This window comes from Halictus rubicundus, chromosome 2, assembly GCF_050948215.1.
Source record: "Halictus rubicundus isolate RS-2024b chromosome 2, iyHalRubi1_principal, whole genome shotgun sequence".
NCBI lineage: Eukaryota > Metazoa > Arthropoda > Insecta > Hymenoptera > Halictidae > Halictus > Halictus rubicundus.
This window is the reverse complement of record NC_135150.1, coordinates 5,045,943-5,870,495: the sequence shown is the minus strand read 5'-3', so window position 1 is coordinate 5,870,495 and position 824,553 is coordinate 5,045,943. Positions and strand designations below refer to the sequence as shown.

At 37.2% G+C, this 824,553-nt stretch overlaps 11 protein-coding genes, 2 long non-coding RNA genes and 1 other non-coding gene across 24 annotated transcripts in view; 6 read left to right on the top strand and 8 right to left on the bottom strand.

The window, feature by feature from the left end:
- Nucleotides 1–1,243: 1,243 nt before the first annotated feature.
- LOC143363778 (uncharacterized) lies at nucleotides 1,244–307,864 on the bottom strand. Of its 6 annotated transcripts, XM_076804339.1 has the most exons (23): nucleotides 305,912–306,052; nucleotides 305,033–305,159; nucleotides 304,719–304,848; nucleotides 304,471–304,635; nucleotides 303,939–304,140; nucleotides 303,737–303,861; nucleotides 154,380–154,463; nucleotides 154,113–154,307; nucleotides 118,455–118,736; nucleotides 106,756–107,078; nucleotides 103,328–103,880; nucleotides 100,494–100,909; nucleotides 97,837–97,966; nucleotides 94,788–95,252; nucleotides 92,567–92,737; nucleotides 90,442–90,579; nucleotides 82,435–82,540; nucleotides 56,408–56,589; nucleotides 39,408–39,571; nucleotides 34,959–35,160; nucleotides 16,185–16,564; nucleotides 10,203–11,268; nucleotides 1,244–10,142 (listed from the first exon to the last, which is right to left on the bottom strand). In XM_076804339.1, the coding sequence occupies exons 1-22, from the start codon at nucleotides 305,916–305,918 to the stop codon at nucleotides 10,977–10,979; spliced, it is 4,839 nt and encodes a 1,612-aa protein (XP_076660454.1). In that variant the 5' UTR covers nucleotides 305,919–306,052; the 3' UTR covers nucleotides 1,244–10,142; nucleotides 10,203–10,976. The 6 variants fall into 6 exon arrangements, with proteins under 6 accessions (XP_076660454.1, XP_076660441.1, XP_076660448.1 ...); XM_076804326.1 differs by lacking the exon at nucleotides 305,912–306,052 and adding an exon at nucleotides 306,720–307,864 and having other exon boundaries at nucleotides 154,113–154,463; XM_076804333.1 differs by lacking the exon at nucleotides 305,912–306,052 and adding an exon at nucleotides 306,058–306,158 and having other exon boundaries at nucleotides 154,113–154,463.
- LOC143364179 (uncharacterized) lies at nucleotides 90,586–92,400 on the top strand. The gene is made up of 2 exons (XR_013084015.1): nucleotides 90,586–91,965; nucleotides 92,118–92,400. It is a non-coding gene; the product is annotated as an uncharacterized LOC143364179 (long non-coding RNA).
- On the top strand, nucleotides 155,408–155,776 carry LOC143364174 (uncharacterized). The gene is made up of 2 exons (XR_013084011.1): nucleotides 155,408–155,567; nucleotides 155,620–155,776. It is a non-coding gene; the product is annotated as an uncharacterized LOC143364174 (long non-coding RNA).
- Nucleotides 302,254–371,343, top strand: LOC143364128 (uncharacterized). 2 transcript variants are annotated; one of them, XR_013084000.1, is made up of 2 exons: nucleotides 302,254–303,248; nucleotides 303,730–303,860. XR_013084000.1 is itself a non-coding variant. In XM_076804629.1 (2 exons), the coding sequence occupies exons 1-2, from the start codon at nucleotides 302,980–302,982 to the stop codon at nucleotides 371,071–371,073; spliced, it is 354 nt and encodes a 117-aa protein (XP_076660744.1). In that variant the 5' UTR covers nucleotides 302,254–302,979; the 3' UTR covers nucleotides 371,074–371,343. The 2 variants fall into 2 exon arrangements, 1 of the variants encoding a protein (XP_076660744.1); XM_076804629.1 differs by lacking the exon at nucleotides 303,730–303,860 and adding an exon at nucleotides 370,989–371,343.
- Nucleotides 308,013–311,311, bottom strand: LOC143363989 (tubulin alpha-1 chain). Its single transcript, XM_076804521.1, has 3 exons — nucleotides 311,152–311,311; nucleotides 309,505–309,727; nucleotides 308,013–309,198 (listed from the first exon to the last, which is right to left on the bottom strand). The coding sequence occupies exons 1-3, from the start codon at nucleotides 311,152–311,154 to the stop codon at nucleotides 308,072–308,074; spliced, it is 1,353 nt and encodes a 450-aa protein (XP_076660636.1). The 5' UTR covers nucleotides 311,155–311,311; the 3' UTR covers nucleotides 308,013–308,071.
- Tok (tolloid-like protein 1 tolkin) lies at nucleotides 318,441–494,112 on the bottom strand. Of its 2 annotated transcripts, none has more exons than XM_076804352.1 (15): nucleotides 493,202–494,112; nucleotides 382,642–382,794; nucleotides 382,300–382,504; nucleotides 380,129–380,389; nucleotides 342,276–342,668; nucleotides 340,473–340,651; nucleotides 334,810–335,040; nucleotides 333,284–333,508; nucleotides 331,364–331,831; nucleotides 330,543–330,665; nucleotides 330,145–330,463; nucleotides 329,307–329,598; nucleotides 328,223–328,436; nucleotides 326,327–326,577; nucleotides 318,441–323,495 (listed from the first exon to the last, which is right to left on the bottom strand). In XM_076804352.1, the coding sequence occupies exons 1-15, from the start codon at nucleotides 493,392–493,394 to the stop codon at nucleotides 323,325–323,327; spliced, it is 3,678 nt and encodes a 1,225-aa protein (XP_076660467.1). In that variant the 5' UTR covers nucleotides 493,395–494,112; the 3' UTR covers nucleotides 318,441–323,324. The 2 variants fall into 2 exon arrangements, with proteins under 2 accessions (XP_076660467.1, XP_076660471.1); XM_076804356.1 differs by lacking the exon at nucleotides 493,202–494,112 and adding an exon at nucleotides 486,096–486,493.
- A 20,117-nt stretch (nucleotides 494,113–514,229) lies between these two features.
- Nucleotides 514,230–516,897, top strand: LOC143363591 (methionine aminopeptidase 1). Its single transcript, XM_076804157.1, has 6 exons — nucleotides 514,230–514,442; nucleotides 514,805–514,856; nucleotides 515,244–515,476; nucleotides 515,604–515,826; nucleotides 515,901–516,176; nucleotides 516,248–516,897. The coding sequence occupies exons 1-6, from the start codon at nucleotides 514,332–514,334 to the stop codon at nucleotides 516,478–516,480; spliced, it is 1,128 nt and encodes a 375-aa protein (XP_076660272.1). The 5' UTR covers nucleotides 514,230–514,331; the 3' UTR covers nucleotides 516,481–516,897.
- LOC143363584 (uncharacterized) lies at nucleotides 516,610–523,656 on the bottom strand. The gene is made up of 5 exons (XM_076804151.1): nucleotides 523,456–523,656; nucleotides 520,330–520,544; nucleotides 519,915–520,258; nucleotides 518,694–519,179; nucleotides 516,610–518,214 (listed from the first exon to the last, which is right to left on the bottom strand). Exons 1-5 carry the CDS (start codon nucleotides 523,459–523,461, stop codon nucleotides 517,274–517,276), a joined length of 1,992 nt encoding a protein of 663 aa, XP_076660266.1. The 5' UTR covers nucleotides 523,462–523,656; the 3' UTR covers nucleotides 516,610–517,273.
- A 2,968-nt stretch (nucleotides 523,657–526,624) lies between these two features.
- On the bottom strand, nucleotides 526,625–544,500 carry LOC143361948 (uncharacterized). The gene is made up of 10 exons (XM_076801689.1): nucleotides 544,429–544,500; nucleotides 543,870–543,885; nucleotides 543,611–543,666; nucleotides 543,495–543,554; nucleotides 542,713–543,437; nucleotides 541,570–541,579; nucleotides 541,166–541,430; nucleotides 539,398–539,499; nucleotides 535,269–536,090; nucleotides 526,625–526,694 (listed from the first exon to the last, which is right to left on the bottom strand). Exons 1-9 carry the CDS (start codon nucleotides 544,498–544,500, stop codon nucleotides 535,288–535,290), a joined length of 2,109 nt encoding a protein of 702 aa, XP_076657804.1. The 3' UTR covers nucleotides 526,625–526,694; nucleotides 535,269–535,287.
- On the top strand, nucleotides 531,475–531,599 carry LOC143352188 (U5 spliceosomal RNA). Its single transcript, XR_013081877.1, has one exon. It is a non-coding gene; the product is annotated as a U5 spliceosomal RNA (small nuclear RNA).
- Nucleotides 544,501–552,830: 8,330 nt separating the features above from the next.
- On the bottom strand, nucleotides 552,831–558,719 carry Spz (Spaetzle domain-containing protein). Of its 3 annotated transcripts, none has more exons than XM_076802627.1 (7): nucleotides 558,619–558,719; nucleotides 557,632–557,811; nucleotides 556,352–556,433; nucleotides 556,101–556,210; nucleotides 554,165–554,224; nucleotides 553,275–553,378; nucleotides 552,831–553,125 (listed from the first exon to the last, which is right to left on the bottom strand). In XM_076802627.1, exons 2-7 carry the CDS (start codon nucleotides 557,659–557,661, stop codon nucleotides 552,933–552,935), a joined length of 579 nt encoding a protein of 192 aa, XP_076658742.1. In that variant the 5' UTR covers nucleotides 557,662–557,811; nucleotides 558,619–558,719; the 3' UTR covers nucleotides 552,831–552,932. The 3 variants fall into 3 exon arrangements, with proteins under 3 accessions (XP_076658742.1, XP_076658752.1, XP_076658759.1); XM_076802637.1 differs by having other exon boundaries at nucleotides 557,632–557,671; nucleotides 558,619–558,703; XM_076802644.1 differs by lacking the exons at nucleotides 557,632–557,811; nucleotides 558,619–558,719 and adding an exon at nucleotides 556,857–556,924.
- A 47,528-nt stretch (nucleotides 558,720–606,247) lies between these two features.
- LOC143363973 (uncharacterized) overlaps nucleotides 606,248–824,553 on the bottom strand; it is a 764,268-nt gene continuing 545,962 nt past the window's right edge. The window contains exons 1-8 of one of the 2 annotated variants that reach the window (XM_076804506.1): nucleotides 699,804–701,060; nucleotides 686,486–687,075; nucleotides 647,242–647,464; nucleotides 643,845–643,984; nucleotides 640,451–640,603; nucleotides 615,471–615,651; nucleotides 614,081–614,220; nucleotides 606,248–612,445 (exon numbers count right to left, since the gene is read on the bottom strand). In XM_076804506.1, coding sequence (XP_076660621.1) covers nucleotides 612,177–612,445; nucleotides 614,081–614,220; nucleotides 615,471–615,651; nucleotides 640,451–640,603; nucleotides 643,845–643,984; nucleotides 647,242–647,464; nucleotides 686,486–686,837 — 1,458 coding nt within the window. In that variant the 5' untranslated portion in view covers nucleotides 686,838–687,075; nucleotides 699,804–701,060 and the 3' untranslated portion in view covers nucleotides 606,248–612,176. Of the gene's footprint in view, nucleotides 612,446–614,080; nucleotides 614,221–615,470; nucleotides 615,652–640,450; nucleotides 640,604–643,844; nucleotides 643,985–647,241; nucleotides 647,465–686,485; nucleotides 687,076–699,803; nucleotides 701,061–824,553 lie in introns of those variants that run through there. The other variant, XM_076804507.1, reaches the window with a different exon arrangement.
- LOC143362438 (uncharacterized) lies at nucleotides 694,814–695,524 on the top strand. The gene has a single exon (XM_076802612.1). The coding sequence runs from the start codon at nucleotides 695,111–695,113 to the stop codon at nucleotides 695,309–695,311; it is 201 nt and encodes a 66-aa protein (XP_076658727.1). The 5' UTR covers nucleotides 694,814–695,110; the 3' UTR covers nucleotides 695,312–695,524.
- Nucleotides 757,170–763,319, bottom strand: LOC143361943 (uncharacterized). The gene is made up of 6 exons (XM_076801675.1): nucleotides 762,106–763,319; nucleotides 760,102–761,818; nucleotides 759,614–759,718; nucleotides 759,465–759,522; nucleotides 758,689–758,805; nucleotides 757,170–757,473 (listed from the first exon to the last, which is right to left on the bottom strand). The coding sequence occupies exons 1-6, from the start codon at nucleotides 763,069–763,071 to the stop codon at nucleotides 757,170–757,172; spliced, it is 3,267 nt and encodes a 1,088-aa protein (XP_076657790.1). The 5' UTR covers nucleotides 763,072–763,319.

Below are 824,553 nucleotides of genomic sequence, written 5' to 3'. Positions count from 1 at the left end.
AAAGAATACGCTACGAGTAATAAAGTATTGGAATTACGATTAGTGTTACGGGAATTCAGAAAACAGCAAATGTACTAAAACAAGTACGAAAACAAATTTTCGACATGCAATATAATGCTAAATTCAATAGAAACAAACATGGATTTTACTTATTCTTTGTGCATTCTAATTCATTTCATCTTTTTCTACAAAGATGAAGTTTTGAATAATCAAAAGTGGTTGTTGCAACTCAGAAAAAATTTTTAAATCAAAACTATTTGTATGTATGTATATGTATATTATGGTAACTAATGAGGAATGGGGTGCTTTCTCTACTTTGCCAATCTGTAGTATTTAGTTTTACTTCCGACAAACTAAAATGTATTATTGTCAATAATCTTGATTCGTTATTTTTTATGTACGTGTCTTGCGTCGCATTTACCTTCTGGTCATCATCAGCGATAGGTTATGTTTCCTCCTATGGTGGTTATATGTGTTTCATGGTAAAATTTAATTTCCTTCAGGGATTTAAGTATAGCTTTCGTGTGATACGACGTTAACCCCTTACCCTACCATACCGTGTCACACTCGCGATGATGATTCTGAGCAGAGTTTAACACGTTCGCGGACGTGAATACTATAGCATTCATTTTCATAGTGATGCAAAATGACATGAATGGTATAGCATTCAAATTTTAAAGCCAATTTTTATTCATTTAATTTTATACAACCTTAAGTTTTTGTAATTAATATACATTTCAAAGTAATGACCAACTGTCATTACTAATGACAGTTAACTTATTATTATTGTTTATGTCTAATCAGATTTCGGATAGTACAACTAGTTTCAAGAAAAATTGCCTGTCTATTTTTGCAGCTCACTGAAATTTTTACTTTCCGTGAACGTGTTAATAAATATGTGTGTTATTAATTTTTTTTAAACCGTAATTCTATTTTGGTTTTGATAATGTTCAGCTATTGGAGAACATATTGACATACAATAGATATAAATTTTCTCCTTGTTTAGGAAATTACGAACTATAAAAAAAGTTCGAATCACTGAAACTGTTAAATAAATCGTAGTGCAAAGGGTTAAGGCTGTGGATGGTTTTATCTTGTATTATCTTAATTGACAAATGTGTAAAATGAAATTGTCTCCTAATCTTAAACAATTAAATTCACAAATAAAATCGCTTTCGTTATTACATAGGAGTACGGAGAAGCCAGGGTAACGGAGGTACTATGTAAATGAAAGTAGACAGAATGTTGTCCAAAACTGTAATTTATTTCTCGATAGTGCCAAAATACACTAGAATGTTTCGTAATCGTAAAAAATATTATCAGTACTGTTCAAATATAAGTATGTAGTACAATTGCGATGACACATGAACGATGATGATTGAATGACATGAAATTTCACACGAATAGAGTGCTCATCCGGAAATGAAGCACACAGTGAATGGCAGAATCGAACAAGTCTGAGCAAGTCAAATAAACGATAAGTTACATTAAAAAGAAAAACAGAACAGAACCGTAAGGAAACGCCATCGCTTAAAATCAAATTTTACAAGCTATTGACAATTAACACGTCCGATCAAATCATATTCTAAAAAAATTCACTAGTTCATTCTCCTTCAGAAACTGGAAAAATAAACAATTATTTTCTTTTAAATAAAATCGACTTCATACGATCCGCGTTTCCATACAGTAGAGTCATCCCTTCGGCGCTGTAATGGTGTTTACGCACTATAACTGGCGAGCCAATCTCGACAGCTAAATCTACGGATGGATCGACAAAGTCATACTGAACAAAAATAAAACTCGGAAGAACAAAAGATCAGGTCAAAATAACCAAAAAATCGTGCGCATAAGTTTGTGCCCGACATTACGGCGCCCAAGTGTAGAAAATAAGAAATAAAACGTACAAGTATTCTGAAAATCTTATTCATACAACCAAAGGATCACACCTCTATGAACCAAAAGATCGCGCGAGAACAACAATCGCGCAGTCCGTGAACTGAATACAACGTAAGAATACTCGATTTTCGACCGCAAACAAAAAGTCCGTATACTGACTTGTAATACTATTAAAGTAGAAACGGTTCATAAAGGGTTAATTTCGTTTGTATTTCTTTTTAAGTAGACGCAGTACAAACAGGCATCATACTCCCGACAGTATACACTCGAAAAGTTTGTCGCAAAAAGGTCCGCAGTTTCACGTCATCGACTCGTAAAATCGTGGAAAAATCGGTTTCGCAAATATGCACAGATATAATCCGCATCGATACTTCGAAGCATGATCGTAGCCGTACACTTTCCAATACAGTGAATTCTCGATATATGTCAACAACACGGGTCTTGCCAGCGTCGTGTATCGTCCAGGAGGCTACCCGAGCCGTGTTATGTTTACACTCCTCGGCGTCCGAGGCCAGTAGTGGGGATAATTCCGCGACGTTTATCATCCAGGCCTTGGCGACATGTATAGAGAAATCACTGTACCTTCTTTTGATTTCCATCAGACCCGATAGAAACTGCGGACTTCTGTAAAAATATCGATTAAATTGTATTTTCCATTTTTTTGTTTTTTAGATTTTTCCCCGGATATACAAAGCAACGCGCAATCGTGCGTTCCTTTGAATCAATTATCTTCGTTAAAAGTAAGAAAACCGCATGCAACGTATATCTAAGTAGCTGCTAAACAGCAACGCAAACTGGATACGTTTCGCGACAAATCAAGCTTGTACAAGCATGAAATGATCATCAACGATTACAGACGTGAATGCAATGATAATGTAACGTGTGAAACGGAGATGTCAGAAGAAAGAAAAACATAAGAAGAAGAAAGATCCGAGGAATCGTCCTCGAGTACTGTATACGTATAAGTAATATTTTGATTTTTCAGGTACTTTATACACATTATCATAGGTAAATAAGGCAGGTGAGGCAGGCCTCGTGTATTCGTCGTGTCCAAGTGTTTCATTCGATTCGTAGGACCGATTCGCCGACTCCGCGGGATCGGCGATCGATGCGAAACGTAAATTCAATGAACAAGGACTTGGATGTCGCAGAATGTGCCGTACAGCGTTCAAATATCGTAAATCGTTATCTCGATTTCGATATTTTTGATGTAACGCACCGTTCGACAGATCCCACAAGGTCCATGATAACGCTGTAGCATTTAACTGACGAAAATGGAGCAGTTTTTGTCGTATAATGCTCGCGATCATTATCTTCTTTTACCCAACACTTGTCGCATTTGTGCAAGATTAGGATAATTCGAAAATATTAAATTTTTTGCGAGTTAGCTTGTTCCGAAAGATGATGCCACGCGACAGCAATAGAAGACTTCGAATGAAAATTAATCATCACAAAAATATAATTTTCGGGGATGTCACCCTACGACAAAAACCATTTGCGAATCTCCTCTTCAACGCGACTCTGTGTTCAGAAAGTCGTTGTTCCACAGGTCTCAATGAAGTCCATTTTGATGCCTCGGAACGAGCTTAAGAAAAAAGAACATTATGCAGGGAATACAATCGGTTCTCAAGTTTCACACTCTGCCGGATGCGTGTGTGTTCCGGAGTGTGTACGCGTGATACATCGACCCTGTTTGTTATTGCGACCAAGGACACATAAGTACAGTGCGAAGGTTGATCGCCCAACGTTTTGTATCTCGTTCGCGCGCGCGCGGACTGCCGAGTACATTCTTCGAATCGCCGAGATCATCAGCGAAATATACTCGTCCGCCGCAATTCCCCGTTTCCTCGTTTATCATTCTCCTTTCCCTTCGTATCGACATCGTTTATTGTAATGTTATGGATATCTTTCTCCGCTTTCTCGGATCAAGTCGATCTGCTTGATCCCTTTGCCGGCTTGTATCCAAGCTGTTGGTGATCTTTCGCCATGCTTCGTTGTCTGAACACGATGCAACTGTGGCGTCGCCATCTTCGAACGCGCGAACTTTCCTCAGAAATATGGAACATAAGTCTGAGGAAATCGTCGCGTCGTGAAACATCAGGAACCGGTGGTCTACCGTTTTATGCCATCGGCCCTGCGAAATCTGCTAAAGCATCCCCGATAGAGGCTATCACGCTAAACGCAACAACATACTCGTCAAACGTGTAAACCGCTTACACAGTAAGCATCGTGCAAAATTCTAAACCCTCTAACTCTGATGTTCCGCTAACACCTAATACGAAACCTCCGTTCTTTCTGCTCCTTAGAACTCTCTATCGTACGATCTAGCTTAACAGAAAAGTTCGCGAATTTCCGCTGAACAGGATCGCATATAGGCACAAACATAATCAGCCTGTGCCTTAAACTTTATACCCCCCTCCTTACCTATTTACTTTATTTTCGTATTCGTATATTTATTTGTTTTTTTCTTTTCTTTTTTCTATGGTGTAAAGACGATTAATATTAATATTCTTATATTATTATCTATACAATATTCAGGGAAAATCGACTTTCACTTTGTCCTTCCTCATACTCCGCTTCTCAGACTTACGCAATTCAAGAAAACAAACTTTGTTTAAGTTTCATATTTTATTCTATTACAGTGCCCATTGAACATGCATATACGAAAATATTTCTATACATTACTTTAGCACGTACAGCAATATTTGAATGGGCGAAAAATTTTTTTAAATTTGCAATTTATTGCTAGTTATAAAAGTCATATTTACAACATATTTTTTGAAATCCTTTCGTCTTTCTTTAAATATAAAAAAAAATATATAGATTATTGGGGTTCTTTCTTGATTGTTTCTTGGAGCTGCAAAGTCGACAAACGACGCAGTGGATTATCCCTCAATCGCCTTGTTCAGCCAAAACTCGCGAACTATGCTCAGTTTATTAATGGATACAAAATATTTGCAAATACCCACATTTTAAGGACGTGAAAAATGTAAAAAATTTTTTAGTTGCTGCGACCAAGTTATAAAGATGTCTTAATTTTGAGCAGCACGGTTAATCTAGACCCGACTATAGCGTTCCTGTTGTGTTATTCAATAAGCAATGCTCACAATTTTCTACAAATGATAAGTATTCATTTTATTTGAAAATTAGTTTTCTTTCTTTGTTGCGCCGCTTATTGGAAAACGCAAACCTCTCTTGCCTTTCACGTCGAAGCACGAAACAATTGTGTAAATTCTACAATTACAATTGAATGGATACACACTTCTTAGAATCTAGGTTCCCGCTCTTCATTTCACAAAATATCTCACAAAATAGACTTCTCTGATTTCCTTTTTCTCCTCTACGAAAATCATTTTCTTTGTCATCTAGAAAATATACTACTCGACCTGATCGTGCGATCGGCTCATTATTTACACTAGCTACAGTTTATTTCACGTTTCCCTAGGAGCCTTTATGAAAGCTATGTATATGTTGAAATAATTTGAAATTGATTTGCTTTCGTTAAATCTTTTACTGCAAAAAAAGTCGATAGCTATCAATCACACACTTTTATCGTTGTTCGTTGAAAAAGATATGGTAGAAACCTTTCTGTTATTTCTAAACACCAGATATCAAAGATAGTGAAATATAATATTTGTTATCGAAAAATAAGACTCCCTAAAGTACAAATACAAAAAGTAAAATTCTAAATTTTTTCGCGTGTTTCTTTTACCACGTTTCACTGCCGAACTTCGCGAGAAAAAAAGATACACTTACAAAAACCGATCGAGTCGAGAGCTCTTGAAATATGTTTAATTTAATACGTGCACAACCTTTCTAATCGAAGATTCATTTTCTTCGAGAGTTCGAACACTGGTAACAATGTTGAACATTTAGCAAGCATTATTGATAATTATATGAAAACTTTCAATACACTTTACACAAGTACTATGTTACAACAAAACCGGAAGGGACTGCTGGTATTTGAAATGTTTTGATCGATATAAGAAAGTTCTAACATAAAAAGGACATCAAACATAATTTAATATTATGTTTCTCTACAAAATAAACGCAACGGATCATCTTTACTTGTAAAATTACAGTAAACCCAAGTTCACAATGAAACTTCATTTTAAATAAGCTTGTATTTTAAATTAAGATATTTATATCTTTGAAATCATATAGTATTTATTTATACTCAACAATTAAACAGAAATCATTTTACTGTTCATAGGTTGTGAAATTTTTCTTTGTTGTCCAAGAACCAGGATAATATTGATAGTTACCTTCAGGTAGTTATCTTTCACGCTCTTTAAATTAAAATCAGTTAATCAATTATTTAAAAAAATAATCTCAACCTTTTACGGAGTACACGATACGAAACGAGTTCAAACTTTTCAAATACCTGCAGCTCCCTAACCAAACATAATCAACCAAGTATGATGTGATTTATTCACACTCTGGCGCTGTACCATTTCACTTTGTAAAAGACATTCCTAAGAGACAAGCACTTCTCACACGCTAATTAGAGACTTTGAAAATCTGTAGAAAATTGGTGTTTCTTCAGTACTTCCCGTAAGGACGTGCGATCGAATTCTCGAACTCTCACAGTTCATTTGCTCGAGTGGCAAGCACAGAGAATATTCGCGGCACGCGTCGTTCTAGAAGCGTCTTCGATTTATCATTTAGCTTGGAACGTTCCTTGGAAATCACTCGGAAATCTTTCGTTCCGAGGGTCACTGCTTGCAATATACAATTTTTACACGTTTCACCTTTCACTGGGTAGGACAGACGGATCCCTATCTACTCGTTAATTTTCAGCAGTGGATCCTGCTCGCATGATCTCTTCGAGGGATCATGCGTGTATCGTTCGATACACTTTTATTGAACTGTCAACTGTTTTAGACGTGGTTAGTAAACGTGACGGATGAACTGGGTTCATGGTCACCGTTAAGATCGCCTACCATGAAGAATAAATATTATGCAACACCGGCGCGTCGCTTCACGCGGATGTATTAGTGTACAATGTGTGGATGAAACTGTGACATTCGCGAGGAACTTGAAAGAGTTGCTTGAAAAAGCTGCATAAAATCGTAGCTGATCGGAACGGGAACGTTCGTGGATCGCTTGGGTTCAACCCCTGCGGATTATTTAGAACACTATTCCACGGGCATTTCAATCGGACCATCGAGGACTGTATAGTACCTTCGACCTACATATTACTCTCGTTAAAATGCTAGAAACTTGTTTTTCCAAGCGAACCATGATTCCTTCGGTCTTTTCCTCGGTCGAAATCGAAACGGAGGGACCCGACAAGGAACCAAGGATCTGCACGAACATCTTATCCAATTCTGTACGAAGTGACTCCGACAAGAAATCAATCATTTTCGAGTACTGTAACTCGTTCCTCATCGAAGCTAGTCTAACCGATGATCCACTGTGCTCCGGTAGCGTTCTGCGCGCTACCCAACTCTCGCAGACTGCAATCGTCTCGAAGAAACAAAAAATAAAAAAAAAAAATAAAATCACGAAAAACAAGAAAACGATGGTATTACTGTTATTTAACATCGCGTGGTTATGGTTCTCGAAGCGGGGGAGTGTTCACGACACGTGGGGTGCGCTCGAGCATTTTCTGCGCGTTCCTCGCACGTGGCAGACTCTGAACATCTCATCCGGTTCGTTTCTCTTCCGCCGAGAGAATGTCTGAAAGTCACCTCTCGCTTGACGTTAAATTGCAAAACAATAATACATACATGTATACATATATAAGTTTCAACATGTATATCCGTACGGTCCTAGGAAAAAAAGAGACGAATGAACGGCGCTCAATTCCGATCTCGAGATTCGACGACTGGACAACATTATTCTAAACAATCGTAATCAAAGTACTCTTTCGAGTTATCTCAGTCTTTTCTCGCTCTCCTTGTAGGATACTAATTCATTGTCTGACTCGATGGCGTATAAATACTGTTCCCTTTACTTTTCAAATTATTATTAATTTTCGTTACCATTATTGTTCAAGAACACTTAGCAATGCTTAGGTCCACTTACATCCTTTGCCATCAATTTTTTTAATACTTTCTTCAGTCGTGGTGATTTTATTAGGTCTAAGCTTTCAAAATAAACAATAGGAGAGAATAATCTTCTTGTTATTAGTTATCTGAAATTATCTGAACCATCAGCACAATTGAAAGTATTGATTGCATCACAGGGATATTAAGGGACTAAATTCTCATGATTCGTTTGGACACATCCAGATCTGGTGATGTTTTAAGACAGCATGATTATGAAGTCAATCAAGCATAAACATAATCTGGGACACATCAAACGCAATTCATCACATTCAATCACTTTATTTATCTAATAACTGTGTCGAGCTATCAGTCCAGGTTTAAACAAGCTAATCGAATTATTAAACGGTGCAAACTACTGATAAATAAACTGACAAAATAAAAATTTTCTGCATCAAATACAACGTACTGGACTGACATAAAAATTTGACAATATACTGATACTCTTAAATCCCTTTTATCTTTCCATTGTCTCGTGTTTGACCTACTTATTTTTACCATAAATGCATAAAATCCGCCGTATACTGACAAATATCGCTATTTCGAAGTACAATACCCTGTTATGTGTTCAATGAGTATTAAAAAGCTAAGTGATGTTAAAAAATAAGATAATAAAAGAGACATAAAAAATAGAGCCAGAAGAGCAAATTGAAGAACGCATTATAATAATAATTTGACAGCTTTGAATAAAGACAAAAGTGAATTGAATCTAACAGCAAAATAGTTGCAAATATAATGATTTCTATGATTAAAGTTTAGCGGACCAGTTGACGAATCTCGAAATAACAGACTCGAGTTCCTCTCACTCGGTTTCTCTTTCTCCTAGGCCCCCACGTATATCCTATATATATATATATAAATAAATATTTATACTATATAACAAAAACCGCCCACTGCATCAGCATCGAAACCTCATTATTCGTTATAAATATGCCGCAGTGAGCTTCGTTGCGAATTCGCTGAAGAAGATAAAGTTTTCTCTTTATAAATACTTCGTCAACCTTATCTTTCGAAATTCTCGCCTCGCGCGAAACGAGCTCGCAAGTTATCCTGGGAGGTTTCGATATTATTCTTCGCTCGAAGATCGAATTATCTTTTTCCAACGGCTCGTCCTCGTTCACTAGATAAGGGTATAGTTGTTCTTCTCCGAACACACGCGAACTATACTTACCATTGTCGCTTCGACGATTCCATTACTCGTCGATGTAATCTCGTAAAAACGTATTTAAAAAAAGCGTTCTCTGTGAAAATCTCTTTTCTTTTTGACGTAATGCTCGTTGATCGTGACTCTGTCTCTGTCACTCGCCTCAGTCACTCGTTTTCATTTCTCTTTTTTTTTTCTTTCTGGTTTTTTGCTTTTCAATCTCCGAAAACCAAAAATCCGCTGTCTCGAGCGAACGCACAATTCTCCGATAGAACGCAAATTCGTTCAGTGAATATTGAATCCAAAAACGAAAAATGGGAGCTAGTCTCAAAAGGTTTAGGTACTTTGCCTTCTCGTCGCATTTTTTCTTTTTTTTTTTTGAGCTTGTGTAATTGACAAACAATATACCTTCGAAAATTGTATTGGCAGTGCGCTGGTGAGAGTATGGGAATGCGACGAGATCGAGATCGGTTGAGCCAACAATGCTCCGAACTATGACATTACTATTTGTGTTGTATTTTTGATAGTGTGTGCAAAATCTATGTAAAGGACTCTACGAAATCGAAAACATTTTTGTGCTTTAAGTGTGGTGAAAAATTGTAAAAAGTTTCGATACACGAAATCCTTCGTGGTTTCAAAATTGTGATCATTCTCAAATTTTATTCAGCTAACACTTTACGGACCACTTAAGACTTATAGTGATACGAACAAACATGTATACGCATCTTCTTTATTTTCAGAGATAGTAGAAGATTCTATTGCCATATTTCCATCGACAATTATAATTCAGATAAAAATTATAGACTGTTCAAGATTTTTAAACGATTATCTCCACCGTGTCGCGTACCGTGCTATTTAATCTTTATTAACTATGTAGAACAAATCGGCCACACCAATTTACAAAACTTGTGATTGAAATAAAACATTTTCTGGACGGTTTACGTCATACTTTATGTATTAGACTGGTGTAAACGTTGCAGTCTTGCATGAGCATAGTTTCACAGAAATTCAATTCTACGAAAAATCTTTTTTTAATACCTCCACATTGTCTACTTTTACTTCTACTTTTAATACCTCCACATTGTCTTTTTTTATCATTTTTAGAAAATTACTATTAGTTATTTATCAGTCTCTGAAAATGCATGAGGCTTTCTTTGTATGTTTTAGACACTTGATAGACGGAAGTACTGTGCTAATTAAGTAGTGCAAGCAATCTTGAAGAGTCAAACCTTTCCATCTAAACGATATCGTCACCGTATTTAAAAATCAATTCAAAGTCAAAAAGTAGCAACCAACGAAATAAATAATTCTTGTCGTTACAATCAAGCATAGAAAATAGTAGACTGCAGGTTCTCATGCGTTTACAGTATACATAAATTTAAACAAAAAAATAATATTTCCTTCTTCATTACTACTGATCTGCAACCCCCAAAAAACTGAATAAACACGCATAAACTAAAGAAATGCTAGTGGTCCATAACTTGTTAACTCAAACGAAAAAGCAGCAATGCGAGGAATCAGTAATATCCTCGAACGAAACCGCAGAAAGAAATCTCGAAATTCACGCTACTCTATGAACTGACGGAAATCCGACAACTACGAGCATGTTGGCAGTGTTTAAGGCGAACTTCTAGGAAGAGAGAAGAGGATCGTGCGCTTTCGTGCCTAAGAAGCGACAGATATCGTGCACCTAACTCGGCGCAGTTGATCGTACATCCACGAATACGATCGAGGGAACCGGATATTTATCTCCCGGTCCGAAACCCTTCCGGTGACTGAGGAACAATCGATCGGTTCGTCTGAACAGGGCTTTTCTTCACTCGAGTTCTTCGGGCGAGCGTGATGCCCGCCAAGGTGTTTACCCAATTGTGCAGAGTGCATCGGTTTCACACTGGCGGCGGGCCCCTAACGTAACGGAGCTGAGGCGTCAGGGACATGTTCAGCGTGTTCGTAGCCTCGCAGCAACGAGGTTCGAGGAGGCACGCGGCGCAGAACAAGGCGACCAAGGCCAACTGGAAGGGCAACGCTGCCCTCAGGATGCGCCAAACCCAACTCTGCGACAGCCCTGGCTCGCTGTCAGGGTCACCAGCATCGGTCGCCCCGCTTTTCGCCGTGATCTTCATGATTCGATCCGAACCCTCCTTCAGTATCTCAGTGAAACTGGCCTTCTTGCGCTTGCTGTACAGACAGAAGAACGAGTTCGTGCTTATTAGTTGTAGTTAGTGTGTTAACTCTCGTACAGTTCGCCTTATAATAGTGGCTAATCAAACTACGTTTACAATAAAAGGTTTCCCGGGTCATTACAATTTTAGTTCCGGAGCGATACACAGTAGAACAACGCGTTTACAGTGATTTCTCTATATGTCGTCAAGGCCTCGATGATAAACGTCGCGGAATTATCCCCACTACCGCGGGGTATACCCCATGAGGGGCAACGAAGCTCGAGTGGCCGCGGACGCCGAGGAGTGTAAACATAACACGGCTCGGGGTATGTCTTCTGGACGATATACGACGCTGGCAAGACCTGTGTTGTTGACATATATCGAAAATTCACTGTACATCGTTACAAGTTATTACTAGACTGCGGATTCTCATGCAATTATAATGAAAATGGTTGAAAGAATTTACACCGTATCGATATAAGATCGATACAGTATCAAAGTGATTAAAGAAAGAAACATATTTTTATTTGGCTTCTGTTTTATACGATCATTGCAGGAAAATTTTTATTTTTCATATAGAGCCGCAATGTTCATGTTATTACGCAACTTCGTGTCCTGTGAGAAACACTTTCCGCCAAAAGCAGAATTCTTTCGCGAAATGACGATGTGAATTGACCGCCAAGACCGTGCGATTTGACGCCGTTGGGTCGGGTGTGTGTGTGTGTGTGTGTGTGTGTGTGTGTGTGTGTGTGTGTGTCTACGTTAAAGGTCAACTGTACACTAAAAATCCAACCAACCAATTGTAAGAAATTTATTTTTCACGTCACGTAGCAAACTGATTGTTGTAACTTCTCACAAAAATTCGAGTCGTTGTTCAAGAATGTGGAAAATGTAATCCAAGATAGTGTACAGTTAAATACAATTTTACTCTAACGTTAATATATTCAAATCACTGGAAGATTATGATAATATTGAACGACAGTATAGAGAAAATTAATAGTTCATAAAAATTATTTTGAAAGAAATAAATACAAAATGCGTTATTTTATGCAGTAATATATTTTGTTCTCATGAAAGAAAAGATTCTATTAAAGTATATATAAACCAGAAATACTGATTACAAGATATGTGGATGATTACAATGGTTTCGTTCGCTCGAGATATTAAATTAATACTAGAATAGAGTAACGAGAAACTTCTGGTTTCTCGAAAACACGAAGTTGTCTCAGTAATCAAGCAAATTAATTTACAACTCCCCGAGGATGAAAAGCAGATGGGAAATAAGTAAAAGGCAAGTTTCACAGAAAATCCAAATGGTCTGAGAACTTCTAATGGTTGATGATCTCACAAAATAAATCTTCTTCGTTTAATACAAGATCCAAAAGAAATCGCTTCATATTTATAAATTGAGGTATTTTTTGATATTTTTTTTTATAATGACATTTTAATTAATCTTGGTGAGAATTTTGAAACCTTCATTACATAAATCCATTCTGCTTTAAGTGCGTTAAATCTCAAATTTTCAAAGAATAATACAAATATCGAAATTTCCATTTTACGTAGAAATTTAAGTGAAGCTGTGCAAGGGGGAGCGGAAAAGAAGGGAAATACACGACAAAATCGATGCAAAAAAGGGGGTGACGAGTTTTTACAACTTCTTTTATGATGCAATATTGCGAGCATTCCATGCCCGCGAAAACTAAACCTATTACCGTCGCCACCGAGCAGTGATTAAATGCGACTATAAAAAACATCCTTCAAACAAAGTTAAATAAGGTGGCCCGGCGATAATGGGAATTCGGAGTAATTGCGATTGAAACAGCAGGTCACGAAACGAAGCTGTTCGGAAGGAGGAAAATAAAATTGGGAACACAGCTTTTAAGACCTCGTTTCTGTTTCTAATCTCAATTTTCCGGACTTGTAAATACACGTCGATGCTACGCGCATTGCTCGTAACTTTTCTTAAGTATCGATAATGAAACTTCTATCGTCATTATGAAAATTAGTTTTTCAAATGAGAATAAATCTTTATTTGGCAAGAGTTTGGAAATCTTAAAGACCTCTGCATTAGAACTAAATGTTTAAAAATATAAAAACATAATAATTTTATTGTATTTAACAAAATTACTCAAATATATTTTTATCTGCGAATTAGACTTTAATTTTTACGTATCCAAACGAAATAGTGGAATTAATAAAATCAATAAAATTAATGAAACCAAAAACTACATTCAAATTATGTTGTTTTACATTGAGGTTATTTTTCAGTGATTATACTTGGGTTAGAAGAGTAATAACATAATATAAAATACTGCCAAGTTATTATTGAAATTAAAAATTATTCAGGAAGGAGTACACGAGTAAATAGCAATGAGTAACATGATGCTGTTTCAATTATCAACAAAAACTGATTTTTTAATCCTGACCATACAGTTATTTTCAAAATGAGAAACATAAGTAATAACAGAAAAAAACATATTGGTGCAGTTTTTATATTTTAAAAAATTCAGTGACAGAAATTCTGATTACATTTTTAGTTAAGTATATATCCTTTCCAATAATTCTATTGTTTTGTCATTTTCCTTTTGTTAAAAATATAATTTTCTCTTCTTCAATTCAGATACATCGAAATTTTTGAGAAACTGTCAAAACAACAAGAGGAAAAGAAAATAATTATCGAGTCACAGATGACAATATTCTATACCTATTACAATACATCCTGTATCTTTGAAGTAGCTTTTCGCAAGGCAGTCTCGTCACCGTCATGCAGCGTTCATTCACAGCTACCTTCTTATATTCAAATGAGTGAACGCGTTATGGGAGTAGAACTATGAACGAACGAGCTCTTGTCCCCACGTCTAAATAGACGCCTTCATTCTTTGCTTCTCATTTCGACGTTATGCAAATGGAATGCGAGCCGAGGAGACCGTTCTTTATTCCCTCTAACGTCGTGGCATCTTCAGACGCCTGAATAAATTAAAAACTACGTTTCAGTGCGTTTACCTCAGAAATTACTCTAGGATTCGTTAACAATGCCAACAGATACTAGTCTCTATTGGTTTTAAGGAAGAAAACTGTAACAAATAGACGTTCTAATAAACTGTTGTAAAACTGTAATAAACTCTAAGTAAATAGATATCGACAATAGAAACAATGGAAAAAACACATTCATATGAGTCATATGATGGTACTTGTACCGACACGGAAAAGGTAAAAATAGCAATTTCTAATCTTTTTAACTGTGTGCCCCCACTTTGAAAAATCTGAAAAAATTATATATTAATAACCATAACGAGATGCTAAAACTGTAAAAATATAAACTTAGTATCTCATAACTTCTACAAGAAATCGGCATTACGAAAATTATTTTACTTTTTTAAAATTCGGTTTCGAAGCTAAAAATTCTGAAAAAATTCATAAATGTGTACTCTAATAGCTAAAATTTGCCTGATGTTTTCAGAATTTTCAATTGAAGAATATAAGTATGTATTTGTATTTGTATAAGTATGTATTTTTTTGGATAAGCTATCGAACGGCCTATTACAAATTCAATTTGGTTTGGGGACACCTTTGACCTCCTTATTCGGCTACACCCTTTGGAAAACGTGTTTCTTTTTCAAATATACTGCAATATTCAGAAATGTCTACCTTCCAACTTTCATTTTTTCCTTAATAAATACAATCTTTATCTCATTTCTACAAGTACAGTGTTCTTCATATTCCTCTCTAATATACTGTTTCAAATCGTGGTGTAAGAATGGCAAATGTTAAGTGGTGTTAACACTAAACCTACCACGGTAAAAATGACCGGTTTTATATTTTACAATGATTGAAACCACAAAAATTTATTTATGGAAAATAGTGGAATAAATTTCCTTGTCCAAGCATTTATTATATTGAAAATTACGGACAATCTCAATAAATTTAGGGTTGCCATTTTTATAAGGCAACATTTACTAGATACTGTTAAGGCTTGGTAGGTTTAGTGTTAATAGTGTAAAAGTATCAAATGAATAGTACGTATTGTTTTATAAGGCATAACAATTCATCACAGATTGCATTATAATACTATATACAGGGTCTTTATTTTATGTAAATACAGCGAAATGTCTTTTAAGGGAATAATGCTACAAAAGAAATGTTTCAACAAAAGTTGCTTGGCCTGGAGGGAGGCGTTATGCGGTACACTAATATTTTTTTTTTACTTGTTATAGCGAAGAAGATCTCAAAATCAATTTAATTTTTTCAGATAGAAAGCCACTCTTTTGTCTACATAATAGTGCGTTTTTAGACGAATTCAACGAGGTAGTAACGACGTCATTTTCTGTCACGGAATTCTAATTTCAACAGACATGCAGCTTAAGTGTTCATTCACTGAGAAGATCACCCTATTAATCACGCTGTATATGTGCAAAATTTCACCAATTTTCATACTGCATAAAATTCTATAAAAATAGGGAGAATATGTGTGTATAAAAATTGAGCAGTTAATGCAAAAAAGGTGCAAGTCACGCTAAACTTATATTACAATTATTTTATTTAATAACGATTAAATCCTTGAGATGTGGTGTTACACCAAACACGTAAATATTGACTTAAAGCACTTTTGCAATCACCCGTCACGGATGACAATGGATTATCACTAGACTGCGAAACTTTATGCAAGATATAATTTGTATGCATCAATTGCAAGCTACAGGAGCTGAATAAAAATTTATTTTTCTCATTAATAATTTTAATACGTTGAAAATAGTGAATCGACGTTCCCGAATTCTTTCACTATTCTAAATTGCACCTTATTGAAACTTGCATTTTTGTTATAAATGCATGAAGTCTACTTTTGAAATATGCCCCGGAATCAGTACGAGGCACAGACGTCGTCTGTTGTAGCATGTGTAAAGAGGCGGACAATAGAGGAAAGAAGATACTCACTCAGCGAAATTATGAATCTGACTGGCCGCCCTTTTCGAGGCTCGCGCTTCAACGCTCGCCGCGGTGCGTACGATCAATTCGCGACACTGCTTCCGAAGATCTCGAAGCTCCGTTTCGGCGTCTTCGACTCTTTTCCAGAGATCGGTGAGCACCTCGCTACCCGGGGCCAATTGGCTCTCCAGGCTACGGGTCAGCCGACGAAGAGCTGCCAGCCGTCGCTCCCGTTCACTCAACTCTTGCTCGCTTCCGCTGTCGGAGATCCCGCTGTCCGAGAGCGAGCCACCTTCCTGCGTTAGACTGGTCGGCGACGCGTCGCCGAATTTCGACACCGTCCCACTACTCACCTCCTCGGTGGTCGTGTCTTTCAGCACTGTCTCGTTCTGCAACAAGAACATCAACGCTTTGATCAACTCGACCGTTCGCATCACCAGTCTCTGTTGTCTGTTTTCGATTCTTCCGAAAGCACAGCGCGATGAAAGCACATCGGTTGCAAAAGGCACTACCCCCTGACGAAAGTGGTCTAAGTCAACATTTCGAAAAATTTGATTTCTCACTTATTTTGTATTAATTCCATTGATTTGATTGTATTGCGGAAGAATTTTTTAAAAATGTTTATAAATTGTGCTGTAATTAAATTTTGTTAGTTGAAATAATTATTGTCTGATTTTTGGTGTCGCTTGCTGGGAAGTACGTGATTATTTTTCTATTATGTCAGCGGTTTGAGTAAGTAAATTTTGTGTAATAATTCATATAATAATGATATATGCCTAATGAATTTTATTAGATTAATAACAACTAGAAAATGGAAACAATAAGTCCATTAACATTATCAGAAGGATTCATACATAGTATTCTAGTATAAAGACAATTTTTATTTTGCATAAAGATCCGCAGTTTAATTATAAATTATAAGATAATGTTGATAGAACCGGTGTCTCATTATTAAATTAGCTTTATCGGTCGCTGTAGAACGCTGTATCAATAAAACGCACTTTGTATTTCCGCGGAGTACAGTATTTTCGCAATTCAATTACCAAAATGGTCGTATTTCCGTTCATGTTTAATCGCGGCTGCCTTTAAGATTTCACGGTGATCGATTACTGAGAAAATCCCGAAAGGGTGTACTTAAGCCGTGCCGCTGATTAGATCGCGGGATGCTGATAGGTATAAATACAGCCCGAGAGAATACGATATCGAATATTGCGTAATCCAGTGTTGCTCATAGCCGGCGGGCAACAGGAAGGCATATAAGACGATTATACGGAAGAAAGGGGGCGACGAAGAGGGCGAGTGAAAGAAAAGAAGCAGACAGTATACAGGGGCGAACGCGTGACATGAATCAAAGCATTTCTTTAATATATTTATGAATTTCTTGAAAGTAATCTTTATATTATTAGGCCCACCGATTGGGGAACATACCAAATCATATTAAAATTACAAAACATACACCGCTTGATCCATATTCGCTCATTTTGTATACACTTCAACCATCTTTGACACGTTGATTGCCAAATCATAATCTCTAGAAAATCTAACAGAATCAACATGATAACATAGTCGTTGTTCCTTTAACCCTTCTGCAGTCTTCAATACAAATAAAGAATTAAATTTCTCCAATGTATTGCAGTAAAAATTAATTCCTGAACCTGATGAAAAAATAGTGTCACCCATATGTGATAGACGTGGCAGTCAACATGTTAAAAGAAAGACGCAGTAGGAAATGAGTTTAGTTTGAATTATGCTATTAGTTTGTAATGAATAATAGCAGTACATCATATGTCGGATGCAGCTGTAAGAATGATTAGAGAAAAAGTGCAAAATGTTACTTTAACATGTTGAGGTGTTAAATAAAACTCGCACAAAAACAAAGCAACTTGTTTAATAATAGAAGAACAGGAAAGGGAATACTCATTACAGCAATTACTTTTGTAATCTCCTTACGTCCCGTAAATCCTAAGCAAGTTAAGTTTACTTAATAAATTGTGATAAAAATTGATCCAAGTTTGATAAAAAATCACCCACGTATGAATGACGTGACAGTCGAGGTGTTGGTACAATGAATAATATATAATACATGTTTGAAAAGAAATGGGTAGAACGAATTTTAATTGAACTCTGTTTTGAGCAAGAACGATTAAATAGAAATATTTCTAATATTGATGATCGTTATTGATGATCAATACGATCCAATGACAAACAAAAATATGTATCACCCTCTTTGCCATATTTTTCGTATTTCTAACGTTTGATTTATCTATATTTTTGAAGGATTTGGCCTTGACATAATAATATTGGGGTTCAAATATATTTTTCGCTTTTTTAGGGAGGGGGGCGAGAAACGATAAATCTTTTGAAGGATACAAGTCACAATTCTTCCCTCTCCAACGCGCTTTGATTTTAGGATTCAAGTGATGACGAATGGCCGTGTATGCGAGGGAAAAACAATCTGTATATGTATTTTGTTTTAGTAATTCTTGTTTCACAGCATTTTTTACAATTATTAAGATTTTAGTATATCTATTAAGTAAGTTATTTCCACATAGTACAATACATACATATTACATATTATTATCGTGCTTTGTAGATAAAAAGACACAGATTCATCTTAATATTATTATTTTAATCTTGTTCCATTTACCACAGTTCTTCATTTTCAAAGAAGAAATTTACAAATTTAATTGTTTATCTTTCCACCACATTGGTGTCAATTTGGCAACAAAGGACAAATTAATTTAGGAAACTGAAGGTAAGTTTTAGGAATTTTTTGAAGTAAAAGTATCGAATATTATAATTTCAAACTTCGCACACTTATTAACCAACAATCGAAGAATGTACTCGAATTTTTTAAAGGTATAATAAAAATTTGTATCACAGTTGTAGCAGAACTACTAATAGCGTTTGAAAACGTTTATTGCAGGCGAAGATGATTCTAACTGCTGCAGTCATCTGACAAAAGCAAAATTCGACATGCAAATAGGACATGTATTAGATATCGAGTTCCAAATTACTTGGTCAATTGATTATTAAGATATTACGATCACCAAATCGGAGAAGGGTGGCTTGAGAAAAATGCATTTAAAACTTCAGATACTGTTTAAAATGCAGTTCCAAAATTACTTAATTACTTGTTATTTAAAAACATCAGAATTTACAATCTATCAAATAGAAACCATTTAAGCCTTTGACTTCCAAAAGTGTATAGTATATGCGCGGCTATAGATTTTAATTATCACACTAAATTAAGGGCCCGGTCTTCGTAGGTTCGCGATAAGGTAGAGTAACCACAAAAAGAAAAAAATAGGCGAAAAATGGTTTTACGTGCCTCAACTTTTCGTCCTTATATGAGAATATTTTTCGCTGGGAAAGGGCTCGTTCAAAAGAGGAAGGTTCAATCTGGCGCGTGCTGGTCATGAGCTGACGAAATTAAGCAGATGTTTTTTAATATAAGTGTTAGAAGTAGGTCAAAAATTGATGATGTGCATGCCTCGGAATCTAAGCATTTTTATGCCATTCGATGAGTTTTCTGGGTGAAATCCAGAAAATATCTCCAGCTACAAATTGAGCTATATTTTGTCTTGATTCTTTGCGAAATAAAGCCAAAAACTTTAAGCAAGTCGGATCAAGACCAAGACTGATCTTAAGTATGTGTCTGAAGGCTGTGAATGGAAATTATACAGCAGTTACCGACCTGCTGACACTGAAAAAGTCACGTGACTATCCCGGGTCCTTAACACTTTTATAAAACTGGAACAAGCAACAATAATTTAATTGCGAATTATTTTAACTAGCCACAATGATTACCACATGATTATTGCGTAGCAAAACACTTACGATTTTAGGCTAGAGAGCGCCGCAGTCAAAAGGTAAAACAAATGTTATTCCGAAACAATTCGAATACTGTTGAACATTGTTCGGAACAGATCCGAAACAATGCTCGATTCACCACGACCAATAGCAGCGTCACGTAACCGTTTCGGGTTTGATATGAACTTGTTTCCGGAATGGAAAAGGAAAAAAGAGACGCAAAGGGACAAAAAAAAATATATATATATATAGAAGCACAAACGCGTGCGCGCGCGATGGAAAAGAGGACAGGAGGCCGCGACACGAAACGCTGATATCAGACAGCAGTGGTAATAGTAAAAAAGTGGTGCTGGGAGGATCTGGGAGAAGAGAACGAAGCAACGAGACCGAGAAGCTTAGGGCAGAGGGCTGAGGCTGGAAACGGGGGTTGAGAAGGCGAGCCGAAAAGAGGGATGAGAAGAAAGAGAGGGTTGGTTTAGGCTAGGCTGTTGCAGCGCCGGAGACGGAGAAGAAGGAGAACCTCCGGTAATGAAAAGCGCGATCCGCATACCAAGTAGCAACCTTCAACCTAACCTATATATAAGTCGGTACACTCTTGTATAACGGATAGTAGGTACGAAGTGAGTCGAGTCAGAATCCACATTGCCCGGAGGACCAATCACGTAGAAGAAAACTGCGAGAATTCCTTATTTTCGGTCCGCGCGTCCTGTAACACGCACACCGCGCTGCTATGAACCATAGGCGATCTTGCGCGATTCAGGGAACATTGATTTCAATTAAATATTATACTGGCGCATATGAAATTAACGTTTCATGGGGAGTCTCACTGAAAATGTCTTTCGCTGCCGACTCAATTGGGTTAGAATAATTTTTTCTGTCTAATAGAAATTAATATTCCTAGATGTAACAAATTTTTAATATTATGTGATTCGTTCCAGGTTCATTTTTATCGCAATGTTATAACCTTCACTTGCATAAGTTGACGGTTTCAACAATCAATTTTTAAATGAAAGACCAGCTAAACTGAATTCTTTTAATTTTTGCAATCATTCATCACATGGTTAAAAAATGGATATATAATAGATTATCTAAATAAATTGACATCTCCAGCATCCTCGTAATTGAGTAATCAAAAGATTATGTAGTGGGTATAGAAATCAATTCGTCCCGGGCTTATAATTAGAACGGTCTAATTCGATCGTGACGTATAATTAGGACTTGGCGACACGGAATGAAACTAATGTGATAGCCTAAAGGGCAAGCAGATACAAAAGTGTATGGTGAAACTGTTGCTGGTGTGGTAACTGAGCACCCCCGTGGCGAAGGTCCAAAAAGGGATTGATGTTTAGGTGAATCTAAATCATAAGCGGAGTAATAATACTCATAAGTAGACTGCGGATGTTTATGCAGTTTTTCACTTTTTGTGGACAAATTTTAAGACAGCAAAATCCAATAAAATATTATTTTCACTGACAATAGCCACTATAAATACAAAAGTAAATAAAGGACGTAGTACATTCTGTCCTATTTTATATTTAAGTATTTATTGAAAATTTTCATAAGTCATAAATGCATAAGGATTCGCAGTCTACCCATAAGTAACTTTTATATGTCAGGGGTCAATTTTAATTTGTAAGATATCGATATGAGAGTGTAAATAGAATGAAGCTTGATATTAAAAAAATTTGAGAACGCGTGTGAACAATTTTTTGATGTTATGTTAACAAATTATACAGTTTCTGAGTAAAGCCAGTCTCCTGCTCTAATAACAATATATTCGTAAGTCATCTTGTAAAAGACTAAAATGCATTTCCTCTATATGAACTCGAAAACCGTATTAATAATATTATTGTCATAAAGGTCAAGCATTCCACTCAAGTAACAAAGTAGCTTGTCTATGCCCATCGACTTAAATTAACAATAACTTTTCGATTATTCGAGTTCCAAGAGTACGTTTATAAGATTGCTTGGAACCCTGTTCTATTAAAATTCATTTTATTTATAATAATTCAACTATCAAAGACCCTGCGCCCCTTTGAAACGTAGCTCAAAGTAGTCATAAGGGTAGTTCCTAGCGAAGAAATAATACGAAAATCATATCCTACAGATCAGGAAACTCCTAATACTGTTTCTACCGATTGTACTTGTTTGAACCGATGATATTCACATCTTTGAACAAATTCATGAGTATGCAACATCCATCTCAATCCACTCTCACCGTGCTATCCGCAATTTAAAAAAAAAACCAGCCAAGAATCGCCCCGAGACACTCTTCCCATTCTACCGGTCACAAAACAACTAGTCGCTTAAATCTTTAATCAACCCCTAGCCATTGTTCGCATTGTTCCGAGCAGTGTGTAACGCGATCGGTAGGAACTTCGGTAGGATCGTACATTAAATTCCGTCCGGAGGTGGCGGTTGATCGTGGCCGCGAGAAATCCATAAATTTTGATGGGCGTTAAATAAAATATTAGCGGGTCACGTAAGGGGGCGCAGCGAGGCGAAGAGAGAGAGAGAGAGGGCTAGGTGCGAGTTTTAGGATCACACACGAGTCACCATCCGGGAGCCGATGTGTGCTGCTGGCTGGCAACCGCCTCCCCAGGGAGCTCGGATCGTTAATCGCCCGAACGATTCCCTTTCACCTCACGTACGGGAATGGGCCGTGGAATCAGCGTAAAAATACAAATTTAATATCAGCCGTGGATCGGTCCGCTGACCGGTCCTGGTCGTAGCGAGATACACCGTTGTCGACGAGCCGAGCCCTCTACGTGGGCTAGAAGCTAAGAGACAACCGGTTGATTAGCACTTCCGGTAGACCCAGCGTAAAAACCTCGATGCGGAATGTTTGCCCGACCGTTGTTCCGAGGCGTTCGTTCTTCGTCCGAGCAGTTGCCGATTTGCCGGCTATTTGTGCACCTTCGCTGATCGACGTGCGCAGAATTTTTCGGGAAACACGCGGAGACCAACTCCTAGCGCAAATTCAAGCATATCGGATAGATGTGAAAAAACACGTCGAGAATGTGGAGCACGATTTTTTCGCGGTTTTCTGGGTGGATTGAATTCGAATTTCCCAGGCTTATGCTGGTAAACTCCAGTGGAAGTGGCTGATAGAAGTCAGATATTTTCGTATTCACCCCTATTAACACTAAGTTTGCATGACCTGTCAAAACGACGGGTTCTAATATTTTTCATTCAGGATTATTGAGATTGTAAATATTCGACAAATTTATTTCTTTTTCTTTTTTATTATTGGAAAAGAGGCCGAAAATTTGGCTGGGTACTTACATTCTAGTTATTTTTATAAAGTCACGTAAAATCGGTCACTTCTCCGTAAACCTAGTGTTAAAAAACATGAGGGAAAATTTGATTCTACATTTTTGTAATGTTTTTATGAGTGCAATCAGCTTCACGTTTATTATATAATAGTATTGTTTAATAGTTTTCTTCTAATTTGGATTTCATGTGTTATGGACTTCTACGTCATTAGCAACATGTTTGGTTCAGAGTTTCAATGAATTTCACAACTGGGAGTAGAAGTAGCCAGTAGAGGTCAGACACTTTTGTCTTCCTTTGGTAGCATGTAGGAACGAAAAAATTGATTCTATATTTCTGTAATGTTTCTATAAGTGCAATCAGATTCATTTTTATTGTATTACGAATTTTATTTTTTTTTTTTTTTGTTTCTAACTCATTAACGACATATTTAGTTCGGGGCTTTATATAGTTCCTGTATCTTGATGAAGAAATATTTTATTTTGCATAAAGATCCCCGGTCTAGTTCGAAAAGTGTAATAAATATCAGTATGAATCTTAGCTTCATTAAAAATTAAAACAACAGAGCTTTTACATCAAAATGATACATAAACAGTTTGTACAATTTTATTATCACGTTAAAAAATGATACCACCCTTCTTCAAGAGTCACTTTTCTTATAATTTTATTCGAGATTGTAAACATTGATGTTCCCATTGTTGTTAATCGAAATACAAATTCATATTATTAGTGTAACTTCATGCTGTAGTTTACTAATATGATAACCTTGTTGTTTGTCCTTCAAGCTGTTCGTGAACTTGTATTTCCGACTGACAATATGTTCGCATTGGGAAACGTGGAAACACATAACCATAAAAAGGGAACTTTTAAGAGTACGGTCGTACCCACATTTATGCCAGGAATGGTGCCATCACAAGTCTTACAAGAAATTATTACATAAATATTTTCCGAACTACATTGAATTTAAGTAAACTTTAATGATATTTGGGTTTCAGGAAATCAACATTTGAAGATATATTTAAATTTTTATTTGAGATGTCTCCATTGAAGCAGGTAAAGTATGCATATAAACTGATGATGTTAAACTAATTTTTATAACAAACAAATGAGCTATGTATTTAAATCGGGGTTAGTATTTTTCGCAAAAATAAGCAAATTTAGGAAAAAATTCATTTTTAAGTCAACGTAATGTAAGGAATGAAAGCAACTAAAATATGTTGAGCTCGTCTTCTGAAATCTTTTTATATGACTACATTTCTATATGGAAAACACGAAAATTTAAAAAAAAAATCATTGTCCTAGACCCTCTAGTTCCCGAGACATTTGCAACAATGGGGCTTTAACCACCAACTTTGAGAACTATTTTCATACCCTAGATATGGATCATTGCAGATAAAAAAAAAACGTATCAAATATTTTTCCACAAACTATATCCTGTTAAATTTCGTATATATGTGTGTAAGATGGAACATGAGCAGGTGAAGAAACCTTGTCACCTTAATTTCCAAACACTTTGAAAGACCTACTTCTCTTGCGACTGTATGGATACTGCCAATAATTGTTCCACAAAAAAAAAAACAAACGCAACCAGAAAATTAACAGTACCGGCACAACTATTACCGTTCCGTATCTCGAGCCACCCTCGTTTTATCGGTCCAATCGGAATTCCTGCTTCTATTATCTGAGCCGCTCAGTGCACACATCGATTAACTCCACTTTTTGAAAAATCTTAAATTTAAGTGTCAAAGCACTTGGTATAGGCATAACTTTTTATATTTATAATAACTTTCCTCAATAATAAAGATTAGCACCATTAAACGGCAAAATTTTTTTGGCCATTGAATAATAAGTAATTTATTTCAGAAGCCATTTTGATTAACTCCATAGTCTAATGTAAATCGTTTCAGTAACGCTGTACCTGTTCCGGCCGTGCATCAACATGTAAAAAGAAAGCGCCATTTCATCTAATCCAAATGACCCACCAAGATTTTTTGTCAACAAAACCTTTAGAACAATCAATCATTAACAGAAAAGTAACCGTCACAGGGCTTCCAGTAAATTGGCTTAAAATACGCTGGATAAAGTTAGAAAGATCCAAACCCCATCTTATACAATTCAAATGTGACTATAATGAAGATACAGAATTTAAAGCCATTAATATAAGAAAATCTGTAGTAGGTAGACCGCAAAGTTTGAAAAATATAGATCAGCCTTTATTATATCCTAAAGGTAGAACTGTGACAAGGGAAAAATGGAGAGACATGATGGACCTGCTAAAATTCATTCCTCCTGTTAAACATGATTACTATAAAAACTTGACAACAAATCGAAATGACGAATCCTCACATACAGCTGATGAAGAAGACATTATTTATAATATTACTGAATTATCCCAAAGAATAATGCTGCTAAACTAAAGCTGCTATGAATTAATCACAAAAAATATATTATAACAGAACTGTCAACATTCATTTTTATGGAAAAGCTGTAATAAAAATATATAATAACTAACTTTTTCTGTGATAAAAAACTTAAAAATTTAAAGACTGAATTTAACTTTATTACTTTTTTCAGTTGCCAAATCGATTAACTCCACCAGTCACATAAAAACTGTAACATTACTGACGATTATTTTTTGGCTATTCTTTCTTATTAATTTTATATACCGTTAGATGAAAGCTATATCTGTATTTATGCATTCTACATTATACAGGGTGGCCCACATAACTCTGAACAGCTAAATATCTCGAAAACTATGCCATCGATTTTAAAGTTCTTAGTCTTACATTGCATGGAACTGAAGGGCCTTTCTGACTACATAAACGTGAAGTGGCCTCCCTTCCCCTTTAACGGGGGAGGGGAGGTACCTTTGTAATTTTAAATGGAACCCCCTATAAAATGTTACATATTTAGATTCTACCGGAAGAAACAAGTCAATTTTGTCTGAAACATTTTTTTGTCAGATACTTCCATGATGAGATATAACAGTTTGAAGTTTCGAGTTGTAGGTACTTGAAGCGCTCGGAAATAGCGTTATGGAATTATACGCGCTTGAGTCCTTTGCTTATTCGTGAAGAAATAAAATGTACTTTAAATTAAATGTTCAAAATGTCCACCACGGGCATGTAAACATTTATTTACTCGAAACATCAAAGTTGTTCTAACATTTTTTAACATTTCGGGAGTCACTGAAGCGCAAGCGTCACGTATTCTTTGTTTCATATCCTCTTTTGTCGTCGGTGGTTCAAACATAACTTTGTCCTTTACATATCCCCATAAGAAAAAATCTAATGGTGTTACATCGGGGGATCGAGGAGGCCATTGACGAGGTCCCCCACGACCTATCCATTTGTTCCCAAATTTTTCGTTCAAAAATTGCCTGGTGATGATTGCAAAATGTGGAGGAGTGCCGTCTTGTTGGAACCAAATTTCTCTTCTAACGTGCAGTGGCACATCTTCCAAAAGCGCAGACAAATGATTTTTTAAGAAATCACAATAACTTGCAGATGTTACAGTTTCTTGAAAAAAATAAGGTCCAATCACAAAATCTCCTATTAGGCCACACCAAACATTTAAAGACCATCGATGTTGAAAGGGAACACATCGCATCCAATTTGGGTTTTCCACGGCCCAATAATGCAGATTATGTCTATTTACATGCCCTGAATTCATAAAAGTGGCCTCATCGGAAAAAAGTATTTTGCACAAAAAGTCATTTTCCACAACACCCTGCAGCCACTCACAAAATCGTACGCGGTGATCGTAATCTGCTATCGAAAGCTCTTGTGATAAAACCATGTGATATGGATGATACTTTTGCCGTTTCAAAATTCGTTGAATTGATGAACGACTAATATGTGATGTTTGTGCAAGTGTACGTTGACTAATATGAGGATTTAATGTAATTGCAGCAAGAATACTGGCACTATTATTTTCATTAGTGACAGCTTTAGGTTTATTGCGAGTTTTTTTACACAATTCACCGTGCTCGCGAAGCCGCTTTTCTAAATTATGAAATGTTGCATGACATTTTTTGATCCCATAACGTTCAAAAAACATCACTGCTGCACGCCGATCATTTTTTTGGCATTCACCTAACGTTAATAACATATTCACTTCTGTGTCAAAAGCAGCCATAATCACAATGTTACTGCTTGAATAACAGCTCTAAACTGAAAACGTTTTCATAGATAAGTGAGTCAAACTCAAGAATTGTAAATATTGTTGTTTGTGTTTCTTCATGAATAAGCAAAGGACTCAAGCGCGTATAATTCCATAACGCTATTTCCGAGCGCTTCAAGTACCTACAACTCGAAACTTCAAACTGTTATATCTCATCATGGAAGTATCTGACAAAAAAATGTTTCAGACAAAATTGACGTGTTTTTTCCGGTAGAATCTAAATATGTAATATTTTATAGGGGGTTCCATTTAAAATTACAAAGGTACCTCCCCTCCCCCGTTAAAGGGGAAGGGAGGCCACTTCACGTTTATGTAGTCAGAAAGGCCCTTCAGTTCCATGCAATTTAAGACTAAGAACTTTAAAATCGATGGCACAGTTTTCGAGATATTGAGCTGTTCAGAGTTATGTGGGCCACCCTGTATATTTGAATTTATATTATAACAGGAATTTTAAAAAACAATATACATTACTTCATCGCATTTCTCAACTTTTTGTTTTATGGAGTTAATCGATGTGTGCACTGAACGGCTCATCTGTTCCTCGCGACCAGTGCCTCTAGAGAAGGGAAGAGTGATTTGAAGGCTATGCATAGGGAGAGAACGAGTGCGAGAGAGAGAGAGAGAGAGAGAGAGAGAGAGAGAGAACTAAGGACAGAAAAGAAAAGCCGTAATGTCGAACACTTTGTTGAAGCGCTTTAGAGCCGGAGCGTTTTCTTCGTTCGCTGCCGGTTAAAGGGTCGTATCGGAAAGAGGAGAGAAAGAAAGATGTAATGTCGAGTGCACGAAATTATCCCCCCGAGTGTTGTAGATCGGCGAAACCGAGAGACGCCGCGGATTGTTCCGTGTCTTGACGGGACTTTGAATACGTTAAAACGGAGTCGCGGAGCGAGGAACGGCTCGAAGAGGCTAGGGTTGCTCCCGGCAGCTTACCTTTTCTTAGGGTAAAAATATCGTGTCGCGAGCCATACATCTTCCCGACAGGCGAAATAAGCGCGAGGAACAATTGGAACTTCCGACGACGACTGTTTGTTCCAGCCGGTTTTTCTCTCGTTCCTGTCGCTGCTGAGTTAGTGCCGAGACTTTGCTAATTCACTCATTTTGCCGATGCTGCCTAACGCCTGGATCATCGCGTCAACCAGCATATCAGTAACACGACTGTTTCCTGAGAGATAGCCAAGGTTTCTCATATTATAAAGAAAATATAATTTATTTTAATCATTACTATAATAGACATTATGTTTAACAGTATAGCCATTCCTTTTCATACTATACCTGTTATGTAAACATTTTCATGGAAATTGTTCGGAGTGGCTAGAATGCAAACGGGGTACAGTTTTATTCCGATATATGATGATTGTTCGGGACCGGCTTTCATCGTATTTCGAATGAGGGTACCTATGCAGCTTGACTTTGTTTTCGAGTGGGCCGAGAGAGAACATGGAGTATGAGCGAGAGGCGAGAGGTTCTCGGCCGGCCATTAAATTGTCGGCAGGGATATCTTTTGTTGGAAAAAGATAGAATACTACGTACCGTCGGGCGAACAACTTCAAAAGAGGTCGAGGGGATAGCGATTTTCTTATTGCGAAATAGACGTCGTCGTCTTATATCGAAATAAAACTGTATCGTAGACCTTCTCGCTCATTGAGAAATACGTGTTGTTTGAATTTGCCAACAACTCCCTTGAACACGATATTGCAGTTCCTCAACATTGTTTACTGATATGTTGTAAACTTTACCATAAGAGTTACTGAAAGACATAGACGGCTGAAATTCGGAAACACGGTCACATCGGGTATATGTTTATAGAAACTTTTTTTATCGTACTGAATCCATCCCTGAAGCTATGCCCATATATTTTGAAACATCCTGTATATATACGCTTTTCGTAGCGAATCGGTTAATGAAATGGGATATATAACGAACGATGTACAAAAAGCGGAACTGCTGTAAACTCTTCAATTCAGATGTTTATCAAGGATTTTAAATCGGGAAAAAAGAAACGTGGAAAGAAAGGGCGCCTGCGGAGCAGTTATTCTAATCGCGTAGCAGAAAAAATGAGCAACGTTGACGTGGAAATATCGTATGGTTGGGCGGTCCACGTTTTCCCCGGCAAAGGAGTGCTGGGCCAGACCAATCGGAAGTCCTGATAACAAACCTGCCACCTGCTTCACCTCGAGCTACTTCTCTCCTTAAGTCCATAAAGCGGAGAACCGGCGCAAGCCGGTCTTGCCAAGAGATTTACTTTATATGCAAATGAAAGACGGATATGTTGGGAATAGGGGGAGGATGCGATGGCGTTTAACCGAAACACGATATCGACAAGTGTCATCTGTCAAACGTACCCTCTAATCTGACCCCCGTCTTACCCTCTTCGCTGGGTCCTTCCGGGAAACTCAGCCAATGGCGTCATTACTTCTACGACTTCATAAATACTGCCTCTATAATCGATGAAGATACTCGTCAAGTTATTTCCCAAAAGTTTGGGATCGCTTTATGTTCATTGTTCGTGACGTATGAAAGGAAATCATTACATACCGAATTACCTGATACATTACTTTTTATTTTAAGCGCTTGAACTTGTGAAATTTATAACACTTTGATGGTAGATCAAGAATTTAATATTGTCAATTTTTCTATGGATTTAGAAATATTTCAAAAATTTAAGCGAATTTTAATTTGGCTATTTGAACGAATGATACTCTTTTATTGTTTATAAAGGTGGTACAACCGAAAAAGGGGTGATCCTGCATAAAAAAATAAGTCGAAAATGTAGACAAAATTTGTTCATGTCAGGGTTTCTTTTCGAGAAAATCGATTTTCATAATTCGGTGAACATGCGCGCTGTTGAGTGGGAATCGTTTGAAGCGTCTGTTCATCACCTATCAATTCTACTTCTCACAAGTGCTAAGCATGCGACTTGACGGATTTTCAACGTCGACTTTCTCGAAAACAAAGCCTCATATGAGAATATTTTATTCTACATTTCCGACTTACTTTATTATGTAGAATCCCCCCCCCCCCCCCCCCGTTGTATCACCAATTATTCATTACCCAGTATGTCTTGAGCGGTTTTATGGATTATCAGGGATTTAGTTTGGAATTACTTTATCATTACTTTATACATTATATAATTGAAGTACAAATGTATCCCTCCAATTTCGTAGGTAAAAATAATTTTCTATGCTCTGCTTACAACAGGAAAAAAAAAATAAAAAGATGAAAGAAAGCAGGGCTCCGAAGAAGTTTCTTGCCGCGTGGCAGAAGTCGAACCAATAAACATGATTCGCCTTATAATCTCGCCTTCCTCAGAACAGCCATATCCCTAGAGCCCTTCCACTCACCCAATCTAAGCGGGGAAATGGTTTTATGCACACAAGCGATACCCACGGGAACCGTTATCCCATCCAAGGACGTTGAATAATTACTAGCAGCTATCTAACCGATTGAAAATCAAGGATGCCGTGGGAATATCGGTTAAACGATTTACCGTGAATTTCGGCGTTTCTGAATCGGAAATCGCAGATGATTAAACGCGAATTATTAGTAGTTCAAGCATGGTTGCCAACAGGTGCGTTCACAACTCATCAAATTTGACTGTATCAAGATAGATGCCTACAAAAATATAAAATGAAAAGCAGAAAATGTCTCCGTTTGATTAACCCTTATATTAACCCTCTGCATTTGGTTGTCCCCTCTAAGGGGACATTATGAGTGTAGAATTGATGGCTCCGAGTGCAAAGGGTTAATATATGGCTACTACCCGGGTACCTACTTTCTATTTGTCCACAAAATTTGTTGCCCATGCCCCTGTTGATAAATATCGTAGAAATTTCTAGGTATTGACATAAGAGTTCAACTTTATGAGAGAACAAACAATGGTAAAATCGATGAGTACATTTCTTAACAATCGTTTCCAAAAACACTCTGTTTAGGTATAATTTTTAACCTTGAAAACAGAGGAGTAAACAATTTGTTTCATCTTACGTTTGAAATGGATATAGACATTATTAAAAGTATAATATATTTTTAACTTTCCTTCAGTTATAATTGAATTAAACTTTAAATATTTTTCAACAAAAAGTTGTGAATTATACGTATTTCAAAAACAGTAAACATGATATCTTATGGATTAAATCGTAGTTAATATCAATTCTTTTCTTTTAAGTGTAATTACTAGACTCCGGAACTCTATGCAAAATAAAAAGTTTGTACATCAATTACAAGACACAGGAGCTCAATATAAATTTATATTTTTTACTAATAATTTTAATGTAATGTTGTGAAAATAATTAATACTCTTAAAATCTTCTAATCTTTGCACATAAATGCATAAAATCCGGAGTCTAACAACTACAATACCCAATATAGCTTCTGAGATTTATATTTCAAGGGATATTTTTATTGATAAATATCTGTAGATCTAAACAAAAGTGTAATATAAAACAGAAATTAAAAGACAATATTTTTCATTCGCATATTTCGAAATTTGGGAATCACTTTTACTACGCTACACGTAAAATAACTGGCCAAAACGAACTGTCAACAATGTCAGCATTGAATTTCCGATAAAAATGATCGCGAAGTAATTCTGTTCTCGTTCCCATCATTAACCTTCCGATGCCCTTGCCCTGCCGACAAAACATTCTCACCAATCGGAGAGAAAAACGCAGGAAGGTAGTTTCATTGGCATATCTAACATCCAAATGGTTTTGATGCGTGAAGAAGGTCCGAAGCAATCTCATTCGTGGCTCGACACACAGGAGAGGGAAGGCGAAGAGAGCGAGAAAGCCGTGGACGCAGTAATAGGTATCGTAGCAGCGAAATAAAGGAGAAAAAGCATGATCAAAGTATGAAAGGGACGGAAAGGACCGAGTGTGCTGCTGAGAATAGGCATTATCTGAGCGGAGACGTGGAGCACGATGCAAAACGCTTCGCCGGCGCGTCATTTAGTGGCCCTTACCGCTGCATTCCTCGAATGTACAATAATATAATGACTAAACTACAAATTTTATACACTTACGACAAAAATGAGTAGATCAAACTCAAAACCGTGAAAATATTCTAACAATTTAAAAATATTGTTGTATTATTCCTGACTTATTCAAATGATTAAGAAAAGTAATAAATGTACATGTAGCTCTTGTGTATTGTAATGAAAGTAGACAATTTGTGTCTTGCGTAAAAATCCGCGCTCTAATAATGGCATATGCTATAGTTCATTATATTACAAAAATAATTAACAATTAAAGTTCAGATAATCAGTTCTTGTCATAACTATATTATTATATATATTCTGTATTAAATGTTCAAAATTTGCGATATGAGATATGAAATATAAATTTTAAATGTTCAATTCACATATATTTTTATATGAAATAGTTCTTACCAATTTTGGTATTTATGCCAAGTTATTATTAATTTTTACTGTTTGTAAATATGAATTGTACTCTGTATATACTGTATATTAAGAATATATGTATAGTAGGTGATATATGACAGAATAATAAGTTCGAGTATGAAAAGTGTAATAAAATAAACAGTCAACGTGCATTTCCCGCCATAGAAGCCCCAGATGTTCATGAAATAAAACCGTTACGACATATTTCTACTGCCTTAGCGAAATCACTTTCGACGTCTTTCATGGCAGCACTGAAAAATTTTATCGTTCAACCATTTTCCGGGAAAACTGACTCGTTTCAGCGATGCTTACAACACATCACTTAATGAATCGAATGGTATACTAAAATCGGCCGAACGACTTGACGCGTTTGCGAAATTTCCACTTATAATTTTATTGATTCTGTCTCGTGTTTCACAGACTGATTCTATCAAACATTTAAAAATTTTATTTTTAACAAAGATAATAAACTTATATGTCGGTATTTCTATCAGACCATAGCATTTTTGTTCAAATTGTTATAAGTTTTCATACGTGTAAAATTTTAAGAAACATTTCCAGCAAAAGTTATTGAGTTTAGTACGATTTATGGGGAGGCATAATAATTCCCCAACAACTTATTAAAAAAATAAAGTTGAATTTTAAGTCTTTTCTATTGTATTATGTCCCATATAAATAAAAATATTTTAATGTTGTCAAAAACTTTTAATATTGCCATTACTAGACTGTCGATTTTATGCATTTATGACAAAAATAAGTAGCTAAAATTTAAAGCAGAAAATTAAAAGAATTCAAGAATATTGATTTATTATTTTTATCCTGTAGAAGTTATTAAAGAAAGAATGTTAATTTTATTTGGTTTCTGTTTGTTACAATTAATCTAGACAATTTTTATTTTGTACAAACATCCGTAGTGTAGGCATTACATTACATTTAACTTTACGTTCGACGATGTACACGATATAAGTGACTTTTCAGTCCTGAAGTTTTCACATATATCGAGATAGTACTATACTCTTATCGAATATTTTAATGCTCGCTTACACTTACTTTGCTCGAACGGATACTTTTTAGCAGAAGCATTAGGTTGTTACTTATGTTGTTACATTACTTACTTATGTTACTTATGTTACTTATGTTGCATTAGGTTGTTATTTACCGTTTCTAAATAAACTTATAAATCAAATATTCTGTGAATGAATTCAAGTTTTTTATTGTATTACGATGGAAATTCAATTTTTTGGTCGTTCACGTTCTTCATTTATAAGATCGTCATACTCTATTTTGTAGTCTTCATTACTATCGACGAATAGTGCGTCGATTAATCGATACATTTTAACCAAACCTAACATATGTTATTTTTCCACTCGTATAAAAAAAATACTCGACAATCTCATTGATTGGCATTGGAATAAACTTTATTTAAAAGTGAAATTGGATATCTAAATAGAAATTGAAGATAATACCTTAAGACCAGCTTTGTACCTTAAACTCAGGTTAAACTTCCACTCAGGGGACCAAAAATTTTCAATTTTTCTGGATACAATATTGTACATTTCGACGAAAAAATAATAGAACTTTAAATTCTAGTGCACGGAATCGAAGTTTCAGTACGCAGAGTTCACTGATTCAAAAGTTATGCGTGCTAAAATTTTCCATCCTACCCCCCCCCCCCCCCCGCACGAATCTAACCTCGACCAACCTTTTCGCGACTCCGCTCAATGGACGATGTCGAAGTACATACTAATATGGTGGTACCCTTATCTGTCAAACGTGCTTGAAATCGAACAACTTTACTCGCGTATAACTTTTAAACGAGTGAACTCTGCACACTCAAATTTAAATTCCGCGCATTAGAACTTAGAATTCTATCATTTTCTGGTAAAATTGTATAATATTACATTCAGAAAAGTTAAAAAGTTTTGGTCCCCCGAGTGGAAGTTCAGCCTAAAATGATAAATAATAAATTCGTAGATTGTAATAGTATTTCTTGATCAAAACGCTGCATAACATTCGCACTCTAAAATCGTACATTTCATGTGCAATAACCTGACAGTAGAAAAAGAATATAAAAAATATATAAATAGAAAGTGTAAAATATAAAAAAAACATCTTACCTGACAGTTGATGTCCTGTTTCTCGGACAGTAGCCTGGCGACGTGACGAACCGACGAAGCTACCTCGGATGTGGCTCCAGCCTGGAGGGCAACATTCAAAACTGCAAGGGTATCCTTATCCCTTCGTAACGCGCCCTGTAGTTCTGCCAAACGAATACTAAACTGCTGGACGGCTTGTAGAGCACATAATTGTTGATTGCCCCTGCAAAGATACACAAACCGCGGTTTAAGTTAATGAACATACTAATACGTTTAATGAGCAAACCATGCAAATAGTTAAAAATTTCCCCTCAACCCGTTGGCTGTCGCGTCATTCGTGTGTTGTCACTTACGCAAATTTAAAATTTAATTTTTATGCATATACAATGTTAAGCGTATCTACGTAATTTGACCAAAGTCTGAAAAATGCAATGCAGTTGAAAGGGTGATTACAATCGTCAATCTTAACCTCTCTGTTTTTCTTTCATTAACTAAATTACTTTGATTTCGTGCGATTTTTAGAATTTCTGAGAGACTATCGACATTGGTGGATTTATGATATCCGTAAATTTGTGAAATACAAAAAGCGGTTCATATTAATACAAACGAATAATATTTCTATGGAGAGAATGTTTTAGGAGGCGAAATCAAAGGAATAAGTAATAATGAATAATAATTAATTGCATATGTTTCATCGAAATAAGTCTTTTTGAAGTATTAAAAATTTGTAAAGTTAAACATTTCAATCGTGACGTACAAGTAAATAAATAAGTAAAGAAGAAGTGCTGAAAATAATTGAAATATTTGTTTTTTAATAAAATTGTTCTACATTGCATTTACCATTTCATTGGTCGTTAGCAATCACTCAATGGCATATAAGAATTTGAAGATTATAAAATCAATTTAGAGATTAAGAATTGGAAATCAAATTGAATTATTTGTTGAACTTCATGTACAATAATGAATCGATTTTATATTTGGTGGAGTATCCTATTCTTAATAAAGATGCAATGAATATCGATGATGATAATCGGATATAACGTTAAATTCGAGATTGCATATTTTTCAGCGATGTGAACCTTTATCAAATAGATTCAAGGCACTCGATAAACATTAGTTCTTCCCCATTCTCGGAGTCGGTGACGAAATTGAATGGAAAAATCGCGACGCGGGTCAACATAATAAAAAGCGGAACGAAGGCAAAGCCTCTCGGCAAACAGGGAGACGTCGAATTATTAGTGTGTCTGCCCAATGGCATTATCGACAAATAGAAACACTTTAGCCATGGAACAATCCCAGCATCCCCACGTGTATGCAATTTGTCATAAAATGATTCTGCAATCTTTTCAAGTGATCGAAGATACGTAAAGAAAACAAAATTTTAATGGATAGCATTTCCATAGTGAAAAACATACGAATAAATTCTTGGTTTTTAATTGCTTTATTGAGAATTATTTTGTATTATTTTAAGAAACTTACTCTATCAATCAACATTTTCGTTGTATAAAGAAGGATAACAAATAAGTGTGTCTTCTATTATTTAGTAACGTTTGTCATAAAGGAACTAAATTACAATAATTATCGTAAATTATGAATACTAGAATTTTGAATTTTTTAATTGCGGTAAAAGTTAATGAAAGCGAAAAAATGAGTAGGATAAGAACCAAGTATGATTATAAAAACTGTAAAATTGAACTCTGCAACTATTTTGTGCTTCAAAATTTCTCATACAATATACAATTAACTACTATAGTGATATACTTCTAAAATAAATTTTTCTCTTACTTCGATGAAATGAGTTTGATTAGGTATTAGAAGTCACTAAATTACCATTTTTGATAGAATGAGAATGACAAATTTTTATCGTGTCAAATGAAAATTTACTTTCAAATGACTTTTATCTTATAATAATGGTAAAACGCATCTGACCAAGTTACCCATAAGAATCGCGTATCCATATCAAAGACTGGGAATTTCGGGGGAGCTTTGGACAAGCAGGATCTTTGTAAAACCCCAGTGGGTCAGTGGTAAATCCCTTTGCATGGGTTAGATCCCTATCAGAGAGGGGAATCAAATACGCCTACGGCAATTAAAATCTGTCTGTCGGCTACATGGTTTTTGTTTCCAAATGTCTGTCAATTTCAAAGCTCGCCACATTCGATAAAACAATAATTATTGACTTGAAAATCAAACTAAAACTAATGGCGAATAACGTCTATAGTATATAATTAAGAATCTACATACACGTACCAAATTTCAAACAATTTGAATAAAAATGATCAAAAATTCTCACGCGATAACTCTTGATACATTAACAAATTAATGTTGTAATAAAATTGTCATTATGAATGTTGAAAATTGAATTATTTAATTTTTTGTATTGTTTCTGGTACACTCAAAATGGTTCTCAAAATCTAACTAATTTTTATTAATAAAGGAATTAATATCCACAAAGTGTTTCTGTTCGACTGATTGTCTTTAGTGTCAAAGATCACTACTATCCAAAAAGGTATCAATCGCACTACGAAGAAGCCAATCAGTGTAGGCACCATTTTCTCATATCGATTTATTCGAACCATAGCGGTTTACTTTCATTTTTGTTGTACTTAAAATTTGTATATTATCTGTCAATAGATATATTCTTCCAAATTCTTTATATGCACTGTTATCTTTTACAAATAAATTTTACGAGATTTAATTATCTCAGATTGCATCTCATGAACTTATGATTGATTTTTGAGCCCTTAATATAGTGCAGTTATTATATCTCTCGCAATATTAGCAATTTTAAAAGAAGTAAATAGAAATATACTATTACATTATGGGTACCTATAAACAATGTCGTCTTTACAAATTGATTAAACATTGCCATCTTATTCCTGGACTACATACCAACCAAATTTATTAACATGCGTGAGTGTGCTTATCGTGAAATTAATCCGTAATTAATTAATCTAGAATAAATATGAAGTAAAATAAATATTAAATTATACAAATATCAAGAAACGGCATTTCTCATGGATACTTCTATTGCTATACAAATGTGTCGCTCTGTTATATTGGTTGATTCAAATGATTTTTCAAAACGATTTTTATAAAGAGCTTGCCTCTCACATTCGCTTGAGAATGATACAATGAAGGTATACCGAATAGAAACAATACTGGTAATGTAGCCTACTAGAAAATCGTTTAGATGGACGTTTCCTTTCCACAGACATTTCAGAAATAGCCAAGATTAAACGCACGATCCCGGCTAAAACTAGTAATCCCGTGACACGGGTCGAAATCCCGAAGGTCCGAGCCCTCGGTGCCAGTACCGACGGTGTCCACGGGTTTCCCGGTGTTTGCTCTGGAGGCTTCATTGCCTCTCATAATATTTGCCGAACGTCGCACGCGGGCCAGAGAACGGTCAGTCAATGATCCTAAACCACCTATTCCACGCGGCTCGAAACTCGATAAACATACCCCTGCGATGAACAGAAACTGAACGCGGAAGACGTTCAAGAATCCAGATTATTATTAACCCCCGAATCATCAATTTTATTGTCAACCCACTACAATATATTAGATCTACCAAGCAGCTTCTGTGTATTTTTTAAATTCATTAGAACTCTCTTCAGGTTGGTTTCTTGTCTCAGCCAATCTTATTGATTTATTTTACTTCTATTGTTTTTCCTTCACACCACGCTGTCATATTGTAAAACTACTATTTTGCCACTGATAATACACTAGGGTAAGGAACCCAATTACTGTGGGGGTACTGTACCTATACTAATTATACTTATTATTAAGCATAATGAGTATGAAAAAAGAAAGATTAAATTTTTTTATTAAAATCAGTTAATATTTATGTTATATAGCTCTTTCTTAGTATTTATTATGCTCTAAAAATAAGTATAATTAATATAGCCACAGTAATTGGTACACCCACAGTAATTGGGTTCCTTACCCTAGCACGTTGAGTGTGGTTTCCGGTGACCGACGCTATTGATTTGCACCAAAACGATTATTATAAAGTTCGTTGCACATTCGTATCAATCTTTTAGATCTGAAATGAACAAAATTATAGTGTAAGGTGCAAACTACATTGTGAAGCAACTAAATAGCCGTTTAATGCCAAAATGGTGCAGATTGGTACAGTTAATCAAACAATTACAAGATGTTGGATACCATAATTGTAACCGTTCGATATTTGTATCACGTTTATAGGAGGATGCTGTATCAAAATCACAACAATCTCCTATAGTTTGGAAACTGATATTTCAAACCAAAAATAAAATAAGAATTTTATTGAAATTGAAGTAGAAAGCTACGAAGAAGGTAACGATGGATTCTAAACAACAAAGAAAATAATCTTCAATCCATTAAGATCAACGAAGCAGGAGAAAACATTTTATTTGGATTCCAAATCTTGCAATTGATGGAGACAATTTCTTGCATAAAAATCAGCGGTTCACTAATGATACTTACTTTTGGAAAGTCTCGTCCCAGGTACGATACAAATCCGCCACGCCATCCTTCAGGGTGGTGAAGGTCAACGACGCCAAGTTATCGTGATCGGTGATCAGTCTGTGCGTCGAGACGTTCAGCGCCAGCATCGCAGTCTTGCGATCCCTCAACGAAGCCAGTTCGGCCTAGAACATTAAATATACATTTTTAGTGGTTGCCTTCTTCGGCTAACTCAAACGGATTGCCCCGTTCTTGCGGCGGAGGGTGCGGGTGATGTATAAACTGGTCGCAGCAGTAGACCAAAGGAAGTGAACTGTGTGTGTCTTGCAACGGGAACCGAGATATTTATCTTTCGTCCAAATGATCCCGTAATGTAGTCAATAGACTACGGATATCCCCTGCATTTACAACGCAAACCCTGCCGATTACAATAATTATTGCAGTGCACGATATACAGAGGATCCAAAAATTATTTGAATATTAAACTTCTGATTCTTAAAAAATTTTCGATATTCAACCTGTAATAACCCCCCCCCCCCCCCCCCAATCATAAAACAATAAAGACGGTCTCATTTTAAAGCTTGGAGCCTCTGCTTTCGCACCTTTCAGTTAATATTTTAAATAGAAAAACGGGAAACACGTTTTGACTCGAAAATTATAGAAATCCAAAATTCTGTAAAAACGTTTAAAAAAATGTTCCGTGGCTGAATCTACCGCAGATTAGAAGATTGAGGCTTCCTCTTTACGACGCCTTCTTAGACTTCGATATACGATTTCTTTTTTGGTCGTTTTATGAAACAGAAACGAAGAGTACATTATTATATTACATTAAAGTTGAAGGTGCAACTTTCATTAAATATTCGATAAAACGGCGAAAAATAATAGTAGAGCGATTTTTAAGATGTCCTTAGAAAGGAGAAGCTTCAATCTTCAAGTTTACGGTAGATTCAACTAAGAAACAAATTTTCTAACGTTTTTGCAGATCTTCGAATCTGTATCAGTTTCTCATCTGCTATAACACACAAAAATATGTAAGCAGAAAATGAACGATGCATTACGAAAGATCAAGCTTTAAAATGTGTCTAAATTTATTGCTGTACTCCTGTTTTGACACATAGGTCTACAAACCGCATTTTTTAAATTTTCAATATAGACCCACATAAAAAAGTTGTGAAATACAACTTTTAGTATTTTCCCTGTAATTTTTAATAAATCTCTTTTCATCTTATGTAGTAACTCAATTGTGCTAACTTCTCAAAAACATCCACGTCATTCGGTCCAATATTTAACAAGTTATTGCCTTTTTCAGAGTGCCCGAATATTAATCAAAGTCACTATACATCCCAGAAGGATTAACAAAGTATTCGAACACATATTAATAATTTTGTAAGCACTGTTTTAATTAAATGTAATATTTCTTATCGCAAGCATTCTCTTTAGATAAATAAACAATAAATAAAGATGGTTCTCATTTGCTCTTTAACTCCTTGCCATGCAGAAAAACACTGTTAAATATTAGGGGTACCCATAAGTAATCAATTATTTGCAAAGAATTTGTTTTGCCAGTAGTTCTGTACCGATCGTTGAAGAGGAAACACGTATTCTTTTACAGTTATCGGTAAAGCAGCCTGTGTTCAAAATATTCTAAAAAGTATAATTTTTTTTACAACCCTATAATAAAATGGCGGCGTCCGTACCTTCCGAGGATCATATTCGTCATTACACACTTTTTCATTTTCATGCGGGATTTAATGCAACGGTAACAACAAAGAAAATTTGCAATGTTTATGGAGATGTATTGAAGGTCAACAAGTGTCAACGTTGGTTCAGGAGATTTGCTGCTGGCGATTATGATCTCTCTGACAGGCCTCGAAGTGGACGACCAGTTGAATTTGATAACGACAACCTAAAATCTCTAGTGGAAACTGATCCAAAATTAAGTATACAAGAATTATCGAAAAGCCTTGGGTCCACATGGTCAACTATACAAAGGCACCTACACGAAATGGGAAAGGCATATAGGCAAGGAATATGGGCACCGCATCAATTATCTCAGACCAACAAGAATATTCGTCGATCAATTTGCACTTCATTGCTATCCTGATTTCGTAGAGATTCATTTCTTAGCAGAATCGTTACCGGAGATGAAAAATGGATTCTTTATGATAACATACAGCGTTCCAAGCAATGGCTTTCTGCAAATCAAACCGCAATATCAACCCCTAAACCTAGCTTATCACTTAGAAAGGTGTTACTGTGCATTTGGTGGGACTGTCGTTGCATAATTCACTTTGAGTTGTTGAAACCTGGAGGAACAGTTACTGCTGAGTTGTATTGTCAGCAATTACAACGGCTGTATTCAGAACTATTGAAAAATAGGGCATCTTTAGTCCACAGAAAAGGTGTAATACTGCAAATTGACAATGCCCGGCCCCCTACAGCGAAACTCACTCAGGAAAAAAAATCAAAGAATTGTAATGGGAAGTTTTACCGCACCCCCCGTACTCACCGGATATTGCTCCCTCCGACTATCATCTTTTCAGATCTCTGGAGCATTATTTAAGAAATAAAACATTCACTTCTGTAGAAGATGTAAGGAGGCACCTTGAGTCATACTTTGCTTCACGAACCCTGGATTTCTATAAGAGGGGGCTTGAAAATTTGCAGGAAAGATGGCAAATTGTCCTTGACAATGATGGAGATTATATAATAAATTAAGAAATAAAAACTTGAATTTACTACAACGTTTGTTTTAGATTTCAAAATAATTGATTACTTATGGGTCCCTCTAATATAAATGTTATTCCTATCTTTTAAATCGAAATAAAATGTTTTGGTCATAATTCAGCGTTCCCTTAATTTCGTGGAATAGCGTAGCATAATTGATCATCTCCTACTACGAAGAAGCATTGAACTCTCTGGATGTCCGAAACACGGAGCGTCCAGGTCCGCGTGTGAGCCAGCAGGAGGACGTCGAGCAGAGGAAGCCAGACGGGTCGGCATTCGTCATCGGTACAGATATAAACGTGCGTTTATCAGGAAAAGCATAACTGAACTATAAGGGTTGTAAGAGCGCAAGGTAGACGATGGAGTAACCACGTCACGTTGTCACGTCCCCGTCGTCCTACTACAGGAGGCGACCGACGAGGGCCGCATAAATAAACCCGGGTTTACGACGGCGACGCAAGGCGTAAGAGAACGAAAACGAGAACCCCCGTTGGTTCTTCCTCTTTCTTCCACCATCGCCACCACCTCCATCCCCGCACCCAACCCCTTTCCCGCCGAGCTTGGCTCCTTACCCCTCCGCGAGTCATTTCTCGTCCGCTCATCGCGTGACGAGAACGAGAGCTCGAGAAAGCTCGTAAAAGTTCGTCCTTGCGGTCATCGCACGCGTCTACCGGCGACCGTCTATAGTCTATCTCTTCTCTTACCTCTACCAAGCCGAGTCCTCTCCGCCTTTCTCGAAGTAATTCCTCCCGGCGAAACGAAATTTACTACGGAATTTACTACTGTTTTCCGCTTGCATTTATATTGTACACCGATCTCTCCGACCCGAGCCACCCGATCGACGACGCTCGCGTTCCACGCGGACGACGGCGTCTTCTAATCACACGGATGAATTGAATGCTACCAGCTCACCGGTTGCAGACGGTTTGAAAACGCTTGAACCGGTTCGAACGACTCCCGAGGGCCTTCTTTTATACGACCCGTGGTAAAAATTGTTTTTTCAGGTATTTTCTTTGGGTTAAATTGCGCCGAGAATCTTAACACTTAACGATTATTCCATAATTTTTTAAGATCTACAGGGTATACCACCTAATTCTGCCCCCCTAATTTGTTATTTATACAGATACAAAAAAATGTTCGAAGAGAAAGTTATCGTATTTGGAGGCGGATGTAAGCCTGTGTGGGTAAAGGTCATATGTCCCGAGATCTTACGAACAGTATTTTTTTTTAAATGGAATGACCTACATTTTATATCGTGAATCGTTAAAATATCGAATTCTGCATACAATTGTGTTGACCATCATATGCCCTTAGATTAGTCTAATAGTTAACCCTAAACTCTAATAGTTTACCCTAAACTTTGCGAAAGCACACTGGATATAGAGATTTTAGCTGGATTGTAACTTACTATCGTTAAAAAGAACTCCGTTTTAGGATGAATTTGATGTGAAAGTCATTAAAAACGTATCAATAATGGCATGTCGATCATTAATAGTTAAATGTTCTTAAAAAATGCACGAATCTTTTTCGAATTTTACATAGATCCCTTTCATTAGCAGCTTATAAGCGATCAATATAGAGATTTATTTGGGCAATACATTATTCGACAGAATATCCAATGCGCAAAACTGATTCTTCGACTTTTTCTACTCTTCTAATGTTCTCCTGCTTGTGAGGTTCTAACCCCTTATTGTAATTCATTGCTATTATAAGCATACTTATATTATCCATTTTCTTACAGTCGACACACGAAATGCTATGGAGTTTGTTTTTTTTTACAATACATAAACGAAATAAAGTTCCTACATTCTGAACGTGTAATAATAAAGTAGAATTGTACAAAAATTGTACATATTCTTGACGTAATCGTAGTCGCGACCAATTTTACGGGTATAGTCTAACTAGGTCTGACTATGCGAATCTTATACTACTTATACGCAACGGCTGGTAAGAGTTCGAAGAGTAGATATTAGGGTATTCAAGTTAGACATTAGGGTAGTGTGATACGGGGGAACTACTGTACTTGTATTAGATTGTTCCAGCACTTTATGCGAATTTATAAAACACAATATTATTATAAAACATAAAATAATTTATTTGAAATTTTCAAACTACTACCGCACGTTTGATAACATTTACACTTATCCACGTGGTACTTTTCATTCGTGTTCACGTAGAGAAGATTATTATTGTCCTATCAAAAAATGTAACCGTAATTATTTAAACGCTACATTCATATTGAGTTGCGTTAAATTCGTAATAATACGTAAACAATATTTAATTCGTAAAGAAAGTGATTAGATATTCTAATATTAACTGATTAACTTATCTGTCTATTTATTCTAATATTATATTGCAGTATTTCTGTTTATAGCGGATATTTTACGAACATATTTGAACCGAATGTCCCAAATATCAAATTAAAAGAACACAATATACATAGAAAAAACGCTATAAGATGAAAATTCTTGTGCTAAAACTAAAGCATTAGCTTCCCTAAAGGATGTCGGACATTATCATCCAATTTAGAACCACCACATTGAACCATCATCGTTGCAAATAACGGTGGTTACTAATAACCTGAGAAGTGAAGCATGTGACTTAAACAATTCAATAAAACAAAAAGTTGCTTTGATTTGGTATGACTTTTATGGACACGATTAAACTATGAAAGGACAAAAGTAAATAGCACTTTCCTGCGTCAGTCCCACGGACCCAACTCATGCATTGGGAGAGGGGTAAAGACACATGCGCACAAAGTGGTAAGATCGACCCACTGAAATAGCCCTCAAACACGACCGCCCATCGTGGCGTGATCCGCACGAGGTACTCGCGAGCCTTCAGGCGGACCCAATCGATATTCTTTGCGAACGTCAATAATTTATGCAAATCCGAGCACGAGTAAACGACGGATACAGGCGTGATTCCGGGCACGGTATCAAAGAGGTCAGACGCGTGAAAAGCGGTGGCGGTATACTGGCGCGGTTGATGTGTGCGCACAAAGAGAGATAGAGAGAGATAGAGAGAGAGAGAGAGAGAGAGAGAGAGAGAGAGAGAGAGAGAGAAGGGAGAGAAAAAGAGTTGCGGAGAGTGAGGAGGAGAGAACGGGGGTGGAAACAGAGGAGAAAGAACGACGCGGGTTTGCGCCACTGTCCGACAGCGGTCGCAACGAAAAGTGGTTGGCATTGATATTCCAGGCACATTGCGAAGCCAGAAGCAGCCGTTCCGTGCCCGTTCCCCTCTTCCGTAACCACCCACATCGCCTCCTTCCCTTTGGGACCCCAACCCGGGTTGTGGAGCAACCCTATCTCTCTCCTACCCCCGCCGAATCCGGGCTTTCCCTCCCCTTCTGCTGCCCCTCGGCCCAGCTCCCGCAGACACGCACATTCCGATCTAATTCAATTTCCAATCAACAGCCAATCAATTGATTCGAATTCGGTATACAGAGCGGTCGGCCGGCGTTCGGTCGCTGCATGCCTATGAGCGGAGATGGGGACCGACGAGCGGCTTTTTATTGAAATATGTCTAAAACATCAACTGCTGGTGTTCGATGTTTGTACAATGTGGCACACCCAACCAACATCAATTATTTCCGTTGTTAATGGACCGATTAATTTTCTTTAGTCAGATTATGCGATTTCGAAGCGCCCTCGAAGGTGATCACCAGACCAGATCTTTATGAAAAAGAAAAAGTTTGCGCACCAATCGCAGGGGCTACATATAAATTTATACTTTTCAATAGTAATCCTAATATTTCACCACATGTCAGACCAACATCGACGTATTTTCTTCTACCAAAAGAACACAAAACGAAAAAAGGGGAGTATTGATGCTGCGCTGTTGTCGTTAAGTGGTCGCACTTTTATTAAAATACATGAAAATAATGTAAATACGTTCCCCAAACTATATGGTTATAATCTCGATTTTCGTAATTAAAATCACATTTAGCATCAGCAACAAGGATTACAAGCTTCCGCACTATATTGGACAATAGTAATCATTAGGTTACGGATTTTAAGCATTCATGGCAAAAATGAGTAGGTGCAATTTAAAGCAGTGAAAAGATTAGAAGACTTTAAGAGTGTTAATTATTTTCACTGCATTAAAATTATTAGTAAAAAATATAAATTTATATTTAGTTCCTGTGTGTTTAAATTGATGCACAAACTTTTGAATTTGCTTGACGATCCGGAGTTTAGTAGTGATAAATTCGCGCGAGAGACTTTTACCGTGGTGCCAGGATTTTTTGTTATCTTTATAGTAATATTGGAAGTATTCGTTCCCATTTCTTTGTCCTTGTAAAAGTAGCGTCCGCAAAATTTGAAAAATCTTTGACTTTCATTTAGCTGAAAAAATTTAACAGACGTTTTCAAAGGTTTGTGTTAAACTGGCCGAAGCCATCTCATCCAAGATTCTACACGCTCGATAAACGACTAAAAATAAAGCAGGAGTCGTCTCCGCTGAAAGAAAGTCCGAGTGACGTGGATTTCCAGTGACGAGTGAACTCGTCCCCCGGGTTCATCGATCAGTCGCGCATCCTCCGAATTCGCGTCGGGCGAGCCTTAAGCATACCGATACATTTCTTCCGAAGGAAGTATACAAATTACATTCTGCCCATCCCGAGGTCCATGAAAGCACCGACAACAGCAGCGCGGACGCTTTGGTCGGCGTACCTTGTCTACGTCGCGGGAGAAGAGAGGCGAATTAGCTTTTTGCGTGCAGTGATTCTGAGGTACGGAGAGCAACCGCGGGCCCCGCTAGTATTTTAATTGCTCGGCCGTATCGCGAGTGCAGGCTTTTTAAAGGCCGCCGGGCGGGGCAAGAAAAACAGCGTAATGCCCGAACGATCGCACCGAATAAAGGCACGCGGCCACTCGAAATAGCTTGTTGTACGTATCGACCGACCGACCGACCGGCTAACGAGCTTCCGAGTCGAAAGCCTTTCGCGATTAACCGCCACGCGGCCTCCTCGCGTACTGGCGTACGTCGTCGAATCTGTATACCCCGGCTCCCTCGTTTACGATCTTAAGCTGCCTGCAAGTTCGTTACTCGCGGACGCGCGCGGAATTCGAATGCCCGGGGACTCGATAATCGCGTCGCGGTGCCGCCGATAACCGGGCTCCTTACCGATGGGGTGGAGCTTTTACCGATACTTTTCATAGTCGAACGATTCCTCCTCCCTCCCATCCCTTCTGCCTTCCCAGTTTCTTTCGTTTCGAGGATCTCGCAGATCAAAATTCTGCGAAAATTCTGCGACGGCTGCGAATAGTTCCCAGTATAGGAAGTGCTCGCTTAACTCTTTGGGGCTAGGTGGGTTAAAAACTATCCCACCTTTTGCTTAGCTTTTTATGCATGGTGGGATATATTTTAACCCACCTCGAAAGGTTGAAGTTACTCGTGGTCATACAGTTTAATATTTTATTGAAAGTTTTTCATTCAGTTGGCAATGCTATGCACCAATGGCGAATGCGTAAATAAGTGAAAAAAAAAATATATGCAAATCGAAACGCGTCAGTAAGTTGTGTGTGCTGCTGTGATTGACGCATTGTGTGACGCAGTGGATTCGAAAAATTTTGTGCAACTAAGGTTTTTATTTTCGTTAAAAGCGTGTGCCACAAAGAGTTAAATTTACAATGCTTGGAATCCGGAAGTGAAATTCTTCCATTACATTGACTCGAGGACAGCACGACAAACTAACTATAAGAAAATACCTCGAGTCGAAAGGTCAACAATTGTTTTTTATCGTATCGTATTTTACTCGTCACACGGGTAAAAAGTGCGAAAGAAACCATGGGTCAAAACCCAACCGTTCTTTTCAGAAATTATGATAAAGTTTTTTCATTCTCAAACTGATTTCATTTCCATTGTATTTTCGATGTATTTCACCTGCAAAGAAATAATTTCCAATGGTTTCATCAATAGCAAGCTATACGTATAAACCTCGATCTGACAGAGAATGAAAATATTGTTGCGAGTGTCGATATGTTACGATATCGATACGACGCGCCAAGTGGTCTTCGTTGCAGCGTCGTCTTAGTAACGACGAAGACGCAAAGTTGAGTACTCCTCCTCTGCTTCATAAAGGTTTATCGTTATTTTATACGCTTTATTTATTGAAGACGCCCCGAACTCAATTAGTTTGATAATGAAAGAACCTTAATTTCTTTTTTTTTTAGAACCATAATTTCTTAAGAGAACAATTCAATTTTGACCGATGGTTCCCTTTACACTTTTTATCCTCGCGCAGAATTTTTTTATCCTTTTGACCTTAAGATTCAAGGTCAACGTTCTTACATCAATTTCCACGAAACCGAGGGCGCAGAATCTCGCTATGTTAGTCGCAACATATAATTTCTATGCACCCTGTACAATTTTGATTCTTACGATAATTACTAGTGAAATTACTGTTATTCCAGCCAATATATTACTGTAGTTTTGATAGAGTTTGTTTTAAGTATTGTATAACGTGAAAATATTTTATCTTGTCAATGTCCCAATTTCTGATCATCTGAAAGTTCTGTTATCGCGGAAACAGATTTTTATTATTTATTTATGCAATATTGGAAAGGATTATTGGCATTTTCTAAAATACTTACTTAATATCCTCGAAAAAAGGGATATTTATACAACGTTTAGAACGGGTTACCGTCACCTCACCGACAATTATTTCATCGACAATCGTTTCACCGACACGATTTCATCGACACCTAACTTCGCCGACAATATTAACTCACCGACATTTTCAGATCATCGTCAGTTATTTCCCCGACAGTTATTTCACCAATAGTCATTTCATCCACTGATGGTTTGTATGTAAACATTGTCGGCAAAACTCGGTATCAAGGAAACCATTTGTCGGGAAAATGACTGTCGGTGATATGAAAATGTCGGTGAGTTAATATTGCCGGCGAAGCTAGGTGTCGATGAAGTCATATCGGTGAAACGATTGTCAATGAAATAACTGTCGGTGAGGTGATGGTAACTCATTTAGAACAACGCTCTAAATCAACGGATCGTCCTAGTCTTGTCTCCACTAAAAGAACAATCTTTCAAAATTCCTTTGATGAGAGATTGCACGCAACGTATGCACGACATCTAGAAACTTTGGATTAGAACTTTGAACTACACAGATCAAACTAGAACTTTGAACGAGACACTTCAGACAACCAGGACTTCGACCAGTTTAAATTAGTTCAGAACATACAAGCTCGAACTTTGAACAGTTTACGTTACGTTAGAAGTTTGCACTAGTCAGTACCGAACAGAACTTGGACTTTATACAGGGTGTCCCACGCGACGGAGACAAGCTATATCATTAAAATGCTTGGAGATAGAACACGATGTCATAGGGCCAAGTTAAACGGTATAAAATGGAGTATGTCCTTATATTGGATTTATGCATTTTTATGCACCAGTGCAGTTAAAATATGCAACTGCACATATTTTTTATATCGTAACCCATACTTTTAAATGCACTGGTCGATGCATTTTTTCTTCCCTGCAAAGAAGTGCAGTGTTTACTCTACATATGTCCCAAATGCCTAACCGATAAAAGTCCCGGAACTATTCCCACTGCCGCGGGGAATACCCCGAGAGGGGCAATGAACCGAGGCGTCTAGAGCTACGCTGTCCTTCTCTACGTTCGGTGTGGATCAAAGAATAGTATTTCCTGGCCGATATATGTCTCTGAATAGACCCGTGTTTTGGACAATTATCGAGTAAACACTGTAATAAGGGACTTGTGCCTTAAAACTACTGGTTTAGAAGTTGTAGGCTTAAACCGTATCCCGAATCGCACTCCGCACGCATCAGGTAAGAAACCTAATTCGTTAGATGTTCCATCAAGAGCAAAACCGTCGGATAAACCAGAACGTTCTCGGGCGAGTTTAGCAAACGGTTCGAACGGTCGGGTATCTCTTAAATTTTCGGGCCGACGAGAATATTTCAAGTGGAACAGAATCGATTCCGGGTAGTCGGATAATCCGGGATCGCGAGTGAAAAAGTTCCTCGTGTCGTACATTTTAACCAGAAAACGAGCAGTCGCCGGTTCAGACGTGCCGATCTGGCGCGGTGTGGCGCGGCGCGTCGACCGGGTCCGCGAATCGATTACCGGTCGACGACGACGAGCGTTTGGGATGCACGACGGACGACGAAAAGCGCGACGGAATGAGTGAGTGCAGCGTGGCGCGCGAATCCGAATGGAATGTCCCGCGTGTATTATGCATTCGTAAACAGGCTTCAATCGTGCCCAGTACAGACTATTGGCGGCAGCGGCGCATGTTGCGACTCGACGAGCTCCAACAGCGACCCGACGCTGATTACGTTATTGCGTAATTCCAGACGACCACGCGTCGGTGCCTTGCGTTTTGATATTCCGCTCATTAGCGATCGTTCGCACTTAACGTTGCGTGATTCGCCTGTGGACAAGCGTGCATCGGCCCGACCCGTGAGAAAACTGCCTCGTCTAGCTCTATGAGCTCTTGTCCGTACACTTTTCATGCAGACGGTCGAAAGACATCATGGTACCATTGGTGACAATGTGCGCAGTGTCGGACTACAGAGATCCTATAACGATTCGGGGAATTGATCGAACACTTTATTGCGCTTACCATTTAATTTCAACGTGTATGATCACTGGATATTTATGCAGAATGAAAATTGTCTGCATAAATGGCACAACATAGGAGCCAAATAGAAATGTCCGTCTTTCTTTCGTGACTTTAATCAGCTGAAACAAGTTCATTGATATTTTTAAATTCTTTCAATCGTGTCATCGATGTGATGGTACAGGCCGGAAGAAGGTGAATCTACAAAAAAAAAAAAAATATGTCGAGAGTTTTGTCGTTTGAGGTTTTGTTTTTGACTTATTTTTTGACTTATTTGACTTATTTCTTCATGTAGATTCGCCTTCTTGCGGCTTGTGCCGTCAGATCGATAACACCCTGTATATGTGATGTCGAATTTAAACTATTAGATCTAATTATTAATATCTTCTCCGAAGTTATTTTCTACGTATTGTTCTATGTTTGTCTTGTTTTCTTATTAAACTTCCCAACAGTAACGACAGACTTGAATTAGTTTCATTAAAATCAACAATCTCTTTCCTTAAACAATCTTACAGACTTCAAAACGAGTTTAATCTGTATAGTATCATGCCGCAGTTCATCATTTATTACGAGCCTCAAATAATTTCTTACTCTAACCAAAACCTAATTCTGTATAGAGAATTCTCAACGATCATATTTCCATCTAACTTAAAAATAAAAAAACCAGTACTGATATTCAATTACCCGCATGAACTTTTTAATCCAACGAAACGCCTGCAATCCTCCGAAAAAATGCTTTAAATCCTGTGGATCTGATGCTCGATTCGTAAAACATATACGCAACAACCTGTCCGCGATTCAGCGATAGAAACCTAATCCCTGGCACGCTCTCTCCACCCTTTTGTATAAAGCTTACCGCACTGAAACGTCAACCCTTGTTTTCTGAACCTTCTACCTTTTTGTACTCCTTTAAACTTCCAATTGTATGCTCGGACTAATATTACATATGTTCGCAATAGTCATTTTCGGAAGTTACTTATTGCTATAGTTGACGAAAAGTATTTAATAACAAACACTTGTAGTACTAACAAAAATGATTCATAGATTTTCACAAATTTTCATGAGCTAATTTATAAAATCTATATCCATCAGAAATCAATTTTTTTATTACTATGTATTTTTGTTGTTATTGTTGTGCGTGCTCAGTCCTGACCTAGGCAAATTATTATACAAATCTGTAAAGATTTAACCTAACACTAAAGCTAGGCAATTGTTCTATTATCAAAACCATTCGTGTTTCATTGACTAGTACGGATAATCGAGGTTCTACTGAATCATGAATTAAATAAATAAATGTGATCCAAATTCTGCCGTGTTTGTTCAGTCAGAAAACTGCAACAAATTTGTAAGAGATCAAGAAATAGTATCTGTACATGATACAAATGACATACCCAAAATTTTCATCGGTACACCGAGACATTACTGTAGTTTGATCGACACAAAAATTTTAATACCGCTCACAGATTTCTAAGCGACTCGTCCATTGAATCACTCGAAGCCGAGAAACAGTACATTTTCAGTGACAACGCAAAGCTATCAGCCACCGAAACAGATCAAGCAAACCCTGCGGAGACGAGTGCATCCGAAAGTGAATTCTGTCACGTGTACAGAGCGGCGCGGGAACACTTCCTACGGAACAATTGCCGAGGAGGACCAGTTTGCAGGCGGCACGCGAAAACATGTAAAACAAAAAGGAGGCCCGGGTTCGCTGTGGCGTGGTATGGCGTGGCATGGCGTGGCGTGGCGTGGGGTGGCGTGGCGTAGCGCGGCGCTGTGGATCGGGATGGGTTTCGGTGGCTAGACGGACTCGCGCGCCGAGCCGCGCCTCCTGCATAATGCAGCACAGCGACGAGTTCACCCAGCAAATGTTGGACGCTAATACATCTTGATGATAGATAGGGAGCATGTGTTTGGTCTTCGCAATGAGGCCGGGAGGGATGCCGCTGGTACATGGCGGGGAGGAAGGGCACAGGCATAGACACAGCAAGGAAAAAGAGTAATGGAGAACGAAAAGGAAAAGGAGAGAGACGGATAGAGTGAAAAAGAGAAGAAGGAACAGAGTGAAAAAGAAGAAAGCTCGGCGAGGGGTGCAAGGGAGAAAGTTGTTAGGGGTAGAAGACTCTAAGGAAGAGCTGGATAGACAGAGCCAGGGAAAAGAGTGATACAGAACGAAAGGAAGAGAGAAAGGTAGGGAAAAATGGAACGGAGCGGAAGAGAACAGAGGTTGACGCCGGATGCGAGTGAGAAAGTTGCTAGGGGCGGAAGAGTCTACAGGAGAGCAACATAGATACAGCAAGGGAAAAGAGCGATAGTGGGAGGCAGGGAGGAAAAGAAGGCACGGATCAAAAGAGTCGGTGGGAGTTGAGAGTCTAAAGGAGAGCAAGAGAACGAAAGGCAGAGAGAAAGAGAGGAAAAGATGGTACAGAGCGGAAGAAAAAGAAGCTCGTCTGAGGTACGAGTGGGGTTCGATGGGGGTCGATGAGACTAAAGAAGAGTAAGATAACGAAAGATAGGGAGAGAAAGGAAGGAAAGAAGGCGCAGAGCGGAAGAGAAAAAAGCTAGCCGGGAGTGCGAGCGGTTGAGTGGGGGTGGACGAGTCTAAACGCGAAAATGAGATGGAGAGTCTCCGCGGGAGAGGAGAATCGGAGAAAATGAGTGAACGGGGAAGAGGCAACTAGGAACCGTGGGCGTGCGAGGGAAATGGAGAAAGGAAGAGGGAGAAACAGGAAGGAGGAGGAGACGAGGGTGTTCCAGAGGCTTCCAGAGAGGGGACGAGAGGGTTGGCAGGGGATGCCTCCGAGGGGGTGGAACTCTGAGGGTTGGCTAGGTTCGCCGGCGTTCCACTAGCAAGTTGTGATGCGGAGCACGTCGCCGTCAGACGAGCGTACGTGCGACACGACTACGCTTTTACGCCACTCTCTGCCTCTATCCTTGCCTCCTGACTGCTCGCCCTCCATCCCCTCACCCTTTATACTTCTCCCTTTCGTCCACCTTCCGCGAACACCTCCACCTTCCTCCACGGTTTCGTCTTTGCCTGCGCCACCACCACCACCCCACCCCTTTTCTTACTTCTATTTCGCCTACTTTCATCCCGGTCCAATCCTCGATCTTCCGACCGTGCCGCGCGACTTCGTAACTTTTACGCTGGACCTCTCTTTCATTGGGCACGGAAGGTTTGGTTGGAACGATGGGTGTTTGTTCTGGCTCGGCGAATGACTCGAGATTTGAATTTGAACGGGCGGCGATAGGATTCCACTACAGAAAAAAGCAATATGATTCGAATTCGTTGACAATGTAGTTCATTGCATAAAATTTTAGTGATGCAAAATAGACATAAATAAACATAGTATGGTAGATAGATACAGTTTGTAAATCTTAGAATATGTTGAAATAAATGTTACAAAAATGTAGTCGGTTGCGTGATATCTTGATTACTGATATGAAATAATTAACATATTAAATGTTGCATCGGTCACATATAGGTGACTCCGCTCTTCGACCAGCTCTACAAATTCACTTTTATTGTAGTATATGCGAATACTATGGAGCTAAGTTTCATGAATTAAATTACTTTAAAATTTTTGAAATTAATATTCGGCACTTAACGTCACTCATCAATCTTAACGTCACTCATCGGCAGTCATAAATTAATGAATTTTATACCACATCTTATAAACATTGGAAGTTGGGACCAGTACAAGACTTCTTACACAACGATCAATTTTGTAACTTACATAAATGTATGGGAAAAAATTTACTGTAATGACGACAGAAAATAAGTGTATCCTGTGACATTAAAGTATTAATATATTTTTCAGTGTGTTTAGTATTAGGTTTGTGCAAAAAAGTTTTATAGAAAATATAGTCAAATAAAATGTTAATTTATATTGGACAATATAATACCGATTCAGCAAGACTTTACTGCAAGCATTTATTATTTGTACTGCGATTTATAATACCATCAGAATGCATCTGTTTCATACCTTTATTAATGTAACGGTATATAGTAAATACCGAACTTATGACAGAAACTTTTGCAATTCATTTTAGTGTTATATCCTGTTCTTTGTGATACTGAAAAAGGTTACATTAACGCAATCTATACTCGACAAGATTACATAGAATGTTCTTTACCATCTCTCAGTATACCATTACCTCATAAGGAATACGACCGACAAGAATTCGATTACCGACTTTAGAATGATACATTACCGACTGCCACTACCTTCATCTTGAACACAAACTGAACATTCAAACGAATTCATCGGACGCTAATAAAATTATCCCTGATACGTCTGCCAGAATTTCAAATGTATACATCGATCAAATATTAATTTAGTATGTACACGGCCTAGTTACAGAAATCCTATCCCAACTTCTAGTGATTTTCATAGGGGCTTAACTGCGAACGGTAAAGCAGGTTGTCTACAGATTATATACCGACAGCAAGTCACTATGGCGTATCCTCTTATTAACCCTTTGCGGTCGAGTGTCGGCAAATAACCACCCAAGCCTTTTTACCGTTGCGGACGCGTGTCGGCATATAGCCGCCCAATTTAATAATAAATATTGAAACTTACGAGTCACATATAAACATAACCAAATTTGTTTCCAATTTGTTTTTTTCTAATTTTGTTGGATTTTGTCAAATAGTGTCGTCGTATTTAAATAAAGCTTTAGTTTTTATAACGCAAACATTCAACGTGTATATTTCCTTTACTGCGCGCACCAAATACCTCTCGTCCACAGCGATACTCGCTCGTCAAACGTTAATTTGAGTTATTCAAACTATTAACTACATCCCCTTCGGTTTGTCATTTTATATTATTTCTTTCTAATTTCCTAAATTAGATTAAATGTATCATTATGATATAAATGAGAATACATATCAAACTGCAGAGAGTAAAATCATTTACAGTTTACAATGATCTCTAAAATTCGTTGCTTACTGTTTATTAATTTAAAATGGAACACTGCATGGTTTCTGCTCAAATGGTGAATATAAATTCTTCGTAAACACCTGGTGATTTCGTGGAATTGATTGTCTTTTTCCAATTGACTAAACTGAATCTTTAATTTTTTATTACTAGAATGCAGATATTTGTGCACAATAAAAGTTGTTTACTAGATATAGGAGCTACATAGATATTCGTTTCTTTTCTGGATAATTTCGACAAGTTGAAAATAATACAACAGTATTTTTAAATTCTTTGAATGCTTTTACTATTTTGCATTTGGTGTATTCATTTTTGTTGTAAATGTATAAAATCCGTAGTCTACTTATTGCTAAAAAATTCTACAAACTATTTCGTGTTTGGTATCTGTCTTGTTACTAAAATTTCACAATTTCGAAAGTCTCGAAAGTTGTATGGACGTTGCTTTTTATAGGTCAACATTTCTCATTGTAAACTGAGTCAGTATAACATCTTCGCAGAAACTGTGAAGGATTTTCTGCAAGCGTGCAATTGTACACATTTGTTTTTACGAAAGCTCAGAATATTAACTGTTTTCACGTATGATGCGTATATTTATTTTTCAATTGTCAATCGTTATTCAAAAAATTATTTCAAATAATTATCCGTCGACATAAGCTCACAAGAAAAATTAGTCACTGATCAAGAACTAGTTCCTTAATGGTATCGATTTGCAAGTTCCCTATATGCAGCCATAGAAATATGATATCCTTACCGTAATTCGGTTAATCTGCTCATCCACTACGTGGGGCTGCTCCAAAACGATATCATATGAGAAGAGTCTGTCATGGGCCGCTTTGAATTCCGCACGTAGAGCTGTTAATTCGTGATGAAGTGTACGGGCCATTTGCGCTTCCTCGACTTTAGTCGTTAGCGTTTCCCATTTCTCCAATGTGGCTGAAACACGCAAAGATTTTCCATTAAGCACAGAATGAAGGTTACTGTATCTGACATCAATCATTATTATTTCGCTAGTAAATTGCAAATAAATGACAGTATATGGTAATTTATTTGTCTCATAAATAAAATACTAAATAAATATATAAACGGACACAATGCCAACAAAATCAGGATTTTGTTAGAATTCCAATTTATACCATAACATCGAATATAAAAAACATTTTTTTAAACATTATGATTGGAACTATTTTTAAAAAATTACAGCAGTTATTGTATTATTAGTTTATTTTTAGGCATTGATGGAGAAGGGAGCGTCTTCCGCAATTACGTGTGGCTGTTTTCATTCAGCTGCACATCCTGGTTATTACACTGTTATTTACGTCATTTCTGATGTCAGGGTTCCAGGCGATTCGTACGACTATCATTATGTCAACGAGAATATGTGGTCAGACATTTAAGGTCAAGCAGCTTATGTCTGTATGCAAGTGTGCACTTGGAATGGCTTCAACGACCTGTTTCTTCTTTCATACTTTCCTTCGGTAGGTACTTTCTTCTTTGAAACTATGTTGCTCATAAAAAAAAACGCGAACGCGTGGCATTACATGGCAACTTTAAAAACTATCTCTCTGTTTTATTAAAAACTCAAATAACAATTCCACTGAACTACTTTATCGGCAAATTATGTACTCTTAAAGTAGGCTTTTCTGATATCCAATTTTAAATATCCAAATTACCAAAATGAAATTCACTAGTTCACAAATATTCAAACATTAATTAGCTGAAAAAAATTAATTTGCTAAAAATTCAATATTTGATATTAAAATTTTAATGATCTGATTGGAAGATACAAATCCAAATATTTAAATTGGAACATTCAAATTCGTAATTCAAGAACAGTTTTCACTGTATTATAGAAATCCAAATTAATTAAGCGTGAATGAAGTAGCCAGATAATAAATACGTAAATCCCAACAAAATGTGGGGAACTGCGTCAGGAATTTGATAAATGTTTCCTCCAGCAAGACTATTTGAAATGATCACACGACCGGATACAAAAATGTCCCGGCATTTTATGTTTCCCTCGGCACATTAGTTATTGCAATTTTTACACTCTTTACGACATCCGGAATGTTTTAGTATCGAATACCGGCGTTCCAAGCAATTTTGGATCGAATGATCGCTAACTGCGATAATCTCAGTGCTGATGTATTTTCTTCTATTTTACAATAGTTTCGTATTAAAGTGTTCCATAAATAAATTAAAGATTTAGATTTCTAAATAAATAAAGAAAAAGTGACCATAATCCGATTATTTGGGAAAATATTGTTACAGGGAAACGTTGCAAACCACAATACAAATACCACAATACGAATACAAACCACAAAAATTTATTTACGGAAATATTGAAAATTCTCCTGATATAATTTACGAACGCGTAACATCTATTTCCTACATTTTAAAACACATAAAAACATCATATTTTTATAGAATGTAGAACGTTATTGAAGTCTATGAAAATAATCTTATAACATTACGTTGGTCGATTTTACAAATTAGATCCATCGAAACTCCGTTGGTCCATTTTAGCCTTCCTTTCTCTTTTTAAAATTATATTGTCCTTGGCAACAATTGTTCGATCAAACAACTCGAGTGTATATCATTGTAATTATTTATATCTACCAATAATTTTTACATAATGGTAAACAAATTATTATTTGGTAAAAAGAGAAAAGAATTGATCGTTTCATTAATACTTTCCTTAAATATCATTAACTCTTATACCGTAGTATGTGCCCAATATGAATATAATGCTATTTTTCGTATTTAATATACGCTCAAATATTGTTTACTTTCGATATAAGACGATGGCCCGGGGCGGCTTTCGACGTATTGCGGATGAAGCGAGAGTTTATGAGTCTCATAAAGTTGTCCGGCAGACCATGGTCGACCGTGCAGCGACATCTTTCGTTGAAAAAAGATGGAATATGACATACCCTCTCGTTCTGGCACTAAGCGGTGTCGAGCGGCCAATTTCAAAAGAAGAAGAGGGGATATAAATTTTCTTATTTCGAACTAAACATCGTCGTCTTATATCGCAATAAAACTGTAACTCGTTCAACGATCATATTCGCAATTACATATGATCGAATATAGTAACAGTAGTATAATATATTGTGGTGTGAGTATCGCTTCATTTTTTATGAAAAACGATAACTGTATTAGAAAGTAGCTTCCCAACACGAACAGGAAATTCGAAGCCAAAATAATATAAATTGCATATCATTCCAGGATGTCGTTAATAAACGACGCGATATTAAAACCCCCTACGAAAAACTAAAAATGATGAGCCTTGTTAGATAGTCTGCCATTAGAGCTCTACAACCAGTTTCACGAAGTTTCGAAACGATTTAGTGTTAACGCACTCGTCGTTTACTTCGATTAAAATCCAACTTCCCTCCCATTAAACGCGTATGCGTGAGATTGGCCAGAAGGTTTTCGTGCGAGGGAGATACAAGTTATTTGGTGAAAGCAGTTCGCATTCTCCTTTCTGCACTGCGTGTACATCGGTGACTGTGACCGAAGCATCCGAGTAATTACAGTCCCGTAAATAGAAACAAGAATCGAAGGAAAGTGAATAGACCACGGCGAAAGGAGTATTCGATTTAAGATCACGATCGATTAAGAGCTCTCACGATCCAATTAGCGATGACAGATCATGCAATAATTGCCGCAATGAAAGCGAGGCAATGAAAACAAACTTTTTCACGAATTACACCAGCTAGTAAGTAATGCGAAGCAATCTGTTCGATTGTATGAAGCGAGAATAACATATTGTTTTTTATAATTAAACTGGGGATTTTATGTATTTATGATAAATGTGACTCATTCAATATCAAAGTGTATCAACATTTAAAGAACTTAAGAATATTGTCATACGTATTCAGTTCATCGAAATTATTAAAAGAGGAAATACGTTTTTATTTAACTTCTGTTTCTTATAATTAGCAGATTTTATACACAATCAAAATTTTCTGCATTATTATTCTCATGTAATTTTTTTTTCTTTAATAATTTTAATTCATTGAAAATTTTATATCGTTATTCTTCTATTGTTGAAATATTTCTCCCGTTTTAAATTTTGCCAACCTATTTTTGTTATAAATATATGATGATTCATTATCTTATCTTGATTATTGTTAAATAATTTTTTTTTCATTAATTCCCAAACCTAGTCTTAAATGACAAAAATCTGTAGGAGATGCGAAGTTGTCCATACGGTATTCGAGAACGTATTGAATTTTTTCTTTTACAGTGACCGTTTGTACGAGAAACCACCGTTAAATAGTGGAATAAGTTGGATTCCTTTGTTTCTCCTTAATGGTGGTACACGTCCCCTTTTTGCGCTCGCACGGAATCCAAGATTTCACTTGATAACTGCACGCCGGCGTGTGCCGCTTTTTATTAACTGCCCGTGACAAAGTGAAAGTCGGTTTTTCCGGGGAAACTTTGAAAAAGTCGACGCGCAGTTTCTTTCATAGAACAACGACTTGTTTTCACGCTTCTATATTACGCTGCATGAAGGATACATTTTACTGTCACACCAACATCCGCGAAACTTTTATAAAATCCGATGCGTTTTTCTTTTTTAATGAAATCGTAGAAAAGTTATTAGACTGTAAATGATTCACACATGCGCAGACAAATTTATACGCACTGTAGAGAAAGAGAAACTCGTTTGCAGTCTTACTTCTATCAGATTCTGCAAAACGTAGAAACGCGACTAAGTTTTTGTAACATTCGTGTTCATCTTCAATTAAGGGCGTAAAGACAAACATTCACATTTAATCGTACATTTTGTTATAAAAATACATAAGTTAAAGAAATTACTGTTCATATAAAGTTGCGTTATAGATACGTTGTTTTTGACAGAATGGTAATTTCAAACCAATTTAATTTGTAAATTTATAATATAACAATGATGTGAACAATGTACACAGTTGTAAATATTGATCTATTGAGTTTAGACGATCATGAAAGCTGAAAGTGCGTTTTGCGATCTACCATAATTGTATATAATTTGCAATCTATTATAATTGCATATAATTTGCAATCTATTATAATTATATACAATTTACTATTTATTGTAATTGTATCTTCTTGAACTTTATATATCCTAAATAAATTAGATTATTGGAGTAGATCTCATCACAAAGATGAATCTCCACCTATAAACTATAAAACTGTGACATGTACACATATGTTCTAAAATGATATATTGTCATGATAGTGATTTTCGTCAACGATAAATCTAGATTGTAGAACACGAAAGACCTTCGAGTTATTCTCGTTACGATGGTCATCAATATTAACGAATGAATTAAACATTAGACATAAACTAGCCTTTGGAACTTTACCGACAGACGCATTACTCTTCGGCGATACATGGCATTGTTACATGCATTGTTTGAATAAATCACGTGCCCGGTGTTTCATTCAAACAATTTTAGAAACTCTATTCGAGCTTTTTATTTGTGAATAAAATATGTTTTCTAGTCTATTCTTAAATCCTTGTACTACGATTTTATTTACAGAAAATTGATATTTTGATATTTTCTTTAAAAATATATTGATGAATATAAATTAATAGCATTACATGTTCCGTCGATATCGTTTGAAATCTTTATTATAATTTGATTGTTTGTGAAGAGAAATATCTCCCATTTAAAAGATGAATAACTTTTTCTTAAATGTATATTTTTAAAGTTTTGTTTCAGAGTTTTAATATCTTTTCTTTGGATATTTCTAACGGAATAATTTACAATAGAACAACAAGTAACAAAATTATTAAAACATAAAAAAGTTATTCATCTTTTAAATGGGAAAGTGACTGATGGGCCACCCCTTGCATGTATCCATATAGTTTATAAAAAAGTGGTATGCTAATTTATGCTTTTTTGAAGCCACTGTAATATTTTACAGCTGAAGAATGATTAAAATTACGGTACGTGATTATTGAAAATCGTAAAAAATTCTGATGAATTATCACTTAAATTATTACTCTGCCGATGAAATTAATTCTTTGAAATTCGGCTAAAAAATTGAAAGCGAGTTTCTCGATGAAAAAGCGGCAGGAAGGAATCATGGAGTCTGGTGATGAATTATAATGACAACGTAATTATTGTAATTATTAAACCTTGCATAAAAGGACAGGAACACGTTTGTCACGCGCAGGAAAAAGAAGAGCACGAAGACAGAGTGGAAAAATGACAGCAACGGAAAAGCAATGAATTTCACACTGACCTACAGGATATGATGGAGAATGCGAGGAATAATTGCGACCACCGTGGCAAGATGTATCGTCGTATTACATGTAATATACATACGTGCCACGTTATCACGCTCGACTGACTACGCTCAGTAGAGCAGAAATTGGTAGTCAGGCACACCAGCTCTTCCTGCAGCAAACTTTTTATTTTCAACGTGGAACGCAAGCAAACCTACATCAAGATGCAGCCAATAAACCGGAATCTATATTGATCGAAAAATAAACTGAACATTTTTCTAATAGTTTCCGCAATTTTATCACGTTCACGTGTCGGAATGTAATTAAACGAACGATTACCATCATTGATCACTTAACTCCTGAATCAGGTTAGTTTGAACTAAAAATTTAAGTTAGACCATTGTACGCATTTTGTTGGCACCTAGGGTAAGGGACCTAATTGCTGTGAGGGTACCAATTACTGTGCCTATATTAGTTATACTTATTTCTAAAGCATAATGAATATTTTTAAAAAACTTGGTTCAAAGCAATAATAAATAGATAAATAAGAGATATATAACATATATATTAACTGATTTTGATAAAAATTAGTTACTCTACTGTATTTGATCATAAAATGTACATATTTAAGAGAGAAAATTGGTTTTAAGAATTCGTTGAGTTCACGTGTATTAGTATGTACAGCAAGTAGAACAGGCAGGTTATGATCGGACGTATGATTTACATTCAATGTTCCCGAAGACAGCCATTTTATGTGAGAGACTCCAATACAATTTCAAGTGGATGTACTACTATTAGTGGACTACTATTGTCAATATGATATTCTTATTATTTATTTAAATTATTCAAAATAATCTGAAAGAGTGGACTGCGGATTTTTGTGGTAATTTCATTTTCAAGAACAGTTTCATCAAAACTAGAATGTGACAATTTTTATTTTACCAATGAAAAACTCCTTATGGCAAAAATAAATTCCATATTACTAGTATTTATTAATCAATGTTCTCAAATGGGAACAGAAATTTTATCATTTTTTACACCCTTCTATTCTTTATTGCTGTTTGCAATTTTCGCACCCGATAGTTTTAACACTGAATTGTACACAAAAAATGTGTTAACATTTCACCAATAACAATGTTTTTAAATATTGTTTAGTTCGCCGATACTATGAGGTATTGCTTTATTGTTAGGAGTCAATGCTTTTGGTTTTATCAACAGATTAAAGGTTACATTTTTTGTTATATTAAACAACGAAAACTGATTAATACGGTATAAAAGTAAGTTTATGAAACCAATTATTCAACCATTATTTTCGTTATTTGTTTAGCCATTTATAACCATTATTGCAGTGAATGGGAACGGGTTAATGTTCCCAGATGAAAACATTTCAAAAAAACAATAATATGTTTGACTGTCCGGAAATATACTTTATGAAATCGTTAAGAACTGTATTGGATCCGTATTCAGTACGAAAAAGATTAATAGAAGTGTAGCATTGCACTTATCAATTATCAATTAACCAAAAATTAATCTGCATCAATGTGTTAGTAATAGTTGTGTATAACAGTTTTAAGTAATAATAGTTTTTCTGACATTTAAGGGGGCCGGCTGGGTTTGAAATCCATATACGTATGCATGGGTCAAAACCTTTTCAAACTATCGCTTCAATATTGCAATGAGCAGTTTAGAAGTGGTCAATTGTGTTTCCTAAAAGTCCAATTTATGTCTGTATAGAGCCCAAATTGCGAATTTCTACCTCATCGTGGAGTAATTTGTAATATTCGGCAGAAAATTCGAATTCTGAAGCAAGTATGACGTCACAAGATGGCTGCCGCTGAGAGATTCTCTTAATTTCGCGAGATTTAGTGTTCGTATCGAAAAATGGGCTCTATACAGACATAGCAAAGACGTACAAACACGGTGGTATGCATTTTTAATTGATTACTTACTTATTTAAGACGTAAAATGTCTAGAAAAAAAGGCATAGCGTAATATAGCGTGACATTCAAGGCCAAATGCCTGCCGGCCCCCTTAAGGAGTAAATCTTTTTGTATTTACAGAAGCTTTACGAAAAAATTTGCTTCCCAAATTTTTTCAGAGAAAAGATTGATAGTTCACGTGACAGATAAACAAGCATGTTCATGTACTGAACGCATAGCCAGCAGAAGTTTCCCATGCGAATGCAAAAGGATAGCGGTTTACTGTGGCGTGATTATGGACTTGTGTGACGTTTTCTTCGAAGTGGTCACGATATTTTTATTTCGTCAGTTTCAGCTCTTCCGCTGATGAAGTTTCTTAAATAGAAAATGTCGGTTTCTCCAGAACGTAATTTCCGCACTGACCACAACACTTTTACATTAAACGGTTCTTACATTTAAAAATCTTTCTTCTATTCTCCCAAATTAATTAGATAGCACTACAGTAAAACGAAATTATTATAAAGTTTATTCCAATTATTTTAATCCGATTTATTTGTGGTAAATAGTTGAATTTACTTTACATAATTTATTGTATCACAGAATTGTACAGGGTGTAAAAAAATGTTTGGTCCTGGTTGCCATAGACATATTCTAAATCTTCGTATCGATGAAGGTCTGTAAAAAACAAAAGGTGCCGCAAAATGGTCCTTGACCTTGCATTTCAAGATCAAATTTTTTTTTTATTGATAAAATTGATATTGTAATGTTTACCATTAATTTTACATGCAAGAAAACTGGTATTCTCCATTACTATTAATTATAATTACTACCAATTACTATAATAATAGTAATAAAGATACGTATTTGTAACAAACATTGAAAGAAATAGTCAATGAACATTTTAAATCTGAAGATATAAATGAATATCGTCGTTACTTGTAGAACTTAAAAAACTGGCAAAAGAACATTTACAATATGATCTGTGATTATAAATTCCCAATGGGTTTTCTAATAAAAAATGTTAAACAAATAGCTGAACACTCTTGGAATTTCTTATGTTTACTAGAACGTTGAAAAATTGGTAATCATGGAAAACAATTCAGGAGGAAAATACAGAAAATTGTGTTACTGTAATATGTAAATGTCAGTGGAATCATTTTCATAAATTCTATTAAACGATGAAAAGCTATCCGTTGCAACAAATTCCTGAGGATCGGACGCTCACACCGGTTTTACAATAGCTCGCGCCACGTTACTAGGTGCCTATTAACAGAAACGGTAATTTAATTTATTATCATCTTCTCATCGAGCAAATCACGATCGTCCACGCCAATATATTATTACTACTTTCTCCGAGTACCTACGTCTAACATTTATCACGTTGGAAAATAAGTATGAACGAACAAGTTATCGTGAGTTCGTGCTGCGAATACATACGCGGTCTTAATGATTAATTAACGAGCACCGTAAAAAGATTTCGAAAATCATGTACACCACAACTTATGCGTGGTGTCTTATATCGCGTTACGCGATAACACTTCCGATACGTTCAATTTAATAATTAGTTTTACGGGTATTTATGGGTTTTTAATTCTATTAATTTTAGCTGATATTGAAACAATATATTTTTTATATAAAATAAAATGTGCAACAGGATTGTACACAAACATTTTCTACAAAATTTTAATCAGTATAATGTACGTACAATTTTCTTTAAATTTAAGGGAAAAAAAATTTAATTTTTTTAGGAACTGTTATAGTGAATTAAGAGTAAGAAGATGCGGAATGAAATACTATTAATGTTCCATTACGGTTTCAAACACTAATATTCTGCAAATCTATGAAGATCCACCATTTAAAAATATTTCCCTATTAAAAAGTAATATTACAAAATAGAAGTTCTCTATTTAATATTACAATGGTAAAATCGGCAAAGTAAATCGTCAATTACTATTTAAAATTAATTTAAAAAGCACATTCTCTATACTTTTTCTACAATCAATACATGAAAAATTAAACATTGCAAACTATGCCCAGTAAAATAAGCGAAGTAAATAAAAATATTTATAATATTTATACATGTACCCTACATGTAGATATTTTTAAATATGTACATTCAAAAATATAAATGCTTACATTTCTTTTGATGTAAATACATATAATTTTAAGTTTGTTGGTAGTTGAAATATGGCTAATATTAAATTTGAAACAAATACTTTGAAAAAGTTGTGGAATTAATAATTAATTTCTATTTATTAGAATTAATAAATACGGATATAATATTTTCAAATTATAACTATTTTTCGGTACCAAAATGTTAAGTGAGAAAAAAATTCCTGCTCCGAAAAGCATCTGGTCGCCGAAGCATTAATTTTCGTTTACGCGCGACGTAATACAATAAGGAAAAGAATTTACATAACCGTTAATTGGATAAGAGTTCGCCAAGCGCGTTCATCGTTTTCGCGGTGATGCGATTGTCTGTCCAGTTTGATCCGTTTCAAAGTTAATAATTGCAATTAAGCGGGCAAGTTTTACGGGACCGTCCGTTAATTCCCACACACACAGAAGTGTTATGAAAGCGACGTCGAAGCAGGTCAACACGTTAACGCGAGAATGAATGCAAGCTCGTTAATCAACTGCGTTCTAAAGTTTCTATCGTACGGATCGCGGATCGCGGAAGAACGGTCACGAGGCTGGACAATCTTTCTTCCGAGATTTCTATTATACAACTGACTGCTAACTGACTCCTAACGGGAGTGAAGATCATTGACAGATCGTTCGGCAGATAATTTTATCCAGAGTTGGGCAAAATATTTATCTAAATAAAAATTTCGAATAACGAATAAAGATAAAGTATCTTTTATTCGAATCGTTATTTAAATAATTTTTTATCTAACTCAGGTTTATCTAACCCAACTCTGGTTTTATCTCGAACTTTTTCATGCGACGGAAATTCATCTTGCCAGAAGGTGAAAGCGTTCATTGTGTTTTGCATTCTCTCATTTTTCACATGTAACTTTAAGCATATATGTTCAATAACAAGTAGTGTTCAATCAATATTATCTGTCCCGCTGTACGAAGGAAAATTTTCCAAAATGTAATGGGTGTACAAACTAATTTGTAGCCCTCGCAAACAGTTAATAGTAATTTTATTATAAATTTAAATCTTTTATCTGAATTGAAGAGAGTCAGTAGATATTTATAACATGGGGTAAATACACAGAAAGTGATGGAGATTATTTTCGATAGTAGACTGCATTTTGATCGTTTGAAAGAGGTTATGAATTTTTTGTACACCTAATACAATCTGTAAATAAATCAAATTATTCACGTTTTTCTATGTCGTTCTACGAACGAAACGATAAAATATAAAAGATAAGACAGGGAAATAAATGTCGTTGTACTCTACAATTCTGTATTGTGTTATTAGAATTATTTTCACTTTGATTCAGTGTTATCAAAAAAATGAAAACTCATCTCATTCTACATTTTTAATAATATCACAAACATTTTGTGCATCACTCTGTCACAAAATGGAAGAAAGATGGAAAAATATCTATTGAGTCATTTCTATTAGTGCAACTTTCAAATAACCTTAAGACCCGTCGGATCAAGACCAAGACGAATCTTAAGTCTGAAGGCTGTGAATGGAAATTATTAATTACAAAGTCACGTGACTATCCCGGGCCCTTAAATTACAAAAGTATGTCTATTACTACTTGGATCATGTAGGTCATTTTTTATATGTACTGGATTTTGTTATTACACAATTTTAATTTAACACTATTTAGGAAAAAATCCAATTCCTTTTTTAATGTATATTGATGTAACACACGTCGAATAGCATCTCTTTAAAAATTGTTGGTTGAATTCTTAATTGCCATTAAATTTGTAACGTAATTGAACAACAAATTTTCTCCATAATTATGACACAAAAACTATCTTTTAATATATAAGAATCATACGAAGAAAAAACTTCTGTTTTTCACATTATTATCGCACATTAATCCATTTGCATGGCATTTAGTAAAAATGTATGCAATGTATTACTAAATTTATGGTACTCTTATATATCACTACAATGAAATAACAATATATAAAGTTATTAACATTCTAAGTATAATATTCTACTGTTCAAGGTGTATGAGGTTAGATAAAACAGTTATGTCACTTTTCGTATCATATTCTTGAATATTAATATGTATTCAGGTATTCACAAATCGTTTATTCATACGAAAAGTGACATAAATCAAAAAGAAAAAAAAAGAAATTTTACAGTAGAGCCATTTGAAAATTACCTAAAATTGCCAATTTTTTTTGTCATGTATGTACATTAGTTATAAAGTACATCACAATTTATATATTTACTATTATAACTTTTTTTATAAATATATTTTGAGTTGTGTCGCTTTTCTTTAGAGTGAACGATATTATGTATTATCACTACCTCTGCGTAAATGTTATTTTGCTTCAATTGTTTAATTGCTTTCACTGTTCGTAGATGGAGTAACTACAAATCCGCACTTGCGTTACTATTAATATAGTTTGGCACGCCGATGACTTTGAACTGGGAGGTCACTCGACCCACTTTACTTTTCATTACGTTTTTAGTCATTGATGTCTCTCACTGCTTTTATGCGTCGATCAGAAGTAGCAGAAGCAAGAAAATCCTAATTTTGGCTTCTTTCTCGTAGTCACTAAACGCACCTCAAGTATTCTGAACGAAGGAGTTCGTGCCCTCTGTAGTCTGAAAAAATGTGCTACTCATTTGGAACGAGTAAAACCTGATTTATCGAGTATACAATTAGCTAGTAAAAAGTGATAATAATTCTAATTTTTTCCACTCTCCTTGAAAAACTTGACCTTTCGGTTTACGACTCATTCCATGGCCAAGCTCGCAAGAACTGCACTGTCGTTAATAATTACATCGTAAGAAAAAAACATATTAATCGTAGATAAATATTTACCGGAAGAATCCAATTACTCGTAATATATAAATAATACTTTTGCCGAAAGAATAATGTCAAATTTTTCAAACAACATGAACAACATACTAAATTCAGAGAACGATGACAATGTTACAAACCTTACCGAATTAAATAACCTGTATGTTTATATTTATTGTTTTATATTTATTTAGACGTATATCTATATTTATTTTGAGCATCCATATTTATTAAATAGAATTTATAATTAAAGGGTTGACTTGTTTTGAAGATTTAAGTGATTCGTTGAGTGTACAAATTCGACATTAATTTCTGACAGCGATAATATCAAAGTGAGACAAGCTATAAAATTAAACTTAGATTCTGGCACCGTGCACAGCGACGTAATAAGCGGAAAATAATACATACGATGTCTTGAGAAATAAACAAATAAATTCCAAACAACGTATAGAATAAAAAGCAATTTATTGCGAATGCTATTTTATACTGTTTAAGACACCTGAATGACAATTTTTTACATATATACGTGCATGTAAAACAATGATGTTACTATGTATAAAATGTAGTAGACAAAATTTAACAGAACATAGAGACTTTCAGAGTATTAATATATTATTTTCACTACATTAAAATTGTTAGTGAAAAATAGAAATTTATATTCAGCTCCTGCGTCTTGCAATTGACTCACAAACTTTTTATTTCGCATAAGGATCCGGCGTCTAGTTGCCAGAATTCTACTGCAATTTCAACTATACACTCTCTTACACGGTAGATGACCGATAAGATAAACTCTTTAACTTCTTTTTTCTGCTTATACGTGAAGAAATCAGCGAGCCATTGTAGGTCATCGAAGACGAAGTTCATTGTGTTTACAGTAAATTCAAATTTACAAAATAAAACAAAATAAGGAACACAACAGAGACCAATTTCTACTTGTATTATATTTTCTTTACTCTATTTATCTCTCAGAAGGAAAATGAATTTCTCTTCGGAAGAGAAATTGTTTCTACGAAAGGAGTAAATCTGCATGAACGTCAGCTAATAATAATTAATCGACAGCGGATTATTGCGCTTCCGATTAATGTATGTATGCAAAACTCAATGAAAGTTTTCGCAAAGATTTATGAAGGCGTAGTTTTCTTCCAGACCTCTTAACTGGTAAAAATTAATTACCCTTCCAAAATAGAAGAAAACTGAAATTTGCATTTTTAATAGTTTTTTTTAATTTTATTACTTAATGTTAAATGGAAGTACACGAAATTAGTAAAATAATGACTTGCACCCAATTTAATGAATTGTTTGTAATTAAAAATTACCATTTTTATTATTATTTTTAGAATAATTATTTTATATTTTTTATTATTATTATTATTATTGTTGTATTATATTATTTTTTAATTTTTTTATATTTACTATTTATTATTATTATTATTTTATGTGATCTTTAGCCTACCACTTAATTTCAATTAAGAATTGTCACTGTTTCAGTTATGTCAGTTGCGTAACAACAGTGACCATTAAATTATACACCGACAAAAAACAATAAAATATCGTATAGCCTGCCTCGCCGTGCAGCATACCTTTGGGTAGCGTGGCCCAAACTTAGCAGTTAAAATAACCAGGGGTGCAATACAATTACTAGTACAACGTCATAAAAACCGTAATTTGTGCCACCTTCGGAAATGCGTCTGCCGAAAAAACGGTTGGGCATTTTATGACGTTGCAATAAACTTCGGAACATTCAAAATTGTCATTGCCGTAACCGTCGACTACCTGCGCTGACGAACCGGGGAATTCCCAGCGTTAGTCCACCCCCACAAGGAGCGTCTTCCAAAAACGGATATTCCACCAATCAGACTTCGAGAAAGCAACCCCCCGCAAACGCTCGGTTCGTATGCAGACTAGAGAAGACAGACTCTCGAAAACCGGCAAAGCGATAACATCTCTCTTCTAACGCGCCGTCCGAAATATTGTACACTACTTCTCACTCGCCATCTTCGGTATAAGTTCTGTTAGTGTCCCTCATATTCGTTACAAAAATACAGTTGTTTTAGTCAACCAAATCCACAGTTATCGTCACTATCCACCCCTTCAACTATTCATTCGCCGTTAATTCTGCGTGTGAAGTGAGCATCCACCGAAAGGTCTGCTTTCAACCAATTCTCTAACTTGCTCACGCGTCAACATATTCCTTCTTACAATCGAACAGTCTTATTTAACAATTTTTATGTTTATTTACCTACACATGCACAGGGTGGGGCAATAGCTTTGTCCACTTTGAATGTTTCCGTTACTTGTAATAATATGAAAAATTGCATGTTCTAGAGGGGGAGATATTGTGATGTAGACACTTTTTATGTCCATGATGGCGTTTCGGAGATTCCAAGGTCACCTGTTTTCTCTAAATGGAAAGATCTACCCTTTGTATCATGAATCAACACTATTTTGTACCATTTTTTCATATTATTACAAGTAACGGGAATGGTCAGTGTGGGCAAAGTTATTGCCCCATTCTGATAAAAATTTTAGCACTAATAAAAATGCGACTCTTTTAATATTCAATTATCAATAATAATAACAATAATAAATTCTTTCCTTTTATTTACAAACGTGCTTACACGAATGCTGATGTTTTGATCATTATTAAATCATCAATTTTATTGGAAATATCGTTTTTACGAAGTTTACGAATTATTATTATTATTATTATTATTATTATTATTATTATTATTATTATTATTATTATTATTACAACAAAAATACAATGGAAATTTAGTAACATTTTAAATACATTCTATTGTGCAAGGGACGTTGGGTCAGATAAAACACTTATATAACTTTACCTTTTATTTTCTCAAACATTGGTATGTGTTCAGGTTCACGTAAGTACATTTTTAATGCCTCGCATATGACTACCTCGCGTTTGGCAGTGGCTGTACCACTGTCAAAAGACCGCTTGTATATTTTACAGTTATTGAAACCATAAAAACGCAGATACAGAAAATCACGGCATAAATTTCCTTCTTCAAGCGTCTATTATAATAAAAATCACGGACGATCCAAATAAATTCTGTGCTGTCACTTTTATAAGGCAATGTACGCCCGTAGCTTTTATTGATTTAATGTTATCGGGAAAAATAAATTACCGTTTCTTCAAACTGGCCAAAAATGTATAAAGTGCATAAAATAACAGAAACAGTCGTTTTGCATGCAGAGTGTAAGCCGATATCCGGATTTAGTACAGCGGCGTGCTCGATTCCGTCGGCAGTGAACACAGAAGCTGATCGATAAATGTTATTCAAAGCGCTCGCATCATGCAATTTTCATTTTACGTCGTTTTAGTTCGTTGTACGTGTACAGGCGCGTGCACTCCGGCCTCTCCGGCCAGCTTTTACTCGGTCAAGTATCCTGTTGATGTTGGACAATAAAAGTAGGAATAATTTTCAATGGACCGAGATACAGTAGCTGGATTCGGAGCGATCTATTATCAGCGAAAGATACATGGATTTGACAGGTAACGGGACGCTGCTCGAGAAGAATACCGGGCTATCTTCCGGGATGATGTCAGACAGTGAACGATCATCGCCCGCTATGAAGAAACCTGAAGCAACACGCTGTGCGAGCAAGCGAGAAGCTTCTTTTTGAATAGACTACACGAGGCAGGAATTTAAATTTTACAGTAATTTTTCAAATGTAGAAACACTGCGTTAATTATCATTTTAATTGTAATTTTTAAATCATAAAAATTACGAGGTTTAAATAATATTTTTAAATAGACGGCACGAGACTGGAATCTAAACTTTACAGTGATTTGTCAAAAATAGAAATACTACATTATTTATCATGTAAACTGTAATTTTAAACTTTTTAAGAATAATAAGGTTTCAATATTCTTCCTGAATAGACTACGGGAGGCAGGATTCTAAACTTTACAGTAACTTGTTAGAAATAGAAATATTATTTATCATTTAAATTGTAATTTTAAAATTCTAAGAACTATGAGGTCTTCTTTAAATATTTATGAGGAATGTATGAAATCATTTACGGACTTCGAGAATCTTAAATTGAAATAGAGGTGAAGTTAGGGAACGATTACAATGAGGGTCACATATAATTATCCTTTCAGAAAAAGAAACATCGTTAAAATGCTGTTTCATTTACAAATGATCATCTGTATTCAAATATATGGAGTTTCTCAAGCATACACGGTTTCATTAAATCAAAGAATAGTTCAACTACTTTCTCATTAGCATATGCTTTCTAAATATTGTAGAAGAGAAGTTTATTAAGTATGAACCGAGCAACGTATATTGGCATTGTCGAAATATTTATTATTTAATTTTTTAGGTAATTTACAATTCCAAACAAAACGTGTGGGAATGGTCCTCTGATCAGAATAACTTTATGAGGATTACAATAAAATCACTTACTAAAAATAATTCAAATAATTTTCTTACTAGAATAAAAATCTAAAACTTATTTTAGTAATTCTTTTGTAATAGAATAAAATTCTAAAAATTATTTAAATAATTCTCTTATTAAAATGAAATTGTAAACATTATTCGAGTAATTCTTTTGCTAGAATAAAACTCCGTTCATTCCTGTGATCGGACAAGTTAAGGTTTTATTGGAACGATTGCTTGAATGCACGTTTTTTCAGATAACGATTGACCCCTGGTCAACAAGTGAAACAAGGATTTACGGGTGGAGGGTTCAACACATACGGAAACGTACGTACAGGCGTCATCCGGCAGATCCTCCCCGATAATCTCCTGGTACGCGCAACAGGTATCCGGTGGATCTTTGCTGCGCTCCGGTTTTGAGATCATCGCGATCTACAATCAGCTCGCTCCTCGCGAGTCGATTAACTGTTCTCTAATTTCCGGCGTTAATCTGCCCCGTTGTTTTTCCACTTATTATGTCAACCAATTAAACCGTTTCGAGTTGCCCGATCGAGATCCGAACGTGTATTCCAAAGTCCCCAACACCAATTACGAACGAGCCACTAAAAGGTTGTAATTAAAAATCACATGAAATTGTTCCACTGAAAGTATTCCCAAAAAGCAGCTTTCTAAAATCTCCGAGTCGTTTTTGGTAGAATTTTACTAGAATTGTGTCTATATTAGTGATCGGAGTAAGCGAACATTTGATTTCGTTCACGATTCTTTAAACACTCAAGAATCTAATTACTATACTTTAGATTTTAATATATTTAACACACTTCACTACCCGGAAACCTATTAGGATAAGGGACCCGATTACTGTGGGGGTGCCAATTACTGTGCCCATATCAATTATACTTATTTTTAAAGCATAGTGAATATTAAAATAGAAATATTACAATTTTTTCTCGAAAGTCAGTTAATATATATGTTATATATCCCTTTTTTCATATTCATTATGCTTTAAAAATAAGTACAATTATTGTAGACACAGTTGCTTGTGTAGACACGTGTTGCTTTATAAAAATAACGAGATAAATTTATTTAAATTTCACGCAATTTTTACTCATTATTACGTGCTTCGATAAAAAAATTAATTGAATAATTTCCCATTAAAATTATAATTTGAATGGTTTGAGAATAAAATATATGAAACCGATCATTTGACCGGCGCTGTGGTAGGTTTAGTATTAAATATGGAGCAGCCAATAATATGCGAAAGAAATTTCCTTAAAATTTTTGTGAAACTGTTGTCTGTTTAGTATCGGTTAATTCGTAGCAGACGCGATCTGTCACGGAACACCGCCTACGAGATATTTCGTAAAGGCAGGCTTGTCCTTCACACGAATAAATTTCTTCCCAATGGATGTAAATAGTGTGTAGTAGGTGTTTGGAATACAATTAACACGTTCATTGTCCGAGCAACTGAGCTTGAACTAGCATAAGAACAATGACTTTCTGGAGAGCACCAGGGAACAATCTTTTCGCCGTGAACGTACTTATTCGCACAGTTCTCACACATTATTGTCAGAAACTGTGACTAAATTGTCAATAGCTGAAGGTGTTGCAAATCAAATGGCATGATAATGTCGGAAATTATTCTACACACAAAAACAAGTTAGAAAGATGGATACAATTTTTTTCATTTGAGACCAGGATTGCAAAAGAATCGAATTTTAAAATACAACGAGCATGTATGTTATAGTATCTACAAAAATACGTATTTTCAAACATAATTTCTTCGAACGTGATACTTCAAACGGAGATACTGTGTTCTCTGTTTCGACTCGTTTTTACTTTCAGAATCTACAAACAAATCGAATCCATTAACTACACCAATATTCAAAAAGTATTCGGACACTTATATATTTGAGATTATTTTCCAAACATTATGATCTCATCGAACAAGACAAGTGAGATTCGTTAGTGTTGAATTTCTACAGCGAATATGAAGTGCACACGGAAGCGATGTCACTGAATCCAGTTCCAGACGACTTATCTTCCGCTAGTTCTTTCGTCATTAGCAATATATATTTCACACGTGCATTTGTGATCAGGTTAGACATTTACATATACCTATATAAACGACAAAAACATTGTTACATCATTTGGTGGTAAGAGTTTGACACATTACGCTCAATTAATTTATTTCGAATAATATAAACTATTAATCAAATTTGATCAAACGACGATCAAAAATTATTGAAGTTAATAAAAATTTTATCGAAAAATGATTGAATTATTTAAATTTCAAGACGTTCGAGTACTTATGGACGACAACGCGATTAACAAACTGCAGCTCTTTCTTATGCATTTATGTGCATAATTTGATTGAAGCGTGCATGTTTTCATGCATTAACACTAAACCTACCCAGCAGTACAAGTATTTGGTAAACGTCACCTTGTAAAAATGGCAACACTAAATTTATTGTGAATGTCCGTAATTTACAATATAAGCAGATACTTGGACAAAATAAGTATTCCATTAATTTCCATAAATGAATCTTTACAATTTCAATAATTGCAAAATATAAAACCGGTCATTTGACCGTGGTGGGTTTAGTGTTAATAGCACATGAATTCTGATTATTGAAAGAAATTTTTCCATTAGTCTTATCCTTATAAAAAGATATGTGAAAGTAAAAATTTGCATGAAGATCTATATAGTCTAATGATTATGTATTCAATTGATAAAATGACATTTCGTATGCACCAATCTAAACGCCTCGTTTCCAAAAATCAATTGCACACTCCGATCACCTTGACAGTGGGTTTCAAGTTCAGGGCATATTCTAGTGTAACAGGTCCCAAAAATCGATTTCTTTAAATTGTTCCGTATTAAACGAAACTTGGCGGTAATACAAAATACGGAGAATTGTAACAAATCCACTAAGTCGTGCTACATGGAAACCGGGTTATAAGCATAGTGTGTTACAAGAGGACTGCCGAAATTATTGCACTGTACTATATCGAAACCGTGTTTTCAGAGTATCGTGTTACGAGAGGGTTGAGTGTAGCAAGAAAAGAAATGACAAATGAGCTGAGAAAATGGGCGACCAAGGTGAGCAACTTTGACTGATTTTTTACAGAAATATTGCCTAAAAACACACTTGTCGCGCTAGAATTCTCTATTGAAAAGGGACGGGAGGAACCAAGAGGAAGAATCGATCACAACCACTTGGCAACGCACGGACCGACTGTTTCGAAACGTCAAAGAGCGCGTGGCTGCGAGAGCCGAGCGAAAACTGAACCATCGACGTTCCCCGTGAAAGGTAAACGAGCTACTGAGCACACACGCGGCGATCGTCTCCGGCTCCGGTCTCGGACGATCCGACAGTCTCGTCGACGGGGACGAGAACGGCCGAGCACCGGTTCGTGCGGCTCCGTCGGCTGTTGCTTCTTATAAGGTGAGACTCGACGATGTACCCGATGCACCGGTGCCGAGCCGCGTCCACCCACGTGCAAGCACCCACACGCGGCCCGAGCAACAGATAGCCGATCGCGTTCGACGCATCCAACGAATCGAAAACGCTATATGCTCATCCTACAAACTCGATCCACGGCCCGATTATCTGTCGGTTCTACCTAGACGATCGAACTACTGGGTCGTAACACGAAATCGTTCGGATGTCTTCAATGTCTTCTTTTCAGTCGTTAACCCTACGGTGGTCTTCGCAACTTCTGCCGTTTCGTTTCAGCTAGTCGCGCGTTTAGTCGACCATTTTCGAACAGCGTCATCAACTGTGTTTAGATAATAAATAAGTTAACACGTTTACACTCGTGTATGTGGGTACTTCTATTAACGTGTTAAACAATCTGTACGATTACTGCAGTATGAAAAGTATTCTCGGAATCGTCAACACCGATTAAAATTGACACTGGGTTGAACGGAGCATTAAACTATTTTACATTACTTTATCAAAATAACAAGAATGTGTCTATACAAATTTTTTGCCTTCTTTTAAATAATGTATACCCAGAGAATTAAATTTATTCAACACTTCATGGACGCATCTTCGCAATCTAAACAATCGTAAATTAAAAATATTAGAACCCGCCATTTCGTTTCGAGTTCGACGTAAGACCAGATGATGAAACGAAATGCGATGTCGAGTCAGTCTCGAGGACACGTCGAACTTACCAAGCAGTAAAAGTTACTGATACTGGTGTTGCCTTATAAAAATTATAACGTTGAATCTGTTTAGGTTCCTCATGATTCGATTGTAATGGTTGCTTGAATAAGGACATTTATTCTGTCGTTTTCTGTGAATGCATTCTTACAATTTGTGAAATAAGAAACCATCATTCATTTCATTTCATTTCATCAGATCATTCGATCACGGTAAATTTAGTATTAAAATTCTATAACAAAAGAAAAGACAAGAATAAATCCTGACGAAGTTTGTTTACTGAATACCTTGAAATAAAAATTGATTTTCAAGTTTGATAAACACTTGGGACATATGTAAGTGATGGGCACACACATACGACTGACATGGCAGTAGAAGTGTTAATTTCACACGACCATTACAGATATTTAAATGGAAATATTATCCAGCTCTTTTGCAGTTTTAGACCGTCATCATAATAATTAACAAAATACTGCCGGGTATTGTAATTCCTCGTTAAATTCTTACGGACTTGGATTATAAAATAAAAGAAGAAACTGCAGCAAAGAAAATGCAGCAAAGGCGACAAAGGATGTCATCTTCTTGTGTCGGAAATTTCTCCCTAACGTTAGTTATTCATTAGTTATTCATGTCGCTCCGTTTAATTATCATTTGTTTAAGTCACTACATCATTTACCACATTCAGGTCGTTTTTGATGCAGGTCGAATTTGTTACACTTGGGAAAATTACATGTTCAAAGAATTCATATATAACTCTTAAACCAATTCTAACCTTTGAAAAACTTCTATTATAACTAGACTGCGGAATTCATGCGTTTATGACAAAAATGAATAGACGAAATATAAAAATAGAAGCCAATCAAAACATCCAAAGATCTTGTCATGTTACTTTTGATTTTTCAAGATGACAATAAGAGGAAATCCCTTAACTTCGGTTTCTTACAATTATCTTGGACAATTTTTATATTGCATAAAGATCCGCAGACTGATTATAACACATCTGAAAATAGATTGAACCATTCGTAACGCTTTACAGGTATATTTTAAGACAGAAGTGTGAAGAATCTAAAAAGTCATATACGCGTCATTTGGTGTTAATGTGTTAACAGACACACATTTTAAACCAGTTGATGACGTCCGAACGTGTCCCTAAAGCAGGGATGGGCATTTTTGTGTCAATTGAGACAATACCGTCCCCACCATAGCGGCAACTGTCCCCTTCCAGTAAGCACCGTTACCATGGAGAAAGGACGCGCTTCGCCTGTCGCGTATTGCTACGACGATACATACGGAGGGCCAACGAAGACGCGAGTCACCAACGAACGCGAAGAAGGTGCGCGCTACACGAAAGAGAGGTTGATGGGGGAAGTAGGCGTTTGAGGGGCCTCTACCGTGCCCATCGTTGCTCTAACACATTTATTATTTCATACGTAACATGCTTTTATCGCAATTGTATACACACGATGGACCAGGAAGTTAGCAAAAATTCTTTGCAACTTCGCCTCAAAATCTAAAAGAATTTATTTCTACACCTAATATCTCTAAAAGTATACTATATTACCCATGTATGTACTTCATTCTGCCAACGCTAAAGAAAGGACTGGTTGATACTAATGACGAATTACTTCCAGACTGTCCTTAAATCCTGTGATTTTTAATAGCAGCTAACATAAAAAGCAATTGGAAGTAACACCTCTTGAAATCCGTATCGATGCGAACGAATTTATTACACAACGTGATAGTTTCCAACAGATTTTCGTTTTATTGCAGCGTGCACTACTATCATGATTCTCACGTTATAGTCCTTTCTTCTTGAACCCACAGACTGCCAAGTTTTTTCGAAAATGTTCACGTACATCTAGAAGGAAACTATATCTATTCGCAATTATGTGTTTAAAAGACTATAAATTAACATCTAAGATGTGAAGTAATTCAACCTTTATTTTAAAATATTTTTGGTCACCATATTTACTAATATGTTTCAGATTAGATTTCTGAACAGAAGATCACGCAGATATTAGTAAGATGAGAGTGGTGGATAAATATCTGCGAGTGATTTCTGGAATCATATAAAAGAGTTGAATAATAAGAAAAGCTGCATTAAAAATATTTTTCCTTCAAGTATTAAACCAATTCACTTTGACATCGTGAGAAATAATGACACCGGTCGAATTAATTTGATTCAAAAGTGCCATTCATAATGTTTTACATTATACAAACAGATAGATTAATTTGACCCGAATACCAAGACATCAGAAGATTATGATATTAAAGCATAATAATAAAATGTTGAATTATCACTGGCGGCAGTAGGATATCAAACTGCTATCACAAATTCTTTTGAAGATAAAAATTGCCAACTAATCCTTCAATTAATAATGTTTCCTAGAACAATGCTTCTGTTCATGCCTTTGAAATGGTGTCCTATAAATATAAATAGTTTGTATACATATACACAATGATACAATATTCATACTTCCTCGATATATAAATTATATCAATGGTGCACTAGGGTTGCAAAGGTGAGGGACATCAAAACAAAAGAAGTGATATTAAAAATGTGTGAGAACTAAATGTATATTGGTATATTGATCCGTTTAATAAAGCTGCATCATTTATTATTCGTATTGTTTATTCGTTTATTTATTACTTATGCTTATTTGCTGTAATTACGTATCTTGATATGTCGCGTTTATTGTTTTATTTCTTATTTGCGTGTTTATTTAGCATTATTATATTTCTTATTGTATTATGATTATTCTTTTATTCATTGTCGGTATGTTTATCAGCTATTATGTACAACATTATTATAACGCTCTAGACTGAAATAATGTTCAGCCTATGCGATCTCGATCCATTTCATACGGATTGCAATTAGGTATATAAAAAATTCAGCGTTTAGGATAACATTATTTAGCGTGCTTATGTGTCGCTTAACGTCTACTTGCTATAGTAATCGGGGAAATAAATTCGGTGTGCATAGCTAACAACTTTGAAAAATTATCATGCTGCATACAGACAATCGTTGCAAAGAAGCCGTTAAAGTTGATGTGAAATATAAGTAATAGCATTCGAGCGTTCTGCGTTGACTATAATAAAACAATTGATATAACTATTGAAATCAAACTGAACGAGATCGATTGAATTTTATTATAACCATTCACAAATTATAAGAATAACTGTTACATATGTAAAATATTGATGAAAGAAAATAGTAGATTTATTATGCAACTCTTCCTTAATTTAATGGAATCTTTAATAACAGAATCAAGTAATAACGAATGTTTAACAAAATAACTGTCAAAATTATAAATGAAGGCGCTAAAATGCTACGAGGATCGATAAAGTAATAATAACATGGAAACTAAATAACACTTTCTATAGGTAAAAAAAAAGAGAGAAACAAGAGAATAATTAGTATGAAGCCACAACAAAGCAGTATTTATTATATAATAATTACAATGAACGTATACAAATATCAATTAAAAATGAAAATACTCTAAAGGTACGTTACAGTCGTAACAGTATCGTTGCAACAAAGCAAAAATAACAAGGGTATTAATTAAAATATAAACGTCCATATAAATTCTATATAAACGTCTGGCGATAAAAAAAAGAGATTTAATATTAATGTAATATAAATCTTAGTATACAAAGAATAATACATACATTTTCACTTCACTCGCGCGAATTTTCTGAGTTCTTGCATTTTCTCCGAAGAAAATCATAAATCTGCTTAACACTGTTCAAACCTTTATAGCTTATAACTTTAAATCACTTCGGAATCAATTTGACACTTTACATAATGTCAAATTGCACAAATCAACCGTTCAACATTTTGTCAAGGACATAAAGTTCCAGTCAAGTGAACATTTATATGCAAAAAAATTCATTACACAGCATGCAGATGATCAATTCACGATTCGAGCAAATTTAAACATGCACTTGCGTGTATATTTATTATGCGCAAGCTACAACCATATATTAAGGACTCAAACTCCTCGGGGTCCGGAACGTGTGTGCATTCCAATTCGACAATCTCAGTGCACAACCGTTGCGCTTATAAAAATGTAAATATTAAATAGATAACTGTTGATCGTTAAAAACTTTACATCAAAAAATTGAAAAAAAAAATATTAATTATATCTTTCTAAACAAATACAAGTAGACATATTAAAAGTGATATGCTAATACACAACGTATCAGTCTTTAAAGTGTAACAGAGATATATGTACAATTTCATTATTGTTGATTTTGAAGGTCTACGTACTAAGTGAACAATTCTTTAATTACCATGCCTAAACATATCAGGGAACGTATGTTGTTTGAAATTAATCAACCTGTTAACCGGGTAATTACAAAAAATAGGAGAATACAAAAGAATACAAAATATAGGAGCAGTTGTAACCATTTACCAAATTTTTCGATCATTGTACATATACTTAAGTACAATAATTTCTAAATGATTTTCAACCAGTAATAAATATTTATTGCCACGGATTTACGAAAATCGATAGATCTAAAATTACAGATATTTAAGAACTAATTGTAATTTATGTAATACAATTAATATTATTTTATAATTATTACATGATAGAAATGAGCATAGCATATAGTTACAATTAGTAGGAAATGTAAAAGTGAATCGAAGAATGTCAGTAGAACTGACGAGAATATTCGTCAACCCGGTTAACAAGTTAACATGCAAACAACAAAGCCTTTGTAAAGTCTGTTTAATGTACAATATACTCTCCAATTTGGAAGACGCCATTTTCCGTAGAATTGAATGTCAAGAATTGATGAGATGGATTTTGGTCAAAGTGAAATAAAGCGCGTATTAGTGGAGAATGTTCAGAATCCGTTCACTCTGTTTCGAGATACAGTAACTTTATTTAATCTATTAAAGAATGTCAGATGAACGTTAGATTCAATGATATCATATTTTTCGCTCCGATCTTTCCTTTCATAGGAGTGCTCGAAGACGGGAGTCGAAGAGTTTGGTTTTCGAAAGTTAAGAAAGAAGCAGGAAAACGAGTCCGCTGAGTGCAGTGACCAAAACAGCAGTCATGTACGACAGCGATATAGATAGTGATCGACGGTCATTTTGATTCTTGTACTTACCACGAATTTGTTTCCCGTATTTTTCGCTTCGGAATGAATTGCACACAGACTCCATTAGCGCGTGAAGACACCTCAGATTTTCTCTGCACGCGTACTCAACTTCCGTCTAAAACACAATGGGATAAGTCAGTTTCGCCACCTACCAAACCACTGCCATTTCAAAAATTATTATACGGATATTTACATTGGATGGATCGAAAAGTTTTCGCCCATTTTTAACCCTTCTAGTACTGAACAACTATATATCGTTCTTAGATGCACTCGTGAAAAGTGGTTCTAACCCAGACCTAATCCTAACCCAAACCCGGTTAACCAAGGAAGGTTAGTGTAGCCCATACTAACCACGAGGGAACGGTTCTTAAGTTCTAGAAAGAGCTGGTTAACCCGCTTGGAACATTACGAGTTCTCCACGAATGGAAAGGTTTTCTCACCACCTCGCTTCGCCATTCTTCAATGATCTTTTCGTTTCTCCCGCGCTCCGAACAGAGTGAAGATATTGTGCGGGTTTTTTCGCGCATGCGCACAGTGCGGACAAGTCGGCACATCTCACTACATTTTTATTTGACGATGCACGAAAATTTCCTTTGGCAGAATTGCATATTAGCAGGAAATTCATATTATTATTCATTTAAAAATCATTCAACAATTTTTTTTATGCATAAAAATAATTTTTTTTTCAACTTATTAATTTTATTGTTAAATTTAATTTTTTGTGACTAATTACCATTACATATGCATTAGTAACCAAATTTAGAATTTTTTTGTTAAAAAATTTGGCCATGGGGGCACTCTCTAAAGTGCCAAAAATCGAAAAATATTATATTAATTGTAAATGAGTGTGCAATAATAATTCTGTGTAATGAAAAGTGCTTACCAAGGAATATGCATTCTTTATACATTTAATAAAGTAGATTTATTTTTTGTACAAATTTTCAACGGTGGTTTTATTTGTTAATTGCATATAAAACTTCAAATAAACATAAAACAAAATCGGCAAAATATATCCTGAGATTCATACATATTCGGATACATTACTTATTATAGTTTAAGAATTTCATAGTTTTATCTGCGACTTTTTGCGACTCTCAATTTTATAAACTTTTTAAAAAGTGTCCATACCTTTCCTTTAGGATCTATCGTGGAAAATTTGTTATTTTCTTTTTAAATGTATGTTATATTGTTAAATTTCATTTTCTGTGAATAATTAACAATAAGTATACATTTGTAAACAAATTTGGTTGTAAAAAATTTTGCCATTTGTTCGCTACAGTTACAGTGGGGAATTTACTGGGAAAGTTCAATATTCGTGTATATCACGATATGAAATACATTTCTTTTGCAAAACATGCGTATTAGGATGGAAATTGTTAATAATAATCATGTAATAATCATTTTTATGCATAATACAATTTTGCAATAATTATATATCTATCATTTTTATGTATTTTTAATTTGTTTTTAATATATGTTTTATAACTATTGAAAAAGTAATAAGAATGTAAGGATAGATCGAGATGTGCAAGATCACGAGAGTCAATGATTTTGGGTCGCAATCAAAGTACTGAGAATGACTCGAATAGCGAATAGCGTTTTGTTAAGTTTATTCATTTTATTCACTAGTATTATAATTTGTTTGTTTATTATTGTTAATTTTACATATGGTTCATTTATTATTAATTTTGTTCCAAACTTGTTAGTTTTTAAAAATAAATGTTTTTTTCTGAAAATTGTTTTTTGTTAAAATTATTAACTATATTGGTAAATATAATTGTCTGTAAAAAAATTTCCTCTATATATACATTAATAACCAAACTACGAGAAGTGCCGAAAACAGGCCTTTTGTCTGCACTGTGATGTGTGTCAAATCCAGTAACGTATTTATATTGTGGCAAAAGGCAAAAGTACTATTATCGGCGGGAAAGTGCCTGAAAAGTCCAAGACGAGACGACAAGACAAGCATGCTACAAAATTTTCGTACGTTACTATTATTTGATTGACATACACGTCTTATTAGTGTTCCTTCTCGAGAATTTCTAGAGAAATTTAAATCTAGGAAAATTCTTATGAGTCTCATTTATTTTATAACATATTTTCGGAAATGAATTTTCAGTTGAAGGAACAGGATTATGTAAGGCGGGTGCCTTAGAATAAATGCTCAAAATCAGGCGTACGTGACTGAGTCGTTTATTTACAAATAGATTGATGTCGCGAGAGCGTCCGAGGTGGTTCAACTAAACTCACGATTCACTTGACTCGCGATTGAACTTGGGCTGCGGTTTTTACAGCGACCGGACTGCGACCCGACTCTAAGTGACTCGGCGGAGAATCGGCTGTGACTTCTTCGTGACTCTCTCCTCGTCGGTAATCTCTGCCTTATATTCTCGAAAATGCTTGTCGGCTGATTGGTGGAAGTCCTTGCGAGGAACTTCCACCAATCCGTGCATTTTGCATAACACGCCCACGTTCCACGCCTCTCGTGCGTGAGAAGGGTGAGCGTGTCGTGCTGTTAAAAATCTAATTTTGGTGATGCAGCGGGGTGTCTTCCGGGCCCCGTGCTAAGTGCGGTACGTGACTGCTGGCTTACGTCAACGGGCCCAGCTTTCCCGGGTGATAGAAACCAGGCACGCGTCGCTGGGACACTCTAGGCTGGAGACCCTTAGACTACCCAAAATTTATGGCGTCCACTTGCGCTATTGAGTTCGTCGCTAGGAACTACAAGGACACATCTGTCCGCTAAGTGGCCAAAAACGTTAAAGACGTTTTCTCACAAATAGCGTCTTATGCTGTGCAAACCATAAATCTTTCTTGGTGCTGGAAGATTTCTCTTCCGGCGCCCCGCTAGCCGCTACACAGTTAACTCAAATTGCATATTACTAATCAATCGCGTACGTATAAGCACATCTACAGGCAGCATATCAATGCCTACGTATGCACGTTTGCAATATGAAAATTTATAATAATTGTTGCGAATGCATGTCGATGTGAGGTAATGCACACTCAAAAGGACACCCAATCTTCAGCAACTTTTGGATTTTCTGTATACGATAAAGCCAACATCCACACAAAATGAAAGAAATTTTTCTACGGCTACAGATTTTGTTACAAAAAAAAAAGAAGTAGATTGTTTGATTCTACATTAGGCGCATTATGCTTCTTAAGAAGTCATTTCATAACAAAAGCGTAATGTTTCACTTTATACAAGTTTGGTTTTAAATAAATAAATTTATCGGTTATATTTAGCGTCTATTTTTTCCTTGTTTTTAAAGTTATGTACATATTGAACAGGAATAAACACTGAGTTAAAGGTTTTTGCACTTTCGATAAATATTATTAACGATATTCCAAATATTATAAGTTTCCCAATATTTTTTTATTTTCTTAAAAATTCTCGAGAATTTTCGAGAAATATAGTCTTATTTCTCATTTCTCGAGAAATGGAAAATGTTGAGAAATCAAGAATACTACGTGTCATATATTCATTTTTCAAAATCAAATCATAAGAAATTTTGCGAAATAATGCAAGGTGACCGAGTTACCTCTTTTTAGACAAACTTACATCACTGACGCCAAAATCGTCGCGCATGCGCGAAAAAACCCGCAGAATACCTCCACTTTGGCTTCGAGACATGGCTGTTCGCCATCATGAGTACTCGGGTTATGCTTGTGCTAACCCGGTTGCATGGGTTAACCAACGATACTAAGAACCGAACCCGGTACGGATTAGGATTGAATCCTTGGTTTTATCATTATTGGACTATGTAATAATAATAGAATGCTCTAATAATATTAGAATCTTATTATAATATACTATTATGCAGGGTGATCGGTAACTGGTCGGTACAACCGACAAGGGGACGGTTCTAGATAACAAAATAAGTTGAAAATGTAGAATAAAATTTGTTTATGTCAGGCTTTGTTTTCAAGAAAATCGGTTTTGAAAACACGTGAAAATCGGGCGGTTAGAATTTATAACACGAACCGCCCAGCCAGCCAAACTTGCTTCAAGCAAATCTTGATAAATGTTTGTAATCGTACATTGCGAACAAAACTCGGTCATTTTGGTGTCAAAAGCATGCTTGAAGCAGAATTTGGTCTCTATTTGCAAACAATTTGATAACTCATGATATATCACTTCACACCAAAATTTGTCGACAAATTCCGCGCCTGATGCAGAAATAGATGGCTCGGTATTTGAGTGCAACGTTTGCATGCAAAATTGCATGCCAAATGCAGAGCAAATCGAGATCAAACCTTGGCCTCCTTATACAGGGCAGGTCGGTGGTGCTAAGACTAAATATCGGGCAAAATCACAGGAAATCTTTCTGTAGTAGGGAAATCGGAATTCAAAATTAAATAATTTTGTGTTGTATTTATTTTTTAAGGTTGTTATATTTACAGATCTTAAACTTATGATTTTTTGCCTCCTACAGCAAGATTTCCTCCAACCTTTTTCGATATTTACTCTTAGTGCGACCGACCTGCCCTCTATAAGAAGGCCACGGGTTGGTCGCAATTTGCTTTCCATTTGGTATGGAATTCCGCCTGCAAACTTTGCACTTAAATGCAAAAATGTAGACAAATTTTGGTGGCAAATTCAAAGCAAATGAAGCAAATGAATTATTTACTGGGTGGTAGGTCATGAACAGACGTTTCAGACGAGTCCTATTTAATAGCACACGCGTTTCGCCGAATGTTCAAACTCGATTTTCTCAAAAATAAAGCCACGTACCCACTCAAGCCCACCCCTTTTTCGGATGTACCACCGTTTACCCTGTATATTATTATTAGATTGTAGATGTTATGCATTTCTAACAGACATGAGCAGATCAAATGCAAAACAGCAAAAATATTTACAGGATTTAAAAATACTGTGCTATTACTTTCAACTCATTAAAATTATAAAAAGAAATAAATGTCTATGTAGCTCGTGTATATTACAGTTATTGTTGAAAATTTGTATTTTGCATAAAAATTCGTCGTAATTTTAGTATCATAAATTTAGTTTAGCTGAAGTTTGATATTGCAGTCAACGCTAAGAGGGTTAAACCTGTTTGAAGAACGGTTTAGTTTATTGAGGCTACAACTTATTAAATTTTTTATCGAACAACTTTCTGTCATCTTCAATTCTACTCATTCGACTTGAGCAACTTATTTAGAAATACACAAGTATTACTGACATTTTTTCAAAACAATATTGTTTTCTGAATATTCTAGACGAAAAAGATGCTTTTCTTCTTAGCTTATGAAAAAACTTATCATATATGTTCGTCGTTTATATGTATATCCAGATACGCTAGATTTACTTGAAATCAGTAAATCTGTTATGTAAATAGAAAAAACTCGAACTGAAAAAGTGGTGATATAAACAGTTATTTCAATTTTTCAAATGAAAGATCAAGTAAAAAGGAGGCCCTTTAAACATTAAAGTTACCTGCTGTTCTCTATACATTTACTATAAAATTTCCATTTAAAAAAATCCATGTTATAATGGAGATTGAACAAAACGTCTCGATATAATTAATAAATTTACAATTGTCAATGTACATAATATATGATAAAATATACAGTAGAAGATAATGAATTTAAACAATTTGTAATAAAGTACCTAGCGTGTAACTGATTAGATGTATTTTCTCAAATCTTTCAATTTAATATTTTGAGAACGAAAGAACCACGTAATATAGTACCTTTTTTGCTAAATATAAATCGAATAAAAAAAGAACTTTATATGATATACTAAGATATGAAGTTCAACAAGAAATACATAAAAATATTTAATGTACTACATTTTAGGTTGAAAATATACTTTGTATAAGTTGCATTAGCCACATTAGTTATCAATGGCAATTCAAACATATCCTATTAAAATCTACATTTCTTTCGTATTTAGTGTTCCGATTTTTATTACCAGTCAAACATTAACGAATTAAATTTAACATTCTTTTTAATATTCTTCATACTTATTTAAGTTTCATTTCTTATTTAAACATTACCTAAAAGATCATATACAGCTAGGCAAGTAAACAAGAAACAAGCAAAATATATATTAATGTAAATTATTCATTAAATATTTCCCCTTACAATTTTGTGTAAAAAAAACCATTGCACGATCTATGCGGAAATGGCACCTGAAACTTGATTCTATAATTTAATTTAAATTTTCTAGAGTTGCACTTAGTGTAATAATTTAATATTATCTACAGAACATTTTTGTTACCTGAAATAATATATTTATATTTTATATTTTATTCGTAAAAAGTTTATAATTTGAAGACTAAAAGTTGCTTCTTTTAATTCAAATGGTAGCCAGTTTTCGAAAAATTAGGTTTAAAGTCGGTTACCACAAGTATTAGCTTTATTCGTCTAGTACGTAATAATATTTTATCTTTATATATTCAGATAAAGGTTGTTGGAAATATTTCTGATACTAAATGATTGAAAATGACTCATTTTCAATAATCACACAGAAATCACTACATCTCCATTATTGATTGAAATATTTCAATGAAACCTTAAAAAATAATTGTTGGAATTACATATTTTCGAATATCTAATAACTGGAATACGGATTTTTGTGCACCATAAAAATCGTCTGCATTTATTGCAAGATACAAAAACTACCTACATAAACATTTAGTTCTTTTCCTAATCATTTTAATGAGCCGAAAATAATTTAACAATATTTATCAATTCGAAAATACTATAACAATATTTAATGAAAGTCAGAAAATAATATAACAATATTTATAAATTCGAAATAAATTTGAAATAATGTACTTTTATATGTAATAAAATTCTGAAACATCGTCTTATTTTTACCGTTCCTAGAAATGTGTAACCTCTTATATCAAATTATACTATGCAAATGTTTTAAATACCATAACCATATGTCCATCACCCGCAAGCATGCAAAAGCTGAATTTTTTAAGTGAACCTACCTCGGCGAAAGCAACACGTAAATACCTATGTACCAAGCTAGAGACGTCTAGACACCAACTGGTGTGTTTATCTCTGTGATTTGGAGACAGTGCCGCGTCGGCACGCGTTGCGAAAACATAATAAGAACAGAAGCAGTGGTAAACATGCAAGCAAAGGTTGTTACACACAGACCGTCCGAAGCGTGCTTGTACCGTGAAATGTAAATACTTAACGATGGATGGCGTAGTTATAATTCGCACCGGATAGTGATCGTTACAGTCTCATCAATGCGATACGTATATTCTTTCCTATGTTGTAATATTAATAACTACAATCTTCATCAATGGACTTACGGTTTCGAATATATGCAGGTAAGTAGCCGCAAACGGTAAAATAATATTCATTAATTTATAATGCTTTTCATCCATAAACGAATGACAAAAAATCCTGTAATAAGAGTGTACACGGGTATTGAAATTTTTAAATAGTACTAGAGTAAACGGTCGTTCAATATCAGCACTTTTATTTATGTTGTACACCATCGTTCCGGTCAGTCCGAGAAAATATCTTTAAAAATTCATACATCAATCTTATCTACACTGTACACAAACACGAGCAGTTTCGTAAAATCAGCACGCTATATACGCAATTTACTTACAGAAAATGGTTTCTCAAGTCTAACAACCGTCGTCGTTTCAAAGTAAAAAAAAATAAAAACTGGAGAAGCATGGTAGCAGTTAAGGAGGAAGAGGAGGACTAGATTATTACAATGCACAACACCCACGGCCATTCGAAGCTATATGAACGCGTTTCAGCATCAAGAAGGCTTACTCAAAATACTGATTTCATAGTTAACGATAAAAGCGAGAGAAGCAGTCAAAGCCAGCTAAACAGACCTCGGAAGCTGCGTACGATTGGCGATTCTCGGCTAAAAAACAGGTGCTTCGCGATATCGCGCAAACGTACGTAGATTCTGCGAAAGAGACGGCTTAAAGTCTGTCGAATTGTTTTCAACACGCCACCAAGTAGGCTAGACACCTTCTGTATCGCAAAATACGGAAGCGGAAACGTCGCTGGGAATATACGTACGCAATCCTCGGGCATTGTTCCGCTGTTCGATCTTATATACAGGTTTTCGGCGAGCGCTAATTGGGACTGTGATTTTTCCACCACGTTCCGGACGTCCTCCACGTCGCTCTCGCTCTCCTCTGAGCTATCAATGGTTTCCTGTAACATACCCAATACGTATCTTTTAATAGTTTATTCTATTTTAGATTGTTTTTGACGTGGCACAGTGCTGAATGTATCGGACAGTGATGCATTAAATCGGAAGTCATGCATTAAAGACCTTCAAAAATGAAATGGAAACCTAGACTCTCCTAATTGTTATTCTTTAAACTGTTTTGTTGTACTGTGTGTATAGTGTAAGATCCTTTTCTCCAATCATGAAAACAAGTGGATAAAATATAGACATTTACATATAACTGCTACTGTTCATTTTGTTGAACTTATTTGTAGACTTAGGAAATGTGACTCGTAACATTTCCATAAATGTGTAAAGTACTATCTGAAATAGTCTTTGGTCATCATTGAATTATTTTTAAGTGTATCAAATGTTTAATGTAGACATTTTATTCGGTTTTCCACAACCTTTTTGTTAGAGCAAAAATTTAAATGTTTAAGTTGTTCATAAACTAAGGCTTTAAAGGAATCGCTAAATGCAGTGAAATTCTCGGTTGTAGGGTTCAACTAATGGAAAAATATTGGATTCAAGCAGAGAATCTAATGATGTTTCCGTGGACTCGTGCCCAGTTTCAGTGGCGTTCAGAACGTATTTGAACATGAACGAGCTATTTAAAAATCGGTTATCATTTTTATCTACCATGTATTAAAGTCAAGATAAGAAATTGATCTTCTGTAAACGAAGTGGCTCCATAGTTACACGATACGTCCGTAAATCATCATTACTTTGAAAATTATTTATACTGGGCCTTACAATACAAAATTCACTGCTGTGTTAGTGTTCAGAGAAATATAAATAGTTTTCTATCTTAAATACTGTCAAAGCTTACCGATGCTGTTAGAAATGACTCTTAAAAAGGAAATGTTAGTTGAATCCTGCGTCTCGGTTGGAAATGGATTATGAAAAAGTATTTTAGATTGTTTCCAAATATATTTAGAAAGGAAAATAACAAACAACATAATATTGTTGAATTCGCAGCGACGTGTGATTTATGTGCATCGTCAAATCATGCCATACGTATTCGACTACAAAGGATCATCTACAGTGACGGCAATGCCCGTAATTACATCGTTTACCCTCGTTAAGAGATGATCAACGTAGAGACGCATTCGCCTCACAGAAGTCTTCATAAGAGACGGAGAAATTCAACTAGCAAATACATCCCATCAAAGAAGTTGTCTGTCTAAATTACTGCTGTTATCGTTTTATTTAAAAGGTTAATGTATCATTCAATTCATATTTGCACCAAGATTCGAATAAAACTAAGAGAAGACCAATAAACTAATCACATTACTTGTATGAAACTGTTAATGAAAATATAGTTTAAAAAGGTCATGCAACAAAGTAATAACACGGTATCAGGTTACAAGGTAACAATATTGTTACAATATTTATTATCAATATTGAACCGTTCTCTTGTTAACACATTTGAATCAAAGCTTTATTTGCTGCAGAGGAATTACATTCTGTCCGCAGCAATGTACGAACAACATCTTAATAAACATTTTTATTTTTATATAAGTGGAACACTATAACACAAAAAATCACTACAACTAAGTTGATACGTGTACGACTTCGATATGCATTAGAGATACAATTATGCTCCTCAACATAAAAGGAACTGAACACAACTCTGGTCTAGTGGAAGGCATAATTATTAACACAATAGTATCGAATACCGTTACAACACTACTTCTACTCAGGTGTGACAACAATACCGATGTCGAACAAAGATACAATGAAATTTATTGTGCAACACGATGTATGATTAGTAGTATGGACGAAATAAAGATATACCGTGTGCTAATATGTATCTATCTGTATTATTTACAAAATAAGCGAAAAATTATGCGTGAATGTACCTATAAAATGTATTTTCTACGAAATAGGAGAGGAGTGTGATCGTGTGCAGAAGTATCACAGAAAGAACACGGACACTTGATCGAAAAAGAAGAAGAGAATGGAACGTACATTGTGTATACGACTTCTAGGCAGTGGAGAACTAGTGGGAACTGCGCTCATACTGGAAGCACAATCAGACTGACTATCGAGGAAGTTTCGGTAATCGTCTCCAAAGTCCAACAATCTTCGAGCAGTTTCTACATCTGGCGCTTCGCTGTATGGCTCGCTCATATACTTCTCCTAGCAAAAACAGATCAACAAATAATATTAGCAAATTATTCATAACCATAACAATTCAACAAAGTACTTAATCAACCGTAAAAGATAGCAATTTTAGCAATTCAGCAACGTACTATCCTAATATAATTAACACTAGACTGCAGATATTTATTAAATTAAATTAAATTAAATTGCTGATTAAATTAAATTGCTTTCTTCTAGCAATGCACTAGTTACAATCTAATATAGTTAACACTACACAGTTTTGTCGCAAATGCATAAAATCTGCAGTCTGGTCAACATTATAACTATCGGTCAAAACAACTGGTTTCTGATTTTTTCTTGTATCAGTTATTAGAAATTATAAAAATGCCTTCATGTGAAATTTGTTAAGTGTAATAAAAGTAGTACGAAATCTGAATCAATCTTGTTATTATTATTATGAAGCACTACAATATCAGTCGCGTTTAGAACTTGGTAGTTGTTCTAGCATTAATAGTGTTTCTTTGTTATATTTAATCTTTTAGAGTATAATATTATAGCAAGCAATTACATACAAATTTTGAATATATTTAGTTTTTACGCTGTTTAAATAATACAAAAATTTACACAAATAAGCATCGTGAATGCCAGTTGGATGAAACTTTGTAAGCTTATAGAACAGCAAATAATAATAGACATATATTTATTTTGTCAACTCAAGTTTCAGGGATGAAACCATCCTCTAGTGTTCCTATAGTACTATAATTACAATAGTATTGAATATTTTACATTTATTTTGATTATATAAATTATTTTAAATTAGATATAAATTTGAGATTTGTGTGATTTTTTTAACTTTAAAATAATGAAGGGGATGAAGAAATAAAGGTTCTCAATTCTCTAAACTCTAAACTTATTTTTAATAGCATATCAAAAATATCAATATTTTGAACAATTCCTCCTACATTTATTGATAAGAAATATTAACAAATAATGAGAAATTGTGCTAAATTTATCGATCCATAAATATAAGAAATTTAATTTTGTAGATTTATCTATCGCATTTTAGATGATCGTATATTTGTATTACATTACACAACACATATTTAGACTTCCATGGTATATTTTTCAAAGGAAGACACTTGAAATACGTCTGTAGTCATAAAAACTGCCGACTCCATGGTTACTACTTCAAACTTGTTAGATAGGAATTAAGTTGACAGTTATTACTGTGAATGCATTTCAGGTGTCTTCTTTCGCAAAACAAACCATAATTGTATATGCTCTTTTTCTGTGCTGATAATATGAATCTATAATTTAAAAAACGATCATGTTGTCCAGACTAGTTCATGGAATAGTTCATAGACTGAGACAAGACATCTTCAATCTTAAGGGGGCCGGCATGGTTTGAAATCCATATACGTATGCAAGGGTCAGAACCTTTTCAAACTACCGCTTCAATATTGCAATGAGCAGTTTAGAAGTGGTCAATTGTGTTTCCTAAAAGTCCAATCTACGTCTGTATAGAGCCCAAATTGCGAATTTCTACCTCATCGTGGAGTAATTTGTAATATTCGGCAGAAAATTCGAATTCTGAAGCAAGTATGACGTCACAAGATGGCTGCCGCTGAGAGATTCTCTTAATTTCGAGAGATTTAGTGTTCGTATCGAAAAAAAGGCTCTATACAGATGTAGAAAAGACATGTACAAACACGGTGGTATGCATTTTTAATTGATTACTTACTTATTTAAGACGTAAAATGTCTAGAAAAAAAGGCACAGCGTAACAGTCAAGGCCAAATCAAAACAGCCGGCCCCCTTAAAAATTGATATTCTTTTTGAAGCTTGGCTTTCCAAATAAAGTAACTCATTTTGATACAACAAGACATCTATTGAAAAATTAAATCCCAGACAAAAATGAAAGGTTGTTGCGCTGTGCTGTCTCTTTTTTAACGACGTTCAGTACCAAGCAGCCTGTACGAGTACTCGATGGATCAGCCATTACAGATGAGAAAACTTTCTCATAAGCCGACGTGTTCGGAAGAGTTTCCTCGCATAGGACGCGAGAGAGACAGTACAGAATCTTTACCTGATAATTATCCCAAGCTTGCTCGGAGAACGAGTTGTTCCCTAGACTGTTCATCTCGACGTCGCTGTCGACGTTCAGTTGATGATTAGGCAGCCCCTTGTTGCTGAGAACGGTGTCGAGCAGGTTATCGTCGTACGGGAAGCAGCCGCGCGTGCAATTACGTTGCTCCTCGCCCTCGGTTTCGGACGTGGAAGCCACCGAAGTACAGCAGGGTAACCTGAACGGCGGTGTGGGGTCACTGACTATCATCCTCTCGGCAGAGAGTTGCTGGTGGGCGGTACATCCCGAAAACGATCCAGACTTTACCAGCATCGTCAAACGGCCGTGGCAATCTCTCGAAATCGTACGTATCGAACGACTTCCACTCATCTTCCGGGCCGAGCGTTGCTGGTTCGACGAGCTACCGTCGCTTCCGGCGGAATTGTTCACGTTCACGCCCTCTGAACTCGACTCGCTCTTGCGACCCTGCGTTCGCAGAAAATACACAACCGTAAATCACCTGATTCAGCGGCAACCAAACACTTCTACGACCGCTTTCTACAGTTTTCGATTAGGGTAAAGTTTTAAATTTCTAAATTCTTTCTATATTATTTCTAAAGCATAATGAATATTAAAGAAAAGATATTACATTTTTCTCATTAAAATCAGTTAATATATGTATATGTTGTTATATATAACTTTCTTAATATTCATTATGCTGTAAAAATAAGTACAATTAATATGGGCACAGTAATTGGTACCCCCACGCAGATAAAATGCCCGATTTGAAACAGTAACGTTAAACAAACGCAACTTTTATTTAAATAAAGCTCGTTGATAAAAGTAAGCAGCATTGTCTAATTTTGTCATAATAATAATTTGTCGTAATAATAGTAATGTTGAAATTGACTAGATTGTAGCGTAAGGCGGGAACTTCATTATCAAGTAACTAGCAATTGTTACTTAATAACGCTAATCGTTTCTATGAATGAAATAGGTGAAAATTGTGTGAAATGCATAAAATTCGCGTGGTAGTCAACTTGTTTAATAAACTGACATTGCGGCGTCACATATGTGTGGCAGTAGTTGCGAACGTGCTTAAAAAGCTGAATGAAACTTCTATATCTTGATAAAAAATAACAAAATTAGCGAACAACTATTTCCTATATTTTTGTTGGAGATACAATATATAACGTAAACGTCAACCTCAATGTATAACGTGGTCTATCACTTTCTGTAGTTTTATATCAGGAAAGCATGGGAGAAGCGTCACGTCTACTGACACGTATGATAGAGTAACGTTGTAAACATAGAGTAGTGACTGGACTCAGCGAAAGATGAGTTGTAATGCCAGTACGAAAGTGACATTTCGACTAATATTTAATACTGCGTAAATCAAACTTTTCTTCAGTTTTCTCCACTTTTCAACTAGGTCTGAACATTTTCCGAACTTTAATAACGTGTGTTATACTTAACAACTTACCGGTCGAAAATTTATTAAAAAGCTTTGTAACGACTATGATACACCCAAAACGACTTCAGCACATTCCGTTTCAATAACAAAAGAAAATTCCGAACCGTTAATTCCGTTCCGTTTCTATCTCAAAAGAATATTATATTATATTTGACTGATGAACTTCCTGCTGATCAATTTAAATTATTATTGTACAATTGAAACTAAAGAAAAATAGCTATAAATTTAGGATTCTTTTAGGAGACTATAAAGCAACCAGTACATAAAGTGTTGCCAGTATAAGTGTTCACTTCATTCTTACAGTTCATATGTTAATAAATAAAAATTATTACACGGCCTGAAAGTATTTGTGCACCGAAAACAACACACACGGTTCGTTCTAAAATGTAAAAGTATATAACTAAATACGTAACTTTAGATTTGATCTTGGGCAATTTTCTATTTATTAGATAACATGACATAACATAGCATAAATTCACAAAGACCTTTTTGCCCGTAAGGAATCCGAAAGAAAAGTACAGAAAAAGCATTAGTAGGGATGCTCCGCGACGGAAATCCGATCCAGCTCATATGGCATTCAATCAATACAGCCTTTTTAAAGAACAGATTTAAAGAACATCAGAGCCTAACTGTTCCAATGCGATGAGTTCGAAAAGTAATTATGATGGGGTGGATAGCTATTACGACTATTGGCGTAGCTCGGATTTCTTCTATCGAAACACCGACCGTAGAACGTCACGCTATCCTACCGAAAGCAGATACGTCTGAGAACGCGCTTGATCGACTATTTTTCTTGCAATGTCTAGAGAACAGCGGTTCTTAACCTTTTCAGTGATCGACACACCCCCTTGAATCTAAAAATAAGTTCTCGCACTCCTCTGAAAAATATGTTTCTATTTATTTATTTTTAAAAAATTACATCTAGTGCAAGATAACTTATTTATTGAAAAATAAATTTTCCATCGAAAATTTAGAAACTTCTTTCGCACCCCCAGGTTAAGAACCATCGGTCTAGAAGGTAGAATATAAGATTCAGATATAAAATTCACTATAATTGAAATAGACCCGAACCCTATCTAACATGAACAACTCTGCTTACATTTTAGCCCTCGAATATGCGTCGCCATTCAAACAATTTTACAAATTCGTTGTATCCTATTCTTAGAGTGACCCCGATTAGGGTAGACGATTTTTCGAAATTCATTTATTTCTTATTCGACATTCCGAAGATTTATTTTCAGGAGTATTGCCAATTTTCAAATATTCGTAATATTTAATAAAAATTGTTTGAATTAATAGCAAAACAACAGGATGCTACATTTACTTCTCTTTGCGTCATTTTACTGAGCTGGAAGTAAATACAAGCAAGATTTTCAGATTTTCCTTAAATGTTTTCACAGTTTTGTATGTCATCAAGTTATTTGTATCATAAATGCATAAATCCGCAGTAAAGATAATAAATAAAATATACTACTTGTATAAGCAGGTCAGATATTTTAGTTTTACACTAAAATGGTAAACGTTAAATATGCTTTAACCTAATTCGCTGTTCCATTGGACTGCGAGAAAAGGTTAAACGCGAGAAGACGTTCTTACCAGAGTCTTCTTGCGCAGCCTGCTCTTCTTCCGACGCAACGAGCTGTTTCGAACCACACGGCCGTCATGGCAAATGATCGATTCCTCCAGCAGTGTGGATGTTGAGTTATTGAATGATTTGCGTGATCCCCTATAATCAGAAATACAAGAACGAAAGGGTCAAGAGAAGGCTAAAGCTAGTGTTTCAGAGAAAGCAGGGATTTGCGGTAATACGGTTTCGATCGCGTGCATCAATAAAATCAAACAGGTAGATTTGAGGTAGATTCAATATAAGGATATCGATGGTTGTCACAGAGTTTTACTAAGACGGAAATTGTGGCTTTCTTTCTTCTGCGAATCAAATGAAAACTATAAAGCATACAATTATAGCTGAATAAATTAATCGATATGCTCAATTTTTAATTTCACAAACTCCATTCTACGTGCAGCATTTTATAAACGTATAAATATAAATTATCTAATCATTCACACCGATCGTAAAATTGAATCGATATATTTTTGATTGTAGGTGTAACTTTAAATACTAGTTTATTCAACAAATAATAATTGTATATTAATTAGTTGCTTCGTGTAGACATACAGAATGCGCCATGCTGCTAATGATAGTTATAACAAAATTAATTTATTTTCTTGCTTTTTGAAAGAATGAAGGCATGTATAGTTCAAATTATGCCTTAAAAATCTTGTTAAAATTAGTATAATATAAATACTATATTAATAAATATTATAGCTAGTATTAATATGCAATACGTAGTATAATAGGGTCAAATACCGCTTAAGTCTGCCGAGTGGCAAGTGGAGCACACGTCGAAACCTACTAAGAAACGTGTCGTCTTCCGAGACACCAGACATTTATCATCATTTTGAAACATGAATCGTCTTAATCTGTTTAATAGTTCTAGAGTAACGCGCTTCTCTTCTGTCTATTCTCTCTTATCGTCGTGTATTAAAGCAAGGATTTAATTGGCTAGAAGGCCAACGGATACAATGGAACATTTAGTGTAATATTTTTAACGCTCCCGTCTATAACTGCTCATTTAAGTAACGAAATGAAACATCATCTCTAGTAATATTACAGTTTTCAAGAAAGAAAGTCGCCGTAAGTCATCTCGTTTGAGCTTAAGGTTGTTTTTCTATATCGATAATCATGTTCTATCTGTTCAGATACGAATTTATTATTCGCACTAGTTGTGAACTTTTCTGATGGATCAAATAGTTTCAAAATCAGACAGCTCAAACTCTGAATTGTACCAAAGATTTTTTTGTGTTATTTAAACATTGCTTTGAATTTCTTGAACATTATTTTAATCATCATCGAAGGATTACTTTTGACTTATCAACTTAAAATATTTGATTAGATTCAAGAACGATATTCCACAACTTCAGGCTAAATCGTGCTGCTAAGAATACTTTATAAAATTCGGTTTTATTTACCCACCTCTTGTAGCACATGTTTCTAAAGTAGCCTATGCATTTTTATACAGAATAAAAATTGTTTGCAACAATTGAAAATGACTGGAGCTAAATAGAACAGTATTGTTAAATTTTTTTAATATCTTTACTGTTTCGTCTTTGATCAACTCATTTTTGTTATAAATGCATAACATCTAAAGTCTAATCTGGAATAATTGAAATGCGATGGACAGCTAATTACTGATCACTAGTCTACAGACAGCTTTCTAAAGACGAAAGCGATTTGATAAGTAAGATCCTACAAAAAAGTACTTTACATCGATAAGCTAAAAATAACTGGTTGATAATTCGTCATTAAAATAATATTCCAACAATCAGAAATATTTAGCAGAGATCGAAGTTAGCATTGATCTATCTTCAAACTATTTTAAACTATCTAAGTAGTTCAAGCCAGAGTTTTTCTTTCTATTTAAGCTAATTTGAATTTTACTTAATTAGTTCATCGAGAACTCGTTAAAATCTTGGGCAGAGTGAGAAGGAAAAAAGAAAATTATCCAAAATAATCGCTTGACTAAAAATCTGAATGAATACAATCTCGGCATTTTTATAAACCACTGTAAACTAATCGCTTTCAATGTTCCGCAGATATAGAGTTAATAATTCAGACATTTTTAGTACAATTCAAACCAACTATTTCAAATTTCCTTGACAGTCCCCAAGTATAGAAAACCTATTACAGTATTATCTCCGTAACTGTCGCAAAGATCTCTACTGTAACTGTGAAATTTTTATTCCTACCAATGTGGGGGACCCCTCTTGGGACCAGTCGGGTTGGGTATCGGCGGGACTCACGCTAACGCAAGCGAAGCAAAAGATTGCAATTTCTATAATTGTTGATTTTTTTTTTATGAAACTTTTACCATCGTATGACGGTATTATATTAGCACGGTATATTTACGATCATAATTACTTGTGTAATAGGCGATTAAAGTTTCAGACGTGAAAAAGGACGGCGAACGGAAAAGAAAGAGAAGCAGAGAGTCGAAACGTCGACACCCAGCGAAGACTCCTCTTTTTCAATCGCTATCCTTCTCTGCGTTCGGCAGGCTACAAATAATGCAGCACCTCTGCCAGAACTGTCGCTCGACCGACCCAACGATACGACAGTTACGGAAAGACTACTGTAGCACTAATTGTAAGTCTGCAGAAGAAGGGTTGAAGGAAATACAATTTAATGTACTCACGTGGCATCTAGGGACACGGATTTGGTCGGCGGTGTGGTGATCAGCTGGTGCAGCGCCGTTTCAGAAATGGAGAACTGCGAGATGGACTCGTTGGTTTGATTCAAACTGGAGGTGTTGCCGATTTGAGAGATGCAGGAGACGCTCCACGGCCTGGGGCCGTTCGCCTTTTGTTTGGACCGCATCACCACCTTCGGCGTGCTGGTGGTGTCCAGCATCGGATGCGACTCGTTCACCGGCGTCTTATCCGGGTCGTCGAAGATCTCTTGCGACACCGACTGCGACGTGTAACCGAGTGCACGCTCGAAACGCCGATAAGTAGCCACGCTACTCTGCAGATCCTCCGACGAGACCGACTGCCTCTCTCCGTCGGACTCTTCTGTCGTGTACTCGCCGCTGGCATCGCAGCTATCCAACGGCTGTAATTCACGCTGATTACAATTGTTGCGAAACCTTATAATTCCCCCTAGCCCTCGTTACAAATGGCGCGCGCGTGATCGTGCGCCGACGACTCGGAACTTAAACGTTCCGCATTATGCCATTACCGCGTCCCGGTCTTGACTTTTGCAACGCTGGTAGCTGCTCGGTTTATTGCATTTTCTATCTTCGATTTTATCGAACACATTCGTCACGCGTGCCTTCGCGTTTCTTAGGATACGGTTTATTATATTGGAGTTGCGATCGAAGTTACGAGAGCGTCGATCAGAATGGCGACGAAAGCTTGCGGAAAAGTTTCTTTCTTTAATGCGTTTATAGTGTGACACTACTTCAGTCGTTTAGCCTATTTAGACTTAAAATTAATTCGCGATTAAATTAATTCGAAATTAAATTTGATATGTCTCTTGTATTGTTGCGTTGAAATCAATGTAGACGTACGAGAAATATCAATTTTCCTTTTTTACTAGGAAACTGTTAAAGACGAAAAAGTTCTAGTGATTATGGCTGTGAAGAAGATAATAAGGGGTTAAGGATGCTCGAAAATCATCAGAAAAATACGAAACGCTCGTTTCTTTTTAATAAACTGCTATGTGGTACGGTAGGTCTAGATGGGTAAGGTTTCACAAAGATGAGTGATTCTAATGGAATTATTATTATCTTCAATTTCATGAACACTCTCATAAAACAATAGTAAGTATCCCGACGTTTCGCTCTCATCGTCGCTTTGCTTCTTTATCACAGCCCCAACATAAATGTACCCTTGAATTTCATAAAACGAGAATTGGTCGCGTGACCAAATAGAAATGATTAACATCTCACTAAATTGGGACAATTTATTAATCGTCGAACAGCCGAACGAAAGAGCTATGCAAAAGACTGTTAACGCAGGATTATAATCAACGGGCTTTGACCTATATAAGAGTTGTTAATGTATCAAATAACCAAGAAAGTTCGCACAGTTTCTCGATTTTGTAATTATTAAAATGTATACTTTCACACATTAACTAACTCTTATACGTTCTTCAGAATAACAATTCACGCTGTGTTTTCTAGATATTATAAAAAATTTGATTTCTTTCTGTTTTTGTAAACCGGTGTGCTGATCAAACAGAACAGAATTTGTTGATTTAATGTGTAAAGTAAAACCAGGTCAATTATTTATCCTAGAAACTAAACTGATTATCAACGGTGACAAATGTTATGGCTTCCATCATTGCGTGAGGCACGAAAATCATAGTATATCTTACCATGTTATTAGGCCGACGTTAGTAGAAGTTCTCACGTCTCCTAGTAGTAAGATAACTCGCTCGTTTTCACACTGCACGCGATGAATGAAAGCGAAACATGCATGTTACCCAAACGAAACACATCACTTCTGTTTCTAAGTGAATTAACATCTCACTTATATCTTTACTGTTATAGATTTCTCGTTGATTTTTTTTTCTTTTTTTTTTGCTACATTAGTGAATGATCAGTGAAACATTTTATAGCTATTATTTTTTTAGCAATTTGTATTTGGTAAGGGATTATTTTTAAAATTGTTGTTTTCGAAAGCTGCTGGATTTTTATATGATAGAGAATTCATGGTTTGAAATTGAAAACATTTTACAAGCTAGTACCGTATGTATATAATGCTCAAAATATATTTTCAATGTCGATTTCAATTGGTTCCATTTTATTTATACTGAGGTACCAAAAAAAAAAAAAAAAATACTTGGAATTTCAAGAAATTAATAGATATATTATTCAAAAGTGCTGAATTATCTAAAAGTAGTGAAATTAATGGAACAACAGGCTAAACAAGACATTTCTCTTTGTCACATAATATAATTTCTTGCGGCATAGCACCATTTCTTCTATCATTTAATTTCTATTGTCAAGAAATTTAAATCTATTGCATATGTTTCAGTTTCGTCTTTTGTCCAAGCTGTAATATTGACTTATTAAGTTTGAAAAAGAATAACCCGACCAAGGTCGTAAATTTCGTACAGTTTCGATTAACTCACCGGTACGCGAAATAAATATTTGTCTACACCGCATCAGAATAAATCATGCCAACATATCTCAGACTTATCAAACTGTCGGATGGACGACTCGCTGCAACATACGCCTTCAACAACGTCTACGAGATAATCTACCACATTATTTATTCCTAACAGTAAAATAGCGATGCCGAATGACGTTGCTCGCAGCTGAACACGTATATTACACGTTATCCTCGGAAGATTTCAGTCGAAACAAAAAGCGTTTATTATGTTGGAAAGGATGAGTTGCCGGAACCAAGGATGGTCGGATGACCTTTTTCGATCCATCGGAAGATTGGAATATACCAAAGTTGAATCACCCATTTTCGGTTCCACCTAGCCCCGGAGCACAATAGCCAAGTAATTATGACCTACCTGCAAAGTGGACAATCGTCCTTCGTGGCCGCGTACAGAGTTTAGCTTGAGCCACTCCTTGATCCGTGCGTACTTCGCGCGATGATTGTTCGTTATACCCTTGTCGTCGAGAATGAGCGGGGGGAACGTCTTGGTAACGCCGGCCCGTCTCTCATCCCCGACCAATTTCTCGACCTCCTTAATGAGCCTCTGGATCCGCGTCTTGTCGTTTCGCGTCTCGTCGTCGCTGTCCTTCTCGCGCTGGGACGACGCATCGGTTTCGTTTGAAGTCTCGTCGACGCACTCCATCGCGACCTCTTTGACGGGCTTCACGGTCGTTTTCGCGGTTTCTTCGCAGTGTTCCGTGTTCTTCGGTGTCTCGCCGAAGTCCAGACGGACTAACACGTTCGTTTCACGGTGCTCCGAGACGTTGCCCGCGGTCGCCAGCGTCGTGTACGTCCACTCCTCCTCGGACGAGTCCTCCGCGACGATCGCCGGCTCCTCGTTCTGCTCCGAGTCGGTGTCCAAGTGACGGAAGTAGAAGGTCGCGCAGTTCTTCGACTTCCTGTCGGTTCTGATAAAAGATTACGGGTCAGCGATGTGCTCCAGATTCGAGCGCAGCTAAACGCGACTTCAGCGTTCTATATGAATGGGCGTCCAATAGAGGTATGTGAGAACCCGAACGTCGGAATGGGTCGGGTTCTCGAAAATTTCGGAATTTTCAAAAATGTCGGGATTTCCAAATTTATTCGGATTCCCGAAAACGTGATAATTTTACAGGATAAATGTGCTCAGGAATCTCGGATATCCTGAAGAATTCCGAAATTCTTGGGAATCCGTCTCGAGCCCGAATATAATTCTCGACCCGCCCCGACCCGACATTTTCGGGTACTCACAGACCTCTAGTGTCTAGTACAAAGGTGTACGTTACATTCCACGAATCAATCAGCGAGAATGAGATAACAGTCTTGTTAACGGAATATTATTCTTTTCCAATTGTTTTCAATTAACCGAGAAAGCTAGTGCAGAAAATAAAAAAGAAGAAAAAAAGAATTTTAGAAAATTTTATTTTATCTCGAGCTTAAGGTGCTTTACAATAAAAATGAAAACTTAAGATAAAGATTCACAGTGTGGAGATAATATAATATATTATATAAGTGTACCAAATGAATTTACAGTCAACATATAGAAAGAATCGGTAGAAACGGTGTAACCAAGATGTAAGCTATGAATTTAATAAATTATAGAATTAATGAAAAGATTAGTCGATTGAAGACGAATCAACTTTCTTTTTGATTAACCGAAAGATAGTATATATTAAAAATGAACATTTTAAAAATCTAATGCACGATTTGACGAGTTTGAGAAAGTTTTAAGTACGACTCTGTTGATTTTGTCTCTCTTAAATTTGATCCAACCAGTTTCGAATTTCTCCTTCGAAATAAAAACATTATTTGGTAATTCAGATAAGCGATCAATTACAGTGCTCGCGTTTACAGAGAAGATTTGACAAAAGATAAGAGAGGTTAGTCATTTATAATTTTCTCTTCATTTCTCTCGAACTAAATGGGTTAACTTTAACCAATCTTGAAGTCACTGCTGACCGCTTTAGGATGTTGAGACCGGAATATCATATCAGATCAGAAGACTTATCTAGGCAGGTACATGTTCCGAGAGTACCAGCAAACGAGGGAGAAGCAACTAGTCTGAGTAGGTTATGAAAACATGTTTGAATATCGAGATTTCTTGAAGGATCTTGACATCAGATGTTCCATAAATCCAGTTTTAGGAACTGAAGTGGACAGCGACGGACATCAATGTGGGCAGAAAGCTGGACGCTCATGTGGCCAGTGGCATGCTTTAAATTGAATCATTTAATTCAAGAGAAATGATTGAACAATTCCAAAGAAACCGTCTCGGCTTTTACTTTATGCAAATGTACTTCAAGATTCGTCCCGGTATTGTTTATTCCCAGTTTGTAGTGTTGTGAAATATAACTAAAATGCTTTTAAACAGTATCGCTGTACTTTCATCGTTACGAAAGAACGATTAATTCCTTATTGCTACTTCGATCATTAATTAAAACGTTTCGTATCTCATGGACCATCTATAAATCCAGAAATATTTTCTGTTAAGTTAGTAACAATTTTTACTCTGAACACAATACATTCTAATATGTAACGATTTCAATAAAATTCTAATTTCTAAATTTTCACTTTGAAATTGTTTACTAGTAACATCGATGTTTTTATTTGCGAATCATTGAATTTGTGTCTACTGCGAATCTTTGTTACAGCGTTTTAAACTTAATTCCCATTTTACTTGACTAGCTATAATTTGAATAAATCATCTGCTTGGAACAATTAATAAATAAATAAACACCAAAGTCAGGGAGAACATAATTTTATAATATATGAAAAATTAGTTCACTTTGCTATTTTTAAGTGTTTTCTTTCTAAAAATTAGGGATTGCGTTAATTACCAAGTATAAATCTTTGTTGTTTCTTCTTAACGTTTAGATGTATCAATTGATTTTATTCATTATCTGTATCTATTTAACTTGAAAAGTAATGAAAGTGTTTCGTCAAAATTTGGCCGGGCTTGTGAAGTGTTCTGCTGTAGGAAAAGTTTGGAAAACGTTGCTTTATGGTTTTATTGTACGGCCAACTGCGACGGTGGAAAGAAAGTGACACGAAAAAGCCCGGGCACAGAAAGTGTTACAATAAAAGTATAAACGAGGCACAGCTCGTAAATGTAGTGTAAGTCTCGAGAAAGCACAAATGCAACCGAATAATTGAAAGAAACTGTACCGCACGAAATTATTTGAAAGGGGCCGTGTCAAAAATGCATTTTCGTTCCAACACAGAAAGAGAGCTAATTGCTATGCATCGCGTATCTGCTAAAAAAATAATCGACGTCGCGAAAAAGTATCTTTTCAAATTTGCTACATTGTGCCGCTGTGTGTTATTTGGATCGATATTTGTAAAAGGGAAAACACTGGAATGTTATAATAGCATACCATTTTACATGCCCGAAATTACAAACTGATCGCCCAGCATATATAACATCCCGCGAAGTATCGTCATTTCAAAAATACAAATATCGACACGTTCAGACTTTTAAAAACGCCGGGATTATTTCAGGCAAACAACAAAGATAAACGATTCAGAGAAATTGTTTAAACGATTCGATTCACCTTCGAAAACAAGAAGTCCATGAAGCATAGTTTTTTCAAAAATATTACCTGTATGCAAGAAGGTGCACAAAACGAGACTGCACAATTCGTTCGAATAAAAGATATATACAATTCGTTCAAATAAAAGATACACAATGTATGATACATCTATCTACGTTAGAGGGAAAAACGAAACTGGCCAGAAATGATTTTCTCTAATACGTCAACACGATACGGGTTCTCTTGAGATAAGGATTTTGATAAGGTGGCTTACGTGTTGAAAGGGGCGACCTCCTCAGTCTTTCTACGACGTTTCACTGGTTCGTTGCTGGCAAGACAGCCGTTCGATTGTTCCACGGTTCTGGGATTGCCGTCGATTTGATCGCAACTGTTTTCGATTGCCGTCGAATCTGTCAGTGGTACGGTATCGGGTGTTGGTGGCATGTCGTCCTCTTCGTCCTCGCTGACCGCGTCTTCCTCTATATCACCTTCTTCCCCCTGATCGCCCAAAGTGGATGCGATTCGTTCAACAGGTCCTCGATAGATCTCCGCGTCGTCGGACCTCGCGTCTAGCGCACACAGCTGGCATAATTCATCCTGGAACCGCAAAACACCGTAAAGATAACATCTTCCCTTTTGCCGTCGCCTATATCGAACGGCAAAAATCCCGTATCCAACGTCTTCGCGAGAAAGATCGAAGTTGAAACGTCCACCGCGGCACACTGTATCGGAATTGTTAATTCAAAACGATTTACCGGCAGGTGAAAGATCGACTGGTGTATCGAATAGTATTTTTAGCGGATCGTATCAGATCCACCCGATATCGAGGCAAAACATCGTCGTGCACGTCTACACATCTCTCAATCGCGACTGCCTGACGCGGCCGACCGACCGATCATCGCGATAATTTTCCACGATAAGAAGTTGATTATCGGTCGATCCGCTAACTGGAACGCTAACGCAAAACACTGGATTGATTCTATTGAAAATGTGGATGATCAAAATGTTCCTGTCTGGCAAACATGCTCAACCTTGATCAAAAAATCCCATTAACTACGTCGATACGATTTTTCCTCCCTTTCTTGCGCGCCGCGAAACCCCTGCTTTACCGGCTTTCACAACAGCGTCTATAGCAAGCCCGACGTCGTTAATAATTTTCTCTAAGAAATCGAAACTCTGCGTTCATTTTAAGCGTACGTTTACTATGAAGGTTAAATATTCATGGCTGCAGAATGATATTTTAGTTTGGTTCGGAAAAATGTTTTACGCTTATACAAATCTATTCGAAGCTTCATATTTTTAATCTTGTTATTGTTAATCGATTACTTGACTCTTTTAACGTTTGTGAGACAGTAAGTGGAAAAAATCTCAATAATTTGCATCGCTTCATAGTATATTTGTATTGCATTAATAATCTTTATATTCATATTCATACTGAGAATAATATGAAATCATAATTAGTAGACTGCAGATCTTTATGCAAAATCAAAATTTTCTTCATCGATTGCAAGACTCTGGAAACCATATAGAAGATTCTTTCCGTCTTGAATGATCTTAATAAATTGGAAGTACAGTGAATTCTCGATATATGTCAACAACACGGGTTTTGCCAGCGTCGTGTATCGTCCAGGAGACATACCCGTGCCGTGTTATGTTTACACTCCTCGTGATCAAAGGCCCCTGGAGCTTCTCGGCCCCTCACGAGGTATACCCCGTGATAGTGGGGATAAATCCGCGACGTTTATCATCCAGGCCTTGGCGATATATATAGAGACATTGCCATACCATATTATGGCTTACAATTCTTTCTTCGCAAAAGTATTTTATTCAAAAATGGCCTCAAAAATGGATTCAAGCTTTAAACTGAGACTAGTTTTATCGTCGTACCATTTTTCCTTTTTTTTTTAACGAAATGATCACAGTTTAAATATAAACAATTTTCGCGAAGTCAAATTTAGTGTGTAAATACTTTTTGGATCCGCTGTACATATTTCATGAAATAAAACGGTTCGATAGTGTGTCGAGGTAATGGATGAAAATAATGAAACGTAATAACTCTCCGTCTCGCAAGGCGTGTAGTAACTGGTTTTCCGCGGGTCGGAAATAAAAATGTTCGAAAAAGATAACGCTTCTTGCCGGCGCGCGTTAATATATGTACGTACATACACGGGTTGATGCAACGCAGGCACGTTCCTTAACATCACGTACGTGCAATTACGCGTCAATTTCAATTTTTATTTTATTTCGACCGGTGAATACTTCAGAAGGTAAAAGGCCCCACGCGCGCGCGCGCGTATACTTTCTCCAGGCTCGAGTTCTCATTCCGCTTGAGCAGAGCAATCCGCGCATCGGCGAGAAAGATTTTTCGAGCTTCTGCGATAAAAAAAGAAAAGAAAGAAAGAACACAAAAAGGAACGAGGGAGTACCGTTTCTTCGTGCCATTCGCGTCGCTGCTCTCGACGCTCGTGGCACGATAACGACTGAAACGACGTCCAATCGATTTTCTTCGCACAAAGGTGAAATTTCATGGCGGGAGAAGGGCCTGCAATGTTTGATACAATGACTTCGATTTACACACAACATTATTATCGTCAACTTGATAATAATTTGATCATCGTATCTTCGTATTTTACCACTTTCTTACCCCCCGGGTCTTCTTTTTTTTTTCTTGCTTCGACCGTGGAATTTCGTAGCTCGCTAACCGGTGAAACTAAAATGTGATATCTGTATACTATGTCATCTTGCAATAACTTTCCATTTTCTTATTTACGCAATTACAGTTTGTGCCCTACATAGCAGGTTTACCTATGTAGGCCGAAAGAGATAAGAGCGCAAAAAAATTATCACATAATTCGTTATAGCTTCATATAGTAAATAATATTCGTAATATCAAGAGTAAATAATAATAAATAATATCAATAAATTTTCAGTTTCAACCTCTTAACTGGGGATTGCGAGTTAATTCGTCATTCATGTTTGCTACCATCATTGTCTTCTCGATACAATAAATAATTTCACTTTATTGTGTGATAATGTCCGTATTAGTATAAACTATATCGTGTTTATATCGATTGTGGCAGAATTTGTATGCCAATTTTGTTTGTCTTATGTTGCATCTCCCTGAACATTGGTTCATGATTGAAAAGTCCTTTTGTTAAAAGATTAATGTTTTATGTGAGAAGTGTTTGTATTACTTTACTGTTTGAATAAACATGCATTGTACAGAAAAATTGGATTTTTGAACGCAAACTAACTCTCCCTAAACTGGCTTTGAACCATCTGAAATCTTGATCATTCCTGAAGATGAATGTAGACATGTTGTGCTTCGTGATTTTGAGGATAATCAATAACTTATGAATTACAAGAGTTTCATCATCGAAACAACCACCATTATTACTGATTTTACGTTAAATTTGTTGTAACTTACATATACTGTCACGATAAAAACTCTGCAGTTTTTAAGTAATGAATTCGTTTAGGCATTTTTAGACGTCATCGACTGATTCAGAATGTCAAGTGATATTGTAACATTGTGAACAAATGTTAGTCAAATGAAGCTGGGTCAGCCGAATAACATGAGGAATCTTAGGGCCCAAGGAGAAAATGACATTTTTTATTGTTTTCGCTACTTGTGGACAAATGTTGTCATAAAGCGAAGACAGTTGACGATTGCCTCGTCCTATAAATGGTATTGTTGCTTGTACTATTTCATTGTTCAAATTAGCTAATTATTACTGATGACGAGACATTGGGGATTTTATGCATTTATGGAAAAAATAAATCGCTATATTTTAAAAATAAATGTACTACATATACTATAATATACTATACTATACATACTATAAATATACCATAATATACTATACTAAATATACTACAATATACTATACTATACATACTATAAATATACCATAATATACTATACTAAATATACTACAATATACTATACTATATATACTATAAATATATTGTACAATATTGATAATAAATATATTAAAATACTAAAATTATTGAGAAAAAAATTCCTTACTAGCTCCCGTTGCTTGCATTTAAACAAATTTTAGTTTGCATAATTAAGTTTACTGATTACGATCTACAATTTCTCTTTTAATATAAAACAGGGACTTGTGAATTGTTATGGTGATTCTTCAAAGCTGCACAAGTGTGGAAAAATATTTCCAGATCAATAGATAGCTAATTAGCTACATGAAATTAATCAGGATAAATTTACCACCTAATAGCTCGTAAGGAATATTAAAAATGAAAATTATTTAGTACCGTCTATATTTTCAAGATAGGTATTAAACGAATCTTTAGATCCATAAAAGTGTTATTCCTAAAAAAGATGTTGGGAATAAACGATTATATAAGCCATTAAATTGCTCAGTCTCGAGATTTAGTCTTCCTAGAGTTAACGTGTCATAAATAATTAATGAAACCTACACCGAGCTCGCGTGCAGTGCACCAGAACTTTTTTCCGCTTTAATTACATCTACTAAGTCGTTCGTAATTGAAGAAGCCGATGGGGGAATTGAATTTTGAAATAGTACAGAATTACCGAAATTGAAAGAGAAAAATAATTTCGGCAATGTGTCTTACTTGAAAATCACTATACCTGTAGCGCGGTGAGTAAAGCTGACTCAAATATCGAACCAGTAGGTAATTATTAAAAGAGGACTAATTAAAATACAGTAAACTAAGTCTGATTAAAATGCAGATTACATCCGATTGCTAAAAATTCTGGAAACACGTTCGTTTACAATGCACACACATCATCATCACTCTGGATACCTAAGCAGAGAAGTACATAAATCTCGACTCTAATACGTGGGCATTTACATACATCACTATTAAATGTTGTTGCTGCCAAGGGTAATTGAAACGTGGATTTCCAGAAACGACGAATTAAACTGGCATGCCCCGTATATCAACTTCATCGAATAACAAAGAGACGGAACGAAAGGAACGCCGTTCAAGTTCCAGTCGACGCGCTGTAATAATATTGTCATTGCTCGGAAACGATAGATCATTTCGCGCAGGTAACACGTGTGACGAATAACGCTATAAAATCCGCGATAATCGTACTACACGACCTACCAGGTAGAAGTCAACGGTCGCCACGTTGGTATAATGAACACGTGAATTATAACAAGCGGACGAAATTTTTAAAAAACTGTCGTAATGGATCGTTATTTTCTTGCAAGATAGTGACTTCAAATATGCATCGGAGACCGCACTAAATCATTTTTCTCTGTCAAAAAGTAAGTAGAGATTCCGCGAAATAAGAAAACACAATTGATCTTTTGTACAACACTGCGATAAAAACACCAAAGGAAGTTTAATTCACAGAAATATTTTGGACACTAAATACAAAGACATGGGGTAAGGGATCCAATTACTGTGCCTATATTAATTATACTTATTTGTAGAGCCAAATGAATATTATAAAAGAGATATATAACATATAAATTAACTGACTTTTGTGAAAAAAATGTAAATCTTTCTTTCAATATTCACTATGCTTTAAAAATAAGTATAATTAATATAGGCACAGTAATTGGCACTCCCATAGTAACTGGGACCCTTACCCTATATTATGTTTACGACGTTTCTTGTATTAATTATAGTTTCCAAATAGATAAAACCAAAAAGGAATCGTCTGAAAATTTAACACAAAATAAAAATTGTCGGAGTCAATTGCAAGGAATAGAGATTGAGTAAAAACGAGTTATAATCATTTCAATGAGCCGAAAATACTGCAATAATCTTCCTAAGTTAATATAATCATAAGTTTCACTTATTCATTCTTTCCATGAAAGAATGCATTTCTTAGCATAAAAGAATGTATTTCAACCGAGTATTCCAAAGTTGACAATGAAAGTCAACAAAGAACTGGATTGCAATGAACGGTAGAGAACGTACGAAGAGTGCACAGAGATCTGAAGACTACCATGACAAGATAACTAGGAAAAGCTACACATTAACGCGGTATATAGAAATACGAGTCTTCAATTTGCAAAAGACTATGTATCGAATGAAAGTGAGTGGTGATATACTGTTATTTTCGCGGATGAAAGTAATTTTAGCATTTATGACGGTGAAGGAAGGGTGAGAGAGTGTGGCAGAAAAGAAAGGAAAAACCTAATTCCAAACATTTGAAACGGATCGGTGATGGCGCGGGGATTGTATCTACATTTGGTATTGGATCAACGGAATTAGAAACGAAAATAAAAACTCAAACACTTTATAAGATAATTTCATGGAAAAACGAGGAATATGTCAGATCGTTTAATTCATATTTATTAATGTGATGCACATTTGTTAAACTGTGTGTAATTCATTGATATGCGTTGCGTACCGATAATATCAAAATGTTGTAGACAGCGTACTTTTATGAAAAATAAATATTGTGTTAATTGCAAGATGCAGTTGTTACATAGACGTTCATTTCTTTTCTGAATAGTTTTACTGAATTGAAAAATAATACAATATTTCTAAATTCTTTGAATTTTTCTAGTTTTAGTTATAATATTGCAATTATAACACATATTTCGTGCATTTGTAGAGTGTGCAAATTGTGCTGGATATAGGAGCAAAATGAATGTTATAATGATGAACTTTTAATGAAATCTTTAGTTGAACTTTAATTATTTCAAATATACATAAGAAAGATTGATTATTTATTGCTAAATACATGTATAGTCAAACTTATTACCTCCAATCGTAAACTTTCTTTAAAAGCAGACAGTGATTAATTTCACTTTACTAATTAAAATAATTTTTACTAAATTACTGATAAAGTAATGATTACTAAATAAAACATTCTATTTCTCATCAAAGATTAATTGCAAAGGGTTAAATAAAGACCTTTCGAAACTATATTCTCCGAATCCTTTCATATTCACCGAATTTAACACTAGAACTACCGAGCAATAAATGCGATTGACGTATATTACTTTGTAACAGTGACAAGCCTGTGCCTCTTCAGACTTCATACAACTTTTCAGAACAGGTTCATTAAAAAATTTCTGATGAAAACATTTTGACAATTTCAGTAATTGTAAAAGAAAAAATTAGGAACCTGTCATTTTGACTGGTCCGGTAGTTCTAGTGTTAACCAAGCTGCGACAATGGTTGAGTTCGATCTTTTCGGACATAGTGTGTGCATTATCCTAAGGGCCACTAACATGAGCAAGAAAGCTGAAGTTTCCTCTCAAGTCGGTGAAACGAACCGAAACACCGGTTCTACGAAAGTGTACAATATATTTGAGGCACACAGGCCTGGACGTTCACTTGTGTTCCTGGAAAGAAACAATGGCCACTAATAAGGATCAAGCCCCGTTCCCATATCCAGGAATTCGTTCGCGAGCCCGAATTCGCACACGGTTAGGCGATTTTGCGGATGATCTACATCCTGAGGGATGACTTTTGGATCCTGAACGACGCCGCGAAGGATAAAAACGAATGCAATGTTGACTTCGACAAAAATGAACGAAAGCTTGAAAGCTCGAAAGCTCTTGCTTTGTATACTCTATACATTGTACAAACTCTCGTATGCACCTTGTATACTTTGTATACTATCGAAATCATGCTCGAACAGATGTCCCCCACCTTGAATATGGTAAGGACATATGGACAACTATTTACAGAGTTTATGCAGGGTGTCCTAAACATGTCGTACTTCCTTAGGCATTAACGAAAAACACGGACCAATAAGAATGCGAATACCACGGCTCCAGCTGGGCGTGGCGTTGGCATTGGCTGAGCACGGAATCCGTCCGCTGTAACAACTGGTTCTGATTGGTTCGTGTTGTTCGATAATACATGTTTAACAAAGCCGCCGGGTACCATTTTTTCAAAGCAAAAAGTTACTTCAAATGACTTTGGGAATCACCCCTTTTAAGAAACTACAACATGTTTTTGGGACACCCTGTATAATTGCAGTGAAGTCTTTGTATTCATAATTATTTTTTCTTTGTCAATATCTTTCAACGAATAATTCGTTTAAGAATGTGTATCACAGATATTGGATATTTATGAAATACACTCATAATAACAAAAATCATAATAATAATAATCATGCCTCATAATAATACACAACATAAATGCGATGATTTTCGTTAAGAAGTGGTACATTCTGGGTCAAGCTCGTTAATGTATGTCTCAATAATAAAATAATTGATCGACAAGAAAAAAAACAATCACGCACAGACTGAAGTGCTTAACGGGAGCTCTCTAAAATTTAATGAATTATTGTTTTGAATTGTCCGTATATCCCTTTCTAAATAGAACTGCTGGATTATTTGTTTTCCTTTTCTTCTTTCGTTAATAAATTAGTTTATTTTGTCATTTATAGTGGAGAGCAAATCATTTTGCAGGATATCTAATATTTCACTTACACTTTTATGTATCATTCCACGATAATAAGAACGCTAATTATACGTTCGCGAGGCAACTACAGTTACTTTAATTCAGTCAGACCTGGAGAGGAATAGTCATTTGGACGAACACTGAAATAGAAGTTTCGTTTATTACTGTCGAAATAATTAGCTGGAAATACATCGGGGTATCACGAAACAGAATTACATTTCTGACCTTTCAATTCCAATTCAATTAAAACTTATTGCATATTCTGAATATTACTTTTTATCTTATATCATTTCACAAATAACACCGTTTGTCGTTTATAATTATTTTTCCTTTTTTTTTTGTAAAATGCACTTGTTTCGCTAGTTTAACTCGCGACGACAGAAAGAATTACATTAATCGTGGGATGCGTTGACAGCGAAACCCATTTTTCAGCTATGAAACAGAAAGTGCACAGGGAGAAAGTGAAGTTACGAAGAATTTAACGCGAGTACGACTTTCCTACAACCTAAATATTAAAATCAAGCGTGAAAAGGATAAAAACAGGAATAACGTTAAACAAATTGGAGAGACGCACTCATTAAATTGAATTAACCTATCAGTTTTCTAGTTTTCGGTTTACGCTGCAAAAAACCGAATCGTAAAATCGGCGTAAAATCCGATTCGAATGCGATCGATAATACTTTAAATGCCCTACGAGAGAAAGAAAAGTTTAGAACGCTCTGAAAGAATCGTGTTTCACTGTGTCGAAAACTAGCATCGTCTCGATTAAGACGAAAAAAAGGCACCGATCAAAAGTAACGGACCAGCAGTAATGCGATCAAGTATTCCGAATTTTGATCGATCGATCGATCGCCTACACGTGGACGCAACGCGTGCACCAAGTATGCGGCGACACTTCCTGCGAGCTCAAAACGAAACAATGGTGGACAGCCAATAAGGATCAACTTCCACTGCCAGTTGTCCATCTTTGTGATCAAGTGACCGTATGCTCTTCTCAACTTAACGGTAATTACACGTTTTCTCGATTCGTTAATATCATTAGCTTTCGAATAGTTCGAAGAATCCTCTGTGGATTATTTAACACTAACAGTATCACGGTCAAATGAAGAAATAGAATAAATTCCAGTATCGGAGAATGTATCATAATTACACTGCGGATTTTATGCATTTATTACAAGTAAAAACATCAGAAGAATTTCAAACTATTATTATTGTCAAGTTTTTCAATATTGAAGAAAGGAAATCAATTCTATGTTGATCCAATCCGTTATAATAAAAACCACAAAATCATAATAAAAACCACATAAAATCTAAACAGACTCAATTTTCTCACTTTTACAAAGTAACGCATAGGGTAACGAACCCAATTACTGTGCCTATATTAATTACCGTATTTTTAAAGCATAATGAATATTAAGAAAGAGATATTGAATTTTTTTCATTAAAACATAGACTATATATTATATATTTCTTTCTTAATATTTATTAAGCTTTAAAAATAAGTATAATTAATATAGGCACAGTGATTGGTACCCCCACAGTAATTGGGTCCCTTACCCTAGTCACGTTTAATGTTCAGAGGGTTTAATGTTAAACTTTCCAGTTGACAACACTTTCAAATAGATTTTAAATTAACTGCAGATTTCATGCAGCGATAGTATTCACGATTGTATATATTTTGGTGTAGAAATAATATTTAGCAACCTTTATTACGATTTTTATATTATTTCGTACTAGATAGAGCACTTAATAGATAAAACTAACTTTCATTCGGTTCCTATAAATTAAGTAGCAAGAATTAATGTGTGCATAAATATACGCCGATCTAATCATGATAAGCAGTTTTCGAAAATGTGTTTGTATGTGTGATATATCGTGAAGAAACATTTGTAAATATTTGTAACAACAGTGATTTTATTTGAACACGAAAAAACCATTTTATCTAACTTTAAAACCTGAAACGAATAATAATTGATACTTTTGATAGGACACATGTCGTTTTCAAAAACTTGTTTCGCACAATATTGAACATTTATAACAGGTTTCAAAATTTTTGAAGAAAATGTTTAAGAATGATTATTACAACTATTACAAATTCGTACATATAAATTTTACAAACAACACTTTACTTCTGTCCTTCCTGAAATACTTTTTCCAAAACTACAAAGCTATTTTCCCTAACTTGGCTGTACATCTGACGGAATTTCAGCTAATTTAAAAAATTACAAATTTTCTGAATGAATCCGAGTATATATTATTCGAGTTAGACAATTCAATTTGTAAATAATATAAAAAATCACTTATGACATCTTCTCGACTGCCAAAAAATGTATTATTACGTTAACTTTGTAGAAACAGAGATTTTTTAAATATTAGAGATAATTAGAGATTTTATTTGTTTAAAAGGTTCATCGAAAATCTATACATTTGCACTGAACATCGCAAATATTTCAATAGAGAAACTTAGCACAGTCCTAATCAAATTTCACACACAGTTATCTTAATTAACAGGTTTTTCACATTTTCAAGAACGCACTCTCAACAATCCAGATATTTAAAGAAAAAATTCACTGTACTTCGCGCTGCGCGGAAGTCAACATTAACAATGCCACGGCCTTTCCTTAAAAATGTTTAACAGTTAAGATATAATTAAACATCAGCATCTTCAAATTTGTAGAACCCATCAGATTTTCCACGCGCATATTATAAATATTTCCCTTTATTCCGAATGTCACTTTCAAATTGTATTCCCGTGGTTCATTGTTTACACGACCGATGACATTCGCAGTTAGAAGCAGAGCGTTAATCGAAAAATATATTCAGGGCGATGGTCGTGAACTCGTCCGGTCGTCTAAACTACGCCTGTCCACAAAAAGTAATAAACACCTATCTCACGAATCCTCCAATATTCTAACATCACAAAGGAAACCAGAAAATCACGAACCAACTATTAACACATTGTTGACGGGAGATCGGCGTCTTCCATTTGAGTCATTTAATGCAACGATAGTGGTGGTAAGACAATATTTATGTTTGGTTTAACAGCACAGTAAGGGTTTAAAAATAGAATAATTGCAATATAATTTTTGCGTGGCTTGCACAAGATAGACGTAACATCCTTCGATATTATTGTGTTTTACAGAATTTTCACGTAATTCCTCGTTATTCTACGATTAACTATTTTCACTAGCACCATTTTTACGGCTCATTTGCCGAACCATTTCTCTTCCAAACCAGAAAAATATGCTTCATATGACACAGTGTGTGTACCGTCAACAACGTGTTAATAAATCTGCACCAGAATTCAAACAAACATATTCGATCGGGCGGCGGATGCATGGCCAAACGACCGGATGCACGAACCCAAACATCCAGAAATTCCAACGGAACAGCATAAATCCTAAAGGTTGTTCCGATCAGTGATCACTGTGGCCGTTGCGGATAAGCACAAGTACACCATTGTTCGATGAGAAGAGTGTTTTGGAACCGTTGCGATGCCGGGTTTCGCGTCACAACACTCGACGAATTCGCGATGATCGTGTACCGGGAGAGCAGACAAAGAAAAATGATTTCTGTCACCTTTCTGCAATTATATATACGCACCTCGAAGTAAGATCCTTCGCCGACGGATCGATTCTCGGAAGACGCGTCGGTGTCGGATAGATCCGCTCTGGCTGCGGCTGAATCGTCCGAGTGCTTCGACGATCTCGTGGATCTCGTGGATCTCGTGGCTCTGTGGCGTTTCGAGCGTTCGGAGCGCGTCGAGCGGGCCGACTGACCCGGGGATTCCCTTCCAGAACCCCGCGAGTGTCTGCGGCTGAGTCGAGGCTGCTTCGTGACTGGCTCCTCGTCGCTGTCGCTACTGCACCGGTAAGGCACTACGTTCTGAAACACACCAAATCGCCGAATCACTTTATCTGATAATCCTTTCCACGCCAGTCGGTCAGCGGCGTGCCACCGTCGACGTCAAATAGGTAAATCGGGTTCGCCACGCCACGGCACGGCACCGCCATGCTATGCCATGCCATGCCATGCCATGTGGCGATCATGGTTCGCTGATCTAGCTACAGCGAAGAGCGAAATTGAATCAATCAAACCAGCGAAACTTTAAAAAAATGCAGCCTATGCATTTATGCATCTATGCCTATGTATTTATTAAGACAGAGTCCCATTGTACATTTATTGTAGCTTAATAACAGTAACGTTAAACAACCTGAACTATTTTCTAACTAAACTTATAAATGACAGATTTCTCGATTGCAATACGGTAGAAATTGAATTTTTTGGCCATTCGCCTGCCTCACTTACAAAACTGTTGTCTTCATTTCGTAGATTTTTTTTTTACTACCAACAAATGGTACACGCTTTATAACATTTGCATTTTCTAATTGGACATTTCATCAAGGACAATCATTGGGTCATTGCAACATTCAATCGAGGCAACATTGGGTCAGGAATAAAATACTGTAACGGGTAAATATGAAATGTGATGGAATTAAAATTATTAATCGTTTCTTAAGCTCAAACGAATGTAAAATCGTGTGCGCCTGAAATTTTTTGAGAACCCGTGTTTATGAACACATAAATAATGAGATTCTGGAAAAATGATTTCATTGGTTCAATTTTGCTCCTCACTATATCTTGCCCCCAGCTCTCGGAATAACGAACTCTTTCGCGGAATGAGCCGGGTGTGAGCACCGCTTTTTGTACTCTTCGTTAAGTGATTAACATTTCCGCACTCGAGTCTTTTGTAGGGTCTTTGGGAATGGTTTCCTGTACAGTATGTCTTACGAATCTCTTCCGAATGTCTTCGCTCTTTCAAACGATACGTGGAAATGTGTTGAACAAGGGCTGTAGGCAGCAAGTGGATTTTATGCTCTTAAGACAGTAAGATGGTAGGTGAAATTTAAAACAAAAAAAGTTTGAAATAATTGAATGGAAACGTCGAATAAGAGTCTACGTTGCACGTATTGTACACGTAACACGTAAACACATATTCGAGGTTTCTATTCAATTACAAAATGTCGTTACATTATTTTCAATTTATTAGAATTATTAAAGAAGAATTTTTATTTTCCATAGTAATCCGCAGTCTATTACAAAACTGAGTGACTGAAGTATTTATTAAAGAATTTAAAAGTATTATCATATTATTTCCAATCCATTCAAATCATTTACTACAAAATTATGTTTTTGTTTAACTCCTGCTTGTTTAAATTGACGCAGAAACATTTTATGGAGGTCTCGCAGTCTCTAGTTGGAGAGCCAGTTATAGGATATGGGTCCATTTTGACCCAGACTTACAAACATTCCAACTACGTTTGTTTTAGGTCCGATAAGGAGATTAATGTTCATTTCAAAGAAATAAGTCCTAAATTTGTTGTAAACACATTAACGCGTTAGGATTTCAACGGATTTAGCTATGGCTGCCTTGAAGACCAACAACGGAAACTGGATAGTTGTACTAAAAATTTCCGACCAATGGAACGAGTCCACTAGCTACCGAGAATGAATTAATCGAATATACGCCGCAACCAATATAATATGAGTACAGTAATCTTATAAGATTTCGTCAGTTTCATAAAGATTTAAATAAAGTTACCAAGGCATGCCGTTTAAAATGATAACACCATCAAGTTAAAATGTCGGAAAAAAGCTATTACCTTTTATTTTACCTATCCATGTACGAAACTTTACGGTAATAATAAATTGTCGTTTATAACTTCTATGAGCTGCCGTATGTTCAATTAGGTATATTCTAGGTATAATCTTAGGTTTACATAAGAACTTTATTCTTTTATTATTAATTTAATTAATTTATTTTTATTATTTATTAAGTTCGAACTTTATTTTTTATTATATCTATAGTTATCAAACATTGATCATGATAGCATACTGTAGGATATACCGAGAAAGAAAATATTCATAACATTGCACACCTAAAGGAAAATTCTTCAAGTGCTTGAAAAACTAAAAAATGATAGTACATTAAAATCCTTTCTGTTGTCTTTAATTCGTCGAGCACAGTTATGTATGCAGCAACAAGGAGGGCATTTACAACAGTACTTGTGAAGTAATAAACTATACACAATGAAAGTAATGAACTTCGAATTCGATTTTCTCGAAAATGAGGCCATCTTTTTTCTTTAGTTTTTTACGTAGAATTAACTCCGGGAGGTTGTACAATGATTTTTCACCCACCCTGGGTGAATCAGAACGTAAGTCATCTAATAATATTACTACTGTGTTTGTATTTTATTGCAGCAGGTGTGACAGTTACTGCTCCCTACGATTAAATTAATAATATCGATTCTTAATAGTTCATATATTTCTCTCAATCTTTATCGAAATCGAGACGACTATATCGCATCACGGTCCTCAACTTTTGTCCGTACCAGACAACTCGCATTCTAGTTTTAAATTTAGAATGAAACTATGCGTAACACACGTTACAATTTATCGAAATTCGACACGAGGCTGGCCGAGAGATTTTTGCCCGCAGAAACGAAAACAGAACGTAAATTGTCAGAGGCTGCTGGAAACGCGTGTCTTGAAAAGAAGGAGGAAGCAGCGATTTCGCGCGATATCGTAGAAAGAAAGGACGGAAGGTGCCGGGGCTGGACCGGTGCCAAAGTAAAATTAGTTGAATCAAGAATAAGAATGGAGGCGGCTAAAAATCTTGATGTACGTATTTGCTTGACTAATTTTCCTGCGGCCGGTCTGTAACTACGTAGTCCTAGCTCACGAAACAACGGTCAGGCACCGAAGGTATTGCTGTCATTAAAGTGAATTTATTGTTCGACCTGCTTTAATTCCCACTTCTCGGAATAGCAAATGGATTTACCTTTCGGGCTGTTTCTATTTGAATAGCAAAACTCGAATTGAAGACAATGCTATTTTCCTGCCGTGAGAAAATCGTAAAATACACCGTCTGAACAAACAGCGTTACGTTGAAAGAAACGTTATATATCTAATTAGTGCATACTTGTTTCCGTGCATAAGTACATACATAATTGTCTGCATCAATTTTAAAGAGCAGATAGAAATTTCGTTTGTTTTTTAGTAATGTTAATAAGGTGGAAAGCATACATCGGTATTCTTAAATACTTTTTAATCTTCTCACTGTTTTACATTTCAGCTATTCATTTTTGTGATGAATGCATAACACCCGCAGTTTAATAATTGCATATTTATGTTTCCAATATGCAGGAAAACTAATACAAGAAACATCTAACTCTGGCAGATGTTTATAAAACGGTTAATAAAAATTCTCTGATTTTTATATAGTTATAGGTCCATATTAAATATTGACGACAGATATTATACATGTACGTATAGGTCCTACAGTCTGAAGTTTTGTTATTGTTAAAAAATGTTAGATAAACTTGATTATGATAAACTTTGTCTTTTCTATTCTTGTTTCGATTTTGTACTCTACTTTTCCGTTTTCTATTCGAAGTTGTTAGTTAAATTAATAATTTTTCGACACATATAGACTAATACTTTTTCACAGAGAATAAAAAGCTGCATTGTATTTCCCGCTACGTATAATAATAATGGCTAGACTGCGGACGTTTATGAAAAATAAAAATGGTCTGCATTAAATACAAAACACAGGAGCTAGATAGACATTTATTTCTTTTCTTAATAATGTTAGTGGGTTGAAATCAATGCGACAGTACTTTTAAATTCTTTAAATGTTTTTGATTCGATCTAGCCATTTTTGTCATAAATGCATAAAATCCGCTGTCTAATCTGGTGCCCCCTACCTTGCATACAAAGTATAGTTCTTGGAATCATATCAGTTTGTGCACATATACATATATCATCACATACTTCCCCATGGGATAAAGTTCATTATATTCATCATATTTCTTCAAGTGTAATTCAACATTATACACGTCATTGTTTATGACATGTCCGTGCTATACTAGGTTGTACCGTTAGTTCGGTACTCGATCACGTTTGTCCGTTAAAGTCTCCACTCGTTCCAAGAAATCTGCATGTTCATTGAAAATTGCATTTCACATGTGTTGTGTTAACGATCTCGAAGCGCGGTAAATGCCCGAAGGATTATTCTCAGTCTGGTTATATCAATCTTTTGTGTGTCGGTAATTAAATCGGAAGTAAAAGCGGGCATCGCGGAAAAGCAGGTCGAGTCAATTTCCGCGGGAGAGCTGGAGGATTGAAGACAATCGCAAGTGCATGGGACCCGGGGTTTAATTGAAGCCTGGATGATCAAACCCACGTTTAAATCGGCGATAAATGTCCCGAGACTTGCACAGATAAGATACTGCCCGGAGCTACGCCATTGGACCCGGTGTGCTCGGCGTGGGCAAACGACACACAACGTGACCAACGAAAGATGCTCGATGGACAACACTGATATACATACATAGTAGTATAGTATAGCAGAGGAGTATATGTATACGCGCGAGTATATCGGGCGACGAATAAATGTAAGATTAATGGCCGATTTCACCGTGGCTCGACTAAATTTAGAAACGGCGATTTATAGGATTAACTCTACACTTTGAATAGAGAAATTACTGCCGCATCAATGGGACCCCCTCTCGTACGTTAATTAGACACAGCGCACTTTTCCGATGGATTTCATTTCTATGCCCACGAGGCGTTCATAGGATCCGGCAGATTGAAATCTATTTGATATTCGCGTTATGATACCCGGTGATTAAAGGGTTCGATGAATAGAGACTGTGTTAATAATTGCAAATCTTTATGATAAATTTAAATTTTCTACTTTCATTGCCCACGAACTGTAGGAAAATTTATTTCCTTTCTTGGTAGATTCTATAAGTCAAAATTACATGACAGTATATTTTCATTTTATTTCCACATTTCTATTACGTACACTGTTAAATGAACGAAAAATAAATGCCAATCCATAAAAATGACTATACTTTCATATAAAATCTGATATCTTACTGGACGTCATTCAAACGAGAATAAACATTTTTGCGGAAGTTGCAGCATAAAATTTTATATTTATGTTATAACAAATACTAAATAAAACTATTCGTAGATACAATTGTGCTAATATTTACCACATAAACATTACGTTATGATTATTCAACATCCCCCCCCCCATTACCTTCTAGAAATTCATTCTTTATGTCTCAAGAGTTAGCCATTTTTCTGGAACAAAATATACTCGCAAGTCCAATCGCAAAAACATATTTCTAGTCGATTTAAAATGACTTTAAATGATCGCTCGAGTGGTCTAAACTCAACATGATTTTTACAGCTTAAGTTTGTTTAACACGGCTTTCCTCTTTCTGTTTCAACGCAAGATGTAAATCTGCTTAGAAACGCAGAATACAATAAGAGCCTTGCATCATACAAGCTTCGACCAACCACCAGTTGATCTTCTTAGAGGGTTAATTTAATTGCTAGTAAAAACCAGGTGAAAGCAGTAACTGTGAAGCAGACAGATAGCAATCGCCAAGTTTACTCAAATCAGTTTAAACCAACCGGTATTATTTAACAACAACGGTAATCTGTATTTAATTCCTTAATTTGTTCCAGGGGTGGTATGCTATGTACATTCAACTATGTTTCCCTTACTAAAGCTGCTTATATAAGATGCATAATAAATGCACCACGGTATTAACATGTATTATATGTATGTGTAACATTGATAAATTTTTATTCTTAGAAAAGTGAATTTTCTAAAATTTAACAAGGACGTGAAACATTCTTGTTCGCTTTAGACTGAAATTATACTTAGAAAAAATTCAGTAGAATTTTTTATAATCTGTATGTAAATAAGAGTTTCCCTTAGCATAAACTTTGCTTAGAGATATTAGTCGCCGATGGCTTGGAGTTAACGTTTAGAGAAGTAAACTAATCTGAAACTTTCTATTTAATTCCTTGTATATTTATCGCGATCTATAACAAAATGAAAAATGTGCAATACCGCTTAATTGCAAACAGGCGTCGAGATCCTTTCAGAAATTCTGCTTTCGACAATTTCTCCGGTTCGCACGAGAGAGAAACATCGAATTAACCCTGCCCATTGTACCCCTCGCGATCATTACTTTAGGTCATCTTGCGGAAAAGTCAATCACCGAGGAGGAAATGTACTCACTAGAAGTAAATGTTAGAACAGGATTGTCTTGTCCCCGATTCCACAAATTGAGCAATAACCTTAAAGCGAAATGCTTAATGTCGGACGAAAGTGCGAATACGCGTGAAGCTCGCCGCCGCGGATCTTGACATTTGCGAGGAACAAAACAGAACGACGCCGTCAACGTAACACTGACAGTTTACAGTTAGAACAGAATTAATACGCGATGACAATTAGCTGGAAAGTTTCCGAAGCGTGTGAACGTGACTTTGTAGGCTCGGATAGAAAACCCAATGAGAACGTATAGTGGATCCATAAAGTATTTGCACACACTAAATTTTCGATTTGGGAAGAAAATTATCTACAATTGCCGTAATTTTGCAGAAAAAGACAATATGGTACAGAAATGACTTTGGACTCATTTTAAAGCTTAAAACTTCTTTCGACAAACATAGATCATTTTCTTCCACGAGAGTCTCGCATAATGTAGCGGGTGGAAAACTGAAGACGTACGTTTCCTTTTTAAAAAATGCTATGGACAAAAAGTCTGTAAAAACATTGGAAAATTTTTTTCGTGGCTGAATCTCACCACTTGAAAATGGTTGAACGACATTTTTCGAAGCGAAAAGTGCTTCGAAAAATCGTACATGAAGTTTCTTTTACGTTGTTGCAAAGGGGTGAAAACAATAGAAAAAAAACAATGATGGTTTGTAAAAGTAGAAGTATAGTGCTATAAAATGAGTCCAAATTTATTTCTGTACTATTCTTTTGAACGAAATTATCGCAGTTTAAATATCGACGATGTTTCAAAAATTCGAAATTTAGTGTTCAAATACGTTTCAGATCCACTGCACACGGTAATCATGGTAATTGGATCTGTTTTGCAAGCTGAATTTTATAGGTTTGTAATTGTCTTAACTGAATAAAAATTTATCGAAGTTGGCAACCATGTTCGTTCCTGATGAAGGGATAAAATTTCTATTTAATTCGTAGCTATGCGAGTTACTCTCGCATTGAACAAAGAAACAGAGTAGCAAGAGAATACGAAATGACAAGTTAACGACTTCATAAATTTTACGTAGGAATTTGGTCATAATAAAAATTAGAAATGTTATTTTTGTTTTTATCCGTATGTTCCCTATTAATATGTACCAGCATTAATAAAATAGATAAAATTATTTCAGTTGCAAAAAAATCACTTTCCAATCATTTATCACCCGCAAAATAATATTTCCACTAATTATATAAGCAGCTATAACGTGATATTCTTGACAAGGAAATAAGGAGATAAATATATCGATAAATAACATATAAATTGCATCTGCGGATACCTATTTCAGCTGTTACTATTTAAATTAATTTCTCAATTTGGAGCCGTATTTTCATAAACCTAACTGTACAGACATTTCATGCACAATTCTCGTTCAGCTTGAACGAACTATCAACAGGGTGAGAGATACACAATCGATAAGGTTAAAAAGAAATTAATAATATTAATAGACCTGTGAAATCCTTATACTAGACCTAACTAGTAATTAAAATTATAGTACTACACTTTTCCCATAGTACTCTGAAGCAGCGTCGTTCATGACTCACGAGCCTGTGAACCGGATGATTGTTCAGTTATTAACATCCACATGAGAACAATTAACGCGTTCACCACCGACATCACGTATTCGTAACAATTTCGATGTCTCGTGCTTTGTGCTAAGAAAAACTACGACCGCATGAAGTTCAATTCTTAAAAATATTTCGTAGAATGAATATGTTACAGTTAACAACAAAGGTACCAAATAAGCATGCTAACGTGACAAATTATTGGGTTGTCTCATAAGTTCGTGACGACTTTTCCGACAAACAAGAGAACCGGAAACAATTGAAGAATGTATTGTGTCTTCCCGTCAGTAACGCGAATTTTGTTTCATATTTATGAAAGATAATATACCGAGAAATAAGCAGAGTTATCTTTTCTGTACAAAAATTCTACGAGTTGTAGAAAATGAAGAAAAATATACATCGACTATTATAAATGAATATATATATATCGATTATTCTCCTAATAAAATACGGGAAAAGTCGCATTGTTTACTAGATGACCCGGTAGATGCCCGAACACAAAAGACAAGTTAACTCGTCGATCTCAGTCAGCAGTTCGAAAAACGGATCGAGTTCACGAGCTCGATAACGAATCTCGTAGCATAGATCACACAAAATGGAACGAGACGACGACATCGGAAATTTATCAGAGAGGAAAACCGGGCGTAGGAAGTCGAGAGCCAGCTCTGTTTGGAGCCGATTCGATCGCAATATACTTATGCAATGGTCGCCGAGCGTGCCGCTCGAGTTTCTCGGAATCATTTCCAGGCCGATGGTCCGCTACGCCCGTAAATAAAGTTCAGCCGGATCAACGGGGTAGAACGGCCGATTCGAAGGTGTTGTACCGAAGGAAAAGTAAATTACTCACTCGCATGTTTCGGCTCGATCAAGGCAATTACACACGGACAACCAGCAAAACGAAGTGGAGAGCCGATTTATCGATGGCGGTGTCGCGGCACACTAAGACACTTTGGACACTTGGTAAACTTGGTATACTTGGGACACCTCGCGAGTTGAAATGACTGCTACGAATCGCGCTGTCACCGGAACTGAGGTTGAACGAGGAATCGACTGACCAGCTAACCTGCCCGATTCTAGCTACCTGAACCTTCTCGAAGTCAAATCACCTGACTACGAGTCGATTGGACAAAGGACCTGATCCCTTCCAACGACGCTGACCTAGGGGTAACAAAGGAAAAACGGGGAACCGCGTGGGGGTTAACTTTAAAGGGCTTTTGGGTAGGGGGTGACTTTCCAAGCCCATTGGTTCGGAGATGTTAGAAATTAAGCCTCCCTGGGCAGCCTGGGTCGCTTATGTTCGAAACGGAAGTCCACCCCTGAATTTTTTACCAATATTTATTTTTTTCCTATTAATGCTTTACACATTTGACGATCGAACGATTGTACAATCAGTCCCCTAATTGATGGCACACACTTTCAATCAGAGTAACTATTTTATAAATGGATCCAAACAACTTCAGTTTTTCTGCCGAGTTAGATAGATCAGTTTAGTAGATAATATATAATGAAAATTTCGGAAAAATTGCGTTTAGTCTGAATTACGAAAAAAAAAAAAAAATAGTAAAAGTTGGTTTTTATAACTTTTTCGTTTAGGCTTGCAACGAAAATTTAAAAAATACATTTTCTAAATTCATATGAGTTATAAACATGCAGAAAATTTTATCGAAGTGAATTCTTATCTAAGAAGTGTATGAGGGTTAATGATCTGAGACTGTTCTTTGAAGTTCCTGTCTGCAGATAAATATGTAATACTATATATTGTAATAAACGATATTGGTCTATTATTTTCAATATGTTGAAAATACTTCAAGAAGGAACATATTGTGATTTAGCTCCTGCTCGAAAATTTTTTGAAATAACGGATTAGTATTAACACTTAACACGAATAATTTTTGGATCAGTGAATTCCTCGCCTTAAAACTTCGATTTTTGACATTTTCTCGTTAAGATGTACACGATTATATATTAAAAAATAAAAAATTTCTGGGTTGCCAAGCTGAAGTTTAACCCAAATGTAAGCTTAAAAATCCTCTCTTGCACAATAATCTCAAATGAAATTATTAAATTGCGTTATTGAGGGTGAGTTGTTGGTTTATACTTAAAGTTTCTGTTTCTGTTGAGGAGGATCATTAAAAAATTCTCAGCCATGGACTACAGACATCCAAAAATTATGGAATAATCGCCGGTAGATAATGTGTTAAGCAAGGTTTCCCTTGTGGATCCTTTATAGGTTCCGTAGTTTTCGAGACTATCGGGTGTAACGGAGGATGCTGATCAGGTTGCTTTTGCTCGGGATACGCCAGTTTTTCTGTTATTAGGATCGCCCCGCCGATGGAGGACGAACATGGATAATAATAGAGACTTGTGTTGGATGATTCCAGTAATTGGGTCGGGTTATGGAACCATCTCAAACATAAGTGAAGGAAAAGAAGAGCTAAACGATAACGTCCTATGGTTTGATTAAGCCAGATTTTTTGTAAATCGTAAAAGCTTGTGATAGCGAAACGATTAAACGGGGCGTTCAATTTGTCGAGTTCTCTAACTTTTGTAAATCTATAAAATCCACAGTAGGGGGAACCGGGTGTTAAAGACCAATGGTACTCTATTCGAGATGTGCCGATGTTTTGCTCGTATTAATCTGCATCATTACATATGGCGAATGTTGAAGCTCGTTTTTTCATATAACTCCGTAATAGAGCATTTTATAAGTAATGATTATAACCAGGGACCAAAAATAGCAGTTATTCTAAAATTTTCTACGATAAAAATCATTAATAAAAAGTCGATTATTATTGAAACTTAAGATAATCTACATAAAATATAAGGAAAAAAATTCGAAGAACAAAATGATTAAAAAATATCGATTTTTGTACTTTTTGGTTATAAATAACAGTTATTAGTGTTCAAAAAATTGGATCCTCCTCGATAACTGTTCTCGATGAAGAAAAACTGTTTCGATTGCTCGAAGCAGTTATCGATTAGAGAAGTTCCTTTCGATCGCTCATCGCTCTACTCGTTTTCGGATGGAGCAAGCCTGTAAAATTCATTGAGAAGGTTTCGTACAACAAGAGAACTAACAGGCCACGAGAACAACACAAAATCTGAAAAAGAAGTTTTTCAAAATTTTTTCAACTGGGAAAATCAGAAATATAAACTCCCGTATTTATCAAAACTAGCGTGCATCATTCACGCTGTGCCCGAAACTCAGGTAAGCGTTGAACGAACCTTTTCTGCTCTAAAATTAACGTTTGGTGTAATTTGCCAGGAGAAAATTTGGAAAAACTCATGTTTGTCATATTAAATTTTGATTGTAGCAATTAATTTTATGAATAAGAAATTTATTAAATAATTAATAACTATTACAATTTTTCTTCATCAATAACTGTTATGAGCGATCGAAATGAACTTCTCTCATTGATAACAGTTATAAGCGATCGAAATCAATTTCTCTCATAGATAACTGTTATAAGTGATTGGAATGAATTTCTCTCAACGATAACATTTACCAACAAGAGAAAAAATTTTACTTACAATATAATCCTTATTTGTAACCAATATGATTTTAGTCGATACAATACTTGTTATTCCATGACTTTATTTTATTTTTGGTTAGAACAGTTATGGTCCCTGATTATAACACATTTATTTCTTGCTTCTCGAACTGAAAAACTCATGTGCAGTCGCCCACTTGACAGTTCATATGTATGTTTAAATGGACATTTATCGAGCTCTTTCATAGGTCTCATTTCAAGCATGTAATATAGAACATTTTTTGAAAAAATATTTTCATAGCACAAGTTCCAATGAAAACAGATGAAGAAAAGTTCTTGAAAGTAAAAGTTTTAGTTTGAACATAACCAATAACATATCAGAGTAAGCATTTTTCGTTCATGAATATTAGCAATGTTCTCAATTACTATTCCACGAGCACTAAACACTATATTCCCGATTTTCGAAAAATTGTCGATATTTAAACTACGATAATTTTGTGAAAACAAGTAGTACAACCACAAGCTTGGACTGATTTTAAAGGTTGAAGCCTATACTTTTGTAAAGAATAGTTTATTTTCCTCTAAGATATTTTTATATGATGTAGCAGATGGGAAACCGAAATATTTTTCCTCAAACGTCTCCAAAAACTTTCAAGAATTTTTCTCGTAAATGAAACTGCCATTTTGAAGATTGACCCCTCCACTTGTGCTCCGTAACTCTAGTATTAATAAAGTTTTAAAATAACTTTTGTCTATAACACATTTACTATACAGATTTTAATATGCCTTACCCATGAAAATACATTTTTAATAAAAATTCCGTAGATACAGGTATTTTCTTAAACGAGACATACAAGTTGCCTTTACATTCCATTTCTATTCCGAACAAGTTCATTTTTTACTTCAAGCAGTTTCTGCGATAATCTCATTATTTATAAGAAGACCGGAATTTATTGGGAGAAATACCAACATAAACTTGGATTTCTCGAATCAGTGCATTGGAGAGTTAATGATTATAGCTGCAGTAGAATTATATTTAGACTTCGGATTTTCATGAAAGTTAACGAACACAAAGCTAAAATAGAATCGTACCTCTTGCAGTAAAAGTTTCACTGTTTTTCAAGGAATGTGGAGAATAATGAAATTTTGTTCGTCTGTGAATATTTTCATAGCTCTTGCATTAAAAGTGTTCAGCGTTTTAAATATATTATAACGAACAATGAAATTGTATTAAAGTTATACCTAAAGTTAGATCTAATCATGATTAATTAAGAGTTCTCAACAACTGTCCATCACGTCGAAGTCTCTGTTGCTCAATGCAGCATAATTTTTTTACCATGATGACAGAATATGAATAGTACGGACATGAGGCCGAGTTGGAATCGAGAAACGCCACACGTTCGATGGCACTCGAGGCAAAAACTATATGTACCAAGAGTTCATCGCGGGACTCGCCTTGCGCGTCTCTCATAAAAATCTCGCTGGCCTCGTGGAACGCGTCACTTGCTTGAACAAACATCCTCCGGATGGCCGTCGCGGTTCGACCGTGAACTACACCTTGTTCCCGGGTGTATTTAGAACCTCCATTCGCCTTTCCGTGTCGGGAATTTCCTCGAGAAAGGGACGTGTGTGACTATCGGTGTCAAAAGATCAGCGAGAAGAAATAAACGACGGACTCGCTCGACCGCTTGCGGAAATACCAGCGCCAACAGAAAACGAATTTTTCGTCGACAAACGTTTCTATTCGATCGAATTTCGAGCGTAGGGTAATTGTCACAGTAGTCAACTATTTAAGGGGGCCGGCATTTGGTCTTGACTGTCACGCTATGTTACGCTGTGCCTTTTTTTCTAGACATTTCACGTCTTAAATAAGTAAGTAATCAATTAAAAATGCATACCACCGTGTTTGCACATGTCTTTGCTATGTCTGTCCAGAGCCTTTTTTTCGATACGAACACTAAATCTCTCGAAATTAAGAGAATCTCTCTGCAATATACGTATATGAACTTGCAAGGGTCAAAATCGTGACAAATTGACGCGTCGATATTGCAATGAGCAGTTTAGAAGTGGTCACTTGTGTTTCCTAAAAGTCCAATCTACGTCTGTCCAGAGCCCAAATTGCGCATTTCTACCTCATCGTGGAGTAATTTGTAATATTCGGCAGAAAACTCGCTTTCTGAAGCAAGTATGACGTCACAAGATGGCTGCCGCAGAGAGATTCTCTTAATTTTGAGAGATTTAGTGTTCGTATCGAAAAAGAGGCTCTGGACAGACGTAGCAAAGACATGTACAAACACGGTGGTATGCATTTTTAATTGATTACTTACTTGTTTAAGACGTAAAATGTCTAGAAAAAAGGCACAGCGTAACAGTCAAGGCGAAATGCCTGCCGGCCCCCTTAAGGCGCTTTTCCAAAGGGTTGGAACGAAAGTTCATAGCGTTTTTAAATTAAAATTCAAAGTTAAAATTAAGATTGAGTTAAAGCGATATTAAAAAGAGATATTAAATTTCTTTCATTAAAATCAGTTAATATGTCATATATATATTTTTTTTAATCCATTAAAAATAAGTATAATTAAATATAGGCACAGTAATTGGCACCCCCACAATAAATGAGTCCCTTACCCTATTTATTCATAGATTATTCAATAACATATTTTCCATTATTACTGTTTACTATTTTTCAGGTAACTTAATGGCCAGTAGTCAGTCATCGTAAGCGTTGTTATGATTAACATACTATTTTCTAGAGTTTTCATTTGGGTATATAAAGCTGTACATTGAAATCGAGGAATAGGCTGACCATTATGCTCATTTAAATCTATAGGAGTCAGTTAATAGGTATTTCTGATTTTTAAGCGATTTATTTTCAGGAAGGTTTACTGCTAGGTAGGGCTGACATAAGGCATATTTACCCTAGGTACAGTGGGGATTTTTATAGAACTTTTCAAAGAAAAAACCGAAGCTCAATGATGAATTAGTCCTAAAACAACGACAATATGTATACGGATAAGATTTTCTCGGAAAACTAAAAGAACTTTCAGAACTATTTCAAAGATTATAAATCGCCTGTTTTTAATGAAGTCGATTGTCAAGATAAGGGTTGTACTGAAGGGTTTACCGCGTGGATTAGCGGTACGGGTGCTAGATAGGACAGGTCCGGAAATTCGTAGGTATAAAGACCTTTTCACCTGTTCACTTTGTGCGCTAGCGTGGGGGCTTTTCCAGCAACAGTCAGAAACTTCCACCCCTAATCGGCTTTAGTGCCTACGTTAACCCATTTAGACCTGCTGTATCATAAACGGTACAGGTCATCAAAAAGAATGTACGGTCTTTCATATTATCAATTTACCTTGCCGTCAAGTAGAAGGTATAAACTAGACTATAAAAATAATTCATGGAATTTGTGTTTGTTGTATTTTTCTGTTGATTGAACAAATGTTTTTAACTAATATTTATAACGAAAATCCGATAAAATTCTGACGGAATTAGTTTCAGGTCTAAATGGGTTAAAGAGGAAGCAAACGGTAACTCTCGATAGAACATCTTAGTTTGCATTAAACAATGTTTCAACACCTATTTTATTTCTCAGTTTCACAATCAAGAATATGTATGTATGTACGTATAGAAATTGAGATTGTCAATTGAAATAATTTGTTTGTGGGAATATATGAGAAATAATTATTTGGTTTTTACGTTAAATATTTGCTTTTATCTGCTAAATATTGACTCAAAATATTTCTTGTTGACAAATAAATTGTTCAAATATCAGATTTATTTGAATGGTTTAATTAATTGCAAGAAGAAAGTATTGTATATTAATTTATTTGAATTTGAAAAAAAATATTTCTGTTTTTTCTAAATTATTTTTTAAATTGTCATTTCCTGTCTTGTCTTGAATAAAATGCGTCGAAGCTGAATACAGGCTTTCGTAAAAATCAAGTAAATGAAGCAGAAAAATAAAAATCAAATGGGAATTTATTTCTCTGTTTAGTGGTTCGATTGAGTTGTAAGAAATGTGTCGGTACTCTTAAATTCTTGTAATATTTTGATTATTTAAAATTACAGTCGCTCATTTTTATAATAAGCGCATAAAATCCGCAGTCTAGTAATCAGTCTTGAAAATCAAGATTTCCAATATTTCTAAATTGGCTGCTCCTTCGACAGCTTAGACAGCACTATACTGTAATATCCGAGTTCAGAACACGACCTTCGATCGAACTGAACGTGTGCAACGAATGGAAAAAATTAGTCTTGTAAGAAGTGGGCAGGTTTTGCCTACGCAGTTTTATGATAAAGCGCGCCGAGAAAATTAAGAGAGGCCATTAGGCACTTTGGGGACGAAGAGATCCAAGCACTACTCCTTTTTACAACCAGAAATACTATCTAGTTTAAAGCCTAACCTCACCCAAACCTACCGTTACTATGCACAAACGGGATATAGGTATATAAAATCCTTACTACACTTATTTAATTACCCACTCCTCGTACCACGTTTTCCGTAATTCTTGGAAACATAAGAATTTCTACTTTCAGAGGACAAGTAGGCAAAAAGCAATTCGCCTACGACGAGATATGTTTCGAAAGGTACGCATTTATAGTCCACAGATTATCCTCTTGTCCGTCAACCGAAAGAAAATGAAAATGGTTGAAAGAAAGCGGGTTCATTATGTTCCCAGTATAGCAATTTCTAGTTAGCCATTGATCGGTCAACAATGAAAGCCGACCTTGTTTCGTTACAATGGGCTACCTGCCACAAACCACCACGGACCTTTCAACCTTCTAGGAACGGATGGCTCATCTTAGAACCGTGTCCCTAACAACAACCGTCCCATTATCATTGTGAAACCGGGTGGTTCGTTGGACAATGATTTTCCAAAGCACTTGTTTTGTTACTTGAAAGGTACAAGGTCATCGCGAATGAAAATTGGTTCAAAGTTGTATAAACTCCTTCACTCGATGACAAATATGTTTATGTCAACTGTACTCTGGTTGACTAAAATCATATTGGTTACAAATAAGGATTATAAGTAACAGAAAATTTTTTCTCTTGTTGGTAAATGTTATCAGTGAGAGAAATTTATTTCGATCGCTAATAACAGTTATCGAAAGGAGAAATTTATTTCGATCGCTCATAACGGCTATCAATGAGATAAATTGATTTCGATCGCTTATAACAGTTATCAATGAGAGAAGTTTATTTCGATTGTAATAGTTATTATTAAATAGTACAACTTTCAAATGGTAGAGAATCAATCATTTAATAAATTTTTTATTCATAAAATTAATTGCTACAATCAAAATTTAATGTGACAAACATGAGTTTTTCCAAACTTTCTCCTGACAAATTACACCGCAAATCACCAAACGTTAATTTTAGAGCAGAAAAGGTTCGTTCAACGCTAACTTGAGTTGCGGGCACAGCGCGAATTATGTATGCACGTTAGTTTTGATGAATACGGGAGTCTATATTTCTGATTTTCCCAGTTTAAAAAATTTTGAAAAACTTTTTCTTTCAGATTTTGTGTTGTTCTTATGGTCTATTGATTCGTCTTGTTGTGCGAAACCTTCTCAATGAATTTTACTGGCTTGCTCCATCCGAAAAAGAGTAGACAGCTCAGTAATTAAATAAGCAACTGAAATTAATTTTCTCATCAATAATTATTATGAACAAATGCCAAGAAATTTGATCAACGATAATTGTTATGAGCGATCGAAATAAATTTCTCTCATTGATAACTGTTATGAGCGATCGAAAGGAACTTCTCTAATCGATAACTGCTTGGAGCAATCGAAACAGTTTTTCTTCATCGATAACAGTTATCGAGGAGGATCCAATTTTTTGGACACTAATAACTGTTATTTGTAGCCAAAAAGTACGAAAATCGATATTTTTTAATCATTTTGTCCTTCGAATTTTAGAATAACCGTTATTTTTGGTCCCTAATCTATAGAGATTGTAATGTATCACATTATATTTTGCGTGTTTCAAATTTAGTAATTTAATTAAATTGTAGATAATGTATCGATATTCTTAAATTCTTCCAATCGTTTAAAATTACAACCGATCATAAAGAAGTCATAAATAAGGATAGTCTACAGTGCTGCTAAACGTGCATTACTGCATCACCTGCATTAAAGATTATTTATAGACAATATCTCAGTAACTACAGTGTTTACTCTATATATGTCCCAAATACCTAGCCGATAAAAGCCCCAGAACTATCCTTACTGCCGCGGGGTATACCCCATGAGGAGCCATTATCCGAAGCCTCTATGGCTTTTCTATGGCTCTCTGGTCCTTTTCTACATAACTACGTAACTACATAACTTCTAATCAACGAATAGTATTTTCTGGCCGATATATTATGTTCCTGGCTAGACCCGTGTTTTGGACATATATCGAGTAAACACTGTATTAGTTTCGTATCCTATATACCCTTATAGTTTTTTATTCAAGATTCTCTCGTCGACCATAAGATTAAAATTTACCCTTTACTAAGTGAAGTAATTTAAGTGACACACTCCACTGAATCACCCTGTATACAGAGAAGGAACATACATAGATACATAAAACGCGAGTCGAAGATTCAGTCTTTTCAACACTTCCGTCTAGCGAAACTTTCTATAAGGAGGAAATTGCGTTGGTATCGTTGCAAATGTTCCAATATGTAAATATAATTGTTGTAGATTACGGTGCGGACGTGGCAAGCCAGAATCCGTGGTAGATATCGTTAGACTTGCAAATAAGTAACCGCGGGAGAGTTTAAGCGCTGCAATTTAATATCTCCGTGTTTCCCTGGAAAGAGAGGTTAAGTATGTAGACGTGTACGAATAGATGCGTGTCATTATACAACCCTACACCTGGAGTTTTCACTTCGGTACAGGCAAAAACGAACCGGACCGCCGGAAAAATTTCGGAATTCCAATGAAACCGTTGTACGTACGTAGGTATACGTACTGCATTTTATTGTGCTCGAACTGTAATTCGTTTTCAGTCGGCTGTTGCTTTGAAACGTGCATTATACCCGTTGACCGCTCGTTACAAATGCATATCCGTTAAATAACCCATGCTTAACAACGCACTTTCAATAAACAGATTACCTCGACCTTTTGATGTTTTTAAGATTTTTTTTTTGTGAATCAGCAATGCGAGGCATTTTCGCCAAGCTATTTTTAAATAGCTCGTTTTTCCAAGATACTCTTCATTACACGTATTGAGAATTTTAACGAAGTATTCGGTCTGTGAAATTGCGATTTCCTTGAACGTTTTATGTATTTAAAACATTTATTCAAATTCTTTTTTTTTCGAAGTGTTTCTACTTCTTCATTCATGAAGAAAATAATCTAGTAACAAGATTCCATATTCGCAGCATGAATAATGTACAGGGGATTTCAAAATTATATGTCGTGGCGTGGGATCTGTTAAAAAATGGACCACGAAATTGACCTTGACCTTTGTTTCAAGGTCAAACATTTTTTAATTGCATCTTATAGTACTCACCGCGAAGAACGATAGTTTCAAAGGAACTATAAGTCCGAAGTCAATCTTTGTCTCAAAAAACAACTTTAATGCTTCATGAACTATTTCATACCATATGTCTCTATGTGTCCCAAAATGGTGATGATATTACATGAGAAAATAAGTCGAAAATATACAATAAATATTTTTCATTTGATACGTCGTTTTCGATACAAGTTCGCGTGCCTAGCGATTCTTAAGAATTAGTAGTTCATGAATAAACGCGTCCAGACTCTCACGTAGACTCACCCTCTCCACGTTTATACCATCTTGGGACACCCTGTAGACATATGAAATAATATAGTTTACGAAACTATAAAGTCAGTTGACTTGACACCAACGGTTCCTTCGAGACTTTTGTTCATCGCGATGAGTACTGTGCGATGCAATAAAAACAACTTTACCCATTAGATTCAAGGTTAAGGTGAATTTTGCGGTCCCTTTTTTTAAGAGATCTGCACCGATTCACAGGTGCAGAATCAAGCTGTAGTGGTCACGACATATAAATTTGAAACACTCTGTACATGAAGACACAACTTAAAATAATATGACAATTGTCATGAAATCTGATAAATGTATGAGATATGGAATTGCAATTTCCATTTAATATTCTTGATATGAGAATGAAAATATTACAGTTTCAGTTCACATTTTTCAAACTAGATCACAGAGGCATCCGCGCAAATATTCGGAGAAGAAAAATATTAGAAACTTGCATTTTACTGTGAAGTATATTGCCGTATCATCGTTAATGCATCGCAAGAGGTTATTAAGTCACTAGACTGGCAGAATAAATTGTTTTATCCTGTCTCTCATAAAGTAGTCCATTAAAAAAGATGTTGCGCGTACAGACATTCGCAGTTCATTAGCAACCTTGCTACCTTTTTATTTATGCTCTAGATAGAAACGAAATTGTTAGCGATTTTCTCTTATCAAAATGTATAAAGCGTATACGAGAGCTATCAAGTTTTCTTAAAAAATTTTTTTTTCGAGAAAGCACGACACAAATTCTTTGGACTCCTTCTCTTAGCATTCTGGTACACCTGACTTATTGTGCTGATTACAAATGTCGTATTTTTACCTGAATCATGGTTGATTCTCCTTTCATGTATTAACTTACCAATTACGATTGGTTGTCAATAATTTCAGTTTGCTCTTTTCCATTTAATCTCATTTACATTGTATGCTGGACGTAACCGTTTAAATACAATTGGCGAACCAGTGAAATCGTTTTATGATACAACGGATTTGTGTAGTGGTTCTTTCTTAGTGTTTAAGCACTCGATTTACTAATACAATTTTGTATAATAGACTTATGTCATTATTTTGTTCGTATACAAAGACAATATGTAAGTTAAAGGAGTCTTCAGCCTTCAGCAAATAAATAAAATTGGATTAAAATTCCTCAAAAATTCTTAAACAATTAACCAGTAGACTGCAGCTCTTTGGGCAAAATAAAACTTTTCTGCATCCTTTTTAATTCCCTTAATGTTTATACTGTCTTAGATTTGATCTGCTAATTTTTCTTATAATTGAGCATTTTCCAAAAATCTAATTCCACGGACTGCAAAGATGTTGTAGGTCAATTCTTAAAAATTATGAAGAAATAATTTCTCTCCATTCGGCGTACCTCTCCTACTGTCGTCGCAGTCGCAAAGATATGGACAACATTATGTCTCGATGACACGCTAACGCTCATGACCCGCACTCGTAAAGTTCGCGAAATCATAAATCGTCGGTGCATAATTAACGATGGAAAAATTGGATAATCTACGTCGTAAATCGACAAGAAATTAAGGAACTGCATCGGAACAGTTTTCGAAAGATTGCACGCGAAATCCGTTTATATACTAAGGAGGTTATGGTAAGAAACGTTCGAGCAGGATCGAACAATTTGTGGTGGATTGAAGGGGGCGTTCTGGTATTTCATTTTCAAAAAATCGACTTTTCTTGCATTTTCTTTGAGTATAAGTTTTGTAAAGCATATGCGCAAAAGAATTCCTTCGATATTCGTAAAATGAACGTAGTTATACAGGGTGTCCCAAAAATGTTGTATTTCCTTGGAAGGAGTGATTTCTGACGCGATTTCAAGTAACTTTATCCGTTGCGAAAATGTTATCCGCGGCTTTATAAAGGAGTTATTTCCAAAAAACACAGACCTATCAGACAGCGGATAGAGCAGGCTGATTCTAACAAAGGAGAGCCCACGACCTTCGGGTCACCGATTCTGTTGAAACTTTGCACATTTATAGATCTTGTTCTCCTGTTCACGAATATATGTATACCACTATAGGGGGCAGATACTTAATAGTTTTCGAGATATTGACGATTAAAGTTTCATTATTTCCTATGTAATGCAGTATTTTTTCTATACTATAAGAGTCGGTGTGGCGCGACCACAGCGTGCAAAGTTTTCAGCCGGGCGACCAGGGTTCAAATTCTGCCTACTAACGCATTTTTTTTTTTTTATTTTATTATGTTTCATCATTGCAAAGGAAAAAGGATCATTGCTTCAAACGATCTCAAGAATTATCCCTTTCATGGAAGTACAATATTTTTGGAACACCCTGTAGGCGTTTACTTAAAGCTTGAAATTTTGAGAGAATCATCAGCAAATACCCTATCATCGTACGAACCAAAATTTGTAAAATCAGTCAATTTCTATTTTCTTTTTATCGTGCTGCAGGCCGAAAAATCTTTGAAAAATCAGTAATTTGAGTTCAAAATGCCGCCATTTTGCACACAATCAAGATTTTTAATTTCTTTTGGCCCGGATCATAGCTACATTCATACTAATTAATAAACAACTTAATTTTTAGTTTCCAATCAGTAGAAAGACCGGAATTATACCAACCCATGTTTTATGAAATGTAATCCATAAAAGAATATTGTATAACTCGTGTAATCTTGAATATTTTTGCCCCCAAAAAATCGCACATGATCTTGAAATGCCAATAAACTTGTGTGCAAAATCCTAATGTAAAGAGTTCAATAGAGTCCCTGAAAAAATTCCTAAAAATTGGTGAAAAAAAAACGATCTCGAAAAAGAGCTCCATAAACAAATTACAAACGCGTTTGCACGGTGAGTAAACGAATGGCTGGCGAGGTAAATTTACGGTGAATGAATCCGGCGAGATGGAACCCATTGAGAAATCAACGACAGCTGAAAATGATTGCCGCGGATCGATATCGCTGGGAATATCGTAGAACTGGTCTTGCGCGACACGTATTCGGGCCGCGCAAAGCAAATATCGAAAAGGAAACCGAGTCCCGTGTTACGGGACATGGTCTGTTTCGTATAAACACCACCGGGGGGCCGGACTTTCACGAAACAAAGTTACACTTTCGCGGATTATTAATGCCGAGGATCAAGGGAAAGAGAGGAAAAGGAACCGCAGCAGCGGCTCGGAAATTAGCAGCCCCATGCGCGCGCAAACGCTGGAGTTGATCATCCTTTCTCTATCGTTTTAATAGTACGCACGTCCGCGACCTGTTCGCGCGAGAATTATCATCCAGAGAAAATTAATGATTTACGAGCGTGCCTCACGCTCGAAAACACGGTGAAAATGTTTTCCACAGCATGTCGCTTGCACACTTTCGATTATCGTTGATTTTTAACCTGACGGGATGTTAAAGAAGATCCAAGCATTTTCATTAATTTTTTATTATCGCGACATGCTAATACGTGAAATAGTAACTGAATAGAAAATGATTATAATTGATGAAAGAAAAGTAAATAATATGAAAAGTACTGTAAAATCGTGAGAGTTTTTTGTTAACTGGGGCAACACTTCGTGTTTACAGTGGCTTAAAAAGGCAGGGATTAAAATAAAGTTTTTGTTTGAAGTGGTATTCCTTGTGTACCCCTTGGACGGCGGAACACTTATGTAACTGTACAATTGTTAATGCTTCAGACCAATTTATGGATTTATTTGACAATTTTTTAAATATTTTTTTTAAGCTACTTCTTGTAGATCCATTTATCTCTCTCTCTCTCTCTCTCTCTCTCTCTCTCCCTCTGGTGGTTCTAATGTAACAGTTATTCACTTTACTTAATCGCTAGAAAGTGAATAAGTGTATGACGATTTTTACATCATGAGACAACATAGTATGTGACCCTTAGTAACTGTTTTAAAATGAATTCTCATACAACAGTTATTTTAGAATTTATATAATAAAAGTTGTAGGGAAATAAGTTATTTTATAATCCATGTACTAAAAGTTTTATGGAAACAAGTTATTTTGAAACCTATGTAACAGAAGTTCCAAGGAGAAAAGTTATTTTAGTACGTTTATTAAAAAAGGCTGCTTAAGAGAAACACAACGGTCAATGATTTAATGTTGTCGTAATGCTGTTAATTGAAGAATATTACCTAATTGTAACAATGATTTACAACTTTGATAATATTGTTGGACAAAATATTTTCCCTGTTGCAATGAAATTTTTGTCTTCATATTTTATGTGTAAGCGTAAACTAAAACTTTTACTTGCAATAACATTTCAATATCTATTCTCGTTGGATCTTATATTACAAAATTGTTTTTTAAAAAAATTGTTTGATCTATGTTTTTTATGGAATCTATTAAGAAGTTTCATAATTCTTTCAATTTCTGAAAAAAAGTTATATTCCACATTTATTTTATCGATTAATTTAATGGTACAATCAAATACACAAAATAGTAAATTGTTAAAAAGCAATTGTTAGTTTACTGACATAATTCTGACCATATATAACAAATCTTTTTCGTTACACGATTGTAAGTAAAGAACGAAATGTTATACACTATATCCAATATAGTACGTTTCTCATGAGAAAAGAATTCGCGGACATTGTCATTTGCAATGTTATTACTACTATTTATAGCAATTTGCTTTGCGGATGTACAATAGCAATAAGTAAGAACATCGATCTCTTCAAAGTATGATGATTACTTATCGAATACATTTCTTGAGACTAATATCCTTCGTCATATCTTTCTCAATTTATTATCTGCCTTTTACCCTTAAAAGTATCCTAGCATCTTCGTTAGACAGTTGTTTAAGGTTCGTTAAAATACGAATTGGTCGTTACTAATGAGTAGACTGCGGATTTTATGCATTTATTGTAAAAATGGGTCGGTGTAATTTAAAACAGCAGAAAAATCGAAATAATTGAAGAACAACGACATTTTTAACGTATTAAAATTATTAAAGAATAAATCGAATGTGTATCTGGCTCCCATCACTTGCAATTGATGTAGAAAATTTTTATTTTGCATAAAGATCCGCAGTGTAATGCGCCCAGGTACATGGCAGATTTTTCCCAATTTTGGGTATTTTGAAATGATCTAAAACAGTACCTAAGTATAAGGTAAGGAACTCAATTACTGTGGGGTGCCAATTACTGTACCTACATTAATTATACTTATTTTTAAAGCATAATGAATACTAAAAAAAGTGATATATAAAAAATAAAACCTCTTTTTTAATGTTCATTATGCTTTAAAAATAAGTATAATTAATATAGGCACAGAAATTGGGTTCCTTACCCTAATAGTTTTTGGGGCTTTGCGGTGAAAATTTGCCCTAAGTCCCTACTATTCAATTATCTATATAGTTAAGAATTCTCAACCCAACAATATTGGGTCAATTTTATAATCTTGATAATGGATATTCTCATTGAACTTTTTACCTTAGCCATTGCATAAATAAACACAGGTATAAATATGATTATGCCCGCGGTTAATTAACAACATGTATGCGTGAAAATTACGAGTGACCGGTCAACAATGCATTAATACATTCTCCAGCCGTACCTTTCTGCGTGACCTTCCATTAGCACCACGTAAACTATGAATGATCAGTACTATGATATAAGGTGAGACTCGAGAAATTACGAATACCTAAAACAATAAAATGGACAATTGGTAACAATTTCTTTATTGCTTACGTTCGAAATCAAGTTTATCTGTTTCGTACTACTGTAAAGAATATTGCTACTATACTACTGTAACAGAAAATTAGGTGGGAAGCATTGAATAAGAAGCACGTTGACTCTAAAATAATTTTGGGTCTGTACTTTTTTTAATTTAATTTTTAAAAAAATTACTTTGAGTCGAAAAAAATTTGCAACTGTTTTTACCTTGAACAGTGTGTGTATCTATGGAATTGTGTTCCTGCATTTGCAATCTTACATTAGTCGCGACATGAGCTGTCAGATGCCGGCAGGAACAATTGTTTACCTTCGTCTTGTTAGATAATATTTGCATGACATAATATTTGCGTTCGTGTTTCCCCCACTCTTCTCTGTACATACAGTGCACATTATCTTGAAGTCATTCAATTTTCACAGTACATGTACGATAATACTCTTCATCATTAGGGTATGTATGTATATCTATTCAAATATACAGTTTGCAAGAAGATTTCTGCTTACTAAAACATAATTATGTTGAATTTCGTTTTTCTTAACAACAACCAAAAATTGCATAACATTGTATTAACCTTCTACATATAAGAAAAATAATATTTATTGAGTACGGTAAAGTTAAGTGAACAATCTTTGAAATTAGTGAAGACACTATGCAATACGACAGTTATTTAATACTTTTAGTTTAATTTTTAGTAGCATTTTTAATGTAACAATTTCTTTGTTGTTTATATTTAAGGGGGCCGGCAGGCATTTGGCCTTGACTGTCATGCTATGTTACGCTGTGCCTTTTTTCTAGACATTTTACGTCTTAAATAAGTAAGTAATCGATTAAAAATGCATACCACCGTGTTTGTATATGTCTTTGCTACGTCTGTACAGAGCCTTTTTTTCGATACGAACACTAAATCTCTCGAAATAAAGAGAATTGACGGGAGACGCTGAAGACCAGTGTCGCCAGATCAAGACTTGTTCTCCCCACTCTAATTTCTCGTTCAACCACGCTATTCCCCACGCTTCCGCCGCGGCCCGGTCACGTGACGCGGTCCGCCTCTGTCGTGCATACTCCGGTCTTGGAAGAGAAAGCCTAACTTTTTCCCCTCAATTCGTGCTCCCTCCCCTCATCTGGCGACGCAGCTGAAAACAGGGGAAAAACAGTGTGCAGCCCATGGGCCACCAGTTGCCCGGCTCTGCCCTAGGTGCTTATGATTTTCATCCATTTCCCCTATAGTATTACAGAATTGAAAGTATTGACCATAAAATTACTAGAAGACGTTTCTTAATATTAAAGAGTTTTACTAAACATCAAAAAATGTCACGTCTTTAGTCTAAACTATTTTTAACCTGTATGCTATCTTGATTGTGAATTTACCACATTTTTTCGTTATTTACAGTGAAAATTGTGATAGATGCGATTTTAAAATCTGTAAACGACGAAGTCTCGTCTCTTATTTTCAAAAAGTAACGAAAAGTTTACCATTTCTTTTTCCATTGCGCTGTTTTTTAATTACCGTACCAACTTGACACCAAAAAACAAATTGGAATAGGAAAATGAGAGGCGGATGAGGGTTAACAGATTATTTATTATAGTTCAAGTCTTCGGAATGAATGTTGAAGAATATTTTCAATTTGGTGAAGATATTTCTCGAAAAGTCACAGGAAATTTATGGTTACGCGCACAGGTAAGCCGCTTAGGGTCGAGGCTCGGTTCATGTAGGATTAATTCGATTCGCAGCAGAATGAAGAGCCTACAATGGAAGCAACTTAGGAACCAGTCGAGCATCTACACGCTTGAATCTTCTAAATGAGAGCCAAGAAGGGTAACTAATCTTCGGTCGTTGAGAATTTTTCCGACTGCTTTCCGCGGGGATAACTCAAACTCAAAGGCCTAACACGGTGCGCACTCTCGATTACGTCCGTGCGTGGTCACATATCGCCGCAGCATCTCGTTTTCTGCAGTGAAACTCCCACTAAATATTCCACTTTCATGTATCCCGTAAGCTACACGAGCCCGTTGAGTGTCGTACAAAATGAGGTAATTTTCTTCGCGAACAACGACCGCGTGGTAACAGTAAAAGAAAACCGCGTTCAGCTAATCGTAACACACATACAGATCGGCCGATTATGAGCCAATTAACAGATCAACCGATCGCTTCATTAGATCTCGAGCAGCCGCCATCAACGTATTTGAAGCGTAATCACCTGTCGATTAAATCCGAACCAATTAGTCGGACTGCTGATTCTATTAAAGGTATGCTCCGATAAAACGTATAACAGTGAATTCTCGATATAAGCCCCTACAAACCCGACGTTTAAAGGTCCCTGAAATACCCACACCACCACGGGGTATACCCCGTTAGGTGTCGCCTAATAAGACGACTACTAATACAATACCCAAATTTCTTTCTCTTTCATTATCTTTTTATGGGACTTCCACCAACATATTCGTGGCATTTTTCTAATGAAAATGATACGAAATATGATACAATTTCGATGATATTTACTTGTGTAATGAACGATAAAAATGACTTCCTATAACATTTATATTAGCGGAAAGTTAATGTAAAAATTGATATCATTTTAATCGGAAAATCCAACAAATATATTGGTGAAAGTCTCGTAAAAAAATATTTCATAATAAAAGAGTTTAAGTTTTTATTTAAAGGCCTGAGTAAATAACTCTTTCGAAGGTAATTTGAAGGTCAACAGATTATACATGGTTGAATTTGTCTTTGCATTAGCTATAGTGTTACGCTAATCAAAATACGACGTTCTATTAAAAAAAAAAAAATAACGACGATGATCTTGAAATATCAGAAAGTATTCACCCATTTGTTAAACTCGAATCTTCGATGAATATTGAAAATATCTAAATAAAATCACATCAATCATTGCAAACCAATACTGGAAGGAGTTGAAAATACAAAAATTAAAATATATTTTCATTAGAACTAGGATTTCTAACCACTTTCTAACATCTAGAAATTCCCAAAAGGAATGCTTAAACCCGAAAAATAAAATACAGGTTTTAAATGTAGTCTAAGTTATGAAATAACAAAAAGTCCTATTTCTGTTAGACATGGGGATATTAAAATTTTTCAAGTAATAGTAAAGGTCATAATTGTAGGTTGCTGATTTTATTCCTTTATCAAGTTTACGATTGCTAAGAGTTTCCTGAAGCATCATGTTTGAACCGAAGAAAACTTTGAACAGGTTCTGTCACATTAGTTTACGATTGCTAAGGCCTGCAGTTTTAGCGACTAGGCCGATTGCTCCACTAATTGTAGTGTCGTAAAATTATATTGAAGCAAATATAGCCAGGTGTTGGTATCCCGGTGAGACTGGGACTCACTCCAGGCGGAACAAAACGGTAAGAAAAAAACCCGAGATCAAGTTTTTGGTCTCGTTTGCAAAGCGAAAACTCGAATCTTTAACTCTAATCTATACTAATTTCATTCACGAAAAAAATGGTTGAGCTCTGAACAGTCGTTGGAGTTCGTAAAATTTAATAAAACAAAAAGACTTGCTTTTACCTTCCCAAAGACGGGAGGACGTACTCGTCATTTGAAAAGATCTTCTGCTTTTGCCAGCAGAATTATAATTTACAAGCAGAGTTTATAGCCTCAGTCTTTATAGTCTGCGCTACTTTTCCCGAAAAGTCCGTCGGCGTCGTCGCGCGTCAACTTACTACCGAATCACATGTCAGCTACGCCACTCAGAACGAGATACGAGGCGAAAGCTTCTCGCTGCCTGGCCATTTCCGGGCAAAGAAAGTTCCTGGCCCCTTTTCGAAAGTTTTATGGTCTGTGGTGCATACAGGGTGTGTCGAAAATTACACCGCAACGAGGAACATTAAAGGTTTCAATACGGAAGTACTAGTTTAGTAGTACAGTCATTCCTGACGCTGGTTATCGTGCCAGATTCAGTTTTTATTTCTTCACCACCGCGGATTGTTTCTCTATTTGGATTGTTTTTATAGATGTGGAATAACGAAGTTACCTAACCGTTGCTACAAGCGTAGGAAATCGAGTGAAAATTATTTTGGTTAAGCATACAACAAACATAAAAGTTGAAGTACACCCTGGAGGGTGGTCTTTATAAAAGTGTAGAAGATCATACGTAGTGTAGAAGTCGATTTAGATGGAACTTATGTGAGATATAGTTCTTCGGAATATATTTGACGTGTTTTTTCTTATCGGCAACCATCCACTTTGAAGGGGTGAAAACAGCTCTCAAAGTTGGGGGTCGAAATTTTTTGAGATATCTCGGAAACCAGAAGTCGAAAAAATTGTGTGTTTTGATTAGGAAATTCAGTCGCCTAAAAAAATTCCGAAAATTATTTGTTTAAACAATATATTAAAAATTTGACTTTTCTTTCAGTTTCTCTTATTCGTTGTTAGTTCATTTTAATGTAAACTCGGGTGTGTGATCTTTGATCGAAAATAGGGGATACGTGTTTTAGGATTTTTTCTTTCTACCATTTAACCATAATTATGTATAATGAAAGATAATCTTGCACCAGGCGTGCGGAGGAAGGAATTCTGACTTGTTTTGTATAAGTATAAGCATTTAGTATAAACGTGTATAGTATTTTGAACAATACCACTGAGTTATATGTCGTTTATTGTTTTATTAGTAGTTAAAGAAGGTGGCGCAAGTAGCAGCGCTAATCACCGCGGCGCAGCGGTGTAAGGGCACCGACTGTTATAGCGAATTTCAGCGATCATTGGGCCTTTGGTCAAAATAAATCTGGAACCTTTTTAAACTGTGGATCCGTAAGATAATTGAAACTGGAGTTTTCCTCGTTGTATATGGTAGCTCTGGAAGAGCTGATTTTATTTTGGGTTCTTCTTGTTCCAAATCTTTTTCGTTTTCGGGAACATTAAGAGAAGTCGGTCCGTCCGTTAGATCGCCGATTATTAGCAATCAGGTCTATATTATTGTGTATCAGTTCAATTTCCTTTCCATTCGTGGGTGTTTCCTTGTTATTGTTGCTGTGACTATATGTTTCCATCAAAACGTTTATAACATTCATCGGATTGACCTTCATATTTGTAAAAACGAATCTAAAACTAAACAATTATAAAAAGTGAAAATAATATGATTATCGTATGTTCACCTTGATTATCGTCAGAAATTATTGATGCGGCACTGTCTTACGAAAGCAGTAGCCTTAAGGTCTTAATATGCACGGTGCTTTGATAAAGAAGTTCCACACAACTCAAACCGTAACGCAGAAGGCCTAATAGTACACGAAGCAAAGCTATATTTATACATTCTTTAAATTACTTTACATTTCCCCCTCTTTCACCCTAATACACAATAGAAATTTTTGAAAATACTCGTTTCTGCTTCAAATGCTGTAAATGATCGAGATAAAACTGTAGTGTCTGGCATTTGCCACCAGCTCTTTTCAGAGCTACCATATACAACAAGGAAAGCTGCAGTGTCCATTATCGTAAGGATCCATAGTTTAAGGCTCCAGGTTTATTTTGACCGAAGGCCCAACGACCGCTGAAATTCGCAGGCGAATTGGATATAATAGTCGGTGCCCTTACACCGCAGCGTCGCGCCGAGGTGATTAGCTACTAATAAAACAATAAACGACATATAACCAACCCAGTGGTATTGTTCAAAATACTATACACATTTATACTAAGTGCTTATACTTCTACAAAATAAACCAGAATTCCATCCTCTGCACGCCAGGTGCAAGACTACCTTTCATTATGCATAATTATTGTTCAATGGCAAAAAGAAAAATCCCAAGACACGTATCTCCTATTTTCGATCAAGAATCACACACCCGAGTTTACATTAAAATGAACTAACAATGAATAAGAGAAACGGAAAAAAGTCAAATTTTTAATATATTGTTTAAACAAAAAACTTTTGTCAAATTTTTTTGCGCGACTATATTTTCCATTATAAAACACACACTTTAAATAAAAATTTGATTTTTTCGATCTCTGGTTTCCGAGATATCTCAAAAATGTGGTTTTGACCCCCAACTTTGAGGGCTGTTTTCTCCCCTTCAAAGAGGATGGTTGCCGATAAGAAAAAACACGTGTCAAATATTTTTCGAAGAACTATATCTCACATAAGTTTCATCAAAATCGGCTTGTATCGACTGAATATGTTCCCTTGTTAGCTACAGAGGTACATTCAAAAGAGAAACAATCTGATAACGTTAAGGATTGAAAAGCAAGTGCGTAAAAGAAAAATGGAAATGTATAAAGCAAAAAACAATAAAAAATGTATACAAACCACTCCCGAAACGAATGCTGGAGTTGGTACAAAACGAAGGTGGCACTACACATTATTAACCCTTTGCACTCGAAGCCATTTTAACTCCAAAACGAAACATTTTTTCCGACCTAGACTATTTCCCTTCTATATATATTTTTTTTTTCATGCTATACATACGAAAATGGTACAATTTACTCGTACAGTACTGAAATGTTTAGTAATTTATTAAGTACAAACAAATTTAATAATGTAAAAAATATTTTGAATAATGATACAGAAATTTTTAGTGGCGCCTTACAGTCGCCATTCGAGTGCTAAGGGTTAATATAAGGCATAAGGTTTTGATTCATTCCAAAAAAATCAGACATGTCTTATTTTTACTTATTATAGAAGTTCTTTGAACGGCAGCTTTAAGGAAAGAACTGCATATAAAGTGTTGGGATATGTGAACGGTAACATTAGAAATGAAGGAGGAGAAAAATTCAATTCTGATTATGCTCGTTATACCTAGTCAGCTTGGCGTCGCGGCTCGGCGCGAGGTGAAACCGCGCGTGTAGAGCTTTGCGAGGAGCGGCGGCGCGGCGGCGCGGCCGATTATTACTCACGTTAATCGAAGTTTATTGCGCGGGATCGTTTTACCGCGCAAACACGGTCAGCCGATATGAATGGCCGTGTGTGGCTGGAAGCGTTCGTGCCGGACCGGCCCGCTGGAAACCCTAGGTGAAAAAAGCCCCCGCGAGGCAAGCGGACACCGACATCGTGTGCATACACAGCCGAACCCCGTTGCCGGATGCGATTCTTCGTCCCAATAATTAACGATTTCCCTCGCTAAGCTGACACTTTTTCTTGCATAATAAATCCAATACATCTCGCCGGACAACACACTGCTCGCTCGACGGAGACGCTAAAAAACCGGGGACAACGTTCTCGTGCCTACACGATACGGTCTTGTCGATATCGGATGCTGGCTGGTTCCGATACAGTTCGTGCGATCGTTTCCGTGCGCCGGATAGAAATCTCGGAACGTTTCGATTTACGCTCGCACCGGATAAATCGCCGACGTTTCTTATAAACCACCGTAGCGTTTTGACCTCCCGGATTTTCACCGGCAACACGTGGCATCGCGGAACGTCGAATCAGTCATTATTAGACTTCGCCCTTATTGGAAAATTAACCCTTGGAGCATCGAACAAAAACATATTGGCTACGCTCGCGAAAAGTGTCGAGAACAATGTGTCGTCGCTCAGCATTTCTACAAAAGTTTTCTGATTCTTGTTTCTAATCTTACCCGCATCAATTATGCTGGGTATTTTTCGTTTAGGTGCTTTCTAAGGGTGTGCGGCACCCTAATTATATTATTACAGTACCGCACTTGGTCTACTCATTGTTATAAATCCATAAAATCCGCAATCTATTGATACGGGTACGATTGCATTTCATCATGCTATTTAATATTTTCTATTCTTAACCAGTTCGCGACCACGGACGCGGACAAATTTCGTTTATAGGTTGGTCGCGAGATAACTCGTCTGTGGTACAGCGTAAGCGACATTGCGTCGCGAGATAACTCGTCTGTGGCACAGCGCAAGCGACATTGCGTCGCGAGATAACTCGTCTGTGGTTATCGTACGCACGGTATTTCGTCGCGAGATAACTCGCCCGTGGTCGCGAAGTAGTTAGGTGGGGGGGGGGGACCTTGTATAAAATGAAATTTTTTAGCACTTTATCTTTTTTTTTTTGTTTAAATCGATAGGAAATTTCTTCAGGAATCCGATAAAAAAAGTTAGAAAGTGATCAGAGATGTTCTTGTACGTTATTTTCAAAATAAAGTGAACGGTTGTATTGGGCGGAGCGGCTCACGTAGTCGGGCTCTTATAGGAAAGGCTCGTGCTTTTCGAAAAGAAGAAAACACGGCTGAAGTACGACTTTTTGAGGAAGAGGAAGATCTGCTCTATGGCCCTGAAATCGCAGATTAGCAAAAAACCGCGGTAAGTTAAAATGAATTAAGATTTCTTCACGATATACGAACTCGTAATGTGTTTTTCACGTTTCTCGATACGCAAAATTTCGCACGCCGTGCAACGCAGGTCAAAAAGTAATTACTCGATCTTCATGAAACTTGGTATATATATTCTATAAATAATGGACCACAACGTGACGAGCTCCGGCATTTAAATTTTTTATTTAAAACATTGCTATTAACATAAAATCGTAACAGAAAATCCGTTTTCTTTAACTTCGCTATCTTTGTAATTTTGTAAATTTTAATAAACCAACCATGTTATTCCATATTGATTTTTTGTTTGAGATCGTTTTTGTGCACTGTACGCTGTACGGCGTATTCCCAGGATGCCATTTTCAAACCGCCATTGCGTCATTGATATTAACGATCAAAATTTATAAAAAATATTTTTGTTTACATTATAACGTTAATAAATGATTCCTCAAATTTTAAATCAATCTACGGATTACATTTAATAAAAAATGCTTGAAAAACAGGCCATTTACACAATGTTCCCCCTTAAGGTATGACAAATTGATTGTTGATCGTGTTAAAAGAAGAATATAATCTTACTACCCGTAGCTTTAACGCGTTCATGATAATATTTGTATATTATTATAATAAAGTAATGTTTATACTGCCACGCGTTGCGTATCAGGAAGCTGAACAAACGCACAAACAAGCGCATTCCAGCTAGAAATGTTCTCACCGGTCTCACTTTTCAACATTTATACCCCTCTTTCACTTCTACTGATACTTTCCTCGGAATACCCGATCATAGTGATAGAGGCGTTGCTGTTCAATCAATTTCCGCATGTAGGTCAATAAAGTTCTGATTGCTTCGAAATTATAGAATGCACCGAGGCTGGGATACGCGAGATCGTTGCATATCGAAGCCGAATGCATGTCACGGCGTAAGCCGACGAAAGCCCGGTGTGTACGCGTTTCCCGGTATCTAATCGGTGAAACCCGCTATCGATGATCACCGACGTCTGTCATATGAATGCGTTACGATAAAGAAACGCCTATGCACGATGAGAACCGGCACGCAGCTAGCTCGCGGCGTCATCCGAATGCCGATCGTGACCAACCGGAGTATGCGACGACGAAGGTAGATATCTACTCGCGGACGAAAATAAAACACCGGCGAGGCGCGTGCTGCACCGTTAAATTAATAAATTTTTATAGGCAACACTCGACGAAGCGAGCTGACTTTCACGCGAACGCGGACGCGCTAGGGCGAACGGGCATCAAAAGAGACGCGCCACGATCTCTCCGCGTTAATGGCCTAACGGAAAGTATCGAATCTCGGGAAATGACCGTTTGCAGAGCATTACTTACCCTTCGGGAACGAGAATATCTGCTCTCTTGAATTTGCAAAATTTGTTACATACCTACACTTAAAGGGTATAACCGGATAAGATGGTTGAAAGTACCCTTGGACCAAATGGAGAAGCTAATGGACCGTTCGATAGGGCACCAAGAAAAACCATGTTGTTTTTAACCCTATATTTCGACCGGGAGGATAGTTATAGGGTAAAATTGAAAAGATTAGATCTATTTTCCCTATTCAGTCATATGTGAAAATTCTGAAAAAAAATCTAACAGACGTCGAACACCCACATACGTATACTGTGATTAATTCAGATTTTTAGGTAGGGCATTCTGGTTGTAAAAAATCGAAAACCTCAAAAAAGATCGGAAAAATGCAAATTTCGCATTGAAGTTTAAGGGCGACGTCATTTATATTTTTACAGTATCAGCGTATAGGTATAAGTATTGTTCCTGAATTTTCCCAGACTTTACGGTGAAGTTTCGGCCAAGTTTGTTTACGTTTACATTCGATATTTATACGAATATTGATACGATATTTATATCAGTTTGATTTCATTAATGAAGCTGAGAATCTCCCATTACGTAAGCGTTCACAGTGAATTTACATTTTTCATCCTTTTTTACGTGTATGACCTCAAATGACCTTGAATGACTATATCGTTGAAATTGTCTCGAGAAGGGCTGCAATCGTAGGAGTACAAGAATTCGTGGTTCCATTAGTAGAAAAACTAAGTTGACCTTCAAATCTCCTAAGCACCTCCACCTGAAGAAAAGTTACGTACATCACGTAATGGGCCTTTCGAGACCAAACGACTTTTGTCTGAAACCTTTCTTCTTATCTCAAAAAAACGCAGAAGTTATTCAGGCTGCTTGTCTTAGGCGATTCGTGCTGTATAAGTGACGAATAAAATGTAACCGCTTGTTTCTTATTTTCGTATAGGACACAAGCTTTTGCAAACATCTAATTCCAATATATGTGTTTCGCAATCGAAAGGTTAATCAACCATAGAGAAAATGGAAATCACAAAGTTGTAATCATTTGGACTTACCTTGTTGCTGATTCGTGATACAAGTGTTTCGATGTGACATTGCCATTCCAAGGCACGTAGAAACAGCAGATGCCAACGACGTTCCAGAGATCTTACGATTCGCAAAGCCTGCGGCGGTTCCCACTGCTCTCGTTCGTTCTCTCGTTCCTGTTGTTTCTCTAGTTCTTGTTGTTTCTCTAGTTCTTGTTGTTTCTCTAGTTCGTGTTGTTTCTCTAGTTCTTGTTGTTTCTCTAGTTCTTTTTGTTTCTCTAGTTCTTGTTGTTTTTCCAATTGTTGTGTGTACACTTTGTCGCCCAGCTTGACCACCGAACTGACAATTCGACCGTGCGCCTCTATGTCCTGTTGGAGTACCTGTAATCATTCAAAATACATTTCGTTATTACCGGTTCTTCTGAATAGTAGGCAAAGTGAGATGTAGGCAGTGATTTCTCTATATATGTCGTCAAGGCCTGGATGATAAACATCGCGGAATTATCCCCACTACCGCGGCAAGACCTGTGTTGTTGACATATATCGAGACTTCAACGTACTGGTTAACACGTTAACAAGCACGTCGATCACGTATGAGTGACACTAATCTTCTACTAGGTTTAGAAATTCATTTTTATTGTGATATATTTGAATACATAGAATTTTATTAGGACTTGTAGAGCACGGAAGAGTTAGCCTAACACAATCCTCTGCGTTTTTTAACTTTCTAGTTTCGGGTTTATCAAATTATATTATTCTAATTTTATGCAAATTTATGGAATTGATATTCGGCACGTGGTAACACTGTTTATGAATGATTAACACAAAGAATAAGTGTAAATAACTGGAATAAGTAGTACTGATAATATATTTGGGAAATATAAGTATGTGTCAGTACTTCTTGGTATACAAAAAATAAAACAAGGTATGTAAAGAATTATACGATTAATTATAAAATGGTTGACGAAAAACTACCGAGTAGTACAATATTTTATAGATTTAATGCAAAGAAATGAAGTATGGGAAAGTAAATCTGAAAAACTGAGTTATGAGCATAAATTTAAATCACAAAGGTAACTTCAATGAAATCTACAGTTTCTTAAGGAAATCAGGAAGAGTATTGACACATGAGAAATTTTCTGATAATTTCCCACTATGTTAGTAAGCAACTAAATAGTAGAAAATAAAAGTAAGTAGAATTATATGTGCTGAAAGCTGGAGTAATTAATAATAATGGCATGATCTTTTAAATTTCGACAGCATTATTTAATACCACAGAATGTAAGAATAATGTAATGTATACAATTACTGATAACACTGTCCAACAAAATAAACCTTTTTTCGTGTTTTGCAGTACCTGTTGGGTGACTCTTATAGACTTTGTCATTCCAAAACCAAATCCGAAAGCAGAATTGCTCTATCACGCAACGTTTTCGAAAAATATTGGTTTTTGTAAAAATGCATGATTTTGATAAAAAATAACGTGTTACGCAAAAACTAAACATGCGAGAAAGTTCAGGTTTGAGCCCAAAGATAGAGGGGACTCTTCTCTACATATCCATATAGCCAATTATATTTTTATGTAGTTCCTAATAGTTGTAAATGGTTGTTAAAGTTTGAAAAAGAGCCGACGCGGGTACTTTATACGCTCTATTTTTGTATTTATGTGAAAAATCCTTTATCTAGGAGGAATTTACTATACAGGAATGCATTCTACAGACATTTCTGGTAAAGAAACCATTCACGAAAAGTATTTGGTTCGGTTAGTATATGAGCAGGTTCAGAAAATATTGCAGCCTTTTCTCGACTCGCCAGGGTCGTGAACTTTTCCGAATGTTTAGTTTTTGTGTAACACGTCATTTTTTATCAAAATCATGCATTTTTACAAAAACCAATATTTTTCGAAAACGTTGCGTGATAGAGCAATTCTGCTTTCCGATTTGGTTTTAGAATGACAAAGTCAGGTAATGCAAAATAGGTATTGCAAAATAAATTTGGTGTTGGATAGTGTAATTAGTAAACGTTATAAAGTATCACAAGTACAGTTAAAGACATCAAAATTTTCTTTATCCTCCATTGTCAAGAATTACGAAAACTCAATTAAGCGTTTAAATGTAGCACGACGCTATTAAGTGTTTTCCATTTACGTGATTCACAAACAATAGAAATTCAGTTACCCAATAATACTAAATTTAGCACGAATAGAGCTATTTGCACCAGTTACGAAAGACTTCATTTACAATTTACATTATAATGATTCGTTATTCTGTTCACCCGCCGAAAGTCAGCGCCTAATAAATAACGAAGCATTACTATTTGGTTATTGTTACCTAAATAATGAACGATTCGACAAAGTCCCGACACAATACTGTGCTATTAAAAGATCGAGGTCATTCAACATTCAGTCGTATTCACAATGAGCTGTTCTCAAAAAGAAAAAAAAAACAAACATTGAACAAGAACGTCCATCATCTGTCTGACATAATCATCAATCAAGAATCCTGTTTCAAAATTGCTTTTATGGAAAGTGGACCGTGAAAAATTGAGCGAGATATGCGAGCAAAAAATGCTAATTAAGTCCAAAATTGCAAGTCGAAAGTTAAAATAAGTGGAATACATATGTGACAATATTAATAATCTCATTAATAGATTGTAATTATTATATATTTAAAATATCGAAAGGTTATCGTGATTCTTATTTTATATCCTTTTCCATGTAATTATATATAGAAAAAATAATATTCGTTAAATTATTTCATTATTATTATTATTACATTATTATTATTATTGTTATTATTATTATTTCATTGAATCACTGATAAATTGTATATTTTGTGTTTTGTTTTACTAACTGTTTTAAGATACAATGATCGTACTGTAATAAAAAACCTGCTCTTAATAATGAAGATGAATAAATAAATAATTAATTAATAATGAAGATAGCTGGGCGTTTTTTATTCGTACTGTGGCAATTAAAGATAAGTGCACTGTAAATGATAATCATTTTATTATATCCACTATAAGTGACGGATAATCATGGAAGATATAAGGTGAAATTATGACAATGAACATAAACACTTTATGAAGATAAATTGTTAGCAATGAATATGTATGTCGTGTCGGTGAAAGAAATTCAAGAGAGACTGAAAGAAACAGTTATCTTTTGCGTTTATTTTTTTTTTTGGTTCGTGTGGAATTTTTATGGAAATGAATTAGCTTAAAAAAATGTGTTCTGGGAACAAGCATTTTACAATTGTATAACAAAAGTGCCGTGAAAACAAATTATTTTAGACTGTTTATTAAAACATAGTTTCGCGAAAGAAGAAACAGACAGACACTTCGAACTGTGAATTACTTACACAAATACAATATTACGAAATTTACTCAAAATGTTTCAGTGCTTGTGACAATGATTGAAAACTTGTTTAATATCGAGTTCCTGTTATAAGAAAATTTATTCCGTTGATAGGAAAATATTCAATAACGTTTCTGCATCTGCATCAATCGGAACTCATAACGTGAAAACTTTCTTTGTGAAAGGTCCGCTGTCGATATTTTAAATAGGAGCTATTAAAAAGTTCCATAACTCTTCCGATCCTTTGGAATTCGAAAGGACCAATGCATCCAAGTTGAAGGGTAGATGACGTTAAATATCGCATCTGTATTCTATTATCAATTGGAAATCGCGGAGGATGAAAAATTGAGCGGAGGGTTATTAAGCGCGCAGCCATTCGAAAGTAGCCGGAAGCTTAAACGAAGCTCGATTTATGGACTTTAAATTACGTTTTGACTGAGTACCGTTATCGGAGATGATCGCCGAAAGTCTTTTTTCACGTTGGCCAGCGGATGATTAAGTTATGCCTTTGGAGGTAGGCGGCGCGGCGCGAGGATGTACGATTAAAGGGTACATTAAACTTCGCGGCCGTAGAAACGGCGCTCAAGAAATTAATGATTCCCCGGAATTTCGATAAAAAAAACAACAATGAACAACTCCCGTAATACCTCGGCTAACTTTTACTGTAAATCGTACAGAGCAAGACTTGGAGTCATCCTAGTAAACGCCGCATGCTAAAGGATATTGTGCCGAGGTCGATACACAGTGGATACAAAAATTATTTCACAACTAAATCATCGATATTTAAACTGGGAAATTTAAATGAAATTTCGTAAGAAAAAAATAGCACAACAATGAACGCGGTCTCATTCTAAAGCTTGAAGCTTCTACTTTCACATCCCTGAATTCATTTTTTTAAAGATGTTTTCATTTGATATAGCGGATGGAAAACTGAATACATGTTTTGCCTCGAAAATTATACAAATGCAAAGGTCTGTAAAAACGTCAACAAATTTTTTCGAACATTTAGCGTTCAAATATTTTTTGGATCCACTGTAACGGTCCTAACTGGGGCGCAAAGTTAGTTTACATGTCAGTTCGGGAATACTATTTCGTCGGTTGTTTTTCGCCGTGTGCCATTTCAAGAGGAAATTCATTTATCTAGAATGACGGAACAAGTTGTTAGTTGTAATACGCGTGCATGCCCGTTATGGCATCTTTACGTCTATTACAGTGACTTCACAGAACACGATTATAGAATGTCGAACAAGTGATTGGACATTGTCGAGATACCAACTGCAATTTTTGACGTATGTGCACTCAAAGTTGGGGTCGTGACATGGTGGGTTATGTGCTACATACGTGGCCCAGAAATCAGTATTGTTGAATTAGTGTACAGAATAGAGCAGCTTTGTGCTCATCGAATGATTTCATTTAATAACATGAAAGAATGCTCTACACAAAATATGCATGGAACTGGATGTAATGTAATTGTAAATTTCTTTATGTAAACGGAGAGACAGAGAAAATTTCAAAGTCATCTCCATTGTGTAAGAGAAATATCTTCTCATCAGTACATCGACTTCATGCATTTATGACGTATGCAAAATAGAGTATAAAGGAGCGTCTATACTAATCACAATTAAAAGTCTGTTTTATTTTGAAAAATCTTCTAGCCGATGAAAGAAACTTTTAACACAATACATGAAAAGATTTGCAACCATTAACTATTAATTATTGCCAAATGTAGTGGTAAAATTGGTAAAAATTTGGCAAAATAGTGGTAGTTGGCACAAAGTTTTTGTATTTTTCTGTTTAGTCTATTGGCGGTATTATTTACAAGAGTGTTTTGCAATAGTATAAACAACACTTATATTAGTTTCGATTTAATGAAATACAATTTACCTGTAAACATTATTCTCTCCTTATAGTAAAGGAAATGATTAGAAATAAAAATGAGGTGTAACATATAATATTAATATTTAATATTTCTAGTCGTAATTATATTCTGCTGTATCTACACTAACAACGTATAATCGTAAGATATCATACCAACCTAATGGATATTAAATCTTATGCTAACCCTAATGTATAGCTTTATAACTCCCAATGGAGAGCTTCACTTAAGCTTTCAAATAACAAAAAACTATATAGAATGTGGATAAAGTTATTGCGCCACCCGGTATATCGAACTTGCAATTTTCTGCACATCGAATACAATGTCAACCGTAACCGAATCCTGTGCTTAAGATCGACTTATTAGCATGAATCATTTATATCATGTTAATACGATCTGAGATCAGAGAAAGACAATATTTGCACTAACAGAATGATAGAGCGTTCTACGGAGAGGGTTCTGAACCTTCGGAGAGAGCTACTCGGAGTTTGCACGCATATGCAGACCACTTCAGACGCACTCAATGCCATGGAAGCCACCTCAGACTCAAATGGTACTCTAGGAACCTCTTCGTATCTCATATGACACAAGCCACATAAGGCCTGAATCATACATGCGGACTAAAACTGGCTCATATGACACGTTGAAGAGCGCTTTACATTTGTACAACTCAATAAGACAACTTCAAGCTCATACGACACGGTAGAAGCTATAGTAACTCGTACAATGGATGGATAAGCGAAAAGCAATACTCTAGAAATCATCGTAGACTCGTATGTTACAGATTACGGGTTTTATGTAAAATAAAATTATTATTTATGTAACGACGACATTTTTTAGGAATATTTCTAAATAATAAAGAAAAATGTGAAGCGCATAAGATTTACTAATTTTTTATGTATAAAAAAATATTTAATAACAATTTTTTTTATCTTACATAAATTATTTTTATAGTGTTCATTGGAGCACTACCAAAAAATACCTAATGCATTTTTGCGACAGTGGTCCAGTGAACGAAAACTTTGTTTATTTAACATAAAAAATTATTATTACATATTTTTTTATATGTATGAATGTCACATTTTTTTTTTATTATCTGATATGTATCTCTTAAAAATTTCACCTGAAACATCAAATAATCGTGACTTCAGCGCGATTCATTCTTGGAAATTCCGAAAGTTGATATTTAAACTTAAATTGCGGCGAAAGCATCTCGAAGTATCTCATGACATTTTGCACATAGCTAGATCAATATTATAACTTGCCAAAACGATTAATTCCAGATCGAAGCTATTCAAAGGATTTTTTGTATTCCTACATAAATAAAAAATGAGCGTAACGCAAAGGGGTTTCAGGTTAGTCCATATTATTTAATGTTAAACAACTTTTTTTGGAAAATTTTTTTGCCAGTTAATAGTTGAAACCATTTGCAATAACCCATATGATTTGTAGACCCCTAAGTATTCAATTATAGACGGAGTAATTACATAACTATCGCACTGGAAAACGGATGAATTCCCAGGAGCGAAGAAATGGTTATTTACCATGCGTATATCTCCGTAAAAAAAATTTTTCCAAAAATCTGATTTTGGCACATCATGCACGCACTATTAGGCTATACAAAAATCATTTTTTTTTATAAAAATCGAAAATTTATAAAATGGATTTTTTGCCGCCTAGACACCACTGTGCGGCGCGGCGCGCTTGGCCGCGGGTGGCACAAAAGCTACTATAGTGCTACGTAGCTACGTTCAAACTGATGCTTTCCACGGAAGCCGCTATAGTCGCGTACCGTTCAAACAGATGCTTTCCACGGAAATCACTATAGTGACGTACAGTACACAAGAGGTTAAGGAGTTACTAACGAAAGACGCGATCCAATCAGAGCAAGGCTACAGCGGACAGATTGCGGCTCGGCCAATGCCAACGCCATGCTCACCGAGCTCCTGTCGCCGAACCGGAATCTGTCTGCTGTAGCCGTGTTTTTCGTTAGTAACTCCTGAACAAAGCCGCGGAGAACATTTTCGTACAGGAAAAAGTTTCCTCAAATGACCTTAGGCAATCATGCCTTTTAAGGAAAAAATACAACATTTTTGGGACGCTCTGTATTGAACACGACGCCGTGATAATACTACAAACGTTTACACTAAATGTTTATACTTCTACAAAACTACAAGACAACAAGCAAAAAAGTCCCAAAACACGTATCCCCTATTTCGGATAAAACATCACATACCCGAGTTTACGTCAAAATTAATTAACAATGAATAAGAGAAGCTGAAAAAAATAGAATGTTTAAAATATTGTTTAAACAAATGATTTTCGGAATTTTCTTAGACTATTGAATTTCCCGTTCAAAACACACAATTTTTTCGACTTCTGGTTTCCGAGATATCTCAAAAAATGTGCTTTTGACTCTCAACTTTGAGGGCTGTTTTCACCCCTTCAATATATATAGACTCACAGACGATTGGCGTTCATAAAAAAACGTACGAAATATCTTTTAAAGATGTCTCACGTAAGTTTCATCCAAATCGGCTTGTGTAAGTTGAATATGTTTCTTTGTCAGAACATTTTCATTTTACATAAAGTCTGCAGATGTCTTTCTAATAGTATTTTTATGTCTGTAAACGCCTGGATGGTTTTGTATAAATGAAAAATTGTCTGCACTATGTCGTACGAGTTTGACATAGTATCTATCTTGCCGTACGATGAGATATGTATCACGAAATTCTCCCCAGAATTCCCAGGCTAGGTACATTTAATTGCGTTTCGTGAGTTTATGCTAATCTCCGTGGAATTGCAAAAATTTGTGATGATCCTATCGCACAACACGAATCGAACATGGATTCTGCCGTAATCAATGTGTCTGACGATGTTCCTGTCGTTTTGTACAAGCTCAAAGCGATCACCGTCATACCGCGCGTGCTTATGGTGATCCCTATCGCATGCTGTTACTCTATTATGGTTTCTATCGTGTCGGCTGAATCTGAGGTAGTCCCGATCACATTATACACAACTCAAACAATCCCATAGTGCTTTACGAGTAGTACACGCGATGCATTGTACCCGCTTAGTATATAGACCGTGTAATCAAGTGTCATGTTTTGAATCATGTGCGATACGTGATCGGAGTACCTGCCATAGCATGACATCAGACGCAACAACGCTCCGAATATCAATATAATACACCAAGAGTCTAATCAGCGGGATCGTTTATTGTCAGTGCGGTGTTCTAAGCTTTTCGGTTCAAAAAATGTGACGTCCTCGATGTCGAATCGAGCTTTTTGAGATAGTCAGTAAGATAAACGTCCCAGTGGCTGACTATGTCCCGGTATCCGTGCAGTAATACAAATTCCATTTATTTTTTACTTTACTTGCTAACATAATTAAAAATAAAAATTAGTAGCATAAAGTAGAAACGCTCATTAATATAAATTAAAATAATCATTATATAAAATTAAAAGTTATTATTTTGAAACATGTGTCATACTTATAGCAAATCTTGAAGTATTCCTTGAGCTTTTACTAAGAAATCTCGCTAATTTATTAAGGGAATATTTCACTACATCTGATATTTTATGTTACGAGAATGAATTAATGAAATAAATATACTTTAGTATGTAACCTAAATATTCGAACGTGCAAGAAAATTAATTTTTTTCTATGAAATTATAAGATTTACGTATTGGGACAACAGTTTCCTCAGTGCACCAGTAGGGGACCGTTTTGTTGCACCAGTAATTGACCGATAGTAGCACGTGAGTTTTCATGTGAAAATATTGAGGATTTAACTGTGTTATATAGTAAATTATAATAAATAGTGTTTATTTGTGACATCTGTGTATTCTTGACGTAAGTATATGTGCAGTATTTTGTACATAACCTCAATATTTTAGATTCATATAAAATTAAACTTTATCTTCTTTCTTCTATAAATTAAGCATGGCAGAAACGAAAACACATAAATATACACAAGATCAATTAAAACAAACTTTTGAAGCTGTATCGGAAGAGGTAACAGTGACAGCGATTGACAGCAAATTATATTGAGAATGATTATCCTTTTCCCCACTCCTTTTTAATTTAAATGACGAATTAAAAATCCCTCCCTTCCTTTTCCTTTTTGATTCATTAGCCCGTAACTCTGCCTTCACACAGATTAAGATTTGTTTCCCTACTTTTCATCCCCTTCGACGACGCTATTCCCCCACGCTTCCGCCACGGGCCGGTCACATGACGCGTTTCGTCTCTGTCGTGTATGTACTACAAGGTCACGTGACTAATTCGGTACTAGCAAAGAGAGGATAACTTTTTCCCCTTAATTCTAGTTAATTCCCCTGATGTGGCGAGTCTGCTCTCACATATGCCCGCTACAAGGCTTGCAGAACAGCACTGGTATAAACGATCAGACTTAGTAATAATCATTACTAATTACAAGATAATGAAGTTTGCACCTTACATTATAATTAATGTTTATTTTAGAGAGAATAACTTAATATTGTCACTAATTTTATTACAATCGTTTTTAAGAGGGCCGCGCAGTGGTGCCAAATGGCCAAAAAGCGGCAAAAAATCTGTAAAAGCGAAACTATCCGACGAATTTGTTTGAAAATTTGTGGAGAGATTGCCACAGGTACAACGCTTATTTGGCAAACAAATTTTTGTAAAAAGTTGTTAACATTAAGTAATATGGGCTAATCGAAAATCTCTGTTTTCTGCTCATTTTTTATTTATGGAAGCATACAACAAATCCTTTAATAGATTTTGGTCTGGAACTAATCGTTTTGGCAAGATGTAATATTGATCTCACTTTCTGCAAAAAATCATGAGACCCTTCGAGACCCTTTCGCCACAATTTAAGTTTAAATATCAACTTTCAGAATTTCCAAGAGGGAATCGTGCGGAAGTTACGATTATTTGATGTTCCAGGACAAATTGTTTAGGAATATTTCTAAATAGTAAAGAAAAATGTCAAGTGCATATGATTTATTCATTTTTTATGTATAAAAAAATATTTAATAACAATTTTTTTTATCTTACATGAATTAGTTTTATAGCGTTCAATGGAGCACTACCAAAAAATACCTGTTGCATTTTTGCGACAGTGGTCCAGTGAACGAAAACTTTGTTTATTTAACATAAAAAATTGTTATTAAATATTTTTTTATATGTACGAATGTCGCATTTTTTTATTATCTGATATGTATGCCTTAAAAATTTCACCTGAAACATCAAATAATCGTGACTTCCGCGCGATTCATTCTTGGAAATTCCGAAAGTTGATATTTAAACTTAAATTGCGGCGAAAGCATCTCGAAGTATCTCATGACATTTTGCACAAAGCTAGATCAATATTATAACTTGCCAAAACGATTAGTTCCAGATCGAAGTTATTCAAAGAATTTTTTGTATTCCTCCATAAATAAAAAATGAGCGTAACGCAAAGGGGTTTCAGGTTAGTCCATATTACTTAATGTTAAACAACTTTTTTTGGAAAATTTTTTTGCCAGTTAATAGTTGAAACCATTTGCAATAACCCATATGATTTGTAGACCTCTAAGTATTCAATTATAGACGGAGTAATTACATAACTATCGCACTGAAAACTGATGAATTCCCAGGAGCGAGGAAATGGTTATTTACCATGCGTATATGTCCGTAAAAAAATTTTTTTTCAAAAGTCTGACTTTGGCACATCATGCACGCACTATTGGGCTATTCAAAAATAATTTTTTTTTTTATAAAAATCGAAAATTTATAAAATGGATTTTTTGCCGCCTTGTCGCCTTGATGACTCTGTGTAACCACGCAAACATAGAACTGCCTGTCACAAGGCGTCTGAAACTGCGCCTCGCGGTTCCGACATTTTTCACTACTAGCGCCACTGTCACTGTCAGGCAGTATGCTGCCGAATATTACAAATTACTCCACGATAACGTACAAATAGGCATTTTGGAGACCGTATAGTCCTAGATTGGACTTTTAGGAAACCAAATTGACCACATCTGAATTGCTCATTACGATATTGAAGCGTCAGTTTGAGTCCCCTTGAACTCTTGCAAGTTTTGTATACGTATATGGGTTATTCTATGGGTATGTGGTTACACAGAGTCATCAAGGCGGCCTTCTTAAGTAAACCAATAGCACTGACCAGCGATTCAAATTTAGCAGAAGGAAATCATTGATTTTCTTAGTACATTAATATAGCACCAGTGACTATCTTTACGTAAACTGCGAGATTGTGGACAACACATATCCGTGACAGTGGTAGCGAATGCGTTGAACGGACCCAAAGTAATATTATCGCGCGACAAACCTTTTCTGTCACAACGATGCACCACAAATGGAATACTTCTCGACACACTGCAAAAACAGACTATCACCAATTGCTCTGAACGATCTGCGCCGGATTTTTTTTCCACAATGAACTTATTCGGTCGCAATAGGCACGACTACTCTTTCCCCTTGTTAATTCCTCATTCCCATTAGGGAAACAATGATTACTTCTATTCTTAGACCGAACGGCAAGCGTGGCCGAACTGCCCAACCGTTCAAGCATGATTTATTATCAAAAACACATGAGCGCGCCGCGGCGGAGTTGTTTCCCAGATAAATGAGCGGTTCCCGGAGAGCATTTCTTTGCGAGTTGCACACAATCTCGCCGGCCGTATCGATCCGGGCCGTAGGTGTTACGGGCCGCGATATTAATGGCACCAAAGCCGTGAAGCCCAATACGAAACGACCATGCTTTTACTCATTTTTCACCGGCGAGTGCACGCCGACCGCCGCGCGCTTCCTCCTTTCGATGAACAGACCAGGTGAAATTCATCAATTGCTCGCGCTCGAGCGCGGGTAATGAGCGGTAAACAAAAAAAGCGCGTCTATCTCGAAAGGAACACGGATAGGCGACGCAGGAGAGCTCGCGGGAACAACGCGGTTCTCCGCGGTGGTTTCTTGTAACGGCAGGAGGAACACACACATACACACACACACCCACCGGTAGACATGATTCCTGGTAAGAAGGAAGTATAAAGCAGGATTATGATTTTCCTGCCTAGAGCGGGATTGAAGCGCGCGATAAGAACCGGCAGACAACGCGCCACGCCGCGCGGTCTTTCTTTTTGCTCCCACTCTGCTTTCATTCTCCCGTGCATAATCATCGTTTGCACATAATCAGCCGTCGGTTTTGCTTAAATTAACGACGCGTACTTCGCGCACAGCCTCGGTGCCGTTACGTCGTGGCACTTTTCTGGGGAAACCGATCCTGCAGCAGTTTCACGGATAAGTACAGGGTGTCTAGAATGTGTTGGTCGTGCGTGCCATCGGCGCTAATTGGACCTTTACAACCCTTCGTTTTAGAATGTTGTTTCGAACAAGGAATGTTAACGTTACAATTTTCTTGGAAATTAATGCGTTGTACTTGGCAAGAGTGTGGAAAGGTCTAAAGCTACAACTGAAAACCGGTATGATTTTCATATCGGTATTGCACTAAGGCTGTACCTAGTGTTCCTGATTTCTCAACATTTTTCATTTCTCGAGAACTGAGAAATAAGACTATATTTCTCGATCATTCTCCAGAATTTTCAAGAATTTTTCATAAAATAAAAAAATATTGGGAAACTTTTACCAAACTTTTATAAAGTGAAACATTACGCTTTTGTTTTGAAATGACTTCATAAGAAGCATAATGCGTCTAATGTAGAATCAGACAATCTACTTCTTTTTTTTTTTTGTAACAAAATCTGTAGCCGTAGAAAGACTTCTTTCACTTTGTTTGGATGTTGGCTTTATCGTATACAGAACATCCAAAAGTTGCTGAAGATTGGGTGTCCTTTTTAATGTGGACTCAAAATTTTGGAGTTCCTTTGTTAGCCGCTAAACTCTTGACACTAAATTCTTGAAGGCTATCTGCAATTTCTAATTCTAACTGTTTTTCCAGTGATAGTTCCTCATTCTGGGAATCTGAAAGTTTTTCACTATTTTCATAAGAATCATTGTTATATTTTCCAAAAAGTCTGCTTAGAATTTGTTTTGCCATTTTATACATATCTGAATTGGATGTTAAATTAAAAAATGTATCTTCTGAATCTTTTTGCAGAGATTCTGGATTATGCAGATATTCTATAAGGGACACAACAATCTTAATAACAACAAGAAACTCATTACTCGATTCAGTATTCAGTTTTTCTAAAGTTTTAAATAAGAATTTAAGAGAATTTAAGAATTTATATGTTATAAAATAAATGAGATTCATAAGATTTTTCCTAAATTTAAATTTCTTGAGAAATACTGGAATTTTTCTCGAGAAATGAGAAATAATCGATTATAAAATTTCTCGAGAGATCCTCGAGAAAGAATTCTCGAGAAGGAACACTAGCTGTACCCAAAATTGATGTAATACCGAAGTCGTTACAGCGCAGTAAGCAATCTGCTCTTGATTTGCTATGAATTTGCCACCACAACTTGTCTACAAATTCCAACCCATCTGTTTCCGCATTTAGGCTCGGTATTTGAGTGAACAGTTTGCAGGGCAAGTCGTAAAGAGGGCAGGTCGGTCGCAATAAGAGCGGACCTAACCTTACTTTAAGAGTAAATATCAGACAAAATTGTTATGATCGTTATTTTAAGATTTCTAAATATTCAAATTACTGAAAATACATGAAACTTACCATTGTATAATTTAGAAAGTTAAATAAAATTCCGTTTTCCCTCCTACAGCAAGGTTTACTCCGATTTTGCCCGATATTTACTCTTAGAGTCAGATTAGGTCCGCTCTTAGTGCAACCGACCTGCCCTCTTTGCGAGGGCAAAGTTTGGCCTCGATTTGGCATGGAATTCCGCCTGTAAACTTTGCACTCGAATACCGAGCCATCTGTTTTAGGCTCGGAATTTGTAGATACATTTTGGTCAGCAAATTTATAGCAAATACGGACCAAATTCTGCTCCAAGCATGGTCTTGGCACCAAACTGAACGCCTTTCGCTCGCAAAGCACGATTACAAAAATTCATCAAAATTTACTCGAAACAGATTTGGCTGACTGGAAATACCGAAATCGTTACGATACCAGTATTTGTTCGGTTTTCCTTTTACCTCCAAAGCGTAGCGAAGCTGCGGCTACAAGAAAGAATACAATGTTTCGTTTATCGATGTCTAGCGACCGCGGTCGCGGAGGCACCGATTGGTCTTGACATTCCAACATTCTATGTATACAATGTGTCAACTATTGTAAATTGTAATATCGTATTCTTTTCCACTTACAAACATAGTGTATACTGTTGGGGTCAAAATTAAGTGGGAACCCTTTACAAGCCAATAACTTTTCCAAAATTAGATCAATCGACTTGAGATTTTTGAGATATTAGAAAGATGTTTACTAATAACTAACATCTATTGAAATATCGACAGACTTAAAAAGGCCAAGTAATTGCAGTAGTATCTTTCATTCACGACATACACCTTACAAATCATGTTGAAAAGATAAACACTACGTTGTAAAGAATTAAATAAACAAGTCGTTAATAAACTGAGATTTTGATACAGCTCACAGAAAGGAAACAACTGCTTGTCACATCTATGTTTTTCAAAATGATTCTTTAAAATTGACTTGAAATTGTATGAATTCCTTCAGTTCATATATCGTTACAAACCTCTACTAAAATTCATTGAATTTTTGTAAATCTTAGAATATTAAAAATATATGGAAAAGTTCCTGTGAAACAACGATTTTCATAAGTAATAGCATACAAGCATGTCTATGTGGTTTTAGAAATTTTTATTTTTTTCTTCTATAAGAAAATAACGAATGTTACTGATATACAGAGTGTCCCAAAAATGTTGTACTTCCTTGAGGGGGATAATTCCTGACATCAATTGAAGTAACTTTTTCCTTTGCGAAAATGTTCTCCGCGGCTTTATTAAGGAGTTATTAATGAAAAACACGGACCAATCAGAGCGGGGCTATAGCAGAGGGGTCCCGGCTCGGCGACAGCTCCCGCTGAGCGTAGCGTTGGCATTGGCTGAGTCAGAATCCGCCTGCTGTATCCCCGCTCTGATTGGTCTGTGTTTTTCGCTAATAACTCCTTAACAGAGCCGCGGAGAACATTTTCGCAAAGGAAAAAGTTACTTCAAATTGCATGAGGAATCACCCCTTCCAAGGAAATACAACATTTTTGGGACCCCCTGCATGTACCTATAAATGTATCTTGACATTTTGTCTGCAAAAAGTGTTGTAATAATTTTGTAAAAAAAAAAATCTTCTGAAATACATAACAACACACTGCTCGGATTAGAATAACGCTTTAAGTTTTGTAGATCTTTCAAGGTTCTCAACTGCCTTTTTCAAGTAACTGCCTTATCTAGAATGTTAACGCTAGGCTTGCGGAGCACAAAAGTAACTATTTTATATTACTTGATAAAAATAACAAGAATGTATTTATCCAAATTTTCAACCGTTTTTATTAGAATATATACCGAAAGAAATAAATTTGTTTAATCATTTTTCGTAGATGCAATTTTACAATATTCATAAATTGAATATATTAGAACCCGTGGTTTTGACATGCCATGTAAACCTAGTGTTAAAGAACCATGGGAGAACTACTGATAGATGAGCTACACGGGCAAGGCAATCGGTAGTTTTCATTTGCTAATGCTAACACGTGTTGCTGTCTCTTGACTTCGTAACCCAGTCTCTCCGACATCCGTACCCCTACGTTGTCCTAACTATCTAGGTCACTGACGATAGTGTTCCTTGCTGATGGGGCTCCTTTGTCGACAGGTCTCTTATGGCATTTCAACACTGTAAATCTAATAGAAAGTCCTGTCGTAACTGATAACTAGACTACGGGATCTGATGCAAAATAAATGTTGTTTGCATCAACTTCAGGATACAGGAACTGCATAGACATTTATTTTCCTTTTTGATAATGCGAACCAGTTAAAAATAATAGAATAATATTTCTTAATTCTTTAAATATTTTCACCCAATATTCTGAAGATATTCTCTAGAATGTGATTCCTTGGGCATATAAGTTTTTATTAATTAATTAATTAATAAGCATACAATACCTATATAATTATAAATTATGATAACCATCTGGAAACAACTTCAGTTTTTCTGCCAAGCTAGATGGAGTAGTTTACTAGACGATTGTATAATTAAAATTTTGGAAAAATTGTGTTAGTCTGAATTACAAAAAAAAAAAAAATAAAGAAAATTCTAGAAGTTTCTTTTTATAACTTTTTCATTGTTACGAAAACTTAGAAAAATTTGTTGTATAGATTCATTGAAGTTATGTACATGCTGAAATCGTCATCGAAATTGGTCAATTGGTTTACGAGTTATAAACGATTGAAAATGGTGAAAATCTCGGGGAATATTGTAATTTTCGCCATTTTTAATCGTTTATAATTCATAAACCATTTACTCAGTTTGAATGAAATGTTCAACATGCGCATAATTTATATCAATCTACGAATGACATTTCTTAAATTTTCGTTACAAGCACAAATAAAAAAGTTGTAAGAAGCAACTTTCTCAATTCTTTTTCTTCTTCAGCCTAAACGTACTTTCTCCAAAACTTTAATTACAGATCGTCTGGTAAACGACTCCATCCAGCTTGGCAGAAAGACTGAGGAAGTTCGGACACTTATAAAATAGTAATTCTGATTTGAACTGTGTGCCATCGAATATGAGACCGACCGTAACACGATTGTCTATCGGCCTGAAGCGTTGCAGGCAATCACCCCTATCACGGATGACCATTACCTTCTCGACACCCTGTACTCGTGAGAGAGCCGGCGCTCGTGGCGATCGAGCCGATCGATTAGAAATTCATTCCGAACGACAGGCGTAGCTCGGAAAAGCTTGTAATTTCGATCGATCGATGGGTTCCGATAATAAGAAACAACCGCGAAATCCACGACACGCTCGCAATCAGCCGGTCCCGGCACCACCGGTCCGATGATTTACAAGCCGCGTTTTCCCTTTTCCGTCGGCGCAGATTAAGATCGTTATCCCCCGAGATTTCTTCGGCTGGAAATAAATCACGGTTCAGGGCATCGCGGAACACTGAATGCGGACACCCGTGTGTAAGCCCCGGTGCAAAGGTTAAGCACACGCGTACAAAAGAAACGTTAAAAGCCTTTATTGCTTCCGCGAAGGAAGTCAAGCATTTCGACGCAGCCGTGCTCATTACGCCGCGACGTGGGCTCTCCGCTCGAATATCATACCAGCGCAACGCCAACCTAGCGATGGGGGTTCGTTCTTTTTCGAAACGCGAGGAGCCCGGTGCTAAGTTTTTTACTCTTAGGCTTTTACAGGATTTCAGGGAACATTCCGCGGAGAGGATGACGAGATGCGAATCAGACAAGAATGCCGAGAGCCGACGCTATCGTTCGCGAGTTAACCCTCGGATGCTAACAAGCGGATTTTATGCATTTACGACAAAAATGAATAGGCGCCATTTAAAACAGTGAAAACATTAGAAGAATTTGAAGATACCGTTATATTACTTTCAACCCATTGAAAGAAAAGAATTAAGGAAGAAAATAAATTTCTATTTCACTCCAGTTTGTTGCAATTTAAGGTAGGAAAATTTTATTTTCCATAAAGATCCGCTGTCTAGTTCGCTGTTCACTTCTCCACTCATATGAAAAGCATACACGGCGTATTGGTTGTGATTGAAATAATATTTAAAAGTAAAATTAGATGTTCAACTAAAAATTGACGATAGGACCTTCAAAACCAACTTTGTATCTTAAAATGGTTTATTATAAACCTGCAAGTTATGATAGTATTTCTTGATTAAAACGCTTCATAAGATTTTTATTCTAAAATTGGATTTTACATGCAGCAACCAAATGCAAAATGAAAATTTTCTAAATCAATTGGAAGAAACAGAAGCTACACAAAAATGTAGTTTTCTTTTAATAAACTTAACAGAATGAAAATATTTTAACGGGTGGTCCGCATTTATTCGATCATTTTCGAACAGCATCATAGTTTAACGGTATTTAAATAATTTCAACAAATACACGTTCACATTCATATATGTATTTCTGTTAATGTTTTAAAAACTGCATTACTATTGTTGTATGAAAAATATTCAAGGAGTCAGCAACACTAATTAAACATAAGCAGAAACTGTATGTCAGATTTGACTCGACACAAGACCGCAAAGTTAGGTGCTTTCGCATTTCATCCATTCATTTTTGTCACAAATGCATAAAATCCCCAGTTTAATAATGCATAAAACTGAACACGCCTTTAACATTTTTGTGTTAAGTTGTTTCGATTTTGCGTCGCTTGTATGTGCAGCACTCAAACTCTTAAATAAACTGACACATTCGTATATTGCAATAAAAATCAATCGAGAATACAGTAAAGTCTTGATTTAATTGTAAGTCCAATCCTCGGGACCGTGTTGGGATATAGATTATGTAGAGCTACTATTTTCTTGTGATCGCGTCGACCGCGCGAAACGTAAAAAAGAACAACGTGTGTAAACACGGACCGCGCGGCCGAAGGCGCACTAGGTACCGTCAATTAAACCACTGAATACAGTTCAAATTATATCGTGTTTAGTGTAATTTTAATAAAAAAATGCCACGAACAAGTTGGTGAAACTCCCATAAAAAAATAATGGAAAATAAAGAAGTTTTGTGATTAGATCAGTAGTGGTTCACACCGATATGCCCGACCCGATATCGGACTACGCGCATGTTTTACACGGCTCGGTGACCGAGGCAGCTCGAGCTTATTGGCCCTTCGCGGAGTATGCCCCTTTCAGTGGAGGGGATAGACGAACTGACTAAGATCGTGTAGCTCCGTTCAGCTTACTTAGATCAAGACTTTACTGTATAAGAAACAAAAGACGAGTGTCTTTGACTACCCAGCAATCTAATGACAATAAAACGCAACAATCCAAAATGTCATCACAAACTTCAAAGCAGTATTACATTAATAAAAACCGACTTCAAAGGAGTAGCCATAAAAATTGCTATGTCGAAGACAATACGCTGAACTTGATGAATCACCCAGTATATTCGCGAGCAGATCTTCGGCCGGCGAAGCCGAGTAGCTGAAATCTGCGAGGAACAAAAGGTGTTGTGCGTTGCCTCCGTAGCTCGCATTAGCCCACTTTCTCCGATAGATTGCGTACGATTACATGCGATTGTTCTACATATCTGTTAGCACCGAGCAATTGCTACCCGCGATCTGCACCGCATTACTTTCGACCAGCCGCCACGTTTCCTCGGGACACTTTGCTCGTTTTTTCTGTCCACCGCGGAAAGACGTTACCCGCGCGTCAGAACAATGGCTCCGGTTCGCTAAAAAGGGATCCCGGCTTTATCTGATACCGAAGATCAACATCCAGATAGGCGTAATTGGTGTTCCATGGTCAGCCGACCCAACGAAGATCCCGAGAGCCCGATACAATCTGAAGTCGGTACGTGAAGTCAACGCGAAGTATCCACAAGCGAACGTATGATATTCGGAGAGAAGCGGAAAAGAAGATTATTTTTAATTCCACTTGATTCCGGGTGATTTCGAGGCTCGGAAGCCTCGTCCATTTTGATTCGTCATCGGCGATAAAGGTACCAGTAATTCGACTTCGTATCAGTGGTTGACCAGTTTTGTGGAAAACGTGAGAAAATAAGGTTTTTAGAAGTAATAAACTTTTGAAATAGGCACGGTAGATAAATGAAGTTTCTCATATTAATGAGCCTACCACAGCAAGCAAAACTCGAAACATTTACTCGGTTCCTGAATTAAATAAAAAATGTTTATTTTGCACAAATACCAGCAGTCTACTCACTATCTTCGTATGTATACCAGAATTGGATTTTGTGGAATGCATTTGATAGTTCAATTAATGAGCTGTGTAACAAAATATATAGTAAGAGTTTTATTTTCCTGCGAATGTGATAAATAAATAACACCATAATAAAAATAGAATAATGAAATAATATGTTCCGTCGCAAGGAACAATTCAAGTGGTGCTTGCCTTCGGACAATTGTTTATGATACGCTCGTAACTAAGTGATCACCTTCAACGATTAGGCACGGCGCAACGGTGACGACCATCCAGGCTCGCATCACAGCCTGCCTTTCGTTTGTGGTCACTTCCTATGGTTGCGGGACGTCATAAAATAAGTCCTACGAAGGACCACCCAAAACAAAAGGGCACTGTTCAAAAGTGTCAAGGGTCAGCCTTGTTGAGAGACCGGCATCAGCTTACGCTCTCCAGGGCAAGGCCCATTCAGCTCACCTAAACAGGGTGACAATCAGTCAATGATGCACGGATTGGGTAACGCAACATTCAGCAGAACCAATCAGTGCACTTCCTCTTCCATGAGGACTGCCCTCTCAATACATAGAGGAGTCTCACGAGACGGAAGAACTAAAAATTAAACGCTGTCACTAGTTTGATTCAGACATGAAACATTCAGTTCCAAGTCTTTTTCGAACATTCAATTCCAAATCTTCAAACGTGAAACATTCAGTTTTGCGAAGACGGGGTTCCGTCGACGGGCTATGCGAGCCTGGCGAGCGATCAGCTTTTGTCCGAAACGATTCTCGTGATGACGATCAGCTTTTGTCCGAAACGATTCTCGTGAGGACGAGCGGTTTTTGTAAAAAACGATGCTCGTGAGAACCGTTCGATCTGAGCTCTCTTCTGTTCGTGATCGCGTTGCGATAACCTCGTGCGTCGCGCGTGCATCCAAGATTCGATATAGTTCAACAAGTTTCGACGTGAAACATTCAGTTTGAAACGTGAAACATTCAGTTTCAATGTGAAACTTGCAGTTTCAAATCTATTCAAAAAGATGGATCTCCAATAACCAAGATCCGACGCGGAACGCTCTCGCGATCGAAACCAACGACCAAGCACGAGACGAACCGACGCGTCTAAGGCAGGGCCTGCTAGATCAGCCTTACCGACGAGTCCTCTAGCAGGTCTGGGACGAAACGCGCTTCCAATAAAATTACTCGATCAAATATTGAAACGGCTGTCCAAAATTAATTTGGCGGACAGTATTCCTCGGCGGTATCGGGAGTGACGCGTCCGCGTTTCATTTCCAAAATCCGCAAGCGAACATAATATAATGAATAATATAACCAAATAATGAAAATAGAATAATACGGAATAGAATGATAGAATAATGAAAAATCTATTGGTTTCCAAATTCAGTAAGTTGATTTATACAAATCTGTACGTGCATGATTAACAAAATAATAATCGAAGATACATGTACATTGGACACACAAATTTTGCTGTTTCGCAAAGATTAGAATTGCAGCTTACACGTGTATGATTGTACCAAGGAATGCAAATAATCCTGTCTATATATAATTCTCATTTATACTCACGATAAGTGACCGTTGATGACAATATTCGATAAAGCGTTATCAATGTTACGATCGACAATCGTACGTGCCATGTATAACGATTCCTTAAAAGAGTCACCTTCATGACTGAGGACAATTGAATGACCTGGTAATGAATTTTTATGCAAAATAAAAAATGTTTGCATTGTTTGCAGGACGCAGGAACCAGATAGAAATCTCTTTCTTCTTTTATTATTAAGCCGAAGCTAAATACACTGATGTTCTTGAATTTTTTTCATACGTCCTCATTGCTTTAAATTGTTCACGGCGGAGTATCTAGGCATGGGCTTTACGGGCTGCAGCCCAGGGCACCGTTCAGTCAAAGGCCCCCCTTCACGATCAAAAACATAAAAATAATTTAAATTAAAAACTTCAGAAAAAATAAATGATACAAAAATTTTTGGTGCTTGAGTTCATTTAGGTTACTTTGGGTAAGCCCCCAAACAGTGTTAGTCCAAAGTCCCAAAATTAACGGCTCGCCCCGCTAATTGGGCGTGCCCATCTTTGTCATAAATGCATAAAGCAAGGAAACTACGAGGCACACAGAGCAACAGCATACTTGACGCGTACTTAAATAAATAGTTACTCAGAGATGTTTCCGTTCGCCAACTACTATTGTAGGAATTCACATCCGCGTTTCTCTGTAAACTGTGCAGTCTTTGTTTCACGTATTTTCGAATTCCTTCCCTAATTCTAGTTCTGCGAGTGAAGAAGAGTGTCTCAGAGGGTACCTACAAGTTAGAGATCCGGAATAGTTAAATTTTAAGTATATAGAAAATTCTTTTTAAGGTTATCTTAACATATATAAAATTATACATACATATTTTTAAAAATGTTTCTTTGCATTAATTTGCGCTAACGATCTTAAGTATCCCGTAAAAGAAACGAAACCATAGGAAGGGATATATTTACAAGCATAAATCTCTTCCAAACTTTGGCTACAACTTTAATGAAACAAATAATGGCTCCTAATTTAGGACCGTTCTAAAATGGGTTATGTTTATTACATGCAGATTTCATTGGGTATCCGAACGATTAAGAATATGTTCTGACGCTTCAGTCCGTTCTTGGTAACACAAGAATTGAATCCAATCTATCATTACCTGCTCAGAGAGCAAATTACACATGTAGACTGTACATGCAATTTCTCTTGCAGCAACATCCGGTAGAGTTTTGAATAGATTTTAAGGTTTGAGTCATTTTCTATATTGTTTAAGACTCAGTAGACTGGGGATGTTTATATAAAGTAACAACAATCAGTTACACAAAAGATACAAGTAATTTTATCTTGTAATAATGTTAATCTGTTCAAAATAGTGTAACTACAGTGAATTCTCATTACGAATCAGTTTATATATTATTTATTAAATGCACAGGCACACTGGAAACCTAAGAGTCATATTCGTCTACAAGTCATAAAAGCCTATGACTACTAAGCGATAGTGACAAGAAGACTGTAGAAATGTCTTTTTGTAGAAATGTGTAGAAATTACTGTTGAAATGTCTGAACACCTTCACCGGGGTGGTGTGGGTAGTTCCACTGACTCCAATTTGTATGTTTGGTACTGACTCGTAATGAGAATTCACTGTACAGCTTTTAATTCTTCTGATGTTTTCACTCTTTTGCACTTCACCTAGAGTAAGAGATCCAATATTTTTTAAGGGATTATTAATTTTTCCTCGCTCTTCTTACAAACAAGATCATGCTGTTATATTTCGCTTTTTCTCCGAATGGATCTCAAATAGTATGTTGCGATTCGAATATCAGTTCTTATATTCTATAACTGGGCAATAAATATGATCGATTCTGAATGAGTTAGGTCTTAAATGAATTAATCGCAGAAGCATTTAGTCTACAAGCAGTTGGACAAAGATTCTTTCACTACTTTCAAAGCGGAAACTACTTCACAAAGAGCACATTATGTGCCAGTTGTTTACACTTGGCGAATATTTGCTGCATTCCTGTTCAGTTAATTTCTCTGTTCGTAAGATTTGCATGCAACAAATACGTTTCCCGAGGAAATTTATTTCTATGTTGACAACTATAAAAATGTTATTTGCGAGAAAACTGTAAAACGAACAAATGCCATACACTACCTTAAAGAACTAGTGCACGGTAATATTTAATAAGGATGCCGATATTTGTGAAACTTATTGTTAAATGATCGATACGAATACAATAAGAATACATTAAATTTATTGCGTTAACTTGTAATAATTCGATATATTCTTATTCATATAAATAAATGGTATTTAATTACTAGACTTAGAATTTTATGCGTTTATGAGAAAAATTATAAGGTGAAATATAAAATAGTACAAACGTCAGAAAAAATACCATAGGCATATTATTATTAAGTACTTAAAGTTTTTACGAGTAGAAATACATTTTTATTGAATTGTATTCCATTTTTTCCCGCAATTGATGAAGAAAATGCTTATTTTGCATGAAGAGCGGCACCCTATTAAATACCTATTTAAATGTTTAATAGTTTCGAATAAAATCTTTCGCGGGTACCAGAATTTCTAAGCAAGATTGTTATACTTCCCTCTGAGATAAAAATTAATTAAAATCTCTAGACGGTTCGCTCTATTCCGTTCTTTACGAGGAAGTTCGCCGCTGCCAGCACACCTTTTACAAACGTTGTATCGTTTCACCCTTCTGCGATTTCAAAGCGCAATAAAATCGTATGATTATTGCGTCGAAACTGCGGTGGCTGAATGGCCGAGCTCAAACAGAGCAAACGTTATCCGTGCATTGCGCGAAATCAATGTTCCACAACCAAGGAATCTGGTCCGTACCGGCGCGGCGAGTTATGCAAAGTGCGATCGAACTCGCTAAAGACACCGGGAAATCTGTTGGGCTCTGCACAGATCGCTTCTCCTTCACATACTTAAAATTTCATTAAGACCCGCCCGATATCTTAATGGAAATCTGCCGTAGAACCACGAGGGAAAAGTATCCGAGCGGCTGCTTCCTGGCGAGCTACTTTAAAATACCGAAAACGGCGCGGAGCATAAAATTTCCAGGAAATTGGCTTGTTAATCGGCAGTGAAAATCGAAAATTGCGAGAAATAGACGGGCACGGTCCATGATTGGCGTAACGCGGCATTTTCCGTCGAGCAAATTATCGGAACACGCATCGAAAAAATTATATGTTCCTTTTCTTTTTCAATGTTTTTTTTATCTGCGAACGACGACGCTTCGATCGCTCCATCTCTCGTTACACTGCTTTTATAGTAGAAAGTTCCAACATGTACCGATACATCATAGAACAATGCTGTGCGCTGTTCCTGACATCGAGTAGTCGAGAACGTTTATTTCCTGCCGCGGTATCGCAATTATTCGATTTTACGGATCTTCTTTTTTCCCCGCTACCCCCTCCTGCCCCTGCGAAATCTCGCATAAACTTTATCAGATTCCAGCGCAAATCAGAAGTACAAGCGGCACTTGACCCAATAATCTTAACTACATTGTGAGGTTTACGAGGTTGACCGCGAAAATATTTTCCATCGGGTTAACGTCTTCCTTTCACATATATCTCGCATTATCTCGCTCTCCTCGGGATCGTATCTTCGCGGGCTGAAACTTTCTTGGGCTTTGTCCGTGAAAGTCGAAAGAATTATACGTACGCACGGTCCGAATAAGATATTGTACATAGAGAAAATTTCCGAGTTTCGAATACTGTTGTCGGAGAATTGCGCCGCGTATTCAATAGAGTCTCTTTGGGTTATCAATCATCCGCGCAGGGGCAAATGATTTCTATTTTAACGCGTCGGACGTCAGGTTAGATTAATATCAGACAATCGTAGTAGGTATGTACATCGGATTCGCTTCGAAAATAAAACGTATAAAATAAAACTCGTATATTCTCCAAACAAATTTGCATTTGTTTCATATGAAAAATAGATTTAGTTCTATTTACTTCTATACAGGTTGTCCCATTTCGATCAATAAATGCGAGTGCCTCGAGAACTATTCGTTATTGGAAAAAATGGGTCGTACGAAGCTTTTTCTGTTTCGAGGAGGACGTAATCCAGTGCCGGTGTTTCGTTTGTAAGTGTACGCATGAAGAACACGTGAAGGTCATATTTACTTCTTCAAATGGAATCATATAATTTTTTATGCACTACCCGATATATCTCGGTATTCTAAATAAAAATGTATGAACCTATTTATCTCGAAAAACTATTACACTTTGGGAGATATTTTAATTTTAATATTGCAAGTCCCTATTATTAGTACGTACACTTTTTTATGGGGTTATGTAAAGGAAAAGGTTTTACACAAATGCAAAAGAGTAAAGAAGTCTTACTATTATTATTATCATTATTATTGTTATTATTATTATTATTATTATTATTATTATTATTATCTTTATGACTTGGTTTAAAATGCCCGTACCTTGTACACATTTATCTTATCTCGCACATTCTTTTCATTCTCTCTCTCTCTCTCTCTCTCTCTCTCTCTCTCTCTCTCTCTCTCTCTCTCTCGTTAAACCCTGCATTAAAAGAAAAAAATTATGTTTTTAAATTCAAAATCCAAGTTGTACTACATTAAAGAAGTGTTACTAATTAAAGCTGAGTGAATAAGACAGTTTGTAAAGAGAAATATAAATGTAATAGTCTGTTGTATTCAGCAATAAAAGTTTAACGAGATCGTAAGGCTTTATCCTGTTTTTATCAATCGATCTTTGAAAATGTGAATTTGCATACCATTCGCAATCTATGAGCTGCGAATTTATAAAGATCGGCAGTCTATTACGAACTCATTAAGGATTATACACTTACGGTTCGTCGATCAAACATACACAGTTATCGTTTGGATGAAGCTTACATTTCGACGTACTCGATAGTTCGATGCATGACAGAAGAATGCATGTTTTGCCACGTTCAAACTTTGCAGTTGGAAAGTGTTCAGCCATACTATGAACGCACGATTGTTTCCCCAATCGATTATAAATCGCCGCTGCAAAATATCCTTGACATATTAATTGATGCGCGATTGCGAACTCATGTTGCGCAAAATTTGTTTCCTATGGTTGCCAACGCTCTCCCATCCCCTGGTTCTCAGTACAGAACTACATTTCTTTATGAATTCCGCGAAAATGATTACCCTAGCCGCGGCACCGTAGGCGATTTTGCGCGTACAGTCGCTCGCAAAACTGTTGCAAAGCTTGCGTTGCAAATATTGAACGTACGGAAGGTTTTTCAGAAACTGAACTGCTTAACCTCAGTCCGCTGCTCAACAATTTGCTATAATGAAATGAACTCACGAATATTTTTAATTTAAAATTGAACACTGACCGTACCGAGTACAAAATGTCACTGGTGTACGTTGTTTTATAAAAATTGGACGACTGAATTTACTTAGATTCCGCGCAATTTTTACAACAATATATGCCTCAATGGAAACATTTATTTAGTAATTTCTAATAGAAGCATCTTTGTAATTAAACAGATGACATTACCACAAGCAGCGGTAGGAGAATTATTTATTAGTATTTTGTGTTTATTATTATACGCAATAAAATTCTGGATTTCGGAACAGTGATTTCACTTTTATTACAATAGTTTAAGAAAATAAATTTGCAGGAAAACTTGAGTCGCAAACGAGTGGATTTGGTTTGCGAAAATGTAAATATGATCTCTAAAGAATGAATTTGAAGTGCAAAACCTACAGTGCATACAAAAAGTATTTCTAAAAATATTGTCGATATTTAAATTGTGACAATTTTGTAAAAACAAACAGTAGCATACGCCAAGACTCATTTCAAAGCTTGGAAGCTTCTGCTTTGTCGAAGCAGTTGCGCGCACTGTAGACCAAGAAACAGCATAACTATTTCCCGGGAGTAACACGATCGAGCAGTGGCAAAAGCGAACAATCCGAGGCGGCACAGTAATAATTCCCCTGCAATAAGGTTTGTGCCCCGGCACGTGTAAAGCGTCCAGCGAAAATCCTGTCTCCAGTGTCCGGTAGCATTCAAGTAGGCCAGGATCACTATAAAATTTCAATCGTACTATCGGTCATATCGTGATCGTTCCCGTCGAGTAAAAGTGATTGATACACCTGGCCGATGACGAACGGGGTTCAGGGGCTCGTTTAATTTACATGACATTTCACGGGGCTCGACTTATGATACGTGACAGTGGATCGAGTGTCGCGTTATGCAAAACACGCTATTTAACGTCGTCTGGTATCTGGGAGAAACCCGAGAGACCGTTTCTCTGATTACTACTCACATACCCGTTCCACCTGGAACATTAACAAATCCGTTAAAAGTGTAACACACAGGCACCTACAATATCCAATAAGTGTGTCGAAGTGTTGTCCGAAAGAGATGCAGACTGAAACCCTTGAATCGAATAACGCATTAACCTCTCGAAGGTTGGAATAAATTTACGCGTGATTCATTCCGTATGCATTAAGTGGTTGAGTAACAAGTTCGTTCACATTGCGCGTACTTTGCTGCACACTTTTGCCAGATGATTATCGTCCGCCGCTAATGAATTGTTTATGAGACGTGATGTAAGAAATACAGTCGCACAAATTTCCCTTTCGAGTGGTTTGCTCTTGTTTTTCGTTGACCCTCAAATTACTAGTTTATTTCAGTCTTTAATCATTTAACACGTTGAAAATCAAAGCAATTTATTGACTAAAGCAAAAACTGAGAAATGGTATTGTTTTAAACTCAAAATAAATTAAATTATTAATATTTATGAGAATAAATAAATTGGTACAGTCAATCTCGCAATGCAAAAATTAATTTTCGATTCTGGACTAATAAATCTGCTTCCCAAATTTCTTGCAAATACATCATTATTGTTTTCTTGTTTAGTACGCTTAACCAGAACAACAATAATTTTGTCCAATGTTCCGCGGGATACAACAGACTTGAGAGGTACAATAGAATAGGGTCGAATAATGAAATTGCAAAATAGGAATGCATAAAATAGAATAGAATTGAATAGAAATTGACTGTATTGAATAGAATCGAGTACAATTGATTAGAATTGGATACAAATGAATAGAAATGGAGACAACTGAATAAAATTGCATAAACGGGAAAAATGTAGTTGTCGATACATAAGCTATCGGTCACAGTTCCTTCGACATGGGGAGTTCGAATCATTTGGATGGCTTCGGCCATGGTTTTTTTAAAAATTGTGTATAAATAATATGTAATACCGAATATGTTGGGTTTGTACTATAATTTTTTGAAATTGTGTCGTGCACAATAATAATATTAGACAAAGTTTCGTTAATTGTTCTTCTGATATATAACTGATTTACGCCTAACATATAATATTAGATACACTATATCAGAGTTATCCATAAATAAAGATAGTTGTACTATAAACTATCAGACTTATTCATAAATAAAGATAGTTATACTATATTAACTATCTTAAAGCTGTTTATAATATGTAAAATAGGAGCGATGAATAAAATCGACCATTAAATATAGTTTTTCCCTATTACCAATTTATATTTATGGTTGACCGCTTTCATGGCATATAGTGTTTCTAAATAATTCAATCAATATAATACCGGACCTAATATATATGTATATCGATATAATCGTAAAGTATCGATATAATCGTAAAGTATTCGTAAAATCCTAGTGGCAACTGTTCGGCACCGCAGAAACCGAGTCAATATCTCAGCTTTAACTGTAAAATTAATCCCATAACCCCAAGAAAATATACAATCTCGATTGCACCAGGCCACTTTCTAACAGTTGAAAACATTTTACGTTGCAATAGAGTATTATTTACGACTGGAAACTCTATTGGATGGCGCAATCATGGCGAATAATGTTGCGTTTACGATCTCGAGCCCATAGAGCTACACACAACGAAATTTCTATACGCACGATAAACCGTGGAAATCGATTACGCAATTCACAAAAGAAGCATGGAATCGTAAAGAGTACGTTTACGTGATCCACTGTCGAGCATGAGAAGCCTTTTGCTATGCGAAATCGTAAATTTGTTCGTGTGCCTCTCACGAACACCGGGCTCATTTTCAATCGAATCATCTTGAAGCACTGAGACCGGAGACTGACTCATTACGGAGCGTTCTTATACGGATAAATTAATATTGGGCGACTAAGATTCGAAAGCATAAGATTCAAGTGGCGTTAAATAAAATAAAATAAAACATTTCTATTAGGCGTACAAATTACTTATTGAGAAACAATTAGAATACATTCTACTTAATAAAATAATTTTCTGAGCACAGTGATGATATAATATATATATATATATATATATATATATATATATATATATATATATCATTTATCGATTTTATATATACAGGGTGAGTCACCAAACGTTAGCACCTCAAATATCTTTGTTGTTTCTAAAGATACGTAAAATATGGTAAGGACACAGTTGAATGGTACAATGGGGCTGACACGATGCAAAAAGAAATTTTGTTTTTGTGTCATTCTTTTTGAGATATCAAGGTCACCTTGACTTTTTTAAATGGAACCACCCTTTTTTAAACACCTACAATGATAGAACCTTTCATTAGGAATTCAGTGACTACAATTAGTCCAAGGTCATTCAAGGTCAAGGACAGAAAAAACGTATAAAAGTAAAATATGGAAGCAGAATACGTTTATCACGGTTGAGACTTGTAGGAAATAGTAAACATACTATGGTCGTAGTTAAAGTAAACATACTAAGGTCCTTCAATGTTATTCAGCATTCTTACTTACTATCAGTATGTTTCCAAACGCGATTCCGCTATGTTATATTCGATGACTGAAAAGTGTGATATGATCACGATTTACTGTGAATGTAGAAAAAATGCAGTGCAGGCCCGACTACTTTATGAAGAAAGGTACCCCGAGCGAAACACTCCTTCTAGACATACTTTCACTAATACGTACAGGTTGTTTCGAAGTACTGGAAGTGTACATGCAAGACAGTACAAACGGAAGAATCCCACGACTAATGAAGACAATGAAATTAATATTTTAGCAGCTATAGCTGTCAATCCTCACGTGAGCACGAGAAAAATTGCCCGGGAATCAGGCATAAGTCAAAGTAGCGTAATACGAATTCTGGCCCGACATAAATTTCATCCGTTCCACATATCGCTCCATCAAGAATTGCACGGGAATGATTTTCAAAATAGAATTAACTTTTGTCAATGGGGATTGCTTCAAAATCATTCATTTTTTTCTAATGTCTTGTTTACGGACGAAGCAACATTTACTAATCATGGCTCAATTAATCTACGGAACGCCCATTATTGGTCTGTGGATAATCCGCACTGGCTGCGAGAAATTGATCATCAAAGACAATGGAGCGTAAACGTGTGGTGTGGTATTTTGAACGACAAAGTAATTGGACCATATTTCGTTAACGAAATGATGACGGGACAGAAATACGCTCAATTTTTGCAAGAAGATCTGCCAATTTTGTTAGAAGATGTCCCTTTACAAAATCGCTACGATATGTGGTACCAACATGACGGTTGTCCTGCTCATTATGCACGAGTAGCAAGAGAAACGTTGGATTCTCGATATCCAAACAGATGGATTCGACGAGGCGGAACAGTTTCATGGCCAGCACGTTCGCCTGATTTAAATCCACTGGATTTCTTTTTATGGTGTCTGCTAAAAGAGACCGTGTACACGGATGCTCCAACAACAGTTGAAGATATGCGTCAGCGTATCATCACAGCATGTACGAATATCACGTCGGATACACTTATCAGAGTTCAACATTCCTTCAGAGCTCGTTTACAACAATGTATCGACGCAGACGGCCATCATTTCGAACATTTATAAAATACAGGTATTCTGCTTCCATATTTTAGTTTTATACGTTTTTTCTGTCCTTGACCTTGAATGACCTTGTACTAATTATAGTCACTGAATTCCTAATGAAACGGACTATCATTGTAGGTGTTTAAAAAAGGGTGGTTCCATTTAAAAAAGTCAAGGTGACCTTGATATCTCCAAAAAAATGATATAAAAACAAAATTTTTTTTGCATCGTGTCAGCCCCATTGTACCATTCAACTTTGTCCTTACCATATTTTACGTATCTTTAGAAACAACAAAGATATTTGAGGTGCTAACGTTTGGTGACTCACCCTGTATATTCAGGTACACGAGAAAAAAGTTTCAGTCATTTTGAACAAACTAAAAATTTTGACTTTTGGCGCGCTAAACTGGCCTAATACCCCACTGTGCGTCGCGAGCTCGGTTCAAATTCGCCCGGTGCGGGCGACCGTTGGCGGGCGCGCTCGCTTGTTTGGGGACCGTGGCGGTCCTTTCGGTCGCGCGGTCGATGCTCTCGTTTTGTTGTCGGGCTCGGCCGACGGTCGAGCCCGAACACAAGCGTTGCCAATCACAACACTAATCTGTGAATGTGTTCATTAATTTTCAACCCTTCCATTATTGGAGCAATCGACTATATTTTCCGAAACGTGAATGAAACTGTAATACGCGAAAAGAATGGCAGCTATCTATTACAACGAAACGCGTCACAGCACAACTTGTAAAATTAACGCGTGACCAAAAGCATGCATTGTCAACGACCACTGCGATAAGATGTCGACTAACATTCTGCAACGATTTCTGTCACACTGTTTACAATTTTGTTCGTGACATAAAAGTATTCTAATTATAATTTTCATGGGTTACTTTACATTGGGTTTAATGATATTGATGTATACATATATCTAAAAGAAAATTCCATTTTTCCAGATTGGGTTACGACATAAAAATATTCTAATTATATTATTGTAGGTTACCTTATGTTGGATCTAAGTATACTGAGATATTCATAAATCTAAGAGAAAAGTGTGATAACTTTTCCGCATTTCCGATTATGAGTTATGTCCATGTCTCTGGGATTTTTCATCGGGACAACCGATAAAACGATATCGTCCTAGCTGATACGTAATCAGAAAGTTCCACGGCCGGGTGCTTGCGAGCACGAAAGAAAAATCGACGATTGACAAGTGGGATACACGGTGATAAAACGGCGCGCGGCAAAATGGGTCAGGCAAAACTAAAAGTTGCCGGCAGGCTCTTCGGATCTCGGCGATGAATAAGACCATCCGCGAGAAAGTTATCGGTCCGGGGGGAGGAACGATGGTAAAAAGATTAAGATTTGAAAAATTATCAGAGATCCTAAGCGTCATTGGAAAGTCGGGGAACATGCCTTTAGTTCTATTGATACGGAGATACAATGTTTCGCTGTTAAGTGGGACGCATGGGTGCTGCAAACCGGAGCCACGAATTATCAGAAACTCAGTCGCTGCTATTAATCCTCTTAATTTAATCTTTCATTATTTAGTATAATTCTTAGCAACACTGTTTTATGGCAGAGATGATTAGAGTTTGTCTAGTACGTGCAAGCGAAACGAAAAATGTCAGGTTGTCGCGAAAGTTTTTTTCACAATGTACCCGTTTAATAATTTTAGACAACACAAGCATATGCAAATAATACAATCATCTGTTTATTAATGTTTCATTGTTTCTAAAACTTTCTCTTACTTGACAACGCCTTTTGCTTTCTTTAAAAACTACTCTCAATGCAGTGTATGCATTAATTAAACGCGCAACGTAGAAGGTGAAGCAATTCTGGAAGGTCCTGCAGCGTTGTGATGGTAACAAATTATTAAATATGTTATAATTAGTGAGTAGATCAATAAATATTATCTTCAGCCTATTAAAATATTAGAATATTGCTCCTGTCCCTAGCCATTGGATTTATTTTGCATACAAATCCGTAGTATAGTTATAATACGAAACAAGCGTGATGAGTACCATTGACCTCCTTTGTACTTCAAATAACCTCAGGAATCACCCCTTTCAAGGGAGTACAACATTTATGGGACACCCTGTATAGTTCACATTTGATATTTAATTTTAAGGAAATCAAAAGTTAATAATCATTAATACTCGTATATTCTATATTCGTTCTTATTCTGCAATGCTCCTTGCAATTCTTAGTACAACTACAAGTTTGCAATATGTTATTGTCAATGCTGCTAACTAATACATACTTTATATAATTTTAATTTGTTCTCATTATTTTGACTATTGATCAAACACATATGATAACATTTGTCTTACAATTAGGTTCAAATCGTACAACGAATAAAATAATTCATGTTGAAAACCTTCATTTATCTGTAATCCTCTATGAATCGCCGTTTGTTGAACTCTTCCTACTGAAAAATCTCGTTAGAAACCTCCACAACTCGAAGATTTGAGCTGTATCCTTGGAATTGGAATTGCCGAGGCTCGGCGGTAATGGTCGCGGGACTAAAAAGCGCGGCTATTATTATTATTTAATAGCACAACACACATCGAGCATCATCTTTTAATAACGTAATGCTCGAATAGAACGAAGAACAACGGGGGGGAAAAAAGAGAAGTGTTCTTGTGCAACAACGTATTATAAAGCAATTTCGCTTGATTGCGAAGTTTAATCTGATCGAGGAGGAATGGACGCGTGGCGTGGAGGCCAATAATTTCATTCATATCGGGGACTACCGTTCACGAAGTGTACTCGTCCCCGTGTGTATCACGTGCGCGGAGAGCACGTTTTGTTTTCGCTGAAAATATGTACACGGAATCCGCGAGCCCAGCAGCAGCGGCAGCAACAGCAGCATGAAAGTCAATAACTGTCGAGCGATACCTGTAGCCCGGCTACCGGAGCAGCGATCCGCCAGCGGTTTCAGCGTAACCGTAATCTCGGAGTGGATTCAACCGTGAATTATGTACTACTTTACTTCGGCTAGGCCTAGGATAAGAACGCCACTGTCCTCGGCTCGGGCACATGCTCGCGACACCACGCTTCTATCGCGCCAACTTTCTCATAGATGATCGGTGGACTGTGTGCTCTTTCCCGAGTTCAGGCGCATCCTATTCGCTAGATTGTTTCTTTTTTTTTTTTTTTTTTTTTTTCGTTTTCGCTTTAGGTCGCGACCTAATACCAGAAACCAACCGGAGAACGAGACCTCACCCGCGTGGGTGCACTGTCGGTCGAAGTCTGCAACGCCCTGTTGCGTTTACAGCATTTCCCTTTCGAAAATGCACGTGGGGAAAGAATGATTTCGTAATTGAGCTATTCTTTTTTTACAATTTTATGCTCGATCGTTGGCTATTTTTATGACCTCCCCTTGATTTTGAGCGCGTTCGCTTCCTCTTCTTGAATTGCTTCGTTATGAAGCCGTTCATGAAACGTTCAAACTTTTACGCGCAACGAAACAATATATCCGAAATGGCTCGTTCGATAGCTTACCCAGAAAGAACCCTTCCTATCAAGTTTCAACCGCGTACCTCATCTGTAAGGATAGTTACGGGGAGCAAAGGAAAACCCAATTTTTCCCCCATTTTTCCCATTTAATCGCATCCAAAAATTCCAACAAAAAAAATCTGACACATTTAGCATATCGAACCACATATTCGAGAATTTTTTCCAATCTTTTTGTAGAAAAATCTCTGGTTGTTAAAAATGAAAAAATACAGATTTCTTATTAAAGCGTAAGAGGCTCATTGAAAATTTAATACGGTTCACCAGCAGAGAAACGCTGGTCTTCATACTGCTCATTATAAGTTATATTTGAAAGTTAAGAATAAATATTCATGTTACAGTCGAGATAAGTATCTATTTATTGAGACTAATTTTGTGACATTTTCTTTCTATTGGACCATACTTGGGACTGCACTTGTTCTAAATCTCAGTTATTGAAAATTAACGAATATTGTAAGGTTTTCTTGACTGCGAGGTCGAAATTGAATAAATATATAAGAACGCCACTATTACACACATGTAATATGTATTTTATTGGCCCTTTCTTTTAAAAAGGATACACAAAATGAATCACAGACTAATGGCGATGAAATATTAATGAAAACATAAGTTGATTTAACTCCACGAATGCGAATGATTAAGAATTAGACAGCGGATTTTATGCATTTACGACAAAACTGAGTGACTTAAAACAGTAAAAACATTAGAAGAATTTAAAAACACTGTTATATTGTTTTCAATCTATTAAACAGATTAAGAAAGAAAATACTTATTAAAACTATTTCACTCCAGTTTGTTGCAATTCCGAGAGAAAATTTGTATTTTGCATAAAGATCCGGTATTAATTAATTATTAACAATTTGCCTTATGATTTGTTGCACAGCTACCATAATTAGAACTATTTAATTGTCAATCATGTTCTATATGAAAATGGAATTTATATTTATTGTGGACCTATATTTAGTCTAAGGGCTGACAATAACGAAATGCGATTGCATGATGAATATTTATTAGATTGTGTTCGAAATCTTCGCCACAAGCTTGACTCGAAAAACTTCAAGGCAAGAAGTTATTAAAATTTGTCAGTATGAACTATTATATTGCAGTAGTTTACAATACATGATACATAGATTCAATTGTACCTAATCTAAATTTAAATTGGGAATTGTTAGTGCTGTTTATAAATTTACCATCCCGAAAATGATAAACCGTCCTCTTTTCATCTGATTAACCAGTGAAATGTACCCGGAAGAGGGGGCGGGGCTTGCTTTCACCATTGCAGTAATTTTCACCCACAAAGAGAAGATAACATTCGCAAATTATCAAAGAGCTGGAAAACGATCGAAGAAAACAATGGCCAATACATCGATTACGGTGCATATGTACACATTTACATGTGTAACGATCTGATATTTTTGTAATGCACCCTCGAGATCACGATCTCTACCATAAGTGCATAAAATTTGCAGCCCTGTAATGACCAATTGGTCCGTAGGAAGGCGCACGGAATTGCCACTCGGCAACAAAGAGTCGAAAGACGTTAATCTTGGACGGTGCATTCGCAACTCAGGTTTTCGCCTGTGTGGGCGAGGAACACATCCACGCACAAGCCACGCTATAATCGTGACCCGAGCGATTTGAATGGGGAGCCGAGGCCGATTACCTTGGAAGCGTGTTTCAACATGTTATCAAGAAACTCGGCCCGTTCCTTAAAACCTGGCCGACGCGTTATGTTCGCATTCGGCCACCGCATAAATGTAGGATAAAATTAGGAGGACGAATAATTGGCATCGCCAGGAAAAATTTATTTCAGCAGGTCCCATTAACGTTACAATATTAGACATCATACATCTATCTAGGGTGACCTGACCAATGAGTTCACGTAAACTGCATGTATGTTTAAATTAGTAAAGTTTTCGTTCGATATAAGACGATGGCTCGGAACGGTTTTCTATTGCAGATGAGGATACCTATTCGGCTCGACATTGTTCTTGAGTGAGCTTTGAATGGACACCTCACAGAACATCTTATGGTGGTTACAAATCTTCTCTAAGTAGACATCCATCCGTCTGATTAAGCTGAATTTTAAACGGTAGTAAATGACCTTGAATTACCTTGGAAGTCGAAAGTGTTCTAGGTCAGTGAATTCGTCTCGGGATTGGCTACACGCTTACCTAAATAAAAACGTACAATTCCGTATAAAACAGAGGTTACCTTGAAATCTCGGAAGCACGCCCCACCCAGAAAAGATTTGTAACAACCACAAGATGTCTCCCCCGGAAAATAGTAAATTCTATTGGAAATATTTTTTACAACGAGCTACGGTTTGGGATATAATTCCGTGCGAAACTTCAAATCGGACACCCTGTATAACATCTCAGAGACATAAGCACATCGTGCAAAATACAAGGTCACACGCGGAGTCTAGTGAAGACGAAACTGCAGATCTTGATGGAAAATAAAATCAAAATTATCTGGTATATAAATTATAAGAGACAAGAGCCAAACAGAAATGTCGTTTCTTAATAATTTTATTATACAACAGTAAACTAAAAATGAATGAATAAAACTAGTCTTGTCTAATGTATACACGTTATATATTAAATTATATGTTTACAACTCCGGGGATTAGATATAGGATCCTAAGGTGGTCAAAATGTAGCCATACGTCCTGGAAGGGTTAAATTTTATCTATTCAATTTTGTGATGATTACATAAAAATCCGCAGTCTAACGACTACCCTTGCGATTTTATTCTCAGAACGAATTAACCGTGTTATTCAAGAATCGCCCGAATTTCTCTGAGGAATAAACTTCGCCCCCGATTCGCGTCACCCACTCTCGTTGCGTGAAATGCGTTCGCGATACGATTCCAATGTGGGCGCCAGAACCGCTACTTTACCGATTTGCTCGCGGACCGATTATCATCATCATCAACCCGTGCGTCTCCTCGTGCGCCTCGCATATACGCCAGTCATACGTTCGCCAATTGAACCCCCTTAATCGCCGGTTACGCGTTACGAGAACATGTCGCGAAAATTTAAATTAACGATCCAAGAATAGGTTGAACGACCTGACATGACGCGCGCGTGCTACGATTCTTGTCGTTTATATCCAAACGACGACGTGCAGTGGATCCAAAAAGGGTTTGAACAATAAATTTCCGATTCTCGAGAAATTATCGATATTTGAACTATGATAACATCGTTAAAAAACGTAGTGTAACAGAGAATTTCGATTCATTTTAAAGCTCGAAATCTCTACTTTCGCAGACCGTTATTTAACCTTAATAAATCGGCAAGAAAAAAACGTAGATCAATTTTTAAGAATTCGTCGTGAACGGGAAGCTTCGATCTTTAAGTCTACAGTGGTTTCTGTCACGAGAAAAATGTTTCAACGTTTTTGCAGACGTTACAATTCGTGACATTTTGGACCGAAAAGAATCTTCAATTTCGCAGTCGCTGTAACATGCGAGATTATCTTAGATAAAAATGAATGATGGATAGCAAATAGAGGCTTTGAGCTTGAAAATAATTCCAGGTATATTGTTGTATTATTTTTTCTTTTTGGGCATGGGAAATTTAGTGTTCGAATACTTTTCAGATTCGCTGTGGTCCGGACGGCAGAATTAATTTGCGAATCACTCGATCGGAGAGGAAGAACTTGCCGCGGGAATTTCAGGCGTGCAGTCGCAGGAAACTGGAAATCCTTATTCATGATGTAATACTGTGCGATATGATCGCAAGACTTTCTCTTCCTTTTTATCGACGAATGTTAGCGTCGACACCAGTCATACACCGAGGTCACGCAGGGTCTTCGACATGATGATTGCTTCCCAAAAGGGCATTGCTACCTGCGATGGCTATTCGATACTCTCCCGTAACAGTTTCCAGACGCTTCAATCACATCCGAGTTTCGAATAATTTCGATAACGGAAAGAAAAGATTCATGGGAATCTTGGAAATTTTAACTTTTATTTGGGAAATTTAATAGCGTTAATAAACGTTGGAATTTTAAACTAAAGGTCGTGAAAGTTTTTATAGTTCTAAAAGCCTTGAAAATGCTGACGTTAAATGTGCATACAGGTGGTGATGTTAACGATGATTCATACACACTATATTGTATTTCTAATACATTCCTACTTCTTCCAATGTTTAACCGATTCAAAACGGTTAGGTTCGTTGCGAATATTCTGTATTACCATTTAAAATTCTAAAGACTTTTTAATTCAGGATACCTAAACTTCCGTGAAACTGATCATCCGAATACTGGAATTCTGTATGTAGTACTACATTATCCGCCAAATGTTTTGCGTTTCTACTAGTTTCAAAAAGCACTACTTTTTGGTTTAAAACAAAAATCGCAAATTATCATTATTACGGTCCTAAACAGAACATTTTCCTCGATTAAGGAATATAGGATACTTTTTCGAAAGAAGTAGCCTTTCTATAATAAGTTAGCATTTATGTGCGTTCGTCGGATATTTTCAAAGTGAAACGCGAATGGCGAAGTAAATATTATTGAACGATAGTGTATCCATTGTATCGTCCCATATGTAATGCGAAGGTGAAATAAAAAAACATAATCCTAACCACTAGTATTTCATATATTTTCCCCAACTTTCTGTAATCACTAAAACGATATATGAAAGAAAGTTTGTGATTTATCTGTCTGCACATAGCCTACCAAAAACATGAAAGGAAATTCGCACTATGTACTTATAGGGCGGTCTAATATTATTGGAAAAATTTCTCCGAAAATAATTATAGCAAGACCAGTACTTCAAAAAAGGACCAAAAGACAAAAAGAGCCAACCATAATAGCTTGGATTCTCGGAACTGCGTTGGGTGTACGAACGCAGTGGTAAGTTCACAGACACTCCTAATGAAGCTACCTTGTGCTAATATTAAAGAAGCGCTTCCTGCGTTCGGATACAGTTCTCCGTTAAAAGTCTGTTCGATGTAATTAAACTATTTTCTCGTTTTCTCGCGGATATCCCGGAATTTCTGCTGCGCCGCGATTAGATAACACTGAAATTAATCGGCGATTGCCTCGAGCCAGCATGCCTCATTTCGCATCGATGCTTGATGTTTCGTAACGCGCAAATTACGGGAAATTGTGCGAGTTGAGTGCAAATTGTGCAAAATCGTAGAAATGACGGAATGTTCGTCATCGCTGGTTGTACTTAATAGATTGTAAGTAATTAATTCTGACAATAATAAGCCCCGTGACATTTTTAAACTATATATTGTTATACTTATTTCTAGGATTCTTGAAATGGCCACTGTAATTTTTATCAGAATTTGTGAATCAATGATACAAATATTTTATTCAAAGTTGAAAAAGGAGCGTTGTAAATGTATTATTCAATATTATGACATTTCGTAAGATTTCTTAAGATGACGGTATAAGATTATTTGCAACAAAGAAGACAATCTCATTTTACGATATTCGATAATAATGGGGGAATACAATTAACATGAATTAGTTCTTAATAATGCACAATATATTCAAACAATTACTGACATTTTTATGAATATGTGTTGTTAAATTTTTCGAATTTTGTCTTGCCTTCTAGACTGTTATAGTTCCTAAGTTCACATAAGTCAAACTCTAATATGAATTACGCAATTTCATCGGCAATATTAAAATGATTACAGTAAGACTTCTCAATGTGAAACGAACGATGAACACTATGATAATTTTGTAAATAAATATGCCAACTATTCCTGTACATTACCCAGTAATTCTGAGGTGCAAGAACTTTTATTTTCCCGACAGTGCATGCAACGTACAATTTTCACTTGCATACAAGTCACAAAAGAATCGGGAGTGCATAGGCAATGCGATAAGAGCAGCATAACACCGGAAATGGACAATTTATAGAGACGAACATACACAGGGGTCTATAATCTGAGTAGCACTTTGTCTTTCGTCCCAATGGCATCGACATTCAATAATAATAGTTTTTCCCTGGGGGCAACGACCCACATTGCACTATGCTGCAATATACATTTTATTGATTTATCGATTCAGCGAGGGTGCGAGGGTGAAACGGAAAAGGCTTACTGGCGCTTATGAAAAAGACGATTCGTCGGAAGATCAATAAATTTAATAACGTCCTGGAACAAGATTTTCCCTACAATAGGCATGTACATATACAGTGGATCCAAAAAGTACTTGAATACTAAATTTTCGATTTTAGAGATACAGTGTTTTCTCGATGTGTGACTTAAGACCCATCGGATCAAGACCAAGACGGATCTTAAGTCTATAATTAAACTTGTCACATTTTTTGTTCTGTATTATCGATATTATGAATTCTGACGCCAGAAACGTGTTTCAAGTTTTTGGCTTTATTTCGCAGAGAATCAAGACAAAATATAGCTCAATTTGTAGCTGGAGATATTTTCTAGTGCGCGCTGCTCTCGATTTCATCCAGAAAACTCATCCAATGGATGTAATTTTCGGTTAATAAGCAGTTTAAACAACTGTCTTCGTTCTGCATCATATTCTGGACATTGCCAGATAATACAATTAAGGTCTTGAATTTATGCTCCGTATTCACGGGAACCATCCGAAATGAAGTGTACTCTCGCCAGGGAAACATTTAAATTATAGTGGTTCGAACGGCTTCTATTGACGAATTAAATGAAATCTTTGGGTAAATTGAAACCCGAAAAAACCAAGGTATTCTTGAAATATTGTCTGTACTCAACTTGTGGTAATTCCGTAAAAAAAAAGAATAGTATTATACGGTAACCAAAAATGTTGTTCTCGTGAATAATGATTATTGTTAACCAAAATAAAATTACGATCATCGATAATGGTTACTAGTAACCAAAATAAAATTCCCGTCATCGACAATGGTTACTGGTAACCGAAATCGTAATCAGAATCTCAAAAATTAATATTTTTTAACCATTGTATGTTTTGAAAATTTTGAAGAGATTCCTTGACATCTGGCATTCATTTAAATACATATTAATTTTCACTCGATGGCTTTTTTCAAAAGCATTTAAAAAATAATTGTCATTTTAGACCTTCGCTTTCCGGATTCAAGATGGTACAGAAATGTTAAAGAACAGAAGGCAACTGTTTCCCTCGTGCCCTAATAAATTTAAATCCCACTTTACAACCACCGAAAGCAATCTTTCACTTAGTCATCGATACCGATTCGAAGAAGAAACGGAGGAGTTCGTTAAACGCAAACCGAACGTCGAACTAATTTCTACTCGGATCCGCTTTCCATTTCCGCGAACGGCGGCTCGGCCGCGAAAAGCGTCGGTAAACGGAAGAGCGCCACGCTCCGCGGCAATTCCATCAAAATAGGTCGTAACGATTTTGATTAAGTTTCACCCATTTGTGCAATTGCAGTATCCGGCCGGCGGACCGTGACTACGATTTATCCGAGAACTCGTTCGCTTTCTAAGTTTATCGATAGGACCCGTTTTACGAGGGGGCCGAGTGGCTCGTCGATCCCGTCGAGGAAATCGTGACCAGCAACGGATATCTCGCGCAGATCCGCGGAAAATTGAGATGGATCTGAAACGGTGGACTGATAATCGTAGGCGTGGCTCTCTCTCTCTCTCTCTCTCTCTCTCTCTCTCTCTCTCTCTCTCTCGTACAGCCATTCAAATCCAACGGAACGCTCGATCGTTGAAATTGTTTCGGCGAATGGCATGAACGTCCGCGCGGGTTCGGCCGATTTACTTCGTTCTTACCTGTCTCCCGAATCCGATCATCCATCATTCGATTTTTAGCTCTTACGGAATCACTTACAAACTACACTTGATTGATATCGCGACGATATCAACTTGGACAAATCGACAATTTTGATTTATTTGAAAGGATTAAAGTTACTGCAATTGATACAAGAACAATTGGGGTTGCTGCGGCCCCACTTAAATCTATGCTAATATTTAATGTGTAACTATTAATGATATAACTATTTGTGGATTTAGATGAAATTTTACTGTCGCACTACGCAATACTTTCAAAATATGAAAAAAGATATTGTTACAGAAAAATGATTCCTTGAGTATCACGCTATATACAATTTATAATATTATTTTTTAATAATATTTACATTCCAATTTTAATGTCTTATAAGTTTTTTAAAGTTGACAACCGAACTAGTTTGTGCTGACCTGTTGAGAGGTATTGACGTGTAGTTAGGGTTAGGGTTAGGGTTACAAATAATATAATTTCTTACAGACTTATTCACTAACGACACGTCAATACCTCTCAACAGATCAGCACAGACTAGTTCATCAAACGTACAACAAAATGGCCGCTACCACTAATAAAGAAACTAATAAGACATTAAAAGTATTGGTGTGTTCACATTAATTCGCACACTACTGTACCATGCAATATGATATGGATATAAAGACGTCCAACGTTAGTAAAGTTATCCTCGTAAGTGCAACCAGTCCAAAGCGAAAATTAGGAAAACATACATAATTAACACAATGCTCGAAGATGATTGAACACTTCCTCGAATCGGTGATTCCTATTCCGCACTTTATGAAGAAACTTAGACAGCGATCATTACCGGCGTGTTTCCCTTGATCATTAACAGACCTATTTCCTGCGTTCGTATAGTCGGCTTTCACGATCGAATAAACTTTTTGCCAGGATATAGTATACTAAATATCTATTCTATCTTCTCGGCACCTCGCGCAGCTCTCGCCTTCGCCTTACGTGCTGCGGGACCATTGATCACAATGCTCGTAAAGTCTCTTCTATTTCATGTCGCCTCGGCCTTATAGAGTTCTCCATAATGGATGACGGTGGACAAGTACGCTTTGTCAGGGACCTTGTATCTTCCTGTGATCATTAGTCCAAGTGAAATACTATTGCACACTGGTTTTACAAGGCGTTTTGCATGACCGTTTCTTTATCGCACCTAGCTCTTCGTCCGGACGAAAGTGAGTGGAGGTGAGAATAAAGTGGCGCATTCAAATTGGGTGGAGACAAATCACGGTGGCACCAGTTTCTTCGAACAGATCAGATCGCGTTTCTGTAAATCGCGCGCTCGCGATTGCGGCTAGAGCTCCAAGATAAACTACTAGGCGTTTCACTAGGCGTGCTGGAAATTATTCGAAGATTTCCCATATTTATTACACCGTAAAAAAAATCTTGTCGATCATTCCACACAGTATTTAGCAAGCACAGTCAATCAAAAAAGACTACGTCCTACCTTCAAAACAGAAAAACATATTTAACACTAGATTTGCGGAACCCGTCAAAATTATGGATTCTAAATTCTTTGAATAATTTTAATAAGTCAAAAATAGTACAGTCACATTCTTAAATCCTTCCAATGTCTTCATAGTTTTGTCATCGATTCATTTTTATAGCAAATGCATAAAATCCGCTATATCAAACATAGTCGATCTTCGGGCAGTAATAAGCGATTAAAGAATCGCTATAAACGTGCAGCAGCTTCAATTCAATAATAAAAATATAATCGCAGAAAATCATTAATACACCTACTATAAATTTCTCGATCGTAGACCTATCTTTTGCTGGCGAATGAATTCGATGTAATTACAAACTGTTTCGAGCAACGCTTCCCCTCGCGAACCGTACTACTTCATCGCGATTTCTACGATCCACAGTAATTAAATTTACCACGCAAGATAACCACACTCGATGAAACGGACCACGACCGATCGATACCGCGGATCTGCGAGGCAAATACCCGGACTCGCAGTTTTTCGTCACGGTGTAATTCGGTCTTCTTTTCGTTTTCCTCGGCGCGGCGGTGCGGCGCACAGTGGTGCCAAGGCGGCAAAAAATCCATTTTATAAATTTTCGATTTTTATAAAAAGAAAAATTTATTTTTGTATAGCCTAATAGTGCGTGCATGATGTGCCAAAGTCAGATTTAAAAAAAAAATTTTTTTACGGAGATATACGCATGGTAAATAACCATTTCTTCGCTCCTGGGAATTCATCAGTTTTCAGTGCGATAGTTATGTAATTACTCCGCCTATAATTGAATACATAGGGGTCTACAAATCGTATGGGTTATTGCAAATAGCTTCAACTATTAACTGGCAAAAAAATTTTCCAAAAAAAGTTGTTTAACATTAAGTAATATGGACTACCCTGAAGCCCCTTTGCGTTACGCTCATTTTTTATTTATGGAGGAATACAAAAAATCCTTCGAAAAGCTTTGATCTGTAACTAATCGTTTTGGCAAGTTATAATATTGATCTAGCTTTGTGCATAATTTCATGAGATACTTCGAGATGCTTTCGCCGCAATTTAAGTTTAAATATCAACTTTCGGAATTTTCAAGAATGAATCGCGCGGATGTCACAATTATTTGATGTTTCAGGTGAAATGTTTTAGGGATATATCATTTATGATGAAGGTAAAAGTGAAATAGTTAGAGAGAATTAATTGTTTAAATAAAAAAAGTTTTTAAATAATTTCTTTATGTGGACTAACCTGAAGCCTCTTTGCGTTACGCTCATTTTTTATTTATGGAGGAATACAAAAAATCCTTTGAAAAGCTTCGATCTGGAACTAATCGTTTTGGCAAGTTATAATATTGATCTAGCTTTGTGCAAAAATATCAACTTTCGGAATTTCCAAGAATGAATCGCGCTGAAGTCACGATTATTTGATGTTTCAGGTGAAATTTTTAAGGCATACATATCAGATAATAAAAAAATGTGACATTCGTACATATAAAAAAATATTTAATAACAATTTTTTATGTTAAATAAACAAAGTTTTCGTTCACTGGACGAAAAAATGCAACCACTCGCAAAAATGCAACAGGTATTTTTTGGTAGTGCTCCAATGAACGCCGTAAAAATAATTTATGTAAGATAAAAAAAATTGTTGTTAAATATTTTTTCGTAGATAAAAAATTAATAAATCATATGCACTTCACATTTTTCTTTATTATTTAGAAATATTTCTAAAAAATTTCACCTGGAACATCAAATAATCGTAACTTCCGCACGATTCACTCTTGGAAATTCTGAAAGTTGATATTTAAACTCAAATTGCGGCGAAAGGGTCTCATGATTTTTTGCACAAGGTTAGATCAATATTACACCTTGCCAAAACGATTAGTTCCAGACCAAAATCTATTAAAGTATTTGCTGTATGCTTCCATAAATAAAAAATGGGCAGAAAACAGAGATTTTCGATTAGCCCATATTACTTAATGTTAACAACTTTTTACAAAAATTTTTTTTTGCCAAACAAGCATTGTACAGGTGGCAATCTCTCCACAAATTGTCAAACAAATTCGTTGGATAGTTTCGTTTTTACAGATTTTTTTGCCGCTTTTTGGCCATTTGGCATCACTGTGCGGCGGCGGCGGCGGCTGGAGGAAAATTTAACGACGGTGGAACGATCTTTCAGGAACCTAATAGATCAGCCGTTGACCGTATTCGTCGAGGCTGCAGCGGCAGCGGCGCATAAATCTACGTAGACCGATCATAAACCGTCAAGAAGTAGCCGGGACCGTTTACTGTAAAATATAGTAGGAAGGCCGAGAAGCTGCGCCTCTTTATCTCACCGCGGGGTCGAATCATAGTAAATTCTACCTCGGGAAACGATATCCGAGCGTCGGCATCGAGTACAATGTGCAGCGCGATTTATGGATTGCGATTAATGCTGAGTTAATTTCACGAGAATGACCTGCAATCCTAGTGTACTGTACCCTCCGAGAATATTTCATCGATGAACTGCGGTTCCGTGGATTTGCGGTGCAACTTATATTGCGCCGTACTTATGCACGTTAAAAAATGTAAAGTGCGCTAACGAATGCGTCGTTTGTAACTATTTGAGTGACTTGACGTAACGTTTGGAGGATAAAATCGTTTTAGATGACAGTTTCTAGAATAAGTTGTCGACACTATCATCCATATACAGTGGCTCACGAAAGTATTCGAACGCTTACGTTTGCAAATTTTAATGAATAAAATAAGATGTACTAAACTAATCTGTATAGAACAATTTGGTATCTATAGTAAGGGGGAAGTCTTAAGATTATGTCAGTAAAATTTGAAAAGGATTCAACAACGTAGACAGAAGTTATGATACATTTATTAGAAACGCGCATAATAAGTGACTCACAAAAGTATTCGAACGCTACATATATTATTACATTATTTAATGTTAATATTTTGTTGGACCACCTTTAGCAGTATATAACGATGTGTCTCAGTCGACGTTCCATACTATAAACCAATGATTTTGTAAAAGGACACTCAATGGAATTCCATACTTCTATGATTTTTTGTTTCAATACCTCCTTTGAAGTTATTTGATATTTATTTAATCTTTTCCCGATTTCAGCTCATAAATTTTCAATTGGATTTATGTCTGGACTTTGCGGTGAAGTAGTTAATATATGTGGTGTGTTATGATCCATTCTTTCACAATTCCTGCAGTATGCTTGGGATTGTTATCTTGTTGAAAGTCTTCCAAAAATCCTAATTTACAGACACTTTCTTTAAGGTTGTTCCTTAAAATATTTAATTACTTATATTTATCGAGTATTCCATCAATGAATACCAAATTTCCGGTGCCACTTGCTGCCATGCACCCCCACACCATAACCGATCCACCTCCGTGTTTCACTGTTTGGTGTAAATTTTTAATTTCCAATTCCACATTTGGTTTTCTCCAAACATAATTTTGACCATCTGAGGCAAAGATGTTAAATTTAGACTCATCCGAAAAGATGACTTTATCCCAGAAAAAATTATCTTTATTGAGATAAGCTTTTGCAAAAGCCAGTCTTTTTTCGATTTACCGCATTAATATATGGCTTCTTTCCTGGTACACTGCCATGGAAATCATTATTTCGTAAAATTCGTCGACATAAGTCGGTATGAACTTCTTTATGAAACATATTAGCTACCATATTTGTGAGTTTAGGAGCGGATATAGTAGGATCTTTTTTTATTTCGCGAATGATAACTTCCTGTTCTCTTTCAGTTAATTTCTTTCGTCGACCTGATCGAGCGTTGTTCGCAATTGTTCCTTCATTTTTTGATTTTTTAATAATATAATGTATTCCAGACTTACTTCTGTTTACAATTTCTGCAATCTCGTTACATGATTTTCCATCCTTATGCAATCGAAGTATCATTTCTCTTTCACACTTTTGTGTTTCTGACTTTTTAGTCTTCATTTTAACTACTACTGTGCACAGTTGTACGTTGCTGTTACGGAAACGATGCCTTAACATCAACTGAACGTACCAATGTTTTCATTTAGTAGTAATGTGTACATTCCATTCTAAGAAAGATGAAAACATATCAACAGCGTTACAGCGTTCGAATACTTATGTGAGTCACTTATTACGCGTGTTTCTAATAAATATATCATAACTTCTGCCTACGCTGTTGAATCCTTTTCAAATTTTACTGACATAATCTTGAGATTTCCCACTTACTACAGACACCAAATTTTTCTATACAGATTAGTTTAGTACATCTTATTTTGTTCATTAAAATTTGTAAACGTAAGCGTTCGAATACTTTCGTGAGCCACTGTATATCGGAAGATTTTAGAACATTTAGGTGAATAGAATATTGATGCTATTGTAAATTTATTTACAATATGTCTTTGACCGTCTCTACGGATTTCAGACTTTAGGCACTTGAATTTAGGTCTAGGTTTTGTATTTAAATAGTTTGCTCCGTAATTTTTAGTATGTTGTTTACTAATTTATTTTGTTATCAAGCATAATTAAACCCCATAACATGCGAATGCAATGAAATTTTAGGTGACCAAAGATACTATTTATTTTTTAATAATATACATGTTAGTAATATTACTCAATATTCTCAATATGTACAATGACATAGGTTAAATCACAAATAATTATATAAAATAATTGCGTTGTATTAATTGCGAGACACAGGAGATGCACAGAGATTCATTTCTATTGTTAATAATTTTATAAAGTTGGAAACAGTAGAGCAGTATTTTGAAATTCTTCCTTTTATCATAAATGCATAAAAGCTACAGTCTACTGATGAGATACACTGTGATCAAAAGATAGAACAAAGCGGAATCCAAAGTCATCTAAAATTGGACATTTTTTTTTACATTTTGTTTTTAGTTGTAATGCTACAACTAAAACTGACAATAATGCTGTTGCCAGTTGTGCAACAGAAAGGGTAAAGTGGAGTCGGGCGCACACAGAAATATTTCTTGAAAGCTACCTTGTTAATGGTTGTTGAAAAATTGCTTGTTCGCGGTAGTTCGTGAAATCATGTCGAGTGTGATCGTTTCGCGAAGGAGTGTCGTTTACCCGGACGAATTTTCCCCGTGAACGCGTTCAGTCGAATTTAATATTTCCTGGAGATCATATCGGACAATACTTGAACCGTTCCACTTTCGATAACATCGGAAACACAATACGTTCTAATTCCTGGCCACGAGGCTCGTTTATGGGCTGTAAAACTGGCCACGTTCTTCTAGGAGAGCACTATTAACGGCATAGTTTTTGCGCCCCCAGCCGGACAAAGTCACGAAACTCCCGTAGCGGTTTTGTTCCGTATTAGGAGGCGTTCTCGATGTCCTTTGTGACCGCGACTCTCGGCATCTAGCCCGAACTAGCCCGAACTAGCCCGAAACACGGTACGACGAGTAACTCACCTTCCTTGCGGTGTTACTAAAAAATAGAGCACGATCACACGGCCCATTTCGCAATGTAAAATAGCTCGCAAAATGAACCCTTTTCGAGATCATTTCATGGGGAAATATAGCACATTAATATACGTTGAATATTGTTCAGTACCTATCCATTTCGAAAAGAAGAAGACCAGGAATCAAAATAAACAGTAATCTTGCCTTTCTTAAATGATTCTGTTCAGACTTATACGCTTTATTTAACACGAAACTTACCAAGGTCAAATGGCCGATTCAACAATTAATGTAATTATAAAAATTACGAATTTTCATATTCAAGGACACAGACTTTTTAAATTTAACACTACTAACTTTTGCAAATTTAGAATAGTGCAGTTAGTTAATCTTTGATGAAGTGTGTTAAATTATTTTGAAATTAGTTTGTTTAATATTCTACAAATTCTGTAAATATCTAGTGTCATTTTGAATTTTCTATTTTTTGGTGATCTTATTTAACGCAAACTTTTAAATTCCGAGGAATCCGTACATTTAATTCTATGTAATTATAAATATACTCTCTATATCTCTCTATACTCTCAAAGAGAGTAAACATTTATTAGAAGTTTTTATGCCAAAGATTGTAAGCTATAAAATCGCTAGCCAATGAGATAGCACTATACGAACAATTGTGCAGCATTGCTAATGACCTTTGATGTCGAAGCAACGTTAAAGGGGAAACTTCGTGTAAAATTAAATTTTTGAGAATTTTTTTTTGTCTTAATCGATAGGAAATTTCACCAGGAATACAATAAAAAAGTTAGAAAGTGATCAGAGATGTGCTTGTACATTATTTTCAAAATAAAGTGAACGGTTGTATTGAGCTGCTCGGCTCACGTAGTCGGGCTCTTGTCGCAAAGGCTCATGTTTCTCAAAAAGAAGAAAAAACGACTGAAGTACAACTTTTTTGTGGAAGTGGAAGATCTGTTCTATGGTCCTGGAGTCGCAGATTAGCAAAGAACCGCGGTAAGTTAAAATGAATTAAGATTTTTTCACGATTTTTCCATTACTAAAACTTTAAACGCATTTTTCTAGAAACGCAAAATTTCGCAAGCCGTGCAAACGTAACTCAAGAACTGATTACTCGATCATTATGAGACTTGGTATATATATTCTATAAATAATTGGCCACAACATAACGAGTTCCGATTTTTTATTTAAAACATTGTTATTAACAATTTTTCATAACAGAAAATCCATTTTCTTCAATACTTCGTCATTTTTTCACTTTTGCAAATTTTAATAAAAGAAGAATGTCATGTTGTGCGTTTTCGCATAAACTAACGATTCCATTTTGATTTTTTTACGGCGCATTTGCAGGACGCCATTTTCAAGCCGCCATTGCACCATTGATATTAACATTTAAAATTTATAAAAAAATGTTTGTTGACATTATGAGATTAATAAATGATACCTCAAATTTTGAATCAATCTACGCATTCAATTTTTAAAAGAAAATTCTTGAAAAACAGGCCATTTACACAAGGTTCCCTCCTTAAAACCTAAATAAAAAAAAGGTGCTATCGTGTATATCTTTAGGATTTGATAGACTAATTGTATGAAATAAATAACAAATGAGCAAAAACATAAATCACACCAATAAATCTTAATTCAGCACCCACTGAACGGTGAAAATCGCAAGCCAGAATTCCAAACGTAATAGACTACGTGTTCAATATAAGTCGCAGAGATTCCTGATGCAATGAATCAACGGGTTACACGGGACAATAATTTTCGTTGACAACACCTGTGCATTCCTTCCTGTGCAAAATGCCGCAAAGAGCAAACCGATGTGATCGGAATCCATTAAAGGGGCGATAAAAGGTGTGTTGGAAAAGAATTCCGGCAGCGTTTTCACCACGGTCCCGTCCAACACGCGGCGTGTAAACGAATGGGAAATCGTTATCGGCAGTTACATCGCGTGAATTCAACTGCAATTAACATTATATAATCTCTCCCCCCCCCCCCCAGGTGTATACGAATCGCGGGAGGTTAAGAGCCAGGACTAGTAGGCAATAATTTAACGAAATGATTGTGCGTCCACGTGTGTACCGTGGAGGCGAGCAATAATGATTGACCTAAGTACATCGTAAAGCAATGTGGATACCTGACAGGATGTGCCGGCTACGAAAAGTATTTACATACGCTCGCTCTAACGAGATATTCGTCTCGGAGATGCTGGCAGCGAAAACGGGTAGACGAACCGTGAAGCAACAAATTGGAAAATCAATGCAAAACTAATTTTTCGCAATAACGTCGAACGATACACCGGTTTTTTTGTCGATAAATAAAGCGCGAAAGTACAGTGAGCTTTCAACCGTGTCTTCTGGAAATGTGTTCCCCAAGTATTTTTTTGAAAATTCGAAACAATGACGAATGGAATACGAGTGCGTTTAATTTCTTTCTATTGTATCGCAGCTTAAAGTGAAACTTGAAATTCTGTTTTATTTTTTCCCAAAAAGATGCCGTTCTTGCGCGTAACAAGCGTTATTAAAATATTTGCAAATATGAAAACTGTACGTATCAAAACGTTACTTACCGGCGACTATTAAATACATTTTTGGTTTATGATAGAGGCGTACAGTATGGAAGGAAAAGTAAAAAAGCAAAGTAGATATACACAACACACTCACACACACACAGACAGAGGAAATAGAAAGAAAAATACCAACTAATATCAAGTAGGCAATTGGTGAAAGTAAACCGGAAATAAAAGCAAAAAAGAAGCTGCGGGAAATGAAGAGGATGATTTAATGGGAAGAGGAATAATCTTTTACCCTGTCATATTTGAACCGCGTACAGTTATATTATGCTATTTGTACGTTTTATTCGAGGGATGCGGAACACATACCCCGCGAGCACGCAAACAAACCTGTCGTTTTCCGAGTGGCGTGTAATTAAGCAATAAATAGCAATAAAACGAATACTCCTATGTTGCGTCGATCATTATTCATGAGCATGCATTGAACTCGTACCGGCGCGGCAAGTGTGCGCGGCGCGACCACCGCTCATAAACACGCGAATGATGCCGTCGCATGACTCATTGACTCGTTTGCCGGTCGGTCCCTGTCATTGACAGGGGAAACCCGCGGCAGCGAACGGAGACTGAAAGTCCTAAAATCACTTTCCATCACCGGGTTCGATTCGGACCGATTTAAACGACGCAGCGCGGCGGATAAGCATCGCACCGCAAACGAGATTTCTCGAGGATTAACCGTAGATAATAAACGAGTACCGGATAACCGAGTTCAAATCGTTAATCATCGATCTCCTCCGGCGTATCTTCGATCGTTGCCGGACAGGCCACGATCTCCGCGCATCCGATGCGCATTTCAATGATACTGCGCTCGCGTGGGCAGGCTAATTTCATATTGTTTCCGCTAACGTTGCTAAATAGCACCTATATCAATCGCGGCACATGCTTTTTGCATCGTGACCGTATCCGTTGCGAGATTTACCTCGAAAGGAGAGGGGATTTTTATATTGCAACGCTGGACAATTTCTGTACGGAGAATGTTGCAACGTGCACCAACTAGTAACCTGGCTTCTAATTTAAATAACAATCGTGTATGCCAGGTTTATAACAATTCAGAATTGCTAGCCATGTACATAATAATTTCCAATCGAAAATTCGAATATTTAAATCCTCCTATCCACAGGATGAAAAATGTACCCAAAATAAACCTAAGGAAGATCTTAAAAATGAAAATTTGTATAATCTTTTCATCGATAACTTCAATATTTGTTTACTTAATTCATTTGTAATATATTAATCTTTAAATTCGCATAATACTACATAATCTAATATAAAACAATTTATTTCTATAAATTCTAAATTTAATTTATTTTATATTATATTATATTATATTGTATATAAAATAATATTATATTATATTAATAATAATAACATTATATTAACATTGTACAATAAACTAATAATGTAATGAATACACTAATATACAAACTAGTAATAACACGATAAACCAATAACAAATTAATATTAGCAAATACCGTGGACATCGTAACACGTCCAACGAAAATAGAGAAGCAAAGCAAAGGCACGAAATATGAGAACAATGGAAAATAATTAATGACTATAGAAATAGAATGCTTACAGCTGATTAACTAAAGAAAAAAAGCAAAAGAATGTAGTAATGGAATTTGAGATGCCTATAAGGCAATACGTAATTATGTATCCGTTTCCACGGTAGGCCTGATGAAAACAAATCTTTTAAAAGTAGACGAAACGGTTGATGCTCACGTTACAAGGATTAATCTGATGTGAGTTGCTATTCGATTTACGACAGATAAAGTGCGATAATGACCAATGATCAGTAGTTAATTATTTCTAAAACTTTTAAGAGGGGCATACAATTTTACGAGTTGGAGAATACTTTCCGATAGTCTTGTTGTTTATTTTATAATCTTTACGTACATGGATGATATAAAGTAATCCTACGTTGGCGTAGTGATATTAAATGGAAACGTGAAAATGATGGGAGTTAATTATTGGAAAAAATATTGGTTGAGCTTTCCGTATTTGATAGAAAATTGAAAAGTCTGCGATGCACGCATTGTACCGTGGTTTTAGTATGATGGACAAACTATAATGCGAAATAAAATTTTATTGTACGTAGTAAATATTTATGTACTCTATAAGTACGTACAATATACATACTCTGAAGATACATATATACGAGAGTTTTGTTGCATTATTATGAATGGAAAAAGATAGATCGAAAACTGAATTATTTCATAAAATTGTGTAGCCCAATTGTCAAAAATACGTTGTTTGAATAGTTGTTGAAAACGCAATATATGACAATACAGATGCATCTCCAAATGGTGTCGATTAGAAAAAGACTAAAAAGAAAGTTACAATAAAAAAAAATTGCTTCATACCTGTACGTTTTAAAGTAACTTACAAGTTTACAAAAATGACAAAAAAATATTAATTTTCAGATAAGTGAACATATTTTATCTCAAGAAAATCGAATGAATTTTGAGCACGTCCTTATTTGAAATTATCACGCATATCGTAATACAACCGAAGAACGTATAACTCTTTTGTGAAAATGAATATTCTTCTGTATTTCGTAAGAAGATACATTGCGTTTGATGGAATGTTATAATAATGAAGGCTGTTGCTGCAACAAATGCTGGGAGCGAAAGTGTTAATTATTAGACTGCAGACAAAAGTGCATTCGTGACGAAAATCAGTAGGCGAAACACAAAACAGTGAAAACATCGGAAGAATTAACGAATAATCCTATTTCGTTTTGATCTAATTAAAAGTTTTAGGAGAAGAAATATATTTTTATCCCATCTCAGTTTCGTGTAATAGGATAAGAGACTAAATTACTGTGGGGGTACCAATTATTGTGCCTATGTTAATTACACGTATGTTTAATGCATAATGAATATTAAAAACAGAGTTATATATATTATATTATATTATATTATATTATATTATATTATATTATATTATATTATATTATATTATATTATATTATATTATATTATATTATATTATATTATATTATATTATATTATATTATATTATATTATATTATATTATATTATATTATATTATATTATATTATATTATATTATATTATATTATATTATATTATATTATATTATATTATATTATATTATATTATATTATATTATATTATATTATATTATATTATATTATATTATATTATATTATATTATATTATATTATATTATATTATATTATATTATATTATATTATATTATATTATATTATATTATATTATATTATATTATATTATATTATATTATATTATATTATATTATATTATATTATATTATATTATATTATATTATATTATATTATATTATATTATATTATATTATATTATATTATATTATATTATATTATATTATATTATATTACATTAATATAAAACTGATTTTAATGAAAAAAATGTAGTATTTCGCTTGTAAAATTCATTATGCTTTAAAAATAAGTATAATTGGTAACTCCACAGTAACTGGGTCCCTTACGCTATAATTTTGATTTTTGGTAAAAATCCGCCATCTATTAACTATACAACCTTATGTTTGCATTATCGTCGTATGAACATTCATTTTCTAGATGAATTACTTGTTCAGTGACTTCTTTGTTCCCTTTTCTTTTTCTCGTGCGATGAGGTATTGTTCCCGCCGACGAGACACACAGTATTTAGTCAACCATAAAGAGGATGGGAATTCTTGACTTCTGAGAAGCCATAATTACGTGACGTACTAAAGACGTGCTAATGTGTCCCCTAAGGTTTCGCGAAGAACGTTCCTGGCATCTCGACTCTGGATGCATAGTTCACACCCATTGAGCATAAAATGATTTCTTCACGAGTGCTCGTAATCCGTGAAAGGAATTTCGAGCACGTGAATTCGCACGCTCGTAACGGTGGCATAAAAAGCTGCGCTTAGGGCCTTCTTCGATTGCACATTACCTTTCAGAAGAAAAAAAAATTCCAACGTAAAACGACACCGATTGGTCAAACATGTGGAGGATATAAGTTACACATAATTCTAATGGAAATATCAGAGAACCAACAGCGCAATCTTTTAAGTTGAGGAGCTAGAATATACAGATTGTTTTTGATATTTAATCTCTAATATTTAAAAGTTTCATTAATCCAAGAAATTTCTGTTAAAATAATGGTTAATCTAACCTTGGAACCTACTAGCCTCGTTTACCCTTTTACCCGATTATGTACTCGAAATGAATAGATGACATGTTTTTGTCTAATGACAAGTGTACTCGTCATGTAGGAAAAAAATTTGCATTTCCTATTAAATAAAATTTAAGATAGTGTAGCACGAAAAAAATTACAAAAATAGTGCTAGCTTAAAAATGATTGAGCATACTAGTGCACGTTCTTAAAAAGAAGCAAAACAGTTAACAGGTTAACAAAGAAAATATACTCCTAGAAGGTTTTATAAAAAAATTTATTCATGGCAAAAATAAAGCAACTTTCATTCGATTCTCAAAGGTCTGTTTAATGACGGATATCAAAACTTTAATTTCCTCTGATTTAATGACTATAATATATGGGTTAATGCCGAGTAGTATAGATCATTTCAGCAAAATGCTTCTTCACAAATCTGGGTCATTTTCACTTAAAACGTGTGGAAGATTGGCAATCGTTATAATAGAGATTTGTTGAACTACACTCCACAAAAAAACTAACAGATGATCTCTACGAACCCGAGAAATTGGGTCAATTTCAAATGATCATAACTCCGGCAAAAATTGTTGTATCGATATTGTTAAAAAAGATTTTAAAACTTGAAGTCTCTACTTTCCGATGCTTTTTCAAATTTTTTAGCTACGATGCTTTTTAATACAGTTATAGCGTTATAAAGAAGACTTTAAAAGTTGCAAGAAATTTTATTCAACTTCCAGACATCACATGGGGTGAGATAAATTTTTTTGATAAATCGCGTTAATATTATTTGAAAGCGCCTGCTTTCCTGTGCAAAATAGCTGGGTGTCGAATATTGCGCGATTTTTTTTTTATTCGAGTTATGCAACATTGAAGCAAATATGGTTTTTTAAACTTTAACTGGCTCTAGACAGCGAAAAAATCGTAGAATCTTGTACAAAAAATGCAATAGAAAGAGAAATTAACATTTCTTTCTCTTGAAGGCACTTCTTTTGTTTTTTTTTTTCAATTTAATTAACATTTCGATACACCAGGTCCTTTTGAAAATATGCTTAAAATATGCATAATATCCATTTTTCATTCAACTCGCTATACCTCGACGAGAAATGATCGCAACACCATAATCTTAAGGCCAGCTTGATGCTGAGATTCTGCCGATTCGATTGAGCACCTGATGAACCCGCTGCGAAAATTTACACCTATGGAAATTGTGTTTAAAGTTACCGATTCGCATAAAATGAGGCTAATACCGCTAGTTCGTCACGTTGACGTTCGGCTCAAGAGTGCTCTCTTATTCGCATCCTCACCTGCCGACGCAGGTGACGAAAACATCCTAGGACGAACCGAGGTACCCCGACATTACCTTATGTACGTTTACGGGGCAAGCCCATACGCAGCTAACTGAGGTTTCAACTTCTGATATCGGTAGATGCGATTTCTTCAGTAACTTTAAACACAATTTCCATAGGTGAACAATTTTGCAGCGGGTTCATCGGGTAGTCAATCGAATCTGCAGAATCTCATCTTCAAACTGACCTTAACATTATGGTGTTGCGATCATTTCTCGCCGAGATATAGTGAGTTGAATGAAAAATGGAAATTATGCAAATTTTAAGCATATTTTCAGAAAGACCTGCTATATCGAAATGTTAATTAAATTGGAAAAACAAAAGAAGTGTTTCAATGTTGCATAATGTGATGTATGGAATTTGAACAAAATTTCTTCTAACTTTCAAAGTCTTATGTATAACGCTATGACTGCGTTAAAAAGCATCCTAGCTGAACAATTTGAAAAATCATCTGGAAGTAGAGACTTCAAGCTTTCAAATCTTTTTTACCGATATCGATGCAACAATTTTTGCCGGAGTTATGATCAGTTGAAATTAACCCAATTTCTCGGGTCGTAGAGGTGATCCTTTAATTTTTTTGTGGAGTGCATTAATTTGCGAATTTTGGGTCGTGTATCTCTACCTGTTACTTTAAAAAATCGTACGACTCGTTTGTTTTCTAGAAATCTGACGACGTCATTCGAGCGTAACCGTAACGAAAAAAGTTGGATAGCGTGTATCCAGAGGTTTCTGGAATAAATGGCTGAAGCAAGCGAAAGTTCCATCCGTCAACGAATAAAATGAAATTCTGCCTGAGTGAGTCCTCCTCTGAGACGCTTAAATGCGCATTATGGAATGATGAAGTAATCGTGGAAGCCCTAAAGCCATAGGGGCTTGTCGTCGCGAGCCTGCTGGAAGGTTTAACATCAAGCGCCTCTTTCGATGGCTTCCGTTCACTTCAAAAGGATGAACTATGTGACACTGAACGGCTCTTTTTACGAACTTATAACAGTGAACTCCGACGGGCACTTTCAGCCCGTGGGAATCGGGAGGACGTGTAACCGTGGGCATCCTGGATTGCATGTACTTTATCCCTGCGTCGAATTAAAATCCCGCTGCAACAAGACAAGACATCCCCGACATCCGGCAAAAACTGGTAGAGCCATCCGCGAGCAGAAACGTAATATCGAATCGACGTTTCCTCTGCGCTGCGCCGCTCGAAATGGCGCGGCATCACGCTGATACCGCTCCACTTGTCGCGCAAGTTGATATGGTGAAACCCTTTGTTCCTCCCGGTGGATTTTCCGACGATCCTCTCGCGTTCGTGCACGAGATAGCTTGCAAATAAATTATTATCCGCGCCATTCTTTGGAGACAAGATGTCTCGCGACTCGTTTACTCGACAGCGAGGTACAGTGACGAGCAAAATTGTACCGATCGAACCAAAATATCGTTATCCGGGAATTTATTAAGGGCGACGTCTCGTGTAGCAACAGTGGAAATAAGTGATTTTTAAGATATTTTTGGAATTATTATTGGATATATGGAACTAGGCCTTTTCGGTGATGTAAAAGGATAGTCCTAAAGTACCTCGTTAAATATACTCCAAAAGCGGAAGCAAAGTCAGCCTCAATGGCAGCAAAAACATTAAAACAAGATTTTGATGCAAGATGGGCAGTAGGGAGAGGTCTCCGTGACATGAACTTTACAACTACGGAAGAGAAGAAATCTCGACTATCGAAAATATCAAAACGCTTGAGCATTTGGAAATAAATAAAGAATTGAATTATTAAAAATCAAAGAAAGTTTATGTGGTCAGACAAATAAAAAATTAATAGATTTGGACGAAATTAATGTTAGACAATCTCTTTTTTACTCCATATCCTACATTTGTCGGACTTCGCGTACAGCATAATTCGATTTTTAATGATATTGACTGCTTTGGAACACGTGCCAAACTGTATTCGACAACTGTGCGCGTAATCGTTAAGTATAACACAGAAAATATTAAACACATAAAATCCCGCGATAAAAAGTAAAATAGTACGTTCGCAAAATTGCTCTATCATTTACAGGAAAATCTCAGGACGAATAATTGCGAAAATTGCCAATAAAGACCAATGATGCGTGAAGCGGTTTTCGCTTAGATTATAGATATTATTGTACAGGGTGTCCGCCTATGTGAGTCAATCTGAGGCAAAACCCAAAAGTGACATGAACTATGCTATAACGATTTGATTTTCAGTATCAACGATTAAAAAGCTGATATTGATCTACCAATATCGATGCGAGTGAGCCTGGTAAAAAAAGTGCAGATGTGACGTACCGTGCAAAAGACAGAGAGCTGGATCACGCATTGGTCGACTTACCTGTAACAAAATAAAAATGTGTTAGTTACAATTAATAACATTGTAAAGACGGGTGTTCAATATTTCTTTGGACAATATATTATAATTAGATTGCTAGTTTTATGCACTTTTTTATATAAATGGCTCGATGAATTTTCACATAATTGAAAGATTAAAATAGTTTAAGAGTATCGATATATAATTTACGTTATAAGAATTATTAAAGAGAAGAACAAATTCTTACATGATTCCTATGCCTTACAATTTTTATTTAGTCTCAAGATCCGCAGTCCAATTATAATAAAAATGGCTAAAAGTCTGAATAAATACATTCGTCATATTTTTATAAAGTAATGTAAAATAGTCACTTTTAATGTTCCTTAGATCTAGTATTAACCTATTTAGCCTCGGAACTAATTCAGTCAGAATTTTATGGAATGTTCATGACTGGGTTCCACTTTTTATTTTGTAATAGATGCTTTTATGGGACATGATTCAATAAATTTCTTTAGTCGAGCACGCATTGTAATAAATATTGCACGAAATCTAAATAAATACAGTTTTGTCAATTTCGTAGGGTAAACAATTGTCATTTTTAATGCTTGGGAGGTCCAGTGTTAAGAACGTTTGAAATTTTTTTTATTTAAGCTTACCCAGACCTTTAAGTGAGGTTTATACAGCTGAACGTAGTTTAGATTATGTTACAAAATACGGCTTAAGTGACATTGGTATTTAACATATTTCGTTTGAAAATCATAAGAAAAATACAAGAACGAAAAGAAGTCAATTCCTGTAAGAGTTGCTGGGAACCACCCGTCCCACATGCAAATGACATAGTAGGTTCATGCATATTCACAAGTTAAAATAGTACGTCAATGAATTTTTATTCAATGAACTGCATATACAGGGTGATCCACGCAATTGTTTTAAGTCATAACTCCGTTTACTCGTTTGCTTACTCGTACAAATCGGTTTCTGTTATGATAACAATGTCGAAAGGGCGTTTACGTTTACAACATAGTCATGAAGTGTTTGAGCATCTTCTTCAATAAAGACATTTTTTGAAAATATCTCGAGATCTAATAATTTTTTTGCCATGGTACCCTAATCATTTTTTACGTAGAATGAACGGAAGAATCGACCTGTGCAAAAAAAATATGCATTTCTATTTAAAGAAATGATGCAATTGTTAATTGCACATGCACTGCTGCATCTAAAAAAAATTTAAAGGCCTACAGATGTAGTGCTCTTCGAACCATTTATCTTTCTCCTTTATCATTTTTTCGTAAATGCAATAATAACGGAGTTATGACTTAAAACAATTGCGTGGATCACCCTGTATATTAGGGTAAGAACATATTAACATGAAAAGAAAGTAGTTACATTAAAATCGTTTTACATTGGATCATAGAATAATCCCTTAAACGCCCCTTGTTTTAAAGTGACGTTTTAGAGACGCCATGGTTTTCGGACAACAAACGTGATTGTTCTTAAATTTCCATCGCAACAAAAGATTTGTAATAGCAGCTCAACCATTTTACATTGATTTTGAGGCAATATAGATTATTTTTGAAACTTAAATTATTATGAAATCGTTCGTTTTAACCTGACATCTTGAAATGGAGTTGTGAGGGGTTAAAATATTTGAGGCTCGTAGTTGAACATTACGTATCTGACATGGACAATTTCCTTGTTGCGCAAACGAAAATGCTTATATAAAATATTGGAAAATAATGTGTCCATAATCTCGTACAAAAAGATTGCACGCGCGAAATTTCGTTAGCCAGGGAAACCGTGTCTTTGCGTCACAGACGCGGCACGGCGCGGCGGCGAATAAAGAAACCGTTCGCAAAATGTTACAGGTTCTCCAGAATTCTATCAGCCTCGCGAATTACCTAGCAGAACCGCGCGGTTTATGCTGCGCGAAGTTTCGCCGCTAGACCTTGCACTCCGTGGTATGTATTCGTAATATACCGAAATGAAAAAAAAAGGACGGCGTCGACCGACAAAAATTTTCTATTCCCTTTCACTTGCGCCGCGGCCGCAACGGAATGACGCAACGGCCACAATGTATCGACGGTTTCCATTATGTATCCTCGCGATCATACATCGCATAATGCGCGTTTCTGGAAAGCCTGTGGCCTTCCACGGGCCCCATGACCGCACGTTCCGTAAATATTCCGCGGATTCCAACTGATCACGATACGCGCGAACACAATTTTCCGAGGCTTCGCCCTTCACGCTGCGCTGTCCCGTGCCGGGAATCGAGTATAATTTCCTTTCATGCGATTGCGTCTATTCTCCTCCGGGGGTTCGCCAACGACGCACACTGGTAATTCAAAAACGTTTATGTCATGGATTAGGTTAAAACTAGGTCTTTTCGTAAGCCAATACTTGACCGAGGTGGATTAAAAGGGACGCAAACTTATGTCTCATCTTAGATGTTAAACAAATAACCAAATTCAAGTCTCCTGAAGAAAATATAATCAGTTTAAAAATCGAAAATATAATTCTGTTTCGAAGCGAACATTTTCTTGTCCAATTATGAATGGATTTTTATATCAACATTTTTCCATTGCAATGTTTAAGGGCGACACTACTGTCGAGATGAATTCAAAATTTAGCTGCAGCAACATATGGCTGTAACCGTGAGACAATTTTTTGTTTTAGGAAGTAATTTCTTCGCTTAAGTATCTCCAGAATTTTTTAAAATCAATTTTCGTTGAAGTTTAGCGAGTGAAGAGAGTATGCTGCAATGAATAATAATTTAATAACAATTTCGATGCTAACTTTTGTTCAAATTACATTTTGCTTTTTGTAATTTTAAATCTGTATTCATTTAAAATTCGTTTAGGCGTATCAAAATCACATTCGAAATCAATTAGCGAAGTTTCAATTTCTTAGGTTGAAACATCCCCTACGGGGGTATTTTTATAGGGACTGTTTCTCGTTATAGCAAAGGAGTAATACAAGAATTATTTTCTACAACTCGAAATACCCCTAAAACTGTTTGCAATTAATAATGTATAAATAACAGAGACATGAATTTTGTCCAGTCATTTATAATTCTGGCTCACCCCTTAAAAACTGATTTTATATTTTCAGTGCAAAAAGCGAATTTATTGCGGTATCATTACGGTGCGCGGAGTATCGCTGATTCTATATGATCGTCTCCTATTCCGTATCGAGCGTAAAACTATTATTTAAAATACAAAGAGATCGCAAAATCAAAGAAACTTGCTCAAGATTCCGGTGCGGAATGGGGCAGGGCTCAGTGTTCATATTAAGTCGTAAACTACGTGTGTGCGTTTTTGTGGTACAGTTTTTATTACGAGAAGAATATACAAGACGTTCCTCAGTCCCGTCGTTTTCTAGTATCCGACGACTACTCCTGGATGCATTTCCCAGAGTCATAAACGCAAGGACGTGGTTCACAACCTAACAATTTCCGATAGGAAAAACTATGGTGAGTAACGCACACTGAATACTTCGCGATAGTCGGACTCCTGTAATCACGGATTATAAAATGTAAATGCTACGGAAAATGTTTCATAACTCAAAGACAGCTGCGCGTAAATAATCTCAAGCAGAAAAATGTATAGGAGTCATACGTGTTACCAACTTTATTTGAGTTCAAAGTTTTACAATGTTACACCAGGAAAACTGTAATGAGTACAGTGAATTCGTGATATATGTCAGCAACACGGGTCTTGATGTCGTTTATTCTCCAGGGATTCTTTGATCCACGCCGTAGAAAACGATAGCGATGCCGCAGAGGAGTGTAAACATACATAATACCAAAATAACAAAACTTCTTTATGTTTCATTATTTTTTTATGGGACTTTCACCAACATACGTGGCATTTTTTAAATAAAAGTGATACCAAATATGATATAATTCCGATGACATTTATACGTGTAATGAACGATGAAAGTTTCGGTCGCAAAGGACAGCGTATGGAAAAGAAAGAGACACGGAGAGTCGAAGCGTTCTGGAAAGATAAAAGATTGGCGTGAGCTCAGGCCTTTAAATCAAAACAAACTTTTTTACTACGAATTACTTTTTTTTACATTAATTATTTCTGATTAAAATGATACCAAACACGATACAATTCGGATCATATTTATACTAATTTTCCATTAATATAGTTGTAATGAGAAATAACTTTCATCGTTCATCACACACGTAAATAGCATTTTAATCAGAAAAATTCCACAAATATATTGATGAAAGTCCCGTAAAAAAATAATGAAAAATAAATTAGTTTTGTTATTGGATTAGTATGTAGTGGTCTCCTAGTCTCACACCGATATACCCGACCCATATTATGTTACACTCCTCGGCGACCGAAGTCTCTCGAACTTCATAGCCCCTCACGGGGTATACCCGGCGAAAGTGGGAATAATTCCGCGACATTTATCATCCAGGCCTCGGCGACATATATCGCGAATTCTCTGTAACGTGTACTGAATACATTACAACAGTCCGACTTTCGTAACCACAGATTGTAAAATGCAAATGATGCAGAAAATGTTTTATAAGTGGTGGTACAGTGCAAATCATTGCAAATAAGAAAAATATATAAAAGTCATGTTGCAAATTTTAATTTTCACAAACTGTTCTGGCCTGAGCTAATAAAACTCGTTGTCAACTGTATTTGTAATAGAAAACACAATATGCGTATGTGTGAAACGATTGCCAAGCGTGAAACAGTAAATCAAGTATGATTTATAACTGCACGTTCCATCGCGGAAGAGAGTAGCATTGCACACATAAATGCACGTAAGTGGCCTGAAATTATTGACCGGCCGCGCGTCCTCGTATTATTAGAAACTACAGCAAATGATACACTTCATCGATTCCATCGGATCCTCGGTTTCTATCGCACTTCGTGCAGTAAATCATTAGTTTCGCATTGGACTTTATCTAATCCATATACTACTAAGGTTATGAAATGTTCAAAAAATGGTGTTCGGTACAGCCATCGGGCACAAATAGCTGCGAATTAAATTCTATGCATTTCCTTCATTCCTTCAATTATTTCAACCATACTGTTGAAGTATACAGTTTTCAAACTACACCTATCCCCCGATTTACAGATAGGTTCCTCAGAGAACCATGTAAATCGAAAACAAACTAAAGTGTGCATAATTCAGTCATTAACTTCAACGTAAAATAAAAATATGCGACATATATATCCAGAAAAACATAAAAATAAAAGTCCATTCATAAAATGACAAATACAGAAAGATATGTAACTAATTTTAACAAGGAATACAGGGTATCCCAAAAATGTTGTATTTCCTTGAAAAGTGTGATTCCTAAGGACATTTTAAATAACTTTTTCCTTTACGAAAATCTCCGCGGCTTCGTTAAGGAATTATTATCTAAAAACACGGACCAATCAAAGCGCGGCAACAGATACCCCTGAGTATGACGTTGGCATTGGCCTAGCCGGAATGCGTCTGCCGTAGTCGCGCTCTGATTGGTCCGCGTCTATTCGTTAATACTCCTCAATGAAGCCGCGAAGATTTTCGTACAGGAAAAAGTTATTTCAAATGACCTTAAGAATCACCCTTTTCAAGAAAATACAACATTTATGGGACACCCTGCGTAAGGTCCTTAAAAAATTTAACCAAAAATTGAATTACTGTCATGACTTTCACAGACTAATTAATCTTTTCTTACTGATTGATATGATGGAATTAAAAAATGACTGTAAAAATATGTATGCAATCAAAACGTTTACTTAAACCATTTTTTTTTTAATCCGTTATTTTAAAAACCGTGCAAATAAAGTACCGTGTAAATCGGGGTATAGGTGTTATTATAAGTGTACAGCCTCGAATTTTCTAATACCGGTAACTTCGGGGGACAAGTACACAGCTCAGACTGAAAAGGAGAAGTTTAATCGCATCCGCTCCCCTACTGCCGGGGAAACTACCACGAGAATTTACCCCGTTAATGTGCAGCGTATTACGGAGAAAATACGAGAGTTCATTTTTGAATGTACAACAATTCCCGATAACTTCATGAAAGTTTCTGCGTCTAACGTGTTTTAATCGTGCTCGAGTGTGTGGTACCGCGTTAATCTAATTTTGATCGTTTGCCCGTAACTACCGGGCTGGATTCCGATGTACATTAATCTTTGACCTCTAATATTCATACTTTCTTCGAAGCATTCGAGCCAACTAACTCATATATACATATATAAATATATTACATTACGGATAACGTATATCAGTACATTAACAATACATTGACGTGTACATTAGTACATCAACAATACATTACACATTTCCACATATCCTTCAATAAAATGTGAATGAAATGACATTATAGAATTACATGTGTACAATTAATTCAATGTAACATGCGAATCACGTTATAAATGGATAGTGGAAAAGTAAATTTTGTTAAGAAATTAACTTTTGTAAAAAGCATCCTGGAATGATCTACCATTAGGATGTAGCAAAGTTGCAATTTAGTTTACTCACTTCTACGTGCTTGAGATTCTCTAGAACTGCATTGTAACAGTACATATCTAGTACAAATATTTGTGTATCTGCATCGTTATCTTCTATTATTCAAGGACGTTTACAAGTTTTTCCTTTTTCAAATATTTGTATTTTACTAGTCTTGCAAACCTGCATTATTAGCATGAATTTTAGCTTTTATTTTAAAATACATCTACAATTTTAACACATTATGCTACTTTATACAGCTTCATACTTTTGATATTCAAAGTTCGAAACTTAGACAATGCAAAACGTGTAAAATTATTTCTGACAATATGTGACATTTGTTATTTTGGCTTTTTACTAGACATTCATTTCTTTTTTAAATAAATTTTTGTTTATTTTATGGTTTTATGTCGCATCAACTGCTAGATTATCAGCGACATCATAATGTAAGCAAGGATAGGTTACGTTATTTGATTTATCAACTTGGTTTACTCAATACATTCAAGTAGGTCTTTATTTAGTGAGCTGCAAATCGTGCAACAGCATTTTTTATTACTTCAAATGTTCTTTTCGTTTTGCATTTAATCAGTTAATTATTATCGTTACGTTCCGAACAAAATTTAAATTTTTCTTTTCTTTTCCGTCAGCCGAAAACCGAGTTGCTGCTGCTACAGCATTCCAGTTTTGGCTTCGCAAGAATTGTTAATGCAGCGCACTTCTTTCTTAGAATCGTCACCGTGGTAGTTCATACACAGTTAATCGAAACGATAAGTATATCAGTTCGGAGAATTTGCAGCGTGCAAAATCTGCGTGCCGAATTCTTCGTTTGAGAAGCTGGACACATTGGCATTACAATATTATTGTTCCGACTCGTCAAAAATGATAAACAACCTGAGCCCATCGTGTTTATAAGAGCGAGTCAAGTTGCTTCCGAAGAACCAGCTCATTGCTTCAAAAATATTAGAATCCCTAATTCTGTCGGGTCCCGTGCATCTAGTGTCAAGTGTCTGAACACTTGCAGCCAGCAGCGTGCCTGGAGGATGTAAAAAGCAAACTGCCGGATTGAATGTCTCAATCGATACTGAAAACCCACATTCCACGGTACAGGCTGCAACAAAGAGGCGCGTCAGTCGAACAGGGATTAAGGAATATCTTATCAGAGAGGATCTAGCGCAAGAATCTAGTGCAGCATCGAGCGTGCGATCCGGCGCGAAAGGCGTAGCTCTTGCTTTCTGTACACGATCCTAATAACCGTTGATTACCTCGGGAGAAGAGTAATATTCACGAGGGATTGGGAATGAAACCGCGTTTAATGCGTAGATTAACGGTACCTGGGAACGTGGAGGCAGGTGTTTCAGAAAGTTCCCCGGCGCCGAACGGAAAAAGGGAAGTTCGACGCCCACTGTAATCAGATACCATTAGGCAGGTCCGTTCTACTCGCTCACTTTCTGCTCGTTCGTTGCGTTTCTTATTTACTGTTTCCCTCCTGGTTGAACCGGACAAAAAGAGTAGCATTCAATAGAGAAACAAAAAAAAAAGAAAGAAAACACCAATAAAGAGAAAGAAAGAAAGAAAGAAAGAGGGAGAGAGAAAAAAGTGTACGAAGAGAAAACGAAAGACAGTCGTCGGGAGATCGGGACCAGGGAAAGCCGGTTTTCAAAGGATAAGATGGAAAAAGCGATTTTCAACGTTCCGTGACAAGTCGACCGGCAGAAAATGGTTCGCGTGCCAGCAGCCCAGACACTCGTTCTTTTCGGCGCGTCTATCCGTTTAATGGGACTCGAATTAATTGGATTATTAGTCGGTGTCATGAGAGCTGCTCCGCTAATTGATCGATCATTGCATCGACGGGAGTTCGACGAGGTCTGATGAGCAAGTAGAGGAATGGGGTAATTTTGCCGGGACTCATCTGACCGCTGTTCCGCGCCGCGTCGCGCCGGTGTTCTCGGGAGCATGATCGTCCCGCTCGAATGACCGAGCGTGTGATGTCATTGCGAGAGACACACATTTCTAATTCGAGAAACCTGCGGGCCGGTGACGGGCCTCGCCACCGTCCACATTCGTTCCGGCACGCGTAACTGAATTTATCATTTTGTTCCTGAAAGCAGATGCGTGTGTCCACGGCCAACCGTGTCCGACGGCCAAAAAATGAAATAGCTCCGTAGGTACCGCGCGAGCTTCCTTTTCTGCTTCTTGTTTCTGTTACCTTCTCAGGGTACGGTGGAAGTTCATTCGGTCCTGACTTCATCATTTTCATTCGTAAATCATTTCTAAGCACTATTGTTCTCCACCATTTAGATTGTGCGGGATGACAGGTGGAACCGCAAAGTTTTATTCAACGTGGAACACAGTTTAACCAGTTAGCTGTTTTTTAAGAGTATACTCGTCACGAAGAAATGGTAATATCTTGCGTTATGACGAGTATATTCGTTATGCATAAAAAGTAGTTACAGCTTGCTATTTAAATTGCAATTTTAGTGAAAACTAAAATACATTCGTAAACTTCGAATATTTCGAGATATTGTTTCGAATATTGCAAGATGTTCGAAATATTTGGAGGCCAAGACGAAATAAAAGGAACAAATAAAAATATATAAATAATTATTATGAAAAAACTGTATATAGTAACGGGAAACATTTTCCAGATTATGTACCAAGCATATCTTAAAAAAGTAATCCTACACACAGATGTTTATATTTTTATAAAAATAATATTCAGAAAGAATCAAAATATTGGTGTTCGACGTGCCGTTATGTATTGTACCTTGCTTTAGATACTCAATACCATTTCGCAACAGCAGATTAACTAAGTAATTGATTTTTCATGTTTCTTTTCGTTCATGTGCAAACTATATATGTCAAGTTCAGTAAATAAATAAATGTTAGTAATAAAATTAAAAAATAAAAGTCATTGCATTACAAATTAATTTCCTATTGTAACAGCCACACATACTCTGTGTTTGACGAGTATACTCGTCATCGTTTAATTGTTGCGACGCAATTTAGGTACACATTTTGCAAAGAGGTCGCAACAGCTAACTGGTTAACAGCGAATCAGATAAATAGATTAAGACAGATATTCCTTTAGTAATGTGTGCATCATGTTGTTTAAAAAAAAGTTAAATTTTTTTCTTGCACGAAAATCGTCGGTCTTGCACGAAAATAAAGTTCCGGTCTGCACCTGCCAGTGCATCAGTGTCTAACTAAATAGCTAGAAATCGAATTTCGCGTAACCGGAAGTCATAGAGGTTCATACGGCTGCTCAGCCGTAGTCAATGCACTCGAGCACGCAGGAAGAAGAAACTGTTTGCGAGATGAATGCCGCATTGTGAAATTTGTTTTATAGAAAGTTCAGTTCTTGTTTGCACTATTTTGCAAACGGGGTAATTAATGCCCGGGGGAGGGGGGACTCCGGAAGCACTTTCAACGAACGCCGGCCAAAAAATTGGTGGAAAAGCAATAACTGGAAAAAGCAAATTGCGCCGGCTCGGGCTGCGGGGAAAATAGGCCGAACTGTAGCAGCAACACGGCAAAATGCAGGAAGCTTTATCATCTAACTAACATAAGCGGCACGGTGTCCTGGGGCTATATCCCGAACCCGACAGTTCAATCGATTACACCGATGATACGTACCAATCATGAATACATATTGAGTCAATGCAAATACTGTAATCGAATCGCGTGATTCTGGGCCACGGAGGATATTAATGAAACCGGTTAATAGAATCGGCAAATAAACAGTCGGATAATAGAGTTCTGTTTGCCGGAAGTAAAAATATAGCACAGATGGTTCTATTTTCAGATCCCAGTAATAACAGACCCCAACCTGTGAAGATTTCTCGAAGATTAGATCGATCGGTCTATGCTTGCATCAATATTATACCGATGTTACATTTTATCAATTTATGTGTCTGTCTTTTATCGCGCCCGATGATACCGTTATCAGTATACACACGAGAATCAATTACGGGTTTCCTCTCTTGCCTCGCATTCCTTCTTTTCAAAGACACCCCATAAATTTTCGGAGAGTTTTACACAAAAATGAAACCCATTTTGTGATGGATAAAATCCTCAGTTTTGCACGACCTCGTAATTTATAATGGGCATTTTGTATATTATTTTATAATTAATTTTGATAAGTACCGTTCACCACAGATCTTCATTAGTGCTTGCGTTACGCTGCGTTGCGTTCAGTTCGAAAATCATAATGCGCGGGAAAAACTTGTTACCGCCCTCCATTTCAAACCACAAAAACAATGACGGTCGAACACTATCACTTTCACCAAAGCGTATTCTCTGAAATTAACTTTAAACGCACGTACTTACAAATGTATCTTACGGAAGTTCTCTAAGCACAGCAATTACATGATAATTTAGTTTTACTACGTGATATATATCCGCACAAAGTAATATTTCAGTCGAAAAACTCGATATCATAAAACACTGTAGGCTTTTGTAATTTAATTAGTTTTTAATACCTTTGTAGAGATCACACGATCAATTTTCTACATTGTTAGAGGTTTTTCATAGGAAAAATACGTTTTATTTAACGGCGGCTATTGAATGTACTCTATAAGGATCGATACTGTAGTCGACTGTATGTACAGTCCTCGATAAACGTATTAGGGATCACCGTGTGTTATTGCTCACTTCCTATCATCAGATCACATTTCTAGCAACGATAATCGATACTTCTCCAGGTGAATTGTAACCGTTTAAAGCGTGTAGGAAGAAGTGCGAGATCATGTAACAGTGGAGAGTAATTACCGCTGCATCAAACGACTTGAAAGAGGCGGGCACTAAATCGTTTTTGATAAGTGGATTGGACATTTTTATACGAACACGTATCGTCATAAACTTATTCGCACAAAATTGCCCATCAAATTCGCGCAGAATCAGAATAAATTGTTTCGTAATATAAGAGTGGAAAAATCGGGATTTCTTATAGCAATTATTTTTCTAACTCTCCTGCACAACGGAAACTCTAACAAACTTTGACCTACTTCGTATATTGTAATAAAAATTGATTTTCAAGTTTGGTGGAAAAATTGTGTCTTCCATGTATGACTAACGTGGCAGTCGAAATGTTAATATAAAACAATTTTGTACTACTACTGTAAATTAAAAAAGACGTTCGGTCTGTGTGGGGCCGAACAATGAGTATTAGTAACAGCAATTGTAGCTCTTTAGGAGAGACTAAAATCATTTGCAAAGGCACGAAAACTGCATACAACCAAACATTCACAAGAAACACCTCGTTTTCCATGATCGTCGCAAAAAGGGTTTTAACAAAAGCATTGCGTAAGGTGAAAGAGCTGGGCAACAGCTACAATCCGTTCGAATCACTTTCAATTCCTCGAATTCTAAATACTGAAACGCAACGGGCGGTGCACAAATTCGTAGTGCGGTAAAGTCCCGAAAACATAGAATAGATTAGAAGGTTCCATTTATTTCCGTAAACTAACGCGATATCGAGTAAAAAGGATTGATTTAAAATGTTGAAACGACTACTTTAATTAAAAATTGTGTATCAGTCAATTAGGAGGAATTTTAGTTTTTGAATTCTGAGGAATAACTGTAAGATTAACTATAAGGAATTTTATTTTGGCATTAAACCAAAAAATACACCATTGTGTAGAAGTGGTGACTATTTTTATTTTAAAAAGTGAGACTTTGTAATATTAATTATAAAGGCCGCGAGTTAGTTGATACAACGAATACAGTAGCACTCAGTAATCTATTTGCATTAAATCTTGGAAATACCATCGGTGAAACTACCCAAACCGTTTGTGCTTCATACGGCCAAGAAACTGCGACTGATAACTTATTCGCCAGACGTAGCTCCATTTAATTACCATTTGTTTAGGTCGCTACAACATCATTTAACAACAACTAGTTACAGGTCAGCTGCTGACGTCTGAAAATGTCTCAATTTAGTAGTTCGCCACCGAACAAATGATTTAATCTGCACTCATCTGTATATTAATTTGATGGTTTCGCGTCAATATTCTTATTGTTTTCTTATTTCGCGAATACGAAATGTAGTAAACAATTTTACGTTTTGATGCCGCGTTATTAATTCGGAATACTGAAGACGAATAATGGTTGTTGTGTGTCTACTTCAATGTGAATTACAACGGAAAGAGGAGAGCAGTGTGGATGCAGTGTACCATATGTGAAATGTGGGTGCACTATAAATGCGTTCGTTACGACTCTGGGAGTTACACCTGCGACTACCATAAATAAATTTTAACGCTTAGTACATGCAAGGTAATTATTTTGTGCTCTTTGTACCTGATTAGTAGACAGCGGATTTCAGGTATTTACGACAAAAATTGATGTGTGAAATATTGTATGAAATTGAAAAGACATGTCTTCGATTTTTCAAGGTCGTTAAAAGGGAAAATATAATTTTTATTAAACTTCGGTCTCGTACAAAATCCGCAGTCTACTGATTATTTATGTGAGTAATAATGTTACTTTCTGTCCTCCTGATTAAGCGAAATTCGATCTTTTTGCCGCATCCTATAGTTTTGTTTTAATAATCTTTTTTGTAATTTCCGGTAGGTTTTCGAGATTAGGTCTCATGGCGGCGTGGTCGACGTCCGCGAACGACGAAGAGCACAACGTTGCGGCGCGGCGCGGCGCGGCGGCTGTTTCAGAAACGGGAGCAAAAAGCCGTGCAGATGCGCGGATGATCAAGGTTTCCCGCCATTTTAACCAACATGTGAGACCGAGCCGTTCCGCCATACGGAAGAACGGGCAAGCTGTGTGAGAGATACACGCGTGGCCGGCCACCAGACGTTCAACCCACCAGCCGCAGAGGAGTATATTTTTGGAATCGCACGGCTGCTCGTCACTCCACGGAACTCCATCCCTCTCCGACGTCAGAATTATTGACCCCTTTACTTCGTAACAAAATGATCTCCCACTACGAAACGCCCGCTACAGTCGTTTGCCTTTCGAATCGGTCTTCACGTTTTCTTTTTGTCCCATTATACTCTCTTGCTCGTATTCCGCAACGGCGGAACCCGTCGAACGAAAAACCGAATTCTAGGCTCGAACGACGACCGCGGCTCGTTCTTCTCGAAATGATGGATTACGATTTAAACGGCCGCTTTTTCGATTCGTTCTTTCATCGGCAGCCAATGAACTGGTGAGAACCCAGATTCGTTGAAAATCACTGCGAATATTTATCCAGATTCTCAGTTCCGCCGATTACTTCATAAATCCAGAATAAAAGGAGAGATCACTTTCCCAGCTAAAAAGTTCTTTCAACTACAATAGAAACGTTAATTTTTGTTAATATCGAAATATTCTTGCGTTTTGCGAATTTCTGTATGGCGTGAATTTGAAGCGATTATTAATCCTTTGCACTGTAACATCGAATCAGGCTCGTAATGAAGATTTCGTACGTGATCCACTAAATATGTATGTTATTAGATTTCTTCAACATGAAATCGAATTCTATTTTGTTGTCGTTTGTACAGCCGTTTCAGAACACATAGACTTAACCACTATAACCGTAAACTAAAACGTAGACAAGGGGTTAATGGACTGCGGATTTCATGCATTCATAACAAATTGGATGAGTGGATAACGAAACTTTTAAGACAATGGAAGAATTTAAGAATATTTTTACCTTATCCCCGACTAATTAAAATTATTGAGAAAACAGATGCATTTTTTACAATGCATCTTTTTCTGCAACTTCTATTTCCTACAATCGAATCAGAAAATTTTTATTTTCCATAAAAATTCACCACCTAGTTATGAAATTTCATTAATAGGGGCAGATTGCAAATGTCTATGCAAATGTAGAGTTTGTAAGAGTTGTTTACAGAAAGTGAAGCCAAATAAAAACTAGAAGTAATCTGGAAAGATAAGGAGCATATTTGCGACCACATTCCTACTAATGATTCCAGCAATGCGTACTTCCGGTCGCATAATTGAAAAGTACAAATCACCATTTAAGATTAAAGTATTTTAATATGTAGTTTACACGCTGCTGGTTGATAGTTATATTATTCAACAAGACGTTTAATAAATATTGAATTTAAGATTATATTTTTTAATTAAAGACCACACATATACTAATAAGTTTAAAACGAGAAATAAGTATTTTCGAGGACATTAATATCGTAGAAAAGTATTAGTAAAAATAAAAGTTAATTTCGAAGCAGAAGTTTTTGAGTAAAAAAATACGGCCTCTATTCTTTTAACTTCAAAATTTAGTATCCGCCACAAATACAGACTTAACATAATTTTTTTACTGTTATTTCATGATAAAAATTCAGTTTACACGAATGATCAGACAAAATGAACACTAACCGTACTACGACCGATTTCACATTTTTTATTTTATAATTACTGTTTATACTATTATTTATTTCATCAATTTCGTCATTCGTCATAAATAAAAGTCTTGTAATTTTTATAAAACAACGTATATCAGTTACATTTTAAGCTAAATACGGCCAGTGTTAAGAAAACTGAAACGACAGAAATATTAATAATTAAAGCATCGACTGCCGCGGTGGTCACCATTGAATATTAATTTATCTAAAAATGATTGTCATAAAATTCGTGGCACTGAATATCAATTTGTCCTGAAATTAACTAAATTATAGTGTAAGATGCAAACTCTATCAATTAATTTTGATAATAATTGTTAATAACTTTAATCGTTTACACGAGCGAAATAGGCAAGGTTTGTGTAAAACACACAAAATTTACGTGGCAGTCAACGTGTTAATAATTCTATTAAATTAATTGTATAATTTAGCAAGTAGTACTGATTATAAAATAATCATACTTAACAAAAACAGTCATACTTCACAATAACACAGTTTTATGCTTGGTGAAGGGGTCGTTTACCTTTGCAGTTTGCTAAAGCTAAACAAGTCTCTGGAACCTCTCTAATTTTAGTCGTCCAGCCGATAGCGTGTTAATTTTAAAGGGTGGTTGAACACTATTAGAAAACAATGGTATTCGAGGCTGAACGTTGTTATTTTACCTTCAATTTTCGAAATATGACGAATAGAGTGCGCATATCTTCATTCAAAATAAAAAATGTTCGGGTACATTAATGATAAGTATACGGCGGATCTTTGTGCAAAATACCAATTTTCTACCTGAATAGCAATAAACTAGAGTGAAGCAGAAATTTATTTTCTTTCTTAATATATTTGATCGGTCGAAAAGAATAAATTTTTAAATTCTGCTAATGTTTTTACTGCTTTAAAACACACTTACCGATATTTTCATAAATGCATACAAAACCGGAGACAAACAAAACTTTATTTTCTCTGTTAGTAGTTTAAACAAGTTGAAAATAACATGTCATATGAAAGTAATATGAAAAATAAATTTTTTTAATCCTTCTGCTGTCTGATATTTTAGCCGCTCATGTTTGATGTAAGCGCACAAAATTCGCAGTTTCGTCGGTGACCCCTTCCACTGCGATTCATTTTATAATTGCAGCGATTCGAATTTTTTGGTCATTTATAGTTTCTTAGGACGAGAAGAAAGTTTATATTTACCATGTGCCTGTGTAGCCTCCAATGGTCATAATAACATTAAAATAGAATTTTGTTTCGATTTGAAGGAGATTAATAACGTTTCGAAGGCTTTGTTCGAAATGTTTATCGCGAGCCTGACTCGATGTTATAGTGCAAGGGGTTAAAGTCGTGATGGAGCGTACCGAGTGTTATAACGTATCCGTCCATTCAGAATCGTGTGTGTACGCGTGTGTTTTGGCCGGCGAACCGTAGCAGTCGGCAAAACCTGGCGGGGAAAGAAAAGAAATATTGTCAAGGGAGAGGCTGACATCCATTCGAAAATAGCAGGTGTCGTTAATTCTGGATCGCCGCGCAATATTCGGAGCAGCGAACTGTTAAGTCACGTAACTTAATATGAGTTCGTGGCCGAGGTATCCGCACACACCGGATTCCCGAGTTGGCTCCACTTTTTGGCACCTGCCGATGACAGCAGTTTGATCCGCCAAAACCGGTACGTTATGACCGCACCATACAATTTTCGGGGAAAAACCGAGGTGTTTGATGTTGTTCGTGCCGACTAATATAACACCTTGCAAGCTGGCCGTTTTCGCGTAGCACAATTGTTTGTAGCTTCCAGCGACAACTCATGCTACAATTGAAACGGTTATAACGGCTCGTGTGTCATACGCAACCATTAAATTGTTGGTGTTGAATAATTAAATAAAAACATATCATTTCTGAACAGTATCTTTTACCATGTCTACGAATTGTTAATAGTAAAGTAAACCCCTAAAATGTTATAAAATGTTATATAATCACACCGAATGTTTAATGTACGTAAAATAACTTTTTTTTAACTATGTAATATGTTATCCTGCTTTAGTGCACAGTAAGAGAATAATAAATAGATTGCAGATCTTATGCATTTATGACATAAATGGATGGATATAACCTGAAACAATAGAAAGTTCACGAGATTTTATTGTTATCAACAAATTGTTTACGACTTAATTAACCTATTAGGTTCCGCTATCCTGCAATTAATGCAAACAATTTTTATTTTGCGCGATGATCTGCAGTCTAGTAATAACTAGATTGCGGATGTTTATGCAATTTACAATTTTGGTAGGCGAATTTTAAGAAAGTGGAATCAAATAAAATCTGATTTTCAGTGGTAGTAGTCTTTACAGGTCTGAAATAAATAAAAATCGCATTAAATTCTGTCAAATTTTATGCTATAGCATTTTTTGCAAATTTTCAGAAGTCATAAATGCATAAAGATCTACGGTCTAGTAGTAACATAAAATATTAAGTTTCTCATGCTTTCTATGACAAGGGAATTTGATATATTAGTTTCATAAAATTTTTCTGAGAAATACTGAATTGTGAGGCATGTTGTTCAACAGTTCATTCGTTTTCTACCTTGAACGAAATATCATTTTTTCCATTTAGTACGTTTGACGCAAAATATTTCGTGTGAAAAATCAATATTTGTGTGATGTAGAGGTTGGCAAGCATCTGAAAGTATCAACTGTGCAATTGCACTGCTTATCAGGTTCTTATCAGTCACTATATCTAGTAATTTGTTCGTGTGTTTTTAAGAAAAATGCACGAGACGTTGCATTCGGAATTGAAAGAAATTTCGATCGGCAGCAACGTACAAGATTTTGGTTTTAATATTGGTAAGATCAAAGAGATAGAACGCCGTTTAACGACCATGATTTAATCGTTCAGGTGTCGACTATTATTTGCAGACAGTCATCAATCATTAATTTTTCTGTACAAGTCTTGGTTTCGCAATTAACATGTTCGACGCAACGTGGTATGCTCACGATACTCGCCGAAAGGTTAGAGCTTTTCTGCGGGTCAATGACCGACTGAAATGACGAACAAAAAAGCTTAACGATACGACACTACGTCGTGCAAGTGTACACTTTCTGTTGCAGTTAAAAACTTCTTGGGCTATACGAATTTAGAAAAATGAATTTTTGTAGATTAATTTATACAAATTGAATTCGTTAGAAATTTATTAAAGGCTTGGTCGCCTTCAAACTAATTTAATAATATATTTGTTTTTATTTCAATCCATTGTAAGTGCTTAAAGATAATTATAAATGCTTAAAATAACCTTGTACTTATTAACGCTTGCATAGTTACTGGCTCAGAGACTTGCACAAACTTTAGAATCTGTGAGTTATGATATTACTTCAATGACGAAAATATACACATAGTTATAAAAGGAAATAATAAAATAGCGCCAAGTTTAAATAAAGTATTTTATATTTAAAAATTGTATACCGTTAATTGTATAAAAATAATTATAAAACCGTATTACAAGGAAACGTTATTTGTCTTATAATGTTTGATAGTTACAGTAGGTTTCAAAGCGGAACAGTGAAAAATTTCATTCTTATTAAAGAAGACGAGATAATATCTAAAAATCATAACTAACACATTTCCAAGACTAAAGGAACTAATCGGTAAATTCATTATTAAAATATATTAACCGTAAAAATTGTTTATAATCCAAACTAGGAAAACAAACTAGGACGACACAGAATTTCTATTGGTGAATTATTAAATTCGTACACGTATTCTCAAAGATACAATTTCTCAATTTCTCAAAGAGAGCTAATAACGAACGATTTGATTAGCTCGATGCTTTTAACGTTAGCAAACAAGTTTTCTTGATTCTGCATATCAACTGACAAACTAAAGAGCTTCGAAAAACCAGTATTCCGAACAGAAGCGACCAGCAATAGGATAAGTTCGTTTATTTAATCCGCTAAATGCGGCTTGTTCTGCTGCTGATAAGAAAAGAAGACAAACCAGAATAGTGGATGGACGCGTGCGCGCAGAATACGCGCGTGTAAATAATCGGGTGGGGGGGGGGGGGGGGAATCCAGTCGGCGATAGGAAAGAGAACGGTGCAAGGCAAAAGAGGAAATTGCTAGCGCGATAACAGGGACATTCTTCCGTAATTCTAAACGCGACCGGCTTAATTACGTGGCTCGACGGGTACGTCATGTGACGCTTGCCATTATCGTCTGCCCGCCGGTGCCGATCCCATAAAAATTCGCTAAGATCTACTTTCTCTTTATATGGACAATTCCACTGTGAACTCGCTCGACCTCAAACGACCGACTTCAACGACCGCGAATGTCGTTCGACCGACCGGAGTCCACGTGGTTGCACAAGGTGTCAGCCGGACCAGCGTGCCACTCACGATCAACGTGCATCTGTCCCTTGATCATGCCATTCCTGCAGCTTTACGCGAAGATCGAACAAGTTCTGCAGCTTTTTGATAGGTTGTGTTTAAGGGGTTAGGCCACCCTGAATGAAGACAAATTTTCTCATTTAATACTGCACAAGTATCAAAAAAGTGTCAATTTTTCTTTTTACATAATCCACGGAACTAGGATAAGTGACCCAATTACTGTGGAAGTATCAATCACGGTGCCTATAATAATTATACTTACTTTTAAAACATAATGAATATTTAAAAAGAGATATTAAATTTGTTTCATTAAAATTAGCTAATATGTATATATTATATACATATATGAATATTCATTATGCTTTAAAAATAAAAACATTTCTAGAATTAACTTTTTATTCGAAAGTGTACAATTTCCACAAAAGTCAACATTTATTATAAATCCTACGTACCTCCCTAGTAAATGTTATATAGATACTGAAAATATTTGGTTTTTTTTGTGTAGCTCAAACCGTGGATCTGTTTATAACATAGACCGTAGAATTTTTTGGAAAAGTTCTTAGGATAAGTTCCGATGGAAACTGATAAAGAAACATTTTGGTAAATAAATGTTTTAGTTTGAATAGAACTTATATAAAATTTGAGAATATAAATCTTTCCATTACAGGGGCAGTAACAAATACTGAAAGACATTCAATGGATAATACCATAACAATATGAAATAATTATTAAAATTAAATTGACATTCTGAATATGTAGTCTATTTATATAGAAAATTTATGGTTTAAACCTGGCTAATCTTTCTGTAATGGAATCTTTTTTAGTTAATATTTAAAAATAACTTATTTTCATGGTACTTTTATTACACAGATTCTAAAATATTTGCTCCATAAGAACACTTTTTGAAGAAGTTCCTGAAAGTTCACTTTTCCTGTTCTTATTGCTATGCTCCATTCCTTAAGTTTTCTAATAAGTTTTTGTTTATTACATCAGTTTTATTTCGTGTCTGTTTCATATAAGCATTTTGCAACAGTGATTGTAACTATGAATCATACACAATTCACGGAACAGTGAACACGTCAACCTGCATTAGTCTTTTGTTTCAATTTTACATATATTTTCCCTCATACACAGTGAAAATTGCTATAAAGGGACAGTTTAGTTTGAAAGTGATAGGACTTCATTTATTTAAAAAACCTGAGAAAACGAAAAATTAAAATATACTTTGATATGAACTTTTAGTTTCTTTATAAAAATTATAATTTCAGTCTTAGAATTTGTTTGTTTGAACGAATTTTATTACTAAATTGAATTGTGTAATGACTTCTTCTGGAAGTGGTGTAAGTCTGTATTAGTGAATAGTTAACAACTTTCTATAAAAAAAAGTCTATGTTTGTTATATGTTCACATTTATAATGGAGGTTGAAGAATTAAATCACATTTCATGTTTATTATTATAATATTGTATGAAATCTTCTCTACTGTAGAGAAATAACGGTTTTTTAAAAAGAGTTACAATGAATAATTTCCTCTTTTGTGACAGCACAATATTATTCCACTAGCTTCAAAATGACTTCTGTGTTAATTGCACACGTCTTACTTCTTTATAATTTAAAATCAACATGACCCGTGTAAGCGTCTGGGTTTCTTATTAGTTTGTGTGCGTGGTAATGATAGATTTTAAATAATGAATAATAGACGAAAAGAGCTGTCTGTCTACTGTTCGTTAACCTGTTAAACAGGTATGTATAACGAAAAAACCGAACGTTTTTTTTTGTACAACTTTGCAGTTTCACTGCATATACGTGGTCCCGTACTGAAATTTGCATTATAAAGTCATTTAGATCATATTATAGTGCGCTGCTAGAGGCTGTAATTCGGTTGATTACAACTTTAATCGAGTTTTTCTCAAAACACTATTTGCATAATAAACTTAATATTGTTATTAGCTTTTTTAAATTGGAGTTCAATAATGTATTCCTTTTATCGAACACTAGGGAATACAGATTTTAAATAACATCTAGCGTTCTATTAAGAAAAGAGTGTACTGATGCATTCGATAATTTTGTAATTAAATATCATGGGAGGTATAACAATTTTTAAACAAAATTAAGCCAGTGTAATTACTTTTCTCCATTTCTCGTAAATTCTTTACGAATTTACATTCATATAACATTTCTGTTTTTCTACAAAACAATGAGCACCTATATTTTAATGTTTTTATTATCTTGTAACTGTACATAGTACTGAATTGTACGTTTCTAATAACTATATATATTAAAAACTAGAATAAACTGTAGTACCAATAAGTATGCAACAATATATAAATAAAAGGATAAACTGATACTGATACTTTTACATAACATATACTGTCGTATGTATAAACAAAAAATGTATTTACAAATACATCATTTTTTAAGAAATTAGTAATACTAATGGACCTGATAAGAAAAAGTACATGTTTTATGGTATCGGATAGAAAAATTCACAGAAAAGAATAAATTATTTTTCTAATCTCGTTTCTGCTTTGTCGTTTCCAAACAGGTAAATTTGCATAAACGTTCGCTATGATTAAACGGATTTATAATATGCATTCTCACGAAACACAACACGTGGTTCTTACACAACCGATGTGTGTACCACTCATAACCATACTACAGAGCAGTATTTATCATTCTTGCTGCAGTTAGCACCTTGAAATAACTGTCACGTTCGAGTGTATTTGTTCTCAAATCTGCGTCCACATTCGATCAGAATATTAAATGGTGCTTTCATACATTACTGTGCACTGTTGTATTATCGAAGATTGTACGACATCCTTGATTATAATTCTTTACAATTACAACCACCTACGTATATTGTAATAGAAATGTTAATACATAATTTACAATTAGCCTGCAGTTTTTATGCATTTATGACAAAGACGAACAGATCACACGCAAAACGATAAAAGCATTTAAAGTATTTGTTGTATTATTTTTAATTCGCTAAAATTATTCCGGGAATATGTGTGTACATCACAGCTGTGTATAGCAATTAATGGAGATAATTTTTATTATTTTTAATTCTTACTGTTATACCCGCGGTCTATTTATAAGCAATGTTAAGAAACAGTATAATTATAAACATGATGAATTATACTTCACGTGTGAAGATTAAATCGTTTTCACACGTGTAAAATACAAACAATGCTTTGCGTCATAGCTATACTAATACGTCATAGCTATACCAGAAATCTATGCATTACTTTCAACAGTGTCAGTTTACAGTATGAGTGCAGGGTACCAACGATCAAAGTTCCAGCAAAAGAATTTATATGTTTGAATCCAGATCCACTATCAAAATTCACGACTATTAATTTTACGTAAACCTACACCATGCATATCATGTTCATAAAAAAAGTATTGTATGTCACCTATATCACATTCAAAAACAAAATTTTATCATGTATATCATGTTCATAAACAAAATCTTGTATATTTAAACCACTTAGATTACGTTTCTTTTATCTTTTACAAAGGTGAGTCAGCGGAAAATTGTCAAATAATTAGCGGTAGACAGTGATTTTTGTAATTTTTTAACAGAATGAGAAAGAAAAATTGAATCTTCGTGCTCTACTCAGATAAATTTGACTCAGCAGCGAAAATGTTTATACAGACTGTTTATAAATATTGTGGTACCGTTGTAATTTTCGTAGATCAACAAATTATCTACCAGCGATTATTCTATAATTTTTGAAAATCTATGGCTAAGGTATTTTTAATAGACAGCAGCAGCAGAAACTTCAATCATCAACTAACAACTCAGTAACGTAATCTAATAATGTCGTTTTGGATTATTGTGTAAAAGAAGATTTTTAAGCTTCCTTTTGGTACAGCATAATTATTGAAAAGCCTATCGATAGGCTTGACTCCAATGTGACGAATGAAATATGTATGTATACAAAAATTCCCTGAACAGTCGACAAGAGTTGAGCACAGGTAGCGAACGTATACCCAGTAACAATGGCATTGAACTGAATTCTTACATTCGATTACGTTCCCGGCACTCGCATTTGCTACAAATACAGGGGGGGGGGCGCAGTCGGGTGATAACTCTCGATCATTTACAGACTCGAAACAGCAACGAACGATAACGACAGATCCAAAAAGGACAGCGAGTGGGAATAGGAAACCCGTGGCTCGGTGTTAATATTCTACGGTTTCAAACGACAACCCGTAAAACGTAAAACGTTTCATCTACACCGGTTCTCTCGAAGGTATAGATCGATCACGACAGACGAGCTCCCGCTGTCTGGCTGCATAATCGCGGATTACCGAGTCCGTTTCGAGCCGACCACAAAGAGACGATCGACGGCGCGGACTATAAAGCCCGAAGGAAATTGCTGGTTGCCATTATACTCGCTCCTAGAAATCGATACATCCGAGATGTAACGAGCAATAGGGGAAGCATATCCGCGACGACGATCTCGCGGAACGCATCTTCTGGCATCGCACCGTGTCGCGTCGCATCGGCTAACATCCTAAGCGGGGAACAGGATCCGCGTTTTGCGTCTCGGGTCCGCGAAACGGTTCCGGCTATCAAGAATTCCGGGAAAACGCGTTAACCGGCGCGGAACGCTCTGAGCCCGATAACTCAGGGAACGGAAATGGTTCGTTTCCACGGTGGTGGAGCCAGGAAACGGAGGGGCCGAAGGTATCGTTCGACGGTGTTCTACCTGCGAGGGGCAGCGGCCCACCGTAGCCGGCCGGCATATCGAGTTGACTTTTATTTTCGTGACCAGACAACGTAGAGTCTCGATCCGTTCTAGGCACGCGGCTCGTCGCGTACCCAGCATGTCCCGAATCTTCCGATCGAGTCCGCGTGCTTTCTTTGTACGCAAATATAACAATGGAACGGTATACCGGGGAGAGAACGAGAAAAGAGTAGTCACGTGAACGAAACGGCAACGCTGTCCCGAGGACACTATATCTGATCCTGTTGAAACGGTGCTCTGGTAGAGGTGGAAGGGGCGAAAAAGGTACGTTACCAAAATGTATATCCACTCCAAGAGATCGGTTGACGGTCCAGGTGGGAGCACGTGGTAATTAATCACGAGAACGGGTCGGACTGGTTGTTCGGCCAACGACGACGACTACAGTGTGGAGAATCTGCCGGTCCCGGGGCGTCTAACCCGCGTACGAACAGGAAGAATCAACAGGATCAATCAAACCACCAACCGGCATCGTGAGCCGCACCACGACCGTACACCACCGCAGAACTTCGAAGAACTCCTTCCACGCCGGCACATATCTATACGCGGCGTGTTGCTCGGCTTTTACTCGCGTGTCGCGCCGGTTAGGCCGAGAACCAGCAGCAGTCGCCTCTTCTCCTCGCTGGCACGCTCGACGAAGAAGCACGCCGATGCATCGGACAATACACGACGGAGGGACTCGACGATCTACGGGTTCGATGTTGGGAGGGGGAGGGGTTCTCGCGGCAGGGAAACCGCGTCGTCGAATGGACGAAGAGAGTCAGGCAGGAAAGAAAGAAAGAAAGAAAGGAAGAAACTAGAGATAGCCGGAGAAGGCGGATAGGACTCAGGTAGTAGGCAGACGACGGTGGTGTGTTGCATAGACGAGAGGAGAACAGATCCAAGAGAAGGGGAACTCGACGCGAGAGTGAGAGAGAGAGAGAGAGAGAGAGAGAGAGAGAGAGAGAGAGAGAGAGAGAGGAAGATAGAGGGGGAGCGCAGAAAGAAACGATTGGGGCACAGTTGAACCGGAGAGGATGATGGCACGAGCGTGCCACAAGGGGAGAAAAGATCGAGAAGAAATGTTCTCCGGCCGGCTGACCCACAGCTCCGAACTGGTGTGGGATATCAAGGATGAGCTCTCGGGTTTTTGGGACGTGCTGCCATAGGCGAAGAAGAAGAAGAAGAAGAAAAAGCGGAGGAGGTGGCCCCTCGTTGTTCGATAGCACGGCCAGAGGAGTAGATCCAAGGCCGGCGCGATGAAGAAAGCACCGAAAGAGAGGAGGACGGGAGATTACTTGGAACAAGGTGCGCGCCACTGCGTCCGTCCACCGACGGCGACCGTGGAACGGCGAACTCTGTCGGTTCGTGCAGCCGGCAGCCAGCTGGTACGCTCCAACACGCTACGAAGCCTGTCGTTCGCGGCCGAACGGCCGCCTTCGGCAAAGATCGGCTTCAAACAAAACTACAAACTTTGTTCGCTGCCCCCTTGCCCGACCGTCCCCTCGCCATGGTTCTGTCCAGCGCCTCCTGTTGCTCTGCCTCGCTCTGCCTCGCTTTGCCTCGCTCTGCCTCCTACATACATCGCCGAGCAGAGAGCCACGAGAGTCCGAAGAAGAACGCGATCCGCGCTTTTGCCTTTCATCCTCCTCTTCCTGCTGGCTCCTTCTTCCTGTCCTCGCAGGATCAGCAGGACGCTTCTCGATTTTCTTGCCGGTGTGCAGAGTTTTCTGTTGCCTCTTTCTTGCCAGCGTTGTTTGCACCCTGAATTGTCCTTTCACGCGTCACGCTCGCTGACCGCCGATTTATTCGATACTCGACGATCGAACGACTATCCGAGAACCGTGTTCAACACGTTTATGGTTGTGAGGAACGGTGGAAAAGTTTTCTAACCGTCGAACGTTTTCAACGATCGAAACGGAACATACAGCGAGGAACAAAGTTGAACCAAAATCGTTAGGGTAAATGTGCCTTATTTCGGCCCCCACGTGGTAGTCAGCCTTTTTAAAAATAAATTGCTTAACCCTCATACTGTCTTCATTTGAAACAACGTTGATGATAGTCATGGTCGCTTTTCACCACTTGGATCGAATAAAAAGAGGACAAGTTCAGAACGCAAAAAAATGTAATTCTACTTTATTATGTATTGTACAGTCTTTGCATCAAATCAACTGCGGACACAACATTCGTAATTCTCGATGTCGCGTAGCGTATTATTCCCTATTCTAGAGAGTTTTTTCTTGTGAGTTGCAAACGCTTGTGACTTTCATATTTTTATGCAATGATACAATAAGCTAAAGCGAGTGTGTAAGATGGCGCAATAATTCATAAATTGTTACAATATTTTAGTTTTTTTTTCCTATAGTGCAATCAGAGAATGATAATTTCTATTTTATTTAATGCCGATATTTATTTCTGACCACGAAGACCTTCAACGTAACAATTTTTATTTAGTAAAACGTTACGTGTTTTAGGAAACCTTTTTTGTCATTACTCCAAAATCGAAAATAAGCACGTGTCCTATAATTTGAAGTAAAATGCCTAACAAAAACCAATTTTCTTTGAGAAACGTCTCATTGTAATGCTTTGAAGTGTTCCGCCTAGTATTTTATACAAAACTAGTGTAAAAAGCAGTTCTGGAATTTGATGATCAGTAAATGTATAAAACACACGGCTTCGCATATTGTTAGTAGCAAAAGTTTTCTCTAACCCTTCGGGGACGACTATGGATTGTTAGTTTACTCCTGTACAATAGACGAAAAGCGAACAATAATACATGAAAACACATCGCATCTAATTATCTGACCTTCTGTAATTAATAGACTAGGGATCTTGATGCATTTATGGCTTCTGAAATTGAAAAAAAAATGCTAGAATATAACTTTCGACAGAATTTAGTACAATTTTGATATATTTCAGATCTACAAAGGCTACTACTACTGAAAATAATACTGTATTTGGTTTCTCTTTGTTAAAATTCGTCTAAAAAAATTGCAAATTGCATAAACTTCCATAATCTAATAATCAATTTTGAAATATTCACTATAGTCATTACGGCGAACTGGTGTCGGGTCCGAAGGGGTAAATTTACTTATTCAAAGGGGTAGCAAAAGTTATTAGATCGAACATTGAATATATCTTTTTGTTAACATTTTAGTGCAAAATCGAGTCAGAAGTAAAATACAGTAACGATGGATTACATGGATTATATATGGATTACATGTAATGGAATTAAAATGTTAATCGTTTTTTAACCAGAAAAATCTTCTTCAGTCTTCTTCAGTCTTAAATCGTTTCTTCAGTTTTAATAAATGCTATCTTAATAAATACATAAATAATGATTTTCTGGAAGAAGGTTTTCGTTGATTCTTTTTTCTGTTCCTTACTGTCTATCTAACAATAAGTACAAGTGGCCAAATATAGCAAGCACTGTCTACGGATATCTATGAACAGTGTACAGAGTGTAGAAAGAAATTCTTTTCACTCGACTTCAAACAATCAATATATAGTAACTCACGTGATTATTTGAACACCCTCTTAACGTATGATTTTTTTGCGACTACAATGATTTGTACAAAATTGCATTTTGAATACAACTTTTCACTTACCCTATGTCTATATTTACTTCATTGCTCGAATATCGATAACAAAAGAAAAGAATTTAATTTCGATTTAAAAGAAAAGAATAACAGACGCGCTCAGCATATTTTGTTTGGAATCTTCGTCACAAGTGTGACTCGATATGGTATGGCAAGTTTATGCAATATTGTAGGTGATGTTATGCATTATTGTGATGTTTGTTCCAAGTTTAAAAAGGTTATCCTGTTTTAAAGGATGCGTGGACAATTAGGTGAGTGGCTGTATGCTATTTAAATGGAAATATACTTTCGCTGTTACAGTTTTGCAGCGTCATCATTAACAAAACATTACCTAATAATGAAATTCGAAAAAATACATTATTTTTGCGAATTATTAATTTTTTACGATTTATTAATTATTAACTAATTATGAACGGTTTCCAAAAATGAGACTCGCTGACAAACTCGTCAGAAAAATAAGCAATCGATAATGTTAATGATACCGAAACTAATTTGGATGAATGAGTTATACAATTTTTCGACTAGAAAAGACTAAAATTTAAGATTGAATAAAATTATAGATTTCCTTATTAAATCATTCAGTGACAAGATAATGTTGACTTATCCCTTTAGTTGCCAAACTATTAATTTGATCATATTTCTCACCATTAGAATCATAAATTAATAGTAAAACGGGGAAGGTATCACGTGAAAGGACTTCAACTTACTATACCACCAAGTTCTGTTTTCAATTTGTTGTATTGGGGTTATGGGAGACCGAGATTTGGGGGTTTGGATAAGATTATGTATATGAAGGGGAATTTTCAGAACCAAGGGTTCGGACTCCCCACGTGCATGAGTTTTGTTCTCGATCTGTTGTATTAGAGTTTCTAAAGGCTGAGATTCAGAGAGAGGATAAAGTTGAATGTCCGGGGATGTCGAAATAATAAGATCATTTCTCTTTGTATATTTTTTGTAATGCACGAACGATCCTCCTCTTTCCTTGTTCGTTTTGATCAGGTATGCAATAAAGCCTTAATTGTTGACTGCGAATGTTTATGCAAATCCTAATTTTTATTAATAATTTTCTAAAAAAAGTCATGTCTTTTATTCAAAGATTTTAACCAGCGGCTTATACCATAAGATGTAGATAAATTTAAACTTACTATGATATGCCTATGCTAATAATAATGTACTTATAACTAAACTTTGGGTTTTATATGCAATTAGGGTAAAAACGAGTTGGTGCAATTTGAAACGTTAGAAAGATTAAAAGAATTTAATAATTATCAAAGAAAAAAACTTCACATGGCTATTGTTTCTTGCAATTGATACTAACAATTTTCATAAATAAACAATTTTGCGAAAATGTGTACGAGCACCTGCTATCTGACATACAGTTACATTCTCTGGTGAAGGCAGAGTACCTTTAGTTTCAATAATAATTATCTTTGAAAAACGCCCATTACCAAGATGAAAACGTAACGGAAATCCCGTTCAGCAGTAAAACACGTGGGTGGTTCTGTTACGGTGTAGGGTTATAAATATAGGAACTGGTGCTGTCAGGAATTTAGTATTCATTGGTAAGATTTTCAATAACGAGAAAACTTTAAAACTTTAAACTTTAGAACAAGTTAGTTACATTTTTACACTTACAACGGACATAATCCAAGTATAATATTTTAATGAAATTTATACAGGATATAGTCTGTTCAAAAATATTTCACAGATATTTCTTTATCTGTAATGATCCATATCGATTGTGTAAAAATAGCTCTCAAAGTTGCTGGTGAAAACCCTATTTTTGCAACTATCTCGAAAGCTAGAGGGTCTAGGACAATGATTTGAAGAAATGTAATCGCATAAAAAGATTTCAGAAAAAACTGTTTCTTTAAACAATATTTAAAAATTTCATATCTTCTTTGCAATATTTCTTATTATCCATATTTATGCAACTATGTATTGGAATATGGATATATAATAAAACTACACTCTATTATAAAATATGAAATGAATTTATATTTGAATAGCTTCTCTAAAAGCACGTTGTGAGACACGTCTTTACACTTTGAAACAAACGTTACGAATGAAACACAAGAGATCGAAACAGAGGAGCAACAGTTCAATACGAACAACTGAGGATCGAGGGACCCATGCCTGGGACAACATACAATGTATATTAACTATAGATACAATGTATGCATATACAGGTCAAGAGTCGATTCAATCGATCATACCTTCTAAAGAAATAATAGATTAATTTTGTTCTACATTTATGAAATAAATTCCAACACTTTATGTAGGTAATCTATAGAGTAAAATAAGGGATACGTGTTTTTGAAATTTTTGTTGTCATTTAACAATAATTATGAAATATATAATATTTTTCGATTACAGAGGTGAAGATCTTGTTTCATAAATGATAACATAAACTTTTACAATATTTGGAACTAGAATATTCTGCTAAATGTCGTTAGTTATAGACTAACTTAGAATACAGGATAATCTAATTAGAATACAGGATAAGGGACTAAATTACTGTGGGGATACCAATTACTATGCCTATATTAATTATTCGTATTTTTAAAGCGTAATGAATATTAAAAAAGAGATATGAACATTTTTTTCGTTAAAATCAATTAATATAGCTGTCATATATCTCTTTTTTTAAATATTTATTATGCTTTAAAAATAAGTATAATTAATATAGGCACAGTAATTGATACCCCCACAGTAATTGGGTCTCTTACCCTAGTGTTTTATGGTAAAAATTGATTGAATTGATTTTGATCGATTGATTACGAATGCATCGAAACAACTAACGTTACTATAATTTCTTTCAGTATCCCCCGCACTATCTGCAGTGTATGGCAAACTTTAGTCGACCGTAAACAAAGATATTCAAGTCAGGACTTGTTAGCCGCCGGACGTTTAGCCTCACTCTACCCTAGTATCACTTCGAGAAAAATTCCTGGAAATTGTGCAGTGTTCACGTGAGAACGTTGCTCCTTAAAAGCAAGAGATGACTAACAGTTTCAGATAGTAGTGAGCAGCCCCTGAGAAACTTATTCGATAAGGCGCTAAATGTGTTCGGAACGCCTGCGAAGTGTTACGTAAGTTTTCTTAGAAGCTTCGTCGAGTCGCACGAAAGCGTAGGTCGAGAAGAGAAACGTGTGATGGAGAAGTTTTTGATAAACCGATAAGAGACGGTTTGTATACGGAAGAAGGGGCGATAATGGGGTAAACGCGCGATCGTTAAGGAAATTGCGACCTGTCGTGGAATAGAACGGCTGTTGCTAAAGCCTGATTATACTGCAACTGATGGAGAGGTTGCAAAAGAAGCTGCGATCTCGAAAAAAAGCGCATCTAGTACAGCCTACGGTTCCTTCCTTTCTTATCGTTTAATGGTCTGATATCGATGGCGTTATATCACTGCCTTTGGTGTAAGACGATACGTGTTTCTATAAGTAATTGCACCTAAAGTAGCCACGTCAACGACTAACATGTCTACAATGTTGAACCGACTGTTGAAACCATAGGTGTTTCTAGTAGCTGTTTTGCCCTGCGCAGTAAATATTTTTGTAATGACGATCGTTGCGGATATTATATAGAATTTATTGGCTGCAAGGCAAGTTTAAACAAACAAAAAAGTGTTGTGCAATAATTCTCACGACGCTTTCGATATTAACGTTCAACGTACTATAGAATGTTTAGAATTAAGTTTTTGTTTTGGTTTCTGTTGAAATTAATGAACTTCGGAATTACTCGAATAATCTACTTTTAAGATTCCATAAAATTTCGAGAATAAACTTCTTTCTTCTTTAATTGTATTTAACATACTAAATACAATATAGGTAAAATAATATTTCATAGAAAATTGGAAGCTTTTGAATAAAATTTGCGAATTGTAAACGATTGTAAATGGTAATTTGTATATGATTGATAAGAAGCTCGAATATTGGAAAGTTAGATGTACAATTATATTTTGTAAATTTGTTTGGAAATGTTGATAACCGGACAAAAATTCCACCCATAGGTGATAACACTAGATAAAAGTGCTTACGTATACGCAGGTATTTATTACAGCTTTCTACAACGCAGAAACTATATTAGTACGTTTTTGTATCAACACAAAATTTGAGATTACATGGTTTGCCATAAAACAAGCCAACAACTTGGAAATTATCAGAACGTGTATAACTAGAATCTGAAGGAATGTCAAATACCTTTGAAAGTGTACATAAGATTGTAAATGTAATAATATAAATGTATCTTGAAAAAATGGTAACCTAGAAGAAAAATACTTCTATTATGATATATATATAAACACACACACATATATACGGGCCATAAAAAACAATGCAATAAAAACCATAGTGAACGCCAACACGGAATTAGTGTTCTTTTCCACTAAATACATTATTGAGCTAATAAGATTCTATCTTCATTAAAATCTTCATAAATTAGTTCACGAAAATGTAAATTCGCAGAAACATCCGCAATTTCAAGATTCTTAAGAAAGGTACTTCCTCATCTTGATGAATATTAAAATTCTACATTTAGTACTGCACGTTTGTTACTGATGAACCAGGTTCCCGAGCAATCATTTTAATCTGAAAACAATGCTAGACAGTGATTATTTCTTCCGCAAAAGGCCGACATTGTTGTAGCTTAATTACCATCAATCACCTCGGTACTGTAATGTCCCTGAATAGTAGAGTTACTTTAGGTTATTTTTAAGTACGATTATTTAGTAAACGCTCTAAACTCATATCTTACAGTTCCCTGTAATGAATAGAGCTCATACACATAGATAAAAAAAATACTAGTGTTGAAAAAATATTTTAATTCTGCTTTTGAATTATAGCCGTTTTAATTATAAATTATTTTTAAAAAAATGCATGATTAAGGTAAATTTACTACTGCTTTACCACAGTGTTTACTGCACACATCTTTTGAATGAAAGTAACAGACTTTAGAAGTAAAAATAAAGATGTAGAAACATTAGACAACTGCTTCAATCTTTGTTTAAAATCATTTTAGAGACAGCGGATTTTATGCATATATGATAAAAATGAGTAGGTGTAATTTAAAACAGTAAAAACATTAGAAGAATTTGAAAATACTCTTATATTATTTTCAACCTAATAAACATATTAAGAAAGACAATAAATTTCTATTTCACTCCAGTTTATTGCAATTCGGGTAGAAAACTTTTTATTTTCCATAAAGATCCGCTGTCTAGAAATAAGATAATTTAGAAATAAAGTTGTTTTTCCCTATTCGCACGACAGGTTCATTACTATTGCAATCCAGGTGCGACCGTACCAATACGCTTGGAACAGATTTGTCGGATCGGCTGATTTCACAATGGGGCATTAATCACAAGGCAATAATCTATTTGTCAGATGATGTAAACACACCAGAAGACACCTCTGCACCCCGCCAAAAGGGAAACGCGTCGGACGGGGGCACGACAAAATCGCAAGAGGCCGAATGACAAATTGAATACGCGGTCGTCCCCATTGAATGGAAGCTGCGACTTCTGACATTTCATTTGTTAACAATGAGGAAGCTTCTGATTTCACGTAATTGCAACTTACGCGTTCGCTTGTTTCGTCCGCTTCCTCCGTTCGAAACTTGTCTCAGGTCGACAAAAAGATTCGGTTTCGTCGAAGTTTCTCCGCGCGACAAGGGTCAGTGATTCTACTTGCATCCGGATTAGGTTACTGCCGTGCGAGATATTTAAACAATATTCTTATTAGGTCGTTGCACATGAAATGTCCGATTCGTAAAAGCAACTTGAAGCAAACATAATTTTCTCTAAATCAAATTTACTGATTGCAAAGATTGAATTTTTTTTGGTCGTTTATCTTCCTTATTTATTAAATTGTCATCTATGTATTTGAGCTTTCTCTATCATTGATTAACAGCACGTTCATTTAGTACCACATTTGGAATGTGAGCAACGAATGGCAACGCCGACATTAAAATTAACTTAAATAATGTAGACGACGATGCTTATAGAATAAAAGAGTTATAGTGACTTGCAACGCTATTTATCATTTCATAAAATTGTTTCTCAGACGAAGTCGTTTGCTCGCGTAAGATGAAATATTATTTCTGTGCAATATCGTAGTGACCAAGAGCTAGTCGCGACGAGGAGAGTCGTGGCGGATGCAACCATCACAGTGAATCTTACTAATTAAGGAAGTAGACACGCTATGATGAATGTAGCACGTCGCGTCGATAAAAGGATAGCGGTGCGTTAATACTGCGCCTAATTGCTCAAGAAGGCCCATTGTTACGTATTAGTTGTATTCCTGCAAATTAAGTACACCAAAAAATGCGTACGAATCTCAGGCGATTTTAAATACTGTAATCTAATTATTGGTGTAAAAGACACGTCAGCTCTAACGAATCTCTTTACGAAAACACAATTTTTATAATTGAATTTTGTTATTAATAATACAAGTTATCTTAACATCGGGGCAATATGTGAAAAGCAGACAATACGGCATGATCAAATATTGTCTAATAAATAATAAATAAATAACAATGGGAAGAGAGATCAAATGCATCGATTCTCAAGATCATCATTTTGCGCATTTGGATTAGCAGTGTGTCATTAGGTAAGTAAATCACCGAAGTGTTCGATCAGTTCCTCAAATTAAAATATTTTCCATCACAGTTGACCTTGAATGATCTCGAATGACCTAGGGTCGCAGGTCACTGCGCGCGACTAATACAATTCGATAATATACAGAAAAGTATGTCATTCTAATTTAAAAAACGGAATTGACCTTCATATGTCAATATGCACAATCCGTGTATTTATATATCCTCTTTTATAATTATATATTTTTAAGACGAAATTAGACTGGTGAAAAATAAGTAATCACCAGACTGTGGATTTTTAGCATTTATGACAAAAATGAGTAGGTGAAATTTCAAACATTGAAGAAGTTAAAAGATTTTAAGAATGCTGATACATTATCTCTAATCGATTAAAACTACTAGTAAAGAAGAAACAGATATTTTTATTGGCTCCTGTTTCTTGCAATCGTTGCAAAAACTTTTCATTTTGCATACAGATTTGCAAGCTAGTAATTACTCACGCTTCTAATTGGATACAGTTCATGTACTCGAATCAAAATACATTTAGAAAACATTAATTTCAATTTAACAATGTGTAGTATTTATTACGTCATAAAGATCTCAAAATGTTTTTCATATATTGCAATTATCAGAGGCAGGAAGCTTACTGCGTTCATTTCTTCGCCACCGAAACAATAGTCCTTCGGGACAATTCGAGATTTGACTTTCTGTTTCGTGCAACAGTAACATATACAAATGCCGTTTATGATTTAAACCGCCCACGGATACATTAAATTCTAAAACGAAATTGTTTGCTGCGAGGGAAAGTTCTGTTCCAAGAAATTCTAAGCTTTTCCTAGACGGTAGTGCTTCTCTTCGAGCAAACTTGTTTCGTGCGAAAGTTCGACACAATACAATCGACTGTCGCAAGTCAGAAATAAAATCCCGTAATACAGCCAGACGCAATATTGATGTAAGTGACTGCTGTAAAAGTAGTCGCAGAAGAACGAACGTGGGAAGCGGTACCCGGAAATGATTAAGGAACAATAATGTGACGCAGCAAATGTGACGAAACGAGCTGCTGCTACGGTAATAAAATGTGTACGGTAGACAAATTATATACAAGAAAAAAATTTGTGAAATATTTCACTATGCTACTGTAAAACTTAAGTTAAATCCTATGTATAAGAAAATCCATGTAAATTTTGTTATATTTTTCAGTGTGCTAAATTTTAAGCATTTCAAAAGTGATTGTTGACTAATAAATTATGATTCGACTGCGAACTTTTGGGCAAAATATAAATTCGCATTTTTACAAGAAACAGGAACCGCTTAGGATTTTTTCCTTTCTTTCTTCAATAAGTCCAGTAGGTCGAAAGTAATATATCGACACATAAAAAATCATTATGGATTTATACAAAATATTATACTTACAGTTGACAATGATTTCTCACTACTTTTTTTATTCTAGTTTAAGCGACAACCATACGCGTACATGCTAAGAATCTTTTGGTTTGAATGTTTTCGTTCAATTGCGACAGTCATTGTATCAACCAAGAAAGATAACAGCTGTTATTTCGAATTAAATATACATTTTTACTTTGAAAACATACTACACATTTATGAAATACACGCGGATGGATGTGGTTGTGTGCGGTGTGAGTAAGAACATAGGCGAGACACAGTTTGAGGAAGAATTGAGTGGCTATTATTATGCGAAAAAAGTTAATAAATGTAGGGGTAACAGAGAAAGAGATAAAGGAAAAATATTGTGAAATTCGAATAGGTAAGAAAAAAACGTGAAGAGAGTTTAGCGAATTTTCGAGATTAGGAAATAATCGTTGGAGGCGTAAAGAAGATTAGGAGAGTAGGAAATGGATAAGATAATAAAAAAGGGGCAACGGAAGTAGGTAAGATAGAAACACAAGGTGTACAAATAGAAAGGACAGTGGAAATTGAACAACTGAAAGATAAGACAGATAAAAACAGAAATACATATAAAATACATCGAGCTCAGAATTAATATCTCTACTATCTTTTCTGTAATCAAATTCCTGAAAATCGCCTGTTATGTCGTCACACCAAAGAATTAAAAAAAATCATTTTACCCTAGAATTTTTTAAACATATAGAACTACCGATCAATTAGCGTATCCAACAAGTATTTTAACTTTCCGATTCTCGAGAAATCATCAATGTTTGAACTATGATAATTTCGCTAAAAAAAAATACTACAATAATAAATGTGGACTCCTTTCAAATCTCTACATATCTTATTATAAGTATCCTACTAGGATACTCTCGTTGTATGTTTGTAAACTTTTCCTTCGGTATTGTGCCAAAGTGTATAGTATACTTTATTTAGGATAACGTCTATTATATTATACCGCGCAATTTTTGTTAAATTTGTATATGTTTCAGTTTAGGATTTAGTCAATTGTATTCTGTTGGAACATTACATGTGCGTGAAACAAAAGCATCAAATAAAACATGAATAATAGTTTCCTGTACTAATCACAGGGAACAGGAGTTGGAAATAAATTTCTTTCGTCCCTTGATAATTTTAGTAAATCGTAAGGACTATTATGCTGTTTTTTAATGTCCCTTTTGATGTCACTGTTTTTTATTTTACTTAGTCATTTTTGTCGTAAACTCATAAAATCCGCACTCTAATAATAATAATAATAATAATAATAATAATAATAATAATAATAATAATAATAATCTAAAGCTGTATTCTCTTAAGAGGTTTCATATTGAGCTTAATAAATAAGAAAATTCCTCGTTCGAAGTGACTCGCTCGATTCCAGATCCACAGACCGATTCTCGGATGCATCATCCGAACCCGTTCCGATTTTTCCTTCCCGGTAACGGTCGGGTAGTAGCTACTATTTCCATCCGCGCAAAGGAAGCAAAAAACCGTGGCCGAAGATCAACAATCTCACGGGCGGCCTCGCCGATAAACAAACTCTCCCCGGGGGCGTAGAACAATGCGCAATCTGCGCTCCATCGGCGCATCCGTCGGAGAAACTTCCAAGAGCAGTGCGCGGTGCGCTGCGCTTGGTTCGCTCGCGAGTTAACTAGAGGACCGACCGCTCAGAACGAAATCAATTTCAATCAATCTAACGAGCCATGTGTAAAATTGCGAGCGGCGATCCTGCGGGACCAGACTCCGCTCGGCTCCGCGCGTTCTGACATGCTGCAGCTAGGAGCAAAACGGCGGACGATATGAAAACAGGTTGTGCATTGAATACGCGGCGCTGCGCCTTGTTCTACACCGCCTAGCAAGATCCCGCGTCTTGTCGTTAACCTGCCTGCGGTAATAAATCAACTCGCAATAGGAAGCCGGAGACGTTCAACAGTTAAATAGTTACGTGTTAACATAATCGTACATTCGAGAGCATTATAAAAGGGGAGTGACGAGCGCGGCCGGGCCGGGCCGGGCCGGGTCGGGCCGAGCGGAGCAAGGCTTGCTTCCACGGAGAACGCGAATGATCGAATGCAAAAGATTCACTTTCATTGGATTAAAATTTCAGTTGACTATGGTGTCATATTATGTGTGCGAGCGAGGTTGGCGAACCTTAAACAAACATTGCTAAAAACGTATTCAACCCTCGGATGACGGGGGATGAATCTATCGTGACCCAGAGTTATAAGTAGACTGCGGATCTTCATGCAAAATAAAGATGTTCTGCGTCTGTTGTAAGAAATAGGAGTCACTTATAAATTCTATTTTTCTTTCTTTAATGATCTCAGTAGGTCGAAAGTAATCTTGATGCTCTAGCAATTCCTTTAATCTTACTATTGTTTCAAATTGCAGCTACTCATTTTTGTTCTCAAATGTATTGTATAAAATCCGGAGTCTGGTTATAAGGTTTCCATTTAAATTCTAATCTTTTAGTAGCAAGTTTAAACTATTATCTACAGAATGAGTAGAATAAGAGGATTAATAAGTAAATATTCCACATTTTGAAAGAAAAATACGCGTGTTCTACACCGCCTACATCGTTAGGCGGTAAGCCTAACGCTTTATCGTCAAAACATTTGTTTTCAATTTTCTTGCAGTTTTACGTGTGTAGAATCTTGTATTGAAGCGATTTTTGAAAATTGTGAACCTTCCTATGATTTGAAACGCTTTTACGGTCCGGGTGTAATAAAGAAAATACTGGTAAGTAAAAACTTCTGTTGAGTTTTTCTAGAAATGATATTTTTTCACCTGGCTTAAATGTTTCTTGAGCTATAAATGACTGAAGTTGATTTTTCAATTTTTTCGAATCAAACTGCTGCTATTTCTACAAATGAATGAATTTATTTAAAACTACATTTTAGGTAATACATTTTAATTTGAGAATAAATAAAGTGTTTCATTTCAGACATTTCAATTTTTGTCAGCAATGGCGGCCATCCATCGACGTACCAATAAAAAGTCCTTTCACAAATAGTGATTAACTCCGCCATTTTTTAACATTTTGTTTTGAGAAAAATAGTAAATAAAGTTCAGAGTTGTGGTAATATCACTGTAGAAACCGGAATTTTTCCATTTATTAATTATCCTTCAAAAAAATTGGTTAGACCAAGAGGTCTACCTCTTTAACTTGCCTGCGGTAATAAATTAACCCGCAATAGGAAGCCGTACACGTTCAACAGTTAAATAGTCACGTGCTAACATAATCATACATTCGAGAGCACAATAAAAGAGGAGTAACGAGCGTGGACAGGACGGGTCGGGTCGAGTTCGGGCCGGGCCGAGCAAGCTTCCACAGAGCACGCAAGCAAACGGAGCCGACACGGCAGAATGCGCAATTAATTATCGAAGTCTGGTCAAATTACGTCTCGACTTAGATTTCGAGATAAACGAGCGGAGGGGTAGTAACTCGCTGTCGATGATAATTTCGTTCCTTTTGGAGAGGTTGGAAGGCCGAAGACTGGACTGGTAATGCGAGCTGATCGTCCCGTGCTTAAAGACCTCTTACCGGAGATGTCATTAAGATTGTCGGAAAGTCCTTTGGCTTCTCTATCCGCGATTCAATGGCGAGAAACGGAGAAACGAAAATGACTTCATTAGTTTTTGTCACAAAAATCTATTTTTCACAAAATCCTGAGGTCGTAGACAAATTTTGAGACCAGATTTGAAATCAGCGTGAAAAAATCGATGGGAAATGATGTATAGCATGTTAGAAAAAATTTTTTCCCGGGCGTGGTATTGAAAAAACTAACATTTTCTTGAATTTGTGCGCGTTTAACGAATTTTCTCAAAGTTAAAAAACGTTCGGACCACAATCTCTCTATTTTTCCCATATTCTACAAAGTTGCAGCTTTCATTTAAAAAAAATTTCATCGCTCTACCTCATTCCTATCGAAAGTTCCTTGATTTTGAATCCGATTTCGTCCAAATTGCCCACTGTGCGCCGCCGACGACGGAGAGTTTAGGAGGAAGTCGTTGATCAACCCTTGTGTCAATAACCGGATATCCACTTTCACCTTGCGTATAAAAGTTCCTTTTATATTGCTAGTAAATATGTAGGAGGCATTTTTAGACCGGGACAACGATAATTGAGCTGTTCGCAGGTCAAAAACGATTAATCATATTTAGAGCTTTTTCAACTTTTTACCTGTGTATTTGTCGAAAATAAATTTTCTTAACAATCAGTAGATTGCGGATTTTATAAAAACTTGGAAGACAGAATTTAAAGATATTGTTATATTATTTTTGACTGTCAGTTTCTTACAACTGACTTGAACAATTTGCATTTTCCATATAAATTCGCAGTCGAATAATCAGGTTTAAAAAACTTACAGTTGAAACAATTTCAGAAACGTGAGGAATGTACAAGACTTAATTCTGATTAACTAACTTTACAATATTTAATCATAAAAGTAAATATAAATCTATAGCGATCAGCGACACCTTTTTCTTCTAACAAATGCTTAGCCAACTAGACAGTAATTGCACAATAAGAATGGACTACAGATAACCCACTCTCAACTTATGTTTATAAACAATTCGGCTCTGCAAAGTGCAAAACCATTTGACACCCTTTCAGATAATGTATTAATCTCAATTTACTAAAAGCACTGATAAATGAAAGAAAATATCCTACGATTTCAAATACCTCAAACATTAATTTTCCGAATGATCGATAATGAACTAATTGCGATCACACGATGACTATTAACAACCGTGTAATCGCTGTAAACCAACAATCTTAGTCACCCATTAAAATGTTAATCGCAGTTGCTGGTTATTGACGATCGCAGTAATTAATTTGTCATTAAATGAACAATTACGTGTAAAGGTAATTATTAATCGTTGATTAGATTAAATTCAGCCGAACTGCGAAACGAACGGAACAGGTTGGTCGTGTGGTGCTGTTAGCAAGCCAATCATCAGGAAGTAAAAACCGATCTGAAACCCGTTTGCGTAATACTAGTGCGCCCGAATCGAAAAATGGATCTGTACCTGTTATCTTCGGTCGCCAAGGGGACACATGGGAGAGTTATACCGATAACGCGACCGTGTCTACCGCCTGGTACCCTTTTACGGCGTTCAATACCACAATATATAACGGGTCAATGACAACTTGTCAGGCCGCTTATCAAGCTGCATCACGATAATATGCGATACCTGGTACGATCTTGATCGTTCAACCTATACCTGCGGGACTGATAAAGGTCAATGCGTTTTCGGTGTTCTCCGGGTCGGTGTCTTGGGTCAGACTTCGTTTGTCTGCTACTTTCTTTGAAATGAAATATTAACCGGGTCTACGAGATTTATCGTTCCCAATTGTTTGTTTTACTTGTTGGTTTTTAAATGATTCTTTTCACTCGGTCATTTTCACCGCTCCGTCTTGTTTCATTTAATTCCTCGTTTCGATAAATTTTTCCTTCGCGACAAGCCGTGCTAAAAATTATACTGCAATTTTAAGGGGGGGACTTTGTGTAAAATGAAAGTTTTCAGCATTGTTTTTTTTTTAATCAATAGGAAATTTCCTTAGGAATACGATAAAAACAAGTTCTTGTACGTTATTTTCAAAATAAAGTGAACGGTTGTATTGGGTGGAGCGGCTCACGTAGTCGGGCTCTTGCCGGAAAGGCTCGTGTTTCTCAAAAAGAATAAAAAACGGCTGAAGTAGAACTTTTTGAGGAAGAGAAAGATCTGCTCTATGGCCCTGAAATCGCAGATTAGGAAAAACCGCAAATTAATTAATTAAAATGAATTAAGATTTTCTCACGATATACAAACACGTAATGCGTTTTTCACGTTACTCAAATTTTAAACGCGTTTTTCTCGAAACGCACAATTTCGCATGCCGTGCAACGTAGCTCAAAAATTGATTACTCAACTTTATGAAACTTAGTATATACAGGATGTTTACGCTATTACTAGCCAGCGTGTTTCTTGTAAATAGTAAATATTAGAAAAAAATGAAAGAGGAAGAAGTAGTACTGTTTTTTATACGCAACACAATGGAGTATGTAATCTTTTTGTGTTTATACTATTTTGTTAGATATGAAGGTGACCTTCAATTTTTTAAATGGAATGCTGTATATTTTTTTATATCACATGAAAGCATGTATCTAGACGAATTAATCCGTATACTACACAGCGACCTTCAAGGTCATGCAAGGTCAGAAATGGAAGAAACGTTTTGAATATTTCATACCAATGGGTTTACAAGTATTCCTTACTCATATGAATCAGATGATGTTGTCATTCACATTCTGAGTGTTTACTTCTAGTTTCTACTATGACGAGACAGTTTCAGTATTACTTCCGAAACCGATTAGTAATATCGCATGGTAATGTATCGTTATTCGGTGGACGAGAAGGCGGATACGGTACGCATTTATTACCAGTGCAATGGAAATGAAAGACGAAGTAAATTAAAATACCTAGAAGAACATCCAGACAGAGTGCAACCAAATGAAAATCAGTTTGTGTTGTGTGGCAAGCGTTTGAAGGAAACAGGGTCTTTCCAAAATCAGTGTCATAATCGGAAATGTCTTCTTTCTGAAACTAAAAAGTTAGAAGTCCTCTTACGTTTTGAAGAAAATCCGACAACTTCGGTACGAAAAGTACCGAACACATTGGTATGAAATATTCACAATGTTTCTTCCATTTCTGACCTTACATGACCTTGAAGGTCACTGTGCAGTATACGGATGAATTCGTCTAGACAAACGCTTTCATGTGATATAAAAAGATATACAGCATTCCATTTAAAAAATTGAAGGTCACTTTCATATCCAACAAAATAGGATAAACACAAAAATATTACACATGCCATTGTGTTGCGTATAAAAAACAGTACTACTTTTTCCTCTTTCATTCTTTTCTAATATTTACTTTGTACAAGAAAAATGCTGGCTAGTAATAGCGTGAACACCCTGTATATTCTATAAATAATTGGCCACAACATGAGGAGCTCCGATTCTTTAATGTTTTATTTAAAACATTGTGACATTTTCCTTTGCAAAAATGTATAGGGTGATAGGTATCTGGGGTGGTACAATCGAAAAGGAGGTGATTCTATATTAAACAATTCGACGAAAATGTAGAATTCTTTTTGTACAAGGCTTCGTTTTCGAGAAAATCGCTTTCTGAAAATTCGTCGAGTTCGCATTCGCCAAAATTTCAATCTCGATTTTTTCGACACAAAGCCTCGGGTGAAAACTTTTATTTTACATTTTCAACTTATTTTTTTATGTAAAAGCATCCCCTTTCGGTTTGCACCAACAGTTACCAATTTCCCTGTATATTGCTTTATAGTAACAATGAGATTGAATACATTCAAATTTCCTATGATTTTTATTGTAATACGTGCTCGAATAAAGAAGTTTATCAAGAAATTTCTCATCAAAGCATTTTTATAAAATTGGCAATTGTGAAAGACAAAATCAGAAACAACTCATTGTGACTCATCCGAGAGTTAACTTAATTTATTTACGAGGAAGACCCTTTAATATATACGCACTATGTTAACATGTATTTACAATACAAAATAAATAATAAAATACGGTAAGATAATACGTGTAATATTTAAAAATAAAAACAAAGAAGAGAGCACTGATGGCGTTATATGAAATATGAATTATATTAATTAGAATTAACTATAAATGACTGTGCAAATACCAATAAAGTATTACAGTGTAAATATAAAGATAAAGTATTATGACAAATTTATTATTATTATAAAATGATTCGATTTAGGTAGTTATATTTACGTTGATGTAACGTTGCGTTTACTACATTTACAGTTGCATTATATTTGCATAATGTCCAGTAAAGTCAAGTGAAAACATTTTTTATTTTTAATGCAATACCTACAATGACGAACTTGTAAGATAATCAATCGACAGATTGATAAGTTTGTGTACAAAGAGTAATCAGTTATAGTTCACCGCTCTGCAAGGGTCACTAACCCGAAGCGAGACAGTGCGCAATGATAATCAATGTTCGCAATATTTTTTTATAGTGATCTTCAGTACAAAATATTATAATAATAGGAACGTTTTTGTCGCACTCATTAAATCAACGAACGAACATAAAATTTACAGCAAAGGAAAAGAAAATTGAACACATAATAAATAATATACAGTTATAAACATACGAATAAATTCAAATGAAATAAACGATGCATTACAAATGGTTTAAATGGTATTAAAAATGGTTTTCTATGGTCTTTCCCTATTCTTCAAACAATTTTCAATGTACATGTTTTACGTTTCGAATTCAGAAGTGCATTTAATACTATTCTCAACTAGAAAATGAAAATGAATATTTTCGAGTTTGCTACGTGTCCTTCATAATTATGAAACTGCGAATTGTATTTAATTTGCGAAGTTTTAAAATACAAAAAATAAGGAACCGTTTAGATAAAGAAATAAATTCTCCCTTCATTCTAATTGTTGCAAAATTATTTATACGAATAAAAATCTGTGCTGAGACGAAGGAAACAATTGTGATTAATAATTAATATTGAATGTAGCTTTTAATTGAAAACCTCAAATATTTTCGGAAGTTGGAATTCATAAAGAATTGGAGGAAACAGTGATGAATACATTGACGATTAAAAGTAAATGTGAGTTATCGTTTTACATTGAAGTTTAGAATTAAAAAATGACTTGGTATTTGTACTACTTAAAATTTTTGATATTTCATGTTATCGTTTATAATAAACAAACTAGAAAAACATTAGGAATGCTCAAACGTAAGTAAAAATAATAAAAAGTAGTTCCTAATTCGACATGAAACCTTCCAATTGTGTTTTAACAAATACATAATAAAATAGGGTCAGTAAGGTGTGCTCCTTTCATTGATGAAAAATAGCAAAAAACATGGCTAGAAACCGTTACCATTTTTTTGTAGAAAATCCAATTTCAAGTATGCTAAATAAAACCGTTCGTCGGCATTTTATCAGACGTAAAAAACGTTCTAATTAAGCAGGACAGTTGTAATTATAGATATGTGCGAAGCAGAGTATATCCGCTCTTCAACGCATTCAGAAATAATTGCAAACATTATACTAAAACATATTACTGTAATACTAGCCTTTTATCCCGTTTATTCGATTATGCTGTCTGCAGCTGCTTAATATGCATACATTAATAAAAAAAGTCAGCATTGTTTAAGGATCATTCCGTAGTATAGATTAATTAAAATTCTAGAATAGATTAATTAAAATTCGGTCGGGTTTATAAAAATTTAATTTCATTAAAAAAAAACACTGCACTTTCTTACAAACTCTTAATTACTAGCCAGATAGATATATTTAGGCTAATGATTATAACAAAACGGATTAAAACATAATCAAATACAGGGAGGACGATACTTTTTTCTTAAATTTTGAAAATTTTTAGTAATATTAACGTATGATTGTTACATGAATTTAATCGTGTTAAGTGGTAGATACTTCGATGAATTTTTTATAATTGAATAGGGCTTTAACCGAGAAAGTTAGTCACAAAAATTGTTTTCACAACGCGTGCGCTTAAATTGCTAGACAACACGAGCACGTACGAAACAGCACGATCGTGTATTAATATTTTATTATTTCGTAAGCTTTCACTTCTACAACCACATCATTTGTTTGCTTAACAAAACCATGCGTGACATTAAAATTTTACCAAAAATCACTGTGGTCACGAACAGGGTTAGGCGAGGCCACAAGTGGTTCAAATTTCAAGGGATCACGTGCTCGATATGTCTGAAAACGAACGATAAGCGTGGCCAAGCCCACGAGAGTGAACACCCAGTAGACTTTAATCTGCTGAAACGTAGACGGCTCATCACTATGAGCCCACTGGCCGTTTCTATAAAATAGGTGGAATTAATTAAACAAATTTTTCCTCATTTCTCTCGTTCCTTTTCTTTTGCTACCTTCCCAGCCAATCTATTTCGTCCTCCTTTCCACTCACCTCTTCTATGCTAATCAGTTTAAAAAGGAGGTACATATTGTTATAAGTACAATGTTAATTCCATTTGTTATCAAACTACAAATAATTAACGTACACACGAATTTTGTCCGTCTTTTTTGATTCCGAGCAACTGTCCGGCGCAGAAATCCGCGAGGCGAAAAGCTCACTCACAATAATCTTTGTCCTTTCGTTCTCTTCCTGCGCCAACTGCAAAATACCTTTCTCTTCCGTGTCCGGGTTTTGTAAAAATCTCGTTACAGAGCCAAGTGTCACGGGGTGCTCAGTTGTTTTGCCTGATAAAACTGCCCGGACAATTTTCCTAATTTTATCAAAGCGATGCCGACGCCGGGCTAGAGACACGACATAAGAAAAAAGAGAAGGACTTCCGGTGCCAGTTATCCAACACTTTCCCGTCGAAAACTTTCATGCGTAGTCGCCTAGCCGGTTAACATTTAGCAAGAGAACACCGACACACCAACGGGGAAATAACAAAACGCGGAAGAGACATTATATGTAACTCATTCGACGGTGTGTTTCGTGGAACCGACCGCCGAAGGGACAACATTAGCCGTTCCCAACGAACGAAACGATCGGAAACCGATCTCTATGGTAAATCAGGATGATTGATCGAACGTGGACCGAACTTCCATGTAAACGGCGCATAATGATGTCTATCTTGGAAACCAATGTATCCTTGCCAGCCAGTCACTTTCACGTGAGCCACGGATGCGACCCAGCCGAAACCTCCTGGATCCTAGTTAGTATAGCATTGCGCACTTGAATAGAAGGCTACGGTGGCTACACACTGCGGCTAAAAGATACCACACATTCAGATTGACGTGATTTTAATTCACTTCCACGTCCCAATTGAAATCTGTTTCCGTTAGACATGCGAAATTTCCGATTTCACACTGAAAGTGTTATGAAACGTCTTAATTAAAAAATACTGGTATAATCTACAGGTTCATTATACAAGCTATTCGCGACCATTTGTACCAGCGTTTTTTTCATAAAAGGTAAACATTAGAAAAAAACCGAAGAGGAGATAGTTGTAGAATATTTGACTAGCAATATGATAGCGTACTTTTTGTATTTTTAATTCTTTTCTAGAAACAAAGGTGACCTTCATTTGTTTAAATGGAATGCTACATCTCGTGTTTAATGCGACTTCCGCTGACTGTGTGAATATTTATGTTTTGAAAAGACAAGCTTATTCATTCAGTACCAGTACAGTTGTGCGAAACAGCCAGCCAAACCATACGTTATCATTATGTATCGTTATTCTACGCAGGAAAAAGTGAATATGTTAAATATTTTTTTCGAGTATAATAAAAATAAGAGACAAAGTAAACTAGTGTACAAAGAAAGATATCCACAGGGAGTACAACTTAGTGAAATTCAGTTTCTCCATCTTAATAAACGTTTCAATGAAACAGGATTTGTAGTAGAGTCGAAACATCAGAGGATCCGTCGAATCACTCTTTCAGAAAACAAACAATTAGAAATACTTCTTCATTTTCAAGAATATCTATCTTCGATAAGTAAAGTGGCCAGACTATGTGATATTTCAATTGCATCAACACATGGTAAAGTTCTACAAATGTACGATTACAAACCTTTCAAATAGCAAAGTACAAAGTCTCCAGCAATCTGATTATTATCCACGACGTACTGAATTTTGTAATTGGTTCCTAACAAATAACATGAACGATTCCAATTTGTATAGAAAAATATTATAGACAGATGAATCCAGTTTTGATAATAACATCATGTGTAACCGACATAATGCACACTTTTGGACGACCGAGAATCCGAAATTGAAAAAACAGACAAATTTTCAAGTATAGTTCAGAACAAATGCTTGGTGTAGAATTATTGATAACATTTTACTAGGTCCATATTTTTACACTGGAATTCTACATGAAAATAAGTATTTTTTTTTTTTAATTAAGCTATAAAACCCCACATGGGATTATTAGCAGCATGCACATGGCTGTGCATGCTAACATTACATTACATAGGTGGCTTAAAAACTAGGATTGAGACAATATAATGAGCATTTTCGAATACAATATTAACACTAAAGATATAAACAGTGAGATTTAAGAAATGAATGTATGAAAAATAGAGGACAAAGAAAGGGTCCGCACAAAAAGGAGTCTATTGTATAGGGTGGAAAGAACCCCTTGTTGCAAAGTTTGCAAATCAAAGCGTCTCTACCATTGTCAAAGATCGGACATTGCCAAAGCACATGATTAGGATCCTGTACCAGACAACCACATGGACAACCTGTGTCAGCAGCAAGTCTAATCTTAAAAAGGGAAGCCCTTAGTTGATAGTGTCCAGATCGAAGTCTATTAACCCAGCAAATGAATTCTCTAGGAAGCCTGAGGTGAGCAAACCAAGGTTTAGGCCCAGAATGATAAAATGATCTGAAAAATTTTGTGCCCTTGAACCCTGCTTCAGCGAAAATATAATTTTTGATTAGGTCCCTAGCTTGCTTCCTAAAGCTGTGGGAAAAATCAGAGTAGGGAACCAGGATATTAGAAGTAATAGCCAACAAAGATGCTTCTTTAGCTAGTACGTCAACCTTCTCATTATGTGTGATTCCAAAATGCGAAGCGATTAAAAAAAGAAGCAGTTTCTTGGATTCTGTGAAGTAGGAGTTTATCAAATTATGGATGTCAAGTAGAAAAGGATTGGATTTGGTATTGCCCGAGTAGGTACTTAGTGCTATGAAAGCACTCAGACAGTCAGAGTAGATGTACACGTGTTGATGGGAACAGTTAGAAGCAAGCTCAATAGCGGTTTTGATTGCAATACATTCAGCAGAGAAGATAGTCATATTTTTGTGCAGACTTAGTAAGCGAGATTCATTTAGTTCAGGTGAAAAACATGCCGCACCAACAACTCCCAAGTCTTCATTTTTGCTTCCATTAGTAAAGATGGAAATAGAATTGAGAGGTCTATTGACAAGGTGGTCCAGAAAGATGTAGTTTGGATCTGCTGCTTTCTTCAGAAGGGGTCCAAGCTCAGTATTTATCTCAATCGCTAGATCGAGGAAAGTGTAATTACAGATGTAAGGAGCAAAATTATTTTCGGTTCTGAGCCAGACTCTGTTGTTGAAGTAACTCCTCAACTTGTCCCGGAAGTAGGGATCGAGTTTTGTTTACTAAATTGACCCATCCGGAGGATTCTATGAGTCTTTGTATTAAGTTGTAAAGAAGTGTACCTTTATTCGAGAGGTTTTTTATGAGGAGGTTATTACATAGGAAAATGGATCTGTGTCGAAGTAGACACAGCTTGGACTCCCCCAACAACACATTAGTCGGTGTGCTACTTCTGTAACCCATGGCAACACGAAGAGCTGCAAATTGAATTCTCTCTAATCTCAACCTAAGATTCTCATTTTTAGGAAAATAAATATAGGAACTATAATCAATGATCGAACGAATAAGGCTTTTATATAGTGTAAGGAGTGTAGATGGATCTGCTCCCCACCTTATGCCACATATATATTTTAAAATGTTAAGTCTATTAAAACATTTGCTACGTATATATTCAATGTGATTGGTGAATTTAAGTTGATAATCAAAGAGAATGCCCAAAAAACGAACCTGAGCACTAGACTTAATTCTATAATTATCAATTTTGATGGAACAAACGCCTGGATAGATTCCCCTTTTGTTAAAGTGAATTAAGACAGTCTTTTCAGGAGACAGTGAAAGTCCCAAGAGAGAAAGATTTCCATTAATGACAGAGACTGCATTTTCTAGGGCTTTTTTCCCAATATTCGGAATAGAGACTTGACAGAATATCGCGATATCGTCCGCAAATTGGGAAATTTGGATGCAACTGTTTAGACCATTATCTATATTCCTGACATAAATATCGTAGAGAAAGGGGCTAAGTACTCCACCTTGGGGCAAACCCATAAATACCTTTCTCGTTGCTGTATTTGTTGAGTTGACAATAAATGTAACATTACGTTCATATGTCAAAAATCCTACAAGATCAATAATATTATTGGAACAGCCCATATCATGCAGCTTTCGAAGGAGAATATCACTATTAACATTGTCAAAAGCTCCCTTGACATCAAGGAAGCATGACAGGACATCTTTATTCATACTAAAGGCCTCCTCGATGTGACGTTCTTAACTTGCGGAACATTTTCTGTGTTCATGATTTCTGTGGGAGATTCCTGTACACAGGAATATATCTCTCGACAATTAGAATTTCGGAAAACAAACTCGCGATTCCAACCGTAACGAGCAACGGTATAAGGAAGCACAACACTCACTGTATCCAATGGCAGATTATAACACGCGTACCTCGTGGATCAAAACAGACGTCTTGACTCTTCGAACGTCAACACGCGACTGGGAAAATAAGTATTTAAAATTTCTGAATTGTGAATTTGAAAATTACTGGTAATCACTGCCATTGTTTCTTGTACGAGACATGTACTTCCAACAAGACGGGGCTCTTCCTCATAATTGTAGATCGGTAAATAATTTTTTACATAATATGTTTAACGATAAATGGATCGGAACATACGGACCGATAAAATGGCCAGCAAGATCCCCCGATTTGTCACCACTAGATTTTTTTTGTGGGGACATATTAAAGATATTGTTTACACCACCGAGAAATTCGGTCAACTTGCAAACTAAGATAAAAGAAGCCTGTGCATCCATATCTAGTGCAACATTGGCAGAAACTACCAGGAATGTAGTCAGCAGAACTCAAAAATGCATTTTTGCTAATGGAAGTCACATTGAACACGAGATGTAGTTTTATCACTACAACATACTAGTAAATACAGTTTTACGAAATGTGAGAACTATTTCTTTTATTTCTGCCCTTGTATGACCCTGAAGACCATAGTATACCACATGGTTGAACCCGTCTCAATGTCCGTTTTGATTTAACGTAAACAAATATGTAGCATTCCATTTAAAAAAATGAAGGTCACCTTTGTTTCTAGAAAAATATTAAAAATACAAAAAATTGTGACACGCTATCATAATGCTAGTAAAATATACTATAACTATCTCCTCTTCGGTTTTTTTCTAATGTTTACCTTTTACGAAAAAAACGCTGGTACAAATTATCGCGAACACCCTGTATATCATTTGAAGGTACGAAGCTTATCTGTTAAGGTTGTATCCTTAATTTTTATTTAGATATTTAATTTGAGTCCTACATAAAGTTTATTTCAATATCAAGCAATGCGATTGTTGCATCTTCTTTTTATGGACAAAAAACGTACTAACGACAGCTTCGTGTGGTGCATTGTTTGTCGATGGCAGAGAAAACTCAAAAATGAAGACGACAATCTTGTAAATGAAGAACGTGAACAGAAAATTATATTTTTACCGTAGTACAATTGAGAAGCTTGTCATTTTACTTGTTTAACTTTTCAAAAGTTATTCTATTGTAATGAGCGTCCCTTAGCACTCAAATGGCCACTCTGAGGCGCCGCCACTAAGAATTGCTATACCATTATTAAAAATATTGTTTGTATTATTAAATTTATTCGTATAGTACGAAAATATTCTAGATCGTAAGAAATGTTTGGTTTTTGAGTTAAAATAGCTCCGAAAAAAGTTAATACCGACCCTTGAATGAGGGAAGGGGCATGAATTAAATGGTGCGTCTAACAATAAATGAGGTGTAAATTTGTTGCTTTAATGTTGAATATATGGGCTATTCTTGTGGCAAGTTTTCAGTAACTTTTTGACACACCTGGTATACGTATCTCGTAGGTAGAAGCGCGGGTGGCGCGGTAACCTCGAGCGTCCTTTCGGCGATGCTTTATTTTGTTTTGGCCCAGGCCGACTGGCGAAGCGATAGCCACTTCGCCTGGTTCTCGAATGAACCAAGAGAATATTAGGTTACCGCAAAAGTCCTGTTTCCGACGTTAAATATGAGACAGGACTCGAATTTTTAACAGGATTACACGTTTCAAATAAACAATTCTACGCAAAGAATCACTGTTGCAGTCAAGCAAGCTGCGCAAATATGCAGATTCTACAGGTTCTCGCGTATGATGTGAATGTAATTTTCGGAATTTAACATTGTGACTCAAAATAAGAAGAAAGTTTATGATCATATCCGCTTCGAATCGTAAATATAATATGTATCATACAATTATAAAATATATATGAATTATAATATTGTAAAAGTATAAGATGTATATGTATTATAAAATTGCGAGTATATTTAAAGAAAATTTTATATCTACAAGCTTTTAGTAGCGAAAAACTGCTGATCATCAGCATCATTCTTCTTAATAATAATTATTTACTGGTTTCATATTTCTGTATTCAATGCTTTTCTCCATTTTTCATGCTATGATATGAAACGGAGCACTTTTATATATAATTTAGTAGACAATAATTTTTTGGTTTACAACACTAATAGATAATTATTAGAAAACGGATCTTATGCTTTCACGACAGAAATAAGCAGGTCAAATTTGAAACAGTAGAAAGGTTAAAAGAATGTGAGGGTATGGATATATAATTTTCAACACATTAACATTATCAATGAAAGAAATTTCTATTTAGTTCCTGTATTTTACAAGTGATGCACACAATTTTTATTTTGCACGAATACCCGAAGTTTAGTGATTATACGGATAATAATTTTATTTCTTTTTATTTTTCAGAACAACATTCGCACTGTTCAGAAAACAAAAGTATATAAACGACGTTATTGAAAGGACTATTCATGCTCAAGAGTCTCCTGTAACAATGCTTTCGAATCTATTGACTTTGACTTTGATAAATATTTCTCTCTGAAGATTATTTCAACAGGAAAAATAAAAAATTACGAAGTTACTGGTAGAACGTGCAATAAATCAAATTAAATGTTCCATTCGAATAGAACAAATGGTCTAAGACTGTTTAGGAAGTAACTCAGGATGAATATCGTTAAATTCCACGCTTTCATTCCCGCCAACGTTTCCTATTCAGACATCAATTTGCAATTCATAACGCAGCGATTCTTCCTTCTGAAAGGGGAACTAATTAACCATCGGCTGATTATTCATTACCATATACCATCAATCTATTTCTAATACGCGATTAAATGTAACTTCATCTGTTCAATTGCATACGCGACCTCTTAAACGATGTTTAAACTGCTCTGATTAGAAGAACTTGCAAATTTATTTCACGTGTAACTGCGTATCTCTTTGATAATAAACAAAGTCGTTTAACGATTGACAGAAGTAAGAACTTACTAAAGATGTAATGTAGCAAAAAAGCTGCAAAAATAAACGAGATTGAGTACCTCGAATACATTGAAAATTAAGAAACGTGCATCGAGGATATTGAATATGACATAGGGTAAGGGACCCAATTACTGTGCGGGTACCGATTACTGTGCCTAAATTCATTATACTTATTTTTAAAGCATGATGAGTATTTAAAAAGAGACATTACATTTTTTCCATTAAAATCAGTTAATATACAGGGTGTCCAAAAAATGTTGTACTCCCTTGAAAGAGGTGATTCCTGAGGTCATTTGCAGTAACTTTTTCCTTTGCGAAAATATTCTCTGCGGCTTTGTTGAAGAGTTATTAACGAAGAACACGTACCAATCAGAGTGCGGCTACAGTGCTGCCGTGCCGGAGTCGGTCTGCTTTCGCCACGCCCTGATTGGTCCGTGTTGTTCGCTAATAACCTCTTAACGAAGCCGCGAAGAATATTTTCGCAAACGAAAAAGTTACTTCAAATGAACTAAAGGATCATCCCTCTCAAGGAAGTAAAACATTTTTAGGACACCTTGTATATGTAACATATCTCTTTTTTAATATTCATTATGCATTACAAATAAGTGTAATTAATATAGGCACATGAATTGGGTTCCTTACCCTAGCAGTATCAAAGTTTCCCAGTGCACAATAAAGAAAATGTATAAAACAAATAGTCTATTGTTTAAGGGAAAACAAAAATTAGAATAATTATTTCTTTCTGTATTGTTTATACGATAAGTTTCGCCCTTTCTCTTTGTAATGGAATACGCTATACTTTTTAGATGAATTCAAAAAACATTACAAATATAAATAAACATTACATGTAGTAAATAGATTGACAAAGATTAGTAGTTAAGATTGACAAAGATTAGTAGTTAAGATTAGAGGTTTTAGAAATGTTTCGAATGAACGAAACCGCTTCTTACAAGATTTATTATGTCCGCGTCGGAACCAGAAATATCAAACAATTTGCGAGGAGATAAAAATACCACTTTCTAACAGACTTTTCAACAGTTTCTTGTAGGAATGGAACAGCGACGCCGAACCACCGTAGGCGATAGAATAAAACATAACGCTGACGCGGACACGTCACTGCAACCGCGCACGGGGCATTGAGAAGCGCGAAAGATTCAAATTACAACCCGTGCCCTCGGACAAATGTGAAATGTTGCCGAGATGTTACAACAGTAGGTCGTAGAGAGTTACGTCGTGGCAGAAAGAATAGGTGCTTCCCGAAAGAAAAAAAAAAAACAAAAACGAAATGCAAGGCGCGGAGAAGAGAGAAACGCTTTCTACTCGATATTGTGCTTTCCGCGAGTCAATCCGCTTCGAATTTATCGTCGCTCGAACAAGACAATCGCTGTCATGCGCATCGTGCTTGTTCAAATTTATCATTTTATTCAAGACCATACAGGGTAAGAGAGAGAGAGAGAGAGAGAGAGAGAGAGAGAGAGAGAGAGAGAGAGAGAGAGAGTGCGAGAGAGATGAAATAACGATCGTCAATTTTCAAACATTTCAAATGCATAAGGAGTACATAGTCGCCTAAACGCCAGGTGGTACTTAACGCTGGACACTTATGTTTTATTGAATAATTGAACCACAACGAAAAGGTATAACCAGTGAAGAGTATGTAGAAAAATGAATAGGATAAAAAAATCCGACGAAAATAACGAGTCTCACAAAATAAAGAAAATAATAAAACTAAAAACCTAAAAATCGTGACCTTCACTTTTTTCTTTGCAATTGCGATCAATAGCAAGTTAAAAAAAAATTATTTACACATTAGCTAGTAAACTAATACTTCTAATACCTCAAAAAAGATTCAAGCCTTTTTGTACATATTTAAGTAAGTTATTCGTTTTTAGAGGGTGTACGAATACTTTTTACACTTACTGTATATAAAAGATCTATAAGATCTTAACTTCACCTTGACAACCCAGAAATTTTTAACTTTTTCGTATATAATCCTGTACATCTTGACGAGAAAATGTCGAAAATCAAAGTTTGAAGGCGAGGAACTCACTGGTTCAAAAGTTATGCGTGAATAAAATTAAGCGAACACGCTTTGTTCTAGCACAAGCTGTCACCGAACAGTAATTAAAATATAGAGAATCAACACGGGACCTCGAAGAGAAGGTATAGTTCAGATTAGTTGTGATTAAGTCGTTGGGGAGGGGGGGGGGTGAGATCACGCTTGCAAATGTACGTTATCGACATCAGCGCGTGCTTGCAGTGTCGCCAAATCACTTGTTCTTCCACTCTAATTTCCCTTTCTACCATGCTATTCCCGACGGTTCCGCCGCGTCCCGGTCACGTGACGCGTTCCGTCTCTGTCGTGGATACTCCGGTAGTGGCAGAGAGAGGGTAACTTTTCCCCTCAATTCTCACTGCGTGCGTATGCTGCCATCTAGCGGTTCCGCTCATCAAACGACAATGCCGAGCACACAACACCAACATGGCGACGCCTCTACCTGCCAAAAACGCTTAGCACCTTAACTTTCCGTTGAGGTGACGCGTCGAGTCGGTCGACTCGGAGACGTGACTTCTGTTTAGACACAAACTTGCAGTTACTTGTAGCATGAACGGAAAGTTCATAGATACAAGTACCACGCTTAACGTGTTAAAATCGCTCAACTTTAAACATGCGTAACGTCTGAACCATTGAATTCCTCGTCTTAAAACTTCGATTTTTGGAATTTTCTCGTCAAGATGTATAGGATTATATAGTAAAAAGTGAAAAATTTCTGTATTGCCAAGGTGAAGTTGAACCGGCTTGTATAATTTTATACAATAGTTTAAGAAAGCTTTCTGCGCCCGGTGATTGGAGAACTTCCCCTATTTATTTTCAACGTTTGATTGGTCCGAGATAAAACTTCGTATAAAACTTATCTAAAACTTATCTTAACTTATCTCTAAACTTACTTAGGTTATTAACGAGTCAGTCTCTCAGTCGCAGACTTTTTACATAATTCTCAAAACGGGCTATTGTCTGTCGCGTGAGAATGCGCCGTGATCGCCGTCTCGATTCTCAGTTGCCGCTAATTAATCAACGACAGAACGTTAATTGCACGGTTGAAATGAACTTCGCGTTAAAGGAAACACGCCGCGTTCATTGTTTCCACGGTGGTTTAGCACCGTGACCAAGTTCGGCGGTATGATTTTGAAAAACTCGCGTTTATCGGAATGTTCTCGTATGCTCAAGCTCACCTTTCACTGTACCCATTCTATAAATTATATTCGGCTCGTGCATATCACGCTACTGATCTCTCGCGTGTTTAACCCTTTCTTGTCGTATGTAGAGGTAGACACGACATTGAATTTTATTCTTATTACAACCCATTTTACAGGCTTACATTATATTTATTTATAATGTCACAATCATGTCGTATATAATCGTGACTTACATTGTACGTAGTCGTGACATACGATGTATTTTACAGACTTATGTTATATTTATTTATAAGTCTCTAAAGTAGCTTACAATCGGAATAGAATTGTGCGTGTACAATCTTAGAATCTCTCATAATGTTATGAATACTTTAGTCAAGATTTGTCAAGATTGAATAAAACGAATGGAATGAAGAGTAATTTTTATATAATTTTTAATAACCAAATTTTTAGTAAACATTCTCAGAAGGATTTGCATTTTATTTGAAGTATGTCAGATACCAGTTGATAAAAAATAATGCAGCAATAAGTAGCGCGTTACAGGAATTTGGTTTATTAAAGATCCTCAACGTTTCTCGCAAACGACTTAGCATGTTTATTATCACAGTTAAGGTTCGTTACTTTTATGCATACAAATTTACGAGAAAAACTTTGACTGTAACAGAAGCAGTCATTTCTTTTGTCCCTCCTAAAACATTTTAACGAACGGTGGTCTAAAACAACTTGTTTGCATAGAACTTTTGCTAAACAGATTATAAAATGTCTGTTCCATGAAAGTACATTTTCTAAAAATTTTTAAGAGGTAATTTTTCCTCTCGTAAAAATTCCATGGGTCTATTTTCTTATATTTTCCAAAATTTAGAATTTGTTTTCAGATCGGAAGATTACACTGTACAACACCAAATTTGATCTGCAATAATTGTTGGGTGATTCTTATAGACTTTGTCATTGTAAAACCAAATCCGAAAGCAAAATTGGTTTATCACGCAACGTTTTTGAAAAACATTGGTTTTTGTAAAAATGTATGATTTTGATAAAAAATTACGTGTTACGTGAAAACTAGAAAAGGAACTCTTCTCTACATATCCATACAGTCAACTATATTTTTATATACATACTTCCTAACAGTTGCAAATGCTTGTTATAGTTTAAAAAAAAAATTTTTTATCTACCAGAAATTTACTATACAGTAATGAATTCTACAGACATTTCTGGTAAAGAAACCATTCACGAAAAGTATTTGGTTCGGTTAGTATATGAGCAGGTTAAGAAAATATCCATTGACAGCTTGTGTGTGACGCGTTCACGCCACCATTGCAGCCTTTTCTCGACTCGCCAGAGCCGTAGCTATGCGTAGTCGACGTTGGTTCCACTCAAATATGTCTTTGCTTAGTATGTATAAATTAAATAAATTTTTTTGCCTGTTTGGATGCCAATCGTTACACAAAACTATAAAAATACGAGATATATTCACGTTTCATGGTGAAAATGCCTAATAAAGAAAACTAAATGCAAAAACTTACCTATTTCTGGTGTAAACAAATTTAAAAATGTTTCCGCCTTACTTGACGCTTATACATGGTATCCCGATTTTCACTAATAAGTGAGCAACAGTAATCTGCAAGCATCGCACATAAGTCTTTTCCTTGGTAACGTTTTTCTATTGTTGAAATATCTTGATGAAAGATTAATACAGGAATTATATTCCTGTGTCTTGATTTTAAAACAGTTTCGTCACAAATATAACAAAAAGGATTCGGCTGATTTTATACAATTCCGCGACATTTTATCGATTTAATATTGAGCAATCTATGCCTTAATTACGTTCTTAAGTCAATAAAAATAGTCCCATTTACATCGTGTTTGGACTTATTTTAATCGGAAGAATCTCGAATGTCCATTGGTACTACAATTATAAAGATAAGACAACAATTACTGAAAATAAAATTTTCCAGTCGCCGTAATGCAGTCTATCTTTACATTGTAAGTATTTTGTAGTCTGTAGCCAGTAGTCTGTAAGAAAATTTCTTATATCAGAGCTCAGTTTCGGATTGAAGGGCAATGTATTTCTTAAGAACGTATCATATTTTTGACCAGTAAAAGTGTCGTCAATGAAATAAGGCCCAACTATTTGTTCCACACCACACATTAACGGACCAGCGTCTTTGACGATCAATTTCTCGTAGCCAGTGAGGATTTTGCACTGACCAATAATGCGCGGTATGTAAATTACCACGCCCAGTGTTGGTAAAAGTAGTCTCATCGGTAAATAGTATTAAAAAGAAAAAAGTGGATTGATTTGTAGCTGCTCTTGAGCCCATCCACAAAATCTAACACGATTTACATAATCCATGTCATGTATCGAAATCAAGCATAACAAAATTGGACTTTCCATTTAGAAAACAAAGGTGACCTCTATATCTTCTCTACGCCTCCACTTGCAAGAATATTCAATCAGCAATACGATATTATGTAGTTTAAAAGACATATGTGCGATGCTTGCAGATTACTGTTGAATGCCTATTAGTGAAAACCATAGGATACCATGTATGAGCGTCAAACAAGACTAAAAAATTTTTTAATTTGTTTACATCAGAAATCGGTAAGTTTTCGTATTAAATTTTCTTTAATAAGCATTTCCACAATGAAATGCGAACATATTTCGTATTTTTATAATTTTGTGTAATGATTGGCACCCAAAAAGACAAATAAAAAGTATCCAAGACAATTTGAGTGGTACCAACGTCGACTAAGCGCACAGTGGTCCGGATCGCAGAATTTAGGGACATTCGACCAAAAAGTCGACTTTTCAAAATTGAAAACTAATCAAATTGTATTGCTTTGTAAATGTCTACAGATCTCGAAAATGAAGAAATTTATGAAATTGAATGCATATTTTAGTTACTATGATCATTTAAAGTTGAACGTTTTGAAAGTAGCATATTTCACCAGGAAAAATTGCTTAAGTTCCTTGCGATGTCCTCATCATCTCGTCCCATATTTTCTCTTAATTTTTGTGCATGATATAGAGCATCCCTTTCCAATAAGAAACCATATATTTTTTTAGTAATAATTAATAATAATATATGTAAAAAATAATGCTGAATAATACATGACAGATTAAAAAAATTTTATATATTTGTCAAAGGATATCTTTTTTATCCCAAAATATCCCAGGCTCTAACAAATAGGAATATGTTCGGTATAACTTTCTTTAAATAACCGTACAAGAATCATTTCCTACTTCATCTTTGCAAGTTATAGTTGTTTAAAGCTGACAATGTTGCGACGACCATACGGTCGCCGCGCGTTTGTCGTTGTGAGGCACGAGGCAACCCGAGAACTCTTAGCACTGTGAACATCCGAAATGCTTATATTTATATTATGCCTTTTTCCAATGCCTAACTGCATCAGTCAGCGCAGAACGATACGAGAGAACATAGTGAAACATTCGAAGCATTTTCTTGAAAACTGTATGTTGTTATCTAGTTTTCTTCGTTGTACTTTGTTCATAGTTTACGTTTTTATTTGTATAGTTTATGTGTGTTTAGTTATAGTATATTTGTTAGTGTATTGTAGTGTGTTTGTTAGTGTATTTGTTGTTGTGAACAAATATACCGAACTTACCGAACAAATCAAGACTTGTTCTACATTTTAAGGAACTTGCAATATATATTTGTGACGTTAGATACCTTACTTAATAACTTGTATACCTGTACATTTGATCAAAAATTCTAATAACATAACATTACATTATATACAAAAAACTATAAGATTTGAATTTCGAATTATTATACAACGGTTTTAATAAGGAAAGCAACTGATTCAACAACTACATAAAAATTTATAAAAATAATTAATTAACAAATTAAACAAAAAATATATTCTAACATGTATTATTAGAAAGAGAGTTTATAATAGAGTTTATAATATTTTTTAGTTCAAACCCCATTTCAATATCTCAAACGGTTCAAAAGTTACTCACAAATGTCCCTAAATTCTTCGATCCGGATCACTGTGAGTAGTGTTCCTTCTCGAGAAATTTTATAATAGATTATTTCTCATTTCTCGAGAAATTTAAATCTAGGAAAATTCTTATGAATCTCATTTATTTTATAACATATAAATTCTTAAATTCTCTTAAATTCTTATTTAAAACTTTAGAAACACTGAATACTGAATTGAGTAATGAGTTTCTTGTTGTTATTACAGAAGAAATATCTAAAAGAAGAGACAAGATTGTTGTATCCCTTATAAAATATCTGCATAATCCAGAATCTCTGCAAAAAGATTCAGAAGGTACATTTTTTTATTTAACATCCAAGGCAGATATGTATAAAATGGCAAAAAAAATTCTAAGCAGACTTTTTGGAAAATATAACAATGATTCTTATGAAAATAGTGAAAAACTTTCAGATTCTCTTTCGAGCAATTCTGTTTCGGATTTGGTTTTAGAATGACAAAGTTTATAAGAATCACTCAACAGTTATTGCCAATCACGAAAAAAGTTTCATTTTGTAAGACTGTGTAATTATTTATTTCGATGTCTGCATTTCGGTGATACGAATAAACTATAGCTTCTACGCATTTCTAACAAAAGTAAGATATCAGAAAAGTTCAAGAATATTGCATCGATTTCAGCTAATAAAAATGATTGAACGAGGACCTACATATTTATCTATATTTTTCATAAATGTCTTGGAAAAGGTTCTATTCTGCATAAACATCCGCAGTCTACATATCAGTGAGCATACGACGAATAACTCTAACAGTTTATACCTGTTTATTAGAAATGTATTGTACAATATTATCCGGAAACATCTATGTAAATATCCCATTATACATATGAAATGATCATCGGCGAACACGAATGAGGTTCTTTGGAGCCAGCAAGCGAACGAAAGGTCTGGATCGGTCTGCATTATAATAACGTAACTCTAACAGGAAACCAGCAGTGTCTCTCGAACAGCAGCCGGTACACTGTTCGCAGCACAGTTTATTATAGCCTCAAATTGTTTCAATTGGTCTTACATGCGGGACTGACTCTTCAACAAATTCCTCTCCGCAACCATTGTTCCCCTCATGAGTCACACTTATCTTTTAACTGCCTCCGTCGAGAAGTACCTGACTTAAACTTTCACTCGGCCGTAAGACAACGGGGCGATATCTTTTCATAACGTTGATAAACACACGTCCGTGGCTCTGCATATACGTGCGCCTCGGTATATCAGGGGATCTCTTTGTCGGTGAGATCGTATATTGTTTAGATCGGGATCGGATTCACGCGCGGTACGGAAACAGCCGATCGTTGGGAACAGGGATCCATCGAGTCATGCGAGAGAAACGCGTTCTCTCACGCAAACGAACGCCCCCTTTCGTACGGAACAACCGATTTCCTAGCGGGCCACGGTTAGATCGATCCGCAGCTCGTCATGGAATGATAGGTGAAAAACTGATCGGGCCTAGAGACTCATTTCACGTGTGTCGAAACTTTGTCAGGCTCGATTGAGCAACGGACACGGAGGTTGAAGTCCTAGATGCAGAAGTGTCAATAATTATTATAAAGCTTGTCGGGAGACTGTCGATCTTTCTGCTAAATAAATTGCCCACATCGGTTGCTACTGGGAGAAAGTAGTTGCTAGCATTGGAAATATTTTTTCAACAAAACACAATTCAACGTCTTCCGAAAATAAACGTGTCTATCTGAAAACTATCCGAAACACACAATATAACGGTGATATACCAGGCGAACAAAGTTATTGGAACCCCTCGTACAGCGGACAGAGATAAACGCGCAGATCTCGAACGAGCGAGCTGGATCGTCGCCGCGCCGATCGTCCCGAATCGATGTAAGTACAGGGAAGCAGCACGACAAAATCGTTACATTCACGTTGCTAATCAAGCAGGTCACGGGGCGAGGAGCACCGTTTACTATCTCGGCGAGGCAGTGAATGACAATGTAGATCGTGGAAAGTCACGAGTCACGACTCCAACTTTCCCCCTGTATTCGTGGTGTCCCGCTACCAAAGCGAAATGCATTTTGAATTCAGCATTTCATTGTTAGACAAGTCCGAGTGAAAGCGTGACGAAACTGGTATCTAATGAAGTATAATGCTCGCCGATGACCACATTTCTCTCTCTCTCTCTCTCTCTCTCTCTCTCTCTCTCTCTCTCTCTCTCTCTCTCTCTCTCTCTCTCTCTCTCTCGTCTTCTGTTCTGTACATAGAACGTATAGATACATTGTATCGATGCAAACTGCGCCCACGTGGCGGCGCAACGGGACGTGTTTAACCGGGCCTAACTGGCAAAAGGGGTTGTTTCCTAAATTATATGCAGCGCGCCGCTTGTTTGGTCATCGCCATAAACGGCAGCTGATGAGCAAGCCGTTGCGCACGGTCGGCAGGTTCGTGTTTACGTAAAAGCTACGATCGACTCGCTTGTTAACACGTTTCCACTGGGAGACAGGATGCAGTGACTCAGAAATTTGCTCGGGTAAGGCGGTAATAATTGTTCTCTGCAGAATAAATATAATGACTTTGTGCGACGACGCTGGCGGTACGTGAGCTTTCGTGCGACGACTGTTCGTCAACGCGTGTCGAGCAATATTGCTGGACTTTTCGTTAAGAGTACTTGACGTTTCGATTAACACTAAGTGTATGAAGCACTAAAAGAACTAAGAGCACTAAGAGAACGTACATATCTCTCAAAATTGTTAGAATTTCAATAATCGTAAATTAATAATATGTTCCTCGAGCCACACTATTCTTTCATGCGTAAAATGGCTTTGTTCGCAAGCAGTAATTTTCCAATTCTTGTGTTTGTAGTTTACTAGATTCTTGGCATCTATGCATTCGAGTTTAACTTTGCATAACTCGATATTCAAAAATAGTTTTTATTGTATAATAAAAATTGGTTAAAAATTACCCTTGGACGGCGAACCTTTTCGACAACTATAAAATCGAGGATACTTAGGATCATTCTCAGATTTGTTCATCAATTTGTTTGAACATGTTTCTGAAGATGTTCCTTGTAGGTCTTTCGGAAATTGGATAATCAAATGACGATTTTCATGGTCTCTACTGTCGAAGGGAGCATTGACGCAAATGTGGATATACACTGAATTAAATTTTCTTTTGTTTTCTACAAAATTAATCAGGTCAAAGAAATTCTGACCGTTGCAACTGGTTAGTCAAAAATCGAACAGCAGGAGGGTTAGACAAAACAGAAATTAAGAATTTGTAAGAAACACTTCCTTATCTGAAGGCCTATTACATTATTGTGTTACGATAATATCTGATAAAATTCGAATAAATTTGATTAATGTCACGAACGTCACGACTCAGTCGTTTGGATAGCAACTCGTATCGGTTTTCTCTCACTTGCGCTCAACCACATCGGAGCGTATTGAAAACGAAAAGGTCGATTGGGCTTGTAACTTTTTCCCGTTGCAACACAATGGATTATCGCGGCGAACAATGCGCGCCGCACGCGACCATTCATTCTGCAATGGACGAGGACAGAAACATCGAAGGAGTAGCTCGACTACCGTTATTATCGGTGCACGACGATTATTTTAATGCGATATATTATACAACAGGTCCGCGATTCCCACTAAGTTTACGTGTCTGTAGGCGATCACTAGCGATACCGTGACGAAGCCAATTAAACTCTGACCTACCGTCTCGATCTTCCGGACGTGAATGACAATGCTCCCGTAAAAATGAGTAAGCGACACTTCCCTGAACCGATTTATCGTTCCCACTATTCCTAAGTGGGACAAAAATGCATTCACGCTACGGTATGCGTAGTATTTAAATGATTCTCAGCCGTTCCAGCCATATGTGGCCAGGCGACAAGTACCAGCACCATACAATAGCTAAAACAATGCCTGTTGTCGGTGACATGGAAGTCCTCGAGTCACGTTTGCTTGTCGAGACATCGATTGTCTTTGATACAATTATTACACACGTCTCTCTACTCGCAACTTCCTTTGCTGCTATCATTTCGCCGAAATTACTACAAAACAACTAAATAAGAACTTGCAGTTCTCGAAGACAGAATATAACACATAAATAAATTCAGGAATTTCATTTAGGAATGAGAATTGAAATATCTATTTTATTTTCATTGGTGCTATATTTTGTTGCGTTCAGTGAGTATTCCTCTAACAAAATTTCATAATTTCTCAACTACAACTTTTAACATTGTCAAATGACCGATTCTACATATTTTATATTACTATTATTGCAATTATAAAGATTGTTCCAAATTCATTGAATAATAAAAACTTATGACAACAATTATCTGGCGCACTTTAATAAATTAACTTATTGTGTGATACACAGCAAGTAAAACAGTAAAAAGATTAAAAGAATTTAACACACAAGCTTTTTAATGACTGATCTATGTGTCAAAAAAGCTGAATGATTCTTTTTTATATAATAGTTTCATAAGAAGTTCTTATATTATACATACTGATTTCAAAAATTCGTTGTACATTTTTTATTTGAGAAAGACTATTAGAAAACTGTTAACTATTATTTTCGAAATATTAAGATTCTTAAAGAGAGAAATAAATTATTATTTCGTTCTAATACTATGCAATTGATGCAGAAAATTGTTATTTTGCACAAGGATGAGCACTCTAATTACAATTGTTTTATTGGCATGGATTCGATATGAATCTTCGTTTTTCTTATAAAAATATGGCCAAAAGGAAGCGGCGGAACTTTCCAATAAATCCAACAGACCCTGTTTCTCAGCTTTCAAGTGCAGAATACGCCTGCTAATTCCATGACACTAATTTAGAAGCGTTCTATGTACCACGGTTGGCCCCGGAGACCCGTGTTACACCGAACACTTACGACCTGCTTCGGTCTGTCAGTACACAGGCCTCGTCTAATTTACAACTTTACTGTTTCGCCATTGATGTACCGACCGACTGTCTGGGTTAGTTAAATCTCGGTAGCAGTGGCAGTTTGGCTGGGAACCGTGTTTACGGAACCAGGCATAGTTCATCAAACATCACCGTTCCACGGATCGGTTTGCTCATTTCGCTTTCAATTTCACCCTCGTTACGCACCGATGCGAGAAAGTTCTAGCGAAGATCCCCGCGTGACGAGTGTTTGCTGTGCGGGGTCATCGATTTTTTGACACGCTGATACATACGTCGACGCCGATCGCGGAATTGAATTTACGAGCCACTAACAAGGTGGAACTCCAGGTGTGGCCATCTACAATTTCAATGACGCTCCATGGGATCGGTGATTTATGTCTATAATAAACGTGACCATAACTGTAACCTTGGACCACGGGTCAACTTAGAAGATAGGTATCCTCCCGTAATTCCTAATTACATCAAACGTTACAACGCACATTAGTCTATTTCCTCAATACAGGTGGAATTAATTCGAAAATTTTCGGTTCACGAAATAACTTCGAATTGATGTCCTTGACACCCTTATACGTTCCTGATAAGGGATCGGAAGGTTTCGAGTTTCGTTTGATTTGTAAACATTTGAAATTTTCAAGTGTTTCTCGTCTAGCAAGAATACGCATCAGCCTGTGCCGATTTTGTCTCAAGTTCAGATACCAGATTTGTTACTTAGCGAGTTCTAATAGGTACAGGTACTTATCTGTTATTTTTTAAAAATTCGGAATTTCCAATTTCATATTTGATATTTACACTGTTAGGTAAGGATAGTAGATCCTATTTCTTATGTAGGCTCATGATAAAAATGTTATAACTTTTTTGGTATGAGTAGGAATATTACAATTTTTACAGTACCCTATTCGGTAAACATTATAATTATGATTAAGTGAAAATTTATCTGCTGCGGCTTGAAGCTGTAAACGTAGGACAATTTTTTGTTTCAGAAAATCATTTGGTAATAAGTTGAAGGTACGTATTTCAAGACTTTCAATTCTCAATTATTTATTCATACTAAGTTATTATTTAATAATATTTATAACAATTAATGTATAAGTTGTTCAAATTTATATTCTTAAGTTATTATTAGCAATAATAGTAAACAGTAGTAACCATAAATAAGGACATTACTCAAAACGATTTTGGTTTAAGAAACATTCGAAATTGCAATCTTTATAATTAATTCCACATACAATCCTAAAACTGGATTACCTTCCGCAATTTTTCGTAAACAACTCATTCCTGAAGCAGTTTAATGGTGAAAATGAGAATTGTACAGGGCGTAAAAAAATTATATGTCGCGACTATTATAGCATGACTCTACGCCCTCGATTTGGTGAAAATTGATGTAAGAAAATTAATTTCAAGGTCGAATGGTCAACATTTCGTGTTGACGAGTATTCTACTCATCACAAGGATAAAAAGTATGAAAGAAACCGTGGGTCAAAACTGAACCGTTCTCTTAAAAAATTATGATAAAGTTTTTTCATTATTAAACTTATTTTATTTATGTTATACTTTCGATACATTTCACGCGCAATGAAATAATTTCCAAAGGGTTCATCAATAGCACCGCTGTACATATGAACTCCATCTGACGGAAAAATGAAAATATAATATAAATAAAATCATTTTTTAAGGGAACGATTGAGTTTTGACCGATGCTGCCTTTTGCACTTTTCATGCTTGACCTTTTGACCTCGAAATGCAAGGTCAAAGGTAATTTTGCGGCACCTTTCTTACGTCAATTCGATTTCTACCAAGCCGAGAGTGTGGAATCTCACTATAATAGCCGCGACATATGATTTCTATACACTCTGCACAATCAATTCAAACACATACTGTATGCGAAATAAAAATTATCTATATCTTTTAATTTCTAAACTATTTGTTTTACTATCTTAAATTTCACCCTCTCAGTTTTATCATGCATGTACGAAATCAGCAGTCTAGTGATAACACTAATTTTTTATTCATTTACCTCGAATCAGTGCTACCGACAAACTTGTAATTATTGGTAGAATATTAGATTATCTTGACGAAAAAAAATAGCTTCGATTATGCAAGCACAGATTTTTGCAATGCTCGTGGCCCAATGTTTCAATTAGAATGCAATTGTTAACAACTTGAACCCGGGAAAACTGTTGAAAGTGTACGTTGTTTTCTCAAGCTTTTCAATTGCATCGTCACAATTATTCGTGACTCTGTACCTATTGAGTAAATTATAAGTTTATAAACAGCAAAAGAAATGTTCAGCACTTGTATTTATTTTCTGTATTTCATTTGACGCTTCTTTATGTTCCCGTGAAAATATCGCAAAACCGGATTATTGCTGTATTACATAATTGAATGTAATGGGACTACATAATTTATCTTTGAGGCAATCATCGAGGTCTCAGTTACGATGTAATGTGTTCAATGTTACGGGTACAAAAAAATGCCGTTATCTCGAAGGAAATGACTTGCTGCTACTTTTGCAACCGAAAGAGGAGCGACGACCTCTCGAACTGAACTGTTGCCGGAGAACTGTTTCTGTCTGCGGATTATTGACACCTTTGCGATAACGAGTTTGTGTCCGGGAATGTAGAATCTTCGGGAAAGTTGATGGAAATAACAGTAATTATAGATATTCAAATATTACCGTACAATACAGTCAAAATCCAGTATAACTAATCGGAAAGATGTGTGACTACTATCCTCATTTAGTTTAATTCAATTTAACCTTTTTTAACGAGATGTCTAGAACTGTCTAGGATAAAGCTAGTAATGAGAAATAAAAATGATGTAAGTTTGAATAACGTTTGAAAATATGTAATTTATTCATGATAATTATAAAATATGTATAAAAAAGAAAAGGATAAATAAAAATTGGTTTCTGTTAATCTCGATAAATAGATTTTGAGAACTTTAATAGGACATCAGATAATTATTAATAATAAACTGAAAAATACTGTACATAATTCCGGGAATAAAAAAAAATAATTATCTAGGCAAGAATGTCAAAGCGAAATAGAGGTGCGCGAATAATTAGTATTATTATATTTGTGAACAGTGGCAGTGGTTTTTCAAAGAATTGTCCAACGCACTAACTAATTCTCATTAATTTTTAAATCTGTCTAATTTGAATTTCCGATTGCCTAACTTTTAGACCCATATCACTAATTCACGATTTAAGTATAGACAGCTAAATCTTCATCTAATCTGTAACACACAATATGTGTTTAGTATATATGTACACCATTTCGAAATAACAAATCAATATTAGACTTGTTCCCACGTCGAGAAAAGATTGATACCATTTGTTAATGTACCGGTAAAAGTGTGTGTTCAGGAAACGTGATATACCGTCGAAGTTAAATAAATTTATGTCGAACACCGTTCTTTGTTCCTTCAGCCTTGTTGTTTGTGTTTGTGTCACGGACGTGAACGTTAAAGGGTTAATAAAACTTCAGAACGTGGAAAAAGTCAAACGACCGTTCGAAAAAAAGCGCAACACATACTAATGAATTTCTATTAAAGCCCGTAGAGGCCGTTCAATTCTCTCATCCGATACACGATCGTAAACTAATTCCCGATGAACGGTACCGCGTATTTCGCAAGACAGAGAGATTAATGACACTCCTGGGAAACGTAATCGGCGTTCAACACTTTATTTTTCGCGTAGATTTACAGCGCTCCACGAAATTCCCGACAAAAAGTGTTAATCTGCTTTGGAAAGCGGTTAGATCGGATCGCGCGGCTCTTTTTAGGCTCGATTATGGGGCGCAAGAAATATACTGATCTAACGTTAATCACTGCCGAGAATTTCACCGGAGATAAAATGTGGCAGAACGGCTAGATTTGCATAATAATGTGTACGAGAACGGTGGTTGTCAATTACGTCACGCGATGCAGCCAGTCTATTAATTATATTGAGTCGAACGGCCCACGGTGAAATTGCGCGCCACGAAAATGGTTCGCGATCCAACGACAATCGGTTTGCGAACTGTACAGGATCATTCAGCTCTGTGTGCTACCTGAATTATATATTTTAATAATTTGGTATATGAGAAAGTGGTTGAAACGTTGTATGGTTTCAAGTATAATATAACATGTACTGATTAGGTTTTTCTATTTTGTCTTCTTATATTATAAGGGTCAACTCGAATGTTCTAGTTGTGACGGGTAAATTTGAATTTTGTAGTCGAAGGGAGAATTGAACCCCAAATAAAAAAAAAACTATAAGGATATATGGTGTGAAAAATTAATAGTTACTGATGAGATGTTATTTATAAACGATCTTTAATACAAGTAGTGCTCAAAATGTATTAGATTGCAATTAACACATTTGCGTAAGCGATCCATAAGTGCAAGTGGTACTTATACAGGCTCAAGAAAGTATTTGAATGCCCTTTAAAACAGAATAACTTTTTTAAAATTGGATCAGACTACCTGACTTTTTTTTAGCAATTGGAAGAATTGGTTTACCGAATGACGTGCAAAAAAGATTTTGAAAAAATTGCAATTGGTAAGAATTACATGAGAAAATATTTTAATTTTATTTGAGCCTGTAATTAAAATTTAAAAAAAGCGATTTGTAGATCTATGTTAGTTATACACATGCTGAAAATTTCATCGAAATCGATTAATATACACACGAGCTACAAATAGTTAAAAGTGGTGAAAATCGTAGTTTTTCACGGATTCTAACATGTTTCGATGCGTGCCGTTATTATCTGCGTCAACCGATTTCGATGAAATTTTCAGTATGTGTATAACTAACATAGATCTACAAAACGCATATTTTAAATTTTCATTACAGGCTCAAATAAAAAAGTTTTGGAAAGTGCCTTTATTATTTGCTCTTATAAATCCGTGCAAATTGCAATGTTTTCAAAATCTTTTTTTGCACGCCAAGCGGTAAACCAATTCTTCCAATTGCTCAAAAACAGTCAGGTCATTTGGTCCAATTTAAAAAAAGTAATACTGTTTTAAAGGGCATTCGAATACTTTCGTGAGCCTGTGTATATCTTGATAAAAAAGCGGAACAGAAGAAAAATAATAATTACATTGTCTGCTGCTCTCGAAACCATGCAACTTTCTGACAGAGACTAAGCTGTCTAGCTGAATCACCCTGTATTTGTGTATAAATTAAATCAGGAGACCGGCATTCCGCGTACGATCAGAGAAATCGCGTTAAACGGGAAAAATTCTTGTCTGTGGCCCGCAACGTGGAAAATCTATCGGGATAAACATAAGCAGGCGGCTTATCTGCCACTGAGAAACAGTAGCAAAATAAGAGCGAAAGAAAAACTACGGTAGCATGACGTGTCATAATTTATATTACTCTATCTACCACGCGGCGCGATTAAATAACTCCTGCGATAATAATCATGTAATCATTAAAATTTCATCGGTGAATTAAATAAAATAAATGCGCCATAAATCTTTATGGTAATAATCTCATTGATGAAAGTATTTTCTACTTTTTCTTTGTTCATTCATTTAATGTTACTTAGAGTCTGTTACGAAAGTCTACCTTCTAAACTTTACATATTAAAGAATATAAGAATTTTACGTGTACTAAGGGTACCCATTAATACATTAATTACGCTTAAACAAATGGTAAAGAGTACTATAATTTTCTGTACTATATTTACTGTTTTCAATTGAAGTGTATTTATATTTACTTACAAGCTAAGCCAAAAACATTGTCATTCTTTCGGAATGTGTCCAATTTTTAACTCATAAATAAGTTAATGCCAATAAAATGTCCGAAATCTTTGTCTCGTTGTTCCAAACATTCAAGCTTGTAAGAATTTTATAATACATATTGAAACCGGAATTTTGTAAAAAAAATAAATACTTTGTTATAATCAATTCATCAAAATAAAATAGTAATCAGTCATCCTAACTGCACATACAATCATTAACTCTACAACAGAAAAGAATAGACAGAAAAGCAGTAAAACAAAATTGATAATAAAATGTTGTTTCGCTGTAAACTTTTGGAAATGATTGTGAAAAATTTCAAAGAAATTTTAATCGAATACTCTAGAAAGTTAAAAGTGAATCAAACTTAATGTCACATGTCATAAACTTAGACGTTAAGAAATTCGATCTGTGAAGCTATAAAGTATCTCTGATTTCCATAATACCTACATATGTATACGTAATAGGAAGCATAAAGTAGAAATGCTTATAATCGACTAAAATGAAATCGGTTCATAGGTAGACAGAGATTTATTGAAGCTGTAAAATTAAAAATGAGCGCAATTCATACAGAAAGGAAATGTTGCATGGAATGCAAAACATTTCCCAGCCTACACACCCTGGTTTTCATTCCATATACACTTTCCATTTCACATCAAATAACTCACTTCATACTCAAATGTATACTTAAACACCTACTTCAGAATTTTCTTTTTCTCTCCATCTTATATACATATAATTATTTATAGTTTTCCCCTGAGATTCATTCTCGTCTGTCCATTTCGACACAAACATTTACCTAATGTTTCACTGTCTCCACTTCTTCTTTACTGTTACGTATGGAGACGTTTCTCCACGTTCATTCGATTAGAAGTTCTAATCTCTTTTCTGAGAACGAAAAGCGTCCCAACAGGCCCCTTGTTTGTAGAAGGGATGATTGTGCTCCGGTTGGACGCAACTGGCACGAAGCATGATTCAGTAACAGCACCGTATGATTTCTTGTTATGGAAATCTTGAAAACATTACCTTCTGGAATGTTTTGTCAAGATAGTCTCTGATAGGATAACCCTCCTAGTCTCTCCTGGCTAACCCTTCGTTTTACCCTTTAAACAAAGATCCAGCTGCAAACCTTAAACTCACTCGAAACGATAAATACGAGTATGCGACCGTAGAATAAAACAGACACATTTCCCTCTCATTTTTAGGGTATATAAACCCATTCATTTTCATCCTCTTCGGTTCAGTTGAGAAGCGGTTCAGTCGAGATTCAGACGCGGTCCAGTACTCGTGCAGTTACGTCGCGTCAATTCTAGTGAGATCGGGTTAAAGTCCCTTTCGAATCAAACGTAACCTTATAGAATCCGTTAGTTCGTGTATATTCTATTTGGTAACAATTTCTCCAATTGTACACTTATTACATTCACTCGCGACACAATCAACTACACATGTAATTATCTTAATTCAGAATATATTTGTCTTGTTTGTTAACTCGCGTAATCTACAACCTTTAATTATTGCCTGATATCCTAATCTAATAATTGAACGTTCCCACATGATACAATCTTACCGCTCGGATTGTGTCAACTAAATTATATATAAGTTACGAGGCTTACTAATCTTAGATTCAATTCAACAAAGATTTCTCCAACCTAGTGGCTCCCCGGTTTCGCATTGGGTGCGTCCACGAAAACTATACCATCCTAGCGGATCCCTGATTTCGTATTGGGTCTTCCGTATCCTAGCAGCTCCCTGGTTCCGCATCGGGTGCGTCTGCGTTTGACTCCAACCGCCCAGAGGTTCCCTGATTTCGCATCAGGTGCGTCCTCGACGTCAACTATCCTAGCGGCTCCCCGATTTCGCATTGGGTGCGTCCGCGTACCTAACTAACAAATTGAAACCATATTCCTGGGGTAACAACCCCTCGCCGGCTTCTCGCGTTGCTCGCAGCCCTGGCTCGTAACATTACATACACCACTTTCATTTTATCATTGCTTTAAACCACTTGGTTTAAAGCAATAATAAATAAATGAATAAGGAATAAATATTTCTGAAGATATTTATTTTATAATGAAAGTGTTTAGAACCATACAATCACGTAGGTGTTCATCGAAATGATGCAATTGCTTATTCATTAGAAAAATTACAACAATCACTATAAAAATTCAGTTTACATGGGTGATCAGATAAAATTAATACAAGGGAAACGACAAGAATGGATCAATAGGAAAAATGTAGATGTCGATTAAATAGAAAAAAAGTTAAAAATCAGAAACTTTGCGTACCGTGCAAGTAGGTTAATAAAGAAAATATTGGATCGACTATACGTTTCGCTATTTAGTAACGAAAACTCGCTTTAAACTTGAAACATAGCTGAACCGAGAAAGCGGACATATTATTGTGAAACTGCATTATATCGCATTCTCACATAGTCGGTAAAAGAGTCGTTCAGCTTGAACGCTACTATCGAATGAAGAAACACTATATCACAAATGATCTCGCCAGTGTAAAGTTAACCAAGCCGCCGATTACCCAAGATTGAAAATAAATCGAACGGTGAACAAATTGCAGAAAATTCATAATCTTCACGAGGAAGCTTTACCCGATCAAATCGAGCTCTCAGTATTTGGAGTAACATGACAACAGACCAGTTTCATTGATGATGAAGAATTACCCTGACACAGCACTTTCAACCTCATACCCAACAAGATACAAGTAGGTGTAAGAAAATATGAATGAATGTGTATCGCAGTGTACACAACAGCCTATATCCAATCACATTGGAGAGTCTCTTCTGTATATGTTTTTAATCATTTCTCTTCGGACCTTGATTATCCTCTGTGCTTCGATTTACTCGGCAATTTGTTCTCTGATTAACCTGGCAGATCAAGATTCTGCTGTGAGTTTACTCTTTCAAGGATACTTGTACATTATGTACTTTCAATTATTACTCGATATTAGTGCTCAATGATTACTAGGCTGCGGATTTTATGCATTTATGCCAAAAGTGAGTAGGTCAGATTTAATATAGTAAAAAGTTAAAAAAAAAACTTGAGTATATAAATATATTATCTTTGGCCTATTAAAATTATTACACCAAAAAATACATTTCTATTTTGCTGCTATTTCTCCTTTATTTTAATTCTTATTCATTTAAATTCTATAAAATAGAAAATTCCAAGGAAAGTTGATACGCCTTTGAGCAATTCTTGTTTTGATTCTCCTCCTTGAATGAATCTACTTTCTTTGTAACATAGGATTTTCAAAAAATATATTGCAATATTTCATCGTGTTTTGACTTTTGTATAACTCCAAACTAGTTTCCTACAAAAAAAAATTAAAAATATCCAAGTGAAAATAGCTGAAAGTAATTAGTGCATATTTAAAATAACCATGCACCAGAGAAAAAATATCGATTTACGTCACACAATGACATTATATAAAAATAATTCTACGGAGATAAGTGAAGCACACATAAATATTAAAAAACTAATTGGAAGTTAATAGTTACAATGTTTTGTCAATATTTCATATAAGACTTTTTTTATTAAATTTTTTAAAAAGTTAATGGTATCTCCGATATTACGCCATACGCTGTGAATTCGAACAATGTGCATAAAAATAATTAAACTTTCTCTTCACGAACTACAAGATAATTAGACAATGGTAGAGAACGTGCTAAGAAGACATGGTCATTATACCTTCGGATGATATAACGTGAAATCAAATTAATTCGGAATTTAAAATTTCATACAGGCAACGTTTCAAATGCTTTCAAAAATTAACATGAATATTTATATATGCTTCTTCCCGTGCAGAATTGAAACAATTCAATAATGTATGCTAATTACTGGTTGATACGCGTGTACCCTGTCATTAGAGCCTTGACCAAACAATAGATTTTTATACCGCGTCTCGGTTGGTTTGGTATGCTGAGTATTGAAAACATTTTACTGCAATTCCCTGGTAATTAACTAGAAACGAAAATGAACTCTGTTTATTCTTTAAAAATTAGTTCTTGAAGAGCGAATGGAATTTTTTCTTTCCGAAATGTAAATGCAAGAATACTAATTTCTGTAATTAAAAAATATTACTGTTTAGGTAGTTGACAAGCTTGTACTTTTTAGCAAATGATTTACCAACATATAAAATCAAACGAGATTATTAATAAATAAGATTTAAACTTCATCATAGCATAAGCCTAAACCTCTACAGCAGTTGTGGGCACGGTAGGGGCCCCTGAGTTGCCTGATTCCCCCATCAATGTCTCTTTCGTGCAACGCTACGTTTCTTCCCTCGTACGTCCCTCCGTAGCCGACCATGTGCGCGGCTTATGCTGTCTATCCACATCCACGAAGCATCGTGTCATAATACGCGTTCGAGCAAGCTTCGCAGAGAGGACGCGTATTATGACAGGACGCTTCGTGGATGTGGACGGGTCGGCTTTGGCGGGATATACAAGGGGAGAGACGAAGGCACGAGGCACCACTGCGCAGCGAAGGTGCGCGCTGCACAAAAGAGACGTTGGCGGGGGAAACTTGCGCATCACTGCTCTACAGGATGATTAAAAAATGTTGTACTTCCTTAAAAGGGGAGGTTCTTGGGGTCATTTGAAGTAACTTGTTCCTTTGCGAAAATGTTCTCCGCGGCTTTGTTAAGAAGTTATTAACGAAAAACGCGGACCAATCAGAGCGCAGCTATAGCAGGCTTACTGCGACTTGGCGACAGGTCGCGCTAAGCGTGGCGTTGGCATCAGCCACGCCGGAATGGTCCACGTTTTTCGTTAATAGCTCCTAAATAAAGCCTCGGTGAATATTTTCACAAAGGAAAAAGTCATTTCAAACGACTCCAAGAACCTCCCCTTTTAAGGAAGTACAATATTTTTGGGACACCCTGTATAACTCAACTCACTGTAATACAATGCAAAAGACTTTGAAATTACTTTTGTCCGCTGCACGTGTCGAGCAAAATAGGTTATTAACGCGTTTTATGAACACATTTGTAAAACCATCTAAAAGTTCTTAACCGTTTGCGGACGAGAGGCGACAGTCGGTGTATATGTTGGATTTCGTTATCTCCAACCGATAGGTTCGCACTATTGGTTCTTGGAAAGGTTCCTTAGCTGTTGGTGGTCTTTTATACGATGCGTGAAATGACACATCATAACAGAGACAAGATAATGAAAGATTCTTCTCAGAGTGTAGCTCTGACAATGGTTCCGACATCAGTTGAGACTTGGCGAGCGTGGCAAAAGCATGAGAAGAATTTGTTTAACGTGATTTTGTGTGAACGACCTCCAACCCTGACGAAGTTCGTCTAAACGGAAAACTTCATGTAATTCTTACTAGAACAAAGCAGGATTGCAAAGTTTGTTCTACCCGAAACAAACCAGGTGAAAGACATGAGACGACATATTATTCTGATACATGTCTAGATAAGCCAAGAATGCATCTTGGTCAATGCTTTATAAAGTATCACACAAAGCGAAACTACAGACCATAATTTTTGTAAAGATACAATTTTAAAGATGTAAATATAGATAAACAATCGAAATATAACGTTTTTATAAGATCGTCCTACTACCTCACCCGGCCGACAAAGTCGTCGTTCGCAAAGGGTTAATACTCATATACAGAAATACCAATGTTAAACTTCGTCTCGTCCGTCACAGTGTAGCTATCATTGTCGTATCAGTTCTCGCAAAAAGCGGAGGACATTGAGCGGTACCAGTGGGGTGGCATAGAAGATCGCGTTTGATACGCGTCGATATTACGCCTTACGGCATCGCGGCACGCATTACTCCGATTTCTGCGTGGAACGGGAGATGATCGGCGCTGCGGAGCAACGGTAGTTGCTAGATCTGGAGCAAGTCGCGTCTAATTGTTTACCGAGAACCGGTGAAGTGTCCGCAGGGTGAAGCATCACCGGCGTGTACCGCTACCTTGAAACCAGAATTGTTACGTGGCTCCCAGCTACTGGGTCACTATCACCGAAACGTGCTCGTTCGCCGAGACACTCGGCCCGCGTTATTCAACACGCGGGCGCGTTACGCACGTACGCGTTTAATTAACCCTTTCGCGGTACAATTTATCCTTCCTGCTCCGCGTGCCGGCTAATCTACATCGACTTTCAAAGTCCCGCCGTTGAATGTTACCTCTTATCTCGATTGCTCCAGATGTTTTAAGGCCGCGCGAAGAAAAGTCATTGTGAATTCTCTTTATTCGGTCTATAGTGACAGAGCGAACGCTTCTTGAACCCTTACAGTTCGGGTAATTGCCACGGTCGTGTTTCGTGAATTAAATTAGATGTCCAATTAAGACGAGATTCTTGTGTAGCAGGCTTGCATGAAAGCAAGTGATTCTTATGGATTTCTTTCGAGGAAATTGTCGACTATAGAAGACACATCTTTAAGCAACAAGGAGAAATTCTTTCATATATGGTGCTTGTTTATGCCAACTGTTATCTGGTCGCTTCATAGTCATATGAATCCAAAAAACAAATAATTTTCTCAAAATTAGATGATTTCTTCTTGAATTACATCAGCTCTGAAAAAACATGAAAAACTTTTTCTATCAGAAAAATTGAGTTTTTATTGTTAAAACAATGTTATACAATTAATATTATTGGTACAGTCTGTACACTAATTCACAACAAACCGAAATTTTTCGATTAGTTCTCTGTCATGCTAATTTAGAAAACGTGGTTTCAGGAAAAACGGATTTTTAAGTTTGGACGAAGTTTAAAGATCTTTACAGTGAACGGTTTGAATGTTCAAACCTTGAATCCTATGATATAAAATCCAGAAGATTGAAACAGGAGTTTGGAAATCAATTGATGACTGCAATTGATGAAATTGTAAATTGAAACATAGAGGTACACCAGAATAGACACGAATGTTGCAATTTATCTGTTTCTTCGCTGAAACTTTCGTATCAATTTCAGGGTACAGGAAATAGAAATAACTCCAGAACAAGTATCGCGATTATATATCGTGGAATGGGTATCACGTGGAAACTCAATCCCATGGATTGCGTCGCGACACCAGCGAAGCATCAACGCTACCTCACATTCTACTTCGCATAACGAAATAAATAATCCTATCGACTTGCAACGTGTCAATAACTTGCTACCTCTCGGCTGATTTTTTCTCATAAGCGCTCCTCCATCCGTACCGCGAAGAAAAATAATACTTAATCGGATCAATTACGATTTTGTATATCGCGTACAAAAATTCAAACGAATTTTGTGCATGTCGTTATTTAGACCAGCGTTTTTCTAACAAACAATAAGTATTACAAAAAAACAAAATCGAAGAGGAAGAACTTACAGTACACATTTTTGACTAGCAGCGCGATAACCTATTCCAATTTTTTTATATTTACATTATTTTTCTAGAAACGAAGGTGACCTTCAGTTTTTTAAATGGAATGCTATATGTTTTTTTAATGTCATAAAAGTGTGGGCCAAAACAAATTCACTCATGACTTCCAAAGTCATACAAGGTACGAAAGAAGAGAATTCGATGACGAGTTTAATATTCTGGGTCAAAATAGACCCAGGCTCCGCTGTTGGAGGGTTAGCCGTTTAACCAATTTATTATAACTTTCGTCTTTCGATATGGAGTGACATCAGTCATGAATGCTTACTGCTTCATTAAAGTGAAGACGAATTACATGATTTATTGCCATTTTAATAATCAATAAAAACTCCTTAAGAAACAGTGATTCTTACATTGACAATATGCGCATATGAAGCGCGAAAAATTTTTGAAAATAAAATCAAAATAAAACTTAATGAGCTTGATGACTAGTAATTTAGTGAATCACTTAAATGATAAGATAAAATTTATTAACTCTTAATTTCATTAGTCTACAAAAAAGCGGAATTGCATTAATATTTATACCGAATAATAGTGTGAATTCCACCATTATTATTATTATTATTATATGTTCGCAGTTATCCACTATGCACGCCACTGAACATTCTCCGCATAAAATTTACCATGAATAAGAATGTTTGGAACATCGTTACAAAGCCAAATTAATTTCACTTCTTTACTGATTGGCATCGAAAACGTTGCGTTTCCATTTCTTAACAAATTCAGACTGCACTGAACCGATGAAAAATTATTATACCTTTTTAATCATTTCAAGATCAACAGACAGAACGAAAACGTCAAAATGTCTGGAACAGGCTCCTTCCGTAAACATTGTTATCGATTGTTATTCTTATTCGCAACTATTAAGCGGTATCCTGGATTTTATTTTCAAAAAGTCGAATTTTGTGCATTTTCTGTAAGTATAAGTGTTACAGAATATGTGTGCAAAGTCTAAATGCAGAAAGTTCAATAGTTCTTAAAAAAAAATTCTCAAAAATTGGTGAAAAAAGGGACTCGAAAGTCAAAATAACCTAGCCTTAACTCTAGGTTTACGGAACCGGTCCGAAAGACGGGTTCTAATATTTTTAATTTATGTTTATTGAAATTCTAAAGGTACATCCATGAGGAATAATTAACAAAATTTCTTTGGGTACATATTATTTCAAAAGATGGCTAAAAATTTGGATACACGCATTATTGTTATTTTTATAAAATAATGTAAGTGTAAGTGTAATAATGTAATAATGTAATGATGATACCAACGAAGTGAACACCGCGGCAAAATCAAACCAATGTAATCATATGCGACTGTATATGTGTACAGTGAAGCGGTGAGCAAGGTGGCGTATAATAGCAGTGCACATAAAAACAAAAATGTTTGTTTCTGATAGCGGAGACAATCGCGGTCCGGAGGCATTTGGCTGCCGGACGCTAATCGTATCATTGCAACTTCCAATTCTAAAATCCGATCGAATTTTACGATTAACATTCTAGAATACTGTCTAGATACTGTTACTTTCTTCTTTATTTTCATTAATAAGATGGACTGACCACTTCCTAATTCTGCCTCTTACACAATTTTTTAGTCAATAAATAATATTTAGTAAAAATATTGTCGGTCAACATGAGCTTTCGAAGTCTTCGTGACGACATTTCGATATACAGGGTGTCCCGTAACTGGTGGTACAACCGAGCAGGGGATGATTCTACATGAAAAATTGAGTCGAAAATATAGAATAAAAGTTTTTGATACAAGGCTTTGTTTTCGAGAAAAATGAGTTTGAAAATTTGTCTAGTGCGCATGCAGTCGGCTTGCTTGCGGCTCAACGGATTCCACTGCCTCACGTCTGGATATCTCGGAAATTGCCTTCGTACTTCTAGATATGTTCACAATCATTGTCAGTATAATGATATCACTTCTATCGCTCCTATTCTTTTCCCATCCTTATGAAATTACGCCTCCAGTTCTCATAATACTGTCGAAATGGCAACTTATAGCAATCGAGAGTATACCGATATGATTATTGCGTTGGGTGCGTGTAATGGTAGTGCTTTAGCAGCGGCTGTGATAGCGTTTGAACACTTAAAGCAACATAATAATTGTACATTACAAGAGGTTTGAAGGAATTTAATACGAAGAGCACAATTATGTCTACAACAACGTGGACAGCGCTTCCAGCAATTTATGAATTAAACGAGTTCCTCAAAGGTAATTCTAACATTATAACCTCGACCTTCGATTTATTCGATGTATACAAACCTCGAAAACCTTTGCGAAAAAGGTTGAGGTAACTCAGAATAAAGTCCGTTGAGCCGCAAGTAAGCCGAGTGCACGCGCACTAGACAAATTTTCGAACTCATTTTTCTCGAAAACAAAGCCTTGTATAAAAAAATTTTATTCTATATTTTCGACTCAGTTTTTCATGTAGAATCACCCCCTGCTCGGTTGTACCACCAGTTACGGGACATCCTGTATACTAAAAAAAAGTAGCTTGTTTGTTCCTCGTTGCTGTCCGTTTCACTATAAACACGCACCGCATCGCTTTGCTCACTATAACCTCATACTTAAATAGTAACTTTTAACGTTTCGTAAACCTAGTGTTAATGTTTGCGTTCGTGCGAACGATGGGGATCATTCGACGACCCCGCGCGAAATGAAATTTCACGCGAGAGTGATCTTTTAACCTTTCCATGCGTGGCGTAAATTATAGTTTCCAGTCAGCCGAAGAACCAATATTACATTATTATTTACACTCGCCGTTGAAAGGTTTATGCAACGCTCAACAGGGATTCCTGCTTTATTGAGCCGCCGGTTCGTTTGCATTCGAGCAATGTGAAAGTGTCGTTATTACCGATTGGTATCGGCGCATCGTAAATCCTTCCTTGCCAAGATATTTGTTTTTGAAAAATCATTCGAAACAAACACATTCATCAAGCTTATTCACTAGCGAGAGTATAAATTAAGCGTTTGAAGATTATTTCGTTATTTACTAGTTTCGTGATTTATACTCGACCATTCTATCCCTGAAATCTTGAAGTTGTTTAGATACAGTACACCTTTACTTTTAATTGCTTCTAGTAACCCGTTCAATTACATAGCGTAGTTCATGTACATATGAATACTATGCAACAATAAAGTGATAAATAATTTTTGTGGCCAGTTCAAACTGGTGTTCCATAATTTTATGATTTTTAATTGAATTTTTAATTATGTGCATTGTTTCTCCGAATATAGAAGTGTTCAATACTACATAACATACCTACAAAAAACCTATTTTTTATTTTATTAACTACGATGAATTTTATAAAAAATCTGAAAAATGAAGACGAATGCTTTCGACCACACCTCACTACTGAACTTATATACAACTAGAAATTCTAAAACTTCTATGATAGATTTGCAATTTTTTAAGCATGTTTGCCTAATCTGAAAAATTTGAAAAAAAAACACGCGTTAATAACCCCAATAAGACGCAACTACTATAATAATATAAACGTGGTCATCTGATCAATCAGCAATTTTTAAATTTTAGAATTGTTTTAAAATCAGTTTTGCAATAAAAAATTCCGAAAAAATTCACAGTCGTGTGTGCCATCGGATAGAACGTTCACGAATTTCATCGTAATTTTTTGTTAAGCAGAACAGAAGAAATAAACCGTAATTCTAAATTAGAGGGCTATTTTCTTTGGGGGCTCTATCGAATGGTAAAAACATCGGTTTAGTTCAGCGGTACATTTGTTATACCTTTTGATTTTTACGAAGGAGGAGCTCTATGTATGTTTCTGATAAGAAATGTAAATTTACTCGATATTTGTACTACCACGAGCAAATATTTGAAATTAAAACGAGCCGATCCATTCGTGGTTATCGATTGATCAGCAACGTCAACCACGTATCAACTTTCAATCAAATTTTCAATACACACGACCATCAAAGAGTTAACTATAGACATATGTCCCACCGAGGTGGCTCGTCTTCGGAAGAAGAGGGGTCAGTTGCCAGGTATTTTCATTGAGCAACACAAGTATCGCCATCAATCTTCATTAGCGCGTTGAAATTCTATAGACCGAACAACAGTAATACAACTGACAGAACGTGGAACGATACAAGACGTGAAGTAAATTACGCGTACACATGCGTCGATCATTATTATACTCCTTTCGTTATTTTCTTTTTGGATCCGCCGATACCAGGGTTCTGCTCGCGCGGTCTGAACTCGCGACTTTCGTTTTGTTCTACGCTAAATCGTAGAACTGCGTACACGGGAAATTAATCATTTCTAGCTCGAAGTTTTAATATCAGAGTACTCTGGAATTTAATCATAGACGGAATGGTAGATAGATGAATCGACAGCTAGTAACGATTGGCTCCGATTCGCAAACAGTGATAAGAGATTAAACAATCCGTGCTCGTTCGCTGGGCAACACCTTGGCAACGAATTCTTTGGATTCTTTTGATCTTTTCTCACGACTGCATATACCATCACCATAATACTAATCAACGTTGTGGTCTATAATTCGTTGTGCTGTGAATTCTATTCGACTTTAACTTATGAAGTTACAGGTTCCTTATCGTGTAACTGAACGAACGTGTCCCTTTTGTTAATCCGTAATGTCTCGTGTCAAAGATTATAACTTGCTTGATACATTAATATCAACTGTGGAGTATGATAGCTATTAAAAAAATACGGTTACAAGTGTTGAAGTTAATATTGTAAGCACATTATGCCAATTAAATAAACTAATAGCGATAAATCTTAAGAATGACCTCATGTTGAATTTAAAATCATTGTAGATTCACTTGGAATAAATTAAGATAACCGATCTTTGTGGAATTAGCCTTCGACAGACTACTACCTCTTTTAATAATTACATTTAATTATATCCAGCATCAAAGTACATGATTACCTATAAATAAAGATTATGTACATCTTTTAATATTTGCATAATTATAATTAGTTTGCAAAAATATACTGATGAGAGTAGTATTACTACTTCACTACTTTAACATTAGGTTTACGGAGCACTAAAAATGACTATTTTACATTTCCTTATAAAAATAACACGAATATATCTATCAAAATCTGTAGTCATTTTTTAAATAATATATACGTAGAGAAATCAATTTATAATTAGCTGATTTCTTTCTTTATTTCAGCTTTTTAATATTCATTGAATTGGCAAATTGTACTCTGCATCGCGAGTTTTTACTGAGAAAAAACGAAACAACTTTGATTACTATTGCGATTACTGATGAGGTACAGTGAGTCACAGTAATATTCGGACACTTTTAAAGGGACGATAACTTTCACAATATTGGACCATACAACTTGGATTTTTCGAGAAGTTTAAAGAATTCTTTTACTACACGACGTGAAAAAAATGTTGAAAAAATTGCAATTGGTTGGAATTACACAGAAAATACAAAAAGATCAACCTTGCAATGACCTACAAAAATGAAAATTGCAATTGTTCACGATTTTCGGCCTATAACTATAATAAATATAAGGATTCTTACATCTATCAATGCCTGTCGTTTGTTCCCGCATCAATCGATATTGATGGAATTCTCAGAATATGTATAATTGACACGGATCTACAAAATGTATTTCTTAAATTTTCAATATAGGCCCACATAAAATAGTTGTAAACAACAATTTTTAGTATCTTCTCTATAATTCTGACTAATTGCAATTCTTTCAAAATATTTTTCGCCCCATGTAGTAAAATTGTTCCCAAAACTTCTAAACAAAAAAATCCGAGTCGTTTGGTCCAATGTTTAACAAGTTATCGTACTTTTAAAAGTGTCCGGACGTTACTGTGATTCGCTGATGTTGATGAGGAACTACAAAATTAAACTATTATCTATATCTTTTAGATATCTTTTTATCTAATATATCTATATATAAAATCTTTTTATCTAAAAAGTTAATTGGATTTCTGGATCGAGTTCTTTTACAGCTGTCACTGTAACACTATGAGAAAAACATTGCATAACGCAGTCAGGGGGCGTTTCAACCTTCACTATTTTTTACGGTCCGTGAGCCGAGATCAATTTATAGAATACACGCTGTTTGAAACGCGAATGTAGAGAAGTTTCAGAGTTCCCAGCAGATTCCGTGGAATTTGCTGAAGACAAACATGCGAGCCACATGGTCTTGTTGGAGAGCAACGAACTAGACATAAACAAATTTATCCTCGCCAGCTTAGAGAGCTAAAATTAAATTATTCGGCCAATACTTCCGGCCCATTATTATCGGTCGCGGAGTTAACTTCAAAATGTCTTCAAAAATTCTGGAAAAAGATATATTTACTTTGTGAAACGAAATATGCTTAAAAATAATCCTTAAGGACCTTCATATTAACAAGTTTGTGTACTTCTGAACGTCTTTATGTACTTCTTAATGCATATTCATAATAATGTAATTATAAAATAGAGTAAATGAACAATATTCCAAATTGAATTTTTAGTTTCATAAAAAAAAATAAGTACATTTCATTTGGGACCAAAACTATTGATAATTATGATCAATAAAGCAGAAATACGAATCGGTCTTATAAATGCTGAAATCACATGCAATGCAGTCCACTTAATTACGTATTATCTAACAGAACATAGTGCATAATTAACGGATCACTTTCTGTATAATCAGACACTGTTCCTGTAGCTCCTACAATGTGTTATAACGTGATTGTGACATCTCGTTTAGACCACTACATATCTAAATGTTTACAAATATAATTCTGTTCCTAGAAAATATATTACACTTGAACTTATTCATAAATTATATTATTATAATAAAAAAAAATATACTCAATAACGTATAAATAACAATAAAATCAAAGATTACAGAATTCTGTACACAAATGAGTAGAAAACATGGAATATAATATCTTTAAAATAATTTTGTTTTAAAAAATTAGGAGCAGATGCAAATAAAACTAAACTTTCGAATCTTAATATATGTACATACTGCATGTTCAGATAATTTACAGAACGATAATTCCGTCATATATAAGTTATTATTCATATACCTTTTGTCTAAACATTAATAGATACACATACCGAAATCTATTAAAAATAAGATTCACAACTCTTGCTATCTTTAATTAGTTTTAACAAAAGTTTCATATCACCACATTTTCACATTCTTAATTTATTTAATAATGTAAACACTGATTTTACTGTAATGCAGTTTATACTTAACATTTGGAATACCTAATTTCATTATATCAAATGAATTATAATAATAAATATTCCGTTCAGAGTATTAAAAAAATCAATCATAGGAAACTTTCTTATCTGGCGAACTGTTTTCACTCATACTAATAATATTCATAATTTTACTAACATTTTGTTTATCTAGAACAGTGGTTTCCAAACTTTATGTTATTACGCCCCCCTTTAATAAAATCCTTATGAAAATACGCCCCCCTTTCAAATTTAATGTTATGTTATGAAAGTTTATCTATAAGTATAAATTTGTTTACTTATACAGGGTGAGTCACCAAACGTTAGCACCTCAAATATCTTTGTTGTTTCTAAAGATACGTAAAATATGGTAAGGACAAAGTTGAATGGTACAATGGGGCTGACACGATGCAAAAAAAATTTTGTTTTTATGTCCTTTTTTTGGAGATATCAAGGTCACCTTGACTTTTTTAAATGGAACCACCCTTTTTTAAACACCTACAATGATAGTCCCTTTCATTAGGAATTCAGTGACTATAATTAGTCCAAGGTCATTCAAGGTCAAGGACAGAAAAAACGTATAAAACTAAAATATGGAAGCAGAACACCTGTATTTTATAAATGTTCGAAATGATGGCCGTCTGCGTCGATACATTGTTGTAAGCGAGCTCTGAAGGAAAGTTGAACTCTGATAAGTGTATCCGACGTGATATTCGTACATGCTGTGATGATACGCTGACGCATATCTTCAACTGTTGTTGGAGCATCCGTGTACACGGTCTCTTTTAGCAGACCCCATAAAAAGAAATCTAGTGGATTTAAATCAGGCGAACGTGCTGGCCATGGAACTGTTCCGCCTCGTCCAATCCATCGGTTTGGATATCGAGAATCCAACGTTTCTCTTGCTACTCGTGCATAATAAGCAGGACAACCGTCATGCTGGTACCACATATCGTAGCGATTTTGTAAACGGACATCTTCTAACAAAATTGGCAGATCTTCTTGCAAAAATTGAGCGTATTTCTGTCCCTTCATCATTCCGTTAACGAAATATGGTCCAATTACTTTGTCGTTCAAAATACCACACCACACGTTTACGCTCCATTGTCTCTCATGATCAATTTCTCGCAGCCGGTGCGGATTATCCACAGACCAATAATGGGCGTTCCGTAGATTAATTGAGCCATGATTAGTAAATGTTGCTTCGTCCGTAAACAAGACATTAGAAAAAAATGAATGCTTTTGAAGCAATCCCCATTGACAAAAGTTAATTCTATTTTGAAAATCATTCCCGTGCAATTCTTGATGGAGCGATATGTGGAACGGATGAAATTTATGTCGGGCCAGAATTCGTATTACGCTACTTTGACTTATGCCTGCTTCCCGGGCAATTTTTCTCGTACTCACGTGAGGATTGACAGCTATAGCTGCTAAAATATTAATTTCATTGTCTTCATTAGTCGTGGGATTCTTCCGTTTGTACTGTCTTGCATGTACACTTCCAGTACTTCGAAACAACCTGTACGTATTAGTGAAAGTATGTCTAGAAGGAGTGTTTCGCTGGGGGTACCTTTCTTCATAAAGTAGTCGGGCCTGCACTGCATTTTTTCTACATTCACAGTAAATCGTGATCATATCACACTTTTCAGTCATCGAATATAACATAGCGGAATCGCGTTTGGAAACATACTGATAGTAAATAAGAATGCTGAATAACATTGAAGGACCTTAGTATGTTTACCTTAACTACGACCATAGTATGTTTACTATTTCCTACGAGTCTCAACCGTGATAAACGTATTCTGCTTCCATATTTTAGTTTTATACGTTTTTTCTGTCCTCGACCTTGAATGACTTTGGACTAATTATAGTCACTGAATTCCTAATGAAAGGGACTATCATTGTAGGTGTTTAAAAAAGGGTGGTTCCATTTAAAAAAGTCAAGGTGACCTTGATATCTCCAAAAAAAGGCATAAAAACAAAATTTTTTTTGCATCGTGTCAGCCCCATTGTACCATTCAACTTTGTCCTTACCATATTTTACGTATCTTTAGAAACAACAAAGATATTTGAGGTGCTAACGTTTGGTGACTCACCCTGTATATGTTATGTTATGAAAATTACATTTCAGTTCAAATTTTTGCGCTTATTCTTGATCTAGTCCGCGCCCCCAGTTTGGAAATCGCTGATCTAGAGTAAATTTTACAAATTCGTTACTTTTATGCACAGAACATAGTACAGTGAATTCCCGATATAAGTCCCTACAAGCTTCGCGTTTAAAGGTCCCTGGAAATATCCACACCACTGCGGGGTATACACCGTGAGGGGCCAAGAAGCTTGAGAGCCGCCGCCGCCGGGAAGTGTAACATAACACGGTCGGGTATATCGATGTGAAACCAGAATACCGCTACTAACCCAATAAGAAAACATCTTTATTTTTCATTATTTTTTTATGGGACTTCCGCCAACATATTCGTGGCATTTTTCTAATAAAAATTATACCAAACTTGATATAATTCCGATGATATTTACTTGTGTAATGAACGAATAAAGTTTCGGACGCAAAGAAGAACAGCGTATGGAAAAGGAAGAGACACAGAGAGTCGAAGCGTTCGGGAAAAATGGAAGACTGGTGTGAACTCAAGTCTTTAACCCTTAAGTGCATAGGTAAACTAAATATTAGGAACATGAATGCATACATGGGGTCCATTGAGGACCCCACTTACCTAATTCCTTGCTAACTTTGATTACAGCGACAATTTATTTCTGTAAACTTTCTGTAAAACTGTAAAATTTCTGTAAACTAAAAATGGCGCGGCTAAAAATGTTAACACAAAATCCAACACTGGGGTCCTTTGCGGACCCCACTCATGCATTTAAGGGTTAATCAAAACGTAAACTTTTATTATTAATTATCTTTTTACGAGACTTTCACCAATATATTTGTAGAATTTTTCTAGTTAAAATGATACCAAATACGATATCATTCGGATCATATTTACACTCACTTTCCGTTAATATAATTGTAATGGAAAGTAACTTTCATCGATCATTACACACGTAAATATCATCGGAATTATATCAAATTTGGTTTCATCTTAATCAGAAAAATGCCACGAATATGTTGGTGAAGGTCTAAAAAAATAAAAAATAAAGAAGTTTTGTAATTGGATTAGTAGTGGTCTCCTGGTCTCACACCGATATACACTTCTCGGCGGCGACGACTCTCGAGCTTCGCTGTTCGTTTTTACGTGCAACATTGTATCAGAGAAAGACATTTTCTCAGCCTTTCTGACCCTATCTGTCTACTTGTCCCGGATTTTGGACATATAGACGAGAGGGTCGTTTACATTTCCAGCGTGCACTGTATATTTCAATTGCAACGTTCGTCGAAAACCACAGAATTCGTCTAAATGTCTCTCGCCAGAACCGTGTAAGGGACTTATATCGGGAATTCCTTGTATCTTCAACTTCCGATACATATAAAAATTTCCATGGTTGTGAAGTTATCCTTGATTAAATACTTTTTGCCATATGTGCTTTTATTATTTAATTACTTCATCAAAGGAATCGTTTATATTACGTTTATTATTTTGATAAATGAAATATAAGAATTTATCATTGAATTATAAATTTACAATATTTTATACAATATAACAAATTGCATCAACATTTCCATTCCGAAAAGCATGTTCAACATACAAAAAAAAAAATAATACGAATATTCTTAAAATATAACTACATTACAGTGTATAATACCATAGTTCTGCATATGATTGTCTGGCACATATCATGTTTTGTGTCGAGATTGCAATTAAGGGGGGAGAGAACGAGAGAAAGAAGGAGACAGAGAACTCTACAGAAAAATACGGAACCAACACGAACGAGTCGAGATCTCGACGCCCACCCAGTCACACAACAGGGAGTAGAAAGACAATCGAGCTGAAACTGAATGTACAGTGCTTCGGTTCGCCTCAACGAAAGTATAAAATAATTCTGCAGTCTTTGGTCGGCAACGAAATTGCAACATCGCGAATAAGAAATCGCTGCAAAAATCAAAGGTATCGAATTTATTATCTAAAAGTTAAGCCAGCTTGAATCACTTGTATAGATCTATCCTAGTTATACATTTCAAGCACGATAAACGTAATTATTTACTATTACTATCGTCCATCCTGTACATTTGCGTGAGTGTCAGCTGTCGACCGTTTCCGTTAACAATAAAGACGTGTATCCGGTTTTGTAAATGGAATACACGCACACGCGCGCGCGCACACACACACATCGATTTGTTGTGTTAATGACTCGTCCCATGAATATATGCATCTCATTATTTACACTTCATTGCTTAATGTACCTAGAACACTTATTTTGACAGTGGCAAGTATTTTTATTTCATTTCAGTTTCATCAAAAACTTCACAATATTATTCTCGTAATATAAATATGAGAGTATCTCAATTTTAAAATATTATAATGAGTCGAACATATTTCTCGATTTCAATATACAAATCTTTGATTTTTATAAAAATATTTCTTATAGGACTCACCATGTGCTCCACTGCTTTTTCCTCCAGTTCCCCTAAAGACCAATCTATGTGAAAACTCAAAGGTTGTAGACGAGATTCCATCTCACGAAGCCATTTTCTCAAACACTTTACTTCATGCTCAAAATCTATAATACATTGTTAAGAACAGTGAGCAATACTCTATTCAAAATTTCAATATCTCGTCATGAACTTATGAACTTACCTGCCGATATATCCTGTTGATTAGATATTGGCCGTTCAACAGGTGCCATAATTTGTTCTACTAATTCCCATTTTGCATTCAAATGGTCAACACGCCACGCTACTTCATCTTTTAAAGCAGGGGCACGTGACACTAATTTTCCAGCTTGGTCATTGAATAACTTTCTTCTGTAAGCCCTGCGTCGCAGCTCCTCCATGTGAGCCTGAGGTATACATTTTATTACTATTATGTCACTACTAGTCCATTAGTTGTCATTGATGCAATCAATTTTTATTATTATAACTAGACTGTGGATTTTTATGCATTCATAACATCCCCTGCAGAAGTATACTACAAATATTTATGTTAACAAAGATTAAGTTAATTTCTACTGTAGTTTTATCATAAAGAACTTTTTATTTAACGAAATAATTACTTCCTTATTTTAGTATTTATAAAATTATCAATCACAGCACAGTGACTACTGAGTAGTCACTCAGTGATTATCACTCCACAGTTTAATTATACCTTAATATAACTGAGTAATACATACCGCACGCAGACTTTTATCTAACAAATTTTCTTCCTTTGAATAAACCAATTCTTGAAGAACTGTTAACCATGAGTATAGTTCTGAGAATTGACTGCTAACTTCTTTTAAATTCCATGATTGTGCTGATACATCGGACTCGTCCCATGTTAATTCACCATTCGCTTCCTATCATTATTATTAAGAACAAATCCATAGCATTTACACGAGGCGAAATTGCATTGCATATGTATAAAACATGATGCACTTACCTTACAACTATCTATTAAATGGGTATCCATAATATAGTCATAATTAGATCGTATCGCTGCCCAGAAATCATCTTTGCAGTCTTCACGATTCGTCCACAAACGCTGATTTGGAAACTGCTTAGGATCTTTTCTATAAAATGAATAAATAATTGTATTGTAGTTTCTTCGATACACAAATTAGTCTACTCACGAATAATAATATAATATAATTACTGACAGCATAACACATAGTTTTAACAAATTCTTAGAATATATTTACTAGAACAATAAAGGCAGAACTACATGTATAACATAGCGTAAGATATAGAACAAACCGTTTCTTTGTAAGGCTGTTATATGGTCTTTCTATCGCTACCCCCCCTAGGCCATGCTTTTCTAAGCTTTGGCCGAGTGGCTGAAGCGAAGACAACGAGAAACTCATCTTCATGGCTTTGCAGTGGTCTGGAAAAAACAAAATATCTACTTAGAACATCAGTATTATGTAAAATGAAAGACAAGACATTGATAAGTTATTTAAGCAAAAGTGAAGAGTAGAGTATGTAACAGATATAAATTACACATTGTTGTTACATTGTCCATTTAAAGCAGTGGTTTCCAAACTTTATGTTATTAGAACCCCTAACCTTTTACGTTACAAAAGTTTATTTATAAGTATACATTTTTTTATTTATATATGTTATGTTATGAAAATTATATTTTAGTTAAAACTTTTAAGCCTCCTTTTGAACTAGTCCTCGCCTCATAGTTTGGAAATCGCTGGTATAAAGATATGAAAAGCAAATTGATGCCAAATTAATGAAATAATAGTGATCTATTGTTGTCAACAATATATACATATAAAGATACACATTATCTATAACAATATCTTTATTAGAAATGCAAAAGAATATTGAAGTGTGTACATATTTTAATTAATTATAGTAACCGATAAATAGTTACATGTTTAATTGATAAATATTTAAGTATACTTTGTACCACCATTGCAATATGATGAAATATTTACTAAATGTACCACACACTGTATTTTTACATATATAGGTTTTTGCTTCCATTAAAAAACAAAGGTATTTGAGTTCAGCGCTATTTGAATTGATAAGTAGACAACAAAAGAGATAAGAGTATAACCTGAAGATTAATGTGCAGAAAGTATGCCTTGTGATCTTATCAAAAGTATTTTGCTGTAATTCACCTACCAAGCATAATGAACTGTATCCCAGCTAGGGGTCAATATTAAACAAACTGATTATATTGTATATCACGCCATTCTTGAATTCCTAATTTTAAAAAAATACTTCTTTCTAATGCATTACACGCAACACGGCGTAAAATTTCTTCGTACTGTATTATATCCTCAAATACATTGATGAATCACACGTGTAGATGCAACATTTGGGCGTGTGTTGTGTACACACCGTGTACACATGGATTTTGTCCAGGTAAAGTGGCATAGCGAATGTTTTTATCAAAAGTACAAGAGACCTCGTACAACTCCGGCTTAAGCAGGAAGATAAGGCACATAAGAAATTACGTATAATTGACTCGAAAACATTCATGACTCCCACCGGAGAATACTCACTCTCATTCTTATCGTAAGTAGTCATGAAATAAAGGTAACGTTCTTTGAAATGGTCTCACTATAAATGCATTATTCAGCGCACGAGAAAAAAAACGTGATTGAGGAAACCGGAGAACGTTGCAACGAGAACTCAAGTTGGAGTTGGAGGGGCTGCACTCCACTGCATACATCCAAGGCAGTAGCTTCTTGCCTTGCGAGTAAGTATGCAAACAATATATCGATACGCCAGAGACATCGATACACCTGTCTCGAGCCACTTGTCCGAATCCGCTTCAAACATATTTCATTCGATCTTGATTACGCATCGACACCTCAGTCTCGATGCATCGATTGAATATTGTATCGATATCCGTGCAATACTTTTTACATTCTTTCCCGGAGCGAAACGTTACTGAAAAACTTTAAGTAATACTGCGTTCACTCACTCATATTACTCGCCGTGGTCCTGAACACATGGTCGGTCCGTTTGGACGCACTATTTAATGACGTGTCGGTAACATTTGCACAATTTTTAAAATAACGAGTCCGCCAATTTTTTTTTGTTAACAAAATGCCACCTTACACAGAGCACTGTGCACACCGACATGCACCGACGTGCACTGCCGTGACGCGCATGCGTGCTCTGGGCAAATGTAAGGAGCCTATGGGCTCATGGCGGATTCTCAGTAAGATATCTATTCTTGTTATTGGAGTAAAGTAGAACCAACTGACGTGCAATAAACTGAGATAGAACAGAATTAGAAGGGATATTCTTACATTTGCAATAAGAGAACGTGAATGGCCGCGACAAATTATTAGACGAAGTATTCCGGGTCGCGTGCTTGTCATATGCACGTAAGTTGGTTTTTCAAATGTATTCCAATCGAGACTGTTGAACCGTTCGAGATGACACGTTTAAACTATTTAGACAGAGGATCGGTATTGCAAAATAAAAATTAAAACCGCGATCACTAATAGCAGTCATTTGATGACAATAAAAAGTCCATGAAACTACGAATAAAAACTGTGAGATAAGAATAGCGAATACATTACGACCTTTTATGAATTTTTAAATGCCTAAAAATAAAAGATTTATCAAATTTGGATATTTCACATTTTTATGTAAAATAAAAATTGTTTACATTAAATGCAAGACACAGGAACTATACATAGAAATTTATTTCTTTTTTCAATAATTTTGATGAGTTAGAAGTAATCCGCCAGTGAGATTTGTAGATTTTATAAATATTTTTACAATTTTGTATTCAATCTGGCCATTTTTGTCAACTGTTTGAAATGAATGATATATCAGATTATTTGTTGCGGATTGGTAACATAAAAAATCATAAATTTCCGGTTCTTAAGTTACCAGATAGCTTTGTTTTCTAATACTCAATAGTCGTATAATAGTTTTATGTTACGGTATTACTGTAGATAATTACCCGATAAAAATTGATAACAAAACATTTTTATTTATTTTATACAATTCCGTTTCATTTCGCGAAGCAATAAAACAATTGATTACTTTCAGTTTTTTAAATATTCTAATTCTAAGTTAACGTAACAAATTACGTGATAATTAAATTAAACACTTCTCTATTATCCGAAAATACAACTTAAATGGTTTTAAATGTACAACATATAACTGCAAATAATCTATGAATTGCTTCATCAATCACGAAATGAATCAAATGATTTAGGAAACATAGAGGACAGGTGACATACACGAGACAATAGCGTTTGCAAATTCGCTCATTTATTTCATATTGTTTCTCATTGAAAAATCATGAGGATTTGTTTAGTATTCTTCAGCTCCTTCTCCCTCACCTTCAGCAGAATCCATGCCAACTTCCTCATAATCCTTCTCCAAGGCAGCGAGATCTTCACGTGCCTCGGAGAACTCACCCTCTTCCATACCCTCACCAACGTACCAATGTACGAATGCTCTCTTTGCGTACATCAGATCGAACTTATGATCAAGTCGAGCCCAAGCCTCTGCAATAGCAGTAGTATTCGACAACATGCAAACAGCTCGTTGTACTTTAGCAAGGTCGCCACCCGGTACAACAGTAGGTGGTTGATAGTTAATGCCAACTTTGAAACCGGTCGGACACCAATCGACGAATTGAATGGTGCGTTTTGTCTTGATGGTTGCGATAGCAGCATTAACATCCTTTGGTACAACATCTCCTCTGTACAGCATACAACAGGCCATATACTTTCCGTGACGGGGATCACATTTGACCATCTGATTGGCTGGTTCGAAGCAAGCATTCGTGATTTCCGCAACAGAGAGCTGTTCATGGTAAGCCTTTTCCGCGGAAATGACTGGGGCATAGGTTACCAGAGGGAAGTGGATTCTTGGGTAAGGTACTAAGTTAGTTTGGAATTCCGTCAAGTCAACGTTAAGGGCACCGTCGAAACGGAGAGAGGCAGTGATCGAAGAAACGATTTGACCAATCAGTCGGTTCAGATTTGTGTACGTTGGTCTCTCGATATCCAAATTACGACGACAAATGTCATATATAGCCTCATTGTCGACCATAAATGCACAATCGGAATGTTCTAGAGTGGTATGGGTAGTCAGAATAGAGTTGTAAGGTTCAACCACAGCAGTGGAAACTTGTGGTGCAGGATAAATTGCAAACTCCAACTTCGACTTCTTTCCATAATCCACAGACAGGCGTTCCATCAACAATGACGTAAAGCCAGAGCCAGTGCCACCTCCAAACGAGTGGAAAATAAGGAAACCTTGGAGTCCAGTACATTGATCAGCGAGTTTACGAATACGGTCCAAGACGAGATCAACGATTTCCTTCCCAATTGTATAATGGCCACGAGCATAATTGTTTGCAGCATCCTCTTTGCCTGTGATTAATTGTTCTGGATGGAAGAGCTGACGATATGTGCCTGTGCGAACTTCGTCTGGAAAAAGAATAATTATGTAACAAAATACTTCCTATTACAGAACAAGTTATTACAATGAGTTATTAGATCAGAAAGTTAACATGTCAAACACTGCGCTACACAATGGGGCATTTTCCTAAAAAAAGCAAGCCAAAACTATTCTATCATTAAAGCCACGGACCAGTCATAGACTTTAAGTTCATGTCAAACTGCTGCGTTAACTTTCGTTTATGCACGTTGTTCGCCCTGGCGCAAATGGAAAGTCCAGCAAAATAGGCTTGGTGTTTAACGTGTTAACAATTAAACTTTAATGCAGTTACATACCGACTACTGTAGGCTCTAAGTCAATGAAAACAGCTCTGGGAACATGTTTTCCGGCACCAGTTTCACTGAAGAAAGTATTGAAACTGTCGTCACCTCCTCCAATAGTTTTATCAGATGGCATTTGACCATCAGGCTGAATGCCATGCTCCAGACAATACAACTCCCAACAGGCATTACCAATTTGGACTCCAGCCTGGCCAACGTGGATTGAGATACATTCACGCTAAAAAAGAGAATTACATGTAAATTTTTATGCATACTACTATTAATAAAACATCCGGCTGTATTCCCAAGAACCGGACACATCCGATTTGGCTGAAATTTTGCAAATAGCTACATTTTACATAAAAGCAATGTTTGCAAGGATTTTCGGCGACTCGAAATGTAAAGCTCAAAATTTTGAAATCAGCCTTTGTTTAGATAAAAACGATATTTGCGAGAAGAATTTTTGGTGCCTTGAAAATTAAGGTAGAAAATTTTGCGGAAAATAATTTACCATTTATCACTCTCTGCATTAGCGATAGAACCCTGCCCGTTAAATAAATTCGCGGTGATACATACCGTAATCAGTGAAACAAATGACTATCATACGAGATAATAAACGAATCTATATAACTCGATGTTTTCATGTTTCGCCCATAAAACACGTGCCCCACCAAATATTATAAAGCTAGGAATTAAGTTTATTAACTAAGCACTTAAAAGCTTTTTTCATTCTTTTGCAATGGAAGACTACGCTTAAAACATTTGTCGTATAATTTAGATGTCTCCCAATGTTAATTATTTAACCAAAATACATATAGGTCGCACAAGAATTAAAATGAACAACATAAATTTGTTTTCCCCGGCGAAAAAATTGCGTAATCGTGAAGCGACGATTGATTGGTCTAGGTTAGGTCTATTATAAAGGCCTAGGTTATTGGAGTTGGATCCCCTTTTGTCAACAATTAAATAATATTGTTAGTATTGTTATTGTATATATATACTGATATTAAATAAAGAAAAAATAGTAGTGTTCCAATCTTATTTTACTCTTTGTCGGTAACGTTGGAAATGACAAAACAGTAAACATTTTCTACCAAATTTTAGCTAAATCAAGCGTGACCGGTTTTTGAAAGTTTTGCCAAACAGACCTACAAAGAATTTGATTATTTGAAATTACTCTAATGTTGTGCAATAGTTTTAATGAATTACAAATGCTAAATATTTCTTACATATTAACCAAAAAGTATTTTAATCATCACGTGTAATGCCTACTTTTCGTTGAATATTTAATTTCTGTTGAATTAAAACTGTGATATTTCCTAGAAATGTCTACTAGAAAACGTCAGCTTCTTTAAAATATCGATCGCGTCAGCAAAACGACGCACACTTCCCCCTCTCTTTACCAACGCGAAACAAAATCTGACATTTTTCACAACCGCGCGAAACTGTCATTTTTCTATGATAAATTCATACTCCGAGTAAAACGAAAAGAAGTCAATATTAAAGCAAATGCTTCTGAATTTATACGAAGAATATTGATATTCGAAAGGGCGGAGCCGGCCGGTTCAAGCGTTTCAATGTAACAGCGTACTTCGATTAACACGTCATACTTGTAGATGCGTTATTTCTCAGACGTGAAACTACCAGATAGTATTCTCTTACCATTTTGAAGTCTGAAGAAGTGTTTTACGTCCTCGTATAAATTGGGTAGCCGATAGTTAGAGCAAGTAATGCCGCTTCTGTTATCAACCACACACAATACACGGTCGAAGACCAAACGATTAATGCGCGAGGAACGCCAGCGACGGGATCTTATACACCCGACTATCGACTCTTTCTGCGCACGATCATTGGCCGCCAGTGACCTCACCCTTGCCTCTGATTGGACGACAGTCGACCGCAACACGCCAGAATGCCTTCACGCATGTTTCCTACTCGCACAATATAGTACCTCGCGACTGTCATGCGACATTTATTTTATTGATTTTACAAATTTCAACGAGGAAATTAGTGTAGAATAGCCTGTTCGTTGACTCGGCAACGATTAATTTACAGCCAAGCCCTCAGTCAAGTAAGCATTATGCTAGCTATAGTAAATTGTTCATAACATCAATTAAAACAAAATACAACGAAATTGAAATAAACGGACATGTCCAGCAATTTCGTTGTTCTTAATAGATATCTTTGAAATTATATTCAACAATTTGCAGTTACCACTAAAATTATTGTCGGAAGAATGCTATATTCTCAGTTTGATATAGTAAAATACAAGTACATAGTATACACACGAAACGTATCCTTCCTACATTAACATATTACGCGAGCACGACCTCTTTAACAAATTATGACCGTTATTAATTAGATGGATCTTTGAACTACGTTACGCATTTCGTAATAGACAAACCGCTAATTTCCACATTCATTTAAAGATATAATTTACTGCGAATTCTTAACGGATAATTGTGTTTTAATTTTGAGAGAACTCAGGTTATTGAATAATATGTGTTAGTTTTGATTCAATATAATTCATCAAATAAAGGTCTTATGGTATTAACTGAAAACGGAGGTTGATTACATTTTTTAAACATGCAAATTGACTTTCTTGTTCCAGTGCATCTTGTAGTGACTGTTGCCGGAGTTTCATGGTGTGTGAGAACAAAGATGTTCGGAACTCTTGAGAGAGTCTCGTGATTGCATAAAATAAACCTTACTTGATTCTTTTTTTAATGATATGGGTCTCTTAAATTGTTATTTAGTTTCTAAAAAATACACATATCAGAATAGTTATAATCCAAATAGCACAAAGACAACTTATCTTGTACGTCCGATGCATGTACGTCCGTGACGGACGTTTTGTACGTTCTGGAAACGTCTCGATAACATCCATATGTCCCCTTATATGTCTTCGTTACATTCTGCAAATGTCGTAAGAAGGTCCCATTTACAAAGTGAGATGTCCTAAAGATGTCCTGTATGGACATTTTCAGAACGTACTCTGAACGTATACAGAATGTTTACAGAACGTTCAAAAATCTAACCTCTTCGAAGGCGTATACAAAACGTTTTCCGAATGTTCAAAATTGCTGAGATTATAATAGATAAGATACATACTATAATACAATTAACTAATACACTATTATGCAATATTATACATATAATATATATATACATAGAGGGTGCATATATATATGTATAGGGTGCGGCGCAAATTAGTCCCCACGATTTTTCAGCCCCTTCGGGTGGTCGGACAGAAAAGTGTTTCGTACCAAAGTTATTCAGTATTTAACCGACAACAAACTGCAATTTTTTAAATTAAAAAAATCGATTTTCAACAAAAAAATCAAGGTCACTGTAATATCTTTTAATGGAACTGGGTATTTTTAATTTCATAATATTGTAGGCGACGTCGCGGCGAATTCAACGACCTGCTATACGATGACTTTCAGATGACCTTCAAAGAAAATATCGCCATGAATCAATTGCCAGAATATTTGAATTATTTCGACGGTACGTAATAGCAACGCTTTTACTTATTAAACATTGCTTCAGAACTTAACTCACAAAAAACCAAATTTACTATTAGCGTACCGGTTCATTGTTATAAAGTATCTCACAATTTCATGTAATGAACTAACAGATCTTGCGACACAAACGTTGAGGAAATGATCATTCACAATGTTTGTCACGTATATATATACGCGCGCGCGCGCGCGCGTGTGTGTGCGCGAGCATATGTGTGTGCGCGTGGGGTTGAGATACGTTACAGTGTAACTCTGAGTTTAACTAATAATAAAAGTTCAATATGAAATAAAATATTCTTTCCGAAACGATCATACATTGTTGTAGCCGGACTTTTGAGAAACACGTTCTAGAACATTCGTAAGACATAAGAAATAGACGTTCCTAGAATGTACGAACGTCCTAGGGATGTCCGAAATGAACGTAGCACATTCGGACATAATCTGGACATGAAACAGGATGGACGTACAGTCCTATGGATGTACAGTGACATCTGAGTATTGTCGAAAGTATATTTCTAGTATATTTTACTTGTCTTCGATGATGTATATTATGTAATTACACTAGAATTTTGATAATTTGACTTGCTTGAAACTTCGGCTGTGTCAGATTATCAAACAGCGGGTTATTGAACTGTATATCGTAATGGGGTAATAGCGAGGAAAATAATTTAAAAACTATTTCGGCCAGTAGAATGATATAATTCTTTATTCAGAATAATGTATTGCACTTAAACTTGTGTGTGTGTGTGTGTGTCTCCCGTTTCCGTGCATCGTTATCACTTACCAATTGACAATGGAATTAATTATACATTTCGTATTCCGCATTTTAAAGTAATGTTCGTAGTCGTACATATCATTTATATGATACGGTAAACTTAACTACGTGTTTATAAAAAGAATATTTTTAGTACAGGAACAGAGAAATTATAATTTTGTGAATTAAATCGGATAGTAACCGGAATATTGGTTAAACAGTATTCAAATATGAATATATTATTAACGAAAAATTATTTATTTTGTTTCGTATTTATTCCTTTGTCCCAATAATTTTTTTGAGAGAACGATTTTAGATTCTGTATCGTATTCTGCATTTTCTACTCTTTAAGGATCTGATTACTTTCATAGTAACCCGAAATGCTTATTATGAAAATATATTTTACTATATATAATATATATTTTATTTTCAGATTTCTTTGATAAATAGATTTATAGTATTAATTAGGTATATTTATTTAGATGTCATTGTTCGGATAATTGTATCTTTCGTTAAACAAAGTTTATCCACGTTTAGATACTAATTATTAAATGATCGACATTTTACTGTACACTCACGCATGACAGGACAATGTACCGTCACATTTATTCTTGGTTGCAAAACTACTGCAATTTCTTATGGACGTTGAACTTGTCCATCAGCTAAGAATAGTATCTGCAATAATTGCTTTTTTTTATTTTATACTAAAGTGAATTATTAAAATTAAGATTGCAGATATTGAAGTACGGTTGAACTTTTTTTATACATTCAAATACTGAACACATTACTTACCAGTGATTATTTCACAATATTTAAAAAATCTTTGATTCACAGCTAAGAATTTCACAATGAATTTTTTAATAATACTAGCAATTGCAATAGTGAAATAATTAATCGCGGTATGTAATATAATCTAGTAATTTTGTAAAGTGTTAATATTAAATCGCAAATTAATCTCTACATCCTCGCTATATTTTTTGTTATACAAAATAATGTATGAAACATTTTTTCGCCAAACATGCAAACTAAAACTGTTTCCCACGTGCATGCAATATTGCAAATACATTCCATTGATCCAGCATAATTTGATAGTCCAGTATTGCCGAAGTCCGGAACACATTGGATTGTTACAATGCTTATTGAAGCATTTTTTCCGCGAGAATAAGAACCCAGGAAGGATGAGAGTTGTCGATGAGAGAGCGCATGTACCAGTTGGCCGTTCACTTTTTCTAAAATTGGTCACAGACGGTCGGATTTCCGGTAAGGAAAGCGGTAGATCTCGAAGATCGTCTCTTCGGAAGTCGTGCAGTTCTGGACACAACGGTACTGTAGCTCGAAATAACTCAACTATGCCGCAATCTGCGCGCAAATTAATTGTACTTGACTCTTGACAAGGAGAACATGGTTGTATTTTGAATGCATTACAGATTTTTCTACATCTATATCAAATGTTACCGATTAAAGTCCAGTAACAAAAGTTTTAGTAAATGTGGATTAATAAATTTGATAAAATATAATTTAATATGATTACAAATTTAATATAGACTTACCATTCAGATATACTTGATAAAGTAGTATGCGAATATCTAATTGGTTTTTTTTTTCAATCAGCTTTTTACAATGTGAATTTACATAAGTAACCGCAACATGACCACAAACGTATTATTGTTAAATGAAGTACTAATATGTATACTAGTTCTGACTAGATTTGTAGCAAGTATATTATTTATTACCTTTATCATTAAAGGTAATAAACCTAAACCTTTACCTTTATTATTTTTTGCTTCTATTTCCTATTTTGAACCAGATTATGATTAAGTATTCAAAGCAGCGACTAAAAGTAACGAATATCTCAAAAGTGTTTGTGAAAGAAAGAAGTTTGTTTATTATTTGAATTAATTATATTAATTTCCAAATGTAAAGGAAATGTTTGAAAAAATCACACAAGAGTTATGGTCGTGGTTTAAAACACTTTTTCAAATCATTTTTGCACAGTTTATTAATTTATTATACTAATTTGTCGGTTCAATATGGATAATGTTCTTCTACAATGCTATTGATAAAAAAGAATTCTAAATCTTCCAACAAATAAACGATAAGCATTTGATAATGAATAATCAGTTTTAATAAAGAAGAATCGGTGTTATTTGGTGATAAGGTGTTACTTATCTCCAAAAATAAAAATTATTTTATGCCATATACTCCATTTAAAACGTTATCTGTACAAATTACTTGTATAGTGAAGAGCACATTTTATTATCAATGATACCGTCATAAATGCAAAATACTCTTTAGCATACACGGATAAAATAAAATCTCAGATAAAATTGGTTAAGATCTCAGATTCCAAATAGTTTTAAACCCTTTGCATTATAATATCGTGTCAGACTCGTGACGAAGATTTCGAGCAGGAATCACTAAATATGTATGTTATTAATTTCCTTTAAATAAAATTAAAATTCTATTTTGTTGTTGTCAGTATATGTATACTTATTAAAGATATAATATTAAGATATTCTTCTTCATCTTCTAGAAAATTATGAACGACAATAAAGTTCTAATCAACGTAATCATAAAGTAAATCATAGTGCAAGGTGTTAACCCTTTGCACTCAAAGCTATTTTAACTCCAAAACGAAAAATTTCTTCCGATCTAGAATTTTTTCCTTCTATATATATTTTTTCATCTTATACATACAAAAATGGTGCAATTTTCTTCTACAATACTGAAGTGTTTAGTGATTTATTAAATACAAACAAATTTAATAATGTAACAGATATTTTGAATAATGATATAGCAACTTTTAATTAAGGCTTTTAGCGCCTTACAATCGCCATTCGAGTGCTAAGGATTAATTGTAGTATATTTTGAAATTATTTAAAAATATTTACATTCTGTTAAGGAGTTTACATGATGCAAAAAATTATGCGATTTTGAGGGAATTGTTTGGAAGAATTCTAATGGACACATAAAGTTCAAACTTCGTGATTGTATTTATCAATCTTGAACGAACATACAGACATTCTGTTTATGTATAAATAATTACAGTGAAGTTATAGTGATTCTAGTAGGACACCTTAAAAAATTGTCCTTGGATAAAAAAGCAGTACTTGCAGATCCGTAAAGTAAAGTAGCTAGTCAAAGGGATTTTGCCATCAAATCTCGAGTAAATAAAAAATTGCGACAAATTGAACAAATGGCCGCGGCTAAAAAGGAAAGTATCTTTCTTTTGAAACATCGTGTCTTGGTTTTTGTTGCAATAAAACAAAATTATGCAATATGGATTTAGTTCAAGTTTAGATGATAAGGAGACATCTGATGGTAACTGTCAAGCTTGAGATCAATCGGGCGAATAGTTTATTATGCCCGCCAATTGGTAAAGTGTTGTAGAAAAATACATGTTCGTGTAATGTGTTAGAATATATGATAGGAATATCATTTTAGGAACGGTATTATTGCCGATCGTTGTCATGAGATTGAAAATGAGACTGATAGAAAATGTTCTTCAGACGTTCAGAAAATTCTCGATGCAGTTGATCGCGTCTAATAATCCCAATCTACAGACATATCGGTTTCAAGTACGATCATGAAAGTTGATCACAGATATTAACATAATATCGCTACAACTGTAACTGGTGATGTAACAGATCTACCACGCACTTTATTGTCCTTGCATTTGTAGCGATCCCGTTGACCGAATATAGAAGCGTCAATGTTGAGTAGCTCTGAAAGAGTGGAGTTTCAATGTTCCGCAACAATCTTGATATTGCACTGTTGCATATTAAGTAAATACTTGTGAGATAGAATAAAATAATCTGTGATAATAAGGGATATTAGTAAATAAACATTTCTTAACAATTGTCTTTGACGATGCCGATCAAGTATGTATCGTGTGGTAGTTAATGGTTGCCGAATTTCTTTAGGCTCTTCCCATTTTTTATTATAACAATAGTACATCACCTACCTGGTCAAAGTTGATTAGCTTTTAAATAATATTTATTTCAATGTCAATCAATATGATTATCGTGTGTTTCTTCCTTTCGAGTGGAAAAATAAACATATTGACAATAAAATCGTTGACAATAGAAAAAACTTGAAAATGGAGATAAAAATCTTGCAAATGAAGAAAATGTGGACGACCAAAAAATTAAATTTCTGTCGCAACACTATCATCGGTGCTTACCTTAATCAATAAGTTTGACATAGAACAAATTTTGTATGTTCAACGTTATTGTTAAAAATCGTACACTTGACATGCAGCAACCTAATACTTGCATTTTCGAGTTGGTAAATCGTACTCAAAAATTTTCTTTGGACCCTGGGGCATCTACTTCCTCGGCTCTAAATCATAAACAAAAAATACCAAATATATTGTTAAGCTGCTTGAAATTTCCAAGGAAATGAACCTACTAAACTTGCGCATAAATTGTTTATTTCTTCTGATACTTTAAAGGTAGACATCATTTTTGTCTCTGTTTTTTTACAATTCTGCATTTCTTAAAAATTAGTAAATTGGACAAACTCAAGATATTGTAGATTTACTGTCTTGGAAAATTATGCTCTTTAATTTAGAAAAACATTCTTCCAAATTGAGTAATTAGTTTTTGAGATATTAAAAGTTACTAATATTAGTTTTTCACACCTAAAAGCCTATAACTCTGGTGATTCTTAAAATTTCGAAATTTCCTGTTAACTACATGTTCTTCAAGTATCGAGGAAGTTAAAAATGTAAATAAAAAATGCGGTTTTCGAAGGAACCTCCCCTTAAAATAAAGGAAAGTTTGTGGATGCAGGAATCGCGTGCAATGGAAGTACATATATGTATAGCTGTTCACATAGCAATATGTAGAGTGCCTATAACGTGTATTTCTGAGAACAAATAAATCACATATAATTTACAAAAAGGAACTTGACGCGGCGCCTAATATTGTTCTTATCATCCGTTAATAGATAAGATATTATACGTGTGTTTGTTAGGCGTATGAACTCTTCTTTTAATTTAAAGGACCAACACTATATGCGTGTATTTAAGACACGTACATGCATACTTGCGAACAAAAATCGAAAACACAGTGTTTACACTCGTGTTCGGATATCAACATGTCCTTTTGATTAATATAGGCCGTATTCGTCTTGCAGCACGATGCACGCGACGCAACGCGAAACAAAAAACGCGGGATAGACCATTTTGGCGAACAACTTTTTGCGTGGCGTTATTAAAAATGTTCACAAGGCAGTGCATCATGTAGAAAGAATATGAAAAGAAATCTAGACATTTTTAAACCAGGTATTCGTTCGAATAATCTTCTTTCCACTGATAGTGTTTTTGGTGTTTCTTACATGATATGGTGTTTGCACGCAAACGCGCGATTCTCAAATACGATATACAAAGAATAACACTTCTTTTTCTTTTCTTGTTCAAAACACGGGTCTCTTGGCGAATTCGGAATGATACATTTGGAATCATTCATTGGAACTAGAAATTTTGAATCGACTAAAATTCGATTTCGTTTCCGTAAATCGGTTCTCGCCGAATGCAACCTTACTTTATAAATATATTTCTTTAGTGTTTAGTTGCGAGTTGTTAAAAAACGTCCAACGCATAAATCATATTTCCAGTAAATGGACAAGTTTACCTGAAATTACTGTGACCATTAGTTTACTTCGGCTGTCTTTATGTATTTTCGAGTATAATAATGCCGATGTTTTCTTCGTTAATCGTTAACAATTAAACTTATCACTATTATCTGTTTATTTTCCTGACTGTATACTATTGTTCTTGTTTCAGGCAGTCTCCCAAATTAATCGATCCACACGAATATGGTTAAAATTTATCATTGTTATCGATATTACAAGTACTAGTAAGTTCTTCTTGCGTTGTATTCATACTTCTATGTCTAAATTTCTTATTTTATCTTTTTATAATACTCTCTTAATTCATTTAACGCATATTATACACAATTATTATACAATAAAAGCGTGATATGTTAAAGGAATATTTCGAACAAATTTTCAAAGTCGAGGAGTACATTATTCAATGAACACAATCAGAACATAATGATATAAGTGAAGAGTTAAGAGATTACACGGAAAACAGGAATTAAGAAAACTATAAACACCGAACAAAAGATCGCATTTTGTTAAAACTAATTACACTCGTGCAGAACGATGATAGTTCCATTCCAGATTGTATTCGATCCGTAACGTAGTTAATATGTCGTTCTCTTAATTCAATTAACTGATAAGTACACGTTCTCTAAAAATTACACTCAACGTTTCTGACAGTTTTCTTCCCCGTCAAATTGAATCGCGGATTTCTCGTTATTCTGTCACTGATATCACTAACGATTCGTGTCGATTGAGTAAAGTGGAACACTTTATGCATCGTTACTGCCAGTGATGAGCAGCGTCGAATGCTTTTGTAATCGAAATACGTGTAAAATATTATATTCTGTCGACTATATAAATCTGGTAACAAATACCTTGGTATTTTGGCATTTAATCATTTTATGGAATGTGAAATATTACTTCCTTTTTAGCACGATGTGTCATGCCTGCATAGCCGCATCGAGTGCAGTTCGTTGTGCAGTTAAAGATAAAACATATCAAGTATCGAGCTTTGAATTTCGAGCGAAATATTGCTGCAAGTGCAAGTACATATTCGGTATTCGGTATTCGATGAGCTCTTAACCCCTTGGCTACTGTGGGTGCCTATAGGCGCTTAGAAATTTTGCGTTTGTGACACTGAGAGCGCCTATAGGCGCTCGACGCAGTTTGGCTTTATTATTTACATTAATATTAAATTCGTAATATTTATACTAATTCGGTTCAAAGAAATAAATAATATTGTTTTAATATAGTGAAATTCAGTTTTTTGATTATTGAAATATGTTTTCACAAAAATGCATCCCTACCAAAAGGTTTGCCGTTCTCGGCGCACATCGTAACTCAATTCCTGCCGTATGGTACGGCCGGTGCGTATCAAAGTCTGCCGTAGTCAAAGGGTTAATTACAAATTACAGGAGAATTTCACGTTCTATGATACGATTAAATACAAATTGCCATGGTATTCGTCAACTGATTTATGCGTTTGATAGAAGCATTTTGTAATGATGTAACGGTCGAATACAATATCTGAATCCAGTTCGCATTCGAAAAAAGAATCGATTACAAGTTGATAATGCGTTAAGTTGTTTGGAAAGTTCTGCGGATGTTTTGTTAAAAAAATGTGTGCACGATGCCCAATTGTTTTAATAATTTACAAATGGTAACTTCGCCTGTCTCTAACTGTTTTCCAAGCTTGTTTGTTGTTCCTCTTCAAGAGAAGTCAATTCGTCAATTCGTCTATTTTCAAATCTGAGAGTCTTCCACCGCGTTTCTTATCAGATAAGTCAAAAACCTCCTTTTGTAAACCATTTAGACCAATGTTCACATGTATCTGTTGATATAGTATTGTCATCATAAGCTTCTTCAATCAATTGCCGCGGTTTTCATAGAATTGAAGGCCACAAAAATGCAATGCCGAATATGTCCCTTTTCAGGTAGCTCTTTGAATCACAGTTATAAAACCATTCTCACTGGAATCTGAGGAATACACAGTGCTTATTTATTCCAGAATACCAAATTTGTAAAAAAACATATAGCATACATGTGCACATGTATACGCATACATGCAACATAGGGCAGAGCTTTCTATGAGCAGTCCGCAGAATTTTCTGAACGACCTAATGTTTCTGATTCGAATATTTTGTTTGTAATGCTTTTTGCCCATCACTGGTCACGCGGTCACTGTACAGCGTTTCATCGGGAAACACGGATGGCAAAGTACAGAGCCAAGAACGGTCGGAAAACACTCGAATAGCGAAATATTTGATCGGTCGTTGATTCTATGACTACATATAAAACGGCACGACGTCTACATCTAAATTTTTATCTATGTACAATAAACGGTCGCCGGGAACCTCGACATAGCGCGAGCACGCGGAACAGTTCGATCGAGGCTCGACTTAAAATTTCTATCGCCGATTGTAGGATCGATCAGCGCTATTACTAAATTTATATCTAGATTACCCAAATATTTGCACAAGTCGTTATTTGGAACGTTCCCGCCGAACGTGTCCGAGCGAAGGCCGTTTTGCGGGGAACGCTGATCATTCGGCAATCGGAACACCTTCGTCTTGCTTTATTGTTTTACCGTTACAGTTTAGAACCATTTATCAGCGTACGTTCAAGGTGAGACTCTTGAATGGCGAAGCACTTTCGTCAAAAAAGAAAGGAAGAGGGTGGGACTCGAGAGCGGTCGGGAAGAAATTGATCTGTGATGATCTTCGTCGAATTATTTGGTACGTTTTCAGGGCAGTGATTGCGAGAACAACGTCGAAGTAATTCAACTGTCCTTTCGTATCGACTTCGCGTGCCTTCTCGTTGGCACCGGTTGCTTATTGAAATCCCATAACGATGGACGTAGGCTATCACCATGGCAATGATATCCTTTTCTTTTCTTTTCTTTTCTGTTCTTTTTTTTTTGTTCTCCTGAACAGAACGTGCTGTTTTATTGGGGTTGAACTTAGAGGGAGTTCACAGCGCAACGCGAATCTACCTAAACATATAAATGGCACGATTGGCCCGTCGATAGGCCGAATTTCGAACTCGTGCATACACTCCCGCTCATAAGTCTTAGGACACGTCTGGTTTTTAGTAAAACTCTGGCTTTTTGTATAGATTATGAACCTTTAACAGTGTTAACTACACGATATAAATATCCTCATATGTTCAGTAATGATTACAACTTCAATGTAATAATTCATTAAAAATTATGAAATAGCTAGCCCAATCACCAGATTTGAATCCCATAGAAAAATTATGGGATGAACTGGACAGACAGGTACGGAACTTTTGCCCTACTTCGACAACACATTTATGGAATATTTTGGAACGAGAATGGAACAATATAACAACGGAAAGTATGAAAAAGTTGATCACGCGAATGCCAAGAACAGTGGAAACTGCAATAAAGAAACGTGGCGGATTCTTCGATGAAAAGAAAATATAAAGATTTTTGATATATGAGTGCAGCATCCTTTCCTTGACATCTGACCTTTTAAATAAGGAAACATTTGTTCGCAACCTTCAACGATTATTTCATTGTTACAGAGTTGAATACAAGTATTATCACTGTCTTAAGACTTATGAGCGGAAGTGTATGTATACTAATCCAGAACGGAAAGACGTTACCGCCTCGGCGATGGAATAAATTATCCTTGTGAAACTTGATTTGTCCACGATGCTTCTCCGGGTGAACATGGATCGATGTTAGGCGTGCATGATCATATTCGGTCGGGTTGCGGGAATTCGCTTTGCATGGACGTTCTCCGGGAAGAGTAAGCTTGACGGCCTCGACGATCGAGCAAGATTTGCGTCTGAGCTACGACGAAATCTTCGTCGAATGCTGGACGCTTGCTTCAGGAACGACTTTATTCGTTCTCGCTTTGATCGTTGCTTTGTAAGACTGAACCGATGTACCATCTGTAACTTAATCGATTGGCGAGGCCGGCCACGGATCAGAGGTTCTCCTCGTCGGTGTCCTCGTTGTCCGAACCTCCGTAGTTCTCGCCGCTGACTTGCCAATCGACCGCGACGAAAACTGCCACGAATCCTTTATTCGATATCGTGTCGTCCGTTCGGAACCTTACCAACAGTGCCTCGTTCATCGAAGTGAAGTCCGTAGTGTTCTGGAACGTGATTATAGTCGTAAGAATGTACAGCAATTAAGTGTTATTGTTGGAGAGCAGAAACGAAATCACTTGGAAAGAATGCGGGGACGGTTCACAATGTGCAAAAATGCCCAAAAGCTGGTCATAGGACAATTTTTCGAAGTAACAAATATTGTTCAATTGAGTTGTGATGTCATCAAGTAATAGTTCTAACTGTAAGGAACAATAAATTATATCTTTTAAAATTATATTTTTAGTTCTGTTTTCCTTCATTCAAATAAACTGTAATGCATATTTCTTCATATTGTGTTAAATCTGTACGCTTTGGGGTATAATTTTGTTATTGAAAATTGTTCCTTGATGCCTAAATAATGCAATTTTAATGTTAACCCTTTGTACTACTATGTCGAAGCCGAGGCGACATTTAACAGGTGTTTACAGAATTTCAGAGTGCAAAGGGTTAAAATTACATTCGTGACCATGGATGAGCATGTATATGGTTTAAAATGTACGGTTTCATAAAGAAAAATCATTTTATCTGACTTTCAAAAAGAGACACAACAACACATGCTCGTTTTGCATGGGAAGTATTTGTGAATATGTCTGAAACAATATCCAGAAGAAAATCTTGCGCATGTTTGCGTCAAAAAAAGAAATTAATGTTTTAGTTTTAAATGCAAGACCGCAAGTACCAGTACGATTGTGTGCTTGCGGTCGAATCTAACTAATGAGTATATTGTACAAACAATACTACTCCTGGCGACAAATCGGTATCGATATATAAATATTTTTAAATTGAGAATTCTATGTTGCTATCGAAAAGGCATCCTCAACCTAATAAAGAAGGAAACTTATGCAATTTTGATATTTATTTTTAATGTTTTTAATAAAACAACTATATTATTCAATGCATCCTATATGGAGATGTTTACAGTCGCTTATAACGAGTTTCTAATGAATCTTTGTCATTGAACGTTGAGTCGTTCGAAACGCTTCAAGTGTATCAAGTATAAATCATTCGAAAAATATTGTATCGATATCGATACGGCAAAATTATTCGTTAATTTATATCCTTGGTTCTACATGCCACTATCAGTACACAAGATTTTGATGCATAGACCATCACTAGTTAAACACTACATTTTACCGATTGGTGCCTATTCAGAAGAAGTTCTGGACACTTCAAACAAATTATTTAAAAAACATAGTGCAGAATATGTTCGAAAGAAGTTACGAATTAAAACAAATGAGGACATATTTCACAGGATGATGGTACATTCGGATCCATATAGATATTTCATTGAGTGATATTCGCCATAAAATCTCTCAGAAAAAAATACTATCTGAAGTTTTACAACTACTAAGGGATGCATCAGTAGAAAATCAATGTATTGATTCTGATTCTCAGGATGAAACATACTAGAAATAAACAGATTTAAAAAAGTATTTATCATTTTGTTGATTTGTTTTGTACACTTTACGATTATAAGAATATAAACTTTTTCTTATGTATGAGCATTTGTTTGAAACATTGATGTTTCGATTTGATGTTCAAACAAATGTTCATAGATAGAAAAACGTTTATATTCTTACGTAAATATATAAAATAACGTTTTTAATAAAAATTTAATTTTTTATTCACGAACGGATCAGCGACCTCAGTACATGGTATTTTTAGAAAGGTTTTTAATGTTCTAGTGTTTTTAATGCTTGGTTAGCTCTTGGGCATTATTGCACACTGTGAGGTACGCTCCGAGTCACGTGTTTTCAGCTCCAGCGAAATATTGGCTCGATTATCCGAACTGATACTATCTAAATTCTACATAATTCGAATGGACACAGTTTAATCTAAAGTACAATTCTGTAAAGATTTAATCTAGCGTTGTAGGTAGGCAACCGTTCTATTATCCGAACACTCCACTCCACCGATTAGGTGGTTCCACTGTATCGTGAATTAAGCAAGTAAATTCAATCCAAATTCGTGTCGTGCTTAGGATCAATTCGATCAGAAAAGTGTCGCGAATATACTGGTAAAAATCTCATAAAAGATCGTCAGAAACAACAAATTGTTTTCATTAATTTCCCAGTTAGCCAAATGCTGTTTCGAGCAAATTTTGCGTAATGTTTGTATTACACTTTGCGAGCAAAAGGCTTGTCCATTTGGCACTAAACCCTGATTGCAGCAGAATTTGGTGTCTATATTGTATGAATTTGGCTTCCGCCAAATGCGGAAACAGATGGTTCGGAATTTGAGTGCAAAGTTTGCAGGAAAAATTCCATATCAAATTGGGGCCAAACCTTGACTTCGTAATAGAGGGCAGGTCGGTCGCACTAAGACTGGACCTAACATTGCTCTAAATAAGGGTTAATACATATCGGGCAAAATCGAAGTAAATCTTGTTGTGGGAGGGAAAATGAAATTTTATTTAAACTTCTAAATTACATAATTTGAAGTATCATGTATTTTCAATAATTTAATTCCATTTTCCCTCCTATAGAAAGGTTGACTCCGATTTTTCCCGATATTTGCTGTTACAGCAAGGTTAGGTCTGTTCTTAGTGCGACCGAACTGCCCTCTATAACGAAGCCAAGGTTCGGCCTCAATTTGGCAAGGAACTTTCGCTGCAAACTTTGCGCTCAAGTACCGAGCATAATGCGGTAACAGATGGATAGAAATTTGTAGACAAATTTTGATGCCAAATTCATAGCAAATTGTTTACTGGGTTAGTATTGTCTTACGGATTAACGACGATGGTATTATATCCATCACGCGTTCACTTTTAGTGAATATTACTCGAAATGTGTAGATCAGAAAGAATAACTATATTTAATAATATAAGTACACTTACACTATTACCACAGTATCGTCCATACATGGGGCCGGAAGTGTCCAGTCCCGAATAAACTTCTACGAAATCGTAGTTGCATTCGGTCTCATATTCGAGATGGAACTTGAGGAAAGTCAAATGCACGTTTTTCCCGGGCGGTGCCTCTATCGCCCAATCGCAATCCGTTCTGTGGTCGTAATTATGATAGCTATACTTCGCATGCGAGTACAAATACTTGACTTCATCCGTTGCGACCAGGTGACCACCGCAGGCTGTGTGACACAATTACGTTAGTGAAATGGATGTCTGCTTCGCAGATTATTCGATCTCGCGACTTTCCAAGTGACTAACGACTGTAAATGAGAGTCCACGGAACAGAGCTCGGCTTACTCGACAGATTTACGTGCGATTTCGATGGTTGAACGCGATTTTATAAGAAAGCGAGGCACGAAAAGGTTCGTGCCTTCAGTGCGAGATTGAAAGCGAATTGCATATTGTATAATTTGTGACACAATGGTCACTTAATCACGAGCTACTTCTAAAATCAAGTTGGAATATGTACATTAATTACAGTGGTACTTTGGTAATTTCGTAGGCAAATAGTGATCTTAAGAACAACTATCTTATTATAAAATTTGGAGATTTTATTTTATGTAAAATATAGGGCTCTATTACGTTGATCCAGAAAATATTTTGCATTTCACATTAGCCATGGATACACTCCGAATTTTATGCATTTATGAGAAAAATGGATTAGCGAAATGTAGAAACGTTATGCTCTACACTAAAGTCTACACGAAAAAATGTTTTGAAAAACGATGTAATGAAGTAGAGACAAAATTCCTTTAGATACTAATGAACTAATTTGTGTTGTTCTGTTAGATATAATTATCTGATGGCATAGAATTGTTTTTACATCTATCATACTTTTTCTTTAGAGCTGAAAAATGAATAATTTTTTACTTCTACATTGAAGGGATGTTTCCCTTTATTTAACGTAAGTAATGTAAGGAATTCGAGCGACCGCGGCCCATGCGGACCGCAACCATAGGCCGGCCAAGGGCGCAGTATGTGATTACGGTGCGGACGTGACTTCAGGCTATTTTTGAGATTTAGCGGAACTTTATGTTTTATGATGATTTATTAGAGACTTCATATTTTATCTGAAGGTCTCAATAGCCGTTGACGTACCGTAAGACATCTACGGACCAAATGCGTACCGTTAAGGGCCCTAGGTAGGCGACGAGGATTCGGGGCGAGGGTACTCTAATAAACTGGTCAGTTTCCCTCACCCTGTCGCCTCCTGGAGGGCGTACATTAGTATTAAGACACCCGTGATTGGTTTTCGGAATGTAACCGCCTACATTGCAAAAACCCTTAAAAGTGTAGAGCGGAGAAGGAATTAAGGTTGTCGTAGCGCGCACGAGGGTAACCTCTAGTCCCTGTCTTCTTTCTGTGTGAAATAAACGTATTTATGAAATCGTATTCCAACATCTTCGTCATCCTTACAGTAAATAATGATAAATATCTTTTGACACCTCAAATGCAGTTTTCAAAAGTGTGCTCACTACACTGCGAATTGTTATGCAAAATAAAAATTGTCTGAATTAATTTAAAAATACAGGAGCTATATATACATTTATTTCTTTTCTCAATCATTTTAACAAGTAGGGAATAATAGAACGGTATCTTGAAATCCTTTAAATGTTTTGCATTTGATTGCTTCACTTTTATCATAAATGCATAAAATAAATACATAAAAATGTTCAATGACGATCGCAATTATTCAGTCGATTGTAACTTTGTCGGAAATGGTTCTCAAATATTTACACTAATATTTTCTGGTACACCATAATAGTTATATTGATTTGATAGGCGTTAAAAATGTATAGAAGCTTTTTAATTCCTGTTCCTTACCAGTGCTATGAGTTGCGAGGAAACCTTTCCTCTGGACGGAAACATCGCTCTTGAAAACCATATACATTTGATTTCCCGTAGCTAAAATTGGATGAGGTTCCTTTGTACCGCAGAATTTCCCGAGAATATGACTCTCCGGAGAATCTCCGTCGTAAATGGCGATATGATCGTAAGCACATTCTTGATGGGATTCCATCTCGAAAACTTTGAAGATCTGAACATTGAATTTAGTTATGATTATTTACTATATTCGTCATCAAAGTGAATGTATTATAAATTATGCTCTCTGAACTGAATTGTAAATGACTTTAGACTCTGACTTTTTTCCTTAACCGTTTGAGTCCCAGGGGTCATTGAAAAAACATGGTCGAAAAACACCGAAAAGCGCGATAACGCTTGTCTTTATCGATTGCGAAGAGGCCTAAGCGGCGCGATAACAATGAAATACAAAATATATAATTGTATTATTTACATTTGAAAAAGCAGCTACGTGATGCAAGTGCGTCAGTAAAGTTGAGCGCGCTACTTCGACAGTCAGTGCACTGCACTGTCAGCGTTCCATTGTCCATAGCGTTCAAAATGTACTGGGACTTTTCGACACAAAATCTCAGCAGCGGAATCGCGCTGCTTGGGACTCAAACGGTTAAGTTAGTCTTCGAAAAGAGTCGAAACAGAATTAAAATACTGTCAGTCAATAATTAAAAAAAAAAAGAAAAAGAAAAGAAAAAAAATTCAATATTTTGTTATCTTGTAAACGATGGGGTACTTTGTAATTATATTATAAGTATAATAGTATTGTACTGTTATCTGTAGCTGTAATTACTGTAATTACGCGGATTTTTATGTCAAATACAAACTTTCTGCATTAATTGCAAGAAGTAGAAATTAAATAGGAAATTCTTTAATTTTTTAATAGATTAAAAATAATGATATTCTTAAAGTATTTTATCTTCCTACTATTTTGCATATCACCTACTTAATCTGGTCAAAAATGCATAAAATCCTCGGTCTAGTAATCACTTTTGACATTAAATATAATGATTAAATAAAGATAAATGCATAAGGTATTGTTAAAAGTACTAACTAATTTAATACGATGACCAGGTTTGGTCAGAAAATGCCAAACGCACTCCTTCAGGCCTGGATAATGATCCGGATAATTGGGCGATGTAATAGTGCCCATCGGTGCAACAATTTCGTATTTACAACCACCCTCCTTGCAGTCGTGCCCATTTTCATGAAGCGTGAAGCCGTTGTGACACGAACATTGATAAGAGCCTATTGTGTTTCTGCATTCGTGTTGACAGCCACCGTTGTTGTTTGCACACTCGTCCATGTCCGTAAAGAAAACAGCTGCAAACCCTGTTTTCTGAATACTGTGACAAACAAACCGACACACAGTGTTTTAGTGGCAACAACGCAAAAGCGTATAAAAAGTTACAAATTCCAGGAAAAATATCAGTTGAGTATCATTTACTCAAATTAATTGTGTATCCAACTATATTACGATTTTGACTGCTATATGATCATTAAAATGATTAAAAAATAACTACAAAGTTTCTATGTTATTGTTTTTCATTAATCTTTATGTATTATGACAATTCTTCTAGTATTTTGTAAAAGGATTGTATACTGTAGTACTTAAAAAATGTTTTATGAATTTCATTATTAGACTGCGGATCTTTATGCAAAATAAAAATTGTTTGCATCAATTGCATGAAATAGTTGCCAAATAGAAATTTCTTTCTTGCATTAATGTTTTTAACAAGCTGAAACTAATGAAATTATATTCTTGAATTCTTTTAATATGTCTACCGCTTAAAATTTCACGTACTTATTATTGTCATAAATGCATGATATCCGCAGTCTATTCTCGCGGGTAGTTCCGTTACGCATTTTCAAATAAAGGAAAGAACCAATACCTGTTATCAGACGTAAAAGCTACTCTCATAAAGTTTCCTTCGGATATAATTAATGGCGGCGGTCTCGAACCGCAGAAAACCCCGTGTTTCCTCAAGATATCGTCGCCGAGCTTGCTACTGACTTCGACAGCGTCGTATTCGCAATCTTGCTGTCGAGCTTTGTTACCTTCCAGGTCAAAGTGCGTGAAGTTCAACGTGATACGATATTGGGGCGGGGCTATGATTTCCCAAACGCAAACCTTGTTTCCGGGATAGGTCACCGGAAATGAAGGACTCGTGATGGTTCCGTTGCTGTCTTCGAACACTCCGCCACAAGCATCTGACAGTAATATATTCACTTCAATTAATCGGATTACACGAAAATACAAGAGAAATGTTGTGTTCTTGGAAAAACTTACCTTCGCAATGTTTCCCGTCGGAATGTAATTCATAACCTAGTTTACAAGAGCACTCGAATCCACCCAAAGTATTAATACAATCGTGCTCGCAACCATGCTCGATTAGGACACACTCGTCAAATTCTGTAATATTTCGAAAATGCAGTAATAAATATTTCAATTTTTTAGCACTTGCATGAATGTGATCTTATTAACAATAAGTGCACGTTTTTATGAAACTTGAAAAAACGAAGTTGAAAAATTACAGTAACGTCTCGATATAATATTAATCTAATGATAAAACTTTTTCATTTTTAAAGTGATTTTTATGAACCTTTTACCAACGTATTCGTGATTCTTTTTTGATTATATTTACTTGCTTAATTGACGATATAGTAGAACCTCGATTATCCGAACTAATAGGAGGAACTTTGTAGAGTGGATCGTACAATGCATCGTGTTGTATGTGGATCGCTTTAGATTGAACCGTTTACATGTGAATCGCGGAGAATTCAGACATGGTTGGTTCGGACTATCGAGGCTCTACTATCTCGTGAATTAAACAAGTAGATATAATCCAAATTGTGTCCTGTTTCGGCTCATTTTAACAAGAAAAATATCACAAATACGCCGGTAAAAGTCTCCTACAGAAATAATTAAAAAGAAAAAAAGATTTGTCACTGATTTGTCCCCCCGATATAATCCCGTGTCATGTTATACTTCTTGGCGATTGAGCTTTTCGGCTCCCCTGTATCGTGCGCATCTCTTTCACGTGTATAGAGACATTACTGTAGCAGGAGTTTAATCGTATTAGAGTTATCGTAGGCGCAACAAAACCGCACCTTTCATGAACGTCGCTGAAAATCCAGCCTTCTGCACGGATACGTCGCTAACGAACTTCACCAATAGTTTGTTCCCGGAGGATTTAATGTCTGGCGGTATTTTGTAGCCGCAATAAACCCCGATCAATGGGGAGTCGGGGTTATGACCGTCGCGGACCTCGACGTAGTCGTACACACAATTGTCGTGGTTCTCGATCTCGAAGGATTGAAACTTTAGAGCCACTTGGAAGTTCTCCGGCACAGACAACTTCCAGATGCACTCCTTGCTCGATTGGTACTCCTCCGGGTAATTTGGTGACTCTAAATGACCGGTGCCGTCGAGCTCTACCTCGCCGCCGCAAACGGCCTCGTAGCTCGCCGTGAAACCACGATGCCCGCTTTGACGACTGGACGTCACGTACGTTACAAGCATTCTACTTCCAGTGGAGACGATGGGTTCGTGGATCTTGCCGCTTCCACAGAATCGACCTGCGTCATCATCGAAGCCAATGTTATTCAATGCAGAACTTACCGAGTTCACTCGCGTAAGAAAGTTTCTACAACAATTTGGCTTCAACGGAATGCCAAATTTTTTAGATGAGCGAGGGGATGCAGGGTGGCTACCAGGTGGTATACGAAGCATCCGATTTTCATACTAGCACAACCGAACCTAATAACTTGGTAATATTACTTCTAGTCGATTAAATCGAAAAACATTTCATTATTACATTTCATATTTCTATAAACGAAAATTATTCTTAATAATCAAAAGACATGTAGACGTTGCCTCATGTTTTTTGAACAAATATTTATCCTGGCCAATATATTTACTATCGATGGTTACAATAATGGTAAAAATAATATTGAAGTAAATGACCGATTACTGAAAATATTGGAGGCGCACATTCTTTATTAAAAATCGAAGAAACAAAATCATTCTTGTGGAGATAAAAGTTCGAAATACTTTAATCGTTCGCGGACTACACATTGATTAATTATAGATAAAAATTTAATTCAGTCAATTAACGATTAAGCTTTTTATTTTTTGCGCCACAAAGTGATCGAATATAAACAAAAACAGGAAGTAATCTGTAATTTCTCCAAACAACGAAGGATTTATCGAATGTAATGCTAATTATTTCATACCTTTTTTGGAAATGATAATTGTTTTATAGAAATGTCTACATTTCATATTGTAAAGAATAATATTACCATTCGGTGTGTTTTATTTGCGTTTTTTTTTTTTGTAGAGTATCTACCTTGAAAATATATAAATTTCCATAAGAGCAATTCATTGTTTGTAAAACTTTTTATTCATAAAGCACTTTATGTTATGAATCAAGCTCTGAGCAAAGCGTGTAGAGGTTCTTTGAAATTTGATTTGTTTGCATTTAAAACATTATTAGATCTTCTCAGACTGTAATAAATCTAAAAAAAAACACTTGATTTATACACATTACTAGATCTACCGTAGTGATTCTAAAAATATATTTATATGTAGCATATGTTTATGTCCTTTAAACAGTAATATTTAAAACAGAAATGACAGTAAAATATGCAAACGAATGGAATAATTCAGGACTAAAAGACTTAACGCTTTCTGAAATCCCGCTATTAATATTCACGAAAAAGGCAACGCGCACGACAACTTAACGAAGAAATAAGGAGATTACTGTTAGAAATCGCTGTTGATCTTTCTACATATGAATACATATATCAAACAGACAATATTTATTCATTAACTACCAATGTGCATGATAGTAAATACGTTTCCTACATTGGGTTGCCTATAGAATTTCTGAAAAAAGGTCGCCGGTTATTTCCTCACCGAGAACGACTGCAATATTCGCGATGCAGCCACCGTGATATAACGAGACTCGGGGATGAATGTAAATTTTGTCCTATGTTTATGGCACCGTTATCACGCGTTATTCAGCTTACCTAGAACGTTGCTCTTGTACCAATATCCATCCCTAATCTCCAGATAGTCGCTGCGACAAAAATTGCTCTTAAATATGTCCAACGACGTGATATTCAATACGATGCGTTCACCGTGGGTCGCCGTGATTCGCCATTCGCATCGTTCACCCTCAATCGCCGGTGAACTGTTCGGATGTGTTGGGGACCCGAAGGAACCACTGTTTTCTTGAAACGTTCTACCGCATTCTAGAGATCAAAATGTGAATTCATCAAACTGACTATAACATGAAAATTTAGTGATTTTGGGCATCGATTTTCTTTTACATATTCGGTGTATAAATTAATTCTCTCCAATTAACTTCACACGATTTATTCGAATAAAAATATTCGCTTACTGTTTCATGATTATTGACGTATCGCCGTAACAATAAGTGAAACACTAATATTAAAGTCTTCGACATAATCTTGTGAACAGAATGCGGATTATTATGCAAAATGAACATTTTCTGTATCTGACGCAAGAAATTTATTTGGGCAGCTTAATTAGTCTTATCTGGGTAAGATGAGAAATTAGAGATAGAGGACAATTAACTGTGAAGATTTTTATCCGACGTAGAGCTTGTTTTAGAAACTACGATACAGTTTACATGTAATGAATTATAGAATTTTTGTAATTACAATTTTAATATGTTTGTACACAGCACTAACCACGATTTTGTAATTGTTTCATTGATTAGGATATTTTTACAATTTTGTCTTTTTCCTGGAAGTTATCAATCCTGAAGGAAATGTCTCTACCTTTACATCACTAGTACTGCAATGAAAACAGCAATGTGATTATAAGGAAGGATTTTCAGAGAGTCGGATCAATTTTAAATTATACTAAACTTCTTTCGCGTGCATTGCATGAAGAATATTCTAGTTGATTAATTTTTGTATGTTTTTCAACTGTGCTTTCAAAAACGTCATAATAATATGAAATAATATCAATGAAATGGTGATACGCTTATACATTATAAAAGAATTTGCCGGTCTTTCCTATCTGCAAATTAAAAAACGGATTTGTGAAGAGGAAAAATCGTGGAATACGGATATATTTGTTCAAATTTTTTCACATTTAAACTGGAGGTCAAAGCAAAACGAAAATATTTTTAATATTTTCGCATTAAAAATTACATTTTCCTGTTATAAAATGATAAATTATGTAAACAGAACAGATTTTTTGCGATGATGATCAAAGAAAGGAAAATGTTTCTATCTTTATTTATAATCGTGATATAAATTGTTTTGTGTAGGTAGTTTTTGTAAGAATTGGCCAAAATGAGAAACTTTGATGGTCTATATTTTATATACAATTTCGAAAATAACGAAATGATGGTTCATATTTCAATTTCAGCAAAATCTGAGGGTGCAAAACTAGTATGCATTCGTGCACCATAGTGCAAAAAAGTGACCCCCTTCACATCGAATGACCCCTAAGAATCTGGCGTCGTTCTTGAAGGGTCAAAAATGTTGAGCAAAGAAACATAATTATGATGTGCACTTACTGTGGCATTTGTAGAGAAGATTGGTTTGAGCGATGTCTCCTTCGCTGAGCCGAAGTCTCTGTCCAATCTCAGGACGTTTCTTCCCGTCCCTTTCCATCGGAAGAATTGTGTCCAAATACGTGCCTCTCGAAAACGTATTCTTCGCATAGTGCATGATCGAGTCGTAATCATACGGTAAACCAAGTGAATTCACTTCCTCTTCCGTGAGTTTATTGAAATTGTACTCCTGACCTATGGCGAAAATGATTCACTTAATTCCTACTTATTATAATTACAGTGGATGCAAAAAGGATTAGAACATTAAATTTCCCATTCTCGAGAAATTGTCAATATTTGAACTATGATACTTTCGTTAAGAAAGATAGTTCAATAATAAATTTAAACTCATTTTAAATCTTGAATCCTCTAATTTCACTATCTTTTTTAACAAAGTTATCACAGTTTGAGTCTCAAGAATTCTTCGAGGATGGGAAATTTAATATTCAAATACTTTTTGGATCCACTGTATTATTACAGGTTTTACTAAACTGTAAGGAGTATAAGAAAGTATATTTAGGATACCGTAGATTAACCGAAACAAAGACGTACGTATTAAATGTAATGAAAAATATTTAAAACTTTTATCAACAACGATTATTTAAATTTTATTGCGGAAAGGGTAGTAACGTCATGTTATCATTTTTCCTACACTTTGTATGATTTGCTAACTTTTTACTGTGCTATTTTAATACAGTAATTACACTTTGTTAATACTACCAAAGTTACATGGTACAGTTTCTTTAACTTCTTTGGAATATTTTACTTCACTCTTTCATAACACCTATTTAACTAATAACTAACAACTAACAATTTATTTTATTGTCACTAAATTTTTACAGAATTTTAGAAAAGTCCCATTATAATACTTCGCAGTCAATTTTTGTTCCCGACCACTCTCTAACATTTTAAGTGTTTTATTTAAAATATATTTCCACAGACAGTTCATTGATTCGTAGTCATTTTAACTAATATATGTATACTGGCTATCTAATTAAACAAAATTAATATTGTGATACATAATCGATATTTAAACTGGCAATTTAAAAATATTGACTCAACATAGCAATTCCTCTCAATAAAATTGACACTCAACATATTAGTGCACAGGATTAAGTCTGGGTTAGCTGTTTTAGCTCCTTGGCTGCACTGACACTAAAGAACATTGTTAATTTAACACTGTACAGTGTTTGACTTGAAGCATAAGAAACTTTAAAAACAAATTAAAAAATTCAAAATGTGCTTGAAAGAAGAGGACTTTGATAGTGATACAAAACGCATCCATAGTATAGGTTTGTTTTAAAAATGAAATTGTGTTTAGAGCATAAGTCGTGAGAAATGTGCGAGAACCTGAAAATTTTGGGTCGGGACGGGTCGAGATTTTTATTCCGCATCGGGACGGGTTCTCGAAAATTTTGGGATTTTCGAATACATCAGGTTTTCGAATATATACTCGACAGTTTTCGGAATTGATATCGGAAATTCCGATATATTAGAGAATCTCGAAATTTTCGAGAACCCGTCCCGATCCTGAATACATTTCTCAATCCGATCCGACTCGACATTTTCGGGTTCTCGTACACCTCTGGCCATAAAGCATAGTCGAGGCTTACGCACCAACTAGAGGTGTGCGAGAACCCGAAATAGTCGGGTCGGGTCTTGACGAGAATTTTTTCGGGATCGAGCGGGTCCCGAATGTGTTCCGGGTCTCGAAAATATCAAGATTCCCGAAAATTTCGGGACCCGAAATAGTTTCGGGTTCTCGCACACCTCTAGCACCAACCCCACGTAAAATGATTTCGTGTTCTGGAACAATGTGCGACGTTAGACCCAAGTGGATTTCGATTATCTGAGCCAAACTGGCCGTGTCAACCGACCGTTTGACGTTAAAACATAGAGATCTCGGTCAACTCAGGTTCCGGCTCCTGGCTGAGCGCGGCGTTGTCGAGAGCAAAGAAACAAAAGCGATCGATTCCGTCGAGTGTCCAACTTCTAACGGCAAAGCGTTTGACAGTGTCGATCGTTTCCGTTGCACAACGGTAACATACGTCAGAGGAACGTAGCTCTCGATTGTTGCAGCACCGACGACTGTTCTTCGGGGCTGTGCAGCCCCGGCGCGCGAGTGTTACTCGAACGTTGGCGGCAGATCGCTGTGTGCAGTGTGCCGTTCAATGTTCAATCGCTATCGGATTATTGAAATGGCCGGAACGGCGGCCTTAAACGGAACCGCGACAGCCGCACATGCAATTTTGCGGGTTTGTGACGTTCCGTCATAGGGGGGTCTCGCTCGGCTCAAGGCATAATTTCAGGGGGGGCAAACAGATGGCGTTGGATCGGGCCGGGCTCGCTAATTAAACAGCTCGTTACCGTTCCCCGTTATTAGTATCCATTAATCGAACCGTGATCACGGTATCCAGAAACACTGGCATCCAGCGTATAAATATTAGAACAGCGGCCCCGGTTAGTTGTCATCGCTAATGATGGGTGAGATTTGTGCGATACCTTCGGCAAATTAGTCCATTAATCTAAAACGGAAACCTAGCCGGCGTGAAAGCAAACGTACAAACGGCTCCGGTTAGAAACCTGCGTTTAGGAACCTCCTCACGTTCAACAAATATCGATAGTACTTAACGTTGTCGAAGAGCACGGCTGACTTATTGGCTATGAGTGTCCGGTCCACTGAAACGATCCTGTATGCACACCAACAGATGCATCATGCACGTATAGACACGCTACCGTCCGTACCTATTTGGACATCCTTCGCATAAAATATGAAATACATGCGTGTTCCGGTCAAATAATCGTGTCTGTATAGCATAGCTGCGTGCTGACATATACAGATTACACAGGATCTGGACGAATAGCATGTTCGGTGGGTGTTCAAATTATTAGGGCATTTGAAATAAATTTATGTTTCCATACTAAATCATTGAATTTGTAAGTCTGTAAATTCTTTATATTTTTTTCATGCATCTTGCCACGAAGTCAAACCACGGTATAGCAATCCTTCGATAAATATACATCGTACCAATGATATAAAAAATCTCTTTATCATTTCAAAAAGAGTCGAGACGTCTGTGGACGTCGTATGGTAGTATACATACATCAATACTGCAGTTTTTGCATGAAATTTATAGACTATAGATCGACTAGAAAGAGTGTCTATACAAAATATTGTTATTAGCGACATCAGACTTTTTAATAATATAATCGATTTCAAATTCACTATACTTTACTGCTGCTTATGCAGCAGGTAAGTATCAAATTTCAAAAGCATAGAATCTTAGAGAGAAATATTCAAAGTCATTTGGTTACCATAGCAGAATACCATTAATTGATATAGCGTAAGAGTCGCGCTAACAGCAAGATTGGAAGTCGGTAAAGCACATTTGTTTGAGTCTTAAGACTCGATAACAACGATTTAAGGCTCTAGTAGGATCCACTGCCTTGGAAAGTTTTGCGGGTTCCAAATGTTCATGAAACTCTGGAGATCCCAGATGTTTCGAAACTCGTGAGAATCCTGATTCTCGAAAGTTGTAAGATTATCAAAGGGGTCTTATAAATAGAGATTATCAAAGGGGCGTCGAGGATTTACAGATTTTCACTGATCTTGGGAGTTCAAGATATTGAGATTTTTGGATTTAGTCTGTGGAATCATATAGAGTGAATTCTCGATATAAGAATGCTGAATAACAATAACATTGAAAGACCTTAGTATGTTTACTTTAACTACGATCATAGTATGTTTACTATTTACTACAAGTCTCAACTGTGATAAACGTATTCTGCTTTCATATTCTAAATCTTATAGGTTTTCTCTGTCTGTGACCTTGAATGATCTTGGAATAATTATTGTGACTGAATTCCTAATGAAAGGGACTATCATTGTAGGTGTTTAAAAAAGGGTGGTTCCATTTAAAAAAGTCAAGGTGACCTTGATATCTCTAAAATAATGACATAAAAACAAAATTTTTGTATGGCATCGTGTCAGTCCCATTGTACCATTCAACTTTGTCCTTACCATATTTTACGTATCTTTAAAAACAATAAAGATATTTGAGGTGCAAACTTTACACTCCTCGGCGTGCGAGGCCTCTCGAGTTTCGCGGCCCCTCAAGGGGTATACCCTGCGGTAGTGGGGATAATTTCGCGACGTTTATCATCTAGGCCATGGCGGGCGACATATATAGAGAAATCACTGTATATCGAATCGGGACTCCGTATCGAGTCTCCTAAATTCCAGACGATCGGAATCCAGTTTCTTCGGTCTAGAATGCTCTGTATCGAGTCTGCTGAGTTTAAAATATTCTATGTATATCGATTACGTTAAGTCAAGGAATGTACAGTCATGTGTTTGTACTGGATCTTTCAACTGCAGAATGTATGTATACAATCCTTCGAGTGCAGAGTTGTTCGCAATATGCGTCTTATATCTTGACTTGTTCTCATTGTGTGGCACTACGGCATATATTATGTTTTTTATTGTATCCAAAAAAGTCATAAGAATATATACTGCGGGTTTTTATACACCGTAAAAACTTTCTGTGTATGTTGCAAAAAATAGACAACCTACAAATCCGCAATGTATGCAGTCATGAGTTTTACAATTTCCTGTTTCATAATTGTTTGTAAAGACAAATAGTAAAACCATAAGCCTGTACTCACTTTAAAGCTTAAAGCTTCTAGTTTCGCAAAGCATTGCTCATTTTCCTCTAGGATATTTTTACTAAAAACTTTCTTTCGTGTCTACAAATTTTCAGAAATGTTTTTCGTAATTGAAACCACCATAGATTTAATTTAAGCTTCCCGTTAAAAATTGTTGTACCATTTTTTTTTGCCATTTCAGGGAACAAAAATGGGGAAAATATTCAGTGTAAAGCCCACATGGTGCAAGTTATATTACTAAAGAGTTGGTGCACCTCACATTCCAATCTCGATTAAATGACTAAAAAAAAATCGTACATCGAGTTTTAAGTCATCGTTGTAAAGAGGAAGCTTCAATCTTTGAATATATGGTGGTTTCAATGACGAAAAATTTTTGTCAATGTTTTTAGACATTTGAATGTATAGCTTTTTTGAGAAGAAACGCGTCTTCAATTTCTCGTGCGTTACATCATGAAAAAAAGAATCATAGAATAAAATGAAGGATGGATTATAAAACTAAAGGCTTCTAGCTTTAAAATGAGTCGAAATTTTTTTTTATGAAATTATCACAGTTTAAATATAGGGAATTTCTCGAGAATCGGGTATTTAGTGCTCAAATACTCTTGGAACCACCGTACATGTAATTTTGTGTAAATACAGTTTTCTGTTATACATATAAAAATGTATGATTCAGTGCAGTCTGCTATCGTATAATACAAAATTTAATTGGCATATAAAGAATTGGAAAATATTTTATTGTTGAAACTAGATAAATAGGAACTTGCAATCGTACGTGTTTGAGAAACGGCGTTCGATAATTATATCAACTATAATAAAACAATTTAAAGACATAAGAGTAGGGTACGAAGTTTAGTGCACGAAATATTGTTTTGCCTAACGTGTACGAATAAACTGTTCGTTTATCCCTTTCCCCTGGGTTTTGTTCTACAAGTTGCAAAAGAGTGATCGAGATTTTCACTCACCGGACATGATGTTGTCACGAATAATCTGCACATGACGGTCTCGATCGGGTCTAGTATGTTCGTGCCAAAAGCCAACGACGTGTCCCAATTCGTGGACAACTATTCCGAACTTATCGCAATTTTTTCCGATACTTATAGCTTGCGGCCCATTTCCTCTTTTCCCGACGAACGAGCAGCACCTGTAACATGTGCATATCGAACCAAATCAGCCCAGCTGGCAAAGCATCATACATAAACATTACTTAATGTGTCATGTGTTTACTAGAACAAATATGTCAGTACGATACTCCGATTGAGCTATCGCGATTATCCTCGTAAAATAATCATTCTAAATCATTCTTATCGTCATCATCTACATACAATATTTTATACATTTCAATATAATAACTAACAAAATTTGATTTTATACAGGGTGTCCCAAAAATGTTGTACTTCCTTGAAAGGAATGATTCCTGAGGTCATTTGAAGTAACTTTTTTCTTTGCGGGAACAAGTCCCGCTGAGCGTGGCGTTGCTATTGGCCGAGCCGCAATCGGTCCGCTATTGTCACACTCTGATTGGTCTGTGTTTTTCGTGAATAACTCCTTAACAAAGCCACGAAGAACATTTCCGCGAAGTAGAAAGTTACTTCAAATCACCTCAAGAATCACCCCTTCCAAGAAAGTACATTTTTGGGACACGCTGTATGTTCTGGTAGGTTCCATATTGCGTGCGCGCATGCTTTCTCAAGAAAAGAATTTTGCTAAGAAACAATTAATGTAACTACTTTTCATACAAAAGTAATGGATACTTTTCAACGTTCCTCCAATGAAACATTTGATTATTTAATTCACGATTCAAAAACTTTTGCACACCAAGAAAACTAAAACCATTTCTTTTCCAATAACCGATGCTCGGTTGATGCTCAAATGTTGGCGTGATTATTTATTGCTTTTAAGAGACTAATAGAATATACACCATTATCGCAATTACGCTCTGCTTTGTATTACCCGCATTTACCCAAACAGCATAACGCAAATATGTAGAACTACGGAGTACTAAAGGTGATTATTTTATATTACTGTATAAATATAACAAGACTGTTTATTAAACTCTCCACTATTTTGATCAAAGTATATATTACAAAAAATAAACTTATTAAATAATTCTCCATAAATGCACTTGGACATCCCGAATAATCCTAAATGAAAAACTTGGAAAATTGTCATTTCTACGAGTCTCGTAGTTTTTGTGTTAACCCTTGCACTCCGAATTTTTGTTCAATTTTATTCTCAGCAATTTCTTCCTAATTTTATTCAAAATGTACTTCAAAAGACATTTCCTTGATTGGTACTAATTTAAAATAATTTTTTTAACCAATTGCATTGAAAACACCTAAATACATCTGTATTGCTTAAAAATGTCGAGCCACACTCAACACGAGAGTGCAACGAGTTAACACATTCATTACCTGACAGGTCATATGTGGGCGTCAGAAGACCTAGACGAATAAACGAAGTGATCGTTGCGATAAATCGTAATTGTACAGTTTCAGTGTTATCAACCAAATTGAATTGATTTTACGAGCTTTTTTTTAAGATAGTAGTGCGCCAGTAAACGCGTTAATGAAAGAAAAATCGCGAAAGCGTCAAAAGTTCCACGGTTTTCGCGGCGGAGTTGCGCGACACCGGCAAACAAGGGATTTTCGTTCAATTGATAGATCATCTCCAGCGAGTGCCAGTTCCCATTTAGTTTCTATCTTCCATGTACGTTTGCTCCCCTCGCATCCGGGGCCAAATTTACAGCCACGCGTTGGCAAACTCACCCGCACGGCCTCTCCGTGAACAGTATATAATTAGGATGCTCCGCGGGGACCCTCTCGACGAATTTCACGCAAGTGAAATTCTCCCAGTGCCTCATGGCTTGTTTGAACAGTGCTTTATGCGCCCCGGAAAAATTGCCATCGATCTCGTACGGTATCACGCCATGGTCCCATACACGCTCCTTCCGGGCTGTAGCGGCTCTTCTTGTCCTGCTCGAGAAACCGTGTCTCATAGTGCCCCGCTTGTTCGCCAGATACTTCGCCTTGTGTTCCACCTCGTAGAACTCGATTGATCGGAGCCGTCGGTCGTGCAACGACACCACCTCGTCGGAGTTGTCGCCGAAGTCGGGCCTGACCTCTGGAAGCTTGCGGCGACGGTGCCTCCTTCTCGAGGATCTGCGAACAAACAAACAATCCGTGTTAGACCGTTCAACACATCGCAATCTCCCTTTTATTAGGTATCGGGTTGCCCGTAAAATTCGTGCCGATTTTCGGTAGGCGACATTAGAACCTGTCTCGTGTACAGATCTTGAAAGGTGACATTTCATCCATCTTTCGCGAAAGGATTGATTCGGATATATATTGATTTCTCTTATTTTTGTATCCTCTTAAATATGGAAGAAAACGAACTGCATTATAGGCGCTTGATGCTTTCTTTACCGGAAAGGCAAAAATGCTTCGGAAGCAACAAACAAGAAATATTTGAATTATGGGGTGTCCACACTATTACTAGCCAGCGTTTTTCTTGCAAATAATAAATACTAGAAAAAAATGAAAAAGGAAAAAGTCATACTGCGCCTTGCAAGCAACGTAATGGCGTATGAAATTTTGTTGTGTCTGCATTATTTTTTCACAAATGAAGGTGACCATTAATTTTTTAATTGGAGTACTATATATTTTTTACATATTCAAAATGTTTCTTTCAGTTCTGACCTTGCATGACCTTGAAGGTGTGTTGTATACGAATGAATTTGTCATGACACACGTTTTCATATGATATAAAAAATATTGTATAGTGTCCCGTTTAAAAAGGTGAAGGTCATCTTCATTACTAATAAAATAGTGCAAACACAAAAACGTTACATACGCCATTACGTTACTTGCAAATGACAGTATTAATTTTTTCTCTTTCATATTTTCCTAATATATTCTCGCCACATTGTGAAACACTTTACACCACAGATATTAACTGTATAAAACGTTTCAGCGTTCCAATCTGCGGCAGCAGAACAAAAGGTCACGGGGACCACTAGTGAAAAGATTTTACAATTAAATTAAACCTCGACCGCCGGACAAGCGTCTACGTTCGTCCCCGTTGTATCGTAATTTCATAATCGAGTTACGGTCCGTTCCTCTAATATTCTCATCGAAACATCGTTACAAGCAAGTATGAAAAAAAGTTCCAAGTTATTTTTCTCCCAACCCCTTCCGGTTTCTCTTTTACGATCTGTAACGTTATTTACGCGACGCGAAACGGGTTGAGCTGTTCTTCTTTCGGCCCCGCTCCTCTCTCCTCTCCCCCTTCCTTTTGTTTATCGCACGGTGGAAAAAGAAGAGAAAGCGGGTCCCGTTTGAAAAAGAAAATCCTCCCCCGGAAAATGTACTCGCCAACGGCATCGAAACGTTCAACACGAGCTCGTTAAAAGACTGGAAAGACTTGTAAAACCGGAAAATTTACGAGGGTGAAGGTAACCATCAAATGTTTAATGTTGTCCGGAATATACTGTCCGGAATATACTGTCCGGACCTCGTTAAGAGAAAACAGTATTCCCTCTTATTCATATGCTATTAGTGTTATATTGAATATTACTATCGAAGTTCCTGGTTCGCCAGTACTACTCCCTTGCCCATTATTGTCGTGTAAATAGCAATTTGAACGGTACGTCCCGCTGGTATCGGATCGTAAAATGATCAGACGTTCCAACGGATAATCAACATTGGTCATTGTTGTTGACTAAGTAAATAGCGGGCAGATAACCATCGGTACAGTTGACCGAAGCAGTCGCCAAATTCCGAACTCGAATTCCGACGAAATAGTTTATCGCGAACACGAGAATCGATGTGAAGACCCCTGCGCGCACCGTTTCCCGTGAAAGTATCCTCCATGCTAAAGGCGAATATTCACTTCGGATGTGCATCCCGGATGATTCATTCTCAATGCAAGGTGTAAAGATTCTTTTTACTCGCGTTTCATCCAAAATAATCGTCCAAAGTAATTGATCAACGGAGTAGGATCAGTTTCTATTAGATTGTTGCATATGAAATGTTCGATTTTTAACAGTAATCTTAAGCAAATATAACATAAACATTATTAACCGTCTGCACTCAATGCTATTTGAACTCCAAAACGAAACATTTTTTCCGACCTAGAATATTTCCCTTCTACATATTTTTGTCATGTTATATATACGGAAGTGGCGCAATTTACTCGTACAATACTGAAGTGTTTAGTCATTTTTTACATACAAACAAATTTAATAATCTAAAAAATATGTTGAATAATGATACAGAAAATTTTAGTGGCGCCTTACAGTCGCCATTCGAGTGCTAGGGGTTTATTAGAACGTACACATTATCATCACCATATTCCGTCAACAAATGATGCTATCGTTAATACATCACTTTCTTATTTATTTAGAGAGAATACACGACAATCACATTGATTTACATTGAAATAAATAAATATTCCAATGATTGTTATTCGACGTTACAGTAATAACTAACTGAAAAAAATTCAATTTTTAATTCGAAAGTGTGTGATTTGTTGGTTAATTTGATTGCCAGACAATCGATATGTTTGTTAATAATATGACAGTCGCCATCATATAATTGGAAAATGCGGGAAAAGGGGATATTTTAAAAAGCTTTGTTGTTGAGAACATGTGTTTGAAAAATGCATAGAGAACGTGTGGTGTAGAATATCACTTGCCGCAGGTGTCTGCTTATGACACACCGATTCTACTTATAAATATGGATGAGCAAACACTGTCTCCTAGCTTTCGTCGATTTGATTAATCAACTGATTTATTTTTCTACCATGTGTTAAAAGTTGGCAATGTTATATGGACAGAATTCTTCGAAATATTTACATTTATTTTACTAAGAATACCACTAGAATAGTGTATATAGTAGAAAATAATTTTTATACTCGATGCACATTCTATGATATACGTATGCTGTTTCCATTTCAAATTTCACTATATACTTACAGTATATTTTACTGGCAACACCATAGCCTGTGCCAATTTTTTATATTTACATTATCTTCGAGAAACCAAGGTGACCATCAGTTCTTTTAAAATCGAATGCTATATGTTTTTTAATGTCAGAAATAATACAAGGTCAGAAATAAGAGAAACATTATATTTACTAGTACATTGCGACTACAAAGTGTAAACAAACTAAAACGTGTTATCTAACAGTAATATATCCATTAAATACGTTACTGAATGTGGTGACCAACCAATAACAAGTAAATTAAAGGCTAGAATACTTCAATCTTACACGTTTATTTGTAGTTTTCAATAAAATTTTACTCGAGACAGATTTGCTTGATTAAAATTTCGTAGTGTCTATGTTATTCGTTTTTCGAGGTCCTATAAAACGCATATGCGTGTACCGTTAGTATCGAAGGAGTTTAAAAGCACCGGTCCGAAGCATCAGAAACATTTGTTCGAAGCGGATCAATGAAGTCTGCCGATTTCATGGAGTGGTGGGATACTTTCATAACTAACAGTGGCCATCGAGACCAAGTAAATGCAGAATGCACGATCGTTTAACCGGAAATAAATGCACCAGAGGGATCGTCCGAACGAGCCGGTCTCGAAAACAGCTGTTCCCGATGTAAAAATGCACACGATACACGGCACTAAAGCGAGGTGTTGCTCGTGGGTTGAATGCAAGGCAGTTCCATGTTTTTATTACGATATCGGACGGCATCACTATTCGGCCGAAACTGAACCCGTACGCACGGTCTCTCCTTCTCTTTTTCTGCTGTTTTCCTATTCTTGATAGAGGAGGGGGGGGGGGGAGAGGAGAGTCATAGATAACGGTCAATCGTCAGGTGTCAAGCGTCAAGTTTGATGAAACGATGAATATTCATGGGAATGCATAATACCTTCGTCCCGGGAAAGTTCAAAGCTTTTTCGGTGACACAGTTCCTTCGAACAACGCCAAGAAGAAAATAACAAAAGTTCAGCAAAAGGTTTAATACCCGAGCCATAAACACGAACGTCATTGCAAGAAAAAGGAAGCTTTCTTCTGCCCAAGCTCGCCGCTGTTGACATAAATTATCTCCTACAATTTATGGAAGTTCCAACTTTTTTCGAAGTACAAAGATAGAAGGTTGTTCGAAAAACTTTTGCGAAAAACTCTGGGATTGGTCAAGCTTAGGATCTCGCGCTTACATTTTTAAGCTTCCTTACAGTTCTAATCACAAATATAATATTGATTATTGTATCACACATTTGAATCTATGATGTTTCAGAATTTTTTCCTGCGAATTCAGTTTTCAAAAGTTGCTCGAATCGATACAATTGCTCAATCCTAGTGAAAGTTATAAAAGTTGCGAAAGTGTTGGCTATCATTTTTGCCGTTTATTGACTAACTATACTGTTGCGATTATTAGCTAATCTACTGTAGGCTTTTCTGTGATACTGAAGAATTTTCAGAAACTAACAAACAACTAGAAAATCTTATATTTTTTAATTCTTGTGCAGTCAGAATTTTGGAAAAACATGTGGGATCTTCAGTGATCTCCGAAGGAGTAGTATTCTACAAGTCAGCAATTATCCTGAAGCCTTTGAAAGCCCAGAATGACTCATCAGTGGTACGACTTTAACACCATATGATTTTAGGTTTCAGGAGCCTAGACATCTGTCCTATCGGATTTCACGACCCAAAGAATCCTTCGTATCGAATTCCATGATCCCCGGAGTTGACAGTAATGTGGCCTACATTCCAAGGGATCTATTTGTACTATTGGGTCACACGATCCTAGAGTTATCGTAAAATACTACACGGATAATTTTCGGATCGAAGGAAAGTAAGGTGAGAAGTATTACCAGGTGTCGGTGGTACAGAGGAGAGATGCTAACTGTTTGGCGGTCGGCAGCGACGAGTAACAGCGACTTCAGGAAAGTCGGTAAAACCTAGCATTTTAGCATCGAATAGTATCACATTATTTGTCCCAGAATCGTTATTATCGGAAGACCATTTTTTCCCGTGTTCTCGCCAACAGATGCTGGCGAGGTTCGGATCGATTATTCGAATCAAGCGAAGGTTTCAGTCATTAATGCCACGGTTTCGAGAGAAACATTTTATAGATTTTAATCGAGTAAACGTGTCATACAGTGTAATGCATTTTTTATCTAAGCTATTTTATAATATGCTGGCATAGTTTTCGTGGTAGACTCAGTACATAAAGATAAAAAGAACAATTTTCATAAATGTGTGTACTGTGACTCGCGTAATTGTTCAAACAACCCTTAAATCAGAATAACTTTTTTAAAAGTGGGCCAACCAATTTTAAAATTTTCATTTCAGGCTCGGAGAGGAAAGTTGTAAAAATTTTCTTCGCGATTCTGATCAAATACAATTCTTTACAAGTTTCATTCTACGCCACCTATTAAACTAATCCTAAAAAAAAAATCTGAAATCGTTTGGCCCACTTTTAAGAAAGTTGTTCTGCTTTAGAAGGGTTTTTGAACAATTACGGGAGCCACTGTATGTCAGATATGTCCTTATTTCCAAATTGCATCAGTTTTGTGGGTGATTAGGTGCAAGGACACAAGCTGAGATGGGAGTCAGTGTTTATTTCTCTGTAGAATATTATTTTAAAAATTAGGAAGTTTTAAAAGTGTAAAGAACTTCATTCATTGAAATTCTTTACATATAAAATATTAAAGCATTGAATTTTATGTTCACAGAGGTTGTTTATAAAAGGATCTTCATGCAAAATGAAAAGTTTGTGCATCAATTGCAAAATACACGAGCTAAATATAAATTTACATTTTCAGACCGCCCACTATACGTATAGGAAACAGTTGTTCGAAATGTCTGGTTGCATAACATATTTAAAGGGAGCAGCATGTCAAAAGTGCCCTCAAACCAAATTGAATTCGCAATAGGTCATTCGATAACTTATCCAAAGCAAATACTTTGTGCCAATTTTCCACCCTAATGTCGACATGGGAGGAGGGGGGTAGTAATGACATGAGGGTAGTATTATTCTCTTGAATTGAAAATTCTGAAAAAATCAGGCATATTTTACCTATTAGAATGCGCATCTATGCTATTAGAATTTTTAGCTTCGAAACCGAATTTTAAAAAATAAAAAAAATTTGAAATGCTGATTTCTTGTAGAAGTTATGAGATACCACGTTTATATTTTTACAGTTTTAGCATCTTGTTATGATTGTTAACATATATTTTTTCAGATTTTTCAAAGTGGTGGCACATAAGTAGTTAAAAAATCAAAAATCGCTATTTTTTTCATAATTATTATACATATTTGCTGTATTAGTCTTCGTCGCTATCATCATTGATTACAGAGTGTATTTCTTCAGTAGAAAAAACTTTAGAGAGAATTTCTGCCGGCCTTACAATTTGTGATAGATATCGAGCAAAAAATTATATGTTAACAACCATAACGAGATGATAAAACGGTAAAAATATAAACATAGTATCTCATAACTTCTACAAGAAATCGGCATATTAAATTTTTTTTATTTCTTAAAATTCGGTTTCAAAGCTAAAAATTCTAATAGCATAGATGTGTATTCTAATGTCTAAAATGTGCCTGAATTTTTCAGAATTTTCAATTCAAGAGGATAAGAGAAATCACGGAAAAACCTGATTTTCTTTGTGACCCCATGTCGACAAAAGGGTTGAAAAATGGCACAAAGGTCTATTGCAAATTCAATTTGCTTTAGGGGCACTTTTGACCTGCATATCCGGTTACACCCTTTCATCGAAATCGGAGAAAAGCACCGCTTTGTAAATAATTACCAAAATTTGAATGTAGTGAAAATAATATATTAATACTCTAGTCTTTTAATTTTTCCGTTGCTTTAAATAGCACCTACTCATTTTCCTGTGTCTATTCATAAATAAACGAAACTTCTATTACTATTAGTTAGTCTGGGTATTACAACAATTCTGATTAGGCAGGAACACGAATACTAATGGTCAGAATCTCAAGTAAAGTAACAAGAAACAAAAGATAACTAACCTTCTTCAGGAAACAAAAAGTCTTGAAAGACAGGCGGTGCTGAATGCATTTACCGTAGCCATTTGTACTGTGAATCTACAGAAGGACGGATTAAGTATGTAGAGTGTCAAGGTTGAGGTCACGTGCATAAGGCATATACGATAACGAGAACGGTCTTCGTCTGAATGCTTATGCATATGAAACGTGTAGCCTTGCACTTCATCCTTTCTCACATATCATCATTATCATCCCATCTTGACTTATTTATCGAAATTTTTTGTTGAAATTAGGCAACTCATTTTAATAAAAACCAATCATTTCTCTGTCTCTTTCATTTTCTTTTTTCCAATCGCCACCAATTTTCATAGGAATCAGTCGCAACGAGCGTGCTCGACTCGAATGTAAGTCTTTAAACTCTGAACGGTCTTATCGTAGACTTGAATCGCTTAATAATCAACAAACAGTACTGAACTACTCCGAAACTATTACAAAATAGCGCTTACATAATAGTCAGCATAGTCGCGTATAAGATATCAAGCGTTGCTCCCAAACAGTTCTAGATTAAGGGACCCAATTACTGTGGGGATTCCAATTACTCTGCCTATATTACTTATACTTATTTTTAAACCATAATGAATATTAAAAAAGAGATATTAAATTTTTTTCATTAAAATCAGTTAATATAATACGTTATATATCTCTTTTTTAATATTCGTTATGCTTTAAAAATAAGTATAATTAATATAGGCACAGTAATTGGCACCATCACAGTAAGTGGGTTCCTTACCCTAGTTTATTCGGAGGATTATTGGAAGAAGGTCATATCTACAATACATTTAAGTGAACTTTCTTATCAAAACCTGTCTTGTTCATTATTTCCTAATTAAATATAAGTGCTTAGTAGTTATTAAAGATAGCTACGTATTTTTGGTCCAGTGCAATATATTTTCCATTAAGTTCATTAACTTCTGCTTCTGTTTACCTTAACAAAGAAAAGGTTTCCATACAAATATAAAAACTGATCGGATGATTGGTTCACAGTTAATATGTACAAACAGATAGTCAAATAACCACTAATTATAACCCCTAATTATTTGATGTGTTAATATCGTACAGTGGCTAATCGGATACTCTCTACGATAAAATAATTTTTTAGAATTGCTTTTTACAATCGAATTCAATTCAATTAAAAAAAAAATAGATTCTAGAATTAAATTTTTTTGCAAGTTGGCGACAGGTCGCGCTAAGCGTGGCGTTGGCATTGGCCGAACCGGAAGCCGTCCGCTGTAGCCGCGCTCTGATTGGTCCGTGTTTTTCGTTAATAACTGCTTAACAAAGGCGCAGAGAACATGTTCGCAAAGGAGAAAGTTATTTCACATCACGGGAATTGTTCGTTTCAAGGAAGTACAACATTTTTGGGACACCCTGTATACAAGGTGTTCACACTAACACTAGCCAGCATTTTTCTTGTAAATAGGAAACATTAGAAAAAATAAAAGAGGAAAAAGTTATACTATTTTTTGCAAGCAAATAGTAGTATCTGTAATTTTTTACCTGCATTATTTTTTTTATAAATGTAGGTGACCTTCAACTTTTTTAAATGGACTGCTATGTATTGTTTTATTTCATATGAAAGCGTGTGCCAAAACGAATTCTTCCGTATACTACATAATAACCTTCAAGGTCACACAAGATCAGAAATGGAAGAAATACTTTGAATAACTTGTGCCAATGTGTTTCCCAATGTATTTATGTGTTTACAAAAATTCTTTATTAACGGGACTACAGTAAATGTTCAATATGATTTCCTTGTGCATGTATGCACATTTCAACTCTCCTAATTATATTTTTGGTAGCTTCTGGCAGAAGCCTTCTGCTAGTGTTGCCCGAGATATTAGTACGCATGCTTACGTTATTTTGCTTTTGAAGTTATTCACATTTCTAGGTGGTGTATCGTAAACGATATCTTTAAGAAATATTACGTACAAAATATTAAAAATGTTTCTTCCATTTGTGCCATGTATGACCTTGAGGATCATTGTGTCGTATACGAATAAATTCGTTTTGACATATGCTTTCATATGTATATCCATAAAAAAATTTTGTTTTCATATTCATAAAAAAATAATGCAGATAAAGAATGTTAGATCCCATTAAATTGGTTGCAAAAAACAATATATCTTTTTCTAAGGTTGTTTTCTAAGGTTTTTTTGTAAGGTTGACTATTTGCAAGAAAAACGCTGACTAGTGTTAGCGTGAACACCCTGTATATATTGAATCTAAATAGTCTTACATCTTTCATTGTCCCTGCCATTCATTTCTACATTAACCGATTTTAATAAAATTTTCAGAATATACATAATTATTATATATAGGTCCAGATAAAGAACCTGTAAAAAGTGTTATCGTTTGAAGAGTTTGGTGCAAAAACCAGTCAAATTATAGTGAAATTCTACTTGCTGAAGTGTTAGATGCACATTTTTATATATTTCTGATTATTTAATGCAAGAATAACACAATTTTCAAAATCTATACTTACCCGGCTGTTGCATCAAGTATTTTCTTCACAGTTCCGACAAATGGGAATTTTTAAATATTGTCCTTCATACATCATTTAGTAAATTAATCCTTCGAACTGCATAAAAAGCTCAAGTTGTTTCTTCCAATTTAAAAAAATTGATTCTATTGCGGAGAGTGTCCGAATATCAATTCTGATCACTTTACATCCGTCACTTGTTTTTCTAATCACGCTCACGTACACAAGAACAGTTTACTCGCGAAATGTGCTTCCGGTAGAGTCATTATTTATCTGCGCTCATAGTAGTTGCCTTAACACTCAAAATGACAGGTTCTAACATTTTTAATTTACGATTATTGAGATTGTAAAGATGCATCCGCGAAGAATTATTCAACAAATGTATTTCTTTGGGTATGGTATTATTAAAAACTAAAATAAAAATTTGATAAATTCCTTCTATTCTTATAAAGTACTGTAAAATAGTCACCTTTAGACTAAAGGTTGAGTGTTCCGTAAACCAAGTGTTAACCCTTAGCACTCGAATGGCGACTGTAAGGCGCCACTAAAAATTCCTGTATCATTATTCAAAATATTTTTTACATTATTAAATTTGTTTGTATTTAATAAATTACTAAACTTTTCAGTACTGTAGGAGTAAGTTGCATCATTTTCGTATGTATAGCAAGAAAAAATATATGTAGAAAGGAAATATTCTAGGTCGGAAGAAATATTTCGTTTTAGAGTTAAAATGGCTTCGACTGCAAAGGGTTAAAACTGACACTTCGCGAGCCCGTTCGAAAATCAAGTTTCACAAGGGTGTTCATGGCGTTAACACTTTCCGAGCGACTCTTTCAGTCGGAGCGTAATCGGTAATTCAATCTCGCGCTAGCGTCGAATAAGAAAACAGTAAACCCGAAAGGAACATTCACGCTGGTTGTGTATCTTGCGGGCCGACGACAGTGTGAAGCCAATCTTATCACCTATCCGACGCATAGAGTAAACTGCTCCTTGGCTCACCGTACGCGTCATCTCCTCCTGACGCATGGAACAATTACTAAGATGCCCTTTGGATTTCAAGACTCATCATCGAAGATAACGTACCCTTTCGGACCCCCGAAACTGTATATAAAGCCCACGCCAGCTCAATAAACCAGTCCAGTTGTGAATACCTTACGCCATGCACTGTTATTCTACCCTGCCGACTCCGTATCTCGTACTACGGTTCAGAATACGTTATTTCCAAAGTATTAATACGCGAAATCGCGAAGTAATCATTGTCTATCAACAGAAAGCAAGGATCGGACCACAGGTAAAACAACCTCTTATTTATAAAAAATGTCTGCCCCATCAATCGTCGACATAGTAACTCGACTAGACGCCATATGCAACCTCTTGTCAAGACGAGATGAACGAATTGGGCAAATTACCGACGCCATTAAAGTTATTAATGAAGATCAACAAGCGCAGAACAAAGAACTAAAAAAGCTAGGACGTCTGCTTAACATACCAACCGTCACCGAAACAGACAATGACGACCACCTTACTGACGACGGAATACCGTCAGCAAGACAACCATCAGTAAGCAACAGAAGGCCAACAAACGAGAAAGCACAAACAACCGCTAACAGCATAAAAGCTTCCGAAATCATCCGGGTCGTGGAAACACTACACGGTAAGGATGACATCGGAGCTGAGGAATGTATTAAAACTTGTAAGTTCGCTAAAACTCGCTGCAATGAGCCAGAGCTTTTGTTACGCATGATACTTACCGAAAAGATCACCGATAATGCGAAAGGAAGCATCAGATTCTGTCGAATCAATACGTTCGAGGACCTATTCGACGCTCTACGTATGTATTCGATCAAACTGCAACGTGAGATCGGCCAGATAGTTATACCAATGAGACCTAAGACCATAGCCGAAGCACAACCAGAAGCCACTAACACGGAATTCTGGCTCACAAGGGAACTCACAAGCCTGCAGGTATATTTTAACCGAAGGCCCAACGACTGCAGAAATTCACAGGCGAATTGGCTATAAAAGTCGGTACCCTTACTCTGCCGCGTAATTAGCACCGCGTCATGCTGCTACCTGCGCCACCTTCTTTAGCTACTAATAAAACAATAAACGACACATAACCCAGTGGTATTATTTAAAATACTATACACGTTTATACTAAATGCTTATATTTCGATGAAACAAGCCAGAATTCCTTCCTACGCACGCCAGGTGCAAGACTATTTTTTATTATGCATAATTATTGTTAAATGGCAAAAAAAAAAGAAAATCCTGAAACATGTATCCCCTATTTTGGATCAAAAATCACACACCCAAGTTTACATTAAAATGAACTAACAATAAATAAAAGAAACTGTAAAAAAATCAAATTTTTAATATATTGTTTAAACAAAAAACTTTTGTTAAAATTTTCTTGCGCGACTACATTTCCCATTGAAAAACACACAATTTAAAAAAAATTCAAATTTTTTCGACCTCTGGTGTCCGAGATATCTCAAAAAATATGGTTTCCACCCCCCCCAACTTTGAGGGCTGTTTTCACCCCTTCAAAGTGGATGTCTGCCGATAAAAAAAACACGTGTCAAATATTTTTCAAAGAACTATAAGCTCCCATAAGTTTCATCAAAATCGGATTTTCGCATCTGAATATGTTCCCTTGTCAGGGAGTCACGACCAAATACCTCACCAAGATCTAATGTCCCGCCTCGATCCGCTATGATGCCCCGACCAATACAACGTGACAACGACAGAGCACACATCACGTGCGAACACTGTGGAAAAATGGGACACGGCAAAAGTGACTGCTACCTGCGCAAAATCAAGAAATTTTCGGTTGGGTCAGAACGGCAAAATCCCACCACGAATCCATCATCGGGAAACTGTCACATCCGAATTAACTACAGCCCAGGAGAACTACAATCCTTATACTGCGAACTCGGAGGAATGGCAAGGAGAGGACAACTACTATTGGACACCGGAGCAGGAGCCAACCTCATCAAACGAAGATTTGTGAAAAACATCATTCCACCTGACAAACCGCGACAGATAAGACTAGGCAACGACAGACATGAAATCACTGACATGACTAAACTAACAGCTCTCGGACGAACGCACGAATTTCTGATAATACACGACAGTTTTCTTCTAATTGAAGACGGCATCCTCGAGCCACCCTACCTACAGAAATATCGATACGCTATACATAACGATCATGTACAACTCGATAATCAAACCTATTCATTACAGAATACACTGCCAGAAGTCGAACTACAATCAAACAAGGTCACCACGCAAATTTGTAAGATCAACAACGAAGTTACTCGGGTTTGTTTCATGAAAACTGCTCCTCATGATCATACACCGGACAAAAACACTACAAATACAACCCTTAGATAATACGCAAATAGTTGTAGAGAAAATAGGTAGTAGTTTTATTTATCATAACGAAATAAAAATGACTATAATATTTGATATAAACGAAATAGATTCAGGAATAGCTAAGATAGTACGCCTATACAAACCAACACTTACACATTGCACAAAAAAGGGACTGTACACTATTCGGGTTCGATATTATAACGGCCAAACTAACCAAACTCAACGCGGCACAACAGAAAATGAACACACTTTTACATAAACGCGGACAACGAGGACTTCTAAACATTATAGGCTCAGTATCTAAATCTCTATTTGGAACTTTAGACGAAAATGATCTAACCTTAATCAACGAAAGCATTGACAGATTATTTTTCCGACAAAATGAAGTCACCCACATCGTTCAAAACCAGACCGTCTTACTTAAAACGCTAATCGGCAGCAACAACTTCGAACAACTTTCACGAACCCTCAATAAAACCTCGATAGAATTGACCAATAGCCATAACGACCAACTACTGGAACGAAACATAGTTATATTAGAAGCAATGATCTCTGACCTAACGACTCGAATCAACGACTTCTACCTCACCCTTATACTTGGAAAACAGGGAATAATAGACACTACACTCATTAACATAAACGATTTTATACACGCATACGACAACGTCACACACAGAAACTTTATAATACACCACATAGAAGCGAAACCAGAAAATTTCCAAACATTAATCGATATCAGCATACTCAGAACCCAAACACCGAATGGGAAAATAATTTACCAGATCTCTGTGTCATTATTGGAAGAACAAGAGTGGGAAATCATCCGCTACTATGCTATACCACATAAGATCAATAATGTATTTTTTTCACCCATCTTGGACCACGACACCATTCTGCAACAACACCACTCAAAGGTGATCATAGACAGACAGTATTTAAACGAAAAATGTAGAACTAGCTCCATAGGGCTCATTTGCGAGAGAACACAACTCACGCGAAACGACTACACCACCGGATCTCAAACGGCAAAAAAGATTATACCTCCTGCGGAACAGCAATATTTAAAATTGACGACATTTCTTTTATTCCTATGAACTCGCCGAACAAATACATAGCTATACCGAAAGACACGGTTATCATACAGACCTTTTGTGATAGTAATGACAGAATATAAATAAGTAAGCCTGTTATAATCTTTAGTTCAACGGAATGCATGCTAACTTACAATAACAATGTAATGAAATTTGGAGGAAAAGTTTTTGAAACTGACACAACCACCACCAATTATACGCTAGCCATTAACTTCACTAACGAAGACATTAATCTACTTTCCGACTTTATTCCAAACGCTCCAAAGGTTGCTCCAAATTTCAACAACTTCAGAGATTCTTTAGACTCTATGTATCTTAAATTAGACGGTCTAAAGAATCGACATAGGTTGTTAGCTAATACCGAAATAGTATACAATGTATTCAAAATTGCTGGATGGGTGGCCCTGGGGGCTGTAAGTTTATACACTCTAAACAAAATAGGACTATTTCGACTCATAGCCAAACTTTTGCCTAAAAATATCAGTTTTAAAATATGTTGTAATGAAATTCGAATGGACAATGTTAATACCCAAAGGAACCAACCATCAGCCCCACAAAACATCTATAACTCGGCCCATGAATGCATACCACTCGCCACCTGCACAACCATAGAAGGAGATGAAGGCCACTTCCCTACACCAGTGAGGAAAGTGATTAGATTTGGAGACCAAACCCAATTTAAGAAGGGGGGTGTGAAGCCAATCTTATCACCTATCCGACGCATAGAGTAAACTGCTCCTTGGCTCACCGTACGCGTCATCTCCTCCTGACGCATAGAACAATTACTAAGATGCCCTTTGGATTTCAAGACTCATCATCGAAGATAACGTGCCCTTTCGGACCCCCAAAACTGTATATAAAGCCCACGCCAGCTCAATAAACCAATCCAGTTGTGAATACCTTACGCCATGCGCTGTTATTCTACCCTGCCGACTCCGTATCTCGTACTACGGTTCAGACAGGGCCCGCTCTAGGGGGGGGGGGGGCAACCCGGGCATTTGCCCGGGGCGTCAAAATTTAGGGGCGCCATTTTGGCTTTGGCTGTAAGTGTGAGAAAAATAATGATGTTTCAGACTACCCTTGCCAGACAATTTTGCTGTTCCGCGATACATATTCATACTTGTACGCGAAGCAAACTCGCAAAAAGGCGAAAACGCTGGACCAGGCTCGAAGACGGAGGAGCATGGGAAGTTTAAGGTGTTATTCCCCTTTTTCATTTTTTAAATCGAATTAGTAAAACGAACGTAGTTATGGGCGTTTGAAGAATGCAACCCGCGGTACAAGATATTAACCTCCGGACTCCTACGAGTTCTAGGCCTATGTCGAAGTCATTTCTGACCCACACCGATATTTCTCCACATTTTTCTTTCGATATAAGGCGATGTCTCAGGACCGGCTTTCGTCGTATTTCGGACGAAGAAGAAGAAGAGCGGATAACGATTTTCTTCTAACGAAATAAAAAGCGTCATCTTATATCGGAATAAAATTGTACATATTGACGGTTGCTCGAGCTCATCCCCACCGCGACGGGTCACGAATGACTTTAAGGGGGGAACCTTGTGTAAATGGCCAGTCTTTCAAGAATTTATTTTAAAAAATATAATGCGAAGATTGATTTAAACTTTGAGATATCATTTATTAACGTTATAATGTAAACAAAAATATTTTTTATAAACTTTAATCGTTAATATCAATGGTGCAATCGCGGCTTGAAAATGGCATCCTGCAAATACGCCGTGCAGCGTACAGTGTACAAACATGATCTCAAACAAAAAAATAAAAATGAAATCGTTAGTTTATGCAAATACGCACAACACGACATTCTTCATTAATTAAAATTTGCAAAATTGCAAAAATGCCGAAGTTTTGGGAAAAAACGGATTTTCTGTTAATAACAATGTCTTAAATAAAAAACTAAAAAATGGGAGCTCGTCATGTCGTGGCCAATTATTTGTAGAATATATATACCAAGTTTCATAAAGATCGAGTTTTTGAGTTTTTGAGCTACGTTGCACAGCGTGCGAAATTTAGCGTTTCGAGAAAAATGCGTTTAAAGTTTGAGTAACGTGAAAAATACGTTACGTGTTTGTATATCGTGAAAAAATCTTAATTCATTTTAACTTATCGCGGTTTTTTGATAATCTGCGATTTCAAGGCCATAGAACAGATCTTCCTCCTCCTCAAAAGTTGTACTTCAGCCGTTTTTTTCTTCTTTTCGAGAAGTACGGGCCTTTCCGACAAGAGCCCAACTACGTGAGCCGTTCCGCCCAATACAACCGTTCACTTTATTTTGAAAATAACGTACAAGAACATCTCTCATCACTTTCTAACTTTTTTTATCGTATCCGTGAGGAAATTTCCTATCGATTTAAACATAAAAAAAAACTGCTCAAAAATTTCATTTTACACAAGGTTTCCCCCTTAAACAGTTTTTCTCAATACAATATTTTATGAATTGGCCTACATGATTTCTCAAAACTGTGTTAATCGATCTCTTTTAAATTTTACGTACATATAAAATAGGCGTACCTTATCGCCCGTACCAAAATAATGTCAATATATACAATAGTCTTTTTATTGGCTCGAAACATTAAAAATTTTTCTTATAAAAATAGTTTTTTGCTACGCATAGCATTTCGTCAGGACACGTTATTACTGTTTCATTGTGGTGCTGGATATAGCCGCACTCATGTTGATTATAATTATAAAACACCGCCCACCCATTTTCCTCATAAATGCGTAAAATCCGTAGTCTAGTTAGAAGAATGGCCGGCCGACCGAGAGTTAAAGTAACTTTTCCGAACGGTAACCCCACGCACTGATTGACAAAACAATAAACCCGAAACTACAAACAAAGCGTCGCACAGTGTGAATATACTTTCAAATAAACAAAAACTAACTGTGCTAATGTAATCTAAAATAACCATGTATTAAAACCCTTGAATATTAAAACTTAAAATTCTTTTGTTGTATATTTACAGAGCGTGTAAACTTCACCTAAAAGACGAACACCTAACCTATAAATGAATGGGCACCTTTCCATACGCGCTAGAAATATGTTAAAATGTACTAAGGAGTGTTTAAGTTTCCTATATATGATGGATATAACATCTCAAAACAGACATCTCAAAGAGACAAAGTCTAAGGGTCTGTTTGGTCCTGATGATTCAAGGGTTTTGGCTGACGTGTCTATGGCATGATTATCATGATGCGTTGGTGTTTAACTAGAGCCTAGGGTTATCGGGTATACAACAATATTCTATTTACATTTATTTATAAGTTATTAGTTTTAGTTGTTAGTTTATAAGTTATTTGTTTTTAGCAACCGAACGTTTCTATTTAAGACATTGATTTTGATCTCTGTTATTTCTTTTGTTTTATTCATATTTTCATGTTATTATATTTTTATTAAAATAATAAACAATAATATGAAGTAGAGTTGTTATTTATAAATTGAAACCTTATACTAAACCAAAGAATAATTTTTCCCGTTAGAATATGTCTGAATCTCCAAAAAGTAACATTTACCATCATTTTTCCAAAATTACATTCTTTTTGTCCATACTTAAAAATGACGTCTTCTTTGACAATATCTGCTACTTGTTACATCATTTTGTGTTACATAGATCCAGAACTTTGTTGTATTTTATATTTAATTATAAATCACTTAAAATATATTGTTTAATTAACAAAAACCAAATAAATGTTGTAAAAAGTTAATAATTATTCATATTTTATACACCTGTAAACATATTAATCGATAAATATAGAAAAATAGGCGATTTAGAATTTTGTACGTCCATACGAGTCGTCGTTGAAACAAAACGGAATCGTATATTTGCGAACGACACCTACAACAACCCAACAGAGAGGGAGAGCGAGAGAGAGAGAGAGAGAGAGAGAGAGAGAGAGAGAGAGAGAGAGAGAGAGAGTAGAATAAATGGCAATTCTCCAGGTCGTTTTCCTCTCACTTCGCCGGGAGTTTTCTAACCGCGAATAGGCGTATATTCATTTCATAAGGAGAGCGGGCAAGGGGGTCAATCGTAAAGCGTAAGCTGACCCGGTGGCGGTCTAGCATCGGGTGCGATCGTAAACCCGGGAAACCACAGGGGAACGGTAGCCGCGTCGTCAAAGAAAGACTTTCCTGCTCTCTCCCTCTTTATCGCCGTGTCTCCGGAGTTTTTCTCCGTCATCCATGAATTTCTGCGATTTGCACGGTTTGGCGCTAGCCCCCCCCCCTCTCTCTCTCTCTCCCTCCCCCCTCTCTCTCCTTGGTTGACTGTGCGCCAGAGCAGCGCACCCTTAATGCAGCTACCGCTCGCGAGGCCCCGTTAATTAATTGTAATGCCGGCACCGATTCAGAAATGCGTAGAGCTTGACTGCTTGCCTGGTCGAGAGTCGCCGCTGGAAGGGTGGTTCACCCCTTCGAGGGGGTGGTGCGGGAATAGAGAATCCGAGGAGAATTATGCCCCCGCGGTAATTAGTACTAATAAACGAGGGGCAGAACCGGCACACGCGTGAGCTCGTTCCGCGGCTTACTCCGATATGTTTACGCGTGGGAGCTGGAAAAGGGGCGAGGCAGAGAAGGGGGCGAGGGCGAAAGTATTTTTCAAAGTGTCACTCCCCTCGCCGCGCACCCCACATTTTTCCCAAGCCCCCGTTCCAACGGCTCGTTTCTTGCCGCGGACTCGGTGTCACTTGTTCAGTCGGATTTAAACGCGGAGACACAATAATAAATCGTGCCTCCGGTTTTTAAGGGCTCCAGCTTTTTCTCGATATCACTGTTTGTTCCTCTCGACGCGCCGTTAAGGGGATCTTCGGATCCAGAGCGTCGTTTTGTAGGCGTTGTTTCGACATTTTTGCACACAGATCAGACGACTGTTCTGTATTGAAGGTTTGCATGTATACAGTGCCTGTGGATATTTATAAACTCAAGCACATTTTCTGTATTATTATTATTCTCCCAACACTTTCAAGAAACCACTGATCACGTCTGACTGTGTTTGTGATAGTGATGAGGTGGTACGAACCGAGTATTTTATGTGTTTATAACAAAAATTGTTACGTACAATTCAAAGCAGTGAACACGTTTAAACAATTTAAGAACATCAACGTGTTAGTTCCAGTTTAATAAAATAATGAAAAGAAGAAAGAAATTATGCAAACAGTATTTTATTTTGCATAAAGATCCGCAGTCTGGTGAATCAGTGTAGTTACCTGTTGGTACTTCCTACTATTAGGACTACTGTTAGAAGAGAACTAGATTAAAAAATATGTTCAACATAAATGATACGCAAGAATTTAAATAGATGCAGCTATGGTTGCCACAAAATCATGAAAAGCGTTCACCTTGCGAGAGTTAAAGCGTGTTCCGCTGTGGAAAATGACATACGCCACAGATAACTACGAACTTCAGAGTTTAGAATCACGATGTGCACTGATGCGCTGAAATGTAGACATGATTATCAAGTCAACATACTTAAGCAAGCACAATTAACTTATAGGTATGAACTACGAGTTTCAGAAATGTACTTCTGCCAATATTCGGTTTAGATTAAAGTAAAAATACGTCACGCTATGTATAATAATTTTATCACAAATCGACAAATGATTCTAAAGTTTTGGTTAAGGGTGAGAGTGCTTAAACTCTGCGATGACGTGATAATAGAACATAGTCAAGATCAACGATGTGTTCCGTATGCTTCGACAAATTTCTCCGTTTAAGTTTTGCTATTGTTTCTCGGAGTACGATTGTTACTCTCGAAGATAGCATTTCACCTAGCTCGGAACTGCATTTGTCTTGGGTTTAGGGTTAATTGTTACGACAGCAGGAAGGATCTAGAGACTTCAGCGATGCGTCTAGCTTAAGACCACGTTTAACAATAAGTGCTGCAAGTAACAAAATACGGTCCATTGTTTCGACTGTGGCGGTCTTGTAGGGTACCACCACGAAATGCAGTCCGAGATATAAAATGTAACGATAATCGAGCAATTCCCTCTAATCTCGGATCCCATTAAATCCCCATGTCGAAACTTTCAACCCTTTGCCGGTTCAGAGGTTTAACCAGGCCCGGTTGGCAGTGGAGTCATTGCTGGCTGATACTTTTATCGTAAAAACGGAACTAGCAGTAAAAGAAACTAATGCTACGTCTATTAAGAACTTTATCGTCCACCATTCTTCCTCGTATGTTAACGGAGGTTCGCTGTAACATTTTAACGTATTAAAAATCTATATATTCAGAAGTTTCAAATATTTTTTACCAAATTTAAGAACACCGAAAACATTCTGAATACTTGAACAGATGTAGACACATAAGTAGACTGCAGATCTTACGTATAATTATATAAAATTAACGAAGATATGAAATTAATTAATCAGAAGAAAATGGGTTCAAAAATAAACAAAAGAAAATTTAGACACGAGCATATATAAATGGGTCAATACTTTTTGTTTTGTTAATATCCTCAAAGGTATCAAAACTATTGCGATTTGTTTCCCACATTTTCTACTTTCTAATAATGAACTATTATTTCGTAAAAATTACCCAATTTTGCAATGGCAATAAGAGAAAAACGAGTGTTCTTCAGCATGCTATTCCAAAAACTAAAAATTCAAACTTATTTTTACGAGACCAATTTATCTCGCCTGGGATTGTAATATATTAAACTACAGAACAGCTGCAGGTATAATTTATCGAATGTTTGTATTAATATAAATTACAAATCTGTCGAGGATGATATGTATAAAGGAGATTAAGAATATTACATGAAAAATGTTTACGAACACCGTTCGTTTTGTAAAGTGCCGTTCGTCCCGAATAATTTATATTATTGAATTAATTAAATGACGTTTCAGCTGCGGAATGTTTGAGCGGAATGATTATTGCCCGTCGATATATCAGACACATGTTCGACGGAAGGGACTGCGATGCATAGATTTCGGGGTAACGCTGCGTTTTCATTGATGACAAATGCTGCGCGCTCGCGAGACCCTTTTATTTGGTCGCGTATACGTGCAAACGTGAATTTTGTCACGAAGCATGACCATGATCGAAATGAATTTTATATTCCCCACCTGCATGAATGTGCAATGACGCGGTGCGTGTTTTTTAATGAATTTACGAACCGACCATATTCCAGTTATTCAACGTGACGATGAATGTTTATCCTGTTCCTTTGGTGTCGTCGTGAAATTGTTTTCTTTTTTCAGTCGCATATTTACACGTTAGAAGTACGTGTCACCAGAGTCGTATAATTTATTTGTGAACGTCATCGACACACACCGTGCACCTAAGGTATTAGAAATTTTAATTGCGAGTACAACACGATTGTGAATCCGTTTGACATTTAGTAAATGTATTTAATAATTTACATCACGTGTACATGTTTCAGTGAGTACTGTCAATAATCCTTTTCCAGACTATACAAAGATGCAACTGCTTTCAATACAGCGAAATTTCAAAAACAAAGTGTTTTTTATTTGCTTTTTATTTGTTTGTCTGTAGAAATTGTTGGAAAGTGTGAAAATAACAAATCATAATATGATATACTACAATATAAGTTTAGACAGATGAGCTTCGTTTAGGGTCGTAGCGTTAAAAGAATAAGAAAAATTGTTCCCCTATTTTCCAATAGAATAGTATCCGAACAGTATCTCCTCAAATATTAAATTCATCGAACGAGGATTTATTGGCATTTGAGTAACAAAACAACTAATACGAACGACAGGATAATTCTAGGGGTCAAACAAGAATGTGTTCCGCTTTAAAATTCATAGAGCGTCGTTCGAATGCGGTCGCGGGCAAATTTGAAGCACGTAAATCCCATTAGATGCGATCTTAAATTCATGGTGGAGACCACGTGACCCGACGGCATGGTTGCGCCCTTTTCAAAATGTCATCCTTTTCTCTTCCGCGCGCGCGCGCGGCATTCACAGAACCATTCGGTTCCATTGGGGACCGCACACCATCAGTCGACTCGACGTGGATTTCAATCAAACGATCGCGAGACGCATAGATCATTCTATTAGCTTTGACGTGCGCTAGTTACCACCCCTTCGTATGTCGATCCATCTCGCAGCCGGTCCGCACCCTCCTATAACCGGCAAGCAATAAACCACAATATAATATATCAGTGTCCTCACCAAATCGAAATAATCCTTCGAATCCGTGGAAATTCAACGATTCACGATTTTTCATCAATCACCGGTAATAAAAGGATCCCCCGAGCGAGACCTTTTTATTGTGTTACGAATATTTCAATTCCCGCGTTAACCCTTCCGGCCATAACCGAGTACCCATTTGGGGCTTTGAGCTAGAAATTTTTTATGATCCTGATAAAATATCTTTGAACCCGTTCAGATCCTCGTTGTTTAACTTATTTTTCCCATTGGGTCGTCTATCGATTATATGAAAATATGTACAGTCGAGGATAAAATTAAGTGGACACCCTTTAAAAACTAATACATTTTTTTTTAATTGGACCAAACGACTTAAGTTTTTTCATTTGAGACGTTAGTTTTCTAGATAACCTGCGTTAAAAATTTGGTTGCAATTGCTATTCCTGGGAGTTGCGAAGAAAAAACTGGAGGTCACGATTTTTAACTGTTTCCCTTGTGCTTGTAACGAAAAGTTAAAATATGCATTTCGCAAATCTAAGTGAGTTATATGCGTGTACGAAGTTTCATCGAAATTGGTTGACTCACGAAAAAGCTGTGGACATTGAAACATGTAAAAATCTTTGAATTTTAGGCTTACGATTGATCTGAATCTTAGTTATTCACAATTTTGGCCATTTTTAATCATTTACGGCTCGTAGCAATCTTAATTGATTTTGATGAAACATTATGCATATACAGGGTGAGTCACCTAACGTTTGCCCCTCGAATATCTTTGTTGTTTTCAAAGGTCTCGTCATGGTATGTGATCTCGAATGACCTTGAGTAGTCAGTGAATTCCTAATGGAAGAGACTATCATCGTCGGTGTTCAAAAAGGGGTGATTCCGTTTAAAAAACTGAAGGTAACCTTCATCTACCCTTCATGACCTTCATGACCTTCAAAATACCATAAAAACAAATATTTTCGTTAATAATTAATAATTAATGAATTCAACTTTGTCCTTAATTTTCATTCACCCTGTATATAATTTACTTACAATACAAAAAGCATATTTTAAATTTTTATTGTAGGTGCAGGTAAAAAAGTTGAAAATTGTGACCTTCAGTTACTTTTTTTTTACATATTACCTAGTAAACTGATCCTTCTAGCATCTCAAAAAAGTACGTCGTTCGGACAAATTTTAGTAAAGTTATTAGTTTTTAATGGGGTGTCCACTTGAATTTGTCTCCGACTGTATATATGGTGGATTTAGTAATTGGGCTGGATTATAACTTTGTTTCTGCTGCGGATGGAAGTGTGTGGATTGTAGCAGAACATACATAGAGAAATAACTCGTTGATGTTCTTAGAAAAAGTTCGGTTTAGGAATATTTGACTGGCCTTTGTATCTCGTTTCTTTATAAAACCGGTCATGTAAAATTAAGTGAAATTTTTTGGTTATGAGGAGGGGGGGGGGGTTCATCTGTCGCCAACCTCGATGGAACTTTTCGGTTATAGGAAAACAAATCGTGGATGCACCGCAGCAGGCGTCAGTGCCTCGGCGGTGAAACGTAATCCGCTGCAATCGGACCTCTCTCGTTGTAATCATTTTGGAATTAATTAGTTATCCGCTCGTGCGCCACCGGTCCCAGTTAATTAAGCAATTAATTAAGAGCAGCTTCAAACTTTTGTAAACCGATAAAATCGTTTGGATCTCGATGTAACGAGTAACGCGCAAAAACTGGAGGCGCATGCGTATTGTTTGTTTGTTCTCCGGGAAGCGTATGTAACCGTTTCAATCGCAGTTATTATACGGAAACGATGGCAATTATTTCGACATGTTTACATTTTTCTTCGTGTTGCTGGAAATAAACATGTCCTGTAAAGTTTAATTTATTAAATTATTATTTAAATTAATTGGTATGTTTCACGAGAGGTATTTCGTTTTATACAGGGTGAGTCACCAAACGTTAGCACCTCAAATATCTTTGTTGTTTCTAAAGATACGTAAAATATGATAAGGACAAAGTTGAATGGTACAATGGGGTGACACGATGCAAAAAAAAATTTTGTTTTTATGTCATTTTTTTGGAGATATCAAGATCACCTTGACTTTTTTAAATGGAACCACCCTTTTTTAAACACCTACAATGATAGTCCCTTTCATTAGGAATTCAGTGACTATAATTAGTACAAGGTCATTCAAGGTCAAGGACAGAAAAAGCGTATAAAACTAAAATATGGAAGCAGAATACCTGTATTTTATAAATGTTCGAAATGATGGCCGTCTGCGTCGATACATTGTTGTAAACGAGCTCTGAAGGAATGTTGAACTCTGATAAGTGTATCCGACGTGATATTCGTACATGCTGTGATGATACGCTGACGCATATCTTCAACTGTTGTTGGAGCATCCGTGTACAAGGTCTCTTTTAGCAGACACCATAAAAAGAAATCCAGTGGATTTAAATCAGGCGAACGTGCTGGCCATGAAACTGTTCCGCCTCGTCCAACCCATCGGTTTGGATATCGAGAATCCAACGTTTCGCTTGCTACTCGTGCATCATGAGCAGGACAACCGTCATGTTGGTACCACATATCGTAGCGATTTTGTAAAGGGACATCTTCTAACAAAATTGGCAGATCTTCTTGCAAAAATTGAGCGTATTTCTGTCCCGTCATCATTCCGTTAACGAAATATGGTCCAATTACTTTGTCGTTCAAAATACCACACCACACGTTTACGCTCCATTGTCTTTGATGATCAATTTCTCGCAGCCAGTGCGGATTATCCACAGACCAATAATGGGCGTTCCGTAGATTAATTGAGCCATGATTAGTAAATGTTGCTTCGTCCGTAAACAAGACATATTAGACATATTTTGAAAATCATTCCCGTGCAATTCTTGATGGAGCGATATGTGGAACGGATGAAATTTATGTCGGGCCAGAATTCTTATTACGCTACTTTGACTTATACCTGCTTCCCGGGCAATTTTTCTCGTACTCACGTGAGGATTGACAGCTATAGCTGCTAAAATATTAATTTCATTGTCTTCATTAGTCGTGGGATTCTTCCGTTTGTACTGTCTTGCATGTACACTTCCAGTGCTTCGAAACAACCTGTACGTATTAGTGAAAGTATGTCTAGAAGGAGTGTTTCGCTCGGGGTACCTTTCTTCATAAAGTAGTCGGGCCTGCACTGCATTTTTTCTACATTCACAGTAAATCGTGATCATATCACACTTTTCAGTCATCGAATATAACATAGCGGAATCGCGTTTGGAAACATACTGATAGTAAGTAAGAATGCTGAATAACATTGAAGGACCTTAGTATGTTTACTTTAACTACGACCATAGTATGTTTACTATTTCCTACAAGTCTCAACCGTGATAAACGTATTCTGCTTCCATATTTTAGTTTTATACGTTTTTTCTGTCCTTGACCTTGAATGACCTTGTACTAATTATAGTCACTGAATTCCTAATGAAAGGGACTATCATTGTAGGTGTTTAAAAAAGGGTGGTTCCATTTAAAAAAGTCAAGGTGATCTTGATATCTCCAAAAAAATGACATAAAAACAAAATTTTTTTTTGCATCGTGTCAGCCCCATTGTACCATTCAACTTTGTCCTTACCATATTTTACGTATCTTTAGAAACAACAAAGATATTTGAGGTGCTAACGTTTGGTGACTCACCCTGTATACGGCTTAATATATCTATTACAATATCTCATTCCGAGGGTAGCCGTCATTCTAAATTTTTTTCTATTTGTTAATTGTTTTAATCCCCTAATTTTGCCGTCGAAATTAAATTCTTGCTTTTAATAGTTTCCCAGATAGTTGTAGAAGTGCCAATTTTCGTAGAGTACTTTCATCCTCTGAGGGCTCGTACGCATACGTATTTTGGCACCAAAAGGTGATCAATATTTGTGAGTGATTGGAGGGCAAACTATTAAGCTAATTGATATAATACTTTTTATATTCCGAACGATACGTTTTTACAGTATTGTAGAAAAGATGTCTGTGACCGTTGCGAAATTCAGCTTGTATGCCTTATTAGAGAATACATTTTATAATCTTCTTAAATAATTTCAGTTGATGAGAGAATCTCTTTGTAAGAATTACGCCAATGGTAAAACTTTAACGAAACAAATACCGTATTATCGCAAGTGCAAAGAAATACGCGGAAAGAATAATTCTTTCCAAGCAGAGAAAAATATAATTGAAAATACATATTTAACAAAAATGTCGCACTCAACACTTGCTCCGACAACAGACTTCATACTTATAATACTTTATGAAACGCAACGTATCCTTCTATAAAATATCCATATAATTACATGCAATGTTAATTTTAGTAAGAGAGAGCTTAAGGAGGGAACCCTTGTGTAAACTTAAATTTTTTAGCATTTTTTTTGTTTTGTTTAAATCGATAGGAAATTTCCTCAGGAATACGATAAAAAAAGTTAAAAAGTGATCAGAGATGTTCTTGGACGTTATTTTCAAAATAAAGTGAACGGTTGGGTTGGGTGAAGCGGCTCACGTAATCGGGCTTTTGTCGGACAGGCTTCGTGCTTCTCGAAAAGAAGAAAAAACGGATGAACTGAAGAAGAAGATCTGTTCTATGGCCCTAAAATCGCAGATTCGCAAAAAACCGCGGTAAGTTGAAATGAATTAAGATTTTTTTTCATGATATACATACACGTAACGTGTTTTTTACATTACTCAAACTTTAAACGCATTTTTCTCGGAACGCTAAATTTCGCACGCCGTGCAACGTAGCTCAAACACTGATTACTCGACCTTTATGAAACTTGGTATATATATTCTATAAATAATTGGCCACAATTATTACTGGTTACTGACCACATTCATCACATTCACCGAAAAAATATTCTTTTTACGAAATGATCACAGTTTAACACTTTAATCGCCAAACTAGAAAGCCCCAAATATCATAAAATCAAAGTAAGTTATTTAATGAAATAAAAATTGAAAAAAATTAAATGTATGATACCGAGTAGTCCTCCAACTTTCTTGCATATTACAGATCCTAATCAAGTTTGGTACAATGAATATATCAACGTAAAAATTCATTTTAAAACCTGCACAGATAATTCCGTCACCCACATATGAGTGACGTGGCATTCAACGTGTTAAACATCGAAAGTATTTCGAGGACTCAAAAATGTAGTATTGAAATACTGTTTGGACCCACCGTATGTCTCAAGCACCAGATATCTTTCATCGTTAGCATATTAAACGTGAAGCTGTCCGTAGTTAATAGAGCTTTCCGCGGCACCCGCGCGTGAGGTTCGTTTTAATCGAGGTTCATTGAATCAGGCCTTAAATTCCTCTCCTTTCACACGTCCATTCACGTCCTTTCAGTTGTCCAGGTGACAGACAACGGCCGCGATAACCCGGCGTCCCTGATAGCTCACGAGCAAAAGAGTGGGGCGCGGAAAAGACAGGGAGGGTAGGGGACGCAAGAACGAAAGTCACGGAGGACAGTGGAAAATGATGAGTTACGGGAACCGATCTACCGATCGAACCACGTACTCGCTGAATACGAAATTTTCACCGCTCGATCTCGATAAATCACTGATCCTTCTTACCCCTTTCTCGTTCCATACAACCTTTTCTTGCTTTTTATCATGGGATTTCCCTCTCCTCCCCCTGTCCACTTTGGCTGCTCACCTTTTTGCCTGTTCATTTCCAAGAAAGTTGAAACGAAGAAGGGAAAAAACAGAGAATGTCTGCGGGGACGGGGGGATCGATAGGACGAAGTTACCCCGTGGCACGATCGCTTTCACGGATCCTCCAATGAAAAACATTTAAGCCCCGATTAGATGAGACCTTTTACTACCCTTCAGTTTTTCTAACCCCCACCCCCTACCCGCACCTGTCTTGCCGGAATTAATGTGACTCGGCCGACAAATCCGTCCGTTGCCGACTTTTACAAGCTGCGAGATTTTCGACCGACTGGGAAAAATGTGAACTGTGAGAGCTTGTTATTGCTAAGTAATTAATGTATTCGTCTTCTTCTTGCCCTGACCACGCCGGGTCACCTGCGTTTAACAATTTCGCAGTTATTTGCTCGAGATTATGGCAATGTAGTCGAAGTCCGCCCCGAGGCAAAAATAAGTTACACCAATCCATATCCCCCTTGCCAAAAGGTATTCGAATTTTGGCCACCCTGTACATAAGGTAGTGATTCCAAAAAATAAAATGTACAACGTTGGAGAAGCATTCGCTATATGCTTCGCGTTTGCGGCAGAATTGTATGCATATGAAAAAGGGCAGATCACATTCAACAGATAAACGCATAAAAAGCACATAGAACGCATAAAATAAATTACGAAGTATAGGAGTAGTACTGTTGTTGCTTTTTCTTTTTAGGGAGATCTGGCTCGAGGCGAGACAGGAGCAGAAATTCCTTCAGATTCAAGGTTTAACCACGTCAAAGGCATCGGGACTGGCTTGATTCTCTTTAGAATCCTCCAGAGTTTCATCGGAGAATCACAGTACGATCGTGTTGCACGGTGTCGGATATACGACAGCAACGAGCGCTTTCGTAAGCCTTCTACCACCTAACAGGGACAACCTACAGAAGTACCGAAGTATTGCAGAAAATAAAGAAAGAAGAAAATATACATTTTATACATTCTGCGTGTTGCATGTTATCTTTATAATAAACACATTAAATCTTAAATTTGTATAACATATAAAAAATGTTAGAGAAAGAAAATGTATAAGTCGATTTTGATTAGATCAAATTATAAAATGATAATAAACAAAACTAGCATTTATTTTATGGAAATATGATATATTATAAAGTACCTTATAAATATATTAAAAATATATAGAAACATGTCTTTTATTAAATAGCAGCTAATTTAATCAAATTAATAATTATTTAATAATTAAATAGCTAATTAAAGGATGTCTGTATGTTAAAAAATGTAACCGTACCTAATTTTTTAATTGTATGCATTAAGAACTTAATATTTTACTTATAGGTGGGTATTTAATAGTTTCCGCTCATTTCGTTTTAGATCCCATTTAGTATAATATACTTAGTTACATATTAAAAATCTTGATAAATAGGATACCTTGATAAATAAGATTCTACGTGGGGTATACAGAGTGTACATATACGAAATGCATTACATCTCTGCTGATTCTCAAACAAACTGCTTGCAAAAAATTTCCAGAATAAATGGTAACTCAATTTTTGTGTTGGTACAGAATGTAAAACATTTGAAAAAAGGAATCAATTTTAGGAGTCCTTCGCTGAACATTTACATTATAACACAATCGATTAATTAGTCGGCTTTGGCATTCATTCGTCATACAATAGCCCTTTTATTTACTTTCTATTTTCTTCCTATTTTTTTTTCTGATATTCTAACGTAAATGTACTAAATTGAAATGATCTACTAAATTTTCCTTTCTAACGGTGCATCAGAAAGTGATCATAAAAACGATTTGCTGGGTATGTAATTTTGGAAGTACGCAGTATTTTTTCTCGATAAATTGTTGTACAACAACGTATTTGTAGAAAATATTATGCGACAGCAAGCAACGAGTCTCAACAGTTTAGTGTTAAAAAAAAGCTACGATAATTGTCCAATTTTATACAAGAAAATATATTTAAATAAACCGAATCAAATGTTTTATTACAATAATCGTAATAATTATAACAACAAATTTGGTAAGTCATAATCTACACTTCACAATGTATAATGATTTAATCATTTTATGCACTTGATTTATCATAACTTACTAGTACGTAAATAAATATAAAAAAAATGTACTTAATTCGGAACTCGTCTAATTTTGTGAAATAAATAAATGGACATCCATAAGATGTACAAAATCCTCGATTTGTGTTACAAATGCAAAGGCCGGAATTAATATATGTGGACACTATTTACGATGGAATAACTTTCTCAAAATTAACCAACGATTTAATATTTTTTAGAGAGTTGAAGGGATAAGATCAAATAAATTCACCGAACGCATGTTTTAGATTTCCAATTTACGCCCAGATCAAAATGTTGCAAAAAGCAACTATCACTATTTTCTCCACGATTCCAACAAATGGCAATTCTTTAAAGACATCTTAAACGCATCATGTACTAAATTAATCCTTCTAACTCCTTAAAAGAACTCGAGCATTTTAGTCTCATTTTAAGACAGTTATATAGCAAGGGGTGTCCAAATATTAATTTCAGCCACTGTTATTAAATTGGAACCAAAAATAACAGTTATTTTAAAATTTTCTACGATAAAAATCATTCATAAAAAGTTGATTATTATTGAAATTTAAGATAATCTACACAAAATATAAAGAAAAAAATTCGAAGAACAAAATGATTAAAAAATATCGAGTTTTACACTTTTTGGTTACAAATAACAGTTATTAGTGTCCAAAAAATTGGATCCTTCTCGATCATTGTTAACGACGAAGAAAAACCATTTCTATTGCTCAAAGCATTTATCGATGAGAGAAGTTCATTTCGATGGCCCATAACAGTTATCAATGAGAGAAATTTATCTCGATCGCTCAAAACAATGATCGATAATCGAATTTCCTGTCACTTGTTCATGATAATTATTGATGAGAAAATTCATTTCAATTGCTTATTTAATTATTGAGTTGTCCACTCTTTTTCGGATGGAGCAAGCCTGTGAAATTCATTGAGAAGTTTCGTACAACAAAACGAATCAACAGACCCTAAGAACGACACGAAATCTGAAAAAAATTTTTCAAAATTTTTTCAACTGAGAAAATCAGAAATATAGACTCCCGTATTTATCAAAACTAGCGTGCATAATTCACGCTGTGCCCGCAACTCAGGTTAGCATTGAACGAACCTTTCCTGCTCTAAAATTAACATTAGATGATTTGCGGTGTAATTTGTCAGCAAAAAATTTGGAAAAACTCACGTTTTTCATATTGAATTTTGATTGTAGCAATTAATTTTATGAATAAAAAATGTAAAGTTGTACTATTTAATAATAACTACTACAAATGTCTTTCATCAATAACTGTTATGAGCGATCGAAATAATTTTATCTCATCGATAACTCTTATAAGTGATCGAAATTAATTTCTCTCAAGGATAATATTTACCAACAAGAGAAAACATTTTCAGTTACTTATAACCCTTAATTGGCAACCAATACGATTTTAGTCGATGAAATACTTGTTATTCCATGACTTTTTTTCTTTTTGGTTATAACAGTTATGGTCCCTGTTAATAAAATTTGATTACGTGGTCTCAGTGGATCTTTTTTGTTACTCGTCTCAAATACGTACACAATTCCATCATACATCATTCCTTATTTCAAAATGTTCATTGTGTCCGGTTCAGTAACACGTTAGTATAAAAAAGTAGTTTTGTCGAAGTACCGATCAAAACTGGATTTTCTCGAACACAGTTTTCCGATACGCTCTTCTTTTCGAGCTTCATCTCATCTACCCCCCCCCCCCCCAATGTCTCCAGCAGAGACGCACATAATCTACACACAAACACACTCACGACCCGGTCAGAGACACGATGGCCGATTTTGACAGGTTATTGGCAGTTCAAGGGCTGAAAATGCCCGGCCGGCAGTATCGGTCCCCATTTTCCAGCTTTACGATGACGACCATTGTTATTGGCATAGTAGCACCACCAACGGAAAATTGTTGGCGATCGGTTGGATGATGAGAGTTAAAAAGAAAAAGATGAGTATGGCTCTCGGTAAACATAGTATATACACTTAATCACTCATTTTAAAGCTAGAACCCTCTAATTTCATAATCCGTCGTTCATTTTGTTCTAAGATTTTCTTCACGATGTAGCGACCGAGAAATCGGAAACCGATTTGTTACGAAAAATACCTGCAAATTCAAACGGCTTGAAAAACTTCCAAACATTTTTTTGCGACTAAAACCACCATAGATTTAAAGATTGAAGCTACCTTTACTCTACAACGACACCTGAAAAATTGACGTTTGATTTTTTTTTCGTCGTTTCAATAAGAGCTAAGGTTATAGTAGCGTAAGTTACACCATGAGGGCTTTACACGACATAAATTAATTTTTTAGGAGTCTTTGTAAAGGGGAGGTTTCGATCTTCGAATCAACGGTAGTGTCATTTATGAGAAAAATTTTTGGACGAAAATGGGTTTTGAGGAGAAATAGGACTTCGGTTTCCCTGCTGCTATATCATGTAAAAATATCTTAGAGGAAAATGAACACGGCTTTGCAAGGGTAGAGCTTTAAAATGAATCCAGACTATTTGTTTTTATGAAGTGAGCACCATTTAAATATTGACAATTGTTTAAGAACCGGAAATGTAGTGTTTAAATTGTAGAGACTGGTTCAACGACACGCGGTAGGAAAATCGCTTTGGATGATACACGGTGTTTATTATTCCAGTAGTGATACAGAGTTTGACAGGATTGGTCCTGAACGGCAGCGACTAACCAACTAAACTTCGGTAGACTTTTTGGCGCTATTTATAATAGTCTAACCGCGCAGGGGAAGGTACCAGGTATGTCCATACCGAGGTCACGCCGGTGTCTCGGGAAAAACCCTGGTACTCTTCGGTATACAAAAGGGAGCGGTGTGGCGGCAGCCGGGCCGCTACATCACCCCCCTACCAGTAATTTCGTATATATTACGAAAATTACGCCAGTAGAAAAAGAAGAAATTATGTGCTAATCCTATTTGTACAAGGGCTCTTATGTCCTATTTATGGCTAATGTGAAATCTATATCCTAAGTCCTACGTGTGGTATGTGCGTTGCATTAAGAAAAACCCGCTTGATAACGATCAGGGAATCTTACGTGTCTGCCGGAACGTGTTGTATAACGCTCGTATGTTTCCGAGTGTGTTGGGGGTACAATTGGTTCGGTGTTTATGGGTAGTGCTATGTTGGGGGTATGCCCTGTCGCGGTGTCTGATGCTGTGGAATTGAATGGAATTATAGTTTGGTTATTTGGGGTAGGAATGTCTTCGGAAGTGATGTAAGCCGGCTTAAGTCTATTAATTGATACGGTTACGTGTTTGCCTTTGATGTCTATTTTGTATGTGTTGTTACCGCGCTGGATGACTCTGTACGGACCGTCATACGGATTCTGCAGGATTCCCTTAATCGCATCGTGTCTTAAAAATACATACTCGCTATTAGCTAGGTCCTTAAAAATAAATATGGGCTGCACATTGTGGTGCGTACCTCCGGTGTGCGTACCTCCGGTTGGGCTTAAATTATGCAAATGATTTCGCAAACTTCTTGTGAATGCCTCGGGATTTGGAGAAATATGTGTTGGACGGAGGAATTCACCGGGCAGTCTCAATGATTCTCCGTAAACTAGATCGGCCGAAGTGGCTTTAAGGTCTTCCTTCCACCCTGCGCGTAAGCCCAGTAGTATGGTCGGGAGAACCTCGGTCCAACACGCATTTTCGTAGCAGCGTATGGCTGCCTTAAGTTGGCGGTGGAACCGTTCCACCATGCCGTTGGCCGCCGGGTGGTAGGCGGTAGTACGCAGGTGAGTCGTACCTGTCAGGGTACATAGTTCCTTGAAAAGATACGACTCAAATTGCCTTCCCTGGTCCGTCGTGAGCCGCAGCGGTACCCCAAAACGGCATATCCAACCCTCGTAAAACGTTCGAGCGACTGTGGTAGCTTCCTGGTTCCTTAGAGGGAACGCTTCTGGCCATCGTGTGAAGCGGTCAACGCACGTAAGGCGGTATCTGTATCCTTCGGAGACGGGGAGAACTACAATGTCTATATGGACGTGCTCAAATCTTGTCGAGGGTGCCGGGAAAGAACCGAAAGGTGCCGAAACGTATCTCGTGGTTTTTGCGCGCTGACACGGCAAACAATTACGTGTCCACTCTCTACAATCTGATTTGATGGACGGCCAGACGTAACGTTGCATAACGAGTTTGACTGTCGCATTGGTGCCGGGGTGGGCTAAATTGTGCAATGAGTTGAAAGCGGTTCGTCTAAAAGCAGTCGGAAGGAAGGGACGCGCTGATTCTGTGGATAGGTCGCAGTATATTGTCTTTGTCGTACCGGGGATTTGAATCTTTTTTAACTTTAAACTGGCGTTGTTTTGTAAGTGAATTTGGAGTTCTGTATCAGCTGCCTGAGATGCCGCTAGCTTATCGAAGTTAATGATTCCGTCTATTGTTTCAATTCTGGATAACGCGTCTGCCACCACGTTGTTATTTCCGGAGATGTGACGGATACTGGTAGAGAATTGGCTTATAAAATCTAATTGTCCAGTTTGTCTTGGCGTATGTTTGTCGGGTGAGCTGCGGAAAGCGAAAATAAGTGGCTTATGGTCTGTTAGAATGGTAAATTCTCTGCCTTCGAGCATATATCTAAAATGTCTAATGGCTTCGTAAATAGCTAGTAATTCTCTGTCGAAGGCTGAATATTTTTGTTGACTCGGCGCTAATTTCTTTGAGAAAAAGGCTAACGGCTCCCAGGTATCTCCATGACGTTGGTGCAAGGCTGCCCCTATCATAAAGTCGGAGGCGTCCGAAATGAGCGACAAAGGGGAATTTGCCTGCGGATGGGCTAGTAGGGTGGCTTGGGTCAAACTTTCTTTGCAACGACGAAAGGCGGCGCGGGTTTCCTCCGTCCAGGTAACGGGTTTATTGCCTTTAACGTTTCCCTTTAATAACTCGTTTACGGGTGCCTGAGTCTCAGCTGCTTTGGGTATAAAACGTCTGTAAAAGTTTATCATACCCAAAAAACGGCGTAACTGTTTAACCGTCTCCGGCATGGGGAAATTGGCGATGGCTTCTACTTTTGTGTGCGAAGGGCGTGACCCGGCCTCGGATATTACAAAGCCTAGGAATTTGACTTCTTTCTGGCCGAAACTGCATTTGGATGGGTTTATTACTACGCCGTATTGCTTAAAACGTTCGAAAATTGTTTCCAGGTGTTTGGTATGTTCGACTTCGGAGGTCGACGCTACAAGAATGTCGTCGATGTATGCGAAGCAAAAATCTAATCCCCGGAGGACTTCGTCAATAAACCGTTGGAAGGTCTGCGCGGCGTTTCGAAGACCGAAAGACATTAAGGGGAATTCGAAAAGGCCGAAAGGTGTTGTTAATGCCGTTTTTGGGATGTCTTCTGCGGCTACCGGTATTTGGTGGTATGCGCGAACAAGATCGTTCGTGCTGAATATGGTTTTACCTTCTAACGATTGCGCAAAATCTTCGATATGCCGGATTGGATATCGGTCCGGTATTGTGCGTGCGTTGAGGGCCCGGTAGTCGCCGCATGGCCTCCAGTCGTTGCTGTCTTTTTTTTTGGTACCATATCCAGGGGAGACGACCAAGGGCTCTGAGAAGGGCGCGTTATTCCAAGGCGCATCATGGTCCCGAACTCCTTCTTTGCGATCTGGTGTCGATCCCGAGCGAGGCGTCGCGGCTTGCTGGCGACGGGTGGTCCGGGTGTCGTCTTGATGTAGTGGAGGGTGCTATGGCGTATTTCCATAGGGGTTCCTCCAGGTTTGGCGATTTCCGGGAACCGTCGAAGTAGGCGGTGATATTGGGAATCCCCCTGGATGATTTTAATGGAGGAAGTGTTTCCCAGCACTGTTGTCCCTCGGATGGTCAGTGTCGTTGTCTGGTCGATTAATTTCTGATTGCGCACGTCGACTAGCAGGCCGTAATGAGCTAAGAAGTCCGCGCCTATGATGGCCCTGGAGACATCTGCTATGACGAATCTCCATGTAAAATTTCGACGAAGGCCCAAATTTAGGATCAGGTTCGTCGTTCCATATGTCGCGATCGGGGTGCCGTTAGCCGCGGAAAGTTCGTACTCCGCTTTCGGGTATGGGCCACGCATGGACCTTCGGGGGAAACGCAGAGGTCGGCGCCAGTGTCGACCAGAAATTGCGTTCCCGTCGTTCGATCGAGAACGAAAAGACGGCGGAACGTCGGGTTGGAGTCGCTAGCCGTCATTAACGACTGCCCCGCGAGTTTCCCTGAAATGTGCAGGGTGCGGTGCAGCGGTACGCGTTGGCTCCATGCTTATCGTGGTACCAACACATTCCGTTTGGTGCATGCAGCCTCGCTGGTGAGCGTCTCTGTGATGTGTTCCTCGGGTGTCGTCGATCGTCGTATCTGTCGTAGCGCCTGTTGTCTCTACGAGAGTAGCGTATCTCTGCGATCTGCTCCTTTATTTCCGCGTTTTGTTCCTGCAGTGAGATTAGGAGCTTCATCATCTGCTCTGTTACGCCATCGGTCGGCGGGGCTGGCGGAACTGCTGGTCGTGTGCACACCGTTTCGGCGATGGCTGGTCGGTTGAGTGCGGTATCCATAATAGCGTCCGCTAATTCAGCAACTTGGCTTATTCCGGCATCCTTCTAGGTCGCCAGGATGGCTTGCACATTCGCGGGTAAACGTCTGAGCCACAAAGTTCTCAGGAACGGTTCGGTACTGCAGCTACCCGCCAGGGTTTGGAGGTGACGCAAAAATTGTGACGGCTTGCGGTCGCCGATCTCTTTCGATTTCAATAGTCTGCGCACTTTTTGTTCTTGTGACGCGCTCACTCGCTTTATTAACTCCCTTTTCAATGCTTCGTATAGACGGGTTTCCGGAGGATTTACTAAAACGTCGCGCACTTCCGTAGCAAAACGCGTTCCTAATGACCCGGTAAGGAGACTCGCCTTAGCGCCGTCTGATGTGATGTTGGCTGCTTTGAAGGTTTGCTCTAGTATGCAAAACCAGAGTTCTGGATCGTCTGGGGTGAAATCCGGGATGCGGAAACTACATCGTTCACTTGCCGTGTTTGCCGGAGCGATGGTGAGGCTCATTTTTATTGTTCTTTTTGGAATCTAAACGTGTAAAGGAAAATCCGCACTTTCACGATCACTTTTCGATTCAGTTATCTTCTAGATCACGTCGGGGTCACCACTGTAGAGACTGGTTCAACGACACGCGGTAGGAAAATCGCTTTGGATGATACACGGTGTTTATTATTCCAGTAGTGATACAGAGTTTGACAGGATTGGTCCTGAACGGCAGCGAGTAACCAACTAAACTTCGGTAGACTTTTTGGCGCTATTTATAATAGTCTAACCGCGCAGGGGAAGGTACCAGGTATGTCCATACCGAGGTCACGCCGGTGTCTCGGGAAAAACCCTGGTACTCTTCGGTATACAAAAGGGAGCGGTGTGGCGGCAGCCGGGCCGCTACAAAATACTTTTCGGATCCACTGAATGTAAGCCTTTAAATATTCACGAATAAGGGTCGAGTTATATACTCATCAGTGAGTCTGTTTATACACGTCAGTGTAGTTGCTGAATCAATGTAGTAGTAGTAGTGGTCTAGATACAAAAATAGGGTAACCAAACTCTGTCAGGGCAGTGTCGCCAGATGAGGGGAGGGAGCACAAATTGAGGGGAAAAAGTTACCCTTTACTGTTACCAAGAACAAGTCTTGATCTGGCGACTCTGTGTCAGGGCCCTTGACACCGATGATTACAACTCGACCCTAAGATATATGTATATTCAAATACCTTCTCCGATGATGACGCCGATGACGCCGCTTCGATGTGTTTTGCGTGCTGGTTTCTATCCCGATGGCGAACACTTCCTCGATGTTCTCCATCTGGTTGGTACTTTCGGTGGTGCTAGGGGAAATGTTAGATTCGAGGGACGATTTCGGAAAGGTGTTCATCGGCTTTGTGGCGTTTACATTCGGTATCGCGAGTGGGGCATGGTATCCCTGCTTCCGAGCGGAGTGCCTCTTTTTCGTCGATGGGGTCGACGACTCCAACCTAAAGGATCAAGCAAAGTGCGAAGTGTGAATAAATATACGAAATTGTCGCTAGCATAAAACTTATCAGTAAAATGTCGGTTTCCTATTTTCGTTCCATTTCTAATTGGATGAAACGCTGCTGTCGTTCGACAGAATGGATCACGCTGACGTAACGAGTCATATCTTTCTTTTGATTATTATATGATGTTTGCTCATGTACAGATGCGTGCCCATGATGATACAATATATTTTTCGCAAGTGCAAAGACGCATATGCATTTTCCAGTTGTAACATTTCTTTTAAACGGTTACCCTCCTTCTCACTGCTATAGGTGAAATCCTCTCGTTATGTAAAAGAGCATGAAGGTATTATGGTCGAAAAATGATTAGTATCACAGACATTTTAACTTTAATGCGACTTTAAAGATAACTTAACCTTGAATTACACTATTGATGCAATCTATTTTACGAATAAATTTAATAGCTCAATATTAATCATCCTCGTCGTCAATATCGATTTTTCAATTTATTAGAATTAATCTATAAAATTTAGAAATATTTACAATTTGCCCTTAATTAAACAACTATCCTGAATAATTCAAAAAGTTTTCCACGACTATTTTTATTGTTTCGTATTCTCTCTAGTGGTTTGAAAGATATTATATCTTTAATTTAATTTTCATATGATAATCTGAATAAAATTAAAGTTAAATTATTTTTTAAAGTAATCACTTTTCCTTCAAAATGTTCTAATAGGGTTTTACATAAAATAACGAGAAGATTCAATCTATCGTAAAAAGAAGGTGGATTTCCAGAAAACAGAATAGTGCATCTGCAAAATGAACATGTATGTTTGCATTTACGAAAAAAAAGAAGATATGACCTGTTACAGTTACAGTTAAATGAATCGCTCAGTATATGCAATTAAATGGGAAAAAATTAAATTACATTTAACTGAGAATCTTCTATTAAATTTTAAAAATATGCACTTAAAAAAAAATATTACGAACGACCGTTTTGAAAGATAATTTCATTTTACTTAAACTGAGATGAAATATAATAAACAAAATGCAATGCAGTTTAAACTATCGTTCGTTATTAATTTATGCTGTGCGTGGAAATACGAAAGTCACCTTAATTGCTTCAATTAGTGTTTCATATGTATCGCTTGGACGAGCTGTTTTTAACAGAAATTTATTGTTAAATAAACACTCGTGTAAATATACACGTGCCGATATTACAATAGCTTTGATAAATCAATGTCGTAGCCACAATTAAACTGACTCGTAATTTCATGTGTGGTACAACTTCAGATAAGTTTCTTTAAACACGATATAATGAATTACATATGTACAGTGTACTTTCCAGAACAAACACTCTCGAGTGTTTACTCTAGATATCGCACAGTTGTTAATCTGCTTAGCGGAAAAATAAATTTCTAAAGTTACCAACATTCAATATCGAGAATAATTGAAACTCTAAGAGAACATAAAAATATCCTCTAAAAATAGGTCAAAAAAGTATGATAATCAGATTGCGGATTTTTATGCAAAATTAAAATTATCTATATTAAATGATAGATACAGGAGCTACGTAGACATTTATTTCTTTTCTTAACAATTTAAAGTTGAAAGCAATACAGCAGGTACTTTTAAATTTTTCAAATGTTTTTCCTACCTTGCGTCTGATGTAGTCATAAAAATTTCAACACGAAGAGTTGTTGTTTCATTTAATAAGAATTATGATCATTCATTGGATAGGTCACTCTAGTTCAAATATTTATTATTTCTCGAGAATCGGAAATTTAGTGTTCGAAAACTTTTTGGATTCACTGTACACCTGTTCAAGGGGGGACATCTCTATCTCTCGGATCGACTCGTGAACGTGCGCGTAATTTCTGCGTATAAAAGTTTCGAGAGTTTTGCACTACCTGAATTCAACACCCTCATCTCTGATTCCCGGGCTGGCGTCGTCGTTCCTCGCGTTAAAACTGAAACCACCCGCGACCTCGCCGTCCATGCTGTATTGATTCCGGTCCACCATAATTGGTTCGGATTTTTCTTGAGAAACAGCGATCTCCTCGTTCTCCTGATGCGTCTCGTTAGCGTCGTGCTCATTTTTAAACTGAAGGATCTCTGAAAGCACACCTGCGGCTGACACAAATCTCGAAAACCTAACTCCCACTCGAGGAACGTGCGTTCCTGTACAGTACGGCGTGGGAAAACTTTCGTTTCTCTTCTCCTTTTCTCTGTTCCTCTCTTTTTCTGTTTACCTGTGAGACCCTCTTCCTCGACCTGGAGACCCTCTTTTAGGACTTCCTCCCGATACTTCTCCAGCTCCTCCAGATAACTCTTGTTCAGCTTCTGCTGCCGCCACTCCGTCTCGTATTGAATGTTCGGCAGTGCGATGTCGCCCAAGAAACCACCTGGAATCAAACGATACCGGCATTCGATTATTATCTTGGAAATATACGTATATACCGAATTCTGTTATTCTTTTTATTTATTAACCTCCTGATACCCCTACGCGGAATTATTCAGCTTTACACGAGTTTGATTTCATTTAATTTAATTTAGACGTAACGATAATTCGTTATCAAATGCAGCAATAAGAGAATCTAAGGCTAATGTAGCAAGTGAAATTTTCAAGTTTTGATGTATGTTACACAAACCGATTCTTTTTTTGAAAGGGGTGATTCCTGAAGTCATTTGAAATAACTTTTTCCTTTGCAAATATCTTTTCCGTGGCTTTGTCCATCGATGTATATACGCGTTAGAAGAAAAATTTCATAGTTCTTATTTGTTGTATATGTATACATGTGTGTGTTTGAAAGTGTGTTTAGGTTTACAGTAAATTTACAAAAGTAATGCTTATGTTTACTGTGACACAAGTTTCTAGATTCCGTAAATTACAATGTTTTAGAAAAGAAAAAATATACACGCATGCTACAATGTACATGCTATAATTAGTGATATTTTTTTCAAATGTGTAAGAATGTGCGGATCGTCTAGACGCGTGTGTGTGTGTTGGGTAAGTGAAATAAACGAATGCGAGATGAATGAATACGTCAAGAATGAAGGCTCCTATCGATAATGTACAGATAGTCGTCGTTGGAGACATATTGTAATTTGTTCAATCTTATTAAATTGTTTATGTTGATATAATTGTTACACTTACAAATGATAAGGTACTTTATACAATACATTTTTATCACATGACATAGAATACGCAAGCACGTAAAATTGATAATTATTTTAACTTAATTCTTAAATATTGCTCGTTTTTATAAATGCAACATTGACGTCTACGAAACCTTCAATTTTATATTATGAATTTCTTGTTGCGTTATTCATTTTAATAATTCTATTGAATACAAATTCCTTATATTAATTTCTGGCGCGTGTTAATTCTTGCTCAATACATTTTCTCCTACAAACTTGTTAATTAACACACTTATCAAAACTAGCTAATTTGTTCCTGCTATATATCGAGCCCATTTACTTTTTGTTTATTATTATTTATTAGTTTTTTTTTTAATGTACAGGTTTCGCAAATTTGATTCTGCATATATTAATCGTAATATAACCAAACAGTCAGTAATTCACTTCAAAACAATAAATCTTTGCATTTGGGATTTTGTTTTAGAGTATAGTAACTTTGAAAATCCATCGAAAACGCTTGCATTAATTGTAAATGCCAGTTTTAACCTAACAGATGGCTGTCTAGACATTTTTTTAAAACGACTTAATTTCTTTCATTTCAACCATCTCTTCTGTTACATCGGTTTATTGAACGATGAGACAATTCAACGAAAAATTTCACAATTTTTTTTAATATCACTTATGGTACAAGCAAAATGCAATACTGACTGATACAAAATAAAATAAATCAGCAAACTTTAGTAACCAATTAATTTTAGTAATTTTAGTAAGTAATAGATTTGAATATTTTCTCCTCGCAGTTATAGTGAACAGTAGGTGTGTTGTGGCGAAATCGTATGCAGGAAAACCATGCGGCATTCAACGTGTTAAAAATCCTAAGCTGCTTATAATCAAGAAACCACTCCACTGAAAATATAGGTTCATACATACTTACATATATGTATTCGTTAATGATCAAGGTTGCTGCGATTTCAACCGCCAAAAGAAAATATAGTCAACGTTTCCAACAATTCTTAAATTAATGAAATGAATCTCGGAAAGGAAGTTTTTTATTTTCGTCTACGAAAAAGCATTTTAATTAAATACAAAACAAATGAGAATGACGTACTACAAAACTGATAGTAAGTGGGAATGATAAGAAGGATGTTTACAAATACTAGACACGTGCGGATGTAATCGACGTATGTATGTAGGCATGCATATAAATCTTTTGGGCAAACATTTATAATTACTATACGTCGGACCGATTTGCTTTTATCCCAAGAACAAAGCCTCATATACAAAACTTTTTTCTGCGATTTTGACTTATTTTTTTTCGTAAAGAATTACTTGTCGTTTATTTGAATCGTAATTGCTGAGATGCTTTGCGTCTAAATTTTCGTATCAGAGTTACACAAAGGACAAAATTATAAAATACTATGAAAATTAGCAGAATAAGGATGTCACATTGTATTTATATTAAATAGCATTGTTAAACAGAGTTATTTATTTGCAACACGTTTTCATCAATCAATCTATTAATATTACAAATTTTCAATTTAAACAAATTATAGATTAATATGTACATAATATACAATATATATTTTTGTATATTTATATTTATTGTATTGTACATTTTGTCATTTTATAATAGATTATTAATATATATATATTTTTTATTATAAAATGACAGAATTTTGTTTTTACAAAGAATAGTGGCTTCTAATCAAACAATATAATTATAGAGAAGTATTAAAAATTTAATTGAATATGCTACTAGTGGATACATCTATAGAGAAGTGTTAAAACTTTAATTCAATATTCTAGTAGTTGATAGATCAGGTTTTTATATAAAAGAAAGTTTACTCCTGTAAACATTTTTAATAAATATGTTTAATTATATTCTATGGGGCATTATTAAATTTCAGAGATGATGCTCTATAATTTGGTCCAAATGAATTTTTGTCGAAATTGAAAATTTGTAGTAGGTATTATACGTTTAATTTATGAAAATGATGGTTATAATTAAATAGCTGTGTTTCACATACAATGCTGTTTAATATAACCGCAATATTAAGGCTATATCTTGATAATTTTTAGATTGTCATATAATTTTGTTCACTAGCACACGTTTTATTTTTATTTTTAACCAAATTCCTCTTTTCCTTCTTTACTTATGCGTCCATTTTCCTTGTAATTTATTTATCTTTCTATATTCTCAAATGAATGTCGTACTATAAATATGTGAATTTGCACAGCATTTGTAACCTATCTAACCTATCGCCGGATAACCCTACGTTCACCCTGACTCAGATCGTTTGTCTCACGATATACCGCCCTATCCCTAAGGTTAGTCAACATCTCCGCTTGAGTCATGATCCTTTCCTCGGTTAGCCTAACATTTTGAAATCAATTTGACACTTTGCTGTCGCCGAGCATTTTCATCGGTAAACTTGCAGTGAGATTAGAAGTCTATAAATCTTGAAATTACAAACAATTCATTGATTATTTATATTGAGTGGGCAAGGTATACTATATTGCATATTACCAGACTATAATTAAATGACTCGTGTCATCCCTATTGAATAATTAACAATCGTCGCAACCCTTTGAGGACGAATGTCGTCATATTGACAACATCAATCCATGTATTGAACTGTTAAAGCTGCAAGCAAATAATAACAATAGAGAAAGCAATTTAAAATATAGATCTGCATTATATAATAACATTTCATTGGATAAACACACGACTGGTATTGTGTTAAGGAAAATTGCAATGTCGACATTTTATTTATCGAAAATCGCGTAAAAGTGAATAAAACGTGTAAAAAAAATGTGTATAGAAGGTAACATGTAAAAACAGTTTCTCAGACAGAACTAAAGACTGATATTGGATTTAGCTTCCTCAAGAAAGTAACACTACTTTCAATTTTGTAATAAATCCTCGTCCGCGAAAGATTGAAATGACCCATCGAAATGACGGGTTCAAATATTTTTCATTTACAATTATTAAGATTGTAAAGATACATTCATGAGGAATTATTAAATTTATTTCTTTGGCTATAGCCAAACGGAAAATTTTATATAAAAAAAATTTCTAAAAATTTGTGTACGCATATTCTTATTATTTTTATAAAGCAATGCAAAGTAGTGACTTTTAGTGCTCCGTAAACCTAGTGTTAATAATATTTACCTGCTCTATGCAAGAACTTAAACGCTTGCAGGAAATGCAAGAAAGTTTCTAAGGCAAAGCGTTGACCGTCAACGTTGGCCGTCGGCATTGCCTCTAAATAATAACATTAGCACAGAAGAAGACGAAGAAGCGGTCCACATCGAGGAATTAGCTCTTCCTTTGATAAAAAAGCAACTTGTTCATGTCGATGTTTATCGAATGTATACGGCTTCTTAAATATCTATGACATTCGAAAACGGTGAAATTAACGAGATTTATTAAAATTTGTGATTAGAACAAGTATTTAAAAATCAACACTTTATGAATCCTATTTTTCACTGAAAAAATTACCTCATTTATTGTTGATATCCTGGAGAACCTATTTAATATTATGTGTCCATTTTTATTTCAAATGAGTAGTATTTGTCTATATTGAGAGTATATATTGTGTACTAAGATTTAATATTTATAATTTATTGAAATAACAATGTAAACTAAAGAGAATCTTCAAAGTTTTCTAGCATTGGTAAAGGATATCTTTTGAGTTCCATATGGTTCCGCATTGTATAAAAGTGCATTATTTCCAACACATTTTTCTCTATGAAATCATGCAAGATTCACATCCCATTCGGTTCCGGTACAAAAGTTATTATTGTTTAAAAAGCCTCTGTGACCGGAACCGCGCGGAGCGTAATAGGTTCTTAAGGTTGTCATATGATTTTTTTTTAGATAAAACGGCCAAATAATCGCAATTTAAGGTAAAAAAGCACATTATCTCCAGAATTGAAGATTATTTTGTTATTTCAAAACCTGGTAACAGCTAAGGTGAAAACCTGGAAGTTGAGTGTAAAAACATTTTCCATGAATATCTTGGAAACTACTACAGATAGGAAAATGGTGTACATGGCAAAATTGTGTGTCTTTTTATAAGAAATATACCGGTAAAGACAGATTTCAAATATCACTATTTGTTTCAATAATATACTAAATATCATTCATTATTTACATGTTATCGCAATTTTTCGGGCATATCCGGTGCTCTGAGAAGAAAATGTTTCGAACAAAAATTAATCAGTAATTACTTTCCTATAAAGTTCAACATAAAAAAATTAAAAAAAATTTTTTTTAAATAAAAAATGAATGATATCTTGATTTTTTAATTGTCATTATATATTTTTTACTTAATAATGTTACAGCTGACGTCAAGACGAAAATGCTATCATCTTTCTGAACAGCAAATTCCTCGATCTGGACCACTGTGCGACGCACAGTGGTGCCAAGGCGGCAAAAACTACATTTTATAAATTTTCGATTTTTATAAAAAAAAAATTATTTTTGTATAGCCTAATAGTGCGTGCATGATGTGCCAAAGTCCGATTTTTGAAAAAGAATTTTTTTACGCAGATATACGCATGGTAAATAACCATTTCCTCGCTCCTGGGAATTCGTCAGTTTTCAGTGCGATAGTTATGTAATTACTCCGCCTATAATTGAATACTTAGGGGTCTACAAATAAAAAAAAATTGTTTAACATTAAGTAATAGGGAAACCCTGAAGCCCCTTTGCGTTACGCTCATTTTTTATTTATGGAGGAATACAAAAAATCCTTTGAATAGCTTCGATCTGGAACTAATCGTTTTGGCAAGTTATGATATTGGTCTAGCTTTGTGTATAATTTCATGAGATACTTCGAGATGCTTTCGCCGCAATTTAAGTTTAAATATCAACTTCCGGAATTTTCAAGTATGAATCTCACGGAACTCACGATTATTTGATATTTCAGGTGAAATTTTTAAGGGATACATATCAGATAATAAAAAAAATGTGACATTCATACATATAAAAAATATTTAATAACAATTTTTCATGTTAAATAAACAAAGTTTTCGTTCACTGGACCACTGTCGCAAAAATGCAACAGGTATTTTTTGGTAGTGCTCCAATGAACGCTATAAAATTAATTTATGTAAGATAAAAAAAATTGTTATTAAATATTTTTTTATACATAAAAAATTAATAAATCATATGCACTTCACATTTTTCTTTATTATTTAGAAATATTCCTAAAAAATTTCACCTGGAACATCAAATAATCGTAACTTCCGCACGATTCACTCTTGGAAAATCTAAAAGTTGATATTTAAACTTAAATTGTGGCGGAAGGGTCTCGAAGGGTCTCATGTTTTTTTGCACAAAGTTAGATCAATATTACACCTTGCCAAAACGATTAGTTCCAGACCAAAATCCATTAAAGGATTTGTTGTATGCTTCGATAAATAAAAAATGGGCAGAAAACAGAGATTTTCGAATAGCCCATATTATTTAATGTTAACAACCTGTGGCAATCTCTCCACAAATTTTCAAACAAATTCGTTGGCTAGTTTCGTTTTTACAGATTTTTTGCCGCTTTTTGGCCATTTGGCACCACTGTGCGACGCGGCGACGTAAATTGACCTGCAATACTGCAAAATGAAAATCGTATTGACTCTGGCGGATACACGCGTTTCAGTTTCAGGAATGCGTTGAACGCAACGGAACCATTATACACATAAATGCTGACGAGTGTCACGTGTCCTCGCCGACGAATCTCCCGCGGTCACTGATGAAGACTGAGCGTCAACCAGTCGACGGACACGTGACCCCCGAATTCCCATTCGCCGGCTCGCGTGAATTCGGACTTTCGTCGAGCGTGTCTCTCGTCCGGTTGTCTTCTAATTGATACACCGATCAACCGAGTAAGCGCGTTTCCGAGACCATCGGCTGGCCGGTGCAACGTATCACGGGCCGTCGCGTCGCCTATCGGCGGCCATAAATCACGGATCGCGTTATCGCCGGAAAAGAGAGGTTTGTTCGACTGCAGTTATTGTGGCCGATGTAAACAGCTCCGTTGTTATCGTCCGTCGGAGTCGAGGCAAGACGTGACGAGAAAGGCGAGAGAAGAACACGAAGACCGTTGAATCATGGAAAAGAAAAGTTTAAAGAAAGAGAGAGAGAGAAAGAAAGAGAGAGAGAGAGAGAGAGAGAGAGAGAGAGAGAGAGAGAGAGAAATAGACAGAGAAGAAAAGAGGCGAAGAGAGGGGCGGGGAGGGTTGGAGGGTAAGAGAGTGACAGGACTTTCTCAAAAGTGATAATCGGATTAAGGGCACGAGCAACGGCAAGCTGCCTCTTTGACCCGTTTTTCCGGGCGCGTAAGAGAAAAGATCTCGTTACACGGAACAAAGATCGGACCTAGTTAGAGGAGAACCACGGAGAAGAAGCAAGAGCGAGGAGAAAAACCGATTATCAAATTCTGTGTCGACCACCCGTTCGATTTCTTAGTAGTAGGGTTAGGTGCTCGGCCACCGACAGGGAGATAATTAGCTCGTCGAAAGAGGCGGCGAGCATTCGTCGATGTTTCTCTTTCGTTTGCGCGTTGATTCATTTGAATTGAACGGATCCGTTTCGAGGAAGACAATATCCCCCATTTTCGTACGATAACTTCGCTTTCCGCGCGAACACGGCAAGCAAACACGTCGAAACACTCTCGATTTCGTAGGCAATGTAATCTTCTCCAGTTTTCGTAATTACCCGTTTTTTCCTTTGTTGACTGGAATACAAATTTTCACCAGTATTCGGTGACACTGGTCTGTCGTATGAAATTATGTGTTTCGGAGATTGGTTTTATTTTGTTATTTTGGGAAGAGTCGTTTGGAATTGTCTTTTATAGTGATTGCGGTAAATAAACATATTACGTTGATATTTTCACCAACAGTTTATTTCAGTTGATTTTACGCATTTGTGACAAAAATAGGTGCAATTTAAAGAAGCAGACATATTCAACAAATTGAAGAATATCAATGTGTTGGTTTTGGCTTATTAAAATGGTCTAAAGAAGAATAAACTTCCTATTTGACTCTTATCTGTTTATTAATGTATATTTTGAAAATATCTTTAATAGTAGCATTCTAATAAGTGCAATGCATTTTCCTGCAAAAAATAAAAAAAAATGGCGTCACATAAAATCAAATTATTGTTTTGTTTTTGTTTACAAGGTATCAGTGAATAAACATTAGCAAAACATGATATTATGAATGTATGTAAATACTAAACAATTATCATAATTGCGCAAACAATTCTAAAATATAAAAATAACGAATATCATTCTTATAAATAACTACGTATAAATATTTATCTTATAATTATAGTATAATGCCTTAACATGTGAAAATTTAGAAATGGTGAAATGAATTTTGTGAATTTGAAGATTCTCTGTACACGGAATTGATTATTATTGATATAATTAGAGTACTAATATCTGTTTATAACTCTCAAAGGAATAGTATATTGATTCATTCAATAAAACGATGTATTATGTTAAAAATAACGTCGATATTCATACTTGTCACAGGATCGGTTGCACCGAGTTTCGCACGTTCAACCATGCCATAAATTGATCAAATTCTTCGAGTGCTAATAACTACATATTGCGCTCTACATGCGGCATTAACTATTTCACGTCAGCAAAGTGAAACGGTTGTAAACTGACTAAAACGTTTTGTCATAAAATATAGTTTCGTGCAGGCCCTGTAACTCAGACTGCTCGGTGCACACGGTTACACTACTCGGCATATTGTTTTTGTTCGCTCCTACGGCCTTTGACTCTAATTTCAGACCGTTTTGCTTTGTGCCGCTGACGAAATCCTTATCGGTGTTCGTTTATCAATGTTTTCATAATGGAGGATCATTGTAAAAGTTCAAAGTCATTTGACGTAGTTGCACATTACGCGTATATATTTCTAATCTTTTTTCCTTCGATGCAGTTTCAATTCCTCGTGCAGACTTTAAGAGAATATCACTAACTAAATGTATTGGAGCAAACTTTTAATCTCGAACATCACCCATATTGTTAAAAATATTATCATTCACGTAAAGCTGTCTAATTAATTTTTAGATTGAAAACTCTGCTAAATAAGGGGAAGTTTACTTATGATTTAATCCACCATTAAAGATACAACAGATTTCGAAAATAATATTCTCTGATGAAAATAGCATTTGAAATAAAAAATAAAAATATTTTTAGGGATTAAGGGTTAATTTAATAAATTATTTATTTTTGTGTTTTCGGAAATACTATATACAGGGTGAGTCACCAAACGTTAGCACCTCAAATATCTTTGTTGTTTCCGAAGATACGTAAAATATGGTAAGGACAAAGTTGAATGGTACAATGGGGCTGACACGATGCAAAAAAAAATTTTGTTTTTATGTCATTTTTTTGGAGATATCAAGGTCACCTTGACTTTTTTAAATGGAACCACCCTTTTTTAAACACCTACAATGATAGTACCTTTCATTAGGAATTCAGTGACTACAATTAGTCCAAGGCCATTCAAGGTCAAGCACAGAAAGAACGTATAAAACTAAAATATGGAAGCAGAATACGTTTATCACGGTTGAGACTTGTAGGAAATAGTAAACATACTATGGTCGTAGTTAAAGTAAACATACTAAGGTCCTTCAATGTTATTCAGCATTCTTATTTACTATCAGTATGTTTCCAAACGCGATTCCGCTATGTTATATTCGATGACTGAAAAGTGTGATATGATCACGATTTACTGTGAATGTAGAAAAAATGCAGTGCAGGCCCGACTACTTTATGAAGAATGGTACCCCGAGCGAAACACTCCTTCTAGACATACTTTCACTAATACGTACAGGTTGTTTCGAAGTACTGGAAGTGTACATGCAAGACAGTACAAACGGAAGAATCCCACGACTAATGAAGACAATGAAATTAATATTTTAGCAGCTATAGCTGTCAATCCTCACGTGAGCACGAGAAAAATTGCCCGGGAATCAGGCATAAGTCAAAGTAGCGTAATACGAATTCTGGCCCGACATAAATTTCATCCGTTCCACATATCGCTCCATCAAGAATTGCACGGGAATGATTTTCAAAATATGTCTAATATGTCTTGTTTACGGACGAAGCAACATTTACTAATCATGGCTCAATTAATCTAAGGAACGCCTGTAGCGGCTAGCGGGGCGCCGGAAGAGAAATCTTCAGCGCACCAGCACCAAGAAAGATTTATGGTTTGCACAGCATAAGACGCTATTTGTGAGAAAACGTCTTTAACGTTTTTGGCCACTTAGCGGACAGATGTGTCCTTGTAGTTCCTAGCGACGAACTCAATAGCGCAAGTGGACGCCATAAATTTTGGGTAGTCTAAGGGTCTCCAGCCTAGAGTGTCCCAGCGACGCGTGCCTGGTTTCTATCACCCGGGAAAGCTGGGCCCGTTGACGTAAGCCAGCAGTCACGTACCGCACTTAGCACGGGGCCCGGAAGACACCCCGCTGCATCACCAAAATTAGATTTTTAACAGAACGACACGCTCACCCTTCTCACGCACGAGAGGCGTGGAACGTGGGCGTGTTATGCAAAATGCACGGATTGGTGGAAGTTCCCCGCAAGGACTTCCACCAATCAGCCGACAAGCATTTTTGATGATATAAGGCAGAGACTACCGACGCGAAAGGAAGTCACGAAGTCGAGACTCAGCCGCGTATCCGCCGAGTGACTTAGAGTCTAGTCCGGTCGTTGCTAAGTTGCAATACAGTTCAACCGCGAGTCTAAGCGAATCGCCGGTTTTAGTTGAACCACCCCGGACGCTCTCGCGACATCACTCTTTATTGTAAATAAACGACTCAGTCACGTACACCTGATTTGAACACTTGTTCTAAGGCACCCGCCTTATATAACCCTGTTCCTTCACGCCCATTATTGGTCTATGGATAATCCGCACTGGCTGCGAGAAATTGATCATCAAAGACAATGGAGCGTAAACGTGTGGTGTGGTATTTTGAACGACAAAGTAATTGGACCATATTTCGTTAACGAAATGATGACGGGACAGAAATACGCTCACTTTTTGCAAGAAGATCTGCCAATTTTGTTAGAAGATGTCCCTTTACAAAATCGCTACGATATGTGGTACCAACATGACGGTTGTCCTGCTCATTATGAACGAGTAGCAAGAGAAACGTTGGATTCTCGATATCCAAACAGATGGATTCGACGAGGCGGAACAGTTTCATGGCCAGCACGCTCGCCTGATTTAAATCCACTGGATTTCTTTTGATGGTGTTTGCTAAAAGAGACCGTGTACACGGATGCTCCAACAACAGTTGAAGATATGCGTCAGCGTATCATCACAGCATGTACGAATATCACGTCGGATACACTTATCAGAGTTCAACATTCCTTCAGAGCTCGTTTACAACAATGTATCGACGCAGACGGCCATCATTTCGAACATTTATAAAATACAGGTATTCTGCTTCCATATTTTAGTTTTATACGTTTTTTCTGTCCTTGACCTTGAATGACCTTGTACTAATTATAGTCACTGAATTCCTAATGAAAGGGACTATCATTGTAGGTGTTTAAAAAAGGGTGGTTCCATTTAAAAAAGTCAAGGTGATCTTGATATCTCCAAAAAAATGACATAAAAACAAAATTTTTTTTTTTTGCATCGTGTCAGCCCCATTGTACCATTCAACTTTGTCCTTACCATATTTTACGTATCTTTAGAAACAACAAAGATATTTGAGGTGCTAACGTTTGGTGACTCACCCTGTATATACATATATATTTTTTTTAATTGCGTATTTTTTGGCACGAACTTCAGATAGTTATTTGAAATAAATATTTCCTTTATTCTTTGTTGAAAGATGTTCACGGCATCTGTAGACGTATACAGTGAGACGCGTGTGCAATTATACTGTTTGCTGCGATCGAGTATGTGAGGCATGTGCGCGCTGAAGTTGATCTGCAATGTTAAGAACGATTACGTTTAGTTTTTCATTTTTACAAAGTTTATTTAATTTCAATTTATATTGTATTATTATTAATAAACCACGTTTTTCATTTGTGTAATAAAATGTTGTGTGCATTAATTTCTGTTTAAACATCGCAAAGCGTGTTTATGAGCGTGAAATATAATTGGATGTTGAAATAATAATTTGCAATAAATATTATCTTGAATAATTATTTTTATTGCTCAAGAAACGTTATTTTAATTAATAATTTTAATTTGTGAGTAACAAATAACTATTTATGAAGATTCTTGTGTGTAAAACTGAGAAATGAAACTAATCTTGAAATACTATATTATTTAAATAAAAGTGTTTCTACTACTAATTTTAATACTTTTTATTTTAAACATACCCAGTCCTGATTACATTACTAATATTATTATTACCTTCATTTGACGTCGTGTCAATCAATTAAAAAAGTACTATTTTAAACATTCATTTACATATAAAATATTCGAACCACCCTTCATTTCGATATTCAACAAAATCCGCTTATATATGATCATTAATAATTAAAAATGCGTAGGTAGTACTAATAATGCAAATGCAAAAGTCGAAAAATCTTTGAAAATTAGTAGTTGCTTTTTGCAGTACATTCTCATGCATTCATTCTCGTTCGTTTATGTATCATTAAACATTTCTGTGAAAAGAGATATCATTAAATTTCTGACATAACATAACTGATTAAATCTTCACAAAAGCTTTGCAAACAGGCAAAACATGTGCACAAATGTTCCCCATTAGAGCAACTCGTCCTATAAGTCTCCTATTATCAAGAATGTTTCCTCGATTGGTGCTTATTATTGTGGAAACACTGTTTCAGAAAATCGGGGACGCATTCAAAAGAAATTTTGACTTCGCTAACTGCGTAATGAAAACTCATATCATTCGCCGGTGTATTAAGGCTCGTACAGACCTGAACATTTCGACGAACATTGCGCCAAACGGCGCGCCGAACAGCGAACGAAACGCAAAATCGACATTCATTTCGGCGATCCGAACGGCGCGATTTTGCGAGGACCCGTTTGCGTTCGTGCGCGTGCTTGATCCATCGCTTGTCGGTTTTTCGACATACATCAAAAGCCTCGTACAAACCTGCACATTTCGACGAACATTGCGCCGAACAGCGACCGAAACGCAAAATCGCGCCGTTCGGATCGCCGAAATGAATGTCGATTTTGCGTTTCGTTCGCTGTTCGGCACAATGTTCGTCGAAATGTTCAGGTCTGTACGAGCCTTTAGACTGTAACGCTTTTATTATTGGAGCTTCGATAGGCAGCCCTGTTCTTCGAGGAAGCAGCCAAAGTAGTTTAACTGCTTGGAAATGTCGTCGCTGAGACTTCAACACCGTTCGCGAGTTGTTCCGCGGAATCACTTGCATATTTAGAAATTTGGGGGGTGGAGTTCTTCGCGAATTCCTTTGCCTTGGCGTCGAACGCCTCCGGGTATTAACGGAGCTTTGCGTCGCGAGTGTTCAATGACACTCGACGGCGATTCGTGTCAACGACGCCGTTGTAACTCTGTATTAAGTGCCTTCGTTCCCATTCACAAATTCGGTGAGCTAGGGTAACGATCGCGCCCGGCAACTTTTATAACAGGGACTTTGCTATACAAATACTCTGTATAGGGGAGATTTCGGCAAAATACGCTGCTGGTCGGACAAAACGAAGTGTTCAGTACTGCGAGTTTAGTAGATATTGTTATTTGACTGATGTGACGGGCGGCGCAAATGTTTTCTCTCGCACAGCGAAATTTACAGGGTGTTCCAAAAATGTTGTACTTAGTTAAAAATAATTTATTTGAAGTAACTTTTTCGTTTGTGTAAATGTTCTCCGCGGCTTTATTACGGAGTTATTAACGTAAAACACGGACCAATCAGAGCGCGGCTATAGCAGGGGGATCCCGTCTCGGCGACAGCTCCCGCTGAGCATAGCGTTGGCATTGGCTCAGTCAGAATTCGCTAATAACTCCTTAACAAAGCCGCAGAGGACATTTTCACAACGAAAAAAGTTACTTCAAATGAATTATTTTTATATCAACCCTTCCATGGAAATACAATATTTTCGGGACACCCTGTATTTTTAAACAACTAACAGATCAACTACTCTCGTAGCGTGAAGTAATTGTTCATCAAAATTTTAAAACCAATCTTCTGTAAAGACCACAGACTAATCATCGATATACAGTGGATCTAAAAAGTATTTGAACACTAAATGTCAATAAATGTATAACTAAATGAACAACTAAAGTAAGTATAACTAACAATATACCTAGACTTGGGACTATATCCTCATTTCATTCAAATTTTTCAATACATCCTAGCTATAAAAGCACCGTATTTGTTTAAAACAATTGCAAAATAAAGGGTGAGAAGAAATATTTTTTCAAACTGAAATAATGTTTATTAGATACTCTTATTTTTTTTTACTATAAATACCTAAAATATCATTTTCATCGGTCCGTTAGTTCAGCCCCCCTAATTTAATGAAAAAACATTGACACTTTACTTTACAGGTCTGTGCAGTCAACAATTTTCAAGAAAATCCTTGAAGACCAGTTCATGTATCATTAAAGATTATAGCATACTCGAATTTCAACAAAATCCGACACACTATTTTGAAAAGTGTCTGATTTCAAAAGATGTTTATTTTGCAGTATTATAATATTGTTTATAATGAAAGCACACGCAGTACATGATTAGGTACTTTATGATTAGGTAATTTAACGTATTTTTTAAATAATACTTTTCAAATCAAATAGCGTCTTAATGTTACTTTACTATTTGGACATAGAAATGCAACTTTCGTGAGCTTTTATGTTTCGACATTCGTAGATAATGTTCGTTAATAAATACGGTGGTGTCAGAGTTGGGCAAAAATTTATCTTAAAATTTCGAGTACAAATAAATGAAATCTATCTTTTATTCGAACTCGTTTCTCTCGGATACATATTCACCACAGTTTATCCGTCGGATACTTTTCACGATTTTCATTTGTCGTCCGTGGGTCATCCGAATCGCGAAGTAACGGCTATGCGTATTCGACGCCTCTAGCGGCGAGAATTTATTTGAGAAAATTTATTCGAAGATACAGCTGATGAGTTGCAAAGTATCTTTGACTTTTATTCGAGAGTTTGTGGCAGCGCCCCCATGTATTCGACGGTGAATTTCGGCAGATACTCGCAACTCAGAATGTATCTTTGATTTTCGACGTATGATTTTCTGCGTGGCCTTGAGATTTATTCGAATACTCGATGTAGAGAAGATGATTTATTTGATTTTTTATTCGTGACGAGTATTTGGCAGAGATGAAAATCAGATGTATCTTTTATTCGAAATTGTATTCGAAGCTCGGATAGCCGACTTTTTTATCCGACGTTGCCAAGCCATAATACGTAAATACGTACCACGGTACAGTGACTACCATTAATAATCGAACACTTTTTATCGTTTAAACTTTAAACGCTTGTTTACATAAATAAATTTTTATAATTTAAACAATTGTTTAAACAAATAAATTTTTATTATAAAAACAAATGTTTACACCAGTACATTTTTATTACTTAAACGCTTGTTTACACAAATAAATGTTTATTATTTAAACAATTATTTAAACAAATAAATTTTTATTATTGAAACAAATGTTTACACCAGTACATTTTTACTAGTTAAACGCTAGTTTACACAAATAAATTTGTATTATTTAAACAAATGTTTACACCAGTACGTTTTTATTACTTAAACGATTTTTTACACAAATAAATTTGTATTATTTAAACAATTGTTTAAACAAATAAATATTTATTATTGAAACAAATTTTTACACCAATTCATTTGTATTATTGAATCAAATGTTTAAACCAGTACATTTTTATTACTTAAAGGATTGTTTAAACAAACACATTTTTATTACTTAAAGGATTGTTTAAACAAACACATTTTTATTACTTAAACAATTTACGTCACGTTTTGCAGTGAGTAAAAGTCTTTATAATAAAAGGAAATTTCATTGGGTTTCACCATTGGTACTCTGCTGGATGTGAAGTTATTAAGACAATTTTATAAAGAATTCTTTAGATTATGTATTATGTACAGATACACGTACATAGGTATTGCATGTAATGAATGCATTTTTCTGTCTACAGTTCTGAATTGCCGACTCTGTAGAACATGCTCTGGTACGGCAGCGGACTCTATCGAAATGGAACGGTCAGCTAGTGAAATAAAATTCGTTGATGAACTTAAAAGGAAACGTTTTAATACTGGCACCGTCTAACTTATTGGATTTGTGGCGTGTTTAGACTTGTCTTCATCAGCAAACTATTTGCAATCGATTAATAATGTTCCCATGGCAGAATTATGAATTGTAACAAACATTTTATTGTTATTAATAAGTGATGGTGAAACGCTTACATTGTTGTCTCCAGGCGGCACATGACGCGACGCTCCATATGGCCGTGATTCAGTATCAGAGGCAACATTGTAACCAGTAGCGTATTGGCGTTTACCAACTAAATCTAATATTATTTCTTCTTAACGTTATCATAATGATATCATTACCTACCGATTGAAAATGTTTTCCTGAACAAAATGAGCCCAAACACGGTACAAATCGGATAATAATATCATCGGGTTGTGCTGACTTTTTCTTGCGCCTTCGGCCACGCGGCCGTGTTTGCATGCTGTCCTTTTCTACCTACGTTCGCCGCAGTCGAAGCGGCTACAAATATAAGCATATATATGTGCAATCGCAGCCGACGATATACATATGTATTTGTGTGCAACGACAGACGTCGATCCCTGCCGAATGATTCCGAGAGTAGAAGAACGAAACATGTGTTACTTTCTTTTTGGCCGAAGGTGTGCGTTGTTTTCAACAAATGCAATCTTTTCATAAAAGGGAACTTTTTAAAAATTTGCAAAAAATGAGGATATAGCCACAAGGGTCCTCTTTACAGACCTGTTTTTTAAAAAGATCAACATTTTGAAATTAACGAAATTCAAATTATCTGAAGCGAATGCTGCATCGCGATACACAGCCTTGGACGGCCGGACACTGTGCTGGGTCGAGGAATTTCGTGACATTTTACAATAAATGTTGAACCGTAAGAGATATCAGGATAAAATTTGCATTAAAATTCATTAAAAAATTATGCCTACCCATTGATAATTGTCGTCATAAATATATATTTTCAGTAATAATTTTTTAATTCATTGTTTCAATTTTATTGCCTTAAAATAATATTGCAAATGGTTAACTTGTTATTTATTTAGTACTGTTCCAGATAATTTAAATCATCGATGTCTTTGATTCTAAATTTCTGCATTTTTTACAGAGTCGGTAATTCAGAACCGTAGGCAGAAAAATGCATTCATTACATGCAATACCTATGTACGTGTATCTATTATCTATACATAATGTAAAGAGTTCTTTGTAAAATTGTCTTAATAACTTAATATCCAGCAGAGTACCGATGGTGAAATTCAATGACATTTCGTTTTATTATAAAGACTTTTACTCATTGCAAAAGGTGACGTAAATTGTTTAAGTAATAAAAATTTGTTTGTTTAAACAATCGGTTAAGTAATAAAAATGTACTGGTTTAAATATTTGATTCAATAATACAAATGTACTGGTGTAAACATTTGTTTCAATAATAAAAATTTATTTGTTTAAACAATTGTTTAAATAATAAAAATTTATTTGTGTAAACAAGCGTTTAAGTAATAAAGATGTACTGGTGTAAACATTTGTTTCTATAATAAAAATGTATTTGTTTAAACGATTGTTTAAATAATACAAATTTATTTATGTAAACAAGCGTTTAAAGTTTAAACGATAAAAAGTGTTCGATTATTAATGGTAGTCACTGTACCGTGGTACGTATTTACGTATTATGGCTTGGCAACGTCGGATAAAAAAGTCGGCTATCCGAGCTTCGAATACAATTTCGAATAAAAGATACATCTGATTTTCATCTCTGCCAAATACTCGTCACGAATAAATCCTCAAATAAATCGTCTGGCCAAATCGAGCTTCGAATAACGAATAAAAGTTACGGATAAATTTCGCCGCGACATCTGCGTTCGAATACATTCTGAAATTTATTTTTATTCGTCGCCTAAAATCGTTCGGATACTCGGCGACGCCGAGTATCTACAAATAAATCCGTCGAATATGGTGGCGTTGTATCCGACTATCCGAATAAATTCCGAAGATAGCCAGAAAATCATCCGATAGGCAAGTCGAATACAAATCTCGAAACCAGACGCTCGACGAATAAAGATACAGATAACTTCTCGCGATTCATCCAACTTCAAATAAAAACAAAAGAACAGAGTATTTGTATCCGAAAGCCATTCAAATAATTTTTTCATCGGATACTGCCCAACTCTGTTATAAGCCTTTGCACTCGAAACCATTTTAACTCTAAAACGAAACATTTCTTCCGACCTAGAATATTTCCCTTCTATTTTTTCATGCTATACATACGAAAATGGTGTAATTTACTCGTAGAGTACTGAAATGTTTAGTAATTTATTAAATACAAACAAATTTAATAATGTAAAAAATATTTTGAATAATGATACAGCAATTTTTAGTGGCGCCTTACAATCGCCATTCGAGTGCTAAGGGATAAAGCTCGCTCGAATTACAGTAATGTCCTCGATATATGTGAAACCTTTGAGACCGAAATGTCACTTGTTTTTTGCATAGTGCTCGATCACTTATCGTAGCAAAGGATAGCGAGTAAATAAAATAAAACTTTCTTCCTTCTAATGATTTTATTACGAAACTTTGACTAACATGTTTCTGACACTATCCTCATTTCAAATGACATAATTTGAATCACATTTCATTGTTTAATTCACAAGAATGGTAGAACCTGGATTACCCGTACTACATAATTAATGGAACATGTGCATTCACGATGTAATAGTTTCAGAATAAGAACCTCGTACTAGTTATCTGGTTACAGTGTTCGATTAGGTCTTTACTAATTTGTACGATAAATGGTGTTGTATATTGATCGCTTTAGATTGAACTGTTTATATGTGAAAAACGTATTCGGATAATGGAAAGAATTCAGACATTATCGGTTCGGATAATCGAGGTTTTACTGAATCGTTAATTGAACAAGCAAGTATGTTCCGAATTATGTCATCTTTGAACTCATTTTAATCAAAATGTCAGAAATATATTGATAAAAGTTTCACGAAGTATCCCATAATCGAAGAATTACTGTAGCTGTTAATTCAGTAGTGAACGCGTAAGGAGCACAGTATTATTTGTGGTGATTCAAGTTTTCCACAATGTTAGGATTTCTTTGAATTTTACAAACGATTACAACATTCAGTTCGTTTAAAATGAGAAAGAGCAACGGCGTATTTTTAGGGGGGAGGGGGCGGGGCTATAGGGGCTGTAGCCCAGGGCAGTATATTTTCGGAAAAATACCAAAGGCACAAATCGCAACAATAGAAATAAATAAATATGAATGTTAACCAATTAAAAAATAAAAATAACATGTTTCAATAACGTTGTATGAAATTACAAGAAATCATTTAAAGCCTGCGGGAAGGGAAGCAGAATACAAGTGCCTAACTCCCCCATATCTGAAAAATAGGTTGAATAAAATTAGGATAGTACCAGTGATTTTGCGCTTTGTGCTATTCATAAAATTATGGGGAGAAAGCGTAAAAGGAGAGCTGAGGTGTAGAGATAGCCCGTAGATGGCAAAAGTATAAATCCGCCACTGAGAAAGAGGATAAGACATAAAGAGAGGTATCACTTCAAAAAATAACGAAATGGAAAACATTAAAAGTTTTAGGAGGAAATTAAGCTGTTGTTGTTTGTTTTAGTGAAAAGAGAACTTTCGTTTACAAAGAACGCCTGTATTCTACGATAGAGGTTAGATTTATGTCGATATTAGATTTATTCGATTTTGTCAATCGATTATGTCGATCTATAATTTTTCTTATTTACTGTGAACAAAGTTAGAAAATGCTTTTAAAGTCTTAGCGATTAAAAGATTAAATAAGTTATAATAAATAAAAACAAAATTGATTAACTTATCTCTACTCAGCTATTTCTGCCCTGTATAGTAGCTCATCAATATCAACGAGTCTGTCATCGATGGTGTCCACATTTTGTTTTTCGTGCAAACGATCCTCATGCGTGCTCTGTTGTATGTACTCAGCGCTCGGTGCAGCATATTCAATTATCGTCAATTGTTTGGTACTATTGATAGAGTGCCTCAACAATATTGACACCTAATACCTCCAAGATATTTAAAACTTCTATATAACCGTCCCTGAATAATATAGCGGTTAATATTAGCACCAATTATACCGATTGTATTGCCTCCAAAATATTTGTCTCAAATTATTGGAACGAAAATCTTGCACGTACTCCCTTCACTAAATATGACCGCCCTAACAAAATATATTACAAGAGTGAGGACCCTTAAATACTCAAATCATAGTGATACACAATCGTGTACCAACCATTTGGGCGATCTCACGCTTCACGCTACTTCTCAGAAACTATATCATTATCAATTTCTCTATTTTCTTTGTGAAGTATGAAGAGAACAGTTTTGGTACATGTATTCATACAATTTTCGATCTTATATTGTACCTCCTTATATTAGCAATAAAATACCTAAATACTTTAGTATGATTCTTTTAACAAGTTTTTGTGTTCTCGAAAAAATGCGATAAAACCGCCTGCGAATGTCCATTGTTTGGTACATTTATTTTTTGGTCAATTTATTGTAGTTTCAAGATAAAAACTGTTTCAATGAATCTTAATATTAAAGTTTTAAAAGTACTTACACATTTGGTTGCTAACATAATGGCTAAGGAATATCTATAGTTTGATGCTCTGATTATTAGGCAACTTTTGGAAATTTTTCATACGAAATGTACTGAGTACTGTAACTCCTAATTTGACACACTTATTAACCGTTTGACTGCTACGCGGCGCAAAAGCGCTGCGTTCATTTGTCTCGAAAACCGCGACGCAGCGCTTTTGCGCTGCGAGTTTCAGTGTGTCTTTGTTGCTCCGTGAGAGTGAACGTAGTCTGATATTGATTGACATTTGTCTAAATGAGAGTGTTTTATTTGACAACATCAAGTCAAAATATGTCCCGCAGTTTTCGTGCGTTCTTGCAAGAATTGCTTAGCAGTCAAACGGTTAATTAATATTCGAAGAATCTACTAAAATCTTTTTAAACAATAATAATAATGTTTTGATTAATGTCTTGATCTAAGCTGAACGGAGCTACACGATCTTAGTCAGTTCGCCTATTCCCTCCACTGTGGGGCATATCCCACGAGCGGCCAAGAAGCTCAAGCTGCCTCGGTCGCCGAGCAGTGTAAAGTGTAAACACGCCGCGTAATCCGATACCGGGTCGGGTATATCGGTGTGAACCACTACCAATCCTATTACAAAATTTCTTTATTTTTCATTATTTTTTTACGGGACTTTCACCAACTTATACACGATATAATTTGAACTGTATTTAGTGGTTTAATTGACGGTGTTACACGCGTTGTACTTTTCTATGTTTGGCCCGGTCGACGAGGTCACAAGAAAATAGTAGCCCTACACGATCTATGTCTTAGCACGGATCCGAGGATTGGGCTTATATCAAGACTGTAGTAGTAAAAGTGAAGTATGACTAAATGCTTTATGTTTTTATATAGCACATAAATTAGGGTGGATGAAAGATATTGCGAATCAAGAAAATGGCATCGTCTCGTAAGAAAGTTTTCATTTTTTAATAAAATGTTGGTTGCCTGTCTTGCAATACTCGGCTTGTGTAATTGATTTAACTATAGTTCGTATTATAACAAGACATGTATTGAATAAATCTGTCAAGTTTTGAATTATTTGGCTGATTGGCTTTCGAGATATTAAAAGTGTCCCAGGTCGGAAAAAATTTTAAGAAAACCGCTTTTAGAACATCCTGTTTCGACTTTCATCGTAATTACGATGAATCGACTACAGAAAGGTTTCGTAATATGATGAGGACAATTCATCACTATCCCTCTCTATAGAATGGCACCGTGTGGTATCTTGATGCCACGGTCAGCCTTCATCACGAATTCACTTGTACTTGTACTTGTACTTGTACTTCCAACGTTACCAAAGTTTCGAATTCAACTGTAAGTAAATAAGCTTTCACAGAAATTTTGGAAATGTATTTTTAAAATATTAAATCATGGAAAAATGTAGAACAGAATAAAAAACAACTTCTCAAAATCGCTTAATCGACAAAGTAGGGTGATCCTTTACACTTGGGTGATTACTGTCATGTATTGCAGGCCCGGGAAACTTCTTCCCCGCTGTCGCTTCACGACTCCCACTAACATTGTACCGGTTCCCCACTATCAACTATTTCATATAGCCCTTACCGTGCCACAGTGGGACGGATGGCCATTCTCGGTGGAAAAAAATCCTACACATTAGATGCGGCTAGTGATGTCAACGTATGTGGTGTCGTTGTAAAGAGGAGATCTCAATCTTTAAGTTTATGGTAATTTTAATCGTAAAAAAAAAATTTTTGAAAAAATTTTTGAAAAAATTTATGAATTATATGTAATTTTTTATAGATAAAGTATCATCAGTTTGGCACTCGATTTTTAATATAAAGGAAATTTTAAGAAAATTGAACTTGGTGGAAAAAAAATCATAGATCACGCTTCTTGAAACAGATTCAAATTTTGTGTTAGGCTAAGAAATTAGATTTAACATATATATAGCCTTTAAAAATAGTATTTATGTAAAAAATATGATATAAATTACATAAAAAAATATAACAATAAAATATAAATATAACAATATAAATACATAAAAAATATAACTATAGTATATAACTTTGGTAATATCACTGTCGCTGTAAACTAAGAATACTATTACTATTACTACTATTATAATACTTCGGTATTAGACGGAAGTTTCGGTCATAGTCAGATCTAGTACACCTTTTGGTAATAAATTTCTGTCTTTGTGTGGTGTCACTCTGTGTTCATTTATGAGTGGATCAGAAGTAATTAATAGCATTGCCATTAAATCGTAATTTGTATTTATACGGGAATTCTTCCTTGTGTAGCCAATCCTAAACCTTCTTATATCTTTGTTGCGAGCTTCTTGAGCCTCTTCAGACATCATACCAATGGGCAATAGGCATGACTTATATATTTCTAAACTATGAAATAATAATTTATGGACTGTGACGGGCATATAATACCAAGGATATAATCTTAAATATAAATCTTTTGTGTCACGAACAAATTTCTCGAAATTTACTAAATTAATATTGTAACCTGAAGAAAGAGCAGATAATATGTAAAAGAATCGTTCAAGGAGTTCCACATTAATGCCAGTTATTTCCGAAGTTTTTTTATAATGTTTGAAAAAACGTCTAGCGCTGTTACCATCATTTGTTGAGCCACTTCCTCCTGCTTTCGGCCTATCAACCAGCAATCCCATTTCCTCTTTAAATTTCTGTTTTTCTTTTTAACATGTCTTCTTTTTCGACCTTCGTTCGTACCGACCATTTTTCAATATTTAGTCTGTAACTAATACGGAGAAAGCATTCAAATGTCCGTATCCATGCATGCAAGGTTGATAGACCGAACTTATAATTATCTAAAATAATAGTATTTAAGTCTGGTTCTATGTTCATAGTTTTGGGAGTGGCTCCACAAATGTAGCATTTTTGGCTACAACTTGTTTCAGTCAATGCATTGCATACTTTCCCATCTATCATCGTCATAATCATTTTGTGGTTTACAAAGATTCTTCTTCCGTGTATTTCCGTCACAGTTTGCTGCAATGTATTTATTTCAGTTTGAATTTTACTTGTTTCATGGACTATCAGGTCTACGCTTTCTTTGGCAAACATAAATTTACTTGGTCTACATAAACGTGTAGAAGATGGTCTCGGATTCGACCATAAAATTTTATTTTCATCGTCGACTAAATGTATTTTTAAAGGCACGAAAAAAAAGGCGAATAAATATTCGTCATCGTCATTTGAATTTAGAAATTTTTGCTTATATCTACTATGACCAGAACTTCCGTCACAACCCCACTTACTAATTAGCGTAAATTGTTCTCCTACTAAACTATCTAAACTATTTTGTTGTAAATTAACAAGACGGCGACATGTAATATCCATCAGGCTTTGTAAATTTACAGAAGCACTAGTTTCAGTAATTATTATATTTTCTAAAGATGGAAAACAATTTAATTTTGATCTGCGTACGCTTAAGTATGACGGATAAATATTATGGCCTAAATCTAACGCTTTCTTTCGAGATAATTGATATGTATATTTCGTCAATCTACAATCTATAAAATAAGCTAGGGCTTCATCGCTAGTAAAAGGTCGCGGTCGCTTTTCAGAAACACTTAGCCTATGTTTCTTAATTTGCTTTGCCACTTGAGGAGGTTCCAAAGAGACATACTTAATTACATCAGCTGCATCATGTTTCCCAGTTTTCCTCAATCCTACCTCTGCTGCAAGTGTAAGTTCGCCACAACTTCTCTCGTTTATTAAGTTACTTATTTTATACTTTTTGGCTTTCATGCTACAGTCTTCAAATTTTTTTGTTGGTCTGCCTCTTGTGCCAGACGTGCTTGGTTCATTTTTATAACAATTAAATTCTAATTTCAAGTCAGTTTGTAACCAGCTGACATATTTATTCACAAAGATATTCTTCTTTCTGTAGCAAGTTTCCCATTTGTCCTTAAACTCACGCAATAATCTTTTCAATTTAAATTTCATTGAGCTTTCAGAACTTTGTGTGACATCTTTGATATCAAATTTATTTATAATATAATTGTATATTGAATTTATATTTTTGAAATGTCTATCCGATATCCATAATTCAAAAATTTCTAGTTTCGATACTGAAACAGTTGAATCTAAAAAATAAAATACAAACAGTGTGTAGAAGATGTCAGCAGCTAATTTCTGTGGGAATTTGTTTTAAACAGTCTAAAGTAACTTCTATGCAAATTTTATGGCAAGATCTTTTAGCATTTTTCAGTTATTCAATTTTCAAGTGGGTTACATGGCATACAAAAATGGTACTTGTAAAACCAACAAAATCTTTACGAAAAACATTATATAAATAACTTATATATGATCAAATAGGTACTTACGGGTAGTAACATTCTCCATGGCACTTAGAAAAAATTTATAATGGAAAATTACTGCTTAAAGGTAAGTTTTCAAAGCAAGGTGAAGAAAACAATTTCGATCGCTGCAGTCTAACAAAGTGATACTTTCAGTTTCACGTCTCTGAAGGCACTAAATGAATTTCTTCTGTGGCTCTTAGAAGAAATAAACATTTCTGAGTTATCTCTGCGTGTGTTTATATGACGTTTTCCCGGCCAGCATGCCCATTCAGTCAACTACTGCAGCGCACCGTATGCACCGTACGCACGCGGCGCGCACGGTGATACAGAAATTTAAAAAATTGTAGCAGGCGGATCCGCAACATTCCGCAAGGTTTTTTTGTCAGAATCTCTTTAGTATAGTTTGAACTTCAAAACAAAAAAAGTTTCAACCCCGCTCTCCCCCGCTCATACTAGTTCTGCTCTGTTAAAGTCAACTAAATTACGTAGAAAACTGGTACTTAAACAATGTCTAAAAATTATTGTAAAGGACTTTACTAACAAACTTTGTGAACATTAATGTAAACATTTATTTATATTAATATAGAAAATCGTGTATAGAAGCTTAAAGAATCTTATTTATTGCTTTGATACAAGTTTCTTTGTAACGCATATAAACGTACGATTTCGCCGTATTACGGTTCGGAGTTTTCACGTATTGATTTCTATGCTTATATCACTGTTAAATCAATTATTATGTGTATAATTAGGGTCAGTGAACATTCCCAAAGAAGTATATATGAATGTTATATCTATTTTCTGACATGATTTTTTTCCACCTAAAACGACCATTCGTCCCACAGTGGCGTGCTTTGCCTCGGGTCCACGCGTGACTGCGAATGTATGCATGGGTATCTACACTGCGCAGGAGTTTGTGGGGGGGGGGGGGGGCAGAAGTAGGGAGAGGAGCCGTCTGTGGATCGCGAGCCGCAAGTTGCCCGGGTCTGATGTATTGTATTGTATCACCTTTTTTGAGTGCGGGGTGATCTGTATCGAGTCTGTTGAACAAGTAATGGCCGATAGCGATTGTATGGCGTGCACGGAGCTTTGCCAGATTTACTAGGTGTCCCAAAAATGTCGGTAAATCTTGAATAGGTTGCTTCCTGAGGTCATTTGAAGCAACTTTATCCTTAGCAAAAATTGTCGCCTCGGCTTCGCTAAGGAGTTATTAACGAGAAACACGGACCAATCAGAGTGCGCTTACAGCGGACGAATTCCGATCCAGCCAATGCGAACGCCACGCTTAACGGGACCTGTCGCCGAGCAGGAATCGTTTTTCGTTAATAACTCCTCAACAAAGCCGAGGCGTAAGTTTTCGGAAAGGAAAAAGTTACTTCTGTAGCGGCTAGCTGGGCGCCGGAAGAGAAATCTTCAGCGCACCAGCACCAAGAAAGATTTATGGTTTGCACAGCATAAGACGCTATTTGTGAGAAAACGTCTTTAACGTTTTTGGCCACTTAGCGGACAGATGTGTCCTTGTAAATCCTAGCGACGAACTCAATAGCGCAAGTGGACGCCATCAATTTTGGGTAGTCGAAGGGTCTCCAGCCTAGAGTGTCCCAGCGACGCGTGCCTGGTTTCTATCACCCGGGAAAGCTGGGCCCGTTGACGTAAGCCAGCAGTCACGTACCGCACTTAGCACTGGGCCCGGAAGACATCCCGCTGCATCACCAAAATTAGTTTTTAACAAAACGATACGCTCACCCTTCTCACGCACGAGGGGCGTGGAACGTGGGCGTGTTATGCAAAATGCACGGATTGGTGGAAGTTCCTCGAAAGGACTTCCACCAATCAGTCGACAAGCATTTTCGAGATATAAGGCAGAGACTACCGACGCGGATCGAGTCAACGCAGTCTAGTCACAGCCGAAGCTCCGCCGAGTTATAGCTACAGTTATACTCTATCGCTTACGAATAAAAGTTCAGTGGCGCCGAGTTCTAGTCCAATCGTAGATTTGCGGTCGCGCTATCGATCTACCCCGGACACGATCGCGACATCACTTTTATGAATAAACGACTCGGTCACAAAAACCTGATTTGAACATTATTTGAAGGCACCCGCCTCCGATAACCCAGTTCCTTCAGTTTGAATCAGCTTTGTTGAGTTTGAGTGGTTGCTGTTATGCCTGTATCGAGTCTGCAATAGTTCTATTAAGTTTCGTATCATCTACATTGGATCATTAAATAGTTTTTATTAGATCTGCTAAGTTTTAACGGTCTACATCGACTCTGTAGATTATAGAATAAATTGCTACAAGTTTTAACAATGTGGGTGTTACGTCACTCTGTTACAAGTTTTAATAATGTTGGTGTTACGTTACTCTGCTACCATTTATTTCGAATAATAGCAGTCTGCTGAGGTTCGATCAAATAGTTTGCTATTGTGGCCGTTACAAATAATGCACTCATACCATGCAAAAGTTAACAACGCGGTTCATTGACTTAAAGGCTGCGTAGTATGACTTTGATATGTGTTACGTTTTGTTATTAATACATTTATTAATCTATATATGGAAAATTGAGATAATTGAGTTCTTTTTATACTTAGTTGTAAGAAAATACTAGTTCATATAAATATATTTACAAGATTATATTTATTAACAGATAGCGTACAGATAAACTCAAGTACAAAAGAAGAAAAAATAAAATTAAACTGTTGTGGTTCCAATAACTTCGTATGAGAAAATTTGGCTTAAACTAATTGGTTTCCGAGTCGTTTATATATTTATTCTCCTAGCCACTTTGATGAGTACCCATGGACCTTAATGTTGCATTCAATGTGTTACGCATTGAATAAATAACCCGTGGCGACTAGAGAATTAACATTTACATAATTTAGTATCGTTTGTTTAAAAATCCCACGGTTTAAACAGCAACATGATTAAAATTTCACACAGTTCATCTAATTCCTTTGAGGTATTATATGAATGTATATTCCCTTTTGATTTCATAGATCCACTAGTTCACACGCGTTACAATAAGTTCTAAATTTTACATTATTTACTACTAAATACTTGTTTTTTTCTAAATAATTTTATAGAGTCGAAAACAATAGAACAATATTTTTAAATTCTTTAAATGTTTCTACTGTTTCACACTTGAACTACTCATTGTTGTCGGAAGTGCATCAAATCCGCAGTCTATCTATTGAAATATTAAGTAGTTAAGTTTTATAATAAGTATTTATATATATTGTCTGTGTACTCTTAATATCTCTTAGTATTTTGGTCTATGTTAACAGTATAATTCGTTTAGGTGTATCGAAATGTTCGCAAGCTGCAACTCTTTTACCGACGCTGAATGTTTCCTGTAATTAATATAGTAATCGAGGATCCAAGTGGATCTGCACTACATCTAACGTTGGCGGGTATCCCATTAACAGGGCCGAATAATTTGTCGATGTGCAAAATCACCGAACATGATTCTGCCCAGTGACCCATCCCAATGCCGATATCTCACTGTTCTATTAACGAGGTCACAATCGTTGAATTCGCGGCGATGAATTCGCGGAGGGCCATAAATACCAACCACAGTATTTCAGCAACTATTTGTACCTTTTGAGCACGAACTTCGATTTATTCGATTTAATTAATTCGTCGTTGTTCATGAAACCCATTCGTATATGGATTACATTTAAATCTCACCCTGAACCTGTTAATCATGCGAAGACGCACGCTGAAACTATTTCATTCTATCAGATAGCAAAACAATATAGTTCATTTATTATCACTGAATTTATTTATATCATTTATTTTTAGACTGCGGATATTTATACGAAATAAAAATTGCGTATTTCAACTGTAACAAACAAGCTTTCATTAAATTGAAATTCATCCTATCCTTTTATTAATGGTTTTAATATATCGGAAAAATTTCAAGTAAGTTCCTCCTTTGCGAAAATGTTCTCCGCGGCTTTGTTAAGGAGTTATTAACGAAAATCACCGACCAATCAGAGTGCGCTTACAACGGATGAATTCCGTCCAGCCAATGCCAACGCCACGCTCAATGGGATCTGTCGGCGAGTCGGAATTCGTCCGCTGTAGCCGTGTTCTGATTGGTCCGTGTTTTTTGTTAATAAGAATTCCTTAACAAAGCCGCGGACAGAGTTGTGCAGAATTACAATTGAATTACACCAGGAATTATAATTACAAAGTAATTGACTTACATTGTAGTTCAATCATATTGTAATTTATAATTCGGATCTTCATTCAATTAAATTACAATGTAATTCGTAATTGCAATGGAGTACAATTACAAAATACTTTGTAATTAAATTACATTAATTACGAATTACGATGTAATTAAATTAAAATAAAAAATTAAAGAATAATAAAGTAATAGGTAATAACAGGTTGAAAAATCCATGTGAAGGTTTCAAACAGAAGGAATTTATTATTTATAAATTTATAATATCTGAACAGAAATAACTTCCGCGTTACAAATTTTTTAAATTTCAAACATAAATATAAAAAGCACAAAAAGGAAACATGTCTCTACTTTACCTAGGTTACGATATACCGGGTGGTTCACGAGAAACAGGCCACCTAAATAGCTCCTTTAGGCTTAGAAATAAAAGAAAATGTTAGAGAGAAAAGTTGTGCTGTTAAAGGAGGCAAATATAATGATATAAAAAAATATTCCAATAGCAGCCGTTTTCAAGGTTTTTTTGAAGGTCATCGATGGTTTTTAAATAGCACCATATATTTTTATCTTCACAGTGTTGTAGCTGATGTCAAGACGAGTTCAATGATGTAGTACACTATGACCTTTAACTGACCTTGAACTATAAAATTTATGATAAAGCAATGATAACTTCAAAATGTGCAATAATTTTATTTGAATTAAATTAAATGTTCGAAATTATGACCTTGAGCAGTAACACAAGCATCTAAACTTTTTACAAGGCAATTAATTGTATTTTCAATTGTTTCTGTTGGAATTGATTTACAAGATCTAATTATTCTTTTTTGCATGTTCTCTGGTGTAGTCGGTTGATCAATATACACATCGTTTCTGAGTGTTTCCCACAAAAAAAATCAAGAGGAGTTAGATCGGGTGAACGAGCTGGCCATGTTATGTGTCCATTACGTCCTACCTAGCGATTATTGTTCAGAAATTCTCTTACGGTACGTGAAGAATTAGCGGGACAGCCATCGTGTTGGTGTCACATTACCCCACTTTCTAAAGGCATGTCTTCTAAAAATATGGGCAATGTTTCTTCCAAAAACGTAAAATATCTTGTTGTGTTTAATGTGTCGGGAATAAAAAAGGAATCAATTAATTTATTCTTCAAAATTCCGCACCAAACGTTGATAGTCAAGGGTCGTTCTTTATCTGCTTGTCGTAACCATTGTGGATTCACATTACTCCAGTAATGCATATTTCTTAAATTAACTTGACCATGATTTGTGAAGGAAGCCTCGCCAATAAATAATATGTTAATAAACAATCGGCTATCGTCATTTCTAATTTGCCACAAACCCCACTCACAAAAATTTACGCGATTTTCAAAAATTTAATTCAAATAAAATTATTGCACATTTTGAAGTTATCATTGATTTATCATAAATTTTATAGTTCAAGGTCAGTTAAAGGTCATAGTGTACTACATCATTGAACTCGTCTTAACATCAGCTATAAAATGTGAAGTTAAAAATATATGGTAGTATTTAAAAATCATCAATGACCCTGAAAAGACCTTGAAAACGACTACAATCGGAACAGTTTTTTATATCACCATATTTGCCCCCTTTAACAGTACAACTTTTCTCTTTAACGTTTTCTTCTATCTCTAAGCCTAACGGAGCTATTTAGGTGGCTTGTTTCTCGTGAACCACCCGGTATATTACAGGAAAAAATAACGACAATCATCTAATGAGACTCATTAAATGAACATTAATGCTACATGTAAGTAAAATGAATACATTATCTAATAACAAAAAACTGAAAAAAGGAACGTTTTCAGCTTACCACTAACCAATAACACTGTCCAACACCAAAAAAATTTTGCAATACCTGTTGGGTGATTCTTATACACTTTGTCATCCTAAAACCGAATCTGAAAGTAGAATTGCTCCATCACGCAACGTTTTCGAAAAATTTTGGTTTTTGTAAAAATGCCCGATTTTGATACGAAACGACGTGTTACGCAAAAACTAAATACGCGAGAAAGTTCAAATTTGAGTCAAGAGATAGAGGGGACTCTCCTCTACATATTCATATAGTCAATTATATTTTTATGTACTTCCTAATAGTTGTAAATGGTTGTTAAAGTTTGAAAATGTGCCGACGCGGGTACTTTGTACGCTCTATTTTTGTATTTATATGAAAAATCCTTTATCTAGCAGGAATTTACTATACAGGAATGCATTCTACAGACATTTCTGGTAAAGAAACCATTCACGAAAAGTATTTGGTTCCCTTAATGTACGAGAAGGATCAGAAAATGTTAATTGACAGCGTGTGCGCGACGCGTTCGCGCCAGACGGCCATTGCAGCCTTTTCGCGACTCGCCAGGGCCGTCGCTATGCGTAGTCGACGTTGGTACCACTCAACTATGTCTTTGCTTACTATGCTTAATTAAATACATTTTTTTTGTCTTTTTGGGTGCCAATCATTACAAAAGATTATAAAAATACGAGTTATATTCACATTTCATTGTGGAAATGCTTAATAAAGAAAATTGAATACAAAAACTTACCTATTTCTGATGTAAACAAATTAAAAATGTTTCCGCCTTGCTTGACGTTTGTTCCTGGTATCCCGATTTTCAATAAGTGTCCAGCAGTAATCAGCAAGCATCCGCACATAAGTCTTTTCCTTTGTAACGTTTTTCCATTGTTGAAATATCTTGATGATAGATTAATGCTGGAATTGCATTCCTTGTTTTGATTTTAAAATAATTTCGTCATGAATATAACAAAAACAGTCCGGCTGATTTATACACTTCCGCGAGATTTTATCGATTTAATATAGAGCGATCTATGTCTTAATTATGTACTTCGATCAATAGAATCGATAAAAATAGTCCCATTTACATAGTGTTTGGACTTATTTTAATCGGAAGAATCTTGAATGTCCATTGGTATTACAATTATAAAGATAAGACAACAATTACTGAAAATAAAATTTTCCAGTCACCGCATTGCTGCGGTCAATTTTCTTTATTAAGCATTTCCACAATGAAGTGTGAATATAACTCGTATTTTTATAATCTTTTGTAATGATTGGCACCCAAAAAGACAAAAAAAAATGTATTTAATTAAGCATAGTAAGCAAAGACATACTTGAGTGGTACCAACGTCGACTACGCATAGCGACGGCCCTGGCGAGTCGCGAAAAGGCTGCAATGGCCGTCTGGTGCGAACGCGTCGCGCACACGCTGTCAATTAACATTTTCTGATCCTTCTCGTACATTAAGGGAACCAAATACTTTTCGTGAATGGTTTCTTTACCAGAAATGTCTGTAGAATGCATTCCTGTATAGTAAATTCCTGCTAGATAAAGGATTTTTCACATAAATACAAAAATAGAGCGTACAAAGTACCCGCGTCGGCACATTTTCAAACTTTAACAACCATTTACAACTATTAGGAAGTACATAAAAACATAATTGACTATATGAATATGTAGAGGAGAGTCCCCTCTATCTCTTGACTCAAATTTGAACTTTCTCGCGTGTTTAGTTTTTGCGTGACACGTCGTTTCGTATCAAAATCGGGCATTTTTACAAAAACCAAAATTTTTCGAAAACGTTGCGTGATGGAGCAATTCTACTTTCAGATTCGGTTTTAGGATGACAAAGTGTATAAGAATCACCCAACAGGTATTGCAAAACTCGAAAAAAGTTTAATTTTGTTGGACAGTGTAATAGGTTCACTTTGACGTATTACGAACAAGAACGAGGAAATTCTTCAAAGTTCTGGGCTATACATAATTTGGAGAGCTGTATTTCAATTATATTGTATTTCAATTACACATCTGATTAAAATAATTAGTAATTGAATTAATTGAAAGGTTTGAATTATGTAATTCGGTTACAACGTAGTTGAATTACTACATAATTGAAATACAATGTAATTCAATTGTGCAATTGAATTAGTAGAACTCTGGCTGTATTTCAATTATATTGTATTTCAATTACACATCTGATTAAAATAATTAGTAATTGAATTAATTGAAAGGTTTGAATTATGTAATTCGGTTACAACGTAGTTGAATTACTACATAATTGAAATACAATGTAATTCAATTGTGCAATTGAATTACAACGTAACTGAATTAGCGCAACTCTGGCAGCGGAGAACATTCTCGCAAAGTAAAAAGTGGCTTCGAGTGATCTCAGGAACCACCCCTATTCAAACATTTTTGGGACACTCTTTATGCACTTGTATTCATACATTTTTTTAATGTTTCCACTAATTCAGATTTGATGTATACATTTTTACCATAACTGCATACAATCTGCATTTTAGTAACGAATATAAGATCGTTATGCAGTATTTTCGGATACAGACGGTATCATATTTTTGAGCAGTAAAAGTGCCGTCAATGAAATAAGGCCTAATTATTTGTTGGCCTATGATTCCACACCACACATTAATGGACCAGCGTCTTTGATGATCAATTTCTCGTAGCCAGTGAGGATTTTGTATTGACCAATAATGCGTGTTTTGTAAATTAACACGCCCAGTGCTGGTAAAAGTAGCCTCATCGGTAAATAGTATTAAAGAGAAAAAAGTGGATTGATTTGTAGCTGCTCTTAAGCCCATCCACAATATCTAACACGATTTACGTAATCCATGTCATGTAATTTTTGGTGAAGGCTAATGTGGTACAGATGATATTTGTGACGAGTGAGAATTCGTGATGCACTACTTTTACTGACTTCAGATTTACGCTGAATCTGACGTACACTGATATGAGGATTATGATGTACCATTGCAACAACATTAATTTCATTATCTTGATCACTGCATACAGGCTTTTCACGATTCATCTTACGAACAGCGAGACTTCCAGTTACTTTTAATTTTTTACACAATCTTTGAAAAATCTTGTGTGAAGGGCATATGCGGTTTGGATATCTTTCACCGTACAAATTTCGAGCCACAATTGCGTTTCTTCTCTTACTTTCTCCATAAATTAGAAACATCTCTAATTGTTCTTCGAATGAAAATTTCATATTGACTATCTTATGTTCACTAACTAAGAAACTGACTGTCACTGAGAGACGTCGAAAGCCTACCAATGTTTACATATGACGTAGCGAGCATATCCTTGAATACGTTTCATAATGAAAGTAATAGAATGAAAACAGTCAAATATCTCAGCAACGGTAAGTTTTAGGACAAATAGACTTTAGTACTTTTATACTCAGAATACGCCAATCTATCGAAATCGAGCTTAAAAATTGGACATTCCATTTAAAAAAACAAAGGTGACCTCTAGGTGATCTTCTCTACGCCTCCACTTGCAAGAATATCATTTATACCATATTATGTAGTTTCTTAAACCCTACAACAACTGTAAGTAACATCTTCTCGTATTGTTTGAAATAACCAAGATATTCAAGCGGACAGAGCTCGTGGGACACACCTATCGAGTAAAGACTCTGTAGTAAGAATAAATTAATGTTTCTACTCCCTTTATTCCTCGTATTTTCTCTTAGAATTAGTTATGTCCTTTTTATAGGTTATATTTTATAGTTCATGTCCTTTTTATATTATTTTAATTGTCATTTGAAATATGCATTTTATTATGATTTATAATATTAATGTATTTAGCTATTTTCAACATAATCAATAAAAAAAATTATTTAAAATTAATATCAATCAAGGAACTCTCTTTTGAAGTATATTTTAGCATTAATCTACCACGGTCAAATGACCGGTTTTCTATTTCAGAATTATTGAAATTATAGAAACGCTTTTGTAGGAAATTACTGAATTGATTTAATTATTTAAGCACGTATTATGAAAACCGTATATGGTTTAAGTAAATTCAATCTTCTCACTTGTACAACGTGTTTCGGTTTTATATGTTTTGGGCTTGGTAGGTTTAGCGTAACTTTAAATGATAGGGAGTTGTTGTGGTAAAACTGAAAAAAAATTTGGACTGCAAAGGGTTAAACTTTTCTCTCTGTGTTATTTGCAATTCGATAGAATTGCATGTAGAACCTCACTCGTTCGAAATATATTTGCTATCCCCGAAAGAATTGCTCAAGTATAATCCAATTATACCACGTTCGTGTCATCTGTAATCCGTTTTGAGTTGGTTAACTCGTTTTGTATACTGCTTAGATACCGTCTGTTAGTGGTTACTAGGGTTACACTAAGCTTCCATTGGTCACTGGGGTTTTGACTAGGATTACGATACGGTCAGAGCTAGATTTTATCGCAGCGCAAACTATTACAGTGGATGTACATTGCTTGTATCACTGTACATACGTGCTATCGTATCTAACCACTGTTACAGAAAGGTAATTAAATCTGGTGTCTCTTCCCGTGTCCTGAATTTTATATTTCTGGTAATAAAACTGCGCTTACTATATCTTTTAGAAGAACATTTCCATTGAAAATATTTATAATAGTGCTACACACTTCGTACCATGTTGCAACGATTGCGAAACGAATGTTTTCCGCATCATTTTTACTCACAAGAGAGTCAACTTATTAAAAAATAATCATGTAAGTATTTTCACAGATTTCGTTTTGATCTGGGATTAAATCAATTGAATGTTTGTGAACGTGAATCATATACAATTCAACTCGTGTGACTAGACGGCGGATTTTTCTGCAAATTCAAAATTCTGTTCGTTATTTTTAAGGAACAAAATTTAAATAAAAATGTACTTCCTCTCTTAATAATTTTAGTAACGATAAGCCGAACAGTGCTTTTAAATTCTTCTAACGTTTTCATAGTTTTGTATTTCATCTAGGTATTAATTGTTCGCATAAATAATGTATAAAATTCACAGTCACCAATCACAATACCCGTGTACTCTAGTTCCTACTTTGTTGTATGTTCTTGTTGACAAATAGCAAAATTGTTATAGATTTCTCCTCTCTCAGATAGTTATAAATTAATTTACATTTGAGGTACGAAAATATATGTTGAATCTATGAAATTTATGATGTTAAAATCTAACGTATACAAAGTAGGGGCCGCTCAAACGCTTGCTGCTCCCACCAAGCTCTCTTTCATGCAACGCGCGCATCTTCGTCGCCGCTATGATGGGGACGGGTCTTGTCTCAATTGAAACAAAAATGCCCATCCCTGGTCAACAATGTTATCGAACGTTGCAGACAATTTTGCGTATTGACGTAACAGTTGATTTAAATTTATTACCATTATATAAAAATATAAAATCGATGTGACATCAAATTTATATTCGAGGTAGTTGATAACTAGATTGCGGATCTTTATGTAAAATAAAAATTGTCTAAATCAGTTGTATGAAACAGGACTTAAACGAAAGTGTACATATTTCCTCATTTAATCATTTTAACACGTACAAAATAGTATGACAAATAATATGACAATTTTCTTGAATTCTTGTAATGTTTTCATAGCAAGCCTATTTATAGCATACATCGTAGATTTTCAAGCAAGAATTTTAAAAATAACATTTATAACACCCTATTTTTTATTGTTACTTCAGAGCGTTACATGTGTTGTTTTTGTGACTGTCATGCACGTTATCGATTAGAAATATATATTCACTCGTAGAAAGAAGGGAACGAAAAACAACCCAATTTTTTATTGTATAATTGTTGTCTTATCTTAAGCTATGTGTACCAGCTTGACTTTGTATATGGAATACACGCATTCATTTGCATCTATTTAAACGCGAAAAGCCGAGCACATTGGTTAGTACATAGGCAATAAAATATTCTGGGCAGCATCTGAATTGCTATACAGACGATAATTATTGGTTTGTGACGTCGTTGCTTCTGGCGATTTTGTATTACATCATGTCATGCAGAACTACGGCTGATCAAATATGCACTTGTCTCTGGAGCGCACTGCAGATTGAATACGTTGCATCCTGAATATGGGGTCAACTTAGCAAAAGTAAGTAATGGATGTATTTGGACAGTAGAAAATTGGAAGGACCGCCACGCTTATAAAAATTATACAGGAAGACAGTTTCCCTTATTAATTCGGATAATGGTACGCTCATTCTTTCACGTCATAATTGTTCTATATTACAAAAAATAATATAACAAAAATAGCAAAGATGAGATATAATATAAATGTAATGATTTTTATTTATTTATGGGTATTGTACCTTTTCTGTTCCTAATTGCTAATTTCATATACACTCACATTTCATTTTCCATAGATTGTCGTTTGATTTATCTTGGTTCAAATGATATATTTTTATAAATCTATATTTAAATCTATACTAATTAATTTTATACTATTATTCTATTATACGGAATTTCTATATACATAATTCTGTATAAATTTGTATATAAATTCTATTCTATATTATTATATTATCATTTTATATTAATATGTATTATAATTTTGAAAATGTTCTCTGTCAAGAAAAAATCCCAAGAATTTGCTTTCAGCTTTTAATAATATTACTACAGATTTATAACGTGTGCATTAAAATGATTAAAATCTAATTAAGAAGAGTATACGTTTTATACATTTGTATTCTTGAATTAATGAGGTATTAATTTCCACACGAGAGACAACTGCTTTCAATACCTTATGAATGAAAAAGTTCCTTTAAATGAATGGAACTCATATGAGGATTTCATTTAAACTTTTGATATGACTGATCACTAATTGAAAAAAACTGAAAAGCTAATTTGAACAAATTTATTATTTGTACCAAGTCTCCACAACTGAAAAATCTTGTTATATGTTTTACAAAGCTTTCAAAAAATTTTAAAATAATTAAATAAAACCTAAAAGAATAAAACTGAAAATTTATTATTATAACCAACGAGCAAATATATGACAAACAAATTTAAAAGTTACATAACTTTGCAAATATCATATTTTATTTGCCGAGTTGAATTGAATCTAGTGGTTTGCTTTTTTATACATTATTTATGATGCGCAGTATTGCGTGCTGCGTTTATCATTTTCAGATGAAAAATAAAAACGTTGCGGACCCATGTGAGATAAACAAATGTTTACAAAAATTTTATGATACATCCGTATGTCGTAAAATGTGACAACAATTAAATTTCATTGGCACAGGAAATGCCAGTTCGTAGATGTATGTCCTTTCGGTGCTTGTTACAGAGCTTTCCGAAAGTTCTTTTTTTTTTGTTCTGCGATAAAACAATTTTTTTCTGCCGTGTTGACCGAACGTTGGCTTACGTTCAATTGCACGGGTGTACATGATTTTGTATTGACCTAGATATTACGTAGGATCAATGTATTTACTGAGCTGTATGAAACTTATGTTATGCAACATACAACGTGCCAACTAGGGTCGTTTATAAAATTCCGTACTACTTTTTTTCCATTCTTGGGAAAATTTCCATATCGGCCCATATAAAACGTATTATTTACGTTTCACTTTTATATTTTGCAGGAGATACCGAAGCGTGCAATTTAATTTAGCTTTGGCTTAGGTTTTATACGCGCGAAGGTCAGGTTTAATATCTTTTTAGCTGAGCTTCGTCTCTCCTACAATTATTCGTATTGTTGTGCGAACCATATTTCTCTGGACCCGATACGTTATACGGCCGTTATTAAATTCAATTTAATTAAAGTTTATCTTCGAAGTAGGCCAATGTTTTCCTCTTAAGATACAGGATATTAAAGATACAGTATGAAACTTCAGGGGCTCGTGGTTCTGAGGAGACAGATGAAAACTGCTTGACGAGTTAAGCCGTTCATAGGCCGAAACGATTAACCACTTTTCGAGCTTCTGTACATTTCACTGCTAAATCATTTTATTAATGCTTAATCTTCCTCATTAGAAATAAATTTTCTTAATAATTTCGCTTAACATCGCTGAATGACAATTTAAAGAACTTTTAAAAACTTATGTGTAGGCACTGTGTCGACAATTTTCTCTACTTTTTATTTTGTGGAATTAATATATTTGGCAAATACTTGGTACAATTAATATTTTCTAACGAAGTAGTTCTAAATAAATCCTAATTCCTAATAAAAATATACCTACACTAGTAAAATATTAAATAACAGCAAATTATTGGTGCTAATGTTGTATCAATACATTGCTAATTATTAACAACATATTTGTATTTTCCATCAAAGCGATTGCTTTTAGAACCTGCTCTATTGTTAATTAGACTAGCTTTTTTGTCTAATTCCAAAGTTTGGAAGCAGTTTACATTTTTTAGTTAACCAAGTGATCATTGATATATTAATACAAAATATCCATACCGAAAGTTTATTGCATATTTTCGAAATCTTAGCAAATAAAACTGTTTTCCTGACCCTAGATTTTATAAATTCTTTGTTTTATTTAATGCTACGTATGTGTGCGTTCTGCTCTTTTCCCTTAGTTTAGGTAAACATCAATTTTCTGTGGGATCATGCTGTTTTACAAAATTAATAAATACAGCGACAAAAAATGAGGTGTTATCGTTTATCGCCAGAATTTAGTAATAATATTTTCATTATTTGTTACGTTTAAGTTGATTCTCTTATGAGTAATGTATATATGTATAGACTTTTCATTACAAAAAATCTGTAACTACGGTAATTGTTCCAGTAGTCAGCCATTTAAGGTCAATAATCGGTCATCTTAAGCCTTGTTATTATGAGTATATTGTTTTGTAAATTTTCTATGTGAAGACATGAAGCTATATATAGGAAGTGAGGAATAGGTTAATCATTATGCTCAATAAAAACAATAGTTGTTTTTACTATTTTCTCTGCAATTCCGACGAACTGAAATTTTTTCAAAATTTCTTTTTCACGTCATGTAGTAAATTAATTGTTCTAACTTCTCAAACAATCCAGGTCGTCAAATGCAATATGAAAAAACTTATCGTCTTTTGAAGAATGTCCGAACATTATTGCGTGTGACCGTATGTAACCCCTTAGCACAGAAGAACTGTTTAACGCCTGTTTATGCTAATCACTCGGACAAATGACGTCTGCAATAAAGCGAACAAAATAGCTAGGGAACAATAAGATCCCGATAAATTTTGTAGAACTTCACAATCTGCGAGGTCGAATGAGCACGCGGTTCTGCATTCAGACGTCCGATTCGGTTAATTAATTAGGCGTGCACACGCACGGGAGGGATGCCCTCCGGTCGAACGGTCCCGAAATCGGTAGATTTACAGCGATACACTCGTAAATACGTCCTCCTGCCAACGAGTATTAGGAACGAGTATTACTCAACGGACCGTGCACGCATTTCCTTCCCCGCGCGCGGTGTCTGCGATTCATTAATTTATGGTGTTTCACGATCATTTGGTAAATCTGCAAGCCCCGCATCCATTTCTCGTTCCGTGTACTCCGCGGACGCCATCCGGGCGCCACCGATATTTTAATTATCCCGTCGGCGAACAGTAACGTCGTATCGCAATTATGTTTGTCCCCCCGGCTCTCCGATAACGTGGAAACGAAAACAAAACAGCACAGATGACAAGATTGCTGTAAACTTTTTATCTCTCTCGCGGTAACATTTAATATGTAAATGAAATTTCTTCCCAGTCTTCTCCCGGCAAGTTTGTATTAAATTCCGCGGGCCGGACTTCTCGATGTTTATCTTGTCGCTCTCATCGTCAGAATTTCTTCCGATTTCGCTTTCACAACTTCTCTGATGGAATTCGCAACGATTTTATATTCCGTCTGATTCAGTTCCCGATTGTTTTCGCAAATGTCGTAGACTAGTCAATGTTTCCGTCGTAAAAGGTACAAGTATACAGGGTGTCCCAAAAACGTTGAATTTTCTTGAAAGGGTTGATTATCGAGGTGATTCGAAGTAACGTTTTCCTTTGCGAAAATGTTCTCCATGTCTTTGTTGTAGAGTTATTAACGAAAAACACGGACCAATCAAAGCGCGACTACAACAGACAGATTCTGGCTCGGCGACAGGTATCGCTAAGCGTTGGCATTGGCCGAGCTGGAATCTGCTGGAAGTTCGCTGTTGCCGCGTACTGATTGGTCGGTGTTTCTCGTTAATAACTCATTAACGAAGCCGTGGAGAACATTTTCGCAAAGGGAAAAGTTACTTCAAATTATCTCAGGAATCACCCCTTTCAAGGAAATATAACATTTTTCGGAAAACCTGTATACAGTGGATCCAAATAATAGTATTCGAACACTAGATTTCCGATCTCCGAGACATTGTCAATATTTGAACTAGGATAATTTCCATCATTCATTTTTTTTCTAGGATATTCGCGCGTGAATATAGTAGGTGAAAAACTGAGGACACGTTTTTGCGCGAAAAACCTACAAATGATGAAATGAATGCCACTGAATATCAATTTATTAATACAATAACTGCATGAAACTAACTTATAGTATGAGGCGAGAACTTCATTATCAAGTAACTAACAATTGTTATGAAATAGGTGAAACTAGTGTATAACGCATTAAGTTTGCGTAGTAGTTAACTTGTTAATATTAACGAAAGATTTGTAATAATAGACAACAGCATGTATACTATCATCTCAGGAACATATTTGTTTTAAATTTATACGAAGATTCATTGTTAAGCCTATACAAATAATAAATTAAACAATGGATGGTATTTTTGATCACATCCAATTTTATTTCATTAATTTCTTAAAGAATTAATACTGTAGATGCTGAATGAAATCAGTTACGTTTAATATTTGTTTCGACTAGTGAACTTATAGAGATATTGTAAAAAAGTAACAAGTTTTGCAAAAGAATATTGAAGACGACCAATTAGCTCGAGTATTTGGATAAACATCTTTCAATGGATATATTAGTATATGCATAATAAATACGGTAAATGTAGTAGCTTCATTCTTGCGTGATTATCTTTTAAATATGATCGAGTTTGTATGACTATCGTGAAGCTTAACAATTTTTGTCTCGTTAACACAGTATTCCAGAAAACTGAAAGAATGATTTCCATAATACCGAATATTTCGACGGACTAAATACGAAACATGTATTTCATAATAAAAACTCTGTATACCTAATATCATTATGATTATATAAAACGTGCTTTTTGCTATTATCTGAACATTTATTCAGTTAGACTAAAAATTTTCTTTTGAGTATAAGGATTGTATTATAATACAATAACAAATATTATAAATAAATACTCTGAAAAATTACGATATGTTATCGAATATAATGACCAATACCAAACTTAGTACAGTGACATTTATGTGATTATTAAATTTACTATTTTTTTGTCTTCTTGTCTTTTGTGGTCTTTTCTGTAGTATTCAAAAAGCTGTACTTTCAATTATTAATATGAAGGTCGAATTATTCGTTAATTTTCCAAATAATTTAATATTCAACTCATTTTTCAAAATTATTTACTACGATTCTGGCTATAAATACAGTACAGTTTCAATGTAGTGGATAATGCTAAATTCCTTTTTATAAGTACAATGCTCAATAGATAAGTTAAATAGACATACATAGTTGTAAATATCTCGAAATAGTTCAACCGTCAATCCACAGTGAACGCGAATGGATGGCAGTCGGAAGACATGAATTTCATTTTTTTGTCAATTTGTTCGTGCGCAACGTTAAAAAGCGTTCTATTCTGGAGCCCAAATATTAAATTCAGTTATTCGGCGCGTCACGCACAGAACCGATATACAGAAACTCTATGAATTTTGTCATGGAGCAGGCGTGTACGATGGCAGTCATTTACAAACCGCATAATGCCAAACCCCTGTTCGCTTCGAATCGGTGATTTCGTGCCATTCAGACCGTAGACTCACCGGAATATTCGACGCCTGGCTAAAATCGCATCGATTCCGAGACCTCGCTTTAATGAACTGAAACGATTAACTCCACTTACCGCGGGCAATTCTCAGTCAACACGATCGTAATTCTCTCCCCTCTACTAATACCCATTAGCATTTAGAAAAACGTGTCTGTCCGACTATCGATTGGACGATATAACATCGAATAAGCTGGATTCAATGACAATTACCGACGCGCCTCCTATTTTATTTTACTTTTACCTTTAACTTTTAACTCCCCGTTCATTCTAGTGCTATTTACGCTTTGCACTTTTCTCTTTTTGGACACTCCGATTGTCGTGCCTACCATTATTGTAATTATACTGCGGATCTTTCTGCAAAATAAAAATTCTCTGCAACAATTACGGAGAATAACCCGTAAAAATTAATTTCTTCTCTTAATTACTTCAATAGGTTGTAAATAATGTGCCAGCAATATTAAATTCATCTGGTGTTTCTTCTATCTTGTGTTTGCCATAAATGCATAAAATCCACAGTCTAATAATAATATAATATTATTTTGTGTATACAAAAGTTTTAGTCTTTTTCAATCGTTCGGGCATAATGTCTTGCAATTGGTTAGAAACTTCCGCCTTTTTGTGCAACTGTTTGTTTACCATTGTTTAAATTTTCCGACTTATCTACCTATATTTTTATTCATTATCACTATTATAATATATTTTATATATTATATGATGTTATTATATAAAAATGGAAATATTATATGAATACTATAATACCTTTGTCGTGTATTATGTAATATTTTGTTGGATATTATAAATAATATCAGTAAGATTCCATGGTTTTAACATCTAGATTCGCTCACATCACTATAGTTACATTCTTTATTATCGTAGTAGATTGCAGTCAGATTTAATTGAAATTATTGATTCGAAGTAAATGTTCAATACGGATGATTCGTTTGGATGACTTCAACTATCGAGCCGTTCAGCAAGAACATCAAATTGTTCCGAACGTTTTATCCGCTCGTGTTTCGTGCAATCGAGGTAAGGAATTTCGACGATGATAATTTCGGTACAGGTCTGTGCGCAGAGAAAATGAAAACAACGCAATAAATACTGTTACGAGTGAAATTTGCGAAACTTCTTAAGCAGTTTGTCTGTTCTTAGTTTTTCCGTTACCTCGGAATCAGCTTGTATTCTAAGAAAGTTTCTCTTCTCTCAAGGGGGAAACTCTTAATTCACTTTTTCTTCTTCGTTTCCGTGTAAAGTGTGAATACAGTCGAACACGAGGTCAGCAATTCGGTGTCGCTAACTTGTTCGCTAATGGCACTTAAGCACTATACCTGTATCAGGTCAATAGTTTTTCAAATCCTCTTCAGCTCGTCTCCCACAAATTAACTGACACCTTCCGGAGAACTTTCCAGCGAATCAACCATCGGAGCGCGCTCTTCTCACTTTATTTAACAAAAGCCGTCTAGCACCCGATACTCGACACAGAAAGATTTAAGTCCACAATTAGTGCGGAAATTCTATCACAACTTTCTGAAAATTAATTTGTTAGTCCGTGAGAGATATAGAGGGTGAGCCACTTAATTCTATCACCTAAATTTAATCGTAAATTACTTGTTTCATTAGAAAACAAAAACACCTTCATATTTCGATGAAAAAAGCGAATTGTTAAAAAATTAACAATCACATTATATGCCCCGCTCAATATCAAGCAACTTTCGTATGAGACAGTTTTTTACACAACAAGTAGTTTATGAGGTCACCCCATATAAAAAATATTCACACTATGCTTTAACGGAACAGAGCTCTTATAATAATTTCATAGATTACTTGAAAGAGGAGAACTATTCAGTAATATAGAAATCGATCAATGAATAACAAAATATAATAAGGTTGAAAAAATAATATAATAACCTAATATAATTAGGTTGAATTAGACTGAACTAATAACTGAATGAATTAGACTGAAACTGTAACATTGTGTTATTATTTTTGTTGATGGTTTCAGTGAATGAAAAATAAAATGAAACTGGGTCTGATTTGAATGTGTAGGTATATTTATACGCTTTAAGTGCATCCCGGTATTATACTTTCGAACATGACTTGATAATATGGAGCTATGTCTGGCCACTATATTCCACTTCTACTACAAATTCATGACCACTACGACTGCATAATCGATTAGTTTCTATCAAGCCATTTCAAACAATTGTTAGTATATCATAATCCGTGTTTGCAAACATCACTGTAAATAATTAAATAGGTAAATATTATTCATGTATAAGATGAATTTTCAAATTTAAAAGTACCAAAAATGACAACTTGAATAATAGAATGTGTTACTACTCATTTTAATATTGCTGTTGCAAACAAAACATGTCCCTCTCGGTTGCATTACAACTTAATAGATGGTTATACGTAACGTTAGTGATAAAATTTAATAACATTATAAAGATATTTATAAAATCTAACGATTATTTGAAAATGTAATTTTGTTAGTATTAGAAATATTATCCTTTATCACAAGCTTTGTTAACGTTGATTAAAAAATTGACAAGTTTTATACAACACAATGCAGCAAAAATAAGTATTATATACATTGTTTTTTAGAATACCTTCCAAAATATACGTCGATCATTAAAATGAAAATATAGGAATGGAAGGAAAATTAATTATCTTCGAATATACCTAATATTTTATAGTGAAAGAATTCATTGTCATAGATTGTTTATTAAATAAATTTAAATAAAAACCATGTAGCCAATCAGTTGTTGTTAGTGTTGTTGTTATTAATGTGGTTATATTTCTCATTTAATTTAATTTAATTCTAGAAATTGAAAAGCTTTCTTTCAATTAACATTTGTAGAAACAACCTTGTTTAAAGCTCAATAAGCAGTGCTTCATAATATATTAACACAAAAAAGTTCTTTTAATAATATAGACTGTGTAGTTAATCACATTGGCCTCTGAAATAAATTACTTAGGATAAGGCACCCAATTACTGTGGGGGTACTGTGTCTATATTAACTATACTTATTTTTAAAGCATAATCAATATTAAAAAAAGAGAGACGGATTCTAATGAAACAATTTAATATCTCTTTTTTAATATCCATTGTGCTTTAAAAATAAGTATAACTTATGTAGACACAGTAATTGGGTCCTTGTTTTGTATGCTTGTGTGCTTGTTTTGCTTTCATGAAAAGTTTCGTCACTTAATGGTGTTAAACGAGGTTATTAAAGCTCTTTTCGAATATAATAACTTAAGCACCAATCATTTGTATTCCCATCAAAATTTGAAACAAATACAAAAGCTGTAGTTAATCACTTTGGCCTGTGAATGGTTGAAGTTCAATGGTTGATCTTTGTGTAACACGTTGCGCACTGCATGAAGTTTAGTCATAAGCTAACTGCGAGTTATGCGAGAGTTTCGTATGCTTGTTAATATTCACTGACATAAGACAGCACCATTAAGATTGTGTTTCCCTAATGGAGAGGAGGAGATGATAAGAACGATACGAGTATTTTATGACAAAAAATGGTACACGATAGCGCACAGCAACGAGCTATTATCCATTATAAAAATATCCTTTTACATAGTATTACACGTATACATACAAGGTTCGAAAACAGAAAACCATGGAACGGGCTGTTCCTATCCGAAGCAAAAGCCGGCCCCCGCCACCAGTTATTCTTTTCAAAGTTCTTATCACGGGCAATTGCAATTCGCTTGACGATACCGAAAGATTATCGTCAGTTCCCATTTTCTCGATGAAAGTTCCCAAGACGGCTAGATTGTGTCCGTTATCTGGCAAAAGATTCTCGTCCTATCATTAACTTCCTATTTCTTTCGCGAGAAAAGTGCAAGTTCTTTTATTCCGACTTTATCGAAATCTTAATGATAATAAGTTTTATATAGTCAAGTCAAATAGAAACTGTAATTGTAGTACTACTTGGGAAACGAGAAAATGCATACAATCAAAACAGTTCGGAGACTTCAGAGCCAATTGTTCATAAAAATACTACAGAGCGGAGAGGATCGTCAAAGATTTTAATAAAAATCATTTTTCTCATACGTTCTCACCGACTCCTTAGATACACTGGATCCAAAAAGTATTTAAATACTTTTCTCATTCTCAGAAATTGTCGATATTTGATCTCTGATAATTTCGTTAATTCAGAAAAATATTTTTTTATATATATAATTTTTTTATAATTTTTTGACGATTCAGAGTGTCCTCAGTGTCACCTGCTATATCATGCCAAATATCCTGGATGAAATGAATCTGGTTTTGCGAAAGTAGAAATAATCGCTAAAGCTGAACTCCTATTTTAGAGTTGAAGTGTCAATGTACAAAATTGCGTCACGATATCAACATTTTGCGCCACGGTAGAAATCCTGTGTGTCAAGTTTATCGGCTCGCCGAGAGCATAATCTTCCCGCTGTTTTCATTATGGTTCTCCTCACTTAGTGGTTGGTGTGTTCCACGCTGAAAACGTAATCCCTCCCAATTACATTGTGATTAACGCTGAAACGTATAAGGAGGTTAAATAACATTGAAACTGCCGATCGGTGCAACCACAGGATCGTGGCTAACAGCCAAACGGAAGGTCGGAAGTGGTCCAATCTCCGAATCGATTTCAGAAGCCTCCTTTCTTCCATTTCCAGGACATTTGCAAGAGCATCGACATTATGAGAAAGAGAGGGACAGACGGAACACTTTGCAGAGCCGGAGCAGACAAGAGCTACTTCCGGTTAGCTGGGTAGAACGTCCGGGCTTTCCTATTCAAAAGCTTTCGGATAGTCCATCGAGCAATCGCATCTTCGGTTCAATCTCCGATCAATTTTTGTCCCACAGAGATCTGCTTTACTAATCCGTAGTCCCCCCCCCCCCTCCTTTTCATTTCGAACTTCTGTTTTGATCGTAGGGGAAGTACTTCAAGTACAAAATATTGCAAAACATATGAAACTATAGATATTTTTTTTATCATTTCTTTGCATTAAGGGGGTGTTCTGATCTAAGGCCTTGAAAACAGCGATTTTTCTTTTCCTGCATTTGTTCAAAGCACATGCCTTTGAAAATGTGTTTGCAAAAAGGTTTGCTTAAATTCGTAAGAATAACGAAGTCATAGATGTTTGAAGAACGCAGCTGTCGCTGTATACACGTAGTTGATAGTCAAAACATTTATCGAAAACCTTATTTTCTGGCATGGCTGACAGGATATCTCGAGATTTAGATGCGCGATTAACTTCAAATTTTGAGAGAATCTTCAGAAAGCTTGCCGCTATCGCATCAACCAAAAACTGCAACAAATGTTGACATTTTTTTTTACGATCTAGAAAATTAAAATTTGAAATTCAAAATCCCACCATTTTGTTAAACAATAAGCTATTTTTTTTTTATTTCAGGCCATAACTGCATTCATAGTGATTAAAATGCTACTTCATTTTTTGTTTCGGACCAATAGAACGGCAGCAATCGTGTCAGCCAATAAGGCACTTCATAATTCTTACAGTTTCAAATATTTTCACTTCAAAAAATTAAATTGTACGATATATTGTTACGTATGGAGACGTTTCTCCACGTTCATTTCGATTAGAAGTTCTAATCTCTTTTCTGAGAACGAAAAGCGTCCCAACAGGCCCCTTGTTTAATGATTGTACTTCGGCTGGACGCAGCTGGCACGAAGCATGATTTAGTAACAGCACCGTACGATTTCTTAATATGGAAATCTTCAAAACATCCCCTTCTGGAATGTTTTGTCAAGATTTTGTCTAACCCTTCGTTTTACCCCTTTAAACAGAAGATCCAGCTGCAAACCTTAAACTCACTCGAAACGACAAATACGAGTATGCGACCGTAGAATAAAACAGACACATTTCCCTCTCATTTTTTAGGGTATATAAACCCATTCATTTTCATCCTCTTCGGTTCAGTTGAGAAGCGGTTCAGTCGAGATTCAGACGCGGTTCAGTACTCGTGCAGTCACGTCGCGTCAATTCTAGTGAGATCGGGTTAAAGTCCCTTTCGAACCAAACGTAACCTTATAGAATCCGTTAGTTCGTGTATATTCTATTTGGCTTTCAACAATCGCTCTCCGACCTCGCATTGCCAGTGCGTCAACACCGTGCATCATAGGTAACAATTTCTCCAATTGTACACTTATTACATTCACTCGCGACACAAACCACTACATTTGTAATTATTTCAATTCAGAATATATTTGTCTTGTTTGTTAACTCGCGTAATCTACAACTCTTAATTATTGCCTAATATCCTAATCTAATAATTGAACGTTCCCACACGATACAGGATTGTATCAATTAAGATATATATAAGTTACGAGGCTTACTAATCTTAAATTCAAATCAACAAAGATTTCAATATTAACTAATAATAGAAACCATATTCAAGGAGTAATAACCCCCTCGCCGGCCTCTCGCGTTGCTCGTAGCCCTGGCTCGTAACAATATATACATAGGAATAGACTACAATTATTGACAAATTATTGACTGTATGAACAAAAAATGTATCGAACAAAAGTTGTATGGTATGAAAGAGGACGGTTAGTGGACGCAGTATACTATTTTTTATCGAGACACGAAACTCAGCACCAGTTTTTAAAATTAGATTCACAATAGCATTTCTGAATTCCGACAGAGACGCTGCATAAAAAGGTATTGTCAACAGAAAGTATTATACAGGGTGTCCCAAAAATGTACTTCCTTGAAAAGGGGTAATTAACTGAGGTCATTTGAAGTAACTTTTTCCTTTGCGAAAATGTTCTCCGCGGCTTTGTTAAGGAGTTATTAATGAAAAACACGGACCAATCAAAGCGTGGCTACAGCGGACGAACTCCGGTTCGGCCAATGCCAATGTCACGCTCAACGGGACCTGTCGTCGAACCGGAAGTCGTCCGTTGTAGCCGCGCTTTGATTGGTTCGTGTTTTTCATTAATAACTCGAAAACAAAAGCCATGGAGAACATTTACGCAAAGGAAAAAGTTATTTCAAACGACCCCAGGAATCTCTTTCGAAGAAGAAATAGACAAGATGATGCTCAAGTAATAAATGCTTGAAAATAATTAAGTTGCAATATTTACTCCATTGAACAATTATCGAGGCAGGGTATAAATGTTTTATGCGATTCGATAATATTAACTATTATTTGGAGTTTTATGGACATGTACACTGTGAACTAAAGCTTGCTGTTTTGCAAAAAATATTTATTTATGAAACAGAAACTGAAAATTCAAGATTTATTATTACGACTAATCTTTGAAGTTTCTGCACATTAAGGGTCATAACAAAGTTTAATTCGCGAAATGTACAGAAATTCATTTTTAAATCCGGATTGCAATTTTGCAGTGTTACACGCAATACGTCCTTCGACCCACTACGTAATTTGGATCTTTTTCAATATTGATAGGAAACTGTCTAGCTGTCAAACGTAAAGGATTAGATAATTTCCGGTATCGTATTTCTCTCGTTCGTACTCTGTCATTCGCACTCGATGAGGCAAAGAGCACAGACGGACGAAATAGCATACCGTTTCAGGATAGTCAAAAATAGTTTGAAATCCTATTTGAAACGATCCTTTAATAACTGACGAATGTTATTCTTTTCTCGAACTATTTTAGTTACTACTAAAAGTATAATTACTAGAAATCTGAGCTAATTTCTAAATGAATAATTTAATTATTTAAAAATCTTTTTCAAATTAAGCGTTTTCTAGTTTTCCTCCTTAGCATTACCTAGTATTTTAATTCTATAAGTGATTTTGTTTTGTTATAATTACTTCAATTGGTCTGGTAAGGTTTGATAAGGAAATATTTCTTAACATTTGAATATCAATGATGCAAGTGTACAAAAGTCAATAACCAAAAATTTGAAAGACAATAAAATACAATTTCTTTTTTTGGTATTAATCCCTTGTATACAATTAACTCTTTAAATAGAGGAATTCTGGCATATATAATTTTCTATTTAATTTTAGCTTAAACAACCGTGTTTCTTACGAAATTAATAACTTCAAAATATTACACAATATTTATCTGAAGTACAAAATTTTAATTTTGTTCTTTTTTTAAGTTGGTACCAATTCGTGTGTATCTTGTTATATCATATACAGGGTGAGTCACCTAACGTTTGCACCTCAAATATCTTTGTTGTTTCTAAAGATACGTAAAATATGGTAAGGACAAAGTTGAATGATACAATGGGGCTGACACGATGCCATAAAAAAATTTTGTTTTTATGTCATTTTTTTGGAGATATCAAGATCACCTTGACTTTTTTAAATGGAACCACCCTATTTTAAACACCTACAATGATAGTCCCTTTCATTGGGAATTCAGTGACTATGTTATTCCAAGGTCATACAAGGTCAAGGACAGAAAAAACGTATAAAACTAAAATATGGAAGCAGAATACCTGTATTTTATAAATGTTCGAAATGATGGCCGTCTACGTTGATACATTGATGTAAACGAGCTCTGAAGGAATGTTGAACTCAGGAATCTTCAACTGTTGTTGGAGGATCCATGTACACGGTCTCTTTTACCAGACCCCATAAAAAGAAATCCAGTGGATTTAAATCAGGCGAACGTGTTGGCCATGAAACAGTTCCGCCTCGTCCAATCCATTGGTTTGGAAATCGAGAATCCAACGTTTCTTTTGCTACTCGTGCATAATGAGCAGGACAACCGTCATGTTGGTACCACATATCATAGCGATTTTGTAAAGGGACATCTTCTAACAAAATTGACAGATCTTCTTGCAAAAATTGAGCGTATTTCTGTCCCGTCATCATTCCGTTAACGAAATATGGTCCAATTACTTTGTCGTTCAAAATACCACACCACACGTTTACGCTCCATTGTCTTTCATGATCAATTGATCGCGTTTTGCGTTTGAGAAATTTCTCCCAGCCAGTGCGGATTATCCACAGACCAATAATGGGCGTTCCGTAGATTAATTGAGCCATGATTAGTGAATGTTGCTTCGTCCGTAAACAAGACATTAGAAAAAATGAATGATTTTGAAGCAGTCCCCATTGACAAAAGTTAATTCTATTTTGAAAATCATTCCCGAGAAATTTTTGATGGAGCGATATGTGGAGCGGATGAAAATGTCGGGCCAGAATTCGTTAATACGAAGTAGCGTTGCGGTAGTAGCGTAATCGCTACTTTGAGTTATGCCTGCTTCCCGGGAAATTTTTCTCGTACTCACGTGAGGATTGACAGCTATAGCTGCTAAAATATTAATTTCATTGTCTTCATTAGTCGTGGGATTCTTCCGTTTGTGCTGTCTTGCATGTACACTTTCAGTACTTCGAAACAACCTGTACGTATTAATGAAAGTCTGTCTAGGAGTGTTTCGCTCGGGGTACCTTTCTTCATAAAGTAATCGGGCCTGCACTGCATTTTGTCTACATTCACAGTAAATCGTGATCATATCACACTTTTCAGTCATTGAATAAGACGGAATCGCATTTGGAAACATGCTGATAGTAAATAAGAATGCTGAATAACAATTACATTGAAAGACCTTAGTATGTTTACTTTAACTACGATCATAGTATGTTTACTATTTACTACAAGTCTCAACTGTGATAAACGTATTCTGCTTTCATATTCTAAATCTGATACGTTTTCTCTGTCTGTGACCTTGAATGATCTTAGAATAATTATTGTCACTGAATTCCTAATGAAGGGGACTATCATTGTAGGTGTTTAAAAAAGAGTGGTTCCATTTAAAAAAGTAAAGGTGACCTTGATATCTCTAAAAAAATGACCTAAAATCAAAATTTTTTGATGGCGTCGTGTCAGCCCCGTTGTACCATTCGACGTTGTCCTTACCATATTTTACGTATCTTTAGAAACAACAAAGATATTTGAGGTGCAAACGTTAGGTGACTCACCCTGTATATGTTATATAACATTCATGGTTTGAATGGAAGAATGTTTCGTATAAATGTGAAATTAAATCACTGTATTTTAGAGTTAACAATCCTTTTTAAACATCCTGCATGTTTTACAAATCTCATTCATAATCCTATGGTTAAACTATAGGTTTTTTAATATCTCATCAAACTGATCCAAGATTAAACAGATTTGCCCCTGGTCTTTTATTATAGGTTAAACGATTTATTTTGAATTACCTGTTCGAAGGTCATTCAAATGATCCATTCATTATAAAACAATTTTCTTAGGTTAAAAATTCAAATTTTACCCACAAGACGGATTTATGTATCCTATTCAAGATCATGAAACTTCCATGGATTCCGAGCCACGCAAGAATCATCAATAATGAACCAGCTGACAAACCCACTAAAGCTGCCACTACACTAATCTCAGCCGAAGCAAACTTTGCGAGAAGCTTTTGATAGACTTATGGTAATCTTAAGAGACTAAAAAAGTTACCAAAAATTTTTCAATCAATGAAGGAAATCTTTTCCTTTTTCTGTGATTTACATAACAATCTATGAACATAGAAATTTGCATAATGATCCTCAGCCGTTTTAGTGAATATTGTTTATGTTAATATTAATCATTATAACGAAAGAACTCAAGCATTCAGCGTATTGACATATTTTTCACTTATAGCTGCAATAGTCGTTGCATTAAAGGAAGAGAATCTTACCAAAAGCAGTCGAAAAGGGCGATGGAGTTCATTCAATTTGGGCTAACCGTCAGAAGAGTTCCTTCTATACAACCACTTAATGGATTACAACAAAAATTTGTTGAATTAGAACGACAAAATACACTTTCAATAATGTATTAAGTAAAATGAAATCAGTTATCATGAAAAAGATGATAGGATAACATTAATATCACTAAACCATATTGGCAATTTTCTTACGATATGAAATAAGGTACAGACATTTCTCGATATATGTCCCTAATATCTAGCCAATAAAAGTCCCAGAACTATCCCTACTGTCGCGGGGTATACCCCGTGAGAGGCCATGAAGCTTGAGGAGTGTAACATAATACGGGTCTATCGGTGTTACACAAGGAGACGACTACTAAGTCAATAACAAAACTTCTTTATTTTTCATTATTTTTACGAAACTTTCACCAACATATTTGTGGCATTTTTCTCAGCAACCAAGGCCACTCGAACTTCGCTGTCTTTTTCTATGTTCGGCAGTGTATCAAAGAATAGTATCTTCTTGTCGATATATGTCCCTAAGTATATCCGTGTTGTGGACACATGTCGAGAAAACACTGTATCAATAAACTGTACCCTAAAGAAATTAATAATATTTTTCCGTAAAATAAATATGATTTGTATACAATATATTTTTGATATGATAATTTAAAATGAGCATTCCATTCTCTTACCAATTATTCTCTTATTCTCTTATCAATTTTTCGTCTTCCATTACACTTTGTTTAATATTCACTTTTCAATAGTGTGACCGCCGGACGAGGATTGTAACGAGTTTTTTGAAAATTCGTTGTCAACGAATCAAGCAAGTGGCTCGTACGAGCCTCGTCTTTATGGTTTCGAAGTTAATTTATTCAAATGATGGTGCCGTCGAGCGAAGCGCATTCTCTCATTCGGCTTTGAATGTTACACACCCTCTCCGACAAAAACCATAAAACGCTATATAAAACCATACACATTTGTGATATGAAAAATAATTTGTCCCTCCCGTACAAACTATATTATTGTTTACTTCATGAGAAGTATATGTCAGTAAACTATAATATACAGCTATAAAAATTGTAACAATAAAATAAATAAAAATGGAAACACCTATTTTTATACGCGATAAAAATATACGACATGTAATTCTTTTTTGTAAAAATTAAATACGAGTGTTTTATTTTTATTGTTCATTGACGGCATGTGCAGTTACGTTTAATTTTTGTGACCTTTTAACTATCTTTTCAATAGCTCTGTGCTGTTTTTAAAATTGTTTTCTGTTTTAAGCACTTCCACTTTACCTCGAGGTACATTCTTAATTCTTCGACATTATAACATCTTCCCTCTAGAGTATACGTCTTGAGCCAGCTTCGCTCACTAATTCTTTACAATATTTAAGTCCACGGACCTTACGGGCCATGTTGAAACATCTATTTTTCAGTTTCGAAATGAACTTTACTATCTTTGCTTTTCATGCTAAAGCTGTGTTTCCTTGTTGGAAAATAAACTTTGATTTAAGTGGACTAGGACGTAAGAGATCCAATTACTGTGGGGGTATCAATTACTCTGCCTATATTAATTATACTTATTTTTAAAGCATAATCAATATTAAAGGAACAGAGATATAACATATATATTAACTGATTTTAATGAAAAAATTTAATATCTCTTTTTTAATATTCATTATGCTTTAAAAATAAGCATAATTAATATATGTACAGAAATTGGGTCCCTCACCCTATATATACACATAGTTTAGCAGTTGCTTGTTAAAGACGTCTATGTCTATTCTACTATTCATTCTTGTATAAAGAAACTTTATGATTGTTTTATACGGTACCGTATTGCTGTTTACGTCACAATACATCCGCTTTCCATTTGTGTATGCGAACCGTGATTTCTTCTTTCATTGAACCATGAAAGTAATAATTTAAATCGTTGCACTCATCCAAATTAAAATGTTCCTCTTCAGAAAAAAATAACTCTTTTCCATTTTTTAATCGCGCCTGTTTGTGACGGCTGGTTATTGGTGGTTTTTAAAAACAATTTGCGGTTTTTTAAAATGGTTTGATCTCTTTATTATTCATTGAACCGTACTGATATTTGTTTTTATGCCGACTTTTACTGCTATCTGCCGTACTAACAGTGGAGAATTGAATGAGTGGATCTTTGCGCAAAATAAAAATTTTCCAGCTGAATTGCAACAAATCGGAGTGAAATAGAACTTTATTTTCTTTCTTAATACGTTTAATAGGTTGAAAAGAATATGACAGTATTTTTAAATTCTTGTAATGTTTTTTCTGTTTGAAATTACAACCACTCATTTTTGTCATAAATGCATAAAATCCGCTGTCCAATTATGACAGCTCCTCTCTCTTTCACGCGAAATTGGTGTCTTTTTTCCTCGAAATAAAACTTATTGATTAAAATAAGCATCGTTGTGATCGTCATATTCTGTCAAAAAGTCGAGAGTTTTTCCGATCATACTACCGTAAAAATTGAATTTTCACATTCCTCATTCATCAGTAGACTTTACGCAAAAATTCTAAATTTCATGGCTCATTTTATAAAAAGCAAGATGAGGAACAAGATCAATTTATCATCTCAAAAATTCCTTATGGTGAGCATAGAGTATAGATGTCATTAATGTTTGTTAGTATGTATGCTTTCTGGTATTTTAAGAATGTGCACAGTGCACATACCATAAATGCATAAAGATCCGCAGTCTATTTATTAGATTGCCGTCTGTATTTTAGAGCTTTTCCTTTCATTAACTAATAGTGCTATCGTTTATAATCACATTGTTACTGAACAATAATGTTGTCGTCGATATGTTCATTTTCATTAAAGGTACATAGAAGCTGAGAATAGGACTTGAAAGCTCAGAATAGTACCTTCAAGTGATGTATGTATAATAAATCTGTAGATTATAAAAATATTTCTTGATTAGAACACATCATAAAATTTGCACTCTGAAATCGGTCGTTTAATATGCAACGACCTAATATGTCGAGAGGTTAATGAATAACTGATTATCACGATAAAACACTACCGATACGTGGTTCGACGGTTCCGTTCGGCCCGTCGCGCGTCGTCGATAGTACAAACGGCCCTTGATTCGTTTCTGTGTACAAATGAAACTCTGGTATTGCCGAAACGACGTTGTGGACCACCGCGCGACGATCGCAGCGTTCGTGCTCTGACCGCGAAACGGACTTATTTTCACTCTCGGGCTGGGAAAAACTCGTCGCCTCGTCGTCGTTGTCGAGGTAAAAAGTTTCACTTTTTAGCTTGGCGTATAGTCGGCCGGTGTCCTACGATCGCCCGCGGGCAGCCGCGTGTGATACAGATATAGAAGCCCGGTGTGCGTGTGTCGTATTGATTCGAATGGAGAAGCCTCTCGCATCGCAGCGAACCTCTATCGCGTCGGATTAAACACTTGCGTACGCTACTGACGTCAACTTTCTGTCCCTTTTTTCCTCTGTCCAGCTCGCTTTCCTGCCGAGAGCCAATCCACCGCCGAACTTGTCGATACGTTCGAGTGGGTCTCGGTTCTCTAACCTCTACCCCACGGTTTTTCGTGTCTTATTCGCCCCTCCTCCTTCTCCTCCTCCTCCTCCTCCTCCTCCTCCCTCTTTCCCCATGCGGCGCAGCGTGTTTCTCTTTTTTATTCATTCGGGGAGCGGAAGTCTCGGAAGCCGACCACTCGACGCTCGACGTCAGTTTCCGTATTCAGACGGAAAAACTGCCGCGGAAACTGCAAAAATACCCACCCGCGCGCGACTTCCGTTGAAACGCGGCAGCGAGCCTTTGCGCTCGCCGCCATCTGTGCTCCCTTTTAGCGGCTGCGTATAGTTTCAAAAGTTTCATATATGTATATAGTTAAGTTAGTTTTAAGTTTCATGTAGGATTCGGATAGGTGGCAGGGTCCATTTCCGACTGTTAACTAATACCAAAAAGTTAACAAGAATAAATTATAAACGCCACGGGGGACAATGAGATAGGACATCCTATCGATTTGCTAATTTTTATTTAGTAGATAGCGTAAATGAAATTTCTTGTATTAGGCGATTGCGTATGAAATGTCCGATTTTAGAATGCAAACGTTTTAAAGCGTTTCGAATTAAGAAACACTATTACAGTGTACGGGTTCGCTATATTCGCATTTTGAGCTCTTTAAGGTCTTACCTCCAATTTGTATTCAAACATTCAATTTTACTTTTAATTGGATCGTATGAATATTTTTACTTTACCTTACTTTTTATACTTGCCGCAAAAAGAGCATTTGGATCGAGGAGTGATTAATTTGTTTCTGTTTGGATATTATTTAATTTCTGCATAATTCGTTAATTTTATACTTATCAAATGAAACTGATCAGAAATGAAATTATGTTGTGTTGAGCAATTTCTTTATTTTTTCTCTGAATTTTCAAGTGCCCATACTCCCATATGCGGTAGTATATGCAGACGTATACGTTCCACTTGTTTTCGAGATCAATAAGGCACTGCGAAAGCCATTAAAAGTAACAAAATCGTCGAAATCTTTTTTATATTTTCGATTTCTAATGCCGGAGGTCTGTTAACAATGTCAATCAGAGGATGCGTAACAATTCCCTTCGGAACTAGATTCTATCTTGTCCACAGGTTGAAAAACGACCGTGCAAAGAGTGTTTCGTGGAGCAGAGTTTTCGTAATGGATTTTTCTCGGGGCGATCGAGGAGGAAGGACGACCGAGGCCAGCGACAAATGGTTTCTACGATTGCTTCGGCTCGAGTCGGGGGAGAGAGGGGAGGGAAAAAAATATTCCCGTGTCAAAGATCATCAGACGTTCCTTTTTACTCCAGTCTTCCTTATTCGCGACTCGACTCTCATCCCAGGTGAGAAGTCGACCTAATCCCGGTGGATAAGTTTTCATCACGTCCGGCTAGCTTCTGCGTGGCAGCACGCTTCCTGACTTTGATTCTGTTGAATGCCCGTCTTCCACGTCCGCCTGAAATGACCATCGGACCCTCCGTTTTCCACTCTAACGACGGAAAATAGAATTGAAAAAGTGTGACGGTGAATAGCTGTTCGCGAGACGCGGCACACTTTATGTTTCCAATTTTTCGAATGCCAATCACCGCTACACGACCGAAGCTACATATATTTCCCATTCCGAAATAGTTCAGGATTTGTGACTTCCAATACGCGATCGATTCTGTGCGACCGGTACAACTGCCAATATGGTTTTCAGCGATTTACAATTTTTTTTTTAACATTGTGTATGAAGGTTGCGTTAACGTTAGGGTCAGTAGCGACTATATTGGTTTGCATGATACGAATTAGTTATAATTAGATTACAGATTTGATGCATTTGTGACAAAATTGAGTAGAGGGAATTTGAAGTAATAAACAGATTAAAAGAATTTATGATTTTTTTTTAGTTTATGGTTAAGTGAACTATCGAGGCCGATGCGGCCCCACTCAAATTTATTCTAATAATTATTTAATGTGTAACGATATAACTATTTGTGGATTTAGATGAAATATTACTATTTCACTACGTTTCTATTTACTATTTCGAGAGAGATGAATATTATAAATATAATATTAAATATAATTGGATTGAATCATTATATATTTTAAAGTATATTTGGAATGTCCGTTTAAGGGTTGATTAAAGAGTATTAAAGCAGGAAGGAACTTTCTATCTCTCAAGACTCATTAATGTTAGTGAAAAAGAAGCAACTTTCTACTTAACCATCTCTTGTAATCGATGTGGAAAATTGTTACTTTGCATAGAAATCCACAATCTAGTAATGTATTATTTGCAACTTTTAAGTGTTATTTCGTGTTACTTCCATAATTAGTAGCAGAATTCTACTCATTCATATTTGCGTCATAAAAAGTATCGTTTAATTCTAGAAAGGTTAAGATAGCATTTACTTGAGCCCTCTAATCGTGAAATACGTATTACAAATGTCTTATATTGTTTACATAGAATATTTTTAAAAAAAGCTATTTATTGCCCTTATGGTCTCAAGATTGATAGCAAGCAATTGCTTAACCGTAATAAAGATCGTATCTTTTCTCGATAGCCACTCCAACTGAATTTAATTTTGTAAAAGTTTTACCAATATTTTTCGCTTGTATTCATTTGTCAAATTTTCATATCACTGTTACATAATTCAATATACTGTATTCATCTTTTCCCAATTTACTTAAAATTAAAATTCTCCACAGTATTTGGAGATATTACCAGATTTAAGACAACGTTTTTAGAATAACTAAAAGCTTTACAAGCGCATATTCGTTAACAATATACTGTGCTTTATTACATATATTCAAAATATAATTATCTCAAAGTTATTTTATATCTGTAATGTACATTATATTTTTATATCTGTATTTTATATTATATTCACCCTTATCATAATACATTATTTTCATTATTATCGACTTTGTGTACGATTTCCGTATTACTGCAATTATTACGTATAATTGTTTCATTAACTGCAACAAAACAATAATAATCCATTGACTGTAATTTAACGAATTTGTCATTTACTTTTAAGAAAATGAAAATTACTGTTATAATAAGTTGTACGGTGGTTCTTTATATAAGTTATTATTTTTATAGACAAATTTAAAGAAACTACAATTATATAAAATATCGTATTCCTCGTGAGTTATAAAGTCTAAAATGAAATGATTAAAGCTACATAAACGTATATTATAAAATCATAAAAATCACTCAAATCAGAATTTTAAGAGTGAAAATTGAAAAAATTAGATAGGATTGGTGTGACTTTTATCAATTATATAATAGGCAATCATCATTTTTCAAAATGCCATATTTTATGCTACTTCTGCATCCTTTGCATATTACATTAATATTCGTTTCAGTAAATAAAATTTTAAGAAACTAATTTTTTACTTTTTTACCAGAACATGAAAAAATTTATTGTCATTGGGACGAAGAGAAAATGCAAAAGACAGCTGAAGCTGATTATAATGAAACGTAAAGTTCTAATTAACAATTGCTGCATAAGATTTCACATATGTAAGTCTACATTTAAAAGGCACTTCCAAGTTATTGTTAAAACACTTTATCGAACAATTTGTTTTATTTCTAGCGTTTTATTATGCACAAACCAAATTTTATTGTTTCGGGAATAGGGGCGAGCCTCGAGACAAAACAGTATGATTTATGATACCGGCTTCCAAAATCACATTTGCCGGACACATGAACAATAAGTCATTGTAATTATTTTCATGAAATATTAGAACAACGTGTCACCCTGTCGTTTGAATGTATATTCATTTTTAAAAAAGCATACCACATTTTCCCGGTAACCGAAAATTATTTATATTTTCTTTTTCACTAAATTATTATGACTAGACTGTGGATTTTATGTACTTATGACAAAAATTAGCATGGAACGTAGTGAGTATGCTTATATCTACGTAGCTTCTATACCTTACATTCAATGCGGACAATGTTTATTTCGCATGAAAATCGGCGAAAAGCTAAGCACATTTACAAAGTAATTGTGGTATTTGCTATTAGGAAAAATTCCCTAAAATAAAAATAAAATAAAATTCCTTAAATTTGTCTATTATATGAATGATGCGAAGTGATATTAGCAACTTTACGTTAATAACATTGTTCGTCTCGCCGAGCAAATGAAAGAATCTGTCGCGCGGGTACAACGTGATCGGGCTGTTCAAAATTCAGTGTCGACCTATTAAAAATAAAACTCGTTAACACATCCAATATTTGCGTTCTCGCGGAAACTTTGAGCGCGACCCAGGGTACAATTAAAAGTTGATTGAATCACGGGCACGTGGAGCGAACCCTAAAGCGACGACGCGTCGTCGGTCGGCGGAAGAAACTGAGCCACGGATGCATTATTCAACGTCAGGCTCATATTCCGTGAGACACGAAAACAGATTCACACGGAGATGGCGGAATTCCAGGCTCCCTTACCGCGAAAACTTCTTCGACAGTTTGCAAACGTTGCCGCGAATAAATAGGGAGACGTCGGAGCCACCATTTCCTCGCGAACCGAGCCAAAGGAAATCCATACGAGTTGTCACGCTGGTGTCAGAGGTTGAAAGGCTATCTCTCGCCACGTTGATCAGAGAATGGAGGAAAAGTCGCTCGGTGAACATTCCGACTGTCGATGCCTACGATCGACGCTGATTGATCTGCAATCCCTCGTTTGATTGATCCGATACAGCGCCGAGTTCGCTCCAACTTGTACAGATCAGCCAACCGATTAACGATTTCCTGTTCTAATTGAGACTGAATCCTACCATACATTTGCGGTCTTCGATTCTTGGAATGTATTTTAAATACTGACTGTTCCATTGGTCGTATACTCCTCTTTCAGTACAATGTTCATTTCCATTGTTACAATAAACTTGTTCTTGACGTTTAGTGATTCGATGCATTGTCAGGTTGTTGCATACAAAATATCTGATTTTTAACGGTACCGTTAAACACACTATGCCCCCAACAACATATTTCAAGGTCATTGAAATCGGTGGGAAATCCCTTACTGTATATAATTATTTTTCAAAATAAAACTTATTCATCAAAATAAGCACCATTGTAATATTATATCCATACGCTCTTTGTTAACTTTGAAACATTTTGTCAAAAATTACGAATAATATTATAAATTGAATAGATTGCACTATGAAAGTGATATAGAATAGTATATCAAAATGTTTGTAATGCTACACGTAAATATGTAGAACAAAACAGAAAATTTTTATTGATGTTTTTAAAATTAACCCTTGCAAGTCAGATGCTTTTGACGATTGCTTTTGCATTCCATGTTCAAATTGTTATTCATCAATTCTTTTACATATTCCTGAAACTACTCATTTAAAACCAACGTTGTTTCCCAAATTGGACTTCATACAAATATCCAATAATTTAAATTAGCTATTATAAAATTAAAATTTTGATGAAACGTTGAAAGAAAAATTTTATGCTACAAGAAGAAACGAAAGTTCTATATAAACTTTGTCATTGTAAATTTAGTTCTTGAGTTAGAGCCTCAATAAACATTCAGAAAAAGAATTCCAATATACAAACATAATTTTATGTTTCAGGCATTGCATTTATCCATAAGTATAAATATTCTTCTATTCACCTTTTCTCGTGTTGTCTTATTGTTAATATTAAAATCCAAAAATATAATTAAAAAATATTATTTAATAGGTTACCACAATTTTTTTATACGGGACAATCCTCTTTTTAAATACCCACGATGATAATCCCTTTCATTAAGAGTTCAGTGACTATGATTACTCAAGGTCTTTCAAGGTCACAGACAGGGGAAACGTATAAGATTTAAAATATGAGAGCAGAACACCTGTATTTCATAAATGTTCGAAATGATGGCCTTTTACATCGATACTGTTTTATAAACGGGCTCTGAAGGAATGTTGAACTCTGAAAAGTACATTCTAGGTGATATTCGTACATGCTGTGACGATACGCTGACGTATATCTTCAATTGTTGTTGGAACACTCATTTGTACGCTTTTAGCGAAAATAATCTTTTTAAATTTTCTACGTTTCCTCTGTCTATGACCTTGAATGACCTTGAGTAATGATAGTCACTGAATTCCTGATGAAAGGGACTATCATCGTAGATTTTTTTAAAAAGGGGTGGTCCCATTTAAAGAAAGTGAAGGTGAGATTTCTAAGAAAAAAAAAATGAAAATAAATATTATATTTCTATGTCATCATGTGAGCCTTACTGAACCATTCGCCTTGTCCTTAAGACATTTGACGTATCTTTAGAAACAACAAAGATATTTGAGGAGCAAACGTTAGGTGACTCACCCTGTATAAGCATACTTATAATTACTAGATACATAGAAGTATCATTTTGCTATACATACATTATATAAATTGGCAACAGAACTTTATGTGACCCATCAGGTGCACGAAATTATTATACTTTGGTTTTGGGAAAGTTCGACCAGAAATATAGTGGTAAATGCGTACCTAAGAACAATTGAATCGAACTCAGACCTTTCATATAATATGTACGCGGGCCGAAGTTGCGGCTACCGTTATTTTTCACGAAAGAAAACGAGTGTTCCCCATATTGTAGTTTAGGTAATAGCATAGTATAGTGGCCCATCAATCTTCCGAGAAATTTATTACCAGAATTTTTCGCCGTATTGGATACAAAGAATATAGCGAGGGTTCCCAGTGATCATCGTTTTAACAATCCGACTAGCACAACATACCGCTGACACGACGAGAAAGAAATTATTCAGAAATTCCGTTTCACTATTCATCTTTGGCTAACATTGTGCCGCGCATATTGCTTTGGACGATGCACAGTGGGAAACTGAAAGCTGTCTTTGCGACAAAAGATACTAACAGATTCCACAAAGCTTCAGTTTAATTGAAAATCAAAATTCAGAATACAATAATGAAGAACAACGTAAATAATGCATTTTCCGAATAAATGAATTCGGTTCAGTTTTATTATCAATACTTTTACTGTCATGCCAGTCATATACACAGATGCACACAATTTTTTTGTTAAACTTGAAAATCAATTTTTGTTACAATATATTTTAAGCAAATTAAACTGCGTTAGAAGTTACGAGGTGTATGCAGGGGACAGAAGGAACTGCTACAATAAATCTTTCCTTTCCTAATAAAATTCTCGAACTTACTTAACAACTATTTTACTTTTATTATATATTTTGTTATACGTTTCTAAGGGTAAAAATTCATTCATTTTCGGCTTTTAGATATTGTAAAATGTTTGAATTTTTCTATTTGTAATCTAAACTGTATTTCTTTAAATGTGACATTATAAACGAAATGAGTGACAGATTATCCTGAAATGTTTTGTCCGTCTATGCCAGGCGAATGTAGCAGTGCTAATAACGTAAAAATATTTATCAAAATTCATTTTGTAGTAACTAATTTAAGGTAATATGGTGTATCAAATTTCTCTGTCCTATTACTGTAAGAACTTTAGACTGGAAAAGATGGTAATTTTTAATACGTTTCGTTGTGCGAGTAATCTTTTATTCCGTCTATTATTCTTTTTATAACGTATGTGTGACTGCAGATGTTCTTAAGTAACATCAACTTAGAATTATATTTCAAAAATACATTATATCTTATACATAATGGCAAAAGTAGAGACAGTATTCTAGATGAAATTGATCACGAACAACTGAATTTCTAATTAGTTTAATTTTAATAAATTTGATCCATCCAGAAATAATGTTACGACCACATTTTCTGGCTTCCTCAAATCCTTAGAAAGGAGATTAACTATTGGATTGGAACTAATGTTCGCAGCGTCTGTAAATTCAAATTCAAAGATAAAATAAAGTTATTAATCATAGATTTATTCGATAACATATTTTCCATTCTGTTCTACTACTTTTTTCGGTTGAACAAACCGATAAATAAATATCTTAATATTATCTTCGAATTTTAATTAAAAAACGTTACGAACTTTCGTTCCAACCCAATATTATTTAACCCTTTGCACTCGAGTGGTGACTCTGAAGCACCACTAGAAATCGTTGTGGCATTATTTCAAATAAATTACAAAAAATATTACAAAATATTTTTTACATTACAAAATTTCAATTCAATAGATTACTAAACATTTAAATATTATACGTAGAAATCAGATCAGTTTCGTATGAATAAAATGAAAATATTCTAAGACGGAAGAAAAATTTAGTTTTAGATTGAAACTAGCGCCGAGTGCAAAGGGTTAATCAATTACAATTATTTGTTGATTTGAAAATGAATTTTGCCCATTGTAATTGCGGCATTCGAACGGGTTATAAGGGGTTATGAAGACTACCAGACTACTAGAAAATTTCCGGTAAGTTAGAGTGTTAAAAGGAGGCAATGAAGACAACATGAAGGTTCGCGATTGGAGGACAAAAAGCCCCGTATGTGTCCAGCGAGATCACTATTCCGATGTTTCGCGACGCACGGTTCTAACTTTGGCGTCACGCCGGTGTAAACTCGGATTTCCCGCGCGTTATGTAGCGCTAACAAGCAACCGTGTCGTTTGTTCAAATTCCAAGGGCGGAAGCGGGCCGCCGGAACAGCGAAATAATTTTCGGGTAGGTTGTCCGGCGCGAATCGCGTTACCCAAGAATATCCGGGCGCAGTTCCTTGTAACTGTGTGCGACCGGTACCCCCTGTGCTCGCATCGCTTTGTTCGCTGGAAAAGAGCAAAGGAACGAGGGTCGCGTAGTAGACGAGAGTCAACCTCGTTCCATTTAGTCTCGTCCTCGGCCCGTTTCCTTTTGCGTACGGTTTTGTTCTCCCCCGACTTTTCTATCGCTACGCTCCCCTCCCCTTCTCCCATTCTGTCTCGTTTTCTCTCTGTTATCCGCGGCCCGTTTCCGGCTTGAACCCCTGCGCGCGCTATGCTCTATGTGGGTCAGAGACACCACCGCTTTCTCTCTTTCTCTCTCTCTCTCTCTCTCTCTCTCTCTCTCTCTCTCTTTATGAGCGCTTTCCCGGTGCTATCCTCAATCGTATACCGAACAGGTTCAAATTTGACTTGGAATTCTTGTGGAATACCCCACTCTGTGAGATGCATGCGCCGCGCCGGGCAGAGAATGGCTGATGCGATGTCGGTTGCAATTGGTTCAATCCTATTTGCTTTAACGCATCAGAACCCTTTTCGTCTCGATCCGTTCACTTTTAAACGTTTATTTACTTTCTTTTCTTTGTCTTTAAAATCAAGAGGACTATATTTGCTATAGAACGTGAACTTTTAATCCTGGCGATTACTCACGTAACCCTTCTGCATCGTTAACATTAAGGTGTTTCATATGAAATGTCCGACTTTGAACAGTAATGTTAAACGAATGCAACTTTTATATCGTAATAGATTTATTAATAAATGTAAGCACCATTATAATCAACGTATTCTGTCAATGAATTTCAAGTTTATTGATTGTGTTACGGTAGAAATTCAATTTTGTTGTCATTTACGCTGTTCATTTCCAGGATCTCCATTTTAAAATCTTTTTTACCATCAACGATCGTTGATTAATTCTAGTATTATGGCTATAGTTTTACATTATCAGAGAAAGTTTCTGAATCTTAGTGGCAATTAACGTAATAAAATTCATCCTTGTAACTTGCAGTTTATCTGAATGGCAAATGTACTCTCTTTCACTACGATACTAGCATTTCCAAAAAAATTTTCATGATATTTGAGTCCATTCTGACCCTTCTAAACAATGTCGAACCATTTTCCTGAGCACAAACGACGGAAGTTAATTGTTTAGGTTAGTTACTGCACTGTAACAGCAGGACCCAAAGAAAATGAATCAATTTGTTCAGCCCGATGTCATTGTATAAAAGTAATTCCACCTAGAGGAGAAGCATATGAATAATAAAAGAGAATGTAAGCGAATCTTTACACGATGGTAATGTGAAATTGAGTTAATTTAGTATATTTATCCTAAGCAGACTGCAGACTTTCTGCATTTATGCAAATGCATGGCTTAAATATAAATCTGGAAAAGGTATTAGATGAATTTAAGATCACTGTCATATTATTTTCGACTTATTCAAGTTATTCAACGACGTGTACATTGTACGTGTTTATTTAATGTTTCCTTATAAGTTTCATATAATATCTCTAGATGACGCGAAGAGTCACTTTAAATATTTACTCTTTATTACGAAAAATTGAAACTATTTTACGTCGGCTGGTACATATGCTCGTACACGTGCACTCTGTGAAATTAGAAATTCGAGCAAACATCTTCTTACATCTCATCACAGTTGAACTCGAGTCAGGGGAAAAAAGAATTTCGGTGTATCAACTTATGCCAGTTTCCCTTAAAATTGAATATTGTTTTGTTCAGTCTTCTCCGATTAATTAATTATTATTTTCTTGTAAAAAAAGAAGATGATTTCGATTTTCTGGACTTTTTATACTTGTAATAAGATACCTAGTTAATTTCGATTAAGAACATTTTCTTAACAGTTTGCATGATATGGATAGTTTAGGGTGTTAGAAAATATAAGGTCATAGCATTAAGACAACAAATCTCGATCATCTTATTGTTAGACATAAAGAAATATTTCGCTTAAGAAAGTAGAAAGTTGTCTTCTGTGATACTTTACGAGCAACAATTAAATTTAAAAGAGCTACTGTAGTATAACTACAGAATATGACACTGTAGATCTAATATTTTATGAACTTTGTATTGTAATATTAAGTTTTCAAATTTTACGCCTGAATTAAGATTTTTCCGAAGATGTGACCTTTAACATTTCAATTCACAGTCCCAGATATATTTCTCCAGGAAGACTGAAAGAAAAATGTGCACATTTGCAATGAAAAATACAGTTCCATGGAAGCTTAATTAAATAATTATATGTTAATCATAAGCTATTAGGACACGGAGGAGACACTTTCATGTTGAGACAGGCTTTCCTAATTTCATACTGGGGCGAGAAAATGGAAGCTACACTTTTCCAAGAGGTTAATGAAGTGAAAGTGAATTACATTTTCTTTGATCCCTTTTAAAAGCATGTGTTGCCACGGGGGTAACTTTTTTCAGTGAAATTGTCTAGGCCTTTACACATATTGAGGACTATTAGATACTTTAGGATCAGTATTCTTGTCAGGATGTGTCATATTTACACTGAAATTGTAAATAAATAATGTATATATTATTACAGCATATGTTTATGTCTATTAAATGAAGCCAATAAACAAGAGTACTTTACCTTATTGGTTCATTTGTAAATTTTTCTTATATTATTGGCATTAGACTATAGGTTAGTTTCTGTATTTTTAATCCTCTTTCATCGTCTGCATCATTTATGTTTTATTATCTTCGTAAGATACAAACATACAAATACGTGTAATCTACTAATTACTTTCATTACTTTACATAGTAATTTCTTTGGCCTGTATAATAATAGTAACAAACAATTTATTGTTACTGCGGTGCTCTTAGAAGGACGATTATACAATCTTTTTATTTTGCGATTTTTAATTTCTGTTATTGTTCCAACATGCGTCGCTTTGAAAGTTGACATAATAGAAAACGACAGAACTTTTCCGTACACCAAATACATAAAACATGTTGGTGCGATTTTATCATTAATTGAATAGTGTTCCTTGCAAGTGCAAGAGATTAAATCGCAGTATGACCAAGTGGTCTGTGTTACAATGGAATGACGAAGTCTCCAAAGTAAAAAGTTCAGTGCGCCATTCCAGCGGGGCAATAAAAAGTTCGCGTCAAATAGCCTCGTTCGTTCTCCTATGCGAGAATGGAAAGCTCCGCCGTCCAAGCTCGATGGTTGGGTTACATTCGATAACATCGAATTTTCTGAAGCCTCCCGACGAGAACCTACTTAAAAGGAGCTTACGTGGAAAGAGTGTTCCGTGTCGGCCGGAGAGGCTTTCCTTCCGTCGCGCGCGCGGGACGTTTTTGCTGGCCGCGATTTAAAAAGTAGCAATATACACCCGGTCACGTATCCCAGGAGGCGTGGGCAAAAGTCAACGACTCGGAAAAATGAGGATAAAAGCGTTATCACGCGACCGGAAAAGGACCGAACGATCGCGGAACGCTGTTAAGTAGAATGGAATAATTAAAGCGGTATTCGCAGCCCGATTATTTCACCGGCGTGGCGGCTGCGAGAACGCCAGCGTAAAAACGACCAAGAAACAAACGGGTGCATGGGGGGAGAAACGCTGCTGGAAAGTGAAGGGGAGAAGAGAAAGAAAGAGAAATGACTGGACAACTGCCAAGTGCAGTAAGGAAAATGCCATCCGCAGAGATCGCCGATGAGGGTCGGACCTACCCTTAATTTCTGTTTACTTCGTAGTACCCTACATAGCAAGAAGGGAGGGAGACACGATTCAACGACTCGTCATTCTGGGTTACCAGATTCCCATCTGAATCCTGTTTGGATTACGATGCAGACAATCAAATCACAATCTTGCTTGAACGCATTACAGGACAAACGCGTCCTTTAACAATTGAGCCGTTTCTTTTTTTTTAAGTGGGGGCACCATTTTTTAAATAAAAGCAGATAACGATAGTTTTGCGTTGATCCAAACGCAAACCCTTAAATATCTCAATGTATAAATAAATGGACTTATACCGCTTTCAAAAGCAACGGCTCAATTTGTTCTGTAACACAAATTAATCCATAGCTCTTTCTGTGCACCAACACCAACATTTTCTGTGCACCTACTCCATCTTATAGAAAACTGATGAACCCAACAACTAATTTGTATTTGAAACAACGTTACAGTTGTTTAATTGTAAGGGCTATAGATTGATCTGTGCACCTAATAATCAATATTATTTATTTATTTCTACGTGTATTCTTATTATAATTTTGTTAGTTGCATATACGTTATAAATGTTTGCAATCATTTCCAGACCAGGTTATAAATTATAAGTTATAAATGATGGAATTCTAACTAAAAATTCCGTGACATTGTCTTGTGTTTCGAAGATTTCAAAAATGTGTTGTAGAAATTATTATCTCTTACATTAAACTCAACACACATATTTTTGAGTGCCCAGACCTGGACACATGGCGATGATGAAACAATTTGCATATCGAATTGTGTACACATTTTCAAGTAGAAAACGTTAGTAATTGATTCCTTAAAAATTGGTCGACAATTTTTAGTTCCAACGAAATTATCCGCAGATGCATCAATGAAGCCTTCACATTTTATGCTTCACACTTCGCCTGCCACATTACTCGCTTTGAACTTGCTTCCATTAAATGGAGTGAAATGAATCTAATTTGGATACTTATCTCACTCGTTCTAAAACATTTTTGAAGAATCATTGATTGATTTTGTAGCAGTTTCATAAATGTTGCTTCGAGCCTCGTAATAAAAGCCTGAGAAGGAAAGATTAACAACAAATTTTTTAAACAATTCTTTGAACAATTTATCGAAATTTTATTATTACAAAAAAGAACTACACGTTCGCAATCATTTCTAAAACAAAACTTAAAGCTTTTGTGCTTGTAGAAAATCTCACAATTGTACATTTTTCTGTATTGATTTCTACAATTTTTATGATTTGAAATTAAGAATATCTTATGAGTATAATATAATATAGGTAAAAGATAATATATTGAATCAAGAAATAATTGGTATAATAAATTACGAATTTCTTATTAGGCTTGTAAAAAATGTTCATTGACCGATAATTACACATTTCGTGATTCCTCCAAGTCCTCTAATGAGTAATGAATTATTCACTGATGAATTATTATTCATTAAACAGTTTCAGGAATCGAACACAATCTGCATGCATCCCCCCCCCCCTCCCTAGAGAAGGACCATCGTCAAAGTTCATTACTTCTCTAGCCAGTTAATTATGTTCTTAACAACCTCAAGAATACTGACTTTAGCCTATCCTGTAGCCGCAGTCCTCGACATGCTGTTGCTATTGTTAACACTAGCTCGTAAGTGTATCTCGCTATAACAAGACGGCTGAAGGGTTAAGAAATAAAGAAGATGCGAGAAGAGAAAGAGAAAAAAATGGTAACAAGTGGTAAGTGGTAGAACGAGGCGAAACTAGGAAAAATCAGGACGGCTTTCGGAAATTTGTGTAGGTATAACAACTGTTCGAATTTCAAGTGCCGGTAAAATAATTGGACCTGCCAAAATGGAGTGGAAACATGGCAGTATTAATGTTCCTCGCTATAATTATAAATAATTTCAGATTACTATACAATAACGGAAAGAATCATAATAGAATCAGCGTATAACCCAGTGTGAAGTTTCTGTGTTCGAATGCAACAAATTAACCTCTTAACTTAAAAGCCCGAGAATACTCGGGCAAAATAATTGTTAAGTTAAGAGGTTAAAATTAGATTGGACAAGCCTTCGATTGACAGAAATAGTTCAAATGCATGCAAGCTCATAATCAATGAGCCCCTGTACAACTATCCTAACATTAACACTTATTCGGTATAGAGACTATCAAACATATAGAGAATATCAAATTAATTCTGTGCTTGTCGTTAGTTAAACTGATAACGCATACATTTTACTTGAAGAATTTATAGCTTTTCAGTAACAATAACTTTTTTAACATTCCACAAGAGGATTACATTTAATATAGTAACTTTGAAGACTATTGTTGAAATAAGTGCTAGTGAAGCATTTTGCTAGTCTAGAATTTTCTTTACTTAAAGTAGCTTCGATAAAAACATAAATTCGTGTAAACTTTTGTAATACGCTGACAAAGGGACTAAGAAACTGGAAACATAAATTCAGGACCAAAAGAGTCGTCAAAGAAAATATGAAGTTCGTTGTACTAAAGGAAACGAAAACATTCTGAGCTTTTAAAGTCTTGTCGTGCACTGAATTAAATCTTGATAACAGCACGGTGTACTAAAGCGAGTCAACTATTTCCGCAATAGGTCGTGTTCGTCGTTTGCGAAACGCTTTGCATTCCACTGAGGAACACATCATACCGTCATAACTCTTGAACAGTTGCATTCTCTATTTCACAGCAGACCAAATATGTGCAAGACTGCTTTTTCATACGTTCCATTTAACATTTTAATTTATTGGAAACAGTCATATGATATTTTATACACCTTCAAAAAAAGAAAACAAAGGAAAGTTGTTTTCCACCATTTTTCATGTACGAATGAAAAACCTCGTTACAAAAGTTACAGTAAAACCATGAAATCATTGCAAATTAGGAAGGCGGGTTATTTGAAAATGTTAAAAAGGATTGAAATCCCTGCCAATTTTTATTTGAATAGGAAAAGGGAAAGAACTATTTTAAAATGGACGATTAAAACTAATTTTACATGAATATGATTTGATTATAGCGCTATTATCCGCAACATACAACACCAATTTTCTATTTTAAAAAAATGTATTGAATCATCGACGAAGACTGAAAACGCCATACATGATTCCACTGCACACCCATCCACCTATAATTATTACAGATAACTATTCCTAATAATACTTCATGTATATATTTTCTGCCACAAAAATAATCAATCCCTTATTCCATGTAAAAAAATGTTAAGTAGATAAGTAATACAGCCGGTAGATGACTAAAGGCCGAAAGTACTCAAAAAATATTTTTCCGGAAAATTATTAAAAAATAGTTTTAACATAGTTAAAACATGTTTTTACAACAGCGTAACAACAATAATACGGTTAGAAATCGAAAAAACATCTGATTAAAGAAAAAAAAATTGGACCGGGCGGGATTCGAACCTGGTCCAAAAAGTCTTCAGCGGTTCCGCAGTCTGAGACCATAGCTACTGCACCAACCGGCGCCGTTGAAAATACTTTCGAAATATTGGGATATATCCTGCATAGTATAATTGTCGTTTTTGTATTACGCAATTTTTAAAGTCTGGACGATGTTTCTCTGAACTTAGGGATGTTTAATATTACATAATATATTTTTACGATAATTACAACTTAGTTTTTGATGGAAAAAACGCCAAAAAAAGTGGTTTTTATTTTTTCCTACTATGACGCACCAATCGCAGGAATTTGAAAAAAATTGGGCATAATACTTAGGACAATATCTCATTGCTAAATTAATTCTGTTCTAGTGTCTCTTCGATTTCCATATGAAATCTGCATTTAAAAAATTTTTTTCGTGTTTTTCGATTTTTACAGCCAGAGTTTGCAACGGAAAAATCTGAAAACGATTCAGAGTATGCGGTTTGGTGTCAGAAATGTGTCAGATTTTTTTCAGAATTTTAAATTGTCATTAAATGGGGAAAATGGGCCAAAAACTGGATTTTCGTTTTTCCTCTATAACTACCCTTACAGATGACCTATAGGGCTAAAACTTGGTTGAAAGGTATCTTTTTTGGTAGGCTATCGAATGGCGCAAATTGGAATAAAATCCCTTCCAGGGCAGATTTGACCCCCAAAACCGGCTATAGCCTTTTTGCGATGACATTCCCTATCCAAAAGCTCAAAATCCAAAAAAATGTTATTGTTCTACATAATCTTGTTTGCAAGATATCTAAACAAATGTTTTAAATGTTTTAAATGTAATGTTTTTACCTGAATTTTAAACGCTGCTGTCATCCCTTCAATATGGACAGTAGTGAATCAAAAAAATGTGTTGAATATTTTTTGAAAAACTATTTCCCATATAAGTTTCATAAAAATCGATCCATCATCCCTCAGAATACATGAATTAAAATAAGTAATAAAATAATGCACGTATGACTAAATACGGGTAAAGGATTACACGTGCAATAATAAACGTGAAATAGTACACGTGTACCTGTGTATTTAAATACACGTGACATAGAGATCTCTATTACACACGAATATAGTACTTTCTTTATATTTATGTACCATTGTCATTTAAATAGCAATAAACTTAACGTTTGTCATACAAATAGTTAATAGAGTATTTTTAAATCGAAAAGTGAACTTTTCTAAAAATGTAATTCCTTCGATTATCAGGAGACGCTAATGTAAACAATGCTTTAAAAACGCAAGGAATGTTTTTCATCTGTGAAACTTTTCACTAGACTGCGGATCTCTATGCATTATGAAAATAAAAAAAAATTAAAATTTGCTTATGAAAATTTTCAAAAAATGCTATAATATAAAATTCGATAGAATTTAGTACGATTTTTTTTTTCTTAAAATTTGTCCACAAAAATTGGAAATTGCATAAACATTCGCAGTCTACATTTCTTTTTCGTATACCTACAATTTTGTTTCAGAATAAATTCTCTCTATTCGGAACCGGCGAAAGGAAAAAAACGAAGAATCTCTTCGTTTCTGGAGATCGCGAAGTCGGAAGAAAAATATTCAGGAACTAGACGACAGCGTTAATCGAATTACTTGATTACACTCCCGCGGGCGCGGCTTCGTTTATGCCAATTAGCGCGCTCGTTAGCGGTAAACGCCACATCGTGTCACGAGAGAATCGTCCTCGTTGTTATTTCTCTCTATATCTCGTTAACCCGTTTCGTCGGTGTCGCACGCCAGAAACGTTTAATCTACCTTTTTCGATCGATCCACTCATTCGAAACACTCGTTTCACACAGTTAATTAAGGTACATATCGGATGTCAACAGGAGAAAAGAGCGGAAGATGATATGATACTTTTCGGTTTTCCGGAACGTACAGTAGATCCGAGTACAGGCTCTACTCTATAAATGTCCCAAATATCTAGCCTATAACTGTCCTAGAACTATCCCCGCTACCGCGGGATATACCTCGTGAGGGATCCCAAAGCTCAAGAGGCCTCAGTCACCGAGGAGTTTAAACATAATACGGGTCGGGTAAAGTGGTGTGAGATCATAAGACCACTACTAATTCAATTAAAAAACTTCTTTATTTTTCAGTATTTTTTTATAGAATTTTCATCAACATATTCGTGGCATTTTTCTGATGAATATGATATCAAATATGATTTACTTCCGATGATATTTATTTGTGTAATGAACGATGACAGTTATTTTCCATTACAATGATATTAACGGAAAATTAGTGTAAATATGATTCGAATGATATCGTGTTTTTTATCATTTTAATTAGAAAAATGCCACAAATATATTGGTGAAAGTCTCATAAAAAAATAATTAATAATAAACAAGTTTTGTTATGGGATTAGAAATGGTCTCACGCGGACATACCCGATCCTTATTATACCCGGCCCTTTTCTACGTTCGACAGTGGATCAAAGAATAGTATCTTCTAGCCGATAATTGTCCCTGGCCAGACCCGTGTTATTGACAATTATCGAGTAGACACTGTATTTGAACACTCCAATTCTCGGAAAATTGCCTATATTTACACTGTGATAATTTCGTAAGAAATGATCGTTCGGCAATGAATTTGAACTCATTTTAAAGCTGGAAGTCTCTAGTTTCGTAACCCGTCGTTACACAGAAGACGCGTATTTTCTCGAAAATGCTATACATTCAAACGTCTGTGAAAACTGCAAAATTTTGTTCATGACTGAAACCGAGTTAGATTCAGAGATTGATGCTTCCCCTTCACAACAATACCTTAAAAATTGATGTACAATTTTTTGTAGTCGTTTTTTTTTAGTCGATGATTAAGAGGTGAGTCGCCAACGTTACGACCGAACTTGTTCCTCGTTTTCGTGACATAAAACAGTGAAAAAATCGTAAATCAATTTTTAAGGTGTCGTTGCAAAGAGGAGGCTTCAATATTCTACGGCAGTTTCATTTACGAGAAAAATTTTTGTAAGTTTTCGGAGACGTTTGAATTTTCAGCATTTTCTTTTTTTTCAAGAAAATTGGGTCTTCAGTTTCCCACCTGCTACATCATGTAAAAGTATCTTGTTAGGGGAAAATGTACACTACTTGGCGAAAGTGGAGGCTTCAAGCTTTAAAATAAATCCAGGCTTCTGGAACGCTGGAAAGGCTTTTATGAAATTAACATAATTTAAATATCGGCAATTTTTTGAGAATCGGAAATTGAGTGTTTTATTTTCCCGGATTTTCACTTTCCATTCCGACTGTTCGTAATTGCGGTTGTTTATTCGTCAATTGTTACAATTAACTGCGGATCTTTATGCAAAATAAAAATTGTTCATTATAAGAAATGGAAGTAAAATACAACTTTACATTGCCTCCTTCAATAGTTTTAGTAATTCGAAAATAATGTAACAGTATTGCAACAGTTTTGTATTTGGTCTACTCATTTTTATCGTAAACGCATAAAATCTGCAGTCCTGTGATAACGTTATCGAGAACTGTTCATTAGTATATTTAATGTTTCATATTTTCATAATAAAAAAAAAGATAATACAAACCTGACAAAATTTTAATCACAGATCTTTAAGGAATTCAGGGTTTCTACTCGCGATGCGTTTTTTCACGCTTTCTAACATTGTTACCGTAGCCGTATAAATAATTATGATGGAGGCCATAATAAGGAAATTGCTACTGTTCATGCCTCTTGCACGTTTTCTCGTTTCTGCGTGTAGCAAAGAAAATCGAATCTTCCATTGTCAGTACCAAGAAACTGTTACGAATGCTTGAGTATCCTCTCCGATTCAATGTCACTTATTGTCAGATTGGAATAACGTCTCTTACACGTGACAACCACTTCGGACCAAAAGTGAATTGCACGTCTCCACTCGTGGTCTGACAATTGTATGTCGATAAGGATTTTTCCTATTTCTTATAGCGTGTGTGTTGTCATTAAAATTTAAATTACTTCACTTGTAACTAGATCATCTTCGAAAAGTATCGTAATGCTCTCGTATTCGTCGATTAATTTTCAACCTGAGTGGTTAAACTGAAGCATTTAAAGTAAGTTGATAATTACAGCAACAGGAAGTCACAACATTTCATTTGAAAATCACTGGAAATGATTGAACGACATATATGTACGAATTAAGAAAGTATTACTGTTACTTACAACACGGAGAAGATAATAAATAATATTGCATATGTTTGAATACTTTGCAACATTGTTTCAAATACTTCAATTTAACGAAAATATTTTATATAGTAAGTCTTGCAAATACATAAAACATAAAATAAAAATGTCTCCGTGAGCAACTGTGTGTACATTAATCCTTGTATATTCAAGTGACTTAGTATTTTGTAAAAATTTTCTTCTATTCTGAATAGAATTAATACATACTTAAAATTGAATATGATTTACAAATAGTACTTGTACATAATTATATTTGTGCATGAACATTTAACATACTAGTGTATCCAAAAACATTGATAATATTAAAAAATGATAATTAACAAATTTGAAATGTCAGAGTTGCAATGTTTCTTATAAATATAAATATAAAGATTATAAATTGAAAGCTGTTATCTTTTGATAATGTTTTTCGTATGTTTCTCACCAAGTGTACCTTGAGTTAAATCGGTTTGATAGTTTAAAAAAATATGTATTATAAAATGACTATAGTTTCGAAGTTTTTTGGAATGTGGATTAATTATATTGTAATCTCTTTGACACTTACAATGGTGCTCGCCCAGTAGAAACTTTTTCTATTTAATTAATGGTCGGAATCTATCTCTGCCGATGCTTAGGGTGATGCTTATCTTACTAAATAGGCTTTCTAGATTTTTATACGCACTCGATGTTCCTCACTCTCTCTGTGCAAAACCATTCAGAGCCGAACGAGTACGAGAAAGAAAACAGTCGCTGGTACCTTACTCTAACTCCATAGGTAATGAATACAACTTGCAATAAGTAAAAATTTCAGTAAAAATACATCTTCGCGTCGCAACTGTTAATGCCACCTTCTGTTTCTAAGCGAATATTTTCTTGTCAATTAAGAATGGATTTTTATAATACAGACATTTATTCGTTGCTAATAAAAAATCTTTTATATTTTTTTCTTCTACCAAAATCCTAATTCACTATTACACTGTCACATAAAATGATATTTGATATTCTTTACATGAACTGGGATAGGAATATTGTCACTTCTTTGGTATGCTTTGGTATATTAAAATTTCTCCATTATTATGTTTAGGAAACGCTACTGTTGCGATCAATTAAAAAATTTAGCTACAACAGCTTGCAGCTCCAACCGTGTAAGAATTTTTTGTTTTAGGAAATAGTTTCGTAATAAGTAGAAGACAGTTGTTCAACGAGTTGGGAGAAGAAGTTGTGATGCAACTAATAATAATTTAATAACAATTTCAACACTAACTTTCCTTCAAATTACGTTATCTTGTAATTTTGTGTCTTTGTTCATTTCAAATTCGTTTAGGCGTGTCAAACTCATAATCAGTAAACATCCCAATATCGTGAACCCCAATATTCAATGCTCCTTTTCTCAGGAACTATCAGCGACATCTTCAAAAAAAAAAAAAATTATTCTTTTGAGTCCTCTATTTCTCTGCATACTTTAACAAGGAGTTGTTTTCAAACACTTCTGCAATTATATTTTCGAGAAATTTTCAGAGTTTGAAGTAATAACGAAATTATTTTTGAAGCAAGCAATATTTCGAAAAAATCTGTGTTAAGTATGAGAAAATATGGAATGAGAAAAGAGAGAAATTTTTGAAGATAGCCCTAATTCAAAGTTTCGGAAAGAAAATGTAAGTTCTGCAAATGTTTGTTTCAGTGTATAAATAAAGATGAATCCTCACGTATCACTTGTTCCCACCGCTGTAACAAGAGAAACCCCCCTTGGCAATGTATAATCAACAGAAAACTGAATTTTGCCCGGCTTTTTGGGATTATGGCCCACTGTGCGACGTGGCACTCGAAGTGTCGAAAGATTGAGAACTGTCAGTAATATACATGTCGAGCGACCACATCGTTGACGCGTGCGAACAGCAATCTAGCGTTTCTCGGAGAAGGAAGTGAAAATATTTGCCGCAGCGAGAATCGCTGACGGACATTGTACTATACGGGGGAGCTACAACGAACTCCGAAGTAACAATGCTGTGCATCGTGGCTAGGTAGTAATCGTATCGTGACCGGTGTAAATCGAGACAAACGGCGCCGGCGTGCGCGTTCCCGAGACCGGTCGGTCACTCTTCTTTCGCGGAACGAAAGGTGTTTCTCACGTGACACGTGGAATTCCCTCTGTTACCTGGATAGCACGCGAATCTGCTGCCGGAGCTAAAGCTGTTCCCGACACGTAACCGCGTGATTGCGCGCGGACGTATCGGAATACTATGCAACACATAACTACTACGTGGTGTGATATTACATCTGCATTACATCGACGTGCACCATTCAGAGCTGCAGCTGGTCACCGCGCCGGGGATTAAGGTCGCTCACAAACATGCACACCGGCGAGAAACAACGTATCGTCAATTTTCTGTGGACAGGTATTTTTGAAACTTGGGGTTACTGGCCGAGCAGAATATTAGGGGAAAGTGCTAACTCGTTTAAATCGTGTCCTGTGAATTAATTCGTTACTATTTACTACTGATAAACATAGTATTATTCTTTTATTTTTATAATACGAGCATTTTTGTTATAGCAAAGTGTTGTTTCGAGCACTCTAAATTAAATTAGAAATATCAAATAAGACTGACAGTAACTGATTAATAGTGACATTTATCAGTGATATAAGAGGCAATATCATTTTCAACTTGTAAATTCCATGCATAACATACTCGTTTCAATGTTGGCAGAGTACACATTATGGTTTCGGTTGCCGAAATCATACTTCCTGAACCTTTTCAAAATGTGGGATCGATTGGGAAGTAATTCTACGTGCTAAAGTGAGTCGAAAAGAAACAATGAAATTTTTTCATTTCACCTTTACTTTTCGAGTAAATCGAGTTTAAAAATTCAGCGACTACGCGTGCTATTAAATGGAAATCGGCTGGCGCGTCTGATCATGACTTACCGATTCTACTTCTTGCATAAAGCACGCGAACCCGACGGATCTTTAAACTCGTTTTTCTCAAAAAGGAGACGTCAAAAAAAATGTTTATTCTTCCTTTTCGACTCACATTTGCGTGTAGAATTACTTCTCGATCGGTTGTTCAAGGTATGCAGGACACCCTGTATAAATAATGTCTTCGCAAACGGTAAATTGTATTATGTTAGAATATATTGGAAAAAATTTCATCTTATCATTTGACTTATAAACTTTTTTTTAAAAGCATACTGAATTTCTCGAATAAGCTAAACAATTTTTAAAGGTAGGTACGATGTTGGTAACTTTCCCGTGTACGTTTTTCATTGTGCAGACGCATATTACACTTTTCATTGGTAATAATATCACATTTCTTAATGTCCAATTCAATTTTCATTAAAACCAAACATAAAAGAAAAATTAAATAGCTTTGTTTAAGAAGTTTGAGTAATTTTAGTTGTTTCAGGCTAAGTATCTTTATAAAATAATTGTAATGTTTATTAGATAATTTTTCATCGCACCCGACGTTTTTATTGTCAGCTGTTCATCTTCTGTTTTTTTTTTAATTATTGTAATTAGACTGTGGATGCTATGCATTCATGACAAAAATGAGTAGGTAGAATATAAAGAAATAAATATCTCCTGTATCTCGAAATTAGTCATTCTCATAAAAATCCGCTATCTAATTATGACTTCAGAAACGATATTTCCCTTTTGTGCATCTTGTAGAACACTTCCAATTCGATATTTCAATATTCTTGCCTAAAGATAAAAGTTTCAAATTTCTTAATAATTCTGTAGCCGCGTATAGATGAAAAAAATGACGTCTGCGATTTCTCTCAGGATGTAAGAAACGAACTTGCATGATTCTGAATCAGAGATTCGTGAATCTCAGATTTAAGTGAAACTAACGCGACCAACGGAGGTAACAACTGGTACTTTCATCGATACTTATATGCTTGGTAACTCCTACAAAATTCTTTTCACTTACACACAATAATTAATTTCTCTCGAATTTATTACTCATTTCATTTTTCAATACTCGTGCAAAATGAACCGCGACACACGATTAAGAGAACAATAGGTCGGTTAAACACACATTTTCAAATGGTTCGTTCATTCATTCAGAGGTTTTCAGATTAATGCGAAGTCAGGTTGGAGCAATTACAAAATGGCCGAGGTATAATTAAAATGAAGTTGGAACTCGAATATCTTCGTTTTGGCTGCGATTCGACTGGAATTTATGCTGGAAAAACTTGGTGCCACGATTTCGCTCTTACGAGGGCCGTGGCAGTGGTACGAACAGGAATTGGATCGTCGACGCGTTTAATAAATAAAAAAGTAGAAACTTCGCGACCGCAGTTATCAGTGACTGTTTACGAGCTTTTGCGAACGTCCACCGTCAAACTACGAACCAAGTGCATAAGTACGAAAGAACAAGCATTATCTTGGGCTTCTATGGTATTCGTATTGATATTACAGCGCTATCGTCGGAAACTTTGGAACATTTCTCGCGAGAATGACAGGCATCGTTTCTCCCTCCCACGCTCGTTCCGCGTGTTATTTCGACGAGATCGTAATGCGTATCGGAATGCACCTTCATTTATTCCATGGTCGTCATTCTTTCCATTGTAGAAGCAAAATTATTCCAACTATTCATCGGGGAACGAAATTTTCGTTGTAAATGAAATTATGTAAATAATTAGAATATCGCATCTGACTTTCTGAATCGCAAATGCCAAGGTCGTTACAGTATTCCTAACATTAAATATTTAAACAAAATTTGGAAATAATGATAAATTAACCGTAAAAGTAAAGAAATAATCCAATTTTACAATTGAAGAATTAATTAAACCTTTCCCTGAAAGATACAAGTATTTTTTCCATTGTGACACACATCGAAGAGATACAATTATTATTTATCTAAATAAAATAATTTTTTCTTTTACTTTTAATCTTTTTTTTTTTGTTTCTATTAAATTGATAAATTAATTACAGATTAAATTGAAGTCCTATGCAGAGTGTCTCTGTATACGAAAGATGAACTTTGGAAAATAGACGGTGCTTTTCAGTAGACGATATTTGCCCTTACATGGAAGAACTATTGCACATTTACATACGTTTGCAAAATCTGTACGACTAACCATAAAATTTTACTGTATTTTATCTTTTTTATTATTGGAAGAGCTACGTTTCTAAAAGAATATCCTATATTTGTGAATAAAATAAAAGATATTGGAGTGAGCTCCATATCCAAATATTCATGGGAGGTTATGCGTAGGTGCCCAAATTTCGTGCCCTTATCAATCTTTGTTGTGTTAGATCCTATGAACGATAATTAGCATTTATAACAGAAACGTCACTAATGAGCTGCCACCAAGAACAAATGAATTCATCGTTGCTAGTTTGCTACAGTCTTCCGTGACGCATTGTGTTTCTGAATTTATAGTGCACTATAATATTTCTATTCAAACATTTAAAGACGTATTTCAACATCATCCGGGGTAAGTAATTTACAAGGTTTGTTTGTTGATGTTCAGTATACTGTTTCTATCCATATATTTCCAGGTGACATCCTCATTATATAACTTATCAATTAGAGGAGAAAATTAAATTTAAAAAATGGCTTTATGTTCGATTTTATTCTCCTACATGGTTCCCAATTTTTCTAATTTATTTCAGCAGATGATTTTCAAACGAGACAGGTGGGCTAGAAGCTGTGTACATCTATATTGCAAATAAAGAAATTTTTATATCATTTTTAAACCTACTTATTTTCAACCTACTATGCCTATTAATAAGGAAAATAAATTTCTATTTTACTTCAGTTTGTTGCAATTGAGGCAATCAATCTTTATTTCTCATACAGATCCGCAACCTAGCAATTACAAATCTTTGCTACCAGGTTTTCAACATAATTATATCTATTTTTTCCGATAAAAGAAAACTGGTTTAGTTTTGGATACCGGTGTTAAAAAAAGGTTTCGAAATAATGCTGAAATTTCACCGTACGAAGAAGTCGAAGCATTAAAGCAAAATGTTAACGAAAAAAAAAAATCATGTGGACAATAAGGGATGAATACGTTCGAGAGTGAAGTTTAACGGCCGACGAGCGCTGTTATTGAACCTAACCGGAGGGAGCAGTATGAGCTTCCAATACGGTCAATCCCGTTCCGAGTTCGCAGATTGTAGTGAACCGTGTTAAAAATGCATTTCGTTCGCTTGATTCGAAAATATTTATCGTGAGAAGGGGCCGAGCGCATGATATATTTCGGTGTGAATCGGCAAAAATTGCAAAAATATTCGAGGGGGATTGGAGCGACGTTTACCTAAGGGCTGGGTTAGCGGTTAACTAGCACGGCGCGCGTGAACGAAAAACGTCATTTATTCCTACGTGTTATTTTTTTCGTCGCCCGTGCCGCCGTTCGCGAATTATGCGACTAGCCAGTCAATCCACGGGAAAACGATACAACGGATGCGTAAGAACGAAACGAACTATAGAGTAAACAGACGTTAGGGGGCGACGGGGGTGCGGGGCTTGGAAAAACCTGACCGCATGTTTCGCAGAGATAAAAGTTTAACGAAAAACAAAGTGAGCCGGTTGAATGGGACAGGAGGAGGGACGAACAAAAGTACGTCCATCCGTTTAGGGGTGGTACGGAAGCGGAACATCCAAGCGGCCGTAGGAAATATAGTGAATGCTAAAATGCATTAAAATTCATCGCGTAATGACCAACGTAAACGGCTTGACTTTACGCTGAGAAACCACTCCTCCGGGAAAAGAATTCTATACTGCCGGATAAATGTGCCATTCGCAAAAAATCAAAGTGAAACTCCGCGCTTATCAAGCACTGGAGACATTCGCAAGAGAGCTTATATCGCGGGACATTTCATTGAATTAATAATAACACCGGAAGACTTCCTTCGTTATGGAATCGAGTTTCAAACGAGCTACCGGTAACCACCTGAATCGAGGTTTTTGAACGATGCATAAATTATTTAGTAAAAATGAATTTCTTTTTGGTATTTTTTCTGACAATTGTATACCTCATCAAAAAAGTTCTATTAATTAGTAGAAAGCAGCATATTATTCGTGATACCTTTACCTATTTTGAAAAGTTTGCATGAGAGTGGTTCAGACCATTTTTTATTCGAAAAATCATTAACCTCTCTTTTGATTCCTTTGATGGAATCCTTGATAAAAGATAAGACGTTGATAAACCGGTCACGTGACTTAATTAAAACTTTGCAGGGATCTTCAGTACTTGTAAATTTCAATATTTGTAAAACTCGAAATTTGGGAGTTAGAAAATAGACTTTTTGCAAAAATAGAAATGTTCTGTGTTAAATCCGCTCATTTATAATTAATTAATTATAATTAATTAACTAATTTTATATCCGCTTTGGAGAAAAGTTCCACTTCGGACACTTTAGTTAAACCGCTACAACTTCGGAAAGAATCATTAGACATGAATTTTTAAATTCATAAAAAAAAATCCATGAATTCATGAATTCATGAATTTTTAAAAAATTTTCCAGAGATCCGCTTACAATTCACAAAGTTTTAATTTGGATTGTTCATTTTGTAAGAAAAATCTCAAATATTGCATCACTTTGCGACAATATAAAAACTCTTCAATCAATTAAAAAATAAGAAATAAATCTGTATTTTTTAAATCAGGATTGTTCTCATGAAAGGATTATTTGAATACGTGTGAGCACGCATATAGAACAATTAATTTAAAAAATGATCACAGATAGTTGTCAATATTAATTATTAGTTCATTAATTACTAAATGTATTGAGTTGGTGAAAAAGTAATTTCAGCTTTGGCGCTAAATTACTTTAATTCTTCATTAATTATTTTGATTATTATTTTGGTGAGATTAGAACACCAACCAATTATAAAATAAGAAATGTATAATTTATGAAAATAATTAGACAAATCCTTGTAATTCCGTACTATGATCACAATATTTAAAAAAAAACGGAATTCATAAATGTAAATTCATCGTTGGTCTTTGATGGGTTTTAATTATGATGAAATGGGAGAAATTTGATAAAAACTCTTTTGAAAATAAAACGAACGAATTTCCCCCAGTTGATGAGCTGAAGAGTTCTGAGCGTACATCTATTAATCATAATGCGAGGAGAATAGTTCAGTATCCTCGAGCAGTATTAAATTTTCACGTACGGTTGCCCGGCAATAAATCGTATTGTCCGATAAATGAAATTGATGAATGCGGAGAAAGAAATACGATTCGGATGCCGCTAAAACTTCGAGCAGAAGTAATTTATTCTATCGATATCTCAAAACTCGCTTCGTCCGAATTCCAAGAAAACCTTAACCCAAGCAAAGAAAAGAAGAAAATATAGATAGAAATAGAAAAAATTATGTATACGCTACCAAGTCTAGCATAACACGATTATATCGCTCTAACATTGCAAACAAGTAGCAGTAGTAGTAGTAGTAGTAGTAGTTTATGCATTTATTTAAATTAACAATATTGATGTATTTCAATATTCAAATTAATGAAGTTATTCAAGAAAGAAAGTATCTAACTTTTATGTTTTATAACTGATGCACACAATGCTTGTTTCGCATAAAAATTCCCAGTCTAGTCATAAAATAATAAATTCGTGCAACTAACACAGTCACAAAATAAAGTATTAAAGTATTAATTCTAATTAGTAGAACATAAATAAAATAAAGCCTCTAATCAATTTCTTAAATAAATCATTAATCAATACAAATATACAGAAAAAATAATTACGACAAACTTCGCCACTACAAGACCAAAAAAGGTCTGTGACAGATAAACTGGTGTCTCGCACTAAAACGATTCTGCGACCGTTTCATTGGTTAACAGGCAGATCGTGTCTTGCATCCTCTCACTCGGTCATTACTCTTCCCCTCTATCATAGTTAACAAAACTGAACCATTAGGTTGCTGTCGGCTAGCCTTATGATATAGTGGGGATAGAGATGTGATTATAAGGAGATCAATAAAGCATGATTATCGGGAGGGCATAATACCCTTATATCGATTCACTGTTCCACAATATTGTTCAGCTGTTTCATCTTATTCTCCCATGTCTACAATCAAGTTTACTCATTAATACACTAATCTGTATAAATACAACCAACATAAGGAAAATCATTTTTACATTTGTAAAGTTATGGTAAAATATACAATGAGAAAGAATTTTTATCAATATTTTTTGGGGAATTTTTGTCTTTATCTGTATTTTTCTTCTTCTCACGACTATATTGAAAGATATTCAACTTCATCGTTTATATACAAAACATGTTTGTATACAATGTATTGAATACATATGTATGTATATATAGTTTCCACTATTCGACCGAACGAATCTTAATCATAAAAATTTAGTCCGAAGCTAACTATGTACAGCAAGCATGTCCAACTCAGTGTCGCCAGATAAGGGGAGGGATCACGAATCGAGGGGAAAATGTTACCTTCTCTTTACCAGTACCGAAATATGCATGACACAGAAACGCGTCACGTGATCGGGCCGCGGCGGAAGCGTGGGGAATAGCGCGGTAGAAGGGGAAGTTAGAGTGGGGACATAAGTCTTGATCTGGCGACACTGGTCTAACTTCTTCTTCTTTGCGAGTCACATACGGTCCCCACCATCAATCTGTCCCTTTCCCCACTACTTAAGGCACGACCCTAGGCTCCTTCTTATGTTATCATATACGATAGTTGTATGTTACTTATGTTATAATATACCATCCGCATCTGGCGATACAATCGTGTCAAATAGTAGGGGGACATCACTTCCCACCTTAGCGGAATAAAGAAGTGAGACAACGGGCAAATATGGCCCACGGGCTGCGAGTTGGACAGGCCTGGTGTACAGTGTCGCAATGGCAACGAAACGAAAACGTGTCGTTCATATAATAGGAATCCACCTGACTCCCAGCACTATAATTTTTCGTTCATTTCATAAGAGTTCACCTTTGTATAAGAGGATTTTGCTCAGCTAGAGTACAGTTGAAAATTTAATTCATATAAATGGAGTTCCACTGTACAAATTGTAAACTCTCCTAATTTTTATTTTATTAAATGAAATTTAATATCATTAAGGGGCGACTGAGAAACTGAGAAACGAACAATTTTGTCACTCTATTAGTTCGGATATGAGAGGCTCAATGTTTTTTTTCTCCTATTCTCAATGTCTACCAGTGTCTCCCACTATTCGATTGATACCCTGGTGAAAGAAATAGCGTGCGGTCCGCGGGCCACCGCACAGTGGTTCAGAATCGTAAAATAGATGGACAAAATTCACACCTCTTTCAACTATGCAGTATTTCTTAGAAAGAAGGCAGTTTTGGGGGTTTTCAATTCGTAGAATCAGAATTTGACATTATTTTTTTGCTAATATAACTACCCTTATGGGGCATGTTTTATTCGGTAAAGTCGAAAACTCTCTAATTGATTTAAAACATAATTTTAGACAAATAATCTTATATAAACATACCCACGAAACTGTATAATTAAAGAATTATTGTTAATGAAATCAATGAAAGTTTATATTTCAGCATTCTAGGTGAAAGTAAGTATAAAGAATGGAGATCTAAAAATTCATCACATCAAATTTTGTTTAAATATATGTTTTTTTACACATTTATATAGTTTATTAACAATTATTTAATTATTGAATGAAACAGCTTCTGATTATGGGCTTTATAATATGTAAAAATGCATGTTTTTAAAAAATGTCTCACGATTACAGACATAGCTAAATTTTAGTTTAATTCTAACAATAGTGTTTATAGAAATCGATATTGAAAGAAATTTGATGCACCTATTTGTACTAAAAAAGTTACAGCATTTTTAACATAACCTTCATTGAAGAGATACCTAATATTTTTACGTGAAACTATAGTAGCAAATTACTACTTTAGCAAGAGTTAAAAATTCTTAAAAATTAACAAAAAAGCAAATAAATACCAGTATTAGAAGAATTCATTATTCATTTGAAATAAATCTTGCGTAGAAAAAATACATCATGTTTTCAATCGTCGCGTAAATACCGATTGATTACTTTTTCGAGAGAGCTAATTCAATTGGTCTAAACTATTACATGATCGATGACCGCCACCTTTTGAATAGGAATCAGACGAGTATTCATTTATCGGTAGACCAAATATTAAATCATTCCATGTCATCCAATTTTTCGAATTATGTTCACCTACTTTACCATTCTGAACTACTGTGCGCCGCACAGTTCTAAACCGTTAGAGATAATTGAATGAAATTTAATGGGTAAAAAGGTAACATTTGTAGCTTCAAATTGAAATAAAAATCAATTTGAATTTACACGGTGTTTATTAATTACACAGGTTTTAAACATATTATAGAATAAGTGGAATTAATATACCTGTTCCTCTGCATTAATATTTCTGAAGTAAATCTGTAATTTCCGGTACATTAGTTGTAAGTTTTCGCAAATGAATATTCTTGCATTGTTTGGTCAACAAACCATAGTTTACCACAGTATAGTCGGTGCTAGGTTCTGTCAGGTTCCGGCTGAGATGTCCACACTTAAAGTCCAGGCGAAACACTTGTGCTCACTTGAAAAGACTATAATTTTCAAGATGTAATAACAATTACTTGTTTTAAAATCGTTTTAAATCCTAGAAGATGTAATCTTTCATATTGTCTAAACCCGACTCAGCTATTCCTAATAGTTTTTTTTTAATTGTACTTGAATATTGGAAAAATTATGCGAAAGGAAACAATTTCACGTTCTTAATTTTTTCCTCGAACTTTGCCGGCCTCCTGTGGGTCGTGGAAGAAAATAATAAAATTTATTTCGGATTTGCTTCCTCTGGAATGTTCTTAAAACATCCCCATCACTCATTTATTTAAAAACAAAAAATTTTACATTTTCGAGCGCCGATTTCGTGTTTTCGCCCACTGTGCGCTGCGCCAAACGCCACTTCTCCGATTCTGGAGATAAAATCAAACTAGAAGTAGTGCTGAAGAGTGGGAGAATCGGAAAATTATTGGTGGGGGTCGCGCAGTGACGGCGGGGAAGAAGTTCCCCGGCTAGGCTCCACTGTAAGGTTGCCCAGCTTCTTCTTCGTCGCGAGCCACACGGTCCCCACCATCAATCAGTCCATTCCCCCACTATTCAAGATAGATCGAAACATAGTCTGAACTAGATAGAAACAAATGCACTGTTGGCGGTACAACCGTGCCAAATAGTGAAGGAACGTCAATTCCTACTTTAGCGGGATGAAGAAGTGGGAGAACAGGCCAAATGTGGTTCGCGGGCCGAGAGTTGGACAGGCCGAGGAGAGCACTATTCCTGCTTCGGCAAGAAGCGATCCAGTTGACGTTAAAAAGCGAACTCGCGGGGAGGACGAGGACGAGGACGAGGACGAAGGGCCCGACGAGGAATGGGAGAGAAGACATTGAAGGACTCGAATGAAAAATCGCCAAGAGCCGAGCCGCCTAGCCGCAATTGGGACAAGAAAAGCAAGTTCCTCGAGCGTGCATCAATGGCGTGCGCCGAGATGTATTATAGCGAGATGCACGCGAGAGCTCGACGATACTCAAGCGGTCAGTCTTTTCATCGGGCCGAGTTTAAAGCACGCAGAACGGTACCTCGTGCTTTTTGCTCGTTAGCCGGACGATCTTCGCCGCGGCGCGCTGGATCTCACGTGGACATGGATTTTCCAGATAAATCGGTCGTTTTTCTTTCCGCGGCCTACCATGTCGATCGTTGATAAGACCCTGCGCCGCCCGGGCTGCTTATTAGTGAAAAAATTTCCGTCGAAACGCTACGCCGCGCCGGCTTCCGCCTCTTTCGATACTGAAACGTATAGCTCCGACGAGATAGATTCGGAATTTTTTCGGGTGGTTTCACAAAGGAGATGCTGGTAAGCCAGATATAAACAAAGCAATTGTTGATAAGGTAATTCACTATATAAGCTACTAATTAGTGAAAAAGTGAGTAATTGTCAGCCATGAACGGAGAATACGGCCGAAAAACGCCAGTGCAAATCAATACGTGGTGTGGCTACAAGGAGATGCAAGTTTACAGCGTAGCCAGGAAACCATTCGTTACTTTTGTACAACCTGGCGAATGAATATATCGTCAATTTCCTGGAATTTGAATTGTTTATTGCTTTATATCTCTTTTGCTTATTTTAATGACTTTTCCAGATGTACTTCGTCGACCCTGTATTTGTTACACAGAGTCGTCGATGCGAGGTATACGCACAAATATCGATCTCCGGGTGTTCCAGGGATCCGGCTTACTCCATACGGGAAAAACAGAAAAATTGGAAGTTCTGTTACTTCGAAGGTTTCACGTGTTTTAAAGGATTTTACCGATGTGCGATGGGCCGGATTGTATAATTAGGAGGGAAAAAATCCGAAATTGAAGATAAAAAATTGTAAGTATTGGTGAATGTTTTATGTACTGTACATTCCCCTAAAACGTAAAGTGACCTCTGGTATTATCAACAATGATACAAATGACGAAGGCAAATGTCGCGTCGTGTTATTGTTTTACGTTTCTCGCACGTGTGCTGCGAAATATTATAAGTATCAGAATGAGTTTTGTGATTATCTGGCTGTTATAAAAGACTTTTATATTTATAATAACATGAATTCAGCAGTTGAAAGTGAGTACTGTAGATTTATTTAATTTTTGTGGTTCAGATTATTGTTTATATTTCGGGAAATCTTGACATTTATAGTGTTCGTTTCTTGTAAGCTATTTCACGTTTTGTAAAGTGCGATGGCCAAGTTAACAAATCTTACTAATTGACACTATTTTTATGCGATAGTAACATTCTTATACTTGCTATAAATTCCAAAATTTTTTGCCTTTAGTTGCCATTTTATAACAAATAATTTTTTTTTGTAGATCGAGAAACTGCTATAACTCGATGCATCATGGTACTTCACCCACAAAACATAGGACTAATACAATCCACTATGACAAAAAATTGGCAAATTCTTGTAACCTCTTTACAAAATACAGAAAATCAAAATTGGTCTCAAATTATACAACAGTTCTAAGACGCTACTGGATTAAATGCCACAGGACATTCAAATTGCGCCCATATGTTCAATTTTCTTAACAATTCCTTTATATTAACAAACGAGTGGTAAGTTGGTGTTATTTTATCTTTAAAAAATTACACGTAATACAAATATTTTTCTCAAAAATTTTTCAGACATTTTTTTCGCGATCAAAAATACTATAAACTTAAAGATTGAGACCTCCTATTTACAACGACACCACATAAGCTGACGTCAGTAGCCGCATCTAATGTGTAAGACTTTTTCCATCTAGATCGGGCATTTGGCCCACTATACGCCGGACTATCAGATGTTTATTCTGGATTACACGCAATTGCGACGATGTTGCCAGAGAATTGTCAAACGATCTAGAATCTAGATCATTTCAGATCTACATGGACACTAATCCATCATTGGCAATGCTTTCCGCTAATTGAGCTCCTCGCGTGGTTCGGTTCACTTCCAATCGACAAATATGAAATTGTGAATACCGTTTTTTAGCATTTAGACGGCCAATTGTCCATTTTCACTTATAACCCTAGAACAATAATCTATAATGTGTGGATATAATGATGCCAATTAGACGCACGAATATAATTGAACGCCTTTTATCCAGCAATAGAAATACTTTACCTAATAAAGAAGCAGAAGAAGATTAATTGCAGCATTTGGTGGGCTATCTGATGTCACAAGATTCAAATTATTTCAAATGTTCCTACCGTAATTTTTACAAAAGCTGATCTAGGATTAAGTAAACCAATATTTATTAGGATTTATTAGATATGAGAATGTTAAAAAAATCATTGTTACGATAAACTTTGCCTTTCTATTCATGGATTATGAAGTGTAACCATCGACCTCAACATTAATCCTACCGAGCATTATAAGCAACTGGTTTGTATTGCCTTACAAAAAAATTGAGTCTACTTCGATTTTGTACAGGGACCAAAAATAACAGTTACTCTAAAATTTTCTACGATAAAAATCACTAATAAAAAGTTGATTACTATTGAAATTTAAGATAATCCACACAAAATATAAATAAAAAAATTCGAAGATTTTTGTACTTTTTGGCTACAAATAACAGTAACTCGTGTTCAAAAAATTGGATCTCCCTCGATAACTGTTCTCGATGCAAACACATTTTGTCGATTGCTCAAAGCAGTTATCGATGAGAGAAATTCATTTCGATCGCTCGTAACAGTTATTAATGGGAGAAATTTATTTCGATCGCTAGTAACAATTATCGATGGAAGTAGTTTATTTCGATCGCTCAAAGCAGTTGTCGACGAGAGAAATTTATTTCGATCACTCATAACAGTTATCAATGGTAGAAATTTATTTCGATCGCTCATAACAGCTATCGATGATCGAATTTCTTTTCACTTGTCCATAATAATTATTGATGAGAAAATTCGTTTCAGTTGCTTATTTAATTACTGAGTTATCTACTCTTTTTCGGATGGAGCAAGTCTGTGAAATTCATTGAGAAGGTTTCGTGCAACAAGACGACTCAACAGACCATAAGAACACAAAATCTGAAAAAAAAATTTTTTTATTTTTTCAACTGGGAAAATCAGAAATATAGACTTCAATATTTATCAAAACTAGCGTGCATAATTCACGCTGTTCCCGCAAATCTGGTTAGCGTTGAATGAACCTTTCCTGATCTAAAATTAACGTTAGATGATTTTTAGTGAAATTTGTCAGGAGAAAATTTGGAAAAACTCACGTTCATCACATTAAATTTTGACTGTAGCATTCTACCATTTGAAAGTCGTTCTATTAAATAAGAACTATTACAAATTTCCTTCATCAATAACTAAAATAAGCGAAATTATAAGCGATCGAAATGAACTTCTCTCATTGATAACTGTTATGAGTGATCGAAATAAATTTCTCTCATTGATAACTGTTATAAGTGATCGAAATGAATTTCTCTCAACGATAACATTTATCAACAAGAGACAAATTTTCGGTTACTTATAATTCTTATTTGTAACCAATACGATTTTAGTCGATGAAATACTTGTTATTCCATGACTTTTTCTCTTTTTGGTTATAACAGTTATGGTCCCTGACTTTGTACGGTTTTTATAACAATATATGTTTCAATAATGCAGTTTATTCAGTTCAATAATTGTAAAGTAAAAAATTAATCATCCGACCGTGACAGATAATGTAGGAAATAATTTATTGAATAATATTTAACGAGTATTTCTATTTATCTGCAGTCATCCTTGTCTAGAGGGTGAAAACAACCTCCAAAATTAGGGATGAAAAACATTTTTTGAAATATCTTACTCTAGACACTAGAGGGTGTAGAATAAGAAAATTTTGTTTATCTAGTATTGTTTACACTAGAAGTGCCGGACGAGTTCAAATGACTTGTTCCTGAATTAAAAGAACGTTTTCATGGGAATTGTTTTAACCCTTGAACAGCGGACCTTTTTACAATTATAAAATTAATATTGTTTAAGACCATTCATAGCTTTATTTACTAATTTTTTAAACATATTTTGAACACATTTCTTGTGGACCCATTGTTCTTTCTGATGTTTCTAACATAACATTTTATTCATTCGATTTAATCTCACTCAATTTAAGTGTTAATGAATTGCTTTAATTAAGTGTGTATTACAATAAAAATGTAAAAAATTTAGTGAAATATGCAGACGTTAAAATAACAAATGTGTGACACCCATTATAACAATTATATTCATTAATTCATTTCTGGATGGTAAACAATGTAAAAGTGCAAACGAAAAGATTATATTATTGACTATGCACACTCAATTTACATCGTATACATAATTCATATGTTTGAATATATAAAATGCACACTTTTTATTGCAAATTGTATACTTTCAGCGATTACAAAATTATGGCTTTATATGGACAATTATCAATTGTGCGTTAGTATGCTATACTGAAAATTTCACACTTCGTAACAGTAATTTCAATTACAAAATAATACCAAGAAAGTAGCGGAAAATTTATAGCGCGATAAGTGGTTTTCATATGATCTACTACCGGAACACCTTACCATAATTGATAATTAACTTCCAATTAGCATTACAATACCGCGATTTCTACAATTACGAAGTAATAAAAGTCGAATGAATAGAGTGCTACTTGATCCAATGCCTTCGTTTTCGAACGAAATTTCCCTCGGAGTAAGCGGAACTAATTTTTCGTAATATCTTCCTTGTGCATTTGAATCCATTCAGCATCGATGACTATGTAAATTAATTTGTTTCATGACTTTTAATAGAGCGGGACGCAGACAACGCCGCTGCATGGTTATTAATAAAACGTCGGACATCAGAACTCTCTAAAAAACCTTTCTTTTTCTTGCGAAGAAATTGTATATTTTCGGAATCAACTATAGCGAAATAACGTGAAAAATTGAGGAAAATGGCGCAGAAGCGTATTCAGAGGAGCAACAAGAGACGACGAAAGATAAAAAAAGTAGCCGGAGAAGATCGATATGGGAAAATAAAATCTTCCATTTCTCGTCAGAGTGGTAATTTCGTGGAAGTTCCTGCAAATCGAGATGCGAAAAGTCCGTCGTACCGATAATTGCGTCCATAATGGCCCGTGGAGTTTGATGAGCGGGGGAAAAAAATTTACCGCGCCGCGCCGGCGAAAAATTCTACACGTAGAAATTATCTGCGCGAGAGCACGTTCGTGAAATTGTCGATCCGCATTAATGAAAGTTTGACACTCGCCGGGTACCGTCCGATTGTTTCATCCACCGTTTATTACGTTAATTTTCAGCCTTGTATCGGAATACCATTGACCGATGCCTTTGAGTTTAATCGTTTCAATCGTTCGGAAAATAGTTGTCTTTAAGTATAAAAAAAGATTGTGAAGTGTTAAGTGTGCGAATCTATCCGTGGCCTTCTCTTCTTGAATTCGTCTATTACTTGCGAACAGTCAAAGCGCAAACTACTTTCGAAACTCATCTCCATCAATTTTAGTCCAACACTAAATTTATTTTGCAATACCTGTTGGGTGATTCTTATAGACTTTGTCATTCTAAAACCAAATCCTAAAGCAGAATTCCTCTATCACGCAACGTTTTCGAAAAATATTGGTTTTTGTAAAAATGCATGATTTTGATAAACGTTACCAAGGAAAAGACTTATATGCGATGCTTGCTGATTACTGTTGAACACTTATTATTGGAAATCGGGATACCATGTACAAGCGTCAAGCAAGGCGGAAACATTTTTAAATTTGTTTACACCAGAAACACGTTAGTTTTTGCAATTAATTTTCTTTATTAAGCATTTCCACAATGAAATGTGAATATAACTCGTATTTCTATAATTTTGTGTAATGATTGGCACCGAAAAAGACAAAAAAAAATGTATGTAATTAAGCATAGTAAGCAAAGACATTTGAGTGGTACCAACGTCGACTACGCATAGCGACGGCCCTGGCGAGTCGAGAAAAGCCTGCAATGGCCGTCTGGCGCGAACGCGTCGTGCACAAGCTATCAATGAACATTTTCTTAACCTGCTCATATACTAAGGGAACCAAATACTTTTCGTGAATGGTGTCTTTACCAGAAATGTCTGTAGAATGCATTCCTGTATAGTAAATTCTTTCTAGATAAAGGATTTTTCACATAAATACAAAAATAGAGCGTATAAAATACCCGCGTCGGCTCTTTTTCAAACTCTAACAACCATTTACAACTGTTAGGAAGTACATAAAAATATAATTAGCTATATGGATATGTAGAGGAGAGTCCCCTCTATCTTTTGACTCAAACTTGAACTTTCTCGCATGTTTAGTTTTTGCGTAATACGTAATTTTTTATCAAAATCATGCATTTTTACAAAAATTAATATTTTCGGATTTGGTTTTAGATTGACAAAGTCTATAAGGATCACCCAACAGGTATTGCAAACCACGAAATAAGTTTTATTTTGTTGGACAGTGTAATTACAAAATGATACGCAATTTTAGACTGAACGCTATGCTCGAGTTCGAGAAGTATTGTGTTGTGTTCTTATTTTGAAAATTGACAGTCCCAAAGCCTATTTTAAGAGGTAAAAGATTTGAATTTAAGGTAAAATTACAATTGAGATTTGCGAGAGCCACGAATTAATTTGTACACTTCATAAGAAACGATATGCGATTCTAGAACGCTTTTGCATGAGTACAAGAAGTATGATGTTCTTTTCCAATTCTAGACAGAACACTTTGCATGAGTACAAGAAGTACGCTGTTCTTTTCATGTAGAAGATTGACAGTCTCAAAGCCTAATACAAAGAGGAAAAGATTTAACTGTAAAGTCTCGATTGATAATTGTGAGAGCCAGGAATTAATGTGTGCACTTGAGAACAGACAACAGTCCGCAATTCTAGACGGAACACCTAGCACGAGTCCGCGAAGTGGGTAATAAAGCATTAATTTATACGTCTCGAAATTTGCCTCTAGGAAGGAGACAATCAACGAAGAAGCAACGAACGAGACGAACCACTTTTGAATCATCGTGACGCGACGCGCCACGCTTATTGCTCCCTTTCGTGGAATCCGTGGAGTCATAATCGAGAGGCTGTTCCCCTCCGGGCGCTTGAAGAAAGCAAGTGTAAGCTAGGCATAACAAGTTGTTCGAAACAGACTCATAGCCGGTAGATATTCAAGACATTATCCCGCGGCTTTTGATCTTAATCTAAATTGCTGAAACTTCCCGTGAAAGAGGATAATTCAAAGACCTTCATCCCCCACCCGCCCCCGTTCATCTCCCACCCTCCTCTCTCTCTCACCCCCCCCCCTCTCTCTCTCTCTCTCTCTCCCTCCCTCTTTCTCGCTCGCTCTCTCGATTCGTAATCCAAGGTTCGTCGAGTAAATTTGCAAATGACGAAGCGGTAAGCCGATCGTTTGTACTCCCGACAAGCTGCAATTAGCAATAGCGAAGGACATAATCGATGCCGATTTGTCTAGCACTTTATTACGGCCAGTCCACGTTCTCCTCCTCGCCTTCGACCCTTGTGCACCCTTTCAATTAATTGCCGCGTACAGAAGTGTGCAAATTATTAGTCTCGAACGACAACAAAACGTGAAACGCCACAATGTTTTGTTTTGTTTCGTATTTAATATTACTCCCTGGGAAAAATTATTCGACCAAACAAATCAAATGTCTGTCATTGTAGTTATTTATAGTTTTAACACTAACAGTAAAGGCAAACGCGATGATAAAGCTCGTCGTACAGAAAGAAAATATTGATATAAAAATTAATATGTTTGCTTTATCATAATGCACATAATGAGCAAATTAGATACTGATTTAGGGAAGGGTTAGAGTAAGGAACCCAATTACTATGGGGGTACCAATTACTGTGCCTATATTAATTATACTTATGTTTAGAGCACAATGGATATCTATTTTTTAATATTCATTATGCTTTAAAAATAAGTATAATTAATATGGGCACAGTATACCCCCACAGTAATTGGGTCCCTTACACATTCTTTTGGCAATGTCCGTGGTCATATTAACTGTTAAAAATATTAAAAAGTGTTCTAATGCTTTAGCATGGTAGATACTTAAATTTCGTTATAATTTTAACATAGAGTTAGACAGTTTACTATTTTATATTTGCTAAAAAGGCAAAAGAATTCATAATTTTGATGTTTTTACCACGTTTTTATTAACTCGCTTTCTTGTCTGTCTACTTGTCTGTTCGCTACAAATTTTGCAATTGATTTTAAACTATGAAACTTCCCGATGAGCTAGAGATTTGAAACTTTAAACATAGCTCAGAACAGGGTGACGATAAACACAATACTAAAAAGCAGAAAACAATTATTTAAATACAAAAATTTTTTTAATATACCATGTTTTTAAGACGGGCTAAAAGTATAAAATAATTTTTCCTAGCCCCTTACAGATAGTCCTGAAGATTTGTGATTGTGAATTTTTAATAGCTTTGAAAATACTTGTAAGATTTAAAACGAAAAACGTGAGGCATATGCAATAAATAATCGATGCATGAATAGATCACCTAAGTCACTAACAATTTTATTGCACTGCAAATGATATGAACTGTTGTGTGAGTTTTCTCAGTGGCAGATACTCTCTACACTCCTTACTATTATCTTGCGCCCCACATTTTTCGTTTTGAATCTTACAAGTATTTTCGTAGGTATTAAAAATTCATAATCACAAATTTTCAGGACTATCTGTATGGGATTAGGAATTTGTATGTCTTGTCCGTTTTAAAAATGTGGTATATTAAAATTTTTTTTTATTTAAATAATTATTTCAAAATATTTCTTATTAACTCTCATGTTTATCATATTTGGCTATTATATACAGGGTGGATCTAGTAACTAGGCCGGACTATAATTTCATTCCTTTTGCAGATAGAAAAATTTGTACCGGGAACAACAAGCTCTATATGAATAAATTTTGAAATATTTCACGAAATATTAATCTTTTTGACATAGTATCGTAACACTTTTTTGTTCAGAATGGCACGAGAAATCAATTAATGTAAAAACATTTGTAGGATTCCATTTAGAAACCAAGTGCACTCCTGCAAAAACTAGCTCTTCTTGATGATAGAGCTTATTAAACAATGCAACATATTTCTGTACAATTTTTTTCTATCTCCAAAGGATCGAAGTTGTGTTCCGGCTCTGTTACTAGATTCACTCTGTATACACATTTAATTCACGCTCAAGTAATTCGTTCAACAATTATATTCACGATTTTGATCGAATATTTTCTGCCAGGGGTAGTAGCAGTTGCATTGTTCTTTATCAATATTTCTATAATATTCATCCTTATTCTCCGATAGCTAGACTGCGAATTTTAAGATTTTATGACGAAATTAAGTAGATAAAATTCAAAACAGTAGGTAAAATTAAAAGGGTTTATTCTTCGATCCTTTAAAATTATTAGAGAAAGAGAAAACTTCCCATATAGATTTGTAGTCTGCTGATAACCTTTGTAAAAGAAAAAACTGCTGATACGTTTACTTAAATTGTGGTACTAGTTTATTAGCACCAGATAGTCTAAAGGGAAACCTGATACTAGATCCTTTAAGTTAATACGAAGAATGTTGCATGACTACGTTTTCAAACTATAAATAATAGATTTAAAATGAATTTTTCGGAGGCTGTAGACTAAGGTAAAATTTATAGATCATTAACGTGGTCACAGTAACTGCGGATTCATTAGTGACCACATGACTTTTACCACTAACTATAACATAATTAACATATAATTTATACAATAGAGTGTAATTAAAATTACCACTAATGTAAATAACTATAACATAACAAGCTACAGCCAGTCATACGAGTCAACAAATTTAAAGAAAAGGAGGTCGTTTCTGACGTAGTAAGATAAATTTGTTTACCATAAATTCTATGTGACTGTTGTTGATCAGTTGTAACATCGTCGCGAATCTTTTCGAATTTTCGGGCGAGGCTGTAAAGGATGAAATAAACAGCATGAACTGGAAAAGTAATGTTTTCCCAGAAGATGTTCATCGAGTTTGACCGCGACCAAAGTTTGTCCCACTTCGAGCAACTCCGCAAATATTTTTGCAAAACATAATTCGACTGCGAAGTTTCTGACACGGCTCCGATGTTTAGGTCACCGAACAAACTTCGAACGAATGTTCATTGGTTTGTTTTCATTTGTATTTCCTATCGAAGGTACGGTAACTGGAACTAAATTACATTTTCATATTCATTGATTGTAAGTATCTTTCTGAGTAAAAGAATAGTAGAATATTGACTAACCGACCTAATTGGGGTACAGTCAGGTCGAACAAATTGAGGCTCCGCGGATAATTGAGACTCGAGAGGAAATTATCGAAAGTATAATTGAAACATAAGAACAGGACTTCTTTTTTTTAACCGGAAGTTAATTTTTCTTTACGATAGTATGCAGACAATGATGGAAGAATGTACATACAGCAATTGATATTAAGCTGATAATTTTAGATTGCCGATTTTTATGCAGTTATGGCATATGCAAATTTCTAAGATACAAGAAAACGTGTGTATTAATAAAAGCATATAGCATTTTTAGTTTACGTTTACCATAATAAATCTTCGAATCACTCAAAGAAACTCTTCCCTAATTTTATCTTTCATCAAATTATGTATAAAAATACGGATTTGTATAAAGATCCCGTAGTCTAGTCATTAGACAGTAGTTTGGATTAGTCGAAAATTATTATTACAGTAAATAAAGTTGTGTTACTACTAAAGTTGTATTACTTGATTCACATTCTTGAAATTTGTTCATAGGAATGAGAATTTATATAAACAATTTATATTATATTTATGATACTTGGCTTCATTACAGCTCGATTGCGAATTTAACATTAAATTTTACATTGTTCTATTATAATAGTTCTAAATTATAATAGTTCCAGCTGATATATTCCTTTATCTTTAACAGTGTGAGTACTGTGTACAGTATAAAAATATACTTACTTACTTGTTTTACTTTTATTTTTATAAAATAGAACATATTTTTAGGTTATATCGATTTTTATATCGATTTCTCTTAACATGCTACAAAAAAATTTGTAAATAAATTATTAAATGTGGAAGAGCGGATTAAGATAAAGGCTTATAAAGCATGCAGGACTTTCTAAAAATAAACAAATCCCGTCATGTCATAAATATTTTTGTTAAGTTAGGTGATTTATACGGCATAAATCGTTTGAAGGGTGGAAATAAAAAGTTGAGTCGAAGACAAATTTTGTTAATTTTACATGCTGCAAAATGTAACAGCAGTTCATATAAAAAGGGATTTCGATCTCCCAGCATTTCAAAGACGTGTTTAACAAATTGTAAAGAAAGGTGAGCGCTTCGTATGGACTAAAAAGGCTTCAAAGCCGCCTTTAACGAATTGTCATAAACAAGCAAGATTCGCTTTTGCTAGAACTCGCATGTCGTGGAATGAAGAATGGAAAAAAGTAATTTTTTCGGATGAGAAAAAGTTTAAGGGGGCAACCATGTGTAAAATGATATTTTTGAGCATTTTTTTCTTTTTTGTTTAAATCGATAGGAAATTTCCTCAGGAATACGATTAAAAAGGATAGAAAGTGATCAGAGATGTTCTTGTACGTTATTTTCAAAATAAAGTGAACGGTTGTATTGGGCGGAGCGGCTCACGTAGTCGGGTTTTTGTCGGAAAGTCTCGTGCTTCTCGAAAAGAAGAAAAAACGGCTGAACTACAACTTTTTGAGAAAGAGAAAGATCTGTTCTATGGCCCTGAAATCGCAGATTAGCAAAAAAACCGCGGTAAGTTAAAATGAATTAAGATTTTTTTCACAATATACAAACACATAACGTGTTTTTCACGTTAGTCAAACTGTAAACGCAAAATTTCGCACGCCGTGCGACGTAGCTCAAAAACTGATTACTCGATCTTTATGAAACTTGGTATATACATTCTATAATTTTTTATTTTTTATTTTTTATTTAAAGCATTGTTATTAACAGTAAATCATAACAGAAAATCCGTTTTTGTTTTCAAAACTTCGCTATTTTTGCAATTTTTGCAAATTTTAATAAAAGATAAATTTCATGTTGTGCGTATTTGCATAAACTAACGATTCCATTTTGATGTTTTGTTTGAGATCACTTTTGTGCACTGTACGCTGTACGGCGCATTTCCAGGATACCATTTTCAAGCCGCCATTGCACCATTGATATTAACGATTAAAATTTATAAAAAATATTTTTGTTTACATTACAACGTTAATAAATGATACCTTAAATTTTAAATCAATCTACGCATTACATTTTTCAAAAAAATTCTTGAAAAACAGGCCATTAACACAAGGTTCCCCCTTTAATTTAGGCGGAGCAGATGGTTTTAAGTACTATGGGCACGATTTGGTAGACCACATGACATTGCCATAAGTCGAAATTTTGGTGGTGTAAGTGTCATGCTTTGGGCTGAATTTAGCTTTCACGCAAGGACCCCGATGTGTTGGATATCGACGAAAATGAATTCTGAAAAATACACAGAACTTTTGGAAGACGCTCTCCTTCTGTCCATGGAAGAAATAGGTTCGGATAACAATGTATTCCAACAAGATAATGCAGCCGTCCGCACTTCAAGAGTCAGCAAGGAATGGTTTCACAGAATGAATATTCAATTAATGCAGTGGCCCGCCCGATCTCCGGACCTTAACCCCATAGAGAACCTTTGGGGAATATGTACTATCTCGCAAGGTGTAGACGAATGGGAAACAATTTGCTACTATTGCAGAACTTAAAAATAGTATAAGACAAGTATGGGGTAGAATAGATGTATCGACGTTACGAACCTTAATCAAGGTATGAATAACCGAGTTTTTCAAGTTATTTTGAAAAATGTTAGCAATATACAATATTAACATACAATTATTAAATAAAACACTTTGATTTTGTTAAATAAGTAAAGTATTATATTAAGTGGAACTATAGAAATTTCGCACAACCTTTCATCAAAAATACCTACTTTCTAATTTTATCGCGTGAATTAAAAGGCATTATATTTTGAAACCATTCAGATGTCTTTGTAATCATTTTAATATAACATAAATACTTAGAAGCTATTTATTTTTTTATAAATGAACCAAAATTGCCAAGAAATAAGTATGGAACTATGGAAATTTCGACCACTGTAGTGTGCCCATATGTTCTCCAATGGCTGCACATTAACAACAACAAAATTGAAGAATTTTATTACGATTCAGAAGAAATTAATACATATTTCACGCGTCTGGATTGATGTGATAGTAGAAGGGGTTAATTCCACGTACTTTATACAGGGTGGTCCACGCAACTTGCACACCTATATAACTTCCAAAGGACCGCCATTAGCCCTAAACTTAATAATTAACGAGTAATTTCACTTTATTTCCTGAAAATTTTCTTACAAAGAAAAAAGAAATCATTTAATTTTCTCTTTATTTTTCTAACCTGATATTACGCGAAGAAAATTTTCAGGAAATAAAGTGAAATTACTCGTTAATTATTAGGTTTAGGGCTAATGAAGGTGAATACTTTTTTACTCAGAATTCGACATTCTTCCATATTTTGGTATAAAAAATATAGTATTTCATTTAAAAAAACAAAGTCGACCTTCAAATCTCCGAAACACTTCCACCTGTAAAAAAAAATAAATACACTAAATTGTGTACCCCTTCAGACCATGCAACTTCTGTATACAAAACTTTTTCGTGCAACGCATCCTTTGGAAGTTATATAGGTGTGCAAGTTGCGTGGACCACCCTGTAGAAACGGTCAACTGTGCGTCGCACAGAACGCGAGACTCGAATCGCTGGCCTGTCAGCGTGCACGCAGAAAAAGTTGAAAGTTTGCGGACAGCAAAGTCCGCGGAGAACTTACGAAATGACCTGTCACAGTCACGACTGGCCTGTTAGATTCCAGCTGGCAATCGGCTTCCACGCGTCCCACGAAAGTACACTCAGAGCCGACGAAAACGATAACCGAACGCTTGACAAACAATAAGATAATGGCCCTGGTAAGAGGCAACAGCATCTTGGTCCGTCGTTCCGCCCGCAAATACAGATTAGATATCCGCTTAAAGAGCGCTCGATGGATTCCTCCGTATACGTCTTCCGACCCGTTCCTCCGCGGTTAGGTTCTTTCTAACATGAACCGCGCGCACGCCCAGCGGATCAACGCGTCGTTTTTCATTCTCTTCCCGACGACCTCAGTCATTTTCTAGTTTCAGCTCTCCTACGATTCTTTCAAGGCACGCCCGAGATAATCACTCCGAGAGGATAAAAGGATCTTCCCAGCCCCCCCCCCTCCCCCATCTGCCACTCCGGCATTGCTGGACCCTTAGTGTTGAATTCGCATCAGGCACAATAAACATCCTAGATCCTTGCCGGAATGAGTAAGATCGTCGGATCGCCGTTGGACCGACTGCTTTATGGTTTGTTTCGCGAATAAGGAGATCTAGATTTAGGAATAGTACTGACGTATTGTGCGATTTAAAGTGATACTTAAGTATTACCTTGGAAAACGTACGCGTGTTATTAACGGGTTTGGCGACACAGCATTTAATTCAGCAATAGTCTGCCTTCCTAGTGAATTAGTACAAATTAATTCGTCACCTTGTCTTCGGAAATTGTTCCTTTGCAAGCAATCAAAAACATATTTAAGTCTCGTTACCATGTTTTCATCGAGATATGATGGTGACCATGAATTTTTGTTTTATGTTCTGTAATAATTAGCCTTTCGAAAAACTCAAAACTCCTGTACGGATTTATCATGCACACATGCTCCGTCATATTTCACTGAGCAATATCTTGGTAATTATTAATTTTTTATGATGTACATCTTAATAATTTTTTTTTACTCGGCATTTAATATTCTTTCGATACAATTAAATATTTCAGATTATGATACAATAACTTAATAATAATAATAATACAATTCATAATAATATAAATAATAATAATACAATTCATAATAATAATGCAATTCATAATAATATAAATAATAATAATACAATTCATAATAATATAAATAATAATAATACAAAAATCCATCCACATGTCACGATAAAATAGGGAAAAATTTTTAAAAACTAATGATGTCATTGTATGTTCGTTCGATATCAAATACTCGATATCGTTTGAAAGATTTTTTTATACAAGTAATTTAAGAATTTTAGATGATACAATTAAGCGAGTCATCCTGCATTTTAGTTCTTAATTCATTTACTCGTTGGTCGTTGTATTTAATAACATGCTCAGTTAATATGAAAGTTTTAAATTACATTTCATCGATAGAAGAATAAATTACTCTTAAAGTGGTTTATTTCATAACAACAATTTCTGGAATCGTTTAACGCACAATGGAGAAAAATCGAATTGCCATTTGATAGCAGAACGACAGTATTTTTCATTTGCCTGGTTTAAATAATTCGCAATTTGCACATTCAAGACAGAAATGATATAGAAGGTGAATTCGCTTTGCATTTGAAGTCTGATAAGGAGGTGACCAAATAATTATTGTCTGACAAAAATATTTGAAAACTTTACCAAATAATGCATATTACAAAACACTCGTATTGTTTCTACTATATGTAATAGCTTACTGTACGGTACGTTTCCCAACAATGTGAAACCTACTGAAGCAAATAACTATCTCATCTACGCGTGTCTATGAATTCTGTTATGTTTGCTTCTGAATGGACTTAAGTGCAATTACAAGAACTGGCACACAACTGAAACAAAATTTGTACGATGAGGCGTTTGCAAGTGTACATTTTCCACATCATTGTTCGTCAACGATATAAACTCCTCTGGTCTCGTGATACTTTCATGCATATCTTGCAATCGTTTTGCAGCGATATTACACAAGATGACAACAAATTGATTTTATTAATACCAATAGCATGCTACTTCGATACCCGTTTAAAACAATAACATGATTCTCTCAAATTGATACATATTGGTTTTAATGAGTATGTCATTGATGTTCTATATAACTTCGTGCATTTATAGTGCATAAAAGCTTGGAAAACTTGGCAAATAGGTACAAGATTTAATGGGTTTCAATGAAGTTTCTCTTTATTTCTAATTAATGAATTAGGGAGAAAATCTTGATTTTTTGGTATATTTAGTTTACAAAGTTCTAGAAACAGTTTCCTTGGTTATTTTTTTGTAATGGGACATATATTATACAAGGTGTCCCAGTTATTCATTAATAACTTCTTAACAAAGCTGAGACCGAAATTTTCGCTAAAATAAAAGTTACTTCGAATGACCTCAGGAACCACCTCTTTCACAGAGTTGATGTAATTTTGGGACACCCTGTATACTTTTTTATAGAGTATGTTTTAAAGAACATGGGTCGCCGGTTACCATGATTCCAGTTCTTTTACTGATTGAAATAAAAAAATTAGAAAGTACATCAGTCAGCATGTATATGGCAATGGTCTGAACCAAAATAAATAAAAAATGTTGTTTATTTACGAAATGGTGTCACTTTGAACTCAAATGACAGATTTTTAAAATATTTTTCCGACATTTTTGGGACACCCTATATAATCTCAATACTTTAATGTTTTCATTGGTTTTTATACGTGATGCATGTAAAATTCATTACTTTAAAAAGTGAATACAATTAAAGTAATGGCAGTTTGATCTGGATTCGAATTAGAATCATTTATCTGATGACGTGAAAAATATTTATATCGAAAAAGACACATTGTTTTAGTGGCAGGTACTTACATCAATCTGGTTAAAAAGATACAAATTGCTGTATTATTTTTACATTTCTAGTTCAGATAATAACTTTGTTTCTTAATTGAGTGTAACTAAAGTTTGATTTAAAGAGTGATTGTCATTGAGATACACTTTACTTAAAAGTAAAATTAACCATCTAACAAAATACAATGTGAAGATCAGCTTTGTACCCTAAAATGCTATACAATGAACCTACAGGCTACAATAGTTCTAATTAGTTTCTTGAACAAAACGCTTCGCAATATTTACATTCCAAAATCGAACACTTCATATGCAACCGCCTAGTAATAAATACGTAGAAACAAGCAATAGGATTGGTACTAGAAAAGAGAATTCCACCACTGCCTCAAGTACGATATCACAATAGATATTCACCCCGGTACGAGCTTCTAAAGGTCATCAAATTGAAGCGATTCTGTTCGGATGGACAGCTATTATGAAGGATGATCGGGCCTCCTCTTTCGAAAAACAGGCTATAATAATGGGTCAGCGGCTGCTTCCTTGGTCCCGGGTCTACTCGATCAGCGAACCTTCGACCTGCGCCTCTGTTTCAATAGCTTTGTCCTGTTAATTCGAAAGCATAACCCCTCCCTGACACTAACGCGAGACGCTGCTGCCGGATCGTTCGGTCTCCGCAGCTTTTGATTCGATCCCGTGCACGGTTTACGACACACCAGGGAAATGGAATCAATGCGCAACAATAAACGGGACCCCTTTGTCTTTGATTTACTTGGCCAAGCCGATCGTGCGTGGCTTTCCGCATACGGACAAAGGGAACGGACTTATCGAGCTCGCGCGGTTTTGCGGTTTAAATAATTAAGGAAGTCTTTCAATAATGGCTTTTTGAACAGCCGCCCGGGAAATCGAGGGGGATCATGGCAGAAATAATTCGGGCGAAAAAATTCCGATTATCCGCCGGAACGAGAAATTCTGACGATTTCTTGCGAATTTGTTTTAATCTGCTTGAACTTTTCCTATTTTCTTTTAACTCGTTGGAAAATTACAGTGGAGATTTGTTCTGGTTTTGTGATCGAGCACAATTGCTTCAGTACTTTTTCAGCTAGTGCCCACTTTTGTGTAGATATGTGGATACTTGCATTATTTGATTCATTTCATATTTATATTTTATTCAGTATTCGGTAATCATTATCTATCTCTTTATTATATATCTATCGTTATCTAACATTATGCATACACAGTCGGTGTACAAAGCATTCGTACACTCTTTAAAAACAAATAACTTTTTAAAAATTGGACCAAATTGCTTGAGTTTTTTGGAGTTGTTAGAAGGATTAATTTACTAAGTAATGCATAAATAATTTTTTTTTAAATTGCTATTACTCGTAATTGCGAAGATAAAAGTAGATGTCACGATTTTTAAGTTTTTTATTTGTGTCTGTAATGAAAATTTAAGAGGTCCCTTGTATAGATTTAAGTAAGTTACATACATGCACAAAGTTTCATTGAAATCGGGTGACGCATAAGAGTACTATAGGCATTACAAGATGTAAAAATTTTTGAGTTTAGGATTTAAACCGCAGTTTCTTACAATTTTTAGTATTTTCAATCAGTTATACTTCATAGCAATCTTGATGGATTTCGATGAAACGTTGTGCATGTATATGACTTACTTACTTATTGTTAGATCTACAAAAGGCACCTTTTAAATTTTCATTACTGACTTGGCTAAAAAAGTTGACCTCTAATTTTTTTTTCGCAATTACGGCCAATAGCAATTTGTAAAAAAAATTATACATGTATTGCTTAGTAAATTAATCCTTCTAACATCTAAAAATTCAAGCAGTTTGGTTCAAGTTCGAAAAAGTTATTTGTTTTTAAAAGATGTACGAATACTTTGTACACTGACTGTATCTACAGGTTAGAAGTGTAAGCAGATTATAAGTTAGTATATTTAAATAGTATACAGGATATAAGAATAGTGTACTATTTCCAATTACTTTCAATTTATTATGAAAGGAAATAAATGTCTACATATCTCCCGTATCTTGCAATTAATGCAAGCTTCGTTCTGCACAAAAATCCAGTATAATGATAAACGAAACAGATTACACGTATTCATTTTGCATTCGTAATTGAAGAATGAACGATAAAAGTTTTCAGTCAGAGCTGCCATCAAAACCAGTCTGGTGTATGTATTCAATTAAATGCATATATCTGCATCAAAAGGAAGGAAAATTTCTTCATTATTCTCCTTTTATTCGATAACATATGAATTTTCATCACTTTCGTTGCGAAACGTTGTATTGTACGTAATTTCACTCACAGGAATTACGGTGTTTATCTGTCCTTTCCTATTTAATACTGCATCCAATTTAACAATTGCGCTGGCAGTAAATCTATTTGCTAAATTTTTGGCTTATCCACTAATTATTACAATTTGATAACTAATTATTACACTGACTTCGATTATAGCTTTTCATATGCTCATATTACATATCTATACGGAATGTAATGTTACTATTATTTATTGATAATTAATTTGTCCTTTCGGATATTGGGAGGTTTTGATTTTACATTCTTGAACCTATTTAGTTGCAATTTGCAGTAACATATACAGTGTGTTATTTCCATATCTATTCCAGTTTAACAAATATAATATACTATAATTTAATATAAATACATATAATAATAATGAACAGAGGACTTATCTAATCACTTTCAATAGCGTTATTACATCTCGACGTTATGAATATATAATTTCGACTATATCGAAATTGTAATTACTGTCTTTTCGATGTCACATCATTTATAGACTGCGGATCTTTATGCATTTGTGGCATATGCAGATTTGTAAAATGTAAGGAAATGTATATAATAACTATAACTAACAGCATTTTTATTTTATTTTGGCTATAGGGAATCTTTTAGGTGGCAAAGGAAAGGTATTCCTAATTCTAATGTTAATTAAATATGAAAACGAGAATTTGCATACAAATTCGCAGTCTAATAGTTTTAAAACTTTCCAAAACGTGGAAGTAATTTTTCTAGACCAGCTAACACGAGAAACGCTAAAATTCGAATATGCATCACGTGCATTGTTCAAGAGGCCTCTTCGTCAGAAGATTCTCCAAAACATTCAATTTCAATATTTAGATTCAAGACTAAAGAGGGTATAGATCTATAAAGGTATAGACTATACGTGTATAGACTATAGACCTATAGAGGGTTACTATCATAATTTCGAAAAATTTCTTTTTGCGACTCCAATGGACTGTACAATGTGTTCTAAGAGAATATTCGATAAATCGTTGTAGCGAAGTTAGGAAATTGTGACACGTGGATGCTTCCTCAGCAGGAAACATTTGCAGAAGAATCGTAACATACTACAGTGAAACCTCGCTTGTCCGAACCTATCTGAATTCTCTATTATTCGAACACGTTTCACAAGTGAACAGTTCACTCTAAGGCGACACATATAAAACACCATTCATTGTACAAATCAGTAAACATTTAATCTAGCATTGTAGCTAGATTAATTGTTTTATTATCCACACACTCGTGTTTCTCTAATTGGCTCGGTTAATCAAGGTTCTGCTGTACCGCGAATTAAACAAGTAATTTCAATCCAGATTGAGTCATGTTCGACGTCATTTCGATCAGAAATGTGTCACGAATATGTCGGTAAAAGTTACATAAAAAAACTAATTTAAAACGATATAGTTCCTACGTTCGACATACAAGCTACAAGAGATTTCAAGAAGATTTCAAACAATAGAGATGTTCAATGACTCGCAATAGTATTCAGACACATTTAAAATGACAATAACTATTTCTAAAACTAGCCTAACACTTGAATTTTTTTTTAATAGTTAGTGCATACAGAATGTTGAAAAAATTGCAATTGGTGAAACGTTTCACAGCTTCTTTGTCTGAGCCTGTATTGAAAATGTGAGAACTATGTTTGATAGATACGTGACATTAATGACAGACATCGAAGGGTGTAAGAATTGATAAAGTAATCAATAAATCCGTAGATTTATGACTGGACTGCAAGCGTAACGCGTTTATAACAAAAATGAGTAGGTGAGATAGAAAAATATGAAGACATTAAACAAATTGAAAAATGCTATTGCATTGCTTTCCACTTATCAAAATTATCAAACGAAGGAATGCATTTCAATTTAATTTCTACGACATCATTGAATATTCGTAGAAAATTGTGGTCATTGACACGAGGGTTAAACGAGGGAAAACAATTGTTCCGCTTACCCGCCTTGCAGATGTCCGCGTCCAGATCATCGCTGATGCCGTGCGGAAAGTTCGTGCTGAGAAGCTCGTCGACGGTGAACTTGTGCCTGTGTTTTCCGAACTCTTTTTCCGTGGAATCGGATTCGATCGCCCGGCAATCGGCGTGCCGATTCGCCAAGCATAGTATCGCGATCACCAACAGTCTCATCTCCATATCGTCGATCGTATCAACAGCGACAAGAGCGGTACCGGAATACACCCACTTAGGCCATCAAAGACCGATCGTGCCACCGTCTACATCGATGCATTTGCCACTGTCTCTGTATCACCGCGTCGAGTTCACCTTGAAACGGACGGCCTCCTCTCGCAAAAGGTCCCGGGAGCGGTCACCGAGCGGACAAAACCGCGGGAAAAACTTTTTGGAGTCGACGGGGCAATCACCGATCACATCTCCGGACCGAGGAGACCCCTCGTCAGGACGAGAGCAACCCTTACCCGGAGTGATTAGGCTAACGGTGACCTTGGTCGGGCACAAAACAAAAAGAGAATTGATTGCTAGCTCCGATAGACCGAAGAACAAAAATCCACCCCTTTCGTTTTCCTTGTGTTTATCTGTTGTAGCGCGAAAAGAAGAGAACGTGGCCGGCTGGAACGGATCTGTTAGAAGGTGCACGAGAGGAATTGGACGCGAACGACACAACGACAGGCCGCTTTGGAAACGTGATCTTTACTGAGGCTCGGTCCGCATCGCGATCGGGCAACTTCACCAGCGCGCGTCATCGACGGTGATAAGAAAGATGATCTCTCTCGTAGTCGGGAAGGCAGCGGGAGAGCGCGGTCAAAGTTCGTGTCACAGATTAGAGGATCGCCGGCGGCGCTCGTCCTTGCGTGGAGAACGTGGAGAACAGACTGATCGTCCCTCAAGCGGCCGACACGACGAGCACCGTCGTTCGAAAGCGCGCGCTCGTACTGGCATTAAGTCGAGAGAGGGATTCGAGAGGAGGAGGAGGAGGAGGAAGAGGAGGAGGAGGAGGGGCGGTGTGTATGTATATCTAGAGGGGATGCCGGGAACAACCAGTCTCCTCCCTCGCAAACCTGCACGGCACGAGGGTGGCCGAGACACTGACCGAGCTTCCGTCGCTCCGGCACGAGCGAACCCTAAAGAATCCTTGCCGCCCGAAAGACACCCACGCCGCTCCATGCAAACCGGTATTGCCTAGTCAAAATCAGCCCTTCAAACAAACAACTGTTTCACGAGTTTTAAAGGTATTACGTTCGAACCCAGAGCACAGTGATTCGATTACTCTTGGCGCTAGTTGGACGAAATGATTTTTTTCACGCTTTTTAGCTTATTTGGCATATTAATTTTCGTAACACGAATCAGAAAAATTCTGACAGTTGTACCGTTTGACCCATTCTGCACTGTCTTGAAAGTTGTCACACTATTATTTTGTATATTTAATTAATTACAAATTAGAATTCAATCACAGAGAAATATTGATTTGTACAGTTATTTATAAGTAAAGTTTTCACAGTAAATTAATAAACGTATTATCACGATAGATACTATTTCCAAAGATAAAGATCCGCTATCAGGTCAATTTGATGTGCATGGGGGTTAAGGATGATGAAGATAGAATATCGCGTCAATAATTCATCGCGTTTGTCTCCTTAGCTTATGATGGTTTTGGTAATTACCTTCATCAAAGCTACCCTACTTTTTAATAATTTATTAACTAGAAGGAGCATTCTATTTTTCTTGTAGAAGTACATCGCTTATAAAGATTAAATATTGATAAAAAATAAATAGGATTTCATTTTAATTTTTACTAACTACAATGCTTCTTCTTTCATTCAATTCTTATCATTAGCACTTTAATACAACATTCGGTTTCACGGAGAAAATAGATACACTCAAGCATAGTAAAGTATGCTACAAATAATTCCCAAGAGCAAAGGATTAACTTTAAAAATTTATTCAATTATGAATGAAATTGTTGTCGCTTTTAGATAATTTATTGAAAAATTCTCGACTCTTGACCTCTGGTTTTAACCCTTAGTCCTCCAAACAGTTTTTTATCCTACCAGTAACCATTGTTAGAACGAAGCTCTCGAGAATCAAAAATGTTTTTCTGAGATGAAAAAGTTGGGAATGTTTATGAATTTATTTACGTTGGTATTTTTTACTAATTTGTTTTATTCTAATATAAGTAAAAATTGTGTTGCTGTTATATACTGTTAGGTAGCTTATACACTGATATTTTTTTCCATTTACCAGTAAATAGGTATATCGATGACCATCGTGGTGCTCAATGTGTTAACTGGATCACTCTATGCCTGTTTACGTTAGAGCTCAAATGAATAGATATTTCCCCGTTTTTACATAAATTCTGTTTTGAATTTGTCTGTTTCGTTTAACAAAATATCCGTTCGTGTGGAAGTTTTATAAAAAGAATTGTTATCTTTACACTTAAACACTTTTTCAAGTTTTTGTTTTTATTAATCACATGTTTTAGAATCTCTGCAATAAAAACTCCATAAAATAAATGAAAATGCTAATTTATTATATGCTAGTTTTATTCAACAACATAATATGTTATAATTCATACATTCTTTTTGTCTCTAAGAACAGAAAAAGAGAACTTGTGTCAAACAATACATAAATAAAACTTTGGTATAACTTAAATGAAATGCGATCAGAAAATGTGAATATGCATCTGCTTATTATAATGTTATTTAACCCTTTCGCACCAGTGGACGAAATATCTCGTCACGCAATATGGTTTATGATATACTTTAGGGAAGATACATATCTTGCAACATGATATCTTCGTACATATTATAAATAAATACTGTACTCAGAATGTCAACTTGATATTTAAATAGAATAAGCATTTATTTATCTATTTATGCTTTAAACCAGATGGTTTATTTAGATAATTATGTAGGGTAGGTATTACATAATTTTTAAATTCTTAAGGAACATTGTTTAATGTTGTAGTAATTCTAATTGAAAATTGGTTTCACTGCTAATAAGTATTATTGTTTGAAAACTGCATTTCAATCGTATACAATAGAAGAAACGACAAAAATGTCGTTTGGTTACGTTCGGCTAACTATATTTTCAGCTTTGTAACTCATGTTTCATCACTAAGAACAGTATAATTATTAGGTCAAATTTCTGATAGTTGTACATTTCCAGTATCGTTTTTGTACAAAATTGATGCAACAGTGAAATTTATTATCATTATAATAAATTTCATCAGTACATACTTTCGCAAGTGATTTTATGCAATAAATAATTATATTGACCGATTGTTTTATTTATAATTGAAATTATAAATTAGAGTTCAAAGTAATGTCCTTTTTCTTCAGAACAACTAAAACATTGCGTTGATACGGATTCGAAGAATTTTATTGCTTTGGTCGAATGCGAAACAATACTTACGCTATTATGAACGCGCGCGCAGGCGCGACCGAAATAAATTTTCCTCGCTGATAACTGTCGAGCAACTAAAATAAATTTCTCTCGTCGATAACTATTACAAGCGACCGAAATAGAAATCCCCCCCCCCCCCATCGATAATGGTTATCTACAACGAAAAAAGTTTTGGTCACTTATAATTTTTATTTATAACCAAAATATTTAGTTATATTTTAATTATGCAGTTTAAAGTAATAATTGGAAATTTTTTCAAAAGTGGCGATTCTTCTACGTATAGATCACAAACAAAACAACCAAATTACGCTATCTGTAAACGGAAACTGTAAAGTATTTGCTTGAACTTCTTTTAAAACGTTCATCAAATTTTAATGCACATAAACTTTGCATTGTTTGTACATGAATTAAAAATTACTCGTTATGTAACTGACCGTAAGTAATTAAAATATACCTATTCACGTACACAAATGTGTAACATGTACATAAATTTTGATATCTTATATCGAGCAATTAGAACGCTGTTTTTAATGAGAGGATTTCGTAATGGGAGTAATATGCTTGAACTTACAAGCGTCAAAATGTTGCCGCTTTAAAGAATAATCATTTTTTAAATATTAAAGCTGGAAAATTAGATTTTCTATGAAATGTTGTTGTTCTGACCGTGATACTCTTACTTGTCTAATCAATCTGCACCGTAGTATCCGAACAGTCTACGAGAACATAATAAAATTTTGAATGTTTAACACACAATTTGACCTACACCACTCGAAATACTTAAAATTCTTTGTAACAAAGACAGGCCAACCGGTTCTGGTGAACCACATGCAACAATGTGGCATTGGTCCATGTTTTTTTTTGCGAATCCATAAGCCGTTGAAAATCGATTGACCAGTTATTTGAATAGTCAGTCCAAACAAAAAAAATTTAGAATTCGTGATCGTTGCTTTTTCGTAGTCTATAACGTTAGCTTCCACAAAATATATTAACATTAAATAAAAAGCTTGCAAGTTTACCTCAAATAAATTGTTTGCTTTTCCACAAGTGTCATGTGCTGAAATAAATTTTGTTTGCAGATCCCATTAGCTAATGTTCGCGTTTTTCAGACTGTATGAATAATTTGTCATTGATTTATGTACAATATATTTACCGTCGGAATCATTATTTGAATGTAATTACGTTTACTTATAATGTTTAAATAATACATTGTACGGTTGAGCGATTTCAATAACATATTCAATGGGCTAAAATTTATTACTTATACAGTGAAATTTGAAACATGTCTATAATTTTTATTTTACATAGATTGAATGCATTATACAATAAAAAAATATCTTTATATTGAATACCATTTTCAACTGAAAAGGAAACCACCGTTTCAGATTATCCTCATTAATCTCAAATTATTAATTATTTCTGTTTGACGGATCAATAAAGAAATAACTCATACGTGAATTACATTTTCAATAAAACAAGCTTTCCGGAATGCGAGCAAGACAAACGATTAAATTTCAATTTCGTCGTCTTTGTGTCTCCAAAAACGTATAAAATAAAAAATAATTTTTCAACTTATTCAGATTTATTGTACAACGCTTTTATGAATGAAATGTTGATGCATTTCGCCGGTAATAAAAATGAGTTAGCAAATTCTTCAGCTAGTTGCTAATAACAAAGTTACTATGATTTATATCAAGAGTGGACTGTGTCATAAAGGGAATATGAATTTTACGTATTTAGTGCGCTATATAGTATATAGTGCAGCTATATATATTGCAGCTATACGTATGTATGTCTTTAAAATAATAAGTTTCCTCGATTAAATTTTAATGTTTACAATGTAAGTCAAAACATAAAAAGTAACGAGTACTTAAAGATTCCACGTGACAAATCATGAAAATTTTATTTCAATGTAAAAGTGAAATAAACAGATGATCAAGTCTTGTACAAACGATTACATTATTATATCAATAACATTGATATAGTGTATAACTGTACATTGTTTTATATCTGACTTAAAACCATTAATACTATTTTTGGAAAATGAATCTATTAATTATAAAACAACTTTGATTATTAATCTGTTATTATTGTAAATTATTATTCCCTACACGTAGTTTAATTATTACCGTTATATAGTAACACTTTATCATTACTTTCTCCTAAGGCAAAAGCCACGAAATATATATTTCAAATGATTATTTGAAACCCACCCAGAAAAATACACAAATGAAATAGACACATATGAAATATACCTGCAAAATCAAATAATTTTTTCTAAACTGCGGATTTTATGCATTTATGAAAAAAATGGATGGGTATTACTTAAAACCGAAAAGGTATTAAAAGAATTTAGAATATTAATATATTATTTTCAACTAATTAAAGTGATTAAAGAAAGAAAGGCATTTCTATTGGATACCCATCTCGCAATTAATACAGAAAATGTTTATATTGCATAAAGATCCACAATTCAATTATTTCAAATTAACCAGTGTAACACAATGTAGGAAATAATCTTTTACATTTTGTTTCGAATAGTATTTTACTCAGCACTGGATTGGTGTAATGATTGACTAAACGGGGCTACAAACGCTACTTGTTGGCGAATGGTGTTTAATCGGCAACGTTAATGCTAAAAATCATGTTCAGGAGGAGAAGCGGCACGGTGTCGTTGCTTTCCGGTACGTATTGATAAATATTCGAAAAGTGGCCGGGGTCCGCGTCGCCCACGGAAACACGTGTTTCATATCCCACGCAACGACCTGTATCGGTCAAGTATCGGATTACTGTCATGGGATCACCCTTTAGGAGCCCTGTCTGTCTATCCGAGGGTAAGTGCATGTCGACGCTGCACAGAAACCCTCCACGAGAATAATCTCTGAAGGTACGAGGGAAAAAACCGAATTCTCTGTTAACATCACGCACGAATGAACAGTCCGCGTTACACGACCGGACCGATAGAAAACAAATGAGCTGACATTCGTCATTAGTTGCTGAAAGGAATTCGAACTGATAGGAACTTCCAAGCCTCGAGTCCGGCTGTAGTCTCCGTTGCAATACTGTAAGCCCAACAACACGTTGCACAACGCGTTGTCAACGTACAAAAATAAAAAAATCGACTTTCATATTGATATTTAAAACCTTCGTAGAACTGTTCTTAGATATCTATTGCAAAGGTAAGTAATGATATTAAAACCAAGAAACAGGTATTAACTGTGCCTAGATACTTCATCAGTAGGTGAAAAGTTTCTATCTAAATTCATTTACCAATTCTGCTAGGGTAAGGGACGTAATGCGGGTAAGGGGCATAATGAATATTAAAAAAGAGATATATAACGTATATATATATATATATATATATATAACTGATTTTAATGCAAAAAAGTAGTTTTTTTTTTAATGAAAAATGTAATATCTCTAACTTAAAATATGAATAATTCTGAAAAGACATATTTAAAAATTAGCATGAACGGAGATATACATATATATATATATATATATATATATATATATATATATATATACAAATATTAACAAGTGCCACAATATGATATATACAGGGTGAATCACCTAACGTTTGCACCTAAAATATCTTTGTTCTTTCTAAAGATACGTAAAATATGGTAAGGACAAAGTTGAATGTTCCAATGGGGCTGACACAATGCCAAAAAATTTTGCTTTTATGTAATTTTTTTAGAGATATCAAGGTCACCTTGACTTTCTTAAATGAAACCACCCTTCTTTAAACACCTACAATGATAGTCCCTTTCATTAGGAATGCAATGACAATAATTATTCCAAGATCATTCAAGGTCACAGACAGAGAAAACGTATTAGATTTAGAATATGAAAGCAGAATACGTTTATCACGGTTGAGACTTGTAGTAAATAGTAAACATATTATGGTCATAGTTAAAGTAAACATACTAAGGTCCTTCAATGTTATTGTTATTCAGCATTCTTATTTACTATCAGTATGTTCCCAAACGCGATTCCGCTACGTCTTATTCACTGAAAAGTGTGATATGATCACGATTTACTGTGAATGTAGACAAAATGCAGTGCAGGCCCGATTACTTTATGAAGAAAGGTACCCCGAGCGAAACACTCCTTCTAGACAGACTTTCATTAATACGTACAGGTTGTTTCGAAGTACTGGAAGTGTACATGCAAGACAGCACAAACGGAAGAATCCCACGACTAATGAAGACAATGAAATTAATATTGTAGCAGCTATAGCTGTCAATCCTCACGTGAGTACGAGAAAAATTTCCCGGGAAGCAGGCATAAGTCAAAGTAGCGTAATACGAATTCTGGCCCGACATAAATTTCATCCGTTCCACATATTTTATCGCTCCATCAAGAATTGCACGGGAATGATTTTCAAAATAAAATTAACTTTTGTCAATGGGGATTGCTTCAAAATTATTCATCTTTTTCTAATGTCTTGTTTACGGACGAAGCTACATTTACTAATCATGGCTCAATTAATCTACGGAACGCCCATTATTGGTCTGTGGATAATCCGCACTGGCTGCGAGAAATTGATCATCAAAGACAATGGACCGTAAACGTGTAGTGTGGTATTTTGAACGACAAAGTAATTGGACCATATTTCGTTAACGGAATGGTGACGGGACAGAAATACGCTCAATTTTTGCAAGAAGATATGCCAATTTTGTTAGAAGACTCAGATGTACCTCAGATGTACCTCAGATGTGACCTCGGATGTACTTATCAGTGTTCAACATTCCTTCAGAGCTCGTTTACATTAATGTATCGACGTAGGCTGCCATCATTTCGAACATTTATAAAATACAGGTATTCTGCTTCCATATTTTAGTTTCATACGTTTTTTCTGTCCTTGACCTTGAATTTCCTTGGAATAATATAGTCACTGAATTCCTAATGAAAGGGACTATCATTGTAGGTGTTTAAAAAAGGGTGGTTCCATTTAAAAAAGTCGAGGTGACTTTAATATCTCTAAAAAAATGACATAAAAGCAAAATTTTTTTTTGGCATTGTGTCGTATCCTTAGAAACAACAAAGATATTTGAGGTGCAAACGTTAGGTGTCTCACCCTGTATATATATATATCATGTTGTGGCACTCGTTAATATTTTGCCACTGGGATATATACTGCAACCTTAATTTTTTTAAATGTATGTAATATAATTTATTCATAGGTATAATATGCTACGAGTAGAAAGTAGTCTGGCAGTAGAATTCATACTTTTTAGAAATGGATTATATTTAATCACTCAAGCTATTTAATTAAAGGCAGAAATTTGAAATCTAGAATTTAATTGTTAAATTAAGAGTGTTAAATAAGAGTGTTAAATAAAAATGTAGTCAAATATTTTTTGTATAATTTTTCTTGATATGTTATAGAGCTAGATTGAGGATTTTATACATTTCTGAAAAACATGTACGGGAAAAACACAAAACAGTAAGATAATTAAAAGAATTTAGAAATATATTCATATTATTTTGAACCGATTGGACCAATGAAAGAAATGATTTTCTATTTCACTTCATTTTGTTACAATTGAAATAAAAAATTTTTATTTTGCATACAAATCCGCAGCATATTGATAGATGATGTTAAATGAAATCAATTTCTATGATTAAAATTTTATTAGATGTATCAAAAACTAAGATCACCATAGAAACTATTGTATATAAATCACAAACAAGAATACCTTTTACGATCGCTAATCAAACTGACAGATTAGATATCTTTCAATCGTGTTTAGATATTTGAAACTTTAATGCGATAAGAAAAGTAATCACGTTTTATAATAACAAATAATGCTAAAATAAATTATTAGTTAGATTTTGTGACTTGGTGGAACGTACCATTAACTTCTCGAGGGTTCTTTAATTAAAATCATTAAAGGGAACACCGACAATGAGTAAGATACTCGTGGTCACAGCTGCGAGTGAAATAATATAGAAGGCATACCAAGAGTTACAATAAGCTTTTTCCAATACAGTTCGAAAAATTTAATGCTTCACATTTAAACCCTCGTAGCCCCAGTTTTTCTTTTCCGGAAAGCAACTAATTGTGATAATAACAGAATGTTTTACACATTTCGCAGATTATATTTAAATGGATATTAAAAAAAATAAAAGTGTTGGGAACGATATGTGTCATCTGTGAGAAATCTTTTTAATTTGGAATGATAAGGAGTGACATGTTTACATTCACATGTTAATTCGTATTTTTAAATAGATGTAAATAAATCTTTATATAAGATGTTTACACGCATGCGAGTGTTGTATTTTGAAGCTATTAGTAACTATTCTGCATGTATATTCTAACATTAAGTTTTTAATTAACATGATAAATGTTAGTATGTTTATGTCAAATTGCTGAAGTCAAACCGACTTTGATTTACGTAATTATTACCATTTGCGTCGATAAAAAATAAAACATGAATATAAAACTTCGCTAAACAGTGATTTTCTTTATTTAATGAATATTCGGACATTTACACTATATGCTTATTCGGAATTGATTGGATTAACTAATTCCCGCAACATCGTGAACACACAGGACTGTCCACAATGATCAATTTGACCAAAGACGCGGACAAAATTCATATCTTTATTAGCCATACGTCATTCATCATAAACGAACTAGTCTTGCCTAAAGATGTACACAAAATACACATGTATGTAAATTGTTTTTGTTTATAAAGACTTGAAGAGTGTTTCAAATTTAACCATAACATAGCCCATGATAAGATAGATTAGAAGTACAATAGAACTAGATTAGAATGTACAATATTAGCTTTACTAACATGGATGGTAATTCCTAACTATATTTTAAAACAGTTTCTTAAATTCTGATGATAAGCTTTGAACAAAAATTGTTTGAATGTTTTTCTGATTCCCCAGAAATTCTCCATGTTGGAACTGTGATAATTTTGTGAAAAATAGTAGTGCAACAATAAACCTGCACTCATTTTCAAGCATAAGACTCTACTTCTGCAGACCATCGTCATTCTTTTTCTTTTCTAAGATATTTTTACATCTTCTTAATACTTCTTAATACTTGATCTACGATTTGTACGACAGTTTTATAGAACAAAAATGAGGAACAAATTTGGTCGTGCAAGGCCTTCACGGTGTACCTTGTATTATTGCAAAGATGGCAGTACACCTTCCAAGGATTATGACAGTAAAAGCTTCTAGCTTTAAAATGAATAAAGATTTATTGTCGTACTATTTTCTTTAACAAAATTATCGTAATTTAAACATCGATAATTTCTCGAAGCTAAGAAATTTAGTATTGAAACACTTTTCGGATCTTTTGTATTTATTAACAACATGGATTAGATTTCATAAACTGCAAACTTTTTCTTTAATTTTGTCCACGTTTTCGGACAAATTAACCACAGCGTGTCGTCCTCTTCGAGTTTATGTAACCTCACCGCCGCCGCGCCACCTTTGCCCTGAATTTCAACGATTCCTTTCCGTTCGTTTTCAAAAGGTTCAGTGGTAAATGCAACACCAAAAGAAAAAACGGTGCGCCGCACCACAAAGGGAACAAACCGTTTTGTCCTTTTAAATGGAAACGAAAGCACAACCGGAGAACGTGAAGCATCACATAAGAGTTACACTAGATCGTAAGGGGTTGAAATAAATGGCGGGCTTGGCCCGTGGGAATCCACGGCTATCCGTTACATAATGAGCCGGCGTACGAGGGCAAACTTTGCTACAATTAGCGTGAAATATTTTAAACGTCCGTGCGTACAATATTTCCACGATTTCGCCGGATCCCGACGAGATGCGGAGAGAGAGAGAGAGAGAGAGAGAGATGGAGAGAGAGAGAGAGAGAGAGAGAGAGAGAGAGAGAGAGAGAGAGAGAGAGAGAGAGAGAGAGAGAGGCCGAGAACATCGGCCGGCACAATTAAAGCGGAGTATTTTAAATGTATGTATTTGCAGAACGTTTCGGGCATGAGTAATCTACCGTTGCCCCGTCCGATATTTTTCGGGAAATCGTTCCCCGGTAACTTTTCTCTGAATTCTAAACCGCGGAGACCGCAAACCAGAGCGAAAACTTTTCGCGACTTCTTCTTCCGCGCTCGGTGTCTAATTTTCCTGCGTTCAGTTTCGCGGTGCTGCGAACGCAGAAAACTCGGGTTCGCGAGCCCAACCCCACCCCCCGGACGCCATCGATGCCAGTCTGCCCTTACAGGAGCCTTGAAGGTAAAATAATTAACGTGGAAAGTTTCCGCACGATTGAAAGATCCTGCGTTACGATAGGGGGGTGCCGCTGTAAAGTGGATCGTCGACGAGCTAGCGACATTAATTAAAATCACAGAGTTTAACCCCTTTCGCCTCTGCGACCCCCCCCCCCCCCTCTCCCGCACCCTAACCCAGACCATTCTCTCGTCTCCACTTTCCGGAGGTGTCCCCTTCTATCATCCCGTCCGGCTAGCGAGAATCATTTAAGAATCCCTGGCATGCGGTCTAACTAGTCGTCGAATTGTTCTACAAGAAATTTTTCTGACACCTGCGAAGTGGATGAGTTTGACTCTTGTTCCTGCTGGCGAAACCTTAGAAACGTGAGACCGGTTTCTATCAAGAGGCACAGACCTCTCTCGTGAAATATTCAATGGCGACAGTTTTTGGTATGGCCGGGGTTGACGGAGTTACATGAACCGTTTCAGAACGGTTTAATGCCAAAGTGGTGGTAGGTCGATTGATCCTATTCATTCCTTGTTTTCATAGGAAAAGGATTGATTTATGTACACGCAATTTTTTACATTAGAATCAATTTACCCAATAAATCGATGTTCGTCGACTTTTCACTTTAATACCAACGCTTTATGTCCGAGGAATTACACCTTTCTGAATTCCCAATGTCCTGTAGTCCATTTTTGTTACTTACACCGCTTTTGCATTGAACGGCACACGTTGATGTTTTGTTATGTGTCCGTTTAAAATTGTAGAGACATTTTTCCTCTTGGTGAAAAAACCGTTACAATTGATATAAAACATCAAGAAAATGAAGAACTCCCTGTAGAACACAGTACAATATTCTCCCCCCCAAAAATATCGTTCATATGACGAGAATATTCATTGAAATATTACTTGGGAATAGACTGCGGATTTTTTACGTATTTATGATAAAAATGAAATTGAATATAAAATAGTGAAAATATTCGAGCAATTTTGAAATATTGTTGTATTCTTTCCAACCCATTGAAATTGTTAAGAAAAGAAAAATCAATATCTACGTAGCTGTTATGAGTCCACTTACAAGTCTACTTATAAGTCCATACGTGAAAACGAAATTATAAAATACTAAGTTTTTAATTACACCCGGGTTTCATCTTGGCGTTCGTTCCATTGGAAGAACGTTCCACACATAAATACTTCAACTGCGACGGGATTGCGAACAAATTGCACCATTGTGATTTTCGTTTGCTGCATTCAGTAAAGTTACATAGACGCGTGCACGCGGTAATAGGAAAGAGAAATGGAAGAAACACGAAGATTGGAGAACGAAAGGAAAATGGAAAGAAAGGGAGAAAAGCGAAGGCAAGCGGTGTCCGACGGAAATCGTGAAACGAGCACGTCGCACTCCGTCGCCGTTTAAAAAAAAAAACGGGCTGCCAATGAGTAATTAATCAGCGTTAACACGCACTCTTTACGGCTCTGATAATGCAGTCGATTAGATGCGCGGTCGTGGCTTTCGACTCTCGAGACTTGGTCTCTCGAACCATCTCGTTTCACCGATACCGCGTAAGAAAGGATCAAAGAACTTTGCGAAGAGATTAAACATCGCTCACCCAGTTCAACAATATCGTCGTCGAAAGGAATTCAATGTAAACTGGCACACGAAAATATTCAAATGCCGGCATATTCGTAATTCATGTACGGTCGAGTCTCCTGTATCCAGATATTCTATTGTTCGAGCAAATTCTGCACTTCGCTTGAAACTTGATGTACTTTAGTAAAGAAGATTTATAACCCATACATATGACAATGATCTGTCAGCAATTATGATATTCATTTAAAAATAGTAAACTGCAGTTACACGAGTTCAAAACTTCATGCAGCTTGACAACAAAGAAGATTTTCATTAATATTTCCATAAAGTGTTAGTAATCATGATCTTTATTTAAAAATAATTCTATTATCCCAAAAATTTCTTTAACTAACATTTTTACGGATCTTTATGGAAAATAAAAATTGTCTACATCAATGATCAGAAACAGAGTTCAAATAAAAAAATATTTCTTCTCAAAATAAATTTAATAAATTGAAAATAACATAGCAATATTCATTATTTCTTATGTTTTCTTTGTTTTGTGTATCGTTTATTCATTGTTCGCATAAGAGCATAAAATTCTTAGTCTATTCATTACCAATGAAATTAAAAGATAAGATATATAATTCTTATCCATTATTATACATGTATGTATGAAAAATTTTGGTAATTTTTCTGTTAATACTATTGCTACGTTCAGAAATAATATATTCATAATCATTTTAGCGATCTTGTCTTAAATTTTAATGAATCCCACTACAAAATTCTTATCATTTTTTTTAAAATTTTGTTTATTTCATCGAAAATGGTTCCAATTCCTTGATGTTTCGATAGCATAATCACAAACTTTGAAGCTATTTTATATAAAATAATCGCATACTTCGCAAACATTTATTAACTCCAAATTTTTGGCATTGTCAATAATATCGTATTGTAAACATCAGTGCACAGCCAATTTATAGCATTTATATTTTTTCATAAGAATTAGTTTAAGCTCACCCTAATTCGGTTAATAACGTAGATTAGGTTACTATTGAAAAATTTCTGGCTTAGCTCATTACGGCAACGAATTCTATCTGAGAGCCTCGACGAGTCTGACAAATCTGAAGCCCGATAAATGTGTGGTATCCGTATATGTCATGCTGTTACTATGCGCGTTTATTCTCATAGTCGCAGATTCCGAGTTAAGTGGATAACCCTGTACATGTACATGAATCCATGTTGCAATTTATATTTTCTTTAAAGTAACTACATGACATGTGACTTATGGACGGATATATATACAGGGTGTTTCACCTAACTCGAGCATCTAAAATATTTCGCTCGTTTGTTATGATACAAGAAAATTTCAGAGGAAAACATTAGTTGGTTCAGCGGGCTAATATTATGATAGGCAAAAAAATTTGTTCAAGGTTGTATTTTTTGAGATTTCAAGGTCATCGAAGTTTTTTTTTAAATGGAATGATATATATTTATTATCGCTATGTAATAGCCGAGAACAAGACGAATCCAACGCGACCTATAATATTACGACCTTCACGTGATCTTGAGTTTGTTATCACCAACGATTCCACACCATACATTTATACTCCATGGACGCTGGTGTACAACTTGTCGATGTCATTTCGGATTTTCAGTGCACCAATAATGCATATTATGTGTATTTAGTTGTCCATGGTTAGAAAAAATAGCTTCGTCAGTAAAGAGAACGTCATAAAAAAAATGTTCATTTCTTTGTACTTGCTGCAATGCCCGGGGGCAAAAAGCAACACGATTTTCAAAGTCGTTGACACGAAGCTCCTGATGTAAGGAAATATGGTATGGATGAAATTTATGACGTTGCAATATTAGGCACACACTTGCTTCGGAAATGCCTAAAGAACGTCCAATTTTTCGACAACTTGTAGTAGGATCAATGTTGACTGTAGCCAATACAAAAGTTTCGGCGTTTTCTCCAGTAGCAGGTTTTGATAGTTTTCTTTTCAGTGATTTAATACTCCCTGTTTTACAAAACAATTGAATTATGCGATCAAAACTTTGTCGAGAAGGATGATTTCTCTCAGGGTATCTTTCTGCGTACAATTGAGATGTTTGTACTGAGTTACTTTTAGCCTCACCATAAACTAAAATCATTTCTATCTTTTCTGCATCATTATACACCATCGTTTCAGAGAAGTAACGTTATCTTTCACAATCGAATAAATCCTGATGAATTTCTTAAACGTACTGATTAGAATCACCGAAAGGAGAAGAATTTGTATCAGTGTTTACAATTTATTGTAAACGTGTTTAAAGTCATTAGTCAAGGTTCAAGAACATTTCTTGAAACCCTTGAGGAATCATGTCATCGTTACTTCACTATTTACATCACGTGTCGTACTTTTATGAATTTTTCATACTCAAGGTCACGTGAAGGACGTAATATTACAGGTCGTCGGACCTGTTCTCGGCTATCATATAGCGATAATAAAAATATATCGTTCCATTAAAAAAAACGTCGATAACCTTGAAATCTCAAAAAATACAACCTTGAACAACAACCTTGAAAACAAGCGAAATATTTTAGATGCTCGAGTTAGGTGAAACACCCTGTATTATATATTTATTTATAAATATATAGACCGAGAGAAATAACTTTGTCTATTTCGAATGTATACGTTATTTGTACTAATAGATGAGATATCAAGGTCGCCACCACTTTTTTAAATGGAGTGCTTTTAAAGTTAAATGCGGTAATAAAATATACTTCAAGCATGAAGTTTATTCAATTTAATTTTAGTCAACGTTGAATAATTACATGTAATTACAGTTCTTAATACGAGTTCGTGTCTTGCTGACTTAAAACATTAATTAGATTTCACATTGTTATAGGATGATGTTAATAAAGAATCAGGAAAACTAAATTCAATTTTCATTGGAATATACGAGCACTATTGTGTGCTATTGTTTCAAAATTGGTAATCAGACTGCAGATTTTATGCGTTCATCACAAGAACGCGTGGGTAATATTTAAACAATAGAAGGATTAAAAGGAGTGATTAGTATTGTGTATGATTGTCACTTTATTAAAATTACAAAAGAAGAAATGAAATGTCTATTTGTTTTCGGTTTCTTACCATTGGCGAAGAAACTTTTTATTTTGCATAAAGATTTGTAGTCTATCAATGACAGTATTAAAACACTTCCGGGTATGTTCACCGTTTCTACGCGGCGTTGTCTTTTATTCTTTCGTACAGGAGAAACGACGAAAAAAACATATTTCCAATTACCCTCTTGAAATTTAAAATAATATATCGCCCGTGTTAAAGCAGACACTAGGAAACGAGTAACAGAAATGTTACGAACATGAGATCAGATGTTGGAATGCTTGTGTGCAGACTCAAGGGGATTACTTTAAAGGCGACGGCCTCGTATCCGTTTAATTTTCGACTGTAAAGTTTTTAAATGAGTTATAGTAACGCCTAGTAGTCCGTAGTACCAGTTTCTGACCATCATGTCGCGTTAAATGTGACGAGAAGCTGATCTCAATTATTCTTCACCGAATGAATGTAGGAAAACGTTAAAATATTATTTTCTTGCTTTGCAGTCCGTATAGAATTATTTTAGAATCGCGAGGAAAAGTGAATTTTATGTTTGATCCTTCGATTTATTGTAGGAAATTTTTTTGCTCGTACTCGGGATGAAGAGCACAGACATGAATGGTAGAGTATCTTACCACCGACGCGGAAGTATCCCGTCGATATTGCCACCGATAGCTTCGCGAAGTAACGAGAGGATATTCAGATCGATCATTCCGGTTGAATATTTTCTGGTAATGGAACATGAAGCTGCGTAACGATGTGTTCAACTGAAACGAACACCGTGAATGACGGTTCTTTCAATCCCCCGATAAAGAAATAACTTTCCGACTTTCCATCGCCTGCATTTGAGATTTAATTATATCATTAAGCGTATTACGACATCAAATTCGTTATCATCGATGCTGAAATCGTAAACCATCGATTTATTATTCTAGGTTTCATATTTGCAAATTTATGGCAATTCTTCACTTAAAAATACCGAGCGGCCCCTAACTACTCCACTATATTCGTCCTGCATATATCGCAGGGTAAGAGACCCATTTACTGTGCGGAATACCAATTACTGTGCTTATATTAATTACACCTATTTTTAAAGCCTAATGAATATTTAAAAAAAAGATATTACAGTTTTTTCATTAAAATCAGTTAATATTTTATATATCTCTTTCTTAATATTCATTATGCTTTAAAAATAAGTATAATTAATATAGGCACAGTAATTGGCACCCCGTGGTAATTGGGTCCCTTACCCTGGTTAGTATTCATATCTTTTCTTTGTAATTTTAATCAGTCGAAAATAATACAACAGTATTTTTTAGCCCCTCAAATGTTCTTACTGTTTTGCATTTAATCCACTCATTTTTGTCGTAAATGCATAAAATACGCAGTCTAATCACAGCACATGTTTCACTGAAGAAATAAACAGTGAGCTACTATGTTTAAGACAAGCAAAATATAATTATAACTATCAAGCATTAAATTACACTACTCGTAATAGACGATAACCCTAACCTAATTTATGACAAAAGATAGTAGGTAAAATCTACAACGAAAAATTCAGAATATCGATAGATTATTTTCAATTTATTAAAATGATCAAAGGAATAAATCTTTATTCAGTTGCTGTTTCCTAAAAATGAAGCAGAAAAAGGTTTACTTTGCATAAAGAGTTCACAATCTAATTACAATAGACAGCAGGATTTGTACGATCTAAAATACTTAAGAAGCGTGTACAAATGCTATGACATTCAATTCTTTTATTACAACGACTAAATTATTTTGATTTTGTGGGATTTCTGGAGCCGTTCAGCAGTCCACACTTTAATTTTCTGTATTACAATTTTGGAATACAGACCATGTTAGACCGTGTCAGAATAAAAAAACGTTGAAACTAATGGAACCGAGTTCGAATCGAGTCATCTTCCAAGAGCCTTGACCAGCTGCGAAACCTCTTCGTATCTTTCTATACGAAGAAGACCCTCGCAGTTACCGAAAAAATTTTACGAGCCGGAATATGTATCTTGTTCAACGACCGTAAGCGAGAAAACTTTTTGTGCGTATACTTCTCGGGCAATTTTTAGATGTATTGAGCGTTCGACATTGAAATGACCGCTTTTTATACATCCTTTCGCGAATACTGGACCCTTTTATGCCTTTATGCCTCGAACAGTGATCGATACGAAAAAGAAAGAAAGAAAAAAAACTGGCAATCTTTTTCCGTCGAAATTCCGACGGCAGACGTATTTCGCCCGACTTCGTAGAACCGCCTACGGTTCTCTGCTTGGCAAAAAAGGATAAGAAATCGAGTACGATGCACACACAGTCCTATTCATTGATCTAACTTATTGCACGTCACGGCGATGGTCACGCGTCGAACGAACGATAAATACCATTGTACAACTTTAATCGCTTGTAAATACGAAATTGGACACAAAGAGCGCTTGTGCTCCATCTGCCACGATATACGCTCGTAAAGTGTACGAAAACAAGTTTTAACAAAAGCTTTGGTATTTAAGTTGTGCCGAAATTTTTTTAACGTACAATCCCAATTTGTTTACAGCTTGTTACGATGTAACAGTAATTTTAGTGTGATAGATAGGCCAGAAGGAATTGTACTACGGTAAGGTACCTAAATACTGTGGGGATACCAATTACTGTGTCTATATTAATTATATTTATTTGTAAAGCATAATGAACATTAAAAAAGAAATGTTAAATTTTTTTCATTAAAATTAGGTAACATATATGTTATATGTATTTTTTTTTTAATAATCTTTATACTTTAGAAATAAGTATAATTAATATAGGCACAATAATTGGAACCCCCACAGTAGTTGGATCCCTCACCATATGTGTGATCAAATTATTAGAGCCATTTGCATAAACTAGCGAGTTTAGATTAAAATAATCCATTTTTAATTGAAAGTATAGCTAACACTAAATTCTCATCATTTTTATGAAATGTATATATATAAAATATTAAATTATAAATACATGTTTTCAATAAAGATACATTAACATTGGATTAACTACTGTAAATAACAGACAATAACTTTTTAAAAATTGGTCTAAACGATTTTAGTTTTTCCGCGACGTTAGAAGAACTAGTTGTCTAGTTATCGTGTATAAGAATTTTTAAAAAGATTTCGGTATTTTAAATGATTATTCCATTGAATTACACTTTCATATGTTTAAAAGTAATTATTAATCACACAAACCTCATTATTTTTTAAATTCTTTACAATAAAACTTCTACTAAAACGATTTCTTAGTCTACTAGTATAAGCTCTATATTAGTATAAGCAATGTATATATATATATATATATATATATATATATATATATATATATATATATATGTGTGTGTGTAACAATATAAACATCTTCGATACATAGCGCAATTACTTCATCATTTAATCATTTAATGAATTAATCAGTTAATGAACGGTGGTAATAATTTAATTAAATTAAATTTTTGAATTTAATTTAATTTAATTTAATTTTAGACAAATCATTCATAATTTTATTATTTTAAATTATAAAATAAACATTTTAAAAATAAAAAAGATATTACACTAAAACCGCGTAACATAGGGTACTGGAGTCAATTACTATGGGGGTATCAATTACTGAGCCTACATTAATTATACTTATTTTTGATAATATTATAAAAGAAATATATAACATATATATTAACTGATTTTAAAGAAAAAATTCAACATCTTTTTTTTAATATTCATTATGCTTTAAATATAAATATAATTAATATAGGCACAAAATTATAACCCTAAGCATCCTCTAAAAAATTTAAAGTATCTTATGGCTTTAAAACAAAGTGCTTCTTAACTAAATACATATTTCCTTGAAACTACTATTCCGTTACATGAATGGAACAGGTCTTACTTATAATTTAACGTAATTAGTGATAAATTAAAATTTGTAATTTACTTAAGCATGCTAAATTGAGTAAAAGTTTCTTACCGTTCCAATTCGCTGCATTCTGCTTTAAACTGCTGCAACCTACTTCAGCCTACTCCAGTAATTTCCAACCTGTTCCTGTCCATTCTTCGATCAGCTCGATTCGATTCAAGTTTATCGTTGATTGCGCAAAATGTGACTATAAATCGGGTCACATTGTGATTTTGCCGCATGGCTCTCTAACAAAGTTAAATTGCCCAAAATTTCAATCCTTAATCTAAACAAAAATTCCGGCGCTACGTTGTGCAAAAAATTTAATCCTCTTCGCTTTTTCCACTTTCCACTCATTGAGATTAATTACACTTAATGTTTATTCCGAAATTTACAGCCAGTCTCATAATTGATAGCACACACTTTAAATCAGGATAACTTTTTTACAAATGGACCGAACAACTTCAGGTTTCCTAAAGTCAGGAAAGGTTCCTGATTTTCTGAAAGATTTCCAAGAAAGGAAAATCTGAAGTCGTTTGGTCCATTTATAATAAAATTATTCCAATTGAAAGTGTGTGCCACCAATTACGAGGCTGATTGTATCTTTTATTTTAAATTATTCGATGTAACATATTTTGCGTTAAAAGATCTTGTGGACTGTTGTTTTCGTTTTTTAGCAATATAAATTAACAGTTTATTGCGTACAGAGCGCACTTTTTACCTAGTTATGATTTTTGTTTGCATCGATAAGTCAGATTCTAGAAAATTGTAGGTTCACTTGTAGCTCACTGGTGGCATTAGAAAATGTCGTCCATGATGAACTAACGGCAAAATCAATCGGTAAAACAGCACAGGATCGTCTCAAATTACTTCTTCCTGTTCGTGCCTCGTTCGTCGAGTCACGTTATAAAAGTTTTTAAGAAGAATTTGTTAAAAATGGCACTTGCGTACGGTATGTGTGAAACGCCCGGCTGCAATACTGTGGCTAGTCTTCGGTGTCCAACATGTGTGAAAATGGGTATTCAAGGCTCGTATTTCTGCACCCAGGTATGAGACACTAGAATTTTATAGGTTAAGTCATGAAACGAATCTGAGGACTATGTAGATACTTTCTAAATATGCTTGATACTTTCATTCACATCACATGACAATGGTCGACGACATTTTGAATTATAAGTCCGGCTATATTTGCTTAAAAGTTTCAATAACTGTTACTCATAATTATTTGCAAGATTTCATATTGTACATATCGCCGCACATGCGATTCACGTTTAGAAAAGTTGAATTAAAAATAAATTTTGCTAAATAAAGGTTAATACGATATATACATCTCTTTTTGTTTCTTTTTGTCTGCCTGTGAGAAGTCTGTTGTAAACATTAATGCTTTAAATATTGTTGCCATGTTTTAGGATTGTTTCAAAAGCAGTTGGAAAACACATAAAGTTATCCATAAGATAGCGAGTGAGTTTAATAGTCTTACTTACATATGTCTGTAACAATGAATATTATACATACAAAATAATAATATGAATTACTATTAATTTATAACGATAATGTAAACATATTTTAGTATGAATATATTCAAATGCGATTGTAAAGTATCGTTAACAGTAGAACTACTGAACCCGTTAAAATAATGAGTTCCAAACTTCTTAATTTATGATTATTAAGATTATTGAATAAATTTATTTCTTTGGATATATATTATGATAAAAATCACTATAAAACTTGAATAAATACATTCTTCTTATTTTTATAAAGTAATGTAATGTAATAGTCATTTTTAATGTTTCATAGCCCTAATGTTAAAAAGTATAGAACGAAGCAAAAATCGTTTTCTTTGTATAGAAGGAACAGGTGCAGATACATCATCCAATGATTATAATCCATGGCCTTATTACCATTACACTGGGCAATTACGACCTTACAAAAGAGAACCTCGTCGAGAAGTCCCTGATCATATTAAACGTCCAGATTATGCTGTAACTGGTATCCCTGTAAGCGAACAGGCTGTGCGAGATTCCAGCCAGATAAAAGTCCTTGATGATGAAGAAATTGAGGGTATGCGGGTAGCATGCAAGGTATAATTATTACTATAATGACTCTGCTGTTTTTTCCATTGACATTCGATGTGTTAAATATAAATTTCTTTCTTTTTTGAGTGTACTTTTATTTTCTTTTTAACATAAATCAGAATTACTGTCATAGCTTGGGCGTGAAGTGTTGGATGAAGCAGCACGTACCTGCGAGGTTGGAGTAACAACTGCTGAGATCGATAGAGCTGTTCATGAAGCTTGTATCGAACGGGACTGCTACCCATCGCCGCTGAATTACTATCAGTTTCCAGCTAGCTGTTGTACTTCCGTAAACGAAGTAATCTGCCATGGTATTCCCGATGTCAGACCTCTTCAAGATGGAGACATTTGCAATGGTAACTCACATTTTGTCCTCACAAGAATGTCTTTAATTTAATCAAAATAATCTCATAATTCCCTTCTATTACAGTTGATGTAACTGTGTATCATAATGGGTTTCACGGTGACTTAAACGAAACATTTTTAGTCGGCAACGTGAAACCAGAAGTCAGGAAATTAGTGGAAATTACTCATGAATGTTTGGCAAAAGCTATTGCCATTGTTCGACCAGGTGAGAAATACAGAGAAATCGGTAATGTAGTTCAAAAGTATGCACAAGCCCATGGGTGTAGCGTAGTACGCAGTTACTGTGGCCACGGAATACATCGCTTATTCCACACTGCACCGAGTGTACCCCATTATGCCAGTAAGTGTTTTTTCTTGTTTTGGTTGCATCGTAGAAGTCACTTTAATATAATTCCTTTCAATGACTTTCAGAAAACAAAGCTGTGGGCGTTATGAAACCAGGGCACTGCTTCACTATAGAGCCAATGATATCCCATGGCACATGGAAAGACGAAACATGGCCGGATAAATGGACAGCGGTCACTGCTGATGGTCAGTGGTCGGCGCAGTTCGAGCATACGCTGTTAGTTACGGAAACTGGCTGCGATATTCTCACAAAGCGGTTGACAAATGATGGCAAACCGTGGTTTATGGACCGATCTTAGTAGTATTTCCTTACGAATTATCGTCGGGTTATAACATCATTTTAAATTTCGTGGATATATAAGCATCATTCTGCTTAAATACCCTTTGTTTCTTTTTGAGCGAGATTTCGTTTTTCAAGACTCACCGTGACTTACTCGATGGCTACGATAGTGGCGTTGAACAACTGAAAATCGTGTTCTGTAAGATATTTTTTACTAAATAGCTGCCTCATTGGCTAGTTTTATAAAGTGATAGGAAGAACGAAGTAAAAATGATTTTTGAAAAATAGAATCTCGTTAGATGTTTTTGTTTGTACCCGAAATGGCTCCTGTACCATATAGAATTACCTCATTGATACATATATGTACATATATAAGTGTAACACAAATTGGTGATGCGCAATGATTGAAATAAAAGAAATCGATTTTGCAAATCAATAGCCTGCCCATCTTTCTTACAACCAAGTGCGAGTACAACGACGTCAAAATAAATAATCTTATGTAAATCACTACGTCCCTCTAAAAAGGCTGTTTCCACTGTACACAATGTCGACGAAAGTTGTTCGAGCACAAGAAATATTCGACAAACCCGGTGAGTTGTGCGACAAAGGAAAATCGACTTGTACTTTCGTTTGATTCGCTTCCTACAAGTTCCGTCGACATACTCTGCAGAAACTGCACACAAGTCCCCATTTTGGTGTCACCTTACTCGTTGCTGAGTAAGTTACACAAAAACCCTGAACTGAAGCTAACCGGTTAAATAGGCGAATGCGATAAATATTCACGATATATACAGAATATTGAGAACGACGCTTTATGGCGCAGCTTTCGGACTTAAACGCGATCCAAATTCAGACGATGATTGATCAGACGTTCTGCCGTTTGTCTGCGAATTCGCGACATCCCCTTCGTCATATTCGTACTCGGCGTCTGCGTTCTCCTGAACGTTATCATTTTGCCATTCGCCGTTACCGTATTCGTTCTCATCAGGAACCATGATTCGCAGAGGTTGTTTATTACTGTAAACGCTGCTCTGGCTTTGGCGATGCTGCTGCCTATCATATTCTTGCCGTTCTTCGTGCTGCTGCTCCTGCAGTCGTTGCTTTTGTCGATTTCTCAGTCGAACTTGATTAGATTTCTGATCGTAATTCTCATTAATTTGCTGATTTGTATCGTAATCTTCGAGTTTGTGATTGGAAGGAATAGCTTCGTCATTCTGCGTAGCTTCCTGTTGTTGCTGTTGTTGCTGTTGCTGCTGCTGTAGCTGCTGTTGCTTTTGAAGTTTCCCTATCAGTTGGCTGTTAACGTTCCCAGCTGCCGCTAAGGCTGCCAATTTCTCAGCCGCCTCGCGGTTCGGTAGCGTTGTGTAAAACTGCGTCGATATACCATCGTTGTGCACCGCTTTATTGAAATACGTCGCCTGCGGGGCTTGATCGTTCGTGTCGTCGTATTCTATGTTATTCTCAACTTGTTCCGAACTCTCGGCGATGTACGAGATGTCATCGTTGTCTTGTAGGTCGTCGCCCTCCTGTCCTTCCGCCGCAGCCTCCGATCCCACGTTATAATTCGTATTTACCCTTCCAGCGACATAATCCGGGCTGAACAAAACCTGCTGTTGCTGTTGCTCCTTGTTATCTTGCTCGTCGTAATTGAATGATTGCATCTGAGGCTGCGAAAAACCTGTTACTCCGGTAGGTTGGAAGAATTGACCGAGTTGCTGCTGAAGTATGTGCTGCTGAAGTTGGGGCTGTTGACCTGAAATCAAAGTGCTTCGATTCATCTCGTTGTTTTGCTGACTTTGTTAATACGAAGCGATGTCCCACATCGATAAAAATTGATTTCGCACGATCTAACGTATACATTGAACGGTTCTCATTCTGTGTTCTAGCAAAGATGCGACGTGCCTTTTTCTATTTCAAGTGTGCCGTGTAGTTATTATTCTCTAGGACTTGTTAAGGTACACGTCTTCTGCAATACAAATTTAGATGTAAATAATAAACAAAAGAACCGCAAACTCTTGCATAAAATTCAGAGCTCCCTGATACGAATTCCCACACTCAATATCTTGAAACTTTAATATATTCAACCGGTGCAAGTAAGAGCAATTTGTACGCTTACTTTGTTCTACAAATGTGGAGCGATAGTGTGAGCATAAAAAAAAAGGTAACATGTTTTTTATTATGACAAAACAATGGATGGATATGAGATGCATTTTTCTTTCATACGGATCTTACCTGGCGGATACTGTTCCGGCATTTTTTGCGGGAAGCTGTTCAAAAGATCGTAAAGTTGGGTAGCCGAAAGCGGAGGCCCGGCTGGTGCCGGATGCCCAACGTGTAAATCAGGTGTCTGTTGATTTATAATGTAAGGTGTTTGACCGGCAGTTTCCGGAAATCCAACGTGGAGAGAACTGTGGAGATTTGTTTGCATTGGTAGATTCGGTTGGCCGAGTTGTATATTAGTTCCGATTAATCCAATATTGGAAGCTGGTTGGCTCAAGTAGACGTCGTTCGTTTGCAAATCGGGATTCACTATGGTCGAAAGCCCTGTTGCGAAATCCTGCGGCAAGAATGTTGGTAGAACGGTTTGGTAATCTTTCTGATTAACATCGTTACTCTCGGTCACTTCGTAGTGATGTGTCGGTGTGGGACTAGTCACTGGCTTTTGCGGTGCTAAGCTCGTACTGATTGTGGTAATGTCAAAATTTGGTAGCAGCGATCCTGTGAAAAAACACATGATTACATTTATATATTACGATTTAAAGAATTTTTAATGTTGGAACTGATACAGTTTCCTTGCTTTTGCATTTACTGTTTATTCAGAAGCTGTACACAATGAATATAATTCTTGAGTTCGAAGAATTTGATATGAAGAATTTTCTGTTGAACATAACAGATTACAATTTTGTGTAATTTTAAACGACAAGCGACCTCTTAACTATGTTATTTAGCAAAACGTTAACATACATCTAATTGCCATTTTTTTCTTTTTTAACTGCCGTTTCTTTTTCACCTTTATATTTTCTAATAAATTATGATTTTATCTTTCGTGAATGTTCATCGATTATTTTAATACATTTCGATTCAAAGAAAGTAGGATCGTTTATTTTCTGCAAAACACAAATGACTAACATGACTGGACTGTGGATTTTGTGCATTTATAGCAGTGAAAAGAAATAGGTAAACCTTAAAACAGTGAACAGATAGTAAAAGTTATTAAAGAAAGAATGAAATTTCTACTCGTGAGAAAGAAACACTCCTGTTTCTTACAATTGATCCAGATTTTAATTTTAATTCTAATGAAAAAAGTTCAAATGTGAAATATAAATTAATGTTTAAATTGTAAATTAGTTTATTTTTAAATTATTACACGTTGTGATGTTTTTCAGTTAGTGTAAAAGATAAGTCGTTAGTTATCTGTGTCGTGTGCGATCGGTAAAATATTTTCCAACTAACCGTGAGGATTGATCTTGTAAGTAGCGTCGGTAGCTTGTTGCCGATGGATTGTGTCTGGCGAGTTAATTTCACCGCTGAAAGGTTTATCCATAATGCTTAAATTAGGTGCAGGAATGGTGTGAATCGGTCCTTTATCGTCGTCAACGCTACCCCTGTGAGGCGATGGTAAAACCGCTGCTTCTGGCCTATACTCGGGACTATACTCCGGCATTTTGTTCACGGTATGAAACTCTTTGACGGGTGGTCGCTGCGGAAGAACGACGTGATTGTTCACGGGAACTCGGATCGGCATTTGGTTCTTCCACATGGTAGAAGGCATGTTGAACATTGGAGGCCGGCGTACTCTGTAATTAAACATCCTATGATGATCGATGGACCAACGAGTTCCTTTCGGCGCAAGGTCCAAGAAATTCACCTGTAGTTCAAGGGTTTCTGCAGCATTCTTTTCGGCGGGAAGTTGCCGTTAATGTACATTGTGTTCCCAGTTGAGATTCTATGGGCGATTGGCCAAGGCTTTTTGTACACATGCTTCGGGGGCGGTGGAGGTGGGAGAGGAGGTCTTCTGATCTTGTACCTGGCTTCGACAAGGCATACATACAGGACCAACAGCCAACATATCCAATTCGTCGCCTGAAATTTGGCAAGCTATTTTAGCGAACTATTTTTAGCGAGAATCCGGAATTGCGAGTTGGATTAGCGCCAATTATTACGGCCTGCGTCGGTCTGTGGGTCCCCACGCACGCCTACACTCAATGGCCTTTCATTTCTATCAATAGAATGTTGTTGATCATTTCTATTTACTTGTTAAATATTTTTATGTTGGTCGAATATACATTTAATAGAATAGGATTTTTGTAACGAATATTAGAACTGGTAATTTTGTCTAAATATTGGTTTTTGTGTTATGCATTGTTTTTTTACAAGTTGTTGCTATCGATGCTCGATAGGAGATCATTGAATTGGAATATATTCAAGACCGGTTTGAATCAATGACTGCGAAATATGCAAATAATTTGTAACGATCGGAAAAGCAGACACTTCGAAACCGGAAATTCAGACCTATCGCGAGTCTTACGGTATTCACATATCAACACGTGCACCTTCTTTTATTCTTGGTGTAAAGTCGGTACGTACGGCGTATGGTGAGCCAGTGATTCCCAAATTTCATGAAATGTAAAATATTTTGTAATTGCATCATGCAATTTTTTAAGGCAACTGACTGTATCCAATCAAGTATAAATAATTAAAATCAAGCTATAAATAATTACAATGTATATTTTAATGTTTGCGTTCATGTACAATAATTCTCATATTACCAATCCAATTTTTTGTTTAAATTGGGGCATCGTATTGTTGCTTCTCTAATTTCAGTCAATTCTCTAATTTCAGTAAGTTTCTCTAATTTCAGTCAATTCATTCGTTCAGTAACCGTTCTAATTATAATATTTGCGTACAGGCAAATTCGCTAGAGGTATTTCCGTATTGAATAGTACACTGTGCAGAGTGTTGCGGTGAATGGTGATTTCAATGACCGCAACAATGGCCGTGGCAATGGTCTCCATTGTGACGCTGACCGGTCGTGCTGTAGATTGAGAAACGCTGTCGTAGGCAATGAAACTGAAGAGAGAAGTGCTGCGTGTTCTTAGCGAACAAAGTGGAACGGTGTGCCACATCGATATAGGAAAAGCGAGGGTAAGCACAGCGTGAGAGGAGTGCGAGGTCGAAAAGAAAATAGTTCAGTGTAGGAATGATTGTAGCAATTCATATGAATTAGAAATGGGGATCCTGGATGCAACAGGTTCCATCGTGACGTTTACATTTTCGCATCCCTAATGTTGTGTATCCGTTGGCAGATTGTCTTTACTGTCACGATAATTTGCGATGAATTGGAGTTTTCCTGCGGTACCATTAATTGGAACATTAGTACAGGTTTACGCGCTGCTTTGTCATTATTGCTTCATTAGCAGTTTCTCTACGAGCAATTTTGTCATGGGAAATTTAACAAAACTTTCTTGTCGAATAATAATAATAGTTAATGATGACTATAATAATAATTTGGTATGCACACTATAGTGACTATAATAAAAGTTTACAACCTGATAAGTAGACTGCAGATATTTATGTAAAACAGAAACTTTCTTCATCGATCGTAACGCACGAAAGCTAGATAGAAATTTCTTTCTTTCTTTAATAATTATGGGGAGTTGAAAATAATGTACAGATGTTCTTAAATTCTTTGAATCTTTTCACTGTTCTAAATTTCACCTACTCGCTCTTACGATAATTCACAAAATGAAAGGTCTACTGATGAGATTTTAAAATGAATTAGCTATTATTTTCGTCCTGATGTTTATATTTTATAACTATTTTTTAATATTTGAATGGTTCTTCTATATTATACTAGTTATGCTGAAATGCTCAAAGCACTTGGTGAAGTACAAAATGATTAGTAATTATTACATGATATAGCAATAGTTCCCTTTGTTATAATTGTGCTATAATGGCGAAGAAGCGTTCTCCACTTGTTACTGATTCAACTTCTTGCAAAGGGGACGTTTCCTGTAGAATGACCGTAGAAATACCTATTTCCCGTTAATGATAACATCCAGACATCGACTGCCTATACTTTTTTCGTCATATAACGGAACAAGTTTCTATATTGGATGGATGGATCTATTAACATGATTTTTCAGTCGTGACTGTAAACCTGATTCAGTCTAGTCCAAATACTGTGACTGAATTCATATGTAAAGCATTGAAGAAGAACATTATACGCATACTAATACAAACAATTATATATTAGTAATATATAATAAATGTGTCAATGTGTTTTCGAAACAATTAGTGATAATGTACTACTTGATAAATTAATTCAGACAAATGTATTAAAGCTGTAGAAGACGTTACTAATAATATTATCCAAATGTTTTCCGTAGATTACGTAAAAATAACTATCATTGCAGTAATTATTTTAAAGTTTCAAAAGGTATGGGTACTGATAAATTATTGATTAAACATTACGATTTTATTTCGAAAATATTTAGTATTATATATTTCATTTTGATCTACAAAAGTTATTGATTAAAAAATATGATTTTATCGAAAATTTTCATTATTATATAATTAATATGTAATCTACAAAAATTGTTGATTAAAAATTATATATTCATTTTGATTTACAAATGCCATTGATTCAAAATTATGGTTTTATTTCGAAAATATTCATAATTACTTAAAATTATTTAAAAAGTAATCACGACAACCTGTCTATAATTTCTTAAATCAGCTCAGTTGTTCGAAAATGTACATTTTACAATTTATACAAATATTAAATAACCCTGTACAAAGAGTCCTCTAAATTCTATATTAAAATAAATTGTTATGGAGTATAATACAATTCAATGAAATTGCCATTTGAATTAAACTTTCAGTTCACATTAAGTCGATCAATACAATGGATTATTTCCTTATACTTTTTTCTCAGATTTGTATTTCCATCGAGTGTCAAAATATTATAATAATTATGTTAAAAGTCACGTACCTTCATCGTGCTGTTTTCCGACGAACCCTTGCAGCGCACAAATTCTTACTGCTAATTGTAACCACTGTCAACCCTAGGTCTGCACTACGAAATAAGTCGAAAAAATAATGCAGGACATCTGGTTTCAGTCACAAATACTCGGGTACAAGTTCACGCGCGCGATGATTGGACGTTGAGGAAGCACTGCATGTTCTGCACGCAATTAGGTCATTGTCCTTCATTTATACTCACAACCCGGCGAACGTATCATCGAAGGCCGAAACGCTGCCTCCTACCTTGACTCTGACGGATAACAACTGCCTCGAAATGCGGAACGTAACCGGGAAAAGTCATTGGTCATATAAAATTTACCGGAATTTCCAATTTACCATTATTCGTTCTGCAACCACGGAGTCTACGCTGGCAACAATTTCTGTAAGATCGTCACACTTTCATATTTATATTAATTTTTCACTAGAACTTCCGGGAAGTACGGACGAAATAAAACATTTTTGTGTAGTAAATCGCAAGATTTATAAAGCGAACTACACTTTTCATATTTTTAGTAAGTTAACTTCTATCCAGATGCTTTCATAAATGATTTAAAATGGAGATATAATATTTTATTACTCTTTGCAGAGAGAAACGGAAGCTCTTGAGTATTTAAAAGATAAATTATGCTTCACGAAAGTGCAGTCTCAAGTTTCAAAACTTAAATTAATGTTACTTACTAATTAGCACGTTTGTTACGGCCGTTACACCAGTAACACTAGAACTATCTAGCAGTAAATATGACTGAGGTATATTGCTTCATAATAATGACAAAATTACATTTATTCAGTTTCGATAAAAAACTTTTTCCGAAAATTTCTTATGGGAACACTTATAATTTCAATAATTGTGAAAGAAAAAAATCTGAAACAACTCGTTTTGATCTATTTGGTAGTTCAGGTGTTAGCGATAGTCAAATTAATTGTATACACTTCGTTGTTTAAGGTCATAGTGCACAGCATAATATTCAGAGAATCCACAACTTTCTTCTGCTAAATTGTTTTAATATTTTATCAAGGTGATACGTTGCATTTGATTAAACATTTTAACAAAGACAGTAAGCAGAAACAAATACTGTTAGCGAATCTGTTAACACTAACCATACTCCGATTTCGCATTATTTATTTTATAATGATTGACATTACAACGATGCTTCTACTAGAAATTATTAGATAACTTTCTCGATTCAAACACATATTGTTAAAAAAATTTCGAGAAATCTAGATAAATTCAGATTTGTAATTTTTATAAACGTATACATACCAGTCGGTATACCAGTTTGTGCTCGGTAAGGTTAGTGTTGAAAATATAATTAAAATTAAAGAATTTGAAATGCTTGGACATATTCTTGTTAAATGTTCGTTAAATTTTTCTAGTTTCTGCAAATATTTGAAATTTCTAATCAAGTCTTAAGTTCCAATACCAATCTATACTTTTATATAACAGCTGTGTGAGTTGTCAAAATAGTAACTGTATATTTTAGCGTGTTCTGTTTCTGAACATTTTACGCAACGAGCTCAACTCAATTTACTTTGTAATGTGAATGATTTATATGGCAGCAATAAAAAACATGACAGATAAAAAAGATGACAGAAAAGTCGATTTGCGACTGCATCGCGGAGCCCCTGCGAGACGACAGATGGACAGAACGATCAAAGACCGGTCGAACACCGTTTCTCTCCATATCCTGCTACTGGATTCCCTCGTGAGTGTACACCTGTGTGTTACCAACATGTGTGATCCAGTGACCCACTATATTCACCGGTGCTACGTGAGTTTATGACTAAAATTATGCGTCCTATCATTCAGTCTTCTTCCACAGTCGAACGGGAAACTTTTGTATTCGACCGTCACATTTTGTAGAACAGCGTGTTGCCGACTAGTAAATTTGTTATTATCCGACAGATCGTATATCTATGTATTGAAGTAAAGTTATAACAATCGTAGGTAGGTGAGGAATTTTCTATTGAATTGTACGGTTCAATCTTCCGTTGAATTTAACAAACGATAACGTTTCATATATTTTTTTTCCTGTAATAACACTCTTTATGAAGACTTTTTAATTATGATCGTTGTCAAATGCCGATAATATAAAAGTGAAAGTCACTATTTTTTATATAATACCGCTGCCCATGAATATTTTAATGTTCATCGACGAGTGTCGTTTAGGTTTTAAAGTTCATTGCACCCTCCGTGATACTTGACCGTGAGAGATCGAGGCTGGACGGTTGCTCCATATGATTTATTTCGTGGACGAATGGAATTATCCCGCGTTCTTCTTTTACTGATGGATCACGAAACTGAACGATGCCCATGTACACTGTTAAATTACTTTTGAAATTTCAAGCTCGCGAATTCAAACAAAAGCACACTGTTTGAAACGTTTAGGATATATACAATTCTAAAAGAAGCGAAATATATTTATTAAACATAATTATAATAAGTAGGGAAATACAGTAACAATAAACAAACGGGTTTATTTATAAATACGGGAACGAAGAACAATATTACACTCATTCGCTGGTATTCATCCGAATTTTACAGTTTGTCGCATGGGATGTTATTATATAAATATTAAGGAATTCATAATAATACTATATACGCTACATAATTGTATTCTAATAGGCATCGGAGAAAGGAGGAGAGTATAAAATTAATTAGTTATATGTTTCTATGGCCTTTGTCGTTGGATAAAAACACGACATCGGTAGTTTGCAAAACTCCTTTGCACCTATGTACAAAATGGACATGCTGCTGCTAGGTTCGTGATCGATGTATTCTGCATTTAACAACAGAAGCACGATAATCTTATAACTCGCGTTAAAAAGTTACGTAAAAATACTTTCTACACTGGGTTGACTCGCACATAATTGTCCAACATTCGTCGTTGTTTTACATACAGAACCGCTTTCTTTTTGTAAATAACTTCAGCAAGATTCATCCGTGAATAACGGAGCCAAGCTGTAAAATCTTACGGTCTTGTTTTGCCGACTAGGTGCTACATCGTTTATACTGTTGATTGTACGCGAGCTCCGCCTCATTTTTGCCAACATTAATGCGAAATTCCATGGTCTCAACGAAATGACATTTTTGTTGTGTTTTTAGTCGCCGTTAATGGAACTTTGATCTCCGATACGATGTCATCACGTATACGTTTTGCCATGAGAACCCACGTATGGAAGGACGGGCCACGTAAATTGTATAGATCGCTGCAACAAAGAGTAAAAATGTTAGGTGAGTGTGATAAATACATTTCAATTCTATGAAACTTGTACATTTTTGACACAACGTATTAGATTGGTGCAGAAATAATTGCGGCATTTGTTCCTTAATTTTAAAACTATATATTTTGATTTATTTACCAAGTTGAGCTAAACGTCGAATGACTATTGTACAGTAAAGTCTTGATCTAACAAGGAGAGGCCACGTCCTTCGGGTCACCGATTCGGTTGAAACTTGGCACACTTATAGATCTCGTTCTCCTCTTTACGAATATATACCATTATAGGGGCAGATACCCAATACTTTTCGAGATATTGATGATTGAAGTTTCATTATTTCCCATGTAATGCCGTATTTTTTCTAGCCTACAACAAGAGTCGATGTGGCGCAACGGTAGCGTGCCATGTTTTCAGCCGGACGACCAGGGTTCAAATTCTGCCGAGTAACGCATTTTTTTTTAAATTTCATTATGTTTTATCATTGCATATTTACATTATTAATTTCAAACGATTAAATTTCACGCATAAAATTGCATTTTGAATTACAAATAACATGTATTTCGTATTTCGCAATTCCATTTAAATTATATAATCAACACGGATCAGACAGGATGTCAGTGTCAATCATCGTTCGAAAGGACAATAACATATAAGGGTGTAAAGACCGCACTTGTTTAAAAAAAGGTAGATGAACTTATGTCACATCACACAAACGTAATAGTAACTTGTTCGAAATCCGGAAAGTTAACACAAGATATTTATAAAGAGTTCTTAAAATTTAATATATAAATTACTATTACTATTTAATTACTATTAATTATTATTTAATATATAACAATAGTAAATAATCCTGTTGTTAGTAAATAAATACATGTTATTTGTAATTCAAAATGCAATTTTATGCGTGAAATTTAATCGTTTGAAATTAATAATATAAATATGCAATGATAAAACATAATGAAATTAAAAAAAAAATGCGTTAGTCGGCAGGATTTGAACCCTGGTCGTTTAGCTGAAAACTTGGCACGCTACCGTTGCGCCACACTGACTCTTGTTGTAGGCTAGAAAAAATACGGCATTACATGGGAAATAATGAAACTTCAATCATCAATATCTCGAAAAGTATTGGGTATCTGCCCCTATAATGGTATATATTCGTAAAGAGGAGAACGAGATCTATAAGTGTGCAAAGTTTCAACCGAATCGGTGACCCGAAGGACGTGGCCTCTCCTTGTAAGACGAACGGAGCTACACGATTTTAGTCAGTTCGCCTATTCTCTCCACTGGGGGGCATACCCCGCGAGGGGTCGAGAAGTTCGAGCTGCCTCGGTCGCCGAGCAGTGTAAAATGTAAACTAAAGTGTAAACGGTATATCGGTGTGAACCACTACTAATCCAATTACGAAACTTCTTGATTTTTCATTATTTTTTTTATGGGACTTTCACCAACTTATTTGCGGAATTTTTCTGATTAAAATAACACTAAACACGATATGCTTTGAATTGTATTTAGTGGTCTAACGTAGTGCGTTTTTATTTTAGTATGTTTACACGCGCTGTCCCTTTCTACGTTCGGCGCGGACGACGCGTTCACAAGAAAATAGTAGTCCTACATGATCTATGTCAGAGCACGCACCCGAAAATTAGGCTTAGATCAAGACTTTTCTGTACCATCAATTTTTAGTTATTTTGCAATCTCCCTAGACGTTTTCCGAGGATCTGCTTCGCAAATAGTGCTAATCTTCGAGACTTTTATCCCTGTCATGGAATTTTTAAAACCAGTGTTGAGTTGTTACCTGTTCCATAGTCCCCTGACCAAACGCATTGTTTATACAGCGAGCGGTTGCTGACACTCTCCATCCTAATCTGAACTCGTGTAATAAGATCGTGCTTGTTACACGATCGCATTTTTTCTTCATTTTTACTTTGATAGCAAACATAATTCAATAATAAACAGTTAGGCCAAAAGACAGAACACAAATTAATGGATAAAGTTTCGTACTTTCCATTATGTAATAAGATAAAACTTCGCTTCACAAAAATCGCTGAAGTGTAAACGTATGTAAACCGCAATTGTTTTTGCACCACTCTAATAGATAAGAGTTTGTGTTTTAAAATTGTTTTGTCAACAGATTTTGCAGAGTTTGGACTTAATTATGCTGCTCTGGCTGGATGAAAAGTACCCCGAACGAAATTAGATGGAACTAAATTATTGTGGAGCACACAGATTTAGCTCTTGGTAAAAATAGTACAGTGAATTCTCGATATATGTCCACAACACGGGTATTGCCAGCGTCATGTATCGTCCAGGAGACATCCCCGAGCCGTGTTATGTTTACATTCCTCGGCGTTCGAAGCCTCTCGAGCTTTATGGCCCCTCACGAGGTATACCCCGCAGTAGTGGGGATAATTCCGCGACGGTTATCATCCAGGTCTTGGCGACATATGTAGAGAAATCACTGTATACATAATTCAAAGCACACGGTGCACAACGTTCTAACTTTCAAAAGTAAAGGTAAAGTAAATTATCCGGTAAAGATAATTCTGGATATAATATCGAGATAAACATCTCGTAGTCAGAAAATAGGATACAGGCTTTCTTAGGTGATACAGATACAATATCGACCATCTTGCTTTACATGGATTTAAAACAGATCATTCTAGACTGAACTAACTCGAGAAACTTGCTACAGACTATTTCTAGCTGACTAGACATTTTCGAGTTTGACAAAGTCGATATAGGCTACTTTGGGATTAACTGATTTGGCAGATATCATCACACACGTTATTAGGTCGACTGAAAAGTTTCTATCGTTTCTTGTGATTTTATTATCTCTCTCTTTTAATGCGAGTTAGTATCACCTTTCGTTCTCTGTAGGAAGTATAAATTCAAAAATGTATTTGCATCATATTACACAATTGACAACCCGAGATATACCCTTAAGAATCAAATTGTATTTGATTGCCAAAAAAGATATGAAAAAGAGAAAATGTAACACGAACATATATTTATGACAGTCGGCGAATCTTTATGCCAAATAAAAACAATATAACAATAGTTCGAAATTTTTCGAACTTTCTTATTGTTTCGTGTCCTGCTACCCATTTTTGTTATATGGTAAATGCATAAAGTCCGCAGTTCATTTATGACTTATTTAAGGAAGATAATTATCTGCAATAAATGCTATTACTGAATTATTTCAAAACGAAACGGACTTTACAATTTGTAAATTAATACGCCAAGAAAAAATAATTAACAATTGCTTGTACATTAATACAAACAGACAAAATAATATAAAATTATAATTCCTCGTACAATAATATAGATAGCAAAGTACAAATTACAATTTATAGAACTGTATTCAGAAAAATGTAATATATCCAATGCATGTAATCCCAAACAGAAGAAAATTTTCAAAATTCCAAAGTTTCATTGATATAACTGGAAATCAAAAAAATTTTGACTACTTTGCGATTTCTATTCATTATTCATCATGAATCATGTCATCATGAATCATTGGTTGAGAATCAGATTCAAATAGTGTCTACATTGAGTACCTTTAGTTTTAAATAGGCGTATTCCCCTTGTCTCCAGTTTCTATTGATTTTATTTAAATTTTATAAATTAAAATTAACTTCAAGTAGTCTATCTTAAACCTTTTACAGTTAACATGATTTATATGACGTCCTTTAAGTTCAAAATAATCTCTATAGAGTGTGTCGAGTTTAGGGTAATTTGTGTTGTATTTATTCATTAAAACTATACCGCTTTCGCTTTGCATGAGTTATATATAGTTTAGAGCAAAAGATGTATGTTATTATTCTTGTAATCAATTCAATAACATATATGCTACTATTCTAATCAGTTCTGCTATACTACTTGTCTGTGCTGCTCTAAACTCTTCAACTACGCACTCATAATTCATGCAATCGTTATAGGTGAGATTGAATATTATATGGCAACCTTGACAAACGATAGTCGTTCAAATACGATGGCTTATCGCGTCTCCTTTAACTCCTTGTATTATAATATCAAGTTTCGATTAACCTTCCGATAACAAAGTTCGGGTGTATTTTGACCCAGAGTATCAAAATTGTCATCGATTTTCTGGCGAATTAATTCAATGAACAGCTGCTGCATTGGGAACGATACATAGACAGATTAAGTGACTGCAAGAAGTATTTTCAAAGATATGTTTTAAAAAATTGATAAATAAAGCAGTAAATGGTCCTGTACGTCAACAGTCATTGGCATTAGTATTCGAACACTCTTAAAAAGACGATAACTTTTTAAATATTGAACCATATCACTTCCATCTTTTTTTTGTTGAGAAATTAGAACAATTAGTTTACTACATGGCGTAGGAAAAAGTTGCTTTTTACAACTATTTGATGTGAGTCTATATTAAAAATTTTTAAAATACATTTTGCAGATTTGTGTCGTTAACAACAAGTTCTTTTAATCCGTAAAAAATTCTTTTTCAGTTACCCATATTTGGCTATTAGATAAAATACAGTAATGTCCCGGTTTATGTGAAAATTTCAGGATTGAAAAGTCACTTATATCGTGTAAAAATTTTACTCTTTGATCTCTTACACGCCGTCCTCGGACGTAGAGACAATACTAATCCACAGACGTTTTCATGAAAATTTTACCAACATATTTGCGATATTTCTCTGATTGAAACAAGAGCAAAATTGAAAATTTTCCCTCCGCTAGATATATCTAGATATACCCGTTATATCTAGACAGCGCGGTGACTAGCTCGTCACTCTGGTTTCCCTTCAGATATCGCATCTGAATCTTTCGCCTTTTACTAAAGATTTCCGTGGAGGGGAGCAATTGATGAGTCTAATTTGACTATTTTTCTTAGTTCCCAATGCAAGTTGGGTCATTACTGAATGAAATCAAAAGTTTTTCTCAGGATTCAACTTTTCAAATGGTCCGAATTTTTCTACTTGATTCTGTTCAAGAAAAATTAATTTCAACCCAGAAGACTGGAATTTATCATCTAATGTATGTATCAATTTTTTAGCACATTCAGAATAACTCCTACATTATTAAACCTACTACAGGTAAGATGGCCGCCTTGATGACTCTGTGTAACCACACACACATAGAAGAAACCCATATACAGGGTGAGTCACCTAACGTTTGCACCTCAAATATCTTTGTTGTTTCTAAAGATAAGTAAAATATGGTAAGGACAAAGTTGAATGGTACAATGGGGCTGACACGATGCCATCAAAAAATTTTGATTTTAGGTCATTTTTTAGAGATATCAAGGTCACCTTTACTTTTTTAAATGGAACCACTCTTTTTTAAACACCTACAATGATAGTCCCTTTCATTAGGAATTCAGTGACTACAATTAGTCCAAGGTCATTCAAGGTCAAGGACAGAAAAAACGTATAAAACTAAAATATGGAAGCAGAATACGTTTATCACGGTTGAGACTTGTAGGAAATAGTAAACATACTATGGTCGTAGTTAAAGTAAACATACTAAGGTCCTTCAATGTTATTCAGCATTCTTACTTACTATCAGTAAGTATGTTTCCAAACGCGATTCCGCTATGTTATATTCGATGACTAAAAAGTGTGATATGATCACGATTTACTGTGAATGTAGAAAAAATGCAGTGCAGGCCCGACTACTTTATGAAGAAAGGTACCCCGAGCGAAACACTCCTTCTAGACATACTTTCACTAATACATACAGGTTGTTTCGAAGTACTGGAAGTGTACATGCAAGACAGCACAAACGGAAGAATCCCACGACTGATGAAGACAATGAAATAATATTTTAGCAGCTATAGCTGTCAATCCTCACGCGAGTACGAGAAAAATTTCCCGGGAAGCAGGCATAAGTCAAAGTAGCGTAATACGATTTCTGGCCCGACATAAATTTCATCCGTTCCACATATCGCTCCATCAAGAATTGCACGGGAATGATTTTCAAAATAGAATTAACTTTTGTCAATGTGGATTGCTTCAAAATCATTCATTTTTTTCTAATGTCTTGTTTACGGACGAAGCAGCATTCACTAATCATGGCTCAATTAATCTACGGAACGCCCATTATTGGTGTGTGGATAATCCGCACTGGCTGCGAGATATTGATCATCAAAGACAATGGAGCCTAAACGTGTGGTGTGGTATTTTGAATGACAAAGTAATTGGACCATATTTCGTTAATGGAATGATAACGGGATAGAAATACGCTCAATTTTTGCAAGAAGATCTGCCAATTTTGTTAGAATATGTCCCTTTACAAAATCGCTATGATATGTGGTACCAACATGACGGTTGCCCTGCTCATTATGCACGAGTAGCAAGAGAAACGTTAGATTCTCGATTTCTAAACCGATGGGTTGGACGAGGCGGAACTGTTTCATGGCCTGCACGTTCGCCTGATTTAAATCCACTGGATTTCTTTTTATGGGGTCTGCTAAAAGAGACCGTGTACATGGATGCTCCAACAACAGTTGAAGATATGCGTCAGCGTATCATCACAGCATGTACGAATATCACCTCGGATGTACTTATCACAGTTCAACATTCCTTCAGAGCTCGTTTATCGTTTAGCCATCATTTCGAACATGTATAAAATACAGGTATTCTGCTGCCATATTTTAGTTTTATACGTTTTTCCTGTCCTTGACCTTGAATGGCCTTGGAATAATATAGTCACTGAATTCCTAATGAACGGGACTATCATTGCAGGTGTTTCAAAAAGGGTGGTTACATTTAAAAAAGTCAAGGTGACCTTGATATCTCTAAAAAAAAAATGACGTAAAAACAAAATTTTTTTATGGCATCGTGTCAGCCCCGTTATTTTACGTATCTTTAGAAACAACAAAGATATTTGAGGTGCAAACGTTAGGTGACTCACCCTGTATATACGTATACGAAACTTGCCAGGATTCACGGGGGCTCAAACTGACGCTTCAATATCGCAATTCAGAAGTGGTCAATTTCGTTTCCTAAAAGTCCAATCGGGGACTATACGATCTCCAAAATGCCTAGTTGCAGCATACTGCCTAACAGTGATAGTGAACCGCGAAATACAGTTTCAGACGCCTCGTGAGAGGCAGTATGCCGCCGAATATTACAAATTACTCCACGATGACGTACAAATAGGCATTTTGGAAATCTTGTCACTGTCGCCAGGTCGAGAAAATCGAGGGGAATACAATGTACCCCCTCTTTGATGACCAGACTAATATGTAACACATTGCGCATGCGCGACGGGGATTGAGTGGGACACCAAGCGTCGCCTTAGTCACGCGCGGCTCCATGCGGCACGTCAAGTGACCAGTCTACGGTCTTAGTGGGAGACGTTGGAGTGTGCTCATGGTGGTGGAATGGGATAGTGGAAGGGGAAAAGGAGGAGAGGAAACATATACCCAAATGGGCATCTTCTGGCGACACTGGACCGTATAACCCTAGATAACCAAATTGACCACTTCTGCATTGCTCATTGCGATATTGAAGCGTCAGTTTGAGCTCTCGTGAACTCTTGGAAGTTTCGTATACGTATATGGGTTTCTTCTATGTGTGTGTGGTTACACAGAATCATCAAGGCGGCAAGGCGGCCCTCTTAATGTTTCGATATATGTGAAAACTTCGTAACCGAAGTGTCACTTGTATCCAGAGGCGCCAGATCAAGACTTGATCCCTCACTGTAATTTCCCCTTCTATCGCGCCTTAATTTCCCCTTCTATCGTAAACAAAATAAACTTTTTCTGCTTCCAAAGATTTTATTATGAAACTTTTGGCAGCTTATTTGTGACATTTTCCTGATTCAAATGACATCAAACACGATACAATTTGTGTTATATTCACTTGTTTAATTCACGATATAGTAGAACCGAGGAATTTTAACTGTTACAACTTCGTGAAGAAAAGTTGGGAGATGTTCTATCTGGACCCATTTTAAAGCTTGAAACCTCTCCTTCTGACATCCCTAAATTGTATTTTCTTTGACGGTACTTTTGTGACACAAAGGTAACTAATCAGTGGCACACGAGTATACGGACAATATTACTAAATCATACAATGAATCGTGTTGCATATGGATCGCTTTAGATTGAACTGTTTACGAAGAATTCAGATAACATCGGTTCGGATAATGGAGGTTCTACTGGGTCTTCTAAACAACTAAATACGCTCCAAATAGTATCGTGCTTCGTCTCATTCTAATCAGAAAAATGTCACAAATATTCTCGTAAGTATCGTAAAGGAATAATTAAGAACAAGAACATTTTGTTAAATCCTGTGTCACATGCACGTGTCTTACTATAAATTTTCTTTTTCTTTTAGTTTCTTATAGTACTCACTGTACTGAGGATCTCTATGAAAATTCCCATTTTTTCATCTAATTTTATAGTAACTAAAATGACAAAAAAATTTCTTTCATTGACTAAACAATTCCTTCTGGCGAAAATGACATAAAAGCATTGTCAGTTTTTATCCTATAAATGCACGAAGATCCGCGGTCTAGTAGTGGCCGTGGCTAAAAAAATATATCATAAGGCAAGGGGTTAACGTTTCCAATTACCTGAGATCAGTCTTTTAAATTACGCTCGGGACAGTCTCATCTGTCGTAAAACGTCGTTGACGGATCTCCTTCTGTGCAGGCTATTCCGTCTCCTGTACAAACTGTACATATCGAAACCGGCGAACGGCTGGAATAATCCTTGGTTCTGCCAGTAGGGTGTCATGTAAGAGTTTAATAAAGGTGCCTTCAAAGGTGCTTGCAACGCAGCGCCGGGGTAAGTATTTGGGAACCCGGGTAAACTATGAAAGTTGTCGTGCGGTTGCAGTTTCGGCAGTTCGAAACCGCCCACCTGATTCACCGTGTGCACTTTCGTCGATTCGATCTCGGGCTCACTGCCGATCGACAGACTCCCGTACACGGATAAATCGTTGCTAGAGGTGTCTTCAAGCGGCACTTTCAAGTTTCCTTTGATAGGAAGCGTGTACCGAATGTGCACCGGTGGGTATTCAACGCTTTGCTGAATCGATAACGAGTTATGGATACCCGCCGGTGGTCCCCCAATCAATGGAGGATAAAGTGGATACTCCTGCGCGATTCCTTTTTTCGAATCGTCGAACAAATACTGATGACTCGGAACCTCGTAGCTGGATGGTGGATGATCGAGATGATGATGAGACTCTCCAGGGTGACTCGGTGGTTTGTGATCTCCGTGACCTGATACAGTGTTCTCGACGTCTTTTTCATCCAATTCCGGAGGTGGACCGTGGTAGTTTTCATTTGGATGAGTCAAACTTGGTTTGCGAGGGTCTAAGTCTGTGGCGTGGTCATCCTGACCTTCCGGGTGTGATGGTTTTGCGATCAGAAGGCCCGCGTGGTCATTGACTGTAAACGTGATGTCTGTCAGTCGAGTTTAATCCTCCGTTTAATTTCATGATTCTATTATACTGGTCGACAAAGAGTTTTTATTCGTATCCATGAGATGAATATTATATTGTAGAAGTTCGTGCGCTAATTACGAATCTGCAAACCGTTTTTCTCCATCCCCTCCAAGTTTTGAGTAATATGATTCTGAAGAAAAGACGAATCTCCAAGTTTAAGCATTTTTCTCTGCGTTTAAATGGTTTTGTGGGCTCTCCGTAATACAACACGGTAGTTTTTATAACATTGTAAATATTTAAACATATGCAAACGTTAGATAACATATGCGAGCGTTAGACGCCCTTAGCTAACCAATTTTCTTGGAATCTAAACAATTGTTCTGTACAAGAATCATTTGTGTAGATTCTATGGTCAAAGTGAAAAGATTCTTAAAATTGGAAATTTGGAGAATTGGAAGATGGAGAATTGGTTCAAATGTTCTTTATGACAAAATTCATGTTGACCAGTGGTATTTATAATTGGAATGTTTAGTCGCAAACATCTATATACACCAACAATATTCATTAAAAGTAAACAGATTCTGAAAAATGATATTTCCCACATTCATGTAAGAAATAGACAATCATGAAATCTATTAATACAGTTGTAAAATATATTTTCAATGTTCACTACGTCATAGAATTAAAACATCACTAAATTATAACTGATAAATTATTAATCTTGGAACGTTTGTAAACTTACTACTTCCACATACACAAACTTTTTCAAAGACTCTTTCTCTGTTATGTAAAATGGTAAATAATTTTTTATCAAACAGATTTATAATACGTGTTTAGAAAGACATTTCAACGTTCGATCTACAATTTTTCGTTGTGGTATTATTAGAATAATCTTGTATGTTCTTTCTGATCAGTAGCATACTTTTTAATTAAAATATAAAAACTTTTGAGAAATATATTAAAGGAGTACTTCTCTTTGTAATATTTATCACATAAGTAGAGTCGTTCGAATTTCTAAAATTTCAAGAACGCAACTTGTTTCTCTTCATTTCTATTATTCTATTCATTTATATGTTTTGTAAACAAATGCTAAACGATGTTGCTACGTTGTTAGAATTTGTTTAACACTAGGTTTACGGAGCACTAAAAATGAGTATTTTACATTACTTTACAAAAATAACATGATTGTATCTATCAAAATGTGTGGCCATCTTTTTAATAATATCCAAGCAAATCAATTTGTTAAATAATTCCTCATGCATGCATCTTTACAATCTCAATATTCGTAAATTAAAAATATTAGAATCCGTCATTTTGACGGGTCCCGTAACTCTAGTGTTAATGTCCAAGTCCGTTATTATTTTCATTTCAAATATTAAAAAATAGGCGAATAGATGTCTTGTAGAACTGAGCGTACGATAAGTTGTTTATTCAGTTATAATGTATCAAGTACGCTCAGTTCTACAAGACATCTATTCGCCTATTTTTTAATATTTGAAATAAAAATAATGAGGAACTTGGACATTAAACAAATTGTAATAACGTAGCGAGATAGTTTAGTATTTGTTTATAATATATATTATATCATACAGTTATATAGTACAGTCCCCTTTCCATTTGTAATTGTTAGTTGTAGATATTACATGCATTTGTCTAATATAAAATAATACATTAATTAAACATGTTTAATACTTTACACAGGAAACGTTATAATTAATTATTAATTTGCTGTTATTTTATGAATATGGCAATCACATATTATTTTCATCTAATTCGTCAAACGAAAGGTTAGTTCTTTTATTTTCATAGTGTTCCTCTTTCTCAATGAAGAACCAAGTTTTACAATGTTAAAAAAAATGAAATGTTTTTAATTCTTTACATTTTTTACATTTTCTACAAGTCATTCATACAATTACACAATCATTACACATCCATGCGCATATGTAGATACGCATATGTAGAATATGAGTAACTCGTGAACACGTAAAACTTTTTTGCGATCCTCGATTAGTAAAAGGATAAACATGAATTTTTTGCACTAAATGTAAGATCAAACTTATCGAAAAATAAATCCGGTAAAAGCATTTTACGTAAATGTTTCCAATTTATCGTGAAGATCTGCTAGCGGCGAAAGTAAATTAAGGGGCTACATATCTTTGATGAGGTAAAACAAAATTGATTTTTCAGAAGTAGGTATATATTCTGTTAGTACGATCTTCCTGGAATAAGCTCTAAAAATTTTACTTGAAAACACGTGAAACTGCTGGATTTGTAGTTCCGAAAGTGAAGTAGTATTGCGTATTGATAACAGATAAAAACTTTGCGTTTCCCTCGAAATGTACTTTTCTAGCCGGGCTTTCGACAAAATCTTAAAAACTGCATGACCGATTGTTCGAAATTATATTTTTACGTTGAATTTATCATACCTTTTTTTTATTACAAAATTACTGAAAGAAATGAAATTTCGGAATATGCAGTTTAAGCGTTCGCCATTTTTCCAACTTTCAAGATAAATTATTTATTTTCGTAGTGACCATAACGATAAACATACTGATTAGGAATCATTTAGATTTTTCGTTTCAGTCCACCCTGCGATTTCTAATCGTCTACGCCAGCAAGATACGAATTTTAAACGTACATTTATGTCGAAATAGAACCAAGAAGCAAGTAACTATAACTATATAAAAAATTGTTCTCTATAATAAAAGAGTAGCTAAATCGATTACAAAAAGAGAATTATATCATAAGATGTATATGATCACTTCGAACAAAAATTCATGAGAATTGTTAAATTTTGCAGCCGTTACGGGAGACTGGCCCCCTGACGAAATTCACACAGGCGAGATGAACCATGAAATACCGAACACATAACGGCCGCCACAGAGTTCAGGATGCCATTACAGAATTCCGAGCAGCCTCTACCCGACCCCAGTCACTCACTCCGTCCCAGAGAGGAAAGTTCCGGAGATTAGAATCTCGTTTGAAAGCGAAGACCGCTTTTACTTTCTTTATTTCAAAACGTACAACACTCTGACTCCTCGGATTTCCGACGCCTCTCACCGAATTTTTTTTCTTCTTCACAGAGAGACACACAACACATACACACAACACACACACACACACACACACACTGCCCCATGCGTTACACGCTATAATCGACGACTGTATTTATTTTCGCATGCATTTCACGGTAACGATATAATGACCGTCGCGTATTTAATTCTAACGAATTAGATGCTGATTACGAAGTTTAGAATTGTAGGTGGCAGTGTATAGGGTTAACCATGCACCGTAATGATGGAAAGTCTTACCGTCCAATGTGGAGTCGTAATTCAAATTTGCGTGGTAACCGTCATTTGGATCACTATATTCCTCGATACCCGGCGGAGGTCCGTCATAGCTTTCCTCGTGACCTACCGTTTCATTGTGAAATTAGGTCAAATGTATTTAGAATGTGGATATAGCGATATATTGTTAAGCAAGCAAATGTCTTATATATTAGTTTATATTATACGATGCTTAAAGTGTATGTGATAGGTTTCCCAAATAATATTATTAATCATGATTAACCTCTTAGCTGTGTAGCTCGATTTTTAAAGTGGGTCGTAAACATTTTTAAATATTTTATTGTTCACACTAAACATACTACTTTGTTTGCCTTCTTCATTTCGTTCTCGACTTAAAGTATTCGAAAACGTCTGAAAATTACGTTTTTACAAAAAAATGCATGCAAGCGGCAAGTAATTAATTTTATCGCATGACGAGTATACTCTTTACTGGTCTGTTGACGAGTATACTTTTTAATGACAACTGTTTGAGCATGGCAGGATTTTGTTCTTTTCATTTGACAAGAAATTGATAAACAAAATTAATATAAAAGTGTTAATATTGTTACTCTGTTCCCTGGAACTATTTGTTTACATATCTTCTTCTTCGATTCTGTTTTTTTTTTAAATAATCTAGTCAATATTAATAAATAATATTGCATTTTTTGTAGTTCCTTTCTCAACTGGATTATATTTTCAAACTCAAAACAATAAATACGATTTCATATGCTTATGCTTTCATTAATTCATTAAGAAAGTTCAACTTATTTACTCAATAAAAAGAATTGTAATGATTTTCAAATTATTATATGTACATTTTCTAAACGTTAGTATACACTGGTTTAAATTTTCAGTACTATTAGTGTTAAAAATGTTTCCGAAAAGATACTAAACGTTGTATGTATTACAATTAAGTTATTCTTCTGTTTGTATAAATAAATATTTTTAAACGTTAATTACCAGACTGTGGATTTTATGCTGTGGATTTATGGCAAAAATGAACAGGTGAAATATAAAATAATGAAGATATAAATGGTTTTTAAGAATTCAATTACGATATTTGTATCTCCTTAAAATTATTAACAGAAAAAATAAATGTCTATGCAAATCTCTATGCACAAAATTTGTCTTTTGCATGAAAGTCCACTCTCTATTAATTAATTATCATTGAAGAAGTAGTATGTGATATAAGTTTTGTAGTAGACATTTCTTTTTCAACTTAACTACAAAATGGATTTCGTAAATATTGTGTGGAAAAATGAAGAAAGCAATGGACAGTACCAAGATCAGTGATGGCGAACTTATGTCAAGCGTATCAAATACAAAAATTTCGTCAGCGCAAGAGCCAATCGCAGATTAATTCGTTTTCCTTTTTGATCGTCAAGAGTTGAGTTATATGAAATTCCACATTAATGTCTAATCCTGTTTCAATAAAATTCTACAAATCTTTTCCATTCATGTTTGCCATATTACTAACCTCTTCAGGGATACTGGCATATATGTGGACATTTATTGTCTGTTTAAATTAAAATTATTCTAACAATAAGTAAAACAAAATCAAAATTTGTTCGACAGAATCGCTAAAGAATCTCTGAATGACAATATTTTAATCAAACAAGAGAATTCGTCCCTAAAGAGGGTAAAGTAGCTTGACGCGTCAAAGTCAATGAATATTGTTTACGAATTATGTCACATGTACATAAACAATTTCGCCACCGCTGTCCTACATTACAGAGTTCTCTCCAGAACTTACCACCTTCCGGATGATGCTCGTAATACTCAGGATGAGCTGGTGCTGGCGGGTTCGCAGCATTCTTCGCGATATTAGTACCCAAAGATGTAATCGCGTCTCCCGCTTTCGCGATCATTTTGCCTTTCGTCGAAACGAGGTAACCACCTCCCTTGATAAGCTGACCTTTCAAAGCAATCACACCACCACTTATGGCTTTTACCGCCTGCATTAATGCGTTAATGATCGCCTTTTTGAAGTCCCAAACGCTGAACTCCTTTTTGTCGTACTATCATAGAAAAATTTCATTAAACTAAGACAAACGCGTATTCAAGTCCATCGAAATGCAATAAAATCGTTGCTTTATTGAATATTATAGATTGCTTGGTACAGCATTGATATATTATAAAAACAGCCTCTAATCTAACAGAATGAATGCTTATATCTTAGTAATTAACGTGCAATCTTTCTTCGTCTTTCACATAGCTGATATTTTGATTCGTGTCAACGGCTATATTGTTCGCCTGCGAGAGAAAATTTGTACAGTCTTATATTTTCAATCTCAGTCTTATCATTCGATATTCACGTGTCCTTGCATCGTCGACCCTATCTTCGTCAGGATTACATTCGAACTAAGATTACCTGCTAATTCTAGTATCCGAAAAAAGACCGTGTCAACTCCGGTGATGTCTACATTATACAAAAACGTTCAAGTCGTTCAATTACGTTATTCAAACTGGATCTTACGACACGGGTAAAGACACCATTCGACGGTGACGTTTTCACGTTTCCATGGAAACAATTATTCGACGACGGTGAAAAACCGAGTCACAGACGTTTGAAAGCCGATCGAATAAGGGGCGATGATGAGAACCAGCTAAGATTTCCCTCCATAATTGCAGCTTCGACGACCCAGATAGTGATTTTCTTTTGTGCGGTAAATATATTGAACTAACTTTTCTATAACATGTCTAAGTCTACTACAATTCTATTATTCTACACTAAAAAAAGAAAGTGAGTAGGTATATTCATGCATAGTTTGATTTGAATTCATGAATACGTTGTTTCGATCATGCTAATACTGTCGCGCACCTACATTAACCGTGGGAATTCCTGTCTTAAATGTTTTCAATGCGCGTTTCGACTAAAATCTATTTGTTTTTTCTTTTTTAACAAACGAGACGACTTTCATTCGTGACGATTGTTTAAAAATTTCGAAAGATAAAGCATACGGAGTCATTTCAGAACGGTACCGGCATTCGACGACAGAATCGCTCATTTCCGTGTTCCCACTTCGGCGGGAAAAGAAAAATTAATATATTCCGAAATAATCGACGATTACACGCAAGCTTTTACCTCCGCTATGCGATCAGAAATTCCCCCGGTATGATACGTCCGCCTTTCGTCTCGCCAGCGGACCCTCTTAGTTGCTTACTATAGAAAGTTTTGCGTCGATCGTGTGCTCTGATCGAGCTCGCCGTGATCGCGTAATGTATGCATGTACGTAGCTTCAAATTCTTGCGAATAATTACATAGTTACCGGGTGAGCGGGGGATCCATAGTATCCGTACTGTCCGTAGGGTCCGTATTCTGGTTTTTTCTGTGGGGCCGAAGAAGCTGCGGAGCTCGATGAAGTCTGGGCAGAGCTCGAAGCCGACACCGAAGAGGAGCCTGTCGACGCACTGCCCGATGCACTGACCAGACCGCCGATTATGCCCTTGGCTATGCCGCCTATCAGACTTGAAGATCCTTGTATAATTCCTCCGGAATCGGATCCAGAATTTGCAGGTTGTCCATAGGTGTCTCCACCGCCGCCATAAGGCTCCGGCGGGTATTCCCCGTATCCTTCCGGCGGATGTCCTTCCGGTGGTTTGTCGTATTCCGAGTACGCGTACTCGTCGCGTTTCGCCTCGTATCCATCGTTCCGTTCACCGGACCGCTTTATTCTCTCCTGCATCAGTGCCATATACTTCGGGTTCTCGAGCAGTTCCAGCACAGCTATGCTTCCTCGTCTCACGATATCCTCTTGCAAGTCCTCCGGCAGGATTTGATAGATTTCCAGGGCCACTTGCCGCTCGTCCAGGTTCGTAGTCACAGGATCGTTGGACGCGGTCTCCAGGGACTGCGATTGATCGATTGATGTTTCTTGGTCTGGCGACGTCCTCCGATACGGAGCCAATCGTTCCAGCTGTGCCGACGCCCGCGCCTTCAAATTCTGCTCGCTCGATTTTGTGCCCGCCGAAGGATCGATGAGGTTCAAGCAACAGACAACGATCGCGGCGACCACTTGCGGAAACTGAAACGAATTTCGCATGTGATCAGTCATCGGACAGGTGGTGGAAGCTGCAATTACCGTCTTGTTTTTTAACAATCGGCTGCCTTCTGGCCCCGACGAGACAGTAAGAACTACTATCTAAAGTAACTCGTTATCTATTGGTTGTATCAAAAACTTTTTAATGAATTATGTACCATTTTAAGGGACACATCGAGTGAGTACAATCTGATCCTTTTATATCTCAGTTTATCTGAGATATCAAGGTGACCTTGAGGTTTTTCAAAGGTTTTTCAAGGTCAACCTAAGGTCATTATATTGCTTATAAATTACGTGTTAAAAAAAGGGTGCATTGACTATGAAAAATGTCAAGGTCACCTTGATATCTTAGAAAAAAATGAGATATAAAGAAATCAAATTATACTCCTTCGATGCATCCGTTAAAATACTACATACTAAATTGGAAAGTTGTCTGGTACAGACAACAATAAGACAATAGATACTGATTATTTAAATGATTTGCACACAATGCTTCGAATTATGGCATGTTTGGCCTTATTTTAAACAGAAAAATGTTCGAAATATGTTGGTCAAAATTTCATGAACAAATAATTAAAGATAGTGAAGTTTTTCCTGATCCCGTATCATGTTACATTTCTCGGCCAACGAGCTTCTAGGTACCTCAAAAGTTACGTGCAAAGTAGTGGGGATACATTTTCCACAAATATCGTGCACAATTACAAAATGTTTAATCCTAGCGCGTAACTCATTTTCACAATTTAATTTGTCCCTTTATCTTATCATCGTATTAATCTTTTACCAGGCATGGAAACAATTATGCGTCGTTTTAGTAGGTTTTGTTTAAAACCAACCGTGAAACTTTTTTAGAGAATGCTCCTATATTATGTCTGGGTCTTTTTTGACCCAGGGTATCAATATCTTCATTTAATTATTCAGTTTCTAGCGATTAAATTAAATGAACAACTGTTACATTAGAAACAAAAGAAAGACAAACGTATCTATAAGAACTACCTCCAAAAATATGTTTAAAAAACTGATACGTGTGAATAATCCTAAACGTCATCATTTATATGGATAGTTATAAGAATGGTCCACTGTCCGATGGTTAAAACAAATAAATAAATGTTTTCGTTCGAATAGCACATGTAAAATACGAAAGCAAAAATTTTCCTATAACAGGAACAGATACTCCTGGGACTCTATATTACACAACAGATGAAAGAGAAACAATTGACTTGCAATGAAGTGTAAAACTTGTGTTGAACTAAAACAAACAATAAAGAAAGCGATTTAACATATAAAACTGCATTCTGTAATAACATTTTAATCGATGAACACACGAAAGAAACGGTAATACGTTAAAGAAAATAAAAGAAAACATTTTTCCAAAGTCGACATTCTATTCATCGAAAATCGTGTAAAAGTTAATAAACATGCTAACAAACCGTGTGAAAGTACATAAAACATGTTAAAAACCCGTGTAAAAGTGAACAAAACGTGTAAAAGTGATTAATAAAATGTACTAAAAACATCGTGTGAAAAAGGTAACGGCGTAAAAGGAGTCTCAGGTTTACATAGTTTGTTAATATTAAAATGTTTCTAATCATTATGACAAACACGGAGGAATATTCAAAACACAACAATATTAAAAAGTCATTACACATTAACCATATTAGTAGATGAATCACAATTCATGTCTGTGTTTCTGTTGAGGAGCCTTTCTCTGTAAACAGTCTAACATAACTTGTTCAATGAAATTTTGATTACACAGATTATAAAATACTTGTTCTGTGAGAATACTTTTCAAAGAAGTTCCTAAGAGCTACAGTTCTCCCTGTAACCATGTGAATAGATACTTTTCGAAAAAAAAAACATAAGTTCGAAAATAATTTTTTTGAAAATCAGCTTTATACCTTAAAATTATATATAATCAATCTGTAGCCTATAATAGTGTTTCCAGATCTGAGAGCTTCATTACATTTGTATTCTAAGATCGGACATTTCGTATGCACCAATGTAATACAAAAAGTTTATAAACTGTTATTATTGCACAGCAACAAAGTTCCTTTTTCAATTTTATACTGAAAAACGAATGAAATCATTTCTATCCCAATTTGATCGGCACGTTTCAATTATTTGCTAGTATGTCACATTGAATAACACTTTTTTCACATACGGATTATGTCCTCCTTGAACAATTACCGAAAGAAGCATTTAATGGCAGGCAAGGAAATTGCACAGACCCTAAAAGAAGTTTATGGGACGACGAATTAGTGACGACAAAACGTGCTGTAACATATCCGTGAATTTATAAACCAGTCGGGCGTGGAGCATAGTAACGTGAATGCAGCAAGTGGAGCGGTTCTTGGTGAAAGTCACACGAGGACGCGCGGCCTAAGGTTCCGCTTTAGAAGATGTCCATGTATGTGACCGCAACAAACAACGATCTTGTCAGAAAATTGCCGGTTTCACGAGTAATATCGAAAGAAAAAGAAAAGAAGAAATTGACGGCGACAACACGATGAAACACATCTGCATGCTGAAAGTTAATGACAATTTCTTTTTTTTTTTTATATTATAAAGTCGATTTCAGTTCTCGAAATTTCCACGCACATATCGAAAGTCTGACACGGAATCTTAACATTTTCCGCTATGGTTTCTACGCAAAAATATTTCTCTTGATCAAAAAAATCTTCTAACACGAAGATAATAATTATATAATTAGGCGAACAAATTAATTCCTAGTCTATTCTTTGCGAATTTATTGACTGTTCGAAAACAATTAAAGTACATTCTTCTGCCTAGAATAATTTCCTTCACATTTTCTGCACATTTACTCCATCTTATAAATAATGAATAAATCTTTAATTTGCAGGATCAAAGATTTAGATTTAAAATAAAGTTACAGTAAATTAATTGTTAGGGCCACGAAATAATTCGTACACCTAATAAATACAATTAGTGACAATGAGAAATATTAAAATGATTGTAATATTTTTAACTATGAAAAATGAAATGAAAATTTTAAAAACAGCGTGTCCATAAAACAACATTTAGGTTTAATGAAGGCTAAAAGTTACAGTGAGTCCTTCGTAACAAATGAAAGTAGGGATTTCTCTGTTACCTCTCAAGTTTCAATTGCGAGAAATAAGTTATGTTTGTTTTATATTATAGCTGTTTCCCCTCCTCGTGTGGAAAATACGAATAACGTCTCATCTCGTGTAGAATGACTTAGAAATCTCAATTGATCTAAATTTCTACGCGTAGAACCTGTTTAACTGCAAAAGAGATTACAAAACACTTTTAGCCACGACTCTCTTCATCTTGGATTGCAATTACTCGCAGAAGTGAAAATGCTGCACGATAGATTTACTCTCAATTGTTGCTGAGCGATTGAGCTACGAAATTGTTCGATTATTTCTTGGAAATTTCTATTCACATTTGAATCGTTACGTATTACTATTATGCGTACTGCACGGCGGATAATGAACGTTTTGCCACGCTAATGAAATTGAAAGTGCAGCAGTCTATAAGTGCATGTAAAACTGAAATCGCCCAGGAGATAGCGGTCCAGATGAAACTGGAAGCGCAGACGAACCACGTATGCTTTATTATTTCCGTGTTTGTTCGATTAAGCGCTCCAAGAACTTCCTACGGCCGATGAAAGTGATCGGCGCGTCCTTGGTCTTGCACTTGGAACAGTCAATGTTTAACCCAGTTTCAACCGTACACTTCGACTATAGCATTCAGACCTGCACGATTGCCACGATTTCTAAAAAACCAGCAAAAATATCACCCGAAGCTAAACTGTCTGATTCTTTCGAGAGAAATCTGACTCGCCCGACCACACAGATCAACGAAAATCACTTCCGGTTATCGGGACTGGTCCAAATTATTAAATGGCGAGGCGCCTTCCGTCACCGGTGACGCAACTTTCTTTCCATCTCAAATGAAGTTCGACTTTCCTTCCGTTCCTTGGAACCTTCGACTTCCACGTCCATTCGAATTTATTCAAATTAATGCCAACTTTCACGAAAATCGCTGATCATTTCCCCCAGCGAAGTCACGGAAGCACAGAGTCACGAGTTATTTTCATGTCTAATACCTGCATATATTGCAAATGTAAGACAAAATCGAAAAATTAATTAACATCTCGTTGAGCAAAATCAAGTTATTCCGTGGAATTACATTGATTTCAAAAGAATGCTGTTTCAGTGGATAAGAAGAATCTTTCGATTGAAGGATATGTATTGTGATGAATTCATTTAAAATTAAATTATTAAACTATTTCGTGTTTTGTAACTTTAACAAACAGAAGTGGTGACAACTTTTTATGTCTCATACACACCTGGAGTATAATAATGTGCTGGAAATCGTGTGCAGAGATACATATGAAAGTTTTTGTGATTTAGAAGTGTTTCAGTCGGTGCGAATATTTTAAAAAAATATCAAAAGTCTAAGAGAGGAGCTACGATGAAATGTGGAAAAGCCAAATTACAGTTAAAAATTTGTTAGTTAGAGTAGAAAATTGCATCGCATAAAAATCAGAAGCGGAAGAGTAACTCCCCACCAAGGGTACTAGGAAGATCAAACTCGGTGGAATACAACGACCTTAGTCGCGTTAAAGCCGGGAATCTAATTAACACTAGGTGTAAATGACCGCTTGTCAGTGACAATGATCCTAATTTTTACTTTTACATTCCCACTCGTGAGAAGATACAGATCAAAGCACGAATTTCTCCATTGTAGCATGTAGAAGGTGTGAGTGATGACGAACGAAACCGTGTTTTACTTTCACATGGGCGACAGATGCAATGATTTCCGAGCATACCACAGCCAGCCAGCCACAAAAAAGAAGCATGTAAGATGATTCATACTGAACATCACTTTACAATTCTTTCGACTCTGTCGTACAAAGAGTTGGGAGAAAAGCGTCGAATGATATGACGCGAAATGAATTGAAAATTTGAATCGTTGCCGAACCAGAAGCGGGGCAACGAGGCATTGTAGCCGGCAAAAATGAACACTTCACACATCGTGTAAATAGAATTCTGCGCACAATGATCTTGGGACGCGTACCTTCATCGTTGACTTTCACGGTAGATCGGTAAAAGGATCACGGCACTCTCACTGAACTCACTGGCCATCACCATCGAGTATTTCCTCTCTTTATACCGTCTCCCACCTTTTTCGAAGGAACGGGAGAACGTTGCTCGACTCCAGATTTTTCATTTCCAAAATTCGTATTCACTTCTCAGAAAAAAACATACACACGTATCAAATTGAATGAACGTGATCGTTCAAAACTTAAACGAGACACTTCGTTGCGAACAGAAAACGATCGTTGTTTTGCTTAGTACTAACTTTTATGTAGTTCTGAAAACTGGATTCAACAGAAATTTCATCATATTATTACAGTAAAGTGGATGATCAAATTATTAGAGCTGCTTGCATAACTTGATGGGTGTACATTAAGATAATTAATTCGAACATGAATGTCTATTTACGCTGAGTTTTTATTACTCCTAGAAAGCATTTTATTTTTATTATTTACATATTTATTTTATTATTATTATTCATGTAGGCTATAAATATGTTCTTCTCACTATGGTTTTAAGAATCGAGATAATATTTTCAAGTGTGTATTTTCTATGATTTTCAAAGTTTGAATTAAACGTGAAATTCATTTCTGAAGAGAAATGGAATCGATTCTCAATCGAATAGAAAGCTGTTGCAACAAAATTCTTTCCGCTAAATTGATAGTTAACAGTTTTTAATTATGCTTGCTCAAGAAATTGACTTCAAAAAATTCCCAATCATGAAGAATCAAAAGTGAAATATTCAAAGTTTTAGTATCCTTAAAACGAATAGAACTTCTTTAAATCGATGAAAGAAAAAGCTGCTATAATAAAATTGTTTAAATCAATGAAAGAAAAAGCTGGTATAATAAAATAGTTTAACAAAGTTAATGTTTGATAATTCTTAATTAGGTTTGACCAGGATTATTTAATTTTCTTGCAAGTATTAGGAATTGATTTCGAAATGTTGTCAATTATGAAGCATCGCAAGACATTACCTAAATTGCACATAAAAATGAAAATAACTCTTTTAAATAAGTAAGAGACCGATGTTACAATTTTTTTAGACAATCTGATATATGACAGTTCTCAATTAGGTGTTTTTAGTCAGAATTATTGAATTATCTTCCAAACATCAAGAATTAATATCGAAAAGTTGTGAATCATGCCATCGACGTATTTTCTCCAGTCGTGCCGAAACAATGATAACTGAAACGAAATCAAAATGCACGATTGTAAACGCGCATGAAAGCAGGTACGTGCATAGTACTAAAATATGAGCACTCGAGAAGAAGAAAAGAGTAGAAGGAAGACGCTTCCTTTTCATCGAACCGTTTAAGTCTGAGCACGCTAATGAAAGCAACCCAATGAAATGCAGGCGCATCCATCAGAATAACGAGTAGCCAGTTTTGTGCTTAGGTCATATCAAGCTGCCCGATGAATTTCATATTTTCTCTGTTCTTGTTGAAACGTAGACAATATAATCGCACGTGAACAATGAGACTGGCCGTCTGCTTGATCAAGCAATTAGAAATGCCTAGGTAAACTTACGATGTATTAAGTTTCCCTAGATTCACACAAATACGGAATCAGTGGTCGTATTTAATATCACGCCTTCAAAAATATTACGTAATTTATGCACACTGCCGCCCAAATATATTTGGTTAATTATTTTACATTTCACGTATGTTATTGAATAAAAATTATTGACGAACGATCACAAATAGGCTGCGAATTTTATGCATTTTTTGACAAAAACGATTTGGTGTTATTTAAAACAGCAGAAGGATTAAAAGAATTCAACAATTCGAAGATGAGAATTTCTTAATAAATTGGTCGAAAGTTACAGCAATTGCATTCGTAATGAAACAAATTTTTAGAATTAATATAATGTAAGTGACTCCTTCTGAAATTATTATTTAGAAGAAAATTATCGAATTTCTTTTATATGCAGCTCAATCATTAAAAAGCCTATTAATAGGCTTTCAATAGGTAAAGTGTTAAGAATGTAATATATTTCTTTCAACATATTAATATTACTAGAGGAAGAAACGTGTCTCCTAATTGTTGCAACTAACGTAGAAAATATCTACTTTGCATAAAGATGCGCAGTATAATCACAAAACGATAAACTATTTTAGGTATACTTTTTATTTTCTTTCTTTTTCTGTACTTGTTATGTGTACCAAATATGTTTAAGCGGTAGACCAATATTTCACTTAAGCGAAAATTAAAAAAATTATGCATTTGTATAAGTAAATAAGAATGAATAAGAATAAGTATATTTGAGGAAAAATTGGTTACGATTTAATGTAGGAAGTGTGTTAGACGTTGAAATCTTACGTTCTAAATTGAGTGAACAGAAAGCAGGCAAATTAGACGGATTCTGCTATTATGTCAAGCTGGTTCTGTATGTTCAGAATGAATGAATACTTTTGCACATACGTTGCGTTGAAATCGCGTTTTATGTTCAACGAGGTAGCATGATGATTATAGGGAGCGATCGTTAAGAATTTATTACTTGTTTCCTGATCGCCTGTAATGTCATATGTCTCAATTGTACGGAATTTTGTTGCATTGAAAAGAAAAGAAATGTTAATCAGCTAGCAAGGTTTAATTTTATAGCTGACTCTTGCAGCTATTATATGTAACTACATATGATCATGTAGTTATTATGGATCACCTTTCTAAATTTTTCATTACAAGTGCTGGTTAGCTCATTAAGCTCTCTAAATTGTGGAGAAGTTATTTTTGAAATTAATATTTTAAAGAAATTCTAAGATTAATATTTTAAAGATTGTAATTTGCAAATCAAGTATAAATAAAATTAATTAAGGTAATAGACATACATAAACCATTTGTATTTACTTTTTAAATTGATTAGATTGAGCAATTTTTTACACTACAATACGAAAAATTTAACAATATCAACTTAGTCAGCTACTTATATTATTTCTGTACCATAACGAAAAGAAAGGTACGTCAATTGTGAGTCACTTAAAGTTTGCACCTCAAATATCTTTGTTATCTTAAATATCTTAAGGACAATGTTGAATGGTTCAATAGATCTTACTATTTACTTCTTATTTGTTCTTATGTTATTTTTTTTAGAGATCTCATATCTAGAATAAAATGAAGGTGACCTTGATATCTCTAAAAAAATAACAAAAACAAATATTTTTATGGAATCATGTGATCCTCGCCAAACCATTCACCATGTCCTTAAGACATTTGACGTATCTTTAAAACTAACAAAGATGTTTGAGGTGCAATCATTAGGTCACTCACCCTGTATAAATGCTCAATTATGGAAACAAAAAAGAGCATTCAAAACTTTTGGATTTCATTTGACCTACGGATGATTTTATTTTCCTATATTATGTATTCTTAAAAAATTCTGAAATAAAATGAATTATCGTTTAGCATGCTAGAAACAAGTGGAGTAATAAATTCATTAATTCTCAGAATATGAAAAATTAAGTCGAAACTTTATCTTTGATTCGAGGTATAATGTATTGTTTTTCGTATAGCGTTCACAAGGTGAAATTAGCAATTTATTAAATCATAATCGACGATTGATTGCTATTTTGCAACACCTTGGCATAGTGTCGTTCTTGACAATGAAAATTTAAATGCAACATAGATTTCTATGGAACAAAACAGATTTAAAACGAGAGAAATCGTCGTGCAGTTGTGCAGCTATGTAAGTTACTGCCGAAACGAAGAAAAATAAGGAGGCATGTGAAAGGCGCAACTTTAGAATGGTGTTTGCTATCAATAAAAATAAAGGGTTTTGTGAAAACTATAACCGTCCCCGAAGGCTTCCGCTAAGTTGAAAGTAACATACAATCGCTCATGAAAGTATTCAAACGTGTTTGCAACTTCTAAAAGAATCGAGCAAGTTTACAGGAAGTAGGAAATCTTTTTACATCAGTAATATTAGAAAATAATTCAATGTTCCGTGAGATATTAACCGGAGAACTACGTGATCCGTCAGAGTGACGGGTTCCAAATTTTTTAATTTACGATCACTCAGATTACAAAAAGAAGATTACATTTACAAAGAATTATTCAATAAATTTTTTTTTACTTATGACTAAAAATCTGAATAAATACATTCTTATTATTTTTATAAAGTAATGTAAAATAGTCGCTTGTAGTGCTCCGTAAATCTAGTGTGAACAATGCATAAGTATAGTATTTACAAATTATTCTACAATTATCCACGTATTGTACATGTTTTGTAGAGAATAAAAGCGTACAAAGAGATGAATTGTCCGAATTCAGTGAAAAGGATAATCAATACTAGGATATTCTATTTATTTTACTTCGAATTTTTATTTACATTGTGTATGCACATTTTTAATTCGAATACACACGTACGTAATAGATATTCCGAAACTTGAATTATTTGATAGAATCAACTCTTCAAAAATTGGTCACCTTGAAATTCAACGTGACAGCAACAGTTAACCGGAAATCGGAAAGATTCACGGCTTATTGTGCCATCCTGTCCTATAGCCATAAGTTGACGATAGATATATTTTTGCTTGCAATTTGAGACATATCCCGCGGCGAAGCCTTCGATTAATCTGCATGGTTTGTCTTGTTCTCTGAAAAATTATCAATAATATTAGAACTTCACTAAAACCGCGATGACACAGAAACATTCAAATTTTTTAAAAATTTCGTGAAATTTAAGCAATTCCAATTTTGAATATAACGAGGCAATTACAAGATACATGCATGTAGTTATACTTACGAGCATGTTTCGATGCGTACACTTTGTGTAAAGTTTTTGTGATTCAGGATATACTTCCACTCATTGCTTTTAGTAAGACCGTACTTTGGATATACAAATAGTTCCTGAAAATATAAATGGGCAATATGACCAGAAAACATTGACAATTCTTAAACGAAGATCAGCTATCATTAAACTGCAGATTTTGTGCATTTATGATAAAAATGGGTGGGTGCGATTTAAAACAGTAGAAGGAAAAGAATTTAAGAGTATCGATTTATTTACAGCTTATTAAAATCATTGAAGAAAGAAAGAAATTTTTATGTAGTCCCTATCTCTTGCAATTGATACAGAATATTTTCGTTTTCCATAATGATCCGCAGTTTAGTTAATAGTATGAGTAACCTGCTTAGAATATCTAAAAATTGGGAAAACTCTTGGTACATGACATTTTCGCTAATAGAAATAAGATCCGAAAACGAATCGTGAAAATGCATCCACCGCATTGTGAAGTACAAGTCATACATACAAGAATTATGCGAAACTAAACTTCAAAGATCGAGATATATTGCAACAAGAAAAGTAGTCTCATCTAAACATTTAGAAAAAGTTGATAATTAATAGATGTTATTTACACTTGTAACGAAGATATTTCTTGTTGTTAATAAATCGGAATAATATAATTTTAATTGTTTCTTCACTATATCTCAGTATTGCAATCCTGTTCGTTTCGAATTATAGAAAACTTTTTCATTTTGCTTGAAGTTTTTCGGTGCATAACTTTTAGTCAACTCTTGTTAGAAACATGAGTATCATGCTGTGGAAGACTCATTTACGCTTTATTTGCATACATGACGCATTTATTATGCAAGAACTAATTTAATACTCTTGTTTTTATGTAATCAACTAACCGTAGACAAACACAATGCTTCTTCTTCAGGTCCTTCTGCGTGTGGTATTGATGAATCAACCTGTTAAATAACAACATAGTAAATGTTATATTTATTATAGCTGACGTAAGCGTTAGAAATCCTTTTCTATATTTTCAAAAACCAGGTCATACAATTTACTAATCATTTCAATATCCAATATAAGCGACCAAAGGTAATATTTATCGTAAACAACCGATACAAATAACTAATAACTAATCGTTATGACTAATACAAATTAATAGTAATCAATAGTAAATCAATAGTAATTTTCAACGTGGTGCAATATTTAAAACAACAAACACATTGTTCCTTGGTTTTCAGTCGCTTCTTGCACAATCAAAAACAACTCAATATCCTTAATTTGATCTTCTTAATTTGATATTCTTAATTTGATTATCTGAAGAAATATAACAGACAAATATACATTCTATGTCAATACAAAAATAAAAATACTAAAAATTTTTGTATAATATATAATTTGATAGAATTGCAATCATGCATATACGGGGTGAGTTACCTAACGTTTGTACCCTAAATATCTTTGTTGTTGTTAAAGATACCTCAAATGTCTTAAGGATAAAGTTAGTCATAAAAAATAAAATATGCTATTTTATATAATTATATAATATGTTATTCTTTTTTTAGAGATCTCAAAGTCATCTCCATTTTTTAATCGGAACCTCCCCCGTTGAAGCACCTACAATGATAGTCATTAGGTATTCAGTAAGTATAATTACTCAAGGTCAATCAAGGTCACTGGCAGAGGAAACATAAGATTTAAAATATGACCAGAATACTTGAACCAGACCACCCGGTTTAACACGTTAAGCGCCACGCCGGTCCCTAGGGACCGGCGCTAGACTTTCCATTCAGGCCTCGTCGGTCCGCACGAGCCGGCGACAGACTTTTCGTTCTTGTTATCGCCGTGCGCCACGTTACCCGACATCTGTTTATACTCTACATAGCTCGCCTGTCGGCGAGCGGCCCGAACGGAACGGCAAGCAAAACGAGATAGGCACTTAACGTGTTAAACACCCACAATGATAGTTCCTGTCATTAGGAATTCGGTGACTATAATTACTAGACTGCGGATTTTATGCATTTATGACAAAAATTAGTAGGTGCAATTTTAAGTAGCAGAAATATTAGAAAAATTTAAACATACTATTATATTATTTTCTATCTGCTAAACATAATACGAAAGAAAATAAATTTCTATTTCACTTCAGTTCGTTGCAATTCAGGTAAAAAATTTTATTTTGCATAATGATCCGCAGTTTAATAATTACTCAAGGTCATTGAGGGTCACACGCAAGAGGAAACGCATAAGATTTAAAATATAAAAGCAGAATACGTGTATTTCATAAATGTTCGAATTGGTGGCCATTTACATTGATACATTTTTATAAACGGGCTCTGAAGGAGTGTTGAACTGTGACAAGTACATCCAAGGTAATATTCGTACATGCTGTGATGATACGTCGATGCATATTTTTAACTGTGTTGGACCACTCATCTGTACGCTATCTTTCAGCAAAAATAATCTTTCTAAATTTTATATGTTTCCTCTGTCTACAATCTTGAATGAACTTGAGTAATTATGGTCACTGATTCCTAATGAGAGGGACTATCATTATAGGTGTTTAAAAAGGGTGATTCCGTTGAATACAATGAAGGTGACCTTGAGATTTCTAAAAAAAAAAATAATAAAAACAAATATTTTTATGAAATCGTGCAAGCCTCATTGAACCATTCACCGTTTCCTTAAGACATATGACGTATCTTTAGAAATAACTAAAATATTTGAGATGCAAACGTTAGGTGACTCACCCTATATATTGTTTACTATTAGATATAGAAATATGTACGTAATATTAACACCTGTTAAATGCAAGGATCGAGACAATTTACAAACCTCTTCGTGGTAAGCATGAACCTGAAGGTGAGGATTTTTCTCCAACGTGATGGCCACTAAATCTGTTGGATAGTGTGGAACAGATTCGCAAAAGGTTTCGTATTCACAGGCTGTAATTTTATTAGTTTAAATAATATAAGTAAAGCAGTAGTACCAGCACAGTATATATAAATAAATAAATATTGTAACAATAATAATTAGATATTTCTTTATAAATAAATATTAAAAAATATCATTTTCGTGCACAGTACCTCTGAATAATGGATTGTTCAACTTCAGCGCAACTGTTGTATTCCTGTATTCTTCAGAATACACGTACGATTCGAACATAAACTGTAAATATTTACACTTGGTTAAAATATAAATAAATTCTTTTTTTTCTGTCTTTCCATTTTTTTGTAGAAATTGTTGTTTAATAGGTACATTACAAATTAATATAATAAAGATTTTCGTTATCACTACACTGCGGACCTTGGTACAAATTCTCATTTTCATACATAATTTTATGAAAACTGAAATGACGAAAAAGTTTCTTTTATTAACTAAAACATTCTTTGCGATGCGATGGAAAGAAAACAAAAGTATTATTACTTTTTATTAACACACACGATTTCTTGTTTTTCAAGTATGTGCACGGACCATAAATGCGTACAGATCCGCAGTCTAACTATCTCATTAAATGCGTTCGGCTCACACAAATCTCATTAATTTTATTCGTACACGTAATTAGCGTTATTAATAACAATTTTTAGTTACTCGATAATAAAGTTGTCACTGCACATTATAAAATGGGTAGTTATCGTACTGAAAAAATAATATTCGTTGGCTTTAGATTTATGACAATCGTTTTAGAAAGTTGACGGGGTTTATCAGCGATGATCAAGAAGCAATTAAGACTGTCGGTTTTTAGTCCGTACAAAAATACAGTTTAAAAGGTCCACCTTCAATTATCATAACCTCGACATATGTTGTCAAGGACACTATCCTAGGCGACCTCCAGAATATTTTAGCCGCCGCTCGTTGTTTATTAACAAAATAACATTCGTAAATAGCATGTACCTTTTCGACCCTGTGTTAGCACTAATTTACTTATATTTTCCTACCGACTAAAAGCATATTTCAGCTGTTTAAAATATAATATAATGAAAAGTGGAACATATAATCAAGAGATCTATATCTACATCTCTAGATTTTATTTCAATTACTACAAATAGGATTAACAACAGCAGACGTTTGTAGATAGAAATCTGAACGATAAACAATCATACCTAATCTTATCTGTGTCTTCCGTAAGTACACAGTTCATTAGATACATGCGCCTTTAGAAATGTTATCATTTTAATTATTGAACAGATCATATACTGTTGCCTATGACTGACAAATTTTTAGTTATTATACGATCTTGAAATGTTTGAATTCTATCGTAAAAAATTATAAACATTAATTAAATCAAGAATTCTAGAAATAGAAATAAACATCGAGTGCATGCATTGATAATACAGTGATATTTGATGTAAGTTTATATTCTCACCAGTAAAAGAATTCCTCCCAGCAACGCCATCGAATTGTCCCTTCAAAGCGTGACGCTCGTTAGTGACACAAATTCCGTTTTTATTAATAATTTATTTATTAACTTCAGTGTTACTATAAAATCGTAGAAATATTATACAAACGTTTCGTGTTACTTTTCGGTATGTCTGATCACGATTATCTACACAATGAAATTCACTTATGCCAACAAGTAATAGCAATTATCTGAATTGTAAGTTTGCTCTGAACGGTGCGATTCGCTTAATTTTAGAGAAACAACGATACTGAACGGCATTTCAGCGACTGATCTCGTGTCATTATATCAATATATACGAGGAAATCGAGATTACACAGATATAATATAAGATAGATATTTTTCTGCTGCTACCACTTTGTAAGTCATACAGAAATATTTCAATTCTTCTTGAATTAATTTTACCTTAAGTAATCCTATTTTGGTTGTTTTGGTTTCATTAAATGAAAATCAATTAATTACTAATTTACTTATTTAAATTACAATTTATGTATTGTACGAAAGATCTCACGTGTGTCAGAAATTATTATCAAAATATATAAAGAAAGAATATAAAATTGCATTGATACAATTGTATTGATCAGAATATTATTAGAACTTACTAAACACTTGATCTTAAATAATAAAAAAAGTATATGCTAATCTTCTCTGTATCGTTCAAATTTTAGAATAGGTACTAATAAATATAGAAATATACATGAAGTACAGATGTGTTGTCACACCATCACATCAATACATATGAATTGATTTTATATTTTCCTTAATTATTTGCTAAATAATTGAAACAATTTTGTGATATTTTGAAACGTTTTGCCATTTTTTATAAGCAGGGAGGAATTTCTTCTCTGGAATAAATAATCTTTGATAACAAGAATTTTTCGTAAATAATTTGTTGCTATCGGTTATTAAATCTGTGCGTTGCATCTTATGGGCTTTTCTGTCTAGGCCACGTACCATATCGGTCTCGTGCCCAATGTTACCGACAGTTCGCGAATTTAGGCGTATTAGCAAGAACTGAATATTCCGTATACTTCATTTTTACTACGGGTGCTTAAGGGGGCTGGCAGGCATTTGGCCTTGACTGTCACGCCAATCCTCGAACGGTCCTCGAACGGTCAGTAGAGAAAACTGATTGTGGAATGATTAAAATTTTTTTGTGGAACTACGTCGCGTCACCGACTAGATATATATATAAAGACTGACAGCCCCCGTCACCGACGAGATATATATAAAGACTGCCAGCCCCCGTGTTAAACTGCGAGTCTCAAAGTGGGTCCCAGGTGGGTACTGGGATCGGTCGGTAACGGCCCCAACCACCGACGAGATATATATAAAGACAGAGAGGAATGAGAGTGCTCACGCCCGGGTTTTCGGCGTTCCCGATATAGTGCTGACATCTGCTCAGCCTTAGCATGGCACAGAAGCGGTCAGTCTTTCCTGGAACAGAACCGGTCAGTCTTTTAGCATGGCACAGAACCGGTCAGCCTTTCCTGGGACAGAACCGGTCAGTCTTTTAGCATAAAACTGAACGCACATTATTTTTTTTAACCAGGATTAGAACGTACAGCTTAATTGTTGTATATGAAATATGTAACTAACATGTAAATCTTGTGTACAAAATCTCTAATTAATATAAATTAAGAATAATATTAATTGTAATGATACGTATTTTATTTTTTTCCAAGTTTGTAGTTGCAAACTCTAGTTGTAAAAAATGGAAAATCCGGAAAAATTCTAACAAATACAGATGTTCGTGTACAAATATTGTTGCTCGTTCGTTCCCTGCTGACACAATACTGAATTCGCAGCCCGAGAATCCCCCACTCAGCCCGAGGATCCTCGACAACTGAGTCCCCTCCATGGTGCACACAATCCAACACAAAAACGTAGCCTTCGGCGAGCGGTCGCCTTATCACCTGGAAACTTTTGATCCCTTTTTCGCGGAACCTCGGCATGTCGTCGCATACCTGCGGATTTAAATGAGGGGTCGGTACCCGAGATGTTCCCGACTCTTTGTTTTTCCTAAACATCTGTTCTCCCCCTCATGCGCTTAGCGAATCTCGTGGCTTCTTCCAGTAGCCTGACGGCCCCGGGTGGACTCTTCGGTCCCCCCGTGCTCGTTAAACCTTCATATCAGGGAATATTCCCTCCATTTGTTGAGGTTTTTAGCGGCCTAAGGTAGACGCCTTGCGTCTACCTTTACTCGCTTGGCTTGACCATGCATTCGGACACCTGTGTCGTCGCATTTCCGCCGCCGAGATTCGCACGCATTTACGTCCGCAACAACAGATCTCATATAGAAGTTTAAAAGCGACCAAACTGAATATTAATTTAATAATGAGCTATTGTCATCAACACTATCTTAAATTTTTTCATATATATAGCTACTGTTATTATTAATTAAAAAAAATTTTCTTTCATGAATAAATATTTTTTCCACCTCAGCACCATAAGATTTTTACTAGATGACTTTAAAAACACATTAGAACTATTTTTAAATAATTTTACTCGAAAACATTCTAGTTTACTCTTTATTTCACCCTTCTACTAATTTTTTATGGGCTGCATTGCAGCTCTGTTTAACACCCCTTTACAACCCAATACCATGGTACCATCCATATTCAAGGAAGAACAATTTTTTGCGACGATCATTGAAAAAATAAAAGTGTTTCCTTCGTTTCAGTCCTTCAGTGCGTTGGTGACGTAGCGCCCAGCACACCTACCTGTGTTCTGTGTCGCATCTGGAGTTTTATGGTACGCTAACAATCCCTATTGAGTCGCAAGCCAGAACATACAAACGAATGCATCCACAACTTCCAGAGACCTGCCTCCAAAACTAATTAAAGGAAGGCTAGACATGCAGTGTGTACTAAACTCCTCAAAAGAGGTGGATTCCAGTCGCTCGTGTCATAAACCGCATTCGATACTTCATCGACAGGGTGATCTTACATATTTCTGTAACAGTTCCTGAACACATTATCATTCATCTGAAACTGCTTTGTACGACATTACACACGCCACATAATTTTTATTTTCTAATTTTGTCAAAGTAGTATATATAACAGAATCATACAAGTGTCTACAATTACTTGAAATCCAAAATACAGAGCGTTTCTTCCTCTGCGACTGTAAAAAAAGGACTTTAAAAGAATGTTTAGATAACAGGTGGGCTGTCCTTCCAAAAGGTACCTGTGGCCAGAGTTGGGCATTATTTAGATAGAAAATTATTTAAATAACGATTCGAATAAAACATACTTTATCTCTATTCGTTATTCCAAGGTTCGAATAAAAAAAGTATCTTTATTCGACGAGTATCAGATAAATAATTTTCTTCGACGAGAATTTATCCGACGAATAAAGATAATTTTTTTTATTCGAAGCGGATTTATTCAAACTACGAGAAATTTTTTCATCTTTCATCTGTATCTTTTATTCGAAGGCTTCAAATAAATGCTCGAATAACTTTTGCCGAGTGCCGAGCTTCAAAGACCCAGCGACGACAGACGACATACAATGTAAGCGGATGGAGAATCGCGCACGTATGAAAGTTTAAACTTTTAGATTTTTCAATATATCCTCATAAAATTGTGACGAGCGAATGGAGGGGATTTTTCTGATGAAAATGAGGTGAATTTCGAGTGTAATCGAACAAGTTTCATTGATACGTAATGTTACGATAAAAATTACAATCTCATTAAAGACAGTCCAAATGATGTCGCGTTTGGACTCATTTTGATCGGAACAAGCTCTACAACTCATTCGTCTTAACAATATTGTTCTGATTAAAAACATACAAGCATAAATTGCCAGTAATGCTCGATTCCCCATCTGCTTACATTGTAGGCTGTTGGTCGCTCGCTGGTCTTTGAAGTTCCGAGCTCATAGTGTCGCGAGATACATATCGGTGTGAAACAACTTCCAATCCAATTGCAAAACTTCATTATTTTTCATGATTTTTTTATGGGACTTGCGCCAACTAATTCGTGGCATTCTTCTGATTAAAATGACACTAAACACGGTACAAATTGGACTGTATTTAGCATTTTTATCCGTAGATTTATTCGAAGGCTTCGAATAAATCTTCGGATAACTTTTGCCAGCTCGACGAATAAACGGCGACGACGGACGACGAGGACCGACGAGCGCCGAACGTGGAAGACCCAGCGACTGTCAAACGGTATACAATGTAAGCGGATGGAGAATCGAGCATTACTGGCAATTTATGCTTGTATGTTTTTAATCAGAACAATATTGTTAAGACGAATGAGTTGTAGAGCTTGTTCCGATCAAAATGAGTCCAAACGCGACATCATTTGGACTGTCTTTAATGAGATTGTAATTTTTATCGTAACATTACGTATCAGTGAAACTTGTTCGATTACACTCGAATTTGACCTCATTTTCATCAGGAAAATCCCCTCCATTCGCTCGTCACTATTTTATGAGGATATATTGAAAAATTTAAAAGTTTAAACTTTCATACGTGCGCGATTCTCCATCCGCTTACATTGTATGTCGTCTGTCCTCGCTGGGTCTTTGAAGCTCGGCGCTCGGCAAAAGTTATTCGAAGCTTTATTCGAAGCCTTCGAATAAAAGATACAGATAAAAGATGAAAAAATTATTCGAAGTTCGAATAAATCCGCTTCGAATAGAAAAAATTATCTTTATTCGTCGGATAAATTCTCGTCGAATAAAATTATTTATCCGATACTCGTCCAATAAAGATGCTTTTTTTTATTCGAACCTTCAAATAACAAATAAAGATAGAGTATCTTTTATTCAAATTTTCATTTAAATAATTTTTTATCCCAAATAATGCCCATCTCTGCGAGGGCCGTTAGCACCGTGAAAGATTTACTTAATATTTAATTGAATTTAATAATTACAAAGAGGGTATCATGAACAAAGTGCATGCACTTGGAACTGTTACAGAAATATGTAAGATCACCCTTTCGATGAAGTATCGAATGAGGTTTATAACACGAGCGACTGGAATCCGCCTCTTTTGAGGAGTTTAGTACACAATGCATGTCTAGCCTTCCTTTAATTAGTTTTGGAGGCAGGTCTCTGGAAGTTGTGGATGCATTCGCTTGTACGGTCTGGCTTGCGAGTCAATAACAATTGTTAGCGTACCATAAAACTCCAGATGTTACACAGAACACAGGTAGGTGTGCTGGGCGCTATGTCACCAACGCACTAAAGGACTGAAACGAAGGAAACACTCGTTTTTTCAATGATCGTCGCAAAAAATTGTTCTTCCTTGAAGATGGATGGTACCATGGTATTGGGTTGTAAAGGGGTGTTAAACAGAGCTGCAATGCAGCCCATAAAAAATTAGTAGAACGGTGATATAAAGAGTAAACTAGAATGTTTTCGAGTAAAATTATTTAAAAATAGTTCTAATGTGTTTTTAAAGTCATCTAGTAAAAATCTTAGGGTGCTGAGGTGGAAAAAATATTTATTCATAAAAGAACATTTTTTTTAATTAATAATAACAGTAGCTAAATATATGAAAAAATTTAAGATAGTGTTGATGACAATAGCTCATTATTAGATTAATATTCAGGTTGGTCGCTTTTAAACTTCGATATGAGATTTGTATTTGTTCGAATTTTTCCGTATTTTCCATTTTTTACTACTAGAGTTTGCAACTACAAAATTGGAAAAAAATAAAATACGTATCATTACAATTAATATTATTCTTAATTTATATTAATTAGAGACTTTGTACACAAGATTTACATGTTAGTTACATATTTCATATACAACAATTAAGCTGTACGTTCTAATCCCGGTTAAAAAAATAATGTGCGTTCAGTTTTATGCTAAAAGACTGACCGGTTCTGTGCCATGCTAAAAGACTGACCGGTTCTGTTCCAGGAAAGACTGACCGGTTCTGTGCCATGCTAAAGCGGCGATGTTACGAAAGTGGGAACGTCGAAACCCCGGGCGTGAGCACTCTCATTCCTCTCTGATATAGTCAGAGAGGAATGAGAGTGCTCACGCCCGGGTTTTCGGCGTTCCTGTGGGGATTTTCGGTATGGTACGTGAGGCCCACTCCTCACGAGTAATATACGCGTCGGAGAACGACCGGATAACGAGGTTTATTCACACGCTTACAGCGAGAGTTGATAACGAGGTTTATTCACACGCTTACAGCGAGAGTTGATAACGAGGTCTATTCATATGCTTACAGCGAGAGTTCGCGATACTTCGAAACGAGTCGCGATAATTAAATATAGACCGGCACGGTCGAACAGTTCTACAAGGAATCTCTCCGTAGCGAAACACGTCTTAGCGCAGCCAGGTTCTCTCGAAGAAGAAGGAAGAGTCGCACGGCAAACGCGGCTCCTCGTTCCGTGCGCTTGGCGCAGGCGCACAACACGCGCCCTACGCGCCATCGTGCCGCCGCCCCACACACTCCCCCCTCAGTGCGCAACTCGTAGGCGCACGATATGCGAAGAATAAAATGTCTATGTACAAGATTAGAGGGAAGTGCGGCTGACGATAAATATGTACAATGAAGAAAAAAAAAAAATCTTCCCAACGGGGAAACGCAAAAAAAAACTTTGCACAATGAGTGCATACATCGCAACGTTTATACAGTGGGAAAAAAAACGTTAAGTCGCAAGACGCAGAGCTGCCGCAGCGCGAGACGCACTCGGTCAGTGCGCTTGACATGAATAGAAAGCGAGATATTCGTACGCGTTAATCGCGAGATATATGACATGTGTTGCAAATCGCAAACGTGCACAACACGCGACGCGTGTTGCTATCGAGCACGCGTATCCGGCGAGAAAGTTACTTTTTTCCGCGAATACGTTCGCAAGACCGGAGGGTCTTTGGCAACCCGGTCGGGGCGCCCAGCTAAGCCGGACGTTTGTTCTTCCAGACGCTCTGGGACGAAAAACGCCGGTTTCAGCAGGCTGGTTGAAACCGCCCGCTCAGTCCCGTCTACATTCAATAAGTAGACGTGTTCCGAGACGCGTTTAACAATTTTGTGCGGCCCGGAATACGGCTGCTCGAGAGCCTTTTTGGCCATCCGGCGCATGAATACGTGCGTACAGGACTGTAGTTCCTTGTACATAAACGCACGTGATTTACAATTATGGACGACCGGAATGGGACGCACTTTGCGCATATACTTTTTGAATTCCTCCAGGAACACGTTGGGTTCCGGAGCGGAGTCTTCCGGGAGGAAGAATTCTCCCGGTAAACGCAATGTCGTGCCGAACATAAACTCGGCGGGGGATGCATCGACGTCCGCACGAACATGTACACGCAATCCTAATAGTACTGTAGACAGGACGCGCGACCAGTCACTGCTGGTATGGCACATAATTGCCGCTTTAAGCGCGCGGTGCCACCGCTCAATCATCCCATTCGACGCGGGATGGTACGGGGTCGTCCGAATACGGTCGCATCCGATTAACGACAAAAGGGCAGTAAATAACCGCGATTCAAATTGGGCACCTTGGTCCGTTGTTAGCACCTTGGGGGCACCATAGCGCGAGACCCACGTGTCATAAAACGCTCTCGCTACCGACATAGCGGTGGTGTCCTTGAGAGGGGCCGCTTCGACCCATCTGGAAAATCGATCAATAAGGGTCAAGCAATAAACGAAACCTTCGGAGGGCGGTAAAGGCCCGATAATGTCCAGATGGACATGATCGAAACGCCCATCCGGAGCAACGAAGTGCTCTGGAAGGTGCTTAGAATAACGCGCTACTTTGGACTGCTGGCATTTAATGCATGTTTTGCACCACTGAGCAACGTCTTTAGTCATGTCCGGCCAGACATACCTCTGCCGGATCAGACGGTCGGAAACTTTCGCCCCAGGATGGGCGGGATTATGAATCAAATTAAATATAGTTCTCCGAAGAGAGACGGGAATATAAGGACGAATCGCCTCGCCCGAGATTTCGCAACAAATTGCAACATTCTCAGGGCCCCACAGAATTTTCTTCAGCTTGAGAGGAAACTCAGGAGAATTTCGAATGAGTTCCAATTGCTCATCTGCAGCTTGCTGCTTAGAGATGTCATCAAGACTGATTTCTATGGGAAGACGGAGCGCATCGACGCGGGATAACGCGTCCGCTACCGTGTTGTCCGACCCAGGGACATGAAGAATCGTCGTAGAAAACTGTGCAATATAGGACAATTGACGAATTTGCCTGGGAGAAGCTTTCTCCGGACGTTGGATAAACGCGTATATTAGGGGCTTATGGTCGGTGAGAATCGAGAACTCCCGACCTTCTACGAAGTGGCGAAAATGCCGAACGGCCTCGAAAATGGCAGTGAGCTCCCTGTCGTACGCGCTATATTTGGCCTGAGCCGGGGAGAACTTTTGAGAAAAGAATGCCAAGGGCTCCCAGTGTGAATTGAGACCCTGCTGCTCAAGGACAGCGCCCATAGCGAAATCGGACGCGTCCGTTGTCACCCGGAGCTCGGCACCTACCCGCGGATGAACCAGTAAGGTCGCCTTGGCAAGGGCTTCCTTGGTCCTCGCGAATGCCTCCCTCGCGCACGCGGTCCATGGAATTTCCCGCGTATCGTTCTTCCGCGAATCGCGAAGAAACTCATTTAACGGCGCTTGTAAATGCGCTGCGCGAGGAATATTTCTACGATAAAAGTTTATCATTCCAAGGAAACGTCGAAGATCCACGACCCGTTTAGGCTCAGGGAATTTAACTATCGCTTCGACCTTGGAGGATAAGGGTCGAATGCCCTCAGAATTGATCGCGTACCCGAGGAACTCAATTTCAGTCGCGCCGAACACGCACTTACTCGGGTTAACTCGCAGTTGATGCTCCTGGAGACGCTGAAAGACCGTACGAAGGTGGTCAGCGTGCTCTTCATGAGAGCTTGACGCGATTAAAATATCGTCAATGTAAGTAAAGACAAAATCAAGATCACCCAGTATCCTGTTGAGGAAACGTTGGAACGACTGACTAGCATTCTTAAGTCCGAAAGTCATGAACATAAACTCAAAAAGACCAAATGGCGTAGTAACAGCAGTCTTTTCAACGTCCTCGGGAGCCATGGGGATCTGATTGTAGGCGCGATATAGGTCTAATGAAAAAAAGACCTTCTTCCCGTGCAGATTGCAGGAGAAGTCGTGCAAATGGGGCGTGGGATACTTATCCGGTATGGTTTGCCGGTTCAAACCACGATAATCCCCGCAAATGCGCCATGTGCCATCCTTCTTCAGCACCATATGTATGGGGCTGGCCCAAGGGCTGGAAGAAGGACGGCAAATGCCGGCCTCGACTAGAGATTGGAATTCCCGTTTCGCGGCCTGCAATTTCTCCGGACTGAGGCGACGAGGCCTCTCGGAAACCGGAGGACCGGTAGTCAATATGTGATGAAATACATCCGCCGCCCTCGAGGGCCGAAGCTTAGACGCCCCGGAAACGTCAGGAAATTCCCTGAGGATACATGCCAACGGCGAGGACGGCCTCACGGTATTTACCGAGCTCCAGGGAACAACGCGCGGAGTGGCAACCGTATAGACATTAGTACTGCTATCAATAAGTCGGTGAGACCTAAGGTCCACCAAAAGACCGTAGTGCTTCAGTAAATCAGCACCTATTATCGCGTGTGGCACCGCGGCGATACAAAAATTCCATTTAATCGGACGCCGCAGCCCGAGGTCCAGCGACCGAAACGACTCGCCGTACGTGTCGAAAGTCGACTCGTTCGCCGCAATGAGTTTAAGGCCGGTCGGTCTACCGCGGATACTCGGGTTGGCCGGAACCAGTGACAAGTCCGCGCCTGTGTCTACAAGATATGAGACGCCTGTTAAGCGATCCTTAACATGAAGACGGGATGACGCACGCGACACTTCCGCACCCATCTTAATAACGGAAGATCCTACAAGTTTTTTTGAGGGGCGAAGGTAGCATACTTCGCACACCACTCCTTGCACGACGTCGGGTTATGCGGATATTTCCTATGCGCGTAACAAAGCTTCGGATCGGGGACCGAACCCCGTGAACCGGTCCGCCCTTGACGGGACGGAGTAGTCGAGCGCGAGCGCTGCCGCTGCATTTTCGCAACATCGGTCCGAAGACCGCGAACATCAGCCCGGAGCTTGACGAGCTCCGTGGCTAAGCGCTTGAGTTCTTCCTCAATCAATGATGAGGAAGGCGAGGTAGCAATGGACGAAACACGCGGGTCAGCAAGACCCGACGATTCAACGATTTGGTCCGCGATTCTCGCTAATTTATCCAGGTCCGCACAACCCGTCGCCGCTAGGATGGCCCGATGGCCCGGAAGAAGCTGATCTAAGAATATAGAACGAATGACGGCATCGTCGCAGGACCCGTCGTTCAGATTACGCAAGCGGTTTAAAATGAGGGACGGCTTGCCGTCGGACAATACCTCCCCCTTAAGTAATTTGCGCAAGTTGGCCTCAACGGACACCCCGAAGTTCTCAATAACCCGTCGCTTGATCAAGTCATAAATGTCCGCAGGACGGGGGTCTATCATGATTAAATCTTTCAGACACGAGACGACTTCGAAATCTACTGCCGCGAGCACCGTGTCGGCCATAGTGGCCCCGGAAGTAATCCGCGCCGAACGCATCGTCCCCTCCACCTGGGCGAACCACAAAGCAGGATCGCCCTTATAAAACGGGGGAATCTTCGGAATTCGGTAATTTTCGACGACCCCGAGCGGGACCGCCGGTACGCTCGCAGCATCGCCGCTGGCCATCGCAAGTAAACCAGAAAGTTCACAAAAAAGGAAGAGAAAAAAAAAAGAAATGCCGGCAGAACGCACACGGCAACAACGTTTCAAGGCAAAGTCGAGATTCGAAAAGCCCGTTAGAACAGGTCGCACCGTGTCAACATCAACACGACGTGACACCAAGACACGAGGTCACAAACAAGTACGCTAGCGCGAGAGACGACGCGGAACGCGCATAACAGTCGCCATGCAAAAGAAAGGAAAACACGACGCACGCGAAGGGCACATAGACCTCTGAAGAAGGTCGACGTCGGCTCGACACGCGTTCTCGCATGCAGACAAGGAAAACCGAACTACGCAATGAACGCGAGAAACGCAAAAATAGCAACCGCGAGCGCTAAAATTCACACGCGAAAAGGATCGCGTCGCACGAGAAAACGCAAGCTCACTACGCAACCGGAGCAAGACACGCTCACACACGCAGACACGCGGCCTCGCGTAGCCGCTACACACATCGCTACACGCAAAACACGCTCACACCCGGCACGTTACACTCGCACAAAACTGCACTGAACTGCCGGTGAGGCGGAAATCTCCTCGCCTGTCCCCGCGTCGTCCAATCGACGGCAGCAGGAAAAAAAAAATCGGCTAACGGCAACTCCGGAACGACGAGCTGCTAGGGCGTCACGTTGAAAGGCGCCGGTGTCGGTGGCTTCACGCAAAACCTCAACTCGCACGCCGTGATGCTCCCTCGCCGCCGTCCGTACGTCGCCCAGGGCTCCGTGCCGGAGAAGAATGGCTGCAACAGCAGCAGATGCACCGAGCTCCCCGATACAATCCTCCTCGTCCTCTCGACTATCACGTCGGGGTCACCAATGTGGGGATTTTCGGTATGGTACGTGAGGCCCACTCCTCACGAGTAATATACGCGTCGGAGAACGACCGGATAACGAGGTTTATTCACACGCTTACAGCGAGAGTTGATAACGAGGTTTATTCACACGCTTACAGCGAGAGTTGATAACGAGGTCTATTCACACGCTTACAGCGAGAGTTCGCGATACTTCGAAACGAGTCGCGATAATTAAATATAGACCGGCACGGTCGAACAGTTCTACAAGGAATCTCTCCGTAGCGAAACACGTCTTAGCGCAGCCAGGTTCTCTCTCGAAGAAGGAAGAGTCGCACGGCAAACGCGGCTCCTCGTTCCGTGCGCTTGGCGCAGGCGCACAACACGCGCCCTACGCGCCATCGTGCCGCCGCCCCACATTCCCGATATAGTGCTGACATCTGCTCAGCCTTAGCATGGCACAGAACCGGTCAGTCTTTCCTGGAACAGAACCGGTCAGTCTTTTAGCATAAAACTGAACACATATTATTTTTTTAACCAAGATTAGAACGTACAGCTTAATTGTTTTATATGAAATATGTAACTAACATGTAAATCTTGTGTACAAAATCTCTAATTAATATAAATTAAGAATAATATTAATTGTAATGATACGTATTTTATTTTTTTCCAAGTTTGTAGTTGCAAACTCTAGTTGTAAAAAATAGAAAATCCGGAAAAATTCGAACAAATACAGATCTCATATCGAAGTTTAAAAGCGACCAACCTGAATATTAATTTAATAATGAGCTATTGTCATCAGCACTGTCTTAAATTTTTTCATATATTTAGCTACTGTTATTATTGATTAAAAAAATTTTTCTTTCATGAATAAATATTTTTTCCACCTCAGCACCATAAGATTTTTACTAGATGACTTTAAAAACACATTAGTAAGAAAAAACAAAAGTGTTTCCTTCATTTCAGTCCTTTAGTGCGTTGGTGACGTAGCGCCCAGCACACCTACCTGTGTTCTGTGTCACATCTGGAGTTTTATGGTACGCTAACAATTGCTATTGAGTCGCAAGCCAGACCATACAAACGAATGCATCCACAACTTCCAGAGACCTGCCTCCAAAACTAATTAAAGGAAGGCTAGACATGCAGTGTGTACTAAACTCCTCAAAAGAGGTGGATTCCAGTCGCTCGTCTCATAAACCGCATTCGATACTTCATCGACAGAGTGATCTTACATATTTCTGTAACAGTTCCTGAACACATTATCATTCATCTGAAACTGCTTTGTACGACATTACACACGCCACATAATTTTTATTTTCTAATTTTGTCAAAGTAGTATATATAACAGAATCATACAAGTGTCTACAATTACTTGAAATCCAAAATACAGAGCGTTTCTTCCTCTGCGACTGCAAAAAAAGGACTTTAAAAGAATGTTTAGATAACAGGTGGGCTGTCCTTCCAAAAGGGACCTGTGGCCAGAGTTGGGCATTATTTAGATAAAAAATTATTTAAATAACGATTCGAATAAAAGATACTTTATCTTTATTCGTTATTCGAAGGTTCGAATAAAAAAAGTATCTTTATTCGACGAGTATCGAATAGTTTTTTTTTTCGAGAATTTATCCGGCGAATAAAGATAATTTTTTTATTCGAAGCGGATTTATTCGAACTTCGAATAATTTTTTCATCTTTTATCTGTATCTTTTATTCGAAGGCTTCGAATAAATCTTCGGATAACTTTTGCCAGCTCGACGAATACAGTCCAATTTGTACCGTGTTTAGTTTCATTTTAATCAGAAGAATGCCACGAATTAGTTGGCCCAAGTCCCATAAAAAAATCATAAAAAACAATGAAGTTTGGATTGGATTGGTAGTTGTTTCACACCGATATCTCGCGACACTATGAGCTCGGAACTTCAAAGACCAGCGACCGACCAACAGCCTACAATGTAAGCAAATGGAGAATCATGCATTATTGGCAATTTATGCTTTTATGTTTTTAATCAGAACAATATTGTTAAGACGAATGAGTTGTAGAGCTTGTTCCGATCAAAATGAGTCCAAACGCGACATCATTTGGACTGTCTTTAATGAGATTGTAATTTTTATCGTAACATTACGTATCAGTGAAACTTGTTCGATTACACTCGAATTTGACCTCATTTTCATCAGGAAAATCCCCTCCATTCGCTCGTCACTATTTTATAAGGATATATTGAAAAATTTAAAAGTTTAAACTTTCATACGTGCGCGATTCTCCATCCGCTTACATTGTATGTCGTCTGTCCTCGCTGGGTCTTTGAAGCTCGGCGCTCGGCAAAAGTTATTCGAAGCTTTATTCGAAGCCTTCGAATAAAAGATACAGATAAAAGATGAAAAAATTATTCCAAGTTCGAATAAATCCGCTTCGAATAAAAAAAATTATCTTTATTCGTCGGATAAATTCTCATCTAATAAAATTATTTATTCGACACTCGTCCAATAAAGATGCTTTTTTTTATTCGAACTTCAAATAACAAATAAAAATAAAGTATCTTTTATTCAAATTTTTATTTAAATAATTTTTTATCCCAAATAATGCCCAACTCTGCGAGGGCCGTTAGCAGCGTGAAAGATTTACTTAATATTTAGTTGAATTTAATTATTACAAAGAGTGTATCATTACAAGAGTGAACAAAGTGCATGTACTTGGAACTGTTACAGAAATATGTAAGATCACTCTGTCGATGAAGTATCGAATGAGGTTTATAAGACGAGCGACTGGAATCCGCCTCTTTTGAGGAGTTTAGTAGACACTGCTTGTCTAGCCTTCCTTTAATTAGTTTTGGAGGCAGGTCTCTGGAAGTTGTGGATGCATTCGTTTGTATGCTCTGGCTTGCGACTCAATAGGGATTGTTAGCGTACCATAAAACTCCAGATGCGACACAGAACACAGGTAGGTGTGCTGGGCGCTACGTCACCAACGCACTGAAGGACTGAAACGAAGGAAACACTTTTATTTTTTCAATGATCGTCGCAAAAAATTGTTCTTCCTTGAAGATGAATGGTACCATGGTATTGGGTTGTAAAGGGGTGTTAAACAGAGCTGCAATGCAGCCCATAAAAAATTAGTAGAACGGTGAAATAAAGAGTAAACTAGAATGTTTTCGAGTAAAATTATTTAAAAATAGTTCTAATGTGTTTTTAAAGTCATCTAGTAAAAATCTTATGGTGCTGAGGTGGAAAAAATATTTATTCATGAAAGAAAATTTTTTTTAATTAATAATAACAGTAGCTATATATATTGAAAAAATTTAAGATAGTGTTGATGACAATAGCTCATTATTAAATTAATATTCAGTTTGGTCGCTTTTAAACTTCTATATGAGATCTGTATTTGTTCGAATTTTTCCGGATTTTCCATTTTTTACAACTAGAGTTTGCAACTACAAACTTGGAAAAAAATAAAATACGTATCATTACAATTAATATTATTCTTAATTTATATTAATTAGAGATTTTGTACACAAGATTTACATGTTAGTTACATATTTCATATAAAACAATTAAGCTGTACGTTCTAATCCTGGTTAAAAAAATAATGTGTATTCAGTTTTATGCTAAAAGACTGACCGGTTCTGTTCCAGGAAAGACTGACCGGTTCTGTGTCATGCTAAAAGACTGACCGGTTCTGTGCCATGCTAAAGCTGCGATGTCACGAAAGTGGGAACGCCGAAACCCCGGGCGTGAGCACTCTCATTCCTCTCTGATATAGTCATAACATCAGATACATAACTCCTCAATCATTTGTATTTGGCCAGATTTTATCATTTTTGTGGATCTAGTTCCAACATTTATCGTTCGTCAGCGTAGAGGGCGTAAGAAAACCATTTGTTGTAGCGGTTTTAATTTTACTATGAAAGATACTATGAAACCAGAAGAAAACCATGGTTTCACAAAAGAGGAATGCCGAGAGATGTAATTGTAAGAGTTTGTAGATTAAGATCAAATCATTATAATACTAAAGAGTCACTAGTTAGAAAAGGTATATTAGAAAGCGCGGAATGTGATTGTGGAAGTCCTGTAGAGAGTATAAACCATATTTTATGGGACTGCCCATTATATGAAAAGGGTAGACAAGAATTTTTTGTAAAATTGAGAAAAGTTAACATAGAACCACCGGTAGATGTAAGTTATTTTTTAAGCGAACCAAAGACAAGACTGTTAAAAATACTTAAGGAATACTGCGATGCTAACGATATTAGAGTATAAGAGAAAAAAAAAAAGAAATAAAAATATATATATATAGGAAAATGTGCAACTTAGTACGTAAGTCAAATCGTTATGTATATAGGTATAAGAGAAGCATATATTTGCGGCTAATGGGTCCGAGTGGACTCAAGTCTTTGTATTATTGTTGTTAATATTAATAGCAATAAAAATAAAAAAAAAAAAATAAAAAAAAATAGCGGTTTTAATCACGAGACCGATACTAAACTCGGATGCAAGAGCATCAGTGATCTAGACAGGCAACGCGCGGGGAAAATGAATTTCATGCGAAGTAACAGAACAAGAAACTAATCTTTATTAACTGTGGCGAAGATGAACGTCTGTACACGTTGAAGACCACGAACGAAGTGTCTAGCAAGTGGGGAGAGCGTTCTCCCACTTGCCGCCTTCTTCCTCGACTTGAGACGTAGTGCTGCCAACTGCGTGTCGGCGATTCCCCTAGGGACGGCCTCGGGGAGCGGCGCATGCGCGGGACAAATTCCCTACACACTCCCCCCCGAGTGTGTACGAGCTACGCACGATACATTGTAGCGTGGCCAGTTGACCACGCGAACATAGTTAGATATATATAGTATCGATTAATGTCGCGGAGAGGCAAATTTAAATATAAGATGTAATCGCGTATTTCATACATATGTATTTTATTTGGGCGCGATAGTTTAGAGTAGGTAAAGAAAGACCGGGAGAGTTCCATAGAGATCCTTGACGAAATTCGAGTCGGCGAGACTAATTGCGGAATTTAGAGAAAGTCACGCAGCCTCTTAGAGTAGCTTCTCCAATTCTACATAAATTAGGGATAGTCGAAGTCCGGAATCAGTTAAGGACAAGAGGTCATAAATTCTCAGTCAAGGACCTCTTGGAACTCCCTCGGACCTCTCTCTTGTTCGGTCCCACATGGCCCCACGTCCCTCGTTTTGGCAGGGCTTCACCCTCATGCGTACCCCACTCCCGTGCGTGCGCTATTAAGATCCATCCACTACCAATCACCATCAAGCAGCAACCGGAAGACGAGTGATCCGACGAATCAACGCCTAGCGAGAAGATCCTAATTTTCCTATTGGCTAAGGAAGCGAGACGAGAAGGAAGAAGCTGGAAAAGGATTTGAAGCTCCAGGATGAGACAGAACTCATTGTAGAACCGAGGGAGTTACATCTCAAAGAACTACCAATAAAATCTATAACGATTTTCGCCATTTACTCTGTGTATTAAGTTTATTTGTGAACCTCCACGAGCAGAGCGCTTCAGCACTCCACGGGCACTCGAACCCACAATAAAAGTCCCTATTCCACCACACTGCGACGCAACAACATATATCTTCTTAATTCTAGAATACAATAGGTACACCACTACACTACAGATACAGTTAATCTTAAGGCTAAACGCTTACATCTAGATGCTTGGTAGGCTATTTACATTTGCCCGGAGGGCCGAACGATACATTTTTTACACGCGTATAGGTCCGTAGCACGTTACCGCTGCTCGACGGGAGCGGCTCGGCGGACGCGGTCGCGAAATCGTCGCGAACGGAGTACGCGGGTTTCACGTTTTCGATAGAAACGGATCGAGGTTTACCGTTGACCTCTATTTCAAAAACGCGGTCGCTCGGTCGGTTTATTACCTTATGTGGCCCGGTATACGGTCGCTCGAGCGCTCGCTTATTGACACCGACGCATAGGAATACGTGCGTGCAAGTGTATATGTCCTTGAAGAGGAACGCGCGCTTTTTGTGACGATGAGCGACGGGAACTGGTTTGACGGCGCGCATATGCTCGCGGAATTCCTCGAGGAATATACGCGCGTCGGCAGGGCCATCGTCGGGGAGGACGAACTCCCCGGGTAATCGGAGCGTGGTACCGTACAAATATTCGGCCGGTGATGAGCCAGTGTCCTAGACGTTGTTGCGGAGCCCGAGTAGGACGGTTGGGAGGACGCGTGTCCATGACGCATTGGCGTGACACATGATCGCAGACTTAAGGCCATCGCTCGACCATTTTTTTTTCCGTGGGGAAAATGACGTTACGCATACCCCGACTCCCTGGGGGGAGTCAGGGTTATGTGGGTCTACCCCTTAGGGAAAGATCCCCAAGGAGCTAGCCATTAAAAAACCCACGCCCACCTAAGCTAAATGGGAGGTGCCTGGATCACGAGTGTACTCAACAGGACACCTCCCAGCTATCATCATACCCCGGGGGGGGGGGGGGTTTAACCTCCCCCACTGCCTACGCTTTAAGACCCCGGGCGGAGGGGCCCGCCCGGTGTCCCCATCCCTGGAGCCTTCGGATTGAGCTTCCCGAGCCCCAGCTCGGTCCACCCACAGCTCCCGGAGTCTTCGTGCCCCGCTCGGGGCTAGTGTCCCAAAGGAACCGGCCCCAGCCGAGGCAAGAAGACGCCGCCACCGGGAGGAAGGGCCGTCGGAGGCGCGATCCGCCACGCTCCGACCCTTCCTTTCCCCAACTCCCCACGGATCCCCCTCCCCAATCGGGGAGGGACGGACCGACACCCCCACACCGGGAAACTAACCCAGGGGGTGTCGGCCTGTCACGGGGGGAGCCATGCTCCCCCCGGGGCCCGGGTCGGTTCGCACCCCGGGCGCCCACATTCACCGCCCCCAATGGTAGGGGCACAACAGGGCGCGGGGGGACTCCCCGCGCCAACAACACTCCGCCCCCACCACCGGGGACGCGGGGGAGACCCCAGCACCCTCCCCACCCTCGCCGCCCCCCTCGTGGGGGCACACGTCGGCGCGGGGGTCACCCCCGCGCCCACACACTCCTCGCGGAGCCCAGGTCCCTCTCCCGGGCCCGCTCGGCGGCCTCCTTCTGCTTCATCACTTCCTCGCAGAAGGAGGCCACCGCCTTCCACGACCCCACGCTGCTGACCATGTGGTCGACCACGGTCGACAGCGCGACATCCCACCCGCCCACTGCGGCTCTCAGGACACGGCGCGGCCCAGCCCAAGCTGGGCAATCCTCCAGGGTATGCCGCGCCGTGTCCACATCTTCGCCGCAGTGGTAGCACTGCGCAGTCGGCTCCCGCCCCATCCTGTGCAGGTACTCTCCGATACACCCATGGCCGGAGAGCACCTGCGTGAGGCGGAAGGTCAACCTTCCCCGCCTCCTGCACCACATATAAAATATGGGCAGGAGGGCCCGGACAATCGGACGTGTGGAGGGCGTCAATAGCGCCCTCCACTCCGAAAATGTTTCCGTCCGGGCCTGACGATTTTGGCTCTCGAGCTCCAACTCCTCCTCGCGCGTGAGTTCCATCCCCGGCGGGCGGCGGAAGGAGCGGGCGATGTGGTATAACTTCGCTCGCTCCGCCGCCACCACAGGGAAGGGTGGAATCACGGCGAGGAATCTCGCCGCCTCGGCGGAGATGGTGCGGTAACCCCGTATGGCCCGCAGGGCCAGACGCCGCCGAACCCTCTCCAAGAGTTTTCGGCCGGGCGTGCTGGCCCCGAGCGAGCGGTGCCACACGGGGGCCCCATACTGGGCAATGGACCGCACCACTTCCATATAAAGGCGGCGTACTTTCATATCCGCCCCCCCCCCCGACATTCGGCAGCAGCCGCGCCAAGGCGGCTGCCGTCCTCTCCAGTCGGGGGGCGAGGAGCCCGAAGTGTCCTTCGAATCGCCAACGGCCGTCTATGACCAGGCCCAGGTACCTCATCCTGGGCCCGATCTCGACAGAGGTTTCAGCGACGCGAATCCGGAGGTCTTGACCACGGGGTAACCGCCACGGCCGAGGCGATCCATACAACCAGATCTCCTCCGAATTCGCCCGACCACGCAGTCCAGGGCGGCCTCACCGAGGTGCCTCGTCCTCCTCCAGTCCTCCCCCTGGGCATAAGCATAGCGCGTCCTGATGGACGTGGCTGTGGTCCGACAAGGTCTCTCCATCCCAGACCCGCCAATTGGACACACGGCGCGAGGCGGCGGCGGTCGCGAACGACACGTCCACAATCGACCAACCGTTCCACCTCACGCACGTAGGCACGGAGCCCCGGTTTAATAACCGGAGCTCCATCCCCTCCGCCCAGTCTTCCAGGACTCCGCCTCTGGCGCTGGTCCCGGGGTTACCCCAGGTGGTGGACCTCGCATTGAGGTCACCCAGGACCAGCACCGGCTATATATGGGGCTATCATTAGCCCCAGCCGGTCCAGGAACATCCCGAGTTCGGCGGAGTCACAGCTGGGTGAGTTGTAGCACCCCACGACCAGAAGTCTTCCCCACTTCACCATAACCATAACGTTCGACCACGGAGCAGGGGGGCATAGTCGCCGAGTGGCGACGCCACCACACCGCCACGGAGCCGTCAGCGTCACCGGACCAGTGTGGATGGTCCGGGACCCTGTACGGCTCCGTGGCGACGGCCAGGACAACCCCCCACTCCTCCAGGCACTGGACGATCAGGTCCTGCGCCGGGCGGCAGTGGTTGAGGTTGGCCTGGACTACCAGCTGGGGACACCGGTTGGGCGTATTGGCCATTAATTGGCTTCAGCCGGTCTCCCCTCCTCCGCCTCCGACACGGATGTCGGGAGGTATGGGACCCCCTCCCGGCTGTGGACTGCCTCTACCTCCATCTCCACTGTCTCAGTGGAGGCAGGGGGGGCGGCCACTGCCTCCCCGGCAGTCTCCTTCTTCGCGCTTTGGGGGGGCGCCACACCGCCCACCCCCTTTGCGCCCTTCTTCTGTTTGGGAGGCGGGGAGCACGCCTTGCTCCCCGCTTTGTGTCCCGCTGGTCTCCCCACGGTCGCACACCACGCAGTGGGGCGGCGCCTTGCACTCCACCGCCCGGTGGGTGGCGTCACCGCAGCGGTAGCAGTGACCGCTGCGGTCGACCTCCGCAGTCCACCGCTGCCGTACGTGGCCTAAGGCCAGGCAGCGGAAACACTGCAGCGGTCGTGGCGCCAACACCACCACCTGGGCGGTGGACCACCCCACGCGTACTTTGCCCGCCTTTTCGATGGCTAAGGCCGCCGCGGCCGGGCACTGCACCCATACGGTGCCGAGCCCGTTGGGCGGAGCCTTCAGCTCCCCCACGCGGACGGACTCGGCGGTGCAGCCCCCGGCCCCAGCCACCGCCTCCGTTACCTCCTGGGGGGTGACCGACACCTCCAGGTCCGTGAGGCGGAATTCCGCCTTCTTCACGGGCCTGGACACCCTTACGTCTATCCCACCCAGGACGGCGGCCATCTTGGCCGCCAAGGCGTCGGCCTTGGGGCCCCCGTCGGCACCAGGAACCTCAATAATGAGGCCCCTGGTGACCGCCCGTTTCCAATTGAGGGCCCCAATGCCCAGGGCGTCGAGGTCGACGCCCTGGCGGGCCCTCCTGATGGCCTCCTCGTAGGAGGCACCGCTCCCCTCCGGGACGGTGATTGTCACCGCCGCTGATCGGGGGGAGCCTTGACCTTGGCCGCTGTCTTCCCGCCCTTCGGGGCGGGAGCAGCGGTCTTCCTCGATTTGGGGCCGCCAGCCGAGATGCCTGCCGCGACCTGGGCGGCGGCCTTAGCAGCGGCCTTGGCCGCCGAGTTGGCCCGCCTACCGACCACATCCGCCCAGGTGTCCCGTTTAGCCGGGGTGCCCGGTGCAGGCGCCGGGGGCGGGGCCAGGCGGGGGGTCGTCGGCGGAGTGGGCGGGGCCGGAGGGGCAGCCAAAGCGCTACCCCGGCGGCAGTGGCGCCCTTCTTCTTTTTTTTCTCCTTTTTCTTCTTCTTTCCGGCCCCTCCCGCCACCGGGCCGGGGGCCGGTGTCGGCGGCGCGGGTGCCGGACCGGGCCTCGGCGGCGCGGGTACCGGGGCCGGGGCAGGCGGCTGCGGCGGTCGAGGCGCTAGAGGCGACCGGACAACGCGCCGCAGCTCCCGCCTCATCTCCTCGCGGATGGAGGCCAGGCCTGCCTCGATGAGGGCCTCCATCCGGGACATCATCATCCCGGCCGCACCGGTGTCCCCGCTGGTGTCAGACTACTTCCCGCGGAATGCCCCTCGCTCCATTAGCAACACACAACTATGTGTGTTCCCAGGGTCCACCACGAGGAGGTGGAGCGAGAGGAATTTAGACCTGTGACATCCCTCATATAGAGCGAACGGCTCGACAGTGGGACAGCTGATCCCACTGTAGAGGCCACAGGTCCTCGGACCCCAGGGGCTCCCTAACCCTTTTTTTTTTTTATCGTGAGGAAATGTTTTATACATACCCCGACTCCCTGGGGGAAGCCAGGGGTTATGTGGGATTCTCCCCGGAGGATGAACCCCCGGAGACTACCCACTAAAACCTCACGCCCACCTAAGCTACATGGAAGGTGCCTGGATCACGCGAGTACTCAACAGGACACCTCCCAGCTATCATCATGCCCCGGGGGAGGGGTTAACCTCCCCCACTGCCTACGCTATAAGACCCCGGGCAGAGGGACCCGCCCGGTGTCCCCATCCCTGGAGCCTTCGGATTGGGCTTCCCGAGCCCCAGCTCGGTCCACCCACAGCTCCCGGAGTCTTCGTGTCCCGCTCGGGGCCGGTGTCCCGCAGGAACCAGCCCCGACCGAGACAAGAAGACGCCGCCACCGGAAGGAAGGGCCGTCGGAGGCGCGATCCGGCACGCCCCGACCCTTCCTTTCCCCAAACCCCCCACGTATCCCCCTCCCCAATCGGGGAGGGACGGACCGACACCCCCCCAAACCGGGAAATTATTAGCTATGATCCCCCCCGGGGGCCCGGGTCAGCTCACACCCCGGGCCCCCAAGTTCACCGCCCCCAGTTGTGGGGGCATAACAGGGCGCGGGGAAACTCCCCGCGCCAACCCCACTCCACCCCCCACCACCGGGGGCACACGTTGGCGCGGGGGAGACCCCCGCGCCCTCCCTACCCTCTCCGCCCCCCTCCTGGGGGGCACAGGCTCCCTAACCCTTTTTTTTTTTTTTTTTTTTTTTTTTTTTTATCGTGAGGAAATGTTTTATACATACCCCGACTCCCTGGGGGAAGCCGGGGTTATGTGGGATTCTCTCCGGGGGGCAGAGCCCCCGGAGACTACCCACTAAAACCTCACGCCCACCTAAGCTACACGGGAGGTGCCTGGATCACGCGAGTACTCAACAGGACACCCCCCAGCTATCATCATACCCCGGGGGAGGGGTTAACCTCCCCCACTGCCTACGCTATAAGACCCCGGGCGGAGGGACCCGCCCGGTGTCCCCATCCCTGGAGCCTTCGGATTGAGCTTCCCGAGCCCCAGCTCGGTCCACCCACAGCTCCCGGAGTCTTCATGCCCCGCTCGGGGCCGGTGTCCCGCAGGAACCAGCCCCGGCCGAGACAAGAAGACGCCGCCACCGGAAGGAAGGGCCGTCGGAGGCGCGATCCGGCACGCCCCGACCCTTCCTTTCCCCAAACCCCCCACGTATCCCCCTCCCCAATCGGGGAGGGACGGACCGACACCCCCCCAAACCGGGAAATTATTAGCTATGATCCCCCCCGGGGGCCCGGGTCAGCTCACACCCCGGGCCCCCAAGTTCACCGCCCCCAGTTGTGGGGGCATAACAGGGCGCGGGGAAACTCCCCGCGCCAACCCCACTCCACCCCCCACCACCGGGGGCACACGTTGGCGCGGGGGAGACCCCCGCGCCCTCCCTACCCTCTCCGCCCCCCTCCTGGGGGGCACAGGCTCCCTAACCCTTTTTTTTTTTTTTTTTTTTTTTTATCGTGAGGAAATGTTTTATACATACCCCGACTCCCTGGGGGAAGCCGGGGTTATGTGGGATTCTCTCCGGGGGGCAGAGCCCCCGGAGACTACCCACTAAAACCTCACGCCCACCTAAGCTACACGGGAGGTGCCTGGATCACGCGAGTACTCAACAGGACACCCCCCAGCTATCATCATACCCCGGGGGAGGGGTTAACCTCCCCCACTGCCTACGCTATAAGACCCCGGGCGGAGGGACCCGCCCGGTGTCCCCATCCCTGGAGCCTTCGGATTGAGCTTCCCGAGCCCCAGCTCGGTCCACCCACAGCTCCCGGAGTCTTCATGCCCCGCTCGGGGCCGGTATCCCGAAGGAACCAGCCCCGGCCGAGGCAGGAAGACGCCGCCACCGGAAGGAAGGGCCGTCGGAGGCGTGATCCGGCACGCCCCGACCCTTCCTCACCCAATACCCCCCACGGATCCCCCTCCCCAATCGGGGAGGGACGGACCGAAGGCTCCCTCACCCTAACCCTAACCCTAACCCTAACCACAAAAATAAAAATTCAGATCCAAATTTAACAGATTCCAAATCATATTTTACCATATATTTCACAATATAATATCACCGTATGTAGACTTCGAAAAGCAATAATTATAAAATTTACGGCGTCCAAACGGCACGAGTCGGATCGGCACGGCGCACAGTGGTCCAAATCGAGAAATTCAGTGACTTTTTGTTATAACTTTTGTACCATAAGAGTTATCGGGATGAAATGTGCACTAAAATTCATTAAAAAAATAGTCAATTTGAACTAAAGAAAAATTAATATTTTTTAAATTTCTTAAACAATAATTTCTTATTAATTTTCATTGATATTTTTCACTAAAACAAAAATTGTTTAAATACAATCTTCCAAACCATTTTTTCTTTCTAAGTGTGTATTTTATATTTGTTTCACACATGCAATGTTTAATGAATTGGGAAAAATGTAAATCTGAGGAGTCGGGTAAGGTAAAAACGTCACATGACTGTGTCAAAAGATATTTTTTATAATAATTGATAATATTTGTAATATTGTATATAATATAAAATAAGTTAGTAACATTTTTGTAAATCTTTTGTGATAAAAATGTGATAACAATGATGGTTTTATAATATAATAATAATAACATGAAATATGAAAAAATAATATTTGTTTATACTTTGTCAGTCTTCATTCTCAAATGGTTTTGTCTAGCATTATTTTTTATAGTCCATCCATTTCAAAGCCTGCCTTTTCTATTATTTAATTATTAACAATTCAGCTTCTGGTTCTAAATTTTGTATTCTTTTCTTACATGATTTCACTCGCATTGCTGACATGTGCGGGTCCGATGTCAATAAAAGTCTATAAAATACATCTTCATTTGTTAATATTCCGTCTGATTTTCTTGTATGTTTGTATCTAAATTGTTTAAAGTCTTTGTGACGTGTTTCTTGAGCCTCCTCCGATAATTGTCCGATTGGTAATAATGCGTGTTTTATTACATCTGCACCATGCATTAATAACTTATGGACTGAAGCAGGCATGGGATACCAATCATAATCGTAACATTGTCAGTTTTAAACTGCTATAATTTGCAAAGGCGGAAGAGTGCGGAAATAATTTTTATACCATCATATAGAGGAAGGTGTACTGAAAATAGTCCAATTTGTTAGAAACTGGGACTTCCTGGGACTTTAAAGATATCTCTTACCGAATATAAAAAATTTTTTTAATTTTCTCCATTTAGTCCAGCATTAACTTTTAATACATTGTGCAGACTAATTAATAATGTAAGACACGATTTCTTATCGCAAAAATCTGCTCTTTAATTTAAAAAAAAAAAGCGCGAGAAAATATTAAATAGGAACGTCAGGGCATCGCATCAAAGTGAAGCAATTTTTCTCGTGAAAAATACTCTCCTTAAAATGTCCAACTTTCAATATTTATTACAACTATAATATTTAATAAATTGTACTAATTTCTCCATTTCCGAGGTCTATGGACATTTGGGAAGCAATGTTCATTGATCAGGTATCGATACATGAAAGTTCATTTTCGGGCCAATAGTCACTGAATTTCTCGATTTGGACCACTGTGCGGCGTCCAAAAGGAACGCGTCCAATCGGGACGTGTCCAATCGGTCGGAGTCCAAGTGGGACACCCCCGTTGAAAGTACCTTCGAAATATTGGGATATAGTATAATTATAGTATAGGGGACTGTTTAGGATTAAACGTAGAAATAAGTTAATTTTAAGTCTGTTCGAGACCCCGCGCTACGGCCCTGGGGAGCGCCCCGGGCCACGTCTACCATGTCAACTCGATCCTGCGAATCACATGTGCGCGACGCCTTTTGTTTTCGGCGTTTCTCGGAATCGCGCGCAGCCGATACGCGATCACGTGATCGATGGGAATCACCAGCGATCGCCTCATTACCGTCGCCGTTGAGAAGTGTGCGAATTCGTTCTCGACACGTCTCGATACACACACGCTCGCGCCCATCGTTGTTCTTTTCGTTTCGTCGCTGCTTCTCGGCATCCGATTTTCATCTCGTCTCGATCGCACCACGCCCTCACTATTGTAGTTTACGCGAGTGTGTTTGAATTAAAGAGTGTATATAACGTTACACACGTACTTAGTGAATCTTTCTATCCTTCCTTCGCTCTCTTGGCCATTCTCTCCCGTTCCTTCCTTCACATTTTCACTCCTTGGCAATTCCGAGCTCCCTCCTGTGTTCGCACCCGATCCTATTTCCCATACAGTCCACTCCTCAAAATTCTCGTCCCGGGTTCCCGAACAGGGACATTTTGGTCCTTCGAGCCGGATCGTGAAGCGCAGGCAAGTGCGGGAGTGTAAAACCTCGCCGATCATGGCAGAAACGGTCGAAACCCAGCTGTTGATGCAGCAAGCGATAGGACGTTCCCTTCAAAATTTAAAAAAACTGGGGAAGAGCAACTGGACCAAATCCGTCTTGAGGACCCGGATTGTCCACCTTCAAGATCTGTGGAGGAAGTTCGAGCACGGGTACGCGCGACTCCTCTCTATCATCCCGGCGGAGGAACGAGCGAAGAACCCCTACTTGAAGGAGGACTCTTTCGCCCACACGGAGGAAGTCTACCTCAACTCTCTCTCGTTCATGACGACACAGCTGGACGCCCTGAACAGCGATACCGTGAGTCCGTCAAATTCACCGAGCGACGGACAAGCGTGTCCGTCGGTTCCCGATATACAGCCACCCCGAATCAATGTACCGCAGTTCGAGGGTAAATACGAAGATTGGAAAGCGTTCCGCGACAAATTTTCCGCGCTTATTATTCAAAACCCTAAGTTGCATGACGTAACCCGACTGCATTATTTGGTTTCCGCGTTAACGGGTCGCGCTGACTGCATCGGAAACCTTTCGGTAACCGTGGACAATTTCCAAATTGCGTGGAAGACGCTCTCGGCGCGGTACGATAATCCGCGGCGTATAATCACCGCGCATCTCTCGTCGCTGCAGAACCTTCCCGCGCTCTCTCGCGAATCGGCAGCAGACCTCCAGACTCTCTGCGATCGGGTCTGTTTTATTGTCGACTCTTTAAAAAGGCTCGGGCGGAAGCCAGAAGAATTGTGGAACGACATTCTCGTCCATCAGGTGTCCCAAAAGCTGGACACTCTGACGCGGAAGGCGTGGAAATTGAAAATCGGCGACGACGTGACTCCGCCCTCGTTCGACACCTTGATGTCATTTATCGGTTCTCGCTCTCGCGGTTTAGAAGAGTTCGCGATTTCTTCCAATTCCACGCCCGCCGCGCGTCCCGACGCATCGTCTCGCCTCGCGTCTAGTTCCTCGCGAGTCCATTCGGCGACCGCTTCCAAGCCCTCCACGAATTCGCGTACTCCGTGCTCAGTTTGTCGAGCATCACATAATTTCAGTGCTTGCCCCACCTTCCTGTCACGAAACTCCAGCGGCCGTCGTGAGCTCGCTCAACGCTTTTCACGTTGTTTTAACTGTTTGAGCAGCAGTCATTCCCTCCGAGAATGTAACAGCAAAAATACGTGTCGCGTGTGCAACAAGCGGCACCACTCGCTCTTGCACGAAGACGCGCCTCCTCCAGCTCCGCCAAATTCGGAGCCCTCTACTCCACCAGTGCCGTCCTCCGAGGTCAATTCGCACCTTGCCTCCACCTTCGCGGCTCCGCGCTCCGGAATTCTACTGGCCACCGCGTGGGTGCAACTCCGTGTCCCGTCAGGCCGCTGCGACACTGTCCAAGCCCTGATTGACCAAGGTTCCGAGACCAGCTTCGTCACCGAGGCCATGGTGCACCTCTTGCTTGCAAAACGAACCCGCGTTGCGACATCCATATCCGCCGTCGGCGGAGTCTACGCCGGCACCGTGCGCCACGCCGTGCGCCTCCACGTTGCTCCTCGCGATTCCGCGTCTCCTTCGATCGTGACCACAGCTCTCGTCCTGACGTCTCTCTCGACATACATGCCGAAGCGCATTCACAATGTTCGATCCCTCGAGCATTTATCAGATTTGAATTGGGCCGATGCTGATCCCTCGAGCTCGGCCGCGATTCATCTCATTCTCGGCGCAGACATTTACCCCAGTATAATCCTGGACGGTCTGCGTAAAGGGTCAAGCGGGCAACCCATTGCCCAGAAAACCATTTTCGGTTGGGTCATCTCTGGCCCTATCACGTCGCACTCGCGCGATCTCTCCGTCGCACGCGGATCGAGCCCACAACCTCGCTCGGGCTCCAGCATCTCGATGCATCACTGCATCCACCAGGACACTCTGTCGAACGAGCTGTTCAGGATTCAAGCTGTGGAATTCGGTGCCTATTGTCGAACTGGCGACCGCTATTTCATACGGTTTTTGTCGCGTATGTCAACACGCGGCAAGAGCGCGTGTCGCCGTTGCTCGACACCGCGTAGCAACCGTTTCAATTCTCATTGGCCGAATTTCACAGCTTGAATCCTTCAAATTGAGATAAACAAGGATCGTCCGATGTGCGAGCTCCAATCACGGTGCTCCACATTCGACGGTCTTTGTTATTTAAGGCATCTGCGTATGCCTTCTCGCTCTCTTAACGTTCTGAACGCTCATCAATCAAGGTATCGCTCTAACACGTTTTCTCGTCTGTCCGCTCTCGTCTCGCTAAGTAGAGATTCTCTCTCTCGCGCTCTGAGACTCTCGCGATTTCGCATCATTCGGTAGCAGTATTCTCGCGATCTCCCGCTTGGGAGATCAAGATCAAAATGTTTGGCGTCGACCGAAGGTCGGAGTCGCCGGGGGGCCGGGACCACTCAGAAATGAGCGCGCGAGGAGGCAAGGAAAAGACGGGAGAGTAAAAACGGTTATCCTTCCGGAAAACGGTTCTTTATTTTCGCGATAAAACCCGGAGTTCGGCAGGTGTTCGGAAATCTTGCGCGTGATTGTCTCCGCTGTGATTCGCGCCGGAAATCTTGAACGGCTCCTTGCCGAGAGCCGCCGCGATCGGAGAATCTTCAACGCGAACGTCGGACGATCTTGTCGCGAGCAGAGTCACGCAACGCGACGCGGAAATATCGGCTGGCCGAAGAACACACTATTGAGAATTGCGAAAGGCTTGAAACTGATGCTGTATTGAACTCGAGCGAGAACTGAGACTGAAGAGCCATAGTATAATTGTCGTTTTTTGTACTACGCAATTTTTAAAGTCTGCACGATGTTTCTCCGAACTTAGGGATGTTTAATATTACATAATATATTTTTACGATAATTATAACTTAGTTTTTCACGGAAAAACGCCGAAAAAAGTAGTTTTTATTTTTTCCTACTATGACGCACCAACCGCAGGAATTTGAAAAAAATTGAGCACAATATTTAGGACACTATCTTATTGCTAAATTAATTTTATTCTAGTCGCTCTTAGATTTCCATATGAAATCTGCATTTTTTCGATTTTTTTCGTGTTTTTCGATTTTTACAGCCGGAGTTTGCAACGGAAAAATCTGAAAACGACTCAGGTATGTGGTTTGGTGTCCGACATGTGTCAGATTTTTTTCAGAATTTTAAATTGTCATTAAATGGGGAAAATGGGCCAAAAACTGGATTTTCGTTTTTCCTCTATAACTACCCTTACAGATGAGCTATAGGGCTAAAACTTGGCTGAGAGGTATCTTTTTGGTAGGCTATCGAATGGCGCAAATTGGAATAAAATCCCTTCCGGGTCCGATTTGGCCCCCAAAACCGGCTATAGCCTTTGCCGAAACATTTTAGCTATGTCGGCAGCAAAAACGAAACGAGTCTTTCGCCACTTTAACATGATCGCGACAATGTCGGCTTGTAATTTTGGACCGACTAAAAGAAAGTCGTTTAATGTCGAGCCGTTTTTAGTTCGCATTGAAGCGTTAAACACAACGCGCAACCGCGTCGTACTACTGTCATGACGAATGACAGGATGATGAGACAGGAAGACATTTTGATTTGACCGTATGTCAATGTCTGATTCTTCTCGCATGTGCTCAAGATGCAAGTATTCTTTCAAGAATTCGTGATAGACTGTAGCTTGTTCTGGATTCTTTGACAACCTTTTTTCCAAACTATAAAAGGATTTTACGGCAATGTTATGAGAAAGCTCGATGCCGATAGGCGGCTCGGTGTTAAGAGGTAAGCGTACCACGTATTTACCATCCGATTCGCGGGAATGGGTTTTTAGGAAATGTTCTTCGCATTTCTTATCTTCTTCAGAAAGGAAGTTTACCTGAGGAGTAGCTTCCACTTCCCAAAACTTTTGTAAAGTTTCATTGATCTCTTCGTTCACTTCTGCATGCAGCGCATGCAGATGCGTTACACGTTCGTTACTAGATTGAATGCGACCTGTCAACACCCATCCAAAAATGGTGTTTTGCGCTATAAGAGCGCCTTGCTCGCCTTTACGGACACCATCTAATAAAATTGAGCTATAATAGTCGGCCCCATAATCAATTCTATCGGAGCTTGACGCAAAATGAATGGGTCAGCCAATTCTATGTTTTGCCAATGCGTCCACTTATCTGGATTGGCCATAGGATAGACTTGATACGTGGTGAGACGTTTTAATATAAGGGCGCGAACGGTTAGAACGCGTCCTGGGTCGCGAAACGATTCGACCAGCAGATTCGCTGCTGAGTTTACAATAGCTGTAAGATTCGCGCCTATTCCCGATACGGAGGTATGTGCACCCTGGCGAGAGACGCGTAAAACTTGAGCCACTCTCTCACTGACAAATGTAGTTTCAGAACCAGAATCGATTAAAGCGCGAACCTGTACACTTCGACCCGCGTGAACGCTTATTTTGATCCACGCGGTAGTTAGGATTATCTGTTTTGACTGGGTTCGCGTCGAACCGAGATGGGTTTGAACGTCCGACGCTTGTACGTTTGAATTACTGTTGGTACTCGGGGCCAGGGTATCGTTCGGCGAAACAATAGAATTTGAACTTCGAGATGTCCTAATGACTGATTGACTTTGACGTGATGTGCGATCGGAATGCAAAAGCGTGTGATGTTTGCCATTGCATTTTAGACAGACCTGTTTGCTCGAACAATTTGCTGGAAAATGACCGCTTCGCAAACAATTAAAACAGCACTGATGAGAGCGAGCGAGGGCAAGTCGTTGTAACGCATAACGCATGATTTGAACCGCACGCTATACATTGGGATTCCCGGGCGTTTAAGTGCGCCTTTACGTTTTGACTATGTTTACTTCTGACTGGGTTACTCGCTTGTACATAAGAATCCGCGAGCTCTTCGAGAGAGCGAATACGACTGTCAACAAACGAATTCCATTGCGCGAATGTCGGAAACTTGATCTCTTCTCCTATACGGAATACCCATTCTTGCTTGGATCCCTTGTCTAGCTTTTTAAGAAGATGGAAGACTAAAACATCGTCCCAATATTTGACTTTCCGACCTGAATTCTTTAAAGCCGCAAGTGCAGAGTTAACCCTCGTACGTAAATTCTTTAAATCAGCTATTACATTGACCCCGACAGGCGGAGAATCAAACAACATTTTCAAATGTGCCTTTACAAGAGTCCGTTCGTTAGAATATCGCTCATCTAAACTCTTCCAAGCGGGTTTATAATTTGCCTCGGACGTGGTAACGTTTTTTAACAAGAGCGCGGCTTCACCTTCCAAACTAGTTTTCAAATAATATAATTTTTGAACGTCGCTTAACGAATGATTTTTGTCGACTAAAGCTACGAACAAGTCCTTAAAGCTGTCCCACTCAGTATAATCACCGGAGTTTCGTGGTGATCGTTACCAGACGGTGAATCCTCGTAGACCCCAGAGGTTGAAGCTCCGGTCATCGAAGCTAAAGCTGACGTCAGGCTGTCCAGAGCTGTGAGGTAGGCCGCTTCCGTGTGGCCGTAGAGGTCATCGCAAAAAAAACGGATGCGTATTCCTCTCCTGGTCGGTGGCTGTCGTCTCGATTTGAATGTTGGTTGCTCGAAATGCTGTCCAATATTCTTTCAGCAATACAATTCTATTGTTAATTGCCTGGTGCGTGTGGTTCGCTTTACCCATTTTGTGGAAGTTGGTAAGCGTATTATTAATCAAGCGCGAATTCGCTTGAGCTTCTTTACACAAGGAGTTCATGGTGCTTGTAAACGTTTATGAGATTTAAACAATTTGTAGCGGCCAGCTGCATATAATAAAGTTGACACGTGCAATGCAGATGCTGGAGAGGTTTTAGGACTCAGACGGCAATTGAAGCTATTTTTGAGGAAACTGTCAGGTAGAGTCATTAAGACGCCCTCTAGGGTAGCAATTAGATTTTATTAGCGACAGCCTCAATAGCCCTCGCAAAGAGTCATAAAAAACCCCGAATTTCTAACGGCCCAAGCCAATGGTACGGGAACCCCGCGAAGACAAAGGGCCCGTTACCTGCGATGCACACAGCATGTTAAGGGTGTGCGGCCGATGGAAATTCCGTTACAGTGCGATTCACCAGAGTGGGGGTGCAAAGACACCCCCACCTATCAAAGACACAACTTTGTATAAAAGAGTAGACAGACTGCAGTCGACAGCTCACTCTCGTCAAAACAGTAAGGCAGTAGGCCCGTCAAAATAAATAACGTTGCAAGTCCGTTCGGGGATTCCTTTCATTTCTATTGAACACCAAACCATCCTTCCTAAAAATTGATTAAACACTGTTAATTAATTCCGTTTGATATGGAATAGAACACAGAGAGCACGTTTAAGGTCACACAACAGCGAGCAAGGATGCCCTCGTTTGTTTTGAATTCCTTGAGTTTGAAATGTTCGTTAGCACGTACCGAATTTGCCGATATCATTCGCCACAGAAGTGAAATGAATTCTAAACTTGCTGTGCGTTATAGAGTAAGTTAACGACCGCACTTGCTCGATATCGCTCGCCACGGAAAGACGAAGAATTCTATAACGTAATTCGGGAATAGTTTACGTGGAAAACCGCACTGTACAGAGACTTTCCTTTAATTTGCACTCCGAACACTATTCGAGCGTCGAATCCGGCTCGAAGGACCACATGTTTGCGCGAATAATTAATTATTTTCTCGGCGTTTAACTAGTTCGTTAATTTTTAAACTTGTACAAACTGTAAAGGATAGCACAGGCGGTAGCATTGAGATAATGCTCTAGTACTCGTGTTACGCGTGCTCTCTTGATTCCGCATTAGGCGAGACTGACTAATAATCGGTTGCGCGTAACCGAGCGCCCTTAAATCTAACGGCCGAAATCGGAATGACGGTGACAAAATACTCTCTCTTCTAGATGGAGCATCGAGTACTTACAAGTAATTTTAACGGTACCGTGAATACGGAACAGTACGCGACAAGAGTCAACATGACCCTCGCGACGGACTCGGTTCGTGCCATCGTCTTCGGTGGGTACTCCAGGGGTACTCATCGTGCCGTTCGGAGTGAGCGTTCGCAATGAGCGTTTGAAATACGCGGCAGAGTGCCGATAATAAGCGTTTAAATCTCGCGGCGGAGTGCCGAGAACGAGCGTTTGAAATTCGCGGCGGAGTGCCGAGAACGAGCGTGTACTGCGCGCGCACGTTACGAGGACAGCGTAGAATAACGCGTATACGAAAGCTATGCGGGCGAGAAATCGTACATGGCACGCGCTCCGCGGGAAAGCCGCGGCAAAGGTGAAGGCCCTTCCCCGATCAGCGGCGGTGACTATCACCGTCCCGGCGGGGAGTAATACCACCTATGAAGAGGCCATCAGGAAGGCTCGCCAGAGCATCGACGTCGACGCCCTTGGCATTGGGGCCCTCCAGTGGGAGAGGGCGGTGACCAGGGACCTAATAATTGAGGACCCCGTGACCGATGGGTGCCCCAGGGCAGATGCCCTGACGGGCAGGATGATTGCCGTCCTTGTGGGGATGGAGGTCAGGGTGGCCAGGCCAGTAAAGAAGGCGGAATTTCGTCTGACGGGCCTGGAGATCTCGGTGACCCCCCGGGAGGTAGTGGAAGCGGTGGCGCTGGCCAGTGGCTGCACCCCCGAGTCCGTGAGGTTGGGGCAGCTGAAGGCTCCGCCCAATGGACTCGGCACCACCTGGGTGCAGTGCCCGGCCGCGGCGGCCTTGGCCATCGGAAAAGCCAGGAAAGTTGGGGTGGGTTAGTCCACCGCCCGGATGGTGGTGCTGACGCATGACGGCGCGGCCGCTGCCTTGCCTTGGGGCATGTTAGGCAGCGGTGCACTACGGCGGTGGACCCTAGAGGTCATTGCCACAGCTGCGGGGATGCGTCCCACCGGGCGGTGGATAGTAAAGCGCCTCACCATTGTGTGGTGTGCGCGAGCGTGAGGAGGCCGGCGAATCACAAGGCGAGGAGCAAGGCCAGCTCCCCGCCTCCAAAGTCAAGGAAGGGCGCTATATTCACAGGCACCGGGGACTTTGGGGGTGCCCAGTCCACTCCCCCCACCCCCTCCCTGCATACAAGCATGGAAGTAGTGGCGGGTCCGAGCGGGGAGGGGGTCACTGGCCCGCCAGCCCCCTCGTCGATAGCTGAGGAGGGGAGACACGATGGCGTGGTATAATGGCCCCCACGCCTTGCCGATCTCCCCTGCCGATTCTGCAGGCCAACCTGGACCGCTGCCGCTGGGCGCAGGACCTGATGGGCCAATGCCAGGAGCAGTGGGGGGTAGGCCTTGCGGTCGTCACAGAGACGTACAGCGAGCCGGACGATCCACACTGGTTCGCTGACGCGGACAGCTCCGTGGCCATATGGTGTCGTCGCCATTCGGCGACCGTGGCCCTTTGCTCTGTGGTTGAACGAGGCGGAGAGATGGTTTTGCTGAAATGGGGAAGATTTCTGGTGGCGGGATGCTACAACACACTCAGTTGTGACTCCGTTGAACTCGGGAGGTTTTTAGACCGGCTGGTGGTTATGATAGCCCCTTATATAGCCGGTTTGGTGGTGGTCCTGGGGGACCTCAATGCGAGGTCTTCTGCCTCGCGCCTGGGGCGGAGTCCTAGAGGACTGGGCGGAGGGGTTGGAGCTCCGGCTGCTAAACCGGGGATCCGTGCCTACGTACGGGAGGTGGAACGGCTGGTCGATAGTGGATGTATCGTTCGTGACCATCGCCGCCTCATGCCGTATGTCCAACTAGCGTATTTGGGATGAACAAACGTTATCCCATCACTGCTACGTTCTCATGGACGCGGCGGTGGTCTCGGGCTCGCCGTTGGACACGCCCCTCCGACGTGGCATCCCTTCGGCGCCCAGGTGGGCGCTGAAGCGACTGGATGGGGACCTACTGAGGGCCGTGATTATCGGCTCCGCCTGGCCATCGGCCAGGGAGCGCGGGGCAGAGGAGGGGGCGGCTTGGATCCGGGACGCATAGCAGATGATTTGCGATGTGGCGATGCCCCGGGTCTGAGCTCAGCCCCCAAGAAAGTTCGTGTACAGGTGGTCGGGGGAGCTGGCCGAACTACGCAACTCGGCCGACCGAGCCCGCCGCCGGTACATCTTCGCTCGGCGCCGCTATTTTCTGGGCGGTAATGCGGAGCCGACGGTCGCCGATCTGTACAGGGAGTACAAATCGGTGGTCGGGGCCCTCAAGCGTGCGATAGCCGCTGCCGCTGCCAAGGCTTGGGATCAGCTCCTGCTCACCCTCCGTGAGGATCCATGGAGGCGCCCGTATAAGGCGGTACTTGGGAATCTGCGGCCCTGGGCGTCTTCGGTCACGGAGAGGTTGGACCCGGATCTCTTGGGGCGCGTCGTTGATATCCTCTTCCCCCTCAATGATAAGGAGGAGGGAGGTCTGAGCGCGCCCCGGAGCCGTCCAGGGAATGGTCGGACGAGTTCCGGGTCATCGAGTGGGAGCTGTATGTTTTAAATGACATTTTGTAGTCGAAGATTATCCCCAAGAAGCGTACACATTCACTTGATTTGATTGTAGTATTCTTGATCTTTATTTCTGTTTGACCTGGGTGGATGTTGAGTCTGTTGAAATTTATAAACACGGTTTTATGAGGAGAGAGTTCTGATCCTAAATTACGTAGGTTGATGTCAATATGCGAAATTGCTTTTTCTAATAGTCTTTTACTATTGCTGACTGAGGATCTGTTGCAATAAATTGCTATATCATCTGCAAATTGAGATACTATGACGCTCTTGGGTAAGTTATCAGCAATGTTAGAAATGTATATATTGTATAAAAGTGGACTGAGGACTCCGCCTTGAGGAACACCCTTAAAAACTTTTCTAGCCTGGTCACCTGTGAGATCTTTATATATTATCCTTTCAAAAGTTATGGATTTAACAAATTTAATAATATTTAATGGACAGCCAATCATTGCCAATTTTTGTAAAAGAATGTTTGTATTGACGTTATCAAATGCACTGCTGACGTCTAGAAATGTGGCTAAAAGATTCTTTTCATTGTTAACGGATTCTTCAATGCTCAGGGTAATGTTGGTCAAATTGTCTGCAGTGGATTGTCCTTGGGGACCGAGGGGATATGGGCTTAGTAGTGGTGACTCGGATCCACTACTAGGTATGCCACAGTGGTGGCGGTCATATCCCTAAAATCCTCTACGCTCCACCTCCTCGTGGTGGTCCCTGGGAACACACATAGTTGTGTGTTGCTAACGGAGCGAGGGGTATTCCGCGGGAAGTAGTCCCGGTGATGTGTGAGGCGATGCCGGCGGGATCTTCGGATCCTGGCAGGGCCTCCCTTGCCGGTAAGGCTCACACGGAGGGATGAAAAACCGCGGAATGGGTCCTGCGATAACGACCGGGGAGGTCGCCGCAGGGCTCTTGCCGTAAACCGGTGGTCATGTTTTACCGGAACGGTGGTCTTGCCTTAACCGGCCGGGCCGCGAGGATGATAACCTCTATAAAAATCCCCAACCCTAAGCTTCGGTGCGCGGTGAGAGGGTACGCCCTGGCAACAGGGCGTGGCTGGTGGGGTACACCAGTCGCGAGCGCACCAACCACCACTGGATACCTGGCGCCTCCAGTGTGTATCTAGCCTTACCCGGGTAGTGGGGGCTCTGCCCAGGTGGACCTCTTTTCCCGCCATGCTCGTGGGATTTATTATGGAATCTAACAAAAATAATATTGTAGAGGGAAAGGAGGGGGAACCACACCCGGAAGTGGTTGAGGGGGGAGCTGTGGTGGCACCTGTGCCACCACAGGTTTTGGGGCAGCCGGCCCCGGCGGTACCCACGCCGTTGGTGATGGGACCGCCGCTTCTTCCGGTTCCCCGGGATCTCAGGCCCCGGCCTGGGAGGGGGACTCCGATCCCGGACCTGGAGGATGACGGGTTGTCGATCATCTCCGTGACAGCCTCCTCCAGTGGCGCTGGGAAAAAGCGCAAGCGGGATCGCGAGCGTGAGCGTCTGGAGGATCCAGCGCGGCCGGATATACGGAGCCTGCTCCCCGGGGAGCTGACCGCTCTAATGGTAGAGCGGTCCGACGAGGTCCGCGAGCTGGCCGAGAGGTCCGGCAATCTTAAGGGCACGTACCTTAAGGCCTTCCGGGAAGCCTCCGGCGATATCAAGGCATGCGCGCGGGAGATGGACCGGAGGGGTGTCCAGGGTGGACACCCTGCGGCTTACTCCTGTGTTACGCCCGTAGCGAGCCCCGGGGAGAGCGCTCTCCGGGAGAGATGCGCGGCGTTGGAGAGGGAGCTCCGGGGGACCCGCGACTCGCTGGAGGCCATCAGGGGAGAACTGATGGCCGTAAAGCGGTTGCGGGACGCTCCTCTCCTGCCGGCTCCCGGCGCCGGCATGGCCACCATGGCGCCCGCATCGGACGTTATGACGCAGATGCGGGCCCTCATGGAGGAGGGTCTGAGATCCCTCCGCGAGGAACTGCGGAGGGATCTGCGTCGCGTGGTTGGCGCGTGCGGGGCCTCTCAGCCACTGCCACCGGCGCCTCCGACGCCGCCGCGGCCCGCCCCTGCGCCGGCGCCGCCGACGCCTGCACCCGCTCCTACCCCGGCGTCGGGAGGGGCGGGAAAGAAGAAGAAGAAGAAGAAGAAGAAAGGCGGAAATTCTGCGGGGGGGAGCGCCCCCGTCGCCTCCCCGGCCCCCGCCCCTTCTCCGCCAGCACCGGGTGTCCCCGATAAAGGGGATACCTGGTCAGAAGTAGTTAGGAAGAGGGGAAAGGGCAAGGCCAAGGCTGCGTCCCAGGCTGCGGCAGCCGCGGCCGGCACATCCAAGGCCAGGAAGGCCGTTGCCCCCGCCCCGAAGGGGGGGAAACCAGTGGCCAGGGTGAAGGCTCCTCCCCGCGCGGCGGCGGTCACCTTGACCGTCCCCGAGGGGAGCAAGGCCTCGTATGAGGAGGCCGTGAGGAGGGCCCGCCAGGGCATCGACTTAGATGCCCTAGGCATCGGGGCCCTCAATTGGAAGCGGGCGGTCACCGGGGGCCTCATTATTGAGGTCCCTGGTGCCGACGGGGGCCCGAAGGCCGACGCCCTGGCGGCCAGGATGGCCACCGTCCTGGGAGGGATGGAGGTGAGGGTCTCCAGGCCCGTCAAAAAGGCGGAGTTTCGCCTCACGGGCCTGGAGGTGTCGATCACCCCCCAGGAGGTGACGGCGGCGGTGGCGGAGGCCGGGGGCTGTGCCGCCGAGTCCGTCAGGGTGGGCGAGCTCAAAGCTCCGCCCAACGGACTCGGCACTGTTTGGGTACAGTGCCCGGCCGTGGCCGCGCTGGCCATAGAAAAGGCCGGCAGGGTGCGAGTGGGGTGGTCCACCGCCCAGGTGGTAGTTTTGGCTCCGCGTCCGTTGCAGTGTTTTCGCTGCCTGGCCCTAGGCCATGTACGGCAGCGATGCACTGCGGAGGTCGACCGCAGCGGTCACTGTTACCGCTGCGGGGACGCCAACCACCGGGCGGTGGAATGCAGGGCGCCACCACACTGCGTGGTGTGCGCTGCGGTAGGCAGGCCGGCGGGCCACAAGGCGGGGAGCAAGGCGTGCTCCCCGCCGCCCAAAAAGAAGAAGGGCGCAAAGGGGGACGGTGTGGCGTCCCCCAAAAGCGCGGCGCCGATTACCCCGGGGGGGAAGTCGGCCGCTCCCCCAAACCCAAATGAGGGGGAGACGATGGAGGTGGAGGCGGGCCCTAGCGGGACCGCAGAGGAGGGGACCAGCACAGAGGCCAACTAATGGCCCACATTCCGCGCAGGTCTCCTCTACCGGTACTCCAGGCCAACCTCAACCACTGCCACCGAGCGCAGGACCTGATGGTCCAGTGCCTGGAGGAGTGGGGGGTTGGCCTGGCCGTCGCCACGGAGCCCTACAGGGTCCCGGACCACCCACACTGGTCCGGTGACGTTGACGGCTCCGTGGCGATATGGTGGCGTCGCCACTCGGCGACAGTGCCCCCCTGCTCCGTGGTCGAACGGGGCGGGGGGATGGTTATGGTAAAATGGGGAAGATTTCTGGTCGTGGGGTGCTACAGCTCACCCAGTTATGACTCCGCCGAATTAGGGATGTTCCTGGACCGGCTGGGGCTTATGATAGCCCCGTATATAGCCGGTCCAGTGCTGGTCCTGGGTGACTTCAACGCGAAGTCCACCACTTGGGGCAACCCCGGGACCAGCGCCCGAGGCGGAGTCCTGGAAGACTGGGCGGAGGGGGTGGAGCTCCGGCTGTTAAACCGGGGCTCCGTGCCTACGTGCGTGAGGTGGAACGGCTGTCCATCGTGGATGTGTCCTTCGCGACCGCCGCCGCCTCGCGCCGGGTGTCCAATTGGCGGGTCTGGGATGGAGAGACCTTGTCCGACCACGCCTACGTCCTGATGGACGTGGCCGTGGTCTCGGACTCGCCATTGGACGCGCCCCTCCGACGTGGCATCCCGTCGGCGCCCAGATGGGCGCTTAAACGACTAGACGGGGACCTCCTGAGGGCCGTGATTATCGGCTCCGCCTGGCCGTCGGCCAGGGAGCGCGGGGCAGATGTGGGGGCGGCTTGGATCCGGGACACGTTGCAGATGATCTGTGACGTGGCGATGCCCCGGGTTCGAGCTCAGCCCCCGAGAAAGTCTGTTTACTGGTGGTCGGGGGAGCTGGCCGAACTTCGCAGTTCGGCCGGCCGAGCCCGCCGCCGGTACACCCGCGCCCGTCGCCGCCATTTCCTGGGCGGCGACGCGGAGCCGAGGGTCGCCGAGCTGTACAGGGAGTTCAGATCGGCGGCCGTGGCCCTCAAGCGTGCGATTGCCGCTGCTAAGGCCAAGGCCTGGGATGAGCTCCTGCTCACCCTCCGTGACGATCCGTGGGGGCGCCCGTATAAGGCGGTGCTTGGGAAGCTCCGCCCCTGGGCGTCCCCGGTCGCGGAGAGGCTAGACCCGGAATTCCTGGGGCGCGTCGTGGATACCCTCTTCCCCCGCAGCGATGGGGAGGAGGGGGGGAGGGAATGCGCCCCGGAGCCGACCACAGAATTGTCGGATGAGTTCCGGGTCACCGAGTGGGAGCTGTACCGGGCCATCCGGGAGCTCCGGGCTGGGGGCAAGAAGGCCCCTGGCCCCGATGGGGGTCCCGGTGGTATAATGGCCTTAGCTCTGGAGGTCCTCGCCCCGGCGTTCAGGAGCGTCATGGACGCGAGCCTGCGCCGGGGAGTCTTCCCCAAAGAGTGGAAGAAAGCGTGCCTGGTTCTCCTCCAAAAGGAGGGGAAACCCGCAGAGTCTCCCTCTGCCTACCGGCCGGTGTGTTTACTCGATGAGGCGGGCAAGCTGTTCGAAAGAATAATTGCCGCCCGCCTCGTCGAGCATCTGTCGCGGGGTGGTCCCGACCTGAGCGACAGCCAGTATGGATTCCGGAGGGGGCGCTCCACAATTGACGCCCTGGAGCGTCTGCGCCTCCTCCGGGAACGGGCTGTCGCTCGGGGCAGGGTGTTGATAGCCGTGTCGTTGGATATATCTAACGCCTTCAACGCCCTGCCCTGGAGGGAGATAGTGGGGGCGATGGAATATTTCCAGGTGCCCCCCTATCTCCGGGAGGTGGTCGGCGACTATCTCCGCGGCAGAGAGGTGGTGTTTACCGGCCGGTATAGCGTTGTGCACACGAGGGAGACGCAACGCGGCGTTCCGCAGGGGTCGGTCCTCGGACCGCTCCTGTGGAACTTGGCGTACGACGCGGTGCTGCGGGTTGTCCTCCCCCCGGATACGGGTGTCATCTGCTATGCGGATGACACCCTGGTTTATGCCGAGGGGGGGGACTGGAGGAGGACCAGGCACCTGTGTGAGGCCGCCCTGGACTGCGTGGTCGGGCGAATCCGGGGGATGGGACTGACCGTGGCCGCCGCAAAGACCGAGGCGATCTGGATGTATGGATCGCCTCGGCCGTGGCGGCTACCCCGTGGTCAAGATCTCCGGATTCGCGTCGCTGAGACCTCCGTCGCGATCGGGCCCAGGATGAGGTACCTGGGCCTGATCATAGACGGCCGCTGGCGATTCGATGGACACTTCGAGCTCCTCGCCCCCCGACTAGAGAAGACGGCGGCCGCATTGGCGCGGCTGCTGCCAAATGTCGGGGGGCCGGATTTGAAAGTACGCCGCCTCTATATGGAGGTGGTGCGGTCTATAGCCCTGTATGGGGCCCCCGTGTGGCACCGCTCGCTCGAGGCCAGCACGCCCAGCCGCAAACTCTTGGAAAGAGTGCGGCGGCGGCTGGCCTTGCGGGTCATACGGGGGTACCGCACCATCTCCACCGAGGCGGCGGGACTCCTCGCCGTGATTCCACCCTTCACTGTGGTGGCGGCGGAGCGGGCGAAGTTATACCACATCGCCCGCTCCTTCCGCCGCCCGCCGGGGGTTGAACTTGCGCGCGAGGAGGAGTTGGAGCTCGAGGGCCAGAAAAGCCAGGCCCGGACGGAAAGCTTTTCGGAGTGGAGGGCGCTGTTAACGCCCTCCACACGTCCGATTGTCCGGGCCCTCCTGCCCATATTTTATGTATGGTGCAGGAGGCGGGGAAGGTTGACCTTCCGCCTCACGCAGGTGCTCTCCGGCTATGGCTGTTTTGGAGAGTACCTGCACAGAATGGGGCGGGAGCCGACGGCGCAGTGCCACCACTGCGGCGAAGATGTAGACACGGCGCGGCATACCCTGGAGGAATGCCCGGCTTGGGCCGGGCCGCGCCGTGCCCTGAGAGCCGCAGTGGGCGGGTGGGACCTCGCGCTGTCGACCGTGGTCGACCACATGGTCGGCAGCGTGGGGTCGTGGGAGGCGGTGGCCTCCTTCTGCGAGGAAGTGATGAAGCAGAAGGAGGCCGCCGAGCGGGCCCGGGAACGGGACCCGGGCTCCGCGAGGAGGGTGTGGGCGCGGGGACGACCCCCGCGCCGACGTGTGCCCCCCAGGAGGGGGGCGGAGAGGGGTGGGAGGGCGCGGGGTTCTCCCCCGCGCCAACGTGTGCCCCGGTGGTGGGGGGTGGAGGGGGTCTGGCGCGGGGAGTCTCCCCGCGCCCTGTTATGCCCCCACAACTGGGGGCGGATAACTCGGTGGCCCGGGGTGTGAGCCGACCCGGGCCCCCGGGGGGGAGCATAGCTCCCCCCGTGATAGGCCGACACCCCCCGGGTTAGTTTCCCGGTGTAGGGGGGTGTCGGTCCGTCCCTCCCCGATTGGGGAGGGGGATCCGTGGGGGGTATTGGGTGATGAAGGGTCGGGGCGTGCCGGATCACGCCTCCGACGGCCCTTCCTTCCGGTGGCGGCGTCTTCCTGCCTCGGCCGGGGCTGGTTCCTTCGGGATACCGGCCCCGAGCGGGGCATGAAGACTCCGGGAGCTGTGGGTGGACCGAGCTGGGGCTCGGGAAGCTCAATCCGAAGGCTCCAGGGATGGGGACACCGGGCGGGTCCCTCCGCCCGGGGTCTTATAGCGTAGGCAGTGGGGGAGGTTAACCCCTCCCCCGGGGTATGATGATAGCTGGGGGGTGTCCTGTTGAGTACTCGCGTGATCCAGGCACCTCCCGTGTAGCTTAGGTGGGCGTGAGGTTTTAGTGGGTGGTCTCCGGGGGCTTCGCCCCCCCGGAGAGAATCCCACATAACCCCGGCTTCCCCCAGGGAGTCGGGGTATGTATAAAACATTTCCTCACGATAAAAAAAAAAAAAAAAAAAAAGTGGATTGTCCTTGGCGAAATCCCGTTTGAGATTTGGGAAGAATGTTATTCCGCTCAACCCACCAATCCAATCTATGCTTTACCATTGATTCGAAAAGCTTGCGTAAGCAGGAAGTCAAAGATATAGGTCTAACACCTTTGCCATCGGATTTTCTGATAAAATGAATATATGATTCTTTCCATTGTGCTGGAAAGCTGGCTGTAGAAAACATTTCGTTATATATGTCGAGAAGAATTAATTTGTATTTGATTGGTAGCTTCTGAAGGATTTCATAATCTAAACCGTCTGTGCCTGGAGCTGAACGAGTTTTTCTTTTTCTGAGAGCAGTGTTGAATTCAGCAAAGCCAAAGTCAGATTGAGAAATTGGTTGTCCTTACAAGTGGGAAGTCTGTCTGGATCATCAGGGACCCGTGATGGACTAATTTTGTCTAGAGCTTCCCTAATTTTGGTTTCGGACTGGTGATTTTCCGGTGTGTGACAAGGTGTTACTTTAATCCATTTGTTCTTTAAAATTTTACTGCGGTTCCAAACATATTTTTTGCTGGTGTGGAAATTGATGCTTTTAGCAAAGTCTCGAAAATTGTGTTTCTTCTTTTTTTTGAAAGTTTTTCTGGCCATAGCCGAAAATTTTTTATATTCTATGTAATCATTACAACTTTTAGTGAATTGCCATTTTTTAAAGGCAGCTTTTCTAAGCCTTTTAACCTTGTCGCATTCCGAATCCCACCATGGTACTGGATTTCGATGAACTTTGTCATTGACCGGGCGTCGCGTCGCATTCGTGTCAGTCCTCGTCTGATCGCAGCCGCGTTCGGAGCTCGTCCTGTACGAGTGACGACACCGGTGACGGGAGCTCGTTCTCTAGGATCGTCTGGGTGCGAGCGACCCCCACCGCGATCTGACTAGGGACGACGGGTGGGGCGTTCCGTCGGTCCGGAGTCGGAGTGGATTCACGGCCACCGTGCGCTCGGCCGTCAGCGAGGAAACACCGATTCACTATTATCTCGCCGAGCCGCGGTGGTTCCCACCGACCAGCCGTAGATCCGGAATCCCGTGAATCCTTCGAATCGGAGAAACGCCGTCTCCTCGCTCCGTGTACCCGTCGTAACGAGCGTGTCCTGATCGCTTCGCGTTCCGCCGAAAATAGCGAATCCTGATCGCTCCGCGTTCCGCCGAAAATAGCGAACCCTGATCGCTCCGCGTTCCGCCGAAAATAGCGAATCCTGATCGCTCCGCATTCCGCCGAAGATAGCGAATCCTGATCGCTCCGCGTTCCCTCCGTAAGAGCGAGTCTTGATCGCTCCGCGTTCCCGCCGTAAGAGCGAGTCCTGATCGCTCCGCGTTCCGCCGTTTATTATTTCGCGTGTATTAGAATTAAGATAGTACGTAAGGTTGGATTAGTAATAACGTGTCGCCTCCTCGTGCTGTTTACAGCCAGCCGTCTCACTGGAACCCGCCAGCCGGGACACATTGTCTCTATCCGGGGCGAACCGCCGCCGGGAATAAAGTATATATTTTCATAAACCGTCTCCGTTTATTTCACCTGCTGTCCTCTCCGCCGACCCTGGCGACTGAGCGAATCCAGGAGAAGACAGAACAACCCTTCCCTTCGCGGTTAAACGCTCGCGTAGGAAACGCTCCCGTTACAATTATCTTCTAAGTAAATACATACTTCGTCCCAATTTGTCCTTAATGATTTCAAACTAAAGGATTTCTTGTCATAAATACTTTTTTTAATGGATAATGTTATAAATAAAGGGTAGTGATCAGAGCCCCAAGTTTCGTCATTTACTTCTACATTAATCTTATAAGCTATGTTTGCTGATGAGAATATAAGATCTAAATTGGACTTAATATCATTATGAAATTGAACATAGGTAATAGTTTTTGTATTATGAAGAAATAAATCAGATTTATTATAACTATTAAGAAGTCTTTCGCCATTAGTATCATTATTTTTGCAATTCCAACTAATATGGTGCGCGTTATAGTCGCCCATCAATATTGCATATTGATTTTTATCTACCTGGGTGAATATTTCATCCCACTGAGATTGTGAGAGTGTTGAATGTGGAGCTCTATAACATACAAATATGTCTGTAGCGGGGATTATATTAGTAATTCTTATACCAGTTAGTTCTACAGATTGATCAGGACACACCAAATTTTGAAGTTCAATGAAAGCTAAATTGTTACGAATCAGGATAAGAATACCACCCCTCTGGAGTGCAGACGATCTTTCCTGAAGGTCTTGAACCCGGCAAAGTGAAAATTTCTGTCCGAATGTGTTATTTCTGACAGCCAAGATTCCACACATATAAAGATGTCCAAATTGATGAGGATATTGGAAAGTTCTTCTTTTCTTCTTAAGATGCTTCTCGGATTCCAAAATGTTATCTTCAAATCATTATGATGAGAGTTGGTCATACTTGAGTTTAATTGTATGTTCTTCTTATTACAGGTGATAAACGTAATTTTATAATTTATCAGATGAACGAGATTGGTCAGAGTCCTGTTCAGAGTCAGACATACTTTGTAATAGTAGTTTCTTTTTGATCCTTGTGCATCTTGATTTTAGGCTTCGATCCTGGATATGTGGTTGAACTATGTCGATCATATCGATTAAGCCATTTATGTCTTTAGTAAATTCCTCAGCAATTTCTAGCGAGTTTGGATGTCCTCGAGACTTTATCAGAAACATTTTGAATTGGGTGTAGTTTAGAACAAAAAGGTCAGGAGAATGGTCCAAGATGTCTTTAATTGGCGAAAGAATTTCATCTAAGTCCTTGGTACTGTTTTCTAAGGTGTCTCTACCTGTCGTTTTTGTTTTTTTGGTGAGCGGTTTCTTGAATTTGTCGGTCTTCGTCGTTGGAAGGGGAGGGAGTGTGGGTGAGCTTCTTTTGTCAGAAGGTTGGACTGCATTTTCGTTAATCTTGGGAAACTGGTCTTCATAAAGGCCCTCGGATGACACGGATGAAGAAACAGGTCTTTTAATACCTTTTTTCTGGTTACTTATGTCCTGTGTACTTGAGAGAACACCCGGTGTGTTGCAAATATTGTCTTCATTGGCAGTACGCGTCGGTTCAATAGACGTTGGCCTTTCCTGGAATTGTTTTGGGCATGACGTTGCCACATGCCCGTTCTGTTTACATAAGAAGCAGCACGTTGAGTCCGTGCTCATGTATATCCAGTATGTTGAATTGTCGTAGGTTATTTGCAACGAGTCAGGAAGAAGATGCTCATCTTCTTCTTTGATATAGATTTGACGACGAAATGAAAGAATATGTGATCGACCAGGTCTGTTTAATCCTGCTCTAACATAATTCATTTGGGAAGCTAACCTTATGCCTTTGCTTTTTAACATGTCAACTAAAAGTTCGTGTGGTATGATCGGACTTACATTTGAGATGACAACTCTCTTATTTTTTTCCATTAAAGGTCTAATCGTTAAAAGATGGTCCTTAATTTGTACTGATTTATTTATTAGGTTTTCTACTAATGATCTACTGGATAGAAAAGCACAAACTCTACCTCCTGAGATTTTTGACATAAACTTGACGTTACTTATATCCATTATGTTTTCTAATCCATCTAGATAGTCGTCATTGGTAATGCCTTCGATTGAGTCCATTATTATTGCCTGGTCCTTATTTGGTTGTATACTGTGTGATGTTACTTTAGCGTAGGTTTGCATTACGGATGTTTACGTTGCACTTAGGTTTTCGGTATTGTTATGACCCCTGTTGTCAGACGCCATGATACCGACTTGAATTTTTCAGACTGCGATTGCAGTCCGAAACTTAAGATTGATACCTCTGAAGAAGGTATCACTCTATAGACACTTGTAAACACTCGCGGTCTAAAGCTTGTGTACTCTGATAGCACGACACGAAACACGTCTGCTCGCTACGATGTCTCGTACAGAACTCTACTAATCCAATTACAAAACTTCTTTATTTTTCGTTATTTTTTGTGAAACTTTTACCAACATATTCGTGGCATTTTTCTGATTAAAATGAAACCAAATATGATATAATTCCGATAATGTTTACGTGTGTAATGAACGATGGAAGTTACTTCCCATAACAATTACATTAACGGAAAATTAGTGTAAATGTAATCCGAATTATATCGCGTTTGATATCATTTTAATCAGAATAATGCCACAAATATGTTGGTGAATGTCTCATAAAAAAATAATTAATAATGAAGAAGTTAAATTTTTCATTTAAAGGCCTGCGCTCACGTGGGCTTTGATCTGTGCCGGCGGCCGCTACTCTTCGCGCCTCTTTCTTTCCCATACGCTGTCCTTCTCTGTGTTCGAAACTTTTATCGCTTGTTACACAAGTAAATATCATCGGAATTATATCATATTTGGTTTCATTTTATTCAGAAAAATGCCACAAATATGTTGGTCAAAGTTTCATAAAAAAAATAACGAAAAGTAAAGAAGTTTTGTAATTGGATTAGTAGTGATCTTCTGGTCTCACACCGATATAGCCGACAATGTGTGGCCCACTCCTCGGTGACGACGGTTCTCGAGTTTCGCTGTCCGCTTCTGCGTGCAACATTATATCGGAGACGGATATTCTCTCCGTTTGAATGCCAGTCATTTTGGTATGCCATAGGTTTCTTATGACTTTCACGTGGGATGACTTTTAGGTTTCCAGCGTGCCCTGTGTATTTCAAATGGGACGCTCGGCAAGAACCACCGATTCGTATGAGTGTCAGTGAAAAGAACGGCGGTAGTGACTTACAACGATAATTTACTGTAATACCGACAAATTGCAATTCTTTGACAATTCCTTCTTCACGTCATGCAGTAAACTAATTGTTCTAACTTCTAAAAATAACCCAAGTCCATTTTTTAAAAAATGATTAATTTTTAACAGTATCTGATTTTTTAAAAACGATTCTGAAAAATTGTCTAAATGTTCATTACAAGGGGATTTGGCACTTTAATATGTTACTGTGATAAGAGTTAACAGTGAAAGGATGCACGTAAATTTTTGCTTAGTAATTTTGTTCACTGATGGTGTAAATTTTAGACGGTGTGCATGTATAAAACTGACTCGCTGGCTCGTATGGCTACTATTTATACTCTTCGGAAAAAGGTAACGCCTTTTCCGACGGCCCCGGGGGTTGACCCTGCTCCGAGGTTTTATTTTTGAAATCACCGGCCTGTTCGACGGGAAGAAGGAAGTCTCTGTCGCTCAGTTAGGCGACTATAAACTTTTTGGGAATTTTCTCGACCGTGGAGGCCGCGTGGCCAGGCAGTCCCGTAGTGGTACACGGCTGGCGATTTTTCTGGCGACAAGACTTGCTACACACGTGGAAACAATAAAAGAGTTAGTCATTTTTCCGAACTTGCAGATGCCGGGAATGGTTTTATGGCCTAGTCCCTGACATCTGCAAGCGGACCGTCCTAATGCTAGTACAGTCGCCAACCGTGTGCCGCTACAATTACATAAATGTTAGACTGAAAGCGGGAAGGAATGGAATTTTAAAGAGAAAACATTTGAGTGGAATTACCAACGAATTACATACATGCTTAGGTATTTTTTATTCAGTTTGAAAGTTTCACATATACACGTTAATCATTAACGACATAATAAACAATGACATATAGATATTAGAATCTGGATAGATGCCCGTATCGCGGATCATTGCGCGAAAAGATCTTTTGTAACACATATCATATAATAATTATTATATAATGAATATATATATAACGATATTTATAGACATATAAAGAGGTACTTTATGTGTATCTGTGTATTACATAGTATGTATATTTATAGTTATATATTTTGTATTTTTGTAACATCAATATGTAATTTTAGGCATGTAATTTCTGTGTACGTGTTCATATGTAATGTGCGCCCGTGTACTTCCTAATTAATCTCTTAAAATGCTCAGGTATGATGCACGTATTGGTTTGAACCAATGCTTGTCTTCATTATAGTACGTTTACTCCCCATACGAATGTAGTGTCTACATTACTTAACCTAATGAAAGAGAAAATAACACTCAGGTACGGTACGCGGGTAGTAACCGTAGTATCCGTAAAGTTGATCATAAGCGTGCCTATACTCGTATGACTACTTTGTATGTGTTATTGTTTAACACCGGCGTATACAGTAGCAGTAAAGTTCGAAATTTCAAACGAGTGTCTTCGACGCGTGAACAAGCAAACAGTGTGTGGGAGCACCGAGCTACACGAGGATGAAAACGTTCGTCGCGGTTCGATATTTATTCCACAAGTCCTTCTTCGCTTCTGTTTAACATGTACCGCGTATCTATGTTCTTTTGTTTTTATTTTGTGATCAGACGCATTTTATTACGTCTACGCGTGTACTCGCGTACCGTGTGTATAACTGCGCCGAAGAAACGTTCTCAGAGTAGTACGCGCTATAATTGAAATAAATATATGCATATTTATATATATGTATATATATGTAATATTTACGTTTACAATTTATGTATATATATATATATATTTATTTATTTATCTATAATATGGCTATGCCGTGAACGGCTCGTCGGCTGCGCTTGCAACGACCCGAGCACTGTAAGACACTGTACAAAAATACCGCTTATAATAATTAGTAATAATAACAACGCAGCCGGCGAGACTACAACTACGGCCATCAGAGATATGTCTCGACATGGTTCTTCGGGTGTCTTCGACGCGGAGACGCGTCGGCTAGCGACTACCCCGTTTCATCGTTCTACGATCACCTAAACGATATGTTTCACTAAGCGAGTCCGGAGTATAGTAATCATTTAGAGAGGTTCCTGTGAAACACTTGTTCATATACAAGCGTTATAGACCCATTACTGAAGAAGCGTGAGAAAAAACGGAAAATATAGTGTCATTGGCTCACGTATTTTACGATCTTCAAGTAAACGAGTTCACTTCATAAAAAAATTTATTAATAAGACAACCATTTGATTTCGTACGGTTATTAAATTGATTATCTTCGAAATATTGATTAGCTTGGTGGAGGCTATGTATTCAGAAAGACGTAAAACTATGTATTCCTTCATATCTATTATATGAGACTCATATCTTGGAAAATATGTAGGAAACGATTCAGTTTTTCGAACGGAATATTATGGAGTTCAACAGTGATGTCTCTATAGATTTTATGCTTACAATCCTATTGCTTTCCTTTCGATTCAGTCAGTCTTTAATCTTGGAATTTGAACTCCGGACTCGCTGTGTAAGTGTAACTATTCTAACGTTGCTATTCTTTACTTTTCTATCTACTAATATTTTTTCCAACTGACAATCATTTGTGTTCTGCTGTTCAAGCGAACGGTGTCGGTGAAAATATATCTTGAAAAGATGAACTTTCAATATGCTTCCCGTGGATTCTAAGCACAATGTAGGGCCTGCAAAGAATCACACTTGGCGTATCGTTTACCTTTAAAAAAGTTCTTTTCTGTTCAACTTCTAAAGCACATAAAAAATAAACAGTAAACTAGTATATATCTTGCGAAGAAAAAATGTAGTTTTAAAGAAACTGTTCTAATAAATAAGTCCGTTTATAAAATAACCAAGAAAACTACTACTTGGAAATGATAGAATTGTTCGCTTCGAACAACAGCGCGCAAATAACAGCTTTGTATTTTTCTTATCGATGAAACTTTTTAGAAAAAACACCTAATGCGTATAGATAGATATATAATATATCTTTGACGATCGTAATAATTTGTATATATTATATGCAACGTAGATATATATATATATATTAACAAATAAATTCTCTTAAATCTCATACGTTCACGATATGTATACGATATTTTGAGATTATATCAGCGAAGCCTTACATCGAAATAATTAACCATTATCTTACAAGTAGAAGTTGGGCGTATAAATGATATGTGTATGTTGTGTTATTATATATTGACGCAGACCTCCGACCTCTGACCGAAGGAGAGAATTATTCCTTCATTGTCCTTTTCGCTCGTACGTGACACTTCGATAAAATTTCCGATATTGCGTTTGTGATTAAAGTAAATTTACATGCGTATGAAACGACGTGGCATCACAGACATATTCCTGCGCACTTAACACGTATATGCATGTGTTTAGAGAAAACAGTTCCTTTAACGGTCTCCGAAACTCTCCTTCGCTGCTCATAGAAATCGAGATCGCGTCACGTTATAACCATTAGCAAGTTAACCTACGTAATTTCGATATGCAGATTATTCGTAATATCGTAATATTCTTTAATCCTATCGAAATTTTAAATCGTCTATCCAAGTGTAAAATACTTGTGTAGTTTACTTTCCACGTGAATGTTCTTGCAGTTTTACATCGTTCCGTGAACGTGTCTTCGATAATATTTAGACTACGGATTTTTATGCATCATTTACGTTCTCATGGACAGATTGCGGACAGTAAGAGTTACGTACAGACGCATGGTTGCTCCTCGTTTTAATCGAATGAACATAACGCGAAAGCATCGACAAATTTTGCTACAGTTACTCGTCTATCGTGTTTCGTGTTTCAGAACAGGCTATATAATGATGGGATATGCACAAAGTCCGCAGTCTAATAATATTGTATCGAACGATGGCTACAATCTACGAAAGGTGTTCGACGATGTTTACCAATCGTCTCAACGAACATACACGGGAGGGCAATTAATCATTTCTACGACATGTATTATTCCTCTATAGCGTTTGTGTAACTGTGTCTGTCGACATCGTATCGGAATTCGTCTTTTTTACTTTCCTCGTTTCGCGTAACCTAGAATTTTCCACAGAGATCGAAAAATATTGCGAGTTCTCAACATCGTGCGTTCTTAAATGTACTTCGAACACATTTCGCAGCTTAAAATACATAGAAGCAAAGAGGTGCTCTCGTACGTCACAATCTGTGCCATGATGCTGCGCAAATGGAGTCAAGTGTCGCTCGTACCGTTGCGTTACGTTGGATAGTTGTGTGGAAGTGCCGAATACCATCCACGAACCTCTGGCAGATTCATCCCGAAGTATTGCTGAAAGACGGCGTTATTTTGTGACGCGCCTAATCGGCGTGGTGCGAAGCGCTGCTGATGTCTGTCGCGAAACAGATGCAACGAGCCGTTTCAATGATCGCGTTCGCGCTCTGCCCGAATTGACAAGTGTCGGTTTCCTGTTGAGTATATTACGGTCCATCAGTCGTTGTTATTCCATTTCGACAGGCCAGTCCTTTGTGAATCGAGTTAAGCAACCGAATGATCTCTAGATATCGTCGCTGAAGTCAGCCGGCTTAAGAATTCGTCCGACTATCGATCATTCGATTACCCAATTCGACGACGCTTAAAAACAATTTTTACATTACCGACGGCGAAGCGATAATCGGAACAAAACTTTCGAATATCGAAGATTGTGACGCACGAAGTGCAGTACGAAGAATGTCGAATGACTCGTCCCGAATGTTTCGGAAACGCGTTGATATGTATTATGAGACGAATGACCGTGGATCCACAGAGTGATAGTTAAATACATCGGACACTCGAATTCTCTATCAAGTATACTACGATTCCCGCTTAAACAGATATCCAGAAAACACTTGGCAACAATCTTGATATGTAACGTTCGGTGAAGAAGGTCCGTTCGATTATCAATCGATCGAGGAGCCTTCGTCTCACCCTGTTATTATATCGTACGTCACGATCGAGATTTTTTTTCTTTCCAGATGTGACAAATCAGATACTTTCGTGTATCACCGTACTAATTAATTCAATTGTTTTCGTACTGAGTAGATACGTTTTGTTTTCTCGTAAATCAATTCTAATCGTTGATTGTTAATCCTTCGAAATCGTTCAACACTAACATTTTGTAGAATTAAAATTATGGTACTATGAAATTATTAATGTGGTCAGAAGAAGAAAAAAATAGATAATGGTAATACGTTTGGTACGGTGGCTCCTCGATAGGCGGGATCCCTTTAACCAGTTAACTGTGGAATTTAATTTAAAAAATCCCACACGGCGCGGAATTAAAATCAAGCAATGACGAATATACACGTCGAACGCAGGCCAAATGCGGATATTATAAAAGCCAAAGCCTTTGTAAAGCTAAATGAGAAAGAATTACATTTTTATTCGATAAGAAATTAACAATTCATTAACGTTAACCGCACCGCAATAAAGTTTCGGATTGATGTGTATACACGTCGAACGCGCTTAACTGGTTAATGGAGAACTCGGAGCGCCCCGAGCCAGTGTCGCCAGATGAGGGGAAGGAGCACGAATTGAGGGGAAAAAGTTACTCTCTTTCTCTCTCGCTCTCTCTCTCTCTCTCTCTCTCTCTCTCTCTCTCTCTCTCTCTCTCTCTCTCTGTCAGTACCGGTGTATAGACGGCAGAGACGAAACGGGTCACGTGAATGGGCCGCGGCGAAAGCATGGAGAATAGCGCGGTAGGAGAGGAAGTTAGAGTGGGGACAAAAGTCTTGATCCGGCGACACTGCCCCCAGCTAATACACGCAAGGGACCCCACTCTATCACGTAACCAGGTTCGCCGTCGCGTATCGCGTTTAGCGAGGAGAGCACGCATGTGATTGGCCGCTCGATAACTGTGAATCCCGCGTCGAAAGTCCCCGAGTCTCTCGCTTATCGAGCGGACACTTCCCGTTTTCCTTTCATCGTGTTGCTCGAAATATATAACAACAATTGATTATACTTTCAGTTACCATTACGTTTCGACGTTTATAAAAGCACTGTTGATATGTATTCGACAAACCATCGCCGTTAATATTTTTTTCTTGACATCTATTTAGTATTAAACGTACAAACACATCTTATTCAGCAATCTAAAATTTACTTCCTATTCCTTTCCATATTAGACACACAAGAACTCGTAGGTTTAATCGCACCGATCGTGTTTTCGAATCTTCCAGGAAAAAAGTACAGATAGTCTGGCGTCAAATAAAGTTGAGAGACATTACTTTCGCGAGATATCTATCCAACAATTTTTCATCGACGTTCTAGTCGTAACGAAGACGTTCGACGATCGTGTGTTGACTGGTGCATCGATGTGACAGTCGGTGCGTCGATAGACAATGTGACTTTCCAAACAATACCCAGATAAATTATCTGTCGGTAACATCGGTGCACCAATCTAGAAAACTTTGGTTTGATAATCTCGATCGCATGACCATTCGCACCATGTTTTTGGTTCGTCGATGTACACTCGACCGAATGTGGCGTTTGCTGAAGGGATTCGGCAGATTCGATGATCTCAAATGATCGGAGTAATGCCACGACACGAGAAAACGATACGCGCCGACGGAATCGTGTCGCGTCTCCGCGTTCGCGGCACGATTGCACGGCTGCAGGAGAACAATAACGATAAAACTCACGGCGGAAATAGAGGGACAGGTCGAAAGGGGAAAAAGAAAATGCGCGGTTCTTAAACGAGAGGAAGCGTGGGTTCGGTGGCCGCGTGATCGGCCGTGAATTAGACCACCGCGATGACCACTGCCAACAACTGGATCATTGTGCCGACGTAGAAACGATAGTTGCTGGCCAACGATGATGTCCGTCCGGCGTTTTTACCAACGCAGCCCATTCTCTCCAGAGGTATGTTTTCCAGCGCGTATTCCCGATGTTCGTTCATCATCGTGCACACGGTGCGCTTTGTGAACATCTTCTCGACGGGACTGGTGCGCAACTTACGCAGCCATTCAGCGTACCACCGTAGCTCGCAATCGCAGATCAAAGGGTTGTCTGAGGCAGAAAACAGAAACGAAATGTGAATGTATTGGTATTTGATACACTCCGGGACAAAAAGGTAGCACATCTTGCATTTTTGAAAGTTTTGCAGTAAAAACTGGTCAAAATACATACCCTTACGGACAAAAGTTAAGAAATATGAAGGCCGTTTGAAAATTATTGTATACAGGGCGAGTCGCCTAACGTTTGTACCTAAAATACCTTTTTTTGTTTTTGAAGATACGTTAAATGTCTTCAGGACAAAGTTGAATGGAACCTATGACTCTGATGCCAGTCTTATTGGGGGCACTTTGCTATAATTTCCGCAGCTTCTAATGTGTTTCTTTCTTTCATATTCAATAGCATTTTGTTAACTGTTACAAAGTTTCGGATGTGAAAGAGGACGGCGAACGGAAAAGAAAGAGAGCAAAGAGTCGAACGGTCGAACTTCAGTTCCTCTTTCTTTTTCAATTGTTATCCTTCTCTACGTTCGACACACTACAAAGAATGAAGTCCCTCTTCTAGAACGGGGAGAATACTGTATAAAGAAGAAAGAATAGTAGGTGTTCAAAATTTTTCGGTTATTATGTAAAAATATTTTACTGTTTTATAATTAGCACTATGCCGTCCGCACGTCTAATCTAGATTTTTTCGTGTCGCGCCGGTGGAACTGACTTATATTTTTCGCATGGCACCAAGGTGGAGCCACCGGCACTTACCCGATATTTTTCGCATGGCACCAACGTGGAGCCACCGGACGTCATAGTGTTAATATTGAAATAAGCGTTGAAAAGGCGAGAGAAAGAAAAGTAGGGGCTGATAATGTTCTTAAAAAGAGAGAGAGAGAGAGAGCAATCCCTTAAATAAGGGATTGCTTATGTAAGCACATTTGTTAACGTTTGAGCAACCAAGAAAAATTTTTGCTTCCGGAAGCAGTTGTCATTTTATCTCCTGTATTATTTGTGTAATATACATGTACACTTCTACTACATTTTAATGTAGCATTTTTTAAATACAAAATCATGTACAAAGGTTTTCGTAGGAAAACCTATCCAGGACACATGATCTCAATATTTTAATTACCGGAATTTTACTAATAACCTTCCTAATAACTGTGCTATAGTTAATAGAAGTTCAATGATTTCTGACTAAATGTTAATTCCAATAAAAGGTAGTGGAGGTCATTACTAGATTTCTTTTGCTGGATTTCGCAAGTTGGGGTTTGGATTTCAAGATATCAGGACTGCATATTTATCCAACACTAAGTTAAAAGTTATTTATCTGTTCTATTAAACGGATAATGGTTTTTATGCGATTAAACGAAGAATTATAAAATAACGAATATATTGAGTTTTAACACATTTCCTAATAGATATCTTTCTTTTATTAACCCTTTGCACTCGGATGTTCCCTCTAAGAAATTCATTCGCGAACCATTAAGTCGCTCCTAATAACATAATTTCTTATGAATTCAGAAAGAATTTATAAGATTTTTCTTATAATTTCTTAAGAATTTTATTCCGGTGTTCTGTAAGCAAAATATTCATTTTACAATTTTACGTTGGGATTGCTATCATCAACAAGTGAACGATGTATGTACTGATATATCAAAGCAACTACAGAGATTGCAAAAGTAAGTTTGATATTTACCTGTGATATCGATAACTCGAAGGGTATCAACGATGCTCTCGGTTACTTCTTCCGATATTTGTGTTAACTTGTTGTTCTGGAGATTCAAATATTCCAAGGAATTCAGGGTTTCAAGAACCACTGGCGGCAGCGTCTTGATCCTGAAGTAGTCATAGAGAGAACAGGGATGGCGATTAAAAACATTTTGCAGATATGAGCGACATACACTTACGGATAAGAGTTAAGAAACATGAAGATCGTTTGATAATTACTGTATATTAAGTCTCTTCTGATGTACAGTGAGTCTCATAATTGATGGCACGTATTTTAAATCAGAATAACTTTTTTTGTAAATGGAGCAAATAATTTTAGTTTTTCGGTAAAGCTAGACGAATTAGTTTACTAAATGATATGCAGTGAAAATTTTGGAAAAATTGTGTTTAGTCTGAATTATGAGAAAATATTAAAAGTTGTTTTCTACAAATTTTTTATTTGGGCTGGTAACGAGAATTTAAAAAATGTATCCTGGTAGGTTCGTATAAGTTATATACATGCTGAAAATTTCATCGAAATTGATTAATTGATTTATGAGGTACAAATGATTAAAAATTGTGAAAATTACAGTTTTTTTTTTATTTTCAGCCTAATCTAGCCGTTTTATTCTATTATTTGCTTATTTTCACAATTTCAAAGTCTGTGTTAATTACAAGACATGAAAACTACATAAACATTTGTTTTGTCTTTTAATAATGTTTTTAATTGAAAAGAATACAAAGTACAGTTAAATTCTTTAAATGTCTTTACTGTGTATCGGGATATTTTAAAAGATGATATTCTAACATTTTCCAATGAGAAAATGTCAATAAGGTGGTCATTGTAACACGATAATGACCCTAAACATTTTTCTAAATTAATTAAAACATTTCTCATGAAAAAAATTAATGTACCCAAATGGCCAAGTTGGCCTCCAGACTTGAATCTAACAGAACGCCTACAGGATCACGTTGGACGATAATTGGGAAGTTATTCTTTCAAATAAAACCATAAAAATATGGAGTCCCACAGATGGCATACAGACATAAAATCCAATGGTTATCCAACATTATACTAGATTACTATAACAATTAAAGATATTTACATCGAGCTGTGTTTGTGAAAAATGATTATAAAGACCAAAGAAAGTATGTTTCTATTCTCGATTCTATATTAAATCTTGAGCTTATACGAACATAATCGAAAAAATCTTATTTTGTATGTTTATGTATAGAATATTGTGTCTTTACGTTCTTTTTTACTTGAACCAATCTACATATATTCAAAAAGGAGAAATATACAGTTATCTGTAAACGATCGATATGTTTCTTAATTTTTGCCCGTAAGCGTATACGCCTAAGGAAGGTTAAAAAATTACAGGTTCTTCTGAAGATTCAAGTATATAATAGAATCTCCATATCCGGTGAAGGCATCTTCCGAAAGAGAGGTGATATTATTAGCCCTTAAATCGAGATGGCGAAGCCGGTGTAGACGGCGCAATGCATCACTCGGCACCGCATGTAAATTATTATCTCCTAACCGCAAATATTGTAGATTTTCTGCAACAGAACAGATATCAAACATATAGGATTTCCCAGATTTTTCTTCATGTTAAAATTTATACAGTAATTTCATTGTAAGTTCGCAAATGTCTCGCTAAAGAGGTCCTCTTTTTTTTTGAATAATTAATTTATTTGACAGTTGTTCGAATTACAACCCACGTATTCAAATGAAGTACTGTTATCATTCGACCAGCTATTTGTATTTTGAGCTGGTTCAATGAACCTGTGTTAAGTTTGTATAATTGTCACTTACTGAGCTACCTCTGTTCGTTCATTAGAAATTGATGTTTATTCATTGTTCATTTGACCCATATATTGTTTAGTCTTATGCCAGATATTTCATATAAGCTATAACTATTAAATGTTATTAGAATTGTGTTCTAGCATGAAAGATCTTAACAATAACACAGCCATCTTATAGAAATTAGTACTAAAAAAATATGAACTACAGAAATACCTAAAATATGACCTAGAGAAAAAATCTTCACCGTCACAATAATTGCTCCATTAAACCAAACATTTTCTTCCTGAAACGATTACTCGTATTACTGAAAACGAAGATCCGACGAAGTCTGGTTGCATCTCCAAAGCGTAGGTGTTATCAGCGAATATTGGCGATGTTGACTAAAAATCCTATAAGTAGACTATCTCATTCAGCTATCGCTCGTGCGAACAAAGAATTTTGTTCCGCGGGCACAAGCAACTTGGCGGGCAACGAACCACGCCTCCTAAGGCAACATTGCATGTGTTCCTCACACGCATTACCGCTATTGGTTGAAGGCAATGACAGGGATCGACAGCAAATTATCCCGAGAATGAGTAAGATATAATGATCATTGGCCAAACGTCATTATAACGGCAATGCGTGTGAGAGACAAGACTCAAGCTGTCCATACGAATGACAATATCTTTCCCGCTAACGTCACATTGCCCGCTGTATTGCTCTCAGCTATGACCAGTGTCGTCAGTTCAAGACTTGTGTTCCCACTCTAACTTCCCCTTCTACGGCGTTATTCCTCACGCTTCCGCCGCGGCCCGGTCACGTGACGCGTTCCGTCTCTGTCGTGCATACTCCGTTACTGGCAGAGAAAGGGTAACTTTTTCCCCTCAATTCATGCTCCCTCCCCTCATCTGGCGACACTGGCTACAATCGCGGGCAGGCCTGTTCAACTTCTTCTTGCTCGCGGGCCACACGGTCCCCACCATCAATCTATTCGTTCCCCTACAGGCTCCTTGTGGAATAATGTTATGTTGTAATAACGATAGGAACAGGTCCGTGATAGAAACAAATGCCATGCGCTTCTGGCCTTACACCATATATACTTATAGATACGACACAGATCATTTTCGTTGAAAAAAGATAAAGGAGCACGTGACGTCACAGGTTCCAAAGATGTATAAGCTATGCTCATTAACCCACCGACCATAAACAGCGCCAACGCTTGGTTTGGAGGAGGGTCAGCGGGCGCGGGGCACAGTGGTGCCGAGGCGGCAAAAAATCCATTTTATAAATTTTCGATTTTTATTAAAAAAAAATATTTTTTTATAGCCTAATAGTGCGTGCATGATGTGCCAAAGTCAGATTTCTTGAAAAAAAATTTTTTACCGAGATATATGCATGGTAAATAACCATTTCTTCGCTCCTGGGAATTCATTAGTTTTCAGTGCGATAGTTATGTAATTACTCCTCCTATAATTGGACTTCCGTTTCCGGTTGAGTAGGAGTGTGAAGTGACTGATAGCTTGTGTGAAAGAGAGTGTGTGAGAGAGTGGAGTAAAGTGAGGTGGAGGACAAAGGTGCCAGAAAAGGGAAAGAAGGGAGCAAGGGATAGTAGGGTGAGGTAGGGTGAAGGGCGAGGGAGCGAGAGGGGAAGCAGGATGGCAGGGAGAAAGGGGAGGAAGAGAAGAGGTTAGGTTCCGCGGACAGGAGTCAGGAGCGCGCGCGCGAAGAGAGCAGGAGCGAAGGTGGCGAGCTCTGGTGGGAGACAGAGGGGACGAGGAAAGGTGTACGAGAAGGCGGGAAGGTTTGAAAGGTATAAGGGGAGAAGAATGGCGGACGAAAGACGGAAAGGGTGGGGGAGCGGGGAATCAGGCCTGGGGGTGGGTAGGGCGGAGAGCAGGGATGGAAAAGGCAGAGTAGGGACGCTGTCGAGGGAAACTTGGAGAGGTGGTTTAGTACGGAGAGCGTGGATAGTGTGGGGAGGAAACGGAGTATAGGGGATGTGGAGGGAGGGGGGGAGGCTGAGCAGGAGACGTTTAAGAGGAGTGACCTGACGAAGAGATCCCCGCCAAAGGGTGAGGGGGGGGGCACAGGGGAAGGCGGAGAGATGGTACGGGTCCTTAAGGGGCTAATAGAGGAGGTGAGGGAACTGAGGGATGCAGTGTGGAGAGACAGGGAGGCAGGGAGGAAGCTGATCGAAGACTGGGGGAGGGAGAGGGAGAGGTGGAGGGAAGAGAAGAGGGAGGAGACGGCAAGCAGGGAAAAGACATGGAAGTGGTTGGAATGCATTCAGGGAAGGATGACAAAGGTAGAGGGGTGGATGGAGGAGATGGCGCGAGGAGAGGGGGGAAGAGGGACAGAGAGGAAGCAGACAAGAGGATGGAAAGGTTGGAGGGAAGAGTGGAGAAGGTAGAGGGCCGGTTGGAGAAGGAGGGAAGGGAGACGCAGGAGAGTCAAGAGGGGAGGGGTGGAGGAGACAGGCGGGGGACGGGAAAGGGAGGAGAGTAGGAGGAGAATAAGGACGATTGAATTGAGGATGGACAAGAGGGAAAGAGAGGGGAAGAGGAACAATGTGATTGTCAGGAGGTTGAAAGTGGAGGGAGTGGACATAAAAGAGGAAATCAGCAGGCTTTGGGAGAAGATGGAGCTGAAGGCCGAGGGGATCATGGAGGTAGGAAAGATAGGGAGGATAGGAAAGGACGGTAGGGGAATGGTGCTGGTGAGATTGGAGGGCAGAGAACACAAAAGAGAGGTTATGGAGGGAAAAAAGAAACTTAGGGGGTCAGTGGAAAGAATAGACGACGATATGACGGAAGAGGAGAGAAGAGCGAGGTGGAAAATCGAGAGGGAAGCGGAGGCAGCAAGGAGGGAGGGAAAGAATATACAAATAGGGTACATGAAGATGTGGGTGAACGGAAAATTGAGAAGATGGGACGAGTTAGAGGAATGTTGGCTGGAGGAACAAGGAGGAGAATAGGGAAGGAGACGGAGGGGAGGGAGAAGGGAGGAGAGGGGGAAGGGGGAGAGGAGGAGCGAAGGTGTAAAGGCAGGATTCTGGAATGTGGCGGGGCTGCTGAAAAAGGACGTGGAATTCTGGAAGGGTCTGGAAAGATGGGATGTGGTAACATTGATGGAGACGTGGGTGGAAGAGAAGGGGTGGGGAAGGTTAAGGGAAAAGATGCCGAGGGAATTCTACTGGGAGATGCAGTGGGCGAGGAGGGAGGAGAGGAAGGGGAGGGCGATAGGGGGCATGGCGATGGGGGTGAGGAAAGGGCTGGAGAGAGAAAGCGGAGGAGGAGAAGGGAAGGAGGGGATGATGTCAGCAAGAATAAAGATGGGGGGGAGCTGGTGGAGGGTGATACGGGTGTACGTGAATAGGGATCTAGATGAGAAATTGGAAGGGTTAGGGGAGTGGATAGAGGGGAGAGAGAAAGGAACAAGGGTGGTGATAGGGGGGGATTTTAACGCGAGAACGGGGAGAGAAGGAGGGGAAGTGCGGGAGGAGGGGGAGGGGGTAGGAAGAGAAAGCAGGAGATCCAAAGATGGGAAGGTGAATAGGGAAGGGAGGAGGTTATGCGAATACCTGGGAGAGAGGGGGTGGGGGATTCTAAATGGGAATACAAAGGGGGATGAGGAGGGGAATGGACATTCACGGGGGGGAGAGGGAACTCGGTGGTTGACTACATTATTGGGAATGAGGAGACAAGAGAGGGGGTGGAGTGGCTGGAGGTAGGGGATAACGTAGATTCGGATCACGCACCAGTGACAGTAGGGATCAGGGGAGAGGAGGGGGGGGGGGAGAAGAAGGAAGGAGGGGGTTGGGAAGGGGGTGAGAGCAGGAAACTGGTCGGAGGAAGGGATAAGGGCCTTTAGAGAAGGATTTGGGGGGAGAAAAGAAGAGAAAGTGGGGGGGGGGGGTGGAAGAAGACTGGAAAGGGTTAAAAGAGAAGGTTAAGGAAGTGTTAGAGGGGGTAAGACACACAGAAAAAGGGAGGAGGAGGGGGTGGTGGGATGAGAAATGTAGAGACGAGAAAAAGAAGGTGAGGGAGGAGCTGAGGAGATGGAGGAAGAAGGGAGGGGGGGAGAAATACAGGGAACTTAGAAAGGGATACAGGCTATTGTGCGAGGAGAAGAAGAAGGAAGAGAGAGCGAAGTGGGAGAGGGACTTAGAGGGGGTGAAGACGGAGAAACAGGTATGGCAGGTGGTGAGTAGGGAGAGAAAAAGGAGAACGTGGATAGACGAAGGAATAAAGATGGGGGAATGGGAGGAGTATTTCAGGGGGCTTCTGGGTGGGGTGGAATGGAGGGTAAGGGGGATAGGAGAGACAAGTAGAAGGAGAGATAGAGAAACGGATTTAGATTATTGGGAGGTAGAGAGGGTGGTAAAGGGGCTAAAGGAGAAGAAACCGGCGTGGGGGGACGGGTTAGGGAATGAGGTGTGGAAATTCGGAGGGAGCGAGGTGGGAAAGTGGCTGTGGAGGGTGTGCAGTAGAGTATGGAGGGGTGAGGGCTGGGTGGAAGAGTGGTCGGAAGGGATAGTGATTCCTATAGCGAAGAAAAGGGGCAGCAGAAAGGTGGAAGAGCACAGGGGGGTTACGCTGTTGCAAACTGCGTATAAGGTATATGAGGCAATTCTGGCGGAAAGACTGAGGGAGGAGGTGAAGGGGAAGGGGCTGTTGCCGGCGAGCCAGACGGGGTTTAGAAAGGGGGTGGGGTGCATGGACAACATATATGTGCTGAATTATTTGGTGAACAGGCAGGTGAAAAGGAAGAAAAGAAGGATGGTGATATTCTTCGTAGATTTGAAGGCGGCTTTCGACTCGGTGGATAGGGAAATTCTGATGAATGCACTATGGAAAAGGGGAATACGGGAAGGGCTGGTGGAGAGGTGCGAGGAGGTGTTGAAGGAGACGAAGTGTAAGGTTAGGGTGGGAGGGGAGGAGGGGGAAAATTTCTGGACGGCAAAGGGGGTGAGGCAGGGGTGCCCGCTAAGCCCGATGTTGTTTACGTTTCTGCTGGCGGACATGGACGAGGTGTTGGAAAAAGGAGGGTGGGGGGGGGGAGTAAAGCTAGGGGGAAAGAAGGTCTACACACTAGCCTACGCGGATAACGTGGCTATGGTGGCGGAGGACGAAGAGGGGTTAAGGGGTATGATGAGTGGATTGGAGAAATATTTGGACGAGAGAAAGCTGCAACTGAACGCGGGGAAGTCGAAGATAATGAGATGCAGAAGGGGGGGGGGGCAGGTGGAAAAAGATGACTTGGAGGTGGAAGGGCAAGGTGTTGGAGGAGGTGGAGGAGTTCAGGTACTTGGGGTATGTGATTATGAGGGACGGGGGGCAGAGGAGGCAGGTGGAAGATAGAATCAGGAAGGGGGCAGCGGTAATGGGGCAGGTATGGGGGATTGGGAAGAGGAGGTTTGGTAACGACTGGGGAAGGAGGATATGGCTGTTTGATAAGTTGGTGTGGGCGGTAATTAGTTACGGGGTGGAGATCTGGGGGTGGAGGGAATGGGAAGGACTGGAGAAACTACAAGAGAGGTTTTTGAGGTGGGTGCTAGGGGTAGAGAGGTGCACCCCGGGGTATCTGGTAAGAGAGGAGTTACAGAGGGAGTTGCTGAGAGGGAGGGCGGGGCTAAGGGCGTGGGGCTACGAGAAGAAGCTGTGGGAGGGTAAAGGGGGAGAGCTAGCTAGGAGGTGTTGGGAGCAGGTGAGAGGCAGGGGCAGAAGGGAAGGGGAAGAGACCGGGTGGGACATGGAGAGGAGGCGCTTTTGGGAAGAGAGAGGGTGGTCGATGGAGGAGGCGGAGGTGATGATGGAGGAGAGGATAGAGGAAGTGAGTGGGGAGTTGGCGAAGAGGGAAAGGAGGAAGCAGCGGGAGGAGAGATGGGAAAGGATAAGGAGCGCGAAATACAACGAGTGGTATGGGAGGCTTAAGGGCCCGGGTCAGTCACGTGACTTTTCAAGATTCGGTGGTCGGTATCTGCCGTACAGTTTCCTTTACAGAAATGGTATTACCTACAAATGTGTAGCTGACTGATGAATACGAGATGGAGCTATCGTCGTATTCTATTATGAATCAGAAAGAGAACTCGATTGACGTTGCAACACAAGAGGTGTGTGACGAGGAAGCTAGATTTTACTGCGTTGTCAGCTTTTAAAAGGGCAATGTTGCCGTATCATATTCATATAAACACCGTCGATGATCGCATGGAAAGCGTTCGAGCTGGTTCGAGCGGTTTCTTTTCTTCCTTTCGGATCTGTCGAAATTTGGAGGCTTATTCCTTCTTAATTTAAAATATGGAATTTTCAATTGTAAATAATTGTATTAAACGATCATTGAATATGGACTTGTTTAAAAATCTTCTTAATTTTTTAAACTTTCTATACGAATATAACACGAATATATGTACATGTAAAATTTACAGAAGAAAAGTATAGTTTTAAAAATTACGTTTTTTATATATTGTTAACAAATGGTAACACACCAATATAATTGATTTGAATTTTAATACGAAGAGTATTATTTTTCGACGTGGAAATGAAACGTATAAACAATTACGGCATGATTAAAATATTAAAAATATTAAAAGATATTAAAAAGATAAAAATAAGAAATATTATAAAAAAACAAAAAACCCGACTGCGAAAAGAATTAAACAGAGAAGAAACAAAAAACTAATTTATCAAATAAAATATTGATAATAAATAAAATAAAAAATAAAAAAATAAATAGAAAGTATAAATTATCAATAATTCTTTTCGCAGCAAGATTTTTTGTTTTATTAATAATATTTTTTATTTTTATCTCTTTAGCGTATGTCGCGGTCAGGTTTTTTGTTTGTTTTGTTTGAAACGTGCGTAAATCGCCTCATCTGGATAAGCTCTAAAGGTTCGACAAGGATAGCGAAGAGCCATCCCGAGAGTGAACAAGATAGACATACTACGACGAGCGACCGCGATCGAGCTCTAGCACTTGAAAGCAGAGTTGGGCAAAATATTCATCTAAATAAAAATTTCGAATAACCAATAAAAGATAAAAAAATCTTTACTCGTCGAGAATCGAACAAATAATTTTATTCGACGAGAATTTATCCGACGAATAAAGATAATTTTTTTTATTCGAAGCGGATTTATTCGAACTTCGAATAATTTTTCCATCTTTGATCTGTATCTTTTATTCGAAGGCTTCGAATAAATCTTCGAATAACTTTTGCCAGCTCGAATAAACAGTGACGAGGTCCGACGAGCTCCGAACTTCAAAGACCCAGCGACTGACAAATGGCATACAATGTAAGCAGATAAAGAATCGCGCACGAATGAAAGTTTAAACTTTTAGATTTTTCAATATACCTTCATGAAATTGTGACGAGTGAATTGATGGGATTTTCCTGATGAAAATGAGTTCAAATTCGAGTGTAATCGAACAATTTTCATTGCTACGTAATGTTACGATAAAAATTACAATCTCATTGAAGATAGTTCAAATGATGTCGTGTTTGGACTCATTTTCATCGGAATAAGCTCTTTTCTTTTCTGATAAAAATTACACCGAACATGATATAATTAGCATCACATTTAATTGACGATTACAAATTCTATCAAGTACAAGCTTGCTGCACACAAGTTCTCGTACAATCGCCCGAAGCAAGGATGTTTTGTGTGAGTTCTGGGCCAAGGTCGAATATTTTCATTTTATTCATACGAAACTGATCCGATTTCCACATAGAATATTTAAATGTTTAGTAATCTGTTAAATTCAAATTTTGTAATGTAACAAATACATTGTAATATTTGTTGTAATTTCTTTGAAATAATGCCACAACAATTTCTAGTGGTGGTTCAGAGTCACCACTCGAGTGCAAAGGGTTAACAATTTCTTTTTCTCTTTTGTATAATGTGGTACTGTATGTAAGCTCATCGGTATACAAATGTGATCGCAATTTCACATGATACATGAAGCTACAGCTACGACTATGCTATATGCGTATATGGACAACTGCACATTGCTTGCATGAGTCCGAAACATCAAACTAGCGAAGTATTTGGATGTGTAGGAAAATTATATACATATACACACATATACAGACGCACGTTGCCGATGAGCGAATAGGCGTCGAACATAACCACAATCTACGCTTGCAGTTTCCTCCAATCCCACTTCGACAGTCCTTCTACTTAGGCGCCACCTGATGAGCTCCAGCTCAACTAAACTTGTCACATTTTTTGCTCTATATTATCGATATCATGAATTCTGACGCTAGAAAGCCATGCCGAAACGGGAAACAAGTTTTCGCCTTTATTTCGCAACAGAATCAAGACAAATTATAGCTCAATTTGTAGCTGGAGATATTTTCTATTGCGGGCTGGTCTCGACATCATCCAGAAAACTCATCCAATGGCATAAAAATGCTTGAATTCCACGGCACGTGCATAATCAATGTTTGGCCTACTTCTAACGATCATATTTCTAAATATCTCCATAATCTCGTCAGCTCATGACCAGCCCGCATTAGATTGAACCTTCCTCTTTCGAATGAGCCCTTTACCAGCGACAAAATATTCCTTTTTAAGGACGAAAACTTGATCCCCGTAAAACCATATTTTGTCGGTAATGTAGTCACTCTACTTTTGGCGCTCCGGGCCCTTAAGGGGGAGGGGTTCCCGGGTTACCTGGGGAAAGGGTGGGGGGAAAGCAGATGGCAGAGGGTAGCCAGGTAAAGACTAGGAAGTGAGATGAGGGGGGGGGGAAATATTGGCTGGGGGGGGGAGAGAAAGTGCAGGGTTTGCGGGTGGGAGAAGGAGACGTGGGAGCACGTGTGGGAGGGTTGTATGAGAGGAGATGAGAGAAGGGGCTGGAAGGAGATGGTGGGGGAAATATTGGGAGATGAAGGCGAGGGGGAGGAATGGATGAGGAGAGTGGATGAGTGGAGAGAAAGGACGGGTGGGTGAGTGGGACAGGGAGTGAAAGGAAAAGGAGTGAATGGGAGAGGAATTGAAATGATAGTGGGAGAGCAACCGGAAGAGGGGGTCCAGGATGTGTGAGGGTAGGGAAGGGGGGAGCAGAGAGGTATGTTTGTGTGGGAGTGGGAAAACAAGAATGAGGTGTGTTTCTAGCTGTAAGATAGCGCTCACTCTCTCAGTCGTGTATATAATGTAAATAGTTTAAGTTAAGTTTAAGTTAAGTTAAGTAGGTTAAGTAGGATAAGACTAGGGTTAAGATTAGGTTAAGAGAGCGGTGGAAAGGAGGTGTTAACATGATTGTAACCCCGAGGGGAATCAATAAATGATATATATATATATACTCCGCCTATAATTGAATACTTAGGGGTCTACAAAACATATGGGTTATTGCAAATGGCTTCAACTATTAACTGGCAAAAAAATTTGTCCAAAAAAAGTTGTTTAACATTAAGTAATATGGACTAACCTGAAGCTCCTTTGCGTTACGGTCATTTTTTATTTATGGAGGAATACAAAAAATCCTTTGAATAGCTTCGATTTGGAACTAATCGTTTTGGCAAGTTATAATATTGATCTAGCTTTGTGCAAAATTTCATGAGATACTTCGAGATGCTTTTGCCGCAATTTAAGTTTAAATATCAACTTTCAGAATTTCCAAGAATGAATCTCACGGAACTCACGATTATTTGATGTTTCAGGTGAAATTTTTAAGGGATACATATCAGATAATAACAAAAAAGTGACGTTCATACATATCAAAAAATATTTAATAACAATTTTTTATGTTAAATAAACAGTTTTCGTTCACTGGACCACTGTCGCAAAAATGCAACAGGTATTTTTTGATAGTGCTCCAATGAACACTATAAAAATAATTTACGTAAGATAAAAAAAATTGTTATTAAATATTTTTTTATACATAAAAAATTAATAAATCATATGCACTTCACATTTTTCTTTATTATTTAGAAATATTCCTAAAAAATTTCACCTGGAACATCAAATAATCGTAACTTTCGCACGATTCACTCTTGGAAATTCTGAAAGTTAATATTTAAACTTAAATTGCGGCGAAAGGATTTCGAAGGGTCTCATGATTTTTTGCACAAGGTTAGATCAATATTACACGTTGCCAAAACGATTAGTTCCAGACCAAAAATCAAAGTATTTGTTGTATGCTTTCATAAATAAAAAATGGGCAGAAAACAGAGATTTTCGATTAGCCCATATTACTTAATGTTAACAACTTTTTACAAAAATTTTTTGCCAAATAAGCTTCTACCTGTGGCAATCTCTCCACAAATTTTCAAACAAATTCGTTGGATAGTTTCGTTTTTACAGATTTTTTGCCGCTTTTTGGCCATTTGGCACCACTGTGCGGCGCAGCATACCCTGGAGGAGTGCCCAGCTTGGGCCGAGCCGCGCCGTGTCCTTAGAGCCGCAGTGGACGGGTGGGACCTCTCGCTGGCGGCCGTGGTCGACCACATGGCCGGCAGCGAGAGGTCGTGGATGGCGGTGCCCTCCTTCTGTGAGACCGTCATGACGGTGAAGCAGGGAAGGGAGGACGCGGGGGTCTCCCCCGCGTCAACTGGTGCCCCCGGGAGAGGGGGGCGGAATGGGGTTGGCGCGGGGAGACTTCCCGCGTCCTGATGTGCCCCCATCATTGGGGGCGGTGGATTTGGGGACTCGGGGTGCGAACTGACCCGAAGGGAGGGAGGGAGGGAGGGAGGGAGGGAGGGAGGGAGGGAGGGAGAGAGAGAGGCAAGATGGCTTCCCACTCCTTTCTTTTATAGTTTAATAACTCCAAAGTTTTATTTAAATATTCCTGATACTATGTACCAAAGACTAAAGTATTAACTTATATTTATACACGGTGGTCCGTTTAAGTAAGGCCACCTAAATATCTCTTACCAGATATTTGGCCCATTGACACTATGCACATTGCGTAACAAATATGTTTGGATCACAATAACCTGAAGAGATATTTAGGTGGCCTTATGTTCGGTTTCGAGACGTGACCGTAGACTTATAGCCTCATTCGTTACGCCCGGCCCTCACGCCCTTGTCATCTTCAAGGCCCGTGAGGGTCTGAGACACGCGTTCGCAGCCCCTTGGGCCATCTGGTTCAGACCAAACAAGGGTCCCACTGTTTCAGAAATACGCAATTTCTAAAGGGTACCGGACGTAGAGTACTTAGGAGTTTCGTGTTCAAGGTCTGAACCCGATGGTCGTCCATCCACTTGGGACAAAGGGCCATAAATTTGCACCACCATGTGCAGGCCACTCGGGTCTCTTCGTCACGCTGCACCGGGGTCCCGTCGTTCGAGAATTTTCCGAAGTTTCTGTGATTGACCAGGTGGTAAGGACTTCCACCTACACCGTGGAGGACTGTCCGGAAGATCCGCCTCCCTCAGGTCAATCAACGAATGGGGATGAGTCTTTCGGGATTTTCGGGCCCATCCCTTGGAAGAGTTGGACACCAACGAGATGGCCAGCAAACGGACCCGGGGCAGTCTGTCAGAGTCTTCCTTTCGTATCAAACGCTCGCACAGCAAACGTAGCAGTCATTCCGTTATTATCAGACTTTCGCAGTCACCAATTTCGCCGGTAACCAATATTAAATTGGCGGGTAACTTTTCGGCGACACGGGTACGCGACGCGTTCACAACGGTGAATCCGAGCCTTACAACCTCGGGTGGATATACTGTCGAAATCCGCGCGGCAAACTCGATAGTCGCATTGCAAAACATCTTACTTAAACAGACCACCCTGTATATTGGTTCATAAAAACTCAAATAAAATGTATAGTTATACATTTTTTTTACTTAGTTTCCCCATCATTCCCCCCTACCCCTATCAATATGATTGGCTTTTTTATAACTAACCGGATTTTATAACTAGTCCAATCTAGCTTAATGTACCATATAACTTTATTATACTATATTATAGTTATGAATGGCATCCATGTATTCACAATGCAAATTGCACACTGACCTTGTTCAACATCTGTGAATATTAGTTCGATTGATTCAAAAAGTTGTTCGATTTTTTGTAATGAAGCAGCTTTATTACATTATTATAGAGAACTTCAACGATTGGCAGTCACGTAACTTAGCAAACTTTTACCGGACTACTTCTAATAGGTTTTTTTAGTTTGCCAGTCATGGATTAATGGTTATCTAATCACTTTTCCTGTAACTTGTGTAATTATAGCAAAATGTAACGAGTTGTAACATTCATACTCTTGATTAAAGGAACTTTGAATAAACATTTGCATTTTGCTTTTAATCATTAACGTCCTGCATAAAAAATACATTTTAGTTCCACCCTAGTTCATAATTTCGTAATAATTCCCAATAGAAAATAATTTATTAGTTAATTATAGTTTCTAATAAACTTCTAGAAATAGAAAGTATAGGGAGTAGGGTTTACTTTAAAGTGGTACAGGCTATACATAACTTGTATTGAATGGAACTTCAGTAATGAAAGCTTTATAAGTCGAGCAACGTTGTTTATTTTTCATTAACCCTTCAGCGCAGTCTCTTCAAAAAGATGAAGAAAGTAATTGTTTTTGTCTCGCTTAATTCATTTTGGAATTTTTATAAATTCTTTTCAATAGTCTAAATAAATTGTTGTGCTGATTGCATTAATTTTTAAAATAATGCAACAACCTTATTATAAAGGAAACATATTATATTTAGACCATTTTTACATTCGTTTAATACAATATAAACAAACTATTTTAAAGGACTGATGTGACGTTATTTTAATTGTATTTTTGGTATAATACAGTCAGCCATCTAATAATACGTTATAGCGAAAACACGTTTTACAAATATGTAGTACGATTTACTAATCTTCAATTATACTTATGTGACGCGAATAACATAAACAGAAAGTGTACCACGTAGGTACACATAGTAATACAGATTTTGTGCACTACCGTTTTTACTGAAAAGATTCCACAAAGGCTAGATAATGTCCAAAAGAGAATAAAAGTTTCCATACAAACTAGAATTTCATTTTATAGAAATTTTCAAAGAGAATTGTAAACTGTTTAGCATTTTACCAAGAAATATTAACAGAATTATAAAATAACAACACATATAGTAATTATATAGCGTATTTTGTGACATCATAAAGATGTTGAATTCCTGCTTTTTTTATTTTTAACTTAAGGAAGGGACATTCTGAGAACATGATTTCGATATAACACGGAACACATTTCCCTTACACGTGTTACTTTTAGATTTTGTTTAAACCCCGTTTGATACAACACGGAGCGAATTAACCATGTTATTGAAGGGTTGGCTGTTTTTACAGTTTCACTATTGATGGCACACATTTCAAGTTACAATAACTTCTTTATAAATGGACCAAATAACTTCAGTTTTTCTACTAAGCTAGATTCCTTAGTTTACTGGATAATATGCAATGAAAATTTAAAAAAAATTTGGTTTAGTCTGAATTACGAAAAAAATGAAAGTTTTTGTTAACACCTTTTTTTAATTGGGCTTGTAACGCAAATTTAAAAAAATGTGTTTTATTAAAAATAGTGAAAATCGTCGAATAAAACAACAAAAAAAGACTGAAAATTGCAAAAAACTGAAATTTACACCTTTTTTGATGGTTTAGAACTCGCAAACGAATTGACCAACTTCGGTGGGATTTTCAGCACATATATAACAAATATGAATTTACAAAGCACACTTTTTGAATGTTACAAGCTCAAATAAAAAAGTTGTAAAAATCAGCATCTACTATTTCTTTTCGTAATACAGACTAAATGTAAATTTTTCAAAATTTTCATTACATATCATCTAGTAAATTAGTATATAGAAAAACTGAAGTCTTTTGGTCCATTTATAAAAAAGTCATTCCGATTTAATGGGTGTGTCATCAATTATTATTAGACTGACTGTATATCTTGTTGTGGTATAGGTTGTTATGTTATTTACAGTAATTAATAGATAAACAAGTTATTTCGACTTAATATTCAAAGTAATCTTACTCATTTAAATAATGCGCACGTATACCAAAGCTTCTTTTATTTTATAAGATCTAAATGAACATAAATACGAATAGTCAATAAATAGTCAATTCAATAGAATAATTATATGTATGTAGAAAAAGAAGTGATACTACGGTCCCCTTGTAATTTTCGATATTACAACAAAGCCATGTAGCGGAGAACACTGTAATTTGTTGCATCTACTGGATTTATACAGAGTGATTGGTAATCGGCGGTACATAAAATGATTCTACATACAAAAATAAGTCGTAAATGTAGAATAAAATGTTTTCATATGAGGTTTTGTTTTCGAGGAAATCGTGTTTGAAAATTGGGCGAACACCTGTGCTATTGAATAGGTATCTGGCGCGTCTGTTCATGACCTACCGTTTCTGCTTCTTACAAATGCTAGGCACGCAAACTTGACGGATCTTCAAAGTCGATTTTCTCGAATACAAAGCCTCGTATGAAAAACTTTTATTTTACATTTTCGACATATTTTTTGTAATGTAGAAACACACCTCCTTTTCAGTTATGCCACCAGTTATCGTTCATCCTGCATATGGGAAAATAAATTCATAGTGTATTGTTTTTGCTAATAAGAAGCATAAGTAACATAACTTGATGAACAAAAGTTTCTTCGCCGTCTTATTAAAAAAAATATTTCTTGCAAATTAAGTGAGTTAAACTGTTATTTGCTGGAGTATACTCTGTAAACGGTACGTAGAATCGATATTTTTTTCATAATCATTGATTTTTCAAAGATGAAATTTCTGAAGCTATGCGTGTTGACATTCTGAACCCCCACGACTAGTGTTCCTTCTCGAGAATTCCTTCTCGAAAATATATCGAGAAATTTTGTAATGGATTATTTCTCATTTCTCGAGAATTTCCAGTATTTCTCGAGAAATTTAAATCTAGGAAAATTCTTATGAATCTCATTTATTTTATAACATATTTTCAGAAATGAATTTTCAGTTAACTCAAATTGCATATTACTAATCAATCGCATACGTATAAGCATATCTACAGGCAGCATATCAATGCCTACGTATGCATGTTTGCAATGTGAAAATTTATAATAATTGTTGAGATTGTAGATTTTCATTTCATCAAATCAATAAAAGTGAATTTATAAGACACTGTTTATCGCTCAAAGGATTTAGTCTCCCCTGTAATTCATCAGATGTAATGCAATTTGTAACGGGAGCGTTCCCCTACGCGAGCGTTTAACCGCGAAAGGAAGGTTCGTTATGTCCTCTCCTGGATTTGCTCAGTCGCCAGGGTCGGCGGAGAGGACAGAGCAGGTCAAATAAACGGAGACGGTTTATGGAAAAGAAATGTGATACTTTATTCCCGGCGGCGATTCGCCCCGGAGAGGGACGAGGTGTCCCGGCTGGCGAGTTCCGGTGAGACGGCTGGCTGTAAGCAGCGCGAGGAGGCGATACGTTAATAACAAATTAACCTAGACTTAATTACTACCTTAATTGTTAACGGACGCGAAATGATAAAGCGGCGGGACGCGAAGCGATCTGGACTCGCTTATGTACGACGCGGAGCGAACAGGACTCGCTTCTGTTACGGCGGAAACGCGGAGCGATCAAGACTCGCCCTTACAGCGGGAACGCGGAGCGATCAGGACTCGCTATTTTACGGCGGAACGCGGAGCGCGAAGACGGTGTTTCTCCGATTCGAAGGAGTTACGGGATCCTGGATCTGCAGCTGGACGACAGGGAACCACCGCGACTCAGCGAGATAATAGTGAATCGGAGTTCCCTCGCTGATGGCTGAGCACACGGTGGTCGCGAACCTACTCCGACTCCGGACCGACGACGGATCGCCCCACCCGTCGTCCCCAGTCGGATCGCGGTGGGGGTCGTTCGCACCCGGACGGACCCAGAGAACGAGCTTCCCGTCACCGGCGTCGTCACTCGTACGGGACGAGCTCCGAACGCGGCTTGCGGTCAGACGAGGACTGCCACGAATGTGACGCGGCGCCTGGTCGCGGGCCGATGAGCGAATTTCGCAGGATCGACGGAATCAGGAATCGGGTAGTGCAGAGGGAGCCGGAGCGCGCGACGAGCAGTAGTGCTTAGAAGCACTGCTCCCGTCCGACTGCTCGCTCGAGACTCGCTCGCGGTACCGGTTTCGCACGCACACGGAATAAGCCGTAGTACGCGTTCCACCTGGCACCAGCGTGCTCGAACACACACACGGAAGAAGCCGTAGTATGCGTGTTCACACGCGGCTGCGAGTGGTCAGGAGCTCGGGATGATTCCCGGTAAGCAGCTCCCAGTCAACTCCGGTTTGATCGTAGTTTGTCCCGATATTTATAGGGAAGGCGCGGACTACGAAGAGTGCGCCGCCTCGCGAAAAGTTCGCGAAGCGGCGGCGCGCTCTGATTGGTTCGCGCTTGGGCCGGTTGCGGATTGGCTCGCACTCGGGTCACTTGTTTGAGCTCGCGACGGAACGCGAGTTTCGCCGTTTCGTCGCAAATTAATGATGGACTATTATACGCAGAAAAAAGAAGAATTAATTCAAAAAATAAAAACACTAAAATTAAACAACAAAAAATTCAGCATATCTATTGATGAATGGACGAGTGTAAACAATAAAAGATATACGGATATACATATGTATTACAGTAGCAAGGAATCTACCAATCTAAGGTTAATACCAATTCATGGAAGCTGTACAGCTGAAAAAACTTTAGAACTACTTAACGTAAAACTAAATCCTTTTAGTCTTTCACTACAAGAAGATGTTCTAGCTATTGTGAGTGATGGGGCGTCTGTTATGCAAAAATTTGGACGACTCTCTCCGGCATACCAACAGCTGTGTTATAATCACGGGATACATTTGGCTGTTTTAAAAATATTTTATGTAAAAAAAATACTGATGATACCCAATCAGATGATTCGGACGAGAACAATAGATTTTTAGAAAACGAAAATAAGGATTCAGCCGATTCAGATTCCGATGTCGAAACAATAGAAACCTCAAATGTTCAATTACGACCAACAATCAGAGAAACAGTCACAGCAATTCGAAAAATAGCAAAAATATTTAAAAATTCGTCGGTAAAGAATGATATTCTGCAGAAATATGTAGAGGAAGAACAAAATACAAAATTAAAACTCATTTTGGATTGTAAAACCAGGTGGAACACTATGGAGGCTATAATTAGACGATTTTTGAGAGTACGGAATCCTATTAAAAGAGCACTGTCTGAAATAAATGTAGATTACATGTGGAACGATGAATATATTAAAATTGCCGAAATTTTATTAGCAATATTAGAGCCTATAAGAATTACAATAGAAAATCTTAGTAGACAAGATTCGACGTTATTAACTTCTGAAGGTGCTCTTAAATTCTTATTTAAAACTTTAGAAAAACTGAATACTAAATTGAGTAATGAGTTTCTTGTTGTTATTAAAGAAGAAATATCTAAACGAAGAGACAAGATTGTTGTATCCCTTATGAAATAACTGCATAATCCAGAATCTCTGCAAAAAGATTCAGAAGATACATTTTTTTATTTAACATCCAAGGCAGATAAAATGGCAAAACAAATTCTAAGCAGACTTTTCGAAAAATATAACAATGATTCTTATGAAAATAGTGAAAAACTTTCAGATTCTCAGACTGAGGAACCACCACTGGAAAAACAGTTAGAATTAGAAATTGCAAATAGCCTTCAAGAGTTTAGTGTCAAGAGTTTAGCGGCAGAAGAAAATAAATTCCGGACTTTAACAAAGGAATTCCAAATTTTTGAGTCCACTGAAAAAAGGACACCCAATCTTCAGCAACTTTTGGATGTTCTGTATACGATAAAGCTAACATCCACACAAAATGAAAGAAATTTTTCTACGGCTACAGATTTTGTTACAAAAGAAAGAAGTAGATTGTCTGATTCTACATTAGACGCATTATGCTTCTTAAGAAGTCATTTCAAAACAAAAGCGTAATGTTTCACTTTAGAAAAGTTTGGTTTTAAATAAATAAATTTATCGGTTATATTTAGCGTCTATTTTTTCCTTGTTTTTAAAGTTATGTACATATTGAACAGGAATAAACACTAAGTTAAAGTTTTTTGCCCTTTCGATAAATATTATTAACGATATTCCAAATATTATAAGTTTCCCAATATTTGATTATTTTATTAAAAATTCTCGAGAATTTTCGAGAATTTTCGAGAAATATAGTCTTATTTCTCATTTCTCGAGAAATGAAAAATGTTGAGAAATCAGGAACACTACCCACGACGGAAGGAGTTCTCCGGGATTCATTCATGAAATCAACCATTAATGAAATAATGTGTTTAATGAATGAAATAATTTATATTTTAATAATATAGATGTATATTTTGTGGAACACATTATTCGATGCCCTAACATTGAGAAATATGGATTTAATGTCCCATATGTAAATTATTATTGGCACATAGTGAGTGGTACATTGTGCGGTAAAGAAGAATATGTGTGCGATTTTTGTATATAAGGAAAAGAGTTTGTTTTATTTATTTATTGTCGACATCAAAATGTTACTATAAAATAATTTTGTATGACTCCTGCTAGGGGACCATATTACCTTTACTTTGGTAAAAGCTCCAAAAATTACTTATTTTGATAATATATATTGCTACGAGTTCGCGGCATCTTCAATAAATAAAACGTATAAAATACCAATAAACCTTTATTAGGCAGAGGAGGAGTACTCAGCTTTGTGTCTTCCCACAACGGCGCGGCGTTCGTCGACCGACTCTCTGATATCTCCGTTGTATCGTCGTCACTAAGACGACGCTGCAACCAAGACCGTTCGGCGCGATGTATCGATATCGTAACATATCGATACTCGTAACACTTCCCCTCTCCTCGTCTTCAACAGGTGAATACAATAATGAACAACTCTCAATCAACAAGGCCAATGGTTCCGCGGGAGTAAACACAAAGAAATGAAAACTGTGGACCCGTCGGCACCACGACTAATTTGACATTTGCGCAGAAAGGACGTCAGAAAGAAGCTCTTCTTGCCCCAGGGAAAACCACGGTTTAAAAACCTGGGGAAATTAGAGGCTCACAATGCAGGATAACATTAACAGAATATAAAGTAAATTCAATGAAATTGTTTTTTCTTTTACTGTTGCTTTTTATCATATGTAACCTTATTAGGTTACCTATATTTTAAGCAAAAATTCAAATCAATTTATGTTATGAATCCGATTTTAGGAAGAAATATGAAACTGAGGGACGTATTACCTCTACTCCCTCTAGCAACCTCAATACACAGAAAAGATGACCAGCATTTTATTAACGTTTTGATTCCAAACCAAATGTAAGAAAATCCTATTTTACAGAGTAGTTATAGTATAGTAAAATACAAGGGCCAGATCACGTTCCAATAAACCGTGACGCTAGTGTAGCGGCGCGGGCAACATCGTGCCGTACGCTGCGAAACGAAAAATACTCCAAAACCAAAAACAGAATAGTATCTACTCATTATGCTATCAAGAACCCAAAACGGATCAAAATCTGGAAAAGAACACAAAAAGTGCGAAGGCTACCTGCACCAATCCAAAGATTTCGTCACAGGAAGGGAACCTAACCCCAAAGGTGGCCACATGGCGGCCAGAAGAAGTAAGAGATCTTTAAAAAAACTCACAGAAAGGTCACTTTCGGAAAATACAAAACGTTCTCCTCTTATGAAGATTCACAATAAAATTGCAAAACGTAAGCAGATTTCATTAGAAGACCTAAATGCTCCGAAAATTCATTGTACAATGGCTCCCAAGCACCATCATAAGACAGCAGCTCCCACCGCAAACAGTTCTGAACCGATAGATCACTCCTCAAGAGAAATCCTAATGGAAGAAAACAAAATGCTAAAAGAAGAAATTCCAAACCACAAAAAGCTGTATGACGAAGTACTAATGACAACAAAAATACCTAGAACAGCTGACGGTATACAGAAAGCTAATAAACTAATTCCAGCACCAAATTCACCACCAAGCTGACTGTCCCCATAATTTGAAGATTTAGAAATTCTAAAGGATCCCAGGACAATCAGCAAAATCAAATCTGTTAATGTGAGTACATACTGACTAAACTTAACGTACAAGAATTCCAAAACGTCCTAAATAAACTTCGACTCGACTTACACCCAAACTGCAACCATTCTTTAGATCAGATTCGCGAACAGTTGAACATTATCCGAAAACGAAATCCGTTGAACGAAATTTTAAACGCTTTCAAACTAGCTATATCAAAACACAAACCGAAAGACAAATACATAAACAGAAAAATTAAAATCCTACAACACACCGAACACAAACTGATCACGCAAAATAAGAAAATTACGTAAAATAACCAACACAATCCCCTGCACGAACCATGCCATCCACAATACACAATACATGATAACCGCCACCAGGAAGAAACGCAGACAAGAAATAGAAAACCAGGTTGGCAAGTACTGGATTGATCGTACTAAAGCAATCGATCCGAGGTATCTGTCGGCTTTGGTCCCCACTCGTGTCGAATTTCTTGTATTATTCGCAAGAGTGGGACCTCGTAAGGCGATTCCCAATTTTCCATCAGTTTGGAAAATTGCGCGCTGGGCCCATGGCGGGAGTGGCGAGGCCGGTCGTCAAGTGGTCTTTCAACCTTGAAACTTTATAGGACGGTTCTAGAAACTGCGAGGGTTAAAGCGAAGAATTCGGGTCCAGTATGAGGTACCTGAGCCTGGTCATCGACGGCCGCTGGCGTTTCGTGGAGCACTTCGAGCTCCTCGCCCCCCGATTGGAGAGGACGGCGGCCGCCCTTGCGCGGCTACTGCCCAATATCGGGGGGCCGCAGTTGAAGGTCCGCCGCCTCTATATGGAGGTGGTACAGTCCATTGCCCTTTATGGGGCCCCTGTGTGGCACCGCTCGCTCGGGGCTAGCCGGCGTATTCAAGCACTCTTGGAAAGAGTGCGGCGCCGGCTGGCCTTGCGGGCCATACGGGTACCGCACCATCTCTGCCGAGGTGGCGGGCCTCCTCGCCGTGATTCCACCATTCCATTTGGTGGCGGCGGAGCGGGCGAAGTTATACCACATCGCCCGCTCGTTCCGCCGCCTGCCGGGGGTGGAACTCACGTGCGGGGAGGGGGAGGAGCTCGAGGCTTAGATACGCCAGGCCCGGGCGGACGTGTTTGCGGAGTGGGGGGTGCTCTTTGCACCCTCCACGCGTCCGATTGTCCGGGCCTTCCTGCCCATATTTTATATATGGTGCAGGAGGCGGGGAAGGTTGACCTTCCGCCTCACAGAGGTGCTCTCCGGTCACGGTTGCTTCGGAGAGTACCTGCACAAGATGGGGCGGGAGCCGACTACGCAGTGCCACCACTGCGACGAAGATGTGCACACGCCGCGGCACACCTTGGAGGAGTACCCGGCCTGGGCCGAGCCGCGCCGTGTCCTACCGTGTCGCCGTGTTCTGACCGTGGTCGACCACATTGTCGGCAGCGAGGGGTCGTGGATGGCGGTGGCCTCCTTCTGCGAGGTCGTAATGACGCAGAAGGAGGCAGCCGAGCGGGCCCGGGAGAGGGACCCGGGTTCCGCGTGAAGGGTGTAGGCGCGGGGGGCGTCTCCTGCGCCCGCGTGTGCCCCCACGAGGTGTTGGGTGATGGGTAGGAGGGCGCGGGGTGCACCCCCGCGCCAATTGGTGCTCCCGGGAGAGGTGCGGAGTGGGGTCGGCGCGGGGGGACTCCCCGCGTCGCGGTGTGTCCCCACTCCTCTGTAAGGGGAGGGGGATTCGTGGGGGCTTGGGTAGGAGGGTCGGGGCGTGCCGGATTGCGCCTCCGACGGCCCTTCCTTCCGGTGGCGGCGTCTTCTTGCCTCGGCCGGGGCTGGTTCCTTCGGGATACCGGCTCCGAGCGGGACACGAAGACACCGGAAGCTGTGGGTGGATCGAGCTGGGGCTCGGGAATCCCAATCCGAAGGCTCCAGGGATGGGGACACTGGGCGGGTCCCTCCTTTAGCTTAGGTGGGCGTGGGTTTTTAGTGGGTAGCCTCTGGGGATCCATCCCCCCCTAAGATAGTCCCACATAACCCCGACTTCCCCCAGGGAGCCGGGGCATGCGGAAAGCATTTTCCCACGGAAAAAAAGGATTATAGCAAAGCATGCATAAAATCCCGCACTTTCTAAATGACCTCGGTTCTAAGTATCGCATGCTGAGCGCAGACCTGTCTGCTAAAGAAAGGACAATACCTCGATGATCTAACGAAACAGACTGATTGAAAAAATGAAAACTCATAGATAGTAGTCCATACCATAAGTTATTTTATGAGTCATAGTTCCGTGACGGAACAGCTAAAACAGGCAAAGATCCCACAAACCCAAACAGTTATATATATAAACTAATTAGCTTGCTCCCGAACATAAGAAAAGTATATGAACGAGTCATTATAACGAGTCAAAGATATTATTCCGGAAAACATCGTTTATCCTTCTTTTAGGAAGTTTCTTAAGGGGGTTTCGTAAGGCTACAGGACAATAGCCATGCGGACCTGACATTTCTACTTCTTGCTGGGTAAACGAACAGACGATGTTTTCGTACAGTTACCCATCGACTTTGCGTTCCAATCTGTAGGAAAACCGACACATGTGATTGCCATGAATTCTAGTCTTACAGCGGTCTCTCGTGCCCTGTTTTTCGTCTGGCCACCCCATCGTTTTCGTAAGCATGTTACGGCGTGCATTTTCGACATGTGTAATACCCTTCCTAAACTTTTCAAAAAAATGTTGCGTAAGATCAGTGTTCAAAATGTTAATATGTGCGTGCTAATAGTCATATTTCAACTAATCACTAGTCTCCCGATTTTTATGCAAAATAAAAGTTGGCTGCTGCTATTGTCATGGACAGGAGCCAGACAGATATTGAATTCTTACTTTAATCATTTTAATAAGTGTTTTTAAATTATTTTAATCTCTCTACTGTTTTAAAGTGCACCTACTCATTTTTGCTACAAATGCATGAAATTCGCAGTCTAGTGATCACATTAACTGATTATTGTGATTTGTACTGCAATACCAGTGATATTGCAATTGTTATTAGCACATAACTATGTGTTGGTAAATGTGAACAGGGATCGTGAGTGTAGAAAAATTTCGCGACACCTATGCGAAATAAACATACGATTAATTTATCGATAAGAAAGTGAAAATGAAAGTCAGGATCGTTGACTTGACCGCGCATCACTTAGGTTGTTGTATACCTACTATCCCCCACCAGGTATGCAGTTCGTTGACATGACCGTATGTCAAAACTAAGGAGTTTTCGGTATTGCCGTATACCTGAAGTCAGCTGTGTAGTTCGTCTCCGAATAGTCCAGTATCACACAGTAAGAATAGATTCACGGCTGATGAGTAAGCGAGTTTTTATTATATAAAGGGCCTAGCCGATTAAGGGTGATGCCCAGTTGGACTCCGACCGATTGGACAACGTCCCGATTGGTCTGTCCCGATTGGACGGGTTCCTTTTGGACTCCGTGCCGATTCGACTCGTGCCGTTTGGACGCCGTGCCGATTGAACTCGTACCGTTTGGACGCCGTGGCGGTTGGATTCTTGACGTTCCCTAACCCTAACCCTAACCCTAACCCTAACCACAAAAATAAAAATTCAGATCCAAATTTAACAGATTCCAAATCATATTTAACCATATATTTCACAATATAATATCACCATATGTAGACTTCGAAAAGCAATGATTATATTTCTGCTCCTTCTCTTGTTTACTGCATCACCGCGACGCGGCACGACACCACTACTTTTGCTCAGTGGATCCTGCTGCCGAGCTAGACTCTCCCGGCCATCGCGCACCATGGCCGCGCTCTGATTGGACATTTTTGCAAAGAAAAATGTTGCTTCAAATGATCTCAGGAACCACCCCTTTTACAAAGTTGATGTAATTTTGGGAAACTCCGTATACTTTTTTATAGTATGTTTTGAAAAACATGGGTCGACGGTTGCTATGATTCCAGTTCTTTTACTGATTGGAATAAACAAATGAAGTACCTCAGTCAGCATGAATGTGGCTATGGTCTGAACCAAAATAAATAAAAAATGTTGTTTATTTACGAAATGATGTCACTTTGAACTCAAATGATCGATTTTTTAAATATTTTTCCGCCTTTAACGCGTAAAAAAAATAAGAAAAAAGTAATGGATTTTTTAAATTTTGGTTCGTGTGATAACAGGGTGTGTATTGAAGATCCACTCAAAATTTCAAGTCGGCTGGTCAACTAGAACTTGAGATATCGTGACAACAGATTCGAAAAACGCGTTTGAAGATTCAATTATGTAATTATGTGAATGCGAGTTGCATTCTTCTGACACCTGTAACTACGTTAACTTTACGTATTCAAACAAATCCCACGCTTCAAGAAAATGCAAAAAATAACGATTTATTGAAAAAGAATAACCAGAATACCCCTCAATTTGGAAACTGTTGCGAGGGTACGATTATCTCAGTTACATTGTTATTATAGTAGCAATTAAACGTGGAGCAGACTCATCGGCAGTGTAAAAAAAGCTGTGTATAACAAGCCAACGGATGCACTTACCCTCAAGACCGATGAACGCGTCCGGATCCACATGGGTAATCTGATTTCCATCCATCTCCAAAGAGTTTAATTGCGTCAAGTGGGAGAATACACGGGCTGGAACTTCGCGGAGCCGATTGTGCGACAATCCTAACGAATCCAAGCTTTTCAGACCTGTAAACGAGATTGTTTACGCTATCGTCACATCTAGGTTATTTGATTTCAATTCGTTCGATGGAATTTGATTCGTAATGTTTACCTTCGAGGCAAACGTATCACGGATAAAAACCACCGTTTTTACTGTGAAACCATGAAAATCCTGTCGTAATTTTATAACAGTTATTTGCTATCGAAATAAAATATTCTAATGTTTTCAGTAAAAAAAAAAATAGCATAGGAGCTGACAAAGAATATTTCACAAAGCTACACCTCCGGACAAAATGACAGCACACTCTAAGAATTATTTCATTCCTTTGGATTGAATAATGTAGTTTTTTTGCGAAAATTTCTTCAAGTTGTCTTTAGGGTTAAATTTCACCTTGACAACCCAGAAATTTTTAACTTTCTTCAAGTTGTCTTTAGGGTTTTTCACCTTGACAACCCAGAAATTTTTAACTTTCTTCAAGTTGTCTTTAGGGTTTTTCACCTTGACAACCCAGAAATTTTTAACTTTCTTCAAGTTGTCTTTAGGGTTTTTCACCTTGACAACCCAGAAATTTTTAACTTTCTTCAAGTTGTCTTTAGGGTTTTTCACCTTGACAACCCAGAAATTTTTAACTTTCTTCAAGTTGTCTTTAGGGTTAAATTTCACCTTGACAACCCAGAAATTTTTAACTTTCTTATATATAATCCTGTAGATTTTGACGAGAAAATGCGAAACATCCAAGTTTTAACGTTAGGAAGTCACTCGTTCAAATAATTCGAAAATATCAGTGATTTAAGACAGTGTAACAGTATAACTTGAATGGGAGCAATTACAATAAAAAATCATTTAGAAATTATACAAATCATTGCCGATAATGATTGCAATAATATTAAATAATCGGAATCACTTCACTTGTTCCCGTCACTTATTTTCTAACCGTTACAGTGATTAGAATATCCTTGCCATTGATAATTTCTTAGAAGACGCAGGAGGTTTATAGTTATTGTTATTATAATAATATATATACAGGGTGGTCCGTTTAAGTAAGGCCACCTAAATATCTCTTCAGGTTATTGTGATGCAAAAAATATTTGTTACGTAACGTACACGGTGTCACTGGACCAAATATCTGGCAAGAATATTTTCTTCCGAAAGTCATTTTTTTCGAAGTTATCAAGGTCATCAGTGTTTTTTGATACATAACTACATTTTTTTTTAATGCATCGTGTAACCGATCGAAAAGTACATCCAGATATGTATAATAACATGACCTTGCAATGACCTTGATCTTCGAAAATTAATTTTACCTAGAACTGATGTCGATCGAGATCGTAGGATTTGACCATGACTCTACAATCAAGAGCGTGAATGTAAATAAACATGTGGAGTGTAAACCTCTGGTGTGACATTTTAAATAATCAAATAATTGTTCCTTGTTTCATAAACGGTACTTTAAATGGAGAAAAGTATGTAACATTCTTGCAAAATGAGCCACAAATACTTATACAAGATGTACCACTAGACATCCGTTTAAGAATTTGGTATCAGCATGACAGTTGTTTTGTCAAACAAATTTTAGATGTAAAATTTCCAAATCGATGGACTGGTTGCACTGGAGTTGTAAGATGGCCACCGAGTTCACCAGTCGTCACACCAATGGACTTTTTCTGTGGGGAAAATTGAAACAAGCAGTTTATAATGAACAACCAACTACACCAGAGGACATGAAGAACCGAATTGTAGTTAGAGCTCGTACTGGTATTAATTCCGAAACAATTGAAAGATCTGTACAGTCGGTCATTGCACGTTTTATGAAATGTGTCACCGTAGAAGGACACCATTTTTAACATCTCTGATGATTACTTAAGAGAAAGTGAGTGTTGTTTTAACAGTTAACACACACACACACTCACACACACACATCTGTTGATCGATATTTTTAGTACGATGAAAAATATTTTCTTCGCATTCACAGGTTCAGGAGCCGTGGCCGAAGATATTCGACATCAGTTCTAGGTAAAACTTTAATTTTCGAAGATCAAGGTCATTTCAAGGTCATGTTACTATACATATTTAGGTGACAGGGGTTAAATGAAATGTTTGTAGTGTTCGAATATTTAACGGATAACAAAATAAAGTTTATTAACAAAAACAATTAATAACCAACAAATAATAACACAATAAAACAAAACGAGAAAACTCGAGTCAATGAGAAAAAGCAAACAAAATATACGATAACTTAACCTCGTGTACAAAACCGTCGCGATACTCAGACTAACTCTCTGGAGCTATCGTTCTCCGCGAGAGTCCAAAGCTTTCTGTTCTTCTCGTTTCTGAGGCGCGTTAAATAATGTCCCCAAAAACCGTGAAAATAAGGGGAGGTTCTCCACCCCCACAAGGGCATGGAGAAAGTTTCCTCCCCCAAAACATTGCATCCGGGGACTTCACTCTTAAAGATACTGTAACGGTCGAGCCGAGGTTCTGCCAATCGTCACTTGAGAAGGATGGAATTTCCGCGTCCGAAAATTCCACGTTCCCACGCACCATGGTCGCCACACATATCTGAATGTATTGTTCGATCAGTTACGGGATGCAATAAAAAAAAAAAATGTAGTTATGTATCAAAAAACACCGATGACCTTGGTACTCCGAAAAAATGACCTTGTGAAAAAAATATTCTTCCCAGATATTTGATCCATTGACACCGTGCACGTTACGTAACAAATATTTTTTGCATCACAATAACCTGAAGAGATATTTAGGTGGCCTTACTTAAACGGACCACCCTGTATAGTAGATTCTGTTCGAAATTTTCATTACTGAGCCGATGATATAGTGCAAGAGGTTAATAAATGTGCCGCCATTTTGTCCGTTTGATTCTTTACAATATCTACGAGTTCCCAATTAAAATTTATTTCAACAAGATATGCTTCTAAAGATAATTAGAAAAATTGTACTTAAAATAAGATTTAATTATTGAATGAAGGGAAATTAAATATTTGCTAGAGTCCCAGGGTCCCAGAGTCATCTTCTTGTCCCAGGGTGTACTTAGTATAATAGCTATTTTCTATTGAAATACAGTTTTCTAATGTTTCAAGTAGAAAAGACAGCGTAGGAGCTAGCATAGAATATTTAATAAAGCTACGTAAGTTTCTAATCGTTCAAAAATACTCTCTAAAATTGGGGAGGCAAATAATGATTACTCATCTGCATAGTTAATATTTCTCAGCTATAATGGCATACTAAGCAAAGCGTTTGAACAAATCCTACCTTCGAAATCACCTTCCTGAATGGCGGTAATTCGGTTCTCCGGGATATCCAATTTCCTCAGCATGTCCAGGGGGAGCAAGGCGTCCGTTGGCACCTTGGTCAATTGGTTTGCGCCCAGATTTAGTCTCTTTAGTTTCCTACTGTAATTTACGTGTTCGTATTTACATATTATCTACACCAATCCGCAGTTTCGTACATACGGTGGATCTCAGAAGTATTTGAACACTGAATTTACGATTTTCGAAAAACAATCTATGTTTGAAATGTGATCATTTTGTGAAAAATAACAGTACAATAAAAAACCTGGACTTATATTAAAGCTCGACGCATCTACTCTAACCGTCCCTCATTTTTTATATTTTCGCATGATGTAACAGGTAAAAATCTAAAGAACACTATTTTAGTTGAAAATGCTACAAATTGAATCGTCTGTAAAAACATTAAACAAATTTTTTTCAATGAATCTTTCACACTAATTTAAGGATTAAAGCGTATCCTTTACAACGACTGCTCAAAACTTGATCTACGATTGTTTCTAGCTGTTTTATGGCACAAAAATGAAGAACAAGTTCTGTCGCGTAAACTTTAACTGTGTAGCCTACGTTATTTCAAAGTTGGCGGTATACTTTTTATTCAAAGCTTAGTAAATCGATGAATAAAAACGTAAAAAGAGTTTTAAGGAGTCTTTGTAAAGAGCAAGCTTCAATCTTTTAATCAATGGTGGATTCAGTCAAGAGATAAATTTCTTAACGTTTTTACAGATGTTTCAATTTCTAACATTTTTGATTAAAAAAAGTGTCTTCAGTTTCCCAGTCGCTGTATCATGTAAAAGTATCTTAGATAAAAACGACGGTTGACAAAGGCAGAGGAATCAAGCTTTAAAGTGGGTCCAGGCATATTGTTGTGCTATTTTTTTTTAATTAAATTATCACAGTTCAAATATCGACAATTTCTCGCGAATGGGAGTGTTCAAATAGTTTTTGGATCCACTTGTGCGTGTAAATACGCTACATTACTTCTGTTCTGAGCTGTCCTCATAAAACGTGTTATATTGGACTCAAATTGGGTAAAGTTAATGAATAAAATTACTAGCTCAACTTTCTCGAAATTCTAACTTTAAGACGCGCTCCTAAGATAGCTTGCCTTAAGCAATAAATTCGTGTTTCTTTTATAATCTATTTGAATTACATTAAAAATTGTAACTGGAATACAAGATACACGATATTTGTAGCCCTAATAGAAAACGAAAAATAATTAGATAAGTACTGCACACTCGTTTAACATACAATGATGAATAATAAAATTATCCATGAATAACACAGTCCAACAAAATAAAACTTTTTCGGGATCTGAAATAACAGTTGGGTGATTCTTATAGACTTCGTCATTATAAACGTTCGAAAAACATTGGTTCTTGCACAAATGCATGTTTTTGAAAAAAATGAGGTGTTACGCGAAAACTAAATGTGCAAGAAAGTTCACGTTTGACACGGGTACTTTATACGCTCTATTTTGGTATTTATGTGAAAATTCCTTCATCTAGCAGGAATTTACTATACAGGAATGAATTCTACAAACATTTCTGATAAAGAAAATATTCTCGAAAAGTTTTTGGTTCATTTAGCAGGCAGCCATGACAGTAGGGCCCATGACAGTCTCGACTCGCTAGGGCCGTAGTTATGCGTAGTCGACATTGGTACCACTCAAATACGTCTTTGCTTACTATGCATAAATTACATAAATTTTTTGCCTTTTTGAGTGCCAATCGTTACACAAAACTATAATAATACAAAATATATTCACATTTCATGGTGGAAATGCTTAAGAAAGAAAACTAAACGCAAAAACTTACCTATGTTTGGTGTGAACAAATTTAAAAATGTTTCCACCTTGCTTGACGCTTATACATGGTACCCTGATTTTCACTAATAAGTATCCAACAGTAATCTGCAAGCATCGCACATAACTCTATTCCTTCGTAACGTTTTTCTGTTGTTGAAATATCTTGATACAAGATTAATACAGGAATTATGTTCCTGTGTTTTGATTTTAAAACAATTTCGTCATAAATATAACAAATAGGGTCCGGCTGATTTATACAATTCCGCGACATTTTATCGATTTAGTATGGAGTAATCTATGCCTTAATTATGTATGTACTTAAGTCGATAAAAATAGACCCATTTACATGGTGTTTGGACTTATTTTAATTGGAAGAATCTCGAAGGGAAAGACTGCATTACGGAGACTGGAAAATTTTATTTTCAGTAATTGTGGTCTTATCTTTATAATTGCAGTACCAATGGACATTCGAGATTCTTCCGAATAGATATCCATAAATATGGATGTGTAGAGGAGAGTCGCCTTTATCTTTTGACTCAAACGTGAACTTTCTTGCATATTGAGTTTTCGCGTAACACCTCATTTTTTATCAAAATCATGCATTTTTGTAAAAAACCAATGTTTTTCGAAAATGTTGCGTGATAATTCTGCTTTCGGATTTGCTATTAGAATGACAAAGTCTATGAGAATCTCCCAACAGTTATTGCAGATCAAAGGTGTTGTACAGTGTAATCAGAATTTTAACTTTTTATCCGATAAAAAGAAAATATCAGCTGCTTAAAGTAACTGTGTGTAATAGTTATTATTGTGTGTGTGTAATTATGTTGGGTTAATTCTCCTTATAATTAAACCATCTACAGTCAAATGTCGACTTGTTATTTTACAGTTATGGGAATTATAAAAATGCTTCTCGAATAAAATTCATTATTTTAGTACAACACATTATAATAAAGACCGTAAAAGATTCAATTAAATGCAATCTTCTCAGTCTGATAAACCAACACATGCCAGTCACTTTTAATGTTTGGTAGGATTAGTGTTAATAGCATATACGTTTGACTGTATGTACAGACTGCGGATTTTTTGCATTGATGGTAGCAATGAGTACATAGATGCAATTTAAAACAGTAGACAGATTAAGAGAATTTTAAAACATCAATTTATTGTTTGCAGTTTATTAAAATTATTATTAAAATTCATTAAAGATACAAAATAACCTCGATGGAGATTGATACTGCGTAAATAAAAAGAGAACATTATTAAAGAAGGAAATACACTTTTTCTTGGTTCCTATTTATTGAAATATATGCAGACAATTTTTATTTTGCATAAAGATCCGCAGTCTAACGATGTATTTGCTTATTAAATAGCGTACATTCAAATTTCAATTTCACTATCGACAATTTAAAGATCAACTATTAAAACGTGTTTTAAATGTGACTAAACATTGTTTACTTTTTCATTTCGACTTCACCTTTATAATTATCTAGTGAGTATAATATAAAATAAAGTAGGACAAGTAAAACTTTAGTCATGCTAATGCCGACGAACATACTTGTGCAGTCCTTTAAAAGCGTCGGCGTCTATGGTGCTAATCTTGTTTTCGTACAGGGAAAGGATTTCAAGAGTATCGAGACCTTCGAAGGCTTTTCCGTGAATGGCGTTGATCTTATTGTGGTTCAGGTTTAGAATAAGCAGCTGCTGAAGACCTCTTAACGCGACCGTTGGCACCATAACCAAAGCATTCTGAGATAGGTCCAGCTGCGTCAATTGAGTTCCTGTGGAAAAATATGGTTTCGTAAAATTATTCACCTTTTTCAACTCAAATATTTTTAATCGGTGGACTACTGATTTTGCAAGTTCGAACGTAATATAAAGTCTTATGTACAAGCTCTCTGTTGGCTCTGGCAACATTCAAATAAAGTGAAGATTTCATTAAACTTTACCACTGTTTATTGTATTCAGTTTTCGATTTTACTACCCCCTATTTTACTTCTTTTTCATTAATAACTACCCAATAAAGCCGCGGAGAATATTTTTGCAAAGGAAAAAGTTACTTCAAATGGCCTCAGCAATCACCCCTGTCAAGAAAGTACAACATTTTATTGTACAAATGATATTTTTCTTGAACGTCCCAGTTCCAACAAATTTTAATATTTTTATTCAACTTTTAATAGATATTTTAAATTTTAGAAAGTTTTACGTTACGAATGTTAAAACGAGCATTTAACATTGTCCTTATTCGGCAGGAATAGCAGATTCAAAGTAAGTGCTAAAAATCAATGAATGCACATGTTGATATTGAAGCTGCACGAAAAGTTTTAACGTGTTGCTCTTGAAACAGTGTTTCGAATTTGACTTGCATGATTAACTAATCTTCTTCAAATTGTACAGGGCGTATAAAAAGTAATGGTCATCCGTCCCAGGGGTGAATCTACACCGCTGGATCGATAGATATTTGTCAAAAAAACTTGTCGCAAAATTGTTTATAATAAAGAAAATTGTTGTTAAAGTTTTTTTTACATCAACACTTTCTACTCATCGAGAAGAGAAAAAGATTGAAAGGAACCATATGTCGCAAACAAATAGTTATTGAAATACAAGCTGTTAAAGTTTTTGCAAAATTTGATTGTACGGAGTTATACGTATAGACAAAAGTCTACTACTACAGTCCATCTGACCGTGTCGATGAGACAGAACGTAATCGTGTGCGTGTCTCGAGACAAACGAAATTTAACCCTTTTAGTGCCGGGCGAAAAAGAGGTGCCTATGCGAAGATAACCGGCCGAATTTCACGATTTTACTAGGGTTTGGAAAAAGGCTCATAAAAACCAAACGAAAAGCAATATTTACATAATTCAACAAGCAGTGCATTAAGGACGAAATAGAGAAAAAAACAGTGAAGCTAATTTTTCTATATTCATTGAAAATTACATAAATAACAAAGGTATAAGTGATCATAAAGAAAAGAAAAATTAAGTTCTCTCTTTCAAAACGTAATTGCACATACGAAAAATCATCTTTTTATCATAACTTTATATAGACCGTTTATTACAAAGTATATACTTTGCATTTCCAATATATTTTGTAACAAAATAAATAATATTGCACAACAAACATAAAGAATAACTCCAAGGTACATGGTAGGCGCCGGACGGATTATCTCATCCGAAACAAGTAATTGTTATAGGTAATATAACATATAGAATACAGGTAACCCTCCTACAACACGGCATCTTATAACACGGTTTCGCTACCTGTACGTAACCCCCCTTTTTGTACTGGCTCTGGGTGTCATACAACACGGCATTTTCTTAGGAACCTATCTACCGTGTTATAGGAGGGTTACCTGTATAAGGGAAAGTTAGACCGAAAAACTATTTATTTTAATTCTCTCGTAATGAAATTAGACCATTTATAACGTATTATAAATTTATTTTGAGATAGAGTTCTCTCGCAATGCGAATAGTAAAGCGCTACAAGGTGCGGGCCGATATATCGGCTCTGGCACTTTTCGCTAGTGCAGCAAGGGCCGATATATCGGCCTCCGGCACTTTTTAACCCTTTTGGGTTAAAGGGACATTCATCGCTAAACCCGTACCAAGTCATTGTCTCTCTGCCCATTCGGATCGTATATTTGAAGTTGCGAAATATGAAAGAAAACCTTATATCCAATTTTATACATACGAATAATAATCCTACATTATAAAATGCTAATGTAAAGTATGCTTATAAATTTTTCAGTACATATGTATGTATTTTATATAAAATAGATGCACTTGTATCTTTCATACTAGAATCATTTCAGCATTTGCAATAGTTTCTTCTTTCTTGCTTGCAGAATTTAAAATTCTTATGATATAAACTTTCTTTTTTGCTTTACATAGTTGCCATTTTGTCGAAACCAGTTTTTTTTTTGTTCATTCTAGTACGAAAGATAATCACACTTTTACAGATTAAGATTATCTTTGACTTTTCTATTTTAGATCAATAGAATCACGTGAATTGTGGAAACCATCCAAAATGATATACCACGCGAAATGTGTAATAGCACAAGTAATAGTAACCTGAGTTTGTTTAAATCGACTAATTTCTAAGGAACGTAGAATGGTGAAAAAGTTGAAACAAAAATGATGTTTATCTTTAAAGTATCAGAAAAGAAAATCTAAAAAGTCTTTTTTTGCAAGTTTCGTAGGTTCACTTCCTCGAGATTTTCATGCTGTTCAAGAATATTAGAAGCTAGACGTCCATAGAGAATTTTCTAGTGGTTGCTACGGAATGCGACGCGGACGCTAATAATATTTAGATATAACCAAAACCTATGCCATACATGTCCAGAGGATATATACAACAAATTCCGAAAACTACTATTTACCGTATTTGTTTTTTTAGAAAAACAAATCCTAAAAATGATCATTTCAAGACATGATCTCAACAAACTAAAGAGTTTCCTAGACCGGAACCTCCTACTAAGATTTTCAATTGTAAATTGATACTGACTTACAGCTGCTTTTCCTGATGAGCCGAAAGAATCGTTAACGATATAAAACGAAAGATTTCAATTGTGCAGGAAATCTTTAACACTAGATTGCCAGAGCGAGTCAATTTGACTCAGTTACGATTTTATTGCTATATATATAGAAAAATTTAAGTAATTTTTTTTAAACATATGTTGGTTTTTAATAGAATTACGGATGTAGGTATCTGATCATCCTCAATATCACAAATCTGTCAGAGGGAATCACTCGGAGGGAACAGATACCTTCATTTTCATCCGGCAATCTATTAGGTTGGCAAGAAAGTAATTTTGGTATTTTTAGATGAAATAAAATCCAATTTTTTTATCAAAGCAATGAACTTTAATCAATAAAATATTTTCCATCTTGTTCTATGATCTTTTGCCATCTTTCTGGTAGCTTCATAATTCCACGCTCATAAAATTTCTAATCCTTTTCGGTGAAAAACTGATCCAAGTGCGATTTCAGACCATCATCATTAGTGAAAGTTTTACCATTCAAAGAGTTTTGTAAACTTCGGAATAAATGATAATCTGATGGTGCAATGTCAGGGCTATATGGTGGATGTGACATCACTTCCCAACCAAGCTCCAATAACTTTTCACGTGTTACCAAAGATGTGTGTGGCCTAGCGTTATCATGGTGGAACTCGATTCCTTTGCGATTTGCCAATTCTGGCCGTTTTTCTTTGATTGCTATGTCCAGTTTTGTTAGTTGTCGACAATAAACATCTGAATTAATGGTTTGGTTCCTTGGGAGAAGCTCAAAATACACAATACCTTCGTAATCCCACCAAACTGACAACATGATCTTCTTTTGGTGCAATTCAGCTTTCGACGTGGTTTGGGCTGATTCTATTTGGACCATGATCGTTTTCGAGTTGTGTTATTGTAAACAACCCATTTCTCATCACCAGTGATGATTCGCTTCAGAAAAGGGTCGATTTCATTTCGTTTGAGATGCATATCGCATATGTTGATGCGTTGCGTTAAGTGAATTTCTTTCAATTCGTGTGGAACCCAAATATCGAGCTTCTTAACGATTCCGAGACTTTTTAAACGATATTCTATAGTTGTATGCGAGACATTTAACCTGTGTGCAATCTCTCGGACAGTTATATGACGATCCGATTCAATAATGGCTTTCATTTGGTCATCATCAACTTCAGATGGTCGACCAGAACGTTGGACGCCTTTAACTGAGAAATTTCCAGAACGGAATTTTTTAAACCAATTCTTGCACGTGCGTTTTGTTAAGCAATCCACACCATAAACTTTACATATATCTTTGTAAGCCTCGACAGCTTTTTTACCTCTACGGAAATAAAAAAGCAATATGTGCCTATAATGTTCGTTTTTGCACTCCATGTTCAAATTGACACAGAACTAACAATTTTAATCAAAATTACGTGTAATTTGCTTCAAAAGTAACCTAAAAGATGCAGTTATGAAATGTCAGAAAGAAAACAAATGCAACGTTAACAGAAGTCAATCAAACAAAACATAAAGCCATCTATTAGTGAAAACCGAAATTACTTTCTTGCCAACCTAATAGATAAAGACTAATGTCCAAGAGTTCTAGTAAAATCTAGTTAAAGACTAATGTCCAAGACAAGGGAAATCAGTGAGGATCTCTCAGTCACATCAAAAGCGCGACTAAATTTAAATGGATTCCGTTTAACGTTGGCACGTGACGGAGCACAAGCTTCCACCGTCATCTCTTGTAATATCATTGCAATGATGACTGTATTATCTGAAATACAAAGTAATACGATACGGCCACTTTGAATGACGCCAGAAATGGAGTTGACCTGATTGCAAAGCTTGTTTATACAGGCTAAAGTGCAGTAATTTTTAGGTCATAAATGTTTATGCAAATGCATCTTTTCATATATCAATTACGGTGTACAGTGAATTCTCGTTACGAGTCAGTTGCGCGGTCCTGGTGACTGACTCTTTGACTAAATCTGAGGTTATCGACGAGCGTCGCATTTGAAATACACAGGGCACGCTTGAAACCTAAGAGTCACATCCGTCTGTAAGTCATAAAAGCCTATGACTACTGAAGTGGATAGGGTGCGGGTGAAATGTAATACCGTTAAGGACTATGCACTTTCAAATTTGCAAACACAAAGTTTATTTAAGTCTCGCGCAGGGCATACACTTCGAGTACGGAACTAGAAGGACTCGAGGTAGCGCGATGCGGAAGCGACGATGATGACGACAGAGTCACGGTAAAGTCAATGAGATCCTCCGACGCATCCCGGGGGCTATTTATTTCGTCCTCGACAAAGGAAAATGAGTCCCATGAAAGGGAGACGAAGGGTTGTCAAAATTGTCGGGTAAAAAAGCCAAATTGTCGGGTATATCGGTGTGAGACCAGAAAACCACTACTAATCCAATTACAAAACTTTTTTATTTTTCGTTATTTTTTTATAAAACTCTGATTAAAATGAACTAAATATGATTTAATTCCGATGATATTTACTTGTGTAATGAGCGATGAAAGTTTCGAACGCAGAGAAGGATAGCGTATGGGAAAGAAAGAGACGCGGAGAGATTACAGACGTTGATTATTAATGATTATGGTAAAATTTCTGTTTCTTTAATTTTACATGTTTTTAGTTGCGTCTTCATATGTATTAGTAATTGCTAAGCCATTCAGTTAAAATGTTTATAATGTACTCTTGTGAGTCGCGGTTATCCACTCATTCATAGCACACACAGTGCGAGATAAAACGAAGACAGACGAGTGAGGTTATCGTTCTTAAACAAAGATAAGTAGCTGCTAATTTTCAGTCTGTAGCGGTTATTAGAGCAGAAGATCTGAAAGAAATGGTGAAAGTAGAAAAATATTGGCACAGAACGTGGAAAAAACTGATTAATGAGTTTCAAGAAAGGAGAAAGATGGACATATAAAACAGGACGGAAATGGAAAGGCAAAGATACAAAAGAGACTCAAGAATTTAATTTCTTGGAAATAGTATTTCAAAGAAATGGGTACGTGAGTACATTTAAAGGAGAGAGAGAGAGGAACAGAAAGTTAAGAGGACAAATGTAATACTGAATCAGGTATGGGGCACGAGACAGTGGGTACTTAAAGCAGACTTTCAAATGAGAACGTACAGTATTCATAATTTTTATAAATTCACCATGGTTTTTTGGAACAATCTTATGATATTCGAATAATAATTGTAAAATTAATGATATCAGCTTAAAAACTATAAATACACAATATGTATTCATACTAACAACATAAGTAGGTATTCAACCGGAGGAAAAACATAAAATTGAATTTTTCAATGAAAACAGAGTGAAAAATTTGCATGAAACCATGTTTCTTACTAAAAAAAAATCGAATATTAGGTGTAGAAATAAGTTCTTTTCACACACCTCCATATAATTAGTATAGCTATTCAAAATAGAAATATTCTCTCGCTCTTCTGCAGTTTGAGAAAAGTAAATCATCTACTTCGATATTTTTCGTAAATAGAACAATAATTGATAAGAAAAATTTCGTGTACATTTCGGAGTTTATTTTATTGAAACAACAAAGTAGCGTCGTTTGTGTTAGTATTAGGGACTCATACCGGTATACGACGGTATATCGACCGACTCTTGTTTGAAAAATTTATTTATCAGGTTATCGGAAATGTGTGAGAAAATCGGAATAAAAATGTAAGAAACAGGTACAATATATCCAGAAGCAGTGTGCAAGCAATCAGAGGGGTATCTTTTCGTATAAGCAAGATATGAGGGCGACAGCATCGTTGCGACACGCGATACACTCGGCTACCGGAGCGTAGCGTACGCCACCGGAGCGAACGCGTCACGTTACGGCTATTTTCTTCGATTCGAGCAAGTTCAGGCAAATAATGTCGCTTGCTATTTAAAGTTTAATGTATTCAGAAGTAGTGTGCAAGAAATCAGGGAGGTACTCGTGATAGCTCTTTATGAACTCGAATTAAAGTTAATAAACACTTAACATGAAAAATTGGGCCAATTTGATAATATTTCAGAAAAATTTGGTAGGGTTTTAAAGGCCTTATAATTACTAAACATAACTTATAAAAATCAAATTAATCGAGTAAATTGGAGAAAAGAGCATGTTCGTTTTCACAATGAACTGGTGCGCGCGTTTCGCTTGTAATAAAGTTTATTTCACAAACTTAACAGTGCCCTGTCACCGACCGAATTAACATTGGGTGACTGATTACACTGTCCAACACCAAAAAAATTTTGCAATACCTGTTGGGTGATTCTTATACACTTTGTCATCCGAAAACCGAATCTGAAAGTAGAATTGCTCCATCACGCAACGTTTTCGAAAAATATTGGGTTTGTAAAAATGCTCGATTTTGATACGAAATGACGTGTTACGCAAAAACTAAACACGCGAGAAAGTTAAAATTTGAGTCAAGAGATAGAGGGGACTCTCCTCTACATATTCATATAGTCAATTATATTTTTATGTACTTCCTAATCGTTGTAAATGGTTGTTAAAGTTTGAAAATGTGCCGACGCGGGTACTTTGTACGCTCTATTTTTGTATTTATGTGAAAAATCCTTTATCTAGCAGGAATTTACTATACAGGAATGCATTCTACAGACATTTCTGGTAAAGAAACCATTCACGAAAAGTATTTGGTTCCCTTAATGTACGAGAAGGATCAGAAAATGTTAATTGACAGCGTGTGCGCGACGCGTTAGCGCCTTTTTTGTCTTTTTGGGTGCCAATCATTACAAAAGATTATACAAATACGAGTTATATTCACATTTCATTGTGGAAATGCTTAATAAAGAAAATTGACCGCAGCATTCCACAATGAAATGTGAATATAACTCGTATTTTTATAATCTTTTGTAATGATTGGCACCCAAAAAGACAAAAAAAAATGTATTTAATTAAGCATAGTAAGCAAAGACATACTTGAGTGGTACCAACGTCGACTACGCATAGCGACGGCCCTGGCGAGTCGCGAAAAGGCTGCAATGGCCGTCTGGCGCGAACGCGTCGCGCACACGCTGTCAATTAACATTTTCTGATCCTTCTCGTACATTAAGGGAACCAAATACTTTTCGTGAATGGTGCACAGTCTAGTTGCAACCTTCTGCAAAACCAGTCAATTTTTGTAACATTCGGTAAAATAGGTCGTAAAGGTAAGGAAACAAGTGAGACTGAAAGAAAAATTATTATACAACTGCATAATCATTGCAAATCATTGTGAGAAATAGCAAAAACGATTAATAGGCCACATAGCACTATACAAGGAATTATAGATCGATGTGGTGAACGAAAAACCAATAAAAATAAAGCGAAATCTGGTCGCCCTCGAAAACTTAGTTCACGCGATGAACGTTTTATAATGCGTGAAATAAAAACAAATCCAAAAATTGGTGCCCCTAAGATCGCTGCTGAGCTTTCAAACAACGCTGGAGTAAGTGTATGTGCCAGCACTATTCGTAATTGTTTACGAAATAATTAATACCACGGCCGAGTTGCTCGCAAGAAGTATTTCGTAAATGCCGCAAATAGAAAGAAGAGACTTGATTTCGCGAAGGATAATATTAATAAGCCTATTGAGTTTTGGCGAAGAGTCATATTTACTGACGAAAGTAAAAATGTTTTTGGCTCTGATGGCAAGTGTACGTTCTGGAGGAAGAAAAATACAGAGCTACAAAAAGAAAATCTACGTCCCACAGTAAAACAGGTCGGAGGTTCGGTTTATGGTTTGGGGTTGTATGAGTGTTGCTGGAGTGGGGTCATTACACTTCATCGAGGGAATCATGGACCACAAAATATACTTAAACATATTAAAAACCCATATTGTAAGTAGTGCAGAAAAAATGGGTATAAAAGACAACTTTATCTTCACTCAAGACAATGACCTCAAACATAAAGCACGCAACACAGGAGAGTGGTTGCTTTATAACACACCACAATATTTGAAAACACCTCCGCAATCACCGGATATTAATGCGATCGAAAATTTATGGGATCTGCTTGATAAAAAAAATCCGAACCCAGCATATTTCAAGTAAAGAACAATTAAAACTTTCTCCTCAAGAGGAACGGTGCAATATTACACACGAAATCACATCCGATTTACTGGATTCCATGCCAAGAAGACTGAACGCAATTATACAGTCGAAAGGCTATCCAACGAAATATTAATTTAATTTAATGGGATATGGGTATAAATATAAAGAAAGCACACTCTTTTATAGCACACGGAATAGAGATTATATTTCAACAAATTCTCTAATAGCACGTCGTCAGACACGTCTTTACGGTTTTGAGAGAAACGTCGCGAATGAAACAAGAAAACGAAACAGAGGAGCAACAGTTCAATATGAACATCAGAGGATCGAGGGTCCCATGCCGGGGACAACATACAATGTATATTAACTGCAGATACAATGTATATCAAAAGCCGATTCAAACGATCCTTCCTTCTAAAGAAATAACAGATTCATTTTGTTCTGTTTATGAAATAAATTCCAACACGCCCCCTCAAAATAAATCTATTATTTTAGTAAAGACATGTCTTCCTTGTGCTTCGTCTGGGGCTAATTACATATGGTCCAACATTTGTTGCTTAGGATTAGGGAAACCCAGAAAAAACCTAATCAGACCATATAAAAAAAACTTGTACTATCACAACTATAATTCTATATTCATTATAATCTTATTTCTATATTATTACTATTATTACTGAATATATTTTTTTTTTTTTATTCCAGGCCCATCTTTGCTCTAAATTCCTTAAATTTAGGTGCTGGCAATGGCTTCGTAAGGGTGTCTGCTAGTTGGCTATCTGTGGGAATAAATTCAAGTTTTATGACATTCTTTTCAACTTGTTCTCTTGAGAAATGGTACTTTATATCTATATGTTTCGACCGTTTATGGCTGCTCGGATTGTTCGCAATATTAATACAACCCATATTATCTTCGAATATTATTATTGGATCAGAGACACTTATATTAATACTCATTGCCAATGATCGTAACCATAGTGCTTCTCTCACAGCTTCAAAAAGAGCCATGTACTCTGCTTCAGTGGATGAGGCTGCTACTGACTTTTGTCTTCTACTATTCCAACAGATTGTACATTGTTCATACATCTTGAACAAATACCCTGTTGTACTCTTTCGATCCGTATGTTCATTGCCTCCCCAATCTGAATCTACATATGCACTCAATAGATTTTTAGAATCGTTTTTAACATAAGTTAGTTTAATATTAGCTGACCCTTTCAGATATCTAAGAACCCTTTTAAGGTTTTGCCATAGTTCGCTATTATTTTTATTTGAATATTTACTTAAAATATTTATTGCAATACTTAAATCGGGTCTTGTACAAATCATTATGTACATTAAACATCCAATTAAATTACGGCAAGGTGCATTGTGTTGTTCATCCGAGTTTAAAGCTACGTAGTCTAATACACTTGGAAGAGGTGTACTAACTGGTTTGCAATCTAGCATATTAAATTTCTCAAGCACAGTCTTAATATATGCACTCTGATCTAATGTTATTTTCCCATTAGTTCTATTCACTTTTATTCCAAGAAATAGTTTGATTTCATTTAAATCTTTCATACAAAATCTATCTTTCAAATAATTTTTGAAATTTTTCATTGCTTCAATCTCAGCCGTTATTATTACTAAATCATCCACATATAGTATCACGTATATATTCTTTAATATACTCTTTCTATCTAGAATATAAATGCAACGATCTGCTGATGAGTTCCGGAAGCCTTTTTCTACAAGAGCTTTTTCAAACATCTCAAACCAGCATCTAGCTGATTGTTTAAGACCATACAAAGCTTTATTCAATTTACACACTTGATTATTATTATTGTTACACTTGACACCCTCAGGAATTCGCATATAAATTTCTTCCTTTAAAATACCATTTAAAAAAGCTGTTTTTACGTCCATGTGGTGGACTAATAAATCATATTGATTTGCAAAAGCTATAAGAAATCTAAAACTAGACATTCTAGCTACAGGTGCAAATGTTTCATTATAATCTTCTAGATATTTTTGACTAAAACCACGAGCCACTAGTCGAGCTTTGTATTTTAATGGATTTCCGGATTCATCATTTTTGATCGTAAAAACCCATTTGCAGTCGACGATGTTTTTATCTTTTGGCCTCGGTACTAAATCCCAAGTTTTATTAATAATCAATGAGTTTATTTCCTCAGCAATAGCTTGTTCCCACTTGATCCTGTCTTCTCTCATTTTAATCTCTTCAAAAGAGGTGGGAATTTTTAAAACTATTGACTGGGCACACAAAAGATAATCATCGTCTCCATCAAATTCTTCATACGAAATAGACGGTCGTTGTTTAATTCTATCACTCCTTCTAGGTTCAATGCTATCCTTTAATTCTACTATTTCATTTTGTTCTGGTCCCGGCACTCCTGCTATATCTGTTTCAGTTACAGATTTATTTTCCATGTGATCTACCATTACTTTTATTCTTGGCTCTAGTATATCTGATTTATTGTTATCAGATTTCATCCTCTTTAATACATCTGATTTTTCATTATCAGATTTATTTAAACCACACTGTATATCTACTGATTTCGGCACCTCTCGAGATGCATCAGTTTCACTTTCCATATTTATTTTCTTTATTACAGGCCGAGATTTTAAGTAATTAATTTCGTCAATGATCACATCCCTTACTATTTCAAATTTCCCATTTTCTACGTTCCATACTTTATAACCATTTGGTACAAATCCTACCAGTATACACTTGTAAGATTTTTCATCAAATTTCGATTTCCTAACTTTATTATGGACGTATACTGTTGAACCAAAAACCCTTAAATATTTTAATTTGGGCTTCTTAGTATGCCACAATTCAAATGGGGTTTTATCTACACTTAAAGCTTTCGACGGGGTTAAATTAATTAAATATGTAGCAGTTAAAACTGCTTCTCCCCAAAATTCTTTTCCTAAACCTGCACCGTTTACCATTGCACGTGCTTTTTCGGTTATCGTTCTATTCATGCGTTCTGCAACGCCATTTAATTGCGGAGTCCGCGGGACCGTCAAATGATAGCTTATTCCTCTTTGTATGCAATAATCTTTCATTTCATTCGATAAGTATTCTCTGCCATTATCACAATATAGATTGACAGTTTTTAAGTTAAAACGCGCTTCACTTTTTGCAATGAAGTCTTTAAACACTGTGAAAACCTCTGATTTGTTTTCAAGCAAATATGTTACGCAGTAATGCGTATACTCATCAATGAATGTAATGAAATATCTTTTATCATTAATCGTAGAAGGAGTGATCGGGCCACAAACATCTGTGTGAACTATAAACAATGGTTGCCTGATGTGACTCTTATCCTTTGCCTTTTCAAATGGTAATTGTGCTTGTTTCCCATTAATACAAGCTTCACAAAGATAATCGTCTGGAATTATTTTTTCGAGATAAGTCACATCTTCTACCATTTGTCTATTTTTCAATTGTAAAAATTTTGTTTTTCCAATATGCCCTAAACGCTTATGCCATAGTTCATAATTATTAATTATTCTCCTAGGCATATAAGAGTTCAATAAATTTACTCTTTTCTTTGTAATTCCAAAAACCATAGATACCAAATTATTTAAAGGTTTACCATACATTACCATTTTTCCGTCTTTAATAATCTGAACACCTCTCTCGTTGAAATTAATACTCATTCCTTTCTGCTGCAATCTGCTGACTGATAATAAATTATACGGCACGTCAGGGCAGTACAGCACATCTCCAAGCACGCCTTCAATGCCCATGTTGCTGGTTACAGGTATTTGTCCCTTCTTTGTGGCCGTGATATACTGTCCATTCTTAGCAGTCAAAATCTTCATAGGTGGGTCTAACTGGATCGCGTGTGAGAATACACTGTCATCGTTGACGATATGATCCGATGCACCGGAGTCGAGGATAAATGTTAATTTTTCACTTTTCGCAACTTTATAGTTTCCGGTCATAAAAGCGTAGCCAGAGACATTTTCATTCGGCACTGCTTGAGCCGTTTGAATAGTGTGTAAATTTTGATTATTGTTGCTTTGTTCTTTTTTATATTGAAGCCTCTTTTTAAAATGGTAGCAATCTTTAATCATATGTCCCTTTCTTCCACACTGGTGACATTTTCCAGCAAATGATGATTTGTTGAGTTTAAATCCATTTCCTCTTCTGTAGTGTCCTTTGTGGTTTCCTCTTCTAGATTGATTTCCAAAATTGCTCGGTGGTTGATTTCCTCTTTCCACCCTTTGTACTTGTAGCACTTTTGCACTGTTGTCTACTTTTTCACTTTTGATTTTGGTTTCGTGATCTAAGAGTCTTTTCTTCACAATATCAATGGTAATATTCGCTTCTGTTAACATTGTCTCAATGACAGTCGATACCGTGTCGTAAGCTTCTGGTAAGCTCGATAACAGGATAGAAATTATTTCATTTTCCCTGGCAGGCACACCTGCAGCCGACAAATCTGTTATCAATTCATCGAATACTTCGAAGTGGTCTTTTAGTGAAGTATCACTCTTCATTTTTAATCGTAGCAAGCTCTTTCTGATTGACAATTCTGTAGCCGTACTCTGGCTTTCATAGACGGAATCTAATTTGGTTAGAATAGATTTCGCCGTACTTCCTGGCGTATCGTATTTGAGGTGCGTGTCCGACAAATACTGCACAATCGCACATTTAGCAATACGCTCGGCTTTGGTCCATTCAGCCGTGATTGGATTCGGCGGCAGATCATCAACAACTTTCAGCACATCAAGCTCATACAGAAAATTTCGAATCCTGTGTTTCCACGCATTATATTTGATGCCACTAAACTGGGGAATATTTCTCCTGTCTTTAAATGTGTCCATTGTCACTTATACAAAGTATCTTACACTTAGTCACTAAACAATAAAAAACTACAAGTCAAACACAATTAAAAAAAAAAAAAAAATACTTAACAATTACACTAAGTACTTTACACAAAAGACAAAATAAACTAATAACTATATATAGAGTTAATGCAAAACGTGTCCTGGGCCCATAACCTAATGGGATATGGGTATAAATATAAAGAAAGCACACTCTTTTATAGCACACGGAATAGAGATTATATTTCAACAAATTCTCTAATAGCACGTCGTCAGACACGTCTTTACGGTTTTGAGAGAAACGTCGCGAATGAAACAAGAAAACGAAACAGAGGAGCAACAGTTCAATATGAACATCAGAGGATCGAGGGTCCCATGCCGGGGACAACATACAATGTATATTAACTGCAGATACAATGTATATCAAAAGCCGATTCAAACGATCCTTCCTTCTAAAGAAATAACAGATTCATTTTGTTCTGTTTATGAAATAAATTCCAACATAATTTATTTTCGCAAATTATAACACGTTTATTGCTAAATTTGTTACGTGTACGAATACTTTTTGCGTGCTAATTTTGAGAGACTTCAGACTGTTTTTAATATATCTCTTTAACGTTAACTTTTCGTTAATTTATTTATGTCACATTTTGTAGTTGAAACCTATAATAACCGTAGTTGTGTTTTTGTTTTATAAAGAAATGTACAATTACGTAAAGAAATATATGGTTTTCTAAGACTATAAGAGGTGTACGACATACCCGACACAGCGACATACCCGACCCGTATTATGTTACATTTCTCGGCGACCGCGATCTCTCAAGCTTCGCGGCCCCTCACGGGGTATATCCCGCGACAGTGGGAATAGTTGTGGGACTTTTATCGGCCAGATATTTGAGTCATATATAAAGAAAAGACTGCATTTAAGAAAAGGACAAAAAACAAAGAATTAATAGCACAGATGAGGCATAGTGTTGACGGGTAAATAAGAGGAAGCTTGAGAAAAATTGAAACAGTAATACTAAAATCCTTGTCTTTCGGTTTAGGATAACTTTCAGTTACATCTACTTAATTTACATTATCTTACAGCTAACTCAACATATAGAGGGTGTCCCACAACACTGTTACAAAGCAATATCACCGTCATTTTTTATGCTACGCGAAATATCAAAAGGACAAATTATTTGCATCGAGGAGATACACATTGTGGTAAAATTATTTTTTTCTCAAGGTTATTCTTTTCGAGTTCTCAAGGTCATCGATGTTTTTTGTATGTAAGTACATATTTTTATTACCATAACGTGATAGATGAAGTCAGGACAAAACTAATGATCTGCAATGTCATGACCTTTGCGTGATCTGAGTACAAAATATGTATAAATTTTTGGTATTCAAGATCACGTGAAGGTCATGATATTGTATCTCACTGATTTTCTCTTGACCTTAGCTGTCACGTTATAGTAAGAATATGTAGTTAAATACAAAAATACATCGATGAACTTTAAATCTCGAGAAAAATGACTATGAGATAAAAATGATTCCCGCCATAATTTGTTTACCCTTGAACCAAATAATTTATTCTTTTGACATCTCGCATAGTATAAAAAATAGCAAAGATATTGTCTTGTAACAGAGTTAGTGGGATACCCTGTACATTTGATTAATCTCCTCTACTTTTCATTTTATGGAGTTAATCGATTTGGAAAATAAGCGGCTAAGAAGGCCAACTCAATATGCTTTTGTCGTACCAAAACAGAGAATATCATGTTTATAAATATTTAAATCAATTTTGGTCATGCTACATTACTTTTAAGAAATTAAAACATATTTGAATTGCATCTCAAAGAGTTATTCTAGTCTAAAATGAACGTACATTGTAAATTATAGACTCTGTTGTATATCTTGATTTATGTTTTTTGTACACCTAATTTATATTTATGTAGGCCTTCATTTTAAAAAATAAAATCTATAATAGTATCTACACCCGTGAGAAAAAGATATTCACACAGCTGTCATAACATTTCAAGATCTTCTCGACCAATTGATCTCAACTTTGGTGTGTACGTTCAGTACACTTATCGCTACACGTACTACGTTTTCATCTTTTATAGTGAGGGATGAAACTGAGGAAAAGAGAATACAGATAGATACAGAGAATACTATTTTATAAGGTTGGGTATTTTTACCACCTTTGTAAAGTTGACGATGGTGATACACGAATAAAACACGGACGCTGCTGACTGAGTCTTGTTTCTTTCGAATCCTTATCATTTTGTCAGTTTTAGAAACTTGGGATTAGTGCTCACGGAACACATTTACGAAACACCATTGTTTAATCCTAGATAACAGTTGTTTAACAGGATACATGAAATGAAGCAATTATATTTGGTACTGAATTTATTAACCAAAATATTTGATGGATCATCTGACAATACACCTTACTCAAGATTAATAGGTCGCAAGAATGAATGTGAGCATGGTCAAAGAGAAAAAATTTTTTCCAGACAATTATTAATTATTCAAAATATGTAATTAAAGTTTTAAACAGACACTTAGTTTCAGAATTTTGATAAAGAACCGTTTGCTCAATTCAAAAATATGTCTATTTTTAAATTTCTGTGTAATAACGCAAGTTATTCAAAAAATTCTAACAATGCATATGAAGAGAGTAAAATTTCCGTAGATTTTTCCAAGGCACAGGCAACAGCGGTAAAATATACTTTGGGCAAGCTTAGTACGCAGGAAGCAAGTATGAAATTGGTTTTCGCAATGGAAAACGTTATTGCAAATAATAGAGCAAATAATATAGATAATATTTTCTAGTTTCGAATGTATAATTTAGTTTACATTACACATTATAAATCGGTTAAGAACATTTATGGCGAACGTAAATGGAATCGAATGAATTTAATTTGCATGCTTAACCTATGATATTTCTGTACATGATTATTAACAATTTTAACACTAGTTCTTCTAATCTGGGGCATCCTCGCCACACTATACCGCAACAAACGGTATATATTTACATTAAAGAAGTGACGTCCAATTTCGATCATTTTTTAATATGTTGTCAAGGTCATCGTCGTTGTCAAACCCCCACCCCGTTAATAAATCTAATCCAAACCATACTTCAATCATTCTTTCAATTATTAACATGCTATTTAAATAAATAAATTTATTAACACTACTAAGCTACGACACTAAACTTTTTTGATACTAACATTCTTATAAACAGCGACTGAAACTCCAACTGAAACCTTTATAACGATGCTCAGGGTGACAACCTTGAGAACATATTAAAAAATGATCGAAATCGAAGATGGCTCCCTTAATATAATATAATCTTTATTCTCAAATATATGCCTTTCGACGTTACATTTTCTCTCTTCTTCCTTCTTTCCATCACTCTGTATAATTTCGTTTTCCTTATCTTCGTCTTACATAATATTTACATAATATTTACAAAGCTGTATACATTATCTGCCTATCTCTATTCCGTCCTATGTTTTGTCCCTACCTCTCTCAACCTTCTCTTGTCCTTCGCCACTTCCACTCCGTTTTGTTCTCTCACTCCTCTCTCCCCTTTTTCTCTACCCTTTCTTTATTTTCTCTTAGCTTCCTGCCCCATTTTGTGCCCTGACCATTATCATCTAATATTTCTTCTATTTTTCCTTTTACTTCTTGCATCTTCCTACCCCCCCCCCCCCACGAGGTGCTCTAACGTCTCCTCCTCTCGTCTACACATTCTACATACTCTTCTCTCTTCTTTTTCCCAAAATTTGTTCGCTGTTTCCTTGTTGCTGCACCTCAATCTTGCTACCGTCGAAACCCTATCTCCTTTTCTTCCTCTTTTTCCTATCAGGTATCTCGGTCTCCCAACCGTTCTTATTTCTTTGTACCTGGGTACGCTTCTTGATTTCCACACCTTTTCTATCCTTTCCTGCTCTTGCACCTCCTTACCTCTGCTTACTGCTTTCCTCTCTATTGTTCCTTCCTCTTTTCTTAATCTTACTACCTCCTTTTCCCCCATCCCGCATCTCCAATAGTAACTTTTTCTCTCTTCTCCTCATCTATCTAGCTTTCCCTCTTCTTCCTCCTTCCTTCTTTCTCTCCAACATTCCTTTAATAACTTTCGCTTTTCTTTCTTTCTCTTATTTTCTACTCATATCTGACTGCTCTCTTCCCTGCTTCTACCCGTATCTTATCTTGTTTCAACTCGTCTCTTACTATATAACCTGGTGTTGTTCTTTCTACACCCAAGATTCATCTCAAGTATCTCTCTTGTAGTCTCTTCATCTTCTCTCTTTTTTTCCAACCCCATATCTCCGCTCCATACAATAGTATTCCCTTTACCACTACGTCGAATAGCTTCATCCTCCATGTCACATCTGCTTTGAATTTCCTCTCTCCTACCCTCCATAATCCTCCCATTATTTTCCTGGCTTTTCCTACTCTTTTCTTTATGTGTGCCGTTTCATTATTTGTCCTGCTCAATATATAACCCAGATATTTGATCTCTTTTACCTCTTCCACCTCCTTATCTCCCCATTTCCAGATCTCTCTCTTCCTTTTTCCTTTTTCGTTGCAACATATCATTATTTTTGTCTTCTCGCTATTCACCTCTAATTTTTCTTCTCAAAGTACCTGCTTGTCCTCTTTATCATCTCTTTCAGCCCCCTCTCATCCTCCGCCAGCAGCACTATGTCATCTGCATATCCTAATGACCAGACTTTACCACACCTCCGTCTTGCCCTTTCCTCAGCGTTTCCTCCAAGTCTGCCACATATATGTGAACTAGTGTCAGGCTCATCGGGCACCCGTGTCTCACTCCTTTCTTCACCCAGAATGCCTCAGACACTTCTGCCCCCACCCTCACTCTGCATCTCGTCTCATTGTATATTTCTTTGACCTTTCCTATGAGCTTCTCTTCTATATCTCTGTTTTACATTGCTTTCCAAAGTATACCTCTATCCATTTTGTCAAAAGCAGCTCTTAGGTCGACGCAAGCCATGCATACCTTCCCTCTCTTTTCCTTCAGCCTTTTACCTATCACGTGTTTTATTATGTACACGTTATTCATTCCGCCTCTCATTTTCCTGAATCCCGATTGTGTCTCATCCAGTCCTTTTCTTTCTTCTAAGCTTTTTATCAGCGTATCATTCAACACCATGGCGTATATTTTGTATGCTGTTGTCGTGAGGGTGAGTCCTCTGTAGTTCTCCACTGTGTCTATGTCACCTTTTTTGTGGATGGGAACTACTATCCCCTCCCTCCAATCGACTCCCTTAATATAAATGTTTACCTATCAAACTTATTTTGTTTATTCGTCTTTTTTCAAACATTGCGTTAATCCATTTTTTTCTACACGTACAGAGGACAAAAGTAAGATTAATATCTTTAGCATTGTAATAGTATTGACAACTACTACCATTTTAGGAAGATATCGACCATTAGAACACTTCAAAGGTGGCACTTAATTTCCTCGAGGAAAAAAGAATTTAAAAATTCGTTCGCCCTCCAGAACCCTCAGATCTCAATCCAATTGAAAAGGGCCTAGCAGGATAGAAATGGTCCAACGGCCCCGGCCACAATTTTTATTGGTATTTTGTGGAAAACAATGGTTTTAGGTTGAAAGATAATCCCCCAAAAATTTTAAGTCGCTAACCCTTCATTTAAGGATAATGTGAATAGGTTATAATTCGCGCCGCGAGTAGTTCTGTGACCCACCACAGCGCGTCGCTTTGTATGCTGCGTCCCGCGTTGTGTTGTTCGTTGTACGGCATGTTAAAATGTGACTGCGTAGAGCTGATTGCTTTCATTTATTATGTTCATTATATTACTCAGTTCGTATAATCATTCTTATATTGTGTGTCATAAGTAAACTGTGTGCCTATAAACGAGTAGTTCACTCTAACCCCATTGCGCCATCAGATAATATAAGGGTAAATACCCGTAACTGTATCATTTTGTTTCGCGGTTGTTAATTAAGATATTCAGATGGAAGAAAAACGAAAATATTCGAATTTACCTCCTTCATATCATATATTTTTCAGAATTGTGATCAAATTATTAAGGGTAGAAAAAATTGTGGCGACCATGGTGCGTGGGAACGTGGAATTTTCGGACGCGGAAATTCCATCCTTCTCAAGTGCGTACCATGGGAGGTCGGGTTGAGGGCCGGTCATTTAAGTGACGATTGCCAGAACGTCGGCTCGACCGTTACAGTATCTTTAAGAGTGAAGTCCCCGGATGCAATGTTTTGTGGGAGGAAACTTTCTCCATGCCCTTGTGGGGGTGGAGAACCTCCCCTTATTTTAACGGTTTTTGGGGACATTACTTAACGCGCCTCAGAAAACTCGAGTCAATGAGAAAACTCGAACAAAATATACGAAACTTAACCTCGTGTACAAAACCGTCGCGATACTCAGACTAACTCTCTGGAGCTATCGTTCTCCGCGAGAGTCCAAAGCTTTCTGGGGTTCTCGTTTCTGACTTTCAAAATATTCAAGAACAATGTTCTGTTACCTATCTAATATATACAAAAGTTTCAAGATGATCGGATTGGTGGAACATAGTTAAATATTTAAAAATAAATGAAATTACAGTGTGGCGGCGACGAGATTAAGTAGTGTATAAGAGCGTTAAAGACAATGTCGACGTCCGATCTTTCCCCGGCAGGGGGCAGCGCGCCCGTGGTTAACCGCGTCGTGGTGAAGATACCGGAATTTTCGACGACTGACACAAAGGGCCCCCGCTCGCAGGTAGCCGAAGCCTCCGCGTTTCCCTCGGTGCAACCTGATTCAGGGATTTGCGAGCTGGAAGCACAGCTGTGCACGAAGATGGCACAGCTAACTGCAACGTTCCAGCAGGACCTTGCCGCGTTTCGACGCGAGATGAATTCGGGTCCGCGCCGTTTCGGTCAACGACAGAAGGCTCCAGGCCGGGCACGATCCCGATCCCGAAAACGCCGACTCCAACAACGTGGTGGAAGATGCTTCTACCACTTCAAATTCGGGGCGAACGCGTTGCGCTGCGAACCCCCGTGCGACTGGTCCGCGGCGGGAAACGTGATGGGCAGTCGTTGATGGCGGCCAGCGACCAGTGCCCATCGTCGCGCCGTTTATTTATTACCGACCGGGTCACGAAAACGCAATTCTTGATCAACACAGGCGCCGATCTCTGCGTTTTTCCCCGATCGAAGACTCGCGGGTTCCGCGAGCGGACTACCTATGCGTTGTATGCGGCGAACGGGTCGGAGATAGCCACGTACGGAACCATCGCGTTGAGCCTCGATTTCGGGCTCCGTCGCGATTTCGTATGGCGTTTCGTGGTGGCCGACGTGTCGAGGCCGATAATAGGCGTAGATTTCCTCGCGCATTACGAACTCCTCGTGGATGTTCGTAACGGTAAACTATTGGACCGAGTGACGTCGATGACAGTGCCAGGACGCTCGGTGCGCGGGTGCGAGCCGTCGGCGCCTACAGTAAAGACCATTTTCGGTGATTCGAGGTTCCACGGATTACTGCAGCGGTTCCCGAACATTACGCGACCAGTGGGAACACCCGCGGAGGTGAAACACGGAACGGTGCATTACATTCGCACAACGCCAGGACCGCTTGTGGCTTGCAGGCCCCGGCGTCTCGCGCCGGACCGTTTGAGGCACGCGCGACAAGAATTCGAGACAATGATGCGGAAAGTGCGTGGTCGTCGCCGCTGCACATGGTGCCGAAAAAGGGACAGGACGCTTGGCGACCGTGCGGGGACTACCGGGCGTTAAATGCGCGGACAGTGCCGGATAGGTACCCCGTGAAGCACATTGAGGACTTTGCTCACGCGCTTCACGGAAGAACAGTGTTTTCCACCATCGATCTAGTGCGCGCATATAATCAGAATCCAGTGGCCGCGGAAGACATTGCCAAAACCGCCATAACAACTCCCTTCGGACTATTCAAGTTTCCCTGTATGTCGTTTGGATTACGAAACGCGGCACAGACATTTCAGCGTTTTATTGACGAAGTGCTACTCGATTTAGATTTCGTATACGCGTATATCGACGACATACTGGTGGCATCATCGACAGAAGAGGAGCACTTGCGCCACTTGGCGGAGGTTTTTGCGCGCCTCAACAAGTACGGCGTAACCATCAACGCGGCGAAGTGCAATTTTGGCCAGGCGAAGGTCAAATTCCTGGGGTACGCGGTATCGTCAGGAGGCATCAGCCCGTTGGAATCCAAGGTTGAGGCCATCACCAACTACCCGCAGTCGACCACCGCAAAGCAGCTGAGGCAGTTCCTGGGTATGCGAAACTTTTATAGACGTTTCATGCCCAGGACTGCACAAGTACAAGCACCCCTCAACGACCTGCTTCGGGACAACCTCAAGGGTAGCGCCAGGTGGAGCCGGTGAACCCGTTGCGGCTTCCGCCGAAGAGAAGAAAAGTCTAAGGCGGGCAGCATTATTAACGCACCCCCGGTACGACGTGCCGCTCGCTCTGTTCTGCGATGCGTCTGGTTTTACAGTCGGAGCGGCACTGCAGCAGCTGATAGGAGAAAATTGGCAGTCGTTGGCGTTCTTCTCCAAGAAGATCAGTGCCACCGAGCGAAATTACGGCGCATACGACCGAGAAATGTTGGCCATATATTTGGCGGTCAAACATTTCCGGCACATGGTGGAGGGGCGAACGTGCACGGTCTACACAGACCATAAGCCGATAACGTTCGCTTTCCAGCAGAAGCCCGAGAAATGTTCACCCAGGCAGTTCCGATACCTGGATTTCATCCGCCGGGGAGGAGAACGCTATCGCCGACGCGCTGTCCAGGTTGAAGGAGGTCGCAGAGTCCTTCAACTACACCGAGATAGCAAAATCTCAGCGGCACGACGCGGAGTTTCAGGCGTACGTGCGCGGGGAAATTAAGAATAATTTGCGTCTCGAATGGACACGCCTTCCCGGTTCGGAGACCGAGGTGGCTTGTGACGTGTCAACCGGAACTTCGCAACCGTTCGTTACAGGACCGTTCAGACGAGCCGCGTTTGACTCTGTGCACCGCCTGGCGCATCCAGGGGTTAACGCGACGGTAAGACTCGTAACGGAGCGATACGTGTGGCCGTCTGTCAAAGCCGACTGTCGGAGTTGGGCTCGCGGGTGTATTCCGTGCCAGCGCACTAAAACAAGTAGGCACGTTTCCGCGCCGCCGGGAAGTTTTAACGCGCCGACCGGAAGATTCGAGCATATACATATAGACATTGTAATTCTTCCGGTCTCAGAACGGTTCAGGTACTGCGTAACCTGCGTTGACCGGTTCACGCGTTGGCCTGAGGCTTTCGCCATCAGGGATCAAGAGGCTTTGACCGTGGCACGGGCCTTTTACGAGGGATGGATTTCCCGGTTCGGAACCCCGTTGCGCGTGACTACCGGCCAGGGTCGGCAATTCGAATCAAGTTTGTTCCAAGCATTGTCGCAGCTAACAGGTGCGACCCACTGGCGGACAACGGCCTATCACCCGGCAGCAAACGGGATGGTGGAGAGCTTCCACCGCCAATTCAAGGCAGCAATCCGCTTCCAGCAGAACGTCCGCTTGACAGAAGTTCTTCCCACCATTTTGCTGGGCATCCGCGCAGCCTGGAGGGAAGACTTGCAATCCACCGCAGCAGAGCTGGTCTACGGCGAAACGCTGCGCCTACCAGGGGAATTTCTGACCCCACGAAGTGGAGAGTCGCAGCCACTGCCAAGGGATTTCATCGCGAGGCTGCGCGAGCATTTCGCGACCCTCGCCCCGACGCCTGGCAGCGATTACACGGCAAAACGGGTTTTCGTTTTCAAGGACCTTGCTACGGCGGACCATGTGTTCCTGCGGAACGACGCCGTTCGGGGAATCCTCCAGCCGCCGTACGACGGTCTATACAGGGTCCTCAACCGAGGTGCTCGGACCTTCTCTTTGAACATCCGGGGCAAGCCGGTCACCATCACCGTGGATCGCCTAAAGCCGGCGTACTTTCTGGTTACAGAACCAGCACCGCTGATAACAACTGGGGTGACGCGGTCAGCGTCACCGGGGCAGGTGGAGGGACCACCAAAACCCACGCCGACCGAGAGCACGGGGCAACCGCTCTCATCATCGTCATCATCGCGGAGGCCAGCGCTGCCGCCTCCCATCCCGACCTCGACAAATGCGGGCACACGCATCATACGGTCCGGGAGAAAAGTACGATTTCCGGACCGTTTACAAATTTCGTCATTAAGTCAATCACTGGCAGGGGGGGAGGGGTGATGTGGCGGCGACGAGCTGGCGCCACGTCTCCGCCATGTGTTTAGTTTTAAGGAAAAGTATGTTTGTACGAATGATTATCGGGTTGCGTGCTGCGCGATAGCGTTGAGTGGATGTTTAGATGACTGGGTCGAGTGTCGCGTAGGGTGAGTGTGTTTAGTTTAGTTAAGAGTGAATACGGACCGTGAGAATGAAGAAAGAGAGATTTTCGTGAGAATGCGTCAGCGAGCGAACGGTTAGTTTGTAAGTCAATTCTGTATCAGAATTCGTAGAGAGCTGACACGCGGCCTACGCGGGTTGTATCGTCCCGAGCAGTACACATAGACAGTACACATTGGATACCCGTCACCCTTCCCGACCGTAGTCACCCTCTTCAACAGTATTATAATGTAGGGATAATACGAAATATCAGGCTTACTGTGACGGAACTGTGACTGTTGGATCTGCATTTTGTCACAAATGTCTATTAATTGTTTATAGAACAGAAAACCAACGTAGAAACGACAGCAGCAGTAATGATCCTGCAACAGAATCAGATTATCAAACTCGAAACAATACCGAATTGACAGCTTTGATTGAACTGCCATTTAAAATACTGTAGAATACTGTGTCTTATGTTGATTGACGAGGCAACTGATTCTCATACCATTAGACGCACGCCTCCAGGCGTTTACGCAAAAAAGGATTTATATCCCGAAAGGCGACCGATGTTGCTCTACACACATTATTAGAAAACGATTTTACACTGACTATTCATTCTATGTATAGTGCAGTGAAAGCTAGTGAAGTTTCTTTGTTTTTGGACCAGTTGACTTGGAATGTGAATTCTTCTTTATTTGATAAAATATCGGATGGTTCCATAAATGAGGAACAACTACATGCTTTCACTGGCCTTAATTGGAACAATATTGAAAAGCTAGAAAACATGTTGAAAAGTATAAGAGACGAAATCACGAACTGTGAAACAAGCACTAACTATATTTCTATTTAAAACAGAAGTGGCAGTTCTAATGTAATGATTAAAAATATATTCGGTCTGCAACATGAACAACACGTGTCAGAATATTTCCATCAAATAATTAACGCATTTGAAAAGGATATTTTAGCAAATCACTTCGGAAAAAATGCAAAATTCAGAGCCGATCTAATTTTAAATGAAACAGCGTACGCCCCAAGGAAACTTTTTGAAATAGAAGATTCTCAATTAGTAGACATTTTTGATGGAACATATGTTAGACATGAAAAAAATAAAAATAATGTATATCAAAGGAAATCATATTCTGGACAGAAGAAAACATCATTATGTAAACCGTTTACAATTTGTACAACAAATATTATTTACAGGTAAGCACATGCTTTAACACTATTCTTTACCCATTTTGTATATGTATAACATTACTATATGTAAAATTATATACTACTTATGTGATATTATGTACAGGTACCTATCAATTAACCCAGGCAACATGCTATCTAGCGGTATTAATGAGGGATGATAATATTTTGAATATTGAATATTTAAAGGAAACTAACAATATTATAAGGGCGAAAGTTCATTTGAGGCATATTAATCGCAAAAGTTATCAATGCTACATTGAATATGTACCACATTCGATTAGTTATACCGCTATTACACGATATACATGTGACTGTGCTAATAGTAACAGAACAGTAGGTTGCTGTTCTCATGTCGCTACGATTACTTACTATGTATCTCATGGGCGATTTAAATAAAAAATTGTGAAACCATCGGAAATATTAACCAAGATATTTGATGTAACACATACTGTACCAGTAATTGAGGAAAATAGTGACGAAGATTGAATAAATCTATATTATGATTCCTAAAGTTCTCTTTTACACCTACATAATGTCCATTTATAAATTCGGGAAGATAAGAATAGAATATAATACGATGCGTCGTGTTTAAAAAGGAATAATTGATCAAGGAGGGACTTAATCTCCTGATAAAAATTATTAATTAGTGTCGTAAGAAACACTGCACCATACATTATACTATTGTAATGGCGTAATTTAATTTATTTTGTAATATTTAACTATGTTCCACCAATCCGATCGTCTTGAAACTTTTGTATATATTAGATAGGTAACAGAACATTGTTCTTGAATTTTTTGGAAGTGGTCACTCGAAGGGTTGCTTGCAACCCCCACCCCTAAAAAATTAAATAATTTTTTCTACCCTTAATAATTTGATCACAATTCTGAAAAAAATATATGATATGAAGGAGGTACACTTGAATATTCTCGTTTTTCTTCCATCTGAATATCTTAATTAACAACCGAGAAAAAATGATACAGTTAAGGGTATTTACCTTTACATTATCCTTAAATGAAGGGTTAGCGACTTAAAATTTTGGGGGATTATCTTTCAACCTAAAACCATTGTTTTCCACACAATACCAATAAAAATTGTAGCCGGGACCGCTGGAGCATATTCCTTTAAGTGCTCGCGCCGACAAACAAAGTATTAATTTGGAAGCATTTCAGAACACTTCAAACAAAATTTACTAAATATGAGTGTTATGCCTTCCTGTCGACGAACCCAATGTCTCCCATAACAGTGTCTGTATTATTCGCTCGGCGAGAGTTGGCACGAGAAACTCGTAGGTACCACGTGGTGCTCCCACTACGCGCTACACGTCTTCCGCGATTGGCCGAATCGCTCAACGAAGACAGCAAACGAGCGTATTGAGTGTGACTGCAACAGAGCGATGTCGCGTGGCGACGCAACGCTGAGCTCAGAATATTGGCGTAACTCTATTGTGCGTGCACGGAAAACAGGTCCATGGAAACCTATTTTCCTTGCACGCACATCAGGGATCCATCAACCCACGCTTGAAATTTATGTGACTTTTTTATTAAATTTAAGATTCCAGTCTTCACGGTTAGTGAGAATCAGAGAATATCACGTGCCCCCCATAGTTTACGCGGATCCCACTTATTTACGCCTATGTCGACCGTCCCCGCCGGGAGTAAAGCGTAAGAGTGGGATCCGCAGCTTTGCGTCAAGAGTGGGGACTCACCGTTCCCCCTGCACCCCACTGACGAAATTCTGTGCCAACTCTCGCCGAGCGTACAATACCTACGGCACTGAGGGTCGCCGGACTGCTGTGAGGTGAGGTTAGGGATATGGGCATCGAGAGCGCGAAGCATAGTATATCCGTTGGCGACAGCTATGATAATAAGACGTATTAATCCTATCGGGTCTTTGTATTAATGTTCAATATACAGGGTGTCTCACCTAACTCGACCATCTAAAATATCTCACGTTTTTTATGATAGAAGAACATTTCAGAGGGAAACATTAGTTGGTTCAGAGGGGAAAATATTATGATAGGCAAAAAACTTTGTTCAAAGTTATATTTTTTGAGATTTCAAGGTCATCGAAGTTTTTTTAAATGGAATGATGTATTTTTATTATCGCTATATGATAGCTGAGGTGAAGACGAATCCAACGACCTGTAATATTCTGATCTTCACGTGACTTTGAGTATGAAAAATGAGTAAGAAATAACGATGACATGATCCCCCTAGGGTTTCAAGAAATGTGCTTCAACCTTGACTAATGACTGTAAGCACGCTTACAATAAATTGTAAACACTGATACAAATTCTTCTCCTTTCGGTGACTCTAATCAGTACACTTAAAACATTCAATGAGATTTATTCGATTGTGAAAGATAGCGTTATTTCTCTCGTCGAGTTAGGTGAGACACCCTGTATATTAACCAGTTAAGTGTGTTTGACGTGTATACACGTCAAACCAAATCTCTATTACGGTGCGTTCGACGTGTATACTTGTTGTGAAAAATATATAATTACCATTGACTATAAAAACTCATAGATACAAAAAAAAAATATTATTATAAAATAGGACCACTAAAAAAAAAAAAGAAGTTAATTGCAAGTATATCAAACAGGTTACAGTTATATCTCGAGAAACAGCACCAATGTTTGTTTCGAGAATAAATTTTTATCCCATCTTCTTTTGAAGTTACCTGCTCGACACCGCTTAGAATTAGTGCAGTGTTGGGCATGGGTGGGTCCTAGGACCTGTGGCCTCTACAGTGGGTGAGCCTGTTCCACTGTCGATCCGTTCTTTCTATTTGAGGGATGTCACAGGTCTAAAGTCCTCTCGCTCCACCTCCTCATGGTGGACCCTGGGAACACACATCGCTGTGTGTTGCTACCGGGGCGAGGGGCATCCCGCGGGAAGTAGTCCCAAGGATGTGTAAGGCGATGCCGGCGGGATCTTCGGATCCTACCAGGGCTTCCCATGCCGGAAAGGCTAACACGGAGGGGTAAAAACCGCGGACTTTTGTGTCCTGTGTACGACCGGGAAGGTCGGCGCAGGGCCCTATACTGTAAACCGATGGTCATGTTTTACCGGAACGGGGCCCTGCGAGGAGGATAAACCTCTATAAAAAGTCTCCATTCCAAGCTATCGTAATGTGGCGATGGGAAACTCCCGGAGTAAGCGTTGGGGGTGGGCGATGGATGCATCTGCTCTCAAGCGTTGTACAGCATCGGGATACCTGCCGACCTCCCGTTGTATCTACGCTTATTGGTGCAAGCGGCTCTGCCCCAGTGGACATTTATTTCCACTCGCTATACGGAGGGTATCGAGTGAGGTGCCCCCAAATATGGGGGCGTAGTAACCGGGCCCAATAATGGAAAATATGGATTCTCTCAACACGCAACCTCGGAACAATGAACAGGTTAAGGAGGGGCAACCGCACCCGGAAGCGGTCGAGGAGGGAGTAGTGGTAGCTTCAGAGCCACAAGAGGTGGGAGCCCCCGGCCCAGTAGACAGAGTCCGGACTAGGACCCGTCTACGGACGGACACGCCTGCGCGCGACATGCCCGACCAGGAGGAGGAGCATGCCTCGATGATCTCGGCCGCCCTTTCTGGAGTCGTTGGCAGGAAGCGGCAGAGGCGGTCAGAACAGGATTCGCCGTCCCCATCGGTTGGAAAGCGGGGTTGTCAGGACGACGAAAACCTGTCCGAAGTGAGAAGCCTGCTCTCCGGGCAAGCTGACCGCTCTTATAATGGAGCGGTCACGCGAGGTAGAGGAGATAGCGGGCGGGAGTAAAACTTAAAGAAAGGGGAGTCCAGAGGGAACTCTAGCCCCTGCCCCGGCCCCTGCGCCGGTACCGCCTATCCCGGCCCCAGTGCCGCGCGGCGGATCCGTCGACATAAAGGGAAAGAAGAAGGGTGGGGATGGAGCGGGGAAGTCATCGTGGCGTCCCCCCCCTTCCTATTCTCCCAAACAACGGCTGAAGGTTCCCCGCCTGGCCTTACCTCCTGCCCCACCGGTAGAGACGCCGGGTTCCCCCGATGGGAACTCGAAGGTAGTGTTTCTTCTCGAGAATTCTTTCTCGAGAATTTCTCGACTTGGCAACGTCGAATCAAGAGGTCGGTTAGTTGAAATCAAATAAAAATAACGAATAAAGATACATGTGATTTTCATCTCTTCGAAATACTCGTCACGAATAAAAGCGTCAAATAAATTGTCTGGCTAAATCAAGCTTCGAATAAGCCTCATGATTTTGTATCTATTCGTTCGAATAAAATCAGACGGATACTCGACGACCAAGTGTAACTACAAATAAATCCGTAAGATAAATCATGGCGCTGTATCCGACTCTCGAATAAATCCCGAAGATAACCAGAAAATCATCCGAGACGCAGGCCAAATAAACTCTCCAAACCAGACGCTCGACAAATAAAGATACAGATAAATTCTCGCACTTCATCCGACTTCGAATAAAAGACAAAAGATACAGAGTATCTTATCTGAAAGTTATTTGAATAATTCTTTATTCAGATACTGCCCATCTCTGGCCCTAATAATGGTATTAGTTAGGCGAGCAGCATGCATAAAGCAGCTTCAGTTTTCACAGCAGAATGCTATGCCGTCACAATGGCTCTGGATTTGTGCTTTGAGGATGCCGGAAAGTCCTATGTTGTAATCACAGACTCTCTTAGTGCCTTACAAAGTGTAACTAGTAAAACTGTCAATGTTAAAACTAATAATTATATTTTAGAAAGTAAGAATAAGCTCAAACAGTTCAAAGAGAAAAATACAAACGACAGTAAAGTAGAATTTATGTATGTGGATTCCTTCGCATCGAGGTATAGAAGGAAATGAGATTGTAGACCGGTTAGCAAAAACAGCGACAATAACTGAATATAATGAATAAATTAAAATACCCTATACAGACTTTAAGCAGATATATAGTGAACAAATATGGAAGGAATTTCAAGATAATCTCAAACATCAGTTTATTACAAAAGGTATATTTTATTATGAAAGATACTATGAAACAAGAAGGTGTAGCGGCTACCTGCGCGCCGGAAGAGAAATCTTCAGCGCACCAGCGCCAAGAAAGATTTATGGTTTGCACAGCATAAGACGCTATTTGTGAGGAAACGTCTTTAACATTTTTGGCCACTTAGCGGACAGATGTGTCCTTGTAGTTCCTAGCGACGAACTCAATAGCGCAAGTGGACGCCATCAATTTTGGGTAGTCGAAGGGTCTCCAGCTTAGAGTGTCCCAGCGACGCGTGCCTGGTTTCTATCACCCGGGCAAGCTGGGCCCGTTGACGTAAGCCAGCAGTCACGTACCGCACTTAGCACGGGGCCGGAAGACACCCCGCTGCATCACCAAAATTAGATTTTTAACAAAACGACGCGCTCACCCTTCTCACGCACGAGAGGCGTGGAACGTGGGCGTATTATGCAAAATGCACGGATTGGTGGAAGTTCCTCGCAAGGACTTCCATCAATCAGTCGACAAGCATTTTTAAGATATAAGGCAGAGACTACCGACGCGAGCTAGTCATCATTCATTCAGGTTCGAGACACGGTCGAGGACAGACCTGCCTTTCTCAGTCCGCGCTCTTTGAACACGGTCATTTTCGCACGTGCCTAACGCGCTCGACGCGCCGCATGTACAGTTGACGCCTCGGTTGTTCTCTCAAGTTTCGGAAAAAACAAGTGTCAACATCAGCAGACACCACGACCCAACGCAACAGAGGATCTAACACTAAGGAACCTCCCACATACACGACCTGGAAAACAGGAACAACAGGGACCCCCTGGACCCTCCACCAAATCCAGGGCAATGGACCCTCCCAGCAGGGAAAAACAACAGGAAATCAAGAAAAGACGCTGATCCCTACACAATCAAGGTGAAACAAAGATCTTTATCATTAACCAATTCAAACCCACCAACAATAATTTCCAACAACCAAACCAACATGTCAAACCATAAAAACCTCCTTCCAATCCCACTCCAAAACGGGCTCGGAATTTTCTCCGACTGCATGGAAGACCCCCCCTCCCGTAAAACCCAAACCCACACCATCCAAAACGCAGGGTCATCAAAAGATCCTGACCATCAATCCCCAAACTCCAACCAGTCGACCTCCCACCAAAAACCCCCACCCATATACATTCATGGCAACATCAACTTCGTAAAGTTCAATGAAAAACTGCAAGCTAACTTTGGGTAAAATTTTCAAGTCAAAAATTGCAACAACAAGCTCAAAATCAACTTCGAAGCCACGCAAGACTACAATAGATTCAAAAACACCTGCCTTCAGGAAAACATCCAGTTTCATACCTATTCCCTCCACACCGATAAGGTCCTGGCCGTCGTAGCTAAAGGTCTCGTAAAGCTCCAAACAAATAAAATAATTACCTACACTAAAACCCAAGGCCTAGACCCTCTCACTTGCGTAGAACTCCCCACCAACACAAAAAACCCAATCTACAAAATCACATTCAACACAGGCACAAGCACAAGTTAAAAAGATCAGAGCCATAGAAAACATTCGAGTCTACTGGGAAAAATAAGACTCCAAAAAACCATTTATTCAATGCTTCAGATGCCAAGAATTGCAACAAATCTTTTAAATGCGTAAAATGCGCAGGACCACACGATACCCGTACATGCAAAAAATCCCCAGATACACCTGCCACCTGTGCAAACTGCAAAGGAGACCATCCGGCAAACTTCAGCAAATGCCCTGCCCTATTAGCTTTCCTAAACAAGAAAAAACCAGCCGCACACCCAATCCCCTCAAGCCACCAACCCCCACCCGCCTTCAAACCGGTCGACTTTCCCCAAATTCCCAAATTACAACCACCCACAATCAGACCCCTCCACAACAAAACACCCCATCACATCTCTTACGCCAAAGCTGCAGCAGCCTCCTCCTCCTCCTCCAGCTCCCCCAGACCACCACCCAATCCCTCAAACACCACCGACACCATCAACTCCCTAAACGCCTCAGGCGAACTAGACACATTCTGCAAAATCCTAGATCTCATTCAAACGCACTACATACCATGTCAAACAAGCATAGAAAAAGTCAGAGCAATAATTTTCATTGTTCAGCAGCTCGATGGCTAACTCGACCCCATCCCCCCACAAATTCATGACATGGAATGCCACCAGTCTTCTCCCAAAACTGTCAGAGCTTCAGCACTACCTAACAACAAACCAAATCCAAGTTGCCCTAATCTCAGAAACCTGGCTCTCAGCATCTGAAAGCCTCAAAATCCCTCAATACAGAGCGATCTGAGCAGATAGACCCCATCAAACCCGTAAAAGCGGCGGCGTAGCCATCCTAATCCACAACTCCATCCCCTTCCAAACCATCCCCCAACCCACAAACTCCAGCATAGAAATAACCACCATCGTAACAAAAACAAACCCTCCCGTCACAATCGGCGCACTCTACTCCCCTCCAAAAAACAAAATCACACAATCCGACCTCGACGCAATCACAACTCACACACACTCCAAATACTTCCTCGTAGGAGGTGACCTGAACGCCAAACACCAGCTTTGGAACAATACCTCGTACAACAGAAACGGCACCACCCTCAAATCCCATTCCGAAACCCGAAACTACAACATCATCCATAGCAACACATACACCTACAGACAACCAAACACCACTCCCTCCAACATAGATATCTTCCTCACAAATCTGCCCTACGCAATAACCTGCTTCACAGACAATGACTTCCCCTCCAACCACCTCCCCGTTCTCCTAACAATAGACAAACAGCCAAGACTCTCCATCCTCCCAAACAGCTCCTACACCAACTGGCCCAAATACAGACGACTCAACGACTCATACACCCTCAACACCAACATCAACTCCCCCGACGATATCGAAACCGAAATTGACAGACTCCAGAAACACATAAACCACTCCTATAGAAAAGCCACGACCACACTCCACAATCCACCTACCCATCCCGACGTAAACCTAATTAAAACAATCAAACTCAGAAACCACTATAGAAGGAAATACCAAAAAACCGGCAATCCCTTCTACAAACTCCAACGAAACCTCCTATCCGGTAAAATCCGTTCCCTTATCACCAAAGCGAAAAACGACAAATGGCAATCCACACTCCAACAAATCAAATCCTGCGACAACACTCTCTGGACCACCTACCGACTAACCAGCACCAAACACACATCCATCCCTGTCCTAACCGACAACTCCTCCAACTACTATACAGATGACGAAAAAGCCAACACCCTGGCAGACGTTTTCCAACAAATTCACGACAACTCCCTCTCGCTCCCCTCCCTCGCAGAACCAGAAGTCCAGAAATCCATCGCCGAAATAGAAACATCAATCAACACCCCCACACCCCCACCCCCATCCCCTCGATCCATCAAAGACATCATCTCCACCCTTGCCAACAACAAGGCACCGGGATATGATAAAATCACCCCCACCAGACTAAAAAATCTTTCCAAAAAACTCCACGTCCAATTGTTCTATATTCTGCGCGAATGCATCAGCCTCACCTACTTCCCATCCATCTGGGAGACAGCCAAAATCATCCCCATCAAGAAACCGGGCAAGGACGGCAAAACACCTACCAGCTACCGTCCCATCAGCCTTCTCAGCACACTTGGGAAAATCCTCGAAAAGATAATCCTAAATGAGCTAAACCTCCACCTCACTCCCAACCAAATCCTTATCAACCAGCAATTTGGTTTCACACAACACCACTCCACCATACACCAACTCCTAAGAGTCACCAAATTCATCGCACTCGAAAACTGTAAATACAGATCAGTTCAAACGATCCTTCTAGACATCGAAAAAGCCTTCGATACCGCTCCTAGGTCCAACCCTATTCTCCATTTACATCAACGACCTCCCTCACAACAAAAACACACGTTTAGCGTTGTATGCCGACGACACTGCCCTATATTCCTTATCATGCAAACATGCAAAAGCCACAGAATATCTCCAAAAACACCTAAACACCCTTATGGACTACTACAGCAAATGGAAAATCAAGGTTAATCCCCAAAAAACCGAAGCAGTTATTTTCACCCGCAAAAGAGAACCGGTCGTAAACCTCCTAAAAATCAACAATACCTCAATCCCCTGGAAATCCCAAGCTAGATACCTAGGCGCCATTCTCGACAAAAGACTGACCTGGGCCGCCGCCATAAAACACAGAGTAAAAGCAGCTTACCCCGCACTCAAAAGACTCTATCCTCTCATAGCTCCCAATAGCAAACTTAAAACAGAAATCAAAGTAAACCTCTACAAAATCTGCGTCAAACCCATCATCCTATATGGCCATCAAGTCTGGGCCACTGCCAAAAAATCCAACCTTAACAAAGCACAAGTAATGCAAAATAAATTCCTCCGCATTATCCTAAACAAAGGCTACGACACACCAATTCCAGAACTTCACAAACTAGCACAAATCAAAACCGTAAAGGAATACATCAACACCTCCATCCAATCCGCCTACAACCACACCCACGAAAATCCAGAGATAAGCAGCATCGGGCACTTCAACGGTCAAGACATCCCATTTAAAAACATCTCCAAAATCACCAGAAGTCTGGTGCATTCCTAAAAACATCCCCCCCCCCTCACATGCACATAGGTTTTTTGAAACATTTCCTATAACCCCACTCATGTCCACAAACCCCACACCCTCCAAAGAACCAAGTAATCCTCATTCTGTTCACAGGATATCCAGGTCAAAGGGAAACTACGACTCCCCAGGTACTGGAGTAAACAAACTCAAGGGAAACCATAAAAAAAAGCGAGCTAGTCAGTCACGAAGTCTAGTCACAGCCGATTCTCCGCCGAGTCACTTAGAGTCTAGTCGCAGTCCGGTCGCTGTTAATTCACAGTCCAAGTTCAATCGCGAGTCGAAGCTAATCGCCGTTCTAGTTGAACTACCCCGGACGTTCTCGCGACACCGCTCATAATAAATAAACGACTCAGTCACATAAACCTGAATTGTGAACATTATTTGAAGGCACCCGCCTTACATAACCCTGTTCCTTCAAAGGAAACCATGGTTTCACAAAAGAGGAATGCCAAGAGATGTAATTGTAAGAATTTGCAGATTAAGATCAAATCACTATAATACTAAAGAATCATTAGTTAGAAAAGGTACAATAGAAAGCGCGGAATGTGATTGTGGAAGTCTTGTAGAGAGTATGAACCATATTTTATGAGACTATCCATTATACGAAAAGGGTAGACAAGAATTTATTGAAAAATTGAGAAAAGTTAACATAAAACCCCCGGTAGATGTAAGTTACTTTTTAAGTGAACCAAAGACTAGACTGTTAAAGATACTTAAGGAATACTGTGATGGAAACGATATCAAAGTATAAGGAAAAAATATAGGAAAAAGTGCAACATATATCATGTAAGTCTAATCGTCATGCAGGTATAAGTTACGTATGTATATGTGGCTAATGGGTCCGAGTGGACTCAAGCCTTTGTATTGTTGTTGTTACTCTTAATAGCAATAAAGATATAAAAAAAAATATGCCTCGAGGCAAATATGCCCAGCACTGGCTTGGCGCCAGAACGAGAGTCTATGTCATATTCTATCGTTTTCCAACAAAAGATATCGCTGCTCGGCCGACCATTTTATGGTTTGCTTCTATATTCCAGCACGTTCTTCCTATTCACCTATGGCCCATTCGAGATCAAGCCAAGTCGCATAGAAGGCTGATCCGAGAAACGGCAGAAGCCGTCTTGAGCCAGTGTCGTTTCTCGAAACAAAACTGTATAAGCTTTAATAGCCAGCAACGAAGAGATTTCATAGAAATGAATAAAACTAACAAAATGTTCGTTGAATTAAATTTACTTTTGTCCACCCTGTGTTTTTACTTGTTTCTTTGTTTTAAATAATCTGTTAATTTTCTATCTCCTTTTGTAGTTTTCTTGCCTCCATTAAAATGGAATTTCAATTTATAAAAATTGTTCTTTTGTTTGCAACTGTAAGACTCGGTACAGACTATGGGCCGCTAGCGATCCGCTTACTATATCGATTTTACTATCGACGCTAAATTCAAATTGTAAACTGAAGTAGTGATACAAGATTATGAACCGATAAAATATTGTTTTCACAAAACACTCGTGACAGCGCACATTAATAATTGTGTTTATTCATATATTTATAAATCAAATTTAATGCATCGAATTTGAGACGCGTTAAAATGAGAATGCCTCGATTTTTGGCTCGCGTAGAAATTTCAACGCATCTTTCGCAATTTGTGTCAAAATAAGACACTTGAGGGGGGGGGGGGGATTTAAAAATCGCAAAATTTAAAACATATAGAAATTATAACAAGCCAATGATAGGAATTCGAATGCGTCGAATTTCAAATACGTTGCAATTGCTTTACCTGATAACAGAAGAACATTTCGCAGCATGCACGAGTTTCAAGTTGGATATACAGTGGCTCACGAAAGTATTCTAACGCTTACGTTTACACATTTTAATGAATAAAATAAGATGTATTAAACTAATCTGTACAGAACAATTTGGTATCTATAGTAAGGGGGAAGTCTCAATATTCTGTCAGTAAAATTTGAAAAGGATTCAACAACGTAGGCAGAAGTTATGATATATTTATTAGAAACACGCATAATAAGTAACTCACAAAAGTATTCGAACGCTACATATATTATTACATTATTTAATGTTAATATTTTGTTGGACCACTTTTAGCAGTAACGATGTGCGTCAATCGACGTTCCATACTATAAACCAATGGTTTTGTAAAAGTACACTCAATGGAATTCCATACTTCTATGATTTTTTGTTTCAATACCTCCTTTGAAGTTATTTGATATTTATTTAATCTTTTTCCGATTTCAGCCCATAAATTTTCAATTGGATTTATGTCTGGACTTTGCGGTGGAGTAGTTAACATATGTGGTGTGTTATATAGGATCCATTCTTTCACAATTCCTGCAGTATGCTTGGGATTGTTATCTTGTTGGAAGTGGAAGTCTTCCAATAATCCTAATTTGCGGGCACTTTCTTTAAAATTTTCCCTTAAAATATTCAAATACTTATATTTATCGAGTATTCCATCAATGCACCCCCACACCATAACCGATCCACCTCCGTGTTTCACTGTTTGGTGTAAATTTTTAATTTCCAATTCCGTATTTGGTTTTCTTCAAACATAATTTTGACCATCTGAGGCAAAGATGTTAAATTTAGACTCATCCGAAAAGATGACTTTATCCCAGAAAAAATGATCTTTATTGAGATATGCTTTTGCAAAAGCCAGTCTTTTTTTCGATTTACCTCATTAATATATAGCTTCTTTCGTGGTACACTGCCATGTAAATCATTATTTGGTAAGATTCGTCGACATAATTTGGGATGAACTTCTTTATGAAACATATCAGCTACCATATTTGTGAGTTTAGGAGCGGATATATTACAATCTTTTTTTATTTCGCGAATGATAATTTTCTTTTCTCTTTCAGTTAATTTCTTTCGTCGACCTGATCGAGCGTTGTTCGCAATTGTTCCTTCATTTTTTGATTTTTTAATAATATAATGTATTGTAGACTTACTTCTGTTTATAATTTCTGCAATCTCGTTATATGACTTTCCATCCTTATGCAATCGAAGTATCATTTCTCTTTCACACTTTTGTGTTTCCGACTTTTTAGTCTTCATTTTAACTACTACTGTGCACAGTTCTACGTTGCTGTTACGGAAACGAAGCCTTAAAATCAACTGAACGTACCAATGTTTTCATTTAGTAGTAATGTGTACATTCCTTTCTAAGAAAGATGAAAACATATCAACAGCGTTACAGCGTTCGAATACTTTTGTGAGTCACTTATTACGCGTGTTTCTAATAAATATATCATAACTTCTGCCTACGCTGTTGAATCCTTTTCAAATTTTACTGACATAATCTTGAGACGTCCCCCTTACTACAGATACCAAATTGTTCTATACAGATTAGCTTAGTACATCTTATTTTATTCATTAAAATTTGTAAACGTAAGCGTTCGAATACTTTCGTGAGCCACTGTATGTAGAACTTCAATATTGTATGTATAGGGGTTTCAACGGATATGCAAAATTCGGCGAACACGCGTGCCATTGAATAGGAATTGTCTGACGCGTCTGTTCATGACCTACCGGTTCTACTTCTTACGAACTTGATGAATTTTCAAAGTTTATTTCCTCGGAAACAAAGCCCGGGCAGGGCCTGTAAGAACAAATTTTATTTTACATTCTCGACTTATTTTTTAATGTAGTATCATTCCCTTTTCGGTTCTACCACGGATTATCCTGTATAAAAAGATTTAGTTGCCAATTCGTTCGTATAAGATTTTCTATGCATCTTTTGTTGCGACGCATCAAACAAACGCATAGTATATTACGTCGAGGAATAACATTCGCCTATACGGGGTGGATCACCAGATATTACCACCTTGATTGACGTCATTATTATTATTCACAGCAAGAAATTTTTGGATGGAGATTAAATGGTTTCAATAGATGAACCTACTGGTGTTATGAGTTTTTTTTTGTAGGTAGACGTGTCAAGGACTTATGAAGGTTAACTTTGATTTATTAATTAATTGTCAATTAATTGATTTCCTGATAGTTGAATTTCGGTAAATGTCCCCCACCTCCTTAAATTGGATTTGATCGGTTTTCAGAAATATCGCCAAGTGATCTTCCAGAAGACGATTACGAAGTTGTGTTACGTGGGGCGTCGTGAATTTCACTGCAAGCCTCGTATAATGGAGAGAGTACTTACCGATGGAACTCAAGGAAGATTCCTCGAGTACCGCCAGGCTGCTATTGTGAATGGTGAGGTGGTGGATAACGAGGCCAAGGAATATGTAGCGCTGCAGTTTCGGCAAGCTGTTGTGCCTGAGACGCAAGTAAAAGATGACCGCGTTGGGCCTTCCTTTGAGCGCCTTCATAGCATTGACGATGTGCACCAGGTCCGTGGACTCGCATACGATGTCCAAGCCGGATGTTTTCGGAATGCAGGTACAGGGCGCGATCTCACCGACCGTAGGGCAGAGCTGTGACGTTTGCGCCAAGCTCAAGCCCATCAAAAGACACAGCGTCCAAAGCACGACCCATAAACTGTGTTCCTTCATCTTTCTGTCAACCTTTGTTTCTACCAATTTCGAACTTTTCTCCACGAATGGATCTTCGTTATTCTCGGTTTCGCCTGATCCGTGTCTTCTTCTCTAACTGTCTCTCTGTTCGAGTCTCCTTCGGTCGTTCTTACCTACTGTTTAACCCTTTCTGTTCCTGTACCTGCAGTCTGCTACTTAGCCTCTCCTCTTCTCATATCCATTGTTCGCTCTTCCGTGGTGCACTAGTACACCGAGTCTGAAACCATCAAAAGGTGAACGTGAATTAAAACCAATTTTATTCGGTACACTGATTTTTCTTTTAATAAAACTATAAACAATGATGAATAATGGTAACTCCTCGCGATCGTTCGCAAGAAAGATGAATATCAAAAGATTTATATTATACAAGGTGGTTCAAAATTCATTATACCCAGTGATCTGTATTAATTGCAAGCTACAAGAGCCACATAGACATTTACATAGACATTACTCTGTCATTTTATATATTTTATATACAGGGTATCCCACGCATCTGGAACAGGCTGTACTTCCTAAACGGTTGGGAATAGAAGAAGATGTTATAAGTCAAAGTTACTGCACTTTTTTTTTTAATGGATGCCTATGTTATTGACTACTCCAATCGATGCAGTTTCTTGTGCTCTACGTGAAAGTACTAACATACTTATGCCCTAAACTTATTCGTTGGGAAGTTATCTGAATACAGACTAAAAGTTCTCTGAATTATTTCGGTCTCTCGGCAAGTGTTCCGGACATATATATATAATTTCGGCTTCATTGTTTAGTTATTAACAATTCAAAATCCGCCTAAAATACGGCAACCCGATCAAGAGAGGTGTACATTGCGTATGTTATAGAGGTGAGCGACAATCACGTCTCAAAGGGGGTTCTGGCTTGTACCAAGTGTGACTTTAACGTCACACACTTTAGCCAATAATTCGGCTAGAACCGAAAGTGCGTGTGGAATGTATCAATTGGATGGTTCACAGCTGCATTCCTGTCGAATTAATGCCAGGTGACTTCTTGCGAGGCTCACAGAGTTTTTGCGTGACTATTTGCTCGCGTCTATGACGTACGCAACGTACACCTCTGTTGATCGGGTAGCCGCATTTTAGGCGGATTTTGAATTGTTAATAACTAAAAAATGAAGCCGAAATTAGAATTTTTTTATTCTTCATTTTCGTCTTATATTGTCATGGAGAACCATCCCTTAAATTTTCTCCCACCTGTAGTTGAACACACTGCACTTATATGTTTTATAAAATAAATATATATAAAAAATATATATTCTATTATATTTCATTTTATAAAGAAATGGGACAAATGAGAAAAAAAGTTAAATTTCGTATAGAATTTGTTAATTGTAAAATAACTCTACATTTGGGAGTGTTTCACTTGGTGCAGACTAGATTGGAACAGTAGCAAGTACAAAATAGCTCCAACAGTTCCTTTAATTTCTCGTCGCACAGTTGACATTTAAAAACAATGTTCCAATCAGTCTTTCATTAAGTAGAATGTATCTTTAAAATTGAATCACCAACTGACAACGAGTCTGCATTATTGAGACGTGTTAATGTAGAATAATATTTGTTACGTGACGTGGTTCAAAATATTTTGTTCAAATTTCTTTCAAAGAATTTTGAAAAAATTACAACTGATCGGAATTGTAGAGAAAATACTAGAAGTTATTTTTAGAACTTTTTTACGTGTGCCTATATTGTAAAAAACAACTTTTAGTATTTTCACTACAATTCCGACCAATTGCAATATTTTCAAAATTCCACCTTCACATCATGTAGTAAATTAATTTCTACCTTCTAAAAAAAAAAACCAAGTCATATGGTCCTTTATTAAGAAAGTTATCGTCTTTTTAAAAGTGTCCCAATATTAGTGTGGCAGATTATAGGAATTGTCTGATGTGTCTGATCATGACCACCCAATTCTACTTTCTGCGAACAGTAAGCATCCGAACCCGACGGATTTTTAGACGCTATTTTCTTCGAAAACAAGATGTCAGTCGAAAAAATGTTATTCCTCTTTTTCAATTTATTTTTACATGTAGAATCAACACTTGTCCAGTTGTATTACGATTTCCGCCCCATTCTGTATAATGGCGCACTAGTCTTCATATTCACTATCAGTTTCCTTATATTATGATTTCAGCACCATCCTGTACAGTACTGTTTCTCAATTATCATCAATCATCATAAAATGTTATAAAAATTAGAAGACTTTATTTAGATTTCTTGGCATTTTTATAATAATATGTGCTTGGATGAAGAAATTTATTTAATAATTGTTAATGAAAGCATCTTGGTAATTTCAATAATTACAAAATAAAAAATATGAAACATGTTCAGTGTACATGTATAACTGAATTACACATCAATTTTCAGACGATTTGTTATTCTGTAACTATCAAGCAATGTATTGGGTTGTCCGGAAAGTTCGTGCCGTTTTTCTGTAGGTGGCATTAGGATAGGTCTGAATATGGCAGAATGATTGAAAACAAATGGTATGTGTACATAGTCTAAAAAGGTGATCTTTCAGGCATTTTATGTTTTTTGCTTCCAAAAGCTGTTGGAGCTTCGTTGAGATGTGCTACCCCATTCACCCTATTAACCAGTCATTACACCCTTGGATTTTCATCTCTTTAGGTCAATACAAAATTCCCTTAATGACAAAATCTTTAACTCTTCGGTCAATATAAAAATCATATTTAACAATTTTTTGCCGAAAAACGCAAGTTGCGTGAAAGTTGGAGAAAGATTATGGAACAAAATCGCACTTATAATAATTCAATAAATGTATATCGAAATTTAAATGTACTGCGTTTGAGTTTCCCTTCAAGATCGGCACGAACTTTCCGGACAACACAATACAATGCATGTAGGGTTGGGACTAAACAGCGATCTAAATGTTTCTTAATAATGTGAAATAAGTTTAATAACTGATTAAAATACGAAAAAGATCCGTATAATGGCTTCGAACTGTACTCTTCGATCGTCAGCCTTGGCACGTTCGGAATAACGTCGCATTAACTTCGATTCCTACCTACGGTCAGTGTAAAAAGTATTCGATGACCCTTTGAAAACCAATAACGTTTTCCAATGTGGACAAAACAGCTTGAATTTTGTGAGATGTAAGGATTAGTTTACTAGCCAATGTGTAAATAACTTTTTTTACCAATTTCTACTGGTCGCAATAGCGAAGAAAAAAGTAAAGGTCACAATTTTTACATTTTTTATCTGTGTCTGTAATGAAAATTTAACACATCACTCTTGTAAATCTAAGTAAGTTACCTACATGCACAACATTTCATCGAAATCGCTTGTCGCATAAAAAAGCTATATATATAAATAGTAGGCATATATAAAAAGTAGTCATTGTAATATGTAAAAATCTGAATTTAGGATTTGCGATTCATTTAAATCGCAGTTTCTTACAATTATTTTGATGAAACTGTGCATGTATACAGGGTGTTCACGATAATTTGTACCAGCGTTTTTTTCGTAAAAGGTAAATATTAAAAAAACCGCAGAGGAGGTATTTGTAGTATATTTTATATACTAATAACAAAGGTGACTTATTTTTTTAAGTGGAATGCTACATATTTGTTTACGTAAAATGAAAACGGACATTGAGACGAGTTCAACCATGTAGTATACTATTGTCTTCTGGGTCATACAAGGGCAGAAGTAAAAGAAATAGATTTAACATTTTCTAATATTGTATTTACTAGTATGTTGTAGTGATAAGACTACATTTCGTGTTCAATGTGACTTCCGCTGACTGTGTAAATGTTTATGTTTTGAAAAGACAAACTTATTTCTTTAGTTTCAGTACAGTTGTGCGAAACAACCAGCCAAACCATACGTTATCATTATGTATCGTTACTCTACGCAAGAAAAATGGATATGTTAAGTATTTTTTGCGAGGGTAATAAAAATAAGAGACAAAGTAAACTAGTGTCCGAAGAAAAATGTCGACAGAGAGTACAATCTAGTGAAATTTAGTTTCTCCATCTTAATAAACGTTTCAATGAAGCAGGATCTGTAGTAAAGCCAAAACATCAGAGTATCCGTCCAATCACTGTTTTCAGAAAACAAAGAATTAGAAATACTTATTCATTTTCAAGAAGATCCATCTACTTCGATAAAAAAAGTGGCCAGACTATGTGATATTTCAATTGCATCAACACATAAAGTTCTACAATTGTACGATTACAAACCTCTTAAATATCACAAAGTACAAAGGCTCCAGGAATCTGATTATCCACGGCGTACTGAATTTTTTAATTGGTTCCTAACAAATAACATGAACGATTTCAATTTTTATAGAAAAATGTTATGAACGGATCAATCCAGTTTTGATAATAACATCGACTTTCCAAGTACAATTCAGAACAAATGCTTGGCTTGGAAATATTGATAACATTTTACTAGGTCCATATTTTTACACTGGAATTCTAAATGGAAATAAGTATTTACAATTTCTAAATTGTGAATTTGAAAATTGCTGGTAATCACTGCCATTGTTTCTTGTACCAGACATGTACTACTTCCAACAAGACTGGGCTCCTCATAATTGTGGATCGGTAAACCATTTTTTACATAATATGTTTAACGATAAATGAATCGGAACATACAGACCTATAAAATGGCCTGCAAGATCGCCCGATTTATCACTACTAGATTTTTTTTGCGGGAACATATTAAAGATATTGTTTGTGCGACCCTCGAGGGTCAGTTTATTAGCTTGGACGAAGTGCCCGTCTTGCACATTTGGCAAACAAATGTTCCGAGGACGGAATCTTTACAAAGTCATTTACAACCGGGAACGTAAAAATCACGCTTCGGGGATTAGGACTCGGGAAGTAGTTTATTACCCTTGCACGTGCGCTTCCCTGGTCTTCACTTCCGAAATGGCCGTTTTCATCCGTCTTCATAAAATACTTGGGTCATTGTCACGTGTCACCGGACGGGCCTTACCTGCGTTGCGCCGCCTGAGTCCGGGTTTTTCCGTCAACACGGCTTGCCAAATGTTTCCTATGCTTTTCACTGCTTTACACTACACCACCGAGAAATTTGGACGACTTGCAAACTAAGATAGAAGAAGCCTGTGCATCCATATCTAGTGCAACATTGGCAGAAACTACCAGGAATGTAGTCAGCAGAACTCGGAAATGCATTCTTGCTAATAGAAGTCACATTAAACACGAGGTGGAGTCTTATCACTACAACAACATAGGGGGAGTTCCCCTAGTACCGGACACTTAAGGTTTTTCTTAAATAAATAAAAGAATAAAATATTTCGTGTCTTCTATACCATTTTATTTATAACTTAACAGCATTATCAATCAGTAGAAACCAAGAAAAGAAATAATTTTATTCTAACAATTAATTAAAACTTTGATTGAAGTTTGGTATAGAATTTGTACAGTTCGTAAAGTGTCCCCTAGTACCGGACATTACATACATTGAGAATGTAGCTTAAAAATAGTTTCAAAATAATGTACAGCGATCACAAACATAGTTATCTGCACATTCCGGGATATCGGCACAAGCTTCATTTGCCCATTTCTTGCAGCTAAAACACTGAATCCAGTCTTCTTCATTGTTTTCTAAACAAACCACGCAACTGGTTTTCAAGTTTGACTCTCGTAGTTTTAATGTTCTGGTTGTCTTACGCTTATTTCCCGAATTTTTTATTTGTTCTGTCATCCTCTTTTTGTTTTCTTTTTCCTAGGTCATTTATTTATTTTTTTTTAATCATTTAAAAAAAATTTTTTAAAGTGATTTTTAACCACTGAAAACAAAATAATAATAATTACTTCCCGAATAATTATTATTAATACGTATATGAATAAGTAAAATTCAGATTTGTATTGTCCGGTGATAGGGGACAATGATCTGTCCGGAACCAGGGGACACCGAAACCATAAAAAAATTATTTTTTGTATCAACCAGTGCACTGTACATAATTAAAAAAACTACTTACCAAAAGACATAATAATGTCACTCATAAGTTTTTCTACTAACCAAAATTGATAGATGTAACACTTTATAATTTGTATGATACACTAGCTTGTACTTAAACGCAACAATGGACTGATATTCCCAGCTATGCACATGCAACTGGAACGTGTCGAAACCTGATTGTGCTGGGATCTATCCCCACTACTGCTCACGTGAAATGACGATCGCCTTGCATTTCAAAAGATAACGCTTAAAGATATCGCCTCTGTCCGGTTCTAGGTGCCGTCCGGTTTTAGGGGAACTCTCCCTACTAGTAGATACAATACTACGAAATGTTAAATCTATTTCTTTTATTTCTGCCATTGTATGACCCTGAAGACCATAGTATCCACACGGTTGAACTCATTTGAATGTCTGTTTTCATTTGACGAAAACAAATATGTAGAATTCCACTTTAAAAAATGAAGTTTACCTTTGTTTCTAGAAAAGTATTAAAAATACAAAAAATTGGGATACGTTATCATATTGCTAGTAAAATATACTACAACTACCTCCTCTTGGGTTTTTTTTCTAATATTTACCTTTTACGAAAAAAACGCTGGTACAAATTGTAGCGAACACTCTGTATACAGGGTGTTCATTTGAAAACTTTCCAGCCGAATATATCGAAAAGTATGAAAGATATTAAAAATGTGTAAAATACGTGTCCAAGGATTTCGAGGAAGAAGAGGGGGCGGTATCAGTTTTTTTATTTGAGTGGCATTTTCAAGGTCATTTGAAGGTCAACTTTGTTTTTTCAAATGGAAACCTATATTTTATAAAGAGAAGTAGAGCGAGTCATACTTATACTGCGAGAAAGTTTGTCATTTCTTTATAACAGTAACAAATTTTTAAAATGTTCTCCGTTGTTTTCTAAACAATAATACAGACGATCCGCAAATTCTGAACGAAGATTTTTAAAGGTATCTATTGGAATAGCTCTACATTCCTGTAGAATTCTGCGGCGTAAATTGTTGACGCTTTCTGGTTGTGTTTTCTAAACAACAGACTTTAAGTGTCCCCACAAAATCAAGTCGACTGGATTTAGATCTGGTGATCTTGCTGGTCACTCAATAACACCACTTCTACCGATCCATATTAGTGGGAATCGATTGTTTAACAACTGGCGAACTGGTAACGTGTAATGCGGGGGAGCACCATCATGTTGGAAGTACAGAAGTTCTTCATTTAAAAAAAAATTGCCTTTTTCATCTCTTTGGTTTTCAAGACTTTCTGTTATAAGTGGATCAATGATGTCGTCCAGTAAATTTAAATACAGATTGCCATTCAAATTCTCTTGGAAAAACAGAGGACCTATAATAGCATTTCCTGAAATGCCTGCCCAAACCTTTATTTTCTCCGGCCATTGAGTATTACTTTCTCTAATAAGCTGTGGATTTTCGTCACTCCAATGACGACAGTTATGACGATTTACAGCATCGCTTAAGAAAAAAGTGCATTCGTCACTAAAGCAAATGTTTTTAATTAGATTAGGAGTGACGTTGATCATATTTGTTAATTCCTCACAAAACTCAATCCGCCTGTCAAAGTCATCTTCCAATAACTTTTGATGCAACAGCATTTCATAAGGATGAAACTTGTTATGTTTAAGTAATTTGTGCACAGATTCCACTGATACACCAGTTACCATTGAAACTTGACGAATTGAACTAGTAGGATTTGGCAGTAAACTGTCCTATAATTTCGATTTGATCACCTTCTTTTGTGACTTTTGGCTGGATTCTTTTCAAATTTGTCACCGATCCTGTTTCCTTAAACTTTGCAACTAATTGTAACACGTACGTATGAGAAACATGTGTATCAGGATGTCTCACATTAAACGTAGCCGCAGTTCGATGAGCACACTCGTCAGCTCCATAAATAAAATTTATTTCTACTCGTTTTTCTAAAGAATACACCATTTTATACAATTAATTGTACTACGATATACAGGGTGTCCCAGGTTTTAATGTTCAAACTTTGTCAGTATATTCTATGGCACTAAATAAGAAAAAAATTTTATGTAAACATAAGTCACATAGAGCTTTATTAAAAAGTTATAACAAAAATACATAATAGAAGTAATATAGGAATAGTAACCGACTTGCTGTTACTGCAAGCATTGGCTCAAATAGATCAGCAATATTTACATTCAGTGTGTTTATGTAAGCTGTGTTTACTATCTGACGTCACTTAAGATTGAAAGTAATTTTCGCCAGTAATAGCTATTAGTAAGTTGTTGGAGTTCATATCGAAATGCCACAAGTATTTACGAATCGAGAATATGCAGATATGCATTTCATTTGCGGCTTCTGCAATGGGAATGCCCGAGCTGCTACGAGGGAGTACCAACGCCGATTTCCTGGACGAAGAGCACCGGATTACAGAGTGTTCATACATTGTCACCGACACTTATTAACAACAGGATCCTTCGAATCATGTCTCGAAGGAAATTAATTCAATGGAGTTACAAGGCAACGAAATCGCACATGAAGAATACTAAATTTTTTTAATAATAATCTAACAGCAAGTGTTCGTAATGCCTCGTATCTGTCAGTGGTATGTGTATGCAGTGCAACAAGATAATTTGTAACCTTACGCCACTCGACTTCTATCTGTGGGGAACTTTGAAAGATAAAGTGTATCAAATACGAAAAGATTCACGTAATGAACTAATACAAAAGATTAATAATGCATTCAATGAAATAGAACAGAATAGAAACGAAATTCGCACAGTTATATATTCGATCTTTGATCGCTGTCAATCATGTATTGTCAAGAACGGTAGACATTTTGAAATGGAGTATTAATTAACTGTGGAAGTGACGATGTCAAGTAGTAAATACATTGATCTATTCAAGCTAATGGTCGCAATAACAGCATATTCTTGTATTTCGTATTTTTGTTATAACTTTTCAATAAAGCTCTATCTAACTTATGTTTACCTAACTTTTTTTTTATTTAGTGCCATAGAATATATTGACAAAGTTTGAACATTAAAACCTGGGACACTCTGTAGTATCTGTTATTACGACGATTCACACTTGACTAAATAGTACAATCTTATATTGAAAGACAGACAACATGAACAAGAGATCAACAGAGGAAAATTTTGTTTTCAAACGGTACGTGCGAGTACAACTGGAAAACATCAACGATTTGCGTCAAAGAATTTTACACAATAATATGTCCCCCTCTACTTCTCTTTAAATATCTCCGAAACTAGTGCGCGGATAAAAACAAGTATCATACGAAAATTGCTGTACGATAAGATCCCATAATAAAAAATATAGGTTTCCATTTGAAAAAACAAACTTGACCTACAAATGACCTTGAAAACGCCACCCAAATAAAAAACTTATACTGCCCCCCTCTTTCCCACCCGAAATCCTTAGACACGTGTTTTACACTTTTGTAGTATCTTTCATACTTTTCGAGATATTCGGCTAGAAAATTTTCAAATGAACACTCTGTATATAACTTATTTAGATCTACAAAGGGCATCTTCTAAATTTTCACTACAAACACATCGTGACCTTCACTTTTTTTCTTCGTAATTTCAACTAGTAACAAGTTTTTAAAAAAATGATTTACGCATTAGATAGTAAACTAATCCTTCTAACGTCACAATAAAACTCATGTAGTTCGTTCCAGCTTTAAAAAAGTTATTCGTTTTTAAAAGATGAGCGAATACTTTTTGCACTGACTGTAGTTCGCAGTGATAGCGCTACTATTAACAGTGTTTCAATCACATGTGTGTATTTATGTGATGGGCATACATATTACGATGTTCATAGCTTTTTTAATCAATTTAAATGTTACCATTAAATTATTGTTTTGATATTATTGCTTTTGTATGTATTATAATTTGATAACAACTATAGAAACTCTTTATTTGTTTTAGATAAAATTTTAACATTGTGATTTTCCCATGTAAACTTTAAATGTGTATGCTCATACATTTACAACATCTCTTAATTAGTACACCACAATTAACTACACAAAGGCTTTAATGGACTTTAATAATATCAATTAATTTTAAATGTCAAAAGTATTATTTTTCGAAGTGTGTCAGTGGAATGTCAATATCAATGTATTAAAAATAAGAGTGGTCGATGATACGAGTACCCGTGCACTTGCTCTTTTAAACGAAGCCTTAATTGAAAGAATGTTATTAACCTTTTTTTACATATTTTCATACATATATATTTTATATTCAATATTAGAAAATTTAATTAATTTATTTGATTTTTATTTTGGCGATTTAATTATTTCTTGATTAAATAAACAATCAATAATTAAATGATTAAGCATTGTTTAGATAATCATTGTTGCTCTACTATGAAACTTACGACAAAAAATTCTACAGAAATGACAACACAACTTATTGAATATCTCGTTGTTATAAGAGATTATGCATATTTAGAACCATAAAAATTTTAGATCTTTGAATTTGGAAATGTTTTTATTTTTCTTTTGTTAGTATTTAAGGTAGATTACCGAAAGAACGTTCCTCAGTACTCTAAATACTTTAAGCACATCTCGATCTACATTTAGGCGAAAACTGACACTTCAGCTTTCAACGACTGTAACTGTACTGTAAAATAATTTCTCAAGGCAAAAAGGAATTTCCCAAGGCTTTCAAAGCACTGTAGAAACGTTTTACTGACAATGAGTTTGTACCTAGAGGGGGGATGTATGTAGAAAACTGAACAATAAAAATTCCTTAATCAACAGAATTCAATTTTTTATTACACCAGTCTTGGAACTTTTTGAACGTGCCTTGTATATGTAGTATTTAAAATCTTAGAATCTTTGATCCCCCCTCCCCCCTAAAGTTCCCAAAGTCCTCAAAAGTGAAAAAGACCCCAAGTTTTCTACCAAAGTATTTAAATAAAGCACGTGTTTTATAAATAGAATTCAATATTAATGTATCACTATTAGAGAAATAAACAATGTCGTTCCATGAATTAATCATCAACACCGTCATTTATGATTTCATAATTTACTATCTAAATCTGTTGCCATAAAAAATTGAAAATTAACATGTCCGTGGAGAATGTGCAATATTATGTCACACTTTACATAGAATAACGTCTGATTGTTTAACGAAAAACATGCTTAAAACGTCCATTAATTTATGTTCTACAATAATTTTACAGTGGCGAACAAAAGAAAGTTTAAAATCGGAATTTCTGTATATGATTATTAATAACTATAACACTACATGGTTTTTGATAACGTTCATCTAATCTGGGGCATCTGCATCACACTATACGACATTAAACTTCTTTGGTTTATTCTTCTGTATTCACGTGATGCATTAACAATCTATTTTGTGCGACACGTGCAGCGGACAAAAATAAGTTTAAAGTCTTAGAATTGTAATAAACGGCGAAATAGTAGGTACTTTTATAGGTAGGACTTTAACTAACATCTGCATCCTTGATGATACAGATGGATAAGAGCAATAGAATTAGAAGCACACTTCAAAGGTGACATTCAATTTTTTTTTAGAAAAAAAGGATTTGAAAACGCGGGTGTCCACTATAATCCTCTGATTTCTATCTCATTGAAAATCTCTGGACGATTTCAGATGAGTATATTCCCTTACGTGCTTGTACTACCAAAGATAGTAATTTGGAAATACTTCGGAACACTTCAAACAAAATCTACTAAATATCAACGTATATCGTTTTCTTTTACAATTACATAAAATTCTTTTCTCTTAAAATTAAATAGAAACCTTTTCTTTCAAAATTAAATAGAATTCTTTCTCTTAAAATTAAATAGGATTCTTTTCTTTCGTAACCAATATTTAAGCATAAAAGTAAATGTTTCTTCCCTCTTTTCAAGTTTTTATTATTGTAATCATGAAAATCGTTTAACTGTAAGTATACCAAACAAACTATAAGCTGTAAGAGACAGAAATGGAGATCCTATAAAGTAATGAAATTAGTAAAATGTTCGAATACCAAATTGTAATCACAAAAATGTAGAATTAAACTTACTTTTGTTCATCCAGTTTCTATACTAGTTTCATTGTTTTAAATTAACTGTCAATTTTCTATCCCTTTTTGTAATTTTCATGCTTCGATTATTTTATCTTGGGTTGTTGCATATTAAATTTCCGATTTCAGAATGCAAATGTCATGAAACGTTTCCATCAAGAAATACTATTGTAGGCTGCAGGTTTATTTCATACCATTTTAAGCTACGAAGCTGATCATTAAGATTCTATCTTCAATTTTTATTCAGATATCTAATCGTACTTTTAAGCAAAGTTTATTTGAATATCGATCAGTGTGATTGTGGTGTATGCTTTTTGTGTGTGTGGAAAAATAAACATGGACGATAGCATTATGCAATGTTTTATTAAAATGTGGTAAATGAACGCACTATTTATCGATGGTAGGAAGTACTCCAAAATGGGGATGATAGTTTTCTAAATGAAGAAGGTGAACGACCAAGAAATTCAATTTCTACCATAATGCAATCAAGAAACTTATACTTCGTTGATAATTCATGTGGATTACAATGGCTTTTGCTTTGACAAACAAGATTTATCTAGGAGAAGATTCTGTTCGTTTAACGTTACTTTGAAAACTTAGACATTCCATATACAACATCCTAATAAGATGTAGATATTTATTAGAAATTCATTATTGCTTTAGAATGAAATTTCAGTTTGTGAAGATTGTGGTAGCTATCGCATACATAACTATTATAACTTTTTTTTGTCCTCCACTGTATTATTAACGTATGTACGTTTTTCCTATTGTTTTTTTTTTCAAATCTGTTTTCAATTTTTTGTTTCGTATAATCGTAAATAAAAGTCACTATGGAAACAATATTTCATGTTATTTTGAAAGAGTACTGTCGCTGCATGAAAACGATAAAGCATCGTTCCGCTTTGATCTGTCAACGGAAGAATGAAAAAACATCATACCCGTTCATGTGGGGCACGTGGTTGTTTCCCCTGTTTCTCACGAAATACTTCCTGGAAATGCGTGAAGCGAAACTACGGCGAGATCTAGCGTAATCGCTAGTCATCGCTTTCGATGTCACTGCGTATTAGGAGAACTAAGCTGTTCGATCACATTAACTGGCTGATCGAAGCAACCGGGCGTCGGAGGTTGTAGCACAGGGAAGCATAACGTCGCACTTTATTCGTAGATCGAACGTTTTCACTTCTGGTCCGCGGGGCTAAACACCGAACAACAAACAACGAGCGTGCAACTTGTTTCGTCACTTCTCAGACCGAATCGTGTGTTTCGGTTCACTTCACTACAACCGACGAAATATCTTCTTCTTTTTTGATGCACCACCGAAGGAGAACCGCACTCGACATTTATCACCGAAAGATGTTCAACGATCGTCGACAGGTGAATTAGTGATCGCCGGTTCGAGTCGACGAAGCCTTTACCTTTCCGTATGCATCGGTAATTCCGGCACGTACTTGTTAATCGGCCGCGGCACGGGCTGCATTGGCAATTTGCGGAGCTCGCCTCGATCGACTTCGAGCTGGTCAAACAGCGGGGGCGACAATTGGAACGAATCGCAAAACAGCCAGAACGAAACGGACGGAACGTTCGTACTTGGTGCCGGAGGAGTCAATTAAGTCGGCGATCCAGGGATTCGAGAATATTCGTTAGCTGATCCAGAGAAATCGCCAAGGAGCAGACCCGACCGTCCACCGGACACCTTCGGTTAGTTACTCACGATGGAGGAAGTAGATTCGGTGGACTCCGGTGGTCATCCGAAGGAAGAGAATAGTTCGATTACCTTGACCTCGGAAGATGGCTCGAGGTAGAGTAGGTGTACCGAAAGATCGTGAATGAGAAGCCGATGAGCGTCGAGGCGCTCCGGTAGTCCAGGAAGCTATCGTTAGTGCCGGTCTCTGCTCGGTACCGCTACGCTGGTGACCTGGGTGTCCGTTGGCATCATCATTGCCCGGCTAATGGGCAGCTTCCGTCAAGGGGATCATGGGATACACGACGACGGCTGCGGCAACGTGGTGGACGACGTCATCGGAGACCTTACGATCCTCTGGGAGTGTGGAGCCGAGAGTACACACCAGCGTTTATTGGTGCTCCTCTTTCAATTTGTGCTCGCTCGGTCAAGGAACGACAGCTACCGCAGCAATTTCTTTGATGCTTTGTGCCTGCGTCGGTCGTCGCGGGTGTAAGGAATGCAACTGAATGATAATAGACGTAGACAGGGCGAGGCACTTGAGATAACTGCGGTAGGACGTCTATTATTTCTTGCACCGAACAATATCGTTCAAGTATTTAGGTGAACTTTATCGCATCATGCGTATGAACACTAGGGTGGGCCCGTGTTTTTCAACTGTGAAATTTTTAGCACACCGCCCCACCAGTGGAACAAATGAGCATTCCAGGTGGAAAAAAGTCATGTCAGAAAATAGATATACCTTTCATTTATTCTTCGTTCGGAATGTTTACTGACATTCATGATCTCGATAATAATTCATTTAGCGTAGAAATCAATGCTTGAAATCAATGCTTGAACCGCAGTACAAGTGAAATTTTACGTTTATTTTCATTGTAAAGAAAATTGTGCGGCAACAACTATAAAATTTCTTTAAATATCATTGATAAATATTTTGTATGAAAAATTACAAAAATATATTGTTATTCTTATAAAATTATTTACTCATTTGGAAGGATCTATTTGTACTGAATTCAACTTATGAAGATTAAGGAGACAAGTAATCTATCAGTGGCACATAATGAAGAAAGTGCATTGATCTTCTGAATTAAATTTCAACAACAAATTGGTATATTCAGCGAAAACTGTGGGCAGTTTTAAAAACTACACTTCTTCATTAATAGTTCGCGATACAAGACTTTTCAGATTTCACACTTGGAATTTTTGACTTTTGTCCACTGGATCGATTACTATAAAGCGGTTCAAAAATTGTCTACCTCTTTCTATCGATTATTGGTTAGATATATTGTTCTTAGATAAAAGAGGTCGATATTACTGGTAAATTTTTATTTAAAAAAAATAAAAAATTCTAACACGATTTTTACAACTCTTATACGATCTTACCCTTTCAACGACTGACTCAAGACGGATTCTCTTATCAAAGAAACAGATTTCTTTCTGTCTCTGCATAGACGTGTTTACCATCGATATAAACATTTCAATATACATTCTAGTCAGCCCTATAGTTTGTATCTCTACATGTAAGCAAACAATCGGTCAGCATCAGCCACAAGATAAGTGGCCTGCATGCGTTACATGAGCACGTGACTGTCACGGGCTAGTCTCTTAAGGGGTTAATTCAAGCTAATGATATTATAAGATGTGACGAGTCTTATATTGCGTGTATCTAATAATTTACACATCACAGTCTCTAAGACGAGTGAATTGTCTTGCAAGCAACTGCGTTTTGATAAATTTGACCTCTCTATCAAGATATTTTCTTCCGTATAGCTATGTCTACAAGTTCGTCGTCGACGATGCCTACGCACGTCGTAGATCTTTGAAACTTTTAAGCCGGAAGGAGAATAAAATTCTGATTTCATGCATGTGAAGTACCCGAAATGTCAGGCGTTACGTTTCATGAAAGGCTGATTTTATCCATGAAATCATTTTAACTACTCGCAAATGCATTTCACCCCGAGATAAGAAATTCAGCGACGTGATTATGCTCACGGAAACAAAAAATAAAGCGGGGTCGTAAACTTTTGAATTACTCATTAGCTTCCAGTAGTGTTATCTGATCATCCCGGTATTTTCCAGCTAGTACTCATTATTGAATGCTACAATTTTTGCAACCATTCGTATAGAATATTTTTTCATCAATTATTTAAATAACACGATGCCCTGTAAGTAATAATTACATATATTGTCCCTTCTACTAAAAGAATTTAATAAACTGTTTATACGTTTGTTTACTTCAATGGGTTAATTATACTTGTTAATTACTTGTTATTATACTTGTTACTTGTTAATACTTTTTAATTATGGTTAATAACTTATTTTTCCTTTCTTAAGTAAATATTACGTTTGAGTAAAAATAAAGCAAAGTGCAGTTTGAGTAAGCATTTTTGCGAAGTGATTTTACATTTACTAATTGTAAGTTTTTATTTCATTATTGCAATTGTAAACGAATAGCTCTGTTGGCATGAAAATAGTTACACTTACCTAATAAGATTAATTACAATTAAATTGGATTTCTTCTAAAGTTAAAGGTGGAAAGTCCAATTAACATTGGCATTTGGACATGATGATATTGAAACTTGGTTTGACACTATTGATTTGTGTCCTGTTTGAATAATTTATTTCAACTATGTCATTAAACGTGAATTATTCCTTAATTCGAATAATTTGTTATTACATTTGTATTTGTTTATTGTACACTAATTTTATGATTCCCGTAGAGTCATGTTTTATGTTGCTTATAAAAGCAATGAAAGTAAAGTATTATAATAATAATAGTAAAGAACAGGAAAAGTAATGAGAGAGAAGCGATAAGTTAATCTCTTTAAGAGTGTCTACATAATTAAATCATCTTCCAAGTACGAAAAATACAATTGCTCGCTAACGAAGCAATGCGCTTATCGTACGCTACGTGAAAGTAATAATAATAATAACCAAACAAGATAAACCCGCGAGGCAATTATTACTTTTCAGTTGGGTCTCCATACGACGCGACGCGCGACGGTTCAATTTTTATTTCAAAGTTTATCAAACCTCCCCAATTTAAACAGGCTTCGAACTAATTTTCGTCACGAACGGCGCTAATCTGTAGTCTGTCACGTAATTTTTCTGCTTTACATAAAATAACTGCTTCGAAATTCCCGTCGGGCACGTAACGAACAAAAAGCTGCGGAGACGGGACACAGAGGTTGCGACGAGTTTCCACGACAAGAAACCCGTAGCCGGCGTTATTTTTCTGTGGTTACGACCGTAATTGCGATTCGCCAGATCGATCGTGCCACGAAATACATTATCATGCGCCTCCCCAGCTGTTCCTCAAAGGAGACATCCGAAGAAGTGACGGGAACTGGAATACGTAGCTAATCAAATCCGCCTACAATATGGACTTCGGAGTGAAAAATTCAATCCGACGTATAATAAGAGCTTTTATCTTGTTACTCTATTACAGCGTATCTGGATAATGCATTTTTTCATCGAAGAAAACCTTATACCTGTAGTAACTTGTTAATTCTGGCGAGGGCTTAACTTCACCTTGGCAACCCGGAAATTTTTAACTTTTTTTATATAATCCTGTAGATTTTGACGAGAAAATACCAAAAATCGAAGTTTTAATGTTAGGAATTCACTGGTTCAAAAGTTATATGTGTGTAAAGTTGAGCGATTTTAAGCGTTTCTGACAGGCAAGGGCGCCGTCATGTTGGTATGTACTCAGACATCGTCTAATGAGCGGAGTCGCGAGAAGGTTGGTCAGGGTCCATCTATTAACTTTTAGAAACTTGATATGTTCTTCTTAACACTAGAACTACCGACAGTTGAGACGTAGCTATCTCTATCAAAACCAGTCAAAATGACTGGTCTTTAAAAAATACGTAATAATAAAATATTTTTATATTTATTGATTTATTATTATCTTACAAAAGGAACTGCATGTTCTGACATCATAAAAACTATGTAATAACAACTATAATAATAACAATAAGTACAATAATGAAGAATATTCAGTACCAAAATCTTTGATAACAAGAATATTAAAATAAATTTCCATTGGTAAATATAAGAAGTATAATATAATAATATAATAATAATAATAATAATAAACGTAATAGAATAAATAAAATACAAATACAACTTAAATTATTAGGTACAAAAGTTATCATTTGTCACAGTTCTTACAACCGTAACGTTTCTTCTGCGCGCATTTTCCGCATACATATTGTTTACAAAGATTGCAAATGGTGGTAGTCTTATTATTATTACAGTACCCTATCCGACACCATTTGCGTGAATAAGGTGAGTTCTTTGACGTACTTTGGATCTCAGATGCTCTTTGTTCTATCCGTGATTTTTCATAGTCAGCGGCAAGTTCATCTGCTAATTGAAACATAAAATCTTTTCTGGATATCTGCTCACCTGTGGTTTCCTTATATCAAATCCAGGCATTTATGCCAGCTAAATCTATCATGAAGTGGCCATCTTCTTGATCCCGACTTCACGCTATACTTTTTTGCCATTTGGTCTGCTATATCTGCCCCAAATTTTGTTTTATTATAAAATTCGACCCTTTCAGGTAGGCCCTTTTCGCTTTTTCCAATTTTGACGGTTTTATGTTTTGAGCTCAGGATAACAACTTTCTTCTTCGGCTTACTTTTATAAATTGTGAGTGTAATTTTATTTGATCGATACTTAGACTATACTTAGACTTACAAGGGAACATATTCAGATGCGAAAATCCGATTTTGATGAAACTTATGGGAGCTTCTAGTTCTTTGAAAAATATTTGACACGTATTTTTTTTTATCGGCAGACATCCACTTTGAAGGGGTGAAAACAGCCCTCAAAGTTGGGGTTGAAAACCACATTTTTTGAGATATCTCGGAAACCAGAGATCGAAAAAATTTGAATTTTTTTTTAAATTGTGTGTTTTTCAATGGGAAATGTAGTCGCGCAAGAAAATTTTAACAAAAGTTTTTTGTTTAAACAATATATTAAAATTTTGATTTTTTTGTGCAGTTTCTTTTATTTATTGTTAGTTCATTTTAATGTAAACTTGGGTGTGTGATCTTTGATCCAAAATAGGGGATACATGTTTCAGGATTTTCTTTTTTTTTGCCATTTAACAATAATTATGCATAATGGAAGATAGTCTTGCACCTGGCGTGCGTAGGAAGGAACTCTGGCTTGTTTCATCGAAATATAAGCATTTAGTATAAACATAGGTTATAAAAAATAGGTTATATATAGCATTTCAGAAGAACACGAATATTTTCAAACATTTCTATTGGTTGTTAGGTTGAGAGAGTGGGAAACGTAAGGTGTCTTAAGAATGTATAAATATGGGCACTTTGCTACGTGTGCTATTAGTCTTTCTGCATTACGGTTTGTAAAGCAACGTGGATATTAAGAAGTTAAGGCTACTTCTTTCGGATTTTTAAAACAGTGCCACATAAAACAAATAATTTCTGACGATAATTAAAAAAACATCCGATAATTATATTAATTTTACTTTTGCTGATTGTTTATTTTTCTTGTTAGATTCGTTTTTATAAACATGAAGGTCAATCCGACGAACGTTATAATCATTTTGATGGAAACATATAACAGTAATAATAACGAGGGAACACCCACGAATGGGAAGGAAATTGAACTGGCACACATTATTATAGATCTGATTGATAGGTACAGAGAAGCAGGGTACATGAATTTCGAAACGCAACAACAATTGATATTCGATGACCTAACAGACGAACCGACTTCATTTAATATTCCCGAAGACGAAGAAGATTTGGAATCAGCGTCAACATCGAAACCGTCGTCTTCAAGTTCTCCGCACGAGAGTCCAGAAGAGATGGAATATGTGGACATTGATTTAGAATATAAGAAGAAAGCTGTAGATTATTGGAAGAGTGGAAGAAAAAGAACACTAAACTTCCAAACTGTAAAAAACCAATACAAGAAATTGAAGAGACAATCAGATTTATACAGATGGGAAGAAGAAATTAATAAAGGCTACACTTGAAAAATTGATTGTAGCAAGATATAATAAAATTTTGGTACACCACATAAATTTGAGACGGTGGGCAATGATCGAAAATTCATCAATAAATTTAGCAGGATTTCAGGCATCGTCCTGTTGGTTGTGGAAGTTTAAAGAGAACTATAATATAGTATCAAGAAAAACGACGAAACTCGCTACCCGCCATCATAGTAACCATTTAACAGATTTGACCGCAGCAGCAGACGATTTTGTGTGTCATGTGAAAGGGTATTTTGAAAATTATGGCGCAAGCAATATTTTCAATAGTGATCAAAGTGGGTTCCAGTTGGAATTGCACTCTGGTCGAACACTTTCACACAAAGGTGAAAAAGAAACGGGTGCTCTTGTCCAATCTATATCGTTAACAACTCACAGCTACACTATCCAGCCCACAATTTCAGCTGATGGACAGTTGCTATCGCCATTGTATATTGTTTTGAAAGGAGTCAAAGGGCAGTTAGGACCTCGTGTACGAAGAAGTGTGTTCACGGCACCTAATGTCCATATTGAAGCTTCCACATGGGGTAAACCAACGAAAGAATTATTTAGAACGTGGTTGACTGAAGTATATCACGCTGCTACCTGCGCCACCTTCTTTAGCTACTAATAAAACAATAAACGACACATAACCCAGTGGTATTGTTTAAAATACTATACACGTTTATACTAAATGCTTATATTTCGATGAAACAAGCCAGAGTTCCTTCCTACGCACGCCAGGTGCAAGACTATCTTCCATTATGCATAATTATTGTTAAATGGCAAAAAAAAAGAAAATCCTGAAACATGTATCCCCTATTTTGGATCAAAGATCACACACCCAAGTTTACATTAAAATGAACTAACAATAAATAAAAGAAACTGCGAAAAAAAATCAAAATTTTAATATATTGTTTAAACAAAAAACTTTTGTTAAAATTTTCTTGCGCGACTACATTTCCCATTGAAAAACACACAATTTAAAAAAAATTCAAATTTTCGATCTCTGGTTTCCGAGATATCTCAAAAAAAGTGGTTTTGAACCCCAACTTTGAGGGCTGTTTTCACCCCTTCAAAGTGGATGTCTGCCGATAAAAAAAAATACGTGTCAAATATTTTTCAAAGAACTAGAAGCTCCCATAAGTTTCATCAAAATCGGATTTTCGCATCTGAATATGTTCCCTTGTTAGTGCACAACAACAACTCGCTTCCAATAGTGCATAAATTCCATTTATTAAAATCTCATTTAAGGGGTGACGCGCTTGTAATAATAGAATCTCTAAATTCCACCGAGGAGAACTATGTCGTAGCATGGAATCTGTTGCAAAGGAGGTTTAACAACACGCGGAAAATAATACAAGCTCACATTCGAGCGTTGTTCGAGCTCCCACAAATTCACTCGCACAATTTGCAAATTTTACGCACGTTGACCGACAAGGTGGAAATGCATATTAACGCACTGAGGGCACTGGAACAACCAGTGGATTGGCATGAAATGCTCATTTATATTGTAACCGCTAAACTAGACAAACATACCCGACTTCAATGGGAGCGTTCAGTAGACGAAGATAGGATGCCAACAATACAAGATTTGATTAAATTTCTAAACAAGTTTGCTCGCGACACGGAACCCCTGCACCTAACAAATTGCAGACCTTCAAGCCTACCTAGGGACGGAATGCAGGTAGCCAGATACGTTGAACGTCCGCGGCAGGTACACGTAACCGTACGACCACAAGTCAATTGCCCGGTTTGCATCAAAGGCCATTACATTCAATATTGCGAACAATTCTTACAATTAAAGCCACAAGATAGGGTAGCAGAATTAAGGAAGCATAAGCTTTGTCACAATTGTCTCCGACCTGATCATTCGACTATTCAATGTCGATCAGGTAATTGTCGACAATGCAGCAAGAAACACAACACCCTGTTACATTTCGAGCCTTCAAAGACGGAGCGCGCGACAGTATCAAACTCCGTAGCATCCTCCACAAACACCGTGTCTCTACTTTCGCTCGCGCAATCCGAGCCACTGTTAGCTACCGCACGTGTGATCATCTACAATCGTGAAAATAAGGAAAATCAATGTAGAGCGCTACTCGATTCTTGCTCTCAATCCAATTTTATGACTGAAACCCTAGCGAAATCGCTAAAATTAAAACTACACAACCTCTCTCTGCCGGTTTCGGGGTTCGGGGAACAACAAAGTCAAGCTAGGTACTATGCAAAGACTAAATTCAAATCTAGAACATCCAACTTCACCGAAGAAGTAGCATTTATAGTCGTTCCAAAAATTACGAGCCAACTACCGTCCTACCAAATAGATCGGTCCGGAATCCCCATAACGAACCACTTAAAACTTGCAGATCCCGAATTCCACGTGCCAGCTAGTATAGACATTTTATTGGGAGAATATCTGTACTACAAATTATTAGGCAGGAATCAAATTAGATTACCAAATGGAAAGGGCGTAATTCAAAAGACAGGACTAGGTTGGGTAATTTCTGGTCAGGTAGAATTAAAGCCAACAAAAAGTGAAAAAACGGTTTGCCACATCACAAATCACGCACTAAGTGAGCAACTAACAAAGTTTTGGGATCTAGAGGAATGCGAACCGCGTAGACATTTATCTGCGGAGGACAAACAATGTGAACAATACTTCGCGACGACCACAACACGCGACGAGCAGGGTCGTTATATCGTTAGATTACCCTTCAATAACAAACCCGAAATGTTAGGAGAAACCTACAATCGTGCCTTAAAACGTTTTCAGGCGTTAGAGCGACGACTACAAATCGATTCAAATCTCAAACAGCAATACAAGGAATTTATCGACGAATACCGTAAATTAGGTCACATGTAGGCAGCAAAGCAAACAACAAATTGCGATGGGTTTTATTTACCGCACCATGCGGTGATAAAAACCACCAGCAATACAACAAAACTACGAGTAGTGTTCGACGGATCTGCCAAATCTACCAGTGGGTTATCTCTCAATGATACTTTACTGGTAGGTCCGACCATTCAAGATGACCTTTTTCAACTAGTAGTCATATTTAGAGTCCACCAATACGTACTAACAGCAGACATAGAAAAGATGTTTCGACAAATTAAAATACATCCCGAGGACACGAAATTTCAAAAGATTTTATGGCGAGACAACCCCAATGAACCCATAAAAACATTCACGTTGGACACCGTTACGTACGGAACGGCCTCCGCGCCGTTCCTCGCGGTTCGAGCCCTAAAGCAATTAGCAAGGGATGAGGGACACTCATACCCGTTAGCCGCCGCGGCACTCGAGAATGATTTTTATATGGACGACTTACTGACGGGCGCAAACACAATAGAGCAAGCGGAAAAACTTCGGGACGACCTACAACAACTACTTAGCTTAGGCGGTTTCAATTTAAGACAATGGGCATCAAATCAACCGCCCTTAACCAAACACTTGGACCCCGCCTCAGACACCATACATTTCAATGCGTCTGAAACAAAAAAGACGCTAGGCATCTGCTGGAATGCAAAAACCGACACGACCACATACAATGTAAACCACATTCACAGTACCGATCGAGTAACAAAGCGGGACATTTTATCAAAAACAGCCCAGTTATTCGACCCGTTAGGTTTGCTCGGACCCGTAATTATAATCGCAAAATTTATAATGCAAGACACGTGGAAGCTAAAATTGGATTGCGACGAATCAGTACCACAATATATACATACCGCGTGGATTGATTTTCTTTCACAATTTCTTAAACAATTTCAATGTACAACGCAATATAATGGTACCAAACCCGGTACGTCTCCAACTACACGGATTTTCAGACGCAAGCGAAAGGGGTTACGGTGCATGCATTTACATTAGATCCGAAAATGAGGAAGGTAGAGTAGAAACGCATCTTCTCTCGGCAAAATCTAAGGTCGCACCATTGAAGTCGGTAACATTACCGCGACTAGAACTATGCGCAGCAACGTTGTTAGTGCAACTATACAAATCAATCTCCAATACGTTGAAACTAAAGTTTGACAAAATCAAACTATGGACAGATTCCACGATAACGCTACATTGGATAAATACCTCTCCGCACTTACTAAAAACGTTTGTAGCTAATCGCGTTGCGGAAATACAATCGCACACAGAACCACATGATTGGTCACATGTGATATCATCGGACAACCCTGCAGATTTCATTTCTCGAGGTCAAGTAGCATCTCAATTCATACATAACCATAATTGGTTACATGGTCCTCCTTGGCTAGTACAACCCGAAGCTTCTTGGCCACACAACCCCATACTCCCAATAGAAATTCCGGAACAACGCACTACCGTGGTACTAATAGCGAATACGGATGATAAGACGCAACTATTCGATAAATTTTCATCATTTTCAAGGCTATCGAGAGTAGTTGCATACTGTTTACGATTTCGAAGCAAATATACCGGGGAACTATCTATTACAGAGTTACGACAATCGCACAACCGCATAATAAAGTCAATACAGGCCCAACAATTTCACAAGGAATTGAAGCAATTGACACAGGGTATCGCAATAGACAAGAGCTCAAAACTAACCAGCTTAAACCCCTTCATTGATTCCGATGGTATTATGCGCGTTGGAGGTAGGCTTAGGAATGCAAAAATCAAATACGGACAAAAACATCCCATTCTGCTACCAAAATCAAATCACATCACGTCGTTGATTTTACAACAAGAGCACGTCAATAATATGCACGCGGGGGTAAAAGGTACACTATATTCGGTTTCATTATTCGGAAGTGTATACGATGTTTCAAGGCCAACCCACGAAATTCCCCGGACTACCTGATGGCTGACCTTCCCAAGGATCGGGTAATACCCGCTCGACCGTTTGAAAACGTTGGCATTGATTACTGTGGGCCACTATTCGTCAAGGAAAAACGTTTCCGAAACCAAAAACGATTAAAGGTCTACGTCGCGGTCTTTGTATGTTTTCTAACAAAGGCGGTTCATTTAGAACTAGCCAGTGATCTCACTACCGAAGCATTTCTAGCAGCATTCAAAAGATTCTCATCGAGACGCGGCAAACCAAAAAACGTATATTCCGACAGTGGATCGAATTTTATAGGAGCGAAAAACCTACTTACAGAACTGTTCAATTCCCAAAATTATAAAAAACAAATACAACAATATCTAACATCGCAAGCCGTAGAGTGGCATTTATCTCCTCCTCAGTCACCTCACTTCGGTGGCCTTTGGGAGGCTGCGGTAAAATCATTTAAGCATCATCTGATACGCACAGTCGGTGATACTCTACTGACGTACGAACAATTAAAAACGTACGTAATTGAGATCGAAGGCATCTTAAACTCCCGACCTCTAACTCCCTTGTCACCCGATCCCAATGACCTGCAAACGTTGACACCAGCCCACTTCCTCATCGGTGAGTCTCTTACCTCGTTACCTGAGCAAAATCTTAGTGGTACACCCTCCAATCGATTGTCACTATGGCAACATATTCAACAAATGAAGCAGCATTTTTGGGCCAGATGGCACAAGGAATATTTGAACGAGATAAACATCCGTACAAAATGGAAACAAGGAGGAAGCGACAATCTGAGGGTCAACGATCTAGTCCTTATCCGAGATGAAGGACTACCTTCAATGCGGTGGCCAATTGGACGAGTATTGGAAGTACACCTTGCAGGAGACAAGGTAGTTCGGTCGTGACTGTCAAAACTGTGAGCGGAATTTATAAACGATCCATAAAAAAAATCTGCCCGTTGCCAATTGATGTTGTATAAAGTGTAAAAATTCAATCGCGTCAACACGTACACATTCATATGTATATATTATTCTATAGGTTCAATTTAGCATACATAACAATACTAACGCGTGCGTGGCAAACATATATACAATTTAGACTATATAGCGGAAAACTCTAGACGTAATGCATTGTACATATCTATTTTATAGTACTAGGATTAATTAGCACTAAGTTGCGGCACTATACTTCTGCGCTATCAATCATAACCGTTGTAGCTGGTCTCCTGTAGGTACAAGAGAGTCTCGAATCCTGTCAAGTCTCTATACAAATATCGAAATTTCGAACGTGACCGTTCAAGGGGGGCGGCATGTTCCGTGACAAGACGAAACAAACATCTGGGTGGCAGACTTCGGCCTACCTCCAGTCTACCACGTTTGCACTGCACTAGCATTTATGGTAGCGGCCCGGGACAAAATTTACAACACCTTACCGGGCCCAGGTTTATAACGCCTTTCCGGACCCATCGAGTGAGGGTGTCACGCGGCCACCTCGGCACAAGGTCACCCTCCCTTTGGCAATGGTAGGCGTCAACGAAGAGCAATTACAATGAGTGACCAATCACAAACAAATCAGAAGACAGAGATTCCTAGACCCCACCCACACCGAGACTAGCTGCAAGGAGACAAGAGACGACAAAACCAGTCAACCAACTAGCCTCGAATAAACCAGTACTCCTCCGAGCAACCGTAGAGTCGTAGTCCACCACCAAATCCGCGTATTTCTTTTTATTTCTTCGGTTCTGTTAATGTCAGAGTCGAAAGTGCAAACCGACACGCACAAGAGTGTTCCTTGCACCAGCTGCACCACTCAAAAGGTGCACGACTAAACATTCGTTTTACAAATTTTTGTGAGTTCTCTTATGTTTCCGCGTATTGTGACAACCAGTGTGGTTCTCTTGGCCAATAATTTATATGCCAGCGACAAGCTTGTAAAAAAATTGTCGGTTGTTATCGTCCTTCCCTTCATACTATACGGTTCAATAAGTTCACACCAGTCAAATTGACTGGTACTGGTATAAGTAGCCATGATAAAAAATTACTTTTATTTTAAATGAATAAAACAAAATTAAAGTTTATTATATTATTCCTTTAGATATCCCTGCAAAAGTCATTACATCATTGCGGAGAAAAAATATAACATGAAGTAGGAATTTTAAAATAAAGTTGTCAAACCAGTCATTTTGACTGGTGTGGTAGTTCTAGTGTTAAGTTGAAGTGCTGGAGTCATTTTTTACCCTCTGGCTTCAGACCACGCACACAGTAACATAGGCTCAAAGTGGCTCTGTTACCTCAAAGTGGCCTTTCTCTTTGTTCTCCGAGCTCCAAAACTTTACAGATAGCTTATAAGGGAACATATTCAGTTAATACAAGCCGATTTTGATGAAACTTATGTGAGATATAGTTCTTCGAAAAATATTTGACACGTGTTTTTTTTATCGGCAACCATCCACTTTGAACGGGTGAACACAGCCCTCAAAGTTGGAGGTCAAAACCACATTTTTTGAGATATCTCGGAAATCAGAGGTGGAAAAAATTAAATTTTTTTTAAATGTGTGTTTTCTAATGGGAAATGTAGTCGCGCAAGAAAATTTTGACAAAAGTTTTTTGTTTAAACAATATATCAAAAATTTGACTTTTTTGCCATTTCTCTTATTAATTGTTAGTTCATTTTATTGTAAATAAATTAAATTTAAAATTATATTTACGTTGATTGTTGTAAAATTTCTATCATTTCAATTTGATTTTGTCTTTCATTATTTTTTCGCAACATATTTGAAAAGTTACCTAATTAAAATGTTAATTCTTAACAATTTAAAAACGAGGCTCAAATTGCAATTTTTTAATTCTTGATTTTCGTCTTATATTGTTATGAAGAATGAAGACGGTGAATTTTTATGCAAGATATAAATTATTCGCGTCAAGTGTAAGGCGTCAAATAAAAATTTTATGAGATCTTTAATAGTTTTAATAAGAAGAAAAATTACGTCGACATTCTTAAATCCTTTTAATCCTTTGACTATTTTAAATTTTACCCACATATTTTTGTCATGAATGCATAAAATCCGCAATTTAGTTATATATAATTTATTTTAATATGCAAATGGTATAGCATAATTTTGCTTAAATACGATTACAATACTGCTGCGATGAAAAATAAATTGGCTCAAAGCATTCGTTGACTACTTTCGTGTTCCCTCCGATTATAGGTATATTGCTGTATCCAAGTTCAAGACAGTCGTTATGAACACTTGCATTACCAATGAGTTGCATGTACTTACATCGAAGTTGTCTGAAAAACTATCCCTAAACAATTTATTTCCCAATGCAGTTACCCTTGAGTAACCTTCATAATAGGTAACCGTGTTCGTCTTGTAACGCTCTATCCAAATGTAAATAAAAAACTATATCATCCCATTAAAAAAAACACACACACACACAGACCAGGACCTGGTCTCCCTGCAGGTAACTCTCTCCCCAAACATTGTATCTGTATAAATAACGAAGTTGTTAGGGGTTGCGAAGTTAACTGAGACACCCTGTATGTAAATACACAAATAGATTATTTGTGAAATCTACATCAGACATTTGAAACCCCCGTTTTATTAAGGTTTGAAACAGTCTAGGAGCTCACCAGTTGAAACCATAAACCATCCGGTTTAAACCCCCCAAAACTCTCGGACCATCAGAAATCCCTCAAGACTTCTGTAACTCTTGATAGCCTAGAACCTCAGGTATCCTAGGCTCCCCAAACCTGCCGAAGCTAAAATGATCCAATTTAAACCACCTTTCAGCTTGCAGAGCAAATAGCTTTCACCGGCTATACAAGTTACGCAATTGCTACCAAAGTCTGTGGGTGGGTAATCGTGCCAACATGAAACATACATTATTGTGTACGCGGGCGTATGAACGGCAGGATATTACATTATTACTGATATAGTTCAGTGCCAATATTTTTATTGTAATACTTTCTTTGAAAAGTTCATACATGAAAAATCTAACATATTACTGTGACCATAAACAAAATCTTACTGTCTCAAGTATGGAAACAAATCAGTATGATTTATGATTTTGAACAGTTTCAAAGTATAGAGTAGTGTATAACCAACATGCCAGTGTAGATATTATAATTTTGTTGGAATGTTGGCGCAACGTATCATATTTGACTATTATTTGGTCTATTATACTTTTTTTAAAAAAAAACATATTGGCAATTTTCGTTTGTAGTTCCAATGCATCTAGCGTATATAAACACATTTGAAAGCCTAGAATGAGTACTTGCAATTTTCGCGAACGTGTTTATAAGTATTAGGTTAAGATAGTTCGAATTTTTTCCATTTTTTGAGGATAAAATATAAAAATATAATCGCAATCAGTAATCTTCTACGTGTATAGAAGTTTATAGGTTGTAGAAAAAGAGAAAATATCTAGATCATTAATAGATGTGATTATACTTTTGTTTAATTTTAAAAAATATGAAAGGATCATCGATGATCGGCGACTCTGTTGGATCAGTAGTTTTAATTAAACGACAGAGTTCGTAACATTTTCAACGGTACTAGCGGCGAAACGTCAGTAACGATATGCAGCGAAATGAACGGGCAAAGTTGGATCACTTAGCCCAATTATAAAATTCAGTGTAATATAGGTTGGTGCAAAAATAATTGCAGGTGACCTTTTGACAGAGATGAAAATTAATGACGAGTAAGCATGCATGTATGAAGTTTCGACTTGTAGGTATATACTGTACTTGAAGCGCTCGGAAATAGCGTTATGGAATTATGTATACGCGCTCGAGTCCTTTGCTTATTCGTAAACTTCAAACTGTTATATCTCATTATCGAAACATCTGGAAAAAAAATGTTTGCTGTAGAATCTAAATATGTAACGTTTTATAGGGAGTTCTATTTAAAATTATAAAGGTACCCCGGCCCCCTTTAAAGGGAAAGGGGGGCACCACTTCACGCTTATGTAATTAGAAAGGCCCTTCAAATCCATGCAATTTAAGACCAAGAACTTTAAAATCGATGGCATACTTTTCGAGATACTGAGCTGTTAAGAGTTATGTGGGCCACCCTGTATATATTTTAAACGTATTCCTACTGAATATTGTCTTATTTGTAGTTTACGAGTGAGTCATTGAAAAACACACATGCAACGAAAATGATAAAGTCGTTAGAGAAGTAACTTTAATCAAAACGAAATTTCATTAACTTCTTTATATATGATAAATATTAACTTCAGATTAACTGTAGATTAACTTCACCAAAATCTAATCCAAATCTAACCTAGAACTTATCTAACTCTAAGATTTGACCTATTTACTTATTTATTTTCTTAAGGCTCCCGGATAGCCGGATGGTTGCGACTGCAAGTCGCATGAGTACATAACAACACTTTACTACCAGCGGCGGATCTAGGCATGAGCTTTATGGGCTGCAGCCCAGGACCCTTGAGTCAAAGGGCCCCTGTCCCGATTAAAAAAATAAAAACAATATAAAAGCTTAAGAAAAAATAAATTATACAAAAATTTTTGGTACTTAAGTGAATTTGAGTTAATTCGGAAGGTCTTCAAACAGTGATAGCCCAGGGACCCAAAATTAACGATCCGCTGTTGTCTATTGCCCCGTACAGGGGCGACGTATTGCCGGGTATTCTTCTGATCTCTGCCCACCGGCCCATGGCTTTTTCCGGGCCGTATTACCTATATGTCGGGCTAATGGTGGTTGTAATCGGGCCCCTTGTAGTCCTGCAATAACCAGCCTGCAGTCACAACACTTCGCTCCTTAGCAGGAGATCGAACAGTTTTAGGGGGGAAGCTTCACTCCCACCCCCACCCCCACCCCCTCCTCCAGTGGTTGTTGCTAGAGAGGGGGCAGCTAGAGTTAATTTCATTTACAAGTTCCTCGCAGGCTACCGTTAGCTCAGGGAGGTCACCCCCCAAAAAAAAGGAGATCGAACAATTTTGGGACTCGCCTATCTTCTAGCAATACTATCTTTACGTGTGTCTAACCGCGAGACTTGACCTAACCCAGACGTTTGAGTTACTGTGAATTACTAGCGCAGACTTATTTAAGGATCATGCGTTTCGAATGGAGGAAAAACTAAAAGAAAGATTTGGGTTAGGTTTGGATTAAGGCACATGCAGGGCGAGGGAGGAGGCGCCCCTCCGAGAGATGGACTGTTAAAGCGGGGGTATATCGGTTTGAAATGAGCGCGAGGATCACGAGTGTCCCCAGAAGCTTCAGGGACGGACATGGAGCACATAACCCCTTCGTGTAAAATAAAGGGCATATGCAGCGCGGGGTGTTTAAAACCAAAGATCAAACGAGTTATGAAACTTCTGAATAGGACCCGTCTGAAACGTAAAACGTAGAACCTTCCTGAAGAATGTCCGCGTTATAAATTCTAATGGGAACAACTAAGTAAAAGTTTTAGTTTAAATACAATGGATAAAATATAAGAATAAACATTTTTCTGCAACAGGGATAGATATTTTGTTCGTTAATATTATACAAGTTCTCGATTATTGTAACAAATACTGACAAGAAGAGGTCGAGCCAGGGCTGCGAGCAACGCGAGAGGCCGGCGAGGGGTTATTACTCCAGGAATATGGTTTCAATTTGTTAGTTAGGTACGCAGACGAACCCAATGCGAAATTGGGGAGCCACTAGGTTGGAGAAATCTTTGTTAGGCTATGGTATGTCGCAAACGAACCTGATGCGAAATCAGGGAGCCGCTAGGATAGTTAATAGGCCTCGTAACTTGTATAATTTAATTGATACAATCCTAGCGGTAAGATTGTATTGTGTGGGAACGTTCAATTATTAGATTAGGATATTGGACAATAATTAAAGGTTTATAGATTACGCGATTTACCAAATAAGACAAATATATTCTGAATTTGAAGTCTGTATTACAAGTGTTGGTGTCGCGAATGAATTTATAGTAAGTATACAATTCAAGAATTGTTACCTATGATGCACGGTTTTGACGCACTGGCAATGCGGGGTCTGAGAGCAATTATGAAATGCCAAATAGAATCTATACCGAACTAACGGAATCTATAAGGTTAAAATTTGATTCGAAAGGGACTTGAACCCGATGTCACTAGAATTGACTCATATGCGTGTAACGCGACGTGAATCTACACGAGACTGCACGATTACTGACCGAAGAGAATGAAAACGAACGGGTTTATATACTCTAAAAATGAAAGGCTCTGTTTAAAATTTGATGTCACGTAGGGTCACACTCACATTCTTTGTCTCTTTTAATGAAAATCAGGCCTCAGTTATATTTTCGTTAAAAGGGGTTAATAGGAGGTTATCTAGGTTATTTTTTCTCAGAAACTTAATTGACGGATTCCAGAAGGGTGTGTTCTAGAAATTTTCATATGAAGAAGTCATACGGTATCTTTCCATAAATAACAGGGGGCCTATTGGGACGTTTTTCATTCTGAGAAAGGAGATTTGAAAATTCTAATCGAAAAAATGTGGAGAGAACTTCTCCATACGTAACACTATTAAGTTTCACTAATAACGGTTAAATCTTCGGTTCAGTTATTCTTCCATAATATATTGATCTTATTTTTTACAAGGAGATTAGATTATACTTTTACTATCATGACAATTCTCCGATCAACAAATTACATTTTATTGACAAAAACTGATTTAGCTATTGCAAACAAGAATTATATACCGGGTGGCCCAACAATGTTGTCTTTCTTAGGTGAATAAATACTCTGTTCTCTGGTTCGCGTGCAGCGTTCTTTATTGACTCCGTGTAAGGGTCGACCCATACAAGACCGGGACGGGACCGGGGACGTTTGGCCGCTAGATTCGAAACCAGGGTGTAGGGTTTGAGTCGACGGGGCTTCAGTGTTCCAAACTATATTTCTGCTCGCCCCGGTTGGGTCATTATCTCGAGCGTTTGACCATTTCCAGAAGGCCTTTCGGGACCGCGTTGACAGTTACCTGCTGTGCATGGCACGAAAAAAATGTTTTTAGGGCCTTCACGGTTCCTTAGGTAAACTATCGGTATCTCCCCTTTACAATACCATGGAAATAGGAAACCTTCCTGCCCCTTGGTGAAACATCATACATCCTTGTATTGTATGTAAATTATATATACATATATTGTAAAAACGAGAATAGTTATTATTTTTTTTAAGGAAATGTCCACATTAGGAAGGGGATCATTCCATGTGAATTCGATCATTTTTTGGGGACTATGTCTCGAATTTTGATGACATTGAAGTATGTTGTGTTCCAAGAGAAAATGGGAGGCGGGGGTTGAGCCGGGTTATCACAAAAGACTGCTGTTCTCAAATAACTTCTTTTTTCCTTGGTGAATGTCATTTCTTAATTAAAAAATATTAGAAATATCTTTGTTTTGCAAATTTTACCACTGGTTCAAGTGTGAAAAAATTTGAATAAATATGGCTCTATTTTACGTTTCTTCATCTTTCTCTTTGAAATTTCGTTTTTTAATTCGCGGAGCCGCAAAACTATTTATTGTACTATTCATTATTTTAGGTTCATAAAATTGCTGGATATTCTTTAGACATTCTGAAGTAAGGGTCGCTAGCGAAAAAATGTATGTATATGGAAAACTCCTAAATTCTTGTCCATGATGGTCTAAACATGGTTAGATGGAAGGTTCTCTGGCAGGAATGCGATGGCGTATCTATATCTTGTCCAATGAGACGAGACAGTAGACGTAAACATAGGCGCTCGAGTGCGACAGAGTTGAAGTTACCCTTACAAGACAATTAGCAAAGGACGCACGCTGGGTGCTTCACTGCCTTGGTCTCGTTGGACAGAGCATAGGTGCTTCCAAAAACTCATTTTCATCGGTGTGACAGTTCTGATCTTATAATATAATGAAAAAAGGGTGACACGTATTTTTACGTGTCTGTAAAACCAACAATTTTTAAAACATCGAAAATCCATTGAGATTCGATTGATAGGTCATCATCATCGGTGAAGTAGTTCTTAAAATAATACAACATTTATAATGTTTTTCTCCCTTCGCCACGGCGACCGGGATCGCTGAGTATTCTTCGCAAGAATATTTCGTGAAATCCCGGGCCGGGCCCGGTCGGCTCTACCATAGGATCCTCAGGGGTATGCGGGGAGTAAACGGTGATGGGGTTCTGGTAGCTAACCCCCGTGGTGCGCGGCACTTGGCCTTTGTTGCGAGCATCTTGAGCGCCTGTCAAGTCTGTATGGCATAGGGAAAACGTGCCCCGTTCCCGGTCCCGGTGAGACCCGTCTTGTATGGGTCGACCCTAAAGATACTCGAAAGGTTGTCGCGTCACTGTTCATGCCGAGTGTTCGTGTTGGACTATTGACTGTCTACATTTGACTGTCGAATCTTCGTGTTCGACTGTCGATTGTTTGCGTTTGTTTTTTCCAACGACTGCTCTCGGAACTGACTTTCGAGTGTTTCTCTGCGGCCTTCCGAAGACAGTCGTCACCGCCGATACAGTATACATATATCGGCGGGCTAGCGGCGTACTCTTTGCACGGGCCGCCACACTTTGAAAAGGATAATAGGCCTCGTTTCACACGTACTTTCGGCTACAGTCAAGATATTGGCTACAGCGGTCACATATACTATATATGTAGCGTGTGACGTCGAAGCCAAGATACTGGGTTTGCGGGCGCGGCGGAGATGAGCATAGGCAGACCTAACAATAGACTCCCCAAAAATGGTGGCACTGAAAAAATGGTGAAATTAAAATGGGTTTTTTTTGGTTGCGTCGTAATACGTTACGTACGACGCGACAAGCACGCGACCAAGGCCAGGTATAAAAATCCCTATCGACGACGTACCGACCATGGACGTCATAAATCAAAAATCCTTCCGATTGTACCCACCACTTTCGTAATTTTTAAGCCAGCTAAATGCAGCACATGCGGAACTTTGTACACCGTTAGCGTACTAAGATTTACAACCGTAGATGCTTGCGAACCAAATGTTATACGTATATTTCCACTTTTCCAATTTTCCACTATTTCCACCACCTTTCGAACACACCTTGCAACCAATGAATTATAATCATTTTAAACTTGTTCTCCGGAGTTTTGACTTATAATCACTTATAAGATATAAGATATAATTTAACAATGCTAAAATTGATTTGTGAAGCTGATTTTCATCGTTCCATCGTTAAATTAGATTATAGTTTGAACCATTACTTCTGAACATTACAACTCAGATGAACAATATTCTTTTCTCTACTTCGAACATGGATTGTGTGCGGATGTGCCAGGCGGCCGACAACGGATGCCCAACGGCTTGCCCAGCTCTCAGCGGATGCATAGACATCCCCGGGGTGTAGAGGGGAGTAAACTGTTCGGGAGTTAGGTAGCGAACCCCCGCTGTGTGCGGGTCTTAGCTTTTGTTGCGAGCATCTCGAGCGCCTTCTCAGGTTGCTTTTTATGGTTCCGGTGCGTATGGATTAGAAAATCGTGGTAGTATCCATACTAACGTTCGCCTCCGGCAAGTATGAAGAGACCCTAAAGCAGTCCAGTTGCGAATACCTTATGCCACGCGCTGTTATTTTACCCTGCCGACTCCGTATCCCGCACTACGGTTCGGAATACGTTATTTCCAAAGTATTAATACGCGAAATCGCGAAGTAATCATTATCGTTTCCCGGATCACGACAATTGTCCCGTGACACCCGGCTCGACTCGACCCGAGCTTGGCTCGCATATGCGAGCTTGGCTGCAGGCCTAATCTCGAGCGCCTTCTCAGGTTGCTTGCTACGGTTCCGGTGCGTATGGATTAGAAAATCGTGGTAGTATCCATACTAACGTTCGCCTCCGGCAAGTATGAAGAGAACCTAATGCGCCACGCACAGTTCATACGGCACGTGCCTGATCTGGCTCGAAAACTAGGGCCGTCACAGGGAGAAAATTTCATAAAAATTGGTCGATTGGTTTGAGTTATAAACGGTTAAAAATGGTGAAAATTGCCGAATAACGAAATAAAACGGCCAAAAATGCTGAAAATCATGAAAAACTATCATTTTCATAATTTTCAATCGTTTATAACTGGTAAATCAATCGATCAATTTGTTATCTTATTATAACTTATGTGTATCTTCAAAACGCTTTTATAAAATTTTCGTAACAGGCTCAAATAAAAAAATTGTAAACAACTTTTACTATTTCTTTTGTAATTTTGACTAAACGCAATTTTGCCAAAATTTTAATTACATACCATCTAGTAAACTAATTCATCAAGCTAGGCAGAAAAATTGAAGTCGTTCGGTTAATTCAGAAAAATATTATTCTGATTTAAAATGTATGCCATCAATTATGAGACTGACTATATTTGTAAATTATTCTGTCCTTGTAGTTTCTCTATATGTTTCGAAGTGTTCTTGGCTCCCCTCAACTTTTTGTTTAATATTTCCTGCTTTTCACATTTTTCTAAAGGTACGCATGGGCCTCGCTACCCTTGGTATACGTTTATCAACCAAGTTTTTACGAGCCCCTGCACTTTTTCTCGTTACTGTTTTTCCACTTTCCGAGTTTCCGTACGCAGTCTTGTTTTTGTCTCCTTCGCTAGCTGTTCTATTTTACTTTTACCTTTTCCTCTTTTTTGACACGTACTTTTTAAGATTAACATTTTTGTTCCATGGGCAGTTCCTCTTTAGCCTCTTCTCTAGCATACAAACATTATGTTTAAATTATTCTTATAAGCTATGTTGAGCATTATTCGAATAAAATTTGATTGAATAAGCATTCGTTCTTCAATTATTTATCATTTGAGTTATTCGACACTCCTTTGGGAGAGCCATTACTCGTTATTTATCATTTAATATTAGACTGCGGACGTTTATGCAACATAAATATTTTTTTCATTGATTGTAGGCTATAGGAGCCAAATACAAATATCTTTCGTACTTTCAAAATCGTATACAGTTGAAAATAATATATCGACATCCTTAAATTTTTGTAATCTCTTCACTGTTTTAAATTTTACTAACGCATTTTGTCCATAAATGCATAAAATCCGCAGTCTATTCATAATTTCTTATTCGCGGTTACATGGTAATGTGGCGCATAACAAAATGGTCATTTACTTATTATATGGGTTACAGTATTATCTCGATAACTGTCGCAAAGGTCTCTATCGTAACCGTCAAAATATTACCCCCATGACCAGTGGATCTCCTTCGGGACCAGTCAAGCGGTAAACACGATCGACGAGCGAGCCAGCGAGGGGTAGAGTATCGATGATAATGCAAGCGAAGCAGATTGCAACTTTTCTAATTTATAATTTTTTTATGAAACTTTAATCGCCGTATTCGTCTCGTTTTTCTAATTAAAATGACACCGAACATGATATAATTACGATTACAATTACTCATCTAATAAGCGATTAAAGTTTCGTGCTTAGAAGTGGACGGGGAACGGAAAAGAAAGAAAGAGGCAAGGAGTATAAGTGTCCAACCTCACTCCCGTTTCTTTTTCAATCGCTATCCTTCTCTACGTTCGGCACACTGCAAAGAATATAGCACTTCTACTGCAACTGTCGCTCGGAAGACTCGATGATACGACAGTTATGGAGATACTGCTGCATGTAGCTACATTGGTACTTTCGATATAGAATCTTCCGCTAGTAACACTGTACAACACCAAATTTAACCTGCACTAATTATTGGGTGATTCTTATAGACTTTGTCATTCTAAAACCAAATCCGAAAGCAGAATTGCTATATCATGCAACGATTTCGAAAAACATTAGGTTTTGCACAAATGCATGATTTTGATAAAAATTGAGCTGTTACGCGAAAACTAAACATGCGAGAAAGTTCAGGATTTAGTCAAAAAATAGAGGAGAGTCTCCTCTACATATCCATAATGTCAACTATATTTTTATGTACTTCCTAGTAGTTGTAAATGCCTGTTAAAGTTTGGAAAAGAGCTGACGCGTTACTTTATACGCTCTATTTTTGTATTTATGTGAAAGTTCCTTTATCTAACAGAAATTTACTACACAGGAATGAATTCTACAGAAAGAAACAGGTAAAGAAACCATTCACGAAAAGTATTTGGTTCCCTTAGTATATGAAAATATGAACAGACTAAGGAAATATTCATTGACAGCTTGTGTGCTACGCGTTCGCGCCACGTGGCCATTACAGCCTTTTCTTGACTGGCCAGAACTGTAGCTGTGTGTAGTCGAGATTGGTACCACTCAAATATGTCTTTGCTCAAATATGTCTAACATGTCATTGCTGGATGCTGCTACATACCAGGCTTGGGCATTATCGAAATCAATGATTTAAAAAGTAATAGTTAAGATAACACGTTATCCTGTTTGGCTATATCGCATTTTAAATAATCATATGTTTATTTGAACAGCCAAATATTTTTTCATAGTTATTTCATTATTTGACTTCAAATGATGATTATTTCAAATTTAAATAATTTTTCATTTCATCTTTCATTTAATCAAGTAACTCGTACTCTCCAAAATTCTACTTATTTCGTGTACTAAAGAACAATTCTAAAAGCGAATGCAGCTAAACTTTAATCATTAAACTACAAACATTCACACATCTAAATTTAATAATTAATTTAGTTACTTCAATAACCACTTATTGAGGTGAATTTATTTATTATTTTACTTGAACAATGTAATTGTAATAAAACATTATTTGAAACTAGTTTGATTGATTTAAACAACAAATAAAAATAAATCTTTGTTATTTGTAGAATACGTATAATAAAGTACTTCAAATAATTCATTATTTCAAATGATTATTTGTTATTTTATAATGTAGTTCAAATAACGTATAATAAAGTCACGTATAATAAAGTACTCAAAATAATTCATTATTTTAAATGATTATTTGTTATTTTATTTCACATGAAATGTGTTCAACCCTGCTACAGACTATACACATACTAGAAGTGGATAAAAAGTAATCAGATTGATAATTACGATTACTAAGTAATCTAATAATTATGATTAATGAATTACTGAAGTTATTATCACTTTGTGTGTCACGTCGGTCATATATGACCAATACAATTTTTTTTACCAAACTTGAAAATAAATTTTTAGTATAATCTATTTTATTAGGATGTACGAGATGTGACAATGTTACAACAATCGTAGTTGTGATAATCTTTGTCATTTCTATTCTTATACTATGAAACAAGTTGCCTTGATCTTGTGTAATTTTTATGGACGTTAGCATGGCATGTAATATGTTAATCACAAATTGATTACCTTTTTGTGATTTGATCAACTCAAAAATTTAATTATATGCTAGTTAAAATGCTACTGCGCGTTTTTAAAAAGTCTGCATTACAGGTTACAGAATACCGACTAATGATTACAGATTGTCTAATGTAATCATGATTACTGATTTATTCGATAAACAATAATTAATTGATTGCTGAAGATGATGATAATGATTACTTTTAATTATCAATGACAAAATTAATTACTGCTCAACTCTGTTACTTATACAGAGATTTCGCTTTCCATAAACATTTTTATTACTCTTCTTCAATAAATAATGCTTATTTACTCGGTTGTTTTGTTTTTACCCTACTATTTTTATTTCCGGTATCTCATGGCACATACGACAATATGTGAAATAGCGAAGAGTTAGGGAGACAGAAGCAACAATAAGCGTTCAACAGGCAAGAGAAAATATAAGAGATTACTTTTCAAAAGTAGAGAACTGCTAAATTGTTTTCAGTTACTAACGGTTAAAAATTCCTCCAAAGGTGTAGAAACAAAGATGTCAGATAAAAATCATCCCTTAAATGTTTACGTCATTTTCGAATAAGCAACAAATTCACAAAAATATCTTTCTTGCTGCATAAAGGTTCATACACATTTATATTCCAATATTCAAGCACAATTTCTCGCATAGTATTGCAAGTAGAACTTCTTCTGTAGCGCGTGTCACACTGTTATGCCGCAGGAAGGGGTAGATGAAGAGTATCCTCGAATAAACTCCAAACTCTTCTAGCACAACTTAGGTTTATTTGGGAATAGGTCGCCAAGCAAAGATACAAAGCGATTCTGTACACGACGAATAGCTTAATGACAAACGAGTCAACTGACGGGCTACTTGTAACTTCTTCTCTGTGTGTGACTGACTATCCGCGCCCTTTCGCAGGGCCTTATATAAGGGTACAACTATGGAAGTTTGGTGGGGATGGATGACACTAGCCCTTAGAGATAGGGAATGACGTGGAGGTCGGAGTTTTCGCAGAGTTGGACTTTAATCTGAAATCTCTGTACCGGTGAGTAATTTGCCTTAGTCTAGTAGATGAGAAAGCCCGTGAGTTCTGACTCATCTATTTGTCTGACTTATCTATAGAGAATAGATAAGTCTGGTAGTCTCGCATAACAACACAGTGAATCGGAATGATACAAATGTTTCAACATACAAGCGTAACAACCGTATAAAATAGTAAATGAAGGCTAAAATAATTGGAAACCAGAAAATTGAAATAATTCCGAAAATACATTTTTAGGACACTGAGGCATTGAACCAAAAATAAGTAGAAATCTTTCGGGATTTTCTCGATATTTCGATATCGGGTGATCCTATTTGTGTCGCATGTGTCCATGCATCCAATTACATAAATATTTACCCTCATCTCATACCATTTCGTACTCTCAATACTACTTTTCCTCGTGCTCGTGAGGCAGCAGCGAGTCGTCAACCAGTAAATGCAAGCTACTTCCGACTTTTGCCATGTTTCAAATTACACGACACTACGAAGGAAATACGATGTACTTTTTCCTTTTCTTTCTTTTCGTGTCATCTATTTAATCCTTGTTACAATGATACATTTGAATATCTCATCCATTCTAAAACCATTCAAATCCTTCCATACCAACTTCAGGCTAAATTTTACTTTAGGAAACCACAAATTTTTAACTTTTTTTAATGTAATCCTGTAGATTTTAGCGAGAAAATGCCGAAAATCCAAATTTTAATCCTAGGTGATCAGTAATTCAAAGGTTATGTGAGTATAAAGATGTGCGATTTTCTACGTTTTTGATAGGTAAGGGCGCCATATTGATATGTACTCAGATATCGTCCAATGAAAGTGAAAAGTAGGGAGAGTGCGAATCTACGTTATCGACATCCTCGTGTGCTTGTACCTTCCTCTAGCGGCTCGCTCGTTAGACGACGCTGAGTACATGCCAACACGGTGGCGCTCTTATCTGTTAAAAACGCTGAAAATCTTCACATCGGCATAATTTTTGAACTACCGATCTTCTAGAATTAAAACTTGGATTTACGGCATTTTTTCGCCAAAATCTACAGGACTACGTAAAAAAAGTGTAGGGTTATGAATGAGATACTGTGTTAGAGTGATTGTTTAGAGTAACTGTGGACGCGACCTCGTGGCGCCAACGTGTTTGAATCCGGTGTGAAAGGGAGTCTGTTTGGGCCGAAGTGTGAAAGAAGAGTGTTTGGGTCTCGGTGACATGGGTAAAGTGTTTAGGGACGCCAAGCGTAGGGCGTACGTGACTGACTGAGTTTTCCGAATGGATGCGAAACTGATAGAGAGAGAATGAGAGTGCAAGAGAGGAAGAATGGAAGTGGGCCTTGTATAAAAGGGACGAATGCGAGGGATGTTGTGTCAGTCAATAGAGAGAGAAACAGAAGAGCGAAAGTTAGACAAGCGAGAGTCGCGAGCGAGTGTGTTAACGAAGTATCGAGTTATTAAGAGTTGAATAAAAGGACTTTAGGGAAATCGGTATGAGACCACTCCATCCAATACGTCACACCTAAGACGTAGGAGTTCTCTTAAAATATTCCTACAAAAGTAAAAAATTTCTGGTTTCCTCAGGTAAAGTTTAACTCAATTTCCTTTTACACATTTTTGAAATTGTTTCTTTGAGATAAATATTGATCCCTATATAGGACACAATGCAAATAGCTAATAATTTAAACTGGCTATAAGAAAATTAGAATTTCAATAAGACGTTTGTAATTCTAAGGTGAAATGGATCCAAGATCCGCCGTACGAAGACAAAAATCTTGTGTGAGCTATCGGGTACTAAGGAATCCATATATCAAATTTTCTTTAACAATTTTCTAGATTTTTCGAAATAATCACAAATCAACTTTGTGTATCCATTCTTTGGAAACTATTTTCACAAATCAAAATTTATATTTTTTTGTTTCTACATTTTAATTGCTTAACAAAGTGTATGAAGGATTCAGAAACCAATCAGTACATTGTATTACAGTGCAATTTATTTGGATTATCTTTTTTTTTTATTATTAACTTTTTTTTGCTGAAATTTATTCGTATGTTACTTGTTTATAAATATGTTCTTTTAAACTTCCATATGCACTGGTACGTTTTATAATCAAGTTTTAAAAAACTTAACTATCTCAGTTTTCATGTTCAGGGACTTATACTGAATGGATTCTAGGTCCTCCGCATAAGATTTCTCCGTACAAAATTTTTTGTAGCCATTGCAAGAAGTAGGAGCTAAACGTTCTTTCTTTATTCAGTTTCATGAGATGGAAGTAATATATTGACATTTTTAAATTCATGTCATCTCTTCATTGTTTGTACTTTTTCATTTTTGCCATAAATGCATAAAATTCACAATATAACGATTACTATATACTTCGATTCTTGCATCGACAAACTCTGTTTACTATATTTACTGTATAACCTTCAGCGACGCCAGCACAAGACTTACATGTAATTTAAATTAGTTATCTACAACGTTGTTCTTAAAAGAAGAAATTAATTTAGTAAGTGATCGTTTCGTACAGTACTGAACGAAGCATCACATTCTTAGGTTACGCTGTCAGGTTGCTCTTTGTTGATCGTTAGACCCAAGTCTTCTTTTGTGGATTCCGCGTGGTTTACTACATCACTATATCGTTACCACCAAGTGCATACAGCTTGACTCCTTCATCTACGAACTGCCTTTATTGAGGGTTACTGTCAGCCATTACATGCTTACAGATTCCAGCAACGAGCAACCCTTTGATAACCTCGAGCATCCTACATTGTCTTGAAGCATGATATCACGTTTACATGTGATATCTATTGGCTGGATGGTGACATAATTCTTACTAGAGTTTAAGCCCTTTAGGAACAGTCAAACAGTACATTATTATTTTATCTTGTAACTCGGATAGCAAGGTGAATAACCATTATACAGTAATATCTCCGTAACTGTCGTATCGTTGCGCCTGCCGAGCGAGTTCTAGTAGAAGTGCTACATTCTTTATAGTGTGTCCAATGCACGGAAGAATAGCGATTGAAAAAGAAAGATAGTTCCCCGTCCTCTTCCACGCCCGAAACTTAGTCGCTTATGATACAAATAATTAAGATTGTAACTATATCGTGCTTGGTGTCATTTTACATAGAAAAACGAGACGAATACGTTGGTAAAAGTTTCATAAAAAAGAATTAAAAATTGGGAAAGTTGAAATCTTTTGCTTCACTTGCATTAGTGTGAGTCTCACCGATATTCGTCCACTCGCTGGCTCGGTCATTCAGCATGTTTATCGCTTGACTGGTTCCAAGTGGGATCCCCTAGTGTTGGGGATGAAATTTTGACACTTACAGTAGACACCTTTGCGACAGTTATTAAGTTTCCCGTAATTTACGTAATTCGTTCTGTTGAGTCTGCGTTTATGAGTAATTAATTTATTTGTATAAGTATATTACCACTAGACTGCGGATCCTTGTGCAAAATAAAAACTTTTGTACCTGAATATTTAATTTCCTGCTTAATATGTTTAATAGCTTGAAAATAATATAATAGTATATTTAAATTCTCCAAATGTTTTTACTGTCTTAAATTAGGCCTACCCATTTTTATCATAAATGCATAAAATCCACAGTCTAATTATCACTCTCCAAATACATAATGTTAGTCTTATTGAATTGCAATAATTGAAAGGTATTCAAAAGAAGAATTTTCTTCAACAAAATTATCAGCTGTTTTACTTGTGCGTCTACAGTCTACAGTCTGAACGTTTTGGATTTTCTAACACATCTACAGGAAGTCTAGAAATAGTTTGTATTACATAAAAAAACTCGGTTACAAATTTTTTATATTATAATTCCGCAAAAACTTATTAGCTTATACTGGTGATGATTTATTGATTCACGATTGAAATTTTGCTGCTATTAAAAAATTTATTGAAAATCCCTTGGTAAGAATTATATATCTTTAAAAACTAGGCGATAAGTAGGTTGCACTGTTATACGAGACTGCCAGTAATACTTATCTATCAGAATAGATAAGTCAGACAAATATATGAGTCAGAACTCACAGGCTTTCTCATCAACTAGGCTAAGGCAAATTACTCACCGGTACAGAGATTTCAGATTAAAGTCCAACCCTGAGAAAACTCCGACCTCCACGTCATTCCCTATCTCTAAGGGCTAGCATCATCCATCCCCACCAAACTTCCATAGCTAAATGTACCCTTATATAAGGCCCTGCGAAAGGGCGCTGACAGACAGAGAAGAAGTTACAAGTAACCCGTCAGTTGACTCGTGTGTTATTAAGTTATTCGTCGTGTACAAAATCGCTATCATTGCTTGGCGACCTATTCCAAAATAAACTTACTTAAGTTGTGCTGGAAGACTTTGGAGTTTATTCGAGGATTCTCTTCATCTACCCCTTCCTGCGGCATAACAGTACAGTGATCCGAGATACTCTATAGAATGTTGGTAGTTTTTTCTTTTTTCTACAAAATTCAATTGAACTTATCTCTCTCTTTAAATATTTTCGATTTCTTACAATCTGTAAGTCAGCTACAATGTCAAGAACAAAAGACAAATTGTCTGAAAAAGAGTCAGACACTGTATGTCATAAACCTAGAACAAAATTAGCAAGCATCGATTTGAGAAATATTGAAAAAATATCACTTAACTCCTGCGTGTGTCTGTTATTGATTATTGCTATTTCTGTACATATTTTCAAATACATGTAAGGAAAGCATCCTTAGTTATATTGAATTTAGCGCGTAAATAGGTCGATAAGTCAGATCTCCAACTGTATCGAGACAACCTAATGAATAGACATGCGGCGGGAGAACGACAAGGTGAGCCACGAAGTGCAATGAGAAAAACCAAATAAGAATTATAGAATTACAGATAAGAAAATTAATCAAGAAACAACGGTGTGAATAATAGCAGAGAATGTTGTTTCTTCGTTATTACAGAGAAACGATTCTGCTTATTATCCACCAATAACCTGCACATTAAAGAAATCATTATATACATACGTATTTATGGTAGTGTCTTACCATAATTTGATATAGCACAACAGCTCGAATATACTTGAATTAACAGAAATTCGTAATACCGTAGTTTTAAAAATAGAAACAATATAGAATGGAGAAATATATGATTAAATACAGGAGCATTCAAATTACAAGATTCTTCAAATTCAATTGTGTTTCGGAATCGAAGTTTATTAATAAACATAACGTTTCGTATTTGTTTATATATTTTCTTGTAGGTACGAAAAATCGTCTGAGTATTATTAATTATGGAATAAGATAATTGAAAGTATCGATTTCTTTCATAAATGAATAATATTGTATAAGTGCTTATAGCAAATACAATGGAAAGGAGTTGCGAATGAATGGAGGTCAACGACATGAAGTGGAACGAAACATATGCAAATTAAAACATCCTTATAAAATTGAGTACAGATTCAAAAACAATTTCCCTATGGACAATTAATTAATACAACTATTTAAAGGAGAGGTTTTAGTGGCGTTCCTTCCATCCAGCGTTTATTGCACGGCTTCATCGAATCGATTCGTTCCCACTCTCGTGAGCGGTGCCGCGCCAAATTGTACAATCTACCAGAAGGTACCTACATTCAGTTAAATCGAGTGATGTCGACCGTACGGAGACAGTAAAGTTCGGTTTCGCAAACAATTTTGCTCCAACGTGTGTCCCTCACATGAAGTGTTCTAGAAATTATGGTAACAGAATTTGCATTGTTGCGTCAAGGCGTTACTTAAAATATCTACTCTTTAAAAAGGCTCTACTGACTATAAGCTGCTATTAACTTTTATGTATTAGATTACAAGCATACCCATGTAAAAAAATATTTACGTTTTCATTTATAATATCTTGCTAAAATAGAAGATATCGCTCAAAATCACACATGCATAACTTTTGAACTACTGATCTCCTAGGATTAAAACTTGGATTTTCGGCATTTTCTCGGCGAAATCTACAGGATTACATAAAAATAGTTTAAAATGTCTGGTTTCCTGAAGTAAAGTTTAGCCTGTGTAAAATCGTTCATCAAACATTTTAGAATTTCTTTTTATTACTGTTATTCTCAGAATCAGAGAGGGTTGAGCAATTTGACTTTTCCAAGAAGGCGGATAACTTTCTCGGAACATCTAACCCCCTGAATGGGCCTATAAAATGGTCATTCACTGAATTTAGGTGCGTTCGATACCGATTTTACGTTAATATGTGTTTTACGAGATACGGTTCACGTCGTTCCTATGCTTGCCGGACCATTATACCGTCGCATTATCTGGTTGCGGCCCGTGACCCATGACCCGCACGTTATCTCGTTACCGGTCGGGTACTTAAGTTCCGTGTAAACCGTAATAAAGTTCGGTTCGGTACTTTGAGCGGTCGTTCACCAACTTCATAAACTCCTGCATGACGCTTAAATCGGCATACTTGCGCTTTCTAATCACTGCCACTACACATGCTCGACGAATTTTACGATTGACTGTTAATTGAAGCATTGCATAAAAGAAAATTAGTTTCGCCTTCAGTGACGAACACGTAGGTATGCCCGTTGAGAACAATGAAAATATTTAAACCCTATATGATTTTTTTTTTTTAACACTAGAACTACCACACCAGTCAAAATGACTGGTTTGGCAACTTTATTTTAAAATTCCTACTACATGTTATATTTTTTCTCCGCAATGATGTAATGACTTTTGCAGGGATATCTAAAGGTATAATATGATAAACTTTAATTTTGTTTTATTCATTTAAAATAAAAGTAATTTTTTATCATGGCTACTTATACCAGTACCAGTCAATTTGACTGGTGTGAACTTATTGAACCGTATAGTATGAAGGGAAAGACGATAACAACCGACAATTTTTTTACAAGCTTGTCGCTGGCATATAAATTATTGGCCAAGAGAACCACACTGGTTGGCACAATACGCGGAAAACTAAGAGAACTCACCAAAATTTGTAAAACGAAGAAGGATACCATGACTCGCTTTTCGTCGCTGCTGCATCGATCAAATAAGATTACACTCACAATTTATAAAAGTAAGCCGTAGAAGAAAGTTTTTATCCTGAGCTCAAAACATAAAACCGTCAAAATTGGAAAAAGCGAAAAGGGCCACCTGAAAGGGTCGAATTTTATAATAAAACAAAATTTGGGGCAGATATAGCAGACCAAATGGCAAAAAAATATAGCGTGAAGTCGGGATCAAGAAGATGGCCACTTCATGATAGATTTAACTGACATAAATGCCTGGATTTTATATAAGGAAACCACAGGTGAGCAGATATCCAGAAAAGATTTTATGTTTCAATTAGCATATGAACTTGCCGCTGACTATGAAAAATCACGGATAGAACAAAGAGCATCTGAGATCCAAAGTACGTCAAAGAACTCACCTTATTCACGCAAATGGTGTCGGATAGGGTACTGTAATAATAATAAGACTACCACCATTTGCAATCTTTGTAAACAATATGTATGCGGAAAACGCGCGCAGAAGAAACTTTACGGTTGTAAGAACTGTGACGAATGATAACTTTTGTACCTAATAATTTAAGTTATATTTGTATTTTATTTATTCTACTACGTTTGTTATTATTATTATATTATTATATTATACTTCTTATATTTACCAATGGAAATTTATTTTAATATTCTTGTTATTTTTTAAAGACCAGTCATTTTGATTGGTTTTGATAGAGATAGCTACGTCTCAACTGTCGGTAGTTCTAGTGTTAATATTGTACATTTATCAGGGTCTCGTTAACATCTAGATCGTTATCGACCATATCTTTTTTGTACAATCTAATTACCGTATTTTTTCAGTCTACATACATATGGTATTGGCATAGTAGTAGTCTAGAACTAGAAATCGGATACATACGTACAAATTATGATAACTATAATAAATACTTTATAATAAAAACTACAGTTTTGAGAAACGCAATATTCTTTTGAAATGTCAAAGGCTAGTCGTTGTGTTTGAACCGCTGGGCAATCAAGAATATATTCTATGGATAGAATTAAATCGCAAGAATTATAAAGAATTGGTGGATTTTTCATAATTGTATAAAGGTATGTAATATTTGTGTGGCCAATTCGCGTCGTAAAAATTTGGTCTTATTATAAATATTTTTTCTTGTTCTGAATAATTTGGCAGATAGAGATTTAGACTACTTTTCATGCCAGCAATTTTTATTCCTTAACTTTAGTTCTTTCTACTCTTTTCTTAAATTCTTCCTTATCGCAAGAGCATCCATACAAACACAATTATCGGCACAAAACACAGTTTTGGATTATCGGTTCCCTGGTTTCATGGTTTGCCAAATAAGAAATTACACTTTTAAAGACTGAAAAGATTATGAATTTTGGGTTGCTAAAATTATTTGTGTAAACAATATTTAACAAATTCATTTTTTCTGAATTCTTTTTGTGTGATCATATTCCTTGATCGAAAACACACAAACTTAAAAACATTATTGTGCTAGACCCTCTAGTTAACCCTTTCGGTACTACTGCCGCCCATTGGCGGCATCCACCAAACGTTCTCCGGGTACTACCGCCGCGCCTAAAATCGGCATTCACGGAAAGCATTCTCGGAAAGAGTATCATTTATCTAACGACACTCTTTACAGTATCATTACTTTACTATTCTGTGTGTAAAATTGCCGGCTGCTCTAATCATTCCATTATATGATTAGTAACTTTCTCGTACCACGAATGTATAACCGCCGGCCAGCGCTTCCGTACCGAAGGGGTTAATTAAGGTTGGGGGTTTTCACCCCCAACTTTGAGGGCTATTTTCACCCCCTACATATGCATCGTTGCAGATAAAAAATACGTGTCAAATATTTTTCAACAAACTATATCCTGTATAAATTTCATTAATATTTGCGTGTGTTACTTGCGTGTTGTCCCTTGTAAGTCGAGAAGAAAAGGGTTTAGGATAAAACCGTTTGGTACAGGAAGTACGTACGTTCATATCGATTAGAGGAGACATTATAATATGCGGGTTTCTTTGTTGTTCTGTACTGTCATTCATAATTAAAGAGCAACATTTCCTATTTTGTGGGATAGCGATTTTTAATTGGGGTGTTGCGAGAAAGTTCAAAATGCACTGCAATATTATAGGGACAAGTTGCCAATATTGTATCACTTAAGAAATTTTAGATCCTCCAGGAAAGGCACGCTTCTTTAAAAAATTGTACAGGTTAAGTGTCTATCTCACCTTGTTTCAATGTTCCAAAGAAATAATTTATTTACTGTTGGAATGTGAGCTTTTCATACTCTGTGCCGTGACAATAGCCAATGAGAAGGCGCCCACCGATTTCATTAATCGGTGTGCTCTCTTCGTTACTTTTTTGTTTTTGCGAGGCCACCGATGTTCGTTTTGCGATGCCACCGATGTTTCAGTTTAAACTCTGAACAGGCAACCGACACGACGTGTTGCTACCCTATTTAACATTTTTTTTTTGTGTAAAGCGGAAAATAATCCACATTATTAAAATATAAACGCGTTATTTTCAATAGGTTATGGGCCCAGGTTCGCAGCCTGTGTAAACTGAATCTTTACAACATAAAAAAGGTGATATCGATCGTAATCGCGCGCGAAGTGCAGTTACGTGTGAAATAGAGGTTCGGTCAGTTTTTTCTCAAGAGCGAAATCAAGATTTCCTAAGGCCTGTACTGTTTGTGCGAATCAAACATGTCGGATCAAATCTCAACTCGAAACGTGGTCAAGTTTGACGGCAAAAATTTCCAGCTATGGAAATTTCAAATGAACGCCATTATCGTGGCGAGCGGCATCGACGATATCGTGGACGGCACGAGGGTAAAGCCGTTGGAGGAAGTTGAACAGCTGAAGATTTGGAAAAAGGACAACGCAAAGGCCATGTTCTTGATTTCATCTGCGATGGAAATGCCTCACGTGCAATGCATTTTGACCTGTAGCCACGCGCGGGAAATGTGGCTAAAATTGATCGCGATACACGAACAGAAATCGGAAACGAATAAACTTATTCTGACGCAAAGATTTCACGAATATCGAATGGATTCCAGTGATTCCGTAGTGCAGCACGTGGCCAAAGATCAGAATATGGCGGGTCAACTAGCGGACGTGGGAGAGAAGGTATTTGACATAGCGATAATGGCAAAAATCTTGGCAAGCCTTCCCGCTAAGTTTAATGCCTTGAAAACCGCATGGGACAGGGTGGATACGGAGAGGCAAGCAATCGATAATATACAAGAGCGGCTCATTAAGGAGGAAACGCGATTCTCCGCCGATGACGAATCTTCAACAGCTTTTTCCGCGATGCGATTGAGCGAGAAAAAGAAGAGTAGTAACACCAGCAAGAAACCCAAGAAGGACAAAAAGAATGTCGAGTGTTATAAATGTCATAAAAAAGGGCATTTTGCTTGGGAGTGTCCCGCGAGAAAAAAAGACAAAGGAGATACGAAAGATTCTTCGCAGAATTGCGCTTTTGTTTCAACACATGAAGGCGGTCAACAAAAGAAGAGCGTGGTATCGATCAGAAGTATCCAGCGAATGGACATCGGTGACGTCTGGGTTGCAGACAGCGGCGCATCAAGACATATCACCTGTCACGGCCCGATAAGACCAAGACAACAACCCTCGCAACACGTCACCAGGCCCAAGTTCACGACTGATTCAGCACCCGACAACTTTGAACCATTAAACAGTCCCAAACCTTTGTACCCCAAATAAGATTACCCATTAATATATAAGACCCCAAACCCGTGTACCCAGCAGTCGACGATCACCTCTGCTACGGCACGTCTCGCCGATCCAACTTTCAAAATAAAAAGCAAGTTCGAATTCCCGAAATCTTCGAGTATTCAATCGCGAAAGTGAAATACGGCGTTCCTTCGCGAAACCAGCCATTTCACCGTAACACACCTACAGACGCGACTGGCTTCACGAGTTTGTGACATCTGCCGGTGAACAAGTGTTACTAGGTGATGACGGTGCCTGTGAAGTGTTTGGTTCGGGTTATGTAAATGTTATGAAGTTTGTTGATAATGAATGGTTCCCGTCAAGAATCGACAACGTCTTGTATGTGCCGAAGCTAAAGAAAAATCTATTTTCGGTAGGAGAATGTGCCTCAAAGGGTTTTGAGGTGACGTTCGCAAAAAATAGTGTTATTTTTTCGAGCAATGAGTCTGTGAGAGCTCAAGGCATAAAGCAAGCGAACGGCATTTACAAGATGTTGTTTGTTACGTTAAAGAATGATGACGCGAAAGAACGTGTAGAAGCAAATGTGTCGACAACAAGCTTCCAAATGTGGCATGAGAGAATGGGTCGTGTAAACAAAGCGACATTGCGTGATATGTTGAATAAAGAGCTCGTATCTGGTGTGAGTGTTTCGAGAATCGATGATTTCTTTTGCGACGCGTGCCAGCTGGAAAAGGCTCATCGGTTACCGTTTAAGAAGTCGATAGATATGCGGGATTGGTTACCGGGAGAATTTATTCATTCGGATACCGGGGGTCCAATGTCTGTCGAATCGGTAAGGGGTGCGAAATACTACGTGATTTTCGTAGACGAGGCGTCGGGTTACTGAAATGTTTATTTCTTGCGTTACAAGTCTGATGTTACGGAAAAATTCAAGGAATACGAACGAATGATCTTTAATAAATTCAGTCGGTCTATTAAATATCTTCGAAGCGATAACGGCAAGGAGTACGTGAATGAAAATTTGAAAAAATACCTTATCGAAAAGGGAATTCAAAGTTCGTATTCCGCGCCGTACACGCCGGAGCAGAACGGTAAATCCGAGCGTGCGAATAGGACCATCGTGGAGGCGGCGAGAACTATGTTGCAGGCGAAATGTTTACCGAGGTTTCTCTGGGCCGAGGCCGTCAATACGGCAGTTTATTTACGTAATCGAACGCTTTCGAAACCGCGATTAGATAAAACTCCGTATGAAATATGGAATGGTGTGAAACCGAGTGTTCGTCATTTGAGGATCTTCGGATCAACTGCATTCATGCACGTCCCGAAGCAGTTCAGGCGCAAGTTGGACGCAAAGTCGAAGAGGGTGATATTTGTGGGATACCAAGGCGACTTTGAAAATTTTCGTCTTTACGATGAGAAATCAGGGACCGTTATTGTATCACGAGATGTGGTCTTTAATGAAAGTAAGGACTTTGAACTGTCCTGACGAGGATTATGACGAGTTCGTCCTACCAGGTAATGGTGCTAAAGGAAAGGACAACGACATAGAAGAAGAACAAGATTTGTTCATGGACGCGCTTGAAAATGAACAAGAACACCAGTGTGACAAGGCGGTAAAGGATACCTCACAAACCCGAGAATTGAGAAACCGTAAGGATATCCGGAAGCCTGATGTACCTTTCCGTGAAGCAGTGGGTTCACTCATGTTTCTGGCCATAGTCTCGCGTCCGGATTTGGCGTATGCTCTTAACAACGTCAGTAAGTTTTTAAATAAACACAATGATAGTCATTGGCAAGCGGTTAAGAGAATTATAAAGTATTTGTCAGGGACGCTAGACTGCGGCATTTTGTACGAGAGGAATGAGAATGAAATGAGCTTGGTTGGATTTTCTGATTCGGATTTTGCGGGCGATCCTGAGACGAGACGCTCGACTTCTGGTTTTGCGTTTTGCCTGGCGAACGGCGTTGTAACTTGGGTCTCTCAGCGTCAGAGGCTTGTAACTCCCAGTACGACTGAGGCAGAGTATGTTGCGGCGGCCACGGCGGCTAAAGAGGCCGTTTGGCTGCGAAAGTTGTTAAAAGATTTGGGGCGGATGGGAGACGATCCTATTGTTTTGTTTTTGGATAATCAGAGCGCGATTAGATTAGTCAAAAACCCGGAGTTCCATAAGAAAACAAAACATATCGACATAAAGTACCATTTCATCCGGGAAAAGGTCGATCAGGGGGATTTGATCGTCAAGTATGTGTGCTCGAACGAACAAAGAGCGGATATATTCACTAAGCCTTTTGCGAAGCAGCGTTTTTCTTTCCTACGACAGAGTCTTGGTATGGTTACGCGCGCAGAGTATTCAAGCGGAGAGGCTGTTGGAATGTGAGCTTTTCATACTCTGTGCCGTGACAATAGCCAATGAGAAGGCGCCCACCGATTTCATTAATCGGTGTGCTCTCTTCGTTACTTTTTTGTTTTTGCGAGGCCACCGATGTTCGTTTTGCGATGCCACCGATGTTTCAGTTTAAACTCTGAACAGGCAACCGACACGACGTGTTGCTACTCTATTTAACATTTTTTTTTTTTTTGTGTAAAGCGGAAAATAAACCACATTATTAAAATATAAACGCGTTATTTTCAATATTTACAATAAGTTACTCATTGTACATTAAAACTTATTTAAAAAGTGTAATTTTGGCAGAAGCACGATTTTGGCACCCGGTATCCCAAATTTTACTGATTTGTATACAAATCCCATCTTCATGGTAGATCTCCTCACTTGCTCTGCTAAATCACGAGAACAACCCTCTGAATGACAAGCCGTCTTGAGTAGGAAATCAATAATTGCATAGTTGCATAAAAAGAATTTTCGTAACATTGAAATTTTGCAATAAAAAGGTAATTAGGAAAAAATGTTTTTCTATTTCACGTATTATTCGAAATAGTGTAACATTTTCAAAAAATTTTTCAAACAACATGATAAATAACGGAGACATTTAAGTGCATCAATTTTGCTATAAATACGACGGTTGAAGATATGAACAAAACATTTCACTTTTGGGAAACTATGAACTTCTTGAAGCATTCCTTCATGGTAAAAGTGAACATTTAGATTAAATCATTCTGTTTCAACTTCTCTTCATTCTTTTCATCGTAACGCATAAATAAAATACTGCCTCAAAGTTACATCTACATCATATAAAAGAAAATGAGATAGACTTCTAATGATGCGTTTTTTGTTTAAACTGTGAATAATAGCTTTCTTCGTAAAAGCGATTTTTCTTAACTTTATACGAAAAACGAGCAAAACGCGAAAAATATATAAAGTACATTAACTTACGTATTGTTAAGAAGCTTGACTTTGTAATATCTTTCAGTGATAATAGCAAATCGATAACTATGTTTCATGAAACGTTATAGACTTTGAAAAATTTTGCAAAATACATACTTTGACTCCCTGCTTCCCATGTCCTTGTAGGGCTACTATGTTTAAAACATAATGAAAACAAGAGTAAGGAATTTCATAAATATGTTGCATAAGATTCTTTAGTAACTAAGAATAAGTAAATGCTTGTTACGGGTTTAGTTGGGACTCGTTCACTTCGAAGGTTATGGGGTGAGTGCTGCGTTGTCCAACACAGTCCTCTCACCAAAAGGCACCCTCGCCTTCCCCACTCGGTGGCCAGATCCTCTTGGAACAAAATCCCAATTCTCCGGGGCAATGGAACCTCGAGTTGCATGCCCCGACAAGTATTCACTCATCACACCCTCGTAAACATAACCTTGCCGAGTCATAGCTGGATGGCCCAAGGTGCCCAGCCGCCATCGCTCTACGTCAGTTCTGTTTAGTCTCATGCATCCCTATTCAAGACGTCACGTAGGCCAAGACCTACCCATAAATCCTTCCAATCCTAAGGGTCGCCTCGACATCAGCCCTTGACTTGGCTTAAAACACATTTATGCTAATATGCTGATATCGAACGTACTACTTGGAAATTACGAAACGTACCAGAAATTGCCTATGGAAAAAAAAACGTCAATGTGAATATTATAAAATAATATGTGCCTGGTCGAAAACTAAAATGATTTGTTTTTAAAACACTGAAATTGTTCCCCGTCTGATACATTAGCCGCGTCCAAACGAGAGAAAGAGAGAGGGGAAATCAAGTTGCTCATCTGCGGTCTATAGCAGTGCTGGGCATGATTAGGGTCCTTCAAACGCTTACTTCCCCCACCAGCGTATTCATTTTTATTAAACATTAATTTTTCTATATCAATTTTAAATATAGACGGTTGAATTCCTCACTTTCTTCTTTATCTTTATTGTTTATTATCCTTATTAATAGGATTGACTGACCACTTCCTAATTCTGCTTCGTACTGTAGCAAACTGACTTGCAGAGTGGATGAGCCTCAAGATGAACGGGCGAGTGGGGAGTCGAGAAGCCGAGAGCGCGAAGGCGTGCGTGCGTGCGTTGCGTCGTACGAAATGTGAATATTCAGTTTTCTTGCATTTAATATAATAAACATATATACTTATATTTAGTGATGGTGGAATCATTTATTTGTCTCCCGACCGCGTTGCTTTATCCACTGTACATCGCGATCTTCCAACACTTACACAATTTGAAGTTAATAAATAATATTTAGTAAAAATATTATTCGAAGTCTTCGTTACATTTCGATGTATACTAAAAATAGTCTGCATATAATGTTTTAAGACCACAAAGAATAATACTTTTTGTTCCATTACGAGTCAGAAAATTTTTTCTAGGATTTCACACGGATGTCACGGTATAATACCCATATGGACGGAAAGTTAAACAGCAATAATAACATGGTTTCACCGTGGGTCTATCGTGCCGCATACAGTTGACAAAAGGAGACATAACATAAAAGAAAATTTGTTGTCTCCATTGTCTTCTCGTTTCAATATGTAAGAATGTTTATATCACCGTTTGTATTACTCATATGTTTACCTGTTATTGATTTATACTGTTATATATAATTTTATTGATTTATGCGGGGCGTTAGCATTTTGTTAAATTGATGTTACCATGAGTTTTAGTTAAATAAACAGTTTCCTCTGAGTGAGCAAAGGACATTGACGCATCAAGCCTCCTTACAAATACATTATTTCTCCACAGTTTTTAGCGAGTGAACAGAAACGAAACGAGATCGAATAATGGGAGTCATGAGTATCGTCATTTTTAATTATGCAGCCCACGGTATTGATTCACTGGTTCTACTGGGCTATACAACCGTAATGTTAACTGATCGGTCATCTTGCTACATTTGGAACGCCAACGCATGCAAAAAGAATCGCACCTCAACGTCGCATTTCCATCGATCTTTTATTCATGCGAGTCCCGCATTTTGCAGTGATTGCATGCGACGAAAAATACATACGTCGTAGTCTTTCCAGTGAATGAAATCATTCGGGGATGTCTTCTCTGCACTTTCGTGCCGGTGACACTCTAATGTTTTTTTTTTTTTTTTCGTCGGTCGTATCAGTCGGTCGGATCATACAAAACGAATCCTCTTCGAATTTCAAACGAGTAAATTTTTAAAAAGTAAGGTTACGAATTTTGCATTCGTTTTAATATGTGACTTTCGCCAACATATTGTGGTGGCGTACCCGCAGAATAGCATTTGAACCTTTTCTGACGGTTATAGGGATAATTAATGGCATTATAGTATAGAATAACTGCCGAAAACATTATAAAACTTTCTGATACTTTTTTATATAACCGCCAGAATATTTCTCGTGCGAACTAGGAAAGACCAATATATGTGATCATTTTTGTTATTATACAGGGTGTAGCTAGACGGATGGAGCACAGTTGGCAGGGGATGACTCTACGTATAAGAATAAGTCGAAAATAAAGAATAACATTTTTTTGCTATTAGATAAGAATCGTCAGACGTGTCTGATAATGACCAACCACTTCTACTTCCTGCGTATCTAAAGGACGCGAATCCGGATATTTAGAGTCTTTTTTCTCTAAAATGAGTCGTCAAACGTAAAAATGTTATTCTTTTTTTCGACTTATTTTCATATGTAGAATCACCATCCGCTGGGTTGTATCACTCGTCCGGTTACACCCTATATATGGCAAAGAACAAAAAATTCTAAAAACACGTACCCGCTATTTTTATTCATAAAAAACAGATACGAGTTTCCATGAAAATACGAGAGGCTTGCGAAAAAAGTTTTATTTTTCAGTATATTTTTTCATCAAATGATTTTACAAAAACTGCTTTTTACGTGGTTGGATATGTAATTTAAAAAGACACAATTTGGAAAAAATGTTTTTTTTCTGCACTCTATAGTCCTCGACGTTTTTAAAAGAATGTACTTTTGACTCGAACTTTGAGAGCTGTTTTCACCCCTTGAACACGGATGGTTGTCGATAATTGTCAAATATTTTTTCGGAAACAACCTTGTGGAAAATGCTCAAGTGCAATGGCCCACTTTTTAAAAGGGTACTCCGTTTTAAAAGGTGTATGGAAACTTTTTTGGCTGACTGCATATAAAAAATGGAAGTTGAAATTATTTTACTCCCAGTTGCCTGAGAGCTGTAAAATTAGGTACAGGATTAACTAAAATTTAACCTTAATAATGTCTTACTGAAGTGGTCTTAGCATTGGCAATTACAGGGCGATAAAAAATACAGCACTCATTTGTAAAAATTGGAGTAGACGATAAAATCTCCTGCACATTCCATACACGCCATTCAAAAGTACTTACATCACGGCATGTTTCTTACTACACTACACAAAATAGTAGACTACAGAAGATATAGAGTCCACGTCCACATTAATTTCCCTATATGAATAAGAATCAAACTATTAAAACGAAAAATATTATACCTGATCTACTTTAATTAATTTCGAAACTTACATTGCAGTGAAAGACGTTTGTTATAAAAAGGAAGCAATTGCCGCATAAAAAAACTTCAAAATTCTGGTTTACAGCGAAAACTACACTTGGGAAATATCATGACTTTCGTTTGCTCGGTTTGGAGACCCACTATGGCTCCAAGCCTAATTAGGAAGGCTTGCCTCTAAATTAACACTTGCATTGTTTATGCGCGCGTGAATAAATTCCAGCGCAATTTCTGTCGTGCTGTGTCACCATATAATTTTACGATCCTGCAAGCATGTTTCATTTTAGAAAATTCACACACAACAAGATTTCAATACAATAATATATACAATGTAGATGATTTGAAAAGATTCTCAAATTGCAGTAATGAAACCATTTTTTCAAAAAATTTATTGAGACGGTGCCACAAATCTCAAGAAGTAAATTATTTTACTTGTTACCCATGTGTAAAAATTTATATAAAACTACATAAAAACCTATGTTCAAAGATCTTTGATATAAGATATCAACAATAGCAAGGCTAAGCGTGTACAATCTAGTAGTCATAAAGTTCTAGAAGTCCAATTTTATTAGTTTTGTATAAAACACTAAACAGAATACTAATATGAAATGTGTTCCACAGAATATCGAAAGAGAAGTACCTATTTTACTGAAAGGTGAGATATCAACACGCAAACTGATTAAAAAGTGTAGAAGATTTCAATTAAATATACAAAAACATCGGAGAAATATTTGAATTTCGTTTCTTAAATGATCCTGTTTTAAGAAACACATAAATAAAGATTTTCTAAAACAATAGCTTCGTTGGTTTAATTTTTAACATTTCAACAATTTTGGTAGTTTATTTTACTGGAATTTAGAAACACTGAAACTATACAAACATTATAAACGGCTCTGATATTCTTTTTGAAAAATAGCAGAAAGAATAACAGTCAAAGCTTTTGAAATGTTCAACATTATACAGGGTGTCCCAAAAATATTGTACTTCCTTCAAAGGGGTGTTTCCTGGGGCCATTCGAAGTAACTTTTTCCTCTGCGAAAATGTTCTTCGCGACTTTGTTAAGAAGTTATTAACGAAAAACATAGGCCAATTAGAACGCGGCAACAGCGGACGGATTCCTGCTCGAGCAATGGCAACGTCACGTTCAGCACGACCTGCCGCCGTGCCGGAGTCCGTCTGCTTCTGTCGCGCCCTGATTGGTTCGTGCATTTCCTTAATAACCCCTTACCAAGGCCGTGGAGAACATTTTCTCAAAGGAAAACGTTTCTTGAAAACACCTCAGGAATTACCTCTTTAAAGGAAATACTACATTTGTGGGACACCCTTTATCTATTACGTCGTTTTTTTCATTTTCCTTTCTCATTTCAAACAATTTCAAATGATCAAATATTTACGAATACAAATATTATCGATCACTGTATATGCTCTGAAACTTAAATTGATTCTATAGAAATGAATATACTCAAAAGGGGAGAAGGAACCGTAGAATAATTTAAGAATATACAAATAATTATGTACGCAAACCTCAAATTAAATCATTTCGTTTTATTACATTTTCGTAAAAAATTATAAATATTTTTAATGCAAGTATAGTCATGAGCTATACAGGGTGTTCGGTAACTGATGGTACAAGCGAAAAGGGGGTGATTCTACATAAAAAAATAAGTCGAAAATAAAGAACAACATTTTTTCATGTAAGGCTTTGTTTTCGAGAAAATCGACTTTCCACCGCAAAACTGTAAACACACTTCGCTAGTTTTACATAAAACGTGATAATACAACCTATTTTTTAATTGAATGATAAAGCTTAGGTAATAATAATTATATGGTGAATGTGATAAACAAAACATAACAGTTTATGTTAGATAATATTAACAATATATATAATATTTTACAAAAATAAGGATTTGAAGCAATGTTTACAGTTTTGCATGTTTCATCAGAAACGGTTAAGATAGTACACAAATGCTAGGGAAATGAAATTGTCAGCAAACACTGGTAGTCAACTGTAGTAAGACACGTTTAGACTGATGTTTACACAGTTTTTCTCCTATTTGAAAGTTAGTTGACACGCCTAAGTCAAGATGAAACCACTTAGTGCAGATAAAAGAAACAGTATCATTTCATTGTGCAATAAAGGTTTTTCACTACGGCAAATTGCAGTAAAATGTGGTGTAAGTCATAAGATGGTTGCAAGAATAAAGAAAACCTGTGATAGTGTGTCAACTTCTTCAAGAAACGGTAAACCGCAATTTGTTTTTGACAGAGCTGCACGTGAAATTGCACATCGCCTTCGGTCTGAAAGTCATAGAACTCCAAAAATCGCGGCTCAAGACGTTGGCGTAAATGCAAGTGAATAGACCATTTGCCGCTCCTTAAAGAGAATCGGGTTAAAAGCGAAACTACGAAAAAAATTTGCTCATACATACAAAGAGTGGACAACAGAAGATTGGAAAAGAGTTATATAGTCTGACGAAACAAAAATTAATTGAAATGATTTGATTTGAATCTGATGGACGGGCTTGGTACTGGATTTCATCCGAAAATAGTAATCAAGCAAGTAGCATAAAACAATCTATGAAGTTCGGGGGTGGCTCAATTATGTGTTGGGGTTGTTTTACTCATAAGGATGTTGGTCCCTTACTTCGGATAGAAGGTATCATGTGCAAAGAGCATTATTTAAATATTTTGAAAAATAATTTACCTTCTGCTATTAATTCTATTGCATTTGCTGAAGATGAAGTAGTATTTCAACAAAACGGGGACCCTAAACATACTGCAAAGATAGTAAAAACCTGTCTAGGAAATCAAATTTTTTCTGTGATGAAGTGGCCAGTAGAAAGTCCAGATATAAACCCAATCGAAAATTTGTGGTCAATTGTGAAAAGAAGGCTAGCAAAATATGACAATCTACCTTCAGGTGTTCATGAATTGTGGAAAAGGACAGAACAATATATAGTATATATAGTATGCCACGCAGGCTAGAAGCAGTACAAAAAAGTGAAGGAAAATGGAGAAAATATTAATTTAAAGCTTTATTTCGACGAGCACAATTAAAGTGCGAAACTGTAAAAATTGTTTTCAATCCCAATTTTCGATAATGGAAAGAAGGGCGTGTTCGTTTTCACGAAAAAATTGGTGCGCGCGTTTGTTTAAATAAAATTTATTGCAAACTTAACAAATGCCCTGTCACCGGCCGAACTAACTTTGGATGACTAATTTGTGGAATTCAGTGAATAGTAGCGGTAGATACAGTATAGCGCGATTGTTAGACTCGAATTCTTTTTGTGGTTCGGATGCCGATTCTGCTGATTCTGGTGCTCTGCTCCGAGGCCCGCTTGCTCGTCACCTCGGTGGTGACGCGATTTTTGTGGCCATGGGCCCGTTTTCGGGGGAAGAATCATCCCCATTCGTTGATTTGACTTGAGGGCGGAGGATCTTCTGAAACAGCCCTCACTGGTGGAGGAGGAAGTCCCCACCTCAAGTCAATAAGGGAGAGTTCCCAAAATGCGCGATTTATGGGACCCCGGAGCAACGTGACGAAGGCCTAAGTGGCCCATAGATGCATTTATTTGTCTCTGGGTTTCGTCCGTTGACGAAAACCAGAGACACGGAAATTCGAAACCGAACAAACCCGAGTATGCCTCGCGACGGCATAATGGTTCGCACGGCAAGTGCGGCAGAGGATTTACGACCCTTTGGCCGCCACTTGTAGTTGGCCACAAGGCCCGCTGTGTCCGAATCCGGGACCCTCAAGTACCTCGTGGACGGTACACGGAGTGAGGGCCACACGGATTGACTTATGGCCACTTTTCCAATGCCATCAGCTCGAACCCTCGAGTGCCTCGTGTGCGGCAACCCGAGAATTAGCATTCTTCGTGATTAGTCGAAGGACGGACAAAAATCGGAAAAGGGCTTTGGTTACGCATGTGTTTTTAGGGCGAAAGAGCATGCTCCGTGCAGCTGTAACATCCTCGCTTGCGTTATGGCCGGAAATGCGAGGATTCACAGTACTTATGTCTGCGAGGGATCGAACAGATAAATATTCCGTGTATTGTTAATATTAACGAAAATAAACGGCTGTGTTTTGTTTATCCTATTCACTTTGTAATTATTAGTACCTAATCTTTATCATTCAATTGAAAAATAGGTTGTATTAACACGTTTTATGTAAAACTAGCAAAGTGTGTTTACACTTTTGCTCGTCACTGTACATACAGGGTATCCCAGTTTTTACATATGCTCTTAAATGTTTTATTAAGGAGTAATAATACAAAACTAATGCAACTAATAATACAAAATGATAATGAACTGGCATTTCGTCGATACAGCGTACGAACGTATTATGAATATCTCTATTTGTGTTTACAGAAACTCTTATGTTTACTTGCTGAAGTCGTTGATATCGACATTTTGTATTAACGTTTTATCAACGAGTTAACATTTCAAAATGACGTCTGTTATTACGAATACAGGATTGGCATCCAACAAAAATTGACCCTATCGTATTACCAATTTCTTCTTCATTTTCTCTAATCGCAGCAAATGCATCTGTAATCCTCTGTACTAACTGCTCACGAGTGTTAATTTGTGCTTCATAAACTTTTGCTTTCACAACTCCCCACACGTAAAAATCCATTGGCATGAGATCTGGTGATCTTGGAAGCCATGAAATGCATATCATGAAAATGCATATCAGCGTATTCACGATTGGAAAATTCTCGTGGCATGTCGATATGAAGTCGTATAGCGTACTAAACATTATTAGCTCAGTAGAAATGCATGTCGATATCAGCTACTTCAGCAAGTAAATATAAGAGTTTATGTAAACACAAAAAGAGATATTCATAATACGTTCGTACACTGTATCGACGAAATGCCAGTTCATTATCATTTTGTATTATTAGTTATAACTCCTTAATAAAACATTTAAGAGCATATGTTCATACAACATTGTTTTCTTATTTTTGCGTGTAGAACACATGGCAAAGTTTGGCCGGAAAAAACTGGGACACCCTGTATGTATGTCGTGTATAAATTGACAGTTCATTTTTAACCGATTATTTTGCTGTCTCGATTATCTCGCCACGTCACAAATTACACAGAGATAAAGCAAGCAGAACTTAAATATCATATATTTCAATGTTCCTTCCTTAGCTGTAAATTTTATAGCCGTTTTATTATCCAGCTATAAACTTCAGGACTGTTTGATACGAATCGATGTAAAGTGACAATGCTGCTACAAACTCCAAACTAAGGCTTTTCTTTATAGTCGTCAAACGAATTTATATTAAGTACAATTTCTGGAGCACCTTACAGGGCAATCTTATAGCAGCCGCTCTAATTTAGTATTCATAAATCACGTTTACGTTTTACCGCCATTTGTGACTCAATGAGCAACGCGAACGAAAACGCCTATTTTCTATTTGAAACAAAGATGTTCATGTTATTTAATTAGAATTGATTGCAGAATCAAAGTAAATCATATTTTCGACTAAGAATTTTATATTATCTTTTTAACAAACATTAAACATGTTTCACGAATTTTCATGCATTTACACGACAATACTTTTTCTTACATTTTATTCGTTACAAAATCCAGAACTATTCTGTATCAAGTACAAATCGAAAGAAGACTACATTAATTCCATCATTGAAGTCAGTAATGTTTTTTCATGATTTTCGTGGTTTTCGTGAAATTACCATATACTACATCATTATTGAACGAATAATAAGTGTTATATTTGTAAATCTAATCTTATTTGTCTGTGTATATTAAGCAGATTGCAAAGTTTATGCAAATACAGAACTTTGTACGTTAACTCACAGAAATCAGAATGAAGTCTACAATTTATTGACTTTAACAATAATAAGATTTCTTTTATGTTGCAAAATAAGATGAACACATAAAAAAAGTTTACTAAACATTTTATTGTACTAAATATTAAACAACAGAATATCTTATAAATTGCATAAACATTCGCAGTCACTTATAATTGAACTAGTAAGGTAAACGTTGGTACGATGAAGCACGCTTGCTAAAGAAACACTTTTAGCTTGCTAAAAGTAGAATTTCTTGGAGTTGTATAACTATATATAAAATATTCAAGTGTTATATAATTACAGTAACAAAGCTAAAAGTAGTAAAAACAAATAGTTCAAAAAAGTATTTAACATGGAACACTTAAAAAATCTGTAAATGCAATTTAAAAAATTTATAAAACATGAATATTTGTTAAATAGAAAATACGAATAAACACATATCATTATTCAAAATTTCTTGTAACCTTTGCGTTTTCTACATGTAAGACAGAGATGAGCAGTATCTAAATAAAAAATTAATCAAATAAGTTTTAGATAAGATACACTGTATATTTTGTCTTTTATTCGAAGTCGGATGAAGCGCGAGAATTTATCTGTATCTTTATCTCCCAAGCGCCTGGTTTGGCGAGTTTATTTGTCTTGCCTCTCCGATGATTTTCTGGTTATCTTCGAGATTTATTTGAGAGTCGGATACAGCGCCACGGTGTATCTTACGGATTCATGTGTAGTTATTTGGTCGCAGGGTATCCGTCCGATTTTTTTGGAACAAATACATAAAATCATGTGGCTTATTTGAATCCAGATGTCGCGCGAGATTTATCGGTTATTATTTAAACGATTGCTTAAGCTAATAGTTAGTATTATTTAAACAGATGTTTACATAGGTAAATTTTTATTATTTAAACGACCGTTTAAACAAATAAATTTTTATTATTTAAACAGATCTTTAAACCGATACCATTTTATTACTTAAACGATTGTTTAAACCATTACATTTTTATTACTTGAACGATTGTTTAAACAAATACATTTTTATTATTTAAAGAATTGTCTAAACAAATAAATTTGTATTATTTAAACAAATGTTTAAACCAGTACATCTTTATTACTTAAACGATTGTTTAAACAAACACATTTTTATTACTTAAACAATTTATGTTACGTTTTGCAGTGAGTAAAAGTCTTTACAATAAATGGAAATGTCATTGGGATTCACCATCGGTACTCTGCTCGTTATTATGTTATTAAGACAATTTTATAAAGAACTCTTGGTATTATGTACAGACATTGCATGCAATGCATTTTTCTGTCTGCGGTTCTGAATTACTGACTCTGTAGAAAATGCTCTGGTACGGTAGCGGACTCTATCGAAATGAAACGATCAGCTAGTGAAATAAAATTCGTTGATGAAATTCGAAGGAAACGTTTCAATACTGGCCCCGTCTAACTTATCGGACTTGTGGCGTGTTTAGTCTTGTTTTCATCAGCAAACTATTGGCAATCGATTAATAATGTCCCCATGGCACAATTATGAATTGTAACAAACATTTTATTGCTATTAATAAGTGATGGTGACACGCATACATTGTTGTCTCCAGGAGGCACACGATGCGACGCTCCATATGGTCGTGATTCAGTATCAGAGGCAACATTGTAACGAGTAGTGTATTGGCATTTACCAACAAAATCCAATATTATTTCTTATTAACGTTGTCATAAAGTTATCATTACCTATCGACAGAAAATGTTTTCCTGAACAAAATAAGCCCAAATACGGTATAAATCGGATAAAAATATAGTCGGATTGTGTATTGCCTTTTTCTTACGCCTTCGGCCGCTCGGTCCGTGTTTGCATGCTGTCCTTTTCTATCTATGTTCGTCGCAGTTGAAGCGACCACAAATATATACATATATATGTGCAATGACAGACGACGATCCCTGCCGAATGATCCTGAGAGTAGAAGAACGAAACATGTGTTAGTTTCTTTTGGCTGAAGGCGTGCGCTGTTTTAAATAAATGCAATTGTTTAGCCGCGAGTTAACGGGAGATCCCCTTGAAAATCCGCGGTACTGTTATTTCAAGGTGGGACCAGGGACCGACCCTTGAGACAATAGCTTTACCGTTTTACTCGTGGCTGACAAAACTGCATAACCCAACATTTGGCGTGCAGATGGTCAACACGTTTTATGACACGGGCCTCTCAGGCTGCTTTTGAGAAAATCACCTTAACGAAACCTTTCCTAATTGCTCATTAGAGTTTTCCTCGCGCCCTCAACAGCTAACCGTACTGTCATAAAACATGGACTTACAAAGGTGGCATCGCGGGACCATCCGACGGTCCCCGGCCGGTGAACATCGGGCCCACAGCTGTGATTTCACCCGCTGAAATCTAGCCACGTTGCCAACCCGATACCCGCGAACACCCCCACTCCACACCAAGTCACCCCGAGTACATGGAGTGGAGTTGGGGTAAAAAGCAATCTAACTACAACTCCCGCACAAGGAACACCTAGTTTAGGCTCCGGAACTGGTCAAACACGCGGACCAGCGACTATAGTTCCGTTTTCTCCAATACAAGATTAAAGGATTATAAGGTCGCATTTGGTAGCGTCATCGAACCGTCTCATGGACTCTACGTCAAAAGAGTCTGCGCCGCGAAACGTGCCCGAACCGTCGGAAAAACAGGAATAAAAACTTAATTTCACAAAATTTATTATTATCACATTTTTTTGTACGTCTGTAAAGGTCTAATAGTGCGTAATGCATTTAACTTCCTTTCACTTTAAACAATAAAACAAAAAAAAAAAGAAAAATAGGACGAAATCGTAGGACTTATGAAAGAAACAGTGTACGGAGCGCGGGCCGCCGCGCCGCGCCGCCCAGCTCTTCCGCTCTGGACATAAAGTCAAGGTTGAAGTGAAGAGTGGGAGAACCGGCAAATCCCGGTGGGGGGCGTGCAGCGACGACGGGGAAGAAATTGCCCAGTTCTGTCCTAAAGCACACGAGACCGATCGATTTTCAAACTCGATTCCCTCGAAAACTAGGCGTCAAACAAAAAAATGTTATTTCTTTTTTCCAACTTATTTTGACATGTAGAATTATCCCCTTTCCGGTTATACCACCCGTCCGGCCACACCCTCTATAGACATCCACTTCTTTTCTTAATTATCTTAATCAGTTCAAAGTAATACAACAATATTTGAAATTTCGTTAAATATTTTTACAGTTTTGTACTTGGTCAAAAAATTGTAAAAGTTAAGCCATTATAAATTACTAAAATTGTATTGATCATTAGTAACTATTATCAATAACAAAATTAGTTTTTGGTTACGAATAACCATTATCGCAAATATGAGAATTATTTTTTAGTCTCCGATAACGGTGACTATTATCGCTTTCAGAAGTTTCGTTTTGGTTACGACTGTTACAAGTAACCAATAGCAGTGGCCTGAATTTTGTTTTGGCCACTTTCGATCATCGTCTCTGCTGATTATTCTTATTACAAATTTGAATCAGGAATCGTTTCTTCCACATTTGAATTTGTTAACATCAGCCAACGCTATTGGTTTTTTTATATTATACCTGAAAAAAGATTAATTTCGAAAAGTTAACATTCTCGAGAATGTTAACGGAGTCTTGTCCGTACATATGCTTTTACATTGTACTTGATTTATTGGGAAACGTACAATATTTATTACATTTCTTAAATTTTGTCACAAAGCCTTGGTTCCGTTTAGTCTCAATTTTATATTAAATGTTAACCTTGTACGAATATATTTGAGAAAAATCTTATTGTTTATTTATATTTGGAATGTTATTTTTTATTCCATCCCATGTATATCCAAAAAGAAGTGTACAGTAATTTTCAAACGCTCCATATATTTCTTAACTTTTGTCCAGAAGTGTTGTATGTATAATTTCAATACGTCGAAAATGCCACCGACATTGTGATCAAGGTTTAATTGTAAAGTAAATGTAAGCACACTCTATTTTTCCAATAAGTTATAATATAGTAAAAGCCAACGGCCACATTGCAGTAAACCAGATTCTCGTCTGGATTCTCGTCCCTCGTCTGATCCCGGTCGGTTTGATTACGTCGAAAGCAACGGCTTTAATTCGAAAAATCACAGTCTAGTGGTAGACTATAGTATTAGTTCAACCTATAAGGGAAACAATAATCATAGTGTAGGAGATAGAGAGAGAGCGAGAGAGAGAGAGAGAGAGAGAGAGAGAGAGAGAGAGAGAGAGAGAGAGAGAGAGAAAGAAAGAAAGGAGACACACAGATCTTCTACCTGAGGGCCATGGAAATTGCACATGGTCACCAGGAGGAGAAGACAGGAGGAGGGGCACAGTGGCCAACGGTTTTTAGCGGCTCAGGTCAAAAAAGGGCAACTGTCGTTTTGGGAAAAAGAAGCGACAGTGTCGAGCGCGAAGTGAAGAGTGTGACAACGAATGAACGGTGAGCGGAGACGATTGTACAGACTAGTTTTCCAAGTAAAGCTCAGAATCTCCTGACCACCCATCTTTTTCTAAATATATTTTTCCTCGCCCCTACAATAGGAACATACATTTAATAAAATAGAACCTGACAAAGTAGCACATAAAAAAGTAAGAAATACAGAATAACGAAACATAACCTAAAACAGAACCAGATAACCTCTCTAGAAGAGGAAGCAAAGGAGAAAAATGCAACGGCATTTAGTGCGGTTATAATAAGCGATAAAAAAAGAAGGCTATCGGAAGAGGAGACAAAAATGAAAAGCCTAAAAAGAAAACATACCGAAATCCTATGCAAAAATAGGTATGAAATACTATCGGATGAAGATAGCAAAAGTGAAGAAATGGAAACTGGTGAAATTAAAGAACCAAAACCACAAAAAAGTAAAAAGTCTGCACCGCTGGTACTACATGGTACAATAGAAACACATGCAGCATTCATGAGGACACTTGTATCCGTTTATTTTATCCTTTTGGGTGCTTGCGCGTATTTCTGTTTCGCGATCGTACCGACGCGTCCAAACGACTATCCCCACGTTACTGAGGACCACCGCAACACACATACACGCTGCCGATCTCTCAAGAGGCGCGCATGTGTGGCGACACGTGCAAGGCTACGATCGCTCAGCCAACCCTGAGGAGAATACCCGCGATCACTTCGCAGTGGGCTTGGACGCTCTCCGGTTTTGGTGGGGCGATTTTGACCGCACTTAATCTTATCGTCGTCACTCCACCGGACGACTGGGGATATGTGCACACGGCCGAAGGGTCGGAAGATGTGCACGGATGACGACACGTACCATCCGCCTTGGCGCGGTTGCTGCCGAATGTCGGGGGGCCGCAGTTGAAAGTCCGCCGCCTCTATATGGAGGTGGTGCAGTCGATTGCCCTGTATGGGGTACCCGTATGGCACCGCTCGCTCGGGGCCAGCCGGCGCAAGCCAAGCACTCTTGGAAAAAGTGCGGCGCCGGCTGGCTCTGCGGGCCATACGGGGTTACCGCACCATCTCCGCTGAGGCGGCGGGAGTCCTCGCCGTGGTTCCACCCTTCTGTTTGATGGCGGCGGAGCAGGCGAAGCTATGCCACAACGCCCGCTCCTTCCGCCGCCCGCCGGGGGTTGATCTCACGTGCGGGGAGGAGGAGGAGTTCGAGTCCCAGATTCGCCAGGCCCGGTCGGAGATGTTTGTAGAGTGGGAGGCGGTTTTGGCGCCCTCCACACGTCCGATTGCCCGGGTCTCGCGGATAATATCGCACCGCGTACGCAAGACGGCGACCTCGCGCCCTCACGGACATGTGAGCTCGCATATCATGCGTCGAGCGCGTCGAAATCCCTATCGTTCCGGAAGCTATCGCGACAGTGAAATTGTAATCCCGCCTTCCACCTACGTGCCGCGAAATCTCGTCTCGACGAGAGCTTTGTAACGTACCGAACTACCGTACGAGTGCAGAGTCTTCACCTGTTCGCCAATCTTGTATGAAGAGCGCGGGCTCTCGCATGCGACTCACGTGGCCGCATTCTTTGTAAACTGTTTGACTCAAATTAACAAACTAGAGCCAATATCGTGAATCTGTATTCCGACCTGCGAGATCCGCCCTGCCGTGAGGGCTGTCTCCGTTATTCTCGTGTCCGAACCTTGAACCCGTTTGCGACTCCGTTATCGTCTCGCAATTTTCGAAGGAGCGACATCAGCCCTCGACTTCTCCCCAAGGCGAGAAATCATCGCGTTTCGCGTGACAAGTTTCCAGTGCCTAGCGCCCGAACAGAAGCCCCTCTTTTTCGTGTCGAACCTTCAAGGACACGTTTGTACCGGGTGGGCGGCGCCCGTATGGCCGTGCGCGACCCGGCCTCAGTGCCTATAAAATCCCGGAGTTGTACGATTTCCCGCTTTCCTAGGCGGTGAAAAAGTACCACATTACGAAAAAATTAACTTCCTTAAAATTAGATCAATCGACTTGATTTTTTTCGAAGTATTAGGTCTTAATGAAGATAAAAATGACTAAATAGTCGATGCAATAGTATAATTATGTGTAGCAACTTCGTTACGCCGAAAATGTAATCGCCATTTTATTCAAGTTTTGATTGTAAAGTAAAGGTAAGAAGACTCTACTTTACCAATAAGTTATAATATAGTAAAAGCCAACAGCTATATCACGTTGCCGTAAACCAGTATAGCCGCGCGGTAACATTGTGCGAAACGAAAAATACTGCAAAACAAAATAATATCTGCTCATTGTGCTGTCAAGAACCCAAAACGGATCAAAGTCTGGAAGAGGAGTGCGAAGGTTACCTGCGTCAAACCCAAGATTTCGTCTCAGGAAGGGAACCTAAACCCAAAAGTGGCCGCATGGCAGTCGGAAGATTTAAGAGACCTAAAAAACTCATAAAGAGGCCACTTTCAGAAAATGCAAAACGTTCTTTTCTTATGAAGATTCAGAATAAAATAAACGCAGGCAGACTTCATTGGAAGACCCGAAAACTCCGAAAATTCATTGTGCAATGACTCCCAAGCCCTATCATAAGACAGCAATTACCACCGCAAATAGTTCCGAACCAATGGATCACTCCTCAAGAGAAATCCGAGTGGAAGAAAACAAAATGTTAAAAGAAGAAATTTCAAACCTCAAAAAGCACTAATGGTAACAAAAATGCCCAGAACAGCTGACGGTATAAAGAACGCAGATAAACTAAACCCAGCACCAAATTCACCACCAAGCTGTATGGAAATAGACCTATTGCTAATTATAGGCAGGTCACTTTCCCGGGTCGCAGTGTATCGCTTGCCGTCCGCGAACTCAGGTCGCAGCAACCATCCTGAGCCGTTTGGGGTACATATGGTTTCCCATATGTCAACCGTACTCCTTTTATGACCCAAGGTGATCATTAAGTGACGGTCGGACCCAAGATTTCTTGGAACTCTTTCATACCTGGCGATATTGACGAAATTCGACGACTACCCACAGAAAGTGACCATTCCATTTGCCTTCTACTAGCACGACTCTCTCGTTGCCTCGTGGTTTCTTCTCTTTAATGTACCCCCACCCTGTATATTTGTGGTGGGGTTCCACACCAACAGAGTATTCAGTCTTTAACAAGACCCAGAAACGACCCAACAACTGGAGATTGGTTTTACTATGATCCGACACAAAAAAAAGACAACCTGGAAAGTAAAGAAATCCACAAAAGGACCAACTAAATCAAATATCATACGAAAATGCAAATCAAGGCCCGGACATTAACTGCACACGAAACCACATTAAGGGAAGAAACAAATCTTGCGGTAGACTACAGCACAAAAGGGAGACGACCACCACCAATAAATGTACTATATCAAGATCCGAAAGACTCAATCAAACTACTGCAAGGAACAGGTAACTCCAAAATCCATATTAAAAGAATTAATAACACCAAACATATCATCCAAATGGAAGACATTAAAGACTACAAGAAAGTTAAAAATATATTAAACTCTGCAATCACAGAGTTCTATACTTATACTCCAAAATGATTAAAACACCAAAACTTCTTACTGAAAGGACTGCCCTTATCATTTGAAGATTTAGAAATTCTGAAGGAACTCCGGACAATCAGTGACAGCAAAATCAAATTTGTTAAAATAAGTACATTTACAACTCCAAAAGCACAAAGGGAAAACCGCATATTGCCAATGTTCCTTGTACAAATTGAGGCTGATAATGACATCGCATACGATGTACAATGACATAAATACGATTCAGCAAAAAAGTGTTGCGGCTTCATATACTGCCGCTCTAGAAATTACACGGTCCAAAAAAAGTTTCTCTGATGGAGAACTTATTAAGAATGTGCTATAGAAATGGCAAAAATATGTGATACTAAAGATGCAGTTGAAAGTTTTCAAAACAGTTTCCATTGCTAATAGAATTAATGGCATTAATACTTATATAGAAAATAAATTTTAAATGTTAGAAAAATTTTGTTACTTTTCATTATGCCTTGACGAGAGTACAGATATAATGGACGTAAGTCAATTGTCAATATTTGTCAGGATAATAGATAACAATTTTTCTATTCATGAAAAATTGCTTGCGTTAATCCCTTTGCACTCCACTGCAAAAGGAATAGATATTTTCAACGCTGTCCATAAACAAATAGAAAAGTACGGAGGATTTTCTAAATCAGTGGTGTGCACGATAGTGGCCCCTGAGCTGCCTGCTTCCCCCATCAACGTCTTTTTCGTGCAGAACGCATCTTCGCTCAGTGCCTCGTGCTTATACTGTCTATCCACAACCACAAAACGTCATGTCATAATACGCGTTCGAGCAAGCTTCACATAGAGGACGCTATTGTGACACGACGCTTCGTGGATGTGGATAGACAGCATAAGCCGTGCACGGGTCGGCTATGACGGGATGTACGAGGGGAAAGATGAAGGCACAAGGTACCGCTGCGCAGCGAAGGTGCGCGCTGCACAACAGAGACGTTGGTGGGGGGAAGCGTTTTGCCTGCGGCAAATCATCCGTTGTTTTATCGTGCGACGACAGTGCGGTACCGGAACTGCGGTCTGAAGTACTGTGGATTCAATTAGACGCTGAATATTTGTTTGAACCGTAATTGCGGCGTTGCACGTCGTTCTTGCATGCAATATTTCCCGCAGTTCCCCAAAGGAACCTTCAGTTCCTGAGAGAGGTTGCTTTTTAGGAATATACAATGGTTACTTCCCAAAGAAGTGGAAAACAGCAAAAATGCCAGCCCTTAAAAAGAAAAATAAAAACGGAAATAATACAGCCGACTACACAAAATTAGCCTACTCCCAAATATCAGCAAAATATTCGAAAAAATCCTCCATACATCCATCCTAGCACCAAAAAATCCTATCTCCTTATCAATTTGGATTCTGCAACCAAACCTCAACACTACACGCCATAAACAAATTCACTTCAGACACATACCAAGCTCTGAATAACCACAACTGCGTAGGAGCATGCTTAATAGAACTAGAAAAAATCTTCGACACAGTATGACTAGATAGTCTATTATACAAATTAACTAAATACGACTTCCCCTCTCACAACAGAATATTCATACCACACGAAGGTGAAGGCAGAGCAACTAAAACATTCACAGTCACAAACGGCTTACAACACGGCATAGTAACATCACCACTACTATTGAACATACATGGTATACAGCCTGTTAGATTTTGTTAATCCTTATGTTCACGAAGGATCTCCTGTTTGTCCTATTAAACCTCTTACACTTATTTTATATAATACATGCCTTTAATTATTCTATACATATACACGTGTCGCTTGTTAGATAGAGAAGAAGATAATACATCGAGAATAGAACGGACTAGAGGACGCGCAGGAAGCAGTTGAGTGAGCGCGGTGAATTTATTTCTAACACCCCCTCTCAACGTGGACACTCATCAATCGCATTCAGTCCTAAGCCGCGCATTAATTTAGCGCGATTGACATTGCAGAGACTCTTAGTTAACAAGTCTGCCAGCATGTCTTGCGTTGGGATATATTCAACATCGACCCCCCCCCCCCCCCCTCCTTGATATATCTCGCGGATATAGTGATAGCGGATATCGATGTGCTTAGTTCGCGAATGGAATACTGGATTCTTTATCAACTTTTGGGCTCCTTGATTATCGCAATATACGATGGTTCCCCCATGGTCAACTTCGGACATCCCAAGTTCGCTCAAGAGGCTTCGCAGGTAAACCGCTTCTTTGATTGCCTCAGTTAGCGCCATGTACTCAGCTTCCACACTCGACAGTGCAACGCATCTCTGTCTTCTAGACTCCCACGTGATGGGTGCGTCTGCTAATCTGAATATGTAGCCTGTTTGGGATTTCCTATCATCCATGTTGCTGCCCCAGTCTGAGTCCACAAATCCGTGAAAATCGCATCCCGTCTTTTTGTAAGTGATACCGTGCGATATCGTCGCTTTAAGGTACCGTAGTACCCTTTTCCCGGCTGTCCAGTGCTCCCCTCCTGGATCTTCATTAAATCGGCTCAACATACTTACAGCATATGCTATGTCCGGCCTCGTGGATACAGCCGCATACATAAGTGAGCCCACCAAAGATCGATATGGTACAGACTTCATCTTCGATCGTTCATCGTCAGTCTTTGGTCTCATTTCCTGTGATAATTTGATTTTCGGCTCTAGTGGTGTTTGTACTGGTTTGGCATCCATCATTCCGAAACGTTGTAGTATGCCTGTAATATATTTTTTCTGAAGCATATATAATTCACCGGATTTATTATTGCGTTTAAATTCAATTCCCAGACAATAACTCAGTGGTCCAAGATCCTTCGTGCGAAAATCAGTGCTCAACTCTTTCTTGAGTTGGTTGAATGCACTTAGTTGGTTCGTCGCTATGATAATATCGTCCACGTATACGACCACTATCAGTACATTCTGTTCGCATTTTCGGAAATACAAACATTTATCCGCATTTATAGCCCTCAATCCGAATGATTTTAGCTTACTATCTAGCTTTTGAAACCATTGTCTTCCAGACTGCTTCAAGCCATAAAGTGCCTTTTTCAAGAGTAGAACTTTTCCAAGTTCTGGTTGTTCCATGTGAATTTCCTCTTCAAGGTCGCCATTTATATAAGCCATTTCCACATCCAATTGGAATAATGACAGATTCCATTCGGCGGCAAGCGCCATGACAATCCTTATCGTGCCCATTCTGGCCACTGGTGCATACGTTTCCATGAAGTCTATGCCAGGTTGCTGGGCAAAACCTTTTGCCACCAGTCGCGCTTTTCGGCGCTCAATGGTTCCATCAGAACGGAGTTTTGTTCTTAGAACCCACTTACATCCAATAACATTTTTGTTAGTCGGCTTTTCAACTTCAATCCATGCACCCGCGCTTTTGAAAGCGTCATATTCCTTCTCCATTGCGCTTTTGAAAGCGTCATATTCCTTCTCCATTGCGCTTTTCCAGTCATTTGAATTCGGACCTTTTAATGCTTCTTTCAATGTTGGATATTCTTCGTGGATCATGTTAGCTTGATGTTGGATAGGTACCAGATTGTAGTGTTTCTTCGGCGCACCTCTGTTTCCTGTTCGAATGATTTTTGGCCTGCCATGTCCTCTCCTGAAACCACTGTTGGATCGGTTTTCATTCAGACTGTGGCCAGAATCTTCATTCGAATCATGGCTTTCCTCATCCTCATGGATATTGCCATCAGCCTCTTCAGCCTCGGTTTCCAGTGACATGTTATTGTCATTTGTTAATGCAACTTTCAGAGTGCCTTTTTCAGCCTCCTTGAAGGTTTCAGAAAATATAAGTTTCCTACCTCTGAGGCTACTGCAACTATTTGCCCTACAGCATTCCTTATTGTTGCTTTGTGGTCCACAAATATAACCTTCTTTCCATTTTTGGTTAAGCTGGCCACCGATAGCAGGTTTGTTTTCAAATCGGGCACATACAGTGTATTTTTGCACCTCACATTAATAACTTCCATTCCATTTGACAGCGTAAGGCACACCGTTCCAATGCCCTTAATTTCTGCACTTTTATTTACAGCCAATCCAACATCTTTTCCTGTGACAGTATTTAATTCTGAAAACAAGGATTTGTTATTGCACATATGTGACATAGCCCCACTGTCCAAGCACCACACATCCTTGTGAGTGATGATAGCACTAAGTGCTGACAGCGCCAATGCATTTTGACAATCGCCATGAGTCATAATGGCTTCGTAATCCTTTTCACAATAACTAGCTTGGTGTTGCCTATTAGATTTCTTCTTCCAGCAGTCATCGGCTTTGTGACCAGGCTTTTTGCAAAATGTGCACTTGTAAGGCTTGTGCGTTGAAGTACTGTCGTTGCTTTTATATTTAACAGCCATTTCTTCTTTATTAGTTTTACTATTTGTGTATTTTGGCCTATGTGGATTTCCTTGCCTGACGTAAAGGGCATCATGCGTGTCTTCTTCATTCAGCCTGCTTCTTGCTTCAGCTTCTTCTAAAATTTTTATTTTCAACGCGTATGGATCAGGCAATGTATCTCTGGATTCTATTGCACACCTGAAACCTTCATAACTTCTTGGCATACTGTACAGAATTACGATGGTTAACAGGTCATTTGCAATTGGTATGTCCATTTGCTGCAATTTATCTATAATATCAAATAATTTGTTTAAGTGATCTGCCATACTACCGTCCTCCGTGAGCCTTGTGAAAAGCAGCTTCTTCAATAGTGTCGCTCTCTTTGCTGGTCCTTTCGAGGCGTATACCCTTTCCAGCGCAGTCCAAGCGTCACTTGACGTTTGAAGATTCTTCACGTGGCATATTTCGGATGCACTTAACGAGAGAACTATATCAGCTTTCGCCTTTTTGTCATTCCTTACCCAATTTGCAATTTGGTCGGCATTGTTCTCCCTTTCGGCAGGTTTCGGTTTCCATCCATCGACGTAGCACCAGAGATCATTTTTCGTAAGAATTGCCTCCATTTGTTCTTTCCACGTATCATAATTATCTTTAGTTAATTTGTCTATTTGAGTGTTGTGACTCATGATTAACTATTTATATAATAGGCTCTTGATCGCGAACACGTGGCACTTTGTAGGTTAAATTGGCACATGAGGTTAGGTTTTCCGTTCGTAACGAATTTACGCTACTGGACCCATAACCTGTTAGATTTTGTTAATCCTTATGTTCACGAAGGATCTCCTGTTTGTCCTATTAAACCTCTTACACTTATTTTATATAATACATGCCTTTAATTATTCTATACATATACACGTGTCGCTTGTTAGATAGAGAAGAAGTGAGAAGAAGATAATACGAGATAAGAAGCAGTTGAGTGAGCGCGGTGAATTTATTTCTAACACAGCCTTAGTCCTGAAACTATTTACTCTTAACACCAACAACACCCTAAATGCATTTGACTTTGCAGACGACCTAATCATATACAGCACAGACAGAAACTTCTCATCTATACACAACAGACTTCAATCTCTATTCGAAAAAATTAACACATATTTCAAAATTAAAAATAAACACTGACAAATGTGAAACTATACTATTTCGCCCAAAGTTTAAAAAAACAAGCTCCGACATAGGTAAAACTGGAAAAAATTCCAATTAAAAGAAAATAGTAACTCCCTCACCCTCGTACACTCCGCGACAAAAAGATAGCACATTATATAGACAGATGGTATTTAGCTTTTCAAGTAGTATAATACATTGTTTGTGACCTGTATAGTGCGTAATACGAATAAACAATTATTTCAATATGTTTCAATGCATTTATTACGTGAAGAAACAATTTTATTGGGGAATGTGTAACATTACACGAAAAATCGGTGCGTCAAAATGATAGCACTTTCTTAAAATAACTAAAGAATATGTATAAAAAAATACTATTTTAATATTTCGTAACTCCGCCTTTTGTTTGTATAATAACCACTAAACGTTTTGGCATAGATTTATATAGTTTTTTAAACAAATTTTCTGCTTAACACTGTCCAGTTTCGTTCAGTACAGGTTGTTAATTCTTCAAGGGTTCGAAATTGTCTCCCACCGGCATATATTGATCTGGCTAAATGGACCCAGCAATTTTCTGTAATATTTAAATCTAGAGACCGGCTGGCCATTCCAAAATTTGGATATGTTCCCTTGTAAAATATTCCTTTACAATCTTGGTTGTATGAACTCTTGCATTATCTTGCTAATAATTAAAGTTTGTGCCCACAATTTTTACAGCATGTCTCTTCAATTGTTCGTCGACTAAATCAATATACTTTGCACTATTCATTTTACCACTTACACACTTAATTTGACTGTGTCCATAGTACCCAATTCCCGCCCACACCATTATTCCACCACCACCACATTGTCAAGTACATAAAATTTGTTGTTCTTTACGCAATTCATGGAAATAACATTGGTAGCCATCCGGTCCATCTAACGTAAATCTCTTCTCATCAGTAAAGATAACTTTTCGCCATTTTTTCTTTCAATGAATATACTTCTCAGCAAATTGTTAAATCGTGCTTCTTTATGTTGCTTTTTTAGCGGTGGTTTTACACATTAATTGTTGGCGTTTTATGTATTTACACTCTTATATAATACGTTGTACATTACGTATTTTAGTATTTACTCCAGCTTCTGCTGTAATCTCTGTTGCAGTAGCAGCAGAATTTGACGCAGTTCTTAAAATTGCACGCCGCTGACGGTCAGTTGTCACTCTTGGACGATCTGTGCTCTTTTTTCCCCATATTCGTCTACATTTTTTAATAAATTGTAAATAACCTTGCGACTACGATTCAACAGTTTCGCAATTTTACTGATAGAACCATTTTCTTTACGTAAATGTATTATTAATATTTCAGGACCAGTCAATCTTTTACCGCGAGCTATTGTTGAAAATATCACAATATTTTAACACTAGAACACGAACAATATTAACTACTCGCCGATGTGAACAGATTGGCGTCTTGACGCCGACTGAAAACACACAATTTTGACTTTTTGCTACCATTTTGACGCAGCAGTCAGCACTACTGTTTACGTTTTCGCCTTAATGTTAAACCTATACACAGCAAACGAATATTTACCCTGAACAGATACAACCTATTGCTAACCGAACAGTGATATATATAATACGGGAACTGTTGTTATTCGATTATATTTGCGGAAATTAACAAAATTAGATAATGTGCTATCTTTTTGACGCGGAGTGAACATATCACATAGACACAAAATTAACCAAAGCAAAAAATCTATTCCGAAGCGTCTGCAGACTTTTCTTTTCCAAATATCTAAACAATAGAATCAAATGACACTGATATCAACTATTAATCAGACCAATAATAACATATGCCTGCCCAATATGGTACAACATACCTAACTACAAAATGTAAAACATAAGAGTCTTCGAAAGACGTTGCCTCAGAGTCTGTCTAAACATGCACAAACCACCAGAAACAAACTTTAAAAAAAGATACAAAAACAGGACACCTCTAAATAAAGCCGACATCTCACGAATCGGCAACCACATACTTAAATTGTGCAGAAACTTTTTTGCTAGGTCATTCGAAGTACAATACACACACAATCTGATAAAAAAAACTCCACTCACAACCACAGTACATTCTACACACACTAAACACAGGATACACCCCTCCCGAACTGTTCCCCTTTTTAGATCAATACGGCTTCATATCGGACCTCCCTTTATTCCCTTACATATCTCCCTTTTGTACGGAACCCCTCAATTAATTCTGTCGTGAAGCTTAATCCGATCTTTAAATAATTAAACTGTCTTTTTTAAGGAGCCCTCCTCTTTCGCGAAAGTTCAGTGAGCTCAACGTATACTGAATTCGTATTTCTATTTAGTTCGATTGAGGTTGTCGAGGAGGAAGGAATCGACAGGAATGTAACCACTCCGAGCGTTTATTTAGACGGAATTGAAGGAGGTCGTAAAAAGAGGAGAAACAGTGTGAATGAATGAAACGACGAATATTCGTTTCGCAGCCGAATCGTATGTGCCATCGAAATTAACGCAATCAGCAAACATTGAATAACGTCTGTATTAATTAGGGAAATGAGTGTCTCTCCAACGATCAGTGGTTCGAATTCCTCCTCTTTTTCGGTTCAGTGAGGTTAGTGGAGGCTCCGGAAGATTCATCCGGATTTCAGGACAGTGGCACATTAATAATTCTTTCGGTTACCGCAATTCCTTTTTTGTAGGTCTAATCCATTTCGTGGCTTGGTCGCAATTAAAGTACCGCTAGAATTCAGATGGGAACCTTGTGCCGTGTAACCATCACATTAAAATGTATACGCTTCTGTCGTTGAATGCGGTTCATTTATAAATTATACTACCATCCAACTCTAAACCGCGCAGTCGTCCGCAATAAGCTTTTCTTAAAAAGACAGATTAAAGTAATAGCAATGGAAACTGTTTTCAACAAGTTTTTCGATGATCTAATAGATAATATTACGTTAAGTAATACACAATCTCAATACTCATTATTTTACTACCAAATGGACCGTTTATTTTCAAAGCGGCATGAGTCCACTTTTAAAAAAAAATTGTCGACTTTTTGTTTGGTTATAAGCATTATAATTCAAATCTTATAATATTTTTTGGTTAAATTTCACTTTGGCAACCCAGAAATTTTTAACTTTTTTTTTTACATAATCCTGTAGATTTTGACGAAAAGATGCCAAGAATCCAAGTTTTAATGTTAGGAATTCACTGGTTCGAAAGTTATGCGTCGACATTTTTCATGAAGATAATATTTGCCAGAGAAATTCGTTAGTATAAATGTCAGGTACTCTGTAAATAATAAGTTGATTAAAACATTTGTTCATAAGTTACGACCATAAATATGACTGAACGTATAATTTCTTAACGTACATAAAACTAAAGAAGAGTAATTGCACCAGTATAGCATATCGACCACCTCAATGAAATCTACCGTAAATCGGAGCACAGTAGTTATGTGTTTAATCGACCAAGAAAATCAAAGAAGCACGGAGAATTTCTATCTTCTCCCGAGCAGCGCAGCGGTGGCTACGATTCCTCATCGTTTTTATTTCCGGACAATAATTCTTTTCCCAGGTGCTGCTTTCATATTCCTGATAAAAATCTATCAGAGACCGGCGTTGTTTGTTCGGCTTAGAACCTCGCAACTGTTTCATGTTTCCCTGCGATCCCATTGAAATGTGCGAGCGTTTCATCGAAAAACTCCAGCGTCCCGTGTTGATCCAGTTCAACGATCGATAACGCGGCCAGCGAAAACACCAATCCACCAAGATTCGCATCGACCGGTAACATCCCCGGTGCGGGCAAATTCAGAATTACCGAAGACGATAAAGGAACGCCGCCCCCGACGCAAGGGACCATGCATTCTCATGATTACTGCAGCATCAGGATGTTGCACGCATCCTGGTTCGTACTGGTGAGAACATACAATCGACCCGTCCATTTGTTGGCCGCATATTTTTCATATTTTTATTTCTGCGAGGCAATTTGTGAAGAGGTCAAACTGTGGGGGTGCTTGAATCCACAGAAACTCGCCGAGAGATGCACGGTTATTAGAATTCGACCTTATGGAAAAACGAATGAAAATGTTCTTTTGTTTGGATGTTTTTGTCCGTCGTTATTTTTAAGGATTATATGTGTCTGCTCGCATTTCTCGGTTTACGCGACACCGTCATTCACGCCAGTTTCTTTTTACGCGGAAAATAATCTCTCGATTTACGCGGATTTTTATGAGTTGTGTCGTGTTGTTTAAACATTTTTTCTTGTTTTTTCAAAAAAAAAAGATCTTCAGCACATAATCTTGTTTGATCGAGAAAACGGATTCAATTGACTCATTTACAATTACAATGATAAAAAAATGTTGTGCACAAAGGATTAAGTCATCGTCAGTTTCAAATTCCTTTGTAAAACTCAGAGTTTTGAATTTTACCATTTTTACCCATTTTCACGAAAACAGACTATACTCAAGAATAGGCTGCGGATCACTATGCAAAATAAAAATTTTCTACCTGAATTGCAACAAACTGGAGTGTAGTAAAAATTTGATTTCTTCCTTAATATGTTTAATAGGCTGAAAATAATGTAACTGTATTTTTAAATTCTTCTAATGTTTTTACTATTTTAAATGACACTTACCTATCTCCTGGCCGATATATGTCGCTGGCAAACCCCGTCTTTGTCACATACATACATATACAGGGTGGCCCACATAACTCTGAACAGCTCAATATCTCGAAAACTATGCCATCGATTTTAAAGTTCTTAGTCTTAAATTGCATGGAACTGAAGGGCCTTTCTGATTACATAAACGTGAAGTGGCCTCCCTTCCCCTTTAACGGGGGAGGGGAGGTACCTTTGTAATTTTAAATGGAACCCCCTATAAAATGTTACATATTTAGATTCTACCGGAAAAAACAAGTCAATTTTGTCTAAAACATTTTTTTGTCAGATACTTCCATGATGAGATATAACAGTTTGAAGTTTCGAGTTGTGGGTACTTGAAGCGCTCGGAAATAGCGTTATGGAATTATACGCGCTTGAGTCCTTTGCTTATTCGTGAAGAAATAAAATGTACTTTAAATTAAATGTTCAAAATGTTCACCACGGGCTTGTTAACATTTATTTACTCGAAACATCAAAGTTGTTCTAATATTTTTTAACATTTCGGGAGTCACTGAAGCGCAAGCGTCACGTATTTTTTGTTTCATATCCTCTTTTGTCGTCGGTGGTTCAAACATAACTTTGTCCTTTACATATCCCCATAAGAAAAAATCTAATGGTGTTAGATCGGGGGATCGAGGAGGCCATTGACGAGGTCCCCCACGACTTATCCATTTGTTCCCAAATTTTTCGTTCAAAAATTGCCTGGTGATGATTGCAAAATGTGGAGGATCTTGTTGGAACCACATTTCTCTTCTAACGTGCAGTGGCACATCTTCCAAAAGCGCAGGAAAATGATTTTTTAAGAAATCACAATAACTTGCAGATGTTACAGTTTCTTCAAAAAAATAAGGTCCAATCACAAAATCTCGTATTAGGCCACACCAAACGTTTAAAGACCATCGATGTTGAAAGGGAACACATCGCATCCAATTTGGGTTTTCCACGGCCCAATAATGCAGATTATGTCTAATTACATGCCCTGAATTCATAAAAGTGGCCTCATCGGAAAAAAGTATTTTGCACAAAAAGTCGTTTTCCACAACACCCTGCAGCCACTCACAAAATCTTACGCGGTGATCGTAATCTGCTTTCGAAAGCTCTTGTGATAAAACCATGTGATATGGATGATACTTTTGCCGTTTCAAAATTCGTTGAATTGATGAACGACTAATATGTGATGTTTGTGCAAGTGTACGTTGACTAATATGAGGATATAATGTAATTGCAGCAAGAATACTGGCACTATTATTTTCATTAGTGACAGCTTTACTAAGCCGCTTTTCTGAATTATGAAATGTTGCATGACATTTTTTGATCCCATAACGTTCAAAAAACATCACTGCTGCACGCCGATAATTTTTTTGGCATTCACCTAACGTTAATAACATATTCACTTCTGTGTCAAAAGTAGCCATAATCACAATGTTACTGCTTGAATAACAGCTCTAAACTGAAAACGTTTTCATAGATAAGTGAGTCAAACTCAAGAATTGTAAATATTATTGTTTGTGTTTCTTCACGAATAAGCAAAGGACTCAAGCGCGTATAATTCCATAACGCTATTTCCGAGCGCTTCAAGTACCTACAACTCGAAACTTCAAACTGTTATATCTCATCATGGAAGTATCTGACAAAAAAATGTTTCAGACAAAATTGACTTTTTTTTCCGGTAGAATCTAAATATGTAACATTTTATAGGGGGTTCCATTTAAAATTACAAAGGTACCTCCCCTCCCCCGTTAAAGGGGAAGGGAGGCCACTTCACGTTTATGTAATCAGAAAGGCCCTTCAGTTCCATGCAATTTAAGACTAAGAACTTTAAAATCGATGGCATAGTTTTCGAGATATTGAGCTGTTAAGTTATGAAGAGTTATGTGCAGAGTTATGTGGGCCACCCTGTATATATACAGGGTGGAGCATTTAAATGGGAACACCTAAATATCTCGGTTATTATTAGTTGTACAAAAAATCTACACAGAGTAAAGTTGTACTGTTTCAAGGGGCGAATTTGATGAGGGTAAAATTTTTTTCTCAAGGTCATCGTTATTTTTCTAAATGGAATCATATATTTTTATTATCGCTATGTGATAGCCGAGGTCAAGACGAATCTAACGAGATGTAATATTATGACCTTCACGTGGCCTTGAGTTTTTTATCATCAACGATTCCACACCATATATTTACACTCAATGGGCGCTGGTGTAGAACTTGTCGAAGCCATTTCGGGTTTTCAGTGCACCAATAATGCATATTATGTGTATTCAGTTGTCAATGGTTAGAAAAAGGAGCTTCGTCAGTAAAGAGAACATCATAAAATATTCATGTCTTTGTATTTGCTACAATGTCCACGTACAAAAAGCAACACGATTCTCAAAGTCGTTGCCATGAAGCCCCTGATGTAAGGAAATATGGTGTGGATGAAATTTATGACGTTGCAATAAAGAACAAAGAATAAAGAACGTCCAATTTTTCGACAACTTGTAGTAAGATCAATATTGACTGTAGCCAATACAAAAGTTTCGGCATCTTCTCCAGGAGCAGGCATTGATCGTTTTCTGTTCAGTAATTTAATACTCCCTGTTTTACAAAATAATTTAACTATGCGGTCATAACTTTGTCGAGAAGTATGATTTCTCTCAGGGTATCTTCCTGCGTACAGTTGAAATGCTTGCACTTAGTTACTTTTAGCCTTACCATAAACTAAAATAATTTCTACCATTTCTGCATCACTGTACACCATCGTTTCAGAAAAGTAACGTCACCTTTCACAATCGAATAAATCCCGATGAATTTCTTAAACGTACTGATTAGAGTCACCGCAAGGAGAAGAATTTGTATCAGCATTTATAATTCATTGGAAGCGTGTTTACAGTCATTAGTCAAGGTTCAAGAACATCTCTTGAAATCGTTATTTCACTGTTTACATCAAGTGTTCTACTTTTATGAATTTTTCGTACTCAAGGTCACGTGAAGGTCATAATATTACAGGTCGTTGGATTCGTCTTGACCTCGGTTATCACATAGCGATAATAAAAATATATGATTCCGTTTTAAAAAATATCGATGACCTTGAAATCTTGTAAAAAAATGACCGTGAGAAAAAATTTTTACCATCATCAACTTCGCCCCTTGAAACAGTACAACTTTATTCTGTGGAAATTTTTTGTACGACTAATAACAACCGAGATATTTAGGTGTTCCCATTTAAATGCTCCACCCTGTATATGTATATGTATATAGAGTAACCACTGTACTCATCATTTTTTATTTTAAGAACTATGTTGTGGCGACCATGGTGCGTGGGAACGTGGAATTTTCGGACGCGGAAATTCCATCCTTCTCAAGTGCGTACCATGGGAGGTCGGGTTGAGGGCTTGGTCATTTAAGTGACGATTGCCAGAACCTCGGCTCGACCGTTACAGTACCCTTAAGAGTGAAGTCCCCGGATGCAATGTGTGGGGGAGGAAACTTTCTCCATGCCCTTGTGGGGGTGGAGAACCTCTCCTTATTTTAACGGTTTTCGGGGACATTATAGAACGCGCCTCAGAAACGAGAAGATCAGAAAGCTTTGGACTCTCGCGGAGAACGATAGCTACCGAGAGTTTAGTCTGAGTCACCCGCAACGGTTTTATACGCGAAGTTGAGTTACCGTATATTTTGTCTTCGCGTTTTTCTCATGGACTCGAGTTTTCTCGTTTTGTTTTATAGTTGTTATTATTTGTTAATTGTTAATCGTTCTCGTTAATAAACTGTATTTTTGTTACCCGTGAAACCATCGTACTACACAACATTTCATTTACCCCACGTCACCTAAAATGTATTTGTCGAATAGAAGCCACTTCTTTTCATTTCATTCGCGAATGCTTAGCGTGCCGTAAGAATCTGTCCGCCAATGAAAAATTAATTTTGTGGCATTGTGAGTTATAGCAAATTCTTATTTCGAAAGGATTTTATTTAAAATTTTAAAAAGTGTGTGCCCATATTTCTTGAAGTTCGCAAACGTTATAATGAGGTGCTTTTGTCGCAAGTTTCCTACTTCACGTAAACGAACCGTGCACTATCCTGTTTCGGTCGAATGTCCGCGCTAATTGCACCCTGTATTACCTTTAATGTGGTCTAAAAACCATGTCCGAAGATATCATACCAGTTGCAATGGATTCAATTGTACTTGTAGAACGCCTTTGCTGACTAATCAGGATTACTAATATTTTTTAAAAGAATTTTTCATAATCATTTTAAAAACGTATCCTCGGTCATGATTAGTTAGCGACACGTTACCGTGCATGTATTAAATAGGACTTGCAGATGCGGTTTTTAGACCACATTGGAGGTAATATGGAGTACACATGGTGCGGGCAGCCGACCGTAGTAGCATTCCGCGCAGTTTGCTTACACGAAACAGAGTATGCGCATAGAAACTTAACAACTCGTTACTGCATTAATTTTAAAGACACATATTTATTTTGTGGATGAGACTCCATGGAGTCATGGTTGGTTATCCAATTTTTTAATTTCCAAATAAGACTCCTGACTATGAAATTTATAAAACAAGAATTCGTTTATAATTTTTAATGTCACAAAAATTTATATAATTAATATTATATTAATATTATTATGTTTCATATCAATTCAAATCGTAAAAAGATTCTTACAACAGAACAAGCATTTTTTAATGAAATTAAAAGAATTCGACACTATCCTGTAAACAATTTCCCAGGTTAGCTTGGTTTTGTACACGAATTTGAAACCAGCAAAATGATTACTTTTCTTTTTCCCTTTTTACACATGTACCATACATGCCACATCATTTTCACCGGTTTTGTTCGAAATAAACTGAAACGATCAAATTTTGAATAATCTAAAATGTCCGCTAACGATAGTCGATTTTACATAAAATAACCTTTTAGAATAACAAGCTTTTTATTTTTGTTCCTCCTACACTTTAGGACCGCCTGTGATTCTCATGAACAATTTTTTATTTCAGCACCAGAAACATATGTGGTATATCAGATTACTTGATTTATGGTAAGCCGGAATTCTTTAAATACGTGCACGACTTTGTCCTATTTTTATTGTGTATCTTTACACCCAATTTTTGTTTCCAATATGAAAAATTAGCTTCATGCGTAAACTCTATCATATTCGAATGATGTTTTTATATTATTGGACGTATGCAAGAGTTTTAATCTTTTTTTAATAATAATAATGATTGTAATCTTCAAAAACGTGTTCTCAGTTTTCACTTTGTATATCATGCACAAATTTTTCTAGACAAAAATGAACTGTGAAATTAGGAGCTATCAGCTTTAAAATGAGTTTTTTATTAATGTATTATGTTTTTTAAAATCTTCATAGTACGAACATTGACAATTGCTCGAGAATCGAAAATTTAGTGTTGAAATACTTTTTAGAACCACTTTATGCATTTTCATGCACTCATTTTTAAACCGCAAAAGTTTATAAAAATACAGTAATATTCTTAATAAATAAAAGTTAAGATTAGAATTAAGATTAGTACGACGTGAAAAGCAGCACGTTTCGACTTTGGAGTCGGAAAGTAACTTGTTTCCTTTTACAGCGACGAAGAAGCGCACGCTATGTTTGTTGCAGTGCGAAAACGAAGTTTCAGTAGTCCATCGTGAAAAGTAAGTGGTATAGTTTACTTCTAGCTGTAGGAAACGTCACATTAAATAAATTGCCTAACCTTTCACCTGCGAAGATAAAAAGATAAACGTCCCTTTTAACAAACTACATACCTTTGGTAATACAAAAAGGTCGATTTGGCATAAATAATGTATTCTGTTAGTACGAATCTTTTGAAATACTATCCCAAAAGTTTTATTTAGAAATTCGTAAAACTGCTATATTTATAGCTTCGAAAATGCAGTCGTACATATTTCATAGTGACATAACTAGACTGTAGATTTTATGCTTTTATGGCAAACATGAATAGGTGCACTTAGAAAGAGTACAAAGATGAAAAGTTTATTGTAGTTATAAAGAAGAGAAGAATGTTCTACTGAGCTCCTATTTCTTGCAATTGACGTAGAAAATTTTTAGTTTGCATAAATATACGTAGCCTAGTGAAGAAAATAGAAATTTTAAACGTGTTTTTCTTAAAATAAAGTTTCTACATTGATACCAGAAATATCTGAAAAACTACTGGACCAATTTGGATAAAATTTTGTAATAACATTCTTAAAACTACTATCCAGTCTTTTTACGAAGAAACGAAGCTAAAAATTTACATACAAAATTCTCACCACTTTATACGACATCAAACTTCTTTTATTTATTTGTCTGTTTCATATATAATGCGCTAATCCATTTTTTTCGATACGTGCAGAGGCCAAAAGTAAGTTGAAAGTCTTTTGCATTGTAATAATATTAACAACTATATAGTATACATTTGTTGATATTTCTCTTCAATTAAACTTACTTTTGGCCACCCAGTTTCATCACTTGTTCTATAGTTTCTGAATAAATTATAAAATTTCTATCCCCTTTTGTAAAAATTCATTGATGCTTTAAAATAAAATTTCAGTTTGTTAAAATTGTGGTTGTTATTGTATTACTATTTAACCTCACTTTTGTCCGCCACTGTAAGTAATCTCTCAACTTCGTGTTTGCAATGAACGTGTTTAACGAAATGAGGGTTTAATTGAATATAAACAAACATAAAGTAATACATTTAATATAATATTACTATAAATAAATTCTCTTGGGATAAACACTTTTATAAAGTCTTATATTGTTACGTATGGAGACGTTCTCCACGTTTATTTCGATTAGAATTTCTAATCTCTTTTCTGAGAACGAAAAGCGTCCCAACAGGCCCTTTTATTAACGAAAGATACTGTATGCCTTCTTTATATCAAAATCTCTAGACACTCCCTTCTGGCATCCGTTAATCAATATTCTGATAGGAAATAGCGCGGATAACCTTCATTAACCCCTTTTAACGAAAATCTAACTGAGGCCTGCTTTTCATTAGAAGTGACAAAAATGTGACTGTGACCCTACGCGACATCAAATCTTAAACAGAGTACCCCTTTCATTTTCAAGGTATATAAACCCATTCGTTTTCATCCTCTTCGGTTAGTCGAGAAGCGGTTCAGTCAAGATTCAGACGCGGTTCAGTACTCGTGCAGTCACGTCGCGTCAAGTCTAGTGAGATCGGGTTAAAGTCCCTTTCGAATCAATTCATAACCTTATAGATTCCGTTAGTTCGGTATATATTCTATTTGGCATTCAACAATCGCCATCTAACCCCGCATTGCCAGTGCGTCAACACCGTGCAACATAGGTAAACAATTCCTCTAATTGTACATTTATTATATTCATTCGCGACACAAACAACAACACTTGTAATAATTTCAATTCAGAATAAATTGTCTTGTTTGTTAACTCGCGTACCCTTAATTATTGCCTAAAATCCTAATATAATAATTGAACGTTCCCACACGATACAATCTAACCGCTCGGATTGTATCAATTAAATTATATAGAAGTTACGAGGCTTACTAATACTTAAATTCAATTCAACAAAGATTTCTCCAACCTAGTGGCTCCTCGATTTCGCATTGAGTGCGTCCACGAAATTATACCATCCTAGCGGATCCCCGATTTCGCATTGGGTTCTTCCGTATCCTAGCAGCTCCCTGATTTCGCATCAGGTGCGTGCACGAAGTTTCATCCTCCTAGTAGCTCCTCGATTTCGCATCGGGTGCGTCTGCGTTTGACACTAACCTCCCAGAGGTTCCCTGATTTCGCATCAGGTGCGTCCTCGACGTCAACTATCCTAGCGGCTCCTCGATTTCGTATCGGGTGCGTCCGCCTACCTAACTAACAATTGAAACCATATTCCTGGGGTAAAAATCCCCTCGCCGGCCTCTCGCGTTGCTCATAGCCCTGGCTCGTAACAATATAAATAATGTTTTAGTGACATTATACACTTTTTTTATTGGTAAGAGTATAAGACTTTTGCGTCTTCATCAAGTGTGTCAAAGCGTGCATACAATAATCTAGACCGATTTGTCTACAGCAAATTGCTGAACCTTCTGGCTGGCTGAATCTTCTATATAAACAGATCGATTTTAGCGTCACAAATTGTTCTTGCCGAGTTTTACCCGTTTCAAAACTTTTTACGAGCGCCGACACTTGGAACGGACAAAAGAAGTATCAAAACTTTTAGTATTCTTTGTTGAATGTGTTATGCTGCTGTCGCATGCTTCAAATATAAATATATATAATTTTTAATTCACCATTCTTCTGTTCTTCTATTAATTGTTTAAAGAATAGCAGATTCAAAAATGACATTACTGTAAAACATATTCTTGCTGATTTTTTAATATTTACGAAACGTTTAAAATTAATAATTGACAATTCATAATTTTCTTAAAAATTGTAGCGTTAGTGCTAACTGGGCTTAAGTTCACCTTAGCAACTCAGAAATTTTTAACTTTTTGTATTATATTATCCTGTAGATCTCGACAAGAAAATGTCAAAAATCGAAGTTTTAACGTTAGGAATTCAGTGGTTCACTAGTTAAGCTTGAGACTTCTACTTTCGTAGCCTATCATTAATCTTTACTAAAACCGTCTTGCATGGTGTGACGAGTGGAAATTTGAAGAGATGTTTTCCCTTAGAAGTGCTACCATTTGGAGCACGGAAAGCATGGAAGCATGGAAGCATGGAAAAATATGTTTTGGTGAATAAAATAATAGATTTGAAGATTGAAGCCTCCTCTTTGCACCGGCGCACAGTGCGGACAAGCTTGGCATATCTCAGTACACGTGTATATCATGATGTACGATAAATTCCTTTGGCAAAACTGCATATTAGGACGAAATTGATATTATTAATCATTTAACAATCATTTTTATGCATAAATACTGTTAATTTTTTATTAATTTATTAATTTTATTGTTAAGTTTAATTTTTTGTGAATAATTACCATTACATGTACAAAATTTAGATTTTTGTAAACAAGTTTTGCCATGTGCCACACTTTGTAGAATGCCAAAAATCGAAAAATATTACATTAATTCTAGATGAATGTTGCAATAATAATTCTGTATAATGGAAAGTGCTCACCAAGGTATATGCATTCTTTTTACATTCAATAAAGTAGATTTATTTTTTGTATAAATGTTCAATTGTGATTCTACTTGCATATAAAACTTTAAATTAACATATAACAAAAACGGCAAAATATATCCTGAGATTCTTACATATTGGGATATATTACTTATTAATTTTATAAACTTTTTAAGAAGTGCCCATACCTTTCCTTTAGTATCTATTTTGAAAAAGGTGTTAATTTTATTTTAAATTTATTAATTGTATTGTTAAATTTCATTTTCTGTGAATAATTACCAATACATATACATTCAATGTCGGTCGACGCCAAATTTTGCCATTTGTCCGCCACAATTACAGTGCGGAAGGTACTGGAAAAATTCAATATTCGTGTACATCCCGATATGAAATACATTTCTTTTGCAAAAAATGCGTATTAGGATGGAAATTGTTATTAATAATTTTTATGCATAATTCAATAAATATATATCAATCATTTTTATGTATTCTTAATTTGTTGTTAATATATGTACCTATTGGAAAAGTAATAAGAATGTGAGGATCGATCGAGATAGTTTGGAAGAACGTGAATGGGGATCACATTCAAAGTATTGAGAATGAGTCGAATAGCGATTAGTGATGGCGAATAGTGATTTGTTAAGTTTTTAAATTTTGTTTACTACTATTATAATATGTTTAAGTTTATTATTATTAATTTTACATATGGTTCATTTATTATTAATGTCGTTTTAAATTTGTTAGTTTTTAAAAATAATTTTTTTTATAAAAATGATTAATTTCTTGTTAAATTTATGAATTATGTTGGTAAATTTCATTACTGTGAATAATTACCTATATATATAATATTAGTAACCTTTAGAGAAGTGCCGAAAAATAGGCCATTTGTCCACACTGTGAGACGTAAGGAATTTCATGATTGATTTTTTGGGACCGTTTTATTGAGCTGCGAAAAAAATGTGTACATACTGTCAAATTTTCAGTAGTATAAGGTACATCGTGAGGGCTTTGTTCTATGTGTTACGAGCGAGGGCTGTCGAGGGGGTTATTACCCCAGGAATATGGTTTCAATTTGTTAGTAAGGTACGCGGACGAACTCAATGCGAAATTGGGGAGACGCTGTGAGGTTGGATGACTTACAGACGAACCTGGTGCGAAATCAGGAAGCTGTAGGATGCGGAAGAACCCAATGCAGAAGTGGGGAGCTGCTAGGATGGTATATTTTTCGTGGATGAATCCAATGCGAAACTGGGGTGCCACTAGGTTGGAGAAATCTGCTGGTCTATGGTATGTCGCAGACGAACCTGATGCGAAATCAGGGAGTCGCTAGGATAGTTAGTAGATCTCGTAACTTATATATAATTTAATTGATACAATCCGAGCGGTAAGATTGTATCGTATGGGAACGTTCAATTATTAGATTGGGATATTGGACAACAATTAAAGGTTTACAGATTACGCTATTTACCAAATAAGACAAATATATTCTGAATTTGAAGTCTGTATTACAAGTGTTGGTGTCGCGAACGAATTTATAACAAGTATACAATTAAAGAATTTGTACCTATGATGTCCGGTTTTGACGCATTGGCAATGCGGGGTCTGAGAGTAATTATGAAATGCCAAATAGAATCTATACCGAACTAACGGAATCTATAAGGTTAAAATTTGATTCGAAAGGGACTTTAACCCGATCTCACAAGAATTGACTCTTGTGCGTGTAACTTTGACGTGAATCTACACGTGACTGCACGATTACTGACCGAAGAGAATGAAAACGAACGGGTTTATATAGTCTGAAAATGAAAGGGGTGCACTGTTTAAAATTTGACGTCACGTAGGGTCGCACTCACATTTTTTGTTACTTCTAATGAAAACCAGGTCTCAATTAGATTTTCGTTAAAAGGCGGTTAATGGAAGGTTATCTATTAGGTTAGCTATTTCTATCAGAGACTTAATTAACAGATGCCAGAAGTGAGTGTTCTAAAGAATTTCTACGAAAAAAAGTCATACAGTATCTTTCCATTAATAAAAGGGGGCCTGTTGGGACGTTTTTCGTTCTCAGGAAAGAGATTAGAAAATTCTACCGTGGGAGAAAACTTCTCCATACCTAACATATGAAACAGTAAAAAAATCATACAACAATTTTTAAAAGGTCGTTGCAAAGGGGAGGCTTCAATCTTCAAATCTGTGGTGAGTACAGCCACGAATAAAATTTTCCAATGTTTTTGCAGGGATTTCAATTTGTAGTATTGTTTAGGAAAAATGAGTCTTCAGTTTTCCACCCGCTAAATTCTGCGAAAATATCTTAGAAGAAAATGGGCAGTGTCCTTTGGAGACACTTTTTAAAGGAGAAGCTTTTAATTTTAAAATGAGTCCAATTTATTTCTGTACTATTGGTTTTCACGAAATTACCACAAACATCGACAATTTTGTTAGAATCCGAAACTTAGTGTTCAAATAATTTTTGGATCCACTGTATGGCTGTTTTATTGAAAAATGGTGAAGGAACAGGATTATGTAAGGCGGGTGCCTGAGAATAAATGCTCAAAATCAGGCGTACGTGACTGAGTCGTTTATTTACAAATAGAATGATGTCGCGAGAGCGTCCGAGGTGGTTCAACTAAACTCACGATTCACTTGACTCGCGATTGAACTTGGGCTGCGGTTTTTACAGCGACCGGACTGCGACCCGACTCTAAGTGACTCGGCGGAGAATCGGCTGTGATTTCTTCGTGACTCCCTTCGCGTCGGTAGTCTCTGCCTTATATTCTCGAAAATGCTTGTCGGCTGATTGGTGGAAGTCCTTGCGAGGAACTTCCACCAATCCGTGCATTTTGCATAACACGCCCACGTTCCACGCCTCTCGTGCGTGAGAAGGGTGAGCGTGTCGTGCTGTTAAAAATCTAATTTTGGTGATGCAGCGGGGTGTCTTCCGGGCCCCGTGCTAAGTGCGGTACGTGACTGCTGGCTGACGTCAACGGGCCCAGCTTTCCCGGGTGATAGAAACCAGGCACGCGTCGCTGGGACACTCTAGGCTGGAGACCCTTAGACTACCCAAAATTTATGGCGTCCACTTGCGCTATTGAGTTCGTCGCTAGGAACTACAAGGACACATCTGTCCGCTAAGTGGCCAAAAACGTTAAAGACGTTTTCTCACAAATAGCGTCTTATGCTGTGCAAACCATAAATCTTTCTTGGTGCTGGTGCGCTGAAGATTTCTCTTCCGGCGCCCCGCTAGCCGCTACAATGGTCTTTAAAATTGCAGTACGTGTAAAATATCAAACAACTTCTTTAAACACAAGTGTCGTCGTGTATTTGCACTTTAATGTTAGCAGCATTTTAGTATCACCGGTTTGTACATATAGACCAGGGTTGCTTAACTTGTTTTCCGCCGCGAGCCACACGACGCTCCCACAATTCCCTCTGTACAATCTCCTCGGAATGACAGCAAAATCGATTGAAAACAAAATTCTAAACAAATGCCGAGATATCTTGTTGTCTCATTCTGCCGCGCTTCGCCTCGCTTGCTTTCTTCGTTGCGCCCAATCCCCTCCTCCAACGTCCATCGCGTAGAGAAGAACATGAGCGAAACGGAGAGCAGGAGAATGAAATAGCTACGATTCTCCTTTCCCCTGTGACTGCCTAGCTTGACGGACGACGTCGTACGCAGTGGGGGTTTCTTGTCGAAAAAGGAAGATAGGGGAAAGAGCCACGAGTGGCTCATGAGCTACCAGTTCAGCAGCCCTGATATAGACAGTTGACAGGGCCCGTTCTAGGGGGGGACTACCCTTAACAAGCCAGGTTGGCCGAGCGGTCTAAGGCGCCAGGGGGGGACTACCCGGGCATTTGCCCGGGGCGCCAAAATTTAGGGGCGCCATTTTGGCATTGGCTGTAAGTGTGAGAAGAATATTGATGTTTTAAATATTAAATTAATAGACAATTTCAGACTATCCCTGCCAGACAATTTTGCTAAAAAAAAAAGGTCATTTTGTTCAGCGCGGTGCTTAATGCTTAAAAAGGGGCGGCAATTTGTTTTTTTGCCCGATGATAGCTGCCAAAGATATCAGTCAAAGCAAATGAAATGCGCTACTCTACGCCGCGGTACTTACAGTATACTATCGTTTATGGCGAACTGTGAATAGTACTCGTTATCGTGGTTAATGTCAAAAAAGACATGCTAGTTGTCAATAAAACAGACTTCTCTCCGTGAGTGCCCCCCAGGAAGGGGGCGGAGAGGGTAGGGAGGGCGCGGGGCTCTCCCCGCCAACGTGTGCCACCGGTGGTGGGGGGCGGAGTGGGGTTGGCGCGGGGAGATTCCCCGCGCCCTGTCATGCCCCCACCATTGGGGGCGATGAACTTGGGGGCCCGGGGTGTGAGCTGACCCGGGCCCCCGGGGGGGAGCATAGCTCCCCCCGTGATAGGCCGACACCCCCCGGGTTAGTTTCCCGGTGTGGGGGGGGGGGGGGTGTCGGTCCATCCCTCCCCGATTGGGGAGGGGGATCCGTGGGGGGGGGTTTGGGGAAAGGATGGGTCGGGGCGTGCCGGATCGCGCCTCCGACGGCCCTTCCTTCCGGTGGCGGCGTCTTCCTGCCTCGGCCGGGGCTGGTTCCTTCGGGATACCGGCTCCGAGCGGGGCACGAAGACTCCGGGAGCTGTGGGTGGACCGACCTGGGGCTCGGGAAGCCCAATCCGAAGGCTCCAGGGATGGGGACACCGGGCGGGTCCCTCTGCCCGGGGTCTTATGGCGTAGGCAGTGGGGGAGGTTTACCCCTCCCCCGGGGTGTGATGATAGCTGGGAGGTGTCCTGTTGAGTACTCGCGTGATCCAGGCACCTCCCGTGTAGCTTAGATGGGCGTGAGGTTGTAGTGGGTAGTCTCCCGGGGTTCCGCCCTCCGGGGAGAGTCCCACATAATCCCGGCTTCCCCCAGAGAGTCGGGGTATGTATAAAACATTTCCTCACGAAAAAAAAGACTTCTCTCCGTGATAAGCTGAAATGTGGTTGTACGAAATGTGCTACTTTGAAATTATGAAAGAAATAATGAAAGAAAACCTTATGTCCGTTGTAATGCATAAGAATATACAGATACTTACATTATAAAATACTAATGTAAAGTATACTTACATTCATAATCCACCTCTGGATAGGTGGAGATCTGTTAAAAAATGGACCGCAAAATTGACCTTGTCCCTTTTTTCAAGGTCAACAATCTTTTCATTACATTCTATAGCGCTCATCGCGAAGAACAAAAGTCTCAAAGGAACTGTAGGTCTTAAGTTAACCGTTCTCTTAAAAAACAACTTTAAAATCTCGAAAACTAATTTATTTCATATGTCTGCAGGAGAAAATTTTCTACGTGAGAAAATAAGTTGAAAATATAGAATCCTTTTTTTTCAGTTGACGCGTCGTTTTCGAGAAAGTTTCCCTAAAAAATCCGTCAAGTTCGCGTGCCTAGCGTTCTTAAGAAGTAGAATTAGTAAGTCATGAACAGACGCGTCAGACGGTTGACTTGAGACCCATGGTTCCTTTGAGACTTCTGGTTTTTGCGATGAGTACTATACGATGCAATAAAGAACAATTTTAACCTTGAGATTCATGATTAAGGTCAATGTTGCGGTTCATTTTTGTAACAGATGTCGACTGATCCGGAGGTGCAGAATCATGCTAATGCGGTGTAAATAGCTACGATATATAATTTTGAAACACCCGGTACAACGAGGACGTTTGTTTTATAGAAACTGATAGTAGTACGATAATAAATAAGAATGAAGCTTCTAACGGAATTTCATTGTTGTCTCTTTAGTTGTACCATGATTTATGGTCCATCCAAGTTTAATTTTAATGATTATTATATCGAAGCTACATGGTATGTATTGGTTCGTAACATAAATACGTTCCGTTACGTTTAGTATCTCTTCTTACTTATTAACCCTAACATTTCTAAGCCTCATGCCGTCATGCAGATTGCCAAGGGGGGCTCTCCTCGAACCCATACTCTTTTTCACTCATTTCTCCTAAAAAAAATTGCTTTTTAAAAAAAGTTTTATAACATTTAAGCGTGTGATACTTTATGAACATTTTAAGTTACATTTAGATGTATATTTATAAAATAGAAAATAGATATAATTCTCTTCTCTCAAAATGAATATTCACTTCTGACTGCATTGAATGCTTGCCTGTAACTGAAAAGGCTGCATCGATCCTTCCCAATCAGATCTGTGATTCGATTCTTAGTTCTGGGATTATTTCTGTTATTCTTTAAAGATAAAAGGAGCGTTGGGGCCGCTTCTCGTCATTGCCGCTGTACTGACGCCGTGATGCGTTGTCAAGTTTCTCCTTTCTCTGCACTGTAATTTTTTTCCCAAAGCAGTGGGACTTTGGAATATTAAACTTACATGTACAAACGACAATAAATAATTTTTTTATAATTTTTCACCCATCAAAAATAGTCCTAATTTAAAATTTTCCAACCTGTGGATTCGACGAGCCCCCCCCCCCCCCCCCCACCGGAGTGCTAGGACTAATAGAGGACTTCTTTTAAATCATAATTATGTACAACTCAATGGAAGGAAATACCATAATACGAAGTATTTTTATTCGTTAAACAAGTATGAGTGGTATTACTATTCTTGTGTAATGTTTATTAATATTGCTGTGCATTCCAATTACGTTCTGTTTCGTTCAAAAGAAGAGATAGTATGTGAAAGAATTCCAAATGTGTGGCTAATGTATACGTTCGTGGACGTTTGAAAAGAGTTTATCGACAGCCGAAAGAGTGTTAAAAACATTAGCCAACCCGTATCACGATACGGGCGAAGCAATGTAGCACGAACATGGGGGATCGTGTACACTGATACAGAGACCGAGCTACTGATAACAATTGTGTCACTATAGGATAACAACCACCGGATCATGCGTGCTGATACAGGTGACCTCGCGGACATCCGAGTCGATACTGGCAACCCTCGGGTCACGGTACTCAATAACGACACCCCCGGGTTATGGGACTTGATTTTGATGGCCTTTGGATTACTCAAGGCGATATCAATGGTTTTGCAGTTATGCAATGTACAAGCAATTCATAATCGCAATTATTTGAATACAGTACTGTGAATAACCAAAAACTCAAGCAAATTTTCCGTACTATTTTTTCAGTATTGTCAAGAAACCATCAATCATGTCTAAATATGTTTGTGATAAAGTAGCACAAAATTATATAGATAATCAATTTTTTGTTGCCACTTGCTGGCATTTTGTATTCACTTATTGTTAAAAAAACATGACTGTTATATTATACCAGTTCCTTGCATTTGTGCGATATATTTAGACAAATAATTTTAGATTAAGTGTCTAAAAGCAGTGTATTTTGTAAATTCGTTATTTTCCAGTTTATCATTATGCCGTTTGGTACAGAATTTAAAGATGCAGAAAAACCACGAGTTATTAATCTCAGAAGCTGCGGAAAGACACAATGATAAATTGCAAGTTCACAGTTCAAAGTATCATAGAATAAAATGGTGCAATCGTGTTCTACGTAGTAAAATATTGTGTTTCATTTTTCCCTAAAAAAAAAACGAAATTACTTTACGAACAATCCAATAGAAATAAGTTCACAAAGTTTTTGGAAAACGTGTGAGATAATCGCGTGAGATTTTATAGTTTTTAGTGCACTGAATAATATCTATACGATAAAACTTCAAATAATCGAAGATTATTCACGAAAACAAGAAAGAAATGAGCACAATTTTTTTAAATACAATATATCGCAGTTGTTCTTAATGTCAGTATTTGTTTTTGGGATCTATTTTGATCTGTGGTCGACGTATTTCACTACTGCTACATAAATTTATTAAAATGGCATTTCCATAGTAAATGAATTATTGCCACGTTTTTGGGATTTTGGATCACTTTGCGTCGCACGGGTAACTCGTTGGTCGGGCGCGGCGACATGCGACAGTTGAAATGCATTCAATTCAATTGATGTTTTCGCACGATAAACAACTTTCTTGGCGACCAGGCGACTACGTGCATAAAATGAGTTTCTGGAATTCTGAGAAGGGCACCGTCATAACGGAATCCTACATATTATTTTTTGTTCTAAAAATTTCATTGTAACTTAAGCTTTGAATTTTGGATCACTGTCCTCTTGAAATGTAAAATTGTTTTCGAGTCAATCGCTGTCAATTTATTGTTTAGAATGAATAAATTTCCTAAGCCTCGAACACTAAAATATTCCCAGATGATAGCCTAATCACCATCACATTTCGTATGGTTCACCTGTTCCTTTCTAAATGTATGTAGGATTGAGACGGGTAACGGACTAACAAAGTGTTCAATAAAACAAGAATTTAATATGAAAGGTCCAGAAAATATGTTCAACGTATAATCAACTGCTCACGCTCGTGGTTCGAAGACGAAAGACCCCCAGGCCCGGCGCCTCCGCGCGTTTAATTTGTTTTTCCGCGTTCTCGAATCTTCGATGATCGCAACGGTCCTTACGCTTCTCGAAGCTTCCGAATCGTCGATACTCGCAACGGTCGCCACGCTTCTCGAAGCTTCCCGAATCGCCGATGCGTCTCCATGGCGGGAACGATCGCAACGTTCCGAAACGTCGCATCGAGACGCCTTCGCGGAGGGAACGCTCGCGCTCCCACATATACTACCGTATATTACCATATAATATTATTCACGATTTCTAGTTTGGTCCTTTATAGCGATAATCATTAGTTAAGAAACTGTATATTTGGCCTCATAAAGGTTATGTGTCCATACAACATAATCGTATTCATTTCCCCGCAAATTGCGATAGTTAACATACTTTCCGAGACAACTGTATTATACAGTCAACATATTTCAATTTGCATAGGGGCTGAAATAACGCAGTTCATTGTTTATTGCGTCATATTCGCTATTACGCGTACCCAGTGTGTTTCATGTCTCTGTGAGGTGGTGTAATAATGGTCTGCGTGACTAACTATCGAGGAAAGAGATGCAATTCCTGTAAGATATACATTGCAATCTGTTGCTCAAATACAACACTGGTGGTGAACAAATCGTCGCGGGAAATGTGGTGTTTTATATGTAGAAGCAAGTAAAAAATGTGAACAAATTTTCAGTTTAAAACATAAGTAGGTAAAAAATGTGCGTAGAGTTGTACAGAGGCGGACGAAACAAAGTTTATATAACTACCACAGATAACTACCACAATTTTTACAAACTAAAATTTTATTTTAAAGCAGCAATGAATTTTTCATAATTTTCTACATCTTATAAAATAAAGGGGGCGAGAAAACAACGAAAGGACGTAGAAAATTCATAGTTTACATAAAACAATGAAACAAGTAAAGAAACTGGTTGGCCAAAAGTCAATTTGGTAATTATTTACTTATGCGATCCCTCACCGATTTTTATGACCGTGAATTATGTTGTCAAAATCATCATTCTGATCAACTTTTCCCTATAAATATTACCGCCCCTAACCCTAACCCTAACCCCACCCCACCAAGCCTATCCCAGACTTAATCAAAATTCAAAGTATAACCCATTTCGACTGTATAGTAAATTCCTGCTAGATAAAGGATTTTTCACATAAATACAAAAATAGAGCGTACAAAGTACCCGCGTCGGCACATTTTCAAACTTTAACAACCATTTACAACTATTAGGAAGTACATAAAAATATAATTGACAATAGGAATATGTAGAGGAGAGTCCCCTCTATCTCTTGACTCGAATTTGAACTTTCTCGTGTGTTTAGTTTTTGCGTAACACGTCATTTTTTATCAAAATCGTGCATTTTTACAAAAACCAATATTTTTCGAAAACGTTGCGTGATGGAGCACTTCTGCTTCCAGATTTGGTTTTAGGATGACAAAGTGTATAAGAATCACCCAACAGGTATTGCAAAACTCGAAAAAAGTTTGATTTTGTTGGACAGTGAAATCAAAGATACATTCTGAGTTGCGAGTATCTGCCGAAATTCACCGTCGAATACATGGGGGCGCTGCCACAAACTCTCGAATAAAAGTCAAAGATACTTTGCAACTCATCAGCTGTATCTTTGAATAAATTCTCTCAAATAAATTCTCGCCGCTAGAGGCGTCGAATACGCATAGCCGTTACTTCGCGATTCGGATGACCCACGGACGACAAATGAAAATCGCGAAAAGTATCCGACGGATAAACTGTGGTGAATATGTATCCGAGAGAAACGAGTTCGAATAAAAGATAGCTTTCATTTATTTGTATTCGAAATTTTAAAATAAATTTTTGCCCAACTGTGGCCGGAGCATAGTCATCCCTTCTATAAACACAGTGATCGGTTGAGACATTTTTCGTTCTCAGGAAAGAGATTAGAAACATTCTAATCGAAATAAACGCGGAAAAACTTCTCCATACGTAACATATATATATAATAATTTTTAAAGTTTTTGAACTCTAAGGGGGCCTTTTACCAATTGCTAATTGATGCTAGTATTTTTCCTGACAAGGTTGTCAGCATAAAACAAACCTTTGGACCCGGAAAAAACTTTTATTCCCTTGAAAAACTCGATGTCGTTGTTGCAAGGTTTCGTGACACTTACTGCATTGTTCACCTTTGCAAGCATATATTTTAATGGTTCTTTATGTCACACCGGAAAAATAATATTCATTTTTCTGTCTTGTGGATTTAACTCTTCTCCTATTATTCTACAAATCTAAATGAAAGAGTATGGTGATGGAATTCTTGCACCACGTGATGCCTGATGCTTTTGTCACAGTGGCTTTGTCCGCGGTTGCCAATCAAATGTGCTTTATTTGTCCGTGGAAATAACGAATAACGGAATATTGATTTATGACACCTCTGAGTTGTAGCGGATTTTGCAAATGGATTACAAAGAATATCACACGGAATATTTTTAACTGCAGTAGCGGTACCGCTGTTACGTGTTCTATATGATTAAAAAGTTTTATTAGAAACTTAGGAAAAATAGTTTGTCAACAAATTATTTTATTCGGAGAAATGTTCTATTTTTGACATAAATATTGCATTTGGAAAGTGTCACGTGAAAATCCCTAATACGACTTAAAAATAAATATTCAATGTATAATTGTATTCAATTTTTCTTTACATTCACATGTAAAGTTTAATGTAATAAAATGTACTGTTCATTACCTTGCGTATAAATGAAGAATTAGATTATTTATTTATTTAAGAATAAGTGTCCTTCTCTTTCGATTCACCTTAAGTTTCATTTCTGTTTTAACAAAGCCTTTTACAATGATGAACAACAATGTTTCGAACAATTATCTTTCTCCATTAAGGAAGGTAAAATTTGTAAAGTAAAAGAAATGTCTTAAATAATGTTTAGCTAGGCAAACATAGCATTCACTAAATGGTATCTGCTTCGTACACCTATATGTATAATAAATGTTGTACAAAGTGCTAACATTGTCCAAAATGTATTGCAGAAAAATAATTGCGCATGGATTTGTCGTTATAAAAGCTAAACAAACAAGGACAGGAAAATGGCATGCTATTACTATCAATTTACGTAATGTTGTTTTATTTCTCTGTCTTTGTGCCTTGTTGGGGTGTAAGGGGCTTATCAAACTTTCATGATTGCAGCCCTATAAACCAGGAACCACCGACCGCGTTCCAACTTCGCGAACATCTGAAAATTTCGGACTTTTTCGTCGCGTAGAAAGAGTTGAATGCGTTTCACCTCACTGCTTTGCTTTGGCTTTCGCATGTACATACATGTCTATATGCGCTCCCATATGCCGTTGAATAGCGGTCGCCTGGTTTGCTATATTTCCTCCCAGCTTTCCAGTTTCGTTGTTGCTTTTGCTACAGTGAAAATGTATAGTAGATGCGCAATAATCGTTCGCAGGGTATCATAAAATTTCCTTCCAGGAGCGTATTCGACGCTACCCTGGAAATAACAAAGTGGTCAGTAAATCCGACTTTTCATAAGCAAGCACCGGCTGGCTGCGCAGTGTTAACTTCTTATTTGCATTTTTACGCCATGCTTCTTTCGCGGCCTTATTTTTTCACATCGTTTCCACCGATCTCTCGGAGAAATGCATGTTTTCGCCTTCCGTTTAGGTTTCCGTGAAATGGCACGTTTAAGGTGATATTCTCGTTTTCGAGGCCGATTTTCTATTAATTTTTAAGAATTTTTTCTAGAAGGTCTATTGAACTATTTGTTTCCGGTTTTTGCACTCATATTCATAGGTATTTGCAGTTCATACGTTATTTTTTCAAATCAAAATAATCAAAGGCACACGAGTTATACATTTTTGTATAGAGTATATTTGTGAAACACGCGTGTTGATTCACATGATTCCAGTCCTTCTGCTGATCGAAAACAAGAAAATTAAAGAGTATATTAATCAGTAGACTGCGGATTTTGTGAATTTATAGCAAAAGTAGATGGATGAAGTACAAAACAGAAAAAATTTTAGAGCAATTAATGAGCACCGTTCTGTTGTTTTCAACTTATCAAAATTATTAAAAGAGAAAACACATTTTGATTTGCTCCGCGGTCTATTAATCAGTATAATTGTGGCTATGGTGCTAAACAAAATAAATTAAAACTCTTAGTTATTTAAAAAATGGCGACATTTTGAAATCAAATTACTGCATTTTTTGTATTTTCCCAAGAAACACAAAATTTTTGGGACACTCTGTATAATAATGTAAACCCGTAGATATAGACGTTGATTTGGTGTTAGTCTAGTTCATGTATGGTGCCCCTCAGTGGACGACAGCCATTATATTTAAATAAAATCGATTTTTTGGAACTGAAAAATCCGAATTCCCCTTAAGATTGTTATTTCAGTTGATTTTTCTTGCATTTGTAGCAAATATTACTTGAGAAAGTATTCTAGTGTAACATGTACCAGATTAAAAAAATCGTGTTTTTATGGATTCAGTATACAGCACTTTAAACATACGCTCCTGAAATTTAATAGTCATCAACTGCATCAAAGGCCGGCGATAAGCATAACAGAGTTCACCACAACAAACCGCGAATATATTGCGATATTTAGATTACTAGATAGCGTGATAATCTTCCTACGGGATCGTTGTTTACCTCTCTAGACTATAATAGTCTTCTTGAGATATGTAAAGTAATAAATAAAATTATACATGTGTAAATTGTAATCACACCTTAAGCACGTTTTTTCCGAAACCATATTTTTTACAATGGTTGCTACGATGTCTCAGAAACTATTGCACCAATAGAACTCAAATTTTTTATTTTTACAGGCTTCTAAAGACAATAATTCTTATTTTTCAATTTTTAATATTGGTTTCCTTCCGATACCGACCGTAGCTACAGTCATATTAAATACTTTTAGATTTTTTTGTTTTAGATAGAGAAAATGGGTCAAATCGTGGAAACTATTGACATGTTTTTTTCTCACATTCGAATTTGATGTTTTCCACTGCAGCGAAATTTAATTATTTTTCAACAAAAAAATATGTAATCGTCCTCTAAAGACAAGTAACAAACTACCTAGGAATAAAGATTAGAGTAGTAATTTTCACTGAATACAAAATTTATACAAAATTTGCAAAGACGTTTATAAAAAAACTCCTATTACACTAGAGAATATTCATACGATACGTATCTCAAAAAATGGACGATATGATAAACATTTAAGAAAAAAACTGTTTACTTTTCGCGTCTTGGGAAAATAGTGTATTTAACAATAATTATCTAGTTTGTAGTTCCCACATTATCGACATTTAAGACAACATGTCATTCGTTTCTCAACTGGACAGCTTTTTCCGACATGACCTGCATACTTATTAATAAATTCCACATTTTGAAATAAAGATATGTATAAATATACCTGCAGAATTTCAGCTTATCATGTTCTGTTGTTTTTTCTGAAATTCCCAGTACTCTTATAATAAGATCCAGAAAATTGAAAACTTCAAGGAACTATAAGTTGAACATAGATTCAGTGTCCATTTTTATCCAGCGAAACCGTGTAATCAGATAGATTTATTGAATCATTCAATATATTGTTACCCCACATTGATGTTAATTGCTAAATATTAATACCTACATTGTTTTCCATGATCGTTTCTCACCTGCCGTATAAAGCTGATTTTGCACCATGGAGTAAAAATTGAAGAGTTAAGATGTGTGGTGAGTACTTGAAAAAGTTTCTAACCTTCGGTACATACATACGTAGAATATATTAACGTGAACAATCATTTTCAAATCTGTACAAATAATTCCATCTCCCATTTCTGATAGATGCGGTACTCGAAGTGTTAATGGAATCCGTTTTCTATTGTGCACCAGGTCATTCAGGCATCAAGTTGCTCAAAACTGAAGTTTAAAATGAAATCACCGATCAAATTGTATCATATCTCGATTCATGCTGTGTTGCTTTCCACACAACGTTTGTTTATATGGAATATAGTATATATAAAATAGAAATGCGACGAAACCATTCATTGGAATACAAACAGTCGTATGAATTGCAAAATTTTCAACCGACATGTTCAATCTATAAAATACAGTGATTACAATGAAAACTACGGTATAACGGGCTCGTCGACATTTTGACTTCGAATAAACAATCGGAAAGAAAAAATAGATTTTAAGATGTGCATCTAATGGTGATAAATAAAATCCTGTGAAGGTCATTTCAACGGTTTTTTCAAAATTATCGCATTTTTCTGCATACTGACATGTATTTTTTACAACGCGATGTGATAGCCGGCGTCAAGATGAGTTCAGCGACCTATACACCATGACCTTGAAGTGGCCTTGAAGGTGGAAAAGTCAGTTTCAATTTGAAGAATGGAAAAGTAATAAAGTAATACTGAGAATTCTCATTAGCTCAGAACAGTAGAACATTAGCGTCTTTGGAGAGTTAATGTGTGGTGCAAAAAATGCGGTGACCTTGAAAAAACTGTTAAAATGACCTACACAGGATTTTTTATCACCATCAGATGCACATGGTTAAAACCATGTACATCCTATTTAATCATTTTTTCTTACTTTCAATAGTAGCGGAAATAATTTATGTGCTCGAGTTAAAATTAGTACTCTGTATATTGTAGTAACATTATTTGGAATGAAATTGTTTTCAGCAAAGTATAATCATTATCGACGACCAAAAAAGTGTAAATAACTCGCTTGTAGGCACAACAATACCATTTTCGTTTCAACGTTTTTTTTAATATCATTTGTTGCATGTGCGTTATTTGATTTCACCCCTTTAATGAGAGAAGAAGCACGAAAACAAAGGACGTTGTATCAGGCATAACTTACTCTACTTGTGTGCAAAGTTTCATAATTTTATGAATTTGCGGGTTTGACTTCCCATATAAGTTCATATATTAGCACACTAAGCTTAGGGAAACGATAACACCTGCAGAAAAATTAGCAGTCTGTTGAAGGTGTGTAAACATAATTTTATTTATAAATATACAGAACTTATAAATTAGTAAAACTTATATTTTCGCTACCGGAAATGATAATTCCTTATACAGGGTGGGGCAATAATTATGTCCAGTTTGAATATTGCCGTTATTTGTAATAATATGAAAAAAAGTTATATAGAAAACTTACACGGTATAGAGGGGGACACAAACATTACTATTGTGACACAAACATTTTCAACATTTTCTGTGTGGGTGCAGGCATAGAGGAGAATTCAAGGTCAACTCTATTTTTTTTAATGGAATGCTATGTTTTTTTTATCACGATGTGATAGCCAGTGTTGAGACGAATTCAGCGAGTTACCATTGAAGGTCATGCAAGGTCAAATATGGTGGTAAAATAAACTTTATTACATTACAGGAGATGCTCGAATTGGTGACCGTTTGCGTCAATGCAAAGTTGCAATCTTCGTATCCCTGCATCACGTGCATGTCTTATCGTTTCTGAACTTATTCTAGCACATGCTGCAATTCTCCGTTGTTTCATTTTTTCTGGTGTAGTGGGTACATCTTGATAAACAGCATTTTTCAATGCTCCCCAGAGAAAAAAATCTAATGGTGTTAAATCCGGAGAGCGAGCTGGCCAAGAAACTAATCCTCCACGTCCTATCCATTTATTTGGGTAAAGTTCGTTCAGTGCATCTCTTACTCTCCGAGCATAATGTGCTGGACATCCGTCGTGCTGTAACCACATCATTTGGCGAACGTTTAGTGGTACATTTTCTATTAAAGTCCCCAATCTACTTCGTATAAAGTGTTCATATCGTTCGCCAGTAAGATTTCTATCGATAAAATGCAGGGATGCAGGGATCCCAGTATCCCGTGATGCAGGGATACGAAGATTGCAGCTTTGCATTGACGCAAACAGTCATCAATTCGAGCATCTCCCGTAATGTAATAAACTTTATTTTACTACCATATTTGACCTTGCATGACCTTCAATGATAACTCGCTGAATTCATCTCAACACTGGCTATCATATCGTGATAAAAAAAAAACATAGCATTCCATTTAAAAAAATAGAGTTGACCTTGAATTCTCCTCTATGCCTCCACCCACGCAGAAAATGTTTGTGTCACAATATGTCCCCCTCTATACCGTGTAAGTTTTCTATATAACATTTTTTCATATTATTACAAATAACGGCAATATTCAAACTGGTCATAGTTATTGCCCCACCCTACATAATTCCTTAATATAATTTCCTTCAATTCTATGTGGACAGAGTAGAAAAAATCTCCTTTTTAACCAATGCAATGTTGTAAGGACGACATTTTTTTTATTGTACTGCTCATACATAAACAAAATTTATCTATATCGTCTAATTCATTGATTTCTCTACTTTTTAGTATAAAATCCATCATATCGGATGCAACCGTTTGTTCTTCTTCTACTTGTTTTGTTTATACAATCGGAATTCTCCTAATTGCTTTAGTGCTAGGTGCAGTAGATGGAAAGCACGTCGTTACTAAAGTTCCTGCGAATAGTGGATCACTATACTGTAGTTATAAAAAAATTTTCAATTGTTTTACTAGCGATAGTGGATATCCTCAACTATTCAAAATCAAAATTTAGAAGATATACGTGTAGGACAAAGTTTAAACGCTATTCGGAGACAGGGAGGAAGTGCACCAAATTCAGCATTTATTGTGCGATATATTTTTGCGAAATATTGTGTCACCTCATATAGCAATTGACTGGCAAAACAATATATAATTTATATATACTATTGTCTATTCTAATTGAAATAAATAATAATATTATAATTGTTATAGTTTTTCTGCTATTTCATATTAAACTTTATCTTTAGTTTTCGAATCGCTATACTTCGGATGGCTTAGGTCGCGTACATGTTGGAATTTATTTCATAAATAAAGAACAAAATTACTATTAAAACTAAAATTATATAACACTAAAACTTCAAAGTGACGCGTCACTAATCAAACATTTTACAGTCTTCGATGAAATGATTTCAGAACTATTGTCCGCGGGTGTACATTTAGAAAAAACTGACAAAGTGTCACACTTGCTATTAACATTACCCGCGTCTTACGATGAAGTAATAACCGGGATTGAAACATTATCTGAAGATAATTTAACACTAGCATTTGTAAAGACGAGACTTTTGGACCATGAGGTCAAATTGACGAGTGAGAACCGTGATACCAGCCTAAAGGTGCTTCACGCCGAATATAAGGGAAGGAAACGAGAATTCAATTTCTCAAAACCATAACAGAAATTTAAACGATATAATAAGACAAACAGAAAACAAAAAGTAAAATGCCACCACTGTGGCAGAAAAGGCCATATTAAACCGGAATGTATTTATTATAAAAGAAGCATCCAGCAACAGAGCGCTAAAACGAATAAAACTATGCAAACCGTTCATATGACTCAATCTTCGACGAGTTCATCAACACCCACGTCAAGTTTCGCATTCATGGTGGGAGATTATCAATCAGAAATGCACGGGATAAACAAAATCACCTTCCTCTTGGATTCGGGGGCATCGGATCACCTGATCAACAGGGAAGACCTGACCTAAAATTTCAAGGTGTTGCAAACGCCAGTACGAATTTCTGTGGCAAAAAATGGGGCATACATTTCAGCGACAAAACAAGGAACGCTGAATGATACTACTAACTTGGGCATCCAGGGAACCGTGGACAATGTATACTACTGCCCAGATGTGCCGTATAATTTACTATCCGTTTGAAGGATCCAGCAGGCAGGCATGGCAGTCGTTTTCGACAAGGAAGGCGTTAAGATAAGTAAAAATGAAAACGTCATAATGTCAGGTAAGCCCTTAAACAATTTAACTGGCATAGAATTTATAATAAATGCTTATCCTACTGTCCATGTCTCTAGAACGATGAAAGATAATTATGAATTATGGCATCAGCGTTTAGGCCATATCGGAAAGTCAAAATTCTTGGAATTAAAAAATAGAAAAATGTTTGCAGATATAAATCGAGTAGCGAATGTTGTGGTTAACGACAATCTTTATGAAGCTTGTATAAACGGCAAACAAGCGCGATTACCATTTTGAAACTCGAAAGATAAGAAATATGTAAAATGACCATTATTCATTGTACATTCAGATGTTTGTGGTCCTATCACTCCTACTACAATTAACAAAAAAAAAAAATTATTTTTTACTGTTCGTTGACGAATATACCCACTATTGTGTAACATATTTGATATCACATGTTGCAAAAAGCGAGGCTCGTTTTAATTCTAAATTAGTAAATTTGTATAGCGATAATGGCAGGGAATACTTGTCAAACGAAATGAAAGATTATTGAGTTGAAAAAGGCATTACATACCACTTAACAGTTTCACGATCCCCACAGTTAAATAGTGTATCGGAACGTATGGTAAGGACGATAACAGAGAAGGCCCGAATTTTAATAGATGGAGCTAGTCTGTATAAAGTTTTCTGGGGAGAAGCTGTCCTTACCGCTACGTTTTTAATTAATATAACCCCGACGAAAGCTGTGAAATAATCAAAAACACCATACGTAATATGGCATAACAAAAACCCACAATTAAGGTATTTGAAAGTGTTTGGTTCAACAGTATATATAGGGTGAGGCGCTAGAAACAGGCCACCTGAATAACTCGGCTGCTATTGGTGTTAGGAAGAAATGCATCAGATCGAACTTGCTTGGTTTCGGGGGGACATTAATCTGATGTTAGTAGCTTTTTTGTAGGTGGACGCGTAAAGGACATATGAAGGTCAACTTCATTTTTTAAAATGGAATGTCCCTTTTTTTATACCATAGATCGATAGAGTATCAAAGTCTGAGTATAAAAGCGTTGACCTTCATATGTCCTAAACCTAATAGTTAACGAGATATTATCCAAAGAAGAGAGACAATTATTTCGATAATATCTCGTTCACTATTAGATTTAGGACATATGGAGGTGGAATTTAAAGAATGTATTTGATTCGCTCGAATAAATTATATCCATGCTGAAAATTCCACCGATATTGGTTAATTCGTTTAAGAGTTATAAACGATTAAAAGTGCGATTTTAAGTCGAAAATCGTGAAAAACGGCAATTTTTTTCACTTTTAAGTGTTTATAACTCGTAAACGAATTAACCAATATCGGTGAAATTTTCAGCATGGATATAATTTATTCAAGCGAATCAAACACATTTTTAAAATTTTCAATACAGGCTCAGATAAAGAAGCTAAAAAAACCAACTTTTACTATTTCTTTTGCGATTCCGACCAATTCAAACTTTTTTCAAAAATTTTTTACACTTCGTCTAATAAACTAATCCTTCTAACTTCTCAATAAAATTCAAGTCATTTGATCTAATTTTTAAAAAGTTATGTTGCTTCAAATAGTGTAGACTCAGTTTTGCTCGTTAGTGTATATTTCATATAGGAACACTTGGTCGTAAGATTAGGAAGACCACCCGCTTTTCCTCTGAAACTATTTCTATATGAGATAAGGAAAAGCGCCCCTTTTTCCTCCGATAAGATAAGAACACTCGGTTCTATCTTAAAAAAACTATTTTTTAGATATAATAAGATAAAGAACACCCCGCTTTCTCCGACGCGATAAAGTAAGAACGGCCGGTTCTTCCCCATTCGTCAAGACATGGGAAAGAACTCCCACTCTCGCCCAAAATCCACATATATAAGCACCCTCAAATAAAGCTATAACCAGTTGTCATACTAAAAATCTCTCAGAACGCATTAAGTCTATCCTGATACCTCCTAGAATAAGATACGTCTTATTCTAACAAACTCCGAAGTCTCAGTAGTGTTCGCGTTACCAACGCGCACCGTGACAGCTCGCTAAGCGGTACATCAAAAGATCTTTCCGCGAGCTGAAACTCTATGAGGACGTGTTTGTAACAATGCTACAGTGTTCGATCGTGCTTATCTTTCGTTGGAAAAGGATAGGATGTATGACCCTCTCATTCTAGCACTAAGCGGTGTCGAGCGAACAATTTCTTTTTCCAGATAGCGATTTCCTTATTTCGGAACAAAAAGCCGCACTGCCGCCTTATATTGGAGCAAAACTGTATATGAAGTGATATTAAGTGATAATTAAGAACTAAGAAATTATTATGTTATTTGTTATTTGACATAAATATATCAAAGATAAAACATTTTTTTAAGAAAATGTATGAGACACAAGTTTGGAGGTTTTATTAGTCCTATTGAATGGTCGTATCTGTTTAACCTTTAGCAAAGGAGTAAAGGTCTCAACCATGGTTAATATGATTTTTTTTTAATGGAAGATATGTAGTACAGAGTGTAGAGTCGAGTACTAAACACACACGCGCGCGCGCGCAATGGAATGTAAAATCCGACAATGCAATCTCGATTTGGTACATACTGGACAATACTAGTGTTGCTGTCACTACATCTCTAAAAGCTCATAACTCAGAAAATTTTGATCAATAGAAGATCACCAACTAGTATTTTGAAACACTTTTACTTCTCTATTCAAGATCAATTGGCACGACCGTTATTTATACTGGTAGATCATTTAAAACTTTAAAACTTCTGTCTGTAACTCTTTTTTACAAAATGCTTTGCTTTTGAGATATTTGATTGTTCCAGTGCATTTGTAGTTATATTAACCTAGGGCAGGCATGTCCAGGAACTAATACAACGAGTTCTAGCAGAATCTGGCACACACAAGCTTAGCCGTGGGCTGACCGTGACACGGGATGGTAAATCCATGTAGAGCGGAGCTATCCCCATATTTCAGTTCAGCTTTTCTGCACTCCCTAAGTCAAAACGTCGCGAAAGTCAAAGTAGCGTATCGCTAGCAGGTATCCACTTATCCCCACCATCTAACTCTAGCCCGAAGGCAACAGCTCGCCACAAGCGCGACGCACAATTTCTAAAATGCACATTACGATGGTTCTTATCTATACGGTGCGTTAAGAAATTATATGTTCAGTCACATTTATAGTCGTAACTAATGAACAAATGTTTTAATCAAATTATAATTTACTGAGTACTAGACACTTACACTAACGAATTTCTCTGGAAAATATTATTTACAAATAGTGTTACGAAACAAGATTAGAAATATTTCTCTGAATTTAACAAATTTTTAACCATTAATAAATGATAGGTTCATTTTAAGAAACACATTAATTTAATGTCATTAATAATTATTGACGTAACAGAAATTGAAATTAATATTTAATAGATTTTAGCGAAATTTTATTTAGCGAATATATAGAGAGAAGATTCTGAATATTCTTCTGATAATATATCACCGGATGGCAAGGATGGAGACTGGCTGCCGGAACAACTAACAGGTTCATTGAATAATGAAGTTGCTGACGCTGATCAGAGTGTTGACGAAGACCGGATAGAAGAAGCAGTAACGAATGAACAGTCGCAAGAAGACGACGAAGATGATTCAAATACGGAAGCAGAAGATATTTCGTCTGAAAATATTTTTGTTGCCAAGGATGGAATTATCTGGGGTAAAGAACCACTAATTCACCATCAAACACCATCCTACAACGTCCTTCGAGAGAGAAGTGATCCACATCGGTCCACACAAACTTGATTAATTTCAGCCGGTGCAAATAATTCTAATATAGATCATGTATATGATATGCGGAAGACGTCTTCTTACCCTTTATACCGAACAACTATGGGTGTACATGGATTTCGAAATATTTTGCGATTTATTCGATTTGACGACGCAAACACTCGAACAGAAAGGATAGCTCATGATAAAGCAGCTGTTAAGCGCAAATTGAGCAAAAGCGTATAAACCGTCAGCGAATCTAACCGTTGATGAACAACTTTTTCCGTACACAGGTAAGACTAAGCTCACTCAATACAGTCTTTACTCGATATATATCCCGAATATCTAGCCGATACAAGTCCCAGAGCTATCCCCACTGCCGCAGGGTACACCCCGTGAGGGGCCACGAACTTCGGTCATCGAGCAATGTAAACATAATATGGGTCGGGTATATCGGTGTGAGACCAGGAGAGCACTACTAATCCAATAACAAAGGCTCTATATTTTTAATTATTTTTTTATGGGACTTCCATCAACATATTCGTGGTATTTTTGTAATGAAAATGATACCAAACGTGATATAATTCCGATGATATTTACTTGTGTGATGAATGATGAAGTTACTTCCCATTATAATTATAGTAACGTAAAATTAGTGTAAATATGAACCGAATTATGTAGTTTTCGGTATCATTTTAATCAGAAAGTCCCATAAAAAAATAATTTTAAAGGCTTAAATTCGTTGTTTATAAACTATGAATGTGAATAATAGGTATAATATAAATTGTACTATAAACTATGGCTGATAGTATTAATAAATAATACGATTATTATTGCTTTCATTTTTATGAGGTTCATATGTGAGAAGAAATTTATTATATGTAATTAAAGAAAAGTTTGTATGTACAAGAAGAAACTAAATGTAACATAATTAGTTAAATAATCAATGAAAAAGAAAATAAGAATATATAATTAGTTTGTCTCGTGATCCTAAAAAATTGTTATTATCGTTGATTTTAGAATTAATCTACAAAATCTTGTTAGTTTGCAGGAGTATATGTATACGCTAACAAATTTTCGGGAACTGAATCAAGAATTAGTCCACGTGTACTGTTTCCCAGACAATGAGGCATTATGTTATTCATGATAAGGTTCCCAGCTCGTTACTATGACAACAATCAGTCAAAATAGATGAGAGCGTTTCGCTCTGTCGACCGACCGACAAAAGGAGATGCTTTCACGAGAAATCGTTTCCCTTTACAAAAGCTCGTCTTCTTACAGAAACGTGTCAGTCATAATAAGTAGACGGAAGTTGTGAATACGTGTCGCGAAAAGAAGAATGAGAACTAAAGAAAAGGAGGGTTCCGAGGGCCGTCAGCTTCTCTGCTCAAGAAAAATAGATCGAGTCAAACAAACTGTTCGTGGTTTCAACTAATGGCGTAGCCCTGGCCCGGAGACAGCTCCGAGAGGATTTCGGATTCAAATGCTAACGAAGAGGGAAGACCTCTGCAACGACATAATATCACCTGTCGCCTTTGGACAGTCAATTATTTTCTCTTACCCTGTACTTTCGGGAGAATTTATGAACCATTCGTTATGTTCGCGGCGCCCTCAATAGAAAGTGTGGAAATTTTATCAAATGAAAATAGGATTTCGTTTGGGAAACGTTAAATCTCTCCTTAAGAGGAGGTCCGGTCTAGGAAACTAAACACAAATTTTCAGTTAGAAAATTTTTCCGAAATCAGTTAATGCCAGAAAAAAACGACAGACATTGAAAAATGTAAGAAAAACTGAAACTCAAAATGTATGTATGTGTAGAAATTAATGTAGAATTAATAAATTAATTAATGTGTGGGTGAAAAGGGATATGTATATGTACAGCGTGAGTCACCTAACGTTTGCACCACAAATATCTTTGTTGTTTCTAAAGATACGTAAAATATGGTAAGGAAAAAGTTGAATGGTACAATGGGGCTGACACGATGCCATAAAAAATTTTGTTTTTATGTCATTTTTTTAGAGATATCAAGGTCACTTTGACTTTTTTAAATGGAACCACCCTTTTTTAAACACCTACAATGATAGTCCCTTTCATTAGGAATGCAGTGACTATATTATTCGAAGGTCATTCAAGGTCATGGACAGAAAAAACGTATGAAACTAAAATATGGAAGCAGAATACTTGTATTTTATAAATGTATAATTGGGCCATGATTAGTGAATGTTGCTTCGTCCGTAAACAAGACATTAGAAAAAAATGAATGATTTTGAAGCAATCCCCACTGACAAAAGTTAATTCTATTTTGAAAATCATTCTCGTGCAATTCTTGATGGAGCGATATGTGGAATTATGTATTATGGAATATGTATTACGCTACTTTGACTTATGCCTGCTTTCCGGGAAATTTTTCTCGTACTCACGTGAGGATCGACAGCTATAGCTGCTAAAATATTAATTTCATTGTCTTCATTAGTCGTGGGATTCTTCCGTTTGTGCTGACTTGCATGTACACTTCCAGTACTGCGAAACAACCTGTACGTATTAGTGAAAGTTTGTCTAGAAGGAGTGTTTCGCTCGGGGTACTTTTCTTCATAAAGTAATCGGGCCTGCACTGCATTTTGTCTACATTCACAGTAAATCGTGATCATATCACACTTTTCAGTGAATAAGACGTAGCGGAATCGCGTTTGGGAACATACTGATAGTAAATAAGAATGCTGAATAACAATAACATTGAAGGACCTTAGTATGTTTACTTTAACTACGACCATACTATGTTTACTATTTACTACAAGTCTCAACCGTGATAAACGTATTCTGCTTTCATATTCTAAATCTTATACGTTTTCTCTGTCTGTGACCTTGAATGACCTTGGAATAATTATTGTCACTGAATTCCTAATGAAAGGGACTATCATTGTAGGAGTTTAAAACGGGGTGGTTCCATTTAAAAAAGTGAAGGTCACCTTGATATCTCTAAAAAATGACATAAAAACAAAATTTTTTATGGTATCGTGTCAGCCCCATTGTACCATTCAACTTTGTCCTTACCATATTTTACGTATCTTTAGAAACAACAAAGATATTTGAGGTGCAAACGTTAGGTGACACCCTGTATATGTGATCGCGGCATCATACGCTACGCATAATGACGACTGCATGTAGCGACGATTACGCGGCGATGACGCTTCGTGGACAGACGTCTATTAATTTACATTGGTTGCAACACCGAAGCGTACAGAAAGCGACATTTTGTCGCGTATGCGTCTCTGACGCGACGCTCCGTGGACGGAGGGCCTTAGATTTACTACACTTGAAGACCGAAAATCGTTTGGATGTTTGTAGCTCATTGCAACGTTGGCCGATTTTGATGACATTTTTAGAATGTATGTATAATTGACACAGATCTACAAAACGTATTTTTTCAATTTTCAATATAAGCCTACATCAAAAAATTGTAAAAAACGACTGTTTTACATCGTGTAGTAAACTAATTGTATTTCTAACTTCTACGAAAAAATCCATGTCGTTTGGTCCAATATTAAAAAAGTTATTCTATTGTAACGAGTATCTAAATATGAATAAGAACCGCAATACTTTAATTACCCATGAAGAATTTTATAAATACCCGTTTAAGTGTTCACTTACAAGGAATACTATTCCTTGAAATATCATATTTTCATTCTTTAAAATATTATATTTTTATTCCTTAAAATATTATATTCCTATAAATATTTCATGTAGATGGAAAGTGTGTATGTATCACAGAGATTAGGACAATGTAAATTAAAAATGCTACTGTAGCGACCATAGTGCGTGGAAACGTGGAATTTTCGGACGCGGAAATTCCATCCCTCTCAAGTGTGTACCATGGGAGGTCGGGTTGAGGGCCCGGTCATTTAAGTGACGATTGCCAGAACATCGGCCCGACCGTTACAGTATCCTTAAGAGTGAAGTCCCCGGATGCAGTTGTTTCGGGGGAGGAAACTTTCTCCATGCCCTTGTGGGGGTGGAAAACCTCCCCTTTATTCTAACGGTTTTCGGGGACCTTATTAACGCGCTCTCAGAAAGCAGAAGGCAGAAAGCTACGAACCTTCGGCATAGACGCGTCGCGTTACGTCTTTCGACCCGTCGATTCCGCGTGAGTTGGTAGCATTTTCTCACCCACGCCATAGTCTAATAAATCGTTTTATACCACCACGCGTCGTACCTATCATTGCCTACTCCCAATATCCTAAACTACCAAAGACTGGTCTGAACTTGGGAGATCAACAAAGATAGAAGGAAGGAAATAAATGACCCATAGTTATGATTGTAGTGTTATCATTAGACTTTGGATTTTATACATTTATCGTAAAATTGGTTAAATATAATATGAAACAGTAAAATTATTTAAGGAATTTTGTAAAACTGTTATTATTTTCAACTTATTAGAATTATTAAGAAGAGAAATAAATGTCTATGAGGGATGTATATCACTTGTAATCAATTCAGACCATTTTTATTTTGCATAAAAAAATCCGCCGTCTAGTTATCTAGTTATTCTAAATATTATCAATCACTAATTTAATATCTTCCATTTATTCTAATTTATTTTTATAAAATAGACATAATTTATTGCGTCATTCTCCTTCACTCACATTGTTTCCTTACATCCACATTTATTGATCCCTTAAGGGCAGAACAACTTTTGGTAGCATTTTCAATTGATATTTTTCTAAGCTGACCGGCTTTTGATTTGCATGGAAAAATCTGTACGATTTTATCATCAATTGAATAATGTTTCTTGTTAGTGTTCACATTTCAACAGTTTTAATCCCTTCACTACAACGAACAAAATATCTTACGACTCAATACTGTTGTTCCGACATTACAAACGAGATATTTGTGGCTACTCATCAGTGTCCTTATCCTGGAGGTATAGTGCTAACGTGTCCCTGCAGTGCATTGTATGCAATTGGAGGTATGATACAAGCAGGCAACAGATGATTCCTTTCTGCAAAATAGATGTAAGCTCTACATAGACAACATTTTGTTCATTGAAAAGACTAGCCTTCGACAAAAATGATTTCGTCAAATCTGCGTACACATGTAATAATAGTATTACGAGTATCGATATGTTACGATATCGAGGCATCGCGCCGAATGGTCTTCGTTGCCGCGTCCTCTTAGTGACGACGATACAACGGATGTCATGTCTCCAGGATTTTCAGAATGGCCACAATAATGGACCTCAGAACTACATTGTGGATCGCAAAAATAACGGGATCGTTTGTTGGAACTGCGGAAAACCCGGACATTTGTCTTATAATTGTTCCGACGCTAACTTAGTTTTAAATTCTGGAAGCCAACGGTTTCAAAATTTGCAGAGCAAAAAATTTAAGAAGGATAGAGTTCCTTTTTCGAGAAACGAAAGGGGGTCTGCGTAAAGGGGATTGCGGAGACCCCGATTATCGCACATAAAGGAAATCCCCCGTTCTTGGTAAATTCTAACGGTATCTGCGTAGAAGGTTTTTTTAACGAGGTTGCACAGAAGTTTTTGATAGATACCGGGTCGGCGGTTTCACTTGTGAGAGGTGCGTCACAGAGTGACACGAAAGGATCTGACATGAACTTGATGTCAGTTACGGGGGAATCTGTCCGAGTTTTCGGCGTCAAAGAAGCTCAAATCAGGATCGGAAAATTTAATACTAAACGTGTATTCTATGTTGTTGATATTACGGACGATTGTATTTTAGGCCTGGATTTCTTGACGAAACATAATTGTTGTCGGCTGTAGTTTTAGAAAACTGAAAGAAACGAGTATAACCGTAGTAGTTCCATCATTGTGTACGTTGAGCAACGAATGTAGCGCTGTCAGAGAGGACAGAGGGATGAATGAGAAGGTTGAAGTGGCCAAGGTCGATGTCGTGGATATAAGGAACGGTTTTGTTGAGTTTTCGCAACCTGACGGATTAACTTCGGCCGGTAAAGGAGAACAGTCTGCTTTACCTGGATATTTAAAACCGATATTTGTGGACAATTCAGTGAATTTGAATGACAAAAATAGGCAGAAGTTCAGAGAATTTTTGATTTGTTTTCAACATGTGTTCGCCAAAGATAAAACTCAGGTAGGGAGCTGTAAGGTCGTTAAACACAGAATTGACACTGGAGATCATCCTCCGATTAAGCAGGCTCCTCGTAAAATTCCTATTTTTCGTACAGGATGTGATTTGTGTTTGATAAACAAGATTGGTTCGGTTCCCAGCAGAACGACCCCAATTTAGAATTGATTTTAAGAAGTAAGAGTAGTGGACAGAGACCTTCTAAGGAAACCTTATCATCTTTTACGCCAGAAGCTAAATTTTATTTTCTTATTTGGGATTGTATTCACATTCAGGACGGCCTGTTATTCAAAAGGTGGGAATCTGCGGGTGGTCGTAAGATCATTTGGCAGTTAATCGTTTCAGAAAGTAAACAGGAGATGATTCTTCGAGAGGCCCATGATTCAGTCTCTGGTGGTCATTTTGGAGTGAATAAGACATTGAGTAGGATCAGGAAAAGGTTTTACTGGTTTAACTGTATTAGGGATGTTGAGAAATGGTGTCGCTGTTGCGATGTTTGTGTATCGAGGATAGGTCCACGTTATCTTGGTAAAGGGTTACTACAGATTTATAATGTGAGTTTTCCCTTTCGAACGAGTGGCCATGGGTATATTAGGGGCCCTTCCTAAATTTACTGCCGGGAACCGCTTTATGTTAGTTGTTTCTGATTACTTTACACGTTGGCCGGAAGTGGTATGTTTGCCCAACTTTCAGTCAAGGACGGTTGCTGAGGCCTTTATTACACATGTTGTGAGTCGTCATGGTGTCCCTCGAGAAATCCATTCTGATCAGGGATGTACTTTCGAGTCGAATGTTTTTAAAGAAATTTTGTCATTACTAGAAAGGTTGAATAGAACAATTCTTCAATATCTTTCAATGTTCGTTTCCGATCATCAGAGAGACTGCGATCAGTTAGTTCCTTTGTTCCTTTTAGCATATTGATCAGCAGAACACGAGATATTGTTTCTATTTGAAACTAATAAACAGATAGTGTACAGGGTGTTCGACTACAGGTGTGAGAAAATTGAAGGGGTGGTTCTCCATGACAATATAAGACGAAAATAAAGAGTAAAAAATTGTGATTTCGGATTCATTGTTTAGTTATTAATAATTAAAAATCCGTCTAAAATGTGACAACCTCACCAACATAAATGTACAGTGACTCCCATAAATATTCGGACACTAGGTATAACTAACTTTATGATTTAATAATACGTTTGTTGATGAAGCAATCGCCCTGGGAATTGTTTCTAGCAATAAAACATTTATTAATGGTGATAAACATATAGAGTTTATTTGAAAAATATACATACGTTTCATAATAAAAATTATTAAACGAAATAATGGACCATTTGTGGCTTACAATAATATTCTCAATGGCAATCAATCAATGGCAATCGCCTTCTGGGAACGCGATATTCCAAGAACGGGAAAACGTTTGTTTACAAACAGAATCTCGTGGACCATTAGATGTCCATGCCACCTCACTAGTGTCAGTAGTAAACGTGAATTCGTTCATAATGGGTCGCAAAGGAAAGAATACGAGTTTCGATTTGTGACAGCTTGTAATTTTTCATCGAGAAAAAGGAAAAACCTGTCGCGAAATTAGTGCAATGCTTCGTATAAGTAAGAGTACTGCTGCAGATATCTGTCGACGATTTTATAATGAGAATCGCATTGATTCTATTCCGCAAACTGGAAGACCAAGCCTCTTATGTGTAGGATCTTGGGGAATGGGGAGATTAATCTCTTTGAAACACTTTACTGAATATTAATATATTTAGAAGAAATAACGCTGACACGATTAACACTCTTTCTCGCAAGGCAGTCGCAACTCTACTCTCTCCGCTCTTACCGAACATCCACGCTTTATAGTCTTTCACCCCCTTGCATTCATCTCGCTTGCACTCTGTTTCTTGCATCCATCGCTTTCATTCTTAGAAATACACAAACTCTCCTATCACTTAGACCTAAACACTTTTCATTCACGCCTCCTCAGTCACTCGAGTTTTCCAAACATACCGGCGCCGGACCGTCGCAACATGATCCGGTCGCCCGCACGCACGCACGCACAATGAACCATTCATCCCACACTCGGCCGTCCTGACAAAAAATACCTGACCTCAGGTATCGGACCCTGTGTCATTGTCAAATTCATCCGCATCCGATTCGCTCAAGTCTTCATTATCGCATGCCCACAATTTTAAATGATCCGCCGCAGTTGAGGTTTTTAATGGACCCTCGTGATCACCAATTCTTTCCACGACATAACGATCGTTCCGCAATTCTTTAATTATTTTATAAGGCCCTAAAAATTTATTAGCAAGCTTTAGACCTGGGCCTTGCTGGGTTCGCTTTGTCGCTACAATGTCGTTTACAACGTATTTTGTCGCTTTCCTTCTCTTCCTGTCTTGAATTTTCTCCATATTTTCCTTTGCCTGGACGCGAATCTCATCCCGCCTATTGTGAAATTCGGCAACCCACTCTTTCTCTAACAGCTGTCTAATTTCATAATTTTCTCGCAACCTCGGGTGGGTCCCAAACAATATACGGAAAAGAGACGCGGCCACGCTTCGACATAGGGTGGTGTTCAAACATTTCTGCGCCGAGTCTAAATATCTAATCCGTTCTTCACGCTTCGGATGAGACATTTTCGTAAGGACTAAAATTCTGGTCTAAAATTATGTATGATTGCACAAAATGCCATTCCATTTCTCCAAGATATCGTAAGATTAGTAACCTTGACACCAGGATAACCTTTAGTTACATCCTTACACCATTCCAATAAATCCTGGCCTGGTGTAATCTCTTTTAATCTAGGAATAGTAACATCGTTCCTTGTTAGTTCTAATGGTTGTGATAGTAATCTCAATCTCTGTTCAATGTTTTTATCATTTTCAACGGCAACACTGTCTTTCAAAGATGATTTATCCTTAAAGGAATCAACAATGCCTGTTAGACTAATGTCACGAATGAAGTGGTCATTATCATTTACAAGTGTAGTACTGTCCTTTGATAAACTCACCACACTTATCGGAGTGCTAGGTAATTCGCTTTCGGTAAGACTACTTGTCATTAAATCAAGTTGTGCAGAAATATCTAGAATCCCGTCAAGATTTTTCACAGATACTTCCTCAACATCCTCAGGTATATCCTCATTATCAACATCGTCTAATGGTGCTATATCGCTATTATTGTTAACTGGCATTAAACTAGCTATGCTCTGCATGTCCTCATCTCGGAGAATAATTCTCATGGACGATCGAGGTTCAAGATTTCTACGCAGCTGATAATTATTTGTTATCCTTTCTACTTCGCGACGATCTTCGCGATTCACAATATACGTGTCTACTTCCGAGGAGTTATACGCGACGATATTAAAAACTTCTGGAACTCTTTCCGCAGTTGGAATATTCTTATCCGCCTTAGATATAGAAACGTGATTATTCTCGAGTGATACACTTAAATTCCGTAAAAAGTCGGCGCCTATGATCAATGCAGGTTGCATAAGCCGGTCGCCCGCACGCACGCACGCACAATGAACCATTCATCCCACATATGTACGAGGGAGAAAAGCAAAATTATTCGGAAAGTGAAAAAAAAATCCGCGCTTAAGTGTTCCAAAACTAGTTAGTGAGCTATTAGGAGAAAGCTCCAAAAATGTTTCAGCCGAAACAGTTCGGAGAGTGCTGAGACAAGGTTACAATGGAAGAGTAGCTAGAAAGAAACCATTTATCAACGAAAAGAATAGGAATAAACGAAAAGCTTTTGCAAGAGAGCTAATTTCTAAGGATGAGACATGGTGGAAGGATGTCATATTTGCTGATGAAAGCAAATTCAATGTGTACAATTCTAACGGAAGAACTATGGTGTGGCGGAAAGCGAGTTTAATTTTGAAAATACAAGAGGTATAGTGAAACACGGCGGAGGTAGCGTAATGGTCTGGGGTTGCATTTCGTCATATGGAGTCGGTAATATAGTGTTTATTGACGGTACTATGTACAAAAATCATTATTTAAATATACTCAAAAATAATTTAGTTCAAAGTGCTGAAAAAATGGGGCTTAATAATAATTTTAAGTTTCACAAAGAAAACGATCCCAAGCACAAGTCACGCATTGTGCAAGAATTTTTATTATACCGCTGCCCCAAAATTCTTCATTCGCCGCCCCAATCACCGGACCTTAATCCTATCAAGATTTATGGAATGAATTGGATAGAAAAATTTGAAAAACCCCAATTACATCGATAGCCGAATTAAAACAAAGACTTGCAACTGAGTGGTCGAATATAACTGTTGAATATTTTAAAAAAGTTACAAACAATATGCCAAATAGGTTAAGACATGTTCTTAAACAAAACGGTTATGCCACGAAGTACTAACAAAATGTTGTAATGCTAAATTACATTATCTAAATAGAGAAATTAATATTGTTCGAATATTTTTGTGAGCCAAAAATGGTACATTATTTCTTTTACTAATTTTTATTACGGAATTTATGTATATTTTTCAAATAAATTATTTATGTTTATCAATATTGATAGATCTTTTATTGCTAGAAACAATTCCCGAGGTGATTGCTTTATCAACAGAGGAATTATCAAGTCGTAAAGTTAGTTATAGTTAGTGTCCGAATATTTTTGGGAGTCACTGTACGTCATAGAGGCGTGCGGCAGTCACGTATCAAGTGACAGATACTCCGTGTACCTTGCAAAAAGTCACCTGGCAAAAATTCGGCATATAAACCGTCCGATTGGGATATTGCACACGCATTTTCGGTTCTAGCCGAATTATTCGCTAAAGTGTGTGACGTCAAAGCCTAGCCATTGGGTGAGAGCGCGAGCCCCCTCTTTTTATTCTTCATTTTCGTCTTATATTGTCTTGGAGAACCACCCCTTAAATTTTCTACCACATGTAGTCAAACACTCTGTATGTTTAAAAGAGACGAGTTCCAATATAAAATAATGGAAATTCTTTACTGATGCGCACTTTCTAGCTATTGAATTTTTGAACTTTGACACTCCGAAGACTTTTTGAGAAGCAGAAATTTTATTCTAAACCGAGACAATTAAAAATATTTGTAAACGTATTTACCCTGAGTTCTTTTATTGGTTTGCTTCATTCCAATTTAAATAAAAAGTAGCATTACTATTATTTCTATTGAGCAGCAGTTTGCGAATGATAATGTAAGTAATACAGGGTGGTTGGTAACTGGTGGTACAAGCGGAAAGGGGGTGATTCTACGCGAAAAAAGAAGTCGAAAATATGGAATAAAAATTTTTATTTTGAGGCTTTGTTTTCGAGAACATTGAGTTTGCAAATGCAGCCAATGCGCGTGTTATTCGATAGGAATTGTCTGCTGCGTCTGATCATGACCTACCAATTCTACTTCCTACGCATACTAAAGCACGCGAACCCGACGGATCTTTAAATTCGATTTTCTCGAAAACAAAGCCTCAAACGAAAAATTTTTATTCTATATTTTCGACTTCTTTTTTCGTGTAGAATCACCCCCTTTCCGCTTGTACCACCAGTTACCAACCACCCTGTATATTTAATACGATAATATGACATCAAAAACTTCCTCAAAGTAATTGCCATTTGTGATGATATAATATTGTCATACTGAAAAATTTAACTGTTTTATATTACTTTTATGACAGGTATTTCTACCGCGTATATAAAATGTAAAAGATACAAAATAGGACCAAGTTTAATAGTTTCCTATAACCAACATCGTTTCAATCCACTCTGAGGTACATCAGTATTCAGATGGGGAAATAGCTAAAGGCATCGTCATTTCATCGATAGAAATTGAACACCATGCTACTGGTGCGGGATATGGAAAAATAAATGAATATCCTGAGATCTAGGTACAGATCTGTATATTGCAAAGTACGTAGATCGAACAGACAATGGATTTTCTAAATATGTTACGGTTGTAAGTCATGATACGAAGTCCATGCAGAATTTTATATCCAAAGAAATGACAAAACTTTCTAGTTGACTCTCTAAACTAACAGAATTCATTGCCGAAAATTGACATACCAATCAGCAACAACGAACAAAAAATGTGTCTCATTAAAAAAAAAACGGAATTGGAAAGAAGATATTAATAGATACTAATAGATATTTATAATTCAATACTCAAATGTTTTTTTGCACATATTTACAGAAAAGGTAGCATTACCAAGTATCAATGTTCAAATTTCCACTTTTTTTTTGCATTGAGCTTCATATTATATATGTTTTTTGTGAATTCTTTAATGCAAACAATATTTGCTATACAATACGGTGACCATACGCTTTTTATTTAGAGGACAGTCCTCTATTTCATTACTCTGTCCTATACGTTTATATTTTTTTTTCTAAAATAACCATTGTGTCAAGTATTTTTATTAGCGAGCAATACGTGAACCGGTGAAAAAAACTATGCATTTATAGCAAATATAACGAAAGAATTTAACATTTCTTTTGAAATTTTACAATAATAAATTTTCAAAACATAAACTTCATTCATTAAAAAAAGTTCATCCCTTCGAAAAGTGTCAAAATTAAATAATTTTAAACATGAAATAGGTCTTGATTTGTCTTTTATCTTCTCCAAGAAAATATGGTCACCGTATGTATATAGAACTCTGAAGTTGTACACTGTACACCTGTGAAGCAATTATTGAGTAACTTCCTGAATGAGTTATGAACAAAAGAATGAGTCTAATCACAACATTTTCTTTTTCCTTGTAAATACTAATATTTTCCAAATTATATTTTCTTGAAAAGTGTGCAGCAGACAAAAGAATTTTGTTTCTTATTTGTGACAAAGAATCATTTGCTGTATTGCTTCTATGCATGTTCACAATTTATAAATACCAATAAACCTTTATTAAATAGAGGAGGTGTCCTCAGCTTTGTGTCTTCCCTCAGCGACGTTCGTCAACCGACTCTCTCATGTCTCCGTTGTATCGTCGTCACTAAGACGACGCGGCAACGAAGACCATTCGGCGCGATGTCTCGATATCGTAACATATCGATACTCGTAACACTTCCACCCTCCTCCTCAACAACAGGTGAATACAATAGTGAACAAACTCTCAATCAACAAGGCCAATGGTACCGCGGGAGTAAATACAAAGAAACGAAAACCGTGGACCCGTCGTCACCACGACTAATTTGGCATTTGCCCAAAAAGGACGTCAGAAGGAAGCCCTTCTTGCCCCAGCGAAAACCACGGTTTAAAAACCTGGGGAAATTAGCAGCTCACCAAGCAGGACAACGTTAACAGAACATTGCCAAAAGAACAGTTTAACAGTAGGTCTCTTCTTATCCTGGATATCAGGTGTCCTCCTTTCCCCTTCCTTTGAAGTTGTCGGTTCCAACAAAATTTCGGGGTCGAATGCCACGAGTACCACTGTAACGTAGGTTGTATTGAAAAGACACGGTATAGCAATTCTAGACTTAGTCCCGCATCATCACTCAAGACTATCTCCCCTTAACGATGAAAATTCGTCTGTCCCCTACCTCCGCCAAAGTGGCCATTGTGTGCGTATGCGAAGTCGAATAACCCAAATCGAAGTTGAAACTATTCGAAATTATAAACAATGTCCATAATCGAACGTACACTCGCTCTCTCATTCGAGTCATGCATCGTACCACTTTCGGTACACTTCCACCAAGGCGTCTGCTAATATCGGTCTCGACTTGCAAGAACCGTAGACAAAAACTGCCCTGATCTTCCTCCCGTCCGTCGTTCCGTCTCTGGAGCATCAATGACCTCAGAAAGGATGCGGGGAGTAAGTGTACCACCATTCCTTCGCCTAAATTTCCACCTAACTCCGTGGTACCTCTAAAGCCTTGGCGTACGAATGAAGCGAGGAATCCTGACTACCTGTAATCATTTCTAGTTAACTGTTCTTTCTTTCGACCACAATCATATCACAATCCTCCCAAAAATCCAGAGCAAACAATACAATTTAAAAAAAAGTGATCTAAGCAACACAGTCAACCCAGAATCTAACGTAAACAGAAATATCACCTCTCGTGGTACTTAGCCAAGCGTTCGACATGCACTACTTTGTACCCACTCTTAGGATACTTGCGAATTCTACCTCACTCAATTTTTTAACAACAATGTAAGGACCTTTCCAACTGGGCTGCAATTTAGGACATTTACCTTTAACCCTATATGGCTGATAAAGCCAGACCGATTCCCCTTCTCGGAAAGATCTTTCTACAATTCTGGAGTCATGATGTCGTTTCATTTTTTGAGAAGAGATCTCTAACTGTGTGCGGACAAATTTATGAATAGAATCTATCTTATCTTTAAGATTAGCTGAGAACTCGTCTAGACCGCAAGTCCCTTCTAAAGGACTTCCTTTAATCAAATCCAAGGGTAATAAAATTTCTCGTCCATACAATATCATGGAAGGAGACAGTTTCAATATCTCGCGTTCTGCTGATCAATATACTAAAAGGAACAAAGGAACTAACTGATCGCAGTCTCTCTGATGATCGGAAACGAACATTGAAAGATATTGAAGAATTGTTCTATTCAACCTTTCTACTAAGCCATCCGACCGAGGATGTAGTGGGGTCGTCCTCGTCTTTTTGATACCTAGTAATGACAAAATTTCTTTAAAAACATTCGACTCGAAAGTACATCCCTGATCAGAGTGGATTTCTCGAGGGACACCATGACGACTCACAACATGTGTAATAAAGGCCTTAGCAACCGTCCTTGACTGAAAGTTAGGCAAACATACCACTTCCGGCCAACGTGTAAAGTAATCAGAAACAACTAACATAAAGCGGTTCCCGGCAGTAAATTTAGGAAGGGCTCCTAATATACCCATGGCCACTCGTTCGAAAGGAAAAACCCACAATATAAATCTGTAGTAACCCTTTACCAAGATAACGTGGACCTTTCCTCGATACACAAACATCGCAACAGCGACACCATTTCTCAACATCCCTAATACAGTTAAACCAGTAAAACCTTTTCCTGATCCTACTCAATGTCTTATTCACTCCAAAATGACCACCAGAGACTGAATCATGGGCCTCTCGAAGAATCATCTCCTGTTTACTTTCTGAAACGATTAACTGCCAAATGATCTTACGACCACCCGCAGATTCCCACCTTTTGAATAACAGGCCGTCCTGAATGTGAATACAATCCCAAATAAGAAAATAAAATTTAGCTTCTGGCGTAAAAGATGATAAGGTTTCCTTAGAAGGTCTCTGTCCACTACTCTTACTTCTTAAAATCAATTCTAAATTGGGGTCGTTCTGCTGGGAACCGAACCAATCTTGTTTATCAAACAAATCACATCCTGTACGAAAAACAGGAATTTTGCGAGGAGCCTGCTTAATCGGAGGATGATCTCCTGTGTCAATTCTGTGTTTAACGACCTTACAGCTCCCTACCTGAGTTTTATCTTTGGCGAACACATGTTGAAAACAAATAAAAAATTCTCTAAACTTCTGCCTATTTTTGTCATTCAAATTCACTGAATTGTCCACAAATATCGGTTTTAAATATCCAGGTAAAGCAGACTGTTCTCCTTTACCGGCCGAAGTTAATCCGTCAGGTTGCGAAAACTCAACAAAATCGTTCCTTATATCCACGATATCGACCTTGGCCACTTCAACCTTCTCATTCATCCCTCTGTCCTCTCTGACAGCACTACATTCGTTGCTCAACGTACACAATGAAGGAACTACGTATTCATTTGCAACCGCAGAATCGACTACGGTTATACTCGTTTCTTTCAGTTTTCTAAAACTACAGCCGACAAAATCAACGTTCTTTCCTCCATCAAAAGAAAAACAATTCTGCTTCAAATCTAACGAACAATTATGTTTCGTCAAGAAATCCAGGTCTAAAATACAATCGTCCGTAATATCAACAACATAGAATACACGTTTAGTATTAAACTTTCCGATCCTGATTTGAGCTTCTTTGACGCCGAAAACTCGGACAGATTCCCCCGTAACTGACATCAAGTTCATGTCAGATCCTTTCGTGTCACTCTGTGACGCACCTCTCACAAGTGAAACCGCCGACCCGGTATCTATCAAAAACTTCTGTGCAACCTCGTTAAAAAAACCTTCTACGCAGATACCGTTAGAATTTACCAAGAACGGGGGATTTCCTTTATGTGCGATAATCGGGGTCTCCGCAATCCCCTTTACGCAGACCCCCTTTCGTTTCTCGAAAAAGGAACTCTATCCTTCTTAAATTTTTTGCTCTGCAAATTTTGAAACCGTTGGCTTCCAGAATTTAAAACTAAGTTAGCATCGGAACAATTATAAGACAGATGTCCGGGTTTTCCGCAGTTCCAACAAACGATCCCGTTATTTTTGCGATCCACAATGTAGTTCTGAGGTCCATTATTGTGGCCATTCTGAAAATCCTGGCGCCGAAGCTGAAAACCAGACTGTGTCGTAGTTAAAGGCTCAACACAACGATTACTCGAACTAACAGTTTCAAACCGATTTCTATCATAAATGGAATGATACAGAGCTTCTGTTCTCAACGCTACATCCAGCACCGCCCCCAACGAAGTGGCATTAATCGAAGGAAAGGTGACGTCCTTCCTCAAATTATTATCTCTTATTGCTTCGACAAATTTTTCTCTGCCTGTTTATCCTGACAATCGAGAGGCAAATCTGCGAAGGCCGAGCGAGAATGGAGGATAACGATTTAACTGGGCCAAGTGTTCAGTGCCGTAACGAGCATTCAGACCAGCAACTAACGCGTGGAAATCGGTCCGTTTGGATTCTTCCAAGCACGTCAGTTCCGAGAGAACTTCCCCTTCGAGCGAATCCAACAAAGCTATTACTTTTGTTCGTTCGTTCCAATTATTGATCTTAGTCAAACTCTCAAATTGTGTGAAGTACTATGTCCACGAACACGACCCATTGAATTTCGCGGGTTTAGCGCGATAGGGGACAGAGAACATACTATAAACATTACCGGTCCCACTCACTAAGACGACGCGGCAACGAAGACCATTCGGCGCGATGTCCCGATATCGTAACATATCGATACTCGTAACAATATGTATACAGGGTGTTCATGGATTAATTGTCCAGCGTTTTTCTCGTAAAAATGGAACATCAAAACGTTCTACAGTTTTTTATAAGTGATTTAATACTGCATAGCCTTCAATTTTTTTAAATGCTATGATACATATTTTTCACAATATATGGAAGCGTGTATAAAAACGAATTCAATGATGTATCATTCAATAACCTTCAGACACCTACAAGGTCAGAAACGGATGAAATATTTCGAATACTGGACACTGATGATGCATACCGGTATTTTTGTGTGCTGTGTTCTACAGCACATTTTTTTAAAACTTTGCACTTTCTCTGGATATGATTTTTGCAGTATTACAAGTATTCTAACACACAGGTCATACGTAAAACTATGAATTCTAATTGTAGGGGCTCGCGTTGGGCGTCGGTTTTATAGCAGGGGCCTTGACATTTGCCAGCAGACCCAGTACGTGACTTTTCGTAGTTTGGCTACGGCGATGGGCCTGTCATCGCCACTTAGCTAATAATGTTACCGTCCGTGCCTTGGTCCCGTCAATGCATCCCTTGTCATAAAAGACTCGAAACCGTTCGCCCCTTAGGCTCAGCGCATCCGGGTGCTTGAAACTGCAGTTTGAACAGTTTGCAGATGTTTGGAAAAACTCAGGGTTCGGTCGCCAAGCGTGTGTGGCCTTGGCGCACCCTGGGCCTGCTTCAAGCACCCAGCCCCTAGATCGTTCCACCAAACCCCCGAAGCAGGGTTAGAAGGTCTAGAATAGTGGGGAGAACCGAGGTTAGATTTCTTGTAACGCGCGTTCTCCCAGGCAGATCGCTCTGGGAAGTCACCTAGTTTAGCCTAGTTCCAATAGCTCCATAGTTTGCACAAGTGACTTAGCTCATTCCAGCGGCGTTCTCACGTGTTTTAGTTTTGAAATATAGTTCGTTGTCAAAAACTTGCAATTTCATTTTTGTATCGGAAAAGGTCGCCGACCGACCGATACTTGGAATGAGGAGGAGCCGGAATCGCACAGCGCTGTGCGTCGAAGTTGAGTCAAAAAGAGTCTGTGAGGAACACGTGTATTTTGGATGAAAGTGGACTATATTTTGAACTGTATGAACGTGAAATGAATGTGAAAATGTACGAACACTGTACTTTGAAATATACAAGATATATACAGAATAACGCGTTGAATAACGAGTTTAAACCCAACGATTAGAAAGAGCGCAGAGAAACAGGACCGAGTCGCACGACGGTTGCACAGCGAAGAAGGAAGCAGAATTCGGAGCGCGACCGAATTTTGCCTTCCTGGAAGTCGCGTATTGGTCCTTTTTGGATCACGCGATGATCCATGATCGATTATTGGGTCGCGATCGATGGATCCCGAGGGGAAAGACGGGGGTAACGCGAGCTGGCGTAACGGCTTTCCGCGACACCGCGTTCGATGGCCGACGTCACGGCGAGGCAAGAGGAGCGCGAGACGAAAACCCCACCGCAAACGTTCGCGCGATCGCGAACAATTTTCCTTCCGAGTCAGGAAGGTGGTCCTTCGAGCTAGCATTAGTTAATTAGCGGGCACCTCGCAGTGCAAAATCATCAAGGGCCTGAATGATCACCAAGGATCTAACACGGGCACAAACACTAATAACTTCGAGCACATACAACCCACGTGGGTTGGACGGAAATTAACCAAATGTTGGTTTCGCACGGTCTGTGAAATACAGGTTTATTGATACTTGGAGCCGTTTCCCCATTTGTCAATTCCTCGAATTATTTTGTCGGTGATTATAGTTTTCAGCAGGCATACTATTTACGTGATCAAATAGGCGAGTGATGGAATATCTCAGAGGTTTGAAGTTACCATAAAAGTGTTTATACAAAAGTCATTTGTTTTTCATGGCCTTGAATTCTCGTGAAATTCTCATCGTGGAAACCTGTGTCGGTGATTTCAATCTATATAACCCATAAAATCAATACCTGCGACGTGTTCTAGTTTACACTATTAGTGTCTATTCAAAGTTGTGGTTTCTCATTGTCACATATCATAACTAATCACTAGACTAAGGATTTTATGCATTTATGGCGGCAACGTATTGTAAAATACAAACTTATGAAGACATTTGAAGAATTTCTGAAAAATACATTTCTAGCGAATTTCTGCTTCTAACAATTGACTTAGAAAATTTGTATTTTGCATAAAGATCTACAGTCTACTTATAACCTTTGTACTAACACGTTCTCTTATTTATCTCCTTTTATTTTTATTTATTCTATCATTATTAGGCTGCGAGTCTTTATGCAAAATAAAAATTGTCTACCTCAGTTGTCACAAACTACAGTAAAATATAAATTCATTTCCTTTCTTAATAGGTTCAATAGGTTGAAAATAGAAGGACAATATATTTGAAGTCTTCTAATGCTTTTATTGTCCTGCGTTCTTTCTTCCAATTTTTATCAGAAATGCATAAAATCAATAGTCGAACCATTATGTATATGTACTTTTCTTGCATACCTCCTTTGCCTCTCGGATAGAAAATTTTTTCTTTCCGCATTTCTTTCTTTCCCAAACGCTGTCCTTCTTTGCATTCGAAACTTTCATAGTTCATTATGCAAGTAAATATCATCGGAATAATGTCATATTTGGTATTATTTTCACTAAAAAATGCTACGAATATGTTAGTGACAGTTCTATAAAAAAAAAGAATGAAAAATGAAGAAGTTTTGTTATTGGATTAGTAGTGGTCTCACACCGATACACCCTATACGTATTATGTTTACACTTCCTGGCGACCCACAATGGCCCAAAAACGCCAAAACGTGGCCAAAATGCAAAAAATGAATTTCACGTTAAGGGTATGGCTCTTGCCGTATTGAATACTCAGGTAATGACTGTATAAGAAACCGAAGGTAAAAAGGTTTTACTATTTATACATGCTAAATGGTGGGAATACAAATATCCCATACAGTCGTCTCGCAGTTTTCGTGCAGTGAACTACGTTGTGAAAAAAAAGGTGTCACACTTACAATTTTACAGAAATTGAATTCTTTTGTGCGTGTAGGATGGATGCTGTTCCTGGAAGTAATTACTATGCATAATAATAACGTTGGATTTATATTAATTAATGTTTGGAATGTATGAAGTGAACGATAAAACTTAGTGCACAGATTTTACAAATGTATACTAAAAGTTGTATATTCAACAATATTCCACGGAGATTCTTGTCGAGTCTTGTAGTAGATACTGTTATTTAACATTATTTTAAAAAAGTAGCTGCCCAAAACTGCCCCTTTCGTAATGCGATCCATTTTTCTGACGCAGAGGTAGTCATGGTACTAGTTACAAGCATGTTTTCTCGAGAAATTTAGAAGTTATAATAAAATTTGTTAAATAAGCATTGTATAGTTCCACTTACAAAATTTTCTGATACAACAATTTTTTTTCAACAATAATTTTTTTATTGCTTAAAAAATTTAATTTCTGTTTCTTGTAATTTTGACATCAGATTCATATTCGCCGGCCCAAAAAATATGGGAATACATATTTTCAAGAAAGTCCAATCATTTTTTGGTTACGTATCCGCCATTTTGTTTTTTGTAATTTTCGAGCGACTCGTGAAACCTATGAGTATCAACTTTGAACTAAATTGAAGTACTCCTTCCTATTTTGGCCAGGTTTTGGCGCTTTTGGACCACTGTGCGACCGAGGCCTCTCGAGCTTCGCCGTCCATTTCTGCGTTCAGCAGTGGATCAAAGAATAGTATCTTCTAGCCGATATTGTCCCTGGCCAGACCCGTGTTTTGGACACTAATCGAGTAGACACTGTATTCCGAACTGTGACGATTTCTTTATTAAAGAAATATTTTCATTCATAATTGTTGATTTTAGATCATTTATGGGACAAAACTTCGTTAATTTACTATGAATCAGGGTTTTGAAATTTTGTTTACTTTGTTGCTTATTTTTTAAAACACTTCATTTTAATTATTGCATGTTTTCCACTAAGGTACCGCTTTTTATGGTTGCCTCTATGAATGTTGTGTTTATTAAAAAATGAATTTGCTACCTTTCAAGTAATTGTCTGGTCTCATTTTTAAAAGACGACACATTTTGCTAGATAATGAATTTTTTCGACTCACTTTCGAACTTTCTCGGATTTAGCAACTTATATACCAGGCAAGCCATATTATATATTATATTGTGAGAGAATTTCCCACTCCCATAATGGTTTAGTCGCAATAGCAATATCGGGTTTGCCATTACCATGAAACGGGATAATGATTTGTGGCCGATTTTCTATAAGTGTACTGTGTTATTGATAATGTTACGTGGTTATCTAACTGGCCACGAATAAAATTTGATGCCCTGTCTAAGATCCATGTTACATTAATAAAGCTCCGTAAACAAAATAGCAATATTGCAAGAACTCATGGTAATTTCCACTTATTTGATACTTTCTTTCCACTTCATATTTTATACTTTGTACTTTTGCAGTTCGACAAACTTTAAAACTAATATAACGTCATTTTCACTTTGTATTACTCTTCTTGGTAACAACACTGCCCAACAAATTATAACTTTCTTGTTTGTATTAAAAAAGTCAATGAGCGGTTCTTTTAACTTTTGATACGTTCTACACGAACTTGAAAACCGATTTTCTTTATCATCCTTAATTTTGGAATCAGGTCAAAATTTTAAATGGAAGAATTTTTTCGCTTTTTATACAAATCGATTTTATAGTTCTTTAAAATATGATAAACATTTCAACAGGATTAAATAATGTTTGAAGAGAATGCTTTTCATAATAACGTCATAACATAATCCGAACAAGTAAAATCGAACTTTTCCAAAATAAGCCGACCGTTCAAAAAAAAAAACGTTAAATGTTTAATTGGTTGTGTGTGCTCGAGTACCATTTACCATACAAGCTTAACGATTATTTTTATAATCAATAATGTCCATAAGCAGCATAATTGATATTGTTTTATACATGCTATGATGCCATGTTACGAGTTTAATGTAAATTAGTGAAATACAGCAGGATTAATGGTGTACACACAATATCGACCCGTCATGAATATTTATTGCAAACAGAAACAGTGTACAAATTTTCGAACTTAACTATGTTTCACGCGAAATCCTATATTAAAGTATGTTATTCTACTTTTTCAAATCAATTTTTATGTAGAGTTGCTGTAATATAATCGTGGAGAATATATTTCAAGTAAAATCACATACAGTCAAACCTGTTTTTGTGCGGTCCTTTTCTATGCGATTTCTTTTTTGTGCGATTTGTTTCGTGCGATTTTTTTGATGTGGTATATAAATGCCAATGGTGTTGTTATTATAACACCCTTGTAATGTTCTCATCACAAGAAGATGCGCGTTTTGGACTACGACGAATAGTATTGAATTGTGTGCATTTTGAAAATTTCTCCATGTTTAATATGAAAAATTCAATTTTTAAAAAATGTTTCCATGTGTAATTTAATTATTTATTTTGTTTGGAAAGCACTTTCTCGCTATTTCGTAAATCTTTGACATATTTTCTCAGTGAGATTTTTTTTGAGATTCCTCTTCACCGCATAAAAAATTTTCTATTTATGAAGTTTCTGAATTTTTTTTGTGCGGTTTCTTTTATGCGGTCCCTATCCACAGCACAAAAACAGGTTTAACTATATTCCTAAAGCAAGTTGATTCCTTTTATAATGCGAAGGAAAGAAAATAATAATGTAATATTAAATAATAATAGAGTATTAGTATTTAGGTGGATATGACAATAGTGGGGCGAAAAGTAAGATGTGACGTCCATGTTTAGTTACTGTCAGTTCTTTCTTTTTTGGCATAGTGTCCAAATAATTCAGAAGAAGATAAACCATAATAGTAGGAAACGCAATAGTTAAATAGCAAAGCAATTATAATATACAGGGTGGGGCATTTAAATGGGAACACGTAAATATCTCGGTTATTATTAGTCGTACAAAAAATCTCCTCAGAGTAAAGTTGTACTGTTTCAAGGGGCGAATTTGACGAGGCTAAAAATTTTTCTCAAGGTCATTTTTTTACAAGATTTCAAGGTCATCGATATTTTTTTAAATAGAATCATATATTTTTATTATCGCTATATTATAGCCGACGTCAAGACGAATCCAACGACCTGTAATATTATGACCTTCCCGTAACCTTGAGTTTGTTATCACCAACGATTCCACACCATATATTTACACTCCATGGGCGCTGGTGTACAACTTGTCGAAGCCATTTCGGGTTTTCAGTGCACCAATAATGCATATTATGTGTATTCAGTTGTCCATGGTTAGAAAAAGGAGCTTCGTCAATGAAGAGAACGTCATAAAATATTCATGTCTTTGTATTTGCTACAATGTCCATGTACAAAAAGCAACACGATTCTCAAAGTCGTTACCATGAAGCTCCTAATGTAAGGAAATATGGTGTGGATGAAATGTATGACGTTGCAATAAAGAACAAAGAATAAAGAACGTCCAATTTTTCAACAACTTGTAGTAGGATCAATATTGACTGTAGCCAATACAAAAGTTTCGGCATCTTCTCCAGGAGCAGGCATTGATCGTTTTCTGTTCAGTAATTTAATACTCCCTGTTTTACAAAATAATTTAACTATGCGGTCATAACTTTGTCGAGAAGTATGATTTCTCTCAGGGTATCTTCCTGCGTACAGTTGAAATGCTTGCACTTAGTTACTTTTAGCCTTACCATAAACTAAAATAATTTCTACCATTTCTGCATCACTGTACACCATCGTTTCAGAAAAGTAACGTCACCTTTCACAATCGAATAAATCCCGATGAATTTCTTAAACGTACTGATTAGAGTCACCGCAGGGAGAAGAATTTGTATCAGCGTTTATAATTCGTTGTAAGCGTGTTTACAGTTTTTAGTCAAGGTTGAAGAACATCTCTTGAAACCCTAGTGGGATCATGTCATCGTTATTTCACTGTTTACATCAAGTGTTCTACTTTTATGAATTTTTCGTACTGTCACGTGAAGGTCATAATAAATACAGATCGTTGGATTCGTCTTGACGTCGGCTATCACATAGCGATAATAAAAAAATATGATTCTATTTAAAAAAATATCGATGACCTTGAAATCTTGTAAAAAAAATGACCTTGAGAACAAATTTTTACCATCATCAAATTCGCCCCTTGAAACAGTACAACTTTATTCTGTGGAGATTTTTTGTACGACTAATAATAACCGAGATGTTTCGGTGTTCCCTTTTAAATGCCCCACCCTGTATAAAAGCATTACATGACAACATTTTGGATCGGATGATTATGAAAAGATGATCGGAATATTGAGAAGACTTGTGAATCGATGCCTTTCAGTAATGTCAACAAAACTATTTGTCATTGCTTCTGTGCTCGTTATCGCATTTAACAAATAAAATAGGGTACCTGCATTCCATCGGATTGTACGACTTCGATTGTACTATTTTTTGTAATTTCATTGTGTGATGTTTGTATTGGTAGTGATGGTACGAGTATGAAACGATAAAGTGGAACTACTGCAGGAGGGGTATGGGGTATGTGTAACCAATCTCTACTATTATCTAGAAAAAGTATAAAATCATGACCCTTCTAATTCTAATAGATATTATTTTGATGTTTCTATTTGCTAACTTATTTGAATAATTGCGCGTGTAAATCATTTAGTAATGAAATTACATATTGAAAACGATTGGAAAATGAAGTGTAAACATTAAATAAACAAGCCAGGGAAAGAATCTTGAGTTTATATGTTTTCACAAAAATTTTGTTTCTTTTTGGTAACATGTTTCTATAGCTACTCTGCGAGTCTCACACGAAGTCCCGTGAAAGTGGAAGGGGTCGGTTGGTCAGAGTGGATAGGGCACGCCACGTTTCACACGCATTTTCGGCTCTAGCGAATATTGGCTAAAGTGGTCACTAAACTGCGGATTTTATGCATTTATGACAAGAATGAGTAGGTGAAACATAAAATAGGATGAACATCAGAAGAATTTAATATTACTAGTACATTATTTACAATCCATTAAAATTATTAAGAGGAGAAATCAATTTTTATACAACTCCGTTCTGTTGTAATTGACTGTAATTTTTATTTTGCATAAAGGTTC

Excerpts from the sequence above, each read along its gene's own strand:
- Spz (XM_076802627.1), bottom strand. The coding sequence starts at position 557,661 with ATGGCGTTGCTGGGAGGAATTCTTTTACTG. Across the intron at positions 556,211-556,351 it reads GAACAATCCATTATTCAGAG|CCTGTGAATACGAAACCTTT; the intron begins GTACTGTGCACG and ends ATAAAATTACAG. Across the intron at positions 554,225-556,100 it reads TTCATGCTTACCACGAAGAG|GTTGATTCATCAATACCACA; the intron begins GTTTGTAAATTG and ends GTTATTTAACAG.
- LOC143363778 (XM_076804314.1), bottom strand. Across the intron at positions 303,862-303,938 it reads TCAACAGGATATATCGGCAG|ATTTTGAGCATGAAGTAAAG; the intron begins GTAAGTTCATAA and ends AATGTATTATAG. Across the intron at positions 39,572-56,407 it reads AGCAGATTAACCGAATTACG|GCCGAACTGGCTTCGTTGAG; the intron begins GTAAGGATATCA and ends TTAATGTTCTAG.
- LOC143361943 (XM_076801675.1), bottom strand. The coding sequence starts at position 763,071 with ATGAGTCACAACACTCAAATAGACAAATTAACTAAAGATAATTATGAT. Across the intron at positions 759,719-760,101 it reads TATCCGCTATCACTATATCC|GCTGTATACCATGTATGTTC; the intron begins GCGAGATATATC and ends AAAATCTAACAG. Across the intron at positions 758,806-759,464 it reads GAGCTTGGTATGTGTCTGAA|ACAGTATAAGCACGAGGCAC; the intron begins GTGAATTTGTTT and ends GGTTGTGGATAG.
- LOC143361948 (XM_076801689.1), bottom strand. The coding sequence starts at position 544,500 with ATGATGACGTTTAGGATTATTCACACGTATCAGTTTTTTAAACATATT. Across the intron at positions 539,500-541,165 it reads CGAGCATCATCCGGAAGGTG|GTCACGAGGAAAGCTATGAC; the intron begins GTAAGTTCTGGA and ends ATGAAACGGTAG. Across the intron at positions 536,091-539,397 it reads TTACGACTCCACATTGGACG|TCAATGACCACGCGGGCCTT; the intron begins GTAAGACTTTCC and ends TCACGTTTACAG.
- LOC143363591 (XM_076804157.1), top strand. The coding sequence starts at position 514,332 with ATGGCACTTGCGTACGGTATGTGTGAAACGCCCGGCTGCAATACTGTG. Across the intron at positions 514,443-514,804 it reads GCTCGTATTTCTGCACCCAG|GATTGTTTCAAAAGCAGTTG; the intron begins GTATGAGACACT and ends GCCATGTTTTAG. Across the intron at positions 516,177-516,247 it reads GAGTGTACCCCATTATGCCA|AAAACAAAGCTGTGGGCGTT; the intron begins GTAAGTGTTTTT and ends AATGACTTTCAG.
- Tok (XM_076804352.1), bottom strand. The coding sequence starts at position 493,394 with ATGGAGATGAGACTGTTGGTGATCGCGATACTATGCTTGGCGAATCGG. Across the intron at positions 382,505-382,641 it reads CGAGGAAGAGGGTCTCACAG|AGATCCTTCAGTTTAAAAAT; the intron begins GTAAACAGAAAA and ends GTGTGCTTTCAG. Across the intron at positions 330,666-331,363 it reads TTCAGCGACGTTCATGAAAG|AATTTGACGAGTGTGTCCTA; the intron begins GTGCGGTTTTGT and ends GAAATATTACAG.
- LOC143364128 (XM_076804629.1), top strand. The coding sequence starts at position 302,980 with ATGTTTTGTGTCGAGATTGCAATTAAGGGGGGAGAGAACGAGAGAAAG. Across the intron at positions 303,249-370,988 it reads AATCGCTGCAAAAATCAAAG|GGAGATCTGGCTCGAGGCGA; the intron begins GTATCGAATTTA and ends TTTTCTTTTTAG.
- LOC143363584 (XM_076804151.1), bottom strand. Across the intron at positions 519,180-519,914 it reads TTACAAGATCAATCCTCACG|GATCGCTGCTACCAAATTTT; the intron begins GTTAGTTGGAAA and ends GTTTTTTCACAG. Across the intron at positions 518,215-518,693 it reads GCCGGAACAGTATCCGCCAG|GTCAACAGCCCCAACTTCAG; the intron begins GTAAGATCCGTA and ends CTTTGATTTCAG.
- LOC143363989 (XM_076804521.1), bottom strand. Across the intron at positions 309,199-309,504 it reads CTTAGAGCCTACAGTAGTCG|ACGAAGTTCGCACAGGCACA; the intron begins GTATGTAACTGC and ends TTCTTTTTCCAG.
- LOC143362438 (XM_076802612.1), top strand. The coding sequence starts at position 695,111 with ATGCCACAAGTATTTACGAATCGAGAATATGCAGATATGCATTTCATT.